This window comes from Lepisosteus platostomus, chromosome 8 (assembly GCF_059453375.1).
Source record: "Lepisosteus platostomus isolate fLepPlt1 chromosome 8, fLepPlt1.hap1, whole genome shotgun sequence".
Classification (NCBI taxonomy): Eukaryota; Metazoa; Chordata; class Actinopteri; order Semionotiformes; family Lepisosteidae; genus Lepisosteus; species Lepisosteus platostomus.
Window position 1 is genome coordinate 60,075,828 of NC_142618.1, and position 1,109,061 is coordinate 61,184,888.

The 1,109,061-nt window shown below is 41.4% G+C and overlaps 13 protein-coding genes, 5 long non-coding RNA genes and 1 other non-coding gene across 42 annotated transcripts; 8 read left to right on the forward strand and 11 right to left on the reverse strand.

The window, feature by feature from the left end:
• Positions 1 to 4,061: 4,061 nt before the first annotated feature.
• LOC148657637 (aryl hydrocarbon receptor repressor-like) lies at positions 4,062 to 95,702 on the reverse strand. Of its 2 annotated transcripts, XM_088644144.1 has the most exons (9): positions 95,462 to 95,702; positions 94,872 to 94,944; positions 90,556 to 90,737; positions 28,522 to 28,634; positions 21,719 to 21,808; positions 17,388 to 17,523; positions 16,494 to 16,627; positions 13,972 to 14,168; positions 4,062 to 8,444 (listed from the first exon to the last, which is right to left on the reverse strand). In XM_088644144.1, exons 2-9 carry the CDS (start codon positions 94,931 to 94,933, stop codon positions 7,334 to 7,336), a joined length of 2,025 nt encoding a protein of 674 aa, XP_088500270.1. In that variant the 5' UTR covers positions 94,934 to 94,944; positions 95,462 to 95,702; the 3' UTR covers positions 4,062 to 7,333. The 2 variants fall into 2 exon arrangements, with proteins under 2 accessions (XP_088500270.1, XP_088500271.1); XM_088644145.1 differs by lacking the exons at positions 90,556 to 90,737; positions 94,872 to 94,944; positions 95,462 to 95,702 and adding an exon at positions 35,149 to 35,453.
• Positions 94,050 to 106,456, forward strand: LOC148657638 (uncharacterized). Of its 3 annotated transcripts, XR_015941025.1 has the most exons (3): positions 95,809 to 96,067; positions 100,808 to 101,094; positions 103,235 to 106,456. It is a non-coding gene; the product is annotated as an uncharacterized LOC148657638 (long non-coding RNA). The 3 variants fall into 3 exon arrangements; XR_015941024.1 differs by lacking the exon at positions 95,809 to 96,067 and adding an exon at positions 94,050 to 94,199 and having other exon boundaries at positions 100,808 to 106,456; XR_015941023.1 differs by having other exon boundaries at positions 95,799 to 96,067; positions 100,808 to 106,456.
• Positions 106,457 to 110,720: 4,264 nt separating this feature from the next.
• On the reverse strand, positions 110,721 to 127,044 carry anks6 (ankyrin repeat and sterile alpha motif domain containing 6). Of its 4 annotated transcripts, none has more exons than XR_015941022.1 (17): positions 126,378 to 127,005; positions 124,250 to 124,785; positions 121,624 to 121,668; positions 120,352 to 120,556; positions 119,392 to 119,498; positions 118,372 to 118,520; positions 117,304 to 117,526; positions 116,823 to 116,872; positions 116,061 to 116,264; positions 115,262 to 115,430; positions 114,804 to 114,979; positions 114,153 to 114,339; positions 113,700 to 113,767; positions 113,109 to 113,225; positions 112,459 to 112,555; positions 111,539 to 112,022; positions 110,721 to 111,253 (listed from the first exon to the last, which is right to left on the reverse strand). XR_015941022.1 is itself a non-coding variant. In XM_088644135.1 (17 exons), exons 2-17 carry the CDS (start codon positions 126,671 to 126,673, stop codon positions 111,964 to 111,966), a joined length of 2,688 nt encoding a protein of 895 aa, XP_088500261.1. In that variant the 5' UTR covers positions 126,674 to 126,738; positions 126,822 to 127,006; the 3' UTR covers positions 110,721 to 111,963. The 4 variants fall into 4 exon arrangements, 3 of the variants coding, with proteins under 3 accessions (XP_088500261.1, XP_088500263.1, XP_088500260.1); XM_088644135.1 differs by having other exon boundaries at positions 110,721 to 112,022; positions 126,378 to 126,738; positions 126,822 to 127,006; XM_088644137.1 differs by having other exon boundaries at positions 110,721 to 112,022; positions 117,316 to 117,526; positions 126,378 to 127,044.
• Positions 127,045 to 127,309: 265 nt separating this feature from the next.
• Positions 127,310 to 145,578, reverse strand: mcm6l (MCM6 minichromosome maintenance deficient 6, like). 3 transcript variants are annotated; one of them, XM_088644138.1, is made up of 17 exons: positions 145,019 to 145,578; positions 143,247 to 143,421; positions 142,709 to 142,819; positions 141,869 to 142,118; positions 140,990 to 141,155; positions 140,014 to 140,159; positions 138,655 to 138,805; positions 136,421 to 136,562; positions 135,620 to 135,761; positions 135,398 to 135,505; positions 133,952 to 134,107; positions 132,136 to 132,264; positions 130,841 to 131,002; positions 130,416 to 130,530; positions 129,319 to 129,504; positions 128,374 to 128,513; positions 127,310 to 127,681 (listed from the first exon to the last, which is right to left on the reverse strand). In XM_088644138.1, exons 1-17 carry the CDS (start codon positions 145,236 to 145,238, stop codon positions 127,559 to 127,561), a joined length of 2,622 nt encoding a protein of 873 aa, XP_088500264.1. In that variant the 5' UTR covers positions 145,239 to 145,578; the 3' UTR covers positions 127,310 to 127,558. The 3 variants fall into 3 exon arrangements, with proteins under 3 accessions (XP_088500264.1, XP_088500266.1, XP_088500265.1); XM_088644140.1 differs by having other exon boundaries at positions 143,247 to 143,393; positions 145,019 to 145,575; XM_088644139.1 differs by lacking the exon at positions 135,398 to 135,505.
• A 62,794-nt stretch (positions 145,579 to 208,372) lies between these two features.
• LOC148657641 (receptor activity-modifying protein 3) lies at positions 208,373 to 234,022 on the reverse strand. 2 transcript variants are annotated; one of them, XM_088644159.1, is made up of 4 exons: positions 233,375 to 234,019; positions 218,761 to 218,790; positions 217,680 to 217,839; positions 208,373 to 209,728 (listed from the first exon to the last, which is right to left on the reverse strand). In XM_088644159.1, exons 1-4 carry the CDS (start codon positions 233,424 to 233,426, stop codon positions 209,473 to 209,475), a joined length of 498 nt encoding a protein of 165 aa, XP_088500285.1. In that variant the 5' UTR covers positions 233,427 to 234,019; the 3' UTR covers positions 208,373 to 209,472. The 2 variants fall into 2 exon arrangements, with proteins under 2 accessions (XP_088500285.1, XP_088500286.1); XM_088644160.1 differs by lacking the exon at positions 218,761 to 218,790 and having other exon boundaries at positions 233,375 to 234,022.
• On the forward strand, positions 218,010 to 224,680 carry LOC148657642 (uncharacterized). Its single transcript, XR_015941026.1, has 2 exons — positions 218,010 to 218,256; positions 224,259 to 224,680. It is a non-coding gene; the product is annotated as an uncharacterized LOC148657642 (long non-coding RNA).
• Positions 234,023 to 243,763: 9,741 nt separating the features above from the next.
• hus1 (HUS1 checkpoint clamp component) lies at positions 243,764 to 250,682 on the forward strand. 2 transcript variants are annotated; one of them, XM_088644162.1, is made up of 8 exons: positions 243,764 to 243,943; positions 244,504 to 244,631; positions 245,176 to 245,352; positions 246,409 to 246,516; positions 246,781 to 246,855; positions 247,765 to 247,864; positions 248,192 to 248,320; positions 250,019 to 250,682. In XM_088644162.1, the coding sequence occupies exons 1-8, from the start codon at positions 243,892 to 243,894 to the stop codon at positions 250,099 to 250,101; spliced, it is 852 nt and encodes a 283-aa protein (XP_088500288.1). In that variant the 5' UTR covers positions 243,764 to 243,891; the 3' UTR covers positions 250,102 to 250,682. The 2 variants fall into 2 exon arrangements, with proteins under 2 accessions (XP_088500288.1, XP_088500289.1); XM_088644163.1 differs by lacking the exon at positions 246,781 to 246,855.
• A 353-nt stretch (positions 250,683 to 251,035) lies between these two features.
• pkd1l1 (polycystin 1 like 1, transient receptor potential channel interacting) lies at positions 251,036 to 309,048 on the forward strand. Its single transcript, XM_088642234.1, has 59 exons — positions 251,036 to 251,312; positions 255,670 to 255,793; positions 259,388 to 259,513; positions 259,804 to 259,887; positions 260,215 to 260,396; positions 260,980 to 261,138; positions 261,348 to 261,655; positions 261,882 to 261,968; positions 262,245 to 263,430; positions 264,953 to 265,072; positions 265,516 to 265,684; positions 266,333 to 266,572; positions 267,674 to 267,806; positions 268,158 to 268,361; positions 269,188 to 269,369; positions 269,936 to 270,139; positions 270,242 to 270,595; positions 270,946 to 271,106; positions 271,908 to 272,354; positions 273,147 to 273,212; positions 273,855 to 274,016; positions 274,394 to 274,471; positions 274,677 to 274,819; positions 275,372 to 275,492; positions 276,116 to 276,239; positions 277,159 to 277,351; positions 278,672 to 278,728; positions 279,608 to 279,826; positions 282,637 to 282,861; positions 283,473 to 283,586; positions 283,697 to 283,848; positions 284,386 to 284,486; positions 284,592 to 284,787; positions 285,492 to 285,575; positions 286,040 to 286,247; positions 286,807 to 286,913; positions 287,551 to 287,767; positions 288,501 to 288,674; positions 289,618 to 289,794; positions 290,248 to 290,320; positions 290,458 to 290,561; positions 291,457 to 291,610; positions 294,532 to 294,667; positions 295,282 to 295,366; positions 295,795 to 295,983; positions 296,610 to 296,728; positions 297,615 to 297,725; positions 298,534 to 298,657; positions 299,078 to 299,161; positions 300,182 to 300,312; positions 300,601 to 300,835; positions 302,002 to 302,106; positions 302,841 to 302,981; positions 303,221 to 303,490; positions 303,916 to 304,146; positions 304,655 to 304,816; positions 305,999 to 306,196; positions 307,232 to 307,371; positions 307,916 to 309,048. Exons 1-59 carry the CDS (start codon positions 251,228 to 251,230, stop codon positions 308,385 to 308,387), a joined length of 10,737 nt encoding a protein of 3,578 aa, XP_088498360.1. The 5' UTR covers positions 251,036 to 251,227; the 3' UTR covers positions 308,388 to 309,048.
• A 1,200-nt stretch (positions 309,049 to 310,248) lies between these two features.
• On the forward strand, positions 310,249 to 317,911 carry pdia4 (protein disulfide isomerase family A, member 4). The gene is made up of 10 exons (XM_088644164.1): positions 310,249 to 310,695; positions 311,889 to 312,072; positions 312,624 to 312,829; positions 313,105 to 313,243; positions 313,575 to 313,780; positions 314,082 to 314,240; positions 314,975 to 315,126; positions 315,257 to 315,413; positions 315,581 to 315,814; positions 317,253 to 317,911. Exons 1-10 carry the CDS (start codon positions 310,614 to 310,616, stop codon positions 317,666 to 317,668), a joined length of 1,935 nt encoding a protein of 644 aa, XP_088500290.1. The 5' UTR covers positions 310,249 to 310,613; the 3' UTR covers positions 317,669 to 317,911.
• Positions 317,912 to 325,103: 7,192 nt separating this feature from the next.
• On the forward strand, positions 325,104 to 352,916 carry ezh2 (enhancer of zeste 2 polycomb repressive complex 2 subunit). Of its 4 annotated transcripts, XM_088644169.1 has the most exons (21): positions 325,105 to 325,646; positions 325,813 to 325,952; positions 335,046 to 335,169; positions 337,024 to 337,152; positions 339,637 to 339,756; positions 340,210 to 340,330; positions 340,476 to 340,679; positions 340,981 to 341,083; positions 341,506 to 341,669; positions 341,969 to 342,066; positions 343,490 to 343,733; positions 344,159 to 344,328; positions 344,584 to 344,678; positions 344,871 to 344,911; positions 345,146 to 345,271; positions 345,764 to 345,942; positions 346,686 to 346,781; positions 347,372 to 347,453; positions 347,543 to 347,623; positions 347,749 to 347,833; positions 348,555 to 352,916. In XM_088644169.1, exons 3-21 carry the CDS (start codon positions 335,053 to 335,055, stop codon positions 348,613 to 348,615), a joined length of 2,316 nt encoding a protein of 771 aa, XP_088500295.1. In that variant the 5' UTR covers positions 325,105 to 325,646; positions 325,813 to 325,952; positions 335,046 to 335,052; the 3' UTR covers positions 348,616 to 352,916. The 4 variants fall into 4 exon arrangements, with proteins under 4 accessions (XP_088500296.1, XP_088500295.1, XP_088500294.1 ...); XM_088644170.1 differs by lacking the exon at positions 325,813 to 325,952 and having other exon boundaries at positions 325,104 to 325,646; positions 337,024 to 337,125; XM_088644168.1 differs by lacking the exon at positions 325,813 to 325,952 and having other exon boundaries at positions 325,108 to 325,646.
• Positions 342,402 to 345,764, reverse strand: LOC148657647 (uncharacterized). The gene is made up of 2 exons (XR_015941028.1): positions 345,567 to 345,764; positions 342,402 to 343,805 (listed from the first exon to the last, which is right to left on the reverse strand). It is a non-coding gene; the product is annotated as an uncharacterized LOC148657647 (long non-coding RNA).
• On the reverse strand, positions 346,779 to 354,449 carry LOC148657648 (uncharacterized). The gene is made up of 3 exons (XR_015941027.1): positions 353,968 to 354,449; positions 353,623 to 353,704; positions 346,779 to 346,867 (listed from the first exon to the last, which is right to left on the reverse strand). It is a non-coding gene; the product is annotated as an uncharacterized LOC148657648 (long non-coding RNA).
• Positions 354,450 to 354,685: 236 nt separating this feature from the next.
• On the reverse strand, positions 354,686 to 354,761 carry trnal-aag (transfer RNA leucine (anticodon AAG)). Its single transcript has one exon. It is a non-coding gene; the product is annotated as a tRNA-Leu (tRNA).
• Positions 354,762 to 355,834: 1,073 nt separating this feature from the next.
• Positions 355,835 to 396,493, reverse strand: cul1b (cullin 1b). 3 transcript variants are annotated; one of them, XM_088644165.1, is made up of 22 exons: positions 396,131 to 396,493; positions 378,039 to 378,422; positions 370,945 to 371,122; positions 370,210 to 370,377; positions 369,354 to 369,404; positions 368,639 to 368,729; positions 368,124 to 368,287; positions 367,364 to 367,526; positions 366,239 to 366,369; positions 364,471 to 364,578; positions 364,247 to 364,353; positions 363,407 to 363,455; positions 362,988 to 363,119; positions 362,023 to 362,140; positions 360,911 to 360,987; positions 360,397 to 360,528; positions 359,142 to 359,234; positions 358,515 to 358,562; positions 357,840 to 357,922; positions 357,356 to 357,461; positions 357,162 to 357,275; positions 355,835 to 356,567 (listed from the first exon to the last, which is right to left on the reverse strand). In XM_088644165.1, exons 2-22 carry the CDS (start codon positions 378,176 to 378,178, stop codon positions 356,487 to 356,489), a joined length of 2,334 nt encoding a protein of 777 aa, XP_088500291.1. In that variant the 5' UTR covers positions 378,179 to 378,422; positions 396,131 to 396,493; the 3' UTR covers positions 355,835 to 356,486. The 3 variants fall into 3 exon arrangements, with proteins under 3 accessions (XP_088500291.1, XP_088500292.1, XP_088500293.1); XM_088644166.1 differs by lacking the exon at positions 396,131 to 396,493 and adding an exon at positions 386,863 to 387,035; XM_088644167.1 differs by lacking the exons at positions 370,945 to 371,122; positions 378,039 to 378,422.
• A 9,076-nt stretch (positions 396,494 to 405,569) lies between these two features.
• On the reverse strand, positions 405,570 to 869,695 carry cntnap2a (contactin associated protein 2a). Its single transcript, XM_088644173.1, has 24 exons — positions 869,188 to 869,695; positions 676,555 to 676,665; positions 664,605 to 664,798; positions 627,076 to 627,223; positions 619,982 to 620,185; positions 618,909 to 619,093; positions 613,640 to 613,783; positions 608,783 to 609,041; positions 588,691 to 588,840; positions 578,663 to 578,834; positions 568,090 to 568,196; positions 567,150 to 567,269; positions 561,572 to 561,772; positions 506,629 to 506,785; positions 501,489 to 501,616; positions 473,716 to 473,886; positions 458,738 to 458,956; positions 453,633 to 453,869; positions 448,878 to 449,102; positions 447,040 to 447,173; positions 441,660 to 441,753; positions 414,252 to 414,482; positions 412,058 to 412,132; positions 405,570 to 411,174 (listed from the first exon to the last, which is right to left on the reverse strand). Exons 1-24 carry the CDS (start codon positions 869,273 to 869,275, stop codon positions 410,975 to 410,977), a joined length of 3,954 nt encoding a protein of 1,317 aa, XP_088500299.1. The 5' UTR covers positions 869,276 to 869,695; the 3' UTR covers positions 405,570 to 410,974.
• On the forward strand, positions 440,302 to 442,457 carry LOC148657652 (uncharacterized). The gene is made up of 2 exons (XR_015941029.1): positions 440,302 to 440,431; positions 440,676 to 442,457. It is a non-coding gene; the product is annotated as an uncharacterized LOC148657652 (long non-coding RNA).
• A 105,264-nt stretch (positions 869,696 to 974,959) lies between the features above and the next one.
• tpk1 (thiamin pyrophosphokinase 1) lies at positions 974,960 to 1,092,590 on the forward strand. Of its 8 annotated transcripts, none has more exons than XM_088644181.1 (9): positions 974,960 to 975,053; positions 986,267 to 986,344; positions 1,008,717 to 1,008,791; positions 1,030,156 to 1,030,225; positions 1,049,331 to 1,049,403; positions 1,053,911 to 1,054,006; positions 1,060,915 to 1,061,061; positions 1,071,611 to 1,071,722; positions 1,091,923 to 1,092,590. In XM_088644181.1, exons 2-9 carry the CDS (start codon positions 986,302 to 986,304, stop codon positions 1,092,075 to 1,092,077), a joined length of 771 nt encoding a protein of 256 aa, XP_088500307.1. In that variant the 5' UTR covers positions 974,960 to 975,053; positions 986,267 to 986,301; the 3' UTR covers positions 1,092,078 to 1,092,590. The 8 variants fall into 8 exon arrangements, with proteins under 8 accessions (XP_088500307.1, XP_088500315.1, XP_088500313.1 ...); XM_088644190.1 differs by lacking the exon at positions 974,960 to 975,053 and adding an exon at positions 975,402 to 975,422; XM_088644183.1 differs by lacking the exon at positions 974,960 to 975,053 and adding an exon at positions 985,764 to 985,873.
• sec61g (SEC61 translocon subunit gamma) lies at positions 1,092,146 to 1,095,526 on the reverse strand. 2 transcript variants are annotated; one of them, XM_088644191.1, is made up of 4 exons: positions 1,095,367 to 1,095,526; positions 1,093,992 to 1,094,104; positions 1,092,711 to 1,092,813; positions 1,092,146 to 1,092,292 (listed from the first exon to the last, which is right to left on the reverse strand). In XM_088644191.1, exons 2-4 carry the CDS (start codon positions 1,094,083 to 1,094,085, stop codon positions 1,092,283 to 1,092,285), a joined length of 207 nt encoding a protein of 68 aa, XP_088500317.1. In that variant the 5' UTR covers positions 1,094,086 to 1,094,104; positions 1,095,367 to 1,095,526; the 3' UTR covers positions 1,092,146 to 1,092,282. The 2 variants fall into 2 exon arrangements, with proteins under 2 accessions (XP_088500317.1, XP_088500318.1); XM_088644192.1 differs by lacking the exon at positions 1,092,146 to 1,092,292 and having other exon boundaries at positions 1,092,707 to 1,092,813.
• A 661-nt stretch (positions 1,095,527 to 1,096,187) lies between these two features.
• On the reverse strand, positions 1,096,188 to 1,103,680 carry LOC148657655 (retinol dehydrogenase 12). The gene is made up of 7 exons (XM_088644177.1): positions 1,103,498 to 1,103,680; positions 1,102,606 to 1,102,721; positions 1,099,822 to 1,099,977; positions 1,099,413 to 1,099,517; positions 1,098,573 to 1,098,782; positions 1,097,397 to 1,097,589; positions 1,096,188 to 1,096,945 (listed from the first exon to the last, which is right to left on the reverse strand). The coding sequence occupies exons 1-7, from the start codon at positions 1,103,509 to 1,103,511 to the stop codon at positions 1,096,843 to 1,096,845; spliced, it is 897 nt and encodes a 298-aa protein (XP_088500303.1). The 5' UTR covers positions 1,103,512 to 1,103,680; the 3' UTR covers positions 1,096,188 to 1,096,842.
• Positions 1,103,681 to 1,109,061: the final 5,381 nt, after the last annotated feature.

Consider the following 1,109,061-nt stretch of genomic DNA (forward strand, 5'->3'; position numbering starts at 1 on the left):
TCATCTTTAGCCCGAACTAGCTGCTTCTGTTTTTTTATGAGCTTGTTCATGCTCCTACCGCCACTGAGGAATTCCTCTACCTTTTAATTTTAACATACTTTTAAAATGCAAAGGGCACTATCATTATTGCCATTATTCATGTGCACTCTTAAATGCAGTTTCATGTTTAAGTTAAAGTTCATTACTAAAATGCTTAGAAATCCAGTATACTGTTTGTCTGAGTGGGGGGGGGGGGGGCTGAGTTACTCCGTACTGGAGGAAGAAAAGGTTAACTACACCCTACAAAACACCGATACACCTGGAGAAGGTTCAATGGCTGAATCGTGGTGTTTCTTCCTTCATCATGGAGGTTTCTTGCTCTTTTGAAATCCATGGGCTGTTGTCCTTGGTGGTGTTTTCACTTGAAAGTGAGCAATGTCAGGGGTGAGGCTGGCAGGAGCTGTTTGCAGGATGTGAAATGTGGCCTTTGGCACAGCCCTTGCCCTGTACTGAGCTGTCCTGCGTTAACTCCAGCTAACTCCAGCTGTTAGTTTACCATGCAGTAATCAGCACCACTCCACCGACTGCAGCGAATCCGGGAGGTGTCTTCCGTTCGGAAAGCTTCCCAGAAGGCGACGAGAGCACAGTTTTCAATTCCCGGAGTCGTGTGAAGGGACCTGCCCATCAGAGTTCACACCACATTTGTCACAAACCAGGCGCTGTTCCTACAGATGTGGGCTTCATCTCATTTGGGTTTCATTTCCAAACGAAAAGCCTCAGCAGGAAGTGGTGAAAAGATGGGAGAGAGTCTAATGCAGGAAACTACTGTACACTCCTTAAAGAGTCTCATGAGTGTCGGCAACTGCAACATTCACCTCCTTTTTAGATAAATATTGCTCCCTAGCATTGCTTGAAACATAAACCTTCAACAAGATTGTGAACCTAATACACCTTAGGGTTCACAATCTTGTTGAAGGTTTATGGGGTTTAAAAGCTGTTACGCAGCTATTGTAGACTGTTTTATAAAATAATGTTTGCAAAATATTTACAGTAATGCAAACCCTTACACCTTAATTTTACAATGATTTACACATTATATGTATATGTTACACTGAAGATAAATATCAAACGTATAACTGTCTCTTAGAAATATTTGCATCAGGTTATGTAAATCAAAAGTAAAATATTTATATGGGTTATTCACAATATTTATAAATGACTTCACAAGAGAATTGGAGAGACAGTACAATATATCAATTGTTATTAGTCCATGATCCAGTGAGGACAATGATTAGGATTCATTATTTAATGTATTTGCTGTATTTTCCAATAAAACATGATAGTCTCTACTAAATAAAACATTCCAGGATCCAAAAGACAGTAAATCATTAAATTGTGGTACAGTGGGCTCTGAAATAAAATAGGCCATTGAAGGTATTGTCAGCTTGTCATGTATATGTTTATCTCTTTTCCTAAACCTGCCACTAATCATCTTAAAAGAGCTTATCCCAGTCACTGATCCATAGTACTGGGTACTGTTGTTTGTTTGTTTGTTTTTTTGACCTGGCATGCCAGTTGTAATCTGAGGGATTAAGTGTCATTCAACAAACCCAACTTGAACATAGAATGGCAAATGAAATTTCAAATCAGAGCCTGTCCATCTCTTCTCGTGAAGTCTGGCTAAGCATCACCAGCTTAAAAGAGAACCTGGTGTATTGTGGGTACAGTATTTTAGCTGCTGTGGCGAGGCTATCTAGAATACCCTCCAGAAACCTGAATAAATCAGGTTCACTTTTAAAAAGGTGCAGCAGGTCTGTAGCTGTTGCTTTAGAAATACAATAAATGCAAACAACTTAAATAATGTTTGTTAAAAATGATCTCTGCATAGAATATCTTCAGTGTGGAAATGTTCTGAGGCGTGAGATTCTCTGCCCTTGTCAGAGAGCTTCCTGACCATTTTAAATTATGTATTCTTTTAAGGAACTCGTGTTCAAATCCAATTACGTACAGTACAGTACCATTTGTTTCTTGGCAAGCTTCTTTTGAGAACTAAAACTGAGTGATCTGATCGAAGCGAAGTCCTAACGCGTTGAGGATCTTTAGAATCAGTCGGATTCACGTTTTCGTGCCAGACTTTGGGGTAATTCAACTTCATAATATTAAATAAAGAAGTTGCAAGCAGTCTCTCTGCGCATTTTATTCTTTGACATGTAACACATCACTCTCGGCTTGTGGCTGAAGGTATTCCAGCTGCAATCTTCCCAGACGAGGGACCGCCAGGCAGCCGGAGGGGCGAGGAGCATGTGGGATCAAAAGTAACCCCTTTTGAACGGAATGACACTTTGCCGGGGTAGGAGTAGTTTTATATGCAAACTACTGCTGTTCGCCATGCCGGAGTTTATCCTGGTCTCTGTAATGAGCAAACACGTACAGTAACTCCACCCTCCGCGCACCTTACCTCAGGATATTTACATGAGCTGGAAAGGACACCGAGTGAGAGGTACAGTACCTGGCACCAGACCCTTGCTCAATGAATGAAGAGATCTGCTTTTTAAATGGTATTTGTCACCCAAGACAAGTTAGGTGGCGTTTTCCGCTAAAACGCATTTGGTTTGTAATGACCCTATTTTAAACTGTTTCGAGCACTTGGGAATAAGAAGCATTGATTGCTGTGTGATCTTCTGGTATGCTCTCTGAACAACACGAACCAGAGCGCCGACAGTATGAACTGCCTGTAACACAACGCGGTTCCTCTTTTGTAGGTCAGTTCGTGAGAGACCCAGTGAACACCTGACGAGTCGAGAACGGTGACAGACCGAACTTATTGCACTTCTGTGTTTTGCTTATGCATTTCGGTATAGGTACGATTAAAGGGATCTTAATTACAATTATCACAGATAAAAGAAGAGAAAATGTATGTGTAAGTGTGGTTTTCCTTGGCATAAAAGACTGGAAACATTCTTTGAGGAAAAAAAAAAGGCTTTCAGTGCATTCAGAAACCGCGCAGTCATTAAATCCTGTTTTTACAGTTGTGCATTAATCACTCCAGTTTTCTTAACAATTATGTCATCAAACGCGTTCACATTCCTAGATTTATTTTAACTGGAGCCCTGAACAATTAGAATATGAGGTCTGAGCATGGCAGCATGACTGACTAGTATTCTCCGAGGGCGTTCTTGTGTTGAAGCAGATTCCTCTCCACATCGTCGTGCTTCTGCTGCCTAGTCCAGACACTCAGAACCACACGCAACATGACATCGCACACACTTCGCCGTCCGCCAGGTCTAACAAAGGGCCAAACATCATCCGCGGGCAAACGCGACACTCCCACACTCCCACGGTCTCCATCCCCACGTTCTCTGCTTCACAGAGTACCGCGATTTAGTCTCCCAGCTGTCAACCTGTGAGCCCTGAATGCCCTCCAAGCATGCAGATAATCTTCATGCAGATTTGTGAGCTACAGTCATTCTTCTTCAAGGATGCTCTTGAGTTGTAGCTGTGCCATCTAAAAACTGATTACATAGGTGGATCAGAACGACATGCAGTCTGGTGACTCTCTGCCTCCCAGTATGTGGCCTGTCCTGCGCAGTGCCAGTTACCTGTTTATTCCGCTGAAAGTTGTTGAAACAGACCATCTAAATTTTGGGGGCAGCGTCTGTCTTAGTCACTTTTAATCATGCCAGTAGAAACCAGACAGTTTTCTTTAACCAGGAGGAATCTACTCTAGATACCTCAACTACATGAATTAAAATCAAGTTCTTCAAGGAATACTAATAATAATACTGAAATGATCATCAAACCTCTCTGCCCAGTTAAAACACATACATTATGTTAATTTCATTTAAAATGTAAATAACATAACGTATGTGCCCAATGAGTTGTTGATACTGTATGCTGTACAACTTAAAACTGTTGTGTTTCCATGGTGTATCAGAAGGTGCACAAACAGAGTACAAACCTTGGGGTACAAATAGTAGTGAATATCATGAGGATCTACTGTCATTAAGTGTTTTTGGAATCACAACCTTTAAAAGTCTGTCACTTCCTCTCTGTTCGTGAGATAAGCAATACGTCAAAATGACTTTATCAGTTCTGAAAGTTTTATTGAAGTTTTGTCAAAAAAATACACACAAAATATTATTGAGAAAATGCTGCAATACATATTGTAGGTGCTGCTTTGCAGCTACAAGATTAGCTGAAGAGCTTGTTTCATTTACTAATGTATTGATCTTAAAGGGTATATTTAGGAAAAGGAAGACTAGAAATTCTGCCTTTTTGTCTTATATGAAATAGCGCAAAGCCCCCAGACAACAATTTTAAATAAACATTTCTGCTAGGTTGCTGACAATAAATACAAAACATTGGACACATTATGATATTGTACATAAAACAGAACCAAAGCAATGATTTTAAAATGCGAAACATCAAACCTGTGCATGTCAATTCGACATTATGTCTAGGTAGCAGTAAGATTCATTATCCAGTTCTTTAGTGCAAGCTCAAAAAAGAAACTGAAAGGAAGCATAACAAACAGTAGCTTTATGTGGGTATGAAATGTTCTGCCAAGGTGAATTAACCTCAATCCAAATATACACACCTGGGCAAGCATTACCATCCTTGGCAACATACACAGCTCAAAGTCTATAATTCCCCTTTGTGGAGTTATTGAAACATTAAGAATCACTGACCTAAGTGTGATCTATTAGAAAGTGTTCAACGTTTTTGAACTTCTTGGTCTTGTTGTACAGTATTGTAAAATAATTCATGGAGAACACCTAATCTCTCTTTTTTTGCAAAAGCAAGGAAATGAATGAAAAAAAAGTAATTTGTATTTTTTATACAAAATACAAAAAATATTAAAGACTGTGATCTGCACACTAACAATATTTATGGAAATATGATTTATAAACCAACCTTTTTACATCAAATTGTTTTTTAATGGGGGTATACTGTACACATTTACCCTGAACAATGTAAAACAAACAAGCATTTAACTAAAAATGCTGTTCAAATTTTAAAATCTGTCAGTTTCATGGCTTTTTGTGTGAGGATGCACATTTATTATTTAATTAAATTAAAGATCTGTGTGCTGATTGATTTATTTTTGGTCGTATCTTTCATGAGAAGAAGAGCTCATGTTTTTATGTGTAAAGCACAAAATAAAGCCATAACCATATTGTCTTATTATACACAGATTATTTGCATGATTATTCACACGACCAGTTCAGTGAGGTGTCTGGCTTACTGAAATCTTTGGAAACAGGCGCCAAACAGCCAAATTAATGTACTCTTGCTTGGGGATTCTTTTGAGTACGTTTTTGTTTGCTTAAACATAAGAAAGCTCAGAGTCAATGGAATTTTACATTTACCACATGATGATCTTAAACAAAAAAAGTAATACTTTATAATAAGGCTCCGTAATACATCCTTCATTAATCCTTTAGTAACTCTTAATAGATAATGCATACATAGGTTATTAAACGTCTATTGACTAGTTATAAATACAGTAGCTATTAACTACTGTATGCAGTTGTCATATCATATGTTCTTTGTAATATATAAATACTGTCTGTGGCTCGAAATTTCATACCAAGATGTGTCCTGAGATCACTGTAACATCTTTGATAGTAATCACTACAACCATTTCACAGGTTACAATTTTCCGCACGCTAACGTTTTCCAGGAAAATGTACAATGCATGTTGAAGCATGTTTGTAAGCTGTCTACTAACAGTAAATTCTCTACATTCACTACATTATGCATTCTCTAAATGGATTCATTAACAGATATTACTGACCCTTATTAGAAAGTATGACTCAAAAACCTTCTGGAAAGAAGAAACGGGATGACTTGTTTGGAAGTGGTCCATTTTCTGGTATAATTTTCAACATCTTATCCACATTTGCCCTTTTGAACTCGGGAAAGCCAAGACAATAGCAATATGTGGAAAGTTCCCCTCTAAACTGGCATCCTAAAGGAGTTTGTCACCTTGATAAAGTATATCAGACTATCAATCCTTTGGATATTCTTTGTGGTAGGTTTTTGCATAACATAGAAGAGTAGAGTGCAATTTTAATTATTTAGAAATAAAAAAACAACTTGACTACCGCACAACGTGAAGACATTTGGTAAAGTGTGAAGGGACACACCTACAGTATAATAACATTATTTAATCAAAATAGATCTGCCTCTGCTTTAATTTATAACTAAGGAGTCTCATTAGGAACAGAGCACCACACACATGTTGAGAAAAAAAATCCTCTGTAAAAAACATCAAAGCTATTGTTTGTTTATATTTATATTTCTGCAAAAGAGGTAACCACTGTCTGAGATATAGTAAACACTTTCTGTGCATTGTTAAATTCAAATTAATTAATTATTTAATTATTATTAATAATAAGAAGGAATATTCCTTTGACATTAGTGAAATGCCCGCATTTGTATATGGGTGATTTTATGAATAAATTCAATTTCTTACCTTGTTTATGATGAAAAGAGTATTTTTTTACTTAATTTAAGAAATATTGAGCTGCATACAGTATGTCATGACCTCATTGTTTCATAGGATTCTGATTTTATCTTCATTTTGAAAAATGTGATGAAAGTTTATAAAACAAATCAAACAAAGACTCATTTCTGAAGTTATACCATCGTGGAGAAAGTATGGAAAATGCACATTAAGAAAATTTCTAAGCATGTAAAAGAAATATAGACAAAATAATACATCAACCCTTCTGCTTTGGTTAATTCAAGAATGCAGGAAAAGTTCCACAATTAAATCACTGTTAACATAACAGTTTTTACATCAGACTGCTGTTAAATCAGCAAGCATCACTCCCAAAATTGTTTATCAAATGTTGCCAGCATTTTGTCTTCATATTAAACCATATTGTGTGCATATTACAAAAAAGTACAGCAACATGTAATTTACACATTATATATATAAATACTAATGGATGCGTTGCAGTGGAAATTGGTAAGCTTTCTGTATTTACACTGTATAAACAGAAGCAAAAATAATAGTGCTTAATATATTATTCACAAATAGTTGCAAAGCCTTTATCTGCGATGTCCTTACAGCCTAAGGCTTATGCAAGGTAAAATATGCAGCGCACATTGTAAACTATAAACACGAGCGCAAGTAAATCTAAAAATATTTGCGTCACTATTGTATGAAAAGTGCATTTAATAAAAACTACAGTTTGCATTTTGATAGCATAGTAAAAAAAAAAGAAGAGAGAACCCTCCTCTGGTGGATCTCAAATCCCCCGTTACATTAAAGTAATACTGTCCTTCGGCTCAGGCCTCGCACGCACACAGGATCACCTCCTGCACGTTCTGCTCGTCTGGCCACTTACTGCAAGTAGGCATAAGGGTTAGACTTCTGCGCTCCGGAGCTCATGACACAGTTGGGCATGATGTGCTGCTGTAAAGGATGCTGGGTCACGTCCTGGTGGCCGCCAGCCCACGGCGGAGAGTCGACTGGCTCTCTTTTGATGGAGTGGATCAGGCTGTGACCTTTGAACTCGTAGTTTACCTTGTACTCCGGCTGGACGTAGCCCTTCGGCTCCGCGGAGCTGTCCCTGTACAGGGGGCTGTCCACGCAGCTGGTGCTCTGGCCTCCACACTGCCCGTCGGGGTGAGAGAGCCTCTGTGGGCTGAACTGGGTATAGTCTTTGTTCAGGACACACTTCAGGGGCCTGCCCCCAGCGCCCATGCCCTGGTAGTGCCCATTGAATGGAGGGCTGAGGCTGGCTTTGCTCTTCTGACAGGGGGAATATTGCTCGTAATAGTCCGCCTCCGTCTTCAGCGGGAGGCCCTCCGCGTAGCCGTACCTCTTGTCCACCTGCTCCCTGCCCGTCCACGCTCTGCTCCGGGGCGCGCCGAACACGTCGCATCCGTTCTCCGAGTCCGAATCCTGCTCGATCTTAATGGCCGTCTCGGGCAGCAGCCGGGAGTCATAGCCGTCCACGCGGAGCGCGTACGGGCCCTCCGTCTTGATGCCGCCTGCGCAGTAGCCGTCCATTCCCGGGCTTTGCAGAGTGCCGTAGAGTTTTGGCAGAGGGGTGTCATTCCTGAGGTGGTGGCAGCCCGGGGGCGTTTTATAACCGCCGGGTTTTCCAAAATGGCTGGACTTTCCCAGTCTGTTCTGAAGGTGGTGGGCGTGGTGGCCGGCTCTCACTGCTCCTGCAGAGACACGTAGAGCCCATGGGTTTTCCAGACTGTGAGCTTTCTGGCCACCAATGGAGGTTTTGCAGAAATTCAGAGGCTCGTCCTGGGGATAGAATTCTTCACTTTTGCACACTTCCATCTTGTGTCTGATCCCGTCTTTGGTGACTGGCGACCAGGAGCTGTGGTGGCCAAGCTGCCCCGCTGCACTGTGGGAGCAGGTCAGCAGGAACCCCTCCACACTCTCAGTCATGGTGCCAGCACTGGGATGCTTCTTCTTGACGTCTTCCTGATCGCTGCAGAAAGAAAAGAAGCAGCAAATGTCAGCGAGAAATGAAAGCTTGCAGGTAACAGAAAGGGTGAGAACTGGAGACACAAGTCTGTGTCTGAATGCAGCTCCTATTTCTGCCTGTAGCTTCTAAGAAAACCTGAGAAAAATTAAAAAAGGATTAAAAAAAATTCTTAGCAGACTTCAGTGGCACATTAAATCAAAGCCCTTATCACCAATAATAACATCCACACTTCGTACCTGATAGTGGGATTGAAAAGGGAAAAGCCAACCATCATATGCTGCTGTTGCAAACTGAAAATGACAAGTATTAAATATTCAAATTAAGATTTAACTTAAACTTTACTTAAGAGAACTAGATTGTGTTTGACTTTCATTTTGATGCTGTATCCAAAGATTCACATTAATGGTTTGTCAATCTGTCAAAATCATTGTCTTCTGTCAAAATCAAAACAGCATAATTTTGTACAACAGACCAAAATTATTTTAAAGACAGTCTAAGGGGAAAATGGGACATGAAGTTATTAAGTATTTGCAGTGCTTGCATTACTATGTCGTAGTGATTTAAAAGAGTTTAGTCTTTATGAAAACACTTTCTGTATTCAGTTGCTTAGAAATTTCCATTTTTGTTAGATTCAACAAAAGAAGCATTGATTTTGACAATTAAAGGTTACAAAAACAAATACAATTTATACATTGGCCTCTGGATGAAAAGTTTTGAATGGATAGGACCGATGAAACAGCCATGCCAGGAAAATTCTGTACGATCCTGCTCTTTGGAAATGGAGAAGATTATATGCTATAGATGGAAAGCTGCAAGCACTGCACCAAGCAAATCTGGGACTCATTTTATGTGGAATTTAAAGTAATTTTTACTGCTGATATTTAGATTTTTAAGAAGAGTTTAAAGCCTAATTAAAAAGGTTCGTTATGTGCCTATGAGAATGTATGGTTAATGGTGTTAAATGTTAAAATTGAAAGTTAAAATTCAAAGAAGTTTCTAAGATCCTGGATCATCATCCACAAGACCACTCAATAACCTCAGCTACAGTATGTGTGTCAGGGCCCAGTTATTATATTAACCCTGCTTATAAAACTTGTAACAATCTTAATTTAAATTGCACAAAACAGATTCTGCATTTTCACCTTTTTGTAATAATTAAGAGTTGTTTACTATTACAAACTGGTCTTGATATTGTGACACTCTTTAAAGTTAAAGTTGCTACTGATATTCCTAATTTCCTAATAAAACCTAATAATTCATTTTACGACCATCACGACAAGTTATCTTCTGAAAAGAGCAAATAGGAAAACCTGAAACTAAAAGATTGCGATCAGTCATCAACAGCCATCTAATACTGACTCTCTGTGAATCGAAACAAATGCATCTGTGAGTTGTACTGAAGTTCATACCAAAACCTTTGCAAATAATGTCAGAAACAGGCAAGAGCTAAGGATGATCACAAGCCTATAAAAACACTGATCCACATACTCCTTATCAATAAATAAAAGTAGGATTTTAAAAAGGTCCTGGGAAACAACGTTTTTTTGCCAGACTGGAGTCAATTAGGGCACAAGTAGGGTGGTGTGGTGGCTCTGTGGGTAAGGATCTGCGCCTGTGGCTGGAAAGTTGCCGGTTCGTATATTGCGGCTGGCAGAGGAATTGGATCCGTTGGGCCCCTGAGCAAGGCCCTTAACCCCAGCTGCTCCAGGGGTGCTGTATAAATGGCTCTGACCCCAGGCTTCTCTCCCTGTCTGTGTGTCTCATGGAGAGCAAGCTGGGGTCTGCAAAAAGACAAATTCCTAATGCAAGAAATTGTTTATGGCCAATAAAGTGATCTTAAAAACAAAATTGCCGCTGTACGTCCGCTGTGTCATATTCCTCTCAAAAGGAAAACAAGGGAGAGAGAGAAATTTAGGGCACTGAGCAGCTCAGCAGATGAGGATGCTGGTTTTTCGTAGTCCAAACATCACGGTCCAGAGGGGCAAGCCTACTGCAGCTGGGCATTTCTGGCCCTTTCTCTCCGAAACGTGCAAAAAGAGGGGGAGACGCCAAAGCCGGAAAGCTGAGCAAACCCTGGAAACTGGAGATACAACACCGGCAGTAAAATTGAGTAAATGTGAAGGTAATCGGAGAACAATCCAAGAGACGCCCCATAAAGAAGATAAGGGAGGACTGGACACATGTGCCAAATCACAGGGAGTGCGATTCTCTTGAGAAGCACGGGAAAGCAATGGCAAGGCGTTCATTCACCTTCACAACAGCGGTTGTCTTCCGTGACGCCTCTGTGAAACCTAAATGGCTTCTCGTGCTCTGATGAATGATTTGTACAAGCGGTACAGAACGTAAAGCCTGCGGGCGATGCAAAAATTCGAAGAAATGTATATACGTTTCAGATGTTTCAGGAATAGCTAAGAAGCATAAAGACACATACTTCACGGCCTGCTGTGTGACAATGACATATTCTGGGCATCCATTCCCGCACACAAGTTGTGCATTAGCCTGCACCCGAACCCAGTGCTCCTCATGTGTAAGAACTCTGAAGACAGGAAGTCCGCTTTCTCCATTATCCACTGCAGCCACACAGGAAAAGCAAGGATTAGGGTGTGTGTGTGTGTGGTTTTGGTCGGCTTGCTTGTTGTTAACATCTTAATTCTTTAACCAGGCCTCACCACATGCAATTGTTTTAACTAAGTTTGAGTAATATACTGTAACGGACAGCAGTGTTTATTGTTTTTGTGCTCGGTTCTGTTTGCCCATGTATCAGCCTGAGGAAGCACTAACACACGTGCATGATGCACTGAAGGTTAAACAAGTGAGAAATGAATTCAGAATTCATTGCACCCACCTGTAGTTAGCAGTTTGCAAAGGAAATTGTTCCAACTGGTTTCTTGGGTTTCTCATGTCAGTCTCATGTGTTTTTTTTTCCTTTGGCCAACCATTTGTTGTGCCTCTATCTGTAACTGCCCTCATATGCTCAAAAAGCATTTGTGTTGTGTGATTCTAACTCAACAGTCCAGGCCCAGACTCACAGCGTACTCAGAAACTGCAGCGTAACCTGTCTGTGTATTAGCATACGAACGGTAGTTTATGAGATGAATTTCCACAAAACTTTGCATAAGCAGAAGAACTTACAAAACACCTACTTCTCTAAAGGATATGGTCTGAATGCCTTTCTGGGGCTTTTGTGAATTTCACAAGCACTTTCAGATACAGCGTTTCAGTGCATCTCTCCAAAAAGACTCTTGGGCACTGGGCTGAATGGGCCAGTAGCCGGTTACTCCCCCTCCCCGCCCTGTTCATGCTCTGGCTGTATACAGAGTGTCTGTGCAATAGTTATGTCATCACCTGAAACAAACAGTGCAGACAGATATAGGTTTAGAGATGTAAAACAAGCTGCAAGGGAACGATGGCGTAGTCATGACCACAGGAGATGGACTAGGGCAGTTCGAGGAAAGCAGAAGAGGCCCTTTCTGAGGCTACTGATGCTGAATTTAGAAAAAATGGACGTCATGCCACAGAGCATATGCACGGCAACTGGCTGAGCTCCTGAGACCCGGTCAGGTGTCCCATATCGAAGTAACCTGGACTTGGGGCACTACAAGTTCAGCTGGTTTATTAATTCTAGCGAAGAAGCCAGTGCAGGGACTCCTCAGCAAGGCCCAGTCTGAAGGTTCAGCCCTGCAGCTTCACCAGGGTGCTGTCCAGATGGACACTGCCTGTGGGCCACATACCACACATGTGCTGTCCCTCTCCACTGAAGCCAAGGCTTCTCTAGGATCACGTGCACAGGCTGCGGGTGATGGGTTGGTGCTCAATAAGAAGCGACGCTGTACAGTTACGAAGGACGTACTTTTGATTTCGTGCATTATGTGTCACATCGGCAAAGACGGCGTGGTTGTAAGCCGTTGTGCTCTGTGCTTCTGCTTCAGGGCTCTCGAAATAGGAATGAATAAATAAGTGATTAAATAAGTGTCCAAGTCCCAAGTGTGTTGCAAAAGTTCACAATTTGGTGCAACGTCTTGCAACATCCGCCAGCTCTCACTTCTCGCTCGGCACAGAATGAACCAGTGGCTCGCCGGCAGTCCCTGGCCTTGCTTCCTAGTCCTCCTTCGTCAACCCATTCATGCGGAACCCAAGGTTGCAAGGAATCAGGATGTCTTCAGTCATACAAACAGACACACGGTCCTGTTACCAAAACACCAGCAGGAACATCCCAGTCCAATCCTGTCTCTGCGCACTGAGCGGCTCGACAGCTGAGTGGGCACCAGATCATCGCTGTCCTTCCTGGTCGAAGGAGCTCTCTACCCTTGCCCCAAACCCCAGATGGCAAGTTGAGAATCGACGCGACACCAGTGCTATGATTTTAGTCACACGGGGCACCGGCCTGAGTGCCCGTGAAGGGCACCACTCGCTCCGCAAGCAGGGTCGCGGAAAAGCAACTGCTGCTCTGCTGAACATGACCCAGATACGTCAAGCGCCGTCTGGATAAAGTGAGACATGTGATTCACTGGGACATGAGAAAAACAGCCACGTCAACTTCAGCCCCCTTGCTCGTGCTACAGCACAAATGTGTCTATTTGATCTTATTTTTACTGTGTTCGGTATGAAAGTCCAAACACAGTAAAATAAAAAAAACCTCAAATGTCTGGTTTCACCGTGGCGGGTAGTGTACGTCCATAACCTTTGTCTTTTATGCCTCAAACTTTGACATACTGTAAAAGCTACAAGTAATACTCTTTACGATGAAGAAACAGCCAGATTCCTTTCCCTGTGAAAATGAAAGCAACACAAATTATTTTTAACAAATATATGTATTCTGCCCAGTGTTGCACCACACCAATTGAATCTGATCTGAGGGACCTGACTTGTTGGGCTGAGTAACTGAGAAAGAATGAATATTTAAAGACAGTCCATTTGTCCCAGTATACAGTATTGTATTATTAAAACTTTTATGAGGAGAATTTTAAAATATAATTATTCATATGTGCTGGGGTCCAAATGCCTGAAACTTCTTAATCACAATCCTATCTTACAATGTATGTCTGGTATGACCCAGCAATGGGACATTGTTGGGATCCTCAAATAGTTTTTTCCACTTTTAAAACAGCTTTAACTTTTATTAAGCTTAGTTTAGGTGAGAGGAAACCCAGGTTAGCGATCTTAAATTCACATCGATCAGGCTCCTTAAAAACATGATGACAACTACTCCAGGCACACCATGAGTATGAAGTGCTCTAGCAGCTCTTCCTATCTGGCAATCAAGCAGGATTGTTTCATCATCAGATGATTCTCCTCTTGAACATTATGTTCTCTCCAAAAGTTAAAAGGCTACTGTTTGTACCACAAAAGGCAAAGCGTCCAGGATGAGCCCTGCTTTTGCACAGCAGCGCATGCAGACAAATCTCATCTACTCCTTGTGATTTCGGATTTTTACGGCTTTTACTCAGCTCACGCCTCCCCGAGACCCACCGGCAGCAGTGGGGCACGCTGTCAGCCGTGCGTGCGCGGCAAACAGAGTCATTCAACTTACACCTCCAGCGGAGTGATGACTCCCGGCTTGTGCTTGTTCCTCATGATCATGCTCTTCATCTTCATCTCGGTGATGGAGGGCAGCAGCAGAGGCACGGCCACGCAGAACAGAGCGAGCTGCGGAGGCAGACTGGCGCCCGACGCCGTCTTCTTCTTCTGCCCATAAAGAAACTTCAGTCTGCCCTGGAACTGCATTGTCTGAGGACGACAGCAGAAGCAGACGGGGGGGTTTAGACAAAGCACTGCTCGGTAGGCAGATTGGTACTGTTCTCAGGAGCATTTCTCTCATTACATCCTTTGGTTATTCGATACAATTCTTTTTCCAGAACAAGTTTAGAATGAGCGTAGTACATTTGAATCCCATGTTTGTAATCACATTAAAAAAGAAAACCAAAACTTTCATGTCCTAATTTCTCAATGTAGTCCTGAGGGATTTTAATAGTAGCTTTAAACTGTGTCTAATAGATGTGCTAACATGCACCTATAAATAGTGAATTGTTTTCATTTAGTATAAATGTGACTGTTTTCATGCACACAGTGACACATGCAGAGAAGGCATGTTAAAGATCACGCAGAATACTATTGTAAAAGTTAACAAGAATCACCTTGCAAAACTGATCATACAGTATCTATTTTATTTTTCACGAACAGGCTCTTAGTACAACAACTACATAGACTTACACGGTTTTACATAGACTAGGAAAGTGTTATTTTTAATTTAGTTTTAATTATGTAACTGCTTAATTCCTTGTATAGCGCCATTAAATTAGTTATAAGCTACACTAAATATACTATAAATTGTAGTACATTTCTATCACAGGAAGTGCACTTTTATAAATCATTCATTTTAGGCTGATAATGATTTGAGTCAATAATCAATAACATAATTGATAAAACTGAAGAATCAATCACATGAGCAAAAGAGTTAAGAGCTAATAAACTGCAGTAGAGTTTTTACTTAAGTCAGAACATTTGTACATTTACAAATACCTTTATATCTTAGGTACATTATGGTCTTTATAAAAGTCAGAAATACAGAAATCTGAAATGACAAACTCATTTTAAATACTACAGGTCAGTCCTATGGGCACTATGGGTAAATGTAGCGACTACACACAAGTCCGGTCTCTCCATCTCCTGCTCCCAGCCCCACAGTTAATACTGAGTTATCCTAAATTACTCATGCTCTCCATCACCACCTTTTTTGTTCTCCATATACTCCTCAGAAACACAAATGTAATGAGTCAGAGAATTAAAAGCAAGCAGCTGTAGGAAAAACATTTTCTCACGTACTGTAGGAAGTTTTAATAAATGCAGTTTTCAATATCTTTCACTAGAGGTCATTACATGGCTTGACTGTGTATAAAAAAATATATTTTATATGTATTTTTATAATATGTCATTACTTTTGAGCAATGATATTATAGCATTTAAAATTTAAAAAAAAAAACTTGCAGTAAAGTCTAACCAAGTAGAATTTTAACCCCAACAATACAGAATACGAATTATACTTAAGAAATTTTACAGACATATAAAGAAAACCCTGGACTTCCAAGAGGTCTTTGGCTCACCCAGCTTTGACTAACCTGAGCTGTGTGCTTCCAATATTATATCCTAATCACTTCTCTTGGAGAGAAAGGGTAAAGGTGGTAACTCATTAAACATTCACAATTATTCAAGCAACAAACCAACGTGAAGTATTTTTTTAATAAAACGTACTGGGTAAAAATGACTTTTAATTAAGGGAAGAATTTCACTGATATTAACCAAACAACCCCTTTAAAATGTTTTTTTTTACATTATTCTGAACTGCAGCAGGATGCAGAATAATGTATTCAGCAGAAACTGTCATATAGAACTATTATAAAAAGACACATACTGTACATGTTCTAAGTTATGTATTATTAGGTAAAATTTTGTTTCCCGGAGACATATACTACAATTATACTTAATCCATTAAACTCTTCATATGAAGATAGTCAATTATTTTTAATTTGCTATTATTCATTTCTTAATTTGTAAAAGACAGTATTAGATATACACAAGGGGAAGGTGCACAATGTTTCAACATGGAATAAAATCCTCTTTTTTGCAGCTGCTTGTGTCTTTTGCATTTTGTGTATTTCAAAGAGGCAAAGACAGAAGATCCCTAGGGGTTAGAGTAAAATAGGGATGATCTTATTCTGTTAACTGTACTATTTAAAAAAAACAAACAATATTCACCCTGCTGCCCATATCAAGCTGCTCTCTTTACCAGTAAAAAGGACATGAGTGTGATTGCGATCTGACTGCCAGATCCAGCGTTTTTAAATAAACACTTTGTTACCCACACCTCTTTTACGCGTGTTTCACGGGAATAAAGACGGGGGCAGCCTCAGGTTATTGGAAACACGCATACAGAACGACAGCCTGCACTTTGAACTCAGGAGAGGTGCGCCCGGCCCGACCCGACCCAGTCTGACCCAGCCCGGCCCGGCCGGCGGGGGAGGCAGGGTCTGTGCCGAACCTGCCCTGTCCGCTCACCAGGAAGCCCGAGGTGCTGTCCAGCAGGCAGCGGACTCTGGAGATAAAGCACCGGTTGAGAAAGCAGGAGAACTCTGGAGGCACGCCGTCCGACTCCTGGGAGCTGAACAGGCTGCCGAACATAAACTCCTCGCCTAAAAGAAGAAGAACATCAGCTTTATTTCCAAGTTACAGCAGCGGCAGGTGGCGAAAGCAGCCTTTGGTTTTTAAAGTGAGGCCCAGCAACCCTAGTAATGTTGTGGCGATACGGGCAAAAAGTCGACGCTTAATACAGAAACGTGGCAAACATTTCTACATTCTTTGCAATGTTGTAACGTCGCCACAGTCTCAATCTAGGGGTGCTGCAGTACTGCTGAAATGTTTAATTGTCAGCCTGGGATACTGTATCTTTCTGCATAGAAACGGATTTTTAAAATAAAATCTGTCACTGTGTGTGTAATGAGCTTTCGGGCGGCATCTGTTTTCAAGAATACGCACAGCTTTAGAGCTAATATTCAATTGATAATGCTGAGGGGCACAAAGTACGCTGTAGCTAAGACAGGATCAATGGTTCTTTTTTCGCCTGTCATGACTGGTTTCTGCATATTTTCATATTTGCACTTGTAAATTTGATCTGATCATGATTCCCGTAGGATTTTTTTTTTTATTGAGTCTTTCCACTTAAAAAGATCCACACAGACGAGGCCAAATAACACCAGGCACCCTGAAACATTAGCAAAACTAGATTAAAGTGAATAAATCAGAGAGCTGCTCAGGACATCAAGTATCTTTGTCCTTCCCCCTGCAATTAAGTCTTCTTTCATCGTAGTTTGAGATCATCATTAGGAAATCCTTCTCTGGCTGTTGCCTCTGAAGTGGCCTCTCTGTTTCTGTGCCTCGTAATTATATACACACCGGTTCCCGCTGTTAACTGAGGGTCCTGCCCGGACACTTGCTGAGGGGGATTCATGGCCCAGTGGAGCTGTCGTCTGAACTCCTGTCGGTCGTCCACATGGATATAATCAAAGACATTCTGGTGCATCACATCCGTCTGGGAATGAGCCACGAGGAGAGGACAGAAGATGAGACATCGGGGCCAGAGCTCCAGTGCCCTTCATTAATAATGTCTGCTGTGTTTGCAAACAATGCGCAATGCCCATTTTAACCCCCCAGTGCACTTGAATCAATCCCCTCACTGCCAGCCATGCGGAAACGATTCGTCGGGACATTAACATCGGACTAGCAGTAGGCATTGCATTGTTTGCATTGTAAGCCCTTTCCAAATCCAATGAAAAAAGTAACTGGTCCTGTCAAAAATACTGGTTGTCATTAACTGTAAAGCATGGATGCATCTATACATATGAAGAGAGTAGACCCAAAATTGTGTAAAACACGGAAAAGCTAATAGGGTTTTAATTAACACGAGCATGTTACCAACAAAGTGCATATGATCAACGAAGACAAAAGCATTAGAACTGAAAATCGGTGTACTTTACTCGTAAAGACTTCAGTTGTATGGTTTATTTTATTTTCGAATATTTTAACTGGGTGTTGAACATGAGGTCATTTTTATGTATATCTGACACAAATAAACTAAACTCGCAACGTTACTTATTCTTCAAGTCTTTCTGACGTATAGCTACAGCGGTTCAGGAAGTTTCCCTCCTTGTTTATATACTGTAGGAGCCTTTAATGTCAGATGTTATACGGTCTATACAATTAAAAGCTCACTTTTCCTGGAAAGGAGAGAAAGGCCACTTTGGTCTGACTTGTGTCACTCGTTGCGTGACACTGAGTACCAAGGACCACGTCCGCGGTCTGATGCAAATTCCTGCAACTCATCCCGGATTCACAATTCCTCTTTCTTTCCAGCGCTAGCTTTGCTTTCTGTCATGAATGACAGATTCCTTCTGAAATATTTAACCTCCTCATAATTTCCAGATCGGAGGCACGCAAGGGTTTGAATATTTGCCTTGCAAAACAATCCTAGAACCTAAACACATGGCAGAGCCACCAATAGTTGAAACCACCCCAAACTCCCAACAGCAGGCGGATCAAGTGACTATTGTGTGAGATTCTCTTGTAAAAAAGAATAAGCAATATTTTTCCTGGCTGGAGAATCCTGTTCTTCAAAGGATAATTACAAACTAACACATCACATCAAAAGAAAGTGCTTTTTCTGCAGAATTTCTGTACTTTATTGTGGCGTGGCTCTAAAGCATCATTTTGGTCATGTGTGTCCCATTTACATATTTCATTTATTTTATTTGGGTGTCACAAATGTTTGTGAAAGTCTGTGGTTTTGTAAAACAACAGCAAAGACAGCTTCCAGATATGTTGCTGCTGTTTAATTCAATTATCAACATCTTTCAATATAAATATTCACTATATTTTCTGTAAATAAATTGAACATATTTATACATACTCTATATTTTATATATTAAGTAAATATAGAAGTAACCTGGGGTACTAACACAACCAAAAACCCAGTTTGTAGGCTGTGATCTTATTTTTTGTCAGTATACTACATATCCTTATTGGTTAATTTTTTTAACGAGCATAACATTCAAAATACAGCATTAATTGTATGTATTTACAAATTAATTAGATGTAAGCAGTCTGTCACAGGACTTAATGCAGGGATTGTTTTGCAGCACTGAAGATCTCTCAAAACCAAGAGTATGAAGAATGTGGTAGTATGAGGGTTTTTATAAATCTTTATTCATGTGCACTGAATTCTATGGAAGATTTCATAAAGACAGCCTTTAGTCTAGCACACTAAAATAGTCCAAAAAACAAACTGGAACTGCTAGATGTGATAGGATCAGAAACTAAAACAGAAAGAACACAAAATAGAAACTTAACACCAATCTCTCTTGGACATCTTACAGACTTCATACAATTTCAACATCTAGGAAGATTAGGAAGGAAAAATACACACAGCGTTTTAAAACACAGGAGGTACTGCACATAGCGATGTGGGTGACAAAAATCAGACAAAAAGGGACCTGTGTGTTTGGCAATCTCCAGTTTGTGTTTGTTGTTAATTAAACACAATAATGAAAGACTGTAATAATGTTGTATAATGAATAATCCTGGGTCTTCAAGCACATACATACGCACACATACTGTATAACAACCCTTCTGTCTCCCCAAGCAAATTGCTGACTTTCGTAAAGTATGAGAAACTGTGACCAGTGTCAATATAGGCACAAATCACCACTCCCACATGGTCAAATCACACAGAAACAGCTGCCCATGCATCCAAGTACACTGGTGATACATAAACAGTGGAAGAAATGACAAACTGAAGTAAGCTGTCTTCTAGGTATCTTGGCTCTACTGTTTGTGTGAAACACAAAAGGGCACTTTCTTCATAATGTAACGAAACAACATAAAAAAAGGCATCCAAACTACGTTCAGATGTCTTAATGTGGTTTGTGATCTGTAAAAAGCTGGTCAGTTTAGGAAACGATTTAGTTCATGAGGATGTGGGATTATCTCAGCACAAATGGACAGACACCCCAGTTAATAAAATCAATAATTAAAAGGCATACAGAAGACTTCAGTCTGCTCCATCCTTGCCACAACAATGTACACTCACTGAATGTACTGTAGCACTGTACGGAACTCATGACCTTAGAAAAACACCTCAAATCCTTAAAAACACTCCTTAAAAAGTTGACCTGCCATTTGCCTCTGTGCTCAGCAGAGTTCAGGGAGCTTTTACTGAAAACAGCATAGTCTGACAGGCAGGAAGCCATGGAGCAGGATCAGGAGCTGTGCTTTCAATTTCCAGCAGCTGCGAGGTGATCCTTCTCCACTGGAAAAGTGTTCCACTGTGTGCTGTGCAGCGTCACAGGATTACGGTAAACTTCACATCTGTCTGAGCACGTGTTCCAACACAAGATCACGCCACTCACTGGAACCTACACACAACGAAAGGACCTGGTCCACTTCGATCTCTAAAAACACAACCATTTAGAACAGTGGTTCCCAGTCCTGACCTGGAGACCAGGAACAATCTCACTTGAACTATTAAATCTCACTGCAGTCTGTTCCTGCTACAGTATATTTAAAGCTTTGTTGCTGGTAAACTGAGATTATTTTTTTCAGCTCCACCCCTCCAATCTGAAATGGTAAATTACATTAATGGTTTATTTCTCTCTACCTCTTTCAGATCCACGCTGACAATTCTACTGGAATTCTATTCCCAGAGAGGCAATCCTGTCATTTTAAATATTGTTTCTATAACATTATATGTAGTTGAAGTTAGACTACATATAGTTAGAAAGGAAATCTATAGTTCCTTGGTTTGGCTTTGACCCACTTTTTTATGGGTGGGTGCTGCATGAGCAATTTTCCAGTCAATGGATCTTGAGTGGTTGCCGTAAGAGTTTTGATAATGGCCTATGAGTAACATTTCTTCTTTCCTTCAGGAAAATACCATCAGGCCCTGGAGATTGGTTAATGTTAAGTGCTACCTGTCAGACATCAGCCTCCTCTATCCTGGTATTATTAAAAGTAGAACTTTCTTCAGAATGAGCCATGTCAGTAAATTTTCCCTTGGTGAGCTCCTGCATCTCGCAAAGGTGAAGGACTGAAAATATGAACCCATCAGCACTGCCTCTAGATGAGGACAGAAAGTGCAGAAACAGGCTCCAGCTTTCTTGGACACTGGAAACCCTTCTGTGGCAAAGGTCATGTGTACAGATCCGATTAGAATTACATCTGAACAAGATGAGCACCTGCTGGCTAGGAGCAAGCATCCACGTACACAGATTCATTACGTACAAGCAGGTTTGGCTTAGATGGGGACAAACTTGCTTGTCACATTTCTTAAGTTTCAAATCATGGTTCTGTGTGTTCTGTATAAACAAGTTTGCATTTATTAACACTAAATTGTTTCTCATCAAAGGTATTTTTTACTTAAAAAATCATTCTTGGGTTGCATCTATGCCTGTAGAATTGTGATTGATTTCCATATGAGTTTCTGTGTGATTATTATTAATTCATTTGTTGGATGCTTTCTATGCACATTAATGCAGCAGGGCATATTACCAAATCAATCTGAGTGAATTGTCTTGCTCAAGGGTACTGCACCAGTAACTCACCCAGGACTTGAACTCATAGAATTGGCATTAAACACACAGATCCTTAACGACTGCTCCACACTGGATTTTGGTTTTAAAGAGTTTCACCTTGTTGAACCTAATGCAAAAACAGAGCTCATAAAAAATACATACCTGATGGAAGCCTAAGTAGTCAACAATGGTGGATGAGGCATAAAATATCATTCCATCTGTGCTCACCACAAGGGCAAAACCACTCAAGGACTAGAAAACAGGGACAGAAAAAAAAAGATTGAGAAACACGTAGAAAACATTTTAAGTGCTAATATTCAAGAACTGCTTTTTTGTAAACATAATTGACTTGCCCTGAAAGGATGGCCTATTTTACCCTGAAAAACTTTCTATAAATGTTGGATTCAGAGACACCAGCTGCTGAGTTTTTTAACGTTTTCTCTGAATTTATTCATGGAGCTATTCATGAACACTACCTACTGTACCTAGATTTCTAAAAACACAATCAAAAGATTTTGTTGAGGATCATCCGGTAGTTTTGCAAAGCCTCGGAAGGTTTAGAGAAGGTTTTGGAAATTTCCACCGGGCTAAACACTGCAGCACAGCACACCAGACCACTTCAACACGGTTCAAGTCCGAGAGCTCTCTGGTGGTCAAAGTCATGAACCTCTGCAGCTCCAGTCTCGGCTACAGAGGACCCCACAGACGCCCCAGTTTCTCCTGTGGAGTCCGTCCGTCACCAAGACCTTCAAGACTAACAGGGTGGTTTCTGCCCCACCAGGAGGACGATGGGAGACTGGTTTCAAACGAACGTGAGAGCAGAAAAGTAGTTCCTTCAGAAACCTTTGGCTTCACCAGGATAAAATGTCTTAAATGTAAAAGAAAAGAGGGACAACATTTCAGCCGTGGAGCCTCCTTCTTCACACACCTGGAGAGGATGACACAGCCGAACCGTTATGTACTGTATATGGGATGAGCTGAAGAAAGCAGATCTCAAGCGGGCTTCTGCTGGAGAGTTGCTACATGCGCAGCAGGAATGGTGGACAGTTAACGGCGTGCCTCTTCGAGGCTACTGAGGCCAAGCAGCTCACAAACTGCTAAGTCCCAGGGAAAAATCAATGTGAACATCAGGCATTTAGAAATATATGTAACTATTTTTGACACGTGGTTCATCAAGGGTACGAATAAATCTGGAGGCTGCTGTACACAATGTTGAAAGGACTGACCTGGTTACCATATGACTCTACACCACTGCGCACACTTTTATTCAATTAAATCCGCACTCTGTCTTTGCAACGGAATTACATTTTTTGAGGTCAGGAAATGAGAGATTAAGTTTTACACACTGTAATTTATTCATTTTTCCATCGTTTGTACAGCTTCCAAGTCCTGGCGATCGCGTGACTCGCAGCGCAGCCCCTGCCAGGACCTGTCACCTTCGCTCCCAGGCGAGCCGTCCCAGGCCACGGCCGCGTCTCCTCCTCCGCCCCGACCCGGCTCTGGTCGCTGACTTCATGTTGTGGGTTTTCTGCTTTCGCAGAACTGCCACGGAGGGACGTTTCCAAGCTGTTTGTGGCTTGGGGCATGAAGTGCGTGGTCAGAGTTTCACACATCTGCCACCTCAGATGGAACAATCGGAACGTCCGCATTGTTTTTCGGGAAGCAGGAAAAACGTTTTCAATATCCCCATTTAATTTGTTGCTCTTACTGTACGCCAGGTTTATGCGAGTTAAAATAACATATGGATATATGGCGGTGTTTTTTTTTAATTAATTTATTTTAAAAAAACATTTCCAGTAAAGAAAATTGACAGACCTCTGATTTCCAGGGCATTGTAAAGTGTAACATACGGTACATAAACAACAGCATGGTTACTGCCATGCAGCCTGAGCTTGTCACAACTCGGGACCAGCAGGTGGCGATCTTCTCTTTAGGCCACAATTTCCACAACAATGTCCCAGTGATAATGATAATGTTTCTTTATTAGCCCTATACAATTTCTTGCATTAGGAATTCGTCTTTTCGCATACCCCAGCTTTTTCTCCATGGAGACACAGACACAGAGACAGGGAGAGAAGCTTGGGGTCAGAGTGCAGGGTCTGCCATTGTACGGCGCCCCTGGAGCAGTTGGGGTGAAGGGCCTTGCTCAGGGGCCCAATGGAGTAGGATTCCTCTGCCGGCCGCAGGATTTGAACCGGCAACCTTCCAGACACAGGCGCAGATCCTGAGCCACAGAGCCACCTCTCCACCCCAGAGGGGACACTGTGGTGTGGGAGGTGCCTGTTTTGTAACACGGGGGTCCAGACTACTTGGTCAGTAAAGATCCCATGGCTAAATTACAGACTGGGTTTACTCAGTCTGGCCATCCTGACGTTTCGCCTGAATTCAGCTGAAGGAGCGGATTCTTCCTCCTCCATCTGACCTGCTGCACAGGGGGGCTGCCAGTACAGAAAGTCTGCTGTGTGCGTCGCCCACGCAGATCCTGAAGCTGAGTGCAGGATGAAGTGGGTCCCCTGCTGTAAGATATACGGGAAGAGGACCTAATAAACGTCTACCTGTAGAGGAGTGACTTTTTGTATTCTGATGCACTGGCCACCCCAGCCATCATCGGAAAACTGCTTACTCCTGGTTGGGACAGCCCGGAGTCTGTCCCAACGGCACAAGGCTCAAGACAGGCCCACACGTGGATGGGATGCCAGTGCTCTGGGGTACACACACCGTCATGTCGGCTAGACAGCATGTCTTTGACACAAGAATACTGCGGCACCCGAAGACAGAAACGTGTGTGGCTCTCTTTGTTTTTTTCAGCGTGGAAATGATGCCCGCTTGCGCCTTTACAGATCACACGCCGACGCAGCTCCCTGCTCTAATCTACATTCAATCTACTGTGTGTTCCTGCCGTGGGGCTTTTTTTTTAGACATGAAAGTCAATCATCATAAAAACAATCCCTACCAAATCCCGGAGAAGATCGTTATTACGGGTTCTCCACCCCTTTAAAATGGATGCCAGCAAGCTCACGCAGACAATATCCTTTGGGCTGTGTAAGTAAAAAGGAAGCACATGACTGAGCATCATGACCACAGCCTACTTAAACAATCCATAATCTATTAGCATGTGTCGATGTCTTCTGAGCTGTCTGTGTACGTAGGGCAACACATGAAACAACCGCATGTGCAAGCAGGCGAAAGGTGCACTCTGCTCCGGGCCGCAGCTAAATCTGACAAAGAGTCTGTTTGACAGCTTTAAACTGCGTAGCCATTAAGCAGCTGGGGGCTTTGACCCACTAACTGCTCCTGCTTCCTTCCAGTGTGACAAATCAAACGGCACAGGAGTCGCATTTCAAAACTCGAAATGCTGCGTGACAAACCTTAAACGCGCTTCCGAGTTGTTCTCCTTTTACTGTATATTTCGGCAATAGACAGGATCAGAAGGATCATCTTTTTTCCCCCCCCGCTGAAAATCCACGTTACATATAACATTGTATATAGTATATAACATTGGTGTTTATACAGTAGGCATGAACATGTCAAGACATTCACTCAAAGACAAGCAGAGAGATGGTTCTGTCAATTCCACTCATATTAAGACATTTTTGCTGGTCAAGATATGGCTGTACCGTGCCGAAGAGCCCTAAGAAGGTGGAAACAACTATGTCCATGGCCTTGGATAAATATACAAAAAGCATTGTTCAAGGTCTCTGGAGAGGGCTCTGTTTAGTAACACATGGGAGCTGTTCTTATATCTGATATACTTACAGTATATCCTATAACAGGCGAGCGGAGAGCCAAGCTGTATGAGCTTTTTCACTATCATTCTATACATATTTTGAACCTCAGAACAGATACATCAGCTGTTTCCTATTATATTCAACTTCCTAACCTCATTTGAAGATAGTTCCTGATGTTTGCTGTTTTTCTTTGTAATTTTAATATGCTTTGTGGTATTCCGGTATTTTAAAGACTGCTTATGCATTTCCCTTTCAAACTAGGGTAGGTGCTATTCAGGGTTTGCTCATAAGGTCCTGTATATTTTTGCGCACAGGAGAGATTGGGGGAGGGAGCATTCCGATTTCCCTATACAGTTTTTTACAGCTTTTTTTTTTCTTGTCTTTTTCTGGGGTTGTGTAATTCCAATTTGATTACGTAATGGAAACTTGCACCTGTTAGTTACTGAATCCAAATAACATTTTCAGTTCAATTTAAATCACTATATGCCCTTGTGCCTCATATAACTAAGGCAGTGAAAGTTAAAAGAGATTTTATTTAGTACACTTCAGCTGGTGATCTTACACTTCTTATTTAATAGTGAAGCATTCTCAGGAAATTTCATATATATTGGAACACATGGGGGTGTGTTGAGTTTAAAACACCCGTTCATACAGTACATCCTGATGGTTTTCCTTGTTTCAGAACAAAACATTGTTCACAAATACATCAAAGGTATTTTTGTCAGGGTCACAGCATATTAAATAAGAACTGTTCCAAACATTTCAGTCCTCCCCCAGAATAGAGGAAAACACTCTGGCATCTCTGTGCCCCAAGAGACCCAGTTGCTATGGTTACCTCTGCACAATCGCGCAGGCCTGTATCAATCACTTACTGAGAGCAGCATTTCAAGTCACGCAATATGGGCAAAACATTTCCACAGTCAATTGGGTCTTTATTTATCTAGTGTTACACCAGTTTCAGATGCAGACTGGGTCTTTGTAGGTTCTGTTGTGTAATGGCTCTTCTAACAGCTACCTAATTTGAGTGGTATGTTAAAATAATAGATGACTTTTTCATTCACTGTTCACGGTATGTTAGTTATATTTTTAAACATTGTATTTGACATGGGCCGTGCCTACAGGCCCTGAAACATGCTGGTATGAAGCTTTCTCTTTGCTATTCTTTGACGAATAAGTCAGACGATGTTTTTTTTTTACCCAAACTATTTTATAAACAGTAAAAAAAAACAACAACAAAGAAGACGTTTACGTCTTGGCCAGGCGGATGTCAAAAGGATGTTGGCTGTAAAAAGTAAATCAAGAGACAGCTTCACTTAAAGTCGAAATGTATCAGTATAGCAAGAGCTTTGTACAAGTAGAATTTAGAAAAAAACACCTACAACAGATTTTTGTTCAAAGCATCACAGACACCATCCCGTGTAAAACATGGTTCTTTTTACACGTGGCACGTTCTTTAATTCCTACAACTGTGATCGCATATACTGTATATCCCCGTTCCCCATGAACTTCTGAACTTTTATTTTGCCTGTTGATAACTGGCCCACCCAGTTCCTACCATGTTCTCCTCAGCCAAAACACCACGGCGGCCATGACTCACAGCCGAGAGGCTGCGTGGTGGAAAACTGGCCGTAACCCAGGGTCTGCAAGTTCATCCCATCAGCTCACCGGCCCGCTGTGCCCTTCACACACGGCTTGCTCACAGGGTCCTCTAAGCAGTTGAAAAAGGCATTGTCCCACTTCCCTAGGTATCTTTGAGCAAGCCAGGGCCTGCTGGACTTTGGCATTTAGAGAGGTCACTACACTGTGGCTCAGGATCTGCGCCTGTGGCTGGAAGGTTGCCGGTTTGTATCCCGCGGCCGGCAGAGGAATCCTACTCCACTGGGCCCCTGAGCAAGGCCCTTCACCCCAACTGCTCCAGGGGCGCTGTATAAATGGCTGACCCTGCGCTCTGACCCCCAGCTTCTCTCCCTGTCTGCGTGTCTCATGGAAAGCAAGCTGGGGAATGCGCAAAGACAAATTCCTAATGCAAGAAATTGTTTATGGCCAATAAAGTGATCTGATCTTATCTTTTGTTTTCCAGTTTTTCTCGACCACTTGGGAATTCCAGCTCTCTCTGCTATGAAGTAAGTCCTTCTGTGACTTTATCCTGAGATATCCACGCTGAGATATTACCACAAAAGAATACATTGCCTCCTGCAGCTCACTGAGATGTATTCCCCTGTACGGTAAGCACACAACAACACATTCGTCACGTTGTCTGGTTTTGTGCAGTAATAGGACAAGGGGCATTCTGGAGTTAACAAGACCATTTTAAAATTATATCCAACTTGCAGGAATTAGATATTTTTCCCAGTTGTTATAAACAAAGGGATTAATCATTGCTTCGTGATGTCAAAAGTTTAAAAAGTTGCCAACAAACTCTTAAGGGGTTGAATGGGCTCATCCAGCTGTTGATTTGTCTTGTTCAATTATCAATCAATCAAGAGCCAGAGAGATTCCTTGAGTCTTGCTCACAGCATAGTCTCAGAGAAAGAGACGATCAGCGAATGAATTGTATTTTTCTTTAGATTTTACCTGCTCCGTAAAAGCTGTGGCGGCTCAAGGAGCAGCTAAGAAGACTAGCCTTTTTTTTTTCAGAAACCGCCTCCATGCAAGCAGTCAGAGTGTGACTGAAAGCGAACAAACTACGGCCTTTGGCAAAGCCAACCGGAACACGTCTGTGCAAAGGAATCAACACATCGTCAGGAGTCCGAAATACCTGGACGAGCTTGCTTTTGTTTGTTTGACGCATGCGTCTTCCACACTTCACTGTTAGAACGAAACTAACATGAAGCGATATATATATATATTTTCTATTATTTTATTTCAATATTACTGTGATGGCAAATCACACACTTTGGATGAGTCAAAGGTTAATTAATTACTCACGATCAGCCCTGTCAGATATTCCTCCAGGGCTCAGCCCACAAAGCCAGGCTCTGCCTTTGATTCTGTGGCCCGTTGTTGTACCCGTGACGCCAACATGCACCAGTCTCACACAACCCTCCATCTCCAATGCCACTTTCCAGGATTGTGTCATACGTGTGCCGCTGGCGTTACATTTTACCCACTGGGTGCCAGTGCTGTTCTCTGCTGCTTAGAAAAACTGACTTTCTTTTGCGAGATGACAAAATGACAGAAATGCACTTTGAAATTTTTAAAAAGTAAAAAAAAAAAGACCTTCTTTTCTCATCTCACCTCAAGCAATAGTTCACTCTCTGTGACACTGCTTCCCACTGGCAGGCTGTCTTTCCTGGAGTCTTGACTGGCTGCCTGGCTGATGTGCTTTCTGGATGGCTTCTCTTGAATCGCTGTAAGAAAGATGTTTTCGGTGGTGATCACACACATGCTGCATGAAAGGCTGTGTTCAGCTGCAGTATAACGCTGCAAAACAGCACAAAAATCATGGGTGATTGCTGTCATTAATCACCAACGATCTGCCTGCTGTCCGATACGTGTTGTCGTTGATACAGTGATTATTGAAAGGGACTCTCGGAATGCCATCTAACGATACAATTAGCATACTGTACCACAGGTGCTTGAATGGCTTTTATTGCTGGGAAGTGAGATTTAAAAAAAATCTTCTGTATTGACGTATTGTCAAGGTACAGTATAGTGTATCTTACGCAACTGTTGTTATGCAAAAATATGGTGGTTTTAAGTTTTTTTTAGCATGAGGAAGGCATTCTAAGAAAATCCCTTTTTGACATGCCAAATTTCCTGTGGTGTGAGACATGCACAACATCGAGGCTGACTGTGTTTCATTCTCACGACAATTTCTAAACTGCATTTAAAACCACCCTACCACAAAATGCTATTCAAAATTTATTTCTGACATCTTGTTTAGAATTTTCGCATTTCTGTACTTTTTAAAACAGTGCAATTCTTATTTAGGATCCAGTAACAACAGAATAAAAACAAGGTTTTAATTATTTAGGAAGTTATTTAAATAAAATGCAATTAAATTGTCTGGTAACCAAAATCAGTAAGTGCAAATGACTGAATGGATGCATTAAAAAGTTTAAAAGTGACTAAAATACAATAAATGCTTCTGATTTTATTATTACAGAAAGTAAAGTCTACAAATAACTTTTCAAAATAAGATACACTTAAAATATGGCATCTTAATATTGTATCATGTTTGCCTATTATTATGCATCAGAATATATTTTTCTTTTTTAAAATATTTAATGTATTGAGCGCATTGTAAAACCTTGAAGAAAAATAAAATTCGATTCTGAAATTCGATTTCAGACACTTTATGACTGGAGAAACTCAGAGTGCCCTCACCATTATAAACAATTTTTCCAATTCAGAGTATTTAACTTCTAATTGTGACCACACTCTGATTCTCATCTTTTTGTTCTTTAAAGACTTAACATCAGATCGTAATGATCAGATAAATATTTTGACAATAGCAAAGTAGAATGAATGTTTTTTTTTTGGAGTTTTCTGGATTAAATCTACACAATACGGCCAGCTGGTTGCTCTTTACTTTTTATTGGGAGTCAGAGGTGGACAGTGTTAACAGGGCATGTGAAGAATCTGATTTCCTGATTGGCACAGGCCAGTAAGTAAGTATTTTGGCAGTAATGCGATCAATTAAAGCTCCACTTCACTTCAGTCCTTTCACCCTGTAATGCCCAGCCAAAACAAAAGCTGATTCTAATGTGACATTTAGTCTCTCGATGTTATTAACGAGTAGTTTGCCATCTTTTATGTGATTGTCTTCCATTCCCAACAAGGGCTTATTAAATGTGGCAAACCCCTCGGCTGTCACTGTTAATAAAACCTCCATATGTGAGCAATATGGAAGCCTGACGGAACTAATATTCTTTTACTTTCTGAAAATCACACAAAGTAATGTGCAATTTACCTGTAAATCAGGCATTTTTGGTGACATTACAGACAACTAATACAAAACATCAAATATATACTGAATATTTTAAAGAACAGTTTAAAGAACAGTCCATCACAAGTTAAGAATATTAAATAAACCAGGTGCGGTTTCATAAATCTTCCTACAGCAAAAAGTATTTTGAAACTTTGCTGGCATTTAAATATTTACCTGGCTTAAAGAACTCAAGAACTCAGTTTTAACAATGTGTCTGTAAATGACGATGCATTATGTGACGATTGTTCTGAGACTCTTAATTTCTGTCTAACATTTGTATTTCATGATTCAGATGCATGCAATGGAAGTTTGCCGCCAGCCAACAGAGCCTACATTCAGAAACAAAAGAGTATTCTGTGAGTTTTACGGCAGTGGTGGACAAGTGCTTGTAGAGCTCAGGTGACCCTTCGGCTCCTTACAGCCACCAGCGCTTCCTGGTGCTGTTCAGGCATGAGAGGTGAACCGAGCGAGTGTTACAGACAAGGTATGGCTCCTCTGGAATTCAGAGGAGAACATCCGCAGGAATTGCAGGGTTTAAGGGAATGCCCTATCGCCTCAGGCTAAAAAAATTAATGCACAGAGAAGACTATGAGGAAACATGATACAAGTATTCAAGTATTCAAACTCCGCAAAGACACAGGGTTAGGGGACATGTTCAGAATGAACAAGTGGAAACCATGTGGAAGTGTGTTCGGGGTTGAGAACAGAGGCACTTCTTTACCCAAAGAGTGGTGGGAGTGTGGCGCAAGCTACCCAGCCTTGTTGTTGAAGCCGATACCCTGGCTTCTTTCAAGAAACAGCTGGATGACATCCTTGGTTCCTTGGATCAATAAGCTATTAAAACCAAATGAGAGGGATATGGGTAATCTTTGTAATCTTTCTTTTGTTCTTGGGTTCCAATGACCCAGCATTAATGGTATTACAGACAGCAGCAGAAATTAAACCATGTTCCCACAGCACAAAAGACAATACAATTTAACTATGATACCACTCTGTCCCTTTTTTCCTTAACAAGGAATGAGCACATGGGGTACACTTTGATTACTGCGATAATCATTTGAGCTAACAGGCTCATTTGAGAACTCTGTGTCATACTGGGCTGTGAAAGGCTGCCTTTAACCATGCAGTGACCCTCACAAACCCAATAAAAAAAACGTGTAAGCTCAAAGATATTATCCATGGAAAGAAATCTCTTTCAATTCCAGATCCAACATGGCATTTGAGAAAACCAAATATCTCCAGCTGAAACTGATTGTAATGTGCTATTTCTAAATTCTAACTTATCCCAGACTTTGTTTAACTTACTCACACACCACTTACCAATGTAAACTGGACTGACTGTATTCATCTCCACAGAACTGTTTACTTATTTTCGGCAGAAATGTTCTTCCCACCTAAGGATAGGCATTGTATAATCACCTAGTTCTTTCCTGACTGTAAAATACACCCAAGAAGATCATTCCAACCACAAATATTATTGCTTATATACTCTTCTCAATCCAGCCTCAGTTGCTCATGACTTAGTAATCACCCTTCACACCTTATGAAAACTTTGGAGAGGATATGAATTCAGCAAATACAAATAAATGGAATGAAATGGAATCATTATTTATTAAAGGTTTGCCTTAAAAGCTTAAAGTTATTTTATTCATTTTGGTCATTTGCTTTTCACAAAAAACAGAGCAGAACTCAAACATACTGTATGCACTCGGTAAAGAGTTAGGTAGCACATCTCTGCTTCATGTAGTGCAACTAAATACACAGGAGCTGAACTTTTTCAGTCTTGAACAGGCAAGAGTACAAGGAGACCCGATACCAGTGTTTAAAATCCTTAAAGGCACTGAAAAGGTCAGCTTATGAACCAGAGGACTCAAGTGAAATCTTTATGGAAGTGCATTTAAAAGTGAGGACAGGAGGTACTTCTTTGCCCAAAGGGTGCAAAGGGTGGTGGAAGTGTGGAACAAGCTACCCAGCCGTGTGGTTGAAGCCCAAACCCTGGCTTCATTCAAGACACGTCTGGAGGAGATCCTGGGATTAATTACCTACAAACTACCAATCAAGCTAGACGAGCTGATTAGCTCCTCTCGTCTGCGGCCTTTCTTCTGTTCAGTTGACTGTTTTACAAGCGCCAGTGGCAGAGCTGGAAACCTGGCTCTCTGCTTCAGACACATATTTTCATTACTATCTAGTGCACTTATCACACTGCCCAGTGTAGTTTACTCAGTCACCATGTCCACAATTGTGCAGAAAATTTACAATGCAGTTCTAGAATATATCAGTATGACTGGCTTTAGTCCCGTTAGGCTTTAAAAAAAAATAATGCTGAGGCTTGCCAAAGTCTTTTGGTATCTGTTTTATGAGATAAGTGGCTGTGGCATATTACTAAGGCGATCCAGAGAACATTCACATTGCTGCGATTGTTATACTGGGACTCACTTGGCATAGTCAGATGTTCAAAGAGAAGTCTGACAGAAAACAACTTAAACGCTCCTTTGGCTGAGATGTTCTTTGAGAAACAGGATTAGTAAAAGTAGAGCTGTCTTTCGAACTGGAGCGCTGCAAAACCTAGGGTTTTGTACTTTTTTGTTTTCTTGATTTCTTTGCATCCTGACGTGAGCCTTTTACAATGACACGTGTAACACATAACTAACTTTCAGATTCCAGAGCCAGATTTCAGACCATTCTGAGCATTTCCCTGAAATGTCAAGAAAGGTTTTCCAACACTACACATAACTGAATGAAAAACACAGTGTGGTGAATATGATCATTTCTTTTATTCAAGACTCAGATTACTCATTTAATATTTTCAAATTATCATTGGTATTTTGGCAGATACTGATTTTTTTTTTCTGTGATTATACTTTTTCTGGAGTCTGTTTAGGCAAGAGGTACATCATTGAGTCATGAGGTGTGGTCAGGCCAGCTTTCATTGTGAACTACTGCACAATCCACACTCCCAAGCCCTGCACTTATTGTGTAGTTCTTATTAGACACTCATAATGCATCACCTACGCAACATATCTCACCTGCTTCTGCTTAGAGCCTGACAAGAGGTGAGAGTGCATTTTCCCATTGAGGTTGATCTTTATTTTCAATAGCCCTGAGGTTTACTGTAGGTGTAATTAAACATTCCTATGAGATTTGAAAGTACAATTGCGCATAGAAACATTAAATTCCATCTGCTTCAGAAGTATTTATCCAGCACGGATTGAGCAACAATGGTGATTGCTTCCATGAGAGTGGAAAGTGGAGGAAGATGAAAGTAAATCAGACGAAATCCCAGTTTCCTCATTTGGCAAACAACTTCCACTTTGCGTGGGAATGAAAAGGATGATGTCCGTAAAGGGGACAGATTCTGAATGCGAACAATACGCCAAAATCTCAGTGAGATTTTGATTATACCTGGAAGGTTTTGAAAAATGGATCAACAGTACAGTACTTGTGTTCATTCATGTCCTCTTCCCTGGGACATGACACATTTTTAAACAGATTCCAGAAGCTAAAAAAAATGTGTTTTCTGCATTACCTTTACTTGGAGTTCTAAAAGACAACCCAACCATAAAAATACAGCGATGAAAGTTAGCAGAAACCTTCACAAACAGTTCCTTAAAGCCCAGGAGCAACACGTGCAGTTTCCTGCAAAAGACACTGAGCAGGAGCTGTGATGCACAGGGCATGTCCACACCCCCTTGCTCGAATAAAACTTCTATTAGTAGAGAATATTGATTCTCCAATAATTCAATCATTCGAATAATTACGCTTCGTCTTGGCACAGACAACTGAGTCTCTGAAAGAAAAGAAAAAATCTAAACTTGCACGAGTGTGATCTGTGCAGCACCTCGCACACAACAGTAGTGTGTCTTTTCTCTGCCTGCCCTCTGTGTTGCCAACACTACTGCAGTCTTCATTACAAACAAGTCAACATAACCTCAAATTACGCTCTTTTACTCTGGCGATGGAGGGTCTGCTCTGGTCTGACCAAATCAAAATGTATGGCTTTTCACTCACGTAAAGCATGAATACACAGCACGTCAGATAGTGTTATACTTCATACATCCCCGGAAGACACAGGGCATTCTAGCCCAGCTAGGAAATGAGTCATTGATGAAAGTCTTAGTGATTGGTTGAAGGTGTCTGCCAATATATTTTTTTCACATTGCCAATCTCAATACCGGGATGAACATATAACCTGATCATCCCGACATTTTGCATGCATGGCAGTAATCCATTCTTCACCACATCTGATGGAAGGTGGGTACTGTACTGTATATACTGTTGCTGCTGGCCAGGCTAGTTCAATATGGTACAAGAGATAAAAACAATCTGAAGAGCAATCTGGTTTATTTGCCGATTTCTAGATTTAAAAGTCTACCTCAATGCAAGCTCCTGGCCGAATTCAGCCTGCAGATACACATTGGGCACAAGGACTGCGCACTACAACACAGGCATGAGAGTCGGCTGAAGCACCAGGCAAAACTACTGTACACCTTCACCAACACATATTGTATAATCCCAGTTTTGAGAACGGTTTGCCCGGTAGTGTTTTCTTTTTCCGGTTTCTTATACTCAGTCTTTCAGAGCAGCGTGACAAACCCTGGTGTTAGAAAAACAGGGTCACACTCCAATGAACACCAGCACAGTCCTTACTAGTGTCACTGCACAATCCACAGGATGTCCCAGGAATCATGATAATAATGATAATAATAATAATAATAATAATAATAATAATTGCTTCCATTATATAGCGCTTTTCTGGACACTCCACTCAAAGTGCTTTACAGGTAATGGGGACTCCCCTCCACCACCACCAATGGTTGGTGGTATCAAATATTGGTAAACCAATATTTACCAAAAGACAGGAAAAAGAAACAACGCCTGCTGGTCGAGACTGCCTTGGTCTCAGTGGTCCCATTATCCACTTAGTAACTTACCTTTAAAATCACACTGAATAGTATACAGAGTCTGTTCCGTGGCAGAAGGTTACAATGAAGAAAAAACTATTTTCTACTCGAGTTCAAATTTGAGGGGCTGCCTTTAGAGCTACCAATCAAGGCGTGCTTTGCTACACACCACAAACACACTTAAGTTGCTGAAGTCCTCCTGCATCTTTTGACAGCGTTTCCCCGCGTTCCCTGCAATGTCTCAGGGAAACGCCAGCGTAAAACGCAGTTTCAGAAGCGCTCCCCGCGAGGTGAAAGGGCGGTGGCTTTCTCCGGGCTGGTTGAGAAAGGCAGGGGTGCCCATGTTTCCTGAGCCCCTCGGTCCCGGCCCGGCCGCCTTGCGTGCGCGGAGAGCGCACAGCCCCCGCTCCCGGGGAGGCGTGTGAGCGGGCGGCCGCTGGCAGCAAGCCCGTGTGCCATTAGCCTATCGCCGCACCCCCCACTGCCGCCCCGCCTCGGAGCAGCCGAGGGAGAGCGCAGGGCTGACCACCGGAGCCGCGCCGTGTCACGCAACCTACCCGTCTGTCAATCCGCGCTCTTCCCTGACAGCGCCTTGGCACACGGTCAAGCCCTTGCGTGCGAGCCGGCAAGCCGCATTAGCCCATAAAGAATTTCATAATAACAACAGCTGTTAAATATTGATGACTGCTGGCAAACCCTGAATGCTCTCCATAAAGGGTAAGCCTGCAATGTAATGGAACCTAATTCTTCATTATACGTTGTATCAAATGTCCGGAACTTTTCTTTTTTTTTTTTAGGTAATGCGGCGTGAAATCAGGCACCGACTGGCAGGTGCTGCGAAGTTTATTTAATGTTTTTTCTTGTTATGCATTTTCCTAAAAACAAACAAACAAACCAACAAAAACAAAAAAAAAAACAAAAACAGTTTTGTACTTAAATTTCGAGGCGTTTAAATTGCTGCGCTCCGTCTAGTGAGAATCACTGCTGTTTTTTTTTTCTCGGCAGTGAAACACTGGTGTGCTCGTGTGAAGTCAGGAGAGTCTGTGATACGCACAGTGAAAATTAAAAAGCCATTACTTGGGTGAGTTCTTCTCCCCATATAATCTACTGCATTGTGTCTCTGAGAGAGAAAATGAGGTTCCTCTGCATACTTGTACCAACTAAATACTGTATGTACTTTAAGACTTAAAGAAATAAAGAATATGCAAGATGTTTAGTGCTTACTAAATTACTATATAAGTCTATATTTGCATATACAAGGCGTTCCACTTCACGTAATAGACATTTTCACCGATACATAAAAGAATACCAGGCTCCTTTGTTTTAAAAATAAATAAATGACTTGGAAATTATTTTAATGCTAAAATCTCTCAAAGTATGGAAACGCTGTGACATTTGAAGGCTGGGATAAAAACAGCTTTAGGCACGAAATAAAATAAATGAGAATGCAATCAAATCCGCACAGCCCCTTGCTCTATTTGTGCTGTAGGACAGCGGACGCTCGTAAGGGTCACGCACATCGTATTAGTTCTCGCAGGAGGGAAACGGCAGACATAATCTGTCGGCAGAGATTACTGACGACTGAGTGAATTTCATGGAAAGCAGTAGCGAGCCCAGAAACGGCACTTCATACAAGGGACATGTTTCTGTGCTCCCGCGCTGAAAACAAAGGGATCATTTATAATTACAGTTACAACGCAGTTGGAAGTGATATAAAACATTCATATTTCCAACATATCAACAGTGTCTGCCTCAAAGCATCTGGATTTTAGTCCAATATAATTAATTAAAAGATAAACATTCTGTTATTTTCACGATGTTTCTCAGAATCGTTTTTAGCCCTCTAACCAAAGATCCAGTTACGTCCTGTTTCTCTTGCCTACATTCAAGTCTTAATTCAGTACATTTTACAGTCAGTTGACAATATACCCGGCTAGGCGTTGATGTTGACTGCAGGACTGCATTTTAACTGTCATTTGCCACGGTCTCAGAAGACTCAAAAATTAATTATTTAAGTCCTGCAGTTTCTAAAAATTAAAAAAAAAAATACAATCTAGGCAAAGACAAGACATGCCAGCTGTTTTTCAAGAAAAAAAAATCTGTGTTGCAGAGAATTTTTTTTTCTTTGATGTCCTGCTCTGGAAATAAAGCAGTTTTTTGTATTCGTATACTGGTATAAGAAATATTATTAAAAAAAACCCTTTGAACTGCGAGCATTTGGAAAAATAGCCAGAAGAATGTTAATATTACAGCATGATTAGAAAAAAAGTCAATAAGAAAAATATGTCCTATGTGATGTTTGATGTTTTTAAGAGAAAACAGACAGAACAAGTACAGTAACTGTTGTAATTTAACAAGTTCTCGATCTCTGCCCCTCTGATCGTCATATCATATGACATACTGTAAGATACCACAACACACAGCATACAGATAAGTATTCTTTTCTTTACTAGTTAATTAAATTAAGTTCTTCAAATAAGAAGAGATAGGCACTGAAAGAAAAGGATGTGAATCATGTTTTAGAAAAAAACCCATGAATGCCGGTCGATGTGTTCTGAACGTTGCACACCAATAAAACACCAAGTAGACAGTAGGAGAGGCAAAGAGTCCTGAAGGAAACCGAGTCATTCAGGATTTGATCCGTCAGTGGGAGGACATGGGTGGGAATTCCATTGTTTATGAAAAAAAAAATGACTCAGACTCGCTTATGTCTTCAAGGTCAGACTTTTTTTTAGAAATAAAAAAGGAACAGTTTTCCTCTGATACGTTTACCTAAATATATTGTGTTTATTTTGTGTTTGAAGTCTCTTTTTTTGCCCCGGCCAGCCACTCAGATGCAGGAGGCTGGCTCTTCCTGCTGGATTGCTATCACTCGTTCCCATGCTGTAGTTCCCCTACAGATGTGTGGCGCAGCTTAGCAGGGGAGGCTAACAGGGATCGTCCTGTAGAGCCGGTCCTGGAAGGTTTCTAGGTAGCGCATAAATTTCCCAACACTTGGGAACAGCTTGACTCTGACCAGCTGAGCTGGTGGTTTGCAAACTTCACTATTTGCCCAGTTTCTGAAAATTAAATTCTCAACACCCCACAGTGCTCAGTGACCACACTGGGCCATGCCTGGCTCAATTGAGCAGAATCACTCGCTAAATCGATCAAAACTCACAGGCCTTCCAATTCCTTACTGAGTGATAACTGGAGGGTGACCTGGAAGACCTGCTGGATTGTGACTCTGTGAGGCTAGAGCTGTCCACTGATGTGAAGCCATTGCAGACTGTTCCCAGCAAAACAAACTGACTCCCAGAATTACTGTACACTGTAATGAACATGCTTTTCACAAGTCTGTTTAGAAACTGTTGTACGCCCTGTCCAAAAGATATTGAACCTGAAAAGTTTGTGTCTCAAAACGGTACCCTGTGACGGCAGTGGAGTGAAACATGTTTATGTCCTTTCTTGTCAAACGAAAAATATATCACTAGTAAATCCCTAAATGATGGGGTCAGAAGTTTTTGTGTGTGAAAAATATTCCCAGTTGTATCTCAACTTCAGCCAAGTAGGAGAAACATTTAAATTTAGTCATCTGTTTCATGAGAAAGAGTTATGAACAAACCACTGCATTTAATTCACTGTTAGTTTACTACAGAGCGCCACTGGATGTTTTTTACACCAAGTAACATATAAATAAAAAAGATTAAACATTTTTCAAATCAACTTTAGTTATCTGAAGTTCAATTCCATATGTTGCTTTAGATGAAAGGCTCATCTTATGTCTAGAAGACATTTGAGAATCTGCTATAAGTAACAGATGCTTAAAACAAAGAACCAGCAATAATAAAGATATTTAACAGCATTTATAAGTTATGATTACAAATGTGAAAACTGACTGTTTAAAGTCCTAGAGCTCACATTAAATTTTATCTATAAACAACTTCTGGACCAAACTGAACAAAAAACGTCTATATTGAAATGTAGTGTGACTAATTCACAAAGTTCTAGCTGTAGAACAATAAAAAAGTTTTCTTTTACGTGTTTATTCTATTAAGAATATTATTATTTAATCTGTTTCAGTCACATCACAATGCCAGACACAGATAATGATTTCCAGTGTTTTTGGTTTTTGAAATGTCACTGTTAGAGCCATCCTGTTTACCTCTTGCGAAAATGCCGAAAGTTTTCCCAAGATTCTTCTTCAAAACAGTTTTTCCTCCACACATTTGGCAAATATTCCTGCATGTGACGCAGACCATTAAAGATACTTCCCTAATGTATTAATTTACCTTACACAACAGCTTTACACACAGCTTTTAGGGGAATAATTCATTATTACAGTAGGAGCACTGCACTGTCAACGGAGAGGGGGAGTGGAAGGTTTTTATAAAAGAGGGAAGATCAAACTGTACCAAATTCCCTACTACAGTAGATCTGTATACATTTGAGAGGGTCCCAGATCTTTGGTCCTGAGCTTGCTTTCCGCCTAGAGCTTGCATGTTTCCCTATGTGCACTTGTGTTTTTGTGGGGGCTTTGGTTTCCTATAGACCAAAGGCAGGCTGTCTTTGACATCTCTCAACTGACCGGGCAGAGTGTGTGTATGTCCTGTGATGAACTGGTACTGACCAGGGTGAGTGTGGTGTGTGTGTGTGTGCCCTGTGATGGACTGGTACTGTCCAGGGTGTGTACTACCTTGAGCCTTGTCTCCGTCAGGTCAGGTTTCAGCCCACCACGACCCTTAAAGGGTAAAGCAGTTATTGAACATGGAAGGATGGATACACATTTAAGAAGGTACTGTATGAATTAGAAAACACGGCATGTCTTGGACTTGGTGATGTACTACATTTTCCCACCACTCAGTCAAAAATGTCCCTCTCATATTCTGTACTGCATCTGTTTCCACTCAAGTGTCTGAATAGTCCTCTGGTGCTGCTTTAAGCAAGTCTGAATCAGTCACTTGCGCTGCATTTTTCAAAACCCTTTCAAGGAAATCAATTCTTTGATGTGCATAAACATCTGAAAGCAGAGAACCTGAAATGCTGGCACAATGAGTCAAAATCTAGATTCACAGTCATTTATAATAGGAGATAAGCAATAAACTGTATCTACTTATTTCCTTTCTCTGGTAACTAATCTTAACCTTGTCCAGTTCTCATGGAAAAATGCTAAGATGGAATTTCTGTTTGATATACTGTATGGTTCCATTGCATGATTTTACAGAAAATGTTTGCTTTTACACAGCAGTCAAGATTTAGTGATTGTATTTATTTTATTATAGCTCCATGGTAAGTTGAGCTTGATTTTGCATTGCAGACACACATTGATCCTTGAAGCTGAACCAGTTAGAGAATTAGGCTTGAAGTGGACACTGGATTGGGTTAGCAATTAGTTATAAATACACAGATTCATGAACAACAGTCTTTCCTCCTTGCCAAAGGAAAACCAGATTATTTCCCAGTTTCAGCATTCTCCTCCAATAATGGCTGGGTAGCTTGTTCCATACTCACACAATCCTTCTCAGTTTTAAATACTTTTCCAAGAAGATGCCTCTGAGGATTGTAAATTATCAGGTCTCCTCTCTTCAAGACTAAAAGTTTCTGTACTTTCAGATTTAAGCTCCCTGTTATCATAGTGTTTACCAATCATATTGCAATGTTTTTTTTTCTTATAATATAAGCATCTTCGGGAGATCTGTTGTAAAGCTGACAGATCATGAACTCTCCCTTTTCAGATCCAATTCCTTTGATCTGCCAGCAGGGCAGCTGGAAGCTAATTGCAGTATTCACTGAGGCGTCTTCTGAAAATTATGAAAAAGAAACAGGATTGTTTCTGTAAAAGTATTTGGAGATGTTTTTACTCCTCGTGGACTTTTTCTTTTACAATTTATCACAACTTTTCGGAATGTGTCGGATTGTGTCCGATGGAGTAATTACCTTTACTTCTGCTTGAGAGCTATATCCTAAGCTGCAATTTGCTGAAGATCTCGTACATAAAACGGTGGAAAAGAAATCGTCTGTCTGCAGGATCAAATGAGCAACAGTGCTTTGGATCTTGGCAGCTCAATTGTCAGTGCAGGATGTGAGCATAAATCTTTGCACATGATAATTTATGCAGATGCATTCCCAAAATTAAGTCCCAAAATTTATTTGACTGATATTTTTATACAAATTGCCTTATGGAAGTTACAATTACCCACAGTTGCTACAATGTTGTTAAATTGTTGGTTTTTAATTTGCGCCAATGGGTTTTCTGGTGCCTCCTGGGTACAGTATCCCCTGTTCCCACCTGTCATCTGAACCCACACCCCTGCCTGGGTGTCCATAGGGTGACAAAATATCCATGGGACATAATCAGTTAGATTCTGTAGGTCACAGAGAGTCTTCAGTATAACTCAATGAACAAGTGCATGTAACTCAACTCAGGACACCCCAGCCCACTTTCAGGTTTACAAACATCAGCCATGATGGTGTTCATAATGTTCTACATCTCCCTTCAGCTATGGACATTTCGAACACTCGATAAACCGACTGAGAGCCTCTGTTTCCTTTCAGAGCTACTTTGCAAGCACGCCTCTACACAGTACTCATTACACTGTACACACAGCAGTCCCTTTGTGATGACAGGAGAAAGTGGGACAAAACCTAAAAGCAATTTAGCCTTCTTGACAGAAATGATGACAATCAAGAGAGTTCACATCTGCACCTCTGGAGCGCATTGAGGCTCACTGCTGATCAGAGTAGTGCACGGCCCTTCCGAAGGGATTCCTCCAACCTTAATCTGCTGAGGTATTAAATGGGTGGCCCTTTGGTATTTTAATCCGAAAACCAGGCCTCTAATCTGTTAAAAAGATTGTAAGCCTTTACAGTCCATTTGAGACACTAATAACACACAGATGCCCAACCATGCAGTGCTAATGCCACACTGGGAAGTCACTGGTACGGTGCCCACCACACACATGGCAGCCTGTGGAGCAGACCGCTTCATCCTGGAAGAGCAAGCGCGTGGTTTGGTTCCAACGAGCAGCGTTTCTGTTTCCGTTTAATACCAGTGCTGAGACAGAGATTGAGACGTCAGCGGCATGTGACACGCATCGGACGCACCACAATTCCCTTTCGAGCTCGCCGACTGCACCGCACTCCTCCGTCTGGTGCTACCAAGAGCCTGGGTGCAGTGTGCGCGAGCGGGGAAGGGGTGTGAAGGACGAGCGTCTTGTTTCAACGTCGCTGTGGGCTGAATGAACTCATGGGGGAACCACAGTGAGGGTGTGAGATGGTAGGGTGAACCCCAGTGAGGGTGTGAGATGGTAGGGTGAACCCCAGTGAGGGTGTGAGATGGTAGGGTGAACCCCAGTGAGTGTGTAAGATGGTAGGGTGAACCCCAGTGTGTGAGATGGTAGGGTGAACCCCAGTGAGGGTGTGAGATGGTAGGGTGAACCCCAGTGTGTGAGATGGTAGGGTGAACCCCAGTGAGGGTGTGAGATGGTAGGGTGAACCCCAGTGTGTGAGATGGTAGGGTGAACCCCAGTGTGTGAGATGGTAGGGTGAACCCCAGTGAGGGTGTGAGATGGTAGGGTGAACCCCAGTGAGTGTGTAAGATGGTAGGGTGAACCCCAGTGAGGGTGTGAGATGGTAGGGTGAACCGCAGTGTGTGAGATGGTAGGGTGAACCCCAGTGAGGGTGTGAGATGGTAGGGTGAACCCCAGTGTGTGAGATGGTAGGGTGAACCCCAGTGAGGGTGTGAGATGGTAGGGCGAACCCCAGTGAGGGTGTGAGATGGTAGGGTGAACCCCAGTGAGGGTGTGAGATGGTAGGGCGAACCCCAGTGAGGGTGTGAGATGGTAGGGTGAACCCCAGTGAGGGTGTGAGATGGTAGGGTGAACCCCAGTGAGTGTGTAAGATGGTAGGGTGAACCCCAGTGAGGGTGTGAGATGGTAGGGTGAACCCCAGTGAGGGTGTGAGATGGTAGGGTGAACCCCAGTGAGGGTGTGAGATGGTAGGGTGAACCCCAGTGAGTGTGTGAGATGGTAGGGTGAACCGCAGTGTGTGAGATGGTAGGGTGAACCCCAGTGAGGGTGTGAGATGGTAGGGTGAACCCCAGTGTGTGAGATGGTAGGGTGAACCCCAGTGAGGGTGTGAGATGGTAGGGTGAACCCCAGTGTGTGAGATGGTAGGGTGAACCCCAGTGAGGGTGTGAGATGGTAGGGTGAACCCCAGTGTGTGAGATGGTAGGGTGAACCCCAGTGTGTGAGATGGTAGGGTGAACCCCAGTGAGGGTGTGAGATGGTAGGGTGAACCCCAGTGTGTGAGATGGTAGGGTGAACCCCAGTGAGGGTGTGAGATGGTAGGGTGAACCCCAGTGTGTGAGATGGTAGGGTGAACCCCAGTGAGGGTGTGAGATGGTAGGGTGAACCCCAGTGTGTGAGATGGTAGGGTGAACCCCAGTGTGTGAGATGGTAGGGTGAACCCCAGTGAGGGTGTGAGATGGTAGGGTGAACCCCAGTGTGTGAGATGGCAGGGTGAACCCCAGTGTGTGAGATGGTAGGGTGAACCCCAGTGAGGGTGTGAGATGGTAGGGTGAACCCCAGTGAGGGTGTGAGATGGTAGGGTGAACCCCAGTGTGTGAGATGGTAGGGTGAACCCCAGTGAGGGTGTGAGATGGTAGGGTGAACCCCAGTGAGTGTGTGAGATGGTAGGGTGAACCGCAGTGAGGGTGTGAGATGGTAGGGTGAACCCCAGTGAGTGTGTGAGATGGTAGGGTGAACCGCAGTGTGTGAGATGGTAGGGTGAACCCCAGTGAGGGTGTGAGATGGTAGGGTGAACCCCAGTGTGTGAGATGGTAGGGTGAACCCCAGTGAGGGTGTGAGATGGTAGGGTGAACCCCAGTGTGTGAGATGGTAGGGTGAACCCCAGTGTGTGAGATGGTAGGGTGAACCCCAGTGAGGGTGTGAGATGGTAGGGCGAACCCCAGTGAGGGTGTGAGATGGTAGGGTGAACCCCAGTGAGGGTGTGAGATGTTAGGGTGAACCCCAGTGAGTGTGTAAGATGGTAGGGTGAACCCCAGTGAGGGTGTGAGATGGTAGGGTGAACCCCAGTGTGTGAGATGGTAGGGTGAACCCCAGTGAGGGTGTGAGATGGTAGGGTGAACCCCATGGGGCAGAAAGGAGCTGAATCCAGTGAGAGAAGGAATTTCACACCTCCAGGATATTTTCCAGACCCACACCCACGCCTAAACCTCCCTGCCCCCCCGGTGCCTGAGGAGAGGCGACGAGCACAGAGGAAACGTGACCCGGTCCCGGGGGAAACACGCGGACACACCAGCAGAGCCGAGCAGGAGCTGGGCGACGCCTCCGGCTGGAAGCTGGCGTGGCGCTTGCACGAGGTCACAGGACAGGGGAGCCCGCCTGCCCCGGTCCCTCGCTGTCTCTCTGCGCAGTACAGCACTCGTCGCTGCGAGCCGAACCCAGCTGACAGCCCACAACAACCGGCCACTACGCATGCAAAAGAACGGGGCTGGTGGACTCCTCTGGCCTACTTTTACTCGGCTACCCCACTGGGCCGAAGACACTACTGTGGGTAAACAAACTTGCCGCCTGGTGAAAAGTTCAAGACCGAATCTGCGCTTAATATATTAATATACTACATATTAATTTGGCCAGCAAGAACACAGAGAACAAGAGTAGAATTCAGACAACATGGATGGTCAATTTACCCCCCAAAAAAACAAACAAGAAATCTCGTGCCCAGAATTTCCACGCTGCAGAAACATGAAAAGAAAACTTCCAGGAATCGCCCATAACCTTCTGGAAAAGAAAACCTTTCGGCATTTGTGTCAAGTAATTGAATTTAAACATTAAAATATTAAAAAACTCCCCGAACCACATCACAGCCCCTTTACAGCAGACAGCCAAATTTCCATACTGACTAATCATCTATAATGAGTTACAAAGCAAAATTAAAGCAAAACCCTGACATGAAAGATCAAGTTCGGGAAGTAGTGATTCATTGACGACATTCAGGGATACAAATATAGGTGTCACATACTGTATCTACATAGAAATCATGCTAAAATATCTTATCGTTTATCATTTATGCAACTGAAGCAGGGCGGCGCTAAAATCAGTATTGGTGAGTAACACGGTCTTTAATGGTCTTGTCGGCTTATTTGATTTCTGGGGTGGGGGTGGGGGTTGGGGAGGAAAATGCTTTCTGGTGATGGAGCGTCTTTTTCTAAGAAAGTGGGGGCTTGTGGGAAATTCCGAGGAGACAGATTCAAGCGCCCCCCCCACCCTCTCCCATTGGCATCCCCGCTGAACTGACACAAGAGTCCCATGACAGCCATCGCTGCTTGGCTGAGAACTGCTGGGATACCTTGTGCGCAACAGAGAGACGTGTTCTTACCTTATCTAAGTAAGTAAGTGAACACAAAGCAGCTCAGCCCACTGTCAGTGTTGCCAGGTTCATCCACTAGCGCCTCCATTATGTTCTTCTTTGTGGTGGCATTCCTGACACAGAACTAGTGCATTATTTACAGCTCAGGCTATTCATAGCAGCCCGCAGGACGACCGCATTGCAGGAGTGCACGAGGAAGGGAAAGGACTTCTTTCTCTCCTCATGTATTAACTGTTAACCACTTCACGACTGTCCAAATCATCCCCTTTAAAAACAATCAGCTTGAGGGCTTCTTTTTGTACCCCCAGTCCGCCTTTCTTTTCACAATCAAGTGAGGAGACGATTTAATTGGCCCAGCAGCATCTAGAAGCTGATGCTTCCTTGTAGCAGCTGTGAAAGTTAGCTTCAGCACCGGGCTATGGGGTGTGAGCTTCGGATCTCATGACCACATGGTCTGACGACAGTTCTCATGGTTGTCATGGCCTGACGACAGTTCTCACACACGTTAACAGGACAGCCATCGGGCCTTTCTGGGCAACCTGTTCCGCGGTGAAGTTGTAAAATGCTTGAAAAATGTTGTCTGTGTCTAACCTGTAATTACTTTTATTAGAAAAAAGTCACATGAACTGTAAATGATTAAATAAAATGACTTTTAAAAGCATGTTGAAGAACTGTTCTCCGGAAGGGATATATGGGACTCATTTATATAGATGAGCACTCTGTTATATAGACTGTATATACTATATAACTGTACTTGTTTAGGCAACACTAGAAATGGTGCCTTGTTTTATGTACAAATTTGTCATATTAATATCCTGGAAAAATAAGCTATGTAATGGCATTAGAGCTTTGCGATACAGTCAGAAATAATAAAGAGGCTGCAATAAGTAACACTTTAAAATTTGTCCCTAGCTACAAAAACACAGGAAGCACACACAGCTGTTGCACATCTGTACTAATCTCCTCCTAAAATAAGCAAAACCAAACTTATAGCAGAAGAACCAGATCTTAAGCCTTTGATGTTTCAAGTTCATGAATTTAGGAGAAATAATTAAAATTATTGACATACAGTATCAGGGAGTCAAAACAATTCTTAAAAAATGCTGTCTCATATGTACATTCAGAGTTGTTAAGGGCAACCTTCAAAATGTAATTTAAATGGTCTGTAAGAACTAATTATTTTCATCTTTTATTTATTTTGAATGGTGTAAAGGTTGAATATAAAATATTTCTCTGTTGAGTCTTCTCTGATGTTTCTGCAGGTGTTGTTTTATTTGAAGGTCACGACACAGGTAGATAGTGCAACAATGAAATGTGTAGTTTTGTATACAAATGTGGTAAAGCTGTCCAACAAGCAGTTGTTCATCTGTAATTCATGGGCAATATAGGAGAGATCATATGAACACCCCATGAAAACATCATGATCTGGAGTTAATTTCAAAATAAATCCAAATTTAATTAGGTTTTACTTCATATGTTATAGCATTAAAAATGGTATTATAAAGTGTGTCAGTACCTGGATGGGAGACTCCTGGGAAAAACTAAGGTTGCTGCTGGAAGATGTGTTAGCAGGGGTTGCTCACCCTGCAGTCTGTGTGGGTCCTAATGCCCCAGTGTAGTGACAGGGACACTATAATGTAATAGGCGCCGTCTTTCAGTTGAGATGTAGAACCGAGTCATCTCTGTGGTCATTAAAAATCCCAGAAATTCCTCAAAAAGAGTAGAGGTGTAACCCCAGTGTCCTGGCCAAATTTCCCATTGGCCCTTACCAATCATGGCCTCCTAATAATCCCCCTCTATGAATTGGCTACATTACTCTGCTCTCCTCCCCACTGATAGCTGATAGTTCTGGTGCACTATGGCTGCACACTGGTGGTGGTGGTGGGGAGTCTCCATTACCTCTAAAGCACTTTGAGTGGAGTGTCCAGAAAAGCGCGATATGAGTGTAAGCAATTATTATTATTGTAACGCTTACGGCCGACAGGCGCTGTGTAAGAGCCGGCGTACCAGAGCGGGTGACGTCACCGCCCTTCCCTGTGATAGCAGGACCACAGCTACTGGGCTGTGGAGAGATCTCTCTTTGGCTCACGGGGCTAGGTCGCTGCAGAGAGACGCGGAAGTCCCGGGTTCGAGCCCCGGAGGGTGCAGGGGCCGACCTAATGCGGCAAGGGTGCCCGCTTGAGCCCCGTTGCGTTACATTGGTGTCAGAAGTGGGATGGGATAGCCCTTCGCCGGGGACGGTGATTTAAGCGGGGGAGAGTGTAACGCTTACGGCCGACAGGCGCTGTGTAAGAGCCGGCGTACCAGAGCGGGTGACGTCACCGCCCTTCCCTGTGATAGCAGGACCACAGCTACTGGGCTGTGGAGAGATCTCTCTTTAGCTCACGGGGCTAGGTCGCTGCAGAGAGACGCGGAAGTCCCGGGTTCGAGCCACCTATACTTTGGGCCGACCTAATGCGGCAAGGGCGCCTGCCTGAGCCCCCGTTGCGTTACATTGGTGTCAGAAGCGGGGCGGGATAGCCCTTCGCCGGGGACGGCGATTTAAGCGGGGGAGAGTGTAACGCTTACGGCCGACAAGCAGTGTGTAAGAGCCGGCGTACCAGAGCGGGTGACGTCACCGCCCTTCCCTGTGATAGCAGGACCACAGCTACTGGGCTGTGGAGAGATCTCTCTTTGGCTCACGGGGCTAGGTCGCTGCAGAGAGACGCGGAAGTCCCGGGTTCGAGCCCCGGAGGGTGCAGGGGCCGACCAGATGCGGCAAGGGCGCCCGCTTGAGCCCCCGTTGCGTTACATTATTATAATTATAAGTCCCCTACATTACAAATGATAGTTTCCCCCTACACAGCTAAATCAGAGAAGTATAGAGACAGGTAATACAAGTACTGATAATTAGACCAAAAAACAAAGATGAAGCAGAAACACAGATAGAAATCAAAGGAAAGACTCAATCTAAAAATTAAATTAGGATAAGAAAGGTTAATAAAAAAGAAGAAAGAGAGGCACCATTGCTCTCGGTTGTGATACTTACTGATATGATATGATACATTTTTAGAGACTGAAAGACATAGTTCGTGAATGCAGGTGAGAAAGTGTTGCTAAACACATTAAAGTTCTTGATAGAACCCTTCAGCAGATGTCTAATTCTTTCGAGTTTCACAAAGTGTCTTACTTCTTTGATTCAGTGCGCTGGATATACAGTACAGTGTACAGCAATGATCAGAACATTAGCTGTTTCTTTGTAGGTGGGTTCTACAGATAATACAAAACCCAAATAGCCTTCATCGATAACCTGCTTTGTTGGAGATCCTGTCTTGGATACTATTTTTACTGTGAAGCCACATTCTCTATTCCTGACATTAACTTTCTCTCTGCTTTACAAGCACGTCTCCATTTCTATAATCCCTGGCTGCCTATCTACAGTAGCCCTTGATATGTAATGCAACCAGCTTAGATAAGGCAACCCTTCAATGAGTAGAGAATCAAAATATGCCGAGAGACAGCAGATCGATGCGCATTCTTCTCATTTCAAATGTAACAAATATAACAAAATACACACTGGAGACATACGTTTACCATGATGAGCTTTTGAAAAGAATGTAAGCGTAAGACTCAGTGTGAACAAGTATTTCTAAAGCCAAGATGACTTCCCTTTTGGAGGAGCAGCACACATCGTTGAGCTTCCCCATTCAAGGCGTGTGCATACTGCCCAGCCCTGTGCTCCCCCCCTGCAGGACTCTCTGACAGAAACAATGGACACAATGTCTAACACACAAGGGGAAGGCTGATCTAATTAGTGATGTTGTAACAAACAAATAAGTTCTGGACCCCTGAGATGAGCAGAGCAACTGAGTTTATTGCATGCGAGGAACCATATATTCGGAATTGTTCAAAGATATACTGTAGGTACAAAGCTCCAGTTTACTGTATATAGCAAACTTCACCCGTTTCTGATGCAACTTGTTACCATGGTAAAGGAGGAGGTCACCTGTGTTTGGATATTCCCAAGACCTTGAACACTTTGAATGGTGTTCTTATCCTCCCATAGTTAGGGAGTCTTTATCTCGCACTTAGAATCTCTTATAAGTTAACTCCTTTCCCTGCCGTAACTCAAATGTGAAATCAAAGCAGGGAATAAAAGTCGAGTGTGGCACAGAGGATCGTTCCACTAGTATACAAACAAACCCTTGGCCCTTGCTCGCTCAAATCCATGCGATGTTTCCTTTTGCAGTATCCTCTGTTGTTCCACCATGAATTTCTTCTTTCTGAGCGCTGCTGCTTTTGTACTATCCATTAGCAATTACAACAACCTGCTGGCGACTGCAAGGCAACCTGCCTCTTGTCGTTGTGTGCCTGTGAGTTACCCACAGTGGAAATGGAGGCCCCTGCTTCATGTGCACATAAGGTTCATCGTTGGATAACAATGAATCACCATTTGTTCTTGTGGACCTCGGTCCCGAACATGAGACACCACAGGAAATGCAGGCGTCACCAGATGTATTCATGGGACAGCTCAGCAGCTGGGTCGGGTGTCTTTGTGATTCAGGAGACACAAAGCAAGACTTGGGCTGGGCTGGTGTCACAGGGGTCATTGATTTCTGTCAGTGGACTGTGTAACTAGAAGGGTGCTGGCAGCTTGCTTACAGCTGAACCCTGTGGCTTTGTGTGTTGGAACTTGGCCCATGCAAGCAGTGTGATCTTTATGGAACATGCTGCTAAGTTTGCTTTAGAAACCCTGTTTAACAGCACAGTTGTAAAGCTCTTGATCAAACAGGCCTGCTCTTGCTGTGGATGAATTGCAGAATGGGTCATGCTTATATCCATGATCTATAACTGTTACAGTACAGTACATCCTATTTAGGGTTACATTGAGCTGAACCTGTACGATTAATGGTTCTGTAGGACTGCAACCAGAGAGAGACAGACAGACACTGGGACAATATGCAAACTCCACACAGAGGGGTCCACAATCCAACCCAGGACCAAAGAGCTGCATGGAGCAAAACAAAGCAAGTTAAAAGAAATTAATACTGGACAGTTTTAAGAGTCACTGCAGTAACTCATCGTTTAAGGGTGCCTAGTTGGTTTAAGGAGTTGTGCTTCCTAAGTGTTGACATACTCTTATTTACAGTAAATGTATATCTCCATTAAATGTGCATGTCTTCATTAATTATGTAGGTTGTTTAATGTGGCTATTCTACAAATACAGGATGAAATCACACTGATGAGAAGAGGATGCCTCTTAATTTAAGATCTCCAAATGTGAGCAAAAAAACATGTGCTAAAAATATAACTAGTAAATATTTGGTTTGCACGACCATAATTGCCTGAAATACATGGCAAACTTCAGTGCAACCGGTCCTTCGTTATTCTTCGCATTTGAGATTTGTTGTGTTTCTGTTGTAATTTGCAGGAGCTGTGCAATCGAGAAGGACAGTGAGACCACTGCAGCTGAAGAGCTGATTTTACGAATCAGCTCACTGTACACATCTGCAGTGGACTATTGTGTACATCCCTCTGTCATTCTTTTTCCTACGTTTTCCGAGCAGCAGAAGCCGAAAGAGAAGATTTATGACATGGCCACAGGAATTTCTCCATCAAATGGCTTCAGTATGTTTTCTAACTGGGGAACATTGCTGATTTCGCAAGTATTAGTAGTTTAAAAATACCCTTTCTGTCACTTTTCACATACTCACGCAAGACTTGCCTGTGGTATTCTCTGAAATTCCCCCATGTTAACTGGAACTTATTTTGTTTCTTCTCTGCTTTTGTATTATTTTGGTTTTTCGACTTTAGCTGAAATACACAGGCCAGTTCTGTCACTGCTTCTTATTTTTAAATAACCCAAGACTTCCATTCCTGAGCTGTCAGGGGTCCACTTTTAGGAGACTTCAATAACACGATAAAACTAAGTATTCTAATAAGAAGAAAAATTATGAGATGGTGGAGCAAGTATTAAAATACTAATATAACTAATTTGTAATATAAAATATTGTCTAGCTTATTTAAGTCTATACATTTAGTGAATATTGGACTAGATATAATATGATCTGCTGTAAACACTAATGGCACTATTCGAAACCCTCAACACTCTTTCATAACACAATCTACTTTTATGATATAATCATGCAGATCCAGCCATTACTAATGTACTGGAAAGAAACAAATTAAATTAATTTTAATTGCCAGGAATGACCTTGCAAGCTTCAAAGTAGAAACAGAGTTTCTACTCTGCATTTTCTTTGAAGTGCACTCCTCTCTTAAACATCACGTACTGTAGACTGTCACAGACTGCTCCACTCCACCACTCTGCTCAGACATGCTGCTCTCTGGTCATTTGAAGAGAGCTGTTCAGTTTTAAAACGCATGATGTACAGAATAGCTTGTCGTCGCTTTTCCAAAAACAGTAGCGCGTGGAGAAGAAACAGCCTACTGTACGTGACAAAGGAGATACCTGCAAACTCCACACAGGACTGTGGAGTTGAACTCAGGACCATCACAGCAGTGTCCCACCTCAAAATATTCACTTTTTTTTCCCATTGGTTACACCATATTCATTATGTTTAAATTGAAATCACATAATTATTATTGCTCGTCTTGTTCTTAACAATATGGTTATTGTATTGCATTGCTCTTTTTGAAATTCATTTAAAAAAAACAGGCATGCATTAGAATCAATTAGAATCAATTTTCTTTCTCAGCATTCACTAGAATTTAGTATTGGATTTCGGATTCAATTAGGTTTTCTGCCTGTTTTTTTTTATTCCAGTGAAGAGCTGAATTGTCAGATTTCCCTGGCTTTTTTCAGCATAGTAAAAGTCAGCTTGTGTGGTCTTTTTATTGGCAACTGCTGGATTCACTCCCATTTTACACCACTGCTTTCTGTTTTTATATTTAACACATTTACAATGTAGGGGCAGAAGACAGCTGAGTGATGAGGAGTTTGTAGCTGACATCCTACTGCAGTTCAGCTGCACTTATCCATTAGTCAAACCGAATAAGCATTACAGTTCCACACAATACCACTATGGGCTTTACATCCTGCTCAATCCAGGGGCTGAAAAACTGTGTGCCTAAAAACGTCAGTTCCCCCCAAAAACATGGTGAACATAACTGGTGTTTTGGCCAATCGTCTTGCAATGACACTGAAAAATGTAGTGATGAAAGTGACTGACTGCTTGAGTGTGTGGAGCTGAGTGCTGAGTGTATGGGAGTAATTTCACACCAGCTCAGATATATGTACGTCTATATCATGCTGAAGATCCCCAGTGAGGTCAAACCAGCTGTCTGCTCTGCTTACTTTGATTAAATATAAACAGAATTAAAAGTCTCTCTAGATGGTTCTGCTTCGTAATGCTGTGAAATATTAATAAATATACCCTCATGATGAACAGCAATGTCTGCTCTTAAAAAGCAGGATAACTATAACAGTTTCACAGACGATATATACAGTATGCATGTGCATTTTCAAGGGTGTGCTCTCCCAGGATAGAGAGTCTGAGACTTGCCCCTAGAGCCTTCACACAAGAACGGTAGTGTCTGTAGACTACAGGTCATAACCATAGCTTTACAAACACATTCCTATTTTCCTATTTTAAAAAAAAGTAATTTGTGTTACTCATGCCATGGAATGTCCTTTACAGGATCCAGTACTTCGTTTTCAATTCGAGGATAAATTCATTCTTAGAGTGGTTTGTGTCCAAAGGAAGTGTGTTACAGATTTTAGTCAGGCTACATGGAAGAAAAAATAGACTTCAGATTCATTAGGGTTCTCTGTGGCTTAAGCTAAAGTTCCATAGAAACTGATGTCTGATTTCGTTCATGTTCCTGTGTGCTCTGTGCCCGACAGCACACAAACCCATCAGCGTAACGAAGTGGCACCGTCACCCACATGCCCACACTCTCCCGCTCCAGGGCAGCTGGAGCATCGAAGCAGGTCTGTCCAGCAGGGGGTCTGCCTTCCCTGGGTTCGCGGGTGAATGGTCACAGCCAAAGCTCTACAAACTCACAGTGTTGAAGACGTATGTTGTATTATTCATGCCATGGCATTCCACACATCTCTACAATCCAGTCTGTCTGATAGTGCAGCTTTTTCTGAAGACCGGCAACACCTGACAGTTACTGATCCATAAAGCCAGGACTCTGTTTAAATGAAGAGAGTGTTGGTCTCACAAAACATGCTCAGAAATGATCCCGTTAATGACTTAATTGAACACATTCCCTGCTGGACTGACTTTAGAGATGCACTGTACAGTATGTCCTCTTTCACCCGCTGGCCAGAGCTCTCCTGCAACAGAGTGCAGTATCCTGTCCCACAGGCACATTGTGAGGTACATAGAATGGTACACAGATGGACTCTCGGTATTGCTACAGAGAAAGGGAAGATGTTTTCAGACAAACCTGTTGAAGTATCTAAAAATATTAGCTCTCTGTGCAGTGTATTTCCTGCATGACCACTCATTCGCTGTACTACTGCATCCTTCCTTGATCACTAAACATTGCAATAAAACCCACTTGAATTCTGCATTTTTCATCAAGCAATCATTTTTGACTGGGACCCACCCACTGACGGACTACAAGCAAGTTCTCGTCTTAATTGCTACTCATTATTATTTTCTGTTGTGCTGGCTGGTTAGTCAAGCTATAGTATTAGTTGGAGCCACACTATAATGCATCTTCCTATTATTAAGCAACTGAACTGAAAAAGACTGAAAAGCCTATCCAAACTGTCTAATTAAATGCTGAAAAATAAATTATCATAACGTAATATGTTTTTATTTTTTAAAAAAAACTTTCAGTTTAAGGCTTTGGAGCCATTAGCCAAATTATACAATTGCCATTTACCAAAAAAGGAAACATTTGTCTTCTGAACCTTTTTGCTAAACAATAAGAGGCCTGTTTACATTGCAGTGGTATTCTTACTAATCTGTTTAGTTTTGCCTACCACCTTACAAAAATGGTAACATGTCATTTCGATGTTTTTTTGCTGTAAAGATCAGCCAAATGAGTCCTGAGCCAAACAGTATGACTAATTTTGATAGTTACAGAGAACTGTTAAAGCTGAGGAGGCCTTGGCCTAATTTCTCAATTGCTTTTTAAATTCCCTACAGATGCTGGCACCATTACACCCAGTCATTAATGCAAGCTTGAGCCGACAACACAAGTCCTGAACAGGTGTTTGGATACTGAACAGAACAGGACATCAGGAGAACCAAAGGATATGCTCCAAGATCGCTACCCAAAAAAGCCAGAAGAAGAAACATCCAGGATGAAAGCGTTAAGAAATATGTGCATCTGGAGGGATCCAGGTGAGTGTTGATCCAATTCAATCAAAGCGTTCCCAGTCATGCTTAAGAAAACCAGGGCACTGTCTAGGTGCACACTCGCTGGCCTCTTCAAGGGAATGGTCTCTCAGCGGCAGGGGAGATTACGGGGGGCGTGAGGAACAGGAGACAGGCTCCCACCTTCCTTAGAGGCCGAGATGGGATCTCAGGATCCAACTCTATTGGAAAGTGGTGGAACAGTCTCTGACACTGTACCTTAATCACAGCCTCACCTGAGGGCAGTCCTGGGTGGGATTGGGCTGTGATCATTTATCCTATCAGTTTCCTGGGATACAGTACAAGAGCCATCCTGTTCAGCACAACACTGGGGGTGAATATTACTTTGACCACTGCATGCGAATGTACACTACAAACACAGATGTGCATATACAGTAATATACCGTACATACTGTACGTATTGTTTTGGACGACACATGACCAATGTGTTCCCTGTTCAGTGGAACAGCCTGTGGCAGTTCTCGTTTTCCGAAAGCTCTGGACGTGCTGTGAGCAACCCCACCCTTTCTTCGGGATGGATTGGGAAAGGGGGTCAGAAGTGCTTAGGCTGGCCCCTGTCCCCCCATTTGAAGACACTTGGTCAACCTTTGCTTTTGTTTCAAAGACCCTCCCACACACAAATACAGACTGTACATGGGCGCACACAGACACCCTTAAGGATTGAAATCACCCCCCACACCCCAACACACATACAGCTCTGGCGGAAGAGTCCAAAGAAGAAAATGAAACTAACCCCCCCCCCCCCCCTCCACACAGAGCTCTGTTGGAAGAGTCCAACGAACAGAACGCGGCTCCCTTCCCCCCAGCTGCACTCTGCCGAAGAGCCTCGGGCGGCTGTGAAGTGCCGGGCCCGAGAGAACGCACATGGAGCCATGCTGAGGAGACCGCCCAGAGCTCGCATCCGAAGAGCAGGCACGTACCCCTCAGGACGCCAGCAGATTCATTTGATCACAATATTTACATATCTGTGCCGCTCTAGAACGGAGGCAGATGTCAGCTGTGACACTAAAAGCCTGAGACAGTGCGTAACCACGATGCTTCAGGAGAAACCCAGTGGAAATTCAGCACAGTGCACATTACTGATATCACTGACTTATCACAGGTTGTCAAGCTGTCAAATATTTCCAACAATTAATAAAATTATTCACAATTATTATAAATGCATCATTTCAATTTTTAAGTGTAATAATAAATAATATTGCAATTATATTGCAAAATATTCATTTTAAGATACTTAATACTAAAAACAGTTGCTGTTTTAGACTTTTTTTTACATTTTTTAGTATACTTGACACTATGTGGACATACTGTAGCACATACGGTGCCGTGCAAAAGTATTCTGATCCTTCTCGTGGGGCCTCATTTTGTAAAATAAATAATCAAGTACTTTTGTGCACCTAAATTAATTTAGGGTTTTCACAGCAATCCTAAAGCACGCTGAGTAAATCCAAACTCTCACATTTTGGCCTGACATCCCACACTATGTCTCTTGTGCTCTCAGCAGCTGTGCTTGGTGAACACCAGTCTTTATCGAGCTGACTCTAATTAGAATTAATTGGCATCTAGATGTTTAAGATACCTGACACTATCTATCTAGTGCTACAAAGGCCACAGAAGCTTGAACGCTCCAGACTAAAGATATGCTCTAATTATGAAATCTAACAAATCTAATTATGTTTTCATCACTCATCTCTATTGCCTGCCACTAAATGAAGCACTAATGATACGTGAAGTCACAACTGAATTAGTATTTTTTTAACTCAGTTGATGAACCTTTTGAATTCTTTCGGAGTTTAAAATAAAATGAAAAACGAACAACTTTGGATTTCGCACAGATGAAATTTTCAGTTTAATATTTGCAATGTTTAGAAACCTCCTTTATATCAAGTCACCGCATTGCAAAGAACTTTTATTCTGTGAAAATATCTTACAGCAAGAAACTTCGTCATGATAAAAACTAATTGACAGAAACAAGAAGGTCATTTAATAAACAGCAAAAATTCAATAGACTTAATGCTAATCTATTACATGTTAATAGAGTATGCTGTACAGGCAACTCAGAAAACATGTTGGCTTCTCTGTGTTTAATAGTATATTTTTTATTCAAAACTAATTTCACAGTCTGTTGATTAAAGGGTGTTAACCATTATTCCTGTCCAAAGTTCTCTTAATCTGAAAGTGTCAATGACATAATACTGTAACTTAAACTAGCCATTTTCGTCACACAGGGAACCAATACTATAGGTGAGGTGGAAGAGAGGCCTGTATCTAAAATACAAAAATGATATGAAACCATGACTAATCTTTGACAATAATGGTGTAATTGTCTGCTAGTTGACATCTACACAGTGCGACAACATAAGCAAGTGAAATGAACACAAAAGAAACTCAGCAACTGAAAAGGACTTTCAGAGGAACTTGACTTTGAAAGCTTTTCATAAACCAAACACATTCTTCCCTGTTTCCTCCTAAAAACACACGACATTATAAAACAATTCTTTCCATGTAAATTATAAGGTAAAATAATAAATACTCGAGACAAGCACTTCAGATTATCTTTAGGGAACCAATTTTCCAGTAATCTAAAGGGTGTTCTTATGATGTCTCAAACAGAAAGTTAAGTTATCCATTTAAAAACAAAAAGCTCTGACTGTAACTAAATAGACAAAAAGGAGTTTTGCACAGCAGTTGTCAGAAAGACATCAGAACTGTCGAAAATGCAGGAGAGGTAACACTCACTCCAGCCCAAGCCCCAGATGAAGAGATTGAACAAGTCACAGATTTTGCCTGTTCTAACAGCTGTTCAGATTACAGCTGTACTGAAGTTTTGGATGTGATTATTACTTTTTTTCACAAAAGATACCAGAATTGTGTCATAAATGTTGAAGAGAAGGGAAATTCACATAGTTGTTCTATCAGGTGTTTGTTAAACCAAGATAAATCCTAATTTCTCAGAGATGCTCTCTAACTCATCTGGCACAGAAAATCAGTTCATGGAAGTGGCTTACACTTAACAACGAGCCTGACTCTCCTCGTGTGGTAGAAGCAACAATGGCATCAACATTCAGACACGATTCCACTGATTTCAATAGATTATAAGCAGCATAGATCTGAAAAACCTGTTTGTCTGTTGACAGTGGTCCACAGAAAAGAGCTGTCTTTCCCGAATGTACATAAGAGAAATGTAATGGTGAAAACCTGGATTAATCCATGGGTGGCACAGTGGCTAGCACTGCGGTTTTGCAGTGCTGAGGCCCTGGGCTCAATTCTGGACCTGAGGAGCAACAGTATCTGTTTGGAGTCTGTATGTTCTCCCTGTGTTCGTGTGGGTTTTCTTTGGGTGCTCTGGTTTCCTCCCGCGGTCCAAAAACCAGCTGGTAGGTTGGTTGGCTTACGGGATAAGTGGCCCAGGTGTGGGTGTTTGTGTCTACAGAAGGTGTCTGTGTGCCCGGCAACGGACGAGTGTCCTGACCAGGGCGTACCCTGCCTTGTGCCTGTTTCTTGATCGGATTGGCTCTGGCATCCCCCGCCACACACTGAATTACGAAAGCGGAATGGTGGATTAAAGTATCTTATTGTTAACAAACAAAAGCAATTATCATAAAAAAAACATCTTTTTGGAATTTCACATGTACGATTGGCATACAAGCATTTCTCCATGAATTGCTAATCCCATCAGACTACTGGTTAATTAACTGGTTAATGTCCCATAATTAGGAATGAGAGATGAAACGTGATTGGCAAATGTTTCAGTACAGATACTGTATGTGAAGACCAGCATAATACGAAATACGAGAATAATATGCAGTATAGTACTTAAAATGCAGTATGGATCCAGTTCTGAAATTACAAACTACGCTGTAGTATATTTATGTGGATATGTTTGTCTCTGTTAAATAAACTGTCTTTCTTTGATGTGCATTTCAGATAGATTTACTGTTTTAAGCCCATTCATTAATTGTGAATCATAGTAGCACTGGAATTCATTACACAGGCTACATCTCTGCGTTTCATTAAGATGATTGACACCACATGTGCAAGGAGGATTTCAATATTAAATCTTTAAATCAGCAAAGAGGTATTGAGCAGTTGTGAATGTTATTTCAGTGTCCTCACAGAGGCTTTAGCAATGCTCCTCAGACACTGCAGTGTCCTTTTCTCTGATACTGAACACTTTAATACAATACACAGTACAAGTTCCGCTCTGTCACAGAGTGCAGCAGGTATCAATGCTTGTCATATCCACTAGAACACGTATTTACGACAGCGCCATCTCTTCCAGGGGTAAATCCTCCTTTCTTCTTTGTGCTGACCGTGAGACCAGCACTCCCACTACCATTCCACACTTATTTGCAATAGTAATGGGTTGACCATCCTTGCAGTTTAGTAGTCAAAGAACTTCAGAGACCTAGTCTTAAGAGAGTTTTGGTGATTCAGTTCGTGAATCAATCATATACTCATTGGTGCTCTTGTGTTCGAACTGATACATTTGACTGCTGGACTATCTGGATGTAAACACTGCAGAGGTGGACACAGCTGGAGAAGTCTATTAAATTTAAAGCCAACTGTGAGCATCTTCTGCTTTGAAAGTCTTCTTTTTCGCTGGGGGGTTGTGGGGCTGAAACGCTTCAATCGTGTGGTTTTAAAAAGGATTTTGTCTTCACACAGGCGGCATGAGCAGAGAGCAGGGCTTCGCTGACAGTGAGCCAGCTCCAAAAATATGAAGTGAAACACCAAGCCCAGGAAAAAAGGCAAGACGCAAACAGGTGTAAGAAATATTCTTCTTTTCACACTCGTTAACAAGGAAAAGAAAACTGCCGAGTGGCTCAGTCACTAAAGGTGGAGTTGGAGGGTGCAGACACTGCCTCTGCTCACAGACGTCAGGTGCCAAAGGGCTCTGGCAAGAGTGTGACAGATCTCCAACAGCGGTCTGGTCACACTGTGTTAGGAACGCAGGGGGGTTACATCTCGATTAGGGTTATTTCTCAAACTGAAAGTCTGCAGCTACAGCACAAACACATTGTATTGTTCTTACTACCAGCAGCTCAAATGATGGTAAGAATTCCAACTATTTCCTTTCCAAATGAGGGGAAGGCTTTCGATGTTGCGCATTGCATGGAGCTCTCCCAGAACGCAGGGAAAAGGCAGGACAATAGGAGGCCCACTGACAGAACAGGAGCACATGGTTCGGGATACCAGGAGGAAGAGAGACACAGCAGAAACTTTGATGTACAATGTGGGAAGAGGGATATAAGTAACAGAAATATGGAAAACATCAAGTTAGTTTTCCATATTACATTTAAACTGTCATCAAGTCTAAGGGGGAACAGTCACATCAAATTTTATCTGTTGAACCAACAATCTGCATTGTTTTTTTATTATAATACTGCAGTGTTGTATGGACTGATACTATTGCAGTTTCGGAATGCAGACCAAGTCAGTAGTAGATGCAATTATACATTGGCAGTGCATTTACTCCTATTCTCCAACAACAGAAACCCACACTCTGCATAAACAGAGAAAATACAGTACATGGTAAACAGCTGCCACATGAGAAGCAGGTGGTGTGGCACCCAGCATGTGAGGTCTGAACAGTGCATGATGTGGCATTTGAGCTGTTTGCCCATAATATCTCTAGGCTGAGGCATCACTGCATGGAGCTGCCAAGCTGGGAATTGTGGGAAGGATACGGTTCGGGAGTGGAGCAGCCTCCGATTGCTATAAAGACACCAGACAGCAAAGCAGAGATGAGTGCCAGGCATGAGTAACGGGAGTCCGACACGGCCTTTCAGAGCTCCACTGCTTGGTGGCTTGTGTTGATTGCCTCTAACCTCGTTAGAATTAGTATTCTTTGCCCTTATTTCCACGTCTGTCAAAGGTTTAAAGTGGCAGAGGGTGGTGGGGAGGAGAGTCAATGCCCCTCCAGGCTGGTGCCCCTCTCGTATCTCTCCAGAAACACGTGGAAGAGAGTGACTCACGCAGGACGCGATGAATAAAACACACAAGAGAAGCAAAAGTATGAGCAGGGCTTGGCTGCCCATTTGAGGATTTGATGATTGCAAGGGAATATTTGACTGCCTTTGCTTTATGGAATTGCTCTGGCCACCAGGATTATTTCATAGTTATCACCTAATTTCAGTTAGCAGCCGTCCAAGAAAGCATTAAGGAAAAAAAACACTTTTTGGAACTACTCAGACTTATAATAAAAACTAAATTTAAGTTTGAGTGCTGTATTGCCTTTTATTTTTTTAACCTCTTTTAAGGTGTTTAAGCATAAAAAAAGGTTAGAATGTGAAAAACTCAGGCACAAATTGTGAAATTCACAAACATAGTCAAACCAAAAAAACTTCTTGGTATGACTATTTTTGGGAATTTCACAATTTGTCTCCCAGCATTTCCACCATGCTCGCAATGTTTCCAGTAAGTATTTATAGACCTAGCACATCGATAGGTATTTGAGTGACTGTATGTCTGCCTGCTGCCTAATGCATGGAGAGTTTCTAAAGAGCAGCAATATCAGTATTCTACAAGAGAACCAAAAATACAGTGTGATTTACACCCTTATCAGGAGTTATGCAATGTCAGAACACGTGGCTTCAATGCAATCAATCAATCAATCAAAGTTTATTTATCCAAGGCACAACAATACAGCATGCAGCAGTAGTTGCTGGCAATGAAATGTCTTTTCTACGAGCTCACTGGGGCAGGGGGGTAAAAGTTGAAACCTACTGTCTTATACCACTTAAACATGGAAATCACGGGTATTTCCATTTGCAGTGTTTGCGCTGTACCTGTGTCTTGGTAGAATATCATAAAACCTGAGAGGATGAAGGAAGAAATGCACAAGAATAATTTCCTAGAAGGAAAGAGGAGAACGAGAGTAGATATACTGCTGCCTGTTGTCACACTTGGGAAGAATTAGCGTGAAAATATGTGATTTCAATTAAGTGAAGGACAGCTGCCCTTTATTGCCATGTGCAGTTTTACATTAAACAAAATGTACAGACAGAAATTAGAACTGCAGCCTTTATTTACAAATAAGGCTGGAGAACTGAGGCTCCCTAACTGTGGAACTGATCAAGAGAATTGTTTTATTAGCATTCCTAAGGGAATGTTTTGAACAGAGTGATCTCTCGACTGCAGTGCTGCAGGCTTGTTTATTCTCCCGCACAGATCAGAAGAAAGAAGTCCCGTTTTCCTCCATGATTTTATAGTTCTTGTGGAGACAGATCCGAGGCACCTGAGACCCCCAACACCAAATATTTGCACCTCTCACACGAGTCGAGCTGCACATTTACTGGGCCTGGGAGATATCTGCAAGTCTTCTACGTCTTTCAGTTGGTCATAATTTAAAGGTAAAAAAAGAAAGAGGTGCTTCTCAATTGGACTTTGAAGGTGCGACTTGAACCTGAGGGTTCTTTTAAGAGGGCTGCATCAGTGTGGAACCACTCTGAGAAAGATTACAATGTGGGCGATAAGGTGTGAGAGAGGTTCACTTTGAAGCCTTATTTTACTGGATTAGCTCATTATCACTGGACACAGCCAGAGAGTACAAAAATACAAGACAACGTCAACCCCAGGGTGTACCATAGGTCTGGAAACAAACAGGAATCCAAAAACAAGGAAAGCCCAGAAAACACAGCTAGTTCTCTCAGCAGCGTATACAAAGAAGTGTTACAGTGAACACACGATGAACCCATCACTTCCAAAGCACAGAGATCACCAGAAGCTCAGAGTACGCAGCATAACAAAAGAGCACGTTCAATTTGTTACCAAGCAGCACTGATGCCTATGCTGTCTGGAACTTCATCTAACCCCCATCCTGACTTCAGTATGAAGATGGGAAGAGAGAGCTGTTCGGAGACCTAGAATCCACAGTGGTAATATTATACTGGGAGCCATTAAAAACAGAACCAATGAGTACTGGAGCCAACAGCACTTGTTAAATGCCTCTCTGTACAGTTTCCAAAGCACATGCATCTGTGGTCTCTTGTAGCTGCTGAATGAGATCAGTGAATGACTGGGATTATTGTTAGTCACGACAAACGGCACGTTTTCCAGACAAAAAAGGCACAACTCTGCAACGCACCTCACATGAATCGCTAACAAAACCAGTAACGTAATAATTGTGCAGGAATATCTGGTTTATAAGCTGAAACACAAAAAATGAAAAATGAAAAATATTTGTTCAAACATGAACATGACTGCCTTTGACCATCGCACAACAGAAATCAGAAAATGATTAAAAAAAAATTATGATAGGTCTAGACGGTGTGGGGCCATAATGAATTTTACATATCACTCAAAAACATAATTATATTTTTAATTTGTGGCTTTAAAATGGTGTAGTCAATGCTATCTGTCAATGCTTGCGTCTGACCTGTTTCTGGACTGAACGCATCTACACATCTACTGCTACATCTGTTCTCTTTCTTTTTCCTTTCCCGTCTACAACCGTTTTTTGTGCAATATATGCCAGGGACCCGTGCAATACATTTATATTTATATCTATATTTACATCTATATTTATATTCATACAGTATGTGTGATACGATTTTTCTGCGTACTGTTCTGTTCTAGTTTGTTCTTTGTGTGTCCGGACTGTGAGTAACTCCTTTAGCGCACCCCTCACTGTACTGATTGTATTGTATGTATTGTACTATTATTATTATTATTGTATCATTCGTTACACAGTGGCTGTGTTGTCTGTGTAAAGCTGTGTTGCACTGCAATTTCCCTCACGGGATCAATAAAGTATCTATCTATCTATAACAAACGAATTCCATTTTGTTGACACTTGTGCCTCAGTAAAACATAATTTTGTGCTTGTTACTAAGAATATTCACAATTCCATTGTGCATGGCTTATTTACCTTGAGACCAGTAGCATGATGTGATAGGGAGAACAGGGACCTTACACTATATATTCATATCCTAGGCACAGGATTTATGCTGAGGTTCACAAAGTATAAAATTACCTAGTAGTTTTTGATCTATCAAAATGTGGTAAAAATAAACAATTTATTGTGAGCTAACGCATGCCCTGTGAAATGCAGAATTCATGCATTTTAAATGATATTGGGTCTTGAGAAGGAATAAATCAACACACTTAGGTTATAAACATAGAAATGCAAGAATGTTTTTTGATATTGCTTCATTTATATCTGTCACTGTATTAAGAGAGAGATATCATTATAATGAGCTAAAAGAAATAGGATGTATATGTCAGAATTATTCCTTCCAGTTGAAGCATTTGAAGAATGCACTTAATTGGCTGGGAGCATGTGTATTACACAGCAACTGTGACATGAACCGTGGAGTAAAAGCACTTTGGTAGCATGAAGATGAACTGTAAATATTGACATTCGGTGGATAATGCAGCAGTAGTCTCTTGCCTGTGGGGAATTTATTCAGTCATTTGTTCTCCACTTTCTTTCTGAGCTCATACACAGAAGAAATATCTCAGTGCAGACTTAAGTGTCTGCCCTTTAACCTTAACCTAATGTGGGATATTAAAAGCTTTAGGACTTTATGGATATTGGCACCGCTTGAATGAAACACAGAGTGCATCCTAAAACACAGGATTTTTTTTTTATCAGTTCAGAGTCAGCTGCCAGAATCAATAAACGATTACAGGGGTCTTAAAGAGGTCTTAATAATGTGGTACTAGCAAATCCTCCAGGGACAATTTTACAATCTGTTAGCCTACTTTCTACAGTAATTTTCCCAATGCAAACATCATGACAGCACAACCCAAACAGTCTGTGACTCCAACAGCTTTAAAGTTAAACTAAGATCTACGGTATGGTGTCAGCTTTGCTCCTGTGAGAGAGGAGCTGTGCACAACATTGGGCGTGCGACTCAGATGACAGGAGCCGATCTCTGGTTTCATACTCAACCAGAAACCATGGGGATTCCACTGTAGAAAGATCAGATAAAATATTGTTTTTCTTTAATTCCTATTGATACTGCCGTGACACGCGATGAAGATCACCCTAAGAACGAGTCTTTTTTTCTTCTTCTTCTTTTGAAAAGCTCGCATGCCGTCCCTCTTGCTGTCCCCCGCTCAGGATGTTGTGCTTCGTCTCATGCCTGTGCGCGTAGGAAAGAGATTTCCTCTGTGGGACAGGGCAGCCCTGTGCTCCAGATCATTTCTGCAGGGCTGGTCTCCTGCGGCCGCGGGGCTCCTCTCCTCTGATCGACAGATCGTTTTCATAACCACTTTTCTGAGGTCAGAGCCGAGTCTGCTCGCAGTCACGCAACCCGCCGCCGAGTGAGGTTTACTGTGCCACTACGACACGAGAGGGCCTTAAAGGCACAGGGGAAGTTTGCACCGTAGCCCTGGTGCTCCTTAGCGCTTTCTTTCCAAATTAGCCCCCTTTCTTTTTGCCTTTTTCCTTTCCCCATAAAAGTGTAATTAACGTTCTCTCTGTAAATATAGCACAATACATATTTGTTGTAGTGACTCAGCTGAGTGGGAGAGGTTTCAGTATTCAAAGGACAGAAGCGATTTCATAGTTCATATTCTGAAATGGTTAAACGTTTAAATGCTTCGCGATGAAGGAAATAAATTAGGAAATAAATTCATACCGGCACCTTCTGGTGGATGCCTTAGAGCTCAGTGCAGCAGATACATATTGTGCTCATTTTACAAAGTACTGAGAAAGCTCTGGGAGTAACGGAAGGATAAATACCAACGTTTTTCTCCCCCATGGCATGCAGGTGCAATGAGGGCCCTGCCTCGAAAAAAACAAAGCAGAACGCAAAATTCCCCATTTTTAGTTCCTTATTTGTGCTTTGTGTTTTGCAAGAAGACCAGAACTGATGCTGAAAAAGAACATATCCCTTCATCGAGTAAGCGCTGCTGGATGCCAGTGGCAGAATGCATTGGTAAACTTTCTTTAGTTCAGTGTGCTCTATGGGCAGCACCTACAGTACAGCAGATGAGAGCTTTGTGCCTGATGTTCTTGTTATTGGAGATACAAACATGTACTGTAGCAGATGTAAGACAGGAGGCTGGAAACAAAACACTGCAATGTACTGTAAATCCAGCAGCTCCACTGAAAACAACATCAAGATACAAATCCAAGGAAGTAGAGAAGTCCACCCCTCCCTTCTTAGGGCACCCTATCATCACACCAGAGCCTGGAGGTCTGATCGCTACAGTTTTCATTTACAGGGGATCTGTTGCTAACAGAAAGATGAGCCACTGATGTTCTTTGGGTTCTGACAGACAAAAGAAAACCTGTTACCTGTGCTGGCGTCAATTAAGAGGTCTGATTTTAAGGTTTTCCTCCTAGGCTGTAAATTAAGTGGAGCCAAAGAGAGGACAGTCTACCTAAAAGCTTCTTGCATACAGTACAGTATGTCAGGTATACAGTACCTTCACATAATTTAGCCTGAGCCAGTGTAGGCCTACTGTCCTTTACTCAGAAAACAACAGAAGATAGATACTAAACACCCAGCCTGTGCAATGTAAATCTAATCAAAGATTTAGTCTAGCCTTCATTAAATTTTAACTATGATTCTTAATTCATATGTGCATGCATTTTATATCCATTCGCTGATGTCATGCCCCTGTCTGCACTTCCATATATTAAAGAACAACGACAATTTAATTTCTGAATATAAACATGTTCATAAATAATTTAAATTTAGAATGAACAGCGATCAGAATAATTCTGGAAAATAAACCTCATCACAGAGGCACTGAGGTCAAGGTGAATAGTCGCTGTGACTTTTTAACCTGTAAATCAGAAAACATCTGTTTCGCAAATGCCTTCCCACAAGTTGCTTCTTGAAAAATCAAAGGTGGAGTGCCCAGCTAAAAACAAATCACCGCTTAATGAGGACATTAAAGTGATCAAGGCAAAAAGCAGCAGTTCTGACATGAAGTCATTGCATACCGTTAGGGCTTGAATATCAACTCGCTCACCGGCACCACATAACCAACTACTGCAGGTAAACAGCAGATTTCTGCAGAATAAAAAGTGAAGCAAGGAGCGCCTCTTTGCCCAGAGGCCTGTGGGAGTATAGAAAAAGGTACCCAGCCATGTTATTGAAGCAAATAACATGACGTCTTTCACAACAAAGCTGGACGAGCTCCTCAGAGCAATGAGCTCCTACCTACCGAAAGGACCAGATGGGCCCATTGGCCTTCTCCTGTTCACAACCTTTCTTACTGCATATCCCAATGTGACTGTGCTCCCCGGCTCACTCTGTGAATGTACTGAACTAGGGAAGATCCGCCTTCGAAGACCAGACCTTTCAGTGCAGGCCAGGCTGATGTGACACAATAAGGACAGTGTGAAACATCAAGACCACGACACAGACTCTTCGGGAACTGATGCACTTTTGATGCTACAGTACTGTATGCGTTGCCCATCTCCTGCTCCACTGACCTTTATCTGTGAGCTACTGAAAAACCCACGGGAAATGTTATTTCTAAAACCCTGTAAAGAACGCTCCTCGCAGATGAAGAAAGCTCCACAGCTCAAGTGGTGTTAAGTCATACTTAATGAATCCAGTGGATCAGCTCTTAGCTTTGTCAGACCCCATTACTGGATAAGCATCAGTAATGGCAGCAGGTACTTTAAAAGCTGCTGGGGGCTGGTTGGTGGTGTTGCAGCAGCAGCCTCACGGGATCATGGGTCTCAGCTCAGATCCATGGGAATGCAGGCAGGAGGAGTGCTGCTGCAACCACATCCTTCATAAATCCTTTCCAATGCTGCTTAGGGGTCATTTGGGTCGAAGAGTGTGTCGAGTTTTTGAAAAACTTACAAGAATCCAACTGCTTATTTTCTTCATTCGGCTGTAAATTGTCGCAGATATTGGTGAAACGGTCCCTAGAAATGCATCGCGTGACTGAAGAAAGGAAGGCGATGCCAATGTATTAATACTTACTTTGTCATTTCAGTTCATTTTGTCTGACAAACACTAGACACACTGTTCACACGAAATGACTCACAAGACTGAGGCAGATTATGGTTTCCATCCAGCCATCTTCAGGAAGCAGCGTATTCCTAATATGTGTCGCAGCAACCCAGAATCTCTCCTCCTTTTACAACACAAAATCCTCATTTTTGCTAACCCCTGCCTTCAATGTGCCTAAATGATTGTTTAACACTTGCTCAGATGTGGTTTTCTGAGAGGTCCAGAAAGCTGTCAAGATTTATTTCACTGATGTAAATGAAATTCAAGCTGTTCCTCATAAATAATACAGGAGACTGACCAGCTTGGGTTAAAACAGAACTACAAAGTCTTGGAAAACGTGTGCTGTCTGTACTTGACATGTACACACAGCCCCAAAGACAGAACATCATCACCACCGCTGCTGTCACGACCTGATCTTGACAGCACGCATGGATCATTTTGCACATGAATACTCCTGAGGGACACGTTGAATGTTGTGAGCTTCGGCAGGCATCTTGGCTTTTGATATACATTACCGCCAGAGAAAACAAATGCCTATAGAGACACCCAGTTCAAGCTCAAGTCACAGAAGGAAGAACAGATTAGGAAAACAATAAACCTCAGAGGCTGTCGCTACATTATAATTACATTGTTTTAACATGACATCTGAGGATAATATTACTGATACCGTCTTCCTACAGTAGTATGCATAAGATTTTCACACAAGCCACATATAAATAAGCAGCGTGCTGTAAGTCTTGATTACACATACCATTACACAGCCATTTAATTAGGAATGGGATTAAATACATGGTGTTTTTGAAATGTGTGATTAAAGTGACAAAAGTACATATATAAATCAAGCCAGAGATTACTTTTCATATTGTATATGCAATGCTGTGTGCTCAAAGGACGGGAGATTCAATATTTAGTTTATAATTCCAATATCAAGAATTTTTTTTAATCCATCCATCCAGCTCAGCTTTCACAAACCAGATGTGAGCTGGTTCTCCTTTTGGTTTTTTTCGTTGCATCTGAACATGCAGTGATCTTTATGTTCTTTTAATGTTAAATCAATTCATTCCTGCCTGATTTAAAAAAAACACATGCTGTTGCTATAATGTGATGTCAATCTAACTGACAGATTCGGTTTAAACTAGTGTGACGTCACTCAAAGGCCTTTTCAAATATATTTTGCCTGTATATACAAAAGACGCACATTTCATTAATGAAAGCAGTTAAAAATTCGAAACCTTTCCCTTCTAGCATAAATTATGTTTGATGTCAGTTTGTTAGCAACTTAAAAATATATAATTAAATTCAAAATTCCTACTGTGCCAGAAATCATTATCCTTTTGAGAGTACTTCAGAATAAAGGCTGTTAGGTCAAGTGCACAGCTAGGTCTTAAATGTTTTTCTTTTTATGTGAACATATGTAAAAAATATTCAATGTTACAAAGAATAACCAATCATTTGTACATAACACCCAATATGAGATTACATTCTGATCTCTTTATAATAGAGACCAGAATATTTCCACTATACCCTGGTATCTTGTACACGTACAATACACACACAGTGTCCTGTTTTCATGTGGTAAAAACTAGAATGGAAAAAAGGTGCTGTGTACTTACAGGATGTGAAAAATATGTTCAATGCACACAAAGAAGAGCAGTTTCCTTGACTGCAGAGCATGGAACATAAGAGGGAGTAGATGTGTCTCGCTGAATGAATCATGAAAATTGAGCAGTTTAATGTCAGATCATCTGCTAAGTTTCACGGGCAATATAATGGCTATACTCTGTGACCTGTTTGTATTCTCATGGACATGGAAAAGGTTGGCAGGTATCTGGAAAGAGCTGCTCAGCAGTACTGCTGAACTTGATTCCCTGCCTTCCTTCGAGAAACAGCTGGAGGAGATCCTTCGATCAGTACAAGAGGCACTTCTTCACACTAATAGGTTCTGGGGGTCTGGAACAAGTTAGACATACTTCAAATAATGGCTGGACGAGTTCCTCCAAACAGGACAAGGGACATGTCTTTACCCAAAGAGTTGTGGGAGTATGGAACAAGCTACCCAGCCATGTTGTCGAAGCCAGTGCCCAGGTTTTATTTCAAGGAACATCTGGATGAGATCCTTGGATCTTTTAACTACCAGCTACCAAATCGGCAGGGTACCCTTCTTTCATTCTGATGTTCTCAAAGGACTCAAAAGAGAGAAGCAAGAAGAAGGAACCCCCTCTGAGGGGTTACTTTCCTAGGTGGGTCATCAAGGGATACTAATTCTCTGTCAGAGCGGGTGAGCTGGAGCTGCAGCCAGCACAGACATGACCATGCTGTCCTGTAAACAGACACGCAGTACAGCACGTGTACATGTCAAAGCAAAGACACAGTGGCACACAAGAGCAGATTCACGGGCGGCCAAGGCAGGGCCCTCAAGGCAGGGTGGTGAGGGGAAGGAGAAGGAGCAGGGCAACCGAACGAGAGGGCAGGGCAGTACAGAGCGAGGCAGAACTGGCTGGTCGGCTGGGACCTGTTATTCATGGCTCTGTAATGAAAGAAAGCAGTTCAGCAGGAAGGTGTGAACGGCAGGAGGAGTTCTTTTTCAAAACATTTCTCAGGAAAAAATACATTTGACAACATCTTCAAGCTTCCTTCGCAGGTGGAAGGCAGTAATTCACTTGTGAATAAACCGTATATGATATAGCGCCTTTTATCTATCCATCCACTCTACACCCTTGTGAACAGAGACGGGCAAAAACTGACAAGCTAACACTTGCTACACTACATTAGATTTCATTAATTACAGTGCAAAGGAATCAGATAAAGTCTTTCTTAGAGTGAGAAAGGCCCATTTCAAAGCCATTAGGATTGTAACATGCTGGGTTTTAAGTCAACTGCCGCAGCACTGAGTCACAGTAGCACCTGTATTTGCAAAAGATCATTCTGTAATTGTAGGAAACTGTAGGATCTAAATGCACTGCACAACTGAAATATACAGTGCCTGTCACAAGAGGCATACAATATTGTATAATGACAGCCTGTCTCAATGTTTTAATTGTTTTAAAGTACTCGTAGTCCAGGTCTAGTTTCCCAGAATAAAACATTACACATCACAAGCAGAAGGAATCTAAAACTATTTTATAGGCTTTGTTCTTAAACTTTCAAGAGGAACATTCGAGGAGAATTTATGTGTTTTTCAAAGTATTTTCCCCATCTACAATTCCCAAGAAGGGGAATTTGGGAATTCAAGTATTCTGACTCATACTCTCTTGAATTTAAATTCCCCTAGGAGAACACATCTGAATCCATATCTCTGACACTTAATTAACATATCTCTGTGCCTCGTGCCGAATTCCCGTGAAGCACTGATTTCCTGCTCTTAAAAGTATCAGACGTGTTCACCTGGTCAGGTGGGAATGGGAACCAGAGAGAGGTGTCTCCTTCGTCCCTGGACGTTCAAGAAGGTAAAAAGAGGCAGGACGGATCAGGTGAAAGGGTCCAGCGCTCTGGACAAGGGCAGGGCCTCTGTGACATGCCTGTCACTCCCTCGTCCTGCGGCCACTCTTGCTGCCCTTGTCCCAGGACTGGGTCGGTGTAGCCCCGCGCACTCGGGATCCGCTGGATCAGACAGTTCATAACTCGTCGCTTGGTCAGCCTGAGGTTTCACTGTGTTGCATCGCTAGAGAAAATTTGGTTCCACTGCAGGTGACTCAGTCCGGCCTCCAGCATCCCGAAGGCACAAAGACACCGGTCTCCTGAGAAGCAGGACCGGGTTTCTTTCTGTTTCATTTTTGGTCTTCCACACGGTTGGCATTCAACAGGTTACATCTGTTCTTCAGATGGTGCACAATCAATTCTCACTAACGAGGTGATCTACTTCTGCAATGATCAAAGTACACCTGAGTGCATCATGGGCTACCGTGAAGGACCAACAAATCAAAACAGCAGCAAAAAACATTTAGCTGCATCCAAAATCGGAATACTTTCTTTTTCTAAAGACATACTGTACATGCATGGATTGATAAATCTCAAGTTTTACTCAATATATCTTGCATAATCATTGTGCAATTCTCAAAAAGTAATAGATCATCTGGATCCGATGAGGACTGAGTTTTACTGTGTTTTGCTCCACATACAGTAAGTGACCCCTTTAATAGTGAGCAGCAAGACTGCTTTTTTTCTTGTAAGGTGTTCGGTGCACAACCAGAGGCCACTACCCTTGACATACAGTATGATTCACTGCCTGCATGAAAAACTTGCTGTGTAAAGAAAAACAGCCCATATAAACCTTCCTCATAATAAAAAGCCACTGAAATTATTATTGACAGAGGATTTTTGTTCTTCTGTTAAAAAAAAAAGAAAAAAAGGCTTTTGGAAAAAAAATATAAACTAGTGGTACATAAAACAATCATAAAAACAAGAGTTAGAAAGGCGTTGTATTTACGGTAAAATGTATGTGCGGTTTTCATCTGATATCTGAAAGTATTGCATCGAAAGATTATCATGGTTGTATCTGACAGAACACAGCTTTGTGCTAAACAGATTTCTAACATATTGGGGTCATTTTATCAGAGTTTACACAACATTGCGTGAGAACAGATTGGTATCCTGTAGATCCAATTTCCCACAAACAGAGAAACAGCAGCTTTCTGAATGTTTTCTTTGAGCAGATGATAAAGTTGCAGACAAGCTGCTTTTTTCAGTAATGTGTATGATGTGACTTCAAAAGGCACCATGACTTTGAGTTGATGTAATTACAGTCTTTTTTAGCTTTTTTGCTTACTTAAGTCAAATGCATTGATCTGCAAAGCCATTCTCTGCAATTAAAGGAATGCTATTTCTGCCCAGTTAAAAAGAAAAATTAACTTGATGCTTTTAATAAACATGATTAAGATTGAGAGGGTAGAGTGAATGTTTTATCTTAATGTTATATGCCCATCAAACTCAGAAAGCACTACACTGTTAATATTTGTTTCATGAAAGGCATTTCGGTTGCCTTTCTACCAGAATTATGATGTAACCATGAATCTTGCATACAGAGAAGAATTGCAAGATTAACACATACAGTATTTTGTCTGTGGAAGGTATTTCACCAGTTTCTAAAAGTTCGTATAACACCGTATGCGAACAACACAAACACAATCTCAAACATAATCCTACAGTACATGTTGTGAACCCCCCCCAACCAAAACAAAGCAGTTTTCCAACGTTCGCTTATTCACAGTTGTCACGATTCTTTCCAAACATGTGCACTACTTGTGGTGCCACAGAATAAGCACGTAAAAGCACGAGAAACAAGCAATTAATGTCTGAGCATAAATTATGGTCAGTGGAAACAGGAATGGGAAGCACGGATATGAATGTTCTCGGAAAAGGCGTAAGTGCATTTAAAACCTCCTCTTGCACAGCCTCCAGAAGCCAAATGCTTCGTTTTCAAACCACTTAGGCTGTACGGTTTATTCTTTGGATGCACGGTGAAAGGCCTTGCCCGATCCTGATTGGAATAATGCATATTTAAATCAGGCTATCTGATGAAAATGAGCACGTTGGCGTTACCAGGGAAAATGGAATTTCCCTGTTCCGCACGCAAGCTAGAGGGAGCTTGGCCAAAGGAGGCTTTGCAGCTGCTGAATGTCGATATAACATTCTGTCCTTTTGGAGAGCAAGTCAAATATGATACTTGAGGCAAAATAAACAGTACTCAGCAGTAAATTCTTTATTTGTGCACCGCTTACAGTCTTTCAGTGGTAAAACCTGAGGCAGACCGACGACAGCACCCTGCTCAGCAGAAATGTTACCCTCTGAGTATACTGTCTGTAAAAAAATTAATGATGCTCAGACAATCAGAATGGAAACAAACTGTCCTTTCAAAAAATCCATTCAACACAACCCCATGGAAAACAGAAACAATTCTCTAGCCTCACACTCTGAGGGAATGAAAGAAACAATCTGATTGGGAAGGGTTTTGGAGAGGAAAACTGACCATAGTTTAAGGATTACTCCCCTGACTGAAAGGCAGCCTGGGAGTTAACAGAATAAACAGTTTCTCGAACTGAAATACTTCTCCTCCTGATTCTCACTTTGATCACTCTCGGACTAAATCCATTCTTTCTAGAAGGCAGAAGTGCTCTTTGCAAGGAAGGTGGAAACCGCTTAGTGCACTAAATATAGTGATGGTTGCATCTTTTTCAGGAATTTCATCTTACTAAAAGAAATCTTGTACTGTTGCTTACGGTCCTATGACACTGTTCCCTCTTCTCAGCTCCTGGCTAAGGCTGGGACTCACCAGCCCAGGATAAACAAAACGCTAAGCTCTCTCGTGAAACAGGTCACATGCGGTACTGGCGCTTTCATTTCTTGGCTTCAATGTGTCTCAGGTTTTATGCATTCATTCATACTCATGTTATTAATTTTGTGATGATATTTTTATGTAAGTTTTTTTTCATTTTGTTGACAGAAATCATGACGTGCCCATCGTCCCTTAACATCATATTTCAGCCCCAAGTCACTCTGCGTCTGCTGCAAATAAAACTGTCAGTGTGTCGGCCACAATAAATTGCCTGTGCACGTTTCACCCTGATAGAGGCAGGAAGCGAAAATGGAATTAATTAAATGTTAAAAAATAAAAGGTCACCGGAGGAGGGGTACTTTTATGCCATGCTAACCAATCTTATTATAATGACGCATTTACAATAAAATCTAGAGTTTCATTCAGAAATAAAATTACGATAAATTGCAACTTCACACGATATTTCTTTACAGCCGTCCTTGACTGACACTTCTAAAAGTGTAGAAAGCACCAATAAAAATCTCACTGAAGTTGCCCTGTGGTGCAGCACTATCCTGCAGCGGGTACACCGAGCTAAGAAAAAAAAAAACAATCATTAGCAAGAGTAAGCGTGCCCCTTGAAGAATTTAATTATACCGGGAAATAAAACAACATTCAAACAAACAGCCTCAATTCACTAACACCACAGCACTGAAGGCTCCATAGCTAGAGTCGCTACTGCAGGTAACTGCAATGTGCTGCAATTTACTGTGTACACCTATTCAGGTCCTCATATCCAAAGTGAAAATGAAGATTGTGAACCAGACAAGGCCAGTGCTCCCCCTAGCTTCAACATCAGTGAAACCAAACTTCAGCTCACAGACCACTAATGATCTAGAATTAGCTTTCCTTCAATTGGGTTAATCGGACACATCTGGAATGGGGCTTGTAGAAAGTAAAAATTGGAACAGCGGTGCTTTGGAAGCTAAAAGGAACGTTTAACTGAAAAGACGTGTATCCAACATACCGTTTTAAGAAAAGGTATACCGTCTCAAATCTGTTACAAATAACCACTTTTGGTATTATTCTAGAAAAATCAGATCCCTGGGAAATCCAGGAAAAAGCTTGTCATTATTTTAATTTCTGTTATTTTCATACAGGGAGAATCACCGCTACTGTAAGCTGGTAACTGTATCTCTCGTCTGTCATCTGTTCGTACGGGCCTGATTCTTAACAGGGCACATACAGTACATGTTATTTCCTTCATCACAAATCCACACATTGTAAAAAAATATTCTTAACACCGTTAATTAAACACAGTAATGCTCCTTGAGGGTCATAGAAAAGATCTTGCCTTTTATTTCATGGATATGATTCTTTATTAAACAGAACAGTAACAACAACACAAAAAAAACACCATAGGCAAAAATAGCTTTTTTTTTCCCCCTTGAAATAGAAACTTGGTTTTAACCATCAACACTTCAAAGGCATTCCACAGTGTGCAGCCCAGCCGGCGGATTCTACATGATGTCATTAAAAAACCTTGTAGTCGGTCTTCAGACCTAACAGCGTTAAAGTCTCCATGGCGTTATTTACAGTAGAATACTTAAGGCGTACCTTCTTTCTTCTGTACTACAAATTGTGCCTCGGGGGTCATATGGTTTGCCAGAAAGCAGTCACGCAATGCTCCAAAAGCATAACTGGAGCATTCATTACCCATAACTGTCCTCTGCCACTTTTCTGCGAGGGCAATTACTCCCGTATGTGCTTGGATCGCTCAGCTTGCTATGATCTTCTTAACTGCCTTTTTTTTTTATTCAGACGAAATGTATTTTGTCATGTTCACTCACACAGCAATAAACCAAATCAACACAGTCAAAACAGCCGCTGTGCTCGGAGTAGGGAGCAGCTCTATGTTCCAGGAAGAGGCACCATCCCCTGTTCTCAACAGACACTGTCTTAGAGACTTTTTTTCCCTTCCTTGGCAATGCTGTTTCCTCGCCCTCAAAAACGTAAACTCTAGGACGTTTTTTTTTTCTTCCAAATATCAAGCAATAAATATGCGCTGGGGGTTTTATAAGCTCCCTTTTAAACTAGAAGCTGTTTTATTTATATTTTCCAATAATGTCAAAATGAACGCGGTAGTTAATTTTATGATTCAATTGGGCATACATGTTTATGATGCTGTTTTGACCTGACATCGTTATATTGAGATTAAGATGGGCACATCCCATGAAACCTGAGTGTGTAAAATGCAATGTTTTTTACTTTCCCCTTCACACCTAGTCGTTTTTTTTTAAGCTATCACATTTAGCACGGCGTCCTGGATGCCTGCGTATTCGAATGCGTTGTGGGATATCAGGGATTTCCACATTTAAGTCATTACAAGAACAAAATGAGGCTGGGTAGCTCTTCGCCGAGAGTCCCGCGCGGTTTCCTCCAGTGAACCGACACTGTCAACAAATGGCAACCGCGCGAGGCGCCTGGGCACTCAGAGCACGAGCTACAATTCACAATCTGGCTCATCCTATCACCTCAACGAAAACCTGATTTTAACAGATAGCTCTTTATCACAGCGAACAGGCACATAATCTAGTCTTCCCAGTGCACGCGTAAAATCCTTTTTTTTTTAATTTCCTGAAATCAATCCATGTCATTAAGAAATGTTTCCCCCTGTGTCTTCAGGTGACAGATCTCTCCAGCATAATCCTGACGGGTCTTAATGTGCATATTTTATTACGTGTTTTCAGGTGCAAACAGCAAGGTGGAAGAGAATGAAAGAGAATACAAAAACCATACATACAGTACGTGCAGTATACACACCAGTGTGCAGACTTACCAAGGACAGTAAAGGAATAAGGTTACTGAAGTATTTAGCACAATTATTGGAAAAACACATTTTGAAGGTCCTGTTTGGTAAATGCAGGTAGAAGCTCTGATACTGAACTTTTGAAATAAACCAGAAATTCTAACAATCTGAGTTATCAAGACATTTCAGTTTACTTTTATTACTGAAGACACTTTACCTACTGAGATATTACACAAAGCCACAAAGACCCTACTTTCTGAAATGAAAAAAAGAGTCGGTCTGCCAGTGGCAATCAGATTGTTAAGGATGAAATTACCAGCCGCTCATTCTCCGACATGTGGAGGGGGTTACTTGTGGTGAATTAAGTAGACACTGCAGTACTCATAAAATAACTCAAACCAAAGCATTCAAGATGGCTATAAACACATAAGGAAACAAACATCTTAAAGAAGAAAGACCTCATGCCATTTTAAGGGGAATCAAATTAAATGTCTAGGGGGCAGATCTTCATATCTGGTCTTCGTACTGAGCCTCAGAAAAGGGAAGTTTCGTTATTGCTGTTTGCGCAAGTGTTACAAAGTGACACTTCAGTATTGAGCAAGACCGCCCCGAGTACCCCTATTAGGAGTCTGAAATACATTTAGAAAATACATTTAAAAAAAGATTAGAAACAACGCACTGGCTTTGTGGCAGGGTGGAAATACCTGCGGTGTTTACTGTGCTCCAGGGAAACGCACGGCAGTGTGCCTTTCGCTAGTTTCAGACCATCTCCGTGCTCTCGGTCCAGGCGGTAGAGAAAATATGGATTCAGGCTCAGCCCTGAAGAGGCCAGCCGAATTAATTCCTGCCTCTGACACGCCGATGATGGACTGTTTATGATTAATACTGTAACGCTACGGGGGCTCAGGCGGGCGCCCTTGCCGCATCTGGTCGGCCCCTGCACCGTCCGGGGCTCGAACCCGGGACTTCCGCGTCTCTCTGCAGCGACCTAGCCCCGTGAGCCAAAGAGAGATCTCTCTACAGCCCAGTAGCTGTGGTCCTGCTATCACAGGGAAGGGCGGTGACGTCACCCGCTCTGGTACGCCGGCTCTTACACACACTGCTTGTCGGCCGTAAGCGTTACACTCTCCCCCGCTTAAATCGCCGTCCCCGGCGAAGGGCTATCCCGCCCCGCTTCTGACACCAATGTAACGCAACGGGGGCTCAGGCGGGCGCCCTTGCCGCATCTGGTCGGCCCCATCCCGACTGGAGGCTCGAACCCGGGACTTCCGCGTCTCTCTGCAGCGACCTAGCCCCGTGAGCCAAAGAGAGATCTCTCCACAGCCCAGTAGCTGTGGTCCTGCTATCACAGGGAAGGGCGGTGACGTCACCCGCTCTGGTACGCCGGCTCTTACACAGCGCCTGTCGGCCATAAGCGTTACACTCTCCCCCGCTTAAATCGCCGTCCCCGGCGAAGGGCTATCCCATCCCACTTCTGACACCAATGTAACGCAACGGGGGCTCCGGCGGGCGCCCTTGCCGCATCTGGTCGGCCCCATCCCGACTGGAGGCTCGAACCCGGGACTTCCGCGTCTCTCTGCAGCGACCTAGCCCCGTGAGCCAAAGAGAGATCTCTCCACAGCCCAGTAGCTGTGGTCCTGCTATCACAGGGAAGGGCGGTGACGTCACCCGCTCTGGTACGCCGGCTCTTACACACACTGCTTGTCGGCCGTAAGCGTTACAATACGTTTCTAACTGAATTTAAATTGAGTCAACTGGTGTATTAAGTAAAATGCAATGTAAGAGTTTAATTCCACATGAAAAGTAAAATAAGAAGGAAAAGTGTGGAATTAAAAGCCTACTGTACTTGTCCCTTTGCAGACAGCGGAAGCGGACGCAGCTCCACACTCGAACCCCTTCAGGACGGCGCCTGGCTGCCGGTGAAGGAGGAGGAGGTTTTGGATTAACAACATCGTTTATTCTTGTCCGCAACAGATGCGCTGCCGACACTGGGCTCGCTTCTCGAACTCATGGTTAATTTCCAAGTAGTTTGCACAGAAGATGTGATCTTGGCTATTTATATTTTCAGTCCACGCGTGTGGATTCCCAAACGATACAACAACTAAGCTCAGATCCGCACAGAAGCCAAGTGGAAGCCACAACCCACTGAATGTACGCGCTACGGGGCCAGTTCCGCCGGTGAGGTTAATTTTGCTCCGAGCCATCCGTTGGATGTGATGTTGTTGCACATCATTGTGTCTGTCCCACCGTCAGCTGGAACTGGATCGTCCTACTCTGGCCTTGCTGCATTGATGATGCAGATTTCACCAATGGGCTACTGGACCAACAGTAAATGAATGAAACGGGGGTAAAACATTTAACACTGTTAAACACTGTAATTAGTCAAATTAAACTAATTTAACACTGACATACAGTATGTAAAGGGCCAGTAGCTGAAAAGACATTTGTATTCATCATCAGTCACACCCTAGTCATCTATGATTTGGCATGACCTCCAATCAGCATATACCGTAGTGAAGCAATGGTACAATTTGTAATCAACACCTTGCAAATTGCATTTTAACTACTTTTATCTTGAAGGCTTGAATTTCGTATCCATTTAAAACTGAGGGAGAGCACGAGGTTTGGCATCCTACGGGACAGAGGAACGCATTTGTTTCTTATAAGCAAATCTGAGTCTTCTTCCTCTTTAAAAAATTATTATATTTAAAATTTTTAATTTGAAGCACTGTTGAAAGTTACTCCCATTCAACATTTTTATATTTAGATCCTCCTAGTGTTCAAATTTTTACTGTACAATTGGCTGGATGTGGATCTTAGCCGAAGATGTGCACATGCTTTTGGAGCACATGAGAAGTTAAAGGAGACACTTTATCAAGCAGTCCTTTGTGAACAGGACTTGCACAAAAGGAAGAAGGATCTGATAAGCAATTGCACCAGACGTGAATCATCATCATCTAGAAGAGTCAGTGGACAGTCAGGTTGTTTGCTGAGCTCTCTGAAATGCTAGACCTCTGCTACTCAGGTTCCGCAGTGTTTCATCTAAATGGCCCAGCAGCTCTCATACAGTATGTAGTCAGAAACTCTGTGAAAAGTTTAATGGAAAATTCATTTTAATCATATCTAGTTACCCCAGTTTACTATACTGGTCTTTTCTGGTACAAAGTCAAATTAAAGAAAAGTTTTTAAACTTTGCTTTCAGTATACGGTAATGATTAAAACTTACTCTGTCCACTGAGTCAAAAACATTATTAATGTCCCCTATGTATAATACAATAGCAATAAAAACAAAAATGAAAGATCACTGGGGAGAATAGTACAATATTGATAAGAGAATAAACAGATAATTTTTTTTTGGCATTATATCAAACAGTTCTAGAATCAGCGAACTGAAGTCACGCTTGACAAATTTAACAGCTTCAATCCAAGTGTGCGCAGTTATCTTTCTCCTGGAGTCAGAATACGAGGAGGTCAGTAGAATGACTCTCCTTGTATTCTGAAAGAGATTCACAAGACTTGGTGAGTTTATAAGACCAGGTTAAAATAATTTAAACCAAGTACAGAGCTGCAAGCTTTTTGCATAAATGGATAGATTATACAGAATGATTTTTGATACATTTGATCTGATAAGCAACTGCACTCAAAAAATAACTTAATACATTCTTTTTCTGCTGGTGCATCTCCCAGACTCCATATAAAGCTGTACATTTAGACCACATTTTTATCCGAGTTTAACTCTCCACATCATGTGGCCAGTGTAGATCTGTTACAGGGCAAGAGTGCATGAAGATGAAGTAACTTGACATTACTTTGCCTGCCTGAAGAAAGGATGTGAAAAGCTTCAGTATGGTCTTCCCAGGATGTGAATGATGTATCATCCTAGCAGATTGAGAATGCGACACTCATATAGGGTAATAACTGCTTTAACAACCTTGGTACAGCACGGCAAAAAATGAAGATGGACTGTAAAAAGAAATTGAAAAGTGATTCAGTTATTTGGCCATGAGCAGAATCTCAATACTATTTATATAGACTTGACTGGAATATTACTTGTTGAAAGGTTCCTCTGATATGTGTCATGCATGATTCATCTCAGCTGTGCTGATTGAGGCTTCGGCTCACATCTCGCACGGCTGACCGGGGCATCGCTGCCTTTCTCACATGCCCCTGCCGGTTATCTTCCTCCTGGAGTCACCAGCCCTCCTCCTCCTCATCTTTTCGCCATCAAGGCTAAAGGAGCGTCTGCAGGACTTAGAGCAAAATGAACCACGCCCGCCTACTCGGCCAGTGTGGTGCTGGGTGGTGTTCCCAAATCATGTCCGTCAAGTCTCTGGAACTACAAGGACAGTACTAATCCATCATCTCCCACCGAGAGTGGGATTACTGGACACCACCTGGGACACAGTTTCAAACCACCCAGTGCAACAATATGGATCTGCTTTCCCTAAAAATGAGTTAAGGCCATAGATCCAAACTAAAAGCGCTTTCAGTGGGTTTCACTCAAAATGCCTTTAGTGGCCGACAAGAAGTTGTAGTAGCACTCTTGCATTTGGAGGACTGTATTATTTAAGAACACAAAATTCACACCACCCAAGTGGCTTCAACCTCTAACCACAAACCCACTCACAGATCTCAAAACCCATATACAGCAGAAGTCTTACAGCTGACAAGGTTTCTCTGCCACACGTCAAGCCTAACCCTAGGTGTGTGAGCTTGTGGCACTTTGCCTGTGTGTCTTCAGCGCTGTTCTCGTAAGCAGTCCTTGCGTTGCTGTGTGTAGGGTGTGAGTAAATTAATCCCTGCCATTCCATTGCTCACCATAGAAAATAGTTTGAACTGCAGCAAATCCTCAAAGTAGCGATGATTTTGTGGTTCTAAATAACAATGCAGAACACAATGACTCAATGAGTTTTTATTTAAATTCTGAAAATCGACAACACTTTTTGGCTTTTATTTTTCTAACCACAGTGTTAATGATGTACCGCTGAAGAAGAGAAAACCTTTAAGGGAATACAAATGATTTTACTTAAATCTACAGAAAGCATACTTGCAACCCTTAATTCCTTGCAAAGCTGTGGCTAACACAGGGCACAAGTTTATCTGAACCAAAAACACACCAAAACGTCTTTTCTCTAGGAAACTAGACCTGCCAGTCACATAGCTCCATCCACACCTCTAATGCCTTATAAGAGCAATTTATGACTACTGCAGGACTGCAGTACCTGCACGTGGGGGAACTGAAACACACACAGTGCACAGCCACCTCTTCCCCATTGGTGGACTGGAATGGACACAACCAGCTTTGGGTGAGCACTGGGAGAAAGAGGATGACACATCCCCCTCAGCCCAGGATGGCTGATCCCCTAACACTAACCCAACCCAGTCACTTGCTGGCAGGTGCCCCCCACTGTCTGCTACTAGTAAATCTAGTTTAACACCGGGCTGAGACTCCTGGGCAGTTAAAACTATCTTTTTTAATTGTTCCAAGCCTTTCTAAAGCTCTGTTTGACACCCATGGGGATCACAACCTCACATATTTTTATTGTATTGATTTGCTTAACAGATGCCCTCATTCAGGGATAAAAAGCTTTAAAAAAACTTTTTTGTTATGGAAATGGGGGCAGGGAAGCTGGTTGAAAAGAGAATTCTCAAAGTCTTTGGTTGTCCCTCTGTGCAACTTTCCAATACAATACTGCATTATAATATAATCCATGCTATATTCTCTTTTAAAAGTGTCTGCATAGTTATTGTGCTTGTGTTAAGCAGGCTAACAACTTTCCACAAGAAGTAGTCCGATGGACTTTTTGATTCGCCAGTGGACTGCTAATGCAGCAAGCACAGTTTTCCTTAGAAGCAGCACAGTTCCAACACCTCTTGAAAACAAAAGCAGACAGTGTGGAGGAGTGTGCAGAGAAACTGTGGCCCCAGTTTGTCTTTGAAGATGTTTTTCCCCAAACATTAAAGGAAGAAGGTGCTGAAGGCTACTGCAGAACTCTGCAAGATCACCACAATTGTGCTTCTCTTTTACTCTTAACTTGTTTTAAATCGAGGGCGACGCTGTTTCGTACTGTAGGTGTCACAAACTAATTCTGGTTCAGTTATTAAGAAAAAGATGTGACTTTGGCAGGAAATGGTACTGTCAAAACATCTTTTTTTTAAATTATATCACAAACCAATCCAAATAAATTATTAGATACAAACACAGGTACTGTACCATTAGGAATCTTAGGAAATAATAACCCACAGCACTTTCTTATTTGTTTAAACTGAAATAAAGTGTCTTCTCTTTAGATAGTGGGTGTTGATTTTCCAGTTCACACCCCAAAGCAAATATTTGGAGATCTGTACTTAACTTTTAACAACAAAAAGCACCTTTGCGGCACTTTGAACCCGCCCTCTCGGTTCATTTCATTAAAACTAGGTTAAGAACCTTTTACTGGAAGCTGCTTCTGCTTCCCAAAATAATCCAACTCTACGATCTTTATCTACGCAGTTACCCACTCGGTGGAGTATGGAATTACTGCATCAATGATGTTTTTAATCAGAAGTTCCGGAGGAAAATCCGATCTCACCCACTTCCACTCTCCTACACAGAAATATCTCTCGTCCTGAGCCCCTTTCTCACACCCTCCCTCCACCCCATCTTCACCCTTAGAGTAGCTCCCTGGCTCATTCCCTGGTGATGTGAAGGGAGAGAGAGTCCAGTGGCGCTTGTCCTCACAGCCAGGCTGCCTCTTCCGCAGCCGAACAGACTTCAAGATGTCATTCTGATGAACTTCATTGGTGTGTCACACTAATGAGGCTTTGACTGAACTACAGAGCTCTGGATTTAATTTACTTGTCGCGGGTTCCTTCGGTTGAGTGTGGCGCCGACAACATGAGCTCTGGACTGGCTCGTACAGTGGATCGGCTCCTCGAGTAGTGATGTCGCATCACTGCTGATGTCGTGGATAGATGTTTCCCCTGGGGCCTCGGGACTCAACAGACCAGTTAAACATTCGAATCTCACCCCTCCTTACATGTCAGGCTCCTTCAGACATCCGCAAGTCAGTCGTAGCTTATATTTCTAAAAATGTTATTGCACCATGTTTCTGTTTATGGAAAAACTCTTCAGGTTTTCACAGGAATGGACAACTTGCTCGGATTCTCATAATGAATGGAGAATAATGGAGATCCAGGGCATAAAGAAGACACTGTGTAATATTCTGCAGTTTAGATTATAAAGAACTGAACACGATAAACATTGATGCCGCTCCTTCAGTAGCCTTCAAAAACCACCCCAGGCTCAATTCAAATAAAAAAAAAGACAAAGGCGTATGTTAATACAAGTTCCTGGTTTGTCCTGAGGTACAGCAGTTATCATTCAGCTTAAATTATCATCTCTAAAGCTATGTAGCAGAGCTGAAATCCTGTGTGAGGTTTATTTTTGTTTCCATTCTCATCAGCGCCTCTCAGCCCAAATGAAACTGACTGCATTACAAGCAGGTTGAACCTCTGTGGCACACTTTCAAAGTACTGTATATACTATCAACTTTCCTGATAAAAGCACAGAGATGTACCAGTTTTTAAACTCCAGAACTTAATGACTCATGCTTGGGAGAGATGGTGAATCCTGATAAGTGCTGCAATTGTTTTTTAAATAAAAGTTTTCTGCAAGCCTGATGTTTGACAGTCCCACTCATTTCTTTACACAGGACCAATTTTAAGGGCTGTCTTGCGCGGTGAGGACGCACGACCCGTTGCAGAGATAAAACATTTCCAGATTTTTATGTTAGTGAAAACTACCCCTGATGCATTGAATTCAAAACAGAGAGCAGATTAAAGAAGAACAATAAAAATTCACTGTACCAGTTTCCAAACATGACTTTGAAGTTATGACTGCTACTGTAACAGTCATGCTACTCATACAAGGAAGAAAGCAGATTTCTGCCAACTGAATGTAAGGAGATATCACATACCCTGCAGCCTCAAGTACTAGGAGTAGTGTGAGAAGCAATATTTGACAGATACAGTCAAAATAATTCTTTTGCAGATAACTCGAGTCATAATAATCACTAATCTTATCTGAAGCTACAGATCATCTGTTAAATGACTTAAGGAATCCAGTGGTAGCAGCGAACTATGATTTTTCACATAAAGTCCCTCTCTGCCTCCCAGCTTATCCAATTAGCCAGTTTTCTGAACTGAAGCTATCACTGAGCAAATTAAATGAGGTATTGACTGGTGTCACAGAACTAAAAGCACAACATATTTAATATAATGTATATAAGGTAAATAAATGAGCCCAAAAGATGTAGATGTTACAAATTGTGCAAAACACAATTAGACTTTAGATATTACTTCCAAATTACTTCCAGATAAAGGGCTAGTTTTGATTCAGGACAATACCTGAGAATAGCTACAGCAACTTGCTAATGTGATCACATCCTTCCAATGAAATCCAATATTGTTTTAACTACAAACGATGCATACAGTCCCATATTGTGAAATGTTAATCTTAACATGAATGGGAGTTTCCAACTAAATTATTTTATGGGAGAAAGAAGTCAAATGTCAGAAAACTTAACAAAAAATTGACCAAATAAGCCACTTTCTATGAAACATAAACTGAAAGACTCCTATTTAAAACAAGCTTGTAAAAAGAACATAAAGGTGGTATTTCACAGGCATTCCATACTATTTGAGATTGGAACTTACAGCTCTTTTATTATATCTTACTTCAGTCGAGACTTTTGATGCCCGGTTTTGTGCAATTACAGTATATTACACCTCCAAGAGGAAAGGCAATGTTTGACAACCATTTCTACTGCAACCCTCAGAAAACTCCAACGCTAACAAACTTTTACAAGCAAATGTTGAAATCATAACTGCGGGTATTATGGTATTAAAATTAATACTTTCAGTCAACAGCCATGAATAATGATACAGAATTTCTTCCGTTACTTTGAATAGCGATCAATGATCTATTGCAAACAAACTCAAAAGCAGCTAGTTTTCATTATCAGTATAAACATCATGAACAAAACAAGACTGGTCATTCATTATTGTACATTATGTGTAAAGGAGTGTAAATGCCCTGGGCTCATAAATGGGTTTAGGGGTGTTTTCGGGCAGAAGTGGTGTAGTGGTGAAGTGGAAGGGTGTGTCTAGCACATGTCGGGTCCAGAAATCTAAAATAATGTGAATTTGCAAAAGACAATACCTACCAAACATGTTTTGTCACTGCCAAGACAGTCAAGAGGAATTTGCCTTTGGCTACTTAAATTTCTTAGAAACGCAACCCAGTCAGTTTTGTCCAGGGCTCAGACCTCCGTGTCCAAAGCTTAACCCGGCTAGGAGATGGATCTCTGAGTAAATGTGTTTTTCCGAGCCCAGGGAACACACTGGTGTTTACTTGCTGTAATGTGTTTTACAGTGAGGAGAGTAGCATCAGAGAAACTGATTATTAGGATTCAGTATCAGGGATCAGCCTTCCAATCAATGTCAGCAGTGCTGTTGTTCGGTGTATACACCAGCCACAGTTCACAGAACCCGTGTTTGGTAGCAGAAGAAAACAGAAGTGAAGAGAAATTAAGCTGAAATAACAGGACTATTCTAAGCACAAAAAGAAATATTTAAAAGAGGCACAAATTAAAGAATCCAACTTGACATGCAAATAAACAAAAAAATAAACATTTGCTATAACCAAAACAGAGCCAAATATTTTTCCTGTTATTGTTCATTTCTTTAATTCTTTGTTTGCTTTCTTTAGCTTTTTAGCAATAGAAAATAAGTCTGTATCTTGATTGCAGACAGCTGTGCATAGTTACTTATTGCGTGATGACACAGGGAGATCAGATTAAATTTCTGGCATCTTTAACAGCTTTTAAAGAACATCTAAGTATAATGTCAGATGCAAATACCTTGACTGTTCCCTTGAGGTTTGGACAGAATAAAGTATTCCTCACCCTGAAACCTGATCTGCAACTCTACAGAGGCTGCTAAATACAGTTAATGCACATACTGCATCAAAATGACATACCACGTCTATCAGTTATGCTCTCTTACATACAGCACCCCAAAACTGAAAGACAGAAACTGGGTGAATTGTTCCAGACCTTTGAAAAAAGCTACAAAGTTTAAATAAAAGTCATGGGCAGGAAACACGTTTCCCAAGCTGTGAAGCACGTCTAGCCAGCCCTGTTGATGTAGGAGAACCATGAAGGGTCGCCCTTAAATCATCACTTTCTCAAGCAATTGCATTCGAGGAGCTGATCCAATAGAAAAACCTCTATTGCCTCACAGTGTTCAAGGGCCAGAATTTGCAACTCCTCATCTAAATGAAAAAAAAAAGTTATATGATCAGACTTTGTCATATTGCTGTAAACTTTACAGAGACTTTTGCTTCAGGTCTTAAGAAAGTCATGATTTCAACTGCTAGTCTTAATGACTGGTTCTGGCCACTATTGAGAAACCAAAGTAATTAATGTACTTTCAAATGAAGGCAATATGATTATCTATCTGAAGATCAAGCTATAGAAACGTATCATTAACGCCTACTGTACAGCACATGTAGAGGCAAAGCTTTGCATTTTCTCTTCTTATGATATTAACTCATGGTCTGCCAGAGAACATCCTGTATTGTGCTCTATTCTCTAAACGACATGCTGGATTATCAACTAATTCATCCTTTTTACTGTGATCAAACAAGTTACTAGCATAGTTAAGAAGAGCAATGACAGAAGAGGAAGCTATATACTGTAAATGCATAAAAATGAGCAAAGTGATATATTAATTAGGAAGCACCTGAATGACACAGTTCAGTTTTTCTATAAACATCTACCCAAGAAATTGAGACCTTTTTCTTAGATAAGTGTACTTTTAAACAGTGTTGTAAAGCACACCCCATTTCAACTATAAATCTTACATAATACTTAAGTAAAAGCATTTCATTCTTGGGGCAAAACTCAAATTTTCTAAGAAACAAACAGATTGTCAATCCATCTAGTATGCTTCTCAGAAGCCTGTGCTGTACTAGGAATCTTTTAACTGTCACCCTGGAGGAAACACCTCGGTGGATCCTGCCTGAATTTCAAGAACTACTCGAGATAAGTTATTACACAGCAAAATCTTCGGTACAGCACACGTTGTTTTATTCTTGCTGGTTCATAGTGAGAAACGTAGTCAGACCTCAAAGGAACATCCTGAATATATCAACAACAATAGCAATGGGAATGGAACATCCTGGATAAACATTGTATTTTATCCAAAGCAGGTTTCTTCTGTGCCCATTTATAAGACATTATACTGGAAGCATCTGAGCGAAGCACCTTGCTCCAGGGGTACAGTATGTGCCTCACCAGGGATTCGAACAAGTGTTAAATGAAGAAATGGCATCTTTAAGGCACTAGGGGACACCAGGCATGAAATGTAAATTCTCACTTCTGTATTTTTTTTATCCTTTATTGAGATGGGTTATTTGAGAACAATTTCCTATTGATGATGACGGCCTGGACCTGAACATCCGGTCACAAAGGGAGGCTTTTGGCACCTCCTTCAGGGGCACAACAGCAGGGTTATACCCCACACCCGTGTGCCCCAGAGCCCTCACCTGTCCTCCACGCTGCTGCCCTGGCGACCGAAGCCTGTCTGAGCTCACTGTGTAGCTGCCCCACATGGCCCAGTTACAGCAGCTGATGCTCGTCTTGGGGCAAATGAGCAGATTTACAACCTGGATTTCGGGCGGAAGGGTGCGACACATTGAGTGAAGGAGCTGTGTGCTACAGGCGGAACTGTGACCTTTAGTCATTTCCCTGGAGGTGATGGTCAGTGATTTGGGAGTGAAAACTATATTTTCACATCATCAATATCGGAGCTCCAACCTTCATCAGTGACTCTGCTACCACATAGTTTCATACAGAATTCCTTAGTCCAGTCGCTCTGTCTGCTCCTACAGTACAGTACATGCTGGTTAATGACATTCAGTCAATTGGTTAAAAACAAGCCCTGATGAAAAACAGTTTAATCAACTGGAGAAAAAAGGGGATTAGTGAGATTCTGCTTCTGCGAGATTACAGATCTAGTGTACTGTCCAAAAGTAAGGCACAAGGCTGTTATTCTGGATGTTTTCTTATGACTGACAGTCATAGCTCCACATTTAGAATGAGTAATGTTGCAAGATGTAGAACTGGTAGGTTGGGTGCAGGGGCGCTAGTGTCTGCCTTCACGGCCTCCTGGACCTTGATTAATTGATCCCTGCCCCACAGAGATTTTACTAACCTCAGAATAAGGTAGCAAAAATAAAAGCTATCAAACTGAATCTCGTGCTGTTTGAACGAATTCAATAACTACAATACATGCAGTAGGTTATAAACCCAGGTCTTCCTCGGTGCTCAGGTCCCTCAATTGGTTACCCGAGACTTGTCAAATTAGGGCTCGGAAGCTCAGGAATCTTCACCCAGAAGTCCTGGCCATATACTGTACAGGTCCAACAGGCGCCCAGCGCCATTTCCTGAACGTTCCCATTTTAACCCTAGCTCGATTTCCCCAGCAGTGTAATGCACACTTCCCAAAAGTTTGCTTTTGATATCTTTTATAACCTAATAAGTACTTGTGCTCTGTGCCACATTACAGGACTTGGTTTTCTTGCCAGTAAGGGGCACCCCATGTGCCTACCATGTGTGAGGCTTTCATCTGAGCCGCCTTGGAGATACTTGTTAACTGCTGCACCTGGTGAAATATGAATTAAGGGCTCGGGATCAGGAATTTTAAGGAGCATGCCAGGGGGAGTCAGTTCCTTTATAAAGGCAGGTCAAATGAGAACACTGGAGTCCTGATCCTTTAATAGCTGGGTCATCTGTAGGTCACCGTCCATGTGTCTTGTTGGCATTTTCCCACTCTTTGTGCCTCGGCCTGACTACAAACACCCTCAAGCAAATCAACTTGATTTCTTCAAATAATTACGAAACAAATGATCACAGGTGACTTTGGCCACACATACCTCACCTCTCCGGATTCGCACCAAGCTGGTGCCATTCATAACATCCCAAGGGCAGAAACTGTGCCATACGTTAAAGACGAGGTACCAAGCATCCTCACAAGACGCTGGCAAGAACAGAGAAAGCTTCAATGAGCCATCAATTCAGTTTCTTTCCTGATCACTTCTGCGACCTCAGAAGCACTGCTGCAACTATTTTTGAAGGACAGAATTCGAGCATTGGCACACTGCAGTCCCTGCCTTGTTTCAAGATGCTCTTTAATGACGTAATATATGTCATATTTCCACCTGCTCAACTTTTAAAGCAACCGCATCTGGGTTTAAGGAAGCCAGTAGTCTGGGCTCACGCACTTTTTGAACAAGCCACTTGCATGCACTTGTAGAAGAGACAGCATCCGGCACTATGACGCTCAGGGATTTATGGCTGAGGACAGACAAATATCCTAAGGCTGGTGGTGAATGACTTGGCCTCCCTCAAACCACTGCAGACACACGGGGCCTCTTCCGTGCTCTGGCTGCTGCTGGACAGTGGCTACACGTCTGCGACATTCACTGGGCTCTGCTCAAGAGGCCAGCCGCAGCCGTGCACTCAGAGAGCCTGGAAGTGCCGCAGTGAGCCGGGCCCTCCGTCTTCGCGCTGTGAACACTGGGCCTGCGTATCCCGATCCCGGGAGCCGCTCCCTCTGTTTGCCTTCACCGGGCGCGCACGGACGGCACACGAGCTTCCCGGAGCCATGAATTCCCCAGACCCGGGGCCCTACCTTGGAAGAAGCTCTTCACCCTGAGGTAGCTGACGCTGAGCCGCAGCACGGAGAGCTTGTCCAGCTTGGAAATGACGTCCGGGGAGAAGGGCAGGAGGCTGGCGAGCCGGTCCAGCTCCGCGTTGAGCCGATCTCTGTGCCTCTTCGAGGGGTTGGACTTCTCGCTTACGACCGCCGGCTTTCTGCCGAGAGAATCGAGAGCTCAGGGCGTTTCAGAGAACAGCCAGAGGCTTGACCGCGGGGGGGGGAAGGATGCCCTTTTTTCCTGAAGGGACTCGCCCTGCGCGCACACTGTCTGCAGGCCCTGACTCTACCTTCCCCTCAGCTCCCTTTCAGCCCCCGACGCCCCCACCGGCGGGCTTGACCTCCCCTCCCCAGACTGTCGATGAACTGGCCGGACCATAATAATAATAATAAACTTTATTGTACATAGCGCCTTTAAAGGTGGCTTCTCAAAGCGCTTCACAGAATGACAACAGCCACAACAACAATTAAACATAAACAACAAAGAATACACGAGTTAAACACGATGAGAATACGCCGAGGAGACAGTAGATGGGAGTACTAAATACCGTAGGAGCAGAGGGGTAAAGAATGGAACCAGTGAAGTAAAGGCTCTTCTAAAGAGGAAGGTTTTGAGTCTGGATTTGAAGGAGTTTAGAGAAGGTGAGTCTCTGATATCCAATAGGCTGAATTACCTCCCGCTGTGTGCTCTTGCACACTGATTTCACACACATCTCAGACTTGAAGATTTACTCTCCATCTCTAAGCCACCTGCTCGCTCCCAGGCCCAGAGTCACAGAGAGGGGAAGGCTGCAAGCAGCTAATCCTGCATGACCCCGCCGGCTCCTCGGGAGGTGGGTGGGCCCTGCAGTACCCCCCCAGAGAGCCCCCATGTGAGCCTGGGGAGAACACGCAAACACCACACAGACAGGTGCCTGAGGCGGGGCCGAACCCGAACGACTCGAACCCGAGGCCCGGGAGGCCCCAGCGCTAACGCCCTCGCCATCGCCCTGCCGATTGAAGATCCAGCAGACTGAGTTCCTTCTTGGATTTTTAAACGTTTTTTAAGATTTTTAAGATGTGCGAAGTTCATTTTTTTCCCCCATTACGATTTGTACTTCACAGCGCGCAGGGCTTAGATTGGTTTTATTAGGGCGTTTTTGCCATGTGCTAACTACTTAACTCCTAAAGGCACCATCATTACTCTTAACTACTCAATGCAAGGGGAAGCAGTGCACGCCCCTCTCCATGTGAGGTCCTTCTCCGGCACTGTGACCTTCTTCTATTTTAAACACGGCCCTGAGAAAACTGGCAAACTGGAACACCTTGCGCTTAAAAGATATTATTAACCTTTAATTGATAACAACCACACTTACTTATAATATTAATATTACTTTTCTTTTTCACATGTAATATATTCTCATTTATTTTTCTTGTATACAGTATGTATATATTCCCACTCCATACTTGTTTTCCGACTGTCACTGAAGTGTTTTTTACACAACACTATATTTAGCCATTGTACTGTATGTTCATGACAGCGTTAGATTGTTCTGCTGCCCATTATTGTGCTGCAATTATTTGCGTGGCCAAAGAGAAAAATTAATCCTAAAAAGGGGAAAGTTTATTGAAGATTTAGCTTTCATTTCCCCCCAGATGATATCCGTCCAACACTGTGGAAAGACATGAAGTCCTTCTTGGACAGCCTTGTGGTGTGGGGCAGGCGTAACAGACCACTGCCCAGAGAAACGACCGGACCCAGGCGCACCAGGACGACTAATCGCACACCGAGCCTCCCGCTCCACAGACTCCCTCCTGCCGTCTCAGGAGCGGCCCGAGGTTCTCTCCCACACAGCATGTTAGTGCATCGCTGCCTTTTACAAACAGCCAACTCCCATTCACACCTTGCCAAGTCTAGGCACAGCACACTGCCAGTGAACATAAACGTGCTCTTTACCAACGTGGATATCTACAGCTGCCGCGCAATGTGCTCATACCCTTGGTGTACTGTAACGAAAAGAAAATGAAGGTGTACATCAGGAGTGTTCAGCACTGATGAGTTACAATTGAATAAAATGAGTGAAGAAGTGTAAAATTGCATACTGAATCCAGCAACAGCGTAACAGCAAAAAACTTTCATATACTGTATTTCTAAACGCACGATGTCCACATTGCCCACGTGCTATGGCATACCTCTAAAATGTGTTGAAAGAAAGCTTCCTAAAAAAAGTTTAGGAAGGGTTCTGGAAAGTCACCTTGATTTCCACAGGGATGAAAGAGGGCTGAGAACAGACACAACGCACCCAGGACCACTTCAACACAGTTCAAGTCAGAGAGCTCTCTGGTGGTCAAAGTTATCAACCTCTGCAGCTCCAGTCTCGGCTACAGAGGACCCCACAGACGCCCGAGTTTCTCCTGTGGAGTCCGTCCGTCACCAAGACACTCAAGACTAACAGGGTGGTTTCTGCCCCACCAGGAGGACGATGGGAGACTGGTTTCAAACGAACATGCGAGCAGAAAAGTGGCTGGAGAGGCTGATGCACAGGTAGGTGCAACAATTGAGAACCGTCAAAACGCAGGTCCTACCAAAGTGCTACCTCATTCGTTTCTGTCCTGTCAGCAGAGGGGTCCCTGCTACCGTCAGACAAGCCACGGGCTAATCCAGTAAGTGTACTGAGGCTAAAAATCTGTGATTTGTGCTTTCATAGTCAAATACTAAAGATTATTAAAATATCTTTAAATTATTCATTCACTTCTAGACCTATAGCAATATATTCTACTACGCATGTACAGTATGTATTAATGACAATTATCTTATAATCCTGCGGTATGCGCTGTTTATTGTCCTGCAAGGCAAGACTATCTCAAAACTGTATAGTAAGCTCTGAATGAAGGTGCTACAGGGACGCCGGGATCGACTTTTATACTTAGCTGACCAATAATCGAAGACTATATCACAATTTACGCTGATATGATCATCTGACCTGCCAGACACGCACGAATTTCTAGAGGCGCTGAAATTGTACTGTACGGTACCAACTCACGGCCCGTTACCCAGCCTCTGCGATATAAAATGCTAACCTGTCACACGGTGGCAGTAATTGTTGACCAAGGCACACATTTTAAATCACACCACTTCGTTGAACGTGAAAACCTTACTGTAGAGGTATTGGCTGATGTCGCATAACAGGTGTCTCAAATCCAGTATCTCCACAAAACTTTCCAGGACACTTCACGATGCAGGCAGATCATGTGAGCATGTCTGAGCCTTTGCTTAGTACGACACGGATATAAAAGCAGCCCTTGGTGTGTTTGCCCCTGTTTGTATCCGTTTCTCGGTGTATTTAAATACACTGCCTGAGATTAGAAAATAATACCACTGCCACGCGAATTAAAGGGGAACTCGAACGGAAGCACACAAAAACCATGTGCATCCTCTGTCCTTATGTGTTACAGAAAAATCACTTTATATGGGGAGATCAGGCGTCCGACGCGTGCGCGTTTCGGAGGGGGGCAGTTTTCCAGGGATACAGGGATACCGAACTGGACACACTAACCGCGGACAACAGGCTGAGGATGGAATTTATATAGCGCATAATCGGATGGCAGATTATTCTTAAAAAGGGAAATATCGTATATTGGTAAGAGTTGAATATTAATGCTACCACATTAAGAAACTAATGTACATTTCTGCAGCGTGAAAATAGACTATTTTTCTGGAGCGATATTAACCTCTGTATATTCCTAATTTTCCTTCAGCTTTCACAGAGGCAGGTGCCGTGCACAAACCGCATTTGCAAGTCGACATGTTTCATGTAAAATCAATACTGTGTGTCTTGTTTCCGTCAGACTAACTAAAAAACGAACTTCCAGGATCACTGGGGCGATTCGAGCTCCGTGCGTGAAAAACGCGAATCACGGGTTGAAACTGTTAAACTCCCTTCATCACCATCTAAGACACCCAACACCTCTCCGCCGCCGGGACGAGAGCTAAGACCTCAAACACAAGAAGAAAGAAATCGTTAAACTGGATTTTTGACACATACATACACAACGACAATTAAAGTAGCATTTCATGAATAACCGTAGATCACCTTCCTAGTACTTCAGTCTATACAGTATACAGTTACAGTACTGTGTCTAATGTACACGGTATGTTAACAGCTTCGTTTACGGGGGGCATGTTTTCTGACATCTAATTAACTTCTGAGAATCTTTCTGGGTGACATAGCAGTGAGCTGATATTTGACCAGTATAATTAAACAGCGGTATTCCGCAGAAAGACCATTGACAGCATCAGCGCGTTACTTAACTGTTTCTGAACGGGCTTTCTCCTCTTCCTGCCAGCATACATGCAGTCCCCGGGTGGAATCATGACCTCGGACTCTGGAAAAGGTAACAGGTGCAGGAAAAAAACCCTTCCTTTAGAGCAGACTTAACAAAAGCACGCATCGTTTCTGTCATTGCGGGTCACTGCACGGGCAAGGAAACCGGCGTCAACTACACACGGGACAGAAAAGAAAAAGTTGTATCGCCCCCCCCAAAAAAAAACAAAATACAAATTGACCCTTGCAACATAGTGAGAACGCCTTGCTTTAAACAATAACGGGTGCATAGCAGGCCAGAGAAAGACGTTTCGCTTGTAAAAGCCTGGATGCCTGCGTGGTTCTGCCCTGTTTACACTAGCAAACCAATCGCTTCATGCTCAGGAGCGGCGCGATGGATCTCAGGCGCAAGCGAGATCATTGCGTGCTGCCGCTACCCGACCGGCTTGGAGGAGATGCATTAGACTAACTTGTCAAGCGGTTTGTCGACAAATAAAAACTTGAAAAGAGCGATGTTCGGAAACTCCGTTCTATAAAGTAAGACACACACACACAAAAAAAAACTCCGTTACACTTACCGAACCGCTTTGATAATCTATCCTGATTCCAGAACACTTTTAATAGAGTAGCATGCAATGAGTTTACTTTATTAATTTCGGATTTATGTGATGGCTTTGAAATTCCAGATCCCAAGGAAAAGGTGAAGGCAGCGGCGCGCCGAACAGATCGGTTTATCAGCCTGCCTTGCTAGACGCCGATGCGGTTGATGTTTTATACCCTATTGAGTCGGTTCACTTCCTTGTGTTTCAGGTGGCAGATTCCTCTGAATGACAAGCCGAGCTCTTCGCACGCAATTCTCTGAGCCTCACACAAACACTCAGCAACACACACACACACGCACGCAGAGCGAGGGGAGGGATCACACGCAAAGCCATCCACTACAAATCTCCGGTAGCGCATGTAGCCCTGGTCTCGCCGGCTTCAGAGAGGACACTGTGTGCTGGGAGAAGACAGGCGATTTCCAGGCTGCCTGCCGACACGGCTCTCGCCGGCGTGCGGGGAACAAATCCGATTTTTGTGGTGTTTTTTTTTTCTCTCCTGAAGCGGCATCATTAGAGAAGCATACGCGTTTGTCTTTCTCAGGCGGTGCCTTTGGAGATGTAAATATAGAAAGACGTGTCGAAGTACGCGGTTGGTTGGTTTTATTAATTTGCTGTTGGTAGATCTACGGTATGATTTGATCATCTTCACGTTTGTGTGCGCACCCTGTCGCCGAACCTGCCGGGACTGCAGTGTGGGCTTTTTTAATGTGTTTTTCGTAGACTCGGGACTCGACGGCTCGGAAAAGCGCAGATTGGGAGGACGGACGGCGAAAGCCGACTGGAGTTCAAAAAGCGGTCACGGGGCCTTCCAGCTAGTTGCCATCTCGTGTTAAAAAAATATTTTCAAAAGCAAATACGTTTGGCTTTAACGGTAATCCATGGGGGTTGTGACATTGCGTCCTGTTTGTAACCGACGTCGTGTGCGTTACCTGTCGTGGGTTTCAATCCGCGGTTTACGTATACAGCATTAGGAATGCTAATCGCCAGGTGCAGCTCGTACTGCTTATATCTTCTATATAAACGACCAAACTGGTGATAAATGATATCCGTGGACGACTCGTGTAACGTGGTGTAGTTATGCGGATGCTAGTAAACTCTACACATACTGTACTAGCGGAAAGAACTACGGGCGCGCCTGGAGAGTTTTACACAATTACAACCAATAAAGAAACAACTTAAACTTTAAGTGTATCTGTGCAGGTCCTTTTACAACATAAACATAAGTGAAACGAATGACGATTTCCCGTCTTTTGACTGCAAAACGTCTCTCCGGAATCCACCCCTCGTTATAACAAGGAGAAACGCGCTCTCAGCCTCCTGCCAAACGCTTTTCTGCCAGTGCCTGTTTTTCGCGACTTTGGTCGTCCAATCGTATAGAGAGCACGGGCTGGTTGCGATCTTTGTGTCACTCATCTGTACGATTTCTGTAAAATTTTGATAGGTTTGAGGTCAGGTGGTTGTTGAGGCCGTTGAGTCGGTTACAAAACCTGCTGCTCTTCCTGAACTAAGAAATGGATGTTCTGAACGGGAGTTTGGGGTCACAGACGCGTTCAAATGGGAACCCTTCACACACGTTATCTATTCTCGTTCACTACACTGCATTGAAGCAATGAACAAGACTTCTCCATCCTGTATTCTCTGCGCACCAGTAAAATAACACTTAGGGATTTTCTTAATCGCCTTACTCTTTTAATTTACTGTCAGGAATACACACAATTCCGACAATTCGCAGGTTTGCCTTTGGCGTGTTAATATTTGAAGTGTGTGTGTGATGCAACCACCCAGCTATTTGACAGCGGTTCAGAAAACAATTAACCTGGAACGTTTGAGCAATTAACCAGTCTCGTCTTTCAGCTGGTGTCTAATGTTGTAGCGACAGTAAAATAAGACATCCATGATAATAATATCACAGCTTCTGAATTTGGCTTTGAATTTGAAGACATGTTACGAAACTTATTTGATCTCGTCAAGCTCTCAGCCTTTTGCTGAACTAAATCCTCGCCAGACTGTACTGTTCCCAAACCATGTTTTATACCATGTGTCTATAATATACTGCACAATATTGAGCAAGTCTCAGGCAGGAGCTCAGGACAGGATTACCGCTTGTCAAGTGCACAACTACTGTAGATGGAGAGCCTAGTTACAGTACCACCCATGCCAGTGCTAATGTTAGTGATCTTTATTATAGTTTTAATACATGTATCCCTGCTTCTTGCACGCACGTGAAGTGAAACAGCGTCTGTCATTGCGGAAATCGATTAAGCGCCGATTCATACCAGTGCTTCTTTTTTTTTCAGGACACCTGGCTGGTTTAAGTCAAATTATCAATATCAAACTTTCAGCACGTTCAATAGGGCTTTGTACCGTATAATTTGTGTTATTTTGTGTCACCTTCTTCCTCCTCTAAAAACCTATTTAGGAAAAAAGTTCTGCTTCGAAAAATGAATACAGTTTCGCTCAAAAGTTCACGGGCTTCTTTTGTGAATAGAGGTTCTGCATTAACCGACTAGTTAATTACATTTTCACCCCTCTGACATCTGGCCGTGGGCAGGTGCTACTATGCTGTTGTCCTTTACCCACTGAAAAAGTATAACAGAGTATGACCGTCAGTTTCTGGTTACATACTGTATAAATACCATTAAATAAGCAAGTTCAGGTGGGGAGCTGCGTCAGCATGCGTACTCTGCAAAGGATCAAATAATAGGTTAATTCCATGCTGAAAAGAGAAGAAAACACAACGTTTCGTCTGTTGTGTCACACTTGAAGAAGGCTTCACAGCCGAAATGTTGTGTTTTCTTTCTTCTCTTTTCAGCATGGAATAAACCTATTACTTATTCCATTAAATAAGCAAGGCACATTTAACTTTGTTTATCTGATACAATGTACAATGTACTGTTTAAGAAAAAACAGATAAACCCTAAAGGTATTATCACTACTATACAATGTTTCCAAATAGTTCCACATACAGTAACTAAATATTGCCTTAATACATTTTTCACCAGTTTAAAAAACCATATACCTTTATGCACAGTAGATTTAATATATGCAGTGCTTATACTGTATTCGTTTTTCTCGCTGAACTTTGAGGATAAGACTAATGTCACTATAACAGTTACTGTGCAGATCTGCACAATTATGCAAAATACTTCATTGGATTAGCATATTACATAAACAGTAACATTTGTTCATATAGCATCAAAAAGCCTGCAGCTGTAAATTTTCTTTTAATTGAATTAGAAGCTGGAAACTGGTTTATATAGATTACAAGATTACAACTCATCTTAAGGAACCCGGAAGACTAAAAGAGAAGACATAATAAAAACCTTACACATTAGGTCCGTTTTGTGAACCATTACATTACTTTCACTCTTTTAGTCTTACATTAGAGACACAAACACACTCTGCAAACGTTTGTGACTCCAGACCACTCCCAGATGGAAATTAATATCACTAATAATGTGCGCCGCATTATCCCAACACTCCAGTCTTTCTCTCCAACAGTAGTGGTGAAACAGATTAACTCAAATTGCCCCGGTGCAGTATGTGAGGTTGTGTGATGGACTGTGAGAATTGAGATTTTGCAGGTTTAAATGTGGACCCACGTACTCCTGAAGAGTGATACACCCTGTTTCCAGTTTTGTGGTATTGTATTTTGCTGCTTTGTAATTGCAAAGATTTAAAGATGACTTCCACTTTTAACTTTTGAAAATGTTCTAGAATTAAAAATCTCTCGGAGAAAATGGATTTTTGTTTTTCAGAAAAAAAATTCACTACCCACAGTGTTTTCCAGTATATATATTTGATTTATTTTTTACTTTTTAATTTAACTTGTTGTTGTTTTTATTTTGATTGGTACCTTTCAATTAATAAGTTCTGTTGAAATTCTTTGTCAAACATACATGATTCTTTGATAAGGGTTATCTGCAGAGTGTTTAAATTTCTGTGAAAATGTCACTGGATGTAATGTGTGTGACAAGCAATTGCTCAACTTTAAGCCAAGGCTACTTCTCTTTATAATATGTGAGGTATTCATTAAAAAAAAACCCCAAGATATCTAGGAAAAAGAATGCAATGGTCACTGAAATATGAGGTGGAATTATGCAACATGCCCTGGTGATCTACCAGTTGTATAAATCAGTATTTGAAACTAAAGAGTACTGTACTGTACTGTATATACTGTAAGCTTATCACTAGGCTGCAATACCGAACAGCAGTCTGGTAATTCTGATTGGTGGGACAGATGTAATTGCTGTGGATTAAAAGAAAGGAAAATGACATATTTTATCATGAAGGCTATTAAATTAATTACATTAAATTTTAATTACAAAACCAGAAATGAATTGAATTCACAGTATCATTAATAGATTCTAGAAGACTGGAGCATTCTACAGTATATAGGTACATTTATGTATGTTAAGATAAAGAACCAGCTATTGTACAAAATCTCTTTTTCTCTAGATTTGTAACTTCAAAGCACAAGTACCATGAGTACTCGGTTTTCCTTAGAAAACAAGAACATTACCTTGTAGCTAACAGTCATCAGAACAGCGGGGATTCAGCTGTGTTTTGAAGGACATACAGCTTCTCACTTATAAATATTCTTTCTTTCCTGAAGAGAAATGTAATGGGTCATGGAATGTGTGATAGCAATTATATCAGACAGGTATCTGATTAGACTTGACACCAAGTCAATAATCGCTTCAGGTGCAAATGGAAAATGTATGTTCATTTCATAATGTGCATCTGATCTGAACCTAATTTTCTTAACCCTGGTGTAAGTGGTTCACACCCACAAAGCTACAGTTTGTGATCTTGTGAAACTGCTGTTGTTTTGCTCGAGAGCAGGCCAAACAGAATGAAAGTAGTAATGTAACAACAGCCTGAACACGTACTGATTTCCCTGCGTGTAGTGCAGAATTCCTGTGCAGTCTCCTGACCTGGAGGCTGTTTAATGTGGACTTGAAAGCGACTTCATTCTACCAGGTGTTGCTGCACAGCGACGATTTGTTAGCTCTTGTGTAGCTTTCCAGTGTTTTAAATGTTTAATTCTACCGAGAACCAGAAGTGCATTCGTCTTAATAATACATGCAGACGGCGGGCATTCCTTTGACTAGCTTTGAGTCATCTCTGTTAATTTTTTTATATTAAAAAGATATAAAGAAAAATGTTTTTTTCAATCGTGGCACCTCTTCGGATGCTTCGGATGAGATTTCACCTACTGTGGTGGCAAAACTGCGTGAATATTTATACAGGAAGTCAGACCCCTGGGAACACAAGTCCATTATTTATACTGTTACATCATAGCGGTTTATTTCTCTGCAGGCTGAAGGTGTGATAAATCTGTCATAGCTGCTGATGGCATCTTCCGGGATCTGGTGAGACTGGAGAATACCCCGCGCTTTTACATCACATGTGTCTTTTATCCGGCTCCTTTATCCGGGAGTCTGTCACGGCAGATCCCTTCTTCCCGTTTCCTTTGCAAAGGCAGCTGTGAAGCCTGAAGTCCCAGCCAGTTCACAACACGCCCGTCAGTCCGAATCACTCCTGCTCGATTTCTACCTCGCTCTGCTGGATGGGAAAGGCTTCCCATGAAAAAATGTACCCTGCAGGTAATCCGACGCATCTTTTCATATGTGAATATTTCTTTACTGAGTCTGCATTGACTTTTTACATTGCTTAAGTATAAAATATACAAAAGTCTAGATACATAAACTGCATGTTTTGTCATTAAATATTGCTTAGTCATCGCTTGCGATACAGGCTAGTTATTCTCAGCAGGTAAGAGACTGTTCTTTTTTTCTGATCACTTTTGAATTTCATACCTTGATTTCTGCTAAATTCGACCTTTAATTAATACCTACTTAATAAAGCACATGGGTGTCCTCAAAAGCCCAAGGAAAAGATTTTGATCCTCCTATACTGTAATGTATATAATCCTTACCTACATGACTGATTCCTATTCGCAATATACAGGATTTCACACTCAGCTTTAATGTTACTGGCTCCACACTGTTATTCTGTTTCATTTCTCCTGGAAATCCTCCAAAATCCTCACAATGGAATGTTGTGTGTGTGTGTCCCCTTAAATCAACAACAACGTACAACTCGCAGGAAAGGGCAAAACTTTAATGGCACAGTGACTTGATTTGGTTCTTTAAAGTACAGAAATCCAGTGCCCAAGTCATCGCCCAGACATCACGCTTTGGGGACAGAGTTCCAGTGTTTCACCTGGGGAAGAGCAAGGCTGGTCAGTGTTGCCGGGCTTCTCTCAATTAGGGTTTTGTGTCGGTCTAAATCCCATAGCATCTCTGGGAGTAGTCTCAGTGTGTCGTAGAGCAGCCCACTTTAAGATCAGCTTTGTCTTAAGCATCTTTAAGCTCTCACAGCAGTAAAAACAGCAAGTTCTTGCACGCAACTGCTAGCATATGGTCTGGCCAACTAAGCAGTTATCACGTAGCCAGTGACTAGGACTGGCAAACCGCTAATTAATTAATGAATTAATTAATTAATTAATTAATTAATTAATTAATGAATTTGTTTATTCTATGTAACTGTAAAGCGCTGTACAGCTTTTAAAAAAAATGTTTTGGATAATTTTAACACCACTGTCTTTAAAGAAGCATCCATGCTCTTCATCTCTGTATTCAATATTTTATGGCACCCATTTAAATAGTACAATCAATGAAATTTGGCTAACATGTTTTTTCATCTTAAAAGACAAATGGTAAAATACACCGGCGCTGGCTAAAACGCCACAGGAGCGCTGTTGAAATTATGTTGCCTGCTTTTGTTCAAAACAAGAAAAAGGGTGATTGAAAAAAATTCAGCCGAGAAAAACTGAATGAACATCTGAGATAAAGGAGACGACTTTAATATTTCAGGAGAACAGAATATTTGTACAAACGTGACAGCTACTGAGAGCTTTGAATTAGAATGTTACTGAGTTAATTAATAGGAATTCTCTTCTTCCTTCTGCAAACAACAAAGAAGCCCTAATGAGAGAACATCTGCAATTTAAATCATTTTGTATGTTCGTATGCGAAGAAATAATTTTTCATGACTCCCTGAGGAGCATTAATGACCTAATTTGGTCAATGCTTGTGACATGTAGGGGGAAGGGGACTACAGAGAGCTGCTGCAGAAGAACGTTACTGTTCCTGGAGGAGCTTCACTAGGAGGCAGAGCAGTCCCCACGGAGAGACGCATGCCTGTTTAATTGGAGGCCCCCGACTCGTTACTGGCTTCTAAGCTCCCTGTTGCCATTTGAAGGAATTTTAAAATCAAATCAAAAGCAAAGTGTCCCCCACTTTGACATGTGACACCTATAGCTGAAACAGTGACAAAATACCGTACCCACAAACAGGCTGTGCAATTCGATCAATTAGGGAACCACCTAAATGAATAATGAAGGTTCAGCAATAACTTTCACCAAGCATCCGTGTGGCCGTTTCCTGCCTCCTTGATTAGAAAGTCAGCTTTTTCCATCCCATCACATTCTTTTGTCTGAATTATCTGGTACTTTATCCATAAAAGGTGTGCCTTAAAAGTATGCGTGAAACTTAGAAGCTGTCTTGAAAAAGGTGACAGAAAAGATGCAAATTTCAAATAAAAATGTACTGGATTGCTACACCTTCTTATACTGTACATATGGTGTATTTCTTAGTTTAAAGTGTCCTTGTCTGTGGAAACAGGCGTCGCTTGTACTTCATAGTCTGTTTTATGAAAGCTAACCTGCTGCACTTTTTTCAGGACCACCAGTGATGTATAAACCAGAAGACACTGGGGTAAACAAAAGAGAAATCGCATTGAAGACAGTTCTCCATCTTAAATGCAGTTTCCTATTAGTTTACTCCAAACAACTGTGGGAGTCTGAAACAAACCTATGTGGTTCAAGCCGATACCCTGATTTTCTTCAGGAAAGCTGGAGGAGATCTGCAGCCCAGTTGTCGCATGTTAACCTAACAGGCTAGATGGGTGGAATGGCCTCCTCTTGTTCGGATCCTTTTCTGCGTTCTAATGTTGTGATTTGGTCTGAACAGTATATAAATGGAGGCAATAATGAGGGCTGGTCATCTGGGCTCTGTGGCAAACTGTGGTGGAAAATTCAGCTGCAGTGCTGGGCAGTGGTGCTTGTTTTTCCTTTCTCAATCTGCTGACATAACAAATCCCTGACTCCCTAGAAAGGCATAATCATCTTGACAATTACAAAGGAACGCCTACACGTCCTCAGCAGAGCAGGCCGTCCATGAGTAGCAGTGTGGATTGCATGAGAGTGGCAGGGACTGTTTGACTGGGCAGGCGGACCGCTTCCAGTATTAGAAGAACAACATTCACTGAAATGGCCCTTTTTTGGTTAGAGGCTGGTGTTTGTATTATTTTAAGAGGGAATTTAAGAGGATGATTTGGAGACAGGGAATACAAACAACACACATTTGTAAGAGACAGAATTTCTGTAAGGACACGCAAAGACGCTTGTCAAAGTGTGGGGCTCAGAGGCCAGTCTGAGTGCGTAGAAATGTCCTCTGAGCGTGCTGTGCGGACTAGAACTGTCAGGATACTGGGTATTACTGGAGAATGCTGCCAATCGATGTTTCTTTCCCCCCGGGAAGTAAAAGGGAAGAACAAAAAGGGATGTGAAAGCCCCAGTCCTAAAGCTTTATTGTCAACAACGCAATCATTCATCTCGAGAAACACAGAAGAATTTAACTGATCAGAGTATCAGCTAAATTAAGACATTTAGAGATAATTTAATCATCCCTCAAGGACCAGAGTTGTCTTAAACAAATTACGTGCCTATTTGATTGATAACTTACAAGTGCTTCCAGCCGTTAGCCGCTGGTGATTTAGAGTGACTTAGGAAACCTCATAATGACTGGCTATCTTGGTGAAACCCTGAAGCTGGGTTTCGAAAGTGAAGTCAGTCAACAATGTATCTTGATTGGTTTTCTTTTTTGTGTTTACAAATTAATATTCAGCCAGAGCCAGACAGCTACCTGAAGCCAGTCCCAGACGTTGAGAAATGGTATCCGGTCCAGTAGAGTGCTCTCGATGGCTCGCGGGGGGGTGGGGCAGGAGACCTTTAGCCCGATGTGCGCAGTGACGGACTCAGTCTGGGGAAATGTCAATGGCTGTAGCTGGCACAGGGGCCGAGGTTCAGTCTGAGTTTGTGCTGCACGTAAAAATATCCCAGTTTGATGTTCTCCATGTCAATATATCATTCGCATTTAAACCATAGATTTAACCACAGGTCCATATCAAGAATGTCATGAGCCTAGAAGAGCCTTCTTGAACACATCATCAGCTAATAAAGCAGCAATGCACCCGAAACTCCTTTCTTCACTACAGCTACAGCGCCTTGCGAAAGTATTCACTCCTTTCCAGTGATGTTCCATTTCCTTCCCAGCATACACTAGATTTTTAAAAAAAATTATTTGATCCTTTTGCTGACATTTAACTTCTTTCTCCCATGAAAGTGCTCAGAGCTTTAGCAGTCGAGTCTGGATTGAAAGCATTTGCCTTAAAATACAAGTGTCTGCGTCACCGGTCATTCAACGAGGTGGGACATCACTGGAAGGGGGGTGAATACTTTTGCAAGCTGTTGTAAATGTTTCCCCACTGTTGCCAGTCATTCAGACATCCAAACTGCCTTTAGCCTCACCCCTTCAGCCTGGAGCTTTGGAGGAATCCTGTGTCCTACATCACTCGTGATCTTGGAGCCTTCTGGACCTCTCCCATAACCAACACCAGAATGGACTTGGTTGGATACGAAGCCTAACTTCATTTCCAGAGGGATAGCGGGGACAAAGACACCAGGGTCCCCTTTCTGTTAAGTACAAGATTTGCACAAAACTTTTTTCAGATGTTTTTAATGCATTTATAACTTCAGCTATAAAAAAAATAAACGATCAGAAGTAATTAAACACATTTGTGTAGCACATGTCCACAGTAAACTAATGTACTCCAAATGTGTCTTGGCTGTCAACCTGAATAAATTTATTTAAATTATTTTATATCCAAAACGCACAATATGTTAAATGCAGTGAAGGAAACCACTTAAGCAAAGGATAATTGAGCTCTTCTGTGAAATAAAATCTGTAACAAATTTCCATTTAGACCACATACATTTGCAAAGATATGGCCAACAAACCTGGAGGTTGGGGTATTTATTTTTATATGTAACCATTTTCCTTATAAAAAGGTTTCTGGAATTTTGAGGCCACAGTCTAGGATGTTGTGTGTGTGTGTCACCTTAAATGAACAACAACTTAAAACTTGCAGGAAAGGGCAAAACTTTAATGGAACAGGGAGGGTCATGTGGAGACCTGATTCGATTATTCAAAATGCAGAATTCCACCGTACGAGTTATCTTTGTTGGACTTCTTCACAATCAGCAACAGCGGGTATAAGAGCATTCAGGCTTGAAAACGGGGGGATATTCTTCACACAGAAGTTTGTTGGGGTCTGGAACGATCTCCCTAATCATGATATTCTGATTCTGGCTCTGTGGGTTAGTTTTGGGACTCCTGGATCACTACAGAAGGAATGAACTAAACATTTTCACTAAAAGTTTGTATTATATCTTGTTAACTATGGGTATCTTTTTACTTATATTTTACTAAATCCATCCCAGGATGTCTGATCTCAAATGATAACATAGCCACATGGTGTCTTTATGCATAGCTGGCATAGTTCTCAGGGAAATGATCAGTGACCTCTCCTGGAACAAATGGTCTATTCAGCAGAAGGGGCTGCTTGTCACGCAAGCCAACAGTAAAGAAAATATATGTACTGGTCAGCTTTCTAAAATGATCATATATAGGCACAATCCAAACAGAGAGTCATGTGGGAGTGTATCTTGTATTATTTATTTCACTGTATAAAAGAGCACTGTAAGCGTTGTCTTTTAAGTCTTGTGTCCAAAAGCAAGACTTCCATATGCATATGAAATAAAGACGACTTTCAACACACAAACTCTCAGCTGATGCTCTTTGTTTGGCACGACACTATGTACTATATTACTAGGAACCAAACAAGCAAAATGAGCTGAACAGCTTCCTGTTACCTGTAAGTTCTCTTTTGTCTTAATGTTCCAGTTTAACTCTCTACCCCACAAGTTAGTGATTGATTATTTGAACAGATAGGAAGCCTGCCAGATGACTCTGAAGACCCGAGCTGTCTAGAGTAATGAAATCGCAGTTTTCTAACTCTAACTCATTGCGAAAGATCCCTGGGTGAGGTAGTGTGGTGATGTGGACCCCTGAACTTGAAAGCTCGTTCAGTCAATGCTCGAAATGAATTTCCGGGTCATTTCTGACTTTATGTCTGAAGTAACCTTTTGTCTGTTTTGCCAAAGTTAATAAACTCTTTTCTAAACTGAAGGCTGGATGGTGTAATGACTACCTCACAGAAATCACCTCTGTGACCTTGCAAGAAAAATGCATTTCTTGCAGTGATCCTTTAAATAAAGTTAAAATGCCATGATTTTTTAAATGCCGCTTTGATCAGATAATGGCTTATCTAGATAGTAGCTGTTCTTGTGCTGTAATGTGAATATCAGTCCTCTTTCCTTTTAATTTTGCATACTGTAAGTAAGCAGACCTTCTCTTTTCACAGCAACACTGACTGGACCTCAGATCAGTTCTTATAACAGTCAGAAAGTTTTTGAGGACTTCTTAAGCTTGTCCTTTGGGCGGATAAGTAATGTACCAGGTTTCAGAAAACCATGACACTTTCTGCATATTGACAAGTTACGAATGACTGTGTCTGAAGCTGTCTAATGCAGGAGATTCCAAGACACACATCAAGAGCTTGAGACGCTTATTTTATTAAATGGGAATTAGTTGGAAAAGGACCTGTTTACAAAGCCCATGATTATGTGAAGTGCCCTCCAACCACTGTGAACAGGAGCAGGGAAATTGCACTCATGCCAAGAATTCAGAGAATACTGCATTTTCCACTCACCAGAACAAAGACACGAGACAATACAGCTGTGTCTCACTAACTTGGACTTCTGAGAATAGAAATTCCGCATGCTTGTTTTCTGTGACACGCTAAAACTTTGTTTCCCTCCAAATGGTACTCTAGGACTAGCTGTCAACTCTCTGTACAAAAATAGTGCATTATCCTCAGTATTTTAAGACTTTTAAGATTTCACATGTGCTTTAAAATATTTAGTTTTCTTCACTGAGACATGACGAAACTCTCACTGGAAGATGATGCAACGTTTGAGGAATTTAGGACCCATTTCAAAATCTCCAGAGTGAGGAGGCCATGTGATAAATTGTCATTCAGCACCTGAAACAAATTTAGTGTGCCATCGCAAAAGGGGGTGTTTACCTCTACATTCAAGATATTTTAGTTTTTTATTTTTCTTTGCAGCTTTTGCTGACTAACTTTTTTTCGCTCATAAAAGTGTTCAATTTTGATATTCACATTAAAAAAAATTACAGATCATTCACAGTATAATTCAACAAAATGTGACAATTTTGGAAGGGGGGTGTGTGAATTCTTCTGCAAGACACGTACTGTCCATTTTGATGCAGACTACAGAAAATGATTACAAAAGTTTGGACTCATAGGTTATCTGTTTGGAAATATGAAACTGTTTTGTTGTTGTTCATTTTGTAGCGTGGTGATGCAGGTATGGGGTTAGTTGACACCGTCCAACAGGGCTGCTACCTCTCTGTGTAGCATCGGTTTCAGAAGGTCTGCGCTGCAGGTGGACGACTTCACAAGTGCGACAGTCTCGATCGACTGCGAGAGAGCAGAAGAGCTGGGGTGTAAGGCCTTTGGTCCTCAAACTGACTGCTTTCCCTTACGTGAAAGTACTGTTGCCTCAAACAAGCAAAAGACAGCATGTCCCGGTCTAGTTCTAGAAATGCAGGGAACCGTCAGGTTTTGCGGAGAAACTTCAGCAGGAGTTAAGCGGTGAAATGCAATGTTAAATATGACGAGTAAGAATGGCAGGAACGAATGTGTTCGATGATACGTGTTTATTTTTCTATTTTGCACGGTTTACTCTAACAGAGTCGGAGCTCTCCATATGTACAGTGTTCCAAAGGACATTTCAGTGTGTGTCTCAAACAACTAACCCACAAAATTCAGCCCAGTTGCGTTGGGGAAACCGACACACATCCGTTTGCATCATCTGTGAAATGGGTTTTAGTTCCAGAGGAACTCGAGTGGTCAGGAACAACTTTAAACCTATAGCCTTGCTTACTCATAATGGTCGGTAGGACTTGATTATGTAACCATATATATATACATATTCAGTTTATATTTGTGCTGTACAAATTTGTGGATTACCAGGAGCATTAAGAATAATATAGGAGGAACACAGATGCAAACTGGACCCAGGTTCACAAAGATCTTATCACGTATTGCAGACTTGCTGTCATAGAACAATGCGAAAAAAGACAGCTGGGTACCTGTGTCTTTCCGTGTTAGGAAGCTGGGCTGAAGCAGACGGGCTCTAGAAGTGCCCCTCAGGCAGTGGGCTTTCAGTCTGAGTTACGTTATACGAAGGACATGAGATCAATCGTCTGTCAAACGGAGTTTGCCCTTGCGCTTCAGGATTTGAGGATGTTAAAATATATTAAGGTCCACGGCTTAAAATCCTATAATATATCTTAGTGACAGATGTAAAAGTCAAATATTTTTACGTAATAACGGTACATAATTTTAATTTCCTGACTACCATTTTATTCCTCGAAACATCCCGATACAAAGCAGCGAGCCATCGACGTGCCTGCTGGTCTCTTCAGTCAGAAGAGCATCAGATCTTAACAGGTTAAAGGGCGCCCCCTAGTGGATTATCTTTATATGCTTCACAGGAAAGCGTAAAAGAAAAATCCTCGATCTCAGCGGTTGCTTTTTAAGAAACCCTTGCAAAGCAGCTTGTTGCATGTGTGCCCATGTCCTTAATTGGGGCAAGATGGTGTGGATTTCCACACGTGCTTCCGATTATCCGCCACAGGTGTAAAAAACTGAAATGTGATACATGTGCACAGGGAATACAAAGCCCCTTTGAAACGGATGGATTAAACTGACCGAACCTTTGTTCCGTCATTGAGACGAGCCAGTCCAGGATAACCCCTCGAGTGAACAGAGTACATGCCAATACCTCACTACGGACCGCGGCGGGGTTAAGGTCATCAATCTCATGGCCGCTGCTGGTTTCCCCTCGCATTTCTCGCATGACATACTGTTTTTAACTGTCTGGCTGTTCTCTTTTTTTTAACCGACTGCACCGAAACTCACCGCGGCCTCCCGTTGTCAGCGGACTGCGATGTGTAACGGACGCGGACTGTTTCTGGGGACCAAGTAAAGGTTTATTCCACACTGAGGAGCAGAAAGCTGAATCACAGCCTCTTCAGGCGAGAGGGAGAGGGGAAGGCAGCAGAGATATAAAGCTGTGAGGGAGAGGAAGGTAGCAGGGACATAAAGCTGTATTGAATATGATTTGTGTTTGCACCGCTAAAACATTCGTTTTACTTTAATTCATGAGACCCCAGGTTTGCAAACATTCATCAGTTTCAGAAGAGAGTTTCCACTTGTTCCAGGAACCACTCGTACTACACACTTGTTTCAACTCCTTCTCACTCCAGAGTGAAGCCTCCTTCAGAGGGCGTTTAATGAGTTGTAAAACCACCCCTCTAGTTTTATGGGAGACTACTAAATCCTTTATTAGAGACTACTGTTGAGGAGATCAAGTACAATAATCGAGCACGGTCAAGGAATTCTTCAATCCACAAAAAAGCTGTTTCAGGCTAAGCTTTCAGATAACTCTGCAGGTGGTAACTGCTTCTGTTCACTTCATGTGGCAGCAGAAACACTCGGGCTCAGACAGCACTCCATACAACCTGCTGGTATCCAAATACTGTACGTCTGCCTTTTCAACGGCAAGCTAACGTTTTAAGCAGAGCTCAAAACTCAAATCTCCAATTTTGTTTCTTCCCAAAAAATACAAGGACCCCTAAGAGTCCTCCTTCTGTAGGCTAACTCGCATGTAGAACTATTTGCAGTATACTGGGTATGTTCATGTATGCCTTGTCACTTGACAGAGCGCTATTTGGGCGTTTGTGACTAAATGTGCTTTCGGACAGCGCATGACTATGTTGCTCTTTCATTAAGAAGGACTAGACTTCATTTTGTCAGATGCTTTTTCTCCTCTTTCTTTTCTCATTTTTTTAAAGTTTTAGTATGTGCCTTTGTTCTGGTAAAGGTAAACCCAGAATTTACATCTCATTCTTTAATAAATGTGCAGGAATAATTTATAATGTACAGTACATTATCACAAAAGAAACACCTCTTTTCCACATCTGGTTTCTTCAAATAACAGAATACTGGAGTGTAAATGCACACATTTCCCATATGAACACGGGACACTTTCTCTACAGTCCTCAGAGTGATCCTCTCTGCTGGCAGGGCTGAGCAGGACCCATGTGGATCAGGAGACTTGTGCCAGCGGTCTGACAGACGCAGAGCTGGCACCGGGGCTGGTGAAGACATGCTGACAAAAGCACACAACCTCTGCCCCACATCTGCAACATTTCACAAACATCCTTCATCTCGTCTCCTCTTCCATTTCCCCCATTACGTAAGAACTGCTTCCCAGCAGTAGTGGGCCAAGCCAGGTCGGAAACATGTCAGAGTCTTTCCTGTGCCGCTCACCGCGATTGTTTTCAGAACCTCGATGAAGAGAGAAAACCCCATCCTGTCCTACAGCACCTTCTCCACGCTCTCCTTCCAGGGAAGTCGCACCTGGAGCTGGACACACAGAGAGTGCTGATCTTTACAAGCACGCGACTTAAAACGAGAGGCGCCACCCTCTGGACCCAGAGAGCAAGTGTCGCACTGCATTTCGCTTGCAAGAAACCATCCAGCAGCTGGGCACTGGTAACCAAGGAGGAATAAAGCCAAATGATTTCCCCAAAAAACAAAAAACAACCCTCCTCTTGGTTTTCAATTCTCGCTTTCTTACCAGAGCGCCTTATTTCCTGCCCTAAATTTGGAATTTGGACATTTTCTTTCCGTCACGTCCGTCATTCCCACCTGGCACTGCCAGCGGTTTCGGAGCCGGGGCAGCTCGGGAACGACGGGGATGAGGGCGCGGGGTCCACCGAGCCCCCCCGCCAGCTCCGGAGTCGGGGGACGCAGCCCAGAGAGCTCAGCCCTCCGGCTGCTCGGCTGCTCCCAGCCTGGGCCCTGGCGATCGCCAGCTGGGGCTGTGCTGCCGCCCGTCTCCACCTCCTGGCTCTTCCCGGTCCGGACACCGGCGCCTCGGCGACGACCGGCACACGCCTGCGGCGCGCTCTGCTTCGCGCTCCGTCTCGGGGCGGAATGGCCCCCTGCCCGAAGCCGCCAGCGCCCCCCCGCAGGCCCTGCCACGGCGGCTCCGTCCTTCAGCGTCCTGCTGCTCCGGGACAGTGGCGCGGAGGAGGGCCGGGGCGTCCCGCCAGCCCCCCCGGGCGCCGCCCTCACGGCCCCTGCCTCTTGCTGGTCGCTCGCACCTGCTGTCTCACCCACCCCGTGGGCGCTGCGGGAGAACGCGGGGAGAGGGAGCAGTGGTAAGGGTCCGAGCACCCTCCCGGCCTGGAAACGGGGCGCGGCGGGTGCTCAGTGTAGGTCACCCTGGGGTGCGGGAGGCTTAAACCGGAGGGCTTCCACAGGACTCGCACATAGGCCACTCGGAGGTCTTCTTTATTACGTCTAAACCTTAGCGGTTTCCCCAGACTGCTCACCAAACCAGCACTAACGCCGTGCGAGCCCCTTCCGTACTCCAACAGTACTGATGGACCCCATATTGAAAATGTGGAATTCTCACCCCCTGGTGATAATGAGACAATTAACGAGTTAGCCAACACCAAGTGGAACAAATGCCAAGCGATTGGGGGGCCTGTATCGGCCTCTAGTGTCAGGATGGCTGGAATTACACCCCCCCTACGGCCCCTCTCTCCAGAGCAGCTACTTACAGCGTGGATACCCAGGGGGCCGAGGGTTACTGGCACTGCTGCCAAACGACGACTGGAAGTTGTGAATCGTTTCCTGGAGGAGCTGTCGCTCCCGGCCCTGTTGAAAGAAACACTGCATCTCAGTTGCTGCGGATACGCCGGCACCTGTAACAGAAATCCGGACAGGGCCACACGGACACACAGATGAGGGGCTTTAATGTCACTTTAAACTTTGCCTAATTTTACTTGTGAAGTTCACCCCCCCCCACCCAGCTCCAGAATCCAGGCAGACACTGGGCAGAGGCCATCTCCCACGGAAGCAGGTGCGAGTGACGTGCCACCTTCAAAGCGCACGCTCTGCAAAGATTTCTTTTGCACGGATGAATTTAAAAAAAAAACGGCTTTCTTTCAGTTGAACCACTGAACTCGAGTCACTCTGTTTGTAGCTGAACCATTATTATATGGGTGAATTTCTCTCGCCATCCTTGGAGAAACGCATTACACGGACGGGTTCTGAAAATAAAAGGTACGAACCCCTTGCACAACACTCACGATGGCAGGCAGGCCTCCGTAGGCCTATCACCGCGGGGAAAGTACACGCCTCCGTCAGTCGAGGCCGGGTGGGAGACCGATTCCCAGCAGCCTATTCCGGAAGAAACAGGAGTCCGTACCTTTCCGGCGTTCAGCTCGGAAATGGCAGCCAGGATTTGCTGCCTGGGCCCATCTGTCTTAATGCCCAGCTCCTTGAGGTCTCCGTCGGTCAGGGTGAGAAAGGCTTCCATGTCCACCTGTAAGGGAGCAGAGGAAACCCCCCGTACTCAGACGACGGGTGAAAGCTTCAGAACCACTCCGGCTCTGGGAGAAAGAGAGGGTGGCAGTCGGCAGGGATGTACGCCGTTCACTACTTTATGCTTTTGTGTCTCTTGAGTCGCACACCAGAACATGCGTGTGCTTAAATTATCTGAGGACAAATCGAGCTTAAAGCAAGACTACCTTGCTTGTTGCGGCAGATTTTAGATGAGTTCACTCAAGGTCCAAAAGGCAGTAAGTTCACTGTAGGCAGGAGAAGACTCAAACAACATTCTCTAGACTATTAGCTACAGCAATCAAGGAATAAATCTGCATCGTTTGCAGGGAGAAACAAACATTATGTTATGTGAACAACACACAAAAGCAGCGGAAAATAAGTCCAAAAGGTTAAGGTAGGGCACAGATATTCTGGATGCAAAAAATGACTGACAAGCTAACTCCCTGACTCTTACCTCCTGTTCCTCAAATATGGGCTGGTACTTCTCAAGGGACAGTTTCTTCAGGATGCCAGAGAGCTCGTCTGAACAAAAGAAAGGTGTGTTCAGGATCAGCACGGCGGATTCGTCGTGTTGTTATCTGTAGGCGACCGCAGGGCCTTGACACCTCCACCATCAGCCTTACTGCTCCCGACACAGAGGCGCGTACGGCTGTGTAGTCTAACAACCGCAGGCCACACCCCAGAGGGTTTCTGGTTGTCTCTTGATATGTTTTGCTCTGGCAAAGAACCTTCAAGAGCGCGAAATTAAATCAGTTTCATTAATAAAAGAACACGCAGGACTCTGGGACAGGAAATAGTCTTGGAGCCTCCGAAACGCCACGACGCGAGGGCAGGAAATAGTCTTGGAGCCTCCGAAACGCCACGACGCGAGGGCGGCCAGCAGGCGCGCCCCGGGGGCCGGACTCACCCTCGTCCGTGACGGTGCCACTGCTGGAGCCTCCGCTGCTCTGCGAGCGCGGGTGCGAGGAGAGGGAGGAGAGGGCGTCGGCCTGCGGGCCTTTCAGCGTGGGCGAGGGCGAGGGCGTCAGCGTCGGGGAGGTGCTCTTGGAGGTGGACGAATTCCCCGACGGGGGCCTCTTCTTTGCCTCCGCTTTCTGTGACGGGGGGGGGGGGGGCAGGTCAGCGGGGAGGCATTACGTTCTGCGTCCTGCTCCGTCTCGAAACCGACGCACCGGGATCGGAAAAGGAGGGAGGCTCGCAAACAGGGGGGGCAGCGGAAAGGAAGTCAGGTTCGTTTTGTTTGAGGTTTTCAATCCTGGTGTGAGAATTTGTAAGGAAGTGTCCAAACTCCATCTTAATTTTCATGCAATCCTGCTCCTCAGCTTTACCATAATCCTTAATACGCATAAAGCTGAAAGCTTGTCCAATCCTTAGCCCTGCTCTTTCTTCCAGCCTTTATTACCCTCTGGCCATAACCACATCCTAGCCCAAAAGAATGAGAAAGCTACAAAACATTTTCTAAAGAAAAATAACACTGAGTATTTTTATCAAACGTAAACTTTGCCCTCCTCAGGCATCCCAGGGCCCGCTGAAGCGGCCAAACAGCAAGCATCCTTACCTTCTTGCCTTGAGCGCCGCTGACCACTAGACAGGAAGTGCTGTGGATGTCGGGGAGGCTGATGTCCGGCACTGCTGGGGCCTGGCTGTCCGACGGCTGGGGCTTCTGCTCCAGCAAGCCAGCAACCTTCTTCCTCTGCGCCGCGATCTGGGAGAGAACGCTGTCGGAACTGCCACCTGGGAAAGAGGGAGTCAAACGGCGCTGGAGTGCTTCTGTACTGTAGCACTCAGCAGCCCTGTTCTGCCTAGATACCCGGCTCTGCTAAAACACAGGGGCGAGTAAAATAATCATTCGATAACCGCAGGCGCCCTCGGAGCTAGCTTTTTGGGTGAGAGTAAGTCCATCTTGGGAGGCTTGAAATTAAGAAAGAGCACCCAGCAGCAGGTGCGCAGTTCACTACGCGCACAGAGGAAAACCCAACAGCAGTGACGACAAACAGAAAAAGAAAAACAACACACCTGAGCGATTGTGAGGGTCTACCCCGTGCCTGTTGGACCCCACCACCCCGCCGGCGCCCCCGGAGGAGTGGGGGGAATAGCTGAAGGAGCCCGAGTTGGAGGGGGACGTGGGGCTCTTGGTAATGCTGGGAAACTTGACGGACCGGGCGGCGACACGACTGACGGACGTCTGGAAGAGAAAACCGCAGCTTGTGAGAGGCTGCGAATCGTGTCTCTAGAGCTGGGGTAAGGCGCTAGGGAGGAAATCGGGACGATGGATGTATATTTAGCATTTGTCTATAAACCTGAGGACAAACAAAATCGATATTCGATATGCTTCACTAGTCTGGGGAGACCCCTCGACTCGTAAACGTTCTTCTCTTCCACAGACAGGCGTGGTTTGATTTGTCATGGAGTAACAGGGTTCTCCAGCACATTGTATACTGTGTGTATAAACTGGTCAGTTTCCAAGTAAATGAAAGCACAGGCTCTTTGTGTCGCATCGTTTGCTTTGAACGCTATCGAAAAACGACTCCTGCAGGTTTGCAGCACACAAAACAAGTGTGGCGTTACACTGAAGTACCAGGAATGTAACGCGCACAGCCGTCGAAGGCATCCAGGAGGGCTGTCTGAACTCCAACTCGCTTCCTGAGGTGTACAGATGAATCCCATGAGCTAACCGTGCTCGTAACAACACAGAAACAGCGACATTCCTAAACACTGGGGGAAATGCTAACCCTAGCCCTAGCCGGGGTGTCAGCCGAGCAGTTCCGCGATCTGTTCTCCGAGGCCCTCCGGAAAAGGCGTGCGCCAGACTCACGATGTCGGAGTTGCCGCTGCTGTTGAAGGAGGCCTTGGCGGGGCGCGGGGGCATGGGCTGCCGGGCCTGCTCCGCCTTGCCCTCCCGGCCGGCCCGAGAGCGGTCCGCGCTGCGCAGCTCGAAGTTCGAGGGGGGCAGGAACGGGGGGATGACGGCCTTCAGCTTGTCGCTGGGCAGGTGGGTGGAGGGGGCGCCGTTCCTCAGCTGCGGGGGACACAAACGGGGATGGGAGAAAAGATGAGACGGTGGAGCAACAACGAGCAGCGGCGTTGCTTCGACCGTCGTGGGGTGACGGAGTGCTGTCCCGCCGGTGGTGTTTTTTACCTGTTCTTCGGGGCAGAAGTGCTCAAGCAGCCGCTGACTGGAGTAGCCCAGTGCAGAGGATCTGCAATTCAATGCGCCGCTCAACTAGTTACTGGTTATAAACGGGTGGTGCAAGTAGATTTCAGAATTAGGGGTTTTGACCTGACTGAGCAGGGGCAGTTCTCTAGTTTGATTAAAGCGGCATTGCCTGAACTTGCAGGACTCACAACTGGCAAGCCACTGGAGCTCAGCTGGTGTGAACCTGGTCGCATGATCAAGGGGGGGCTACACACTGGTGGGATTCCCCATTACCTGTAATGTGCTTTGAGCAGAGTGTCCAGAAAAACGCTATATAAATGTAAGGGCTAAGTAATAATATAGTAAGGAATTATAATAATAACAACAACACAGAACAGGCTTATCGGAGGAGCAATGCCTTTTCTCAAAGTGGTGGCCTACCATGGTCGTGATCAGAGTGTCGTCTTTCTCTGTACCAGCACTGCTAAGTCCTGGAAAAAAATGAACGAGATCACACGTGAACAACTTGGAAAATTACAAAATGAACACATAAGTAACTCATGTTCAGAAGAAAAGATTTAATTCTTGGACTCTCAAATTTAATCAGTTATTTATTTCGGGTAACGAAAATGTACAGATTGCAGGTGTGAAATGTTGAAATATTAAAGATTCAGTATTTTTCCCCTCCCCAGGGAAATTCAATGTCCAAGAAGCTGTTGCTCCTTTACATAATTTTTCATTCATTTCGCCTGATTTGGAAGCAGAATAGCCTCGCTATCGCAGATTCTAGTTTATCGTTTCAGATTCGTCAAAACGCAAATGCGAATTCAGGGAAAAAACTCCAGAACGCAACGCTCCATGAATTGGAAAGGCGAGCCCTGCGGGTCTGCCCGTGGCGGAAGGAGAGAGAGCCTTCCCTCACCGCTGTCCTTGCCTTTCGCCGCCCAGGCCGTGCTCGTCTCGGGGGTCCCCGCGCCCGCGCCGCCGCTGGCCTCGCCGCTCCTGGGGCCGGCCTTCATGGTGCAGTCCAGCGCCACGTCCGCGCCGTCCGGCAGGGGGGCCAGGCGGCCCGTGGAGAAGCCGTGCCGCAGCGTGTGCGTCAGCTTCAGCTTGCGGAACCTGTTGGACATCCTGCTCCACCAGGACTGCGGGCGCGGCCCGCGGGGGGCACCAGTGAGCACCGCCGCGCGATACGGCAGCGTACCGTACCGACGGCAGAACAGTGCACCCCCCCCCCCCCCCCCCCGGGAGTTTCAGTGCGAAGCTTCGGAAATCGGGATTCTCGAAAGGGGAACTACGGTCCCCATCTCTCAGGCCGGTTACTAAAACCGAAATAAATTCACCGACGCGACAGTAAAAGTTTCGAATCGAAGCACAAAATCGTGGATTTTGTGAAAGTTTTGCAAGTCGCCCTGTCGACACAAACTCGCATCCAAGTTCCCACAAATTGCGACGTGACGCGGCCCTTCCTGCTCACTAGTCTCCATAACGACTAACGTACTGTGATGGACGAGTGAATGAGTACTGGTTGAGCGGCAGACCTTTTCGCCACAGAAATATTCCAACGTGATCTGCATGCGGAGTTAACAAGTAGTATTTTTTGGAAAACCGTCTCTGTTGGATTAAAAGAGACGTATTTACAAGACTACTTGTTTACAATGTAATAGGGCCACACACGTCACTGGAAGTCTTGTTGCCTCGTTCTGAATCGCAGAACATGGCGCTGCGCATCCCTGGAAATGTAGTCTAATTTGTGATGTAAATTGGAAGTTTTACTCGTTACTGTGTGCATTTTACTTTTATTGCGGTTTGAAATGCACTCATCAATGCTGATTCTTTCTAACCCCAAAATATGAAAACAGTGCTGCAGTTCCTCTTTAACTGGGAATAACAGGAGGAAGGATGTCCTACAAAATTTTGAAAACAGACAGCAAATTACAACGCCTTCATATTCAATACTAAACCACAAAGTTGTCTATGATTCTGGTACCTTCAAGCCCCCTTTATCATCAGGTGGGACGGGGACATTCAGGGACTGCCTGCTCTTCGAGCGCTTCAGGGTGGCTCTGTTCCTCTGTTTGTTCTTGTCTTTGTCAACCTGCATGCAAACAGAGGCCAGCAGTCGCACGAGCTCTGTGTCTGCATGAAGAAGGCAAGACAAAAGGGAAAAAAATCAGATCTCAATAAACCTTGAGAAACTGCTCTTCCGAATGTACATCAATGACCTTGACCTGGCTAAGCCAGCGTCGTGAGGTTTGCACATGTCCCAGTCTGCAGGTGTTAAAAGCAGTGGATTGTTTATGGCATTGTGGCATAAAAAGACATTGCTGCCCTAGAAGGAGTAACACCAGGTCTAAAGGGAATGTTGCACACAGACGGGTGAATGGAAATTAATTGCTTAAACAGAAAAGGTTACTGATAATACTGCAAGCATTAAAAATCCTAAAAAAGCACTGACAGAACCAGAAGGAGAACAACATTTTTACATCTTTAGTGTATTTAGGAGGAGGTGCATCAGCAGGTACACAGGGAGCTGTGAGAGTCTGCAACAAGCTGCCCAGGTGTGTGAGTGAAGACAATCACCCAGGACTCTTCAAGAAACAAGCGGATGAAATTCTCAGATGAATGTGCTACTACTGATTAAATGAGAATGACCTCCTCTCTTCTCTAACCCTTCTATGTTCCTTGAATATGGTAAAGGCTGAGGCTCAGAGTACAGGCTTGTGTTCCGAGATAGGCATAGGACTAGGGTTAGATGAAAAGCTACAGTAAGGTTAGGGTTAAAGCAAATGATATAGGAGATTTGTACGACAGCATAGCCAAGAGATAAAAGCACACCAGAAATGTCTAAGAAAAATGCATACACTTCAAATGGACTGTACAGTACTTGATAAAAACTGAAATACAGCAGATCATACAGAGGTATTTTTTAGGTGACCAAAGCTTGGTTTCGCCCGAACACTGTTCTCTGCTACAGTCCTTGCAAAATCAAGTATGTTTTACAGCTCACCTGGATCATTTAGCAGCATAACGAGATCAAAGGCTGTATATCCATTTTTGGCACGCAGATTGACATCGGCTCCTTGGTTTAACAGATACTTCACAACATCTTTATTTCTACAGGACAGAGAATTGAATATGACATTAGGGGGCACATCTGTAACTACTGAGCTGAGCTGTGAAAAAGACAGATGTTAAAGCTAACACATCCATTCAATCGGAGTTAGGATAAAATTATTGTGCTCTAGTAAGGCATTGTTTCGAATATTATGGACAATTTTGGTCACCATATTAGAGGACAGATATTGCTGTCCTGGAATCTATCCATAGAACATCAACCAGATACTTTCTGGGGCTTAATGTCCTGGACTGGCAGGCTGAAGGAACAAAACATTTTTAGTCTTAAACAGAGAAGACAACAAGTAGACCTTCACAATCCTCAAAGGCACTGACAAAGTCAGCCAATGTTTTTTTTTCTAATAAATATTGAGATCAATTAACTATCAATCACTAAAAGGGCTAGAAGAGGCTAGAATGGCCTCTTTTTTGTAGCCTTTCTAAAACCTGGCAATAAAACCGTACTGGCAAAATCTTTATAAATCTGTTTAGGATGATTAATACTCATGGATGCACCGAAGCGGGATCACTGCGTTATAACTGGTGAAGACGCATTTCACTGCCGAATTCTACTGCTACAAACTTTCAGATTTCAGTCTTGTCTCCCTTTCTGTCTTTTGCTCGTTCGGTTGGTATTTTTCTGTCCGTTAGTCACAGGAGTTGCCTTCTTCTTCCCCTCAAATAAAGGAGTATTCTTCCTCCAGGAGCACTGGGCTCTGCTTGCTGTGGACTGTTGTGTAGCTCTACTCTACACCAGCTTGCTCTGAGGCAAACGCCTTTGAGAATCTGCTTTGCCACATGGACAAACTACACACTGCTGCCGACAGCTGCAGGCAGCAGGACCGGACGTTACCCGTGGTAAGTAGCCTGCATCAGGGCGGTCCACCCATGGACGCTGTCCTGCTTGTCGATGCCGGCGCTCCTCTCCACGAGCAGCTGGACCACGTCCAGCTGTCCGCTGACCGCGGCGATCATCAGGGCCGAGGCGCCGTCCGCGTTGGACATGTGCACCTGACTGGGGTCTTCGTCCAGGATCTCCCTCACCAGCTGGGGATTTCCTGGGAGACAGGCATGCGACAGAGGGGCGTGAGCCACGCACACGCGCACGAGGGCCAGGCGACGTCAGCCCAGGGAGCCCGCTGAGCACACAGACCTACAGCACACAGAGACGCCTACAGCACACAGGTCCAGCGGAAGGCCGGGAACACCGACCCCTTGCACAGATCCGAGCTCCTTCACGGCGTGGATACGACTTCAGCGCTGATTTAGACTACCTCGGATTACGTGCAACAGGACCGGGTTGTTATTATTAATTACGAGTTATTAATTATTCCCACGGCTATTAACCTGCTTCATCTGGATGGCCGATTGTTCTATTTCACTTTATTTATCTTTTGCAGTGTGCGTGTATCTTATGTATCTCACTCGCACAGTGACAACCCATCTTGTTCTTCTAAATTGTGGAGATTACTTAAAGCTGCCAATTTGTTTGTCCTAATCTAACACATGTTTCTCATTTGTTGATGGGTTCATGTCACGTTAAATGTATTATGCATGGTGTTACGCCTTGTACCTGCCTGCAAAGCAAACTTCCCCCAGTAGGGTAATAAAGCTTTTCCTAAGGCGACCGCAGTATAAACCAATGCTGGATGCAGTGATGAAGAGACAGTTCTGCATCTCACAGATACTGTGAGAGTCATATGCTACTGTCTTATTCCACTGTACTGTACCACTGGCAAAACAAGTCACACACAGGTGGTGACTGGTCATGATCCAGAGACGTACTCAAGACTAACAATCATTATTACAATGAAGTTGGCCAATGAAAGGAAACACGAAGTTGCTGCCTCGATTAAAAAAACACAGGGGCCACAGCTTTATTTCAGCTCCATAGAAAGGACGCCACATGATTTCTGATGAATTTCATAACTTGTTATACTCACTGATAAACTATCTGTTTATCTTTAATTCAAATGCAATAAATGCTGCTCTTGAGCATGACTTAAAAGACTGATAAAACTCATGGGATATTTATGATGCTTCTTTGATTTTTATAAACCTTTTACCATGTTTGGCAAAGCATAAACTAGTCAAACCTGCACACATCTGGTTTAGGGGGCCTTACCTAACTTCAGTGCACTGAAGACATCCGGTCTTCTCTTCTCATCATCTGAAAACGATAAAAAGATGTTTCATTTGTCATCCGTCTTCTTAATTGCACAAAAATGGTATAAAAGGTGAAAAACAGAAATTTCCAATAACTTTCATTCACAGCTTCATATTAAGTAGAGCTTTCAAAAATGCACCAAAAATCCTTCTGCCTGTATAGAGCACAAGGATGTGTCCGAACAGAAGCCAGATGTAAATGGCTGTGGCACGAGTTTATAATAATAATAATAATAATAATGATAATAATAATAATAATAATTGCTAACACTTCTATAGCACTTTTCTGGACACTCCACTCAAAGCGCTTTACAGGTAATGGGGATCCCCTCCACCACCACCAGTGTGCAGCCCCACCTGGATGATGCGACGGCAGCCATAGTGAGCCAGAACGCTCCCCACACACCAGCTCTCAGTGGGGAGGAGAGCAGAGTAATGAAGCCAATTCATAGAGGGGGATTATTAGGAGGCCATGATTGGTAAGGGGCAATGGGAAATTTCTTTTCAAGAAATGCCCTGGGATTTTTAATTACGAGTCACGACCTCGGTTTTACGTCTCATCCGAAGGATGGCAACTATTTACAGAATAGTGTCCCCATCACTATACTGGGGCATTAGGACCCACACACACCTCAAGGTGAGCGTCCCCTGCTGGCCCCACTAACTCCTCTTCCAGCAGCAACCTTAGTTTTTTCCCAGGAGGTCTCCCATCCAGGTACTGGCCAGGCTCACACCTGCTTAGCTTCAGTGGGCTGCCAGCTGTGAGTTGCAGAGTGATATGGCTGCCGGCAAAATGTAGAGATCCAATGTATTTTCTGAGAATACTTCTTCTATACAATACGCCCTCTTTATTGTGAAAAAATAATTGAAGTCGCAGCATCATTTGCGACTGCCTACGTTTTCAACTGTACTGTCTGCCGAGCAGAAGGGCGAGGTAATTGAAAACAGGCTTTGATCAAGCTGTGTAACCTCTGGGTCTTTCAGCTGTAAGGCAGGAATACTAAATCACAGATCTGATTCCCGTTATCAAAGGCCCAGAGGTGTCATCTGGCAAACAGCACATACTGTAAATCAGCCGAAGGGGGCAGGAGGAGACGGGAGACAATGCAAACTCACACCCACTCTGAAATGACATGGCAAAACCAAACATTTTTAACAGGTGTTCTTTTGTCTAGGAAGCTGTAGAAGTCGTCCTGTGGGAATCCTCGTAGATTTTCACTTCGGTATCAACTTTTTTTTGTCCTATGTATTGGTAGGAAATTATGCCAGAAAACAAAAAGCAATTAATTCCTGAAAGTGCTTAAATTAATTGCCCAGCCGGGCACAAATCAAATTAATTAAAATCTCACATTAGATGCAATTCCTTAAGAAACGTAAAAACTACTATCTCCTTTGTGACAAAATCACAGAAGATCAGTGCTTCTTTCTTCCCCCCCCCAAAAAAAAAACAAAGTGAAAAAAATAGTCCAGCCTTGTAGAGGAGAAAGCCAGATCCCGGCTCCGCAACAAGACGCCTATATTTTTCTCTTCTTCTGTAAGTGAAGCTTGGCTTTAACGAGCCCAGACACAACATTCAAGTGTAACCTTCGTCAGCTGCGTCGTTTCCAATTAAAACGTTTTAATTCTCCGCTTTCGTCGAGTGCCACCCTCTAGTGAGGCCACGCCGACGACAGATGCTGGAGAACGTCTGGTATAAACCTCCGACACACGTTTATTCCAGGGAAGAACATACTAAACCGGACACATTCTGGGGCGCGAGGGAACGCCCTACGCCGACTGGCTGGAGGAACCGACACAAGTGGGTCAAATTCAACCCGGCGGCGGATTTCTTCCGAGAGAACAGCGCAAAGCGAACCGGCGCCCGCAAGCGGAAAGGAATTTAAAGCACAGAACCTCTTTACCCAGAGGGTGGTGGGGGTGGGGAACACAGCTACCCAGCCGTGTGGTAGTAGCCGACACCTAGGCCCGTTCCGGGAGACGGCTGGGTCGGATCCAATCGGCAATAACTTACCAAACAGGCCAGGCGGGTCAAATACCCCCCTGGATCCAGCCTCTCAGACACTGCCAGCAGCCATATCACCCTGCAGCTCACCACTGGCAGCCCCCTGAGGCCCAGCAGGGGTGAGCCTGGTCAGTACCTGGATGGAGACCTCCTGGGAAAAACTGAGGCTGCTGCTGGTGTTAGTGGGGCCAGCAGGGGGCGCTCACCCTGCGGTCTGTGTGGGTCCAAATGCCCCAGTATAGTGACAGGGAAACTAGACTGTAAACAGGCGCCGTCCTTCGGATGAGCCGTAAAACTGAGGTCCTGACTCTCTGTGGTCATTAAAAATCCCGGGGTGTTTCTCAAAAACAGGAGGGGTGTTACCCCGGCATCCTGGCCAAGTTTCCCCCTGGCCTTTACCAATCATGGCCTCCTCATAACCCCCCATCTCATCCAGGTGGGGCTGCACACTGGAGCTGGTGGAGGGGATCCCCATGACCTGTAAAGCGCTCTGAGTGGAGTGTCCAGAAAAGCCCTGTATGTGACATGAAGTGTGAGGAATTATTATTATTCCTAGACCAAGGGCAAACAGGAGAAACGCTACCTGGCTGGGGCCGCACGGTGGTGATGGCGTCCAGGTAGCACTGCAGGCCCTTCTGCTTGAGCTGCAGCGCCAGCTCGAAGGCCGTCCTGGCCAGCGCGTTGACGTGGTCGGGGTCCGCGCCGCGCTCCACCAGCTGCCGGGCCACGCCCACCTTGCCGCTCAGCACCGCCGCCATCAGGGGGCGCCAGCCCGTGGCCCGGAGGCCCAGGTTGGCGTCCGCGCCCCAGTCCAGCAGCAGCTTCACCACGGCTTCGTGGCCGTGCTGGGCCGCCGCCGTGAGCGGGGTGATGGCCGGCGGCTCGCCCGCCCCGCCCCCGCCGTTGCCGTTGCTGTTGTTGTTGTTGTTGCCGTTCGCCCCGGGCACCTCCAGGGGGTCGTAGTCGTCCACGAAGGCGCCGCCCTCCACCAGGAGCCCCACCACGCTGGCGTGCCCACCCCTCGCGGCCATCGTCAGCACGCTGGCCCCCATCCTGTTCCTGCCGTTGATCTCCGCTCCGTTTTCCAGCAGGATGTGGGCGACGCTCAGGTGCCCAAACCTACGGGAATTAACAGCGAGGGGAAAATGTATTTTATTTCCCGGCCGTGCAAGTTTTTTTTTTCTTCTGTTTGCTTACCAATGCTAAGTGTGATGTCCCACAGGCAGAATGATCAGGCTACCTGCTGGAAACGCGCATCGCAGTTATGCATTGTTGCCAATTCAAACTTTTTTTTTCTTCGCGAAGAAATTGCTTAAAATGTCAGCTTTCTCTAGGAATTCGGTTAATGGAGTCTTCCCGGCTCGCCCGGCTTTTCCAAGCTCGGAAATACTGCTCTCTCCGTCTCTACTGCCGAACCCTCTTTGTTGAATGAAGGAATGAAAATGAAATCACGGGAAGGCATACAGGGAACGCGCACTTTAACAAAAAAACGTATCTAACCTATTTGTACAAAACTACGCTGGTAAACTGAACTTTTATCCTGAAGTTCTCAATCTTCGCTTAAGAACCATTTCGGCCGTTTACAGGAACAGCACATAGTTGTCGCGAAAATCAAATCCAGTCTTCCGTGTTTCACCTGAATTCACCTGCAGAAGGCTCCACGGCCGAAACGTTGCGTTTTCGTCTCTTTTCAGCATGGAATTAACTTACTTGTTCCTTACAGCCTTCGCATGCCGACGCAGCTACCCACCTGAACTACAACCTGTACGGTATTCCAGTGAGATATCCAAAACCCTTTCTACTGCATATATATTTCTAGATGTACACCCTTTTAAAGCAAAAAACATGACTTTTATAAAATCCAAAACACTTTATCTTCTACTGCTAGGTCTAAAACGGATATGAAGAAACACTTGGGTGACAGCTTAGAAACCCTGACTTTAATAGGAGGGACGAAAGGCGAGCACACTTTGCATTCGGATAAAGGATAAATATCGCGGTTCACTTTGCATTTTTTCCACCCAGCCGATTTAAGATCCGTGTATCTGTGCTGTGCACAAGAAGCGACCTCAGCGGTACTGTCCATCTCTCAGAAGATGCCACCGCACCGGCGGCAGGCGCTCTGAAACGTTACCTGACGGGCTTGACACCCAGCGCACACAGAGTAGCCGACGCGCAGCGGTTACAATGACTCGTACTGCACCGAAACGGCACAAGGCAAAGCTAATTGAAGCCGCCCCTGTCAGCACTTGCACCACCTTGAATCGATGAAACCCGAGCTCTAACTTTACATTATAGCGTACCTGCCTCTTTGGGGGCTAAAACAGACCGTCGAGACCAACACCCCCCCCGAGTTCCGAGTCATTCCTTGTGCTCAGTCTCATGCGAAACCAGCTTCTACTTCAACAACCTCTCGGAGACCGTCAAATCCTTTTTTTTTAAGTACGAAGTCACCCCCATTAAAAAAAGTAAAGTTTTCTGGCTTGGTGAACTAACGGTGCTCTCTCTTGCGGGCACGTTTTAAATGGAGAACGAATTAAACTGTTGGGGGGGGGGGGGGGATGCCTAAATTATTTGTTTGGATGCATAACTCAAGTCTGCAGTACAGGAATCTCTTCCAGACACCCTCGGATGCCCAGCCAGTCTTTCCCCCGCCCCTCAGCGCAGCAGAAAGCAACGAGCGCGTTGGATACAGAGGGAGCGCACCACACCTCGCAGCCTGCATCAGCGGAGTCCAGCCGTAGTGGTTCCGGCTGTCCACCGAGGCCCCCTTCCGCAGCAAGAACCGGACCAGGTGCTCGTGTCCGCTGGCGGCGGCGAACTGGAGCGCCGTGTTGCCCTGCTCGTCCGCGCAGTCCACGGGGACGAGCGCCAGCTCCCCCGGGGCGGTGTCCGCGCCGCCCTCCGAGCCCGCCCCGGGCTCCAGGACGCGCCGGGCGCTCCCGTAGTCGCCCTCATCGCAGGCGCGGAACAGCAGCTGCGAGTTGGCCGAGACCCCGTAGCTCATCCTCGGACGCCGAGAAGCCCAGGAAGAAAGCCCCTGCGGTTTCCGAAGCCCGGCGCTGGCCCTCGCTGGGAAGACATTGCCCTTTTAATGTCGCCGCATGCTTAGTGCTGACAGCACCAGGAGAGGAGAGGACGCGATGCACACTGACCGTGACGCCCGGCGTTTAAGAAGTAGCCATCGGGCTGTTAGTTTACTCTCGTAAAAGTTACTTGGGAGCCGGCCGGGTTCTCAAGTCCTGACCATCAGATTTCTGGAAGCAGTGCGGGGCAGCGCATGCGCTTCCCCAGCGACGCAATCAGTCCATTTTTTTGGCCACCTCCCCTCTACCGTAAAATCCCCTAACAACGCGTAGGATTCAGTGTGGGGTGTCTATACTGCCCACCCCCTCAGCTCCGGGATAACTTTACTGGAAACAGAAGCTGGATACACACAGTTAATCGTCACTGCGGGGGGCTACTTACTTGGGGGGGAATTGGAACTGGAAAGCAGTAACAGCGCACTACTGCACCGAATGTTTCCGAGGAAAAAAAAATTAAAGGCGTTCCTTACGATCATTCGCCTTGTGAAAACGCGCTACTTACAGCTTACAATCCCGCTCCACTGCCTAAACGAAACGATAAAATTCCAACCCATAAAAATAGGAAAATAGATGATTTATTTTTTTTTGATACACAGCAAAATTCACATTACCTTCCAGTAGTACAAACGGTTAGTGATGTACAAAAAAAAAAACACCCCAGAACTCGTCGCCCTCCCTTCCAACTTATTTGAACTCTTACAACACATGCAACTACACCGGCAGTGACGCTACACTAGTGTCTGTCCCCACGTACAAGGCGCTGGAGCTACCCTGCTAATGAGCCTGCGAGGTCCCTCAGGGAGATCTCAGTCCTCTATCACATAGTTGGGGTTCACCACCAGGAAGGGATCCTCTTCTGCTCTGGGATCTTCTCCCTGTGCTCCAGCTCTCTTCAGCCCGGTCTGCGTCAGCTCTATTATAATGTGGTCCTGCAAGGGGACAGAGACTCCGGTGTCGGACTGGGACTGGACCGAAGGGTCCATGCCAAAGTAAAGGTGGCACAGCGGAGCAGCGGACAGCATCGCCGCCCCGCGGCTCGGGGGCCCTGGGCTCAGTTCTAGACCTGGGGTGCGGTCTGTGTGGAGTTTGCACGTTCCCCCCGTGTTCACCTGGGCTTCCTCCCTCCGTCCAAAGACAAGCCGATAGGTTAACGTCTGGGAAAACTGCTCCTGGTGTGAGTGTGTGTCTGTGTGTGCCGTGCAATGGACTGGCATCCCTTCCAGCGTGTGCCCTGCCTTGTGCCCACTGCTTGCTGGGATAGGCTCACTGAATTGTACGGACAGATTCCACAGAGTACTTTTCTCCCAACACACCTGTGCCCAGCAAAGCACTGACACAGCAAGACAGGACAAAGGTTCCTCAAGCAGCTGCTGCATGAGTGACACCAGTGGATCTGCCGAGAGGAGAAATTCTGCAAGGAAATGCGGAGAGCGGTGCACATCATTTGATTGAATTCCATCATTTTTGTGATCCGTCTCAGTTTTCCAGGGAGTGGTGTGTTCCAGTGGGCGTGTTTAACAAAGTCAAAAGTGCTCTGAATCCTATGCTACAGAACGGGTGGTTTTGTTTAGCATAATGAAAGGGTTCTGAGTGTTGGCAAACACAAAGGAAGATAACTTACGTAATGGATCAATCGATGAAGAACTTTTTCCAACAAATTTTTCTTGGCAATCAGTTCGGACTCTGACTCAATCTCGCTCTCCATTTCTTTCAGGTACCAATTGATCAGCTCGCTCTTCCTCAGTGAAGATTCTTCATCCACTGCAAAGGGTAGGCACAGTACGCGTTTCATTATTCTGCTCAAGGGACATGACAAATGAGATGAACAGTTTTTAGATCAGGGGAGTTTCCCAGGGGTGCGCCCCTCAGACTGACAAACCCGACGTTCAGGGGTTATTACAGAAACTGTTCTGTTGCATCAGGTCCCAGCCTGCTGTCCTGACGGGCTGTACAAACACCGCATTCCCAGCACTGCAGAGAACTGGGACCACTAGGACGTGCAGTCCTGGTCCTGGAGGACCGGTATGTCGGTGGGCCCCCCCCCACCTCCACTCAGCTCTTAATGAGTTAAACCAGCTGGTCCCTGGCTTAAACTTCTCCCAGCTCTTCAGCTGCTGTTGTTCTAGAGACCTGGAGATACCTGCAGACATACCGTCCCTCCAGGACCTGCGCTAGACACTCCTGCGCTACATTATGAACAATCTACAGCTGGCAGAAATCTAGTCACTACGACACCAGACGCATACTGGAATGAGCCTGAACACCCCCCCCCCCCCCCCACACACACACACACACACACACACACACACACACACACACACACACACACACACACACACACACACACACCCGAGCGCCACCTAAGGCTTGAGGTCGCAGTGACAGAAGTGCCATGTATCTTCATTCTCCTCAGACACCTGAGGACACTGAGGCAGCAGGTGGAATGAAAACCCCTTCATGGTGAGATAAGAGCCAGCAGACTCTGTGTTCACCAGGCGCAGACCTGGGGAGCCAGGACTAAACAAACCGGACACTTAGACTTAAATGCTGCTGTGCGGGTACTCACTTTCCTCCATTTTCTGCATGTGCAGAACAAGCAGGTTGGAAGTCTTCTTGTATTCAGCGAACGGCATCCTGAAGGCGGCCCCGGGCGCGCCGGGCTTCTCGGCCCTGTCCGGCTGCTGGTCCGAGTCCGTGGCTCCCGCCCTGCCCCTGACCGGCCCGCCCTGTGCAGCCGCCGCCTCGGCCTCCTCTGGGCACCGTCACACAGAGGGGCAGAGAAGGAGAGGTGCATCTCCACGCGGAACAGGCGGACCACTGCTGGACAGCAGATGGGGCTCTTCCCTCCGAATGAAAACATCCCCATCCTCACTACAGGGACTGGGGGAACGCTGCAACTTGGGAGGAAACGCCACCCTCCAAAAACGAGGAAGTTAAACCGAGGTTCTCACTGCTCCAGGACACAGCGGGCGAGAGCAGAGGAGCCAAGCCTGGTGCCCTCCAGTGCAGCGTTTCCTCACTCCCCTCCCAGCAGAGTGGTCCAGACTCTCTCATCCCTCTGCTTCTACTGGAAGCACTTTGGGATCCCAAATTGCCATAAAATCATGGATTCAATGCATTTGTATGATAAAATAAAATACGACTATGAAATCAAGAATGATTATTCATATGCAAGCAGATGGGAGAGGGGGCTCACACTCTTCTTCTGCCATTTTGATTTTGATTTTAATTTCAGCCATTCAGCTCTGCTATTTCTTTTTAGATGGACTTTTATTTAGGTTGTTGTCCTTGTATAGTGTTAACGGGGAATGCCACCTCCCACAAGAGATTTGTTCCACTATTGCCTCAAGATCACCTTTCATGTCAAGTCATCAGCGACTCAATGAGAAATGGGCGCATCAACATTAATTTCATGCACGTATGCGATATAAAAGCAGAATGATATCAGCCATGACCATCGAAATGCTCTGAGAACCACCCAGTTATTCTTCTAATCATCATATCTCTTCCCCCCCCCCCTCCATCATGTAATTTCCTTCTCACCTTTTCTCTCAGAAACCAAAGTAAGGAAATTAAAATGACAGTATCTCAATCAAGCTGCAAACAGCTTTGAATAATATCTTCCCTCTGTAACACTTACGATGACGAGAAAAAGCATTTTACCAGTTATATCCTCTGTGTCGTCGGATCCTGCATCAAAATTTATGTCAGGAGAGTCGACACGGATAACGGACTTGTTCAACAGGCGGAAGGCTTCTTTTACATGCTTGGGTTGCACCTTTAAAAAAAAAAAAAGAATTTAAGTCTGCAAACAACAGTAATCAGGCCTGCGGCACCAGGATCTTATTAGGGATCTCATTCAGCCAGGGTATTGGCTTCAGCTACATGGCTGGGCAGCTTGTTTCACCCTCCCGCCATCGTTTGTGTAAGGAAGTCCCTCCTGTTGCATCTCTGTGCAGCTTGTTGAACAATGTAGGTAACTTGCCGTGACCTCATCACCATGGCCATGCCCCCCCCCCCCCATCATCACTACAGACCACGCCCCCTCACCTCTTCGCTGCAGGACATGCGGGCCACGCCCCCCTCACCTCTTCGCTGCAGGACATGCGGGCCATGGCTTCCGACAGGCGGATCATGCTCTCCAGCTGCCGGACCGTGATGCGCCAGGCCGACTTTGTCGCGCCGCCGCCGTCCCTCTGCCGCAGCCGCTTGTACTGCTCCACCACGAACTCCTCCGCGTCCTTGGTCAGCTGGGCAAGGGGGGCAGAGAGGGGATAGATGCCGGTGACCAACGATGCAGCACCGCAGAAACCCAGTATCGCTCGACTGGAGCGGGAAACACGGTGGCTGTGGGCTCACAGCTGCTCGGAAACCTTCGCTTGACCCCTCGGGGCCTCTGCCTTGAGCCCTCGTCACCGACCACACCGAGAGGCTTGTGTTCCTGTGCGAACTGTAAATGTCGATGACGATGAGGGTAGCCTTCAGCGGCTGAAACACGGAAATCCTTCCTCACCAGGAAGCATGGTTTTCACTGCATATTTAAACGTCTACAATAATATCACTGCCTCTACCCACATGATCTATAAACCCACGTGATGGGTCTGTACACCACGGGCAAGCTGCAGTTAGGTACTTTACGAATCATCTGGACAAAGATGGCGGTGTTCATTCATCCCTACTAGCCGACTGGTGACCAAAAAGCAAAAGAAGCAAGTTTTTGTCACCTTTTAACGACAGATGAGATGACGCTGTGCAACTTTTGACAGGTATCCCAGTTTAGAGTTAAAACATGCAAATTGAAACATCTGAACGCTGTGACTGATACCCGTTTGCCTTTGAAAGCAATCTTATTTATCTGCACACCTTTGAGAACAGTGTTTATGTACGTACCTGCTGAATTAAAAATCTCCCATAAGAAAGGAGATCTTTAGAAGAATTCACTAAGTCTATGTTCTCTCCTTTCTATACATTGTCCTCTTAACACTAAACGTAGCTGTAAAAAGTTTTTTAGTACAATGTTTCCCCACCAACCAAGAAAAATGCATTTTCTTAGTAGTGATGCATAATTCAGATTCCCAAGACCCCAAGTCCAGCCTCAGTCATTTAAATATTTATGCAAATAGAAGCAAAATGTGTATTCTTTCATAAATCAATTGGCAAACCAAAAAGGCTAGCTAGCTACTGTAGCTACTAACAGACAACCTGGAAGATCACTGGCAGCTAAGCATCAAGATCGTGATTCCTGTCTGAGGGGACTGCAGTTTCTGGTTATGACAAACAGAGGGCAACAGAGCACTAACAAAAGGCAGCTCTTCTTTCAGCATGTTTCAGGATGAAACTAGGAGGCTGATGAGACTGTGCACTGAGCACAAATCATGCTTACTTTCGGTTGAAACTGGCGAGAAAAAATAATATATCTCTGCACGTCTTCAGTGGAATACACTCGCTCCACCGACTCCATGTTTCTCGAATGAAGGTCCACAATCCTTCTAGCGATGGCGTAATCTGTAACCTGAAAGACCAAAACATCTGTAACAGAAGCACCCTCTACACAGCATGAAGTTTCTCCTTGGACCATTTCTTTTGGTGTGCTTCTTTTAGGTATTTTGGCTTTAAGGATAAGATTCAATGCTCCCAGCTACATGAAGCCCCTACACCAGCCCCAGAAACGCCACACAGAAGGACTCCGTCCCAGGTTCAGCTCTGGTGACCCGGACCCCACAGGCTGGTGGGAGCACATTGCACAGGGCCAGTCAGAGTCACGAGAGTCTCTGGAGCCCACTGGGCTCCTGCCTGCTGTAATTTAACAGAAAAGGCAGCTTTAGATTTGCTCAAGGCATCTACATTCAGCTGAAAAATGAATTCGGAAGGGATTCCAACAGGACAAAAAAAACAAAACAAAAAAAAACCAAGGAAAGCAACAGCCAGAGTCTGTCAATCAGACTACTGCTGCAGTAGGAAATGCAAATTTAGATTTCAATTAAGATATCCTTCATGTGTTCCTGCTTTCAAACCGACAATCTGTTTCTTCCTGGATGTCTCTTTGGTCAATTTTATCCAATTAAAATTTTACATTGAATAGTTATAAATTTTAAAATGGCTTTTCGGTGCAGCGATGACTGGTACGAACGAAACTGTAAAATTTCTTCAACATCTCTACTCATGAATTATGCGAGGGGCCACTGAGATGTTTAAATTTTGAAAAAACGATTCAGAACGAGAAAGATGAGATGAATTTCAATGATCCAACACGCAGATTGTTTTTGTTTTTCTGCATTTGACATGTTCTTCTTGCATTCCATCTTAATGAAACAGCAAACTACAGCAGCTGATAATATTTACATCACAATCCACGTATTCCGAGAACATAATTCCAATAATCAAAACAGTTGGATTGCAAATACGACCCATTTCCCCTTCACACCAATAACTAAGCAGAGTTGTATTAAAGAGCAATCGATAAGCACCGAGAATAACACATGCATTTCCTATTAAAATGGATGTGCTTTCTGGAAGTCAAAGTTTGCGACGTCAGCTCAATTTGCTAAAAAAGGACAATTGTGTTTATGGGCCAAGCTCGAAATGAGGGCTACATTCTGGCTTGGTGTACCATGTTCAAGTCACGTCCAGGAAAAAAGGACAAAATGATCACTTAATGATGCAAAGTTCTAAATACTGTCAGAAATGTGTTTGCTGAATGGGAAGGGGATGGCTGATACAGATGGAGGCTGTAAGCAGTGAATTTGTTAAATGTATATATACACAGTATAATACACTTTTGTGCTTTTACTTATACCAGTTAATGTATATTGCACCTGTGTCAGCCATTAGTTCTACTGTTAACATATAAAAACAATGAAAACCCAGTATAAGCAGTATAAGGTCAATTCAGTTAAATTTTGTGGTGTTTTCCCTTATAAACAGAACAATATGCTGCCGTTACACCCTTCACAATTTTTTTTAAACCTTTTGGCACACATGTTTACAGTATAAATGTCAAAATGTTTGAATTAATAAATTGAAACAATAATGACCAATATAAACTCTGTTGCTCATCAGCCCTTAACAGGTCAATGAACGCAGAACAGTCACCATTTTTCAAAATCTCCATATAAAGACTGTAATGGTCATTTATACAGCTAATAGGTCAGACCACACAGTGGCTGTCGCGATTTCAAACTCAGAATCGTTCTTCTTACCTCATTGCACTCATCTACTAAAATAAAGAAGAGATCAAATCTCGACATGATGGGAGCAGTCATATTGACATTCTGCTTCAAGGACTTGGATCGGTTGTATCTCCCATCAATTGGATTCGCAGCCGCCAGAATGGAGGTACGGGCGTTGAGCGTGGCCTAGATTGCAAACAGATGAGAAATCAGCATCGATTTATCTTCGACAGCCCAAGACCGACCATTCAGCACTTAGAGGCTCTTGTTCGGAGGAAGAAACCGGATACCTGCCAGGCATTCGATCCTGGAACTACAAGATCAGCGAGCCGAAGGGAAACATGACAAAGGTAAATTTCTGACAGCTTTTGAGTTGAGGGTGATCAAGGTACATTAGAAAACCAAAAGGACTGTGAAACCAGATCCAACTATTTCGTTTGCACCTGGGACACAACAGATCCTTGACCCAGTTCAGTACAGCTTTGTTGACCTCTGTGGATTAAAAAGTTATTAATCCCTTATCCTTTCATTCTGAAAGGATTATATTTGAAAAAAAGACGGGTATTAAAAGATACCCTTTTTAATGTTTTGGTGTGTAAGCAGACTTCATACATAGTACTTTTTTTTGTACACCTTGTATATGTTGGTTCCATTAATAGTTTTAAATGCTATCTTTTTACTCTGGCCACAAGACTACCTCTTAATTCACAAGGTGCATTTTTGTCTTAAACCAATAAACTGCTAAAAGGGTAAAAGCACCTGAATGCAGTACATTAAAAATCTATTTTTATATTTACATTTTTTTATTTTACAAAGCAGTACATGCACACCTTGCATCTGCAGCTTGTTGTTTGTAAAATAAAACAGATGCTTAGATCAGAAACTCAGCCTAGTAAATGGGGCAGTGTTTCAAGGCAACTTTGCCAAAAATCATTCCATACCCAAGCAATTTAACTTCATCAGGGTTTGGCTCAAAGCAAAAGCCCCTGATCTGAAGGAGGGTCAGACAGGCCCCTCTGACTCATCTACCCATCACTCCTTTCTCCTTGTGACACTCGATAAGCTGCACAGCAGCGCCCGGCTGTGCGTCTCTCCGACTGCTACTGCAGTCCTGCAGGCGCCCAGAGAGCTGCAGGCCCTTGCAGACCAGTGCTGCCTGACCCTGCTGTGGGCCCCGGGGAATCCTGGTCACACCAGGCTCAAACCCGCAACATCCTGCCCGTACGGCTCAGCCTACCACCGCGAGAATTTCAGACTGAGGGAGAAAAAAACAATATTGGGGGTTGCGAGAGGTAAAGGGTCCTAGTCTGAGCTTTTGACACAAGTGACAAGAATATAGTCCATAGTCTTTAAAAAAACAACAACAACAACAACTTGTTGTGTGTTGGGCAGGAGTGTCGCCCAGCGCTAATGGCGTTATGTCACCCGGCACGCGGTGTCGCCGGTAACGGCACGAAGCCCCCGGTTGGGAACTACCTTGACTCCAGCCTTGGTGATGGAGATGGTTTGCTGCTCCATGGCCTCGTGGATGGCCACCTGATCCTTGAGGTCCATTTTGTCAAACTCATCGATGCAGCAGACGCCCTAGTTAGAAAACCAGCACCGGGGGGGGGGAGGGGGGGTCAGCCCTCGCACGAATGTCAACTCCGGTTTCGACAGGGGAGCATGGGGGCGGGGCGGGGCGGGGGGGGTACCCACGTTGTCGGCCAGCATGAGCGCCCCAGCCTCGATGACGAACTCGTGCGACTCCTCGTCCTTGACCACGGCGGCCGTCAGCCCCGCGGCGCTGCTGGCCTTGCCGCTGGTGTAGACCGCGCGTGGGGAGAAGTCCTCCACGTGCCTGGAGCAAACCACAGCACAGTTAACACACACGCCGAGATAGTGAATTACAGTCATGTAGACCTGCTCCAATCCGGCCAGCGATAAACAACCCCTAATCGTTCTGGAGGAATAAAGAGAATCTCTCTGGGCCCATGCCAGAGAAATACGATACTAGCACACAACCCTCACAGTCACACGAGGAGAAACAGCGTAGCCCTTTCTCTAACCATTAAGATTTCGAAATGTTTAGAGGGACCGGCATTCCAAATTGGGTGAAATCGCAGCTGTTAATGATGAAATGTCCGCCGTCTGGCAGCGCATCGTTTTCAACTCCCTTGAGAAAAACCTCATTTTGGAGCACGCTGCTGCTATCAAACTGTTACAGACCAAAAAAAATGTAAACCAGGGATACAACGCTGAATTTGGAATATTCCCGTGTTTTTTTTCCCCCACCTCCCCTTTCCAACATTATTTAGCAAAATGACGACAAGACAGATACGGACTGTCCATTCTCATTATAACTATTGGTTTTTTACGGACGCCATCGTGCCGTAGTCGACGTTCTGGAGATTCCTCACTGAATAAGAAAACGGACCCGATTCCCACCGGAGGATGGCGGCTCTCTCGCGGATTCACGTGGCTAGGGGCGGGAGCCGCGAACCTGCTGCACCGACTCACTTGAGGAACTGGCTCTTGGAAGTGCTGGGGTCCCCCACGATGCACACGTTGATGTCGCCCCGCAGGGAGGTGCCCTCCATGGTCGTCTTGGCGACGCCCCCGAACAGCATGAGCAGGATGCCCCTCTTTATCTCATCATTTCCTGAAGAGCAGACACGCGGCGCTCTTTAAACGATCGCCCCTCGAATTCTCAAAACCGCAGCGACGGAGGCGGCTTAGCTCGCCTCGCTGCAAGACCAGCACTCCACAGCCGGCGTGGCGCGCCACTGGAACGAGGAATGGCGACGCCCAGGCCGAACACACTGCTGGACACTACAGGCAAACCTTCAAACGAAACTTACCCTTTGAAGTCTTCAGTCTGGGCATTCAGGTTTTCAATAACACTTTACGCTTAATGAAACGTGCATGCATCGTTTTGTAATTCTCAAAGGGAATGAAGACCGTTGCAAGGCTGTTGACTGTGGCAGTGATAGAATTTGAATTATTACTTTTATAACGAAAGTGAATCTCACTGGGCCCATGGCAAAGAAACATGCTGTGTCACAGCTTACAACTCATACACCCAGACAAGGAAAAGCAATGTAACACTTCTATGTAATTATTAAGATTTCAACATGTTTAAAAGACCATCACAATTAAATGACATCCTAAATGTAAATGTCTGACTTTACAGGAGAAGAAAGCAACAGTACCCTTTGTTTCAGACCTTCTGTGAAGTTAGGAAACACTCACACTGCATCAGAAAACACGGGAGTTCATTCTTTGCCTCATGATCACTATGGACTACAGCGGAGCTGGGGGATATTCTTTAATTACATTCAATGTACAACTTAAATGATTAACACAATTGCCTGGCTTTATGATAATTTACTTCGGCTTGTAACTTCTAAATGCAAATAACAGACCAGACATCAATCATGTATTGCAGAAACTGAGCAGATTGATTTGGCTGCCTAGCGAACCTATGCAAATTAAAAACAATCCCATTTTGCAATTAAAAAAGATAGTTTGCATGAAAGACTTCATTTCGTATTGGAAACAGATACTGTACATTTTTAATTACCCATGAAGAAAGTCTGAGACCCCGGAGTATAATAAGTTAGTATTGTATTAATACTATACTTGTTAGACAACGCATATTTAGCATATCATTTAAGCTAAATAGTAGCATACCAAAAAATTACAAAAAGGGCATTTACAATTTATTTTCTGCACCTTTTCCTTTTAACCATTGTCTTTTTTCTGAATGTAAAGAGTTGTGGAAACATCACTGGGGTCGTTATAATTTTAAGAAGAACTTATGGACTAATTAAAACGTTAGAAAACATCAGATGAACAAAATAAAATGCAAACCAACTTTCCAAATATATCAGCATCCATTTGAAAGCTCAATGCAATACAGCAGGGATCTCAACATTTAAAATCACTTATCCATGAGCAGTCAAACAAGTGGTGAGTCCAATCAAGTAATTTAATGAAAGACTGAAATGAATTAGAATACCCTTCAGTCCTCCAAGACTGAGTGTTCCCTTACTAGCCTAATTATTGAAAGATTATGAGCACTGGACAACAGGCGATTTGGGGAGACTTGTAAGAGTAACTGCATTTCAGGGCTCCAGACCTCTCTGCACTATAAGATGTCTTTAACAATAAATGGCCTTCAAGAATGTCAAGGCTAAGAGTTTTACTACTGTATTTCCTTCATGTGACGATTTTCCAGGACAGCACCGCTTTTTCTTTTAATAAATTATAAGAATGTCTTACTTATACAGCGCTTTTCTAGATACATCACTCAAAGCACTTTCCAGGTCATGGGGATCCCCTCCACCAGCACCAGTGTGCAGCCCCACCTGGATGATGCGCCAGTACACTCCCCACACACCAGCTCTCAGTGGGGAGATGAGCAAAGTGATGAAGCCGGTTCATAGATGGGAATTATTAGGAGGCCATGATTGGTAAGGGACAATGGGAAATTTGGCCAGGACACCGGGGTAACACCCCTACTCTTTTCGAGAAACACCCTGGGATTTTTAATGACCAAAGAGTCAGGGCCTCGGTTTTACATCTCATCTGAAGGACGGCGTCTTTTTACAGTCTAGTGTCCCCGTCACTATACTGGGCACTAAAACCCACTCAGACTGCAGGGTGAGCGCCCCCTACTGGCCCCCCTACTATTTATTTTAGAATGAGTATTGTACCCTCCTTTACAGGCCGTCAGGAAGTGCATATCTTACCATGAATGGTGGGGAACATGCTGGTACACAGGTTGTGGTAGAGGTTCTTGTCCTGACTCATCTCGAACACTTTCTCCCACTCTTGCAGAGTCATCTGATTCTTAATGCTTTCAGCTGTTTGATCTTCCTGACGAAGTTCCTTCCCGCCAAACTTAAACCCAAGAGCAAGCGGACACCGAGTGAGAATAAAAACGAAAACTCATTCCACATAAATCAAAAATGACATGCTTAAAAATAAGTACCACAACAAACCATTATCAACCTTCCAACCCTCACTGCCGCCAAATGACTGCTGGGACTCAGAGTGTCCGTCTGTCCACTATCAGTACGTCACTGACCCAGGACTCCGGAGCCTGTCCGGCGGGAACCACATCCCAGCCTCTCTCCCTGGATGGGATTCCGGTGCAACTCCAGAATTAAGCCAGATCCACTGTGTGTCTGTGAGGTGGGAGGGAACCAGTCTACCCCACTATAAACCACACGCACGTGGGGGAGGGCATGCAAACTCCACACGGACAGGTGCCCGAGGCGGGACCTGAACCCGGGACCCCGTGCGCGAGCCTTGGCACTGACCGCAGCGCCACCGCACCTGACCAGCTGCCCCAGGGCCCCAGAATCTGTGAGGCAGCAACGCTAAGCACTGCACCACCCAGAAACCTTCATCCAGCGTTACTTAACACCATGATTTTCAGAACGGCTATCGTCGGGGGGTCAGGAGCCAGGCAGACAGCAGCAGCACCTGGAGAAACACAGAGTCCGCGACCTACAGAACCAGATGCTATGACCCGAGTCACGCTAAATTTTCACGCCCTGCCATGATAATTGGCAAAGAAGAATAAACCGACGATAAGCGTTCTGAAAAACACACGGTGTTAAGTAACGCTGGATGAAGGTTTTTGTGTGGAGCAGTGCTCAGCGTTGCTGCCTCACAGCTCTGGAGGCCCGTGTTCAATTCCTGGGGTAGGGTACTATCAGTATGGAGTTCGTACAGCATGTTCTTCCTGTGTTCACATGGGTCACCTCCGACGATCCCAAAACATCCCGGTAGGTAAATTGGCTTGTGGGAAAATTGGCCTGGTGTGTCCGTGTCCGTGTCCGTGTCCGTGTCCGTGTCCGTGTCCGTGTCCGTGTCCGTGTCCGTGTCCGTGTCCGTGTCCGTGTCCGTGTCCGTGTCCGTGTCCGTGTCCGTGTCCGTGTCCGTGTCCGTGTCCGTGTCCGTGTCCGTGTCCGTGTCCGCTCCGAGATGGACTGGCGTCCCATCCAGGGTGTATCCCGCCTTGCCAGGACAGGCTCCGGCTCCTGTCACCCTTGTTCTGGACAAAGCAGTTTGGAAATGAAGGGATGGGACAGGCATCTTACCCGGGGGTTAGTGGGCGCCACATGACAGGCCAGGAAAGCCAGCCTGTAGGATAAGTCTCTCACTCCCAGGGCTTTCAGGCCCTGGATACCATCAGCCTGCAACCCCTCCGGCCCAGTAACTTTACTGCTGGTCTCAGCCCGAATACCTGCACAGTGAGGTACAGTTGTACGCAGAAGTTTGGGCATCCCTGCTCAGACTGCACATTTCACTGAATCTCTAAGTGAAAAGAGGTTTAACAACCTCTGCAGGGTACAAACCTAAGCATGGCATGTTTCTGCACATTTTAATGCACAATTACTAATTAGCTGAATTTAATAGCTTGAAAAAAATAAAACTGTGAATGTGTACATGCAAAAGTTTGGGCACCTCGTCAGTCAGTACTTATTAACACCTACTATACCTACTGGTGGCACCGTGGCTAAGGATCTGCACCTGTGGCTGGAAGGTTACCGGTTCATATCCCGCGGCTGGCAGAGGAATCCTACTCCGTTGGGCCCCTGAACAAGGCCCTTAACCCCAACTGCTCCAGGGGCGCCGTATAAATGGCTGACCCTGCGCTCTGACCCCAAGCTTCTCTGTCCCTGTCTGTGTGCCTGTGTGTCTCATGGAGAGCGAGTTGGTGTATGCTAAAAGACAAATTCCTAATTGCAAGAATTCCAAGAAATTGTATATGACCAATAAAGTGATCTTATCTTATCTCTCTCTCTATTGATAGGTCACAGCTTCCAAACATTTCCTGTAGCCAGCTTAGAGTCTTTCTATTCTTGCTTTAGGATTCTTCCCCTTGCGGAGAAATAAATTAGGCAATAGTAATAGCGAAGGCCATTCGAAAATCTTAAACATGGCGCAATCTGGAAGGAACGCAGGGTGAAAAGATACATCACGGAAAGGCTCCCTCTGGACGGCACAGCTTTTCCCGGCTGGGAACACCCAACCACCTCCGGAGCCGCGTGGGGCGCAGCGGCGTGATCTCGCCTGAGACGGAGAGCGCGGACACGTCCGGGACGACGATGAGCGTGCCGGTGAAGTCGCAGCGGTCCCCGGCCTGCGCGGTCTCCACGGCCTCGGCCCTCAGGATCACCTCCACGCTGCGCGGGATGGCGCCCCGGGGCAGCTCCGCCTGGGTCTCCTGTATACGCACCTGCGGGGAGACACAAGCGCCCCAGACCGGCATCACCCAGCGACTCTGAACTCTTCACGCGGCATTTTCTCCCTCCTCCTCCTCCCGGCGCAGTGGCAGTGTCGCCGGCAGCTTCCTTAATAGCGCCGTTAATTACAGACCCAATCCCACCGCAGGAGGCAGAACTGGCTTTAACATACTCGTCTCCTGTTCACTGCTCCCCGGGGATACATTCCTACACTTCAAATCAATGCTTACAGAACTTCTCACGAATTTTACTGCAGCTTTCACACATTCTAGTATTGGGAAAACGAATACACAACACAGCAGCTACCCCTCAGTACGCCTGCTGTTCCGCTCATCGACGCAATTTCAGTTATCGGCCGAGCACACTTTTTGCTTCTCGGCTGTAGAGACGAAAGGACTTGCATGTAACGTCGGAGAGCAGAAGGTGATCCTTAAGAAGAGGCGCCTGAGAATCGCCAGATAAAATAAAGTTAGTCTCTCTTGGCATTCTCCCCTAGCTATCCCCCAAAAAAGACCAGGCACACAAAGTGATCATTCACAGGTCTGAGATCCCGTCCTCTATAATGCATGCACTTCGACAGCATCTACGTGGCCGTGAATGCTCCTGGCACAGTGAAGGACACATCTGGGTAAGGAGACTCTACTGGACGATCCTTGGAAGTGGCACAGCGGATACGCGGGGTCCTCGGCCCAGGCGAGCCGCCTACCTTCTGGAAATCCACGAAGCGCGACTTGTTGGTGTCCAGCAGGAAGCGGCGGCGGTTGGCGCAGACCGGGTTCTTGCAGACGGTGGGCTGCGTGTACTTGAACTGCTGCTCCACGTCCCTGATGACGGACTGGCAGTCCAGGCACAGGAAGGTCCCGCTCACCAGCTCCGGGTGGACCGGGTGGGTCCGCACCACCTGGCCGCCGATGCGCAGCAGGGTGCCTATCCTGGCAGCGGACAGCTCGCGGATCCTGGCGGGAGCCGAGCAGACGGCAACAGCTCAGGGAGGAGCACAGAGCCTGCGACCCGCCGGGAACCCGTTCTCCCTAACCTACACCCCAGATCTCACCACACTTTCATGCGCTGTCATAATAACTGGCAAATAAGGCTAATCAGGGCAATCAAAATTTGCATAGCCTAGTTTCAAAGTGCATTAAATATTTGTGATCTAACTGGAGCTAAGGCTCTAATTATTATTGTTACAGGACACTAGAGAGAACGATGATCTGTAACAATTTAGGGACAAAGATAATACTCCCCCCCGCCCCCTCCAGTAAATACCTAGTTGCTGAAATTGTACACATCATAAAAGTCCCGTAAAAAGCAAAACAATCAGCTGTGAAAGACTCGAAGAGCAAACCACTGATCGAAGCCGCTAACTCGTCTGAGGAGGGGGTTTCCCGTTCCGTCTTCCGCCGCGCCCTGGGAGCGCCGCCGCGATTCGGCACTGAAAACCCTCTCCTCTCCGAGAGCGGCCTCCGCAGCCCCCGGCGGACCGATGTCGAGAAGCACAGCGGCTGGACCGAGAACATTAAAGAAACGGGACTCGCAGATCCTTTACTTCTGCCTGGCAGGGAATTCGGAGAAGGCCACGTAGAATTCCTTGGACGGCGGGATATTGCCCCGTTCCCGGGCGAAGTGGCGGACTGCTCTACAGAGGTACGGGTAGACCCTGAAGTGGGGAGGAAAAAAAAAAACCCATCGGATTGACACGATGCTTACGAAGACCAATCTCGAAGTTTTTGCGGTCGAATTCGCCGCAGATCGAATTCCGTGGGTCACTACGGTGAACTCGTTGACTTCGGCAGGGAATGGGGGGCTCGGATGTATTTGGCCGGGATCCTTATCGATTTAAGACTCTAGTGACGACCAGGACGGGGCTGGAAGTAACCTCCTATCGCCACCTACCGGAATTTGTAAACCGGGGCGCGGAACGGAGGAGCGGCGTGTCCATTCGCTCTTTCGATAAGGGGCTCGACTCGCGGGTCAGCGGAGCGATACCTGCCTGATCCGGCACCACCGCGCTCTGCCAGCCACGCCACCGTTAAGACTTTCATCTGGGCCGAGCCGGAGGAAGAAGGCGTGTCGGCGGACCCTACCGGTAGAAGTCCTCCTGGACGGCCGTGGACAGGGGCTGGTTAAAACGCTCGATGTTGCCGAAGCTCACGGTCAGCGTGTTGCGCTCCGGGCGGACGAGCTCCTCGGCGTCATGGAGGTACATGGCCTCCCCACTCGGGCTCTGGAACCTGCGGCCGCCAGAAGAAGGGACCAGATCTGAGAACGGGGGGGGGGGGGGGGGAATAATTTTCTAATAAAGCGGGAAATGTTCTCCTTTATTTTTTTGAAATAATCTAACTAATCTAACATGTCAAGCAAATTTTCTTTTCCCGTCAAGACGAATGAAAAAAAATGGAGCTATAACGGCGAGTCAACCGGTTTACTTCTGTATTGATGAGCACCGTTGACTGTGGATGATGATCACAATGACTGGCGCTTATTCGGGTGCCCTAGTTCCTATGCCGTTTACACAAGGAGGCGCTGATGAAGTAGTGTTGTGAGCTGTGGCTGTTGCAGGATGTGTGGCGTGGCTTGTTATCGACCCCGTGCGTGGCGTGCTTTGTCTGGACTAAGTACTGTACTATGATGACAGTACGCGTGTTTTAACCAATGTTTCCTATTCTCATCATACTGGTGTATGCTGAACTACATTTGACTTTGCCGCCTACATTGTAGTGACGATTAGGTAACCATCACCTGTAGAGTCACGCGCCTCTAAGTGGCGTTCGAACCCGCCCCCGGTTAAAACCGAACGCCCACCCGCTCGACTTGTTCTGGTGCAGAGGGAACCAAGCTGCCCTCCTTCAAAGTTTCCGAGCCAGCGCATCCTGGTTCCTTTCAAGGAGAGGCTGGACGAGTGACCTGGGTCCCTTAACCACAAGCCACCAAACAAAAGCTGTAGCTGTGATGAGAGGCCAGCTTTCTCTGCAATCTTCCTTAAGGTCTCGCGTTGTTAATTCGGAGAGCATCCTGACAGCAGAGGTCGAGCACAATGAAAGCTCAGCTGTAAATGGTGTACTGTGGATAGAGGTCCGGCCAAGGTTAAAGCTCATTGCATTTCACAGAATCACCAGGTTTGAGAGTTTGTTGATAGTTTATATGCTATTTATCACATTGTGGCAGGATTTCATTTCGTTACAATTTACTAGTGTTTTGAGGAAATGCGTGCCTGGTTCTTTTTGCGTCAATTCTCATGAGGCCAGGCACCGACACTTACTGTACATGGGACTTCACCTTTGACCTCTTCATTACCCGCCTGTCCCACGGTAACCTTACACTACGAACATAACACCGGTGGCTAGCTGACACTTTTAATAGTGCTACCAGTGATTATGATAAATAAAGGAAGACAGTTCGTCCTTAATTTACGAACGCAGACCGTCTTCTCGAGCAATGGAAACCGATTTGAAAATTATGTGCAATTTGTTATTTCACTTTTGAGTCATTTTCTTATAATCCTTCTCTTATACATTAAAGTTAACAAGCGCAAGGTATTTTAGAGAAGATAAACAGAAATATGATAAAGACTCAACAGTTTAAACATTACAGCAGTGAAAAATATGCGTGCACTCAAAAGTTCTCGAGAGCAAAAGTACTCAGTTTCCAATACTCTTTGCAGAGGCCAAAAAGAAACAGATACCGTATCTTAAATTAAAATGTCAAATGCAATCCCGTTAGTTCATACAACAGTTAATACATGAGATGACATTTTAACATAAAACTGTCAAGTTTAACTTTTTTGGTTCGGAAAACAGCCGCACGGTATTGTGGTACTTTTAGTAGCGGCGTTGGAAAAACCAGCACGCCTACTTACTCTTCCAAGAACTCGAGAAAAAGCTTCTGACACTTTTCGGAAAGGTCGTCCTTAATTTGCACCCCCGAGGCTGTATTTTCGACCAGGGCCTCCATGGCAGAAGTTGAAATCGCTGTAACGGACGGCCGGCGTCGAGGTTCGCTCTGCTAGACCCTTCTACCTCCCAGGAGCGAGCAGGTGACGTCCGGTCCTCACAGGTGAGCCCTGACGCAAACCGCATCGCCGCTCCCAAGACCGTAATATAGGTGCGTTAATTAGCCATGTGCGCGGAGAGGTTAACGCGCTCCAGCGCATGATGTTGCTCCTAAAGTCGAATTCACTGCCATCTCGGTTGAACAGTAAGGTACTTCAGTAAAGGATAATTCACTTGAGCGGGTTAATAACAAGGCTCTGCGGTATAATATAACGAAAATATCAGTTGTGTAACTAAGTAAAGTGTCGTTCTTGTAATCTTCGTATACCCGATGAGATTTTAATCTTGGTTTTTGCCATTTTTTGCCTTCCTTTCTCCCTGTACGGACCTGTGCGTCGGCACTTAAGGGCGCAGTCGTGGTAATGTGTGTTATTGACTAATAGGACCTACAGTGAGCAATTTTTGTTCTGCAAAAAGAAGTACCTCGATCCCCTAGAAACCAGGAAGGCAACAGCGCGAAACAAATCGGTCTCGAGTTCTGCAGGTTTTTACTCCACTCTAACCCTCCATGGTTTTATTTAAATTACATTGTTTCGCTAAGGGCCTCTTTGAATGTCTTGGTAATTATGATAGGAGCAACCTTCGAGATGTACAAACCGCAAAGCTGTCATTAAGAAATATGACCAAGCTTTGCACGGTGTCAAGAAACACAGAATATTTATTGTGTCTGAAGGAAAACATATACAGTATTATGTTTTATGTTTTGTACATATACAGTACAGTCTTATGTTCTCTTGTAATGTCACCTAGCAATATTTTCATTTGGTTCAGTTGTTCATTTGTTACCTACTGTATGTGACAACGTTTTTACCACATCAGTGGGAACAAGAACAGTATTTATTAAGAGCTTGTCTCTTTTCTTTTAACACATTTTGTGTTATCTTGATTTAAAAAAAGGTTAGGATTGAAGGCAGCATTAAAAAATGTCAGACACCTACAGTGTATTCCTGGCAATGAAGTGTGTGTGAAGTATTCCAGTGAAGTATTCTTACCTTATTGTGAAATAAAGTGTTGGGTCAGTAGTAAGATCTTTAAAACTTTTGCAGTCTGATGTTTTGACAATAAGTTTTATAATGCACATAATGTTTCCACACAAAAATAATTACTGTAGATTGCAAATGTTATCTTTTCACATGCTTAACTTGGAATACAGCCATTGCTAACAAGAAAGAGATCACTTTAACTTTACTGCTAATTTACACAGTCAGTTTTCTTTTCAAAAACTGAAGAGAGAAACCTAACATTTATTTTTTTTTTAAATGCAGACTTTAAATTACCATACCTCACTAATAGTGCCATATGCCTGTATGCCTGTATGAGACAGAAAACCTCAGTTTTACTTTTCATATTTATAGCCAGATATAGCAAAACTATAATAATAATAGCCCCAGCCTTTTCTTATAGTGCTTATAAATGTAAAATCTTTTAAGCTACAAAATAAAGTCTAAACAAAAGAAATGTTTATTAAGATCTGTGGCTCATTTAAATGAGACTAAAGTAGTAAGAAAGCCAATAGTGACAGTTTTAGTGCAAATGGCTGTTATTATTGTATTAATCTGTGACAGCTGCTCGTGGTTTCTCCTTTAACTAGAAATTAGCCCCTCCTAGCACCTAGAGAGAGATTCTGGTGTTAGTTTGACTAAAAATGCATTTGATCAAATTATACTGCAGCTCCACTGGCTGAAATATAAAATACACAATAGACATATTTATGCCCCTGCCTCTACAAATGATGTGATAAATGAAAATGCTTTTATCTGTCTAATCCTCCATTTCTCTATTTTTCATTTTTGAAATGAAACCCCAAATTAAATGTCTAAATTTAGGTATGCTATGCAAGAAAAAGAATCCTTTTTACTCTTGGTGACTTGGTCTGGTCATACATTCTCCCAGAGTTTCACACAGTTGTGTCCTGGGGGTCATGTTCCAGTGCTTATTCTGACCATCCCACTGGGCTGACCAGAACCAGGACAGACCCTTGTGGATGCCCGGTACACTTCCTCCTGGACAGAGGTCTTCACAAGCCACAGGTCATGAAGAGTCATGCATTCAGGGAGCTGTGGAGCAGAGGCCTGCATGCGGGAGGGAGATCTCTGTGTTTGGGCACAAACCTATAAGACTCAGGGCTCCGCCAAGAGTTTCTTGGCTCCTGGCTTTCCTAAGAAAGATAAATGTTTTGGCATGAGCTGAGACTGTGAAACAGCTCCCAATGCAGGAACACAGCCCTTAACCATGACTGCTGAAGCTTCAGGAATAATTACTTCTGACAAACTGAAGTTAGGATTACAGTGCCTGACAAATCTCTGCAGCAAAGCAGCTGACAAGAGGCAATTACCTGAAAGACAATTTTGATTCTGTTTACAATTAGTTCTTTAAAATGAGACCAGGAGACACATGGTAAATCTTCAGCTTTCATATGGAATGCATTAAACAGATGTTTCAGGCACCCCTATAATGCCCCAGGAATGTCTCAAGTTTGTGTTTATTTTACTGCTAAATTCTAAATAAATGTTCAATTGATTCAACACTCATTCAGGTGCAACTCACTGCTGTCAGTCAGCTTCCTTCTCCAAGAAGTTTATCGGGGTGTTTTCACATCTTTCCACCTGGCGTGAACTGAAAAGTCCGTATTTGACAATTGGCTTTTACTCCTGTTTTTTTCCATGTGTTAACAATTTAAAGTGTATTACGTTCTTGTCTACAGTTAAATGAAAGCAGGAATAATGAAACCGGAATAAAGAACTAAATTGGTGTACAGATCCAAGCAGGATTAAGGAGGATTAAATACATGTGCTGACTGGGCATTCAATTATTTGTGTTAAAACCAATACATCCATAAATTAAAAATATAAATTAAAGCAAAATACAATATACTATGCATGTATTGTGATCAAACATTTGTGATAATGTTGCTTACTCCATTAGTCAAGATGAATGTGACATGTTTCTCATAGAGATCATTCAGGTTAGAAAAGTTATATTTTACTGCTCCTTAAAAATGTTTAAGCCCTGGTTCAAGGACTTTTCACCAAGGGTTCTTGAGATTTCAAACCTTTGTGCACGAAAATGTCGTGTTGTCCGTCAGATAATCCCAGAATAAATTAATTAGCTAATTTCACTGACAAAGCTAACAAATTGCAGGACTGAAAACAAAAATAAAATGATCTGGAATTGCTTTGCAGAAAGAGCTGTGGACCTTGGCAAAAGCATAAGACTTCACCTAGTCTGAGCAGCTCAAGGTCAAAGCTGAAAGTATTCAAAAACATCAGGAGAGTGACTTCAAAACTCGCTCTGATCCCTCGTGTTCATTGCAGAAGTTTAGTTTTACAATGCAGATCGGGCAGCGTGTTGGTTACAGCAGTGTTTCTTTCCTTGTTCGCCTACAACATACTGCAATGTGGAATAATTCCCCCTTTTAGATTATTTTGTTTTGTTTTATTAACAAATTTATGTAGTCAAGTTTGATGAATAAGCAACTTCTCCGGGGGAGAGAGTGCTTACAGTGCAGAAGAATGACACACATTATTGAACAAATGCAGCCGTGGATGGTGAGAGGTGTTTGTGTGTCGAGAGAGAGTTTCTGAATACAGATGAACTGTGTTGAAGACAGGGGTTTGTGTCCAGTAGCAAATCCCCAGATTAGTTTTGAAATCCACACACATGACAGCTAGAGAACGGAGGAGACCATTGAGAACGTCCAGTGTCTGGGCATGCAACATACTTTACCAAAGACTTTGACTGCTTAGAGTGCTTTGCTAATAGTCCACATTGACAGCTCCAGGTGATCTTCTCTAGATAAGTTGAAGGTGGTATCCACATCCAATTCCCTTGCTCTGGCAGAGTACAATGAGCACCTGATTAACATACGTCTACACAGTGTGGGCAGCGCTGTGCAAATGTGTTCAACTCCTCCCAGTGATGTTACCTTATGTGCCGTAAATAATGTACCGTATACACATTTTTTGAAGAGAGCGTTTTTTCATCAGATATCGCATTTGAAAGTGGAAGAAGTTAAAAACTCAAAACGGCAGAACCTGTAAAAAAAAAAAACCAACCCGAAGCTGAATTAATAACAAGTGTGCAAGGCACGGTATTTAACCCCGGGTTTGCTCATTAAATAATTCATGCTGGAATGAAAGAGGAGGCAGCCGTGCTGCGGAAATACCCAGTCGTTTGCTGAGTAATTCCTGTCAGGGAGCCGGGCTGTTTGATCAAGGTGTCCCCCCACTTCACATCCATCCATTCCCAAATATACACAGTGGAAACTGCTCATGGTGGAGTATGTAACGGTCCAGCAGTTTCACACCTGCTCCACAGCCCAGACAGGTGGCTTGTGTTATTGAGACTACTTATGCACTGGTGCTCACTCCGTCAGAGCACTGCAGTTCCTCCCTCTGCCAAAACCGAATCTTCCCGCATGTGCGTCTCCAGGCAAGCACAGTAAGTGAGTGAAACGGTCGCGAAGATACGGGAAGTCGAATCTTTGCAACGACTGCATCTTGCACCAGCGAGCTTCAGAGCCTCAGCTCCTGAGTCACGGCACCGGCCACTCTGCCATCGATCACATCAGTGCGAGGCTGTGCCAGTTTTAAACACTTGTCTGAATTCTCTGCTTTCCAGTGTGTTTTCAGGGCACATTTCTCAGATTTTTGCAACAGTGCAACACATTTCCTTTGCTTTCTTTCCACGCCCAGATCAAGCCTTGGTCAGTTTTCAAAAGAGCAGGTTTCTGTTAAGCGAATCAGTCCATCCCATCAGCATGCCATCGCTTCCTGGCTGCAGACCTAAGCTTTTAATATCAAGATTTTTTTACCTAAATTGGGTCCTGGCATCACTTTAGTTTTTTTTAAATTACATTTTATTCTTTGTCGTTCATTTTTCACTCTCAGCATCCATCTTGGTATCATTTCAGTCTGCAGTGGGGAAGTGGTGACCGGCTGGCGGGAGGGTTAACATCAGGTCGCGACTGCAGGAGCGAAGCGTCGTGTGTCTGATGGCGCTGCACGCTCTTCTTTAAAGAATCGGAGGCCGATGCTTCGGCCGCAGGCCATGCAGTGTGTGTGCTGCTGCTCATTGCTCTAAACGAACTCGAGCGCTGCTTTACCTTCGGGAAATACAGTTAAAGGGTTTGTGCAACAAGAGCTCCGTGCGGCAAAGGAAACAACACATCCATTCTTAAGCGTTTAGCACGTGTGCAATCTGAGTACACTGTTACGCTTTAAAGATAAAATCAGCGTAATCTCTACAAACCCCCCCTCCCCCCCCAAAACATCTGTCTGTCAACAGCACAATTGTGCTTCACCTGAAAGATGTGTGTAAGGAGATATGCATTATTTAGGAAAGGAGAGCCTCCAAGGTGAACAATAGCAGCCTTTGAGAAAGGAACCCAAACACAGTCAAACAAATCCGCCTTCTGGGAATACGGATTGATCTCTTCTTCCCTGAAACTGCAGCAGATTGTTCTTTCCAATAATGTATTGTATTTTTCTTCTGCAAGTTATTTTTATGTACTGTAGCAATTTCCCCAGCAGCCTTGAGGGAAAAAAAGCTGCTTATTCATGTACAGCACATTCCAACGTCTGCAAATGCCTAAACTGAAACATCTCTTGGTCCACCTGCTGTCTACTTACTGTCCTCTCCTCCCTGTGTAATAAGCTCTGCGTAAAGAACGATTGTATCAGAGACTAGCCCAGTCAAGCAGAAAGTGACAAAAACTTGATTAAACCACATGTGGTGTGTTAATACAGTAGCTCTTCGGAAGCATCGTGTTCAGTCATGGACTCTGCAGACATTATACTATACATACAGTACATTGCAGTTACATCGCTAAGACATTCAGCCTTGATCTCACAAAATCTATCAGGAAAAGCAATCAGGGATCCATACAGTAGGTCCCTACTAGAAAAACTTTAAAATACTTCAAGTAGGTCGCTGCGTCAGCATGCGTAGTCTGCTCTTGGTACTTATACAGCAGAGCCAGCGGAGTCATGCTGGGGTTGTGAGTTCGAGCCTCACCTGGAGCAACGTTGTCTATGACTTTCAAATACTGTAGAAGTGCTGCTGGGAGATTGGATGGTCACCACTGGAACTTCACCTGTTCTGGCCAGGACTCTGTCTGCTCTGTGGGCCATGAACTGGCAGTGACGTTTGCCAGTTCATAACGGATAGTGAGAGAGAGTGACTAACCTGGCTTCTGTCAAGATCGGGTCCTTTGCACTTGAAAGAGTAGTTACAAATGAGAGGAGGCCCACTTGGCAGCTCGAGGTTTAATGATCAGAGGAGCTCCTCCAGCCTTTTTCTTGAACGAAATCTTGCCTGGGCAGGCTGTTGTCCACTCCCACCCCTCTTTCTGCAATCTGCATGTTTACAATACATATATCAGAGCAAAGTTCCTAAAAAACGCCACCTTCTTCTTCTTTGTAATTTCGACAACACTAATGGTGCCGTCCCAGATAACACATCCCTTATTGATAAGGGATAAGATCTCTCTATTGGCCATATACAGTTTCTTGCATTAGGAATTTGTCTTTACGCAGACCCCAGCTTGCTCTCCATAAGACACACAGGCAGGGAGAGAAGCTGGGGGTCAGAGCGCAGGGTCAGCCATTTATACGGTGCCCCTGGAGCAGCTGGGGTTAAGGGCCTTGCTCAGGGGCCCAACGGAGTAGGATTCCTCTGCCGGCCACGGGATAAAAACCGGCAACCTTCCAGCCACAGGCGCAGATCCTGAGCCACAGAGCCACTGCTTGGCTTACCATTGTGTACGTTTTAGTCCCAACCATAAGAAACAAGGATCTATCATTCTACAACCTGTTTGAAGAAGCATAAGATTTAAAATATATATATTTATGAATAACAAGCTTGTAGATGGAGAAGGGGTAGCAGGAAATATTATGGAAACTAGGCATCTCTTTGAAAAGCAATGGAGAAATGACATAATTACAGCAGAAGTAAATGCTGGTTTGCTGCTATTTTTAGTCATTTTTTGCATGGCTGCTGCCCCTTGAGATGAGCTTCCATCCCTTAGAGTTCAGTCCATGTGTTTGTTTAAAGGTGGGTTTTCAAACCCGGGATTAAGTGACAATGTTTAAATCTGAAATTAACATATTATCAGAGGACAAATTCATGTTAATCTTAACTCAAAGTAAAACATCCCTTTGTTTTAACTGTGGATTAATCAGGAATTCTTGGAGACTTAATAGTTTGTAAAACAGTAAAAGTATTCGAATTACTTATACAGTACATTGGTGTTCTTTACAGTCTTTGTAGCTTTCATTATAATTTCAAAATGGGGGAGGATTTCAAAGATATGTATTGGAATAACATTTTTTTAGATTGATGAGACTGTCATATATTTCCTATCTCTGGTATGATGGATTTGTTACTATGTAAATACAAAGGTTGCTTTATACTCCTGTATATGAAATAGAATGAATGCACTCACAGAGATGTGTGCAGAATCCAATCTTGAGCACATTTCAGAATTGCTTTCCCTTAGGCTCCCAATACATCATTTCAACTTTATTTTTTAAGTTCTAGTACTTTAATATTTCTCTTTATAAATTCACTGACTATTCTCGATAAAAAACATATTGTACTGTATATGGATAAGGAGAGACTACATATTGTTTTATTACTGAAAATCTGAGTTATCAATTTAATAATTATTGAATAATTATCATTAGGAATTATGTTTTAATGCTGAATCTGAAGTGTAATTATTAATAGTATTGTTTTTGTGTGTTATTTTTAATGGAATGATATCACACAAAAATATTCCTTTTTAATAGTGTGCTACATCTTTCAGGTGTATTTATTCTGCTTCCACCTATATTTCTAAAGAATATTGTCTTGTGAACCAACTTTTTCGTTCTGTTAAGAGCAGAAAGTGTGTTCAGAAAATTCAGGAACTGCCCGGGGCACAGTCAAGAGACATGCTGTCCAGGTTAATTGGCATCACTAAATTGCTCCCATATGGAATCTGTGTATGTCCTCCGATGAGCCGGTGCCCTGCTGTGCCATCCGGCTCACTGAGGTTTTCTCGGGATAAAATGGTCACTGAAAATGGATGGGTCAAGTAATTCACACCGAGACAGAATATCTCACAGGAAACACGCTGCTGGAACGACAATACATTTAGAAATGAAACAGCAAATTGCAAAGCGTACTGTATTAACCCCCATTAAAAACCTCATTTGTTGAGAGGCACTAAGCTGATTAAACGTCCTCATTCATTACGAGCTGTACATTTAAAAATCTAAAAATCCCGTTAAGTTTTTTAAAATTCATTTACTGGAAGCTAACCTTGTTTTTATTTCGATTTGCAGCAGCTGAGAATCCCCCAGATCAGTTGAACAGGGGGTCGGAGGTTTTCCCCTGCCTCTGCCCTGTTCTCCTGTCTGCGTCTTCTCATTCACTAGCCCATAATTACTCTGCGTTCAGAGAGCTATCCGGCAGTGTGCTGCAGAAACTCGCCAAACCCACTGTTCTCAGACATTCTCCCACTTTCCCCTTTTTCAAAGGTTGTAAATTCAGGTTGGCGTTTCGTCATTTACATCCAGTGTACTTCAGACGAGAGCTGCTGGCTAAACAGTTGCAATAAATAAAGATCTGGGGCCTTGTATGACCCTTCCCCAAGCCTTCCTGCAAGTCATAAAACATTCTTCATACCTCTTGCCCTAGGGTTAGGGTGGTGATTCAGAATAGGGGTTTTGTTACTAACACCCAATTAATCTACTGCAGAGGTTCTCACTCTGAAACTATTACTTTATAGATATATTTCATGTTAAAGTGTTGTTGTTTTTTTTATAAATCCCTGTTTTGACCTCTGAACTGTTTTTTAAATGATATGATACAGGAGACTTCAGAGAAGCACAAACAGGATTGAAGCTCAACCTAATACACAGCGGTGCAGATGACGTAGGAGGGAAGACATCTTCAGTCTGAACTGTTTCCTTTGAAATCCAGGAATAGCATCCCTGTTGCAGAACAGTAAATCCTGCAGGCTTTCATTCTCAGCCTCCTCCCCATCAGCACGGAACATCCATCCGTAAAGTGCCCTGCAGTTTGACTACCCAGGAAACCTTCTACGATTTGCTACACACCACCTCGGCACTTTTTAAACATTGCACTCCCACCCTGGAGAACGGTGTACAGAAACTGATGGTCTGTTGGGAGCGTTTTGGAGCCTCCTGACTACTGAAATGCAAGCGTTTTGAAAAAAACAAAGAAACAACAGCGTTTTTAATTTTTAAAAACAATGCGTAAAGAAATCAATGTTCTGTAAGTCACCTACACAAATACTATTTTTGGGTCAGTGCAGTGGGCTGTGCTGTACAGTAGATAAAAGACTGTTGGTTTTATTGCTAAAATGTACGAATTTAGAAAATACAGTTGCACACAAAGTATTTATTTCTCAGATATTATAGAAATCTATATCAATATATCTAAATGACTATCTACAAATGTATCTTCTCGGTTATATATACTGTATACAGCATAGCTTATCTATACATTTCCCTTGTTTCTTGGCTACTTTTAACAGTTTTAACTCCCTGTATTGCTAATATTTCTGTCTGTGACAGCTTTTAATTTTGAGCTGAACATTTGAGGGAATTTCTGCTTCCATTGGGCTCAATGAACACCACACAGCAACAGCAGCTATCAGCATCGGGGTTACAGTATTTTTGAAAAATGAGTGATAGAAAGCAACTGGCCATCAAGCTGGTTACATGACCAAACAACAGAGCCCAGAAGAGACGATACAGAAAGTGAAGAGGCACAGACTTGGGAGAAAATGGCACCCCTCTGTTTAAGATCTAAACCACGTTAGAAACTTGAAGCAGTCTGGTCCTCCTGGAGCAGGCGGAGCTCATGAGCAAGGAGATGAGCAAAACAACAAAGTCAAAGAGATCTCTCTGTCATCATGGTCGAAGGCAGTGATCCTTAGCCCTGTTCTTAAAGAACGGCCATGTGAAAAGTTGTTTTTTACGAATTTGTTTAAAATTTTGTTCAGTGGATGATGTCAACGTACAAAGTTCTTTGTTAAATTTTACAGAAGTATCAACACTTACTTTAAAAACATACACTGCAGACATGCCATACCTTCTCTCAGCTTTGGCTTCTTGTGCTGTACTCTGTTACACTACTCCAAAATACTTGGAGTGGTGGCTGTAGCTTTTGTATCAATATGCTTTGAATGTGAAATTATTATGATAAAGTTTATCTCCAATCAAGGCTTTGCAACAGACAAGCAACCAATAACTTCAGCGTAATGAAAATTCAATCCAACAAAATGTATAGTGCAAATCTGAAGATCCGCTGGTTTAAGCAGAGCCCTTTATCAGGATTTCCCATGTTTACCTTAGAGTAACATTTCCTTTCCAGCTAGTTTGGAAATAAAATCTTAAAAAACATTAAAAACCTGCCAAGTTCTAGCTTTAATTCTTGAGAAGATGACGCATTGAGACTTTTCAAAAATAATTTATAAAGATTAATAAAATACTTTTACAGATTTGTCAGCTTATGAATTTCTTAGCACCAATTTTATGGAAAGAGTTACCTCTCTGCTTGTGTAGAGTGCCAAGTTAAACAAAACGCTTATTTTTTTTCTTCAGCTAATCTCTAAACACAATCGACTACTCTGTTGAGCTAAATTGTTCTTTGAATTCGTGCCAGTGACGTTTGCCAGTGTGAGGCTATTGCTTTATGGGAACATGCTCGTTCCTCGAATTGGTTAGAATGGGAAAATATTAATAGAAATACTGGGAAAATAGACATCTAAACACTGGCCAGAATCAAGAGAGTTGCAGGACAAGAATCCTGCCCACAGACTGTTTAATTTGTAAATTACCTTGAATATCATGTACTGTATATGTGGATATACACGCGTTGGATATCAGGATATAACAGTTAAAACAAAGAGTATTGTACACAACATACAGTACTAAAATAAAACAGCTTAAATAACAAACAAATCTTAAGCAATACAGGATGGGGGTGAATGCTTTGAAACATCAGGCTAACTTTCTTTAGTCTCATGTCTCTGCTCATTCTTTAGGAAACCACCTTTAGTCCCATGCTTTCAGAGGAAGGCCTGGATCCTCCTCTTCAGCAGTCCAGCCTGCAGTTCAGGGGCAGAGGCTGTCCTGATTCCAGGGGGAGCTGCCTTCCAAAGGGGTTCCCCCCCCCCCCCGAATTTAAGACTGTCCGGGGTGCCAAGTGCTATAAAATCACAAGGAATTATTACCATGTAATAATGTTACTGTATGTGTGCTCTGCTAAAAGAATTTTATTCCGCTGGCATTATTTTGTTCAAGGTAATGTAGAACACATCCTAGTGTCACAATATGGAAAGAAACTTCGACACAACGTATCCAGCTTTCTCAACCGTAAATGGTTAAGTTTCAAAGGATGAAGTGACAGGTTTACATGTATCTAAATGATTAGCAGTTCCTGAGGAAACTTCCACTGATGGCAAAGTTCCTCCAGAACAGGGAAACAACGCTGTTAAACCTGTCTTCCAGTCACAAGCCTGGCAGCACTCGGACACGGGCTGGAAAGTTTGAGTTAGACTCTCTGCACCATTTGTCTGTTGTTTTAACTCCCGGTGTTGTGCATGATGCCGGAGAAGCACGTCTGCTCAGGGTCATGGTCACGTTTTAATCTTCATCTTTTTTCCGAGCTGGAATTTGGAAAGGAAGTGTGGAGTCGCTCCATTTTCTCTGGAGGAATAAAATTTAAAAGTGTTCATCTTGCACATACATAATCATTGGTATAATAATATTAAGTCAACCCAAGGATAGTAGTACAGTATCGCCAATGTATTTTCATACAGCAATAAAATATTGCCTTATAAATTTTAGACATATGCTGCTAATATCTTAGATTTTCTTTTGTTAATTTAATGATGCTGAATCTGCTGAGCTATAATTACAAGACTGGCTTCCTTAAGATAACCACATGCTTTTAACTGTATGCATTATGTCCTCTCTGAAGTGTAAATTTATTCTGGAAATGCATGTGTATTAATCTGCCATCTTCATTTTAGGAAAGATCCTATCGTGACTATCACTCAAACTGCTAGGGAGCAAATTATTCTCAAAGATTTGTTTTTCAATACCATTTACATGGTGTAAATAAGGGGACAAATAAAAAGATTATCACATACTGCTGTTGTCTGTTTTCTGAGAGGAAGATAATTCTGTCTATTTACTGTAAAAGATTACATGCTGGTTGCTGTTTGCTCAGCTGACACACAGACTTTCCTTCACTGATGATATTACTTATTGGTTGTGTGAAGGAGAATATTTCAGCCTCACACTTCTCAGTCCAGGGGCCAGATGTGACTTGGGGATGCCTGGATTGTTTGAAGATATAATGTGTGAACCAGTAAAATACAGTATCACCCTACAACACCTGAAATGTAAATCCTGAAAAATGATGTTAGAATTTACACAGGTACACATTATTTGTGAGGTACTGTACTTATTGTTTTATTTTCCCCATGGCATATGGGTCCTTCTGTATATTCTGAAATGCAGTATCCTATGAATGAGTTCAGCACAGTGGTTTCTAAGAGTGACTGTTTCTGGCATTGGACAGGAAAAAAGATCACGACAGAAAGAAACCATGAAAGTCTGTCTCTAATTTAGGAGACCATAAAAACTGAAACCGTTTAAAAGACAGTCGCACAAGGTGGTGTGGCTCTGTGCTGCTTCGATTATCCCAACAACCCCTAGTGCTCTGGAGTGTTTTTACTGCAAAATAGATTGTTTACAAATAAGTCTGAAATATTGTTAAGGCTTTAGAAAGAGTTATTGTATGCAGCAAGGAGATATTTTTAACAGGCATGCTGATGAAATGGAAGTGCTGGCCAGTGACGGGTTTAGACAGACATGTTTTTTATAGGAACAGCTGCTGAGGAAGAGGAAGCACCTGATCGCTCGGCAGCCTGCTTCTCACTTCTAGCTCTCTGCTTCCTTGTGCTGCGCGCTGCGGCTCTTGTTTATGAAAAATTCTGATTTTGAGGAAAGGAAAGGTTATGATAATAAATCATACAGTTTGGACACAGCCAGTTCTACTTCGGGGCTCCAGTTGTCAAGACCAAATGTAAAAACAAAAATGGGCATAACTTCATTTTTTTCCAACATTTAAGATCAGCGTATTTAAAAAGTCAGCTCTCCCCGTCCCGTGTGAGAATAGGTCCCACTCAAGAAATCACCGAAGCTGGAAAATGAATTCTGGGGGAATTCTGTTCCGAAGAGATTCTTGCTCCTGTAGTGTTTTCACCCACGCTGATTTGCAGGCTGCTGAGAGATGAGATGCATTTTTAAACAGCTACGAACCTCAAGGTAAAAGTCTGATTGAAAACGGGAAATTATCCCAGCGAAGTCGTCCTGATTAGAGCTCCTTGAGGCTGGTTAATGAAGGGCCCAAGATCACCTGTAAAGGGACACAGTATCATGAGTGAGTTATGTTCAGCCATACAATACTGTGGCTAGTTTGTGATTTTTAAGGGATTTTTACATTTTAGGTCTTCATACTAATATATCAGAGAGAACTGAGAAGAAGCATAGTTGTGTTAACATACTGTACATGAACTGATCTTTACCGGACTGAGAATGTATAGTGGTATACACGTATGGTGCTGTGGGCCTGTGACCTGAGACTGTAAAACTACATTCCTTTTTTTAAAGACCACTGAATTTAGTACATTTCTGGGCTGGTCAAGACATGAATCAGTTAGTCGATCCTAAAGATTGCGTTTGCTGTGGTGTTTTGCTGTTCATTAAGAATAGTATCGATATTTCCTCCTGTGGGACCTGTGGTGGCTACAGTTTATACTCTCACCAACACTGTAAGAAAACACAGCACTCTTCCTGTGTGCAGGAGAAAGGATGAAAGAGCACTTTCTGCTCTGTGCACTGTAAGCACACTTGCACACTTACAGTATCTCACCCATCCCCACATCACATTAGAATTAGGAAAGAGGGAGAGGTGAGGCCTTTATTCTCCTACCAGATGCACAGAAATCGTCACCAACAAATTTCATTTTAAACAGGACTATTAATCAATGGGCAACACGTTGCAAAGTTTTCCGTACAAAAGGGTGGGCAAGCATGATTTGCTTAATCTTGTCCAGCACATTTAGCACTCTTGCCTTTGCTGCTCTCCCTAATTGATGGAGAAAAAAACATGAATGCTGTTGGGTTCTGTCACCAGCGTAATCCTTCTCCGTGTTCATTGTGAAGCACCGCGCCAAAATCACAGCCTACTGCAGGAAGTGTTCTCGCGTGGCTCAACCATGATTCGAACTCCTCTGACCGACCTTCATAATTTATGGGTTATCTGTCTAAAGGTCTCAGCCTTTGGCCATGAAAGAGAAAAAAATGCTTTTAGGTAAAAGCAGCCTCTGTTGCTGCAGCTTTGTGTGACTTTCCCTCATGTCATCTTTGTGTTTTGTTTACCCATTTACCATTTGTGTTGCTGTAATAGAGTCATTAGTGGGTCCTGTGTAGGACCTTGGAAGAGTATAACAAAAATACCTATTTGCTGACAAAGCTTGGTTTGTTGCAGATTTACTATTAAATCACATGCTCTCCTGTGGCAGTACAGCTTTTGGGTTCTTCCAGCTTGTTACAGGCAGGTCCCTGTCAGGAAGTGCTCTTTGTACTCCAATACGTGCTCTGACCACTTCATTGTGATCTGTTGTTCAATAACTGCATGTTGCACTTTGGTCTGGTTCCTCACAGGATCGTAGGGAACAATTGCTGGATTTCACTAAGAATTAAACTACTCTGAGCATTAATTAGCTATGGTCACAGTGCTAGAAGAGCAAAAGGCACCAGTGTCAATATAGTCTGCTCTTCTCTTTCACCGCTGTGAGGTAAGTATCATCAATGCCCTGAAATCATCCCCTTCCTAGGCTACGCTAGAATGACGCCTTTAAGATTTAACCTGGCCTTGAGGACCATGAAGAATAAAATGATTTAGTCAAATATATTCAGAGCTGCATACATTAAAAATTAACCAGTGCATCTGGGTTCAGTCCTGTGTCAGTTGTCACAATAGATAGGCGGGCACTGACTGTTCAGCTCAGAGCTCTCCAGGGTCTTGGGTCCGAGATCCAGGCCTCAGTAAACCCTGTCCTCCCCAGCTGTAGCTCAGAGCACATTTCCATAGCAGCTCAACGTCAGGCAATGGATCTAGCCCCTGAGGAGAGCCTCCACACTGTCCTGTCTCTGTCCAGTTGTGCATGCTGTCGCTGGGCTCTTAAATGTGTTGTTGAACTCTGCCAAGCTGTTTTCAATTATTTTCATTCCTCCAGAGACTAACCCCAACTAAACCTTTTGGGCAAAAAGCAAGCTACACAATGGCAAAGCATTAACGCAGCCAGTCTGTCACATCTGGACTGTCATCTAACCTTGGGCAAGTGACTGTGAGAATGGCCTTTGCTAAAACAGTCCGCTTCTAGTCTAATAATAGAACAGGACTTGTTCCCTGTGTGCAATCTGTCTACATAAATAGAATCAGCACTTGTGTCTGTGAGCGGAAGTGAAACCTATCTTTCATTTAACTCAGCATAGTGACTAAATCTAGAACAGATGACTGATAAGATGACTGTTCTGTATAGTATCATAAACAGACTGTCTATTTTTGTAATGCTCAATTGACTGTGAAGTAATGACCTACTGTTCAGTGTAGTTGTAGGCAGCAAAGTTTTAAGTGTCGAAGTACTGAAGTACTAAACGTGTGAAACTTTTGCAGTCAGAGAATATAAGCTATGATAAGAGATGTGAGGAAATTCACATATTTTCTTAGATTTTGTGACTTGGGGAATGATATCCCTGTCCAGGAAAAGAAATACTGATGTAAGGATCATGGCTGAAAATGTTAATTTTCAGTTTGGTGTTAATTTTTTCCCCCACTAAAAAAAACAATCAACCACTTTAGTTTTTGTGAACTAAACACATACTCTTTGGTCCATTGGCTTTAGTTAATACTTGAGATTTTTCTTTTAGAAGTGTTTCTATTTACAGTTACAAGTTTGTGCTGAGTCAGCACCCCTGCCTGACAAATCACAGCTTTGAGTTGGGGATGCATTTCTCTCTCCTCGGTTCTTGATTTTAAAGACATGCCCAACGTAACACCTGACACAAAACGCCATGTGTATGTGTGCAAACATCCGCTTTTCACCCTATTATTCTCGTAGGCCTGAGATTGTTTACACTTCTGGCAGGAAATGTCCAATGTTTAAATGACAGAATAGCAATGTGTTGAGCCGGTCTGAGGAAATTTGTCTTTTTAATTCTGTTCATTTCAGGTTTTTAATAGTGTAATAGTATATGTGTATACTGTATATGAAATAATATCTCAGAGGAGCTGCCAAAGACAGGAAAGTTGAGTTAACTGGGGCTGTTCAGGTTAATTATGCATGCTGCTCTGTATTTCTGTATTTTAGTGCATGAAAACAAACTAGACTTAACAAAACAGCTTTTGTATGATACATACCTTCTTTATAAAATGCCACTTATACATGGTTTTTTATATATATATACAAAAGCTATGTGAAACTGGATTTCAGTATTTTATCATTCAAGATGAAAAAAAAAATGAATGCAATATTTCATATTTATATTTTATTTATGGTGTGGCACTGAGGCACGTTGCCAGGGTACGAGCACTGAGCTATCTCGAGCTGTCTTGAGCATTGTGCGTTACTTTTCAGCAACAGACCTTGTCTGACAGCACATGAAGGCTTTTCTATTTTAAAAGGAACACAGCAATGGAGCTTGCAATTCGACAGTCCAAGTGCCCAAACCCACTTCTCCCAATCACCTCCCACCTCTGGCTGAACACCAGCTCCGTGCGGCTGGGTACTGGCTGAGGAGTGTTGAGGGAGTCTTTAGACCGGTCGACCTCCCCCAGCTGCAAACTGTATTCAACTGAGAGATCGGAAATCTCGATTTCAACATCCACCTCACGTCAGTGAATCTCGCCCTGGGTGTATCAGATACCATTCCAATAATCTTAATCATGAAAACAATGTAGAAACTTCCCCGCTTTCATTATCTTTGATGGATCACACTCACGCAAGAAGAAAAAACGTCTGTTAATACTATTGTTAACACTGCCCTTAGAAACGTTCATGGCATTCTTTCAGAAATATTCCCTGTGGCTCAGCGTATGACCGTTAAAATCACTGAGAAATTACACGGCTTTCACAGAATGTGGAGCCAAATAAAATGCTTCCTATGTTTGTTTGTGGCTTGAAAAAAAGTTAAAATATGAAAGTCCTATTTCCCTTGCGACATTTAAAAACATATATATATTATTAAAAGTGTCATCCAGTGCAGCTGTTTAGCTTATGTGCTGTATTGGGAGCTGGGTTGTTGGACAGCTGAACAGTGACCTGAATAAGACAATTAAATTAGCAGCCTTGTTGGCAGAAACAGCCCATTTCTCAAGGCAGGGATCCCATATGTTCATTATTTTTCTCATAATCTATGTGCTTCTGGAAGTATTATAAAAGATCCTCATTGTGATGTACACAAATTACCATGATATTGTCGATGTATTTTTTAATGTTTTTAACAATACATATTTGAATATTTTTCGTGATAGTCTTGGAATGCATTTCCGTTTATATAAATATTTCTTAATTGGTTAGAAAAAAACGACGACGAATTTGTGGCTTGTGGCAAAAAATTAAATTATTCAGAATTAACTACTGTGAATTGCTGTGATAAAGAAACTCGCTTATTCCTGGCTTCACTGTATGTATGTTTTGAAGTAAATGTTTGTTGTTTTTAAGCCTTTGGACATTAACTGGATGTTGCTCAAGAAGCCTTTGATGCGTCTTTACTGTTAACCAGTATAACAACATTATGAGCTGTAGCAGAAAAGGACACTTGTTCGTTCTAAATAATGATAAACTTTAATCTCACTTTTACATATCAATTAGGAAAATAGTTTTAAATACTTTCAGTATGCAAGATCTTTTTTTGGAATGCATTTATTAATTTAAGTTATTAATATATTTTCCCCTTTTCACTTTTTGAAGACACGCCAATTTCCTGCATAAATCTTTTTGCACACTGTATTCATCAAAAGGAATTTAGAACAAGATTAAAATCAAGTGCCATTTTATTTCCAAAACCCTCCCTCCATGGTCCAGCCTCAGATTTTCCCAAACTCCCCTGGGGGCTGAGGTGAGGGGGTGAGGAATGGTCAGTCTTTTTCTGATTAACTACCACAAACGATGTGGGTGGCTTCTTTAACAATAAACACTTGCAGGAGGATTGTGCACAAATATGACAATACTCTAGTAAGGCCTTATTCAGAATATTGTGAGCAAATATACTCCCTGCATTACAGAAAAAGTTATTGCTGCCCTGAAGTCAACCCACAAAACATCAACCAGATACTGGGCTTTAAAGAATGTCCCACACCAACAGGCTAAAGGGACTAAATGTATTTTGTCCTGATCAGTGACCTGATCCAAGAGACCTCAAAGGCATTAACCAAAGTCAACGCATCTCCAACTTCAACCAAATCTGACATTGTTATTAAGGCACCTATTGTGTTTGAACAGTAATCAGACCACAGTAAGTGGTCTAACCAAGTTAGTAAACACTTCGCAAAAGAGACTGAGAATGCCTGACGTGAGAGATCATTCAATATGTCCATTCACACTGCCGTAAAATACAAAACTCACCTTGATCTGATTTGCTGTGGTGAGAAACTGGTTATCTTTACCAGACACATATGGATTTGACTAGAAGGGAGGTGCAATACTTGAATTTGACCCAGAACTTTAGAGTGAAGATAAACTGGCAGCATCCTTTGCTTTGTGCTCCAGAATGGCAGAGCCCCATGGTGCATGACACAGGATATTCAGTGCTGTCAAGTATGCAGAGCCTGGAATACGTTCCACAGTCAGGAACGCTGTGAATCATGAGGTGCCACTGCTTTTTCAGCAAGCTCTCTGGAACACTGTAGCTTTAGGTGCCAAGTTTCAGAATGCTTCTATTTCAGGGCAGTTGGTCCTCAATGCCAAACAGAAAGGAAGCACCTTACTAAGTGACTTTAATCAACACTTGGCTTGTCAGTCTGCTCAGACTGAAGGTGACTGTAGGATGGAATGCATCGTAACCTTGTCCTGAGGTTTGATACAGTCACACACATGTCAAAAGCTGGGCCAAGTGAAAGTGGAGAGTGTGTGACCCACCCTGTCACTTCTGGTGATTTGGAACCCATGTCTTTGGAGAGAAATGAACAAATACAGGAAATCCTCAAATTCCTATACCACAACAGGGAGAAAAATGTCGTCCCCGAACAAATGAACAGAAAAGGTTACTTCTTCATTATCCATATCAACTTTGACGGCCAAGAGGATATTTGCATTCCCAGAGAACAGTTAATAAACCAATATTATCTACTGCGTCCATGATGAATTAACCAGCCAATGTAACACTTTTCATTTAAACAAGCTGATATTCACTCTGCAGTTCATGAGGAGAGCGAGTTCTCTGCACAGTTAAAATAGAACAGACACAAAAATGAATACTCAATGATTTAAAATACTCAACATTTTAAATGCTGTCTGGTGTTGTTGTTTTTTTTAAAAAAAACCTTCTTGTGGGCTACGAAGTGGCTGAACCAGTAACGTTTCTCCCTCAGAGTTCTGGTCGAGCCCCACAGTACGGGCGTGATGGGTTTGAGTCCAGGCTGTGTCATCACCCATCTGTGAGCAGTTTCCCCCCGTGATCGCGAGGAATTGGCAGCCAATGGGCTCAGGTCAGCCAAGGTACCTGTGAACCCACACATCTGTCAGCGAGAGTCGTGCCTCCTCTGGGTGATACTGTACCTGCAGCTGGCTGAGTGGACAAGAGGACAGCTGTGCCAGGCAGGCTTCACGGGAAACCGTGTGTGAAGACCAGATCTTCCTGACCGTGGTGGTCGAGCTGAGTGAGCTAAAAAAACTGAGAATCAATTTATTGATATTGAGCTGTGATTACGGCATTAACAAAAAAGGCTTCTATGTAATCAAGCACTAAAAAAAATCAAAGAAAATGGTATTGCTGAGGCTTCTAACTGATGCAAACGGTTACATCTTTGAAATGGAATTGTACTGTAGTGACATTGAGATTGAGACAGAAAGCTGCAAAAAAATGAAATGCTGTTTGTCTTTCCTTTAAACTTTTTGTAAACATATTAATCCTGCATTGAGTAACATTTGATTTCCTGCAAAAAAATTTCATCTGCACCGTGTAATTAACATGCTCTACCCTCTTCTCCCTTTGGTGAAAGGGTTTTCTTCGACATTTATTTCCAGTGCGTTACACATGAAGCATACTTAATTCAGTAGGACGTGTAAAGTACATTTCTACTGTACATTTCCATTTCTCATTGAACAGCCTGTTTGTTCAGCAGATCACGGAAGCTGCTACTGTATGGTTTGTTCCTGTGCACATAAAGAATGTCAGGCGACCATTTCAAACCCCAGAAGAAACTATTATTCTGAATGATGATGCTGTAAAACACTAAGATGTCAACAGAGACAGTTTGTCAAAGTGCAGAACAGTATCGACTACAGAAAGTCTATCATAGTGTTTCCCCTTCACCCCCCCGGGTACTGTTGTACTTTACAATACTCTACATGAGTGATGCCCATCACTTTCACTAGCTATAAACATACATCTCGAAGAAACAATAAACCGCTCACTGAGGCAACAAACAGGGTAAAGCTCTTTAATCGCAAATTACGATGTTTTTACTGCAGTGTTTCAGAACAGGGGTACTGCACCATAAATCATCCTGTCTTAGATCAAGAACAACACAAAAACACTTGAAACGATTACGGGGGCAAGTCACTGTGTTTGATGAGCTAGGCTCTTGAAATGCTTCTCGGGACATTTGTATTGTTTTGGAAAACAAAAGCTTCGCGGGTTTTAATGCACTCAGCAAATTTCTCCCTGCTGAATAACGCTTTCTTCGGGGGGGTTTTGGCAGATTTCTCGGTGCTACCTGTCAGCAGGTCCTCTCTGAGCTGGGTGAGCCTCCAGACTTCTTAACAGTAGTCACCGGGAGCCAAGTCTGAACAGAGCGCAGCTTCCAGTCACATTCATGACTGCTTGAGTACCGATGTGACGTTGCGTTCTCTCTTCCTGTAGTCAGTGAGCTGTCGTGACTTTTACAGCTGAAAGGTGAATGAGAACCCCCTGGATGGCTGGACGTCTAGGGCTAGCACACACCTTCACAAAAACTATACAACTCAACATCACAACATGCATAATCCTGTGCATGCAAAGGAACAGCTAATAGGTTTATTCCATGCTCAAAAAGAAGAAAGAAAACACAACATTTCGGCCGTGGAGCCTTCACACCTAAAGAAACTTTGTGTTTTCTTTCTTCTTTTTTTCAGCATGGAATAAACCTATTACTTGTTCCTTTGCAGCCTACGCATGCTGACGCAGCTCCCCACCTGAACTAATCCTGTGCATTGCAGGTGCACAATTATCTGTAATCTGTGTAGTGTCTCATAATTTTACTTTCAAGCCAAAAGCTAAGAGCAGAACTCCAGGTGGAGAGAAGTCAGGTAAAAATGCTGGAGCACTATTTAACACCATTAAGGACTTGAGAGCTGACAAGATGCAGCCTAGCAACAGCAGTCCTGTAAGGTTTTGGTCTGCTGTATGTTTTTTATGCCTGTTGGTTTATCGAGTTGTGTAATTTTTATGAAAGACCTTTAACTGTGCTTATGAGCTTCATTCAAGTACTGCAGGGTCTCTGCTTTTTTAAAAATAAAAATGTAATTATAAAAATATACTTTAGTTGAATTCTCAATTGAAAATAATACCCATCATACATTGCAAAAATGTAATAGCCCAAAAATGGTTAGTAGAGAAAAAAAACACCTGCTTCAGTTTTTCAAAATCTGTAGGCTGCATACAGTATCTAAAGAATATATTTCAACCTACTGTTTTGCAATACTGATGTTAAATTAAAATTGGCTTTGCTCCCGGGCAGTCTCTCCTTTTCTGATATAGCATCTCTCTTAAGTGATAGAAAGCTTTCTTGCCTGCCGGATGTTTTCAATAGCTTTTTACTGAGCCAGGACCTTGAAAAGTCAATCAATATAAAAATAAAAAAACGAGCCACAGCACATGCATTTAGCAGCTGTGTTTCTGTGACGCATATTTCCGTGTTACTCTGAATCTTCATAGCGCTCAAGGTGTTTCAGTTATGATAATGTGAAGCAAGGGATGTCTGGTCATATTTGGTCAGGAAATTGAGTGGATCTGGATTCCTGGAACTTGGAAAAAATAAATCCAGAAGCTCCTAGTGAAACAGTAGTTGTATCCTTACAGTTAACTTACGCTTCGGTAAGATCAAACATTAATTTAAGCAAAACAATTATAAAAAAGGCACAAACTATCACAATGCGTAGTTTAGGACCCTGTGCAGACGGTATAGTCAGGAAGTGACTGGAAAAAACAGGGGGCAGGTGCATGAAATCGACTAAAATAGGAAAGGGCCGGCGCTCCCTTAAGAGCAGGGATTCCGATCGTGACACAAGCAGGCCAGACTGTTCATCATTCTCACCTTTTTCCACCATTAAACACAAACACGCATACAATGTGTAATTAAATTAATTAATTACAATCATTAGTAGATCTGTGAAAATACAAAAATTACAAGCTAGAGAGGATTATTATTATTGTGTGGATTTAAATTTCAATGAGTGGCAGATAAAGCACTAACAAAAACACTTTATGTCAGCAGAACAAAAGACCCTAGTAAACAGTAAAAGAGGGATCTGCGATATGAAAGCAGCATTATGTGTCCATTCAACATGACTAGCTCAATTTCATGGTTGAGTAACTTTGCAGCATACAGTACATACTGAATCACCTCATTAGTGAGCCAGCAGTGAAGATATGTCCTCTTGAGTGATGGATCAAAGTTATGAATCGGCCAGCTTGAGTGCAGTGAGTGTGGAGCAGACATGTGGAACTGTACACTAAAAGACGACAATTGGGGATACAGATTGGACCCCATGAGACGGTCTGGGCAGGAGGGTCAAACTGCTACAGAATCCCAATTTTTGATCATGTCCTGGGACCTTCACTTGCTGCACTGGTGTTAGGCTCATCCTGCCGTGACCACCTTCCAGCAGGACAGCACATGTCCTCATGCGCCTGGTGTGGCCCAGGGTGCTCTTTCGTGTGAGATGAACATGTGGCGATTGTGCAGAAGATACCCTACTCACCAGACCTGAGCCCCGTTCAATATCTGTGGGAGGAGCTGGGATGATGAGGTTCATTCAGGGCTCAGAGACCAGACAACAGGGACAAGCTTGTCCAGGCCCTAAGAGAGAATTGAATCCCACAAGATGGCATCTGCACCCGAGTGCAAAGCACGAGTCAAAGATGTACTGTACCACTACTGTTGTTTCCAGCACTAGACCGTGACTTTCACAGCTGAGCCCCTATTGATAAGGTGTAAATCCGTGAGTATGTGAACTTTCCTTCCTCCACACAAATGGCTTTTTGCTGTGACCCTTGGAGTCCTAGCACTGCGTTTGGCATCCCTGTGTGTTTTCCCTCTCCTGAGCCCCTGTTGATGAGGTGTCAATCAGCAGAATGAATTGACCTGTGTTATAGCTGTTTGATAAAATGCCTATACACCTGTCACAAAAAGATTGTCGTATTCCTGATAATAACAAGTAATGAATCTGTTGCGTTTAACAAGCGATGTTTTCTTGCGTGCTTGGTGTATTACAGTTTGCCTCGTAAGTGCTAGCAAGTGGAAAGTATGTAATGAGGACAGTGAGTGCAGTAGCTCACCACGCAGTGGAAGATGACTGTGTAGGACCAGATGGTCGGCCTGGGGAAGGGACATCAGGGTGGACGTGCTTGGGCAGAATGATTGTGGAGCAGGAAGCAGGAGGCAGGAGCAGGCTGGAAGTGGTCTACGGAGCCCATGTCTGCTGCTTGCAAGATTAAAGCAGCCGCATAGAAGTCTGACTTTTCACAATTACAACTTCCAGAGGTTTCAGAAAAAAAAAGTAAGAAAGGTTTGTACCCGGTCATTTTATCTTGGTAAATAAGCAGAGTGAAGTCCATACTCATTTAGAACAATAAGCAAAGCCTGAGTAGGATCATTAGACACCCTGGGGAATGTACTGTAGATATGGCCAGGAATCTGTGCATCATATTTAGACAAGCATTAGAGAAAACAGCCCTTAAGAACATTTTGAGCTGTGTTTGACTTGGCCTGAACCTTGTGCAGTCAGACCGACCTATATTTTGTTTGTTCAGTTTAACTGTACTGAAGGGAGACAGATACTTCTGGAATAAGAAGATGTCAGTCTGGCATAATTTAAATTCCCATAGAATAATAGCATGTCTTTCTAAAAAAAACTTTTAGCTCTCTCCAGTGACAGTGAGGGGAAATCTTAAATAACAGTTAATCCTGCAAGTAATCCTCATTAAAAAAAATTTAAAAAGATGGGCAGAGGAAAATGTACTTTTTTAATAGTATTATTAAATCCTTTAAAAACAATAACAACAGAAACACAGGCAGAACTCAGTGCTGAAGACCTGCGCGCTTCCTCTCTATCACACGTTCTGGGCCATGGCCTTGACTTGAAGGAACTACGGTGATATCCTACTTTGCTGTTTTGTGCATTTAATCAAAATAAAATTGGTTTAGAGTGCAATGCTCCCCAAAGCCTACCTTCCTAGTTTCCTGTTTGGTTGAGCCTCCATGAATAATGATAGCAATATAAAATGGGTCAAATGTGATAAAAGAAACCGGCAGGATGGGTCCACAGCCTCTTCAGATTTAAGCTGAAGGTAGAGAGTGGGAATCTGATCTGCGTTCTCGCGTCCCAGGGCAGAAGTGTTTAGAGCACTGTCAGCCAAGTGACTGATGAGCCAATATAACGAGTTTTCCTCAGCTGTAAAGGAATTTCTTCGCTCTCCTTTTCCTTATGGCAAAAAAAAACAACCCCGCAAGCCCAGCTGTGCAATTTGACCATAAAGGCCTCAGCATCTGGCTGCATCCTGAACTGTGCTCTCTGCGTCTGAGAGCTCTTTGCGTCTGGCTGCAGCAAGACGATGACGTTCCCTCAGAGCCCTACGTGTGGCGCTGGGAGTTGTGCTGTAAAGATATATGCTGTGAAGATGGCTGCCTCGCTAAAAGAGTGCACTGTTATTTCATCATCACCATTCATCATCCGTCATCTTCCTCATCATTTTTCTGATAACATCGTCATGGCGATAAGAGGCTGAGCAGAGCAGACCGGACTTCCTCTTCCCCAGCAACAGTGTCCGGCTCCTCCTGGGGGAATCCAGGAGCTCCCAGGCCAGCAGGAGCGTCCCGTACAGGTCCAGAGTGTATCTGTTATGGGTTCGGTAATAGGGACCGAACCAGTGAGTGAACCCACTTGCAGGAACAAACCCAATTCGTAATCCGAAAGCAAACCGTAGTCGTAGGAACGAGCCGAGAGTCCAGGGGAAGCAGGATATCCGAAAGGGAACGAGTACCGAAGCCGAAGCGTGATCCGAAGTCGTAGTCCGTAGAGCAATCCGAGAATCCAGAGGTAGCCAGTGATCCAAAATAGAGAGAAAGTACCAATCCAAGCCGAGATCCGAAAAGCCGAAGTCAAAAGGGAAAAACCGCAAACCGAAATCCAAGACAAACACAGAGTAGATGAAGCGCAACCAGGAAGCTCGAAAGGGAAAACCAATACTGAGCAACGAGGTAGGGAAGGACAGGTGTTTAAGTAGGATGAGACGGGGGTGTGGTGGTGAATGGGAAATCTGATAGGTGAACTGATGGATAGGGGCTACACCTACTTCTGCCTCCTCCGTTGCCGAGAGGCAGGGATCGTAACAGTATCCTCATCTGCCCCAGGCCACCTCAAGTGGCTCCTCTAGATCTGGAGGAGCACCGACTCTGAAAGCAGGGCTCGTCCACTGGAATCAGCAGTTCCGCAGGGTGCTCCTTCCACCTGTCAGCAGCACACCCAGTCGAGGTCAGTGTCTCCCTGCTCTTGGTGAGAACAACCTGGGCAATATCCCGCATTCCCCTCCTGAGTCGTCGGATGGTTCTGCCAGAACATCTTTGAGGCCACCTGACACCAGTCATTCCGCGATGTTCATAACATAACGTCATACCACCACCTCAAGGGCAACGAGGGAATCTGGGACTGGCACAGGACGAGTATGCGGGACCCCTGAGAGAGAGCAGCTGCTGTGTCTCAATGGCTAAGTAATGTCCCATGTGTCTTGAAGCCAGATCCCCTTGAAGGCACAGTCCCTGAGGCCCCGGCCACGCAGACAGATGGGTGCGCTTTCCTGTCAGTGAGCTCCGAACACAGACTGAGCATCAGCCACCCACTGCCAACGATATTGCATTTCCATTTGAAAAATATTAAGCTTGATGCAGATTTTTTTGTCACTCAGTATTAATGACAACACATGACGACACGATAATGGCAGTTCGGTTATAAACACTGAAATGTGAGGGGATCATTATTAAAGAATAATACTCATGGATGCCAAAACAGAGACCAGTTACCCTAGCTAGGAGGCTGATTTTCTCATTACAGTTTTCATGGCGTGTAGAGTTTTAAGAGGTTTGAGTTTGGTTTATACATGTTATTTTTTAAATATAACTTGCTGCTTTAGTCTCTGTCCTGTCCTTATTTTTTCTTCTCCACCTCCCCTAATTTCCTCTTAATGTGTTTGCTAAGAAATTTAAAGTGACTTTGGTCTCTAATGCAACTACTTACAAAGACAGTTTTAATCTATACATAATTTGCATGAGTATTACAGATGCATTTCAATGGGAATTTTCTGTCTCAACATAACACATTTTCTAAGTTATTTAGAAAACTTCATTAAACGTTTTTGAAACATTTTTAAACCTGCATGTCTTCATATTCCCTGCTCATCAGAAGTTGTTGGAAATCCAACTAATTTGTGTGCTGGGACTACATTGTAGAACCAATATACTGTTCACAATGAGAATTATGGGTAATATGATTGGGTGTCGTGTGATCAATCAAAAGAAAATGTATTGCCTGACTTAATATTACCATTTTCATCACTGTACTAGTAACTCTATTATGAGAGGGAATATGAGGCAAACTAGTAACTGAATCCCAGAAAAGATTTCAATTTAAATGTCTTTAAAATGCTTCAAGTCTGCTGGTGTTTGCATTCCTAAAATTTGGGCTGGTTTGAAGTCAGGGTGAAATAATTTAAAAAAAAATATCTGTGGAAGTTCCACAGTGCAATTCTAGCAAGACACAATGAAATAGTATCGAGTGAAGAACGGATGAGATGAAAACTTAATTGTAATTCAAAGGACTCACGCATTTTTGAGAAATCAGACGGCCAGATTTGGAAATCGGATTCAGAGAACTCTTGCACGGCTGGAAAAGTGTCTAAACAATGTCCTGGAGTTATTAAGTGCCATCACAATAATGTCAATGTTGTTTTGGAGCTAAAATCAGATTAGAGGCTGTTCTTGATGGATGAGTTCCCCATGCTTCTGCTCATGATCTTCCTAGTGATGCTCACAGCGTGTGATTTAATATGCATGTTTCCTCTAAAAACAGCACAATAGCCAAATTTTCCCCTCCACACAGAGAGCCTGACCAAGATGCCTTGAGCTCTTCCCATAACAATGAAGGTCCACTTGCAGAAACACCACAGAGGATGTTCATTGATGTTCTAAAATTAGCCTTTTCCCCCGAGTAGCTCGCGGGAGACATTGGAATCTCTCACCCTTTTGGAAATCGCAGGAAACATGCAAAATTAAACCCACTGCTCCCACAGTATGTGTCTTCATAAAGCCTCAGGGTGGTCGTCATATTAATTTTATATACTGTAATTTTTTTATTTTGCTAGAGACATTGTATTTGTGTGTATTTAGTTCACTTTAATATACAATTCTGGTTCAGGAATGTATCCAACGGCCTGTTCTTTTGAAGTCAAATAGACTGTTAGAAATTCATTAGTAATGTTAAGAGAAAACAGCTTTGCATATAACCTTCCATAATTTCCATTTTTACAGAACAACAAAAGCAGATGTTCAAACACAGTGCTATTAGTTTTGTGTAAAAATAAAACAACATCAATTTAAAGCCACTCAATGTACAATTAAAACCTATTTGTTTTTTCAGTTAATTTATACAGGTATACTGTATATATATTTTGTTTTGGATTTGAAAATAACATATTTGTACATTAAGTACAAATATAAGTAAATTCATCTCTTTTTTGGAGGCCAGACTTTGCAAACCCAAAGTGGTATTTAGCCATGAAACTGGGGTTAGCCACTGAAACTGAAATATTGTTTTTTACTTGGCTAACCAAATATAATCATGGAAATGTTATATAAAGGCAGCAACCTACTACAGAAACACTGTGACAGTGCAAATTTGTAGGCTCCAGGGAATATTGTCAAAACATTCTTTACATTGCTTTCCCAGCCAAAACATGATGTTGGCACCATTGTGCAGCATCACTAACTTCACTAACTTGTCAGCTTGGGAATTCATAACTCTCTGACATCTACAAAATGTGTATAGAAGATTTCTATTAGAACAATAACAATGGCTCACATTTGAACAGCAATTTTCGTCTCAATGGATCTAGAAGAAGAGGAAGGGACGTACTTCGTCCACCACCGGGGTGACACAGCAGATCGGGGGAGAAGGGAGAAATTGTTTCCCTCATTAAAGCAAGCAGGGCCATTAGGAAGGGTGTGGCGTTAAAGCTCAAAGTGGAATTTAGCCTGGACAGTGTCATAGGAACTTTAACGACCGAGCAGCAAGGCCCTCAGTTCAGAGGACGGGAGAGGAGAATTTCTTCAAAATTATATTTTCTTGTGTGCTGGGTGCACTATTTTGTATTGGCTGTGGTCTTCCTGTTGAGGGGGAGTGTGTACGTCTGCCGAAGTACGTGTAGGCAGCCCAGCCATCTGCCCGAGTCCACAGACCACAAATCCGCAGCAGAGATCGCAGCCACAGCCGAGTGGAAACCAGATGGCTGGAACTTTGCCGTCTGACATTTCACAGGAAACTCCCCTGCGAGTCCATTCCGTCATCACCTGGGGGCGACCACACTGTCTCTAAAAGAGAGACGGCAGGACCTCTTGCTCAGCACAGGATTGTTCCCTGGTGCTGGGCTCTGAGGGGACACATTCAGCTCAAGGGAAAGGAGCAGGAGATGTGTGTTTTGCACTCATGGGGCTGATTCATGGGGTTTTATTTTTAACTCACCAGGCAAGAGTTTCTCACTCCTGCTTATTTTTGTGCATTTTGTTTGGGATGAAAGGTTGTCAAATTTTAGCAAGGTGGCCAGAAAGGTTATGTCTGCAAATCTGACATAATCAATCTGCACCCTTCCCATTGCATTGTGAAAACCTTGTCTATTAATCAAACCACAACCTTCCAGCAATGTTTGGAAATGTATGACGATATTGCGTGTTAGCTGAGTAAATACAGTACCTGTATCTCTCACAGGAGATTGGGATAGGAGTCCAGAGGTGGTTAATTTTTTTTTTATTGTTTATTAATATTGGAATTAGAAAAATCCTAAATTTGATTATCTCTTGAAACTGGTTTGCGGATTGGCTAATCCTATTTTTGAGCTTTGATTGAGCTCATCTTAACTTGCACTGTAGAAGATTCTGGGCATTAAGGAAAGTAAAGTGAAGATTTTCTATTTCTGTTTCCTTTTGAAAAAGAGACCTTCCGGATGCTGAACTGTTGAGTCTTGTGTTCTTCCCTCCCAGAGCTATAAATTCTGGAAGACAGTGGATTCACATCCCTAGGGATTTATTTACTCTGCTGCCTAAGCAAGGCAAAGGTTGGATCCGAGGGGCATGTGTGCTATACTTGAGCAGAAGTGCTACCAAGCTTAAAATACCACAAAGTCATCACATTCTCCATCTGCTTTCCACTTTTAAAGAGCGTGCCCTCTTGAAACAAGCAAGTGTGTTTCTGACGTTTCCTTAGCTTTTAGTTCACAGAAAAAAAAGGGACAATAGCCTTCAACTCACATTACGTAGGTAAAGGTTACGTATCTGGTGACAGCTTAAACTACCGTAATGCTGTGTCAGGGTTTCTCATGCTGCTTGGTTATTGGGACTTTCCGAAGCCGTGCATTTGTCAAAGGAGTACTGCACCTTTCACCTTTCATACTCACTGCGGTGAGCATCACTTAATCAGGCAGGAGCAGACGATGATGCATGTGGGTTTGTCAGCGCTGCTGAACTGTAATGCTTCATAGTACTGATAACAACAATGCGAAGAACAGAGGCAAAGCACTGTTTCCAGGCACAATATGAAGAGCCAGTATGAGCAAGGATGAGACTAATAAAATGACAATGACAATAATCTTCTGATCCGTCTTTTGCACTGGATAGCAAACAATATGGACAATGCTGGAGTGAAGCAATAAAATAAAGCTGGAGTCTTGTTTTGAAGGCCCATTGCACTATAGCTAAAGGGATTTAAAATATACAATTGAGCAAAAATTCTTTCAATGGACTTGGCCCCTTACGAGTACAGTACATGTATCATACGATTGATAAAACTTTCAGTCAGTAAATTGTTATTACTAAGCCATTTTTTCTGCTTAGAGACCAATACTTGTTCAAGGGTCAGACATTGCCTGAGCTGCCTTTCTTGTGAGTGGAGAGTGCTTTTCTAGCTGTGCCCTTTTACCCTGTAAAATTGAACCACATTTTGTGAAAGATCAGATGTTTTTTGACTACACAAGTAACAGATGGCAATACACTCTTACTACTGTAAAAAATATATACTTTATATTAAAATAGAGCAGTATTAATTTAAAAACAAAATACCTCAGAAATTTCAAATGAGCATTTGGGAAATTCTCTGATTATAGATTAAATTACTGTAATTAAAAGCAGAAGCCTTCAGGTATGCAGTATTTTCACTACATTCGATCTACCATATGACTCCCAATTTTTGCTATAAATTGAAGTATAGAAAAATAGCTTCTAAAACACTGACATTTATACAAGTATACATTCTACAGGAATGTATACTCAACTAGATTTCTCTTATAATAGTAATTTACTATAGCTCGATTGAAGGTTATTCAAAAACAGGAATGAACTCCCAAGACAGCAAATAACTGTAACGAACAGTTCTTTCCGGACCCTATGCGGACGACACAGTCCGACGGAGTGGGGGAACACTGGGGAAACGTCATGCAGGAAAACGGGGCTGAAGACAGGGGGGCGTGTCCAAGGTGCGCTGGTGCACGGGGGAGGTGTGGCCGAGGCGAACAATCCAAGAGTAATCCTTAGGGAATATCCAAAAACACACGAGTAAATCCAAAACCAGGAGATCCATCAGAGGAAAGAATTAAAAACCACGAAGGCCGGGTCGGAACCGGCGGACGGGGAACAGGAACGGGAACGGAGGTTAAAACCTTAACGGGACCAGGCGCTTCCTGGTCCCGGACTCGCACGATATGGAAATCAGATGCAGAGCCCGGAAGAGCGTCAGCGCCTGGCTTATAAGGTGGGCAGGGAATAGGGCGCAGGTGCATGGAATGAAGTCTTTAGTGAAAGGGCTGGAGCACCCTTAAGGAGGGGGGACTATAGTCGTGACAATAACATTAACTTAAGGCCACACTGCAAGTGAAATTCTCCATCTACTGTAGGCAGGATAGAATTTTTTTAGCTGGCACTTTTTCAGCTAATCATTTTCCGCAATATGTGGAACTCACAGCATGAGCACAGATATGAATTGCGGTTGAGGATGTGAATTTTTATTTTAGACTACTTCAGGGGTCACTTGCAAATTGCGTGTGACTGCTTCCAAAATAAAAATCTCACTGATTGCTAGGGGAACATGGTTACTGCATGCTGCACACGAGCCCTCCTACTAAAACATGAGGGTAGATACAGTTTTAAGTACTTATTGGTGACGAAACGTAGTAAGCAACCTCTCCAACCTTTATGAAAAGATTGTCCATCATTTGTGGAGTGCTAATCATTCAGGCTAGCAGCGTTGCCTGTGTTGTGCAGCCCTCTTCGACTATCTCACACCGCTTCCTTGTTCAGACATCGGAGGTGTGGGTCTCCTGAACTCTTCTTCTTCTTCTTCCGTGTGGGATAGTGTGGGTCAGATAAGAGCCAGGAGAAGAGACCCTTTCCTGGCGGCCTGGTGCCTGACACTATGCAACACAGCCAGGCTATTGGGAGATGGCGGAGGGCGTGTGATGATGGCACCCGGGGGAGAGCCATTTCCAGCTCCTTGAACATTGTGGCCAGTGGTCTGTGACCCCCAGTCGAAAGCCCAGTCTGCACGTCCCCGTGGCAACGCGATCAGGCGGGTTGTCAATACCACCAGCCCATAATTAAGCAGCACTCACTTTGTCGTTAGAAAGCCCTCCATTCAGGAGGGTATCTCTTGCTTCTTTGCACACATTGCAGCGCTCGGGCTTAGCTGCAGCTCAGGGATGGTTTCTCCTGTGCTTGTGTGGATTTCCCAGGTGCTTGTATTCCCATTCCGGCATGACTCTCTACTCCAGCATGAGCTTCCTGACCCTGAACCCCGATTCTCCCTCTGGCTCTAGTTTTCCTTGCGTGACCTGGACTGCTGACCTCTTGCCTTCCCTTTGGATTTTCCACTTTGCACCTTTGCCTTAATCTGCGACCCCGGCACCCCCGCAAATCTGCGACCGCGGCGTGGCCACGTGGCTGCCTGAGTCTCCACCTGCCCTGCCGTCTCCTGTCGCCGCCCCTGGGCTCAGCACCACTCTTCTCATGCAGTGGGACCCTTCTTCCAACACAGGCCTCTGCCCCCTGCAGGTGTGTTCAGGGCTTCAATACAGGATGATCACAGCTTCATTGTTTGAGGTGTGGCTGAGAATACACTGCAACAGCACAAGATGTGTCAAGGGTGAAGTCACATATACTGGACAATACAGAGGAAGTTCTAGGCAATGCAGGAAAAAGGGGTGACACTAAAAACACAGCTTTCTGTTTTGGTTGAAACCCAATTTTGAAATCTTGAAATGCAGCCAGTTCTCAAGACACAGAGTCTGTTTAATCCAGGAGTGTTTTCCATCTTTGCTTGCGTAAAACAATGTATTCATTCTATTAGGAGTGAGCGTGAGCACAGTGATGCCTGCAATAGGAATCTACCACAGTTGGATACCGTATAAAATAGTAGCGCATCTCAAGAATCAGTCAGTTTGCCCAGATTGAGGATTTTGGAAAGGAGGAATAGACAGATTTCCAGGAAGGCACTGAATTCGATACGACACTGGATCTTTAAATCTTACTTACTGTAAGTGGAGGACTGTCTGTTTTGTGGGAATTCTACAGTTTAAACAGGAGTCTTCCATAAAGCAATGACCTAGATAAGAGAGAAGCAATGGGAGTCAAGGAAAAAGCAGTGTGTTTGTCAACTGTGTGAATTTAAACATGTTTGATGGATGACAGAGATCCCCTGAGGGGAAACTCATCCTGATATGTTTATGGCAGCTGTGACCCAAGATGGCTTGTTATGGGCCTAGGCTGGAATCATGTTCTTTTTCACTGAAGTCTGAGTTACCAGTGCGAATGTATTTTGTATCTTTTTAATTGTTGACCTTTTCACTGACAAGTTATTTTAAATGCATCTTTCATTCATATACTGCATCTCCAATGAACTGCATCATTGTGACTGAATTCACCAAAAAGTTGACGACACAGTTAGTTATACTGTATTGTGTTGCTGAGTCTGAAGTCCCGGTTTTGCTAAGCAGATATTGATGAGGTCAATATTAATAACAGTAATCACCATTTCCTGTCAGGCAGCTTAAAAATAAACCTCAATAAGAATTTGTTGACTTTCTCCGCTCTGATTTAATCAGTATGTTTCTAGCAAATTGACATGTGAAATTCACCATGTTAAACCGTGTTAAAAAGGATTGTTCATGTGCACAGCAAAAATAACAAAAGTATATGGAATATGGGAGGACAGAGATTTTGGAGAACAAATCAAAAGCCTAGGATTGTATTCTGTGTTGACTTTATCTGCTGAGATACACTTTTTTACTTAATATGTGAGGAAGGAACAGCTGTTTACACATGACTTCTCCTGCTTCTTAAAACACACTTCCATTCTTTGACGAACAGTAAAACCACATGCCCCAGAAGAATGCATTCTTCTTTCATACCCCCGTGGTAGTCTTTCCTTAAACAGGGAATTAACCTCTAGCACGCCTGTTTGAAACCTGTTTTCCTTTCTTTAATGTGGACACTATTCACATGGCTTCGCAAGAGCTGAGTACGTGGGAAGCAGATGGGAACGGAGACCTTTAAGGTTACCTTTCGGCAGCAGGACGCTGAATGGAGACAGGGAATGAAAGGAACTCAGGCCTTGTTTATCAGCCGCCCACACCATGTGATACTGGCGGCTCGATATTGAAAACGCTGATTCCCTCTAAACCTGACTCGAATGAGCTTAGACCTATCAATGAATACATCATTGCGATGCAGCACAGATCATGCGGGGCTGTACAGGATACTTAAGAAAGCACAAATTGATTGAGGCAGAAAATTTGCTTAAATATGGTTATATTTTAACTCATGCTCAAATGAAAAGCTCACAAACAAGAGTGATATTCTTGATGGTATCTTGATAACGATATCCTTTTAGGGTTCGGAGATTGTCATCAGGAATTTCTTAAAGGATATCATCACCTTGATTGTTTACTGGAAACACTTACAACTCTTTGTTTGAGTTAGTGTCTCTTTTTACCTCCTAATCTGCTGGCACTTATTTTCCATTTCGTGGAGGTTATTGTGTAGCTGCTTAGCCATTGAGTTTGGAGGGGTTCGCGCCTTTGTGTGTTTCCCAGAATAAAGAGATGGAGAGTATAGTGTGATACCTGGGGTGTCGTTGAGAATTGTCTGCTTTTGAGGGACAGACGTGGGAAAGTGTCTTTTCTCAACAACCAACAAATCTCAGAACTACCCATAACAGTCTTCCATATCACATCAGTTCTGTAGTGCTGCAACCCCAGAACAAAGGTCACAGCAAATGCCATGACTTTAAAAAAACAGCAATATGTGTCATGATGATGATACGCATTTCCTTCACAATATAACTCACTTATGGTGGCAAGTTTTCTGACGTCCCCATCCTCCTGTATTGATGTTGGGTTTCTGTTTCTGTTGTGTGTCCACAGCATCTTAATGTGCCAGAGCAACAGACTAAGATGTTCCAATTTGAATGTATCTGTCTGATGCCCTTGTATCCTCTTGACAATGAAATATAGACTAGCTGGGCCATATCTAAGTATCTGAAGACGAGGCATTAAAAATACATATCCAGCCAACAGGAAAGTCCTGTAAAGCCTTTTACTGTAAGGCAACATCCAAAGATTATAGTATGAGTATGAGTTTTATTTTGTTGTTGTTGCCATCAGGTGGTAGCTGATAATTAACCAGCAGCTGAGTGAATCACTTGCAGTAACCGCAGGACAGAACTGCTGGTTTATTTGGGTAGTTTTCTAAGATATTTCTCAAATCTACTTTTTCTTCCACCACTGGGGCCACATGGACAGTCTGTGGGCAGTTAAATCAAAGTAAACAAGCCAAACTCACACTGAACCGGTCTTCCTGACCTGTCCGTGGTCTTTGTCAAAGACCGCACAGAGTGCCATTCAATGCACACAATCCCTGTGTATTGTTTCCATTAATTAGAGATAATTTAGGCAAGGCCATTTAAATTCCAGGAGCTGACCGAGCTGCTTTTACAATACCCATCGTGCTGAAAGAGTGGGCGTGGGGCCCGCTGCTGACCGGGGGAACAGAGCTCCTCGTGGGAACTCTGCTTGGCTCCGTCACAACTGCTGGGAGCTCTGAAGCTGCAGTCTCCCTGGACTGAGGCCAGCGACCTCCAGCTGTATCTGTTGAGCAGTAACAGCAGGAGCACGGTGCCGCCCTTTCATTTTAAAATCAGAAGAAAAGAGCGAGTAAAAGTTCGTGCCTCTGTCCTGGTGTCTCTGAACTTAACAGAGTTGTGCTTTGTAAGAAGCTAGCATCGTAAATGAACACCACTACTCTTCTGTAGCATTAAAATATTTTAATCTCGACTCTTTTCCAGGATTTTTTTTAAAACTCCCCTTTCAGCACCCTTTCAGCAAGGTGTCTGTCAGTCAGTACAGGGTGGGGGGTAGTTAGGTCTCTGAACTTTACACTGGAAGATTGTGGGTTCAAATCCCAGGTGGAGTCCTGCTGTTGTACCCTTGAGCAATGTGTTCCTCTCAGACTGCCCTAGTAAAATACTCTGTCCAGCTGTATACATTGGTAGACAATGTATTTGGGTTAACTACATATTTCAATAAAAGTCAAAGGTTCCCAACTTGCAGTGTAAATTTAAAACAGCCACTGTAGCACTAGTTCCGTCTGACTAAACTCCTGCGCAGATTAAAACTTGAATCCACCTTCCAGTCCAAATGTAACAACCTAGTAGCTAATGGTGGGTAGAAACAAGACCTGAAAGTTACTAACTGCATCATCAGATCTTGATATCTGGAGCCCCGGGGGCGGCTCTTCGATTTATTCCACACCTCCGCAGAATGTGTTCTCCCTGCCACAACATCAAAGGCACCTCCTGCCAGAGCGCGCTGGGAGAAACTTGACAACTTCTGATAACGTCTCGTATCACGTCACTTTACAGGGCACAAATCAGCCCTTTTAGTGCAGAAGGAAAACAATATTTCACACAGAGCTCACCGCTAATAAACCAGTTCAAGTAGGGAGCTGCGTCAGCATGCGGAGGTAATGGGTTTATTTCCTGCTGAAAAGAGAAGGAAGTAAACACAACGATTCCACTTGGAGCCTTCTTCAGGCGTGGGGGCTTCAGAACCTGAAGAAGGCTCCACAGCCGAAACGTTCCTTTCTTCTCTTTTCAGCAGGAAATAAACCCATTACCTGTTCCTTTGCACTAATAAAGCAGTTAGACTGTAAATGGCAGCTACAGTATCTGACTTTGGTTAATAGCCATGCAATTAATCAGTAGTAAGGGCGACTTACATCAGATTTGATACTGCGTTAATATTATCTTCATGTATTACAGGTTACAAGGACTTTACATGTGAATTTGCAGCCCTTTTACTGAGGGGTTAATATAGTTCCAGAAATGATTGTTCAAAGTTACAAAATGCTACATTGTGCTTTTGTAGAGCAAGAAAAATATTATATAGCTTTCCCAAACAAGGGAAAATGATGTTTTGTTTCTTTTTTAATATCTATAGAACAGGTTTTAAAAAGCAGATAGTTAAGGATAATTGTTCCAATTTTTGTCTTCTTTATATTTATCGATTTTGAGGTATAAATACTTTCCATACTGTATATAATGTGGCAAATTTTATAGAATTCTAAGCAGAAGGGGTACAGAAGGGTAGTTATTATTTTAGACTCAGACTTAAATCATATTAAAGCAACCTTTTTTTTAAATTTATTTAAAATTTCAGGTGCCTGTTTAATTATTTTTAACACCCATCCTGTGCAGTATCACTTACAAATGTTTATTGAAATAAGCAAAAACATGGCGAAAAGCTTATAAACTTGAGGGAGCTTGAGTATCTACAATCTTTATTCAAGGGTTACTTATACATACAGCATGAGTGTCATGTGAAATTTTGAGCAGTGTTTATTCCCATAAAGAATGTTGTACAATAGCAGTGTCTATAAAAACATCTGTTTTCTGTGTTTGCTAGCCGCAAAGCCATGAGTCATTCAGAAATGGAAATGGAATTCAATACTTCACTTCTGAGAAACAAAAAAAAAACTATTTAAAGTCGCTATGGCTTAAACATGATAAATTGTTTCTATGTTTAGAAGAAAAAAAATGTTTTACTTACTCTTCAGGGAATTCTCAGCTGTAGTAAATTCTATTGAAAAGTGCTATTGAATTCAACAAACCACAGCAATACATTACTGGCCACCTGTTGTTTGGCAGTTCTGTGACTTTATTTGCTTGTTCATTCTGTCTGATGACAATAAGCTATCATCAGATGTATACATACTGCATAAAATATCATCTCGCAAAGACTTTCTCAGGATGCTCCCTTTGAATCTATTCAGCGTTTCAAATATTAGAAATTGTTTTTTAAAAATGTACAAATCCTTTTCCTGCAGGCTTCTGTATGGCGGAAGTGCTTTATTTGAAAGAGATGACTGTTTTGACTTGCTTCGTTTAAAACCGAGTTATGAGCCCACCTGACGGGTGTCTGGACACTGACATCTGCTTTGGAACCAGTCCTGAGAAGAGCGCCCAGATACGTTTCCAGGGTTTATGGGAATATACTGCACAGGTAGCCAAAAGGAACTGAACCTTTTTCATCTTGAACAGAGAAGACAATGAGGGGAACCGGATACAAATATTCAAAATCCTCAAAGATACAACACTGACAAAGTCGCCCTGGTGGGCTCCTTCCGAATCAACAGTGAAACACAAACAGGAGGACATGTTGAAAACTGAGAACAGCAGACTCTTCTTTACCCAGAGGATTGTGGGAGTACAGAACCAACTGCCCAGCCATGTCGTCCCAGCTGATACCTTGGTTTCCTTGAAGAAACGGCTGGATGAGATCCTCACATCACTTAGGCACTAACTACCAAGCGGGCTTGGTGTTCTCCTTAAAGGTTTTTTCCATAGTCACTGTTTAGACACTGTGTAGTAGGCGTTTGAATAACTCCTGCGTCCATACTTGATTTCACCCCTTCTGCTGCAGTGTGATGAGATACCAGAAGAATGATTATGCCTGAAGACCACTGAACAGCTAAAAAATGCTGTTTTATCCTTTTTTTGTTGTCTGCTGTTCAGAGTGGAATTCACCTCACCGTGTTGCTTCGCAGTAGGCACTGGGCAGCAGCTCCTCTGCAGAGAGATGATGAATCTGATTGCACTTTGCTTCACACCATTCCCCCATCAACACTGCGCAACAGTCCAGCTACCAGACTGTTACCAGCCAGCACGTTAGGCAATTGAATAACCTCAAGGCCCATCATAAACTGTATCTTTAGAATGCTTTATGTACTGTAATGATATCAAAATGTCTCATTTGCTGCCAAATAGTTTTGAAATTTATGCTGTGAACCAACTTATGCTGTTTTTCTTTTAACCCCTCTACAGTTCCATCACACTAAATTGCCGTTTCTTAAGAATAAGCAGCAGCAATGTCAAACAAATAGCACTTTAGGAAAAACTAACGAGATATGAAAACAAAAACAGTATTTTTTTCTACATCAAGGAAACAATTAAAGGTCTATGAGAACACATAGCATGACCTGATTATTATTTGTAATTGTTTCAAAGTTCTACTAGTTGATATAAACCAATCTTTTTAGGAAACAAGTTCTGAATCACGCTGAATTCTGCTGTGATTTTGTAATGTAATTGTGCTGTAATGTACTGGTAGTGGCTATGGGCATGTGGCGGCAATGTAAAATACTGTATGTGTGACATGAGCAATGATGTTTAAACTTGAGTTCCCAATGTAGGAACATTAGGTGTGTACCACTAAGTGTTCTTAGGATAGATGGAGAAACTGAAACCTACAGAATCTATTTCTCTCTTACAGTAGATCTGTGTAAAATAAAGGCAAGGATGTCTGCCTTGGAAGTACCACTCTAACTGAAATATAATGTGTCTCCAGCTTAACATCAGTACCTTAAACCAAGGGTGTCCAGTCCTGGTCCTGGATGAGCTGCATCTCTGCAGGTTTTCTACTGTAGGTCTTTTTGAAGTACAAGCGCCAGACGAGCTGGGATAAGATGTTGGACTGGACGTCAAGGGCTGAGCCGGAATGAAGACACACTTTTGTTCTGCAGCTCCCTTGGATCAGGAATGCAGACTCCTGACTTAAGCAAACCAAAGCTTTGTTGAACCTAATAAATCAACTGAGAACACGTTTGGATTGTAAGCCTCGCCAAATTCAAGCAAGCACCACTCCCAAATAAGTTGATTTTTCCTTTGTCTGCAGTGCATCTGGTACTGTATCGGCTTTCCTTAGCTCGCCTCAAGACACAGCTGCCCAATCCAGATGTTCCTATGATTTTGCGCGGTGTTGCTCACAGTCCAGTGTCCTCGGACATTGTGCCGTGCATCACAAAGTGTCGCGTTCGAGCTGCGTTGAACCTGGAGCATGACCCTAGAGAGATGGTTTAGAACATATTACAGATATTATACAGTCACTCCTTATATCCTGAATTACACTCTGGGATAGTTCGATCATATTTTTTTTGTTTTGCACCTGATGTCCCCTATAATCATATAATAAGTATTATAAGTATGAAATATATACTGTATAGGGCAAAGTTTCATACTAAGAGTCCATGATGCAGTACAATTTGTGTTTAATCATGGTGTTATATTGCACAACTATACAAGACTGTGTCTTCTATTCTTAATACAGACGTTAGACTTCTACTATGTGCTTACCTCCTCCAGGGACTGCCTTGTTGCTCTCTTACTTTCTGGTGTCCTCTTTAAAATAAGTGTGCTCCCTTGAAACAATTAATGCATCAAAAAAGGCTTTCAGTGTTTTTTTTAAAAAAGAAAAGCATCATGTTGCTCCATTTCTTTTCTGGCACAACAGATAAAATGAAATTTTCAGTACAGGATTATAATTACAGTTTTCCCTAGGTATTCCTTCAACAATGCCAGTTTTAATTAATCCTTTGTAACCTCAGGGTTCATATGGGACGTAGTGCTCATACAGGACTTGTGCTTAATTTCACATCATTAGGAACAAATGCCCTGAACTGTATGATCATTCCAGTTAATTAAATGCATGCTTGTGTCAAAGGCTGTCGGTAACAAGTTCACAGACTGCTAACAATATTGCTACAAAGAATTTAGGGTTTTATTACCGAGCTTCAAAGTATCTACATCTCTTGAACTTAGAAACAATAGCAGTGCAGTAGTTCACAATTAGTGATAATCCAGTACAATGCACACTTTTTAAATGTTCATCAACTAAAAGAGACAAAAACCTGTTACCTTCAATACCTTGTGTTTCTGCATGTTATTTCGTTGCAGATCTTTGGTACGTTTGAAGAGCACCAACTAAAAGAGGGCCTGACAAAAACGTCCTACTAATATTCTTAACATTCAGTGCCATTCAAGTATGTCTCTAATGGGACCCAAACATTCCTAAACTCATTAAGTTTCCCTTGTAATTTATATGAAATCTTTTCAAATTTAACTTGTGATATAGCTTCTTTAATCCATTCTTTGTACGACAGTCCTGTACTGTCCACCATTTTCGCTATATTATTTTTTTAGCAATACAGAGAGTCAAGAAAGTATTTTTATATTGAATTGCTACGTTAACCTTTGATAAATCACCAAGGAAACATGTAATAGGAGTGAGTGGAATTGAAATAGATAGATACCTGAGAGCTTTCCCCACTGTGGAGGTCCAGAATGACTGTGTGTGCTGACAATACACAACAAGTGCAATAGTGATCCTTTATGTGTGTTACATTTTGAACACATTCCTGTTTTATGCCACTTCATCGTTTTCAATTTTTCTGGGGTATAATAGAGTCTGTTTAAAATTTTGTACTGAAGCAGTTTGTTATGTATACTGTAGCTCTAAATGGATAACTAACATTGTGCCACACAGTATCCCAGTTCTATGTCCTCTGACCCTACACAGAGATCAGCTGTCCACTGAGATGCACAGCTATCAAAAGACTTATCTGACCTTTGCATGGAGAAGGTTGTAAAATGTCCAGGCCTTCACTTGTATGTTAGTCTGGGATAATTTATTGCTGTAATTATCCAGTTCTTGTTTTAGTTTCACTTCACGGAAAGTTTTAGACAGTAGACCTTTAAGTTTTGAGTGATTTATAAAGGACACGGACCTTGTGACGAGGGCCCCTGACTTGTGTGTGGAGCATCTTAATCAGCAGCACATCCTGGGAATGTTGTTGCCAGATGTTAGGGATTTTTAATTTGAGACAACCTTCTCACGAGCAACAGAATAGCCCACCTCATAACACAGCTTGAAGTGCTTTGCTTCATGACGAATGGGGCTCAGATTATTTCAAGGCCTTCGTACAGTTCAGAGCATCAGGCAGGTGATACTGGACTATAGTCTTATCTCAGTCCATTGGTACATTTCCGGGATGGTGTGGGAAGACTGGGAATGCACAGCTGAGCCGTACTCCCTTCTGTTGAAACCGCTTCATGAAAAGTGGGTCAGTCTTCCTCTGACCTGAAACATGACTACAGTTCTACATTACTTCAGTGTGGCCAGCTCTCTTTTAGCATTGTCCTGCGCCTAGATTTAGCATTTTAGACCAGGCTCCTGCATGTCTAGATAAAACATATTTATACGATGAAAAATATACAATGCTTTTTACATGTTCCCATTCTAAACGCACAGCAAAAATGCAACACTTTCATTTTCACGCACACAAAACCCAATTCCGACTCTCTAGAAAACAAGCCTACTCATTAAAATGTAAGAAAAAAACTCTTAGAGTTTCCTAGACATGACAACTGTAATCTTGCACAAAGATGGGTAGGTGTTTTAAACGGTGAATAATATCATATTCTTACTCTTGGCAATCTCAGATATCAATTGAGCTTCTTCCCTGTCTGACACTCATTTGTATGTATGAGAAGTTCATATACTGTACCATCTGTTCACTCAGAGCTGCCTCATTGTGTTCCTGTGGCTTGCAGAGGAATGCTGATTGTAAGCAATAAAGGTCTTATTTTATCTTAGGTCTCTTAGGTTGCCTGTGGACTTGAATACCATCTTCGGCTACTTTTTTCTCATGTTAAAATGGGAAGTTTCCGACTGTCTTCTTACATGCTCATTAGTTTCTCCCAAACGGCAAAGCCTTTATGGTCACGATTTAAAATATATTTGTGGTTCTATACCGGGATTTGTAGCTACAGTAAAATCTGAAATACTGAGGGCAGCACAGTGACGTGGTGCTTAGTACTGGCGCACTTTCTTGCCCAGATAGATGCAAGTGTGCAGGGGAGAGTCCCATAATGCAGTGACAGGTCCAGAGCCATCACCGTGTTTTTGATAACATTTACCCAAACCACACTGCAGAGCCTGGAATACACATTTCACTTTTCATTCTTCACAGATATTGTTCTGCTTTATTGCAGTAAAGCCCCTATTCTTCTTTGAATCTGTTTTTATTCACAGAGATTTTCGAATGTGATCGAACTTCAAACCTACGCTTTAGAAACTTAGTCATGAGTGGATTCAAAGCTAAGACTTCGGTTTCAACCACTGAGAGTAGTTGAAAACACTTCTTTTATCTGTCTCACTTTTCAACTGCATCAAGAAAAATTAAGTTACATTTTTCTGTTTTAGTTTTACTGACATTAACCAGATGTATTATGACGATTATATATCGTTACAGACATCTTTCTGTTCGTTTCTTAAAATCTGCCTGGTTTATGATGATTATTAATATTATTCATTTTTATAATCTCTGTCAATATCACAATATGTGTTAAATGCTCCATGATTTCACTTAGGATAATTAGGTTATGTAAATCTGGCCATATAAAGCAATAGCTTATGTCTGCATTTTCCTTTTTTTTTTAGATGCTGCCTATCCTTTTCTAATCGTTCTGTGTGATTCGCTGATGTTATTTGTATAACACAACTGTAACCAGAGCACTGTTAACCTGTTGCCTACAAAACGTTGCTTATGCCTAACAAGTCTTTATGACATTTTATAAAAAATAAAATGCAGACAGCTGACAGTGGCAAATTGTTCAATAAACAAACTATGCACCACTTGATAAAATAGGAGGAGCAGATCATTATAGATTGCTCAATGAACTTGAAGTATCAGACAGATGGTGAAAGTTCATCCCCAGCCGCAGGATAAGGAAGTGGCTACTAAGACACAGTCTTGCACTGCTTGTTTGTTACATGCTGTAGAGACAAACTCACCAGGAGAACCAGCAGAGATCTTGGTTTCAACGCTGAAATAAATACTCGCTGATCGCTTCTCCTCTGTAGCCAAGATTCACTTTCTTTCCCGGCCTCTGAAGAGGGTTGACCTTGCCTGTCCACTTTCATTAATATGGAAACTGAATGCGGAATAATTTACTTTGATGACTAAGGTGACTAAGGTCACTAAGGTCACTAAGGTGAATGTACTCTGATACGAGCTCAAAATGATATCAGAATAAGTATTTCTGTTTCTAAACGATGGTCTTCTGTGAAAAAATGAATTAGAGCTTTACATTTCTTTTGTTCGTCTAAAACAAATAGATCAGATCTCAGGATAGACGAAGCCATCGCTGCAGAGGGAATATCTGCACGATAACGAAACAGCCAAAGTGCATAACACAGCTTCCACTCTTTGTGCTTCACCCTGTTTGAAATTAGTGGTTTATAAGGATCTAACTATCCCCCTGAGGTCTTGACTGATGTGTTAGCCTGTGTCTTAACCAGCTAGGAGAGTTTTCTAATCCTGGCCTTGGTGGACCTTCTGGTTTTTGTTCCAGCATTGAAGCGTCCCATGACAGGATGGCTGCCCCTTTGGCATAGTGGAATTCACCGCCGTGTGGCAGAGCGCTGGTGAGGAAGGTGTCTGAAAGAGGGCAGTGCAGTGCTGTGGGGGACAAGCCTCACACATTACAGCAGTGGGGGGCCATGGCAATCAGGGGCAAAGGTTTTCGACAGGGATGTTTTAAGGATGGTGTTTGAAAGTCATTTTTGGCCCGGTCCCTCTTGTATGAAACACCATCGTGTCTGTGTGTGCACAGTATATCTATCCGTCTGGCCATGCAGGTCCGCTCTGTCAGATTAGAAACTTCTTTTTTTCTGGTCATGTGCAGGGTGTCGTACAAGATGAATATCTGATCTTTAACCTAGAAATCAAAATCTTCATTTCCTGTACAGCTGACCCAAAAATGTTGGTTAATTGAAATGTATGAAGAAAAAAATAAATATCTGATTACTTCTTAATTTAAGATGCATTATAACTTCCTGACACTTTAACATCTCGGAAGAGAAGACCAGGTCCCACGAGAACATGCTATGATTAAAACATCAGTGTTCTCCGTAAGGAAGAAACAGAGGAGTAAAGATCAGAAGTGGATATTTGTTTAATCTTCATTCGTTTCCATATTATTTTTCTGTTTTGAAAACTTTGTCATGTTTAATTACTTACTCTCCACCTTGGGAAAAAGTACACTGAATCAAATGGGAAAGGACAGTACTGCTAACTTTTTAGTCATTAACACTTTGTGACAGTATGTTTTACATGAGGCATTCTTTAACATTGTTTTGCATAATTTCTCAAAGAACCTGCAGACCATGAGCACATAGAAGGCAACAGAAGGCAGAGTTTTGTGATAAACTGGGAAATACTGTTTTTTTATTTACATATTTAAATTGTGAACATGCCCACATAACAGATTTTAAAACATTGCAGACTTTTTTTTGGGGTTCTATAATCTGCCCGGTTATGTGAATGAAATGTGGCAACACATATTGCTGTCATTGCATATTTACAGGTTCATTAAAGCACAGTTAAAAAGGAACAGCAGAATAGTAGTTTGTCCCTGTAATGTACGTCTATGCAGACTCTAAAAGCACTTCCATGCATTTTATGTGAGTGTAAAACATCAGGGATACTATGCATAAAAGTGTCAAAAAATAAGTGCATAACATCTGATCATTTAAACAGCTCTAAGTTAAATCATTCATCACCAAAGGCCTGTTATGCAGTAAATTAGTAACTGGGCTGAATGGACAGTGAATGATCAGGCCAAAACAAGCATTGTTAGGAAACCAAAGAGAGGATGTGCTGGTGAGTGAGGAAGGGAAAAGGAAAACTATCTTTTTACACCGATGCCTAAGTGTCTCTCACACTGAAGGATGATTTACAAGCAAAGTCAGCTAATTAAGTTTCCCGTGCCTCGGACACACAGTGTAGGAGGATCTGGGCTAGCACGATGGCTGGACTAATTTCCAGATGCTGGAAACCCCAGGCAATTACATATTAGTCTTGTGTTCTTTAAGATATTCTGCAAATGCCCCTATCTCATTATGAATCGGGGCCCTGATGCCTGGGAGACACAGTATAAAGAGACACATCTGTGTGAGAAGGGCGATGGCCGACGAAAATTCTAAGACAACAAACGAATAGTCACCAAGGGACTATCAGTGGAAATCCAGCTCCTCCGTCTTATCGAGGCCTGGCCTCTGCGGTGTCCTTGGGGCGCTCGCCCTATCGATGTCAGTGTCTTTGAGTCTGCTTATTACTGCACAGCTGTAGCCTTCTATCAGACTGGAAACGTTAAAGTTTTTCAAACACGCAGAGCAAGGAAATGGGTTTGCTCATCGACTGACCTTCCTCACCCCCACAGGAGAAACACTGAGTCAAGTCAAGCAGGCAGAACAGTCAGAACGGACTGCTCTCGTTTGTAACTGTTCTGAGAATCGTGCTCCCCTGTCAATCTAATGAGTACAGAGCAGTCATGTGAAGTCCTGGAACAAGGCAGCAGCTTCTTTTAAAGGGAGATCAGATTCAATATTAATTGATTTGTAATGGAGCATTTTTGTTTCTCCTGAGGTTTCTGTGACTGTAACTCCTTCATCATACTGGCATAAATGGCCACTATGCCATTGAGTTTCTGCTGTGGCGCTTTTTTAAAGCATTTAACCTGCAAATGTGAATGACAGTCTTTTAAATCTAGAAATATTGTAATATTAAATGTAAACATTTTCTTGTAATAGCACAGCTAACACAATTCCTTTAATGTACCTTCACAGGACACAAGGACCAGTAGGTTTTCTCCTACTTTTATTTACAGAATGAAAAACACCTTCACAATTCAAAGTGGTTTGTATTTATTTTCAGTGAAGCTTTCACAAAGTGACAAAGGCTCTTAAAAAGAAGAGCTGCGGCTTAGCACGGCAAAACAGAAGCAGGATACTGGTCAGAGAGTTAACCTAAACATTTTTTATCTTTTTGTATACATAGCAAATCTCAGAAGACTCCCAGCACAAACACTGGACAGGATCAGCACATCCTTCCCAGGCTTGCCGAGCTGAAACGTATGGAAGAGGCTCAGGACAGAACATGTGCAGTTTTGAAGCAGGGTGGTTAGGAAGACTTTGGTTTTCAGGCATGAGAAGGGTGTCGTGGCCGTAAACTCATCAGAGCTCCAGCAAAATGGACAGATGGTACATCAGTGGAATCTCACATCTCATCATGTAGAAACTTCATTCAAGGCTCAGGGACAAACACGAAAATAACACATCTGGAAACCTGCATTCATTTATTTGGAATGTTTATTCCATTTATTCATTATTAAACATTTATTTTTTATTTTTTTTTTATTTTAACACAGTTACAACAAGCAGCCACAACACACGCTCACATTCTCACATGCTCATGCTTGTCCAGGGAATAGGGAAGTCGGGTCAATAATTGCGTAATTAGACAAAATTCTGTTTTTAACAGTGATGGTTAAAATGTGAATAAAAGACAAATTAAACAATAAATGCATTTTTGACTCAAAAAGAAAGAGGAGTATCACTGTCTTAGCAGTCCTGAAAATGTGTATCTTCAGTAATTGTACAGGTTAGAGAAGCTGGAACGTTAATATTATAGATGTACCGCCCAGCAGATACTGCTTTCTTTACAAACATTAAAGCATGTTTCACGGACTACAGATACGTTTAGGGGTATTTAATCCCAGAAGGAAGTTAGAACTAAGTATAAAACAGACCTCTTTTTTCTCCCAATTCACATTTCGTTCTTGAAATGTTTTGTGCAGTACACTTCAGAAATCAGTACACTGTTGGCACCTTAATAGGATGTAACTTGTCAGATTAAATTCATAGGAAGTGAAAGAGTGACATTTTCATATTTTAAGAAAAGTTGGAGGTATTTTAAAATGAAAGAATAAAAGATTTGATAACATGTTTGTAAACATTTGGCATGGATGTGTTCTAGTATTAATGCTTTTATCCTAGAGAATGTGTTTCATGTGAGAAAGGCTTTTACATTGTAGAACATTAAATTCGATTTTTTGAAGGACATTATATTCTGTGCTTGTTTCTAATGTGCAATATCTTGAGATACTGAATTTAGTAATCCATTTAAAATCTGTAGATATAAAGTGCTTGTATTTTGCAACTCTTTGGAACTGTAATGCAAGGTGGCACAGAGAGCTCAGAAAATGTGTTGCTCAAGTCACAGCAAGAAAAGATCCCCTTTCCTCACTTGACAATTCAATACAGAAATTCAGACAAAATGTCCCAGAGGAACTGAGATTTGGCAGACTACATGGAACAGCTGCTGACTTTATTTTCATTAAGGTGATGAGAATGAAACCGCGTTGGTCGAAACACTATCGAAATCCTATTGCGTATGCTCTAGAATGTCTTGCCAATAGTTCAAGATACACTTTGACAGAGAAAAAACAAGTGGGTCCCGAGAAAAAGGGCAAGTGGCTCATCAAGCATCACAGCATGCTCTTAGATTTAATTTTGCATTGTTGCAGAGGCTCTTTGTGTCTTCTGTTCAGTTAGGCACACCTGACAAACGCTGCTCACTGTAGGGGTAAGTGATATAGTTACCAGGCAGTGACAACTGTGCACGCCAGTGATGTGGTGAGCTGAACCCAGAGCTGAAACAACAGAGCTGTAAGCAGATTGTACCATTATTTAACCACGCTTGCCACATAATGATTAATATCACCGTTTTTATGATTCAGAATTGGCAAGCCACTGTAATTCAATTCAAAATTGTTGATTCATCCCCAAGGGGGACAATTTAAGCATCAAGAAGTTCAACACACAACACAATCCAAATAAAACTGGTAAGAAACATTTCTCAGAAATTACAACACATTGCTAAGAAAATACTTAAAAACAGCATAACATCTATAAGATGATTAATGAAATGTACATGCATTGTAAGGACTCTGTCCTACACAACACAATATATAATAATCCATTAATTTGATATTTGAGAAAGTATTAAAATACATGTTCATTTGTAAAGGGGGCTCTATCCAGTAGAGATCATATTGCTAAAACTGTATGGACTCATTTATTTGTAGCAATATTCACTCGTGTGGCAAAACATTATCAAATATGAGAACTGTATGCAGATGCATAAATAAAGTATTACTATCAGTAAGTCATTCATACCTCTGTGCATGCTATTGAATACAGCTGAACTTGTAGAAATTGCTCATTATTTCAGTTCATGTTTCTTTTACATTTCCAGGAGATATAAAGAATGCCTTGAGGTGCAATTTGAAAATAGAATAATATAGTAAGTTATCAATTCATCCATTTTCAAACCACTTCATGCAATCCAGGATCATGTGCCCATTGCCTATCCCAGCAAGCAATGAGCACAAAGCAGGGTACACCCTGGATGCTACACCGGTAGTAATTACTGTAGTAATTTGTCCTGTTGTGAATTTGTTCAGCTTTAAGATTTTATTCATATATTCATTGATGTTAATGGTCTCACTCTTGGGCATGTGGATCCTAAACAGGAGTGTAGCTCTTCCTGGCCATTTTTTCGTCTTGAACACATCTGTAGCAGTGTTCTTCCTTTAATCCATGAACTGAGCCACTGCTGTCCCTCATTAGCAGGCTATACTTCATTAAGATGTCGACATTGTTCTACCTGTGAGCAAATCCTAAGGACACGATCCTGCATTTAGGATTTCCAGTGCATTAGCAGGGGGTTCATTTCTTGGAGATGATTACATTCTGTAAGAATTTTAGCTCAGTTTGAACTTTTTGACATATATTAGCAAATGCCACATTTCTGCAACATTTGGTAATAATGTGGCAACAGATGTTTGTGGGAAAGGTATCTTTGATTTGTAGCTGTATTGGATAAGTTCAGTAGAGAACCTCAAAATTAAACTGTTTTGAGACACAGGGCAGTCATGCTGCTGTTGCAGGTCTTTTGTTATTATTAAGTTACGATTCTCACAATCAAAGGTGTCTTTCAGTGTTAGCTTGATGGAGGAGGAATCACTTGGAACACACCATGCTGTGCAGCTGTGCTTCATTGGAGAATTTTGCAAGAGGCCACAGCCTTGTACTTGAATTGGCTATAAGCAGGATCTAATATAGGGCAGTAATAGAGGTCTGTATAATAATTAAGCTGCCGAATATGCTAGAGCAGTGAAACAGAGTAGACTGGAAGTACTGCCTGCTCGGTTACCCTGATATGGAGGCATAGAGGGTTTAAGTTACATACAGTACAGACTGTAAATAACAGTTGTTGTTACATGCATATGAGATAGCAAAGCAGCATCACAAGGTCTAGATCATTCAAAGTTTTCTTACAGCACGGTTTTGGCAGAATATGACTGCAGCTGAGATCTTCAGCATTTACTGAAAGTGATCGAGTTCTCTTCTCAGTGAGTGAACATTTCAGTCCAGTTTCAAGCTCCGCTCAATTTTAAATCACAAAGGAAATGGTACAATGGCAGCTGTTATCATTATTATTGTATATATAATAATAAAATAATAATTACAAATAATACGTTGAACATCTCTGAAATCTAAATAAAATACATTTAAATTCTAATTACAGTCCAGCAGCAGTTTTGATGTGAAAGACCTGTTATACTGCTGTTGGAGAGCCACTGTTTCCTTGGGAGGAATTGGCAGAAATATTTCTTTCTAAGAGGCAGAGACCTGCTCTTTGCAGCATCACTAATATCTCACCTGTATAGTTTTCCCCAGTCAGGCACAGTCTATAATACAGCCACAGGCCGGTTTACAGCTACAAAGTGTAACCCTGTATCATTCTTTTGCTACATGAAAGAACTGTAATGGACTGACAAATAACACTTGAATAACACTTTTTCAAAAGTGTCTTGAATAAACATGCTACTATGTATTATCTCAGACCACAATTTAACAAAATAACAAGAAGGAGAACAATGATTTGTGGTTTTTAAGACTGATATAGATTGTATTTGAGACATTGTTTCTTTTAATGTTTTTTTCTTTGATTTGAACAAAGCCATTCATTTTGTTTATTAAGTTATTTTTCTTTTTACCAGGACGATGAAAAGCCCAGTGAATCTGTGAAAACAGTGACAAACAAAAAGGAAGAGAAATGAAACAGATAATGGTATCTAACTGAAATTTAATTATCTATCTTATTAAATAGACAACATATAAGAGATTTGGCACAAGTGCATTTTGGATTATTTCATTATTATATCCTTCTTATAACATCATACAACTCTAAAGTAAGAAGGAGTTCTTCTGTTTTCTACCTCTGTTTACCCCGTTTGGATTTTCCTGTTGGCAAAAAACACAAAAATGTATATGAATATTTTATTTTTACTTCTGAAAAAAAAAACACCTTCCATTTCCATTTAACAAATGGTTGCAGAGTTATTTAAAACCCAAGGTTTGGGGCTGCTCTTCCTGTGTTTGTTTTCTGGATGTCACGAGGTCACCCTTTGCTCCCACCCACCCTCAGTTGTTGTTGGAAACTCTATAATTAGATTCTCCCTTCTGAATGTTCTTTATCTTTAAAATGCCGAAGCTTGTCCACCCTCTCACACCTCTGAGTCTGAGCTCATGTACAGAAGAGATACACAGACGATCAGTTCTCTCTGCTCCACATGAAGCTCCCAGAATATTTCACTTTACTCTTCACTGCGCTGTTTTGAAATTACACAGCTCTGTTAAGATCTGCACCTCTGGATGAAACTTGTCAAACACTGCATTTACAAACTAAGAGATGTCTGAATTACGTCAAACAAAGGAGCTTAATGGAAGATAACCAGCAGGAGGAAGCCACTGGATCCATCCTGTTTGTTCTGTTTTTGTTCCGTGGCCTATTGTTTAGGAAATGTAAATAAGCCCTTTCCTGTAATATCATATGACATCCATGATGTAATCCGATCTTTTTTCAATTTTTTGTTTCCACGCAACCATTCTTCTGTGGACAAGAGACTGGACTTTCTATTTCATTCTGAATGTGAAGTTAAAAGTACTGTAGGAGGTCTGCACCTGAGGCCGTTTCACCACGACTTGCTTGCCGATGGCTCTCAGGTGGGCTGAGAGCTCAGCAATGCTGGTACGAATACAGCTGGGCTGATTCGAGCAATCGGGGAAAACTCTTGGCTGTAGGATATCCTGTAGCTGCAATGTCTGTAACACGGACTGGGCCTGTGACCCAACGGGTTGAGTCTCTGGAGCTCCAACCATTACTCCACACACACTGCCTGCAGACCCTGAGATCAGTCCTGCTTCATGAGGTCAGGCTCGTCCTGCGTCCTGCGACATCTGAGCGATGACATGGGGAGGAGGTCCGCCCCGTTCAGGAGCAGCAGTTCAGGCATATCCTATATTAAATCAAAGCTCACCAGACTCTCTCCTCTTCAATAACGCTCTCTGTAAGGATAAGCGATGCCTGCTGGTCCCACTATTATTGACCCTGTTTCCCTTGATCTGAATCCAACAATTGTTATGATATAAGCAAGAACATTTTTGCCTTTTTTAAATTGCTTCCCCGCATTGTCTTGTTGAAGTCATCTATCAGTCAACACCTGCAAATGAGTCTTTTTCCTAGGCTGCCCTTTCTAGCTCTTTACGGGCAATCTAGGTTGTACAGTGAACACTGCATGTGATATGGTGCATTTAAATGTGTTCAACTTCACCGTTGTTTGGTCGCTGTTTGGTTCTGGCTCAAAGTGTTTCGGATCTCTGTGGCTTCTCTCTTTCCACCTTCAAGATGCATACTGTTGTAAATAAATGAGTGAAGAAGAATAAGGCATACTGTATTTAAAAACATATACGTACCTGTACACGCCACAGCTGAAAAAAGATTTAAACTTTGTAAAAAGATATTGCTCTAGATTCCAAATCAGTGAGTAAAAGAGTAAATGAATACTAAAAGTGAAATCCATGCATAGTACCCGCTCTGACCAAGCAACGGTATATCACACATTCTCGTTAGTCTTGAATTTAAATGTTAATGTCATCAATGTATCAAAGAGAAGGTGTTATGCTGATAGTCAATTGTAGATGATAGGACACAGTATTAGAATTTTATTAAAAAAAGTAATGATTGTAATTGTAAAAAGAAGTACATACTGTATATACGGTATACAGTTTGCAAGTTAGCAAAATAAAGCAAAAAAAGGAATAAGGTTTTAGTACAACGTACATAGGAGGCACAGTGGCGCAGTGGTGAGCATTGCTGCCTTGCTGCACTGGGGCCCTGGGCTCAGTCCCAGACCTGAGCTGCTGTCTGTGTGGAGTTTGCATGTTCTCCCCGTGTTTGCATGGGTTTCCTCTGGGTGCTCTGGTTTCCTCACACAGTCCAAAGACATGCTGACAGGTTAACTGGCTTCGGAGAAAACTGGATATGCTGTGAGCGTGTTAGAAGGCGCAAGTCTATGTCTGCGTGTTCCCTGTGATGGACTGATGTCCTGTCCAGGGTGCATCCCACCTAGCTCCTGTTGCTTGCTGGGATAGGCTCTTTTATTGGATAAAGAGGTTAAGAAATGGATGGATGGATGAATGGATACATAGTAAAGGACACATTGTAAGAAATTAGGCTATTTCAAAGCCTTTGAAACAAAACATATGGTTGGGCTTAAGAGGAGGAAAAATAGATTAACGAGAATAAAGGTACTAGCAACTGGAGTGTATTGAGCTGGAGTATGATACTAAAGTGTCTACCTTGCAGTCTGTGCCTGATTTTTTATTTGTCATTGATTAGGCGTACTCTATTTAAGCTGTTTCCTGAGATAAACATCAAGTCACTGTAAAGTATTATTGATTCTTGATTTTTGCCCATATAGCTTGGTACTCAGTCCCTCAGCGATCATGACTGACGCAGGCACAGCAACGTAAAGTGTCAGTCCACCCTAGAATTTGTATTAATATTTAGTCATCTGGGAAAATAAATCTTAAAGCAACGCCTCCTGTGTCACACAATTCTAGTCACTAAGAAAAGGATAAGGTGCTTCCTCTGTTTCAATTAGATATAAACTCTTCTTTTGGAATAAAAAAAACATTAGAAAATGATCATGTTATGATGACACACTGTTTATTCATCAAAAACAAAGTGAATTGTTCTTTCGCAGCAGGAACACAGTGTCTGCATTTGTTTTTTTGCTAAATTCTGGAGAGAAAACTATTTTTTACACAATGTGCAGCGAAAGTCATTGTCTGAAGACAATTCATCATAGGATTCTATTATTTTCCTGCACACAAGTGCTGCCATAGAATCCAGCTCCTGGCTGAGCACTATGAGAAATGACAAATCCCACATCACCCGAGGTGTGCGCCCCAGATCATCAGAGCTACAGACAGAGAGGCCACCACAAACGAGCTGGTCCAAGGTTGTCAAAGAACGTTTGCACAGAGCTGCTCAGGAAGAGTGACAGAAGACTTCACAGCGATCTGTCCAGAGGCTGATCAGGTCCGAGCATCAGTGCTGCCAGGATGGCAGGATTTTTGTACACTTTTGCCTGTCATGTTATCTGTTTAAGTGGATTTAACTAAATCCATTAGGCCTCAATGTTACATTTCTTTTACACATTTGTATGAATACAGCTGCATTGAAAAGGGCATGTTGATGATTTTTGTTGGGTTTCTTTTTGTAAAATCGAAGAATATGACATTTTCATGTTCATTTAATATAATTCTTTACTATAGATATTGAAATATTTTATCACACTGCAGTACCATCCCGCACCAGAAATTAGTATAAGTAACAGATTATTGTGAGTAATTCTACTTTGCAGCCATGAGCTGTATGCTTGTACTAGGGAGCACCATCTTTGAGGGAAGCTTTGGCTGATAAATATACTGTGTTATTCAAGGCTTTGCCCAACTCAAAGAACTAAAACAATTGCTTGTGTTTCCTTTATGGTGAAGGCACTCCTCAGTATGCTGCTGAACACGCCGCTGCTGTTTGTTTAACAGACAAAAAAATAAGAATGGAGGTTTGGAATGTTGTTTTGGCAGCAGCTCAATACATTCATGGGGTGGGAATTTGGTCAGCAATCTTTCATCGTGGCCCATTTTCATATTTCATTTTTTTTTCTCTCTCTTGAGTTATTCCTTTTGAGCACAATTCAATATCTCTGCAAGGTCCATTTTTGAGCTTTTGTGTAGCTTGCAAGAAGAATTAATTTAATTTCTTAAATTCTAGCCGAGATTACGGATTAATGTTCACGGCGAGCAGAACATCTTGGCAATTAAACTGTGAAGGAAGAGGTTGCAGAGTTGAGCAGATGGCAGCCAGACTTAATTTACAGAGACTACTTTGTTCATAATTTCACTCTCATTTCTCAGAGTCTTTGAATTCAGTGAAGGCTTATTATCCAGAGTTATTTCCCAGCCTGAAGCATGAAAGCTGGTGCTCAGAGACACAATAATGATTTTTAAAAGCGATCATCCAAGTCTTGAGCTGAAGCCAGAAATGACACTGATTTCCGAGTTGGAGTGTTAGACAAGTGTTAGAATGTGAATGTGATGATAAACTTGTTGCGTCCTTAAAGAAACATCATAACAAAACCCTAATCCTAATGAAGCTTGAACCCTAACCCTGATGGCAGAATTATTTGCACAAGATAATTTTTGTCTATAATACTGGCACCTCCTCGAAGATATTTTTCACCATTTTTGATACATGGAGCTCATGAAAGCTTCTGTTTCCCCTGTGCAACAGCAGCCTTTGAGTCAATCCACAACTGCTTGATGAGACTCTTGTCTGCGGAGTGCCCAGCCCTCAACTCAATCTTGTTTCACAGAACTTCTTCATCCTTCTAGAAGAGCACCTTCCTGTCAGTGAACTGGGAGTGCAAGAGTCATTTCTTCTTCCACAACATGACAGTTGCCCGTAGCCGAGGTCTAAATATTCCCTTAAATATATTGTTTCTTTCTTGTTGGAAAAAAATGAACTCACAGCAGTAAAAAAAAAAAAAAAATTTCAGGTATATCACAAAAAAGTATTTTTTATCTGAACAAAACACAAGATGCTATGCAAGGTGAAGTTTGAGTGCCACCTGCATCTTCCTATACAGTATATATCTTTTCTTCATTGTTGAGCTTTCTCCTTTGTGTACTTTCATTCTGATTTGAAGTTGTATTTCTGTACTTAATTAATGTAAAAATGAGTCGAACTCTTCTCATAGTTGTAAGAGCATTGCATGTTCAGACAAGATGGCAGGCCTGTCTGAATTACATTTCTCAGGAAGCATCCGGGGAATGAGCTGCTGCTCTCAGTCCTGACCAATTGTCTTCCAGCCTCTCGTCATGTGACTGGGAGCCACAGTTCATTCCCCCCCCCCAAAGCCTCCTGGGAAATGTAGTTCAGAATAGGCTGTCCTCATGTCCGAACCTGCACTACTTTTACAGAATTAAATGACAGGAAATAGGCTTGGAGACGTTAACATTAGTTATACAGCTCCCTTCATTAGACATTTTCCTGCAGTTAAAAAGGTGTAACTTTTCCTGCATGCTTCCTGGCTATCAGCTCAGAAGTACGTTTTCTGAAGCTACAGTATATCGAGTTGTTGTGGCATCTAGACAAAGGCATGTATCTAGTGTGGCAGGGCTCAGTGGCACTGAGCGGGTTACCTGAGTGACTTCACCTCCCTTGAAACCTTGGCAGTGTAGACGTTCTCCCTCAGCAGGAGGACTGGTCTTCTGGTGGTGTTCATCACTGTTAAGGTCAGTGTTTCTCAACCTTTTCCATCCCAGATAGCAGAACTGCAGCACGCTCAGGTGGAGCAACGCTGGCCAGGGGAGTGTGCTCTCTGAGCCCACAGGAAGCCGTGGTGGAATCAGAACTGCAGCAGAGCAGAGCTGCACCTGGCTCATGGGCAATCCAATTGTTTTGCAAAAGATTAATACCTCCCAGTACGTCTAAAAAAAGACATTAAATACCGAGGAAGTGAATATGTAATAATCCTCAGTCTTATGTCAAATACCTACAAGAAGCGATGACCTTGGTCTGCCCACTTCATGGGGTCGTGATCTTATAATTAGGCAAATGGCACCCAGCTCTGAATTTTGGATGGCCTGTTAAATCATAAATTACTACTTACAGCTATATTGTTATGTAATTCTTTGCTAGATTATGTTCCTAGAAAATGTCCAATAAACAGCATTTTTTTCGTTCTTAATCTTAATTAAATTTTAAGTAGCGTGCTTGTGTTTAAAATGTTGTATACCAGAGCTCATGAGATAAGTTTATCTTCCCTCAGAAACAACAAGCTCCAGTATATCTAGAGATCTCACAGCTGCTTCCTCTCTCATTATTGATCCAGCCACTTCTTTTCCATCAAGGTCAGACCGGTCCGTACAGCCTCATGGTTTGCAGAAACCTCACTCCTCGAGTTGGCTTTCATTTCAGCAAGCCATGTGGGTGGAACACATCTTTGTATGTCTACAGGGCAGAGCACCTGAGAAAAGCAACACACTCTCTGGCAAAGCGTTGCACTCTAGCAATTGATTGATTGATTGATTGAACAAGCTTAGAAATGTTTTGTGTGGATGCCGTGGAAGTTTCAGCTTTGTCTCGCCTGTTGTGAGGAACTTTCCACACCATGTGCTAGCGCCCCAGTACTGGCAGCTTACTGCCTTACCTGCTGTCCGAGTCCTGTAGCATGCCTTCATCTTTCCCAAGCCCCCAAACTGGTTTCACCCCATCTGGCAGCGGAATAAATCATCTAGTTTCTTTGGTATGCTCTCACACGTAGCCACAAGCTCAAGTTTGAATCACAAGAGCTGTTGGTAACGCGTGCCCAGAACTTGGTGAGGCAAACCAGTTCACCAGACTGGCTTCTGCTTTTCCATGCAAATTGACTGGAAATACACACCTGAAGGGGGTAATTGCCTTTGCGTCACTGTTTCAAAAGACTTCGAGAGCATCGGAGAGATTCTCCTAGTAGTACTTCAGGGTCATAAACAGTTTAGAAAGTTAATAAGAGCCCCCCCTTCAGGTCATGGTAAACTGATGCTCGTTACAAAATACATTTCGGTGTGATAAAGTATGCGAGCAGTCTAACTTAATCTACAGTAACTGCGTGTGTTTTAATTGTACTGCTAGCGTGGTTTTATACAGCCAGTCTGGAAACTGTTTTGCGTTCTAAGTGCAGAAAGTGATAGTCTGCTCTGAAGGCTGAACACAGGTACAGTTATGTGCGGGACGAGGCTGCTCAGTTCAGGACCACGAAAAAGTCTTTCGCCTGGGGGACCCTTCCCTTGAAAGCACTTTCTGGAGATCAGTTCAACCTCTTCAGATAACCTTGGTGCTGCCAGTGAATTTGAAGCAGGCTGGGGTGTCCCAGCCCTGGGAAGCCCTCCTTCCTCTCACTCACCGGAGGCTCTTCAGGGACGGGCAGTCAGCGGCTGTCTCGTCTAGCAGCCCGGCCGCCCCAGACAGATTATCCCATCCTAATCTCACAGGACGGCAAGGGTTCACTGCTTGTGCCCTCACCTCGCACTTCGTACTCATTCTGGCAGGACTGAATCACAGGAACATGCATCAACGTTAAACCATTCACTGACCTTCCAAAAATGTCACAAAAGGATTCCCAACATAGTTCTAATTTAATTTTCAGCATGCTTTAACTTTTTTTATCTCTGCTTTAACTGTTTAGCTTGGACCATCAGCTCAGGGAGATGGTACTGTATATGAACAGTGTGTATCCAAGTACATCTTATATTTAAGTACTTTTAATTTACCCTTTCATACTTCAATATTATCTTGTGGGAAAGTCTGTTCTCTTCCTAGTGACACGGGCTAAGAAATGTGAGACAACCATCAGCGGCAGAATGCTCATTCCATTAAATCTAGCAGACGACAGCATTTTTTTCTGAACACAATGTAGGTCAATAGGCAACGTTGTAGCTGGCTTGGCATGCCTCCAGAGCAGATGTGTGCTCTTGCTTTGTGCTGCCGGCCTTGCAGTGCTGCAGAATGAATTGGGCATAAAGACCAGAGGCCCTTTACAAAAATGCCAATATTTACTCAAGCCATCTTCTGTAACGACGAACTTCCTGAAAGGCGAACTGGGAGAAGTTTAGTCCCTGCTGGGATACTGCTCTTGTACCTTTTTGTAAGCTGCTTTACTCCGACCGCTCTGGTTAAATGCCCAGCTGCACACTTATTTATAAGTAAGCCCTCAATCTGCTGCAGTCGCAGGCTGGAACGATACAGGCTGCTTGGCATGTGATCACGCTCCACAGTTGTTTTCTGAAATGATTTTTAAAGAGTTACACACTATTCACTTGTACCTGCATGATGTTCAGGTACTTCATTCCCTTTTCCCTTGTCCAAAGCACCAAAAAAACGTTTAAACTCTCATATAAGCTCTGGTATTGTTGAATGGTCACAGTTTAGGGATCTGGCATCATGTTTGTCTATTGTAAGATGGGAAAATCATTCCTTGGGAAGTGATAGTTTCAGTTGCTCAACAAACTGCTGTAATTGGATGGTTTTTATTGCTGAGAATTGCACACTGTGAAGCAAGAGGTCATGGAAAGCAAGTCTTTAACTCTTGCTATTTCTACGCTAGTGCATTGTGAGGAAAACAAAGTTAATTGTTTGAGTTTATCCAGAAATGTCAGCAGTGCATGACGGGTCTGGATAACAGATTTCAGATTTCTATTACTGGGGATCAACCCATGTCAGAAAAAAAGGTTTCTTTCATAATATAATTATTGAATATACTGTAGGTTATCCTGTGGAAACAATCAAAACCACTAAGGAAGCTCTATGCAATTCCACAGGTTATCTGAACACAAATTGTGCCTGGGAAGACAGAAAATACTTTATATTTCTCATGACTAATGAGTTACACTTTGCTGTTCCCAACAAGGACTGTCAGTTACTATCAATGTGCATTTAATGTGCACTATGCGCATTTAATTATACTTTTATTGGGTACATTGTTTTATTATTGAAATAAAACGTGCTACTTTAACTGATAATAAAATTGAATTTAAAGGACAATCTTCGAGATTAGCGCAGATCCTTTGCCTTTAAATTCACATCGTCGGACCATGATTCATTAAGTAAACAGGAAATAAAACTTGCCAGAAGCATTTTGCATGAAAAAAAGTCCCTTTGATTTTAATTCCCTTTTGTATGTGTATATCAGGATGCACCACCCTGATGAGCCTGAGAAAACCCCAATACTTGCTTAAGGAACATATTCAGTACTGCAGACCTTAGAGGTCATTTAACGTCTGAATGTTGAAAAGTGAAACTAAAAAGTTTGATGCTGAAAGAAAACATTTTAATTTACTTTTGCCAGTAAAAAGCATACACATTGGTTAAGATTCTCAATCATTGGGTTGATATTAATCTTTGTTTTACATAACAAATATTTTTAGTAAGATTAGTAGGGGGAGGAAAAGTGAACTGAATTTTCTTCTGCACTGCCTGGCTTCAGAATCACAGGCAAACTGACAATTTGCACAGGGTATGAATTGTCTTGAAACTGTGGTCAATTCCATTGTCAATAACATAACTTGTCCACTGTGCTCTCCTGTTTGCTAGACGCCAAGGGCATTAAATCAAGCAACAATGACATAACCACACAGTTAGGTCCTGAACCGTGTTAACCAACTCCTTATTACAAGCGGCATAGCTTACTGATTCCCTTGTTACTGTACAAGCAGCAGAGCTCAGTGATCCCCAGTCCAAGGGGGAAAGAGACTTTGAACTTTTAGTCTTCTTGACCTTTGCCTGCTGCCTTGGTTTGGCTGGTGAAGTTAAACTCATCTGAAACTTCAAACAGCTCAGTGTAGCAAGGAGAGCTGTATGCCTGGCATAATAGAACAGAATGAGCAAGAGAGACTAAGCTGGAGATGGTTCAGGCTTACATCAAAAAGAAAGGGTCAGGGCTGGACACAAGAAAAACTGACCCACTGACAGGCAGCCAGGGGGACAGAAACGCACCATGAAGATCTCTTCAGAGATGACAAAATGGTATTAGTGTGTTTGAAAGAGCCAGCTGGGTGAGGATTAACAGAAGACGGAAGTTTGTGCAAGGGGATTGATAATAACTGATGCTGTTAAGATCAGCATGGACTTGCAGTTTTACTAGCTGTCAGAAAATAAAATAAGCACACACAGGGGTTCACATAACTGGTACTCAGATAGCCATCTCTGACTGCCTTTCGACATCATAATAAATCTGGCACAGTGATGGTACAATGATGATATGATTTCATGTCTCAAAAGCAACATTAAAGTACCCTTCTATTTTTTTTCAGCATGCACGTGTCTCTGTGTACCAGTTATTTGAACCCCTCAGCGTATCAGGCTGTGCACTGTGATGGCAAGCTTTTCCTAGGACTTAAGTTACCACGCATAGTGTTGATTCTTCAGTGGCTTCTCAGCAAAACAATAACTTACACCAACCATTGTGCGTGTGCAGAACGCACAGTAGAAACTCAAGGCCGTTTCCAACACAAAAGGCATACAGTACATACACTGAACCCCAGTGATCAGTGTGGACTGCCTATGTTTTCTGTTGTTCATAAAGGGGTGAAATCTCGGCACCTAAGCGGGTTCAGTTTCCCATGCAATTATCCCCGAGTAAGTTTGTTCATGTATGTCAAAGGGATACAACAAATTAATTTTGTTATGAATTCCTGAGTGAACGTTTTTATTTAAAAGAAGAACGACCAGATTGGACAGGATCCCCGCAGATGGTCATAACCGTCACAGCGCGCAGCGAGGAGCTGAGGCAAAGTAACCTTCGCGGCGCACTGGAGGAGAGGAAAAGGAGGTCAGGCCGAGGGCGCGTCTCCAGCAGCGAGGTTCTGTGGGAAGAGGGATGACCCCTGGACTTTGTGAGCGCCGATCTGAATTTAACCGTTCTGCTTCTCGCCAGGCAGGAGCAGACGCCTCCCTCTCCTGTCCTGTGGCAGGGAGGGGGCCGAACACACGTTGTTCCGGCCATTGTTGGGTTTTTGTTCGGGGGGGGGGTGGAGGAGGAGGAGGAGGAGGAGGAGAGAGCGCCGCCACTGAAAAACACATCTGTTTTTAACACCCGCAGCCCCGCAAGCCCCCCCCCCCCCAGCTCCATGTGCCATAAATTCTCGAAGACGCTCGCATCCTTTTGTCTTTCATTGCATGTCCCTTGGAGCACCAAACACACCCCTGGCGTGGGGGGGCGGGGGGGGCGGCGACGAGGCCGGCCCAGCCATAACAATGAGGAGCGGGGAAGCAAGGTGCTGTCGACGGTTCCTGTACCACTCTTGGTAAAAGCGTAGCCAGCCCATTTCCTGTAATTCTTCGCCTGCTCTGGGAAAGAGCCTTATATCCTTCCTGCCGTCCAGCTCTTTACCCGATCGGCTCCAAGAAGTCATCCTTAAGGGCACAGACGAAGACGGCGCTTTAGAAGGCGCCATTGTCTCCTGTTTGTTTCTCGACCACACTTACCATGTCAAGCCATTCCTCGGCCCCCTTCCTCGCAAGCTGACAAACTGTACCGTTCGGGACAATCGGGTACCGTGCGGAGTGTGTCCCGAAGTCGCTGCCTTCGTTCTTCTTTTTTCCAATGGAGGACCCTGGTGCAGCATTACTGTGTCCACTGGTTGGACTGGAGAGGTGACAGCTTGAGTCGCCTACCCCCGACAGGGCCGTTTCCTCTGAGCCCACGGCCTTGCAGCCCCAGCCAGTAAGCTGTAGACAGCCACTGGGCTTGAACACTTCACTCTGCCCAAACTGTGGCTTCAGCACAGCGGGAACAGCAACATCAGGTGAACCTGTTCCCGAGAGTGCTGTGCCAGGCTGCTATCTGTATTCTTTTTTTATTCATTTGACTCACAAGTAATCATTTTGTACTCAAAATGCCCCTCAGCATGGCGTGCAGTAAGGCATGGATATGAGCAGCTGTCACCACCGTGCCCTCGCTCAGGTCTCTCTGCTGGCGATTTGTATAGTATTCACACCACGAGTCAAGAGGAGCTCTGCGGTTCAGCCACTGTCGTCACACCTTACTTGTGTTGCCGGGCCTTGTGTGTCAGCGCGAATTTCTAAATCTTTGAAAGAAAGAACCAGGACATTAGATGACAGCAATAAAAATCATAGCGAATTGTGCATTCGGTTTTTCTCACTTTAATGAGGCCCTTACTCAGTGTACGGCATCAGATGTGCTAACTAAACACTCGCCTGCGAACATTTCTTTGAGAAACAATTATACAATACATATTGCGTTAGAACAGAGAGTGCTTAAGTCTGGATCTAAAAATCCAGTGGTGTTGTCTCTGATGAATAGTAAATGTTGAAGTGATTACTTCTAAGCAAATTAATTAAAACATTAAATAGTAATACAGTACAGGATTTCATCATTCTTTCTTGACAGAAATCACATACTGGTAGCATACCATACTCTTAAAAATTATCAACACTTACAAACGATTTACAGTGTCATTGTCTGCAATTTGACCCCAGAGTGATGAAACAGAAACATTACAGACAGCCTTCAGTGGAAGTCCTGCCGAGTTTTTCAGAAACGCTGAGTGTTGCTGTCGGCTATTGTTCACCGACGTTCCACTGAATCGTAAAAACAACAAGCAAGAGATTCATAATAGGAAATTCAAGCAGATCGTGTCTGCAGCTTGGCCATATCCACATGTATCGCAGTTCCCTCAGGAAGAGCAGGAACACACTGCTGTTCCACCCGCGAGGAGCTGCAGGTAGACCTTTCGGAACAAAGCTCCTCAACAAAAGCATCGTGTCCGGGGCTCCCCCTGCAGGCTCAGGGTGTCGGGATGCAGCTCGGAGGAAAGACTGCAGCTCTTAGGTAGCCCTGTCAGTCTCTGTGTTTTCTCCTGTGAAGAGTATCTCACTCCATTTAACAAAGGCTAGCCTGTACGACTTCGGCCCTGTTCCAGCTGTGCCCTGGCCCTCTCGTTGAAGACAGCCCTGGTTGTGTCGTCCCCCAATCCACTTCCATTCACCTTGGGTGAGTTACTGTCATTAACCCCCACTGAGGCGATCTAGAGGCTCTGCTTCAGGCTTCTGCTTCAGCTCCAACACATCGCGGAACACCTGGAGGGTTGTTGTCGTCCATCGTTGAGCAGCTTCTGGGCTTGAAGCTTCCGAGTTCCTGGGCCCGGAGGAGTGTGTTCCCTTGGAGACAGGGGGGGTGGGGCAGGGGGAGGGGAGGAAGGGGGGGGGGGGGGCGTGGGGTCACGACCTACACCAGGATGTCGCTGCGCTTGCTACACCAGACCACCAGGGCCACCATGGCCAGCGTGAGCATGACAGGGACAAGCACCAGGACCGTGAGCGTGGTGTCGGGGGGGTCAAGCAGCACCATGTGGTCCAGGGTGCAGTTCGAGAAGAAGTGTTTGTGGATGGTGATGATGTAGCTCTCCACCTGGGGATTCGGCCAGTAGCAGCCTATCACCTCCGCTTCTTGCTCGGTGCAGGTGGAAAACGAGTAGTACTCCCTGCAGGCGAGAGAGGAACAGCGCGTGAGCGTGGGGGCAGAGCCCTCAGAGGCCAGGACAGCTGGAGCAGACGTTTGGGAAGTGTAATTCCCCTCTCACTGGAAGGCAAGCAGTTTGAAAGCAGTTGCAACACAAACACAGGCATGAACATGCTTCCCGATAGTCTGCAGGTGCTCGATTAAAAACAGACCCCTCTGCTGGCAGTTATCATCTCTTAAAGAAATTCAGTAGCTTAAAAATGAGAAATCCATACAATGGTGTGTCTTTAAAACATTATTTTACAATGTGAGACAAGCACAAAAAAAGTAAAGGTACCAAAAAAACCTCCAATGAATAAGATATAAGAAAGTGTCTTGATAAATTAACCGACATTTCACTGGCCCGGGTATACCTGAAAGCTTAGTATTCTTGATGCAACTAAATTAGTAGCTGCATTGTGGCAAGATAAACTGATTTCTGTTTTGCCTGAAAAATGTGGTGGTAAGAATCCACATTGAGGGCTAACCATGGAGAGAAATCACTCTCTCTTAAAATAACTCTGTTCTCTGTTCCTGTAGTAATACTACTACTACTACTACTACTACTACTACTACTAATGAAGATGATTTCTTGATATGATTCCCCAATGAGGAAAAGGAACAAAATTCCATTTCAGGCATGAATACAATTTTCTGTCCACAGACATAAACATAGCAAAATCAGCATTACGTCTCATTCCGTTTTAATTTTCATCCCATCAGAATCAGATTTTAAAAAAAAAGAAGTTACAAAACCCAAGGGCAGCAAGGGTAGCACATGGTCTATGAGCCCTGGAAGCACAAGAAATTGATCTCCTCCACCCTTCAGAGAGCAGGCTGCCATCTCTGGCCTCTGTCACTGGCCTCTGCAACGTGTCCAGAAAGTTTCAATTCAATGGCTAATGGCCTGTTTATTGACAGGAGTGCAGCAGAGCATGTGGGTAGGCTGGGTTCACAAACCCTTTCATCTGGGACAGCTCTGGGCTCTTCTTTTAAACGCCACAGAAAGCAATCAAGTGAGGCTTTTAATGCTCATAGAACCCAGTAGAAGTGATCCGCTGTCTGCCTTCTAAATGTCTTCATTCGGTCCTGAAAAATATTCTTCTCAATGCGTTGTGTTGTAAGCCTAAAGTGGCCATTAGCAGGGAGAGCCAACAGGGAGACTGTGCTGTTAACCCTCGCCACGCTGCAGAACCTCATCGACTGCAATCGCCTGATTCGCTCTGCTTATCCATCATCATTAACCTCAATTGGTTAGTATAGAAAATGATGTTGGCAAATGGTCTTAATTTAATTCTCTGCTCTTAAGTAGCTCTAGCAGCTCGGCTCAATCTTGTCCAACCACTATTAGCATCATAATGATCTCAGCCCAAAATGCTCCACAGAGGGCACGGTGTAATTTGATGTTCGTGTTTCCATAAGGCCAGTACTCTAGTCTGACTTAAAGCCTGCGGTCACACACATTCAAGTGAAGTTTCATCCTGTGATTCATCATGTTTTTTTATGTGAAGGCTAAATGTTACTACATCCATGGCGTTTGCTTTGGATTTTGGGTTGAACTGTAATTTCCTTTCTGAAACTTCCCCTTTCCAAGCAGTCGGCTTGCTTGTCTGAAAGGGTGTGCACAGCTCTAGGTCTCCTGCTCGCTCTGGAACAGTGGTGTTTTGGTTGCCTGATTAATGAAAAAAGAGAGACTGAGAGTGAGAATGTGTGGAAGAACAGCGGTGCTCTTTAGCCACTGATTAAAGGTCAAAGGAAGGTTGTGCAGCTTAGCGCCTGTCTGCATGTGAGAAAATGTGAAAATCTGCATGTGTAGCTAGAGCTAGTTTTTTTCTGGGAGGGGATTCTGGTATTATAGACCCTGGCTTTTTGCACTGAAAGTCCTGGTAGAAATGGCAGACTCTGTTACTTAGAGGAAACCATTGCTGTGGCTCTTTCTACATCTTACACTAGAAGTCAGCTAAAGGAGTCTGTCTAACAGTGACCACCCCCCCCCCCCAACCCCTCCATCCCAAAACTGTCCCAACTTAAAAATAAAAAGAACTACACAAATATGCCTCAGAATAAACCGTAGCATAAGCCAAAGTGAAAATATTGATGAAGCAGAGACTGACCCAGAAGTCCCAGAATAATAAAACTAACAGAAATGATAGTAAAACAATCTGATAAAGGAAATTCAATATTTGACTTTAAAAAGCTCTTCTCCATGAATTTGAAAACCAAAGTTACAGCTTAACAGAAATAAATGTAAATTTAATAATTAATTTGAAGTCTGTGATATACTGTAAGCTTGATCCTACCCAGTAATTCTCCTTCAACACTGTTAATTTGTATTAAGTGTCAGTATGTTTAACTTTTTTTGGAACTACTCAAACATTCATTTTACTTTGGGTCTTGCAGTCATTGTTTTTTTTTAGACCCGGTTGAAAGTCAGCAAAAAAACAGTACTCTGTGAAGCGAACAAGGTTCATTTTAAATTATCTGCCGATTGAAAGAAGTCACTGTTGAGCCATAGCTGAAAATTTCAATTCATTCAAACTATAGGAGTGTTGCACAAACACATTCGGCAAGACATTTAAAAATCACCTTCTGAACAGCTGTACTTCTTGAATGTGCAGAAGTGAAGCAGAGCTACAGCTCGACAGACAAAGGGACAAATTCTCATGTTGATAGTAATATTTTTCCTAACTATTGAAGATGTCTGTACGATAGTTTGTGCAAATTCACCAACTACACAGTTTCTGCTTTTATGTGTGTCATGCCATACTTATGAGAGAATGGATCTTGTGAAGTCAACATTACTGAATTCAATAAAATGAAATGAAAGTATTGAACATTTTGCATCCGATATCTGTTGATAGCAGGACTAAGAGAACTGAGATTTGTGATGTTCATTTTTAGCTCAAGTCTGCTTTTAGAATGATCCTTCCATTAAACACTGGCATGCCAGTATCCAATTCCTTGAATTTTGTCCCACTTAGATTGCAATAGCCTTAAAAAGAAAATTGGCACTAGTTCATATGAGACAGAAGGGATCGCAGCTCATTCACTCCATTGAGGAAATCTCAGGATTCATACAGTAATTAATTCGGTCAGAATGGGTGAGTTTCCCAAAATACTAACAGAATACATCCCCCCAAAATGCGTGTAGCTTCTCATTTATCTTTGAGCTTAATGATGGTGGACGTGGTCCATATTTAATTACAAAGACAAATGTAATGTAGGAACTGACATTTAAAATAACCACACAGTTTACTGAAATCCTTTTAAGACTGGAGAACTACACATAACCCTCTGGCATATGGCAAATCACATCATCCATTTTCAAGCAAAAAGCAACAATGGATTTAATCGTCTGACATTTCACCTCAATTACTGTGCTGAAACTATTGTCCTGCCAGTCAGTGTCACTCTTCCCCCTCTCATTCAGAAAAATCGACGTTTACTAACTTTACTGGAAGCATTGTTCGTCATCCCTCTCCTTACCTATCCCACATGCTCTAGATTCTTCCCGTTTAGTCCGGACTGGATGGATGAATTTCATTCCGCCTGCTTCACTTTTGTTTTTCATTCGTCTGAGCAACAGTATGTGACCTTAAGATGGGTTTAAAGCAGGGAGGGCTCAGGAATGAGACCAGGACATCGATTTCAAACCTGGGCTTCTTTCCGAATTTAAGTCATTTTTGGTTGCCTCGTGTGTCGGGTCCGTACCACGGTGAAAATAATCAAACCTTCATTCGGGCGTCGCCTTCCACAAAGTATTGCGTAATGCAATGATTCAGGCTAATTGAAAGGTATCATATTTATACATGCCTTGGCTTTGTTTCCTGCTTCTGTACAGGAAAAACCACCCCAAACTCTGACAACATATTAAACAGCGTCCATACTCTCTCTCGCACGATACCTCTTCTTGTGTAATATTTCCTTCTGGGGCTGAAATCATGAACCATTGTTTTATCTGACCGCGACACTCTTCCTAATTGCTCCTGTACCCAGTATAATCTCGCGCACACTCCTCGGTGTGTACATTTGGTTTTCTCATCTAGGCAAAGGCTTTTGCACTGCAACTTTTCCTCCTAGATCACGGGTCTCCTAGACGGCCCCAGTTCAGCAGGGCTTGTAGATCACAATTTTATCACTGATGCTAAAACATCTGGAAGCATTTTATCACAAGAAAATAAACAGGTGAATGATCAAACTAAATAATTTTCAGATTACTCTCAAGTCCATGTAACCTTCAGCATCAAGGACCTGAGCTCTCTTAATGGCACAGATTACTGTGCAATTACTTACAGATACAGACAATTACTTTTTCCATCAGTGCAGGGGAGCTCAGTCTTTCATTTTTCCTCATTTCTCCCCTTTAAAAATAAACCACACGAATATAAAATAAAATTATTGTGTCATATGAATGTGCCCTTTTTATTTAAATTTTATTCTTATTGTAAAATAAAAAAGTAATACAACATAAAACTAAAACAGTAGTTACTTTTTAAGAGTTCATTGAAATTTAAACATCATGTTTGTTATTATTTATGTCATAAATGGGGAAACATTTCCCCAAACAATAGAATATAAATATTAAATATTTGCTCAGGATTAAATATTAATTGCCTTTTCTCTATATCTGTGGGAGCAAAATAAATCTATATTAGTATTTGCTGAATTTATATTATTTCTCTTTGGCATTTCATAACACTCAAGTGTCAAGTCACAGGAAAAAAATCATCATCTTATTTCTTTCACAAAATCAAAAACGTGTGACATTAGCAGCTTGTCTCTCACATCCTAGGACTAGTTAAATACTACAGTCGAATACTGAATCAGTAGATGCAGAAGACAAATGCAACCCATCTTTCCACAAGACCTTTGGGTAATACTGTTCAATGTATAGAAAATCAGCACAAGCTTGAGTAGGAATATTTCTATAATTTCTTTTTCAAATTCTGCGATTTAGCCGCAATAAAAGCTAGGATGTTGATGAAAATGGGTGACATTAGTAGACTGTGATGTTTGACAATGACTGCTAATGTTATATTCCCACAGTGACATTTTAATATATCAAAGGAGCTGTAACAGACTCTGTCAATAATTGCCTAGAGTATTGAATGTTCTATTAATATTTTTAATCATCTTCTTTTATTCCTCATTTATCCTCTGGTGATTTCACTCTGCTGTTTCAAAGTGAGGGCTTACAGTTTTAATCTGTCCTCCAGTCCTTTTGTTGAGAGCTCGTAGATAAGTAATGATTAGCGGCTAATGTCCCTAATTTATTATAAATGGCTGTTAATGTTGTCTCCAAGCAGTAAATTAAAAAGAGCGTAAACATGCATGATGTGACTTCGATTGAATATGACAAATATCAGACATTTAAAAAAGTTCAAGGCATTTAATCACTTGCAATAAGTTCATTCCTAGTTTAACATCAGCTATAATGTGTTGTTCTGCTCCACCAGCAGATGTGCCGAGGACTAAGCCACTTGTCAATCCCCTGCGTTGTACGGCTTTCACATTAACCCAATATTATCAATGAACTTCCTGCCCTGTAATTTATTCTCATGGTGGTTCGGTGGAAAAGCTTTTAAAGAGGGAAACGTTCACCAGTAAAAATCGAAGAGTCTCCGGGATTTGGTGGTGACTCGTGTCAGCATGCTCCTCACGTCCAAGAACAAGTACATCAGCAACAAATGACTGTACTGCTGGCAAATGATATTCTCCAGGGGCCACGGTGGGCAGCTTTTTAGTTTTGGAAGCAGGTGTCCTTATCCACTGTCAAACAAGGAAATTCCTCGCTCTCGTCAAATACTCGCTATCCAGGGAACGCCCAGTCCTGCAAAATGATGATTGGGATCTTGGCCTCTCGGGGCAGCAGAAGAGGGTTTGTCTGCTTGGTTTCACAATAGCTAAAAAGACGAACGTCAGCGCGCTGCACTGGGTGCACTTGTCTGCCCTCCGCTGGCATCCCTGTCCTGTCTTGACATCGTTTATTGGGAGCCTGTCAGAGCCAGCGCACCCTGCCTCTATCAGAGCTGGACCTAGGGACCACCACCCCTGCAAGTAGTGTTGTTGGTCTGTTCTCATTTTGTTGTGTAGAAAAATGGGAAATGAATGGAAAACTGGTTCACAAAAAAACAACATGTGACTGCATGCAGTGCAGTACTGTAGGCACAGAACTGATAGGGATGAGCCAACTACTGTATCTCACATTTTATCAAAGTAAAGGCTTGTGCATTGTTTGTTACAAGGGGGTTAAACCAGAAAGTAATGAAAAATTAGATAGGAAGTCTTATGATTTTACAGTGCAGGCTGTGCTAGTTTCAAACGAGAAACAATTTGTGGAAATAGTAGTTTGCATATAATTCAATCGCATAAATTCAGAAGTTCCTTTTCCTAATGAAAAATCTCCATGTTTTCATTTGCTTCAGGCGAGCAGCCACAGTCGACTCAGCCCACACTTTGTGTTATAATCACACTTCATACTCTCCTTTGCTCATTTGGAAACATTCTCGCATTAAATTAAATGTCATTTATCCTTGTCTGTTTCCAGATGAAGAATCAAACACACGATTTTACAGTATGATTTGTTTTTCTAATGCTCTAGGAATAGGTTATTCAAGATCATTTTCGTATTCCGGGATTTTACACACTATTTGAAATTTGTCTCGTATTAAAAGAACCATAAAACCATAAACAATAATTGAACCACATCTCCAGGTAAACCTGTATTTAATAATTGCACAGCTCAGAAGATGGAAGTTTATTCTTCCGTCAAGCTAAAGCTACATTATTTCATTATACTATACACAGGCACAATGTGTGTGTAATTTAGTTAGGGTGCCAGTGATGTGGCTGTAACATCACAGAGTTTAAAATTGCAGATAAAATACAGAACCTGTATTGCACTGCAACAGAGAATCTGAACATTTTTTTCCTTTGCAGGAACACAGAATTGTACACCTCGAATGCTTAAGTCTGTTCTGTTTTGAAGGTCTGACAGTCTGCAGGGACTGTGCTGGAAGACTCTAGGTTGGGTAACACATCACATAGACAAGTTTCTGAAACCCCTGGCTATCCTGGGCTGGTTATGAGTATAAAGGGTTCAGACTGAAGTTGTCTGTTAATTCTGTGAAGCAGTCAAACTTCTGCCAACGCACACAACACACACTCATACTCTTCAGATATTGCAGTAGGTGCCACCCACTTTTCTCCACTGATAGGTAGGGGAAGCTACTTTACTTGATGTGCAATGTCTTTCTAATGAATAGAGTGATGTGCAATGTTTTTCTTATTTGTTTTGTAATAGAATAATGTGCAATGTTTTTCTTTTCTTCTTTTTTTTTTGCATTCTATTTAAATGAACAGGAGTACATTGTGTCCATCAAAACATTCCCTCAGGGGACAATAAAAAAATCTTATATTTTCTTATTTTACTTTTATCTTGGTGTATTAATTAACTGTTTTAGACTTAAGAATGTCAGGTTTCTTTGTAACAAGGAACATTGTGTTTTTGGAGCAAATAATAATAATTTAATAGGTGGGAGAAGTATGACAACTGACGACCCACTTATTCTGCTGCAGGGCACTTGTGATTCCAACATCTGACGTGCAAGTGTTAATAATTTATAATAATATGATATGCTGGGGCATTAGGACCCACGCAGGGTGAGCGCCCCCTACTGGTCCCACTAACACCTCTTCCAGCAGCAACCTTAGTTTTTCCCAGGAGGTCTCTCCATCCAGGTACTGACCAGGCTCACACCTGCTGAGCTCCAGTGGGCTGCCAGCTGTGAGCTGCAGGGTGATACAGCTGCTGGCAATGTAGCTGCTGTTACGTTTGACTGGATTAAAGGACTTCACTTTGGTCACAACAGTGACTAAATATTAAATATGAATGCTGTATAATAATGTGTTTATAATAATAATAATATTCTTACCAGATAAAATGCGTCAAGTTACACCAGTTCTTCGGATCCACATGCATCATCTGATTCTTAAATTGCTCGCCACAGTCCTCCATCACAAGCAGCAGGGCTGTTTCGTTGCAGAGCTTTGAGTGGGGTAGCTGGGCTGTCTTCACACGTGTGTTTTCTGTTGCTGGAACACATCAAGTAAATCGCATTAATGTTGCAGATACCTAAATGTGGGCTAGAGATTCAGCTAAAAAGAAAGCAGTGACAGAGAAACACTCTCTAAGTTAATAATTCCTTAATAAGTTAATAATTCTACACAAAACGTTGCTGCATCACTCTGTTTCTTCTGCAGGGTCATGGCAATAACGTGTAACCACACTGTTTGAAACTTAAACAGTCAGAATGACAAGGAAAGACAACAAGCTAATATGCTATCTGTCATGGTGATGTTAAAATATTGCAAGCTTCAGTACAATATGGAAAAATATGCAAATACCCAGTTTTACATAGAACAGAAACAGAAATCGATGATGGATTGCTGATGGCATGCTATCGGCTCAAACGTTCCAGCTCTGGTGATGTATTGGTCTCAGAAGCAAAGGTCAGTAAATAAATTATTCTGAGAGATTCTGCTTCTCGACAGAGAGAGTCTCTTCATGGTGTTTCATCCTAGTTTTAGTTACGTTTTATCTTTCCTTTTGAGAAGAGGTCCTAGAAAACCGAGGTCACGACAGGGTAACAGATGAGTAGTTTTGAAAGCAGTGGGTTTTGTGTGGTGTGCCTTATGTTAGACACCTCGCTTGCTGAACAGCTATCCAGAGAAAGTCCAGGGAACAGGAGACGTGCCACAGAAACACTAGACTTTGAAACATTAAACTCAATATAAAATTCACTCTTTTGGATGGACTGTGGCAAACCTGGAACCTGTCCCGGGGGATGGGGGAACACCCTGGGACCCCGGACAGGTTCCAGGTTTCCGGAATCCTTACTGGGAATAAACGGCTTTCTGATCGTGGATGGGTGGGTGGGCCTTTGACCAGGTTTAGTGTCACTCCCAGGATCCTGAGAATCCTGTTGATGACACGGCACTATTGTGGATGCTTACCTGACAGCCCACTTGTCAGCAGGGTGTTCACTGAAAAATAAAAACACGCCATCAGGTTAAAGCACAATCACGGCAACAGGATGGGCAGGCAGTACTAGTGTCCTGATCGCTGCAGTCAAGGTTTCTTCCCACAGTGCTATATCATGTGTGACTCATACTGTACAAGCAGGCTGAAGAACTCCAGCATCTCATCATGCTACAGTATTTTGCAAAGAGCCTGTAGCAAGTAACATTCTGTTAAATTTAATGAATGAACTTTTATCTAGCACATGCTACAGATACACACAATTGTGCAGCACTCTCACACTGAACATGTTATATCTTTGTTTTCTGAGAAGATGGAGGAGCGACAGTCGTCCTAGAAATTTGGCCTTGTGATATCAGGGAAAACCAGTCTACTGTCGGCAAGGTTCTGTAATTACATTTAGAATGTATGTTTTTGAATATTAAAACACTTTAAACATATTAACCTGTGTCTAAAAGAGCAAAATGTCTGAAGCAGAAAAAATGCGGGCTGATGTCTGTTCAATATGCCACCGAAGAAAAAACAACTACAATGAAATGAGCACACTTTTTAAATGAGATTTTTTTTCCAAGATTAGCTTCTTTTTTCTAAGATCACCTTTATGTGTGAAAACTCAAGAAAAATAAACTATTGCTATAAAAAGCAGCCTGCGGAAAAGGATACAGATTAGCCATTAAAGTGTTTGACATGTAAATTGCCAACTAAAATTCAATTTTGAAAGACTGCAATAGACTGTGATGGGATCGTTCTTTTAAAAAATGTCTTTGAATTTCATCCACCTTCACAAAGCTGGAGTTTTATACCTAATAATTGTGTGCAATAATTTGCAGAAGTAAAAAGGTCCCTTAACATCCCCAAAAGATCTCAGTGAGTGAACTTTCTTTCTTTAAAGTTTTTTGAAGCACATCATCTCCTCTCTCTCCAGACTGGAATTAATATTAGAAACTTGTGTTTGATGGACGGTCACAAGCAGCCTAGCTTTAGGACACAGCCACACAGTGGCCTTTCCACAAACACCAAACTTACTCCCCGGCGGTAGAAGGCTTACCACACTAACCACAGATTTGATTCCCCCATGCTGCATTTTTCTCCATAAGGATCTGTCCCTCCAGATGCAAGGCGATTAGGAAGCCAGTCTTTGTCTGTGTCCTCTACAGAGTCCTTCACTATCTACACTGACCTCAGGTGAACATGTCCACCATGACACCTGACATCCCTCTCTGACACCTGATTGTTTCAACGGACAGCGGCGGGTTTCTGTCAGGCCCTCATCCCACCACATTCCCACACGGAAGCGCACCCGCGTTAATCCCAGTCCAGCCCCGCGCACTTCTGCCAAACGACACCGCTCCTGCCAATCAGCCAACCACGGCCCTCCACCAATCAGCGCTCCATGAATTCACTCCATGAATCATCAGTTCCTCCTCTCACATTACTTAAACCCTCCACTCTTTGCCCAGTATTGGTCGTTCTTAGGAGCTCCTACCTTGCCTTTGTTATCGAAACCGGCTCATCGCCCTTCCCGATTCGAAGCCTAGCCCTCACCTGCTCTGGAAGCTACCTGCTTGTCTCCTGACCACCTGAGGTACCGCACAGGGTCCGTCCTCCCGTTTGCTCAGCGGGTCATTCGTGACAGTTTCTCTACGGGAGGAAATCTTTAAATAGCCCACATTTCTACGGTGCAGTGGAGATACTATCTCTATAATACACACCTTCAAAGTCGATCAGTGATTGTAATTATATTTTATCAAATTGATTTTATCTACTATTTTAAAGAAATCTTGTCATTTCTTCCCAGTTGAAATATTTATTTTTCATTAATGATACTTCAAAAATACCAAGCGAGCATGAAAATGCTGAATACTGCAAATAAATTTGTAAAATGACAAGATGAATTAATGAGTGTAGAAAATAAGTGTGTCATTCCGTGGAGATTATTATTGAAGGTTAATATACTGCAAAAACCTTATTGTGCAACACTAAATATAGCAATTTCCTGTCACAGGACATGGCAAATTTCAAAGCTGAAACCCTTTGATTGTTCAGTGTGATAACTTCAAACAGGGCTCCTTAAAATGGGTGGGGTAGTCACCAAAATAATACTTCACCATGTGAGATCCGTGCTGTGTTTTCAGACTGTGGTAGCTGCAGTTAATCTCAAACTTACAGAAAACTTCTCAATTGCTAAAAACAGACTTTTGAAGCATTCTGAGTAATTGATGTGTCACTCTTGTGTTGGGTGAGCCACATTTCTCAGATACAGCAAATTAAAGTAAAAAAATCAATGATTTTCTGTTATGTAAATGTCTGTGTACCACACCCAACCACAGATGACTGTCATCTACTGTTCCACTAATTGAATGCCTTCCACTGCAGCCTGGTAAAGCTGTTTTCCTGGAATCTTTATTGATAATAACATGGTGAAAACACTCATTGGAAAGTCTTAAACCTGTTCAGAAAATGTAAAAAAATCTATACCCCATGAAAAGCACAAAGAAGCAGGCCATGCAGAAAACCTGGGCTCAGTTCTAGTGGCAAGAAAGGTATCATTCTACTAATGGAACATGCATCGCAGTTCTATTATCGCAGCTTTGATCAAATCTGTGGCACATTCTCCCACAGTAGATGTAGAAAGGCTGAAGAAGATGCTTTTACTTTTCCCAGGTTAAAATAGGGCAGTTTTACTCCCTTTATCCAGGGGTTCACAGCAAACAAGCCCATTGCCCTTGTCTCTGAACTGCTGACACTTAAAACCCTGCCTCCCAGGTCTCATGAAACACCCAGCCCAAACAGCCCTCGTCTTTCATTTTCCCAACAACCTAACGATCTGCTGACTCTTTCTTTATTCCCTCCTGTGTGCCTGCTGGAGAGCCCAGAGTGTCCTAGCACTAAAATAGCCTGGTAGCTGTCTTATCTGGTACAGCCTATAAGCTAACCATCACACCAATATTTAATATTTTGAACACCTTTTCAGGTCAACTATAGTCCGTTCTCTTGCTGGAGTGTAGTCAGTGAATTCTCACTCTATAACCATTGAAGTAACTCTACCGAGAAATTCAAGAATTACCATGTCCAGTCACATTCTTCTGGAATGCAGGGTCACTTACAAGTCAACCTGTATTTATTTGGTGTTGTAACAGTCACGTCAAAAGCAGCGCGCCTTTTAATTGTACAGAGCAAAAACTAAAAAGTCGATTTTGGTAACAATTTATGAATGTTCAACAAACTGACTGCTGAAAGCAAAACAAAAGGATTGATGTGGAAAAAACTCAATGTGAATGAAAAACCTTGTTTTGTTCGAAACAAAGTGAAATCAAGTTTTCTTACTTCAGATCAGAAAACAAAGAATTGCATTGAATGACTTCTTCCTTACTTTAATATGACTGAATTTATTTCGTATAGCTTTGTTGATATTATGCATAGATGAAAATGCTATTCGCCACAAATATGCTTTCAAAATTAAAATAACTGACTTTATGTTTTACCAAGAATTCACTGTCTGCTTGCAGTGTGGTTCACTGTCTCTGCATAGTCCTTTCTTCCACTTTCCATCAAATGGAATGGCATATCTCAAACTTAAATTCTTGAATCTCACTATACTCATGAAACACCTGGCCCAAGCAGTCTGAGGGGGTGTATCCTACTGGTGGTTGGGAGGGTATCAGGCTTGTAATTGTCCAGTACAATGGTTTCCCATTAGAATATGTCAATGGAAACAAAAATAGACACGGCCACTGTCTTCGTAACTCACATAAGATCTTGTGGTCCTTCAGTAAGCCTCCATGGCCTGTTAGTGAACAGCTGTGGTGAGAACTGACCAACACCCCTGTTAGATCTCCTCTGATACTTTGTTTGTGATTTTTAATTTAAAGGAGGTGACAACTAAATTGGGAATTACTATTATGTGTGCAGTTATTCTCCAGGGAGTAATACTCGCTGAGGAGTGCCACAGGGGTCATTACTAGGATCACTGTTCTTCATTTATATCGCTGATCAAGTTTCCGGATGGTAATCTGCTACTCACGTTTGCAGATAATGCCAAATTAGGATGATTGGCAAACATGAATAAAAGAAAAAGACATTCAAAAAGATATAGAAAAAAATCACAACTGAGCTAATGTCTGGCAGATGACATATAGATGAATATAGACAAGTGCAGGGTTTTGCATGCGGGCTGTAAAAACAGTCTACAAGCAAATGCAAAATGGGAAAAACTGAGCTAAAAGAGGCTGCTTATGAAGAAGACTGGGGCATTGATGTCGACACATCATTAACATTTTAAGATAAGATCACTTTATTAGCCATATACAATTTCTTGCATTAGGAATTTATCTTTTGGCGTACCCCAGCTTGCTCTATTTTCAAGGCAACGTGGGAAAGTAATTAAAAAGGCAAAGAGCAAAATGCTAGCACACAGTTAGAAACAGCTTTTTATATCAAGGGACGTAATAATAAGAAATTGTAAAAGTCTGAGAGAAGGACAAGACCCGGATTCAAATAAAACATCTCCTCTGTTTACCCTTTGTTTACCTGTTTACGATCATAGGAATATGGATCTAGCCGACCAGACATTCTCTTCAAGCCAGTGCCCTGCTTTCTGGTTACACCGTGTTGATTTGCTCAGCATTGTGACACCACAGCTATTACTGCCAGACAAGACAGGTCCGTGTGTTTCCCCGCTCCAGTTCTTCCGGGTGCTGGAATTACCCCTTTAAAATGATTTAGCAACTAGGCCTTCCTGCTGGCAGACTGATTGGCAGTGGGAACCGAATGTGGCGAGAACGTCTGGCTTTCCTGCTGCTGGCTCCGCTCTCCGGCGGGAAGAACACAAAGAGCACATGATTTTCCCATGCCGTGTGCAACGAAGACTGGACCTTCCCCAGTCCCAGACTTGACAGCTAAGGTCCGTCATTCATATTCGCAATGAAGGCAAGCGACAGAGGCCGCTTCCCAGGAGGAACTGTTCACCTTTTCGCTTTAGAAAAGGAAGAGCGAAACGAACTCCGTACGGATATCGCTGCAGCCTGCGGAAAAGTAATCTGGTTAATCGCCGGAGGAGACTAAAGCAGAAATCAATTACTTCGCTTCAGTTCTGCTTTGATTTGATTTGTTTGTTAACTTTCATCAAATGTATCTTGCAGGGTTTTTTTTTATCAGAATAATGAAGGCACAGTAGAATGGGCCGTACTCCCTGCGTGGAGAAATGCAAGGTTAAAGCTTTCCCATTGATTTCACTGCGTCCTCACAGTGGGGGTTCCCAGCTCTTTGGCAGTAGCTGAAAGACTTTTTGGCACTGGGTGTTGTCGTATATAATGAAGTACAGCTGTATATGGGTTATGTATAATCAAGCGTTCGTTGGAGCCTTCAGAACTATTTTAGTTTAAAAAGTAATTTATCATCTGCAGATTATCTTCATCTTTAAAAATAAGTGAATCTCTCTCTTTTTTTCCTTTTTTTTTTTTTACTCTCACAGGAAGCATTCGGTTTGGAACAGTTCCTCACGGAAAAGCAAGGTACAAGTTTTCTCTGAGAACATCCTATCGAAGAAAGAAACCAGACGATCAGCTCTCGGGGGCTCCCACGTGAAAGACCGATGTCTGCCTTGAAGTGCAAAACCTGTCAGTGCTGCCAAAACACAATCCCTCCACATTCACTCATCCGAAGCCGCCAGCGGGCTCCCAGCACACCCATCGTCACGGCCGCCAGGAAGGGGCAACGCTATGGGGCTGCTCTGGTGGCAAACGCCACGCGCTGCAGGTGAATCCCCCTGCAGAATCAGCAGACAGAATGGTTCTGCATGTCAAGATAAATGCTCGGCGCGCAGTCCTTCCTGTGCTCACGGCAGGCAGTGATGACACACAGTATGGGGTCAAAATGACACATTCCAAAACAAAACTAAGATTTTTAATGAAAATATGAGATGTCTCTTACAATACAAGTTTGACAGATATTACTGCTGATCAGCTAGTGCTCAAAGCCTTACGATCCTAAGCACAGTGGTACCTTTTCGGTCCTCTTTTTTTTCATGATAATGGTAATTGTTTTAAAGAAGTAAAACAGCCAACTCAGAAATTAAGCCCCAAAGATTAATATATTTCCCTTCAGAGAACAGCGAATTAATCTTTTTTCTTGAATTTCATTTTAGCATAACTTCCTGATGAACACAAATTACAACTGACCTGAGATTAAGGCATGAAGTAAAATGTTGTTGTTATTATTATGCCTTTTCACCTACATTTTCCTGCGTATCATGTGGTAATCCAATCATATCATATCTTTGCTTTTATACCTTATTTGGATGGCATTCAAATGTGTGGCTGTTGAAAATGAGACATTAAAAATTAATTTAGATGTTAAGAAAGGGTTCCCAAAAACATTTTTTTTTTTCACCAAGAATTCTGACTTTTTTTTGTTGGAATAACATGAATGTTTCCAGTTTTAAATCTGCAGGCAAACCATAATCCTGTACGTTGCTGGTAGATATCTATCCTTGTTTATCACCTCAGCTAGCAGAATTACCATAAGGAAGGAAAGCCTCTATTTCAGAGATCTAGCATTTGTAATCAAAGCACCTTGAAGGGAATTAACATCCATGGTTAACGAAGATTAAGCACAGAGATTACAGCAGGAAGAGGAGCAGAACAAAATCTTGTGCTTTTGAAGTGGTACTGGTGAAAGAGAATCACGTGCTCTGACAATGTTCCAGTGGATCACTGACAGATCTACTGTCTCCCCTTGCAGCCCTGACAGATCCAACACTCCCTTGAGCCCTTCAATGATATCACTTTGAGCTGGCATCTGACAGAGTACAAGCACACATGCAAACTACAAGCACAAAGCAAAACGAAAAGAGTATCCACACTAACACAAGACTCTGATGGAAGGCTGTCTTTTTCCACTTTAGTTTCCCATCAGCTGACAAGCATTTATAAGGTCTGACACAAAAAAAATATTTTCAAAAATTAGCAAAGATACATTTTAAGCAAGAAAAGGAATCATGTTTTTCCTGGAAGTGTTTTAAATTCCAAAGCAAAAAGCGCCTTTTGTTCCATTGCCATGAGCGACTAATGGTTTTATTTTCAATCAGGAAGATCAGTAAATCTTTTTTTTTTTTTTTTTTGGTTGTCCCGTAAAACTGAAATGTCAAATCCACTTACTGTGAAAGAGCATCAGTTAAGTAAAATAATTTTCCATCCATCCACTTTCTTACTACACACAAAGACACAGACACCAGGCCCAATCGTCCCAGAAGTCATCTAACCTATGTTTTCAGACTGTGGGATGAAACCAGAGCAGCCAGAGGAAACTCATACAAACACGAGGAGAACATAGGAACACAGATAGCACCTCAGGTCCTGAACTAAACACAGGGCCACAGTGCTGCAAGGCAGCTACACTGACCACTGTGTCACTGGGCCACCTGTAAAGTATAAGAATAAGACTATAGAGGGCAGGAATGTCGCCTAACTGTTGGGTCTCACATGTGAACAAGGAAACATCGTGTTTTTTATCTGCAAAAAAAGTCTGAAAAAGTCCTCCAAAGAAACAAAAGGGAAACTTTCAAAATACAGGATCCAGGAACTGTGAGGCATCTAAGTTAACCATGACACGGTGTATATTTGAGTCTGAAGGCTGTCATCTCTTAATTTCTAGAAGAGCAAAAATGCAAAGAAAAATCCCTTCCTCCCGTTTAGTCTACCCCTTCTAGCGTGACACTAAAGCACCTGTGTGTGTCTACTGACTGCAGTACCTGGGGGTCTCATGACACCACATCCCTCACGGCTCCCTCAGCTCCAGACTGAGCACAGCCGTGAAGAGCTCACATGGGCACCATCACAACCCGGCTGAAACACCTCCTGGGGACAGAACCACCACCTCCTACTGCACATGATCATACAGCGTCTAGTTCTTTCTAAAACTAAAACCAAGAAAAACAAAGCTTTCAAAGTAATTCATCTCAAACAGACAACACAACCCAACCAGACAAAAAAATGATGTGATCATGGTCTCACTATATTTTAAAATGTTGAGTCGTTTTTCCATGGATATGCCCTCCCAATTCAGTAGCGGTAGCAGTTGATTAATTCACCTTGATAAGCAAGACACTTCTACCGCATGGTGCGAATGAGGACTTGTTACCGGTCAGGGTTATTCCTTATCTGCACGGCTCTGTGCTCCCCAGCGTCTCCCGGGAGAGTTCGCCCAGCCTGGAGGAGCGGTGCAGCACTGTCTGTAAAGCACTGCCAGCTCACAGGGCCTCACAGGTCCCGGGGTTCAGCCTCTGACATCGAGCCCCACCGGAGCTCAGCCACCTGTGCCCTGACTCACAGAGAGCCACTGCACCGGCCCACGATCACACGGCTGACATCTGTGCGTTAGGAGCAAGTGACAGTTTATTCCGTGCTGAAAAAGAAATGAAAACAGACACAATGTTTCCGCTGTGGAGGCTTCTTCAGGTGTGCTTTAGGGCTTCGTCTGAGCTCCAGACGAGCATCTTTAACGGTGACGACTCACAGAGCCCTGGGGAGACCTGTGTGCTCGGCCAGTAGCTGTGAGCTGTATTTTGGAAACGTTCGTCCTCTGCCATTGTCCCATAACGACCGATTCGGTTCCTGAAGGCCGGGCTGGCAGAGGGCCCCCTGTCCGAGACCCCCCCGGAGGCCGGCCGAAGGAAAAGCAGGTGCAGGGAAAACGTCCCAGGCCTCACGAAGCGCCGCGCTCTGGCTGGACAAAGGCGAGCCGGGACAGGGTGTTCACGCATGCTCAGGGACCGAAAGAGACACAACGAGTCCTGGCTGATCCACGGACCATCTTCACCAGTGAGACCTGCTCTATATCCCTGGGAATGCCAGGCCAGCAAGACGTGGCCAAGAAAGGGAAAACTAGGACTCGCGAGGTTTTAAATAGCCAGGGAGCTTAATTCCCCTCAATAAAACTGAAACCTTTTAAAATGCATTGAGACACACATCAGGCTCCTCTTGATTGAAAGCAGAAGACTCCAACCATTTAAGTAAAGACAGCGATCTCCATGATCCACACTCTCTCCTCTTGGAGAGCAGTGCTTTCTGAGGATGCCTGTCTGTCCGTGTGAGGAGTCTTACTTCCTTGGCCACATTGTAAGATTCCTGCAGGGTGTCAAATCACAGCCTGCAGAAAGGATATATTCCCTGCTCAGTGTTAAAGAAAGATACAGACTTCATCACTCATTTCATTACACTACATCACTTGCTAGACTAGTGAAAGTTTCAAACAGATGTGCAGGAATAGTTAATGTCCTAATTTTAGAGGAATACAGAATTTAAATGCAGACTGGTGACAATAAGTTGCTGTTTGTGCTGACTTGGCCATCACCTGGATGTGCATGTTTAGAACAATTTACTAGGGGCGCTGAAGCACGCAGGTGAACACAAGCACAGTTGCTTCACGAAAGAAAGACATCATGAAAAGACCATTATACTGTATCTGAGCTTCACTGCCAGCCACAGAAGATGTGAAATTATTTTACACTAAGTACACTAAATAATAAGACTACCATGCAGACACAAAGAATTTCATCTCTTAATTGTTTAATTGAAACTGACTAGTCTTTGAAATATTTATATTTAACAGCACCATTAAATGTTATCTAACAAAACACTACATCACTCTGATGTGATGTCCTGGAATCCTAATCCAGACTGATCCCTGTACCCTGTTGTAGGGTCTGTGTACGACGCAATCAAATAATCAGGAATTAAATGGTTTCAAACAGACTGGCTGTCCACAAGATTTACTGCCATATACTGTAGGCACAGGAGATCTGTCACTCAGGCCGACAGCTCACATGCATGGGGTTTAATAAAACACCACAGGACCTGTCACAGGTCTATGATTAGATCATGAGTTGATTGGGTTTGAGTCAAGTGCCAATGCTAAAATGGCAGCGTTAATTCTCTTGCCAAAAACATAATTACATCTTCTTGCTAAAACGATGTATAAAAACTCTCATTCACTCATGATATCACACTCATTGTAAACACTCACTCAGGTGCTATATCTGGTTGGTTCCCATGAAAACCATTTCTGACTGTTCTGGGTAAAAACAGGTCTTGGAAAATCCTAATACTTTCACACAGGGGACAAATTGCAGCCTGTCCTTAGGGCTCTGGCCGCTCAGGGCTGTTAATCGCGTCCTTCGGCCTTTGCCTTTGGTCTACTGAAGAACCAGGACAGCAGCCTGTTGCACGAATGTGGCTGGAAGCCAAAAGAGAAGTTGGACAATTCACAGCCGTCAGAGGGAGAAAGCGACCCATGTGCGGGGCGCAGCGCCGGGGGGTGGACAGCCTGGCCGGCCACGGAGATCCACGGAGGGCTGGCGGAGAAAACCGTGAACCGACCGGACGCGCAGTCCCGCCGCGGATCTCGGAAAAGAGCAGGTCTGGCGGGATCAGGACAAGGAGGGAATATTCTCGGACTGGGAACAGGCACCGGCTTGTACAGACCACGGAATAAGCTTTGTTTTCGGACGCCCAGAACCTCTCGATCCGGCGAGCGCTACCCGAACAAGGGTGTCTGAATAACCGCGCTCCGGGGCCGTGGCGAGTGGGGGCTCACTGCCTGGGTCATCGCTCGGCAGCAGGCGACCGGGAGAGATGGCCATACCGGGTCCGGGCGGCGCCGGGCGGAGACGAGCTGCGGGGCGGGCGATTGCGATCGGTCCCCTGGCGACTGGGAGCTCTGGAGTCACAGGAAGGGCTTGCCACAAGAAATCCGCAACGGCGGCGAAACGGGGAAGCCAGGCATGGCAAGCATCCTCAATATGCATAAGAAGGGCTACAAAACGGGGGACACCCATGGGCTCGTCTTGCCCCTTTGGTAGTTAGTGGCTACTTTGTCCAAGCGTCTCTCTCAGCTGGTTCTCGAACGAAGCCAGTGGAGGTCATCACGACGGCCGGGCAGCCTCTTCCGCACTTGTGTCCTCTGACCTGTGTTTCGCTCTCTTATCTCCTTACGCATTGCGGAGATACAGAAAGTGAGCAGAACATGGGGTTGTAGTAGGAGTTGGGTCGGCAACGTTTTGGGTTTCTTGGTGTCACCTCCCGAAAGCATACGTACACTTTCACACTGATGTAGCAGGTGCCCGCTGCATTTCTAACTGTCTAGAACTAAGGAAGGGATCGCAAGTATGAGCATGATCACTATGGAGTATGAGCACGATCACAAAAGGGGACCAGGAGTATGATCTTTTTTTCTTCTTTCTGGACTGTTTGCTGAAGCCTTTTCTGCCGCTGCCTCCGACAGGAAACAACTGTTCGGATAGCCCGCGGCCTGCACAGAGCAGCAGGCCTCCTGGGCTGTCTCTGCTGAGCAAACCGCCATACGAATGAAAGGGCTTTCTCCAGCGCTGGTGCCTTCTGCCCTCTCGCTGTGACGGGAAGAAGTGGCTCTGATTTATTGTTCTCTCTCTCTCTCTCTTCGGAACCTAAGTTTGCTACTTCGAAGCCAACAGATGCAGCCCTCGCTCCCCACTCCCCGCACCCTGACCTCTCCGAGTCATTTCTCCACTGGCTTGTGTCTCAAAGAAAAACCAAGCCCCTCGGGTCCACCTGAAATACGTTTTACATGCCCTGAAAATGCAGTTGCGCTGTAAAAACTTCAGTGCTAGTACTTGCTTCATGATGACGGCATCAACAGCAGAGATTGTATTAATTTAATCTCTTCCCAACCGCTACATATCAAATATAAATCTATACATATAATTCCTATCACAAAATAGATGCAGATTCTCCTCTCTGAAGATCTGACCAAATGATCAAGACCACGTTTGTTCAGAACATATAGAAAACCACATATTACCAATTGATAAGGAGTATAATGACTAATACCTAGTAAGAACTTTAGACATCTCCATTTGTAAGCCTTAATGTTGCTCGGCAATTCAGGGCTTTCGTCTGTCACAATGATTAAGCACATAACCTTCAAAGTGTTTTAAAACAATCGAAAGGCAAATCAGACACACGAATCCTCTGTGTGGTAGCGTAGCTGCTTTGCAGTTGTTAAATGTAAGAAAGCGAATTTGATACTGCCTCAGGAGGCTAGTCAGTCAGATTAATACGGACAGTATTCAGTTTTTGTAGTTAAAAGCATTCGTAATTTTCAACCAATGTGGCATTCACTATTAAGGAGTAGTGAGGAAAAAGGTAAAACCGTGTAACAAAAAAAAAGTCATTTTTTTCCTTAGACGCAGTCATTTCCACACCGCTGCGCGTACACGCATTTACATTGTGGCCGAAAACTGGGGCGATGTTTTATTTGATCAAAGCAAAATGTTCGGAGCTGTTCCCTGTTCGTTTAAAGACGTGCTGGCGTTTGCGCACCACTTGCTTAATAGGTAATTGGAGCACATCGCGAACTTCTTCATGAGCGTCACCTTAGAGAAACTAGATCAAGCTTTATCAGGGCCGGTCCGGAATCCTAATTCATGCCCACATCAGAAGGGGAGAATCAGCACAGGGAGTTCGTGCAGAATAACAATCCCCTCGGTTTCTGAGGTCTTGCCTGCAGTTCGTTCAACAGCTTTGACTGCATATCTCACCGACCGCTTTCCAAAGCCATTCAAAAGTGTGTGAGGCGCTCAGGCTGTGTGTAAAAACGTGATATTCAGAAACACGCTCCTTAAGGACATCTCATTACCGCGAGTAAAACAGCACAGGGCAGTTCTGGAGTGCTAAAACGGAATGTGTAAGTTGTAAGCTTTTCATTTTAACTTTCCCCAAGACTTATTTATCTTATCCTGGGCTTCAATCCAGCAATACTCTTCCCCAACTTTCTGCCAAAGAGTTAAGTATGTTCCTCTGAGCCTCTGAGCATCCCCATCCCTGCCGACTGCGTGATCCCGGCACGCCAAGAGCAGTCGCCGGCCAGCAGAAGCCAAGGCAGGCTTCCTAACCGAGCGAAGGTCCTAAACTCCCGCGTATGTGTTTTTGTTCTGGGGTGACCTTGAAACCTGAACTCTGATATCGACTTTCGGTGTCTCTTCACCTGATTTCCATTTCATTTCTGTGCAATGCACAGATGTAAACCGCAGTTCCCCCAGACGGACATGCCTTCTTTTGCAGTGAGATGTAACACACAACAGCAGTTTTCCCCCCAATTCTTCAGAATCCAGCGACAACAACGTAAACACTTCATTTCAAAGCATGATACCTTTATGTTACACGGGTACCTAATGTTAAAAATGAAGTTTTTTTTTAATTCTTTGAAAGGAATGAATGTTCAATGTCCTCCTTCATTAACTACAGGGCACGGAGCGACGCACAAGTCTGATCAGGAATCTGACAACGGCTGATTTCAGACACAGAGAAATAGATACCAAGCATCGGTGACGTGTTTTAAACTTATTAAGGAATTACAGCATTGATAAATAATTAAAGTATCATTATGATATGTCGTATTTTTACAGTTTCTCGCATTCATCGTAGCGCGCAGAGCTCCAAAATGATTGATACGAGCGACTAAGTAGCCCTCGGCGCAGGAATCACGAGTGTTTTTGCGTTTAACTCGCAATCAACTGCGGGCTGGAGAGAATAAGATTAAGGTATGACAAATCTTTATACTGCAGCCCTGCTGTAAACATTTTTTCCTATGAGCTACACTAACGAAAATAAGAATACCGAGATAACCTCGACACTGGCGGCAGCCGCCTTCACACAAGCGCAGAGTAACAAAAGCCTTTAACACGGATGCGAGCTCAGCGTGTCATTCAAAAACTGAAGCAAGACTCGGTTCTGTAGCATCAACTACTGTACATGGTAAAAGTCAGGCTGTATCGATTACAATGATAACCAATTATTATACCCTTACAGAAACATTACATGTATCGTTACTATCATTTTATTTGCCTATGAGGCGTGACTGTACAAAACACAGTTACCTAATGTAAATGGTATATATCGTGCTCATGTACTCAATTAAAATGACAAGGCTAGCACAAACTGCAGATACACTCCCATTGCCGAGCTCGGCTTAATGAAATATTAACATGTATAACATCACACAGATAGTACGGGTAACAAGTAGCACTGCGAGCTGCCTGATGGTATGTATCCCATATTTACGGTCAATAAAACCGATAAGAAAGTCGCATCGCCTATCTGAAAGTTGAGAGCATCAGTTGCCGATTAATTTCATAACCCCAGTAACCAGATTCTAGAAGGAAGGGGTTCGCGATTAACGCGTGTTTAAACGTTTCGTCGTCGGACCCCGACCACATTATTTTACAGCAAATCCTATATGCTGTTACGGGGATTGCTGTATAATCTGAGCGGCAGATACAGGGTGCGCTCAAGAAAATGCCTTCTGAAGTATCGCGGCTTGTGTCGATACCGAGGTTATCCTTTCATTAACGAGAATCGTTCAGATTACTTACAGAACTAGGCGTCGTACCTTTTCACGCTCCAGTTTATTAAATACTAGACAGGTTAAGTAAATCAATCTGATGGTGAGGATTTCATCCCTCTTAGGGAGATAATGATCTTAAATGTAACTCACGCCTGTGTGTTCCTTCTGCAATGTGGTCCATGCAACAAAAAAAAAAAAGACAGTACTTACCTACAATCCCAACAATTAAAAGTTTTAACACAAAGAGAGCATTTTTATCCATTCCGATCAAAATGAGGATCCTGCTTCGAAAAGGATGTGTTCGACACAATTTCAACTTGCCAGTAAATGCCTGTAGCAAAACATAATTCACCCGAATGGTCAACGCGAGAGCACGGGAAGTTTTTCGTTTGCGTGATCGATTTCCGTCCTTATTTTTAATTCCAGATTTGTTTCGGTTTTTCCCCCCCTCCTAATTAGGGTCGCGCACAGCAGTCAGTTCCACTGAGTAGTTCAGGGTGTTGATGTGCCCATTTTGACGCTTTGGGAAGTCTCCAGCCGACACGGGGAGGTACAGTAATCCTTGAGACTGTGCAGTGAAAGCAGCGGTACCAGGGGGTTCTCCGCCGGCGTGTCTGACAGCGCTCGCCTGCCCACCTCCCGGGATGACAGCGTGAGGTCCGCACAGGCAGGTCACTGGCGCACAACAGAGAGAGGAAATCACATGGCGGCCAAAATAAACACCAGCCTTTCCTCACCAACGCGACGTCTCGCCGCTCCTGGGCTTGTGTTACGTCCCCTTCCTCTGCCCTCAGCAGAGACGAGAACTTCGTGCGGCGAGTCTCCGCCGAGTGGGAACACCCTAACTGGTGAACGAGCTGACCGCTTTGTAAACCTCGCCCGTGACGAAGTTTCGGTATCTCTGACGAGGTTTCTCTTCGTCGGACCCCTTACATGTTGAGGAGTAAACAAAACATCTGAATGAGCGACATATATATATATAAAAACAGACACATTCGACTGCACGCTTCCTTTCGATGAAGACATGTGCCCAACCGGTTTATCCTTGACCATTACCATTAATCGCTTGATGAACGAATGATATTCAGCTGCCTGGAAAAGGGCGAGGCTTGGCATTTTAGCTTGCAGTTAGAAGTTTTAAGAAAAGGATTTTTCTTTGCGTCCTGAATGCAGGATTATTTTAGGTTTTGCAGCCAGCCACGCCACCTAACAATTATAAGGGCGCTGGGACCTTTCTCCCATCTGCCATAGGTCCTTCATAACTCCTGCAACTACCAGTGGACCCACAGGCCAAACAGGTCAGCTATGCTACATGTTTATGCCTGTACAGTCTGTCAATATACCCATAACACAAACATTTCTATCAGGCCCTCCGGAGCTCAGGTGAGGCCCCCTCCTTGTTTGGGAAGAGGGGTAAAACATGTTTTAATGTAAAGACTGGCGTGATGGGAAGATTAAGGCGGGCATTGTGAAACTCCTAAAGGAGGGTAGATTCAGCACTGAAAGCCATGGACTGTAGTCGAGAGTCGCAGTATGTGGTGAAAGTTCCACATTCGACTCAAGTCGGGAAACAGAGCTGAAGGGTTGAAGTGGGGGACCAGGCACCCCCTCGTAGGGGACTGACCTACAGCTGCCCACCTGTCACACAGAAAATATGAGACCAATTATTCCCACGGTCCCGGGGCGCACACTCTCCAACCTCCATGTGTCCTGCTCTCCAGCATCTCTGTTCTCTAACACCAGCTGCCCCCTCCTGCCTCAGTAGGATACTGTCCCAGTCCCGGCCGTCCTGATCAGTGTGATCTATCATACATCCCTCCCAACACTCTGATTTTATTAACCAATAATGGCTAAGGGGATGGACGCTGGGGCCTTCAGTTTCCTCTGTTTCACCTTCTGTCTCAGAAACAGATGAAGTTTCTCTCTGCACGGGTTTACGCTGAACAAGGAAAACGGTACGCCTCAGGGCACCATCAGGTGTAACGATGAGGATTCCTTGCATTGATACAATGCATTTCATCTCAAAGGATCCCAGGGGAGATCTCGTACACATAGGAGGGGATCCGCTATATCTACCGCTGAAGTTCAGCCCCACCTGGGAGACACACAGCGGCCATTCTGCGCCAGCAGCCCCACTGGGAGACACACAGCAGTCCCACCTGGGAGACACACAGTGGCCATTCTGCACCAGCAGCCCCACTGGGAGACACACAGTGGCCATTCTGCACCAGCAGCCCCACTGGGAGACACACAGCAGCCCCACCTGGGAGACACACAGTAGCTATTCTGCACCAGCAGCCCCACTGGGAGACACACAGCGGCCATTCTGCACCAGAAACCCCACTGCACAGTGCCTCAGGTGGAGAAGTGAGATAGTACAGTACTTTACTAGTTGGATTTAGAGGAGCTTTATGGAGCTGAGACTGTATAAGACCAGAGAGGAATTTGTCTAGGACACTGGACTTAAAAACCCCAGCTCCTTTAAAAAGTGCCAAGGGATCTTTAAAGATAATCTCCTTGGGATCTTGTTTTATTTGTTTGGTTCATTTCATGTTCTGTTCATCAAACAACATTTTCATCAGTCATTTTGGAAAGAAAACTCTCATATGTGCTGAGAACCCTAAATATTTGTAAGCTAAGTTTTATAATGTAGATTTTTTTGTTGTGTCTAAGCGTTTTGCTCTGTAATACCTGTTATGTGTACTGTTTATACTAGAATGAGTAATATTTATTGTATTTTTAATACCTCTCAGAATATATATATATAATAGAGAGTTGCACCAGAAATAACTGTTTATTAGGTTTTTACATTCTCACCATATTGGAATTTAATTCATTTTTCAGCTGCTATTATTACTTTTTATTATTACCATTACTTGCTTATTTATAATTTTCTCCTCTTTACTATTAAAATAGCAAACATCAATCTAAACATCTTTTTAAGTACGACTCAGCATCTGTTGGTGAGTGGGTGTGCATATTATTACTTGTGTCTAAGGAATACTTTTGGATGAAAAAAGTGCTAGTACAGCAAATATTGCTGCAAGTGATCACATCCAGGTGCTCTTTGAAGGGTTTCCATGCCTACAGCAAGTAGATTATGCGGGAGACTATATAAAAACTATATACTGTATAATGTTGTGGGTAAAATATAAAAAACAAGACACTGAGATCATGGTGTGAGGTGAAAATGCATAATTCCCTTTATCTTTGAACAACACTTTATATATTAAAACACATTCACTTCCTTTTATTTTTCTAGATAATTTAAGTACTTTAGTTTTCACCAAAGTCACAAATTACTCAGCCTGCCCTAAGGACCAGACAGAAAAGACTATGCTGAGTGGATTTACATAATATTCTGTACAGTACATGCACACCTTCCAGATTTATTCATACCCCCGATGAAACAGGAACAAGAACATCATAAAACAGAATGCATTACAGAAAAAAATAGACGTATGTCATACTGTATCTTCATAGAGCAAAGTCATATTATTTTTTGTCCAGAAAACATGAGGGTCATATTTTTTCACACTCCCATATTTAGTCTTTTATATTTTTTGTTTGTTAGGGTTTTCTCAACATGAACTTCATCTTTTTTATGCCAAACATATCTCTGATGAGCATGTCCTAAAAGCTTGATTTTTCTTTCATCTGCCCATGATACATGGTTGCGATAGTTTTTCAGGTGCAAACTGCCTCTTTTTCTGGCTTGCCCTCAGAAAAGGATTTTTCCTTGGGACTCATTCATGAAGGCCACAGTCATACAGACAAGATCAAATTTCAGTTTTCAACACTCCTCCAATGAAACTACTGTTTATTTTTTTTATTTTCCTTTGCAAATACGTAAACGAGTTAACTCAATTTCAGCAGGCCACTATGCATATTGCCAGCACAGGGAAATAACTGCAGTCAATAACATGCTTGACTGTTTTGATTGAACTTGCAATCAGTTCCTGAGAAGTGAAAGAGCTCCCTGTTTGTCACAGAGTGATGCCTTTTCACTACATTTCATCCAAAGGGTCACATAAATGTTGATTAAGGGTGCAGCAGGTACTGTAAATTACCAAATGGCTGGATGAAAAGTGATATAGTTACATCTTAGGGGAGACAGGAAAAAACTAGACTGGAAAAACACAACTTTCTCTTCCCCTTTTGTTACATTTGTACACACACAAAACATCTCATAGAGGAATTTGTCGTGACCTTTTACAGACTTACTTTGCAAGAAAGCTGCTCAAAGGTCAGAGCAGTTCTTGTAAATGTGTGTTGGGACATTTTTATTCCTGAATTGTCGAACAACAAAGATAGCAATTTCTGGATGAAACATTTAATCTCTGGAATACTACGGAGAATGAAATAAAGAGGTCATCTCGAAGGTGTAAATCAGGTGTAAATACTGTATATATATTTTATGAGCACTGTCATTATTATACAGATATATGATTCAGTGTACAGTATTTTGTGATGATGACCAAATCTCTGAAATGTTCAGTGAACTTTATTGTAAGTAATGTGTATTCTTTTCTCGGACCATTTTAAAAGATCACACATATGATGTACTAAACACACCCAATATGATTGGGAAATAATCTGCTATTCTGAGGAGTAGACGTTTGTTTGAATCATAGGAAACAAAAATCAGAACTATAGAATCTGTGAGTCACAGTGAAAGCGGGCTACAATTAACTTGTGCTTCATGAAAAAGTTGTTCTAAACAGACACTCAATGGCCTGTGTGGCCTGATATATGAATTTAGACATTAATTAGACATTTAATGTTGGATCGTTTTATTCAATGAATGCATGAAAAAGTAAATCCTTTTGTGTGTTATTTGTTTAATTGGGTTCTCTTTGTCTATTTTTATGACTTAGGTGAAGATCTGATCACATTTTTTAAGTCACATTCATGCAGAAATTCAGAAAATTCTAAAGGCTTCACAAACTTTCTAGAACCACTGTAGTAAAAAGAGATCCCTCTGTGCACACAGACCCAGTACCTTCTAGACAGGGATTAGCCTGCTCTGGGTGATTACTTGCTGTTCCTATACTAAACTGCTGAGCTCGTCGCCTCACAACAGGCATAGGAGTGCGTCAGTGCAATGGGGGAAGAAGATGTAACCAGTCAAGCGAGAGCTGTGCAAGACGGGGACTCGTTACACCAACCTGACACACCATTCAAAACAAGGGAACAGAAAGCTGGGTGATGGAAACAGGGGATAAAACAGTGCAAAACCACCATCCGCATGCCTTCTGGAACAGCCAGTAGCAATTGAATTACAGTCTTAATGTCCACTTAATGAGCCCTTGGAATCTTTTCAGCTGAACTGTAGACAGAGACACAGCAGTGAAAAAGCCCAAATTAAGTCAGTTAATGATGTGCTCATAGCATCTGACTCGGCATCACTGAATAGTCTTCTCCTTCTCCACTTAAGTGCTGTTTTTGACAAAGTACAGCATTCTTCTGGATCACACCGAAATGTAAGTAGGAATGACTGGCTCTTCTCCTCTTTGGCTCAGATCCTACTTGGCGACCAGGAGTCAGTTATATTATTTCACACCATGGACTGGGGTTTCTCTGCTGACTACACTCAGATTTATGTGCAAACTAAATCAGATATGACCGCTGCAGTCTGCTTCACCGCCGCCTGTCCGATACTATCTGTAGACATACTTGTTAGACGCAACACAACTTTCTTGAGCTTAACAGTGACAAATCAGAAGTACTGATCATGAGAGAGATCACTTTATTGGCCATATGCAATTTCTTGCATTAGGAATTTGTCTTTTCACAGACCGCAGAGCGCAGGGTCAGCCATTTATACGGTGCCCCTGGAGCAGTTGGGGTGAAGGGCCTTGCTCAGGGACCCAACGGAGTAGGATTCCTCAGCCAGCTGTGGGATACAAACCGGCAACCTTCCAGCCACAGGCGCAGAACCTGAGCCACAGAGCCACCGCTCCGCCCCAAAAGCATCATGGGCTCCCAACTTCGGCTACACAAACGTGATGCTGGTGGTAGTGCTGATGTTAAACCCTTGACAGAATTTAAGAGCCGGTGCTATTTTTAGTGGGTATTGTCATTACACGTGCATGGCAGGAATGTCAGAAGGGTGTGTTTCTTCAGTTAAAACCCTTGCTCTGCCAACATCAAGCTGAAAAATTGATATGCACTTTTATTTAATTAAAGTTACACTGCTTTAAAACCTTTTTTTACTGAGTTGCCTACTAAAGTACTAGATGGAATCCAGAATTCTGTGGTTAAGGTGCTGACTTAAATTACTCTACTTTAGTATTTAACTCACGGCTGCTGTAAATTGCTCTGGCTTCCGATAAAATTTACAAATGGACTAATGTAATGTTTCTTTATTAGCCCTATACAATTTCTTGCATTAGGAATTTGTCTTTTCGCATACCCCAGCTTTTCTCCATGGAGACACAGACACGGAGAGAGAAGCTTGGGGTCAGAGTGCAGGGTCTGCCATTGTATGGCACCCCTGGAGCAGTTGGGGTGAAGGGCCTTACTCAGGGGCCCAACGGAGTAGGATTCCTCTGCCAGCCACGGGATTTGAACCAGCAACCTTCCAGCCTCAGGCGCAGATCCTGAGCCACAGACCCACCGCTCCGCCCCACTAGGTTCTCCTCTTACGTGTTGGACACTATAGCTAATAAAAAAGGATTTATTAAGTATAGCCCAAGGGAGGCATGGAGGTGCAGATGTCAGAGTTACTGCCTCACAGCACTGGGGCCCTGTTCTCAATCCCAGACTGGGGCTGCTGTCCGTGTGGAGTTTGTATGTTCTCCCCGTGTTTCCTCCAGTTTCCTCCCAGAGTGTGAAGACATGCTGCTTGGCTAACTGGCTTCTGGGAAACCCTGGTGTGAGTGTGTGTGTGTGTGTGTGTGTGTGTGTGTGTGTGTGTGTGTGTCTGTGTGTGTCTGCCCTTAGCTGGGCTGGAGGCCCATCCCTGGCGCACCCTGGCCTGCGCCTGTGGCTTGCTGGGATAGGCTCCTGCTCCCCCGTGACCCTGAAATGGATAGAGGAGTTAGAAAATGGGAGGAAGGAAGTACAACCGAGGTCTTAATCCGAGACCTGTTGATCTGTGCCTTCTTACTCTGCCCAAGACTGGGTTCCCACAATCGGCACCAGAGCCTTCCTGTGAGCAGCATCGTGCCTGAGGAGCTCACCGCTCATATCCTTTAGAGACTCGGCGACTGCGCACATCTTCAGAACTGTCACTTTTAAAATATACTGTCATTTAGTTTAGCGACCTGGTTTTCCAGGGTCGATGTGTTTATGCTTCTATTTCTTTTTACTCATGTGCTATTGTAAAGCACCAGAACGTCTTGTGAAGTGCTCACATATAAAACTGTATTCATTGTATTACAATACAAACACCCTTGATTTTATATAACCCCTTTCATGGTACATAGTCTCAAGACACTATAAATAAATCGATATTGCAAAAAGGCCAGTGTCCGAAGAGCACGAACAAGACAGGAGTCAACAATTGACAATTGTGGTCATTAAGAGATTTATTAGTAGTAATGTGGATTTGTAGAAGGTCAAGTAGGTAGAGGTGTCAGCTTATGGTTATATGGATTTGTATCTCTGTCCATCTAATTCATACAATAGATTCTACAAACTAAAAAACATTTAGCATGTCCCCCCCAGTGAAAGACAACTTTACTCGATGGGGATTTTTTCCTGATTGAATGTAATTGCAAAAGGAAGACTGCCATGCCATGCATACAAAAATCACAAAATATTCAGAAATCCCCAGTCTGAGTCTTCTGATCTCATTTGTATGGGTTATACACTGCCTTCATGCGCACCCCAGGAGTCTTTATTTATTACAACCACTTGAAACTCATAACAAAAGACACAGACTTGTTTATCTATGACATGATGTTAATGTTAATTGTACTTGACTTGTTCATCTAGTGGTTACATTTTTGAAGATGATACTCATGATTGTATAATCAGATTTACTTAGTTTTGACATTTATATTTTATATGCCATAAATTACAATAATAAACCATCTGCCTTTTAATCTGAAGTGTTTTTCTAGTCTAAAATGTTGTAGCTGATTTGAGCATTTAACAATTAACTATTTGTACCATCTGCAAACATAATAGAAACGTTATATACTCAGAAAATTCATCTGATCCTAATGTAGCAGAGAAAATTGGAAACTCTCCATTGAACTTATGTGTAGCCATAGTGGTTGTTAGCAGTTTAAATATTTAAAAAAATGTTACCATGAAAAATAGATAATCAACTGCAAACACTGACATCAAATATAAACGCTCCCAACTCCTCAGGAAACCTGACAACATTGACCTAAGGTTTAATAAACAGACAACAGACGTTTTGGACGTCTCTAAAAGAGAAACGTCGGAAAGGAGCAAGACGAAATGAAAGCTCTCAGACAGTTCGTCTTCCATCAGTTTCTTTAATGGGTGTGGTCACATTCATTTTCAACAAGAGCCTCGTGTGAAAGTGTGGGGAGTCACAAGGGTTTTCACAGAAAACTGGAGACTGGAGATCCTGTCCTTTGCAACTTTCAGCAGCTGGAAGCATCAGACCTCTGATATCTGAGATGGTGATATCCAGGATGTCTTTGGAATTTGTGGTCAGCGTTCTGCTCACTTGGAGAATAGAGTCCCTACAGTTCATAATAGCCACCAGATACTGTATGTACACTAAAAGAATACCAATACCTTGGACTCGGGGATATACATGGTTATCTCGTATGTGATGCCCTGTAAGATGTTTTTCAAGCTAACCTGTGCAAGTACTGTACACACAGTCTCCTATTTGGCACAGTCAGGAGTCTGTCACATCCTTTGCAGAAGCAAAGCAGCCTGCAAAAAAGCTGGCCCAGAACACTTCTTCCACTTCAATCAACACGGTTACGCCCTACTGCGTAAAAAAAAAAGTTTCTTACTTCATTGTAGCTCTGTATAAAGAGTAATGTCAGACTCAGTTACAGAAGTGGGAAACCACAATTATAATGATATTTCCTTGCATTGATATATCTCATTTCACAGCAGAGATCTCAAAGGATCCTGAAGTGGCTCTCCTACACATAGGAGGAGATTCATTACAGCCACCACTGCCTCCAGCACAGTGCACCAGTACTGGTCTACCAGCACCACTTACTGCAGCAACCTGGATTTCCCTGGACATCTCCCACCCCAAACCAGGCCTGTTGATCACAGCATCAGGTTTGTCATGACTAGCCTTGCTTAGCCTGTGAGATCGGGTGACATCAGGCTACAGGGTGGTTGGGTTGATGCAATGTACAAACTAGAGAAGGATTTTATTAGTCTGAGATTTCTAAGTGTGAAATTTCTAGGATTTCTATGCTGAGACTGCAGTCTGAAACACTCAGGAAGAAAGCGTGCGAGCCTTGAGTCTCACAAGAGAGACATGTGGCAAGAGGAGAACTGACAGCAACTGCAGAGCGAAACGAGCCGATTAAACAGTGTCTCTGAGGACCAGATCAGTCTGACAGATAACGATGTGTGACCCTGAGACCAAGCACGTGAAAAACCACAGGGTACCTCTGCCCTCAGAATAGAATAACACTTTTAACATACGATTTTACCTCGACTATCTTCATTTCAAATCTCTGTCGGTCAGTCAGCGGAACTGTAATGTCCTGAAATGTTGAATGAGCTCCCTCTTGTGGACAGATGGTCGAATCATAAAAGTTTAGTTTTATTTAGCTCAGCAGGGTAAATGTTTAATACCTCCATCTAACTGTAACGTAATGATGATGATAAATCTGTTTTTTTTATTTACGTTATTAATATAATATATTATTATTATTATTATTATTATTATTATTATTAATTGTCAAGCGCCACTGAGCACCATAATAATAATAATAATAATAATAATAATAATAATAATAATAATAATAATAATAATATCACCCTGCAACTCACAACTGGCAACCCACTGAAGCTAAGCAGGGGTGAGCCTGGTCAGTACCCTGCTGGCCCCACTAACACCTCTTCCAGCAGCAACCTTAGTTTTTCTCAGGAGGTCTCCCATCCAGGTACTGGCCAGGCTCCCACCTGCTGACCTCCAGGGAGCTGCCAGTGGTGAGTGGCAGTAATATAATAATAATTATATTATTATTATATGACTTTACCTTTGCCCACTGCCCTGTCTCTCTCACACCTGAAGAAGGCTCCACGGCCGAAACGTTGTGTTCTCTTTCTTCTTTTTTTCAGCATGGAATAAACCTATTACTTGTTCCTTTGCAGCCTACGCATGCTGACGCAGCTACCCACCTAATAATAATAATAATAATAATAATAATAATAATAATAATAATAATAATAATAAACTTTATTTTATATAGCGCCTTTAAAGGTGGCTTCTCAAAGTTGATAATTAGAGGATGATAATTAGACTTTACTCAGTATTTGTTGCGGTGGCATATTTCAAATAGATTAAAATATAAAAATATCTTTTCACAGTTTTGATCATGGATAAATATGTATTTACAAACTGGTTCTCGGATATAGTTGCGCCCGGAACTGATTTTGCCTGTTTGTCCGGCTGTGGAGCTGTTGGGATGATAATCAAGGTAGGACCAGTGGCGCCTCAGTTTGAATTGTCCTCCTATGCAGTAATTTTGTGGGAAAGAGTAGATATACGCTTGTATATATGTCTTTTGTCTGCTAACATTCTGATAAATCAGCTCTCAAACATGAAATTTCGGTCAAAAATTGTTGATGTGGTCTGTCTCCAGCATTTTACACGTGAGTACGATTGTAAATGTTAGACAGCAGTCAGCTATGTAGTTCACAAAACTATTTCTTATATACTGTACATACAGTAGGTATCTTGGTGTATATCTCTTGGTGTATATGAGTCACCCGTAGATACCTAATATTTTAGCATGTAGATTGCCGTAGATGTATTATCAGTATACATGTTATTAGCAATGGATTGTTTATCATTATTATTTCTGTTATAGAAAAAACAGCTTTTAAAACTTGCATGGTTAAATGTCCTTTGGTTGACTTATTATTGGTAGATACTAATCTACGTTATGGTTCATCTGAAATACTGCAGTTTCTTAGTAATAACCCCTTGAATAATTACCAGGGGATCGTAATTCTGAAACATTACTTTTTTATTTTTCCCCTGGACAGCAAGTACAGCTTTTACTGTGAACAATTTAATTAAACATTTTTAACAACATTCTAATGTGATGCAATATTCTAGGACAATATGTAGTAAAGAGAAACATAACTGCTCAGCTAAGTAAATATTAGTCTATTGCTGTTTGTTCAGCTTTTTTTCTCCACCGGGGTAGGTGTGGTGAGTACCATCTCGAAATTGACAAAGACCTGCACACTGCGGCTCACTACCAGCAACCTGTATTTCATACTGTGTGATAAAGTTGCCAATGGGGGAGTCAGCATGTGGTGTGAGCTGTCTCAGGTAAGCTGTCCTATGTCATCAGTTTTGTCCTCTGGGTTTTGTTTCACTGTTCCTTCTGAAGATCTTCACTGAGTTGACTTTGTCCGTGGCCTTGAGGATGTTTGAAAAATTGAACTGGGTCTTCTTTCAGGATTGTCTGTTCGAGACAAGATTCTGTTCTTTATGTCTGTCAACGAAGAACTTTCCTTTAAGTCCAGGAATGTGTCTGGGTGCTCTTTTCTGGACTGATTCATGCACAGCAACATCTTATTTTGTAATGTGTTAACCAAAACAGTAACAGTGTAAACAGTATTTCATATGAGATCTTTGTACGGCATTGTACAATTTTAACAGGTTTAATTTCTACACTTATAACTATCTATTTTACTATTCGTAATGCCTTTTTATTTCTTCCTACTATAATCTAGACACTAGAGTATGTTAACTAATATCACGGTAAAGAAAAAACGAAGTCATTTCATACACAAGTTTTTCAAGCAATGTGCTCTAGTTGATGTAGTTCTTCATTACTGAAAAATACTGATACGTTTCAATGTGTCACCAGGGCAACTTTTTCGATGAGTTTCAGCTGGAGGGTGTGTCGCCAGATGCCAACGAGATTTATCTAAAGCTTGCTCCCGAGAATCTCTCGAGGGCTCTGAAAACAGCTAATAATGCCAAATCCCTCAAGATCAAACTGACAAAAAAGCACTGTCCTTGCATCACTTTGGCAGTGGAACTGGTAAGATCCGCACATCCTCTAAATAGCCAATGGTGTTTCTTTAATTTCTCTGTTTGCAATTGATATATGTAAACGGTCATTTTTTTAAAATCCCAGATACATAGCAGCTTTGAATTGGATCTTAGGGTATCTTGTCATTGAGTGCTGATCATTAGGCCCTCTTGATGGATCAAAAGTTCTTGTCCGGCTGTTTTCTCGAAGAAGCTGGGGTATCGGCTTCAACAACATAGCTGGGCAGCTTGTTCCACAGAAGTGCCTCGGTTTTAAATGCGCTTCAATCTACTTTTTAATAGGCTCACATTTCACAGCTCTTTCCTATGATGTTTGCTGGACCGACCTTTTGTACTTTTTCTAGGATTTAGAATAATTGTATCAATACCCCTTGTAATCTTCTGTGTTCAGGATGAAAAGAGGTCTTCAAAGTAAATCGCTTCTGCGTTCCCTTACCGCACAGTCAGATGTACTTTCAGTACTTTCTGGTTTGAAGCAGAAGCACACTGTTTTTACTCCCGCACTATCAAACTGTTAAACTCCCAGCCTCTCTCACTCTCACTCTCACCTATGATCTGAACCTCACAGTGCCTTCTTCCTTTCTTTCTTTCTCACCAAAAACCCAAACACACATCGAAAATCTACCTCTACTTACATGTCAAAAGCTCACTCCCCATAATTTCTATCCCTTTATTTTATTCTGTTGATGCATATTTTTGCACATAACCTGTTACCTTTTTGTTGTTTTGCACATTGCCTGTGTTTGTTTTTTTGCACATTGCCTGTTGTTGTTTTTTTGCACATCGTCTGTTGTTGTTTTTTGCACACTGCCTGTTGTCTCTGTCTTTCTTTTGCTACACAATTGTATTGTTGTTGTTGTTGTTATTTTTCTCTTTGTACTACTTATGTCCGAGAGCTAGCTAAATAGCATTTCGTTATACCATATACCATGTATATGAGTGTAATGACAATAAACTTGAACTTGAACCGTGTTATTGAGACTTGTGATGAGATTGAAGCTAAAGACACCCGTCAGTAACCCAAAGCCTTCTTGTCCTCCAAAAGCCATCCTTAACCACCTCCAGCCGCGTCGTCACGCACGATATCCCTGTCGACGTCATCCCCAGGAAATTCTGGAACGACTTCCAGGAGCCGGCAGTGCCAGATTTTGATGTGAGTGATAAGCCTTCACTTCCTTCCAAATGCCATATTTTAATATTGAAAAATAGTTTAGGCGGTAGAAGTATATATTTTCAACAGTGGTAGATATTCCAAGGATATTGTATTTTATGTGTATGTTTTGAGAATATAGTTTATACATTCACAGACCTTATGTTGTGCATATTTTGTCTTTTTGTTTTCAATTTGTTTTCAAAATTGCTGGGATTTTGTCTCTGTCACATGGAAAGTTGTACCTGTGTGTTCTGAATTCGACAGGTTAGTATCAACCTGCCTTCACTGAAGATAATGAAGAATCTTGTAGACAGAATGAAGAATATTTCCAATTTTATTGTAAGTGACATTGGGGATCATTTCCAAAATGCTTTTTCATTGTAACATTATTCAAGGTCAAGAACATTTTTCTTGTCTAAATTAGCATTTTAATGTTAACTCATGTGAAAAGGTTTATATATATCAAATATAAAAAACATCATCATCTTCCTCATTAAAAATAGTGTTAAAAGTGTAGCTGAGATATCCTAGAGAAATATGCTAAAGGTACAGTTTGCCATTTCAGCAAACAAACTGAAATCATGTTTGTTCACTGAAATGGAAATTTAATCATGTCAGTCATCACAGAGTTTGCAATTTAAGAACGGCATACGTAAAATTAAATTCAAAGGCAAGTTCCTGAACACAGCATTCATACCAAAGTGCCCTTGTCTTCTTTATTGTAGCATCTCATTACGTTTGTATTGTTACTAAGTCGTACGGAACACTTAAATGTTAAACTTAAAATGCTGGGAAATTGTCAAAAAAGATGATTTCTTGTTATTTGATTTTATCGAGGAATTAAAAGTTCCACATCTCTAGGTCAAGTGGTGTAGAGAGAGGTAAGGAGCCGAGGCACTCAACACTGTGATTGTCAGTGGAATCGTTCCTGAGAGTGTATTCAAGGGTCACCCCACTCCCCTCATAAAGCCATGGACCCGCCTTGCGTCTAAACAAAACATCAGACAAAGTTCCTCGTTTTAAAATAGTCCCGCTTTGCTTCTGCTTGTTCTTCCAGAATGTGGATTAATGCATATTCATGCTGTAATTTAACGAGGCAAAAGCAACCTACACCACTTTTAATGGTGCCATTACTAAAACAGGAATATCAATATCGACACCATGGCGTTTTCAACACTGGGTTGGGTTCTGCCCGTGTGCGCTCTGTACCCGCTGCTGAAGCGCACAAACTGCTCCTCTCTTTCACAGGTGCTGGAAGCAAACCGGAACGGCGAGATGAATCTGAAGATCGAAACCGATCTCGTGTCCGTGGCCACACACTTCAAAAACCTTGAAAATCCTCCCTGGGGTAAAGACTTTAGTGGTGGAAATCATGAATACGGGGGGGGGGGGATTGTGTTCATATATGTTGCTGAGCAAAAAACCTGAATCAAAGGCGCTTGTTAATGTTGGATTGTATGAAGCGAACTAGTGATTTCCCACCATTCTGCCCAATGCAGTTCATTGCCATGGCAGCACTCTCGCGTCACAGCTCCGCCGGTGTTTTAATCAGCAACTGGAGCTAGCTGCTAGAAGGCAGCTTTTATTTTAGTATTCATTTTGCAATGCAACCTTGCTGGCTGAGGGTAGAGCCTTTCTGTTCTTACTCTGGCTTGTCTCTGCCTGCCTGAGCCAGACGGCGACGAATCCCAGGGCCCCAGTCAGGACCGACACCCCGAGACCATGGCAGAGGCCCGGATCGACATTAGGAAGCTTCAGCAGCTCCTCGCCGGGCAGCAGGTCAATCCTTGCAAAGCGGTGTGCAGTAAGTGTGTTTCGGCTGGCTACATGTCTGGAGTGGTATGAAAACACTCCTGGCAAGTCCAGAGTTATTTGGCTACAGGCTTGGCTCTAAACTATTTGGAAGGGAAGACAATCACCTGCACTTTCACATGTAGATAATACAACTCTTACTAAAAGGCTGGGACACAGTACGGCAGATAGCACCTATTGGGAAGGCCTGGCACTGCGTGTCATGTACTCTGCAGAGTGTGCCATCGTTGACCATGCCTAATGGTAACATTTGTGACACTGGTATGAATATACAGTGGTAAAATAAATCTAAAGTGTGCTGGGGAGTGCTAATGTTACTACATCAGCATTCTGTATCTTTCCCAGAGAACAAAGGGAAGCATGGTTTTTATGTCCTATATACTGTATATAGAAAAATACCACAGGGTTCATGATCAGCAGTTCAGTTCTCTTTCTCCAGTGTACCGTCTGGTCATTTGTATGTGAGAGAAAGTTATTGTGAAAAATAGTTTTGCACAAGCCTGCATGCCCAATGAACTGTAAATAAAGCAGTAGAGTGCCGCTGTCTTTTTCAGCCAGTAAAACTATTTGCTCACAGGTGCAAAGACAAAACTGAAGAAAACCGTTTTCCTCCAAACAATAGTGTAGTGTGTAGGTATCAAAAGCAAGATAACAGTATTTTTTTACACGGTTAGGCATTTAGATTGTTTCCTTGGCCTAAGGAGACTTGCATTGTCTTTCCGCTGGTTGCCCATGACTGCGAGTCTGTAAGTGTGTGCAGACAGGTGTTCCTTCCTGCAAAGATCAGAGCTGCCCCAGCCCTTCACACTGGAAACAAGGGCTGGTTCTCACGTCCAGCGTCGTTACCCGGAAGTGCGAAGGAGGATCAGTGGTGTGGCTGCTATCTGCATTTCACTTCCTTTCACATGGTAACCTGCTGCAGAGGCAGGTGTTAATGGTTACACTTGCATGCTATACAGTTGAGGTGAAGGCTGCATTTCTTCTTTGCCTCGGGAAAAGTAGCTGCGTTCTCAGAAATCACACATAAATAACAATTGAACTTTTAACTCCTGAAGTCGGGCAGCAAGAATGTTTGTGGAGGATGCAAGCAAAACCCTTTAAACAAATGTGTAACTGTGTAACTTGACAGGAAAGACAGTTCAGTTCAGTTTACTGTCATATGCACAAGTGCGATGAAATGCTTATTTGCATGTACTGTATGCTCCAGTACAAAGACATTAAAGGAATCGCCAAAAACATAAACGCAGATCAGCAGCAGCCACATGTTAAATAACACACAGCTTAATAAGATGTCAGACAAGCAGTGTGAGAGAAAAGGGCGAAACCAGGACGACTCGTGTCCTCAGCGATACTCCCAGCCTTCCTGAGACAGTGAGTTGTAGAAATGAAGTAAAGGTTTGAGGGCTCACACCCAGAGAAGGCTCCACAGCGGAAACTTTGCTTTTCTTTTCTTCTCTTTTCAGCATATAGTTTATTAGCAGAATAAACCTGTTGTTCCATTGCAGCCTACGCAAGCTGGCAAAGCTACCTGCTTGAGTTGCAAAAATGTCCACAGTAGAGGGGAGCTGTACTCCAATGACAGACTGGGTCGAGATGATTACCCCTGTAATGCCTTCTAGTCAGACAACGAGCTGCAGCCAAACCATTTCTACGAATAACTCACTCTGTTTTTCCCCTCCTTCTCGCTCAGATATTGTCAGCGGAAGGATTGTGCACTTCATTTTGCTTCACGAGGACGTGTCCCTGCAGTACTTTATACCAGCTGTGGCCTGAGAGGAGGCTTTCTGAGCTGGCGTGGCTCTAAGGGAGGTTTTTCTCCTCAGAACCATCTGGGTAGGTTTCAGAAGGAATAAGGGGTTTGTTTCTAAAAGACAGAGTGGAGAATCCAGCAGGCATCTCTTTCAGCATTTCACACATTGTCTGGAAACCTGGACTGTAGACTGCAATGCTTGGAAAAGTTATTAATAACATCATCAGAACAAAAAGGAAGAAGGCTTTTATTCATTATTACCTACTCCTCCAATAGCAAAATCTAGGCGCTGTATCCCTGATTTAATTCATGATCACATTCAGTTTTAATTTATCCGTCAGTCTTTAGAAATCATTGACTACGACTTGGAACAGTCAAACATATTTTGATTCTTTTTTATAATTAATACTCCTTTCACGGATAAATGCATTTGATTGCATAAACCCAATATTTATTTAAGTAACTGCAGTTAACTAAATCCACTAGATTTCTTGTGAATTATATATATCAAGGAGTGAGCAGGTTGGAACTGACTTGTTTTCTTTTTATTTCACAGTTCTCTGTACAATATTTATCTTTTGTAAATAAAAAAGATTTTACTTCAGCGTGTCTGTTTCGTTATTTTGATATGGAAATGATCTGTATGATTCAAGTGCTTTTTTGAAGTTTTTAAAACCTACACCTGTGATAACGTTAATAACGTGCAAGGTGGTTGTATGACGTTTTTGTTTCTGACCGCACTTTTATTTTTTATTAGTTACTACGTAGTATTTCTTTGCGGGGGGAAAAACCCCAGCACAACTACATTGTGTATAGTTTACCTTTTTAATTCCATCCTCAACTCGATCCCTGTGTAATGCCACATAGCGTTTCACATTTATTATCCGTGATTACAATTTGTTTCCCAAGAGAAGCCGCCCTTGTAATGTGCCAAGTACAATAAGCAAGGAAGTCACGGCACGGGGTCGTGGCGATTACGGTGCAATCATTCTTCAAGCCCTTCTCGCATAGTCCAAGACGAACACGCCTCCTCCTCCTCTCCGTGAGTCTGTCCGGCAGGTGTAGAGATATGCTCAGGTATTACAGAGCGCGACGCGCCCTCTACAAGCAGATGCGAAGTCTCGACTGAAGATTCGTGTTTGAAAAAGAATGAGGTTTGTTTTCCTGGACACAGCTCGCGTCTCTGTTTTAATTCTTCTGATACTGCAAGCTTCGCTTAACAGTGAGAGTAAAGGTGAGTACTGTACAAGTGTTTTAGCATTATGCCCATGTAATGCAACCTTGCTTTCCGGTATTTACCGTTTTAGCCAAAAGTTAGCTGTTTAATTCAACGGGAATTTAAGAATTAAAATATGGAAACCCATAATAAATTGGAGAACGTTCAAATTCTGTCTGTTTCATTTTGTGTCTTTCCAAACGCTTTTCAGGAATGTCTTCTTCCATCCTGGTGATGAAATTTAAAGGTCAGCAATGAAATTGTAATGACAGTCGTAGCGTGTGGCGAGTTATTGGTTAATTAAATGTTATGTTTTCCATTTTCTAGCGCTCATGAGTCAACTCATTCGTTTAACCGTCTAAAAAAACGACCGCATTGTGTGTATTTCATCATGAAAAACTTCTTACATCAAAATTACATTTAAATTGCAAGAAGTTTGGGATTAACTTTCTCTAGCGGTTTAGCAATCGCTAAGCAATTACATCAGCCTCAGGTTGCACATTATCAAAGCGTAGTTTTTATGACACGACGCTTAAATATTGAGATACGTGGTCATGTACGTTAATGCAGCGCAATTAAACATTTTGTTTAATTCCGAGAGCGGAAATGTAGAAAAGAATTGGTGCGCCTCTCTACAGAGACTTTACTGTTCATTCAGGAAGTAGAAATTTGTCCATTTCTGACACTAGTTCTTTTGAGTAAAGAGGTCTTCGTATCCAGTCTAACACCATTATTAACTGAGCATATGACCTCATGAAGTTTCTACTGGCCTTTGAGTGTTGTCTCAAAAGAAAACAGTTGTAAAAGGTACTTAACATTTATCAGCAAGGAGATCATGGGTTTACTGTAGCTTAGGGTCGTCTGGGAGAAAATGCCAAAGAAGAATTGTAAATCTTATCACAGTATTATGTACATTAGTCTCTATACAAGTGCTGTGCTGGCTGAGAAAGACTACCTTCAGACCAAGTACAGTATGACTGTGCTTCTGTTTGTTTTCTCAAACATTTTAACACAGGAGGCTGTCTTTCACCTGTTCTTCTCATCGGAACTTTGTACAATAAATACGAATTTCCCTTTGGCTGCCGTCTTGTAATCAATAGGCCCACATAACCATACGGCCTAAAGAGTTCTCAACAGAAAACACAGAAATAAAAATATCTATTTTCATTTCCATTACGTCATTTCAACAGAAAAGCAGCACTGAAAGCAAATAGTCTATTAGAGTGGAGGTGTAACGTTACATGATGGTCACGACAGTAAGGGGAGAGTGAATGACAGGACAAAGCTTATTATTCTGCAGACTGAGGGTATACTTCAGCAGGCAGGGCTGCCAATTAATTTCTACAGGGCTCTCAGTCATCTCCAAGAATTAGTTTTCTGCTTGGCTGACACAGATATGTTGGACTGGAGGCCTGTGTGCTGAGGGGACGGTCCAGCGAGCTGTGAGACGGCTATGTGAGCTGTGAAGTGAGGGTCTGCTTCAACTCCTCAATAAATAGAGAGACAGCGTAGGACGTCGTGCTGACTTTTCAGCGCTGGGCGAGCTGAAAACCAGATTCCCAACCTTTTTACATGCAACTGATTCTTTTTATGAGCTGATGTTAAGAGGTTAAAAGCAATTCTACATTGAAAAATGCAAAAAGGAACAATTAACCCTTAAGTATAAGAAACGTTTGGATTATTCAAGTTTAGGTTTGGTCTGTAGCCTTTAAAAGAATGCAGTTCTCACAAGCCTTTTATATTTCTGATATCCTCAGTAACCTCTCAACTTGAGGGATATACTGTTTATTCCTTAGAAAGGTTTAGCTCCATCTCACAACTGATACTGTATATCACAATCAAGCTCGCTATGACAAGGCGAAATGGAAAAGTTACATTTGGCAATTCCCTTAAAGTTTCCAGGTGCCATCTTATTAGACCAGCAGATTGGGACCAAACAACATGGCCTCCCTGAAGTCTCGCCTCAATGTAATTGGAGAAACAATATCTCACTTCTGCACCTCATCTGTGGGGCTGGACTTCACGATAAGAGAGATATCACTTTATGGGCCATATCCAATTTCTTGCATTAGGAATTTGTCATTTCGCATACCCCAACTCGCTCTCCATGAGACACACAGACAGGGAGAGAAGCTGGGGGTCAGAGCGCAGGGTCAGCAATTCATACGGCGCCCCTGGAGCAGTTGGGGTTAAGGGCCTTGCTCAGGGGCCCATCGGAGTAGGATTCCTCTGCCGGCTGCGGGACTTGAACCGGTAACCTTCCAGCCACAGGCGCATGATGAAATGGGTCTCCTCTTACATGCGATGCCCCTAATGTCGTTTGGGATATAAAGTGCTAAAAACTGTAAACCCGACAAGTTCTTTATGGGGAGAATAAGTCTAAGGCTTCAGTGCGTAGTGTTCATTAATCCTGCTTAACATTGTAAAGGGAGAGTGCCTGAGTGAAGAGAGAGTTTTGTTCTGACAGCTCTTTTTCAGGAAACTATCCTCAGTTACCATTGATTTTTGGTGACATATCAGTGATGTGCCGTGAACTTGTCAAAATGAGCTGACATACAAATAACAGCCTAAAGCGAGCAGATAAGTGGATGTGACTGTCTTTAATAATCTCGTTTCACATTGCTGAACAGAGTTCAAACCTGAGTGGAATCTGTCCTCTCTGTTCCTAAGCACAGCTGAGTCTAAACCTTCCTAAAATGGCCTAAAATGAGAAGTGGTGTTTATTTCTTTTTTCTTCCCACTCCATGAAGTTATTTGTCTTTGTATAATTCTTTGAAAATCCGTTATGGTAAGACAGTCATATCTGGATGTTGATGTCATCACTCAGGTTTAAAGGAGTGAAGGAGCTGTGAATTAAGTCATACCTCGGCAACAAAGCTGCAACTCTTGTGTGCAAAGGCCCATGAGCTATAGGATGGCAGAGGTCTGTTGGAGGCCAGGGTACTGGCTTCAACAACATGGCTGTTGCAGCTGTGTCGCTCGTTTCACACCCTGACAACGCTACAGTTTTAAAGCCCCATTTCAGATGTTCAATTCATCGGTGAAATGCAAACCAGAGCATACAAGTTGAAACTGTGTGGAAGCGTTTTTTAAAACGGAGAACAGGAGGCACTTTTTGACCCATGGGTTGTGGGTCGCTACTCAGCTGTGAGCACCCTGGGGAACTAGATGGGCCCAAGGCGCTCCTCTCCTTTGTAACTTCTCACATGTTCTCATGTTCCAAGAGCAGGTACAATCAATCAATCGATCAATCAATCAAAGTTTGTTGATCAAATCCACAGCAATACAGCATGTAGCAGTGGTTCCTGGCAATGAAATGTCTTTTCTACGCGCTCACCAAATTAGGGTTACAAAATAAGATGACATAATAATCGATAATAATGCAATAGAAATGGAATAAAATAAACTCGGACAAAACTCAATATAAATAGAGCAGCTCTGTGTCCAGGGTGTATGCGATACATTATGTCCAAGTAGTGCAGTGTGCAGAATACAATGAAAACAGTGTGTCCAGCTGAAGGAGCTGCAGGTTGGCTATTTAGCAGTCTTATTGCCTGGAGGTGGAAGCTGTTCCATAATAACAATACAATAAGCTGAGCAGCAAACAGCGTCCGCTGGAAACTGAAGTGAACTAGCAGAACCAGGTCGCAGATAGATGAAGACTGAACTTAACAAAGTAAACAAACTGGCACAAGCAAGAGTACATGCTTGGGGAGAATAACAATGAATCACTTAGCTGTGACACTGTGAAAGGGGCGCCAGTATTTTAATGAAGGACGCTCATCCCTTGCTACATGAGCACAAATTTTCTGCTCGTAGGTTAAAGCTCGTAATATCAACGTTACATTCAGTCAAAGAGAATAAAAACCCCATAACTGTAAGTGAAGATAGAGCATCAAGCTCTCAGGTGATATTGATACTGTGCATTCATGTGGTGCATAATCAAAATAAAACATTTCATAGTAGAAAACGATAACATTCGTGGATGAATAGTACTTTTTTCAAATTATGCATTCAATATCTTATTCCACACCTTAACTCATATAAGACCCTTATAACGTCTCTTAGGAAAGATCAGAGGACAACAGCCGAGAGCAGCGAAAAATAAAAATGGAAGAACAAGCTGCGTGCTTGGAAATGAACTCTTATAACAAAATTATTATATATTGTTGTCAAAACTTTGACCGAGTACTTGGAGGTAAAGTGCTAATTGTATCGGGGGATGAGTGTCTGTGTTTAGTGAGCAAACGGGGTTAGTTTTTTCCGGCTGGCAGTCTGACAAGCGGATTTCTGAACTGATCTAAGTGTCCCTGGAAGCCTCCGTCTCCTGAGGAACGACTTGGCATCGTTGTGCTCTGTGTTTTTATCCACGCAGGCCTGAGGTGGTATCTGGGCTGCTACGAAGGCAGTTCTCTTGGATTCCCTGATGGATGGCATCAGACGCTCACTGACAGAGAGCCAGACCCTGCCTTTTGCTCAAAGCTATGTTTTGACAGGGGGTAAGCGAAATCTATTGAAATGTTTCTTCTTTTGACTTAAGCAAAGACACTGATTCAGTTTTCTCCTTCTGCCTTTTTTTTTCCTTAAGACTTTTCTGTCTCTCATTTAGTAGCAGTAGTAGTAGTCATAGTAGTAGCAGCAGTGTTGTTATTTTCTTGCTGCTTCTAAGCATGGAAGGTATTCAGGAGATACAGACATCTCCCCAGTCAGCAGTGGGTCTCAGACCTTATTACAAGGCCAAGGGACTCTAGAGTCCCTTGTTCATACCTGCTGGTGGGAGCTTCTCCAGAAAACAAATAGATGATGAATACTAAAGCATGTGGAATGACTTTATAGTAGGACTTACAATGTAAAATTGCCTCTCATTGTTTCTCAATCAGAATCACTTTATTTGCGAATTAAGTTGCATGTTAAAGGAGCTTGATCTCGCATTTCGGTGCAAAAACATAGAAACAATCAATAATATGAGATTATTTTTCAGCCCTGTCATGTCAGCTACAATTCTTCAATTTTGAATACCGTCTAGATATTTAGCAAATTTAAAGATGAGTAGTTAGATATGTATTTTAGATGTCAAGGTGAAGAGACACAATTTTTAAAAGGCTATCTGAACTGGGATATTTATTTCTTGGAAGTGGCACAAACATGTAAGGAGGGACCAACAAAGAGGGTTTATAGCAAATTCAAATTCTGTAATCTAATCCCAGCTGCACATTCCAAAACAACAAAGTGCCTTTCAAGAAAAGAGCACAGCGAACTGCTCAACTCTCACCGATAGCTTGGAAAAGCTCAAGTTAGACTCAAAAACACTTTTTAATTCTGGATGTTTACAGCAAATCATTTAGTTAATCATTAGGACCAATCACAAAAACCAGAGCTGTATGAGGAAAATTGTGAAGTAATATTAAAACATCCTTACTAATGCAAATTAATATTGTTTTTTTTTGTCTGATTTTAAAGCACTTGCTGTTACTTATATCTCTTCCTTCTGGTACATGATCTCCAGTCTCCCACAGTTATAGCTCCTCCTTCTGGTACATGGTCTCCAGTCTCCACAGCCCTATGTCAGTTGCCTATATGCTGAATTTGTCCCAGGCCGCGAATACCCCTAAAGGTCAAACAGAGTCACATCATCAGAGCACAAGATCTGACTTCAGTGTGTTCTTATGACAGACTTGTAGAGACACTGCGGGCTTGTCTAGGCCACAGAGAAGGACACAGAAGGAAAAGCAGTCAGCTCCAGAAGCCAGGGCCTGAACGTGTTGAGATTCTCCTAATGAACACAGAGACGCACTGGAGGCATGGCTCTGACTGCACAAAACATTTTTACTCTCCCGGAATTGTGTCCTTAGGTCACTGGGCATTCCAAACCCTCCAGGGGCTGTTTTACACATAACACATGATCCCTTAGATATGTTTTAACTGAAAGTTTTACCCTAGTTTTACAAGATAATGACCCACCTGTTCAAGATACTCCCCAGAAGGCCAGGGGGTGACATTCTGAGACGCGGCATTTGTCCAACGTGGAGCAAACTGTTCAAAGAGGGGAGGAGTGAATCACCAGAAGCATCTGTACAGGGGTAGCAGAGAGGAAAAAAACCCCATTGATCGACAGACTGATCTTCCTCTAGCATCACACCACTGACCAAAACAAAACCTAATCACCCATTAGTTATAATCAATCAAACATGTACTATAGACGTTGTTCTAAGAAGTGCTACAAAGTCAACAATGTAAACTTTAAAGAAAGATAATAACGGGCTAATATAAGACTGTTCTCATTGTGTGATTGTCGATCTTTTACTAAGATATACTATGCTGATACATTATTTACAATATTGTATCCGATTGTATGGTGTTTTATTCACTTGGAACTCGTGTGCCCCATCTTACATTGTCTAATGCTTCTTAAAACAGACAATATCAAAATCTATTACAATAACATCAGGCGGTAGGCTAATATCAGCCCATTGTACTGTAAGTGCAGAAATGTGGTGTGATTTAAAAATTACTCAACAGAAACTTTAGAAAACAGATTCACTATAACACACCAATGTGCACCCAGCCTTATTATCTAAAACATGTTCCCATTAATTAATTTTTCATTTATTGCACTTTCATTATGGTAAGTGTGTATATTGTAATACTGTCAAGATAAAAGTAAGCACATCCCCTTGAACTAATGATGTGTTGCTTTTTATTTATTGACAATTTAATACAAATACCATAGAAACATAAATTATTAACACAGAAAACATCTCCTTCTCTGCTGTGAATGTTCAAGACATGACCCATCGCAGACAGCCTGAGCCATCTATAAGCATGGCTGATTCACTCCAATGAGCACAGGCAGGTTTCAGCAAGTCTGTGGGATGGATATTATAAACCTACCCTTTAATGTTCTGCATTACTCAAAACCATGACAAGGGAAGTCACTACATTAGTTTTCTGATGGATCTTCTTCAGATAAAGCATTTGATAACACTTTATTTTTAGGTATTTTAATTAAAACCTCCTTCACATTCTTTATGATGCCCCCAAAATGAACACGGTCATGGCTCAAATGATGTAATATTAGGTGAGACCTGATAGAAGATGCTATTAGTACTGAAACATTTTAAAGGCTATTTTATAACAGTAAAGGCCAATATGTTGTTTCCGCATTTTCTGTACAAAACATTATATGGGAAAACAACAAATTTCTATTTTAAATTATTATAAACGCACTTGAAGCAAAAATAAAAAAAATACTCACAATCAAAAACTAGCCTTATACAAACAAAAACTGAAAGTAGATTGAAAACAAATGATATACAGTACAATATGGGGCAAAGCAACAAATAAAGGCATCAGTGAAACTTGCATAATCCAATGGCTCAGGTGTGTCTCCTCGTACAATTGATCCTGAGCTCAGCTAGACACAGGTCTCATGCATTAAGGCTGTGTTCAAGAAGAGCAGCTTGGCTAGTCGGAGTCACTGCACACATCACAGAGGGGTCTGTCAGTGGACCCTGCAGAGAGCTGGTTAAGACAAGTGATGTGAGGCAGGTATATTCCTTAATCCTATGGTGGCACATAAGATAGAACTGCCCTGACATGATCATGTTGTATAAACAACAAATATATATATATAGACATATGTTATGTTATGTAAAACGTGTCTATTGTGTTGTTTTGCTCTGTGCTGCAGTTCCACATGCTTTCAGCTTCACTTCATAAACCCATTGTGATTCCCAATTTCTGTTTGCTAAAATGAGCAGTCCAATTAAAATGATACACAGCTCACGTTTTCTAGGATTTGACTGTGTGGTAAATGCAGAGAAAATAACATGGAAATATCAAGAAAAATGTGCTGAAGGCTGAGCCTTGTAGTCCTGTTTCCAATAAAATACTTTTTTTTCCGCTTGACCTTTCCAGTCTATAAAGCTTGGTCCAAACAACTGTAAACCTCCTTGTTTCTGAAAATGTCACTGTTTTGTCTTTTTTTATAGATGCCTGAGATTGGGGAATTTTTAATTAAATATTGGCTAGTACTCTGGAGTGCTCGGTGTTAAAAGTCAGTGAATAGTCACAAGCTGTGTGCGCTTTTTCAGATATCAGATGGCTGCCTTATCTGGGCAGATGTGCTCCTGCCCCCGGACTGGTGCTGCCTCTCTCGATCAGCCACTCAACAGCACAGTTCGTCTCAGTGACACCCCTGGAAATAGCACCAGGGGCTGGTGAGTGCTCTGACTTTGTGTATCTGACCAGATGCACCTGTCATAGTGATATACTGTATACCCTGTGAGTCTGCTTAGTCATTTGCTGATATCTACTTTCTGCATCTTACCACTATAGACTCGTTACAACTTGTGCTGTTCTCCAGCAGACAATGGTTAATTTAATTTAACATAGTAAATTCTTGTAAGGGGCTTTTGTGGGAGCGTTCTGTAAATTTCCGTATTATTCCTGGACGTATTTTACTGAAGCGGTGGTGTTGAAGTGATGAATTTCTCCTCTTTCCGCGCAGCTCGGCTCACTCCAGCGAATCCTGCATGAATGCCAGCCTGCCTGAGCAGGAAAACGCCCCAGCGTCTGAAACCTGTCTTGACAGGTAGTCCCTCTGTTTCTTATAAGGCTAATCAATGACTTTGTAAGAAACTCAGATTCATTCATGTGCACCCTGTTGTTTTATCGTCCCTGCCGTTTTCTACATAACAAGCGCTTTTCAGGTCTTTCGGACAAAAGTAGACGCGATTCACACCAGCACCCTGCTCGAGTCAAAGATCCCGGGTTCCTAATTCAGGATCTTTCTGAGGTCGAGCTCGCAACAGGAGCGGCTCTTCCGCATGATAAGACGCCATTGAAGATTCTGCTGCTGCTTTCTCGAACACTGAAAGCAGGCATCGCTCTGACGTTCCACAATGACCTTCACATGCAGGTGTGATGGCCGGCTGTGTCTGTCCTTTGGGACCCAGGGGAAGAGCTATGCTGTCTACAGCACCCTGGGACCGTACATCCGGAACGTCAGCCTGACGCTGGGAGGAGAGAGTGTGTGGGCAGGAAGGCCTTTCACGCTCGAGGTGTCTGGGTATCTGGCTCATTCTTGGCGACAGCCTCTAGGTGAGATCACATTTACTGCCTCTCACTCCCCTGCAGTTGTATTTCCCAGATGCCGCACATTCTTCATTAACCTTTCGCAAAGCAGTCCTGAAACTCTAAACACAAGGGGAAAGCCAAGAGGTTTTCTGTCCGTAACTGATTGCAGGGGGTTGCAGTGCATTACTGAACTATGGAGTGTTCCTCCTGTCGGATGAGGTGTGTGTAGCATACCTGACATGCTGTGACGCTCTGTAGGTGCAATTGACAGCTTCCATTAAATTCTGGAGCCACACAGGAGTACTCTAATTTTTACGTTGGTAACCCCAGCTATTGCTGTGGGAAGCAGTAATAAGATATTGAGAAGGTTTTCAAAGTAGCTGGAGCTGAGAGGAAAAAATATGAAAGCACAGCTTCTATAAAGGGCACGACCATATCTCAGATCATTTGAAAAAAGCATGGAATCAATTTCAGGTTCAATTTTGTGCAAATGCCGTCTCCCTGTTTGGTTAAACATCACAGAATAATATAATTGTTGATATCATTTGTGTTGGGTATGACGTTGGGATAGATTCGATTTAATCCTGTTCCTTTCCATGTTTTTAAGGTATCCCAGATCTGAGGCCTGACAACCTCTCTTCGGTTCAGCTTGTGATCAGATGGACTCCTTACTTTCAGAGCTCTCGGAGCGTCGCTGTGCTGGAAAATGGTTTTTTCTCCTGCTCCTCTGTCTGGACATTTCAAGAGCCTGGAATCTATAACATAAGTATGTCAATTATAAGATTCCATACTTATTATAAGACATACAGAGAGAACAACAGGCACATTTTAATTTTACAAGTTGTTTAAATTGCACATTCCAACACTGTATATAAACCAGATGAGAATCATGGTCTCTATTAATTGTCATGCTCTCAAACTCCCAAAGATAAAGGCTCATGCTCTCTCCCGTCGCTGTGTCTGTTCCACGCCCAGGTGTGACTGTCAGCAACGCAGTTTCGCAGGAGTCTGGGAATGTCTCCGTCCTCACCCTGGTCCCTGAGCCTTCTGCTCTGGAAGTGACAGTGGTGCAGAGACCTCAAGACGTCCCGTCCTGTGTCCCGTTCCCAGTGAGAGGCACCGAATTCCTGGAGAAGGTCTTCCTGGGACGCACTTCTACTTTTAAAGCCTTTGTAGCAATGGGAGAGGATTTGGAATTTTCCTGGCAGTTCAGTGATGACGACTCCACGCACCATTCAGGCAGTGATTGTGACACTCCGTCAGACTGCTTAACTAGCACTGTGGTACGTTCTCTGCGTCATGTGCAGTTTATAGTGGAAGCATCTCTGACCCGAGTTTGTTGATTTTTTTATCTCCGCATTTCACAACCTCCATATTGGACCTCCATATTACCCAGTTCGGAGGTTTAAAATCATGCGGGGCATTAAACATTCTGCGACTCATCTTCAGAGCATATCCAGTTCACCTGATGCTTGTGCACAATTACACCTGACTGATTTTTTTTTTCAGAACCATACATTTGAAAAAGAAGGGATTTACCAAATCATTGTGAATGTTTCAAATGCCTATAACTGGATCCGGAGAGTCATCAGCGTGGTAAGATTGGGCGAAAGCTTTAGCATTATTGAGCTATTTGTTCGAGATTTCTATTAGTAAGCTGAAACGGCTCTAGAGCTGTAGAAAATTCAAATCACTTTTAACATCAGTTTAGTGATACTGGAACGCTGATTTGCATGTTCAAAAAACTGCGTTTTAAAAAATAAACATTCTGCTTTTAACAACTGAATTCAGGGTGACAGGTGCCTCTTACAAGACAGCAATCCAGCTCTTCGAACGACAAACAAAGTGCTCAGCCTCTGTTTCTTCTCGTAGGCCGTTGTTCCTCAGGTCCTCTCTAACCTCACCCTGGTGTCCAGGAGCGGCTACGCGGTGGCAGCGGGTCAGGAGGTCACTCTGGAGGTGGGGCTCTTCACCACAGTCCGCCCACTCCTGCGTCTCCGTGCCAGCCTGCGGGCCGGCGTCTCCCACGCGCGCCAGCTGGGGCACAGCTCAAGGCGCCCGCCGTGGGCGGAGGCTCCCGGCTGGCCCGGCTGCCAGCTCCACGCCCAGGTCGTGCACCGGTACGGCGCAGCGGGCAGCTTCCGGGCCTCGGCGGAGGTGTCCTCCCAGGAGGCCACGGGCCGCGCCGCGTTGCCTCGGCCGGTGCAAGTCTACGAGCCCATTCAGGAGGTCCGGCCCTCCGCCCCGTGGGACACCGCCCTGCGCTCTGGGGCGAACGCGACTCTCGCCGTGGCGAGCTCTGCAGACCGGCGGGGCTCGGCCGTGCTGTGGATCGTCTCGAGGGGCAGCTCGGCCTTGCTCAGCACAACCACGCCGGACTGGTCGCTCACCCTCTGTCTTCAGGACGAAGGCCATTACCAGCTGCAGGTCGTGGCCTTCAATCCCATCAGTAACTCCTCCTTCACCACCCAGCTGCTGGTGCAGGATGCAATATCTGGGCTGTCTATTTTTTCTTCAAGCCCAAAGCACATCAGAACTGGCACCTTAGTCACCTTAAATGCAGCCGTGGTCACCGGCACAAATGTGACCTACAGCTGGAGGTTTGGTGCAAACTCAAGTCTTGTGAGTGACTCGGAGACCGCTGTGCATTTGTACAGCCAGCCGGGAGTGTACATCGTCGCCCTGAGAGCCGAGAATCAAGTGAGCTGTGCTTTTAGCAATGCCCTGGAATTCACAGTTCAAGATCCAGTCGGGGACTTTGTAGTGCATCTACCAAGGACTGTGGCCGTGAATCAGGAAGCACGGCTGTCTTTTGCCGTCCGGGGAGGGACTGACATGACCGTCACCATCCATGACAACGGGACTCTTGTGTACAACGATGACCGCTACGTGCCTGGAAATCTAGTGACCTTGAATTTCACTTTCGCTCAGCTGGGGCCTGTTGACTTGGTGCTCAGGGCCACAAACCTGGTCTCTTCAAGCAGCAGCACTGCCACGACGCTGGTGGTGAAAGAGACCCATGGGGTCAAAATAGAACTGACCCAGCGACCTGTTGTGGGTGAGTGTGGCGCTTATTGCCAAGGTTAATGGTAAGCAGGACACACTTGTATCTGTAACAACTCTATTTCTGGTACATTAGGTATTTAGTAAGCCATTGGGAGAACCATATTCTCTTAGTAAGCCCATGGCAGAGAGCCATTAGGTTAAATCATTGCAATAGACTCTCCTTTAAACATGTGTGTTTAGTATGTGAATTTACAGTATTCTGCATGATTATCAGAACTGGGATGAACTAAGCTCTTAAAGCAGATACTATGTTTGGTGAAACTGCTGATGTCATCATCATCACTGCATAGGAATGTCTGGTTTGTTTAAGAGTGAGGGCCAAGCCTGGAAGTATACGTGTCGTTAAGGTCGGGGGTTGGCATACTGGGTGTGCCACAGCAGGATCTTTCAAACTTGGCAGGCCCTGCAATGCGCGCGCACACACAGACACAGCCGTCAGGTTCAAACATCATGCCCTTTATTTATAGTGCAGGGAAAAATAAGACAAACCAAAGCACCAAGACAAGATCCCAGCTCTTGGAGCTGCTGGCTGACTTCTTCTAGTGCGTCTAGTGTCACGCTGGGCAGCTGAGCGGCTTTCTGGCTTCAAAACAGATCATTCACAAACCCCAGGCTGTGACTGTCGTTCATTCCAGAGTTTGCAAAGTGTTAAATATTTTAAACGGAAATTCACATGCAGAGGGTTATCAGAAAGGCTCCGCAAGGGATAGGTTTAGAAATATAGCCATATCTGAGGTGGTTCAGCCAATATTCTTGACAGACCAGCAGAAAAGGGATAACATGATAAAATGATCCCAATTAGATTCAAGATGATTATGTGCATTCCCTGGTCCCACACAGTCTTGATTATATTAAAAAACAGATTTCTGCTTCGCCCAACATCTTTAAATACTCACTTAGGACAAGGGATGTCATTTGAAACTGCATTATGTATAAACAGATTTCTGCAGTATATAACCAGCTTTCTATTTTGTACTGTGTATGCCTTTTATTTGACTTCACGGGGCACTAATGTGACATTCACCTGGGACGTGGGGGATCAAACATCCTATATTAATAAAGGTAATCATGTGTCTCGCGTGGGGGAAAAAACAGAACTGTCCCCCGATGTGTGTGTGTGGATGTAGGTATTATCTCATATACTGTAATTGGCACTTCGCTCAGATAGCCTGTAATTGCAATTAAAAAGGCCACTAGAGGCCACCCAAGAGTCAACCTCAGTGACTAAATGGCAAATAGATTCAAACTGGGACAGTTCTTACAAGCAGGTTGAGTTTTGTCCGGCGGGGTGGGGGGTATTAAAATCAGACACGTGTGCCATTTGTCATTGTGAATTAAGTGATTTGCGCACTTATTTGGATTTGTATATTGTTTGTGTTTGGGTCACATGAAAGGAAGTCAAAAAGGGAGAAGGAGAAGGGAACTTGGTTGTGTTGCTGTGATGACAAACACATGTTCTGAAGGTTATTGTGTGTCTAAAGTAACAGCACTGGGATCCCTGTGTTTTTGTCCAGAACCCGTTGTATCCCACCAGTTCCTGACTGCAGCGAGCTTCACTGTCACAGTGAAAGCCCACAACCATGTGGGGAGTGTGACAGCCAGCACAGGAGTCTCTGTGCTCCACAGAATGCCATGTGAGTTCTGCATCTGAATGTCCTGTTCTGAGCTCCCTTGTGTTTCTGTGTCTGGGGTGCGCACATTATAGCACACAGCTATTTCACTTCGCTTCACTGCAAAACCAAGCTTTCGATTCGGGTATTCAGTGGCCATTACAAATATTTGTTACAAACAACCAATCCATCTGCAGAAAGGATTGGTTGTTATCACCTTTGCTTCTTTCAACGGATACTTTATGACTACATTCAATAACTAAGTGTTTTAGGGATGTTTTGCCACTGCCAATCTTAGTATCATTGCTTATTAGGTATCATAAAATCTCTCCTACTTGGAGAAACAAACCGTCTCAAGTGGTTTCACCTGAAGTGGAAACAGCCTTACATCCCTCTCACTGTATCGGCTGTGTTGTTCCTGTTCGAATCTCTCTTACGATGATGTGTCCCCCTCTTTCCCACGCCAGCGGTGGAGATCCGCACGGATAAGTCAGCGTATGCCACCGACAGCGAGGTGGTCTTTGTCGCTGTGACAGAGGAGCCCGGTCCCCTGGAGTTCCTCTGGCACTTCGGAGACAAGCCCCCCGAAAGAACCGTTTCCAGGAGGATAACAAAGAGATTTCCTTCTCCCGGGCGGTAAGGCTTGAGGAGCAGGTGGAAAAGCCAGCTCTGTCGTTGTGAAGGCTGTATACGACAGCCACACAGCACAGAGAGGTCAAACACAATGAGGCTGTGGCACAAAACACCTAGAGGAGTGCTGACGCATGAAGCAGACTGTGGAAGGCCAGGTGATCTTTTCAAAAACGCTGGAGGCCTGGAGATGTACATGTTCCCCTTATAAAGTTTTTAAAAAACTGTGGAATAAACTAAATAAATGCTCCCTCATAGAAGACATAAAAATATAAAAATCAGCAAATAGGAATTTACACATCCATCGTGTTATTTATTTTACCACATGTCATTAAATATTTCAGCAATGCCTTGGTAAGTGTTTTAATGCCGTTTGTATTTTCCCGAGTCCCTGAAGAATCGGAAAACAGAAAAGCACTTGAAATACCTGTTTATTTCGTCTGCATGCTGTTGGTTGAACAACTGTAAATGTTGAATTTTCTGCAAAAGGGAATTGACGTCGAGCAATCTATTTTGTGCTTCTGTAACAAAATGCTTGATTTGCATTTTCCAGTAAGGACATTCATGTTTTACTGTGATCACTAAGGGTGTCTTGGGGGTAACGTTCGCACCCTGGGTTGTGTTAATGTACTGTGTGCATTGCTGCTTCTCTAGGTACAACGTCATTGTGGAAGCTTCCAATGAGCTCTCCTCCTTCGCCTCGGGCATCTACCCCCTGACCGTCCAGAGAGCGGTCCAGCCCAATCGCCTCTTCTCGGACGCCTCCGCGCTCCCGAGCGCAAACGTCCGCTTTGACTGCAGGATCAACGCCGGGACCAGCGTCTCGTACCGCTGGAATTTCGGAGATGGAAACCAGAGAACGGGAAGGAGCTCTGAATGCCATGTATTTAACAGGTATCGATCTTTCTCCGGCCTGTGCCCTTCGGCAGTGTCGTGGGAGAGTTCTGTCTGCGGTGTCGAGCGTGGGTGAAAATGCGCCAGTCAGGGAGCACTGGTATCTGCCACGACTCCTACAGCACATAGTACGCAAGACAAGGAAGCCACTTCCTCTATACCACATGTGACGTTTGAGCCCGTGGCCATCCTTTCTGACACTTCTAAATGAGTGAATGCTTAGAGCAGGCGGCTCTAAACCTGACCCTGAAGAGCCCCCAGTCCAGCGGGGTTTTACATTAAACCACCACATCGTAAAGATGTGCAGAAGGTGCTGGTGTTTCATTAAATGAAGCAACTCACGGGTCCTGCTGCACAAACCTCCTTAGCCTTCAAAGACATGGCTTCTCTTCAATCAGGGGTCCCCTGGAGGGCTGGCGCAAGGTTTCTGGGTCTCCTTGAAACAGCAGTACCTGCTGCTCCAGTGAAGCCACTAACAAGCTGATTCAGATCGTCACAAGCCCTGATCGTTACAAAACCCTGTAGACACACCAGCCCTCCAGGACCAGGATTGGTGATGCCTGCTTCAAACAAATAATTTACTACCAGTTTGCAAATGTTCCCAGAATTTCAAAATGAATGATTTAGGTGGCCTCTTAAACATATTGCATTGGGAATCTCCATGACCCCTGGCTCGGACACAGATGCCCTCTCCTGTGCGCTGTGCATATTCAATTCATGCTGCCCCAAGCTAGTGTCTCTGTGCTTCATTGATTTGTGGACAGTGTAGGGTAAAAGTCTGTGGCCTGCGTGACACAACGTATATCAGTCTGTTTCTGTACCAGGTTGTCTTGAAATCTTTATGAACCAGTCAAATCTGGGGTAAATCACTTCCGAGTTACTGGACTTGCCCTCCCCTGTAGAGAAAGTTAGGAGAAATCACTGAAGACCCCAGACGCTGGAGAGAATTCACTTTTGTGTAACACCGACCTTAATGAGGAAACAACAGCGTTACATGCATGGTGGAGGGCCTGCTCCCTTCCGATGAGTATCTTTTCAGCGAGTGGGCTGGCAGTTCCATTGCAAAGGGGACGCTGACAGCCTGTTTCCATCTGATTTCAGGACGGGAGAGTTCACGGTGGAAGTGACCATGTTTAACCTGGTCAGCTCAGCCTCGCTGACCAGACAGATCTTCATCGTTCCTGAGCCCTGTCAGCCTCCTCCAGTCAAAAACATGGGCCCCTTCAAAGTGAAGGTGACGTACTGTCGTATGCAGATCCTTCGGAGGAATAGATGAATATAGAATGCAGCAGAATTGTCCAGCTACCCTCCTGGTCCTTGTGCATCTCAGGGGTTGTAGCTAGGAAGCAGAGTTTAGCCGCCTGTAACAAATCCAAATGGTGATAAGTGCTTCTGATGACTGTAGATTCTAATATCGTCATGATAGCTTCAATAATAGCTGCAGTAATTACTGGTGATGATGATGACTGCCCGAGAGAGCCTGGAGCTCTGGGCTTTGAGGTTGTGTGCACAGCGGAGCGAAACGTGGCTCCCTCTGCCTTTCGTGACGCTCGCTGGAAACGCTGCCCGTCGCTCGGTTGTGCAGGTCAGCCGACACGAGGCCCTGCGCCTGGGGGTGACGTTTGAGGCCGATGTGCAGTGCGGCGAGTCTCGGGCTCTGCTCTACCAGTGGGCCGTGTACGACGCCAGCGGTGCTCCCGTGCTGCTCCCGCCGGTGGAGAGCAGTCGGCAGGTCATCAAAGTCCCGAAACATTCCCTGCACTACGGAACCTACACCGCCGTCGCCAGGGTAAGCAAAGGGACGCCACCCAGTCACGGGGCTGACAGGTCTGAGGCCGTTCGTTTTGGGGAAAAAAGAAAGACTCTGGAATTCTCGGTCATTTTCCTGACTGCTGTGTTTCTCGATCTGAACACGTTGCAGAATATCCACTGAGCTATTTCGGTCACCCCAATCTGAAATCAAAGTAATTTGATTGCATTCATCCTCCTAATCCTTCGGGGCACGTGAATCGGTTTGTATGCTAGGTGGTGTTGTATTGCGTTTTCCATTATTGTTGACTTTGAGAGGTTTCAGTTGGGCACATCTGTTTGGACTGAAGCTAACAATGAGCAGTGTTCCAACTCTCCTGCTGCAGAATTAGGTGCTTAGATCAGTTTAATTCTTGAACTGCAGAATCAATTAGAATCAAATCACACTGGCTCCTTATACTTTTAAACATGTTAAGATCTTGCATTAACTGTTTCGTGGTGATGAATTTATTTTTAATCCCATTTTTAATCACAACAATTTTTTTTTGTCCTGCAGTGAATTCCAACCCAGTAAGTCAGAAAGTGATTTCTCAGAAAGAGCTTTCAAGCTTTGTAGCCAAGAATGGTTTATAGGTTACAACACAAGCAGCTCATTTTTTTCTTATTTTCCTACTATTCCCGTGTGTTAAAATAAATTCTTCTTTTTTGTAAGAGCCTCACAATTCTGCACATAGCCTGTAGATAACAGCAACCCAAGGAGACAGCTTTGCAGCAGTATCATGTATTGCTGAGGAACATTGAATTCTTCACCTTGCTGAAGAATTAGGTGATAGAAATGACAGGTCTCTTTTCCTTCTGTGTTTCAGGTCCAGATCAAAGGCAGTGTAGTTTACAGTAACTACTCTGTGCGCATCGAGGTAGTTCCGACCCCACCCGTTAGCATCATTATCGGGGGCACCAACATCTTCATCAGCAGCAAGAACGAGTCTCTGCTAACACTGGATGGAAGGGGATCCTATGACCCCGACTACCCTCACAACCCCATGAGGTACAGCAGACGTTCGCGGATCGCAGGAATGGACTTAGTGGACAACGCGACTCGTGCTGCTTTTACTTTTAATTAATAATGGATTGGAATCACAGGGCATCTCCAGTTTATAATGTCCATGACAGCAGAGATGAATACATTTGCCAGCTGAACCTTCCTCACCCCGTCTCTTAACATGATTAATTAGAATCTCTGCTACAGTGAATACAAGCCTGCTACATTTCAGAGGGGTCTCATTAACCAGAAGGTGATTTTACGAATCAATTTTCTGCATTCTTGTACAGTAGGTGTACACTGAGCACAAATTTTAAATATGTCTAGATAACACTACCTATCAGTAAGCATCACGACCGTTTTGTTTGCGAATTTCATTAATGAAATTAATTTAAGCCTCTCCTGCAGTAGTTTTCAAGCCGAAAGTCTGAAGAGGCTAAAGCAAAAGGCAAAGGGGCGTAACTAGCTAGAAGTGACCGCTACGGGGCCGCGCGCCGCGGGTGTTTCCGCCAAGGGAACGAGCAGCGGCTGCAGCGCGGCTGAGGGTGTGACGCCCGTCCTTGACGTCGCAGGTACCGCTGGGACTGCGAGCCGGTCAGTGGAGTGAAGTCCTCGTGCTTCGACAGCCCCGTGCCTCTGTCCTCGCCGGTGGTGCGGTTTCCAGCTGCCGTTCTCAAGCGCCCGTTCGACCAGTTCAGGTTCGAGCTGAAGGCGCAGAGCGGAGATCGCTCCTCGGCCGCTGAAATGTTTGTCACGGTCAAAGAGGGTCTGTCCAGGTTAGTCCCAGCGCCAGGAGCGAGCCCGTTGACACTTTTTTTACGAAATGGATACTAGTGTCGGATTTTTACCGTTATGAAGTTTGAAGAGCCCCCTCAAAGAGCCCCCGTTGGCTGCACACACCCCTCCGGCCTCCTCCTCCTCCTCCTCCTCCTCCTCCAGCGCACCTCCTCCTTCCAGCTCTCCCCCTGTCTCTCGCTCCTCTCCTCCCTCTCGGACCTCCCCTGCGGTGTCTTCTGCTCCCACGGGTGCCTCTGTCTCCCCAAAACACCCCGCCGCACCCCTCACGGCGGACACTCCGTCCACAAGCCCGTTGTCCACTTCCGGCCCCTCCCTGACTCCAGTCACCTTCTTCCCTGCGGACCCCCTGCCCTTCCCCTTCCCTTTCCCCGAGGAGGGGGAGACCGCTCTTCGGCCGCTGAAATGTTTGTCACGGTCAAAGAGGGTCTGTCCAGGTTAGTCCCAGCGCCAGGAGCGAGCCCGTTGACACTTTTTTTACGAAATGGATACTAGTGTCGGATTTTTACCGTTGTGAAGTTTGCAGTTCTCCCTAGCCATTTTCCCAGGCTCCTGTGAATGTAAGCAGTCTTACAGGACAGTCTCTTCTCTAGAACTCGAACCCTTGCTTTATCATGATATTACATGTTCAGATTAAGAGTTAAATAAAGAAAGACTTCTGTCCTAATTTTTCTATTACTTACAGTAAGTAAGAATGTGTTGGCATTTGTACACCTTTGCAGCATCTTTTGGCAGATGTTAGAGATCTGAGCTTCTGTTGAAACGATACCCTTTACATGCTTTTCAGAAAGATAAGAGTGACTTGCCCCAAGTGCAGAGGCAGCACTGTTAATTGGAATGAGCAGTTTTCTGTTCAGGCTCTTTGTGAAAACTGTGGTGAGAGTGAAAATGTCACATTTACCTGGAATTTGTATTTGGTAAATGCATCTAGCAAGATCGTTCTTGAAGGTAAGAAAATTGGTTTACTTTAGAGTTTCTTTTCAGAGATACAGAATGGACAAAGTTGAAATGTTACCAAATGGGGGAGGGAGACACGAAAGAGAGAAAGTGTACAGATAAAGAAGAGGATGAAGTTGTTCAAGTAGGGAGGTGCGTCAGCATGTGTAGGTTGCAAAGGAACAAGTAAGGGTTTATTCCTGCTGAAAACAGGAGAAAGAAACCCACCCGAAGAAGGCTCCACAGCCAAAACGTTGTGTTTCTTTTCTTCTCTTTTCAGCATGGATTAAACCTTTACTTGTTCCTGAAAAAGGGGATTATGTTTTCAGGAAGACGGATTTAGAAATAAGGATTCAGCTCTATGAAGAAGCTTGCTAGAGCTTAAATGTTCAATAGGAAAACTAAATAAATAGATTGACCTTGTTTTTCATAATAGCCATTGATTTTTTGTAAGACTGTATATTGACTTATGTGAAGCTGCACAATAGCTTATTCCCATGGCACGAGAAAGTTTCGTTCTTGATGCATTTTTAATAACCGCTGTGTAGCACAGTACCCTGAGCAGAACAGATCTGAGGTTATCTGGGCCTCCATCCTTTTTCGTGTGTGAACTTTTCTGTAACGGATGTGCCGGGTTTAGCCTTAGACAGACGGTGAAAGAACGTGTATGTCTGTGTGAGGGGCGGGGCTTTTATTTTAGGGATCTGGAAGCAGATTCCTTCATCTTCATCCAAGGGCGGGTTCTGTTCCGAACAAGATCTAAAAATATTCTTTGAAAGTTCAGCTTGTTTTTTTTGCCATTTCCTTCCTCAGTTCCTTTCTGCAAGACTCTCGACGTCAGCGTCCCTGCAGGCTTTCTCAAAGAGCCCCCATCGGCTGCACACACCCCTCCGGCCTCCTCCTCCTCCTCCTCCTCCTCCTCCAGCGCACCTCCTCCTTCCAGCTCTCCCCCTGTCTCTCGCTCCTCTCCTCCCTCTCGGACCTCCCCTGCGGTGTCTTCTGCTCCCACGGGTGCCTCTGTCTCCCCAAAACACCCCGCCGCACCCCTCACGGCGAACACTCCGTCCACAAGCCCGTTGTCCACTTCCGGCCCCTCCCTGACTCCAGTCACCTTCTTCCCTGCGGACCCCCTGCCCTTCCCCTTCCCTTTCCCCGAGGAGGGGGAGCCCCCTGGTGGCCGACCTCGCCGCGAAAGGTCACCGGCGCCCACAGGTCCGGAGCACCGGACCAACAGCCCCACTCCCTCGGGCCCGGCTCCAGGTACCGGTAGGACCGGCCCGGAATTATCCCCGTTTTATTTGTTCGGTTTCTTTTTCAGTTTCCTGTTTGTTTTTTTTTAGGAAAAATGCGTTGACTGAGTAATTAACCACGACCCCCCGCTGAAATCCATCCCCACTCACCCCCCTCAAAAAAACCCCAAAAGCCTGATTTCTTATGAGTGAGAAGAGCCGTGTTTGTGCCCACTGAGCTGCAGAGCGCCCCCTAGCGACAGTATAGCAGGCACAGCAGCCGGAGAAAGAGCTTCAGACAAGCAGAGCTTGAACTCTACTGGAAGGCAGAACTAAATGACGCTCTGTCTCAGAAAACTCTTTGTTTCTTTTTTTTATCTTCACCCATTCCCACACACTAATTTTGTATTGAACAGATTGTGGCTACAGGAGGAAACACACGTAAAAGCTCCCTTTTCACACAGGCTGAGTCGAGAAAACGTCAGAGTTTTATTTTTTCAGATGGGTTATTTGGAGGCCACTCCCTCCCTTCAGTTGTTTCAGATTCATGCAGATATTCAGACGGTCCTTAATAATTCCCAGTAAAATTCAGATCAGTCATTCTGAGACATGCGTTTGTATTACCACGATGGGGAATATAATTATTATAATGAAATCCTGTATTGTCCATTTCGGCTCTTACACTTTTGAATTTACAATTTTTGAATGTAAATAATGGTTTTGACTGCTGATCATATCCTACCCACCTGTTTAGACCTTTAGAGAAGCAGCTAGTTTTTTTTTTTCCTCCTGTAATTGTGATATTTGTGCTATATTTTGCCAGACTATGAATTATATTACAATGAAATTGAAGAAGCAGACTCAGGAACCTATGAAGGAAGACCTATAGGTAGGACATTTTCCCGACAGGGGGGTTGTGTGCACCATTTAAAGCATATTGTTAATTAAAAATAATAACCAGCAAGATTCTAGCCCTTGAGAATATTTTTAATGAATATAGGCGAGGTGTCACTCAGCAAATTTGTAAATTCCCAGGTTACACACCTGTACACAAGTGTTCTTTATTATATTAAGCAAGTATACAAATACTTTGAACTAATGACTTATTGAATGCTGTGATTATATTTTATTTTATGTTAGTTTGTTGAACAGTGGAAGTTGTACTGTCTACAGAGCGATGCAGTCAGACTGTGTCGTGATCCCACTACACGTCCGTTGTGTGTTCAGTCAGATTCACCCCCATGTGTTTCCTTGTCTCAATGTGCAAATTCATATCCTGAGCACAATTCTAAAATATCTACACTGATGTTCCGTGGCATGATTCAGGATTTAAGACTGAGGCCTATGAAGCTGAATGTATTGCCAGTGCTTGATCATGATGTTGAAAGATCCAGATGTTTTCTGACACTGTTTTATTTTTTGAAAATGTGCCACACGAGGCACCTTGGCATGGTCCAGTTCAGATTTCTGCAGCATTTTTATTTTGCTCCCCTGTGGATATCCTCTCGGAATAATCTCCACGTTGTTCCAGGGTCTGGGATCAGCGTAGAGGAGCCCTGGGGGCCTGAGCCAGCCGAAGGAAACGACCTGGTGGCCCCCCACAGCGCCCTCGTTCAGCCCCCCGTTCAAACCCTGCTGGACCTGGACCGGCAGCTGGTGGACAGGACAGCCCTCCGGACACTCACGCTGAGTGGTGAGGACACATTCCGCACAGACAGGGCGCCCACTCTGCCAGCACGCTCCAGCAGTTTCATCCGTGTTCGAGGACAAAACTGGAACCTTGTAATCACAAAAAAATAGTTTTTATGGATTTCCTCATTTTACCAAGGTATATACTGTAACTGCGCAGGAAGAAGACGGATTGGTTTCATAGATTAAGCTTATTTCTGTTTTTTTATAGTCACTTTCACCATTTAACTGGATGATAGGGAATCTTTATCACAAGATTCTGCTGCTGTTTAAGGACTATTTTAGCATTGTGCTGTATGTGTTAAGAATACCGCCAGAACAGTACCTCTTTCAGCCTCCTCGCAAAGGTATTTTAAAGGATATCTGGTCTGTTTATTTCAGGGATTTCATCGCCTGTGATAACGTTTAAACCTTTCATGCTGAAGGCGAAGAGTCTTTACATGCTGGAGGTGACGGCGGGTAAGCCAGACGTCTTTAACCTTTTTACTGTCCAGTACTGCGGTGTTGGATTGTGTGAGCTGACTGTTCGGCTCCTTGTTCACCGGGATGCTGCTCTGAAACCGGACAGGAGTTTGGAAGTGTCCTGTTTCGTCGCCCCATGATTGTTGTGCAAGTGGGAGGAAGGAAATCTGCCGTGTTAATTAACGTGTTTGTTCTTCCACAGCTTCTAAGGAGAATTCCCTGGGTAAAACCCAGTTCTTCTTCTCCACTAATGAGGTTCCTGATGGTATGACCTGCCAGGTTCAGCCCAGTAAGGGATATGAGGTCCACACAGACTTCAGCATTTTCTGCACTTCAGGAAAAGAGGTGGGAGTCTGGGTGTGAGACAGTGCCGCTTCCTCCCTGGTGTCCATGTTCTTATCTGACTGCTGTCTCTGGTGACACTGAGGCAGTGATAGTGCCAGATTGGAAACACAGCGTTACCTCATGACTCACTTCATTTGTCTGTATTTTATAACCAAATTAGTGCACATGGATTTGGTTGTTCAGGTCAGGCTCCTGTGCTCCTCACTGACACAGACAAAACAATGACAAGGAGGATTTTGTATCATGTTGGACATGTTTTCAGTTGTTCTATTAATGATAAGAAGTGTGTGAATTACACACAAACACATCATAATCTGTCATTTGATTTCTGATGACACTACGTCCTGTTCTAGGCCTGAACAGACACACATAGTTATTGTTACCTTGTCAAATGTATTAAAGCCAAAGAGATGTTGGAGATCCTTAGATCAAACAGTTTACTTCAGTGTGTCTTTTTATCAGACAACCGGTGTGAATGTGGAGTTGTGGTCAGAGTTGTGATATGAGCGCCCCTTGTCTTCTGCTCTCTCCACGGTGTTATAAATGTTAAAGGACCTCCTATATGAGTACAGCTTCTCCACTGGCCCCTCTCCGAGGACGGTCCTTTATCGTGGATGGGACTTTCAGTATTACTTCAAGCTTCCTTCCGGAGACCCGGCTGATAACTATAAAGGTACTGAAACAAAAAAAAAACAAAAACTTCGAAAAGGCATTTTATTTCTTCTCTTCGATTCGTCAACGAAGACGTCAAAGAGAGCCGGCTCCGTCTCCGAAATGTCGCAGGTGCAAGTCTTGAAAAATTGAAAAGCAGTAAAATAAATAGGAGATTTTCTGGCAATTAAATGTCATTTGGACGGGCTTCTGAATCATAGGTTGTTTTAAGGTGTATCATTGAGCAGACATGAATCCTACAGTGAATATTAGATTTAGTGTTTACAATCTCTCAGCTTTAAAAATTGGATTAATCATGTTTTCTACTTTAAAACAATCTTCTATGGTGCACTATTTATGTGTTTCCAGAAAAGAATATATATATATAGTGTATATTGTTTTGGTTTGTTCGTAAAATAGGCTAACCTGTTTGTTAATAACAATTATGATTTGGACTGTGTCAGTGTCTGCATTGTACAGTAAATCACTGAAATATTAAATCAACACGGAGAAAGATCTGAGATTAAATAAAGTATACAGAATCAGAAATGACTTTGTTTTACAGCAGATAAATTAACAATATAGCTTTTGTTGCTCTGCTCTTTCATTGTTTAATGTTTAGAGTAACTCATATTTTTTTTTCAGTTACTATTTACACCGAAATACGCAACAGGTTTGGTTCTGCAACCAAGCTGTGCGCAGTGAATGTGACTGTCCTGCCCAGTTTCCGGAGAAACCTGTCATCCATCTACAGTCCTGACCAAGAGCTGTAAGGATTCATGTTTTTAAAGTAAATTGAATTTTTAATTAAGAAAAAGTAACCATAACAGGTTTCAGGCTCTGATAGCCTCCGGAGGGTCCAATCCAAGAATATTAAATGTGCTGCAGAGGTTGGTGGCCCACGTGTGGCACCCTGCGAAAACTGCCATTTACCAGACGACGTGTTGTTGATTCATATTGTGTATTGTGAGTGCTGAGTGGTTTCTGTCACCTCTTCGGTGGTGGAAAAGCTCTTCACCGACTTTGAGAGGAACCCATTGTGTGTCCCTCTTCTCTTAAGTTAATAACAGGCGTCAGAGTTTATGGGAGGCCTTTAAGAAAGACACAGATCTAGCCACCAATTATTTCACTACCGGACTGTGAAACTGTGTCAGCAGTTTATTTAAGAGCCTGTTGCTGTGGTGTTTGAAGCATGGACCATTTCGATTTGAATAACTTTCATTTCAAGACTGGGCTGTTCTCTGTTCGTGCACAGAGCAGCTGGGGGCGCAGAGAAAGTACTTCACCAGTTGAATTAAATTGGAAAGTTCCGGAGCTCAAACTGGAGAAGCCCAGAGTGGAATTTAATCAGGTTACGTACATTAGCCACCCCACTCTCACAAACAGAGTGCTGGCAGCTTTAATGACTAAGTCAAACAGCAGGGGCATGGACTTGAGACTTTGCATCTACTGTATGTCCCATACGTGCCCAGCAGCACCACAATAGAGGTCCTAAATACTGATCAAGCCCAACACTTCTTAACGTCTAAGATCTGACACGATCAGGCTTCAACACAGAAATGCTGCTGTCAATAGGGTCTATTAGAATGGTCATGACTTGGTCTCCGAGGTGAAAATGTATTAGAAATATTCTTTCAGGATGCATTATCATTCAGTTCTGTCGTTGCTTGATTTTTGTGGCTTTCTAGCTACGTCGATGGTTTGAGAAACCTTACAGCCCTCCTGCAAATGGGGAACATCGTTGAGACTCGAAACTATGTCGTTGTGCTGACCCGCGTCCTGAACCGGCTGAGCCCGGGCCCTGCTGCTGTGAGGGAGCTGCAGAGACAGATCAGGATGGCCTTGATCTCTGCAGTCTGCCAGCTTCCTGTGGATGACCAGGTACAGACAGGAGTGTGTTGTCCCCACAGTTCAGGCACTAAGCCTCTCTCTCTCTGCCCGACGTTTCTGGGGCCTCTGTTCAAAACCATGTGAATGTCATTAGTCCGAAGGCTGGCACAGTGGCACAGGGGTGAGCCTTGGCTGCCTTGCAGCACTGGGGCCCTGGGATCAGTGCCAGACCTGGGGTGCTGTCTGCGTGGAGCTTGTAAGCTCTTCCCTTGTTTGCATGGGTTTCCTCTGGGTGCTCTGGTTTCTTCCCACTCTCCATAAAGATACTGGTGGCCTGTGGGAAAGGTGGCCCTTCATGTCAGTGAGGACGTGTCTGTGTCCACTGTCTATGTGTGCCCTTCGATGGGCTCGATGTATACTACGGATGTACGCTGCCCCACACCCGTTGCATGCTGGGATGGGCTCCGGCTCCCCCATGACCCTGAATTGGGCGAAGTGGTTAGACAATGGATGGGCGACCGTTCTCCGATGAATCACGTGACTTTCTTCAGCCTCTGTTCCGAATCGAGGGAATTCCCGAATCTGAGGAAGACGTTGCGTCCTGTGTGCTGTGAGAGCTGGGATATCTCGCAAGATTCCCGCCGAGGACGCTTTTGAAATCCTGTGTCCGGAACTGGTGGATGGATTTGATGATTTTCCCTATTTTTGCTCAGGCTTTTTAAATCTGTTCAGTATTGAGGCGCGGGTGAAGGGAGCAGTGCTCTGTTAAAGCAGCTCCTTGATGCCAGCACGCCGCAGGGGGCTAATGGCGTTTTCAGCAAGAGTCCAAAAGAGCTCTGCAGTGAGGTGTGTCCCAGGCGGAGGGCTGCAGTGGTCTGAAACCCGTCTGAAGCTCTGGCGTTGTGCAGAGAAGTTTCATTAATCCCAAGGGGATCTCAGCATTCCTGAGATTTCCTTTTTTCAGAGAGCTGAAAACTTTCTGATCGGCTGATTAATAAGAAAGAAAGATGTGCGTTTTAGTGTAAAAAAGTATTGTGTGTATAGTACAGATAAAGCAGCGTGAGAGGGGAAAAGTGTAGGAAAATACCTCAGAATAATGGATTTTGTGTAAAGCGTCAGTTTTGCTTTTTCTTATTGTTAACAAACAGTGTTACTGATCAGATGAGTCTGCTTACCGTGTTGTCCAAGCATAAGCCATGCAGATATTATTTGAGCTGAGCTCTTTCCTCCAGAGTGAAGAGACATCATGAACGGATCAGATACGTGGGTTAAAGCCGAGCCAGATCAGCGCTCAGGTTTCTTGTCTTGCTGACCTTCACGAGAAGCAGCTTATTAGATTAGAACAGTGACTACCCTTTACTCTTTTTGCAGGAATCAATGATTGATAACCTCTCCATACTTAAAGATCTCATTCACGTTACTGACCAAGTAAGTACCTTCCCTGTCAGGGCGAAGTGCCTCTTCAGATTGTATCAGTGCTCCTCTGTTTGACATATCAGCCATAAAACCTGCTGTTGGTCTTACTGAGTGAAAAGACCTAATTTCCCATTGGCAAGTCAAATACATCCAGGTATAGACATTCAGTGCAGGAAAGAGTGTTTGGTAAAAGGTTATATTTGACTTTTTGAAAAATGTTTATTGAATGTTATTTGTTTATGCAAACATCAGCGAGCAGATTATCATTTGAAGTATTTCTATAGCCCTTGTTATGCCTGTGAAAAGCCCCCTAGTATGATGGAATGGTGGTAAAGACCGATTCGTGAGAAATTGAACCGAAGACCAAGATGGCAGGGCTCTGTACACTGTGACAGCGTCTCGCCACCTCAGTCCGTTTTCCTTCTGACACCCAGTAGGTTTGCTGGCCACATGACTTCTAAACTGATGTGAGGAGACAGACCTGCATTGCAGTAGATTATTTCGGGGCTGATTCTTGCTTTCCAAAGAGAATATGTGCGTCATTCCTGTTCAGGACTCTGCTGCATCTCTTTGTTTTCGGGGTTTTTTTCCATTGTTGCTGAGCAGAGAAACGTGACCCTGAGTGCAAACAATTACACGACTGGAGAGAAGGGACTTCCTAGCCTGTGAACTTGAGCTCAGCAGGTTTTACTGAAAACATTGACAAGCGTGAATAACAGAGTGCAAAACGCAGACATTTTTTTTTAAAAAGCAAAGGGCAAATAAAAGTTGGTTAGCGTGTTACAAATGCTCCGTGAAACATGCCTTTTGCTGTCCAGTTTCAGTGACCCAGTGAGTTTTATTCATGTGGATAGCGAAGCTCACTTGCTGTTGTCTTTATCCACATGCAAGCTCGCGCTGGACAGCGCCCGACGTGTCACCAGTCATATCCGAGCCATGGCCGCCCGGCTCCACGAGCCCGGCGCCCACACCTCCCTCTCCCTGGACGAGTGGACGGCGAACGCGCTGGTGTCTCTGCTGGCCGGGGTCCTGGAGGCGCCGCTCGACCCCGGAGAGGAAGCGGTCCGGCTGACCACGGACAGCCTCAGGACCGCCTCGGACCTGCTGCTGGTGAGGCCGCTCCTCGCTTGTCTGCCCGAGCGGGAGCTCGGCTCGGCCGGCCTCTCGACTTCAGGTTCCATGTGATAATTCATAGTAATAGTTGCTTACACTTACACGGCGCTTTTCTGGACACTCCACTCAAAGCGCTTCACAGTTAATGAGGGTCCTCCCCACCAGCACCAGTGTGCAGTGCCAGTCCTCTCCCCACACACCAGCTCTCAGTGGGGAGGAGAGCAGAGTGATGAAGCCAGTTCAGAGAAGGGGATTATTAGGAGGCCATGATTGGTAAAGACCAGGGGGGAAATTTGGCCAGGATGCCAGGGTTACACCCCTAATCTTTTTGAGAAAGACCCTGGGGTTTTTAATTACTACAGAGAGTCAGGACCTCGGTTTTACGTCTCATCCGAAGGATGGTGATGGTTAATTCGTTGGCAGGCGTATTCTGACAAATAACTAATTCCCAGGTGGAGGGCAGTGATGTGTCCCTGCCTGTTCAAGATCCAGCTTGGAAGATTTTAATTATATTGTCGGGGTCTAATTGTGTGGGATGCACTGTTTAATACTCCCCTCCATCCATTAGTTACGACCCACTGACCAGGCTGGTCAACCTTAGCTGAAGCTCTTAACATAAATGAATACTTTTTTTTCTTAGTGTTTGATCACTTTTGAAGTTGTCAGAGCCAGCAAGTTCTAAATCCTCAAGTCAGCTCAACACTAGTGTTCACAAGGCACCTTTCTAAGGTTTTCTGCTCCAGTTCACGTTTTTCTTTTAACTCCGGCTAATTTTCCAAGGCCATGTTGAAATAAACTGAATGCGTCTATGCACAGCACATATTAAAATAGAGTATCGTTTCGATATATTATGTATAAATCTATTTCTGTTTTCCCAGAACTGTTAAAGTTTGTTAAAGTTAGGTTTGCATCATTGATTTTTTAATGTTGTTTTCGGATAAAAAAAAAAACTGGCAGTCTCCCATAAACTGTAAACCATGTTGCTAAAAACAATATTGTGCTCACAGCCTCTGTTACCTTTCTCTGACATCAGTGCACAGGCACCTGGCCAAGGAGGTAATCAGAAAGGAAGACTCTGTTACAGGCTCCTGGGGAGTGAAATAAGAACACAATCTTGTTGGCAAGCAAAGTATTTTGCTGCTTTTTGCTCATTTAGCCAACTGTCTTGTTTAAACGCACCTACCCAGAAAAGGAGCTTCACCAATGCTTTGTTCTTCATGGAGCACAAATCTTTTTTTGACTGTTTATTGATGCGTTCTTGGGGTTATCTCAAGCACCTCTTCTGGGCAATTTCTGTGCAGTTAAACTATCGCCTGCCTCCTGACTGTCTGACAGCTGCTGGGATTACCGTAGAGAGAAACCAATTCCCTCTCCTTCCTTTAGTTATAGAGGCTCAGAAAACACATTCATTATTAGGAAACAACTCTGACCTGTCTTACAATCATGGCTACTCTAACCAAAGACAGGAGGCACTTCTTTATCCAAAGGGTGGTAGGAGTGTGGAACAAGCTACCCGGACGTGTTTTTGAGGCCGATACCCTGGTTTCCTTCACAACACAGCTGGGTGAGATCCCTGGGTCAATTAAATCCTTTCTTCCCAACTGGCCAGAGGGGTCAAATGGCCTCCTCTTGTGTGTAACAGTTCACATGTCGTAACACGGTGTGAAAAAGAAACGACACCCTCTTACAGTTCCAGGGTTTTACGTATTAGACAAACTGTTTCTGACCCTCACCTGGTCCTCACCACGTCCTAACAGTAGATAACTCTAACCTCGCGTGACACATAGCACACACAAATGTTACTTTGTCATTATATAGTAAACAAAATATCAGCCATTATTCAGTAGTCAGGTGTGGCTAAATAAGTGCTCGTGATTAGTTGATAGACGTCAGATGTGTCTCAATGTGTAAAATCCTAGAATAGTAAGGGGGTGTACTTTTTTTCACATCGCTGTACACTGCCTTGTTAGTTCTGGGAGTTGCTGCATTTTGCAGTGTAGAATGCAGAGGAATGAAATGGTACATTCAAAGGCATTTTAGTTCTGAAGCTGACAAAATAAATACCAGGAATGTTGCAGTCATCCCTCCGTCCGTGATCAGGGAGCTGCTTCTTCCTGGCGAGGCGGGGGGGGCAGCCTGGAGCCTGTCCTGGAAGCATAGAGTGTAGCTCGTCAGTCAACACAGCAGCATCCCGGGTCAGAATCGGACCCAGCCCAGGCCCGGGAGCTCCACTGTGTGCAGAATAGCTGCTGCCTTTTCTAAAAACTCTCTCCAAATAAAAGCGCATCTAAACTCCAGGTAACTTTCAAGATGGGATAAACCATATAAAAGTTTATTTTGAACTGTTTTCACCTTATATTGATTAAAAAATGATATAAGTATGAATAATAATAATACTCCTTTTCTGTTCACAACATACAAATGTCTTTGTCGTGTGGCGAAGTGGGTAACTGTTCTCCCTGAGCAGAATGTTTTCTTGTGGGAAATCAAGCACATACGTACGTATGCGACGGCACATTTTTTCATCGGGGTGATTGTGCAGTAGCAGCGGACAGTTGTTTACATGCTTGCACACAGAGCAACAGAGTGGATCTGCAAACAGGAACGTGCCATGATTTCACCAAACGTCCTGGTTCGGTACCTTTGCTGTTCAGTACGTTCCATTCCATTTATTATCCTCCTGAGGCCTCGAAGAACACAGAGAGAGCTGGTCCAGCTGGGGAGTGATTTCTGCGGGCGGCGGGAGCGGTCAGCGATTTGCCCTCGGCAGCTCCTCTCAAGTCGGGCCCTGTTGTCCTTTATTCCAGAGGTTCGTTCTTTCCAGCGACGCCACGGAGCACAGCGTGAGCACCCGCCTGGTGGAGGTGAAGACGCGCCGGCTGGCCCTCTCCGGGGGCACAGTCCTGGGCGCCGGCCCGGCCAGCTTCCGCCTCCCCGGCGCCCTGTCCGGGCACGGCGGCGGCCCCTGCCTGGTCGCCCAGCTGGTGCTCCTCCGGCGAGGTCTGCGTCTCTGGAGCAGGCCGCCGGCTCAGGTCAGCTCTCCGGCTGCGCAGAGTTCCATGGCCCACCGGGGCCCCCTGCTGGCCACTCCGCTGGCACAATCACAGTTCGGAAACAGAACGGAGCCGTCTGCTTTCCCTGCTTCGGAGCAGCTGCCCCGCTGATCTGTAATTAACAGCTCTGTGCTGGGGTACTAGGTCACGCAGGCGAGTTCCTGAGTTCAAACAAATGGATGGTAGAACCTGCAGATTTACTGGGAGCCTCATAGAAGATCTTTATCTTGAAAGAAAAAAACAGGCAACTCAAATAGGTTGACTCACCAGTGAAACACAAACCAGGGGTCAAAAATGGAAACTAGACCGAGGAGCACTTCTTCACACAGAGGGGTGTGGAAGTCATGAATGGACAACACACCGTAGCCTTGTTACTGAAGGCGATAACCTGACTCCTTTCAGGAGGGATCAGTGAGCTCCTAGCTACTGAACAGACAGAGGCGAAATAGCCTCTTCCACTTTCTAACCGTTCTTGTGTTCTTCTATTAGAAACGGTCTTAAACGTCTTTGTATTGCAGTCGTTTGTACAAAGGTTTTTTATGTCTGTTCCCCATGAAATCGTAGCACACAGTTTTGTCCTCTTGTTACAGATCGACGGTGATGTCGCTGACCTACGTCTGTATAACTGCACCACCAGGAAAGAGAGAAAAGTGCGCTCGCTGTCCACGCCGGTCCATATTGAATTTGAGAAGAGGAGGAATAACGTGAGTTAAAAAGTCTGAAAATCCGATCGTCGGCACTTTCAAGAGCAGGAATATTCACCACTGCATGGGAAATGAATGCACCAGGTCAATCTCTGTCCTTGTTGCGACAGGGAAGCAGCTCTCCAGAATATTCTCTGCTGCGCAGTCAGATGAACGTCCACGAGTTCAATGTGACAGCAGGACACCAGCAGGAGGCGCTGCAGATCACAGTGCAGCTCACTCGGCCTTCCAGCCCACCGTTTCCCATCATGCTTTTGTTCAGGTGCGCTAGGACGCTCCCGGGACACACCTCTGCCTCAAACCCGGGCCGGTCAGGGCAGGCTCATACTGTCTCCCAGACGGGCTCTTCTCACGCCACCTCCTGATGACGTTGTGTAGTCGTGTTGTTTTTTAGCTTGCGTGGCACGCATAGTTTGAGTACTTTTCCGCTGGCTTCACCGCTCTTCAAAATCCACGTTACTGAGCAGGTTCTAAAGTAACAGAATTCAATAAGGAAATGTCACTGTGAGAATCCAGTATACTGTACGCAGTATTAAAAATATTGCCCCTGTGTCTTTGAACACGTGTGTTTTATTGTCTTTTGATTTTTTTAATTAACATACAATTGGCAACATATTGTCCATCTAACGGGCCATACATTTTAAAAACCTGCATTGTACAGCATATTCATTTCCACATCTATCCGCTGTATAGTTTGCTTTAAAATGCGTTTGATCTCAAAGCAAAGCCTCGAGTCTGTGATGTGCTCGACTCCAGTGTGTGTGAAGTGACATTTTCTCTGTTTCTGTTTCCCATGCAGAATGTTTGAGAAACCAACTCCCAGCTCTTACAATGTGAAGAGGGTTCACAGCTGGGAGGGAAATACAGTTCACATTTTCATGCCTCCTTTGTCTGTGAAAGGTTGGTCTTTTCTTCCCTGATCTTCCTAGCTTAATGTATAAGAATGACACGGTAGCATCTAAATTCATGTCTTCTGTGCCCTGGGCTTCTTCCATTTTCTGACAGATCCTGGCAGTTACTATGTGGCTCTGCTCAACGCTGATTACAACAGGACACCCACCAACAAATACATCGCCAGTGCTGTGAGCTACACCTTGAGCATTGAGTGGACGCAGTGTCTGTACTGGGACGGCGGTAAAGACTGGAGGTCAGAGGGCTGCTCTCCCCTGCAGAGCTGGTCAGCCAGTAAAGTGAACTGCAGGTGAGGCCGTGTTGAAGCCGATATCCTGGCTGCTTTCAAGAAGCAGCTGGCTGTGATCCTCTCGTCCGTGAGCTGCTCACTACCAGATGGGCTAGCCTGGCCGTGTGGCCTGCTCTCGTTTGTAACCTTTCTTCTGGGTCTATAAAAGTTAAAGCTCACACTCTGTGTAAACAGTGAAACTCAACTTTTTTTTCTGAGTTCACATTTCTGATTTCACGGATCACCTTTTCTGTTCTGTTAACTGTTTGGATGAGCTTCTACAGTACATTCTATCTGGCCTGGTGCCTGTCCAGGTGTTAGTTTTCTGGTAAGACCTCATGCAGCTAAATAACAATAGTTACTTTTATTGAATAGTATGAGGCACTTCACTCTTTAGTACTTCAGGAAAGAAAAATAAAGCCAAATCTTTGGTTGGCTGTGTACAAATAACTATTAATCTCTAGGAAAACGGGCTAGAAAAAAATGTTTATGGCAACACAGATTACCTGTAGAGTATTTGCTTCTGGGTGCTGCATTGACACTGTGCTCTTGCTTCTTGCAGTCAGGTATGAAGGTCTTAGGTCTTGTCATGATTTATAAAAACAAAAACAAACAAGTTGCACATAAGATGAATCACCCTCTGGTACAGTAGATATTCATGAATTCTTTCTGGTAGGGTTTGTGGGGTAAAATGTAGCTGATTTAAATGCAATTCTTTATTTTAGTTGTAACCATCTGACAACGTTTACCATCGCATACCAGGAAGTCAGCAGCCATTATTACTTCACAGATGTGTCCCAGTTTGTTAGGTAAGTATGGATGGCAGATTGACTGAGTGTTGAGATAATGAACAGTTAATGAACAGTTCTCAGTATTTTTTACTGAATTCTACATACTGACGTGAATGTACCAGGGATTAATGCCATATGGCGCATATTTCACTCCAGGTTTACAACGCACTAGAGACTCCTTTGCACCACAGTACACAAGCACCTTTAACGGCATCGACAGTCTCACTGGTGATGCATACAGGGCTGTGTTCATCCAGGACAGGTTCAATTCTGCTTCTATTCTGATACTTTTGTTAAAAGAGGAGAGCAAGCACCCATGTAAAAAATAAACATCTGAAGATCCTGCTCTTTGGATCAAATAAAAACCTGTAAAACATTCGGTATATTTTTCAGCGGCGCTGTGTTCTTTTCCCTCTGTGGAAATGCAGCCAGTGTAGAAGTCAGGAGACGCTGCACATTGGAAGCCCATGTTTGTCTTGCAGCCTAGTCGATAACCTGGTTCTGTGCAGCGTGACGTTTGTCTTCCTGGGGATCTACCTTGTCCTGGCTGTTGTCTGCAAGCGAGCTGATCTGGCCAGTGAGAGGAGGAGCGGACTGGTCTTCCTGCAGGACAACAGCCCACTGGACCGGCAGTTCTACACCATCACCGTCGACACAGGCTTTAGATCCAGAGCCACAATGACCGCCAAGGTACTGTTCAACTCCTCGGAGGAAACCACGCACGGTTCAGGTGCTGATTTCTGCACCGCAATAAAGGAAGGAGGTTAACCTCGTCTCTCACTCGCTCTTCTTGAAGATGAGCAAAACTTTCCTACAAAAACATACACGTATGATGGGTCAGCAACAGTGTGTTACCTGATAAGGTGTAAACAAGGTCAGAAGGGCAAGGGCAGTTAGGTCAGCCGTGGGCAATTAATCAAGACCCTAATAGGTTGAGACCCCTGTTCGCTTTCATGTTGCTAATCACACGTAGGATACACGAGTTACACCTCCACTCGAGAGACCCCGGGGAGGCTGGGAAAGCACAAAAAACAGCAAAAAAGTTCTTGAGGTCTTAACTCCTAACTCATAAGAGGCATTGGTTCCTTCAGGGCCAGACTAGACCGCTCAGGAAATCCAGAGCCGCAGCCTTTGCTGCTAGGATGTGAACTTTCACCCGTTGTGCTCCGCGATGACGCAGGGCTGATGTCTTTCACGGGCCTGGCTTGCGATGGCGGGGGAATTGCAGTGGGCTTTGTTTCTGGGGCAGGTTCACATCGTTTTACACGGCGAGGATGGGACTTCGGAGACCAGAGAGCTGAGCTGCTCCGGCAAACTGCTCTTCGGGAGAAATTCAAGACACACCTTCATCTTGAGGTACCTCTCATCTTCCTGCGCCTCTGCTCGTCTGGTGTCAAAGTTTGTCCATTGTATCAGAAACTTTAAAGTTGACAGAGGGTTCCAGCTTTGAAGTCCTGGAGGAATGAAATGGGATTTGAGTACTCGCAAGACCACAATTTCAGAAACAAGAGGAGAGAAGCCCTTTAAGCCATTGCCCTTTAATTGATATTATCAGGACAGCTGGTTAGAACAGAAAGCCGATGTATTAACCAAGTCTTTTACCTGTCTTGGCTATAATGTTCTATGGATCTGGCAGTGACAGTGAGTAACACTCGTGTGATATATACCCCCTACATGTTACATGAGGTGTGTCCAATGGGGCGCACAGTGTCTGAAGGTTTCCTTTACAACAAGCTGCAAATGACCTAAATTGGTTCTTTATTGGCTTCATTGGACAGACTTCTCCCTGCTCTTCGAGTGCTAGAGCTTGAAAGAGGCGCAGCAGCCTTCCTGGGCCAGGATCAGGTACTGGTGGAATAAGTTTAATAGGGTGAACTAAAAGACTAACACGCCTTGAAAAGAGCACGTCAAGCCTTGGAGTACGGTGACATGAGCAGCTTTAAGAGGTGCTGTGTGGCAGAGCCGAAGGCTGAAGCTGGACTCTGTGTCTCAGCGCTCCAGACTCCCTGGGCCCCATCTGGAAAGTGCACATCTGGCACGACGGCCGCGGCCCCTCTCCCAGCTGGTTCGTCAGCCACCTGGCGGTGCGGGACGTGGCGTCCGGCACCGGCTGGCTCTTCCCCGCGGAGTGCTGGCTGGCGGCGGACGAGGGCGACGGGAAGGTGGAGCGCGAGCTGACCCCTCTGACCCAGAGCCCCGGCTTCGGGAAGGTAGGCGAGCTGCCCGCCGTGCAGACCCAGGCGCGCTCCCGCGGGACGCGGATCAGACCTTCTGGGCAGCCGGGCCCATCGTGAGGGCTTTCATTTGTTTGCTCACGTCACCCATAGAGGTTCATTTCGCAAAGTGGAGTGAAAAATTAGCTGCACAGTAAGGTGAGCCGTGCAAAACTATTTTTTGTTGGGGCTGAGAAAAAAGTAACACAAAGTAAAAGGCAAGGAAGTTCTGTCTTCACAATTTTTAGAGCGTACCTGCATGCCGAGCTTTTTCGTACAGCAGGTCAGATGTGCGCTCCGTTCCACATACTGTACCATCTGAGACCTGTGGGTCATCAAAAGACAAGCAACAGCTTCCATTCGGTCTGTTAAGGTGCATGTTGTTGCACGCAGACTTTTCAAGTTGCTTGTTTATCTGCAGACAAAGATTCCCCGATTTGAACGAAACCGTCTATCAATCTTCACGACAGGAAATCTGTACGATTGGTTAATGCAAGAAAGCCTGTTGGCAAGTGAAAGACTGACCCTCTCGTGTGCTTTTGAAAGACGATTACCTCGTCGATTCGTGGAACTTCATGAGTTTAGTCAGTACTGTGCGAATGAGCTTTCCGGTGTGACGGTCAGTCGGTTCCTGAGCCATTTTGCGGGCGGCAGCTCTGGAGGAGCTTGGGTCGCAGACGGGGGCTGGGGAAAGGTGCTGAGCTGCCTGCCTTCGCCGCTGTGCCCCCAGCTGCTGTCCGCCACGCTGACGGAGCTCCTGGAGGACTTCCACCTCTGGGCCTCGGTGTGCACGCGGCCTTCCCACAGCCCCGTCTCACACTCCCAGCGCCTCGCCCTCTGCCTGCTGCTGCTGCTGGGCTACACCGGTCTCAACGCCCTGCTGGTGCACCTCCGGGACGACCAGGTCAGCCCCCGCCGCCCCTGCCTCCGGGCGCGTCTCAGCATTGTAGTTAAGAGATATTGAAGGTAGGAAAGTCCGTTTTAAAGGCCTAGTTTCTGGAATACTGGGAACTCCTTCTGGAATACTGGGAACTCCTTCTGGAATACTGGGGACCTCCTTCTGGAATACTGCTGTCTCACCTTGGCAGTCCGAACTCCATGAAAGGAGTGCCCCTAAAACTAGTCTTAGGGAGTGAGACTGATGCATATCAAACCAGTGAGAGGACCCAGAAACGATATTGACAAACTGTAACATTGTGGAAGTCAGACGATTTTAAATGAGAGGCTGTTTCGGTGCAGTATCCCCCTGAAGACCACGGAAAAACCCTTTGCTTCGATTCAGGTTTATGGCAAATGTGGGAAATAAAATGTTAATATAATGAGCACACTGTAAAAAAGAATGCAAGATCTTAAACACTGTAAGCTTTAGTTATAAGCTAGAGGGTGACCATTTGACCATCATGCTTCACGGGCTGCTTGTGTCTTGTTAATATGAAGATCTCAACCACATTTTATTTATTTTCTTTCATTTTAAAATTTGACGTTTTTAATTGTTTCTCTGCGCTGGCAGGAAGACAGCGATGACTCAACACATCGACTGCTCTGCCCCTTTCATCAGCTGCTCCCTCTGGTGTCTCATGAGGCCATTTTTACTCCCCTGCGTGTGGTACAGTCCTCTGTACCTCTGTCTGCCTTCATTTCATTGGCCAGATGTCTGCTCAGCCTTGAGCGGGTCTTATCAGTTATCAGTTTTATTATTCATCAGGGCATTTTATTTCCTCTGTCATACCTACTGTTTACCAACCCTCCTCCTGTGGTGTCTGGTGGAACTGGTTTGTGTGCGAATTTTAAACAGTGTTTGCTTGTCTTTGTGCCTGATGGGTTTATTTGCTGGCCTGTCTTTGCAGTTCTCCGCTGCGCTGGGCCTCATTGATGTCTCCAGTGATTCCCTGGTGATGGGAGTCTGCAGCACCCTGACTGTGTTTCCACTGGTGGTCCTGGTGTCCCTGCTCTTCCGGTTCAGTGAGGCAAGTCTGGTCACAGGGACTGGCAGACAAGGCCTTTCTACAAGGAACTGTGCCACTGTGAGCTGGGAGTGATCAGTATATGTAGGTTTCCCAGCGTTTCCAAAAGGGGAAATTCTGTTTTGAAAATCCACAAGCTTCGGTGGGCTTTTCTTTTTGGGTATCCCCAGTTAGAGTTGAGGCAGATCCTGATGGACGTACTGTAACTGGGTCCCATTTTCCTTTGCTTCTGAATCCCTGAATTACCGGTCTTGCTGTTCATTTGCTGGGTCCACGTTGGGTCTGGGAGGGAATAGACTGTCCAAGATCAGAAATGCTCTCCAAACAGCACTGAGCCCATCCCTGGGTTCTGCGTTCTCCTGGGGTCAAGTGCAGTCGGGCAGGGGAGACTGGGGGTGTCCTGTTTCTTGAGGATGGTGTGAGGGATGGAGAGGAGTCTGCAGCAGAAACTGGGGTTGTCATTTGGGGTTGTGTTGCCGTTCTGTGTTGATTATTCCCTGCTTCGAATGCCAGGTGACTGCTCATAAACATACCAATACTGGAGACCACAGCGCTGGACGAGCATCAGACATCTTCTCCGTGGAAGGTACAGACTCCGGCTATCTGTCGTCACTGGGGTTTTTCTGTCAGGACTGAGTTTGTCAGTGCCTTAACAAGACTCAAAGAGAAATCCACACACAGCCCCACGGTCACCTGCTGAAACAGCCTGCATGTCCATTTCAGCTCACCTGGATGGCCTGCTGGCAGAGGACAGTCTCTTTGAGTCTTACCAATCCTGGCACAGCCTCCAGCACTGGGCTCAAGAGGTCTGGAGGAAGAAGTATGAGGTAAATAGCACACCGTATGAAGTATGAGGCAAACTCGTGGCCACAAACCTCAGATCCAGCAGTGATTTCTCCTGCACCTCAGGTAGTGACTGCATCTTACAGTTCCAGAAGACAGTATGGAGTATAAGGTAAATAACACAGTATGAAGTATGAGGCAAAAAAGCACTCAGTATGAAGTATAAGGTAAAAGTGCTTGATTCTATATTTCTGGTGTGAACCTCATAACAGGATAACATTTAATTGATATGAAGAAGCAAACTGAAACATCCAGGGATCCAGACAGACATAGAGATGGGAACCCACCAAACTTCACTCTGGTGTCATAAACATCTGTAACAATAATATTCTCAGCATCAGTCCCAGTGGTGGAAAAGTGTGCCTTAAAATAATGTTATTAATTTAGTGCTTTGTTTAACTAAAAATGAAGAATTGTATCATTTAACACTAGAAGGAGTAGAATAAGATATATGACCAGTTTCTCTACTTGAACTGAGGACGCAAAGGGAAATGAAGAATATTCTAAGGCCACAAAGCTCAGAGTTCCACTGCCCACCTATGTGGCTAATATCCATAACTATTCATTGTCATTGCACTTGACTGACACTCTCATCCAAAGCATCTTACAAAGGTTACAGTGACCTATCTGCCTGTTAGCTGTGAGCCTCATTTACCCATCTTGGCAGGCTGGAGCAGCGTGGGTAAAGCACCAGGTCAGGGGCGACAGCAGTGTTTCCCACAGCCCTGCAGTCGGAAGGGCAGAGTCCTGGCCCCTGTGCCACGCTGCACCCCTCGCTGTGGGCTGCCCTGCAACAGGGACATCACAGTGGGCCCGACGGCCCCCCAGCCCGTCCCTGCCCTGATGGTGACCCTTCCTCTGTCCTCTGTGTTTGTGCAGCGTGGCGGTCCGGACGGGCGCGCTCTCAGCGTCGTGTCCGGGGGGCAGGGGGGCCAGTGCGGCTCAGAGCGCAGCTCCAGTGGCTTCGAGGACGGCAGTCCGGCGGCCAGAACCCTCCGGTCCAGCAGCGACCTCTCCTGCACCCCCTCCTCAGGTAGTGACCTCTCCTGCACCCCCTCCTCAGGTAGCGACCTCTCCTGCACCCCCACCTCAGGTAGTGACCTCTCCTGCACCCCCACCTCAGGTAGTGACCTCTCCTGCACCCCCTCCTCAGGTAGTGACCTCTCCTGCACCCCCTCCTCAGGTAGTGACCTCTCCTGCACCCCCTCCTCAGGTAGCGACCTCTCCTGCCCCCCCTCCTCAGGTAGTGACCTCTCCTGCACCCCCTCCTCAGGTAGCGACCTCTCCTGCACCCCCTCCTCAGGTAGTGACCTCTCCTGCCCCCCCTCCTCAGGTAGCGACCTCTCCTGCACCCCCTCCTCAGGTAGCGACCTCTCCTGCACCCCCTCCTCAGGTAGGGACCTCTCCTGCACCCCCTCCTCAGGTAGTGACCTCTCCTGCACCCCCTCCTCAGGTAGCGACCTCTCCTGCACCCCCTCCTCAGGTAGAGACCTCTCCTGCACCCCCTCCTCAGGTAGCGACCTCTCCTGCACCCCCTCCTCAGGTAGCGACCTCTCCTGCACCCCCTCCTCAGGTAGAGACCTCTCCTGCACCCCCTCCTCAGGTAGTGACCTCTCCTGCACCCCCTCCTCAGGTAGGGACCTCTCCTGCCCCCCCTCCTCAGGTAGAGACCTCTCCTGCCCCCCCTCCTCAGGTAGCGACCTCTCCTGCACCCCCTCCTCAGGCAGCGACCTCTCCTGCACCCCCTCCTCAGGTAGTGACCTCTCCTGCACCCCCTCCTCAGGTAGCGACCTCTCCTGCACCCCCTCCTCAGGTAGAGACCTCTCCTGCACCCCCTCCTCAGGTAGCGACCTCTCCTGCACCCCCTCCTCAGGTAGCGACCTCTCCTGCACCCCCTCCTCAGGTAGAGACCTCTCCTGCACCCCCTCCTCAGGTAGCGACCTCTCCTGCACCCCCTCCTCAGGTAGCGACCTCTCCTGCACCCCCTCCTCAGGTAGAGACCTCTCCTGCACCCCCTCCTCAGGCAGCGACCTCTCCTGCACCCCCTCCTCAGGTAGTGACCTCTCCTGCCCCCCCTCCTCAGGTAGCGACCTCTCCTGCACCCCCTCCTCAGGTAGCGACCTCTCCTGCACCCCCTCCTCAGGTAGTGACCTCTCCTGCTCCCCCTCCTCAGGTAGCGACCTCTCCTGCCCCCCCTCCTCAGGTAGCGACCTCTCCTGCACCCCCTCCTCAGGTAGCGACCTCTCCTGCACCCCCTCCTCAGGTAGCGACCTCTCCTGCACCCCCACCTCAGGTAGTGACCTCTCCTGCCCCCCCTCCTCAGGTAGGGACCTCTCCTGCACCCCCTCCTCAGGTAGCGACCTCTCCTGCACCCCCTCCTCAGGTAGCGACCTCTCCTGCCCCCCCTCCTCAGGTAGTGACCTCTCCTGCCCCCCCTCCTCAGGTAGCGACCTCTCCTGCACCCCCACCTCAGGTAGTGACCTCTCCTGCCCCCCCTCCTCAGGTAGCGACCTCTCCTGCTCCCCCTCCTCAGGTAGGGACCTCTCCTGCCCCCCCTCCTCAGGTAGCGACCTCTCCTGCTCCCCCTCCTCAGGTAGGGACCTCTCCTGCACCCCCTCCTCAGGTAGCGACCTCTCCTGCACCCCCTCCTCAGGTAGTGACCTCTCCTGCACCCCCTCCTCAGGTAGTGACCTCTCCTGCACCCCCTCCTCAGGTAGGGACCTCTCCTGCCCCCCCTCCTCAGGTAGCGACCTCTCCTGCACCCCCTCCTCAGGTAGCGACCTCTCCTGCACCCCCACCTCAGGTAGTGACCTCTCCTGCACCCCCTCCTCAGGTAGCGACCTCTCCTGCACCCCCTCCTCAGGTAGCGACCTCTCCTGCACCCCCTCCTCAGGTAGTGACCTCTCCTGCACCCCCTCCTCAGGTAGTGACCTCTCCTGCACCCCCTCCTCAGGTAGGGACCTCTCCTGCCCCCCCTCCTCAGGTAGCGACCTCTCCTGCACCCCCTCCTCAGGTAGCGACCTCTCCTGCACCCCCACCTCAGGTAGAGACCTCTCCTGCACCCCCTCCTCAGGTAGCGACCTCTCCTGCACCCCCTCCTCAGGTAGCGACCTCTCCTGCACCCCCTCCTCAGGTAGCGACCTCTCCTGCACCCCCACCTCAGGTAGTGACCTCTCCTGCACCCCCTCCTCAGGTAGCGACCTCTCCTGCACCCCCTCCTCAGGTAGCGACCTCTCCTGCACCCCCTCCTCAGGTAGCGACCTCTCCTGCACCCCCACCTCAGGTAGTGACCTCTCCTGCACCCCCACCTCAGGTAGCGACCTCTCCTGCCCCCCCTCCTCAGGTAGTGACCTCTCCTGCACCCCCTCCTCAGGTAGTGACCTCTCCTGCCCCCCCTCCTCAGGTAGGGACCTCTCCTGCACCCCCTCCTCAGGTAGCGACCTCTCCTGCACCCCCTCCTCAGGTAGCGACCTCTCCTGCACCCCCTCCTCAGGTAGGGACCTCTCCTGCACCCCCTCCTCAGGTAGCGACCTCTCCTGCCCCCCCTCCTCAGGTAGTGACCTCTCCTGCCCCCCCTCCTCAGGTAGGGACCTCTCCTGCCCCCCCTCCTCAGGTAGTGTCCTCTCCTGCAGCTCCAGGAGGCAGCAGGAGCGCAGGAGCTGGCCAGCGGTCGCCAGTTCTTTCAGGACCGTTAACAATTGTTTTCAGCTTCACAGTGTAAGGAAGACAGACCGAGGACTGCATTTCGCTGACCCTGTTCGGCAAAATAAAGCAAGGAGTTTGGACGTGAGAGACAATGTCATCACGTAGTCCCTTCCCTCTTTACTTTGCACTCATGTACAGCTGTTTCATAAGACAGAGCCTGTGAATTTCAGGACACAAATCCGCAGCAGAAATGTCTTTTTCTGCACAGTGTTCTAATGCTCTCCTGTTGTGTGTTTCTGTTATTTCCAGAGCAAGGCTGCGCTCTTCAACAGCACACCTCTGGAGGCAGAAGAGCTCTGCCTCCCTGGTGCCGTCATGTGGCGTGGGCTCTCTGCTTGTCCCTGTCTGCCACCTGCGCCATCGTCACTGGAGTCCTGGGAATGAAGTAGGTGCCTCTTTATTCCAGGACAGTACCACATGTTCTAATTTTCAGGATCTGAGTCCAGTTCTGAGCTGCTGTAAAACTAAACTGTTTTCATCTTGCATGTCTTATCTTTGTTATTGTCATTTAATGTCCAGTTAGGTGCGTGTCTGGACAGGTTATATTGTGGCCATTAACAACAGAAAGAGAAATGTCTAAACCTGTGGTTAATATTTTAGCTTCAGACTCACACCTTATTCACTTTTTTGTCTGCAAATTCCTCAATTTCTAGCGTGATATAACCATTGTAACGGAAGAATGATCGCAGCTGTACAATGTGGCATAACTATCACAAATCTGTCCAGACAATACAGTAGGTTGTGCACTGCTTTGAGGGTAAAAGTTCAAATCTGTTTTGGCTCTTGCTCATATCATGGGTTTGCAAATCATGCCATACATCATTTTCTTGTTGCGAAGTTTCTGTTGTAGAATGTTTTTTTAATCGGAAGATGTTATGCACAGCTGGCAGAAAATTGTCCATCTGGGGAGCGAACCGCAGACACGGTTAGCCACTGGAAAACAAGGAGCATTATCTATGCTGCTTTTAACTGTGCTTCTCTTTCTTTGGCATTTGCTAGGTTTAGCAGTAGCCAGTGTCTGCTGTGGATCCACTCCGTCTTCGTCTCTTTGCTCTTCTGTGTTTCTGTACTGCAGCCCGTCGCGGTGAGTCCTGGTGAAGGATCCAGACTTCCCCCTGCTGTGCTTTGTGTTGTGTCTGAGGCATGTAGGGTCCCCTGACCCTCTGATACAGGCTCCCCCAGCTCCCGACTCCCCAGGATAACCACACTCCTTCGGGGCCGCTTGCTTTGTCAACTCCTGGGGTGCAGGGAACTGTCATTACACTCGGGCACCTCAAAGGCCTTGAGCGGGAGAGTCAGCTGGTACCCTCTGGACCAGCGCCAGATGAGCTGGCACCTTGCTGGGCTGGCCTGAACCCGGCCAAGTAGGGAGCCGGTGAAGGCCATGTTCTTACTCGTCCTGGTAGTGTCGCAACACGTAGATGGTCTCGACGTCTTTCATGCCACCTTCTCTCCAGCTGTCTGTAATAAAAATCAGGAGCGCATGAGAGTCTGTTTGTTTTTTCCTTCTAGATCTTCATCATGGCAGTGGTGGTGTCGCTGAAGAATAAAGACCGTTGCGACTTTTATAAAGGCCACGATGAGACGGGCCCTGCTCTTCAGATGGTGGAGAACTGGAGACTGAGGGGAGGCTGCGCCCCTGAGAGCCACCTGTACAGCCCATACCATCACCGGCAGCATGGGCACACTCACTTCGACAGGGTAACGCTCTCCTGCTGTGCCGCAGACCAAGCTGGGGACATAAGCAGAGAACTTGGTGCTTCAAAGTAGTGAACATGAAACTCACTGGGACAGCCAGCAGCTAGCTAAATCGAAGGTGGGGTATTGCATTGGTGGTATTGTATTGCTCTGATGGTGCAGATTCCTGTGTGGGGTCCTGGGTTGTATGAAGGCAGCTGTGAGACCTCATGCAGCTCCTCATGAAGGCTCTTCAAACCCAGCACAGCCATAGAAGTCCCCTGAGGCCAAGGGCAACCTGCACCTACCGACAGACTGATCGATTCCTTCTTTTAGGTTCTGACCAAAGCAAGCTGTCATGCCCCGAGCAAACTGCATACAGTATGTTTCAGCTCAACGTCAGTGCTTTTACTGTTGCAAAGTAATGTTTGGATGAGGTAGCTCCTCCAGGAGATGCATGAGAGCCCACAGCCATGAGAGAGCAAAGTGGTCGCCCGTTGTTTTGTTTATTAGCATGTGTGAAACTCCATAGCTCTCTGTGGGGTGTTGGAGTAAATTTGATAGTGTCCCTCTTCAGATGCCCCCCTTTAATTAACAGGAAACCCTAGATGAGCTGCAGTTTGTTGCCTGACAAGCTTCTTCACCCACAGATTGTAGCGGCTCGGCAGAGAGCCCGGTACCTGCGCCTCGTCAGACCGCCCTCCCCTGCACAGCTGAGGGAGTTGCGAGACAGGATGAAGAAGGAATCCCTGCTGCAAAATAATTTCAGGTACAGCGGGGATGTCAGTGATGTTCACTGGTAAAACGATCATACCAATTCAGGCCATTTCCAGAAGACCTCCAGCACAGTAATTCAGTTGCGCAAATTTTGGATGAAATACCACGAACGCCATGGATTTCTTTCTAAATATTTTGTGAAGTAAAGCTAAAGTACTTTTCTTACACAGCACAACCAAGAGGGTTTTGACCCAGAGCAGGTGATGTCCATCTATTCATTGACCTTCCCAGTAATGTGCTGTTTGACAGCCTGAGATTATTCCAGAGGTGCCTCAGGGCTCCATCCAGATGTCTCATGTCTTGTTTTAGACCAGGGTAGCTTGGAAGGCGTAGACATATCTCCAACTGGCCCATTTCTCCTTTGAGAATACAAATTACACTGTTTGAGAATGTTTGAGAGTAATACAGGTTTATGTAATGACTGTTCTTTCTCCTGCAGTAAAAAAGAGCTGCTTCTGCTCCGGTTCCAATGGCTAACTTGTGAATGAGATAGTTTCGTGTCTTAAAGAAAAATGAAATGACCTTATGCAGTCAGAACCCCATTTTCGAGCCATGAACCCAGGCTCATCTCCTGTGCTGCGCAGCCCAGAAAAGCATCAGGCCTTGGCTCCTGGCAGAAGGAGCAGAAGCCAAGACTCTGGTCATGAGATTGCTCTTGAGAAATCGAGGAAGGGAGACTGGCAGCACCTGACCCCTTTCTCGGTCCCAGACTTTATAACTCCCCTACTCTCCTGCCCTTCCTTAAACTCCATGGCAAACTATTTTATGAGTCACCGATCCGAGCGTACCCCCAACAGGTTTCCATCGGGAGTCACATGCTTTTGTGCCAGGAGGCCTGTTCCAGCAGCACACTAAACTGCGGTTTTCCTTCCTGACAGGGAGCTCGCCCTTTGCACGCTCATGTTACTCCTGCTTCTGTTCGTCACTTACGGGAAGTTCTCCAGCAGCCATTATCGACTGAATCATGCCGTCCGGACTGAGTTCACCCGGTGAGTGACCACACCCGTCCCCCGTGATCGGTGTTGGGCAGAACACACGGTGATTTGCAGAAGAGAGGTTCCCATTTGGCTCATGTAGTTCGCTTGCTTTTTAGTAGCTAGTTCACCTCAGGGTCTTCTACAGCCATGTCTTGAAAGACGTCAGGCATCAGCTTCAACAACATGGCTGGGAAGCCCGTTCTTTACTCCCATAGCCCTTTTGTATAAGTAAAGGCACAAGTGTTTCCTAAAAACGTAAAAACTCACATTAATGAACCAATTCAAGAACATTTATGTTAGGGATCATAAATAATACATTTTTAAAAGCAATCCAGTTTTTACCAGAGCCCTTAGATACACTATTGGAATTGTTATTCCTGCTTCAAGCATTTCTCCTGGGTGATTTAGATGAATGATACACAATTCTGCGCACTTTCATGAGAAATTTCCCCTGTCTGGGTGGTATGTCAGGAGCTCTGTGATGATTATAGTCATTTAAAAAGGTATTCACTCCCTTGTAGTGATGTCTCAGTTTGCTCAATGTGTGTCAGATCTCTAACTTGTGTGTCCGCTGAATACAATGTAGTTTTGCTGCACAGTATGTCAGCTTTCATTTCTCCTTTTTCTACTGAAATGAGATTTCAGCTGGCTTTGTGACAAAGTGTGGACTGAGAAGCTGCAAAGACCGGAGTTTGAAAATGAGATGGTTTGTGCCAAACATTTATGAAACCGAATGGCCCATACACCCACTGCTCTCTTACCGATTATACATCGGTGAGTGCAGCAGAACCTATGTACGCTCTGTTTTGTACTTTTGAAGGAGTCCAAAGCACCCATTTCTGGAGGTGAAAACACACAAGGACTGGTGGAACTGGTGTCTAACCACTTTCCTGGATGGTCTCTACTGGGATACATGGTACAACAACGCTTCAGCTAGAAACAAGGTACAACTCGTCTAAAAGATAAGCTAGTTTAAATTAAATCACAAAGCAATCGTTAAGCCGCTTAGCTTCTCTTCTGGAAATAAAATACACTGCAGGCAGGAGCAGCCCTGTAAACAGGGGTCATCTGGGGACGACAGTCCAGCAGGCTTTGTTGGTCTTGAGGATGAATTCAACCCAATGAAGCTAATGATAAATTCAGTTGGGCAAAACAAGCCCGGGCATCACTTACAGGCATTTTCTCCACCAACATGCCCACAACAGCTGGCATCCCTCTCTCGGCACAGATCCACACCAGAGTCACCAGGCGCTTGGCAAGGGAAAGAGAGCAGGCCGTTCGGAATGGGGAAGCCCTCCTGCTCCAGTAGCGAAGTCCTTTCAGTCCTCTGTAACCCTAGTGATCCCGTGCCTCTGTGTCGGCAGGCAGGTGCTGTCCGGGGAACGTGTGTCCTGATTGGAGAGCCGACTCTTAAGAAAGTAGAGGCCACCGCCGACGCCGCGTGCGAGGTGAGCACAGTGCCATCGGTTCTCACGCAGACTTTCACCTGACGCGCTTTCCAGAGCCCAGACGCTGAGGGGAGCTTTCTTTTTTTTAATCATTTGTTTTTTCATTAACGAGACGTGTTGATTTACAAGAGGTTTCCCATCTCGTGGGCTCTGTAGCTGTGACTGACGATTATAGTTTTCTGCTCCACATCTTGAAAAGAGTATTCATTCCCTTGCAGTCTAAGTTTATTGAACAGCAAATGACGTTTACACATTTTATTGTTTTTAATCAAAACCTGAATGCTCAAAATGAACACTTTTGTGGTAATGAGATAAATGTCTTTAAAAACTGCAGTTTAGAAACATCAAAGAGTAACGTGTTTCACACACGTTTGTTTTACACACCAGGGGTCTCAGTTCTGTTACACTGGTTGTTGAAGAGCAGCAGTTTGCGTGTCTTGCCACAGATTTTCTGTCAGATTCCAAGTCAGGGCTTAAGCCACTGCGGAGTGGCCTTGGTCTTGTGCTTTGGGTCATTCTCCTGCTGAATGGTAAATTTGGTATTCTCAGAATTTGTGGGTACTGTATTGTACTGAAATTAGTATGTGTTAACTGGTGAGTATTTACAGACAGGAATTTAGGAATAGGAACGTGGGATGGGCCACAGTAAGACTTGTGAAACCCAGTGCTTGATGGGATCTTTCCTGTGCGCGGGAGGCCTGTTCCTGCTGCTGTAAGGCACTCTGTGATCAAGCGGGGAGGAGGGGAGGGGTGCTCTGTGATTGACAGGTGGGGCAAAGTTTTTCATCGGTTCCTGGGTTTGACGGGTTTACATTCGACCGAAGAAGCAGTGGTGACCAAGGACACTGTGCTTTAGGAGAGATACTTTCCTTCAGAGACATCGAACGGGTCCTGCCTGACTTGGTCATCGAACGTCCCTCGGTCCTGTTCGTAAAAGAACAGATCTGTGGAAGATCTGGGCTTCCCGGCCTGGGCAGACAGGAACGAGTCGCTGACTGAGCTTCACTCCTCACCTCCCAGGCCGAAGCCCCGGGGGCAGACCGCGAGCCCGCGGGATGCCCCGGTCGGTCCGAGCGGGGCAGACACGGGCCGTGTGGCCAGATTTCCTGCTACGGTGGAAGAGGGACACGGGTCAGCCTGGGGGGAACCAGGTGAGGCGATGTTTTTGGCACCTAATCAGTGCAGTGCAGCCCAGAACGAACTGAGTGTTGAACCTTGCATTTAGTACGACGCATAACATCAGCCTCTTTACACATCGATGGCTTTGATTCATCTACTTATTGTAACAGACATGCAGATAACAACTACATGAATAGAACCTGACGTTTCGAGGATGTTGGAACCATGGAGCAGGGAAATTTGGAGCACATACACACAGACGCGTGTTTTTTTCCAGGTTTTTACACTTTTCGGCACTAAACTTGTTTTGTGTGGTTAAGGGCTGCGGCCTCGCTCAGGCTGCAGCAGCTGAGGGCCAGCGGCTGGCTGGGCAGAGACACCAGGGCCGTGCTGGCGGAGTTCACCCTCTTCAACGCGCCCGCGAACCTCTTCGCCGCCGTGTCCCTGCTGGTGGAGAAACCGCCCGCGGGGCCGCTGCTGCCCTCCGCGTCCGTCGAGTCGGTCGGCGTGTACCGGCTCAGCTCCGGCCTCGAGTACCCCGTCCTGGCGTCTGAGGTGAAGTTCCCACACCGCCGGGGGGGCGTCCGGGCCGCCACGCAGGCCGCAGGGCCCCTCGAGCTCATGAACCCCTTGCCCTCCTCCTGCTCCTCCTCCCCCCCCACACACACAGACTCCCTAATCGCCCCCCCACACACACAGACTCCCTCATCGCCCCCCCACACACACACAGACTCCCTCATCGCCCCCCTCCACACACACAAACACACAGACTTCTTAATCGACCCCCCACACACACAGACTCCCTCATCGCCCCCCCACACACACACAGACTCCCTCATCGCCCCCCCACACACACACAGACTCCCTCATCGCCCCCCCCACACACACACAGACTCCCTCATCGCCCCCACACACACACACAAACACACAGACTCCCTCATCGCCCCCACACACACACACAAACACACAGACTCCCTCATCGCCCCCACACACACACACAAACACACAGACTCCCTCATCGCCCCCCCACACACACACAGACTCCCTCATCGCCCCCCCACACACACACAGACTCCCTCATCGCCCCCCCACACACACACAGACTCCCTCATCGCCCCCCCACACACACACAGACTCCCTCATCGCCCCCCTCCACACACACAAACACACAGACTTCTTAATCGACCCCCCACACACACACACACAGACTCGCTCATCGCCCCCACACACACACACAAACACACAGACTCCCTCATCGTCCCCACACACACACACAGACTCCCTCATCGCCCCCCCCACACACACACAGACTCCCTCATCGCCCCCACACACACACACAAACACACAGACTCCCTCATCGCCCCCACACACACACACAGACTCCCTCATTGCCCCCCCCCCACACACACACACACACACACACACACACACACACACACACACACACACACACACACACACACACAGACTCGCTCACTGCTCACTTGCCCCCCCTACACGCACAGACACCATTCTAGGCTGCCCTGTATAATGGTGGTTAAAGGTGGATAATGGCTGCTAAGAAAATTATTAGTAGCATTAGAAGCAAAAATGATTAGATTTAAGTGATAAAATATTTGATTTTGCGTATTTTAATGTTCACGTGCCAGTCTTTGTTCCTTCATGTCTGTGTGACGTTCAGAGGAATTCTAATGGCTGTGCTTTGTTGTTCCGCTGGACAGATGCTCTTCCTGGTGCTCATCCTGCTCCAGATGTACTTTCAAGCCTGTGCCATAACACAGAAGGGGCTGCTGGCTTACTGGCAAGACCCCTGGAACTGGCTGCAGGCGAGTTGTAATAATAATAATAATAATAATAATGTTTAGCCCCATACAATTTCTTGCATTAGGAATTTGTCTTTTCACATACCCCAGCTTTTCTCCATGGAGACACAGACACACAGACAGGGAGAGAGAAGCTTGGGGTCAAAGCGCAGGGTCTGCCATTGTACGGCGCCCCTGGAGCAGTTAGGGTTAAGGGCCTTGCTCAGGGGCCCAACGGAGTAGGATTCCTCTGCCAGCCACAGAATTTGAACCGGCAACCTTCCAGCCACAGGCGCAGATCCTTAGCCACAGAGCCACTGCTCCGCCCATCATTTTGTTGGGTGGGAACTGTGCTCGTAGACGCCTCTAGGCCTTGGAGAAGGGGTTATCTGTACTTGTTAAGTGGCAGTGCTCTTGTTTGCATTGTGCTTCTCTTGGGCTCAAGTGCCTTGTGAAGCCACATTCAATTTGCCTCCCCTTCTGGACCTTCTCTGTTTTGTCCACGTGGGACAAAATCCTGTACGTGGAATCCTTTGGGATGCAGAGCAGTACATAAATGCAATCAATAATAAACACATCTTGGCTACTGTATGCATGTGCCGGTCTTTACACTCTCATTGGTTTGCACTTCATTTCTTGCCCGGGAAGGCCAGGTTTATTCAAGGAGCCTCAGGGTCCCTGAGCTCCTATGAAAACCATTAAGACTTTGGTTGGTATTGTTTAAAAATAAAAACCTTTTTCTCATTCTTTTTTGACAGGTCACTGCCATCCTCATCAGTCTGCTCTACTACGCCTGCTCCTTGTATAACTACATTCTGACCGTCGAGTCAATAGACCACCTTCAGAGGGAAAACTTCAAGGCTTTTGTGGATCTTAGTCTCCTTTCATCTTGGGAACAGGTTGGCAAACACACCTCTGTTCTCCGTGACTGCAGATGAACTGACTGAAGTGATTCTAAAAGATGAGTGCTGTTATGGAAGCTCTTTTATTAAAGGAAGTGAAAAATGCACCCAGTGTCCAAATTCAAAACTCCATGGATTTACATTTTCAGCTCTTCTATGGAACACTAAAAACCTTGTTTTTTTTCTTTCTTTTTTAATTTTTCAACTTATTTTTAAAAATGAGAATTGTGTGAAAACCATGTTACCAGTTAATCTTAGTCTTTCTTAGTCTCGATTGCGATTTCCTCCTCGAGAGCTTTGTTTCCTGGCTCTCGGCAGATTGCTCACTGAAACCCGGTAGAAACCACATGTGTTTGATTCTGTGTTCCCAGCTGAGGCGCGGTCTGCACGGCCTGATGGTGTCCCTCCTCCTTGTGAAAAGTGTCTTCGTGCTGCGTGTGAATAAACTGATGGCCCTGTCTGTGACAACGCTGCGCCTGTCCTTTTCTAGTCTTACAGGGCCTGTGGTAAGAACTTCGACCTCCGGAGAGAAAACACTTTTAGCTACATCGTTTTTTTTCCCCATAGTTAATAACTTCACTTTTTTTTTTCAAACTGGCAAGATCGGGTAGTAGTTGGGTCTGTTGCCTTATACTGGCCTGGTTGCGGGTTCAAATCTCAGGTGAGGCACTGCTGTGTACCCTTGAGAATGATGCCTCACTCGGATTGCTGCAGCGCCCAGCTGCATACATGTGTGTCAAATAAATTAAATAGTATTTCACTCACAATGAAACTTACAAGATCACGCATTCATTTTTCAGGTAGCTTGTGCTGTGGCCAGGCCAAAACCTCAGAAAAAAATATTCGGTTAAACTCATCCTGTAATATATTTTTTGTCATTTGAGGTGCAAATATTTCCAAAATGCAAGATTCACTATTTTCTTTGCTCCAGGTGGCAGGTGTTATAATCATAGCTGCCTATGCCTGCCTGGGAAATCTCATATTTCTGCCTACCTCGAGGACATTCAGCACTTTCACAAGGGCACTCCAGACTCTCCTCACGCACCACATGGGACAGAGACAGCTACAGACATTGTCCTCACCACAGAGTGCCAACCAGCTGTTCCTGGCTTTGTATTATGGGACGTTTTCCTTCATTATAACCACAGTCTGGACTGCAGTGGTAAGTCTGTGCTTTCTCGAGACACATTCATGAAGGGAATCTTAAACTCCATTACTTAATTGTTGTGATCATCTCTCAGCTGCAGAGATATCATTCTCACAGCCCGGTTGCAGAATTATGTCAAGTGCGTGTGTATCCATTTTAAAGGACTTTGTTCAAACAAACATTATCAAACGGGCTGGAAGAAAACCAAGGAACACTTGGACCCAGAGGAGTGGGGTTTGGAATGTAGGATTTAAGAGGCATTCAAAGATGTTGTTCAGCCGCTGCTGCGGGTGTGCTTGTGTGTACATACATGTATGTGTGCACATGTGTGCCTGCATGCATGGGTTTCTGTGTGTACTGTGTGTGCGTACATCGCGTGTGCATGCCCAGTGACAGATTGACGTCCCATCCAGGGTGTGTCCTACCTCAGGTCCCACCGTGACCCTCTCTGGATGAAGCACTTACCGAGAATGACTGGATCAGTGATTGCAACATGAATTCTCTCTCTTTTAAAAACAAACAGATCATTGGAATTCTCACGTCACTGGCGAGAGCTGCCAAGAGGTGCTCAAGGAAAAAGCCATCAGTGACCTTCTTCGAAGTGTGGGGCTTCCTTCGGGATAAAGCCCTGGAGCTCCTGGGTCGAAGGAGACCCAGATGGACAGACAGCTCCATCCAGAGACATGTGAGTAAATGCCATGCGTGCACCCCTGTGTTACATGAAGTTAGAAAGATCAATAAGTGACCACTCTGATGGAGGGGACAGGACACTTAGCTTACACAGTTCACGTGGCTAGGCCCCTGTGTGGAGCTCACTGTGACAGAGGTGGCTCTCACATGAAACACAGTCCTGTTGTGAATCAGGCCAGGCAGATGTTACTGTAGACTGAAGATCGTGCAGATGAGGACTCTTCAAGGTGGGCTGTGTTCTGTGCTTATTCACACATACTCAAAAGGAAGAAACCAGGGGACAGTAAGCTGATTCATCTAACATTGTACAGTACCTTGCGTTGTGTACTTATCCCATTATGCCACCTTTCCTTTTGTCCCAGTCACACAAAGTACTGTAACTGTTCTATAAACACATTAATGGCAGAATATACTTTACCTTTTGAGGTGAGTAGAAACTTTTTTCCATTTCCACATCGCAGTCCGGTACCATTGTGCTTACTTTCCAATATGACAAACACCAACACATTTTGAAATCAGGTGAATTCTACACATCGAGTCCATCAAGACGCTCTAGCACCCAGTGGAGCTGGGAATGGCCTCCTCTGGTCTGTACCTTTCCTGTCTGTACCAGAACTGGCTCACCAGTGAGTGCTCATCCCTAGGAGGAAAGCAGGCTTCCCCAGGTGTGGGTCTTGTTTGTATTGGTCTGAATGCTGTCAGGTCTGCATGCTTGCATTCTTGAAGGCTGTCTCGTTGAGCAACACCTGCAGCAAAACATCTACACACCCTGTGCAATATCTCTTACTCCACATCGGGCGCTTTCACAGTGACCCTCCATCCCGCCCGGCAACACAGCTCCGCGTGCTCCGTTGCCGAGGTGACCCAGCCGGGAGCTGCCCCTTGTCCCAGCTCAGCAGAACGACAGATAACTCGCAAGGGCGCTTGGTCAAAACCCCCAAGTGCAGAAGCAAGGAGATTTCATAACAGAGGGCAAGAATAACACCCCAGTGGCTTTGTTTGCACAGAAAGATTAACCTTTCGCAGTACGGCCAGATCTCAGGCTCACAGTTTACTACATCTGACTCGTTTACTGAAAAGCCCATCATGCGGCGTTTGAGGGAAGGAATTTCGGGGACAAACATCGGGGACATTTTGCTTAGCTGGAGACAGTGATGCTGTCATGTTTGATTGACAGAACTTCTACTTGGAGGAATTCGACAGCCTCATGGATGAACTTTTGTTCCGGCTCAACGCCCTGTCCGACAGTCTTCACCACACTCTGCCTGCTAAAGAGCCGGCCTGCAAGGAGGGCGAGAGCTCTGGGCTCTGTCAGTCAGACTGTGACTGCAGCCTGGACTCGGAGGTAACCTCTCCGGCTTTGAGCATGAAGCAGGTGATATATTTGCTCCTTCGTCCGTTTCCCTAAGCCTGCTATCACTTCTCCTTCCAGCTGTACTGTCATTTCAGTGGCCCTTTCTCTATTGTTATACCATTCACATTTTTTTGTTTTGTGAACAAAATTCTTTGACTTTATTGTTTACCTTCTTTTTCTAGGAGGTTGCTTTTTTTACCCATTATAATAAAAGGGAAAGATAGCAAATGCAGATTGAGGTTTGATTTGGATGACTGTCTCCAGGGACTTGTTGGTCCTTTAAAGCCCTTTAAAATGGCTCCTGCAGTACTGTAATGTGTGCCACTGCAAGCACTTGATCCACACAGCCTGCAAGAACCTCTTCTTCCAAAATTCAAACAGCCGTGTTTAATATAGAGGTTTCTTACTAAATGAGCTGTGCGCACACACACTCTACTCCAAAATTATTATTTTTTTAACAGTACTCAACATTTTTGCATGCACACGGCTAAAAGGAAGTGTTACACAAATGTGCACCTGCCTGCTATTCTGTGGAAGAGTGGGTGCTGGTGTAATTGCATTCTCTCCCACTAGAGGGCACTGGTCTCCCAGTGAGAATTACCTTAACTCTTGCACCCAAGTAGACGTTAATGAAAACAACTTCAATAGACTAATGTCTAATAAAGAGACAGTTATTTTCTTGACAGAGCGACTATTGCTTTGCTAAGGCAGGTTGAAGAGAAAGCTCTGAACATTCACACAGGGGCCTGAACTGCAGGGCCCAAGACAGGTTATTAGGCTGGTTGTTTCACTCCACCTACGCACTAACTAACGGCCCTCAGTGAAACACCGGTGTCTACAGTCCAGACCCACCACTTAAACTGCAATTTCACTGGCCAGGTATATGGACATTAAAGAAAAAAAAAGCAAATTCGTTCCAAAAATCACCCTTCTAAAATGTGGCTTTAAGGTTCCTTCATAGAGGAGGTTTCTCTCCCGTGGGGTTTGGACCACGATAAGCCTGGGCAGGCTGAGCCTACGCCTGGGGAGTAAATGCCGTTTCTTCCTGGTGTGCAGCACGCAGGTGACAGCGAGGGTCAAGCAAGGAGAAAGGGAGGGCAAACCGAAGCACTCCTGTTCCAGGACGGCCCAGAGACGTACCACGCGTCCCTGCCCCTTGAGGAAGGCACAGTGAGGAAGGAACAGAATCAGCTGAGGTAGCACTTTCCATGACTTCCACAGCAGGGAGCTTCAGTGTCCATTCAGGTTTCCTTCCAGGGAGAATAGTCCTCCAGACCGTTACAGACACGATCGAGGAGGGGGCAGCCTCAGCACGTGCAGGCACAAGGGAGCAGGTGAGGGTTTATTCCCTGCCCGAAGGTGAAGAAACAAGTGACACAAGGTTTCAGCTACGGAGCCTTCCTCACTCACGCCTGAAGAAGGCTGCACAGCTGAAACTGTGTTTTTTTTTATCTGCCTTTCAGCGAGAAATGAACCCTCACCTGCTCCTTTACAGACACTTAATGAGGAGGAGGCACAGTGTCTCGTGTCATTTGTGTGTGTCCTCTAGCGCTGGCGTGAAAGTCACCCATTTCAGGAGATTCGCACACGGAACAAGGCTCATCTGTGTAACCTGGGGCCGTGCCGTATTGGCACAGTTAGTACGGAACGGTCACCCCTGATCCTGAGCGGTGAATCTGCACCTCCTGTGCTTGTTGATTACTGAGCAGAACCTCCCGGTCTGCTTCCTGTTCTCGCCAGATCGCAGCTCGAATGGGAGCCGCTCCGGCCCCTGCGGCGGAAGGGAGAGGGGATCGCTCCGACGGGCTCCCGGGGGAATCCGGAGCAGCCCAGCTGTTCCCCAGACAGGGCGGGCCCCCCCCGCGCTGGGGTCAGAGCAGGGCCCCCCGCGGCCGACCCCGACCACTACAGCCTGGCCAGCCTCGGACACGACCTGCCCCACGTCCTGTGCGGGACCAGGTGCCCCGAGAAACGGGCGTCCCAATGCGGGGCCGGCTGTCCGGGGGTCCCCCCGACAGGCCTGCCCGCCCGGAACCGCAGGGTGCTGACGCGGTCCCGCTCCGCCGTGATCCAGACGGCCCGCCTGCCCGGACCGCGCTCCCCGCCGGGGGGCAGCGGGAAAGGGCGCCGGCTCAAAGGCAGGTCCAGAATCGCTCCCGCTTCCGGGCCGACTCCCGACCCGCGGGCCGGGCCGGCGAGACAGTGCTGGTGACCCGCTTCTGAACGCAGGCGGGCGCAGTGAAAGAAAGGGCAGGCTCACGAGTCAGAGGGCGACCAGGCCAGGTCCCAGTGGAGAGGCAGTCTGGGAGCACTGGAGCGACTAGAGGGAATGGACTGGGAATGGACAAGAACTGCGAAACAATCTGTGTGTTACAGAAATACAGAATAAAAAGGCAAGAGAATGTGTGGCTTAAATATGCTGAGTGAGTACCCCACGGCAACGTAATAAACCATAATATCTGAGTACATTCATGCTTTTACGTTAAGGAACACTAGAACAAATTTTAACTCGATGTGTCATGATGCTTTTACAAAGCATCAGCAGCCTTGTGATATTCCAGTGATTGTTGGAAATACAGTAATTCACCAAAGGTTTCAGTTTCACATCCCCTAAGCTGACTGCTACTATTGTTGATGGATTTTTAACTGCTGTGCACCTGTCCTGGAGGTACCTGTTATTGAAAACACGTGATCTGTATGTGTTCGCGTACAAGTATCAGGCTGCTCTGCCGACGTGCTGCAGGTGCTGAGGTTTATTCCACACTGAACAGTTCTGGAGTACACGATAGAAATGTCTCCTCTGCTTTCAAGATAATTGTAATAGCACCGAAAACAAACGTTTTATAACAATTAAACTATATTTTATCACAAAATTAAGAGTCGCCCATTATTTTTTATCTGAAAGTGCCCAATGGGGGCTGTAGGGACCCTCAGTCCCGGGAAAAGGCTCAAGGCCGGCCCTGCTCACCCCACTCATCAGACTGCTTGTGCCCGGACAGCACTCCGGACCAGCGGGCGATCCGCACGGATTTCACTGGCTCCCAGGGCTCTCTCTGAGCGTGCTCTAAACCAGTCTGAAAGTGGGAAGTTGTTTTCTCCCCCAGTTCCCTCCAGCTCCGCGGGGGGTTCCCCTGGGCGGGGCGTGGCGAGTTCTGGCTGCAGTCTGCCTGGCATCTCTCATCGCCGTGGCCCGGCCTGACGTGCTCGGCACACGGCCGACACGGCTGACGAGGCAGAGCGGCACCTCTCAGTCCGTTCAGACCGGTCTGACAATCTCGCACCTTCCTGTTAAGGCATTGTATTGGCAATGAAAGCTTTTGATTTGTAATGATTAATTTGTCGCGTTTATCCAACGTGACTAGCAATGAGTCTTTACAATTGTCTTTATTTTTTCGGCCCTCTGGGTTTTCTGGAGCAACCTCGGTAAAGTATCTTTTGGGGGTGCACAGCAGCAGCAGCGTCATTAACCAAGGATAGGGTGTCCTTGATTCTCTGATCCCAACTCCACGCTGCACTATTTAAAACCGTCTTCTCTTCCACATCAACGCTGCCTTTAAAACCACTTTAACAGCTGCTTGTGGCACGCCTATAAGGGATCCGTACAAAAAAAAATAAAAACAGCTCATCATTTAACTGACGCCGGGGGAAAAAAAAAAGATGAAAATGAAATCCGGTAGGGAAACGGAAAGATGAATAAACCTCTGGGTGAACAATTCCTGCTTCATGCATTGATGCAGGGGTGGGCCAAGCAGCCTTCTGCTCGTTTATTTGTGAAGCGGCCTCCTGTCGAAGTCAATACCTCACCTGGCACAAACCGCGGCTGCTCTCCTGTCCCCGCATGGGCGCAGACGCGTCAGGTGCAAGCGGACAGCTCTCCCTGTCCTGGGCGTGTCCAGGAGAACTCCCGCCCCCCCCGGTCGCTCCGCGTCCTCCCACGTGGGGAGAGGGGAGGCCGACCGGCCAATGGGGGCGCCGCGCATTGAGCGGGGGGCCAATCGCCGCCCGGAACGTGCCTGGCTCCCCGGGACCCAGTGGCAGGGCGCGATTGGTGGGGCCCCGACCCTGAAAGGCCAATGGGAGCGCGGCACCTCAGTGGATTCCAGGTCCGACGCCCTCAAGTCAAACACTGGGGCTGAGTGCGCGTCTCTCTTATTGCGGGAGGCTGGGGACAGACCCGGGCAGAGTCTGCAAGCGAGAGAGAGACAGACAGACAGACAGGCAGGCGGAGGTGGCAGCAGCGTCCAGTGCACTGCGCATTGAATACTGTGCGTTGTGCACTCACAGCAGGTACCAGGCCGGCCGACAGGGCACCCCACTAGTGCTAGCGCGGCTGTGCATCATCCCCCCCCCAGACAGTGCGGGTCGGAAGAAGGGGACCTCCATTCGAGACGCTGTAAATCACACACTCGCAAAATAAATAAAAAAAACAAAACCTGCCATGAAGGTAAAGAAGGCGTTTTTGCTTCTGGCGTTGCTGGGCTTGGCCCATCTCGCCCTGCTGGCCAGCTGCGAGGAAAGCGGTAAGTTGTACTCGTCTGCCTTTTTATTCCACTCGTTAAACGTGCATTGAATTTCAGATTTCATTTAGTTTTTCCCCCCACCGTTGTTCGTTGCTGTCGTTAGACCCGTCCCGGAATGCCAGTGGATGATTGCGCGCAGGGAATTTTCTCTTGTGACGCCTGAGTCGATTAGAAGCGAAATGACCCAGCGAGCGGTCTCCCATCGGTTATATTTTTCATCCACAACGCGTGATTTTCTTTGGGTGAGAAAGACCGGGCTTGGTAACAATTCGATGTGGATGAAAAGGCATGCAGTTCCTATAGGATTTAGAAGTGACGAACCACGTTTGTTTGTTTGTTTGTTTGTTTGTTTGTTTGTTTAATGTTTAAACGACGCGTATCTTTGAAACCCTGTTTTCTATCTTCCGGACCATTAATGATTGGTTATCAATTAAAACGTGAGCTGGCCGGCGGTGCTCACGTCTAGCGCTACCTGCAGTACCGTAGTAGCGAGGAGAGGACCGCATACAAATACGACACCGGGGCTTCTGGTGCCGAGGGCTGTGTTGAACTTGGGTTTTAATGACTTCTGTACAGTTAGTTACAGCAGCAACTATGTCGATGATGATATTGTTTCTTGAGTGTTTGTATTTCCGGCAGCTGGTATACAGTCGGTACGCCGTGTTGATTCTGTTTGTCTTGAGAGCTGTTGTCCCCTGGATGAAACAGTTTTCAGGTCCTGTGTGAGAAGGATACGCGACCTTTTTCTTAACAGTGGTTTGTAGCAGACCGTCGAGAAGATAAGACTTAGCTACAGGTGTCGCTTAGTGGTACCGCCCCCCCCCAGCAAGGTCTCTCTGTCCTCGGCTCTCTGTTGACTTTTGATCTTGCAGGTAAACGCGGAAAAGGGAAAACGTGTGTTGCCCTCGTCGGCGTTAGAATTGATTACGCGTTCTTTAAATATTCCGCCTATAGAAATTAAAAATGTTTTGTTGTGTTTTACCTTGGTGTGTGTAATGTCACACAAATGGGGATGCGATTTGTAAAAAAATAAACGCAAGATAGCGGTACCCGTGCGATGCAAAACGCAGGGTTAAATAGCTTCCCTGTGTGGACTGTGGGTCTAGAGTCTGCTTGTCCTGTGAACGGATGGAAGAGATTTTTCGGTACTCTTGCTTTCTGCCACTTTTAAGTCATACAGCACTGTTTCACAGATGATGCTGGAGACGTGAGTGAGGATGATGGCGAGGATGACGATGATGATGACGACGACGACGACGATGATGATGATGGCACCGAGGTCAAAGAAGAAAACGGCGTACTGATTCTGAAAGACTCCAATTTCGACTCCTTTATCGCGGACAAGGACACGGTGCTGGTGGAGTTCTATGCTCCCTGGTGAGTTGCCAGCTCCCTGTTATCCGTGGGCAGAGCTCGGTCGGGGAAGGGCGTCTGAAGTCCAGTCCCGGGAAAGACCACCGGAGGGTGGTCCGAGTGGCCACTTGAGTGAATTGATTGAACCAACTTCGTAAGAGACATGAAACCTGGAAGCAGAGGGGGCTTGGCTTTGAGCACCCCTGATGTTGACGGCCTCCGCATTAGAACATTAATTTGTACTTTCAGATTGAAGGAAGCTGTGACTTGTTTTTCTCCTTCCTACTTTTCCCTTCCCGGATACTGCCGGCTTGTCCCTCTAATCTTTGCGTGCCGGTCGTTTTTCCCGTGACGCGCCTGCGTTGCCCAGCCTGTTCGGGAGTGTCCCGGTCAGCTCCTGTCCCCGGCCTGTCCAGACGCGCCGCTGCAGGCGGGTGTCGAACGCTGAAACCGGCCGGTCGCGGGTCTCGTTTCTGTGTCGTGGCTGAAAGCGAAAGTAGATCAGCTGCGCTCCTCGGGTTTCCTGTAGCAGCCTGAGGTTGACTCTCCTGTGACTCCACCTCGCCGCTCTCCAGGTGCGGGCACTGCAAGCAGTTCGCTCCCGAGTACGAGAAGATCGCGGAGACTCTGAAGGAGCACGACCCCCCGATCCCAGTGGCCAAGGTGGACGCTACGGCCGAGAGTGGCCTGGGCTCCAGGTTCGAGGTCAGTGGATACCCCACCATCAAAATCCTGAAGAGGGGCCAGCCGGTGGACTATGACGGGGAGCGAACGGAGCAAGGTTAGTGCCCGAGGGAGGTGTGCCGTCTCTGCTCTGAGCTTTGGATGGGTTAGTGGGGGTGCTTTCAGATGGTGAGGTTGTAATTAGGCGTTTCACTGCTAGGAAAGCGCACAAGGCGAGTTCGAGTTCACTCCGTCGTCCGGGGCCATGCTGCGCATCTTTAAATCCCAGAAGTGGTTTTGCAGTCCGTTGTCGGATTTGCTTCTGGACAGCGAGTTGCCTTTGTTTGGCGGTCTTCCCTAAGTGCGGTGACGATCCCTGCCTCTTCCGCGCAGCTATCGTATCCCGAGTGAAGGAAGTGGCCCGGCCGGACTGGACCCCGCCCCCAGAAGCCACGCTAGTCCTGACGAAGGACAACTTTGACAACGTGGTTAACGAAGCCGACATCATTCTGGTGGAGTTCTACGCGCCCTGGTGAGTGCCCTTTATCGCCTGGTGAGGCGGTTGTGACGCCCCAAGTATTGTGCGCGGTGCCGAGAGATTCTCTCGTTATTTCCTTCATCTTAATTCTGTAAACTCATATTTTTTTTAAACTTGGCCTCCGGCACTGCCTGTACGCTCACTAACCCCGATTAGAAATCTGCAGGGGGCAGTGGGGGGGTGGCCTGCGTGCTGGGCTTTGTTTCCTGCCTTCACGGGCGAAGTCGGCGGCGCGCCTCTGTCCGCTTGTCTGTTCCGCTGCGCCGTCGTCTGGCCTCGCTCTCGCCTTGCGGTGAATCGCCCGGCTGCTCTCCCCCTCGCCCAGGTGCGGCCACTGCAAGCGCCTCGCGCCAGAGTACGAGAAGGCGGCCAAGGAGCTGAGCGCGCGGACCCCGCCCGTCCCGCTGGCCAAGGTGGACGCCACGGCGGAGGCCGAGCTGGCGACGAGGTTCGACGTCTCCGGCTACCCGACGCTCAAGATCTTCCGGAAGGGCAAGGCCTTCGAGTACAACGGGCCGCGGGAGAAGTACGGTGAGTCTGGAGCGCTCCTCTCCCGCCGGGATCGAGTACGTCTGGATGCGGCTCTGGTCTCGGGAGTATCTTCTTCAACGCTTCATCTTGAATGAATGGGATTGGCCTCTTTTTATATATATATAATATATATATTTTGTACAGCACTGCCTCCAAATTGCTCGCTGGGCTTTGTCCCGCAACAGGCCAACAGCGAGAGTCTGGGCTTCAACGTGACGCGGACGCGATTCGGAAAGCCTGCGCAGCGGTCTCCGGGCAGCCGGTGGATAATTCCAGCGCGTGTCGTCTGCTCTCTACCCAGGCATCGTCGATTATATGATCGAGCAGGCGGGGCCTCCCTCAAAGCAGGTCCAGGCGCTCAAGCAGGTCCAGGAATCCGTCAAAGACGGAGACGACGTCTTCATCATCGGAGTCTTTGCTAGCGATGAGGATGCTGCCTACGAGATTTATCAAGAAGCATGTAAGTGTAGCACTTGGACACTACACATCGGTCTTCCAGTAAATCCTGTCCATCTTTTATATATGGAACAATCCTGTTGCATTTTATAAATCGATTTAGCCTTAAGTGGTGGTGGTGGGGTCTACAAGTTTCAACATACGGCTGCTGATAGTGGAGTAACTTCAGCTTTTGAGCTGTTTTGAGGGGTGTATTTCAGTGTTGCACTGTTTAAAAGAGGTTTTATGCTCCCAGACCTGATCGCATCTTGCAGACCATCGGTGGCGCTGGATAAAGCTCTCCTGGCATGGCTATGCTCCACAAGGGCAATTATTCACACAGGCTAATGCTCCTCATGCATTGAGCATAAAGAAGAAAGGAAAAACATTCAGCCCATTTTGGCTCAGTAGCTAACTGATCCTGGGATCCCCTCAAGCCATTTCGTGAAGGCAGTCGAGGTCCTGGCTTTGAGAAGTCTGGGTAGTTTGTTTTCCCACAAACCTCTTTATTTTTCCTGTTTTTTTCATGCTTGTCATTGGGGATCTAAGCTCTCTTGTATCAGTACCTTGATCTCTAGCAGCAGTTTTTTTTTCTACTGCCGAGCAGAATTGAATGGTTTTGTTGATGAGGATTTACTCTGTTCTTGCAAGTTGAACTCGAATGAAGGTTGAAACTTCCAAGATGACTCGGGGGAATTAAGAGTTCTTGCGATCCGCACAGCAGCATGTGCAACAGCTGTTTCTCCTTGTGCCCTGTAGGCAACAACTTGAGAGACGACTACAAATTCCACCACACGTTCAGCGATGAAATCGCCAAGTTTCTCAAAGCTTCTCCTGGACAAGTGATCATGATGCAACCCGAAAAGTTCCAGTCTAAATATGAACCAAAATCCAGTACATTCCAAATCAAAGTAAGTGGCAACGTTTGACCAAGACCTGGTCATGCTTAAACTCCTGGTAATATCGCCTCCTCTTTGCGTGCTTTCTCCCCCAGCTCAGGCTTTGGTTCGAGGTCTGAAGTCTTTGTTCCCTGTGCTCTAGGATTCTACTACAGCCTCCGAGGTGAAGGACTTCTTTACCCAGCATGCCCTTCCGTTGGTTGGCCACCGGAAACAAAGCAACGACGCAAAGCGCTATACGAAACGGCCCCTGGTTGTGGTCTACTACGGCGTTGACTTCAGCTTCGACTACAGAGTCGGTGGGTTTGGTTTTCTTTAACGGGTCACGCCGGAGTGTCGGTGTGATGAGCTCACGCACGGCGGGTGTTGTTAGTTTTCCGGATTGGGCATTCGGACTTCTTCTTTTTACCCATCTCCGCCTCCCGCTCGCGGTCTGGGATATGAACCCTTCCTTCCTTCCTTCCAGCCACCCAGTTCTGGAGGAGCAAGGTGCTGGAGGTGGCGCAGGACTTCCCCGAGTACACGTTCGCCATCGCCGACGAGGAGGACTACGCCGAGGAGCTGAAGGCGCTGGGCCTGGCCGAGAGCGGCGAGGAGGTGAACGCCGGGATCCTGGGGGAGGGAGGCAAGAAGTACGCCATGGAGCCCGAGGAGTTCGACTCGGACGCACTGAGGGAGTTCGTCACGGCCTTCAAGAAAGGTGAGGCCTTCAGCCTCGTGCCTGTAGGCATGTGGCGGCCTAGGGGTTGTGGAAATGCGCTGGGCTCGGTCCGGCCGCCAGCTCGGGCGGTGGTTCTGTGGCTCGCGTGTTCGTGTCCCGCTCTCCGGCTCGGAGCTGGGGCAGGCTGAGACTCTGCACCCCGTGGTGTGTGTGTGTGGGGTTAAGTACTAGACGCTGGTGCCGGCGCAGTATTTTTTGAGGCATGGACTCGGTTTCTGTGTGATGTAATGGCACAGAGCTGTAGCGTCTAGAACTTGTTTTCTGAGGCGGGTTAGGTGGCCTTTCCTGTCGGTGGGATACACGCTGCTGGAGAGCAGGAACATTTACGTAGAGCTCTAACGTACCGAACTGAGGGAGCGCGAGTTGTTTCAGGGCGTACGTTGGGCACATGTAAGCCTGATCGCACGCCCGGCATCTGGCATACCGCAGGAAGCAAATGAACAGCTGCAAGCAGGTTTGTGATTTCGGGGGCGTGGTGCTGCCACAGCAGGTCTGAGCCACCTGGACACAGACGGTGCACGTGGCACTTCGGGTCTCGGAGGCTCTAGTCAAACAATGTGCAGAGAGGCTGGTTTTCCTGTCAACGGCACTGCAGCTGTGCAGGGGTTTCATTAGAGGTCTTGGTTTCCTGCAGTCCTGGTCTCCTTTGATGACAGGCATCCGACCGTAAGGAATCGGTCAGTGTGCTTAGTGTTGAAAAAATGTTTTAAATGACTGTGAACATCCAACGTTCTTTGCAAACAAGACGCCTATTAGATTTTTTTTCTGTTCAGTAAAGGATTTGCATTGATTATCTGTATAAATCCGCTGTGAGGACTGGGGATACAAATGCGTATGTAACTTTCATGCGCAGATGAAGTAAAAGCTGATCATATCGGTTCCACCTGGAGTAATTATACAAGTTATTGCCATCGAACAAATCGGAAGGAACCTCTGTGCCTAAAAAGGTTAAATTGATTGCAAAGGCATTTAAATAGTTTTTTTGAGAACCAAGAGATGGAGGTGTTTCCAGTGTTAGGGGGCAGTCTGATAATACAGAATTGTTTAGTTTTCCTCCCTCCTGCTCTCAAACATTAAAGCTCAGGTTACCCTTGTCTGGAGCTCCAGATGTTGGTACTGGGTCCATGTTGTTGTTGGCCTTCCTGAATCCCGGTCCTGAAGTGACCGGCGTGTCCGCTGACGTCATTCCAGCTGTGCTCTCGGGTACTTTGCCGGTCGGCCGCCTGTTCTAGAGCAGGAGCTGCACGGCGCGGAAGGGAAGAGTGGCTCCGTTTTGCTCTCTGGTGTTTGTGACCTCTTGACCCCTAAGGTAGCTTCAGTAAAAGACCGGGCATAAACGGTGTCTCGGGCCGTTTCTTTCGGGGACAAGCTTTTGGAGGAAGACCGAGACCTGAACGTTTTTCCCCTTCTCCCGCAGGCAAACTGAAGCCGATCATCAAGTCCCAGCCCGTGCCGAAGAACAACAAGGGGCCGGTGAAGACGGTGGTCGGCAAGACCTTCGAGGAGATCGTCCTGGACCCCAAGAAGGACGTCCTCATCGAGTTCTATGCCCCCTGGTGCGGCCACTGCAAGAAGCTGGAGCCCGAGTACCTGGAGCTGGGCAAGAAGTACAAGAACGAGAAGGGCCTGGTCATCGCCAAGATGGACGCCACGGCCAACGACGTGCTGCACGAGAGCTACAAAGCCGAGGGGTTCCCCACGATCTATTTCGCTCCCAGCGGCGACAAGCAGCACCCCATAAAGTTTGAGGACGGAAAGAGAGACTTGGAAGGCCTCAGCAAGTTCCTGGAGCAGCATGCCACGAAATTCTCACAGAAGAGGGATGAGCTTTAATACCTTTGAAAGCCACGGGACTTGCGAGGAGATCCAAGTATTAATGCAGTAGAAGGAGCAGCTTGGTGGGTTGAAGACTGTAAACTCTTTCCAGTGCGTGTTCATGTTTAAGAGCCGAATGTCTGTAACGGCGGTAATTAGTGTCTTCGTCAAGAGATTTCACTTTTCCAAAGTTTGCACTGTTTACCAGCTGAGTTTATTTTGTTACAAAAATCTTTTTAAATAAAAGATTGTAAAAACTGAGTTTTTTTTTTTGGTTTGGCCTGGGGTGGGAGTGGTGTAGGTCTCCAGAAAGGAAACTGATGCTTTTGACAGGTGGAGGAGAAAGTGGAGTTTCTGGATCCAGCATTGCTTTGACTAAAACTTCAGATGGCCAGAAGAAATCCAGCTGCATCTTGTTGACCAACAAGGTGTTTAGTACTTCTTGGAGGGTGCACAAAAGCTAAATTTTATTAGGATTGACAATAAGTGAATATATTGCCATATATAGTACTCATAATGTCAAACTTCCAAATGCAGTAGCAGATCCTTAATGAAATGGAAGGTAGTTGCTCACTAAGGAGATGCAGGGATTTTCCTTAGTGTATCTGGAATGGGCTTAAAACCACGTTTGTAAACCTGAGTTAGCAATAAATGATCTGTGCTTTTTAAAACGCAGGGTTATCTCATCAAAATACTTGTGTAAAAGGTCTGAATGACATATGGGGAAAAAGTTACTGTACATTGTATTTCTCTTAAACTACATCTGCTAGATGTTATCAGCTTTTTACAGATGGTGTGGGTGTCAAACTTTTTTAGATGTCATTAACGTATGGATCCACAAATTAGTGTGCTGTAGGGAGTCGGGCATTAACCTGCCGTCCTGTCGCTGTGGGCATTAAAGATCCCAGGGCATGTTTAAAAGAAAAAAAAGTCCTGGCTGAATTCCACGGTGGGCAGACAGCATCTTCTGCAATTCACTCTGAATTCAAATGGTGACGTTTCTCGTTTCTTCACCATTTCACTGCTGGAGCGGGAAAGGCTTTCGTGTTCCGCCTTGACGCCGAACAACTCGCACATCGGAGCATGTGGAGGTACGGAACGGCAACGGAAAAAAAAACTGATACGGAGTTCAAAAGGCCAGTCGAGAGCAGCAGTGGGAGTTGGAGGGAGAAAGAGCAGGGATTTCTGTAACTGACTGAAACAATCAATTGTGAATTCCCTCTGCCTTCGGACCGACCGTGGGTTAACTGGGGCACCCTTTAATATATACCTCTTATATGTAAAGCTCTCCAGGTATATGGGAGGGAAAAAAAAGCAAGTCTAAAAACACAAAATCACAAAACATAAAACTGCTTACATTATTGACTTGTATAGCTGAGCTGCTAAACTCTCAAAGTCTAAGATAGTGAAAGCTGTGAGCCGAGCTCTTTCACTTTGCTCATGCCGGGAAGTGCACGCCGGGAACGGGATATATTAACAAGCCGGAAATGAGGTGTCCAGCCGGGGGTGAGCTTTAGGAGTGCGGTGAGGACCATGTGTCCGTTTTTAGTTTTCTTTAAAAAAAATTGTGGTCAAAACCGACTCCGATGTAGTCGGAGAGATACGTGTAGCTGATTGTAAATGCCTCTAAGAGTAAACTTTTTTCCCCTTTACCAGGACTAATGTTTGTATAGCTTTGTTGCAGCAAAGTAGGTCGACTGAGAACCCCTTTTGTTTTTTTTTAAATAAGTTTTTATTTAAACACCAGAAACACAAAAAAAGGAGACAGGAAATAGACACTTCACAGCCAGAGGATTTCACAGTTGTAAAACCCAAAAATTATTCAATTTCCATTGTATGTCTTGCCTTTTGATTCTTTAAATTTCTAAAGGAATTCAACGCTTAACAGCATGGATAGAGGGAGCAGTATTAGACCATTTACATTTATGGATAAAATATTTAGCCAAAATAATTAACAGATTAACAATAAACACGTTCTTTATCCAAATCAGATCCAACAAAATATTAAATAATATCAAAATCTTTCAATTTAACATTTACCTTAAAATCTTGAACAATAACATTTTGCAGATCTACCCACAACAGTTCTGTTTATATGCAGTTAACAAATGTAGTAACAAAGATTCCGTCTCATTACTACAAAGTACACATAAGTCATCTTGTTCATGTTTAATTCTAGGAAGTACAACATGTGTTTGGCGTTTACTGGGACCGTACTTGTGAAGGATATCACGGTACCATCCTCAGAGAGACTGGATCGAGAAATGCAGTTTAAAACGAACGGGTGCGATTGTGAAATGACACGGGGGATTCTACTTTAAAACGACTGCCCAGAAAAGCATGGTATTGTCATTTGTTGACAGGAGGAGGCGGGTGGGGAAGCACTTTTTTTTTACAAAAAATTAGCAAAAGACCAGTCAAATTGCGTAGTGGGCGGGAAAGGGAAACAAACGAGGAGTTAAGTTAACTGACTGTGAGAAATATCAATTGCGATAACCCACTACAATCGGACCAGTCAATTACACCATCCGCTTGTATTCCTAAATAAACCCCAAATGCTAAGTATTCGTTCGATCTAGGGCTATACTTCAGACTGTATTAAAAACATCATGGCACTAAGAATCACTTAATTTATCCTACAGATAGATGTAGTGCTCAGTGCAAGCGAAGATAAAAATGATAGCGCTTCACACCGAAGACAAAGCTCGTTTTTTCCCCCCCCCATCCGTAAACCTTGTACTGAAGCATCACGGGATATGCAAATCGTACGCAACTGTATTACAGGCACACGCGGCCGCGCAACTAGACAACTCTAGACCAGCAGAAGAGAAGACGGACGATTATTGGGGGGAAGTCAATGACAAATTAGCCCGTCCAAATCGCATTGTGCACAGATGACCTCCCTCCTCCAGCATTTTTGCATAAAACCATTGCACTCGATAATGAACCAATCCATCAACCGGCTGCATTTTTCCAAAATGAGACAATTTATTGTGAAAATAAAAAGTAACAAATCATAATAAATAATAAAGATGTTATTAACGTTATTACTTTTGCTTTGATCTCCACACCTTTCAGTCCTACTTTTTCTGTACATATAATCGCAAAGCGAGCTGCCAGTTTTAAAGCTGCAATACCGAGACCTGACCGCTGGGGGGAGAGAACGGTTTGAAAAAAAATAATTTCAGTGCCGATGAGGACAAAATACTGTTAAAAATGAAATTAGTTTATTTTTTTTCCATGCTACTGCGTGATTTACCCCGCAACTGAAAAATCCATGCAAAACAAGGAAATACTTTTCATACTCGTTCCAGCATTTTTTTATATTACGCTCAATGCACACGTGTTAGCCATTCAGAAATGAATGCAATATTATACAGAAAGTCACGCTTTAAACGATAGCAACATGTGCTGTAAATAACGGATCACGCCAATTACATTTCTGAACATTCCTTGAAAATGGAAGACATTTTAATGAAAAGTTAAATTCGGTACCCAAAGTGAGAGAGTATGTGAACGTACCATCTTTTTATTTTGTGAACGCAATCGTTCAGCACAGCATTGCAGCCCGAGCTGCCTTTGATCAAATAAGTGCAAGACACCAATTAGCTTAAAAGCACGTGTTCTGCACAGACCTTTGCAATCGACGTAACAATTGTAATTTTTTATCCATGTATAAAGAATTTACAAATACAAGTACAACTCAAGGAGCAATTGTAATTGACCAATCAGGAGCGCGGAGAGTGACCAAGGGCAGCAGCAGCAGGTACCTGAACTGTCGTGATCACGGTATCGTTATCCTGTAACACATCTCTGGCAATTAATCGTCTTTACTGGGAGGTTATCTGTTCTGCATTAAACAAAAACAAAAAACACGATTAAACGCAACACGAGCTAAGACATCTCCACGACCGCCGCCTTCCACGCGGAGAGACTTCAAAGCGGCTCGGCGGGCGGCCCACGCGTGGCGTGGAAAAAAATCACATGTGACGCACTGCGAGGCGTTCCGGGTTCTAGCAGCGGTGAAACACGAGGAGAGAGCAGGACGCGCACACCCCGTCAATGAGGAATGAAATGCTAAGGGTCATTAATAACCCTTTTCCCTCCCTCTCCTGTACTCCCTAGGCGGTGCTCCGCAGCGTGGGTGTCTTACGACATGTAAGAGACAGAATATCAAAATAGATACAGCAATAGGCACTTCACAGCAAGAGGAATTCACGACGCTAAGAGGTGAAGCAGTTGCAAAGTCTGGGAGCAGGTCCTGAAGATGATGAGGAAGACGGCTGTGCTTTGTACAGCTCGTCCGTCTGGGAGAAGAGGCCCGTGCGGGAGAGCTTCGTGAAGTGGGAAAGCTGTCGCGCCGGGACAGTCCCACTCCCTCGCCCTCCGGCGGTCCGAGTAGTCGGTGGCGGTGGATGGCCACGACGCCTCTCTGTGCCTTGTCTTGCCCTTCGCTTTGCACAGAGCATTGCAGCAGTACAGTGTCCCATCACACTGTACTGGGGCATCAGGACCCACGCAGACCGCAGGGTGAGAGCGCCCCCTGCTGGTCCCACTCACACCTCTTCCAGCAGCAGCAGGGGGTCTCCCGTCCGGGTACCGGCCAGGCTCACACCTGCTGGGCTCCAGGAGGCTGCCAGCAGTGAGCTGTAGTTAGATAGCAGCAGAAAATTGGCTATTTCATTGTGGATGATAATTAGACTTTACTCGGTATTTGTTCCGGTGGCATATTTCAAATAGATTCAAATCTAAAAATATCTTTGCACAGTTTTGATCACGGGTAGATATTTATTTCGACTCTAGAGTAGTTCTGGGAGGGGGGGGGGGGGGGGGGATCTATCAGCTGTTCATTTCCATTTAATTTGAAGATTTTCTCTGGTTTCGAGAGGAAACCCAGTCCACCCCGAAGGGAGTTAGCGAGCTGTTCCCTCGTGCTTTTTTTTTTTTTTTTTCCTCCGTGGGTCTCCATGGGCAGACATTCCCTCTGCTGTCTCCTTCCTTGTATCTCATACGCGCACGGCTCCGCCGACCCGGCAAGTCCGGTCTGGCCGGTGTCCCCCGTCCGGCCCGCCAAGTCCCATTCAAAGGAGAAGGCGGGGGAGGGCCGACCGCCAGCCGGCCAATCACGGCGCGAGTGGCCAGCGGCCGGAGACCAATGCCAGGAGAGGGAGGGATCCGGTGAGACCCTGTCAGCCAATCGGAGAGCAGCTGAGCTCGCTTTCAGGCAGGCGTGGGAGAGGGCGACTTTGTAGCGTGTTGTCAGACAGCTCCGGCAAATCACAGGGCGCGGAGTCTTGGCGAGACTGTAGAAACAGCTACCCCCGTGTTTTGGAAAACTACCCCCCTCTCACATAGAGTAATATAACCCCTACCTTTCAATATGGCAAAAGATAATAACTGTTGTGAGCCCGGACTTGCCTTGAGAGCCACTCCATCCAAACATCGACACTTGTCGTTTTCCGATGGCAGGACAATGACATGTTTGAACCTACCATCTCTCTGTGCGCCGGTATGGATCTTAAAGTACCCTAAAACTAACTCATTAAATTAAATTAATTTAAAAAATGAAAGAAGAACACGCGATTCACAGAACATCTCTGCCCCTGCTCTGTAAAGTCACTCAGGCGGGGCTTGAAGTCTCGTAGTTGTTCAGTCTAAGTACCTCAGGTCCCTCGGCGATGAAGAGCTCTTTCTGCACATGGCGGTGTCTAACGATGGTTAAAGAACGTGACTTCGAGGAGTTCAAATCTGAAATCCGGGAATGGGAGTCAAAAATGATGAAAACAGACCTCGGTAACGTCGTGACGTAGCGAGGCAGCCTGTCGGCACAGGACAAAAAGAAGAAGATATTTGCTTTGTTTTCACTTTTAAAAAAAAGTCAAATTTAGAGGTCAAGAGCTCAGTATTGGTAGGAAAGTGGTAATTTGTTCGGATACAAACGCCTCCCACTAAGGTAGAAAAATGATTATGTGAGAACAAACCTTTAGACCACTCCAATTGAGACAGTTGCAGGACATCCACCGCTATGTGTATTTGTGCAAGCTGAGTGAATATTTATTTTCAGCAAAATAAAATTTATTTCCAAACTTATGTCGTATATCTACTTCATTTAATGTTTTTTGAGATAGAGTAGTGTTGATGACAACTGAGCTGTTTGATCTACTATTTCAAATCGTCTCTAATTCACGGGTAAAAGTCCAGAAGAGGTGTGAGTTGTCTCTACATGCTGTGCACAGGAAGGGCAGAAAGCAGTTTCTCATAATTATTGAGCCCGATCAGTTTGGATATTTGAATTATATTTAGGCTAATATTCATTAGAGCCTACTGGATGGGGTGATCCTCAGTTAACTGACCGTGAAAAGTGCGTTCAACTGTTTTTCACGAGTTTCCTTTGATTCAGGGAATTAAACTAGTGTCTTCAAGAGGGATTTTACAGCAGGTAAGATACTAATTAAAGCGAGAAAATAATGCGCCGGGGACAGAATATAAACAAAGACCTTTCATTTTGTGAAGTATAATTCCATTCTTTTTTCCCCTCAACCTACTTTAAAGTAGTCCTTTGGATATTGATTCCAGTGACAAAGGTTAATGCACAACAATCATTAGAAAACGACTATCTTCTGTCAAAACACTCTACTATTCCGGTACTATAACTGAAGGACATTTTTTTTTAAAAAAAAGGTCCGTGCTTTCCAGTGAATAAAATAAAGCGACACGTATCTATGTAAGTGACATTATAAGTTATTTCGTCAACAGGCGTCAGCACTGCATAACTACAGGGCTGAGGCGGATATAGTTATAGCTCCACAACTCAAGAGGTGTAGTCACAAAACTTTTTATTAGGAACAAGTAATAGGTTTATTCCATGCTGAAAAAAAGAAGAAAGAGAACACAACGTTTCGGCCGTGGAGCCTTCTTCAGGGTTTTTTTTTTAGTGGTTGGGGTGAAATGAGCTGTACAGGAGGTATCTGTGTGAATCCCTGGGCTTGTAATAAACTGAAGTGGACAGTCGGGGGTAGTGGATGGAGAAGTTGATGTCTAGAAACGGAAGAGCAGTGGAAGATATGTTAACCGTATATTTGAGGGACGGGTGGAAGTTGGTGAAACTTTTTATTAGCTGTGAAAGTGACTGAACTAGGAAAGAGCGAAAGAGACAAAAGCGTTTTTATATCCACCCCCATTCCTTGACACGGCTCTTCCACATCCTGGGAGACGTATATTAGACGCTGAGACGTTTCCGATTTAATAGTAAAAAATATTTTAATCTGCTCAGAGCAGAACAGCCCCCCCCCAATTGGCCATTTCTCTGCAATCCAAAGATGCACCATAAATAAACCAGCTGGAACGCGTCGCTTTGCGTATGCCACGGCGTAGAACACGAAGAGGCTGTCGATTACATTAGCATGACTGTTCGTTTTTGTTTTTTTGAGTGGAAACAAAAAATTAGGCATCGCAACCGCCGACCTTAACAGCACTCCACTGAACAAGCCCAGGAACAAAGGCAACTTCTCCACATGTCCCCGCAGGCGGGGCCCCCTGCCGCACAGCCGCCGCTGATTGGCCAGCTCCCCGGCGGCAGCGGGCCATTCGGATCCCCCGATGCTGGGGGGGCTGAGTGTCCTCCTCGCTGATTGGCGGCCGCGTTTGGCGCTCGCCGAGGCCCCGGTCTGGCGGAGCGAGGGGCGGACAGCGAGCGAGCAGAGGCGACGGGCGGTGAGCGGAGAGCTGCCGGAGCGGAAATCGCCGTGCGACGAGGGGACTCCGTGCCGAGGCGAAGGCGACCGAGTGCCGGCCGCAGCGGAGCGGCCCTGCCGAGCCAGGGAGGGGGGTGGCGCTCAGCGAGCGGGAAAGGAGGAAGGAGCCGCCGGGCCCCGGCAGCGCCTCTTTGTGTGAGCCGTTTACCCGGCGCCCCTCGGTCGGTCCCGGAGCCGCGGGAGGGTCGTCGCCTCGGTACCCCGGTGGCTGTGGACCAGGAGTCGAGTCGGCTCTTCGACAGGTGAGAGGGGTTTTTTTATGTGTGTGTGTGTGTGGGGGGGGGGGTTTGTTTCCATTTTGTCGTTTTTCCATTCACACGACTAACCCCCCCGCTCTCGCTCTCTCTCTCTCCCCCCTCCTCCTCCTCCTCTCTCTCTTTCTCCCGGCTCGGCTGGCTGGCGGAAAAGGGAGAAGAAGAAACGGCTTTCTTTTTGTTTCGGGCGGGCTGGAGTGCAGACCTGTGTGGGGGGGGTGAAGACTTTTTTTTTGTTGTTTTGTTGTTGTTGTTGTTGTTGTCGTCGAGAGAGTCCGCACGGCCGCTGTCCGGGTGAGCTTGAGCCGGCGGTACCGGGGCGGAAGTTTTGCGCCGTGCGGTTCCCTCCACCGCGCAGTGTGGGATCCGGGGGGGAGAGTCGTGCGTGGCTCCTTCGCCCGGTGTTGTCTCCCACGGGTTCCCCGGCAGGGACGGGGACGAGTGTGTGTGTGTCTGCCCCCTCTCCGGCGCCGGCGGTGTCGCCTCGGGTCCTCTCTGAGCGCCGTGCCGTGTCGGTGAAGTCCGCTGTCCCGGTATTGACCTCGGCGAGGCGGCGCGTCGTGAGAGCTCGTTGTCTCTACCTGTGTGTGGTGTCCCGGGCTGGCGAGGGCTCCGCGACAGCACGTCAGTGCACATGGGGTTTTTTTTTTAATTATTATTATTTTAATCCGATCCCCTGCTTTGTGTTGCTGTTAGATTTTGTTGGTTTTTTTTAACGGAATTGGCCCGCCGGGGGTTTTAGGAATAGGTGACTGGAGGTAGGGTTTGCACTGGACGACTTTTGCTTTGCTTTTCGATCTCCTGTGGGGCGCTGAGCGTCCCGGCGAGTTGGTTTTCGATGGCTGGCAGCGAGCAGCCCCATGTGGGGAAGCGTGCGGAGCTGTTCCGATGTTCCTCCATCAGAAGGAACTGGTCGTGACCTCGGGTCATCGGGGCGAATGTAGAAGGCTTGGCTTGAGACTACCAGGTGCTCTTTTTTTCACTCTTTCATCCTCTTCAGTTGTTTTTTTTTTTTAAGGAGAATGGTCGTCTGATAGTCTGCCTGCAGTGTAAATCTGATGTGGTGTCATTTAGGTTGTGGTTGCCTGGGTTTAAGTGTAAAAAAAAATGTGAACTGTTTTTTTAAGTTGTGAATAGATATGTTTTTAAGAATGTATCTGTAAATTCATAAACGTACCTCAGTTCAGAAATTATTCGACGGTAAGGTACTGTCTCATTGTTTCCACACACCAGCAGTACTGGATGAATTTGTACACAGAAGGTGAGCACTACGAGTGAGCGGCCAGCGTGGCTGTCTTGGTGTCAGGGGTGTCCTGGTCCTGGAGGCGTGTGCTGTCATTCAGCTCTTTAAGACCCCAGTTACCACCTGATTGGCCCAACATCCCCGCCACTCCCAGCTCTGCAGAGACCTGGAGAGTGAGACAGCGGCCCTGCCGGACCAGGAACTCATGCTCTTGTCGCCTCAGGAGGGCGAGGGGTCGCGCGGTTCAGAGCTCTGAGGCTCTGCGCGGCGCTGAAGACTGACACCTCCTTACGTGTCTTTCTTGAGCCCCGAATGGTTACCATTTGATGGGTCCCTGACTGAAATCGGCCGCACAGCCGTGCGGGACGGTCCTGGCTGTTCCCCTGGGCTTGACGGGCTCCGGGACCGCGCTGCCCGCCTCTCTGAAGGGTTCTGGTCCCGCAGCGGTGATGTGGTGCGCAGGCCTGCTGTCCCGGCTGCTTGTTGTAGGTGGGTTGGGAGGAGTCAGGGCTGGCGGGGCCTTTCTTGTTTTCTGGTCAGGTTCCAGCCAGCCACCCGTCGGGCTTGCAGCAGCGTCCCCCCTGGGGACAGGGGTCTCCCCTCCCTCTTTCTGAGAAGGAAGCGGTGCAGCCGGAGTGAGCCGAGAAGGGGAATTATGTTTGTGATCAGTCGCACCCCAGCTGTGTTCTCTGGTATGGCTCATGTTTAATGTGAAAGTGCGGTGCCTTAGTAGCCGACGATAAGGACATGCAGAAGAAATGGGGGTCGATTGAAATTGCTCGTCTTTGCACCGCATGTAGTAATTGAAATGCTTTGTCCTTAAGAATGTAAGGAGGTAATAGTACATACAGGCTGTAGCAGCAAGCAAGGTAGCTTTTTACTTGATCAGTATGACCCTGGAAAGGCACAGACTGTTCAGTTACCTGAGGCAGTAAAAGCCTGAAATGAATTTTGACAGTAAGCAGTCTTTTTTTCCCCAGCATAACAGAACATTTAGTCTCAGTGAAACGAGGTAAAAATGTGATGACTAATACCCAATGTTCCAAGAAATAGTAATTGTTTACTTTGAATTTGATTTTGTTTAAAAAAGTTCAGTTTTTCCCCATGAGACGTTCTAATGGATTTGTGAATGCCACATTCTGTTTCCTTGGATCGCGTGTAAGGTAATGGGGTTTTCATATAAACTAGCTGAAAGTGGATGCTAGTGTGGTTTCCTTCAGAAATTTGTGCCTTACTTGAATGTCAAGATGTGCGTTTTCAAAGTCCCAGTTGCTAGTTTGATTAGCCTCAAATATTTGGAGTGATTTATTTTCAAAGCGAATGAAGTCCCCACTGTTTCTCATAAGCTGCCTTGTATGTTTAATTGGGGTTGTGACTCAGACCATCTTAAATATTGTATAATTTGAGTTTCTCGGATAGGATAAATTGCCCTCGATTATTGCTGCCATTGTGTTATTTCTCCTGTGGAGGTCTGTAAAAAAGGATCAGGTCCTTCAATGGCATGCGAAGTCTGCATTTTCATAGGAAAATTTAACTTTCATTCAATGGAACGGCGTTTCATGTACCTTCCTAAATTGATTGGTTTAAAGTTATAGTCTGGTGTCAATATGCATAAATGATCAAGATCTCGTAGTATAGCTGTAGTATAGCTGTTTTTATGATCATGCCTTAAAAATATTAATACTGTAACACTGAACTTGGCACAATACAATGACTTTGGAAATCAAACTGAAAATAAGTTAAAATAGCTGAATGCCAAAAATTCATAAATGTAAATGACGTAAATGTTATTGCCAGAAATATGCATTGAAACAATTTTAAATGTTAGATTGTTTTAAATGGTAGATCGAGAAGATTCTTATTTGTAAAGGACTTTGAATGGCACTGTGATGTTCTGTACCTTCTGTGAACTGCAGAAACTGGTCATTACATGATTTGGTCGTGCGTTTCTAGTTGAATCAAATCCTTTAACTTGAAGTATCTTGTCTTTTGTTGGGTGAGAATTTGTTTTCCCACTTTTTGGAAGAACAACATTTATTTCACTCTTAAGTGAAGTCTTGATTTTTAGTATGCAGAGAATGGCACTTCTAGTTTTGAGGGCTGTATGGCCTGGTGTCGGCAGTTCTGCCTTTTGAAAACGTTTTTATTGAACGTTTTTGCCAGCAGATGTTTAATTGTGGGCCGTGGGGAGTCCAGCTGAGCAGAGACGCCCGGTTGTTGTAAAGCACCACGTGCTCAGTGTGACACGTGAGGGAACAGAAACTCAGCTGGTCTGCAGTGAAAGCAGCGATTTATCTGCTTCAACGCTTTTATGTGGGTGGGGGTCAGAACTCGCGGGGGCTTCACCAGCCTGATCGCGGACTGGGCCGAACCCGAGCTGGGTCAGCTGGAGCAGTGTGGCCGGGCCCTGGGCTTCACCCCTCTCCTCGTGGCCTCCGGGAGCTCCCCTGGGTTCTCAGACTCCTGCGCCTCATCTGTCGGTGTGAGCGCGGGTGCTTCACCCTGCACGGCAACGAAGCCGACGGGCGTGGGTGGCAGGCGAACGCGCGAGACTTGCTGCTGGCACTGTGAATGTGCCAGAAGAACAGCTCCAAGGCTCAGCACGCACCTCGGCTGTAAACCGCCAGTGTTTTATAAGGCAGAAGGACCCTGTTGGAAGTTCCCAGGACTTTCTGATTTCTCGTTCTGGTTGTCCAAATACATTTAAGGATGGTTTTTTCTTTATGTGGTTCTGTTACCACTTCAAACGCACAAGGCCAAGGCTGTCTGAATGATAGCAGACCTCTCAGACAGCAGTCTTATCTCCTCCAAGCCGGCGGTGGAGGTTTTTGTTACTGCTCCCGGTGTCTGCAGTAGCGTTTTCCCAGACTCCCGGTATCCCGATGAGCACGGCCACTGCTCTGGTGGTCTCGCAGACACGGGGGTGAGGAGGACCGCAGGACAGCGGGGCTCCTGCAGGCTGAGTGACCTGGGCACCAGTGCCTGTCCTCTCTACAATAGACATGGTCCTCTTTCAGAAGATATTAGCAGGGCATCTCCGTTTTTGCTGTGAGCAGCTGCTGTTGCGCTTCTCAGCAGATCAAAGAAACTTTGTTGTTCTGCGCCTTCCTCGCGCCTCTGTGCCTGTGCTCTGGGTGCAAAGCAAATCGCTTAGATTGTGTGCCGTTTGTACTCTTCCATCATCCTGTGAGCGAGTAAAGAACCTTCAGTCACCTCTGTGTTAGAGCAGCCCCCTCAAACAGACTGTCCTTTTCCTCCCACGCCTTTTTCGTAAGGCGGGCTGATTGGAGGTTAGGTATAAAGGTGTTTGGAGTCATCGGACTTGGAACTGGTCACGTGGAATACAAGGAGAGATGCTATGAGGTAAGGGGAGTTCTTGGAGCAGGGCGGGCGCGTGCAGCCTGGGAAGGGATCGCTGGCGGCTGGTGTCGTTATTTCTTCCAGGATGGCTGTGCAGCTAGGGAGGGGGTGTGTTCCAGACGGGGGTGCTGGCAAGCTCTTGTGGCTGTGACATGACTGTTCTGTTGGGTTCCTTAGCATGTGTACCAAGCAGATAAGTCTTTTCAGGAATGCCGAATATAAGCAAACCAGTGCAGAGTGCAGCAGAGGAAGAGGGGTCAGTACCCTTTTCTCTCCCAGCCTTCAGAAACTTCATCTCAAAACACGTGACTTTCATCACCTGCAATAGTTGCATTCAGTTAAATTTCGGGCGAGTGGGTGACAAAGGATTGAATTGAATTGATGCCAACGGTTCCAGAATTAACTTTCGACTTAAAAGGTGAAGTCTACATTGTTCTGTGTAACCATAGTCTTACTATCATGATAGAAGCAAGACCGCAATCTTCAGCTCTGTGTAAGGCAGAAGATGACGAAGCTGACAGCGGATTTGATCAGTTCTTTTTTGAAGTTTTAGTTTCTAGGATTTTACTCTCTGATTTATATGTGCGATCTTTGGGCCAAGTATAGTGCTTGAAGCTTTTAATAAACTAGATAAAGCAGTCACACACCTGTGTAAACCTCAGGGGGTGTTTGGGAAATTGCTGATCACTTCAGCCTTGGGGTGGCAGGTCCTCTGTAACTATTCGCGTTATTGAAATGTCAGTATCATTACTTTCAGCATTATTGTGAGGAAATGCATGAACTGTCAGTTGAAATGGGAAGAAATTGACTATTCATCCTTCCTGTTAAACAATCCATACATTTTTGATAAGCTTTGGGAACTTGTTGTTTTTGGCGTCCCGTTATTTCCCCACATGTTGTTTGACTGCTTTTTTCCACCCCAAGTTGTCGGTTGGTTTGTTTCATGAGACCTTCCCTGGAAGAGCCATCTTAAAACACAAAAGATCTGCCTTGGTGTAGTGACAGGGTTCTGATTTTCTTGTTTTACTTCATTTAGTATTTAGCTCTGCTGACACTCTTCTCCAGGGTGACTTACATCTGCATCCATTCCTACAGCTGAGCATTGCACAGGAGACGTCCGAGGACAGGCCTGTGTTAAGGGTCCCCCTGCGGTGCCCTGACTGGGATTTTAATCCACAGTCTTCCCTTTCTGGGTCCAGAGCCTCAACCACCCCTCCTCCCCGCTGCTTTTAATAACACAGTCTTTATCAGCTGCCTATGTATGTGTTCAGCAGAAAGTCACACGTTTTTCTGCTCCAGTTCACTACATAGTTTAAGTATAACCCCCTCCCCCCCCCCCAAAAAAAATAGCTGGAACTAGTTTGTTTTGGACTGAAAGTTCCTGGTGAAGAAACAGCAAAGGCTGGGTGCTGAGTCTTGTTCTGTGGTTAACGGCTGTCAGGCTGAAAAGAAATCTGATTTCCTGTTACTGCTCTTATTCCTGTGAGCCTAGGTGGTGCCATATGTAACATGTTCTCAGAACGCCGGGACCAGAGCTATTGAGTGACCTTCATATGCTAGAGCTTTGACTAGAGATTAAACCGCAGGGTATCCTTTAATGTATCGACTGAGAGCTTAGTTTTCTACTCCCCGAGATGAGATCTGCATCTCCATTTTTTTGTTGAAAGTATCTTATTACAGTGTAATGGCAGGTGTATTACAGCTTAAGGGGGAGGGTGATTAAGAAGTCAATATACTGATCGTTTTATCTTTGCATTGGGGTTTTTTTTATGTGACAGTAAATGCTAATGGAGCCCTGTTTTCTGTGCACAGCTGCACGTGGGGAAAGAGTGGTTTTCCAAAGCCCAGTTGTACTTGCAAGCAATGATTCAGAAAGACACAGGAGCTGCTGTGTCTGTCGCTCCTTCGCAGTCTGACAGCACGATCTGCCTGCCTGAAACCTCGTGCTCATCCCAATACTCTGGCCTGTCTGAAGTTTGCGGCACCCATCCGCAAGAAGCCCAAGAACAGATTTTGTAGCTTTTTAAAAGACTAGGCTTTGCAAAGAAACGGTCTGCCTCAGGTCTGCTTTTCATTTTTACATTTGACCTTGACATTTTAGGAACGCTCTTGTGTGTCAGCAGTTCCTCTTCACCATGTTAAGTTTAGAAAGCAGAGACAAAACCGTATTTTGCTGCCAACCTTGGATTTCGTTATACTTGAAAAAATCTGATTAATTCTGGCTTTGACAGCTGAGTAGGTTTTACATATTTTTCATTGAATTTTTTTTTCTCGGTTTGTACTCGTTTGTATAAGTCTGGTGGGGGGGAATTACTTCCCTAAAGTTCTCTTGCGTCCGTGTCACGTAGTTTAAGCACATCAGACGAGAAGTGAGCACAGTGTTCACAACATTCAGACACCGAAAGGAGGGAAGGGGGATCTGGAACCTGTGATCATACCAAGGTCTGTGAGGCACGCTGGGTGATAGAAGAGCTCACTGTTGAAGACCCATTGCCCTGTGGTCAGAGGCGTGTTCAAGCGAGACGTGCGTCTGCCTGATCAGGAGGGTTTAGTGTAGAGCAGGTGCCGGATCACGTTTCAGGCTGGAAGCGGGGTCGCCGCCCTTCCGCGGGATTACTTTGTTTTTCTTCTGGATCTCGGGCGGATCTGGCCTGCGGTGGCCCCCGCCAGAGGAGGGGGGGGGCGCTCTTCTCCGTGAGAGGTGCGCCGTGGCGGGTCTGCGAGACCCCCCTCAGCTCCGGCAGCAGCGCTGGGGGCTCTCGCCGGCGCCAAGCTTCCGGGGGTCCGCCCTCCCGAGACGCTGCAGCCCGAAGTGCGCCCCCTACTGGGGGGAACCTTGGCCGAGGCCAGGAAGTCACACAACCCAGCCCTGCAGTAGGAAGCGAGCCTCTGTTTGTCCGCGTGTTTGTTGTGCGATGCAGGTTGCTGGTTTGGCCTGTAGGAGAAAAGACCGTGTGAGGTGAAAAGCTTGGGAACACCCGGGGGGAAAAAAACAATGACTATTTGTAAAAGTTTTCTGTTGCTGTTCGGTTCCTTCCTTGTGGATTTTATAGAAAGTTCTCATGCTTGTGCACTTTTCGCTCCCTGTTACAAATTATAGTTTTTTTCCTAAGACGGCAGAAGCTCTGGGGTTGTGTGTTTTCTTTCTTGCTGTTTGTTGCTCTTCTCAGCTGATGACTTCTCTTTTGTGCCAACAGAAATATCTTTGCATTTCAAAACTGCTGCTGGCTGAAGCTGATATGTTTTGCTTCTGAGACTGGTGCTGGTGAGCAGTGAAATAACTGTTAAAAGATATTGCTCTGAGAGAGACCAGATACAGTTACCATAATTTTCTAAAAGTTTTAATTTTGCCGCATTTTTGTGTCAGCTGGATTTGGTCGTCTTTTTTTGGTAAAGCAGATTTTTTTAAAAAAACAACAAAATCCATATATATATGTTACTTGTACGTCCGCTTCCTTGAGAGAATTTAGAGAAATTAATGACTTGTAAAGTTAATCTTTCCTAGAAAAAATGTAACCTGAATCTCCAGGTGTAGATCTATGTATTTTATTAGTCAAGGAGTTGTTGATTTTGAATGTTCCCTGTAACGGAAAACCATGTTTAAAGACGTGATGTCATCTGAAGCCGAGTAGGACTCACCGTGGGTTACGGTTACCAGTACAGAAACTTGAATGATGATGATTCAGTGTAGGAGAACTATGAGCTGTTGTAGTTCACAAAGAGCGGAGCAGGATCTGCAGAACATGATTCATGGTGAAATGTAGGAGTTGTGAGCCTGTTTCTAAAGGTGGTGTGAGTGTGTGGTCATACTGGTTTCAGTTCAGCCCACAGTGCCTCCCGGGAGATTAGTTTGCCGTGGCTGCGCAGGTGCCAGAGTGGGCACAGCTCGCTGTCAGGCTTCCCTCCTCGGCCTGGGGGCGGAACGGCGCCTTCTGATCTGACTTCTCGGGTGGCTGTGAGTGTCCCACACCTGCCCTCTTCGGGGACTGGCGAGATCTTGAGCCAGACCCCGAAGTGTTTGGAGTGGGCTAGTTAAAAGTTAAAAGTGGAGGTATTGTGGAGTTGAATACAAAGGAGATTGTGGCAGCGATTGCCACGGTTAGACAATGTGTAAGCGCCCCGCAAAGGTATTCAAACTGTTGACGTTTTTGTGGTGTTGCTTTAAAGCGTGCAGTCATGACACTTTGATGTGATAATAGATGTAGTTAGTAAATACACGTATACCCACAGCCTGTTCCATGTTTACAAAAGACAAAAAGGGAAATGGATTTAGTATGTTTCCACCAAATATTAATATTACAAATTTTGTAATGTCACAAAATGGGTCTTAATACACTTGAGATTCACCACATTCAGTGGTGATGAAATGTTTTAAATTCCAAACCTTTGTTTTCCGTCCTTGGGTGTGCGAGATCTTCGGTGTGTGGTCTTGTTAACGTGTGAAATGCCGTGTTCGGCGTCTTGGCGTCTTATTTTCTGTCCTCGTGAGCAAGGAAAGCTGTTTGCCTGTGCTTGCTTGCTTTCCCCGGGCTGGTTCATTTTCTCTTTCGAGCGTTTTTATTTTCTTGCTGATGCTAAAGGCAGGGGTGTCCGTTGAGTTAACCCACCGGCCGTCATACCTAGGACATGTACAACCTGGGTCCCCTTTTTTTCTCCTTGCGTGCGGCTTCTTGGCTCGTTAACAAGTGGCCGCAGCGGGTGGTGGGCTGTGCCTTGCTCCCGCGCTCCTGGGGCCGCTGGGCTGCAGCCTGACCCCCGGCTCCTGCTCTGTGCCTCGGCTGCAGGGTAACCATGGGCTTTCCGGGAAGGAAGTCGGAGAAGGGGCCCGTGTGCTGGAGGAGGAGGGTGAAATCCGAGTACATGCGGCTCAGGCAGCTGAAGAGGTTCAGGAGAGCCGACGAGGTCAAGGTAAGGGTCTTCATTCCTGCAGCTCTTCAACGGTTTAGCCACTAGCCTGTCTCAAGGGTCACGGCGCATGCATGTTCCATAGTGCATCCACATATAGCGACGCTGCATGAGAAGAAGAGGAAATAATGTTCTCTGCACAGATTTCCCCATCACAGGTCACTTTGATAACTGTAATACAGTAAAGCCCTCAGAAATGTATTTCTTTGTATTGTGTGCGCATCATGAACTGCGGTGGGTTTTAAACGGTCCTTGCCTGCCCCCTGAGTGTTCCAAGTGTCGACTGTTGGTGGCATATCAAGGTGTATTTAAAAAAACACAGCAGATGTGTTCACTTCTAGCCTTGCTTAAGACATTTCAGTGCTGCAAATACAAAAAAAAAGACCCTAATGTTCTTAGAGCTTGAATTAAAACCGTTGCATAACATTTTGGAAGATCTGAATCTTTTTTCTTCTTCTTTTTAATCCTTTTTCGAAGGGTTACTACACGAACCTGACTTGGCAGACACCATGGTGTATTAATGCAGTACAACAAAGGGTTGTCCATTTTCTCTACTAAATTCATTTTACTTTTGGGTAAACCAGCAAATGTGTCCTTTTGTGTACTGGTCCAAGTGAAGAGTATAAAAACTTCCCGTAAAATTAAAAGACAAGCAAAGTATAGGTTAGGTTTTTGAAATGGTTGAGCTTTATATAGCTACAAGTACCAAGCAGCTCAGCACTGTGTGCACTTAGTGGTGCTGAAGATCTTTTTCCAGGTGTGTGATAAAAATATGCCCAGTGCTTTATAGAAGTTGGCAATTTACTTTACTTGCCCTAGACAAACCCAGGAAGCTTCCTTTTAGTATACTCTGAACACTTTTTTTTGTCAGTTACCTCACTTCATTATCTGCAGTGTGACTAGAAATACATCAAGAAAGTATTGGAATTAATTTAGATACCAAATATTGAGACCTTGCAACAGTTAATGTAATTTCTTTCTGTTGTTTTAAACAATGCAAATCACAACTTCAATATTCTAAAGTTTGCATTTGAAAGATGTTCTTTTTGATGATAGTAGCTTTGTGTTGCATAATTGACATTTAAGATATCTAACTTTTCAAAGTGGTGCCACCTATTTACTCCTGAGATTAAATGTGCCATTACTGCACTAAACTGTAAGATATGCATTTGCAAGAAAACTCTTCCTATGACGTTTACACATATGTAAAATAAATGGTATAACTGAGCAGTTCCTATCCAAAGAAAACACCTCTCTGGCTTCCAGGTCAGCAGTTGTCTGTCACTAGCACAGATTGAGAATAAAACTCAAACTCCTCTGTATGAGTATCGTTGCTACTTACAGGTGGTTTCCTTGTGTTTAGTGTTTGAAGCCCATGAGGTTCAGGGTCAATGCTGTAGTTTTTCAGAAGGTCATACCTGCTGCGGTATGATGTATGCCCTCCCTAATCAATGGCCTGGTGGTTGCTGTGAGCATCATTCATAAACTTATTCTTAATCATTTGTCAGCAGAGAACTCCAGAGCCTGGGGTGTATCCAATTATCTGCTAATTTTCTCTATATTCCAGAATAGTGTTTGATCTTTTACTGTGCGGGCAGAAGCAGACACTGTGCGTTTTCTTCCGCATCAGTCTCATTCCCTTTTTTTGTTATAACCTGTCTGCTCCTCCTGTTTTGGAAGGTGGCTGAAGAATTTCTTGGCTTCCCCATCTGTCGTTCATAACGTGCCTGCGGTGTTAGTCCTTTTCATTTATTTTTTTTCCCCATCGAGACCAAACAGCTGAACACGTTTTCCTCCGGGAGTCGCAGTGCTGGTTGAATGGTGTGTGAATACACCTCTCTTCCCCCCTCTCTCCAGAGTATGTTTAACTCCAATCGGCAGAAGATCCTGGAGCGGACCGATATCCTGAACCAGGAGTGGAAACTGCGCCGGATACAGCCCGTGCACATCATGACATCTGTAAGCTCCTTACGTGGGACCAGAGAGGTCAGCACTCAATAGTTTACAATCTTGGTTCTGCAGTTGAAAAGCACCACAGACTGCAACGGCTGCAAATGGCATCCACTTCTTTTCTTGAAAAGAAGAGTGCCTCTCATAACCTAAGAGCACGCCGTAGGTCAGATGCGGCCACACCGCAAAACACTGGTGTTATTCAAGGCTTGCTTCTGAAGGTACTCCTAAAGGCAGTTAAATCAAGGCTTAACTTTTTGCGTATTATTTCAGAGTGTGGAGTGTTTTTTCAAGTATCCCGTGTTTTTCAAAACCCGGAAGCGACGGATTAAGAGTCAAGTTTGGAAAATCTAGTTCCAATCTGTCATCAACATTGCATTGTTTTTTTTTTCACTTAGCAAAAATTGCATAAATCACATCAAGGAAAAAAATGTTCCCTGTACAAAAGTATGAGTATGATACAGTGATGACAGAGGCGTGGATGTGGCGTGCTCCTCGACCTGGGCTAATTGTGCATCTCTGTGAGCCCACTCCTTGCTGGTTCATGCACTGCAATGCCTTAGTCATAGTGCAGCTGGCATGACACAGCAAAGAGAGGCTCTCTCTAAGGTGCATCATTCAGTAAACAATGTAGTCTGAGACAGCATGTACTGCAAATGTTCCACAAAAACATTTTTACTGAATCATACAGCAGAATTTGGGAGAAAGCAGGTTTCGGTTGGCCTCATGCTGGGGATGTGAATCACAGAATTACACAGCATTCTATATTTGTAGTAGCAAAGGTGGTTGAGGCGTCCCGGGTGGCCTGATCATGATGTCAGATAATTACATGCTTAGTTATAAAATCTAGTATCCAGTTTCATCTGTGCCATCACATCTGATGGTTTCGCAGCACAGTACTATTTGGTAATTATGGTGTAATGCAAAATCTGCATACAGGTTATAAGGACTTCGTTTTTCAATACTTTTTATACTTGTTTTCAAATCCGATTATTCTGTATTTACTCTGATTTTACCTAGATTTTTGACTCGGCAACCTTTCAAGAACAGTTTTAGATGCTGCAAGGGGCATATAAACCTTGTCAGTTATGGAAATTAAAATCAGTGCCTCAATTTATTTCCAGAAAGCTGGTTTTTACATTGAAACTACTGCAGCATTGGTGCCTCAGTCTTTCAGGTAGACAGTGTACATAGGGTGACAGGGTCATAGGGTCTTACTTCCACTTTCTGCATGAAAGCTGGGGTTTATGAACAAGGTGCACACAAGAAGGTCATGATGCTGTCTCAGAATAACTTGGAATGCAGTGTCACCTAGTAATTGCTAAAAAGTTGCAGTTTTTAGTGATTTGAGACTTATTAAATGACATAAAATAGTTGCAATATTCAATGCACAGAAGGATGGTGAAGCTAGTCATAGTTTTCCCCCTTCAGTGTTACCCAGTGTTGAGTCTCTCCTGGCTTTTTGAGCAGGTATTGTACCACCCACTCAATCCGGAAAAAACGTAAAATCCTCAGTTTTCGAAAAAGCATAAAGGTCGGCTGTAGTACTGACCTGTAACTCAGACTTCACCAAGCATTAAATCTTGGGGGGAAGAAAAATCTGAGAAACAGAAGAATTTGACCGTCTTACCCTCCTTTTTTGGACTGATGCAAACAATTATTTGACGTTAAACAAATTGGCATTCGTACTATAAACCGACGAAACTTTTCCTAGCCTGCTCGGGTCACTGGGTCACTCTCCGAGCAGAAACGATGGCTTCTGTGAAGACTGCTCCTATCGTGCTGCGAACCTCATTGCTGCACTAGTGCTTGCAGGCCTGTTTGCAGCTGCAGTCAAAGATTCCTTTGATGTCCTCGGCTGTGCAGTGTCCTGCAGCTGCCGTGAAACAGTGTGCTCTGAAAGCACGGAGAGCGGCGCTCGGGTTAATTCACGGCGTATCTTTCCAGCTGCCGGCTGGCACGAGTGCTTCGTGCTTGTTAAGCCTTGAAAAGAACCTTGAAGATGGGTGACGGATAGCCACGACGTCACAGACAAAATGGAACACGAAGGGAGTCATTACATTTGTCTGTGACTGTCTGTGGAATCAAAAAGCTAAATAAACTGTACATCTGCATCTCTGTGAGGCAGCTGGGTTCAGAACTCGAAGTTCTGGCTTTCCCCTCTTCTATCTCATGGGAACTTGTCGTCTGTGAGCTGCAAACACTTTCAGCTTGGTACTACCCACTGCGCTAAGAGGGGAAGAATTTGGCCACAGAGCCTTTACCGCGTGTGTGCCCTTGTATCTTTCACTGGGCTCAGATTTGTGTGAAACTACTGTTTGCTTGGCTTTGTTGATGCTTGTGTGCTGTGATGGGAAATCCGAATGTTCATCCCATTGGTGTTCATCATGAACAGAGTATCAATTCCAATTGCTTTTTCAATTTTCTTTTAACTTTCCAGGCCAAGTCGCCACAGTAGCGGTGATTGTAGCCCACCAGGCAAGATAATGGCTTGCAATAATGGTGATATTTTCCCTGCAGTGCACTGTGGACAGTGGATTCTCCGAGTTCCCCAAGCAAGTCATTCCCTTGAAGACACTAAACGCAGTTGCCTCTGTGCCCGTGATGTACTCATGGTCTCCTCTTCAACAAAATTTCATGGTAAAGTAGTGACTTTTGTTTTGGCCTGTCAATAGGGTACTAAGACTTTTATGGGGTTTGGGATTAATGTTAAGAAGTGCACGGAAATGAGATGGCTTGCGGAGCGGAGCATGTCAAAATGGGGATGTGTTTAAAAGATCACGTCTTCATAAAGGCTAGTTACAACTTGTAATATCTTATTGCTAAAACGCTCTTCTGACTTAAAGGCCACGCAGCACGTTGTATAATCGGTAGGGAAACAGATGCCTCGTGAGAATGATTTTGTTTCGTATAGTTAAGAAAAGAATGGGGTCAGAGCACAGTTTTTTGGGGGAAAGGGTGTGAATTTCTCCACTCTTTCAGCCTTTGCAGTTTTCTTTTTTGGCAGGGCAGATAGAGTAGTGGTACAGACATGAGTACTTCTCATTACTGCGGCTTTGAGAAATTGCTTTATTTCGGCTGTTTCGGCTGTAGGTGGAGGATGAGACTGTTTTGCACAATATCCCGTACATGGGTGATGAAATTCTGGATCAGGACGGCACCTTCATCGAGGAGCTCATTAAAAACTACGATGGCAAAGTGCATGGAGATCGAGGTGAGGGTGACCGAGAGGCGCTTGGGAGGTCTCGGCGTGCGCAGAGCCCCGTCCGATCGCGCTGAAGGTTGAGATGAAAGCTCGAAGTCTTTTTAAATCTGTCGTGAAGAATCGCGTTTCCTTTTTTTTTTTGTTTGTAACTCAGTTTTTGAATATGTTTTTGAATACCATGAAGAATGTGGCTTCATCAATGATGAGATCTTTGTGGAGCTTGTGAACGCTCTCAATCAGTACAGCGACAATGACGAGGAAGAGGAGGAGGAGGAGGAGGAGGATGAGGAGCAGCTGGAGAAAGTGGATCTGTGTGATGGGAACGACCCCAGAAAGGAGCAGACTCTGAGCACCGAAGGTAGAGCATGACTCTTACTGTCAGTCGTACAGGAGTCCGGATGACGTGCGCTTAATTACCACAGTCAGCTGAACCTGAACTCTTACAGTTTGACTTAACCGGTTGAACACATCCCTGCAGAGATCTTCTAAATAAAGAGCTCAAATCTTTGAAACGTCTGAACTAAAACCCTGTTTTGAAGTGAACGTCTTCCCAATTTTTTGAATGTCTAAATTTGAACGTTGGGGTTTTGGATTGGATTATAATGCTCAAGCGGGTCTCTGACGTCTTTTCACCACCGGGTTGCCATTTTTATTTTCAGGCAAAGAGCGGGACTTTTCTAAAAGGTTTCCCTCTGACAAGATATTCGAAGCCATTTCGTCCATGTTCCCAGACAAAGGCTCCCCGGAGGAGCTGAAAGAAAAGTAAGTCTTTCTGCCGACTTCCTGTCCGTGACTGGTGCTTGCACACTGCTCGTATTTCATTTTATCACCGTTTGCTGTCGCACTTTGTGGTTATGCCAGTTCATCGCGGACAGTACGCGGCTGATCGTCTGTGATGTGCTGTTGCTGATGCACATGACAATCCAGAACCACGCGCGGTGTGTGGGGCTGTGCTCTCACATGTCAGCGTAGTGTGTATGGTGGTTCATTTTTGAGTCTCTGCAGTCTGGGCAGCATCCCTTCCTCCCCCACCACCACCACCACCACCTTCCCTCACACCCACTGTGAGCTTTGTGCTTCACATAAGAGAAAAGGTCAGGAGGGATCTTGTGTGTCATGCAGAAGGGTGGAGCGACGTTCCTGCGCGATCTCACTCAGCCCGCGCACCCGCCTGTGTCTCTCAGGTACAAGGAGCTGACAGAGCAGCAGCTCCCCGGCGCCCTCCCCCCAGAGTGCACTCCCAACATCGACGGGCCGAACGCCAAGTCCGTCCAGCGGGAGCAGAGCCTGCACTCCTTCCACACGCTCTTCTGCAGGCGCTGCTTCAAGTACGACTGCTTCCTCCACCGTGAGTATCCCCGCGGCCTGTCCCCGGGGGGGGTGCTCATCCCGCCCCAGGAGGACGGGAGCCCTGGGGGACTATCGGGGAAAATAATTGCAGGCTCTCCGGGAGGCTGGCGGGAGGCCTCTGCAGAACGTTAACGTCCGAATTGAAAAGGGCAACTATGATTGCTTCCTTGCACGGCTATTCGAGTTTGCTTCGTTTTTGGTTTTAAAGATCCCCGCGAGCCTTAGAACTGCTAGGAGTACGAGCTGAAGACGTAAAGCCGGCTGACGCCAGTATTTTGTCTTGCCCTTTCTTTCCAGCTTTCCACGCAACTCCAAACACGTACAAACGCAAGAACATGGAGAACCTGGTTGACAGCAAACCCTGTGGCCCGGACTGCTACATGTATTTGGTGCAGGCAAGTTGTTTTCAAAATCCCACTCTGCACACAGTTGGCACCCCATGAAAGTGAGTCATTGCCCATGGTATAGTCCAGCCCCAGCTCCCAGAGGTTTGTCTTATATCTGAATAATGATGATAATTCATATTATGTGTTATAAAATGAACCCTTGGTTTGCTTTGAGTTCCACGTTTTGCAATAAGATAGCAAGGCGTACATTAAAAGCAGCATGTTGTGCACAAAGTTACATTTCCACTGGGAGGCAAAACCTTCATTCTGAATTAGCCCTGGAACTTGGCAAGGGAATTTTCCTTAAAGAACGAGACAACATGAGATAGGACCTAGCACAACTATTTAATCACAGTCCTCTACACCCTTTTATTTTCGGCCACAGAGCCTCAGTTAAAACGAGCCGTCGACTGCAGAGCGAATCAGGGTCCCAGTCATCAGTGACCGCAGAAGTTGCTTGAAAGTGTCCGATGAGCTTGAAGGGCAGGTGTGGCAGAGGGGAGAGTTTGAATTTGGATGAGCTCCAGACTCGGTCTGCACGCCCGCTTTACTTCCTCACGAGACTCTATGTGCTGTGAAGGAGCTGCTGCTTCTGGCAAATGGCGGGGTCATAAAGTGGGAGGTGTGTGGTTAGGGAGTGGTGACTGTCCTGTCCCTGAGCAATTCTCGTGTGTCTGGAGCTGGTGGGGTCAGGGTTAGGCATTGCGAACTGCGAGGTGCGTGATTAGGGAACAGTGACTGTCCTGTCCCTGAGCAGTTCTCGTGTGTCTGGAGCTGGTGGGGTCAGGGTTAGGCATTGCGAACTGCGAGGTGTGTGATTAGGGAACAGTGACTGTCCTGTCCCTGACGGTTCTCGTGTGTCTGGAGCTGGTGGGGTCAGGGTTAGGCATTGCGAACTGCGAGGTGCGTGATTAGGGAACAGTGACTGTCCTGTCCCTGAGCAGTTCTCGTGTGTCTGGAGCTGGTGGGGTCAGGGTTAGGCATTGCGAACTGCGAGGTGCGTGATTAGGGAACAGTGACTGTCCTGTCCCTGAGCAGTTCTCGTGTGTCTGGAGCTGGTGGGGTCAGGGTTAGGCATTGCGAACTGCGAGGTGTGTGATTAGGGAACAGTGACTGTCCTGTCCCTGACGGTTCTCGTGTGTCTGGAGCTGGTGGGGTCAGGGTTCGGCATTGCGAACTGCGAGGTGTGTGATTAGGGAACAGTGACTGTTCTGTCCCTGAGCAGTTCTTGTGTGTCTGGAGCTGGTGGGGTCAGGGTTAGGCATTGCGAACTGCGAGGTGTGTGATTAGGGAACAGTGACTGTCCTGTCCCTGAGCAGTTCTCGTGTGTCTGGAGCTGGTGGGGTCAGGGTTAGGCATTGCGAACTGCGAGGTGTGTGATTAGGGAACAGTGGCTGTCCTGTCCCTGACGGTTCTCGTGTGTCTGGAGCAGGACGGTATGCTGAGGGAGTACCCAGCTGGCCTGGCTGGGGAGAGGGCCAAGACCCCTTCGAAGCGCAGCACGGGCCGCCGCCGGGGCAGGCTCCCGAACAGCAACAGCCGGCCAAGCACCCCCACTGTCAACATGTCGGAAACCAAGGACACGGACAGCGACCGGGAGGCCAGCGGCGACCCCGGGGGTGACGCCAACGACAAGGACGACGACGACAAGAAGGAGGAGACCACCAGCTCCTCAGGTGCTGCGTCTTCGCCGCCGTCAGCTGGGGCACCTGCTGGAACTGCCTGTTTATAATTTCTCTCCCGGGACGCTAAGTGGGCATATATAAAAAAAAAAGATTAAAGCAAACCAAAGTCACCTTTCATCAACACTCTTTGATCAGATTGACTTCTCTTCAGAAGCGCTGGGGAGATTAACTTGCCTGTTTGAAACAAGGAGAATATGTAGGCTAGTTGGTGCATACCTCCATAAATCGGTTTAGCCATCTATACACCTCTATTTGATTGACTTTTTTTATTTCACAGTCGACTCAGTCTAAGAGAAGCATGGCTTTTAGTAATTAAGCCTTTTTGGGGGCGGAGTTATTCACCTCTTTGTGTCACTGGGCAGGAGGGCCTTGTACCACTGCTAACATCAGGCGTCTTTGCGTGTTTCTCTGGACAGAAGCCAACTCTCGCTGCCAGACCCCGGTGAAGCTAAAGCTGAGTTCTGAGCCCCCCGAGAATGTGGACTGGAGTGGCGCTGAGGCCTCCCTGTTCCGAGTGCTCATCGGCACCTACTACGACAACTTCTGTGCAATAGCCAGGCTGATTGGCACAAAGACCTGCAGACAGGTGAGACTCTCTCTCTCTGCCCTCGGGGAGGACGTCAGGGCCACCAAGATCACGTACATTTCTGAAGGCTGAAGCCACATTCGGTTCATTTTAAGTATAACTCATTAGAAATTTCTAACCAGGCTGTTTGACATAAACCAGTTTCGGAATAAATTGGTCACAACACCTCGCCTCACTTGTTTGAGATGTGTTTTAGTACGCACGAGATTCTTTGTGGCCTCACATCCGTTGACCTTGGTTTTCTTGTTTGCTTAGGTTTATGAGTTTAGGGTAAAAGAATCCAGTATTATTGCACGCGCTCCTGCAGAAGATGTAGATACTCCCCCAAGAAAGAAGAAGAGGAAGCACCGGTAGGAGATGCTCTTGTATTTTTGAGCGTTGCAATGTATAAAAGTCTCTACAGGTTTGCCCTGTAGCCTTGTGACACACACTTGGCTAACACCTGTCTTCTGTAACATGATCAAAATGTAACGTCTAGTTAGTGTCGTGTAAAATAGCATGCATCAGGTACCTAATTTTGTTTCTTTTGGTTATTGTTTTAGGTTGTGGGCTACGCATTGTAGAAAAATACAACTGAAAAAAGGTTTGTGGGTTTTATTAGAGAATCCAGCTGTATAATATGGATAAGTTCCCTTAGCCTTTCCTAAAGCAGAATTTCCTAAACCATTTTTATCAAGTTCTGATCATGCTCTTAACATAAAAAAAACGCTGAACCTTGCTTTACATTTTTACTTATAAAAAGAAAAAGGTCTGTGTGTTGTATAGAATTTCTTCAGATTCTCCAATCTGTGAACTCTTGAATGTTGAATGCTTCCAGATGGCTCCTCGAACCACGTGTATAACTACCAGCCCTGCGATCACCCCCGCCAGCCCTGCGACAGCTCCTGTCCTTGTGTCATTGCTCAAAACTTCTGCGAGAAGTTCTGCCAGTGCAGCTCCGAATGTGAGTGCAGCCAAGAGTGTCGGATTCGCTTCACACCCGCATCCCGTGCCTGCGTTCGGCTGCCCTCGGACACGGCTGGTCTCTGTAAAAGCGCGTGCCCTTCTCTGTGTTCGCCATGCGGTACGAGATCTCCCGTGTGTCGCGTCGGCCGTGAGAGAAGGGCTGCGCACAGACGCGATGTATGTGCGGGAGGAAAAGACCCTCCCGGGCGTTACGCTGTTGTGTTTTACACACGGTGTGCGCAGCATGCAGACGGGCCAGATGGCCTTGGCGCTTGGTGGTGCGAGGTGCTGACCTTATGTATGGGTGTCCAGTCCTTCCCTCCGGCGCCCCCGTTGTGTAGGCTCCGGCACCGAGGGTGCGAGACCCGGGTGTCCCGGCGCGGCTTGATGCCGCTGCCCCTCTGCTGAGCGGAGCGGCGCAGCTCGGAGGCCGCCGTGGCCCGGCCGACCGCTCCGCTGTGGGTCTGAGACCGCCCTGCTCTCCCCGCAGGCCAGAACCGCTTCCCCGGCTGCCGCTGCAAGGCCCAGTGCAACACCAAGCAGTGCCCCTGCTACCTGGCGGTGCGCGAGTGCGACCCCGACCTGTGTCTCACCTGCGGGGCGGCGGAGCACTGGGACAGCAAGAACGTCTCCTGCAAGAACTGCAGCATCCAGAGGGGCGCCAAGAAGGTGGGTGTGGTCTGCGGGGGTCTCCTCCGGGCGTGCGCTCCCGGGGGCTAGCGGCTGGGGTGTAGCAGATGGTATTGACTTACCACGCCATCTGGCCCAATTGTTATGCTTTGGTCCCCTTTTCGAAATTGTCATTCCGTTTTCCAAGGTTAAACGGCGTGAACAGATATTTTCCGGGCGGAAAGGGGGAGGAAAAGGTCGCCACACCCGAAGAAGGCCCACAGCCGAGACATTCTCTTTTCTCTCCCTTTCCGTGTGGAGTGAATCTTGACCTGTTCCTTTGCAGCCTATGCTAGCTCCAACTCAAACTTTATAAACAGATATATTTGATTTAGTCATTTAAGGGGTCTGTCAGAGGTTTTTGTTGTAGAAGCTCCCCAGTTATTTCTGGAGCACATTCCAAAGATAGCAGGGAGCTTACAGCTTCTCAAGTTCTGGAGAAATGAAAGCCTTGAAGAATGGGGGTACTTGTCATGTATATGAACAGAGATTTAGTTAATCTAGAATTTTTTTCAGGATTTTAAGAATAAGTTTGCGTCTTCTCAGTTTCCCTTAAGAGGCTTTGCCTGACTATTCCATGTTCAATGAAGTAGGGACTCTTAAATGTAGTGCTTTGTTGTGCAGGAACATATTCTTTAGGTTCTGTGGTACCTGCTGTATTGTAAATCCAACTTGCAGAGGAAGTATCTGCGTCCTGTCTTGGTGGGGGAAGAGTCACGCTGGTCTCATCTCTCTCGCTTCAGCACTTGCTGCTGGCTCCCTCTGACGTGGCCGGGTGGGGCATTTTCATCAAGGAGCCGGTGCAGAAGAACGAGTTCATCTCCGAGTACTGCGGAGAGGTCAGTGTCATCTTCAGCGGCTGGTTCTCTTGCTGTGTTTTGTGCACACTGACATGTGGTCCTGATTTTGCAGACTCAATATCTGCCTAAAAGATACGGAAACATTTCAGTAAATGCACCGTTGTTTGTACTCAAACCTTTTCTTAATGTTATACAGAACTTTTGCACCATGAAGTTAACCTATGAATAAAAAGACACTAATTATTCAACATAGACTGGAACACATTCCAGCGTTCTGCAATGATCACACTTCCCACTGGGAGAATGTCTCTGTATTTAACTTACCAGTGTGTGTTATCAGTTTAATTACTTTAGAAATAGTTCACTTCATTGGGAAAAAGAAAACATGTTTTATGTTAAAGATGTAGGATTAAAAAAAATCAGATTACTGGTGACAATATATGACATAGTAGAGTATATTCTTGCTATAGGAGCTGTATAAAGATTTCCCACTGTGTCTGTTGAACCTAAAGCCCCAAAAGGGACTGAACAAAACCCTTTAGCCGTACTGTATGTATATATATATACAGCAATAGTGTATTTGTAGGTGAATATTTTACAGGTGCTCTTTTTTAACTTTTGAATTGCAGATCATTTCCCAGGATGAAGCGGACCGTCGCGGGAAGGTGTACGATAAGTACATGTGCAGCTTCTTATTCAACTTGAACAACGGTAGGTGGTCGTCCCACCAGATGATTGTCTTCTTCCAACGGGTATGTCTCTCCTCACGAGTGTCAGCTGAGACTCCTTTTTTCCCCCAGACTTTGTTGTGGATGCGACGCGCAAGGGCAACAAGATTAGATTCGCCAACCACTCTGTTAACCCAAACTGCTATGCAAAAGGTAAAAGGTGTTTTTTTTTTCCTTTGTACTGTGGAATAAATAAGAACGTACCTGCTTTGAGGTGATGAGAGGGCGGTAGACTAGTGACAAAGTGTGGTGACTTCAGATTTCTCCCTCTGATGCAGTAATGATGGTGAATGGAGATCACAGAATAGGTATATTCGCAAAGAGAGCCATACAGACGGGTGAAGAACTTTTCTTTGACTACAGGTAAGGCACGATCTGCAAGTGCTAATTCATTTGTGGGGCTAAACGTCCTTTCTTATGCGATCACTAGCCACTGGAACTACAGAAGGTGTTTAAATGTACTCATACATCATTGTAATTTTGAAAGAGGAGTAAAATATTTCCTCGTGTTTGCTGCCCTGAGTACACAGTCTAATAAGAGGTGGGAAGCTGTGTCAGCATGCGTAGGCTGCAAAGGAACAAGTAAAGGTTTATTTCATGCTGAAAAGAGAAGAAAAGCACTATAACGACAACATCTGTAAAGGATGTGCTCACACCCAACGAAGGCTCCACAGATGAAACGTTTTCATTTCTTCTCTCTTCAGCACGGAATAAACCTCTACTTGTTCCTAATAAAATACAGCAATATATTATTACCTGTTACGCTTTGGACAGTGTTACTCTAGTATAATTTTAATATTTAAAAATATATTGGCCAAAGCTGCAGCATAACAGTATTTTGGGGTTGGAGTACTGCTCACAGTGTTCAGTTCATCAAAACCCAGCATTTTATGTTGCAATAAAACTGTAGGGCCTCTGTACGCCTCTGAAGAACTACTTCTGCAGTGTCAGACACCGTGGTTTCTTAAAGCGACGCATCTAGGCTTCAACTCTTGAATCCATTTCCAAACCTGGATACTAGCAAAATCCTGCTTTTATACAACACCCTTTTCCTTACGTTGGCTTTTTTCCCCCCTGTTTTCAGGTACAGCCAAGCAGACGCTCTCAAGTATGTGGGTATTGAAAGAGAAATGGAGATTCCATGAACCCATCTACCTCCTCCTCAGCCAATGCCTTACCTTTTTCAGGAATTTTTAGTACACAGTACATTTTAAAGGATGTTTGATACACACGGAGCTTGTAGGGTTATATGAATACTGGTTCTGATAGTAATTTATAAATTTTCAGAATTATTTTTTTTAGGACCTCCCCTCCTTAAACAACTGCAAGTTTTTTCTTCTTCTTCCAGTCAAAGGGTCTTTTTTTGGGGGGGGTTGTCGCATCAGTCTAGAAATGTGGCACCATTTTTAACAAAAAAATACTTGAACCTTCATTCCAGTGTTTACAGCCATCTGCAGGAACACACTGCAAGTCAGACCCTGGTCTGCGTCAGGCCAGTAATGCTACTTTGTGCGAGTTTCTTTTTTTTTTTTTTGTCTTGGCTCTCAAATGTTGATCCTGCCATTTCCTGCACCAATAAAGGAGGAGAAAGGCACTTTTGTGGCGGTTCGAGTAAGTACCCTGTTTACACTGACCCCGTGGTTAGGTCGGCTCTCGGTGGGCTCGTGACCGCGCGGGTCCGGCTCTGATCCGCCCTGCAGCCTCGCCCGGGCCCTGCCCAGTGCGCCGCCCGTCTCGGCGAGGCCGCAGGGCACCGCCGGCGGTCACATGGCCCTCCGCCAGAAAGATCTGTCTGTCGCGGTCCTTACAGTGGCATTGTGTGCCTTTCCTTTCAAGCTGTGTGGTTTACTTTTGAACTACAAGGCAAAATTTTAAACAGATGGGTCACTCCAGTGCCAGAGGACCTAGTAATGACTTAATTGGACTAATAGTTTAGTAATATAATTGGTCTGCTTGTTTGGTATTTACTTAATTGGATTACTTATGTGGATACGAAGTCGAATCTCCTGTGCTTTTTAGTCATAATCCATAATTGGGAAAAATTGCTGCAAGGCCTCCATCCTTGAATGTTGGAGTTGTCCCTGGTTTAAACTCTTATTTAACTTAAATTCCCACATAGCCTGCAGAACTCGTGCTAGTCTGTGGTCGACAATGGAATTTACTATACAAAAAAATGAGCCAAACATGGAGGTCCTTTAATAATAAGTCTCCAAAACAGTCATGAGAGGAGTTTTGTATGCCGTTGAGAAAAACGTTTAGTATGGATTTTTTTTTAAGTGGGATCCTGCTTGTTAATTCCAGTTTTGCTTTTTAATGACTTACCTTTTCTAATATTTAGAACTAAGTGTTTGATTTCCAGAAATTTAAGATGAGTAATAGATCAATGCAGCTGTTTAGCCGCTCCATCTCCTTTGCAATAACAAGCCCCCAGCAGAAAACGTTCTTTCTGTGGAAAAAATGTGGATCGACTAAAACCGCAACAGTCCAATCGAGCTGCCGTTTATACAAGACAGAGAGCAGGGATAGTAAACTTTGACAGCTCTTATCCGTGTTTTCTTCTGGAGGCACGCCATGTGACCCGATGACTAAGCACTTCGGTGGAAATAGAAACTTGTAAATCATGTTCTTGTGCGTTTGCGAGGGTGTAATGGGAGGGGGCGGTGCAATGGAACTGGGAGTTTTTTGTTTTCCCCCCATAACCATTGAAAAGCGGAAATGAGGGGTGTCCAGTTGCCGAAGGTACCGCGCGAGGGACAAACGGAAGTAGGTTGTGCTGGGACAAGCTTTGTAATGATTTCTTAAGAATGATAAGATGCAGAGCAAGAGGGCAAGGTTTTGGCTCGCGAACCGTTCCCTTTTGCCAAGCTAAAAGATCCTAAATCAGAACAGCGACAAATGATAATTACTTTGCATAAGCTTTAGGTCATTAAGGAGGGGTTAAGCCCTACTGTAGAACAGACAAGTAGCTAAAAGATAGCTAGAGGCAATATGCAGACCACACTATTTAAAAAGAACTGATGACTCAAAGGAGTTTGAGAACTGTATATAAATAGTTATGCTCTAAATTAAGACTTGCGACTGGACTTGTCCAGCATTAAAAATAAACAGTGGGAGGAAAAAAGCCCACCTTTTCGGTTGTAGTTATTTTTCCATACGAGTTCTTCACATGAGCTGGGACCATGTGTGCGATGTTTTTGCTCAATAAAAAGTAAATGGATATTTCTAGTTAGTGCTTGTTTGCTTTTTAAGGGATTTACAACTCCTAGCTTTTTAATAGTTGAGGTGAATCCCATGGTCAGACTTTCAGACATGTTTTTACTGGGTTCATGCATGAGGGTCCTCAGTAGAAACAGGACATAAGTATGAGTTTTTTTCACCTAACAATGGTCAGGCGCAGCTCGTCAGTGTAAATGGGGTACTAGACTGATGAAATTGAAAAGATGTGAAAAGGACAGCTGGTACTGGAGCTGCAGGGTTCTGTTTTCAAAGGAGAAAACGACATGCATTTGAAAACCATCGCAGACCAGCCATTTGAATGCACAGGGGTTTGTCAGTGAGGAGAGTTCATGGCGGCGATGAAGAATGCCACTGAAAAGACTATGAATGAATCTCTGAAGTGCTGCTCATGTTCCGCTGTCACTCTGCACAGGACTTTGTTGAGAAGAATAAGTTTGAGCAGAAGTAATTTTCATGAATGAACTGTGTACAATTGAACCGTTTTGCGTCAGTCATGGTGAACAACTCCCATTGGGCCTGGCTCTCTGCGTTTTTTCATTACAGCTCAGCTCCTTCGGGTGTGGCCCGGATGAATTAATGGGCTTAATTGGAGCCCTTTGGGTGTTGCTGGCTTAAAGAAACCCCGAGACATGTTAAATGGCCCAGTGGCTTTTCCTAAGAGCAGGTCTCCTGGGATTCAGACTCCTTTGCCCAAGGTCAGTTCTCCCTCCTTCCCCTGCTCTGCTGCGTGTGGGGGCTGCAGGGTCGAGGTGGGGGAAGGACATGCCATCCTGTCTGAAGCTCTGGGTGCCTTCAGGATGGGCGCAGGTCGTTGTCGGAAAGCCACGCGGGTCTGTCCAAGCAGAGCAGCTGTGAATGCGTGCCCAGCCATGGTCTGTGGGCTCAATACCACGCTTTCTGGATCAGACGTGGTGTGTGAAGTCGCCCCCAAAGCAGGGCTGAAACTGATCACGGGCTGTAGCAAGTAGGGTTCCGGCAGGGATAAGATGAGATCCGAATTTCCGAAGTTTACAGCCGAGAGAAGGCCATTAAGCCTATCAAGCTCATTTGGGAGTTTATAGCTAATTGATCTAAGTATCTGTCTCTGGTTTCTTTCATGAAACAGCTGGATATTGGCTTCAACGACATGGCTGGGTAGCCTGCTCTAGAATCTCGTAACCCACAAAGTAGTCTGACTTTGTTTTAAATCTGAACTTTGCGGTCTTTGAGAATAAGCCTGCTTGCTCTGTGGAGCAGGAGTCCCCATTCCTGGTTCCAGACAGCCTGGAGTCGCTGGGGGTTTCTAGGTCCTGCTGAAGCTGCAGCACCTGAGAAGCTGGGACGTGCTGCATTGATCTCATTAAGCCAGTAATGAACTGAGCTGGAACAGAAATGCGTGGAGGACCTGGACTGAACATCTGTCCAACGTCGGAGAAGGAGGAAGATCACCGCGCCAAGAGGGTTATCAGGGCACTGTCGGGAATGTCAGCGTATTGCGGCGGGTTTTGAAGTGGCGTTGGCTTTCTCTGCCGTTTGAACGGTATGGGGGTCCAGCTACAGCTTCTCCAGCTCAAAATAAGTCTTGGGGAGGAGTGGAGAAGAGCTGAGCGGACTGCTAAGAACAGTGTGGCTTCAGCAGTGATGTGCAGACTCTGTTATCTGGAAAAATATTGAGGTTTGTACCTCTTGTCTATATTGGAGATGTGCTGCCCAGGCAAGGCCACAACGAACCGGACAGAGGCACTTCTCTATTTGTTAACGAACATGAGAAACCTGTGTCATGGGGGGGGCTTGTAATGTCTGGGTTACGTGCAAATGTCTTGAAGGTTTTCAATCTGTTTGCATTTCAAGTTCTGAGCCTGAAGTTATTTTATTTAAATGCCTTTGATTTTCCTGTGAGAGTCTAACTCGAGTTAGTCTTGATATTAGAGAATTTTCCTATATTCACATATTCCTGTGAAGATCCCCGATTCCCTCCGCCCCCGGAAATATAACATTTCTAACTTATTCCTGTTTCAATGCAAGATAGTCAGTCTCCCTTTATTTCCGCCAATGTCGTGTCATTTTAAATCTAAGCAGTTTGTTCTCCTCAGGATTTTCATTGAAGATTCCTTTGTAACCATTCCACCACTGATACTGGTGATGCCTCTAAATACAAGGTGCTGGATTTTCAGTGTTTACAGGTGTAGTGTTGCTTAAATAAATTGAATTTTGACAAACATCTAAAAAACATTCAGTCTACATTTCATGCGGTTTGGGGCGGGCTTTTGTGTTCAGTGTGCTGCAGGATGTCGTAGAAAGGCATCTCTCTCAGCCAGAGGTCTTGCCATTCATTCACACGAATTGGGCAGTAATTGGTTCAATTAATATAACTCAAGTGGACCTGGAACCAAGACCTTGTAATTCTTGTTCAGACCACCTCTTGGTCCGATAACCACTGCAGTAGGTATCGATGCACTACAGCCGGCTTGTTAAGCTATTCAGTTCAGAGTCCTTGCAGATTCTTCTGCAGCCCAAAGAAGATGGGTACTGAGCTAAAGGTCATGTTTATGGAACGCAATTCCTGATTTCTGGTGAGTAATTCCCGTTTGTGTTTGCGTTCGAGTCAACATCTCGGTGTGCTTCTGGATCTGTACCGCTGTGACAGCTTGAAAGTGAAGTGAAAGCTGAAATAGCTCTTAGTTGGCATGAAAGCTGCAGAAGTATCCCAGCTTTGAAAGTTATGCCCACGGGGTTTCTTTCCGAGAAAGGTCACGGAGTGGGCTTTTTACTTTGGTGCTGGGAGATAGCAGGGAGGATCCATGAGCTGCTGTGAGACTGCAACAGCTCCGACCCCAGCAGAACGCCACGAAGTAGTGCTGCTGGTTGAATTGGGCTACGTGATGAGCTGTAGGCGGTTTCGGTGAGGCGGGTTAAAGGAAAAGCCAGAGTCGTACCTTTGCCCCTGCAGTTCACCGGTACAAGAGTGCAAACCCAGCTCGGTCAGAATGGCAATGACCCGCTTGCTGGCACAGGTGACTTCAGTGAGCCATGGCGGAAAGGGAAACGCCATTTATGAAAGGAACAGAGCAGGGAAGAGGCGAGTTAGTGAAGAAGCGTTGAATAAGGCTGGTCTTAAAGTTCACGATTGGTGAACCACAGTAGTGGCACCAAAGTCTCATTTAAGAGTAATTTTTCAGTGCTGACTGCAGTCCTTCAGTTCATTCAGAGACCTTCCCTCAGCAGCAGTTGAAGGGATTACTGTGAAGTTGCACAGTGGGGTGAGGATACGGTGAACTGACCTTAGTCAGCACTTCGCACATTCAGTTTGCCATAATCAGCCGCTTTTTCCTCATGGACTTCCCAGGCTGTTCTGCTTCACTGAGCTCATCCGCTAAACCGGACAGTGTGCTGTGATTGTTTCAGCCTCAAGGATAGGCATGTCCTGTTCCAACAGCAGAAGGACTTCTTGAAATATATTTTTTAAAAAAAAACTCCTGCAAGGACATGGAAATGGATTTGTACAGAAATTCTGAACATTTCAATTTCATTTAAAACAAAAATATTTTTTGTTAACATCAAGAACCTTCCAGATTCAATTGTATGATAAATGTTAAAAAAATACATTTTAGTAGGTGGTGACTCATAAATGCATAACACATTTAAAATAGTGAGTCTAGGACGTACTGTGGAGACCTACTCTTTTCCTCTTGCACGGGAGTCGTGCTGAATGGCTCAGTCGTGGCTCGGCGGGGACTGCTGTTGCCTTGTTCCGTCGGCAGGGGGGACCTACACAGACCACAGGGTGAGCGCCCCCTGCTGGCCCCACTAACACCTCTTCCAGCAGCAACCTTAGTTTTTCCCAGGAGTCTCCCATCCAGGTACTGGCCAGGCTCACACCTGCTGAGCTTCAGTGGGCTGCCAGCTGTGAATTGCAGTGATATGGCTGCTGGCTAAAAAAGCAGTTCCCTCCTTTTCGTTTGAAGTCAGCTGAAAGGGGGGGGTCTCGCCAGAAGCACCTGACAGCAGTGGGATTCGAACCCACGAAAAGACTGGAGCCTTAATCCAGCGCCTAAGACCGCTCGGCCACACTACCTGCTCTGCCCATTAAGCTTAAGCTAATATACCACACAGCAGGGTCAAATTAGCCACATTCACGTTTCATCAAGTCCACCCCTGTACCGTCTTGCCCTCTACTACAGCTTGTATCATCTACGGTTGAAGGTTCTCCTCTCCTTTGCATGATAACGTACTTGTGCACGAGCTCGACGTTAATTAAAATAACAACATGGAGCAACTAAAACAGTCATCTTACAAACTTGAAGCAACCAGCTGACCGGCGCTCCCACCCCAGAGCCATGTAACCGGGCGGAACAGCCCGTGCGGGTCAGCGGGCACTCGGGCAGGCGGCAGGGAAGCGATCCGCTTCACGACCCCGCTCCGCTGTGCACCTACTGCGAAGAGAGGCTCTCGACCAACCTCGGCTGTTTCCTCCCTTCCGCTCTTCCACCTGAAGCCCTCGTCCTCCAGACACGGCCGAGAGCAAGCGAAGGGCAAAGCCGTCAAGGACGAGACTCCACGTGATATTATTTCTACTGCAATAATGCGAAACGAGGCTTATACTTTTAAGTGCTTTTGCACTTGCATACAGAATTAAATAAGAAGTTATGCTGTTTAAATAATTACATTACCGATACATGTTAATACAGTATACTGAGCATTTAAGGAAAAAGTCACATTCACTTAATAGGCACAAATACTTTACTAATTAGGTGTCATTTTGTTTTTCATGACTGACCCTATATTCTAGCGATTTTGAATGCTGCTTGAGAACTAGATTTCCTCATGAAGAAGTTGTGCTGTGATTGAACCTGCTGAACAGCCTGTTGCAAATCAATGGACAAAAAACCCAGAGAGGCCGCCCTGCTGATCAAGGGAACGCCCTCTGGCCGCTGGGCACAGTCACCTCACCGCCAGGCTGCTCTCAGTCAGTTTCTCCATCTGGGAAGAGGTCCCAGCTCCACAGCTCGTCTCTGGAAAGACCCAGGCCAAGACCCCCCCGGGGTACCTCTGACAATTACTGCTCCCTTACGGTGTTCAATGACTGATTCCCATCCCCTTTAAAGAACAGCCCACCAGCCATCCACAAGAATGGAGATGAAAACAACCTTACAGAAACTTTTAATTTTTATTTTTCACACAATTAAAAAATGAACGCCACTATACAAATGGTTTTCTTGTAGCAGGTAACAATGCAGATCACACAGGTCTAAGGGCCCATTCCCACACTCTAGTATGCTCTCTGAAAGTGCTGCCAAAATTGCATTCATAAATTACTTTTATTTTTAAATGTATTTAACTTAAATTGCAACCGCCACTAAAAGCAGCAGTCATTTTTTCTTTTTCATAGCGGTTTAATTTCATGTTTTAGTTTTTGCTTATATGCAGATAGGCAGTAGCATGCAACCCCTGACGCAGGTGGTTTTTGGATCCGGTCTGTAATGTCGAGTTCGCTAGGTAAGAGTAGAGGTCTGTGTCCATATTTACACATTAAAATGCAGAGATCGATCCTGAGCAGTTCGGGTGTGAATTTCGGACACTGGCTGGCAGCTTTCCCCAGTCTCGGAGTTTAAAGGGAGATCCGGCTCGGTGGCCCCAGCGAGCTGCAAACGGAGATTCAGACTGCGTTCTCTTCCGTTCTTTCCCGCTCTGTGCTCACATTCCTAAACGCTGGCCGAATGTCAAAAGGAATGAAGTTTATTACTCAGACACTTCGAAAAAAAAAAAAGAAAAAATTAAAACAGGGAGAAAAAAAAAACATTTAAGCCAAGTAGCTGTAGGTATCCTTTTCTCCATCGACGCGTTCTAAATATTCCTTTTCTATCAGTATGTCGATGCATTTCTGGGGGCGAAAAAAAAAACAGAAAAGTGGAAATGAGCAAAAAAAATAAAGGCAGGAGAGAGCAACAGTTTAAAGACTCACTCCACAAGGACGTTAATAATAGATAACGCCACAACTCTAACCTGCCCTCCTACCCAGCCTGCCCGTGTTCATTCTCAGCACGGACTCCAACAGCAAGCACTGAAGCAGCCCCAGGGAAAATCATATTCTACTGCAGATCTAATCATGTCTAAATACGGAATATCTGCTACACAGACTCAAAATTGTGTTGCACATTTCACACCTTGGGGAGGAAAAAAAAAGTCAAACCAATGCACGGTTCAGTCTGAAAAAAAAAACAAGCTATTACAACCTTCTATAAAGTAACAAGTAATAGGTTTATACCATGCTGAAAAGGGAAGAAAGGAAACAACGTTTCGGCCGTGGAGCCATTTCCGGGTGTAAGTGCAGCCTACACATGCTGACACAGCTACCCACTTGAACTTCTATAAAGTACATTTTTACATCAGCTCAGGTGTCTGCTGTACTCTGCTGCATCCGAAACGAAATGAAGGCCAACCCTTTATAAACGTCACTGACCGATCGCTCACTCACCTTGATTACGGGCACCCGGGGTTTAAACCTAGAGGACAGCTGGTTTAGTACCTCTGCAAGCAGCTGCTGGTGTTTTAAAACTTTCCTCATCTTCATGATTCTTACGATGGCAGCCTGCAGACGGAAAAGCTCATCGTTAAGCGTTCGGTCCAAGTGGCATCGCCCCTGCACGGCCGGCGGCCGGGGACGCCTACCTGGATCAGCAGCTTCCTGTCCTCCTCGATGTTTTTGTGAGTGGTCTCCTGCTCCTGCTTCTGCTCCGTCTTCATTGGCACATTGATGTTGACTCGCAACTTCTTACTGCAGAGATCACACAGCGCCCATCAACACCGCGCCCTCCGAATCTCAGCAGGGACACACAGGCACCAAGCAAGTCCCCCAACCCCATGTCTCAGCAGCGATGTGCTTTCCAGTGTCACACAAAGGTCACATTTTATTCTCCACTCCTTTTCACTTTTTTTTCATTAATAAACATTCATCTTTGATCATTCTCAATTAAGTCTTTGTTGACACTGATGTATTGTGCACCATCGGTATAAACAGTACTGTCAAAAGTAAACCAGCAAAACGTTTATTCGCTATGGATCCACTAGATTCATGTATTCTTAATGACTTCAGAACCTCCACCGCTCCGTCTTTAATTTTTCACTATGTACCTTAACACCACTAGTTACTTACTTTTTGTATCCGAGAAAAAGTTTTATTAAAGTATCAGGCTTGAACTCAACTTCGTCAACATTTGCGTTTTCGTCTTCCAAGACCTACAAAACAAGAATCCAGCATCTTAGGATCAGGGGGGTCAAGAGAACAAGAACTCCTACACCACTTCTCAAAGCGAGGCCACATTCTGAACCGCAGGTGGTCACGAATTCACACGACTTGCACATACAATAGAACAAGGATATAGATGATTTTGTAGCAGGTTTACTGAAACAGAAACTACAGGAATTCATTATGCTTGCTGACCAAGTCAACATTCAAAATTCTATTTCTTTATTTTTTGAAAAACATACGGATTAACAGTGTTAAGCTTGGTTTGATGCTCTGGATCTGACTTGGAATTGGTTAGTACAGAAATCGGCAAATTTGAGTGTTACCCAAGTCAGCAGGTTGTTGTGATGATTGAACTAGTCCTTGAGAAGATGAAATTTTATGTTAATGTACAAAACTGCACCTAATTCTGAAAACACATGAACTGAACTCTTAATTAAAACACCAAGAAGGCACGTAGTGGACACAGTTAAGAACTGTCCAAGTTATTTATACTTCGGTAGAAACCTTTTTAATGGCTTCTAATACTGGTCAAAAAAGCAGTCCTTAAAAAAAAACAAAAAAATAAATAAAACAACTTACCAGTAATTTGGATTTTAATAGGATCTGTAATACCTGCACCAATACATCCTGGAATAAAAATGAAAAATCTTTTAAAAAGTGACATTCACAGTCATGTGCATTAGTCCCTGTTGTACAAATTGTGGCAAACTATTATGTCCCTTTCAGAGATCCTGTTTCTCAAAACAGCTCAAGCCGAAGTGCAGTATGTTCCCTGTGCCCATGCTATTAAAAGCCCATACTGGTCAACATGGATTAACATGAACACCGGATAATCAAGTAACTTACATGTAGACGATTACCACAGCATATCCAACCTTGATTAGAGTGTGCAGAAGTTATGTCAGATTTCGAAATGTTTACTCATTTAATATTACACATTCAATTTTTATAGAACATATTACCTTTAGTACACTTCTGGGAAGAGAAACTAAACAAAAACTCGAAAGAGGGAATATTGTGAATCATGAAGCAAATACAAGTTATAGTCAGCTGGACCTTGTATTGACATGGACAAAGAGGGCTTGGAAAATCCAAGAATTTCCAGTATCGCGTTGCAAACCGCATGTTAACTTAGCAAAACCTCCATAAAAAACACAACTGAAGAGCTCCCTCCAGCGTCCGCGACCAGGACCTGCGGGCACCTACTGTCTTAATCTGCGTGCTGTCCGTCAGCTGCTGCACGGTGTAGATGTCTTCCGTGTTGTACTGCAGGAGGATCGCCATCTGGAACGTGGACGCCTGCAGCGGGCGGGAGGGAGATCAGCATCACCCCTTGGGGCAAAACGAAACCAAGGCGCCAAACATCTCTGTGCTCATCGCGGCATCACGACGCAACGCGTGGCGCGGCTTTGCACACTGCTGCGGAGCTCTCCGGGGCTGAAAGTCCCGAGCGTTCACAGAGGGCTGGGACCGCGGAATTATTTTTTGTACCACCCCGGAGGTAGCGAAGAATTAAGTGTTACCCCTCATTTGTCTTCAGCTGCGCAGCTTTGTGAGCTCTTTCTAGGACAAACACAACCCAACAACTTATAAACCCAGAGTGCACACTGAGTGCTCTTCTCTCAACAGAAATCCTACTCTTGCTGAACACGGACACGAAAAATCAAAAAAATGTTTTATACACACAGTGGCTCCTTTCATACAGACGCTCAACATAAACACGCAGATCAACATGCTCAGGGAGACTGGTCTATGGTCTTCAGCACCAGTTGGAATGAATCCACGGCAGGTGATCCGCACAGCTCAGTGGATGTGAAGCTGTCTGGAACACCTGTTTCCCACTGCTGCTGCCTGCCGATCGCTTTTCCCAGCCAAACTGGAAACCACCTGCCACTACTGTAAGCAGCATTTGTAACTGCACGCTAGAAACAATGCTTCATTTAATAAAATGACTTGCAGTGAACCTAAGTCATCTAGAACAGATATTGCTATCTGCACAGTCAGATATCCACGTCTTCACCACAGGATAACTCTTCTAAACTGAAGCAGGCATTGCAGTATCACCCTGCTGACAAAAATATATATATTCTGAACAAAATCTGGACATCAATTCTTCCATACTATTGCTAATCCTGGCGATGGAGAGCCCCAAATCCAGCAAGTCTTTCAGTTAACCCTAAGTGCCTTTCTACTGGGAACTGATTTAGGATTTTGTAAATATCTGTAGATCAGATTTTCTGACCTGTGTTTTATGTATTTGCAGAAATTAAAAAATGATTGTAAAAACAGTCATCTTCTTTTGGTATAGACAAGGGAAGGGGAGTCGTTAAACAGGATTAGTCACTGATGAACACAAAAACAACAGTGCCCAGGGCAGACACTGCCGACGGGCTCAAGAACAAGAAGCAGAGAGGAGAGGAGTCCAGGCAGAGCTGTGACAGAGAGCCCAGAGGAAACTCACCTGCAGGGTGTACCTGTTCTTAAAGCAGTTGGTGACCAGCTCTCCTTTCGATAACTGGTAGAGCCAGGTCAGCTTGCGCCCACTGTGTCTGCTGGCATAAAAGGCTGTGAATCTTTGGTAACTCCTTTCCAGCTGTGAAGAGGGACAATAAAGGCAGGTTTAGAGAGGGAGAGAGAAAACGGAAACATCTGGCACATTAGTTCCTTTTTTCCCAGTAAACATCAGAATAACGTGCATGATGCATGCCTGTGTGGCATCTTCCATTCTTTGCCATTTGCTGTGGTTCTCCATAAAAGAACTGCGTACACAGTCTCAGGCCACTGATGTCAGCCTTGCCTAGCGAATATAACCCCTGTTCCACCCCAGTGCTGCTGCGTGTTCCCAATGACTTCACAAGTCTTCATGAAAGACCAGGGCCTCCACCTCACAGTGGCCAGGGCGGAGAACCAACCAAGGCAGACAGGGATGGGCGGACGAGGAGGAGCTGGGAAGAGTGTGCATCGGGACAGATTACCTCAGACGGCAAAGCAAACGTGCAGGACTGCTGGAATGGCCAGGAGCCCGAGCTGAGAACCTGTATGCTGAAATCCACTGGAAGACAGAGAGACAGAAAAGCCCAAGTTAAATATGAGCAACACTAGAGCAGGGCCACTGTACCCCAGGAGGGAGCGGGCCCACTGTACCCCATGAGGGAGCGGGGCCCCTGCACCCCAGGAGGGAGCGGGCCCACTGTACCCCAGGAGTGCAGTGCAGGCGACAAAGGGCAGGAAAACACCAGCTTTCAGGTTCTCTCTCAGAGCTACAGTATCGTAAACAAGACTTTGACACTTTAATATAGTACTTACTTACTAGCTAATACATGAGCAACCTACTGTTTCTTTAAATAAAGTAGCCTGATGGAATTGTTTAAAATGAGTAAGGACAGTTTCCAAAATTGTCATTCATTCGGTAAGGAAACTGATACTTTCAGTTATGTAAAGAGTTTTGTATGTTTGTGGATTGCCAAGAGACATGTTTCTGTTTATCTGTAACATAGGAAAGCAATGATCCACTTAGTAATTGTACTAAATAATTAATTGTTTAAATAATCACACACCCTGATTTTTAGTTTGTTGAAAATTCCTAAAATGGTGACAATGTTTAATGAGAGTACTTTGAGAATATCAGAGCTTTTAGTTTTTGGATAACAGTAAGATTAATATCTCAATTATAATAAAATCTAAATATTCTGCTTTTAGATGTTCCCATTACAACATCTAGAGCATATAATGTTTTTTTAGTCACTGTCAAAGCTTATCCAGTCTCTGCACTGCTACTGTCAAATAAAACTGCTCTTACACTATTTCTAGAAGCCAGCTAAAGGAGCAAAAGCTAACGGCAACCATAGAGCTGCAATCCAAATTATTTCAAAAATAACCACATCAGTATTGCTGCAATGTTGCCGAAGTGTATTATCTCTGCAATGTGGTGCAAAAGAAGAGAAACTGGAACTGAAGTTCTTCTGTATCTGTGACTGATATCACACCCTTAATGTAACCCTCCCTGGTGTTTTTCTTTCAGGGTGTCAGGAAGGGCAATACAGTGCCATCAGAGCTGCTTAGCTTTGTCTTTCAGCGAGACACTCACAGTCCAGGGGCTCAGAGTTGGACAGGTGCTTTTTAAACTGCTCGTTCAAGTCTTTGCTGACGCCGATGTCCTGGAACATGCGCTGCAGTTTGGAGGTGTACTCGAAGCCACATGCTTGCTGAAAGGAGAAGAGCACACTGTCCACGTCAGGGCCTCACCAACACTGCTGGCAGGGCAGCAGCAGCACCAACACAAAATACACCCCATGGGCTCTCAGGATCAATATGGATTTAGTGTTTGGAAAGAGCAGCCAAACAAAAACACCACTGCAATGGGCCCTTGAAGGAGCTGAAACAAGTTTAAAAGATATCATTGGAACTCGTTCATACAAACTTCATTTGTAAGATAAAACTTGTCCCATTTCTACTATTGCCTTTCCCCTGCTGAACCCCCAAAATCACATAAGAACCTACTAACAACAAAGATTAAGACATCATAATGTGACACTGCAAGCCTTCGGTGTCGTTAATAGAAAAGAAGCCCATAATTATTAAAATAAGATCCAAGCATAATCAATGACTTCCACTAATATCTACAAAGTGGATTCTGATTCCAAATACTTCAGGGATGTTTTTTTATAGTCAAACATCTCCAAAAATACTGCCCAGCATTCAAGGTGCAGTATGTTTAAAAAGTTGAATAACCCAAGAACCTAACACTTATTACTAACATGTTTGGTACAATGTTTTAATTAAAACTGGCAAACAGCATCTTTTGCTGAGCATAGTCAAACAAGAATGAACTGCAAGCTATCACAAGGGACAGTCTTGACAATCATTCTTTACCCACGGGTCTATAAACCAGGTGGCAATTGTCAGAAAGTCAGAAAGCATAAGATGTTCACCAATAAGACATCTGCTGTGTGCTTGTATTCTAATAAAAAAAAAACAATCATCTGAGACAGCCAAGTCTGAACAGCTCAAAAACATTCAACCGGTGCAGACAACGCGTAAACTCGGTCAAACCTTTAGCTTGGAGATCATGCTGGCCTCTGCATCATCACTGGCACTGTTCTGATGCACCAATCTCTTTGCTAGCATTTTGGCATAAAATTTTTGAAACACATCTTTGTCTTCAATGTATTTAAAGACCACCATCTGCAAAAGGGAGGAAGGAAGACAAGGAAGAAGTTCAGAGCCACAGAAAGCGCAATATAATAACAGGTTTGCAGGACACTGGAAGTAAATTTAAGTGTGGCTATCTTTAAGAAACTTCAAATGTTTAAATGTCACTCTGGAAAATACTCTAACCCTACAGCAACGTAAATCATACACCATTTCTTAATGTCAGGATTTGTGGGGAATGGTCAGATTTCTTATTCATGTCCGCAACAACAAAAACATGCAAAATCAGGAAGCAGCCGTGAAGATTTCACAAAACCTACCACTTGGTTTAAGGTGTCCTCCAACTCTGCCTCTTCAGGGTTTTTAGAGCTAAAAGAAAAACACTCAAATTACAAACGAGTTCGAGTCGAGCAGAAGACCTCTCCGAGTCACGTTTCGATGTTTCTGCCGACGCGTAGGAGAGCTATGAGGGGGTCTTGCTCATTTAGAGCCGACGCACCCACCCAATCCTGAAGCACACCACACCTTGTGCACCGCGCACTCGTGTGCTTCGGAAAGGCAAGCGCACAAAAAAACCTCACAAAGACTTAAAATGCTACCAGCTACACTGCTTTGAAAACTTCCTTTGAAGAGGAGTCAATCTACACATGAAACCCCTGCAGGGAACGAGCCTACAGCGCAGGCAGGCAGTGCTGCTTACAGTCTGAGCGTGTTGTAAACAATCAGGAAAGGAAACAGTCTGACCACTGGTGATAACCAGGGTTGGGGGGAAACTCGAAAATGAATACAAAATTGAGGCTTTTCGGTATTCTTTTTTTAGTTTTTATAACACACCCGTATAACACCTGTTAGCCCAGGTGTTCCCAACAACAAGGAATGATCAGACTCGCGCTGCAGCACGGCTCTCAAAATCAATCTCCCCGCTGTCCAATCGTTCCGCTCTCTCTTCCTGGTTTGGGTCGCAACTTTTGCCTCTCGTTTTAAATCGGAACGAGTCGACTCGCGTTTCTGCACACGTTTTCCGGCCGACCCGTCTTCTTCGGCGAACGGAACGCGCCGCAATCTTCCGCCCAGCAAACATCGGCGGCGGTTTGGGAACTGGCTGTGCCGCCTGCGGGAGCTACAGAGACACGGGGCACAGCCGGGACAGAGGGGCGCACCTTTTCTTCAGCAGGGAGTCACAGTACCGCGCCAGCAGCTCTGGGGACTTGCTCGAAGACTGGGCCATCTTGGTCACGGCATTGTTATTAATAAACCGACCGCAGGCCTGCAGGGGGAGACGGAAAGGTCCATTACGGGGAAAAACAAAACGGCGCATACAAGATCTGGAAAGAGCCCGAGTCTTAGAGGAAAACGCAGTAACATGAGGCATTTAGTAACATACCTTGTCTAATGCAGCCACAAAGCCGGCATCATTGTTGAACGCTGACATTACTAGTGCATTGTACTTCTTGTGAACGTCCAAAATAGTCTGTACATACATCTTGGGATCCTGCAGGTATTGAAAATGCACACGATGGTTAGTCCCAGTCAGCTCAATAACACACCTGCACAGGATGGCCACCACAGACAGTGAGCTAACCGTTAACAACACATAATAACGGTTACCTTTCCGGAATGACAGACTTTGTTAATGAACCAACACTGCAGGAATCATCACACCCATCTGAACAGTGTCCAGTGCCCGAGTGCTGGAAGTCTTAGTTAGGGGGGTGAAACCACCACTGACCTCCGAGTGGCTCACAATGTTAAACTCCACCCCACTGGAGTGAACTCTAAAGAGCACACACCGAGAAACGTCTGCACAATGAAGTGAGTGACGCACAGATCCAAAAGTTTAAAAGCGCAAATCAATGCGATTCTCCAAAAACAATGGAAGACAATTCGGAAAGTTCAGGGCTATTTGCCGGATTCATGTCCGGTAAAAAACACAGGGAGTGACAGTCCAAAGGCACTTTCACAGGGTGATGAAGAAAACAGTCATGCCTTTAACAGGGGTCAATCAACAGAGTGCAGTTTAACACAGGACAGGGACAGATAAGTAAGGAATGGACAGTGTGGAGACAGGCTGTGTGGGTTATGCTATGTAAAACAAGCAGGACATTTTACAAACGTCCTGGTCAGTTATGCAAAATGTCTTTGAGGATTTATAAGCATGCTTTCCTAGCACATTAGGAACAGCACTCGGGCATTTTTAAATCAAGTTGTATGCTAAAGAGTACTTCTTTTTAAACAGAAAGTGAAAGGATATTTGGCACCTATTTCTGCGACAGATCAGCAGGAATCCCTCACATGTACTCTCTGATGTATCTTTTGCAGTACAACCACACATGTGCTCTCTCTTGCTCCAAGATGTATTTGAGGAACAAAATCCCATTTCAAATGCACTCCCTAAACCTGAAATTTCCAACAATGGAGAAATATGTACTATACTGGCTCCATCATGAATTTTAAAAATAACACAAAACACGAATAACTGTTAAGTTACTTAGGTCTAACATTAATAAACAAAAATAACATTGCTACATTTTGCATTGGACAGAGGAAAAGAAACGACCAATATCTCTGAAGCTCTGGATAAGTGACAATTAATGAAACAAACTTGACTAAAGCTTTGTTTCAGAGGAATCGTGTTGCTGGGCAACAATCCTGGATACTGGTAGCAAATTCTTCTACTGTAATCGTGTCAGAATTCAAGCAGCCCAGGTGGGGCAGAACTCAAGCAGTGCCAGAGGCCAGGCGGGGCAGAATTCAAGCAGTGGCAGGGGCCAGGTTTGACAGCCAAAGCAGACTCGGAGGGCCCCCAGCATCTTCTAAGACCCTGAAACACAACTGCCCTGGCTTGTCTCCTTACTGAACGCGATGGGTGAGCAATGTCCCATCTGTCTTAGCCCTATGCAAACTACAACAGAAGGCCGAGGTCACCTGTACCAAGAGGCGCCAACCTGTTGCCAACCAGCCTCCAGAGTTGAATCCACCACACAACGGCCTCACAAAAACCACAAGGAAAAACACCCACATGGCAACAAAATCTCCCGGAACCCGCCCACCCATCAACACCTCCAGCCTTCCACTCCTCTCCCCGGAAACGAGCAGGTCCTGCAGAAAAGCCAGCTCCCTCCCCGGACCGCTACTCTGACTGCAGTACTTACATTGAGGGCGGCTTCTCCACACTTCTCAATGGCAGCGAGTCCCTGGTTGTGTATGTGCGTCTCCAGCAGCTTCTTTAACTCCCCCAGACCGTCCAGGATTCTGGAGACCAGATTGTACATCCGGCCCAAATCTGAGGAGCGAGCAAGCAGCAACACTGAGACTGCTGCTCCGGATATTCACGGATTTCCTGATTAATTTAACCAGAGCAAACTCCCCTGTAACTGAAGGCACTTGTGTTTTATCAATTCAATGAGTATTAAATAAAAATAAAAACAATAACAATAAAAACAATAACATGGCAATAAGCCATCTGTTAATATGAGATAGAAGATAAAAAAGTAGAAAAAAGGTGCAAAACAAAATACTGAGGTTACTGTTACTAATTAGCCTGGGATGAAGAATTACATTTCCAGCTGTTTTACACAGCAAGACCTTTTACCAAATCAATCCGATTAAAGTTGCAATGCTGCACCTAAAACGTTAAGTCAATGACACTGTTACGTTAACTGTTGCGTCTTAGTTCATTGCTGCTTTTTGTCTACTGTCTCTGTGTGCTGAGAAAAAAAGAAAAAATTAAAAGTAAAACCAAATCCAACTTCTTGAGGAGATGGACACTGACAGTTACTACCATTTCAAATGACATAAACCCCCTCAGTCAGTGCTGCATCATCACCAATAGGGCTACACTGGTTTTCATTGCGGTCATCTGAGATTTATGAACTCCGCTACACCAGCGTGTGAGTAACAAAACCACAAAGAACCTCTTTTTTAGCCAAACCACAGGTTTAAGGGCTTATGTGTGATGCTAGGTCAATCATCCTCAGCTAAGATGGATTATAGATCAAAGCAGATATCTGTCGAGTCCTACAGGCAACTTTTTGACCTTGATATTCAGCGCCACACTGCATTCAGTAAACCCGGCCTCTTACATATGCATCTTCCCTAAATATGTTCCTCTTCAGAAAATGGAATGACAAAGTGCTGATTTCCATGGCCAGGCGTAGAAGGCCTGAACAACCTGACCCCCCCCCTCGCCCCCAAACGAGCCATTAAGGTCGGAGGGAGAAGAGAGAGACGGGGGCCAAGGCCGTGCAATGGGGGTGAAGAGTCTGTCTCCAGCCCACCTTCGTTCTTGTCGGCGTCCAGCAGGTTCTGGAACTCGGTGTGGAAGATCTCCAGGTGCTTCTCGATGAGGACCTGCTCACACTTGCGCGCCAGCTCGTCCTGCGTGCTCTCGTGCAGGTAGACCTGCACTCGCCTCTGCTCCTCCAGCAAGCGGGCCTCGGCCTGCGGGGGGACAAGCACGGAGGACACTCGAGGGGCTCCAGCAGGGTCACGGACGACAGGGGGCCGGCCCGCTGGCAGCTAGTAGCCGTTTCTTGAAAGAAACCGGGCTATCGTCTTTAACCCCCATGGCTCGTTCCGTATCCCCGCGAGCCCCGCAGACGCGGCGTGCTCTCCTCCGCAGGCAAATGTGTGGGGAGACAGCTCCACGGAAAGGGGCTGAACGCCAACAGCTCAAGCTGCCTTTATCCCTAAAATCCGAGTCTCGCCAACAGACAACTGAGCTTGCAAATGGAGTGGGGGGCAACATCTGCTCTTAAATTATACTTGCTTCACTTATTTTCCCCGCAATGTGGGGAGAAACTTGCCATTCCATACATTTACAGAGCTAAAGATATGAAAGGTGCTTTTACTAGCATCAGGAGTGCAGAAAAGGAAATTAGGAAAAGCCTTAAACATTCATTTCTTAAAAATATTTTTATACAGAAGGAGTGACTGGTAATTTCAGAATTGGTTGTATTTTTATGCTGATGTGCCTGTTCAGAGAAGAGCAGCCTTGTTCCCAGTCACGTGTCCACACATTCTGATTCAAGGGCTCACCTTTTTCATGTACTCCGTAACAGGATTTTGTTGCAAGAACTCTGTGCTTTCCCTGGTATAAAACCGCTCGGTATCTGCTAGGAACTGAGTCTCAAAGTATTCTTTGTACACAGATAATGTAGGTCCCTTTGCAAAGGCATCATCTTCATTCAACCCAAGTTCAACTGTAAGGGAAGACAAAAACATCAGCAGGACTTTGGAAAAGCCAGATACCAGCATCGCTTATGCAAAATAAAATTCAAAAAATAAAAGCCTGGCTCAATCAGCGCTCAGCTCACAAAGCTTTGATGGAAGGTATTGTGATGCACCTGTATCAGACTTTCTCAATATTTGCTGCTAGATAAATGTTGGCAATGAGGGTGAGGAATTATCTCCAAGGCAGCTGGGATTTTGTCAGCATCAAACGCAATGGACGCAGTCTCCGGAAATAAAGGAGCAGAGTGATCTTAGTTTCTTGCCTTTCCAGACTCGAACATCATACAAAAAACAAAAACAAAATGCACTAGAACATTTACCATAGGACTGGACTACTCCACTGATCAGCCTTGTGTTGATGGTCTCCCCATTCCTTTCCTTTTCAATCAGCTTCAATACTGCATTCGTCACCTGCAGAAGAAAACAGGTTGGGCAGCACGTGCATGAGTCATCTCAAGGAGCAGACCTCAACAGGCTGTGCATGCAGCACATTGCGTTTGTCAGAATTTCAATGCATAATTGTACAATAAGTAGATACACCTAATGAAAGAATTTAAAAAGAGCTTCAAAATTAAATATAATGGGAAAGCACTGCAATGAATATGAAGTGATTTGCCTGTGCAAATGTGATTAAAATCGGTATTTTTCCAATATTACAACAACAATCAGCCTCCATGGGCCCAAACATCAGCTGCTCAGTTTATAACAAGATACCCCACTGTACCTCAACTGTTCAATTTCGCCCATTTCAAAAACCGGAATTCCCAAGAGGATTCAGCTTCCTAATTTTATTTTTCCAAGACACGACTGCATCAAAAACCAAATGTTTATGATCTTCATGCATGGCGCTTGAAGCATGTAGAGGCACAACAGATCATGCCTTTGTCCAGCAGAAGCTGAAAGACGTCATGGACTGATTCATTCTTTAATAAAACTTTACTCACTTGGTCTGCTGCATCTAGTCAGTGTTACACCAAAAGCTTTACCACTGGTTAAGACAAAGGTGAGGAAAATCCTCAAAACAAGCGGACTTACTTGTTTATTTAAAGGTCTAAATAAGCATTCTCTCCATGTCACCAAGGCGAGCTGGAAAAGAAAAACAGCTTATTCTGCTTCTGTGCAAGTGTGGCTTGGATACAGGAAAAGAACTGTGGAAGCAAACCGACTGTGCAATTCAACTACCCACCCCTTTCAGACAGTTTAACAATAATCTTCCACAGCCCTTTCCTAGTCCAAGTCATTTCATTTTCACTTACAATAAAAATGCCGTTTTATGCTAAGGGCTTCAATGAATCAAGTGGAATGTTACTTGAGGAATTTAAAAAAAAAACAGGACTAGATTGTAATTAAATGTATTTCACAATAAAACTCTTGTCGCACATCCATTAAGAAGGAGCATGCAGAAGTCAGGGTTCTCTGATGCCCCCATGCATAAGGAAAAATAAGAAGCCTAATCCCTCATTTTTCAACATCACCGATTTATACAGGATAGGCCAAAAGTCTAGCAGGTGCTTTCTTTTTATTCCCTCACCGAGATTCCCTAAACGCTGTCTTTTTACCTGACCTGGAGACCTCACTAAGGTATGTGGGCACAAATCGTTTACCACTACATTTCCCTACCCATCTATCCCAGCAGCGAAGCCTGGAGTGTGGAAGGAGATAAAACAGGTTTGACGGAGCAAAAGAGTTCGAACGATTATCGTTTTTTTCCTATTGGAGATGAAACCGTACACGACCTCAAGACCAGTGCGTGAAATTCAGTAGCAGGTTATGTTGCAACAACAACAATAACAAAATCCTCCTGATAACAGGGCGGCCCCACTGACGGCCTCCGAGCAGCGGCGGGAGCCGGACCCCCGGGGCCGCGTGGGGGAAACGAGCAGATCCTCACCGAGTAGATTTCGTAGATTCCCTTGCGTCCCTCGTCACATTCGCGGCGGACCCAGTGTCGGTTGAGGTAGGCGCAGATACCGTTCAATACTTTGCTGGAGAACCTGTAGTCCTCCCACTGCTGCGTGTAGAACTTGAGAACGCTCTCGTCCATCAGGTCTTCCCCGTCCTGGGGCAGGGAGACAAGGCACGGCAAGTTCAGAGTCAGGAGCGGCCTGCAACAGGCTCGCCTGTGCCAACGCTGCACTGCAGAAAGCCAAGGAGGAACAGGAACGAAGCGCAGCGCCATCGCTGCGTACCTGCTCTCACCACTCAAGCTCTCCTGCACACAGCTGAAGACATTTCACTCAGTCCCCATCTCTTCCTGGGGCTAGAAACAAATACTGCACTTAGCTGGAATATAAAATCTTTACGAACAAAAAAAAAAAACAGAAGAAAATGAGAGTTTCCTGTGAGGCTGCTGAGCAAAGTGAGAGCACCATTACTGGGAGGCCACAGCAGTGACTCAGACCTCGGAAAACCAAAGATGACTTCTACCAGAACGCACCAGAATGAAAGGAAAGAGCCAAGGTGATTACAGCTTCAGCTCTCCTTCTAGCCCCAGTTTCATTTTATTCCGTTTCCACCTTCAAATGTTCTCTTCCCACGGCAGATAAACACACCCCGAGGAACAGGTCAGCTCGCTGCGCTGGAGAGGTAAGACAGACGGGCAGCGAGGTGGACCTGGAGCAGATACCTTGAGCAGGTTTGTCAGGTAGTTCTTCAGGAATTCCTTCAGTCTCTTGTAGAGCTCCAGTCCCACAAACTGAGCCCCTCCGGGGGTCTGTGCCTTCTTGGAAGGCCGGGAAGGGGGAACCCCAGCACCTCTGGCCTGGTTTGACTGATGCACACTGGTACAGTAGTTGTAGACATGTCTGAAGGGCACGTTAAGGCATGAACATGTGCTCACGATGCAGCGCTATATGTAACACACACAAGGACCTGGACGTCAAAGCACACTGTGCAATGACATTCGGTCAACAGAAGGACATTGTCTTAAAGGGGAACTGCAACCTTTTTAATATTTCCAAAGCCTTTCTTCTCTTTTCATCAGGGAATAAACCCTTACTTGTTCCTTTGCAGCCTACGCACGCTGACGCAGCTCCCTACTTGAACGAAGTTATTACAAAACAACTATGGCTGCACTACAGGTGTGTGCCTGCTGTCAGTCTGTGACTGTGTTCAGCCAACACAATGATCCACGCCTGAAACTCCACAGCAACGCTGCGAGCAGCCGATCCGGTCTCTGACACGCGACACTGCGGTTCCTCATTCCTTCAGCACCCGTTTCACACTGCAGAAGGTCTCCCACCTTTCAGCTCAGCGAAGGTTAAGATGAGACAAAAGCAGACACACAGGAATGCTGCGATTTGACATGGACATGATTTTGTGCTACATTTTTACTTCCGTGCTGATAAGGAGTTTTGCGCTGTAGACTATAGCCCTTAAAAAAAGATCTCTTGTCCAGTCAGTAAAAAAACAACATTCGATTTTTCTTACATTAACAAGAAGATAAAAGTGAGCCAGTAACTGCCTGCTTCTAAATGTTAATTTTAGTAACCTTTTAAGCACTTCCCTTGCTGAGAAATTACAAAAGCAGTACACCTACCCTTATTTAAAAAAAAAAACGATTTCAGACTTGAACAAAACAAGGGAAACCCCAACACACAAGCTGAAAAGAAGAAAGCCATGTTACAAAAACAGGATGGACGGCTCAAATAAAACAACCTGTGAAGTAATTCCTATGAATTTTATACGGGTTAACTTTCACCTCAGGCTGAGCAGAATTCTACTCATAATGCAGGCTCCTGGTGGCAACACTTAAAAACAGCTGGACAGTGGCTCTTTCAGAAGCACGCACAAGCACTCAAGCTTCCTTTTAACAAGGAAACATTTTCTGTTGTCGTGCTGCTAGATGCAGCCGGTCTGACACCTGACACCCGAGTCGCTCTGAAGGTGTGTGTGTGTTTCTTTGCTTCTATTCAGAACAACCATTTCCCACAAAGCTAAGAAAACAGGAGAAAGTAGAAAATTTGGGAACGTCAAGCATTTTTTAAAAGGCAAAACCTGTCCTTATCAGCTCTGTAACTTTGAAAGTTTCAAGCTTGCCTGTATTGTCAGTCTGCCTTTCCCATCCTTAAAAAAAAAAAGTGTCAGTGATACATCGTCAAAGAAGTGTGAACTGAAACGCCGCGTTTGCATTCGAGGGAGAGCAAGATCGCAAGAGCTCGGCACGAGATGCGCGAGCAGGCATGCAGACCCCCCAGCTCCTGCCGGGAACGCCAAGCGAGGACCAGAGCCGTAGGCAGCGCTGACGAGAGCCAGCAGAGAGCGGACACGAACGGACGAAGGCCTGAGTCATGAAGTCGTGAAGTCATGAAGAAAGGTGCTGTTCTCAAAGGAGAGAGGGAGAAGAAAACGTCCACAGGGACCGAAGCCCCGAGTCACTGAGGGCAGGGGGCGAGGCAAGCCCTTTTAGGGTTCTGGAAGAGAAGAAAATCCAGACTCGAGGCAGACTTCTCAACCGCTTCCCTGCCTGCTGTGAGCCTGGGGACAACATTTCCGACAACAGCAACCGAAGGCCAAAGCTGGCCTTCTAGGCAAATGTCTGCTGCATTCAAGTTTGTGCTTTCCTTTTTAATGTACGTCATTACACACATACACCGTATGTTCAGGACACACGATCTTCAACGGCATAGTCATTTTGTAGATTTCTAATTAACTCAATTAGCAAAACTCTTATGCTTCTTGAGACTATTTTATTATATATATATATCTTTCAAAAGAAAACAAACTGCCTCCAAATGCTGACTCTCCTACACATCCCCACACTACAGATCTCACTTCTGCCTAGTCTGGGGACCAAGTGTAGAACCTGCAGCCTAAAACACCCCTCAGCGTTGAGGACCTTGACATGAGAGCTGTGCTACTTCTTACACAGCCTTTAGATAAGGTTTACACCACCTTGTGATGCCGGTAGTTAAGCTAAATAACCATTTTATTATGTCTGCATAACCATTTGTGCTTCCACAAAGGCGAATGTCCTTTTTTAACACTTAGAAATCCACACTAAAGGCAGAGCACACAGCACTTCAGCTCACACCGCCGAAACGTTGTGCTTTCTTTCTTCTCTTTTCAGCATGGAATAAACCTATTACTTGTTCCTTTGGAGCACACAGTCTAAGTCTGGTCTTAGCTTTTTTTATTGAACTACTGTCTAGATGCTTCAACTTTACCTGTAATAAACACCTTTCTGATGACAGATCAATTTGGAAGAGCTAAACTTACTTTTCAATGGGGCAACACATTGGTATAATTTAGAATGCAATATCAAATTATGTTAAAGCAACAAATCACCACAAAATCAGAAGCAAATGAATGTTTTTTCCCCACTGTTGTATTTGACAGGGATAATCTTAGTATTGTATAAGTTCAGACATTACCGTTTTACTACTCAAGACCCCAGTCCATGACTGGAACAGTTGCAAATACGACCCAATCATGTTCAGCATTTCCTGCAGACAATAATAGGGGCTCTGATTTAAAAATACATGCATGATTACTAGCCAGTGCCAAGTCACTGACATCCACCTGCTACCCCCCCAGACACAACTGTTCTCTGCCCTGCTACCCCCCCAGACACCACACAGCTGTTCTCTGCCCCAGGTGATTCACCTGGCACCCAGACCGTTTGGTAGTGAAGCAGGAACACAGCAATGGGCCTACTCAGGAAGAGTTAGCAAGCACATGAGCGTATGACACATTGGCCAGGGGCGACTGCGACATGAAGAACAGAGATGAACAGCGAGCAGGGCAGAGTCTATGATCCAGGCACTGAGCAGTGAAAGCTGCTGACTGAATGCCTCACTGGGGACAGCAGACTGATTCCCGGGAGCAGATCTGCAAGACAAAGTGCTGTTCAGGTTCCTGTGTCCTTCATGGATCCCCGTTCATCGGTGAAAAGATTATTTGCGTTGATTGCACATTGTATTTATAGTTCCAAAGCACGTGTGCTTTGTCATTGTGCAAAATGCAGATGTTAGTCTCTTTCAATCTGCACCGTGCTTGATGTACCAAATTCTGTCCAAATTCTGAGTGCATAGGAAATGTGTACAGGTGAGTGTTTCAATTTAACTCTCTGAATCCCCAATATAGTTCTGGGAATCACAATTTCTTGCTATGGTACCACTGATGAATATAAACAGTACCATTAAAAAGTTTTGTATATTTACCAGTTCAACATTTTTTTAGATGCAATAGGTGTATGAAGTAGAACAAAATGTACGTGGAACAAGCAAACCCCTAGTTTACTTAGCAAAATTAAGGGGTAATTAGAATAAGGCGATTAATCAATCAGGTAAAAGGACTCCGTTTGGGCAGCAAAGTTCTAATAGTCAGAAACATTGTGAGTTAGGCCTTCAGCACACAGGTAAACGGATATCTCTTGATGATTTCAGAGCACCTCAGAATGTGGTTAATGCTCAACAGTATGAAGAGGATTACAACACCATTTCTGAAAATGTGGGGCTCCATCCAGCCACTGTCTTGACAGTCTAAAAACTTCAGCGTCTCTACTCCAGACGGATCGTCCTGCTAAGATCTCCACAAGAGCAAAGTGAAAAATCATTCCGGAAAACCACAGAGTAACATCTAAGGATTAGGACCTGATGGGTCTCACTGCAGCTAACGTCTGGCCTGTGTTCATGCCTCAACCATCAGGAAAAGACAGAATACGAATGATCTTCACTCAAGAATAGACACTACTCTCTAAAAAGAACACTGCCACATGTCTCGGGTTCACCAAAGAGCTTCTGGACGATCCACAAGACTACTGGAAGAACACTCTCTAGATTGATGATTTGCCACCAGTTACTGAACCCAAGCACTCACATGCTTTTTCATTGGAGGAAATTTACCGTTGGATCATTCTATTAATTAAAATGATCTAGATATATCTTATGTTTGTATTATATGTTTAATCAGAATACTGTCATCTTCTAATAAGACTCTTCTGAAGATTAAGTTTTGGATCCACTTAGGAGAACAGACATTTTTCTCAGCAGTGTGCATGGTATCACAAATAGCTCTGAAGGCAGCCAGACTCCACCTGCTTGTTGTTTTCATCCTGCTGAGCCTGTAACAGCCCTGCACTACTAGGCAAGCTCTAACGATCCTAAACCGTTTTTGCAAAAGGTTCAACACCAAAACGAGATGCACCCCGCGCGCAAACAAGACTTTGCCCACCACCGTCATCGGCCTACCACGACCAGAACTTTCCAGGGGTGTCCTCCCTCACACACTCCTGCAGCAATTCAGAGAACAACCTGGCAGCTGACCGTGTCTAGTGCACTGCACCATGCGTAGCTCATGGCTTTAGTATAGCAGGCAGGGTGATTTCATTTATTTCCAGGTCTCGGGCTGGGAAGCAGAACAGTGCAGCTTTTTCTTGGGAGCTGCAGGTATCCCAGTGCTCAGCACCTGCAGGGGGACCTACTGTCCTGCACATCACCAGTGGCCACGATCCTATGTGTAAAGTTAATCAGTCCGGTCGGGACTTTCTTCCTCTCGATTCTTTGCCGATATTCAGAGAGGGGATGGCGATTCCTGATCGGGTGCGATTTTGTTTCCCCACTGTTTTACTCGGCACATTATTTGGTACGTCGTGGATATGCGTTCGCCCGCCATTAAACCGGACTTCTAAATCCCATTGTTATGCAATCCTCACACAGAGCCAATCTCCCCTATCACAACTCTTGCAATTTGTGTTTTTGCAAAGTCACTCCCACAGACGAAGGATTCTGCCCGAATAGCACAGTACAACGGCTTAACACCGAAAATTCAATAAGTCAACTAGATGCAAAGGCAGATGAGGTTTCTAAACGGTAAGTTAGAAACTTCTCGTACCTAAAAGTATGCTGCAGTGCTTGGCCATGAGCCCTTTTTGTTCAGGTCAGTAAGATGAGCAGCAGTACAGACCCAGAAAGCTGACCGCGAGACTGTTGCACGCCTCGTATACAAGTCTATGTAGCGCCTAACAAAATTCAGGCATCTAAAAATCCATGTGCTTACTTCACCCCTAACATCTGTCTGCCAGTCTCATGCTCATGGCAAATCCATAAAGCAACAGACCGGGAACAGAAAGCAGGACGACAGCGAAGCTCTCTTTCGCTCAGCAGGTTCTTCCAATCCTCCCAGCACGGGCTGCAAGGAATTTCACTTTCCCGTATAGCCACTGGAAAGGGAAACCCTGCAGCGTGCTGCTGCTCCGGTCGTGAACTCACCATCCCGACCTCGACACACTGCGGAAGCAGGTGCAGCACAACAGCGTTGTGAACTGCAAGTTACGACATACGGTAGCAATCACGAAGAGGCACAAAAAACCTACAAAATTCACTCAATGAGGAAGCTGAGATTTGCACAAATACAGCACCAACAGCACAGGCTCACTCTGTTACGAGAGAATGACTTTCGGGTATTCAGTATCAGATGTGGCGGCGAGATGTGCTGACATCAGCAGCAGTCATGCTTCATTTTGCACTATATTGCATGATTCTCAGGTCCGTTTTTCACCTCATCTGCTGTGCAGAGAGGCTGCTGGTGCTGAATACCTGTCACTTGTCACCCAGGTGAGTACCATACTTCAGCCCTGAATGAAGTAGGTCCCCTCCTAGAAATTGCATTACATACATGCAATTCAATTTATCCAAAAATACCTTGTATCCAAAACGGACCCAGCATCTTTAAGGATTTCTAAACTGACACTCAGCATCTTTGCTTCTTTTAACCCAGACAAACAGCTTAATGCTTAAAGCTTTTACAAAACGTTTAAGCTTTTATGATGATAGATTTTGTTTGGAGGGTTGCACTGCAAGTTTGTGTCCGTGGTTAATGCTATAATTTGCTTGACAGTTCAAAAACACAGTGTGAAAAATTCTGAGAAGTCACAAGGAAAACGTACAATATACTTAATTATACCACCTTACTAAGAAGTCAGTTTAAAGACCAATGACTTTTACAGCCTGGCAGTGCAAATTTACTTTCTTAAAATCAAAGATTCACCACGTGAAGTTAAAAAAACTAGATAATCATCACAAACACCACAAACACACAATTAGCTACTGTATATATTCCAAACACAATGAATACTTCTTATATGCCTTCCCAGTATATTATGTGATCTTTGCTTATGCTACAAAGAAACATCTTGTGTGGCTGTGGCTTGTTTCCCAACATCTCCCAGTTGTATGACAACACTTTCCTAAAGCAGACATAACGGAGAGAAAAAGAACTGAAACATTATCATCTTAACCAGTTTGCAGAAGAGGGTGGAAAAAAAATCTCAGAGCAGTTCCTTTACCTGAACTCAGTGGGACATGGGTGGGTTTGGACAACTCTCTGCACATCACACACCTCATCACCTAACACCTGACCAAGGTATATCCGCCTCTGCACCCAGCAGATACACTCGAAAAGGGAGAGAGGCGTCCTAGCCTCTGTACTCTCCCCCATCACCGGTCGCGGACAGGCTATTTTTTAATGAATCTTACTTGAGTAGTCCAAAATCGATCTCATCGGGGGGGGAAAAAAAATACGCAAGAAAGCTTAAAGAACTTAATTTTTCCACTCCTAGAAAAAGGAAGCCGGGACCTCAAGAGAGTGATCCGTATCCAATCTGCAGATCCAATTCTAACCCAACTCCAGTGACCCACAGCTCTTCCTCCAGACTCCCCTGCTGTGCAGTGATCCTCATAGCCAGGGCTCTGCACAGCCCCCCAGCACAGGGTAGGATACGTGTAGAGTTCCATGTATCGAGACTTGGCCATGCTCTGTCTGGTATAGACCTGCTGTATTCCCGCTCGAAGATCATCCCAGATCTGGTCCAGCCCAATCTGTTTCAGCCCATGCGGGTTCTGACTTCTGTTCGACGACATCGTCTGTCCCTTCCCGTCGTTTTTTTTCTTTCTTTGCGACCGGTTTTAAATATTCCTTCCTTTTAAACGAGACAATTAAAAGCTACTCCCCCATGAGGTGCAGCGCTGAAGAAACAACCACGTCAACCCCCCCCCCAAAAAAAAAGTATTTAAAAAAATCCCGTCCTTTTCCTCCAAAACACGTGTGGCGGCTCCAGCAGTTGCCCCGCGAAACAAGTGTTAAGAGCCCACGTCACCAGAGGACCTGCAAGAAACAAGAGGAAAACAAAAACACAAATTATACTTCGGACTCTGCTAGCTTTCCGTGCTGTTCTGCTCCTTGATGATGTGCTAAAATAGGTTTATTCCATGCTGAAAAAAAGAAGAAAGAAAACAATGTTTCGGCCGTGGAGCCTTCTTCAGGTGTGAGGGTGTGTGCTCACACCTGAAGAAGGCTCCACGGCCGAAACGTTGTGTTCTCTTTCTTCTTTTTTTCAGCATGGAATAAACCTATTACTTGTTCCTTTGCAGCCTACGCATGCTGACGCAGCTCCCCACCTGATGTGCTAAAATGCTTAGTGTCCTTAAGTTAAAGCACTGCTGTCAGTAAAGCACTTCTCCACTTCTTTACAGCACTAAATATAAATCAAGGGACATTGCGTTAAAACTGTACTGTACACTGGTAAGGCCTCATGTAGCATACTGTGGACAACTGTGGCCACCACGTTAGGGGGAAAAAAATGCCTCTGCTCTGGAATCAGTCCAGGAGAAGAGTTCCAGGGTTTAAGGTGTAGGTACGACCTTGTAGGTGGAAGGAACGGAACCTTTTTATTCTTCAAGACTAGGCTGGAAGAAGAGTATGTGGGGACCCGATACGGGAATTCAAAACTCAAAACCTCAAAGTTCAATTAACTGTGAACATTTAAAACTGTGAACAGGAGGCGCTTCTTGACACAAGTGGTAGTGGGGACAGGGAAACGATCCTAACTACCCAACAGGCGAGAGGGGCCCGATGGCCTCGTGTGCGTCTATTCCTATGGTGTGTGAAAACAGCAATGAGACAGAAGTCGATGCTCCTTAAACAACTTTGCCACGCAGTAAAGGCAGAAGGCTGCCAACATCACCAAGCAGTGTCTAAAACACTTCACATGGCAGTTGCACTACAAAAACGCTCAAACTACTTAATAGTGTTATTTAGCTGAAACCCTAAGAACCTTCGGCAGAAGTGTCTGTCTGTGAATCCTTACAGAAAATATTTCAACAAAACCACAGTGGATTTTATACAGTTCTCGAACGGTCACTCGCTGATAATTTTTTGTTTTATCTTAAGTTGTCAATGATAAAAAAAAATTAACTGTTTTTCATCAACTGCTTGGCGATTTTTACTTTACAGTTCAATGCAGTAAGACAGTGACAACAACATCGACATTTTAAACAAGAAAAATAAACGTAGGTGGACACACTGGCGAAAATTAACATTGTGATGTTAAGAAAAAAAGATGCAGAGAAACAGGGACTTAGATGTGACAAAATGACAGGAGTTCAGATCAAGGAAAATGCTCAAATTGAAACAGCTCATTTTCAACACACTAAGCACTGGTTAAAAAACATGAAACAGGGTGTTAAATTCAGGATTTTCACAACACAAACAGGTAAAACTAAATTCTACCTGTTTGGTTATACAAATACGACACACCTGTTCCCACTGAACTTGATTAAGATAAAAGAAACAATTCTGTTTAACAGCTTTAATTTTAAAATGTAATAAAATGAAAATTGCGGCATAAAACATTTTTGTGTTTTTAATTTTAACAGTATTCCACAAGATATGGCTTTTAATTTTTTTGTAGAAGATGAAAACACTTCGAACCCAATGTCTTGTCTTAAACTACGCTGTCGTCTGTCTATTTAAATTACAAGGACTCTTATTTTAAGAATCAAAGGTAAATAAAGATCTTGGGAATGCAAGATGTCATTTCCCATTCTCACAAGAAGATTTTATCATGATCTAATGTATCTTACTGACAGAGCCTGTCTGTGCTCTTCTGTATCAGACAAAAGTAATCTATTTTCTCATGATCAAAACTACTGAGAGGCTCTGTCGACAACATGTATCAGCAGTGACTTTTCTCACCAGGGTCTGTGAGAAGTCTGTGCTTGATTTCCTCCTGCAAACTGAAGAGGAAAATAGGAAATATGTGTGAAATAATAATGATTAAAAAACAAAACAGTAGAAACAAACAACCTCAATCCTATGAAGAGTTGGACCTGCCTTTCTCTGCACTTTTTTTTTTAAACGTTAAGGCATTAACACGTGTACTTACATAGATGAAAAGTGTAAGTGATGTGTGTATGAGATCTCTGAATACTACTGAAAAAAAATTTACACAACTGGAAAAACGGCTACAAATGAGAAAATACGATGCCAAAAATTAAGATAACAGTAACATGGATCTTAGAACTACTTGGCAACTTTGCTAACATACAGTACAACTTAAATGGTGAAATTATACCATCGACTAAATAACTTTAAATCCAGCAGCTCAGGCAACAGATCCATTATCAGATACAGAACCACCAAATCACATTTAAGAAACCCTTCAACAGTAACCTAGAGATAAAAAAAATCAATGCACAGATCTGACCACTGAGGGCGATTAAACACAATGTACCGACAGTACTTCAGGTAGCCTCCTGCTGTTTTCCTACACCGAATACCAGAGAACCAGAAATAGTGTGCAGGTGTAACTGTAATATTTGATCTGGGGAAATCTGAAACTTGCACATCAAGTGTGATTACAGCTGGAATTTTACTGAAGTATCCAGAAACGATACTTCTCATCTATCAACCAGCCACTAAAAGTCTATTTGCAACAAGTGTGTTTGCAGTTAACATATATCAGGTGTGATGCCTGGCTTGTATACTGCATTCGTGTTGGTGGTGCTATTGCGCACGATGCCCATTCAAACTGGTAAAAAGAAAACCCAGCAAAAGTGCTCGTTTAACTTCAGCTTTTTAAATTCTGTACTGATGGTGCTATTGAATGATTTGCCCGAACAGAACATAGGTTATAAGACTTAAAAGTGAATTGCTAAATTTTCCATCACTAACGTCTGCACTTCAGCTAATGAAAAAGTATATAGTTTCATCTAAGGAGAAAATTAACGAAAAGTACAAAACTACAGGGACGACAGGAATAATTCATGGGCGGCTGAGTCTTTAATGTCTGAGGATCTTTAACATTTAATTCAACATGAATCTGCCCACTCCTGACTTTTAAAAGCTGGAGGAAGCTAATCTCAGACTTTTTAAAATTTAAGCTAGTATGTTTTTTTGCACAGTCATCAAATGATGTCGTGCGTGTGGGGCCCATGAAAGAAAATTGACTTGCAAGTGTGCAGAAAGACTTACACTGACCTCTGGAGGGAGACAGGAACGTCCGATGCTGCCGAATTATGCAAGACAATTAATTTAACTATTGATAAGCAGCCATTCACCATTCTCCAGAGACACGGGTATCCAAAGTTAGCTCATCACGCTCCTTGAAGCAAACATTGCATGTGGACTAGAACTGATCACCACAGTGCAAAATATTTTGTATTTTCCAGCATTACGGAGAATATTCAGATCCACTGCAAGTTTCAACTAGAAACAGCACAGCTGCGTACTGGGCTAAATACCACCACTGGGATATTAACCCGGCGTGTGCAAAGATAGATGTGGATCACTTTCCTCATCTGACTGCAGAAAGCTGATATCAAATGAGCAGAAAACAACGATGGGATACTTCCCACTCTGTTGACACTCAAAACTGAGCCGCAGGGCAGTTCTTCGTCCAGTCATGGAATTCTAAACAAAGCCTTCACACAACATCGGAATGACTCGTTCGGCGCGTTCCTGTACAGCGACACTCTGCAACCTCTTCTCCCGTGACTGGAAGACGGGCATATCAAGTTCCTCTCAATCTCAGGGCTGTCAGATTCGCCCCTGCCGGGTGACTAAGCAGTCGGCGGAAGGGAGGACTGATCCTGAATGGTCCCATTGTGACAGGCTGCGGTTCAGCCGCGCTCAGTGCCATGTCTGTGCCGGGGACTGAGGATCTCGCCCAGATCGGCAGGAAGTGGCGCAGACCGGGTTTTCCTCCGACTAAGAACGAGAGCCTGCCTTGCCGCACGCCTCCCATTTTTCCTCACGTGGGCAAAAAAAAAAGTACTTAACAGCGCCTTCGAAAGAGAAACAGTTTGTTACTGTGCAACGGTACCCTGGCAGCGTCAGCAACACTGAAGTCCAGAACGGTGGAGTGCCAGATGAGAATCGCAGCTGGAGGACAGAGCAGCTGGGACAGAAGGCAACAAAGCAACAAACAGCAAAGGGGCTACAGACACTGAAGCACCTGCACTCCTTTAACAAACATTAGGCAATTCCCCTATACTACAAGATCAGAATAATACAGGTGTTGCAGACATAAAGCAACTCAAGTACCTGGGAGTAATGAAGATTGCTGAAGTGAGATATATGCCTGCAAATTAACTTTGATGAAGAACAAAGTGAATCAAGTCCCACTCACCCTTACTACAAGTGGAAACATGTAACATGTGGGGGATGATTTCCACACACGTCAGCCCACATTTATTTTATGGCAACAACAGAATCACAACACATTCTTCCATTTAGAATTTAAATAAAAACAGGCCTGTTGTTTTCCAAAATGTATAATTATATTCTGCACACGCACTCCGAATACTCTCTGCAGTGGCATTACATCTAAAGCAGCCAAACGCATCTTTAGGCCACAGTGCACAGAAGCAGTAAGGATCATCCACTATGTGTCGAGCGCAAATTATTCAAGCAAACAATGCACAGTTTCCAATATTTACCATTTCTTGCAGTAAGCACAAATAGAGATTTCCTTCTATGGCCCTAGGACTTGAACAAAGCATAAAAGACCTTGCGGCGCGCAGGTGTACCCTGCAAGGCTTGGCATGCATGGCTTTCAGAAACAAACACAACACGTGATTAATGACCACACAGTCCCCACGCTGTCGGAATGAGGGTCTGAGCAAGCGCTCGGACCGCCCTGCTCGGCTCCCGGGCAAGAACGGGCTGTGAAGCCGTGTCCTACCGAGTGCCACGGTTAGCTCAACGCGCGCCGTGACCCTGGCCAACAGCTGGAGCCGTCCTCTTGTGAGCCAGCTGGGAGAGGTGGCAGAGCGTCCACCAAGTGGGCTTCTGCACTCACAAACAAAAACCTATGAACAACGTTTCCCTCTCAAGCTGCTCTGGAACTGTTTATGAACCCACATAAAAACAGTTAGAGGCATTAAAAATGCAACAAATGCTATTGGTTCCAATTAGAACTTGACGCGGCTTTAACTGCGATCTCCTGGAGGCAGCCTGAACAAGTTCAGGGTTAGAAAAGACTTTTAGCCATGCTGCCATCAAACTGTATAAAAATGTATAAAAAGCCAACTAGATGGGAGAAATACATGTATATTTTATCAAATTTTCATGTACAAAAGGCAGCTTGGAGAATAGGCTTTTAGGCACAATTCCAGCCTTACCAGATCTTGTGAAAATCTAAGAGGCTGTAGTGAAAGATGGAACCATTTAAACTCGGATTTTAACCAACAAGAACGATAACCAACAACAAATCTTATCAGGGTTGCGATGCAACATTAAATCTTTATGGCATGAGATTTAACAGACTGGATAAAACTGTAAAGTTCTCCTCTAAGCACTGTAGAAAATGCTGGTGCAATCAATACATGGACGACCACTCTGTTGGTGTAAATGTAGTCTTCCCTTGCTGTCTACTCAATCCTGAGTTCTGAGCTTCAGTCTTCAGCAAGGCTTGTTCCTAAAGGAGCAGGTGAGCCACGGGTCAGCAAAATCTTTAATCTCATAAAAAGACTTTTCAGCGGAGGCTCCGGCACGCTGGCAGAAGCACTCTTGCCACTGGGTCAGCAATATATACCAAGAGCTGGCTCCAGGCCACGCTGACACAGACCAGAGATCCGTGGAGACTGTCTGCCTGGGAGCTCTGCAATCCTGTGATCTCGAGCTCAGGAAACCGATTTTTAAATCCCTCGCTGCAAGGAAGGAGACAGAACCCTGTCCTTATTCAGGTCAATAGTCCGCCCCCGCCAAGATAATCCCATTCCCTCCAATCCCAGGAAACACTGGCCTGGTATCCCAAACTCCATAATGCAACGTCCAGATATATACAAATGAGAGAAAAAAGTTTAAGACAACAAATCTGTGTACTATAAGTGCAAATCTTTATGAACCCTTTCTGTATTAAGCATTTCCACCTGTTTTGACTAAGCACTATCCAAATCCAAACCCTTTGCTCACAATCACACCACCTTGTATGAACAAACTTCCAGCAGGTAAGAAAAAAGGCAAAATGTGAACTAGAACAGTACTGACAAAATAATGAATAGGCTTATTCCATGCTGAAAAGAGAAGAAAGAAAACGACGTTTCGGCTGTGAAAGCAAGACCTCACACCCGAAGAAGGCTCCACAGCCGAAACGTTGTGTTTTCTCTCTTCTCTTTTCAATTCAGCAGCCCATTTTAAAATGTAGACCGATTCCTAGGCACCTGTTGCCTGGAAATGACATGACTGCTGCTAATTAGGTAACAATAAATAGGCATTGTATTTCCTCCCTGCTATCGCTCACTTCTCTTCTGCTCACCACAACCCGGTGCTATACGAATCTATGCTAATCCTGGATTACCAGACAATTACCCCAGTTAAGACCAAAAACAGGAAACAGTCTCAGGAGTTAAATAATTGGTTAATTTGGCAGACTCTGACAGACACCAGTCCCAGACGTGCTTACCTCAACTAACATTAGCTAAACGCCGGATTAGTGATAATGAGGGTGTGTGAAACCACTGGTACAGCGGGTTAGTGAGCACGCCAAGTGCGTTACAAAACGTGCCGACTCAACACTCAGTGGTGGTCACCTGGGAACCGAAACGCATAGCGACCATACCAGAACACCCAAAAAACACCGGAAAAGGTTAACTGCTCGTTCACCTCAGGAGCACTCTGGCTTAATCATTAACTTCTTTCATGAGAACCGATACATTTCATGCTTTCCTGCTTTTTGTTTTCAACCTATTTCAGTATGGCTTGACTGTTCTTTGGAACACAAACTGCTGAATGGCCTTAATCCTCATTAATTTGGAATATTTCAGGCAGACTCCATTATCAAGCACACCGTCATCCGAAAACCAAGAGAAAGGGGCTTTCGCAGCATAGTCAAGACTACAGTCACATCGGTGATAGTGGGCACTGCCATGATCAAAAACTTTAGTCAACTATAAAAACACTTTCACTGTAACACTTGAAGACAATTGTTTCTGAAAGAAACTGTATAGATTGTAAAAAAGTTTTTTTCCCCCGTTTAAAAACCAGTTAAACTACTGCCAGTCGGAACCAAGACTACAGGAAAATTTCAGTACAAAAAAAACACTATCCCATGCCATCACAAAACACTGGGTATTAGTGGAAAATGTTTACAGGCTTTGGAATTCTCCCAAAACTATGGAATGTCCACATTTTCCTCCAGCACAAAACTCCCATTTAAGCATGTTCTTGTGAAATAACTTCCTGGGATGGCTTAATATGAGGGAAAATGCATTTCCATCTATGATAAAAGTGAAGGGTCGGGTGTCTTACAAAGTTTGGAAATGCTCCAAATTAAATCAAAGGTTTAATTGAATTGCAAGGAAACCTTTAAAATGAATAAAACGATTTAATCCTCTTTTTATAGACTAAGCATCTTGTCTTTTCGGTCAGAAAGAAATTTAATTTACCGCTTCAAGAGCCCCCACACACACACTTGGGAGTCTACATCAAATCGCTCGCGTTCCGCAAAAGAGCACAGAAGCAAATGAGAGAAATGGGAAGCAGAAATTCCTCAAACCCTCAGTCCACTCACACACACACTGGTACAGCACTTAAAAGCTTAAAAGGTTTCAGAACCACGGCAGGAAACCAAATCTCACTTAAAATGAGAACTAAAAACTCACAACCAGGCTAATGCAGTCTCTTAAAACAAACAAAGCTGTTTCTTTTGATGGTTATGACATAAAGCGACTGTTTTCCAGCACCTTTTCTGAAGGACAGGATAGTGCTTAGTAAGGACCCACTCCACCCATGAACAGTACAACCACAGCCAACCACACTACGATCTGACTACATGAGGTGCCCACCCACTGTGACTTAAGCTCACGATTCTTACGTTATGTCAGACAAAAGCAGGAGTTGTAAAGGTGCTGTTCCAGGAAAGCTTCTCCCCCTTAATGGGGAATTAAATTGCCCGAAGTGATGTAAACCAGAGGTGTAAACCAGTTCCGCAGAGGTGAAGAGGCACCGACTGCCTCGCCTGCTCGCTCAGCCAGGTGTGCTGGCTGAGGGCCGAGCGCGACCAGCCCTGGCCTCCCTCGGCCACGCCCCTGCGCGCTCTCTGACAGATGACGGCGCAGCACTGAGCACCTCTCCTCCGCCTGCGCTCGTCTCTGTCGCAGAGCCGGCAGCGCCTCAGGACGCCCACCAGAAACACGAGGAGGCTCGGCCCGGGCTGCCGAGGCAGGTAATTCGCCAGAGAACGCGCGTCAGAGGAAACGGCTTCTAAGAACTTTGCCTGCGGCTCAGCGAGCCAGTTTTTTACAAAAAGAAAACGAGCACATACCTCACCCTCCAAGAGGAATGCTGCCATCCAATTTTCAATCTTCAGAAACAGAAACTTGCTAACAATTTGTCTATAAATCCCTCTGCTGGCAGTGTGTTGCCAATCGGAGCCAGCGTTTCTTCCGCTACGTAAACACAGCTTTGCTGGTACTGGAAACAGACCTCTTGGTAAACAAGCTCCTCTGGACATTTTGATGTCCCAGCCGCTCCTGCGCAGCAGAATGTCTTTCCCAGGCTTGCGACACACGGAGCTCATGTGAGAACGCCAGCGTCCAGGAATAAACCCGCGCCCGTCCGATCTTGGGGGGCTGTAATTTGATTTCGCCCAGGGATGCGAAACATTTCATCAGGGTCAGCTGCAAGCAGGGCCCGGGGACGAGGGCAGCATCGCCGCTGGCACGGCGACGCTGAGGACAGCACGCGCTCAGGAAGATTAAGGACTGGCCTGAACATCAATACACCCCCCCGCGGGCCATTTCAAAGCGTCTCTTCCGGTTTAGTAAAGCTTTGGAAGAGCCTCACGACACAAGGCAGTGAAAGACTGGTCATTCTAACCCGTCCTCAACCAGTAAACCTCCCATAAATGTATTATCCCCATCGCTACACTGTATAACAACGAGAGCAGAGCAGGTCTGTACAGGCCTCGGGAACGGACAGGTCACGTAAACCACTCCTACCCCTTTTCTGTACATAAGGGGAATACGCACTCGCTCTTCAAATCGCAAACGGGTCGTGTTCCAGAATACTTGAACACACCAAGAGAACCCAACTCGCAGAGCAAAAGTCAGGTGTCGATGCGACCAGTACCGGGCTGCCACCCAGTGACCCCGGGCCAGCAGGGGGCGAGCCTCACCATGCGACTTTCTTCTGTCTTATGGGAACCAGTTGGTACCTTGATCCTTCGTACCTTGAGCACAGACTGCGACAGTTCTTGGTGAAAACCGCTATCGGTTCTCTCGCAGCCCACGCCACAAGCTTTCGCTCCTGAGCTTTGCTTCTCTGCAGATGAAAACGCTCCCGCAAAAGTTTCTCACAGCAGCAAACAAACCTGCGCAGGGGGCACAAGGCGTCGGCGTGAAGACGGGACAAGGCAGAGCTGTCAACCCTACATATACAAATACCGCTTCTTGCTCGATTTGGCAGCTTGTGTTAACATGTCAATTGCATGCAAGTTACTTTCATCCATTTACTTCCGTCCACGAGACAGAATACGTATCAGTTCTCTACACTGCAGTGCATACCGACAGGCAGATTTTTTAAACTGGGCCTTGAAATCCTTTCAGTGCCATACGTGCTTACTTCAAGGCCCTCCAGGGGAATGCAGCTTGATCGCACAAAGGGGAAAAACTGCTGCAAATGACACTGTTTGATATATGCGGCCTGAAAGGTATGAACCCCTTCTAGGAAGTGGAAAAGGGCAGAATCATTCCATCACATTAAGTAAATTCATCCCACTTCAGAAACCACTAATTACTTTAAAAACGGGGCAACCTGATGCAATATGCGATTGCTGAAAACAATGTACACTATTGTCAAGATCAACAAACTACAACTAGAATTGAAAAGGAGGAGGAGCTTACAAAATCTGATTAGTCTGGCTCATCAGAAGCTGCTCCCAAACTGGAAAATGACTTGTCACTAACTCACTAACTCCCCCACTCCGGGCCCTGCACCGGGGCGCCCCCACGCTCCCTCTAGGGTCCTAAATATTTTGTTTATATCTAAATATCCAGAGCTCTTGCTTGCTTGGATTCTCCCTTTAAGTCAAAGGACCAATACCACCACCAACAACACGGCAACACACGAGCCTGGAAAGACTCTGAAAAACGTTGATATAAAATTTGAAATAATTTTCAACCATTTCATTACTTGTCAGAGAGTCTATGATTTATCCTGGTTGCAGTCGTACAGCTGGTGCTCATGACTCAAAGTCTTTACTGCAGCAGAGAAGACAAGAAGGTGACTTGACATTTTCAAGCATATGATTCCTCTACCTTAATAAGACTTGCCCACTATTACTTGGAGGCAGAAAGACAAAACCAAGTCAGTTGTTTTCACACCCAGTGAACTCGTTTTGAGAGTGCAAAGTGCAGACAAAAGCTTAAAACACATTAAAGAGGGAAACAAGACGTTTTTATCACCTATGAAGGTTATACAAACCTCAGGCCTGTGGTTCTGAATTAATAATAATGTCTTGTTTATATGGTGCATTTCACCCCCCATATCTTTGCATGAAGAATGGGACTTCTTTCATCCATCACTGAAGCACAGCACCTATGCACTACAACAGGAAGGAATGTGAGAAATGACTTTTCCAAGAGAACGGTGGAGAACTGTATAGTGCCAGAGTGGAATCCATGCAGGACAATGGGATTAAAAACCCTAACGTTTAAGAAAGGTGCCAGGGGGTCTTCAATGTACAAGCCACCAGGATCTCGGTCAAATGTTTCAGCAGAAGGACTGCAGCTCCTGCAGCACTGCTCACCAGCCGGGAGAGGCTGGTCCAGAGGGAAGAGCACCCCCAACTGGTCCACCAGCAGCAGCCTGATCTTCCAGGGAGGTCTCCCGTCCCGGGATCACGGAGGCAGCGATACCGACGTGAGCTTCTGTCCCGCGCTCACAGGGCGACGGGCCATCACCGCAAATGAATGATTTCGATTTTTTTTTAAATCAACACCCCCTTAACAGCATTCAGAGTTTCTCTGGAACGCTTGAAGGATATCTACAACAACAATACATGTTACAAGCTCTGCAGAGCTATAAGCTTAGAAACTTTATATATATACACGTGCTCTGAAACATGACATTGTAAATTAGCTTTATAGCCTTGCCTATAATCTTTTTAGCCAGCTGACTCTGATAAATACACGGCAGTGTGCGTTTAATGCACTTCTGATCTACTACTTCAGCCTTAAATAGAGAAGTCTCACCTGGGGGAAACTAGTAGGTTTTTCTCCGATTGTTTTCTTCTGCTTTGCACATATTCGCAGTTAATAGGCAAGACAACAATGTATAATACACAAGCTAGCTCAATCATTGACAAGATAAGAAACAAAGCAGACTACTGGATAAATCAATTAATCAGGATCCCAGAAAATTAAAACCCTCAGCACTTGTGCAAAATGAAATATTTGACGTTAGTTCTTCAAATAGAGATAATTCGGTCTGTTTTTGGTAAACTAAAACTGGTTTTGAAAAGCAAGTTGAGTATAGACAACAATCATGTGTAACCGATAGTGCTATTCGTAAAGCCAGAGTAAAGACTAGTAAAATCTTCAGATATGCAGTGTCTAAGTGCTTCCTTCAATTATTTAACTACCATAATTCCTCAGTTTTTGACTTTTTCCCATTTCAAATTTAAAATAAGCTTTTGTATCCTGCGATACTTCTGATGGGACATACTGTATGTCTCTCATGAAGCCAATCTTAAAGTATCCTAATCAAAGTGAAACAACGTTTGAGGATTCTTCCATATGAAACACTAAAGACACATTGCTATTACACTTTTTTTTACACAAACCTTTCATTTCAAAATTCAGCACGGACATACCAGACTTTAATGTTTTGCAAAACCCTTTATCTTTAACCTCAGATTTTATCATAACATATTGCCTGAAGAAAGCTACATACGCATCACATCATCAAGATCTTAAGGAGCTTCATTACAAAGCTCAGAATGATCTCAAAGAAGTACAACCACCCTCTGGGTTCACTCTTAACACGATTACACTGTTTGGACAGGAAGACTGGGAAAATCGTTTTTTTCATGCGTTTACTTCACCCTTTTAATGAATGTATGAGAGAGCTAAGACAGGACAAGGCATGCAGCCCTACTCTCACTTTCATGACTCAAGATTAGATGAGACAGAGGAGGTCTCTGCTGTACAGCAATAATAACAAGGTCTCCTCTTCCACAAGTGAGTCTTTCTGGCCGACAAAAGAATCCTCAAGGATGGATGTGCGGTCTTGAGATTTCTCTCTGCGTCAGGGGCTATGGGCATGATGTCTTGCTGAAGGCCTCTAGGACAACACTGCAGGAAAGTTATTAAGTCTCGCCACATGCCTTCACAGTACCACGTTCACATATTCACAACACACACCCACCCGGTAATGTGGATTGACTGATGCACCGGGTTTCCAGAAAAATGGACGTTACACAGAAGACTGTCAGCAAATTTTGGAAAAAAAAACAGCAAAACAAGTGTTGAAACCCTAGTCTACTTTACCTGCTATGCTCAATATATGGGACGCATCACTTTCACAGTAAGATGACTTTCAATTATTCCAAGTGGCAAAAGTTACTCCCCCCAAATATATATATATATGGCACACACATACAGAGCAGAACTCTAAATGCATTCCATTTGCATCAAAACAACAGCTAAACACCGACACAATCTCTGCGAAATTCCTCCTATGCACGCTGACATGTTTTCACAGAGTGATCTGCTGAGCAGAAGAGATGCGCATCCTGCACGACCCCATGGTCTTGGGGAAGACTGGCCACGAAGCACGGGGACAGGACGCCAGCTGGGCGAGCACATGAGCTGTCCTGGCGCGAGGAAGAATGGCAGGCTCGCACCTCGCCTGGCCAAAACACAGAGCAACACAGACGTGGCCACTTCCTCCTGGGCTCACCTGCCACCCGCACAAGAAGTGGTTTGCAAACATGGTCATTAAGCCGCCTTTAACTCGGATCCTGCACAGAGACATAACGCCATAAATACAGCACGTGGAAGGATGACACGACTGAAAGGTTAAATACTTCGTTTCTTAAAGTGCGCTGCAGCCTTCCTCCCAAAAAAACACAAAAATAAAGTCTGCTCATCTCTAAAAGACTTCTTTATACACGTACAAGCTAACATAATACATGGATAGAAGACTTAAGGCAAAGTTGCATTACCTGTCTTAACAGTGAAACTAACATTTCTTAAATCCTCCATATTTTTTTCGCTCCTCAGGATAATTACCACCCTCACTTCCCCTCCATCTATTTTTAAGTTCCACATAACCCTCACCTGGATGGGTGCTTTTAAAGCATTTTTAATCATTCAATAGCTCTCGGGGTAAAAATAGGTCACTGCAGGTGTTTGCTGGGCTGTGCACTGCTTTTGTGTTCGCCGTTCGAGAAGCGCTAGGGAGAGGACTCTCACCACGGGGCTGGTAAAGACCAGGTGTGCTCACATGGCTGTCAGGACTAAGGCAACAGCATCACCATTTGCCCCTCAGCACAAGGCAGTGCTGTTTTAAAAATCAATCTTCTCGAGCTTACAGCGAGGAGCCAGACCCCGGCCAGCCCTCCGCACGGCGCCTCGGCCCTGCTGACGGGGCGAGAGGGGCAGGCTGCCTGCCTTCCTCTCTCCCCTCTTCAAAGCAAGGGTGTGCAGCAGAGAGCCAAGCTGATCAGCAACGGGCCCTTCAAAACTACAATATTTCCGACTCGCATCTGTAAAATCACTCACAGAAACTGGAAACCCAGGATCAGCTGCTTGAGGTAGTATCTGTAATAGAAGAGCTGATAGGTGGCGCAGTGGTTAGCCCTGCTGCCTCACAGAGCTGGGCCCTGGGCTCAGTGCCGAGCCTGTGGTGCTGCCTGTGTGGAGTCTGTATGTTCTCCCTGCGTCGCGAGTGTGTGTCCAGATTGTATCCTCCCACTGCTCGCCGGGATGGGCTCCGGCTCCCCCGCAACCCTTACCAGGAGGAAGGGATGAGAAAATGGATGGCTGGATAAAGTGCTTATATTGGGAGGAGTCAGTTCAGTTCGACAAGTTGAGCATGCCACCCCTGGCAGAGAAACACACACCACGCTGGCTTGTGAGGGGTTACAGAACAATACTTTTCACGCAGACAACACTCCTGTGCACCTCAGCACTTTCCACGTTGTCAAGGTCTCTCTATTGTGCCGAAAGCCTCTGTTTAAAGTGGTGTCTATTAACAGACCACAACTAAAAAGTTCCCTTCTTTCCCAAGGATACAGTGTCATGTAATGACAATTACAGGGCTGTTTTGTCTCATACTTACTAGCTAAACAAGCTTGCTAAATCATAACCTTTTGGGAACAGTTCTGGAGTGTTTAATTAGGTAGTCTATTACTTCTTAGTCAGTGTAACATCAGCACTGTGAAATGAATGTCCTGGTTCACCTGTTACTGTTGCAACAGTTTTTGGTAGAACTGAAATCAATATCTAAGCCCACTGCCAAGCTACGTACGAAATCTGTGATCTGCAGAAAAGTTCATATGCTGGAAAGACTGCTTATTTGACACCCAGGTTTTCTAGCAGAATATGTGCTGCAAACTTTTAAACAAAGTTTAAGTGAAATAGCAAAGCTTGAAATGAAATCTGCACTTCTCAATAAACCTTGGGAAGGATTCTTTCATGTCAGCTTCTCACATTAGAGAGTGACTAGTTGCTTGCTCCCATGCATTAAAAAAAAAAACTGTGAACAAGAAACACTAAAATATGACAGAGATCAATGGACAAAAATGATTATGAAGCGATGCAGAATATAATCCACAGTGGAAAGGCACCGAACAGCCCAGAAGTGCTGAAACAGTCAAGACCGAATTGCATCACTGGACACAGTTTAAAACTGTCAGAGGTCCTTAAAGAGTTGAAGGATAAAACATTTATAAGGGATGTGGCACAAAGGTTTAGGTGGTGTCAACAGTTTCACTATTTTACCAGGTATACACAGGTAAAATATACAAATGTAGCTAAAGATTCAAAAACAAATCGCTGACCACACCTGTGGTTAAGTATTAAAATTAGGCTCACCGCCCAGTCAAATTACTTTTTACCTGAATAAGAATTAAATAAGGTAAGATAAATATAATTTCCGTGAAACTTTCAATTCCATAAGAGACATTACTTTGCAGTCTGGGTTTATCGAAGCAGACTCCTATCCAAGTTTTTTTTATATTGCATCGACAGTACAAAAACCTTAAAAATGATCGAAACACCAAAGAAATCAAATCTCCAGTACCACAACCATTTCGATTTATGATTTTCCCTACTAACTGATTAAGGACTTGTTGCCAGTCTTTGCCCTGTAGGTGTTTCACTATTGGCTGCATGGTTAGCACTTGCAGACTATAACAGCACAGCAAATCTAAGGCAATGCAATCCAATCAATAGAAAGATCTATGTGAATAAAGTAAGACAATGATTAAAATAGGACATAAATATAAATGGGTCATATTCACTGTCCCATATTATACTTTGGAAATATATTCAACATATAGAAAAGTGACAAACAGACCCATTCACACCAGAAGGAAACACCAGTACAGCACAACTGTCCTCATCACAGAAAAACCCCTCTAGTGAACCTGCACAACGTAGAATCAATAATGTGTATTCCAGCACTCATTGCCACATGACACCACAAGATGCCTAGTTCTGTGATCATAACCTGGCTTTCTGAGATTTGCGACTGGGAGCTTCACAAGCAGCATTAAACAAATATACCCGAATTCAACAGACAATCCTAGTCAGGACAACTGCCACTAGAACTGCTGTCAGCTGGGAAGAAAGGCCACCTGCAGTCTGCAAACTTCATGTCCTTGTGGAAAAACTCCAGCACTATCTTTTGGGTGTCCACAGCTATGGTGAGACAAAATCAGGCAATTATTTTAATCCAAGCACCAACAGACACAAACAACATGCCCGAGCACTTACATTAAGTTAAAGAGTGGAATGTGTACTAGAGTTCGATAAGTTCTTTCCCTGAAATTCAGTGCAGGAAGTTGCTATTTCTCTGTTAATATCTGGAATTCAAATAAAAAAAAAGAGATTGATACAATGTTCCTTTTCTTCACGGGCAGTGAAACACCCCTAGGAGTCAATTAGACAGAATTCCAGTTCTTACAGTGTTGGAAAACGTCATTAAAATTGAGCGCCATAAATTAAAAGCATTATAAACTCCAGGCTCGGTTCACCACAATCTTCTGCATGCCTCGCTTTCTCCTCTTTTGCACTCATGTCAGGCCTGTGTTGAAAACCACTGTCGTCCCACTTCCAAAAGAAACACATGCATTTAAAAACTAGCTGAGCACTGCAGATACACCGTCTCAATGCGGGACCTACATACAATCTACACATCACGACACAAAACCATCACGAGTTCGGGAACAATGGAGGCTCACCACCAACGTAGCTCATTTTCAGACGTAACGAACCTAAAAAGAAAACAGTGTTTCCACGCCATCCGCAAGCCAAGGACGCGTTTGGTCACAGGGAAGAAAACTCCACACACACACACACATAAAAAAACAAAACAAAAAAAAACCAGCAGCCCGCACTTCAGCGCCGTAACCAAAATAAACCTGCGCCACACTGCTCGCAGGCAGCGGAAGACGAACCGGATCCAAAGTCGCCCTCAGCGGCTGAATTGCACAAAACCAGCATGATCGGACAGGAGACACTCAACGTCGCCTCCAACACTCCCCCCCCATACCTCAAAAATAATACTAATACCGACAATAACACACAGCAGTTGCCAGTCGTTCAGAAGACCCGCCGTCTCGGGGGGGTAGTAACTCCATGTCTTCAGCCTGTGACCGATCACCGGGGCTGCTGCCGTTTCCGCGGGTCCCGCCGGCTCGTCCCGACTGCGAGCCGGATTCATCTCATGTCCAGCTCATGCTCACGGACGGTGGGGTGGTGGAGGGAGGTTGACTTCCAAAGGCAGCGGCCGGTCTGCCACAAAGCCAGCCTGCGGAGCCAGGAAGCCTCCTCCTCTCTCTCTCTCTCTCTGCGCGAAACGGGAAGCGTGTTTTCTCGGCGGCAGAGAGGCCTGCCTTGCGCGCTTCGCGTCTCCAGCGGGGGAGAGCGGGCCGAGAGGCGGAATCGCTCGATCACGCAGGGGGCACTTGTGCTGGTGCTTGTGCCGACACGAACCCTCTTCTCTCCTCTTTCTTTTTTTTTTTGGGGGGGGAGCGCCTGCTATTTCAAAAGCAGAGGATCCACTACCGAACGCACAGATCTTTGAACTCTAGTGGCTGATGGGGAGAAAAAAAAAGAGAGATCTACAGGAATACACGCGTAGCTGAACAAAACGACTAACAGCAGCGTTGGTCGCGCAGACTCTTACCGATGTTGTAATCGAGGCCTGTGAGGTCCCGTTACGAAGGAGCCTGTATACAATTTCTATAGATCCGAACATGGCCTCCTCCTCCTGTACTCAGTGAGTCAGGATTATTCACAAAACATTTCGCACTCGGGAGCAGGGAAAGTGGAAACGGGGTGGTGGGGGGAAACCAATCTTACCATCGCCCGACCGCCGCCTGCCCTTCACTCCGAATCATGGAAATGCGCTCCGGACGGGGATCTTTCTCTGTTTTCGCCACTCGTTTCTTGACAGGATTGGGATTCCGTTTCCTCCAAAGCTCTCTACCCCCTCCCTCTCTTTCTCTCTCTCTCTCTCTTTCTGTCCCTTAGCTGCGTTGCTCTGAGCGGCGGATCTGATCCGCCGCTTCTGCTGCGGTGGAGGAAAAAAAAAAATAATGACGTCGCCAGGAGGTGTTCGGCGAAACACGTCCCCCGGTGCAACCGCGAACCCCAAGACAGAGAGTTCCGAGTACAGCAGCGCACCCGGGTGTAAGGTTTTCCCTGTGTGCGTCTGTGTCTTTTGTTGTTGGATTTTTATTGGGTTATGATGCAAAAATCCCCACCACCGCCTATATTTTGCACGGTAACGGGACGGTGTCACGGTGCAACGTTTTTACACCGCGGTTTTGTGACGCAAGTGCAAGCTGACGAATCGTGATCTCCACGGCAGCCCCGAGGAAGCTGCCAAGCCGGCGCCGGCCGCCGCCACAGACGAGAAATGTTCCCAGCTAAACCCCGGAGTCTCATCTGACTGAATCCTTGATGTGGAAAAAGTTGGATTCGTGCCGAATGGCGCTGCATTCGTCTTGCTAGTCTGCATAGCAACACGCTACCCACTCTTCTTGCTCTCAGCTCGCCTGAATACAAAAATAGACCGCGACTCCCAGCACTCAAGTGGCGATATTCTTCGTTGTCTTTGCGGAATATGGAAGGAGGAAGGAGGAATGAATAATGCATTCCCTGTGCCATTTCTGCCTTGATGTAACGTGTGAATCACGGAATCTCACGATTCAGATGCAAGGGGCCATTCAAATACCAGATAATAATAATACTAAGTTTTGGGTGATTGTGCACCGGTTGTAAAATAAACATCATGCAATCCATAGCCTCACAGGTACGTGGGGCCGGTGTATACAGAGAGAACAGACTGAAAACAGCCCCTGTCCTTGAGAAACTCAAACACTTACATCGCCTCTCGATACATTTACCATTTTCACCCCCAAAATGGGTTTATTCACCCTTAGAAAGGAAAACGATTTAAGTAACGGAGTAGGCACACCCGCGAGTTTTCATCTGCTACTGAAAAGGAGACCAGTTGTCATTTGAAGTCGTACTTTTCCACAGCCACAGTCTGCAGAGCACGTTCAGGAGGTTTTGTATTGAATCTTAGCGTTGTAAGCATCACTAATATTTGAGAAGAATCCCGAACAATAACAATGTATCAGATCTCCTGCATAACCAGAGGTATCGAATGTGTTTTCCCTGCTTCCCTGACTTGCTCAATGTCTTGGCTTCCCCTATCAGTGAGTACTGCTCAGCTGAAGCACAGTCACAGAACTGTATTTAGCAGCGGTCATCAATATTGACTACCCGCCCGTTAAATCAGTTAATTCCCTGAATAAGAACTCATGTTAATGGGAATGTTTGTTGTTGCTCACAGGGATGAACCAGCGTGTGATTGTCTTTGAGAAGATATCATCAATAGTTTCATGACTAGGACGTGATTTACATGATGACGGCCGTTGTTTCAGATTCATTGGCTGTTTACAAAAGAACTTAGTGAAACACACCTTTTCATTGAAGCCAGTATGGCTTCACTTTTCTTAAAGCTCTACAACTGGGCAGGGTACGGAGCTCATATTACAAATCTATCAATGTTATATAAAACACATAGTTTCCATGAAGACTGCACAAATAAAAAAACAAACAGAAAATACCGTTAATATAACATTTACAGTATTTGCTATAATGTAGCTAGATGTCTGTTACATAATTGCAAAAAAAAAGCAAATATGTGATTAAAATCTGTTTACATTAATTAATGTTCATCTGCTAATGACATCCCCACCCTACATTTTACCATGCTAATGATATTAGATCATTAACAAGATATTCTTTTGGGTCCCTATTGATACCTTTATTGTCAGTGTTACTAAAAAATATAATAAACAGTATTATTGATATCAGTTATTATTGGTATCAAGATCCTGTTACTCACATCTTACGAGTGTGGACGCGAAGTGTTTGTGTGAGCTGTTTATGTTTCCTATAATCATTGTACCTAGTGTGGATAGTGGATAGTGTAATTAATAATAAATGTAATAAAAATACCATGTAATAATTTTGCATTACTGCTGTAAATATCTTTATTCATTCAGAATCAACAGAAGACAACAAAACCCACATATCTTCCAAATTAGATCATCTTAAATGTCTCCATTCATTTTCTATCCAGTTCAGGGTCACAGAGGAGCCAGAGCTCTTTCCAGCAATCAACAGGCACAAGGCAGGGTCCGCCCTGGCTCATCACAGGCAGACACACACACTCACACCACGACCAGTTTCCCAGAGCCAATTAGCCCAACAGCATGTCTTTGGACTGTGGGACATAACCAGAGCACCTGGACGCAACCCTCACAAACACAGGAAGAACTTACAAACTCCACACAGACAGCACCCTGAGTCTGGAATCAAACCCAGGGCCCCAGCACTGCATGGCAGCAACATTGACCACTGGGCCACACTGTATTACAACACACGACAATTAACGGCGGGGCGGCAGCTCTGCGGCCAAGGATCTGGAAGGTTGCCAGTTCAAATCCTGTGGCTGGGAGAGGAATCCTCCTCCTTTGGGCCCCTGAGCAAGGCCCTTCACCCCAACTGCTCCAGGAGCGCTGTATAAATGGCTGACCCTGCGCTCTGACCCCCAACTTCTCTCCCTGTCTGTGTGTCTCATGGAGAGCAAGCTGGGGTCTGCGAAAAGACGAATTCCTAATGCAAGAAATTGTATATGGCCAATAAGATGATCTCTAATTCATACAGAAAAGTCTGTTGATGTCAACCAAATGTTTTTAATTAATTACTTGTATGTCTGTCTAGTCAGACTTTTCAACTCACCAATAAACTTTCATAACAGGTCTTAGTTAAGATTTGTGAATAGAATTAAAAAAAAAACATGTGAATACAAATAAAGCAATTAGTAAATGCAATTATAATCCCAGAATGTGATGGCTGATTTCCGTAAGGGAGAGTCTCAGTCTTCCACGCAGAAGAAACCTGCCACCAGGTTCGGCTAGTTTGCAACGTGCAGCTGATGAGTGTGGAAAGGTTTGGCTTTGCTTCCGATCGTCAGGATCTCTCTGCATTTCAGCTGAGTTGATGTGCATTCAGCTGCTGGCAGACAACAAATATACATGGGCTGTTGCTTGAGTGGCACTTCAATTTCCTTGGCTCAGTCGCTATCATTACAAAGTGCTGTTTTCTCCCTTCTGCCTCCTAAACATGGATGAGAAGAACGATCTATTCGATCCACATTTTGAGTTTAGATCAAATTATGTCTCTGCAAATGTTTGGCCTTCACAATGCAGGCATAATTGCTTCCATTGCTGGACAAATGGTTTTAGAAACTGGATAAAATGTCTTGCCAATGAGCTCAAGCACATGCAAGCAGGAATCAAACGGTTTCAAATTAGTCTGTGCAGGCGCACAGGTATTATTCTTACACCGAATAATACCTGTTCAACATCTAAACACGCTGGAGTGTGTGTGTGGAGTGTGTGGGAGGGGTTGGATCCTAAGAATAGTGAACGATGAGCGATGAGTCCAGTAGTGATGTGGATTCCAGACTCCCATGACTGGAGCTCTGCCGTGCCGTGTGGTGATCCTGCTGCTGGCCAGCCAGTGTATGTCGGCTAGAACTATTGAATATATAATCGAGGTAGAAAAGAGATGAAATATAATGTTACTTAAAAATAACAGACATCACTCCCTGGAGCTGGGAAATGTTCGCAGTTGTACATGTCCTGTAATGTTTTTTTTATGGATGAGACACTATTGGATACTTTTTTTTTTCCTTCAGGATGTCATTTGGGAAACTCCACCAGCACCACTGGTCTGCTGGTCTGGTCCACCAACACTACTCGCAACAGCAACTTGGTTTTCCTTAGTGGTCTCCCGTCCCAGCACTGCCCAAACACACCCTTGTTCAGCTTTCACAATCATACCGGACTGAGTCAGCTTTTTAAAAACCTCTTCTCTACCTTTCACCAGATGTGGAAATTCATTACTATCTGCTGAAACATCTGGAACCTGGGCTGCATATACAGTAATTAGGACTAACAAGTGCCGTGTTCCTTTCCAAAAATATCCCTGATCTGCAGTGATATAAAAGTCATTCTCACCCAAATAACATGTTCAGTTTGGGCACCACTTTAAGTCTGAGCACAAAGGTCACCTCTAATTATGCTGCATCAGTTATAGCTCTGACGAGGGGGGTTGTAATTTTGAGGGCTCAACATGTCTGTAGATTTTTTGAGCCAAGATTATATCTCAGCATCACACTATAGACCCATTCTCTAGTAGTGCCCACCTTGTGTACTCCTTCGTGCTTCGGTGCTGTTGTACTATAGAGCACATTATTCTTTCAGGCCCTTGTCATCGTGCTAGAAATTTAAGACCGACCTTTTCACTGATACAGTAGCTCCACAAACAAAATCCTTCACAGGATTAGGATCTGGATTTTTTTCCATCACACTACAAGCAACACAGTGCTGACGCTAAAAGGAAGGTCGGTGTTAGTCCTTTTAATTACTTGTATTTCCACACGTTTTTATTAATATTATCAAGCAGCTTAAAGTGTATTTTCTGTGTCCACAACACGGCCATAAGCTCATTTTGTAAATCTAGAATGAGCTTTACAGTTTTGACTATTTTTAAAACTGCTTTTTCCGTTTTTATTATCTCCTTAATCAGGCATCTGGACATGAAAATGCAGTATATCAACCTTAATACAAGGTCTTAATACTTACAGAGCAGCAATTTATTTGTTTAAACATGAATTTTAATTGCTATATTTTCAGTGGTATCAGGTCATGGTGTAATAAAGTAATTATTTACGAAATCATGCGTCCGTTTAAAAACAAAGAAGGGGAAGGTTTCAGACTGAAGCGTATTGTCTCCACCTGGTGGTCTAAAACTTAATTTACTGTGAAGTTTAATTTATGTTAAAATTAAGTTTTAACTTTGCTTGATCGATCTTGAGATCACAGGAATGTGTTGATTTGTGCACTGATATTTAACAAAAGCCTCAGTTAAATCATCTGTTTTCCACATTCACGATTTTATTTTCAAAACAATGGACTAGATACACATGCCTCTTGTCTGTGAGCGCACCCCCAAAGAAGGCCATAATCACAGTTAACTGTTTTAAACCCCTGGGCACCGGCCGTCCTCCGGGGTATATCTGAACACCCTGACTCGCACGATCTGGACGCGTGTCACACACTCTACTCCAAAGAGGCTGGCCTCTTCGAGAGCCTCAGGGAATGACGTCACTCTAACACCGCCCTTTTACACCTTGAAGCCCCGTTCGCAAGCAGACAAAAGGCAACAAACAACAAAAACAGACATCACTTCTGAGGAAAAACGGATATATGCTAGAATTCAAGTGCTTCCTCCCGATAAAATAGTGTCAAAAGCATTTATAACCCTAGGGTGAGGTAGTATTAAGAACATGAATTTTGGCACAACGTATGTTATGGGTGGCATTTCACGCACGCTCGCCGTGGAGTTTGTAATCCTCCCGGTCACACAGATATTCTGAAATATGTCCTTATCCAGAGTTTCCGTTCTATCCTTTTTTATTTTATCCATGCCGACTAGTCTCGGACGACGTAGCTGGCAAGTGGCCACGGTGCGAGGAGTTTGGCAAGCGCAGCGTCGACCACATGATCAATATAATTGTCAGTAATTGTCTGTGGTGCCCCAATTGCTCGGTTATGAGATCTCCACGGTCTTGCCCCAACACAGTAAAGGTCACAAGCATTTTACACTGGTGCTAGCCTCTGACCGTGGAGCAGGACGTGCGATTGGCGCCGAACTAATGAACCATGTCAATGCCGATCGCGGATCTGCATTTTTTAACAAGTTATTTTATTATTTTGTGGAGCTGGTTAAAGAAACAACTCCATAATCAAAAGCCATTTATCTTTCCTTAAAATCCTATCACCGGCACGACGGACGAATTATTCTGGAGCCCGGTGGTCGATGACCTCAATTTCTGCGCACAATTCCTCTGGATCTGCATGCTGCGCAAACTTTGCCACAAGGTGGCTTTGCGCGCTAAGTTATGACCGAAGGAATCACTTCAGCGGCTCACCAGCGGTGTCTGCTGTGTTACAACAGCGACCCACCCTCGATGAGAAATGGCAACAACCTTGAATGGCTACTGCAGTTTCCAATTCAGATAAATGTAGTTCTGCACTCCCCCTGGACCCTGTATGTTACACATACCACTGTCATTGGACACCAGATGTAGCTCGGTGTACATTAATGTATTTTGGTTGTGTGTTCTTTTATAAATTAAAATGTTGCAACACACGAAACAGATGATAAAATTAATGATTGAGGTGATACGCCTCACTTAGCTCGTTAGCGATTTGTCTTATTGCTCAGTTAACCCTGTTTTTCAAAATTACACAAGCAGACGTCTAATATGAGAAGCATACCCCACGGCAGGTTTTTATATCTACTGTATATAAACATTGGCCACTCTGGATACCCTTTCACAAAGCTATATTACTGAATTTCTTTTAGAATAAAAAGAAAAATGAAGTTTGAAGGTTGCAGCAAAGCCGCATTAAAATACTAAATATTCTTAGTCAAACCAGTAGCATTTCCGAATTTCTAGCGCTCTTTGGCATTTATACCGCGCATTTCCAGATCCTAAATCTACCGTTACAAATTTATTGACCTGTAATAATTTTTAAAAATGTTTTTCCCTTCACATCTCCAATGATGCCTAGCTTATTCCCAGAGGGATTCCTCTAGGCATGAAGGGTATCCTGCATACATTTTCTGCTCGGAAGAGTAAATGTTTCAAAGAATTCTTTAAGCACACAAATAAAAATCGTATTGTCAAGACGTTACAGTAATCAGACACATGCCGCTGTATTCTCCACGTTTTAAAGACTCTTGACAACTGCAAGTCTGTTTTGGTAACAGTTTTGCTCAGGGACAAGTTGAATGACACAAGGAGGGAATAAACTGCAAACGTGATTGCAAAGGTCTGTCCAAAAAAATACGATGATGTGACAAGACACGGAACTACAGCCACAACGAAGGGCAAACAAGACAAAATTTAATTCAACAACTTCTTAAGACGTCGACAATCTCCAAACTGGGATGTTTGCCCTGTCCTGCAATGAGGAATCCAGCAAGCACGTTACACGTTTCTTCCACATTTCCAGCCGAGCAGAATAAAGCCAGAGAGCAAATGTCTTCTTCCATCACACGTGGCCACCGAACACACTAGACTCTAGACTAGGCTGAAGAAATGTAATATCATTATCAATAGAGTAAAATATCTTGTATCAGCACTTTGACATTTTCTTCAAGTCCTGTGTCCTGGGTATTGAACAGTAAGTATCTGAAAAAGCAGACTCAGCCCCTGCTGATAGACCCAGAGGAATTTTATTATGAGATGAGTATCTGGAGTATTTTGAGGACACGGATGAAACTGCTAATTAAAAAAGTGCTTAACCTGTGTCAGTTTCTTCTTCACGGAGGGGTTTTAAATGCAACATAAGTGTAGAGGAATTTCTCCGACATCTACGTATTTATGTGATTGTCATAATTAGTTTTTGATAAATTATGAGCAGTGCAAAGATTTAAGTTAACTGTATTAAATAAATGTGTCGCTGTATTATTTCATTAGCCCAATTAGCTATCCGGCAAACAAAAGGACGTTTGTCGTTAGCACACTTACAGCTCCACACACTATGCTTATCACAAATATTAAGTCAAATCATCCAATCATTATGAGTTACAGACTAAGATTTAACCTTTTCATCCAGAGTGGGGTGCAAATAACCGCCTCTGAATGTCATTGGAGCCTTCATCATTCATGAAATGATCTCAGACATTTCGAAATGTGTTTGGTTTCGGCAGCAGATAAGATAAGGTCACTTTATTATCCATATACAATTTCTTGCATTAGGAATTTGTCTTTTCGCAGACTCCAGCTTGCTCTCCGTGAGACACACAGGCAGGGAGAGAAGCTGGGGGTCAGAGCGCAGGGTCAGCCATTTATACAGCGCTCCTGGTTCGCAGTTGGGGAGAAAGTCAATACCTCAACTCCTGCCAAACACCTGTCCACGAGTGTATCAGTGCGGGGCTTTCCTTCCCAGCAGTCCTTGCTGAAGCCTCCCAGCATCCCTTTGGCTCATTTTGTGTCTGTGTGGGGGCTCTGATGTCCTCCTGTCCTGGAGCTGTTTTGGCATCTCCATTTCTCTTGCCTAGCGCTGCTTATGTTTTCTGCGCCGACTAACCTGGCCCTGAATTCGGCTGCTGACGCCGCGGTTCCTCGTCTCTCCCAGGGGGGCGGGTGGGCTGCTCTCCAGGGGTGAAGCGCTTAGGGATCCTGTCGCATGGCACACACCGGATCAACACCACCAACCCACAACCTCCCCGCCGTGATCAAATAAGCCGTCTCTTTAAAGGTGCCAGAGCGGGACTGCAGGAAGACTACTGACCCGGAGAGACGGGCGCATTCTGATCATTTGGCTTTCGTGGTCTGTAAATATTCACAGCCTCTGTTCTCTCTCCCTCGCCTTTTCTGTGTCCACCTACTCGTTTGCAGGCTGCCTGTCCTGCTGGCTGTTGTGCCCTCCTCCCCCCAATTCTCCGGCTACCGCTCAGCCCCAATTCCCAGAGCAGGGCAGGCACCAGCCAGCCTGCCAGCTAGCGTGCTCAAGATAGGGGGAGGAGGCTGATAATCGACCCCCAGAGGCCCACCTGCACAGCAAGTCAAGAGCACCCCACTGACACAATCTCATCCGCCCTTCGCACTGCACATCTAGACGCATGTATTCGGATGTTGCATTTTATAAATATATATAGATTAGTGACAGGGGTTATCTTGCATCTCTTTCTAGGTTTATACCAAAGAGCGGCACGGGCGCAGTGGATCATGGGCATGAATATTAATTAGCCTGTCGTCCAATCACAACGAGACCATTCACTCTCCATTCACTGCTCTTGTTCTATTTGTGCTTGAAGCTCCGTCTCCTGCAGCATTCTGATTGAACGGAGAAGCGATTAATATTCATACCCATGATGCTCTTAACTCCCGCCTTCTTCTTAAATGGTGTTTGTTTTATTATAAATACAGTAAGTGCCACATATAAATTTACGCAATAAGAGGGATGTTTTTTAATTTGATTGTAATAAAAGGAATCAACGTCAGCTTTTCTGCCTTTTGGCTAAAACTGAGACTTTATTTTATGCCAATAATTCAGCATTTTCTATGCATGTTATACAAAGTTAATAATAAAAAGCGGTAATATTGTTTAATGCAACAGACAACACAGGTCACAATTAATTTATGGCAAGGCTCTTTTAATGTTGTTACTTTATACCAAACCACATTACATACTCCAAATAAGGCCTGACAGATTATGTAAGCACTTTAAATAAATAAAAAAAAAATACAAACTCCACTCATCTCTTAAAGAGACGACAACTCTCTTGGATGGATTTGGGTTTCAACAATAATGATCTTCACTTCTGTCTTCTGACGATTAAAATATTTCTGGCCACTAACACCAGCTCTGCCCTTTTTTCCCCTAAAATGTATTTCCTTTTTCATCTCTTCTAAATCTTAGGAAGAGTCTCGTTACCCAGATATGTTTTTTTAATAAATATAAATAAACTGCTCGTGATTTGCTTGCAATCGATTTGTCTGTCATCACTGCTTAGAAGTGGAACCATTCAAATATAATAAAATGATTTATTTAGTTTATTCAGTAGCACTTTTTTAAAAAAGGGTTTAATTCTGCCTTGTCTCCATTATTGGAAAGTTAAAAAATATCTCCTACAGAGTATATATGTGACCTTCACTAGAGTCTACAATACAGTATGTACAGAATTCCACATAGTGGTCATGCTGCCATTAAAACTGGATGGAGAGCATGGATACACAAGCAACAAACCACAGTCCTCTTGTCTTAAAATCGTTCAGATAAACCTGTAGTTATGATGATCAGGCTTAGTGATGAACTATCGCCCTGCCCAACAGAAAACGTTAACAGACTTTGCTTTGTCTGGCTTAACTGTATTCAAGTAATATAAAGAAAAGGTTTTTAAGGATAAACTATGATGGCTGAAAGTTTTACATACATAATAGTTATACTTTGTGATATATATTTTTTTATTTTTCTGGATAGAACCACTTAAACTTCAGATAGCTTGGGTTTTGTTTTTTAATTTCTGCCCAATGGAGAAATGAGAATTAAAAAACTATGTGGAGAATCATTCCTTCAGATGGATTTTGAAGAGGGAACACCATGCCTCTTTGTTCTGCCTAATTCAGCAAGTCCTTATTATCCTAATCAAGACAGTGGCACGCAGTGAAACTTCATTTTTCCAAAGCCAAAACAACACACGCCCTCTTGGCTCAGATAACGTGTTTTGCAAGCCCACAATAGCCAAATGACATTGGCTTAACAAATTAAAAATGATGACCTAAAATCCGCAATTTTATATTTTTCTACCCCGGCTGCCAGCGACTTTAAACGTGAGACTGTACAAATCTCGGATTAATCCCACAGGGCAAATTCTTATGCCTTTATACTCGCCCCCTTCCAAAAACAGCTTTAGCCCAGGATGCATGATACTCAGATGGGGCTATAATTATTTACAAAATTTCTCTGTAGAAAATATATATACACACTGTGAAATCAAACACAGATTTGTCTTAAATAACCACTGTACAAATCCAGCTGTGCTGTACTGATTGTGTCCTTACAGTATGTGTGATTTTAGATAATTAGGGGAAAAAAAACAATGAAAACAATTATCCCAGGTCTGACTAGTGACAGAATTTCAATTAACCTGTGCAATACTCTTCCTACAGTTTTCATATGAAAACTCATTAACTATTGCACACCTGCAGACTTGTGTTAGATTGTAGGCCAGTATGAACAACTAGCTGAATATATAAAACTGCAAGACTGACTCTCAGGTATATATACTGTAACGCATACGGCCGACAGGCACTGTGTAAGAGCCGGCTCACCAGAGCGGTGACATCACCGCCCTTCCCTGTGATAGCAGGACCACAGCCACCGGGCTGGGGAGAGATCTCTTTAGCTCACCAGGCTGGGTCCCTGTTGAGTGACGCCGGAGGCCTGGGTTCATGCCCCTGATGGTGCAGGGCCGACCTGTGTAGGCAGCAGGCGAGGGCGCCCACCTGAACCCTGTTGCGTTACAATATTTTCAGATCAACTAATAACACAAGCCCTAATATTAAAAAACAATACTTTGTATTTTGTGAAAAACATAAATAAAGCAGCACATAAAAATATATCAATGCACAACTGTTAGTTCTTTAGTTGCTCTTTTTTGTGGCTTGTTGCTATTTCTGGAGACAAACCCAAGATTGATACCTCCAATAGATCTGTTAAAAACAACAGATCCAAATTAAAATAAGTGGGAAACTATAATGACATCATTCTTATACAGACCTCAAGTGCCCTGGCTGATGGAACATCTGTCTTGGACGTGAAAGACAAGGGATTTAGTTATATGTCTGACTAACAGAATTAAAGAATTTAGGCTTCTTAAGAAATAATTTTGGTATGTGTTAAAATGCATTGTCATATAATTTCCTGCCAGTACTTGTGAAAGGACAAACGTCTTCCCTAGGAATTGGAAGTAAATCTGCATTAAAAAAAAAGTAATGGTAATGACGGCACAGATTTGAGCTTTAAAATCGATGTTTCAAAATGAAGAGAGAAAATTTGAGATCAAAATAAAAAATTGCATTTTGGGGTCATGCTGCTCCTTTTTTCCACCTCTGTGTAAACTAGCAAGGAAACACTGATACGTTATAATTAGCATGTATTCTGGCAGGGATAAATGTATCAGGAAATTGACACTGTGTGACTAATGCCGTCTGCAGCCCAAGCAGATAATCTGTCTGCTCGGTGCAGGAGTGACGTGTCCAGAGTTTTTAAGTGACCTTGAAATCAGACTTGCTGCTCATCACAGAGGTGTCTAGACCTCTCATTCTTAACTGAGCTAAAGTGTCAAGAACCAGGGCACTTCAGTCCATTATCTGCTCTGTGTGGGTCACTGCTGGAGGTCCAACATTGATCCGGTTGTGTGATGAGTTTGTCATAAATGCACATTAAAAACTCAACCAAGAGTTCCACCAAGCAGAGAAAGCCCCTGTCTTGTTGTAGGCAATCCATTTTCAGGACTTTCACCTTTCTGTTTCATCCATATTTTTGCTTCACTGGAATTACTTCAGTCAGCAGCAGGTCCAGAACCCCAATATCAATACAAACAATCCAAGGAACAACTACAGGAAAGATCTGAAAATTAAACAAAGAGCACAGCATTTTCAGTAGCACTCTCAGCAGGACATTAAAAGGAGAACCCAAATGCAGTTACTGTGAATGTGTTTTTTAGCATATAACAGAAACATATTACGGAAGAAAAAGCCTTTTAAAAATTCCAACACCACTTATAGTTATCAATAACAAGTACTGTATGCATTCGCAGGGTGGGCAGATGAGAAAAAAATATTTTCCTCTTAAAATAAATGAACTCTGGGTTTTCCTGTTAGAGCCTACAGGCTGCTGTGAAGGGGCTACAGTCCCTTTCTTTCTCCAACAAGATGAATAATCTTGTTTCCACAATACACTCATCTTTTGTGCACAAACACTCCGCCTTGTTGTGGAATCATTGCTTCCCTGTTGATTCCTACTGTGGGCTTGGCTGAAAGAGGGCTTCGGCTACAGTAGGCGCCAGTGCTGTCCGTAGTTACGTTCTTGGTCTGAATTTTGCCATGGAGACACATGAGGCACGTGACAATGGAGACACGTATGGCCTGCTCACAGGACGGAAACAGAAATTGTTCTGGTGAAGCACAAGCTAGGAGATTGTTGCACTCCTGGTGGTCAGCTGGTATATCCAAGATCCACCTGATGTAGGATTACAAACAAAAACCAATCTGTTGTCGTTATACTACAGGCATCAGAGGGAAACTGGCCCTGACGCAAACCAGGAGTTTGTTGTCACTGGTAATGCCAGCAGTTCAGAACCCACAGTGTTTCCTTATTCCCCTCTACTCTCCACCTGCAGTTTCCCTTGGGTGGAAAGCTAGGATCGTGATCATACACACAAGCACAGTCTGCAGCACGGATGGGCGAGCTATTGGAAACTGGGGGAAAATAGAGGCATATGCATTTGAGGGCATGGAGAACAAGTGTTTTATTTTTTACAATGTCAAATTTAAAACGGAAGCTAAGAGTTACATGTAACTCGGCATTTAATCAACCAGACATGTGCGGAGTGCCTGTTTGCACTGAAAGCCAAGCTGTCGCAGTCGGGATTCAGTGCAGGTGATTATCAGACTAAAAAAAACATCAAAATGTTCTTATCAACCTATCAAGAAAGAGCCACCCCTGAATAAAACTTAAAATAAAGCCAAGGAAGCCGGTAACTTGACAGCAGACTGCAATTGAAGCAGTACGGGTCGAAAGGAATATTTTTTTTAGAATCAAATAAGATTGTTAAAAAAAGATAAAAGGTTCAACATTGAATTTCTTTCACTAAATGGTTATTATAATTAGGCAAGGATAGAAGAGTAATGGACTGTAGTGGCTTGTGAGCACTAGTAGATCTTCATATTGCATTTGTTTGCATGCAATTTGTAAAATAAAAGTACACGTATTTCTTGATTCCAAGGTGTCCTTCTAACGGAATTATTCTGAGGTCTTCTTAGACCCTCATATCTGTACAGTGAGAAGTCACACAAAATGAAAGGCTGGGAGGCACCTTGGAATGAGCCAAGTTCTCGCAACAATACTTCCTCTGTAGACGTGTACGGTGCAGGACAACGTTTCATGGAGAATTCACTCTGCGGTTTACAGACTCCCCCCCTCTGCCCAGATTCTCATGTGGAAGAATAACCGGCCGTAAAATTCTTCGAATTGCGCCGAGATAGAGAGCGAGAGAAAACAAACACCAAAAGCTGCGCTTACTGCTCTTCTGCGCCTTTCAGAGCCCAACAGTAATGATTCCACAAGAGAGGGTACAAAAAAATTTGAGTTTTTGGCCGCTGAAAATACAGAATCGTATGGAGTCCAAAAGAAAGAAACGGTGCATTGAACGCTTTCAAATTTCTGTAGCATGCCAGTGACCTTCTCTCAGTCATGACTGCAACACCCTATAAAATACAATCTAAATGTCATTTTTTGTAAAGTAAATCTCTATTTTATACATGTATTATGTTTTAAATAAAAATATTTACACAGGGCATTTGGCATACATTGTTTTTTTAAACACTTTTCTCTTGAATGTACGGAATACTAAGTTTGGAAGCTTAAGGACGAAATTTGCTTAAGTGCTGGCAGTCCATAAAGATGCAAAAATCGGTTTGTCTTTCCCTTTAGAAAAAGGTGACCAATTGAGGAATTGGCTGACGACTCTGTTTCACTGTTGGTTCAATTCCTTTCTCAGCTTGAAAAAAAAAAAAAACACGTCCAGAATGGTAAGCCTCCAGATTTTCAGTGCTTAAATATTCAAAGGACTCCTCAAACTCCCAAACACAACGTAAATACGGTAAGAGACAAGCCAGTCACAATGCGCAGTTCGTCTTCAGTCGCCGACGGTTGCTCTTTCTCCTTCCCGATCTTCCCCAACTGGCCCTGGCAGCGCTGTGATAGACCCTCCCACCCCACCCACCCCTCCCACCCACACCGCCCTGCTGCTGTCCCGCTAGATGAACCACTCTTTCTTGCTCTCATCGATGGTCTCGGTGAAGTTGGGGTCGTGGCCGATGATGGCAGCGTCGGCGTTGTCAGCGGACTCGGCGCCCTTGGCCTCGTTGGTGTGGTAGGTGCCCTTGTGGCGGAACATGTAGCGGATCAGGAACACCAGCGTGCACAGGATGGTGAAGATGACCACCGCGATGACCCCTGCGGGGGACAGCAAGACTGGCTTTGAGGAACGGCGGCGCCCCGCGCCCCGACCGCGGCGCTCACCGCCCCAGCCGCGGGGAAGGAACCGCGCTCTCAGCCGGCCGCCGTGGCGACTGCAGCGTCTGTGTACGCGGAGCCGCGGCCTTCCCCCAGTGCACTCTGGGATCGAGGCAGCTGGGCAGTCCTGCAACCTCTGTGAGAGCAAACCGTGGGCGAGCTTCTGGTGCTTTCGATTTCACTGCAGTTATATTCTCCATCATCAGTATCACGTCAGCTGACGTTTAATGATAACATCTAGTATATAATGCTGCTATAATGTCAAATCACATTCACTTTGGGGGTAGATTAAGCTAGAGTAGTATCCATTTTCGTTAGGATGCAAATTGTGTGTCTGTTTGGCGTGTTTAAGGCGTTTCAAATGTGTTTTGGGATTATCTGAGCAGAATTAAGAATTCTGTTTTCTGTTTTTTAGGCCTATATGAAATAAGACTCTGGAACACACTGTTTGTAAACAGCGGACTTTAGCGTAACCTTTGTGAAACAGTTATATAGAGTTGCAATTATTATTAATGGATATCTGTTTGTCCTGTCTGTTAAGGTTGAGCCTGGTTTATAACTCTCTCACCAGAGCTTATCCACAGAATAAAAAGTACTCACGTGCCTCACATTTTATATAACACCCAGGTTACTGCTAGTTTGTAACAATATGATATGTAATATTAAAACATACAATAGATACTCTAGAAATGTAACTTATTTTTGTCACAAGCCTGTGACAGACTGACTCTATACATTTTTTTGAGCTGCAGGTACAAATACAGCAGCAGAGCTATGTAACGATTCCTCTCCAACGCTTTGTCCAGATTGCTAGACAACATACCTCCAATGATGGCAGAGTTTCTGTTGACTCCATCTGGTATCACCCTTTCTTCATTAAAAGGAAAATCGGCGCTGGCTGCAAGATTAAAAGAATGTTATGGCTGAGTCTGCAGAGGGAAGAGAGCACAGGCTATGAACAAGAAGAGGTGTAACTAACTCGATTGACCACAGTTGTAATTTTTCTCAATGGATTTGTGTTGTTACCAGGTTTCCAAGCCGACATCACTGATGATGCTACCGAACGAATACACTGGAGTTCTTCTTAATCAGAGCTCTAGGAGAACTAGATGGGGAAGCTTGAACCCCGATGAGAAAGTGTAATACTGAAAGACAGAGTCTGGGCTGAAGGAGGTGGACACAGATGCACACGAGCGGCAGGAACAGGGAGTCACGGTGCCCAGGAAGAAACCCAAAAGCCCTCCCTTGGCAATAGACCCGTCTCAGACAGAAAAACAAAGTGAACGGCGAAGTAGAGGAGGGGGAAATGAGCAGCACGAGCTGACAGCACGGCTTCCGAGCGCCTGGCAGATGTCTGGAGTGGGAGTGGAAGAAGTGACCTGGGTAAGAGTAATTCTCTGGGCGACTCGCACGGCCCTGCCGACACGCTCTTCCCCGAAGGCAAGTCGTGCGTTTTCTCTACAGCACCTTCATTGACTTTTTTTTTAAAAAAAGAAAGCTTAGATTTCAGCATGCTAGCTCCCCCTATTTAATTTGAAATCGGACACTTACGGTCTGTCTATTGCAGCTTTAATCAATACTGTACGTTTACACATGGGGTGACGTCTGCGCTCTTTCATCTCGCTGGTGTCTGGTGTTCATAGGAGTGTGAGAGGCTGGACACAGACTAAACTTATCCAGTTTCCAAGATGCCATCAGTCAAGTCATGGGCTGATGTTCAGTGACTCTACAGTCCACTGTTTCAGGGCGACTGTGGTTCATGTTTGGAATTCTGTTCCTCGCAGGGTGTGTCAATATGTTAAACCACCTTGATTTTAAAAAAGTGCCACTTTAGAGGCTTGATGAAGCTTTTTCTGTAAGAACTGAAAGTCTCTCTGGCATTGAAATCAATCCGCAGCCGCAGTGTCAGTCATTCCGCAGACTGACAAGACACCTCCTGGCTAAGCCCTCAGTGCACAATCGATACCTTGAAGTGCACGCTGTCAGAGAAATACTCAAGATGATCAATCATCTCCTTCACCTGAGCTTTAATAGCTATCACCCCCTGGGAACAACACTAATCAATTTTCACGTTTACTGGAGTCTCTGTTCTCTCAGAGCAGTCGTGTTTTTACTATGTAACATGCCCATTAAAAATGAAGAGGACATATTTCTTTATTGCATTTGCTCGGAAAACTAGTGAACGAAAAAAAAACCTGGCCTGGATCAGACCATTAGCAAATAAAGTTTTCCATGACTGCTTTATGGGACACTCCTGCAATGACCTCTTCAGGACCGCTTCAGCCAGGTCTTTATTTCATGGAAGTGCTGGGGCAAGACAGGTGTTGAAGAAAATACCGCAACATGTGTGTTTGAACTACTGGAGTCGTATAGAATCATGTGCAGGCAGCTAGATATTCATGTACTGGAGTCACAGACCAGTATCCCCCTTTGCTTTCTCATAACCACTTCTGTTCTGTCACCAAACACACGCAGTGGACCTTATGACAGCACATAATGCTAATACTAATACTAATACTAATACTAATACTAATTTGTCTTCTTATAGAGGGGAAGAGAACTCTCAGCTCTCAGGACACAGGAAAAGGGAAAACTGCCATTTAATTTACACCCACCCGCTAAGCCTCACTTAGAGTGATTACTGCCCAGGGACACTGCCTCCAAACCTGAAAGTTTTACAAGAGGCAGTGTTTCACACTGGAAAAGTGTTGGAAAATTTCAATTTTCTCAAGTTCCTGGTTGGAATTTTATGCTGCTTGGATCCAAGGGGTCCCTCGCAACTGCTTGGCAGTGCGTCTCCTTCGGGTGAGAGTACTGGAACTGGCTTTTCCTGCGCAGTTTATGTAAAATGCCCTGAGAGTGCTCTGTTTTGAAAAGTGTTACGAAAGAATAAAGCTGACTGATTGATCGGTTGATTGGTGGATTGATTGATTGTTGATCGACTGACTGACTGGAGCAGCGAGAGCGATGAGGCCATGTGGGAGCCCCCGTCAGGGAGAGCGACCGCGGCGTCTTACCCGAGTCCAGGTGCCAGGGGTCGGTGGCGGCAGACATTGGAGGGATGGTGAGAGGGGAGGCCCCACAGTTGGACTCCACCAGCTTTCCTTGAACCGACACCGGCAGGCTGCCGCGGGACCTCAGCGCAGCTTTGAGGGGAGCGACGCGGTTGAACTGCACCCGGGACAGGCAGCCCACAAACCCCGGAGTGTTGTACTTCTCAATCAGGACCGGGTCGATCTGGCCCGTCTCTGAAAGCCCAAAGCAAAGGTGGGTAGAATCAGTACACTGGTCTCCCACTGTGAATACCGAATCAGTACTGGTGTGAATACAGAATCAGTACTCGTGACACTGGTCTCCCGCTGTGAATACAGAATCAGTACCGGTAATACTGGTCTCCCGCTGTGAATACAGAATCAGTACTGGTGACACTGGTCTCCCGCTGTGAATACAGAATCAGTACCAGTAATACTGGTCTCCCGCTGTGAATACAGAATCAGTACTGGTGACACTGGTCTCCCGCTGGGAATACAGAATCAGTACTGGTAATACTGGTCTCCCCCTGTGAATACAGAATTAGTACTGGTGACACTGGTCTCCCGCTGTGAATACAGAATCAGTACTGGTGACACTGGTCTCCCGCTGTGAATACAGAATCAGTACTGGTAATACTGGTCTCCCGCTGTGAATACAGAATCAGTACTGGTGACACTTGTCTCCCGCTGTGAATACAGAATCAGTACTGGTGACACTGGTCTCCCGCTGTGAATACAGAATCAGTACTGGTAATACTGGTCTCCCCCTGTGAATACAGAATTAGTACTGGTGACACTGGTCTCCCACTGTGAATACAGAATCAGTACTGGTGACACTGGTCTCCCGCTGTGAATACAGGACCAGTACTGGTCCCACCTGGGTGACACACTACTGCTTCACTGCACCAGTTTAATTAGGAGAAAACGTTGGGGATGCCAGACTGAGCAAGCCAGGGTTAACACCACTTCCTACAAACAGCAGTCGGGATCTTGCTTCGGTGTTTCTGAAGAAGCTTGCCTCCTAGACAGCATCCTGGGGGACCTGTCTGAAGCTTCTAGTCTATAAGGAAGATCGCCCCCTACAGGTCCACTGACTGCACTGATAGCAGCCACCTGTTATGCCTTGGCTATCTCTTATCCCAGTGCTGACCTGACTCAGCCTTGCTTAGCTTCTGAGATCTGACCAGCTCAGGCCACAAGGTGGCATCTAAGTGAAAGAAGTAGGGAGTAATTCAGGTGTGAGGAAGGCTCTGCTGCCGAAATGTTTTCTACCTGCTTCCTTCCAACCTGGAATTATCCACTACCTATTCTTTTGCAGCCTGTGGGTTGTCAAAGCTCCATGCCCCAGTGTAAAGACAATATGAAATATGCCGTAGATATTCATAGAGCATATAATGTATAATTCGTTTAAATAAAGGGGTATGAAGGGAAAGTGATATTGGCACCTGCACACAGCGTGGAACATCAAATTTGCATGGAAGGTTTATTCTGCATTTTCCAGCACTCAGCAATTAGAGATTATTACCATGGACCTTATTTTATCAGTGCTTTTCAATGCACCTTCACGCTGCAGTTGTATAAGCAGACTCCCTACATGAAAATATCGGAAGTATTTATTCTACTGACAAGCAGAGAATTGGGGTGGAGTTGTAATGCGTTTCCCAAGGGCTTTGTGATTCATGCACAGAACAGCCTGTTCATAGGCTTCGGACACATGGAAGCTTTGGTTTTTAATCTGGCCCTTCCTTCATGTCTGGAGAGGGGCACTTTACAGTTTACACTTCACTTTTAAGTCCACACTCTGTGGAGCAAAACCCCAAAACGTGCAGCTGTCACAGACTAAACACACTAAATCCTGGAGGGGCCTGATGTCTCCTAGATTCTGTTCCACTCACAACCTCACTTACATAATTGGTCTAATTAGTTAATTAGCTGAATAACTGAATAATTGTAACACTTCTGGCCAGGCTCCACGGCAATTGATGACACTCAAGGCTTCATACTGTAAGTGTGCTTCCTGTGCTACTGCTGCAGGCTACAATCAATCACTTCAGAAGGAAGGTAAGGGGTTATTTCGGCAAGAAAACATGCTGTTAAATATTGATCATATTATATTATGATCAATATGCAGTAATAATGACTGAGTGCCTCACGGGACAGCAAATACCAGTGCAGACTAGGATGGGTTTTTCTGTTTTCTTTTTTTCTTTCTGTTTTAGTGCGTAGTGGGTCCAAAAGGAATTGAAGTACGAACCCTCACTGGTGTCTCTTTGTATTCCTTATTCTAGGAGATAAGAGGGGTGTCCTGAGAATATAGACGAAACAGAAGAGATAAGAAATGTGTTCAGGACGCATCTCATATTAACCATTTACAAAATTCAGTGGAGGACTCTGAATGAGGTGTCGTAGATTATAACTTGAGTGTCGTCCCTAAAAGGCACAGCTGAAAATGCAAAGATAACGCAAGCCAGCAGTTTCAGATGGATCTGCAGCTCCCAGTTAAAAATGATCCCCTCACTTCTTCCACGACGTGCAATGAAATAATCAGTTTTTCTCTGCCAAAAACCCACAAGCCCAACACAATCAAATTCCTCCTTAGTCAGCTTTGGGCACCTGGAAGTGATGGAATACACACAGCAGCAGCTTTTTAAAAAATAATCACATCTGACATGTAGCAGCAGAGGAAGCTGAGACTGGGCTTCAAATTAAAATCCATCCGAAACCCTAGGAAACGTCTGTTCAAGCCAGGAGCAATCTCTGTCCTTGGTCTTGGCATCGATAGCTGTTTTTGTTTCAGCCGCCAGATTTTAAGCCTTTTATATCTTTTCAGTGTCAAAGAGCTAAGCCATTACTGTGCCCTGAAGTCACACTGAGATGCGCATCTGAGCCTCCTGTTACTGCTGGATCCGATCAAATTCATCCGAAAGATAGTGGCTTCTAATTGTAAGCATGAAAACACCAAATAAAATGTAAGAATGCAAGGATCAAGGTGACTCTGGTATCATTCAAACAAAGAGGCTGGAAGGTGAAAAATGGAAAAAAACTCACCACACAAGACATCATACCCCTTTCATATCCTCACACAGGCTGTTTTCTGAGAGATCAGTGACGTATTATCGTCTTCATCTTAAGCAGCCAAGCATGCAACATCTTAAGCCCTCATCTGAAGCCAGCGCCTTTGATCTGATGGAAAGGTTACTCCAGGAGGAATCTGATCTTCCAGCATGTTTGGTTGTTTCAGCAGAATGCTACCAGCTTTGCAGAGACAACGTCTGACTAGTGCTCAGATTTCTAAGTTGCGATCCATAAACTGGAGAATATTCCTCCAAAACTAATAAACCAGACTAACAAGGGGTGTAACAATTACAGAACACAACACAGGCAACAACCTAAATTTAAGCAGCTTTTTTTACGTCTAGTTTTTTCCCATGGGAACATGTTGCAGAAAGACTTCTAAAACCTCCTCTGATAGCAGCTTTTGCAGAGCTATTCATCAGAAGATAAGTCTCACTGTTTCTTCTGAAAATGATTAAATTGAGTTTTTTCACCCTAGGCAGTTATACAGTAGCTATTTCAGCTGTGGCTCAAGACAAAGTGCACCTAGGAAGGTGATTTATTTCTTCTTCTTCTTCAGCAGGTACAGAATGATGAGCTCACTGGGTCTGCGTCCTATCTCACTCCGGTCTGAGCAACAGCAGGAATACAACCCTCATCTGCAGTTTTTAACAACGGAAACTGTTGTCATATCCACCGATATGAGAGGGTTTATTAACCATTACAGTCGGCTTAAAATTAAAAAGAGCCCTTGATAATGTTTTGAGTCATATTATAACCCGAAAGTAATTTATACGTGAGAAGAGTTTCTGTGTTGGATCTTTGTGCCTGACATACTGTGCTGTTGGATGTGAAGTCTTTCAGAAGAGAAATTAAAACCAAGACTGTGACTACTTGGTCATTAAAGAACACATGGCACTGTCCATTAGACTGGGGGTGTTGACCCCAATGTCCTGACTAAATTCCACTCTGAGCCTCCACAATCCGGCCTACCTAAAGTTCCCCTTTTAATTCTATTGCTGACCTGGTTACCTGTCCACCTGTTCTGCTGTGAAGAATGGCTGCCCCATATACCCCAGCGGAATAAAATGGGACTACTTCTAAAAGTAAATCACTTTTTAAAAGCAAAGAACTAAAGAGCAAAGAATTGTTACCTAAAATCCTATTTAAATCATCCTGGTAATGCTCTGAATTGTTAAAAATAAGGTTTCTGCTTGGCATGGGAGGGATAAAAAATATTTTAAAAAATTGTATCCCACAACTAAACACATTATTAAATTCTTCTTTCGATGTTTGAGATATGATTGCCCAATGGCGGATTTTACAAAGCCATTTAGCATAATGTATGTTGTCAGTTTTGCATGAAGGTACACTGATACAGTAAACTATAAACTATACAGTTCGCAATACCGTTGGTAAACCAGTTGGAAGATGCTGAACATTCATTCATTCAGGTTTATTGCACCCGTGGAATAAATCGCTACCTTGTTTCTCAATTAAAATTGAAACTGCTAGAGGATATGTCATCTGCATAAGAATGCAGGTCCAAAATTTTGAAATACATTCTGAAATAGGATTTTAATTTTTAAGACTAAATCCAAAGTTCATATGAAATGAGATGTTCATTACTGGTTTGTACTTCAGGATCTTCAGGATGGGACTGACTGAAACCCAGAAAACTGTGTTTCAAGGATGGGATGGAGAAAGGGTGCTGTTTTGCCTCCGGTCAGTGCAGTAAGGAATATAAATTGCTTCAGGACGTCCTAAATGCTAAAATATCCCCTTAGAAACTGAAGTCAGCTGCCGCAGAGTCACACACATTTCTACTCAGCAAGATTTTTGCACACAGAATAAGGTTAAGGCATTACTTCATACTCATACTATTAAACCTCAAAGCAAAACAATCACTTGAAGACGAAGATGAGTTCTGAAGGTCTAACCTGCTGCAAGCACATTGGTCACCATCATGAAACCAGATTGCTTGTGTTTCGGGGGGGAGGGGGGGTTCCTAACCCCCACGGACACAAGGGGCAAATCTCCTACAACACGGAAGTCCGGAATCTCAATAACGCAGAGACGACGGCCTTATAGAAAGCTGCTCTTTCCCCTCCGCCGGGCTGGATGGGAATATTGGACAGCATTCCCGTAGGTTTCGGGGGCTGCTGCCACAAGAAGGATGGCGAACAAAAGATATTTCATCCCAGCAATTCCCAAGACGGCGTCTTTCTTCTCAAGTTGAAACGGCGGCTCGTGAAATGCAGTCGCCGTCCCCTCACCTCTCCCCTTCCTCCGTGCTGTCTGTTATCCACAGGTTCCACATTATTTCTCCTGAATAATTGACCACCTCTATGGTAAGCAATGGCCCCCCAGTCAAACAGATCACTGGAGATGACATGGAGGTGAGGGGTGGTGTGTGTGTGTGTGTGTGTGTGTGTGTGTGTGTGTGTGCGTGTGCGTGGAGGGCAGGCAAAGGGAAGCAAAATGAGAGATCAAAGGTGTTCCCATGGAAACTAATAGGAGCTTGTTGTGGATGGCAACAAAACCCTAACAGTCCCTTCTGAAGCAATTTAATACCAATAACAAGAACCGGCACACTTGTGAGTTGCAGCTTCACAAGCCCACATACCGACCACAACCACTGTATTTAATTTCCCCTGCCGGCTATTTTCATAATTACGGGAATGTTGCCTTTTCTCTCCCCGATTTTGCTGTATTTCTCCACAGTGTGGAGAGGGTGGGGGGGGGGAGGGGAAGGGGCTGATCTTTTGATATCACAGCGCGATGCTCCGAAATGTTAATGAATCTCTCCACAGGATAATGAAGAACAGGCAACGTGCTGCGACAAAAGGCGATCAAGAAATCCCCACTGAAATTCACACACACAGCCTTCCCCTGCACATCCAAAACCTCCGCAGTCTTTTTCATCCGCAGGCTCACTGCACCTCACAATTAGTTCTGTCGGAGAGGCAGCGCTTTTCTCCACAAGAAACCCAGGCTACCTGTCCTTGTGGTGCCCTCTCACTGCAGTCCTGCCACTTTCAAGAGATCAAAGCAACACAGAGCAACCTGGGCAGGATTCAGGGGGGGGGAAGATACATAAAGCTTTCCAACAGAAAAACTAGACAATATAAAGACAGCTCCTCAGCCTACAAAAACCTAACCTACAACAGCACTCAAAATGAAACGGTGGACAGCAAAGATGCACTTGGCTGCTTAAAAAGCCCTGCATTGTGTACTGTAGCTGCTAACCAGCATTTTCATCTGCACAGCGGATTCCAAAGAAAGGCAAAACACCTCACGCAAAACATACCAAAAAATAAATGCAACAGCCTCTGACCCCCTGCATCCCCACATCTGCAACAGCCACACTGTCACATCCTGGTGTCCATACGGGCTAACGGCCAAGCAGAGGGAGCGTTACCTGTCTGTGCTGTGCAGGGCAGGAGGCAGGGATAGGGCTTCCCCCCACAGAACACCTGCTGTCGTCCCCCTTCACTCCAGCGCACTGCTGCCTGTTGTATATCTTCCTTTGCAGGAGCCCCCTCTGCTGAGCAGCACACAGATCCCAGACTCCTCCTGCAGCGTCTGCCTGCACACTCAGAATGCTGCTCGTGTGCTCCAGCCTGATTAACAGGAATCCAGAGGAAATCCTGGAGCCAGGATACGGATTAGGAGTCTCAGTGACTTCATCCTATAGAGTTGATGATCCCGGGGATCAGGGCTGTAATTCCCGTGTGGAGAGCCAGGCTTAAGAGCGTTACAGGGACGGGAGGAAAATACGTTTTAATCCCTGCGTGGCGAGACAGGGAGAGCATTCAGTGATGGCTTGTGTTGCAAACCAGGAGAAGGTAATTACACCGATGCTAAATGAACGGCATGAGCGTGTGATTGGAAGAGCCTGAATATACGCTAAATCTAATCAGCTAAAAAAATAATAAAATTTGAGATTGCTGTCACTGAGGTTCTGTCATCTAGTGACAGCATTATGAAAAGTCTAGCACAAGTTGTGCACCAGAATTTCAGGTTAAAACAATTCTTTTTCATTTCACAATGTACCATTTAAAGGCCCGGAAACCTTTTGAACTAGTACAGTATATTCAAAAAAATAAATAGACGCATTATTATAATGATTATTAACAATAGTCATTCTCATTTTTGTCAAATTGTTTGAACAATGGTATAAAGATATTCATAAAGCATAAAGCAGAATGAGTTTTTTACCAAACACTTCATTATGTCCTTATCCAAAAAGAAATCAAAAAGCAAAAGTACTTTTGCTCCTGTGACCTCTGAGACATCGACTGCTCTGACAAGTGCAGACAGTTTGGTGAAGCGATGTCACCAGAATGTCTTGAATTTAAATTGTCTTTGGGCTTAAACATGATGAATACCCCCATTATGAGTTTCCCCTGACATCATTCATAATGAGTCCATTAACAGGTTAAATTCTACACAAATCTGGGAATATACATATCTGACTTGGAACAATCTGAGAGGCTGGGAAGCAGAGAGCTGGGCTGCTAACGCTTTGACGGACCCCTGGGCCATACTGCTCCTCAAGGGACTAGCTTCTGCGCTCTCTCAGCTCCCCCCGAGCCAGCAGGGGCAGGGCAGCACTGACGTGGTCTGAGCCGGCACCCCCCGGGCAAGCACAGCCCACGTTTTCAGGGATCAAGACCGGGACCACAGCCAATATCCAGAGGGCAGAAAAAGACGAGTGTGTGGGTGTTAGCACCGCTGAGAACAGCGGCTACCATCGGCAAAGCGGAACTGAGAGAGAGAGCCTGGCAGCGTCCTCTTCGAGCAGGAACCAGGGAAGAGCGGCACAGCCGTATGTTTCTGTCAAGGCCTCCACAGAACAATGCCCTGTTGTTTTCTCTTCGGACACATTTTTCCAAGCAGCTCCCGAGAAACGCAGGTATGCGGACATTCTGCCGGAGGACAGTTAAAACGGCCGAAGCTCCAGCGCTTGTCAGCCTCCCGGAAGAGTCCCGCATCCTGAGGAGTCTGTCCCGAGAGCCAGGGGGATGGGGAGGCTAAAATGCAGCCAGCTCAGGGGGAAAACGATTTTACTGTTTTGACCACTAACGCATTCTGTCCTCCAATATATCTTGAATTGTGTCTAGTAATTTCACCTGCTTCCCACATGAAAAAAAAAATCTCATCACAAATACCGCCAAGCACAAACTATGCCCTGCGTGATGTCTTGTTAACATCCAAAAATAACTGTTACAGAGGACCGGCGTGTTTTTCATGCCGATCCAGCCCTTAATGAGCAAACTGGACCAGTTTAAACACCTTCTCCCAGCTCTTCAGGTGCTGCTGCTGGTGCTTTAAAGAGCACCTGAAAGCCTGCAGATGCACACTGAGCCTCCAGGCCAGGACCGGACACCCCTGCTCTCGAACAGCAGACACTGGCCCTTTCTGCTTCTGTTTATCAGCAGCAGCAGCACAGCACACCTCTGGGAAAGAGGACCAGCTCCAGGCCCACTGATCCAGCCCTGGTTTTCTCCCCAGCCCCCTCCAGCGGCAGCTGCACACGGAGAGAGTACTGATGAATGGGACAGCACTTCAGGTGCAAGTTTGAGAGGAAAACGGGGCCCTGATATTCATGAAACCGGGCAGGCGATAAACACAGCAGCATTCGCTTCCTTTCTCCAAGTATCCAGGTACAGTGAGAGAGCGTGTCGAAACATTCTCAGCCTCGGCCGACACTATTACGAGTTCATGCACAATTTGACATTAAAAACATGATTTTTTAATCCAATTTAAGTCACATACTTTCACATACATAATGCAGACCTGTGCAGCTAGTATAAGTGAAAAGGTCTTTATATACAATTAATAGTTACAATAAGTATGTTAATGAGCATCAACAGATTACTCAGAGCTTCCACTAGTGTTTTCTACTATTATAACAACTTTGGCTATTCTTACTATTATTTTATACAATTTAACCTTGATGAGGAGAAACAAGTCTTGTCATTTAGCATTCTTCCATTCACATTGCCCAGACGTCACATCTACCTCACGATATACTACACACGATGAGCCAAAATGAAGTGTTGTAGTTCAACACATTCCTCAGTCAAATCTTATTTTGACGCGTTGTAAAGTGTTCCTTGTCATCAGCCTCATCTGCTCCTCCCTAAACATCTTTAATCCTTAAAGCCTCCTTTACACACTACAAAATGCAGGTCAGGATTATCTGCTGTTCTAAAACACAATAGAACTAAAGGTTCAGTGGAAGATCACTATGAGATTGTTTTCCTGCACAAAACAGGAAACACTGAGTGAAAAGAGTAATGATATCTAAAACGTTTGCAAAGTGATGTACATGTGCCAATGTTTGGCTTCAGAAGGAATGCCAAAATTCTCATATGGATTGCGTGTTGCTTTTGGAATTGAGTACATGATCAGGTCCACATCTTTGCATCTACTGAGGTCAAGTCTTCCACAGTCCTAATTGACTTAAAGCACAGGAGCTTGTCCCAGTTTCTGGAGTGGTAAGTGGACTGAGCACAGAACTACAATACCTTTGTGAAGCTGACACAGGTTAAGTCAGTATATAGATGACAGCAGCCATTTAGACAGTACCTGGATTGATCAGAGAAATCAGGGTAGACTTTTTGCTTTACACTAACATCAGCAGTGTTGCCTGAATCTTCAACCTTGTTGTGATCTAACCACAACCACTCTGTTCCATGTGCCTTCACTGTTACAAAGCCCTGGGTCCAGAGTTCAGGCTTTCCCTTTAAGTCCTTACGTTTACTGACCTTTATTTAACTTGATTATAATTTGCAATGAGCATCTGAATTTGCATTTTGTGCGTTGATCCTGTTCCTCTGGAGTTTGTCTGGGTGTTCCAGTTTCCTCCGGGAGACAGGCTGGCTGATTTCATTGGCTGAGTCTCTAAATGATGTTAGTGTGTGCCCTGTGGTAGACAGGGTGTGATCTGGCCTTGCACCCCAGACGGCACACACAGGCTTTTTGGGCTCTGTCCCTTCTCAGGAGTAAACTAGCTAACTGATGACGGGTGGATGGCCAACTGCGAATGCCTTGATAAATCCTTTTTCATCTAAAACATAAAAATCATTACTGTCTTCTGCGGCAGTCAGAATATTTATTGGGCACTAAAGGCTCTGCAGTCTGGGATGATTGCATTGCAGATGATGGTTCTACCGTGAAGGTGAAAGGGCACATAATGAATCAAGCACAACTGCTACTTAACAAACAGGCAGCAAAATGGGATTTGCATTACACCAACTCCATTAGCACAGCAATTATTTGACACGCCCCGTTTCATGAGACGAATGCAGAAGGAAGGCGCGATATGAGCAAGTGACCGGGATAGGAGTGTTTTAGCCACCTGTAGCTCTGTGATGCAGTGACAGCCTTCCAGACTGGCCAGCAGACACAGGAGGAGGGAAGTCTTTCACCAGAGCAATTACTGAAGTTGCTCAACACCCCTAACCAAGGAAGTGGTGAAGGAGGGTGAGACTTGGGTCAAGGTTTTTTGCAAAGTATTCTAGGATCCTGAGCCTATTAAGACACGAAAGGCTCTGTCTGTCTGTAGGTCTGAGCAACTGCTAACTAAGGATTAGATCTAGTTCTAGTGACCAGATAAAACAACTGATCACATCTACAGACCGTCGCGGTTCCTCGCGGGCTCCTGCCCTCCGCCGCTCCACCCCGCCCGTTTCGTCCCGCAACACCTGGGGCGCGAACCGGGGTCTCCGGCGTAACACAACAGCAGGGAGACCTCCCTCAGCCCAGGCAGCTCAGGTCCCTGCTAGGCGCAGGGAGGGCGCTGACAGCACCGTGTCCGAACTAGCTCCGCCACACAAAGCATTGTGCAGGCGCCATGAAAGTGCTTAGAAATGATAACTAGTGCTCTGTTCTGGAATGTAAAAAGAAACACAGAAACTAATTAAGGAGAAAATCGCAACCTCTGGAAATATAAACGTCGATCCCACATGAGATGAGCTTAACTAAAGTAAAAATAGCATCGAATGATTCTTAGCAGCAAGCTGCATACAGTATAAGGTTTTGGTTCTTCTCTGAAAATAAATAGGTTGCTATTTTAATCTTAAATCATTGAACAACATGCACTGACTGCAGAGTCTTTTAAAGACTAAAATGCTCTGAAGTGTGACGAACCATCATCTGAAATCCCAAACAAGTCGTATTATTAATAAGGAATAAACAAAAAGATCAATGTGTCTAAATATAGAACTTGGTACATAAAGTTAATCTTGTCATTCATCAATCTCTTCTTCGAGGTGGATTTTTCTGGGTTTGTCAGGTCAACATGTATCACGCTCAGTAAGAAACTGCAATTTCCCTCATGGGATCAATAAAGTATCTATCTATCTAATGATATAATTGGATAAGGCACTTCTTATTGCACAAGAAACTTTCTGTGAATGAGGCCCCATAGCTTTCACTATAAATGGCAGGTTGGTTCATATTGTGATGGGAGAGGGCAAGGGGACAGGCAGTTGTGTCTGAACCAGACCCTGATGCTCGTAGGAGCTGCTGCTGCTTCTCTCTTCAGGAAAAGCCCCTGTCAGACATCAGAGACCGGGGGTATAAATGGAGAGCACACTACCCTGGATGGGGGCTCTGATTCTTGAAGGCGTACTAGGTTGGTGTTTGTATTGTTGGTGCCCTTTATTTCAGTAAAATAAAAGCTGCACAGATAATAAAAATGCTTGCACTCATACAGAGCTTTTCTGGACAGGACACTCTGCTTAAAGTGCTGCACAGGTAATGGGGATCCCCTCCACCAGCACCTGTGTGCAGCCCCACCTGGATGATGCGCCAGTAGGGGCAGAATTTGGCCAGGACTCTGTGCAGCAGGCAGGTAAAAGGCAATCACTGGATATGAAAACATCGGTCTGAATTGACACAGCAGTTTTACCTGCATCTTGTAGGCCCTCATAAAATCTCCAAAGGGAATCGGCATTATAGAAGTGCCCAGTCATACTCCTGTGCCTCAACAGTGAGCGAATATACTGTATACTCATTTGCAGCTTTTGACATACCTATCCAATTTCCCACTGCAGATCCAGGCTTAACCAGGTCTGGAAGTGATAGATAACCACAGACCTGCGATACTGCATTTTACAACACGCACTGAGGTGGAAGCCCAATGTGAACTGGCAAGAATGAAAACATACAGTAACCAGTTACGATGTGTCACAAATATAAAACATTTAAAGCAATGCATTACTAAAAACATCCTGTCAAACGTCTGTAGATGTAAGAAACAAAAGCGCCAACCATTCCCTACTGTTTGCTTGTATTGGGGAGCGCCTGGGGATTAAAGATTGATTTAATCTGTGATGCTGTTTTATGATTACAGGCTTTAACACGGTGGATGCAATTCGTCACAGCAGTCCCAGATCCCCCTGCAAATTTTCAGTGCTGCTGTTCGTATCTTTATTTTCCTGTCTGCGCCAGTAACAGCTCCAAAAATCACATAAAGGGCGTCCTATATACACTGTAGTGCAGAGAAGGAAAGAAACTCCCCAGTTTGCTTGATGAGCTCTCCTCAGCTGCAGCCTTGAAGCACCTCTCTTCCTGATGTGCACCAGGAGGAGGGTGTAATCACATCACCTTTTCACACAATATCGCCTTTTCTTTCCGTTCTCCTCAGCTGACAACAGTTTCAGTGTTTTTTTTTGGTGTGCTATATATATAATTGCAATCACGATGGAGGTCTGTGCCCGGCTGGGCTTCAAGGTCTGAAAGCCAGGAATCCATCCCCTACAGACTTGTAGTTTTAGAGGTGCCCCTTCCTGAATGTCACTTTGCGAAATCAGATGAATCCTGTACACAAACACATGGGGTCACCCCGCCTACATGGGGCTGCGGACCTGCTGGGAAGCGAGAGCCCGAGCTGAAGTTATACGCTCAGCAGACACTGAGAGAAACGTTGCTGCTTAACTAGGTGGTACCTCAGCCGTGCGGAGCTGTGGAACACATTTCCACAGTTCTGTAGAGAACATATTTCTTTTGACATATTTCCCCTGTGCTGAAAAAACCCCACTGGCTACCAGGGCCTAACAGGACAGACTTTAAAATTCTCTTGCTGACCTACAAGGAGTTGAATGGTCTGTCTCCTGCGTAGCTTCAAGGGTTACAATCCCCACACGTCCCAGTTCACTCACTTCACTCGGCTAGCTCGAGGCTCCTCAACATTCCCGTTCCAAGGACATCAGGGGACGGATCCTGTCCTGCGGTAGTCCCCCCCTCTCTGTGAAATGCACTTCCTGGTTATATGAAGCATGCGACTACTGTTGATGTTTTTAAATCTCACCTGAAAACTCAACACATTTTTAATAGCCTTTAATTCTTAAGCTATTTCTTTGAATTTACATCTGGGTTTATTGTATATCCTGTGTTCTGTTCTATTCTGTTTTTTTCCGTACAGTTTGTGCCTTTATAAGGCTCTGTATTGAAGAGAATGACCGTATATACTGTAAGAATAAAAAACGGACTGATTGAAGTGCTTGGCAGTGGCCCGGCTGTAGAGTGACGAGCCTAGCTGAGTGAAATGGTGGCCTAATCTGGTGACTGTTGCTTCAGGCCAGAGAGCGCTGTGGTCAGGGCATTGAATCTGATCGCCTCGAGAGAGTCCACACCCTGCCCTGCTTGGTTCCGTCTCTGGGGCCTCACTGTGGCCCAATCCAGTCTTTCAGCCATTCCCACTGAAATCCCACCACGGTTATAGGCTATAACCTCGGTGTGATTGATGTTATAACCACGTCACCCATGATGAAAGGTGTGCAAGGGATGCGTGGTGGAATCAATTGAACTGATTTGACATACTACTTCAGCAAAGCTCAGTGGAGACTGTATTACTTTTCTGAGAACTGAGAAAATCTCTCTTTCCAGAGCAGTTATGACTGACAGAACAGGTATCCCCGCCCCTTATGTGCTGTTACATCCTGATTGGCTGCAGTGTGCCAGTGGGTGGGGAAACAAAACCACTACAGAGCATGATGGGATAGACTGCCTTGCTCCACTCTGGTCAGTGTGAACAGGCAAACTGAAATACTCTTGGAGAGACTTTCTTTTTTTTTCATTTTCCCCTTCGCCTACAACATGCCATGATTGTGTAGTTCTACTTAATGCCAAATTCTAAATTGCACAAATTCTAAAACACAAAAATGCCATGTTCTATCTTCTCTGGATCAAATCCTTTCCTTACGTTAACAAAAAGAAAAAAAATTTAGGGCTCTTCTAAAACTCTCTTTTGTGTGTCTTGAATAATGCCAGCAGTGAAATTTATAAGTTTATACGTTTACACTTTGTTCTGTATAAATGAAATCTACAGTATACACGACAAACACAGTACCTTCAGAGGGAAATTTAACAGAAGGCTTTTAATCAACCTAAATTGTTCAAATCAAAGACAACACATTAAATGTTCATTTGTCAAACTAGTGTGGTACGGTTTTACGATATTCCGGGTTTCAGTCCCAAAATGCATTGCGGTGTGAGTGCTTTCTCCATGCCTTTCTGAAGGCGGGGCATCAGGTAGGCTGATTCTGACGTTATTCTCTGTTCAACCTTCACCCGAAAGCGAGAGAGGGTTAGCTCTTCCAAAGACAGCACCTGACACCCGGCTCAGAAAAAAGAAAGAGACACCATGAAGCAGAGGACCTCTGGACAGGCTGCCGGTCAGAATAAGGGGGCGAAACAGCAGCCGACTGAAAATAAATCTCACTGAGGAGGTGTTAGAATTCCTTATAAACCTCAAAAACATGCTGAACAGCGCTCAGAGGATTATTAGAGTGGAGCTGCACCTAATAATGACTGGCTCAGGACCACAGAGCTTCCAGCAGGGAAACAGAACAGCAGCCTTGGGACTCAGAACTGCAGCTCTATTTAATCACCAGGCAACACTGTTTCTCTAGTACCACAACTCACACATGCTAACCAACGGCAGGTGGGATGGACTCTATGACACCGGCAATGGTATCGGTTCTTATTTTGACTGCGTCTCGTCTTCTGCAGCACCAGTCCGACTCAGCAAAGACTTAGCCTACCCTGCAAACACTTCTTCAAGCTCTTTCGCAGAGCGAGTGAAAGGAGGACTCCAAAGCCTCCAGCAGTAGCTAACAGAGAAACAAAAAACACAGAAACAGAGCAGGGAAAAATAAAGCCAACTTTGGAAGTTAACAGTAATAATCAGCCATACCAGCCTTCTGAATGGAGTGATAGAATAAATGTTAAGATGTGCTACTGTACTTTTTCATCCAGGAGCTAATCTGGCTTTTTTTCCCTGGTGAAATGTTAATAAGGCCTGTTCAGATGGAGCTGAGGTTAGGTCACTGGCCTCAGAACTGGAGGGTTTGAGTGGCTCTGTAATAATATTACAGAGAGTCTTCCTTTTTGTACTGCTTGTTCTGTCTGTTGTTTGTAACACAGTATTCAATATCTTACTACAGGCACAATAACCTGAGGGACTGAACCTCACTTATGCACAGGGCCCACAGCAATGAAGCACACACTGTACGGTTTGAGATTATATTCATATTAAAGTAGATCTATTCCGTGCTCAAAATAAGAAGCCATAATGTTCTCGAAACTCTCCTTTTCACTTGGCAGGATGGAATTAACCTCTGCTCGTTCCTGTGCAGCTCCCTGGTCTGAGCTAAGCAGGTGATGGCTACTTATGTGGCTCTGTAAGTGTGCACTGTATCTGCACTGCTGCCCCGTGTTGCCAGACTGCAGACGGAGCCCCTGTGTCCAGTCAAACGAGTACATTAACATTCAGGACTGTCTAGGAGCAAAGTAAGGATGAGGAAAAAAAAACAGTAATGGCTGTAAAAATGTCATCCAAGTTCAATCGACATGGGAGTCGTCTGTTGGTTTACTCTGTTCATACATGTAAATCACCTGCAGCCACAGGCTTTGAACACCAGCATTACAGACCAAGACCTTAAAAGTCTTCCCTGCATAGAATCTAATTAATGCAGCTTCAGCGCTGCTTAAAGTATCACTTCATTAGCAAGCCCAGCCTGGTGCGGGTGTGCGTTTCATCGACCCCTCTTCTGTGAGCAGCTCTGTCTGCTGCATGATATCTGCTGAGACAAGGAATTACAGAGTTCAGGATGGACGTTAGTAATACAATACCACACTAATCCTTTTAATGAGCCTCAAGTGATTAGGCCTGAACTGGGATATCAGGGCTTAGGGGCATCGCAGTAAGCAGAATGAATTAACCCTCAAACCCTGTGTTTCAGTCTGAGCGGTCCAGTCCTCTTCAGGGGGCCAAGAAGAACTGGCTCTTGGCACTCCTGCCATTAACACCCCAGGCTACCTGCTTTTAAAATCCGACATAAAAAGTAAAGTCTCCGAATTTGTGTAGAGGCGGAGAGCACACAGTTAGAAACAAGAAGATACCATTTGGGCCATCTGACAAGTTTGGAAGTTGCTTATTGATCGAAGGATTATCCTGCCATTTCTTGAATGAAGCCAACATATTGACTGCCACCACATGGCTGGGCAGCTTGTTCCAGACTCCCACAGCCTAGAGAGGAGTAGGCTGAAGTATGTAAGAAGAAGGCGAAGAAGCAGGTGAAGAACCTTAAGAATTAGGTAAAGAAGTGTCACTCGCACGTAGTGACTTCTCTCCTCTGGTTTGTGTTTCACTGTTCACTTTGAAGAAACCAACTGGGTGGGCTGAATACCTGTATCAGGTCCCCTCGTAGCCCAGAGGAACGACAGTTCCTCTGAATTAATGCTTTTTGGAAAATGGAAATTTGAGTGAAATGACAGGATATCACTTTTAATTCCTTGTGTTACTTTAAAGCAATCCATGTGCTTTGACAGTAAAAGTCAGCTCTAGTTTCTAAGGCGATTGTTTTCTTTGTTGTACAGGCAGGCTGTCAGAGTGCTGTAGAATATTAAATTGTTCACAGATTGAATCATAAGAATCTGAGGACTATTTCTAGCTAGACTGAGGCCAGCGATGTGAGAAGGACGTCCCTTATGAATTAAAAAATACCACATTCTGAGTACTCTTTTTAGGAAGAAAGTCTTGTTGCTGTTTAGACAACTAAATCTGAGGAACTGTGATAAAAATAGAGTTTTAGTATGTCAGGGATAGAAGGAGATCTGTTTAATCCCATGTAGTCTCAGATACAGTACCATCATCTCATATTGATACTCATACTGATAACCAGCTACTCCACACAGCTGCTTGTCCATTGCTCTCTTAACTAGCCTTTGCCACCATCTTCTCTTACCACTGACCAGCTAATCCACACAGCCTCCTTGTCCACAGATTCCTTAACTCTCCTCAACTACTGTCATGTCACACTGCTAACTACCTAATCTGTGCAGCCTAGTTGTCCACAGTTTCCCTTAATGTGTTGAGCCACCATCATCACATACCACTGACCATATAATCCATACAGCCACACACACCTTTTGGTGTATCAGAAGCTGCTGTACGATTAAATATCTGCATCTGCCACAGCACTTAGATATGGGGTCCCCCAAGACATTTCAGGCTCACCCAGAGGGCTTGACCACTAGTGCCACTCATTGACTTTCCTGTAGCAAAGACCCTACCATGTTCGCTCCTGAAGGTGTCTGTTAGGGAAGAAGTCAAAGCAGTGAGGATCTCTATCTTCAAGCCAACAGTCCCTCATTTCTGTTCCGATCATGATACAATGACCTCTCTACAGACAACTGTACTTATTCATATTTACAGGGCCTGCCAAAGCAATAACAAATAGTAGAATATGTCAAACAATAACATTATTATTAATTAGATTAATGAATGATTATTAATAATACTCAATGCCCTCACCTTGCCTTGTGCTCCCCTCCCCTACGGATTGCTTACCTGTTCTCAGCCTGCTCTCTCTTCTGTGTGCCACTCTCCAACTCTTCCTCTCCTCACTCTGCTCGTGCTCGCTCCCTCTCTCCTGCCTCACAGCTGAAACAAATGTCCTTTATTCTTTCTTTCCTGCTCTGGCCCAATTACAAAGCTGCTGAATAACAGGCTGTAAGTCTGGCTGTGAAAAAGTCAGAGCCAACAACAGATTTTGTGCCACTTAAAAATGTCTTTGAGGGAGATGACGCACCCTATTACAGAGAGCATGAGGTTCAGCCCCTATGGACATAATTACACAAGCAATATTTGATGACTTTGCATTTCAGAAAGCTAAGCAGAGGGTTTTGACACTGCATACCAATGGTGTCTCTTCTTTGAAGAGTTATTTCTCTTTCTCCATTGAGACAAGACAGGGCGAATGACTTCTTGATCCTAAAGGGAACCTGTAACCTCTCTTTCATGATGGCTTCCTGCCAAAAGCTAATGAGAAAAGGGTTTTCTTTACCAGATCAGTCATTTAAACCCAAATGGTTCCCACTCAGCCCCCAGAATTGTATTTTACTTTATGAAATACAACTACGAGCCTATAGCTGAAAGTTGAAAAGTAGCAACATATTCTAAATGCGATCATTATTCGAAGAACATATGACAATGCTTCCTCGAAAAGAGCAATTTGCCCTTTCTGCTCTGGCTTGGAGACTAAGACGTAGCCAGTCGTGGGAAGAGGAAAATCTGGGACAATTCTTGCTGTCTGGGATTAAGCAGACTGCAGCACAGGGACTGTCCGCTTGTCCTGGCCAGTTGCCAGCGACTGCCCCCTGGTCTCTGTTCTCTGCAGAGAGGGGACGGGCACAAGCATTGCTGTGAGGCCACTAGAGCCACACAACCACCTCCGCTAAGACACGCCGCTCTAGATGGGACTGGCCCGAATGAAGGCAGGGGTGGGGAAGCTTTTTAGGTCTGCGGGTCACAACATGATCTAAGAAAGAAGAGAATTGAATGGGCCAGCATACTTTGTTTCGAGAGTATTTGAGCCTCAGATCTTATTTATGATTAAAATCAATGTTAAACTTGAACCTTACAGTGCACATTATATACATTTGAGCACCACAACCAGTACTACACATAAAGAGGTCTGTGACCCTGTCCTTCCTTAGCTCGAAGGAAAGAAAATATTCTAGAAACAACACATGTCTGTAGCTCTATTTCAGGCAAGCAGTTTGCACAGGCTTGGGATAGCCAGCACTCTTGACGCTGCCTGCAAATCGTCTTCACACCACTTTCGATGTAGTGATGCCTTGCACGTTTCAGCAGAAAAGCTGCTGAACACAGACTCTCAGGTCTGTGTTCTCAAACGCACGGCGATTTCCAAAGGTAATTACCGAATGGAGAAGAGAATGCAGCACCTTTTTTTTTTTTGCTCCCGTGCTCCACAGCTCAGTGTCTCCTGATCCTGGTTTTAAATGCACTTCCAGGCAGCTGCCACTTCCACCAGTGCCTTCTGGTCCAGGTTTCATGATTCGTGAGACAGCGCAGGTGACTGGGGGGCTCTGGAACGAGCTAGCCAGCCATGTTGCTGAAGCCGATAACCAGCTTTCTTTGAAGAACCGGCTGGATGAGACCCTCTGATCAGGGCAGGAGGCACGCGGAAGGAGCCCCATCTGACCAACCTTTAACGTCTTGGGCAGGCGAGAAGAACACGTAAGAGCCCGGAGAAAACCCAGACAAACACAGGCACGCGCCAGCTCTACACACACAGGCACCGGAGGTTCAAATTCATTCGAACCAGACTTGGCTGTTTTGTATTTTATGTTGTCATGCTTTTGTGATAATTCTAGCACTCCTCATCTGAGATACAGCCTGGTCCCCTTTTAGTTCAATATTTAAATACATCCATAAAAGCTCCCTTTAAAGGAAATCATATTGGTTCAAATGACTGTGACACCTCTTTGTTGCTTTCACAGTCTGCCAATCACTGTCAGTCATTAAAACTAAGAGCTTACCTCTATTTCACTTGGTTTTAATCCAAGATCAAAAACTATATTGATTCACTAAATTTATTCCATATGCTGTAGGAGAAAAACACATCATTGTAGTCTTTACATACTCTATGCTACAACATTAATTAAAAAAAAAGAAATCAAATGCTCACATTTCCTGAATAGTTATCTAATTTGCAAACCTTCATTTTTCTTGGCTGTACCACCATTTGCTATAGGTGTAAAACTTGTCAATTGCTCAGATGCGCTGAACAGTTAAAAATTACGTTAAAATAAAGAAACAAACACAAACCCCGCAGATTAAAACGGTCAGTATTTTGAATGCCGCAAAAACAATCACTGGAAGTGTGCAATCGCTATTAACCTTTATTTCTTACAATGTAAAATCAATTCTATAATTGACTGATCAATGCAGAAATGGCTTTCGACTGTTCCCATTAACTCTGCGTGCCACAGACAAACCGCTTCTAATTTACGTCTGTAGTGAGTACAAGCAAGTAAAAATACATAAGTAGTATTTTTAATTTTCGAGATGTACCATTCTTACCAATACCTACATCCATTGTTGTCCTTCTGAGTGCTGCTTTGCCAGTTAGCCTTCTAGGAGATGAAAGAAGTTACCATAACAAGTCTTCCATGTCATCATCCCAGACCACGAAATCATGACACGAGCAATTTATTAACAAATTAATTAATAGGACTGTTCGCCAATTACTGACAACTCACACCAATTACTGAATTACTGACTGAAACTGACTTTCCTTTCTTTTATTATGGATGTCCCAGTAAAACTGACAACACGCACCTGTTTTATTCATGGGAACGACTGCATACAGCATAAATCTTTCACAAGGTACAGCGAGTTTCTCCTGGGGCCGCGACTGTGGTAGAGAATTATGAAAGGGCACTAAAAAGGAAAGACCTGCTGAGCGATGCTGTTTCGAACGGTCTTTTAAGGCTAGAGCATTCTGGGATTGCCTTGGTCTTTGAGGCGTGAAGACATCCTCATGCCTACAGCGTGAGGTGCCAGTCGACAACAGCGGTGTCAAAAGTGATGCATTGGACATGTATGTGCGTGCATGGATACTAATATGTATTAAGAAGTAAGTATGAATATGTATCTCCTAGACTGTATATTTTTAGTTATAACAAAACCAAACTTCAATGCGGATTGAAACACATTTTCTGCCAAAATGCACAGTTTTTTGTGAAGACAGATAACAAAACCATAATCTAGTACAGGAGTCTCAACCCAAATCATGGGGTCCCCAGTGCAGTTAGTCTTATATTGTACGTCACCTTCCTGTCATGATCACGGACACTTAGTAATTTGTTGTTTTCAGGAAACTGTTGTCCTTGAAGACTGAAGTTCCATTAAGAATCTGGGAAAATCACCATGGGCTCTTTCTAAACTATTCTATTTAATGATGCGATGAGTTCTCTTTGTAGTTGAATGTTTTAAAACTCATCATTGATTTTAGGAAAAATGTAGCCTGTAGCCCCTCTTCACCCCACTGCGATTAATGGTCAGGCTGTGAATGATTACAAGCATTTGGGATTGGCCGTGGATACAAATTTAAGATGAGACAAGTGTTGTGATACCCTTAATAAAACAAGCCAATAGAGAATTTTTCTAAGTAAGTTTGGATACTTTAAGGTGGGTAGGCTAGTTTAAGCCTTTCCTTTATATCTTTTACTGAATGTGCCATAATGTACTGTTTTACCCATTTGGTTTGGTAACATCAGCACTGCAGATGGCAACAGGCTGGGGAAAACAGTCGACACAAGTAGCAGAACTATTGGGGTGCACCAGAGTGCCCCACATTCCCTCTACAGAGGGCTGTAAAGAAGGCTGAGGGCATCGTGGAGTGTATGACATTCCCCCTCCACTGTGAATTTACACAACTCCCTTCCATGAGACACCTCTTTGTCCCCAGGCGTAAATGAAATAGACTTAGGAAATCATCTATTCCCTCTGCAATTTACCTCTTTAATAGTGTCAAATAATTATTTTATTTGCTAGACTGGGAGACCACTGCTCCAGTGTGTGTGTGTGCAGGTTTTAGAGCAGGGTTGTGCACTTTTCATCCCAGAGAACCCATTTAAATAAACAATGAGCAATCAAGCAGGTAATTAACCAATTCAGAGAACTTTCAGAACAAAACATGTTAATAGCCGACATCCCTCAACGACCAGAGTTACACTCTTAATCATCCATCCATTTCCTAACTGCTTCTTGTAATTCGGGGTCGTGGGGGAGCTGGAGCCTATCTCAGCAATCCAGTCCAACGCAGGGCAGGGACATTTTGCCCAGGAGCCAGTTAACCTGCCGGTATGTTTTTTGCCACCTGAACACAGGGAGAACATAGAAACTCCACACACACAGATCCCCAGGTCTGGAATTGAAACCAGGGCCCCAGCTCTGCAAGGCAGCACTGCTGACCACTGTGCCACTGTACAGCCCACGTGACTCTCTTCCTTGGTCAATCATTTTCAATTATTAGAAATTTATGTAGGTAAAACTTGCTCAATTGGGTCAGGTTTTGAGGGCCAAGTGTGGATGCCCCAGTCTCAGTGTATGAATACAATTTTGCATGAGGGCATATTTAAAGAAACTACCAGTTAATTTATACCTTCCCCCAGTTTGGAATTCTAAATTGTCAGTCAGCTCAGCCCCTCAGACCAACAAACAGTGAGCCCTCTGTACACATTCCCAGCAAACTCACACTCGTTAGAGCCGCCCGATAGATTTCAAGCTTCCCATCCGACAGCGCCCGCACAAGATTGAGCACCGATCGATGTCCAGACTCCAGCTGTCGCATTCCTGAATGGATTTCTATTAGCGCAAGACAGTATCCAGTATACTTGCTGACTCCACTGAAACAGCACTTGGCAGACCTGCGGTGATCGACCGACAGGAAACGGGGGCACGACAGCTGTCTCGCTTGTTAGGAGGCACATGGTTTTGCCATCACCCTGAGAGCTCAAAGTGTGCCAGTGCACAGGGCAGTGATTAAATCCCCCCCAACCCGGGTAAGAAGCCTGGAGAGCCTCTAGACTCATGTGTTTAGACAACACCTGCGCTCTCTCGCTTTGTCGTGATCGCACACGTCTGATGCTGCCCTCTGCTCCTTGGCACTTCTTCTCCACTCTAATCAATGACTCCTCACCTACACTTTGTTCCTCGCACGACGGACATTGTTTTCACGCTGCCCTGCACTTCTGACACGAAAAACATGAACGTCTGCTTGCTTGTCCAGGCCTTTCTTCTGTGCTCAGGCCTTGGGTTTAAAAACACCTCCGTGTTTTTCTATTTACATCCATGTTTATCCATCTATTTTTCTGTTTATATCTACTTCACATTTACTTACAGCTCTTAAAAAGCTGACAGAGATTTTCTATTCCGTATGAAACCTAAGTAAGTCAAAACTGTACGCAGATGTGGTCGCTCTGAAATATAACCAACTGGACTTGTAAGATGAGGTAAAACACTCATTGTAGGCATATCTGATACGGACTTCATCGCATTGTGGGAGTGCCAAATATAGTGACACCCCACTATAGTGGCCTGTGTCATACAGATGCACTCCCCTTATGGGCGTGTCTGAATCAGTGACACTCCCATTGTGGGTGTGTCAGATACAGAAGCACTCCCCCTATGGGCGTGTCTGAATCAGTGACACTCCCATTGTGGGTGTGTGCGATACAGAAGCACTCCCCCTATGGGCGTGTCCGAATCAGTGACACTCCCATTGTGGGTGTGTCTGATACAGAAGCACCCCCCCCCCCTTATGGGCGTGTCTGAATCAGTGACACTCCCATTGTAAGTGTGTCTGACACAGTAGCACCCCTCCCCTTATGGGCGTGTCTGAATCGGTGACACTCCCATTGTAAGTGTGTCTGACACAGTAGCACCCCCCCTTATGGGCGTGTCTGAATCAATGACACTCCCATTGTGGGTGTGTCTGATACAGAAGCACCCCCCTTATGAGCGTGTCTGAAAGTGACACTCCTATTGTAAGCACGTCTGATACAGAAGCACTCCCATTGTGGGCGTGTGTGATAAAGTCATTCCCACATGTGCTTCTCCATCATCTATGATCACCTATTAAAAGCAGTTCAGTTAGAAATAAGACAGCATATTCTTAATCAGCAAATTGAGGAGAGATTGAATAAAGTTGTTTGTAGAACTTGGATGGAAATAATGCACTTAAAATAGGGAAATACATTAAACCAAGGGAGGAAAAAAAAGTGGAAGTCAGCAAGCAGATCACTTATAGGCACCACTAAGTACTGGTGGCACAATACAGGACTGGAACTGAGAACCAGTCTTCCAGAAGCAGGATTGAGAACCACTGACACTGCGAATTAAAGCAGAAACTCCAACAAAGCACACGAGTCCGGGCTTTCAGAGGACATGGGGCAGGCAAAGAAGGGGAGCTGTGTTTTCTTGAGCCTGGCTGCTGCTGCTGAAGACACAGGCCTCCTGGTGCCCTTCAGATACCATTGACTAGTGGTGCGCCTCTCCTCTCCTCCACTGGCAGGCTGGACCGTCCCCATGGGAACGGAGCACCGATCGATGCGGCCAGCCAGGGATGTAAGAAGCTTCTCATTGCAGGAGCTGTGCTGGACGTGCACATCACCGTGATCTCATCCTCCCCACCGACCGGGTGCCGGCTCTCGTGCTGCCACACAAAGTTACACTTCCTTTTTGAGCTTTTAAATGTCAGAATTTCACACAGGCTGACGTTTTGCTCCTCAACCCCCTCACGCCAGTACCCAGCCCAACTCTGTCTGTTAAAGCTGTTTAACATTATGCTCCTAAATTTGGCTGCTCTGTGTCTTTAAGCTGTTTTGCCCATTGCTGGACAAATGCTTTTCTTTTTAACAACTGTAAGAAAGCAGAGTCTGATAACAGCCCCGGATCCACTGCACTTATGGAGTAATCCAATATTCTGAGGAATATGAGGTAATGCAGAGAGTTCAGCTCCTGGCCATTTAACATAAGACAGACCTGCGATGAACGATAATCAGGATTGGAGCAGTATGGAAAATGTACGGTTGTTTTTTTGTCAAAATAACGGATTGTTTTGTTGTTAATAACACATTTTCCAAAAGGAAGCCTCCATTTGCTGAAATAATCTGCGATTTGAATAAAATGCACAAGAAAACAAAGGTCAGGATCGATATTGCTTCTTTAAGAATATCATTCAACTGCAGTTCATACGAATGTTTTTAATCACCTCGAAACAAAATGCTATTTCCACCATAATGCGGAACGAGACCTGTGCTGTAATTCTAGTTACACAATGAGTAAAAAGGTGATAACGTTTGTATTGTACGTTGGATGATCCGTATATTAAACTCCAACGAAACACATGTATATTAAAGAATAACCGAATTTCCCCCATTTTAAGATACATTTAGGAAAATTTTCACATAACACATTTAAGATATTATTAAACGCATTACCGATATTAAACACGAGCATTAAAGCATAATTTCGATTTACCTTCTCAACCGCGTTTCACCACTATGTCCCTCTGCTGCCCTCTGCTGTTCATGATATCCTATTACACAACCTCTTAGTATTACAGTCTTTAAAGAAAAGTATATACTGTAGATAAAACCTACAAATGTTGTGGCTGACACACTGCATCGGGCCCTCTGAAGGTATATGGTTTTCCGTTTCACACATAAGTGCTGAGCATGCACCAAGCTCTCCAAAACAAGACCGCACCCTAAAGCGTACGACAGATTGATGCGTATCATAAAGGTTCGTGGGGGGAAAAAACAACTCCTCTAATCTTCACGAAAAGGAACCACAGACGACACCAGACTGTTAAATGAAGCTCCAAGCCTGCAGGACAGAGATTGTTTGCACTGGTGACTGCCTGTGTGAGACGGACGGTCTATCGCCAAGTGGGAAGACTATAATAGGGTGCAAGACCTCAGAAGTGCTCTGTGCGTCTGAATCCCTCTCCCACAGTTAACCTGGAGCCTCTGCGGTAATCGGCGCTTCTCTGAAGGCGCCCTGTGATCGCCGGGGGGGTGTCGCTTCCCAGTGCTTGAGTCATCATTGCCACCATACCTCTACCGCAACAGGTAACTTCCGGTGTGTGAGAACCTCAGGGATCAATGTCCTGCACCAAGGCGCACTGAGCTTGCTTAAAATCTGTTCTCCATCGATCACGGCACGGAGCTGATGCTCAAATTCCGTCTTGCTATTAACTTACCGGAAGCTTTTTAAGGTAATTTTTATACAGTAGCAGTTCACTTACCGGTATTATCCCGGTAATCATATTCTTAATGTTATCGTTGTATGGAGGCCAAGGAAGATGATCTGACCTTGCCTCAACAAGAGGTCGGAGTTTATAGATTTCCCCTCACTGCACTGCCCGCTGTAAACCAAAACCCCCCTTTTTTTTTACGCAAATCTATTTTGCGAAAAGCAAACTGCCGGGTTTATTTTTAATGTATTCATGTGTTTTACAGGACCTCCAGACGCTTCTCAATTTGAATCAAGACACCGCGATCGAAAGGAAAGGGACTGAAAATTCAAGAAGAGCCGCTAAAGTAATAGAACGACGATGGGAATCCAGCGGATGGGGGGGCATGTGGACTGCCCTCACCACAGAACGGCCATCGGTGAGCGTGGGGGCTTCAGAGAGGGCACCTCTTTCATGATGTCTGCTGTCTGTGTCGTGTGTCTGCAGCTGCTGCACCACTCGCTTTCAGGAGAAAACTGGACTGTGGCACATGCAGCACAAAACCAATAAATGCGAGATGAAGTCTGGAAACGCTTACGGTAAACCTGAGCTACTAAGCAAATGTAGCAAGCCTTGCCTGACGCAGTGATTCAGAGGGGGCACCGAGGTGTCCTTTCAGCGCCAAAGTCTGGCAGGTCCTGCCAGGTCTCCGCTGCAAACTGAAATGATCAGGTGGCTGACTGGACGAAGACAAGATCACTGGTCAGAGTGGAGAAGAAGGAAGCAGCAAGGTCAGAGGACGTACAGAGCAGGTACACAGGGCACAGAACAGCGAGTGGGCCAGAACAGCGAAGGGTTTCACCTGGGGTATAGGCTGAAGGAAGATGAGTGGACAGAAACTCGCCAAAACACTAGGCGGTACCCCTAAGAGTGGGTCACCCCAGCTTCAGCCACTCCCACAGCAGCTGTTTCACAGGGGACATACTGGCCCCCTCAGTCAACAGCCTTCATAACTGTCCTCCTGCTGGTATTTCATATCGCAGCACAGTGATTGCTTAGTCGTTTCCTTTTCCCATAAAACATTTGTGTGAACAGTCTTTTGCGAGGGACAACAAAACAACAGCCAAGCAAACCCGCCCTTCTTAGAAATACTGTAGGTTATTCATAGTTTGTTAAGGGCCTCGTGAAGTGCCCTGACAAGAGGAAAATAAGAAACAAGGGGAAAAAAAAAAACCAGAGACACATTTTAAAACAGGCTGGACGGACTTACCGAACACTTTGCCCAGGAACAGTGTCTTGATTAGGTTGAAGTGGACGTCGGAGACCTCAGGCAGAGTGTAGCTCACTGGAGGGTAGTGATCCAGCTGTGAAAGAGACAAGATGCTCATTTCCCAGTGCCCACTCCAGCCCCGGCGCCCAGCCAGCTTCAGAGCGGCGTCCTCCTCTGCCCCCGCAGGCCACGAGTCGGGGAAGCGTGCTAGCTCCTCCGTACGTGACGCTCTACACGCCGGACATGTAAAGGAAGAGCACAGAGCCCGCGGTCACTGGGGACTTAGTCGTTGAAAGGGAGCAGAGAAGAGAAAAACCTTTCAGCCCGAAGGCCAGCGGAACAGTCTGCCCAACTGGAAAGCAGACTCGGTGTGTGACGGTCAAGGCAGCTGTGCTGACAGACAGCACTGGTATATATTGCTTACAGGAGTCCGCACTTTATTGAGAGAATCACAGGTGGATTAAATCACACTCTCTCCATTTTTATGATTAATTCCCGGGATCTCACAAACAAAGAGGCAAAAAAGGCATGTTTCCACCTTAGGGTCTCCCTGTGGAGAACCGATAAACAATTTAACATTTTACTGACATGCTGTGTACGGTTAAGAGAACAAAAGGTCAATGGTTCTTGACTGGCCTGCAGAATACTGTAAATGAGCAGGCGTTCATCAGAGCTTTGTCTCCCCCTGGTGGTAAGATTGTAGTTTTCTTTCCAGAGCAGAATCCTACCTGTATTTACAAACATACATATTGAATAAAAGTGGTTTCCAGCTGTAGTCCTTGAGGACAGCTGTCTCTAGATCAGCTGGAGTTTTAATTATAGGCCAGTTTCTATAAACGTTCTAGCTATGACATAGTCTTGATTTCTGTTGTTAAATACTGAATGGGATTTGTAATGGGTACTAACCCAATGGGTACAACATTTCAGAGATTCAGAAACGTCCTCGTTTAGGTGTGATGCCTGAAAGGTAACCAATCGGACCTCTGCAGAAGGACTTTGTGGGAGTGTGTTACATTCTCATTCCCACCTGTGTTTGTTCATAAATTGACAGTCTATTAAGATTTCAGGTGGGTAGCTGCGTCAGCATGCGTAGGCTTCAAAGGAACAAGTAATAGGTTTATTCCATGCTGAAAAAAAGAAGAAAGAGAACACAACGTTTCGGCCGTGGAGCCATCTTCAGGTGTCAATTTATCTATTATCTATCTATCTACAATCTATTAAGATTGTCAGAAATAAGGCAAGCAAGTTGAGGAGAGTCTGCCTCCAGCTCTGGAAACGAATGTTGTTGGAAAAAAAACTAAAATAACTAAAAGTTGAAACAAGCCGGCATGTTACTGGGATACTGTGGGGTCGGTGTGTGGGTGTTTGAGCTGAGCTGGAGAGAAGAGCCTCAGACACGGTGACCGACCAGAACCAGCAATTGAGGTTTGCTGCGTACTGGGCTAGTCCTGGACCTCCTGCCTTCTAACAGCCCCAGTAAAGTTTAATCTCCTGATCCTGGATTTATAAACCAGATATTCAGTCAACAACACAAACCATACAAGACCCACCTCATGCCAGATTCCCAGACAGTGTATTTACTGCTTTAGGACATCATGATATGATTTAGGGGTATCACTGCGGCGCAGTGGTAGGGACCTGGGTTGAATTCCAGACCTGGGGTGCTGTCTGTGTGGAGTTGACATGTTCTCCTTGTGTTCCTGTGCCTTTCCTCCTCTCTGTCTCTGGAAAAGTGAGGAGTAGCATCCTGGATCCCTATTCTGAAGTGGGTAGTCGTACAAACACCTTTTCCTTTTGAGAAATTGTTTTGTATTTGAAGATAATTTTCCAGATCTCATTGAGAGCGCATTTGCATTTGATAAAATATGTGTACACTTAACAATGTTTTATAAAGGTATAAAAAAAAATGCGTGTACTGTTTCATCTGAGGTGTTAGCTGTTGAAGTGCGTCAAATTGATTGATGTGATGCTTTCTCCCAGAGTTCCCAAAGCCTTTTCATTTGCTAAAATGACTGACAGCCTCCTCCCTTTTATGACAGTAATTTGATCTTACTCAAATTTTATGGTTCTGTCTCTCAGGAACTTCGCCTTGTGCTCACTCCTGTTAATGAAAAGAAGGGAAATAATGCTGCACAATTAAATAGCTTCCGAAACATTTACCTTTATCTTAGAAAACAAATTGCATATGTTTAGAGAGGCAGGATGCCCCTATCAATTCCCCATCCCTTCAAACTGCTCTTCCCATTCAATCTCCTTTATATTTGATTTCATTCTCTGGAAGGGCACTTTATCACCATTCCAAAGAGTCTCGCTGTGAGGGAGGTTTCCTTCTGGACATGACCTTGAAAAGACCTATCTCACATCTACATCACGCAAAGAACTAATTGGCAAAGGAACAGCTATAAGCAAAATTAATTGAACATTTTTGTTCTAAAAGGCTGATGGAGTGGAATGTCAGTGCTTCAAGCACAGTGCTCTAATATTCATTTGATGTCCAGGCGAGGTGAGAACAAATTTAGAGTAAAGGAGCATCGATGAGACTGCTGGGAAAGGTCTGAGAATCTTGTTCACCAGGGGAACTGCATTTTGGGGAAAACATAATACGCACTAGGCACTATAACAGTTCTTCAATACGAATTAATGGAAAGAAAATAACAGTGAACAGAAGAGGCTGTCCATTCAACAAGACTTAAGAAAATATGAAAATAGATTTAATTTTCCTGACTGCTACTGGGCCTCATCACATCTCCCCATGCTTGTCATCTTTGCTTTAGCAAATAAATCAATTAAAAAAGGAGAAGTCTACAATAAAATCCCAGTTTATTTGCTGTTTGTAGGCGTGTTTGGACAACATCAGTGACTGTGAGAGACTGGGTGTTGGAGGCCGTATAGTGGCTGTGTCACAGATGGATATTTGGTTGGGTTAAAGATAAAAAAAAATATATGATGTCCTGCAAACTGACACTCAACTTATTTTTAACTATCTAGCACCTTTGCACATGCAACCCATGGGCACTGTCACAGCTACAACTACCATTCAGAGCTGGCGTTTTCCCAAGTAGGTTACTATTTATCTTAATGTTCAATCCTCTGAGATGGACCTATCGATTGTGTTTGACTGTTTGGAGATCACTGGTCTAAAATGAAGTTCGCGGTGCCCCCTCTCAGTCCAAGCACTTCTCTTCCAGATGAAAAAAAATCAGTTTATTATCAAGGGTACAACCAAGCTATAATCTTATTGTATACAACCAGTGGTGCCTTTTACTTTTTAAATTGATCCTTTTTCTGTTTGTTCTGTTTCAGAGCAGTATATCAAGGCACTGAAGCATGCATGGTGCTATAATACCATGAGTAAAAACTAGATATAACGTATAAGAAATCCTACTAACATTTCAAGGTTACAGAATAAGTGTTTTACAGGCAGTAAAAGGCACGCTGAAAACATCTCCTTATACTATAGTGCAAAACAGGGGAACACACTATGATGGACCAATTGTAGTGAATCCATTGTCAGCTCATTATATCAGTAATCTCTGTATGCTGGACTGCACACTGATCCATGTTGTGGACTGGATCATGGAAAACCAACCTTGGAATTTACAACCTCTGCACTACTCTGATAGAGGGTTAACATCCTGACATTTTGGTGACATTGATGAAGTTAAGAAGTATGCTCTGCAGGTACTGTTCCTGCAAATTTCGCTGGGCTTTAGATCATGATTTCACACAGTGTTCAGTTAAAAGAATGAAACTGATTTCCCGAAGAGGGACGCCCAGCTGCTATTCAGAAGTGAATTCTAAAGAACACATTAATTTTATATGTTTAATAACTTATAGTAGGCTTTCATCTTTGATCAAGGGACATGTTCAGAAAGGACACATAGCAGGCATTACAATTGTAAGGGCACTGATTTTGATTTCCTGATAGACAAATAAACAAAGAAAGAAACAGCACTAATTTTTTCATTATCATCATCATTGCTTCCTATTATTTTAAACAATCATGTTTTAAAATAATGGCATTTATACATGTACAGCTTAAAGTTTAGGAACAAAATCTTAGTCACAAAGTTCTCTACTTGACATACTAACACAAACTGAATTCCCAGACTGAATCCAAACTCTCTTCCCTTGCTAGACCTGAAAGATCGCAGGTCTGCGTCTTAAACAGTTGTGTGCCGGTATCCTGGGGAGTGGAGTTGGCCCTGTGTCTCAATTTTCTGGCTGAAAAGCCAGTTTTACAGAGCTAAAAATGGATCCTTTTAACGAATGGACCACACTGGGGATGGGAACGGAGGAGAAAACGCAGCACCAGGAGCTCAGAGAGTTGATTGAGGAGAGAAGAGCCCACTGCTTCTTATCTGAGAGCTGAGAGCTGAGAGCTGAGGCAGAAGCAGGCTGGCCTCACACACCAGGGCTTGTTCAGGGCGATGGGGCTACACCGGGGAGGGGATTCGGACAGACAGGGGCTCTTTCCCGATGACAGAGCCCTGCCACCCCCCAGGATGACCCTTTTTGTGCTTCTTTCTTTGTGTTCATCTAAACTGGTAAGACGGGGAGCAGCAGCCTACGGGTCGACCGGGGAAACAGACAGCCTTTCGCGTCTATCCGCAGCCCTCTTCCTACTCCCTTCCAAACCCCTCCTGCCTACTTCCATCAGAGATCGCAGAGCTCAGTGTGACGCTGTAGTTGGGGGAGTTCACACCTGACGAAGAGGGAGTCACTGCAGATGTTGTGATTTTTAGATGGCATTTTCTACTGCCATTTTTAGAAGGCCAGCGAATGCTGTCTTCTATTTTGATTCATTACACAAGCCTGTTTATTTAGACCTTATACGTAAAGGCTCAAGAGTTCCAGGATCTTGCAGATCCAACTCTCCAACAGCCTTATTCTTATACTAAGACAACATTACTTGGCAGATGAACGGCTCATCCTCCACTTACCAGCTTGTTCACTGCTAGGGGACTTTCAATAAGGCAGACAGGTTTTTGGTCAGTTTTCCTAAATACCACATGTCCTAAAAAATATGACTTTCTGCCGTTTAGAGATCACAGTACCCTAATAAGGGTTTTCACCAGTGTCTGCACAGCATATTGGACATCCAAGAGAGCTGAATATTCCTGTTTTCGTGGCTGTATTATGACCATCAATATTTAAAAGGCTGTACCCTGGAAAAAGAAGCAACCCAATAACATCTGGATCTTTCTGCATCCCAGCGAGTTGAATACTCCTTGCCCGGTCCTAAAAGAACACAAATAATTCCGCATCTCATTTTATTGCGGCTTTCATCTCGGAGGCTTTGTTCCAGGCCTTCAGAGCCTTCTGGTGCTCATTATGCCTGCCAGTGTCAGCCCCTGTGCTGGCCGCCCGTGAGGTTTACCTGCAGCTGTATGGTTCTCTCCTCCCGCGAGATGTTCACGCTGTGGGGCTGTCCGTTGGCCATGTTTCTGTGGTCCACATCAATCTTGAAAGGCTCCCTCAAGCCGCCCAGGTTGTAGCGGATCTGCAGAGTTCCTGCCAAGAAGATCAAGTCTGGTCTTAACGACCTCTCCAAGGAGTCCAAATTACCTGAGCTTGACACTTCAACCGGCTCATGTATCGAAATGTAAGCGGTGATTTTATCATGACAGGTTGTGGGGAAACTAAGGCTCTTCAACATGAGAGTCAGACCCATGTTGTACTCTACGCTGTGCAAAATGGGATTAAATTAACGGCTGCTAAGTACGGGGATCTTCAAAACAGTGGTGATAGGAGAGTTCTGAGCTAAATGATTTGAAAAACTCATCGTCCTGAAGATGTTTTTCTTTAAAAGTAAGTTAAACTTTGCAGATGTGTGATAAGTGAGGCATAACAGTCTTTCCCCTATTGTCTCCTGCGCTGCTTTGAAGAGAGACAATTATTCACCTCATGACATTAAGAGGTTTATTCCTGTTGGTATACCTAGGCTATCCCAAAGGCAAATGCAAGTGATAAATATTAATACTTATATGATAAATATTTATAAAGCAACTTTAATAAGGTAATAATATTCTATAAACCGAGCGCAGCTCCTTTGAAGAACATCTAAACTATGGATGTTAAGAATGTTTTGACATAAACATTTTCTTTTTAACATCAATGCAGTATATATTTCACATGCATTTTTACAGAAACATTGGCTCATTAAACATTGTTATATTTTCTAGTAAAGCAATTTCTGCAGCATTTTCTTAAGACTGCTGTCGACTCCTAATGCTTAACATCATTATGGAAATATTGGTGGTGCAATTGATTTAAATGAAACTCCTTAATCAAATCATATCAAACGCAGCAAAAGCATGTTGATAGCACATTTCTACAATTTACCATTAATTCAGAAGTTTATAGTATTTCAAATATACAGCTGAGTAGAAGCAAACATGTTCAAGTCATCAAAGTATCACTGTTTACTCTGGAATCACCTTCAGCTATTTCGGCTCCTGTCGGCTGCTCTTTTACAATTCTGTTTGCCACATGTATGGTTAATGTTGCTGTACAGATTGCATGTTACTGTGATTGTGTTCTGCTTGGCTTTTCATTTAAGTTTGTATTGACTTTTTAATATTATATGTAGTGTTGTACATCTGCTCCATCAGTGTTCCCTTGCTGTACCACAAAGCAAATTCCACTAGTACCTGGATGGGAGACCTCCTGGGAAAAACTGAGGCTGCTGCTGGAAGAGATGTTAGTGGGGCCAGCAGGGGGCGCTCACCCTGCGGTCTGTGTGGGTCCTAATGCCCCAGCATAGTGACGGGGACACTATACTGTAAAACAGGCGCCGTCTTTTGGATGAGACGTAAAACCCGAGGTCCTGACTCTCTGTGGGCATCCCAGGACGTTTCTCGAAAAGAGTCGGGGTGTTACCTGGCCAAATTTCCCATTGGCCCTCACCAATCATGCCCTCCTAATAATCCCCATCTCTGAACTGGCTTCATCACTCTGCTCTCCTCCCCACTGATAGCTGATGTGTTTGGAGCGTTCTGGCGCACTATGGCTGTCATCGCATCATCCAGGTGGGGCTGCACACTGGTGGTGCTGGAGGAGAGTCCCCATTACCTGTAAAGCGCTTTTAAGTGTAGTGTCCAGAAAAGCACTATATAAGTGAAAGCAATTGTTATAAATTATCCTTCTGTTCTTTTAGGATACTAATGTGGGCTCCCGGTTTTCAGACGCGAATCAGAGCTCGGCGCTCCGACTTGCCATTGTGGCGCAGCACGACGGCCATGTAGTCCTGGGTCTTGGAGCTGATGTACACGAGAATGCAGGGGGTGTTGGTGGTGCTGAAGCTGAGAGCCAGGTCCTCTCTGGTGAGGTTGAGCTCGGTGGGCATGCTCTGGGGGGCGGCCTTGCCGTCCTGGCCCGCCGCAGCGTCCCTCTGGAAGCTGTACTTCACCAGCGTTCCGGCCTCGAAGAAGCCGCCCACGTCTGACAGGGGGAAAGAAAGAACAGGTTTATCTGAGTTGGCTTCTACTGCGGATAAAATTAATTCAGGACCCATTCCTTGCCGACACCCCAGGCAGAGGCAAACATCAGCCTCGGATTCTTGAATTGATCACTGGAGAGAAAACCCAGGGGTGCAATCGAAGAGAGGCTTTTTTTTTCCATTGGATCTGCGAGCATGGGAATTAAAACAAAATGCAGAACTTGTGCACGCTCTAGAGAGCAAACCGTCATCTCATTATCTACTGTTTTGAATAAGCAAACAAACCAAGGCTAATTAAAGCAAAAATTGGTTGAACACTCCTCCACATGAATGTCTAGTGTTACCAATTTACACCTTACTGGCTGATAATAGTGAATAGACTCTGACCCCTGGGTTTCCATGCGGGCACACCCGTAAGGCATAATCTCATTGCTACAGACCAGTACAGCTACTGGTGGTTGCAGAAAGCTGGGTCAAATGGCAATAAAAATAATTAACATAAGTCCTCCCAAACAATTGATTTGCAGTCAGAAACTTATGTGACACTTGGGTGGAGAATGAGCACTGCAGAGTGCATGCGAGACAGAAACAAAAGTTCTCAAAAAGAGCTAATTAAATACCAGGATACAAGTATCAGGATCACGAGAAGCCACTAGGAAAGTGGAATAAACCTCTGAGTTGGAAATCATCAAGCTCTTCTCAGTGAGCTTTCAGAACAAGAATGCAGAAGAATGCTCAAATATGGCTTTCTGGAGTAGGAGTAAGAGAAAATCACTGCAGATAATCGAAACAGGTGAAAGATATTTACTGCCGTTGTGCAGACCGTCACATGTCATCATGTCTGGAGCAGTGCAGCGTTTGGATGGATTGTCTCCAGTAGCCGAGCATGGCTGGTACAGAGCAGAGGAGAGGCTGAGGATAGAAGGACATGCCCACACAGGCAGGGGATAGGGAGGACCTCAGATCAAGAGCCGCAGATGGTGTTAGTCATCTTTGAAAGCTGCATTGAGTTACAGCTCCTTCTGGGAAGAAGCTGATCGTATTTCAAGGAAATAATCATGAGTATAATCCTGAATACAAAATAAGATAATTATTAATCAACCAACACTGCTTAATCGATTTATTGATTAATGAATTTACACTGATGGTGCAACTTACAGCCTACTCTCAACTTCCCATATCACCGTATTACATTAGTATATCATTATCTCAAAAGCACATTTTCCCCAGACTTCTGATACGGCTTTTCCTGTATCCTTTGGTGACTTACCACACTGTTCTTGCTGACATACACTCTTAGTTCTAACACAAATACCTCTAACGAGGAGACCAGCAGCCTAAACCCCAGCTGGGCCAACCATGCACTGGCTAATGTGATGTCTGGGCCTTGCACATGTGTTTTATTTGTGCCACCTGATGCTGGCGAATTGCGTCTCAAACTATGCAGCTCTAAGACTCTGCAAGCTGATTCAAAATGCATAAAGGTGGCCTTGATCGATGCAACTGAAAGATCATATTGCAATGCAATAAAAAAACTTCAGATGGGAAATATTAAACAAAAACTTAACAGTGTCTTTTCTTCTACTTAGCCATGACACCACTCAATTTCTTATTCAGTGCTCTTAAGGCAGGTCAAAAAGCTGATCTGCTACAATGCGTTTGAAATTACAGCCGAACATTCACTCAAATCAAATTAGTTAGCATTGGGTGAGCAGTAGAGGTAATTATGGAGAATATGCTAATTCTGTTGCAGTGTTTTTCTTAACTGACATTAAAAATGTAATATGCATGAGAAAACAGACCACGGATATGTCTTACCTCTGTATCTCTTGTATTCTTTTTATACTTGCAATGAGTTTAGTTCCAGAAAACAGAAATCAAAAGTCTCTGAGGGAAAACCAGCACCGCAAAATCAGTGCATCCCATGCGCATGGTTACATGTTAAAGTTGTGTTTTTAACTCATCAGCATGAAAATTACCCTATCATTGCATTCTTCTCTCAACAGGGATAATAAAGATCTCACTGGGTCTTTTGAGACCACATCGCCATCTAATTAAGCAGGCAAACAGAAATTCGCAACTTCAGCTGTGTGTGTAATTAAGCTCAGATGCCACAGACTCAATGGAATGGAGAAGCATTTACTGTGATCATCGTAAAATGTGGCGGCTGTGGTGTATTGCAGGCTGCAAGCACTCCTCTCCGGCATGTGAAGGAGATACTCGAAAGCAGGTGTGAAAATTGTGTATGCAGAATGTGGTGGAGAAGTGAGAGCCAAGGAAGAATCACATAGCTTTTTACACACAAAACCATTCATGGCTAGTATGCATATATTTATTCATGTGTATGTACATGTATACGCGGTATTTAACTACTGAAGAGTACACACACTGAACACCTGGCGCTTGTTTCAGGGTTTTGTGCAAACACTCTGAGGTACTGTAGCTTCTTTTTGGTCATTCTATTAAATATTCATAGTGAAGCTACTCCGAGGGTCCTTACTGACAACTTGTATCAAAAGGTAGGTAAGTGTGGGGCTCTAATTAGGGGTTACAGATCTTTCTGTTTCCTGGAGACAGACTTATTCTGTCCGAACCAGGTTCACGTTTTGCCAAAATACATTGAGTGGTCACACGTGAACTGAGCTGTGACAAGCTTATAGAGTCAGACACTTCAATGAAAAGTGTAAATAACTTTAAATAAGTGTAAATAGCATAGGGTAATGAACAAAGACCTGTCTTTAGGATACCTTAAAAAGGTTAAAAAGTTAAAGAGGGTTTCTGCTTCCCTGAGATTGTAATCCAGGGCAAGAAAGATGGCTAATTCACAAACAGCCACAAGGAAGCAGGAGACGAATCCACACCCTTAGTATAAATAGCACTCGTTGGCAATTTCCCGGGAAAAATAATCCGCTCCATTTCTCAAAAACTAACGACCAAACAAAGACAAAAAGGCAACAGGACGTCTCTCAGAAGCCGTGCTCCTCTGATCCAAACACAGAAGACCATCAGAATGCATGTCAGCTCCACGCCGGCCAGCCTTCCAAAACTCCTCAATGGGCTCCTGCCTTCATCTTTCCGGTCATGTCGAAAGTATCAGTTTTGCTCGAGCTGTGAACAGTGCTTAACCTCCAGTGCTCGCCTGACAGAAATGACAAACATCTTGGAGGGGAGCGCGTCAAGATTGGAGAGAGCGATAGCTGCGAGAGACATGATGCTTGCGCTGCTATCACAGCCTCATTACCATGCACTGAGTCTCCATCACCGCCGCAGAAGCACTGCCCCACTTTATCACGAACCTGCTCGGGGCTGTTTGCAGCTGCCAATTCAGGGAGAAGGTGCACACAATTAAAAAACAATGTGCCCAGTGCTCCTAAGTGCTCGAACAATTTATTATTTAGCAACTACTTCTTTCCAAACTGTGGAATGCAATTACTTTAACCTGCAGGCAAAAAAGAAGGAAAATAAATTATTGACTGAACTGCCCCAGAATCGATGTGTAAAATATGTAAAAAATGTTAATCAGCGCCAACGTGGGATGTTCTGCATTTCTCAAACATGTACACAAACCATACACTGCAGCGGCAGGCAGGTAACAAAAGCTGCTCTCTCTCTGGGGATTGAGAGGAGTGTGTGTAGCTCCACCTGGGGCTGGGAGTACTTGATCTCAGTCTCAGACATGAGCAAGAAGAACTTGAGAGGCCCTTTGATGTTGGCAAAGCCATCACCATATTCAAATGGAGGAAAACCACTCATGATCTACACATGTCATTGTCACCCATCATTCTCCTGCACATACTGCACACATCACCTCAGGCTTGCTGTGGCAGAAAACATGAAAAGAGCCAACAACACGTGGAGGAATGCCACAGCTGATTGCCTGTCGACCTGCAGAGCTCTCACTCTCTTGTTTTGTCGGGACAGAACAGAAGACAAGGTTTTGAGCTGAGAGACAAAGCCCAGTCTGAGTACTATAGTATCGTCAGGAATCACAGGGGAACTCTGGAATCAGAAGAGGATTGTTTCTCACTAGTCAAACAATCAAATGAGCAGTGTTATCACTGAAGACTTTGTCTTGAAACAAGAGCAAGCTGCGTCTTGAAGCGTACAAGAAAAAGGCTAAAAGGGTAGTTTGTTTAACTGGGAATGAGTAAATAAAGCCTCATTTTATTCCCATGTCCCTTGGCACATCTCTCCTCATTTTCAGATCTGCACCTAGAGTGCTTTGAGCTGCTGACCTTGACTAAGAGCCAACTTAGAAATCTATTTATTTTATAAAAAAGAAAATAAAATATTTATTTTTTATTTTCTAAAGAAGGACACGTTGTCCTTCTTTAACGTGTGCTGTAACGCGAATTAACAGCAAACAGAAAGAAACAAAGAGGGCTAGTTTTGCAGAGAACAAAGGACTAGTGAACGTTTTACAAAACACATGGCCTTATGCCACGCAACTGCTGTTGCCCTTTTTTAACTCTGCTCCCAATACGACGCGGCCTCAGCCGAGGACAGCTCGTTTCCACAAGCTGCGGACTTACCTTTGGTGCAGAAGGGTCCGTCATGCGCTGTCGAGGAGCAGTCACAGGAGTAGCCGTTGTATTTCTCCACACACTTCCCTCCGTTCCGACAGTACATCCCGTAGCTGGTGCAGTGTCCCGAGCAGCCAGGCTTGACGCCTGGGGTGACCTTCGCCCTTTCCTCCAGGTCAAGGGTCACGCCATTCATTTTCAAAGAACGGATACATCCCAGGAAACCCTTCTGTCCTCCTGCGGCACCTGTACCAGAAAGCAAGGGAGCCGAAGCCTTGAGGCTTTTGACAACAAAAACAGCATGAAATTCTGAAATTCCAGTGAGTGCATCTTCTAAAAATACATCAGACTGAGCATTGAGTTATTTTGATTATGTTTCTCAACCTTAAAATGCAGAACACATCCAAATACTTTAACTTGTCAGTCTGAAAAATAGGTCTAATTATACTATACAGGTGATAATGAAGAACATCCTCGAAGTCTGGATTTAATTTTTTTTTTTTAAAGTTCGATACAGGAGCCCCTCTGGGATTTTTATAGAAGTGCTCCTTTTCGCTTTTAAGGTTCGCATTTCGAGCACTGTTTTTCGTTTTTGAAGTTTAAATAACACACAGAGAAACCCTGACTGACTTCCCACAGAAATTATCCTACATGGAATCTCTTCCTTGTGTTTTGCATATGGTAAAAAAACCAATGAACATTGACCCCAAGTTTCCAAAATGCAATTGTCTGGGCTCCGTCAGACTACATTGAGTACATAACTGACTGCAGGCTGCCTGAGCTTGTGATCAGGCTCTGAAACTCCCCTTTGTAACAACATTCTCAGTACAGGGATCTGGGCCTCTGCTTCACCTTGAAATCGAGCATCCCACATCGTGGATAAAGCACAAAACAAGGTGCAGAGAGCAGATAACAACAAAGGAAGAACAGCAAGTACAGCTGTCAAAGAATTCAAAACAAGCACATTTTCTGTTTTTTGAACGTGACTGGATTTTAGCCTTGCATTGCAGCAATTTGTTTGACCTGCATGCAAACTGGTTTCTATAAGAAAACAAAACATGTTCTCTAAGAGTCGCTCATTCTGGCTTGACATCCTGCAAGAAGGATCGTGTTTTGCTGGGCATGCATTAAATTGTATCTGATGTAAATCTTCTATTTGCATGAAAACAACCTACCCAAATATGGAGTAAAATAACCATAAGCAAAAATTAGCTGGGTTTATAGCTCAAAAAATTACTTGCTATTTCACTCACTAGTTGAGCACACTTGGATTCATTAAAACATGATAATCATTGAACAACTGATAACTGACAAATACAACTGCAGATTTCTTGCCTTTGAGGATTAAGAAAAAATTAGACATGTGGCCTGCTTCAGTCTTATCAATTATCTCCTGCAGCCTTGACACATGAATTCTAATTTTGAATTAGAGAAAACATTAGGTTATTCCTGTAACCCAGGTTGCTGAAAGAGAAGAGAGGCCATGAATATTACCGCTCTCTGTCCCCAGGGCAGAGATCTCTGCACTTCTGCCATCGCCAGTAATAGGCCCAACATGACCATGGTAACCTGTCGCCCTTCCCTCTCTCAAAGGGATATCACACTGGCGTGAGTCCTGCACATCCACTTTCATTGAAGAAACCAGCGTAGGGCGGCCAATCAGACCATGGGACTTGGTTACCACAGAAATAACCTCCTATTCAGTTCATGTCAAAGAGCAGCCGCCACCCAATGGGACAATGTTTTGAATATAAGGCATCATGTCTCGAACCTGACTGGAAAAGTTGGCATAAGTGCCGCCAGACACTGTTTCTAAACCTCAAAGAGAGAGACAGTGCCTGAGACATGGACACACCCATAGACTAATAATGCCTCTAGCATTCAATCACATCCCCAAATCCAACAGGACAGACAGAGACATTATGTGGGCAGTGTGTCATCCAGCACTGTAGGGCCCTATCAGTGGGTCAGTATGGGTCGGTATGGAGTCCAGCCTTCACAACCACCCGAGGCCGGCTCAGGACACAACGTGTTCAGGTGCTGATCATCACCCGAGAGGAATGGAGGAACATGGAAAATCTTCAGCTCCAAGTCCTGCTTCAACGTCAGTCAACACAAGACTGCAACACCTGCAGTATTCAAACTGCACTGAAGCCTTCAGGGTATCAAAAACTGGGACCCAGTGTGATGCTCTACGCCAATGGAAATCCCTTCATTTTTACCAAATTTCAAATTACCTTATATATATACATTCATTAATAGGAATACATGCTAGTAAGGGGTTTCTGTACTTTCCCAACATTCAGTCCATTAATAGATAGCTATCTTTCAGATCATTTAAATATTCATGGACCTGTATGGCGCACTGCGACTGCTTTTAATGAATTCGAAGAATAAGACATTTCTAAGTGTTATCAAAGGCTGTCATTGCTTCCATTAAGAAACATTCCAATCATGTCATTTTAAACACAAAAAATGGAATGCACTTTGCAATTACCATGACCCACTGTGTGTCAGTCAATGGCATTGCTCAGGATAGAAGGAAAATGCACAGGAAATAATCAAGACAGACGTTCTTATAGCACCGCTAGCTGGAGTTTGTTCAGAACTTAGTTTGTTCAGGATTTACTGGTCACAACACTTGTTCAGACACCCAAAAGGACTGGAGAGACTGCTATTGCCGAGATCCTCTTGCCAAGCTCCAAGAAGGTCGGCAATGATATTCCACTCACACGACCATGACTGGAATTACTCCTGATGCAGGGAGGAGGGGACGCACAGGACACACTGTATGTGTGATGCAGAAAAGGTACCTACTAGCCTGACAGGACCATGGAGTCCGTTTCCCTGTGTGGCAGCCCGGTTACAACAGACGTTAACGGAACAAAAGGAGAAGAAAATGAGAAATCATGAAAACAGAAAAGAAAAACAAGTTGAGCGAAGTAATAATTCAAAGAATGTTTTTCAAGGACTCAATGGAATATATATATAAATGATTAAAGACAGACACACAGCAAAATTATGGTAAATGACACATTCAAGTCACCAATTTTGATATAAACCAAGAAAATAATTAAAAATCACGTGCCATGATTTACCGCCAGAGACAAACCTTTTAAATAAATTGACATTTCCAACTTAACGTTGCCTTTTCGGCTTTGAGCAGAAAGCATTTGTGAAAAAACAAAGTAAACCTAGGTAGGAAGAATTGCTCAGGAAATCTGAGCAGACGGTGCACACAGAGAGTGAAGCAGTGGGTATTGTCATTGAAGTACGGTATAGAATGTGTATGCAGCTAAAACATTCACTTAGGAATACTAGTACACAGGTAGTTAGATTGAAGTGGTACGTCTTGTGTTCGGTATAATCATTTCTTAAGGGTTTCAAAAGACAGAAGATGTTTTTCTCTTGCTGTAAAAGCTTTCTGGTCAAAACACCAAGAAGCCCAGCTCGACCTTGTTAGCTCTCATCACAGTATTCTGCCCGCTGCATCACACAGCTCTAGTGGTGAGCTGTAATGGCTGTCTAGCCACGACTTGTGCTTCATCAGGCACCTCCTCTGTGCTCTGTGAGAACCCTGCTGCCACGGATAGCAGGTGTGTGCACTGACACTCGAACCCCAGCTCCTCTGAGCTCGCCGACTCCAGCTTCGCTTGAGAAACCTCCCACATCCTGGCTTGCCCTGCTCGCTGCTCGCTGCTCGCTGCTGTGGGTCGTTCTTCTCATTAATTAATTGTAACCCCTGACACGCGAAGGGGAAGGTCTATATTAATTATGACTCCGGACAGAGCTTACTTCCCTTTCACGTGTTGAGAAATGGTCAATAGACAGCTAATGCTATTTGCAAGTATTTTTCTTTACAACCGATATTATTATAATTAAAAATAAAATCTTACGAAAGAAACAAGGTCAGCCTGAACATTACCGAAGAGGTTCTACTGCTTCTGTCTGTGGGCTGAGATGCCTGCATCAATAAATATACTGTATTCACTCAGTGGTGTGCACGCCTATGCAAGACAATGAAAGACACCTCATTGCTGGTATATACAGTAATATGTATTTTTCCACTTTGGTAACTGTTTTATACACAAACAGTGAAACAACTGTCTTTTGAATTGGTTTGGTGTTGGTTTTCTATATGGGAAATGACCAATTTGCAGGAGGTGATTTTGGTAGCTAGTGTAAAGGACAGAGATCTGGGGTTTTTAACTCTGTGTATACATCTGGACACAAGAACACACTAGATGTGAATTATATTTTGAAGACCGTGCAAAGAAGAAGAGGAAGTACGATGGAGGACGATCTCGTCTCAAAGCAGCTCGTAATGACTCGTCCGCATGGCGAGACATAAACCCGGGGAGATGTGAAACGGTGCTTCTAGCCCAGTCTGGCTTCTTCCCAACCACATCCGATACAACTTGAAGTCAAATACAAAATGTAAAGATGGGGCTTAAATTAAGTCCTTTCTGCTTGAAGATTAGACTTCTAAGCAAAAGGAGTTTATGGCAGGAAAGGGAGAACTGATAAGGATTCCAGATGCGAGCTAGGAAACTCGCTGGGGACTTAATCCTTGACCATTTGGCCAAAAAGCTGTAAACTGGCCAAGCACGTGACCTCCCCCCTTTACCATAATAATGAGTGACGTCAGAAGCAGTAGGAAAACCCTATATAAACTGGAAGTTTGTACCAGCACTTTGAACAATACTTCGGTTTTGTTGTTTCTTGCGGGAAACAAGACTTCGGCTTTATTGTTCCTTGCATGCAATTAACTCATCTGTTTTACTTCTTCTCGGGATCCAGAACCTTACTCTTTCTGTTACAACAAACCGAAGCACCTCGCAAGACACCCTGCTACTTCATTACAGTAAACGTGTCTTTCTTCATCGCCGAGGGTCCGCCCTTCATTGAATTCTTTTACATGGGACCAACCACCCCCCCCCCTCCCTCGCATAGCGAAGAGCTAATGCTCACAGATTTATCAGAAAATTGAAAAAACAAGCAGCCCCCAGCGCTGTGTGACAGTGTGGCCGCCACATGGGACAGCTTCCCTAGGAGCGCAGTGGCGCAGACGTCTCCGCGGCGTCCAGCGGGAGCGAGGGCTGAGACGTGCGTACCGACGTAAAGCTGGCTGTACAGCTCCAGCCTGGTGTGTCCCTGCGGCGGTGCCTGGCGGACCTCCTTGTACAGCTGGTCCAGCTGCAGGACGGCCTGCTTGACGTTGCGCTCGGCGCTGACCCGGTGCCACTGGTCATCGTTGAGCGGCGTGGGCGACCTGACCGTGAGCCCCACTGGCCCGTTCCCCACGTCAAAGGAGAAAGACACCACCGTGGGGGCTGGAGGGGAAAAAAACAGGGAGGGGCGGGGAAGAGGCAAACTCAGACTTGATTTGACAACAACAACAACAACAACGGCGTTTTATGTAAAGCGCAGTCGTGCTCTCTGAATTAAGAAGACACTTTATACTAAAATATCCACCCGTTGAAGTAGCAATTTCAGCAGAAATGTCTGTGTGTGTTTGAAATTGAACCTGAAAGTTGTTTTCAATTAACGCGTCAATTAATAGTGAGACGGGAGAAGAGAGGTCATTTGAATAATTGTGTTTGTCCCTCTGCACGTTAAAGATTTCAGTTTTGAATGATAAAATGTGTGAGGTCTGGAGAAACATGACCCACATGAAGTTGGACACACGGAAAAGGAAAAGGACTTCCTCGTTTTTCTGGTACTTGTCTTTCAACACTTAGCATTCATGAGCAGGGTGTCATTCAAGTTTGGTTTCTGAATTGCTTCCATTAGGAATATTATCTCCCCCAAAATAATCATTCACCATGATAATGCAAAACAGACATTTAATTAAATATGTTTGACTCAGACATGTCGGAATGGCATGAATTAAAACTGAAAGGGTGATTTGAATTCTGTGCCTCCCAGTGTCTCTTTTAATTTCGGTCATGATCACAGAGGGAGAGGAAGTCAGGGCACACTGCACAAATAACAGTCATTCAATGTATTTATTAACATATCCAGCCCTGTGATCTGGGTCTGAAAGATACGTTTGGATAGCAACTTAGTAATTAATACAGTACACGATTTATCATGAAGTAAAAGGGGCAATAAAATATACATCACCACAACATAATCCATGCCATTGTGACTTCCATGTGCTCTAGCGTTCATTAAAAATGTGGGAAGCAGTGACTATTTTCTTATACTGTACTGGCCCAAAGTGGAACTGGCCTTCTGAGAGCCCCTGTTTTTTACCGTATTCGGGAGAGAAAGAGGCACGTGAACACACCTCTCTGACACGCCCACCATCATCATGTGCCACTTGACATGCTGTGAGCTCCTTGGAGCCTGACAGGAGAGGCAATGATGATTGGAGGAGCCTTTCTGACATCATCATCACATTTAATCAGGCAAGGTTACAACATAGGAAAAGCCAGGTTTATACTGTAGACATCCATGGTAGAATTACTATTATAATTATATTATATTGTAACGCCCTCGCCCGGTGGTGAGGAGGAAGCGCACCTCGGCGCTCATAGTACCGCGGAGCAGGCTGGGAGTTATAGCCGAGGAGAGTCTGAGGGTCAGCACGATGACCAGCAGCTGACCCTGCATATGTAAATGGTGTCATAGCCGTTTTAGTGTCCGGTGTAGCCATATAAGTGTTCAATCGGTCTCCTCATGTGGTATATATCCTGTGTTTGGTTTTTGTGTTGTTGGTCAGAAGAATAAAAGCGGTCGCTTGGTTCACTTATCACGTCTCCACTAGTCCTTTGTCCTGAAAGAACCGGTATACGCTACAATATATTGATTTATGACATGTAAAACTTCACTAGTCCGAGTGAGTGCAGAATACGCTGGGAGGCATTAAAAATGCAACAGGTGGAATCAACAATGGATCCAATAGCATTTGCTACATGTATGATGCCTCTCACGACATACATATGAAGATCTTAGACCGTTCTCTACATGTCCAAGCAATTTGTGACGAGGCAAAAGTTGGGTACGTAGCCAGTTCACAAAATTCCCTGAATCCTGCTGTGATTCTAAATTATTTATACTATAAGTTGCTGTGCTCTATCACTTTCAAGAACCAATACTCCCAGTATCACATTAATAGATAAAGTTTTTCAATTCGATATGTCTAAGTGTAAAACTGGTGGAAATATTTCAGATACTCTGTAGCTGTTACAAAATATATTACCTTATTTTAATTAGCATCCTTGAGGAACACAAGCTATATTGTTAAAATAATATGTTATTATTTCTAATCTAGTATCTAATGTTGCTATTCCAATTAACTAACACTGTCAATATACCCCTGTTATCTGAACTACGGTAAGCACATTATGTCCTCCCCTGTGTTTATTTCTAGTTAATTCTACAAATCACGATACAGAACTATCGATTTAATTTGTGGTATTGAACAGAGCAGTCCAGTTATACCTAACACTTGTAAATCATTTGTAAAACTACCTGGATTATCTGCTCTGCAAATATTGTAATTATGTATATAAACAGCTACAGTAAAGGAGTACAGGTGATTGCAGATTTTTAAGTGAACCTATCTGTAAGCATACTCATCCCCACCTTGAATGCCTATACCAGCCTGATTTCATAAATATTCAGTGGCTAAGTCCAATCATATTGAGTTCACTTATCATAGATTTCCATCCGAGATGGACTGGGATGGAAAACCCCATTCAACCCCGAACAGAAGAAATGACAAACATTCTCTGTATTCCTATCACGTAATCGTTCTGGAGGGGTGTGACGTACAGTACTGCAATTGACCTGCGATGATCAAGCATTTCTTCTCTGTGCAGCTTGTTCTGCAGCAACAACGTACTTATAGCCTTAAAAACTAAAGTTTGAAGCAGTATTGAGCCGTGCTGATGAACAAATTGCGTTTGAACGTTTCCTGCTATTAAAGCTGTAACTGCTGTATCATTGTACTTACTACAGTACTGTTACTGTTTAACCCCACTCCTCCTCAAAGATTAGCTGCTGTCAGTTCACAGGTACAGATTCAACAGCCTTGTTATACGAGACGGCTCTACAGTAAGTGACCTTTCCACATGTTAATAATAAGGGTTATGTAACATAATTATACATATGTTACATGGACTTCAGTGCAGTACAGTATTTCAAAAAGGTCAGAATCGATCTTACGGTGAAGACTCATTTAGGTGAATTATCCCACTCCGCGCTACTCCAGTCTCACCTTAAAACATTGAAAATTGAAGCTTTTTCCCCTGCATTGTACAGAGGGACAAAGTGATGTAATCTTCCTATTCTCAGGAAAAGGTCTGATTTCTAAGCAGCCCAAGCTCCATTGTATTCCAGTCTTTCCAGATGTTGCACTCTCCCAGTGGGATCGTGGAAACAAGAATTCATGTATCCATTCTCTTCCTAAACAATCTTTAAGTAAATGCGCATCCTATCACGGATACTTCTCTCATCCACTGAGTATTTCAGCTGTGGGACCAGGCCGACTCCAGACCATAAATCAGTTCTTCTATGTACATGTCAGCGCAGCTTTGTTGTTTGTGTCTGCTGGTGCAATTGAAAAATATTGAATACTGCAGAACGATGCTGCTTGAATGCCTTGCAGAAGGTGATAGTGGGTGGAAAAAGAGTCTATGATTTCATCTCAAAATGCACGAGCAGGTGACCCCATCCAGTCCCCAGGTGTAGGGGGATCTGGGTGTAATGGCCAATGGCCTGTCACAGAACTCCGTGACAGAACAGCGAAGTCTTAGGAGTGAAGGAGTTTTTATGGATTTATTTGTGCTATCATTGCCTAGCATTATCAAAGCGGCTTTGTGAAGCATTTATATTAATCTCACAAGCATTAACCAATACAGAGGGGAGATGTATCATCGTGTTGTTTTTTAACCCTAAACAGAGCCCCACACAAACTGTAATTTACAAAATTCAATTCTGAAAGCATTACAATGACCAAAATTGTTTCTTAAATCGGCCAGATGCTTCTCTTCTGCTCTTTGTATTAAACGCATTAAATGTACAGAAAAGCTAAAGGACATTTAGATTGCTGTGTCTTGGTACCGCCATCATGCTGTCTCAGAAACTGGGCCCGGGTTGACTTTTTTTTTACGCTCGATGTGTTTAATCAGATGACTGGCACCACAGAAAGCCGCATCCTCAGTGCCTGGCGGCTGAATGCTTTGAAACACACACACAAAAAAACAATGTCAAGGAGTTAATATGCAGGCAGAAGAGACTCATGAAAAGTGACTCATTGAAAAATAACATCTTGTCAAAGGCGCGTCCTGCTGGGCGAAAACAAGAATTTCCCAAGGCTGTGTTTACCCTCCTCTTCAGACAAGCACCCCAGAGGTTCTGCAACACAACGTGGAAACCTGTTAAGGCAGGGCTCTGAATCCGTTCTGCATTCTGTACGAGGCCCCTGCTTTTTCATTTATCCAGCTGTCAGTCACAATTCCTCCTGATGCTGGCGTGCCACCGGTGTGCAGACACCTAAAGCTGCCTGATGTGAACCGATGACAAGCAACACCCTGAAATTCCAGCACAATGCCATTAAGGTACTGCACCTCCCTTCCACATCACAGACGCTGTGCTGTAGCTGAAGGTCAGGGCCAGGTAGGGATAGCGCTCACTTTTCTTGTTTATGAAACTACACGGAGGAGGGAAGCGGCAACATCATCCTGCCAATCACCGAGCCTCCTGCTCGGAGCAGATGTGAAAGCAGAGGGGAGCTGTGGTGCAGCTTTCATTTACAGTCTCCTGCCACTTCGTCGACCATTAGCCCCACCGATAACAGACATTCTCCTGGTTCTTACTGCCAGGAAATAAACACTGGAGAGGTCCTGAGAGGGAAAGGCAGTTCCCAATATACAATTGGAAAATAACATCTTGTTATTGTCGATGGAAAATCCAAAAACATAGGCCAACCAAATGCATGGATTAAGGCAAGATAAACTGAATCAACTACATGGAAAACTGTGCTTTTGCAACTTTTTAGTTTTTAAATTGATAAAGGTTGCGTCATTGTGCTTTTGAGGCTTCTTCAGGTGAAATAATCTCAGAAAAATAAACTTGATCAACATTTTTACAAGTACACATGATTAAAAATGGGGTTTTTGTGATTCAAAAGAATCACAGAGGCGGTAAATGTTTTATAAGATGGAGACAGATCGAATGGACATAAAGACCTTGACAAAATCAAACCATCACAGAGAGATAGCCAGACATTATTTACTCTTATCTGGTGGTAACGTGAGCGCTTTGAGAGAAAATGAAGGAACACCAAAATATGTTGAAATAAAAAAAAAAAATTGTGAAATATTCAGATGACATAGGGTAGCTCAAGAGATGTTTTACAGGCTTTGTCACTGACAAATATAAGTTGAATGGTCTGATGGTCGGACAACAGTCCCTGTGATGGAGAATCACACATGAAGCTTCACAGCTCTGCATGTGAGCAGAGAAAGGACACGTAGATAAAGGCGCATTTATCCTGCAAAGTGAAGGAAGCGCATCCCTTCAATCGACACACTGATCTGATCCTCCTACGCTTGTTTTTCAGTTCCTATGGGATTGCACAGGGGTGCAATAAGAATGCACTTTTACACTGTCGGTAAAGTAGCAGTTTCATTGCCATATTTCTACTAACAAACACTGAATCAACGGCTTGATGGATCACAGAGAAAAATGAGAAACGCTGCATAATGTGGAGGAGCCAGTATCACAGCAGCCAAATGTGCACCTGTGTTTGTTCTCGAAGAGAGCACTGAGGAATACATCTGTCTCATAGCTACATGTAGTCATGTTAATGTCAACGTCAACATCTGCTCGGCGGTGTTTTCAGCCTTGGCCAGGAAGGAAGTGAGCTCTCTCAGAAGAAGCCTCCGTCTATGTAATCTGCACCTCCTCAAACTCGGACATCTGTCTACCATCCGCACCATCAAGGCCCACACCTTCTCTGGGCACTGCTCTTCTAGAAAGGCAACAGCAGAACGTGCGTTTCAGCAGGAGTCCAGGCAATCCTGTAGCCTGTAGTGCAGTGCCCAGCCCAGAAGGCACCGGACAAAATTGGCTGATGTGTAGGAAGGCAACAGCCACCACTGGACTCTTCCCCGTCTCTTCTTGATCATTTCTGAACTCAGACTGGACTCCTACAGTATGTGTCATCTGTCCACAGCCTGGAGGTGGTGGAACTTGGATCCAATCTTTCAACTGTGGGACCTGTTGAGACCCTGCAGGAAGTGAATCACTCCGGAGTGTTCAGGTAAGAACTGACTAGTGCAGGAGAACTGTAGAAAAGGAAGTTATGTCTTGTCCTTGCCTTTGCTCGTAACAGCATAGCATCATCTGTTACATTCGCCCCTTGCTTAAAAAAATAAAACAGACTAACAGGCATTAAATAAGCCAAAAAATAACAAAAGAAAATTAACCAAATCTGCAGACATAGAGGACGGAGGTGCCTGGCACTGAGGATGTTTTAGTAGAATTTGACAACTAAAAGCTTTCTGGGATCTGTGATAAAACACAGCTGTTTCCAGTCCAGTGTAAAAACTCTAATCATGTCTGAACCCAGTTCAGTCCTGCTGAAGTCCCTATTGAAATCACTAAAGATTAATTTACGGAAATACCCTGTTCAGTCTCACAGAAGCCATAAGGTGAACATGCAGTTAAAGAATACAGAACTGGTAAAAACCACACAGCAATCAGCTCTGGTCCAGTTCTCCAGAGAACCGGATCTCGTATAAATCATTCATCCCTGACAGCCTTTCCACACCACTAAATAAAACACATCTTCAGTCAGATCATAAACAATTGTTTGCAGGGCAGCTGGGAATAGCATCAGTTATGCTAAATGTGGGAACAATAGCCTTCCATAAATCAGAGCATGATTACATTAGAGATCAGTTATTCATAAAAAAGCGAGAGATGGGAAATTGTACAGGGTATTTGTTTTTCTGCATCATAAAACAAAGAGATGAATTAGCTGCAGGTTCCCTTTTTGTACTCATAAGAGAGCAAAGCACACAGCATTTGTCTCCCTAAGCATAGCAGTAGCACTGAGTATGGAGAGCATTACAAAAACAAATCAAGCGACCGTGAAGTCTGATATTTAAATTAGTTTTATCTTTTTTTTTCCAAATATATATATTATCTTGATTGATGAAATAAAAGGCAAGGAGATGAGAGGAATACACTTAAAATAATAATTTCTCTGATGCTTTTCTCACCACTCCACGGGTTTTGTAATGTAATCCAATGAAAGGGGAGACATCCACAGGAGTGATCTCTAGTGCAGATGGTGTAAACAAATCCTGACTGTCTGCTTAACTTTAACCGTGCGTGGTGATTACTCCTATCCACACAGCAGGGGGATGAAGCACGTGTAAGCCTGTGCTGTAGTTTGTGTTAAACATCTTCATAAGCAATGTGTTATCTCAGATCCTCTGGTAAGGAACAGTGTAGTGGGTGGCTGTTCCTGCAGTCCTGCAGAAGTTTGTCCGTGGCACGATTTAGGAAAAGCTGTAGTCTGCCTTCTTTGATTCTCTTGTTTTAGACGATAAGGAATGCTAAAAAGGAGAGAATAGGCAAATGCAGAAGGAGCTTACTTATTAATTAACCATTCTGGCCACACCACCACCTGAAGCTAATCTGCCAGGCGGACAGGGAAGGAGGCAGCGAGACTGATAAACACAGGAGCAATGCACAGCCCTCCAGGCCCTGCTCCTGAAACGTTTCGCAGGTAAGCCTGGGCAGGTCTGATGTGCAGTCATGGTTCATCCTGCACACTGCCTTATAGAAACTCCCGCTGCTGTATCATTAAAACCTCACTACGATCTCACACAGCGAAAGACACACAACAGAAACCTTCTCTTTCAAGGTCTGTAATCCCCATTAATTAACATCCCGCTCTGCGCATTTTGTCTGTGGTTTGACCTCTGACCTCAGTTCACATCGGGGGCAACGGAACATCAGGGGGCATAAGAAAGGCGGAACAACCTTGGCTTCACATGATGTTTTCCAAGAGATGTCACTGGCACGAGCCAGTGGCATATCTGCACGTTGTTCAAGGCTGTGTATCGAAATGTGGACAGAAAGCACAAAGGAAAGCAGTAGGAGCGAACGAACAAGTAAACTATGATGTAGGTAACAGTATTTTCAGTGTTATTTTCTGAGAGGTCTTGCAACTCTGGCATGCTGGGTACCTTGTCTGTGCACATCCCCGCTGGCTCGCCATGATCTGTGTGGTCAGAGGTCATAAAATGGCACAAAGAGGCAAGGAAAATAATAGGGAGATAATAAAGTTTTGGACCTAAAACTATTTTTTTACCCTGTCTGGAAACGTGCACCAAAATGTTTGCAACAGTAGCTCAGGTTCTTGCACATTAAAAAAGGCAAATCAAAGTTCTTCACAAAGGAATCACAACAAACACAAGCAGCCTGTTCCGCCCACACATTCTGTTAAAACAAAATAAGCTTCAGCAGAAGGTCATTCAGCTTCATTCTGCTTGCAAAGACAAATTCTGCTTTGCAATGAGCAAAAACAACAAAACTAAGATTTAACTTTTTCCTTGTCTCTTCCCAGATTTTATAGGAGGGCTGAGGGCTGCTCAAGGAAATAAATTTTTGTGAGAAAAAACTAAATGAATGTTTTAGTCCCTTTAATGTGGATGGTCATATTATGGTTCCCAGTAATCACAGAAAAAATTACTTTTGCCATCGGGTATTGCTTTTAGGAAAATGTGTGTGCTTGTTACTTATGACCTGTGACCTGTGACCTGCAACCTTTCCTTGATACACCCATGTATTTTCCTCCCAGAGGTGTCCTGTATTCATTTGTCTAATGAAACTCATGTTCACTTGAAAACAAAGAGATGGAAATCTTTTGATTTCTCTTACGACCTGTGCCCTGTTCATTATTGTAGCACAAGCTGTCAACCAAGAGGACTGGTGCTCAATCCAAGCGCGGGCTGAGCTCAATGGTCCAGACACGGTCATTTCACCAGCTGACCGTGACCAGAATGTCCCACTCTGCAGTGCACAACTGACATGAGGGTGGGGTCAGTCGGCCAGTATCCTCTCAGCCCTTGACTTTTAAACACCTCCTGCGACTTCCTGAGCTCCTGAGGTTGCAGGGGTGCTGGTGATGGAGGCGAACCCCCCTGCCAGGAGCCATGGAGCCTGAGGTGTGTCCGAAGATGAACGTCCCTGATCGGAAGAATCCCTCTTTCTCCATGTGCAAGTACAGGCGAGAAAACGGAAAACAAGCAAGTGGCGCTTCCGAATCAGGTGGGTCTAGAACTAAAAATCTAAAAAGAACGATAAAGTAAAGGGTGAAAAATATTCCAGTCCCCTTCTGTTATTTTTTCCACTTATTGCACTTGGGGTGTTATATAACCACGGTCTTTTGTCTCATTTCCACTGCTTGCCAGACAGTGTGTTCCCTGCCTGCAGGACAAAGCTGCCTGCGGAGGCTGGCCTTGATCTTTGCCTGTTACCCCAGAGCGGATCATACTGTATGAAAAAATGCATCTGAGATTGTCGAGTCCACAGAGTGAGAGGCACCGTTGTGTCCCTGAATGAACTAGGCACTAACCTAAAGACAAACAGCTCCTTGTTTGTTCTGGTTTCTGAGCCAGGATATGTCAAAGACTGGGCACTCTGGCTGGAAGAGACTTCTGCAACTTCTGCAGGTTCTGTAGGCTGCATGTGGGTGATTTCACTTTACTCTAAGGCCATGTGGCTGTAGACTAGCTAGGGCTACAGATGCTTTGATGCATAAGTCTAGTTCAAACAGAAATGCATTTAAAAGGGATGATGAACCCAGAAGTACAGTGCTTGCATTTGACGGTAAGCAGGCCTACAAACATGAGAAATGGAATAATCTACAGAACGGCTTTAGTAAATGTGCCTGCTGAACAATTAAACGATCCGCCTTGGACACTTGTCGCCAATAATTGCCGTTTGAGCCGAGTACTTCCAAATATTTGAGTGAAAGTTTGAAGCCGCAAGAGCAATCGCTTGGGGAGGCTGTAACAGTGGGGAGTTCCAGGATCTTACGTGTTACGGTGCGACCGACACTCCTTTTCGGAGTTTTCAATAAGGGCGCTTTCTGTGCGCGTGTGAATACTCTCAGTGAAGTCTTGGTTGCTTTTGCCCTTTGCAGATAACTCAGGTAAGAACAGCTGCTCCCAGGAAAGCAGATCAACTTCTAACCCAGGTGGAAGGGTGCATCTTGTGGATCTGAAAGCTCCCAATGGGAATATCACTGCTGCAGGATGACTGTGCCTGCTAGTTGTTTGTGTTGTTCCAAATCTGAAGACTGCGATGTTCCTCTTTCGGGTGAATTCTTCTTAAAGAGCGAGTGTATTTTATTGGATACTGGCTGTGCTAACAGAGGCTCACTCTGTCCTTTAAGGAATACTTCAACTAGTATGGGAAATGAGTGGGACTGTCTGGAAGACGTCCTCTTCTCATAGAGAAAAATTATGAAGCTCTAGAAAAACAAGTAATAGAAATAGAAATGAAAGCATAAAAAATGCCATTATTGATTACATTTACAATTACACCTTTTATGTTAACAAAAAAACCTTCAGAAAATTATAATTTTTAAAGCCTGTATAATATGAATACAAATATATACTGTAATATTTTACTTGGCTGAAAGTTAGATCAGGTTTCGAAGCATGCTCTGTGAGACACTCTGGAGTCGGTGAATAGCAGCTGAATTCGACAGCTTATACACAATCAGGTAACACAATACACAGGAAATTTCAATAATCAAATGCAAAGGTTTTTTGACAAGTAGAACACACTGCTCTACTCTACTGAACAGAGGTTCCTCAACTGTGCAGTATGACCAAGAAAGAAAGCCACTAAAGTGTACATGGCCGGAACTAACAGGAAAGAATATCGGGAGGAATGTGAATGAAAAAATACCTTTTCAGTAGCTTTGATTAAAATTTCAAATTAAATTACAAATTGTGCTTCATTTAAAAAGCACAGCCCAACAAGTGTCAGGATGGGACACCAGTCCTAATTAAGCTTTGATTATGAATCAAAGTGATTACAAGTCAAGAAATTTAATGAGCACTCTGCAACCCATCCATAAGAGTAGTGTTTAAAACATGAGAAGACAAGAGGCATAGGTGCTGAATAAATAATTTCTTTTTCAAAATTAAAAGCACACTAATGCCTCAGACGTTAGTATAAATATTAAACAATACCTTGATGTTATAACTTAAAATAAAATATTACTTCTTTGAAGAGAGCAGGAAAAGACCCACTGTTTCATTTCTGAAAAGCTAACCATCAACCACAGACCGTTCAGAGTCAGAACGATAAAAGGTTTTGTCTAGACTAGGTCACTCTCGAAGTAGCCAGACCATCTGAAATCTGAATTTGGTCAATGCACTAACGCTTTAATGCCAAAAGAGGGCGCCAATGTAACTCGAGCAGAACTTCTTCAATGTGAACAACTTGTTTTTTGAAAATAGTCAAGAGGCCAATATGGAGAGAAGAGAGAAGAGCTTTCTAAAAGGCCAGGTTTTCACACTGAACAGGATATGTTACAATTAACTCATATCAATAAAAGTGAAATCAAAACCGAGTACTTAAGTCTCGAATGTGACTTTATAAATAAAGGTTATTTATTATGTTATAACAAAGTTATACTGAAGAATATCATTTAGATCCATATGGAAAGATAGAAGGTTCAGTCCAGGCTCCTCATCCAGGAGTAATGAGTCTATGACAATCACAAATGTTAACTTGCGAATTTAAGTGATATTTAAGTGAGTGACCGACATGTTCCTGGCTAGGCTAATATAATATAATATAATAATAGCCAATCATTTGCAGGGCAGCTGGGAATAGCATCAGTTATGCTAAATGTGAGAACAATAGCCTTCAAATGTGGTAGCAATTAAATATAATATAATAGTATGGCACAATAATAAGACTATAATTCATCCCCTGATACTCATTTTGAACTTAAAACTTAAAAACGAAATGAAAGGCAGCTAAACAGATGAACACATTTTCCCTGTTTCCTTGGCACAGTGAGAGGGCGGCACACACTTCAGACAAGAATCCCATCATGTATGAGCCATTCTCACTGCAAACTAACAGAGACAAAGCAGTTTAAGGAGATGATACTGGTTTCTACGCAACGTAAGACCCTCGTTAACTCAGTCGGCTCTCCTAAACTGAAAGACAGTAAATCCAGAGGTACAAATTCTGCCTAGATGGTACTTAAATGGAAATAAATATTTCCTCTGATATAAAAAACACAGCCTTTCCAACCCCGGATTTACGTCTGGTCTCTGCTGCGATGAGGGATACCTGTTATGCTCACGTCTACAGAGAGCTGGCCAGACGTGTTTGGTTACTTTTGAAAATAAACATTTTGAATGTTAATAAACATAAACATCTTTTAATAATGTGAAAAGATAAAATGTGAACTTTCCACGCGACCAATTTCTTATTTAATTGGTGTAGCAAAATCGTACTTTTAATTTCAATTTTAGTGAAATTTTAGTGGGAACAAAAACCCTAAAGATACTGTGCAACAGTGCAAAACAAGCTCTGACCCTCATGTTCTAATGACCATTAGCTTCAAGTCATTCCGATGATCACAAACTCATCTTCCCTTTGCCTTTTTACTCCAGGATCTGAAACCGCCTTCATTCTCTGGGGTGCTAAATCATTAAAACATGTGAGCAGCAGGCGCTACATTTAGGCGTTGATGAAAAGTTAATAACACAGATAATTCAAGCTGAAGTACTTCCTTTTGTTAACTTCGGCTGCAAATTAACAATCACTCCCTTAAAGGACGACATTTCACTTCTTTCACTAATTAACCCGTTCAATGAATTACATTTATTAGATTTACTAACTCCCTTTTTTGAACTTAGTGCTTTTCATTGGGTTTTCTGGATCTTGGCTAAGGTGGGTGTGTACAGTACATTGAGGGTCAATCGCAGTGTGGTCTGGTGGTGTTTACCAAGCATCTTCCTCTTTGCAGTCATCCACAATCATGGAGAACTGTGGTAATATCAAGAGGTATTGCAGTTTCAGGAGGCCATTTCATGGTTTTGACCGCATTAGGGTATGTGTCACAGTAACAAGAATATTGTGGAAAAAATAAATATTATAACCTTTCCTGAAATTGCTGAAAGCTGAACCAGAGAATCTTGAAGAGAGATAACTCAAGTGGGCTCAGATTGGGAGTGACAACTCCATAAATACGGCTTTCAACTTTATTTTTTAATCGTATAGATACATTTTAGCCAAGGGGCATTCATACTTTCATTAATGATTTCTAAATGCATTTCAAACTGCCTCTGTGAAAGTGTATCAACAGCTGGCCTTAATCTAAGAAACTCACTGATAAATACTGTATATGAATTTTCCTTCCCATGCACCGTATGGACAGTGTTTTCTAGCACAGAATGTTTATAAATAAAGAAGGATTCATTGTTCCACTGCATTCTGTTATTTTATTGCAAAAAGTCCTGTTACTGAACTAAAACTATACCTACAGAATTTCAGTCCAAGAACTGTGTATTATGTGTGCAAGATAAAGTAACAGATATTTTTGCAAAATGACTTTCTAGTACTACTAATGATACCTCACTGATGAATAACCTCACATCTGCATTTACACCTATGCAGTTATGACCTTAGGGATGCAGAAGACAGTCCTTGACTCACATCTGCCCTGCAACACAATCAATATTTATATGCAGAATACGTGGCAAATTTCATTTCTCATTTTAGCGCCTCTGTGCCTGCATCTTCTGATTGATAGCTTCCTGTCAACGACTTCTAAAAAAATACTAACCACGCTAGCTTTTTCTTCTCTGTCTTGCTTGCTGTCTCCCCTTCCCGCTCACTCTCCCAAAAATAAGTGTAATTTTTTTTCTGAGCCGCGGCGGCTGACCAGTAGGGTGTAAAAATAATTAGGTTTCTTTGGATTTGGAGACGTATGTAAAAACCCATGGACATGGCTACTCTCAATCTCTGACAAGGCTTCCCTGCGATGCCGACAGGGGAGAGGGCTCAGGGGAACCGCATGACAAATGGAACAGCTAGGCCTCTTGTGCCTCCACACTTTCTCTCTGGCGCCTCTGCCTCTCTTTGGGGCCAAACAAGGCCTCAATAACCCCTTGATTAGTGAGGGCGGCCTTTCAGATCGAGGCCTTGGGAGAGGGAGCGGGCTGGACAGGGAGGGAAGACCCGCCGTGTCAGTGCCACTCACACCTTTCACTGTCAGGGAGGGCTTAGCTTTAGATGGTGTGGCGAAATAATTAATCTAGAGCTAAGAGTCCAGGGTACAGCTGATGTTCTGCTTGGCTGGGGAGAAGCACGTCTTGTGCTGACCTGAGGTGAAATAACTTGGTTCTCTTGCTGTGCTACTGAAGACATCAATGACACAGAAGCCCTGAAGAGAAACAGAGCTGATTAACACTATCCACCTTTGACCTTGACAGGTGGACTTCTAAACCATCAGCATTTGCCTGTTTTATTGCTTCAATCAAGGCAGTATGAATTTTGCCCGTTGCTCACACTATTCTTTGTTTAAAAAATAATGACGGAAATTTATGCTAAACAATTTAAGTTGTTTCGATTAAACCAAATGGTCACTTTCGAGCAATGAAAATAAAATAAAACAGGAACAGCTGTAAAAATGTAAAGTATTGATTAGTTAATAAAATGTAAAGCACTGTTCTCTCAAAGATGTCCTCACGCTCATCGTTAATGAAAGGTTAAATCAAAGATTTAACCAAATTGATTTTCTTTTGTTCTTTTATTCCAAAATGAATCTGATGTTTCTATTTACTGTGTTTCGATTTGAAGAAGAAAGCAACCAATGAGAGAGATCACTGTCTGGAACTGCAATCAGGCCTTTGAAAGGCCAAATTTACTTACATGAACAGAGCAGGCTAATGAAAAGGCATTGCCGACGCGGCCATGTAAATCACATGGTGCACTTTCTCAGGAAATAAATTCAGCGCTAAACCCCCTGAAGCTCTCAGGCAGGAACCTAGCAGGACGTTTCACATCCAGCAGGGCGACTTACATTTCAATTCCAGGCGAATGAAATCGGTGTTGCCGAGGTTTTCCAGGAAGACGCCGTAAGGAGCTGAGGTCTTGAAATAGAAGGAGATGTCAGCGCTGGTCTCCCCTTGAAAGGTGGAGAAGTGGAGGTACGAAGATGGTGTGTTGAAAGACGCTGCATTCCAGTAGTTACCTGATTCCAACAGAAAAAGGAAGAATTTATTTGTTGATTCAATTAAATGTATTGACTGCACGTCTGGATCTTTACGTAAACATCCAGTAATATCAGGAGATTTGTAAGGGGCAAATCTCTGCATTTTGCTGTAATGTTTTATCATGGTATTAAAATGTGAAATACTGTATGACATCAATGTGTTTTGGGATTCTGTATAATGTAAAATAATTAACGATACATACATTCAAGAGAGGATGAGCACACATTTATCCACAAAAAGCTAAAAATAACACATAAGGTATAATTGTGTTTCTTGAACTCCAATTTTCCAGTGACTGAAGTTTAGATTACATAACTGTCAACCCACCTGCAAATCATACGTTCCAAGCACGTTTCATGATAGTGGTTTTTGTCTGTCAGACATGTCTTATAGATACTGTACATACCATTGACTGCTAGGCTTGGATTTGGAGACTGCTATGAGGGTTAAAGCTTTGACTGAATTCAGTTCTTGTAAACTTGCAGTATAAAAATCGTGACTGGCATAAAAAGAAATGTATCTGTTCCACGTTCACGTACCGAGTTTCTACAATTCCTGAGAAAAAGGGGAAAACTATTGAGATATTTTGCATATTCTATAAATCGTCATTAAAAAGGTTCTTCAGTCCAAGAATTATGTGTTTAAAGATTTCCTTAAAGGGCTAATCTTAAAGAAAAACACACACCGTTATGTTATACAGTATATGACTTTGCTTTCCTGGAAACTGACCCAGAATGACATACATTGATAGTGAGTTCTCTTAGATGATGTACTGTAACTTTGAACTGTAACAGCCATATGCATCTACATCCACTACATGTAGGAGAGTATTAATCTTATGGACTATAAAACTACACTGGTAATGCACAAAACATCTTCAGATAAAAATAGCATTCTAACAGCATTCAAAATAACCTGTGCACCTAGTATTGCATTTGCCTTTCAAACACTTTTTTAATGAACGTTAATTCCGAATAGACAAACAGTCAAAAACATCTAAGTGTTCATGATCAGAAAGATGCTTTTTCTTGCTCAGGGTTGTAGCAACCCAGAGAAGAAGGAGAAGCACAGCCCACAAGGAGTGACGGGCAATCCTGGGAAAACTTCTCTTCATTCTGAAGGTCAGCATGGATTCAGAGCTCTTACTATAAACAGCATAAGTTGCAAGAGAGGGATTATTACTACTGCAAATACATGCCCATTTCAGAAGTATTAAAGGTCTTTTCTTTTACCTCATAGTGACTGCTTTTACTCTTAACTCCCCACAAAGTTATTTTCTCTGTGGAAAGTGAGCAGGCAACATTAATATGTGCTAGTAAAATGTTCTGTGAAGTATGGAACAGCTTTGCTTGGCACCATACTGCGGTATTATTGTTTTATGGGAATGAGTGACAGAGACAATTTGCAGAGGATTATGCGGATGAAGGGGATAGAGCTTGAATTTAGAAACTGCAAAGAGCTTCCAGAAAGAAATTTGCAAAAGAGCTACCAAGGGCAGACTGGCTGCTGTCCCCTAGACTGGGCAACTGTTTTGTTTCTACCATTGACTGCTTTTTATGTACCTGTATCTGTTGTTTCCCTCAGCCCTCAGTCTTAGTCTTACACTTGGTCTGTACCTGCCTCAGAAACTCACGGTTGTCAAAACCGGATAGACCCGAACACACACAAAAAGAGCAAAAAAGAGAACAAAAAAAGGAAAAAAGGAGGAAAAAAGGTGAGAATGTTTTTCAGTGCATCACACTCTAGGGATACAAGCGAGAATATCACAGACAATTCTCACCTATATCTTCTGACAATGTAATTCTGAGCTCCATAGTAAGGAACTAAACATCATCCAGGAACCCTCCAAGGAAGCAGCGGCTTATCTCTGAAAAGCAGGAACCGCTGCAGAGTAATTATTTCCCCTTTCATGGGGGTAGGATTGTTTTCAGAGAACAATAACACAGCAAAGTATTTTCACCCATTCTATCTCGACAGGAAATGGCTTATTTGTATTTTTCTGAAAAAAAAAATTCTTCTGGACAGATTTCTCAGTAGAGCTACAGAGCTTTTTTTTTTTTTTTTTTTAAATAAAGGAGGCTCACATTACAGGCATCCAACAGGCCAGCCCTCGTGATTTTTCAAAACCAGTACAAGAATGTCTTGAAGCGGCAGAGCTTTAGAGAGTGGGCTTGTGGAATGAGACAGTTGAATAAAAGGATGAGTGTCTAATAAAGTGAAGGGTTCACTGTATTCAGCAAGCACGGCAGTGGAGTAGGTCTGTGGCTAGAGCTCGCTACGAGAAGGTTGTGGTTTACTTCCTGCAGCTGTTGTATCCCTGAGCGAAGCGCTTCCCTCTGAAGCCCTGCTGTGCATATGGGCACAAACGTAAATATCTTTGGATAAAAGCATCAACCATGTAAATTAATAATATAACAATATAAGCATTGCGCCTGAGGGAGATTAATCAAGAGAGAAATGTCACACTCACAATTACCTCAAACCAGCAGGGGCTTTTAAGACGGAGGAGCAGAATGAAACTAGATGGTCAGGGAAATGCCCTAGATTTCCCACACAAGTAGGTCTCGAAGTCTGGGTTCAGAATTTCAGTCTTTATCCTAGCTTGGCTGAGAAATAATATCTCTATCTTTATACCTCAAAAACATGGCAGGCTATTCGAGCATGAAATTGTACACAAAAATGGGACTTTCCTGCTTTAAGTGAGGTCCTTCTGACAACCGTTAATGTCCTTCAGAGCTTTTCTGTAAAGAAAGAGTGGTTCTGATACAGAATCCCTGAGCATTTTTTAGAATGTTTCTCCTCAACCCAGACACACAAAACAGCTGCACCAAAGAATCATCTTCAAAGAGAAATAACATACTGACATTTACAATGGAATTAGCAAGCTTAAACTTTCTGTCTTTCTTTCTGTCATTTGTCTTTTATTGATATAGATAAGAGACAAGCTCATGATGGCGTTTTGGGCCTCCTGAAAGGCTTCATTATAAATTATTAGCGTAATGGATCCTGTGGAATAGGTATAAGAGTAATTTCTCTCTGCTGTAAAGATATGTTTTTGCAAGTTATTAAAGAGAGAACAATCACAGTAAAGGTACAATTTATGCTGGTTAATAGGCTGTAAGATTATGTTTTTCACTTTATAAGAGTTGATGTCAAAATAACGTTGCACATTTCTCAATTGTCATGTGCATGTAACTACACAATTAGCAGTTTATTAGTATTTGAAATGAAATTATTTACATGCTAATTGAAATCATTATGTTATCATGACTAATGATGGCTTTCATGAAACACTTGAAGCAGGAGAGCCGGAGGGGATGCAGGGATGGGACAGAGCTTGTCGATTTCCCTATGCAGTGTTGTTCTGAGGTGGAAGGACGAGTTTAAATAACGCGCAGTGGATCAGCTGATCTTTGCTGAAAGATAGGCCATATGGTGTGGTTGTTTTAAGGCAGTGACTGCCCTTTCCAAGCCCTAACAAATACAGTAGAGCTCTGGTGCTGAGTAGGATTCTGGAATTCTTCACAGTTTTAACTAGAGTATATTTTATATGTGTCTTTTTTTAATAAAATGTGCTTCACAGGATACAAGAGCAATACCTGGAGAGCTGAGACGGCCAGTGTGGTCTTGTTTCTGTCTATTTCTGAGTTTTTAGTGACTGGGTGAGAGATCAGTCCAATCCCTGCAGTACAGAAGAGCTCTCTGGGCTCAGGAGCGAGGCACAGCAGATCAGACTGACTAGGAACAGTATTTTCCTTCTGTTAATAGGGGATCAAACTTGCAAGTGTCAAAATATGACACTGGTTGAAACTGACCTAATTTAAAAATACAACAACAACAAAAATAGTAGCATAACCAAGAGAAATTTATTAGATGATGTGCGCCTGAATAACATCATCAGAAAACCTTTCTTATTTTCCAGACTCGGCAATTTTAGACAGAACGTGAAAAGCAGTTTTGCATTTCACATGGAAGGAGCTCAACCAGTTTAGGCAGCTCAGAGGCTGAATGAGATTTGTGGAAAAATTATGACATTAAATAATTGTGATAAAATATAGATGAAATGTAAGAGAACATGAGACATCTGCCGTTTTAAAATTATAAATGGTGTTTTTTTCCAAACGACATTTTAATGAAAGCCCTATATAAATGTAATCAGTAAGGCGTTCAATCTGACACATTGAATTTGTTATTCTCTTTACAGTTCTCTCACATATTCTGTTCCATTAAGGTTTGAGTTGCACCAGTACACTTTGTTACAGGGTAAGAAACCGCGGGAAACAGACTTTTACTGAATACATCATATAAGAAGATGACTAAAACTACAGTAGACATTTACAACTGCTTATGAAGATTATTAATGATATGCAGAGAAAAAATGACTGCTTGGGTATTGTATTTATCATTTGATATTCAGTTGGAAAAATTATTATTAGAGCTACCTGTAAATATTTAATGGTTTATCCAAAATATGAATACAATTATTAACATCATTATTTATAATTATAAAGCTGTCATTTGTAATAAATAATAATAAAAAAAAATTCTGGTGCCATACCCCTTGAGCAAGGTACTTCACTCAGATCGGTCCAGTGAAATGCCCTATCTCAACTGTGTGTTTGAAATTGTTCTCATTTGAGAGATATATATTACAGACACATTAATATTAAGTTTCCATAGCTTACTCAGCATTAAGCTATAACTTTGTTAAGGTCAGAGCTACAATCTTTTATATGGATTCTTAACTTCTTTCTTCACTGATGAACAAAAAATGAACCGTTTCACAATTGTGTGTTATCGCAAAAAAATAATTACAGAGCTTAAACGGACTTTGGCAGTGATAGAATCTACAAGAGCTTAATTAAACTTTGTCCAGAGACTGGGTTCCGATAATTGGCTCGGCCAGTAAGTGCTTTGTTCGGAGCGCAGGCTGTAAAGTGTACCTTCTGAATACAGGGAACAATTTCTTTCCCTGCTTGGCACTTAACAGATTGACTAAAATGATTGGAGGCAGTTGGTACTAACGCATTATAAAGCTTGTGCTATATTTCTATCAAAGGTTCAAAGTTCATCAAAGCTGAGCTGAAGCACTGCTTATCCTTCATACGTTCCAACCTGTGACACAGCAATACTGTAGAAAGGACCTTGTATCAATAATTGCCCATCCTGCTGCCCTCAAGGCTGAACTGAACATTAATTGATGCTGTTTCCAGAATTTATGGTGCACATTAAATTTGCTTTCCCTCCTCTTAAGCTCCAGGTCAAGATCTTCTCTTTTCAGTTTGGATTTAAGGGGCTCTTACGGAGATTTCCTGGTTTTAACAGGGACCACTTTGTCTAACACGCCTGACATAATGCAATCACATGTATCTGCTACTTCGCTGATTTACTGGAAAGTCGGTTCAAGATGTTCATCTTCACACACGAGGTAGGGCTGGGGGATTTATGACACTGTTTTCAGATTCCACCTACCGGTGCAGGCAGACTCCTTCCGAGACAAAAAGAGGAGCAACCACATAACGGACACGTGCATAATGCCATAAAAACAAAGGCTCGACTAAACCAAGCCGCAGCTGCCAACAAATCAGAGGCTAAAAAAGGGCAGTTTGCCTCCCCACAGACACAGGCCCGAGCCTCGGTTGCTCCACCTGCTGGCTGTGACGCGGTAGGAAATTGAATGTCTTCATGGCTCTTAGTGGAAGAGCCCCCCGACCTGTCGTGTCGTGTATTGACAGCAGCGAGGGGTGACCCTCCTGTGTCCCGCCAGGGGTGTCGGAGCTCACAGAGTGCCCACGGTCCGAAAAACCCTGGCAGTGCGTCAGAGGTGCGGGCAGCAGGGCCTCATTCTCCCTGTGCAGTACTGGAGGCTCGAACCCGTCTCAGCCGGAGGAGGGTATGTAGCAGAGCCTCAGAAGGTAGCCAGATGATTAGGAGATAAGGCGATGCTTTAACGTTCACAAAGTTCCTAAAAAGAATTAAAAAAAACGCCTTGGATTGGCTTCAAATCACTGGTTTGACTGGATCATTCTGCTACGCACTTCGGGTGCATGTTTCTGCTACTTGCGTGAAACATCCTGCGGTTGTCAGGAGTTGTGAATGTCCTGTACCACTGCACGTGTTTGCCCAGTCTGCCCAAGTTTTTTTTTTAATTTCCTTTCCTACTGCTTTGCTGTGCTTGCAGATTCTGTTTTTTATACATCATCTACAAACTTGACTACAGTAATGTAACTAATGACACAAGAATCTAGATAACTGACATTAATTAGGTGATCAGTGGTCCTCATACAAATCCTTAAGTTAGTACACTAATTACACCATTCCAGTTCGATCATTCAGCTTCAGACTTGTATTCTGTATTCCCTCTTTCCTATTCATTTTCTAGTTCTAAATACGAATGTGTGCTGTGCTGTACCATGAGAGCCCTTCGGTCTTCAATTTAAGAATCCTGTTTAGGGAACTCTATCAAATTTCTTTTAATATACCATATTATAGTTTCATATGCATTACTGCTGTTACTTTATCAAAGAATAACCAGTTAAGCAAGACTTGTCTTGTTTATGGGCACACTGACCATTCCAAAGAGTCCTATTCCCTTACTTATGATCCTATAGGTTTATTCTGATTATCATAACCTTACATACAATAGAAGTAAAACTTATTTGTTTACTATTATTTGGTTCAGTTTCGTCACCTTCTTGAGGATGGGCACAACATTATTCACTTTCTAATCAAAGGGTGTTGTCCTTGTCCTCGGTGCAAAAAAACAATTTGCAGATTGAAAAATAAGAAGACATGGACTCCCATCTTAAATGCAGCAAGTTTCATACAGGTTAAAAGATTTTAAAAGATACCTGTCAACCTAAACTCCATTTGAAGGGAGGAGATATTTGGAAATCCCACTCAGTTTGGGTTGTCACATCTCCTGTTTTTACTTACTTTACTTTTGTAGCTTAGTCTTACCGGGTAAGTCAACTGAGGACAAATTCTCATTTTCAATGACAACTTAGAGACCCATTTACATGGCCGGGAAATTACTGGAGCAGTCTGAACCAAGTGCCACTCTCAAGGGTATTACAACACAGTTAAACAAGAGATTTACCCAGACGGTGCAGTTTTTGACCCACTCGCTTAAGGAAAACGTCTCTTGGACTTGGAAATGGTGTAGGACAGATGAAATACAGTGGGAATGTCAGAGTGTGCAGAGAGAGCCCCAAGGAGATGCAAAATAATCCCAACCCTTTTGACAGTTTTTTTTATAATCCACTTTGGTAGGCAAATCCTTGTAGCTCTGTGTGTTCGACTGCCTTGTTTTTGTGAATTAAGGCTACATTAGCTTTCATTCAAGCATATTATTCCCAAGTCAAGGGAAAAGGCTATAAAAACTGCTACACATTCTTAAAAGGAAATCTTTGTCTTTGCTCAATTGTAGCAAGAACATTTTTGTTAAAGAAATTTTATTTTTGGCCAAAACACTTGTCTATGGAATAAAAATTCATAGATCTTGTATTTTTCTTATATACTTTAGTACCAAAGCCAGCAGCCATATCACCCTGCAGCTCTCAACCGGCAGCCCACTGAAGCCCAGCGGCATTGAGCCTGGTCAATACCTGGATGGGAGACCTCCTGGGAAGCTATGGTTGCTGCTGGAAGTGGTGTTAATGGGACCAGCGGGGGGTGTCCACCCTGCGGTCTGTGTGGGTCCTAATTATCTGGTATAGTGGCGGGGACACTATACTGTAGTGGGCGCCACTTTTCAGATGAGATGTTAAACCGAGGTCCTGACTCTCAGTGGTCATTAAAGATCTCTGGGCATTTCTTGATAAGAGTAGGGAGTTACCCCGGTGTACCAGCCCAATTCCCCCCCGTGGCCTCCAAATTGTCCCCATGTATGACTGGCTTGCACTCGCCCTGTGATGTACCCTGCCTTGCCCTCGTTGCTTGCGGGTAGGCTCCGGCTTCCCGCAACACCGTACGGTATAATGCGGTTTGGCAAATGACATAACATGACTTTAGTACCAGTTTATCAGATTGGTGTGCTACGCCAACTTCTGCCTGGTAAAATGTCCACTTCACAGGGATAGCTACAGTGTTCCCACCTGGGATTGAACCCACATCCTTTGGTACTGGAGCCCAGAAGAAAGGTCTACCTCTTTATTTTCCACTGGACTCCTCCTCATCCTGTACTTCCTGTCTCTCTTTTGTCCTCAAAACTCTCCTGTCTCTTTATCTTTACATATAAGCTTCAGCTGGCCTGTTTGGAAGTAGCCAGCACATGAGGCAATAACTATTCTCTCTCCTTAGCTAACAATGTCATAATATCCCCTACTTTGTACTTTTACTACCAGACTGAATAATGTGAACCACAACTTTCAGAGCATTAGTCCAAATATTTATCTTTTTATTGTCAACAAGCCTACAGTGCATTAGACTAATGACCTAATTGGTGAATTAATGATCATACTGTATGCAGATGGTAAAATATTAATCCAAAACCTAGCAGAGAAACCCCTTTCAAGAGTCGTAACAATATGAAAACATTATATATACTCTTCATATTCAAAAGAAATAACTGAATGAGGTTCTTCTTTCAGAATGTTATGTAAATATTTTTTCCTAAGTCAACTCCTTAGGATCTCCTAAATATTTTGTCTTCAAGTATTTGGTTTAAACCATCAGATAGAGATGGAATGAAGTGAGCACAATTCAGCTGGTTGTACCTGGAGCAAATCTGAGCCTTGACATAGCTGCACAATTAAAATCAAATTAAAATGTCAAACGAACTGAACACGCCTCTCTGGTTTGATGGGAGACGGCACTTCCAATGGGGAAAATTGAGATTTTAGGTTGCAAGACATTAAGCTCAGGTATACAAAAAAAATTTGAGCAACTGGCCAGCCTGAGCATCACGTCACAGGAAGCTCAGAGATCATTATAATCAAATAAAATAAATAGTAAAGATGATTTTTTTTCATTATCCACGCATGTCGTGCCCCGTAATGATGGTGAGATTGCCAGGGTCATGGCAGGTAGCGCTGCTGCCTCAGAGCTCCAAGGTGCTTTGGGCGCCTGTCTGTGCTCACCCTATGCTAGCCTGGGCTTTCTCCCGACACCCCGGTTTCCTCACAGCTCCCACACGTGTGCAGGTGAAGTCTGATTGGCAGCAGTAAGCTGTATCTTTTTGCATGGCGAGAGGGGATGCTGTCAGCGTTACCCGTCGTGGTGATTTGAAGAAAAGCACGACTGGACTAACGGCCTCTTCTTGTTCGCACACCTGTTCTCATGTTCCTGTCTCCTCTGTCCCCTGTGTCCTGAGCCAAAACGAAAGTGCAAATGCACTGCGGAAATAAAGACGCAATTCCCACCTTTGCAAAGTGTTGGAGAAGAATTGGAATCTGGTGCTTGGCATGTAGACCCTGTACTTACAGTATGTCAAACAAGATACAGTACATTTTTATATACGTGTTATACAGTGTTTCATTAACAACTTGTTATATAGCATTGATGCAAAACAGTTTGATAGATACTGGTGCAAGTACCCCTGTTCCTCCCTCTCGACAAATAAAAGAGTTTCCTCTTTTTTGAACGTTGAAATATGGGTAACACTTCAGAACACAGACAGCATGCAAGATGAGACAACAGAATCAAAAGATCAATAGCATTTCTGCCACATCAGGTGGACCTATTGAATTTCTTTCCTTTGCTCTCTTGTGACATCACTGTGAGAACAGTGGATTTTTTTCTCATGTTAACTATCTGTACTTGAGTACTCTCTGACTAAGTGACTGCTTTTGGGAACTAATTTGCACAGACTGTATTTTCAAACCATTTCGTACACTAAGGCACTTGAAGTCAGTTTCTAGTGTTAACATAAGCTCCTTTGTTCTAGTGATTGTCTTCCAAATCTTAGTATGGAGATTGCGCATGTAGGCACACCTACTGTATAACAGTTTTTTGTGAAATATGCAGAGTTCATTTTCCCCCAAATTTGTTTATTCCCTGTGTTTATACGGATGTGGGTATTAATTTATGGCAACAGGAATCATGAGATTTTGAGCACGAGATGCAATATTTATAAGAAATTATCTTGGAGCCGAGGTGCAGAAGAAAAAGGATATTGCATCCTCCCACCAGCCTCACTGTGAGTGCAAGAGCCTCCGGAGCCTGACTGACGCCGAACAAAGAAAAGTGTTAGAAAACACTGTAATGAAAAGAATGTGAATCTGATAATGATCCAGGATCTTCCTTCCCCAGAGTTATTAAGGGACTGCAATTCAGAAACCGAAATGAAACAAACACTCATTACTGCATAGTGTTCTCTTCTACCTCTGACTTCAAACTAATGTTTCATTAATGAAGTGATCCCCTCAATTCACCTTTCATTGTTACTGCTTCCGTAGTTTGAATCTATCTGGGCAAGGGCTGCCAAGCTTTCCATGAGAGCTGATGAGAGGGCAGCTACTGTATCGCTGGGCAGTCTGGAGGAATCAAACTCGCTCTGAGGAGAGAGTCACACCACCTAACTGTGCAGTTTAAAGGTTAAACCCACTTCACATTAAAATACATCAGCTCAGAGCACAATCCTTCGTGATTGGCTACAGTCTTACCGGACCTGCTTGTCAAAGCAATGTGTCAGATGTCTGCGTACGGTCTCCATTACTCCTGGGCAGATTGTGAAAATAATTATGTTCTTTCATTTTTGCCAAACACATGTGACATTACATTTTCAATTCTGAATATCCCCCATACTCCCACAGCCCTCTCAGTCAGAAGTGCCTCCTTACAGAGCACTTCCACTTAGTTTCCTTCCTTTCACCTGTCCATGTGAGTGGGTCCTACTCAGAGTTCTTTGTAAGGTAGAGATACCAAGTACTTGCAGTGCCTGGCCAGCAGGGGGCGTCAATCACACAGAGCTCCAGAGCTCCTCAATGGTGCTATTCTTCAACCATTCCAGCAGTTGTAGCAGCCTTTATCACATCCATTTTCTGACAAAGTATCTACGTGAAGTATAATCATGAGTTAAAGGCCAACGTCAGAACTAACATAGAAGAAGTTCTATTCATTATTCAGCCTAAAAAGACTAAAATGACCAAACATTATTATTATTATTATTATTATTATTATTATTATTATTATAATTACTATTATTATTGTCTGCTCTGTGGAGGTGTTCTAGGCAGATTTCTCTTTCCATTATCATTATTGTATTGAGCCAAAAATACCAAATGACATTCTGGGATAAATAAAGTTGCATGCTGAGATATGCACTTCTGTGTGGAAATGTTCCTTTATTCATGAAGAAGCCACGCAATTAGACAAGCAAGACTGTGTGGCATTATTCAAGAGGCTGTGAGATGCTCCTGGCAAATAAGCATTCGTCAGCATTTTTCAGAACTCATTTACAGGTTTCTCTGATTGCACAGATCAAACAACTCAGCACCTGCGTCTGACAAACAGACCAGCACTATGACTGTTCAAAATCAGTCATCTTGGTTCGCTGGAATCCGGACTCCCCTGACATTTTGCTGTGCAAATGAGTTAGACATTTCAGCATTATTTTTATGAAACAAAATAAATCAGACAACTTCTAAGAGTACATAGAAAACTGATTCTACCCTCCCAGAGGATGGTTTTTAAGACCTAACCTGTAAAATGTTCTACGAGTCACACAACGCACGATATAAGTTATTTTTATTGATCTTTCACCTGCAATGATACAGTATGAACAACATGTACAACAGTGCTAAGAGGAGACCTATCTGTGGTGTCTTTTTCCCTTTCATGACCATGTGGAATTGTTTCCATTAGCACCGATAATAATAATAATAATAATAATAATAATAATAATAATAAAAATAATAATAATAATGTTAAATAAAAAAGTTTTGTGCACTGCAGTAAAACTAATTAGAAAACGTAAGACATAAATGACTGCATCTTTTTGCTGTTTTTGGTGATTGTGAATGTAACCATCTTCTAACAACCTATCATCTAACAACAGCAGGTCCACTGGGCCTTGTTCAAATTAATTTAATTACAGGAGAAACAAGGATACACAATACTACACAGACAGTAACAATGCACTTTCACTCAATTCCTTTGGTGGAAAAAATAGAAAACCTAAGAATCAAAAGCTGCAAAAATTAAAACAGATACAAAAAGTATAAAAGTGTGTAATAGTCAAACTATGTACTGTATATCCACAATATACTGCACAAGATATACAGTCATAGAAAACTAGAAGCCCTAAAATGCAGTTTGACAATCAATCATTCTTAAAAATAATCTGTATCATATAAGATTTGTCTAAATTAAAGAAAATTGTAGTGAAAATGTAGTAAAAATGAGCATTTATAAAGAAATGCCACAAAGATTACTTTGATAGTAGCTAGAAATAAAATAAAAAACTAGCTACATTATCATGTTAACTGTGCTGATAGACTCAAACATGAGACGAGGTATTGTGTGGCAAACGCAAATGAGCAATACTTTGATTTCTTTTACAAGAAAACTGCAAGACATTTAATTCGCACTGCAGTACAAAGCTACAAAGTATTTAAAAAATCAATTTAAATGTAAGTAATTAGTATTGCTTATACTGTACAGTATTTTTTCACTATACACATGACAAAATAATTATTTTAGACATACAGTATACACAGTATGAAGTATCTTCACAGAACTGTGGCTGTAGCCTCCTGATCTTTTTTTAGTGGCTGTTTGATAGTTAACACTAAATAACACACCAGTGCTGGAAGAGAGATTTTTTGGGATGGTGGAGGGTACATTTTTATATTTAAAATTTAGAACCACCAAAAAATACATACATACTGTACAGTATATATTTTGAGATTTCCTGGTTTCCCTATCTGGAGTGAGATATATTTTACAGTGAGTCATAGGAGTATTTGAAAACTTACTATTATGTTAACAATGTGTACTGTACCATGGTACCGGATAGTAGTTCTGTGGGTCATGATTTATTTAGAACTATACTGGAAGCACAGTAAACTACTAAACTACTGGCTTCATTACTCTGCTCTCCTCCCCACTGAGAGCTGGTGTGTGGTGAGCATTCTGGCGCACTATGGCTGCCGTCGCATCATCCAGGTGGGGCTGCACACTGGTGGTGGAGGGGATCCCCATTACCTGTAAAGCACTTTGAGTGGTGTGTCCAGAAAAGCGCTGTTTACAGTAAGTGTAAGCAATTATTATTATTAAATATTGGACAGAAAACTTCTGCTACAAGCTTTTTGCGTACAGTACTAAACAGTGTTTTTGCTAAGTACTTCTCCTGTACAAATGGTGTACTAAGTAACTTACTTGACTGAGTGACCCATTTACACAGCTGGGTATTTTACTGGAGCAATTCCAAGGAAGTACATGGCTCAGGGGTGCAGCAGCAGTGGCACAGCTGGGACTTGAACCCACAACCTTCCGCAGCCCTGTCTTGGACCCTGAGCACTGCTCCACACAGCAGCTTCTGCACCGGAGTTTTTCCATCGCTATCGAATTGAGCAGCTGCATCGCAGGCACCTCTGGCACCTCGAGCCATCTGACACAGCTGAGCCAGAACCCTCAAATTGTTGAAAGAGTGCTATAAAACACTGACAAGTCACTTGAAGAATTATTAAAACACATTTATTTCCTGACATCCCGCAGCCCATTTTTCACGCTCAAGCGTCTGTTCTGGGAATTCAGCACTCTTTAGGATTCTGTCAAATCGAGCCCTGTTTTGTTGCGCTGGTTGTTAAAAATGATAAAGAAAGTGACTGCAGGGCTAAGAATGTTCCTCACTGCCATCGGGCGTTATCATCATAACGCTCACAGGCCTCGATTAACCTGCCGCCTCCACGAGAGGCTTGTACTCAGACTTCATCAGTGGGTTTTTATCGACAGCGCTGACAGAGAACACCTCGGTCCCAGAGGACAGCCCATCCCTCACCGCCTGCACTGATAGGCCTGGCCTTGGTGGAGAAAAGGATGACACGCTGTTCAAGGCAGTGCTTGACGAATGCTCGAAAACTAATGCCCAGATCTCTCTAGAAAACACAGAGAAGACGGCTGTTTAAAAGGTTCTTGTGATATCATGGTGCACTCTTAATGCCTATTATTCCATGGGACAGAACTGACTCTTCTGCATTGAATAAAGGTGGCAGCACCTCAGTGGCTCATGATGGTTGTTTGGCTTCAGGAAAGTTTATGGAGCTTAAACAAACTAAAATAACAGCTAGCACAGACTGATTATCTTTTAAATATCCTCTTTAAATAATCCCTACTGTTGTGTTTTCACTCATGATAGTGATATCCTAACGCAGAGAGTAGATTGGCTAACATTTAGCCACTGGAAACTGCCCATCTTTTTCACAGACCCAGTCATGTACTGTAGAAACTGTTCGGTACGCAACGATTATGTTGTCTCCTCCTCTAAGTGCTAAATTAGTTCAGACGAACGGGAATGTAGTGCACGTTAGGAGCTTGCCCTCTGCAATGTCCTCCACTGGTCTCCACAATCTCCCATGAGTCATGTGTGATCCAAAAAGTCCACATTTGGGCACACACAGGTGCCCCTCGTCCACAATGAACTTTGAAAGGCCCGCTCCAGGAGAGGAGGTTCTGTTGAGCAACCGGCCACACAGCAGAGCTTCATCCGTGTGTTGGAGGAAAGAAACCCAAAGACTTAGGATTTTCCAAGACTCCAAATCTTGGCAGCGGTCGAGGAGGAAGTGTGGATATGGGGAGAAAATCAAGGGACGCAGCTCTGACCCTTTTTATCTGCAAACGTACAGACAGGGGGTGTTCTATCACCCCTGATGAGCCATAAAAAAGTGAGGTTGGTGCTTGGTCTGGGGGCAACGGAGCAGATGCCCCGAAAAGGAGCGAGTGGTCAGCAGGAACTCCTGCTAGCAAAACGGTGGGTCCAATGCTCATGCCACCAGGGGGGGCCTTCCTTTTGTCGGACTGAGCAGAGCCCCTAAACCTCACAGTCCAGGTCAGGGCTGACCTGCTGCCCTGCTGTCCTAAAGTCCCACAAAGAAGAGGCATCTGTTCACATCAAAATAACAAATGGGGCACTTTATCAGCACTCTGGGTACAATAAATATCCACAAGACGCTTCCTGATTTTCTCTTCATGCCTGTTTTTTATTTTTGAGGACAGGGGAGGTTTTCTCCATTTCAGTGAAGCCCATTCTGTTCGATAAGAATGCGGGCTATTTGTCAGTTCACAATATTGCAGTGAACCTACCTGGCTGTCTGTGTTTAAAGAGCAAGGCACAAGCCCTGTGACATTTTAAAGCACATTTTATTTCTCTATTAGCCTTTGTTTTGCTGTGGTATTTAGAAAAATAGAGATTTTTGCGGTGTCATCTACTGTGTTAAAATCCTCCCTCCTTTTTGGTTCCTTAATTCTGAGCCCTCTAGCTTTCCCGTCACCTTTACAGAAGACCCTGGCGATTATGAGGAGTGAAATGAAAGAAGCCGGCGAAATGAAATTTAATTATAACAACTGTCACGATCGTAATCCTTCCTCTTAAGGGCGCTCCAGCTCTTTCACATTTTTTTAATTATGTGCACTTACTCCCAATCCTGCCCCTCCGTATTTAATCCGGGTGCTCTCGCCACTCTGGGCTCTGCATTGGAAGACGGACGCCCGGAGGCCCGCCTACCACCAAGTCGCCCGACTTGAGGGCACAGGCCTCCTATCGGCGTCCTGACCCAGCTGAGTCCGGGGCTCGGAGCTCCTGGCCTCGTCATCCCTATTTTTATTCCCTCTCCCTGTACCGGATCCCATTCCGGTTTTTAACTGTGTCTTGTTTTGTCTTGGATGGATCACCCGGTACTGGACCTTCGTAGTTCACCCTGGATTTCCCTTCGGACCCCCCTGGGCTTGTTCGCCCTGGCCACGCCCCCCCGAGCACCAGCCCCCCTGATCGTCAACCTGCCCAGTTCCTCGTCGTCTCCTCCCCTGTCTGTTCCACTCCCTTCCGGATTCTGCCGTCTGCACAGGGTCCCGATCAACGCTTCGTTACAACAACAGTTACACATAGATAAGAAAAGCTCTTCAAGAGGGGCACAGCGACAATTAACAAAAAAAATCCTGCCTGTTTCCTCATAAGCCTTAAGGTCTCGTGTAACTATTAAAATATTTTTTTAAAAAAACAGCTCGCACCAAATAGTTCTAAAAGAATGACTTGAACAACGACTTTTCTTGGAGACCTTACCAAAGCATTGCCTGTGCATTATGGGAGCACTGCAGCTGCCCTCGATAGGAACAAATTAAGGCTATGTACTGTACTGTAGGTGATAGTCCTTTTACATATTTCTTAAAGATGTAATATCGGTCCAAATGTGACCATGCTTTTAAAAATGTCTTACAAGGTTATATACAGTATAGTATGAAAGAACAAAAGAGACATTAGCAATGATGTTTAAGGTGGTACTTATAAAAAAAGTTAAAATTGTTAGCAGAAGGCTAAAGTAGAGGTGTGCAGGGACATATTAAATAAACACAGGATTAAAAATACAATATTTTATTTTTTCTGTGTCAATCAGCCAAGCTGTGACTCTTATCTGTGAGGGGAAGGTGTGAGTCTGGAAAAAGGCACCCAGCCAGCAGGATGAAGGCAATGCCCTGGCCACTTTCCAGAAACAGCTGGGTGAGCTCCTCAGCTCAATCTGCTGCCAGCAACCAGATGAGTTAGAAAGGCCAAACAGCCTCCTCTCATTTGTAACCTTTATGTGTTGTTATGATGAAGAACTCTAGACTTCTTTTAGTTTTCCTGGGGGAAGGATTCTTTTTTTTTTGCTAAGGGCCACATTTGCTCCATTTTGTCATCCACAGTGAAGCTTTAAAACGCGTTCCTTGTCTGTCAACGAGTCTCCGAGGGAAAGGTACGGAGATATAGGAATGGGATGGGGCCGTGGTGCTGCTGTGTGAACAGCTGTCTCCCGTTTTACCAGGCAACAGTCTTTAATTTACATGATAAATCAACAAGCCCTGGAGATGAAACCTTTGGTTACTGTGCAATCTGAGGAGGTCTGACACAGAAAATGAGGGAGAAAGAGACTTTGGTTTTGTATTAGTCACCCTATATTACATTCTCATTTCAGCCTGGCTTGAATTCACACCGTCTCAGATAAGCTTAGAATATCTCTTGCACTGAGAATTAAGTGGTCTTTTCATTTTTTACTGCTTTCAACGAAAAGAGACATCTAACGAGACACGATTAAAACCTGTCTGTAACTGTGAAGACCTTAGAGACCTATAGAAACTCTGCTGAATAAAAGCAAATAATTAGACACAATGCACCAAGGACTTCCTGTCAGACTGAAGCTTATGTAAGAAAAGTAAAACTTTTTAAGCACGGGTGCCATGAAAGCAAAAGAAAAAAAAAAGAAGTGTTGGAAATGACATATTTGTGGATTTATCTACAGTACACATTTGTGGCATTTATGTGCATTATATATACACCCCCGGTATATACTGAACACTTACATGGAAATGGTCTTACATCCAAAAAGAGAGCGGTTAAGTTTTTCATAAGCCCACTGTAATATTCCTGCAGAACTCCTGTAATAAATCAACAATACTGGCCTTCGAGTCCCTCCCAGGGTTGAAAGCCCAGACACAGACCAGTGCTTTATTGAGCAATAGATACACGCAGGCACCAGTGCCCAGGACTACCAGCATGGCCACCCGAACAAACTGGCCCCACGGCAACAACACAGCCAGACACACTCTTGTTCCAGCTCATACAGCTGTGTGAGGCCCCTCACAGTCAGACCATGACTGCCCCGTATGCCTGAAAGAGGCACACACTGAGAAGGGATACCTCACACACAGCAAGACAGGCTAGGACAAGCAGTCCTTTGAAACCAGTCTGTTTAGATACCTGCAGGACCTTGACAGGTATCTCTGGGCACTGTCCTGGCAGCCAAACAACCCACGTGGTCACAAAGGCTCAGGCTGCAGCTACAGCCAGCCAGCCAGGAGGAGGCACAGGGTGTGGCTTTGGAAACACAGTGTAACAACATGGGAAGCACAGCGTTGAGGCTGTTACTTCAGCTGCCACCCAGCTCTTGGTCCTTGGCTCCTTACAGACTCGGGTGCCGTCCGCATGGAGCCTCACTGAGCCCTTTTGGTGCCATAGGTAGTAATTAGTTGATTCAAGGACCTCTTTTTAGTTGATTCAAGGCCTTTTTTTTTTACAAAGAAACCAGGGTGTCGGCTTCAGAAACACAGCTGGTCAGCTTGGATGCCCTCCTTGTGGCCAAAACAGATTTACTCAGGTGCTGTAGATTCCTCCCACTGCCCACAGACATGCCGGTGAGGCCAAAGACGGTCAAGGGTGGCCACGGGCAGTCAAGGGTGGCCAAGGGTGGTCCCTGAACTGTGTGCCTTACACCTGCCTTACAAATAAACTGGGGTTGGTAGGAACTGCAAGGTGAGCGTTTCGGATAAATATGGATCTCAAAATCTCTAAATCATCTAATTACAGGACTGAAAATAGTAAAACCCAAGTAACCATCTGGATTTTAATCAGGGATGTTAATTCCATTCAAAATGCCAATACCAAGCCCAAATTCCCCTACTAATTATTATTTTCAAAATTATCATCATGTTTTTGCCTTAAAAAAACATTTTGTAAATATTATGTTCTTATGCTGGCTCAAATTATTTTTTCATGTCTTGAGAAATCAGGGCTTTAGGAGGATTAAACTAATACTCAGACATGAATTTAAAATGAAAGTCTGGAACAAAGGGTAGAGATGCAATCAGTGATTATTAAACATCATGACTTTACCATACTTTTACTATTTTATTCTATTCTATTACAGGTTCTACATTTTTGAAGAATAAAAAAATAAATATATTTTTCTGACCATTAAGATTTCACAAATGATTTCAAAGTGGTGTCTTATCTCGACTTCCTTTATCACAGAAGCGAAGGTTCGAGGTGAATAATCCAGTGATTTCTGAAGCATTCTGGGTTTCTCACTGAAGCACAAGAGGATCGTCACAGACTCGCACAGGCATCACCTGAGAGTTCAGAAACGTCCTTTTCCGAGATTAAGACTGACATGTTTTGATCACGAAGGACGCTGGCGTCGGTCAAGCATAATCGGTGCCTAAGGAGCTAAAATAATTAAACACCTCCCTTTCAAGCCTGAATCTGCGCTTTCTGTTGCTTCGAAAATAAGCATCAGCAAATGTATTTAGCAAATATTAATCTGTACATTGTGTTATTGTGTTCAGGAAGGAATTCCCCCTTTAAAGCACTGGCTGAACATCTCTTCTTGTAATTGTAATTAGTAATTGTAATATCTGTTCCAATAGAATACTATAGAAAGGCCCAAGTAGCAGTATTTATTAAATTATATACAGTAAAGCACCTATTCAGTTAGGTGAGAGTCTTGGAGTAATTAGCTACCAACAGCTAGATGGGCTGAATGGCTCATTAATTATTAATTCTATCAATGATATGAATGAGCCTTGTATTTGAAAGTCTACAGAAGATTGATCAGTGAGTAATCAATATTTGGACAGCTTCAGAAAGACTCCAGTCAACACTTTATGTAATGCTGTATGTACAACTTGCATTGGGTTAAGCACACAGCTATTCATTAACTAAAAAAAAAAGGGCAGAGCAGTGGCTCTGAGGCTAAGGATCTGCGCCTGTGACTGGAAGGTTGCCGGTTCAAATCCTGCGGCTGGCAGAGGAATCCTACTCTGTTGGGCCCCTGAGCAAGGCCCTTAACCCCAGCTGCTCCAGGGGCGCAGTACAATGGCTGACTCTGCGCTCTGACCCCCAGCTTCTCTCCCTGTCTGTGTGTCTGTGTCTCCATGGAGAAACGCTGGGGTATGCGAAAAGATGAATTCCTAATGCAAGAAATTGTATAAAGAAATGTTTCTAATAAAGAAACATTATTATCATTATTAGAATTATAGTGATTGAGGTCAGTGATGAACACCATCTTTTTAAACCACAGATACACAGACGTTTAATGCGCACATTTTGTGGAGAGATTTTGCATTGTTTTCCAAAAGTCTGGTGTAGTTTCTAGTTGGATCTGATACACAACAATGATGCAAAGGATTTTAAAAATTGCACCCCTCATATGAAACAATTAAATTAATTTGCAAAAAATAAGCTTGTTGAAAACTGAAAGACATGGTTTAAAACAGATTAAAACCAAAGTGTCTGGAGAGCTTCTGCTAAGAAGAAACTTGGCACAGCTGTATACTATGTGGAAGTGCACGTGTATACAATGCACACAATGTTATGAGCAGTTGACAAAAACTTTGTTTTAATATGTTTCCCAATATGTCAAACAAAAGTTATAAATATAATCTTTCAGTGCAATGAGAATTCTAACCTTTTATTTTAGAAATTAATAATGTCACGTACTGATTTTATACAGTGGCAAACTGAGATTGACAAAGCAATCTTGCATCCTGTTGCCTTTTCTATGACATCCCATCAAAGCACTGTCAGCTCCAGAATGACCCCAACGCCCCGAACACTTCATTAAGAATATGATGTATAACACCTAAAAGATTCATGCTACAAGGTCAAACCAAGACAAATGACTTCTTTGATGATAAACACGCTATACTTCACTAGATCACAGGCAATAAAACAACTCCAGCTACATCCATTTCTGGGTCTGAAGCAGTCAGGGACCTATGGTGATGGCAGAACCTTTATTTCACTGTTCAGTGATTTCCTAACTGTGTGCCTGTGTGCATGTTTGTTTCTACATCCATCAAAAGCAACGATGGATATTTTTTTCTATGCTGAAAAGATCTGGTCTGTGTGTTTCTGTAATGTTATTTGACCATTTGTAAACATGACAAGCTCTTATAATTTTAATAATAATTGCTTACACTTATATAGCACTTTTGTGGACACTCTACTTAAAAGCGCTCTACTCCCCTCCACCCCCACCAATGTGCAGCCCCACCTGGATGATGCGACGGCAGCCATAGTGTGCCAGAACACTCCCCACACACCAGCTATGGGGGAGGAGAACAGTGTGATGAAGCCAATTCAGAGATGGGGATTATTAGGAGGCCATGACTGGTAAGGGGCAATGGGAAATTTGGCCAGGGTTACAGCCCTACTCTTTTTGAGAAACGCCCTGGGATTTTTAATGACCACAGAGAGTCAGGACCTCAGTTTTACGTCTCATCCGAAGGACAGCACCTTTTTACAGTATAGTGTCCCCATCACTATTCTGGGGCACTGGGACCCACACAGACCGGGGAGTGAGTGCCCCGTACTGGCCCTAACACCTCTTCCAGCAGCAACCTTAGCTTTCCCAGGAGGTCTCCCATCCAGGTACCAACCAGCTCACACCTGCTGAGCTTCAGTGGGCTGCCACCTGTGAGATGCAGGGTGATATGGCTGCTGGCTAACCCTAACCCTAAACCTAACTCTCATGTCAGACACCTCTACTTTAGTGATCAATACCTGTTGTGTCCACAATTAGCTCCAACACAGTCATGCAGCGATTGACAGGGATGGTACACAGGGATCGTTCCCTGTTCAAAACGTAAAACAACTCTTCAATATGCAAGTGTTGAGATGCGTCTCTTCGTGTCCCTTCCCACACAGTAGGCGACTGATTGAGTTAAAATACTGTCAGAGCCAGAGCCACTGAATGTACTGTAAATGATCCCAGATTTATGTAAAAAGTCCTGAGTGATTCCTGGGATTGTGGAACAAGCTGCCCTGTTCCTTGCACAGAAAGTGTTTCCGGGGATTAATCGGGACTTTAATCCTGATGGAAAAGGTGTAGCTGGTCCTTCAAAAGGAGCAATAGACATTTTTTGTGCTGTTTGAGCTGTTGCAAACCCAGCAAATGAGCTTGAGAACCAAATGCCTGGGCAACTTTGAAGTTAGATGGAAAATAAGTACAACGTGTGAAGATGGGTTGTGATGAGGTGTTGGAAGATGATGATTAAAGTGACTTAAAGATGCTGAATGACAAACTCTGTTTCTTATAAGCCAAACTTATCTTTTATGAATTCATAATATACAGGTATGTATAAAGAGCAGTCAGTGTTATTATAACAGCACAAAACAGTGGAGGCTTTGCAAAAATATTTTAAATCCAAACATCCATATTCAGTACTGTATTGTAACTCCTTCCTGTGTCTAGTAACGCAACTGTAAAGTTTTCTGTGGTTTTGAGCTAGAAAACAATTTCCTAATTTAATTTTATTTAAAAATTCCTAGAATATTGATCAAGGCGTAAAGATAGAACACGATAAATCATGAAATATTGAATTATTAAAATTTAAAGCTTATTCATCAAATTAGGACATGTGACAGCCCAGAGATGTTCTACGTTTTCTTAGCTTAGCTCCTGGGACTTTATTAAAACATGATGGTCGAAGCGGGTTATGTACAGTATCCGAGATATCCACTGTAGCACTGGAATACATACTGTATAAAATGGAAAGTACTGGCAAAACTAAAATATTCTACAACACTACTAAATAGCCAAATGTGGATACCAATGAAATAACAGATGTCCATAAGATATAATGTTATTAATTTCTCACAGAAGCTTCTAATTGTATTCAGCAGATATGAAAACCATAAATCACTTCTGCAAACCAATATATGCAATGAAATGTTAATAAATCTTCATGGAAAATGTGTCGTGCGTTTTACATTCCAACAAATGGTTACCACACCCCTGGCTTCTCCCCTCATTTACTGTTTCTTAATCGTGCATGGCAGCAAAATTGACTCCTCGCACAAAGCACAGGATTATCTGTCTCTAATCATTTAGAGAACAAATGTATTAAAATGTTTGCACTGAAACCTTACATCCCCCTGAAAAGCAGTACTTTCAAAACCATGTACTAAGTAATTTAAAACGAGGGAAAAATTAAGTTTATGAGCGTGATTATCTTTGAGAAAAGTAAGGAAATGTGTGAAATGGACTTTCTGGATGAACATTTTGGAGCCTTATGCTAAACCTTTTACAAATTAATATCTTTCATATTTTACTGAATTTTATTTGCCCTAATATGTGTTCCCAAATTGTAAAAATCATGAAAATACTTTTTTTTTCCCTTGTACTACACTATAAGTAACATGCATGTTTTTTGGTAATGTTTCAACTGAAGTAGTGCTTCTCTCACGGGGAAGAGTTTTTAAAATGTAATTATATTGCACTTTTATGAAATTTCAACCACCAGTAAATACAAAAAAATCAGCTGCTTTGTAGCTGTCTCACTGAGTATTATTACTCCCTTCATCACCACAGGACTCAAGTGCAAATTGTACAGAAGTAAAACCAAGAACAGGTGGGATTTCACTATGCAAAAGGATGTGGGAGGGAGTGCTGGACAAGCTGCAAAGCCATGCTGTTGAACCTGGTATCCTGGTTTCGTTTCAAAACATCTGGATGAGATACTTGGATCAAGCAGCTACTAACTACTGTCACAGATGTCGGAAGGGCATGACGTGGAATGGCCAGGAGGGCAAAAAAGACCCTATGCGTAGCGGCACAAGGGGAAACATGGGGGTTAGCCCAGGCTCAGGGGGTTTGGGACTGTTAAAGGGAATTTTCTAGTTTTCCCATTAACATATCACTTGATGGCATTATGAGCTTTACAGTTCCTTTCCAAAAGCTCAATCCAAGTCAGGGGCTCACAACTGGAATCCAACAGGCTTTCTACATCTCTATGAGCTGTTAAAATCAGTTATCCACATGCGAGAGGAGTTAAACTGATCCAATTAAGGCTCAATAGGATCAATTTATTCCTTCTCCACAGCCTTAAACTGTTTAGGATTAAAAGAGGTCTAGTAAACCTGCTGCATTTGGGATTTACTAACGTAAGTCATGAACCTGTAAGCATTGCTTTGAGTAGTTCAAGTTACAATGGGCTTTACGGAAAGTCAGCTGAGAACTCTGCCTTTCAGCTGCTCCTTGAGCATTTTATTCCTTTCTGTCTTTCTTATTCATTATAACATGCCGATACAAAATCTCAAATTTGACACAGGCAGTGAATGTGCAGGTTCTCCAGTGCTGCCATGACAGCCCAGTTATTTTTCGCTGGTGTGCTGCCATTTGGCACTTTTCACTTTTCCATTTTCACTTATGCATCACAATTCATGTCGTGTTCCTTTTTGAAACCTGTTCTGCAAATGAAAGAAAATTGTAGAATGTAGTTTTCTGAGAGGGAAACGTATCTCAGCAAGCAACGGGTGCAAAGCAGGGTACACCCTGGACAGGACGCCAGTCCATTGCAGGGCAGATACACACACTCACCCTGGATAGGACGCCAGTCCATCACAGGGCAGATACACACACTCACCCTGGACAGGACGGCAGTCCATCACAGGGCACACACAGACACAGACACGCCCACACTCACACCAGGAGCAACTTTCCCAGAAACCAATTAATCTAGCCGTTTGACTTGATTGTGGGAGGAGACCAGAGCACTCAGAGGATACCCACATTAACTCAGGGAGAATGTAAAAACTAGATATGCCCCCAGAAGCTGAACCCAGGGCAACAGCACTGTGAGGCAGCAATGCTAACCTCTGCCTCACTGTGCTATGCACAACTAATTCTGTGCAGCAGAATCTGACATTTTGGCTGCAGCAGCTGGACAGAAGTTCTAGATCACACCTGGCAAAGCCAAACAAGCAGGGACAGGCGAAAGTGGCCAACAGGGGCCACAGAGCCAAGCTGCTCCATTGACAGAGCAGCCTCTGTTCTGTTTCGTGGCTTCACCTTCATCTCCATCACCGTCTATCAAATCTCAGACACCGCAAACAAGAAAGCAAAAAGAAACCCGTTTGTAATGGTAATGAAAATAAAAGAAAAATGGAATTTGATCTGACACACGGGTCAGCTCAGGTCGAGAACGTTTCCATGATGTGGCCCTTATTTTCTCAGAGCGAGAAATTACGTGACATAGAGAATGTGCAGAGAAATCGCCAGCAGAAATGTATCAGTAATGGCCCAGACGTTTTTTCTGCAACTGCAGAAGCCCACGAAACAGCAATAATCCTCCTGGAATAGTTTTTGGTGCATCGGCATGTACTGTATGTACTTCAATATGAAATCAGCTGCAGTCACAGTACATCTTGTTATCTTACAAAGTCAATTTAATTTATGCCTGTGGTGCATGAGAGAGCTGGCACTCAGAAATACATTATTGTTCTTGTTTGACACAAAACATCATTCATCAATTAATTTGTTTTTTTTATTTTTTTGTAAGAATAACAGCACACTTATACTATAGAAAAGGGTTTCCAAAAAATTGTGATCACAATTCGATGTACGCTGAATTTACACTATTGGTTAAATAATTATTTTGTTGTTTTGGTGGGAATATTTTCTTTTTCATGGTGGCTTTGTCACATTTTATTCCAAAAACATTCCCTCCATTTTGCACTTGCTACAGGTTGCAGGATTCTTAGATTTTATTTTCATCGTGTACGCGACGAATCTATTGCACTCACTGACAATCCAACTTACTGTATCTATTTTGTATTTATTTTTTACTACGAGGATAATGTAAGGCTTATGACTTGTTTTCTTTTCTTATGCATGCATGCATACTTTTTATTTGCTAATGGAGATTCATGATGTGTTACATGTTTTGTGTTATGTCTTTTTATCTGCATGCAAATGAAACTTCCTTCAGGGGACAATAAAGGTAAAAAAGTAAGTGAGGAAGGTTTCTGATGCTGGAGTGTGTAGTTGGGGTTAAAATGCATTTGGGAATAAAATTTGCATTTTTGCACTTAAGCAGACTCATTGTGAAACGTGAAAGTGTCGAAGCACCTGTGAAAAACTGTAAAAGACAGCTGTGTCCATGGGCCTTTTTTAACGCGCATTCACTCTACAGTATGTAAGCGTAGAGTTTCTCTAAACAACTGTTTTAATGAGATGGGTTTCCCAATGCATCCTAACCTGCTATAGAACAACAGAAACACTCAACTGTTGCTCAAAGCAAACAAGGAGTCTACAGAAGCTAATCAGACCAACCCTTCTGAAAATAAACTAAAGGTCTCTACAGCAATTAACCAAAAGGTTATGCATGGGTTATTTTCATTAGGAGAAGCAAACGATTCATGTGAGTTCCTCCCTAATTCATCTGTACTGGCCAGTCCAACAAAGGCACAGTGTCTGCAGCAGCAAAGCAGATTCCTTTGCTTTGAGAACAAAAAGCAGGCGCAAAGCAACAGAATCAATCTGCAAAAATGGGCTTGTCTACAGGTGATAGCAATCTGATGGAACTGATCATGGTAAAACATATATATGGTGATTAATGAGAATAAAGAGGTGTGAAAATGCATGTCTATGTAAAATATAGTGTAATATTTCTCTGCATCTTGGCATACTTAAAAAAATGTTTAATTTTTTATCCTCTTATTTATTTAGCTGGATTTACAAAGATCAGGTGCCAATACTGATAACACAGTGTCTAAGACTAGGGCAGTCAACAGATCTCAGCATGCTTCACACAGTTCACATTTTATAACTGTCCTCTAAATGAATAAAACACACCAAGAAAGTGAGCGTAGGACTCACCTTAGTACATATTTGCTATCTTTATACGTAAGTACCAGAGAAAAGTTAATTAAAAAGCAACTGCATGTAAAGTGATTTTTTTATTGTCCGTACTTTATGTTACTGATTTTTTCATTATTTTTTAAACGTACTGTATCATCTTGAGCATACATTGTCTCCATAATTTCCTACTAAACCTTCCCATGACACAAAAGCAAACTTTATCACCCTCTGTTGTACAATTCAATCTGTCTTTACAATTATACACTCATTTAATATTTAAAAACAATAAAATGCTTCCTTTACCAGTCCAGGACTGAAGAATTTCTCAAAATATTTTGCATTTTGAGTTTTTATTCACTAATTAAATCAGTGCTAAATAACATACACACACATACAGTACTATAAATGATGTATTTTATGTCTGTGTTATCCCACATACGTATTTCATTACATTTGAATAAGCCTAATGTCAGGAACCGAGAGGTTGAACAGGGCGATCCTACACTATGTGTTGCCGTGAACCCTGCCGAATGCAGAGTAGCACTGGGACTATATCCGAGACATGTAATCCAGAGGCTAGGTCGGCAGGAGATGTAGGAATGAGTCTGGTTACCCGAGAAAGACAATCCAAAAATTGCATCTGAAAGGCGAGGTCGAAAAGGGAGGGGTTTAGATCAGGAACCGGGAAATCAGTCGAGAAGGTCAGGACACGCACTACAGAAACTCTGCGGGAGGCTTTCCCAATAGTGAGTGCGGGCTGGTGAGTGAGAGAGGTTCAAATACTGAAGGGAGAGAGAGGCGAGGAGGAAATCGGTCCAGGAGTGAGAATCTGTGCAAACCTGGCGCCCGTGAGAACGTGGTGGCTTCAGGGGGCATGAAGGCGAGAAACGGGGCGTTTGGGAATGCCACGGCGTTTGTGAGGAGGAGCGTGAGACGGGACACCTGATGTCCCAAAGTGACAACACAGAAGCCTCTCTCTCTCCCAGACCCGTGGGACTTGGCTGAAGAGCCAGGATAACTGCACTTACGGTCTCCTTGACAGCGCAGTGGTCCAACAGTCAGCTTGGCCTCGGAGCCTGGTCTGTTTGTATCGCCAACTACCAGCTGGCTGACGGGCAGGTGGTCCTTGTACACCAAGAGACCAGCGTCCTCCCTCCTGCAGAAAGGTGAGACATCGGCTTAGCAAACAAACCAGCTTAACCAGCTTCCGTCAAAAGAAACACCCTGAGTTAAAAAAATGCAAGAGAGGGCAGAAATAAAAGAGACCTCTTTGCGACAAAAAAAAAAAATAATATGTTTCTACTGGTGTTGGGGACATGTTAAAACAACAGAAATAAAAAAAAAATGTTCAAAAGTGGTGTTGAGACTTGTCAGGATGGATTCTCTCCAGGCAGGGTAAGAAGATAACAATAAGGGAAAAAATGGAAGCCAGAACTATAATACAGGATATTAATGCGGACAGTGTGTACAGTATGTTGAGAAATGAAAGACTTGAACTTGCAGGAAATCCGAGTTTTTCTTCACTAAAGCACAAGAACAATCATGCTACAGAAATTCCATTTGCAATTAAAGGTGCTCCTAGCATTTGCTCCAGCACAGTGAAGTGGAAATTTGGGTTCTGTGCTTGATTCCTAAGCGGGGAGACTTTCTATGGTGCAACCATGTGCTCTGAATGTTAGCAGGAGAAATGGTGCTTTCTGTTGGTCTACGTTAATGGTCTTGAATCTAATACTATCTAATATCTAATATATTACTAACTTAATATTATCCTTTAAAACTTTTGAAGTCAACAGGTGGTTACTTAAAATGTGAAGAAAACTTTATTTAACATGATTGTAAGAGCATTTTGTTTTCAGTATATAATTAAAAACTCAGGCTGTGTTATCTTTTTAAGCATCATGATTTAAAACAAAACTCTTGGTTTTCCTTTATAAAAATCTGTTGTTAAAAGTGTGACATTCAGCCTGTAATCTGTCTGAAATTTATCTGTCAGTTCTGCTTTTCGTGGAACAAAGGTGATACCCCACCACTGTAATTCACTTTCACACAATTCGCCACGCTCTGGGGAGTGAAAAAGAAAACAATCTCCATCCCTTTTCTGATCTGTCTGTTCTTTTTTTCAAATTGTCCGTTTTTAATGGAGCCCTGTTTTTGTTGCCTGCATTCACTCTCAACCGAGATGTTTCACATGAGATTACAGATTGACTGACTGGTTGCACACACTCAGAACCAACACGATCGTGACCGTAGGGGAGAGAGAACAACACTCACTGGGGGCTTTAACGGGGATGATACAAGCGGGGAGTTTTACTGAGGAGCGAAGATACATCACATTATTTTGACTGCATTTACATTCAGCAGTTCTCTTAAAAAATATAATGTGGTTTACAGCAAGTTCCCCGCTGGTATTTTCAAACCAGGGAAATGTGGAGAAATCACAAAGGACAAACTAAAACAATCCCTCCTATTTAGGCAAAGGCTTTAATTGCTGCCCAAGGTGGTCCTTGGCGGTATTAACTCTGGGGGGTGAATACTTACACATTCAATTCCTTTTTTTCATATTTCCTTTTTTTTATTTTTACTTCATTTAGTAAAATGTCTGGATTTGTTTTTTACTTGGACATTATAGAGTACTTTGTGTTGATGAGTGGCAAAAAGCCTCAGTTAAATACATCATGGTTCCATGCTGTAACACATTAAAATGTGAAGAAGTCCAAGGGGGGTGTAGACTGTATAATCCCCGAAAGTGACGTCTGCAGGACCAGAAACAACCAGGCTCTGCCATAAAATGGCGCAGCAGTGTGGGAGCTGGCCGAGCTGCGGTGAACGCAGTTAAACGTCGCTGTCCAGTTTGAGGGAGAGGAGGCACACTAGGATGGAGGCTAGCAAAAACCCAGAAAAAAAAACCAGAAAGAGAAAATACACCTCTTTGCACAGCAGCGTCCAGGCTGGGCTGTCCCTATCTAGTGGGGTCCGGCCCGGGGGAAAGATGAGAACCGCATGGGACAGCGGTACCCAGCCTGGACCGGCACTGTCTGACGGGCCCCAGTCTGGACGAAAAGGAGCACCAGGCCAAAAACAAAAGAGAACACAACCTGCTCCAGTGAATCCTCAAGCAAGAAGGCTCTCCCCTTGCGGGGGTGGGGGGTGGGGGGGGTGGTTCACAGCGGGACAGGAGAAGAGAGAAAGAAAAAGAAGCAAGAAGGCTCTCCCCTTGCGGGGGTGGGGGGGGTGGTTCACAGCGGGACAGGAGAAGAGAGAAAGAAAAAGAAGCAAGAAGGCTCTCCCCTTGCGGGGGTGGGGGGGGTGGTTCACAGCGGGACAGGAGAAGAGAGAAAGAAAAAGAAGCAAGAAGGCTCTCCCCTTGCGGGGGTGGGGGGGGTGGTTCACAGCGGGACAGGAGAAGAGAGAAAGAAAAAGAAGCAAGAAGGCTCTCCCCTTGCGGGGGGGGTTGCTTGTTGCCGGGACAGCTGTGGTTGCTAAGGTAATGTCGCCCTTAATCCGGGGCTCTGCCTCCACACTGAACACGCCCCTGCGCTGTGCCCCAATGGAGAGATGGGTAAAGACACAGGTATTGGACAGCAGGTGTACAATAAGCCAAGCAAGTAATAACCTTTATTTAAAAAAGAGGCTTTCTCTCATTTCGGTGCCATGTCCCAAGCTATAGCATAATATTCTCACAATCATAGAATCACACTAACATTTAAGTATTAAAAAATTCTGAAGAACAATTTCATATGATGACTAAGAGCTAAACAGAAAACAACAGTCACACACCATTAACGCTGAAGGGCAAGCATATGGGGAAAGTTTCAATTTTTATCAAAATAAGTTATTACACATATCTCAGTGTACTGTGTGCCTTCTCTCTCCCTGTATTGGAAAATTTGTGCCACTCTTGACATGCAATTATTCTTTTGAATTATTTTAACAAGAATCTCTTCGTGTTGATAAAATCAGTAGAGCTTCTGAGGATTGTGCGCTTTAGTTGCTCAAATTTGCTGAGATTCAACAACTCAGAAAGTCACATTGTCCCCCTTCTATTTGTGCTTACCAATCACAAAGATGATTAAATTGCCCCAAACAGAATAACGCTATCTCTGCGTTTATTACACCCTGGCCCTGCAGTCATCGCCAGGAGGTCTTCCTCTTGTGTGGCTCTTCAAATTAGTTCACCTCGTTTTTGGCACAATTTCTGAGCTACTGTACTTCTCCAGACGTTTCCACGTTGTAGGGCAAAACACGCGCCCGGATCTACTTCGGAGGAATGGCGCCTCCATCAAAAAGGATCACAAATGACTTTTTTTCCTGTATCCTCCAAAGATGTATATGGCCAACACAGTTTTCTCTGACATGGCAGCGATATTTGAGTGTCCGCTCCTGCGTTGTTCAGCCCTGGTCCCGGAGAGCCGGGCTGTCTGCGGGTCTTCATCCCGACTCAGCACTTCGCGGGCAAGCCCAGCTGGTCACTGGCTTCGCCGAGGGCTCGGCTCTTCAGCTCTGCAGGCGCTGCTGCCGACCCCCCCGGACCAGGACGGGACACCCCTGTAGGACACACCTGAGCAGCTGGAACGCGATAAGGATGCAGCGACTGCAGCGGACGGGCCCACGGGTTATCACAGCGGGCATGGCATCGGCCGCTCTCACCCCGACAGGATTCCCTCACAGTCTCAGAGAATCGCTGGGGCCGAACCCCACCGCGTTTCCTCTGTGCCAAAAAGGCGAGCCGTCCCACTGTAGAAGTTTCTTAGGTTTTCTAGGGAATCATTCAGAGCCTTCCTTTTGATTATAGAAGGAAGATCTTGCGCACTTACTTGAGCATGCCAGAGACAGTCTGTTTAAAGTCATGTACAACTGATTATTCTCTTAATTATGTCCAAAGCATTCCTTTATTAATACTGGCTTTTCACTGCATTTGAAGATAATGTTCTGATAATGAAAAATAAATATCCAATATTTGTCTTTGATATGGTCTTTCCTTATGTGATTTATTATATATAAGGTTCATTGATGGGAATTACACTTCACCTTTAACCACATGTGCTTTAGCATTGCCATTCGATTTAAACTTCCGTTTTAAAATGTGTTAAATTTTGCATGGCCTTAGTCATCATGTCACCCATCTCACAGCAAAACCAGGTGAATTTAACAGGGGGTCTGCATATCCTTGTTGTTATATTTCTTTTCCAAAATAGAAATAGACAAAGCGTAAGCTCCAAGGATCGCAGCATTTGACTATTTGTGACCCGCACAGATAATGAACCAAAGGTCAAATAAATCAAAGGCGTTTATGAGTCCCACTGCCAAACTCTTCTATTCTCCACAGACTAATTTGTATTCGTATGTATTGTAACAGCTGGTTAAAATGCAGAACTCTTAAGTACACGCCACACAATCCTCACAAGGATTAATTTATCTCTTCACTGAGCAGTGTTGTTTTTGCCAATTCAAAATAAAAACATGGTCACAGACACAATTTCCACGGAGGCTCATTATTGGCAGTGGAGCTTCCATTGAAGAATGGTATTCTCCAAAGACACCCCTCTTATTCCAGCATCTACAGGAAGAAGCAGTGTCAAAGAGAAGACACGGTCTAGCTGTACTCGACAGAGGACCTTGACAGCTCTCAACTGGCCACCATCCATACCGTCCTTCTAAGCCAAGACGTTATTTCGTGTCTTAAATCTAAACGAAATAACATTTGAGAAAACTCTGCTCGTTGGCATACCTGTCAAAGAATGCTACCTTCTGCCGACCACTGTCCTCTGCATAATTCCCAGCAGAGTGTGTCAGAACTGTGCTTGGAATAATTTAATCCAGTGAGCACGGCAAATCAGATTAAAAACTTGTCTGCTGCACCTGATCACACAAATGGTTCCCCAACTCCCCAGTGGTTCTGGAGCCTCACGCACCTGCTGGTCCTTGTTCTGCTGGAGCACCCTAATGAAACCGCCGAGTGCCTAATAGACTTCAGTAAAAGTAGGTGCAAACAGAGAAAAATTAAACTAAAGCAAAAAGGTTCCAATCCAGCAACCTGCCCGTTGAAAACGCAGGATCCGATTAAGTAAAGGAATGGCGATGAAAGCCAGCAGCTGCCAGGGTCCCCAGGAGAGGGATTGGGATCGGGAGGGATCCCTTGAAACTGGAAGCCAGGCGCCATGAACTCACCACTGCTTCTGGTCGGCGTCACAGTTGCAGTAGTACTTGGGGTCGGTGCAGTTCCGCTCAATCCCACAGGCACACTTCTGGATGCCGGGGCTGGAGCCACCCCAGTAGAAATGCTTCTCGTTGGACTTGCCAACCCACCAAGTGTAAGGGGCCCCGTCTAGAACCAAAACGAAAAGAAAAAAAAAAACATTAAGCATGTTTGCGCGACTACGGACGTTTTCATGGCACCATCCAAGCCCGGCGGGGGCCGGAGTACAGGCAAGCTTGAGTAATCACCTGGGGGCTGGAGAGGCACACGTGGGAAATCACCTGTTGGACGGATTTGCTCGCAGATTACACGGCTGGGTAACCAATTTAATTCGAACTCGGCATCTGGAAATCTTGGTCTTTTAAACAACGCCCTGCTGTAACTGGCCCCCAGAGCCAATTTCCCGCCTGGAATGTTCTCCCCTTAAACGTTTTGTTACATCTCTGCAGCAGAACATAGCAGAAGCCCGGTTCAGGTCTTAAATTGAAGCGAACCCCCTTGGAATTAAGTGTAAACAATCAAATTTTTTTATCTCTTAACGTGTCCACCCAGCAGACAAAAATATACAGAAGAAAAAACAAACCAAACAGCAGGCAAACTTTTCCCCCGTCTTTAAAGATAATTTTTTATCAAAAGTTGTGGGCCTCCTTCCAAATAGCTGAAATTGCTTGTAGGCCTTGCCCTCGGTGTCTGCTAGCTAGAAGACTGGACCTGGAGTGAAATTTCATGCATCCCCCCAAAATTTATAAATTTTTCGAGGCGGTCATTTTCAAAATTCAGTTGCAATAGCCCCAGACAAGGTAAAAACCTGGGATATATACTGTTTTTTGCTTTTGCGGTCGTGTTTTGCTGGGTTATTGATTATTGGCGTGCTTTGGACGTTTTTCTGAAATACGTCATCGGATGAAAAGTGTTCTTGCGATCGATGGCCTCGTTGCTCTTCGGTTCTGAAAACGGTTTTGTGAAGCTCCGGTTGTCTATTTACGATTGATATGAGGTTTTCTGTGAAGATTTGGGTGTTTTGTTGGTGAAATACTATGAAACGTGTTATTTGTCTTAAGTAAATCTGGACTTGGTGCTCAAGCGCTCGGTCCCTCGGGCGGTTTCGGGGGACAGAGGAATTGGCTACGTCCTGCAGAGTGGAAAAAGCATTTGCACACAAGTACTGTTTGTGAAGGGAGTTTCGCTCATTACAACAAGTAAAAGCAAGTAAAAACAGTCAGTTTCCTTCCTAAAGTACTGGAAACAAAGGGGAAAAGACAACAACAAGTAAATGAAAGTGAATACGCAGTACTTGAATTTATGAGCTGGAGTCTAAAACGTTTTTCGATTTGTTTTTGTTTGGAGAGTAATTTTCTGGTTCCCCTAAAAAAAAAAAAATATAAAAAAAATCCAGTTCCATGAACACTGAGGGTTGATTGGTCTTTGGATAGTATCAATTGTCTGATCGAGTGGTAACCCTGCACAGGGATTTTCATAAACGAAATGTCAGGCAGTAACTGCCATTATCAAGGCAAGGAGACGTATTCTGTTTGTATTGTGTAGGAGGTTGTGGATTAACCATCAGTGTAGCTGCAATAAAGGACTATTCAGTAATACTGATGCCAGTGTGCAGCACTTGTTAAAAAGAAGTTAGCATATTTCTTTCACGAGTCTCCACAGTGTATGACTTGCTAACACAGGGCAAGGCTGAGGTCGCAGATTTTTAATAAGTTGTATAATATTGCTTCTCCTACCTTGATACCAGCACAATACAGTATATTACATCCAAGCTTGCTGTATGAAGAACTATTCATCAGTTTAGCATATTGAGCAGAAGGTCACCAGAGAGCATAGTTAAAATAATACTCCTTCCCTTTCAAATGAAATTTAAATTCTTCACACTCAACAATCTGCTTTAGAATAATTTTTAGCATATCCATATTTTGTGTTCTGCGATAAAATGTAACACACAAAAAGTGTTAAAATATACTGTATATTGAATTTTGCAAAAAAAATAGTTGTTGTCCCATCATTTCATCAGATAACTTTTATTATGTAAGTATTATTTTATAATGTTCACCTTTAGAATGTGATTTCCATATTAACTTCTCCAAGAAAAATAGCTGCAAAAAACTGGAAAGACTCCTAGGACCTCCTGAGTAGCTTATCTAATACAAACCTCCATGTGTGAGAATTGGCAAGCCTTGTATCTTTGATGCTATTAGGCTGTTTCCACTGCTAGCCTGAACTAGTGTGTAGCAGAAGCAGAGCTGACGGTGAGATCTTAGAGTGATGGGACAGTGAGTGCCGAAACTGGCAGGGACTGCGAAGTATACATTAAGTCCCTCGTCTGCCTCCCGTCATTTACAACACAAAACATTGATTGGGACAGTCCAATTAAAAGGAGGCCACAGCAGCAAGACTGCTAAATGCAGCAGAAAGGCTTGCGTTTTCAATCTGTTTGTTTGTTCTCCAGTTGGAGAGGAAGCTGATCTGTTCCTTCTTCTCAAACACACGGGACAGGTTTCATAACCCACAAGTAACTGTGGGGGACAAATATTTTTAATAAGATTGCACAGGAGGTTGTTATGATTCAAACTGCAGAGTAACGTCGAGAGTCTGACAATAAAAAAGGAACAACATATACAGAATACAAAAGACAGTCTACTCTGGGTATTTCCAGAAGACCTGGAAATAAAATTTATACTAATTACATCCTAAAGAAAGACCAGCCAAGAGCAAAAGTTTGCTTGACTCAGTGTTATAAACTATGTAAATCCTTGATGGTTAACGACTCTCCTGAAGCAGATTTCCCACACTGCTTGGTTTACTAGACCATACAACTGAGCAGATGTGTGCTCCCGGTGTTATTATAAATATGCATTGAAGCTGCATCACCAGCTGCCTTGTAGCAGCACAGAAACTGATACTTGAATATTTGAATCAGTAAAATGAAAGATCAGGTCACACATCGAGTGCAAATTAATCTTTAGGAAGATGACCTACAGGTATTATTACAAAGACCTATTTTAGTGTAAATTAAATTTTAATTTCTACATTCCACTCTGACATAGAAATATATCTTTCTGTATATTTATTTGAAAGAAATATATAGAAATGAATATATATATAGAAATGACAATATTTGGTCCATTTTCACGTGTGCAGGACAGATAAATACACTGTTTCTCTGAGCTTCAGTGACCAGTGACGTCACCAAGCCAGTTCGGTTGCCTACACTGCTCTTCCTGGCCAGAAACTGAAGGCACAGGGAACTGATGAAACACAGGTGGAGGGCCTAGTATAACAAAAAGAAAATGCTACAATAAACATGACGGCAGATGGTTCTTTTCCTAGGAAGAGCCTTTCAGGAGAGGAAGCTGAGCTCCCACCACAGGCGTTTGTTAATGAGCTCCTGTCAACCTGACATGGAGCTGTTGTCCAAGCGCTAAGCACAGCAGCGCTGAGCACAAGATCTACACCTCTGTCGAGGGGGACGCATCATTGGGCCCGAACGTAGTTTCTGTTGCACGTTTTGCTTGTGTGCACATTTTTTAATTGTTTCTGCAAATATTTGTGATGATACACCCAGGGGTTGGTGTACCGCAGCGGCAATCGTGTAGTAGGTGGTGTCTAGGTAAACAGACACTTGAAGGCAGACCACTGGTAAGGTCTGAAACCAGAACGAGAAAGAACAGCACAAACCTCTTTGAGCTTCAGACTAGACTTCTGTTCCTTCACTGAACAACACCAGGCAGCTGAGCTGCTTACTGGCTTTACAATCGAAGTCTCGTCGCGACTCTTCTCAAAGCCAGGGTTCTCTGCGAGGCTCCCAGAGGCTCTCCTCCCACTGTTGTGATGCAGTATAGTGGACCTGCCCTGTCCTGGTCCCCAGACAGCAGAACAACGTTCTCTTTCTTCGCTTGCTCCCTTCTTGGAAGTTTTAGCTGCCTGGCTCCTAAGCTGTCACCCGACCAATTATCTTCGCCCAGCTGGGTGAAGGGTGACGTAACACAACCACCCCCCACCCCCCCAGCATTCCCGGAAAAGTAGATCAGAAACGATCTCGTCGGAATTTGTCGTTTCCTAACACATAGCACTGAGGCAAGTCATGATCTTGCAAATCATATTGAGATTAATTTTGACTTGAAAAAACTTTTTGTTTCATTGTGGTTGAGATTCCGCTGCGAAATCCAGAAAGTTCAGTGTTTAATTCAAATCCTGAAAAAAGAACCTTAAATCACCTTACTGTGGACTTTCGCTTGTTAACCTGAAGCACCAAAATCTTCAGATTTAAAAGTGAAGTTTACCAAAGCATACTTACAGTATAATTTTGATATTTTATAAAATAATAATATATTCGTAGACTTGTATATACAAATCAGTCCCCTAAAATTTATTTTTGAGATATTTTGTATTTATTTCATTAGAGGAAGAAAATGAATTTATCACAAATTAAGAGTCAAACCTATCCTGCAGAGAGATCTGAGTTTCTTTCTAATTATTGTGCATGTGTGGCAACACAGAATTTGTCTAGTGTAACTATTAGCGAGACAAATATTTCTGCTCTTTACAGAAACTTGATCATGAAGGCCCAAAACTCATTTCCATGGTATAAAGTTATTTTTCTTTCAAACCAATAATACCTTTTCTTGCACAGATTTCATCCCTCTGTGATTGTAAAGGACAGATTTTCAATCTTTATTAAACAACCCCAGCTTACAGCTGCCTTAGATTTCCCCAACCATAAGACAAGCGCACAACCAAAAGCTGTGCCTCTGCTTTTATATATAGAATTAGAATGCAGGAAAGAAAGGGCTGCTGTCATGCGTAAATGGTATTGCTTTGCCTTCTTGCAGAGGGCCTGACTGACAGCTTCATTTCCCTGTCGGAGAGATCGCATTTCTTCCTCTCAGCTTGAACGCTGGGTCTCGAGGACTATTACACCGCTGTCAGCAGTCATATTCGCACGCACAGCAGCAGAAATCCCTGTTCGTTTCTTGGCTCACAGTTTGTTGGAGGCTCTGCTGGGATAAACTCCAACCAGACCCTCCACATGTGAGCAAGTGAGGTAACTCCACAGAAAAACATCGCACAGACCAGGTGGAATGTAGGAAGGGCTGCTCCTTTAGTGAATTCTATATAATTGGAGCCATGATATTAAACTTCTCACAATTACTGAAGCTTTTAAATATCTGTGAGCCAGAAGGTAAAGATGATTGCGCCTTGTATTTGCACTGGTGCTAATCCAGGTATCGCCTGTTACGGCTCTCAAGGGCTGCACCTGTGGAGAATGGCCAGGTTGGCCCGGTTCTGAGACTTAATATACTCTCTTTCCTCGGGTCCTAAGATATGGATGATCTGAGGCAGGGGCGTACAAGTCTCGTCCAAGAGGGACACAGTCTCTGCTGGTTTTTACTTCAAGATCTTAGCTGCTTAACTTGATCTGATCATTCAATTAATCGGACCAGTTTGAAACCCTTCCCCAATTCTTCAGGAACTAGACACCCTCTCGGGCCATTGGGGAACATAGTTCCCATTGCACTGCATCACATTAATAGAGTGCACTGGTAAGTGCCACAATGGGTGTAGTCCTCATGCTGTGTGTGGATGAACTTTAATTAAATTGTTCTAATTGATGCCAATTAGCAATAGGACAGCAGATTCCTATGCCTTCAGCCAGAGGTTCCCAGTCCTGGTGCTGCAGCCTGATATAGCTGCAGGCTTTTGTTTCAGCTCTCCGGTAGACAATTGGACCCTTAACTGACTTAATAATGGGATTCATTTTCTGTTGCTCACACTTGAGTAAAAGTGACATAAAAGAAAGGGAAATAAACCATTTTCTAAAATTGCTAAAATTGGATCATGGAAAACAACCTGAACCTTACTTTCACTCTCCAGGACTTTTTCTCAAAACAGCTCTCCGTTACAAAACTGAACCCTTAATTGACTTCACTAATAGGACCATCTTTTTTTTACCTATTGCATTTCATGAGTAAAATGAAATTCCAAACTTATGAGGAGAGAATAAAAAACATGCAAGTATTCTGGTCAAGCAACATGGTAGTTTCAATTAAGGTTGCAATTTGGTAATTAATACTTTATTATTAATTAATAATGATATATCAATATTATATTATAACAAACCCAGTTAAGCTGCACAAGCAGTCAAAGCAGATGATATGTTGTCTCCCAGGACCAGAACAGGGCACCCCTGCCTTAAATGATCACCTTGTTTACATACTGTAGCATGTTTCTCAAGTACAGTACCAAGGTTAGTTTGACCTACACTGAAAGATGTTGCTGTGCCTTCTAACATAGAAATGTCATTGTTTTAATCTATTTTAAATAGACTTTTGTTAAACATATAGTTTAACTCTTTTAAAAAAAATCTAAAATGATAACTTATTTTAAGGTTCAGGAAAATGCTCCCAAGAAATTTTAAAATAAAATTCTGTTCAAAACATTTATTTTCTGTAATAATGCCCTACTCTTCGTGTACACCTCACATAAGAACCTCTCCAGGCTCTCCTGATTGCCTATCGCAAATATCAAGAAGAACATATCGAAATGCAGAAACACAATTCTTGACCTTTACTTGGAAACATTATTCTTATGAGAAAACAGAGAAATTTCAAATAAAAATGTAAACTAAGCATAAAGCTACCTAGAGAGAAACAAGGAAGGCAGTTTAACACGGTTCAACACTCCTTTAAAAAAGCCCATTCCTGGAAAAGTTCTTGCTAAAATACAAAGAATAAGCTTTGTAGCATAGAAATCTAGCTAGCTATGTCTTTATTGATTTAACTAATTATATAATGCAGCTGAGTTTGACTGTGCTTAATCCCAATTGAGAAAACATACTTTCACTGTAGCCCACTACTACTGTTCCATTGTTACTTCTATTTTCTCTGAAGACTCTAAGTAAAAAGCACATATCAGATCCTCCTCAATAAAACTGAAGAGCAATCGGCCCTTTTTTCAAAAGAATAAAACGTCTAAAACAAGGAGGCCTGCAGCACTATGAGTTGTCCATTGCTCCATCCCATGCAGAAGATCAAATGTCTGTAAGCACAAGGAGTAACAGCAGTTCCCAGGGAAAGTCCATGAAAACATGGGGAGCCCATACAAAACCCAGGAAGACAGACACCAGGAGTCAGGACTAAATCCAAACCCTGGACTTGTGAAGCCACAGTCCTGGCCAAAATGCCACCATCTCAAAAATCACGTGAAGACTTGAGAGCACGAGATGTGAAAATCACTGAAAAAACAGAAGATGTTAAAAAAGTAACTGTACAGAATGTAGCAGAACACTGAATGACTCTTTTACAGTTCACCCAGTTCGCAGCTGCAGGAAAATAACAAAACACACAGTTAGCAAAACGATTTAGAAACCTTAGCTTAAATGATGAGACTATTAAATTCATGGTTAATGATAAACATATGGGTGATTTAGGGAGGTTATTGGTAATTGCTAATTTATGCATCCGCCAGATTCTGCTGAGTCAACACCCAGGGCGAAAAGACTTGGCCTTAAGCAGAATGCCGGGGCTTAATTTTGACTCGGGCAGTGGAGTAGATTACAAGCACCACCACTGTTGGATTTTTAGAGGAGGAGAGAGGGCAACTTCCATTACTCCTCCATTACTATTGCACCCTAAATACAGTGTGTGCTCTGTTGCTTACTGAACTATTTCTGATACCCGAGCTCATGCACAACAGCAATGGAAGACAAGAAGACAACATGATGCACACTATGAGTAACAGCCCTACAAGGTTATAAGGACAGCGTATAATTCATTGAATTTGAAAATAGAAGGCAGATACTGTAGGCTGTGGATTAAATAATATAACCTTTATTATTTTACTTCATCCTGTATTTCAGTGCATTTTATTAGAAACTGGATTTTACATACAGTACAAAAACATGTTGGTTGGGCAGACCTGCTCAGTCTTGCATGAGCTCACGCAAAGTGACACGGTTGTATTCTGTAGGCATAAGACTAATACAGTTCTAATATTTAAGGTTATACAAATGTGAAGAAACTGACATTATTTCATGCAGGGTTTATATAAAAAATGCAAAACAAAAATGAAATCCAGACCTTCATTCAATGCTGTTGGATTGGTGATTGCTCAAATATGGGCTGTGAGTTTGCAAAGCCTAGAATTGTTTTGATTCCCCTCCAATGTCAGATATAAGTAAAAGGAAGCGAGAAAAAAATAAAAGAAATTAGGTGCCAAACGATACATAGTTTATTGAAAGAATTAATCCAGTACTTTATTGCTACTCTTCATGGACACTACTAGAATGATCAACAAGGCCTCAGTAGTAAAACAAGTGGATCTCTGACACTGGTGAGATCATGGTCAGCCCCCGTACCACCCAGATGCATTTCAATATCTTCAGGGCTTTCTAATGAAACCCCTGTTGCCACTGCTAAATATTTAAAGTTTGCATAACCGTAGGGTTTTCAACACAGTGCATCTACTCATCTCAAACCACCGCAATGCCACACACTTTCCAAACAAATGAAACCCAAAAAACTGCTGCATGGCTTCCAGCCAAAGAAAGCAATCCCTTGAACCTTATTACAACCAAAGAACTAAAAACCACACTGCATGTACGTCCTGTGGGTGCACTCCAGTAATTAAGCTGCTGCTGACTAGTCATTTCTGAGGAGGGCCTAATTATATCAAGATACAGTTTACAAACATGTTTGTCTTTTTAACAGAATAACGCAGATATACAGTATATTGTCACATATATAATTGCAAATACATACACTGTATTACTCTTACACTGGATACACTGTAAGAGCAATTCATCGCAATTCTAAAGATGTTATTTTCTCCAGTCGCTGTTCTAAGCGGGTATAAATAGCTTTCAACTGGAAATCCGCGTTCTGCATTAGCAATTCACACCACTATGCCCGGAAAACAATCCTCTTCCTTTTTATTTTCAAGTTTTTAACATTTGGAAATGGCAGGGCTCTGAAGGTGGCACAACTGGTGTGAAGAATCATAAACATGAATCAACTTGAAGTGCTTCCCTCTGAAGTGGGGCTTGGACACAAATGAGATCATTGATCAGTTCTTTGCTGTCAGCAGAACTTTCAGTATTCATCACCAAGTTTTCACACTCGCAGGACTACTGCTTTAAACCCTGCATGGTAGGCTTTTTTTGAAGACTTTAGAAAATAACCACACTGAAGGCATTAAAGAATGGCATAGAGAAATGGGGCTCCTTCAAGTAAAATTAAAATAATAAAGAAACTACTGTTATTCTTAAGATTTTTAGATTTTGTCAGTTTTTGGATTACTGTAAGCAGCATTCCTTATTGAATTCTAACCTGTAAGAAGTGGAAGAAGAAACATAATGGAAAGGTGTCCAATTAATAATGTAAGACTGTATCTGTCTCCTTTGAAATTGCCTTTACTTGGGTCACGTGAGACTGTACCTGGGTCAGGCTAGGTCAGTTAAGCACTTTCACATTCCAGTTTGAGCAAGCTGGCAGGACCCAGGGCTTTAGAAAGTATACTGTATAATGAATAGACGTAGGAATGTGCAAGAAACACTGGTTCATCCATTCACTCATTGTCAGTAACCTTTATCCTTGAGCTGAGAACTACCCCAGCAGGCCCAAGGTCTAAGGTGGGACTAGTCCCTGGATGGGAAACCAGTCCGATGCAGGGGTGACCAGCAGGGATGTCTTTTGTAGAAGAGGAGAGTTCGTGAGATTAGTTGTACACGAATGGCTAAAATTGCATCTGCTTGATTGTCCATATGGCTCTTGATTGTTATAATGTAAAACGCTCAATCACCATACCAATAAACCTGTACAGTTAAATGAAGAAAAGAAAATTAAAGAAAGTTTTGTTCTGAAGGCGTGTACTCCTTCTGTGCTGAGAAGTATAAGGGGTTTGATGATTAGGGAGCTGAGTCCTTAGATCATCTGTGATTACAGATTTAAAAAAAAATGAAAATCCAAATGTTTTGCTTCCTTAGTGTGTTTTAAGTATGTCTACAGACAGTTAAACATAACCTGTCTATATACTGTTACCACAGTGTGAATGGAACGGTCAGTTCTATCCTGGGACATTTACCTGGAAGACCTAATCTACTATAACTCGTTTATTCTTCCTGTATCAGCAGCAACTACCCATAAACAGTATCTTTCAGCATGATTTTCTTCACAGAGGTCTGCATGTGAAATTCTCGCCTTTGCTGAATGGGTGTCGGTTTTTACAAAAGGCATTTAGTGCATACTTTCAGTATACGTCTTTCTCCTCCCCTACAACGCGCTTTCTCTGCACAGCATAAAGATTTGGGGTTAATGAAAACTGTTTAGAAAAGGGAATTAAGATTAATTTAGCAATCATAATTAACTCCTACTGAATGAACAGCGTAAATTATCACTTAGTTGGGGTTTAAGTTGCATCCATTTTTCACTTTATTTATAATGACAAAGGCATCACTGCTGCCCTGTCTTTCCTTATAATGAAGTGCATAAAAATAATAATTATGCACTGTTTTATTCAGGGTTATTTCAAACACTTCCTGAGCAGTGGAGTGATTATACAGCGTTGATATCAATCAGGAAACTATCAGGCACCAAGGCAGATGTGCTACAAAGGTCTGAGGCTGCCTAGTTTAAATTTCATTCATTTTTCAAAATAATACCAGAGACATTCATTTGCTAAATATGGTGATAAAACAGAACTTACATTGCTGTAGATAATTAAGGAGTGCAGTGCAGTTAACTGAAGGTAAACACATTAGAGAGTATGACTCTGAGGTGAAGGTGACTGAGCAGAGAGACTTCTAATGAGAGACACTGCAGTATCTGTGTCATCAAGTAGTTTTGACTTTAAACCTTTACTACAGTAAATGCGAGCGTTAAAATAAACTCCACCAGATGATCCCTATCTTACCACGGTAGGTCAAGATTTAAATGTTAGTCAAGTGAATGATGACAAATTAGACAATACAAATACAGTATTAAATATTAAGTATGAAATAAGAATAATGAGAAAACAAAAAAAATATTTCGTTTATCTTTACCTATATTATTCACAGCATTTCACTCCATTCCAAACAGGCTTGACTTGCCTTTTGTACAGTGAACACATTTTCTTTTCTGAAGTCGTCTTGCCACATCTTACAGAGAACAATATGGAAAAAGAGAATAGCTCAGTCTCCCTTTTATCCCCTTGAACACGTTTACTGCAGGCAGGGCCCTCTACACAGTCACCTCTATAATCTCTTATTGTTTAATTGCTAACACATATTCAAGTCAGGGGCAAACCAAACGAAAAGAATTAGTTGTGAAAACTCACCAGCCTTGACAGATTCATTCAGTGACTGACTCTTTTTTTAATATGTTCTAGTTTTTTAGAGTCCATATACAATAGTCATGGCCTGTTGCAATAATGGTTCTTGAATATTGACAAAGACGCTTGTTAAAGGTGTTTTAAGCAACAAGTAAGCTGGTATTTTAAACAGACCTGGGGCATGAAGGTTTTCTCAGATCTGAGGTTTTCTCAGATTTTAAATTCAAGTCAATTAAATGAACTTCATTTAACAATTTAATTTAAGCATTCATGCAGTCGTTCAACATCTAAAAGAACATAAAGTCAACTCAGAGGACATAAAAACCAAGCAAATATTTTGCAGAAGGGCAGCACCATTTGTTTAGAGTTGGTTGTGATATTGAAAAAAACTACTCTACATCTTCTGCAACAAAATGTGCTAATTTAATGACTATTCTTTACATCTCGGAGGTTAAAAGAAAAAATAACGCAAGTTATCTACATATATGAAAGAATGCCATTCAGCCTATTTCCCTTTTTTAGTGGGAAGAAAGGGATTTCTGTTTTTTTTTGGGAATAAATTGGAATTACATAGAATTATAACGGAATTCCCTGTGTCAGGAACTGCGGAACAATGTGTGAAAAGATGGTTTAACACTCTGAAGCATGCTTTGGTCTTTCGTAAGGTAATGGCACTCTTCCCATTAAAGGACTCCTTGCAAGTATTTAAATACAAAAAAGGTAAGAGTCAGGGACAGTAAAACAAACAACAACAACATGACAAACCCTGTACCAGGAAAGCGAGATTTCAAATTACTCTTAAAAACATACATTTGAAGAATAAAAATGCATGTTATTAAATAAAAGCTGCCAGCTGAGGAGTGAACTCGATCTTTTTAAGTTTTGCTACATGCATAAGAATTTTAGCTTTATGTTTTATTAAAGTATATTCTTCAAAGTGCTTTTCTCACAAAGCCTTCTGCAACTTTGATGGTAAATGTGTATTCTGAAACAAGAATCAATCTCCTTTAGAAGGAAACATACGACTCACTCTGCTAACACACAGCAATATGGAGTTTCATTACAACTTCCAAGATAATGTTTGTATTGTGCTGAGACCAGAACACCAAAATGATTTATTTCCATTAAACATTACAAGTTGTTTATATTGAAGGCATTAAAGGAACACTTTCTGTAAAAAGTAAACTATTCTCTAAATTAAAACATATTTTCAGTGTCCTGCATCCTTGCCACCATTAAGTAATGCAAAAGGGGAAAAGGCCATGTTTTTCTTGCCATCTCATAAGTAAAATCATGAGATTGAAAGGCCAACTGCACAGTAATTCTCTTGATTTAAAGATCAGATTACTGTAACACTGTGGAAGAACACAACACTCTTGCACACACATTGTCTACAGCAGGAAATGAACAGTCCTTTATCCTCTAAACAAGCAGCTTTATTGTCTGGACTTGCTTTCTTGGTATTTATGATGATACTACTAGGTTAAGATGGAGAAGTTGTAATTTTAACTGATACTGTGTCCAGTGCAAATCAATGTGTATTTCTCTCTCGCTTTTTGAAGGTCCCATACTGAAATGCTGACAAATTCTATGTGAAAACGCTATAGGAAATTCATTCTGTGGAAATAGCATATCATGCTATGGAAAACACACAAGAACCCTACTTTGTTCTGAAACAAGATTTATCAAAATGACTTTCCATCCAATGAAACCTTGGAACCAAGAAAAATAAAGCTAAGTTAAAATGAGGCTGACATACAGTAAGCTACTTCTCTACTCCATAACAGAGCTAAACTTTGATGAAGAACATAGAAAATAGACATGAGGCTCATTAAAACTAACACAACTAACAAAAATGAAACAAAGCAATGCACCAGAAAATTAAAACACTCAGAATTTTCAGCGTGCCAGTAACGCAAGAACCATTGCTCATGAGCAGAAGCCATTTGAAAAGCGCATCTAAATTTGAGGACACGAGTCAGTTCTTTCCAAAGGGTTATAGGAGAATGAACAACCAAACCATGTTTTTGAAGCCGTCTGGCATTTCAAGAAATGGCCGGATGAGATCCATGGTTCAATTAACTATCAGACAGGACAGAGGGGCTAAATAGCCTTATCTCGGTTGTAACCTTTATTATGTTCAAATATCCATTAAAGTGACCCTGCCAGATCCCTTAAAATCTTTACAATATGTTTGCAGGCATTCACTTGCCATGCACCACAGTTTTTATGTGTAATGTGAGGTGTTAGTGTCTTGCCTGGATCAGACTGTTTCCTGTATCTAAACCTGAACCCCAGCAGCCGGGCTAAGCCGGGCAACCCCAAGCACAATCACAGAGCGGTGCACTTCGGGGCAAAAGCTTCCCGAGTTACAAATGCATTCACCGAGAAAATACAACCATGGCTGCTTCAAGCTCCATCAATAATTTACTGTGTTTATATCATCCTATCAAGACAAACCTGACCTCCAGGCACAGAGTTTCCCGCTGAGAAAATAGGGTGCGTTTATGCTGCTGTTCAATTCTAATCATTAGCAAGCTCAGCTGAGAGAGGCAACAGCGGTCTGGAGGCACCGCTGTCTGCTGCCTGTATCCTGAAATGGGATGTTGAAGATGACAGTTATAGAAAAGCAAAAAAAAACGAGGCAGGCAATTTACTACGTTGAGAAAAAAAGAGAGTTCCTTTGAAGGGCATAGTGATTGACAGCATTCTTCTTCATAACACTTCATTATCAGCAAGTAGTAACAACAGAACTCAAATTAGTTTTCAAGAGTATGAGGGGGTCTTCTACAAACAGAAAGTAATTTTGCTTAGACGTGCCATGGAAAGTCAAGCTAATGAGTGCAGTGCTTTCTTTGTATTTGACCATAGTGATTCAGAGAAGACATTCAGATTTCAGATTTAATTTTAAAACTATCTCTGCCGTGTGCCATCCTGTGGGATGAAAAGAACTATATGATATGATAATTATTAAACATAAAATATTCTAATTGAAAGCTGTGATGCACAAGGAAAACGGGCAGTTCGGCATCCCAAAAATAAGGAACGCGTTTCAGAAACCATTTCGCTGATAATGAACATTTTTACATTATTTAAAAACATCATACTGCACACAGAAATCCCCGAAGACCAAATCAAATCGCACCCGAGAGAGGGGTTCCTAGAGTCCCAGCCCTGGGCATCAAGGGCGATGACCGGAGTTTTGTTTTTAAGAGCAGCGGGCTTTGTATGTACTGTAGAAATGCAAGGGAAAAAAAGTCTCCCTGAAGGTTTATCTTTCATAGGAATGTTATTTGAATGGGTCTGAATATTGCCTGGGGGCAGGTTACAGTGTCAACAAAAAAAGCTTCCAAACTGACAGAATATTAGAATGTTAGGGCAGACCGAGGGCTGGATTATTCCCACCCGCGGGGCTCCAGGAGGTTTCTGGGTGAGGGAGCTGAAAGAAAGAGGGACAGACCCGCTCCGGAGTTATGAGCCCTTCTCCTTTCTCTCCGGAGCACGAACAGGCTGCGAGAGGATTCGATACCACGGAAGAGGGGGCTCTGGAGGCGGAGTTCTCCGGGAACAACCTAATTAACCACCAAGTCGACAAGAAGCAGAAAGGCTGATGTCTGCCGTGTCTTCTGACACTCTGTTGAACCAGATGCAAGATTTCACAGTTCTCCCAGCCTTTGTCATATGACAAGATAACATCACCAGTTCCCTGAGATACTTTTAAAAGCAGTGCTTAAAGAGATCAGCCAAACTGTGGACAAAAGATTGGTCCCAGTTAACGCTTGGCACTGCCTTTTACATGCTTAAGAAAACACCTAGTTCTTTACATCTTGTATCCCTATTGACCACACCCCACACTGTTTAATTTTATTTCAAGAGCTGATATTGAATTCCCAACACCCAAGGGAAACGTATATCCTGGAGAACAGCATGGAAAATAAAACCAGGATAAAAAGCAGGTACGATTCTGATTAATATACAGAATTATGTTTAAATAATATTAATACAGGATGTTCAAGTGCTACAGATACCACTGAAGCGCAGCCCCCACCTGAGTGATGTGTGGTGTCCCCACGGCACAGCAGAACAGGTGAAGACGTTAGAAATTAGTTCACCTACTTGAATAAAGATGGAACTTCGGTGTGCATAGATTTAGCCAGGGTTGGGAAATTCTGATATAGCGGAAAGACTGCTGCCTACTGGTCACCCAACAGACACGGCAGCCTTGTCAGTGCTGACCAGGCCCATCCTTGCTTAGCTTCTGAGAGCAGTAATGCTGTTGTCAGCACTGTTGGCTTTAAATCGTCAGGCCTTGATTTCAGATTTAAAGGGGAACTGCAGCGCTATTTTCATATTTGGGGGTTAGAAAGAATCAGCATTGATCAGTGCATTTCAAACCACAATAAAAGTAAAATGTACACATTAACTTGTGGAACCTCAACTTCACAAAACAAAATAGATCAAATTTCCAGGTATGTGCAGCACCATTTTCTGAGATTTAGAATGAAGCAGCAAAACTTCAAATACCACTTGGTAATTCGTGCATGCAGATCATGTTGGAACATTTCTGCACTGCAATGTCTGCAGCACAGCCTGTATTTATATGCTTGTACTGTACATCCCATTACATTATTCATTGCAGAGACTAGTGAGCAGGAAGAGCTGCATCATGTTGCAACTTGTGGGTACTCGAATGTGAATTTGCGTCAGCATGGTGATTTACAGTGCTTTCACAAAGTTCACAATTTTGTCCTTAATTCAAAATGTATTTTATTCTATAACATCAATGAATTTGTCACCGAAATTTAATTACCGTTCTAAGAAATTGGGAGTTCCCCATCACATGTCACGCTTCATGCTTAAATGGCAATAATAATAATTAATAATATCTTATCTATATTCAAAATACTTTTAGTGATTCTGATCTGATTCTGAAATGTGAAAAATCACATTTTAAAAAAACTGAAACATTGTTACTCAAAAAACATTGTTTTATTGTTCAAACCAATCATTTGGAATAACATCCTATTATGTAGTTCTTTAAAAAGAACAATTAAATAACCTTGTATTAAATATTGAATCCAACTGTTATAGGAAAATAAATGATTTATGTTTAATTTGGAATTGTGAGATATATGAATATTAATGAGCCCAGACCATTTCACAACTAAATAAAGCAGAAAAATCTAGAGAGACCTCTTGCTCTGCTATGCATATACTTAGTCAAAGTAAGTAAGCAAAACAATCCGGGCTAATTAATATTCATATATCCCCACAAGTCATTACAAAGTCTGTTCTTAAAAACACTGTATCAGTAAATGATGTTTCTTATTAGATAATCGTTTCTCCATCTCTGGATTGATAAAACAGAGTTCTTGCTTTGTCAGACCTTTGTTTCATGACTTCATTTGAAGCTGGTTATTATATCTTTTAAAACTGTTTTGTTTGATGGCAGACAAACGGGCCCTGACTTCAGAATGTGAATGGTATGACGTCCAGCATCACTATACGGTATGTTCAACCCTATACATGTATATATATATACCCTGTATGTTCGACCCTATGTATACTTTATATACCCTGTATGTTAGAATAATAACGGTAGTGATATAAATGTGTGATTGCATTTCCATTGAAGGCTTATTTATTCCATCTTATTTTTTGTGGGATGGAATATACAACTGCAATTTAAGTTAATTTAAGTTAACGTTTTAATAATGGGTGTTGAGTGTGTGCATTGAGTCCTCTATCGTATCATAGGCTAATGCAGACAGCACTGGATTTGGCAAAGAGGACATCTGCAAGCTAATAACATCAGCGATATGTATGTGACTGCAGCTCATTATTATTGAATTTCCTTCTTTGTCATGTCACTTTGCCAGTTCTAAGTCGGAGCTCTGCTGTCCTTCAGGCTCTTTACTCATTGCTCTAATTGGATCTTCGGATACTTACTAATGATCATCCTGAGAGTGCTTCTTCTGACTTCTAATTCAGACAGCAGGCCTGTTTTAGACAGCACATTATATAAATTAGAATCAAACAGCACTCATTTTAGTTTTGACTCATGAACCCTAAATTCAATTAGGTTGGTGTTTAGCCTTCGTTAAAGGCTGCTTGTAAACCTCTTACAGCCACTATTTTCATCTCTTCTACTGCTAATAAGCAGAGTCAGACAGCACCCTACAAATTGATGCACACAATTGGTTTCTCGGCAGGTTTACGCACCTGGATGGAGGTATTCTGTGGTTCGTGCCATTTGTCTTTAGACTGAATTCCTGGCCAAACTGGCAAGACAGAGCTCCAGTGGGAGGCTCACTCTACAAAATGGAAAAGTTTCATTTGGGAACCATGTGTCACAGTGGAAGGGTGGGAGAAGAGAAAGAGATTCTGGGACTGGAAATTTCTTGTGGAGCTGAAGTCCCAAACACAGCCCTCAGAACCTTTCTTCAAGACTATCCAATTAGCTCAGCCTTCTTGTCTGCAGTTCTCTTAAGCATCTGGATCTACCAGCCATGGCAGGTGATTGTCAATGCGAGAGAAACCACTGCAGCACCTACGGACTCTTATCCAGCAGCACACTTGTACAGCAAATGAACCTGCTGGCCATTCCAAAATCACCCAAAAGGAATCATTATGGAAAGTGCGCTGCAGATTTCGTTGGAAAAACAGGAAGACGTCTGGCCCACTGATTCTGGGAAGACATCAGAGTAGCAGGCATTAAAGATCTCTCTAAACTCATACAGTACACTGGTATTCCTAAACTAGACAGACAACAGAAGCCAGGTTATCCACAAATGTGGTTCCCAAGTTAACCCAGCACTCAGTGGTGGACTGATCCCTTTCTAATCTTGGTGGGGATTTACAGATAGTGGGCTTGGAACTGGTCGCCCAGATTTCCGTATCTTCAGCTCCTGAGGGGCGGGAGGGCAGGAGCGGACTTGGCAGGAGTGGACTGACCCACATGAGACGGTGGATGTGTGGCTGTGTTCTTCGCCATGCTTGACTGATCGGCCAATCATCCTCTCCCAGGGCTCACTTCCAGCCATAGAACCAGCTGCTTGTGCAGCAGACAAGTGACGAAAAGGGTAAGCAATATAAAGAGAGAGATCTGGCTGAGCCCAGAGGCCATAAGGACACTGTGGTGAAGAGTTCTACTTTGTGTTCTCTTTTTGGAGCTTCCCCTCAGTTTTTTGTGTCATTAACGTTTTACAAATAAATACCTTTATTTTTTAATCTGAATATGGACCCTGTTTGCTACCATCTGGGTCATCTGCTGTCACAGGCCCACTTGGTAGGGAAGTGCTTGGAACTTGAGCTGAAAGAACTATTGTGCTTGTTTCTAGAATTTCCTGAAATAAAGTGAAAAACAGAGAGATGCCGAAACTGTAAGGAATAAGGTATCTGTGATTTATTCTTCTTGCTCAACTGCTGAGTACATTGTACAGACAGGAGTACCTTACAGTGATCTCTAAAAATCTCTAGGCAATGCATCTCAAAATGCCTAGAGGGAATTATGGAATTATTGAATTTGACAGTTTTAAAAATGTGCAAAAACAATGGCAACATTACATTTCAGGGTGATTTTTAAGTCATATAATGATTATCGCATTCAGTTTTATATTTGTGAAGCTAAGAGGTAATTTTTTAAAAGGTGTGTCGTGAAAAATAAAAGCTGAGTAGGAATTCTCTTGTGACTGCATACACATCTTGCAATAAAACACAAAGCCAGCAAGTTAAGAAGTTAATTGAATTTCACCTCTTGTGCTTCACTGTGCAGTGCGGAATTTTGCTATTTTAAGTATAGAGGAGATCATATTAAGAACCCTATTTTCAAAATCCTGTGATTAGGGATAATACCATGTAACTGTTAGTGTCGACAAATGCTCTTTCAAATCGTAATCGAGTTATTTTATAACAGGCGTCTTTTCTGTGTGCCCCTGTATTTTCTTTATTATACATGAGAGATGGTATCACTTGAAAAGTAGTATTTCATTTGGCAGAGAAATGAAACATTTATCTAATGTACTTTTGCTACTGCAGTACATGTCTCATTTGGAAACCGCCTCGGTGGTTATCAAGTCGATGCGTTGGCTATTTTGTCTTGATATCTGGAGTTTTTAACCTGAAAAATGGACAGTCGTGATATTGAAATTCACCCACTTTGAAACATTCTGCTCCTGCTCAGCCTGGGAAACTCAACAGTGGAACAGCTACCCAAAAGGTAATGTCATTTAAAAAAAAATCTTCCTTGGCTCTGTAACACAGCAAACTTTGTAACAGACATGTTCATAATCATCACTTTCTGTGTTCCTGCTCAGAAAAGCATTGGAAGGCTAGACACTGTTCCTTTATATACAGGCTCCCTAGAAGAAGCAAAGGAGGCAACCTCACACACACAGCACCCCAATAAAATCCTTACAGGAGGAGCCAATTATGAGATGCCAGTAATTAGTGACATGCATTTCTGCTAATGTTTCCAAATGAAAACCACTGCGCAGCATAAAAAAGAATCTGAGATTCCCTGTGAACGATGTAATGTTAGACGGAAATGCTCTACTAAGTAAATGAACTGTGAATCATGATAATTAGTAGCTCCACAGTTCGGTGTGATAAGTGGAAAGAAACAATTTAACAGTCTTCAAAACTTGATTGAGAGAGAAAAAGTTTTCTGCACAAATAAAGACATGTGAAGCATTAGCGGGTGCATCTGTAATCCGACAGACTGGAGAAAAGAGGGGGTTAAATGGGTTTCTGAGGAAACTGGGGTGTCCTTTATCAACTTCATATAAACTGATAGTCTAAAAGATAGTAAATGGCTCTTGGCAGACGAGGTATTATGACATCCCCAAACCCCATTTCTTTCACACAAGCTCCACCGAGATCCCAAACTGCATTAAAAAACAGATGGTTAATTATTAAAACGAGCTGTCTGCAGTTAATGGAGGACATTAATTTGGCTTTTCCCTCCTCAACCTACTTTTCCTATCCACTAAATGGTGCTATTTTTTAATTCCCCATTAGATGCAACGCAGTAAAGAAGAAAGATAGGAAACGAGCCGAGGACAATTCACAACTTTGTGCATAAGACCTCTAGCCCAAAAGCAACGTGCATGACCAAAAAAGTCCAGATGCACATCATAGATGAAAAATCACTAATAATGAAAACGCTCATATTCTGTATGTGCCTGTGTCGTAAATCCCAGAACTACCATCCAGGTACATCTACCAGCGAGGTAGTGGCTGGCTGAATGGTTGTTTTCTATAGCTCATGGATGATATAAATAACAAAAAGTTAAAAAAAACAAAAATGTGTCCCATATTGATCTCCAACACAAATCCTACCCACATCCACTTGGAATTCTTTCTTTCTGCCTGAAAAATAGCCATATAACAGGTTTTTGTTTATCCACCCGATTACTTATTTAGAATTTCCATCCAGAGTTGGTTACAAGTTTCTCTGACTCTGCTGCTGTAGGTGAAGTTTCCTCCTTTAATTATTCATGAGTGTTCGCCGTGTTTGCATTTGTCAGTCAGGCAACCCCTCATTTAGTAGTTAAAATTGGATAGTTCTGAGAAAGTGAAAGCCAACAACAAAAAAAAGCTGATGTCAATCACTCCAACCACAAATGACAGAGAAATATATTTTCCATGGAATAGAATGGATATTCTAGTAATGAATGAATTTAAAAAAAGACTTAGTCAATTGAAAAAGGTCCATTCGAATTAATACCACCTTTCCAAGTTCCTGTTTACAGTCACTCTATTTTTGCATCAGACAGTGATATACAATATATAGATTAGGAATAAATATTGCATATCAGAAACATAAACTTTTTTCCTCCCAGAATTATAGTGTTTATTTCACACAGGAGAATGTGGAGCTGCATCGGTCCTTCATGATTCAGCAAGCAATCATACTGAATAAAAAATCTCATTGCTTAAACCTGCTTTGAAAAATGCAGCACAGTATGAGACATAATTTATGATTTGTTGCTCCAACAGTTTTAATTCTTATTCACCAAGACCTGCGTTTGCCCATAAAATCTGAGTCATCTAAACGTATTTAACAAAGGCAATACGTATTGAGGTGATGGCAAGGTGAAACTCCATTCTCCCAGGTGCTATTGGATGCCCGGACTGGGAGACCATGGCTCCACAAATGGATAAACACTATTTGAAGTCCTGATTTTAATATGAGTGAAATTACTTTGTTTCTTAATACTGCAATGACCCACTCCCACCCCCAAAATAGATGTTCCTCTGCCCTTCCCCCTTTCCCCTCTGGCTCCCTTTTCCGAAGGCAACAGAACTTGGGCAGAATGCCCTTTCTTCCCTGACTCGGTCATGTCCGTTCTTCTCCTTATCTTGATGCTCTGAGTTGTAGTACGTGTGAGTGGGATGTAGTTGGGTAGAGCTGGGAGCACTGACGAAAGAAAGTTCAGTGTGATATGTGTGCAACATTTAAGGGCAAGTAAATTATTCTTGTACCTTATTTTAAAATGTGGTGCTGGCCTTGTTACAGACACCCCTGTCATTTCAGTAGAATGACTCTCTCCCCGGCTCTGTTGAGAACCAATATTTTTGTCGGAAAATAAAGTGTTTTAGAGGATGAGGTCACTCCTAAATGTATTCATTTTTCCTGATAATGAGGCTGTATCTCATAAATTATATGTTTCTTCAAACTCTTGTGATTATCTCCTTTGGGAGTACGTCTTTCTGTTTTGCTTTTTATTATGTTAAATAGAATCTCTCCAAGTGGCTGTGAAGGTTATGTGTTAAGTGTTTCAGCAACACATTTGCCACAGTGGCACCAGCTAATTGGTATTGTCGGTGACCTGGTTTACTTAGAAGGCAATCTCCTAGTTGTTTTATCCTTTGAGAATAAAAAAACAGGTCTTCCAAAGAAAAGGTAGGCTAGGCATAGCTCCATCTCTAAGCTTCTTTTTTCCTGGTGTTTAGTGTAGAAATGAAGAAACAAGACCCACAAAGACTTCTGGAACCTGAAGGTGGTGGTGATGGAGTTCATAGTTCTGTAAAAGTGCCTTTTCAGGATGAGCTTCAGCACTTACCAAACTAGATTAGACAGATGCAGTTTCTTAAAGACAGGCAGAAGAGCGCTGTTTTCCATGAAGCATTCATGTGAGCAAATTAAGATAAGAAAGAAACATTTTTTTATAAATTGCACTTCTACTGTGTGAAGGCTGTGCTTCATCGGTATCTCTTCCTGTTTGTTCCTGAATGTACTCCTTCTATTTGAAAGATGTCTTAAAGACTCCCATGAAGTTATTCTTTCTGTGAGCCACGATCTTCACAGCTTGCCTTGTACATGTAACTTTACAGCCTCATAATACAACACAAATCAAAATCCATTTGATCAGAATACGGGATGCCATGCTTTCAGATGAGGCTGCAAGAAGTAATTTATTTGACCCCTGGAGAACAGCAGAGCTGCAGCAGAATAATTTCCCAGAAGGTGTGCACCGTTTGCGTATTTTACCCCATCTGCCATCTTAGACAAGGCAAAATAACATTGTAGCCCCACGTTTTATTTAATAACAGTATTAATAATAATATTATTTTGTTTAAGATAATAGTATGATCACTTTTCTCTTGAGAATTAGTTTTTAAGTAACTTTTTTTCTAGGCCATGAAAAAAGGATGGATTGTATTAATTTACACATAAGCAGAGAATCTGATCACTCCAGTTCCATTGAAATAATCCAGAAAACTAAAAACCATGGTCATTAAGAAACTGCAGATATGGCATGCCCATGTGACCTGCCTAGAGTGCAACCCAACAATATAGTTTCTAACCACGTTGTGAAGACCTAACAGTTGAACATTAACAGCTCAATTCTGTTTAGTACCAACTATTAGATCGGCTACATTTCTTAATTCAATGACAGTGAATTGTGCTGGGAGGAGTTCCAGCCATTTATATTTAGAGACCAGATATATGTTACGGTGGGAACACAGGAGTATAAAGGTTTTAACCAACAGGATGTTTGTAAGCCTATCCTGCTCCTAAGGTAGTTTAGAGGCTAGGTGACTCGGACGTTCTTAAGAAGAGTTTGGCCCTAAACCACTTGGCAAGAAATACTGCTCAAGAAGCACTCTTTGCACATAGAAGAAAACTCTGGTATAACTACACAGAAAAATGGTGTTTTATTTGCAAAGTATCCACCGGATCTATGATTATGACCAAGTCCTTCCTCCCATTCTCGGTGTTTCTGTGTTTGCCACTCCCTGTTTTTGTTTCTACTGCAAATAAAACTAGTTTGCTAACTGTGCCAGATTTGAAAAGGTGGACTTACATCCGGGAAAGCAATGAGCCTGAAATGGATCCCTGCAGCACACCACTGCAGGCATCTTCCCTATCACAGACTGTGCCCCTTACGAGGGTGTGCTGTTTCCTGTTTGTTAATCCTTTCTCCATCCATGTGCAGACATTACTTTGGATTTCTATTGCTATTTGAGAATTAACTTTTTTCAGCTGTGCCTGCAACATGGTATACAGGTAAACACTTTATCTGCCTCTGAATCTTAGGCTCCTTAATGCATTTATCTGTCCATTCATTCATCCCATTGACATTGTTTACAGATCTGGACTTAATTGTTTTAGGGGCGAATTAGTTCTGAGCCTTTAATGTCATTCCTTCCTCCAGAGTCCACATATTCCTATTTCACTACTTGTAAACACTCATAATCTCTTCATTATAAATCTTAATTTTAGAAACCTGGGGTTAAGAGATTTAAGTATATATATAAAATCGACCAAATTATGGTCACATTTTTTCTAGTGGTTTTATCAAGTCTATTTCCAGGGTAGTACATGTTATACAACAATTATGTTAAATTATTTAATTAAATTAATTCATCAAAAAAAAGTTATATTCATCTCATCTAAAAAGCAAAGAAAGTTGCATGTCCATTAGTGATGGAATACACGTGGCAATCTAATTATGAAGAAAATTACAAAGAGGAAGAGTAATATTTTGCTGAATATAAAAACCTATTAACCTCCGGGTTAATACGTGTAAGTCCTGCATTCCGAAGAAGAAAAACAGCTTCATAATCTTTCATTAGGTGACACACAGTTTTAAATAACATTATAATGAGAAGAAAAAAATAACACTTCATGCTTTTCCCAGTGATCCAAGTATTGCTTTTAAAGGTCCAAGCCTCCCAAATAAATGAATTACACGCTTGTGATACCATGTGACAAGCATCACCTTCTTTTTGACACCCAAAAGGTCAGGATTCAGTTACCTCTTTAATGAATCTCTACTGACAAACCATTTAATGCACTGTCTTTAAACCTAATGAGTCAGCTAATAGCTAGGAAACTTAATACCAAGGTCACGACTGAAAAAGGTAAAGCAGTAGAGCACATATATAAAGATATACAAGGAATCACAGTATCAGAGCACTGCAAGCAAACTATTATTTGTAAGGTTTTCTGGAAAGTAAAAAATAAAATGAGGTACACTGAAGTAGTACCTGACTTCCTCTCTGTCAGCCTGATTTTGGATAAACAATTTTCACAGTCTGTCGTGTCTTCACGTGATGTCACAGTTCAGCCGAGATCTTATACCAACTCTATTTCATAGTCTTGCCTGTATCTTTCTGTCATTAATTCATGGGTATTTGTTTCCTACTGTTCCAGGTTCACAATTGCCTGCATATACTGTACTTTCACAGTGCAGGATTGTGCACATTTTTCTTAACACTAAATAAAACTATGAAGAGGTGTAGCTCCAGTCTGGTTTGTGCTGAGAGATAATGTCACTATCACTATTCAAGTATGGGTGTCCATCACCCTGCAGTGAATTTACAACATATCAGACTCCACTCTGAGCATTATTACGGGATGAATTTCTAAGCGAGACTTAAATGAACCTAACTGTGGTCCTATGAATAATGACCCTCATTATTGTTTGTGGGGGGGAACTCCCAGTTCTGAAAATGCATTAGTTTTTAGACATCCCAGCCCCTGTAGCTCCTCAGTCTTGGCTATGCCAAAACTACCCTATACTAAATGTGTTACTCCCAATTATCTGGGATGCTATTGTCATCTTCTATTGGGGGGAAAAAAAGAGCTTGTGTTGGTTTATGTTTAGAGAAATTGTTGCACAGCTATGGGTGCCCACCAGAAGACTTCACCTCTCACCACACTCCACGTTGCGTAGAGCTACAGGAAGAAGGAAGACCAGGGAGCTGGCCAGAGAGTGACTCTTACCAGTCAGAGAAATGAAAAGAGACTGGCAGGCTAGCTGTGACACGAACAGTGAATTGTGTTTTGATGGCTTCATCCAGGAAACTCATAACAAGCTCTTCCATTGCTTCTATAGCGCTGCTGTCACAGCAAGGACTAGGAAGACTTATGATCACTTTGTGCCGTTTAAGGGGAAAATAGGCAATTGTGTACTACCTGTTGATTGAAATACACAGTTCTCTAAGCAACACATAACCCCCCTTGCTTTGATTATAATCCTCACATTTTCATTTCAGGCAATGTTTCGGATAGTCACGCCTACTTTAATAAATGGGATAATTTTAAAAATCATTTGGTCTAAGGAGCTATCGCGCTGAAGGCTTGTGAAATGAAAATGCAGAAGACGTTAAGCTCTCACAAAGCCCTGTTAGTCTCCAGGAAGAGCAGCAGTCTCCAACTCTGTCATTCTATTCAACTGAAATGTAAAGCAGCTCTAGATCAAAACTGACAATCTTCCCTGTTTGAGGCAAAGAGGAGCTTTTTCTTCTGAACTTTTATGCTTAGAGGAATATACTGTGTATGAAGCAAAAGCCCTGGGAACTAGTTACCTTTACTGGTCTTCATAACAAATTATGAGATCTGTAAATTCTAAAAACAGAACTAAAAAGAATAGAATTAGCCTTTTACATTAAGGTTTGCACCAATAATCGCTGTTAGATTTTTTTGGGTAACATTTCATATGATGTACCTGTTAAACATGAGATGACAAATGTGTTCTCGTTTTTATTGGCAAGCTGTATTGTAGCGACTATTATGACTTCTTACAGAAAGATGACGGATATTGTATAATCAAACTTGGGGGCAGATGTGAGGTTATTCTGTCATAAAGGAAAGATTTTCAGTCATACTTATTTTCTGCAAGATAATATTTTGTCTTATGTATCGCCAGTGATTCCCGTTTGTATCTTATCATATCCTTTTATTATCAAGATACTATCTTGTTTAAGGGAGCTTGTCGTCACCACGATTTATAAGGCCATGCAGACTCACGACTTATCTTGCCTGAAAAATATTTTCTTTTCCACTTTCTGAATATTCTGTCTCGGTAACATTATTATTCAAACCACCGCATCAAGCAATAAATTACTTTTTTAAAGCTGAACAGCAGTTGTGACAAATTCCATCCAATGTTTTCGAGCAGGGTTCGCTTGAATGCCGCTGTAACCCGCTGCATAAATCACAGAAAGCTAACCCTTAAAAAAAGTACTTTTCGTGGTTATGGGGGTCTTGGCTAATCAAGTAACAACGTTCTGCAAATTCACACTGACGCAAGCGGGGGGGGGAAACAAAGATTATTGCATGAGCATTTCTGCATAAATGAGATTGCCTCTCTTTTTTTTTCCCACGATTCTACAGGAAGTAAAAAAAAAAAGTTTCCCCAAGTACATGCTTGTCACTTGAAACAAGGTCAGCGGGGCTAAAGAGATGAATAAGCCCTGCAGTTTTTCTTCTTTCATACTGTATTCCTCTAAACTAAAGCTATATCGTTTTATTTATTTTTTTTAATGCACTTGGAATTACGTGAGTGTGGCAGCCGTGCTTTCTGTCCAAGCCTGGCCTTTATTATACCCGAGGCCTCGTGGTTTCTGAAAGAGCCGTCTCTCTGAAAGCGGCTCGCGCGGCTCGCTCATTCCCCACGCTTGTTTACCTGCGCGCGACGGAGCCGCGGGGTCAGGGCTCCTCGCGTGAGACGGGAAGGGGGAGGTTGCTCCGGCCTCATTCGGAGCTGTTTAAGCTTCTGTTTCGGGCAGCAGTGCGGCGCGTCGCCCCCCTTTCTAATCTACTAGCCTTCTCCAACAGGCGTCGAGCTGGCTCGTTTTGTCAAACACAACGCAGGCGGCGGGCTCCATTTCTATCGCGGCGCGACAGGGACGGGCCCTTCCGCGCTGGTGACTCGTAGGAAAATCAGCAACAGGAACAAAATCGTTTAAGCTAATGCAAAACACAAAATAATACTCCACGTGCCAGACAGACGTGCTCATGTATACTGCATGTATCTAAAATATTTTTTATTTATTTTACTGCATGTAAAATATGCACGCCTTCAGATACAGTCTGATCCTGTCATAGCATTCGCTTAATATTACATTTTAATGTTCTTACTTATTAAAGGGCAACTACCATAGTTCCTAAAAATATGATCTCCTGCATCCTCACATGCTGTTAGGTGTAATTATATTGTCATTTTCTTTAATTAACTACATTGTACTGAACTGACAGAAAGCATGTTATAATCTTACAGCATACATCAATAATATAATTATATTACTTTACAGAAGCCTTTGAAAATTGATTACTTCGAGCCTTCGCATTCCAAGTATTTGCACTGAGAATTGGTTATTGGTTATTATACAGAGGGAACAGATAAGGGCTGAATACTCAAACTGAGGTTCTGTAATGGGTGGTTAAGTGATGGACTCTCGGTTAACCGATGTGTATCAGATCTGGCTGATGGCATGTCAGCACTGAGAGCCCATGGTAGCCGCTCGCTGGCGAGTGACTGCATGTGGCTGCCTGCGCCACACTCGTGCGTCGTCCATTGCTGGTATGAAGAGAGGAATGGGAGTCGGCGGTGATGATAAAATCATCAGTTTCATCACACCATGTAAACGGGGACAACAAAGAAAGGCTGATGAGGAAACCCCCTTTTCCATCCTGTCCCCGTTCTAAAATACTTTGGAACAAGGTCTGGATTTGCAAATACTTAAAACCACATGCCAAATGCTACACATGCCACATGAAATAACTTAATAAACAGATGCATGGTTAGTGTTTTTGAATGGAGACTGGATGGTTAATAAAAATCTTTAAAATCGGGCATTGATTAAAATTCAACATACTGAAAGCAGTGGGAAAAAGTGTTTGGCCTCGCTCTGTGATTAACCAATCCAGAAGCAACATTTATTTTACATTGACAACACCATTGTGGTATTGTGTTGCTTTTCACTTTATATTCAATATAAATCATGTTTTTTTTTTTAAAAGTAAATCATTACTATTCTCTGTAGTGTCTTCATTCCTTTTTTACTTTTTTAAATAAAAATCTCACCTATCTAACTTGCATTCTGCAAGCACTGTGAATCGAAGAGTGACACTGGAATGAGTGGAAGAAATTAGGTGAAATAGAGCGAAATAAAATAATGGAACAATATGAACAATATGAAAAGTAACAACTAACATGGATACAAAATATAAATAAACATGGTATGACAGAAAATAAAGTTAGGAATGGTAATGTAGAAAAGATAAGTTTGCTTACTTTCTGCACAGAAATTGACTATTTGCAACAAGGAGTAAAATACATCTTTCATTATTCTGGACTTCTCACTAAATAACCTAGGCTGTGTATGATTTGTTTCGATTGTGTTTTATTTCATATTCTGTATGCTTGAGAGCCACAGCTAAAATACCCATAAAAGTTGTCTCATTGTAAAAAGTATCAGAGGCGCTTCCAAATGTTTTCATGCTCTTGGTAAAGTATCAGTACTATCACAGTATCAGTACGATCACACTCGGCTAATGAGTGATTAGGAGATTTTCTTGGGTTTTGATAACTTCAGGAAGGTGCTTCCTGAAGATGTTTAGTCTGGACTGTTCTCATTCTGGAAATTCCATTTGCTGAGCTTCTTGATGCGAGGGATTTTAGATGTTGGCTAAAATATCCTCCTGAACATGGGGATCTGTCCATCCCTTTAGCTCTGTCAAGGACACCGGGACCAGAGGATGCAAAACAGCCCCAAAGCAGGGGCTTTGAGTCTGATTGTTGTAGAACTGTGATGCAGACAGCAGATGTATGAGGTTGGTGTCAAATGGAACGCGTGCAGAAGCTGCATCGTGATGAAGCCAGAGCTTCTTGAAGATTCCCATGAATGCAACACATCACCAACATGTTTTGGTAAACATTTTGGTAAACCCTTTGGTTACACTAAATATGTTTTAGATCCATCACTGAAGTTATCCTCTAAGTATAAAAGTTAATGTGAAATGAACAGCTTGCGCATATCAGTGTATTTAAAGCAATGTATTCCTCTAGCATTTATTTGGAGGATCCATCCCAGTCAATACAGGATCTTAACGAGGGTTTTGTGCCTCTGAAATGGCAAAACATTCCCATTACAGCTTTGCATTTGCAGCTGACCTAAAATTGAACTTGATGCGCAAATGGAAAATGTATTCTGCTGAGGCAATAGAAAAATGACTTTAAAGAATGCTACTATATACAAGAATGATAAATGCAAATTCAATTTTTAAAACATTTTAACAACTATTCATTCAGTGCGCCAAGAATCAATTTTATTGTCACTTAAGATGCACTCATATTGCAAAGAGAACAATCGTGCTCACTAACAGCAAACATTATGCAGATGACGAAGTAATTAGTGTGATAAGAAATGGTAACAGTTTACTTCTCCCTCATTGCTTCTCTGCTGCTATGTAATTTTGGTCACCTTTGGCTCACATTAGCAAAAAATAAAACTAAAAACGAGCCTTCCATTGTGTTAGGAGACCATTTTACAAACTGACATTATCTCAGAAGAATCTCAGAGATTTCCCAAAAAAAACTCCACAAATTACACGGTATCATCTGTGTTTTTTTCCTCCTCACAAAAAAAACTAGAACAAAATAAGCAAAACTTTCAGGGCAAAATCTTAACCCACTAACACCATAAGGGTTAAGAGGTTGACTGTGATTTCCTGAGAAAGGTACAACCACAACAGTGTGCAAGGACCTTATTAGCAGGCTAAAGCTCTTAACGCTACCCAGAGAAACCGTTATGAGAAAGGTTTCAAGGCATCTTTCCATCTCTTGTCATCATCTCGTCGTTGATATGAATGGGCATGTTGTAAAGAACTATGTGCCGGTCGCTTTTCTTTAGAAGAATCGGGGACGAGAGACGACGGGCAAGAGGGTTCAGAGCCCCACCTGGCACACTCCGGCAGGCCTCAGCCCTGACACCACCGGGCCTGTATAGAGATGTGGCTCTTCACCGCTTCCCGCCCCTCCTCTCTCTCTTGCGGCTGTGAGGCGCGAATCTCGAGAGCCCTGGGCCGGACCTGCCACCCCCCTCTCCTTCCCGCCACTGACCTGTGTCGGGCTCTCTGATGCTTTCTTACACCGCCGTTAATAGAGAAAATTTATCAGCTGGTTACTGAGGCTGAAGAGAGCCTCTGATGTTTGCCAAAGTCAGGAGATTGATGCGGTATTTGTTTTTGTTCATTTATTTATATACCGTATACATAAATGTATTTTCACACCACTGTCCTAACTGCTTGAGAGCACTTCTGAGACTACATCTCAGGGCCCTGTTCACCTTGAAATGACAGCTTGGTGCCAAAGTCACCTCATCCTCAATGCATAGATGACAGAGGCTGAGAGGGGAAAGAGGTGTCGACTAGCATTCTCAGGGTAAGGGAAGGGAACGAGTTCACAAGGCTCTATTGGAAACATCCATCTTTACCAGATGGTCTCATCTCTCCAGCTGTTTTCCTCCTGGACGAGTTTAATGACTTGTTTTACACATTACAACACTGAAGTGCTAATTTGGAATAAGAAGCCCAAATGTAACAAGAGCAAGCCAGAAAGCTAATGCACAAGAAAAAAGCAAACTGAAACTGTAACAGATGTATTTGAATTTGATTTTACATATAAAAAGATAATCAAATAACAGAGAAAAGTTCCATAAAAGTTAAAATACAAGAAAAAATATTCTGTGGCTGGCGGGGACTGAATAGGATCACGATTATAAAATCTAGCTTTCTAGCAGATTGATGACTGTTAGCACCTGAACTACAGAACAGAAACATGGCAACAAGAAACGAAAACATGGCAACAAGACGCTTGGATACAAGCAAAGACAAGGACCTCTGTAGGAAGTGTACAAAGATGGACCTGGGCACCATTGGCAATTGGTAATGTATATACTCATAGACGAAGCATAAGGGAGGCCTGGACAAATTGTAAAGAGTCATTTTAAGGGTGTAGTACAAAAAAATTAATCCCTTCTGTCTCGGTGCATCAATCTTAGAAGATTCTTGGCAAAACTGTGATGCATGCCAGCAGACTGATGAAACAGGCTTTTCTCTCCTGCATGAACCCTACAGAGATACAGGGAAATGCAAAGCACTGAGAACTGAGAAACCTGTGTTTGGTTTAGCAGCGGTAATAAGCTCCATATCCCAATCTGGATACTGATTTTTGTGCCTCTGTTGTTTTCGCACGTTGCCAGTTCCTGGCGCAGGTAACGCACAGTAGCAGATGGACCTGCACCTTTGCCGATCGCAGTAGTGGCTGACCAGAGACAGGCCCGTACACCACTGACATCAAAAGGCTCCATTGACTCGCAGTGGCAGATGGAAAGAAGACATGAGTCACTACTGGCACAAAGCTGAGGTTATTACAAGAAAATGAAATGGAGAACGTGAGGCCTGGGCTATATTTACACAGCGATGGGAGACGGATCCCCAGTCAATTGAGCTGAGCAGTGAGCCAGATCACTTAGCACAGCCACTTGCATGCTGCCTGCTTGGGAGATGAAGCACACGCATATGGTCAAAGTGGTCTTAATGTGCTGTTCCTGGTGCGCTCACCTCTGAAGTGCTGTCAAACCTGCATGACTCAAGTCCAGCAATTTGCATCAGGCTTATTTCTATATAAAATCATTTCAGGCCCGTGCTACCATTATTATTTACATATTGTTACTATTGCAAAACAGAAAAGTATGAACAGCAATTGATGCACACAGACTGTAGGCACTTCTCTCCCCAGTAACCAAAAGCTGATTTAACTGTCTGGGAGGAATTGCATTGCATTTGGATGCAGCTGGTTATTGTCTGATAATGACTCTGCATAGCTGTGTTAGTCACATGTACAGTAGCTCACTTGCATTATTGCGTCATAGAAAAACAGATTTCTCTGAATTTAAAAGAATTTCCTGTCTTAATATTTTACTTTATTTGAGGTTTTCTGTAAAGTTTACAGTGACATTCTGAATACTTGTTTCTCGGGTGCCACAGCATTTTTCAACGCATGTCCCAAATCAAAGTAAATATGTGAGGGGAAAACTAAACACAAAAAAACTAAGAGGAAACCATGTGTTCCATCTTCATTTGGAAGCTTAGTAGCTAAATAAATCTAAAATTTCATTCATTTATTTCAAGCCATTCCTTTGAAGAGCTCAGAGTCTGGACCTCAGCCACCTGGCTGGTTAGCCAATTTGTGTCTGAAAAAACAAACAATGCACAGGCTGAAACACCTTTAAATAATTTTAATTACTTTATGTCCCAGTGTTACTGTGTATTTGCACAAGGCTCTCTTGAATACATTTTAATCAATTTTTTAATGAGTAAGTACCATTAATCTAAGTCAATATGCCAATTACAGCCTTCAAGAGGTATTCAAAGGGTATTTATAAAGGAATTACTGTATATATGAATTGATCTTTTGAAATCACCGGTTGTCCCCACCTATCAACCCCAAATCCCCACAGTCCCATCTTCATTTTTCACTGCAGGCACAACACATCATTCTGACAATCTCTTGCCTTGCTTTCTTTTTCTAGGCTATTTCCTATTGGCGCAAAAAATATTTTCGCAAAGCGCTTTGGGATTCCTGTAGGAATTGTAGTTCCAGTTAAAAAATTATTTACATTTTAGAAGACAATATATTTTCCTTTCAAAGAGTGCTATTTGTGAATACCCTTCAGGGGGGCTTTAGCATAAAAGAGCGATTTGTACCCTAATTTTATCAGGACTGAGCCTTATTTCGAGCTGACCCGGTCTTGCTGGCTCATCCAACCAAATGGGCTGTTGTGTCTGAGCTGGTACCAAATGGGACTTCTTACATGTTTTTATTGCTATGAGCAAGTTAGTGGCTTTTTAAGGAGTGAACATTCAAGTGTACATGAACTGATAATGCACGAGGACATAGATATTATGCACATTGTTGAGATGCTGATATATTTATAAACTTTATTGTGTATCCTCAATTATTTTGCTGGCATTATTGACAGAGTTATTTAAATATGAAGTTCTCTTTTCTAGAGGTCATTAGAAGCATCACTCTGCTGTCTGTAATAAGAAGAAGGGACAGAACCCACCAACCAAAGAAAGAAAGAAAAGGAAATAAATCACTCAGTTGTCCAGTATTAATACAGAGAAAATTATTTTTTCCAAGCCTACAACTGCCTGGCGCTGGAGGGCATTATAAAACAAAACAGAAACAATAAACCTGTACTTAAAGATGATTAAAAAAAGGCAGTGAAAAAATAAAGTGCATCGGGTTTGAAACTGAGGTTTGCCCATTTTGAAAGTATAAACTTCCTCAGTGATAGAATTCCATGTCTGGCTTTTCACACCATGTGCCATTTCTTACCAGCTGCTGATGTGTGTTCATCACTTTGGCAGAAGGTACACACTGTTATATTTAGTAGCCCTAAGGAAATGTTTTCGTCAGCAGAGTCTTCATTGATCATGTTGATCCATCATCTTTACACTGCCTGAGACTTGCTATCAAGGTAGCCATCAACCCTTCTGAGTTCTTATTGCACGACTGGAATTATCTGTGATTAATCTGTGGCCCCGCAGTTTTCCTGGTCTAAGACGACACAGAGGCTCGGGAGAATCTACAACAGGTTACCCAGCTTCCTTCTGGAAAGGGGAGGATGAGATCCTCACATTAATCACCTACAAAAAAACAAATAACCTAGAATGGCTCAATGACCTCCTGTCATTTATGTGTAAAAATGTCTTTTACTGCACGTGCGGATTTCTCATGCCTTGAGGTGATATGCCACTATTTAAAATAAAAGGTTTTATCATGTCTGAATATATGCTCTTTACACACATTTTAAACTGTTAGATTTCACAGACTGTGCCTATTAACACATAGCATCTCTGTGTTTCATTAGGCTATTTCATTCTCACTCTGCTCTTTATAATAGCTGGCACTGATGATGGTTTCTGGGGTTGCCGTGCACTTATGAAGGTATTAAAGTAATGGGACATGTTTATGTGCAGTATTGGAAGAACAATGATAGCCAACAAGGACTCACAGAAACACGGAAATCATCCCTTTCTCAGCAGCTAGTGGATTGAATTTCTCTATGGTGAGACATTAAAGGGTTTTTCATACTCTCAATATGAATGTGAAGATTATACATTTTCAACAGGTCCTGGAAGGCACTGTCTTTTAATGAATAACCAATGCATTTGTTTTCCAAAATTAAAAAAAAGGGTGTTAGTCCCGTTTATGAGTAGAAGAATCTTATAATCAATTCTGAATTTTCCCATAAGCCAGTACAGTGGGTTACCAGTATAGCTGTTATGGATAGGAATAAGCTTTCTGAGCAAGCTGGTGCCAACGGTTTAGAATCCAAAGCACAGGAAAACAAGGCATTACATTCACCTAATTAAGAGGCAATGCAAGCTTACCGAACCAATGTAAATGTTTGTGCTCTACAAATATTACTCAAGTACAAAGTTATGTCTTAAAATAGAGCTTTTGTTGTATGCAGCTTGGAGGACATTACAAAAAAGTCACCACCAGAGGGGATTCCCCTACCGTACAGTAGGATTTAGTGGACCTACATGTCAAACCATGTGCTCATAAAAAATGGACTTCGCTCAGGCACCTAAAAAGCACAGAAGCGGACATCTCCAGTTGAAGGGAATAATTGGGTGTTACAGAAAGCAATAAAAAACAGCTACTGTAACTGATAATAATGGAAATGGAAGCAAAGTGGGCAATGATCAAGGAATCACCTCTCATCAACTCATTAGAGAAAAAAAAGGTTGCTGTGGAGGCACTAAATACTTTCCCAAGTCAGTCTGGGGGGAAAAGAAAACAGGCTCGGAACAGCAGTATCCAGTCTGGACCCTGCTAGATAGGGAAAGTCCAGACTGGATAACGCTGTCCCAAGCGGTCTTTCTTTTCCCTCAGACTGGACCCTGTTAAATAGAAAAGGAGTGAGGCCAAAACATTAGAAAACTCAACCTCTCCTGGCGAGTCCTCGCTGCAGGACAGGAGAAAAGAAAAAGAAAAGAAAATGAAGCAAAAACATGGCCTTAATGCTCTCTCCACAATCCCCCTGCGAGACGGTCCCTGGAAGGTCCTCCCCTTGCGGGGGTCTGCTCATCCCTCCGGGGAGCAGCCCAGTGTGTCTTCAAGGGCCCCACTGCTGCTTCGTAATCAGCCAGGGCAGCTGTGGTTGCTAAGGAAATGCGCCACCCTAAGTCCATGCCCCCGTGTTATTCCACACAATGAATGATAGTCGGGTAACATGTTACTAGAGAATGAGGGAAACGTGAATAAGATGTACAGTTGTTTAACTATTCAATTTATAATTCAGAATACTTTATTCATCCCCAGGGGAGAAATGTAAGAGTCAATTAATGTTTCAATAAAACTGAGGACACTGGACTGTAACATAATAAAATATCTGGACATTTGCTATGATGCCCTTTGCTATTTTCTTTCTCAACTCTCAACTTCCTTGCTGTTTTTGATTTAGAATAAAACTTGTTTGGAAAAAAAAAACAGATCCAACTTCAGCCCTTTGTACTAAACTCAGTGAAGATGTGAAGCAAAGCTCGTGAAGTACAGTATGGCATTTCTAATGTCAGACGGAGCAGTCCATCCCCTGAGTCTGCTGTCTCACAGATTTCAAGCACTGGCGGTTTTTGAAGAGATTCTGGGCATACCTGACTTCTTCTGGTTTCAATCAACATTCTTTGAAACAGAAAATAATACAAAGTGCTTCTTCTGCCTATCTCTACATTGTACATGCACGAGATAGAAATAATCAGCTTCAGGTCAATCAAACTGCAAAAACATTACAATTAAACAAACGTGTTGACATTTGCCTACTGTACATTTCTGCACTATTTCTAGTACATTTAAAGGTGCAGAGGAGAGAGGGTGAGCAATTGTTGTTCCAATTTTAAAGGGAAAGGGATTCTGAACACGATATCATAAAACATCAAACATTCTGAACAAGGGAAAGCAGTTGTTAGGGTTAGAGTGGTCTATGTTTTTGAACCTCAATTTTTAATAATTAAGAAATACACGAATGTCCATAGCAGGGAGAGGACACATTCTGAGACTTCTGTGCTTGTTAAAGAACCAGAAACAACTCTGTCTCTCCTACAGTATACATAAAAAAAAACTGTGCAAACAAATTCTAGATAAAAATATAGCAACAATAAAAGCAATTGTATATTGCTGCTCTTGAACACATTTCCCTGCAGCGAGGGAAGACAAGGGCTAGTCTCTGGTAGTGTGGAAAAGCAGCGTCTGGCAAGGGCCATCATTGCCTTGTGCTTCATGAACTTCTTGAACATTTCCTAGCCGTTACAAACCGAGCTTCAGAACGTGGCGTGATGGTGCAGGGTGTGAATACGGATTGGGACACGGAGTTCCCTGTGTTCACATGCGACACAGTGCTCGTCAGCTCCTTCAATGCCGCTTCAAACAGCCCAACAATTACTAAAGGTAATTGTTTACCACTAAAGCACTACACGCGTAAGGGGTTATTATTACTAACAGAAAGCCACTTATTCCTGGAGGAGGCACAGGGCCCGAGGAGGGCCTGCAGCCAGTCCGTCACAGGGCACTCACACTCAGGCACAGAGAGACCGGCATCTCTGGGAGGCGGGAGTGAAAGAGAACACCGTGCTGCAGATCCGCACCTGCGGCACTGGATGCAACTGCCTCGACTACCTATCTATAAAAGGGCTGGTGGCTGTAGCAGGTGAGCATACGGCACCAAGGCACAGAGGTGAGGCGAGCTGATCCACAGACGAGAGCTCCACATGAAAAGGACAGAAAAGGAAAAATAACCGGCACCTCCAGTTTCTTTTGAAGTTAATTGTAATGCAAATGATGGATTTTACTTCATAATGTAAAAGCTGTTAATTGATGGATCCATCTGCTTGTTTGGTGTACATGTGATACATCCAGGGCATGCAGGAGCTCCTGAAATAGCTGTCATATTCAGAGCCCCGAACGCTGTAATATGACAAAAATCAATCTATGCTGCCCTTTCGTCAATGTGGCACATTAGAAAAAGCTGGTAAATGCTCACCAATTCAGATATTTTTTTAAAGCAATGTTTACCGTTACTAAACTGCTTTATTTTAGTTGATGCTGTAGTGTTTCGAGACCAACTTTGAAGGAAGGAAAGTTCTACAATAAACTCCTGCTACTTCCCCTTGGAAGAAGCAAAATCTGTACTGTGGTGTCAGTTGCTTTTTTTACTGCTTTCCAACAGTTCCAGTGAAATGCAATTCCGGTAAAGTGCAATATTATATTAACGTGATACTTCACAGAATGGACCTTTGACTTACTGTATGTATAAATATTAACAGATGTACAATTATCTTTAGACAATAAACAGCTGCATATAAAAACTGAACCAATATGACACACAATAAGACTGTTCACTTTCAAAACCACGTTCTAAATCATTGAAAATTGGTAAACTGCTCATTCTGAAAGTGCTATCCAGTGAAATAGACGTATTTCCTTATTAACAGTCTTACAGCACATGCCTATCTCAATGATCCTACTGAGTGGGCTAAAGTTGTGATCAGCCTCCTTGCAAATGTCTTTCTGAGCCTTCTGTCTGTTTTCCGTCACCTCTGCTCTCCTCTAACTTGACCCATGGAATATAGGCCATTTTTCAGTCGTAAAAACCCAACACCAGACAGCAAAAGAGTGAAAGACAACTTCTACTTTTAGTCTCCAGGAAAAGAGGAGCCACAGAGTGGGGATCACCGTGTGCTGTCGACACTCAGCACTCAGCAACGTGCTGTAATGTGTTGCAGATTATCAGTTAATAGAAAAAAAAACTGCTGCAAAAGACTCTTGATGCCTCCTCCAGGCCTCAGGCTGTACAGGGACACACAGTCCCTGCACACACAGGCGCACAGCTGAGTCACGGTGGCTTTTCATTACATTTCATTGCTTTTCCACAGTCCCAGTTAACCCGCGGTTATTGGCTTTTGTATCGCCAAGTGTTCCACTCATTTGCTGCAGTGTTCTGAAAGTGAAAACCTTCCGGATGATATCCAGCCTGTTACAAAATATGGGTCCGGGGCTCTGGCCTGGGGTGCATCCACACACAGCACAAACCCGAGAACCGTCTGCCCTCCGCATTGCAGGAAAGGGATGGGCGCTCTTCTGAATGCCACTTCATTTTCTTAAAAAAATCTCATCTCGTCAGACAGGCATCCTGTTAGGCCCAGCACTTTGCAGCCTGATGTGCAAATTAAGTGTGTTTTTGAAGAAATCCTTGGGTTTTGTTTTGATGTACTGTACATTTAATTATCACATCCTAAATTAAGTTTCATCACAAAGACTCAACAGACCTATTGTACATAGCTCTGCACGCACATTATTAGTACGATCATCGTTATTGCTATAGAGATAAAATGTGATATGACATCTCACAGTTGTGATTTTCTGCATACCATATGTTTGCATGTAGTATCAGAGATCATATTCCACTCTTGGCTACCTGTTGCAGGTAGATTAAGGCAGTGCTATAAATCTACTGTAAAAGTCTTGCATTTTAGCTGTAACTTTATTGCAGCTCCATAATTGATTTTATTCTTTCTTAGTCTAGCTAATTGTTGTGTTAACATTAAGTACTGCATAGGTCATATGCATTGATATGATATTCATTAAACTCCTGGTAAAACTCCTAGTTCCCAGTTTCATAGTCCTCAATAACATTATCCACCATTTATTAAATGTCAGAACATGCACGGTTCAGCACATTATTTTCATATCTCTAAATATTCCAACTACCCTTCCCTGCATGTTTTAAGATTAACACATGAATTATTTTTCTTCCACAAGATACATCTGCAGTCCTGTCAACTAAATTCAAATGAGATCAAACTACTTTCAGTGAAACCCAGAATTAAAAATTAAGTCTTAGTTCTGACATGTTTTTCCTACATATGTACAGTAGTTTGTTACATTTTGAGAGCATAACATTTATTTTCTCAAGTCACCTTCTGTATGCTATCCTTTCAAAAAGTCAAACTGCACAATAATGTACTTAGCGGAAGAAGAATGATCTTCTCCTACTACTCTGCTTTGTACACTAAAGATTTCAGTTTGTTGCCATTAGCCTTGTGCTTAAACATGCCTAGAAAATTAAAACAACATGAAGCAAAAAAGATGCATTTGAAAGGGAAGCTTTCACAACGCTGCATGCTTGCACACAGCAAGATGTTTTATGTAGTATGCTCTATAATTCACCACTAATGCTATTTTTTAAAGGTTGTTACTCCACTTTAAAAATTAAACAACTGAAGCACTGTATGTATTGCATCATATAATCAGTTTTCAAAATCATTCCTAACACTGGAAAAGTCCAATTTTGTGGCTGGTTACTAAAATATCTGAGATTAAACCAGAGCGCACTGGCATCTGTCGCGGTCAGCTGAAAAAACAAATGGAACGGTCCAGGCGGGGAAAACAAATGCCAAGCCCGCTTGCCTGCTCTTTCCACAGCCCACACGCGCTGTAATTGGGTTTCTTGTTCACGCTGGGACGCGGGAGTGGCGGGCCAGTGATAACGTCGGTGACCGTGCATATTAGGAAACGGCTTGTGCTGGCCTACAGCATGTGGGCCGCGTGAGTGCTCGGCGTGCCGCTGGCCCAGTGCAATTATCTCCAGCATCTTCTGTCAGGGGGGCTTGGTTCACGTTCACACCCCTTCCCACTGACCGTCCCGTCCAGCCTGCGCCGAGAGAACAAGGCCACACACGGCCCCTCACCCCCGCACAACCCACATGGGCTCGGGAACTTCTGATGCCACATACGGGGGCAGGTTCTTCAGCAGCTGATGGGGGAGAGGGAGACTTTATGGCGATATTAAAGGAAAGACTGTATTCAAATCATCCCAGTGTTTTTTTTATTTGCGGAGAAGGTGTTAGGAAGCATACGCAGAGGAGGCACATGTGGTGGTGCAAGCATGGGGAAGGAATACAGAAACCAGGTCACCTGAGGGCCCTTGCCTGCACCCTGCAAATGATAAGCTACAGCATGATTCATTTCCAGGCTTTCAGCTGGAAGACAGGATTAGAGAGGCGCCCATTTTTCAAGCGTCTTGTCATGTCATTTTTTTCCCCCTGTTCCTGGAGGGCGGTCTGTACGTTTATGAATTACCCAGCCAGCAGAATGTGTATCCTTGTCAGGTTCAGGCTCAGTGAAATATTTTCTACACCCAGATTTTTGTCGCAAGGCTAATTTCCTTTCATTTAGGATCGTATGACTGGCTGCGTTGTCCTCTGCAATTTTAATAACTCCAGAAGACTGTATAGGATTCGAGACATGACACTATAAAATGCACAACATTATTGAACGTAATGATGCATTTACATATGGAAAATCTAAATAAATTGTGGCATATAAATAATTTGAGCACAGAGCTTCAGGTATGACATATTACCTTGTCATTAACTCTGAGCATAAAAGACAATCTCTCATAGCTCCTTGCAATATGAAAATGCTTCTTATCATTTCATTAAGTTTGTTAAATATTTTTCTAATCATTTTATGATCCAACATAATTTTAAAAAAGATTAATCCAAAAAACCTGCTTATTGCAAACTGACACTGGAGCACTGAAGTCTGCTTTTATGTCTGTGAGTTTGGAGTTTGTCTGTCATCTGTCTCAGAGAATCACAACATTTTGTCAAAAGCTGAGGAGAGCAGTTTCTTACATCTTTCCCTGACCCATTTTTTCAGAAGTGAACGAATACGGCACTTAAATCATTCTATTACAACATGTTACAAAGTAGCTTGTGGATAGATTTACCCCTTTAATACACAGGATTAAGAATCCTCAGATGGTTACTTTGACTTGAGTATGGTATCTGTTGTTTGGTTTTACTCAAGTAGAGATCTGAAATTGCTAAATATTTTGCGAGTCATATTATGAGTTACCTGTCAAATGAATACATACAAACTACCTGGTGAAACATTTAATGTTGGTTCTCATACACAGATATCCATACTTACATAATGGGAGAAAGTTAATTTCCAAGTAAGTCTTTCCTATTTCTCTGAGTCCTTATCAGCCCAACACTGTTAGAATGTGAACAAACACTCTGAAGGCTACAATCCTTCATTCTTTCATTTCCAGTAGTGCTGTTTTTTTTCCACTGGTGTTTGGGTAACATCATCTTTTATGCATAAGGCCCTTTGTATTTTGAAGCGAAGATGGACTCAGTCTGAAAAACTAGCACTTTGAGCACATTTTTCAAACTTTTGTAAATTTTCAGTTAGATGAAAGCCTTAAAAAATACAAATGCAAAATAGTCAGTTTAGTAGTCTCTTCAAAAAACATCCTTTATATTGTGCACTGGGAATAATCCTTTAAAGTCTCCCACTGCAGATTAATATTACTCTGAGGCATTTGGGATAATTTTAACAATTAATTTGCACGCAAAATTTACAGACAGAACCTACTTTTTAGAATATGAGCTCCTGGAAGGTTTAGACAGCAATGTTGTCCCTTGAAACCCAATGTAAATTCATTCCTATTCAGAAAATCTTTCCAAAAATAGCACACATGTATATGCTACATACTGCAACTGTATATACAGTAAGTAATTGCAACACTGTACTTTAGCTTGAGTGTTGCATGCAAATCCTTCAAATTGATTACGTAAATAAAGTTTGAAATGTTCGGCACGGGGGATATCTATTGGCTTATAGCAGCAGCACCTGAAGAGCTGGGAGAGGCTGTTACATCTGTCTAACCCAAGGCGGTTCAGCTCACTAGGAACAGAGACCTGGTCTTTATCTTCTATCTCAATCACATACAGTAAATATGTCTCCCTTTTCCATACTAAAAACCCCCAGGCACACCGATCCTCAAGGACCAAGATGGGACACCCCTGTGAAAGGGAGGGAGTTTCAGAAGGGCGTGGAAAAGGGAGAGAAGGAATGGGTGATGGAAATGATGCCCGTTATATGAGCGGTGCTTTGCTGTGACCATGCAAAGGACCTAGAACAAGCTGCAGCTGTACAGCCACGACCATGGACAGCAGCATGCCTCTGCAGCACCGGACTCATTCAGTATGTTTGCAGAGGGAGGCTTTATCAAGCGCAGCTGTATGGAGAGTCAGTCAAAGGAATGCCCAAAAAATGAAAACAGTGTTTACAATGCATATCAATAAGGAATATCAGGAGTGAATAGAGAAACTGTTGACATTTATTTAAAATGGGATTTCTGCACTGTAGAACGCTGCTACAGATTTAGTTAACATTTCGGAAAGGTTATCTCTAAAAAATATCTTCATAATTTGAAATCCAGTGTTTGTGGGGTGTCTTAGAAATACTAAGAGAGTTACAGCAACAGGGAAAATAATTTCTGTGGACTCCAAGGCTATTGAGTTTTCAAAGTCACTGTCTTTTTAAAAAGTAATTGACTTTCATATAGGGCGAGTTGTAAAAACTGCATTTGCCAGCCAATGTGATTGAAAACACAATATTTTGAATGAGGGAAAAACCGTGTGTGATTTTAAACATTAAAAAGTCAGGAGATGCAAGTAATTCCATTTGGGAACAACTCTGTGACACACAGATTAAATTGAATATTTAGCTTACATTACAAAAATTCAATACTGTACTTTTGTATCGCATTTGTATATCAATGATGATAAAATTGCTTTTGTGCTCAGGGTAATTGTAAATCTAAGAAAAGTATCAGTAAATATACACTTTTAAACTACACAGGAAATTTGTTTTTAATATACTGCAAAGTAAAAAAAAGACATTTCCATTTTAATAAAACTAATAAAGCTCTAACACAGAACTATAAATACAATATGGTTATATGGCAAATATAATTTCCAGTAATAAAACGACGGTTGAAATTACAGTGTAACACCATATAATGAAATAAAGCACAATCCATACAACAAAAACAGAACAAGGATCATTCACACTTTCATTAATCTTCTGGTGGCTGACTTCTCCTACGTCAGCTGTAAGGATGCTCTATATTTGTGGATACACAGAATCTAACGTCTTCTTGTATCATCTGAGTAATTCTAGATTACACTGCAATCTCTGATTGCTGACTGACACTGTGGATTGCCTGTACAGATGCTGCAATGGCCACCCATTACTTTCATTACAAATGAACCTGAAGTCACAGTCATAGTTCAATTGGGGTTCTGGGGCTTGTTACAGCTTTCTAGCTACTTACAGTACCAGCTGAAAGAGCCAGTCTTTTGAGATCCTGATTTTTGAACAATAAAATAGTCACTCAATGGCACAAACAAGGTCCTTTTAACCTGCATGCCATTCAATTAAAGAGTTTATAGCCTCATATGATTTAATCAGGAAAGTTTCAAGATGGCGCTGCTCCACGGCAACATCTAGCGTGTAGCTCTCGTGTTTATGTTGTTTATTTTCATGTTATGTCTCAATTTTGTGTAAAGATGCGACTATCATTTATGACCCACAAACAGTCTTGGACCTAAAATTAAAGCTTGTTGTTACTGAAATGGGGCTCTAAATATACAGTAGGGATCAGTTTCCTGCATATCAATTGAGTTCCAATCCACTGGACAAAATACAAATGCATTTTGGATACAGACTGAGGATGTTGAGTCCCTGTCATTAAGTACTGTATGACATAAATACATACTTTTATACACAAAATAAATGGGATGGTGAATGTTTTCTCACTAAAATGGTGTTTCAGCCACAGATACTGTATGCAGTGTTACTTTGTGTGAAAAGTGTTAGAACTGTCTCTGCACAGAATGTGGTCTATGACAAACTACCAACATATTTGTTTCTTGTGAAATGATTTATGAGTATCAAAGACCATTTTAATGAATTAATTTTGGAGGCATAATAAATATCTATTTTAAATACATCTAATAATATCATCTCCGTGGTAGAACAAGAACATTATTTTAGCTGTACAAGAATTAACATGAAAGAAACAAGAGGAATGAAGAATGGCAACTTCAAATTAAACACCATATTGCATCCATATGGCTTCATTGTTAAGGATGATGATTTCCTCTGCTTTTTTTCCCAGAATTCTTCTGAATGCATTAATCAATGCTGTCTTGATTTATCTGCTCCTGTTTTTATCCACCCCTTTCAGAGATACGTAATGTGCATCTTTAAGAAGAGAATGAAACAGCAGAAAACTTAGTTCCTCAACAGTAACCCTAGTACTGCACTGTCTACTAGTTACTACTGTACATGCGATACAGATTTGACTCTAACCTGCTTTGCTGAGAGAACGACGGCCTAGCCATAAAGATACTGCAAACCTGTCAAACTCTTCCAAACCTGATGGGATAAGACATTAGAAACCCCCCCACAGACACACGAGATGGAATGAGCCGTCAGAACCCCCCCCCAAACTGTAATGAACCAGATTAGAAAAGTTTGAGTTCTTTGAGAAACTATCAAATAGATGTTAAAACAAATATATTGAGTTTGTTAAAGATGATCACATGTTAAAGGTGGGTCATAAATATTCTCTCTAGGTTTCAAGCAGGCTAAAACTTTTGGCTAATGGTAACTAGAGAAATCCAGTTTTCGGAGTAGCTGTGCTGTACATATAATTTTTTAAATAAAATTATTGAAGAGAAACGTTTTGCTAAAAACAACATTGTTTAATTTTCACTCCACAACTGAGAAACAAAGATCATATCAACTGATTGCTCTGTTATTAAAGCAGAAGAAAAACAGACTTCATCATGTCTATGAAAATCTTCACCAAAAGTCTTCCAGCATGATTATATTATGAATGTAATCACAGTTTATGTTTTTTTATAGCTCATTGGTCTCCATATGGACAACATAATACTGGGAAAACCCACAAGGGTACTAAAAACTCTCAGAAAAAAAACAACTTGTCAATTCCAAAGGTTTTCCCTTGCTGTGCTGTGTATACAGTATATATTTACAGTATATGCACTGTACTGTATACAGAATATTGATATATGTACTGTATGTATACAATATCTTGGACGGCTTGATTAACTGTTCCACTGTTTTATTAATAGCGAGAGAGGATGTTAGTCACGTGTGATATAATTGTTTTCGCAGAGATAATGAAGTAAAAGCTTTATTTTATGAAAGCAATCTGAAGAGCGTGAAGGGAGAACAGAAAGAGGAACACGCTTGATAAATAGACTCGCGGCGTTCGTGGAATCAGATAAACGCATCGCATTGCTGCCGCCGAATGAAGGGTTTAATCAAAGCTGATTGCACGCCGCCTTACATGCACGGCGGTGCGGCTGCCCCGACCTCGCGCTGTTACGGCCCTAAATCCCGAGCCTCGAACCGCCCCCCCCGCTGGCTCCGGCAGTCATTATCCACCCCGGCCTCGCCCCGCTCCCGCTGACCCCCATTAGCCCCCGCTCCATAACAGGAGGCGAGCATTACCTGCCGCCCTTCCTTCGACGGCTCGCAGCCTCTGCTCAGAGCGCCTCAGCTGCTGCAGCTCTTGCGATGTTCCGGGGGCGGGGTTGGTGCATTTAAATCATTGCACGCACAGGTAAACGGGTTTCTCTTCTCCTCAAAGGTGAGAGGAGGGAAGGGGGGTGTTTTGATTCTGGCCATAGACTCTAACTCCACAACAGCCGGTTCCGAGAGGCAGAATAATGATCTTGTTTTATAAAACTGAAAGATTTTACCTGCCGTGCAGTGGAATCCAGTTAAAGGCCTCCTAATTCCAATATCCCCTGCACTTGTTTTTGCTTTGCTGCAGATCCTTTTTTTTCATTCCCCATGAATGACAAGGACAGAATGAGTTTTAACAATGCTTGCTGTAGTTTTCCAGTAGCAGAGCTCACTGTGCACAAGCGACTACTGCTGGCTTGGTACCTCAGGCCTGCAGAATGACTGTGTATCACTGTGCCAGTACTGTCCAATTCAATGTGCTTGTTAAGTACGGTAAAAGTGTGCCAATCACGATTGTACTTGGCCATGACACAAAGGAGTGTAAAATGTACCAAACTAAATGAATGCGTCAATTTATTCACGAAACCAGTAAGAAAACCTGAGAGTTTTGAGCATAGGTAGAAAAAGAAAGAAGCAGACCTGGTCTTTGTCTTCTATCTAAATCATATACAGTAAATATTTCTCCCTTTTCCACTATGATGAACCTAAATTATCAAGGCAACAATGGGAAGAAACAAGCACACTTGTTTGCAGTGGATTACAATGCCATTCATTGAAGTTATTCAATTCCACTGCCTCCATTCTAGTGCAATTTCTGTAAAAACTCAATTTGAGCAATTCATTATGATCAACGTGATTACTACTCGATAGATTAAAAGCAGATTTTACAGCTATTTTAAAGGTCTGACCATTCTTGTAGTCTGTACATTCACACATGCAGTTGTTGTAGAAACATCCTAGTAATCTATTCTGAACATAAGAGCTGTTTCAAAGTAATATTGTTAAAAAATCTAATTTCTGCATACTCTTCTTACACTGGTTTTCCACTACAGGTAGATAACTGGGCTTCTTGTTCGTACTAAATGGTGCCTGTGTAAAACATGTCCAATATGTACTTGTACACCAGTTGAATAAATAGCCTGACAGATCCTGTGCTGTTTGCACCTCGGTTTTATTTGTTCATTGTGTTTTGAGTCTATTATCTATAGCCTCATGGATTTCCACTTTATCATTACTTTCATAGTGACTCTAATATACATCTGTAAATGAGGTGAATAGGTGCTGAATTTTGATTACAAGTTAGTTGTATGCTTTTAAAGACATTGGCACTGGCACTGCTGGGTTGAAATAATGTTGTTTGATAATATATTTAAGAGAATCCATTGGGTTTTACTTTAGCAAATTGCAGAGAAAAAGGTTCTAGGAAAATGCACTGCGTTCATAAAGCAGCCACATGTTATATTTCGAGCTACAGCTGATAAGGAAACCTCGGATACAGATACGTTCCTGCTGGATAATAAATGCTGGCTTGAACAGAAGCCAGAAGACATGGAAGTCCTTGAGAACCAGCTCTTGTGGCACATTCCTACCTGCATTCCTGCTGCTGCCCGCTACAGTGGAAAGATACCCCCTTTTCACCAGTCGATACCCAAAAGAGCAGTCACCCAGGGGTTATGAACAAAATATTTCTCCCCTTCCCACAAAAAGGAAAAGAGAACATCTTCTTTTCCCCTTTCCCCCATTCATGCTGATATGTGTTTCCATTTTTTTTACCATATATTTGGTCTTTTAGTTTGACATTCAATTTAGACAACAACTCTCAGCATTACTGAAACCTTCTCTCTCTGATAACCGTGTGAATCTCACTTTTCTGTTAATCTTCTCAGATTAATATTGCAATTGCTCCTTTGAAAACCATGTACAAATATTCAACCATTCTTTGTTTTTTTTCTGTTTTTTTTTTCTTTAAAGCCCACTACTTGTTCAATTCCCCTCTAACTTCAGACATGTACAGTACGTGAGAACCAAAAAAAAACCCTCAAACTCGGGCAACATGATAAGAGCTCATTACTATTCATACCCATAAATCACTGGGACAATCTGATAACATGTAGTGGGCAAGTGCCAATACAGGAAATGATGAAACTCTGAGCCACTCCACTCATAACCAGTTTATTATCGCTGTCTCACTTTATTTGCAGCCAGTATACTGTGTCTATCTGTAAAGACAAGAATTTCCTTTCCTCAGATTCTGTTTCTGTTTCAATCATTCAAACCAAGAGCTTTTGTTCAACGACTGGATTTTATGCTTTAAAACACTGTGATACATTTCTACACCTGTGTGCGTACACAATCAACACCAGAATATGCCTTTCCCGACTCTCGCTGATTTAAAAAGAAAAGACAGAACAACAACAACAACAGCATTTCAAATCTGCATTGTGGAACAACTCGCCTTTTCCTTTCATGGGACCGTGGCAGTCTTTGACTATGTGTAGCAGCTAGCGATGGTGTAGGAGGTACAGACCATTCCTCAAAGTTGGGCATTTAAGTGCACTCAGGCCTTCATGGCAAAATAGTCGTGCATACTGTTAGTGTAGCCAGTCAGTATCCTAAAGAAACACGAGAGAAATAAAAGCCACATGAAAATAAAAAAATAATCCTCATTGCTACATGAAGAATGATGCTTGAAAAATGCCTTTTAGAACTTCTCTAGGATTTTTTTCCAGCGAATTACAACAGCTTTGAAAATTACAGGATGTTGCTGGCACAACCTCTTAATATGAAAGAGTGTGTCTCTCCAATGAGCAGTACCACTTTACTCGAATCCTGCTCCTGTGATTGATTTGTAGCCTGAAGGAAAGAGTGCTCTAACAAGAAAGCACCACATGTGACTTAAATGCGAGCTGCACTAACTTTATATGCTAAGGATTTGACAAGATTCACCCCAGCTCCGCTTCTGATTCTCTGAAATCACATGGGACATGAATAATTAGTGTTATAGCTGGACACGGTATGAATGATTTATTTTATGATTTCTTTCATGACTCCGAATGTTCAATCATTTCATTTGTAGTCCAAGCATGTTCATTGATCTAGTTGAACTCTGTAAATGGAAAAAGTTAAAATAAAACCTAAAAAATATTCAGCATGCATGAGGTTTTTTCTCGATTAAAAAAATGTTTTTAAGTATTTTAAGAGGTGTCCTGTTTACATAAACATGTACTCCAGATGTAAGTGAAGTAACAGTAAAGAAATTTTTCACTTCTTTCAAGATCAGATGTAATAGGCCCTGAAGTTCATCTGTGAACATATAGTCTGAAATTGAAGGTAGTTCATTAACTCAACTTTTATCCTAATGTAAAACGAATGTACTCTATTTGATTTTTAAAATCATATTTTATTAATAAATTAAAAGTAAAGAGAATTACCAGTAGCCCGAAAAGTTCCGGGAAGATCTATTTATTAACATAAGCTAGCATATTATATTACAACCAGTGTTCTTTTGTGTTTTATAAATCTGAAGATAAGGGTACTGTTATTAATCTTGTAACATTGAGCATTTCTGTCTATGGACATTGCTGTAATAATGTAATTAAATTCTTTCTCCCATTTCTTTTTACTCAGGCTTCGGGGAAACCCATGACTTCGAACAACGTGAGTGTATGAAACCCAGACTATAAAATAGCTCTCACAATGAGAGCCACAACAGACTTCCCACAGCTCTTGTGTTTGACATTGTTTAACATTAGTTTAATGTCACCAAAGCAGTCATTATTTGAACTGTTAGTGTATCAGAAGTGTTCCACTGCTCAGGGTGTATTTTAATGACTCAGCACCTGCAGGACCTCGTGGTGAGCCCCGACTGTGCGGCTACATCAGAGCGAGGACATCTTTGCATTTAAACAATACACAGTACCGCATGTGCCACCTGCAGCAGCCTGGCCGTACCACCTGAAGATGAACAGTATCTGCATTAGCAGTCTCCAGTCTGCTGGTATTATACAGTATAAACCCCCTCCAAGTAATCTCATCATTAGCCCTTCCGGTTTGGTGAAGGAATTACCCCTATCTGCCGTACAATCGCTTCGAGTGATATCCTTCAGGCTCGTACCCTGGCTTCTTCCAAGACAGGTTTGAAGAGATTTTGGGATCAGTGAACTTCCAGGAGCTCAGTGAGCGAGATGGCCCACATGGCCTCTTCTTAGGTTCTTGTAATCACACAATGGGGCCCTTTTTTGTTTGCTCATTCAGCCTTTCCGCTGGAACCGCTCAGCAAAGACAGATTTCTAAAACTAAAACCAGCCGCTTTTAAGTTTCGTTCTAGGATTTTTCATCCGATGAGTGAAAATCTTTAACCTGTTCCTGAAGAAAATGTTGGGAGGTAGCGACGTTGTTGAAGGAAACACCCTGTCTCCTTACAAAAAAAACAACTTCATGAGATCCAACAATTCCAGAAATTGTAGTAGCTACTAACGACCACATGGTACAGAAGGTTGCCTCCTCACATTTAAACCCTTTCTTAGGGTCTTATGTGGAGTTTGAACAGGACTTGCACAGACCAACAAAAGCCACCTTACTGCACAAAACAGTCAACAGAAAATCACTGACAGAAAAGCATACAAAAAACACAAACGGGAGCTCACACATTAACAAAAAAAAAGAGGTGGAGGGATTAGGAAATGAAGGCTCCTTACTGAAATCAAAGTAGACAGGTTGTTCATCTTTCTTTCTGTTAAAACACCAGTCCACTTATGCAAGAAATGAACTGTCATGAGTTAAATACCCCCATCATTAGCAAGCACTAAGTAATAATTTTCAAATAATATAAATCATTCAAGTAGCGTGGGTTTATTAGCATGTATAGTACCACATCCTCTCTGCAGTACTTTGAAATCTATTTTCTAAAGAACTGCAATTAAATTGTTGAGTTAAATTACCTCATACAATACAGGAATTGTTGCTGCAACTTGGTGGTTTCAGACTGGTTGTGTATTAAATATCTAATGCCAAAAACTGTTCATTGTTCTACAGTATTTTATATATTGTGATGTCAATAAATCCTATTTTTTTCTGACATTAATGAAGTTACAAGTATTTCATCATCGATATACAATGGATTTCTTGGAGCAGTCATTGCAAAGATATAATATCATGTTTTTGTGAGACAATTTCAACAGTTTCATTCCAGCTCTAGTTTCACGTTGAGTGGGACTGAAAAAGATCTGACTAAGAAACCAAAACATCAACTAGAAAATGACAAAAAAAACAAACAAAACAAAGGACAGACACTCAGCTCCCTCAAAACCTCCAAAGACACTACATGGGTACTCTCCTAATTTTCCAACTATAACATAGTTTTTGATTTATCACAGCAGTTTGAATATTCTCAAAAGACGGTGGTGAGGCAGTGAGCGCTGTCACCCCCAAACTCTTGGGTCCCAAGGTCTGCTCTGGGGGTGAGCTCCTTTAGTATTTACTTTGCTTGTCTCCTCTCATGTGTTTGGCTGGGTTTTCTCTAAGAGCTCGGGCTCCTTCACACCTCCAAAGACATGCCGGCTCAGTTCACATACCGTACATGTGTTCTACACTTTCCCCTCTTCCATTACCCTGGATCCTGTCTGGTGTTTCCAGGATAAGATAAAGTTTGTCACATTCCTCACTGGCACTAGAACTGTTCTGACAACAGACAGATGCAGAATTCTTTCACTACTGTAGGTATCGGACATCTTAAATAGGTAAACCGTTCAAATTTTCATACCCTTTTGGAAATGTACAAAAGGCTTGAGCTGACTGTGCTAGGACACATTAATGGGCTTCCAGATTGCACTAATGAAGTTCCCCTGCACTTTTTATGAGTTATGAATAATTACTGCTCTGCTGAGGAAGTCAATAAGAAAGCAATGTTGAAAACATTAGCTGAGCAAGTCAGAGCAGATAAATCCCATTATTACTCATCGTGCTAATAGCTTTGTCAATAGGGAAGTTTAAATGATTAAAAACTGTAATTTCAGTGACAAATGAATGTCCTCCAGCAAAGGATATGTGGATTACAAAAGTTGTGCTTAAGTGAAATAAACAAATAAACATTAGAACGAGCACCCTTTGAGGATAGGAGATGAGTGCGGAGTATATGGGTATGAATATTAATCGTTTCTTGGTCCAATCACAACCTTGCTGGTGGCATTGTGATTGTCCGCGTCAAAGAAACAAATTAAAATACAAATGTCATATCTAGTTTTCTAGTTTTTATAGGACCTCTCCTAAAAAGGAGCCTCACCTTAGCCTCTTGTTTTTAAAACATTATAATTTGGATGTTTTTGAGTCATCACGGCAGTTTGATCCCATGTTCTTTTTCTACTTGAGATGGCACAAAGAGAGAGGACACTAGTATTTCCTAATAATCTGTATCAGAATGATGTTGCATAAAGTTCTGTGTATCATATTCCAGGTAGTCTTAGCTTTCACTAAAAGCAGGAAATACAAAAGCAGTACAAATACACTGCAATGATGACAGATGCTCCAGGGACAGTGGAATGGTACTGTATGTCCCACTCCTCTCCTATAAAACACCCATGTTTCCCTCAAGAAACAACAGGAGGAGATCCTCAGATCAAACTACGAAACGGCCCTGAGTGGCCGAACAGCTCCGCTCACCTGTAAATTGCCTTCTGGGCATTCTTTAAAAAAAAGTATAAGGATTCCATTTTGACCCCTAAAAATCTTTGGCTTTTTAAAATTGTTGCAATAATATCCATCCTTGTAATAAAGAAACACTGCTGAAATCACGGTGCTGTTGCAACCCCAATGCCGTGTGAAAGGATCACACAACACCGTTTCTTCGCATCTCCTAATTAAAAAGGAAATGAAGTGCACAAAGGGATAAAATTGTATTTTATTGTTTTATAAAATTGCCTTTTCATGATATCATTTTTTCAAATGGGTTAGTGTTGTGCTGATAAGCTTTTTCTTTAGTAACATGGAATCATAAGATTGTCAACAACCCTAAGAACAAACAAAGCATTAAAAATCAAATTTCACATAAAAATACCAGCATCAGTTGCCGAGCTGTATCTGCAGAAAGTCCTTGTCAGCTCTCACGTCGTTAATGATGTCTTCCATCATTTTCACCTGACTTCTCTGTACCTGGAGCTCTGCTTTTAGCGTTCAGCTGAAACAATGACTCTTTGTGAAACCATTACAAATAAATGGCCTGCAATGTCATTTTTACAAGTGGCTGTAAAGGATTATGCATACTGTTATGTATTGTTTATGGAGCAGTTAGGATGGTGTGTTTTAGTCTTATTCAAATGAAGCATTACAAGATATCCCCCCCCCCCAAAAAAAAACTAAAACACATTTCAAACACTACTGTGACTCACTGAAACCGTTAGGAAAAGCAAGATGAGGATACAGGACACACAGCTTTTCTCATTTCCCTTTTGTACCAACCTTTTGTTACCCTGGAAAATGTGCAAAAGTCAACAGAAATCAAATCAGATTTCTGTCCGATTCTGATTTTTTTCTTTTTTTAGAATTTTATCAGTTTTAGCGTATGCACAGGTCAAAGAAGATAGATTTCATCTGCTCCTGAACCACATTTCCTATGAGGACAGTACACCTGTGCTCACCCAGGTATCCTCTGGCAATTTGCAAGTCAAATTTTCTCTCTCACAACATGAGTATTTACCATACTTTTTAATACTCATTATTAAGTGTTAATCAAATTAAATGTTCAGTCTCAATCTCTGATTCATTTATTATTAATTTGCAAAGACTAAGGAATGTAAGTCAATCTTAAAATCTTTCAGCAAAGGTTTTAGTAATAAAGAGAAAAGCAAAGGAAGGGCAACTTTCCTCCATTCTAAATTTGAATCAAAAGCAAACAAAGGCAATTTTAAAATGTTAGGAAGTTTGCACAGTGGCACTAATTGATTTGTGTTCTGCTCTCTTGAAGTAACAAGCTCTTAGAAGAAAAAAAAACAGCAGATAAGAAACTAGACCAATCCCAGAGCTGATAGGAAGGCTGAGCGTGAACCGACTATGAAAAGAGCACAAAGACAAGGAGACAAGAGTCCCAAAGAAGGAATTTTGAATTCTGAAAAGGTAGATAAATTAAATCCTAAACTGCTAGTTCATACCAAGAGAATGGACTAGGCCAGCACATGCTTGAAGCGATGTGAGGCAGAGAACTAGGGGTTGGAGTTAATGTATATGCCATTAAAGTAAAAAAGAAAACGATTCCATTTATAATATATACTGAGTGGCATGAAAAACACAACAAACAAGTACTGGAATGAATAGCCTTCATTGCTTGTATGCTGTTTGTGTTTAAAGCATCTCAATACTTATTGCATACAGTATATACTGTATATATATATATGTAGACACAATAATTGAATCCTTCAAGAACTGATGCAATATATACATTGAGCAATCAGATCTATATACGTCAGATCGGACAACATAGTAACCTGTGACATTAGACCAACAGTAGGCTCACTGTCCAAGAACTCACATTGTCTTAAGAATGCCGCCAGAGCCCATGAGTGGCCGTGTATAATCACGGCACTCCATAGCAATCTACAACAGATATTTATGTCCATTTTGTATTGTGTGAGAATGACACCAATTTAGTCGCTGATTCAGGCAAGAACATTCTGCAGTACAGATCTTTAACTGCCAATTACAATGTCACTGATTCCTACCACATGTTCTTCTCCAGTATACGGGCTTGGATAAATGGACTACCGCGTGCCTACAGAAATCACAACGCTGAGGAGTAGTAGATATTCAGAACAGGGCGCGGCGGGGCAGTGGCGATCCTGTGGGGATCTGTGCAGGACAGGACACGGCCCAGGGGTCTTACCGGGGGTCTTGAGCAGCCGGGACATGCGGCAGGAGTAGGACACCTGCTGCTCGCAGTGCTCGGCGCTGCCGGTGACGGCCGAGATCTGCTCCATGGCGGCGCTGTAGTTGAGCTGCAGGACTCTCCTCCTGTCCTGGCTGGAGCCGCTGACGGGGGTCTGGGGCTGCAGGTCGTGGCTCACCGTGGTCCACACCTTGTCCTCTGGGGAGAAACATGCACACATGCGCAGGGTTGGCAGGGCACATACTGTACAGTCCCATCATACTTCAGGCAAATAATAACAATAAGCTGTATTTTACATATATATATGTATACACAATACATATAAAGGTGGCTTCTCAGAGCGCTTTACAGAATTAAAAACAACAACAAAAAATACACAATATATACACAATGAGAGGAGACAGAAGATGGGGGCATGGTAGGAGCAAAGTTAAGTAGAGGCTCTTCTAAGGAAGAATGTTTTGAGTCTGGATTTGAGGAGTTTAGAGAAGGTGACTCTCTGATATCCTTGGGGAGAGAGTTCCAGAGGTTTTGGGCATCACAGGAGAAGGCCCTGTCACCCATAGAGTGTAGACGGGCTTGGGGGACAGACAGGAGACCAGAATTAGAAGAGCAAAGGTTTTGAATTGGGGAGTATGGCGATGGTAGATCAAAAGGGTACTGAGGTGCCAAGCCATGCAGAGCCTTATAGGTGAGCAGGAGGATTTTGAAGTTGACTTGAAACCTGACAGGAAGCCAGTGTAAGGACTCAAGGACAGGAGTAATGTGATCTCTTACACTAGACCTGGTCAGGATTCCGGCTAATTCTTTTCTGACTGGGGCTCACTTGTGCAGAGAACAGTGGAGAATGTCTTTTTTTGTCCTTTTTAGATATGCTGGCAATTGTTTTTGGAAAGGGATAAAAACAAGTGTTGATTTGTAGGTCACCTACAAGTGATGGGGATATCTGTATCTTCCAGCACTGGGTTTAGGGGATAAAATCACATTCTTACACTCCTACAAAGCAAAATGGACTACAGATACATAAACCCACCTTAGCTGTGCTACTGCAATGCATTTTAGTCTTCAGCTTATCTACTGTAAAGTGTCTTATTAAATGAGTCATTTCTTTATATAATAAATTTTAGCTCTTGTGCATGTATCAGAATTATGCAAATTATTCCTGAGCCACTATTATGATGTTTCATTGGGAATTTCTGAGAATTTTTCCCCCTAGGAAACTATGACATCGTTTCACATGGTAAAATTTCTCATTCTTTTCATGGTTTTTCTTCACAAGTTCACTAATTAAAACTTGATGACCTTTAAAATGGTACTTCTCAAGGCTTTAATGCCTATTACTCAGGACTGTCTCAGTTTACAATAGCCTGCAGTTGGAGTATTCCTCCAAAGAGGACAAAACTAAACTGGTGCTTCTATCTGCATGGCAATTTATTTTTAATGATGCTTTTGCATGAGACTTCTCTGTTTTTATCTGCTTTACAGCTTTGAGCTCCTTGTCCAAGTTGTCATTTTAAATGGGAATCTGTTCTCAACTGAATAAATGGGGTAGAGACTAGACTGAGCTATTGATTGAGATGTCATTGTGGAGTACTGAATTTCTATTTACAGACCCATTCTTTTCTCTGTCACAGAAGAATAAAACAAAGTCTGTTATCAAATGTTTCTAAAACAGGGCCCATTCATAAAACACTCAGCTAAGGAAACTGATTTTTTTCAGAGAGCTGAGACCACCATCTAATAAGCCATAAATCTGAGAACACAAGTTTCTCCAATTAGCAGAATGCAGGTTTGATCGAGCTATTATCCTTTCTGAAACAACCCCTCACAGGCTGTGTCAAGTCAGAAAAGGGCACCAGGAAAACCGTAACAAGGAGGGCTCATAGCAGCACATCCACAGAAACAGAAACACAGACACGCTGTCTTTGTTAGCCTGGGGAAAGGGCAGTCTGACCTTGTGTATCTAATCCCTGGAATGGCAAAGAATTTCCTTGTTTAAAACAGTAGGAAGTCAAACAGCACAGAACCATGAGCCCCACAGGAGAAAAGCTGAGTAGCAAAGGTTACTAAAATAGAATTTATCCTAAGAGACCTTGTTTTAAGTAGTCTTAAGTAGGGCAGCAATCATTTTAAGATCTGCTTTTATATCACTCAGGTGCTAAATCACTTTGTTTTGTTGGAGTGACCAGATGTCTAAGCCTCTTGTGTTGAAAACTTTATAACACATCCAAAGGTCTTCTTTGCAACTTCCTCCTTAAAAATGTTATTGTTTTCTTAAGTGGCTCCTTCTTCATAGTGTGAAATGTGAAAGCTAGCATTTGCTTATATACAGTACTGTACAAAAGAATAAACCTGATATTCTCCTTTTCAAGCCAAAATGATTTTCTAATGTTTATCATGAACACCAGTGCAGCCTTATCACAACCTATTTATATTGTCTAGACATCCTCCTAAAATTATTTTCAGAAAATAAAGCGAATTTGGCTTTTAGACCAAAATAAATTGAAAATTATCCTGTTGATTTTCTATTGTGGATGAGAATATTTGAAATGACATTCTACAACATCTAAGATAATGAAGAGCTTAAACACCATTACCAGCAATAAACTATTCCAAAACAACATTTTCTTTTGGCAAAATGACTAATTCATTATCTGTCCCTTCCATTATGTCAGAGATTTCTTTTAAAACCTGAAGCAAATTACTGTTTTGTTAATGCCTAACAGAGCAATTTTCTGTAAAGCTCACTTGTAATACTGGAGTTGAGAGCAAGCGACTCTGTAGTGGGGATACAATATAAAAACAAGAAGATTCTGAAATTAAATTACTTATCTAGACGATAATACCGATATGCAGCATGGCATGATACAAAACATCTGCAGCTTGAAACAAAATTAAATTCTGGAATTGCTAAATTCTCTAAGAAATGTTAAAATTCTTCTCGAATCACTGGAATGAGCTGAGGATAATTTGCTGTACGTGCTACTCACCCTGTCTGATGGAAATCGAAAATTAGCCTGATACTCAGCATATGATGTCAGTCTTTGGGCTGTGGAAGCCTTTTAAGTATATGATTTGCATTCCTGCGCACTGTTCAAATTCCAGGGACTGATTAACCATGCCTTCGCATATGGTTTAACACGGCAAATAGTTCACTTAATACATTAAATTTATCTAAATTGGATGCAGTACCTAATTTACCTCACCCCTAATCCAAAATGAACAGAGGTGTACATTTTTCTAGCTACTTAAGTTGCTCATCGAGTAAGACTTTAATATGAGAGAGCACCATTCGAGTGGGCTAGTGTTGTTTCTGTCGGGCACTAACGCACGATGTACTGTAAGACAGCAACAACAACAGGAAACTGTGCTTGATATTTTTTTTGCCAGGGCTGTGGCTGTGAATTTGGAAACGGGCGTGGCGCCGTGTGGCGGCGGGTCGGAGTGCCGAGTGGACAGCGAACCACGGCCAAGCAGGCGTGCTGACTGCCTGAGATGCACCCCTTCCCCTCCTCTGGCAACACCCGCCTCTTCATAACTTCCACTCCCCGATCGCCTCCTGCATGACCGATCACTGGAGAGCTAAGTGCTGTCTGAGTACTGTAGAGCATGTGCCCTGTCAGCTGAATCATCCTGCCGGCCCCCAAACTGGGCGATACCAGTCTTCCCATCATTACCATTATTATTAGACTCCCCCCCCCCCCGAAGCCACCACAGGTGCACTGCACGTTCGCCTGGGATAGGACTTGTCTACTGTACATCCGAAGCATGGCTGCTTTGCTACTGTTTAGAATGCTACTACCCTGCGTGTTTCATACAGAAATGTTGCAAAAACAGGTCTCAACTCAGATACCGTAGGTTCTCCTTTATTCACAAAGATAACTGCATGGACTCTCATAAACCTGATTTTGCTTCCCTTTTCTGATATCATGGGTTCCCTACTTTGAGAGTTTTAATACAATACACTTTTTTAACTCAAACGTAACACCAAGTTACTTTATGTGCCAGGATGTTTTTAATTGATATTATCACAATGTGACCCATAGATAATAAACTGTTACACAGACAATCGTGTAAGAAAGAGCAGGATTCTTTGTGTTTTTCATCTGGCGTCACTGGCTGGAGGCTCATGTCCCTGCACTGCTTGGAAAGAATGTGCTCCTCCGACCCACCCAACAGGCAGAGCCATTCACAGCTTGACCGGACGCAGGCTCGCCAGCGCCTCGCTGCAGAGCGAGCAGTGACCGCAGGAGCACGGGTGTCGGGGTGTCAGAAGTCAGTGCTGAGTCGAGAGAGCGCTGGGCAGCTGTTTTCCCAGCTGTGCACATTCTCTTGGGGAATCCTGCTCCTGTTTGACCAGGGACATCAGCCAGGGTCCAGCTGGTGATGTCCGAGCCATAGAACATGCTGCCCTTTCTGTGTTGATGCCTGCCTCTCCTCGCCAACAAAACAGGCGATCGCAGAGATCACTTGTCCTCTGGGCCTGACAGCCCGAAAGCTGAGCATTAAATCAAACAGACGTAACCAGGAGGAATGTATCCACCCCTGCATCCTTCCATTTTCTAATCGCTTCAACCGGTTCAGAGTCATGAGGGAGCCCGGAGCTTATCCCAGCAAGTAACGGGCGCAAGGTTGGATACATCCTGGACGGGACACCAGTCCACTGCAGGAGTCACACAGCGCAAGTCATTTGTAGCGACTACAGCAAAAATGTGAGTTACAGATCTTCTAGTATCTTAAATTCTCCTCAGAACACATAACTCTTCATTTCTGTGTGGAAAGGGAAAGACTGGAACAGCAGACTGAGGCGTCCAATTGTGCTGTAATGGTTGGGTATAATGGAGGCCATGCTTTGAAAAAACCCAGCTTTTACAGCTATAGGCAAGAGAGCATGTTTTAAAAACCAAATTAGCTTTTTGTGGTCTACCATCTGTCCAACTCTAGGAGGGACACTAATGATGCAAATATTGAACTTTGTCATTTGGTGTTCTTTCTGTCTTGCTTTGCTGGTGCATGCGTGTATCATGCTTTATGGTCTGGCAGCGGATGTGCAATTCAATCCCAGGCTCCGGGAGATCTGCTGGAGCTTCCAGCCAGACTGAGACGCTCATTTATGGACGTCTGCTTCCTCCAAATTTTAACGGGACCAATGAATTTGCTGGATGTTTAAAGTAACACTGTGCTTCGTAGTGTACATTTCAGTAGGAGAAATATTTTGACTATCGCTTCAAAAAAGTCTGTACAGCAGAAAATAAGGCAGAGTAAAGAGAATTAGATTCTCTGCTAGAGGTGTTTTTTCTACTTCTGTCAAAAGACACATTTTCTTTAGATTTTTGTTCCTGTCCCCCCAGCTGTCACAGGACTCACAGGAAATGCTTCTTTTGTGAGAAAGTTCATATTGCCCAGGAGCTCAGCAACTACTGTAGTTCTGTGTTTGAGGGCTCTGAAAAGCATTACATACACATATTCAACGTAGTGTTTGTCAGGATGTGAGATGGTTGAGGCGGATCTCACCCTGACATGCCACAGCCTCTGATGACAGAACAAGTGTTATTTTCAGAGGCCCATCTCTTACCTGTCATGTTACAGTACACCTTAAAAGGCCCAAGCGGTCCACTCCCATCTGGGTCGATCCAGTACGAATCTGAAGTCTTACCGAGGTGCTTGTAGGCTTCGCAGGACTGTTCATAGATGGCTAGAGAAACAGTACAAGGAGGCCGTTAGGAGCCACGTTTGTTCCATAACTGAAATGTCTGAACAGTGTCCTTCTCGGCACTTTCACTGTGAATCAGAATTATTATTTTTTTCTGTTTAATAAAAGTTTCAATGTATACTGCCAGTTTCCTCAATTTTACAGCGTTGATTTCTGCATGGCCTGCCAGGAAGCTAAAGATACAACAGACGACATTGCATCTCTGCTTGTGCTTTGCTAATGCCTGCTGCTGTGATTTGTTTCTATGCTGTGTGAGTGCCCATATGCTGTGAGGACAGCAAGGAAAATCAGGCCACACATGCTCAAGGCTTTTAGACACAAGTGGGCTGTGAATTCTGCTATGAAGGCAACCACAGGATGAAAGACAAGGTGATCAGTAAGGTATTATGCTGTACATGATGTACTGACAATAATTTGAACAATCTTTTATATAGGTGCTCTTCAAGTCATTTGAGGGCTCTCTTTTTGTTTTTTTTTATGAAACAATTGGTTCTTAGAATTTTTCACAGAAATTATTTTCAGTTCTACATTTTTACCAGCTTTGGATGATTTTTAACTCCTTCAAAATTCTCACGTCTCAACCATTAACAGGTAACATTCTTGTGAGTGCCAACCGTTAGCAGACCATGGCAAATGACAAATTAACAAAGATAAATGAGAGAAGTAAAACATCTATCTTTTCCTATCAGATCAGAACACTTATCCGATCAGAACTACCACAGTTAATCTTCCTTAACTATGGGCCACAGTGGCAGAGAGGATAGTTGTAGGATAGCCGTCATTGTGAAGGAGGTATCCTTACAGGTGTGGCAGGTAGCTCCAGTGTATCCAGTTCCATCGCAGCTACACCTGAAGCTGTCCCATGTCTGTGAACACCTGCCTCCATGTTCACAGTGATTGGGCATGCACCTGTGCAGACAGAAAGAGAGGCTGAAAAGCACCATCTGAGCACACACACTTTCCACAGTTGACTCCAGAGGGCGCTCTGTTCTGTGACTTTATCTGAAAGGAAAGTCAGGCTTCCTCTCAAAACCAACCAACGGCCTATTCGTTTAGACACGATAATATTTGAAGTCTATGTGAGCTTCTGTATCATCATGTAGGAAAGTAAAATAAAATGATGTTTTGGCTGTGGAGCTTTCTTTGGGAGTGTGAGCCAAAGTTAATTTTGCTTTTCAGCGTGTAATTAACTTGTTGCTTTGCAGCTCACACACCGGCTAATTTACTTTAATGATTTAGAGATATCCCCAAATATGATTTCTTGAAAAGCAGTTTTCTGAGTGATAATTCGGCTTGCCATAATTTATGAGCATCTCCTATTTAGAAAACTGTATGCAAATGCCCTGCACCAGACTCCTAAATCAAGATTTAATTATGCCTGTGACCACCCTGAACATATCCACTGACTTGTATTCACATAACTGATCAATTCACACCCTGGGCTGGGAAGCCATAGTCCAGACAAACGGTTTCACACTGCAGTAATGGCTTTGATCTCTAATGGTGAGAGACTTTGATCCACCCAGCACCCGAACCCGAATCAGTTTGCCCATTCTCAGAAAGCTGTTTGTCCTGGTGAAGGGCTATTCTGAAAGCACAGCGAGCAAATCGGCTCTGCACACAGGTGGGACACCAGTTCACAAAGGGGTCGCAGAGCGGGGGACAATTTGGAACAGCCAATGAGAGCTGATCTGCACACGCTTGGGAGTGGGAGGAAACCAGCTCACCTGGCAAAACCAGAACAGGCACGCTCAGATGTCATGAGGTTGTGCCAGGACCCAGGAGTAGAAGAAATAGTCAACATGCCAATGTGCTTCCGGGGTCAAATTCAGCTTCTTTTTCTACTGCATCACCTCATAAATAAAGTACTCACACGTTCTATTGGGAAATGACTGTTATAGTGCTTGGACCATTTTAGAAGTGTTGATAAAAGCAATATTCTTTTTTTCACAACTATGTGCTTGTGCACTGTGCCATTTCATTAAGAAGCTCACTGAGTATTTTGTATTCCAAGAAGAGAATGATCTCAGCAACGCTGAACTGTGTTTTTAAATTGCAATTATCTTGATATAAGATTAGTAAAGCCCATTTTTACAGGAAATTAAGATGTGTGCATGTGTGCATTTTGCACAAAACTCGGTAAGCAATGAACCTTGAGGGGGGTTGAATTAGAAATGTATTTCTGGCCTTGATGTCAGAAAAGAAGGAAACTGATTGGAGCTTCAAATATCAATATCCTTGCTTTTTTTCTTGGCTGTAATTGTATGATTCTGCCTTTGAGTCCATTGTAATTAGTTTTTTGTGTGTTCAATAAAAAAATGTGTTTGCTATTCTAACTCAGTCCACAGCACTTCAAACATTGCTGGAGTCTTGCCTTCCTCCACCTTACAAACGCTGACATGAAGACTGGACACACTTTCAATGCACACTCACATAGCCCAATTTATGCTCAGGCAGGTCTCTCAATAGTGCATTCTTACAATTTCCACTTCAGAAAAATAGCTGGAAACTGTTTTATTCACAAAACTTACAAGAAGGTATTGTTTCAAAACAATACCTTCATAAATTAAATGTGATGAAAGAAAGAAGGACTAATTAATCTTGTTTTATATGAGGTAAACTAATTAGTTTTTCTGACTGTATGCATATGACTTTTTTTCACCATATTCTTTCTTAGTGCTGTGTTCTACATACATCTTAAGGAAAACATAAAAAAAACTGTAGAAATAAAAAAATAGAAATTAAAAATCACAGTACTGGCACTGTACATGTCATATACTGAAGGGCACTGAAAATACTATTGATCTCAGGTGTGGCTCACGTGAATCTATTAACAAATATCCAGATATTTTACTATGTTTAATGTGTGGATTTGGATACACTGTTGTTGTTGGTAATGATTGTGATTATGTATTTGGTGTGAAATGACATATTTCATAGGCTTCTGACCTGTTGCTTAAAGAGGTTTAAAAATGTGGAAAAACAGTCTTTGGAAATACAATCATTGATTGCCACTATGGTACTATAGAAATGAACAGAAAACTTAGATGTTTATATCAATGATTGTTGAGTCTATTTTATATAACCATTATTATCACAGTTGAACTGTGTATCAGACATTGGTTGTTAGAGTTTTTGTTAACCTGAAAAAGAGGATATTATTATTATTGTACTTTAAAAATAAAAAATAAAGAAAGCAATAATGTCATCCAGATTTGCTGTTCCAGTGTTACATTTTCTATATTTCTAAATAATGATAATGGGATTGTGACCTTCAATGCATTCCATATTTTTTTATTGCACAACATTAAGGGAGGTAAATATTTTGTCTCGACTGTACAGTACATGTACCTGGGTATATACTGTAGAAATCCTTCGTACAGAGCACTAGTCAACACTTATGAATGAAAGGTATTGCCATGCATCTCTGAAATGATAATTTTATTACTAATAACAAAAACGTTTCCTTAGCATTTTGTGAAAAGGGAATCTTTGTGGTTGTAATATACAATCTTAAGCAAACATGCTGAAAAATTTATGACTGTGCTTGTACAAGCTTTTATGGGCCATTCCTTGTAAAATGTGAGGTGAATGGCACTTGTTTATGACAAAGGTGGTATATTCATTAAATTACTCAGCCATTTAATTTCTTTTCACTCAGCAATAAATACAAAAATATTGTGTGGGAATTGAAACACAGTTCATTGAGCATTCAAGAACCAGATATGCTGCAGCTTTCTTTTAATAAGGAAGGGAATATTGGAAGACCAAGACTCCTTGAAGAAAGGTGTTTGTATTGTTTGGCAAAGACCTGTGCAAGATTGTGTGCCACTTCATTAAGGAATGAATATTAACTATTCCATCTTTCGTCTCCCCAAAGTATTAACTCTAGGAAGAAAGCTCACTTTAAACAACTTTAAAGCGCCGCAGGTGTACATGAACAATATTAATCACAAAATCCAATTACGGTGCTATTAATTAGAAATTTCACCTTATATCCATTGAGTAGTTATTTCTTAAGCCAAAGCGTCACTCCAACAAGATTCAGGCTCATACAGCAGGTTTAAATGTCTAATCAAGTTGTTTATTTAAGTCAAGAAGATTCATTTATGGAGGTAATCAATGCCTCATACTGGATGTCAGTCCGTTAGCTTTTAGAGGACACGGCAGAAAGCATCATTTATTTAATTCTGCACCTCTTGCCCGTTTTGAAGTGCTATCCGTTACTCACCCAGATATGATCAGTACAACCCTCTTTCTAGACCTGCAGGGACTCGGGTACAATACGTGCAAAATATACTTTTAAACATGTGCGGCCAAGTCCGCTTGCCACTTGGTCAGTGAGCTCACCTCCAGTCCACAGCACAGTTAGCGCCAACTTCTCTCTCACCGATACCCAGTCTGGGCTGCTGCCTGCAGGCCAGAGGGGCAGTTGATTCCAAGCCCACTGAAGAAGCTATCACTGACTCAACGTCAGCACTCAACCAGCAGAGAGACTCATGACTCTTGGGAAACGCCAGTCATAGTCAGACAGTGACAGACTGCAGACTGGACTTGAAATGGAGATCACTGAACAACAGGACATTCTACCTTGTAATGGACAAGTAGTACAGTACAGTGCTTGTTTTATAATGAAGCTGTTCATTAATTAATTTCCAAAATCAAAATAAATAAAAATCAAAATAAACCGATTTACAGCCTGGTACCCTTGGCTTCTAGGCTAAGTGGTTTTCTGATAATCAATGAAAAGATGGATATACACGGAAGAGCAACAGTTTATTAGTATTATTAGTTTATTAGAGGTTTGTCGGCTAAATGTTTTGGCAAACGTAACAATAAAGCATGCTTTCTTGAAACTGCAACAAAGTAATCAAATTATTAATAAAAAACGGTTAAATGGCTTTTAAAAAAATTGTTTCACAGCTGTGAAAAAAATGGATTTAACTGGATTTAAAAGGGGAGTGGCGCTAACTTGCATGTGCAATACTTGATTAAACGATGAAAAAAAATATGTTGTTTACGATGCTGCACGTTTATGAGGGTGTAACTGTGCTAACATCCTGTACAAATGCTGAGAGGGTAAGGTTTTTCTGAATGAACTCCAAAAACAAAGATCCGCATGGGAACACAGACCCCTCTGCTGAGGATCCTACAAAAATTAAGCCATGCACTTCATTTGAAACTCTTTGTAATTAGAAAGACAGTAACATTTCAGAGAAAATTCATAATAATTATGAGAAAGTTCGATAAACCAGTCACAGGAATTGTAAATCTTCTCTCATTGAATGCTGCAACGAAATCTAGAAGAATCTCAGAAGTTTTATTCATCCGAAGCAAAATGACGTTTTTCACAGATTAAAAGACAGCTAGAACTGGCTCCCAGTAATTGGCATCACAGATGCAAAGGAACATCCTGTGATCTTCTTCCTAAGTTTTTGTCATGCTCAATTACACACACACTTAGGGATGAAAATGACATGTGTGGTGTACCAGATTATTACAAATGCAATAATACTGTGTGTATTCTTGGTGGGATATCAAAGGATCTTATTGATCATGGCTGGAAAACACTATGGCCTTGTTTTCTTGTACAGCCAAGAACCTCAGGTGCAACTGATACATTTTGAACAGGTGGTGGACACATGTAATTCATTTCTGTAGTGTGATTCTGTGGATTGAGAAATGCAAAGTTTCGTGCATTTGAGAAGCATAACTAAACAATAAATGCTATTTTTAAAAACCAATCTATTTGTCTACTGTCAACCCCCGCATACCCTATGTGAAGCACAGAGGATAAGCAAAGGGCCATTAACAATAAGGAAAACAGTTACGGAACAAATGTTGAGTGAATTTCAAATTAATCACCAAGCCTCCTACACTTGCAAACATTTGATGTTTTGAGAACACCGTCTTTGTTTTTTTTTTCAAATAAGCTCTGTTGTTTTTTGAAAAATCACAAATATCAGAGCAGCGTGTCAGATCTAACAGTTATGAATACATTATCTCAGCTGTACCAAAGCCAAGGCTTGGAGTGGAACAGCAACCTTTCCTTTATCAGCTTTATGCTACTGCCACATCCAAAGAAACACTGATTGTTAAACTAGTTTGGGTGCAAAAAGATAAAGTTCTCTTAATTATAAGGGTTTTACTAATCTATTATTTTTATTAATTACACAAAATCTGAAAATATTACCAGGGCAGAACATAAATTGCATTAAGTCAAGATGTTAATCAAATGATTGAAACTACTGAAACTGTTAATATTAAGATTAGGTTTACAAATGAAACTGTTAACCTACCAAGTGTCTCTCTCTTCTTTCATGGAACGAGTCAAAGTCTCATTAATGCTGTAGGTTTAAAACAATCAATGACCCATTCTTCACTTTAATTGAGAAACATGATCATGTCCAGAGACTTAAATTAAGGCTGAGGGATAAAGCATTAAATCCAAAACTAAAGGACACTTCTCATTTTCATGTACAATATTGAATATGCAGTGCCTCAGCCCACTTCAGAGAGCTACCTGTCTCTCTACCGTTTTCAAAATCATTAATGCAAATGCAGTGAAAATACTGCACAACATAAAAATTAATGCGTGATCCTCTTAGTGCAAGCAATTGTGTAGCACTAGAGATAACGGCATGATAATCCCAGCAGAATACAGTGTTTCAGTGGTGACAGGAGGGTTTCATTTAACATTTTAGCTTCTTTCCTTTCTTTGTCAAGAAGGGTGTCTTGTCTAGCACATTGACTTCCATCCATCCACGTGATATCATGAAGCTGCTAGTCTTGGGGAGGGCCAGGACAGAAGGCGTGTCTGAGAGCACAGGGCTGCTCCGCGCTTGGATGACACCAGGAAAGAGCAGTATGGGTTTGGAGGCGGCTCTGCCCCAGGTGACTGTGGGGTGGGAGGCACCATTGAGCCTCCACACAGACCCTGAGGCCAGAAACCTTTCCATGTGGATGGAAGGTAGAGCTCAGGGTTTTTCTTATTCTAAACAGGTTTGAATTCTGGCATGGGGACGCTTGTGATTGAAGGCAAAGACCCTTACATCCAGCCCTGTCTGCTGTGCCTGTTTCTGTGTTGAGCTGAGCCTGCCTAATAGAAACTGACAGTTTTATAATACAGCTATTATGGACAATAACAAAGTGATGATGTTAGTTTAAAATGCTCACAACAGATTAGACTTCCAGAGGTGACGGGGACTGCATAGAGTTTGACATGTCCTGGGAGATGAGCACATAGCACAGAAATCCACTCCCTTCACACATCACAGCTACTGACACTTTGCCCAGCCATTTAAATTGAGTATTGATTTGAATGGGCACTAATACAGAGGCTGATAAACACAGACTTTTTTTTTATTTTGATGTGGTCGGCAACATTTAGAAACACAGACGCTGACTTCATAAAAATACTTTTGCTTCATGCCCTTGTGTCGGGATGAAGTGCTACCAATTTCTTTTTCATCCGGCCTCCAATGGGGACTTACCTCATTTGTCTGGCTCAAGAGAAGTCAAGAAAACACAGCACATGGAAAAGAGAATTCTTCACCTACATCAACAGTAAAATGCCTGGAATGCCACAAGGCAACAGCTTTTGAAACCTGACGCCTTTTTCAAAATCAAACAGCAGATTAAAAAACAATTCTGCCAGAGCAGATTGATAAATATTCTGATAGTAACACAAGCAATAAATCCTTCACTGCTATAAAATAGTGCAGCTCCTTTGATTAGGAGTGGCAGTGCAGTGAGATCTATAATAGCATAATTAAGTTATGCAGACCCCCCCCCCCCGAAGACACCTGAAGAAGGCTCCACAGCCGAAACGTTGTGTTCTCTTTCTTCTTTTTTTCAGCATGGAATAAACCTATTACTTGTTCCTTTGCAGCCTACGCATGCTGACGCAACTACCCACCTGAATAATTAAGTTATGATTGCAATAGCAGTTAGACAGCAACTACTGTTTGAATGTGTTGGAATGTGGGTTATGGTACAGGGACAGTGTCCTTCCATGATGGCAAAGAGACTTCTGTGATCCCTATAAAATATAACTGAACTTCAAATCTATAGGGCCAGACAAGAACTGACACCCTTCTTAAATTAAGAAATAGTGCGTAGCTATAATTAAGATCGTCTGTGGAAAAGAGACCAATCTGGAGGAAATAAGGGATGCATAAGATCCTGAAGTTATTTTACTTTTAAAAGAATGCTTTCCTGAATGACACACACATTTGTAGATAAAAGAACTAGTGCTCTCAATCACCTCCAGCTCGTGCTGAAGGGGAAACGCGAATCGGAACGCATTCCGGAATCGGAATCTTCAGTCTGGCAACAGGCTCCAGGAAGACTGAAGTTTGGAAATGATGTGTTCGAGCTTTGGTGACACTCCTACAGTATATGTACAAAGGGCTGTGTACATGGGCTGGCATTCTCTCTAGCACACACAGCATCTGTAGCGTATATCATCACTGGCGTTTTCTCACCTCCAGTGTGCCTGCTAGACCTATACTGCAGTTTAAACGACAACACATAATACACTGGTGGGAAACGAATATCCACGCTTCATTACATCTGAGCTCATATCATCCCAAAAAATACTCATTTAAACTTCATAGGCTTTGCCTGCCAAAACTATTACTTTCCGTCCCAGGTTGATATAGACATTTTAAACCTCAGTCAGGCTTCACTGTACAAGACTAGTTTGGGCACAGATTTGATTTTTTTTTTTACGCTATGCTGCGTATCTTTAACATCATTAGGCACAGAAGGCTGGATTTTCTCAACACCTGCTCAGATACAGGCTGTGAGCAAATCAAGGTCAAAGTAACCAAGTTCTCCATCATTAGTACAAAAATGCTGTCTAATTACTGAACAGCAGCTATGGATCTGCTACACCACTGGCACAATGAGATACAGTTGGATAAACATTATTAAACTATCATTGTAAACAGTGAAAGAGCTTTCCAATTCCACTCTTAAAGCATGTATATTGATGCCAACCAAAAGCTATGGGTCTACACAATAAAAACCTGTTTGTGTGTCTAATTTTCTTTAATCTCTCAGTGATGGCAGTCTTGACACATCTGAATCTTCACATCCATGCGGCTGTTCATCTTTAGGGTTTCTCAGTGTTTATTTTTAATGATCCCGATTCCCTGGCCTTTATGTGAAATATTATTAACAGGTCTTACTGTAGGTTCACTGTAATGAACTATCTCCAGAGAGCGCATCGCCCTTCTGTGAAAATGCTACATTGATTGAAGGGCTAGAGCAGGTCTTCTCACTACCTCCCAGCGGTGCCCTTGTGACCTTGTTTGGGCCAGGATCTTAATAATTTAATTGCAAGCCTCCTTGTCAATTAAATAATTAAGTGGGTTATTGCAGCAGAGGCTTCCAATTGAATAGAGATAAAGGTCAGATCACAGCTCTTGATTATCCACAGAGGAAAAAATTTCAGCTAATTTTTTTTAAAAAGCATTTTTTTTTTCTTTTAGCGAGGTAAAAGGGTGGAAACCACCGCATCACTGATTGGGGTTACAGTGTTCTGCCTGGCTTCTGCAAACAGTTTAATCCTGAAATTGTGTTGCTTAGGATGAGCATGTGCTAATTAATGCAGAACAAAAAAGTGATTAAAGTACATCACAGATAATCTAATATTTTCAATAGCAAGTAAGTCTATTTATATCAATATAAAATATGTATCTATAAAACCACATTAATAAACATTCTAAAAGATTATAATATTTAATGGCAATTCTAATATTTTGAAATAAAATATGTATATATTGAATATCTGTTGTGCATGGTTATATAATACAACCCGAAATATTCATATAGTTTACACCAAAACTATTAGAAATATTTCTAAAATAAAAATATTACCCTTTAGAATTAGCTACAGAAAAGAATAGGAAAGACCGTTCACACTTCTCACGCTCACGCTTCATTAAGCGCAATAAACCATCTGATTATTTCTTATTAATAGTTAACTAAAGATGCAGAAGGCCTGGTTTCTCTCCATTTATTCGCCGTCAAATAATTCCGCGTTGCCGGCAGGAAGCAAGCACACCGTAAGGAGCAAATAAAATTAGCGACTGTAATAAAACTGTTCCCAGGAGAGCGCAGCGCCAATTCCCAATGCAACAATTCGATTTAAATGGCTGTGAAAACTACAGAAAAAAACTGATTAAAAAACAACTGAAACAGAAATTGGGTTACTTTAAAAATCTGATTAGGAACAATTAATAAATAACCTCGTGGGGGCTCTGTATCGAACCTATCTTGGGAATGCAGATGTTTTCTCTGGAGCTAAGGAGGATTTAACCCCTGTTATGGGACTACTGTCCGTTTGTATTTCCTTTGTAAGTTCTAACAAATTCAGATGCATGTTTCCGAGAACATTATTTGTACTGTTCTTAATGGGGGCATGTTGCATTCAGGAAACTGATCGAGTTTCTTGGCTTCCTCTTTCTGGGCCCGGCTGGGGCGGCTGGACCCCTGCTGTTTGATCCCAGGAAGACTTGACAGACTATCAAACTGTCGATTACACACCCGGCAGGGGAAGGTGTCACATGTTTTGGGAAGTCTTCACGGGTCTCGATAGACGCGGTGAAATGTTTATTGATTTGGTAGAGTTTCAATTAGAATTTTGTGAAGAAATACGACTCCCGCAGCCTCTCTGCTAGCAGTATACACTATGTTCCGTTTTTTATATCTGCTTGAAGTTTTTTTTTATTTTAAACTTTAACCTAATGTCAGAGTTTGTAAAATGCCGTTCTTTTTCCTGGTGATTTTTGTGTTGGTCGCCCCACAAGCACTACCTTACAACCCAAGCACTCGTTTGCAAGTTACCTTAGGGAAAATTAAATTAAATGCCTCATCCAGGTTGGGGGTGCACACTGGTGGAGGTGGAGGAGAGACACCATTTCCATGTAAAGCGCTTTTAGTGGAGTGTCCAGAAAAGCGCTATATAAGTGTAGGGAAGAATTATTATTATTATTATTATTATTATTATTATTATTATTATTAATAATAATAATGATAATAATAATAATAAATAATAATAATAAATTTGTGTATCACAAAAGAAAAAAAACCCAGCACAAATGATGTTACCCAGATTTCTTGAGATTAAACGCACAAACTTTTTTTTTTTTAATCCACACAGGAAGAAGCAAAAACGCCGACACCCGCACGCAGAAGCCTGCCCGTACCGTCAGCGCAGCATCCCCAGCAGGAATCAAACATCCCGAAGCAGGTTTGCGCGGCGCAGTTCGGAGAGGGGGGTGCGCGCCGCGGCTCGGAACAGCGGGTCCCCGGGGGCTGTGGGCTGTGCGCAAGCCGCAGGGTGCCGGCGGGGCCGGTCGCCTTACCGGTCTATGATGGCGCACATGTCGATGCTGACGTTCTCGAAGCTGCCCAGCCTGCCCTGCTCCACGGCGTGCAGGTCGGCTAGCTGGTCGTCCACGTGGATCAGCTGCATGCACCCCTGGAAAGTGCGCTGGGACGGCAGGGCCCTGTTGCTCCGCGCCCGGTGGTAGTAGCCTGCAGGAGGAAGGACAGTTGTGGGGTGTTTAGGGACCGCTTCTCCGCGGACAGGAGGAGTCTGCAATTCTCCCCTTGGCTTCTTACCATACTGCAGGTCAGTGTTTGTGTGTGTGTGTTTTGTTTTTCCAACATCCGTCATCTCTTACTGACCGACTTTCTATTTTCCATGTAAGGATTTTGGGGTAAAGATCAGATTTGTAAAGATTACGCTTCTGTACCGATTCCTTGACTTCGTTTCTTCATATGAGCATTCAGTTTCATCTTCAGAAATTGTAAAGGGTTAATAAAGTGATGTTATTTCAATAACCCAGTTAAGTATAATAAAATGTAAAAAAAAAAATAGCTGGGAACAATAAGCTTTTCTATGGCAAACTGCAAAAACATTCCAGAAGGACATAGAGTTTATTCTACAAATACAAAGAGTCATTTTAATATACCACAAAGTCTTATTTCTGAGTCAAGGTTGGAGTAGACTTCTAAGTATAAACAAACGGAATAAAGAAAACTATGGGAAAAAATTATCTCTGCTCAACACTGAAGCTCCTTTGAAGTGTTTTTCCTTCATACACAGACCTAACTAACGCCAGTGTGCATCACATTCTGAAAAGTTTCCTGTTCTGCTTGAAAGCACAATAGTTCATCCACAGTATCTTTAAACAACACAGCTTGCTTTCAGACTCACAGCTGAATCTTTGCACAGAGCTGATAGCTTCCTTGAGCACCAGGCACCCCCAGTGAACCCTCTTCTGCTGACCATTTCAATTTAAACACAGAGCCAGGCGTGAACCCTTTAAAACTCAGCATTGCTAAACCACAAGACATAAAACTTCCTCGCAGCTTCCGAGACCTGCTGTTTGTTCTAAAATCAATCTGGTGGACGTGAGGGAAAGGTTCCTCAAGATGTAATGACATCTGTCTGCTCCACCTGCTCCAGTCCCTGTCCATCTTTCCTCCGCTAGGCAGCACGCTTCAGCCAGCAACAGCTCAGGGTCCTGTTCGACACCGAGAGAACCATTTCCCCTTAGATGGAAACCCATCTGTTTAGGACCACAAAGAAGCACTCTCAAATCCTCCTGGGAGTCACGTATTGTGAGATGGAGACCTGATACAAGTATTTAATATTCAGAAAGACAGTGCCAGTCGCCCCAGGATATTTCTCCAGAGCGAGGAGTCAAAAACTAACCCAAGTGGAAGTGCTTTTAAAACCGGCAACAGGGTGCTCCTCTCGATGCACAGGACTGTGGGTACTGTACACATGAGCTTGCGTGCACTTGCTGAATGCGCGTGGGTTCCGATGACAGGCGTGCGCATACATGTACTGTACGAAATGCTCAGCCTTGATAGCGTGACTGGTCACTGAAGTTATAAGCGTTGTTTCTTGATGACACAAGTGATCATGCCTCTTTTTCCTAAGAAGGTCGGCATTCCCACGTTTCATCACAAAAGAAGGTAAAACACATTTCGTACGTTTACCACCCTTCTTATAGAGAAAAGAAAAAAGTCTTCCTGTTTTTCTGGGTGGTTCCATCCTATTCACACTCACAACAGACAAGCAATTTATTCATGCTTGTTAAAAGTGCTGTTACTTATATAAGACCCAATTTGCTAAAATGCACATATAGAGGTTTTCAGAGCTTTACTGTAACTGGTTTAGTGCATTTGGAAGTTGCAGACATTAACATCCTATGAACATATGTATGACAGAGTGAACCGTCTTTCCAAGTGCTCCTACCTGTTATTTAGGATATTTTATTCATCGTATAATGTAAAACCTGTAAGGTCTGACCTGATTTCCCATGAAAGACCCACAGTATGAAGCAACTGCAGTGCACCTTCTGCAGGTGTGGAAATAAGGCCGGTTTTGTCAAACATCTTTGTTTTAAATGATAATGACTTTCCTTACCCATGCCAGTGAACACCTGTGTGACAGTACGATGAAAACCATCACTTAGTAACTCCTCTAAAAAGAGACCTGGTCCAACGACCCACTCCTGGATTGTCAATAACCTGTTGCATGCATATGGCTCAGAAGAGCTTGGTGAATTTCTCCCTAAATCTGGTAATACTTCTCTATCACAGTGCATTCAGGAGTGCAGACTGTCTCGCAATCATATAATTAAAAAAATAGTAGTTCAATAATTTAAATTGTATTTGAAGCATTCCATTTTGCTGTGCATCCTTGCATTCTATTATTTGATTAAAGCTAACCTTTCCAACTCTTCTTGACCACTCTTTTGTGTTACCCTGTCCTGTGTTTCTCTGCTTTTCTGGAATTCCCGTTTTCTGAAAACATTCCTCCCAACGACGGCGGAACTGTTCTCCACTAACTGGACAGTTGAGATAAGAGATGGTCCCTGTTGACACTATGGAAAAGTCGGAAGAGCCAGGTGTAAAATCCAGATCGGAGACCTGTCCCTGCTGGATATGGATTTTCCGCATCTCTTTTTTTCCACAGTGTGGTTGAAATGGGTGATAGCACAAACAGCTGGAAAGGTAGGCTTGACAGAGACAGCTTTCACTTTGAAACGGGCCCCCCAGAGTCTCAGCTATCGTGAGCATTCTGATTCAGGCATCTGTAGCAAGTGTTATTAACAAACTGTATATGTTTCACTCATTATGCTATTAAATGCAGCGGAACACTATTTGAATGTCAATTTAAAGTGCTGTCTGTTTCTGTTTTCCCTGTTTCCCTTTATCCTTCTGCCTCCCCCAACCTCAATTAAAAACATCTTTAACTCAACTTTGCCTAGTCTTACATATGAGATTAAATTATGTATTTACTCACACAAACACTTTCGATGTGTCAGGCAAGTTGTACAGCAGATACCACTGTTCTAGTCATAATGCTACCATCTGAATCACCATGTGTACGGTGTTTACAGTCTTCTGTAATTGAGCCCTAAACTGCAGTGTAGCCCAGTCACAGAACACTGTTGGCTGAATTAAATATTTAGAATAAAAATTCTATTATTTAGAACAAAATTATTTGGTCCATCGCTGCATTATGGCATTAGGATACTGACTCCCAGTTTTTGATGCCGATACTCAAGTGTTTAATGTGTCCGAGACACATTTTCTGCATTGGCACAAAAACATCTGCGGTAAAAAATGCAAATACTTTTAGCGTAAGAACCTTTGATTTAGTCTAGGCTAGCCTTTGCCTAGTAAACAAATGCCCTATTTGTTTGCCTTTGTTGTTTCTTGCATAAAGTGTGCTAGATGCTAATGACGACTGAAACACTTCTGTGGTTAAATACAGTTTTGCAGCCCATTTTCTCAGTACAAAGGAGTTACATTCGGTATTCCAAGGCTGTTCCCCCACACAAAGCCTAAACAAACACTTCAATTCTTCTTCATCTGCTGATACTTGACCCTGCACGACTGGGGTATGAAGATAAAACGCATATCACTCACACTGACATGCCTGACCTCAATTCTGGAAGAAAATGCCAAGATTCATAAAAAACATCTCTGCACAGAGCAAAAGTGACTTCTCTTTTAATGAGGCACAGGATGAACTTGGCATACACCAGTACTCTACACAGCACCTTATCTTCCCAAAACATGTGCTTCTGGCCATTATGACTTAGCATAATGGAACTACTAATAAAAATCCGCCAACCTGCTTAATATTTTATTCCTTGGAAATCACAATACGACACACAATAGTTTGCTTGCTTTCACTTACTCAGGCATAAATAAGTGTGCTGGCATTGCTTTTTCTCCACGAACAGGTTAAAAACTCTAAAGAGCTATTGACTGAATTTGAGGGCAAATTACCTGATCTTTCTAAAATATTACTGTTCATGTACTGTAACAAGAACTTCTCATTACAAACCAGAGACGGGCATTTGGCCCAGTTAGCTTCAGTTGCGAGTGGCTAATTAAAGCGAAGATCTCATCCACCCTTTTCCTGAAAGAAGCCAGGATGTCACCTTTAACAAGATGGCTGTTTGCCTGTTCCATATTCCCACAGAACATGTGTGGAACTGTTATGTCTTTTCAATTTTGAATGCACTTCCTTGAAGCTTCCAGTTTTACTCCTCTGGTTCATTTTTCATAGTTGATTCAGAAGAAGTCCATTGTATTGACTTTCTTAACTTGACTAAGAAAACTTGGGATACTAAAATCAGGTCCCCCTAAAGAGATTCAATTCAATTTTTCAACCCTGTCTGCCCAGGACTTTGGCTTAAGCCTAAGAGTGTCTCTTCTCTGGATTAAGTCTGAAGTAGCAATATATTTTTTATAATATTGTGACCCAAATTGTGCACAATGATCCTTCTTGCAATGAACAGTTGACACTTCCTAGTGCATTGTACAATGTCAAAAACATACAGTAGTATCCAATGATTTAAATCAACTCTTTTTACTCTATCTACTACTGTTCTATTTGCATTTTTATTTTTCTACATTATCTAGAAGATATAAATGATATGTCAACTTAAACACCCATATCTTCTTTAGAATTAGACCATTAAATCTCTGGATTTTCCACCTTATATTTACAGTTTGTTTTGAGATCTTTTGAGATATCAGAAGCAAAGAAAGGTTGTGCGTCACCGGTACTGGGATAAGAAAACCAGGTTGTTACTAGTGGCGTTAGTAGTACAGCAAGTGATACTCTTCACCCTGCACAAGAATGCCCAAATCTATGGCCCAGAATGGCACTCTTCGTGAAAGGAGCAGTATTCACTTTGGTATACTGGCTAAATTCTGCCCTGGGCTTTTACCTGCAGCTTCTTAAATTTCTCCATTAATTCGATTGGTGAACAAGTTCTCACTTCCACCACCTGATCTGCTGTGTGGTGGTGTGTCAAAATAAATTCTGTAAAGGGTAAAATGGCCTAGTCTCTTAATAAAGTCACTTGGTGAGACTGATAGTTGTTTAAAATACTACAGCAATAATATTTTTTTTTTCCCTGGGGCAACGTATGTGACATTCTTTAAGCTTACCATGTATGGTTTCCGTACATGTTAGAAATTCTGGGCCCTCAGGGCAATTCTCTAAGAATATGTGTTCCATTTAATGAATTCTGACTGCAGTACTATTGCAAAGTGTCGTAGTACAGCTTCAAGCCATAAAACCAGTCACCATGGCAGATGATCATGTCATGATTCATGCAGCTAATAGGACACAATACAGAGATTTTGGAAGATTGAGTCTTGAGGTCACTGTCCTTTCCACACACGAAAAAAAGAAGATTTATCAGCAGAACATAGAATCCCTTGATGTTTTTGCCTCCTACAACAATGTATTTGTGATGATGTTGCTACAGTGTGTTAGATCCGTATTTTTCCAGATATAATTGGAAAGACCATTTTAAAATTAAATAACCACATTAGACCTGATTAGCATGCTTCTTTATTATCTGAAACACTCCCAATGTGCAAAGAAAACATTTTCTCTGGACAGCCTGTGGTTTGTTCTGAAGTTCGGATTTCAGCTGGGAGTTTCAGCAGGACCCTAAAGATCAGAATGTTTCAAGTACTGTACTTAATTTACAAATGGGCACTCTGTGGGAAGATTTCCCCATCCACAGAATTTAATGAGCAATTCTCCTCTCTGATTGCATTTGCACCAGCGTTTTAATTAAAACCACACATTTACATCATTGCTTATTACTAAACAACACTGTCGATTCTACTTGGTTTATGAGTAAACATTGCTTCTCTTCCATTAAACACTTCTTTTACCAAACATGTATCAAACATGGATTCCCAAGAAAGAAGCACTCTGAACCTTTCAATCATATATTCCATGTGTGACAGCTATGCAAGGTCTGATCTAGAATTCATATGATTTGCTCAAGGAAAAGATAGAAAGATATCACTGTCATAGAAATGGCTATATTGTTTCAAAACATTGTAAGGATGTGATATCAGACTATAATACAATGAGCATCTTATTTAGAAAACTTTCATATTAAATATTAGTGTAACATACTCATGTTGAGCAGAATTCAGAAATGATTCTGGGAGAATGTAATTTTAATTTCATCAAATATCATCGTATATTAGATTGAATAAATGTGGGAGTAGTAGTTAATATTGTAACATGCCACTATGTTCTCTACAGTACAGAGTATTCTTTTTGATCTACTAATATAACTATTCTGGGATATCGGTTGCTCTTTGTTGCTTCTGTGTTCATAAAATATACAGATATTCTTATTAACACTTTATGCTCTTTGAATTTTAAAGGCAATTTCAAGACCAGATCTATTTGCCCTCTCCCATGTGTATCCCTTTGAGCATTCATATACTGTATGTAACAAATTCTTACCCAACTCAGGTAAATCAGGTAAAAGTGATTAGGAAATCAGGAGAAGAGCTCCCCTAAAATGAGCTGTGCTCCTCATGGAACCTTTCTGAGCCAATACAGACACAATCATAGTTTTATAATGACACTTCCAATCAATCAATCAATCAATCAATCAATCAATCAATAGATGACAGGGGAAGAGGATAAAGCTTTTTTATATCTCATTTGTATGCCTGTCATCTGTAAAAGTGTTGTCAGGCTGCAAAAAGCCAAATACCATGAAACAGTATATTTTTTCATTCAGTTCTTTAGAAGATGAGTGGGCCAGCAAAGCTATCAGCGGCCTGTCCCTCAGCATTAACTGGCAGTTGAGTTGATAGTGCCAAGCAATGTAGACTATAGGAAGACAGATTGGATTGCTTTTTTTCCACATAGGTCCTGTGCTGCCCATTTCCACTGGAACAATCTGTCTTTTTTAAATTGACTGGTATTGGGCTCAGGAATGGACTGGATAGAATCAGGATGACAATTTGACTAAACCTGTCTTCTCCTTTTTGGATGGTTACTCCTTTCTCTTTTGCATTCTTTCGCTTTCCTTTGCCAGTTCTTAGAAAGTCCTCTAGTGTACAAATCCATGAATGTCCTAAAACTTCAGAGGAGCGTCAATTAACAAACCAAATCTAGTAACAACCAGTTAGAAGTACATGGTGTCTGAAACAGATTCATTCTACTGAACCATGCAAATAAAATATTTTTTAAGTATCTTAAATCAGCCTATTTAACTACATATTCCCACTCAAATATTCAAATATTCTATTGATAAACTGGTCTGAAACAAAGAATAAGAACCTTGCTGTCCTCACACAGAGATGTTATATCGCCAACTCAGCTGTTCACACTGCTCAATACTACCCTTGCAGGAGGTTCCCACAATGATCAAACCCCTGAATCCATCATGGCATATACAGTACCACTGTGTTCGGTGAAATCACAATCATCAAGTCAACCCGAAATTGCCTGCTGAATGCTGGTTGAATAAAGTAGGAAGCTGGTGCTTAGTTTGGTAAAGGGTTTGGAATATCGAAGCATTTCATATATAAACACATCCCAGGAAACACAATATGAGCAAGATTTGTTTTCTGAGAGCATTAGCCAAACAAGTGCAATAGTAGATGACAATGCTGCAGAAAATTTAACACAATATCATACAATTTAAACAACCAGTTAATTAGTTCCAAGAAATGGAAAACCCATTCTAATGTCTTGTAACTCTATAGAGGTTAATTGAATGAAATTAATTGTTAATATGTTCAATTAGCAATATTAGTGTGCTGACCCTTCCAGTTTTCTGACATGATCTGAAAATGATTATCCCTAGCGTTTATTCAAGAAGCTCTGAGACTATCAATGGCTTAGAAACCAGTAAAGGACGATTCGCTAATTGGCTCCTGCTTGCTTGAACATTTCTTTACTTTTTAAGGCAGTTATTTTGGTCATTAATGATACAGCCTCAGGCTTCTCAGAGGCTGCCATTACAGACAGGATTACATAATGCTCAGCATTTCATTACATCTTGATAAACATTTCAGTAAAGACATTATGACCCTTTTTATTAAAAAAAAACGATGGACAGATGAACTTACCAACCAAGAAGGGTTTTGGGTTGGTACTTACTTCAGGTTGGTGGGTACGTGTTTAAGCCGTTTTTCAACAACAGAGATAAAATCAGAATGTTGCCGATTTAGGAACGGGGCCAATATCCTCAAAGGTAAAAACCTCGATTAAAAGTCCAGATGCGTATTCGGAGGATCTAATGTTCTATCTGTCAGATAATGTTAGTTTAGGAAAAACAAACCCCCTGCCTCATGTTCACTGGAGATATCAAAGAACTAGAAACTAGACCCAGTTTCTTAAATTCATGTAAACACCAAAATAGCTCTGTCCATTCTTAATAATCAAAGCTGTTAATGAAAAAATGGGTCTATGTTTCAATGCTGGGTGGTTCTTTGATATCTCCAGTGATTTCAACAAATTAACCTCTGTGAAAATGTGTCTTTGCTTCTCCATCCATTTTCTAACTGCTTTATCCAATTCAGGGTAGCAGGGGGACCAGAACGTATACTAGCAAGCAACAGGCACAAGGCAGGATACATCCTGGACAGGACACCAGTCCATCACAGGCCACACACACACACACTCACCCTGGACAGGACGCCAGTCCATCATAGGCCACACACAGACACACACACTCACCCTGGACAGGATGCCAGTCCATCATAGGCCACACACAGACACACATACACACTCACCCTAGACAGGACGCCAGTCCATCACAGGGCACACACACACACACTCACCCTGGACAGGACGCCAGTCCATCATAGGCCACACACAGACACACACACTCACCCTGGACAGGACGCCAGTCCATCACAGGGCACACACACACACACACTCACCCTGGACAGGACGCCAGTCCATCATAGGCCACACACAGACACACACACTCACCCTGGACAGGACGCCAGTCCATCACAGGCCACACACAGACACACACACAAAGGCAAGACATGGACAGTCTCTCACCGGGGCCAATTTTCCCAGGAGCCCATTAACCTGCCAGTACGTGTCTGGACTGTGGGAGTAAACCAGAGCACCCAGAGGAAACCCACGTGAACACAAGGGGAACCTACAAGCCCCAGTAGCGGCCCCTGTCCAGCATTGAGCCCAGGGCCCCAGAGCTGAAAGGTGGCAATGCTAACAGCTGCGCCACCATGCTGCCTAAATGTATACTTTAATTAAAGCTAATCTTCACTTTCTACTCTACTATTTTGTATGCACTTTTTATTGCTGAATTTAATTTTCCTGATTTGTGTATCTTATGTGCGTTCTGACAGGGTGATCAATTCTTACTTATTTTTTTAATTAAAAAAACACGAGTGTCCATTTCAATGGCTGCCTTTCTGCTAAGAAATAATATAGTACATTTTCAATAAATATGTTGCTTTTCTCTGTCTAAATGTCTTAATGGCTGAATTCCTGCTATGGGGGGGAATTGGGTAAGTCATTTGCTAAAGTAGGGCACGTGCTGTACACACAGATCGATTGCAACCTGTTATATAGAAGTAAATGGCATCTGCTACTGAAGGTGATGCAATAATAAAATCTGGTTGTGCTTGTAAATTATTCCCTTCAATATTGTTTTTCAGAGTGGCGTATAATTGTCAGAAGGAAGCTACAAAAATACCCATTGCCTGTAAATGCTAAAACTTTTCAGTCTCATACATTTTTAAATATACAGCTTCAAGATCTGCATTAGGCCCCTTTTATTCTTGTCAGTGCGCAGTTTTACTTAAGCTTAGTCCCTCTCGCCATTTAGAGATTAATGCCTGCACTTTAATGGCCTCTGCGATTTCTCCTACCTGGACACGCAGGGGTGCTGTCGGGACAGGAGCCTTCGTCCTCAGAGAGAGTATTTGATAAAAATCAGGAAAAATTAAAACATTGCCTAGTTTAAATGCTGCCGGGAGTCTGTACTGCGAGAAAAAAAAATCCAAGATAAGCCAGAAGAAAAGGAAAAAAGAAATATACCTCCAAAGTAGTATTTGTCTCCCGTCTTGATCTGGACTGGAGTGTTTGTCCTCACGGCTGAGGCCTCGTCTCTGTCGATGGTCAGCATGACAAAGTTCTCTTTAGCCAGGAAACGTACATCGTGCCACTGGCCGTCATTGAGCCCCGACCCTGGAATGACAAAATACAAGCAATGCAGATGTTATATGACGGATGCACGTTATATGAGGCTTTCCTGCCTTCCTCACATTTCGGACACTTTTCCCACCCCAGCACTTTCCCACACGGTTTCGCAGTTGTACTCTAATTTGCTTTTGCTTTCATTTACTGAACTACACTGATGGATATCCATGTACATGATTTTTAACATGAAAATAAAAGTTATTGAGTTCAAATACAGCGCCTTTCAGTGTCGTCCTGGTTGCCTGCTTGCCTGCACATGAGCTGCTTGATTCTGGAACAGATTTTAATGTACTGTAAAGGCTAATTCCGAATGTAAAACACTATACTGCTATTGTAACTTCAGCGCAGATTTTCTTGCTGCAGTACCTTACGACACATTAAATTTGCATTAGCACAGCATCTACCAGAAGACTAATTGAATTTAGAACCAAACAGTTGCATGAGCCTCATCCTAGAAAATTACCCTGTCTGTAAAATAAACATTTAATTTCATGTTAATAACCTCAAGCCTGTGTGAATATTTTTATATTTCCCCTGTAATGCAACAAACCGGCAAATATCTTAATTCTGATTTATTTCCATATTAGCAGACAAACGTTCTATTGCTCATTTATTTGCAATCAAATCTGTGTTTGCAAAAAGGGTAAAATTGGATTATTGCTCAGTCTGAACAGACAAGGCTGCAAACAAACATGAAACAAGAAAGCTCTCCCGATAGTGAGCCCAGGGTATGTGATGGGTGAAACTCTGATACGCCAGACTTCATCAAAATCAAGTGGAGGTTATTTTGCCGGAGTATTTTCTGTTTAATAATGTTCACTTGTTGATTATCAGTTAGGTTCACAACAAACTAGTGGCAGTTCCTCTAAGCCAACTACACACCATGTGCTGTTTAATTAGTTTGTGACCTGATTAATTTTAATTTCGACGTAATCAACTTTTTTTGTTAAAAAAACAAGTGAAAGACGGTTCTGTGCCTGTTAAGAGTTCAATTTGGACTCCTGCAAATTAAGGAAAGAGGTGGGGCCTGGTATGTCAATAAGTCGCATATAGAGTCCACCCGCCACATGGTGGCGCAGGGGTTAGCGTTGCTGCCTGGCCGTACTGGGGCCCTGAGTTTCAAGCTCTGGGGTGCTATCTGTGTGCAGTTTGTATGTTTTCCCTGTGTTGGCTTGGGTTTCCTCCAGGTGCTCCGGCTTCAAACCCACGGTCCGCAGACATACCGGTACAGTAATAGGCTTCTTGGAAGAATGGCTGTGGTGTGTGTGTGTGTTCGTGTTTGTCGGGGGGTGCTGTGTGGTAGCCTGACCTTCGTCCCAGGGTTGGTACTGCCTTGCTCCCCATTGCTTGTCAGGATAGGCTTCAGCCCCGTGTTACTCAGAACCGGATAAGGTGGTTAGCAAACTGGCTGCCCACTGGCACTGGTGAGAGGGGTTGATGAACTGTGTTTTCCTGGGTTCTGCACTTGCATCCTTCACTGTGCACATCCCAGGAACAACGGCAAAAGGGAAGTCGGTCTTGTGAGTCATTTATTTTACTTTGCATTTGTGCCCTCTTTTAGGTGGAATTCTCCTAGAGTCTTCGAATGCAATAATGTGATTCACGTTGTTTTTGTGACCCTAAGCAATTTGCTGTACTTGGAGCTTTAGGTTAACCGTTGTGCAATTACTTTTGATTTGACAACAAAAACCAATAAATCACAGAAACATATTATATTTATTCAGAAACCTCCGTAAAAGGATAACAGCAATCTGCACGTAATAAATAGAGTGCAGCCTTCTTACAGAAATAAATTATTTTACACCATTAATCATACAAGAGATGTTAAAACGTTGCCTAATTTGTGGTCCCTGCAGACCAGTTTCCACTATCAGTCACAGACCACAAATCTTTAAACAATTGCTCACTTTCTAGATAAAGTACATCCTAGAGAACCACACCAGCAGGCAATAACATGGTGATCATAACCACTGTCATCATGGAAAATTAATTTACAATACAACCTTCATCAAGCTCCGTCCTAATAAGAAGAAATGTCTGAGAATCTCATGCTTCAGATCAACCAGCACACGCTAACTCTAAAATTACCACGGACCTCTTCTTTAAGTGTCTCTTTCCAAAAATAACTTTTTAAGAATGTAAATGGTAGGAAAATACTCTTTAAATTTGTACCTTCAGTTTCTAATCAATATTTTAATTAAGATTTTTAATTGAGAGAACTGTTGGGTATACAGTATGGAGTTTCTGGTTTAGAGTATCTTCACTCATGGTTGCATGGTTGAATATAGTGGTGCTTTGCAAAAGCATGAACATGAGGTAAGCCAATAACACTTTGCATTGTCTGAAATAAAACCAGATGGGCCTCACGAACTTGCCTTTCAGTGGACAAGCTGATTCTGTAACTGGCTAATCCTGGATAAACAGTATGTATCAGAAATACATGCTTTATTAATGGATTCACAGTGGGCTATGTGCTTATTGAAGCCACAGTTTCTTGGACTGATGTAAGATGTGACATAGAACAGGTAAACAGCGCTTGAGCACTGAAGTGGTATCAACGGCCTTTTAAATACCTTCAGTTATGCCTGTGCCTAAAAAAAATAAACATGGCTGTGGAAAACCAAACAATTTTAGTCCTGTATCCACTATAACTTGCCTTTTCTTGAGAAAATTTTAGAATTTTAGAATAATACAATTTAAAAATCACCCCATTGCATATAACCTTCTTGATCCCTTTCAGTCTGGTTTCAGACAACTACACAGAACAGAAACTGTCCTTGTTAAAGTTACTGATGATCTTTGTATGGCAGCTGATTCTGGTTCTCTATCTGTCCTAATTCTCTTAGATCTAAGAGCTGCTTTTGACACTGTTAATCATGACATTTTACTCTCACATCTTGAGACTGTGAATTGGGAAGACTAGAAAGCTGGTGTTTGGAGACATCACACTTAAATGGATCAGCTCTTATCTCACTCAGAGCTGCTACTTTATCTGTCTTCGGAGTTTCAGTTCTCAAGTTCTGTTTGTTAAGTTTGGTGTTCCTCAGGGCCCCCTGCAACTCAGCATCTACATGATCCCACTTGGTCAGCTATTAAGATAACATGGTCTGAATTAACTTTTCAAAGCTGATTATACTCAACTCTATGTCCTTTCTATACCTGACACTGATATAGCTGTCTCTGCAGTCTCATTTTGTTTTCAATATACATTTTAAAATACATTGTTATATACAGTATCTGTATTTATTGAGATACTGATGTCACTGCAATTAAAGGTCTTCATGTTATTTTCCATGGGTAGTATATAAAATGTGTGAGAGACATTGTTGTGGGGCGGGCGTATATTTATTCTCTCTGGAGAAAAAAATATGTCACAGAACATTTATTATTCTGCTGATATTCAAAAGTTACAACTTAAAATCTATGAAGAAAACTGGTCTGTCTTGATTTACAACATTATATAATAAATAATAACTAATTAAAAGATAAATGCTTCCATATTTCATAATAGGTAAAGCAAAACTTAACCCCAAGCACATGTTAGACAAACACTTGATCCACCCGCCCACACGAGTCTGCGGAATTGGTTCTCACACTCAATCCTTCTCATTTAATAGCCTTTTTTATCAGCAGGTTAGTGGAGTCGCCATGGGCACCAGGATGGGACATAGCTATGCCAATATTTTTGTCGGCTGGGTAGAAGAATGTTTCTTTGCTTCCTATACTGGCTTTGTCCCTGACCTCTACAAGCGATACATCGATGACTGCGTTGGTGCTGCTACATGCTCTCATGACCAGCTAAAGCACTTCCTGCATCAATTCACTAACTCTCACTCATCCCTCAAATATACAGTTAACATATCTTCCGCCTCTCCTCCATTTCTAGACATATATTTATCTATTAGTTCAGGTGGGTAGCTGCGTCAGCATGCGTAGGCTGCAAAGGAACAAGTAATAGGTTTATTCCATGCTGAAAAAAAGAAGAGAGAAAAAACACAACGTTTCGGCCATGGAGCCTTCTTCAGGTGTGAGAGAGACAAGGCAGTAGGCAAAGGTAATGTAGTGGGAGAACAAAGGCTGGGAGGGAGGAGGGGTTAGAGGCGGGAGCAGGGGACAGAAAGAGAGGCCAATCAAGAGGTGTGAAGTCAGGATAGGTGTAGAAAGGTGTGAAATGAAACTTCCAATGAATGGAGAAAATTTAGTAGAATTGTAGTCTGTCGTTAAGAGAAGGGGGAAGAAGTGATCCTAGCTGCAGGATAATGGATGGTTTATCTATTAACCATCCTTGACTCTCTATCTCGGTCTATTACAAACCCACAGATTCACACAGCTATCTCCTGTACAGCTCTTTTCACCCCTACTCACACCAAAAACTCTCTCCCTCTTTCACATTCCTCAGGCTACGTCAGCTCTGCAGTGACGACATTGATTTCTAGAACCAAGCATGCAAAAAGCACTCCTTTTTCATCAACAGAGGATACCCCACCCAGGTTATCAATTGGGCCCTTGCCTGAGCCAAAAACACCCCTCGGACCATCAATTTGATCAGGAACTCCGGTCTCACAACTGCATTCACTTGGTGCTTTCCTACCACCCTAACACACTTTCTATCCCCAGGACCATCATTAACAACTACTCCATTTTACAGGACGATCCCTCCATCAGTACCTTTTATTCCGACAGCCCAATCATCTCTTATCACTGACCACCCAATCTACATAAACATCTTGTTCACAGCTCCCTCGACTAGACTCGGCAATCATCCCCACCAGGCACCTTCCCCTGCAACAGAGCTCACTGCATCACCTGCAAATACATATCTAACAACACGCTCATTCAGGGCCCCTCAGGTCAATTCCGGGTCACCCAAACAACATCCTGTTCCTCCAGCAACCTCATTTACTGTATCTCTTGCAGGGAATGCCCAGCTATCTATGTTGGGGAAACCGGAAGGAGACTAGGAGACCGCTTCAGAGAACTTGTTAGGGCTGTGAAGATGAAAGATTTCTCCAAGACCACAGTTTTTCTTTTCACCCCAGACGGCCATGACCACACTGATTTCTCTGTCTCCGTTCTCAAAGAAGGGTTTCTCAACTCTCATAGCAGAAAGACAACAGAAACTAAACTCATCCTGAAACTAGGTTCACATCAACCCCCTTCTCTCAATGACAGACTTATTTTCATGTAATCTTCTCTATTCTCATGCAGGCTTTGACTTTACACCCTTCTCCACCTCTCTCCACTTTGCACTACCTGAGTGGCCTCTCCCCTCTCCCTCCTCCTCAACTTTTTCATCTTTTGTTCTCCTGTGTTATTTAATTTTTGCCTCTACCCTCTCTTTCTCACAATTGAAGAAGGCTCCACAGCCGAAACATCGTGTTTCCTTTCTTTCCTTTTCAGCATGGAATAAATCTGTTACCTGTTCCTTCAAACCAAAACTCATTAAAGGATGCAAATGATTTTAAAATCTGTTAAGAGTACATACAGCACATACTCTGTTGGAGTGCCTAAGTGTCAAATATATCATGCATGATCCAAAATGTGTCTGTACATTTACCATTTTATCAAACAGTGTATTAGTATAGATTCAAATGTTGCAATGATTTGCCGGTGTGTAATATAACATTTTACTTCCCTACTATGATACCCAGAATGCTATTGGGCGAAGTCACCTGACCAGTTGGGAATAAATGATTGGTCAGGTGACAATTAAAAAAAAACAGGAAGCTGAGGCTTAAATGAGGTTTCACATCTGTTGTCTGGTGAATGTTCTCTCAGAAAGAGACTGACCTTTCAAGTCAAATTGCATCACACACCTACATTTGTATGCAAAAGCCATTTCTTCCATTTCTGACAGCGCTATAGTTGCGCTACAAACCTGTCTGAATTAACACATTATCCGGAAATGATGTTGACTGTGATGAAGGACAAGAGGCAAGTTCACCAGTTATAGTGCCTCTTGTGAGATTAGATAAATTCTTTCCCATACCACAGTGAAAAACCAGCCTGGTTTGTTGCTACTTTATAGTCTTCAGGAAAAGTTCACTCTAATGAAATATCTAGTTCTGCAATATTTTAATATTTGGAGAAGGGACATATAATGCACATTTTATTTACCCCAGACTATATTTGTATAAATAATGTTAAGAATATATGCCTAATGCCTGTTTGTTTAAATAGCTTCAAACATTTTAGTAATTCCTAGCAGTAAAGGGCAGACCAATATATAACAAGAGTACAGAATAAAGAGTAATGGTTAAAAAGAGCAAAAAGTCAGAGAGGAAAAAGAGCTTCACTGCTCAGGACTTTTTTCATTACACATTTTAATGGAACTGTAATAGAAATACTTTACCGCAGATTCGTTTAATGAGCTATCAGCAGTGATTCAAACACTGTCTAGACCTTCAGAATAAAGTGCAAAATTGTTTGTCAGTGTCTTGCTGTTCCCTAAGATATAATTATTGTATAAAAGTGTTGAGATGCTCCTGGGGGCATCTTTTCATCAAACAGTCTCCATCCTTGCTTGTGGCCTGTTCCTGCTATCAAATCCAGCCTTGCTCAAAGACAGACCGTTGGTGTGCTGCTTCTCCAAACCGCGGGTAATTACAGCGACATGATTCTAAAGGGCACGGCATCCTGACACATTCTCCGCAAAGCTAAATGATAAGTTTCTTACCATCGAAAAACACCGGAGCTGTAGAATTAAAAATGGCTAAAATCTCAGTGAACGTAATATCAGGCTTAAAATTCCAGATATAGATTATCTAGAATATCAGGCCTAACTTTTGCAAAAAAAAAAAATGTATCTACCTGTTAAAAGAAATGAAATGATTTGAAAGAAAATTACTTCCTTAAACTACAAAATCCAGTTTTATAGAAGTTATTTGGTATAGTTAATTGTAGGTACAGTTGGAAAACTATAGGATTACCAAACATTAAAGAAACAACAAATGACATTGAAAAAGACTTAGACAATATTCAAGACTGGGAACATACATGACACTTTTTAATTTACACAAGTGCAGGGTTTTTAATGCAAATAGCAAGAACAAACCTACATATACTGTACAGTACATAATTCTATACATAATACCAAAGAAACTACTTAAATTTTCAGTGAAGAAAGAATCAATGCTTCCCTTTCAGTGAGTACACAATTAACACAATTAACACTAATTTCAGTAGGGCAGAATGGGTAACTGCGAGATTTAATATACTGTTTTACAGCCAATTTCAAATTCGATAAGTGCTGCGTAATGTTTGATGTCATAAATAAAAAAGGACTGGGATCTCAACCCCTAGTGAAATTTCAGAATAAAAACTTTTCAACAGATGCTGAAGAATAAATTTCTTTATACTATTTTCCTATACTGTATGAATTCATACAGTACAATAATAGTTCCTTACTCTTTTACAGCTCTTTTATGGTCAATCCACTCAAAGTGCTTTAAACTATTGGGGATCCCCTCCACCACCACCAGTGTGCAGCCCCACCGGGATGATGCTCCAGTCCGCTCCCCACACAGCAGCTCTTAGTGAGGAGGAGAGCAGTGATGAAGCCAGTTCAGAGATGGGGATCATTAGGAGGCCATGACTGGTAAAGGCCTGGGGGAAATTTGGCCAGGATGCCGTGGTAACACCCCTACACTAAAATGTAAATTTAAATTCAAGTATCAGTACAAATTTTGTGAATTAATGCTACATTTGACTACTTAAAAATATTGTTTTGGGACCTTAATTCAAATTGAAATAATAACATGTATAAAGAAATATCAACATTAGGAAAAGACAATGAGCTAAAAACCAGAAATGGAATCAATACTGATATTAGCTTCCTTGTATTAATAAAAACCCTACCCTGGGTGACATTAAAAGGACACAGAGTGATTGTGCTGTTGCACCCCAGAGCAAGCGACTTCACCCCAGAAGTGATCATGACGGGGGCCTGAGGATGAAACAACGATTACAAAAACATCAGGAGTTCCTGAGAGATAAAAGTATACAGTTCATTTTACAAGTGACCCCGGCAGCACTCCAGTATAAGAAATTGACTTTTTGACTGGGTGTTTTTTTGTAAGTGCCCAGAAGCAATTTATTAGCTTGTAAGCTCAGATTCTTGAGTTTGTCACCCAGTCATGCCCTTTATATGAGTTAATATCCTGCAGAGGGTAAAAAAAAACCTGTCATTCTCAAAGTGTTTCCAAAAATGAAAAACTACTACTGCAGATGTACACTGGTCTTGTTTTAGAGTACCTGGGCTGCTGTTCTAAAGGTGAATGGAGGCTTAGATGGGTATTACCCTGGTTCACAGACATGCGGATTCTAGTCTTAGAGCAATTTATAAAAGCACCTTTGATGTTTTTCTGTGTCATTTTCAGGGCAGCCACACATCTGAATTAAGCAGTATGTTGCGGCCTGAAATGTTCCCCCAATTCCCAGTTGCTCCCTCCGCCCCTTGCAAAACGCCCAATACAAAAGTGTTGCTGAAAGTTACTGTCATGTAAGCTGTAAAAAGAGCTGTCATGTGCACAATGCCCATTTGGGGAGAAATCAGGAAGTCCAGAGAAGAGCAACAATTTGCATTCAGGGACTTAAAGGACTGTCCCACACTGACAGGCTGAAGGAAGTGAACCTTTTTAGTCTCGAACAAAGAAGCCGTCGGGATCTGCACAAGTATCCAAAATCCTCGAAGAGATAGACAAAGTCAACCCAGTGGACGTTTTCAGAATGAGAGTGAAACACCAACCATCAGTGGAAACTGTGGGGGCAGTTCTCACAGCTGGATGAGATGTTGGCATCTGTTAGCTAGCAACAACTGAGCGGGCCAGATGGGCCAAAAGGCTCCTCTCGCCTGTCACTGCTCTTTTGTTCAGCTTGGATTCCAGCTTGCTCTTCCATCAATGGCAGTGTGGCTTAATCAGAAGAAGCCCTCGATGGAAATAAGCACCTGAGGCTGCAAACTCTTACTGTTGGTATGCTCTGTTGCTTTTAAACATGCTACCAACTGATCACATTATAAGAATGGAGCAAAATGTGTAAAGTGAATGATACAGAATCAAGGGAAAGAGCCGTAACAAATATGGTGTCTACAGCAGTTAAATTGGTGAAAAATGAAAAAGCCTTGCAATGCAGTTTTATGCATTAATACCAAACTTAAATTTGAGAAGATAATGTCAACTGAAAAAATACACAACAGATCACAGAGACGGCAAATTTCAAATTTTCTGATTCAATAATATAACAAAATAGTCTAAAATAAAAGCTATCTGACCCATGCATCCATACCAATCTAAAAGATTTGACACATCATATTTTACGGAATTTCACGCACAGGTTTTTCAGAGGCAATTTACTTTCTCACTTAAAAATTGTGTTTCTTTGACAAGCTTCTGTTGGAAGACAAACCTGCAATGTAGCAAACAGATTGAACATGGTGGAAACACACTGTGAAATGAAAGGCACAAGATTTTTAGATGGGGGCTTGCAAAGCCAATTTCTTAGTTTTTCTTTACTGGAGAATATACTTCAGAGGTTGGAGGATGCAATTTATCCAGTAACACACTCTTATACTTAAAATAATGAAAACAGCTGCAAAGAGGTTTTGTGAATTATAGATCATCATTGTGTCAAACTGTATGTCACAATACATTTGCAACACCACAGGATTAATCCTGATGTGAGCAGGCAGACCACGATTCATAACTCCCTGGGTCAAGTTTTCTCAGTAAAATGCTGAGTGGATAATACACCACTTGCCTGAATATGGTCTCCTTCCTCGTTGTTACAAAGGTTTGGATTTCTTTAATTTTACTGCTGTTGTCTTGTAGTCTTGTAACCTCTTCCTAAACCCCTGCTCAATCCAACAAATGAACAAATAACAGCAAAACTGGCTAACCCTGAAATCTGGTTTTATTCCTGTAGGATTATTACTGTTTTAAAACCTGCTTTAAAACAACTTGGCCTTGATTTTGACGTACTTAAAAAGTGCCCTGTTTCCAAACCTTCCTCACTGAAATTCTAAAACAGGCAGGGTCAACCTTTTTTGAATCTTGTTTTGCATCTTCACATTTTCAGTTAGGGTTAAAACAAATTCAGCACTGAAGTAGCCAATAGTCAGTCAGGAGATCCTGTGGCTTATTGTTGTATTTGTGTGTGAGCAAATAAGAACAAAAACTGGTTCCCTGTATATATACAGTAGGTATTGTACAGTATTGGTTAAAAAAAGAGCATAAGCCTAGAACTAGACTAAAGATTTTTTCAAGGCAGGTAGAGCTCTTTTAAATCCAATGAATGAAAACTGGAATTCTGAGTTAGGAATACCTATAGGATGAACTGCATTTTTTCAGCTCACATGTCTGATTAATCCCTGTTTCCAATGACACCTATCAAAAAGCAAAACTTTTCATTTCACATTTCATTGTAAGCAACCTACACACCATCTTTTACTGTTTCAGTATCATAAACTGGCTGTTGGGTCTTCTTCAGAGTGCCTATTGATATTAAATTGGAGAATATGCTGTCCTCTCTGATAACTGATACTCTGATAACACCAACACGCCACATTTTACCACAACCTCCTTTAAGTTCTTTGTTTTGTAAGGCGAGTATAATACGACGGACGATTCTGAAGTAAGAAGAAACGAATTATGCCATTTCCCGATCTAGGGCTACAAATCAAAGTACCAAAAGAAAAAAAGGCTGATAGGATTGGATATTTTAAATGTCTTTGGCCTTTATTGCCTTATAATTAATAGAAATCTGCTAATAAAACTCTCAAGCTGCAAAGGTTCCAATTTATGCTCCCTTCTTAAATTATGTGGTGAAGCACTTTCTCTCCTTCCTCTCCTCCTGGTCTGCTGGTCCAGGAAGACAGAATGTGTCAAAGTGAGAGCTGATCTGCAATGGGAAAGTGGGTCTGTTCCTGTATGTGAAGCGATCTGGGATTCTTTGGGAATGCTAGGGATTATTGTCTTTGCTTTTTGTAACAGACCATGGCCGGGATCAAACTTTCCCACCCACCGATTACAAACCCAGTACCTAACTGCAGGCTTGCTGTTCTTGGCCAAAGCTGCTTACCTTCCTCATATGGAAACTTAGATGCTGGCTCTCGGCTGGCTTCTATGAAACACTGTTTTGCTATTTGCAGTCAGGGGGTGAAATATCATTTTTAATTAACCCAGAAATACGGTCCATGACAAAACACTGCCAAAACCGATAAAATATTTTCACCGAACACAATATTTTGCAGCAAAGGAAATTTCGAAGAGGGGAGAAAGGAATTATAAATACTAATTAACATCGCCCTGATATGAGCTGTGTGACACTGACACTCCCAAGACATAGTATCAGTGCTCAGCAAGGCTAGAACTGCACCACTGAACTATACCTCCCAAACTGGGTAAGTACAGTGTCATAACTTACAGTGAATTTATAAGTATCAGTGCTACTTACAGTACTTGCAGTACTGTAGCACTACATTGGGACTAAGGACTATTTATACTGCTCAGATATCAATTCCTTTGAAACTGAATTATTGGAAATTAAAACCTGTTATTGTTGCACTAAAAGGCTGCAGTTAACACCTGTGATGCCAAATTTCTTTTTTTAGACCAAAATAATGTACAGGTACAGTAACTGTATACAGTAATTGTCGACGTGCTTAAGTATTTGCAGCTTAAATCTATGAGTTTGGCATCATACAGTATCTGCAATATATATATATAACTTGCTAGGATGTAATATCACTCAGTACACTTATAAAATGTCGAAAAAGTCAGGGACACAGGACAATATTTATGATTGCAACAGTAAACAGTCTATGCAGTAGGATGGCACAATGACTTAAAATTTTTTGCACTGCTGCCTCACAGCTTGATTCCGGGCAGGAGCGCATTCTCTGTGGAGTTTACAGGTTCTCCCTGTGTGTTAGGGTAATTTATTTCTCTAAATTGTCTTTGTGCATGTTGCGTGTGCCCTGTGACAGAGTGGCACCCTGCTGTCCCTGTGCTTCTGAGATTGATGCAATAATTTCCAATATTTGTTCTTCCAACAGAAGAACAAAGAGTCAAGTCAAGAAGTGCCTGGAGTCATCAGAGAATCTGAACCACACCCCGGCTGTCAAGAACAGGATGTGACTCCCAACTTCAAAAGGCGCAAGTCAAATCACTAGCAATCAGAAAGAGTTCGGCTTTGTCACACAACAGGAGTTATGATGGAAAGTAAGCACTGACACCCGAAAGCCTGTTTACTTGATTGTAATGTGCTCCATAAGGAAATTTGATATTATGTGCTACAGTATGAGAAACGTTCCAAGTCATTACTCCAGTAAAGCACTCTGCGATCGTATATTCTGAAAGCTCTTTAATAACACCAGCAGCAAAGCTTCCTGTGGTAAAAACCTCCTTTTCTGATTACAGCCATAGAATTTCTTTTTTTTTTGGCTAGACGGAGGGAAAAAATCACTTAGCACGTTTTTGTTTATCTTCAGTGATTTAATCCACATTGTACATTTTTAAATCCACAAACAAAAGTATTTAACCTCCAACAAGGGAAAAGGGAACAATGTAATAAGTCCAAATTACATTCTTTAAGTAAAAGAAACAACAATTTAACAACAGGCATCTATTAAGAGATCAGAAAATTAACCTTCAATGTCTAGCCTTTCACTCTTATTTCTATTAAGTCAAAACAAACAACTGTTTTGACTTAAAAGAAATAAGCTGTTTCAACCTTTGAGCCTCATCGGTGTGGTATAGCTGTATCATATCCAGTGAAACCAGCTTAATATGATTAAGAGTGATCGGACACTGCTATGAAAAATATCTTATAGGACACAGGAGACTGAAACAAAAAGAAATAACATTAAGATAAATATGTACAGTAGATAATATCCACCCTTCTGTTCTCAGGCCTCTTCATAACGGCCCAAATGCTGATGTGATCCATTGCAAACTGGAGTTTAACTATTGTTTCTCTCCTTACTCCAGGGTCAAAGGCAGTCCTCCTGGCTGCATTCTCCCAGCATTACATTAATTATTTCAGTCATCAAGGCAAGCCGCTCATTAACAATGCAAACCTGCAGATCAGCCTGAAAAATCAGGGCTTCAAATCTTCAAATCTATCGTACAGATTTCGTACGTGTCAAAGAGAGATTAATAGTTAATAAACTGTCCTTGTAATTCAAGTCCAGCTGATTGTCTGTAGCGTAGGGAATCTGCTCTTTAGCAATAAAACAGTATGTGCTTGAGGTGAGATACAGATCATGATTAATAGAAAGATACCAGTCCATAACTATAGAAACTAATTAACCCCCTATCAGGAGTTATAGATTGCACATTCTGTTCCAATGAGTGGGATGCTGAGTAATTTCCAGGTCCTATTGTTGCTTGCTTCTTGTACATTTCTAGCACTTGTACTTTGTGTGGATGAAAAGATGCTGTAAGTCTACTTAAGCTTAAGGAATGCAGAACTGGATACATTAATGTTTAAAAGAAGCACATGCACTCTGCTTGTTATACAGGCATTAAGAAATTCTTATAGTATGACAGAGTTTTCTCAACGCGTTAGGAATGCTACTTGCTTGTTGCAGAACATTAAAATGACGAAAAATAGCTCACAGGCATGCAGAGAAGAGGTTATTTTTCCATGATTACAGTTCGTCTTTATTGTCTCAGTTATATTGCAAGTAAATTGCCTTTTGTATCAGTTGTAAAGCAGCATAGATTACCCTATGTAGGACCAAAGCACATAACCAACTAGATTTCATAGGAGCTTGGGGGCTCCATAAACATCAGAGAAAAACATCCATTATGCATTCTGGACCAACATGTTGGTAGAGCTTTGCAACATTAAAGAGGTTGTGCAGGGAATTAAGTCCTCACCTAAATAGAATAATTTCACACTGCAGGGAGGCCTACTGCTTTTAGACCCAAGAACAGACTCTGGCAGTGCGCGTACAAGTCAGTCGCTATGTATTGTACAGTATCTGCAATGAAGCTGTGTGTTGAGTGTGTCATTCAGAGCCTGCATTGCACTCAGCACTTTTCTACAGCATTATTAAATTTATTTTGTGCTGTCAATTTAGAAATCACAGTACAGTATACATCAATATTAATGGCAAGCAACTGCAGCCCCTAAGAAGGTGCTGTTCTGGCTACATAAAAGCACATTCAAATGAAGCATTACCCAATATCCTAATCAGACTGGAACACTCTATTCAGCTCAGTAACACGGTCCTGAAGAAGATGAAAACAATGAGATACAATCACAGGCTAAAGGAAATAAACCACTTAACAGCAATGGCTTGTGGTTTGCTTGACTAAAGTATTGAAAACACTGAATGAGCAAAGTAAACTCATACATCCAATCTGCAACTCTGTTACTCTGCAAATCTAACACATGAAAATCTCAAGAGATGCATCCATTCATAAATATACAGTATAAATAAGGATTTGCACAGTTAACCTTGTGATCAATTTCAGATTCTACACTCAAGGAATAAATATAATAAAGTTCTGGAAAAAAGCATGAAATAAGTTTTATAGACAAAGATTAAAAACAACTAAAAAGCTCTAGCAACAAATACATGTTAAGAGGGTATTATGTTCAAGTATTCAGAATCCTGCAACAAATCTACAAAGTCACAAAAAAATGTCTTAAAGTTAAACATCAGAAATAGAGGACATTCATGAAACCTGAATTCAAGAACTGAAATGTAGGAAATGCATCTTCCACTTCACTGTGTATTGGAAACTGAATCAACTTACACTAAGTGCATCAGGAAGCAACTTGGCCAGTTTCTCTCATCAATAATTTACTAGTAGCCAATTAAACAGGATGTGTCATATTATTAAACTTTTGTATATTAATCAATAACACTTAGTGATAGGTCTACAATTAGCAATCATTCTAACACTTAATGATAATTCTCCTGTTAACAAATCACTGTAGCCCTTAGCAATAGTTCTTGATCCCCGTAGCTCTTAAAGGTCTCCATATAATCTCACTAGCACTTTGTGAAGATTTTCCACTTAACACTCTTAGTCATAATACTTTGTATGCCATTTACTAACACTTTGTATTAGTTCTTTATTTAATGTCTTCAGCACTTAGTGATAGTTCTTCACTTAATCCTTGTAGTCTTTAGTGGTAGTGGTTCTTTACTTAAACACTTAGTGATAATTCTCCATTTAACATGGTTATCAGTTAACTCTAACTGATAACCCCTCACTTAATAATCACTTGGTCACAGGTCCCCACCTAATAATCACTGATACATTTAGTGACAGGTCCCCACTTAATAGTCACATAACAGTGATGATTCTCCCCTTAATTGCTGCAGCAGTCGGTGGGGTTTCTATTTTATGTTGAATGCTGTACGGCTTGTTGTTTCACCACCAGATATCTGGCTGCAAGGATGGACTGGATGACCCTGAGTCTCCAACAGTTCTGTAGGGAAGATAAGGGCAACTGGAGGGGGGGCTGTTGGTGTCCCCGTTGCCCTCAGGGGCTCCCCCTTCAGACAGGTAAAACAGTAGGCAGAGAAGCATTAAATCTCTTTATTTAGACCCCCAAAATGTCCAACCTTAATTTCTGGGTGTGTTTGGTCTCCGTCCTGGTGGAAATAGTTAAGAGCATCAAAGTTGGTTCTCTGCACCGACCGGTGTGCTTGGGTTTTTAAAATTAGCCTCACACAACAACATGGCACAGCATGGAGGAGCTCAGCATGACACAAGCAAGTTGACTAATCCTGACCACCAAGGAGGAAAAGGATTTCCACAGAGTCAGCAAGAAGAAACTTTTTTTTTCCAGTATTAGCTCGTTTTATCGAACAGTCTGTATTTAATAGTGTGTTTAAGCCTGGGAGTGATCTCTGTATTTTGCATTATAGAGCCTGGATTAGGCCACGGTTCTGAAGGGAAAGAGCTATTGATGTTAATCAACCCAAGAACAAAAACTGTTGTTGTCAGCAATACGAGCAAGGCCTTTTATTGTGGTGGGAAAGATGGGGGCACACGTTGTTAGGAACAGAAGCTTTTGTGTTTTCATCTTTTACTCCCCTAAAAAACGGAGCCTGGGCACATACAAAACCGCCCTTGTTTTATCGACTGAAACAGGCTGGACATCCTTTAATAGAAAGCACCCAAACAATTTATTGCTACTGCTTTTATGGGGAATGTTGTGTAATAACATCAGTGTGTTTGAGACTTATTATCCAAAAGGTTCTTGAGAGCGGCAAAGAAAACAATACCATCAGACACGAACTTTCCAGCAGCATCATGATGTCTGGAACAACAAATGATAAGTGTTGAACTTGGGGCTAAAGAGTCTACGTTTTTAAAAGATGCTTACGAAAATGTCTTTTCAACAGCAAAGCCCATCTCCTTAGTTACCTAGGCTTTGAAACATAAAAAAAATAAATAGCTCAATAAAATACAATGGAAACTGAACAACTGTGGTTAAGGCACTGATAGAAATGGCTTGAGAGAACGATAGGCACTGAGAACTCCAAATCACACACCAGGAAAATAAAAATCAAATAGAGAAGGGAAAATCTGAACTAATATCAACAATGTCACAAAACACTCATTGAATTTTGCACAGGAAAGATACAAGGGCACAAATCTAACGTATTGTGAGTCAACAAACACGACATTTAAGCGAAATTGAAAGCCTCAGGGTGAAAAAAGATATGAAGGACAGCAACGCCACATCAGGGGTGAGATGCAGAAGTATATTTTTTAAATGGATTAGTTAAACTAGCAAATGTAGCAAAGTATTAATTAGCCATGAATGAAAAAAAGCAGGAATCGTAAGCACAATTACAGGTGTGTCGTGCGCTGAGAGGCCTGTTTGGACCCGAGAGCCATGGAGCTGGCGAAAGTGGTCCTGTCTTTGGAGGCTTTGTCATAAGACACCTGTGAGGTACAGTAACAGCCAACCTAGAATCCTGTCCACTTCCGCACGCGTGTAATTACTCCTCCTGTCCTGCGGGTGTCACTGTCGCCCTCTCAGCCTCTCACCTCTCTTCTACGTATTCCACGTACTGTATGTGCAGAGCCCAAAGACACAAAATACCAGTCAGATAAGTCCATCAGGGAAAGTTTAACTGGACAGTATCTAAAACTGGACAGCATCAGTATTAACTGGACGGTATCTGAAAATGCATGGATTTAATTTCATATGACGACCTTATTTCGTACCTGCAAAACTCATTCACGCTCTTGCACTGGAGAGAAAGTACTAGGCGACCTACTGTATCGACGCTGCTGGGAGACATGAGGGCACATCGTGAAATAAACACAACGGAATAATGTCAACTGAAAAGAATACGAACATCTTAAAAGCTACTGTTGGAAATACAATTTAACGGCCTGAAAAGCTAGCAGGATTTTTATTTTTCATCTCTCATACCTGGTCTACAGTGCATAGTAAAATGTAGTTTATGACCACAAGCTCTGGCTACCAGCCCTACCCTAATGGAGAGCTGTGGTAATGAGGAATATTTTAAGTCAGCCGCTATATTTATGTCTGCACGAGAAGAACTCCTTTCCATTTGCTATATCATTGTCTGTGCTCTTGATATATGGTGCGTAGTTTTTTTTATTTCTTCTGATTTTGGCAGTATTTAAATTGCACCAATAAAAAAACCCACACAGGAAGGGCATGGTGTGATCCATGATAAATGGCTGTGATCCCTCCTACTAAAAAGTGCCATTTTAATTTTATGATTTTGTTTGCACAGTTTAACAGGTTTTATACCCCATCACAGATTACCTGCACCTTCCAATTAAACCTAAAAAAATGACAGAGGCAAAATAATAAACATGTCTGTGGCCTGGATACAACGGAAACATTTACTTTACAGGTAACCAGGCAGATGCACGGTACCCACTTTCAGATGTTATACTGTAGCATTATTAGAGTTCTGCCATGGACAATGCTGTACATACAGTAGCTCTACTCAGTTACAGATAGTTGAAAACATTTCATGGTTTAATATATTAAGTGGGTATAATTTACTGTGATATGTTAGAAATAGGAGAGCCATACAAGGCGTGTAAAACGTCTGTTTCATTACGGTATTCGTCATTCATCTTAAGCCGTTTTAAAAAACTGTCACCTGGAATTTAAAATCTTTTATTTTCTAATTATGGTCAAGTCACATCCCAAACTTAATGATCAAATACAGAATAAATGACTACCATAATTTTCCTTGCTGTTACAATAATTTCTACTGAGGGGTGTAATAAAATAAATTATGGAAACTGTGGTAGATCATTTCTTCATATTCCTTTGCTTTGTAGTTTTTTTTCTATGCTCTGAACGACAAGGAACAACCACAATAAATACATTTACATGGGATTAATCTTTTGAGCCTGAGCGTTTATTTTAAATCTGATTATACCGAGAATTAAAATGCTGAGTTTCCATTAACATTTATTCCCCAGCACACCTGTTTCATTAAAACGGAGCAAGTGTTCTGTAGCTCAACATGTTTTAACAATTAAGATATTAAATATAACGCCTTTCATTCCCAATCACCCCAAAGTTCTTCACATGCAGGAAAGGGACCCAACTGTATCCACAGTGTAACAGCTCCCACTAGCCTCACTACAACAGGAGACCTGCTTCTCAACCCGCAATTTCCAGAGAGCTTTAATCTCTCTTTGCTTTTACTAACGATTGACCGCAGCTCCCTGTATTGAATCGACTCTTAAACAGGTCTGATAAGATGTCTTTGGAGGTCATTACAGCATTTAATGAGTTTAATGAAAGTAATGAAACATGAGCTTGTACTGCCCATTAGCTGTGTTTCTCATTATTAAGTGATGCAATTTTTTAATATATATGTTTAGACTTCTTTAATCATTTTTCAGGTGCTGGAGGCTTGGTACTCATTATCTGAATTCAATGGATGCTTGCCTGCTGCAAGCCTGGGTGACGTACAGTATTGGCCATCATTGAGTATGTGAGCAAAGTGTTTCTTCTGACCCCTTCAGCTGATCAGTCTGTCAGCCACCACCGACAGACATGGGAGGGAATTGAGCTGGAGAGGTCTGGTCTCCTTGGTGAACATAACACAATGTCAAAGGGCACTACATCAGGCATCCTCATGTTTAGCAAATTATCTAAGGTATTGGGTTGATTTCTTTTTTTCAAAATCATCACTATTTAAATTAGGGGAAAATGATGGGCTTTAATAAACATGAACCCTGAGTTACTGTATAATCCACACGTGAAGTGTCCTCTGTGTAGAACCAAGATAGCTTGATAATTGAATCTGCACCTATACGTGATGAGTTTCTTTTGCTGCACTGTCACAACATTTGCAGAAACTTATACAGTAGATGGTAATTGAGGGAGGAAAATGTATTATGTGTATTAACATTTGCTGTCAACAGGTCTGATCAACAAGGAACCTTCAGTGCAAGTCACAGCCTAGCAAATTCTTCAATATTGACAAAAGCCTGAAAACCACTATAAACAGGTCCATGCAAAAGTGCTTAAGAACCATTTCAGAACAGCAGCATGAACACAGAATAACACTATCGCAAGTGAACTCAGTTCCTGTACCGCTGACTGTGCAGCATTGAAAAGGACAATTGAAAAAAAAAAGTCAAAGGAACAGTAGTTAAAACGGGGAAACATGAACTACATATTTTGGCACTTAGTGTGTCACAAAATCACAGAGGTGGTGAACCGATTCTGAAACCAAAACGTTTTTTGCCCCCTCCGAAGACTTGCGTCTCTCTGCTGTGACAGAGATGTTTCCCCGATTTCAACACCTTCCGCGGACGGTGTCAGAAAAGCCCCGCCCCGTTGCTTGACCCTGCGGTCTGTGGCGGCGATTCCCTTGAGCCCCCCCCAACCCCAGCCCCCCAGCCGCTGCTCTGAGACACGGCTGGCCGCCACGCCGCTCCCCGCCTACCTGAGGCGATCTCGATGGGCGAGCTCTTCATCTGCGTGCTGTTGACGTGCAGGGCGACCTTGCCGTCGCTGAGGCACGCCTCCGCCATCCCGTCCTCCACCGGCATGTAGAGCAGCAGCCCGCTGGGGTTCCACGTGCGGAACTGGAAGCTGACGGACAGGACGTCCCGCCCGGCTCGGCCCGGGAGCTGCAGGTAGCTGGTGGCGTTGAAGAACACGGGAACGGTGTGGGACTCCACGCAGGAGAAATTCAGCTTCCCCTGCGCCCAAGACAAGAAATGACGGCGCTCAAGCACTTCCAAGGGTGAAGCTTTGAGGATGTTTTTTTTTTTTCCTGAGAAATCCAACATTTGGAAGACACAGACCGTAGATATACCACTACTAAAGATTGCAACCACAGCAGGTTTGAATCACAGCGTGCAGGGACTCTCCTGTTACTTTTTCTGCTTTCTAGGGGGATGGAGGGTTGTCTTATCAGCTGTGGGTTTTACATCGTCCTGGCAACTTCAAGGTTTCCATTACAGCCTCAATTTCAATTCTCGAGAGCAGAGGGACCCCTGCAGCCTTTTCACATTCTGGATAAGTGAAGGCATTCTTCATACAGTATGTTATTTTTTCATTGAAGCTTAGAAACTGGGCTAAATCAGCACCTACTGTACATGTACTATCATCACGATCTGTGCCTGTCCTCCGATATCTGAAAACAGACAGGACTGGCAAATGACAAGTGCACAAAAACGGACTGAACTGTTTAATCAGCACCATGGTGTCAGTGCTCCAAGAGTGAGAACCTCAGTCACTGCAGGAAAACCAAAAAGCTTCAGGTCATATTAGGACACACATCTCCTCACTTTCTCAAGCTGGACGTAGCTTAATGGTTGCCAAGATAATTAGTTCAGGGTTTGTTTTCACAGAAGGAACTAGGGAAAATTGGAATATTCGATTATGTGTTTTCTGGGAAGGAGGTTGCAATGCTACTGACTGAGGAGATAATTACTTAAAACTCAGGAACAGCTGCCAGGGATTTTACTGATTAATCAGCCCACAGTGGGAAGACAAAGAAATTGCTTTGCCTGGGAAGAGAGGAAAGAAATTGTTCTCACATATTCATATTTGCAGGTTAACATTCCTCTTTCTAATGAACTACAAAACTGTTCTGAATTTAAACAGTAGTTTTCAACTGGGAGCACAAATGGATTAAACTGACAGATAATGTGCAAGACAATCTGTACATACAAGACACAAAAGTTCCCCTCAGTCAATCATCTCCTACTGAACACAGCAAAAAAAAAATATATATATTTTATTTTACAGCTGGAATGAAATGATTTTTGGGGTCACTATTCAAGCAATTAGATAGATAGATGTTACTTTATTAATCCCGTAGGGAAATTGAATTAACAGCAATGCTCTAAATATGGGAAACCTCAACACAACACTATCCCCCTCGCTAAAGCTAAATTACTCGTTCTCAGAAAGGAACACTACAGGTCCTGCAGCTGATCTCCACATCACTGAAAATAGGTGAGGTAACTTCGACAATGTGAGTGCAGCCATCTAAAAAAATTAAAAGTTACAGCTTTCTGACAGCGTACTGAGATTATGTTCAGCACTGAAGACCAGGAATAGGGGTAGTTTTTGTGCATAAAGTTTCAAATGAAATGCCAGCAAAACATTATGGTTTTAAAAGGATAAATATATTTCTCTATGAATAAAAAAAAAATGAATTCTTCTCCAAGTTGGATTCCTGGCATATAGCCCATTTTCCCCTGTATTATGGCCACCAGTGTTTGTGGCTGTAGAACATATACAGTACAGATACAGTGTGGTGTTTTTTTTCATTTGTTCATACAGTCACATAGCTTTTTTCTTAGTCTGGACAACCCAAAGTCAAAGGCCCTAATCTCTGTATAAGATCTGTGAAGCAGAACACCAGGTTTACCAAGTTTAAGAAAGACTGTGATCAAAGTATTTTACAGGCACAGGATCGGCACTAAAAACATGCTGACTTTTTAAGCCACAGATGGGATAAACTATAAGTAATGTAGAATTACACTGCAGTAGATTATACATTAGGAGGGTAACCTCTTGATAGGATACAGTTTTGAAACAGTCCTAAACTATCAATTTAAGAACATAACATGCCGGATCATGGGTTTTAAGATCCTTTTAAATCACTTGAAATAACTAGCAGCTTAAATGGCTAAATTGTATATTGTATTTGAATACCTTCTAAGGATATATGTGTTCTACAGTATGTGCCAGAGCTATTTTTTAATTCTAATTTCAATGCTCAAGAAAGGTTAGAATAAGCATTAGAATCTGAAACCAATTACAGAATGTCCCCTAGAAGAAAACAAAAATTGGTTTTATATTTCTGTCGCTTCTCAGCAGTTCTTATAAAAACTGCTTTCCTTGAGAGAAATCTTCCCTGTGTGATTGACTGAATTGAGTAATAACTCACATTTGCCTACACAGCAGATGCATCACATTGCCAGAGAAAGAGACTCCATTTGTTTGCCTCTGGTACTGAGCCAGCCTACTGCTTTGTCAAAGTTAACAGCCTGAGAAGATTCTGGCAGCACCATTTGTGTTTTTATAAACACAAAACTGATATTTGTTAAACGTTCAGCAGTCTTGCAATTGTATTATGGGCATACATGTTACCCAAATAAGAAGCCAACTTTCTTTTCTATATACAGGAAAGTCTTAGTCATTGTTTCCAAAAAGCAACAAGTTTATTCTAATTCAAATGTTAGATTCACCACTTCCTACTAGTATTCTGAATTAAATACTTTAATATCAAATTGACTGTAGCAGATCCAGGCACTGTTCCGTGGCACAGCTCACTCTCCTTTAGTTTTCGCTGACAATGTTGTCCTGAAACAGTGACAGGGAACGCTACAGGAGCGATGGATTTTAGAAAGGAAACTTGGCCTTTGCAGATGACATCACTCGACTCATGATAGTGATGCAATTCCCTGCAGTGTCTAAATACATGGCTTCCTTTTTTAAATCCCTTGACTCCACCTTCCTCTTCCTCCACTATATTGGCCCCTGGCTCCCTTTGTGTGAGACGCCTGACTATCTCATCCTCACGGCCAGGCTGTTAGCCCTCAGTCAGACACTTTCACACCAAAGTAGGCTGTAGGCACTTGCACAGCCACATGAATGAATCCCATTGCGAGTTGTAGTCAGGCTCTCCTAAAAAGATGTCTTACCAAACTTGGAACGACAGAATCGCCGTCTCTTCCAGATCAAACTGTGGAGACAGTAAAACTAGCCCTTGGCTATTTAAAAAAAAACAGGAAAACAACCTGATAAGCTCCCCTACCTGACACAGAGACATACTGACATATGGAAAAAAAATTAATTAGGATTTCTAATTAAAACATGAATTAATTAAAAGGGAAGAATAGCATGAATAGCCTTTGGTGTAAAACAGTGAGGGGGGGAGAAAAAATGCCAAAGGCACAAGCATGCAGAAGAAGCTGCATATCAGCCTAGGAAAGATAAAGAGGCAGCTCACTACATCTGGTCCTGTGGGAGGACTGAGTGTTAAAAGGGCAAATATTTGATAAGAGGGTGTACCCAGAGGACTCTGCACATAGTCGAGTGATTATAATTCACATTAGTGGACAAAAGGGATAGATTCCTTTTGTTAATACTGGGAAGGCATGGACTAGGGACTATGAACAATAAAAAGAAAATCAATTTTTATAGCCTAATCAATACTGTCATGTTTGTGGTATTAATTACTTATCCTTTACCAAGGCTGAAAGTCCTTCTTTATTGAGAGTGACGTGCACCTACAGACCTAAGCCACAAGTTTTTACAAGATGTGGCTCGATAATATTCACTCAGATATTCTACAATAACAAAAAACTCCTTCCTGTTTAACTTTCTGTACTGCTTTTCATATTGAACAATTGTTCTGGAAAAGACAGAATGAGAAAGTTTAGAAAATCATTTTTTTTAAGTACAGTACACAGACATGATAAAAAGATATCTAACAAGGACCACCATTTATGGTTATGATGTTGCTTTTTCAAGATCAAGCAGTTATTACAAATTACGGGAATTTGAATATTAATTATCTCAGGCCATTTCATACTTCGAGGATGCAGGAATGCATAACCAGATTTTCAGTTCCATTTTTGTGCATTTTTGTGTTTTGTCCTTGATAGAGCTCATTAGTGTGACATAGCTAATGTTAGTGAAAGGTGTTCTTTGTAAGACACAAACACTGACTAGTGAAACAGGTATGAATTACTGATATTACTCTTAGGTCGAAAGCCATACATAAACCAAAGAAATGCTAATTATATATTATATACAACACAAAAAATGGTTTAAGAGACAAATAGATTGTTTAAAAGGAAGAAAATTAAGATACAGGTCATAATAATTCCACTTAAGTGCACGCAGTTCTGTCTGACAAATTAGTACCATCGCGCTACAGCCATTATTTAAAATATGGTTTCACCATAAACACTTTGTAGACATGCTGGAAAAAAATCTCCTCCTTCAAAGCAAACTGCTCCAGAGGCACGCATTTCAGTCTTAATGGAGACTTCCGATTCTCAAATTGTTTGATTTACCTGCATCGTCAAATCGTAGGTCCCAGCCATGCTACAATAAACATGCAAGATTTATATTCAGCCACAGGCAGCGTTAAGATTGCAAGTAACCAAGTAATCTATTTTACAGCCCAAAACACAATTGAGCTCTGTGAAGGGGACAGTTCTGAAAAAATGAGACTAAAAATACAGTCTTAAGGCTGCGAGTCCCCATTGACATTAGCTAACATGCTATTACCATGCTGTAGGTTATTAAGTAAAGATTGGGGAGCCCTTACCACATTGGAAGTGTCTAGCTTCTTTCTCCTGGCAAGGTCAGTGATATTATTCCCATTGTAGTTGATGCTCTCCATGCAGCCTTTGAAATTCTTTCTGTTGCTGGACGTGGGTTTCCCAGAAAACGGCATTCCCCCAAAGCTGAGCTGTATGAAAGAAAGAAAATAATGACAACTGTACCGTTGCCCATTTTAAGCTTAAGATTTGTTTAAATGCCTTTTGCTGAAATGAATGAATCCCCAACCTGCTTTTGGGGATTCAAGGGACATGAACAGAAAAATATTACAATGTTCAATACTAGACAGTGCACTAGACTTTATTACAGAAAATACTATAATCCACTTTCCAAAGCAGCCTTCTTAAACTGCTGTCTATCTAGCTCCTAAATAGCACTGTGACACAATTTATAAAACAAACACTTTTTTTCATCACACTCATCTGAGTATCTAATTATCACCCAGTGTGTCTATTTACAGTAACAGAGTCCTTCAATAACCTCTAGTGGCCGGTTGGCTGACAAAACACTCCTCATCCACGGTGCGACAGGGAGCGCTACAGGAGGTCATTCTTGCCGTCTGCCATAAGACTGTACAACGCATCCACCTTGCGTCTTGGCAGAGGCAACAGCGACAGTGACCTGTTTCTGGACTGAACACATCTACACATCTACTGCTACATCTGTTCTCTTTCTTTTTCTTTTTCTTTTTCCCGTTTACAACCACTTTTGTGCAATATATGCCAGGGACCTGTGCAATACATTTATATTTATATTTATATCTATGGTTACATCTATATTTATATTCATACGTGTGATACGATTTTCTGTGTACTGTTCTGTTCTAGTTTCCTCTTGTGTGTCCGGACTGTGAGTAACTCTTGTATTGTATTGTATGTATTGTACTATTAGTATATAATTCGTTACACTGTGGCTGTGTTGTGTGTGTTAAGCTGCTGTTGCACTGCAATTTCCCTCACGGGATCAATAAAGTATCTATCTATCTATCTATCTCAAAGACCTGCCACACCACACCTTTGTTTTACATATGGGGTGTTAGTGGTATATCTGCAGCTTTCCAGCAGGAGAAAGTTTACTAGCAGACATACGGGATTTTTATGTACAGGGTAACACAAATGATTGTCAACGACTTGCATTGAGCATTTTCAGAGCTCACTTGATTGAGCTTAGTGTGCAGCTTATGCAGTTATACACTCTTCAGCCAGGTGATCAGATGAGATTACTTTTTTCTGTTTATTCTGAGATCGATTTAAGACGTGAAAACAGGACCAACTGCTTAGTTGCATCTTTGCTACAGTACTGTATGCCATGCTCTTTGAAAGCTGAAAGAAATTCAAATCCTAGGACAGTGGTTAACAGTCATTTCAGTTGATTTTAATTACTTAACTGAACCGTCATCTGAACTAACAAGTTGCTGACTTGCAATTTTTGCAAGTTTTCCTTTTCTACTCAACAGTTTGGAATATTCCGTTAATGTTAATTATGAAACACAGTGATTAGAATGCAGGCCCCTCTACATTATGTTCAAGAGCTGGAAATTATCAAATAGTTTAAAGTAATCCTATTATTAGATCAATTAAAGGTTCGATTGCATAACAGATGTTGGATGGAACCAAAACCAGCAGGTATGTGGGCCTCCAAGATCAAGATTTGGAACCCCTGTCTTAGGACACCTACAGGTTGGCTCCAGTAGCATCCATGGTGTAAGATGTCTCAGTGCACATGTGGCACTGGGCACTTTTCAAACAGGGAACTGGGACCACGCATAACTTGTCATAAAGTGGACAATCAAGCATTACAACAGCAGCCCAGAAGCATTGGAAGGATATCTGTGAAATCACTTCCAAACAGTTCAACAAGTCACAGAAAAAATCCCTGGACATTTTAGGATTAGTGTCCATGGTATTTGAAGGCAATGGGGAACAAGGAATCCATACACATTGATCTGTGGAAAGGCCATGTGTTGCCCATCCACATGTCCATAGACGTTGGGCTCAATATGCCAATGTGCTTTTCTCTCATGAATCAAGATTTAAAAACCACTGTCTGTCTCCGGAAGATCTGCTGTTTTCTTTAGGGACAATGTAGCAATTAACACAGAAATCATATTGAACAATTCAACCAGTACATCAGTAAATCAATCAGTGACTTGCTAAACCGTACATCCACCCATTTTCTAACTGCTTTATCCAACACAAGGTCATGGGGAGCCGAAGCCTATCCCAGCACACTATGGGCGCAAGGTGGGGCACATGCTGGACAGGGCGCCAGTCCATTGCAGTGCGCACGCACAGCTTTGGATTGTGGGAGGAAACCAGAGCACCTGGAGGAAACCCACACCAACACGGGGAGAACATACAAACTTCACACAGACTGTGCCGCAGGATCTGGACTGAACCCAGGGCTCCGGTGCTGTGAGGCAGCAGTTTTAATCACGGTGCCACTATGCCACTTGGTTTTACTGTGCAACATAAATAAGATCCATTGCATATGAAATAATGTAATTGAAACTACTGAAAGAGAAGAAAACATAACCTAGTGGATAAGGACATTCCATATTGAGGTGTAGATGGAGTTCCCTGTTATGCTGAAAAACAGATTTAGAAGATAGTGTAGAGTTATACCACACATTTCAGTTCTGCTACACACAAATAAATAAACTCAAGTCTTCCCATAATACCAAGTATTATCTATTCTCTGCAAGATGACATTTAGACTACAAATAAGTACTATGAAGGCTGAAATAAATACTAGTAATCATTTTAAGTGACTACAGTATATTTATTTTGTGTTTTGCCTGTAGGGTCTACAATACTGTACGCTCATCCTGAGCGCCAAAATATACACAGTGCTAAGAAAAATAGGCTAATAAGCTTTTGTTTGATAAGAAATTAATGAAAATTTTGCTCTCATCTAAATGGCCCAAGGAGTATTTTCCATCCCTACCTACTGTATGATTCCCTTTTTGTATTTGCATGTACAGTATGCTTGCATCTTGGGTTATTTAATTAAACATCTTTCCTATACTTTATGGAGTAAAGTTCTGATCAGCCTTTACATGCAAACGTCTTGCCTGTAGTTTAAGTTTGCACCATTTTTCTTATTCTGAGCTGTTCTGTGCATGTGAGCTTGCTGCACATTGATCCATTTATTCTGCAAGGACATTTGCTCAGGAATATAAAGAAAGACTGTGACTATGGGCCTCCCTCTGTATAAATCCTTAACAGAGCTCTACACTTTGGAATTACTTCTTTGTTAAACACTTATAAATCAGTGCATGATGACAGGATTTGGACAAAAAGCATTCATAATCCATAAGTCTTTGCCACAGCGCTAATCAAAGAACAATTCTGCAGTCAATAAAGACTGCTGCATCAGGATTGTCTGAATTATATATAAGAAGCTCTATGCTAATACAGCAGTTTGCTGCATGTCCAATATCCACACTCAGTTTAACAGTTTGCATTATCGTGAGGTTTGGAATTTTAAATAGATTCGCTTTGAGGTGAACTAATTTGAGTTAAGATTCCTCAGACCATTTCAGCCAAATTAGGTAGCAATGCATGCCGAATACATGAATTCTTCAGGCGTTTGCATTTAAAATGCATGGGAACCCCCTCAGAACCAAAGGCAATCGCTACATTCTTTATGCATTTGTTTTTTAGTAACTTTTTTTTTAGTAACTTAATTTCTGAATTATATAAGAGAAAATGCAGATTTTGCTTTACTAGATGGACAGGACTCTAAATTATGTGTAAACTCAATGCATGTACAGTATATACTGTAGGATATTTTCCACTGTACAGCCACTACTAATTATACTTTTTAAGAAATGAATTTCTGTATTTGTTTTTTTAGATTCTCGATGTATAAACACATGGCTGTCCTGGTAGCTGTCTCAGCTTATCATTGTAAAGAACATGGGAGATGGCACACCGCTGCCACAAGGGGGTGTGTCAGTCCCTGCTAGCTGAGGGATTAGTCTGTGGGATCTCGATACCCTCCCTACAAGACAGGAAAATTGCCCAACATTAAGGACAAATATTAATAGAGTACTGAAAAAGCTTCACATGCTTAAACTGAAATTCATGTGCTCAGATGATTTGGAGTTATTTCGTCATCAGCTTATCCTATTTTGTAGTAGCCAACGTGTCTTGTTATACAGTACGTTGGATATACAGTAAGTCATTTTCTGTGGAGGAACAATAAAAACCCACCTGCCAGTTATCTGAATTAATCCCTTTATCATTTGCTGAGGGTTGATTTTCGGGCCTAATCTCCTAGTTCTTGGGAAGTAGGCAGTATTAAATAAAGAGCAATTTGGATAGCGTAGTCTGCCAGTAACTGGTTTTGAGACACATAACCAAAAGTCTCCATAGACCATTAAAACATGGACATAGAAAACGCCAAAAGAAATTGTTCTGCATTTTTCTCCTTTTATTTTCTACAAGATGTTACAGATTACGTTACTTTGCATAAGGATGATCTAAAATGAACAAATAACAGCCAGTTAAAAAAAGCAGCACTGCCATGCTTAGAATGCTATTTGGGGAATTTTGCTGACAAGTCCAAAATGATAGCTTTAGCAAAATCTTAGTACACACCTTTATCGGTGAAAAATAAAAACAGACATTTAAAATACGTGGGGGAGCAAATCTGTAGCCTTGAGGAGCCTGATGTGGGGAGAACAGGCTCTACCCACAGACCAGGACACATGTCCATGAATGGATGAAAAAGAATAATTTAACATTACTATCCCACATAGTGCCAGCGGGTGTATCAAGTCATAATTAGTCTGAGTGTACAAGAAACTTGGCCTTTGTCCCTGTAAAGAATTTAGCCGATAATAACATCAATTACTAAAGAGTTACATGCCTTGTAGAAAAGCTAACCTTTGCCCAACATTAAGCAAAGATAACAGAAAATTATTTTGGGGTCTGTTGGAAAATAAATGATTATAGAGATTGTGGTGTGTAGTTCCCATATTTTACTACATCTTTTTGCACTTTAAATTGATTTCACTGCGATTAAAAACTCTTGGAAAGCAACGCGCTGTACTGTACTCCTTTTGAAAGGGACACGTGTGTCATGTAAACGTTACATGATTCATGAAACACAGTGGGTTTAAATGATATTGGTAAAGAAATACACCAAACCAACAACCTAGCAATGTTGCCTATTTCTGCATTGATAGCTATTATTAATTTGGTTTTAAAACGATGGGGATTATGCCTAATGTTTGCTTTTACTCTCACCTCATAGTCTAAGTCAAGGTGGTCAAATTCTCCGTTGGTGCGGAAGTGCTGGGCATGTCTGTCCAGCGTGAGGTTGATGCTGCGCCCGTATCTCTCGATGACCACAGAATGCCAGTGATGATCGTCCAGGAGGCTGCCACTTGTCACCAACGTGTGGCCAAAAATAGAGCCATACTGATTGCTACCTACAGCAGGAGGGAGGCGAGAAATTCAGATTCACAAGGTTGCAAAGCTTTTCACGACCCAGATAATCTGCTGCTTTCAGAACTCCTTGGTCTCTTCATTTAAAGGGCTCTTTGGAAGCTTTTAGCTCTTCCCAATTCACATTCCTCGACGAGCTGGATTCATAATATAACACGGTAGTCACATTTTTACAAGATTTGCGCTCCCCGCCAGTTCTTGTTTTTATTGTGTACCCATCCCGTCTGGACTCACAAAGTGTGAGAGAGGACAGTACGTCACAGCAGGCCTGGTGAGCCACGGGGGTCTGCTCGGCTGAGAACTGAGAGAATCCGACTCATGCTAACCCCAACCCCAGGGGCCTTGGGGCACCTCCATTCGCCTGGACCGGTATTCCCGGACCCAGACTTGAACTACTGACGCCTGGACTATAGAGCTTGCTTGTTTGTGTCACTCGGGATCCCCAAGGGAAAGATTTAATGGATCACCAAGTGCACTATTTACACCCCTGTAGTGCGGCAGGCATTGAGAATCATCATGCAGCAAGCGTTAGCGTTGATGAAAAGAATAATTGGAGAATATTTTTGATGTACAGCATGTGTTGAGTCGCAAACCTTAGAAATCTGTAAATTATGCTAAATGGTACCGAATACCAAGAAATGCACATTCACTAAAAAGTCATCAGAATTATCCAAGTGACAGAATAGATCGTTTTCGACAGTGTAGAAAACAACTGAGCTTTTTGGCATTACACTGCAAAAGGAATCCAAATCACAGGTAAAGTTGTGCTGCTGCTTACCTCAGAACTTTAATTTCAGTTGTGCATCTTATCTTTGATTGGTAAGTTAATGGAGACTTAAATAAAGATTGAGTACTTAAAAGAAAAAAACTACCTAGATTTAACGAGAGCACCAGCTTCGCTTTCTGGAGCTCCAGGGTAATGTAGTCGCCCTGCTGTCCCTCTCCGTGGAAGATTACCCCTTCGCTCTCCGAGGTCTTAAACTTCAGGGCAATAACGTCCTTCAGGGTTTTCATCTTCTTATTTCTGAACCGGTACGAGATCACCCCCTGGCCATCGAAGTTAATAACATCAGCCCCTAGAAAGGAGAGACCGATAAGAATTCAGCGTCATGCCCCGTTTTGGATAAATGATGGGCTGAATGTCTGCTCACTGGATTGCTCTTTATAACGGGTCGCATTCAGAGATAAATTCCATCTGGAGTCTACTGATAAACCACAGCATGGGGCTGGGAAATAAAAGCCCAGCTCTGCTAGCAGACAAAGCCTTCTCGGTAACTGTACGGTGTCATGTGAATTTCGAACCCAGACAGTATACTAAGTGATGCAAACTGATGTATTGAAATGGAAATGCATTTAAGTATGTTCCTCTCCCGAACAGACATGAACATTTCCTGTCAACAAGACATGAATTTAAGTGTTCAGGGATTCGATGTACACTCTGTTTCCTGGACATGCTGTAGGACACTTTATGATCTATCCTGACCAAGCTCAATCACAATCACAATCACAACGTTGTGAAAGAGATGACGTCTTACTTTGGAGGAATAATATCATAGTGGCACATTTATTACTAAGACATGCTGACAGGCTCATATACTCTGGTGTGGTTCAAAGTGACATGTTTTTCTCCTTTTAAAAAGCAATTGATTTCTGTTGATCCATTCTTAATTAAAATGTAAATGATCATGTTAATTTCTCTGTAGGGTAAATTATGGCTCGCTCTATAGTCACAGCCAGTGAAATTAGCTGCCAGATTTGGACATATCTATTCATTGTAAAACATAAATGCACCTGCTGTCAGTGGCACCATATGGAATACAAACCTTCAGTCTACTGAAGGCTCTGGTAAGAGTGTTTCTTGCACAGTTCACTGGAACAAGTCAGATACTGAAAGAATTCTATTTTTTCTTATACACATTTTCGTAATGTCGTTTTGTACGTAAAAAGCAAAAACAAACAGGACAGTTTTACAAGAAAATGAAGTGGTACAAATCAACACTGTGATTCTTTTCTTTCCAAAGCACAACATTTCACTAATAGCTTGCATACAGAACCTGCTCTTCTATTGGTTTGTGCAATATGACTAAAAAGTACCAAACCTCTCGCCTTTATTAATGGATTCATCAATTAGAAATTTATTGATCAAATTCATCTGATTTTTTCTGGCATGAAAATAGAATCACTTTAAAGCTGGCACCTAATTCATATGTCTCTTTTAATGCACTTTACAGTGCTAATGCAATGCTAATTACATGCTGAAATTTAGCTTGTAAGAGTGGTTTAAAATAGAAGGCGTATCATTTTGATATAGTGCTTGGTGGGAACATTTGCTTTTAATAAAAATGTCACTGCTCGATGTGCAAGACTAGTGTGGGCATTGGCAGAAAGATACAGTATGTCATAAGCACATGAGAGAGGGATGTCACCTACCCAAGGTTTAAAGGATTCTCTGAAACTTTGTCACTTTTTATTCAATCTTCTGGAGGTACATACTGTACATGCTGAGGAAGACTTGTGACCTTTGACCAATTTACTGCTGTAGCTGGACCATCTCAGGGCCCTGCACTGAATGTAAAGATACAACCCACCTCCTCTGTCCTCCACTCCTGTGCCCTGCTGAGAAATGATTGCTACTGGTTTTGTAATGTGTGAAAGTATGTTCTGTCTGAAGCACAAGGAGCAAATTACTCTGTTTCATCCCCTGTGGCACTGGCCTTCACAATTACAGAGGATGGCTTATCCATTTATCTTCATTAACAAGATCAGGGGACAAACTACACTCTCATTAGTAGCTTGAACTCTGTCATTGACCCGCAAGTGACCTTACTATTGTTATTATTGCTTTTCCTTTCAGCATTAGCAAATCCTTTTAGTGACAAGTTTAAGGAAAGGAAGAAGAGATTTTTATAGTGGATTGTGAAAAAAAATATATACTAGGTGCCAAAGAGTATACATGAATTGCCCAAGGTTTAATCTCCTCACTGCTGGTGTCCATCCTTATCATTGTCAATAATCAGCAGTGTTTGATTGGTGCAGTCTGGGGGCATCTGGCAGTGCTGCCTGGATGATGAGGAGATAGGCACTGACAGGAAAGTGAGTTAGCACTAAACAACTGGGGGTAGTTTAGAAGGAAGATATGAATGACAATGCTCCTCTGATTCTATCACAGCTTACCTATACCTGTCACAAATGTCTTACATCATGAAAAACAGGTTCACTTTCCCATTTTAAACCTTATATTACAAACCTTTACAGAGCTACAAAAGTAGATCATCTAAAGAGCCGTGTCTCTTGTGGACAGCTGTCTATTTTACCCCCAAGCACAGTAAAAAGGTTAAAAGCTTTGCATTTTGACTATTTTTTTTTACAGACGCCATTTTTGAAACACATTAAAATTAATGTTAACCAACCAACCGATAATAACACAGAATAGTGCGGGTAACATTCAGAACATTTCAACATGTAGTAAAGTGCAGTAACATGCTGCAGAACATTTTTCAAATTAAAATAGCATTTCTGTGTTTCATTTAATTTGTGATGTTTAATGTAACACTAAATATCAAATGATAAAACTGTAAATTTTGCATTGTTTAAATAAATGCACACCAAACACAATTCACAGACATTACACTCCTCCAAGCTTTAATAAGTTTTTCAGTAGGCTTTTTTCTGAAGGAGTGAAACAGGGAGCTGTGTCAACATGGAAGCTGTAAAGGAAAATGTAGAGGTTAATTCCAAGCTGCAAAGTAAATATAAAAGACATAATTTTTCAGCCTTCTTCATTGTTGTGACACACACCTCCACAGCCAAATCACTGTGCTTTTTATTTTTTTCAGCATGGAATTAACCTCTACTTGTTCTGAGACATGCAATCATTTGTTTTAAGCTGACGACTCTTAACAAAATCAATTTGATTGAGCTTTTCTGATTATTATGCTGAATCTGTTAGGAGTTTAATCCATCGGTTGTGAGTAAGTATTTATAGCTACGCATATTATTTCTGTTCCGCACGGCCGCATTTAAAACATGATAAAAAAATGCGACAGAAGCAGAATTAGTTTTCTTATTCCTTTATTTCTCCCGGTAAGGCAATTGAGAGCAAATTATCATTCGCAATGATGACTGGAGCTCCTTTTCTACAGCAGGGCTTTAACTGGAGCGGTGTGAGTGAAGCATGTCAATTAAGTATACAACAGCAACGTCACAGGTGGGATTTGCACCCATGACCCTGTAGTCCAGAATCCTAAACTCTAAGCAGTATTTCACACTGCTGTCTAATTAAAGTGAAGAAGGCTATGATATTGCAAGGGATTAATTATAGAATTACATTTGCCCTGCAGAGCTATAGGTGGACCATTCAATTAATTAACTATATGATAGAATAGCTGCACTGCTTTGTTAATTATTTTGTGAACCTGTGCATGGAGATTATTCTGTTTTTAAGTAGTGAATGCTCCTTCTGAGAAATGATAATTGTCAATGTTTTCCTGACCTTGGCTTTCCCAATTTACTACCTGAACATGACAGAATTCCTCCTTGGTTTTTCTAATAGCCCTATTTCTTTAAAATATCTTCCAAGAAAAAGACAAAAAAAAAATACTGCTGAAACAAACCAGAGAAAACAGATGTCACTCTGTATGCAAATGTGTTTGTAATAATTAACTATCAGTATGGTGCTTTATGGAAAACAGTTTCATTATTTTATTTCTTTATTGGATTAATCCATTCAAACCAGCCTTGTTTTCAGTTTTAGAAATGTGACGAAAGCAAAATAGATTTTTTTACATTGGGAATTAACTATTTACAGTAACATACAGTACTAAGTTAAACTTGTTCAGTAATGATAACACTAAAACAACAGACTACATGGGCCATCTCCTGAAAGATTGTAATGCAATATTGACAGGTGTCTGAAACCTCTCCTGTCATAAATGCTGTATACTGTAGGTAAGAAGAATGGAAGCACACAAGCTAAGACCTTCACCTTCATGGTATCTGCCTCTCTGTTTTTATTCTGTATTGACTTGGTTAGCACTGTGTTCAGGCCATTAAGTCTGCTTAAAGCAGTGCTGACACACAGGAGAGTTGGTATGTCTGCAGGTTTTCTAGGTCTCTTCAAAGCACCAGGACCGCAGAGCTGGGAGAATGTTTCACACTGGTCCCATATTGACCTGATATGGAAAAAAACATGCAGACGCCCCCCCCCACCACCACCACCCCAGGCTTGGGACACTCCTGGTGTAAAGTGTGATCACAGTCAAATGCCACTGCTCACACTGGGTGAACCGGTACAGCGTGTTTCAGCCTTTCACTTCATTGAGTATCACTGCATTCCTGCTGTGTGCAGAGATGTACTATTAGTTTAATCGGTGGAAATGAAATGCAGGCCATTTAAAAAACAAGATAGGTTTAAATGAATTAAAATGGCTTTCTGTAAGAGTATACTGTAATGGGTGATTTTGCAATACAAAGATCATATATACTGTAACACCTCTGTAAGATAATATTATTAGAATTAATGGTAGTTTTAAGTATACAGTTTGAGTCAGACAATCCATACCACAAAATTCATGTGTAGTCTTTATTTTTACACAGTGTTTGAAAATTACATATATATTCTCTCTAAGCAGAATCATAGCCTCCTTGTGAAGTTTAAGAAGGAAAAGTCATTAATCCGATTGTGGGCAACATTTCTAGCAGAGCTGGCAAAATGCTACAATTTGTCAACACGTGTCTCTGTGAAACCAGCTCTGCTGAAAACACAGAGCCAAGAAACCTTCGGCATGATTGAAGACAATGCAAAAAGGTGAAAAACAGAATCTGATGGCATCAGTTTATTTAAAAAAAAAAGATAAATCTGAAACAAATATCTGCTTTCCTTTGGAGACATTGATCCAAGACAACTTATAATTGCAATTTAAATTACATACACTCTTACTCTGAGCTTTTCATTCCCCATGTGAAATCTATTTTCTCCTGTTGGAATGGTTTTCTTACTGTTTTGCATCTTCATACAGTCTGAGCTCAAGCCTTCCTTAAATAGAAAACTAATCCTGCCATATAGAAGCTATTATAATAAACAAGTGGCTAGTCTTAAAAGGGTTGCCTGCTCTCCACATTAAAATGGCGTTATTGTTTCATTTATTCTGTCTACATAATAATCAGTAGCACTCTGCCCTCTCACAGCATTTGTGCATAACAGGCCCTTACTGGAATTGAAAAGATTAACTTTCCTTAATGTAAGTCACTCTAGGGAGCACAAGTGTTTTGAATAAAATTTTCAAATATGAAATTGCACAAAGTGCCTCTCATGCACAAGGTATGCGTATAATCTCCATTTCCTTTAAAATGTTTCTTTGTGGTACAGGAGTTATTTTAAAGAGTGGTTCGGCATTGCAACACCGTTACTTCGCACTTTTTGTACTTTAAAACACTGAAAGAGTATTTTCACAAGGATGTGTTGATTTCAATCTTTCTGCTGCTCCAACAATGTGTTGTCGCAGGATACTTATTGAACTAAGCATCTGAATCTATTTTCCAAAGTGCTGGGAAATGTTATTATCCACAAGTCTGCTTCCTGTCACATTTAGGCTTGTCCAATCTAATGAACACCAGTAAAAACAAGAGATGTTGTTTAGATTGAGTTGCCATTGGCAAAATATTAACTGCAGTTAAAGAAGATCCATATTAAAAATGGCAGTAAAGGCCATAGCCCATGTCAGTCTCGACCACATGTTTAAGCCTGTATCTATACTTTTCTTAGATACAAAGACATGCTATATTTATATTGTACTGTATATGCTACAATTATTAAGTTTATATCATTTCACTTTCAAGAGGGTGATCCAGGATCAATCTGTGTCAACTCAATTAACATCTCTGCTTGCATCTAATGAGCTCTTTGAACCTATTCAGTCGGGAGTTTAGAAAGAGTATTACTGATACAGCACTTGTTAATGATTTGCAGACGGCCTCTGATTCTGGCTCACTTAATATTCTTCTCATTTCGATACTGTCTTGTCATGTTTTGATCATGAGATTGTGCTGGATCACATGGGAAATCTTCCAGGAATGACTGGCATTTCCCTTTGTTCATTTGGCCCTTGTGTAGCTTCCAGGACCAAATCATACACCTTGGCTGCTTTGAATTGCATGTTTCTGCACTTACTCAGGGTGTTCCACAGGGTTCTGTGCTAAGTCCTTGTCTGTTTAGCATTACCTAATGTATATTCCTCTTGATTAGATTATTCACCATCATGGATGCTCAGATTTTCTTGTAGAACAAATCAGATACTACTGCTGCAGTTTCTGCACGGTACAGATGTCTATCTGATACTAAGTTGCATATGCAACAGAATCTTCTTGAGTTAAACTGTGATGTAAATGATATTGTGCTCATAGACTCCCAATGTCAACTCTTTGCAAAGATGTGGACTTCAGTGACGTGGCTGATAGTGCTGAAATTAGACCAGTCATCAAAGTTAAGATCTGGGTGTTACTTTTGACCCGGATGAGTTATTTGAAGGTTGCAGGATAGCAACATCATATGAGTGTTTTTCGTACACATTCTGTAACTGCTCATTATAGGTCTGCCTGTCTGGAGCTGGAATATTGGTACCTTACTCTTTTTTAAACTATTGTAATAGATTACCTGCGGGGGTATCTAAGTACAGTATGTCCAGAATTCTTAGCTCATCTGGTAACTCAAGCATTAAAAGATTAAAAGAGTATTAATGCACTAAAATGCATCACTCTTTGTATACATTACTTTAAAGAGCAAATTCTACATTCTACGAGAATGCTACTGGGAAAATTAAATACCTACAGGTACTGTACTGTATGTATGCATTTAAATGGCAAAATAAAACCCATCTGTTAAAAAAATGGCTAATGCACTCTCTGCATGGGAATGACAATTTCGTACAAGGTGCAGTTGCAGAAAAACGTTCTGTGGCGGGAGACTCACAGTAAGGACAGCCGTAGATCTCAAACCGGAGCCCGATGCGTCCTTCTCCATTCCAGTCCAGGGGGATAATCCGCAGGTAGCGAGCCACGACGGCCTGCTGGAAATCGTGCCGGACTACGCTCTCAGTGTTTGTGTTGCCTACAAACGCCTGAAGGAGATCAAAGAGAGAAACGCAGGTTAGACGGCCAGTGTCAGCAGGGTCTCTGACTCCGTGCTTGGCCCCCACACACAGATTCCATTACACTCCTCGGCCATATTTCCTAATCGATTATTTATTGCTTTATTTATTCCTGTCGTTGTCGATCTGCTTAGAAGATGCCCTCGTCCAGGGCAACTTACAGAATAAATGATGCTAAAATAAATGATGAAGGTATGGTGTGGAAGATACAGTAAATGACGAGAGCGAGGCAGGTACATGTCAGACGCGCAGGGCCTGAGCAGACCGGAGTGAAAACGTCTATGGAGTGGTAACATGTCAGCAAGGAGTCACCAACCGTTCTCCCGTCTGATTATAAGGTATGTATTTAGATATGAGTGTGCGCTTGTGTCTATTGGAGCTGGAATTTCTGCCATGGACTTCTTTAATTTTACCATAAGGAATGACGAACAGTTGAGAACATACAGTATACAGTAGAGCCAATGGTGTTTTGGGCATGTGATAATGCAAAATAAAATAAACCCATGATAAAGCTGATTAAAAGAGAGAAAAGATAGCTAGAAAAGAACTGGAAGACAAACTGTGTTACATGCAAGTGTTAAACCAAAACAGTATTATATTTTCACTACAGCTACAAATCATTTTCTACTAAATAATAAGAATAAAACTGTGCAGTTCTGAAAGAATACAGTATTTCCAAGTACTTCCTTCTTTACTGACTTTTAAAAAGTGACCGCAGACTTATATCATGAACAAACATTAATTGTCTTGATTTTTTTATTAATTTCTTAAATGGTAATGGTACGATAAAGCAGTGTAACAGTTACATTTTGTTCTGAAAAAAAATTGAGTTCTAAACATAATTGAGAGTCTAAAGCATCAGACACAGAGGTGACTTCTGAAGAGATTACTGAAAGAAAAATAACTCATTTGGAGTACAAAGCAGACTGCCACAGTTCAATCACAGCTGTGTCAATCTTTCATATGAAGAACACTTAGCTCTATCAAGGATCCCAGGTGGACATATTTCCTCCCTGCTCTGTCAGGAGGTCAAAGATTAAGGGACATGAGAGGAACAAAGACCATTGATGTACAGCTGGCACATCTGCCCGGGGGTGGGTCGGTCGTGTCCCAGGAAACAGGCCCCCCAGGAATCTTTAATGTCATGGTGAGATGGAACTGGAACTACTGTCTCTCCCAATTCGGTGGAGGCAGCTTCAGTCCCGGGACAGAGTGTGTGATAAGCACTCACACACTCTGCAGCTGAAATCGTGTGCTGCGATGGGATGGCAGCTCAGAAAGCATCTGTGCAGTGTAATACTGTACATACAGTGCAAAGTTGCTGGAAGAAAGGTGTTGCTGTGTTGCTCTTAGATGACTGTTGAAATGAACTGTCTGATATAGTACATTAGCTATAGCACATGCTGTGTTTTTGAGACAGTATGTTACTGTATATCCATACAGTTTCCTTCATGAAATCCTCAAACCATTTAGTCAGCTAGCAACCAAATGATCTATTTGGGCCAAAAGGCTCCACAGCTGAAACATTGTGTTTTTCTTCTCTTTTCAGCAGGGAATAAACCTTTGTTACTTTGCAGCCTACGCATGCTGATGGAGCTCCCTATGAACTAAAAATCTCAAAGTATCCAGGCGAACATGGAGTACTATGGTCACCCATAAAATGTATATATTTTTTTGATGCAGCTTATTACTTAATCATCGTCTCTTCTTCTGTGTCACACTGTCACTATACTAATACATCTCAAATGCTCAGTTCCCATGGTTTTCTTCTACAAAATATTTTGCAGCTGGTAAAGATGCTGAATATCTTCATGAAGAACAGAACTTCCATGTTCATTTAATCTAGTCATTAATTAGCATGGGGCACATACAGTACATAACACGATCGAAATGTACAAACTTGTAAATAAATAAAAGGGGCAACTCCATTCATTATACATTCTTACTTAAATATAAAAAAATGTAAATCTGAATTATAATTTATATATTATATATTTATATATTATACATTATTTTGTAAGTATACTTTAACTTCTCTATTATACTAGGTTGACTTCTGCATCATATCGGATCATATTAAAAATGTAGCAGGCAGTAGCAGTATTTTAACAACCTTCATAAAAATTGATTGGGTACTATTGAAGTTCCATGTGTTTGCGAAGAATTCTCTGTCAGATAACGTATTACTTATTTTCTGTCATTTTACTTATTACTAATTGGGCTAACTTTAAGAAATATTCTGGGAGAGGTTGACATATCTGTCATTTAAATAATAAGTGCTCCACTTCCCACAAACATTTGTGTGTTTTTAAATGAAGAAACATGGAACAACTAGCCCATCACGAATATAGTCTTGAACAGACTGCAACTCCAAACAATCTGCAATGTCTTCTAATTACATAAAACCTGACAAAACAAATCAAAGACTTATTTAAATTGGTTGGATTTTTGGTACAGTGTTTTGTAGGATTTTTCACAGATAAAAATCTGAATTGTTGCTCCTATAGTTAATATCATATGGATCTCATTTGAAGTATTTGTTCATCGTTATGTTAAAAAGTTAGTATTGCATCATGCGATAATCATTTTAATAGAATTTGTTGCTATTTTTAAAAAATATGCACGTTTTTTTCTGGTTGAATCACAATATAAGTGAAGCTCATCCTGTACATTTCTCATGAAAATTATGTACGCCCTACAAGATGAAAAGTTGTTTTATTTTGCTTGCCCAAAAACTACAGTTCATGCTGGGTTCTGTTCGAGTGAGCGGGAGTATTGGGCTGTGCAGAGGAACCCATATCTGTAATGACTCAAGTCAAGACTTTTCAGTGGTCAGCAAGTATGCAATTAGTTGGTCATATCTGGAGCTGCCCTGAGAGCCGAGCTTTGTAATAAAGGACCTTCACAATTTACAGGACAAAGGCCAAGCTTAGGTTACAGGTTTCTTTCATTAACAGTGGACACCACCTCCAGGAAGGACACCAACTTTTACCATTGGATTTTCACCGGATTGCTGCAATAAACAATGATGATCCAACAAAGCTGAAAAACCCAGGCAAAATGGATTTTAGTTTTGTAAAGCTTAAAAATAAGCAATTCTTTTTGATGTGACTCAGAAGATTGTATTTCTTAAATAATCCTAGAACTCTGAACAAGATTTAATATATAGATTAAAGCTTTTAATATTCTATACTATTGATGTAGTATCGATACTGTTTGATTCAGCTGAATTGTCATCTCCTCCAATCCATGTTTATTCCTTTCTTTCTATTTTCAGATCCTATTGGGTGGCAGGCTACCACCTTGCATGGGGGGTTATTCTCTTTTTGTTCACATGGTATAATAAGGATTTCATTGACTGCTTTATTGATTGTTACAGTATATTATACTTAGTATTATATACTGTGGAGCAGGAAATATAATTCAAATAAATGTGATACAATTGAAGTCGAGCTATAGTTTTATGCAAAAAAAGCTTATTATATTTATTAACTACTAAAAGTATATGACCTTCACAAAAAATCTCTCTGGGCAGGTTGTAAAAATAAATAAAATGCAAAATGACTTACTGATAAATAAATGGGTTCAGTTAAATTTACCTCTTTTCCCCAGACAATTTTATTGTGTGTTTTAGATATGCATGTACTATCAAAATACATCTTAGAAAAACAAGGATAATGGTTTATTTTTTATTTCTGTTTTATTAGCTCTTTTACAACATAAAAAATCGTATTTTGTAGTAAATAATCTTAAGCATACTCATTGTCCTTTTATTTGTACTACTACAACACAACAAGAAACTGTGTGCCAGCCGCTTACATCTAAGTTCAAGCAAAAAATACAAGCCAACGTGTAATATTCTGTGTTTACTAAACACTATGAGCTCCAGCTTGTTACAAAAACAAAAGCTATACAAACATCAATGACAAATTAATTCTAATTGATTCAAGTGCTTTTGGAGAGCACTGGCCCCTAGCATCGTCAGTGGAAAAACAGGTCAGGATTTGTCCCCTGAGATATTCATTAAATGTTTTGCCTTGCTTCTACTCTAACCTTGATCCTGCTTCTTTCGAGCTAGAGGACTGTTAACCATGGAGGGCATTATGCAAGCCATGACACTGAAGCCAAACGAGTCTATTGCTCAAAAATGTTTTTTACTGCCTTGTTTGTTTTTGTTTGTTGTGAACACCTCAGCAGTCAGGTGATAAACACTTTAGTCTGTCCGTTTGCCTGCCTTTTTCGGCAGCGAAGGCGATGTGCCCGCCCTGTCAATGGTTTGCCTGGGAGCCTACTAAATCCTGCTTACTATCAATTCACAGCTCCTTACAGTCCATTGAATAAAAGATTGATAGAACCTTTTGGGGTTACATCTTCTGAAGAAGTAAACTGAATCTCTGATCAGTAATACTGACAACATATATACAGTACGTGTTTTCGACTCGTATATACAGTATGTTGTCATATATACATCGGGCACTGCCTCCTGGGAAATCCACAGTCAGAGACGGTCAATATTCTCACCCAGGCTCCTCACTTCCTCCCTGACCACTGACCACAGGACACAGCCTGCGCTCCCAGTAACAGCTTTCTGCTGGCTGATTCTCCTGGAAGACCCAGCTCTGACAAAATATTGCCCAACTTCAGCTGACAGAAACCCCCCCAGAAATGGGAATTGTCAGAATTACTTCCCATGTACAGGAGGTGAGCCCACTATTAAATCAGCTCCAGGTTCAACGTGTAATTTCATAACAGAAAGACAACAGATCCTGCTAGCATGGAGCCCATGATCCACCTACACTAGGTTTAATAATAATAATAATAATAATAATAATAATAATAATAATAATAATAATAATAATAAACTTTATTTTATATAGCGCCTTTAAAGGTGGCTTCTCAAAGCGCTTTACAGGATGACAATAACAATAAATAAGAAGACTACAACAATAAATAAGAAAATTTCACAAGACAGGACACAATTATAATTACAACAATACAACAATAACAATAGAGGAGACCGTGGAAGATGGTATTAAGAAGAGCAGAGGGGTGAAGAATGGAACCAGTTAAGTAAAGGCTTTTCTGAAAAGGAGGGTTTTGAGTCTGGATTTGAAGGAGTTTAGAGAAGGTGACTCTCTAATATCCTTGGGCAAGGAGTTCCAGAGCTTGGGGGCATAGCAGGAGAAGGCCCTGTCGCCCATACAATGTAGACGGGCTTGGGGGACAGTAAGGAGGGCAGAATTTGAAGAGCGGAGGTTGCGAGGTGGGGAGTAGGGCGATAAAAGTTCAGACAGGTATTGAGGTGCCAAGCCATGTAAAGCCTTGTAGGTGAGCATGAGGATTTTAAAGTCTACGCGGAATTTGACCGGAAGCCAGTGCAAGGACTCCAGGATAGGAGTAATGTGAACACTTGCGCTAGATCTGGTCAGGATTCTGGCTGCTGAATTTTGGACATACTGCAGCTTGTTCAGAGTATATTTAGATACCCCAGGGAGCAGAGCATTGCAGTAGTCAATTCGAGAGAATACAAATATGTTGATCAGCTTTTCAGCCACAGTTAATGATAGCATAGGGCGTAGTCTTGCGATATTTCTAAGGTGAAAAAAAGATGTTTTGACAGTATGCTGTACATGTGGGTCGAATGTTAAGCCAGAATCGAATATAACCCCAAGGTTTTTCAATTTTGATTGGAGCTCAAGTACAGAGCCATCTACAGACAGGGTTACAGGACTGGCTTTACGAAGTTGATGGGGGGTACCAATAAGCATGACTTCAGTCTTGTCACAGTTAAGATGAAGGAAGATGTTTTAAACTGTAGAAATAATTATATAAAATGATCATTAACTGTGGCTGAAAAGCTGATCAACAGTTTATTTCATTTTATATAATTATTTCTACAGTTTAAAACATCTTGAAAATACAATCGATTTAGGGTGAGAAGCAGACGCACCTAAATTCACCCTCAACCTAAATTTGTTTTTCTGTTTTTTTTTTACAAATTTAGTGCATTTTGAAAATTAAGATAAATGTACTGTAAGGAAAACATCAAATGCCTAGACAGCTTGGATGCTCCTTAAGTTCACGTCAAGGCAGAATGTTAAATACAGTAGCTTTTTTCTTCTAATCAAATACAGTTTAATGTTAAACCAGGATCCTGATTGTGTTTATTCAACCGTTACCTAACACCCTGGATCTCTGGCACATGCTCATATTATCAGGAAAGCTATAAGAGAAATTAATTTCTGAACTTTCTTACAGTTGAGACTTCAAGGGCTTACACAGCAGAAAACAGCTGACCTATGTGGTGTTGGTGTCAGGGGGAGATTATAGGAATATTGAGCATCTCTTTAGAAGATTTTCCTAAATCATTCTGATAAGACACTGTAGTTTGCAAATTGTAATTTCACAGGATCTTAAATCTGTGGTAGTCAACATGTTTTAACCAACATTAAATGTATCTATAAGACCTTTAGCAAACTACAGATCTAACTGTAAATCTAACATAATCTTGTTTCACTAAGAATGAAAAATGCCCCTAAAGACAGTTGTTCATGAAACTATATTGTTTATTAGAGGGTAGATGTCATGTCTGTGTAAATTAATACTGTGACTTCGTCGGACTTTTCTCTGTACAACATGAATGATTTGAGTCTCTGAACAACTTTCAATATGTAAGCCTAAAGGCGTGTAGTTATTTGTGAATTACTGTACGCATCCTCATCCCCCTTTGAGCACAGCAATAAATATCTGATTGCAATAAATTTGCTATGACACAGTATTTATCTGGTAACAGTATTTAACAGCAACAAAGTAAATGTTCAGGGATAGCAATCTCTGGGCAGACATTACTGGACCATTACTTCCCTGAGAGCATCTGGCACCTTTTCCGTTTCTCGTTCCATTGGAGCCGGCATTGGTAGCTAAATTGCAGACAGCTTCCATCACTTAAAGCTTGCGGCACCTCCTTCACTATTTGTAAGGATGGCAGCCTCATACATAACTCAGTGTATTCCCTGCAGAAAACTGCCATTTCAACCTGACATTATGACATGTCTAAAACTACAATCCTCCAGATAGGAGACCTGGCCTTATCTAAAGCTACAAAGCACTTAAGAACAGGAATAAACATCCCGGAAACTCGTTAACATATGTATATGAAGATGCTGAGCAAGTTTTGTGCTCAGAGCAGGCTGATTAAACAGCATCTTGCAAGGAAGTGCAGGATCTTCGTGCTCATTTCTAAATATGTCCCTTTGAATCATGGACCTCTGAAGATAATTTGACTTACTAACAGTCAAACCTGAGGAACCACAACCATTTGGTAAATGGAGAAAAATAAGTATAAAGTAGGTGAGTCACTGACAAAGACATCCGTTGCCTACAGTATATTTGTTGTAGACATTTACTTTTAGTGACATTAGAAATTATCTTTACTTTATTTTCAGCCCATATTGACAGCCAGTGTGTTTTAAAACATGACATGTTGAGTACTGAAGGTCGGAGCTTTCAGGATAGCCCACGTCTGTCACAATGCACTTTTCCAGCCGTGGAAAATGACGCAGTTTGCTCTTGGCATCAGACCTTGAAGTCCATTAGACCACTGTTTTATACAAGTTTGTTTTCAATATGCACTGAGGTACAGTACCTATTGAAAGAGATGAGTTTGTGGGTAATTGACCAGAGATGCTTCTTGTACTGTATGTCCATGACCTTTAATGCTCATCTGGGTTTTATTTTTCGTGGGGTACAGAGATATCAGTGACACCAGTAACTAGAATAAGCTGCTAGTTTTGGCAAACAATTTTCACATCAAAACAGGTGCTTTTGTGTAGAATATCCACAGAAAGGAAAAGGTATGGATCCATTACTTAACTCTTTGTGGAGTCACTTCTGATTACTGATAGTCATGGGATTTAGGGTGTACAAAATGTCTTTTGCAAAATGGGCATACATAGTCTTTTAAAATGATCTGCTCGATGCTGCCAACTGTTACTCAATGGCATTCTAATGCTCCTAAACTTCAGAACACCTCAAGGACAACGCAGTTCCTCTGTAATTCTCTTCACCCTCTCATACACATGCTAGGATAGCTGCTCATCCTTAGATCCATGTTTCAGTCTTTTGTGAACATTTGGTTATTTTGTGAGGAACTATGTTTTCTCTTTTCAAACATATCCATGCACAACCCCATTTGAAGTGTGAAGCCAAAGCCTTCTTATGAGTGAGACAAAATATTCAACTACATTAATCATTATCTGCTGACAACTAACTGGCTGGGTAGTATTTTATGTCTGAATATGCCTTTATCAAGTAGCAATAATAACATTTAATTCATGTATTTTTCTAAATTGCAGACTTAGGTTAAACTTGAACATTTTATTTGAATTAAATGACACAATTAAAAGGCCACCAGTGTTATACAAATATATTTAACAGTGTATAAAGTGTATTATTTTATGCAAAATGTACATAGTTCCTTTATTCCATTCTGAATGCAGCAGCAAAGTAAGACTTTTCAACAGGATTTAAAACAGCTGGAAACCAACTGGTAGCAGTCTTCTTACACTCAAATATATGAATAATAATCAAGGTGGAGCGCATTTAAAAAGATTTGATAAATTCTACTGAGACAGTGAAGCCCACAGTTCAGTTTCAATTTACCCATTCAACAAACTATCAGTGCTAAATACAATGAATATCTCAGCAGGTATGCAAGCCTGGATAGAGAAAATAAAAAAATCTCATTCTTGCCTTTGTTTTTTTTATATATTAACAGTAGCTTCTGTTCTTTCACAACAATGAAGAGAATACCATACAAACAACCTCCTTGGATACAATTCATTGAATATCTTCTATTCAAATGTTCTAGACAGAGCTGCATAAGGTCTCAAGTATTGTTCTCTGTCTGTTATTTTATATGCACTGAGTGACAATTGCAACAGAACTGAAACACTATCCACAACCATCTTCAACGCTGTTGAACTAAATTATCATCACTAATTTATTGGCACATTCATTAGTTCAGAATTTTACTGTCAGAAATGTTAGTGCTAATCATTTGACATTAGTCTGCACTTTGTGATGCTAAATCCATTGGAACGTAGTTTAAAAAAGAGTGCTTCATACAGTGTTTAATTCAAAATTGTACCTTTTGTTGGAAAATCTGAAATTAAACAGTAATGTTTAAGAGAAGCATCATCCGGTCTGGGCCATCTGAGTCCAAAAGGTGCTATAATACATCCCTTTCCCCCTTATCAACATTATATTGATGAGATCATGTTATGTGGTGGCTTTAAGCACCTCTACACTCCTCTGACCACTCCTGGACCACTGCATGGGTTCAACAGTGAAATAGCACTGATCCAGACAAACTGGTTGCATGTTTTCCCCACCAGTACTCTCAGGGCAGCTGTGAGCCAGGGACTGTCTCTGAAAGGGCTTGCTTGTGAAAAGCATGCATGAGAACACAGGCACAGTTACAAATGAGAGGAGGTCATTCAGTCCAGCTAACCTGTTCTGCAATTAATAGATAATTGATCCAAAATTTCTTGAAAGAAACCAGGTTACTTGCCATCAACAAATGACTGGATAGCTTGTTCCAAACTCTCAGTGATGTTCATTCTAGTGAGATGGTATCAGATTCTGAACAGTATTGACTACTGTATGTAAAGATGCATGCAATGAAGAGTTCACGGACAATGATAAAATGTAATTTATTTTGTGCAACAATAGTACTGTAACACAGCATGAACCTCTAAAAGTATAAAAGTACTATAACAAAATTGTGTCTTCTAAGGTGACCATCCATGAGACCCATTTAATAAACAATAATCAATAATCAATCAAAACTATTTATTTACAGGACACAGCAACACGCTATATGAGCAACAGCTGAAGTCATGCTGAACACTGCTGTTGGTTTGGAACACTTGAATGTAAAAGGTACCACAATGGCATCGGCAGACTTTGTCTTCTCAAATAAATAGCCAAACAAAAAAATGTCACCTACAGTTAATCAAGTGTCCTTGATTAAAGGACACTTTAATCAAGTAAAATCAAATCAAATCATTGAATCAAATAAAAAGTTTTAAGGATACATTCCCAGGGCTCCACGGAATTCACTGGAGAATGTAAGACACATTCTGTACTGTAGCTTGGACTTCATACAGTGATGGGATCTTTAAGGTGGTGCTGTCGGAGAAAGTGGAACATTTGAATGGCACAGTCTTGCATCACAGATCCTGCAGTCTGTCATCTTGAGCCAGGAGCTTCTTTGAAAAACCCCAGGGGAACTTTTCAGAGTTCACTTTATACAGACACCAGGGGTTCACATAGGGGCTAATATACTTCTCACTCTATAATTTACTGCTGTTTCATAAAAAAAGATAAAAATTACCTGTTTGTTTGATTGCTCTGTGATTTACAAAGCTACAAGGCACCAGTTTGAAGAATAACTTCGAAATATGTCTTTCAGCTACAGGAAGGTATTTGGTGAAGCAATAATATCATAAAACACCATGAGGCCCTAACAGAACATGCTGCAAAGGTACTATAACAAAATTGTGTGTATTTCTTAGGTGACAAAACAAAAATCAATCAAAACTATTTATTTTGTATATTTTCTTAAGTACAGTCTAGCGGTACAGTTCTGTATACAGTATGTTCAAGTAGGTACTGTAGCTCCATCAGCATACTGTACGTAGGCTGCAAATGAACAAGCAAAGGTTTATTCCATATAAAATGCAAAGTTTTGCAAAATGTGCAAAGTGGGACACCTGAAGAAGGCTCCACAGCTGAAATGTTGTGTTTCTTTTCTTATCTTTTCATCATGGAATAAATGGAAAAAGCCTTTACTTATTCCTTTGCAGTTCTGTATAAACTGTACTATAGTGATGGCTATGGTACAATAAGTGAAGGAACATGACAGAACTTTTCATTTATTTGGATATCTTTCATAGTGTAAAAAGATGAGTTATTTAAAGAAAATATGACTTGAACCTGAATTATCTAAACACATTACAACTATTTAGTTTTCTGCTTTGGCATGTACTGTAGATTCTCAATTAGTGAAAAATGTCTTCAGGCTGTACAAGTGAATACCGAACAGCTCAAATTACCCGTCTTAGGAGTCAGTTAGAGATAAACTGGAAACCCTTATACTTACAGTAGCTAAAATATAACAACTTGTGTTGGGGTTAATAAAAATAACTTGTTTCCTTATATAGGACCTTAATTAAAGATGTGTGATAATAAATTACATAAATTGATTTTGCTCTAAATGAAGCCATGTCATAAGCCTCCGAAATGATGTCATAAAAAACTACGATAAGTATGATATTGTATAGCACTGTGTAAATGTACACTGCTGTACAAGAGTCTCAGAAATTCTGCCCAATTCTTCCTTTCTTCTAAATATTTTTCTTTGTTATGTGTAAAGATGATTACTGTATGTTGTGGCTTGGGTTCAGTCATTGTGTCTTAAGCTACAGGTTCACCCTGAAAGATCTGTGTGTTGTAGTACAAAATGTTGCCTTTTAGTTCTCTGGATGTGTAGAGAGGAACAATGAGGAAAACATCACTACTACAACACTGCACCTGGGCTGCTCGTGCACAGTGCTCTGCAAAGGTTTTCAGCCCCTGTCCCATTTTTATTGAATGACAAATGTTGTACATTTTTGAGTTTCTGTTTTTTTCTTTGCACTTTTCAATGACATTTAACTTATTCACCTTCCCTTAAAAGTATTCAGTTTGGGCATTTACAATTTTACTACAATATCCACTTTAAAAACGTGAATCCATGATTTGTAATTCAACATTCATTTGTCATTGGAAAGGTGTGAATACTTTCTGCAAGGGCACTTTATAGTTTACGCAGAGTAGCTACGATCATGTTTTTGAAGATTGTGATCATTGTCGAGACTATCAGATGGCAAGGTTTGTTTCCTCTCACCAAAATGAATCTGTTTTAAAAACATTTAAAGTAATTTACTTATTTAGTAAAATAAGTGAAAACATTGATAAACTATTGATGCTCGTCAAATATGTTGTGTCTACGATGTCTTAAGACTTTTGCCAGCATTTTAAATACCTGGCACACAAGAGTGAATTATACATATAATGAAAAAAAATGTTATTTTTTTACTCTGCATTTGTAGAAATTTTAGTATTTTTTATTTACAGAGAGCAAAAGACATTACAACTCATGATTCATTAATTCTTGCTAACGTGGAGGTGACAGATGTGTTTCTTTTGGATGATGCAGTGATTGCTTTATAGCTTTGCTTAATACTATTAGCCTCAGTAAGGAATAGTACAATCAAGGCTTAATTGTTTGCAGCAATATGACTGAGCATGTATTTAAAATGTGTTTTTTAAATATCTGGATGGCATTTATGAGAGATTGCACTATACCATGAGGATGTTCAGCAATATACTGTATTTGTACCATGCTGTGATTTCCATAGCATCACTGCAGGTCATAATCCTATTGTCGAATCTTTGGAGGACAGATCGCTCGACACACAGGTTTTGCTGAAACCCCAGCATGTTTCTCTATGTGCAGATAGCTTTTACGATATTGATTAAAATCTTGCCATCCCAGCAACTTGTTTTTGCTTTAGAAGCTATAGCCATATCAATATTTTCTTGACATCCCTTATGATTTTCATAATTCAGTTCCACAATTCAGTACAGCTACATATTCACTTCTGTATGCTTTCAATATGTGGACAGTAGCACAGAGACAGCTGTATGGCAAATGTCACATACAGTACATGTGTATGAAATACCCAAGCTGTATATTTACTGCTGCTGTGAGTCAGGTATGCAGTGTGTATTGTGTATGTATACACAGTACAAATTAGACCTTAAATTCAAATTCTGAATTTGTATAAAATTTATGTAAAAGCATTAATTACTGTAGTTGCATATCCATTTCGTAAATGGAAATGGTACAGAAAAAACTAATTACGCTTGCGTAATTAATCTGGGAAATGTACACATTGTTTCTTGTGTAAATGAGAACAGCAGTCAACACCGAATTTTCAAGCCACAGAATGAAGCCTTTAGTAAAGCACTGTCCTTGTGTAATATAAGATTTATTCCAAATAAGTGATGGTCCTTCAGAAAGTACACTTTTTATATTAATGCAAACAAATTAATTCACTTCAAATTGTGCCTGGCAGATTGGCTGTCTTCCCTGGATGACAAATGCTGGTGTAATCATTTTAATTATTGGCCAGTGATTCTGCATTTAAAATCATATTGTTTAGACAGAGTTTAGACGACCACATTCCACACAAATGTGGGTCAGGAGACCATTACCAACCTTAAAAGGATAGAAATGTTTATGGGAATAAATGAATGGTTCAGTCCATCTCCTAGAAGTCTTGAAGTGTTCAAGGTCTGAGAGAGAAAGTAAAGGATTGGAATCACTGAGCAGATCAATCGCATATTTTCTGCAGACAGACAGAATCATGTTTCAGACGTCTTAAGCTATTAAGGTCATCCAAGACAAGAACGCTCATGTCAGCTTCTAATACAGACCAATGAACATAAACAGGGGGAAAGGGACATCTGCGATAAGCCAATGAACCATAACAGTATGAGCTGTGTTCTGCCAATGCAGTCACTAAAACATTCATACAGGCTCACACTTGAGAACTACTGTGAGTCTCCTTCACTCAATCAAAACATACAATGAATAATCTTGATCAATCTCAAAAGAATCCCAAAAGTAATTTCAGCTGTGATCTCCAAGAATGTACAGTAGAAAAGATTACATTTAGCCCATTGAGCTAGTTTAGCCACTAGTTTGTAACTGACCAGTTTCAGACTCTCACCCAGCTTCTGAGTATCTAAAAAAAGCCAGTGTTTGAGCTTCAGCTACAGGGAGTGATAGCTTGTTCTAGACTCCCACATGCGTTGTGGAAAAATGTGCCTTCTCTTCTCAGTTTGAAATGAACTTCCCTCCATGGTCACATCTGCCTTCTGGTTTGCATTTTCACTCTTCATTCTAAAGAGGCTCACTGGTTTGACTCTGTCAAACATCCTATAGAACATTTAGTGCTAAACCATGTATTGTAATTTACAAACTCTTTTAAATATTTTATTTTTTTACTGTCACTTCCAGGATCTACACAGCGGGGGATTCAAATAATTCTTTATTGTATGTTATGTTATAAACAAATAATTGTTTGGATAAATCACTGCAAACGTCCATCTATTCACTATGTACAGAAAATAAATCTATGCAATAGTTTTCCATACTATTAATTGAGTTCAACACAGGGAAAGAAATATATATGCGTGTCACTAATAATGGCTTACCTATGCAATTTACACTGTCCTACTCAAATAATATTCAGTGTGGAACCATTCAGGAATGTGAAGAGTTGCACTTTGAAGACTCTAAACCTTACATTATCTTAGGTTCTGGTGCAATATTTCAAACTGTACAACAGGACAGACTGCAGGGTGGCGAACTACAGCGGCTTCAGAACAGATATATACTGTACTGTTTATACACAGTACCCAGAAGGCCGACGTGACAGTGCCATCAGCCTTGAATAATCATGCAGAGGCAAAGTAGGCGTGTTCTTCCAATGCTGGTCATTCACATATTATCACCACAATACAGCATATATATGTAGAGAGAGAACATATACCGTACCATAGAAATGAGAATCGTGGTGAACCTACTGTAGGTGAAGTGTGCACAAGCAAGTTCATGCACTTATCTGCGAGTGCAAATGGGAGAGAGTTCTAACAGTGAGCACACGAGTGCCATTTTCCTATAATGAAGTGGCACTTGAAGAATAAAAATGACCTTACAGAGGTGTATAATTAAAGCATTAAAGCTGACTGGTACGTTAAAGTGCTGACTGATGCAGGCTGGCAGTCTTGTCTGGGGGTGGATGGAAGACACAATACTGACAAAGGCTCTCCCTGGGTGAAGGGTTAGAATAATCAAGATGTCACCCTGGTGAGTGGGTGTCCAATACATTCAGGGCTAAATCTTTCAAGGCAATCAGACTCATTGTATGAAAAGAGAATCTATCTAGCTGACGAGAAGTTACTGTAGGTTCACTTTCAAAAGTTGGTATAAAAATGCATGGCTTTAATTAACAAAGTGACTGGATGATTCATGTACAAAGAACATAAAAATGCCTGCAAGAGCACATTAAGGAATAATACATTCATCTAATCTGTTTTACCATGTACTGCATAAAAAGGCTCTATTTCTGAATGGAAACAATCTGAGAAAATTAGACACTGGAGAATTATGTCCCCTTACGTATTTATTTCTATTCTGTTTATCAATTCAGTCTCTACCAAAACAATCAACAACTTAAAAAACAATTCAAAACCTACAATCATTCACATCACATTGCCACAAAAATGAAAAGTTGAATGAAGGGAAAGTGAGGTACAACAAACAATTGCTTGGCTGTTCAATCTCTAACGTATAAAAGGCGATTTTATTTAGTATACTGCAAGGTGATCGACTGATTTAGTCCTTCAGCAAGTTTGTAGCTGCCAGTTTCACTGATGATTTAAAATGCCTTCTGTTCTTTCTCTCATTTCAGCTGATTGACACCAGCCTCATTTCTCAACAAGATTGGTCTAACAGAGCTGTAGAGCTGTTTATCCAAGCAAGACAATTTTTTAAGCAAATTGTGTATTGTGCCGTAAAAAAACACATACTGATTAAAGAGCAGAAAAAGGCATGTCAGCTAATATAATTCATCTTGCACAGTTAACACAATGAGATAGAGAAAACTAGGGAGATATACATGTACAGTATACAGTACAATGCATCTACTTGAGCTTTGAACTGCTGTAATATCACAAAGACAGTATTAATAAACGCTTTTCATACATGTTTTCCTTGGTTTCTCACAATGATGTTTGTCTTTGAATAAAAATCTATTTAAATAACAACTGTTTTTGTTGCATGACATGCATGATAATATGACAACAGTTTTAATTTACCAACCGATGACATTTGTCACAAAGCCTGGCTGCTATGATTTCTCTTCCAGCTCTTTAAAGTTGACTTCTGAGAGATCCCTTTATTCCAGTGCCAGGGAAGTTAAACAATTCATCAGACCAAAAAAAAAAAAATATGGCTGCTGAAACACAAACTAAAATCATTCCAGAATTCAAATCACATATATTATATCTTGCAGGCACTATTTTCTCCAAATTTGTCCTCATTCTACACTGCACGTGAGCATACAGTACTTCATCGCCCATTGCGACAAATCATTATTGTGCAGTACATACTGTACAGCATGTTTTCAAGAGGTTGCTTTTAAAGTTGCATTATAAACCAAGCATTTAAAAAATAATTATTCAGGCATATATGTATTTAAGAGGATAAAGTCTACAGATTTTGTATTTTTGTCAATCATGAATGAGTGACCATTCATGATTGACACCGATTCATTTTAAAGCCTGACTCACATAAGAATGAAAGCACCTAATTAGTGAGAACGTGGATTGGGCACACACGATGAAGTGATTTAGCCTCTGAAATGCCCAAATTGGTGAAAATAAAATTAAAAAAAAAAACTAAAAAGACCCATATGCCCAGCTGATCAAGAGCACAACGTTTTTGTGCCTCCGCTGTGCCGGAGGCCGGACGCAGTCACCTCAGGAGGACTGGCAGCAGCGGAGCCAGGGGCTCTTCAATGCTGAATCGAGTGCCGAGCCTCACCGGTGAGCATCAGTGAGCGTGACGATGATGTAAGAGCAGCAGGCTGTGTGCAACAGACCAGTCGATGGGGAGGTCCACATGTGATGGTCTGGGCAGGCGTGTCCTAGTCTTTACAGAGGGCCATGTGTCTTGGTAGATGGCTGCCGCACGGCAAGGCGCCACATCGACCAAGTCCAGAACTCCACCCTCTGCCGTGCTGTCGCAACGGGGCGAGACAGCACATCGCTTCATGCCACTGTGGGAACAGCGCCGCTCTTGGGAGATGAGAATGTGACAGTTTTGTCTCGAATGCCTTACTCACCGAACCTGAGCCCCAGCGCACGTTTGTCCTGCAAACAGCCTGCTTGTCTGAGAGGAACGGGGCAGCAGAACCTCACGAGACAGCATGAGTCCCAGGTGTACACTCCCAGCCCCTGACTTTCACAGTCACTCCCTGATCATTGTAACTTAACAATGGCGTGTCTGTTTAAAAAAATGCTTGTCTTCCCGTAACATCTGAGTCACTTTACTTAAGAATAACAGAATTTGTTGAAGTAATAAGTGGTAAGTTTCTCTTGATTCTGAGTATACCGAATAACATGTGAGAAGAGGTCACTGATTGGGTGACTTCAAAGGTTTAGTTACCTTTATGTGTGGTCATTCTCTGGGTTCCTGTATCTGTTCAGGGAGCTATAGTTAGGGTCATAGGTCATAACCCCAAGGTTACAGAGTCAAATCCCAGGTAGGGCACTGCTATTATAACCCTTGACCAAAATACTTAATTCAAAACACTCTAGCAAGTTCCCTCTTGAGTAAATGGGTTGCCAGGTTTTCAGGGTGTAATGAGATTCTGTTCTGAATTTATTTATCTGGGGAAATGCAGGATTATTACTTTGCTGTAACTGTGTACACATAAAGTCTATCGGATCTAGATGATAGCAATATTTTGTTTTATTCCAAAAGTAATTTGGAATAAGAAATACTGTAGGTTACATAATATGTACTTTAAAACTGAATAATAAAATTGAATTTAATGTCTCAATCGATCAATTTAGGCCAGTTTATTACTATTATTACTAAATTATTACATTATAACTAAAGCAGATGTCTAAGGATTTGTCAGAAGAAGAATATCAAATTCAGCATAACAGAAACACATGTAAAGAAAACTATGCCTTGTCCTAGATCCTAGATTTTCAGCAGAACTTGGGAGTGTTCTCTTAAGTGATAATTTTCCACGCTCTGTCAAATCATCCTGGAAATCCTTGCCTGTTACTCCAGGGGTTTTACTGATCTGTCAACCAATTTGTCTGCTTGATTTTAGATATACAGTGTGTATAGATGTTTTTGACTCGGTATTCCCTCTTGGGTACCGACCTGGTTGCATAAATTCTCCATCTCAATTACAGCCCTTGTTCTGGATAAAATATACTATTTCTCCATCTTGCCTTTTCCGTATGGGACACTTCGGAATGAATGGCTTTGGGAGTTGTCTAACGGATTTCATAATTGCACATTGTGAAAGTATTTGATTTTCTCTCTCTGTACACAGTATATACTGAATAACCATGATGCTTTTAATTCAGTATACTCAGAGTGACTACCCCAGAGTTCATCTCAAAAGCAAAGGGTGATAACAGGACTTCACCCTGAACAAGACGCAGGATGCACATACGGACCAGTTTAGAGGCTATTTGCTGGATTCTCCAATGATTTTTTTGCAAAAGCTATGCAATTTAACCTCATTTAAGGACACGATTCTGACCTTTAACGCATTGCACCGCCTTTCCAACTTTCCGTTTTTCTAAATTCAGCATGGAAAATGTAGCTCTGCATAAAAGTTTCAGCGCTCTGACTCATAGGGCTACCTTTATTCTTTTTTAAATGAAGAAAAAACATACACAATAGTTGTTTAGCCTCAGAATCTGCCCCTGAGACTTTAACAATTAAACATTTAACTATTAAAAAATGTATTAACGTTACTGGTATAACATCCCATTGAATAAGCCATTTTTAAAAAAAAAATAGTGTAACCTATTACAACCTATCACCTATTAAAAAAATGTATGTCACTACCTTGGGCATGTGAATACTCTTCCCGCCTGTTCAAGATCGCTCATTTGCAAAACAAGTCAAGATTGCACAAACATTTTTTAAATGACTGTACTTATTACTGATTCCTGAAATATGCTCCCTGGAATTATCCCCCGCCTTTTGCTTTGCTTCCGATAAGAAAGATGGAACTGTAGTGTTTTACTGTATTACCAGGACTTCAGTGCCTTACTGCGCTGCATTCATTAACTTTGTGCTGTCTATGTTTTCAAGCTGAATACATTCCTGCGTGGGCTTGAACATTAACTACACAAAACTGCAATGCTTTATTTTATCATTCAGAAACGCAGGTAGTATTTTTTATTTTTTGCACAAGATGGTAATCACTACTCTTGATTTTATTTGGGCTTCACTGCATAATTCAGCACTTCGTGGCCATACCTTTTTTTTTCCCACTTCTGAAGCGTAAAAACGTAACACATCATAAATAAAGATGACAACGCGCAGCCAGTTTAATGTTTTTATCATTCCATGGGCAAAATGTGTTTTCTGGGGGGTTATTTATACACACCACCACTACACTAAGGCAGCATCTTGCTTTGATTTCACGCGTACACAATTTCATTCACAGTATTATTGTTTCCACATGGCTTTGTTGTTGCAATTTGTTTGTTAATGCTTCAGTTATACACTGGTTTGCTACTGAATCCATTTTAAACTTTCTGTGTGTGCCTCCACCCAGTATCGGTTAGTGTGCAGACTGCATACGCTCAGCAGTGAGACATGAAACAGGTGGTGCCAATGGAAACTACAGTACATGGCAGTGTGGGTGAAACTGAGAGCAGGAGGCACTTCACTCAAAGGGCTGTGGGTGTCTGCAACAAGCTGCTTGGCCAGTGTTGTTGAAGACAAGACCCTGGCTTCTTACAAGGAATGAGTGAATTAGGTCTTTAATTCAATTACTGTAGCTGCAGCTAAATGGGACAAATGGCTTCTTCTTCTTTGTAACTCTTGTTATACTCTTATAGAGTTTTCACCAATACTGTAGGTACCATACTGTACGTAGACGGCATTCTCCTTGCTGTATTAAAACCACAAATGTCCAAGCTTGCCCAGCGTAGTTTTCTCTCCAGCTTCTGTCACGTTTTCATGCAGAAGATGATTTCCATGTAGTTTCGCGAAGATTTTTTCAGATACGCAAGACTGATTTAAGGTTACACCTCCTGTCTTTGAAAGGCATCATTTACAGTATGCCGGGCCAATTTAAACAGAAAACAAATTCTACCATATGGAACCAGGGTTTTTTGAAGATTTTGTAAATTCATTATTCATATGGGTCCTGTTTTTATTGTTTATTTTGTGTGAAATAGCTAGAAGCTATCTGCTTTGCCCCTTTCTTCATTCCTGCCTGCCAGCATATTCCCAGAGTGCTGGCTCTACAAGCCTACAGTAATTGCCCGAACTTAATTTATTAATCATTTCATTCAGGTGTTAAAAATATCAGTAACATGCATCATACTTGGAATCCATGGGGTATTTATCAGACGGAAACATGTTTTTAAAACAAGAATACTGATCTCTATCTGCTCGCTTCAACCCTCCCCCCTGCCAGGCACCAAATCTTTCTGAAAGGAAGTGAGAACAGCCTCCCTGGCATTCTGCTCACGGCAGTGAGTGGTCACTGGTCACCAGTCCTGCGCTGTCAGCGGCTGAGGATTGCTCCCATGCTCCAGCAAAGTTTAACTCAACATGTAGACACAGTCATGCGTCTTGCAATACAGCAGATGCTCTCCAGCATATGCTGCAAGATCATACAGTGCTACACTGAGAAATTTATTACCCACGCTAACCAGCAGGGGTGAAGATCGGAATTTCTGGAAAGATTCAATGCGAGGATAAGCATAATTGTTATTTTTAATATAATTCCTTACTTTTATATTGTAAACAAATTCCCATTTACCATTCCCATTTACTACACATGGCTTTTAGAATTAAACACATTTTATGTGCCCATTTCCACAGCATTCTGAATTCTATACAGATTTAAATACAGTTATGCATGATTTAAATTACAAATGCGTATACCATGTGTGGCGGAGCTAGTTCGGACACGGTGACGTCTTCGCCCTCCCTGCGCCTAGCAGGGACCTGAGCTGCCTGGGCTGAGGGAGGTCTCCCTGCTGTTGCGTTACGCCGGAGACCCCGGTTCGCGCCCCAGGTGTTGCGGGACGAAACGGGCGGGGTGGAGCGGCGGAGGGCAGGAGCCCGCGAGGAACCGCGATGGGCACACACGTTCCGTGGCAATTTGAACACCTTGTCTAAGTGTATAAGAGAACCAGCCCCAGCCAAAGCCCTTACCACCACACCATGCACCTGTATCTTTGACCTTTTACTGCTCTGCAGTGCTGAAAAGATGCATGCCTACATCCTGTGCAGAAGAAAATACTTGCTCAAGGCTTTTACACCATTGGAAACACGACAGCTGATACAAAACACAATCTAAACCTGAGCCAGTGGTTGTGTGGACAAACGTATAGTATATTATGATAAAACATAAACCTAAATATCTATCAAATTCACTGCAGCTGACAGATGTGGAGTGTTTTAAGAATAATAAATGTATGAACTTCACCTTCAGTACTTGTAATAATATTAAATTGCAAGGCTCTGGGCAAATCACAATTGCGATGCATGGTATTAGCCAACTCTGAGAACACCCGAAAATACATTCACATTAAAAAATGATGAAATCACTAACCTTACATATAAAGGCAAAGCATCATAAAATGCTGATTTTTAATGTGATCTTTTCAGCAGGGCTAAACTGTCTGTATGATGAGTAAAGTAAGTTAGTAAGTTAAATAAGTACTGTATGTTAAGTAAGGTAAGTTAAACATTTAAAGTAAGGAAATTAAGTAATCAAGTAACCAAGTTACTAAGTAACTAAGATAAGTATCTAACCTAACCTGTCTTTATACAGCTTATTTTGCTTTTATCAGCAGTAATATCTAAGGGAAAATTCAATTTGCTTGAATACACACTTATTAATCTGTGTATCTGTATGTGTAAAACTTAGACATACCATAAAGTAAAAAGAGGTCAGCTGAGAGATGACCAGCACAAGCACAATATGAAAATGTCACGACTATAGTCCCCCTCTCCTTAAGGGTGCTCCAGCCCTTTCACTAAAGACTTCATTCTCTGCACCTGTTTCCCATTCCCTGCCCACCTTAAAAGCCAGGCGCTGACGCTCTTCCGGGCTCTACATCTGATTTCCATATCGTGCGAGTCCGGGACCTGGAAGCGACTGGTCGCGTTAAGGTTTTAACCTCTGTTCCCGTTCCCGTTCCCGTTCCCGTTCCCCGTCCGCCGGTTCCGACCCGGCCTTCGTGGTTTTTAATTCTTTCCTCTGATGGATCTCCTGGTTTTGGACTTTCTCGTGTGTTTTTGGATACTCTATGGATTACTCTCGGATTGTTCGCCTCGGCCACACCTCCCCCGTGCACCAGCGCACCTTGGACACGCCCCCCTGTCTTCAGCCCCGTATTCCTGCATGACGTTTCCCTAGTGTTTCCCCACTCCGTCGGACTGTGTCGTCCGCATAGGGTCCGGAAAGAACTGTTCGTTACAGAAAATTCACCATCATACCAACAAAAACAGGATCAGGATGCAGGATTTGTACGGATCAGTTTTGCTATTTTGAGTCAGTCTTTTACGGAGCACTATCTGGTGAGGTGTCTAGAAAGAGCCCCTGTTACATACAGTATGCTTTTCAGTGACAACATTTTAACAAGATTTAATTTCTGTCTCCTGTATCTGTGATGTGCCAGTACTTACATTATCGGTCAGTGATTTGTTACATTATTATACAAAACATGTTATAACATGATAAGCCAAAAATTCTTAAATTAAAGGACTAAAATTTATCTTACATTATCAACTGAGTTCTTACATTATTAGTGATTATTAATGACTGTAAGATTATGCAGCTTTATTACATTACAAAGGGATTACTACATTAATAGTCTTTACAAGTGCTTTCTCTCACAGTAATTACTAGATATGGGACTCCAGGAGTTTTAATTACATGTTTTATAAAAATCAGCTCAAGAGCAAAACATTATTTGACTTATTCCTCATATATGACTATGGATTTTTACCTTCTGGTTCACATAGTATATCACATTTGTGGTTTATCATTTCCACAAAAACTGAGGTTTTTAAACAGTTAATAAATTAATATTAAAGAAAACCTTTTTTATACATATTTAAGAATAAGTGCATCAATAAGAATGAAATGCAATTATGCATAACGTATGAAGTCAAATTTATTTCTACAATTCTCTTTTATAATGTTAGCTGACTACTCTTATTTCAGCAAATCCTTCCGTGGATTTTAATTCTGCTTGAACCTGTTTTTAATTATTCAAAAGCCAAGGCACATCACAGTATTGTGTTCATTGAACACTGTTTTCATGTCTTCTATAGCCGTCTTTGTACACTTAAAAAATAAGGAGAATGCGCATTTTTAGTCCATTGAAACAACACATTTCCTGCTGTGACATAGAGTTTATGTCCATGAGTCGATGGAAACGTTATTGGCAAGGTTACTTTTGCCTGGAATACTCTTTGTACTTTGTAGTTCACTGCCCTGATGCAAAACCCTGTGCATGTGTTAAAGTACCCTTTACTACTGACACTATTATGGGATTTCTGCATTCTTATATAGTTGATTTCCTCACTAGTTACAGTCCTCACTTAGGTTGAGCTGGAAGACAGCAATTCCCCAAGTGCCAGGACACAGTTGTTACAGCAACTCCAGTTAGGGGCGGAATCAACTGGCGAGGAGCTTACTTGGCTTTCATTGAAACAGCGGCTCTGAACCCTGCCTCTCCTGAAAGGAGCTACAGAGCCAGCAGAGCATCTAAAGATGAGTGAGTCTGACAGATGGGTTCTGTCAGAGAAGCGTGTCCGCCAAACCCCATTCTCTCCACGTGGGCACAGGGGTGGCCATTCCAAACTGGGCGAGCATAAAATTTTGTAAAAAAATCCATTGGCAATTTAGATGTTTCTTTTCTTTGAGAAAACGGAGATAAAACACGACCGTTGTAGCGGTGTTCAGTAATGCGTGTGACAAACGGACGTATGTGGTGTTCTCCACCCCCGTTTATGATAAAAATAACTAAAGGTGAACGACGACCATCAGATATTGATTGTAAGAACTGATTGATACATTTTAATAAAATGTTTGGCAGTCCCTGCTGGTAATCTATGTTCCACCAACCACAATGTTCCCACTGCCAAATTCAGCAGTTGGAACGCTTTCAAAATGAAATGCCTCAACAGCTCTCCATACAAATCACTGTGAATCCACTGAATTTTAAAACACTGATGGGACTGATAAACTCCTATTCCAGATCTGCTGGTCATGTTAAACAACCTCCTGTGAGGTTTTGTACGAGCACCTTGACTGATGTGTCATTTCTCCTCATTTTCCTTGCTGACCTCTGCTCTGAGCTCTCTCCAGATAACCTCAGCTTGTTTTTCTCTTTACAACCTTCATATCTCTCTCTCTCCATTGAGCCACCTTGTGACTACTCAACCACGTGAGCCAATTTTCTCCTGAGCTATAGAAATCTCTGAAGATGCTGACTGGGTCCAGGCTCATGCGACGTTGTATGGTATCATTCTGAGTCAATCTGGACTGTGTCCACCTAGCACAAGTAGTCATCTTCCTGACTGTAACATTATATGATGAAAGAAGCCATCTCTGAAATTTTTCTCTTTTTTTTGCTGAGTAGAATTTCTAATTCCCTGGTTTTATCTTGATCATCGTGCTGCACAGTAGAACTTAATTGAGAATTATATTATCTGCATATCATGCTCATCGCCATTATGCATGAAAGGGTGTTAGCTAAAATTAAGTGTTCTTAACAAAAAATAATAATAAATGCTAACAAAAAACATAATAAGGTAAATTATTTTATTTCGATAGTGACATGCTTTAATTTATTTTTTTTATTTCCCGAACGTCACAAACTTTTCATTTCATTCACTCAAAAAAAATAAGCCGTTTTTCTTTTACTAGAAATAGATGTAATTGTCCTCTCCCATTAAACATACAGTTGTTAATTCCTTAGTGCTGGACATAATTTTCACTTTATCTACAAAGCTCAGGCAGCTGTCAGAAATAAAGCTAAATTTGATGTCTCCTTTTTTATGTGAGGAACGTATCACTAGAGGATAGCAAAACACTGCTGTTAAGTTGGAGCATAACATTAATGAAAGGCATAAAACTGTCTGAAAAATCAGTGGATATGCAGGAAATACAAGTAAAATATTCCAATGTGAACCTGCTTCTCATTGAAAGCTTTGTTCCCTACTTGCTACAGACTTCGTTGCCATAGAAACGGCATCCTCTCTTTAATATAACTAGCCTAAAGAAGTGACACCTGAGTGGTTATCCAGAAAAACATTAGTTTTTAATATCGCTCAATATCACACTGCTGAAGAACAACGTTTTTTTATTTGATTTCTTAATGCTTTTATCCAAGCTTATACCTAACTTTCAACAATTCGTTTAATTGGCAGCACTGAGCTACTCTGACACTTTAGACCAACTAAGATTAACAAAACAGTGGAAGAGAGACTGTCAAGTCCTTTAACATGAATAATGTCTTATTAGTCAAAAGTAGCAAATAATATCCCAGCAAGTAATATAAAATTTCATAGGAGCATCATGTATCTGCAGAATAATAGCCGGTTAATGCATCCACTGGCCAACATAAAGAAATGTCCTGAAATGTGCCATACATTTGTCAACACCCTTGCAAAATTAATAACAGAAGAGCTTCATCCTTTCTCACTGGGTTTTGCCCTGAGTGCTCAACAGGCACCCTAAAGCATAATAGACTGTCTATAACGTTATAGAGTATGAAAAGAAAACTGTAAGAAATTCTTTCAAAATCTTTTGATACTGCAGATTACACTTTTATCTCTAACAGATTAAAACAAACAACAGATGGACATTAGATTGCAGTAATAAAGGGTTAAATGTTTATGTTACCGAGAGAAAACAGTCTTGCTAGTCAAAATAATACTTACAGGTGACACAAACACAGGAGTGGTGACAAACTCTGTGGAAGTGGCCGAAGAAATACCAAGACTGATCCAGTATGAGAGACCAGGCAGGTAGGTGGCGAATTCCATTCAATGTGGAAAAGGGCAAAGCAATACAGGCAGGTAGTAAAAATGTCTCCTGTAAATATTCTATGAGAGAGATTGAACAGGAAGAAATCCCATGAAAGGGATTTTCTACATTTATATTGCTTCATTATTGTCATCTTCTAGACAATGTGGATTTTAAAAAGCCAACAAAAATCTAGGCTATACTGTATAATGAACAGTGAAGAATCAAACTCAAAGCAAGTCATGTTAAGGATGTACTATACTGTATGCTGCAGTCGAAGAAGAACATGAAAGCTCTACTGGACGGCTGTTTTGAACTGGGAACAGGAAGCTCTATTTTGCTCAGTGGGGGGTTGGTGTCTGGACCGAGGTGTCAGGCCTCCCCTCCCAGGACCTTTATTCTGGCACATTTTAACACCCTCCCATCTGAATTCTGAGTACTTTGTTTCAATTGGAGTTCTCCAGGCAAAATATTCCAATGTAGAAATAATGAATACATAATAACAAAACAATAATTTATGTTTGCTTACAGGAAACTCTTATGATATATTCCATATGACCTTACCCTTGAGTTCTCCTTTTGGAGTAAATTGGAAGACATGGGAAATTATATTATTAAATTAAAACTCATAAAACCCAGTTTAGCATGTTGACGTCTTGATCAAATGATGACTGTCCACAGGGATGCAGTGTACCTGTGTCCTTCAGTACCCTTATGAAATGCTGACTATCAAGAGAACCTCATGTCTTGAGGACCTCAGTCCTCATGTCTATTTCTTCTTAAATGGCAAGTGTCTCATTGTTTCCCCTTGAACGTACTGCAACTTTCTGAATCCTCAAAGCCACCAAATCAAGCCACCAGGTTTGCCAATTTCATAAAACATTGTCAGTGTGTATAAAATATTTTGTTCCATAGTCTCTTTAGCACTGGTGATATAGTGGAAACTGTGATGGCACAATAAAATCAGAATAAATTGCATTAACACCATGAGTGCAGTGGAAAGCAATACAAGATTTATCAGGGGAAAATATACAGTATACTGTAAGTAGTCTTGAGTAATAAGTAAATCATAAATAATCATAGGTAATAAGAAATGGGAAACTGTGATGCACTCTAGAAGTAATTAGCTGGTCCATGGTGATACAGACACATGCACAATCACCATTTATTACAGCCCCTGCCATGAAGAAAAACTGCAGTCCCTCAAGCAACAAAAAGATTTACACAGCTGCTTTGCAATATTTTATTGGACTGAAACATTTTGCCTATTCTTTATAATGGAATTCTGTTGTTTTGTTTTAACTTGAGAGGATATTTAGAAATGGGAACTGAAATTTTCTTCTTCCTCATGTTTTGGACTATGATTTGCTTGGGCAAATCTTTGAGGTGACTATAATTGTAATGATGGCTAACATGCCACTAGAGGTCGCACAAACCCTCTATCTTTCATAAATAGACACATTGGGTGACTATTAGTTATGAGTTAGATTATTGGTGGTGATGGATTCTACATTAGTAGATTTTTTAGACGTATTAAGGTCTTTCATGGGAGTTGGGTAATTGAAAGGTACCTTGGGCTACCTCGAAGTGTCTGTTGTAATAGACCTGTGTGATCCCTAAAATAATAAAATAAATCATCTTGCACTGTCTAGTGATGTCACTGTAAATATTCATGTGGTTAGATTCCTGCAGTCACCTTAGATACAAAATGACATGTTGTTTCGAGAAGTTTTCATTATTTGTAACTTTGTGACATAAGAAAAGTTCATCATAAAAACAAAATGTTCTGAATTCAGTATTCTATTTTTCTTTGATGCTTTGTACCTGGGTAATCAGGTCCAGGTTTTTCCACAGTTACATTTCTGGGTGCCTTAACTTCTCAAAATAACTAATGCTCTAGTCACAAGTGTATACAATAAAAGCTTGTGCAGCCTACTGTTCACATACTGTATGAAAAGTTCATAAAGTGAGATTAGAACCACAAAATATCACAAGAGGTTTGTTTACTAAATCAGATACTTAATGATTGATTTTAAAGTTTATTTTTATATCATGTTCTTGCAAAGAGAATAACTAATGCCGAACTGCCCTCTTCTCTTGATAAATGGTCTTCTACTTTCTTAAGTAAAATATTCTCTTAGGAAATACATTCTGCACAGAGAAAAACTAAATTCAAGCTCATTTTAAATGCAGTTGCAGTTGAGCATCGAGGCAGAGAGCCGTTTTCACAAATGCATTTAGATTTGGTTCCCCTAGAGAACTTTATTCATCTGAGCCCTGTCTGGAACACAAGGATTTTGGGACATAGTTTTGCCAAGTAACTAAGAAAGGTAATAGTTCTGAGCTGTCAAGAGAGGTTGGCCAGCACAGATATAAAAACAATGAAAAGCATGCACTTTTAGAAAAATAAGTTAAGAATAAATTTAAAATTCTCATTTTATTCAATATAAAGGTAAGTTTTCAACCGCTCCTTGAGCCCTAGTATGCTTTCACTTTGCATCTGCTTTACATTAACATTTACAAAAATGTTAAGTGAAAATAATTCTACTGTATATGGTTGGATAGCAAAACAAACAACATCAGTGTTTCCTCCACAAGTAAACACCAAGAAGGGCAAACTGCATGTTAATCAAAGATAATCAACAGATTCAAGCTTCTTTTGATTCAGATTTTGTTTTCTTTAGAAGAATAAAGAATGCTGTTAATTGTTACACAGACAAAATGAACAAACTGGAGTATCCTATTTAAGGGACAAACTAGTCATACTTTAGGTTTTTATTTAAAAGTCTAAATATCATTCCAAAGTACACTTACTGCATGATATAAAGGCATCTGTCATGTTTTATTCAATCACACCAACAGTACCTTGAAATCATAGGGAAAGGTTCACAATGCAGAATAAATGTGATTGTTGATTTTAATAATAATAATAATTATAATAATTGCTTACAATTATATAGCGCTTTTCTGGACACTCCACTCAAAGCGCTTTACAGGTAATGGGGATCCCCTCCACCACCACCAGTGTGCAGCCCCACCTGGATGATGTGACAGCAGCCATAGTGCACCAGAACACTCACCACACACCAGCTATCAGTGGGGAGGAGAGCAGAGTAATGAAGCCAATTCATAGATGGATTTTGAGTGTATAATACCACTCAAGATGGAAGTCGAGCACATAGCCACACCAGAACTGCATTTCAGTGGTCTTCCCATGTTGACAATATCTATTCCCACAGTCACTATGAAAACCTCTCTATTTTACATTGCAGCCAGAATCCGCTGTATCAATGGCATCTTGTGCTCCATGATCCCTGTCACTAATCTCAGGTGTCCTCCCAATCAGGCAGCCTTGGCTGCAATAAATACCTCTTCATCTGCAATTTCCTGCAATTTACGTCAGGAAATTCAAAGTGTCCCATGAAAGGAACTGGGAAATATTGTATTGCATTGACATTTGTATTGATCTATGCTATATCAACACTCACTGTACAGTAAATAGTTAATGAGGTATTGCTCACCATGCTGTGTGCTGCTGCTTTAGGATTTTCCAGAATAACGGTATATGACTGGAGGCCAAAGGAAGGAAGTGTGTCAGACTTTAAAAGCATGAATTAATGATTGGATATAAAGCATTCGGATTCTTTATGCATATTTTGGCAAGAAAGCAAGAGAGCTATTTCTACATTATAACAATAGCACTGCACCTTTTTGTTTTTTGATGAACTGAAAAAGTGCTTTCATTTGATTTAAGGTCAATGGTGAGTTCTGGGGCTCACTTGGTGTCTTACAATCAAATGGAGCTGAGCTGCAATTCAGGTCAAGCTGCGGCTTTGTGTGCTCCTCCACGCTAGCTGCGATCACACTACCGGTTCCTTTGAAGAGTGCAATCCCTTCGCTCTTAAATGGGCATGACTGAACAAAACTTGATGCTCATACAGTAGGGTGGTAACATTTAACTGTAAGCATAGTGGTTAATGCAAATTGCATTAACTGATTTATAATGGTACATTTCATCTGTTCTGTCATTGATTAGAGAACAATGCACATGACCACTTCATCATGGTCTGTTGCTGGCCCTAGTGGAGCCAAAAGGCACAGTTTACACAATATCCAGTCATCTGCTGAGCCAGATTGAGCATAGTACTGCGTATATTTCCATGCTGCAAAGCACAGAGAAAGAAGAAAATGATAGGTTTCAGCCGTGCAGATACCTTCAAGCATTTACTGGGTAGTGGCTGCTAATGTGTTGTATTGTTTTGCTGTCATGGGAAAAAGTAAGCCATCTTTTCCGATTATGATTATCATGTTGTACTGTACATCATCCATTGTAGGAACATCTAACACTATAAAGTTGTGTTAATGTGCTAATATCCAGCACATGTACTATACTTGTGTACTGTATTCAGACATATGACAGTTATGCATAAATGTTATGAAATTTACACTAAAATAATTTACCATTATAAATATAACATGATCCAATAAGAATCCCACATTTAAAACAGTACCTAGCATTTAATACAGTTGACTTGCTGCATGTATTGTAAACTGAAATAGATTTTAAATTCTTTCCCAGTCAGCTGCTATGAATAAATGCCACATAAATTGCATAGCTTTACAGAAACTGTAGGCACTAAAACTGCAAATTACATTCCCAGCACATGCTATTTTACATTTCTGAGGATTAATTTCCCATGCAAGTGGAACTATATGAGATTACTAGCATCAATAATGTACCCAAGTCTGCAAAACCTGCCAAAACAAAATGCATGTAGTTTTGACGCTTTTATAAAATAACTTCTCCCTTAATCACACACTGGGAAGATCTTAGAATGCAATATTTAAGAGGTCATGGAAGCTTGGCTGGAGAAGCATTTGAAGATAAGGTATTTACAGATGAAACTGATCCATGTTATCAGTCAACATTATTTCCCCTGCATTAAAAACCCCAGATGCTAATCAGTGGAGATATGTTTTTGCAGAATCTAAAAGTCATCCAGGAATCTGCCACACATGTATTCATCATACAGATAAAAATGAAACCTGACCCCAGGAATATGCTTAATTCTACAATATTTAAACAGAAATTTTCTCTTGACTGTTCATGGGAATATGTTTGCATCAATACCTATTGCACTGCATTGTGTTATTTACATTTTATCATTACATATCGTGACTTAAGGTAGTACTTTTCAACCATTTCAGCAGTGCCAATCAGACTAAGGTTTATGTTCTAAATAAAAAACCCCAACAATTTCCCAGTTTTTAGATGTATTTATATATCTTCATAATGGTACTGCGGACTGGAACTGGAAACTGCAAACTGGTCAAAGTTAAAACATAAATGTGAGAACAGGTGGCAATTCTTTACAAAAAAGTTTTGGCTCAATTAGCTACCAGCAGAAACGTGAGTGAGATGGTCCCCTCTTGTCTGTGACCGCTCCTGCGGTATGTTCCTGGGTTCTTATGACACGGAGGCACTGCCAGCCCGGCAGGTGTGGCTAATTCCATGGCAGAGAAACTCAAACTTGCAGCTCCTGAGGTCAGCTCTATTTCAGAGGTGTGCGGTAACCAGCCCCTTAATGAATTCATTCAGAATGAGCGGGGTCCATCAATCGCAATTATATCGATATCCATCCAAGAGCTGGTTGCACTACAGTGGGATGGAGTGGAGAGGCTGAAGGCTGAGAAGCTCTGCTGTGCACTCAGGAGCTCAAGTACTAAGGCACATAAAAGCAAATGAAAGGCTTTTCTTAATAGAACATGCATTCGTGCTTGTTCCTCCTTTTCACCTCTAGATGATGAAAGGGAAATTTCTGATGGATTCCTGATGCTACTTCAGTCCTGTAATAACTGCTGCTCTCAGGTCTTCAACAGCCCTTGGGACAGCAGGGTGGAGCAGTGTTTGAGGTGCTGGACTCAGAACTGGAAAGCTGTGGCGTCAGGTCCCAGGTGAGACACTGCTGTCATACCATTAAGCGCAGCTCTTCACCTGTATAAATTGTTCCAATTTAAGTCATTTGAAAAAAAAAAGGACATTTCTTCGTCCTGGACCACAACTGAGAACTACTGATTTAATATACTATTTTAAGTTTCTTACATGTACAGTACATGTGTGTTTATATTCTTAAAAGGATTTAAAAATTGCAGTTTTCAAAAATATTTTTTTTTCAGTTCTTCTTCAGACAGCCTGTTTACTTTGGCATCCTTTGTCTTCCATAACATATACACATTTTACTGCATGATCTTTCATTCTAGGCTCCAAGATTTGATTGCTTTATCTGTCTGTATTCACCACTCAGGGGACTGAATGAAAGGCTTGCAGCTCTAAATGTGCAGCACAACAATAATAAAAAAACAAGCAGGCAAAAACAACACGAGCAAACACAATGGCAGGGATAGGTTTTTGATATGAATTACTTTACAGAGGATTGTATGCTTTTCTAGTTGGGTTAGGAAGATGCTGAGGTGGAAAAGTATTACATTACCTATACAGAAAGTGTGATACTGCTTGTGAATGATATGTGCATGGCGATGAAGTGCTGTAGGGGTGTCTCCTGTCTCCCTTCCCATCCGGAGACTGGTTGCTAGTTTGAAGCAAGAGCATTGCTAGGCAGGGAGGAAATGTCCAGCTGATTTAGATGTCCTGAACAGAGCTGCAGAGCTGTGTACACAGTTGTACACACTGACTCACAATGGGCTGATGTCCAGGACACTGACTCTGAGACCTTCTTGTGCATGATCTCCAGCTGACAAATTCCTCTTTCCTTCCTGACATTTTCTGATCCAGACGTAGCTTTCCCTTCATCTCCACCTCCTTACTCTTCTTTCTTTATTTCCACAACCAGAAAACAGGATTGAGGTATAAATAACAGGCAAGGAAAGGAGACCAGGAGGATGGAGGACATACCATCAGGACTTGCTCTTCCTGGCTTTAAATACCAATAGCTAATGCTCACATATTTCAGTCATCCTACATCAGACTATCCAGTTTAAAAGTGTGTTGAGTGTATACAGTGTGAAGTGTGAAGTGTGTTGAGTGTTTGCCGTTAATGTACTTATCCACATGGATACTAAAAGGAAACTACTGTAACTAGCTACGATATGACCCAGTGGGATTCCTCATTTGTTCTAATAATAATAACAATAATAATAATAATAATAATAATAATAATAATAATAATAATAATAATTATTATTATTATTATTATTATTATTATTATTATTGCTTACACTTATATAGTGCTTTTCTGGAGATTCCACTCAAAGTGCTTTACAGGTAATGGGGATCCCCTCCACCACCACCAGTGTGCAGCCCCACCTGGATGATGCGACGGCAGCCATAGTGTTATACAAGAAATCAGGCTCAATCTAGCACCACGTTGGCTAATCTATTCAAGTCAAAGCATCTTGCTCTGGGTATGTTGCTTAGTTCACAATAGAGTGTGTTGGAGGATAGGTGCCTGATTGATTGATCCTTTGAGCAGAAACGTCATGCGCTAGCCTGCAGTGGATGTTGCTAGTTAGCAGTATCACCTGCACATTTTGGAAACTGACTGAACTGACTGCAGACCTGAAAGAAAATATGTCTCCTTGTTGAAATTCATCAGCATTCTGGTGGACTTATGACATTGATGGGAAACTGGTTTCTAAAAGAAAAACCTATTGAAGTCAAACTACGAATCTTTCCTGCAGTTTCACAAATCTGTGGATGACAACACAATCCATAAAGGTTTCCGCAAAGGAGAACCTCAGCTGGCATCCTTTTTCTTGATATGATTTGGAGCAAAAACCCTTGAAGTGCAAACCTGATGCATGGATTTGCAAGAAGTTCAAACCTAACAGCTCCTTGACATCTAATCTGACTGAGGAAGACTCGCTCAGCTTTCTCTGCCAGAGCTCTGGTTCTGTGTCAAGAATAAATAGCCTTCACTCCCCACACCTTGCAAAGTCATATTAAGAGCAAGCGTTTGTACAAAGCCGAGTTCATTGCTCTGCTGTGTATCATGTCACTTTACCGAGCCAGCCTGGATGCAGCATAACAGAATTTATATGAAATTTCAGCCACAAGCTACAGGGATGTTGTAAATCCATGTGTTGCATTATATATGTGGGTACAAGTATTAATGTAATTAAAGCTGTTTCCAGTGCACATTTCTGCTGTACTCTTATGATCTACAAATAACATATTATAAATATTCCAAAAAATATAATATTTACAATTTCTCATTTGAGCATCTCCCGATAGACATAAAACATTCAATTTTGCATTTATTTTATTAACATTACAAACAATTTTTACTCAAAAGCTTTACAATTCATGTTTTGAATATGCTGGCTGCTCCCTTCCAGTTACCATCTTATTTTTGGGCATGTATTTCTGTTGTTTTGGTTGCTAAGCCATTTTGGTTGCTATGTTATTTTGGCTGCTGTGTGAACTCATGCGAATTTTTTAAGACTAAAAATTCAAGGTTGTTTAGGAAACTGGGCAGAAAATGGGCTAGGGTCAAAGGTATAGTTAGGGTAAGGGTTAAAATCAAATTTAAGGCTATGGATACGGTTACTATTAATGTCAGAATAAGGCTCTGAAGTAGCAGGACCAGTAGAGGTGCTTGATCAGAGTAAAACACTAATATCCAGATGAGCACTGGTTCAGCTGCTGGTTATTTCATTTGCCACCTGCCTCCATGAGACCCTGAGCTTCAGTGCTCACAAAGCAAGGACTTCAGATTTATAGGCAATTTATAGATAAGAGAAAATTAAAGATAAGGCCTTATTAAAGTTCTGATTAATGCTAGGGGTTGGGATTAGAAGTACTGTAGACTGGGATTAAGGTTAACAAAAGTGTTAGAATTAGTGGTTACATTAGGGAGAGTATAAACAGTGAGGCGAGATAAGGTTTATGGCTGGTGTTAAGATGAGGATCAACGTTTTTGTCATGGGTAGGGTAAAGATCTGAGCAGGGCAAGAGTTAAGGCGGGCACAAAGATTCAGATCTGGGTTAGGGCTAATGTCAGATTCAAGGTCAGAGCTGGTGTTAAGGCTGGAGTCACTTTCAAACTGTGACGAGGATTAGGATAAATGTGTAGGGTGGATCTGAAGACAGCGATGGTTAAAGTGAAATAAAAATGGAGGCCTGTCTCAGCCCCAGAAATTTCCAGTGCCATACCTAATAATTTATTCATGTATATTTCAAAAGGTGCAAGGGCAGCAAACGTTGTCTTGTTGTTCCACTGTGCAGCCAGAGTAGCAAACAGGCGAAGGCTGCTTGTCTTAACTATCTGTGTCTTCCAGAGAAGAGCATGGCAGTCTGTAAACAATCTCGACCCTTTATGAGATCATACAGCAATTTGCACTCTCTGATGCCTGTGCGTTTTTATAACCTCTGACAATTCATTTCACTCTGCATGCTCCCCTAACAGAAATCCTGTTGTTTGATTTATAGATTTATGATTGGGAGGTTCCAAAGCTGAATTAGGTTTTTTCTTCAGAGGTTTAAAGCCATCAGTTTTCATTTGCTTGATGCACTCACTATCTCTACAGAGCTTCCTCAGAGAGCAAGCAGGGTATCCTGGTTGGGTTTCATCAGAGTGGATTCATTTGGCTCATTTAAATGAAGCCCCAGAGAAACCACAGCTCTCTTGTAGGCAACTGCAGGTTAACAGAGAGATAAAAACAATTGGTCCCTTGTAAAGCACACCAATACAAAGTGATATCTTAGTGCTGTGTTAACCATTTCACATGATCTCACAGTTATTTTGCATCTGTGTTAACCTTTTACTTTGTTAATGGTTTTAACTGTTTATTTTTTGTGAACTAAAAATAAAACATGTGCGTGGTGTGTTCACATTATGGGAGGTGTTTACAGTAGTGTTTGTAGGGTGGTTTGCAAACTGATGGAACACAAACTTCTTTTACTGCTTTGTTACAGATTAAGGTAAAGAAAGTTACAGGATTCTTGCCTTTTTACAAGTAATAGTGATAAATTCTTCAGTCTCTCAGTAGCTCACATTACTAAGCTCAGTTGTCTTGTGCTGCTGTGTGCACAAGAAGACATGTTTGTGGGAGATAGCTGGCTTATGTTCCAGGAACACACACTTGCAGATATTGGCTTTAGCATGAGTGAGGAAATCAGTGTGGTTTGACTAGTCATGTGGATCCTTTTGAAGAGAAGCCACAGATCGTAGTCAAAGTCTGTCTTTCTTAGGTTAAATAGCTTAGCCTCCTCCACTGACAACATTAGCATGATGCAAAGAGAAGCTGGTCAAATCAATAAGACTGGAAGATTCCTGCAGATCTTTAGTTCTTCTTGGAGTGAGATCACTGTGCTGAGGCTGAATAACAGCAATTAACACTACTAATAACAACCACCAATCCAATGATTTATCAATATAACAGAAAAGTTTATCCTTAAATAATGTAAAACAGCACTTTGCATTCAACTTCATGAAAACTGTTTTTATCAGGGTTTCAAGCACCAGATCTTAACAGAAAATAACAAAACCTTATCCAGCTGTGCATAACTTTCTCTATTAAAGCAGTATAGATCATAGACAATAATGCAAAAACATTTCAATAGTTTTCTTATTCGTGTTGCAAAAAACACAAAGGCAGGCAGTGAGAATTGGATTTACTGTAATGAATATACTTTACTGAATAAGGTTTAGTTGGAATTTGACACCTGCTTCCTTCTTTTGAATTGGTTTGGACTGCTGGTGGGTAGATGTTAAACACCAGAGCTTGTTCAAGTTTCACAGTGTCAGGCTGCCAGGAAGAGAGGATCATGCACTCTGCAAATGCAGCGTTGTGCACAGTTTCAAGGGACTGAAAGATAAGATGAAGGTGTGAAATTTCTCTGCATCTCCTGAGCTTTGTTTCCCACAGACCAGTTTTCTGTATATGAGAGAAAAAGTAATTGAGAGGATTCCCTGGTGTTTTTCAACAACGAAAATACCTAGAGAGAAGAAGGTGACAAAAGGACACAAAAGGTGCTCAAATTAAATTTTTCATGTCCTTAAAAGGAAAGATGAAATTGGGGTGCCTTGCTCTTTTCCACACGTTAATGTCTTGTGCAGCTTGCTGAAATCTTATTTCTTCCAGTAGCGTGCTTTTAAATTATATACAGACATTCTGTTATAATAGACATGTTATTTAGAACGTATACCACACAGTATGTGTTATGTGTGTAGCCCTGCTCTGCTCACAGGTCGCTCACAGGCTCAGAGTGGACACAGCACTGCACCCTAGACAGTGGCAAACTCCTCTAGTCTATAGCCCAGGTTTTTTGCTGCAACGGACTTCGACCCCATCTTTTGAGAAGTTGCCATCACATCTATAGCATGCCCACTGTGCTGAGCGTTGTCACAGTACATGTACTGTATATAATGACATAGTCCACATGCACTTACCCAGATATTTCCATCCTGGTGGTACGGCTTCCAGTTTGTTCCCGTGTCGCTGTATAGCAGCCGGTATCGGGTCACCCAATCAGAGCTGCTGTATCTTCCCTGCGTTGCTACGGCTGTCACTTGCTTCCGGATCCCCAGGTCCACCTGAAGCCACTGGTAATGGTCACTGTCCAGTGGTGACCAGCCTCCTGAACCTGAAAAAAACAGTCATGTATCACATTTACTTTTCAGGAAGCAAATACAGATTTAATTTAATTTCAAATTGCCAGGTTTTGCATACTGTATATATATATTTTAAATTTAAATATAAAGCCAACCCAATCTGGAATCGCCAATGGTGGTTTTAAGTCTGGGCTCATGGCCATAACTCCTTTAAACAAACACCTGGGGACCCATGACCAATGACCTCCTCCCTTTTCCCCATTGAGTCATCCATCACTTGACACATGGCAACAAGCTCTACTAGGACTTATAGGACTTATGACCTCAGATCTCAACCTGACCAACTTTCACCCCCTCCAGGTTAGGATTTTCAGACAGAAATATGGTGTTGCTGTCAGGCATGGTTGATTCATGTTGTTGCTGCTTCACTACAAAGGTGTACGAAAGTACTCCCCACAAGCATTTCAGCCCTTCTAGTTTCTTAGTTGTTAGTTTCTTAGCTTGCGTTTGTCATTATGTTTATAAAGAGGTACTGTACATACTGTACAGTTTCATAAAAAACTACACAAATAGGACAATTTTCTATTATAGATAAAAACCTTAACTGGAAAGGCAATTACTTTATAAAAGTAATAACATGCCTTCCACTCAATTTATCACCATTCATTTAATGCTTTATAAAATGGATTTTCTTCTACAACAATGACAGTACAGTATGTCTAGTTTAAATATAATGTTAATCCGACAAACCGCTAGAAAGTTAATCCAATGACTCAAAATTGCTTTTATTCTTTATGAATCTCTTTCAGATGTCCTGAAATATCATGCCAGCAGGAAATGTTCCCTGTACAAAGACCCCATGATGCACTACTGTATGTCATTTATTATCAGAAATCCCTGTGGGGGTGCAGGAATATACACTGGATGGGAGGTTATTGCATTGCTGGGTGGGCACACACACACAGGGATGATTTAGAAATACCAATTAGACCAATTACCAATCTTTGGAAATGGTAGAAAGCACAGGCAGCCCACAAACTCCACACAGAAGTCTCCCCAATCGAGTATTGAACACAGGTCTCTGAAGAGCTCTCAGGCAGAAAAGCTAACCAGTGCATCGCCTGGAAGACCACCTACTTAAATTAAAGAAGAGGGAACTTTCTTGGATATTTATCTAATTGTTTTGTGGCAAAATGAGATGGCACAAACACACTGCCTCTGTAAAACTCCCTGTGCATTGCTTAGCAGGCATTAGAGAGAAGACCTTATAACAGACTTGAGTAGATGTTGACTAATGAATTGTTTTCAGTATTGCTATTTTGCATGATGAAGGGACTAAAAAAAGCCACGTGGGATATTCAGCTGGCTCTTTCCCATTACCCAAGACAGAAAAGTAAGTGATACTGAGTGATTAGGAACTGCATTGCCACCAGAACAATCCAATATCTAATCCCATTACATGGCCATTAATCGCAACTATAGTCCAACTAGATAAACACAGAATATCATTGAAAAATCAATGCTTTTAAATCTGAGCTTAAAAAGAGCTCAAGGTATGTAACAGCATCTGGACGAGGAGCTGTGCATGTGTTGGACTGTGAGCGCTGATAACACTGAAGAGGAAAAGATAAAAAATGTGTTAAAGTGAACTGCTGCCGCCTGCTAAACCCACAGGGACACTGGAAACTTCGCAGCATTAGGGCAGAATGAGAAGGACAACAGATTGGGGCAGCCAGTGAGGACGGCAAAATTAAACATGTGCGGTGAGGAGCCTGGAGACTTCCAGTGCAACCTGCCATCCAGGCAGATGTTTGCTGGAGATAAGCAGAACAGAGGAAGGTCAAGGAAAGGATAAAGTAAATCAGCTTGCTTGCTGAGCCGGGGTGAGGCACTAAAGAGAACAGGGCTTGGTAAGTACCGTGTTTACCCGGTTCAGGACAAAAGACCTTAACAGCAGCAGACCATTTCTCTATCACTGCCTGTTCTATCACACCTCGATCTCTAATGAAGTAATGTGACAGATAATGTCTAATGACATAATGTGGTTTCAAAACAACTTCAATAATATGTAATAACATGAAACTCACTTGCCCCAACATGACAAAATGCCACCAAATACATCTTGATCCTGAATTGATTGGACTCCTTTTCTCTTCATATTGATCGCAGAAAGCACAAGACCCTGTTGATTGAAGGAATTTCATCCTCTGGTAGAGGGTAGTACTCTATCTGTGCTACAGATTTTAGGATCCTTGTCAATTGAACAGGAGGTTCTTTTACACAAAGGAATGTGGGAGTCTGGAAAAAGCTAATCAGCTACATACGTTAAAGCCAGGGTCCAAGGATCAATAAGCTACTAGCAACAACAGTCTCTCGATTGTTAAAAAAAGTGTAAAACACAAAATGCAGACAGCGCATCAAGACAATATACAAACAAACAGTAGACAATGTACAAGTAAACAAGTAAACAGTTTGAATGTAAACAAAGCAGACATGTAGACAATGACTGCAGATGTGCAATAAATAAAATTACAATGAGGTACTGTAAATGTGTGGGTGTGGTCCGAGGGGCATGGCTAAATGTGTTCACCAATCACACTGCTTGTGGGTAGAAGCTATTGAGGAATCTGGTGTTAAGTGTCCGGATGCTTTTGTATCTCTTTCCTGAGGGCAGTGGGGTGAAGAGCTCATGCCCGGGGTGGTGACTGCCCCCTGTGATGGCCAGAATTCTATCACGGCAGCGGTCCTCATAGAGCTGTTTAATCCCGGCGAGACAACAGCCGATGATCTTTTGGGCCACATTCACCATTCTCTGCAGTGTCTTTCTCACTCGAGAAGAGGCATTGCTGTACCACACAGTGATCCCATTGGTGAGGACGCGCTCGATGGTGCAGGGGGTGTACAGTATGGTGTGGTTTGATGTCCTGAAGAAATACATAGCAACTATACATCAGATGACCTTTGTAAATATACAGTAGATTCAGAAGCCAGCTCCCACCTCCCATGACCTTCATTTCAATCTTTTCTTTTATTTACCACCTTCTCTAAAGCCCATCTTGGCTTGCCTCTGAAGCTGAACATGAAGACAGTTACTACTTAAAAGGTAAGTATATCTGTAAGATTTTTTTTTTTAAATCAATCAGAGTGGCTGTCCTTGGTCATGTAATTCATATGCAGCATCCATGATCAGTGCACAGATTATTAATATGTGCTTTTAGAAGTCAAATGCAATGAATGAAATTCATTTTAGTTTTTGACTCTTCGTCCAATGTTTTTTAACAGATCTCTTTTGGGCTTAGTAACATTCAGCTTGCAAACAATATTTCTCCCTTTTGAGGTCTGGGAATCAAAGAGATTTGAATAAAATACTGAATGTTAGACTGTAAACGTTTAGGAACAAGCTGCATGTTGGGATTTGTCACGGTGGGTTGTTACAGAAGGTTTCACATTATTCTGTGAGGATCCTGGAGATCCTAGTATACCATTTTATGCAAGAGTTCTGCTACTGAGCTTCCCAGGCAATAGGTTTTACTTACAATAACAGAAAACATGACAGGATGCTTCATTTCCAAGTTTCGAAGCAATGCCTTTGCCCTTGCATTTAATGATAATTTTGTGAGAAAGAGACAAAACATATTCCCTTAATAGTAGTTCACAAAAGATATCTTTCAGCAGACAGAGGTTTCAAAGTTAAAAGCGAACCCCCCAAATAAAAAAGCTAAATTCTCTGCTGACAGGTTTGGCAGCTTCCTATGCGAAATATGGTTTCTTATGTCACTTTGCACCATGTCCTAGGAATTAAGTGATTGTACCTTTCTTTTTTCATTTGTAACCTTTACAATGTATCCTGCAAACTGTGGAGCAGACTGATTAGGATTGAAACTCAAATCTCAATCAGACCTAATGCCAGGAAAAGACATGACATGTAACTTCCTAACGGCTCACGTATTTTACATGGCTTAAGTAGATCATCCTGTATACTCCAGCATGCAAGAGGCACCAGTCTGCACCACAGCCTCCAGCACCTGCAAAATCAACTTCGCCTTTCGGTTTTGCAAATGGGCAAAACACACACACTCACTGGGGGAGTCTCCATCAATTCAGAACCTTAGAGCAGAATGAATACTGGAAAAAAAGACAGCAACGAATAATGGACTCCAGGGCTCATTTTCCTACATGCTGATTATTCATATTCAAGGCCGGTGCATGCCTGGATTTCAAAGTTTAAATGGTTACGGAAGAAAACTCATCTTCCAAGCTGCCTGCATTTCTTCTGCTATAGCCAGCTTCAATCCCCTCAATTGGTTTTCACCCCTCGCTCCCATTAGCTTCCCACTGACTTTCCATCTCTTTCTGCTCCCAGCGGGTGCCTTCCAGCTGTGGAGGACAAACAGGGTTCTGCTCAAATGGGATTTGACCTTTCCTTCTTCCAGAGCGCCGCAGCTGCCCTCTATCTCACCAAATAAGCGTCACTGAGATCTTTCTTCCTTTCTTAATGTGGATTTATTACGAAGAAGAGAGTCCATGAAATAGTTTTGAGTTCAAGAATATATTACTATCTAACTTGAAAAAAAAAACATATTTCACTCCGAGGATCTGCAAAAGGATGATTATGCATAGCCGAAATTTGAAAGTGTCCGTAGGTAGCTGGCATATTGGCTTCGTAAAGGCAACACACAATACTAAAACAACAGTCATAACCCTTAATTATTATTGCTTCACAAGGCATTACAAATTCATAAGATCTGAAAATATTTATTAAAGCACTTTCTACTGGGGTCATTAAGGGCAAGTTTCTTCAGATTTAACCTTATAATACATATGCTTTGTGCCAACATGGGTGCTAACTTTGTATGTTCTCAACGTTAATAAAATTTCAGCCAAAGCAACACATGTGCAGCACAAAAAACAAATCCCACATCAATACAAATCTGCTGTCTCTTTAATTTAACTTTTAATTTCATTATCTTACAATAAAATACATATACGGATTAAATATTTTATATTTGAAAAACAGAAAACAAAGGGAATATGATTAGTTTCTAAAAATGAGGATGTTGAAAATGTTACCTTTCAGAAATGCTTAAACAACTCAGCCTGTCGACTCAGGTCATTTCACTCAAAGTGTAATTTCAAAGAGAAGGTGATGCATGACTTCTGCTGCTATAATTTCCTTTGATTTCAGTACCCACTGAAAACACGTTTGTACACACCAGACACTTCTCTGATCACAACCCTTGCTTTCTCTAGGGACGACGATCAAAGTTCCTGTTTCAAAGTAATGCAATACGTACCCAAAACAGCAGAAGCTAAATTGTAACTGTCACACGTACTGCAAAAAGAAGTGATTTCTTACACAGGCAGCACTGGGCTAATGAACTGCCATGTTTTTTAAACAGGAAAGGGGAATTTATTGATGGATACATTCTGTGCAAAAGTCCTAGACATCTTACACACAAACAGTAGCTACAGCTTATGTACTGTATTGTAATAATAATAATAATAATAATAATAATAATTGCTTACACTTACAGTATATAGCGCTTTTCTGGACACTCCACTCAAAGCGCTTTACAGGTAATGGGGACTCCCCTCCACCAACACCAATGTGCAGCATCCTCCAGAACGCTCACCACACACCAGCTCTCAGTGGGGAGGAGAGCAGAGTAATGAAGCCAATTCATAGAGGGGGATTATTAGGAGGCCATGATTGGTAAGGGCCAATGGGAAATTTGGGCAGGACACCAGGGTTACACCCCTACTTTTTTAATGACCACAGACAGCCAGGACCTCGGTTTTACGTCTCATCCAAACAACAGCGCCTGTTTACAGTATAGTGTCCCCGTCACTATACTGGGGCATTAGGACCCACATGGACTGCAGGGTGAGCACCCCCTGCTGGCCCCACTAACACCCCTTCCAGCAGCAACCTTAGTTTTTCCCAGGAGGTCTCCCATCCAGGTACTGACCAACTCACACCTGCTTAGCTTCACTGGTTGCCAGTTGTGAGTTAAAGGGTGATATGGCTGCTGGCCATAATGAATACATTATGAGCATTTCATACTGTTATAAGAACACCGACTGTTCTTAATCGAGCTTAGTTTGGGAAAGTCGAAGCCAAGCTCATCATCTGCAATTCATAACGATCGTGACACAAAACGGTCAAAATCTATCCGTGCATAAGCAATAGAACTTATAAGCATGTGGCAACTATTAACACAAACACACCACCCTAATTCTTCGTAGAGTTTTGCACTTCAAGTGGTCTGGTTGTTTGGGTCCTCCAGGATTCTTGAACTCTTACACGTTGTTCACTTCTAGTCAGCCCTGGTTCAACCTTGTTCAACCAGCCACGCACTTCACCCCCATCGAACCTGGCAAGCAAACTGCCCATAAAGCCCACCTATCCAGCACCTCTGCCACCCCTCAGTATAGCCTAAACTGGATTTTCCCAAGCATCCTTAGCTCACAGTGTCCCACAGGCCTGTAAAACACTCCGATCCAATAACAATGAACGCTCCCCTCCGGAGCTCTCAGCCTCTGTCTTTACGGGCTGCATCCTAGCCGCAGACTGAACAACCTTTGCTGTTTAAAAGCTTCTTAATTAACCCAGAGGAGTGGTTATCTCCATGCAGAGACTATCCTGACAGCTATATTCCCTCACGTGGAGTTTCACTCCCTCCGAGGGCTAATTATTCCATCCGTACAGCCTTGCCTCATTCCGCAGCTTCTCCCAATTAACAGGTAGCCATCGTGGCACTGGGCTGAAGGTCTGAGCAAAGATGAAGATCTTCTCACACAGCCACTTATCAACACGACGTATCTTGTTGATGAAATGCATCAACACCAACTCATTTTCCATAGAAAACTCACAATTTACTTACCAACTGTCAAATAGATTTGCTGCCACAAAAGCAAGAGTACACAGACCCTCACTGCACTCCCGAAATGTACTGATTTCTCAGAGGGAAACAAAAATCAGTTTTTCATACTTTGGAGTGTTAGTCTTTTTTGCCATGCACCTGCCCAAACTGGAATCATCAACTGTTTTAAACTCAGATCACGGCTGAGACATGGTCCTCCAATGACTATTTGTCATTGATCTTCAGACACCCTGCAGGCTCCATTCTGCCTTACAGGAGAGTCAGCACCAGCCAGATTAACTCTAGCTTTCTCACTGACATCACTGCCAGCTTGCAGAAACCTGACAAGACACAGGAGTCGTAGTTTCTAAAAAAGGAAAGGAAGACTTCGCAGGCAAAAGTCCACCACATGTGGTAATACAATGCAAAGCCAACTGCACAGTGGCACTTGGGAAATAAGATCCCAAACTTGACATGACCCAGGCTTGAACCTGGCTGCAAGATAAGGCTCAACTTATGCACTGAGTGCATGCCTTTCCTGGATGATTCACTTGTGAGCTTGTCATACTCAGTGTTTTTAAGAAACCTTTAAAGCCAGTGTATGTTTTTCTCAGAACTAACAGTACGCCTTAACATCCCTCTAATACATTTTGCGAAAGCAGAAAAGTGATCAATCTGAAATATGACTTCCAAAACAATAAGACATCTTCTAATCTTTTTCTGGTTATCACGGGCTTTTGTCATGCCAAGATCAGAGCAAGCAATAATAATGGCTCTGAAAGTCTGTGAATCAGCCGACACTAAGATTATCCACTTCAGGTCTAGCATTGAGGAGAATGGGTGTTATCTGAGTTAAACAGAATCAAATGATAGGAAAATGGTTTATCACTGAGGGGTTGATGATATGTAATCAAGCTCTGGGTTAGAAGAGTGATCCAAAATTTGCAAGACAGCAAACAAGACTTCTGTAACTATTGTAACTAAAATATTATGTCACGTTTGCAAGAGGATAAAAATGCATTTAAAAGCATAAATAGGAAAGTGCAAAGTGAGACAATTATCTAAACCAAGAAGAAAATGATACTAAGGTATACAGCAATATGCAAACAAGAAATATATAACAAACATAAAAATCTACAATTTGACTTAAAACTATTTTGTATATTACCCTCAATACTTGATATATCTTCTCAGAGCATCAAATAATCCCCTTTTGAAATGCACAGATAATATTGATCCATATATATGCAATTACTTTTACTTCACATTCAGCACAATAGGTTCTGACAGCCTACAGAATACACATCCCATGATGCTCCAAGCAGTTTGACATCTTTTCAAACGTTTCGAGATACTCAAGAACATCCATTTCTTGAAAAGTATTATGTTTCTTGTATGAAACAATCATATAAAAAAAGCCTTCCCTAGATAATAATTGATACAATTGTCAATCAAATTCCTAGGTCTTTTTTCCCAGCAGAAGCGCTTGTCCTTTATCGACAATACTCAGTTCACACACAACCAAAAAAATGAAAGGAACAAATATGGCAGAAAACTATTCAATTCCCTTACTGAAAAGAATGGGGTAAACAAACAGTAGGATCTCTTATGAGTTCCTTAATTGAACATGTTTAAAGTGTCTGAGTTGTCACAATTTATCTACAAAATCTACAGCAGCCATTAGTACTTATGGATTTCGAAAAAATTACATTTTATTAGGTAATTAAATTCAGCTTTGCACTGAATAAAAATCCAACTTTTCATTTTGGATACAACCCTGACACATTTTAAGCCCTTGTTTTATCCTACAAATAATGAAACTGGAAAGTCACATTGACATCACCTTAGACACCACTGCTCTTGGAATAGTAGTGTGTTTTGGTCACTGACGCTCCTGCCAGATGACCCTGTGCATGCTGGGATGTTATTTGTTTGAACATAGCGTGCCTCATTTACTCATTTGTTTCCATTTTATGTCCACTATGTACTGTATATCTTAATCAGGGGATTGTGTTTAGATTATGGACAGCAACCATATCACCCTGCAACTCACAACTGGCAGCCCACAGAGTGTTTCTCAGCAGGTGTGAGCCTGGATGGGAGACCTCCTGGGAAAATCTAAGGTTGCTGCTGGAAGAGGTAATAGAGGGGGTCTCAGTAAGGGTCGCTCACCCTGCAATCTAAATGGGTCCTAATGCCCCAGTATAGTGATGGGGACACTGTACTATAAAAAGGCATCGTCCTTCGGATTAGAAATGACCACTCTCTGAGGTCATTAAAAATCCCAGAGTGTTTCTTGAAAAGTGTTGCGAAGTTACCCTGATGTCCTGCCCAAAATTTCCCATTGGCCTTTATCAAGCATGGCATCCTAATAACCCCCATCTCTGAACTGGCTTCATCACTGTGCTCTCCTCCCCACTGATAGCTGGTGTGTGGGGAGCGTTCTGGCGCACTATGGCTGCCGTCTCATCATCCAGGTGGGGCTGCACACTGGTGCTGGTGGAGGGAATCCCCATTACCTGTAAAGTGCTTTGAGTGGAGTGTACAGAAAAGCACTGTATACAGTAATTATTATTAACAAACCATCTCCAAACCTGATCGTATGGGTACAGCTACCATATTATCTTCTATATAAGGGTCCTGTGCAGCTGTGGTTGACTATATCCATAGTTTTAGATATCGCCCCTTTGTTTCCTACTCAACAAGGCTTACCTTGAGGGAAATTCATTACTGATATGAAATGCAGAAACATTTTTGGAAGACGAGTTGAAACAGTCTGTGAAGGCATGTGGAAGAGTCCCGTGGAGTTACTGATAGGCAATCCTTAGTTTTACTTTGGCTTGAACCATCTTGATTAGTGTGGTGACAATCTGACCAATATATGTGAGAATAGAATGGCAGCCTAGAGGGAGACAAGCCAGCAATGTTTCCTAATTTTTCAGATAGTGTACGATACCGAAGAAAAACATCAGGTTTGCCAGAGAGCAACTAGATGATTCACAGGACTACAAGAAAGAATGTTCTGTGGATGGATAAGTGAAAAGTATAACTTGTGGTATCAATGGGAGATAATTTGTGTGGTAAAAATCTAACTCTTCCTTGCAACAGAAGAACCTCATGCTTGATTGTACAGTAGGAACATCATGGCTTGGGACTATGTTGCTGACAGTTTACCTCATTAAAGGTAAACATTAATTTAGAAGTGTGTTAGCAAATTCTGAATGAGACTGTCATCTGAAGCTGATCCAAAAATGGGTCATACAGCAAAATGATGATCCTAAACATACAAGCAGATACTGTATACAACAGAATGGCAGATATACAACTTTAATATTCACATTTGCCTCTTGTTATTAATATACAGGAGTTTATTTTTGCAATGTTATAGAACATTCAACATTCACTATACATCTTCATAAAATAACAAGCACTATAATTAGCACTGATACCAAGTTTTTGAAGAACGCTTTTAAGACAATTGAGAATCAGAATATCAGTTAAATAACATGGGAACAATATCTTTAATCATCTGAAGAGTAAAGAGAAGCTGCTGATAACAGGGTCTTCTGGATTTATGTATTCATGCCCCTGGTTTGTTTCTCTTCAGATAGTTTTCTTTACAAAAATCCTCTTGAGGAATGGACACTTTAATCCCATTAATCTTGCGGTTGCCAGATGCATTCCCTGGGTGTTCAAGTCCGAGTTTAGGAAAATCAGAGTTTCAGTGTAGAGTCAAGGGTCCATATCGAACTAGCTACGAGGCCCTAAAACACTGAATGAAGTGCAGTTGAAGGTCACTTTTCCAAACCACAAGTCAAAGTTCAGCCTTTCACCTGAGAGAGAGAGTCTTTTATATCCCTTAGGGGCAATTTGTTTTTTGTCTCTGTAACTCAGAGACCTGCTTTTCCAATGAGAATTATGGTGTGAAGGAAACGTAGACTGAGCAGATATGACAACACATAGCCTATAGCATTCTTTGCTCACTAGCAGACCAAACAACTATACCAGCATGGACTCAGCTGTAAATGACAACTCCACTTTTATTTTGATGGGGTATCATCACATCTACTGTAAATCCTCACAGTACTAAGATCATATTAGGTGTCTTCTTGAATTGACTAGCAGTTGAATAGCTATGTAAATAAAATACAGACAATATACTGTACGGTAGTATTAAAAGTGTGGTGAAAGCATTACTTTGTGTGGTGCTGGTCCTTGTTGAAAATCCTTATCCCATCCAGTAGTGGACCAATATGCCAGGAATGGTTCAAAATATGATGAAGTAATCTCTGAATCTACAGTAATTTACTTGAAATATTTAAACTTTTCTTTATCCATTCACCGATTTATCACAGTAAAGTGTGCTTATGAGAATCTAATGGACAAGATGTCAGAAAAAAACTAACTGAAATGTCAATCCAAATGATCTTGCATTTATAACAATTTCTTTTCTGTTACTTTAAACCTGGGATTTTCTTTTCAAAGTGAATATCACATTGATTGATTTATGCTAACATGTATGGAAATTAGCAAAAGAAAAGCCCCCATTCTACTGACATGATGGCCTTTAAGTGCGATGCAACCTCTAACATGCTGATGAATTGAGCTACACATGAAGGTGCTCAATGTATCATGGGTGAATACCCGTGAAATTGAAGTTTATGACATGCTCAAACAGAAAAAAAAATACAAAAAAGTACAAAACCTGGACGTTTACTGACCTTCCGTAATTACAATAAATGCAATAAAATGGCTGTTTCCTCCCCTGATCTCAAGCTAGTCACCTGGCTTTCTGGAGCGAGCGACGGCCATAAAGCACAGCAGGGCGCAAGGAGGTATCGGAGAAGCAGGGCTGCAGCTGGTTAGGAGAGGGAAGTACAGCAGCTGCCTATAGCAGGAGCCTGGGGAGGCATGGCTCCACTTACCTCCTCGCTTGTTGAGTTTGGCGTATCCTGGAGCATAGCTGCTGGAAAACATGGAGGAGCTGGTGAAGGAGCTGTGCTGGAGAGGTGCTGCCATCGGCTCGTCACACTTTTCTGGGAGAGACAAAAAAAAACAAAAAAACAGAATAAAGTGAAATTTAGGCCATGCGAGGTCTCAGAACAGGCACCATGAACACACGGTGCCGTGAACAATGACACTGTGCTTTGAACGCAGATTGGGTTCTGGTGAGGTCTGAACCAACGCAGCACAGTGCAGGGGAATTCTGGGAACTCTGTACTTGACGCAGGCCACCACTCCATCTGCAGGCGTGAGACAAGCCTTTCCTTGGCCAGCTCACTCTGAGTGCAGACGAGCTTGCCCACACCCGGCTGACTGAGGTCGAACAAATTCAAGCTCACGCCAGAGAATTTTAGAGATAAAGGCAGAGCAGTGAATCAGAGAAGGATCACACTCAAGCCAAAAGGAAATTAAATATCTCATTTATTTCGACAACTTTGCTGGCATCCTGCCCTCCAGACGGATGCAAAAAATATTTTGCCACTGGCAGAAAACACCTTTACAGTAGTTAATCAGTTATCAGTAAATTATTGTGAGCACTGGCTGGGATTTCAATCCACAATATTCAGCACCATAGAGTTTAGCAACTTTTTGTCACACAGATGTGTGTCTCTCAGGGCATACCACACCACACACAAGCATGTTTAAATCACCTCGACAACATGTTCATTTTGAATATTTTCAACACCTGGCACGTTGGCGAGAATATTCTGAAGCCTGGACAGTGCTTCATCTCTCTCCTCTGTCTCCTTTCAGTCCAGTGCTGGAGCTGTGAAGTCCGTAGGTGTTTAAAATTTAAATTAGGCATGGGCAGAAAAAAAGCTGGTTTCTGCTTGGCTCAGATAAATGTGGACCAGGGGAAAAATAATCTAATTTATGTGTTATACACCCCATTATAATAAATTTTGTATTCCAATAATGGCAGCATGAGTACCAGGCATATAATACACCTGAACATCTTAGTGCTATTGCCAGGAAATGAATGCCTTTGGCACCATGAAGATAGTGATGCACTGCAATGCTTTGCAGACGATTGTGGCTAGAAGCTCAATTAACTAACTGAAACATTAACGTCAGCAGACTTTAGAAAGATGGAGCTCTTTTTAAATGAATGGTTCCTGGGGTTATTACTGTGGCACAGCTATTGTTTCACCAGCACTCACTCTCATCGAAAGCCAGTTTCTCCTGCAGCATTTTTAAACTGCCTTTTAAAGCACCGAACACGGCTGCATCATTCTGTGGTTTCAATTACCTGTGGCACATAAACACAAACATGTTTGTAAGGGTAACAGACTTTGCAAAATGATCACTCAATTGTTTATCGGTGAAGGTGCTGAAAATATTTCATGGTCAGACTTCTATTGCTGCCAAAAACTGCAGAAGGTAGTGACATAGATTAATGGGTGATTTTCCACAGATTACAATGAACTTTAATCTTCTTCCTGTTACTGCAGTCATCAGCTCACCATGAGGCATCTTCCGTATTGTAATTATAACCGGTTTATCATTATTTATTAAAACTGAAAGTTCTATATTTCTTTGAAAGATAAGTGACTTATAAATCCCAAAGTTATTGATGTCTTTTCTAATCCCTCTTGAACTAAAAAAGATGTTTGTACCGTGTGTTTAGGCTGTGCTTTACAAGTAAAGTACTTCACAGGGCTCTGCTTTGATTTCACATTTAAGCTATAAAAACATGCTTTGAAATATTTGTGATTCAATTAAAGCATCTGTGATCCAATTAGAGCAATTAGTCAGCAGATAGGAAAACGGGTTTGACAGACTTGTTAGAAGACATTGGATTTGACCCCAAGGAAAACTGAGGGTTTCTTTCATCTTCCTCAGGACCTCACAGATTGATGTCAGGTGTTCCCAGTCTGCAGTCTGCAGTCTGAAAAGTGGTCTTTCACTCATTTCAAGGCCTGCTGTCCAGTGAACTCACACTGGGCAGGTGCTGTATCATTCCGGCGGTAGTGCAGTTATCATACACTGTAGCAAAGTGGGGTTCCAGTGTAACCAAGACGACTCTGTCATTTTGTCACAGTATCTAGTGTCTTTGATGGTTTACTTAGTTGTTGCCCATACTCCGCCAGTGAAGCCCACATACCAACCCCCCTGTTCTCTCGTCTGTGGCATTACTGCCTGCTGGTGCTTCCACTGGCCTGACCTTGTTCAGCCAGCGTGCGAATGTGTGCTTATCATGTGGCTAGGAAAACCTATTAGAATCTCTGCTGTTGTTCAATTTACTGTGTCTCTTACATGCGCTGATCTGCAGACATACAACACATGCAGTACTGTACATGAACATTTAAGCGTTCAATGTGAAAACCCTTGTTATTAAGAGGCTGAGATAATGAGGTTCATTTCCTAAATCTTTTGTCACCTGTGGGGTAAAGTTCCAATTTGTCTTCAATCACATGCGCAGTGAAATTGAAGTGCTAATCTTAGACCCAGGAGGATTTCTGCTCACAGCATAATTCAGTTACATTTTGCCTAATTTGACATTTATGTATGTACGTGGGAGAAATGGGAAATGGGACCTTTTTTTAGGATTAAACACTTCTTAGGGAGCTATGACAATAAGCTGCAACTGTTGGTATTGAATTCAACTTAAAAAAACAACCTCAATTAATGCAAACCAAACAGCTAAGATAAAGCATCCTGTCACATTGTCATTGATGCCAAGCACTTTGTACTGTAGGCAGTATATAATATATTTGTAAGACGCAAAGCCTTTTTAGGAGATTCTGGCTTTAATGGGTAACAAATAGCCCAATGTATTACGTTTAGTTAAGCAACAATAAAAAGCAGAGAATAAAGGAGTTGTAGACATATAAATTAAGTCAAAGAGCTATAGACTGTCAAAGAAAACATGTTCTAAAATATAAATGGACAAAAGAGTGCAATGTGTCACATTTGATTATATCAATATAAGATGCAACAATAAAAGCATTGTTTACTTTAATGAGTAATTATTTGTTTCTAAAAAGAATATAAAAAAGTGAGTTTAAATATCCTATTTTCATATTTTGTGGGCAGTGATAGAATTTAAAAAAGTAAAATGTAAAATAAAATATAGATGTAAAATAATTTTAACATACTGTATGCCACACACGGTGAGAAAATGCTCTTATGGGGATAAGCCTACACATAAATGAGTTAAATGGCCGCTTTTGAAGTATTTTGCAATAGCTTAAGTACAGTATGTGTGGGCGCACAAAGCCTTCTTATTTTCAATTAAAAGGTAAGGAGTTTATTTACATACTGTATAAGAAGCTTTTTTACATATAAGCCCTGCAGCTCCATCACTTCTTAAGACAGTCATTCTTCATGACATTTTGCAAGGTACTCTTTTCTTTGCCTAGTATGAACTGAAAGATGGTAGAAATAAAATTCTGTACATAAAATGACCTGTAAAATAAGTTCCACTTTAACGCTAAATCACAAAAAACAATTCCTGATTTTTAAGAGTGGTGTGAGTTTGAATGTACAGGATGTACTGTAGCGCTGGGCAGAAGCACAAAGGATGAAGGGTTTTCATGCACATACAGTACTGTGCATACAAACTCTTACAAAGACAAGTTACTGACAACAACTAGCCTGCCGTGCAAATGAGGAGTGCAATTGTTTATAATGGATAATATTCTCATCTTCACATCACTTATTGTTGTTATCGTGTTTTCATTTATTTATTTTTCTTATTTTCCATATACTTTGTGTATAGTACAGTAGCCGTAGAGATTGTTCTATATAATTGAGATGGAGGCATCTTCATACAGTACTGTATACACAATATATGAAAGCATTTTTCAGCACTTTCTTTATTAAATATGTGTGTTCCTTAATAATGGTTTTGCATGGATGCAGTTGTCCTTTTACAGAATTACACAAAATGTTGATCAATAAGAAATTATGCCATTGTGAAAGGATCTTGTATGACTTTAAGTCACTTATTCATGCAGTGATTGGACACATTTCTCACTGCTGACATACAGTATGGACATTTTACTGGCATCTTGAAAACTTTCTATTCTTCACAGAATGGTACAATACATTCTCTCAGTGTGAAGTCTGGAATCCATCCCCAGAAAACCTTTAATTATATTTGACAAGGATATCCTCAGACCAATTAGCTAATAGCAACCAAACACTACAAATGAGAATTTCTTCTCAGTTGACTTACCTGATACAATAAAGGAATAACAAGCTACACAGGGTGAATTGGCTTATTTGTAGTGTTTCTTACACTATTGTACAAAAGTCTTAGTCAACTTAAACACATTTAGGACCTACTGTATATTGTATGTACCTGTATGTTTCGAGCACCAGCAATTTACTGAAAGCCTCCTTTTCTTAGTATCGTAATAAATTTGACTTTTATTAATACATCTTAGTTTGGATGAGAAGAAATCAAGCTGGTCATCACAATTCTCTGACACTGATCAGAATCTTCAAAGTTTTGATCGCAACTCAAATTCAACTATACTGTACATTAGCAGCCAAAATGAAGTATTGTAGTAGCTCATCCATCACATTCGCCAGTTGGGTCTATTTGACTCAGTAAGATGTTCCTCATCATTAGCATCATTTGTTTCTCTCCACAGCTCTACAAAGTCGAAAGGTTAATTTTAAAATGGTACAGCTAGAATTTCTATTGAAGATCAACAGAGGATTGTATTTCTGCATAAAGAAGGAGAGTCAACAGATGGCGAAAAAAAAACAAACTTGTAACCATGCAAAGAAAGTAACTGAAGCAGATTTACACTAGGAAGCCAACATAAGAGATGAGGACTTGCAGCTTTTGTTCAGAAAAAGAGTCAATCAGAAATGCTCAGCGCAGGCATTAAAGTAGCACACCATGTGTTACACAGAGTGGAGAATGGTGTTACACCCATATGGAACACTTGTTTCGCTTTCCAGCTCCCAGTGGAAACAGGGCATGATCTTTGGAAACCAGTCAAGAAGTCAGGAATTACAGTACACATACAGTAAGAGCAGTTACAAACGAGAAGAAACCATTCTGCCCATTCAGCCTGTTTGGTAGCACAGTAAGTAGATAAGTGATTCAAGGTTCTCCTCCAGTTGTTTCTTGAAAGCAACAACCATATTGGATTGAATCGCATGGCCGTGTAGCTTGTTCCGCACTCCCTGCAACCCATTGAGGAAAGAAGGGTCTTGTAACTGGAGGGCTGGGAGTTACAATCCCAGATGGGACGCTGCTGCTGTACCCCTCAGCAAGGTGCTGCTGCAGTAACATGCCCGGCTGTGTAAAAGGGTACAAATGCAAGTCACTCTGGGTAAAATAGTCAGCTACAGTAAAGCAGGGCTCCTTTTTCTTACCAATAGCACTAGATTTCATGTTTTAACCTGGAGTGCGTCAGTGCATTTGGCCGGGGGAGTGAAGTGTTGAAACGGATCCTAATTTAAGTGTGATTACCATATCCCTAGGATAAACTCGCCCCCTAGCCTGCTCAGCAAAGGACTATACTCTACTCTCTTATTCAGTGACACAGTCATACTCTACAACACAGATCAGTGATTCTGCCTCAGGCTGTTCTTTAACATCGCTCAGCTTCCTAGAGTTATGGAAAACACTGAATGATCTACTTTTTATAATGATTATTAGAGATGTGAAGAGTAGAGGGAATTCTTCTGCCCCTGTGATACAAAAACATTTTAAATGAAAACGTCTTGTGATTTGTATCAAGCACTTACGGTGCAACATCTTTGATTTGGGAGATTAAAATCTTAAAAGCACAAGCAAAAACACAGTGGGATAGTTTTTAAGTATCTCTGCTAAGGTAAACACAAATCAAAGCTGAAATGAAAGGGCTCGATTTGGCACGTTTCCATTACAGTTATTCCCTAGCCTCTCAGCATTCTTGGTAAGGCTTCTGTACAACACAGACACACAATACCACACACACACATCTGTGAGGGAGGAATACTTGAATAATAAACACATTGCAACACAGAATGCAATTCAAGCAGTCAAAAAATAAAAATAACAGTTCTGACGTGTGTGTGACACATTGACATTACAGCACTAAGCGTGTGGTATCACAGCTGACAACTGTGTGGTTTGATCCTTGTCACTTACTTCAACAGTTTGTCATTGCATCTCTGATTGAATGAATAATGTGTTGCCAGACAGATTATTCAATGCTGGAAAGATGTTTAGTATTTTGAGTGAACTTTATCCTTGACTGTTTTCCAAATCAATTTACATATCTATCACAAATAGGAAAAAAAAAACAGCTCTTGAATGGTTTAGTGGGAAGGAGCTGACAAATGTTCATTTTTGAGATGTTAATTGCAATATGTGATTAATTTAACTATTTGTAAATTTCTCAATTTCTAACTGAAACAGTATTTTCTTGCTTATACTTTATATACCTTTTGGTATGTCCTCTAGATTCATGTTTGAGACAGCACATGTGATTTAGTGTATCTCACAGTGCCATGAACATTTTTCACAAGCCGATACTTCTTACCTACGTATGGTTGTTCACCATTCAATTTTCAGTCAGTGTTGCATCATTGTAATGACAACGCAACTACAATTCAGCGAAACAGGGCTCCTGTGTAAATCAGAATGATTGCTTGACCACTGTTTGTTTTGATGATAATATGCATCCTTTGCCACGATGTTATCCTGTGCAAAAGCTGTTTGGCCAATGATCTCCACACCTGGTAGGTATAGTGTGAGTGACAAAATTAACATCAAGTCCTGTATGTCAAAATGGGCAGCACTATCAAGATCAAGATGGCTGTCGACTGACTGTCATTTTGTTCTCAAACTTCAAACTACTACTGCTTTGAGAACTACTACAGTAACTGACTTCTTCACACTGAAGCTTCAGATTGGCTCCCCACCTACTGCACCAATACTTCACAACATGGAAATGTGCTCCACACCCTTAACTGCTCTCTTTTCAGAAAGGATTTTGTCAACGAACTCCTGGATTGTCAATCTCATTCTAGTTAGCACTTAGCTGAGCATGTTCTGTACGTGTACTTTACCTGGCCTTCGGAGTCCTTTTGCAATCCGAGTCTCCAGATGTAATATCTAGTACATGCTTGAGCTGTTAGTGTGTTTGGGATGGCTCTCAGATCCGATTTATATCTCACACATGTGATTTTTTTTCCAATAAACCATTTAAATTCTAGTAAGAAAAGGATTGCCGTGTCTGAGATCACTGACTTTTACTTGAAACTCGACATTTCGGGAATTAGAAACAGCACATGCTCCCGATGCCTACAGTTATCATGCTCTGTTGTCTGAGTGAACGGGCAACTGTTTCCAAGACCGTGCTACAGTACAGTTTGTCTGTTGACTGTATCCTCTGTATCCTATCCAAATGACTGTCTTCATTTGCGTGTGTAACGTGATCCTATTTTGCTGTGGCTAGGGATGACCAGTTGTAGTGTATTGCATGAAACCATGTTTGTTCTGTTCTGCATGTCCCATAGCTTTGCTTCCCCACAGATGTCTTGGACTGTGCACGTGCTGCGAGGAGCATATGAGGACAGGTGAGAAGCACGTTCTCTTTCTACCAACGGCTGCTAAGTTGACAGATGATGAACCCCTTACTCTCAGCTTTGCATGAGACCCAGTCGCCAGTCCTTTATTGATGGTATCTCACTAGAGCCCTTCCAGGCATTTCCCAATATCATAATGAATGATTCAGTGCTTCTTCAACAGTCAGCATTTTGAGCTTGCTGCTTTCTAATGTTCAAGTTCAATTACTTGCCTCTTTGGCAGAAACTGCCTCTTGAAAAACAGTTCTATAAGCAATTCATTGTTTTTATATCCTTCTCTCTTATGGCAAATGATCCCAAGGAACAAGAGCCCTGCTCCACATTTAAGGCAAGAAAACCTTATATATTCAGTAATTCAGAAGATATTGTACACTTTCCTTTGTATTGAAGTCATTTTCCCCATTGAATTTAATAATACAGTAAATATATGAAAACCATAATAATAATTTCACCCCTTGAGGCATTAGGTATTCTATAATATCAACATAACAGTTTCCTTACTTTACTCTTTTCCTTCAATTGTGTCCCTCCTCAGTGTATTGCATTTTCTCATAAATGGAATATCAATGCATTTAAAGTGTGTGTGGGGATCCTTACTGCACATTCATCTGCAGAAAAATGTTCAAATGCAGTTTGTTCCAAAAAACCTTCAAAAAAGGATAAAATGAAATAAGGTTATAGGGTTTTCTTCTTAAACACTATTTCTCCGTGAGTCAATGTGCAGAAATTTACTAATAAGAAACATGGCTTTGAATACATTATTTCAGGATCTGCGGAAAACGTACAGTATCCTTTCTCTAGATTTGCTCTTTTTTAATGAATCTCTCTTGGCCCTACCCCCACCTTAAAATATGCAACCTTTAGTCTTTACAGCATATTAAATTATTCCTCTGGTGCTGTGGTTTGAGTGAATAATTTCACAAATGTATTCGGATTTGGTTTACGAATCCACAGTTTTAGGCACATTATGATTCGCCAATTTTGTTTAAGCCGGTTTAATTTTCCTTTTGTCGAGAACGAGCTGTGTGCCCATCGAGTTTCATTGCACTTGCTTGTGTGAGAGAGAAAACACTACACACACACTGTGAAGCAATAAAGAAGGGTTGGTATCAGTAATCATCATCATCACCATCACATTGCAGAAGACAAAGAGCTAACACATTTATACTATTGGTGTCATTCAACCATGATTAAACATTTCCATAAACATACATCTACAGTCCTTTGCTGTATACTAAGTACAGTATACTAAGTCCTTTAGTATACCTGAGACAGTTCAATGACACACAGGTATTTGTGTTTTGATCTCGTTGATGTTGCTTTTACTGGTAATAGCAGAAAATACAATACTAATTGAACCTGAAAAATAAATATTCTAAAGCTATGTATCCACCATATGCCCAATTAAATTCCTCATACTGTACCTCAAAAAATCCATTTAGCTTTTTTATTTTTCCATATTTTTAAAGCTCTGTCAAATAGACCAAATAGACCCTATGGCTGGTCCATCACACACGTTTGCAATATGATTATTATCCATGATTTCTTTCTTTATATTCATCTCAACTGAATTCCTCACTGTGAAATTGGTTTGGTCACCTCTCAGCTGTATTTTTATTTTTTTTTTATCCACAATTTAATTCATGGGCACAAATATTTGCCAGATCTGTGAAATATGAAGCATCCGATTTATTAATCTTCATATTTCATGACATTTCCAAAACAAGTAAAATTATTGCGAGTCAAAGAGGCACTGCATAAATCATGTAATTTTAGCTCTGTAATCTTCATTTGTGTCTGTTGGGTGTAAGGATTCCACAAACCTATTAAGAACATACTGTATTTAATCACTGGAGTTCCATAAGCATTACACTGAGTTTATTTTGTATATATTTTCATATCCCTCAAGTTCCCAGAGAATATGGGGGGGGGGAGCCTTCTCACTTGTCTTTATTTAATTGCCTCCACAGAAGGAACAATGAATCTGAATTCCCTCTACAAATTGAATTTTTTTTTCAGTATGCACAGCAAATTAAACTCTACTCCCAGGTCCCAACGTGCTAATTATCAATTCCTGCAAAAATAAAAACTAAGGCTCAGATTAGTGATATCCAAATAATTCTGTAAAAAACACCCAACAATAGCAGCATGTTATTCCTACACTTTGTCCTGCCTTCAGAGTACCATAAAAATCTTCATCTTGTTTTCCACTGGCTTGCTGCAGTCAGGGAACTTGAGAAAGGAAATGACTTTGGAATTAATACACAAGGTAGGGTAAGGGAATTTAAATACTGCTGTTTAAGACCTCTACAATAGACTGCAGGGAGTGGTATCAAATGAAATACATGATTGACCTCCTGAGAGTACAGAAATTGAGTCCAGAGAGCCAGCGTCACGTTTAGGCTGGTCTGTCAAATCCTCTGATGGCCGTCCTTAACTGCTTGCGCTTGTTGATTGAAAGTGCATGAAACAAGCTTAATCAATGTCAAGCGTATAGCCCCTGCCCTGTCTGCTCCTCTTTATACAATCAGCCACTATGCAAGATTGAATCTGTTTTTGCTTGTCCAATTCAGTAAGCCTCTGTAAAGTCAGATTTGCTGTATCCCTGAAGCATATCCTCTTGTTCTTTGCTAGGGATTTCAAGCACAGATGATGGATACACTGTAAGAGAGCCGAAAGCTTTTGAGCACCTGCTCAGACTTTTCTTTTTCTCGTGTTATCAAAACGGTTTTCCAGGGGGAAAATTATCAGGGCAACGTGTCTCTCTCAACAGCACTAGCAGGAATCATGACCTCCAAGTCAAGCCAATAGTATTGAGGAAAGTCTTATTTAGACACTCATATGAAAGCTTTATTGTCTTAAGCTACAAACAAACCTTTTTTTTTTCAAACGAATGTTTAATTTTAACGACATTGTACATAAAGCAAATAAGGAAATAAATACCAATAGCAAATTATAGAGAGTGAAGAGAAGCAAATACATGATCTTCCAAAATGAAGTATGGAACTTCTGAGTGACAGAAAAGTCAAACTTTTAACTTCATCGCCTCCTACCTCAGACTTGCTCTAAAAGGAAAAAAAAAACTATGGCATTCTTCTTTTGTATTGGAAAGACGATACAAAGTGCTCAACCTCAACTGTGGAGAACATTTCCTTGCCGAAAAGAAATACAGGTTCTGGAAACTATAAATGTAGGTCATACAGTAGTTGTGTCTGGCCTTGTCCTACTGTATACACGGCTCAAGAACTCAAAGCTTCAGTCAGACAGATTGCCCTCATTTTCCTCTCAAAGCCATAAACAATCTTGTTGCTAACATTCAAATACATAAAGGACACTATTCACTGCACGAGTGCTTGTGTCACAACAACTCATCCGAATGCGATGCATTTAATAAGCACTGTTGCTGAAGCCAGATGTAAGAACGTGTTTGTTATCTCGTACTGTATAATTATGTGTAGCAGACCTTGTTATTACAAAACATACACTTAATGATAAGGATCCTAAAAAAACCTTTTTACAAGTATGATGTTCCAGGTGACTCATGCCAACAAAAAGGGAAGCCTGGCATTTTAATTACATCTTTTTAACCTTGTCAGCTTTTAATCTACAATGCAGCCTGTACTAAGACATCTTCCTCTTTATGATTATGTGGCCTCTGTCTCACCAGATCACTGAAGGCAACTAGCATTTCATGCTAAGTGGCAGAAGCCTCAGATAATGCTCTCTACATTTGTGTCTAGGAAAAAATGATGGAAAAGTCAGTCTTTTGGAAATTGACTTGATTGTGTTTCCAGGATGTTCTGGGGTGCAGCCCCAGAACACACTGGAACACACTGGATGAATATCTTCTGAATATACTGTATGAAGAATCAATCCTGAAGAGATAGCTGTGTCAATACGTAAATTTGATGAGCCAATACACTGAACTAAGAAAAAGCCAAGTGTGGACAAAATAATATTGCAGGTGCATTTTGGCTGAAACTCCTGATTTTACCCAATGGAAAACCAAAAAACATGGCATCACAGAAAATCGATTGAGAAGTTATTCCAACTGAAACATGGTCAATATTATTGTAAGATGGTCAGCCAGCACCACTTTTTCAAGTATTGCAGCAAATAAAAATTTGCTGAAAGCTCAGAGAAAAGCAGGCACAATAAAAGGGAATTTAAAAAGTACAATATTTACTGAACACATTACACTGATTTGAAGAAGCGAACTGTTTTTGGATAGTTACATAAAATATCATTCCATATCAAAGGAGATTTGAGAATATTTTTCTGGAAGTGATACTAGTATTCTAACATTGGAAAATGATACTTGAAACAAACTTCCTATTAGGAATTTATCAAGGCAAACCTCTTTAAGCTTTCATAGTTGTTTCTTAAAGGGTAAATTCTGCATATTGCTCTCCAGGAAAGAGTCCAGAGTTGCATGGAATAATGCAAAAACCTTCAGTAAAGGGCGTAAAGCACATCCCTGCTTAGAAAACATAAAGGTTAGCCCCATTACCTGTTATTTCAAGAAACACAGCCCTTTGTTTTCCAGATAAAGGGTTTCATATCCGCTGTGCAAACTCTTTATTCAGCATGCATAAGTAAAATGGCTCTTTTGAACGATGAAAAAAAAGGAGCCCACTTTGTAAAAATGCCATAGCATGGTATACAATAATAAAAAATAATGGTAACCTTTACATGATGAATTTAGAGCCATGCTTGTGCCACTGAGCGTGTCTGGAAGAGAAGAAAGGAAAGTGAAAAGGTAACATTCCGTGGACTGGGCCCTGGAGTCCAGCCTAATTTCCCACTGTCTTGTGGAGCACTTTGCTGTTGAACAGGATTTTATCATTTAGAGCTCTGAAATGTCCAGTGAAGAGCAGGCAACGAAGAAGGTCATTGATTTTTGTTTTGGTGCACCCATTATTTAGTAGATGTACACAGTATGAAAGAGACACATAAGGAGATCATACAAACTGAAAATCAATAGATTTACAGTAATTACATTTAGCTGATAGAATTATTTATTGTCCAGCTTACAGGTACACCGAGCAATCTTTCTCACCTTCCTCAGCAGACAACACGTTTCATTTGTGAAGGACTTTGAAAAATAACGTGAAGAGTCAATATCAGAAAGCGTGCTTATCTTGCGGGCCCCTCTGTACTTGACAATGCAGATAATGCCAGCTGCCGAGAACAGCAGCTCGCCTGTGATATAAATCCAGTTTTCTATTTTATCTCGCACTCAGACACTGCTTCCCATTCCTAGCCCCAGCGCAAGCATTCCTCCACATGGTGTGAATCTGGAAGTACACAAGCCAGAAGTGCAACAGTATTCCTCTGTCGCTGCAAATAAAGCAGGATGACAACAAAACAGGGAAGTGATGGCAACGAGACCTGGGGGGACAGAATCTTTGTTTCTTCCCTGTCTTTCTTTGGTAATGATAAAATATTGTAACCCATACAGCCTCCATTGCTTGTGAGAGCTGGCTTCCCAGAGTGGTGACGTCACCGCCCTTCCCTGTGGCTAGTGTGTTGAGTGACCCTGGAGGCCCGGGTTCGAGTCCCCGATGGTGGGGGGCTGACCTGATGCGGCAGCGGCGAGGGTACCCACGTGAACCCTGGAGCGTTACAATATCATCTGATCTAAATCCATTATCCTAACGACAACCACTGCCTAATGAGCAGAAATTACCATGGCTGACTGTACTGTTGACTGATTAAAGAGAAAGGACTACACCAGGACTGGACTGCCTCTCTGAAGGCCAGGTCTCAGTGCCGCCTAGTATCCAGACAGGCAGCTGGGCCTGAGATGTGTGAGAAACGTCCCTCTGATCTGTGCCACCTCCCCGTGTCTGCAACTCGCTGCACACTGTCAGACCTAGAAAATACAAACTGCGTAATACTGGCTGTTTTTTTTACCATCATGATTTCTTTGATTGTAATTATTTCTTTTAGCTGTGGATGATAAAAAAAGGGGTTAGATATTCTCAAGAAAAAACGTGTGTTTTGTTCATTTTAAGGAATTATGACAACACTAGAACAGTTGCAATGTAGAGGAGGCCATGTGGCCCGTCTTGCTCATTCAGACGTTTAGCAGCTACAGTAAGTGGATCTTTTAGTGCATCAGCGACCTCAACTAGTGTGGGATCTATATCCCTATATAACTATAATCTGGATCACAGCTAAAGTTCAATTAGAACAACAGACAAAAATGTGTTGTATATTGACAAGCTCTCCACGGTATCTATTTGAATACTGTACATACTTTAGATTATTGTGGCTTTTATTTCGAGGATTAACTTTTTTATGGGGGACCTTAGCAAAAGTATTATGGAGATATTAATGTTGATCTGGACATCTTTAATTCCGTTAGCTCATGGTGACCTTGTTGCTTGCTCAAAGAATTCTACTGAGTTAAAAATACTGTACATTCTCTTTCTCTGTCCTTGTAGGCTGTATTTTAAATTTCAGTGTTTTGCAATTATTATTCTACGGTAGTTAAGATCTTTCATTTAAAAAACTTTATTAGTTACAGAAGAAAAGCTGGTTGGCATTTACTGGACTGGTTGAGATTTGTCCACCTTTTTATGAGCTACAGTAGTTCTACACCTGCAATTCTCCAGTCTGTAGGTTCTGCTCCCATTCTGAGTGAGAGCTACAGTATAATATCATAACTAGGGGCCTATGAATAATATTTCTCATTTACTTAATTTTGACCAGAACAATTCCATCAGGACCTGGTGATTTCTTGGGTTTTGTCATCCGAACCTCTGTCTTGGATCCCCTGAGTTAAAATTACCCATCACTAACTGAGCTGGTTCAATAATTCAGGGAATGTGAGTGACACTCTGGTAAAAAACCTGTGTGCAATATTCCAGTACTTATTAGATTTATACCATTCTGACTCCTGTAGAACCTCACTGTTATAGTAACAGTATAGTAAGATGTATAAAAAAATACAATATTAATTTAACATATTAACTGTTTATTTGGGATCTGTTTATATAATAATAATGATAGAAACTCTTTTCTTCAGAGCTTACAGTTCTTTTGCCATTGTAGTACTGAAACACGTGCTATTTATTATTTCTTGTCTCTGTTACAATATCGTTTTCTCTCTCTTGGCAATTCTAATGCCTTTTTTTCAGTTGTGCCTGCAGGTCAGTATAAACGCTACATTTAAATGTTGGATTATTTTCTGCAAATTGTTTTCTTCCAATAACCTCTGATTTTTTCCAATAAGCTCCGATTTATTACTTATCAAAGTATGGTATTGATTTTAAACATAAAGCGACAAACATTTTAACATATGTTTAATGCACTGTGTAAATGCATTACAAAATCACAAAATAAAATAGCTTAGTAGTTTGCACGTACACTATTTGTTGCTGTTGTATTTTTGCACCTGTACATCTAATCGCAATTTCATCGTACACATGTTGCAACAATTTAGTACTTCCATTTCAGTAGTCTCGCAAAACATTCCTCAGGTCTGGGTTTGTTGAATTCTAGCTATTTCTCTAGGTAATCGTATTATATATGGTTTCAGTTAAAATGAGAACGTCTGGCCATCCATGCACAACAACACCACAAGTTGTTACCCTTGATTTTAAATACCACTAAATATTGGGAATATCGATGGTTGCTTTGTTGGAAACATTCTGATCAAAGTCACAAAAATACAGTAGATTAAATCTAAAATAAACCCAGAATACTTGCAGAGTCCTGTGCATTTCTCACAGCAAGGGGATATTCACCGGTGGGCAAGAGATCGCAAACAGATGAGGGAATTTGCAATAAATTCTTAAATATCAAAGCATCAGGCAGTGATGACTCTCAATGACTCTCTCAAGTTCTATCAGGGTGTTGATTTGAGTTATGCAGGCATTTTTCCCACTGTCTCTATCAAGATCATGATGTGTAGCACCCTAGGAAATTGGCTGAGGGATTTGATGCCATTTCTGTTGAAAAGGCTTGTCTGCTTCCTGTAGATTCAGATCTGACAGCATGTGAAATGGGCAGACGATGTAAACGGCATAGTCTAACTCGAACCTTAGAGCTCGATCCACTATATATGATGAACACTATACAGTATATAGAACTATGCAAGATAAATAAGGAGATACCAATCCCTATTAACAATAGTCCTTAATTTACTCCTAAATTAGCTCATTTAATCTGTCCTCATTATGCTTGACTAGTAATGAAAAAAATGGAGATTAAAAATAAAAACCTGTAGGAAACCTGTTCACATTGTCATTGCCAAGTCCCTTTCTGTATTTTTATACAGTTATAAATATATCTTTAATTGCATTTAATTAAAGCTTAGAAAACAGCTGTGAAAAGCCCTGTCACATACTGTATGACACAGATCCTTATATACAGTACACATATGATAATCAAACATTAAAGAAATACATGGGTTTAGAGAAATTACATTAATTCATCATTTAAACTGAAAATGCTAATTATAGTACTTAGAAATGTTACAGGTTGGAAAAATATTTTAAGCTATTTATATGTTTGACAGAGATGCTACTGTAGCAATTACTTGAAAATCAATTCCCATATACAGGGGCAATACCTGTATTGTCCCACTGTATCATTTCTAGCAATATTATCACAATTTTGTACATGGAAAATTATAAGCTTTAGAATTATTATATTATATTACATTAGAATTATATCTTCTCAATAGCAATTCTAATAAAAAAAAGTATATCCTCCAGGATGTTGAAGGTCCAGCTGGGTTTTTGTCTTTTTTTACTTTCAAAGTTTCGAAATGCAAAAAATCATGTTTCAAGATAAAGAAATTGCAAGATAACAAGATGGCATTATTTGTGCATTGTGCTTTAAGAACAAAATCAGAATGCTGCCTTATGAGCTCTTATAAAGTCATGAAAAGACTCATGGTTTGGTTTGTTTTTTTAATACAGTAAGTGGCATGTTTTCTTTGCAAGATGGGACTTTCTACCTAAATACAATTACAGTATTTAAAAAAATCACTGCAACATTCATCTGCAGCAGTACACCTGCAACCAGTGGCCTTAAAGCACACACAGCATGAGGTTAAACCAATCGCAATGCAACGAGAATGACCCATTACTGATGATTTCGTCTTTCTCATAGGTTATGTGGAACATAGCGAGAATAACCGATCCATTTTCTAACTGCTTTATCCAGTACAGGGTTACTGGGAAGCCAGAGCCTATCCCAGCAAGCAACAAGGCGCAAAGCAGGGTACACCCTGGACAGACACCAGTCCATCGCAGGGCGGACGCACAGACACAGGCACACTCACACCAGGGGCAGTTTTCCCAGAAACCACTGGACCGACCGTTACGTCCAGTATGGAGTGTGGGAAGAAACCACACAAAAACAGGGAGACCCGGACAAACAGAATTAAAGCACAGTACTGATTATGAAGCTTTCATGCAACAGGTGCTCAGTGGGGTGCAACCACCTGCAGTATGCAGTTGAACAGTTTACACAAAAGAAGATACAAATTTGCCTGAATGTGTGTCTGACAAATTAATAAACACAATAGCCTTTATCTTTTACTCCCAGTCCCACCCCTTCCATGAATAATACTGGGTACAAATCTGAAGAGTGCAAGATAATGAAATTCACTGGACATACTGTATCATATCTTTAAAGCATCTCTAAAGCCGTACTAGTGAAAAATGGAGTATAACTGCAAAGGAGCCCTTACCATTAAGTCTAAAAGCTCCCCTGGAAATGTGGAAGATTCTTCAATCATTTGCTTTGCTATCTGAGTAAAACAGTGTCAGTTGCTTCAGATCTTTCGCTAACTCAATTCTCTCTATAGAAGTCTTTTAGTTCAAATTGATTTCAGTAACTTTAACAAAACTCAGCTGACAACAGCCTTACTAAACAAATCTCTTTAAGAGACAGAATTTCTGGAGGCAAACAGGCACCATCATACTGACTTTGACTTGCTGCTGTTTACAATTAATATCTTCTTATCATCTGCATGGCATTAATTAAACATACATATAAAGATGATCTTTTCTACAGCTTTGGAGAAATACTTTGAGAAAATTATGATGTTTATGATTCATGCTATTAAACTTCTCCAAATATATCTAGGCTTCAATATAAATGTGTTTCTTGCAGGTGGTTGAAAAGTATTTTACATCCTTTTTGAACCCATCTTTTCATTACTAGTTGGCATAAAGATTTAATCATGCTTTTTTAATACACAGCTAAATACCTGAAATATCTGAGACCTTGAGGATTCAAGATTAAACCCCAGTGATAAATTAACTGTGATTGTTTTAGGTCAGATATAAAAAAGGCATTCTGAAAATACATAATTGTTGAAAATAAGGATACTTATAAAGCAGGGAGTCTTACGGGGAAAACATCCCAAGATGGAAGATAAAAGGAAAATACAGATTTCAGATGTAACCATTGTTTAAGGCAGAGCAGTGTGTATCAGACTTAACAGATTACAGTAAAATGAATATGCATGTTTGTTTTTCTTCTCCTCTTCATTTTTTTTGTTAATTGTAGCTGGGCACACAATATTATAACAGACAGGCATGTTCTTTTGAGTTGCATTCCAAATAGGCAGAGGTAACACCTTCTACTGAACCTTCACCTATTGCCATAGTTATAAGAAGTAAATTAACTCTTTCACTCAGTCATTTTACAAAACAGGTAAAAATCATATTTCAGGTGCTGTTGCAAATTATACTACAGACTTTACAATACAATCTTGCTCTGTAATTGAAATCAAATTTTTCCATGTTCTTATGACATTAGCTCAAAATATTTCAACTAGATTCTATCCTTGCTGCAAAGATTATATTTTTGTGTTTCTCTTAGACAGTCATACTAAACTAAGTCCATTACATTCCTGTCTGCCTCAGATATTTTGCTTCCCTTAAAATCAATGAACTCTGGGGTTTTCAGACTAATTGGGTTTCAGATGGTGGGCAATCTGTTTGTTTTGTAATTTTAGAGACAATGCTTTGTTAGAGCTCCCATAAATAAAATGTCGCCAAAAACAAGGGTTGGTGTGGATATTTCTGTAACCCACTCCATCTCCTCATAAGCATAACAACCTTATTTGGTTCGCAGTTTTCTCTGAAACTAAGCATTTCAAAATAATTCACAATTACACTCCAGCTGAACAAACAGATGTACATGACTAATTCTCCACCACTGCTGGACACAATATTTCATCACAATGACTGTTTCCTTGCAGTATGAATACGAATAGCACCTAATTATCAAATATACTGTATGATAAAGGAATTGAAAGTGATTCTATCTCTGTAATAATGTCCACAACCAAACTCCACTTTGGTATGGGACTAAAAATCAATACCAATGTCCAAAATTTTCAGAAGTCTGTCTAAACGCCCAGTTTGGGGGTTTCAGGAGAAACTGAAATCTGAATCCATTAAGTGGAGATCTTCAGTGTTGTGCTGTGTACAATGAAACCTTCACCAATGAAAAAGCAGTGTTTCCTTCTATAGTTAATTATATTAGATGAACTGGATACAGAATAATGTTCCTTAGTGCATGTTTTACCCCTAAGTTGCTATACTGCTACAATACATACTGTAGAGTAATTAAAACTACATTTTTAAATTGTTCTATGCTTCGTCTAATAACATTTTCCTTTCACCCAATATTATTAATAATCCATAAATTATACATTTCCTTCCATGGGATTCAGTTTGCAGTACAGTATATTGCAAAGCAAGATAATGAGAAATGATTGATTGGGAACAGTAGGTCCTCGTCTGATTCAACACAAATTTAATCACCGTCCTTGCTGGATTTGCTAATTGATGGTACATTTTAGAGCCACGACTTTCTTTCCTCTCAGGCTCTGTGTTTCAGGGCAGTGCATCTTAGATAGGCCTCAGGTGGACACACTGCAGCACTCGAGGTCTGCAGTTCCATCAATCATAACTGCAGCTGCAGCCTAGCAGCTGAAGAGGCAACTGCTGGGGTCTGTGCAGTCAGACAGCTTTCCTCCAGCCTGCTCTCCAGAGGATGAGGGAAATGGCCCCTTTCTCACCAGCACTGTCTGAGAATTTTAATAAGCAGAGGTCTTGTTTAGAGAATGGCATGTCCCCTAAAACACAAGACACGGTGTAGAACAAGAGCTAAAGGGAATGCATTGTTCTCAAGGTTTCTTTATTTACCAGCAATAAACAAGTCTAGAGAAGCTAGGAAAAGGCAGCATTAGAGGGAATGTGCTGTACCTTCAGTCACAGCTACCATAACCCTTGTGCAAACCCAAACCCTTAAAAGACTGATGCACTGGAGGTGGAATAGTGACACAGATTAATGCAGCATGATTTGTGTTTAGATAGTGCCACGTTTCTGAGCAGGCAAATAAAAAACACGAATAAGGGACATGCAAGTATCACTAATTTAAGTACAGTAGGACTGGCATTTTGGCATCCAAGGAGGTGTTGAAAAGAGGTGTAAGTCCGCAATTAAAAACAGGGGTTTCAAAGCAGAGATATCTTACATGGTTTGTCAGGTCTGCTTTTGCATCAGACGAAAGCCTCCTGCTCAAGGCACTATCAGTGTTTGAGCATGCTGGAAATCCATGCAAAAAGAAGTATTGTTGCTTTTCAAACTTTTGAGTGCTTTTGCATGTGACCCACATGTTACCACTTTTCACAGTGGTCACAGGCTTGAAAGATTTTTTTTTTATAGGAATGCTCATTATTAATAATACTGTACCTGTTCGTTCCTCTAAATTCAGCTTGAGCAGGTATAACCTGGAAAGGGTTCACTGCTGTCCCAGTGATCCCACTGAATCACCATTTTAGCAGGCAATCATACATTAACTAGTTAACATTCCAATGTACTGTACAGTATCATGATTATAGGAAAACTCTGACAAATAAGTTGGCATTTGACACATTTTTTAACACAAGAAGAAAAAAGTTGCAACAGACAGAGCTACAGTACTTAGAAAATACTCAGCTCTGAAGCAAAGTTAAAATCACTATGCAAAGCGATGCTCTCATCACTGGGAGTGAGTGTTCATACAGGGTGTTAGAGCAAGTTGGGTCAGAACAAAGAAAAACAGTTACTAGAATTTAAGCTACAATTTCTAGTTACATTTAATTTATACAGGACACAGTCCTGGAAATATTTTTTTCTGCATATTTTGAAGATGAAAAGCAATATTTAAGTACAGTAAGAGGACTCCAAGGAATATGATCTTTTATTAGAACAATAGGTACAACTGTTTCCTCACAGCAGGTGCTGTGAAAACGAATGACTCTGCTTGTCATCGGGGCCTGGTGGGAGGTCCGGTCTGTGTGGCAGAAATGTAAATACTGTAGAGTGAGAGCTTCCCTAGACAAAAGGACAGACCCTCGAGCGCGGCAGAAGCAACCCAACTGCAGCCTGAAGTCCTGTCTACTTCAGTCTCAACAGTAAGAGCATTCTCAGAAATGTGTATCGATATTTTAAAATGCATTCATTTTTTTAGCTTATCTGTGTAGACCATGCCACAACTGGCAAGCACTCTATTACTCATCTATGCATCTGGTGTTTTCATTAAATTCTCAGTCTGAAATGAGAAGACAAACAAACTGTACAGTTCTATTAGTGAACAGAGAACCAGGATCAAAACTAATTTTCTTACCTAGACTTTTTCTTCGCAAGCATCTGCGTTACTAATCTCATAACTGGAAGGAGCTGTGACAGTCAAAATAAACACCAGGAAACCATAGTCATTCCATTCCACATAATTAATTATACTGCATACCATATCAATATCACATTCCTCATACATCTTCACCATGTCTTGTGTGTTTTCATGAATCAAAACTATTGGTGAGCAAATCTCTTCTTTGAAGGGTAACAGAATTCACAGAGAGCTGACTATAAGACCAAATAATAAACATGTATTTTTACACAATATCTGAAGTCATGAGCGGCATGGTGATGCAGTGATCAGCATGGCTGCCATGCAGCGCTGGAGCCCTGGGTTGAATCCCACACGTGGGGTGCAGTCTGCGTCGAGTTTGCATGTTCTCCTCATGTTCATTGTGGAGTTCCTCCAGATATACTGGAAGGTAATTTGGCTTCTGGGAGATGTGCCTCTGGTACATCTGTGTCCTGTCCTGGGTGTACTCGGCTTTATGCCCGCTGTTCCCCAAGACAGGCTCCGACTCCCTCGCCACCCTCAATTGGATGAAGTGGTTGGAATATAGATGGATAAAAATTATCAGGATTTTTTTTTTTTATTCTGACCCATGTGTTTACCAGCCCAGTGTTTTAACACACTGGTAATGTACTTTTACTTTATATCCAGAGTACAGCATAATATGTCTTATCACATGGGTGCATGGAATTATGTGCCGTATGGTATGTAGTCTTGGCCTAAACTACTAAGAAGCTGGAGAATCAATTCACATTCAGAGTACAGTGCGGAAGCAGAACAGGGAATTACAAGTCATTATTGCAAGTCTTGCTCAGAATGTCATCCACTGTATTCACTCAATGCAGCTCACATTGCTATACACCGATAAATGTCCACGCGCTGACACATCAGTCATAGCTCCAAGCTGAGGATCTCAATCTGATATTAGAACATTAAATACGTGTCTTGCTTCAAGAGCAGCGTGCTGCTGAAGGCCCATCTCTTGTCTATCTTTCACATGGCTTTAAATCACTGCAACTCTTTTTCAATCAAGTTCATCGGCTTTTTAAAGGTTAAAGTGGAGCCAGATAAGAAAAAAAAAACTGCTCCCACCAGCCTCCAGGTACCTAATTCCACTGTAAGGCAGCCCTGAAGTCACACTGTGCTGGATTAGAGTTTTCTTATCTAGCAGGTGAGTCGCTCTTTTTTTTTACTAAAGCGCTCAATCATTTAGAATAAATAGATTTATGCCAACACAGCAAAGGATAAAAGCCAGCTGAGGATTTGCTTAAGTAGATGAATATGCACATAGACCTCAACCCTGCATCTGACACCTGGCCTCTGTATTGCTTTGTGCTTATTCTGTTGAAATAGATGCATGTCTCGGAGTCATCATGAAAACCAACCTATTGTATGTGCTGTGCTGCTAAATAAATGATTTGTTGAGGCTACATGGGGTGGCGAGATGCACACTGCATGGGGTGACTCTTGTTGAATGAGGTTAATCAAACCTTTGCCCTCATGCCTGTGTGAATGTGAGAAAAGACACATGCTACACGTTGGGTCTTCGGGTGTCTTGGGAAGGCTGTACAGACTTGCTGTCCTTGTGAGCTTTGGTGCATGACCTCCATACTGAGCTGTGGATACTGTAGCTCAGCTATCCCAGGCTGAATATGTCCAGGACATGTGTCTGACATGGCAAAGAGAGCCATCTTGAAAACAAAAGCTACCGGGAAAGAATAAGCATGCAGAAGGCTAATGCCTAATGCAGGATCTTAGCAGGGGAGAAAGTTACTTTAGTGTCAGAGACCATGAGAACAGGAGAAAAAAACCCATTCTACAGAAAGCAAGAGAACACACTTGCACACCCACCGAAGGACAGTAATATATAATTAAAAAGGATTTGTTTTTAAAAAGCAGTGTCCCAAAACAAAAACATGTGTCCCCCTATTACACATACAGTACATGTTGCAGCGACTATGTAGTCTACAGTAAGTGTATTTTTTTCCATAGTCATTATCAAGGAAAATTACTTAAAGTCGAAGAGATGGAGCATATCTCTGTTTTCAAGATATTTTCTTCTGTGTGCTGCTCTTTCAAGAAATAATCTGCCAAAGGGAAATCAGCAATTCCCTGACTTCCTCATATTGGGCACTGAGAAGAGTGTGCTTTTTGAACCTTTCAAATCAAAGTTGAATCCAAAGTGTTTTAATTTTTTCTACTGAAAATTAAGAAAAGGGTTTCTTTTGAACCCTTTTTTTTAACGTTTTTTTTTAACATGTTTTTTTAAATTACAATTACAAGCAAAACAGGCATAGTGAATGGATTTCACCTGTAAATTACAAAAAAGAAATATACTGTACTGTAATAAGAATAATGAAGAAATACTGTGTGAGGTTCCTATGGGTAAATTACTCACAAATTTGACTTTAGGAGGACTATAGAGCAGTGTGTATTGTTGAACTTTTTATTGCACTATGAATCAATACACGTTAATCCATATGATGAATCAAGGGCACTCAAAAAGCTTTAGGAACACCTACTGACAGACAAAGGCTAATGTATCACCAAAACTCAGAATGGAAAAACCTTGATATGTCTAAATAATTTCTGTCTCCTTATTTTCCAATCTGTGAGGTCTAGTGCAGAAGAATAGGACAGCCAAGCAGAAATTACAGTGCTTTGCTCACAATTTATCTATATCCTAAACATAGAAAATTTGTGATCTGCAGTATTAGAACATGTCAAGTGATCTGTTGAAAATCGGTATTCAGTTCTCTGGTCCTCGAATTTTGGAGTTGTAAAACCCTGAAGCACAACAGGAAAAAGCAAAAGTTCTTAATGACATGAAAAGCTGGAAAAGTAGTCACTGAATTTTGTCTTCCTCCTTCATAGAGATACAGTAAGCTATAGCCTTGAATTAAATGTATCCTTTTAGTAGCTGTAAACCACCTTCCCTACTGTCTAACATTTACATTTTGAATCTATGCCATCATTAAGTGAGAAGCAGACACACCAAGGCTCATTATTTTACAATGGGACTTCTGGGCACTTAATGCAGAAAACAATTAAATCGCTTGAAAGAACAATTAGCCTAATTAAGGTTTTTGCCTTTAGCTAGGTGAGATAAGATGAGGAGAAGCATTTTTCAGTGAAAGATAAAACTCCCGCTAAGCTGCACATGAACATTATGTGCATACAAGCGAGTACACAATTAAAATGTTGACATAAAATACTTCAATAAACATAAGAATTTCAAGAAATACTTCATATGTTAATACCCTGTTAACATACAGTATACTTGCCATGCTGGGCTCATTGCCATATGTTGTTTTTGAAGGGCAGTTTTTAACAAATTACTGTATACTGTGTCACTGTATTTTATTAAATACCAATGTGTTTAATGCAGTAATAAAGTGCAGTTTTTGTGAGATATGTGCGTTAGATTCAGAATAGAGAGCCCCATCCTTTTTTTTTTATTATACTGTAGGTCATCAGTTTTGTACAGATTAGGAAAGCTTTGAGCTATTGAATAATTACAAAATCTGTGGATTTAAGGGAACCCTGATTCTTTAGGGATGAAAGGTGCTCAGGTATGAATCATTAATGATGTCTAAATTATTTCAGAAATCATCTGCTTAATAGATCCAATTCTTTTGAATTTGGTGATGCAGCGACGTACAGTATAGGTCACGCTGAACTCTGTGGATGTGGTGGGAGAGCCCTCCTCTAGACTTGAATTCTGCTTGAAAAGGAGCAGTCTGTTTGAGTACTAATAAGACTGTTTGGCACTAATAAGATCATTTACCAGTCAGATATAAAATCCATTCACACAAGAGTTCAGCTACAGTATGTACTATCATTGCAATATCAAACAAGCATAAATTGTTAGAATATTAAATATTTTATTAAATTATTAAAATATGTATTAAATTATTATTTTATTGAATATTAAAGCATAAATGAGACTTTGGTGACCTATTTTCTTTCTATTTTGTAATGCATTAATAATTCTACATTTTCCCCCCCAGAAAACTGAACTTTTAACTGAGACGTTTGACAGGGTATCAGCTGTCGTTTGACTGGGAGACTCGTAGCTGCTGCTAGTTACTGCCTTGACAGGCGACAGCTGTGACTCTCCCTATAGAAGCACAGGCTCTCTTCAGTAGGGTGTAGGAGCTGAGCTGGAGGATTGCCACCTCCTGTGTCAGGGCTCTGCAGGAGCACCGAGGGGAAGCACCCTAAGAACGTAGTTGAGACGCTGACGTTGGGAAAGCAGTAACACAACAAAAAGAAACAGAAGAAGATGACGGACAAGCCGCAGTAAAAAAAACAAAACAAAAAAACGTTTGCCGTCATCATTTCCCAAGCCTGTCGCGGAGACACAAGTGAGCAACCACGTCACAACCCAGTCTGTCTGCTACAGACCTCCCGATGTGGGGCGCTTTCATCTTTAAAACCAACAATCCTCTGAGGCGGGACACCCAACCAATACAATCCTGAGGTTAAGAAAGGTAACAGACAATCAGCCTTTAATCTGTTAATGTACTGTAGTTCTGGAATGACCCAGGAAAGTAACTGGTGACTTAGATTTCACATGACTGAAATCGTATCAAATTCTGCTTCATCCCACTGGCCCTCATCTCGCTCGTCTGAAGCATATTTACAGTGTGTCTGTTAAACTGATTGATGGAGCTGCAATAGCACAATCAGAGCTTTCAGTAAAATGTTATTTAAGCACAATAAAAAATAACTATTTCAAAACTAGATCAATGGATGAGTGAATTAATTTAGGAATATCGATCATTTAAATATATCAGCCCTTTTTAATGATTTCAGACCAATTCATATAAGGCAGTTTCCCCCAGTCATATGTATCTTTTATTGAAGAGGCCAATAAAACAGCTTGGACATTCTCATATTAACACCTTTTTAAAAATCACATACTGTAGTCACATAGGCTTGCAAGCCTTATTGAAAGAAATGCTAAATGATGGAAATTAATTGAGAGGCGGATAGCATTGTCTGTATCTAATAATCTGTTAATGAAAACACATTTAACTATTCGGCAAAGATTTTAAAAAGACTGCAGCAAGCATCCTGTATCCTTTTGTATCCTCCACACTCAGAAAGATTTTTGAGTCAAAATGAAAGAATCAAGAATCAAGGTTCTATACCGATGTTCTAAACAATGGGAAAACGTCGAGCTTTTATATATTGCTTAATTAGATGTTACAAAAGATTTCTGGAATAAGAATAAATAATATTTTATTGAAGACTTAAAACTGGGACAATACAGCCTATCATCTTGGACTGTTACCGAGGACTACACCAATGGGACAGTAACTGAAAGATTAAATCAAAGACCACCTTCACAAGTGGTATTCACACAACTTACTGTCTTAAAGGAAGAGCTTACCTCTTAACTCTCCTGAAGTCACAAACTCAAAACGGAACCACTGGTCTACAGGAACACTAGAATCCCAAGAGACATACAATGTGGGACAAGTTACAACTTAATTTCATTCTTCAAAAGACAGGGGTAAACTGTGTGAAACTGAATTTTACATTTAGGAGATAATAATAAACTATTAATATTAATAATACTTAATTAAAAATAATAGTTTTCCTCCAGTTGTTTCTTCTGTTCTTCTTGCACGTTGAACTTTGAAACACTGTTTCATGTTTACAACAAAAAAGTGAATGAATCTGTAAAGTCTATAACTTTTGGGAGATGATTAAATTGGCCCTTCACTCCATATCATTACAGTCAAGTAGAGCAAATCCCCAATAATATCTAACAAGTGTTTTTTTCCCTACACAGTACATCACCGAGCACAGGAGGACAGGAGGATAAGGAGGACAGGGAGGCCAAGGGGTAGGGGACCTGAAGAAGGCTTCACAGCCGAAACGTTGTGTTTTCTCTCTTCTCTTTTCAGCAGGGAATAAATCTACAGTATTACTTGTTCCTTTGCAGACCACGCATGCTGACGCAGATGCCCACCTGAACTAGAATAAAAGTGGCCTGGTTGTCATCATCCCTCCCGAACTTCAGTGAACTTCAGTGAAGAACTATCAAAATGGTCACCTGTGAAGTCTGTAGAAATAATCAGCAAATAAATCTCCAGACTGAGAGTGTTGATCCTGTTCAATTATACAAAGCAACTCTCATGTAACCATGTCAATCAGTAAGACCATGTTTTGTTTTGTTTTAGCAGAAACAGCAGGGATAAGAGGGGTATATTGAAACTATTATGAAACACTAAGATTTTCACCTACAGGTTTGATCTGTGTTTGCATTTCCAAGAGGGAACCAATATTACACACCATTCTGTCATGCAAACCACTACTGAGATATTATCTCTACTACAGCAGAGCTACTGCACAGTTTTTCTTTGCCTTACAGACTCACTGAGCAAGTTGCTTTTACACACAGAATAGAAAGCTAACACAAAACGTAAGCATAATTACAATGCTTATGTCCCTCTTCCCTTCAGGAGGATTGGTAGGTACTGTAGGTAGGTTAGGTCCCCTTTTAATGCCATAAAGGCCCATGGGGGAATGGGGGGCAAGGGCCACCATTTTTCTCAACCCTCCGACACTGGAGGTGGAGGTGATGTGGTCAGCATCACGCTCCGGCCGGCCTGTTAGCCCCAGGAGGATTGACCCCCCGTACTTATTTGGAAAGCAGGATGACTGGACCTGGGAGCTGTCTGGAAGGAATTGGAGCAAGCTGCATCGCTTGAGGAGGATAATGCAGTATATTTCAAGGGAACATGTTTGTAACAAACTGATGTACAGTATGCCTCCAAACGCCCTGATCATCGAATGATCAGGATGTATCGATTATATTGTTATTATTAATAGGATATTTTCAACCCCACGTGCTATCACCTGCATCAGTGTTCAGGCGAAACACTACGTAACTGAATCTCTTCATTCAAGTAGGCTTTTTAGTGATCCTTCGACCAGCTCTGTCTTTTCATCAGCCAGGCGAGTTAAATCCAAAGTCCTTAGCTTATGATCCCTGTACATCCGTCGGCTTGTTTCGACATGGCTAGCATTTGACTGAACTTCACGAGTGGTTTTGGGCTGGAGGTCAGGTTTTAATGTTGACATTTGAATGTTGATCCATTGTAGTAAAGATTCGATGTAAGAAAACATGAATATTTTCTGTGACTGCTAGTAAGGATCATTTCAACTACAGTATAACTTTGTTCTAGAACAAAAACAGACTTGAGATCTATTACTTTATTTTCTCACTCCTAATCTCCACAACTAAGTGTTTGAAAATTCTACAAAAATAAAAAAAAAATATATACATGGGTGGACCTACGGAGCAGCAGAAGATTCTTGTTTAAGCGCAACTTTGACCCATGTTCACTAAATGAAATCATTATAAAAGACCAGAAGCAATTAAAAATAACTCATGATATGTGAAGTGGATCTAATAAGCAGCCTTTTGATTTCAGGGAAGCCTCAGTTTGATTTATTACGCCTGCCTACATTATGAAGGATTCATTGGATGGTACATAAGACTGTACAATCCTGGCAATTAGGGGCTGGCTGGCTGTCCTAAATGTAAATTAGCAGGTTGTCATCTTTGATTAGCACAGGAGTTTCACCTGAGAATTAATTTGTATCAGATCGATGAGTTTAGCTCATTAACCTTTTCAGGACCAGAGAAAAATACTGATACTATAATCAAGATCATCTACTTTCAGATGTGTGTGTGTGAGTAACAGAGTACAAAGCCTTCCAATTATCGGTATCTTCAAAAGATCTCTTTTTTTTCCAGTTTTACATACAGAATTAAAAAAAAACTGATGTTTGTTCTCTGGATAAGTATTTTTTACAGTCCCAGGACTACAGATGAAGTCAAAATTACTCCCCTAAACCCAGCATCTGCGGTAATAATTTGGAACACATCAAAGGAAAAGTCATTAGGTATACTTTAATTGCAACAAAAACAAGATTTGATCATTTTTAAGACTTCCATCTGCTTTGATTGCTGCTAATACCCTTTGGGACTCATTTCCATGAGCCATGGTATGATAAGCTGTACAGTATTTCCAAGTCCTTTTTCTGGAATGTTACTAAATGCTGAGAGATGCATTTTTTTACTGTTTAAACTTACAAAACTTTACAGTATGAACAGGTCTCTACTAAACTGCAGGAAGGTACGTACAACTACCTTGTTTGACTGGACAGTTAGCAGAAACCCATAGGAGACCAACTACAAAGGGGATTAGTATTGATAAAATAGCACATCAGCTGGACCAAAGAGAAGGAGGTAAAAGTGCTTTGCTCTGACAATAGCATAACCTCATATTAACCACCCTGATTAACTTCTTTAGTAAGGTATTGTCCCTCTCTTCCATAGAAGGTTTTGCCAGAAGTCTTGCCTGAAGAAAAGCTAATGATTTTTTAATACACTGTAAGCTTTAAAAGCTTTTGCATCTCAATGTATTGCACAGCACCGTCCTTGCTTTGTGTTTTAAGTTGTGTCCTTGTCCCTGACTCTACCTCCTTGAGGGGAGAAATGAGGAAGTATTTTATCCTGACTGCACTGTCCTTGGTACCAACGTGGGCAGTGGAAACGTTACCATCAGGAATCGCTAGCAGAGACTGAAAAAGATTGTGCAGGTCTCCTTAGCTCCGTTAATGGAATTACACTCCATCTCAGGCTCAATCACATCAAGAAAATACTCTGTGCCACATATCATTGCAGATATGGTTTGCCAGAAACCAATTTACCCCACACAGCCCGTCTTCTGGGTCTTTTGATTAATTTGATGGAATATTCAAGAGGAATTTAAGTAACAGCGGAAGGAAACAGAGCAGAAATACATGTAAAAGTGACAGAGGAATGGAATAGAAATGGAAGTGTTGCCACCAAAATACTTTTGGGATTTAAACCCCGAAGGCTCTTGCCAGTAATTAGTAGAGCCCTCGTACAATATTAAATCAGGCTTGCACTACGAAAAAAATCTCTAGTATTTTTCCATTGATTTATAGAAACATTGTTATCCAGCAACCGAAATATGAGACAGATACAGTAGTACTTCATTAAGAGACGTACCTGTATAAAATTTCTGGTCCTCCCTCCAAAAAAACCTAGCAGTACTCTGTAGTTAAGCACTGAAATACTGTATAAGAAAGCCCTAATAAAGTAACTTGTTACTTTACAATAATTATGTTAAATGTAGTTTAAATTAATTATAGGTATCAGCTACAGTAAATTAGTATAAATGCAAAGGAATATTATGCTGATGTTTAAAAAAAGATTTAAGGGGAATGCCAAGAGACACTATGCAGTTTAATTTGTGTATTCCAGCCTCAATGGTGCAATTTACAGCATCTACAGTATACTTGATTTTAGAAAACTAATGAGGTCAGTTAGAGCTAGTGTTCACTGTTGTGTGACAGTGCCTGACAGTATTGGTGTGTTTGTGGTTACCGTCTGTAAACCTTCGAAATCAGTAATGGTTTAGGTTATCATCTACCAGGTATGCTTATTTTAGTATATCTCATACACAGACAACATAATTAATTAATTTATTAAAACTACATTAATTCTATTATTAATAACTTGTTTCTATTATTAAAGTATAAACGACTTAGATATGATTTTACAGAATGTGTTAAGATTGAGCAATTGAATGTGTCTGAGACTTTCATTTGCAGACTTTTTCCAGATTGCTGACCACTGTGTCCTGATCTTCATTGTTATTTAGATTCCTGAGAAGTTTTCTGCATTAAAATATGCAAGAATCTAGAAGACATGATCTAACCAGTAAATTCACTCAGGACATTTTAAAATGTCACAGAAATGGATTTTAGAAGTTAATAACCTCTGCTATATGACAATATATTGCCATTAAACATAGCATTAAATCATTACAATTGCATTTTTTAATTAAAATTGCTAGAGGAAATTGATTAACAAATGCATAGGACAGGGTTAGAAAATAATTCATGAAAAGGAATATGCAGAAGGTTATTGATTTTTCACTTCCATTGATTTTATAAATTCAGAATTAACCAACCAAATATTCCTCTGCATTCCACATTATTTGTCATTTTGCAGCTCAATATTCTATTAACACACTGTCATAGGGGATAATAACAGAGAGTTATATCTAAAAGACTGTCTTGTGTACATGCCTAGCCCAAAACTAAAAAGCAACTATCACCAAAATAAAACCAACAGAAAGACTTCCCATCTGTATGTACAGTATAACACAGAATTATTTAAGATGAATGTATATTTCTTCCGTTTTCCCCTGTAGAACTCTGGAAAGAGAAATTTCCATTTCACCAATATTCTTAGAGTTGGTAGTTACACTCGCTGTTGCAGTCACTATTTTGTTTGCTGCTTTTTAAAAATCTGGCTTGCAAGAAACTAAGAGCTTAGGGAGGCGGAGGAGAGCCCCTCTCGTTTAGGAGTGCTGACAAGACAACAGGCTTGTTATGGGATAAAGAGCTGGTTTGGAGTCCCCACTGGCTGGCGAGAAGGATTGGAAACTCACTCTGAGCGCTCTCCTGCTGCGAAGGCGATGGTAATGGCAATGAGCAGTCGCCCATCAATAACCTGCACACTGGTGATCCATCATGCCCCTGATTAGTATCATGTACTTTAAGCGTGTTTCCCTCTCTCCCCACCTCTCTCATTGGTTAGGGTGGACTGCCACTTCTGCTCTGCAGGGCTCGCCTGAAATTCAGCCTTACAGACCACTGCCTTACTGCCCCTGGCACGTAACAAGAGCCTTGCAAAATAAGCGTTTCTGCAAATCAAACTGCTTCTTTTCTCCCCAGTCCAGAATATTGAAAAGGTTTACAGTTTCATGAAACCACATTAGTAAAATAAAGTGAACACATCGGCTGAGCCTTGCAAATTTATCCTCTACACGCATCCCACATGATGAGTTATTTTCTAAACTACTTCAGACATCAAGAAATATAAAATAAACTGTGATAAATTGTTTGACAGAAGTTTTTGCTCTTAAGGTTTTAGGGACCACTAGGTTCTCTTCTTCCTGTTTGTGTAACGTTTCTTGGTTACATTCTTTGTTCTGTCAGATGCTAGAACTGTACATACATTTATATCAAAATTAAACTTAGTACAGTACTAAACAGACTTCAGTATGTTACAAATTCCTGTTGAAATATAAGGTAAACAGTACAGTAGTCCAGCTCCAGGTTACCTTAAGGTTACATGTACTGTATATAGAGCAACACTGGGTCAGACCAGGTTCCACACAATGAGTGATACTGTAGGTCTTCTTTTGTGCAATTCTTTACCCAAAACTAACACTCAGCACTCAACACTAAATCAACATTCTTAAAATTTGCTTAAAATGAGCTTTTCACTATCTTTATCCTGTAAGTTTTGATGTACAGTAGAACTTAGCTTTATTAGGTCAGGTGAATGACGTAGACATTTAATAATACAGTATAAAATGTTGAACTATTAGCTGTGCTTTTCATAAACAAATATCTCAAAGTGATTTACCTTAAAAACTCAAGAAAAAGACAAAATACTTAAGATTCTGAGCCTCAAAGTCTCAAAATACAGATGAATGTCTGTGCCTTACCTGATCAGAAAAACCCAGCTGAAGAGCAAGTATTGCCAGACTACTATGTCCCTAAGATTTAGTTGTCTTTTGAAAATGGACACACATGTCTTTTCTCGACATCTCTGTGTAACACCAAAGTAATTGGGGAAATAGGACTTTTGTACTATTTTCTGTTTTGGGCAGCTAGATTAGGATACATTAATTGTAACATGCAGCAATTTCTTAATAAGATGGTGCAGAATTCAAATGGCAGAGTTAATAATGATGAACTGTTTTGTTAACCCGCAAGTGTACCCATTGTATTTCGGATCAATAACATTCCAGCAGTGAGGCGTACAAGTTGGGTGAAATTGTGTTCTATGTGTTTTAGATGTTATTTTCTACCACTCTGGGTTTAGTCCTTATCACTAGAGGAGATAATATTCTTACTCGATGAAGCTTCTTTGGAAAACAATTTCTAACTCTAAAATCTCTTTATTAAAACGAAGGACCAGGATTTTTGAGTAGCTCAATTAAGTAAACTTACTGAGTCCTTCAAATACTCTTTCAGCAGTAAAGTGGCTTCAATTTAGAACCATCAGACTTTTACTGTCAAAGAAGCTCTCAATTCTTCAAAACTGAGGTCATTTTTTTTATCTAGCTCTCCATTAACCTGGACTTATATTATTTCCGGTGTGACACTGTTCTGTAATTGCAGTATCCTTGACAATTACTGCTCTTTTCCTTGTCAGCTTCCTTAAGTATTAAAAAAATATATATACTTTCCAATTTAGCATTTCTTGTGCCCACTGTATGTCAAATTCACATAACTAAAAAAAATTCAGAAATGCAGCACATCCTCACATTGCATAAGGAAAAAAGACCTGCACTACTTGTTCTTTCAAACCGTCCCAATCAAGAAAAGGATGGCGTCGTTTTTAGAAAACATCCTCTGTAGACTTAGCCCTCTGGGTTTCTCTAACAAACATGAACTCAGATACACGTACAGTACATTGGCAGGAAAGGAACACTGCCTCTTTCTGTGGAACCTGAACTCCTAAACAAGCAAGTTCCCTCAGGGGATTCCATCTCTATTGCTGCATCTCCCACAGCAATGTGGTGCTAAGTTTCAGAACAGTGCATTTAGAGGCTGCCTTCAAAGGTCGACATCAAGCTCGGATGGTTTCCCAAAGAATCAATTTTTTTTGCAACAGTACAGCTGAAAGAGAAACAAAACAAATCCCTGTAATGTAGGGAATTGTTGATGGAAATGTAACTGACCGCGCCTTCACAGAGAGGCATGTGGAAAGGTGAACCCTGTCTGAACACGAGCAATCCAGAACAAAACAACACAATTCTGGACGCACATACTGTACTGTACTGTACTGTACAGATAAACTAAATACGACACCAAAGCACAAAGAAGATTTTACGATTGATACACCATCTGTTGAGAAAATGTAGGTGCACTGCAGTAAGATCTCCATCATGAAATGCAGATCAATACGAATTCTAAAGGCGATACCTTATTAATTTTTATTAACTTTTCGTGCTTGTGTGTTGTGTGAAAATGGCAGTCCTCCAGGATTGTATGTTTGATGACAGCAGGTCTAACTGCACAAAAGCATGAACCAGATCGCTTGGAATTAGATTGAGAGGAAATTAACTTCATATCTTTTGGCGTAGAGTGTGGGTGAGCTGTTGGGATTTGTAGACATCCATGAGGCTGTTTCAATGTTTATTTAAGTATAATTTTTGTAGCACTCAATAAGCATGTTTGTGCACTACTGAAACTATGCTACAGTGCTATTTTCTCCTCAGAAAATGTACTCTACACACAGTTTAATTGTTTTCTAATTGGTTCTATTTTTTTTAAAGTGGTTCAGCTTCGCTCAGGGTAAACAGAGAGAGAATATGGTTTTTGCTTCAGTTTGTGTCTTGATACGGTATGTGGCATTGCGTGGGGGCGTGCCCAGTGTGGAGGTGGAGCCCTGGTAGAAGGGCAACGCCACGCCTTTGTAGTCCCAGCTGTTCCGGCTTCGAGATGATGAGCCTCAGCTGGGCAGGTCCTATAAAGGCACACTGGACACCCCCCTACGGGACGAACGGGGACACCCCGGAAGGGGGGGATTTACACAGAGAGTCTCGGAGGGTATTGTACCTGCGTAAGGAGTTCCTTTCCTTTTTGCCTGTCCCATCACGCACTTTCACCAGGGCAGGCACAAACACATACTTTTCTCATGCACTAAGTTCTAGTTGTGTTATTCCCTGCTAACCAGACCGGACCACGCTAATCAGGGTAAGCCCCACCCTGGAGATCACGAGGCACCAGGGTACACTTTCTTTTTGCCTCTTTGTTTATTTTTGGTCCCTGCTAACCTCACACCAGTGCCTCTGCCCCTCACCCGTGGCGTTGACTTTTACTGGTGCTTGCCACGGAGCCTCCTACTCCTCACTACCAAACGGGCTAGATGGGCTGAACGACCTCCTGGCCTCTGTGACTAATCATATTTTTCATATGGAGAACAGACTTCGTATTTTCATGTTTGTAAAGCATTCCAAACCTTAAGCTTCAGCCTCATAACTAGAAGGTCTTGGATTTAAATTCCAGGTGAGACACAGCTGTATCCATAATCCAGGAGAAAATTCTAGCTGTATTGGACGTTTGGATGAAAGTATAACTTTGGATAAAAGTGCCATCAAACGACATTAGTAAAAAAGTACTTTATTTTAATTTTTTGGGTAAACTTTTACCCGCCTTAAAAATTCAGTATGTGATACACACAGCATAGAACAGTATAACTTGGTTTAAGAAGCTCGAGGAGCTGGTTTCTGCTCTCGTTTTTATTTATAAATTACTAGATAAAATATACTAATATACATTCTATATGTATATTGTATATTTAGAAATAAGCTAAATAGTTAAAATATCCAGATAATAAGCACAGCCACAAGGGCTCTTTGTAAATCCTTAGCTGAAATGTGTAATGAAACATTACCTTTTTGGTCAATAAGGTAATTACTTTTCAAAAATGACTAATGTTTACCATAAATGATCTCAGCTCAAATCTGATTGCTATAGCCATTTGCTGTTCCATTTAATCCATTTTGTACGTACAGTTGAACAGCCTCTTCAAAACTCCACAGACCTCCTGCTTTAAATTACGTCCTGACTAGACATGACAGCAAAACACTTCGTGTTTGTACAGTGATCGGTTAGTTCTCAACATTGTCCCTAGCTTATAATATGTTCAAAAGTCTGTACAATATGCACCAAAGCTGTGACACTTTTCAATGTATTGACTGATTGTATAAATATTTATTATTTGCCCGTTACATTTATATCGTCCTACAAACCTCAAGCAAATATATGTAAATGAGTAAGTGTTTATAGAAGCAGTCTGATGTTGGGTATGATGTGTTACTTCTTCTCTGACTGTTTTGACCTCTTTTGCACACGGGCAAGCAAGATGACCTCATCAAAGCTATTTATGTTGTAATGTTTCTGACAAGTTTAAACCTGACTGCTCAACTGGAATCCATATAATGACCTTTACAGTTAGCATGGTCAGACATCACTGGCTAATTGCAGACCACTTTATTGGTGCAGTGATCTTTAAAACTCCAAGAGAGATGAGTACTAAGTACTTAGCTTCTCTCGTAATGATGGATTCCAGTAAATACCATTTACAATCTAGGAATAATAATTTGTTAGTGGCTCTAGAAGTCCTTAAATACTTAGTAAGACAATCTCTAAGTGTAATTCCTTATATTAATGATTTGGAACAGACTTTATCACAGAGGTGAAGACTTTCAGTCTCCGAATTTTCACTCCGTCTGACAAATGTGGGTCATGGTTTCAGATGCAACAGTTTAGTTTCATACATTTGTCTTTTTACCCATTTCCATTGTGTTTCATCACAAAGATATGTAATTATTCTTATCCTCATGACCTATATCCCGATAAAATATATAGATAAATTAGCATTTTAAGATGGTTTTAAAGAAGACCGGACAAAATACATTCCAATGTTTTAATGTTGACTGCGCAAAACAGAAAACATCACTGTATTTACAGAAAGTATTTTAGTACTGCAAAACAGGAGATTCTGTAAGTCTTCCATCACAAGTACTTACAACAAAAAGCCATGACCAGGAGGGTAATTTTAATAGGATCTTAATGAATAAATCATGTTAGATTATTTTCAAGCAAAGTAATTAATTGTATTGATATAAAAATCTACATACTGTATGATTATTGACTTTGTTGCTGAGCAGAAGGAGGGAGGAGTAATATATTAAGACAAATTAATGCAACTTTGATTTAATTAACATTATAATGTGATTATTTATCCAGTTTGGAGGAATTTTCGATTTGCATATGAGACCTTTTAAACAAGACTGAACAAACATCTGGCAAGTAACATTTATGTCATTTAATACACACACTATTACTTGCAGGTAACAAATCAAACCACAAATACAAAATAGGACACATTGAGGTAAAAGAAGCAGCTTCTGAAAAAGAATTGGGTAGTGTTGTCTTCTAGAAAACTGAAGAAGCAATGAAAAAGGCAAACGGAATGATAGGATACATTTATAAAAAATTCAAATTTAAATTAAGAGTGTTATGTACTAGAGGATATAGGATACGATTAATAGAGGATAGTAATGGACTACCCTCACTCAGGATATGTTATACAGTTTTCTCAATCTGCCATGAATCATATATTTCTCATCTGCAATCGGGCAAGAGAACAACAACCAGATAAATTTTGGGGCTCAAAAAATATCCTATACTGACTCGCTAAAAGATATGAACCTTTTTAGTTTAAGAAAACTAAGAGGGGACCTGAGTCAAATATTATAAATTTATTATTATATAAATCCCCGAAGGCTAACTCAACTGGCTTATTCATTATCAAGTGAGAAATAAGTAATAAAGCATACAGTATTCTCCTGAATTCACATGATGGATATAACACAACACTGGTGCTCTGGAAATAAACTGGAAGAACATGAACACAAATTGTATCTTAACATGATGTACAGTACAGCTTTCAAGAAAGGGCCAGGCACAAACGAGAGAAGGCAACCTGTCCTGGTCATTTAGTCAGTTTGGAAATCTAGCTGCTTCTTGAAGAACCCCTCAGTGTCAGTGGTTCCTGCAGACGCTGTTTTATAAGATCACTTTATTGGCTAGATTTACTTTAATTTTAATGCTTAACGTTACATTTAATGCCTTTTTTTCACAGCAAATGAAGACAGCATTTACTGACCAGAGCTTTGGACTGTTCCAGTCTGGTAATTAACCCATTAACCAATTATTAATTCCAAACAACTTAAGTGCCTCCAAACGTTAGTTTTGGCTGTTGGGTGACTTTTAGTTAGAGAAACCAGAACTATATCCAGAGGCATAGTCCAGTGAGCAATACCAGGTCCGTTAGCCGTAGGTAATCAAGCCGGGCCAAAGTACACAAACCAGAAGCGGAGGCGAGAGTCAAAACCAGTACAATCAGTATAAAGCCAAAACCGAAACCAGGAGACGTAGTCGGGGAACAAACCAGGGCCAGGAAGCCAATAACCAACTAGAAGGTCACAGCGATAGGAAGAGTAGCTCTAGCCAGGATAAACCTGTGTGTGTGAAGCAGCCTTAGAGAGGCTGAGGTTAACTGGCTAATTAGGAACCGTACTGGAATGTGAGTGGAAGGACGAGTCCTCCGGGGGGCGTGGCCTAGCAGCACCTGCGATTTCTTACTCCACATAACACTTCAGGGATTCTAAGGAACCAGCTGAGCTAAGATGTGACTAACATCGATTTTTTTCTCCGATGTTTTCAATGGTGTGAGAAGGAATGAAAGGGCTTTTGTGCATAAAGACGCAAAAATAATACATAATGCCTTGGACGGATAGTCATCAGATTGGGTCCACACTGTAGCTTTTCAGAAACCTTGAACCCGTACATGTGTCTAATAAGAAAATATAGATTTCTCTTTTTCTATTCTGCTTACATACCTTATCTGATAGATGAAATAATTTCATCAAATTAGTTTTAGAACCAGATAATGTTCCAAATAATCTCTTTAAGAAAATAATTCCAAAGACAATCATATTTCAAATTATACTTTTCATTACTTGTGCAAAATCAATACATCTCTGGTGTGAAGCAAATTGACTGATCTATTATTTCTGTATGGATCAAATATTTATCAGACTGTCTAATTCAGTGTGAAACCTTTGAAGTATCAGAGTCCTTAAGGGGGTGAGACAAAACAACTAGCTGTTCCATATCTAATTTTCCTCTTTACTTCTTACGTCTTCATTAACAGGATTATGAGAACATAGCGTTAAAGACAATCTTAAAAAATGAAGATAATAAATTATCCTTAGAAAGCGCGGTAAATAAACAATCAATGCCTCAAAACATCTCAATCCTATTATTTAGAAAACACAAACAGAACAGTACATCATGGCTTGTTCTCTCCACCCAAAAAGGACCCCCTCACAGCGCTGTCCCCCTGCCTGCCTCAGTGGTACCCCCATCCCAGTGTCCACACAAAGGACCTCTGAGCAAGATGCAGAAGCGCAGGACACCAGTCTCGGCATCAGACGTGACAATCAAGCCCCTCCAGCACCATGGGCCTGAGCTCTAGGAAGCCCCCAGCAAATCACAGAGAGGCAGGAGAAGAGGAACAGGGCCTTCGCATGAAGATCGGTGCTGGGGATTCTTGGCTCCAGGTACAGTAGCAACTGCAGTGACAGAAAAGGGTAAGTATAGGAGGGGGACCCTTTTGGCTTTTGTTCCTGTAGCTCAGTAGACTTCAGGAGCACTGGGTTCTGAGAGTGCTGACACACTCAGTCCCCTGAGGTGGTCTGATTCAGCCCTCCAGAGGAACCTGGTGTGAAATTATTCTTCTGTCACTAAGGCTTGCCAGAGGCCAACTGAAACTCTTCACTGCTGTGCCCTAGAGCAGCTGAAGAAAAGAGGAATAGATACCATTGGACATAAAAGATTCTTAGTTTTATTTATTTTTGTTAAACGGTAGCTATCTATTTGTATTCATTCAAACGACACTGCAAATACGGATCAGAAAAACTGACTTTGTCTGCCTTTCAGAACGATTCAGCTTATGGGAAAAAAAATGGAAATAAAGTCACTGATCTGAGAGGCAGATTTTTATTCACAAATCTGTCATTTTCCTGAAAAAGACATTTGACATTATTAATAATGCCGGTACTGCACTTTTTTTCCCACACCTCAGGATTCGCACATACAGTAGCTAATCGCAGACACAGTATTGAATATTTTACAATATAAATTCCTATTAGACCTCACAATCCAACAATATTTATACAACAGTCTGTTTATAAAGATACAATAAATTAAAAGGTACCAGAAAGCATCCCCACTTTGTCACATCCTGTAAATGCAGAACCCAGCCCTAGTTTGCCTCTGTGTGTTTCAGTGCACAGTGTCAGTTTAGGACAGGTGCTGCCCACTTAGAGTACAATCTGCAACAGACACTTTAGTAACCAGTACGTACTGTATGTAGAAACCTAGCATTATAATTGAATTATTCTGTTTTGATCATGAAAGTATTCTGCAGTATAATAAGTATTCCATTCTACAGTAAGTTCCCTGACTTCCTTACGTGCTTCAGCAAGTGGCACACATTTAAGCCTATGGCTTGTTGAACTCGTCACTGGTTTCTTCACAATTTTGGGCTGTGGCCTTCTAAGATAAAAGTAAACTGCAGAGGTGCAATTTTTTAAATATACCTGTACGCTTTCAAACATCGAGGATCACAAAATTAACTTAGGATTTTGAGTTTTGATGCCGAAGAATTACTCACAGTTTCAAGAGCAAATCAATGAAACTTAGTGTTAGTGTCAAATCACTTTTAGGATTAATCCTTGATAACAGACATTTGTGCAGCGTGGAAATATATCTTCAGTAGGAACAACCCACCTCCACCATGCAAAGCAGACTTGAGTTATCAAGCAAGCAATGGGAAAGTTGTCTAGGCCCAGATTTACTGTGTTTAGAAACAAGCACAGCATTTACAAAGCATGACCTGATACGTAACAGAATAAAAAAAACAACAACTTTTGTCAAATCAAACTTGATTGTTCAAAGTGTTTCTGAGCATTTCAATTTTACTTTCAACTACCAAGCGCAAAACTAAATTATAAAAGGCCTGATCTCTGAGAACGAAAAAAAATAACAGATGGTCCCAAAACATTGATATGAAACCTGTTTTCCATACAAATACTGAGCAATTAAAAATGAATTCTGTGAGAGGCTACTTGGCTGAGCATCTGTCTGGACTGGGATGTTTTATGCAGAGAGCTACTTTTTGTGATTCTACATGCTAAGACAAGAAAGGCATTTTTCACTGTGTTCAATTCAACACGCTGCAATCTTTAATGAGCAGGTGTACGACAGAGGCAGAGACCAGGATTGGGTGGGAAGTGAGTCGTTGCTCAAGGTCTTCTGTTGTCTAGTTGTGCTCTGGTGACAGGTGGCCATCTCTAGGAACTCAGAACCCAACACCATGGCTTCCATACTGTCACTGTCGGAAGGGACGAACCGCGGAGAGGCAGGAGAGCGAAAATAGAACCTATGCGTAGCGGCGAGATGGGGGTTAGCCCGGGCTCAGCTGATCAGGAAATGCCGCATAGAAACCAATGCCCTCAGGTAGCGGACGTGGGGCGACCTGGTGCTAGACGGGTTTCAGAACATCCGAACGTCAATGCTGAGCGCAGGAGAATAAGAGACCTGGAAATATATAGCCCCAGAGAGAGAGACACCGGAAGGACAGCAAAGCACAGGAAACTAGGGACAGGACAGGGTAGGAGCGCCCTCTGGCTGCAGAGGGCGTGACACATACAGCTTGAGCCAGTTTTCAAACTTTTTTTCATGTTTTAATTCATAAGGATCTGTAAGTGACACTAAGCACTGTATCATACAAGCATAAGCATATGGAAACAAAAATATCTGCACTTTAAAAGTTAAACTTCTAGATTTCTTGAACATTACATAATCCTAGCAAGAGTCAGTTAGCATTTCTATTTCTAACTCAGGGTGTGAGTACTTGTTTATGTACAGTACCGCAAAACACTTTTATAGAGTTTCAGAAGTAATTATCTAGCAAATAGCTTTTTGCATGTTATTAACCACTAGAAAGCAACATACTGAAATCCATCCATCCATTTTCTCAACCTCTTTATCCAGTACAGGGTCTTGAAGGAGCTGGGGCCAAACCCGGCAAACAATGGCCTCAAGACAGGATAAACCATGGACAGGACGCCAGTCCATCACAGGACACAGACAGACACACACACTCACCCTGGATGGGCCGCCAGTCCATCACAGGACACAGACAGACACACACACTCACCCTGGACAGGACACCAGTCCATCACAGGACACAGACAGACACACACACTCACCCTGGACGGGCCGCCAGTCCATCACAGGACACAGACAGACACACACACTCACCCTGGACAGGACACAGACGGACACACATACACACTCACCCTGGACAGGACGCCAGTCCATCACAGGACAAAGACAGACACACACATTCACCCTGGACAGGACACCAGTCCATCACAGGACACAGACAGACACACACACTCACCCTGGACAGGACACCAGTCCATCACAGGACACAGACAGACACACACACTCACCCTGGACAGGACGCCAGTCCATCACAGGACACAGACGGACACACACACTCACCCTGGACAGGATGCCAGTCCATCACAGGACACAGACGGACACACACACTCACCCTGTACAGGACGCCAGTCCATCACAGGGCACACACAGACACACACACTCACACCAGGGCCAAGATTTACAGAGGGCAATTAACCCACCAGTATGTCTTTGGACCGTGGGAGGAAACCAGAGCACCCAAAGGAAACCCATGTGAACCCAGGGAGAACATACAGTACAGAACCCCGTGCAGATGACACCCAGGTCTGGAATTGAACGCGGGGCTCCAGCACTGCGAGGGAGCAGGGCTGACCCCTGCACCACCACGCTATCCACATACTGAAGCCTGACAGATTACTGCAGTACTAGGCACATACAGTACACTTCCTAATACAAGAGCAACCCAATATCACAATAGACGATAAGGGAACAGACATGATAGTCAATCAAATTAGGGTTTGTATGATGATATACGTCTAGAGGGTGTCTGCAGTCTGGCATGATTTCATACATCTCAGACTCAAAACTATTTAAAATAATAACCCGCATTTCGTGTATTGATCTTGACAGATGCCACTTACACCACCTTGTTTTATTGTGACATTTAGCAGACATTTGCCACACAGGCCAGTATAAATCCTCAACCCAACACTTAAAGCACCAAGCGAGGAACCACATACCTCATATTTACAGTCTTGCACTTATAGCAGGTAATAAACATCCACGACAGCAGCAGCATAAAAAAGTATGTACTTATCTCCAGTTAGAATGGAGAATAATTGGATATGTTAGAAATAACATTCACCATCTGTAGTGCTATCTTTGATCACTCCACATTCTAACACTGTCATCGAATTGATGGCCCTGCCAAAGGTCTGTAATGGAGCAGCTGTGCGCTAAAATACTACACACATACATGCGCAAACTAATAAATAGATATATTACCTCTTAAAACTTGTATATGAACATTTACTGTAATATGTTGACTTGCAAATTTATAACATCACAAACTGAGTCCCTTCCATTGTAATTATCGTATTGCATTAAAATTATGCAATATTTTAGTTGTGTGGCCTTGCTGTCAGAACACAAAATTGTTGTAGTCAGTCAGTCACAATGAACAGTATGAGCTGCCATTGCAGAAAGAAGTCCATTTCTTTAACTAAAGGTCAGCAGGACTGAATAGTCCATATTATAGTCCATATTACTAAACGTATCAAATGAAAGAGTAACTGTAAATGTTACCAATTGAGAGGAGTTGTACTGAACTATCAGCGAATCTGTTTTTCTTTTTTATTTATTTCCCCCAGATCTACCCTTGTTTATGTTCTCATTCTTGCATAAATGTACTATCTGATGCTGGGAAGCATGACCAATTAAGAGAGTCAGCTTAGAAAAACACCTTCAAGAGAAAGTATGTTAAGGTGCAAATCTCCGCAAATGCACAGTTTGCCAACGGCAGCCATCAGGGGTTTCCAATAAATCTCTGAAAGAGCAAACCACAGGGATTTCTACTTGGAAATAACAGACCTTCAGTAGTATGGGAATAGAATGGCTGGGTGTGCTATTGAGCAAAAATCAAAACAAACCGGGAAAAGAATCCCTGTCAAAAACAGATTGTTCCAGCTCACAACCGCACACCTGAGTGGAGAAACGCCACACTGAAACACTGCTGGGTCTTGGTTTCTCTTAAAAAAACAAGTTCAGCAAATAACGTCTTCACACATGCTGCTGCCTGTGTCACAGACGTCAGAAAGGGCAATCTGCGGAATGGCAGGAGAGCAAAAAAGACCCTATGCGTAGCAGCAAAACGGGGGTTAGCCCGGGCTCAGGGGGTCAGAAGATGTCAGGTAGAAACCTGTGCCCTCCTCAGGAGGAGACGACCTGGTGCTAGGCTGGTCTCAAGACATTCCAACCCTCAATGCTGAGCGAGGAGGAAAGGGTGACCTGGAAATATATAGCCCAACACAAAGACTAGACACAAAGACTTTATCAAACTGTTAGATTCCCAGCCTCTCTCACTCTCTCACCTCACCTCTCACCTATGATCTGAACCTCACAGTGCCTTCTTCCTTTCTTTCTTTCTTACCAAAAACCCAAACACACGTTGAAAATCTACCTCTACCATACATGTCAAAAGCTCACTCCCCATCATTTCTATCCCTTTATTTTATTCTGTTGATGCATATTTTTGCACATAACCTGTTACCTTTTTTGTTGTTTTGCACATTGCCTGTTGTTGTTTCTTGCACACTGCCTGTTGTTTTTTTGGCACATCGTCTGTTGTTGTTTTTTGCACACTGCCTGTTGTCTCTGTCTTTCTTTTGCTACACAATTGTATTGTTGTTGTTGTTTTTTTTTCTCTTTGTACTACTTATGTCCGAGAGCTAGCTAAATAGCATTTCGTTATACCATATACCATGTATATGAGTGTAATGACAATAAACTTGAACTTGAACTTGAACTTGAAAGACACACTAGAAGGACAAGCAAAGCACAAGAAACTAGGGACAGGACAGAGTAGTAGCGCCCTCTAGCTGCAGCCTGAGGTCCTGCTGACCCCCAGGACTGTTGTCCAAAGTGAGATAGTGCCTCTCATTAACACATCATTAAAGGACACACGTTCTACATGTGACAATCGTCTTCTTTTCAATTGACCTACCAAGTACCAAGACATCAAAGAATGAGTTAACCAAAAGAGGCACGGCTTACCTAGTGGCGCATGAAGACAGATCACGTTTTCGGGAAGTTCGTCAAAATTTAATTAATAGATTACCAAAAGGAAACGGGCAAGTCAGAACAAAGAGGATTTCAAATGAAGCTAACGTGACGAAAAAAGAAAGGAGTTTGCCCACTTCCAGATTCATTTATTTGCTGAAAAGCGAGTCAATGCATATCTTTCAGCTTCTGACTCGAGGGATGCCATTGAGCAAATTGAATGACAGAGAAATCTTAATTAAGAACTCTTCATTCCGTCTCTGTTGACTCCTTTTGTGTTTACTCCAGATTCCACAATCAAGCGGAAAGAAAAAACTAAACCAAAACAGATAAAATACACTTCAGTTGCATTTTTTATAAGCTGTATGACATTGAAGAAAATTGTATTTTACAAAAACATAAATGCAGGCTTGTCTATAAGATCAAAGATGTCAAATTGCTTAACAATATTTTGTTCTTTAAGCACAAATAGGCACTGCAAAAATAGTTCTCATACGGTACTTTTCATTTCCTTTTCTGGATCATAAAATGCTAATTTTTATCACATACTGTAAGGCAGTCGCGCTTATCAACTAGCATTTTGATAGAATCATGTCATTAACTGAATAAAAAACAGCTTTGTTAATACATCAGCTGGTTTATTAGCAGAAAACAGCTAATATGTTTATACATGATCAGAAAATCCAGCAGCTAAAGGGGTTTAGATTTATACAAAGCCATTAAAATTATTTGAGGTAAAGGGCACTATAAAGATCTCTGTTTAGCTGATGTATTGATATTTCCAAGCCACAACAAGATTAATTTCTCAGCAATTATCAAAGCAGTATTTTTCATCAGTAAAAGAATCCACCCATAGCCATTAAATTTCACAGATATGTACTAGTTTACTGATGCAGAGTATGGAGAGGAAAAAAACATTAAACCGAACTCAAAATCTGTGACATAAAGAGAATAGCTAAGAAGAAGGCATTTAAAGCAATCACCATAATATTTTATTTCTTGTACAGTATTATGCTTAATGATGTATTTGGATTTAAGATACTTAATTAGGGGGAAAACACATTATACTTCACGATTTGGTAATAAATAAACTAACACAGTTGGGATACTATATATTGACAATGATGTGTAGAAAAACCAAAACTGTCAACAAAATCAATACAAGTCCTGCTGGGGTATCCTTTGAAAATGCAAAAACATATATATATATATCTCTCTCTGCCACGTACATGAAAATAAATATTATTAAACAAAAAACAGGAAAACAGTTCACAAAAAATAGATTCTATATAGACAAAACTACCCTGTACTCGTGATGATGAGGAAATATTTTCTAGAGTTTGAAAGACCACAACTTGACAACATAATGGGGTAATACAGAGAGTGATGTTGTTGAAGATTTGTCACGTAATCTGTTTCAGTTTAAAGTGGGGCTGTGCACACATGCATTAAATTGTGAAGTGTACATAAAAACGCATAGTCTGACAACTAACAAACCTATCAAAATAAGGTTTTGATACAGTAAGATTTATGCATATCGATGCTGACTCCTGAATACTACTGGATATTGTCTCAGAATCAGAAGACAGGACTGTTTGGGTCTTGTTAGGGGCCAGGTGACACCAGGCACAATTTCATTGTAAAGATAATAAAGAAACATTATTGGTCATATTATTAAATGTATACGTGTATTTCAAAGTGTAAATTCCACAACATTACCAGGCATTCAAAGTGTACAAACACTGGAATTAAGGACCTGTATTGTGCAACACACCCAGTTTGTCTTATACAGCACTGTAGTTTTTTTTTGGGGGGGGGTTTAGATTTACCATCATTTATCCAACACAGTGTTGTTGCAGCAGAGATCCAGAAGATAGTGTAATTAGTTATTCATTAATTCATTCTGGAAATAATTTTGCAAACCGTCATTTGTGCCTTAATGCCTAGAGGTAAAAACGCGCAGAGCATAAGAATGGAAGGGAAAGTCTCAGGAATAAAGGGCTCTGGGCAGGACGCCGGTTTGATGTGGACTTGGGGCCTGACACACACATCAAATATTTAAATCTGTTTTTACAACAAAAACAAATGCCATTTGATTGTTGTTTGGTTCCATAGCTCTACTGCACTGCTAATTTGCAGTTCATTAGAGATTTGCAAGTTCTATTTGTTTGCCATTGCACATCAGCAAGATTGGTGGCAAGGAGATGATGTTCATACATATTTCTGAAACTGCGTAGGCCTTGCACTGCCTACGGATTACCTGAAGAACAAAAAAGACTGGTAATGACTGCATAACATCTGTTCTGCTTTCACACAGATCCTCCACAGTTATTAGTCAAATTTGGAGCCACAGTACCGGTGTCTGGAGGTGTGCATTTCTTCACTAAAGAGCTACAGAGATTTTCACTGAGCTGCACAGACGTTTTTTCAGTGACAACAAATGGATCTGCTGCTAATACAATACTTTAGTATCAATACTGTAGATGTCAATGGCAATAAAAGCTTCAGTGTTTGAAATGTCCACCACTCAGCATTTCATGAATATACTTCTTACATTTTCAAAATCTCAAGTGATGGTTAAGGGAAGAAAAACTACTATCCTCCTAGAAGTGACCTAGAACTTTGCTTTTGACTTACCACTGTTCAAATGCACGGTAACATTCTTTTGCAGCACTGATGTACTTATTGTACTGTAAAAGAAAGGTGCAGTTTACTCAGATTGTGAGATAGTCATAACCCCAAAATCCCAAGCGCCATTCATTAAGTCTCTATTGTGAAGAACACGCAAAAAAATCTCTCATTCCAGTTTTAGAAAAGTCATTTTACTTCCGAGTGCTCCATGCCCAAAAACTCCGCAGTCGGCAGGTTCGTTAAGTGGCGGATAACTGTTTGAACTCACAAAGGACACTCAAACCCATGGCAGTGGAATGAAAATGAAGGCTTATAGAACATTCATTCACAACCCACCAGAGATCAAAGACTGTTGAGAAATTTGTCAAGTGTGGTCGATGCCTCACTAGTCCCAGGCAAAGCTTTTAGCAGGGAGCCAGGGAGTCTCGATTATTTTGACATGGAAAGTGGAGATTTCAAAGCTCATGTTCTCTCCTCCAGGAAGGGTCTGGCTCTAAAGGGATGCACTTCCTTCATGCATGAATCACAAGAGAACCAGAGCAGGACTGGTCATGTTCCAAACCCTTTACAAGTCAGATGTGCAGATAAAAGCTAATTGACTTCCGGTCATCCTCATATTCTAATGATGCTTGTGCCAAGAATTTCAAAATCAAGCTGATGCAAATTAAATACACTAGCAAATAAATGTGCCTTTGGCTGCCAAAGGCTTCCATAGCACATTAATAAAAAAACAAGCCTTACAAGGTTACACATTTTAAGAGCGCTGATAGAAGTAAGGAAATTATAGTGCCTTTTTCTCAATATCTTCGGAAACATAACCTCTTATTTGTGTAAACACATTATTCAGATGTTGCTACTGTAAGTCTTAACCATTCCATAATAATCAAATTGCATGATGTAAGTAAAATATCTGCAGAAACAGAAATGAGAAACAACTAATGGCAAAATCAGTGATGGCACCATTCTTATTTGGACAGGTTTCACAAGCTTCAGTCTTTCCTGTTTTTTTCCCCAACACGCTTCAGAAAAAGAAATTGTTGTTCACGTCTTGCCTGCCAAAGACCTGACATAAGAACATGGGCTGTTTGATCTTGGCTGCGGAGAACAGAGCAGGAACTTTTCTTTTGCCAATAGAAAAAAAATCTGCTGAACCAATCAAAGGAAGAGGAAACAGCAGCTGAAAGTCTTATTTTTGTCAGAAAAACCTTGCTCTCTAAGGAAAACTTTGTTTTTCAGATGAAAAGCTCTTGTTTTTCAATTTCTCATAGTAAGTCAGAATGCTGTCTTCTAGCGCATTGGCTTTGTTACCATCAGAGTTGGATTTATAAAATGCTAAAGAAAAGCTGATCAGAAACATACAAAATAACTGAAATGACATCTTAACAGATTCTATTGTTAACTTTTATCTTCCAGAGATTAAAAGCAATGCAACGTCTGAAAAGTATCCTGGTTCTATGAACTGCATTTTCATAGATTCATAAGCTTGAAATTAATTTTAGCTTTACTGCATGTGTAAGTTTGTCCACTCAACCAGAATAACAAACTATTCTTTAATGGTGTTTCTTTTACCTGCAAAAGAAACTGCGCTTCAATTATACAGTAAATAAAACATGAAAAGGCCATCCTTCAGACATCATGAAGTTTATTACCCAACACTATGATCAACATTAATGTTTCCCACCTAAAGCAGCAGCTTGGCCTTTGCAAACAAGTCCAAATGTTTTCTGAATGAATGTGTTCAATTTTTTAGGAAATGTACTGCCATATGTTAGGAAATGTATATCATGTACAGTATTGCACTCTATTTAGTATGTGGATTGTGGGGATAAAAGTATTAATTAAGCTCTTGCCAACAGACTTCAAATACCAGTTACCAAGGTCAGCAGTCACTGCCTTCTCATTAGCTAATTCATATTTAATTCCGTAATACTGTGCTCTCAAAGACCAGTATAACCATAAAAGGTGGTTCATGGAGTTTTACTACAAGGTACTCAAGTAAAATTAAGTCGTACACCTGTATCACCATCCCTTGTTCAAAGACACACCCTTACATTTAATACTAATGGAAGCAGGCAAATAACGGGCATTATTCATTAAAAAAAATGCTATTGCAATTAATGATATGCTCTCTTACAGATCGGAGCCTTGGCTAAAGTTATTCAGACACTGGAGTGTCATTCAAAATCCATTTTCCTCCTCCCGTCTCCTCACAGGGCGCCGCTGAGGCTCCCGCAGCTTCTAGCCGGCTGGGGCTTCTGAGCAGAACCTCGCTGGAAGACTGCAATGAGCCGAGCCGAGCCGAGCCGAGCCGGCGCACTGCTGCCGCTAAACTGAAGGGGTCAACTCCAGGGGGAGGAGTCGGCCCTGCTGTTTACTTAAAAAATTAATAAAACAAATTTACGCTGGTGACAGAGACTCCGCCGTTACCATTCAAAACACGTTCTGGTGTGATTACACGGACGCAACACGGTTTGCGCTATTATCCCCTTTTATTTGCTTTTTAGTTTGAAATAGCATTGTCGCTAAAATATGCACGAATCCCTCACTTGAACGAGGGTGGCCTTATTTGTTTTAGAACGGTTTAATGGAGCATTTACTAAATTAATCCCAAGCAGCATTAAACACTTTCTTCATCTGAACACGGAGTAATTAACATGAAGCAGCACCAGGGTAGTGGAACCGCCCTGTTTTTGCAGCAGGTGATTATGCCTCCTGTTCTGCATCCAGACGTGCAGATGCTCAGATATATCTCCCAGGCAGACAAGGAATAAAGAACTTCACTGCACTCATCTCATCCGTGGTGCTGTTTATCTCTCTATGGCCATATACTGTATGTCTGTGACTGACCCAGCCGGGAATCAGAGTGTGCACACACAAAAGGCCACAATGGCCCCAAAGTGAAAGCCACAGGCTTTAGTTTGCCACAGTTATCAGACTCAACCATTGAGTTGTCAGACTGAAAAATATATACAGTATATATATCCATAAAATGCACCCTAATCAGGAAAGACGTTTCTAACTGAGGTGCCAGGAAACCCAAGTTCCCTAAAAACACAGAAAAGCACGCTCTCTCTAACAAGGTCTCTCACTGTTCTCGGTTGCTTCTACAATAAGATTTCTTTGCTCAGCTCATTCTACAACGACTTTGTTCTTCCCCATCCGTCCATTTTCATGGGGGAGACGGGGCCTATCCTGGCCAGCAGCAAGCTCAAGGAGGGGTACCCCCTGGACGGAACGGCAGTCCATTGTGGGGCGCACACAGACACACACGCACGCACAGTTTTTCCAGAAGACAATGAGCCTACCGGTATATTTTTGGACTGTGGAAGAAAACCCGAGCACCCGGAGGTAACCCACATGAATACGGGCAGTACAAACTCCACACAGACAGCACCCCGGGTCCGGAACAGAACCCAGGGCCCTGACGCTGTGACGCAGCAGTGCTCACCCTGCGCCACCCCTTAACAAGTTCCAATACAAAACAAATTCAATACAGTTTCACAATGGACACCTATTACTGTATAGAAAGATGTAATCGTTCAAAAATGTGTGTTTCAATTTGTCACTTTCTATTTTCGGAGACAGGGACAGATGGACCAAAGCTGTCGACAGGACCTCCTTCACACTATCTAAAAAAAAAAGTATCATAAAACTATTCTACCCGATAAAACTATTGTACATAAATAATTGATTAAATTTTTTTTATCACAACACTGCAAGTGCTCTAATTAGCTCAGAAAAGGGACTAGCAGTCTTGTTTACAGTAGGGGGCAGATGGGTCAAATTTGAATCAGGCCATGTAATTTCTGCTGCATGACTTAAACCCTACAGCATACAGTATCTGCCGTGGCATCGAAGGTTTTGAAACACCTTTCTTGTCCTTTCTGTTTCTCTCAGAGGTGCACTGCGTATCCTAAGACACAATAAAACTAATTAGTACCGTGTAAAAGATCTGCCCTGTTCCAAAGTCAAATTCAAAACTCAGTTTCCTGTGTATCTTTTTAAAGTGCTGGAAATCAAGAGGCAGGCTGGTTGTTTAAAATGTACAGGCTGGCAGAAAGTTATCTTTTCCAATATTTCTTCTTCATATCTTTTTTCCCCTAGGAAAGAGTACTTGTATACTCACTAGTACACTCAATTTATTTTCCACACAGTTTGCGCTTTAGGAAAACCAGAGACCTGAAGAGGAATTACTTCCTCTTTGTTAAGATCTGTCTCAGCACAACTCAGTAATGACTGTTACTGTTTTTGCTACTGTACTTGAGGGACATTACAGTAGAGTGAGCATGTCTGAATGTCCTGACCTTACTGATGTACTATTTAGTCGAGTTGTCATAAATATTTTTAAAAATCTGTTGGATAACAAATTTGAAGAATATTATTTTGGATATGAATATGAACTCTGTTCAAGAAAAGGAACCCCTTCTATTGCACTGCCCCTTCAGGAGAAATTTTGCTCAAGACAATGAGAAGTGTATGCTTTTTCGGTGTACAGCTCTTTAGCAGTTCCTGGTTTGATCATTTTTCTACCTCAGAAGATGCCGCTAAAAAAGAAACTACACAGTTCTGGTGTCAAGATATTATTGATTAGGAGCTTTAGTCCCTGGCCCTGTTAAGGTCTCCATCCCCACTCTCGAAGATTCCTGTGGGAGATTCTTAGCACAGCAGAGCATGCACTCTGCCCCCGTTAGTGCTTCTAAGGGAAACAGATTTCACTGCAGTCATTAATTAAATCCAGCATTCGTTAGTGCACAGAGGTAACTGCTGTCATCGGCCACATACTTCCTAATGCAGGGCATTACAGGACCTTAACCTACAAAAACACACATTTAGGAAATGAGCAAAAAATTGACCCAGTTCTTGAAAATCTACTGAATCTGTTCTAATGCAATCTAATCAAAAGCCCACAGACTTAAAACATTTCACACAAACTAAAGTTAAACCCGTGCACTGTCTTCTATCTTGCTCTTTTTCCACTACCTAAAAGTAACAGCTATTAATGTGGAGACAGAAAATGAAGTGCTGCTTAACTTACTGGAATGAAGCTCTATGTTTCTGGCTTGTCTGTCACACTGTTCACTGAGGAGGTAGGCTGACCGATCAGATTGATTGACAGTTGTAAAATACCAAAAGGCACTAATGTACTGTGATTCAGTTTAGTGGTTTGTGTCATTCCAAACTGGTTGATTGTTTACTTCTTTCTCCAGTTATCTGAGTGAACATTAACAGTTTCTGTCTTCCTGTCTGCCTTTGTGATGCGACATCAGTGAATGGCTGTGCTTTCACAAAATCTTGGAGAACTACAGTGTCTGTGCGCTGGCAAGCCACATACTGTAGGTGAATCCCTGACTCTACAGTACATCACAGAAAATGTGCACACGTCTCCGGGTATATGTTCTTTGAGAGAAGTCATTATATGATCTTTAATGTGTCATTGTATTGTGTGTGTTCGCTACATTACTGGAACTAGTAAAATTGAACTCAGCAGGTTTTAGGATGAAGGACAATGACTTACTGACTATAATGTAACTTACAGTATTTTTACCCACTGGGAATGGTTTAATTTAAAATCCGAGCAGAAAAATCACAACATATCTAATAAAATGAAATTGTCCAATATTTAACTGGCATACCACAGAAGCCCATGGAATACAACTGGAGACCCTCTCTTCTCTTCCCTCAGCATCTTGTCCTCAGGGTATTTCTGATTTGCTAGTGATTGAATTCTCTCTCTTTGAAATTTTATTGAATCATATTTAATTACAATGATATCCTTTCCAATATATCCAGGCCCGAATTATTAGTTGCATGGGAAATCTCAGAATGCCAAGTTGTACCTTTATGTTTCAATATCTATATTTAATGAAAATGTGGAGCATGGGTTTATTGCCTTCAATAACACTCAATAAAATAGTGCTTATTGCTAACGAGAGATTCAAAGGTGGAAGGGTATTCACATATTTGAAAAGATCCATGAGACAGTCATTTCTATTTCAACATTTACATTTTCAAGAATTTTCTTACAATTGCTAAACTTGGTAATGGATGCCTCATCTTCTCTCACTGCCTGAATGCAAATGAAAAAGATTGCAATTAATCTATTTTCTGACAATATTAATTAGTTATTTTAATTAATCCTTACTAAAGAATATTTTATAGTGGAAACATTAAATGTGAAAGCCTCCACAGGTTCGGATCAACCAGGAAAAGGGCACCAAGTAATTTCCATGAATCAGAGGGGTTAATTTACAGTATGTTACCTGCACATTTAAAATACTTTTTTTGTCTACCTGTTGGTTTCAGAAAAAAAAATAGCTGCAGAAGAACTGCTCATGTTATTTAAATTCGCCGTATGATAATGTGCATTGGAGAGATTTCAGCTGTGTCTGTTTCATTGCTCTATTTATACCAGTTGGTGCAGAGTCTCAGCTCTCTTGCTTTCAGAGCTCAGGGTGGCATGCTCCATTGTTCTCTTGAATGGAACCCTGGGACACCCTGAGTGCCCAGCTTCACTGGCAGGATACAGTAGCTTTATTATAAAGAACAGGCGGACTGTGCCTGCAGCTGCTCCTGCCTGGCACGCTGCATGAAGTTCCAGCACAAAAAAATAGAATTGACAGATGATGATGATGATGATGGTGAGAGCAGAGGGACCCCACTCCTGGTCCAAGTGGGCTATCCTTTCTGGGGGTTTTCTACGTCTCTTTTAAGCTCCCGATTGGTCCTGTTTGGTCCAGTTAATTTAAGCCAATAATGAGCTGATTTCCAGTAGGTCATTGAGAGCTGAAATGAAAGCTTGTAGACACTAGTGTGTGGACTAGAGAGTAGATACTGTCCAGTATTTTTATTCATTCCAGTTAAAATGTATTTTAGGAACACAACATGAATGTACAGTAACTTGAGCATTCAAGAAGTAACAGGTAGCTTTCTAAGCAAAATGAAGATATTTAGCAAACAGCTGGAGGCCCAAGTATCTGTTTTTCATTCCAGCCGTGCTCATAGTGTAGTTATTTAATTAGCTGTGTAACTGCACTATTTTTAACCAGGTTTTGAGCTGTTTTACAGATAATAAGTGAAATGAATGCGTTGAGTTATCAACTGTTAAAGAGCTTAAGAATACTTATTGAATAAAGGTTGGAACAGAAACCAGAACACACCCGACTCTTCAGGTATGAAGAAGAAAGATATTTAGTAGAGTTATAAAGTAAACGACAGAGCAAATGTCTTTTCTTGCAAAAAAGGGAGAGCTTTGAAAATAAGAATAATAATAAGGTGAAGAATACAGATTTTTCCAAGCCGTCACTTTGAAGTCCCTTTCTTGCCTTATAATACTACAGTATGTCACTTCAAGAGCTGTACACTTCTGCACTACACAATCACGTCTATTGTTTCCTGATTGATTTTAAGTCATAGCAATTTCTTTCGCACTTCTCAGCGCTGACCAGGTGTGATTCACCTCACTGCCTGCGCGCCTGACGTTCCGCGGCTCTCGCACCTCACTGCTCGATCACAACAGGCCTCGGTGGGGGCTCAGCAGCAGATGGCGCAGGTACAGCTGAGCGGCAGGGCAGTAAAGGGCACGAGGCTGATGTAGTGTAACATCCATACCTTTTCCGCTGTGATAGAAAAGTGCAAGACAGAAGAAAAATACCACGCAGATCAGCCAAAGACGTCAACATTTCATGAAAACGCTCTTCTATTTTTCATTCCCGCCACCTATTAAGGTCTATAGGCACACTAGGACTTCAAAAACCCGTGACACAGCTGGATCTGCGTTGGGTGATTAAAAGAAGTTTCAGTTTGAGGTGACAAAGCTGTAGGTGCTGTGGGAGGCGGCAAAGACTCACAATCACCTGTGTGAGCCATTTGAACCTGTCAACACTCTATAGCTGAGATGTGTCTGATGGGAAAACTTCTAAAAAGAAACTGTCCTTAAACATCTGTGCGGAGCACAGCCCTGGCAACGACAAGCTTCAAGTCTTTGTCTGAAAGAAAAACATCGGCTCGAGATTTTATTGTAAACCTTTTTTTCAGGCTTTTGGGGTACCTTCCCCAAAAGCTGCGACTGACTTAATGCCGCTCAAGCAATACAGGTTTCCAGCTGAGGGGAGTGACAAAGGTACTGTAGCTGTAGCTGCAGCTGGGCCAGGGGGCCAAGGAGAAAGGGATAAAGCACAGATTATAACGTGAAATAAAAATGATCGTTCCGCACGCTGTCCACCGGAAAAAAAAATCTGCAGGGGAAATTGACGGAAGTCCATTTATTTGAAAATAACCAGTAAGCTACAATCAATAAAGAATAAAAACACAGGTAATGGAGAAGGAAAAAACCCTAGTACTCCCAGAGCATAACGGAGATGGAAAACCACTCGTATTCTCAGAAGATCCAATGTTAAGGAAAGCACACAGCCTACCCATCTCCATAACCCTAGAACAACTGCCCACTGAAGGGACTTTCACCATCTAGCCAACCACAACTTGCTTATCATTGTCCTGTCTTATCTTTTGCCACAATTAGAAGAGCCAAATACAATCATTTCCTCTGGGTTATCTGAGGAGCCAGGAAGCTTGATGCTGCTCTGTCTGCCTGAGAGCAAATGCAGTAAAAACCAATTTCTAGTTGGTCCAAATTCCCCTTCAGACTAACTTTGGGCTAAGAGAGAAAGTAAGGACTAACGTTTTTAGTGGGTTAAAGGTGGAAAGCTGAGCAAATTCTGGCACACAAAAAATGCAAATTGTATGAACACAGACAGTTTCTCAGCTTTTCATTTATTGGGAACGGCACAATGATCATGTTGTTATATACAGTAAACATGAGAAAGAAAAGCACTTTTTAATCTTTGGTTATCACCTTGTTAACTTGTATCCATGTATTATAGATGATATAATTGCATCCCCAGGGACCTTCTGTAGCCTCAGTATTTTCCACAAATTGTGGTAGTAAAATGCAGGCCAGGGAATTATTGATAATGATTTATTATTCCCTTTCAGCTCCCCTACTGTTACAGAAGGGACACCGCATAAGAGTTCTTGTAAATTGGCTATTATTGGGAACTCTGTCCTAATGCCCTCTCATGCCCAATTAACGTCATTTTTGAAACGTTCTTCTATTGTAAATCCCTACTACCACTGTGTACCACTGTGTGTCAATGGCAAAACTACTGTACAGCTTAGAAACCAGCTGCTACCCAGCCACCCTACTGTAGGAGCCTAAAGGGACATGAGCACGTAATTCCATTTGATAAGTTTAAATAAAGGATGTACTGAATGAGCTTTTCTGCAGGTCTCAAGGAGCACAGTTTCACAGCTTTGGAACTGCATCATACCTTAAGCCGAAGGGAGCAGAATACTCAAGTTGCTTATCGGCAGAAAGCGAGACTACACCAGTCTGTGTTCGTAAAGAAGCAAACTACAATCAAAAGGAAAACCAGGCTCATTCAAACAGATAAAGGCAGTCATTCACTAAGGAACATGACTTCTAAGCTACTGACAAATGGATGTACAAGAATCACCAGGCTATCGCTTATATTTTCAGATGAAATTTTCTCAAAGAAAACTTGACTCGTGGAGAATTATAATTCACAAATAATTACTTGCATTTCTACATTTCTCAAAATACTTCACAGTTAAGAGGAAACCCAGTTTGTCCACTGGTGTGAAGCCCCACTGCTTGCAGATCAGTTGTAGGAGTGAGAAATAACTGCACAAGTCACAAACTTCACAAGGGAGAATGTCAGAACGTACAAACATGGAGTGGAATTTAACCTGCACATACTGTAACAATCCTGTTGTAACAACCATGTGCCCCAAGCATGTCCAAGCATTCAGGATCTCAATTTGACATTTCATGTGAACAACGGACACTTCCTATAGCACAGTGTCCCTTGTCACTACATGGAGGAACAGAACGTAAGATTATGGGAATGTTTGAAACACGAGAAGACCATCTGGCTCAGCTGGCCTGCTTTGAAATTTGTTCTGGAAATCCTGATCCAGAGGGAAGAACACACCTGCTGGCCACCAAGACCATTTGACAGCAAGGACAAGGCTCTCCTTAAATGTCTCCCAGGCTAAACCTGCAAAGCTTCTGTGCAAAAGAGCAAAGAGTAACTAGATTCCACATAGGACAACTCTTGGAGATGACTGGAGCCAAACACAGTGGCTGAGCTGTGTGAGGTGACAGTCAATGGCAATGGTGGTCAATGGATGGATAGTATGAGCCAAACCAGTTTTCTTGCTTTGATGTTATGACAAGCAACTCTCTCCAAAGCTGGAATTTTACCCCTACATTTCACCTATACCTTTCTTCTTCAAAAAACACCATGGGGAGAAATCTACTGGCCTTCATTCAATGCCACCTTAGTACTTGTTTTAAGGGAATGGAATATCCATAATATCCAGTTTGTGTTACAGTACATCTGGTTTTTACGGACAGTTGGTCAATTCACAAGTGAAATAGAATAATTCACATTCTTCTTACATGTTCTTGAAGTAAAATAGGACACATTCAACCTGCCCTATTTTGCTAAATCTTGCACATTTGTACCTGTGTGTGAGTTTTGATAAGGACACAATCTGGAGTTATGTTGAAAAGCTGCTGACAATAATGTTAAATGTTAAAGGTAAATGAGAACACTCAGTTTTTCTATCTGTGGCTTGGGGCATATTTCGTAACAAGAACATTTTAAAATTGAAATGTGACAACCATTTTCTTTTTCATTTTTTATAGTGGTGGAATAGACAAATTGCAGTGTTTAGCTGGACAACTCAAAAATAACTACTCAAATTACACTTGTAGGCTCTTTTTTTACTTTATTATCAGACATGGACTTCTGAAGCTGTGTATAGCCAGCATCTTGCATTTGGACATTTTGCAGTACAATGATTACTTCATGCTCAAGTTACGATGATTTATTTTTAATCTGTGAGACTTTAGAAATGACAGCACCTATTTCCTTATTGGAGTAATTGTGCAGCATGAGAGTTTCACTAATAGTGTTTATTAATTTCAAGTCATAGTGTATATCATGATTTTACAGTAAGCAAAACTTTCATTTAAAAAAATAATTAAACAATTTAGTCTGCTAATGATGCAACACAATTATATAAACTATTATTGCAACTCAAAACCATTTAAATGTTCTTAAAACATTTAAAACCATGCAAGTTATTGCTATGATTTAGATTTCCAAACACAGGAATCCTATAGAAATGGTATGTATTTGTCATTCAAAAGACTTGGTAGCTAAGCAGCCATACGTGGACAATTGGGTCCTAAACCTGGGTTACTGCATCAACCAAGGTGAGAACCTGCCTTGCATATCTTACAACCCTTTCAATATTTTGTAAACTGGTGCATCGATTGAATCTCAGCATATTTCATCAACAGCCAAAGATACTTCAGATTTGCACCGGATAAACTGATGTGATACGTTTTACACCCACACAGGGTCACCAGCCACTTTACAAAATGTGACCCATAACACAAAGAACAGCTATTCCAAAACGAATTATCTGTCCAATTAGCGTCAGGTTCGGCAGGTCGGAATGCAGTGATAACATGACGCAATATGTCAGGACAGGTTTTCTGCTAAAATCAATGTAACGTAGCCTCTGGATAGCAGTTTTATTTTGTTCATTCTTGATACACCATTCATATCACTTATCCCTCGTGTTCAAAAGCTCTTTGGCCAATTAATTCCAACGTTCAGAGGTGTCATTCTAGTTTTTATACAATTAGCACATGCTTAACTGGAGTTCCTAAGAAAACCAAAATTTCATGTGAACTACACCACAGATTGAATTGAAACTTCGAACTGTTCTTAACCTGTTTGGCCATTTAAGTACAGACTTCATTGTCATCACTTTGGAAATTGCAACTACAGTATTTACAACACAGCCACTTGATAACCAAAGGTCATGTGACCATTCAAATTGCTTGTGGTCAAACATCAAACTCTTGCAAATTGACAATAATGATACTACAGAAACCAACGGAGCCAATTTGCTTTATTGCAGTATTTCATAACAGGGGATCAACTGTAAAACATAAACCTGAAAATACCAATGGATATTAAGGGGAAGTGCGTTTTAAACAGAAAGCAGGAGTCGATTCCTGAGAAAACAGCTGGATGAGATCCTCTGATAAGGAGTCTTGCTTTGAGACTGAAACAAGCCACCCAGCCTTGTCCACAAGGCTGACACCTTGACTTAAGTCTCAAGAAACAGCTGGATGGGGTCCTGGAATCAATTAGCCACTAAAAAGCAAACAAGCTAGATGCACCAAATGGCCTCTTAGTTGCAAACTTCATGCTCTTATGTGCTAATTTCCAGACAGCAGAACTTACTATACTTGCAAGCCTTCAACCAGCTCACAGTTTTCGACTTTTTGTTGTTTTCAAGTTTTGCTAAAGCTCCAGAAACCCAACAGCTGGCTTCTCCAGTGCTGTGGAAGCTGCTGACAAGAGTATTTAGAGATGTGTTGACAGGCCCTCGTTTCTCACCTTCTTCTCGTACTCTGGGAACATTTCATAGCTGAAGCGATTTTTCTCTTATTAGCTTGACAACACCATTTCTTTCAAGTTTTCCCTGCAGTTCACTCAGAGGGGAATTAATTTCTTCCTCCCAGATCACAATGCCAGCTACTGTACGTGGTCCAATTTCTGTAAGATTTAGATCACAGTTGCCACTTCATAACCAGAAGTAACAGCGTTGTTTTCAAATAAACAAACAGAAACAGAAACATAATGCACAAGAGTACTGGTATTCCTTACTCGAATACTTGCTTTCCTCATATAATGTTTTAAAACATTGTACAGTATATAGAGAAACATGAATGTTATTAATTAATAAACCATGATGAACAGGTTCATGTTGGAACACGGAAGAACCGGATATTGTGGAACTGCTCAGTTGACACCCCAGCTAGGGTTAGCATTCCCACAGGACTTGTTTTTAATGAAAATATTACATTATACAGTACCTAGGTAGTCCTTCTGAACTTATTTACTTATATATTTTACAAGACTCATGGTACAGTAAATAGTTCCATGATTTTGTAATTCCCAATAAGAACAACCTATCCAGAAATAGAAGACGAGAAGGAGAAAAAGGCAATGGAACAAACTCCAAAGGACACTTTCCCTAAAATGGCAAGATGGATGAAGAGTAAACCAATTCAGAAGTCGGTTTCATAGAAGTCAAGCCATTCAGCTGCATCTTAGTTACATGCCTGAGCAGCCAGTAAGAGAGGCCCTGAACTGTTAGTCATTTCCAATATGTACTTAGGCTGGTGCCTTCCAGTCAGTAATGTTCATATCTGAGCCACAAAGCTTACTGGCTGCTGGATTCTGTGGTGTTAAGTGTACGAGGGGAGGGCATGAGTCATCCAGACGACATCTCAGGGATTACCCCTTACAATTATACTGCTGGGCGGATGAGAATGACTGGGGCAAAGCACCTCACTCTGGGTAAAACAGCAGTGTCTGCAGCAGGGACTGAGACCAGAATCACACTGTAGCAACTACGCTAGGTTGCCCCCTCATATAAACTGTAAGGGTTTAATTTTTATCAGATGGAAATAATTGAATTTAAAACCAAACGTAGGAGGCCAATATTTATATCGTGGATGTTTTTAAAAGACTTGGCATTCATCTGTTAACCGAATTTATTTTAGAGTGTGCACACAATGTGATGTACTGTAGTAGTCCAGGCACTGGGCATGAAACTGGAGAGTCACGGGTTTAAATACAGCTTGGTACACTGTAGTTGTATGTTACAGCATGGAAGCATTCAGATTGCTTCAGTAATATACAGTACTGAGCTGCACAAATGGAGTGCACTTTGGACTGAAATATTTTCTACTCTAAATAGAACCCTCCCCCCCCCCTGAGAAACAGAGCTGTGATACAGAATGAACCTTTATGGATGAATTCTCCTAAGATCACGAGAAAAGCTCTGGGTCTCAGAGACTGTGCAGGGATGATATAAAACACCTTTCTTCACATTCAGACCTGACAGGACACCCTGAGAATTTTTAGCAGGATATTTTGCCAAGGTACATTTCTGCATTTTTAAAGCTTCAGATTGAGAAACTGTATCCTAGAAAAATACTGACCTTACCAGTCTACAGAATGTACTCCACGCCAGCCCTGCATGAGTGATACAGTAGTTTGTTGACAGAAATTAATCAATTAATCAATTGTAGAAGTTTGGTTCTGTGGACTTAAATACCAGTATTTAAAAGAAAATATAAAAGAAAATGACTGATTTGCATTCAGTTTACTGTATTTAAGCAGTCCAAAATCTTTACTGAAAGAATGAAAAACGTTCTGTATTATGATCTGCCATAAATTTCCCTTAAGTAGTCTCCTCTAGACAGCATGGCTGCTGTTATGCCATTGAAAATGAAAGAATTTATTGGTGTTATTAGAATGTGAACATAATCAAAACAGGCGAATATATATCTCTCTTCTTTACTCCTTTAACTGAAGGGCAAGAAATTGAAGAGAAAATTACCTGCAGGCCACCACAGGTTTTTTTTTATAAAGGGGTAAAGCACACTGAGAGGTTCACTGCAAGAAAATCAATCCTGCTTGGACAACATCCTGGGATTCAATGAAATAAAATATAAAATCAACGTCAGTGTTTGATTGTGTTGCATTATTAATCAGTTTCTAAGAGTTACAGAAGTGATATCAAAGCTCAGGCCTTGTCACATGTGTTTATAACACCAGGAATAAAAATCTAAAACTGAAAATTATGGGAGATGTGTTTGCACCCTCGTCCAGTTGATCTCTGCTCATTTTTTTTTCTGTCCTCTAGGGAAAGCACTTTAAATACCACAATCCCTCACTCCTGGAATGTGATGGACCATCATCCCAGAGAGAATCCTATACCACCAGAAAGCAAGCTTAAAGACTCAGGAGGCAGCTCTGCCAAACCCACATACTGTACTATAAGAGAAAAGACAGAATATTTCAATGTCAGGTTTGCTACATTAGGATACAAAAACATTTCCAAAAGTCCTTAGAAAGGACAGACTGGAAAAGCTTTTACAAGCTGTTTGGTACTATATAGCCTTACATTTTGCTTGCCTTTTTATTGCTTCTCCAGCGAAAGTCTAACACACAAGGCAGTGCGCTGCGAGCTTTTTAAAATAATATTACATTGTAAAGGAAATCACTGCAGAATGTAGTAGAGATGCATTCTTTCTCACATCAAAGTCATGATATTGTCTTTAAACATATTTGTAGAATTCCTTGTCTGGACCATGTCAAATTTATAAAAATGATCAAAATATATTCTCCCGGCAACCAACATTAAAATGGGTAACTTCTATTACAGCTTGTCTTTACTGCACCTTCAGGGACATGTACTGTATATGAACAGCAAGCCACTGTAATTCAGTGCACAAAATGACAAAAAGTTTTTTGAGTCTATTTCCCCTGAATGTCACCTTATGCATGCTTAGATACTGCAGAGGGATTAATATTTCAACACCATGAACACAAAAGTATTCTCAATGTCAATAAATCACAGTGGACAACTGCAAACATTTCTCCTTTGAACATAAATTAAAAAAAAGGTTTCCTTTTAATTAGCATTATATTTTCTTCTAGAATAGCAACCCACACCAGGACTAGTGGACAGAAAACGGGTGGATGTTCTTTGATAGATACTTCAAATACCTGATGACTTCTGTACCTTAAATCAATTCGAAAAGATTATCTGAAGGTCTTTCTTACAGTTTTCAGCATTGCCTTAAGTCCTTTCTTTCGTAACAGTATATTTTTATCATTGCTACACCACCTTTCCTGAAAGGCATTCATTCTTTCTCTAATGCAATTAGTGAAAATGCTGATCAGAACAGGCTGCTGTCAGTTCGGGTCTCTCTCACAGCGCCAGTTGGAACGAGTGGCCAGCTGCAAGGAGGACTTGTTGTTCTAACAAAGGGAAGAAGTTAGATTCGCAAGCCTCTTTGAATCATGTTCTCTCTCTGACAAGGTGACACTTCCACCAGATGATAACGGATTAAGAAAAAGCCATAGCTGGAAGGAGCCACAGAGCCAGCTGTACTACTGCAGACTAGCGTGCCGTCTGTTAATAATTACTAATTGCTGTCAAACTGATGTAAATTTAACAGGAGACTTCCAATTTACACCTGCAGATCTGTCTGGTTATCAGCTCCATGGACTCAGCACTGTGCTGCAGTTCTTCTCAGGTGAGAACTTCTCAGCAAGAGTCCAAGGGTTTAACCTTGCTGCTGAGCACAATCCAGTAGGACTGTGCAATTTCATGTTTCTTTTCTTCTCTAGAGATGCGAGAAAAGGTTTGGTTTCACTTACCAATTTTCATAATGAAATTTGCTGTAGCAGTATGTCTAATACTCCAAATATTGTAACAGACTTGGCATAAATAATTCACATAACAGAAGCCTTGATTATTATGCACCAGGCTTCTTTCTTTTCTTTCTCAGGGTTTTATCAACATTACAGTAAAAGGCAAGTGGCTTTAAACCTTGAGATGAGATAAGATGTGCTCATTGATGTTTTTTTACATAAAGCCATGTAAGAATCAAAGAACAGCAAATTGCAAAGCTGAGTTAATGCATTTTGACACTTTTCCAAAACTGTTATTTGAACATCCAGTTTTCATCGCTTTAAGGTCAGTTTTACACAGAACATAACCAGCTTTGCATAAAACCTGGCAATGCTGCCCTTACACTGTATATTAATACCACAAAAGGATTCAAGTAATTACAAACTTTTCATTACACTGGCCTTTTCTGCATTGCAATTCTCCCTCAGCTGGAGAGGGGAGCTCTTTGGTGCTCTCCATACCTGACTATCTGGTGTAAAGGAACAAGTAATAGGTTTATTCCATGCTGAAAAAAAGAAGACATGAACACAATGTTTCGGCCGTGGAGCCTTCTTCAGGTGTGAAGAAGACACCTGAAGAAGGCTCCACGGCCGAAATGTTGTGTTCTCTTTCTTCTTTTTTCAGCATGGAATAAACCTATTACTTGTTCCTTTGCAACCTACGCATGCTGACGCAGCTACCCACCTGAACTACTATCTGGTGTAATGCACTTGTAGGCATACATGAGCTAAAAGGAACTTTGCCCTCATCTGCTCTCTGCCCTGCTGAAATGATGAAACTGTCACACACAAACTTCTACATATTCCTCAGTGTTAAATATAGCTATTAGAGATCTTGACCGCTAGCTGGGTGTCTGTCTAGCATCTGAGGAACATTCAGCACATCACCTTGCTTTTCTCTCCAGTTTCCTCAGTAATGCTGAGAGATTTTGAAACCTATGGCAACACAAAGAAAAAGGGACTCCTAGACCATTCAGTGCTGAGATCACTAGGCAACTGAGAAGGTAAGACAGCACTGTGATTGTGATATTGTGCATCGCTGACCTGCACAAGGTAATCCTCACTTAACACACAATGGCAACACCGCAACTGATAAAGTGCCAAAGCACGAAATAAAAAAAGCAAATAATGAGATTAAAAGATACGCATATTGATTTAAGGACAGCTGAAAAAGGAAAAAGGTGAAGAAGCATCAGAAGTGAGACTTTGAGGCTGTCTTGAGGATTATTAAGTATGATACAGGACGAAGTCTGAAGTGAGAGGTACTGTACAGACCTGTGGACAATACTGTGAGAACAGAGCAAGCATCAGGATGGGAATCCATGTATTCTACAGTATGCGCTCTGTGCTGATCTTCTACGGAATGAAAGCTCTTTCAAGCAGTGCAAGCCTGAGAATGAAGATATTGACAGCAATTGTGGGTGGCCTCAAGTTAGGTTATTTTCTGTATTTCATTTGCAAAAGGTAGAAAGGCATAAAAACTGTTAGAGGGTGGTTTATAAAGTCACTGTTATAAATGGAATCTGCAAATGAAAGTTGCATATTTGATTGTAGTGTTAGCTGTTAAGCATGCTTAATTAGAACACTTCGCACAGAAAGAGCTTGATGTTCAGAGATTTCTGGAAATTGCAGTAGCTTTTACAGTATAACATAACAATCACATTGCAACTCCTAAACTTCTATTGTTACACACAGTACTGTACAGTATGTTCAATTAAATGTGTTATGGTCAGACAAAAGGAGCTCAATCTTAAACTGTAATACAAAAAAAAGTGTTTCATTTATGATTCAGTTTGAACATTTCTAGTTAATATGTATTTTATTCCCTAAAAGTCACGGACTCCAGCTGTGGTAATGTGTCATTCATTACTTCTGGATGGGCTTCTAGCAATCTGCTTGTGTCTTAAACAGTCATGGAAAAGAAATACATTTACATAAAGAAATTCATCTGTTAATGAAATGAGGGTATTCTTAAAAGCACTTAAAGTATGTAAACAAAATGCTAACATTTTAGTGTAAGAGTGAATACTGAAGTCCATTCAATATTGATCCCTTTATAACCTGTAACACATGAAGAGAATATTATTGTCACCAACTTGTATTTAAGTGAACCTTACTAATAATTAATTGGGTTATCATGACTATCAACTGAAGCCAGATATGAGCTATTTAGAAATATTTTTTTTGTCGCTATTTGTCTATTAATACGCAAGAACACCATTATAACAGCAGCTCTGCATCCCCTAAAATAAAGTGTCCCTGAAAATACTGCAGCTTAGACCATGAGAAATTGCTGTGACTACAGAGAATAAATGGACAAAGTCTCATGCTCAATGTTTAGTGGCAGAAACATTCACTTGCACTTTTTTTCTTTTTTATTATATAAGACACCGTAACAAACTTTAAAGAAAATCAAAGGACTGGAGAAATCAGAGAAGTAAGAAGTCAATTATTAGTGTTGTATCTAACTATCAATGTACTTCAGGGCATGATAGAAAGACCCTTTCTGGCAGTGGAAACAGACAGCACATAAAGTACACCCACACACAACCACCAGTTCCAACCACCACAGTCATCCCTTCTGAAAATGTATTCTATTAGACTTTGAATGATCTGTCAATGTGCGAAACAAGCTGGCTACTGGCCCTTTGTATTCTGTAACAACCTTGTGAGTTTTTAATTCACTCAATTCACGAGGTGCCTTTATTAATACGTGAATTTAATCAATAATACTTATTCAATACACAGCTGTTTAGTTAAAGTGCAGACTCCACGCTGTAACTAAGAGGACTATTCCACCATACAGTATTCCTTTTCACTGTGTTGTTCAAAAGTACTTTTCTTTTGGAGATAAACAACGTGCATTTAAGAAATGTGTGGTGCCTTCTTGAGATGCGTTAGTTGAGTTAGTTCCCATTCTTATTATGACATGTTTTAATGCACTGGTAGACTACTGATTGGAGATTTGCAAATGTCACTCCAATTTATATATGAGACAGAGGTAAACAGGAAAACACAGTTGCCTTACTAGAATTCTTCAAACAAGTTACAAGGACAGCTGTTGACATTGAAGCATTAATCACGATATATTCAGATTTCCAGTAAGCTTTTTATAAGGTGCCTCATGGCGTGGAATAAAGTCACAAATTAAAAGCCACAGAAATGCATGGTAATGCATGGATGTGGATTGAGAGCTGGGTAACAAATAGGAAACACTGAGCATAACCTTTCAAGATCATGTGAGCAGTGGTGTTCCACAGGGGTCTGTTTTAGGCACATTGCACTTCCTGATCTACAGTATACCAATTATTTTGATGCTGGTATAGAGTAATCAATAAATAGTTGCCACACTCTCGCCTTTTCCTCAACGTATTCACATATTCATGTCATTCATATTACAAATGAATGTCACTGCAATTCTAATACAGTACATCAATACAAATGTAATTGTAATAAGTATTATTTATATGATAATGAAGTGGAATCATTAAATGAAAACAAAGTACACTTGTGAGGCATTTTATGTATCTTCGTAAGGGAAGAGAAAGCCCTTCTCTTCATTTCTAATATCCTGAAACCTCGTGCCAACCAAGTTTTCCAAAAACAATTAGAAATATGACATGTAAAATATAGAAAGCTTGTGCTGACAGATCTTATTGTTCATCACAGTCTGACAGCAGCAATTCAGCGATGAATGGAAATGCACTTTAGGCTATTTACATTCTACAATCTAATGTCTGCATCTTGTACATGAATGTTAATAATCTTTTTGTCACAGGCTCTATTCTGATTTTGTTGCATTCAGTATGGGGTTTTGAGGAAGGACATAAAAGTCAAGTCATTAATGCCTGTAATTTCCCATAACTGTTTTTAATGTAAGCTTAGGGAGGCTGTTTTGGAAAAAAAATCATAGCTGCTTGAAGAAAGTGAAATTAAATCTGCACAAAAATAGACAAAGAAAAGAATGCAACAGTTTAAGTGCTTGTCTGTTAACTTTTAAAGATAATTTATCTACTATATAAACAAAAAAAGCTTCCAACAGGAAATTGTAAAAAGTAAACTTAACCATTTACATTTATTGTACATTTTACAACTTATGTTAGGACAGCAACATCATGCCTGCTTCCAAAGGGTTCCAGGCCTCCAGCTGCTGGCAGACTGAGTAATATCTCCAACAGGACTGACCAGCTCTGCTCCTGCAGGGCCAGTGCGCATCTCCAAGTTTTCAAGGGTTCTTTAAAGCAGCAGCATCAGCTGCAGAGGTGGGAAAGCTGTTAAACTGGACTGTTTAAGCCTGTCCTGGCTGGTTTAACTCATTGAGAGTGGAGCTTGCATGAAAACCCACAGACAGAACGCCTAGGGACAGGACAGGACTCCACCGACCCAGAAGAACTGAAGAAAAAGCCTGACTCATTTTCCACATCAGCTAAGATGTCTAATTAAAATAACGAAAAATAGAAATTAAAAATAAACATCATGAATAGGCTGCATGAATAATCTTTATTTTCTTTTTTTTAAACCCAATTACAATCCATAACTGTACCTAACAAAACCTACATCCCAGCTGGATATAAGCAGCATAGTTTAATATTGAATTTGTATTGAAACAATGACAGAGAACCATCACAACAACTCCCTAGTTTACTTCCCAATGCACAGTTACAGTAACGTCGAATAAAATCAGTTTTTAACAAAAGAAGAATCGAGTGTTGAAGTACATACAATACTTCATAAAACATTCAGTCTGCCCAACTAATCTACTGCCTTTTCACAGCTCATGTGTATTCACTAGTATCTGTGCATTTCTGAATTAGACCAAAGCAGACAAAAAAAGAGTTTTAAATGTATACCATAAGGTAAAGAAAGAGTCAGCTTCAAGACAAAAGGCAGGAAATGAATTTGAATAATCTACAGTATAACAGAAATAACTACTGACAATAAAACATAAATAAGCCATTTTATTGAAAACATAACAGATATTTGGGGTTGTAGAAGTTACTAATATCAGATCAATAACACATTTACAGGTACATCCTATAAGGCATTTCAAGCATGAAGGTACAGTAAAGGAACAAGTAAAGGGTTATTCCATGCTGAAAAGAGAAGAAAAGAATTTTCTTTGGAGCCTTCTTCAGGTGTGGCATTACCGTATATACTGTATATATTAACATTTCCAAAGATCATTCAATCTTCATCCTGTAAGAATGCTAACTTCAGTGTCACATTACAGTCAGTTTACCTGGGATTAAGAGTGGAATAGGACTAACAGGCTCTTTCCACTATTACAGGAATTGATGGTTGAAAGACCTGCTAGGAAGGTTCTTCAAAGAAACATCTTCTCACGTAGGTGTTATTATAATGCCGACCTGGGGAATGTCAGGTGTTTGTTGTTTGTTATGCTACGGAATCCCTTTAGCTCAGTTATATTCAAATATAGGTCAACTCAACATTTATTTGTAGCACAGCAAACAATTTTGTCATACAGAGCAGAAGAAAGAAAATGTAAGAAGATTAATTTTCATATGTCTGGTGTTTATGACCACAACACACAAAAAAAGGCTGGTCTGGAACTGGTTGAAAGGAGGACATGAAGATTCATTCTTGCTCTTAAAATGATACAAGGGGACTTCGCATACAGTATCATGAAAGGCATTGTGTGAAGCAAAAGCCAGGAGGCCGGTCCAGAATCAATTGCAAAACAGGAATCCAAAGACGCAAGTAGAAACTAAGAAGGTGTCCATTTAGGACTGACATCACGATGCATTTACACAAAGAGTGATAGGGGACTGGAACAAACTGCCCAGCCCCATTGTGGAAGATTATCCCTTGGGACCTTCGAGAAATGGCGTGGCGGTTGTAAAGCTAGCACCAACGAAAAAGGTCAAATTCTAGTTGCTTTCTCCTGTTCAAGCATTGAAAGACATTAAACGCGTTTTTAATGAATGGAGCATGATGTTTAACAACTAAACCCCTTTGCTGAGGCTGTACCCAAAACAGCCCACTTGTCAAGCTGATCAGCCCATTCTCTCTCAGACCCTGGCAGAAAGTCACGAACGGAGTGCTTTCCTCCTGGTTGCGTTTACAGAAATCCCGCTACTGTATGTCGTCCTCTCACATGGTTCGCACACCTTCATGTGCCTAGGAATGGAAAGGAATTGGTAGTCTGAGAAGAGGGAATAAGCCGAGGGGGGTGGGAGGGGCACAACCTTGGAAAACAGCTCTTTGGAAAAGCAGGGGAGAAAAAAAAGCTGAATGGGATTGAAAATCTTGAGCAACACAAGAAAGAAAAGAAGGTGAAAACTGAGGTGACAAAGCAGTCTGAAGTCTCATCACAGAATTATTGCAGCCAGGCTTATTTATATATATATACTGTATATTGTTCAGCATTAAAAATACATTGGCAAACCTTGCAATTACATTTCAGGAGGAACAGAGCCATTGTACTACAAAGCAGCAGGAAGTGTTGTTCCCGCAGGCTTGGAAACTATGATTCTAGCCTTGCTGATGGTAACACAAAGGAAAACTACTGTATGCTGACGAAAAGTCTTCCATTTGTATTTTACTTTTGTTAGAAATGCCAGATCATTCAAAACACAGAAAGAGCCTAATTGTTGTATTGTGTTTTCAATACATAGCATATGCAGTGTACATGCATAAAATATTACATCATTTAAAAATACATAAATGCAATCTAAATATATTATGTGTACAAAAAGGTCCCCAGGTTAAGGAACTAGGGAAAGGAGGCATGTGTTTACATAATACGGTTATATGGGTGTGGAACAAACTACCCAGCTGAGCTGTTGAAGCTGATATTCCAGCTTCTTTCAAGAAACAGCTGGATGAGATCCTTAAACTAGTGGACTACAGAAGGTGACAGGGTGAAAGGCCCCCTCTCATTCGTAACATATCCTAGGTTGTTATACATCGAAATTAAGTTGCACTTCTTGTCATTTAAGAAAAAAACAACAACAAAGTCTTTAAATGTAGGGAGGGATGCAGATTGGTTTCCTTGCTGCCTGCAAATCAAACATCAAGGGTCAGGCTGCAGCATGCGCCAGCTCTGCTTATTTAAATATTGCTTTTCTTAGCATGATCTAATTACAAGTTCAGAATTTTGTCAGTATTGACCTGCATTAAAACAATGTTAGAATTCGACAACATACTGCATTATTCTATGGCTGTAATTTCGTATTGACAGTTCCCCACAAAAAAAGCTTTGTTAGCTTGGCTTACTAAATATTGGTACCCAAAGTCTGGAACATTTACTGAAGTGCACAATTGCAATTTGTAAAGTCACTGTACCGTATCACTCTCCCTGTGTTTCTGAAGGCCCTTGGCAAAGATTACTGTAAACCCTTGTGAGATTTACAAACCATAGTCATGTGTTCTTTTCTCTGACCCTGAAACTAAAGCCACACTCAGTCACCGTCAAAGAATTAGTACTTAACAAATTTCTAAAACAAGCCTGGATTTTCACTGCACTGTCTGAGATTAAAGAAAAACTCAAGTCTTCTTAATATAAGAAAATATAATATTTTTATAGTATAGTATATGACATGAAAATGTATACCAGCCTATAAAGGACATCTTCATTTTATTTAGGAAACTTTTCTCCTTCGCACAAAATTACTTGTTTTTGACCACACTTCCCCAAAACACAAAACAAAACCCAGTGTGGAGTACTGTATGTACTGTAACTACAAGTGTGCATTTCTTTTTCAGAAAAAGAATAGTGATGCTGCATATAACTTTTGTGAAATGAAGAGGATAACATTAAAACAAACACTAGTTAAATTCATAAAAACATGCAATATTGGTAAATAGCTTTTGGTAAATCCTTTTAAGATTTCTGACATTGCAAATTGATGCAATTTGGGTCTAAAACAATTTTCTCCGATGTTAGTGGCTTTTTACATTCTTGACAAGTGTGTGCAAATGGAATTCATCCAGGATGATTACCAAGCTAATTTACATTTAAAGCACACAAGATTAACATTTACTCTTTGAAATGATACCATGAAGAAGTCTATAATTATAACAAATGTTGTATATACATCACCCCCATTCTGCCTTGAGTAAACAGGCTACAGAGCTGATAAGCTGGGTGGCTCAGTGGGCACATTTGCTGTGCTTTAAAAGTAAGAGTGAGATACAATGAATATCCCTTCATTTTGGAGAGACCAAAGTTGCAAAATGTGAGTGTTTATTTCTTTATCAAAACAAATTCCATTTTGAACTTTGAGTGAGTGACAGTGTCATTGTCTATTTGGCGATTTGGCAAAAGCCTGACTATGCAAATTCTACTGTTATGGTTATGAGATGAAATATTTTACATTTTGTTGCAACTAGTGCTTGGTTACTTTAAGGTACATGCAATGATCCAGTAAGTCATAATGTCCTTGTATTTATGGCCTTGTATATAATTTTCCAACTGGATACGCAATTAAATGGCAGATGTACAGTAGCAAACAAGTGATGAGGAAAATCTGAGATTCTTCAGGATAGTTTTCTTTTCATTTAAGAGTTATCCTACATTTTGGACCATAAAGAAAAGAGTTCTTCTGACCTACCAAACATTTCTACAATTAACTTACTGTACATCCCATTTACCTTAATAGTAAGCTACCGGAATTGAACTGAATATTATCATTACAATATTATGTTATTTCACTGACATGTAAATGGACCGTAAAATCACCTTTCCTGTAGCGATTTATTTCCTTCCACTAAGCCCAGGGCTTATATATTGTCTCTAAACAAGCACATGCATTTTTTTATTTAACTATGTTTAATTTAGAAACAAAAGTGCCAAAGTTGACTACCATTGACCTGGACTGGTGAAAAAAGAGACTAATATTCAGGAAACATTGTACTTTGAAATACCATCTTACAAAAGCCAATAAGAAGCTACTGTATCTGTTAATAAGAGTTTATCATACATTTCACAGGAGAATGAATCCAGTCAGGACCCTCGTGACCACAGAGAAAAAAGATAACCACCTGAAAATATTTTTCTTCATATTCATATGAACTACTGTATAGTTACAACTATATTTAGAAAGAGCTTTACACAATGTCTTTGAAAAGAAAGACGTTCTTGTTAATTTGATAAAAGTTTCATCTTATGTGAAAAAATCCAATATTGGGAAAAAACCTACAACTTTATGAAACAATAAAATTGCATCTACAGTATACTGTACCAAACCTATCAAAGAGAAGCACTGCATTTTCAGTATGGGGTTTAAATAAGTTTAATATATGAAGGATTGAATTCAGTCCTGAATGAAAGTGATTAAGGTGATTTTTTTAAATCATATTTTAGAAACATCAAGAGAGGTAGACATAAATCATTGCACTTGTCTTAAACGTTGCTCCTCTGAGCTCTGGCCCTATCAAGTTTCTGAGCTTGGCTGCTAAGACTGGGCACAAACACCATACAGAGAGGAGTTATAAAATGACATACAGTACAGTAAACATACCTCAGCAGGTACTGCAGTGCAAGCAGTTTACAAAACCGGGTGGTGACTGAGAGAATCAAATTCCTCTGCTTGCCCAAGGTTTATAAGACCTTAACAAGATCTGGTTGAAGCTCTGTAAACGGTCAGCAGAATCTAAACCATCTGTTTGGTTCTGGGTTACATGCATAGTGGGATGAAATCTGGATGAGTTAAAAGAGTGGAATGAATGAGTTTTTTTTTTACTTTTGTTAAACATGATCCATTAATTTTGTTGCTTAAAATGGTTATTGTGTTGTGCTTACTAACTTACTAACTGACTGTCAGAGAAGAGTAGGGATCTGTTTTAACTCTCCCTGTGGAGAGTAATGTATGTTTAAAGGTGTTTGTACTGTAAACCCCTGAACTGCACACGCAGGACACAATAAAATGAATATGAATATCAAAATGAATATCAAAATTGAATTGAAACAGTAGTTCCAAGTTTTAGTCCTCAAAAATGATTGAATGTGATCATTCTTTCATGTACTGTAACTTGTTGACATTTATTTTTATATATACAGTATATTCACACCTGAAGAAGGCTCCACGGCCGAAACGTTGTGTTTTCTTTCTTCTTTTGTTCAGCATGGGATAAACCTATTACTTGTTCCTTTGCAGCCTACGCATGGTGATGCAGCTACCCACCTGATTTATTTTTATAGTTCAGTATAAACATGTCTTTGCTATATTATTAAATTAACTTCTTTAAAACTTTTCTTAAAAAACTTGCTCTGCTGATTCTCCAAGTGGCTTTGAAAATGATGGTCAATTTCAACAATTCAACAATTGGGCTTCAGCTGCACATGTGTATTTGTTAATTAGCCCTGTTAAAGTTTATTGCATTATCACCTAGGCACTTACTGTACAAAACAACTGTGTTACTGTGTGTTACTTTACAGTTCTTGAGGAATTTGAAGACATTAATGAACTCCACGGGATGTCTCTTTTGTGCGGAGTGCATGGTTAGCTTGGTGATTATTCTGGTGTCGTTTTTGTCCCACAGCAATATTTTTGGCGTGGTGCTGTGCCCCAAACCAGAACATTTTAAAGGCAGCGGTATGAGTACTCCAAATTGGAGAAGCTAACCTAAATAATTGACCCAAACCCCACAAGGATACGAACACTACAGCACACAAGGGAAATTAAGTGCAATCGTGTTAAGGACCACTGGCCATGTGAACTGGATTCACATGGATCTTTCTTGCAGAAACTTCAGACTTCTAGCAACCTAACAAGCAAGAGAGTCTGATCAATCTCCATTCATTTGAAATTCTTATGAACTTCAGTCCTGGGTAAAGTTGGTCTCTTCCGGTATTTAAAAGTGATCTGGGATCTTCTGGGATGAAAAATACAACATACTGTATTCTGTATCAAGGTTACTTATTAAAAGTGATCTTTAAGCAAGAAAAAGAAAAGGTGGATTGGCTATATTTCAACATACAGTACAATCGTGACGTGTTTCAATATACTGTACAAACACCTCACCAGCAGTAAGTCAAGAAAGCACTAATTAAGCATGCTTGGCTCTATTAAAACACACTCAAATGTGGTGTGGTCTGTAACATTAACGTTTCCCTCTGAAGAGTGGAGTTGTATAGCTTTCAAAAATAAAACAAGGATTAGATCTCATGTGACAGACAGAAAGAGAGATAGCAGAGACAAAGAGACTAAGAGAGAAAGAGATCCATGCCATCAACTCCCTCTTGTGTTGTGTTGTTTTTTTTATTAGATGTTTTTTTTTTTCGATTGTGAAGAAATAAAACATGTTACAGGAATTCAGCATCCTAAGGGACTGCAGCATTCGGAAACATGCAAGGAATAAAAACTGCTGTCCAGCTGCGCTTGTCTGTGCATTACTCTCTGCTGTAAATCGGGATCATTTTTAAACAAACACTGATTTTACAGGGTGGCACGACAGGGCCCCCGGGCCCCATACCTGGGGAGCTCTCTCATGGGGTTTGTATGTTCTCACCATGTTCATGTGGATGCCCCTGGGTGCCCCAGTCTCCTCCCGCAGCCCAAAAGCGATACCAGTAGGTTAATTGGCTCCTGTGAAAGTTGCCCTGGTGTGTGTGCCTGTGTGTCTGCAATGCAACGGACTGGCGTCCTGTCCAGGGTGACTCCTGCTCTGCGATTGCTGTTTTCTGGGTCAGACTCCAGCTCCCTCTTGGCCCTATATCGCATAAAGTGTTTAGAAAGTGGATGGATGGGCTGATATTACATTAATACTCATATTATTACTGATATTAACAGATACTGTATACAGTACTATTAGATTGTGGCTGGCGGCCTACAGCTTTGAGGCCTCTTGCAGACTGAATCAGAGACTATGAATTTTGCAAATGCTGGACAGGACTTCATTCTACTTGCCCCTTTAGCCTTTCTTCAGGGTGCAAAATATGGGCCCTCCACATGATTTTGGTTTGCTGAACACAGCACATATTCATTGTAAAAAATTCAACTGGAAACTGGAAGTGGATCATGGATATTTACATCAAACTGCACCTTCCCATCCTGTACACCCCCTTCCTGTGGTGGAGAATAATCACATCAGCATAATAGCACCTGCTTCGATCTGCACAGAAACAACAATTCCAGCCAGTTATCAAAGACACACCTGGGCAACTGTTGCTTAATTACATGTGGAAAATAATTCTGTGTCAGCGTTTAGAGGCAATACAATACAAGAAGACAAGCACTCAAAAATCAGATTCCAAAGATGTTGAAAACTTATCTTGAAGCATACAGTATTCCTTTTGATCTAAATGCTCGTTTCAATAAATAACGTTTTTGCATATGTAAACAAATACTTTCACGTCTTTTATATTTCACTTTGTTCTGCTGTATTCTGGTACAAGGAATCTTTTTTTAAGATTCAGAAAACAAACTACAAAAGGAATAAAAATATCTGGAAAAAATCAGTGCAGCAACCTTTGAAAACAAACATCTACAACTGTAATACCTTCTAGTTTCTCTTTTGAATTTTCTTTGCAAAAATTGATTACTAATGTATTGTAATTCCATCTGTCATAGTTATTTGGAAAACATATTTGGGGTTTAATGGAAACAGAAACTTTTTATCTTTAATAGAACAATTAAAATCAATTTCAGAATAATTTCATATTTTGAACTAGTTTCAGTGTTTGTTAGCATTAATGAAAAGTATCATTTTTACACAGATGCACAGAAGTTCACAATAACTATCACAAAAGGAATCTAAATACAGTAGCTCTGGGATCAATAAGACAGCAATCTGATGAGCTCTGTTTCCACATCCAAGTAGTTTTCATTACCCACCCCAATTATAATCACTAGTGTTATTTAGTTTACACTCCATTCAAGGTGACTTGTAAAATGATTAATTTTCGACTGATCTCTTGTACTAAAGGGGTAGCGTATTGCTATACAAAGACTGCTGGTTGAAGGCAAACAGCACTGTAAGTCAATCAAAAAACATTAAAGGCAAAACAATGTTATAATAAAAGCAAACAAGCCAAAGGACTGTGGGAGTATACAGTAAATCAAGACACCCTGGTGTTCCGCTGAAAATGACACCCTGGATCCTTTCAGGAAAAAAGCTGGATGAAACCCTTGGATCAACCAGCTACTAACTACCAAGCTACCACACACAGGCGCACTGGGCCGAAATGCCTCCTCTCATTTGCACCTGTTCTTACGTTCTAACAATCCAATGTGTTGCAGAAGTTTGATCCCCCAAAACACAGATTTGGAGGGGACTTGGCTTTCTGCGCATGTTCACCTTATCCTGGGTGGTACCCATTTACTGTTGGCGATGCAGAAAAAACGGCAAGATGCAAACAATTTCTCAACTCAATGATTTGAAGAAATAATTGCCTCTCTGCAGCTAGTTGTCTTTTCTCATGGACAGGCTCCCCCTGGCTACAGTATCCATCATACTCCTAAAATCCTCATTCGTAAAGACTGAGGACAAGTGTTCCCTGTGCAGCTAGACATCTTCACCCTTCATCTTGTCACATTTTTAATTCACGCTCTGCGCTTCATCAGAATGCACTGCAATACAGTCCTCACTGTCAGATTTAGTTTGACCTTTACACAACCTGAATTTTTGATACCATCCGCATGCAACAGAGAATAAATTTATCCAGAAAAGGAAGTTTAGAAAATATATATATATGATATAAATAAAAAAAATCAGTGTGGCATTCTTTTTAAATTAATCATTACATACACAGTTTCTGCTCATATATTTCTCATCCACTCTCTTTACATATTTCTCATGAAGACCTGGTATAATATATAAGACTGAAAAAACTAGAAGCAATGCTCATATTTTTCTGTTCTATTGTACATACAGTAAAATGCAAAGTTACTTCAGAAAATTAAATTAAAAATAAAGCATCTTATTCACTGAACTCTTCCTCGCTTTTACAATGATGAATCTTTTAATCTACTACCCCCAACGTTCTCACAGCTAAATAAAATGTTTAGAATAGGCAGGAACTGTTCATGGGGCCTAGCAATGTAGGTCAGGGCTCTCTTCCATCAAATTCTGTCAAGGGCCAACAAAGCATAAGAGGCCCCTTCAGCGTGTCCCCCACAATTTATCTAATCCCTTTGGGTTTATGGCCCCTTCTGGTCCACCACACAATTTCAGGAATTACCCATTCATAGGTGTCAATGCATTGTTTTTTTTTGCATTGCATTGTTTCAATGCAAAGCATTTTAAAGGCTATAACAGAAGCCAAAGCAGGTTACACCAAGTGCAAACTGGAGCACGAGCTATGGCAAGCGCAGCACAGACAGCTGTTGTTTCAGACAGCTCACAGATTAGCCCAACTGGAGGGGACTGACTTCAGTTCATGGGTTGATACTATAGAACAAATACCCTCACCTAAAACTGTCACGTTTTCTTTCTCCTTGCTTTCAACAGTGTTTAAACTCAGGACATCAGCCAAGTTTCTGAAGAACAGCCTTCTATTCCCCATTACCTCAGAAAGACTACAAAATGCATGTCCAAACAGAATTCTAGACAGTAGGATGTGGTCAAACCCATAAAGAGCTGTGTAATTGATTTCAAAACATTAAAGTAAAATGTTTTGTTTCGTATTAATCTATGCTGACTGATGGCTGGTTCAAATTGTAGTAAAAGACCATTGGCTTAGTTCTGACATTTCCGCCCAGATCAGTCCCTGATCTCATAGCAGCTGAGACATGCTGGAGGATTTCAATCAGAAATGAGGCTGAGAGGAAGTGAAGAAAGGAGACTGAGCTTTGGGAAATTCCAGTACAGTGCATCAGGAATCTCATCTCTTCCATGAAGAAGAGTTGTTGAGTTTTTAACTAAGAGAAGTCCACTCTAGTGCTCATGTCTCTTATTTAGTTGGGAGTATTAAAGTTAATTCCTTAGCTTCAAATGAAGTACTAGACCCTGTTATTAAGCTGATGCAAAATACAATTGCTTTAAAGAGCTACATTAGTAGTGGGGCACATAATACTGTACTGTTTATACTGGACATCTGCGCCTGTGGCTGGAAGGTTGCTGGTTCAAGTCCTGCAGCTGTCAGAGGAATCCTACTCCGTTGGGCCCCTGAGCAAGGCCCTTAACCCCAGCTGCTCCAGGGGCGCTGTACAATGGCTGAACCTGTGCTCTGACCCCAGGCTTCTCTCTGCCCATCTGTGTGCCTGTGTTGGGGAGCTGGGGTATGCAGAAAGATGAATCCCTAATGCAAGAAATTGTATATGGCCGATAAAGTGATCTTATCTTATACAGTACTGTATTTTCATATTATAATACAAAACACGTTCAGTATAAAAGTGTACCACATCCACTCCCAGAATGTCCACATTTGAGGCAGTGGTCAGGTCCTCAAGGCTGCCTGCAAGTGGCTGCTAGGGAAATCCTTTTCTTGCATTGAGCTTTTGGAAAGACATGCTTCTGTAAAAGGGGTCAAATGATGGCAGCATCAAGCACAGAGCCTCAACGTTATCAAAGCCAGTGTAGTGCAGCAATCTACCGAGCACAAAATGTGACAGCCACAATCACACTTCCATATTTATGTCAGAGTTTAGTCAAGTCACTTATGCAAGTCTTGACACATGTGGTCATGTAGAGAGCTGATGTCACTCTGCCTTTATTTTCGAGGTTGACTCAAAACACAGCCCTTGTTAGCTGCAAGACTGCAAAACTGAAGCTTTTTTTTACTTGTGCGCTAAATGTTAAAGTGAACTAGTTTGCTATCAAAGGTTAGATCTTTAAAAAGATGGATCTCTTGGGTTATTCCAATAAGCAGAGTACGTACGAGAACCATTATCTTGAGTAAGTGCTGCTGAGATAATCTTCACAATGAGGACAAATTCATTATGAAGCCAAGCAATTATGTAAAACATTATAGTAAGCCACCTAAAAACACAGACTCCATTAATTTTCCCATCATATTTACTGTCATTGAGTATTGATGTCATTACATTTGTGCCGTTTGTGCAATGCCATTAGTATTAATGAGGCTGTTGTAATTACACATATCATTTTGTTGAGCAACTGAGATGTTTAGAAAAAGAATTCCCAACTGTGATCGATGGGTCTTCAGAGCCTTAAGACTTCTAAAGCGATTATGTTGTGCAATAAAGGAAAAGGCACTGTTGTGACGGAACAGAGAATGACAATTCTATCTGGTAGCACCCTACAGAGCCCGCCGGAGGAGTGCACAAATACGCTAGTGCAAGAGCTGAACGATTTCAACGTGGTCCAGGTTGAAATAAAATCACAACCCCCATCCCCTGTATCAGTCCCCATGACCAAACAACCTGATGGTTTGATCATCTTGGTTTTCAGATGGGTAAATACGAGAAACGCCTGACAGACAGAAAGCCACTTATTTTATTATCTAAGCACTGCAACCCCTGAGCATGGGATTGGCAAATAACAGGTACAGGTCAAGGTTCTGATGTGATGCGGGCCTACCATACGTTGCAGGTTCTCATTCTAACAAATCACCGCTTTGCAATGATAGCAAGAGCAATGCAGTGAAACACTGGTCGCTGGCATTGACTATTGTAAGTAAAGTACATGCAAAACAGACCTAAATGTCTCCTTAGATGGATCTGCTTTCTAACACTGTGAAGCGGTCATAGCTAATTCATATTCAAATTGCTTCCAAAACACAAGTTTGCCGTTAAGAGATTCCACATATTAATAAAAAAACAGCTGGCGGTAAAGCCTTTAGCTACAGGGCCCCTAGTTTATGGAACAGTCTGCCAGCCTACGAACTGGATGCCGAGTCAACCTCAGGATTTAAATAGACTGAAAACCTATTACTTCGCCTACTCACACCTTACATCATAGCTGGTTGCAGCTATGGCTGCTGGTGCTGCTGTACATGCCATTGTGTGTCTTAGTGCTGGCCTTCCAGGTAGATACATCTGTTCGGACCAAACTATCCTATTCTCCTCCCCAAATGTCAGGATTGTGCCCAAGCTGGGCACCATCTGAGTTGGATGCTGCATCACTGCCATGGATCCAAGATCCAAGAGAACTGCATGGAATACTTGCACACAGAAGGACATGATGGAAGACTCCACCTTTAGTACTTTTTTTAGAACTGTATAATGTTAGCATGCCCAGAGGGTATGCTGACCTTGGACACCTAGAGGTTTTATTTCTCCTTACAGAGGAGTAGGGGTGGAGCGGTGGCACTGTGGGTAAGGAGCTGTACTGTATATACTGTACATCTGCGCCTGTGGCTGGAAGGTTGCCGGTTCAAATCCTGTGGCTGGCAGAATAATCCTACTATGTTGGGCCCCTGAGCAAGGCCCTTAACCCCAACTGATCCAGGGGTAATGTATAAATGGCTGACCCTGCGCTCTGACCCCCAGCTTCTGACCTTGTCTGTGCACCTGTGTGTCTCATAGAGAGCAAGCTGGGGTCTGTGAAAAGATGAATTCCTAATGCAAGAAATTGAACATGGCTAATAAAGTGATCTGATCTTATCTTAGTTTTTGGCTCCTCTCCTCCGCTGCCGTTCTCTTTCTGTATTGTAATGTCATGTACTGTCACACAGCCTTGTTAAGTGCCTTCGGACAACCCTTTTGTGAAAGGCGCTATATAAAAATGAACTGAATTGAATTTAATTCATTTTAAATGAAAGATGAAACACGAGCGCCTGATCGATATTCCTTGGTGAACTAAAGTAAGTCATTATTGGCAGTGGAAAAGGATAACCCATTAGAATTAACAATTCATAAACAGTTAATTACAACAAGGCAATCAAGGAGAACATCATTGGAATAACAAACACCAAGCAGCTTCACATTCACCATATTGATCACGGACCAAACTCTATATTAAGACAACAATGTAACTCAAGTTTAGTAGCCATTTTAGTCAATAAATATCAGGTCTAAACTGAAGTGACCTAGTGGTAAAGACAAACTTCCAGAGCTGGTAACATACAGTAGGCTTTAGGATAATGGAAACTGTAATAGGTGCAACTGTATATATATATAATAAATGTTTTTAGCTGCTATAGTTAATGGTACACTGAGAATCCTTGTCAAAAATAATAATGCATATGCTGACATTTGACTGGATATAAAATAACACCATGTGCTATAAATTGACTGAAAACAGTTTAGGCTAGTTTCCATCTTAAAGCTGTTAAAAAATATTAACCACTACTCTTGCAGGCTTTCATAGGATTTTAGGCTAGAGAAACTCAATGGAACCTATTTATTAAATGAATCTTAGCTGTCAGTTACCAGTCAATTGATTGATAATAGCACAACCTTACAACACCATACACAACAGTTCCAGTGATCTAGTTTGGTCCAAAATGGTATTATTTCAGATTCTCTAAACATGATGAATAGATGTTCCTAGGGGCTAACTAGCTGTACATAATCTGGAATGAGTTAATTAGATTAATGACAACAATGAATATTGTTACCTCGCTTGCTTTTTAATAAGAGAATCTATATCCACAGCCAACAAAAGAAAGCTATTAGTGTAATGTGAGTAGGAGCACCAGTTTAATTAAAATTTAAAAAGAAAAATCCACAAGAAATCAGGGTTATGTAAAAGTTCACTGACATATTAACAAAATAACTTAAGGGTTGAGCCATTGCTTTTTAAAAATGTTTATCTCTACACATAAATGTTTAAAAATGTTTTCTCCCTTATTTCTTAATTCTAATGTAATGTGGGAAAATTACCATCCTTAAATGTGATATTGTGAGAGGTTGTGATATAGAAAGTGCTAAAGCACTCATACCCTTTAATTCCTTGTTACAGAACGTAATTAGTATGAAAGTGTACTGTACCAACACAGAGATTTTCACATGGGTTTACATGAGTGGAGTCACTGAGGCACACAGGGCTCTAAGAATCACAGGCTTCAAGCTGCATAAGGAAAACAAGATTGAACATTTTTATAAGGACCATACTGTATAATGTACTATACTATGTTATAATCTAAATATATTATATATTTTAATAATCAGTGTCTGGTTATCATGACTTTAGTATTTTCCGCCCCATGAGCATGGTTCTGGCAGAGCACATCTTTTCTTGCTCTTCATACAGAACACCCTAGGTGGAATCCAATGTATCTGAGATAGCCCCGCCTGCATTCTTCCCTAAAGGAGGAGCATGACTCTCAAAACGCCATCGCAGACACTGGCAGGACATTACTAGGAGGCAAACCACATCCAAAAGTAGGATTCCTGGCAGCAGATGAAGAATATGGAAGCTATCCAGTAGACCACTGGAGGAGAGGAGGGTACTATCAGTATTCATGGTGTTGGTAAGATAAATCAGCCCTTGTCGTACCACTCCCCTCCCTGTCTGCTGTTCCCAGGTGAGAGCAGATGTCCAATAAACCTCCAGAGTTATATCAGAAGTGAAAACGGCACACCTTCTGCTCTGTAAAATATTATATTGGACGGTATATGTGATCTGAAGGCTTTCATCGCTCATAAGATTTCATATCCTCAATCTGTCCACTTTTATTGGATCCTTTAGCAATTTGCTAAAGAGAAGAGAAGACAAAACTGTGCATGAGTGTTGATCACACCCAAGAGGGAGATAACTGCACATCTCTATAAGTAAAATCTCTTGATAAGACCGGTGTTGGAAAACATTAACATTCAGGACATCCATGGGGTCACCTGTCTACGAGTCATCGGACTTATTTATCATTCTGCTATGTACGTACTGTAGGTGGCAGCTTTGCTATAAGCACTTCACCCCGTATCAGCAGATCATTGTTCACATAGTCAAAAGTACATGAGAAAATGCAAAATGAAAAAAGTGGCTAAGAATTCTTAGCAATTCCAAAAAGATAAAGGAGTAAAGACGTTCAGAAAACGTGCAGCTGTTTTTAAGTCTTGACATTTTTAGAATCTAAACTTTAAAGGCCTTCTCTAAGCACTTGTCCAAAAAACTTAGAAACACTCATTTGTTCTCTGACTTTTGTACGTGTGTTTCTTTACACTCATAAATGACACAGATACTGTATGTGTCTCCGGAGTACATCAGACTCATTTTCAACACTAATAGTTTACATCTTTGACCCCCAATAAACAGCATTTTACAGAGATTGGACGCCAGAACAAAACCCTCTCTTTCAGCGATGACCGCGATGTTAATGATAATTAGACAAGAATAAATCACTCTACTGAAAGCTTCCATCATCTGTTTGTGCCATTTATGCATCATGAGTCAATAAAGTGGAACAGTAGTGCGCAACCAAGCAAGAGGAAAAACAAAGTCTTGTTACTTTCAGGCTTTCTGCTGTGCTGCTTTCCATAAACCGTCTTGCTCCTCCAGTACCATCTCTGGAGGTTACAGAAAAACATTTTCCATAGCATAAACAAGCAGCAACAGCACAACACGCTACTTTCAGAGCTTAGGCTAACAAAACACGTTGCTTTTCTTAGTTTAAATCTACATCTGGGGGGAATCATACCACATCACTGTAATTACACTGACAGACCAGAAGAGAACCCCTTTTCATGATGGATTGGGTTGGCTCAGTCTTACTAAAGAAAACAGACTTTTGATATTGCAAGGAGGAGAGTTCATGTGGGTAACTCCTCTCCTGCTCAATCTGTACTTGTACGGTGACAATGTGGATTTCAGTGCGCTCTGGAATGAAATGGCCGTCAAACTTTATTTTCTAGGAGACTGGGAGAAATTAACCACAGATGCCTTAACATCTCTTTCTTCTGATGGATTGATGGATGAATTGTACTCCCATAACTCTGACCATGAAACTGGGCAAGCACAGACCACAAAACAGCCTGCAGCCAAGAAGGGGATTGCTGGCAGAAGACAAAGACCTCTGAGGCCACTGTGAGAGATAAGAAATATCCAGGGTGCTGGCAAAAAAATAAGCCCTAGTTGCCTCCTTGTGTGCAGCAGTTCAGATGTCCTTTGACCAGTCTAGTGACAAGACCAGCATGCATTAGTAGATATACATACATACAGTACATATCACTGTGTACCAGGTGGACAGTAAAAGCATAATTTAACACTTCCTTAAAAACAAGGGATCTTCTGTGTGAATAAAATGAATGCTTTAGAAGAGATATACAGATTTACATGGAACCACAAGACTAATACACATATAGTATTTTAATACAGTAAATACAGTGTACATACAGTACCAGTTAATTTATGTGAACCATTTACTATATGCATAAGGAGGATATTATTCCATTGTTCTTATCATCAGATAATATAAATATGGGTCTGCAAAGCTGCTGAACACCTAATTTTCTAAAAGATATTCAACATTCATGGTAAATTATAATCTTTTTGAATATCATATACACACACAATACAATTGCTGACAGAAGCAATAGAAAAGGCTGCAACATCCTGACTGTACAATCACGTGCACCAACAGTGAGACTTGATACTGACAGATGTGTCTCATGAATTTCAGTGTCTTGTATGCTGATGCTCAAATATACTCATCTGTATTGGGACATAGCTTGTGCTGCATCAGCAGAGCTCAGTGAAATTGTCAGATGGTGCCAAACCAGCCTTGTGAGGTGGAGCATTCTGCCATCCACCAACTCCCAGAGCTATTGGAAAATCTTCAAACAGGTTTTTAAAGGCAGGAATGAAACATCATAGGTCAACTGAAAGAGCATATCACCATCAGCTAGAAAAATGTGGATTGCAAGCTCTTTCATGTGGTCTGTTGATTTTGGATATACTGTACTGTACAGTATGTAAGAACTCTTTAGCTTTATTTTGGAGATTATGTTCATGAATATTAATTGATCTCTTGTATCATAAACCAAGTGTGATTTGAGCTTAAGGGAGACAATCTTTCTTTTCTATGGATCTGCCTGCACCCCCTCCAACAAGACTGCTGAAAGCAGGTAGAATGAACAGAATGATTGCATGTAAAGCTACTGTTCGATTACAGTTATGTTCAAACAAATTATTACATTATAAAAGCAAATGTATCAACTTAATTGATTTTCAATGTAGCAAACTGATCAGATTTTGTAGAGGAGATTAGATTTCATAGTCTGTGTCATTTTCCTCAGCTGTGGAATGGGTAATGCCTTAGTTGTTGGCAGAGGAGTTGAGCAGCACAGAGTTGCATTTGCAAATACTACACCTGCAAAGCACGTGTTCTTAGTTCACTAAAGAAACAAACAGCACAGGATAAGTGATCCATTCTGTAATTAAGATTAACTATGCTATACTGGAGCAAGTGCATCAAAGACAAAGCAAAAACAAAAGAAACAAATCTTTAATCTGCAGTGGGTTAATAATGGTTGGAAATGATGAAATGCAGTATATTCATACACCACACAGATCCATGCTCTTGCAAACTGAATATAGACTGAGTCTTGTCACCCTTGGGATAAAACGCATCATATCACCAAGTAATTACTGCTACACCTTTGTTTCTGGCCTCATTATAACTACTACAAACTGCGGTAGACCTAGCTGAAAGAGTTTCAACCTTGGGGATGTCTGAGGCAATTCATTAGTTTTCCATCTCTGCAAAGATTTGCTTTTGAAATATTGATGTTGACTTGCAAAGTCCTCCAGGTCTGATTTAACATTTCATTTTACAACGGCAAATTCTGAAGATGGCCCGAGTCTTTCAGTCCTATGCTGCCCTGGCTTCTGATTGAAACCATGAATATCAGCCTTTTTCCTACACAGCATCTACATTATTATCTGTACATTTGGCTGTTGTACAGTACGTGCAAACATTGTTATAAACAGTAGACCGCTTACAGAAAACTTAATAATGAATAGAGGGGATAGTTTTGCTCACAATAGTATGGGGTCCAATATTGCATTTCAGCTCCTCATAGCATCATGTAACATTTAATACAAAAAACAGAAACATCAGTGCTTTAAACCAATGACGCCTGCATACAGCTAATATTCAGTGGAGGGTAGTGCTTTACTCACATAACTACATTACCTGCATCGAAGATCATGTGAACCAGTAAGGACAGCTCAACTTCCTAAATATCAAGTCAGCAAATCCCATTTGCAAGAAAGGCCACAGGGAGTCTCTACCTGCAACGCAATCCAGCCTTTAAACTGATGAAGCCTGCACATTCAAAACAGCATTAGCATTATCTTCTTATGATTACTTGATGTAATCAGGAAGCCCCACAGAGACTGCTAAATGAACAGATTTGTCAGCGAGGAAGGTACTGCAGGGAATGACTGTTATGCTCTCACTTCTAACAAATCAGTTTATACTGTACCTCATGTTTTTAAAAGGGCCTTCACCACATAAGAGAGAAATTTTCTATCTTTACAAGCTCCTAGAAGCATTGTTATGAGTGCTTTGCTTTGAGGATACAATAATAATTAGGAGCACAAGATACTAGTATCAGAAGTAATGCAAAGCAAAATGATTGAACCTGGGTTTTTTATTTTTTAGGTGGATCACCAGTATTCAAGCTTTAACTTGTGAGTGCATAAAATGTAGTTTAAAAATCATTACCCCACTGCACAAATAACAACAGTCACAGAACCCAACGGAAATGTATTGTGCAATCATTACTAGAGATACAGTATATAAAAGATCCAAATGTTGTGCTACCTGTACTGCATTCCCCTTAAAAGGTTTTCCACTTTTTTCCAGCCTCTTACTTTAATGAGTTTAGATGAAACAGACTAGGAGGGAAGCAAGTTTTGTATAAGTTGAACTGTCCCTGAACAAGTGCATGTGTTATTCCCCATTAAACAACACCTGTCTACGTGCACATGCATGAAAGATTATGGTTACAGCTTTATACTATATTACAGCTCCATGGCAGAATGTAACAATGCACCCATGCAGTAGATGCATAACAACATATACTGTACATACACACACTCATCTTAGCCATTATGTGACAGCTAAAACAAACTTTTACAGTAGTAAATGTTCTGCTACTGTACATCTAGTGTAGGGAATCTGAATTCTGCATACTTTCCAAAATGTCAAAACACAGACACGCCTTTTATTTTTATTTTTATTTTTTGCTTTTACAACCTCCACGTTTTGGAATGGGAAATTGTTCAATCAAGTGACTGCTTTGGGCCCTGGTAAAAATCAGAGGCTGGCAGCCGGCTCTTCGGAGTCAATCGCAGCTCTTCAAGCCAAGAGCTCTGCTGCACTCACAGCAGTTTTGGCGATGATCACAGGACTGTTGCTGCCTTTGCTAACAGCACTGAAGGCTCCCAGGCTGCTGGCACACCATGGGGTCTATGTTGCTTAAGAACTCAAGGTCCAATCAAGACCACCCAACACAGTGGTACTTAACCATTTCTGAGGAATGAATCTGGGAGTCCTACAAACAGCAAACTTCTACAGTAATTTACCCCCAGATTTTTGCCAGTGAATCCTGCTCTATAGGCTTAAATAAAGCCACTTTTTTGGAGCCAAGACAGGAGTCTCTCAAATGTACCTTTGAACTTTGAACACCGCTCAGCTTAGCTGACCTTTGTTTGCTCTGTGGAGTCACAACCGTAAATGTGACTCTCAAACAGTCTGGAGGACAAACCACAGCAATGCCTTCTTGCCATTAAAAAAAATCTCTAAACACGCACTGCCAGATCTGAAAGCTTGACGTAATTGGCTCCCGATGGAAATTAAAACATTTGTCTTATCACATTTTAACAGAGAGGTGCTATACACAGAACCAATTTTACTTTATTGTCAGCGATGAAGGAACTCCAGAAGTTACTTACAAGGTGACCTTTGTCACAGTGCCTTTGACATTTTAAATGCAAATGTTAAAGTTAAATGTTAAATTTTGTCTCGTCAATCAAAAGGTCCTGCTGTGCACTGAATGAAACAAGATGAAAATTGGTGAGATGTTCGTTATGTTATGATTTTGGACATTGGGGTTCACCGCCATGTTTCACCCTGATTTCCCTACCTGCAGTGCTGTTTTCCTGATGAAGCAGTCACTACACAGTAGGAGGTTCCCTTGAAACATTTCCCCTCACAACGTGTCAACATTAAAATCTACAAGCTGTGGCCTGCAATGTAAAGTTTTTACCTATATCCTTTTATATGTTAAACTGTACTTCCAAGAAGTACTAACGTCACTTTTAATTAGGCTGAAAATGCCTTAGGATGTACCATCTATCTGCAGCTAAGATCTGAGAAAGCAAGCACTTTAATTTAGAAAATATATTCTTGTTGATGATTCCGCCTGCTTTTCTCACGATGTCTGATCAGTTTGCCAAAACTTTTCAATGAATGATTTTTGTGGTTTTTATTGCCAGGAATTCCTTCTACAACATTTTAGGAGCTCACTGAGACAGATTCTACAGTTTTCAGAACAAAGGTTTTTATTATTCTTATCAATACTTAAAACGCACCTCCAAACGACATGAACAATACAGCTGTCACATATTATATATGCGCATTAGAATTCTTTTCAATGTCAAAGCTACAGCCACGACTCCTTTTTCTGTTTCCAGGTAAAAGTATGGATGTTAAAGACTTTATATATACAAATACTAATTAAAATATACAAATGCCAACCACGTACAAGTACTGAATGGGAAATAATTAAATCAGTGGGAGATAAAATCTAAGGGGTGGATTAAAATAATCCCTCTCTATATACTGTACAGTATATGTACAGAAATGATTTATAGTTTCCTCAAATATATTTGTACCCTTGATACAATGTATCTAAAGTTTAATTAGCAAGAGAAACGCTGATGCACATGAACTTTCCGTTCTTAATAATGTCGAAATGTGAAAGAATGAATGCAACCATTGCATATCAAAAGCACATGTCAAAAACAATTACATGTAGTATATATCTAAATATACTACACTGTTATCCTGTAAATGGCACGAGAAATTCTGTAAATGTAATCCTACAAGGTTTTTCCCCATCACCTGGCAGTTTCTCATTGCCTCTAGAAGTCACCTTGATTGCTACTGGGTATAAAAGGAGGCTGAACACAGAAGCAATGGAGTTGCTGAACATTTGTCATCATAAGGAAAGTCATAGCATTGTCAGAGCTTAGATAAAGGTTATTGACGTGCACGGGTCTGTTGAAGGCTGTAACGCTTCCAACACGAGATACACCTCCCAGTTTAGCCATGGTTCATCATTTAGAAGTTCAAGGCTGATGGGCTCGCTGCTTCCCCTTGCCAGGAAGAGGGATCAAAAAGATCTGAGCCAAATGCGAGTTCAGAAAAAGTCTGACAATTGCTCAAGGGCAACAATTAATCTCAACCCAGGTCTGGCATCGCCAGGTTATGACATTCCACTTTTTGGTTCAAGCCTGACGAATCTGTTGCCTGGGTTCAGTGAAGAAGCATGCGCTGATGTGCAAATGCAAAAGGCACGCGCAGGGTCCGAAAAACGATGTTCTGTGGCCAGACCAAACCAAGAGCTGGTCTTGATGGCCAGACCAAACCAGGAGCTGGGCTTGATGGCCAGCAGCAGGTTCAGCACAGAAACGGCGAAGCTCAAGTTGGGAAGGAGGTGCTCTGCTCTGTGAAGTGTGAGGGCGCTTCAGGGTGTCTTCCATTCCTTAGGTTCAAATGTCCAAGCAGGATCTGAGTAAGGGGTGGACTTCGAAGCAGAGCTGGATATATTACGGTATGTAAAATCCTGGTGTATCCAAAGTAGAGGGGCAGAATGGTGGCTCTGTGGCTGGAAGGTTGCCGGTTCAAATCCCGCTGCCAGCAGATGAATCCAACTCCGCTGAGCCCCTGAGCAAGTCCCTTAACCCCAACTGCTCCAGGGGTGCTGTACCATGACTGACCCTGCACTCTGACCCCAAGCTTCTCTCCTTGTCTGTGTCTCATGGAGAGCAGGTTGGGGGTATGTGAAAAGACAAATTCCTAATGCAAGAAATTGTATAGGGCTAATAAAGTGATCTTATCTAGAGCTGGATATATTACAGTATGTAAAATCCTGGTGCCCTTTGTCAAGGACTTGTTAGTTGAAAGGTGATCCTGAGCACACATGCATTTCTAAGACCAACTGGTGAAGGGTGAATGGAGCATGAAAGCATAACAGTCTCTTAACCTGAATCCAACAGAACACTGATTTTAGCACCTCGACATAGCAGTTCACAGGCAGAATGGGGCTAACATTGATGAGATAGGTTCTGCAGAGTCACAGGTCCCTCCTGTTAAGTGCCTCAACTTAAACAGTAAATAGGCTAATAGGAATAGGAAGCACCTTCTCAGCATTTTAAAAGCAAAAGTGTGCGTAGCAGAGGTGGTCAGAGAAAGACAGAGACTTCAGTCAACTTACAACTTGGGGCCCATATACTGCCTTGTGTGCTTGTATACAGGTTCATACGAGGTGAATTATTTAAAAGTGTCTTAGCTGGTGAAAGATTTGCACATGGATGTAAATCAGAAAAAGTATTTCAGGGTGTAATTTGGATAGAGGTTACTGACTAACTGCCCCTTACCCTGCAATCTTTGTGCCATTGCAAGTTTTAATGTGTTCAGTCATCTTGAGCCACCTGGTATAGGCTGAGGCCTGTCACGATGAGTTTCACAAAATACTGATCACTGGGGAACAAAATGAAATAAGATTGTATTGCGAAACGTGCGTAATTATTTTGCGTTCTTGTTATTGATATCGCTTAATGCTTGTAGGGATATATTTTCTTGTTGCAAGCCATCCTTTATAACCCAATCACTGCTTGTTTTCACAAGCAGTCTTTGCATCACAGTTAAAAAGATAGTATTCAACAAACTCATTTTCTGGATATTTAAAATTGTTTTTTAGATATTTAAAACTTGAAACAAAAGAATTAAAGCGTTAGATGCTACAATCGTTTTCATGCGAATCATTTTTGAAACAGCTACACACAGGAGTTTACAGTAAAAAAGCAAATGTAAATCTGTTAATTGGAAGAAAAAAGAATGAAAAAAAAAAAGGTTTGGAGGTAAGTTGTCAAGCGATTAGAATCACCTGTGCACTCTTTTCTAAATTACTGTTGAATCAAGATTAATTAATGGAGTATTGTTTTAGTAATCAAACAGCATTGACTCAAAGTACCCTTAAAGAGAGCATCAAATGTCCTTGTTTAGTCAACATTTAATTAGGCTACATTAGGAATATAAAAATACTGATATAGACTATACAGTACAGTAGCAACTGTGTGCAGTGTGTGTACATTATATACTGCACTGTAGCACATACGCACTTTATAGCTAATAGTAATGACACTTAGAAAACTGTTAAACCAACATTTCCCTTATCTCCACCTCTCTCCCCAAGATTAACTATTAAATAACATAATTAGACAAACTGTGTGTAACATGAGAGTAAAATCAGTGCCTTCTCAAGCACTTCACTACGATCATCATCATACACGGTGTGCTGTCCTTTCTACTTCTGAATGTGGAGACAGTGGAGTTTCCTTTTTTGAATAAAACAATTTTAAAACTGGGTAACTTATGGAAACCGAAAACCTTCTGAAGATTGATACTACAATGTTGGAAGTTTTAAAAAATGCAAATAAGGGTTTTGAAATTTTTTGCTTCTAAACCTCTTTTTCATCCAGATTTTCTTCAAGGCAGTTTAGGTTTTTATCATTTCTGAAAACTGTAACAAACCTCCAGCTAAGAAAGGGTTTCAGAAATCATTTTCTGTTCTGTTAAATGCTAGTGAGACAGAATCCAGCTTGGAAGGATTACCTTTTTTTTAACTTTATCCTAAAGGCAGAATACAAAACAAGGAGAACAATCATGATTATAAGCCAGTGGTGAACAACAGTAATCTAACAGTGTCTATCAAGTGTTCACAAGGACTAAATAGTGACAGTGATGTAGAACTCTTACAAGAGTCATGAAAGTTATTATGTTTTACTAAAGCCAAGGGAACATCTTTCAAAGCTTTTGTTTTTTGCATGAGTACAAAAGCTGCTCCAATTTTCCAATCCCTAGAGACCCTCTAAAATACCTTTACATTGTTTAAAAGGGGGAAAAAACTTGTATTAGTTCTTTTCCATGTTTACGTTTTCTTGTGCAAAGCTTTTTTCAGGAGGCCATGCAGCTTTAAAAGAACAAGAGTTTTAAAGCAATACTCAAAAGTTAGAATTGCTCTATAAATTACTTTCATTGCATTCCTGTTTCTTGGAAATGTCACCCAAAACTACTGCATACACATTATGTTTTATGACTACACTCACAAAGACTAATTGTCATGAACTTTTTAACCGATATATACAGAGAAATGACACAGAGTAATATAAATTTCAGTTTCCTTGCATTTCATACAACCAGAAATTAACAGCATGCACAAAAAGCAAATGTTTCCCTACTTGTAGGTCTTAAAGGAATGACAAGGCACCCATACAAAACCTACTGTAGGGGGGCAAAAACAGCTCCCTGCACTGACTGGAAGCAAATCTGCAGTAGGATCAAAAACTGAGCTACAGCTGCAGTGTTTAAAATGCATCACTGAAGAAGAAGAAAGATTCATTATGATTCAATGGTGCTGCACAGTATGGGGTATGCAGTAATGATGCATTGTAACTTGCCTTGAGAGACAGAATAAAGGAGCAGAAATATTTTATATGCATGGATAAATTATTATTAAATTAAGGGGGGGGGTCTTGGAACAGGTTACTGATATAATGACAAGAAGCAGGGTCATCAAATGCAGTTAGAATTTCACTGGTTGGCTCGTGTCTTTTGAATTAGTGTACGCAAAAATATACTGTAAACAAGTTGTTTATACTTTGCTTAATTTCTAAATCCTTCAGGGATACTACAGGCATAACAGATCAAAGTTTTCAGAAACCATCAGCTTCATGAATTTCAAGCAGTTATTCTTTGCTCTTGCTAACTTCTGCTTAATGAAGTCTTTGCTCTGACACTTGAGAAAAATAAGGCTGAACTTTTACAGCACCAAACATTTCTCATTTTCCTTAAATTCCACCCAGTCCTTGAAGTACCATTAAATATACAGTATATATCGTGCACTGCAATCTTACTTGTTCAAAAAGTTACACTGAAAAGTTGTTGCAATTTCAATTAATAAAGTTTTTTTTTGCATTTTGTTTATGTTTCATGTAGCAACCTACTACTTAATTCAGCTAAATTGCTCAGATTCTTCTAATGTGTGCAACTTTTTTATTCATTTGATCACTCATGACTGACCACGATACACTCAAGAGGCTGACTTGCATAAGCACTGAGTCACTTACACTCAGTTGGTTGGGCACAGGTATTCAGGCAATTTAAGTTGTTAATGTCACGCGTAGCGAAAATAGAGAAAAACAAAATGGAACCAACTTGTGGAAGTGAAGTTCGGAAGGGATAACAACAGACAAAGACAATATCACCCAGTTTAAATCACAATGACTACGGACTTTTCTACAGTATCTCTCGCTAACACCTCTCACCTTCTCACCTTTTATTGCATTCAATTTCCGCCTGGACAAGTGCTCCAAAACTCCTAAGAAAGAAAGCAAAAACAAGACAGAAGGAAAGAAAAACATTCTACGTCTCACATTTGCTCCACATATTCTCTGTAAGTGAAATGTTCTCCCAACGACATTTGAAGAAAACTAGATTGCAGCGCCCTCATCAGGCAGCGATGGGGGCACAGAGCAGTCAGGCAGTGGGGCTGGTGATGTCAGCCCCAGGAGAGCTTGCTGGGATCAATGGGAACCTGTCTGGGATTGTTGGGAAGTATCAGGGACAATGCTAACTCCTGAGACTCTGGGGGGAAGGACAGGGGATTGTCACTTGGTATGCGAGTGTGGCTGTCCCATGTTTCTCTATCCGGGTCTTTGACTTCAAGTTCCCAGCCCGACAAGCCGCCTTCACAAGGTGTTGTATGCAGTATTTTGTAGCTGTTTGGTGAGAGCTTTACTTTAAGGACAGCGGAGATAGGCTGTTGTACAGTATGTAATAAAAGAGCTTCCATTCCCCTTGTTCTGCGTGTTTAATGCCTGCGCTTAAACATTCTGTTTCTGATTTTGACTGTGCCCCTTACGATTGAAGGAAACAAAACAATTATAGCAACCACACAAGAACGTGGACGGAAAAGAAAAACGCCTCAAGAGGGAAAGAGGCTCAGATGTGTCCTTTTTAAAAAGTGTTCCTCTTCACTTAGGATTTTTAGATGTGGTTGAATAACTACTGCAGCACTTGAGCAAGGACCTCCAGACTCTGGTAATCAGCCTGCTGATTCATCTCCTTCTCCTCCGCATTGTTCCTGCGCCATTTCCCATAACTGTAATCCCTGACAGCAAAGATGAACCTTTGGTACCTCAAGCCCCGCATTCTTCCATTTTGGCTCCAGCTGCTCCTAATGCCATCTCCTCAGCTCCAGGTCTGTCCAGCGCCCTACTCCTAACCTTTTCCCTCTTCGGATTATACCGAGTCATCACCACTGCCTTTCTTGGGGGTTTCAGTTGGAAATAAAAGACCATTTTCACATGGCTGTTACTCACAGAAAGCTGGTTGGATGTACTGTACAATAGCTGATTCCTCCTTTACCTTGAAATGAAAAATTTTCAACAAAATCTGGATTCTCTGGACTGAGCGGTTTCTCTTCACTCATTTCAAACAGGATCAGCCTTCTTGGCAGCTCATCAAGGTATTCTTTAACACTTGAGAAAAGGTCTTCAGAAGCATACATCCCGATCAATTCTGATGTTCTGAAGCAGGGATCCCTGCAGCCTTTCATACTGCGCCTGTACATTCCTTCTGCCTCTGTTTCTGCATTGGTGGTTTCTGGGGTCCCAGGTCTCCTTCCTTGTGCTGTGGCCAGGAGGCTACCCCTTCATCAAGCAGGTTGAACCAAAAGGAATTAAACCTAAATACTCAAACATTCACAAGGCATCTGATTCTCGCGATATACAGTACAGTACCTGACTTCACTGCCATATTCCCTGTGAAGTCATGTATATCAAAAGAAGAATGCTTCAATGGGGGGCATGGGACAGAATCCCACAAGACTGCATCTGCAGCCGTGTGGAAAGCATGAGTCACCCAGCAGCCACACACTACCAGCCCATACCCTTCTGATCCGACTCCCTGCCGATCAACCCCGCCGACCAATTTTAATCAGGAAAAATATTTTTTCCGTATCAGCCTGATACTGTGTAAACAAAATGTCAGTGCATCTGGAAAGATCAACAAAATGTCAATGTGTAAAAATGTGCAAGCTCAGTATTAAGTACCCAGCAAAAGGATTTACCCAAGGAAAAGATTCCACATTTTGTTGCTTGTGATGTATGAACACACTTTCAAATCTGAGTTTATGTTCAGAGTTCGCACAATTTATTGCACACTAATAAAAGAGATAGAACAGTTCTGAGATTATGTGAACAATTTAGACATTTTAAAAATGGAGAGGATTCCTGATAGGGTATCTATAGATATGCACAGCAGTTCAGGTACATAAAACTAGTTTGAAAAGTCACAGAATTAGAGCAATTCTGTATATAATTAAAAACTATTCAAACTTAAGTCGAGGGTTAACGTGCAGAAAAAAATACTATACAGCGATGAGTATTAAATAAACGCCTACTGTTCATTTAAGGTCTTTTAATCTTCTAGAAAATACAAACATATAAAGAGACCTTATTCTAGAAGTGTGTCACTTTCATCTTAAAACTTTCTAGTGGTATAGATATGTACTTTAATTTTATGGTTCAACACCACAAAGAGACTTATGCATATTCAAAATTACAGTATCTGATGCCTATTACAGATGGAATGTAACAAGAATTTGAAATGCTATTTCCCAAATTGCCTGAAAATGTTATATTTCTAGGCATGTTCCCAAGTTAAAATCACTACATAGATATTTGCCTAGTTCTTTTGAATTCCCTCCGTTAAATCCAGGGTGCCAGTCATGTGTTGGCGGTTTCATGATGAGGAATCAGAGTTAGATGGAATCAGTCCACCTTTCACATCTCAGGTCAAATACAGTACCTCTGCAATGAGGCTTCAGTTCCCTCATACTGAGTTTCAGTTTAACTCTGTAAAATGCTCTCGTCAGTAGGAGAGACCGTTGCCCATTAAGTAAGAGCGCTTCAATAAGATGACAGGCTCAGCTGTGCTCAAAATATCCTTTCAAGTGCTTTGCTGAAACTCTTAGCCGTGATCTCCCCAACTCAATTTATAGACCTAAAAAGGGATATGGAAAGCTGCTCATATCATTATTTCATCTGCCCTTTATACATTTTAATGTCCGTTCTGTACTGTAGGAGCCATTTGAGCTTAGCGAGAGAAATGACTATCTCACAGCTGGGTTTGAGCTTGGGTGTGTGTGTACTGCCGAGACTAAAGGGATATATTGGCCCCTCAGCGGTGTAGATTGTTGAGAGAACTCCTACATACACTATCTTGAACACAAAGCTCTCTCCATTTAGGTACACTACAGCAGTGAAAACCCTTTTTGTCATATTTTCCATTATAATTACCCAGATGGCGGCATGGTGGTAAAGAGGTTATCACTGCTGGCTGCCTCCCAGCACTGGGCCCTGGGCTCAATTTCTGGGGTGCTGTTTGTGTGGAGTTTGTATGGTCTCCCATGTTCAAGTGGGTTTACTGCGGGTGCTGTGGTTTCTTGCCGCAGTCCAAAGACATACTGGTAGGTTGATTGGCTTCTAGGAGAATCGGACCTGGTGTGAGTGTGGTTGAGTCTGTGAGTGCTCTGCGATGGACTGGTGTCCCATTCCACATGTACCCTGCCCTGCGCCCGTTGCTTGCTGGGATAGACCCCAGCTCCTCCCTGACCATGAATTAGAAGATGGATGGATCACCACCCAGTTCAGAATTGTCAGCTGCTGATTTCGGGGCTCACAGCATTGACTCCTGAACTAAAGGGGGGGGGGGACCCCTGCCCCTCCCACCCAAGCATTCTTGTTTTGAAGCCCCACAGTGCTTTGCAGGAGCACAGGCAATGACAAGAGGAGCTGCGCTACTCTCATTGAAGCCTCTGCAAGCCTGACAGCCCCCAGCAAGTCCCCTGGGACGCCGCTTTGCCGGGATCTTATAAAAACCCCGGCTGATCAATCCCAACTCTACTCCTGACGCCTCCCAGCCCATCCCACGCTGCCCATGGGGATTCTAGTGACCTGACTCAGGCTCTGCCGGCTGTGTCGGAGCCAGAGGCCAACCTGGCTGAGCCACCCAGGACCCGCCATGCGAATCGGAAGTGCCAGTGAAAGAGAGAGCACATGACTGTGGTACCAACTGAGCGTGGTTTAAAAGCTAGAAAGTCAGAAAACAGAAAATCCTTTTAATTGCAATCTGCTTAAGACAGCCAGGCGCTGACTCCATTTCACATGAAGGTCCCGCAAAAAAAAGGGGGAAAGTGTGAGTATTTTTTTCTGGTGATTCAGCAATCATGTTAAAGACATTTCAAGCATCAATATCTCCCAGACATGCTGGCTAAATTAAAATGCAGAGCCGCCCCATTAAGCTTCTGTTCTAGAAGACTGTTGATATACAAGTTGTGCAGCTGGTACCTTTTGGTGTTGCATCCACTTTCACACCCACTTCTTTGGCAAGATTATGTGAAAGATCCTTGAGTAATGCTACAGTACATTGACATTTACAATATACAGTATGTACAGTATATACAGTAGTAAGATATATGCTACAAATTAATGTGGCTAATGTTTTTTATCCAAAGCATCTTACACGTGCACCCATTTATACAGCCTGGTATCGTACAAGAACAATTCAACAATGAGCCCAGAATCCCATCCACTGCACCACTCCACTAGCCACCCTCTATCACTTATCTATACCACTTTTTAACTTGGTCCTGGTCCTCACCTGGAAAAATCCAAAATACATGTACGCATTGAAAAGGAACACAGCCCTGCACAGTGAAGAAGGAGGTCAGGCCTTGATTAAAATGAAACATTCTAGTTACCTAGTTACGGTGTTCCTGTGTAATTACCACGTATAGGAAAGATGTTTAAACGTCTCGTCTCACATTAGCCGTGATTGAGCTGACTAATTTCTGTTGAGCATGTTTGCTCCAGTGCTGATCAGGCTGTCCTTTAATAGTTCAGAGAACCGCTATGAGACAGATACTTGACTCTCTCTTGATTTACTGTCTGCATTTCAAACACAAGTAAATAACAGGCTGTGACACACAAATCTTGATTGCCTTTTCAAAGGCGCTACGGGAAAAAAGGAAAAAAAAACTTAAATGTCTCTTCCTCTTTGTTCAAAATGTTGTTTTTCTAGTGAAACATTTCACACACAGAACGCAAAGAAATACATTAAAATTATACAGAGTTCGACGTGTTGTCAGATACATTTAGTGTTACACCTTGGGTTTAAATAGGGTCACACTGAATGCTGAGAGCCGAAAAACCACCTATCTTCATTGTGTGTATTTCGACCTTACTGGTGTCATGGTGGAAGATATGTGATGAGACATATTTTCCTTAATAAATATGAAATATGCTTAAACAGTTGTGGTTCTTGTAATGGGAGCTGGTCCAGGCTCCCGTGAAGGGTAGCTCAGGACCCTATGAAGACAGTATAATCCAGAAGCGAGTGGAGAAGGAGCCCAGGGGGGAAATCCGGAGCGAAGTCCAAAAGTCCAAATCCGGGTGATCCAAACGAGACAAACAAGACAAGGTTAAAAACCCAAACGGGATCAGGGACAGGGAATAAAAACAGGATGACGAGACCAGGCGTTCTTAGCCCCAGACTCAGCTGGGACAGGACGCCGATAGGAGGCCTGTGCCCTCAAGTCGGGCGACTTGGTGGTAGGCGGGCCTCCGGGCGTCCGTCTTCCAATGCAGAGCCCAGAGTGGCGAGAGCGCCCGGCTTAAATACGGAGGGGCAGGATTGGGAGTAAGTGCACGTAATTAACAAAATGTGAAAGAGCCGGAGCGCCCTTAAGAGGAGGGATTCCGATCGTGACAGTTCTACAGCATACAGCTAATGTTCATTAACTAAACCTATACTAAAACATCCATATGGTATTTTTTAAACTGAAAAAACAAAGAACTGTAGGGCAAGATAACAGCACTAATAACAACCACAAATAAAAAAGCATACCACAGTTTTCCGTTGAATATTTCACTCACACCTTGTCTTATTCCATGTCTGAGTTGCAGTATGAGATGAGAAGCCCACACTTCAGGAAAGAGAAAGGGTAAGTTCCCTACAGGAAGTATGTAACCGTTTTGCGCATTTTAAATATTAATAGTATTTAAATTAGTTGACAAGAGCTTCATTTTTATCTAAACCACCATAGTTATCAAAGTGGTCTACCTGCCACAGGTACCTGCTCTAGAATGCCAAGAGGAATCAAGCCATTATATAGCATATTCTTATATTATAATAAATATATAGTACATACAGTATATAATTAATATAATCTTCTCATATTGCAAGTCAAGTTCATTTCATAACAATTCAGAAAGTCTGAGGTCAGCGCATTCTTTAAAACCTGTTCAGAGTCATTTAAGGAATATTGATTTTTTTCTGGCTTTATTGTAATTAACCCATGAAACATCATACCCTAAGTGAGCTGAATCACTGTGAAGACTTCAGTGCCATTAGAAATACATCTGATTTTTATTGTAGCTACTCAATACACATTGCAAACAGGGCCCAAACCTTCACATTGTTATATAAGTACTGCAGTGTAAAGACTGTGTTTTCAGAGATTACACCTCAAGGCCTCCATAAACCATAATAACCATCTACAGCACCCAGTAAAAGTATTCACCCCCTTCCAATGATGTCCCACTGTGTTTTCCCAGCCGTTTTTTGAAGTGAACATTTTTAATCAAACCCCAAACTGAACTCTCGTGGGTGAAAGATGTTAATGTCAGCAAAAATGTCAACGACAAAATTAAAATATTGATTACACACACATTCTCCCCATTTCCTATGGCAAGTCTAAATTAGTCCAGGTAAACAAACTTACTTTGACAAATTACTCAAGTAGCTGAGAGGCCTCTATCTATGTACAATAGTAGTTGTTCATATGATTTCAGAATTAATTAATTTATTTCTACAAGGTCTCACAGTCAGGGAGCAAACCTCAACAGTAAAGATCAAGGTGTCATCAGGTTTTAATGAAAAATATTACTTTTGAATGAAGTATCTACATGTGAAACTCAATTACAAATAAGAAATGTAAAAAACTGGATTTTTCCTGTGCCGAATCACATGAGGTTGATTCGACTAACTTTTAGATCAAAGAAGTCCAGCAACTGCAGACAAAGACATACAGTATGTTCATACAGTATGTTCAAAAATAATGACATTACCCCATTCTGGAGTGAGGTGCACTTTTCTTCTGAAAGGGCAGAGGAGAATTGAAACTATATGATGCTTCCTGAGAGCCAAGCTAGAGGCATGTGCTCGGGACGTTCTGAACAGAACAGGACAGAGAAATGAGAGCAGTAACTGGAGGGCAAATACCTGCTGGAAGGATTTCTCTGCATTTAGTCTGCATCTTGACCTGTTGCATTTGCTCAGTGTGTGTCGTTTTCTGTGATAGCCTGACGTTAAAAGATGCCATAATACCTCATGTCTGTCGTGCATCGATACAACTATCCAGGATGAAATGGACAAGAGGGGAAAGGTCACACAGACATTACCCGCAGGCAATTCTCTGTAGTAAATAGCAGCTAGAGTTTCAACCACGCACAAGACAGCCTGTAAATCTGTTTTCTCCCCAGCTCAGCAGTTCACACTGCACTGCAAACAGTAAATTGCTTTTTAACAATGGTAAATCTCTCTGCAGGGAAAGAAAAGGAATCGTCATGCAAGTGATTAAACTTAGAAAACTGTACTTAGTCGCTCAAGCCAATCTCGTGCCTGAGGTTTTCATTTATAAAGGCATCGACTTAAAAAAATCATTAAATATAACACAGGGAAAAACTAAATGGGGATCTGTCAGAAAATCCTGCCTCAGGTTTTTGACTGCCAGTGAGGCTTTAAACAAGCTCTGAACTTCCCTCTCAATGCTATGTCTATCCACAACAGAATTTGAGATTTCTTAACTTAATAAGTAACTAAAAATATCGCCCACATGCTGAGACAAACAATTCTAAAGAATGTTTCACATAACAAAGAGTGGATGAGGTAATCCTATTTTTAAATCTTGCAGCCTTCTGTACATTCAAGTGTCAGGGATGTCACTGCTTTTGAGCTTTTCTGAAGTTCACTTCCTTCAAACACTCTGCATCCGAGTCCCAAAAGGGTGTTTGTCATTCGTGCTGTTTTCTTCTGGATAGAAAAGTCTCAGTCTCAGTGGCATATCTGAATGTTTTTAACTTTGACAGTAGTGCTAATCTAGATTCTAAATGTTGTGTAAAAATGTGCCTATGCTTGTCACTCCACGGATATAGTAGACACTGTATTATAACTGCTTTTTCAAGCCTTCGTAATATCCCTCCGAACACTGAAACAAACAGACCTTCGCTAATATCATTTGCAGAGAACCATTTGAACACTAAGATCAATCAGTATATAAGAAGGGTAGATTTATAGTCATACATTTCTGAAATCTTGCTTTATATTCATAATCATTACTGAACATGAATACTAAGCATTGTACTAAAAAGAAACATTCATTGTTCTTTGTTCTTGGTTTGTCAACAAATGAGAGGACCTAAGGGTGAAAACTATTCTTCACTCCTTTATTCTAACTAATATTCATTTATATGGCCGACAAAATGTATCCAAAGCAACTTATGTTTGCACACGTTTAATACAGCTGTGTTTTTTTCTACAGCAGCTTGGATGAAATACTCTGCTCAAGGATACAACAGCAGTTTTTTTTTAACCCGGGATTTAAACCCACAACCTTCCAGAACCCTGAACACTGTCTTAATTACTGCATCAGTCACTAACCTCTTTAGCTTTCCAAACACTGAACCATCTCATTCCAGTACCCTAGAATAGTGATTCCCAGCCCTTGCCCTGTGGGCACACTGTCACTTTGGCATTTTGCTCCAGCTGAGTTCTTAATCACAGGCTCGCTGCATTGAGTTTTCTATTTGGAGTGTATTTGTAAATTTGCTTTCAGTTCTTAAAAGGGCAAGTGGGGTTTGTAATTGGTACAGTATGAACAATGCACCATGTTCAGATGTGTTGCCCGAAATGGTATCCCATCGGACCTCCACAAAAGGAAAAAAAAACACTCATTGTGCAAGTGTCTGACCAAAAGAAACAAGCAAACAGATCGATCAGGTCATCAATTAGCAGGGGAGATAGAGAGATGTAGAGCTCTGCTGGAATGAAACCTGGCCGACACAGTGCTCTTCCATGACCAGGGCTGAGAACCACTGCCCTACGAATACCGATGAAGCTGGATCACAAAGAGCTCAGCACACACTGTGCCCTGCCTCTCCTCTGGCACGAACACTCTCTTTTAAACTCATCTCTTATTCCCAAACTACCGATCAGCAAGTTCCTTCGCTGTTTAAGTATGAGCAGATGCTATGATCATGGACAACAATTATGCATTTCAAAATAAAACCTATAAAATTTAAAGGTAAAGAAATTTGCACATTTTGACACTTTGAATTCAGCTTTTACGGCACTTAATTATGGGCAAGTGACTCATCTCCAGGCTCATTACTCTTGATCATTAAGGGAAAAAAATAATCCTGTGTGCTCTATTCTCCCCATATAGATTTTAATTTTGGAATCAATTGAGGGACGCCCTGAAGTCCTCATACGTTATAATTGGAAACTATTAAGGTCTGAGGAAGTGTACAATCTCACACAATATTAAAGCAAAAATATCTGGTGTCCTAACTCTCGTTTCACTGAAAGGAAGCAGTTGAAAATAATGCATTTTGTTAAGTCTTTTACCCGATTGTATCCTCTCACAGGCCAAATGAACTGAATCTCTTTAGTCTTGAGCGAAGAAGATAACGAAGGGTCCCGATCGAAGCATTCAACATCCTTTAAAGAGCAAACCCAACTGTACCGTACGCACGTCTTCACAGTCAGCAGCGGAACGTGAACCCGAGCACGCGAAAGAAAGTTTAAAGGAAGAACATTTAAATAAAACAGAGACCACGAGGGTGTGCTCACAAAGGGTGGTGTGTGGGTGGATGCTACAAGATGCTGCGAGCCTGATGAGAATGGGAATCATTAGTGCCCAGCGTTATAGTCACCGACAATGGTATTGATCCACACAGGCCTTGTCCCATTTACGGGCACCTCTGTGCTCTGGGAGAGAAAGACTTGCGAGTAGCGTATGCTTGAAATGAGCAAGACGTTTGTCCAAAACAAACAATAGACAAACGGGCGAAATAACAGCGGAGTACAGTTGCTGTACTGTACGTCATTGCAAGAGTACCAGAACACAAAGCACCAGAAACAGAGGCTCCAGAACTCTAGTCAGTACTCCTACACCAAATCCAAGCTGCAAAGATGCAACATTCCCAGTCCTCCGTGGAGCGTACACTGCAGACTGGAATAATGTTGCCTTCCAGGTGTGACGTAAGGGTGAAATATTTGAGATTGTAGCGGGGCTACGGTAGTTTGGACACGGTGATGTCATCGCCCCATCAGGATAGATACACGGGCTCTACACAGTCCAAATCAATTGCCCTAATCAAGAAGCATCTGTAGAGGAAACATGTTACACCGATCATGCTGTTACGCTGTGTCAGAAAAGGCCTTTCAGAAACTTTTTTAAACTCATAGGTTCAGTAGCATTTTGAGTATTACTTGTATGGAATGTATGGGTTACACCATGTATTATTGTATGTATTGTAAAACCTCAACACATGGCTCATTAGTGAAACATGAAGGATACATTTTGGTTTAAAAGTTAGAACCTATTTAGCTCTTATACAGGGGCTATCCATCATTTTGTAACTGAAAGGAATGACATATTTAATGCATGACTTAAGGGTGACTCATTTTTATTCAACTGAAGGTTTTATAATGAAAGCTCTTGAAGTACGTCACATCATACAGCAGCTCATCTGATGAACATCAATAATGTCAAAAATTAATAAATGGTTATTTTTCACATGCCACCGAACGGATATAATGGCACCCATGCTAATGTAATTATCAGTGTTAATTAACATTATACATTATACTGTACAGTATATAAAAACCCTCATTGTTAAGCCACAACAAAAGTGAATACAATGAGCCTCTGATATCATCAGGAAACTATAATGTATTAGAATTTTTTACACATAGCTCCCCTGACACAAGTGATAATTGAAAAAAAAACTATCATGTACATTAATATTCTATTAATGTACATATCTGACAAAATGGTTGGTATCACACATTTCTGAGTCAAACAAGTGTATCACAGTTAATACAGACCATTACACAGAAAGAAGACTGGAAGAATGTGTAAAGATCTGGACAGTGAGCAGCTGTGTTTTTCATGAGTAAGAAGCTGAACACACATACTGGCTGCAAGTTATTTACTTACTGGAAATTCTATTTATGGGTCCTAAAAGTTGATTAGAATTTTATCATAAAACTATTGTATTTAAAATAGATGAATGCATTTGTATATTTCAGTGTCATGTAAAAAAAAAACTGGTCAATGATCTAATGGAATATTAAACCCTATTACTTAAAAAATAACTTCGCAGTCTGAACAGAAAAACTGTGCAGAAATATTCATACTGTATGACATATCCACTCTCTGGGGTTGATCTTTGTGATTCCTCGACTTTAAAGACTAAAATCTTCTGGCAGATAAGAAACTTAAAAATATAAAACAGTTTGTAAGATTATTATTATTTTTAATGCCAAGAAAACAATTTCCCTCCAAACTCTAAAGAATTATTCACAGCGTAATTATTAATTGCTTAATCTAGCAACCTAGCAATTCTCATAAAGCATCAAATGCCAATAACTTGCCAATCAATTTAATTTAAATTCTACAGAAAAGCTAATCAAATTGAGCTCTGAATGATGTCTAGGGATAAAAAAAAACTGGCCAGGTTAAACTTTCCCAAGTGGCAATACTATTGTATTTAAAATAATTTGCACTCCGTACTGTAGGTTCACTGATAATTTTATTTTTACATTAAAACACACGTATTTATCTAGAGATAACAGTATTTTATTATTCACAGGTGCAGACTGTAGATGCAAGACTTGGAATCTGACAAATCGGTCATTTTTCATTGAGAGTATTTTTGTTCCTTGAAGAAGGCTCAATACTTGAAACATTGTGTTTCTTCTTTCAGTTTTTCAGCGTGGAATTAACCTTTAAATATTCCTTTACAGCCAAAGCACGCTGACACAGCTCCCCAGTCAAACCTCTCACATCTACACCATTCATCATAATGCTGTTAAATTATCTGATAAAGACTGTTCTGAAACAAACTCTCTTGAGCTATTGTACTTAGTACTCAATAACCACTGAAAAGAGTGCAATTGCTATTGCATTAAGCCTGTCTCATATAACAAAGAAGAATGAAAAGTTTGTGAAATACAGTACAAAACATACATTTATTACAGTACATTTATCAATGTACAGTATAAAGTAGTAGCCTTTTATCAAACTATGACAAACTAAAGCTGAACACTTAGGTTAATTCAAGTTAATAATTAGGTTCTAAATACCACAGAAAATCTTTCCCCATCCTTCCGAAATTATATTTCTCAAGAAATCAAAGTTGAATAACCATGACCGGTGACCCTTGAAACATCAAGTGCTGCCTGTTCACCTTCTGCCACGTATATATTGAAAATGACATGGTGAAATGTTTGCTATTTATTTTAAGCAAGTTCAGCTCCATGAAATAACCTTCTACCTTAGAAATCAGCTAAATACAGCACCACTCTGGTGTAAAGTCAGCTCACGAAAGGGGAGGGGAATTTGTATTATTTGCAAACCCACATGAAAGAAATTAACCTGAAAATTCACCGTATACAGTACATTTCTGAAGGAAATGGTTAAGTGACAAACTGCAAGATCCCAGTCTCGTGAAAAAAACAAAGAGAATTGGAAAAAATTGAATTTTTTAATATATAAGTACAAATGCTGATGAATTATTAAGAGACTCCTTTTGAAAGAGTAGTAAATATCTTAAGTAAGAGAAAGTATAATATAAAAAGAACAGAACAGTTATCTGGTGGATCTAAAATAATGCTTCTGAATTAGCAGTGCCAGCAGGTAATTCAGCATTATCTGGAATGTTTGGATATGTCATATTACTACAAACAAACTAAGAAAATAACAAAAGTGCTCTAAACTTACATTTTATGGAGATGATTTTCTGCTATATATATACAGTAAATCTGTATATCCAGCAGGGAAACAAATGGCTGTAAATCTGTCTTTTTGTAAAATATTGAATAATCCTATTAAACCTACTGTTTTAGGATTGGTAAAGGTTTTATCGTAATCCGATTTTTTTCCTTTTAAGCTGCTGAAAAATTCTGAATATGTCTTGAACTGTATGTAGAGGAAAGCAATAATGCTACTTGAAACCTCATTTACTCCAAAGCAATCAAAACGGTCCCTTATGCATGTTCTGTCATTTCCCCCCTTTTGTAAAAGGCCCCGGAGGTATAGTTTTTACAGTGAAATTAGATCTTATGATACTGCTGAAATGTAAATTCAGCTCAAAGCACTACATCATCTCAAAATATTAATACCAAGATGGCACTGTAATCACAGACAATGGTATGCCTTCATGATTCGACTTATTGACACCTCACAAGAGCTGTTAAACAGATCCATCATTTTGTGAGACGTGTTTGTTAAGCAGCCACTGTCTTGGTTTTTATTAACCCACACCTGTTGCTGCAAAAGCTTCTGGTGTGTTACAGAAGACTCATATTGCCACATACGTTCTGCTTTCAAAGTGTCATAGAGTTGCCCAGCCCTCAAATCCTAGTGGAAAAAAATAGATCCACCGTCAAACCCTTGAATTTAAAGTGAAAGTCCTCAGATTCATGAAAATTAGAAGGGTGTGTACAACAGAAAAAAAACAACATCCTATAATTAATGTATAGAAGCAAAACACTTTTAGACGATTCTTTGTTCTAAAACAGATGGTAGCGTACATGTCATAGTTAAAAGGCAAATGATACATTGCAAACTGTACTTATTCCAAGAATCAACTGATGTAATGCTTAGGTATAGGAAAAGCTACCACAAAGAAATCTGGAATTACAACAGAAATTAGATTGGATCTTCATTAAGATAAAACTGCATGTGAAATGTGTTGGTGAACTCAGAGGTTTGCATTTGTTTTTACTTGGTCAGTGGCACTGTTAACCAGGGGAAAGATTATTTTCTGCAGAGGTTGTGTTCTTTTTGTATCTCAGGCTATTAAACAAAGCACAGTGCAATAGGTTTCCTAGGGTTTGCGTTTCCATACAGCACAAAGATGAATGTATCTCCTGTGGGAGGGTTACATAACAGAGGATAAAACTGATTTACACTGGAGATTGTGTCTGCTGACAAAACACAGCCATAATCCCCATACAAATTGGTCCTCCTTAAGAGTAAACATACTATACCCATATCAACATCCTGCCAAGAAACAGGACTTTTCTAGAGCATTAGGAAATACACCTCTGACTACCTGTAGTGCTCATGTGTCTTCCCCTGCTCAAGCACCAGAGTTTAGACTCACAGTAGGTGACTGGAAATCTCAGATCTATCTCTGAACTATCCAGAGGAATTGTATGAATCTGTAACAGCTTCCTTCCATAAGATTGGGTTCAATTGTGTCAGAGATAAGCAGTCAAGTGAGTTTTTATTCTAAAAATGTGGAGACATGGTGTTTATAAATAAATTCCGGTTTACTTGAGTGTCTGAACCCATCAAAGTCAAAGTGTGGCACAATCTGTTAATGAGGAAACCAGTCCCAGTCCCACTGGTTTTCTCTTTAAGGAAAACAACCAACATTTGTTTTAAAAAGAACTCCATTCTAGAATGAAAAAAATGCAAATGTGTACAGTTAGATATACTGCATATACTTTCATGTCTGAAGAACAATTTACAGTACAGTATCAACAGGCCAAAAGCATCTGTATCTTGAAAAACAGCAAAGGAAATTTGCTCAGCAAGGCTCACGGAACCTATTATAATAATAATAATTTCTTACACTTATATAGCGCTTTTCTGGATACTCCACTCAAAGCGCTTTATAGGTAATGGGGATCCCCTCCACCACCACCAGTGTGCAGCCCCACCTGGATGATGCGACGGCAGCCATAGTGCGCCAGAACGCTCCCCACACACCAGCTATCAGTGGGGAGGAGAGCAGAGTGATGTAGCCAATTCATAGAGGGGGATGATTAGGAGGGCATGATTGGTAAGGGCCAATGGGAAATTTTGCCAGGACACCGGGGTTACACCCCCACTCTTTACGAGAAACACCCTGGGATTTTTAATGACCACAGAGAGTCAGGACCTCGGTTTTACATCTCATCCGAAGGACGGCACCTGTTTACAGTATAGTGTCCCCGTCACCATACTGGGGCATTAGGACCCACACAGACCGCAGGGTGAGCCCCCCCTGCTGGCCCCACTAACACCTCTTCTAACAGCAACCTTAGATTTTCCAGGAGGTCTCCCATCCAGGTACTGACCAGGCTCACACCTGCTGAGCTTCAGGGGGTTGCTAGTTGTGAGTTGCAGGGTGATATCACAATACATGCTGAACATCTTTCATAAGAGATACTATACAATATGTGGTTCTATTTTTTTATTTTCCATGATAAAAATTATAGATTTCATTAGTGTTCCCTAATTCTGGTTCAGAGTATATACTCTTATTATATTTAATAATTTTGGTTGAAACTTCAGTTCTTAAACAGAAACTAAAAGGGTCAAATTAAAGAAGGAAAACCTTGAATTTTCTGTGCATAAATAAGTCTTCTCGAATCGTTGGGGGAGGATGAAAATCATTGATCAGCACTTGGTTGGCAGTAAAGACAAGTAGTCCAGAGTTGCAGAGATACTGCAGCCCTGCCCATGAGTTTATTCAGATCGTTTCAACAAATCCCAGCTGGATAAATGGATTCCAATGTTTTATATATACTTCTGTTGTTTTGTTGTCCAATGTTTTACCTCACACCTGAAGAAGGCTCCACAGCCGAAACGTTGTGTTCTCTTTCTTCTTTTTTTTCAGCATGGAATAAACCTATTACTTGTTCCTTTCCATGATAAATATGTCAACCTAAGAAGCCTATCATTTCTTGGGTCAGTACAATTAAATTTTTTATAAAAGTATTGTACTGTATATTTCCAACCATCTGTTAGAACTTTCCCGTTTTTAGTTATTGCTGCTTCTACTACACGTACAGTATTAGTAGGTAGATGATATTCTTGTGCCACTACACCGGGTAGGTTGCGATTCTGTCTGAAACCTGCTCAGTGGTTCGGAATAAGCACACATTCTTCCCGTGTATTTAATCTCTATTCATCCCTTTATCCATCCGTTCTTATGAAGTACTGGAGCAGCTCCTGCTTAACGCTGGCTGCTGAAACATGCCTGCTGACAGCTTGTAAATGGTCTCGCTGATCTGAAAGCCATCAGGCTAGGTGACTTGTTTGCCTTTCGTGTCTTTAGTTTGTACAGAATACAAATTCTTCATATTTAAAAGTTGCCTAATCTGAGCTGGATATCTTCCAGAGAGTAAATAATGCTGTGGTACCTTCAGTAGTGAAGTCATCAGCGAAATCAATATGTAAAGTATCTGTAGTTTCTTTCTGAACACATACTGGTCCCTAGAATTCATGACACAATTAAACCTTTCTTCAGCTCTTCCCTTTTGTGGTCCATGATTTCTCACTATACGAAACAGATTTATTATTAGATATTATCAGGATTTGTATTTGGCTGATGCTTTTATCACAAGTGATCCGCCGATTTAGCTATTTCTTATTTGTTTTTATAAGTATATATAAAGCATTGGAATCCATTTATCCAGTTGGGATTTGTTTAACGATCTGAATAAACTCATGGGCAGGGCTGCAGTATCTCTGCAACTCTGGACTACTTGTCTTTACTGCCAACCAAGTGCTGATCAATGATTTTCAACCTCCCCCAATGATTCGAGAAGACTTATTTATGCACAGAAAATTCAAGGTTTTCCTTCTTTAATTTGACCCTTTTAGTTTCTGTTTAAGAACTGAAGTTTCAACCAAAATTATTAAATATAATAAGAGTATATACTCTGAACCAGAATTAGGGAACACTAATGAAATGAAAAAATGAAAACTTAATATAACAGTAAACATATAGTATAACTTTGTACTATAAACTGTAACATAATGATGTTTGACAATCAAATTAATCACAGAGGCTTTACTTTAAATTGGAAAAAACAACTCTTTGAGCTGATTTATTGATCATTTTAATTTCTTTGTATTTTTTTGCCTAAATTTAATAAACTAAATGCAACAAGCCAAAGATTATTGGAAATTGTTCTTTTATTAAAGAGCAAAACATCATCCTGTAAACTTTAAACACAGATTTTTCAGATGCGTGAATTATCAAGTGTATCTCTGGAAGTCTTTGCAGGCAATAAATCAGAACTTTTTTAGTTTTTCAAAGCAGCCCATTCAAACAAACTTGCCCAGGACATCAGTATGTTTAAATATTCGTATGTTTGCTGCTTTCTGAAGTTCCCGAATAAATGGTAATAGTCTGTATAATGTAGCTGGAGTGTTTTGGCTTTGTATGGTCAGTACTGTATATACAGTACTGTAGATGTCACCAGTATTTATTACTTAAACATAATCAGCACGATGATTTGTTGCTGCACTCATAACTTACAGGTTAGGTGGGAAGCTTAGCCTGTTTAAGGCCTTCTGAGAAGATAAAGTATCTATTAAAGATTTTGACACGGCTTAAACATTACTGTATAAATTCATTCGTGTTTTCGTGGTTGTTTATTTTAGGAGGAGATTTGTTTGGCCAACTGAAATTGGATTTAAACAATGAAGGATTGTTCATACCAGGAGCATTACACAACAGCTGCATACGCTTGGTTTGAGGGACCGCGGGGCAGTACGCGAGAGCTGTGAGAAATGGGCATGGCTTTGAACATGAAGTGTGTGTTTTTAGATCAAGTCCTTCCTAATTAAGCAATGAGGCACAAGCATGTCAGTGGAGGAAACAGTTTACACAGGACAAGTGATTAATAGGCTTTGCTTGGCATGCCTTTCTTATTTACTCCTGCGAAGTTTCAACGCACCACGTGTCCTGCCCCTTGAGCCATTTGTGCAGGAGTGCGGCAAACATGAAAAATGAATGGTGTTAACTTAATGAAAGCCATTCTTCTTATCAAAAGATCAACTTTACACAGACCTTAAAATCCTTGTAAGGCAGTTAAGTCTGCATTTGTTCAATGAAAAGGTAATAATAATAATAATAATAATAATAATTGCTTACACTTATATAGCGCTTTTTCTGGACACTCCACTCAAAGCGCTTTACAGGTAATGGGGACTCCCCTCCACCACCACCAATGTGCAGCCCCACCTGGATGATGCGACGGCAGCCATAGTGCGCCAGAACGCTCACCACACATCAGCTATCAGTGGGGAGGAGAGCAGAGTAATGAACCCAATTCACAGAGGGGGATTGTTAGGAGGCCATGATTGATAACAGCTGATGGGGAAATTTGGCCAGGATGCCGGGGTTACACCCCTACTCTTTTCGAGAAACACCCTGGGATTTTTAATGACCACAGAGAGTCAGGACCTCGGTTTTACGTCTCATCCGAAGGACGGCGCCTGTTTACAGTCTAGTGTCCCCGTCACTACACTGGGGCATTAGGACCCACATGAGCCGCAGGGTGAGCGCCCCCTGCTGGCCCCACTAACGCCTCTTCCAGCAGCAACCTTAGTTTTTCCCAGGAGGTCTCTCATCCAGGTACTGACCAGGCTCACACCTGCTTAGCTTCTGTGGGTTGCCAGTTGTGAGTTGCAGGGTGATATGGTAACAGCACATTCGATCTCAATACACTTTTACTTTTCACCCAGTGTCCGGGACTTGTTGCCAACAGTAAGTTGCCCTTTAAATGCACAGTGACTGTAAAATGTGAAGAGGAGGGCAGCACAGTACTTAGCAAAAATTAAACAATTAGTCACACATAACCTGAATGTTTTTTGTTTAATCATAATTCAGTTTTGCCAAAATGTTATTTATTTTACTTCTTCTGCAATATGAGGCATAGTGTGCTTATCTATATTTTCTCACTTTACTCTTCTATGACATTACAAAAGTATACTTTGCAATATCCTGTAGGAAGGGATCTGCGATAACAGAATAATTATTCTGATTAAGATGATCATATTCTTACAACGATTGTATTACTTTGAAACTTAGATGACAAATTCAAATAATTTTCTTTTTGGCTCAGTAGTTCAAAAGACGGGACATACTTCAGTTTTTATCATTGCTTTGGTCAGGTTAGACTCTCCTTGAACATTATTAATGATCCAGTTATCTTCTGAGATCTTGATAAATGCAGGTCTGATTTGCAAAGTCCCTGAAGGTCAATACTTTCTACGGAATTCCGCTTAGTCTATACCTGCTGTATCCTTAGAGCAGAAACTATCTCTTTAGTAACTACTGTGAGGCATCTGCTACAAATACAGTATGAGTTGTTTACAAGTAACAGTAACTAAATAAAGCTAGGCATAGTTATAATGCCTTATTTTTACTATTACATGAGAAACTCCCACATTAAAGGTAATTACTGGCCCAGATTTTACAATAGTAAACAATATATAAATCAGAAATATTTAGATCAGCTCCAGTCCTTAAGCCAAGAGAATTTATTTCTCTGCTTGTTTACAATCACACCTGTCTTTTTCATTGCACATTGCACATGACAAACTTCCAACATCACTGTGCATGTTTAAGCACTGATCTCCTGTAATGCTGTTAGGAACATTAAAAGCTCATTCTTCCCTTAGGTCTGCCAACATCACCCCCTACTGGAGCTTAAATGAAAGAAATGTACAAGCAAAAAAGCTCCTTCATGGAGCTCAAGAAAAAATTGCAATTTTTCTTGAATTATAAAGCACAGTGGCAATTTAATGCCGTGATTAAAATGATTCTATGTGGTATTATGGGTTAAGTCAAGCATTATGTACTGTAGTATTACATGTATTTACGCAGAATAGTAATATATGATTGAGAAAGACAAGTACTTGAGTTAAAATCTTTGCGTCTGAAAAGAATGAAGGAGTGTTGGCATACATTTATTTATTAATATGGGACCAAGTAAAGGTTTATTCCCTGCTGAAACGAGAAGAAAAGAAACACAACATTTTGGCTGCGGACCCTTCTTCAGGTGTCAATAACTGGAGCTATTTGTTTAAATATACAGTATAAATTAAATTAACATATATTTATTAACGAAGATAGCTCCAGTCAAAACGAAAGAAGAAAGTTCAAAGTTATTGAAGATATAAATGCAATTGGATCAATCGGCTACTAGCTTCCACATGGGCTAGATGGGCACAGCAGTCTCCTCTCATTGGTAACCATTCGTACTGTATATTCCTGCTGTGCTGAAATACTTATCTGATGTATTTGTCTCCATGGTGCACTATAAAATCTTTAGAAATTAGATCTTGCAGGAGGAGGAGACAGGAGTGTGTTCTAATTCATTCCAGGCAGATTACCCGTTATCAGCTTCAGTTCTTTTCACTTTCACTTGCTGTCATGAAAAACTGTTTTGCGCAATGAAAACGGCAACAGCAAATAGTTTTAAAAAATCTGTATCTGGCTCTATATAGGGAAAATCACATAAGACCTAAACACAAATCAATAAGATTCTCACACAGAACTCAAAGGTGCGCTGTTTAATGTTAAACACCAGCTGCAGTGCTCCCGGAGAGCCCATACCTGTAGATACACATTCGTAATCCTTCAGTATTGTGCTAATCTGTGCAGCAGTAGGGGAGAGTAATTTAATTAGTTCTTTCGTCTGCAAATGAAACAAGCTGGAAATATCTGGCACGGCTGTCTGAGAAAGCAGAGCTCGGGCTGTTTCATCTTTTACAGACACATACAGATACAGGCTGCCTTTCGCATTTCATGAAATCGCTCTCCGTGGAACCCTGATGGGTTAGATGGGAGAATACAAACAAGTGATCATCCCGAAGACTTTCAAAGGATGTGGCCCCTCTCGGGACACCGCTGCTGTCCTCCTCTCCAGTTAATGGGGAGTTTCAGCCAAGCTCTCGATATCACGCGGTGCCCCCGAGAGCTCAGGCATCTGGCAGAGCCGGCTCCTGCTCTGGGACGCAGCTGGAGTTCTTTAATCAGGTTTGTGGGTGCCACAGCTCCTTCCAGCGCTCCGACTGAGAGGTCTGCCTGGATAACACACATCTCGCGCTTCACGAATCCCCTTGCTGTACTTGGCCATGGAGCTGTTATTCCCTAGGCTCGAACAGCTCCCCCCGCAGGCCTGAGCGTTCACTGTCAGCCTTACCGAGCTTCCTGACAGGAATGTCGATTTCGGAGGGGGGATAAGAGTACCACAGTATTTCTCAGAAACCCAGTGAACCCAGTATTTGACAGTCAATGAAGGCAGGATGTGCAGATTTGGTGATAACACCGGAGTTTGCTCAATCAGCCCCCGGGGAGCAAGGAGATGGCTTTAAACTTGAAACCAGTGGGGAGGGGCTGGCTCCGACAGTACCGCCTGATTAAAGGTTTTCCCACTGTTGGCTTCTATCCGCAGATAAAAGGCCGCATGTGCTGCTCAGAAACGGAACAAAAGAGAGAGAAAGGAGGAAAGAAAAGGGAGGCCATCTCGGAAATCTCGCTTTGCTGAAATGTGCTGTGCTGCTGAATGACTTTCCCTGATAACACTCATGGTCTCCATCTCTATGCACTGCTTTAGAGCACTCTAGGGATGGAAATAAACAAGGGAACAATGTTCACAATGCTGTGTGCACAATGTAATCAGTAGTAAAATTTAACGTTTCTAATAAATACCTGAATGTAGATGTATTAAAAAAGTGAGATCCAGTAATAAAGTAGCTTAATTGCATCTATTTAATATTAACTTTAAGCCCTTATACACAAATAAGGTGATTTAAGCTGTTTAATTTCATGGCCTTTACTGCATTTTCAATACCACACATTTTAAACTGCACAACAAGTACAGTACTTTCTTCATTGCTTCAGCTCAACCTCTTGTGCTCATTGTGGCATTTCCCTAATTAAAAACCCACCTCTCCAGAACCGCTCAATTGATCACCATGGCTTGTGAGAGCGTTTTGCTCTGTTCCAACAGTTCCTGGGAGCATCCAATGCAATGTTAAATAAAATATGCAGTTAACAGTATGAAAAAATGGCTCTGCATTGTGCATATGACTAAATATGGAGAAAGAAATGCAATCATCTAGTCCTAGAGCTGACTCAGCAGAAATGTAAACACGGCTATTACTGCCACTACTGATAGCAGAAAGAAGCTGCTGCTTTTTGAAATAAGGAACAAATCCTCAACGCTAACAAAGAATTCTTTGAAGCAATGCATAATGGGTCCCTCCTTGTTACTTAACAGAACACTCCAATGGAAACAGTAGTACTGTGCATTTTCATTTTCGTCACACAACAGAATTCTTTGGCAACAGGCAATGACAACGAGCAGTACGCATTTCTGATTCATTTCTGCTAACTGGGGATGAAATTCAGACTCAATTAGACAGAGAACAACAACTACTTCCCCTTCCGGGGTTCTGCTCACTCGTGTGGCGGCCTGTCGGCTTGTGAGTGCAAATTGTTTGCTGGTTTCTCTTTTCTATCTGTATGTTCGTTGTTTTTAGTTGGTGATGTTATCGGTTGTTAAATGTTTGACATTTTCTTTCTTATTACTGGCTGCTTAAATATCTAATGAACTACTTATTATTTTATTTTGTAGTGCAGGATAGAGTGCTTACAATGCACACACACTCTGACTCTGCTACTCTCATAATCATTTATGGACCTTTTGCAGTTTTTGTTAGAAACGTTATGATACCATGTTTTTTTACCATTTTTATCTGAATTATGCTGTACATTGCACTGCTTGCTGCTTAAATTGCCCCCTTTGAGGATGAATAAAGTATTCTGAATTGAACCAAATCGACAAAATCAATATTCACTTTTAACTGAGTGGCCTCGTTAATTGTGCCCTTCCTGGTTTGCTTCCTAGTGCACAGGTCAGATGACAATTTCATTAGTACCCGAGAATGATATCAATAAGAAATGCAATTTAGCTGAACTATCTTAAGCTCTCGTGTCCTTTGTGGGACGACAATGATTTCTAGAGCTTGGCTCTTTTTCTTCTTCACAATGGGGCAGCAGAGCTGTTTCCCTGACGATGCTCACATCCCCTTTCAATACACCCTTCAGTAATTTTCCCAACATTTATTAGTATTCTCCTATATGTGAGAAAAGCAGCTTTTCCAGCCCCTGCCTGGAAGCAATCCCAGTTACTTGCAGGCTCCCAGTACACACAGCACTACAGCACAGTCACATTTACTAGAAATACCCGTCTGACAGCACAAGTTGCATACTGTAGCACACTGGTGCATGAGTCTTGTTCCCGGTTCAGAACAAAAACCACCACACAAAGATGGAGAGAATTGTAAACCATGTTCTTCCATAGTTACAGCACCACAAATTGTACCATGCGGCATTTACAGTACATACTGTAGTGCCTTTCCCCCCAAATGAGTTCTGTACCAACAATCTCAGGTAGAACTCATGTCTCTTCTCAGAGCTGGTTCCACAATCTGCTGCCTTTCCACCTGAAACTACGCCAAGCAAAATATTTTTGAAAATATTTTATCAGTACCCATATGGCCCATCTTTTTTGGCCATTCTGTTAAGAGCACAACCATTTCAAACAGTAAACAGTAAGTGTCGATCAGTGCGCCACGAAGGTAATGTTACAGCTACTGTATACTGTAGGTGTCTAGGAAGTGTCTATAAGAGACTAGATAAAGTGTGTAACACCTGGCTGTGTAAAATTTCCAGTGTCAAAGCAAAGGAGATGTTTGCTGTGCTGCAGGGGGTCCAGATTCTCTAATCAAAGCAATTGTAAAGTTTGCCTTGGTTTATCTAGTTAATTAGGTCCTGGGTAAATGATAAAGTGACAACCAACAGTCGAGAAAGACACCATTTAAGATCATATGAAGGCAGAGAAAAGAAGAAAGAAGAGATGAAAAAAGGTCAGAGCACAAGAGAGAGAGGAGACAGGAGAAGACGGAACATGAAAATTGTGCCAGGCGAGAGTTCCTTGTTCAAAATCATCCGAAAGGAACCGAATGGTGCTAAGTATTTGAACCTTGCTAAGAGAGCTTGCTTTTCTGTAGCTGTTAGGGAACTTGGATCTCCTGAGTGATGAATCCCTCAAACACTGCCTTTAATACTGCCTCTCCTGCTAGTGGGTGCATTTTAGAATAGGGAGGTAGGCTCCCATTTATTTTGTGGCATTAGGGGAAGAGAGAGATTTAATTGTAGGTTGTATTCTATTTAATTTAGAAGACTGTTTATCTCTCCTTTTGGCCTCTGTAGGCATTATGTAACTGCTGAATACTTGGTAGCAGTCTGGGGTTTTCCCTGGTGGTCAAGGCGTACTGTAGGCCTCTGAAACGCCTTGTCTGTAAACTTATAATTTACTTAAGGAAAAATGTGTTTATGTGGTTTGTATGGTCAAAGTTAATAACTATTTGTTTAACCAAGTGTGCCTGAATTTTAACTCTTCAAAAGAGATAAAACCCCAGACTGCTACCAAGTATTCAGGACTTACTGTACATAATGCCTGCAGATACAAACATTCCTTTGTTCCACTATCCATTAAAGCTGTCAATGCAAATCTCAAGGATAAACACAATTTTGACTCTTACAACCCACTTGAGTGCAATATGTTTTGTGATGTGTTATAAATGTTACATGTTGTTATGTGTTATACTGTATATGTGCAATAGTGATGCACCACGTTTTCTTACTTTTTGTCATAGAATAATGTGCAATGTTTTTCTGTTTTTTTTGTTTGCATTCTATGTAAATGAACCTGAGTGCTTGGTGTCCATAAAAAATTTCCCTCAGGGGACAATAAAATCTTATCTCATCTTATCTTCACCAAAGCTCCAGAGAATAAAGAATAAAGAATTAACATGCCTCTGATTTGACCAAAAGCTCAGATATATTCTTGTAGAAATCTGTACAAGTTGGTGGTTATGATAATTTATTTTACTTATTGACTAAGATGCTCTGTTAATTCCTATTTTTCACAATTTGTGAAACCACTTGTTTGTAACAATATGTAAAACACAAAATCTGAATTTGTCCTTATGAAAGCTGTTTGACATGGGCAATTTCATGACAAAAGTAAATTCATCTCAGGACTGAAAGTGAAAACTTTTTACATGTTGTGAGTGGTATTAAAATACACAGTCTGAAACTTGAAAAGGTATAAATATATGCAATGGCACATACAGTACCTTAACAGGAAATGTTGTTATTTAAAAGGCTGGTTTCAAAATTTACCTTTTAAAAAAGTAGTACAGTATGTGATTTACATAATAAGCTCAGGATCATAAATCTCACAAAAAACTGTTATCAAAGAAGACATTTTCTGAATGAGATGGCAATTTTAACTCTGGGTTATAAGTTAAGGTTTCCTGTAGGCAGTACTTGTTCAGATTCAAGACGATGATAAAAGGCAAAAAAATCAATTGATCTCAAACGAAAGTGCAAAAAATGTGCCCACTCTTTCTTGACTGAATCTATTTATGAAGATTTCCGAAGCTGCTGAGATTTAGGAAAAAATTCCCTTCAGCTGTAAAATGCAAAGGAAAGACTATAATTGACCAGACAGATGCTGCAAAGGTGAGTGTTAATGTCTTGTTATATTTATTCACCAGAGGAGTGGAAACTATCGATTTAACTTTGTATGGCCTGCACAGAACTTGCCAAACAGCCTGAAGTGAGAGAACTAGGGCAGGGACTGCAGACACTGCCAGCGGAGTAATATGGGAATACAACCGAATAGGGATTTTGATACATTTTCCTCAAAATGGCATTAAAATAACATTTTGGGGATATTCTCTCTCAGGAAAAAATGACAGACTAATACATTTGCATTCCCACATTCAGAATCTACTGCATCATAACCTTGCAATAATGATGGTTCATGTTTCGTTTCCATGTCTAGAGCAGTGTGTAACAGAGCGTTCTTTCAGGACCCTATGCAGACAACACGATCCGGGGGGAGTGAGGAAAACACGGGGAAAAAGGCCTGCAAGGGGCTGGAAGGAAAACAGGGGGCGTGTCCATGGTGCGCTGGTGTTCGGGGGAGGTGTGGCCGAGGCAAACAGAGGGTAGCAAAAAACGGAGAGGCATCCGGTGGAGGGTCGGGGGAATAAAAGGGGGGTCACGGGACCAGACGCTCCCTAATCCCGGACCCAGAAGGTCAGGACGCCGTGATGAAGCCTGTGCCATCCAGTCTTCCGGGCTTCCATCTTCCAAAACTGAGCCCAGATTGGCAGGAACGTCTGGCTTTTATAGGACAGGGGGCAGGAACCGGAGGCAGGTGCAGGAGATCAGTTGAAAACAAGGAAGGGCTGGAGCGTCCTTAAGAGGAGGGGTTTATGAGCGTGACACAGTGGTTCCCAGTGTTGGTCCTGGGGACCCACACACCTGTTGTTTTTTTTTTTTCCAGCCAGGGCCTCAATTACACAATCCAACCCTTCATTGGCTTAATAATAACAGAAGAGGCGAGGCAGCCAGAGCACCTGGGCCCCAGCTGTGCCCACAGGGGAGGAGACTGCCAAGGGCAAGGAGACGGGACCAGGTCTGGAACCAGAGGTGTGAACAAAGCCATGAGCCACACCGCCGTGCCTCCTTGTGAAGAAAACATAATTTCCGGAAATGATGGAAATCCCTCAGTACGTATGTTAGGCTTGGAAACTGCACTGCATTTAATTGCTTCACTTCAGTGCTGAATGGTAAGCTAAAGAAATTATATACACCATTATGATTCTTCACCTCTTAATAGTACACTTAAATGGATTAGTTCCAAAAACATTAATATCCTATTTCCAGCTATGTGCCTTTTCAACTCTAATTAAAGAGGAGATGGTGATTGTTTAAATAAGCCAAACAATTACTGCACCACTTCTGAACTTGGAATTCCATGTCTGTAAAAGTATTCAGACCCATTTGATCACATTGAACTCTTTTAATTAAGGAGAGGGTCCTTTTCATCGCCAACAGTGCAACACATTTTGTACAAAATGTACGTTCTAATATCTTTTTTCAATAAAGTGTCACAGAAATTGTAGCTTTGCTTACGCAGCTAGTCAGTTTTGAACAATACAGTACTGCTAAGCTAAATTGTTTTCACTGTGCCTTTGAAACTATGTGCTACAATGTTCAGTACCTATTTTATTTTTGTTTTCTCTCGTTGTTCAGGCTAAAAATGATTTTACTTAAAAAAGAAAATGATGCTGTTAGAAGTACATTCAATCCATATATATGTTGAGTGCATATAATGTATATGAAGTATACAGTAGGTTTGTATACAGTATAATCTTATATTTTCTGTAAGTGTAGGGTACTTTAGTATCATCACACATCTCTAAATCTCCACAGCTGAAACATGTATTTTCTTCTTTTATTTTACTTTACTTTTCAGCATGGAATTACCCTCTACTGTATGTTTACTCTTAAATTACTGTATCCATTGTTAAAATAACATAGACAAAAAACAAAGTAAACTATACCATACTGTTCCAATAAGAGTAAAATAGCTACAGTATATGCTTTATACTGTATAATGTAGTGTGCAGTATGTGTGCATTTGTGTACTACGAGACAATTTAGCTTAATTAATTGCAAACAAGCGTTACACATCTGCCTGTTAAAATACAGAAGGGAGTCACTTGTACATATTTTGTTGTGCAGCGAAACAACTTGTGGTAAAAAAAAAAATCAACGTAAAGACAATAATGTTCCTAATATGCCACAGACAGGATTCTCCTTCACTTCATTAAAAAGTAAGGCTCAGGTACACTGCTCTACCTCCTCTTCCAAATGGCAGTTGTCCACTCTTTAAGTCCGTCATCGGCCCAGCGGTTACATTCTCTACATGTATCTCTGATGCTTTGCTTGCTCAGTAGCCGAGGCAATCACCCGCTGGCTGCCGCGGAGCAGAGCCCACTGAGCCTCTGACACCACCACCGGGCGTCATTAACAATGGTCAATTTAGCACAGCAATGCCACTCTTCTTGCTTACTCACCTCCATAAAGAGAGCACCTCCGGGCTGGCGTGTCTCAGCCGCCCAGCACTGAGCAGAGACACTGCGTCTCACGACACTGCACTCTCGGGTCCTCCGACACGCCATTCTCTCGCTGCCCCGCAGCCTAAATGAGGAAAGGGACCGGCCTGCGGTGCCGTGAGCCCAGGCAGCACACAGAATCTGCCGGCCCAGCGGTGAACGTACCGTTGAGCGACTTTCTGCGAGTTTAACGATCCCCCCAGCGGAAAAAAAATGCAGACACTAGTTTCAGAGAGACCCCGTCTGGATGGCTGTAAAAACATTTTTGGGGGGGCATGTTACTCTAATCCAAGTTTCTTTGCTTTTATCAGTCAACATGTCCCAGAAAATATCAGTCAAGGGAAGCAGTCACAGCATTTTCCTGCACACTCACAGCAGCGGGTTTCTGTTTGGGTTTCTTCTTCTGAGAACATTCCAGCGAAAGAGCCTCGGGAGGTGTCAGAAAATGAAAAGACACTGGAAAAGAAATGTTGGCAGGAGGACTTGGGTGATTTCTAGCACATAATGGCTAAATGAATCGGTGCATGTGAAATGGGATGAGATTTTTGTGGCGTTTCACGAGCTGCAACATCTCTCCACGTCCCCGCTCCCCAAAGACGACTTTCTTTCGCCAACAAAAGATGCACTCCAAATAATTAAAATAAAGTGAGCTTATCTGTTTAGCAATTATTTTTTTATTGAAGGTTGTAAAACTGGATTATTATTTAAATATTTGTCAGAAAACAAAAGTGTCATTGGTACACTGTGCCGCCAGAACAACTGTTACGAGTTGCACTTAAATGATCATTTCTTCTGCTGGTTCTGTCTTTCACTCAGGCTTTAGTGACGGTAAAGTTACACTTGAAATGGATAATAATTAATTTGTTAAAACATGCATAACGATTTCTTACATTATGTGAACTATATTCAAATATTCACAAACTATATTAAATTAATTGCTTGTTAGTAATAAAACCCTGAACCTGACCACTGCCAGATCTACACACCTACAGTAGCCCTAAACCAGAGTAATTTACAGAACACACAGCCTGTTCCATCTGAAACACTTTCTTTACGTGTTAAAGGCTGGGTAACTACCCCTCTCCAAGAAAGGACCAGTACTACATACTGTATTTGCAGCCCTCTTGCAAACCCCAAGAATTTTTCTTTCATCTTTAAAGGATGTTTTCTGTGTTCTCCTGTCTTACAAACTGGATTTAAATATTAAGCATTTATACTGTACCAAAATAACTTTAAATAGAAAGGCTAACCTTTTTTGTTTTCAATTAAGCACTCGTGCTTTTACATTCTAAACTATCAAGGATATTGTGCAAGATTTCATCGATGCCGAGCCAGATGCAGAAATGCTCTATTCTTTTAACTTGAACTTAGTCTTACAATTCGTGTTCTGAGATAAAAGGCAGCACAATTTAATCCAGCATGACTCCTGATGACCTTCATTTGAATAGGGATTAGAGGCCCTGTAGTATCTATTTCACTGAAACATCAAAGAGATGCTCATTACCAGTTTAAAGGACACACTACACCCTAGTTCAAATCAGATCATATATGAATCCACAGTATGAAACATTATCATTTATTATTTAACTGAAATGATTACATTTTCTGAATTGATTGCATTCTTATGTGAATACCACAATGGATAAGATATTTTCTTTGAGTTCATTTCTATGGGTTCCTAGTACAGTATATTATAATCCACTTTATAACAACAGGTCAGAATGTAATCAGTTTTTATTTCTGTATATGCAGTATCTGTAGTTATTTTATTGACCAACTCTAAACTGGGTTTCAGCTTTGTAGGATTATAGGTTTGAAGATTTTATTAAAAAATGAGCTCTTGTGTGAGAAGACTAAATTATAGCACAATAATTCTAGATCACCTGTAATTTGTGTTGCTGAGATCAAAATGTCACAGCAGTTAAGGACCTCATTGCTTGTTTCATTCACAAAATAATATATTTTAACCATTAATTACTATAATATGAATGTAAAAAGCTACAATATTATGAGATGGATCTTTTTCTCAGCAAACCAAATAACAAGAAGTAGCACTACAACAGTTCACCATTTAGTGGTTGAGTGGATAATAAGATATCAATAGCTTTAAAAGTCATGTTTCATATCAACCAATCTACAGAGCTCAGATGTAATGGGTGAGTTTTAGATCAAAGAATAAAGGCTAGAACTAGGGTCTTAAATTCTAATTAAATGCCAGAACCCATTCTTTTTAATAGATGCTGTAGATGCTTTATTAATCCCGTGAGGGAAATTGCAGAATCTACTTAAAATCTACTATTTATTTTCTCCCACTATGAGATATATGCTTTACAGTACATTTGCATGCAGGCACATATTGTATTATTTTTTCAGTGATACTGTATTTTACTGTTCCGTTTTAAAAATAGAAACACATACTGTAGGTTGTTGTACCCAAGTACAGTAAGTGTGATCTGTGTTTTTCACCTTAAAAAGGATAAATGTTCAGATTTACAGTAGGAAAAAAGATGACTACAGAATATCTCCATAAAGTAAATAAAGGAGAGCTCTCTACAAAGGACAGTCTGTTTCTTTGCAAGATTTTGAAAAGTTTGGTTGATAGTTTATTACTGTAGTTAGTAAGAAATTAGATTATATAAATTAAGGGTCATGACCCTCAATCAGACTGAAGATTGACACATATACTGTATTGATTTAATATTGATATACCCAAAACCTCCATATGAGTGGAATGGTAGAATTTGACTTCCCCCCTTGAAAAGGAATAGATATTACTCTACTGTATGTGGCTTCAACGTGGAAACAGTTTTGATGCTTCATGCATTTTTATCTTGTTTCACTTACTGTCATAACCAGCCTTCTGAAATGACCCATTTGTTTTGGATTGTTTAATAACAATATGGTATAAATTGAAAAAGATATTGAGAAATCAAACATTCTACGTTCTTAGAAGGGCAGCCAAGCATCAAATTAAAACCACCCTTCTCCATCCCAGCTATCTGTCATAACTGGAAGGCCTTTTCAATCTGAAAATGTATTTTCAGAGAAAGCCTTGTTACTGTACCTGAAGATTATTCAAAGACTTATAATGTAATCCCATTTCTTTTACTACCATCAAGACAAAAACAACACAACCGTAAGAAGTGTTATTTACCAGTAGCAAAAATCATAGAACCATTAGTACTGGATAGAGATGTGGGCCGTCCCAACAATAAAAAAAAACAGTTTTCACTTCCAGTATGAAATACGAACAGGTATTAGGGAATAGTGAGTGCTATCACAGCTTCAAAAGACACCATCCAGCCATAAGGCAGTGGAACTGTGCCAATAGCATTTGACTGTGAATATCCATCGCAGAGCAGCAAAAAACGCATTAGTCATGAGAAGCTCCCACAGCACAATTTAAATTTAATATTTTAATCTTAATTTAATATAAAGCGACTGTAAGCATGACGTGGAAGCTGGTCTGCTACACTGACTCATTTCGATTGATCGCTTTCCTTGCTAGGAAGCCTAAATTTTTTATTTTATTTAAGAAAAAACAGCAGTTGGAATCTTGTAAATAAAGTCACCTCGAGGGTTTGCTTTGAGGTACATTTTCCTTCCCTGAAGGACGGAAAAGCACTCCTGCATTCCGATGTTTTACCGTCGTCAGGCTGTACTTCAGAAGCAGAAGTGAAACTGTTAAATGACCATAGTACTTTCAGGAGTAAGTTGCTGAGGTATTATTAGAGACCGAGCAATAGTATAAACCTGAGGTTTATTCTTCTTTTTCATTCCAGCCTTCCAGTCTTTTCTGTGGGATTGTTGCATTTGAGAACGTAATACTAGAATAATCAGTTATGGCTCACTACTACACCGATGTCCTCATAAAAACAGTGGTGATGGTTATACTAAAGAACAGATATGATAATCGTAATGCTACAGTCATGAAAAATATCACTAGAATGTAAGTCATTAATTCTTTGTTTACAGTACCTGCCCAATATAATACTGTAGATTGATTTATCTTCGTTAAAAATCATATTTTATACATAAATACCAAAAATAGTATAATTTTCAGTGACAATGCAAGCCCCCATTTTAAACCTGTGGCACTCTCTGAATTTGCTGTGCCTCATCCAATCACATACTGAACACCCGTTAACAACACAAGCCTACTGTAACAAGGCATCTACTGCATGACCTGTGGTGCTCTCAGTGTCTGAATACAGAATGAGAAGAAATGAATTAATTGCCCAGATCAATTGATGCCCCCTGCTGTGCTGAGTCTGCAGCGCATCCGCTTCTTCTCCAGGAGAGAGCCGCGGGGATGTTGTGAGAGAATGTGAGCAGCTGACTGGTTAAACAGGCAATAGGTTTCACTCCACCGCTTCCAGAGCCCACACCTTGTGTCTTAACCTCCGACTCCTAATGCGAAAGGCAGCAAGGTCAGGCACAGCCACTGCAAACTTGCTTGACCGCTGCAGACTTGACTTGCTTGAAACTCGATGTTCTTTTTCTAACACAAGCTTCTTCTCTCCCCGGCGGGTCAACACGCACAGAAGAACAGAAGAAACATCACAAACGATAGTAGATCCATCTAGCCAATTTGTAGTAGTTAATTGACCCTGGAAGAAGGGTATTACAGTAGCTTCAACACCATGGCTGAACACCTTCCACAACCTTTTTGGCACAGAAGTGCCATGCACTTGTTTTTGTACAAAAAATCTCGTGTGCCCTCAGTTTTTTGCAGCACACAAAAACAAGATGATTAAGGAGATCTGGTTAGGGTTAGGGGTCCAAATGTTAAAACGCATAGTGAAAAGGTGTATGAAGAGGAATTTTTCCCCTATGAGAACAATGCAAACATGGAGGTTCAGGACCGTAAGAACATAATCTTTGCCCATGTGGTTTAGAGCGGAAGACTCCCACAAGAATTAATGGAAAATAGTTGGATTAGGGACCATAAATTAGACAGTGTGTTTCACTTGTAGGTACAAAATATAGTACTGAGGGTCCTGTTATAAGTCCAGGTTATGTTCCCCAATAACACAACATGTATTAAAAGGTAGTAAAATGACTCAAATTGAAAATTAATAACCATAAGGAATAACGTGACTATCTTAAGATGCATTATAGTGTATCCACGGGTATATGGTATATTAAATGTATCTATAAGCCCTAAAAACAATAAAAAACAACAAATTCGAGACAGGTAGAGTCAACCTTAGCAATTGCGTTCTACAGGTCTAAAAGAAGTCTACATGTCTACAAGATGAAGAATTTTTTGTGTTATATTTTGCTTTTCACTGTACTTTTTAATTTCAAACAAAATAATTCACAAACCACCTACGTTTCTGTCTTTTAGCGCCTTGATGAGTGCTTTGATGAATGACACAAGTACAGGGAATTTTTTGTGTTGAGTTCCTCGATACGACGTAAGTGTGAGACCTTTACTTATTCCTTTGCAAGTGTGATATGACACAGTGTAGAGGGCCGATTTATAACAAGGGCCATCTGAGATAGATATTGTAGATACGTGAACATAATTTTTAAGATTTAAACATAATTATTTTTAAAATAGCATGTGTCTATGTGTATTAATACACAAGACACAATAATATGTGTCTCTTCATTTGTTGTGATTAAGCCAGAAACAACATACTGTACAGTAAATGCAAGATGTAGAAATAATCACTGGATTGCAAGGTTTAGACCTGAACATACAGTATCTCTAAAACTTGGTGCTGTAGGAGAAGTGATCAGTCTTTGAGATGTCATAGGCTCGGTAGCTCCTCTTTTCGGACTGTGTTGACTCCTTGAAATGTCACTAAGCTAATTACTCTTGCAGTGCAGCTGCGTATTTAGGTACTCAGCGCATTTTTTTATAATCCTGTCTCGCGTGAGTGCACGCTGGTGTGAGTTTTACAGGCCACAATCCTGTTTGGCCTTCCGATGTGCAATGGCGGACAAAGTTCTTAAAGTTCTTTTTATCCGGAATCAACAGCTGTCTCGGCCGATCCACGCACCCTCAATGGAAGAATGAGGAAGTACTGAGCAGACGGGCTCTTCCAATATGCAACTCCCCACCCTCCACCGAGCCAGTCTCGGCTGCCGCTGCAGGCTCAGTGCCTCTGGAGGAGACACATGGCATGAGTCTGTAAGTGGTTGGGGGGCTGCAAGAGTTACTACTCCACCCTTGGCTTAGCCGTGAGGGCCTCTACCAGTTAGGCCATTCTGAGGCCACCTTATGGACACTTTAGTATATTATTTTTCAGACTCACAATTCCTCTACTGTGATACTTTTGTCCATTCTTGATATAGTTCCTATTCGTGATACTGGTGTTTTATAGCTTTAAACTATCATTGCGAGTGCTCACTGGGGTGATGAGCAGTAAGGTTAGATTCCTCCTGTCCTGACTGCTAACTGCACCTTGACAGTACATTAACACCAGAAAATAAGTGTTTGGTGAATCCATGCATGCTTCTGTTCACTGCTCAGCTAGGCTTTAAAATCCCACAGCTTTCTGTACTTCTCCACAGTCTTCTGGCTGTATCTGAGAAGGTTACATCATCACAAATTTTGGGTAAGAAGCTGACTTTTCTCCTTTGACACTGCAGTTTTTAAAACTTTTCCAAGGTAGCTTTTCACAGTATAGAGAAGTGAGCTGAGAGGTGCTCGCTGTGTTGTCTGTGGATATTATGTGGAAGTATACAGTATACACATGTTTTATGCAATTTTCTGAGGAAGAGCTTTGACCTTTGACTACATCCACTGGTGACCTCTATGTTCAGGAAGCTACATGCTAACATTTTGAGAGCAGGTTCTGTAGTTGTAGGTCATCTCTTGCTAATCTAATTCTGCTTGTTTCTCAAAACCTGATCCTGCTCAATTGTTACATGTTTTTGCTACCTTCATATAACTTCTGCCTACCTGGTGCAACTTTATTGCTTCACTCCCAGATTTGTTTTACTTCATTTAGTCTGTGCTGATTACAGCAATTAGCTAGTTGGTGACAGGTGCATCTCGATAATGAAACGTATGGCTATTGTTCCAATTAATATAATAATTAATTAGATAATTACTTGTTCAGATCATAACTATACAGTATACCTGAAATATAAATTGCTTAAAGGGCATACCATGTAATTTTGTGAACACCTTTACCATGTTTTGCAGTTACTGTAATGTACTGCGGTTTTGTATTTGTACTGTATTTATCATAAAATGCATACAGTTAAAATATATATACATATATCATAAAAAACAATATAATATAGTTCCAGAAAGACCAATTTTCATAAACAGTAATATTGTTTACTGTAGCCTTAGGTGACAAAATATTTTATTTGTGTTAATACAAGGCTGACATACTCAAAATCTGTTGAATGTAGAGACATTAATTGAAATAAAACATGTAATATGGAAGAGAGCCAATGTACGAGTTTCTCATCAATTTAAACTGAAAAAAAAGCTTTGCAGCTGTTTCACAAATTGTAAATCAAAAAGGAAATCAGTGCATTCAATCTAGAAAATGTGTGCTTTGTTTAGTATACAAGAATACTTTTTTATTTTCAATTTATTTCCCACACAGACTATAGTGCTCTCTCAGCAATACAACTTACCTTCCACACAGTAATTTTTCTTGACTGGATATGATAGGAAGATGTTAACTCTCTAGTGAAGGAGTAATAGCTGATTCATAATAGCTATTACTTTTCACCCATGGTCTGTTGTGGACCTACTGTAAGACACTATACAGAACATTTATTAAGGTCCTCAATCACATGCTAAATTTTCTTCATTTTGTTTTTGGCTTTTGAAAGTGCACATAAGCTAGCTTAATGATATGTTCCAAAAACTGAAAGACACTACAGTAATATTAAAAAATATTAAACTTATAAACTGATTAATGTTAATGAACTCAGATTCAAGCATTTGCCCAAAATCAGATTCTTGCCTCTTCCATATTAATGACTTTAAATTTCCTATTAAACTTTTGCTCAAGCAAATAAAAATAGAAATAGAGAAAAAACATATGAGAACTTTAAAGTGCTTAACGTAGTCACATTCCCTGTCCAGACATTACTGCAAAAATGAGCATTTACTGTTCAAAACTGAGATGAAAAAGAGTTTCATGACTGTGTGAGGTCTGTGTGGAAACACCAGGCTAGAAACAGCAGTGACCAGGACAGACTGCATTTAGAATTCCTCTTGCAAAGCCCTTCCTAGTGTAGTAAAACAATTTTCTATGGAAACAAGGACACCTAACAATCCATTGTAGGCATTTAACTTACTTGAGGAAAAAAAACTGATGAGACACTGAAACAGAGTCTTAGTTTCAGGTGAAATTAATTTCACAAGTAAACTTTACTTTGTGCGGGTGGGTGGCATTCATGGGAAAACTGGGAGACTTTGGGAACTTGCTCGTGCTCAGCAGATCAATGGACAACTATCACATGGTACAAATCAAATGAAAAGGAATATTCTTGTGTATCACTGCACCACTGCCATTTACTTAACAAGATTGGGATGTTTGTGGTTTTACTCTAGACCACCATAACATAAACTTAGACTAACCTAATCGCTAATGTCTATATCATTCTGCCTGTTTTAAATATGATAATTAAATTATGTTAATAACATAAATCAGTCGCTGTAGTCACGTGCAGAAAGTATGTCTATAGATACACTGACACATAGAGATACTGATCGTGAAGTGCATAACAAGCACCTGCTATCATTTAATTAAAAATCTACTGCAATCATCAAGGTGACTAAATGTGTTGATCACTATTGGGTGTGGTCAGAGATTTATCAGTTGTGAAACAATGACTCATTTCTGATTTATTAGAGTCTAGCCTGGTAAAATGAAACTCATTTCCCTCTGGCAACAGATATAAATTTCGATCAGATACAAAACAAAGCATGATTTGTTTAATTTAACTTTAGTCTGGGGATTTATAGTTCCAAGACTGGAAATTTTTATTAAAGACATAAAACATCACTGTTCTCACATTCAGAAATAATTATCTTACTATTATACTGTATGCAGCACACGTGTGAGCAGTTCTATGAGGGGCATTTAATTGGGAAACAGTAATGAATCACAAGTTACGTTTCCAAGAGATTGCTTTCTTATGCACATAATTCATAGATCACTGAAACTGATTGCTTTTTTAAACGATCCACACATACTGTATGTATTGTTAATTTTTTAAATTAAAGTCAAGAAGAACACATGGTCAGTGTGGCATGTGAAGGTTAGCTCCAGGAAGTCCACTAGGGGGCGCCCTGTGGTGTCTGCCGGCGGTGTCACATGCTTCTGATGGATTCAGGAGAACTTGCCCTCCTGCATCATGTCAGGAGTACAGAACCTGTAGGGAATGCTGTGGTGCAGAGAGGGTCACACTTCCAAGACGTTTAACATCACACACATCTGTTGGACACAACTTGTCTACATGTACTCTTCCTTGCACATCCTTTGGGAAACAGTAACTGGAGTGAGTGAAGCCGTTCAGAATGAAAAACACCAAAACCCAACGACAACACTGGAAACAGAGCAATGTGAAAGAAGTACAGTGTAGAAGTGTAGAAGTATCTACATGGTAGATAGGAGCAAGTACTTACAGTAGTTTGAGCTCTATAAAAAAAAATCCAGAATAAGTCAACCATTTTGAGCACTACTGAGAGATAAAAGCAAGAAACTGCTCATCAACCCTTGAGGTTTGGGAGAGTGCACTAAGCGTTTGGGTGGACATACTGTAAATGCCTTGAAACTCAATTACCTGACCCTTGCCAGCTGTCCTTTGACAGCAAATCAGCCTGAACATCACTTACAGTAACTAGTCAGAGTTTTGCACTTTAAGACTGTGTTTCACTGTAAACTATCCCTGATAATTTGTCACTTAGTCTTCGCATCGATGAACAATTCAGGAATTTTAAGTGCTACAGTATGGAAGTATCTTTTCCATACGCATCTTTCCAGGAAGCAACCTATACTGTATATCAATTTTTCATCTCGGAACGTTTGCTCTGAAATGGACTATTCAACCACACTACAATAACCAAGTCAGCTTTCTAGTAGACTGATCCTCCTGTTATTTTCTCTGTAATAGGAGTTATTCTAAAAGTTATTTTTTATTGGCAAAAATATTGTTTACAAACAGGCAGAGGTACAAGCCAATGCTAAGAATTGATCTCGTCTCCACACAAATTAACTGAATAAGTGGAATCCATACTTTGTTTTCATTTTTTGTGCACACACTCTGCTGCATCTACAACATACTCTATATCTGTACATCTGCAGTATACTGTATAACAGTCCATTACTTAATTAACACATAGTCGTGCATAACAGAACACATACCGTATAATTCCTCTCCCATCTTCAAATACAGTTTTATTAAAGCACACTGCCAGGTACTGATCGATAATCTGAGTTCTTAGTAAATAAAAAGGTGAGAGTTTGACATTGTGCGGTGTAAAAGGGAAAATAAAAAAGAAAAGTTTATGTTCTTTCCTTTTGTTTTTACAGAAAGGGAATCAATAGCACTCCCTTTTGCCAAGATTGTGGACCAGCCATTTCCAGCAGAACCTGCTGCCTCAAGATGTAAAAATATTAATTTATTCTCCAGAAAAATACATGTAGAAATTTGATTAAACAATCTATAACTGGTTGAAAGTACAAAAGCTAAGCAGAATACTCCAGTGCAGAGAGCTCACGGGCCTTGAAGGAAATAAATGAATGGAAAAAACAGTCAAACATTTGTGAATGCACCATATGTTCTTTTAAATCCAGTGGGAAAAGAACTGAACTCTTTAAAGATTTAATCGTGTTTTTCTTTCAATAAATAGCAGGTATCAACAAGGCATTAGTGTTGATTTGTAAGCCCCTGCAGTCGCCTTGTTGGTGTATTTCAGAGGTCATACCTTACTGATTAGGGATAAAATAACCTTCGTCTTCACAATAATCCTCACCACCAGGATGAGAAGAGCTGTAGCTCTACTGCCTGAGAAAAAGAAACACCTAATAATGTAAAACCGAGCTCTCCTTGAAATTATCAGCACATGAATAGAAATTTCTATCTTGTTTACTTTGGAAGACCCAAAGCTGAGAAAGAGGAGATAAAAACTCAAATTGGTTTACTACATTATTACTAAGTAAATGTGAAAATACCAAAAATATGTTTTTCTGTAAATTATGAACTATTAAAATATATTTGCTTACACAAAGTTTCTCAGAATACTTTTTGTATTTTTTAGAGATTTAGACTTGATTATTTTATACAGTAGGTATCTGAAGCCCTGTCTAAAAACCAAAGGGAAACAGTTTACAAATGCAATGATGGGATGTGTGGAAATTCAATTTAAAATTAGAGAATGGCAAAAGCTGACAATCCTGAAGCTAGAAGATGCTTGTGGAGGTATTTGATTTAATTTAAAAACTGCTTGGCACCAGGACTCCGGGCTCCAGGACTGTTGATACAGCCAGAGATTATGACCCCATTTGCAGGCAACCTGCCAGCCTTCCTTTGGCTAAAGTACAGTATATTGAATCCCAGTTCCTCTCTATTCTTGTAGCAGTGTCTTCATCTTGTCCTCCCACAGCATTACTGTAAGGAAGTTAATCACTCCACAACAGATACAGTACATGCTTCCATGAAACTTAAACTCCCAGGCAAAGTGTTTATTAAATTTGGAATGCTCAAAAACAGCTCTATTCACAAATATTCATATGATTGTACAGTATAGTGCAGTTTTTTTTGGACATTATTGGGCATAATTTATTATTTTAGCTATTCGTTGCTATTTGTCCTGTGCGATGCAGATATTTGAGAAAAAAATATTTTCAGGCTCTGTGGTAGCCTCAAGTGGAAAGTTCTTCTTCTGTGGACACAGTGCAAATTGATTTTGTTAATGTTCTGAGCACAATGTGATCAAATTCACCCCATAGTCGGCTAATAAAAGGCATTAGGCTCTAAAATGTGCTCTCGTAGTGATATAACCTGAAAATCGTCATGATTGTTTAAAAACTCTCAGACATTTGGAAATAACTGCATTCATTAGGGGCAATATTACAGCTTTTATTATCAAAATAAAAAAGAATGTGAGAATTGCAGAATGGAACCATGATGGTACTACAGATGGAACTAGGAAGACCAGTAAGGAGATTAAACTCTCTGCAGCAGAAAACCCCAGCCTGTGACCTTTCAGATCCAGGGCCAGGTTTCAACCACAGCAATCAGAAGACCCCTCTGTGTGCAGTCCTGAAGTCGCAGACCACTGAAAATAAAAGCCTTGCTAACAGAAAGTATTCATTCATGTACTGGATACAATTATGTCCATTTCAGTCTGGGTACAGGAAATTAACATTTTTGGGGGAAAAAATCAAGTTCTTAAATGGTATGACACAAACATTAGTTCTACTGTATATGCCTATGTCTAAATACATTATTGTGCACTTCATTGATATTTTGTATGAATAAGAAATATGAGCTCATTTTTTTTCCTCTCTACAACAAAGGTATAAAGTATGTATATAGTATAAAAAATATAGATGCTTACATATATTAAATATTAAATTAACTATATTAAAAATATAGATAAATATATATAAAAAAATCATTTTCTACATAATGCATGCCTAGTGAACACAACACTAGAAAATAATGTTTTAATTAATAAATACTTATAAAATACAGACCTTAATAATTAAAAATACAAATTCCACCACTAAAGAAATGTACTGTATACAGTATACATACAATGCCATGAAAAAGCATTCACTCCCTTCCAACAATGTCCAATTATGTTTAATATCAAATGCTGGATACACATTTTTTAAAGTTCATATTTCAATCAAAATGTGAATGATCAAACTGAATACTTTGCATGGGGGAATGAAGTTAAATGTGCAGGGATAACAAATGCCACAGAACCGTTCTGTACAGTTTTTTGTAGGTACTGTACTTTTATTTCTTGGGCATCTATCCGGAGAACACAGCAGATGCTGTGTGGAGTATTTACTCTTTCCTTCCATATAATCATTTCAGGGGTGTTTGATTAGCCAGTCAAATTTACAGGTAGGCCAAGAACACAAAAGAACACATCATTTTAAACACTGAATGTAAAATGGAAGACATAGTATAGAGTAGGAATATTTTAAACACCAACTCGAATTATATATTCTGATGTCCAGTTATCTGGGAATATCTCAGTCAGCTCAATAAGAACTTGTCAGTGCCAGAGTCAAACAACAGGTGCTCTGCCTGCTCTGTCTTAACAGAAAGGAACGATGTCTAACTGGAATCTACAAATGTCAGCAAAGACTGCAAAGAAAAAAATGAAAATGTGGTTGTATTGGTTGGGAGCCAATTACAACTCCTGGTATGAGATCCTCTTGAAAGGAACAATTAATTCGAACATGTGCCTGGGGGAAATGGAGCTCCCAGTCAAAACCCACACAAACACAGGGAGACCCTGCAAACTCCACACTGACAGGCACCCCCCCTCCTCAAAATCCTAGAGCTGTGAGATCTGGGTGAGGGGTCCTTGGTGAGGTTAGCACATGGTGATGGAGGTCATGATCTTGGTGAGGTCATGTTGAGGTCCAACTTGGATAATCCTCTCCGGCATACAGCTCCTACTGTAGCAACAGCTGACCCGTGCAGGTCCTGTACACATTGTGCACTGGCCACGTCTTGGTCTGGTCAGGTTTCAGACACAGGCTTTGGCGTCTGTTCTGTATGCTTGGCAAACACATTGTCTCAGCAAAGAGAAGTATGACTTCGCTCTCTCCTGCTACTCTGAAAAGCCATGTTCTCTGCCAGTTAGTCCATTGTCATTATCCTCCGTATGAATATACTCCAGGATACCTATCTTTATTCCCCTAGCTCAAGGAACACTCACTTTTTACACAGTGATGACATTTTCAAGGGTTTCTGTCTGAGAAAGTGCCAATTATCATAGTCTGTGACACACAGGAGACAACTCACCCATCATTGTGTTTGACTAACCATCTATAACTTGGGCTTATTTGCCATAGCCCATTTGTTTATGTATCTGTTCGATCATTACAGTACACTTTGCCTCAGGCAATGATGTCATTAGACAAAATAAAGCTGACCTTAAAGCTGCTCACGAGGGGAGTGGGAGACTCTTCCTGTTGTTAGGCTTTCTAGCAGACATGCCTCAAGTGCACAGGTTTTGGTCATGTGATTTCATGTAGATATGACAATGAAACCTGCTTTTTCACACAAGCTAAAGTACTGACAGTCTGTTAATACCTGTCTGTTTGAGCATGGAAAGTGCAAATCATCTATCGATTCTATAGTACCTATTGAGGTCACACACCAAAAACTCACTTTCACAAAGAACGAGCATGACATGATGCTTGGTCACACAGAACTTAAAACCATCAAAGACTTTTTCCTCTATGAAAATAAAGCACTTCAGATGCATAACTGTTATAGTAATTCCTGGAAACGGTTAAACGTTTCAGACTGGTTGTGATGCTGTCTGCCAGAGACTATGAAATGAGCACTGAATGTGGTCTCATTTTGGATGCACTTTGAAGAAAAGCAATTTTCCTTTATTTTGGGAAGTTATTTTTGTAAATTCCCTCATTGGTAAAAAAAAAACAATAAGCAGTCATACAAAGCTTGCAATCCTTCTTAAATGAACTCCTCCTTTCTGCGACCTCAAAAAGCTTTTCCAATTAGCTTTTTTCTCCTTGGTGGTTACTGTAACCTAATGAGACTTGTAGGCCTATATGCTTCTGCATACCGGAATTAACTGGTAGACACAATACCTGCCCCTTGTGTTACAACAGCCAAAAAGATAAAAGCAACATTTTGCAAATTTATAATGGGTATGACTATTAATTAGCTCCAGTGGAAACACTGCAGGAGCTGTCTTCCAATTTTTTATCTTGCATTTGTACACTAGCATGGAAGGGTGTTTCTTTCAAAATACATATGTACATTTTGTGTCACAGGTCAAAGCTAGCTGTGTCATGCTGAAAAGCCATATAAAGAGCAAAACAACTATACAGTACTTCATGTAAATAGGCAGGACATACGACTACTGTAACAAAAGACAATTTCAAAGAAATCTAAGGAATAAACTATACGCTGTTTACAGTATTTCTGAGGCTACTCGCATTACCTTATATTAATTTGGATTAAAATATAAAATCACCAAGTTAAGGACCTCATAAAGTGAAGATAAATATTTTTAAATACTTGATTCTGCATATTCATTAACTATGTTTGAAGAATCACCAAATTTAAATTTTGAGCTAAGAGATTTATCAAATTTTGCCAAATTTCGTACACCAGTTCTGTGCAGATCTTTCCTACAGTATATCACACCACGGTGTTGTTTTAGATAAAAGGCTGTACATGTTTTACTGACTGTAAGTAACACCCATGCTTTTAGATAATTTGCACTCACCCATTTCATGGACCAGATCAAACTGCTTGTGCTTAACCTGACCTCCAAAGCAGCAATTGATTGGGCTAGGCTGCAGACAAAGTCATGAGGAGAGAGAAGGTGAGGAATGTGTGTCCCGTTTCTGCGCTTTAAAAACAGTAAAACAATTGAATCTGAACCTGCAGTTTCTTTTTAAAGACATGCTTATAGTAGAAGTTATTTTTTTTCTCGTTCCAGTTTGATGCTAGGGTTTTTCCGTGCACACTAGAGAATGTTTCATTTTTCCGTTGTTGAGAAAAGTTAACATTTAGATGTTACTGAATGTTTTTAATTACTTTAATTAATGTTTGTGTGCTGTGCTCTGCTTTTATGAACTGTGAATTTATCTGCCAGCTGTTACGCATGTCAGAGTAAAAATACGTTTTAACTTAACCATTAACTTAATCAACATCCTACACTTATTGTCAGCTATCCCAGGGGCCCAGCAGAGACCGAGAAGCAATGTGTTACGTCACCTGCGTCTCGCCCCAGAAGGTCTAATCGCCTTCAATCACGCACCTCGCATTCTCATGCAGTCTCCAATTAATCAATCAAACACACCCACGTTCACTCCCTTACTTAAGCCTACTTCGCCTACGAGTCCTTGCTCAATGTTGTGTTTTTTCTGTCTGAGAGACTATGTCTCCTCGGTCCTGTGCACTCCCTTTGATCCCCGGCCTCGGCCTCCGAATCCTCTAAGACTAAGACTAAGACTAAGACTAAGACTAAGACTAAGACTAAGACTAAGACTAAGACTAAGACTAAGACTAAGACTCCCGGTTACTGATTTGGTACATTTGTGATACTCCCGGTTCGGACTCCTGCTTCTCCTACGACCATGTCTCTCTCCACCCCTTCGGCGCTACTGTTTGGTACTCTTCGTCTGCTCGGTTTCTGACCACGGCTCGGCTAAACATTTACGTCTCTGGACAATATTTAATATTTTGCTTGAATGATCATTTATGACATAATGTGATAAAAGTTCTATGCATTGGCAAAATAAAGAAAAATATCCAGTAAATCCTTCAATTTGCAAATGATGATACTTGTTTTGCAAACAAGTTATTAACAAATAACTCTGCATTGATATGGCATTTGCATTTTGTTTAAAAATGTTATTAGTCAGTTAGCATGAGGTTATCAATGTTGTACAGCATGTTGCTTTCCTAGCATATTATGGGTTATAAATGTATTAATGGGATGTTTTAAGATGCCTGCATTGGGACAGGAACTGAGCATATCTCTTGGGAATGCTACACAAAATGTCTTTGATTTCTAGCTTGTCTATGTCTGGCCATTTGATCAGGCCAAGCTCCTAGAGAACAGAAGTATTGCATGGCAAATGCCATAAATTTGAAGTTACTATTTATGATCATATACTGTATGGGTAGTGAGAATAATTTAAGGGGGAGAAGATGGCAGATAACAGTACTTTATGATGTACAAAAATGCATTGATTCCAAAGAAGACAATCTTGCCTTTTAATGTTTTTTATAAGTTTCTATTTGGTAAAATATGTAGAAATGGCAGAGGCTGTGTGAAAAATGATTTTGAATGTTAAGCATGTGTGACAGTTAATTCTACTGCACAGTATCTTCTGAGCACAACTATTTAATCAGAGGTCCTCCTGCGCTAGTATGAATGGCTCTGGTAACATTTATTCTTCTCTGGTTTCAACACAATAGATTTTTTTTCCTCCTGTGGCGTATATGTGGTTGGTATTGAATCAGGTATTAGAGAATTTATGAAGATCAGAGTATACCTTCCTGTGTTACTTAATCTCTGTACAACAGCAAGTCACTGGACATAATGAATGAAGTTAAGTCTTGATAATCCCTTCTATGGGCGAGCTGCAGTGTATATTGTATATTTTAAAGATGGCCATAAAACAATAGATGGGAGCACCAGTACTGAAATGTCTAACATAGATCAGTAATTGTTTGCCTGTAGAACTGCAGACTGAATCATTGCACGAGTCCTGTATAGAAAAACAGGAACTCGTGTCTTAGACTTTTTTTAAACCTTTCACCATAGGGAACTTTGAAGCTGGTTCTTATTAATAATGGCTTATGTTAATGACTAAAGCTCAATGAGCTGATTTAAAATAATTAAACGTGATTTTCAGACCATCAGAGAACAAGTGCAGGAACTAAGGTAATAGGAAATGGTTTATTAAACAACATTTAAGAGCAAGCCACATTACCTAGGCTAATAAATTGAATAAATCGCTTTTTGCCTCTGACTATATAGGAATGTTAGACGCATCTTTTATCTAGAACAAGCTCGGGCTTGGTTGATGCACTGTTCACTAGGTGAACACAGAGACTTAGATAAAGCATTAGTTATCATTCTGGATTTCCCACTTTGAAGAGCATTTGGAACACTAGAAAGTTACTTTTAAAATGCCATTGTAAAGTTTTAAGGAGGAAAAATAACATATTAAATGTTTCCTGACAGAAATTACAAAAATATCCATCAGTTGGATTTGTAGTGCAGGTGCAGCTGGTTGGTGTCTAGGCCATGTCGTTAGGTCACTGTATCTGGGCCCCTCAGGTGCTGGGCCAGAAGCAGCTGAGAGTAATCAGGGTGGTGTCTTGGTTAGTTTTGGGCCCGGTGGGGATCCAGAGCAGTATCAAAGCTGGAGCTTATGGACCTGCCAGTGAAGATGCCACCACTGCTCCAGAATGACATGAACGAGCTGTGACAGAGGTGCAGCTAAGAGGAAAGTATGACCATTGAAGGACAGCTGAGTGTTTGTGCTTCTGTACTGGGGGGTGGTCAAAAAGCTAATTGTCGGTTCCTGCAGAGCAGCAGATGGTGAGAATGATTTGCCATGCATGAATAAGAACATAAGAATGGTTACAAACAGCAGAAGGCCATTCAACCCATCTATCCCATTTGGTAGTTAGACATTAACTGATCCAAAGATCTCATCCAGCTGTTTCTTGAAAGTAACAGTGGTATCGGCTTCAATACGCTGGCTGCAGACAACTATCCTGATTGCCATTATAAATCTGTTTCAACTGTGAAGAACGCAGATGTTATCTTCGTCTCGCATATCATGGTTGCGTGTGGATTGCGCTGGGTAGTTTGTTGGAGCCCCGCATGCCAAAAACTACATCAAAGTGCTCTGTGGTGGGATCTCTTAGTTTTATCTGGAACTGCGGATCCCTCGCTGCAGCAGGGGGGGAACGAGCACATGTGCGTGCCCTGCTCCTTCTCCATGTTGAGACGTGTCAGGACGTGCGTGGCTGGGCTCAGTGGGAGCTCCTCGCAGGAGACACCTTTCAGGGGCGGACTACCTGGACTGGCTCAGCCCAGCTGTTGTCCACTACCGCTTGGGAAGTCCTGGACAGAGTTGGCCGAGTTGGCCGAAGTCACATCCCCAGTACAGGCTGGTGCTGCATGGGATGTGGCATCGCACCACCGTGCTGGACTGGTGCTGCGACTGGTCAGGTCAGTCAGAAGCCCGAACCTGGAACTTTACATGGGGAGCTTTTGTTTTGGAGTCAGAAGCCCAAATTGTGTTTACATTTGCCATCTAAAATGTAACTCATCTTCTGAAATCTCTCACTTAAAAACAAGAACATCATCCATCCGTTTCCTAATCGCTTCTTCCGATGCAGGGTCATGGGGGGAACAGGAGCCTTTCCCAGCAAGCAAGGGCCACAAGACAGGAATATCGCATTGCCATTAAATTAAATGTGGAAAAGAACAGATTTTTTTAGGCTAACCTTCATTTGCGCCCTTGCTAAGGAATCACACTCCAGCTACCTGATGTGGTAGCTTCTTAGTCACTGGAGCACCCAGAGAAAGCCCATGCTGCCACAGGAAGAACATGCCACCCAGCAGGTGTCCCAGGTCAGAATCAGTCCCAGAACCCAAGAGCTGTGCTCCAGCAGCACTAGCTAGCACAACACCCAGGAATCACTGCTTACTGTACATCTCTAAGAAACAAAAACTCAACACAAATGTCACACACAGAATGTGGAATCATTTGTCAGCCAAGGAACACTGTCCATTTTTTTAGAGGAAACATTCAATTACTGATTTTCTCCCTGCAAGCAGTCCACTAGAAAAAAAATAAGGGATATATTCAAAGCAAATCACCGCTGAGGCGCTCAAACTGGGGAAAGGATTAAATGAGTGGGCTGCCAGCTCCTCTGTATTTGAAATCTATACAATAGCCTATACTGCTGCCAGCCCCACTACTGAAGTCCAGATAGGGAAGGAGGCAGATTATAACAGCACAGTGCAGGTGCAGAAGAACACGGATTCCAAACCTGCAGTATTGTTGGATGGTACACTCAGTTTCTATCCTAATTGATGAATGAGATCCCTTGATAAAGAGGGCCAGCATATTAATACACTTGTGGGTGAAGTATCTGCTTCTTCACTTCGAGCTTTTCATCTGGCAAAGTTTCCTTGCAGAGATAAGACATCTTAGGATAACAAATGAATGCTAATGTTCCCCAACTTCTTTGATACATTAGACCATTTAACTATGACTGCATGTGTCTTAGAATATAAACTTCAAAAGAGCTGTGCTTCTCAGCCCCATAGAACAAGCACCCAAGCGCTCACATTATAGCATCATTATTTAAAAGAACACATGAACCTCATCTTCTACACTAAACTGTATTAGTATGGCATCACTATCGCATTGCTTTTTATCACCTTAAAGTAAAATTCCATTTCCTCTTTGCTGACATGAAAAGCAGAACTATAATAACTCACTTTTTATTGAACAGACTCCAAAGATTACAACAACACTTGTAGGAGAATGGAATGCAGTCAATTTCCAGCAAAAGAACAATTAGAGAGAAAAAAATTGGTTGAGGAACGTTTCACAAGAAAATGTGATATCACTGTCCAGCAGGACCGACTGACATGCTTGGTCAAAACTCAAGAGGCTGCTGTGTTGTATATTTTCCAAAGGAAAAATACACAAGACATAATTACAGTAGATACACAAGTTTAACTGGACAATGGAAAAAAAAGTCCCCAAATTCCTTTTTTATTGTTTTTATCCAAATTTCCTATATATTTTGTTGTATGCCAAAATTAATAAAACGATCAATTCCTTAAATTATGTATCACTTTTTAAAATATGCATCTCTGTGCAAAGAACATTGCTTTAGAAAAAAACACTCAGAACTACAATAAAAGGATGTTACCTTAATGTAATTGTATTCCCCTTTTTAAGTTTCTGGAGCACTGCAGCTGTTTTTAAGTTTCTGGAGCACTGCAGAGAATTTTTATTAGCAATTGGCAGTGCTGAACAATATTATTTTGTGAATGACAAATTTCTGATATCTAGATGTTGTTCACTTCAGCCATTTTAAATATACAGTAGATTAGAATTATGAATTGAAATTTGAATGTCAAATTTCTAGATAATAAGTTCAACTTGGTATTGTGTTTCATTAAAACAAGATAGCCTTCCCACATGTGATGGAATTGTAACATGAACACAAAAGGAAAGAAAAGACAGCCTAAGGAAGCACTGCTATATTGACACAGCCAAGCTAAATCCATGCCAGCACTAAACCCCATCCTGATTCTCTTCTCTTTTACCAAATCCTTTTCATCTCATCTGCAAGGGTTTTATTAGAAACCAAATCGAAGACACAAGCGGATTTGAGATCAGAGGAGAGCACTGCAGTCTCTGACTACAGTTATAAGTAATGATCCTTCAACAAACACCTACACTGACTTCTGGGATACACTATATATTAACAAGAGCTTTGGCTGAATAACCTGATTGTAACTTTGAGCTGACAACAACTTTCATATATCAAGCAAACCACATAAATAGAATATTAAAAAATTGTATCAGAAATTACAAGTGCCAATTTTTTGAGACTCATCTCACAGCTACAACTTCTGTGCTGCACAGTGAGAATTAGGATTTACAGACATACTTCTCTGACACACCCGCCTGTCAGAGTCAGAACAAGAAGATATCATTCTTCTTTTGGTTCATGGGAAGCTGTAGGAGTGGTGTATCTACCCCTAAGCCACTACAAGTGTCTGTCAAGTCATGGGAGTCAATGTTTCACTGAGTAATAGCTAGTCTCCCCTAGTGACTCTCTGTATCCCAGTTGTGCTAGTGACAACACAGAGACTGAAGCCAGTGATCCCTGGGTAATAGGACTTACCTTGCACAAAGAGAGTCCCTCGGGAACTCTAAAAATAGCATATTACTAAACCCATAAGTAACAGCTTGTAGGTCAACTTCTAAGATGCATTTCTGAAGTAGTGCGGTGTATTGTAACTCTAAATTAAATATTTAGAAATACTTATAATTTTTTGTTGCCGTCAATGTACACTAACCTTGGCACAGCTTAATTCCTCTCAAGACTGTAGCTAAGATGGTACTCTCTGATAAGCAGCATATCCCAAGTCTCTAACTCATAAATTGAGTGTAGGTTTGACATCTATTTGCCTCGTTGTCTGCAGCTTGGTGGGTGGGCACTGGTCTCGAGGGAGACCCTAACTGAAGATCATTGGTCAATAGTTTAGAATGCAAAGGAACAGGTTACAGGTTTATTCCATGCTGAAAAGAAAAGAAAGGAAACACTTATTAACAGGGGAAATGTGTGTTTCCTTTCTTTTCTTTTCAGCATGGAATAAAGCTGTTACCTGTTCCTTTGCAGCCTATGCTGACGCAGCTCCCTACTTGAATAATTTAGAATGGCTAATAATGAGGAACCTGCTAGGTGGGGAAGGACAATACACACGAGGATGTCACAACCAAACACAAGCACGATTACTGGACTTGTCCCTCACAACAGTGGAACTTGCTCTCTGTCAGGTCTTGAAGCCTGTCAACCACATCAATGAAACAAACTTAAGTTTGTTAAAAAAAACACAGGGCTAAGAAAGGGCTTCTGTACATCAAAATACTGAATTCTGCTCCATACCACGACAAGAAATATTTGTCAACGAGCTCTCCCATTGTAGTTTCCACAAAATTAGTGAAGCTGGAATTTTGTCAACACACCTGAATATTGATGTATATCCACTCTAGCACCTACAAGCAAGATGAGCAAGGCAAATGGATTCATGATTATTTTTATTCTTGTATTGGTTTGTTTTGCATGTTTTGTTGTTGCACAAATAACATTGTGTATTGTACACTTTAAATTCCTATATATGTTACTATTCCTTTTTCTATTTCTTTTCAGTTTCTAGCAGTCATAAAAGCGTGCTCACAGTTGACTTCTCCTGTTTCTCATTGTTCCAGGCAATTGAAATCATCACATCACTATACTTTTAAGACCAATCTTAGTCTGCAACAATATGAAGACTAATTATAGTTTTATACCAAAGTTCATAAACCTACAGAGCAAAGTAAAATGTTTGAAAACAATACAGAGAGAAACTCCATTATGATATATTATATTAGAAAATACAGTGACGGCTTTCACTCCCTGACACACATCTTCCCCAGTTATGCCGCCTTCCAGGCCAAAAGAAGACACAGTGGGATGCCATTCCTCATACTGTACAAGACAACAGGCAGTGTTTCACCGGTGTCTGTAGCTACATTTGTGAAGAGCAGATGCAAAGCTAAAACTAACCCAGAGAGCAGTTATTCATGAGCAATCCTGTACTCTGCTGCAAACCCCCCATTCAGCATTTGTTGCATCTGAACTTCTGACCTGTAGTGTTGAGGTGACCTTGCTGGTGACAGTGTGCAGTGCAGTTGCTGTATCAATTCCCCTTTGTGATTTAGAAAGACGAGTTCTGCTTCTCCATTTTCCCATTCCAAGTGCCAAATTGCCAAACTTATACATTCAGAATGAGGCATCTTTCTACGTTCAGGAGCACATCATAAATTTTTCATGGGCAGATGGTTCATAAAGTTATACAGAATCAGTGTAAATTCTGCCTCCTGCCTACACACCAAGCCTGGGCCAATATAGTCTCCTAGGAAAATCAGAATAATGGTAAAAGTTAATGTAGGCACCCCTACCTCTACAAAAAAGGGTAATGTTAGACCAATAGTATTGTGCCTCAGGACTGAGAAATATGCTACCTCTTTTAATAATTCCTGATGTTCCCCTTCCCCTGTTAACTATAAGCATGGTGCTAAGTTGAAGTATGAAACACATACTGTACAGTAGACAAGGAAAATATGTGACAGATTGCTTTAATCTTTTTTTCTTAATTAAGAAAGATTACATCTGAATTTCCTTAACTAAATGAATTACAAGGATGTTAAGTGCTCAAATTGACTGAAGTACACATTTCATGAGGTCCTTTGTTTCTTAAAAGGATTCATTAAGCAAATTTGAATACTACAATTGCCTTGAGAAAGGAAACCTTCAAACTCTAAAACACATCCGTAAATGATAAACAAATAATCATTTTAGTGAATGCACTGTAAATAAAAAAATGCCTTTATATGCTTGAAATACATTTTAGCTATTTTTGCAGGGACGAACACTGAAACAGATCTCATTCTCTTCCTGAAGTATCTCAAAATATCAGCATGTACTGTTTAAGTACTGATCTTTTTACCAGTAAGAATTTCAGAAAATCAGGGGACTTTTCTGTAGGGCAAATTGCTTTGTGAAGCCAAAGGAAGCTGATATGAAAACAATATATTGTAATGAATACACCCCTGCGCATAACAGGGATGTTGGCCGCCTGGGCTGAGGAAGGTCTTCTTTAGCTCAGCCGGCAAGACCCCTGTTGAGCAACACCGGAGACCCGGGTTTGAGCCCAGGTGGTGGAGGGATGAACTGGGGCGGGAGTGGTGCGGGCACAAGCCCTAGAACCCGAGTCTGTTACAGTATACACAGCCATGAATCTGAAAATAAATGTAACTGTCTGACGCATTTACCTTACTAGCAAGCTTCCTTTCTATCCTTAAAATAAGGAATGTTTTCAAATAAATCAGATGTACTGCCTAGCTATTCATCAGAAAGGCCATACTTACCTTTTTTTACAAAAAAGCGTGCAGCGTTTGTATTTATACAGTAAATGTAAACTTCCATCCAGTCCTCTGCATAATAATCACAGCTTTTCAGAATACCCTAGCCTCACAGGCAGAGCTGCCGATATATTGGTATGAAATCATTCTGAAAGCGGCTACTGTCTTGAACCATGGGTTAGGGGGTTGAGATTAGATGTTTAAATATGAACTACTGTATGAGAAAATGGATTTGGTATTTGGGTCTGGGATGAACAATGAACCTGAATAAAATCCTGTTTGAGCTGCAAAAATAACTAAAGCATGTCACATCCTGACAACACTAAGTAAGAATCTCGTATGGTCACTTTAGTTAAGAGAGTATCAGAAATTAATAATTTTGCATTGGGAAAAACAAGTGATTGAACCAAACAGAATTTGCGATTTTATTAAACCTCCATTTTTTCTGATAACCTTAACTGAATCCAATGCATTAAGAATGTGACAGGCATGACAAATAATGGCCATCAACTTATAATTATATATATTTATTTGGCAAACACTTTATCCAAACCAACTGATATTTCCATTGATTCAGCTCGGAATTTTACTGGAACAAATCGAGTGAATTCACTTGCCCAAGGGTATGACAGCAGCGTCTCACCTGGGTTTTGAATCCACAACCCACTCATTTTGAGTCCAGAACCCTAGTCACTGCTCACCTTTTGAAAATGAGTTGAAAATGGGAAAATGTGTTGTCATTTTCAAATATGTATGTCATACAGTATATGTGACATAAATGACACCTGTTCAGGAGCCTGGAAAAGTATTACATGGGAAAGAAAGAAAAGAGAGCCATAAAAAATTGGGAAAAACACAATAAAAAATACATTAATCAGATACCTAGTAGTGTCAATGTCTCTGGACGATGGTAACAGAATACTTTTTTAAATGAATATTAGAAAAAAAGCAGTTGTAGTCATACCATCCATGCACTGTATAGATAAACATCAGCAACGAAATGGCATTAAAACAACTGTAAATTATAAATAAATGATGTGCAAAGTGCAATATGAAAAGGACTACTGAATCTCTCCTATAAATGAATCTCTATAAATATATCTCTCTTACTCTCTTAGAAATGCTAGTGTTTAAGCCTCAGTGCCAACATACTGTAAATCACATACAAAATAAAGACTATTCTTCATATTACACAATACCCATATTTACAATAATTTAACATGATAAGCACAGATTATAATTATTACAGAAATTAGTCAATTTTGTTCAATCTCATCAAGTAGTGGGTTATCATCTACACAATATTTCATTTCGAAATCAGATCTTATTTTCTCAGGTAGCAACCTCTTACATCCTGTGTCTCACAGCAGATGAAAGCATTTGGGTCTGATGACATTCAGAAGCACAATGACTATTGCACTTTAGGCTCTCTTTCATCTTGGGGCTGAACCAGATTGAACTAATCTGGGTGATCCTGTGTGAACAGCCTTGTTCCCCATGTGTGTGTACAATAAGGCAGGGATAAACTCCACTCCTGAAGGGTCAAAGTCACTCAGGTACAGTACAAGTACTTTTCAAAGCACGACTTTTTCTAGCATGATGTAAAAACATGTACTGTAGATCACCTTCTGGTCACACTGAATACTTGAGTTAATTTATTTCAGAGGTGGAATTTAAACCAGAAAGCTCCCAGACCATCGAGGGCTGATGGTGCTGAGCTATTGTTTAGGCAGCATCTGTCATGGGAGCCGGTCCAGGCTCCCGTGAAGCGCGGTTTAGGACCCTATGCAGACGGTATAATCCGAAAGTAAGTGGAGATGCACAACAGGGAGAAGACAACGAGGATCAGGAGGGGTTGGCAGACAGGGGGGCGTGACGATGGTGATCTGGTGCTCGGGGGGCGTAGCCAGGGCAAAGGAGTCCAAAAGGTCCAGGGGGGAAATCTGGGGCGAAGTCCAAAGTCCAAAACCGGGTGATCCATCCCAGACAAGACAAGACATGGTTAAAAACTGGAACAGGGACAGGGAATAAAAACAGGTTAACGAGGCCAGGCGCGCCGAGCCCCGGACTCAGCAGGTCAGGACGCCGTGATGAATAGCGAGAGTGCTGGGCTTAAATAAGGAGGGGGCAGAACCGGGGGCAGGTGCATATAATTAGATAAAATATGAAAGAGCTGGAGCGCCCTTAAGAGGAGGGATTACGACCGTGACAGGATCACAACAGAATGGGTCCCTGGCTAACAGACACAATCCAAAACACAAACTCTAAAGTTTAACTGTGTGCTTTATTTACAAGCGCGGGTTACATCATCACCATCAAAAACCAATCCTTGATGTGCTCCTGGCTGACAGGGCAACTAGCTGCTTAACAGTTACATCATAAAACAAAGCTTTTCAAGTCACACGGACTCCCGGAAGTCAAGCGCTTCCAGTTTCCCCGTTGTTCTTGAGTTCCAGGACCTTGGTCAGTCCTGTCTGAACTGTCACACAAAGCATCGACCTTCCGATGTCTCATACAGAGTTTCTCTCACTCACTAGGCTGCCTGGACGTATTGACTCAGGAAACCTGAGCTTCCTACTTTTTAAATGCCCACCATCCCAAAACTGTTCGTCGGTCTGGCCAGGTGGTCGAGGGCCGCAGCAACTCATTCCCCAAAGGCTTCTGGCAGCCATATTGTGTGGACTGCCGGCACCCTCGCAGGAATCACTTCACTTCTTGTAAAAAAAAACTACGAAAAGCACATACGATTATGTTTCAGGATCACCATCACTATTGTATCTTCTGAGTTGTTTTTAGTTACTATTTAAACAGACAGCCAAAGAATTGCAGTATTTTTCTCACATTGCTGTCCATAATGATGAAGAAACAAAAAGATAAACAAGACAATAAAAAGTAAAACAAACAAACAAACAAAGAAACAAAGAAACAAACAAACAAACAAGAACATACTGCATAGGATAACCCATAAGACAATCAGACACAGGTCTGTAAAAATGTGAGTGCTAAGTTTGGATTTGAAGAGGGTCAAAGAATTTATCTCTAGAGGAGTCAGATGAAGGGCATTCCATAACATTGGAACAGCGACAAAAAGTTCAATTTCCTCACATGACAAATGACATAACAGATGGCATACTGTAAAAACACCGAAATTTATCCTGGGTACAGTGAGCTAAGGACTTCAATGGAACAGAGCCTCCGGGAAGGATTGTAAACAGGTACTGTAAGAGTTCAGAGATATATGGTGGAGCCAAATTATCTAAAGCCGGAAAAGTCAGTAACAAGGTTTTACACTGATACAGTATGTATATGTGACTTTTTAGTCAACCAATGAAGAGATTTAAGTAGGATATAATATGCTGCCAGGTGTGAGTTAGAAGTTCAACTTCAGAATTGTGGACATACTGCAACTTACAGAGAAGAGTGTTGAAGAGCCCATAGAGTAGAGAGCTGCGTAAACCAAGCCTTGACGTTACTGTATAAATGCATGAATCAAGTATTCAGCATCGGACATTGATAGAAGTTGCAGGATGTGGGCGATATTTCTGAGGTGAAAAAAGAGAGGGTAACGTGTGACTCCCAGACTGACACTTGAATGGGGAAGCCATCCATTATTACTGTGAAGTTCTCCAGCTTTTCCATCTGACATTTGCTGCCCAAATGTCTGTTTTGTCTCTATGTAGCTTCAAGGAATTTGACGTCAACCAGAGCTTCATGTCACACAGACAAGAGATAAATGAAAGGTGGGAGATCAGAGAAGGAAGAGGTCTTTGGTAATGACTATATGTAACTGAAATATATACTGAATGCAATAAATTACAGCACTTGCCCCAAGGCAGTTAAGAAAAAAATGTCTTGAAAAAGTAAAAATTTTGACTGCTATTGATTCTCCTTTTCCGTTGAGTCAACACAAGAAATTTCCGTTTGTAAATTTGTCACGGTTGCTTCGGGCTTTTAGCTATTGGAGAGAGAGACTCTCTCCCCACTTAAGACGTACTCTTCAACAACTCTGTCTCCAGAGAGTCCTTAAGCAGCTAATGGACAGGGCCACTGTAACACCCTGCTGCTTATTCAGCTCTTTTCTCCTCCTCACAAAGTGCTCCATCCCAACATCCGCAAGGACCAGAGACAGGAGAGTCATCCCTTTCCAGATCATGTTTGGGGCTACTGTGAATATGAAGGAGGTAAGGAACAAAAACAAAAGGTCTTTTCTTGTCAAAAAGAAGAAGGAAAACAGTGAAATCAAAATTTCCCCCTCAGGTTTGAATGACTGTGCTGTGAAAATATTCCTCCTTCTGTTAAATCTGTTCACGTTCTCCTCAGTGCTTTAAAAAGGATCTGGAAATGCTTGATGACTATGTTTTTAGTCAGAACTAAACAGGATTAGTAGAGTAAGAAGAGTAGTGTCATATTAATACCAACTGCAGAAAAGGCACAGCAAAAGTGTGAAAACTGGCAAATAAATCCAATTGCCGTCTTCTTGCTTTGCTATGTATTACAGTGATAACAGATTTCATATTAAAGGGTTTTTACTCTAACACCACAAGAATAGGACTAGTAAACAATTCATGCTTTTGACACAGCAAAAAGTATTTTTTCTTTAAATGAGTAATTTGGAATTCCACTTATTATTCCTCTTATTCCTCTTCAGTAATTGGAAACACCACGTCTTTGAGACTTGGCATCTTTGGCTAGTAAGTGATCCCGCTGCATACTTGCAAGTGGTCCAAACATTGTAGGATTCAATGGCTGACTTGTGTCTGTCCTGCCTATGAGGTGCTGTGCCAACTGAACCCCCCAGCTTGGGAAATTCTGGTCACAGTTAGTTAATGACATTCAAGTAGTAATCTGTGGCCTTCTAATGGAAGCACGAATGGAACCGATACTCTGATGCTATACAGCGTTTAGACGTAAAAATACATACTGTACAGCACCAGCGTACTGTACTGTATATAGCACCAGTGCATGTTTTTGTGCAGGTGAAAGATGATGAAAGATGATAGATGAATGAAAAATGTCCATTTATTAGTTCTAAATGAGCTGCGTACAAACCCACATGCTGTCCTGGTCAGTGACTGGTGAACTGACTTTCACCTGTAACGTAATTCTCCAACTTCGAAGATTCGACTCACAGTTGTTATTCACTTCTCTAACAAGAAAATGAATTTGCCCTTTCTTGTTCCTTACCCATATAAATTGATATAATTAATATTTGTAATTAGAATTAAATGAACAAATTGAAAAATAGCCTTACTGAGTGTTCTACAGAGCGCGCTTGAGAAGTACAGTGTGTATTTTAGAGCGCAGTAATGCTTTCCAACCTGCATGACACGGAGCTGCCAGCTAGGAATCTGGGAATCTGCCTCTTCCCATCCCGAACAAGACTCGTGCGAACAGCTGTTCCTGAGTGGATACAGTGAATGCTTTGGGGTCTTTATTTTCCGTTTAAAAGTTTTTTTTAACTGAGAAAAGGCACAGAATATGAACCCCGTTTTGTGTGTCGGGCCCCACCGCACGAACCGTGAGCTACAACAGAGACTTCAGCCCCCTCCCGAAATCTAGACTAGTGTATCTAGTGTAAAACTCCGCCTCGGCAGAGGATACGACCTTCTGTTGAGGCGGAATTATCGGCTGTCTCGGGAGTGGCGCTGCCGGCTCAGAGCCCACGAGCGACCGGGCTGGAAACCCAGCAGGGACAGAGACAGCTGGTCTCATCACACCTGCATTAGTCTCAATGATCACAACGCATGCAACATTCTCTGAGGGATGAGATGTCAAGCCAGTTGCTAGATTTTTCCAGTGACAGACACGCCCGCCTCTCACACAACATGCAACAAAGAACGCCGTTCCACAAGTGGAAACAGTTCTGATTTGTATGTTCTCAGTCTTGATAGTGAGGAGACGATACTGAGCCAAAGATACAGATCCATCTTGGTCTTCGTTACCAGGCAGTAAAGTTGTGAACTTCAAACAGTAGCCTATATTTTCCAAAAAGCATTTTATAAACTACAAAAAATAAAAAAATGAAAACTAAAAACAAGATAGGGCATTTCTTGAGCTTTTAGCCTAAAACGTCTCTGAGTAGAGTTATAATCCTAATTTCTGGTGGTTCCACTCCAAGTCTTTCATGGTCCAGGCTATCACAGCTCAGTGGGGGTTTTCTGAAATGGTCTATAACATTTGTTCATCTTACTGTAATGAGATGGAGCAGGGAATCGTCTAAATGACTCTCAAGGGTGAGAGTTTCCAAATTTAACAGATAGCACAAGAAAGAAAAAAAATAAACGTGAATAAAGAAGGTGCAATTGCATTACTGCAACATCATGATACAGATTTAAAATTGAAAAAAATGTAAAAAACAAAATGAGAGTCATCTGGCTCTGGAGAACACCAGTCTTCTACAGCTGCAGTTTTCAGCCCTGGTCCTGAGGGACAACTGTGTCTGCTGGTTTTCATTCCAACTGGGCCTTTAATCACCAGTGCTAATTGATGCGTGTAATTGATCTGCTTGCTTATTTAGACTTTTTTCTGCATTTGGGCATTGGGTTCAAAAATGTCCAAGCTGAAGTACATTAAATCTAACAATCTTAGCTTAACTTTTTTAGCCATCCCTCCTTAACTTGCTGATTAAGAATTTGCTCCCTTATTTTGGACTCAAAAGACAATTGATTTAGAACAGACAGACACAGATGGACAGGTAAGACTGACAATAAAACAAAAACTCCCACAATGAGAGCTGCTTTTTGTCTTTTCCTTCTGCTTAATTTCCATTGGTTCCATTTCAGCTGACAGACCTAAATGAGGTCATTTCCAAACCTCAAGAATTGGATGACACCAATTACAAACCCCACACAACATTTTATCAGCTGAAAGAATTTCAGAAACAGAAGACACAGCGTGCCTCCAGGGCCAGAGCTGAGAACCACTGCTCTAAGGACCTAACTTCCTCAGAGATTTACCGTACGATGTCACATGTTTCACATCAATCAAGTCAGGTCCTAGAAATAACTACCCTGATTATTCAGTATATCACGAAGGCTACAGAGACAGTAGACTTGACCACTGGGTATTTTGACTCCAGTAGCTGTTTGTCAGCAGATGATAAATGAGGAGTGATGAGGTACAATACCTGGAACAAAGCAAGCTTGCTGCAACACAGAGATGTGAGGCGAATGAAGAAGGCAGGACACTGCAGGTAATGGGAGCCTGGTGCACACGGAACAGTTCGATGAAATGAACAGATGGAGAAAATACATTATGAGGCAGGCACCAACAACTTGGACTGCATATTAGCAGCTTGTGCCTGACAGATTCGTGAGATAATAGCTTTTCAGATGCTGCTGTAGCAGAGGAACACACAGCGAATTAATCAAGAGAGGTAGAAACATCAGATAAAACTTAAGTTAGCCAAAAACAGAACTATTATTGCATAGGAAGTACACTATGTCTCTAGTTTATTATATAGTTTTTAAAAAATACTGTTCAGTATTTAAAAAAGTAATATTCAGGCCAAACAGGCAAGCCTCACAGATTTATGCCCCTCGCCCACCTCACTCCAAGTGAAGAGCTGTAAGGACTTTAATGGAGGGTCAGAGAGAAGAAAACTCCAGTAAGGAAAGTGTAATATCTCTTATATCTATAAAGTAGGAATGTGTGCAAATGGTAAAATGTGTGGACTGGTCTGTCTCCTGAATGTCCACTCTCTTAAACTCAGTTTATTGCTCATTTGTCAATGCTACCTCCTGCCACACAGCCAGTCAAAATCATGGGTCTTGGTGAAGTCCTGCTAATTATTTTAAGAGCCACTGGTGCATATCAAAAAGTAATAGCCGCAATGTTTCAAGTCAAAGGTTTTACAGACATTTCATCTTAATTTCACTAAAATATCACTCTTTGAAATGGAAACTTCTCTCAGTCAGAAGGCTGATGACCGCTTTAACTGCTAATTGCAATTGTACAATGTTCTTTCTTCTTTTAAATGGTCTCCTTGCCCTTCTTTTCTCATTCGATTCTTTGCTTTATAAAGCTCATGTTATTTCTGACAGATGTATAGCTGTGATGACTGATTTCTATGCAGCATGTCAGCAGGCCATTATCTTGGAAAACTATGCTATATTGAGTGATTTCTAATACAATAATTGTGTGTCTTTTTAGGTACTGAAGGTAATTTAGCTTTTTGCTTTGGTTTATTAGCTCTTTATTTCTACAGTTCTCTGGAGTAAGACTGAGTTGCAGGTTTAACTTTACCTGGCTGTAGGACCAAGGGAATCAAATCATTTGTGGGTTTCACTGTTCCAATGTATGCTAACCCATGGCAAATATCCTCCAAGTGGCAAATTAATGTTCTGGATTTTGCACAAGTCACTGCAAAGACACGTCACCACCCCACTGTCTGGGAAGTCAGGGATTCAATAGAAAAGGAATGGCCATGCAAGAGTAATCTCTCCTGCATGCTGATGACTCTGTCACCTCCAGGGCTGACACCAGGCTCTTTGCAGGCTGCTTACCCTCATCATTAAGATCTGTTTGCAATTATAGAGTCTTTACTGCCTTAACCAACTCTCCGTCACTTTCCATTAGACACCCAACAGCCCTGCTTGTTCATTTTGTTTATGTAGTTCACCAGCAACTCCTGGACGCTTTTAAACCAAAATAATAAAACCCAGTGAGGCATCTTAACTCTCTTCCTCAATATCAAAGTCTGTTTAACTAGAACAAAAATATAATATCAAAACATGGCATTGCTGGATTTGTATTGGTATTTTCCAAATGTATATCGTACTGTATGTGCTGTACTGCATATACTGTACATGAACACTTGATAAAACCAATGATGCTCTCATTTAAAAAAAAAATCCCCAACAGCAACAGAGATGTGAAAGTTTCATTGAAAATGAGATAATTACCCAATTTAAACAATGAGTACACATAATTAAAAACTTCAGCTGAAGCATATAGTATTCTTCAAAGAAACAATGTGTATTTGTTTGGATTCAAATCAGAGTACAGGCATTATATGGCTCTAGAGTAAAAAAAGACAAAAGCTTGCTCTCATCCCTTTCCAAATTAGGCTTTCTGACATACTATTAATTCTAAATATACGGTCCTATAAAACTCATCAGAAACTCATTTTGTATCTTGTTTGTTTTTCCCTCCAGTAGTTTCATTTAATCTCTTTCACTTTAAACTCCCTCCAATTCATGAACAACTATCTTTTTTCTGCTTGTCGCACCTGTCAGATTTCTATTATTTTTTTCAGAATTCCTGTGGCTTGCAATTCTTTTTTTAGATTTGGTTTTTGTGCTGAGTGAAGGTGCTGAGGTGAATCAGTGACCCGGAAATATATAGCCCCAGAGAGAGAGACACCGGAAGGACAGCAAAGCACAGGAAACTAGGGACAGGACAGGGTAGGAGTGCCCTCTGGCTGCAGAGGGTGTGACAGTACCTCCCCCTTCATAGGCGGCTCCTGACGCCCATACAAATAAGTGAGCTGCACAGCACTGGGGGGAGAAAAAAACTAATTTAACTGAAAGGAAACCTCTGGGAGTCCACGGTTGAGAGCTGCCCCCTCCTCCAGGGTATAAACCTTTATTGGGTAGAGGAAGGGGGGTCAGGTAGAGCTCTGGAGACTTAAAACAAAAAAAAGACAAGTACACAAGCACAAGTAACAAACCACAACAAAGATAAACCCGGGAGACCAGGGTAACAGACCACAATAAACAGATACGACCCAAAAGTTCCAAGACACACGGGACAGGGGGACCAGAGAGAAGGGGAAACCAGGAAATGAAAAATCAAAACACCAAGCAAAAAACAAAACAAAAAAACAAAACCAGGAGAAAATACCGCAGACTGGGCAAAAGGCACACTCACATTCTATCACTGATATCGGGGCGGACAACCCGAGTAAAGCCAGGCCGCAGCCCATTCACAGGCATGGATGTCAGGAAGATGATATCCAGCAATTAGAATGGGAGAGGAAAAAGGCTCACCACCCTATCGCTGATATCGGAGTGGACAACCCAAGGAAAGCCAGGCACAAAGCCCGCTCACAGGCACGGTTGACCGGAGTTATATCCAGCGATGAGGACAGGAGGGCCAGCTCAACATTCAATCACGGATGCCGGAATGACAACCCGAAAAAAGCCAGGCCGCAGCCCGCTCATAGGCACAGGGGTCGGAAAAAGCATCCCGTGATTAGAATAGGAGAGCTGAGAGAAAAAAAAGCCCAGAGAAAAAAAACTGCGGAAAAACAAAAGCGCCGCTCGCGGGGTCAGTAGGAGGCTCAGCATTCTGTCACGGATGTCGGAAGGGACGAACCGTGGAGAGGCAGGAGATTGGAAAAAGACCCATATGTGTAGCGGCGGATTGGGGGATTAGCCCGGGCTCAGCTGTTCAGGAGTCGTATAGAAACCAAAGTCCTCAGGCAGCGGACGTGGGGCGACCTGGTACTAGGCGGGTCTCAGGACACCCGAACGTCAATGCTGAGCACAGGAGAATCAGAGACCCGGAAATATATAGCCCCAGAGAGAGAGACACCGGAAGGACAGGAAAACAAAGGAAACTAGGGAAAGGACAGAGTAGGAGCGCTTCCTGACTGCAGAGGGTGTGACAGGTAGTCAGTAGTTATTAAACCCAAGATTTCATCAAGCTGTTTCTTGAAGGATATCAGTGTGTCAGATTCAACAACATGCCTGGGTAGCTTGTGCTTTCCTCTAACAGAGGACTGTGGAACAGAAGAAGCTGGGGTGGAGTGCCAGGATGCTCAGACTCTTTGAGACACTTTCAACAGCCAAGCCAGAAGCTTGAAAGCAGAGTGAGAAGCTGGCTTCAGTCCTGCAGCACCCGAACAGCTCGAAGAGATGAGGATAGAGGGTACATGATAGAAAGCCAGCTCAATCAGTTACGGTCTCCGCCATTTCTGAAGAGACAGGAGTCCTAAGAAGTAAGGCAGGAGAAGCTCCTGTCAGACCTCATGACAGAGGAGGGTCCAGAGTAGATTGGAGAGGAACCAGACATTCGTGGCCTCAAGCTGAGAAAGATGTCCTTGGTCAGAGCAGAGCTGACAAAGGTCCACACGACTGTGAAATAAGAAGAGCAGAGGCTGCCTGACCAGCCCCTGACTGTAAAGGATGACTGTTGCTGCAGCCTCCTGAGTGCCCAGTAGCACATGTGCCACCATAGAGGAGTCCCTGCTGCATCAGAAGGGAGGACATATTCCAAGAGCTGGACATACTCTGGATGCAGTTTGACATGTTAATTTTCCACCTTTTCTTTTTAGACTAAAATTACTGCTTTAAACTTTGCATCTGGACACCAAAAACATCACTGGCCAGACACACCCAGGAAAGAAAATGAGACAGGGGACAATAAAACTGTACATGAAACAAAAATGAACACGTTCTCATCTTAAAAGATTGAGAGAAAAATTTAATTAGAGGTTATAACAGCACGTCAATGCAAATGTCAAGTGCACAAGATTTATGTTAAGCCTTGGAGATACAATCAAGAATGTTTTAAATTCCTGAATGCAGCCCATTTCAGGCTACCTAGCTATAGGGCCTGTCAATGCCTTTACATTGAGATTGAACATTTCACACTAAGCTATTTTTAATATCAACCATCAGTCACCAGTCTGCTTTAACACAGTATATTTTTGTGGTCTTAACAAATCTGCATTTATCAGCAATGCAATTCCATTTTAATTCTTTTTTTTTCACACTATAGGCATTTCCTATTAAATGCGAGCATAAAATGAAAGGGCATGCCCAACAATAAAATGGACAGCGTAGAAAAAAAATTCTGCTGTAAAGACTGCTAGATCAATCACAGAGGAGACTCAGCATTTTCTTTTCAAAATTGAACAGAATTTTGAGCTTGCATGGAACAATCCCACCACTGCAGCATTCTAGGAGATCTCTACTGAATTTTAACTGAATGAGCTTCAAGGTCATCTTGGTAAATTTATTAATTTGTCACCATGAGCAGTATTCCCACTTTAGGATAAACTGCAAGGTGCCCATGAAGGCCTTTGACCACTCACGGGCATCTAGTTAGAAACTGAGCAATATAAAAGGGAGAAAATGAAAGAGCCTTAGTGCCAGCACTGGAGACAGTCTGAGTCAATAAAAGCCCAAAGTTTTGCGTTCAGCTTCCACTGTTAATTCTCATCCACGGCACCAAATCAATTAACAATTTAGAGAACAGACACACTTGTGACATGTCCCGGTGTCTGGTGTTTGTCTCTTGTGGTTTCATTGACTAAAGCATCGACCATTAACCCAGTATTCTTTTTAAGAGTCAGCGTCCTGTTGGAAGAAGAACCCAAACAAGCTGACACAAGACGTTGGAAACAGGCGCTGCACTTGTGCAGAGGGCAGTGTACTGTACCACCACACACAGAAACACAGGTGTTTGCAGGAATAAAGAGCATGTTCAGTCAGTAGAAAAACTGATCATGTCCCACCAGAGAATACTGTATATGCATAACATAACATCACTTTATTAGCCCTATACAATTTCTTGCATTAGGAATTCATCTTTTCACATACCCCAGCTTGCTCTCCATGAGACACAGACACAGGGAGAGAAGCTTGGGGTCAGAGTGCAGGGTCAGCCATTGTACAGCAGCCCTGGAGCAGTTGGGGTTAAGGGCCTTGGTCAGGGGCCCAACGGAGTAGGATTCCTCTGCCAGCTGCAGGATTTGAACCAGCAACCTTCCAGCCACAGCCACAGAGCCATCCCCCCGCCCGTATGCAGATGCAGGTCAAATGAGAAATCAATAACAATACCATTGCAGGTTATCTATGAAGTCATCGTGCTTTCCTCCCCTGCATGTATAGACTAACCCCATGATTTAACATTTTCAGAGACACGTGTCTTCCACCTGAGTGTAATTTAGTTATCTCTTAAAAAAGTCCATTGAAATTTCTTTAAGAAGTTTAATTGCAAAGGTAAACAGAGTATCCAGTAAAGCAAAAAACGATATATTGTTCCTTTTGTGATTCTTAAAGGCAAAATTTGTTGATTGCAATCAGGACACAGAGCTGAAAGGAAAGCTGGTAATGGATGGATGACTGCACCCTGGTCGTGACCCATCAATTGCTCTGAAAAAGAAAAGACTGCAGTATGCGCTCCAGTCAGCTACTCTGCAGTAGGTGCTTATCTGAGTAGGAGAGCATTTTTGTGTAAAATCCATTTATCACTTTTTTGTGCAATAGAGCATTGCACTTATTTAATTGCAGCGTAGTTTGTCTTGGCGAAGACAGAGCTAGATTTAGAGTTTATGCAGCTGCTAATTTACTGACTTTAAATGCAAGCTTTTGGGGAAGATAATGAAGTGCTGCTTTCTGTTTATAAACAAGAATGGTGCATGCAATACATACTGTACTGGAGACTATGCACAGGAAAACAGAGCTTTCTTTACAAAAAAAAGTTTGCAAGCAATTTAATCATTTTAAGCGGTTCAAACATTTTTTGATCTTTAGACCAAAAAGGACCAATCTAGAAAAGACAGAGGCTGTCATATTTCAAAATCTGTGTTAACTAAAGAAAATATCTGCTCAGTCATTACTGTGCCTCTGAAATATAAGCTGAATTCAGTAGTGTAGGTACCCGAGAAACTACTTAATCAAACACAGCCTATAATAGAGTAAGACTAGATGAAGGAAGTCACATGACACCAGTTTGTTCTGGTCGGCAAGAGCATGAACATTGTTTAGTCATTTAGCATCAACAGAATAATAATGTAAATATATTTTTGGGATTTGCAGACCATTGTTACATCACAATAAAATTATACTCTGACAATAACATACAGTACACTGTGTTTGTGCACAGGGATTTTTCAGCAAATAATGCTGCATCCTTCAGAAATGAAATGCACACGACAGATGCACGATTAAAACACGGATTGATTCAGCAGTATAAAGAGATCCAAAAATCTACAAGTACAGTAATATGTTTTCAGTAAATGCAGCAGAGGATTAAGGACTAAATCTCTATGTATGTCTATGTACTCAAGAACAAGTTAAAGGTTTATTCCATGCTGAAAAGAGAAGAAAGGATACAACGTTTCAGCTGTGTAGACTTCTTCTGGTGCTACAGTACCTCCTTGAACAGTCTATGTACTCTCCTTCCTACTGTACATCTAATAACATTTTATATATGCATTTTAGTTATTAATTTTGTCTTTACTAATTTTATTTTATGTACTTATGTTAATATATTTTATTTTTAAGTGCCTTAAAACACCACGATACAAAGCAAGAATGTTTTACTCATTTGTTTTGGTTTTCAGTGATCCTGTAATACAGTGGTTTCCTTGGACACTGCTGCGCATTGTGGTTTTTGTCTACAGACAATTAATTAATCAAAGACTACTTGATTTCAATTTTCTATTTGAGGTATATATTTAAAATTGCAATTTTAATCAATTTATAATGCTGACTGTAGAAACAAGTAAACAAAAAGTTTAAGCAAGCAGGAGGATCTGTTGAAGCTATCAGCTGGCGTCAGAGACTCAGAGCTTGGCTGGAATGAAAACCAGGAGTGTTTTTACACTTGTTTTAACAATCGAGAGACTTTGTGTAAGTAAGAATTCCATTGTACCAGTACATGTACCGGTTACATATGGCAATAAAGTTCAAGCTCAAGTTCAAGGAGACGAGGGTTCTCAACTCTCTGGGTTGGTAGACTCTGTTGCACAAACTATACACTGTCCTTTCCTTCTGTGATAGCTTTAGTAAGGAAATCAGAGAGTATTCCCTCTGAAAATCATTTTGAGTAACAAACACTATGAGGTGAAACTACTACTTACATTACTCTGCAAATAATACAGGGTTTTCCAATCCTGGTCCTGGACCTCACTCACCTACTGCTTTCTGTTCCACCTGATCACTCAGTAAATACTGCCAACTTTAACTGCTTTCATTAAAACTGCTTTATTGTTTTCAGTTCCCAGACATGTACAGGTTGCCTTTTAACTCTTTTGTTTAAGAAGTAACATTGGATTCCCAACTGACTAGAAAAAAAACGTGCAAAGATTCCAAACCCAGCAGCTTCTTGATTCAGTTAAGGATTGAAGTAAATCCTTTTGGAAAGAGGTCAGCTGCACTGAAAACCTGCAGGTGTTGCGAGAGCTGCTGTAGGTGTGCCCTAAAATGCTGTTCTCATTCCAGTAGCCTGCCACTTCGGCTGCAGTGGCACAGAAAGCCTCACTGTAGAGGGGAAAAGCAGGATCTTTAGATTGAACTTTACAGGCCTCAATTCACGCCTTGCACCTGTCAGGATGCGTTCTTTCCAGACCCTATGCAGACGACATAATCCAGGGAAAGTGAGGAAACACGGGGAAAAAAGGCATGCAGGAGATGGGAATGGAAACAGGAGTGCTCGTGGTCGGGGGAGGTGTGGCCGAGGCAAACGATCCAGGGACGAGTCAACAAGGGAAATCCAAAACAGGGCAAAAGTCCAAAGCCAGGCGATCCATCCGAGACAGACGATTAAAACCAGAACCGGGTCAGGACCGGCGGGGGGGATCGGGAACAGGAACAGAAACTAAAAGCTTAACGGGACCAGGCACATCCAGGTCCCGGACTCGTCTGGTGCGGAAACCAATGCAGAGCCTGGATTAGCATCAGCATCTGGCTTTTAAGGGGGAACTGAAAAGGGGCTGGGACAGGGAGCAGGTGCAGGGGATGAATAACAAACAAGGAAGGGCTGGAGCACCCTTAAGAGGAGGGGTTTGCGATCATGACAGCACCTGGAAATCTACAGCACTTCAGTTGCAGACCCACGTCTTTAATGCAGCTGCTGCCAGTCTGAGTTGCCACCCGACTGGGTCAGGTTTCGCCAGTGTCGCAGAATTCTTGTGTGCTATGCAGCGTTCACATCACAATGTGGACCGCACCCTCTGTTCCAAGCCTGGGTTAGACGTACGCTTGTCAGGCCTATCAATGTACCATACAGTGATGCTTTAGCAGCCAGGACTGACTTCTGTTCTCCAGCACCTGTTCTTGGACCTCCGCCATGTTTTTCTAGCCAGGGACTTTACTTTGATCCTATTTATTCTGTGTGGGAAAAAAAAAACAAAAAAAAAACCCCGAAGAAGGTGCTCAACTTAGGTTAAACGTATGCACTGTGTAAATCCAAGGAAGTACCCTCGGGCAACCCCATCTTCAATTAAACAAACTGCTTGGTTTCCTGCGCTGAGGTACTGTATGTGGCTTTAAAGCACACTCAGCTGGGTTAATCTCAGGGCCACAATCCATAAGCCACGAGGTGGACAGCTCCAACTATACATGAATTTCTTCATGGGGCTTTCTGTCTTTCTTCTGAATCCATTTAAGGTTTAGCCCCCCAGTTCAGTTTTTAGTTTCTCAACAGACTGGGTGGCCAGTTTGGTCAAAGTCTTTCTCAAACATGTAATGATAGTTTGTCTCATGTTTCAGGCACTAGATGAATATGAAAAAAAATATGAAAAGATATATTTTTCTCCTGAGGATGTGACTTTTGTCTTATACCATAATGTTTAAAACAGTTTATTATTCTGCTTATTTATTTTTCTTCGGCCATTAAATTATTTTTTACTGTCTATAATCTGTAAACTGCATTGCAACACAAATGCGTCTCTTTTGTTATGATTTAAAGTCAAAGAGATGCATCCTGCAGTGAAGGCGTTTGGAGACAGCATTGTATTGCTTTGCTGTTGCTTGATGGACGTATGATTGTTTTCTTCTTACTATAAGATGGTTCAGTTTGTCTTTTAAAAGATCAAGAACAGAAAGAAAATAAATATTTCTTCCAGTAGGTTTTCTTCTCTGATCAGTCAAGACAAAAGAAAACCTTCATAGCCATAGCATAATGTGTTTCCTAAATGCTCACCATTCTCCAGCTTTCCCAGGTGGGTAGGTAATAACACTGGGCAATGAACAGATCCAGAGCTACAAGAGCACACTGTGGAAATGTGTTTTCTTTAAAAACAAATAACTACCCACTTTATGATAGTTTATAAGTGGATGAGTAAGTCATAAACATAAGTCTCAGTGCTCAAGTCATTCACAGTACTAAACACTTTCCTGTGCACTTTACAATGTCAAATACTATAATATTTTGAAACTAGTCAAGAAATTCAGACTAGTCTCTATGAATTCTTCACACCTTCAACAAGGGCCGATGATCCCTTTCTGACTTTGAAATCTTCTATATTGATTTCGCATTTATCGGTTGACATTCAGGCCAATTAATCTGGCTGCCAACAGAGGAGGGCTGCATGCGAAGCAGCATGTTGGCATGAAATCCCACCAGGATAAAAGTGAATGGAGGCATCACTTCGGGTGCCTGAGACAGTTCACTGGGTTCAATCAAGCTCTAATTGAACTCTGCTGCTGTCTTTCTGCACCAAGAGGTGTCAGAGACTGATGGTCTCTTCCTGACAATTTTCTTCAACAGCACATTTTGTAAAACTGCAAGAGGATGACTTTTCTTTCTGGGGTGCTGTTAGAAAGCTTGAAATGAGGAAGGCTCTTTGCCTGCAAAATATGAATGATTCACACAAATATGCACCGTAACATATTGTACCATGTACCAAGACTTTAAATTGGCAAAACTGTGAGCACATTTCAATATATCTCTGTCCTGCAGCAGGGATGGAATTATACTCCTTTTTATAAGGACTAAGACAAATCTGAAAGTTTTTATAAAGTGAGGCTCTGCCTGTCTAGAATCACCGTTTCCCATTTTGAAATCATGTCATTTCTTTTGTGAAATAAACATGTGCACATTCTCACATGGGATCAACATCCTCAGCATGTCAGTATAAAATACCAAACACAGAGACTCACAGTCACATGCGCTTTGTGCTGTATTGGATATCTACTTTCTATACAGTACTTCCTGCCAGGAGCACACTCATTAAGTAAGAAGGATGGATATTTTTCTACCATTTAGGTTGTAACACTTTAAAATCACACTGAAAAACACTGGCCCTTAAAAAGACTAAAAAGTATGGAAGCAGCACCCCTCTCTACTGTATGTGTCATGATATACCCATACGTAATCAGCTGACATTTTTACTCATGCTTCATCCAAATGTTGTTTGTGCCTGTTGCAGCACTTACTGTAAATGATAGATGCCACTCAGTTGTCATCTACTTGAGTAATAAGGTGATGCACATCAGTCAAATTAATAATAATTGTGTGTGAGCCCACGACCTTGAGCAAGACCCTCACTAGCAGAGCATATTTTCTACTACTTTGCAACTCTTCTGGGTACTGATCCACTCTAGTAGCATCTCACCCACTCACAGAGTATTGGATATGAATGATACCACCCTGTCCACATCATCTGATCATGTCCAAACAGAGCCGCTGGCTCTCTGCATGCGCCTATCACATGGGGAAAGGGTTAAAGGGGTAGCTCTGTTTAATGAATGCTGGTGCACTGTCTGTCTACTTGCCCTGCAGCTTTGCAGTTTGTCTCACCTTAATTAAATGTAACCTCACGAGAATACAAATGTCAGGAGGAGTTGACATAGTCAAGTAATATTGTCAGCTAATATTAACCTCACCACCAAAATGATTTCCTGGGGCCAACAAAAAAAAAACAAAACAAAACCAAGAAAAACAAACTGAAACAAAAAAGAGAATCTACTTTTTTGTAAATATTTACAGTATATATTGAGAGATTGTGGTTTTATTTTTCTCACCCTTAATAAAACCATATTTTGTGCAAATGATTTATACCACAGTGCTGTTTGACTCCCATTGAGAGAAAAGTTCACATCCTCACTGTAAGTGAAAAGCACTGCTGGCTGATTACAAGAGTCAAGTCCTTGGAGAAATAAACTGACATTTCAATGCTGAGGTACTTTCTGTGCCTGTAGAGCTGCACAAGGGTTAAGTCCTTGAAGGAGTTTCATATTTAATGAACAAAAATATTTTTATTTCTCTTATTGGGATACATACGACATAATCAGGCATTAAAATAACAAGGTTTTATACAGAAACCAATACTTGTTTGGGCATATCAGACACTACTTGATAGTGGTCCTATGCTTACCTAACATTAACACTAACTGGAATAGGATTGGTGAAAACCCTAGTGGAAAGTTTCTTAAGAATGTTTAACAGACAAATACGTACAAATATGCCCATATAAATCTATCTATACAAACTTCCTACACCCCTGAACAAACGTTTGTGCTTATGATGCTGTGCCACTCTATCCCATTTGCAGGCATTATGCATTTAAAAACCTGTCACATCTGGCCAAAAGCTTACTGTAGCTGTTAATATGTTGCCGACGTCACTAACCCATCTGCATGTAAAAAGGACTGATCATCTACAGAACAGAACAGGTTCTGTCAGACTATATACTGCAGTATGTACACAGCACAGGTACTGATGGGAACAAAGCCATTTCTCTTCTGTTTCACGTTTTGTGCAATTTTCTGAAAGGGTATTTGCAGATCTCTACACACTGTATATGAGGGATTATGTTGCAAAAAGATAAACTATACAATTTCTTTATTTCATTATTTTAATATGTTTCTATAGCAGAAGTGTTGCTTTCCCCCATTTGCAGGACTTTTGGTTTGGTACCCTGCAGAAGTATTGTCTTACAGCCACAGTGGTCGTAATATACTACATGCCTTATTATATCATAATCATTAGCAAAATGAGCACATCCTTTTTCATTTGTTTTTTAAACATTTTAAAAATCTTTTGAAGCTAAGGAACATTAATTTGAAAAACAAAATCCCTAAATCCTTACAAAATCAGAAAATCAGGTTAAGGATTACTTTAGCCCATCCTGCATGTAGAACCATATGTCCAAGTCTGTCTGCTAACCAGCCTGTATTAAAATGAAACCTACTGTCTCATATAACTTTGCTTCAAAGTTGCAAAGATTCCCCCCATTTCTTTTGAAATAAAAAAGATACTTGGAAAAACAAAGCACTAAACTAAAATCCACTATCCAAGTGTCTATGGTAATATTGCACAAAATGCAATGGAATTTACCAAGTGAATGTTACTGGCAAAAGCCTTTTTGCACAGCATGCAGGGTGGAACTGTGTTTCTTGTTTGGGGAGAGGAACAGTACCAGCAACGTGTTTATCTTAAGAAGTTCACCAGCTCTTTTTGCAAAAACAAATACCACTTCAAATCATTCCAGACACTTCCCAATCAAACAAGGCCTGTGCTGTGTTTCCTGTCACTTTTCTCCATTGGTTTGTGAACAGACTTCTACGGAGACGACAGTCAGTAATGGAAACTGCTGAGCATTTTGACAACGAAACCAATGCAAAGAGAGAGGGGGGGGGAGTCCATTCCAGTCCTAGCAGCGGTTCAGAATTAGAGGCTGTTAGGATTTCGGCAAAGCAAAGCCATAGAAAAGGGTTTATTCCAGCTAGGAGAATGATGACTGCACATCGCATACTCAAATGGTGGACAGGAGATGGATAACTGAGTCTCCACCTATATCCATCAGGCACTTTACGTAGGATGCTAGTGTACAACAGATAGTGAAAGTTAAACCCATAGGACTAATGTCATTTTAAGCTGCAACGCGCACTTTCTGCACTGTCTGACGCAGGGACATGGTTGCTTGCTGTGGTCTTCCTTGTGTGAGCACTTGGCTCACATCGAAGGCCAACAGATAAAGCTGCCTGGTGCAGAAAGGAATCACCAGCACTCGCCCTTTGTTCACTCTGGCATGAAGCGAGACGTAAACAGGACTTTAAAAGATAAGATCATCTCTGGGGAGACCTGTTCTTGTGCAGTTTGAAAAAAAGGTTAGAGGAGCTTTTTGCACAGCACACACAGAAAAAAAACTCATGTGCTCCCAAATTCAGGGTTCAGATGGAACAGCCATCCTGCCACGTTAAATTAATTTGAGTTCATTTTCTATTTCATGGGGTCATCAAGGAAGAAAGAGATCTGACAATTGTCTGTGACAAGAAATTGTATTGCATTTAAACAACGTGTCTGATGGCATTTTTATTTTTCCAAAAGAATCCAGAAACTAGATACAGTATAAGCAAAATATGCTATTACCCATTCAGCACTCGTGAAACATTACACAACACATTTCAGAACCACTCTCAGTTTTTTTACAGAGTTACTGTGCATAAAAGTGGAGCAACAGTAAGTAAGAATGTACGGAAAAAATTGCAAATAAATACAATTCTCAAGACTGCAGTACAGATGTTACTGATTGCAAAGTACCCTTTATTTAAGATGGTTCTTAAAAAAAGCTATTTCATTTCACAGTCTCAAAAAGGAGGTAAAGAGAAAAGATTAAATGACAGAAAGAAATATATAATACTTATCAGCATAATATATACTGTATGGGATCTGCTTGTGCTAGATGATTTCACCTGTGTCATCTACCAGAAAGCCTAAACCAACCAAGAGCAGCTTTGATTCAGGTAACAAGAACAATTCAAGATGTGTGATGTCATTTTTATGATACCAGTTGTGATGACAGTCATGGTGACAGTCATGACATTTATGATCAGGTGTTACAAGTAGGAGGACGTATCAGGAAATATGAACATGTAGGATGTATTACAAAAGTCTATTTTGTCTCGGATTCTGAAAGGTGGGATAAGGTACAGTAATCTTACCTGTCAGATACAATGCTGATGCAGATTTAAATCACATTCCCTGTGTAGTGTTGGAGTAAGATTTGATTGAAAAGTGCATCACAACTCCACAACTACAACTGCAAGTACAGCTCATAAGGTATTAAGATGCTGGAATATACAGTATAGAACAGATTTTGTTTGCAGTAGGTAAGAAGGCTTATTGGTCTCAAAGTTTTGTAACCTTTCTTATGTTCTAGTGTTTCCTGTGTGTAAAAGACATACATATTGATTATTTAAAGCAAAAGTCATTCATTGCTTTCTGAAAGACCTTTTTCAGAAGGTGAATTTTTCAGTATCTTTATACAGTAGTTTACTGAATTTATTTAATTTTCATATCTTTTAATTGAATGAGAAACAAAGTGTGGAGCTTGATATGGCCTCCGGAGGTCATCTGTCCATCCGCCTAGCACCAAGTCGCCCCACGTCCGCTGCCTGAGGACATAGGTTTCTATACGACTCCTGAACAGCTGAGCCCGGGCTAACCCCCATCTCGCCACTACGCATATGATTCTTTTCCTGCTCTCCTGCCTCTCCATGGTTCGTCCCTTCCGACTTCCGTGACAGTGGTGATTTCTATGCACAAAGGTGAGCTGCCTGTCACATTCTCCTGTGTGTGTGTTCAAGCTTGTGAAATGGTCTTAACCAGAACTGTGTTAAGCTGAACTTGAGTTTGAACTTGAACTTTAGTCCACATGCACCATTAAGGGTTGCTCTTAAATACAGTACATGATTGATTAAATTACACGTGACTCACCACACACGTTATGTGACAGAACAGATAAAACATGCACAATCGGGCTGGCTTACAAAGAGGAATATGTAGTCAAAAAATAATTCATTTCAATGAACTTAATATTCATAGTGAGTATTGTGAGACTTGCAGCAATCATCATTGGATTGGCATCATTCCTTAATGTGAAATCAGAGAAACATCAGAGATGGATGTATTGGGGAGTTATCCCTGTGGTTCTCTGTCAAACTTCATTATGATCATGCAGCTATTAATTCCAGTTCTATTTCAAGTTCTACCAAATATTAATACAGGAGGGGTTTGCGGTTAAATGTCAGGAAAACCTGTATTCATTTAAGTAGATTGATGAGTCATCTTGTGAATCAACAGTTCATCTCAATTATTTTTGGCTGTATTTCAACACCCCAGTAATTTAGACCACAGGTCTATATACACTTCCCTAGCCTACATAAAGCACAGAGTTTAACAGCATTCAAATGTTGCCTTTGCGCAGCTTGGTGCTGTTTGAATAGCTAGTAAGAAGAGATGGCTCTGCATTATGTATCAGAAAATAGAATACTCCTTCTACCTTTCTTCCCATATCCACTGTTCACTCCTGCAACAATCGTATGTAGAATTTCTATAACTGAATAAAAATCTAGCAGTGTACTTAGCGTGAAAGTACACAGGTCAATCTTCCACCATCTTTACATTGTTGACATTCTGTCATTATTCCTTAAGGTGCTAGATGAAAGCACACTGTGTGGATTGAAATTTCAGAACGCCTTTGATTTTGTATCTACTGATATTCACTTTGGCACAGACAAAAAGGGAACATTTACTAGCCTGGTGAGACCCGTACTTTATGTAAAAGTACTGTCAATCTGTTTTTGAATGAAGGGGTTGGAGTGGGGAGCTCCTGGTGTGTGCGCTGGCTGCAAAGGAGCAAGTAAAGGGGGATTCAACACCGAGAAGAAGAAAGAAAAGGAAAAAAAAAGTGTTTTGGCTGTGAAGTCTTCTGCGTTTTCAATTAGCACACCCCATATTGCAAGCTAGAAACCATTTGTTCCTGCTATGCTCATAAAAAGACCTACACATGAGGGTTTAAACACATTTGCAAAAGGAAAATGATATATTGGAGTTGTTGTGAGGAAGGAGGAGCAATTGCTCTTAATTGTTTGACCTTACAGAAAACATTTCATGTGAATTTAACGCATGGCGTCAGGATCTTCCTGAGCACAAACACGGTGCTACATAAAGACGTGGTGCAGCATGATCTTAAGGGTAGTGCATTCGCTCACTTTGAGCTGTGAAGCAGACCCTGGAACTAAAGAGGAGCCAGAACCTGATATTAAGCCTTTTCACATGGAGAAAGACAGAAGTCAGCATCTGCCATTAACACACATGCGCAACTACAAATTTAGCAGCATCTGTCTCTCATTTTTGGAAACATGTTTGATTTTAGAGATCATGTTCAACAAAAGACCAACAAATACCTAAGGATAAGAAAATGTTTCAAATGTAAATGTCTGAAATATAAATAGATTGTACTCCAAAAAGACAAATGTCAGAAGAACCTGTCTTACAATGCCCTATACCACCTTACAGTAAAGAACAGCAATACAGGTCCATTAAATTCCTTGAATTTAGTCACAGTAGAAAACTGTTATAGCTCTATACATCTTTGATTCATGACAGAGGTCAAAGCAACTTCCGTACTCAGCTGTTTTACAGTATGCCTGACACATCTGTGTACATATTTAAATTTGTCTATTGCAGATAAGTTAAAATTCCTCCCGTTCCACGTCAAAGATGTATAAGGCTCTTTTACTCCTACAAAGGCATAAAAAAACATAGTTTCCAGGAAAAAAAACTAATGACATCCCCCCCTATATTAAATCCAAACACGTTTGAAGGGCAATAAGAAACACAATTATACAAACTTACTTGTATACAGTACATACAGCAGGAGTCTTTGAGCACTATCATTTACCTTAAGCAACTCAGGTTTCATTTCAGCCTTTCCACACAGTTCCCTCAATTTGTTTTAAAGTGGTATCTACAGCAACTAGTTCTGCAGTAAGAACTGCCCTGACCTCACCCAAGAAGCAAACAAGACAAGGCACTTTCAAAAACACAGATTAAAAAAGCCATCTGGGAAGAGCATCTTTGTTCTGGTTGGGTGGTTGAAGACCAACTTTCAGAGCACTTGGGCAACTTAGGCATAACAAATCGTTTACTTAGAGTTAGAAGACAAACTGAATCATAGGCTAACTCGTTTGTACAGCAGTACTTACAGTGCGCTAGTTTAGCTGATGGTGAAAAGATCTGAAATGTGTAATTGGAATACAATGCAGACACTTTGGTACGGTATCTGTATACAGTATGGAGTACTGGGGCATATCTAGACTCCATAAAGTGAACAGCTGTGGTGCTGGCACAGGGCAGAAAAAAACTAAAGCTATAAATAGCCTCTATATTTACCTTTTGACAACAGCACTAGATATCATGTGAGCTATCGCCTGTCAGGGTTTTTACTTCTGCTACAGGTTTACATTGACCGAGTACTTTGGAGGAACTGACAGACTGGCAGCTTGTAACGAAATCTATTAATGATGGTAGAAAAATGTATGTAACAACAGAGTGCATTGGCAGACAGCAATATTTTATCTCATATATTAATATTTTTAAAAGCGATTTTTCTGAGCAGATCTTTCCTAAGACACTTGGAAGGGTAGGAAATACAGTAAGAGAAGAATATTTGGCCCACCCAGCTCCTGTGGTACTGTAGTCACATGTACAGTAGCTGCTAATTGATCTCCACCAGCTGCTTCTTGGAAGAAGCCAGAGTGCTGACTTTGATGTCATGGCACGGTAGCTTATATAGACAAATATTAAACCTATAACTGGTTAGCACTTAAAAGTGAATGAAGTTAAAAGAGCAAGATGAAATATACTTCAGTAGGAATACCTTACACTAGGAAAAAATGTCAGGCTTTATTATTTATAAAGGAGTTTTTAGACCATTGATAAATACACCATGTGTTTTATTGTTGTTAAAAAAAAGTTAGATCAGCAGTATGAAATACCAAATAATACTGTATGTGCTTTCAGCTTAAAAGTAACTAATACAAAACTATATGATTCCTTGACACTAAACATTGATTACTGTAAAGCTGCTTCATTTAATACAGATTTCATGTAAAGGCATTTGAAAATGCTCTTGGCTAATGTGTCTAAAATAACTGAACACATTTGCTGCTGAAGTTGTGATTATGGTAAATGGTTACATTATTACGTGTTAACAGAACAAGCTCACTTTCCTTTTCAAACTGACAATAGCATCTGCTGTTTGCCAATGAACAATATCAGCGGATAGATGTTCTTTCAAAACATGATACCCAGGGGACACTGGTTACATAGAAACCACGCAAACTGCTCTCAGTGAGATCAATAACCTATAATGGATTTGTAATAATTTATTACCTAGACTCATTGTGAGTCTTTGCAATCAATAATAGATTTTTGTATTATTTGGTCTGCCTTCTCTTCACCTATTGAGAAAGCTGAGAAATGGAAAAGAGGAATTTTAACTAAAATAAAACAAAGTTTAAGAATCTTGGCAGACGCAAAGCTTGATAATGTTGAAATTGCCAAGATGGCACATCAGTAATACTGGAACATGAGCTTCACGAAGAACAAGATGGAAAAATAGTAATAAAGCTTTATTTTATAAAGTACTATTTTTCATTAACATATCCTGAAAAGGTGTACATATAGCATAGGCTAAATGTTACATTGGTAAAACCATCTGCTATATATTGAAACAAAACCCTGACTGTAAATATGAAAATTATAAAAGGTCAGAACAGTGTAAAACTGTTTTAATGGGTCTGACTCAATACCCAGTCAAGAGAATCTTAAATCTAGCAAAAAATAAATGCTTTTTTTTATGTTGAGAACAGTCAAATAGTAGAATAAAATGTATGTATAGTATGCTTATTTATGACATGATGGCATCCGTTCCTACTACTTAATGTATTGTGAAAGACAGAGATCATAGAGACAATTTCAATGCCTGCTTCTTATCATAATGTGCTTGAGAGACACACAAATACCAATCTGCAGATGTGTCCGTGTGTTTTAGCTACACATTTACACAATGAGAAGATGGATCAGGTAAGTACAGTAAATAGAGGAAGTTGATTTGAGAATTTCCTCATTCACCTGCCAATTTCTTACTGGACTTTCCCCACATTTTGCATCCTTTCATCCAATCACATACTGTATAACCTAAAGCTGAACCTAAATATTCATTCCTTGCTGCTGACATTAATGTTGATGAATAGTACCTTCAGGTCATGCAAATATAATTAAGAATATTGCTCTTAAGACATAAACTAGATTGAAATGACATAACTGAAAACCTCATTTAAGTACCTGACTTTATTATTTTTTTACTTCCAATAAATGTTCATTAGACTAAAACCCCTGATTTTCAAGAACTTGAGTTTAATAAAGTTTTAAGCATCTACAGGGAGTGTTATTAATAAAATTAGATCAGAAACCCTAGCCACCCCCCCTGCTGCACAACAGTACCTACCCAAATCTTATTATGCCTTACCCAAAAATAGGAGCCAGTAATCAGACTTCCAAGCAGGGAAACCTTCAGTGATTTGTAGGCTTAAAGCCCGCAATGAATGTATTCCTTTTCCCCCTAATATTCAGACATTGCCTAGTCAAAGACCATAATATTATTACCATATAATAATAACAATAACAACAACAACAATAATTTATGTAACTTATAATAATAATAATAATAATAATAATAATAATTGCTTACACTTATATAGCGCTTTTCTGGACACTCCACTCAAAGCGCTTTACAGGTAATGGGGACTCCCCTCCTCCACCAATGTGCACCAGTAATAACTATTATTAGCTAAGCAATATCCTCATTTCTAATATTTGAATCTGGCAGGTGAGTATAGTTAATGTACTTAAGTTCTATCGCAGTTATACTGTACATGAGCACATTCCTGTAGTATATTTTGGTACGGGCCCTTGGCATTGAGCAGATACATAATTCTCACTTAAAATCTTACAAATCTCTTTAATTCTGAGACTGAAGCCAAGATGATCAGAATTGCAAATTAATCAGATATGAGTGATGCTAATTATGCTACCTTTCTTGCTACTAGTTTCTGCTTTACCACAAACCCACTGTCACAACAGTTACAGTTAATAATATAGTATTTCCTGACAATGAAACTTGTACGGAAGCCGTCACAAAACTGCATGGAAGACAAATGTCTGGAAACCACGTGCATTGAAGACACTTTTTTAATAGGTTTAAAAGTAATAGGTTTATACCATGCTGAAAAGAGAAGCAAGAAAACACAACGTTGCAGCCATGGAGCTTTCTTCAGGTGTGAGAAAGACAGGGCAGTAAGCAAAAGTAATGTAGCATAGGAGAACTAAAGCTGGGAGATAGGAGGAGTGGGAGATGGGAGCAGGGGACAGACAGAGTGGCCCATCAGGTGGTGTGAAGTCAGGATAGGTGAAGAGAGGTGTGAAATGAAATCTGCAATGAATAGAGGATTCAGTGAACTTGCAAAAAGTACCAAAGCAGGACATTTCACTCTGAAAAGAGAGCCCTTTGAAGTAAAAAATGTAATAAATCTGTAGGTTCCACTTTTTGGGAGTAAGGAATCTGCTTCATCATCTCGCACAAGTTTTTCTTCTGCACCTTGTTTTCAGCATGTTTGTTGATAATTTCATTGGAACTACAGTGTGTCAAGACAGGTGACAGATTTGCTGCTGTCATGAAGGACTGTTCTCTTTTGAGTGGGGGAAGGGGCAGCTGAGGTGGAGCTCACTCAGTAGGGAGGAGGTCATGGAAGAAAAGAGTATTGTATTTCCAGCAAATGTTCGTATAAGTTGTTTCCACCCAAAAAAAAAAAATGATCACAAAAAGTATTAAAATTAGCAAATAGAATTCTGTCCCATATTACTGCAGGAGCCCAGACATATTGTACAATGAGTTATCGTGTTACGTGATGCCACAAATCAAAGAGTGACACAACAGAGGTGCTTGAGAAGGGCAGAGCAGGGAAATCCAGCACAGAAAAAAGCACCCTCAGGAGGCCGACAGCAAAAGCACAACGAATATCAACAGCACAGTATCAAGAAAGAGATGCTTTTTAGAGCAACAGGTGTGTCCACAGGCTTTTGCAGTCCACTCTTCACAAACGGGGTGTGTTCAGTCCTGGGTCCCCTTTCACACACCCAGAACGTTTGCTCGTTACCACACTACAGTGTTAGCTGGGCGTGTCACATATTTCCTGCTCACATGCTGACAAAGAAGGAAGGACATTCACAACCCCCCTTCCAACAGAGTGTTCCAACAACGGTGTTGCATTGGTTTTAGATACTGTCAGATTTTAAACTGAAAACCACATAATTAGATCAGTCAGGTCAACTGCAAGAGGGAGACGATGTTTCAGCTTCTTTTAGTGTCCAATGATGTTTCAGTGCAACCAACATACAAATTATAGCCTTTGTAATCCCAAGGGAACAAAGCAAACATTAATCATTTTTCACACCGCTGTAACAAATTAGCTGATTGCAGTGTTCACATATTACTCATACAAAGGTTTTTCACCAATAAACGAAAACACGTCATTTTTTATGAAACTGGAAAGGAAGAAGCTGTGCATGAATTAATGTCATAAGCCTGGGTGTTTCAGGCTGGAATAAGTGTACTGTAGCTCGACTGCTCTTGACACGGTCTGCATCGTCCAGACCAGTGTTATTCCCTCTGACATTTTCCAACCACTTCAGCGAATCCACGGGCTCGATGGATTCATCTACAGTACTCACTTTACTACTACTTTGTGAACACTGTGATGCCACTGAAGCAATGACATTCTCCCTGTGGTGGAAGGAAGAGAAGAACTTTTTTTGTAACATTATACTGTAAATATGTTTATTTTATTAAGATTGGTTTCTAGGTATGTCAATGAAAACTGTTCACCTGCAGCAAAACAGTAAAAGAAATCCTATTAACGTCACTGATCTACAGTATACAGATAGAACATAACCATCGTGTTAAGAAGTCATCTTGGAAGTTCATAACGGATGCTTTCCTACCAAGAGAGCATTTACAGTAGGACTTTCTGTTTCTGTCCTCAAAAAGAGAAACTTTCTTCTTTGGAGTAAATAATGGAACAGCTTAAAACATGAATGTTTACTATTTAAATACAGTTATGCACCCAAAAATCAGGGCAACCCAATTTCTTTGCTGCATTTCACACTTTATGTAATATTACTTAACGATTTCGAGGAAACAATCATAAACCATTAACTCAACAGACTGAACAGCAAACTCTAACCACAAGAAAAACAAGAATATGATTGGATCTGTTTCCTTTTTTGTGTTAAGTTCTAATAAATTTAACTCAGGGTAAATTTCTTCTACATTAAATTGTACGTCTGTAATGTGTTTGCAGAGTAAAATGCATTCTGAAGGCCACCTTTTTTGGCTAAAGAATGGAAGACAAATTATTGCAATTAGCAGGGACATAACTCAAGATTATTTACACCATTGTCCTGTAGTACTGCATTCAGTTTGGTGACAGTATCGATTCTGCATTAAGGGATAAACAGTGCAGTTGTCAAGAAATTAAAAATAATACCTGTTAGTATGCATTTTCATAAATGGAAATGAAAACAATAGGAGACACTTGGTACCATTATGCCAAAATTGATAGGAAAGCAGCATCACTCAGAAGGGGCTCCCAAGACAGATTAAATGTTACATTCTACTACATTTGAGCCCATAATCCAAATTCAACATTCATTTAAATATTTTACCTCCCTCTCTCAGGACTGGGTGACAAATTGAAAAGAGCAACGTCTCCTATGATATTGGAAGGTTTTGTAGGCAGTAATTCATCTAGAAGATGTTAATGAATGCTACAAAAAGTACAGAGCCAGGGACTTAACACAGTTCAGGTTCGCTGCATTAAAAGTTTGCAGGGATCATATCCAACACAGATAATATGGTAGATTGCAACCACTCTACAAAATGTGAACTCTGCAAAAACCCTTTATTGGAAATTAAATATGCCATCGTCGCCACCATGGGGATAATTCTGATTCAATTAATCTTTTTCATAAATCCTTTCAAATTAAGTCTAGGATAGTTCACTGTAACGTTTCATCTGAGCTACCGGCAGATGTCTTTTCTTCTGTTCCCTCTTCCACAACTCCCATGAAGTCAATAGCCTGCAATGCCTGGGCAGCCCTACAGCCATGTTCCTAAAGTGGAGCAATATTGAAATAATATTGTTTTAATTGATCTATAATTTAAATTCCGATGAGCAGCGACAGAAAAGACTAATGACTAATTCACCACAAGAGAGCGAAACAAAGCACATAGAGAAGTTGTGGCAGTCTGTCTCTTTTTTTATTCTGGTTTCGTATTGTGAGCCGAGTGTTGCACCCTCCAACATGCATGTGTTACAGAAAGCACACATGGCAGACCTTACTGTGGCACTCAAACACTGGCCAGCACCTCCCAGGATGCCTGTTAAAAGCTCTGCCAGTAATTAGATCCTCATATTAGCAAGGTAAGCGGGAAGACTTCTGCCAAAAGTATTTTGTTGTGCTCACAGCTCCATGCATCACGACATACAGAGACCTCAGGTGGCTCCAGGCAGATCTCGGTAAGAGCCACTCCACTTCCCATTAAGCTTAATGTACCGCTATTATCTAAGCAGCCCATGCTATCATCAGTGCACACTACAGTAAAAGTATTGCGCTCCATCCAATATTGTCTAGAAAAAAATGGTCAAGATGCTGTTTGTTTAATGTTACCTTTCCAGCGATAGAAGAAGAAATGTTTTTTTTTATTTAGTCATTGAGTGGTTTAATAGTCAATTACTCTGTAATCCAAGAAATATTAATAAAGTCTTGAACTCTTTAAAGGGAAAGTACAGAATCATTCTTAATAGATCTAGAACTATGCAATTTGTTTTTGATTTGCATTCAATTTTCGCTGTTTTTTTCTCTCTAAATTCATCCAATCAACAACTGGTTTCATTCACTTATAGATTGCTAAAACGTATTTTAGTTATTAGTTTTATTCTAGATCATTCTCAAATTAGTAAGAAACAGTAGTCAGAATTTGTAATATAGTAAATAAAATTCCATGAAAATTAAATTATATGTATTATTCCATAAAGAATACTAGATTTTGCTACAATACTTACAATCAAAACAATGTCCTTGACATGCAATGAAATTACACTGAAGGGCAACAGATCTCTAACAGGACAAATACTTTAGACTCTGTTTGCAAGATTTATTGAACTTTTAGTAAGTGCAAGCAACATTGTGTAAAGTTCCCTTTTTCAACTCGCATGAAAGGTTTTGAGGCTGAAATTCACATACCCCATCATTTTAAATAACAGTGAGGCCCTCTCTGGGTTACGTGCAGACAAGACTTGAGCAGACAGAGAGGAAAAGCAAAAATGATTTCTCCTGTTGCGTTTCGATGCTAGTGTCTGCGTGCTTTATGGAGAGACCCTGTGCAGACGGTATAGTCCGGAAGTGACTGGAAAAGGGCTAGAGGGAAGACACGGAGATGAATGGATGGGAGGACAGACAGGGAGAGGTGCCGACGGTGTTCCGGGTGTGAGAGGGAGCGCAGGCGAGCAAGTCAAGTGGGAGTCCAAGAGGGAAAAACAGGACGCACTCCAAAGTCCAGGTAGCAGGGAGATCAATCCAAGACATAGATGGGCAAAAGGGATCCAGGAACATGGAAAATAAAACCATAACGGAGCCAGGCGCTCTGAGCCCCGGACTCAGATGGTCAGGACACCTGGGGAAAAGGTCTTGCCCTCAGGCTTCTCCTGAGCCCGGTGGATAAGCGGACCTTCAGACGTCTGTCTTCCAATACTGAGCCCAGAGCTTAGGAGGCACATAACTTACAGTATATAGTGATGGATAAAACAGGAGACAGGCGCACGTAATGATGGAACTAATAATAAAAGGTTGGAGCGCCCTCTAGAGGAGGGACGACAACCGTGACAACAACACCATGATTTTTATGGCCCACCCCAACTTCTTAATGTCGATCTACGCTAATTCCGTCCTCTGGAAACTAACGTGAGAGTGCATTTAAAACAGAGTGTGGAACAAACTATCTACTATAGTCATATTGCTGATGCCCATACCTCTCAATAAAAAGCTAGATGAAATCATCAGATCAATAAGATACTAACTACCACAAGGGCTAAGTGGGCCAAATGGCCTCCTCTCATTTCTAACCTTTCTTATGTTCAGAATTGTGAAGCATATTAGCAAATACTCCACTCATCCATTTTCTAACTGCTGCTGTGACTTCATGCAAGAAGGCAGGATTCACTTTGGACAGGATACCAGGCCATCAAAGACTAGCAAATAATACTCATAATAAATGTACTTAAGAGTAGCCTTCCAATTAAGGCTTCCAAGCGCTGTGGTACTTTTTAAATGAGGTTAAAATGTTGCTTGTTTCCACAGTATAGTGTCCATTGCCAATAAACTATAGGAAGGTTTGTAAGGTTTTAGGAAGGTTTCTCTTTGCCTAGCATGTCACACACAGTAAATACTGTAGCTTTTGCACAAACATCAGGGGCAAAATCTGTTTCTTCTATGGTTAATACAATGAGTCAGGAGTGAAAGGAGTCTCATTTCAATGTTTTCCAAATGTCATTCACTGTTACCTTGACTAATTACTTTGAAATATGATATTGTAATATAACATACCATGTGTACTATACTGTAGGAACATGTTGGTTTATAATTGATTAAAACAATTACAGAGAAGTGCTTAATTATAGTAATGTAAAATTAAAACAACCACAGTTGTAATACAGATTCAGTTGGTCTTGGCTATGCAGACTTGATTGCTAAATTAAAAAAAAACACAACTAGTTAACCTGTAATGCACAATTACAACTCATCAGCAATTACATCTAAGGGATAATTCCATAATCAACGATCTACTGCTAGCTAATTTTGAAATCTCCCCTCGTGATGAGAGGCAATTATGGGCAATTTTAAATGGATGTTTTTTTAAAGATAAAGTTTAATTTGAAAGGTAAAGCTCTCTCTTTCACAGGTCAGACAGGAAGAAATACAGGTTATAATGCACATAAACTGGAAGAAAACGTTGTATAGGATCAGATTTTAGACTATTACGTTGCCCCAACTTACCCAGGAAGACAAAGAACCCACTTGCCTCCTTCCCAGCCTATCATCTGTGAAATAATATTGCCGTTAAAACTCAAGGAAAAAAAGACAAACGTGCTTGATAGGTGTGGAAAATTCTTCAGGTACATAAAGACAACAGAATCGGTGAGATGGGAAAATACAATTAGACATAAACAGCCGAGGATGCTGAGGATGAGCGAGGTGATCTCTTCCACAGATCAATGACTGAGGAAATGGGCAGGTGGGCAACAGCTTTGAATTTTCATCTATTATTACTCTTCCTAAAACATAACTCACTCTTCAAAGCCACTGGAAGGTGTTCCTTCCTCCAAGACGGAGTTAGGAACAAAGACAACATCAACATCAGCTGTATTTCACAAAATATATAGTAAGGTAGAAGAGTACATCCCAACTAAAATAAAGAGAGAAAAACATATTGGGGCTTCACCTCAGGGGGTGTGGATCTAAAAACCATGAGGCCAAATGGGTCCCGAACAAAAGAAAAATGGCAGCACTGGGGTTGATTATTGAAATTCAAACCTCTGAAACTGCCTTTGCAGTTGTTCCCAGTTGTGAATATGAATAATCAGTTTTCCAAAGCTACGGATACATCATTTTTTTAACTTGCTCTGTGTTTAAAATTGGATTGAAGACCTGGGAGCTGTGTCTGTGTATTATCCTTTAGGTTCTTTTCTTTTTGTTTTTAAACTGAGATGCTTTGTTGCTGAATTGCTATATTGTTGTTATTTCGATACTGTGATACTTTTTGAGTCTGCAAAGTCCTTTGAGGTCCCTGGATTGAATGCACTATATAAGCTAGTTTTTATTATTTGTTGAAAATCAATACTTAAAGAGACATACTATTTGAAAAACAAAACTAGAAAAGGGCTTCCTAATTAGAGCATGTTTCAGTTCTCATTTTGAGAACTGCAAATTGATGCGGGCTTGGATAAAAAGTCCTAATTACCAAGCATGTAAGCGTGAAAGTTAACAGTTTAAATATGCAGTGTGTCTTTTCACCAGTGTAACCATGAAAGCAAGAAAACTGTTTTTTTAATGTAATACTTCTAACAACCTTAACCAGAATCCAGATAGTAATCGAGCTGAAAGACTAATTATATTGAAAACGTTCTTTCCTTTTCACCCTTGATTTTTATTGACAATTTACAATTATGATGCAAGCAAAAAAATGCTGAACAGTACCAACTGTGCCAGCTCAAATCTTTTGCTGACTGATACTAAGTCTGAAACTGGAGAGCAAAGCCTCTTGGACAGCTGCTGTGTCATCAATGAAAATGTGTGTTCTTCTTGAAAGGAAGTAAAACTCCTCCCCCTGGGAATATCACTCCCTCTCCCAATCCACTCTTTTGATCCCACAGGAAGAAGACCTTCATCTCCACGGCACAGGAGAACATTTTAAAGGTGACTATTTAAAGAAACACTGCACGTACAGTACACCTCCTCTCCATTCCTAATTAAGGGGCAGAGTGGTGGCTCTGTGGCTGGAAGGTTCAAATCCCGTGGCTGGCAGAGGAATCCTACTCCATTGGGCCCTTAACCCCAGCGGCTCCAGGGGCGCCGTATAAACGGCTGACCCTGCGCTCTGACCCCAGGCTTCTCTCCCTGTCCGTGTGTCTCATGGAGAGCAAGCTGGGGTCTGCGAAAAGACAAATTCTCAATACAAGAAATTGTACATGGCTAATAAAGTCATCTTATATCTTATCTTATAATTAAGATCTGAACCACTAAATTCTGAGCATCCCTTCAATGACAAAGAGTGGGAGAACGTATGAGGAATGAAATGTGATGGTGTTTGCAAGCATTAAGGATGCAAACAGATTTTCTTGTCCTACAGGTACTGTGACCAAAACGCAGCTCAGTGAAGGGCAGAGAGGCTGTTTTGTGAGATCCTACTATCCAGAGGACAGCTCTGCTGGATGTGTTATGTTGACTGCACTTGGAGACCTGCGCCATCCCCTTTAATAGTACAACCTCAGCAGCCTCCCAATGTTTCAACACCATGTGTATAGAGCCATTATGAACTTCTTGAATGCACTACGAAATGCCGGTAGGAGAAACTGAAATGGATGTGATGTGTATGTCAATTCCAACCACTGCCACTCCACAGCAGCATCTTGAAACAATGGTGTAGGAAGAATAAATAAAAAGGACATTTGATTTATTCAGTGACATTAAACTGAACTTTCCAGAGGTTCAAACAGATGTTGGCTTTCTAAGTGCTGATGTGTATCGACCACCTTATATCAATGATTATAGACCTTTAAACAAAACCCCCTTTACAAGTTGTCAATGGACACCACAATGGGCATTGGACACTGGAGACATGGGTATTCAAAAAGTGGACATGGGCTCTAAACATTGAAAACATGGGCATTGGACATTGAAAACATTGGCCAACTTCCTGGACTTCAACACCCAAAACCCAAAGCTAAATGCTTCAGCCTTTCCTCAGTCATAAAGCAGTAATGGGATCAATGCTCTCCTAAAAGGAAGGTGATGAGTATAAGACAATTTTGTTACTACTGGACTCAGGAAATTAAATTTAAGTACAGCACCTTGTACATGTAGCTGCTTTTGAATAAATAATCTTGGTATTAAGGATTAGGAAGCTTAAGCGTCTTATCACAATTCTTTGTTTGAATTAATCATTATTCAAGTAACTGTTTAATTGAAGGTTCCTATAATGTGTTTGCCAAGCAAATGTTGTCTTTGTATGCTTAGTGAGGCAGAACTACTTTTCCAAGCTTAGGTTTTGTAAAAAGAAAATACTGTCTCTCCGTCTACAGTATGTACTGTATACTGTAAAAGGAGCCTACATGCAGGGCATGCCACACTCACAGTGCCTGAAGCCTATTCTCTACTGTAGTATACTGTAACTATTCTAGTCAAGGATTATTAAGACGTTCATTCCAGAAATATGTTTCTCCCTGGTACAAGGAAATAAATGTTACTCAGAGATAATCTCAGGTGAATTAACGCAGCTTTCAAGATCAATCTCAGGTACAGTATATTATAGTAGAAACTAAACTACCTCATCTGATTTCAGCACATGGTTTGATATTCAATGAGACCTGTATAAACACAATATGTAAAAGATGTCTCAGGAAGTTTTTTATGTTACACTCAATACCCAAGTTTATGCAAACAAATCTTTTTAAAGAGTGACTGATGGCTCATTCTATAATTTATAGAAGAATGTAGGCATAATTCGAACCCTAACATTAACTTCTATTAAATTTGCCTTTATTATGTTTACAAAACTAATGCAACTCCTTGGCAGTTTCATATTTTAAGATACTTTTTCAATAACTACCTAGACTGCAATAAACCCCAATCTAATATTTGACAAAGGCTTGAGGCAATGCAGGAAAAAAACACACTGAACTATGTTCTAGTTACTGTATCTTCCTAACAAGTCTGTAATGTAGTTTAGGATCAGATTCTAAATGATAGGTAGGCAAACTAATAAATCTGTTTTTTTTTATCTTGCTGGTCATATTTAACACAAGATGGTAGTCTTCTGTTACAACAAAAAAAAAACATTAACACACAATCACAGGTGTTGAAAAAAACCTTTCACTGTAACATGTTTGGAATAACCTGTTTGGATTTTTCAAGCTCTGTATACTGTATACTTTATACTGTATGTATTTTTCCTATGCTGATGTCAAGTACTCTTATAAAAAGGACACCTCAGTGGAAAGCAAATGTCTGGGAAAACACTGTAGTCACTAGTTTCATATTGAAGATGCATTTTTTTAGGCACCATCTTGAAAATGACTGTGATTCCCATCTGGAGATGTCATACTTTCCCTCAGGCAGTTAATAAACAGGTTGCAGGAAAAAGGGCTGAGGGATGACTTTGATGTTGAATAAGAAAAGATGTGATAAATGAATGAAAGGTGCTGGCAATTAAAGAGAAAACAATGGAATTTTCTCTTTAGACAAGGTGCTGCTGAAGAAGAAAGTTGCCAAATCAAACTTCAATCAAGCCAAAGCGATTCAAAATGAAAGGTCCATACTTATCTCAGTTGCCTCATGTGTTTTTAAAGCACCATTACTGTTTGGACAAGGCATTTCACAGGCACACAACACCCCTTCTGACAAAAGTGGAACAGAGGATGTCTTGCATGTTGTGTGGTTCAATGAGGCAAAACATCAGCACTATGATAGGAATGTTACTGGCTAGTGGCTGCCAGTGCAGCATGAAAACAATATAACACAGTTATACAGTTGAACAGGTTACATTACAATGTTATAACATGTTATGACAAAATGTCTTATTCTTATTATTATTCTTATTCTTATTCTTATTCGCTGTTCTGTTATAACAATGTTGTGACGTTGCTGAATATAGCCTTATGTGCTGCCGTATCAGAAAATGTCGATGTCACACTACAACCCAGCCATCTGCTGCATTTTCTGGAGCTGCTGCAAAATTGCCTTGTACATCCAATGACATTTGTCATGGTCTGGGACAATGTAAACTGCCATTGCACATTTGTAGAACAAGAGAGTGAGAGTGTTTTGTGTAATATCCATGACACTGTTCCTGCAACCCTTGTCCCCATTTGCTAGCGCCTTTACCTTTCAAGTCATGCAGGTGACCCCTGAGTTTGTTTTTTTTAAACTGTACCCTGAATTGATATTGTTATTATTTTGCATTCACTAAGAATATCCGTTTCGGACTCTTGTTAATTAATTTGATTCACTAATTGAAAGGAAAATTTCAAACTACACAAAGGTTTGGGGTTTTGATCTGCTTTTCCTTGACGTTCTTATCCTATTTCACTCCAGAACTTGGCATTTTGTACTGGTTGTGTGTTTGTGTTGCTGGAAAGCTGATCCAGAGAATGACCCTGTGAATTCTGCCAGATGTGTACAAGCAGTTGCTTCATCTGAGTGTTTGCGCTATTAGAGCTCAGATACAGTATATACATGAGCTGCTGTGGTGAGAACAGGTCAGAAACGCCCTGATAAAGTGAAACATCTGCCAGACCTGACACAGCCTCCACAATGCCATGCCTCCACCGGACTCACACAGGAGCCAAACAGGGAAATGAATCCGCTTCAGCTAAGACAAATATTGCTATTACTTTCTGCCTATATATTTAATTTGTTTTTAAGCTGCTTGAAAACCCAATTTACACAGGGAGATTAAGTAAATTAATCTTTCAGCCAGTCCCCAATGAGAAGAAAAAATACAGCTACCGTGTATCACAGGGAAATGGAGTGATATGGAACAACCAAAAAGCTCATTTGTAACTGCAAATATGAATAATTGCCTTCATTTGGAAACAAATATAATGTCAAATTACATTAGTTAAATATACTCTGTATTACAAATCTATCTGTTTATAATAAACCTAAGAAATCACACCTATTCATTTTTAAATTTGCTAGGAGCCTTTATTTTTTAATCTTTTTTTCAAGCACTTTTTACTTTATATAGCGTGAAAAATCCTCTATATTGCATTTAGCTAGGGGGACCAGGTGGATAAGGGATTTTCAATTAAAGCCAGCAAAGAGTGGTGAAGTAATAGGTGAGGTGACCTGAAGAATTAAGGGAACTTCCAGAACAACTCGATTGTGACTCCCACTGCTTTTCAGGGTCACGGACCTATCAAGGGGTCATTATATCCTTCGGTAGGGTGAGCAGTTGACTTCACAGAGAACAAATAAACCATAGCCAGTCAATTCCTACATTTTCGAGAAGTAAAGAGAATTTAAGTCATACTCAAGCCTCAGGCTCCCAGAGCCAAAATTGGTCTTTTAGAAGTATTCCCAGCTCAACTGCTTTCTGGCCGCAAATATACCGCAGGTTGTTTTAAGACACATCATGGGCTTAAAATGAATTTCTGTCAGAAAAAGATGCAAAAAAAAGGAACCGTTTTAAATCTCTAAAGCAAAACAAAAACGTCTGCCTGCCTGTCAGTAAGAGAGCAACCATAACAAACATTACTCCTACTGCTGTCTTCCCAGCAGTGCCTGTGTTACAGATATTAATCCCAGGCCTTAAGGTCTCCAGGAGACCACTAGGTAATGAGATCTGCTTTGGAATTTTTAACGTGGACAAATTAAATAAAACTAACTTCAAATAAATCAGAATCAGCTAATGTAGCTGCCGGTGAGCACTTCATTGTTCACTGGTCTAGTTAGAAAACCTTGAGCAGATCAGACAAAAACAAAAAAGTCCAAACTCTGGAGTATTACATGGCATCTGCAGCAGTTTTTTTTCTGTTTGGACTGCAGACTTCATGTAATAATCTTTCTTATACTCTAAAATACTTTCCTTTTGTTTAGCAAGTGTATGTGTGAGGATCACATAGGTAATGATTAGTTTAAAAACAACTTCAGATGAATCCCACGGAAATCAAAGGCATTTTGATTTAGCCTTAGAGTAATTCTCCTGTTTCATTGTTCAATTATTCATTTTATGAAACCAATTTGCACACAATGACTTTGATTTCTGTATTGTCTCCACCAGTCTCTCTGAAGAATTTTCTGTTTAACTTTTCACAGATCAATGAGCCAAGAATTGAAAAGTTCAATTTATCTTCAAATCAGATAGTGCCACTACCTGGCTTACCACCGTCAGCAGACAATCTGCTGCACAACGTGACCCTGCAGTCCTTCTGGGTCCCCTTGGGAAGTTTCTGTTTCAGCAGCAGGAGCTTGATTTGGTTTATCTTCATCTCTTTCTCCTCTCTTTTGTAACCCTTGCTTACTATGAATAGAAGCCAGGTCTTTACCCAAAGTGTTGTAGGAGTGTGGAACAAAATGTCCAGCCATATGGTTGAAGTCAATACCTTGCTTTCTCTCAAGAAATGGCTGGATGAGACCGTGGGATTAATTAGCATCAGGGAAAGTGGACTTTGCTAGCTAATTAATCCCAAATTCTCACCCTGAAGGGAAAATGTCCACCACTAACAAAACCAAATCATCCTTGTTCTATTCCAAACCCATAACAATTAACCACATATGTTTTCAGAAATATTTGGTCCCTATGTTAAAATACCGTTACTCAGGTTAGTCTTACATTACATTTCTGAAGTAAAAAGATATCTAAACATTTTTGCTAAAAGAAGTCACCAAGCAGACAGTGACATAACAAAGCAGACCTACAGATGAATACAGCAGCTCAAGTAACACCACAATTATAGAGTCCCTTCTGTCCGTTTTCAGTAGCCACTCCCTCCAGTGCAGGACTCCAGCAAGCCACAGCCTAACCCAGCTGACTCTGCGGACACAGCGCCAGCCCATTGCAATACACACGCGGCAGACAGTTTTGGAGATACCCATTAACCTAAAAACCCTCTGCCTCCGGACTATGGGAGGAAAATGGAGCCCCAGAGACATACAGTATGGAGAAGATGCCAGCTCCTCACAGAGTGCACCAATCAGTAAGGGAATGCACAGCCAGAGCTGTGAGGCTACAGCGCTAACTGCAATGTATGCCATCCTCTCATTTACTCACAAACTGGTGAGGACATAATATCTTTAATAGACATGGAATTTAACAAGGAGCTCATGTATTGTTCAACAGATATGCAGTGCAATTGACTAGGCTCCTAAAATTAAGTCAAGGGTATAGTTGCACAGAGTCCATAAGCTAGTGTAATTGCTTAATTGTCAGAACGAAAAAAACACTTACACATGATCCACAGACACAGGTAACGATCATAGGTGTTTGCAAGTCAAATAAAGCTGGATGGAACTTCAGCACCCATAAACAATCTCATTAATACCTCCTTAATAAGTGGTATCATACTCAAGTTATAACAAATATAACTTTTATTTCCCACATGCACTTGCAAGAACCCCAGGGGAAATGTACAGTAATGCTATTAAATACAATGTAAACGAGTGTTTCTTTAAGATGAAACATTGTAACATGCCTCTAAAATGTAGAATACTATGCTGATAGAAGGGAACTGTAATGTGAATAACAACAGCAGACCCGACCAAGGCATCAGTTCGGTCTTGAGGATTTATACAGAGTAGATGAAAACTGCAATATAAGCCTTGTGCAATGTGTTGAAAATAGACAATTGGCTTTTCATTTTGGGAACCCCTTACTGTACATCATTTTTAATTGTAATATATACATATATCTAACCTATATGGTATAAAGCGATTTTGGTACATGACATGACATGACATGACATACTGTACATCTAACATGCTGAACTTATTAGGTATTTGGGTTTTTTTAAATGCCAAGCATGCACTGTGATCCAACATGTTTCCTTACAGTATATACAGTACCTGTATAATACATTTACATATTTCCATGTGGATCTTTTAGGAATCTCCACACAATCCAAAACTGCATCTGCTTAACTTTGACAACAAAAAGCCCAGAGTGAGAATACCTGAAACAATGAAAATATGCTAAAAATCTGTAGAAAACTAATTTCACCGATCTCACAAGACATGGAGGAAGAGCAAATGTGCAACTATTATGAAACAAATCTTAATCATTATTATATAAGCCTTCTTTTGAATATTTTTTTAAAAAGAGTGATATGAGTGAGAAAAGTTGGACCATATTTCATAAACATCTGCCTGCCTTTCACACGAGGAAAATCAAACTGTTGGTCTCCTAGGACTGTCAAGAACACAACAAAAAACAAGGCTTTGGAATGCAGTTGAAGATGCAAAGAACAGACACAGACAGTAATGAAATTAAAGCCCTTCTGCTGAAGGTTTAGAGTCTGGATTGGAAAGCGCTCCCTGAAAACCCTCTGAAATCCTAGGGGAAAGAATTCCAGAGCTCTGTAGCGTAGCAAGAGAAGGCAAAAGGTTCAGCCTATTTGTCTACCAACACCTCTTACAATAGAAACAGACTTGCTTCATTGCTGAGATCTGTTGAGATACATCTACAGGGTGCTGCCTCTGACAGTGCATGAGTACTAACAGTGCTGAAATGCATGTGGTGTTTTTGGACAGGTAACCAGATCCTTTGCAAATATACAGTAGGACTGGCTGTTTATCTGCTTTACAGGCTTGGGATATTATCCAAGCTGTACAATTGGACTAAAACTTCTCTTTATTATCCAAGCTGTACAATTGGACTAAAACTTCTCTTTATTATCCAAGCTGTACAATTGGACTAAAACTTCTCTTTATTATCCAAGCTATACAATTGGACTAAAACTTCTCTTTATGGGAAACAAAAGTTCTGTTAGCTCTATTCCTGGTGGGACATATTGTACTGTGGTTGTAATATGGAAGAAATACCTAGAAATCATGTTATTTCGCTCTTTGCAACAGTTTGCTATAAAGCGCTTTACCGGTCTGTACTGTACAGTATGTTATAGGAGTTCATAATATACAGGTCACAAACAGCGCACGCCAATTCAGTGAGACTTTTAAGAAAGTTTTTGAAACGTTATCGTTCTAAAGTGCACCACAGTAATTAAGGAAATAACATTTAGAAATAACTGAATATGTTTCACATCTGATGTTGTATAGTATCGGCAAATGTACAGCAACATAACTCTTTAGACGTGATTTTAGTGTGCCCCACACAGACAATGTGTGGGCTCAGTTTCACCATTATTATACTATAAGCTTCCGCGTTTCTGGGAATAACGCCAATTTCATTTATTTAAAGTTGATCATTAAACATGTGCTTCGCTAAAGATTCCTCTCTTCAAGTGTGTCTTAAAAACCTGAGCAACAAAAACCATCATTGCTTATACAATATCAGACAACACCCATCTTGCATAAATCACAACTGATGTTTTCTGCGATGAAAGCTGGAAGTTAAGCTAAATAAATGGAAACTGAACGGCCGCAGGAGGAGGGGTCCTGTCATTTATTGACGTTTCTTGTCATCAGGGAGGGATCACAATTATCGGTGCGTCCGCTCGCCACTCCATGGAAATTATTCTGAAATTCCATCTATTCGTTGTTGGTCTTCTAAAAAATACCGAGTTTTGTTTCATACTCTAGTTGCCCATTAATTTTGTAGTCTGTTAAAAAAGCGCTAAGTACCCGTGGTAATCGTGCTTTGACCATACCAGTTATCCGCCTCAATACCCAAAGATTTTGCAATTAACCTGGGAACACTCTGCAAATTCAGCATCCGCGGATCCAGCTGGACCTGCTGCAGAGCGGCAGGACGGGGCTGAGCGCAGAGACATTGTCTCCGTCCCCGCCGCAGAAAAAGAACGATTCACAAAGGGTCTTTTCCCGCGCCCTGTCGTGAAATCCGTGCTTCGTGGACGCGTTTTTTTTTTCAGAAGGCTTTTCTTTATTCCCTCTCTCTATAGACACCAGATATTCACTATCTATAATTATCTATAATTGCACCAAGTTACCAGTACAAACATCGAGATGTTCTCGGTTGCTCTGTCAAAAAAGGATTCAATGCATGTTTGTCCATTATTAATATAAATCCGTAGTCAATCAACTACCAGTGTATAGTCCTTTTTAACTGCAATGTTAACCTTGCTGTTTTCGGCACTCAGCCCGTCCGCTTTTCATAAAAGCTGATACCTTTTTTAGGCATTAGAGAGCGAAAGACTCGCATTAAAGCTTCGCTTAACAAAAAAGCAAATGTATCAACATTGCATTATCAAATTAAGTGCCATGGTTAATGCATTGTAAACTCTGCAAAGTGGTACTTTTAGAGTTCAAATTGTTCAGCAGTTATACAACGTGTCCTAGTGATCTACCAGGAGATCCTGTTAATAAAAAAATGTGTATCACACTTTGGATAAACGATTATATCCATACTGAAGCCAGGTACCAACTTCACTATACTGTATATGATAGGTGATATACAGTATATATATATACTGTAGGAAATATTTTTTTTTAAATGCGTGTCTGTCGATTATAAACGATCACTCGACTATACCACACAGTAGTTCTTGCAGTTTAAAACATCTGGAAACTGTAAAAGCCCTTGCGTGCTGTACCCGAGTCCATTCCAGTGAACATTAAAATGAATGTGATGCGATGAATTCGCACATGTATCTCATAATGTGCTGCGCTTGGACAGAAAATTATAGGACGCACAAGATAAAGCGGACGCGCTGCCTTTCTGCAACTTTTTCGCTTTCATTTGATCTCAACCTTCAGAAACCCGAAACTTCTTGGATAGAATCGCGGTTTGTAGTATACAGTATGTGTATAAGGAGAGTACTGTATAGTATTTTATCCGTGGCTATTTTTCATCGGGTTTCACAGACACAATTCCATTAAATAACATCTAAATGCCCAGACACCGAGTAGACTGCTTTGGTATACAGTACCTCCAGGTAATAAATATCACATAAATTCCAGCACGTTCAAATACACTTCCTATTCTTCAAGAAGTTAAACTGTAACTTTTTATGGGAATATTATCTTCACCTCTAGCGACCATCTGCGCCTCTCCCATTGTACGTGGAAATACAGTATACAGTAACTGCTTAAATTCCTTCTACTTCAACGCAAGAAAATGAGAAAGAAAAAACACTGAAACTCATTTTCCTTTACGGAAGCTACTTCTGCTTTAGAATGGAAATGAACAGTATACCAACACTTAAAAACCTTTCCATATTTTAATTGATTCAACGTAATTAATCGGGAAGCAGTTATTAAGCCTGTATTCAAATCCAGAGAAGACATGATCACTTTTCTATAAATACAATGTAAATAAAATCTCAGTTTAAGCCCGGCAGATAAAGTAAGCATCCCAGCACACAAATTTCACTCCATAGACAATCCCAAACAGCCTCTTGACTGGTGCATTATAAATCTCATTCCTCAAGAGGCAACACATCGCACTGTTCGGTGTAAAATACTGTGGCACATTTCGTTCTGAACTAGTAAAACTTTGCTTTTATTAGCGGCCGTAGAGGGGCTATGCCACCGCTCTTCACAAATGCTCACGGTACCCTTGGCCGGATTCAGATTTCAAGATATTAAAAGCCATTTCCAGAATCTGCTGAGCGACCTGCTGAGCTTCACATGTTCCCGGCGTGCCAGTTTTCTGCATTGCCCTGTCTCTGCAAAGGAGTGCTAAGTACTCAAGCACTGAAGCACAGTCTCCTGTGATACTTACGGGATGCCGGGAGAGCTGCATTGAAGCTGCTGATGCGGCTGAAAAAACAGAGCAATAGCGTTATCCCTGGTCCAGGAAGCTGCAGCATCTTCAGTTCTCCACTGCAGTTAAAAAACAAGCACAGGATACTGCTTTTATTCTCCTCGCCTCCTTTCCTTGCACCAACGTTTCCCCGCACACGGGCAGCCCAAGCTACAGACAGTCCCACCTCGGTCTGTTTTATTTGCGATAAATAAAGAGGACGATGCTGCCTCTGCGGTCTAACCTGTGCTTCTCACCAGCAATACACAACACTGCCGCTTCTCATTTATTAGCCCGCAGCACTCGAGCCCCCGTCGACAAATTAACGCCAGGCTGCTCAGAAGGACCCCTCCAGACTCATAGCTCCGCCGCGGATCGGGACGTCGGCGATTATCACATAATTTCGGACAGCGTTTGAAAGGCTGTCAGAGACGCGAAGGTCGCTGTCCAGGTGCTGAAGTTGCCAGCAGACGCGTCCTCTTGGTGCTCTCCCACCCCCCTCCCCCCCTTTTCCACCATTTGGTACATTCCGCCAAACACTATCCTCCGGGGACTCGAGTCGGAGAACAGAAAGCAAGGATTTCTCCCGGGTCCTAGCGAGTGGCTGGGAAGAACACGGAGGGGTGTCCCTCTCACACGTGCAGAACTAATGCCCATCGGTCTGTCACCGAGGCACCTATAATTCACGCTTTTCTGACTGCTCCGTGCACTCACGACAATGAAACTACCGAACGCAAGCCTCTTCGGTACTTACTGTGCACAGGGCCAGCCATTGGATTATAATAAGTGTTGGAATTCACCTTGAACCGCTAATTTTACCTTTTCATACAGCATTTCCGGGCGGGCCAGCTGCTTCTTTAGATACCTTTTTTGTTTGTTTGTTTGTTTGTTTGTTTGTTTGTTTGTTTGTTTAAACAAAAAGTTAAGATACCAAGCGCCAGACATTTACACGTTCTGCCTCTCTGTACTGTATATTGTGAAAGTTTTTTTTTTTTTAAGTTTGAATCCTACCAGTAACAAAACCAGCTTCAAAGCTCAGGATAGTCATACAGTACATGTGACGTACAGTAGACAACAGCGGTCAGAATGTTATTAAATAGCCATGGTCGTGCTAGTTTTACTCATACTGCAGAATGAAAATTAAAAAAAAAACACGTCTCAGTTTGCATTACAGTACCGGGCTGTGGATCCAACGGACTAATTGGCAGCTTGACCGAAACGAGAGGAGAGAGTACTCCGGTACGGAGGAGTACATACGGTATACTGTAGGTGCTGAAAACCCCGTATGAATCAGTCCACGAAAGTCCGAGGGGTCGGAGGCCAAGTTTACTCTGGCTGCTGAAAAATGACCTGTGATGCCTCCGTACACAGAAACATAACGGACCTACAGTACATTACGTTAAAAGGGCAAGTGTATCTTTAAAAGGAATGCACCTCGCCCCCGAGCTCAAACTAATCGATTTTATCAAACTGCCTAAAAAAAGAGGCGTTTGAATGCCTTAACGATTAACAGTATAACTCCTGTACAACATTTCCGGGGAATTGCTTTGTTTTGCTGCAGTGTGTTGTTCGTTACTAAAACAGCAATTATCAATAACTCCATACGCAAAATAGGGTATGGATTGCAAACGATAAGATGTGAAATAATAATTTTAAAAATCCTTACACTTACAGTATATAGCGCTTTTCTGGACAGTCCACTCAGAGCGCTGCACAGGTAATGGGGTCTCTTCTCCACCAGCACCAGTGTCCAGCCCCACCTGGATGAAAGAGAGTAAACTTAGCGACGTGAAATGGAATTATATTTATGATAAATGTGTTGTTTCTGTATGATTTTCACAAATGCTCTCAACATTTTCCATCAGAAAGCTGCTCATCGCTAGGACAGAGGCTAACAGGACAGACAGCGGTGCACAAGCGGGGCCACACGCTGGACTGGACACCAGACCACGGCACAGACCCATAGACAATTAATTAAGAGACACCGATTCATCTTGCCAGCGGGTGTTTTGAGGGCTAGAGGATAAGGACCATCCGGACCCCAACAGAACATACAGAGTTCACACAGAACCCGCTCGGGCTGGAATCGAACCCGGGATCTCGGAACCTATCGCCTGCTGCTGCCAGATTAAAACAAAGAGAGCAAAAAAAAAAAAGTTTTTTTTTCCTTTCCTTTTTTTGCGAATGATATTCTGTTAAGTTTGAAGATCGCGTTTGCCCTTTACAGTTTATGCCAGAAAGTTTTGGGGGAAAAAACAACGTTAAAATGCCATCTAACAATTCTCAATACGAAAGAGACCGTTTATTAAAAGCTCCGTCCTTCATATCTGATAACAGTATCTGAAATGTGGTGACCATAGTTTTCGTGCTGCGAGTTATTATCCAGTCCCCATGATTTTCAGACATTTACCACTGTGTGGTGCGTTTACTTCCGATTCACCGATACGCTTACTGTAAAACAGTGTTCGTGTGATGCATAAATAGTGCATATTGTATCTGTACTGTCACCCACTCCATGGCTGTGTGGAATCAAGGAAAAAAAGGAATAACAACGAGACACATCCAGTTTTTTGTAGGCATTAAAGTTCTAAATAATTTATCCTTGTAATGATACAGATGTGTTCAACATGTTTTCACGGGTCTGTATCTAGGGCGGGATTCAGAATCAATGCGGGCCGCTTGCTTTAGTAGTGCAATTTATAAAACACGGTTATTCCACCCCGGTCAGACTCATTATTAAAGAACTTTACATTTTCCACTATGTTTCGTGTTCAGTGACAGGGCTGCAATCTAAAACGTAAACGTACTTAAACGGAAAGGACATTGTAACTTAATTAAGAGGATCTCTTTGTTTAATTTAACTAAATTGTCTGCGACACAAGGAAAAATCAGTTTGATAGCTCACAAGGAAAACGAGTGGGAAATACAACCGCAGGTCTCTCACCTGCTCTGTCAGACAAGGAGAAACGTTTCAGCTGGAGACAGGGCGTCCGGTTATCGAGTAATTATCCTGCTTACAGACCAGACATTTGCAATGTGTGCTTTAAAATGTGAAGATGGTCATTAAGACAGACAGATACAATTGCAAGTCGGTATGTTTGAGAAAGATTGAAGCCTACCAATTGACACCGCAGCTTCTTTGACAGCAGGCACTAGTGGATTAGTGAAATACGACTGGAGAAAGTAAAAAAGAACTACGTGGTTAATCCGCCGTGTCCGCAGTTTTGAAAACTGTTGGAGATACAACATACTGTACCAATATATATATATACTGTATATCGGATTGTTTGCATGAAGTCTTGTTATGATGCTTAAAACATCCCTCATCTATCTGATCCAAGATACCAGAAAATAGCATGCAAATTTGTTTGCCTCTAGCTTGAGGGCAGTAAAAAGAAGCGGCCCTCCACATAGTAAATGTTAAATGTTACATTTTACTGTGGGGGGTTGTGTTGAGATCTGGTACTTTACTTTCTTAGGTAGTAACATCTTCTGACCGTGTTTGTGAGGGATTTCTCCCATCTCCAAAACACATCCAGGTCAGACGAAACTGGACACCCCCCCGGGACATGATGTTGGGACTAGAGGCCACACAGAGCAGGAGACGGAAGAAATAGATTTGTTTAGATGGTTCATATTGCACCCCCCTGCGTGCTGGGCGTTGGACCTCAAGCAGGTTTGTGGAGGCCTGTCTGAAACCTTACACCAGACATCTGTTTTTGCTGAGTCTTCCTCTTCTTTTGTTCTTTTTTTTTTTCGTTTTTCTTTCAGCATCGTCATCACTGTCCTGAAGACTCTCATTTCTTTGCCTTTGTCATGGAAGCTGAAGAGAGTTGGACGCTTCGTTGCACATCTCCCTGTGCTAATCCAGGGAGCTCCGGCTGAGAGCCTTCGGAAAATGAACGGTAAAAGAAAAAAGCCACCCATCCACTATAGTTAAGGGCTGTAGCTATGTGTCAATGTTTTAATGCTAATGTATACTATAGGTGTGGAATCAAAGCAGGTCTTTTTAATCATGATATTGTCTCTTAATTACATAGTTTATGTTATGATCAAGTGTGACTGTCCTTGTTGCACTTGTTACATGTCAAACCATATTTCTAACACGTTGGGGCACATGAGAGGTACAACAAGGTGGCTTCGGAGAAGAAAGCTTGGAATTACATAACGTTACACAGGCTCAAGGAATAATTAAAAAACATCAACCTCAATAAATATATCCCAAAAAACAAAACAGTCATAGAAGCATTTGTTAGATTTTTCTTTGCACTACAACTTAGTTAGACTTAGCGTAAAACTAATTTACAGATTTAAAGCAGTTAAGACTGTTAACACAACTGGCACTCTTCAATTCCTATCAGCCAATGATGTCTATGTACCCTATTTCCTTCAAATTGGGAAAATATTGATAGATTTCAGCAAACGTCCTCACTGCTGTCAAAACAATAATAAAGGGCATCGTTCTGCAATTTAGCAAACAAAAAAGCTGATGTAATGGTTTTTACATTGATCCTGTGGTCACGTTACCTTTCTATTTAAAAAAAAAAGGAAAATCTTTTCCAAAATGGGAATGGGGACTTTTAATACACGAAATAATGGGCTTCTGAAGTGTTTCATCACCCTAATTAACTTGAACAAGTCAAAAGAAAAGTGAGCTTCAGCAGAATAAAGTAAAAGTATCTGATACCGATCAAGCATTATCTTGGAGTTCAATTACACTTCACGCAATCGGACGAATACAAATCTTTTCATGCACCTCCAGCTGCAAGGCTGAAAGGAGTTCCCCAGTGTTGTTTAGATTAATTTATTGCTTGTGCAGTAGATTTACTCTGAAAAAAAGAAAAGCATCGTAAATCTGTAAAAACCATAATCCATATACATCAGCGAAGGAGCATGTGTTCCAGAGCTTCTTTTTCTGAAAAATGCAGTTCAATTTATTTTTTTGTAATTAAAAATCTAATTAGGCAATAAAAGCAATTAGAATTAATGTGTAGCAAGTAACCCGTATATAACATCTTCCATATTCACACATACCCTTGAGAAAATGTGACTATAAAGACTTGAATAAGCATGAAATCCAGGTGTGTTCTCAAATTTTTTCACAAAAAGTATATGAAACCAAAAACCTGCACGAACATATGAAAGGTATCAAAACAGGCTCTGATGTGACAATTTAAAACAGCATTTTCAGGGTTTTAGACATCTCCTGAGGGATATTTGACTGCTCCCCAGGCTGACACTGCCTCTGCTCTGTGCAGCTCATGTCATACATACTTTACTCTTATCTGAGATGACCCATCAGGAGCAAGGAGCTTTATTGCCTCTTAACTCTTTAGTCATTGAGCTTCATGCATACTTCTTCAGTCTGGATTTGCATGCACTCAGGGAAGTGACTCACTGATATCTAAGGGGACAGGATTCAAGAGCTCTGGGGTGCAAATCAGCAAGAATACTTTAGGTTCAGACCAGAGCCCATCCACCTGCTATCAGAAAACTACTCACTGCATTCTTGGTGACCATCATAGCAACCCAGGGCCTTGTCCCAGAAGCACAGGGCACAAGGCAGGATTGGGTATCCACCAGTCACCACACAGGGCTTGCTCATACACGCGCACGCACACGCACACGCAAACGCACAGGAAGGTGATCACAGTCTTTCACCAAGTTTCCGGCGAAAAGCCAATTGAACACAGGAAGAGCATGCAGGCTCCAGAGAGAAGGACCTGGAGTGCAGAATCAACCCCAAGAGCCGTGAGGCTGTGCTCCACACCACTGGAGTCTCAGCAGCTCATCAGAGCGGACAGCAAGCACCGAACATGCAGCACTGCACCGGGAGCAGGAGATGCACAGGACAGAGACTGCAGGTCGCTCAGACTACACCCGCTGTTGCCCAGAGGGGAACACGAGTGGGAGAGATTCTGCACGTTCCCGTCACATTCATCTCCCATCTGCCAAGGCAGGGAATGAACCTGATGTAGATTTTATGAGGGCTTTTGAAATAAAGCCTTAAGGAGATCCCCAGCAGGCCATCAGGTTAAACTGCAATATCACACAGCACATCACCGGGATCTCCATTGTTTAATGTTGCTGGGGAAACACAAGGAGTGCAAATCAATACACCTGCTTAATAGGCACAGACTACGACTAGTGGAAAATCCTTCAGGGCATAACAGCTCAGCGACATTCACTGATTAATACCGAAAGGTGAGAGGAGAATAGATGTTCATCTGTTGTCAGTCTGGATGCTGCAGGGAGACCAACGAAGTCTCCATGACAGAGAAGAAAAATGGAAAAGTTGGATTGCAAATGGAAAATATAAATATTCATCACGTACATACGGTATTGTGCTTGCTACATTCCAATGTTTAGTGCAGTAACCCAAAGTTTTACTTTTTTTGTACAATAAGACAATTACAGAAGAAGATTAAAAATGGAAGAGATTACAGGAAAAAACCTTTTGATAGTTTTGAAAAGATGTGCAAAATCAAAAGCATTTGCTCATGCCTTGGTACACTATAGTCATGGCTCGACTCCAAGAACTTTGGGCTGTAGAACTGCAGTTCACATCTCTGCTCTGTGATACCAAAAGTTGTTGTAATTACATTAAGTTGTTTAGTGTAATTCAACAGTCAACACTGCTCTTGCTTCTTCCCATTCTGAGATTGATGCTTTACTGCCTTGTTTTCACAGTGATCTGTTGACGTGGTGAAAAAGTTGTATTGTTCAAGAGATCTAAAAGACAGGTTTCAAGGGTTAAAAGATTAAATTAAGTAAAGTTTTTTTTAGTTTGTTTATGCCAACATAAAGACATACAGTAACGTCCTAGAAAATTACTTTTGCAATGCACTATATGTGTTTTCCCTGTTTTTTGTTAAAACTCCTGTTTGGATTTGAAGATAAGAAAACCTCCAAATTAGGAATTCAGGGAATACTATTTAAAGATTCACATGTCCAATGTGTAAAGTTTTAATTTCATAGGTTATAGGTTCCCTTTTATAAGGAATTTTGGAAGAAAAATACTGTACTTACTGTATACTGTGTATGTTTAATGTTCTTTAACTTTGGCTTTTTTTAAAGAAAAAAAATTCTGCCTAAAACTACTTTTTTATGAAAGAAGGTGTATGCATATCAATAATCCTACGTGCCCTTCAAAGAGCATTTTGGAAAATGTCTTGCTTGTTAAATTTTTTCTTTAAATGCGAGAGGTCCATTTCCTAACAACCTTACACAAGGTGTTGATGTCTAATTCCTTTGCAAAACAAATCATGCTCAAAGAAAGTGTCCATTATTTAAGATAAATAGTCATACAGTTTTCCATGGCTGAAGGTGCCTGCAGACAGGAATAATTTCTCCACTCATTATTCTGTTTGTACGTTAGAATCCACAAACAGCACTGGTTATTTGCACAGCAACTATCCTGATCATAGAAAATGTTTGTGCAAGCTTTTGGTTTTAAGAGCATTCAAGACACCAAATGGCAGCATGTGGACTTGGGAGAGTTATTTCAGATCTATTGTGAAGCTATATTTACATAAGAAAGGCAATGCAAATGATATTCAAATTTTATTTAAGTTCCATGGTATAAGATTACTACAATGACATATAAAGAACTGAGAACTGCTTAACAAAGAGGGGTTTCCTAAAATTCTACAATACAGGCAAAACAAAACTTAAACTGCATTAAACACAACTAGACTGAATGTTTTTATGATTAATTGAACTGCAACATGAAATGGCAAAGCAAACATTTACTACTATTCTTCAGTACCAACAAAACAATGTTTTAAGGATAACAAGACATTACATTGTATTTACATTTCATTGCGTATATGTTACTAAGTACTAATAGTTTAAAAATTACTGATGATCATGTTGTCTGTAACATGTTAGTATACTTTTCCACGCAACAATATTTTTAAAAAGATACTGCATATACCAGTCTTGAATAAATAGAAGCACAATGAAAACACAACAGTTTCAAATAAATCGTCCATTAGGTATGCTGTATACAGTACATAATGTTATTTCTATTTTTTAAGGTTTCTTGATTATCTGAGTATTATTGGTCCTGGAGGCAAGGAAATACTGCACTCTGATAATATAACTTTCTACAAATCTCCGTGCTCCATGTCTGGCATTCAGGTTGAGTTAAAATTGCTAAAATGAGTTGATTAAGAATCTGTATAAACAGCCATGCAAAAATACATGTTTTTAATTAAAATAAAGGAAAGCAAGAGATATTACCATGAACCCCATCTTCTTAACAAAGATTGATTTGAGCCATTTAAATATTCAGAGCTTAAAATTATGAAAAATTCTGGGAGACGAGACGAGTTTTTCATAGACTAGGGAACATCTGGTAGCAACAGAGAGAGAGGTGGAGTGTTTTACTCAGAATTCACTAATGAAGTCCAGTTTGTTCTTGGCAGAGTTGATGGAGGACAGCACATGTGAGGACACTATGATGTTGATATGAGCATTATGATGACTGTGAGTTGCTCAAGCCAGCCGGTAGGGCGGAAATATGGTGAAGTGGCGAAGAATTTCCCTAAACAAAAGAAGATCTTCGGTGCAGCTTGAGAGCAATTTCACAGGCCAACGAGACTTTGATGAAGTTCTTCAGCTAAAATAGCTTATGTTTCTGTAGACCTACCTGGAAATGCCAGTTGTTCCAGTAAGATAGTATAAGACCCCACGAGGTTTGGATCTCATGAAAACTTGTTTTCTCCTGCGCTGATCTGGCTGCTGCTGCACAGGAAGTGTGGCAGGACATCCCACAGCAGTCTGTCCAGAGGCTGTTCAGGTCTGTGTGTCAGCACTACCATCATTTTTAACTTTCTAATGTTTTATTTTGGTATCATGGCGTGTTTCATAATGTAAACTCAGTCCTTTGTTGATGTGTTCTGTGATTTTTGTATATTGTATATGCAAAAAGGTTCATTCTTTCTTTCTTTAGAATCAGTTAAACTTGATTTAGAGTGAAAGCTGCTCAGCTACAGTACTTAAGATGCAATTTTGGTTTCACCTGTGTTTGCAAGTTGTTCACTCCTGTCTCGGTCCTCCTAGAAAACCCATCACTGAAGAGACAGTCCCACTGTCTACAGCCTGCTGATACAGATGCTCCAATGACTGCAGTTAATTTCAAAAATCTTGCAGCCAGCAAATAATTTTATGCCTGTGCTCCAGTAAGCGATGAAATGATTGAAAAAGTACCACTTAAACTACAAGAGCCTGATTTGGCTGTGCAAAAGCCATGATTTATTCATCTCATGCAGATGGTATTGATCCTGCCCCATCTCAAATGTGAAAGTGCATGCAAATAAATCTTTCTCTGCTCTATTTAAACAGTGTCACTTATATGAGTAGTATTCGTAAAAAATGCATGGTGTGGCATTATTATTTTTTATAATTTATTACATAGTTTTTCTTTGAATTTGTATGCTGAGAAAGTAAACTTCTAGTTCAAAGTCAAAGTTCTGCTATATTTAAAAAAACATTTTCATCCAGTCGAGCATGGCAGAAACCAAAGACATATCAGCATATCATAATGTTATTTTTGAGATTCACACACTGTACAGTACACATATTGCAATCAAATACATCTTTCACATTAAAACTGGTAACAGAGTAAACATGAAAGAATGATGTTACAGATTCTGTGAATTTCATGCACACAAAACAGACATAATTCATGTCCATAAGAACATGTGGCGTACAGTAGTTGTGCATTATCTGAGAAGACACACTGAGCATCCATAAATCCATAACAGGAAAGGGCCTTGTCCCATAAATAGTGATGAATGCAATCAAGCTTCAAGGCTGCACACCATTTCAGATGTCACAGAATCAAATATCAGTGGCCTTCTGAGACATGACAATGCCAATTATAACGTCAGCGATGGGACATGTTCAGGACACCCATATGTAATAATGACAAGGCACAAGGCACAAGGATTAGGGCACAATCATCTACTGTCAGCAGCTGCAGAAACTGAAGAACCCATCCATAACTCGTCACTGACAGGCTAGGTAGACATGGATAGCAGGACTACTGTGATGTCTATGGGATCAAAGATGTGGAATTCGAAGGACTTCTTCATTAATGGAGTTTATTTAACTAAAGTTCGGGAGGGATGACAACAACCATGCTCAATCATTCCCAGCCATCAGTGATTAGCAATCACTCCCTTCGTCCTTCCTCCACCGAACACCATAAATACCATCCCACCTCCACCCCAACTTCACCTCTGCAGCTGCCCCTCGGTTACGTTGCGGGGGCGTCGGCCCTCAGCCTAGTGGGTTAAGCCAAATATTCACTCCACAAGAGTTCGTTACACTTCAATTTTGGGGCGTTGTCATTCCTCGTGAATTTGTGTGTGTAGTTCTTCTGTTGTTCATCTCATATGTCAATGTTGCACCACATTGCCATTCCATTAAGTTTCTTGTTTGGGCTCAACATCTGTGCTGAAGATGTTGTACTGTAAAGCCGAGCACAGGAGCGAAGTTTCTCCTATCAACATAACTGCTGATTGTTCACATATAAGGGAATTTCCCTTGAACTCAGGAAGATGATTGTGCTTATGTTTAACTTTCCAAAGACGTGCCAACAACCTGGAGGAAAGGGATTCTTTCACAAGTTGCGAGGATGAAAAAAAAAGAAATTTTTGAGTTTATTCAGCATGTGACCTTATCATATTATTTCAAGGGCAGGAGAAAAAATGCACAGTTGTCCAAATAACTCTCAGTATTAGGCATTTTAATAGTTTTTGATTACATTACACGCCGTAAATGTGCTTTCACTGAAAAGTTTTGTGATGGTTTTTAATGTCAAAACTGGCAGCTCGGGACAAGGGCTGTCATCACTCTTGTGAAAGGGACAAAGTGTCAGTGAGGCCAGGGTCTTCCCCTGACAATGATTAAACCATTACGAGTTTACTGCTGGAAAGTGCGTGAGGTCAGTGGATGGGTAAACAGGGGCTATTCTTGTACATCAAATTGCATAGACTTTATTGGCAGACTTATAACTAGTAATATTAACATTAGACATGTTGTTGAGAAGCAGACTCTAATTGATGCAGATCAACAAAATCCCTCATGCAATTATATGAGTCTACCAAGGAATGGCTCTCAATGTCAATACCTTCTTTACTATAATGCCATCCCACTGACAAATTGATAGCTTTTGTTGTCTGGGAAGGAATGCGCTGTACAATTAATACACTGATTTAATCAGTTTTGAGCCTTTGATTCAAAACACAGACACCTCCATTAATGATACTGTTCTTTAAACAGTTGTTCACAAACACCTGACAATTAAAATGTGAATCAATACCTGCATTCACACATCTTCGATATCACCCGCTGCATCACTTAAATATTCAGTTTTGAGAAGGTGCTCAAAGATATAATGTTATCCCTTTTCATTCTGGTTGGGATTAAATGACTGTGCCATTCCCCCTTCCCTCTGCTGGTACGGAAGTGTCATTATCTTTGTGAGTTAAGTCAGGTACACTCAGGTACAGTGATGGAGGCAGCGACACCCTGTGCACTTTCCTCACCTGCTACTGAGACAGGAAGATGGCATTCTGCTTGTGTGTCAAGTTCAATGGGAAGAAAAGGCAGTGTGCATTGAGTCTTTTCATCTCGTGACCCAGTTTTGTATTATTACCAAAAAACATTTACATTATGCAGCAAATGATAACCAAGGTTAGTGCATAAATATACAGAAGTTAAAAGTTTTATTTTTGCTGGATTTTCCCCAAGATAAGTGGTACCCTGGCTGCACGTTCCTGGTTTAAAGTTGCCCTGCTGGCCATTTCCGTAATGTTTCGCTTATCTGTTTTGTCCCATATTTTGTGTAGGCTTATCTTTACACATTTGATGATATTACTCATTTGGTTAGATGTTCTTGCAATTAAACATTTTGTTTTTTTGACCTATTGATGTGTGTGGGCTCTTCAGGAATGAGGCCAGCTGCTATCTGATGGTTTTTGGCATCGAAGTTCCACAGTAATCCTTCCTCACTCAGTGAAAATGCAGAATCAAGAACATAAATTACTGTATGTCTGTTAATTGAAGGTTGTTGTGTATTTGTTGTGTAATCTGTTTTATCCTGAGTGTCATCATTTGAGTTTGTTCATTCTTTTGCTGCATATCCTAAAGGTTAAAAGTCATAATTTGTTTGCAATGCTGGTGTCTATGGTTTTTGTAAGGGGAGAAACATTTCCTACTTACAAACGAAATCTCCAAATATTCATGTCACCAAATATTCATGTCACCAACCTCATATAGTATGTCCCTTGGAAAATGACTGTGCTACTCTGGCTTTTCTCAATTTCCAGGGTTTTTCTGCAAGACTCCATTTTGTTTTTTTTGTTTTTTCTACAGTATGTGAAAAGACAAATTCCTAATGCAAGAAATTGTGTATGGCCAATAAAGTGTCCTTTTCGGATCCTAGTGTTTTCAGGCTCTTGTCTCTTAATGCTGCCCATAGCTCTACTTGAGCAACAGAGTCAAATACCACTGCCTGAGTGATAATGTTCAGATCCTCGCTGGCCTCCTCATATACAGAAGTTATCAAGACTGCAAATGTTACAGTAAGACAGATATACCTTCAACACCTTATGGTTGACTCTGCAATAGAGGTTTTATGTTACAGTATGAAAGCTTTATTGGTGTACACATCATTTCCCTCTTGTTTTGGTCACCTAAAAATGTCTGTAGAGGTCACTCTTAGCCTCTGCATTTCAAACCGAGAACAGGAAGCAGTTCTTCACACTATGGGTTCTTGGTGCCTGAACTGTAAATCCTGAGGTGCACAAGCTCAGTGGGAGCAGGAGGGAGCGGACACACATTTTCAAGCCAACAAGCTAACAAGGAATGTTAAAAAAGTCATATAATTTCAAGTCTAACAACATGGGCCTCTCTGTTTTTTCACCGCGGTGGACTTGTCATCTACTTCCTTTCTGTCTGAAACTACACTAGCATATACTACAGAATATGTCACTGGGTTCAGCGCAGTGATCTAGTGTTCTAGCTCAGCTTAGTTCACTGCTGTCTAGGCATTAATGCTGTGTCTGCTCTGAGTTTGCAAGTGACTGTGATTGAATCCTAGCAGAAAGAAAAAACAGACCTACAAAAACAGACATGATAATCTCGTTATCTTCACAAAACAGTGACTTAAACTTTTCGGTTTCAGAAAGCAGGTGTCTAACCTGATGAAAACACTTTATTGTCCAAACTAGTTGCCTCATGTTGCATTAGCCAGATTTTCAGAGGGCACTGTACAGACTTCTTAAACATTTTTCTCATCTCTGATTGAACTGATTGACTATTTGCAATATTGGAATGCAAAATCCATCCCATATGAATCCCATTCAGTTCCTGAGCATTTCATGGCTTTGTTGTGTACCACTACCCTTCTCTTCTTTTGTTACATCTTGAGCAGAGGTAGTCACAGTACAAGTTCTCCAATCTTTAGCCTTTAGTTTCATGACAGGCATTTTCTCTGGACACTGGCAGCCTCTTTATGTAGACATATCATGCAGACAAGGAACTTATTCTCCATAATAAGTCGCGGGTGCAGTGATGGATACAATTCACTTTAATTTTGAAATGTTTACACGGCTCAGTGTTATTCTGTCTCTCACTGTTGTCTATTTTATCACTGGTGTGTGTCTAGGATGGTACAGTATTTGAAGACGTGTTGGGTGGATGCTGTCTATCATTGGCTTTGTGTTGCATATTTCTATTATACTGCTGTATACTGTATGTCTTTAAATTGTGTATGAGCTCACCAATCCAAATTCCATGCAACTAGTTGTTATAGAGTAGTTGAACTAGAATTCAAATTATTCAGTCATCCAAATGGTCAAAACCACCTGAGTTTCAAGCCTCCTTCACTTAATGAATCGACCTGCTTTCTTCCTTTCCCTCGGCCCCAGCTTTGAGCCAGAGCATCACCAGCACTCACAGCTGCATCAGCAGCACACCTGATGCCTGCTTGGGGCTTTCCCCTTTTCAACCCAGGCTCTGATTCATCAAGCCTCTTGTAAGATATTTTATAGCAGAAAAACGCTCACATTAAATTCTTCAGGATGTGAAGAGCTTCAAGTGTCCAGAGCATGGGCAGTGTAAAACAGAGGTGCTGGAGCTGACGTTTGGCAAACTCGAACACAAGTGTTTGCACAGAACTGTGTTGATGAAGACTTTATGTAGTATATCTGTTTCTTGCAGAAAACCTGGGTGAAATTCTACAATAAGAATAAGAGACACTTCTGTACATAAGGAGTCTGGAATAAGCTGCCTGGCCAAGTTGATACTGTCACGCCCTCCGCAGCCAGAGGGCGCTCCTACCCTGTCCTGTCCCTAGTTTCCTGTGCTTTGCTGTCCTTCTGGTGTCTCTCTCTCTGGGGCTATATATTTCCAGGTCTCTTATTCTCCTGCGCTCAGCATTGACGTTCGGATGTCCTGAAACCCGCCTAGCACCAGGTCGCTCCATGTCCGCTACCTGAGGGCATTGGTTTCTATACGGCATTTCCTGAACAGCTGATCCCGGGCTAACCCCCATCTCTCTGCTACGCATAGGGTCTATTTTCACTCTCCTGCCTCTCCACGGTTCTTCCCTTCCGACATCTGTGACAGATACCCTATCTTCTATTTAGAAACAACAGCATGACATCAATTTAAGACTAACTATTAGACAGACTAATGGGCTGAATGTCCTACTCGTATTTGTAACCTTTCTTATCTTATTCACTTCAGTAATGGACACAATATGCACAGTACTGTAAAATTACTATTTATTTAATAATGCATTTATTGCAGCTGTCACAAAAATGACAGTTACTGTATGTTTCCTCATCTGCCTGAACATTAGATTGCATCTATTGATAAGTTGTATCGAAGCTATTTATTTCATTGTTTGAAAAGGTCTGCTCTTTTTTGCAGCCAAAATTATTGGCTTCAATCCTGCTTCATAGATGTTTGTGGAAGACTTTGTTTCTAAAGGGTTTAGAAAGACAGGGTTTAATGGCTTTATTACGCAGATCTGTGAACCCAAACAAAATCATCAGAAGAAAACTAATTGAAAGGTGAATCATTCTGGAAGGGTGTTTAATTATATACCAGTTTCAAAATACATCTGTGTTAATCAATGCATCCAATTAAGCAAAGAAAATTGCATATCATAAAAGGAATTGCTTATCTGAAGAATTAAAAGGATAAAACAATCTAAAAACATGAAGCCACAACAAGAAAAAAAACCCAGATCAGTTTAGTATCCATCATGCTCCTTACAATGGGCATATACTGTACCTTAACACATTTTTAATAATTGTCAAAATTCAGAATCATATACAGTATATTCTTTTGAGGAGATTGTTATGAAAATCTGTAATTTCTGTGTAGATGGGGGATTTGAGCTGGAGATAAAACTCCTTTGCAAATTGAGCTGCCTTTTTCTGGAGGTTTGATGCAGTGAAAGTATTCTACATGTTGCAGTATATCAGCTACTTCACAGGCATTTCCTTTACAGTATCTGCTGTAAGATCCTCAACTAATGTGGCGTTCCTGTCCGTGGCTATAAGCAGTGGGTAAATGGGGAAACTAATACCAGTCACTCCTACACTGATGTACAAAAGTTTAAGACCCTTGCAGCCATTTTGTTTTAAAACAGGAGTTAATCCTCATAGATTTTTGTTTTGTAGGATAAAGTTAGTTTGCATTATAGATGTGTAGAGGGGAACAAATGATGTTAATGACAAGGAACACCTGACAGCGAGTCAATTAGATTTGATTGATATGTGATGGAATAGCTACTTGTGCTCTTCACATCGGCCACTTGTGTAAAGTTTGCCTCAGATTGCAATTGATTTTTTCAAAGTGGATTAAAGATTGCTAAGTGACAAGCTCGGTTTCTGCGCTTTTCTATTAACTACAATCAAAGTTGTTATAAAAGTAACAAATACTAATGGGGGGCTTTAAGTAAATTACATGGATATGATGTAACTCTGGCTGTGTATTTTGCACAGCATATATTTACAGTTATATTTCTTGAATAGACTTAATTTTCAATGCTTTGTCAAGTAGATGCATAGCTCCTGATGTTCAGGAATTCACTCATTCATGAGACTTGACTGGCTCCTCTGTGACTTTCCATACTGATCTGATTTACAGACAGCCTACAGTCTCTAGGTTATGCGTCTCAAAATGGACAAAACACATATGCAATTCTTGTAGATTTTTTCTCATCTACAAAACAAATTGCCCATCTTATTCAGAAGTGTCTTTATAAATGGCAGGAGGGCTAATGGACCTTTCCCTCTGTAAACCATCTTTGATTTTTTTTCTTTTTCTTAGTAACCTGAATTGTAATGCATTCTGTCATATTTAAAAGTAAATATAGATTTTGAGCAGGGGATGGAGAAGGGTTTTGGGAGACAGCACATTGAGAAATGCTGGCACCACTGATGGTATTGTTAATTTAGTCGTGATACTCAAAGCAAAATCATTCCATTCTGGGCATCTAAGCTCTTGGTTAGGCATTCCCATGAAGAACTGAGACTCAGAGTTTCGAACAGAATATAATTCCCTGTCAAGAGCACCCTTGTCAGACTCGCCCAAAAGCATGGCCTTGCCACTTCAACAGCTGAGTGGTTCCGTGCCAGGCACATGGCTATGTTATGTCTGCTGGAGTGTTTAGACTGGACTCACAACTCCTGGGAGACTCTGTGAGGGCAGATTAAAGGCAGACTGAGCAGGGACAGTAACAGGATTACAATTTTCACTGGTGCTACAACCACCATCTTACGGTAAAATGCAAAGGGGTCACAGAATGACAAGCCAAATGCCAAAACCACCAGATAAACTAAGGAAAGTTGTATATTGGCTGTCTCCAAAGAGTTTTGGAATTGTTGAAAATAGATGTGATGAAGTGCATGTGTAATCCTTAATTTCTGTAAGTTTTTTAAAAAATATGTTATTATATAATATTTATATAATTAAATTCACAGTCTAATTTTATTCATTTATAAAAATGCTTTTAGAGGTATAGGTATTTAAGATTCCTGTTCCTAATTTTCTCACAGTTACTTGTGCAATGCTTAAATTGAATTGAAAAGTAAGATTTCAAAAGCCAAAGAATCATTCTTATATCTTATAAGTAAGGTTCTGTACATTTTTAAATCTTTTTTTTTACGTGAAGAATTAAGTCATGTTGCAGCATTTTTGTATAAACCGATATGGTAATGAATTTTGCTTGATATATGTTGGAGAAAGAGTACATTGATGGAGCAATTAATCAGGTAATGACTATGTGGATGTTCAATTATAATCTCTATGGCTGATTAATCTTAGCAGTGAGAATTCTTGCTAGCCTGGGCTTGATCTACTTGCGTGAGTGATGCAAGAAGAAATGTGAGGCTAGGTACAGTATCTTGAAGAAACTAAGATGGTGGTAGAACATACAATTTTTTGCACTGACATGTTCTAAAGGCATACTGTTCTTCAGTTTTCCTTTTCTACTTGAAACCTTAAAATGGAGGTTGCTGCGTAGGCATAAATGTTCAAGTTTAAGAAGCCAGCTAATCTAAATGCAATCTTCTTGACTCATCCATTTAAAGTAGTCACACCACCCTCATATCTAAGTATCTTTGTACTGAAATTAAGCATAATAATCTCTAATTTTTAATTCAGAACTCTGAATCTTGGTGCAGATTTTTTTTGAATATTTTCTCCAACAGGAAGATAAGTGATAGATTGGACAATCATACAGTCAGCTTCAACTGTATTTCAGCCTCATTTCAGACAAATGACAAGAAGCACTTGTCAATATTGAATATACAGTACAGTATAGATGTTCCTTTGATACTTTAAAACATTTTAAATTGCATTAGCAGTACAGTATATGATAACCCACCTGGCCTTGCCTTAGGAGATTTTTTTTCTCTTTATTCTTACACTTAAATAATTTATTCCCAGGCCAAACAAATTATGAAAGGAAACACAATGAAAGCTAATTAGATTTCCTCAGAATGATTTACAGTATCTGCGATCACGAAGGGACACTCTGATAGCTTTTGCACTGTGGAAAGCCCCCTGTGTGGTGCTCATATTCTGTTTTCCCTTTGTGTTGCTCAGGTCCTCTGACTGTTCAGAACGTTAACCCATTCGGGAAGGGAAATCTATAGGTGCAGCAACTGGAAATACAAAAGTGCTGGAGGATGTCACATCCTGAAGCGCTGGGAACAATCAGAGAAAAGCTGCTGCTGTGGATTTCTCTGCCAGTCATTTGCCACCATTCAAGTACCCTGGTTTTCTCTTGCTTCTCATTAATGGAGAGAACTTTTTAAAAGACCTCCGCAAAGTAAATGCAATAAGTGTGCGGCAAAGGCTTTCATTCTGTGTTAGCCTCATTACATTTCATTATTCACTGCCCCAAGAGCTACTGCAGAGGTTAGACAGATTCTGTATTTCCTTGAGCTCACATCCACGCAGTAAAGAAAGTACTTTCATCACTTTGTCCTCCCTCAGACATGGAGGACTGAGTTGAGAAACTAGATGTCAGCAGTAGTTTTTAGTTTGAGGAGTAAATAAGGACCTCAGACAACAGAGACCTATCCTTCTTTACATGACAAGTTTGAACATCTTTTATAAATGCACATGCTCACTCATACACACTACATTTCCAGTGCCTTTTGACTGTGTTCTTTAGAATAGAGTTTTACACCTGTTTTAGGTCAGTGAATGTCCTTTCCAACTAATTTCAGCGCATTCAAAGAGGGTTTTCTGGTGTTGTCACTAATTTGTTTCCTTGGTGCTGCAATCAATCCTACAATCGTGAACTGTGAGTTCAGAAGCAGAAACATTTTTATTATTCTTTTTTTACTTTTTGGGTTAGTTCTTGTTCTTTTTAGAATACTTACTCAGAACTTGAAAAGATATTTTAATCACAGAACCCATGCACAAGTCCATCACTCCATTGCTAACAGTGCACAGAAAACACGATTTCTGCAATAAAACCCAATTCATACTAACCTGAATAGATTAAATGTTTATGACTTTTTACTGTAATAATTACTACAGTATATATATTTTAGATTATATTCATCATGGCTCTGCGCTTTACTTGGAAACAACACTGAAAACAGTTGAAAATATGCATGCTGTACAGTACTATATATGGTGTGTTGCTGCAGACTACAGCAGTAAGACTGTGTGTGTGAACCCAACGACAGTTTACAATGGAAGACCCTGACACTCTTAAGGATTGCCAGAGAGTGGACAGAAAAGCGTCATGAAGTCACGGAGATGTCGTATCTGCCCAGGAAAGTCGGAATGAGGCAAGTTCAGTCTGTCACGATTATAGTCCCCCCTCCTTAAGGGTGCTCCAGCCCTTTCACTTTAGACTTTATTCTGTGCACCTGACCCCTTTTCCCAGCCCACCTTAAAAGCCAGGCGCTGACGCTCATCCGGGCTCTGCATCTGGTTTCCGCGCCGTGCGAGTCCAGGACCTGGAAGCGCCTGGTCCCGTTAAGGTTTTAATCTCTGTTCCCGTTCCCTGTCCGCCGGTTCCGACCCGGTTCGTGTTTTTAATTCCTTGTTTGGATGGATCACCTGGCTATGGACTTATTCTTGTGTATTTGGATTCCCTAAATGGATTACTTTTGGATTGTTTGCCTCAGCCACACCTCCCCCGTGCACCAGCGCACCTTGGACACGCCCCCCTGTCTTCAGCCCCGTATTCCTGCATGACGTTTCCCCAGTGTTTCCCACTTCTTCGGATTGTGTCGTCCGCATAGGGTCTGGAAAGAACTGTTCGTTACACAGTCCTGCTCTGTGATCCTTGTAAACATTCACTGCATGTTGTCGAATCACTGTAACGGCCAAGGGCCGTTCATCATGAAGGAGGAACCCAGCTGCTCAACAGCTACCATGAAACATCTGCTTCTTCCCCAGCACGTCTAGTGTCAATCCTCAGTGAGGTAAACAACACATCTGTCTGATCCAGACTCAAAGGGCTGTCGTACATCTCCCGAGTAAAACCAGCAGTCCTTCCACCCATTTTCTAACTGCTCTATCCAATCCAAGGTCGTGGGGGAACTGGAGCCTATTCCAGCAAGCAACAGACAAGAGGCCGGCTAAACCCTGAATGGGACACCAGTTCATCGCACAGCATGCACAGCGATCACATATAAGACAAAGCTACAGTAATTATGAAAAACTATTTCTTGCCTAACTGAAGCTCATCAGCACAGTATTGCCAAGCCTCAGATTATCTCTTTTTGTCATTTTGTCCTTCAGTTCAAGTGGCAACAGTAGTCTAACAAACCTTCGTAAGGGATTATGAATGCGGAGTGTCATTGGATTTATTATGCGAATTCAAATTTCTTTTACATTGATTAAAAAAAACATAATTGGCTTTACGTTATCCAATAACAGCTAAATAATTTAATATGGGCTCATGCTGAATCAGTTTTTACACAAGCTGCTGTAATAAAAAGTTAAATCGACTATCTTAATTGAACAAACAAAACTCAGTGAGAGGAAAAATAAACATTCAATTGATTCCGCAAGTCTGAAAACTAATTTTGATCTGCTTTCTTGGAATTGAGCTACACACTAACAAGGCACTTGAGCATGTAATTGACAAGTCTGATTCGAGTGGAGTCGAGCAACAGGTGTCAAGAGATAGTGAGGAAGATGCAAGTATAAGGAAGGGAGCTGAGAATAAGAAGGGAAACGGAAGGAGGAAGATTAAAAATCAGGAATATCCAATGAGGAATATCATGGGCAGGAACGGCGCTTTGGTAAGAGAAACAACTCAGCCATTAAAAAAAAGAACACAACTCATGATTTTATGATCACCCCAGGAATCGGAAAGAGAGAACAGCGCCCCCGGCTTCAAAACAGTGTCTTTTGTACTAGGGTATAAACAGAAGCACAAAAGTGGGAGACCTGGGAAAGGTGTTTCAAGAGACGGAAAATGAGGCATCGGTTTATATTGGAAAAGGACATGGAAGAAAAAAACAGCGTTGTCTTTGTCATGCATTCCTTTTGCATGTCAGAGAGAAAACAGAATATTAATGCACATTAGACAAGAAATATTCTTTCTGGTCAGGGAGCCCCTTTAAACCCCTTTTAATGCCTCTCAACAAGGTTCATCGAATTTAAACTCAAAATCATGTCTTAATCCACGAATGTGACATACTGTAAAGTGCTGTTTAAATTAGAAGTGCTTTTACAAGAATAAGTGCACACTGACAGATGTGTCACAAGGGATGTGACAGCAGTTCCACTGTCAGAGAGTGTGGTTTTTAAAACTTTAAGATACCGTATGGGATGAAAACCTTTCCATACTTAGAGCCACTGAAGATGAACATGTCTGAGATGAAAAGGGGGTTAGCATTTGATTGAGATTAACTTGCAAAGAAGGTCAACAGAACAGTGATATAGTTTGGGAATGTGGCATTATCTTTTAAGACCTATACTGCTGACCCTCAGGTTTTTTCAGCTACTCAAAATTCACTTATACATTTTAGCTGTAAAATCATCAGGATAATCACTTCTGTTATTTCATTCAAAAGTATGTTACAACCTCAGTTGTTTCCCTTGCGATGGATTCCCAAAACTATTTGACTATTCTGTATCCTTCACAGCTTCATGATCACATGTAGTATATCTACTGTTGTTTTGTCTGTGCTGTGATGCTTTACATGGCTTGTTGTCAGCAGGCCAAGCAGGATTTGTGTCTGAAGATTTTATAATACACTGTACAGTACGTAATGTAAGTGCCAATACATGAACATCATTTTCACTGCTTCAAGTATCACAGTCTGTACCTCACTCAGATTTTATAATGAGAATGTGCTGATAGCACCATCACCATATAGCACAAATATTAACTTCAACATCTATGACTTTGAGAGAATTTAGTTTATACATGACTGCTGTTTTATTAGAATTGGCAATTTTAACAGTAACATAATATTTGCCCTAAGACATTGCCAATTGGGAGGCTCTTATGGGTGCCAAAAATGATATCTGCGATTTTTTTTGTAATAACATAGCTCAAAGTGGTCTCTCTCAAGGCTCAGAGGAGTTTTTATTTATATTTATTCACTGTATATGTATTTATCAAGGCTTAAGATACAAATCAGATAAAAAAAATATATATAAAAAAACATTTGTTCTGAAGCTTCAATCCCACTGAGTCTTGCAAATATTTCATTATGTTAGCTTGAGCACAGTACTTGTAATGTATAGAAATCAAGGCACTCTTTCAGGACATTCAGTACTTAAACTGAAGGCCAGGCTCTATTCCTGAGGCTATAACTATGTCAGTACAGCTGTACTTTACTGAGACGGCACTACTGAGTGCCAGCCTGTGCTTTGTGTGTGCAGTTGAGGTGGCGGTTTTTCCAAAAAAATGGAATGGCTACACCAAGATTCACTCTGAATCGATTATTCCCGAACTGCGGTACAGGAGGTACAGCCACACCCAAGTGTGTCCAGGAGCGTCCCACTAGAATGTGCTCTGTAGATCATGATCTTTGAAGAGATTTTTCACACCATTCATTAAACCCAAAAACGTATTCAAAACTTTAAATTAAAACCGGCACATCCAGACATTACGAGTTTCCAAAGTTGTCTTTCATTATTGTTATGCAATAAAAAAGTAAATTAATTTCTTTGAAGTTCAAACTGACATTCTCTGTGAAAATAGCGCTCTCTGGAATTGTAATATCTAGAGAACTGAATTTCTCATCACTTAAAAAATATGGTGCAGATTGCTGTCAATATTTAATTTGTTTTCAACAATGACTATGATGCCAAGCTGAATAACTTATCTGAGCACAGAAACATGCATCAAATGCATTTATCCTCAGTGACATTCTTCACTGAAATAGTAAATAGGTTATGATGTTTGTTTTCATGTAAGAGAAGGCTTTTCCCTGGTCTGTTGTATTGCCTACCAAGAGACCATGCCTTTCAAAGGAAACGTCAGGGATTTCATTATTTATTAATTTATTTTTTATTACACTGAACTATCTGCAGAGGTGCTTCAGATATTGATCTGCTGTTTCATATTCATTTTCATATTCGTCAGACATGAAGTGCCTTGCAAAAGTATATTGCAAAGTCATTGACAATTTGGAGTAGAAATTAATGCAATTTATAACAGACGTTTGGGAGGAAGGTCATATCCAGTATGCCTGTTTGCATCCAGAACTACCCTTCTCCAGGGTATCTCCAGTTTTTTTTGCAGCCCCCAACTCCATATCTACACCCTTGCAGCTGATCCATGGCTTATTCCTCACAATAGTGAGGCAGCTTATCCTCTAGAACAGGCCGCCATTCCCTCATGCCAAACCCACACAACACATTTTGTCACTCATTGCATTCCTTAGGATTGAACCAAACTTTTCTCACGGTGTGTACTGTACAGTATATACTATACACTGCAACACAATCTACTCCTCACATTCAAAGCAAAAAAAAAAAGCATCAATAAAGAAAATCTAATTAAAACGAAAACATTTAAAGGAAAGAAATATATTTTTAATCTGAAAGAAAAGTTGTGTATATATCAGTAGTTGAAACCCTTTTGCTGTGATTTCTTTGCTGCCTCCTCTCCTTCTGGGGTCTCAGAAGCCAGTTCTATCCCAGGTTCCGGTCAGAGGGCTGGGATGAGCGCTTTGCCACGTCAGCCTCCCTTACTGGTTTCCAGGGGTGCAGACAGCCAGCACCTCCTGGAGCGCTGCACAACACTTGCTTTCAACGTCTTGCTCTTTCCCTTCTCATTACCACTGGCCAGAAATAAAATTTAAGACTAGATCAAGCAAAAACCAGCTCTTGTAAATAGTTATTTTTCCATCATAAATCTACTTTAGGCAAATTTTCAATGAGCAGAAAAATGCTATTAATATGGTAATTAAATGATCGTGTATTTCAGGCCAATGTAGAGTTACTGTAGGTTTACAAGAACCATGAAATCTTTTCTGCAGATATACTTGTACTTCCACTTCAAATGACAAATTTAAGAGAGTTTACCCAGTAAAACAGGTTTTCTTACAACTTTTTATCTCACTCAATTTGGGGATAATTTCACTAATCGGTTCATTATGCAAACAGATCAGCCAAAAGCCTCCCAAAAAACAGATGAAAGTAGGAGCAAATTGTTACACTCATAAAGTCTGACCCAAAATGCAGAGCTGAGCTCAAAAATGGTATGAATAATAAGTGAATGTTAACCCTAAGCCTAGCTGGGGTTTCAACTGAGCACATCCGCAGTCTATATCTGAAGCCCTCCAATCACCGGATTTTGACATGATCCCCAAACCAAAAAGTACAGTATGAGCGGGAAAAAATAAAGACCACTGATCAAAGCCCATGCAAGGGAATGAGAGTCAATAACGCGTGTTTACAACTTTAGAACAAGTTAAGAGAGCTAACCCCTTATGGAATCTATTTAGTGTGGGAATGCTAATTTCTCACAGTATGAAATGAACAATAAGTCTAAAAGAATCAAAACCACCAAAAATCTCTTTGATAATACATTTTCTTTTGAGAAATTTTAAATCGGCTAAAAAATTCTGTATAAATGCTATTGAAAAGAGTCTGCATTTCAGGCCAGTGTAGGGTTTGTGTTACAATAACCCTGATATGTTGACTCCAGTTATACATCTGCTTGCACGGTAAATGAGAAAATTAAAAGATTTTACCCAGTAGAACAGTTTTCCTTACAACTTTTTGTCTCACTTAAATTTAGGATAAATTACTGAACGGTGCAATATACAATTTAAGCAACCAAAAGTATCAGATAAAAGTTGAAGATAGGAGCAAATTCTCACCAAATGAGCATTTCCGCTTTCTATATCTGAACTTCTCTGGGAATGCTAATCCTAACCCTGGCTGGGGTTCCAACAGAAGCAATTCTGCAATCTGTCTCTGAAGACCTCCAGTCATCAGAAAATAGTCTTCAAACCACAAAATATGAGTCTTAAACATTAATCCATTCTAAAAAGCTCCTGGAAATGTATCTTTTTCAGTAATAAACTTTATGAAAATGGACAGGAAGATAGTTAAGCGAAGTAACTGTAATGCCAATTCTTGCATGATGAGGAGTTTTCATACTTTGATACAGAGACACTTTGGCTTCATTGAGATCAGCAAATGCCTGCAAGCAAAGACACGTTTAGTAATTTTGTCTTTACTCCAGATCATCTCAGATGCCTTTGTTTTATTTTTTATTTTATAAAAGCATCGTAACTACATACACAAAGTTAAACACTTGAAAAATCTACTGAGAAAATGAAAAGGGCAGCATCTCATGATATAAATCTTCTCAAATTGCATTGTCAACAGCTATTTGTCAAGCCTAGTCTTCCTGAAGATTTACGGAAGAAGCTCACTTCTGAGTAATTCAACCACTGTCTAACAAACAACCTAACAAATAAATAAATAAGCTACATTTGTACTGCGACAACAAAATTGCTTGCAGTCAAGACAGAAAACACAGTATAATGAGCTGATACATGTCTTCTGGAAATGTTTGTTTTGATTTGACTACATTAATTTGAAACGTGTCTTGTACACCACAAGGTTTTGTACAAGTTAACACTCTTTTCAACACTTTCATTCACAGTGGTTTTCAGGATAAAAAGATGTGGATAAGGTGTCACAATATTCATCTATCCATCCATTATCCACTTTTCCCCAGTTAGAGCTATGGCAACATAGAGCCAGTCCTGGAATCACAAAGCACAAGGCAGGGCTAAACCTGTCCATCGCGTTGTGCAGACACAGATACCAGCACAATTTAGAGATACAAAATAATTCATTAAATTGATTGATTTTACTTAATCCAGCTAGCACACCTTTGAATGATGGGAGGAAACCAGAGTGTGCAGAAAAGAGACAGAAAAAGCACACTCCACACAAACAGTGCAGAATTGTGCAGAATTGAACCCGTGGCTGAAACCAAGCCACCACGCTGTTGTAGCATGACTCAATAACCTTTTTTAATCAGATCTAATTATCATAGAGTCTAATGATCCTAATGATTGTTTGAACAGATTTTCACTATGGCCATTTTAAGAAAAGCTTTCAAGACATATTTCTGTTTAAACAGAGGTAGAAAACAATTTGACTCAATTTGACTAAAACAGAGAATCTGAAAAAATGAAGGAGAGGTGTCATCTTTCTCGGGTAGATTATTTTTAACAATTTCTAGTGAGGAAATGGTTTTGTGAATTCTGACGCAAAATATATTGATAATAAACTTAAAGATCATCATCCTCACAGAGATCAATACAATGAAATTTACACAAGTATATCTTTTTAACACCACCCCCTATTAAACCAATCCTTAAGGAACCATTCGCAGATGCAGTTTGTTTTATTTTGTTTGAAAACTTAATCAAAACTCAAATTCAGTGCCTTCTTGTTTGAGAGATACCACAATCTACTTAACCGTATAACTATTCGTATTGTAAAGCACTGTTGACTGAAAGCACACATTCAGGGTGCAGTTAACTACAATAAATCAGTAAAAAAAAAACATGATGATGATAAAACTAAGCTTTGGCACTATGTCGTGCCAGCCGGTCCTCTCCAAAGGAAAAGGTGACTGTGATTTCAAAATGAGATTTATGGTCCTCATATTCTGTTTTTCAGTCTACCAGAATGAAAAAAAAAACTGTTGTGTTGGCTAAAATTACTCCAGACTAAGCAGAACCGCCCTGGTGTTAGCACTTAGAAAAGGATTTGTCAGATCAGAGGAGTTTCATCTTCTTTCTCTGTGCTGCCAGCGCTGTAATATCTGGTTTATTGACCAACACGTTCAATAGGCCTCAGATTGGAGAAAAATTGCACTCTGCATCAGGCAGGTTGCTGTTTGCGAAATCCATTTTAAGACGGATAAAAAACAACTGCTGGATGGAGCTGATGTTCTAGAGCTAATGTAACATTGTATTCCCCCCTGCCCCCTTTTTTAAAAGATCTCTTGCAGACATTATTGACAAACACAGTTACTCCTGAAGACGAAATGCAGCACCAATGCAAAGGTGAACAGCTGTGAGCACAGGACTGGAGAACGATCTCCCAGCGAGGATGGGGGTCTCTGCAGGGGCAGGAGGCTCTACGTCTAAAGAAGAGGGTCCCGATCAGAATTAAGGGCAGGAAACAAATGCTACTGCATACATGTGCGACCATGATGTACTGTAACTGGAATCACAGAGACATGGAAGACCTGCTTCCTCCAGCTCTTGTTAACAATTTCAACTAAAAGGGAAACTTAGAACTAGACTGGCCTTCTGGAATGCATAAATTCGGCCTACCTACTTTTTTTTTTCCTCCTTTGTTGCATGGGTAAAGTAATTCCTCGCTCCTACACCTGAGGTCACTGTTGCGGAATGACATCCCGCAGTCCGGCACAGCGCTTCCAGTGGCGGGCTGTTGTGGGGCCCAACCTATACATCAAACACTTTGGGATCCTTTGGAATAAACAGCACTGTTCAAATGCAAGGAGTTATTGCAATTATTTCAGGCGAATATTCTGATACTCAGTTTCAATTCAGCATCTACAGGGTGCCCATCAAAAATCCTGCACACGGGGCTGATAATAAGAATTCATGAGAGATACATATTATGTGTTTTAGAAACCAATCTCTTTATATTACCAGCAGTACAGCATGAAAATATGTGCAAACGTCAGCAAATAACTGTTTGTAAGGTGAGAAACTAATGCTTATAGCTCTGGATTATTACTCTCAGGTTATTATTCTCATACATTTCAATGTATTTTTTTCTACTTTGCTGGAAAGTAATTATATGGGAAGCCAGTCTATGACCTCTTCATTTTTTAATTAAAATCCATGTGTGCTGCCATTTTATCTACACTTTTGCACTAATTAACAGTGCTGCAAATTCACAGACTGACAGCAGAACATATGAAAATGATTTAGATCCGCATGTTCGATGCCTGGTGGCCTGAGTACATTTCCTGCAATAAATTCCCAATCTGCAACTGATCTGTAGTGTCGGTAAACTAGTTCAATAAAGAAGAGGTAAATAAAAAGTTAAAACCTACTACATCTGAAATGTACACCAATATTTCTCAGATATACAGTATATACTTTTTGGTTCAAATATCACACATTAAAAAAAAAGTAAAAGTATAGTCCATCCCAGAGCCACAGAGCTCATCCGGGTTTCTGTATTGTGACTCAGTCCTAGACAGGTCCCCAGTCCATCACAGAGATCGGTGCTGGTTCCCACTTACACAGCAGGGGGGACTGGAGCAACTGGGGTACAGTAACTCACCCAGGGCACAACATCATGCCTGCAGCAGAAAGACCAACTGAGTCCAACTGCTAACCCCCTACACATAATTACAGTATTGTGATACAACTACAGTACTGAAGTTTACTTAGAGTAAAAACCACATTGGATATGTATTAAGATAATCATCCATTCAGCTGTTTTTAGAATAAACCAAAGGTCAGAAATCAAGTTTTGTTTTTATTCCTGCCCTTACAAAAAAAGATGAACTAACCCATCTGTACAGAGCAAACCAAGTACAAATTCTCCTGGGTGCCACATTGGGGGAAAAAAAGCTCACATTTTAGGAGCATCTGCCTGGCTGTAATTTTGGGTCACCTGTATTTTGGTGCTCTGCATTTAAATGTCACAGGCAACCATGTCCCTGAGGATGCAGAACAAAGAAACGCACATTTGTCTTGATTGCCTGGTAATACAAAACAACTTCTAACAAATTTATAATCCTACAGGTGCATTTTGTTTTCCCATTGGAGATAAGTAATATAGTTCAGCAAATGTGTTTTCTAACATGAAATACAAAAATACAAATCATTCATGTATTTTTTTGGAATGGGTCTTCTCACTAGATGTATATGGCAAGATGATTGCCTTATCTACATTTTTTGTCACTGTTTGGCTAGGCATGATTGTCCTGCATTAATGCATATTTTGAAAATGATATTTTCTCTTGACGAGTAACAATAGCATACACGCCACCACTTCTAAAATTAAAGTGATACTTTAACTTCATTGGCCTTTGTCTTGCAAATGCAGGTGATGTCCTTTTGTGTGTTAAGACATAGCTTAAGCACTTTTCAGGGAGGTTTCTACTGTCTACCAATTTAGAGGAGAAACAGTAAGAAAAAGCTTTAATTTCAGTTTCATTTGTAGCAGAAAAATACAGTGCTCAACTTCACTTCTTCTGCCTCTTTTATTTTCACCCACAAGGAAGCTTTCAATGTGGTACAGTACTCTGACTTTCTCATATTCTGAATTGGACACACACTTACATTCCCCTTGTAATTAAATTTACATCACTTTCATTTACTGACACATTTATCTAAAGTGACTTACATTTGCACCCATTTATAAAGCTGGGTATTCCACTGCTGCAGTTTGGGTGAAGTACTTTGCCCAGGGGTGGAACAACAATGGCTTTCTTGGGATTTAAACCCACTACCAGTGGCCATCCAGTGGTAGTTTAGTCCTCCAACTAAACGACCTGCTTTTAGCGTCTCTGACTCTACATAGCTCCTCACTCCAGAACCCCTGGAAATGTCCTCTCTGAAGACTGTACCATCGACTTGGACATCCAGCACTGCCTAAGACAGGCTTCAACAGCTTTTGGACAGCTGAGAAAAAAGGAGATTCAGTAACAGTGATCTATATATAAATGCTACATGCATATTCTGCCTGGTCCCAGCGAAACCTGACTTGTTCTCAGCTCAGTGCTTGGAATCTGGATCGGTGTTTTGAGGATTCTTTTGTAGGTAGGATGTGACAGCGCTGATCTCCAACAAGCACTGTCATTTCCTCAACCAGGGAAGTTAAAGCCGAAGTATTATAATATCCCTTTATATTCATCTGCTCATTTCATCATTATTAGAATCTGACTCAACAACTGAAATGCTGTTCTTGAACTGAACTCTTTGCGATGGGTGTCCAGATGTGCTATTACAATGAAGAACCTTTCAGACTCCAACAAAAATATGTGGCTTCTCATAACCAGCCTGCTGTTTCATCCTCCTATGCTCCCACATTGTTCCCTCTGCATTTCCCATCACTGAAATCCATGACATCAAAGACTGGACTCTAGCTAGGATGCAAAGGAGTCCCTACGGCCCTGGAATTCCCTTCAAAAGTGAATGCATGGAATTGTATCTTTCTCTTTCTTCCACTCAGAGGTCCATAAGAAGCAAGCTGTCACCCATCTTACTTCCACCTCCCACGTTGGCATAACCCAGCACACAGCTGGACACCTGTTATCAGAAGGACCCCTGAATTGCCCCTGCTGCCACCCCCAGAATGTGCCATTCTACTGTTTCTCCATTTCTGTTACTCTTCTTTTGTTCTTACTGCTATACTGTACTGTGTGTCTACTATGCCTGTTCCTTCTTGTTTTCCTCCTGTTCATTACAGTCAACTCTGCTTTCTCCTGCTGTATATTCGGCTTCTATCCCCGGCATTCCAACATGGTCCAGTCACAATGTTTTTGGTGCCTCTGGCGCCAGTTTCCTCTCAACACAGCCCAACATCTTTGGTGCCCTTGACTCTGGTTCCTCCCTCGCGGGCCCTGCTACTATCTCCTTGGCTTTGCTTCTGTCCAGCTCCAGCTCAGTCAGCAGGCGTCCTACAGCTTTTAACATCTGCTTTGCTTTTCTAATGCTGTGTCCGACTTTTCTTCTGTCTCTATCCCTGATTCTTTTGGGGTACCTTCAAACCCTGTTTCTCCCTCTCCACCCCCTTCTTCTGATGCAACCTCCTCTGTCGTAACTCTGCTGTAACGAACAATTCTTTCCGGACCCTATGCGGACGACACAATCCGACGGAGTGGGGAAACACTAGGGAAACGTCATGCAGGAATACGGGGCTGAAGACAGGGGGGCGTGTCCAAGGTGCGCTGGTGCACGGGGGAGGCGTAGCCGAGGCGAACAATCCGAGAGTAATCCTTAGGGAAAATCCAAAACGCAAGTCCAAAACCAGGAGATCCATCAGAGAAAGGAATTAAAAACCACGAAGGCCGGGTCGGAACCGGCGGACGGGGAACAGGAACGGGAACCGAGGTTAAAACCTTAACGGGACCAGGCGCTTCCTGGTCCCGGACTCGCACGATATGGAAATCAGAGCAGAGCCCGGATGAGCGTCAGCGCCTGGCTTTTAAGGTGGGCTGGGAATAGGGAGCAGGTGCATAGAATACAGTCTTGAGTGAAAGGGCTGGAGCACCCTTAAGGAGGGGGGACTAATATCATGACATCTGCCCAATGTCTTATTTATAGCTGAGTTAGATGGCGTCCTACCTACCCCAAAACGTTTTGTTTTTCTTCATTGTCAATTCACCTCCCTGTTCTTTGTTCCTTGTCTTTATTAATGTTTAATATTAAAAATTGGTTTGGAGTGACACAATGCATTGACATGGACTTTACTTTTAACCAATTACTTAAAATACTTCAAATTAAGTATTTAATTACTTAAAAATGATTTTTTAATTTGAAGAAAATGTAATTAAATTAATATAATTAAAAGAAATACATTTAAATTACTTGAAATAAAGTCAACATTTACCCCTAAAGGATTAATAAGTATGATTCAAAACCACCTTTTTTGGCTGCTTGTGTACAGGGCATCTGGTGCTTTGAGCACTTAAAAGCTATTAAAAGTTATTAATTGGGGAGAAAGGCAGGCATGGAGTTGTTTAGAGCCAGTCTGGACATAAGGGTGGAGGACAGGAGCAAGGCCCATGAGCTTCTATGTCATGACGTTGGTCTAGTGGGCATATAAGGAATGGCTCATTAAAGAGCTAAGAGGGCTGTCAGAATGATTAAGCAGAGAGTTCTGGGCAATGGACTGAGAAAAAATGAATAGAACTGAGTGCCTAAGGTTAAACAGTTGGGTCACTGTTGCTGGTAGAAGGAAGCCAATGGGTTCAGTGTTATCTCTGTGTTGTGTCAAAGATGTACTGTACAGTACTGTACTGTAGCTGCACATTCTTCCCCACATCTTGTCCACTGGCCCCCCGCAGTGCAGTGCGAGATAGACTCCAGAAGTGCTAGCTGTGTGGTTTGTCCGACTCCTCGACAGCTGTTAGCAGTCTGAAATATTTTGTCTGATGATCTACAGTACATCACATCTCTCCATAAAAATGCCTTGGCTGGTGAACAAGAAAATATGGCCAAGATTCAGAAATGCTTCAGATTAAATTGAGTGATAGCTCTATTAATTAAAATAATCAAAAGCAACTTCCTATGGAAATATACTGTACATACTGTATGTATAAATTAAACATATGCTTCATTTTAATGCAATTATTGTGATCTCATTCTTAATGTAAGCTTTTATGTTGTGACTGAGTCATATGCAGTACAATGTACTTAATTTTCTTTTATTCAGAAATCCTAACATTTGTAGTCAGAAATGTTTCAGAAGAACTTGTTTCATTGGCCAACTATGCAATGAAAAAAAAATCTACATGGTTAATGATTGTTAGAGATCCTAAGCAAGTCAGCTCTAGATTTATAAATACATAAACAAAACCAAAATAAATCTTTACCCTGCTCCTTTTAAATATTTATAGTTGGAAAACTTCTGAACCCACATTCGTTATATTCAACTTAGTGTTAAACTACTCTGCCGCTACACGTTGCTAAGAAATATTTCCTTGTCAGCTAACCCAAATTAGAACCTTAAAGATTCTCCAATATATACAGTAAATAATTATACAGGTTTGTTAAACAGCTCACACAACACAATTAAATACAATCAAATCTTCCTAATGATCTAATTGATCACTACTTTGTAAGGTGATCCTCATCTTTAACATCAGTTGCTCCTTTATAACATCAAAATAAAAATCAATCAGGAATAAATAAATTAAAGCAACATTAATAGTAAAAGTCAGAGAACTGTGACTCTGCATGAAGAAGGAAAACAGAAGACTAATGCAGAATGTCTAAGACTTAGTGTAAATGCATCTATTGAGCGGAAGCTTTAAAAAAAATTTACATTAAAAGGTTAAATTGTCCAGATTTTTTAAATGATGGTTTGAGGAACTGAAGGCAGAAGAGTACTGTTTTCCTTTTGTGACTTAGAAACATTACTCTACATAGAGGAAGGAAGTTCCAAACTGAGTGACTCAAAACCGCCGGTAGGGTTTTGAAGAAAAACAATTCTGTTCTAAAATTCTCAAAGGATGAATGACAAAAAAAAAGAATTTTAACTGACATATGGTATTAAATATAAAGCAGATTATAACAGAGCTGTTGCAGCATCGTGTATTTAGCACCATTTGTCATGAAAAAAGAAAAAAAACATTTTTGAAAGACCTACAGGTGAGAAACCAGATGAAAGTACATAATGACTATGGGAAACAAACATCTAAAGAGCACTTAGCTGGAATCAATGTCCTCAAATGTTTTATTAGGCAAACTTATTTCAGAGAAAATCCACAAGAGCTAACCCATTAAGAGCCTGCAGGAAGGTAGAATCAGCATGTTCTTTAAGGCACATACTGTATTTGCATATGCAATGACTAAACGCAATGTGAGTCTGCACGTATGGCATAATGAACTGAGCATTGAAAACCTGAGCTAGCTTGTATTTATGACTGAAGTTAATAGTGCACTTCTGCATATCACTACAAGGAGAACATTACGCTGACAGCAATAGGAATACAGAACGTCTTTCCTATAAAGGATTTTTCAGTCAGATAAAATACATATTGACTCATAAATCATGATAAAAATCTAAAAAATGAGTAGAACATCTTCCATAACACTGAAGTACTAAAACTAGAGAAAAAGTGAAGCGGCGTTTTCCAGAAACGCAACTAAAGTTAATCATTGTGACTACTGACATGAAAACCTTTTCAAACTGAGGAGCACCAATGAGATCTTAAACAAATTTAGCTACAGTATGTGAATCTAACATTTCTTCCAGTTGTTACTTGAAGGAGACTTGTTGAGGGGAGCCTGGACATCTACAAATATTTGAAGAATATTTTGAAATCTCAGTCCTAAATTAATTCCAGGACTCCAAAGCAGTCCACTAGGTTGACCCTATCTATACATTAATATGTTCCACACTTATATAAAAGATCTCTGTAATCACCTTCGAGACTGAAGAGATTTTTCTCCTTTAACTTGTGAACATGGATTATATCCCCCAAAACCAGAAATAAAGATGTTGCTCTTTTAAGAGAACACACACAAAAACCATTTACAATGTCCTATTTTGTATTACACTCACCAAAAAATGACAGTATCCTAAATGAGGTCTTACTAACCTGTTATAAGGCTTGTGACATTCTTCGAATTGAATTGTACTGGTTTTGCTACATATTCAAGTACTTACTTTTGCATAGCTTTTCTGCTGTCTTGATAAGGACATACTGTAAAGCACTAAACAAACATCCACATCTAAAATAATCTACATAAATATGTATCACTTTCTGCAGCTCAGAACAATCCTAGTGAAAGTTATACTATATGTTCCTACTGTACTTCTAAGTTAGTGTCTTTGCAACATGAAATGCAATTTACTGCTGTTTCTGTTTTCCCCACTATGCCCATGTGTGTACAATTTTCAATGTAACTATATGTAATATTTATTACCTTCTAACTAATCCGTGCAGACATGGCTTAATCTAAACAAATGGAGTAAATGAGTTAGAGTAATAGGCCTCCAATGGCCACCTGCAGTGTATTTGCTCAAACATATTGTAGGTTGTGCCTCTTAAGGTAAAGCACTGTTTACTATTTAAGAACATGACATTGGATTCTGTCAGATCTTCATTTCAGGATGAACTTTCCATAACGCACCTTGCCGCCTTCAATTGTATCATGTCATGTGACTTAGATGTACCATCTGTTGCTCGATCACAAATTCTAGTATATTAGTTAAAATAGTTTACCTCTTATTCTACAGTATGTAAGAAGTATTTTGTAATATGCTTCTAGTTTGGCTCCACCATTTTCATAACTGTATCAGTAACAGGAAGTCTGCCTGAATGGTCTTTAGTTTCCCTTTTCATGCACTGACATGGCATTTGAAGTTTCTCCAAGGTGTGGGTGCAGGTCTTTTCACTATTGAAAGTTGGGATATCGTAGGGGGAGTTTTATGATTTTTTCAGGAATAACTGGGAGTCCATGGTTACCTGTTGACTTATACTGTACATGTCACGGGAGCTGGATCGGTCTCCCGTGGAGGGTGATGTTTTAGACCCTGTGCGAGGCGGCAATTCTGGAAAAAGGACCGTTGACATGGTTCAGAAAAGACACAGTGCAGGCGGGAAGTTCACGCAGACATGCGGGGAAAATCCGTAGGCAAACGTATGTAAGGAAATTCAAGGGGAAGTCAGGAAGCAGTCCGTAATTCCATTGCCGGGAGATCCATCAGGAGACGCAGACGAACAGGAACACAGACGAGACGGGAATCCAGGAACGATGGGGCTCTCTTGCAAGCTATAGGGCGACCTGGTACTGGGCGGGCCATCGAGCTACCGTCAACCAGGAAGGGGTAAATTTAAATAGGAAAACTAAAACAAGGCACACCAGGACATAATGCAGGTAATAATTAAAAGGAATAACAAGAGGAGGTTGGAGCGCCACCTAGGGGAGAGGATGGTGACTGTAACTGTGTTTAAAGTCAATCAAGCGTCCGTGTTAAAGTTTATTCCATAACAAGGGGCATGTTAAAACATGTGAGATATATATATATATTTTATTTTAATCCATTCTAGCTTCTGTAGAACCTCACTGTCAGTTATACTTAGATGTAACATGAGTTTATTGATGTCTTTTATGGTAAAAACAATTATGGTGTGAATTATTCATTTATCACATTTACCGTTTCTTTTTTGTCTTCTATTATTAATCCTTTATTATGTCATAAACTATTTATTTCACCTTTTGTGGTTCTTTTCCTGCAGAATAACTGAAAACGTTGTTTGCCATTACTCTTCTACTGTATGTGTTAATCTTGGGAACCATTTATACAGTCTAAAATGCTCTCTTCCTTCCAAGCTATTTTATTCATTTTTCCGTTGGACCATTTAGGTCATGTTTTCCTAGACCTGGGCTTATTTCTCTTAGGGATAAATTTATTTTAAGCTTTCAACAAAATGTTTTTAAGTACAAACATCCGTCTATTGACTCTTTCCATCTGTTCCCAGTTCACTGCTTGTAAGATCTACCACATACCTTTACAGACTGCCTACCTTTAAAAAAAAATCTAAACCCCTGTTTTATATTTAACCTTTAGAGACTTGAAGTAGACATCAAAAGAGGTTTCCTCATATCTATTCCCTTAATTGGTAATAGGTGGATTCTGCACATTGGTGGTGGTGGAGGGGAGTCACCATTACCTGTAAGGTGCTTTGAGTGGAGTGTCTAGAAAAGTGCTATATAAGTGTAAGTAATTATTATTATTATTATTATTATTATTATTATTATTATTATTATTATTATTATTATTATTAATTGTCCCCTAACAGTTTTAAAAGGCTAGGTCAAGCAATTCATGTCCCCTTCTAGGTGCCTTTACATCCTGGATAAGAAGCAGTCATTAACCATTTCAGCCATACGAGTTTTAGCTTCAATTCAGTTCAGTTCCCTGTCATATGCACAAGTGCAATGGAATGCTTATTTGCATGTATGCCCCAGTACAAATGCATCAAAGGAATCACCAAATATATAAACACATAACAGCAGAAGCAACAACAACAAGTTAAATAACATATAACTTAAAACAAACTTCAGTGTCAGACAGTGGTAGGGGTAGAGTTCAGTAATCCGACAGTTTGTGGGAAGAAACTGTCTCTGAATCTGGAGGTTTGTGCCTTTATGCACCTAAAACGCTTACCAGGAAAAGGGGGAGAAAAGTGAGAAACCAGGAGGACTGGTCTTGTGACTGGAGACTCCGTTTCCAGATTACCTGGCAGTCGTGAGGCACATGTACACATGTACACATACAGTTACACACACACCCAAACATTTCAGTATCTAAACACAGGCGATAACTCTGGTTTACAATGTTAACAACCTAGTCTGGTATTCCGCGGATAGCTTTGCTTGCTCTGTGGGTGCACACACAGAGTAAAGTAAGGTTGTTCCCGCATTATCAAAATTAAACATGAACTCAAATCAAACACCCGTTTTCCTTTGTTTTAGAAGTGAAATGAACCAAATTGGTGATCAACTCAACTTGTTTCAGATAAATAAGTTGTTTGGATTACTCACCAGCAAAATGGTTTCTCCCACAACCTGTAGGACCCAAACTTTGGCATGGCAACAGGGGCTGGTTTAGTAGTGCCTGTTTCAGGATTGTGCAGGTGTGGATTGATTTGTAAGAAGATACCATTAGGGGGTAGTATTTTCTTAAACAATATTTATGTACATAAAAGGAGTATGATATTTTATTTTTGGTAATAATATGTTCATTGTTCAGTTGTGTACTTAATGAAGAAATGTGTATATCAGAATTCTGATTATTATTTTGTAAAATTATTTTTGCTTTATAGTGGAATATTCTAGGGGGAGGAATTTAACCTAGAAAAGGAGCTCTTCAAGATAGGAGGGGGAGATAGGAGAAGGTTGGTTGTGGGGTAGAATAGGAGCTGCCTATAACAATCTTTTTTTTTTTTTTACAGCAATTAATGTATGATAGCTTTGGGTTGTTGTTTTTTTCCTGGTTAGTTTGTGTTTTTCACTTTGTTTTTTTTGGGTGTGGACTTTGGGAACACAGTTCCCCTTAATAAACGCCATTGCACGTCTTTGCAATTGTGGCTGTGCCATCGTTATTGTTACATTCTATCTACGTCTCTAAACTCTTCAAGGAGGAGACATGACAGGTGCCCTTAGCGATACTTCCAGCCTTCCTGAGACAGCATCTCATCACTGCTTAGGCAATATCCCAGTCTGTGCGTGGCAATTTGAGGTTTCCCAGTGACATCATGCCCACCTTGCTACATCCCTTCAGGAAGAGCTCATTACACTATGAGCCACAGGTGTCTGTGTCTGCATCGAGACCCCTGTCTCCAGAAGTGGTCTATAGCATGAGCCTGCTCAACATCTTAGAATTTATATTTTCCACTTCAACTCATATATAGTAGTTTCTAAAGTTTCTGTACCTCCCTAGTTTCTGATTTCTAGCTTGCAGGTCTTTTGATGTATCGTCCCTCCCCACCACATCTTCCACTCCGCCTGTCTTTCTGAGAAATGTGTACCCATTAGTTTTAAATTTGTCCCCGTCATCTACCCCTGGCCATGCCTCAACGATTCTTCTGATGTCAAAGGTCCCCGTTAATGCCTCAGGTATGTTCTTTGTTTTATTCCTCATGCTTCTAGTATTGAAGTATAAATGTTTTTATAAATAGATGGGTTGTTTTAGGTTTGTTCTTAGTGTTGCCCTGGGCATTTCTGATCCCAGCAGGACTGCTCTGTAGTGAACTTTCATCCCACCTGTTCTCATCCAATAACCCCCCCTAGCAAGTCCTGACATTCTCCTCATATTATGATGCATATCTGGTGTATGTGGAAATTATAGTGTATATTCTTTTCCGCTCAGCTCTAACACTCACTCACTAATCTGTACACTTTCCTATTCTATTTTCCTGACAAGATAATTCTGAAATGTCAGTGGCATTAAGGTCTGGGCACTGGTGAGACTATCCTGCACATCTGTATGAAAAGTTGTTAGCCCTTGCTCCTCATATCAGTTATTCATGTTTAGAATCATCCACTTACCAGGAAACAAAGTCTTCACCCAGATGTGCAACAACGACACAGTTGCTGTACATGCCAAAAAAATAGGTCTCCTGTGACATTTTTGGAGAACACGGGCAAACACCTACAGTATCTAATCAATAATTTTTAACTGACTGACACTTTTATCCAAAGTGCCATTCGTTCCCAATCATTTAGACAACTAGATATTTGTCCACAATCTTCTAGGGATGAGTCCAGAGCACTGACAGCTGCTTCCAGTCTAGTGAAAGGTTGGTTGATTTCTTTCTTCTTCTGTTTCTGGATTCCTATATGATTTCTGTATTTCCATGTGATTGTTATCATGACATGATAGTTACAACCACAGGGGCCTTTACAGTATCATACATATTTCAGCTAAAAATGAGCATAAATATATGCAGGGAATGCTTAACGTATGTTTAAAGTTTTAAGTTTTAAAATCTTTTCGTTCAGAGACAAATAAGACAACAACAGCTGAGAGAATGAAAGAAAGCTATTTATTTTAATCATTAGAATTGTTAATAAAAGAAGTATTAGTAATAATATAATTTACTTTTAAACGGGGTGATAATCATAATTAATACGTTCCCAGAGGCATATTGTTTTATTTTGACCACAGATGTTACTTGTGTACCTGCTGGCTTCAGGCCTGGCGAGACACTCACATGATTAATTAGTGAGAGCTGAAATATCCACATCTAATTTATTCTTCTTTGAGATTAGAAACGATACAGCTTTAACTGTTGTTTATTTTTTTCTGCTTATAAAACAGTGAAAAATAGTAAGTCATAGAAAATCATCACTTTGCATGAGCTAAACCACCAGGCAAAGACAAGTGACATATTGAGTCAAATAAACCTCTGCGATATTCCTGGAAGGCTATCATTCATTCGCATTGAGCAGTCTAAACTACAGTGTCTGATTCAAAGAATAATAATAATTTTATATAGTACCATAAAATCATTTAGAATGATTACAAAATTAATGTTAAATAAACAAAGTGATTGATTTCTCTTCCTTCAGATTTTTTCATGATTTATTTACCTCACCTAAAGTAGAACATACTGTCATATACAGGTAAGTGCACTGTATATACAGTTCATATGTGATTTAGAGCAAACAATAGTCATAATCGTTACATTGTATAGAGGTGATTAATGATCATATGTTGCAGAAGAAGAAGAGTAATGGCCCAGTGATGTGAGCTCATTTTTAAGAGGTCTGTTCGCTTTACTGTAAGCTGACTTTGGAAAACAGAACAAGCAGAACAGTACCCAGAGTTTCTATTAAATGGTCAGTAAACTGCATCCTTCCACCAGCTGACAGGGATCATTCAATCAGAGTGCCCTTGCAACACTGCTGCCTTCCTTTTCCTCCAGTGAAACCCCAGATCCTGTCACAGAACGTGATTATCAGAAGACATATACAGTAACATAAACTGAGCGCAATTTGCAAATGTACCCGAGACTGACAACTGCTAATTAACCATTGTTAACCAGAGGAGCCTGTGCTGGTAGGCGATCATGGAAAGGAGGGAGAAGAAGTTTTGTGTTCTTTAGCCTATTTCACTCATCTCCTTGATCTTTAAGACGGGGTGTAAAACACTGCAAACATGTGGATTTAATTCAAGATGGTCTACCAATAATGTTCTCCACTGCCATCTGAATTCAAGTTACTAAAACTCAACTGGCAAATGGAATGTAACAATCAAGTTAATATTTTTGACCAGATAGACTGATCTGAGGCACCCCAAATGAAGTCCCTAAACCAAATGCAACCTCTCAGTCCTGAATCACCTAGAGATTTATTTTCTGCCTCTGGGAGTTTTCATTTCTCTCTCCTTCATTCCCTGTGGTCTGTACTACCTGCCCATAAAACATCTGTGGTATGAAGAGCTCGGTGGCAATTTGTTGAGAAGGGCTTTATAATAAAATAAAGTCTAATTGATTGAAATGCAACACAGTTTTCCCAGATCATCTTCTGTTGAGCCAAAACACACACCTGTTGAATGTGTAAAGTTCAGTTTTTATCTCGGGTACGTGCAGGCATTGACATTTGACATTGTCATCTAGAACTGAATTTTATGATCAGTTTATGCGTAGCACTGGGATTTCATTATTCAGCTCTACTGCCTAATCGCAATTTGACATAAAGGAACAGGCAGAGATTTTAATTATAATGCAATAGTTTTTCCAATTCTCTTTTTTTGTAGAGTTGTCTTATGAAGCAAATTATTTTCCAAAGTCTCAAAAGAAAATGAGGCAATACAAGAAGAAAAAGAGTTACTGTTCTCTCAAGGACAATTATAACATTCTCCTGGTGAATTTATTGGTCAGTCTGTTTGTGCCAAGGGTCAACATTTACTAGAGATGAGGCATTTAAAGAGATATTATCAACCAAATACACTTCTAACTTCCTTTGTTAAACCCAGAATAATTTGGGTAGATATATTGTTAAGCTTAATTAAGTTAAGATTGATTTTGTCCATTCTCCTTACTCAGCATATCAGTGTTTGGAAAGAGAAATCTTACTTCTGTCGGAGTTAGAAAAAGAATCAGAAAATGTTAATTTGACAAAATCCAATGGCCTTCAACATTTTCTCCAGGAGATTTTATTGGACCATGCCTTAAATATATCTCAGATGCAGTTGTTATGACCACAGGTATACTGTAGTTCATCCAGTCTTTCTGTAACAGGTCTCATAGTAGCATAAAAAGTACTGTATAGTGCCCAGGCCAGTGACATCACCTCCAGTATGCTTCAGAATTTATTTGGAATTACAGAGATGAGCCAGGATAGATACTCAAAAGAAAATCTCCCCATCTGTGACAACAGGCCTGCCCTGGGCAGGCATAGTGACCTCTGCAACTGACTGACTCGTCTTTATTGGTGATGCAACTAATGACAGAAGCAGCAGAATGAATTCTGAAGTCGACAAAGAACATTTTCTCTGATAATGTAGAAGAAAAGGCTTCCATTCTCGTTGGGCTGCAGTTCCCTGTGCACTGTGGCAATAGTGTAATGAAGGTTTGAAAAAGAAGGCAAACCTTTAACCACACTTCATTACGTATAAATGCAAGTGTCCTTATCCTTACCTTTTCTCATCCTAAATTAGACATTTCTTGCTGGTGTGTTTATTGAAAATGTGTAAAATGGAGAGGCTCCTCCACAAAAGTAATTTGCAGAACTGCCACCCATATTAAACATGCAGAAAAAAGTTTAAAACAAATTGTTATCAAAGCTTTGTGATAAACTGTTTTATGCTTTGAAATGAAGAACAAAGCTGGCTTATGTTACAATGCACTTATTGCATTGCCTTGAAAATATCTGTATTAACTTACACCACAGAATAATAGAAATATGAATACTTACAGTACTGAACTAATGACAATAATCATTGATCGTACTTACAGTATTTAGGCAATTTTAGGGTTTAATGACAAATGAAGATTAAACAAGGATGTCTGATTAAAGTTTAGAAATATACAGGTTTATCTCTAGCACAGAGTAGCTATCAGTCTGGAATTTAAACACAGACCTAAGCAGAAGCTTAACAAATTACTCAATAAAAACTAATGTTTTGGAAAATACCCCAGAAAACAAAGAAGTACAAAAGGTAGTTCTCTCACTGGTGGATTACTGAAACAATCAGAGAACTGAAAGGCACCCATCAAACAATTGCAAAGAATAGACAAGGCTGCCAAGAAAAGATTTAAATTAGTCCCAGAAGTGCATTTTACACAAACATTAAACAAAGAAGCCAAACAGAAAAACATCAAAAATAATCTCCCACACATTGAGCTTCTTCCCAGCAGCACATTTCAGAAGCAGTCCAGACAATTTCCTCTGCAGAGATGAGACAAAATGTCAATACCGGTGCCAACAATTAATGCTGACAATCCCGAAACTCGCAGCAACAATGAGCTGAAGGTCAGGATGCATCATGAGGACAGCCTCCTAAGGAACGATGATTTTCTGCTTCTCCACTTCCCTACACGAGTTCCTGGTGAAGACACAAGTTCACTGTGATTGGAACAAAACTTCCTGAAAGGAGACAAATTAGAACACAAACACTTTGCTTCAAAATCACACTGGGAAGGTGACATCAGGCAACTTTGAAAAGAAATCCAAGACCCAGATATGAAAAATGGAGCAATAGTCAAAAAACAATTTACAAAACGCAGCTAAAATACCCAGAGAGATAATGTCTGAAGGCACTGGCATGTCATGAAGCCAGCAGATGAGGTTAAAAATGTAGACAGAGTAGCACGTTTGAGGTTAAAAAAGAGTAATGAAATACTGTGTAACACAGTATAACATTACACTCAACCTTAAATTTCTTACTTTATTTTCTTTATAGAAAAATCCTAATCTGAATAGGGACTTTCTTCTAAAATCACTTAATGGTGATAATGTTTTTTATAAAGTAATGTCTACACATCCCTCATCACGAAGGAGCATATTATTTCTCAAGCAGAGCTTAAAGGACATGAAACATACTGTATGCAATGCAGTCTCCAACAGCAATGAATGTCTTTCTTTTTTTCCAATTTCATCTCAGTGTGCTTCATGAACCATTGAAAACCTTAGCTTAACTTCTTTAAATTGCAGGCAGTATGATTGGACAGAAATGTACCATTAAATGTACTATTAAATTTCTTGCAGCTGTAAAGCAGAAGAGTAGCATTGTTGGATTGATTTTTCTATGGTCTGGCTGACAGCACTTCTAGAGTAATACTGAAACTGGACAAGCAAGCGGCGTGAGACTGAATGAGCTGCTAGCTAGTTAAATTCTCATCTCTGGTTCAGTTTAGCAGTTTATTTCTTTTATCATTTGGCGATAAGAGCTTTGTGCAGACTTTTGAAAAACGGAGACCTGGGATTAAAATTCCTCCATGTTGACAATGTAAGTCCTGACATACAGTAGCAATGCCAAGATCAGTACTGTAGATTCTACACTCGGACAGCAATGTACAGTATACAGCAACCTCCCGCGCAACAGACAGGTGTGAAATGAAACTAACAGAGTTATAATATTGTGTTCTCTTTTCTTATTTGCGCTTCTTTTCACCAGAAGGTAGGAAAAGGTGTTTATCTTGAACCTCCTAAAAGTTCAATTATTTGTATATTTAATATTTAATAATCCTAGTAGTCTAACAGTTCAGCATTTGATTAAATACATATATAGTATATGCAATATAAATCTATTTTTGCTTAATAATACAGTTTATTTTTGGACTCATCACATTCTACATTTCAGGAAAGTTAACTGTGACTCTCAAGTAATTTGTAACTGTAATGCTTCTTAAAAGTAAATTTCTCCAACAATGAAAAACACAGGAGAATATGTTAGCTTGATTATACCTTACATCAAAGATGGAAACTCTGTGACATTGTTTTGCTGACATCATATCTGACATCTGAGTCTGTTAACTAAATACATAAGAAGAAAATATAATATTAAAACTGTCTGTTTATCTTGAAATATATGAAAGTGTTGAAATTATATATTTTTTACTACACTTCAGGAGTGCAATTGACACTGTTAACCTACCTGTACCACTCCAATGTGAATTAATAAAGAAGTATCTCTATAATATCTGAAAACAATCTGACTGCTGCTAATTAAAATGAAATTAGGCACTGACAATCGGTGTCTGCCAGGTTAATGACAGTCTGTTGACACTCCATTTATACAGTATATTACAGAGGTTATAAAGAATATATTAATGGAATCCTAAAGGTATTACTTTATTTAATTATTTCTACCACCCTGTCTGCAATGACTATAGTACCTTTATTTGTAGACATGAATTGTGAAGTTAGTGCATCATACTGTACCTTACAGAATATTCACAAATTGTACTGTTCCAAATGCATTGCATGTAAACAGTTCTGGAATGATTTCTGCTCTAGATTATCGAGAAATAAGCTCCTGCAACTGATTTCTTTTTGTTTTAATGATGCTCCCTCTTTTATTTTAACACTCTTATTCCTCTCCTTACATACAGTGTAAGAAGGGCTGCCACCCACCTTAAAATTATATCTTGAACTGGAATTTCCCTTCCTTATTAAGATTTGAAATACATTCTTAAATACCCTTTTACCATACAAAAACATTGCAATTCATACAATTTAGTTTCTGATTTATAAAAAAGGCCATTCAGCTGTCCAGTGCTGTGACTGTTTATAACAGTGCATCTACCTGTAGCTCTTTACAGATCGGGACAGTGTTGTCTTCTGATTTTTTATTGAAAGTGACAAGGTCTTCTAAAAGGCTGTAGGATTTGAAAGTCTGCCTCTGCACAAGGACACAACAGGAAAAATTAGTGTGTTACTTAATTTGCAAATACGATGTTAGAAAACAGCTTTTACAGCAGAGATGCCGTATTGGGGAGAAACCCTTGTAACAATTACCAAGGACTACAGGGCTTTACAAAGGCCTGCGCAGATCTGAAATGGGGAACTTTCCTTAGAATTACAAAAAATCATTAAAAATTGTCACTGCAATAATGTCACTATTAATTGAGTATGATATAAGCTGCATTTGTCAGAGTACAAGGCCACTTTCTGATTTATGGGCAAGCGCATCTCATTTAATTTACCTCACGAACCTCTTGAAGTGAGTAGCTAAGTTATTTGATAGATTTTCAAGATCGATAAAGCTTGGAAAATCTTTTATTGAAATGCGTTAGATTCTTCTGAATGCCAGCAAGAGCACCGGCAATCAATAGTCTTGTATGGGTAAGGGTTCAGACTTTTATTAGCCTAACACTTCAGAAAAACCCTAGAGGTTCAAAAGAGTAAAGATGCAACCATATGTCCTACAGGTACTTATTTCCCTTAGTGCTCCTAAAACTAACATTTAATAAAATTGATTTTTCATAAATAACAATGAGAAAGATAATATAGTATGTTACAAAGACACACTTTTGCATGTCAAACCAGCATAATAAAACTGTTATTTGCACTGTTTTAAGATTGCATATAGCTATTCACTATTAGAGAAGAAAAGTAAGACGCAGTCAATAATTGAGCGCAGCTTGTTGATTAAGACCTTAAAGGAGATGTACAGCAGAGATATTAATGAGATATTCACTTCACAAGTTAAATTACTCACAAGATTTTTTAAACATTTTAATAGTCTATAATATTCCCAGGACGAAGCATTTACACATGCTGTAGCCGTGCAAGAAGGAAATTTCTTGAAGAAACTTGAAGAAGTCAAGGGAGCACAGCAAGGCACCCAAACTCTAATACAGGCTGGACTAGGTATCCAACACAGAGCCTAACCCTAATCCAAATACTAATTCTAAGACTAATTTTAGCCCTAACCCTAGCCCTAGTCCTAGTCCTAGTCCTAGCCCTAGCAGTATTGAATTAGAGATACTGCAGAATTATAAACCTGCCCTTGAGGAGTCTTCTCAGTTGGTGGTACAACAATTAGCAGCTGGACTCAATGGAAAAGATGAAAACACTGCAGGAAACAGTGCCACAGTAGCAACAGTGTTGTATTTTACCTATGTTTGCACTCTACACCCTAACTGTTTTAGCAGCCCTTTAACATTTTAACCGCTATACTGCACTATATAGGTCAAAACTATATAATCAAAATGCAGGTGTGAATGCAGTCACAGACAATATTATCTGGGGAGTTAAAAAATTGAACAAAAATGTAAAGAAAGTGATGTCTATCAATTACATTCTGCTGCCAAAAGATGATTCAACTTGATAAAATGATAAAATATCAAAATATTACTTATGTATTAAAATTTGAAACTGATTCCCGGTATCCTTCCAGAGATATTTTTGTCCATTTTTCCACATACACACAGCTTCAAGTTCAACAATCAACTTTGGTTTCCTCTTTGCAACAAGGATGCTTCAAATCAATCCACAGCATCTCAATGTAATTCAAGTCTGCAGTCTGATTTTGCCTTTCCATAACTCTTATCTTCCTTTCTTCCTTGCACAGAAATATATATTTTTTTACATTGGAGAATTTTTAGAAGCTGTATCCCTGAGGAATACTAGCTTTTGCCCATTCAAGTTTATGAGCACTTGTTAGTATTGAAGAGCGTAAAAGTTCCTGATCTCACTGATCATTCTATAGCACAAAGACTGCCCAATGCCTGAGGAGGAAAAACAAGTCTATATACAGTACAGTAGTCAAACAAGGGAAAACAAGAGCATCCTTCCAGAAATTGTTGGCATCCTGTCTGTTTTCCCTGATATTCTACTGGATACTGGTGGGTGCAGGCTTTCATCTGAGGGCACAGAGCTGAGTGACAGCCACATTCTCATTTGGACATAGTCGATTCTGGAAGTATTGTAACTACTACAACAGCATCAATGTGATTAGTGTTTAGCAATGTTTTAAAGTGCGTAAAAGCTTGATTATCTGAAGCAGAGTGGCAGTTGCTTTTGATAATATAAAAATACTGTTGTTTCTACCCAGAGAGCTCTATCACCGCAGAGTGATAACCTGTGTACACCTGGTAGATATTAAGAGAAATTCTCTATTATTAAAAACAAAGCCCGATGCAATAAAAGTGTCAAAATGGTCAAGGTAATGGAAAGCAGGTGAAACACGAGGTGAAAGTTAGTTCTACTTACATTCTACACTATGAGACCTTTGACCTTTGTTTTTCCTTGGAGAAAATATTTGGTCAAGTCAAAAGCACAACTAGCTACATAACATACGCCATCTTATTTGATCTGAAATTGAAGTAAAGGCGAAGAAAAAAAAACCTGAATGTTCTTTCTTCACATCCTCTGCAGGTGACAAAGGGATTTCTCCTGAGTTCATATTGCATGTGTTCATGTCAAGGATATGATCCGCGGCACACGCAACAGTATGAATAAAGGGCACATAAACACAGCACAGCATTAATAAAAGTGTATTCAAGTGCTGCATTTGTTTTTTTGCCAAGTGAGTGGTGAAAAGACTGAACCTGCTAAAGATACTGTATCTCTAAATCTTTTTAAGATATCTCCACCTGATTTAAAGATGCCTCTAAAAGGAATTCAGGTACTGTAATTACTTTAATTGATTAAAGACATCTCTAAATAAAGAAACAGTATCTTCAAAATAAAGCTTGCCATACTTCCTGGGTATACATTCTTTACTCAGCTGCTTTTTTCTGGGGGGGTGTATTGCTTAGTAGAGAGCTGTTATAAAAACAAAAAAGTATCACTACCACAGCTGGGGAAATGTGCTAAGCCCATTTGTAAATTGCAGATCCGTTTTTGCTATTTCAGTGACTTCCACAGGTATCTTAAGTGTCTGTAAAACAAAAGGCCAATTAACTGAGAGATGAAAATAACACACAAGTGCAGCATATAGATTAGATTTTCTTTCCTCTTTAACATGGAAAAACTCTTACACAGGTCGGTTTAATTTACAAATTCATAAGGGTAAATTGTCATCCTTGTGGAGCTGCATCACAATTTCTCAACTAAATTGAGTTTTTTGGAGTCTGTGATGTCATGTGTGCATGTGAAACCACGACTTGTGCGGAAGAGAGGTTTGATTTTTTTCTATTTAGAATTTTTTTTTGTTTTTGTATTTTAATGAAACTTCTTAATGGAAGTTAGGGCAGAATAATTACGGACAAGCCGATCTCATCCAGCTGTTGTAAATCATAATCATTACCAACTTTCTCTGTATCTACAGTATATAAAAAGCTTGCACACACTTCTTCTCACATTATTTATGCATTTATCCTGCATCCACCCCATCTCCACCTGTGCAGCTGCCCCTTGGTCACTCCTTTCTCTGAATGGGGTCCCTGCCTGCTCGTCCCGCGGCCAGGAGACTACCTCTTAACCAAGCGGGTTAAGACAAAACTTATTATCCGAAGTAAAGTTACTGTATATTATTTTCATTTTACACATCATGTATCTACTGTATACGAAATCACTGTTGCTCAACTGCTTAGGTGTACGACATGGCATTCGTCACGCAACCAGACTTTCTGGAAAAAGAAGACAGAATTTTGGTTCAGCTGTGATAAGCAAAGCACCTTTAATTTATTAATGTTTATTTTATGGTTCAATATTTCTCTTGAACTCATCCTAAAATATTTTAAGAACACACACGTACAGTACCATGTACAGGCAAGTGTTTAAATGCAAACCAACAACATCATGTGTTAAGCGTTTAATGCCTCTGAGTATTTACCTACCTACAGTACCTGCGCAGGTACACAGCTGCTGCCTGTCTTGTCAGGAAAGTCATGGCAAGCCTCCCTGATGTCTGGGCCTGAGGCCTCCCTCATTGAATGCCCTGATTCGGCATACCTAAGGGATGGCTCTTCTTATATTACCAAGAAAATAATTTGCAGAGCAAATCTGCTAACTTGAAACAGGGTCTTTTTGGACACACAATCCCACTTTTTGAAGTGTGCTTCTGAGTTTCCCCAAGTTAAACACTGCAACCAAAAACCCTATGGTGTTCTGACAAGGGGGTGATCTTCAACTGAGCATTAGAGGGGCCAGCCATGACGCATGTCAAATTACCAGCGTGGTACACTAGATAAAAATGCTGCCTCATGCCTATGCGTTGCGATTGCTGCTGTTTTAATATTTCTTTGACTTCACATTTTCTTTCTTTGTGCTGATGATGCGTTTTTCTTCTCTCACGTGCAATGAAATGAGATGTTGCCTGTGGTGCTTTGGCCCAGTTTCATGGCTGCCTTGCCCTTGAGTGTCTGGCAAGAGGCTCCTGTATCCCAGTAAACCTGTGATCCTGAGAGAATTCGGTTTATAAAAGATGACTCCAGCCTCTGTATTTTAAAGCTTGCAGTGTTGCCCATCATCTTCTTGTCTCCTGCTGCCCAAAGCTCATAAATCACCCAACACATACATATTCGGAAATATATAGAAATATAAAATTGCTCTACTATTAGAACTAATATTCCTACAGCAAGGAAAGGATTAACATTGATGAACCTTGTCATAGATTTTGAAGAAAAAAGAGAACATCTTTGGAAAATTATATAAATGTTTTAGAAATATTTTAAATAAACTACAGGGTCAGTAATTTAATTTCTAAAAAACACATGCCGATTCTTGGAGGAAGCTAAATAGGGTGTGTAAATTGTTAGTAGTCTCACAAAATCACCAAAAGAGAATGGCTTATATCATGAAACCATTATTTTTTTAGTTTTTGTTTGTATTGAAGATCAAGGGCTGAAATACCTTCTTTGTATTTTTGTCACTCATCATACAGTAGGTCATGTGCAACTTCACAATCTATCCACAGTACTCTGGATTATTATAACTTATCAGAGATGTAATGCACTGCTGTATCTCCATGTATCCATTTATGATGCATAGGAAAACATCTTTGCTTCAAGAGATAGGTCAAGGGCAAATCAAAAGACGAGACAGGAAGCAGTATGGGTCCACAATGACTGCGCTCTATAATAGACATGTCACTTGTCCATTAAAATGAATGGCGCTAATGTCCCAAACCTTTAATAGGGAAGCTTTCATCAGAGGACATGAAGTTCAGTGTCAAATAATAAATAAGTAAGCAATATTTATCTGGCAAGAGTCAGCTGCTTTATAAACTCACAGAGCATGTACTGTAAGTGTTTGCTCATGCTGTACTTGAAAAATATGTTTGTATTTTGTCGTCTGCTTTTATAAAAAAAACTCTTCAGACTGTAAATTTCTCGAATGTCTCGTTTGATTGAACCCTTTTAACAGCTCAGATATAAATAATATTAAATGAAAAAGAAAAGCAAAAAAACCTCTTGTAAAGTAGTGCTTAGAAATCAGCTTGGACCTTTTTTACTTCTGTTACAGGATTGCCAAAATTACGATTTATGCCTATTATTAATAATAATTCCTTACACTTATATAGTGCTTTTCTGGACTTTCCATTTAAAGTGCTTTATAGGTAATGGGGACCCTCCACCAGTGTGCAGCCCCACCTGGATGATGTGACAGCAGCCATAGTGCGCCAGAACGCTCACCACACATCAGCTATCAGTGGGAGGAGAGCAGAGAGATGTAGCCAATTCATAGAGGGGATTATTAGGAGGCCATGATTAGTAAAGACCAATGGGAAATTTGGCCAGGATGCCAAGATAACACCCCTACTCTTTTTGAGAAACACCCTGAGATTTTTAATGACCACAGAGAGTCAGGACCTCGGTTTTACGTTTTATGTTTTAAAAAGGCACCTTTTTACAATATAGTGTCCCCTGTCACTATACTGGGGCATTAGGACCCACACAGACAACCCCCTACTGGCCCATTTAATGGCTCTTCCAGCAGCAACCTTGGTTTTTCCCAGGAGGTCTCCCATCCAGGTGATGACCAGGCTCACATCTGCTGGGCTTCAATGAGTTGCAGGGTGATCTGGCTGCTGGCCATATTAACAATTAACTACAATATCTGTAGCTACTGCATGATACCACACAGTGAGAATGATCAGCTTTGCTCTTTGGACTGACATTTTAAATCCAGCCCTTCTTATAAAATACTGTATTTCAACACAGGCCATAAAATCCATCTCACTAACCACACCCTCATTTGCTTTCAACTATTTATTGTTCAGTCTTTCATTATTCATTCCACATTTCACTTCCAAAAAGCTTGTTTAAACAGGCCATCCTTGTTTTCTTTATTTCAGAACACCAGTGACATTGTACTGAACAGTGCTCTCACTTCTGCTTCTCAAGATTCAGCACAAAACTGCTTCTAGCCTTCAGCAAATTGCCTGTTACAGTATATTCTAGGATCTCAGGTGTCCCAAAAAAACCTTTGAGTTCAAACTTACTTTGAAACTTTCTACGTGGTTGTATTTCCAATGCAATGATGGAATATTATTTATCATATGAGTAGCTTTGACCTGTGTTTGAGCAAGTCCTCCCTTATCAAAAAGAAATTGACCCAGAATGTTAAAGCCAAGGCAGGACTGCACCTTGTTGGTTTTTTAGACTATTATTATTTTTTAGAGACACAAATTAACAAATTAAGTGTAGTTAAGACCCTATGCGGGGTGGCTAAGCTGGGAAAGAACCAGAAATGGACTTCAGGGAAGACAAATGAGGTTTATTAGTGCTTACTGTGAAAACAGAGAAAACAGGGAAGTCAGGGTAGGTATCCAAAAGCAACCAAATCCATGCGGGTCTAAAGAGAATCAGGATGGGTGTTTCATCCTTTCTGGGTGTTTCATCAGCCTAAACCTTATGGCTACTGTGTGCTTAATGAGTTAATTCAAATATTAATTGCACTTTCAAACTGTAGACATTTTGTTATTCCATCACGGTGATTTGAATTTGCCCAAACTACTGAACTGTAGTTTTAAGACAACAGTTCAGAAAGAGATCAAATTGTAATCTTGCACTAATACTCTCCTATGCATAAATATCTCACCTGCTAAGACCCCTTTGAGATAAACTTTTCTCGTACCCCTCCCTCCTCCTCACCTTCGTTCCTTGCAAGTGAGGGGGCACATTGTTAGCCTTGACCTCGTGACCAGAGCTGTCATTTCCTAAATCAAGCAAGCTAACACCAAACATTAAAATATTAAGTACTGTACACTGTCCCAAGATCAAGCTTGCATCATCTCATCACATTAATTAAAATTAAAACAAATTAATAAGATTAATAAATTAAATTAATAAGAAACAGATTCTTACTGAACCTCCCAGGTGGAATGAAAAGATGCAGTTAAATTGTACTGCTGTTCACGTGCGAAAGTAGTTTTTCAATTACCTTTTCAGATTGTATTTTCTCTTTTAGAAGCGATGACAGTATGGTTATAACATATTTTTTATAACAGTGTTAATTTATTTCAACAATGAAAAGTATTTCTCTTATCCCTTAATGTATATATTGAGACATAATTAAAGATAAAATAAGCAATATATTCAATAATAATTGTAGAAATTCCACTTTGGTTAATATAATTTATATGTACAGCTCTGCTACTTAGAGGTACATTTTAAAATGAAAATGTAGAAATGTACCAGTTTAGAAAGTTCACATAATGTAGTCATACATTCAAAGTATCGAATCTTGAGTGTATGAGAAGTTTTAATTCTGTTTTTGGAGCTTGGAGGAATTCCAGGCCAGGCAAAGTAAATGGCTTTTTATTATTAAAAAAAAAGGATCATCGCGAGCAGTGAAGTGGTTTAAAGCTTAGGGCAGTGATATTATAGATCTGTCACTTTAAAGATGTGTTATATTTATTACTGTATAATTGTGGGATAATAGAAGAAGAAATGACTTCTTTTTACTTATTTTTCTTTCAGCTCTCTGAACATATGTAAACATATGTAAACAGTGATAACAATAAAAAGTGTCCATCCGTGACATCCACACCTGCAAAGTTCAAAGTTAATTTACCATTAATGATTCTACACTGTGCTCACAGTCCAGGGAATCCCAGGAAGAAATAACCTGTGTATTTAACCTGTGTGTGACCTTAACTACTCTAGCTGTCCACACGAGAATGATTTATCTGTTCAGAAGTGGGCCAAGGGTAATGCTGACAACTGGGAGAACAAAACATGCTCTCCTGCGGGCCAGAGAACATTTGAGGTGGGGACAGAGAGTGGGAGAGTGTTTTAGTCACCAATGAAAGCAGTTTTTCCATGGACAATCCAGAGGCAGAACATCAGCAGAGAAGGTGTGGGTGTAGTACTGGCTGGTGCATTGATCAAGCCAACTGATTAATCTCCTCTTAAAACAGGATCATCCTGGGTATAGACTGCAGTGCTAGGAGTAGAAGTAATGTACATGTCCTCAGCATGGACAAAGTTGTGGTAAATGCCGAGGCTGATTCTGTGGCTTGGCTTTGCTCCTGACCTGAACCCAACAGAACATCTGCGAGGCCTGTTTTCTATCTGTAAGCCTGGCACGGTGCCCAGAAGGAGACAACAGTGGCTGGCCCACCTTCACCGGTTGGGTGTAGCTCCACAGGAAGAGAGGCAGCACATCTCACAGCATTCTGTCCAGAGGCAGATTAAGTCTCACCTCACAGGATTATATGGATACTCATGGAGGTCACATATAATATTACAGTAACTTGTTCTGTACTGAAAAATTACCATGATTCCTTGATCTGCATTTTTATTCACATTTTGTTTGAGTTTTTTTTTTTTGCATTTTTGTTGTATCAGTATTTTGTAGCTGAAGATTAAGATCCTGGTCTCTAGAGTGCTGGACTCCCTGCAAGATCCAGTTTTTGGATTTGTCCTTCACCCAAAATGTGTAACTGTTAAAACATTTTCATATACATGCTATGGCAGTAACACAGGATTTATGTTCCCAGTATATCCAGTTGATATTACAAATGCCTCCCTTGTTTTGAATAGTGAAGAGGGACGTTCAAAGTTGCCAGTATTAAGCTCCCATTAAAACATAATAAATCAAATCAAAATGCTGAAAATGGAACTCTTGGGTAAAGGTAAAGGTAATTATCTCTCTTCAACTTAACATAATTCTCTACTAACATCTTGCTTACGAAAGAAGCTAGTGCCATTTAACATAGGTTATCCCATAACATATGTTGACTGAAAGAAAGTAACTTGCATTTGAATTCAAGAACACAAGAGTGTTTACAAACAACAGGGACCATTTTCTCCTTCTATTCTGCTTTATTGCTACTAATTTTAAATTTTAAATATTTTATAATCATTCAACTTTCTTTTCTCAGGTGCAATTTTCTTTTAGTAATCTCTTAAAATCCCATGGGGTTTAATTTAATCCTAATCATCGTCTCACACTTATAATTTCATTCTATTTTTAATATAAAGGTGTGCATGAGGTGGAAGCTGTAAATTCAAAAATGTTTAATCTTTATCCAGTACTTTTCAGGTTAAAACTTACCCCTGTGCTTAATAAGAATAAAACATGAGAACAATAATGTAACACATTAAAATCATAATAAACCAGATAAAAATATATAAAAGCTAAAACCAATAGTCTGAAAACCATATTTAATAAAAAAACAGATGTGGCAGCAAAATCCATGATATAAATGCTCCTTCTACACTAAATTGGAGGTTTAAAATCCTTTCAAGTCTTCTCAACAAGATCACATGAGCGATGGTGTCAGAAGCAATAAGAACTGATAAGACAAGGACAGAGACAAAACCAGGATCAGCATTCATCAATATACAGTATTATTGACTCCCCTGACAAGAGCTGTTTCTGTGCCTTGAAACAGATCTGAAACTGGACTGAATAGGTTCATAGAGGTTGTTAGCCGATAAATGACTTCTTACCTGATATTAAACAGCGCACTTTAGGACCAATTAAAAACAGGCCTGTAAATACAGGGCAGTCTAAGAAACAAGTAAAGTGTTTTTATGATTTGGTGAGTAGTGGGAACGATGTTTAAATGCTGTAGGTAAAGCTCCAGAATGAAGATGCTCATTAACAACGTGAGTTACATCAACACTCACAGATGCATGAAGTACAGGAGCAGGAATGTGGTCCAAAAAAACAGGTTGTACAAGTTGTTTTTGAGATATTTCTGTATATCCAGTCTGAAGAAAGCTCAGTGAACTCTGTGGACCTCTGTGAGATTCACTGCATAGAACCTTTCATGCAGCCATCAGAGACATTTTCAATTTTGTGTGATGAACAAAAAGTCCATTATGTTTCTCTGAATATCACATTCGTGCGATTCTATATTACCAGCAGGATTCAGTAGGAATTGGATGGTGCAGAAGAGGAAACTGGGAGTCCTTCTGCTTTCTTCTATGTTTTTCAATATAAAAATATCTTTATGGTCTGACAGATGTATAGCACAAAAGATGTGCAGTAGAACCACACTGTATCTGTCCTTTCTCTACTACAGATCATACTGAATGAAAACCATGGAGACTTACAGGAGAACGAGATTTCCCTTCATTTTACTGGGAATGAGTAAGGATGTTAGATTGAATTATAAGCATCACTTATTCGATTGAAAATAGTTATTTTAAAAAAAAATCAGTATCAGTTTTTATGCATGTGGGTGGTTTTTGCCAAAATATTAGGGTAGAGAATGCATGGTAATTTGAAATGTATTTGGAAAAACAAATCTTTTCACTTTTTTATAAACCGAGATGAAATGGCTGGAGCCCAGAATAAATCTTACTGGAAAAACAAAATGCCTAGCATTAAGCCTTTAGCTATACAAAAGAATAAAAACAAAATAAAAAATGTACCTCATCAACAATAGAAGTATGGCTTAAGATCCAGAATACTCAGAATACTTACAAACAAAAAAAATATTTCAATTTACTAATTGCTGTTTGACATAGTCCTGATTTTATGATTAAAAAAATATATATGTATTTCCCAATTCTGGAATTCATAGAACATCATACAGCTTGGTCACCTTTTTCACAACAATCAGCTTATTTTGTTTGCAAAATTAACTCAGTTGTATTCCCTTCCCCCAAAACAATTATATCAATATAAGCAGATATGTCACATCATTAAAGCAAAAATTACTTTTTCTTCAGTATTACCTCATTGTTCAAAGTTGACTGATATATTTCTTAATTTGTCAAGAAATGGGCATGTCCAAACTATACTGATAGAAAAAAGAAATGCAACATTTTCTGGAATGAGAATCCTATAGTTATGGCTTATGTACTTTCACAAAACATTGTCAATTTGTTTTAAGCCCTCTGACCAGCAATACAGCTTGTGCAGTGAGGCATTGAACTTGCCACTCACACGGAAGCTCGTTAGGTGTACTTTTACCCAACGAGGTCCAGGTGGAGCAATGCCTGATCAGGTCACCTTTAAAAAGGCCTGAATTCAAAGCTTAGGTCACTGCAAGAAAAAGGCCACACTTAATCAGTTTTTGTGCATTCCATAGTGCCTCGAATGTCACCAGAAGCAAGTAAGAGGGCCATTGGCATGCTGCAGGCTGGCATGTCATGTGCCAGCATTGCCAGACACTGGAGTAATCCACTCCACTGTGTCCCGACTGCAGAGAAGGTTTCAGCAGACCAGTAGGACAGTTGACCATCCAAGATCTGGTCGCCCTCGAGTGACCACACCAGAGCAGGACCGACACACCAGACTGGTCCATCTGAGAGATCATTTTTAGATCTGCCACCTTTACTGCTGCTGAAACTGCAGGCAGACACAATGCCCACATCAGTAACAGGACAGTGAGGCTCCATGCTGCTGGCCTTAGAGCAAGGCGACCTGTCAGGGGCCCTCTGCTCACACTTCCTAGACGTCACCTCGACTGGCTTGGGCCAGACAGAAGCTGCGTTGGACTCGTCAGCAGTGGCATCAGGTCCTCTTCATGGATGAGTCACTCCACGCAGACAGGAGGGCTAGAGTGTGGAGGAGGAGGTGTTGCGTTTCTTTTTTCTATCAGTCTATATAGAATCTTTGCTGCATTAGACACTGCAATACGCCTACCTTGTGGAACATGTGCTGCCCATTGCTCCTTTGACACTTCCTTAGAAATCTGAACTTCAGTTTGTTTTAACACATTTAAATGCTCAAATAACTCCGAAATTCAAGTTATTCTATAAAAAAGTTTTACACCATATACATTTCATTCAAAGGAAGGTTTTCCTCACGGGTCTTGTCGGCACTGAAATATGTCAGCACTGTGGTGAATTAGTACCTGACAATCACCCACATGCTTTCTGGAAATGCAATCCTGGTCTCAAATTGCATACATCATGTTCAGCATCCGTGCCGTTCTGCTTGACCCTGTGTTATACCTTATGGAAGACCTTAAGCTCAAAGAATCTACATGCACATCCAGATTTTTACTCCTGTTATGTAACGGAGGTGAAAAGGTTATATTATTCAACTGGAAGGATAAAAGAGATTTCCTTTTCACAACGGACATCAAGAATGTTTGACTTGAGAATCTATGATATGTATAAAGGATCAAATGTCTGTGCACTTCAGGATATTTAGTAGCTGTTCACTAATTATTTTAATTGGATGGGGTATACAGTATGCCTGACAGTTTGTTACTGTGATGTCTTTTATTTTTTATTCACAACCCCAGGTAGATGTCTCCACCATTCTTTTTTATTCTATTTTCCTTCCTTTGCTATTATTTGCCTTTGTCTCATTGTAAACCTTATCTATTCTTATTACAGCTTCTTCTGCTGTCTTTGCACAGAATGTTTTGTAAGTATTTTGTTTACTTAATGTCCTTTGTGTACTTTTAATGTATGTTTTATTTATTAAAGAAAAAATAAAAAATATATTTGAAATCATTTTTAAGGGAAGTATTCGGACGGAACCAGCTCCCCCACAACCCTACTGTATTTTGGATAAAGTGGCAAGAAAATATGTTACATGGATGGACTGAAGTATCTTGAGACATCTTCAACCTCCACTTCACAGAATATTTGGTCTTTCCAAGTAGGCATTCAAATACTGAAATAGACAAAATTGTTTTGGGGCTGTTTATTTGAAAATGGTCAAATACACAGAAAATTGAATTTTAAAATACATATAGTTAAATACCCATGTATTTCACCCATGCCTATTGTGTAGACCTACTAGTTTTGCTAAGCAGCTTTCACCGAAGTAAGCAATAGAACTTTTGAATATTCAATACAGAGATTTCAATAAAATCAAACTTATCTGATAATAATCAGCAGGTCAGCCCAGTGCTATTTTTTCACCACAGGCTGAGAAGTGAAAATGCATGAGATGTGAGACCTGCAGAAAGGTTATCACATCCATAAAACACTCCCTGCAGTTCTAGAAATCTCCTGTCGGGCCACTTTCTCACAGATACCCCGTGAAAGGAGTCAAATGTTTTGTTTATCACTATCAATTTCTACTGAGCAATGAGACCTATAATGGTAATAAATAAACCACCTCTTTGTACAATCCTGGGAAAGGATACCTTTGTGTGACCCCACAGATGTTCATGTACTTGTATACAATTTGAAGATAATTACAAAGCTTTATTTTTTCTCAAGTCAATATCTATTCTGTTTTGTTACTTTTAAAAATAACGTTTGTTCCTGTTTGCAGTTGATTTCCATACTATCACAACAATTCTCATGAGCAATTATTTTTTGAAAGTCCATAGTATATCCATGGATTTTAAATATTATTTTTCAACATGCTCTGTACAGTATGTATTTTGTATCACATATTTCTCCCTTTCATAATTCAGAATTGGACTTCTCTCACGTTGGCGCAGGAACTGTGAAAGAAGTAGTGAAGGGTAATTAGCACCCCTGCCTGATTACAGAAAAATACAATTAAAACTGTAATTTTACCTTTTTATTTTATCTGGGATCAGATTTCCTTCAATAAACATTTGCTTTAGATGAAACCCAGTTCTGACAACTCATCAGATATGAAACATGTTCAGGTCTGTGCAATTGTTACTGTCAGTGTTCCTGGAGTTTCCTGGCTTGCAAGCAGGAGGGCTGGAAAGACATTGCTAAGAGCAGGAGGGTGACCCTGATGTGTTTGAGGCTTGATTTCTCCTTCCTGGTACAGTGAACCGTACTGCTTGTATGTCACCACTAATGCTCCTCTTCACAGCAGTGTGCTACCATTTGCGTTTACCACTTAACTTCAAACCATGTGTTGATAGTCATATTGCAAAGTAATATTCCATATCTAATATTTTAGTTAGATTTTCCTATTTGAACACAGGTACCTTGAGAGTGGTATTCCCTGTTAAGTGCACTAATTGATTCATTTCTTTCTGTACCTGTTCAGATACACATTATTATCATTTGAATATTAATTAATTTTGTCCAAACATTTATCTGATTTTATGAGGAAGAGATCTCTGAAGATTTCCCTTTCTCGTTAAGGGCTATACTTTTCTGATGATGATTTGCATATTTTTATTAAAGATTAATGGCTATCTAAGAAGTAATAGTCAAGAGCCTGACTATTGTAATTAAAAAAGGTCAGTCTTTTGAAATGGCCCTTCAGTCTCTTGGTAAAATAAAATTAAGTCAACTGATGATTTTCCACAGCTGTCTGTCATATAAAAAATTCTCATTTACTCTTTCCAAATTTAATCTAGCCCACATGAGCAATTATTCACAATTTTCAAATGAACTTAGGCATTTTTTATTTTTCTAATCTTTTTTAAATTCATCATTCCTCCTGTACAAAGTCAAAAAAGCAGTGGTCATTTTGTTTACCTTACAGTACATGTTGCTTAGACAAAGTAGTCTTTAAAAAATAAAGCACCATATAAAAAACATAGTTAAGTGCCTGTCACCCTCACAAAATTAAGTTTTGAAATTTCTTGTAAACCATGATGCATTTACAACCCTATGGTCTGGGCCATTCCTTAGTTCTGCCTAAGATATATATGGTATATGCAAATATATAGTGTTTTAATGCAAAGGAACAAGTTATAGGTTTATTCCATGCCGAAAAAAAGAAGAAAGAGAACACAACGTTTCGGCCGTGGAGCCTTCTTCAGGTGACACCTGAAGAAGGCTCCACGGCCGAAACGTTGTGTTCTCTTTCTTCTTTTTTCTGGCATGGAATAAACCTATAACTTGTTCCTTTGCAGCCTACGCATGCTGATGCAGCTACCCACCTGAACTATAGTGTTTTAATGCCCACTGGAAAAGGACTGTCATTAAGTCCAAATTAGGCTTGGCTTGGATCAAGCAATATTACTGTTTATCAGAGAAAGATAGCTTAACAGGCAGAAGACAAAGACTGAAATAAGGTCAATTATTAAGATTAGTGCTGTGTTGTTGAATGGATCACATCTAGTACTCATTTTAACATTCAATTCTTCAAACACGTTTATAAATATGTTGTGGTGAAGGTGAAGAAGACACAGCATCCATGGTGATTCTGCAAGAGACGACCATATGGTTTATTAGTGTTTCTGTCATACAAAAGTTCCACCTTCAACAACAGTTTCGGACAGTTATTTCTTGTACATCGTGAACTGACTCGTGTTTTTCAGCAATACGATCAATGATTTGGAAATTTTCCTAGAATGTGTTAGAATGATGTGAAGACACAAGTGAAAAGGAAATAAGTACAGAATCTATTTTTTTCTTCCCCTTCCATGTGGCAAACCTTAACAGGTATGACAAATGAGTTCATTCTCACAAGATAGTGGAACTTCCTATCCACAGAAATGAATAAATCTGGAAAAACTGACAGAATTCATTTTTTTAAAAGACAGAAAATATTCAAATGTAATATCATATTGTTGCATAAAAACAGATGTCATTCTCAACACGTTGTCATTCTTTTCTTGCTAGTGTTTAACACCAGTGTGCAACTTTTACCCTTTACAACTGTAATATTTCTTTTTTAAATTAAAACCCATGAGAAAAGTGTTTTCTTTGAAAGTTATTTTCTGAATATTCTTTTTTATTTTGCTTAATCGCATGATTCAAGAGCTTAATTCTAGACTTCCTGGTGTTCTGCAGCAGGTTTCTGTTTGAAAAATGTCAGTATTGTAATTCTTCTTAATAGAATTAGCAGTAACAACAGTAATAGGTCAGCCACTGTACTGAGCATGGTGAGAAATATTATCTGAAAAGCTGAAAGGAAGCATATTCTGTGTTATCTACACCTTAAAACTGAATTTTCAATGTCTTCTCTATGGACCATAATTTGTACTATTTTCTAATCACTTTAAAACATTATCAGAAAACTGCAAGTTTTTCCAATAAACTGTGATATACAAAAGGTATCATCATTTACACAAAGGGGCACAATGATTAGCCTCTTCAGTCTTGTGACAATATTGCAATGGCGCAACAAAGTACTGTATGAACTTAGTTTAAGACTGATTCATAAAACGTTTGTGAAGAAAGTGGAATACTGTGATGTATTTTTTTTTTCAATTTACCAGTCACATACAATATGAATAATATATTTATATTCCTAAATTAATACTGTTTAGGACATTCAGAGATGTGATCCTGTTCTTTTATGCTCATCTTACCAAAATTTCCCTTTAGTTGTAAAATTCCATATTAATATTCCATTTTAAGCGGATTTAAACATCCACAGTCGAGAGATTAAATGAAACAGTCATTTCACTAACATCTAATGCACCACAAGAGCCACCTATCGGTCATCTTTGAACAGTGAATCACATGCCACGGTAAAGTGCAGTCCCTGTAATGCATTCCAGGGGTTTAATGCGCATTCTGAATGGCTACATATTGTATATTCTGTATATTCTTTCTCTAAACCATACGTCTCTTCCAGAACTTTCATTTTTATCCACTTTATCCAATGCGGTGTCAAGGGGCAGCAGGAACTTATCCTGGAAAGTAATGGATGGAAGGCAGGGTACACCCTGGACAGGACGCCAGTCCAGCACAGGGCAGACACACACGCTCACCCTGGACAGGACGCCAGTCCAGCACAGGGCAGACACACACACTCACCCTGGACAGGACGCCAGTCCAGCACAGGGCAGACACACACGCTCACCCTGGACAGGACGCCAGTCCATCACAGGGCAGACACACACGCTCACCCTGGACAGGACGCCAGTCCATCACAGGGCAGACACACACGCTCACCCTGGACAGGACGCCAGTCCATCACAGGGCAGACACACACACTCACCCTGGACAGGACGCCAGTCCATCACAGGGCAGACACACACACTCACCCTGGACAGGACGCCAGTCCATCACAGGGCAGACACACACGCTCACCCTGGACAGCACGCCAGTCCATCACAGGGCAGACACACACGCTCACCCTGGACAGCACGCCAGTCCATCACAGGGCAGACACACACACTCACCCTGGACAGGACGCCAGTCCAGCACAGGGCAGACACACACACTCACCCTGGACAGGACGCCAGTCCAGCACAGGGCAGACACACACACTCACCCTGGACAGGACGCCAGTCCATCACAGGGCAGACACACACACTCACCCTGGACAGGACGCCAGTCCATCACAGGGCAGACACACACACTCACCCTGGACAGGACGCCAGTCCAGCACAGGGCAGACACACACACTCACCCTGGACAGGACGCCAGTCCAGCACAGGGCAGACACACACACTCACCCTGGACAGGACGCCAGTCCATCATAGGCCACACACACACGCTCACCCTGGACAGGACGCCAGTCCATCACAGGGCAGATACACACGCTCACCCTGGACAGGACGCCAGTCCATCACAGGACAGATACACACGCTCACCCTGGACAGGACGCCAGTCCATCACAGGGCAGATACACACACTCACCCTGGACAGGACGCCAGTCCATCACAGGGCACACACACACACTCACCCTGGACAGGACGCCAGTCCAGCACAGGGCAGACACACACACTCACCCTGGACAGGACGCCAGTCCATCACAGGGCAGACACTCACACTCACCCTGGACAGGACGCCAGTCCATCACAGGGCAGACACTCACGCTCACCCTGGACAGGACGCCAGTCCAGCACAGGCCACACACAAACACACACACTCACCCTGGACAGGACGCCAGTCCATCACAGGGCAGACACACACGCTCACCCTGGACAGGACGCCAGTCCATCATAGGCCACACACACACGCTCACCCTGGACAGGACGCCAGTCCATCACAGGGCACACACACACACTCACCCTGGACAGGACGCCAGTCCAGCACAGGGCAGACACACACGCTCACCCTGGACAGGACGCCAGTCCATCACAGGGCAGACACACACGCTCACCCTGGACAGGACGCCAGTCCAGCACAGGCCACACACAAACACACACACTCACCCTGGACAGGACGCCAGTCCATCACAGGGCAGACACACACGCTCACCCTGGACAGGACGCCAGTCCAGCACAGGGCAGACACACACGCTCACCCTGGACAGGACGCCAGTCCATCACAGGGCAGACACACACACTCACCCTGGACAGGACGCCAGTCCAGCACAGGGCAGACACACACACTCACCCTGGACAGGACGCCAGTCCATCACAGGGCAGATACACACACTCACCCTGGACAGGACGCCAGTCCATCACAGGGCAGACACACACACTCACCCTGGACAGGACGCCAGTCCATCACAGGGCAGACACACACACTCACCCTGGACAGGACGCCAGTCCATCACAGGGCAGACACACACGCTCACCCTGGACAGGACGCCAGTCCATCACAGGGCACACACACACACACACACACACACACACACACACACACACACACACACACACACACACACACACACACACACACACCAGGGCCAATTTTCCCCCAAACCAATAAACCTACCAATATGTTTTTGGATTGTTGTGGGAAACCCACGTGAACAAGGAAAGACGTCGTGCAGATAGTACATCAGGTCAGGAGGTTTCTGCCAGGGATATTAAAAGAAGCAAATTCATATTCATAGATTCATATTTTATTGTGGATCTCTTATTGCACATTGGTGTTCTTTGATATAAAAGTTCTGCTCTTTTCATTCATTGTTTTTCCTTCTTCATGCAAAGCCACAATTCTGTTGAGACCTTCTGGTGGTTTTGGTCCTGATTGTACTCTTTCTTTTAATGTGGATACTGTATACACATTTTTGACTCGAACACTAACCTTGTACTGTATGTATAAAATAAAAAAAGAGATACAGGGAATAAAAAGAGCTTTTGATGATGCTGCATCCCATTTTTTGAATGCTGTTATATAAATCTATTGACTTATATAACATTTTTTTAACATTCACGATACATGCATGCAAAATGCAATACAATAAAGCAATTAAATTGTGTCTTTAAGTGACTCTTGTAATTGCAGTCTCAAGAGGGCAATTTAAAGAAGTCAAGGCTATTTCATTCACAGTTATCCTACTTTTCGTTGAAGTACTGCTGGGAGAATAGAAAAAAAAACATTAGGACAAACATCCATAACGTAGTTTATGAATTCACCTCAAACTGGGTAGCCAGTGTGATTCTAATTCTATTGATTCTTACATCCCCAATACACTTAGTAATGCTAGTATATGTACATCTCAACAAAGTGGAATTTTGCTTTCTTACCGATCTATATATACAGTATGTATATCTCTTGCCTTTTGGACTTCTCTTTGTACGTTTCTCTCATGTGCAAAATTTTGCAGCACTGTACATGAATCCGAATTTACCGTGGCTTAAAATGAGGACAGTAAAATTATTCTTTTTTTCAAACTGGAAAGATAATAGGAATAATGCTTCCTCACATAACTCGAACCAGTAGAAAGGGATTTCGAGAAGGATTGGTAATACCTCCAGCTACCTCATCTACTGTACACCCTTGCAGCAGCTCCCTGGCTCATTCTGCATGAAAGTGAGAGGGGGTTCGTCAGTCTCTTCCTTAGACTCTGACTGCTGTTCTCTCAGCTAGGAGAGTTTGCAACCTCTAATCGCCTTTCATTCAGACAACCGGACTGCTGAATCATCTTTTGAATAGAGTACTGAAGGCTGATGCTGTCACTAAATGGAGTGTACAGTATGTGAGATGTTTGTGAGGAAGTTTAGATCCAAATCCGGCCTACTTCCACAATCCTATGTATCCCACTAACCTTGTGGTCTTCTCTTTGCACGTTTGTCTCACACGTTGGCCCCCCCACCACATCTTCACCCCTGCTACAGCTCCCTGGCTCATTCCTCAGGGAAGTATGTCTGGGGAGTCCAGTCAGCCTCATCCTTGCAGTTCTCTCAGCTGGGTGAATGTATTATAATTAATCTATAATACATTCATCCCTCTATCACATTCATAAGGATTATTATACCTACATATAGATGATTATGAAAACCTTCCCATTGGAAGTTTCTGAAATTCAGCTTTCATAGTCTATGGGAAGGGCATACTATAATAGTATTTATTCAACATAGGCAATATTTTAATAATAGAATGAGAATGGATTATTATCTCTTAGAAATCTACAACATTTGTTGAAGTCATCAGAATTTAACTTAAGCAAAAGTACCCAATTCTAGTTTTGAGGAAATGCAGGTATTAAACACAAGATTTAACCCGTCCATTTTTGTTTTATGTTTCTTTCTACACATGTATACTATACTTTAGATGTTCTTTTTAGGTATGACTTTATTTTTTACAAAGTCTTGTGAAATATTTTCTGAGAAAAGTCTCATGGATACTGGTGTCTGATTCAGGAAAGACAATAAAACCAAATAAAAAATAAAGATGTACATTGGGCCACTTACTCAAAACAGTATATTTAAATTAGTTCAGCAAATTCCCAAACAGAATTCATTTGAGTGAATCACCACTCTTATGTTACTCTGCCAATACTAGATCAAGAGCCAGTGGTGAAATTGTGACTTGAATTCCACATTAAGATAGGAAACCAACCCTCCTCAAAATCTCTTTCTACTGGTTTGATCTGTGTGAGGAAACATTATTCCTATTATCTTTTCCAGTTTGAAAAAAATATTTTAGTGTCCTCATTTTAAGCCATGGTATATTCAGATTCATGTAGCATTGCTGTACCTTCCTCTAATCTCTGATTCTATAATTAAGAAACATAAGATTTGTTTTGCGGTTAATGGATAATACTTTCAAGGGATATATGTGGCAACAGATTCATCTAGACTACTTTTTCATTGTTTCATATTTGGTCTTTACATGTATATATAGTTTTTTAATGTAGGTCATTATCGGGGGAAAAGGAATGTGGTCCGTGTGCAGAGGTTTAACTATGTAAATGTAACTGTCAAGAAAATGAGGCTTTCAGAAATTAATAAGAGTAGTTAGGAAATTGAAAAACATTGAGAATGCATAGCCTGATTCCATTTTTTAATTATCTCAATATTTAGCAGAGCCCTGAAAGAGAACACAATCTTCACAAGAGCGAGTTACTCCAGGTCTAGACTTACTCAGCAGGGAGTTAAGGCACATGAATACCTTTCAAGCAGAAAGTGAGAAACACAAGGGTTGCCTTTACACCATCAACAGAACAAAAATACTTTAACCATTACAAACTCACGATTGTTTTATTTTTTGGAGAGGAAGTGTAAAGAGTGACACATCATTAAAGGACCGACACATTTATTTTCAGAGAAAAAGAATGAAGGCTCTCTCAGGAACCCAGATGTTTTTTTCCACCTCACTCTGCCTATGAACTTGTGAGCTATAAATTATTGAAACATTGTGTTTCAGAGGATGAATGGGAGAGGTGAGGCATTAGTATTTTTGCCCTACTTTCCCTCAAGCTTGTTAAAAACAATTGTCTGGCCAATTTGTCACACTGGTCACAACGTCTCCTCCAGCACCACCTGACAAGTAATAGAAGGAAGCTAATTGAAGATGAATGTCCGAAAAAAAAATAACCTGCCCAGGCCTAACAATTCATACATTTAACAAATGATAAACAGAGAAAAGTAGAATCACAATGTTGTGCAAAAGTGCAAAAGACAAATTGATCTGCTTTGAAATATACACCAAACTCTTTTCTTTAAAGACTCATAAGGTTTTCTTCAGAGCTCGAGCCGTCACTCCCTTGTTTTCAGGTCTGCCGGGGCTGTAAATTAATATGAATGACCTTTTCCAAAAAAATCTAAGTCCCTTCTGTACAGGAATGTAATTACAGTGGACAACGAAAGGAAAATAATGTACCACCGTGTACGTGGCATGTCGTGTGTTTGTTTTTCTGCCATCAATGTTATATTTTGTAGGGATGCACAAAGTCACAGCACAGTTCAGTGCAGTTTTAACATATATTTATTGGCGGATGGCCATCCGGAGAGCACAGAAGACACAGTCTACTCATTTCTACCATATAACACATTACAAAGGCCTTTTATAATCCAGGCACAGCCCCGATTAATGTCTTGTGTTACTACAAATGTTGTGTTTGGGACAAGGACACAACATCTATTCAAACGCAGAATATAAAAAAGCAGACATGGTATAGGTATATTTTTAAACATCAACACAGAATGCATGTTCCAACATCCAGCTCTCTGGGAATGTCACACACTCTTTAAGTCAGCTGAGTAAGAACGTGTTGCTTCCAGAGTTGAACAGTAATGCTGCCTGCTTTGTCTGCCTACTTTCATAACGTAAAGGAATTACTACGTCTCATGCAAGTGAAGTCTTTACTTTGTCCAAGTTAAACTTACAGCATCAATTGTCTTCCTCAATTAAAAAAAAAGTGGAGGCGGTCACCCAGATTTTAGATTCTACATTTCTAAATAAATACCACAGGATTAGACCTGATATTAGCAGGGACAACCGTCATACAGATACACTGTACAAGTTAAACTGTCAATGTGTATGTAATTCTTCTTGTTAGGTGCCATGCTCTTAGCAGACAGAGCTTTTTTATGTATAGGAATCAATTCAATATGATTAACATAACCCACCAGTACTTTCAGTTTGAAAACATTATATGAATGTAATTTTGCAAACAGTTTGGGATGAAGGGTCATTTAATTTAAGGACATATGTTCAGTTTCTCTGTAAATGATGAAAGAGGCATGACCTTCACAAGACTTCTCCACTGGATCAGAATAGCTGATCTCTCCCTCTCTCTCTTAAAATCAAGAGAATTTTTTCTTTTGCTAAACAGAAGGAAGCCTCAGGCAAAGAAAACCTGCAGGAGTCATTCTGGCAGAGAGATTTGTGCAGGTGTGTTTTTGATTTGTTTTAACCACTTTATCAAAAACACAGCTGAATTGAAAAATCAATCTAAAGGGGACATTTGGTGGTATAAATTGGTGTTCTCGAGAGGTGGAAGTCTGGCTGGAGTCTCCAAGCCCGGTCCCAGAGAGCACCATTCCAGTAAGTCTTCACGATCTAGATTTCCCAAGGCCTGAGATGGCCTGGGTGAGACACTGCTGTTGTACCTTCAGCAAGATACTGCATTCTGATCACTCTGTGTCATCACCCTGCTGTATTCATGGCCTCCCGGCACTTCATTCTGAATGAGACCATGTTCTCAAGAGACTTAAGAGACTTATCTGGTAAATAAATAATTAAAAACATAAAAGGGATTGATCATCTAAGCAATTAGTGTACTCAGTTAAGGGTACACTGGGGTCCTAAGGAGATAGATTTGTATTACAGATTATTTCTAAATGATTTAATGCAAGTTTTTACAGTTGATCCCAATTAAATGTTTCCTAGGATTTAGAAGCTGATAACTTAATGGTTACCTATAAAACCTGAAGGATTTAGTCTTTACAGGAAGAGTGTTGCTGCTTGATCTATAGGTTCAAATGAAATAATTAATTTTAAAAATATTAGTTGTCAAACGTCATTAATGTTATACAACAAATACATACATGATTTCTTGGGTACTATCATCAGATTAGGTGATCCCAAAGCCAACAGGTAGTGTTAGCTGAAAAACAGAAAAACATGATAAAGACATTATTGCATAAATAAGCAATCACAGAATTCCCACTCCTGTCAGAATAAGAACTGTTTCCAGTCCAACTAGTGCTGCAGCCCGATGTGTGATCTGTGATCTCCTGCCTGAGGAAAAGAGTAAGCCCCTCAAACAACAGTAATACAGATGACAGAGAGCAGAGACATCAGAGATGTGAAACATGTCGGTGCCTTCATGATGCATTCCTCTTAAGCAGTTGTTACAACTGTTTAAATTGCAACAAAATATAGGTACAGCTCTGTTTATTACAAGCACATCAAAATTAGGGTTTGATAACATTCAAGTTGAGAATTTGCTTCTAACAGAAAATACAATATATAGCAGTATAGTAGTTATAGCATCAAAATCAGCCTATTGGTGCGTGTCTGTTCATATGGCATTCAGATCTCCAAACTAACAAGGAATGGGTTCAGGGACAGGGTGTTTTAAGCACAAGGAGATTCAATATGAATCATGTAATGTCCATTGCAGGATCCATACATACACTGGGCAAATTATATCTACAGTATGTCATGTTGATAAGTCTTAATACCAGCAAACAGTTTCCGTGGCACCTACTGTATCTGTGACCTCATACACACAAAGCAGAATTGCTTCTTTAGGCGGCCTTCCAGCATTATTTATGTATAATGAACAAGGTGTACAACTAATGCATCCAATGTTAATATATCTCTTCACCTTTAATATTTGCCATTTTATTTTATTTTTTTCCCTATTTCAAATACATTAAATAAAATGTTACAAAAGGAGAATTCTCCCTTTCCATTTAGTGCAAAAGCAATTTGGTGACCCACCTTCATTTTGCAAAAATAGCATACTGAATTAAGAGAGCTTCTGATTAATCACGCTGATTGCACTTCGGAGAACTGCCTGAAACAGCTCTACCAGCAGACAGAAATATTTTTAAAAATATGAAGCCATTACAGAGCAAAATCAGAAAGTGAAAAAAGCCCATTCTCCCACAATAGATACAACCAAGGGACATGAAAGACAAATGTGAAGACTGAAAACTGAGTGTGCTTCATGTTCAGTGAAATGTTTGTTTTTCTTCTTTTTTCCATTAATTAATTTCTCATTTAATTAATTTTAATTAATTTCTCAGTGAAATCTATCGTTGGCAACTAGTCAATCCTAGTCCAGGCTTTTACATGATAAAATCCTATCTAATAATGTTGTGATTTTTTTTTTGTTCTATTACAAGATGCAGATATCTTGTCATTTCAAACTGTCTTCTGTGTTTTCTGAATTTCACTTTTGTATCTACTGTATGTGCCCTTAAGGAACAATCGCTCTTTCTTGTAAATTACTGAGGTGGTGAGTTAAAATTTTAACAATTTCAATTAGATTTCTAATGCAGTTCAATGCAATTTGATCTAGCCCCTATATTTTCGAAGATATTATTTCTTTCATGTTAAGCAAGTGATGAATTAATTAATAATTGTTTCTAGACTGGAAGCGTGCTAATGAGCAAAATGTGTAATGTAATAATTAGGATTGTGGGATCAAGGAAAGATCTGATAATGCTGGAGACCATTTTCATTCTTCTCATGTATTGAGGGCAAAATCAACTTAAAACTTATTTTCAAAATAACATGGATTAGAACAACATGTGTGTTGTACTCACATGGTTACACACTTTGTACAAGGGATAAATGTAGATGATTTTCAGCCCTGTTTGTGCTCTCTGTGCCTTCCTCCTCGCCACCTTTATTGCTAATCCTTGTTTCTCAGCCATCGCCTCATGGTTGTACTACGATTTTCTCAACGTGGACCTCTGTTCTTCCTCTTTTGTTGGCCTCCATTTCTCTTCCTCTTGACTCCGGCCCCTCCCCAATGATGTCATCCTCCCAGACTGCTTGTTCCTTCTCCTCTCCTGTCGCTCAGTCTTGACAGGGACTCCACAGAGCTGGAATCAGTTACCAATGGAGCTCCTCTAAAGAACCTATAGAACCAGTCACTTCCTCTGCTGAAATGATCTGACTGTGCAATGAACACCATTATTTTTAATCAAAGTCAAATGAATTTATGGTTAGTGTTTAGCACCGGTGCGTCTCAGCGCTGGGGACCGTGGTTCTGTTCCTGGGGTTCTGGCTGATATCTTTGTATGTTCTTCCTGTGCTCACGTGGGTTTCATCCAGGTGCTCCGGTTTCCACCCACAGTCCAAATGCATGCTGGTAGGTTAACTGGCTTCTGGGAAAAGTGGCCCAGGTGTGAGTGTGTGCATCTCTGTGTCTGTGTGTGCCCTGCGGTGGACTGGCGTCCTGTCCAGGGAGTATCAGGGTCCGGCTCCCCCACCACAACCTGCTGGATAAATCGGTTAAAAAAAGAATGGATGGATGTTTCGAAAATAGATGGATGGATAATATTAATAAGTTCATAATTTTAAGAGTTCTTGATGGAGAATTACATCAAAATGTATGGAACTGGTTTGTGAACAGCAAAAACTGAAAAGAAAAGCATTAAATGTCAAGAAAGCTGTTGGCAATATCATCCTCATACAGCTATTACGTACAATACATTCAATACATAGAATATATAATTGATACTGTACATGAATGGATGTAACATCAGGGTTATTATCTGAGATTATTTTACTAGCCTATCCCTAATTATAAAGCCTAGACTGCTCCAGGACCTAATCCCTAATGTGTCCTGTGTCCACTCTTATCCATAGCTCTGCAGGAATGGAGTGATCTAAACCTTGAAATCAGAACTGATCAGATTGTTAGAGACAGCACTTGCGATCTCTCTCACACTGCCATGACCCTTTATCCACCAGCCCGTGCTGCCCTGCTCAGGGGCGTTTCTTGTTTACTGTGACCGTTAACTCCTCCTTATGTTGTTCACCAATTGATTGCACTGGACATTGGTTTCACTCTGCCCTGCTCAGGCCCTGACATGTGTCTTGTGTTTTCTCCTTTTGTGTTTTTAATATTATCTGTTTTAAAATATTATATATTATATTTATAAGAATAATAATTGCTTACACTTAGGTGCAGCATCCATAACCACCTATAATAGTATATAATACTAAGTATATAATATGGATGGCATATTATATACTTTTAAGTCACCCTGGATAAAGGTATCTGCTAAGGCATCTGCCAGATACATAATAATAAGAAAAAAATAACTCTACTTATTATAATAACTGCTTAAAATGAAAAGAAATATGTTAATGTACAGAATATGCTGCACTGACATCAGTCTTATTATATTTTAGCATTTTTATCTTGGTAATGTTGATTGAGGTAACTCTTTTTATAATGAAGAAACTCATTATGGAAACAGTACACAATGAGCTGCCTTCGAAAACATATAATCAGCAAAAGTCTGTCTAAATTGCAACCTTTCTAGTGTTTTCCTAGTGCGTGCTCCCATAATTCTTTTTGCTTGAAGTCCGATAACGTGACTGTAACACTCTAAATACATTTCAAGGATTAAGAGCCAAGAATACTAATATTTTTCCATTTATTTCCACAGATTAACCCCCATAATCTTCCTTCCAGAGTAACTACAAAACCATTATGCCGCAGATTATTGGCATGCCAGTCAAATCCTGGAGATTTACTGAGTGATAAAAGTCTTTGACAAGGAAATTGATATTGAAAGAATAAAAACTACTTATATTTGCATTTAAAGGAAACACTTTGACCTGAAAGAATAAATGTCATTAAATAAGGCATTGCTTATGAATAGCGCCATTTTTTCATCTAAAGGACATCTTTAAGAAAAAATGGTGATGCTGATGGACAACACAAACACAAGATAAAAACAGTTCACGCAGATGTGACCCATACTAGAGCAGGATGGATATCCAAGCCAATGTATAATAAGTGCTGTGAGTGTGGGTAAAACTGTTTAGTAATTTTGGATGTTTGGTATCATATGAAAGAAAACATGAAAATGACTGACTGGTCAGTTAAAAAACATTGCAGTCATGAGATTATTTATGTACAGTAAATTAAAAATGAAAACAGTTCTGGGGGGGGTAAACTAGAAATAATTTGTTACCATTTAATATTGCCTAGCCAGTGTTTTGTCTATAGCTTCCCTGAGAGGGTGCAGACACTGAACCATATATCTGTTGTTTAGTTTTCCAAGAAGTCTGCTTCGAAGGCTTTTTGAAAGAGAGAAATTGTTATGATTGTTCATCCAAATAGCAAACAGAAATAGGCTCCATCCTGAGTACCAAATCCCACAGCCATTAGGCTGCAGTTTCTGAGTTGTTTGAAGATCATACTGCACGAACGTTACAGTGATTTCATTCAGTAATTTTAACCTCACTTCAACCACAGTGAACCCCAAAAATTCCCATGTTCATACCTGTAACTGTAAATTGCATTAAGCACCCATCCTGGGAGCAAAGAGCAAAGGTTTCCGCTTTCCAGGGGTAAATTGTTCCCTTAATGCAGTACATTACCTGAAGCAGGTTTCCATGTGACAGCTCTCTTCTCTAGATATTTTCCAATTTACCTTGCACAGGTCCATTCTGTTCTGAAGGTTTCATCTTCTCTGTTTCCCTGCTTGAACAAAAAGTTAAATTTGTTCAGTACTCTAAGAAAACTGCTTTAGTTCTAATGGTTATGGAAGAGATAAACACCTGGAGGTTTGTTGTAATTAATTTATCTGTTTGTTACGATACATGAACACATTAATGTACTGCTCACTGATTGCTCCTTGCTGGGAGCTCTCTGTGAAGAACTACAACTCTGGTTCGGGGGTGTTTTTCTTACAGCGACTTTTTAGTGTGTTCCTTTCCTTGACATTAAAAATCACTCCAGTGCCCCCAGCAAACCAAGCGAGTCTGCGCTGGACCAGTCGCAGCAGACTGGGAGGAGAAAACTGGGGACCCTAACATTGCCTTCCAGTGGGGGGTTGCATTACTGCAGTCAGGCTGCCAGCGATTAGAAAGGGAAGAGATGGGGTTGGCAGACATGCTGCAGGAGTGCAGCGGGGGCTCCGCATGAGGCTCCTGCACACCTGTTGCCATTTGCTGGCAAGCAGGAACGGTTCAGCCAGTGATAGCAAAAAAGGGGGAGGCCATTTGATCCATCTGGCTGCCAGTAGCTAAATGACATGGCAGTCTCACCCTGCTGTTTCTTGAAAGTTGTTTGCGTATCTAACACAGGTCGGGTGAGATTGCTCCGCACTCCCACAAGCCATAACACACAACCCTGGACCCCCAGGTTAAAAGTCTAATATGCCAGTGAGTGAGTTAGCCAGGTTCATTTCGTTCTCTTAAAAGCTTTATAACGCTGTTATTGAATTATGTTAAAGCCGTTTCAGTGGTCAAGAGGACGCTAATCCATACTGATGCACATTATATGGTAATAAACTGTAGGTAGCAGTTGTTTATGGTTTTTTTTACTTAAAGTCGTTGAAGAAGAATTAGGAGTTTATTTAGCCAGTTTTGTTTTCTAGTGTTGTGAATTCATGGATATTTCATATTCAGATACTGTATATGCAATATTTGGAGATGTAAATATTATCAACCCCTGTCTTATCTAGTTCACTAGAGCTAGTTCACCTCAAAACTTCAGTCAACTTCAAATTACTTCAAAACGTATAGATTATTAAACAGTATTTCTCAATTTAAATGAATAAGCAAAAGGAAGGGAGCCAATACTTTGGTGCGAAGCAATTTTCCAGGTCAATATACAGCACAGAAAGAAAATTATTCACATATATTTTTAGAATTTTTAGAAGCCATCCAAACAGCATGCAGATTTTCCCCAGTACCTGTTCCTGACTTTCAGATGTATAACGATTTCGACGTATCTGTGTAAATGCTTTTACTGCTTTCAGATAATTACTCCCTGTTATTGCAGCTCTGAATCCCTCTTGGCATTCAGTAAAGAACTACCCAGAACAGAAGTTAATAATGAGCTATGGCAGCCAAGGGGCATGTAAAGTGCAATATTTAGATGGGGTGATCAGTGAAGATTATAAAAAGCTGATGGGTTATTGTTGTTTTCCTGTATTTCAGAAGATTTGATCAGGCCAGTACAATAAATCTAAGAGCACCAAGCATCATGAATAATAATAAAGCTTGCATTTTTTCAGCTAGACTGAGATCTTGAGAGGAAGCACACCTAATGAAGATGAATGCTCTAGGGTTCCCATTTATACACATTAATGCCTTGCGTGCAGTGCACTGGCCTTGGACTAAGACAATTCTTTAATAAGCCAAGTGTAGCTTTGAAAAGGAGGAAAGAGAGTTTGTTTTGCAAGAATGTCTTTGTGGCACCAAAAGATGAGATGAATCGGGGTCACAGGTTCTGATTTTAGCACTCTGCAGTAAGCAAGGGCACGTGGTTTATCTGGTGAAAAATAAGGCAAACCATCTCGTACTGTCACGCATTGCCCGGGACCAGAATGCTGTGTTCAGTTTGGTGTCCTTTCTTTAACAACTCTAAGATCTTAGCTTCATGTTCTCTCAGATACCATTAAAGCACTTTTGTTTCTTTATTGTAAATGTTTCTGGGGTTTTCACAGGTGCAGAGTTATTGTCGCTTTACAGCTCGTACTCCAATGGCCAGATGTACAGTATTATGTCACAGGCTTTATTCTCTGCATACGACTTGTGTTCTATGCACGACTACTCTCACACACCATGCAACAAATAAAACAGTATATCTAATTTCACCAGCATGGATCTCTCTTGAAAAACCCTTCTTGTGCTTGACTTGAGCACCTGATGTTCCAGCTGATGGCCTTGAAAAGATATGGGTTGCTTGCTTGTACTGAGGAGTTCCTGAAGAATTTGCGTTGCTTGATATGATCTTATTGTTTTCTCAACAACCTCCTACAGTGTCCCATTTGCCTTTGTCACTTTATTTTAGAACACCATGATGAAGTCCTCATTTGATGGTAGACATAACACCTGAGGAAAAGGAGGGTTGCTTCTAGAGAAAGACTAGGTGCTGATACATACAGACCTTGTTTTATATCACCTAAAATCAGCATTTCAAAGACAGGTACAGCTAACCACACAGAAAAAAAGACGAACTTCACTAAAAGCTTGCTTCTGTTGCACAGAGAGTAAAGCCTTTGGCTGATGTTTTAGGGGCTTCAACAGCTCCTCCCTGCAAGCATTGATTATTTTAAATACAAAATTCTGGAAAGAAAGTAAAGAAATAATGGAGTAATCAGAGATGAAGAAAAGAAAAAGACAGATATTTGAAATCGCAATCTCAAGCCAATGTTTGAGCAAAGCCATGAATATCAGGCTTGATTGAATAATTGTATCTGAGACAAATTTGCCACCAGTGTTAGCAGTGGCATTTGATGGCTTTAAATATGAAGAAAAAGCCTGGTGGACATTTGTACCATTAGTGTAGCACTAATTTGCTTCCCCTGAGGGTTCTCCACACCAGCAGTTTTGAACGTTTGTTTTTCATAATCAGTGGGGAGGAGGACAGGACTGGGGGGTTTTTGAACCCCTGGGGTGGGGGGGGTCAGCAGTTGTTATTTTTGTGTTTGGAAAAGTAAAAAATGTATTCACAAAAACAACTACGTCAAATTAACTGTAGAATATTAATGGTCTTTCATAATCTTATGTGTAATCCAATTAAATATTTTTTTAACTTCACTTTAGTGGATTTAATGTTCCTGTTAGCAACCAAAATATTCTTTCTAGGCGAACATGGTAAATAACAACAACAGATGATTATAAAACAGTAATATAAAAAACGGTATAGGAAAAGTCAACAGCTATACTATCTATAACCTTTAAACAAACAGAACACAACAACAGTTAACTACCCTTTCAAAATTGCTGCAGTATATGTTGTGTGTTTCATGCTGTGCGAGGTATAGATTGACATTTACATTGAGCCTTATTTCAGGAAGCAAGGGCCTCTTTAGCAAGCGGCTGTTTCTGTTAGGAATCAGACTTTTAGAACATCTATTGTTTGAGAAGCCTTTCAAGATCACAAACACAGCTTACAATGCAGCTGGCTTTAGCTCAATGCCTCTGATATTTGGATACTGTATACTAAATTATTTTGAAACTGATTGGGTAAGGTTCACTTGTGTTTTACATTTTTGTTTTGACATGACATTTAATTTATTTCAAACATTAAAGATTTCGTGTCAGATTTCAAGTCTTGATCGAGAAAGCTTTATTATTCAACAAAATGGGACAGCTTTGAATACTTTTACAAGGCACAGTAATTCAATTTTAAGTGAGAATTTTTCATAAACTGAGAAATACACACACGACTCATTCTATTTTGCAGGATGAAGTCTTACAATCCACCTCCTCTCTGTTTTGTAAGGCAAGATAGGTAAGTAGACCCCCTTCCCCTCCTTTCTTTCTCATAAGATTTGGGCTAAGAAGTTAACTTTCTGAAATCTTATAACATCTTCCAAACATAGTCCTCAAGTAAAACATGTCTTTTCTGATTTGCTGCCACAAAACTCTCAATTACAAAGGATAATTGGTCCCTTAATTGAACTGCTTTCCTAATTCCTAATGCATTCTGTACTTATTACTTAGTTTCATAACTAACTTGCTGTAGGTGTTTTGTTGCCAAGAGATTTAGCATCCAGAATGTGAATTAGCTGCACCTCAGCTTGAAATGCATTGCTCCACGGTACCAGGAGGACACCTGACTTCTCATGTGAAGGATGTGGGCTGGAGGTCCTGCTGATGTGATCTTGAGTGAGGCACTTTCCACTGATCACTCCAGTCCTCCCAGCTGTGCAACAGGTTATCAACCTTTCTCCAGGGAGGAGCTGTGTGCTCTTGATCTGGCACACCTAGTGGGATAGGCTGTGCTCTGAGGGGTATGCAAGCTTGAGAATGAACCTACAGCTATCTAAGCAAAAACTTTCTTCCATTTCTGTCCTGGAATTTTTCAAACACCCCTCTGCTTCTTAACATCACATTTATAGCAAAAGGCAAATATCAGTTTCAGTACAATATAATCTTAACACATAAAATTACCTATATTTTGGTTCTAAGACTATTATTGTAAGCAGCAGGGAGCAAAGTAATGGTGGGTGTTGCTGGACACCTTTAGTGGTATTTTAATCAGAAATACAGAAATTTAGTCACACCCTTTCTCTACAGGAAAATATCTCACCTCTATTCCCAATATGTGCATTCTTTCCCACACTCCTCCTCCCCATCTTCACTCTCACGGCAGCTCCCTGGCTCATTCCCTCTTAAAGAGAATGTGTGTGGGGGGGGCTGTCAGCCTCATCCTCATGGTCAGGCAGCTAATCCGTCAGCCAGTCCTACCTCGGCAGCTGATCAACATTTTCTTACGCCACTTAATTAAGAAACTGTCACTAACAGAAGCATACATCTGAACCAACTCTAGAGACATTCTAGAGAAAACTGCAGCTTGTCATACAATTGTTTGAATCGCTGCTTTCACCTGGTACCCTCAAGTTCCTCCAGTCTCTGTTTCTGCATGCATTGGTGGTTTTGGGGTTCATCTGTTTCTGTTGGAAACCACCCCAGCAGCCCTTTGGCTCATTCGTTGGGTTGTGTCAACCCAATTGTCATCCCTCCTCTTAAGGGCGCTCCGACCCTGTCGTAATTTAGTTGATTATGTGCACCTGCCCTCTGTTGGTCTCTCATTATTTATCCTGTTCCGGATCCCGTTCCAGATTTTTAACCTTGTCTGTCTCGGATGGATCACCCGGTTCCTGGATTTTGGACTGCATCCCTGATTTCCCGTTTTGGACTTCCCTGGACTTGTTTGCTTTCACCACGCCCCACGAGCACCGGATCACCACCCCCTGTCTGTCAACATGTCCTAATCCTGCCGTATCTTCCCCTGATGTCCTTTTCCACTTACTTCCGGATTATACCGTCTTCAAAGGGTCCTGAACTACGTTACAGGTTGTTCTGACTGACTGCCTCATCTTTGCATCTTTCCTTCATGTCCTTACTTTTTAACTTTTCATTTCATTATTAAGAGTAACCATAGGTCCGTCCGAGCTCTAGGTGTTCCTCTGTTTATTTTTCTAGAGAGTTTGTCAAGCGGGGTCACTGATGTTATATCTGTACCCCTCCCTGGAAATGGATGATTATATTATCCATTATATTGGACATGTATAGATTATATTTGACATTTCTGATCATGCTGCCCTTGATGACAGTCGCAGTTACAAGGTACAGTCGACAGATTATAAATGCATCCTTTTGGGGCTACAATGACAAACATGGTTATTTTACCCCCTTATTAATTTTGTGTGCGATTCAGTGCATTGTTCCTTCAGGAACTCCAGTGTTTTAAATTGCCGCTGTATTTTCAGTACTTATTAAAGCAGATGCTGCTGAAAAAAAATTCCTGTGCTGACATTTAGATAAGATGTGTGCCTATACAGTACTGGAATTGTTCGTAAAACAAATCTAAAAACAACACAGCTTTATTTTATTATCTTTAGAAAATATGTAAATCTATGACTGAATAAACATTGCACTTAATTTTAACAATACATCTTTTGGTACAAAAAACTAGACTGATAATTTTGAGAAGAGCCACAACGAAAATTAAAAACTGTGTGGTGGCAATGAGCAAGTATAACAAAGGGGATGAGTTTAAAGTAGAGATAGAATAAAGCAACAATCAACATTTCCACTCATTCTAAATCGAGCTTGGCTAACCTGGAGAAATGGTGTCTTATAAGATATGCATATCATTACTGTTTATAAGGCAAGGACAGATTTAACTTTTGGTAGCAAAATTAGCATTGTTCTGCAATTCTATTGGAAAAAAAACGTCATCATACTGTAGTATAAAGATTATATTTTCTCAGCTTGATGCTGAGCAAAGATTAACATATCAGGCAAAGGTAATGTGCCTTAGGTACAAAGCAGTATGATCGGTGCAATCTTGCACAGTATTCATATTCATTATAACAGCTATGGCACAAAAAAACATTAATAATTCTTAGTATGTGCCCCCAGGGGACCTGGATATAAAAGTTTAGAATTCTTTGTAAAGCAAATTAGCTTAGTAAAATGCTAACAGTTGTTCTTTTTGCCCTCTTATACAAATAAAAAGAAATCCCCCAAAGCTGTCAACGTAACCAAAAAAAAGTGTGTAGCTGTTCAGGAAAGGAAATACATTCAGACAGACCAGGACCAAGATGCAAATCCTTGGTGGGCAGTATCTGTCCTCTGGCTGCTGCCTGACAGCTGCGGCTTTTTGCACTGGAGTCACAGTGTTAGAGGATGTCAGCATGTTGACATCAGTGCTTATACAGTATTCCAGAACATGAGAAGGGGAGGATGTACTGTATTTCTTTTTGCTTAGAGTGGACACTTCCGAATGTTGTTGAGAGCTTCTTGTTCCGGAGAAACTGAAAATATGGAAAAATCATTCTAAAATTTAACTTTAGCACAGAAATAATTGAAATTTAGTTTCACAACTGCACTATTCTGTACTGAAATTCTATTGGCAAGAGTCAGAAAGGCAAGTGTTAACACAACCGATTGTCTGACAGCAAAAAGCCGTGATCATTTTTTGATGGCAAAGCAGCAGTGTGGTGACAAATCAGAACACATTTTTAAAAATGATATTTTATAATATAATATGTAAAATATCTGTGAACATAAAAATATAACCTTGTGAGAGTTAAGTAAGGGCTACCAACTGGGAAAAATAATACTTAAAAATTATTATGGGCAATATACTGTAGGTTGTTGTAAATATGTACACTAGACCAGTTAAAATGCCAGCACTGAAAAACTTAAGTATGAAGAAGAAAAGTAAAACCTGTTGCTGTCGTGTTTCGCCAGATGGAAAGGTAGCACTGTCACAGGTAACTTGTTAAGCTTCCATAAGGCAGTTCTTATAACAATAATGAATAAGACATTGACAGGGTGAAGAGAGACATTACAGCAGGCCACAAAGAGGCAACATTTTAAAGAGGTTTTTTAAAAGAATCATATAAGGGTAGGAATGCAATTAAGTGCTGGATTCTAGGTCACATCACTAGAGAGTCTGAGGCAAGGATGACAAATATAATTCCAAAGAATCGTGTACTTAATTAAAAGAAAAAAAAATACCAAGAGTACCTGATAAAGAAAATAGCAGTCTAACTACACACGGTGATGTAAGTGTATCTAAATACAAAGAGAGTCTGTCAGTGGAAATACTGTACATTTGATGTCAGCTTAATTAAAATATCAGTTTTACAGTGCATGCTTGGCAAATTAATTAGTGTTTGACTTACACAAATCCATCAGTTTGAGAGAGATGAATGATAAGGGTAGATCCAAAAAGTGCACATACAAATTGTTGTGACATTATTATTACTGAAGTAGAAAACATACTTAAAGTATGATCACAAAGTGGTGCTGGAGGGTACTGTAAATTAAAAAGACTTTACAGAAATCACCAGGCATATTCATTGTTTAATTGTGCTTAAATACAATCTATAATAATTAGTGTCATTTGATTATAAATTTACTCATGCATTGGATTGTCAGAGTAAAACTAGGCAGACTTCCATTAATTAACTGATTATCATCACTATGATGGGGTTTATAATTAACATGGAGTTTTGTACTGAATGTCATGTGCACTGAACAGGAATTGAACAGTTTTTGATTTAATGATGCCTAACGTTTGAAGTGATGATTGTTTGTCACAAAATTAATTTAATCTATGCCCCTGACAATGCATTATTGGTATTTACATATTTTTAAAACAGTAGTGTGCAAATGTTCTTGCATAGGACTTCAGAACAAACTGCAACAACGTGGCATCAAAATGAAAACAAAAATCGCCTCTCAACTCATGAACCACTAACGAACTCTGCAAATCATCTCACGCTACTTCTACTTTTCAAATTGATACTGTAAATCCATTTTGAAGAAATGCAAGGAACTTTAATTAAAAGAAACAGAAATGTGATTTCTCTCTTCACTGTCGCTCATGGAGACAAGCTGGAGATGAATCTCTCTGCAGTACAGACCGGCCAGACTGCCCTGCCGTTCCACCCCTGGACTGCACTCTCAGCTGATTTCCGAAATTCTTTAAATCTCAGACACACTCAGGCCAATGGCCTCTAGCATTTAAAAATAGTCCTCTAGAGGTTATTTTTCACAACAGTCTCATTTTATTTTCATTTTTAAAAATTTAATGCTTTTTTTGGGGGCCAGTGGGGAAATTTGGCCAGAATGCTGGGGTAAGCCCCCTACTCTTTTCGAGAAACGCCCTGGGATTTTTAATGACCACAGAGAGTCAGGACCTCGATTTTACTTCTCATCTGAAAGACGGCGCCTGTTTACAGTACAGTGTCCCCGTCACTATACTGGGGCATTAGGACCCACGTGGAGTGCAGGGTGAGCGCCCCCTGCTGGCCCCACTAACACCTCTTCCAGCAGCAACCTTAGTTTTTCCCAGGAGGTCTCCCATCCAGGTACTGACTGGGTTGCTTAGCTTCAGTGGGTTGCCAGTTGTGAATTGCAGAGTGATATGGCTGCTGGCTATAAAATAAAAATCAACTTTGTTATCTGCACTTGTTTTTCATTACTTTTTTTTGCATTTCACATTTCTTTTCTATGTCTTATTGGTTATCATTGCTTTACACGATCAGCTGCCACTCATAAGACTTAAATCTACTGTATAACTTAAATAAGGGCAATGGAAACTAACTTCAAGATGTGGTTTAGTGTGTGATGTTTTTTGTAAAAAAAGATGCATAGTTACTGTAACTAACAATGAACATCCAGCAAAAATCTAGCCTTTAATTTGCCCACTGGTACTTTCTGTTACTTTCTGTTAGGTATCTGGTTATTCTGGAGTCTGAAAGCTAGCCTATGTAATGGAACCTTGTTAGCAGACAAGCTTGTGAGCTGGTTAGTCTTTCAGGACGTTTAGGTTGTGATCCCAATACTTTCCAGCTGAATACTTGTGTAACTCTTAGCTGTCCATTAAATTAATTGTCATATTTTGCTTTTCCTCCAAACTCGTGGATAGACTACTGTCTTTGTTCTGACTGTTCTCCCCTTTCCCAGCTGTACAATCGCACGTGTGAGCTCAGTTAAACTCTGACAACCTCTAATCCATCCCCAGAGAAAATTAATTGTGCTCCTTGCGTGCTCTGTCTTGAGATTAAGATCATTTTCATTTACAGTCTTGATAACAATTACTGTCTGGAAAAAACAAAATTGAGATTAATTTGTACCCATGCCGGATAAAAAATTCGAATATTGGGAAGCACCAAACGAATTAATCAATTTTCAGTAATAAAACAGTTTTCCGCTGCTTGAAATTTGCTTTTACAAATTCCTTCCTGAGGGATCTGTTTTTTTATTTTTATTTTCATACCTACAAAGATGAGTAGTTATAGTCAAGAAAGAAACGTTATTGTTTGGATTACAAAATGTCCTAAAATTATGTAGCTGTTATTTAACTGATTTACTCTATAAATATTTGTAATAAAAGGTGATTGAGCAGTAATTGATCTGTCTGATGATCATATACTGTGTATCTTGAATACGATGGGACACTTGGCAAGTGCGTTCCAATCCAAGAGCCTGATGACATCACAATCGCTGGCGTTCCTTTTAGCTCTCCTCTCTTAGCTATCTTCGTTCTCAGAAGAAGTAGGAAATCGAGAAGTGGACTCTGTGGTTGTAAGTGCTCTGCAGTTCATATAGGAGTCACTGCTTATACAGTATATAGACTGAGGTCCACTGGAAACTCCTGGTCCCAGACAGCCAATGACAAAAGGCCCAACCCTGTATGGGTGCTGACAAGTTTTTCAGAAGGCAAAGATCCGGTTTATTCAAGGCTTTTGAAAGATTTTTTTTTTTTTATAATCACAGACAATTTACACAAAACAACCAAAGTTGTAATATAATTCTGTCACAAGACTTAATAAGAGAGTTTTGGGAAAGCCAGAGACAAGCAAAATTTCAATTCCAGTAACTAAGAGGAAACACCTCAAAAATGCATCCCCTCATTTAAGATAGCGCTACTAGACTGGCCTCTCTGTTTGTAATGTTATAGAATGAGTATTATTCACTGCCTCTGCTCTCATTCAGGTAAGAGCATATATTACACTAACCTCATGACAATCAGCTTAAAATCATTAGACCACAATGTTGCTTTTCTTTTCTGCATCAGTGCCTTTTACTTAAAATGATCAATTTAATTCTTAAACTACTTTATTGCCACCATTATTATGGTATTCTTTAAAAATACTCTTCTGCACAATTACATTTTAAATGTTAGTGATAACTACTTTAAAATAATCTTATGATTATGTGTTTCAATTCAAGAAACATTATTAGGATCTAAAGTTTCTTTTTTACTGATAGAAATTAATAAGCTTTTCAATTCATGATTTAACATTAAATGTCAGAAATGTTGTAATCAAGTATCAAGCTTCCTTTTATCAAGATGGGAGAATTAAAATTTTAAATTCCATTCCATGATTGTGAAGAAAAAGATTAATTATTGTCCATTATTTTACAATAATTGCACCTATTTTGAAGTTAAACTTTAAGCTTTTAAATTATTAAAATTTTATAATCAGCAACAAAGGCGCTTAGGAAATTTAAAGAATCATGACTGAACATCCCAGATTATGATAATAAATGAATGACTAATTAAACTAACAAAGAAACTCAACTTGCTGTGTGTTGGCAGCGATTGGCAAGGCGAGAGTTACTCAGAATAACTGCAGGCTTTGACAGCCACAATACAGGGCAAAAGTGGTTGGTCCATATGCTTGTATATTTATTACATAATAGTGAAAGTCTTATTAAAAGATTGCCATAACCTGATTAAATGTACTGTGTAACACAAAGACTAAATATCTATTTGAATTATTTAAACAAAATAATCCAACAGTAAATAACCTCTTGTGAATAAGCATGTGGACCCTTAGATTCAATATCTGGTGGCACCTCCTTGAGCAGCAACTAGACATTTTATAATAATAATAATAATAATTGCTTACACTTATATAGCGCTTTTTCTGGACACTCCACTCAAAGCGCTTTACAGGTAATGGGGACTCCCCTCCACCACCACCAATGTGCAGCATCCACCTGGATGATGCGACGGCAGCCATAGTGCGCCAGAACGCTCACCACACATCAGCTATCAGTGGGGAGGAGAGCAGAGTAATGTAGCCAATTCATAGAGGGGGATTATTAGGAGGCCATGATTAGTAAGGGCCAATTGGAAATTTGGCCAGGACACCGGGGTACACCCCTACTCTTTTCGAGAAGAGCCCTGGGATTTTTAATGACCACAGAGAGTCAGGACCTCAGTTTTACGTCTCATCCGAAGGACGGCACCTGTTTACAGTATAGTGTCCCCATCACTATACTGGGGCATTAGGACCCACATGGACCACAGGGTGAGCGCCCCCTGCTGGCCCCACTAACACCTCTTCCAGCAGCAACCTTAGTTTTTCCCAGGAGGTCTCCCATCCAGGTACTGACCAGGCTCACACCTGCTTAGCTTCAGTGGGTTGCCAGTTGTGAGTTGCAGGGTGATATGGCTGCTGGCTAAGTTTTTTCTAAGTGTTTTTCAGTCTCTCACATCATTCTTTTTTCACATTCTTCCTAACAGAGCTACTTCTAGTCAGGAACATTTGAGGGTTTTCTTGCATGAACAGTTTGCATCAGGTCCCGACATGCACATTTCAATGCAGTTTAACCCCAGCGTTTAACTAGGCCAATCCAAACTGCGAAATTACGTCAGCCACTGTTGTAGATTCCATTGAATGTTTAAGATCATTGTCTTGTTGCATGTGTCACGCCCTCTGCAGCCAGAGGGTGCTCCTTCTCTGTCCTGTCCCTAGTTTCCGGTCTGTTGTCCTTCCTGTCCCTCTCTTTCCCTTGGGCTATATATTTCCGGGTCTTGCACTCTGTCCTGGCTCAGCATTGACGTTCGGATGTCCTGAGACCCGCCTAGCACCAGGGCGCCCCACGTCCGCTCCCTGAGGGCATAGGTTTCTATACGGCATTCCTGAACTCTTTGCACTAATGAGCCCGGGCCTTTTTCCCGTCTCGCCGCTACGCATATGGGTCTTTTTCCGCTCTCCTGCTCCCCACGGTTAGTCCCTTTGGACGTCCGTGACAGCATGACTCCCAAAGCAACCATTATACTCCCACCACCGTGCCCAGTGGTCAGGAGAGGTTCTTCTGTTGGAAGACAGTGTTTGGTTTTTGCCACACAAAACGTCTCTCCATTTAGAGAAACCATAGTCTTCTCGTAGCCTTGTAGATTGCTCATATTATCTTTCGAGAATTTGAGGAGGGCATCAATGTTCTTTTTTAGAGAGCAGTGGTTTCCTCCTGCTTATCATCCCTTTAAAAACTTTCCTGTTCAGTCTTTTCCTGTTGGCTGAGGGTTGAGCAGTGATATTAGCCACAGCGGGAGAGGCCTGCAGATCCTAAGAAGATGGGGTTCTTTGTGACTTTTTAGACAATTGGGGATAATTGGCTAGACGACCTATCCTGGGTAGTCACCATGCTCTATTTTCCAATAGTAGACTGATGACTATTGGATGGATGTAGTCACAAATGTTGAGAAAGGTTGTAAACAAGTGAAGGCTATTTGGTCCACTTATCCCAGTTGGAAGTTAGTGGTTAATTTAATGGTTTTTTTTAAATAATGGTTTTGTAACCCTTTTGGAGACTGATAAGTATCAATTACTCTTTTTCTGGGGTGCTCTGGAAACTCTGCTAATGACATGACATGTTTCTACTAGCTTGTACTGAAGACTGAACTCTCAAAGTTTCTTGCAATTACAGTACATAGGACATGGCTGCTCAAGCTCAGTTCTTGTTCATTTGTTACCCAATTATTTCACCACCCTGATTCTAATTACCCACTTAGTTATGGTGAGTAATCAAGGGGTTTCGATATTTTTTTCACATACTGTACACTTATCATTTAACCTTTACTTTTTTACTTCATACACCCCTGTGTCTCAAAAAAACATTGAATTGGTAAACATAACCCGTCTGGTTATTAAAGAAAAGACTGGTTTCAATTTAACAAGGGCATCTTGGTAAGAAATTGTAATTATTCTTATTTCCACTAAAGATTTGAAACTGCATGTGGAATATGCAAAGCAGCATATTATTGAGGTGTAAGATGATCAAGACAGGACAATAAAATAACTAACTCAGCTGCTGACGCAGCTACCCACCTGAAGTAACTCAAGATCTGATGTTTTCCTAAAGCAGTGTATCAAATGGTCTACATGAGAATCTTAGTGGTCCACATCTTTTATAGTGTCAATGACGGCAAAGCGTCTGTGCTGCAGACACATCAGAGTGTTCTGTAAGCCACTGCAATTATTCTGTAGGATCTTGGTCCTGATCCACCAGCTTAGTAGCAGCTTAGCTTGTTTGAACGTCCTGTCACTGGCATTGGGATGTCGGAGAAGTGCATAAATGTTGAGCCTGGGACATCTGAGAAGGCTTGCAAAGCCTGTTGGGGCATTCCTGGCTGAAGCTGGTCTACACTTTGCAAGTGCAAGTCAAAGAATTTGTGACATTCCATGCTTAAAATCCAGCCTTTGGCACCAGATTCCAGATTTTGAAAATGTTTTTGCAGTAAATCCAATATGTGAATCACAAATTAACCGTATACTGTGAATATACATCTGCCATTTTGGAGAGTTTTGTTTTGGGGGCAGCCTAATATGAAATATTTAATTCAAAACATTGTTCCATACATAATATTATATATACAGTATTTATTAAAGGCTAACAATTGCTACTTTCTGTTTGAGCAGACTGGTTGTTAAAGTGATTGCTTGAAGTGCGTGCAGGCATAATTAATAATTCTGACTTGATTCTTACTTGATTCTTTGATTTTACTACTTAAGGCTTTCATTTGCAGTCCAGAGGGAACAGGACTGATTTCATTAGGAGACCCCACAGACTTTATGTTACGGTCCTTGTAACTGGTTGGAACTCAGTTCATGATAATTTCATATATTTTCAGTTCTTGATCAGCATAACTATTATTGTTTATTGGCGTTAATTGCGGAGGGGATCTCATTGTGTTTTCTACAGTGTGGAAGAGAGGTCAGGGGCTGTACTGTATCCTTGTACGTGGAAGGGTGTGAGTTCAGCTCCAGGATGGAGAACTGCTCAAGGAAGGTACTGCCCTCAGATTCCAGTAACAGACCCAGCTGTACAAAAAGGCAATATACTTTAATGAAAAGATTTCACCATATGTATTACTAGCATGTTTACATAAATATGAAATGATTATCCTTAATCTATAAACAGAGCACGGGTGTCCATGGTAATTAAGGAATTTACTGCACAGGTAGGTTTAGATAGACGGGCTGGGTACTGATGACCATTACCCTACAGTATGTACTGTAACAACATGTCAGCTTCCTGAAGGTTCTGCATGACAGCGAGCAACAGGATGATATTATAGGACAAGCCACCTTCACTGAAAGATATTTTTAAATATTTGAAGATATTTGGTGTTTTTGAAAAAATGTGCCTTCTGTCTGCAAACTTGCAACAAGCCCAGTCTTGGTCAGGAAGGCCCACACCCCTGCTGGTGTTCCTTCCAGTCAAGCGTTTGTGAGCCATTTCAATAAAAGTTGCAGGGTGAGCTGGAGAACAGAGTGGAATAAAAAATGACCGAAACATTTTAACTTTAACATATGAAAAACAATCCTCGGTAGCATACGTACAGTTACATACTGTAGGTAACAACTTGTTTGCTTGTTTCATGCAAAATTGAACGTCAGAAAAACCAAATGCAGGGATACGTACTGTACCTGAAGATAAAGACGAAGGGAGAAAACACAGGGCTGGAAGAAGGCAGCTGAGGAATGAAAACTTGGATTTGTGTATTTCAGCTTTTATAGAGACTCCTGAGAATTTAAGTGAGACCTGGGAATTCGACAGCCACAGTTTTTAGAAGAAGTACCGTAAGAAAATCATGGTTGTATTGCAGTAAATATTATGGAATATCGCAAAATAATTTGACTTTACCATGGTACAGTTACGTTTGAAAAGGTAACTTTCCAGAAACAGCTGGATGAGGTCTGCTACCCACCACCTCCTCTTGTTTTGAATCGTTCTGTTTGTACCTGGCGTCTGTATGTTGTGTTGTCTGTGTGTGGGCCCTGTGATGGACCCATCTGACACTCTGCTGGAATAGGATTCAAGTAGCCACAGAACTCACCAGGAATAGAAGAACAAAGGGAACAAAGGTGACGCCCCATCAGTCCCGCTGATCATGACAGTGCTCATCTCCAGTGGCTGGGAATGGACATGCAGCGCCTTCCTTGGGTGTTAATTCAGCAGTACACTTTTCTTCTGTGTTGCACTCCAGCATGTGCTGTCACTGTCCATTGTCCGTGAAACAGGTCCCTGAATAGGCCAGCTTCTTTCACAGACACCCTGGATTTACCTTTCAACATCGCTGGTGTTAAAAATACAAGAAGAATGCCTTGTGAGAACTCGCTTGCACAACCTTCCTGACAAGCGCCTGTCAGATAAAATTCAACATTCCAGTTGCTGCATTCATTTAAACATTTAGCAGATTTCAATCTGCTTCGTGTTTTAGAATTGTGTTACCCATAAAGATAGAAGTATTAAATTGTTTTGCATTGAAATGTATTTTTTAAATTGCATTTTCTCCGTTTATTTTTGTGAGTTGTTGGTTGCATTTATTAGAGGGCTTGTCCACTATATTTCACATGCTACTGTAGCTTGGATTGGAGATTAATACCAGTTATGACAAGAGGCAGAGAAAGACAAGGCTGCTGCTTTACAGTAGCTTCAGTGAATTAAGCTACCTTTGTTTTCTTAAAGCTGATTTTGTATAAATTGCTGCTGAGATCCCACTAGATAACTTTTTGTTGTATAATGATTATTCGACGCATTTATAAGACACAGGTAAGCAATTAAAATTGATGCAGGGATGTATTTCCTTTTGTTCATCTGATCTAATTAGGCTTTTTAGGTACGCATAAATGTACTGATATATTCTTTCCAGTTGTACAGTATGTTGCCTACAGCATCAGGGACTCTCCACAATTATTCCAACAGTCAAATAATCAGTTTCACTAATTGCACTTAATTGTACTGAATCAAAAGCTGATTATAACTCTTAGAAGTGTTTTTATGTCTCTGTGTGAATGTGCAGGTATGGAAGAGAGATGACCGAGATAAACAAATACGCATAAGCATTTTCAAACAAATCATTATCAGACTGACAACCTTTGTGCATATTTAAATGAGTTAAAATATTAAAAATCTACTGACCACATACTGTATAAAAAAATACCTTTTAAACTTGATAGTACTTGTTCTTATTGCAAATCAAATAATTTTGAATGATTTGTACAGGCATAAAAGACTTTCTTCCTGGCATCATTTGTGCCACATCTGTGAATGTGAAAAACACTTGCCTGCATATTGTAAATCTGCAATACCTTCATCGTCCAGATAAGCAGGGAGAGACACGTTTGAATCCAAGCCCTCTTTGTATGTTAGGATGCTTTTCAAAAGATTCTTATTAGTGCTCTTGAATGCAAATTAATTCCCTTTGAAGGCAAATCAATTAATAACATATTATTATTGCAAATGGAAGATACTGAGGATAATTATTTTATTGTAACTTTCAAATGAAACATTTTTCTATTAAATGGGATTTATTTTCTTCACAATATAACTTAAAAGGCTGAGAAAGAAAATGCTCATTTAACACAAGTATCATGCACTCTATACATTAATAATTTACGATTATGGCTAATGTGCTTTATCTATACAATTGTTACCTTCATGTTGCTAATCAGTGACTAATCAGAGACCAAAGGGACTGTGAACCCACAGTGTTATCAGTCTTATCTGTGAATTAACTACATTTTCTAAATTCCTATTTAATACCCCCATCCTTGGTACTTACTGGGTACTTTAAAAAAAATGCAGTTTCAGCAAGGAAAGGAAAATGTGAAAGAAAGGACTGTCTCGTCAGCTAGCCTTACTCAGACTGTCTAGTGACCCAACATTGTTCTGCATAATGAAAAAAATCCTCTTTTAAAAAATATGGCTTAATGCATTATGCATACATGAATTTCTGGACTATCTCTCTAACTCTTTCTCTCCCCCCCTACCTTTTCAATGAGATGCTGAAAAGCCCATAAAACTAAGGACATAATAGCAGATTCCTCATTTTCAAGGTAAGTATGGCAGCAAACCTCAGAATCCTGTCAGCCTGAACAAGTAAGTGACACTACACCATAAAATGCTCATTTGACTTCATGATTGCATGAATGCTTTGCAAATGTTCTGCAAAGCATTTTAAAAACTTTTTGTAGGAATTAAACGTTAAATCTCTGAGCCTTCAGTTTCATCACTGCACTTCCTGTTATAAAAAGAACTGCCAGGTATTTAAGTCAAAATGCTATGAAGAAATAAGTTAATTCCACACTGTAAAGTATAAAGTGGAAAAACGTACCATTTTGGTTGTGGAGCTCCTTCAAGTGAAGAGCTAAACTGTCCTCAGGCCTGAAGAGGATACACAGCCAGAACATGGTTTTCTTCTTTCTGCGAGTCAGAGTGGAATTTAAGGGGAAATGCTCTTTTAATAAGAGGAATGCAGTTATTTACTTCTTTTAGAGTAACAGCATTTTCCCCAAAATGTGAGTACTGGATATTCTTTCCTCTTGCAGCAAGACTACAGATCTTCAGTGGCCCAGTGTCAGAGTTTGCAATTATTGTGAGATGTCATTCTGTGCTACGAAAAGGTCCCACTGATACGTACATTACCAAGTACACTGAAAGATCAGCAATGACCTAGAAATCTTGACCTTGAGTCATCAGTAGAAAGCACATTAGCTCATTGGACTGGGTTCCAGAACATGTTCTGGTGAGCTTGCAGCAGCCGAGGGTATGCCTGGAGAGAAAGACGTGGTAGATAATAATAATAATAATAATTGCTTACACTTATATAGCGCTTTTCTGGACACTCCACTCAAAGCGCTTTACAGGTAATGGGGACTCCACTCCACCACCACCAATGTGCAGCATCCACCTGGATGATGCGACGGCAGCCATAGTGCGCCAGAACGCTCACCACACATCAGCTATCAGTGGGGAGGAGAGCAGAGTAATGTAGCCAATTCATAGAGGGGGATTATTAGGAGGCCATGATTAGTAAGGGCCAATTGGAAATTTGGCCAGGACACCGGGGTTACACCCCTACTCTTTTCGAGAAGCGCCCTGGGATTTTTAATGACCACAGAGAGTCAGGACCTCGGTTTTACGTCTCATCCGAAGGACGGCGCCTGTTTACAGTATAGTGTCCCCGTCACTATACTGGGGCATTAGGACCCACATGGACCGCAGGGTGAGCGCCCCCCCGCTGGCCCCACTAACACCTCTTCCAGCAGCAACCTTAGTTTTTCCCAGGAGGTCTCCCATCCAGGTACTGACCAGGCTCACACCTGCTTAGCTTCAGTGGGTTGCCAGTTGTGAGTTGCAGGGTGATATGGCTGCTTAAGATGCTTAGATGAACATGTCAGTACGTATGGATTCCTCTTTCACGTGGACACCTCAGTACTGCCTGGCACTAACCCTGCCACATCCAAAGAGAGGCTTCATGGCTCCCTTCTGAGCTCTTTCTGGAGGCGAGTGTGATGGGACGAGAGGATCTTGGCCAGGTAACGGATAACATTCAAACTGACATCCTGTTTGCCAGTTGCCAAATGGGTGGGATTTTAAAGCTGCTTTGCATAAAGGAATTATGTCAGCTTTTGCCAAATGTACAGTACCTTTCTGATATCAAGTAGAGGTTAAAATGAACTCTCCCTGAAGTACTTCCTCAAGATGATGAGGACTTCGAGCAGGAACCCCAGCACTGTTCCCTTCTGGTTTCATCACAGCTCATGGACTGAACACACCTGCTGTAGAAAATGACTTCATACAGGGGCTCTGTATGAGATGATCGCTTTCAGCCTATAAAAATTCTAATGAGAATGCCTGGACATGAATGAGAATGCTATCAACACAGTATTAGAAGCTGTTACTGGAAAACTAAAACATCTGTATTACATATACCTTCACTTTTAATGGAGGGCATCGTTGCTGCAGTCAGTATAGATGACCATATTTTACTGAGGCTGAATGAAATAGAAGAATACCCAGTAGAACTATACTTTTAAATTTCCTAATCATTGCATTAGGAAATATTATTTCATATGATAATGTCACTTTTTATTATTTTTAACATTTGATGTTGCTGTATTGAAATTCCCTGTAAGCATTCAGAAATGTATTTTTTTTTTCTTAAAATACACATTCCTGTATTTTTCTAATCTTGTCAATCAACAGTTTTTCCTTCTTTATGCTGGGTTACATTTCTTTGGTGAATCCTATACTGGAGCTTTTACCAGCTTTTTTTAATATATCGTAAAAGTTAATAGTTAAAAAAGTACCATCTTATCTTTGACATTGAGAGTTATTTGTGCTACAGTAAATACAATGGATTAGCTACAGTATTGTATTACTGCTCTACACACAGTATTGGCTGCTTATAGATAGATAGATAATACTTTATTAATCCCGTAGGGAAATTGATGAATATGTATAATTTACTTTAAGTTATGATCATGTTTTTGAAAATTTTCATCAATGTGAATTTAACATGGCTGAAATGAAAGGCTTAGTTTCTTCTCACCCAAACTAAGCGATATAAAGAAAACATAACATTGTAAGAAAAGTACAAAACTTTAGCAATAACTTTGAGAACTGCTGATTCTCAGAACTTATTCTAACTCCTGATTGTCTCAAAGTGTTTTGTTCAGCAGTGTGTAGTTTTGAAACGTACAACTTTTGACATAGTAATTCATTTTGCACAATTCAACATGTGCAGAAAACAGTATGTTTGAGATTTTTATGTTAAAAAGGGAGAATAGAGCAAAGAAGGCCCCAACTACATATCTACAGTGCTGGAAGCATATTGTTTCATTTCTTCTGACTTCATTTATAAGAAAACTCTAAGCTTTTCCTTCCCCCTCCCACTTAATTGAAATTTAATAAAATGTCACTTCATTTTTCAGTTCTTCGTGTCTTTCATATGTATTTAAATCCACCGCCCAGTACCACTAAGCTATAATGCACAAACAAATCCAGGAGCAGTCAAGTAAGAACACAAATCTCAATTTTTACTGTGGCACTTTATTTTTAAATTAAAGGGCTGAGAGAGCTGACAAAGAAGCAAATAATTTGACAAAGTTATCTTCACAGAGCTGTTTGAATTCGGCTCTTTTATCTTCCCCAATGCAAATGAATTGTGATTACCTTGTTGGCCTTGCATAACTTTCACTCCAGGGTCTACTTCAAGGGTTCTCGAGTTGTTCTGTAAATTCGTCTTTGTAGTGTCTTTGAATATTAACATCTATATTTAAAGCACTCGTTCTTGTTGTATAACACAAATTAACATATTGATACACAGAGTTAGTTCTGCCATTCGTAATAACTCATTATACATTTTCAGATAATTACATCATTGAGAGAGGAAATCGTGTCTCAATTATTGGAGTACGTACAGCAGAAGTAGATCATAGCAGATATATTTCTGTAAAACAAAATATTTTTGTCTTCAGCGCACTTTATTATTTATAATAAATATCATTTATTTCACATATATATAAAAAAAACCTTATTTAACTGATCCATTAGTTATAATTATTCATACAACATTTGTATTCTCTCATCTTACTCCTCTACGTATTTAAAATATTTTCATTTTTTTGCACGAGCCCTTTGAAGGTCTTGTTTTTAGGCAGAAAAGAGCTCTGCGCCGGGCTAGTTACAGCACCTGTTCATTCACCCCTCTTTCACCAGGAGCTCGTGGGCTTACAACACTCTGTCACTGTAGGTACCAGCTGGCATCGGGACTTCAGAAGCTGGACTGCTGGCTTTCAGGAAGGTGCCTTGGGCTCCTTAAAATAAAACAAAATGGAACATTTTCTGCTCAAGGTTTTCAATTGCTAAGGCTTTTCTTCAGCTCGTTGCACTGAAAAAAAAACCCCGAATACATAGTGGACAGTGAAAAAGCCCTAGTCAGTGTTCAGGAGGTAAGGAGGCACAAGGTTGGACTGGTGTGCCCACCCAATTATGATGAGCCAGCTGTGTCTGCACCTCCCAGGCACACAGGCAGACGGGAGAGAGCTCGCCCTTCAGGACCCTCGGTGACGGTAAGGATACTGCCGCAGTACTGTTTGAGAAATCCCAAACACAGTGACACTCCACCCTCCACTGGTGACACAGGTTTTCTTTTCAACAAAATGTCCTCCGAAATGGTGGTCAATTGATCAGTTTGTTTAACAAGCTTTGTACTGCCCAGGAGGTGCAAAAGAGTGGGTCTCAATTAAAATGAGTTTGTTCAAAAATGGGAGTAAAACCTAAATAAGGCACATGAGTTTATAAAAAAAAGAAAATTAAAATAAGTAATGGACCACTACATCCAGTACACTACAGGCATGATGACTTGTGAGGTTTTTGTGGCTAAGAAAACGAATGTCTTCATAGACCAGTTGTATACTCCTAAAAACAAATGACATCAAGACATGAGAAGCTGAATGGTTATTTTTACTAAATTTTAAAACTGTTAAGAGCTGTCACATCAAATTTTGTAAAGTTTTGTGTCCTATTTATCCTATTCTGTCCACCAATATGCCATCACCTGTCACGATTATAGTCCCCCCTCCTTAAGGGTGCTCCAGCCCTTCACTCAAGACTTTATTCTGTGCACCTGTTTCCCATTCCCAGCCCACCTTAAAAGCCAGGCGCTGACGCTCATCCGGGCTCTGCATCTGATTTCCATATCGTGCGAGTCCGGGACCTGGAAGCGCCTGGTCCCGTTAAGGTTTTAATCTCTGTTCCCGTTCCTGTTCCCTCTCCGCCGGTTCCGACCCGGCCTTCGTGTTTTTAATTCCTTCTTCTGATGGATCTCCTGGTTTTGGACTTACCCTTGCGTTTTGGATATTCCCTAAGGACTACTCTCTCGGATTGTTCGCCTCGGCCACACCTCCCCCGTGCACCAGCGCACCTTGGACACGCCCCCTTGTCTTCAGCCCCGTTTTCCTGCATGACGTTTCCCCAGTGTTTCCCCACTCCGTCGGACTGTGTCGTCCGCATAGGGTACGGAAAGAACTGTTCGTTACATCACCCAGGGCTTCCACAAGCATGTTTTATCTTTAAGTGGATGGCTAACTACAACTTTTTGTATTAAACGATTGCTATCATTTATTTGGTGATATAATCCATTCGTCTAAGACATTCCTTAAACATATTTTAATATCTTTGAAAGTTCACCTTTGCAATACAAAAAACGATCTGCAAGGTACTGTATTTTGTTTATCATCATTTTCTAGCACAGTATACTGTGAAGGTTACTGTATTAAACTAAATATCATTAAAGAACCTTTTCCAAAATCACAGATGCGCTCAGATATTTACAGCTGCATCTCTTTCCTTATCGGCACCAGTAAATGCAACATACTGTATTGCAACATGCACATCCAAAAGCAAGGCCATATCTGTAGTTAGCTTGGCGTGACAGTTTTAACAAAGGGTTGAGTGGGTTTCTAAAGATAACATGAAAAAAACAAAATGACAAGGCAATAACAAAAGCTTCGCTTAACCTACGTGAATCGGGGATAAATAGCATTCTGCAGAAAACTCAACGTAGAGAAAGTGGAATATGATTAGAGCACTACTTTCAGATGGACAGATGAACAGCTGTGAACATGAATTATAGGTTATGAGTAGCCTAACATAGAAGATCTGTTACAGATAGTAATTTATGAAGTTTGCTCTTTCCAGTTTAACAACTAAGCAGGAGCCTGAAATATTACAGTACTATACAGTACTGTATGTTATACAGTATACAGCTATAGCACATACTGTAACACAAGCTTACGTCTTAATGCCTAGAGCAACTGCTACTGCTGTTCTCTTCTAGTTTGCCAATCTGCATTTTAACAGTTTTGTTACTGGGGCACAATGTGTGTACAGTATTTAAACCCAAACAGCTTTGTGGAACATATGATTCTACCTACAGTCTAGAGCCAAATGATCTTACAGTCTAGGATTCCTATGTTGTTTAAACAACTTTGTCTATACTGTTACAACTATTGAAGTGGCTGTTTAGGTATCTCAGTACCTACAGTAGAGACAATAGACAACACCTGTCCTGTGTCAACATTTGCAATTCTTGGGAGCTTCAAAGCAAGAAGGAGGAACTGAGGTGTTTACTGAAGTGTAGGTTAGTCTGAGACACATTGATCAAAGAAAGTGGATGGTCTACCTTAATTAAGGTCTTGATAAATCATTGAGAGTCATTAACAGCCCAGGAACTGGGGATAAAAGATCAGGTACACAGAAAACAAGAGGACATAACAGGAGAGAGGACAGACCAAAAGACACAAGGAGAGAGAAGAGGAGAACTGTGCCAGGTGAGAAGTCCTTGTTTGGACTTAAAACCAGATTCTAGTTAAGTATGAAACCTTGTTAAGAGAGTTTGCAAGTCTGTTGTTTTAGGAAACCCTGGTTTCCTTCATAAAAAAGCACTAGGTTAAAAATGATCTCTTCTGGTTAGTGAATCCATTTTAAGAATAGGGAGATAGGTTTCCCATTCACTTTGTAACATCCAGACATACAGGGAGAGAGATTTAACTCTAGGTTGTGTCCTGTTTAGTTTAGAAGGCAAGTTTATCTCACCTATTGGCCTGTGTGGCCATTATATAGGATTTTGAATACTTGGTAGCAGTTTGGGGTTATTCTGTGTGTAAATAGGGTAATTTGTATGTTTTCTGTGTTGTGTTGTGTTGTGTTGTGTTGTGTTGTTTATTTTGTGTTATTATCATTATTAATAAAGACTTTATCCCAGTTTCCTTGATTTATAATTCTTCTTGTCAAAGCTGTACTTGGGTACCTCTAATTATACCAACCATTCGTGTATATTCTTGGCAAAATCTTTACAATTTAAGGGTTGTGATTATTTATTTTGCTAATTGATTATCCCACTCGGCCTGTTTTTTGCAGTTCTCTATTTTTGTAACCCCTAATTGCACCAGTGCTCTTGAACAGAGCTTGCTTTGTTTTGATGAAGAGCAGATCTGTAATGAGAACAGCTATGTAATAAGCGCTGCTCTGAAGATGATGATCTGTCTGGAGATTTACCTGATATCTCTCATTCTTATTACTTCACCCTGTTAGGCATGAAATCAAATTCACTTCTGTAATTTTGTTCTTTGGCCATAATTGAATAGAAAAAATGCCGCAAATTGCTAAAATGTTCGGTAAAGGATTTGTATTCTCCACTACAATGAAAAGAAAAAGATATTTTGCTGATTCTCCCATGAACAGTATAACCCAATTAACATCCCACCTTCCATGCTTTTTTCTAAAAAAATAAGACATTCATACTCTTTTACTCCAGTTTCACTGAAAGATTAGGTTTGAAATAAGTTATGAGGGTGAAGTAAAGTAATCTTAGAGTTGTGAAAGATTTCACAAGTGAAAAGGTAAGGAAAACTAACGAGGAACTCAATGACTTTAGTTACAAGGTTTTCTGAAAGATTACAAGGTTTTCTGAATTCTAAACGTCATAAATTCACAGTACCTGATGCGTGTTCTGTATACTGTATTTCTCTCACAACAACTCCTGGAATAATTTGAGGACTTACAGTAAATACTGTTACGTAACACTCATGATTTTCAACCTCTTTGTATACATTTTTAGAATTTTAAAATATTTTTTCCTTAAAATCAAATGGATAAAGGTGTTAAAGTTGATCAAGTTTAATTTGACATTAAAATGTTCTTCTTCTTTGTAAAAATAATGTACAGAGACCAGTAAATCTTTACTTACAGTGGTGAGAAAAATATTGCGAACTGTATTCCTGCAGCAATTGTTCCCAAACTGTTGTCTGATCTGTCATAGTAATAGATAAAACACAATTTGATTAAACAAATAACATGCAAACAATTGTACTTTTTCATGTCTACTGTATACTGAACAAATTGTTTAAACATTCACTGTCTGCTTGAAAAAGTATGTGAACCTCTAGTATAATGACCTCAGTTGAAAGGGGCAGGAATTCCAATCAATGGGATGACATTCAGGTGTGAGCTTAAGGTTTTTTTTTCTATGAAAAACCCCACAAAAGTTGGGTATGAACAGAGTCTGCTCAAGATCACACTATGGGAGAAATGGATGCAGGGGTGCCTATGATTCCAAAGGGTTCACGAACTTTTTCTGATGATTGTAAAACACGTTTATTTGTGCAGAATTAATTTTATATACCGTGATACATTTAATACAAAGTTAATTTTGTAATGCCGCATCGCTTTTGCTGCCATTAAGTATTGTCAACAACAATCACAAAGGATCCCAAATCACTTTAAAATACACTCTTCGTCCGCCACTAAAGTGCAGCTCCTGTCAGGGTAACACAGCAGCTCTGCACCACCAGGGAAAGGAGTGAGACACCTCTGCACCACTTGAATGGAGGGTGAACTGTACGGTGGCCTGACTGTGGAAGTGCCGAGCCGAGTTTAGCCATGGCACTGGAGTCGGGATCCTCGTATCTATGAACAGTGCCCTGGGGCCTTTCAAGACCAGGTAGTCTGTTTCATCTCATCCGGGGTCATCGCCTCCTACGGCACAAACAGGGCAGGAGCAAAGCTGAAAGGCCGAGGTCGTCAATGTGTACTGTATTGTTTGGAGCGAAAGAAAAAACCCAAAGACATAACTTTCTACTTAACCAGTTGTTCTGACACATTCTCCTCAATCACAGAGGACAGCTTAGCCGTTCGAAAGTTGCAGTGGAGTACAGTATGCAATGATGCCACCTACAGAATAGAAAAGACTGCAGCTGAGCCGCATTTTTTTCTTGCAAAACGCTAAATATTGGTTTAACTTCATGCTCGCTCGATGCTTTCAAATTTAAAGTGCTTTGACAGGAGTCCTGTATTGGTGGTTTGAAGGTAATATGCAATTTTATTTTGTTAAACCAAATTATGATTTGATCGCACTTTTTATTTAAATCTTCTTGTGCTCTTTAACTATACTTTTTATAGTACAGTTATTTTCTATATTTTATTAATTAAAATGCAGTAACTTTGGCAGACTGACACTAAGGGAAGCACAGTGGCGCGGTGGTGAGCTGTACTGACTTACAGGGGCCCTGGGTTCAATTCCGGACTTGGGGTGCTGGGGTCTGTGATGGATTTGTACGTTCTCCCTGTGTTTGTGTTTGTGTTTGCATGGGTTTTCTCTGGGTGCTCAGGTTTCCTCCCACAGTCCACAGACATACTGGTGGGTTAATTGGATTCTGGGAAAATTGGCCCTGAGTGAGTGTGTGTGTTTGTGTCTGTGTGCCCTGCGATGCTCTGGCATCCTGTCCAGGGTGCAATCTGCCTTGCTTGCTGGGACAGGTTCTGGCTCCTGTCGTGGAATCTTCCCAGTTGCTTGCAGGGACAGGCTCCATCTCCCTGTGACCTTGGATTGGATTAAGCGTTTAGGAAGTGGATGGAAAATAGTGGGACTGATACTATTATATGTGAAGGTTGAGGGAATAACACTTGCAAAATGTGTCTGGGAGGTACTGTAAAAGGCAAGGCAGCCCAGACTTTATTAAACAGAAATGCTGCTCTTCTGCCACCACTGCACAGCATGTGAAAGCTTTCTATGTCTCAGCAGGAGTGTCGTGGCACTTGATCAGACAGTCTCACAGCAGCCTTTTACTCAGTTTGAATCCTAATTGGCTGAGAATGGCAGTCTTGCCATGAAACACTCACAGCCTGTTCCGGCTCCCAAAACATGTCCCTTCACCTACTGTATCGTGCAAAGCTGAACACACCGATCACAGCCCCCCTCAATCAAACTCATCAGGCCAGCACATGTGTCATTAAACACATGCACTCCCTTCCATTACATTTTCAAGCACCTGCTACCCAACCAAGTGAGAAAGTTTCTGTCATGTTTCTGGGAGTGCTATTACAACTCCACTCATTTCCAGCGGAATTTCTTTTTGAACTCATGCTGTTAAAAATAACAGTTGAAACGAAAGTACATACGGTAGTTTAGCTCTGTAGCCCACTCACTCACTATATTGTGGCTGGGAACTGGGAGACACAGCAGGCCAGCAGGATAAGTGTGACAAAGTCTGTAACTCCATCCTGTCTTCTGAGACCCGGTGGCAACAAACAAATTCCATCTCCTGTTCCAGCATTCTTCTTAACACATTAGTTTCATATGTTCTGATTTTACTCAAGTAGTGACAAAGGTTTAAGGCTGTAAGTCCAGCAATAGATCTGGGGTGAGGAAAATGCTGAACTGAGGACAAGCATGGAACGAGCTGCCCAGTCGTGTTGTTGAAACCCACACCCTGGCTTCTCTCCTGAAACAGCTGGATGAGTTCCTGGGATCCACCAGCTACCAGCCGAACTGGGTGGGCCGTATGGCGTCCTCTTCATTTCTTATCCTTCTCATGGTGTGATGGGAGCCTTATGAAATGTTGTTTTCTCTCACATGCACAGCCGATGGGAAAATGAAGTACTTCATCATAAGTAAGAAATAGAAAAAGAGTTACCTTGACCTCCTGTTTGCATTTAGAACTTAACATCAGTAGTTGCATTGAAAGTAAAATAGCTGGATTGCCTTTTTTATCATTAAGCCTGAGAATTAATCCAAGCTTCTTTGTTATTGCGTGGGTGGTGTATTCTGCTCTTAATAGTTCATTCCAGCTGTGTAGGCAGTTTAATGATTAAACTTTGATTTCACAGAATTTGCTTACTGGTGGCAATGTATTGTGGAATTATGTTGTAGATCTTTTTGTGTTTGCCTAAGTAATGAAATCAGTGAACATTTCACTGGATTCATAGTTATTAACATTTAATAATCAACATTTATTTCTGCATTTATTTAAAATGTAGAGTTTTAACTAGGAAGTTTGCATTTTACATGTAGTTGTATTAGCAACAGACTTTTAGAGCTTCAAAATGAAGGAATTTCAGTGGGTTTACCATTTGATTTTACAGTTATTCGGATAATCAGCTACATGCTACTCAAAGAAAACTGTCCAAGAAGTGAATCACATTTTATATTTGTAGTTGTTTGTTTCTTGTTCTAAATTAATAGTATGTTTAGTACTGTATATTGAATTCAGAATTCAAAAGTACAGTATCAAGGAGGTAAACGTTTCAGTCATTGTTTTCCAAACTTTATTTTTCTTCATTGTGTGCCATGTTGTTGGCATGTCAGATCCTACACTGCAAGGGGAACATTTTCTAATATCTCCCTTAAGCAGTTAATTCATTCTTTGAACCCTGTAAAATAAGTTCGGTTTTATATATTGGTTCTATTTATATATATTTTATAGTCATTAAAACACAAATATAAATCCTGTTTCTTACTCTCATCTGTTAAATTAATTACAAGAGTAATGTGAAACATGAGTGACCAAACCAATATTTAAAATCCCTACAAATTATTATACACATTTTGACTGTGAACCATATAAAAAAGCATACTCTTAACTTTGATGAAAACCTTAGATTATTATCACTAGAGAGTTTTCTACATTAGTCTCTTTCACTAATCTTTACCAACTTTAATCTGTTTAAAGTAAAGAAGTTTATGCATTGATATCTTATTTGTCATACTTACACTTGTTTGTGTAAGTTTTTTTATCATTTTTATCCCCAAAAAATGGGAAAGAAAGACAGTGGATTCTAATACCGCGTGACTCATTCAAAAGCATTAAAACCAATTATCTTCCCAGGACATGTTCCTGTTTGTGAAGAAATAATGCAAAAGGAAAAGCTGGTTTTGCTCCTTGTAATGAATCTGATCCTGGAAGACGTTGACCAAACACATGCCCTCAGCCTCTAAGCAATTATTTTTATCAGCAACACAATGTGGAGGGTAATTTGGCAATGAAATGTCTAGGACGAGATAAACTGTTGCTTTCTTCAGCCAATGAACTGCTTGTTTAGCCACAGCTGGGTTTCGCTGAATTCACCATGGGAGTAAATACATTGGTTACTCCCTGTAATAAATTGGGTATCTGCTTTTTTCTGACAGCTCAAAACTAACTGTGATGATCATTTATATTTGTTTGTTCGTACAATTCTTATAGAATCAGCAGAGCTGTAACATCCTCTGGCCTAAGGCCTCAGTGCTTTAAGCAAATGCCAACTCAAACAGTCAATCATCGACTCTGCAGGGCCCCCTGTCTACATTAGGCTCAGACTGAGCATCAGCCTTTCCCTTGTTCATTTTCGCTCAAACTTTGCTCAGGGTGGATCAGTGGAACCTTTATACCGGCCCTGTTTCAAGGTTTTTCTTTGTATTCTCTGCGTTTTGCAACAGCTTGTGAGCTTCCCTTGTATTTTAAACTAAAGGGCCTGTTCCCTAAAGGGGCTTGTATTGTGCTTTAATTTTTTTTCTCAATAACAGAACTGATCAATCTTAAAATCTCAGATGCTTATGGGTGTCACATTGATTACCCTTTGTGAGTTAAAGGGGGCTGAATACTGAAACAAAACTGGCTGTGGCATTTTATCATGAGGAAAACCAAAACCCCCAAGATCTAAGCTAAGTTATTATCAACCTCAACAGATCACACCCCAGAGCAACAGCTGGAAATCAAAGAAAAGCTCTGGAATCACCAGGATGTAATATCTTTAAGACTCCCATTCAGAGCTGACCTCATGGGTCTGGTGTCTGCTGAAGAGCTCCACATCAACATATGAGGAAAGGACAAAAATGGTCCTGATAGCAACTTCCAATTAGAATGGGACCACGTGGTTGGATGACACACAGAGCATTAGAACGTTTGCTAATGAACTGAGATCATTGGACCCATCTGCCTTGTCGGGTAGTCAGGACCTGAGTGATCCCGGGATCTCATCTAGTCGTGTCTTGAAACAAGCCAGTGTACCGGCTTCAACTCCACAGGTGGGCAGCTTCTTCCACATTCTCAGAACTCTTTGGGCAAGGAGCTACAGTACCTACTGTTCTCAGTTTTAAGTGCATTTCCATGTCGTTAACACTTGGGTCCTCCTTGGTTCATGTTTCACTGTTTATTCGGAGGAAACTGGCTGGGTTGACTTTGTCACTGGGTTGAGTGGACAAAGCTGGAGCCCTTGGAGACAAGCCGTGGATGAGCAGTTCTTTCGCGTGTGCAGGTATAAACACCTGGAGGCTGCATTTCCACGGAATGTCATTCCTTCTGTGCCAGTCGGAAGAAAAGGAAAAAATGGATTCCATAGTCTACCACAATATTGTTTCTAAAGCTCAGGCTTGGCTGCAAATGATGTTATAAAAGGGATAACGAGTCCAAGCCTGCATCGAGCTCAGTGACCCCGTGGTTGAGCCGGCATGGAAATCAGTGATTTCGCTTGTAGCTGACTACTCCAGTGTCACATTAATCACTTAATGGTGAAGCACGGGCATAGAAACATCTGATTCTGGGAAGAGAAAAAAAAACGTTTTAATAATTAGGGATCAAGCGTCTAAAACGTTGAATGAATACACTGCTGGTATCTCTTTGTGAAGAACGTTTGTATTTTTACATTAAATGCCCCCCTCCCCCGAGTTAACAAGCAACCAGTTGATGTTTAATTCCTGTAACTCAGCATCGTGTGCAAATCATCCCATTTTACAAGCTTAAAGTTCAAGAATTAATTCTCTGATCGTTCTTAACTGGTTCAATTGTGTCTCTCCTTCAATTAAAGCGCGAAGAAAGATGAAATGCGTTTCTTTTTTGTTTAATTAAAGTGTATCCCCTGACTGTTCGTTGTTAATCCAGGTCGTGCAGACTTGAAATCTCCCTCGCCTCTGTTTGCTGTTTACTGACCAGACCATTTGAGCACATCTTCCTTATCAGTCCTGCTCAGGCTGTCCTCATTTAACACGCGAGTTAGCAGGCTTTCCGTGGGCTGGAATCAGTGTCTTGTCCTGCCAATATTTAACCTCAGTGTCCCCTATCAAATTATAATTTCCCCTTGCTTGCCCGTCACTGCATGAGAGCACACACGCATATTGTATCGTATACAGTGTGTGTGTGTGTGGTGATGAGCCTTGAGCTTCAGAAAACGTTTTTGTTCAACTTGCATATACCTTCCGTATATGGGCCTCGGTATATAGAATATATCACCACGGTCATGCTTTAAAAATAACGAGAAGTTCTTCCACAGATCATAACGAATTGTCGGCTGTTAGTGTTAAAGTGCCGCTGGAGGCGTTAAGGCACGTTTTCGGACGCCACGTGTCTAACATGCAGAGCAGGAAAATGGTAAAATGAAACTCCAGTTTCCATTCTGTAAGTGTAACTGTTACTTCCCAACGTGTTCATGAATACCTGTACCATGCCACTGCTTAGACTTTGGAAAAACAGGATAAACCATTAAACTGCAGAACAAAGGTTCCGAGATTTTACACATTCAACACTGTCTACTCGCTTCTGGGCTCTGAAATCCCTGTTCTCCAACGCCGCGATAACCTGTAGCTTGATAGGAGCCACAGTCCCGTCCTTTGAAAAGTGATGCCCGGTCATGAGGCGAACGGCCTGCAGAGGGCGCAGTGCGCGAATCTCGCTGTGAGACGAGAGGGGGGGCCCTCTTGCCCGGCTGGCTTGGCGCTCGTTGGGTGAGCGCGGCGCCCCCCCCCCCCCCACACCAGGAAGCGGCTGAGCATTGGCTGTGAGCAGAGCGGAGCCGAGCCGGGCGTGGGGTACGAGTCACGTTTTGTGTTTGTGTAACGCTACGAATCGGATAATTAAAACATTGATTGTTTAAAGCGGCTTTTGGGTTTCATTGTGGCAATGCATGCTTAAAAAGTGTCTGAAAAAAAGGAGCATAGTCAGGGTTAAAACGCGTAGCACATGCTATTTGCTTAGATCAGACAGCTTTTTTTTTTAATGAGCAGGTGCGCTCTAGATTTTTTTTTGTTTTGTTTTATAGGCTGTGAATGATGAAGTAGCTAGAGGTATGCTTTAATCGTTTCCGTAGATTGCGGTTTTGGTCTTTTTCCTCCTGTATTTCGCCTTTAGCCCTTTGAATTTCCTGTTCGATGACTTCGCTCCATCGTCGTTGCGTTATGGTCAGCAGTTTGCAAAATGCAGTTTTTTAACCTGTCTTATTCGATCTCCGTCCGTTTTGAGATGTCAGATCTGATGCAGATTAGGTAGATAGCGTATAAACCCGACTGCAGGGTCGTGTTCGCCGGCATTTAATCGCGGGGTTGAACGTTTGTGAAATGTTAAACATGTTACAAAAACGTCACAGGTGTTTTTTTAATTTTCTTTTGTTACAGAAAAAACATTAAGTCGTGTTTCTCGGGAATGGGGATCCACGTGTTGTATGTAAAATCTCAAATTAAAACGCGGTGAATGTCGGGAGCGAGACAGTGTCACCCTCGCCTTCTTGCGGCACAGAAGGTTCAGAGAGATCTGGAGGCAGGGATGCCCATTATAATGGTGCCATAATATCAAGGCTACATCAGCAGTGTCCCCACAGAGGCTTAGAACCCGAAGCCGTCCAGTTCTGAGCTAGGAGCCTTGACCCCTCTTCCAGACTGTGGCCGGGAGTTTCTCCTCTTACCAGTTGTTTTAAGTGCGACACAGATCAAGTGCCAGTCCCAGTCCCAGTCCCTGGAACGCCTGGTGTCTTCAGGGTTTTGTTCCACCTGAGCTTTTAGTTACCGTGTTGGTTCAATTATTGCTCCTTATTTTAAATGCATAATTGTGATGCTTCCACCCAGGCCATGAGGAGTCTTATTTAATGTACAGAGAGAGAAAGTGAGTGTTTCTGTGGAACTACCTGTAAAGGACCTTGTGAAATAACCCATATCTAATATGTAAGCTTGAGGAAACAGGCTGTTGAATTGGCTGCTCAGGTTGATATACAACACCCTTGCCCTTCCAAGAATTGAGCAAAAAGTTCTCCGGGCATTTGACAATGGCCGATAAAGCATTTGAGGTGCAATTTTGAAAAATGTTTTTTGCCTTAGAACTAATAATATATAACATAATACGGTTTAGTTAACATTTAAAAAATGTACCAAATAACTGTTCATGTTTGCTGTGTAGATAGGACAGAAATCCTTCAATTTGTATGAAGTATGTGACTTAGAAATAATAATAATAAGGGAGAATGTAAAGTCAAAACTTGTTCAGTTTCATACGTGGAACTGGAAACTCCAGTCTTGAGAGAAGTGCAGTAATCAAACGGAACATTTGTTTAAAATAGTTCTGTGTTAACCCAACAAAGCAAAAAGAGGGAAGGGGGGAATTCTGCTTGTCTGTGGTGTGGGCCGGCAGCCAACCCAGCCTCATTTGTGCTGATTAGTAAACCCTGGAACTTCATTCTAAACGACCAATTAACAGTTTCCTCATTAGGGGATCCGAGCGCATGACAAAAGCCAAAGCAATCACCGCGCAGTGTTCCTCACGGAGAGCTGGAGAACCTCCTGAATAGGCACGTTAATTGGGAGCCAGCCTTGCTGTGTGCTGTGGAGAACTTGACATCAACAGCAGGGTATCTTTTGTTGGGAACATTTTCTGTCCTGGCGACATCTTTAGAGGATGATGCGTTTCTGTACAGTTATTACAGAATCTAGCTAAAACAGGCATCGGCCCCAGCTTGAGACTGGCGGTTTCTGTCTGCTGAAGCCCTGGCTCAGCTGTGGCCAATCTCGGCCCTGTGAAGCTATAATCTGGCACGTTTTATAGGTTATAGGGGTAAGATTATTTTTTCCCCACCACATCATTTGCTCAGTTATATAGTTTAGAGATTATTGGAGATGAAAATCCTGAAGCTCATAGGTTCCCTATGTTTATAGCTCATGGGTTCCCTATGTTGGTTTTTCTAGATTTAGTTGGATCAGTTAATTGGGTAAATTGATTAAAACAATCACGTGCTTTTGGTCTTTACAAATTGCTTTCATAAGGGGTTACCTGTAGGACCTGCTAGATTGTCTGTGTAGGACCATATCACACCATCTATTTTATGTTACATTTTTCACATAGATTTATATATTGTCTACAAGAAACCGTGTTGTACAGGAAAAGCAATAGTTAACCAAGTCAGGGCTGGCATTTTGTTTTCGTTATTGTGATTCTGACGGTTTTTGCCATTTGACATTACTATGATTAAACCTGCCGGTGCTTTATCTTTGTTAACTTGTGCTTTGTGACATCAATGTCTGTACTACTTAACAGCTGAACACTAGCAAACCTGAAGTGACTTTCATAGGAACCATCTCAAGGTGGTGTATGTAAAAACCGGCGAGCAGCAAACGTGTAAGAGAAACAAATGAAATGAAGATTTTAATAAAAGCCAGAAAACAGGATGTGTGGTGAGATTTAATATTTTGGATAATGAAAACATTTAAATAAGCATTTTGAAGTGAACTCTTTAGATAAAAAATTCTTTACCCTGGTTAATTAGTATTCTCCTTGTTTGGTGAACAGCAAAAGTCCAAAGGTTAGAAGTGAGTAGCCTAAGTGCTCCACTTGTGCTTTTGATAATTCTGCAGTCCATCAGCTGTGTGGTCAGGGAATGCATCCAAGTGACCTTCAGTGCAGGGACACCAGGGGAGGGGATAACAGCTGTCAGTGTAGACTTCTGTTTCTCTGCAAGACGCTTGCCTTTAAGGTCAGCTGTGCCTTCGTGGCTGACGTGCAATCAGTTAGTAATGATCTTACTAGCTGAAAACGAAGAGGTTTTTTAGTCTTGACAATCACGAGTGTTATTTTAGCTGACAAACTGCGGCAGTCAAAACTCCTGGTTTTCTTTCTTGTCCCTGCAGCATAGTGCACTTTTAAATCTGAGAGTCCTGTTATGACTAGTTTGTAACATTTTACAGGAAAGTACAGAAAGCTCACACTGGGAGAGCAGCCAATGAGCTATGATGTGGCAGTTTTATTGGAGTGGTTTTGTGTCACTCGTGCTGAATGAAAGGCAGAGAAAACTTGTGAATTCAAGTGTATATATTACCAGATATCAGATTAGCTTCTGCTTCATCAGGATAAAAGTTTTCATCCTCTTCAAAGACATGTTGACAGGTTTCTTAACACTAAAATATAAGTTCGCAGCTTCCGCACCTGTGATAATATTATGCCAGCAGATTTCAAAACAGCACAGCTCAGAGTCTAGCTTTGTTTCTTGCAATGAATAATTGTTCAGTCCTAATTTTCAAGCTTATCATACAAATTGTTGCTGCACTACTGACAATAACAAAAAGAAGAGGAGAACTCAGAATGAATTAAGATACACTTTTATTAGATTCATGAAGTTACAGTACTTTGAAGAAGTTCCAAATGAATGCATTTCTTTAATCACTGCTCTATTCTATCTAAAAAATCCTTGGTTTATTCTTAGACCCTTGATCCTCCTCCTTCCCTTTAAAATGATTGTGCCTTCCTCCCAAAGTTGTACTTAATCAGTATCCTCATCTTACTGACATTCTGAAGCATGAAATAACTAAAAAAATAACAACGCTGAGCCAGGATCACAGAGGAAGGTATGATCAAAATGCCTTTGCAGTCCAAAGTCTGCTAATTTGTGCTTTGTGCCTTTTATGCTACAGAAGGAATTGTTTCCAATTCTAAAAAAGCAATATGGAAACAACCACAAAATCTGAATACAAAAATAAATGTTTCAGAACTTTTGGAATTGCGTTGTTGAATTCTTTGTGATTTTGAACACACATCAGTCTGCTTTTATGCAAATATAAAATACTGAAACTTTTTGTCCTTTTAAGAACTAATTTTGAAGGAGACCATCAGTGAATATTCATGCTAATGTGATGCCTAAATGATATGACCTCTAAATTTGTTTTGTAAATAAACATGACCAAAGCAAACACAATTTATACCGAGCAATCCTAGATGCCTCACTGCTGTTGAATGTTTAACAGATAATGCTTCAGCTATTGGAGACTGAGCAATGACTTCCCTGCTCTGCTGGAAGGCACATACCAACCTATTGTACAGTCTATAGGGTGCTGCATGGTACTTTGCTTTGGAGTGGCAAAGTAAAAGTAGCTGAGACACTTTCTCTTGTTTTAATCTCAGTAAGCAAACAATTTCCTTGGTGGAAAACTAGAGCAAGCAGTGTATTCAGTGAGAGGTCATTAGGCAGAGGACAGGTCTTGCTTATTTAATTAATTGCTTTTAATTGCAAAAGGGCTTTAGCTTCTTGAGAAGTAAACAGGAGAGAGTGGGAGCAGCTCCCTGCTCTGGCTGTGGGTGTATTCAGCGGGCAGGATCGCACTCTGACCCACACTGTGGAGCTCTGGGAGGAGGGGCCAGCACACTGGCTGGCAGGCTGACCTCTGTTCCTGGCAGGGCTAAGAAGTGGAAACTTGCTGTTAATGCTGCATTGACTCCGGTCCCCAGCATGATCAGTCAGGCAGCAGCGCTTTCTTCTCGATCCCCACTGTGCCAGCAGCCAAAAACGTGCTCTCCCATCCCTCTCGGCTGAACGGTATCCAGTGGCTGACACAGCTGAGCTGTCTTGTTATAAAGTGTTCGGGGTCACAGATCTTTGTTTTTTTGTGTTTTGCATGGGTACCCTGTACAGCAAAGCAGAGATTTTTTTTTTAAATGATCTCTTAAGAATTCAGCTTCAGGACATTATGAGAAGCAGTTCTCGGGAGTGCAGTTTTATGCCCATTTTACATAACATTTTTTTTCCAATTCAAATAAGGGTAATAAAATAACAGTCTCCTCAAGTTATTGTGGGTCTGTAGCCCTTCACCAGTATTCTCTAACCCCAGTTCAGTAGTGTCTTAGTCATGAATTATAGATAACCAGCCTTGGAACAATTAAATTGGCATCAATCAAACTACTTTTGTTAATTAATCAGCACCTTCCATCTCTTTCCAGTGTTTAGGAACAGCTGATTTTGGGGCTCCTATAAGATTAGTGAGTTTGGGCTGCCAAGGAACAGTGTAAGAGACCCTATAATATTGAATGAGCTTAATTATTTTGCTTAATGAATCCTATGCTACACTATCAGACTTCGTATGCCTTACGAGCATGTGTCTCGAATGTTTGAGCCATTAAGGAGTGCCAGCTTCCAGGTGCATGAACAGTGCTGGCTTTTATTTTTGAAATCATAAAGCCGGGCAAATTGTTTATCTTCCTGGTAGTTTTCCTGGTAATAAAGTTACTTTTGTAGCGAAAACTTGGTACACATTTTACCAATTATAGTCTAGAAACCTTTTATGAGAGAGTATCTACTGTATAATTGCAAGCACTACTGTATGTGGCAAAACTAGAATGGGATCCTGCATAGCCTCAGCTGAAACCTTTATTTTCAGATGTGTGCTAGAAATGTATAGCATGATGGAAGAATATGCAGAATGAAATCACCAGAGCAAGGTTTTGATATTTATTTTTAGTCACAGCAGGTCTACTCCTCGTTTGATAAACTGATTTAATTTCCCAGACCAGTGATTTAAAAAAAATACACAGGAATTGCCAATTATATCATAGCTGTAGAAATGCAGAGGAATTTATACCATATTTGCATTTATAGGAACATTTAACAAAAAACATATCAGTAAAGTAAAACATTTGAAGTGTGTTATCAATATCAGACATCTTTTCTCCTTTCATATAGTATGGAAAAAACTCAGCTGTTATAATCCACCTGGATTATCCACTCATTATCTTAGTTGCCTAAAAAGATAACTTTAAATCTGGCAGCAGATATACTGAAGTACACTGGTGGACACTTGAGCATGTCATCATTGTCACATACCTGGTAGCACAGAGATCATCTCATCTGCTCTTCGTCAGGGGAGGTGTAAAGACAGAGTTGTGCATCCTGATTTAAGAAAAAAAAAACAGGTTCTAACATCTAGCCACATTTTTGGAGTGTCTTCTCTCAAAGAGAAAACTGTAGCACAAGGTGTGACATATCAACGTTGAGCTCTGTGGAATGGAGAAGACTCGGATTTGCCGCCACTCCAGAAGTGACCTTGAAGGTGATCTTTACACTGCTGCTTTCCCATCCAGATGAGCCCTTCAGCTTTTTCAAGCCCTTAACTAAGTGCTGATACCCCTCAGTAGGAGGCGCCTACCTACACTGTGGGTTTGTGGGTGACCCGGAATTGCTGTACCTCCTAAGCGCTGAAGTTAGCAGTTAATCACTGAGAACCTCATGACTCTTGGGAGCAAAAGTGTCTGCTGATGGACAATAAGCCAGGATTTCCCTGCCTGACATCAAGACGTTGCTCCGACGACTGTGCACTGCAGATCCCAAATGCAGCCTTTCCTGCTCTCTCCAGAGACGATGTTAGAGTTCCGCTTACACCTGGACCAGTTTACTGGGGGCCCCTGTGCATGGGGACCTCGACGACAGAAACAAGCTGAGGTCTCTGAGCAAACTTCAAGAAAAAAAAGTTTGAATTCACAGGCCTTAACCTGGTAATATTTAAAAAGAGTGCGTCCCGCCAAACATTGATTTTCATCTTGTGCAATGGCTTAAGATTATACTGCTTTGAGAGGGAGGCATCAGTAAGTAATGAGGTTATTATTAAAAAAACACACAAAACAACAGAAACAAAAAAAGCCCACTCACTTTTCTATCGATCAGTAGCACATTTTCCTTCTGTAACCCAGACTTTATTTTCTATCGCACTCCATTCCCTCAGCACCTATTCAGTTTTGCTGGATGGGCCTGCTCATCCGTGACCCAGTCTACAAATTGGACTTTCTCTTCAATTCTTTTTTAGTTCAGTTCCATTCACCTGAAATTACTCTCTGTGGGACTGTATTTAACATAAAACAAAATTAAGAAAGCTACGTTTATTTGCAAAATGGACATTTTACAGAATCATAAAAATGTTGATTTTTTTTGATGCTACAATATATTGATAAGCATGAGATAAATTAGATTTCCTTGTCTGGCTTGCTAAGCCTCAAATGATTTTCAATCTTTAGTGAATTCCTGATAATCAGAATATGTGGGACAGTTTTAACTCTAACTTCACAAATACTGAAAGTCGTTATATGTGGGATGTTTTAGATAGCTTCCACAAAGCTGAGATGTATATATACAGTATATGCTAGCTTTTAGTAATGATAAATGTAGGGAGTGAATGTTGTAAATGTTCTTTTGATAAAATACATTAGTGCAATTCAACAGAGCCTTAAAATATTAAAAATAGTGACAATATACCCATGTTGCTTAAGAGCTGTTGACTTAAGCATCACAAGAACTTCATTCCTCACAAAAACGTTCATGTGTCCTTTATGTTATTAATCAGTGACTTATTGTTTCACAGCCTCTGGGGACCAGGTTTTCTGATGAGGTACACTGTCATACTGCGCCATTAATGTACAGTAACAGGTGATTGTGCTAATATATGCCTCGCTTACACTGTGGAAAGCCGGGTCCAGCTGAACTAAAAGAATGTCGATTCTAAAGACAGTAGAAAGTGCTGCCGCTTCAGAACTTTTTGTGTCATGTTTCAGTGATGGGTAGCTTTTCAGTAAAAGCCGGTTCTGGTTTGCCGGCAGGAGCGCTGTCCCACACGTCCTGACCACGGGACACCGGCACAGCCCTTCTGCTTCACTCCTGTCCAGAGCTGGACGCGCCGTCGCCCAAAGGCGGATCGGATCGGATCGGTCCCGAGACCGGCTCAGCAGCAGCCCAGGAGGGAGTCTCATTTCATACTTCTAAGCCTCAGACTGTCTCCCTTCATAAAGCCAAAAAGAGATGCAAGTAAAAACTTGATACATACTGTACTGTAGTTGAGAAGAATCGAGACGTGCTTTTCTTCCTGGTCTGCCGACCCTTGATCTTGTGTTTTTCTTGTTAGATTTTTTTGTAATTTCATAGCGCACTCTTTGGCTGCTTATTATGTATTTTTTCAGCACCTCTGCTGAAAGTCTTAGTTGCCATGACTACCCCATGTGTGTTTATTACAAATAACCCCAGTAAAGGCCTTGTAAAACACAGTCCTGGGAAGTGTATTTAAAAGCACAAAGTACGGGCTTCGGTATTTTTTCCATTGAAAGAAGAAAAACAACAGGTTTCGTTTGTGCCTGTGTATTTATCCTAAATTTCACATGTTCAGCGCACTTTAGCACATTGCTCCCCAGCAGAGGTCAGTGAGGGGGATCAGGGAGAGGTGATTGCCCTCTCATCTCAGTGTCTACTCTCACTCCTTTTCATTGCATGAGCCCCTGTTTGAAGAAATTCGTCTTTACAGTACGTTTCCCCCTGGGCACCAGCTCGGTAGGAGATGAGGGTGGCTGGCACACAGAGGCAGTCACAGCCTTGGTACTTGAGGTCAGGCCTGCAGGTTTCCAGGCTCTCAGAGTCACCAGCAGCTTCTATCCTGTGCACATGAAGGGTTCAATTAATCTGAATTAGTATGCCTTGCCTGTCCCATGTTTAACCCTTTCCACGGGTCTACAGCTGCTAATCTAAAGAAAACCTAATCGATCCCTTATGCACCACAGTAGGAGGTGCTTGTGCTAACCATTTGGACAGCAAAGGCTAATTAAAAGACTCTTCAGCGAGATTCACAGGGGCTAGGGTCTGCTTGCTTCTTTTTTGTGCTTCTCTAGATCTCTTCAGTATGCTTTTGAACTGTTTTCAATTACATCTGCTCTGAGCTTATCCTACACTTAAAGCTTATCTTGTCTTTGAGCTTATCTTACACTTTATCCTAAACTTTAAGTGTAATAAATTCTAAACTAAATACATATTCATCACAGTGGAGAAAGTACACATACTGTACTTGCATCACACAATACCACGGATAAAAATTAGTTCTTACTACATGTTAAAAACCTTAGATTCAATAGGAATCAAAAGCAGAGCAAGAGATATTGCAGAATTAGTAGTAGTTAACTGATTAGGTCTAAATTTAAAAAAATGACTTAATGATTTGAAGAAAGATTTTCACATTTCACAAAAATGTAGTTAAAAGCGCACACATCACAACTCATTTGGAATGTTATGCAATACATGTACATATGTCTGATATAAAGTAAGTAATAAATTAATCTGTATGGTTTTATCCATGTAGTTAATTAAAATTGTTGTGGTAAACTGCTGTCATTTGCAGTTTATAACGTGTATTTTAGAGGCACCAGATTAAGTGTATTTGTTTCATGTTGGCTCAAGCAGTGGGAGCCTTAAGAATATTTAAATGTAGCTCATTTTCTTCCATCAAATGTCTGTATAGCCCTCAAATCATCTGCTATCACAAGTCCCAGGCAAATTGAAAGTCATCTTGACTGATGTGCTGAATACTGTCTCTATTCATTTTAATATTACAGATTGAAGTACTTGCATGGCAGCACAAGAAAACGGTTCCAGTCCACTGTCCTGCATGTCAGAATTGCAGAGTTTTTAAATATGCAGTTTTTGAGTTTGTCTAGAAAAGCGCTGACTCTGGGTGGAGCAGATGCACAAGGGGCCTCATCAATTTTTCAAAGCTGGCTTCACCCCTGCACGCAGTTTCTTCAACACTTCATAACGCTTTTTATGAAAAGCGTATTCCTTTTTTCATAAACTCTTAGTAAATAAGAGAAAGTGGGATAGCATTTGAAAACTCATTAAAGTTACATAATCTGTGTACCATTCATGCAAGAATGTACTTAAGGGGGAAAAAGAACCTTTTAAGAACTGAAGCTGATATCAAAAGGTGTCTGCAAACAATCCACTGAACTACCTACCTAGATAATGTACTTTCTAATTAAACATTGGAACTTGTAAATGAATAAAAATTAAAAATGTATCTCATGTGCTGCAGACTGAAATAGGAGTAAGCTTTAATTTTATGTTTTAAAATTAATATCGAACCTGTAATGTACATTATACTATATTCCGCTCAAATAATAATACGAAGAAAAATAATGAGAGAAATGCAGGAATCAAGGTTACAGTCTGGGTTTAAGTGGACAATATCTGCAGCCGCTGCTCTGCTAGGAGCAGATGATGTTTATTGTGGTGATTTCTGGAATCGGTTGTTTTTGTCTTTAGGCAGAGTAGCCTTCAGTTCAAAAACGTACAGCCCCTTCTAATGTGGCCTCATCAGATATCACAATCTGTACTGGGATGGGAAACCGCTAAAGTAAACCAAGGTGATGGACCAGTAGGAGGCGCTCTGTCCTCTGGATGTCAATCTCCACAGCAAAGCCCCAGTATGGAGACTGTTCATAAGTACAAGAACAAAGAGAGGGGTTCCAAAAACGCATATTATACCAATTCTGTGGAACAACAAAGAACAGAAGGATAATGAAGTATATCATTAAATTAGCAGAACTGTGAGTTTTGTACCTTCTCGTTTTACCAGATTTTATAAATAACTCATCAAAGACAGCCATCAGTAGCCAATCTACTTTCTTATCAGGTCTTTTGTATGAACTGGCAAAGTCGGTGAGTCACATTAATAAGTGAGAGACGTGCTTTTGGATTAAGAAGTCAGTGCGCCTGTGATGTGTGCTCACTTGGCTTCTCTGGGATTAATGTTGCTTTCAACATAGTAGGTGGAGGAAGCCTGAGTGGGAAACTACTCACCAGGTACTGAGTGAGTGCAGTGTGTACCATGAGGGGAAGGTGGTAGGACTGTTTCTTCTGGGGCTGAGCGACAGTGCGCCACAATTTGTGCAGGAGAGAGCTTGTTGACGCAGAGGAGAAAGAAGTCTGAAAGTATGCTTTACTAGACACAGTTTACAGTGAAATATCACATAGTCCAGCTGGGGTTTTTAAAGGTCTTTTTGCCTCTATTTTTATATTTTCCATTGTTGGACTATATTACCAGTGCCCGCTTACATCTATTTTACTGGAAACCCGAGGTTTGACAAGTCCAGCAATTTCAGTTTGTGGTTCCTAGAGAGAGTTCTGATGAATTGCTGTGTTGTAATAAAATTAAACCTGTGCTTAATGCAAATGGTTTTCTTGTTTTCATTTTAGCTGTGGTCTTTTGGGCAAAAAGCATCCTGACTGTCATGGCTGAGGTATTTACACCTCTGGACTGCTTGCTCCCTTCAGGTATTGTGGATAATTCGTGCTTCCTTCTCCTCTTCCCCATGTTTAGTTTAAGATGGTAGTTGTACATTAACAGAAATATTTACAATCTGTTGTTGAAGAGGTTTTCTCAGTAGTGCCACAGATAAGTTCACAATGACCCACACTGAACTCTTGATCACATTCCAGAGACAGCAGGCTTGGCTGGGGCATTCTGGGCACTCCTGCTGTACCACCTGCAGTGTCCCTCATGTGGGATTTGAACTCTCAGCCTCCCTGTGAGGGGGCCAGGGCTCTAACAGCTGCTCCACTGCTGCTATCACTGACACGTAAACAGAGTTTGTTTGTGAATATAATAGCAAAATGTTTTAAAAATTGTTAAATTCACTACTGCATGAAGTCTTTCCTGTTCAAGCAAAGACAATTTAAAACACCCCACACTCTACTGGTCTGCTTCAGAATTGTCTTTTGCCATTTCTATTTGAAACGTGATTATATACATTTTAAGCCCTGTTTTTTATCATGTTTGACATTTAAGGGTCTTTTTCAAACACAGTTAGTTATATGAATTTAGATTCAAAAGTTCCTACTTACTGTATTGTCTTTGCACACAGCTGATGCCAGCAGTTGAATGAAATAAAAAAAAATAATTGCATTTGCCACTGAGAAAGGCTGAAATATGAAGTTCTGACGTAAGTAGTGTAGAATAGCTGGATTTCTTTAAGTTAAACACAGCGTGGGAGAAAACAGTAATTAAAATGAAAGCTTTCCACAGAGTAACTTAGCATCCTACATGGCTGTGTGCCAGGATAACTAGTGTGCGAATCCCCGATGCACCATACATTAATAATTACAACTAATTTAGAAATATGTTTCTGCATATTTAGTTTTATAAAGTACTGCATGCCTTTGTCTGATATATTCTGGGTTCCCAACCTATCTGCAGCTATAAAGGGTGTGGGTTAAGAAAATGACACAAGGGTTAAGTCCTGCTCTGTGTGGAGTACAGTATGTCTTCCTTCCTGTAGCGGAAAACACAGTGTGCTGTTGCATGCTGATAGTCAGAAGAACGTCCAGCAGGATCCTGTTACAAGTGCTGTAGGCAGATTGTAATGTAACAGATTGATCGAGCCACCTGGAAACACCAGGAGTGTGGTCAATCGATAGTACGGCACATGAAGAAGCACCATTCTGTTTACAGAGCTGTTTTGTTACTGTAGCTTCGGGACTTCTGACACTTTAGCTTTTGGAATCAGAGTGGTTTAGTCAAGTAGTCTGGGTATGAATTGCATGTTATACAATATATTTCAATATAATATAAATATGTATAATATACATATAAATACAATATAGACATAAATTGTTAAGGTGTGACATGCATTGTTCATTTTGGTTTGAGGTAGAGGTAGTGAAACAAGTGCATTGCTAGAGCTTTTTTTTATGCAGGGAATTTACTTTTATCCCCTGAACTAATCAGTCATCCCATAGAGACTCACGCACACGTGCCTAAGGGGACAGTTACATCAGGAGTGTGTTTTTATGCTCTTCTTACATTGCTCAATGGAATTAGATGCGTGCAGAAGCATTAGTAGAGCTCATAACCGCGGTTTCAGAGCAGAGCCTCAGCATGGTCGTAGGCAGTTTGAAAGGTCCATGATGCAGGCTCTTGCAGGAGACCCAGATTTCCCAATCCAAGGCAGACCCCTCTACACTTACATCTGGCTCCCATTGAAGTACTGCGGTGAGGAAGCACCATCAGTGGCAAAGAGCAGAGATACTGAGCGATCTGGCTCAGTAACAAGCAGTAAGTGAACGCAGGCAATTGGTGAACTAGTTTAGCACCTGTTAGGAAGAAAATATTTGCTAACTAATGCAGAGTTCTTGCAAAATGAATTTAAAAAGTATCGAAAAGTCAGGGATCTTTTTTTACACATGTAATTTCCATGGTTACATGAAAGACTGACGTATACTCTTCTGAGTTCATAATTAATGTATCTGTAGAAACCGTCTGAATGTGCTCCTCACAGGTGGACAGTCAAAAGCTTGTAGCTTCAGTACTGAAGTTCTGTCTTGTTGACCCAAATATCTGTATTCATGTCTACAGAAAGATACTGTTAGTTATACTGTACATATATAGTATCATCGAATAACAAAAAAACAAAAGTTTCACAAAAGCTGCTTTTCAGACCATAATTAATTAATAAATCCTTGATGGTATATTACCAAATGTTCTCAAGGCAACCAGAGATGTCATCTAAGACATCATATAGTAGTATGACAAGTGTAGTACCCATGGACTGGAGAGTTCTTAACAAAGAAGACTATAACAGATATGATACCCCTACTGTATTTAAAATCCTCTTTCATTTAAAAGGCACTGACAAAGTCAGCCCAGCAGACTAGAATATACAGTGAATTGTAAACAACAGAAAACAAGTGAAAACTATGTAGAATAAATATAGAAGTGCATTAAAAACCAAAAACACGAGGCACTTCTTTTCCACAGGTTTGTGTGAGGGTGGAACAAGCAGCCCAGTCATGTTTTTGGAGCCAATACTCTGGCTTTATTCAAGAAATCTTTGGAGCAATTAACTGATATCTGACAAACGTGATCTTATTTGTTACTCTTCCTTTGTATTTATTTACTAAAGCCAATAACCAAATCACATATGGTCCTGCCAGAAAATGGCGTTTTAGGACTAGAGATACTCTCCTTTGATAATGCTAAATAAGCTGGATTCTACTGAGAGGCACTAAGAATAATTCCACAAATCTCTGATGGTATGCGCATAAACGTGCATAGCTAACTCACACATAGCTAACTCATCCACAGAAGGTGTTGATAGTGGCCCCTTCAAAACACTGAACCAAACTAATAAAGCAAAGGCAAAACCTTTGTTAACAGATTTGTCTGAAAAAAACAAACACCCGTTTCAAAAGAGCATTACATCCTGACATTGCTTAGACTTGACCTGCTGTGGCACTCTGAAGGACAGCAGCTCATTCCTGTACTGTATTGAGAGTTTCATAAGCAGAAAACTAAATTTGCTCTGTGACCACGTAATGGCGAAAGGCACTGAGCCTCATATTGGATTTTTAGCATCTATAAGAAGAGTATTGCATGATAGTTTCAAAGGGGTTTATCACAGAAGTAAAAATAGATAAACAATTGTGGAGGAATTCAATTAATAGTTATGGTCACACGCTTTTTTAATAAACTTTTTTAATTTGAATAAACTGCTTTAACTAGCTGTAAGACAAACATTTCTTTGTGCAACAGGCCGGCCTGGCTGAGGATGAATTGTTGATGGCGTGTGGGGCGGATTTGCCAGTAAAGGTTTTCTCCTTCGTTTGGCAGTGTTCAGTGTAAGGAAATGCAGCATCCGTGTGATGGGAAGTGAATAGAAACGCTTTCACATTGTTCGGCAAGCGCTGTTGACATCAGTGGGCTGAACTGCAGGAGGATTTATTGCTTTGGTCCTTTTCTCATTCGGGCATGAAGAGCAAGCTAAGCAGCGTCAGTCTGAAGGGCCAGAGACAGCTCTTTAACTTGTCTCCTAACTTCCCCGCTTTCTGCGTGCAGCCGTTTGCTAATGCCGTGTCCTTGTCCTGGGAAGGAGCCGGTGCTCCTGTCCCCCAGGGAGCGCCCTCCCTCTGAGCCTCATTCATGAAATATGCAGCCAGGCCACATGTGCGGGTTCGAAGGGAAAGGTGACTGTAGGTATTTTAAAGCAATAGAAATCAATCAGTGCATGTGTTTATTCCACAGCTGTTTTGTCGTGCCGTGAACATTAATCCACATAGCTTTTAGCTTTATTGAGATCATTCCCTGAAACCTCAAAAGCATCCAGCACTTGGAAAATATCTTTAAAAATATGATGAAAGCTAATTTTGTTGCTTTTGGCTGAGAGGCAACGGTACAAGCATCAATATAATCATTAATATAATGATCAAATTTTAAATGAAATTCCTCATTGATCCAGTAATGAGCACTATTCACTATAGTAATACATTTAAAAATGTATACATAATACACCTAAAAATGTGTGGAAAGAGACACAAGCACGAATGTTGTTGGGTGCTCTGTGGGTCTATGTCTGCTGAGACCCTTTCAATCAGCCTGAAAGTGTATAACTCATACTGTACTGCAGCAGTTTAGGAACTGGGTTTACAGTACATTGCCTGTCTTTCATGTAAATAAAATGATAATTTAAAAAAAATTAAAAGACTTTGCACTGCTCGGCAAAGAAATCATCATTAACAAATTGCATATTGCGTTTGTGAAAAACAATCTCTCGATGGAAAAGTTGTAGGCAGATGGATAAATGGACAGATAATCGAAAGAACTTACTGACATACTGTGCTTCAGAGGTGATCACTGAAAGACACAGAGCTTGTTTCAGTTTTAGAAATTATTCTTTAGCAAGGAGAAAGTAGCAGAAACATTCTTGACAAAAGCGCATGGCTTTGATAAATGAATGTACGTTTACACCAAGCATCCATGTGTGACCTGTGTATTTTTCTAAACTGCCTGGCATGTGTGTGCAGATTTTCTGTTATGTGTGTCAGCCTGTTTTAGCCATGAGTGACAGCATGAGCAGGGAGATACTGAAGTTCGCAATGTGCTCTTTTCTCTTTCAATTCTTTGAGACACGGATGCGAAACAGTTTTTCTGACATGTGACAAGAATCCTGACACCTGTTGGTTAAAGTACTGTACATATTGCAGTTTCTGCAAACAGTATACGTACTCAGCATGCTCTGCAAAGTTGAGGTTGAACCGTGTAGGGTACACCGTACAGGTGACTGGGTAGCGTGTCCCAGACTCCCAGAACCCTTTGCATAAAGAAGTGCCTTTCTGTTGTCGGTTATAAATGCACATCCATGTAGCTTCCAGTTCTGTCTTCTGTGTTGTGTTTCTTTGTCGATGCTGTATTATTCCCCTGGCTTGACTTTGAGGATTTTGAATACTTGTGAGAGGTCCCCTTGTAGTCTTCCTTCTTCAATGACTACTGTATCCATAGTTATGATATTATAAGTTTTCCGAAACACAGAAGCTAAACTGCATTTTGAAGGTGTTTACTTCCAGTCAGGCAGTAATCCATAGACTCCCCAGATCAGGCCCTGCCTGGGCTGCTTCTCTCAGCACCTGTGAACAGCAGATCAAGGAAGGTGATGTTAAGTAAGAAATGAGAGCTGAAATGCAAATAAAGACTAAAACGGGTTTGGATGTTGATGCTGATTAAGTTTTTTTTATTCTATTTTGTTGGCTGGGTGCAAGATAGTAAAGTTAGCACAGGTGAAGCATTGATTTTGATCAGTCTCTGAGCCATCTGTCTTTTTTATTCTGGAGATTGACGGACGGCCTATTACAGTGGTGACCGCTGTGGGTGACCAGGTTCAAGTGGACTGAGGCTGCACTGGTAGGAGAGTGTGGGCTGGTGATCAGGGCTCTGGACGTCTGACTGAAGGGTCGAGGGGTCAAACCCCAGGTCCTGCTGTATCCCTGAGCAAAGCTGTGCACCCGTTTGTTCCAGCAAACCCAGCTGTGTAAATTGGTACCAAAAATCGATCATTGTAAGTGGCTTTGGAAACAAAAAAAAACTGCCAAATGAATTATAACAGAACAAAATCATTTTCAGTATGTTCTCTATCTGTCCTCCAAATTGCATTAAAAGTCTGCTAATTCCACTGCAGATTCCCAGCGTGAAAAGATTACCCAGACCCCGCGTGATCTGAAGGACACACGCTAGTGAGGTGGCAAATCAGGTTGAATGTCAAGTGAAAATTCCCCTATTTCATTATTAAAGAAGGAAAAAAATGGCTGTCAGTTTTAAAGTCATAACAACATAAAAAGTTCCAGCTCGCATTTGATTAAAAAAAAAGCCTGCAGCTGTTGAGGCTGATGTCGCAGATGATCTTGAGTAATGTCAAGGTAAGGTTGTATCCAGCTGTGTTAAAGAGCAAAAGATAGGGACATAAATTTCAGGGCCATATGTTCAAACGTATTTCATGGGCAAGATAAATCAGTAGAATACTAAGCAGACTTTGCAGTCTTCAATAGGTTATTTTATTACATTGCAGGATTTTGTCTCAATTTGATCAAAGTTCTTTTATTGAATTAGTTTTTCATAGCGTTGCTGAACAAAAGTAATGATCAATGCAGCAGCCTGTTGAATTTTAATACGTTATGACTATTTTTGTCTCAAAAATAGTTCCTTCAACATCCATGCAGGGTAGTTTTTGTAGCTTTTTTTTTTTAAGTTTGCCTGTTTAGAGACACATACTTGACAAGAAGCAAGGAGATGAAAATGGAAATACAATGTATATGCACTGTATATAACAAATACAAACAGGACATCCTTGGAATTTTACCTTGGAATGTTTCTTAACAGCATGAACACACTGAGGCACACAGCTTAGGAACACACAGTATATTGGGTTCAAAGGCAAGAACATTAAGGAAGAAGTCAGATAAATTAACACTGTAAGTTGTTACAGTGCATACAGTGTAGCATGGTTGCAAAACCAAGTACCCCTTCTTCATCTCAGATAAGTAAAAACAACATTAATAAAATCATCTAGTTACTGAATAGCTTGCTTAGTCATTTGTCTGTATACTGTACCTTTGGCCCCTGTGGAAAATTGTAGTGAATAAGTTATACTCTCATGTACTATGACTTCATCCAGTTACAGCAAAGTTTTTTGCTAGTTTGAAAGTTTACAACTATTTAAATGAGTGTCCTGCTTAATGCGCTTTGAACATGTCTCGTGTCTGAAAGCGCAAAAGGTCCCCAGGCGCCCCTCCTGACTTCCTGTTGTACACGCCTCTCGCTGTGCAGAGGGGCAGTGTGGGTAGCAGTCACACATGAACACACCTGTTTCCCTCAGCTTTGTGAGGTTTTAGTTCTCAGTACAGCTGGAGAGACGTTTTTTCCTTCTCAATTACACTTTAAAATGCAGAAAAGAAGAATAGCTTATCCTTAAGTAGGGTTATGTGTTTGTTGTATTTACTGAATTTATTTTGGAGGCTAGCCTTGAAACCTTTAGTCTTAAGTTAGCTATGTAACTGTAGATCAATAATAGTTTCTGTTGAATGGTGGCAGATCGATTTATTTTTCTGTCATTGCCTTTTCTGTGCTTTGAGCCAGAATGCTTAGTATGCCTTTTTAATAGACATCACAGTAATACCTTTGTTAGTGAAATAGTATCACACAGTTTTCTGTGCTGTGTCTTGCACATGCAGTTTTTAATTCACTTCCGAATTGATCAAATTAATTGCAAAGGCATTGGAAAACAACTTTGCAGCCAACTGGAATGCATTTCCTGGTCAGTGTGTGTCTTTTAGTTGGTTCGTGTTTATCCGGTATTTCATGTAATCCTTAAAACAGATGATCTCGGGTGAGTTGACATTGTAAGCATCCATTTTAGAACAAGCGTTTCCCTCCAGAGTAAAATAAACATGTCGAGGTCATGCAATGAGCTGTTAATCTAGCAATTGACAGTTATTATTGCTGCTGTTAGTGAGGGTGTTGATATCACTTTTATTATGATTAATAATAATATGCCCAGGTGCTAATTAGTTTTATAATTAATTGCTTTTAACCAGTGCTTTTGATCCCAAAGGATCCTAAAGCACTTCACACATAGGATGGGACCCACTTCATTCCACACTGACGTGCAGCCTCACCTGAGTGACAGTGATGTATTTCTTCCTAAGCTGAATTAAAGGGGAACGTTAGCCAGGTCAAGTTACGCAGCTCCAGGATGGAATTTAGTCGGGGCCTGGGTTTGACATTCTTGCTCTTACGATCAGTGCTGTGGGTTCTTTAATAACCGTGTGGTCAAGACCTTGTTCGACGTCCCGCCCGAAGCAGAGCACCTCCTCAAGCACAGCACCCCTGGTGGCCGTACCGGGGCATTCCTTTGTCAATTCTGATCCAGAGCAAAGAGCGCCACCTCCTGGGCCACACACATCCCTGCCCTTCGGAGCCTCTTTGACAGAGGAAAGAGGTTAAATCGACCTCGCTTTATTGACTGTTCAATGGAAAAGGCAGGAGAGAAAGCAACACAAAAGAAATAATACTAAGAAACAGTGACAACACCAAACTGGATAATGCACGTCTCAAAGATGAAAGAAGGGCACTTGTTTTTTAGAAATACATTTGCACACATGCTTGGTTGTACATCTCCCTCTACATCGCTGTAGGTTTTACTTATCCCGCCCCTTGCAGTGAATGCAGACTTGGGAAAGACAGAGAACTTACAGTGAAGGTCCCTGGAGTCGTGCTTGAATGGCGATGTTGAATAAGAGCCAACAGGTTGGGCACTTGGATGCTCCAGACATGCTTTACACAGCGAGAGGGAAGGAAATAACTGACTCTCAGTGGTGCCGTTGGTCACTTCAAGCTGCTGATTCTTTAACCACTCATCCATTTTCAGATCAGTTTCTCCAATACGGGGTTGCAGGTGAGTCGGAGCCTATCCCAGCAAGCAACAGGTGCAAGCTGGAACACACCCTGCATGGGAGACCAGTCCACCTCAGGGTGCACTCAGACACACACACACACACACACACACACACACACACACACACACACACACACACTTGCACCAGGGCCAGTTTTCCCAAAAGCCGATTATCCTGCCAGTATGTCTTTGGACTGAGGGAGGAAACTTCATTATCAGATGAAACCCATGCAGACACGCGGAGAACAGATAGACTCCACGTAGAGCGACTCCAGGAATTTAACCCAGGGCCCCTGAACTCCATCAGAGCAATGCTAAGCAGGTTTTTTTAATATTAATTTTTTGTTTCTGAACGAAAAGCAGCCTAATTTATACCTAGTGAAGATTGTTACCACTCTTCTGATTTTTATTTCTGACTTCCTAGTTTAAAATAGTCTTGGACAGTTAATATATTTTACAGAGGCACCTTTCACGATACATTATCATCTCAAGGCACTGGATGTTGCAAACAAAATGCATGGTTATCACCTTCATAGTCGCATTTGTAGTGGTCACAGATCATTAACTCCTTTAATTTGTTGGTGCGGATGCTGTTTCTGTCTTTGCTGACTGTGCATGTTTACGGTTTTTTTTTTTTCACTTCCACACTTCCAATGTGGACTGTCCCTTGTAAATGTGTGAGAAATCTAGGTTATAGGTATCTCATGAGATTTAGTGGGATTCAGTAGGAGTGAGGTATGAGAACAGAAGAACAGCTACAGACTAGAGTAGGAAACTCTGTGTCTTTGGCAGTTAGTACTGAAGGTACTGTAATTGATCCCAGGATCTTGTTCAGCCATTTCTTGGAGGAACCAAGGAATCTCGGAGATCCCCCGCCCAGTGCCCCGCATGCTGAAAGCAGGCCCTCCGCTTTTGTGTCCTGTTATCTGACTGACTAACCTATGTCGCACCACAGCCTGGTGAACCAGGAGAGCCCCCTGGAGCAGAAATACAGAATCCACCTTTTACACGTGGAGAGCACAGGATGCTTTCATAAAACTGTGCATGGCAGAGCAGTTTAATGTGACCTGCCTATACACTGCAAAAGGGGAGAAACATTTCCCCTTGGACAGCGAGAGGGGGCGCCAAACAGCTTCACAGTTGAGTGACTTGTCCTTCCATGCATGGTCGCGTTAATGTTTACTGTCATATGTTGTGTATTGTCACTGACTATACCACATGATACACATGTGTGTCTGTATCAGATTTCATTCATCCAACCCAGCATTGACTGTGTAGCTCTTTGAACAGCCCAGGGGACTTTATAGACACCCTGTGCACTGATGGCCACTTGGATCACCTTGCTCTGGCCTGCTGTTCCCTCCTCTCTGAAGATGTATGTCAGACCTGCAGCTGAACGGAAGAGGGGACATCAAGAGTGACAGGCCTGCAGTTTTCAGAAAAGAAGAGCCATCCGTCATGGAATGTGATTGCTCCTGCAGGGTCATGTTGTGGAGAAGCAATTGAGTGTTATGTCTTTTTTTCAAGTGCACACTTCATTTTTCCAACTAAAGGATAACGATGTTTAAGCTCTAAAACGGATTGCATGAGCTCTCACGATCCCCTGCTGTATTTGTCACCTGGAATTATATTGGCGAAAAACAATAATACTGGCCAGCTACTGCTGGAGACGGCATTCTTCATCTGAGCACATTGAGACAGCCGGTGAAGGTTTATGGCGTGGGCACCCTGCTTTATGTGTGTAATGTGCCAGTGTGCATGAAGGCATGTCTTTTGTTTTTAGATTTAACTCATTCAAGGTGTAGTTGTTTCTTGTTATTTTGCTTCGAGTTGCAAAATCTAAAGCATCGGTTATTAGCGCAGTGATATTTTTTTTTCTGAGACGTACTGTCAAGACTGTGTCTCTCAGGGAATCCCTATGGGGCCAGTTACATGCTGCTAAAGAAGGCTGTGCAAGAGTGGCTGTTCCCTGGCTTTTCTGCGGGAATTGTTTACAGCAGCTGACGAGAGCTATATGGTTAAATACATCACTGATAGGAAACAGATGGAAACAAGGTTGTTTGTCGTGGTGGTGTCTTTGCACTTGTGTTGGAAGTTGAGAGAACAAGATTTTTTTGTTTCATCCCACATAATTGCCTTCTTAGAAAAGCACTGCCTGTTATTCAAGTCCTGCCTTTTCTGAAGACAGTGAAACCAGCTTGACTGCTGAGGGAGGTACCATTGCCAAAGAAAGGCTCTTGCTGCTCATCCTTCTGAGCCAGTTCTGCAGGAGCTGTTTGGCATTCTTCAAGCATCCAACAGTAAACGAAAACCTCAGCATCTTAAAAAAAAATTAACTGTATGAATATTTTATGCCCTTGTATACTGGATAGGGACAGCAGGCCGAAGGTCATTTTTTTCTTTGCTTTTTTGTTTTCTTTTTTATTCTGATCCTTAGAATGTGATAAAAAAGAAAATCTGGCTTAACTGACTGAGTGAAGGAAGTCAGAGGGCGGGGGGTTGGTGTTCTGTGGGGGGGAAGGTGAAGCAGCTGTTGGAAAGGGTTCTTATTCATGATTATCCTCCTTCAGCGGCTCGCGTGTGGGGCAAGAGCTGCGCAGGGGGTGAGCTTTGTCCCCCCATGATGCTCTCTTAGGATGAGAGCTGGCCCAGAGCTCCGGATAATCAAAACCGGCTGTCAGCTCACTGCTCCGGTGACTTGAAAGACAGCTCGGTGACATGGAACAGGCCCTGCTGGTTTGAAATCACTACTCTCTCTTTCTGAGGAGCGATGTACAGCCCAAGGTAGTCTAGCCCCTGTCCCAGAGGGCCAGTGTGTCAGCAGGTTTTTTTGAAACAGCTGGGAGAGGTGACAAATTGATAAATTGGTCGGGTTAGGCCGATAGCAGTGACTTGCTGTAACTCGTTATTATTATTTTTTTTCATTTGTTCATATTTGAAAAGTGTACAAGGCAGGACAATGCAGCAGCAGAAAGCGAGAGACCTTTTTAGATGAGCCAATTCTGGGGAATAAAGAGGTGATGGCACGTTTGCCTGTTACCTTTATACCTGGGATACACACTGTAGTTAGCTGCTTGGCTTGATGTTGATTTGTGATCAGCTGCACTGAGTGCTCATACTGTTTCACTGTTTAACTGCTTCCCAAAGTAAAAATCTTGAAACCTGTGGGACAAGGATTGCTCGCATCAGGAAGACTTCAGTCCTTGAGAGCTGTTCAGCGTCTCTCTGAGACTGAATTTGCTGTGTTGATCTAATTCTTCCAGTGAGACACCAGATCAGCTGTTCATTTAGGTCTTAATCAGCGTCTGGTTGAAGAGTAGCTCTGGACTCTGGAACTTCAGAAGCGGTCGAGCCCCCCCCTTGTGCACAAGCTCTGCTGCTGAACAGCGGGGAAAAGGGAGCACTGGCTTCTATCTCTGCAGTGCCCACATGTGCAAGGTACTAACACACCACCAGCACCGTGTCTCCATGGATTTCCTCTTCCAGATGTTCTGGAGTCACAGCTGTTCAAACCTGTGAATGATAAGCAATACCCTCAGGATCCTGTGGAACAGGCAATAGAATTATTTGGGAGTACAGAGAGCACTGTTCACAGTATGTGTTAGCTGGGGATATTGTGCTGAAAATGACTAATAAATCTATTTAAAAAATTGAAGGGAAAACATCCCCTTGATTAGCTGTTTTTCCTGTTGAGATCATGGCGAAATGGTTTTGACAAAATAAAGTTGTTGAAGTGCCATTAGCGATGGCTGTTTTGCAACAGCACACGTCAATATGTGACCTATGTGGCTGCCCTTGATTAAATCAAATCAGGCTTAAGCACACCAGACGTAGATAGGCTGCTGCCCAAAGCATTTGAAGGAACACTGTTTGCAAAATGTTGTTCACGTACAGTACGTACAGTACCTCTTCAGCAGTCATACAGTATATTTAAAAAGTTTCTTGAACCCGTATATACCAGTGTGAAACAGACAACAACCCCGGGGAATGAGTGTGCTCTAGGGGTCTGTGCTGCTCCCCTGATGTGTACTCCAGTCCAAAACCCAGATTCAATTAGACTCTGAACCCAGTGCAATCCCAATGATAATCTCTTTTCGGTGTCATTATACCATACGCACTGTTAATCTAATCCTCCCACTTTTCAGTTGTGTCTTTACTGTCCATTATTATTCAGACCCCTTTAGTCCTTTGGACCCTTCATCCACACAAAATCACCTCAGTTGTCCTTTAGTTTAATATTTCCTGTATGCATTTCTAACTACCTTCTGAAAACCTTGATTCATATAAAATTCAAATGAATGTATTTTTTTTTCCATGAAGACCCCCTTTGTGTACTTGTCATCACTGTTAGAAAATTATAGTAATTCCAAAGGCATTAGAATAATTCAAGGTCTTTATTCGGACCCACACTCAAATTATATATTTAATTTATTTGTTAGCCTACAGAAAGGCACATTGTCTGAATTATATATTTCTACAGCACATATAGAAGCATGCACATGCATACAAATATACATTCATATGCACATACTGGTGGTTAAAATTATAGGTTAACCGAGATTAACGGCTTAAATGCAAAATACATCAAAAAGACGGGAAGGTTCTCCATCGATTTGAATTTTATAACAAAATTAAAATTTGAGGCTAGAAAGCAAATGTAACAAAGAATTGCTTTTTTTTGTTGTTGTTTTTCTGCAAACATTTCCAATGAAAACATCCTTTTATTATAATCTGGGCATTCTGTCCCTCAGCTTGGATGCTGGTACTGTCTGCCTCCCTGTTGAGTTATCAGGCCTGTACAGACACTGGTTGTTCCATCCCTCAGGTTGAGTAGGGTATTGCCTACCATTCTCAGCACAGCCCTGATGGTTTCCTAGAGAATTAAGTACAGTACAATGGTTTTCCTTTCCTTTGTCACACCTGTGGGCCCATAGGTTGACCTACTGTATGGCACAAATACTTGTTCTTATCTTTTTTGGCATTATTTCCAAGTCCAAACCTTTTTGTGTTTAAGAGTTCAGTGACTTTTTTTTTCATGTAGCAGTCGCTGTTCTGTGAAAGTATTTGTGTGATAGGCATCAATTGCCTGTCATTCGGGACCCTCAACATACAGTACAGCCGCAGTACGCCTTTTGGGATATTTGGGGATGACTGAGTTGCAGCGCTGATACTTATAGACTTCTATGGTTTTATCTGTGGTTTCTTTCCAGATGTGTAAGTGGCTTTGTCTGTCTTTTTATTTATTTTGCTTTTCAGAGAGCTTTTCACAAAGCATTCTCTTTGATTGACAGCCATTTTTTATTTATTTAACTATTTTGTGTCTTATCTTGCCTGTTCAGTCACTTGGGGATTTACTGTAGAGAATTATTAATGAGAGTATTCACTGCTTTGCCCTTTTGAGAACACGTTGCAGGCTCTTGCCAGAGTGCTCTGTTCTTTATTTACTGTGCTGTGGATTGATTTTTGTCCGTGTAGCTTTAACCACAGGTGTATTGAGAAGTCCATTTTTAATGTTTCTTCAAACATTGATGCCCCTACTGTTGTTGCTGAAATTTTGACATTCCTTCTTTCTTGCTTAAATACATTAATTTCCATGGAAACACTTTTGGTCATTCTGTAGAGACAACTTAGAGATCCAGTACTCTTCAGAGAACAATTATCTGAATAACTGATCTTACAAAGCGTACATACAGATCTATGTTTACAGCTGTAGTGAGTCATTAACCTTTGCACCGCCTGTGGTATAAGTGTTCAATTCTTATTAGATGTACATGTTTTATTTCTTCGGTAGTTCAAATCAGGCTTACGAGAAATATCTGTTTCAGAGTAAGGATGTAATCTTTTGCAGTGACTTTAGGTTCTTTGACGAAGCTGTCTACAGCACCAAACATGAAAGTTAAAGCAAATTCATATCCTACATCAATTTGTACAAATGATAGAGTATAGGCTTTTCTTCCATCAACAAGGTTTTAAGACGTTGTTCATGTTTATTTAGATTGTGTGGGATGCAGCATGCATTTCAGAAAAAAGATGCATATTTTATTTCAAGTCCTTTTTTACTCCTCAGACTTGACGTTTACAGAAAAACTGCCAGTTTTAACAAACTGTCAGAAACAAAATGAAATGTAGTGTTATACAGTATATTAGAACATGCTATTGTGTGTGTAGTTTTTGTGTTATTGATAATTATGTGATACTTTTATCCAAAGTAATTTGCAGATGCGAGGTGCTTAATTATGCATTAACAATCACTGATGCAGAGTCTGACAACAGGATTTTGATTTTACATTTCATCTGGCACACAGTTGCACAAGGAGGTTACATAATGGCAGAAAGAATCACATAGTTAGCCATTGACAAACTGGCCTTTACACCATAACTATTGAACCACCTAAATCTACTTTGAACAAACTGCATTATGTCCAAAATTCAGCAGCAAGAATCCTGACCAGGTCTAGTGCAAGTGATTACTCCTATCCTGGAGTCCTTGCACTGGCTTCCTGTCAAATTCCATGTTGACTTTAAAATCCTCATGCTCACCTATAAGGCTCTGCATGGCTTGGTACCTCAGTACCTGTCTGAACTATTATCGCCCTACTCCCTACCTCGCAACCTTCGCTCTTCAAATTCTGGTCTCCTTACTGTCCCCCAAGCCTGTCTACATTGTATGGGTGACAGGGCCTTCTCCTGTTATGCCCCGAAGCTCTGGAACTCTCTGCTCAAGGATATCAGAGAGTCACCTTCTCTAAACTCATTAAAATCCAGACTCAAAACCTTCTTCTTTAGAAAAGCCTTTACTTAACTGTTCCATTCTTCACCCCTCTGCTTTTCTTAGTACCACCATCCCCAGTCTCCTCTATATATTGTAATTGTTTTATCTTATGTATTCTTTTTATTTATTGTTGTTGACATTCTGTAAAGCGCTTTGAGAAGCCACCTTTAAAGGTGCTATATACAATACAATTTATTATTATTATTATTATTATTATTATTATTATTATTATTATTATTATTATTAAACTGTTCTTTCCCATCTTCACAAATTTTATTGAATCACGAACAGGTCATATGAGATGTTCCTTAACTGAAGGTGCATCTTTGTCAATAATAAAACTAAATGAGCTCACTCACTTGAATGTTGTTGTTTTTTTCTTTATTTCGCCACTAATTTAACCATTTGAAGTCAACTCTGTACAGATTCTCATTTGCAATGTGTAAACGGAGCAGCTGTATCTGTCGTGTCAATATGGGGTTCAAGCCACCAGAGGGCAGTGTATGGACATCCCGGAGAGAGTTACATTTGCATGACGTTTATAGAGGAGTCAAGCTGATTGTGATCTGATTCCTCTATTAAAAAACGTTCCACAGTCAAGAAGGGTTGTCCATTCTGGCTTTGGGAAAGACCAGTAAATGCTGGCGGGGAGTCAACATTGAGGTCTAAAGGCTGGTCTCACATTGAGACGATGAAAAAGAGCAAAATGACTGCTGCAATGTCAGGAGTACCGGTCCTGCTTGGCAGAGGGGGTCGGTCAGTAAGTCAGGTCAAGGGGAAAGGGAAAGGTTACAGTCCAGACAAGAGAAGGGAGGGTTGTTAATATCAGAGTTGGTCCGGCCTCGGCCCCAGTTCTGCTCTGCCCCCTATTAGAAAGGGGGTTTATGTGTGTGGGTCATCTAACGCAGTGCTTCTGATTAAGGGGGTACATGGTGCAAGTGACAGTCTGGACAGTGCCTTGCTCAAGGGCAGAACAGCCACATCCTAGCTGGGATTGGACCCACAATCACTCTGGAGATGAGAGCCCTAACCTTTACCCCACACTTCCGCCCCGTGCTCTGCGGTTGTTCTTCTCCCTCCCCTGTTCGGGTATTGGGGTAGATCACATAACAGGGCGTCTGACGTCTTACACAAAGGGTGGTGACAAAGTATTCAGCTCTCTGTTCTGTAGCATGAGAAATCTGTGTGGAGCCTAGCTCTGACACATTTTGAATTGTTTTCCCCTTGGTTTCGCATTTGCGATCTTTTTGAGATCCCTGTACTTGGTATCCATTTCTCTGAAGTCTGGTCGTTCCGTAGAGATTTCCAGTTTTGACATGTACTGGTGTTTCCCTTAGGCTCGGTAGATTAAGTTTTGGCCCCGTAATTATGCACTTCATTGCAGCTTAGTGTCTTGTGGAGAGATTATCCCAGAAACCATGACATTCACACATCCCTGTTTTCTAAAGCCTCTTACAGATAGTTTCTCTTTCGCTTTTCTACTTTTGACAAATAAAGGGATTCTTATTCTTGTAGATATTTATAATGGGGATGGTTGTCGCTCATTCCAATGAATGACAGTGTCAGTACAATCTGCCTGGCGTTTTTAACTGCAATGACACTGTACTGGGGCATTCAAACTATAAAGGCAGCAAATGAGAACTTGTGGTGGATACAGGAGAGACATTGCGTGGGAACAGTAGGTTTTTGGAGAATATAAAATATCAGAGAAGAAAGGTCTAGTGCCAGATAAGAACAATGACATCCTGATTATACCCAGTGTGATGAAGCCGATACCCTGGCTCCCTTCAGAAATGGCTGCATAAATTCCAGATCAATGAACTACTGATTACCAAACAGGCTGGACGTGCTGAATGGCTCCTCTCATTTCCTACTCTCAACTCTAATATGTTCTGATGCTTCTTTTCCTGGTTTTGTTTCACATTGCTGTTATTCTTTGCTATTGCACTTCTCATTGCCTTGATAACCTTTTGTGAATGAGGCTTGTTTCGAGAGGTCAGTTTTTGTGAGCAGTAACTGGAGATATTCTGATCCATATCGGGTGCATTGGTGAGGGCTGTAGGAATTACACGGAAGCCTACATTTTTGTGTTTTCCTGTGCCATTGTGCTTGAGTGTGTTTTGACATTCTAGATGGTTGACAATTTGTTGGAAGAAGTGCCTTCAAGCTACCATGAAACTGAGATTTGACTTTCAAGCCTGACTTGATTAAAGCGAATTTGTCATTCAGTGCAAGCAATGCAGGCCAGAGCCGATTGGACACCTGAGACAGGACTCCCTCATTTAAGCAGTGCTACTTGAATTGTGCAATTCATTGATGTGGTCTCTAAATATGCTGGTTAGGTGACATTATTTAAAAGAGAAGATTGTTTCTTTTCACTTGCAAAGTAAGTACTGTACAGTTTATTTAACTGACAGGTAGTAATCGCACACCTGACAGGAAGTAATTGCTCACAGAAAAAATGTTGAATTTACAAGGCAATTAAAAAAGATAAAGATTTTATCTGAACACATAAAGGACCTTTTAAATTGTTTTTAGTCAACATTTTTAGTAAATTACAGAACAAACTATTTATTGTCAAATGTAATTGAACTTTGTTCATTTGCAGTTATATGGCTGTTCTGCTGTATACAGTATGTACGATAGACGGATTTATATTGTACATGACAGTCTGGGAGTCATGTGCATGCCTTTTGGTTTTTGGAATTCAGAAGTCAAAACAGGGCCATCCTCCATTCTTCTTAACCACAGTTACAATTAGGATGCCCGGGTGTACATTGAGTGTTAATTACCATGCAGGACTGTACTGTAGGTACACCTTTTATAGATCTCGATTGCCAAGAGGACTCCTGCATGACTCACCAAAGATCATTTAAAAAAGCTGTGTGAAAAACCTGAGCGGTGTGCGTGCTTGTTAGATGAACAGTTTTGTTACCTCTGTGTTATATAAAAGAGAAGTTACTTTCTCCCACAGTTGTCATTTATTTCCTGCTGGGAAGATATTACCATACTAACAGTCACAGATCTGTAGGACGGTTTTGTAAATTAGCAGACCTGTTTACTGGCAAAGAAAATCTAGTAACCCTGGTCGCTGAGTTTATGTGACGATGCCATTGTTAGCTAATTTGATTCCCAGGAATCTGACAACAGGAAGAATCAGATTGCTTGGTGTACGTGGCATTACTCCACTCTAATCACTCAGGAGCTCCACAGGATTTCACATACCAAGCAAAGAGACTTATCGTAGAAAATAAGTCCTGGTTTTACCCAACTTCCAGGTTTAATCATAACCGTTTTTGCATTTTTAGAAGGTAAAATGACCTACTATTTTTAAAAAATGGTCAGCCACATTGAGTGATAAAAGCTATGAGGCTAGTGCTGGTATACAGTAGGTTGGAATAGCTGGGAACTGGTCACAGATTAGTCAGGCTAAATATATGTTTCAGATGACAATTGAATTCCTTAGGGGAAGAATTGGCCTTCATATGTCCTCGTATGTCCTCCAAAACACTGACAGGGTCAACCCAGTGGGGGTCTTAAGAAAGAACCTGAACCAGAGAATGCAAGTGGATGTGCATTTATACCAATAAGAGGAGGCACTTCTTTGCTCAGAGTAGTGGGGTGTGGAACAAGCTGCTGGGGCATGGTGTTGAAGCCAGTGCCCTAGCTTATCATTAACTACTCTCTACCAAATGGTCTGCAATGGGCCAAATGTCATTTCCTCTCATTTGTAACCTTTCCTTTGCTCTTGGGTACAGTCATTTCAACACAAAGGTTTTTGTCTTCAGCATCACAATATATTAAAAGCATAAATACTATATAATCAACCATATACTTCTTTGGCAGCAACAAAAATATGGGTTTTACCTTTTTATGCTACTTATAAAAAATACTCAAAATTAAATATCAAAAAGTTGATGTGTCAAAATAAATTTCAAACTACCAAATACGTGTTTTTCAAAAAAATGCTAATTTAACTCGCTGCTATGTGGTGAGCTTTTTAAAATTAACTCCTGTGAGAAAAGACACAGCAAAAAAGGCACAGCAGTCCTGTCACTCAATTATAATTTAATTAATGATAGTATGCTTTGAACAATTCGTCAAGTTGCATCTTCTCAATATCTCAAATGACAGCTTATTAAGATGATATGTGGACAACACATTAATTATTAGTTCTTCCTCTGCTGTGTTTAAAGTTGTCTTGTCAGTGTCTGCTCTTAATGTTGGCAAATGTCTAAGAATGTAAAAATTACAGTCCTTGATTGTTACATTCTAATTAACCAGCTTGCAGGAGAGACGTTTACACCTCCAGGACTCAAATAACCAATGTGCATTTAAAAGAAAAGAAAAAGTGCAAAACCCCGGATCTTGGCACAGTATCCAAAAGACTGCCTTAAATTTAGGTGACTGGAAGCCAGGAATGAAATTCGTGTTAAGCATGTCTTTGCATCTGTGTACACCATAAACAATTAGAATGAGAGCCGTTGAGGTGTACCGGGAGTTACATGAATTATTTACATCAGAATTTACAGCCACATGAAGGGAACTATGTAACTGTGTGCCTCTCTCTCTGAACATACTGTACAGTTAGACAGGGTTATTTGCTGCTTTTCATCAGCAATAAATTAATTCTCTATGAGGTGCAGTACTGACTCTATCCACCACCCCGAGAAATATTCCAGGACCCGACCACAAGATCCAAGCCAGAGCGCGCGTGCTTGCTCTCTGCCGAGCAAGTGCAGGGGCCGGTCAACTCCGCTGCACAGTCACCGGTGCCCTTGACACGAAACACTGGCACGAGGGCAGGCGCATCAGGGACGAGGAGCTCAGCAGGTTAACCAAGGCGGAGTTAAGGATCTTCTGAGGACCAGATAGGATGAGGAACACAGTGCCTAGACCACAGGCTGCACACCCTGGTCCTTGTTGCAGCACAGGAGCGCTGGCAAGGATCCTCAGCCTAACAAAGGTGTCGGGTGCCAGGTGTCTCTCTGCCCCAGTGAGCAGAAGCCATGAGTCCTGATGCGCCTGGGCTGGCTGTGAAACAGAGCGGCCACAGCAACTGCAAGATGAGCCACAAGAGTTTCCTCACCTGCCGCGGCCGTCGTGATAAATCTAAGCCACTGAAGTGTTCATTTCATTTCCAAACTTTCATCAAACAGAGAGTTACTTAATGAATCTCAGCGGCAGAAAACATAAAACAATTTGCTCGGGAATCCATTAGCAGTGATAAATATTTACCGGCTATTACCTGGCATGCCTCACAGGACGCATGCTTGTGGCAGTTTGACTAAGTGGAGTAATGTACCTCTGTATCCACACAAGGTATGGGAGTGTGAAATCTGTACTGTCGTTTTCAGTAAGTCACGGAAGCTAGTGGAGTACAAACAACATTATACTCAGTCACTGCAGCTATTAGAGGAAAAAACAATAACATGGCCCATCAATACAAGAGTTTGTGTACGGAGCTGCTTTCAGATGATCATAAGTTGCATTCAGCACCTTTCGGGCCACTTGATTCACACAGGCCTTTGTGGTAAGCAGAAGGTGCTCTGTGACGAGGACCAGCAAGAATGGACACGTCTTCATTACTCCTGAAATAATGGATTGTTAAAAATATAAGAACATGAGGAAGTTTACAAGCAAGAAGAGTCCATCTGGCCATTGCCTGATGGGTACTCAATAGTGATGAGCTTCAGCCACATGACTGCGTAGCTTGTTTCAGACTCCTGCAACCCTTTGGGTAAATGAGTGTTTGTTTTTTAAAGAAATGCTGCAATGTACAGGATACAGAAACAAGCAAAATCAAACAGGAAGTGTTAATGTTAAGGTGCTCTTTACAGTGTAATATTTTTGAACTACAGGTGTCTGTGCTCACTATCGCGATCTGCGCTTCATGCACTTTATCGAAATCAGCATAACTGAGCAAATTTTGCTGTCCAAATCTGCTCTTTCTGGCAGCCCTTCCATAGAAGCAAAAAGTAATAAAATAAGAAGCATGCTTTTGCTTATGCTTTTCAGGAAGCTCAGTGCAGACAAGACGGATCATTTAGACGAAGCCCTCGTAATGACAATAACAGCTGATAAAGCTGGAGCATGAACTCACTGCCCAGCCCTGCGCGTTCCCAGGATCCCAGTGCAGGGCTGATTTCGCTCAATATCTGTAAACATAAGTAATGGCTTTGCTTTGGCATAGGCTTCCCCTTTGATTTATTTTTGGGAGGAATGCTGATCAAATGTAATATTTAATAGCTTGTAACAGCATGGGTCCTGGGACTGTGGGAGTGAGTGTGAATAATCGTGCTCCTCTGTGCTGCTCTGCAGTAGCAGTCGAGTCTAAGGTTCTGCCACTCCTGATGCACTGTATGCTCCTGTCAAGACTGTGCCGTGCCCATTTTGATTGACAGCCACTCTAACAGTGTTCAAAGGAATCTGTCAAGAATTGACCAAGATGACAGTTTTTTATTTTCTGGAGAGGAGAGATTACATCGGACACTGGTGTTGGCTGAATTTACTGTAGTCTCTTTGACATGAACCAAAATGGGTGTGAGGCCAGAGACCCAGGGGTGTCAGAGAATGTGCCCTCCCCCCCCTGGTCGGAAGTCTGAAAACAGTTCCTGAGTCCTGAATGTGGTGTGTGTTGCTGTTATGTTGCCTTTCTTTTCTACAGATCTAAAGTGGCATGCAAAGTACTGAGTAAACTCAGTCTTAGTTGATCAGCGACTTGTTCTTTACAGTTCATATATGTGATCAAACTCTTTACTGTGTGGAATACTGACTTTTCAGATAAAAGTAAAGCAGGTAACAGCTGTGAAATGTATTACATTTCCTTTCATGTGGTCCATGCAGTTGAGATCCAACCTTACTTTGTTCTATATTAATTGTCATCTTGGTTGAGAAGATCATGAAATTGTTTTGCAGTGCACTGCCTTTGCTGTTTTAATTAATGCCCTCCTTGCAGTAATAGCTGCAAAGTATAACTTGAGAGAAAAAAGGGTTGTCGCAAACAGAAGCTGGATAACAAACAGAAGAATACAGATGTTTTTTAATCTATTTTAAAACAATTTTGCAAGGGAAAAGAGAAACAACTGACAAGACAACGAAAACGATTGCCTATGTTTTCAAAATCACGACAAAAGCAAATGTCTTTTTCTCGCAGGAACACAGAAGTTCTGTTTGCTGATCCTTAATCAACCTCTGGATGAAGACTACTTTCATCAGCTCTGGCCGAAAGGTATTGATTTTGTGATAAATATGAAGGATAGGCCTTTGGCGTTTTCTTGTTAACAATCACTGCTGTTGGAAACTTGTGGTGGATAAATGGGGCCAGACAGCAGGAGTCCATATTACTCAAGAGAGGTCAAAAGTTCTTAATCGTCGGCTTAGAAGTACATAACTCACAGTAAGAGGTCCCGGGCCATGAACTCTGGAATGCTACCCATCACGTTAAAATCCTTCAGGACAGAAATTCCTCAGTGTGGGCTCAGAGGTTAAATAGGTGTGGATGGTTTACAGGGGCCACCAGTGGTTAACACTGCTCCCTCACACCTCTTGGGTCCTGGGTTCGATTCTGAATGGGGGCTCCTGTGTGCCATGCACAGGCCTGGCATCCCAACCAAGGTGTAATTCTTGCATGCGGTATTCCGAGGACAGGTTCCCCGATGCCACTCAGATCAGATCAGGAATAAGTGGCTTTGTACTGCCAGATGGGTTTTTTACCAGCATTGCTCAAGCCTGTTTTACCAATGCCTCTGTAAATAGTGTTACAGGAGACAGGTCTTTTCCAGTATTCGTTTTTGTTTGATTTGCATTTGGAGGTGCTCAATTAGCCGTAATTTGGTTCATCTGTTTCCATGAGACTTTGTAATAAGTCCGTCACGAATGTTTCGGAGTTTAAGAAATGTCACAGATGAGCTGCTTGACCTGTATCCCTGTGTATCTGCCTTATGTTTTTCCTGGGATTCTCCACCCCCCCACCCCTTCCATTCTAGTTTGAATGATTCTGGATTTCTGAGGTGATCCTGAAGTGTATCAACAGAGACACTTCTCTTTCAGATGTAACCCGTCTCATCTGCGCAGTCTGTCACGATTATAGTCCCCCCTCCTTAAGGGTGCTCCAGCCCTTTCACGTGAGACTTTATTCTGTGCACCTGTTTCCTATTCCCAGCCCACCTTAAAAGCCAGGCGCTGACGCTCATCCTGGCTCTGCATCTGGTTTCCGCACCGTGCGAGTCCGGGACCTGGAAGCGCCTGGTCCCGTTAAGGTTTTAATCTCTGTTCCCGTTCCCTGTCCGCCGGTCCCGACCCGGTTCATGGTTTTAATTCCTTGTTTGGATGGATCACCTGGCTATGGACTTATTCTTGTGTTTTTGGATTCCCTCTATGGATTACTTTTGGATTGTTTGCCTCGGCCACACCTTCCCCGTGCACCAGCGCACTTTGGACACGCCCCCCTGTTTTCAGCCCCGTATTCCCGCATGACCTTTTCCTAGTGTTTCCCACTTCTTCGGATTGTGTCGTCCGCATAGGGTCCGGAAAGAACTGTTCGTTACACAGACATGTGCTGTTGTAGTGTTTCCAGTGCCCAGACTGATGTTTTCTTCTGTGCACCACCTGCACAGGAAGAGGTCCTAGAGCTCACTCACACGGGGTATCTGACTGAGTACTTGCAGCAGCGAGGGAGTTAAGACTTACGGATGCCTTAATTACCAGGACCTCAGTGACGGATCTGGAGAGTCTGTCAGGTTTTGATCAGGATTATCATCGGTTTTGAGACTCCGTTCTAATGAGGTGATTATTGCACCAGTTTATATCCTGGTGAGGGGCTGTCACCTCTGCATCGTGATAATGTGGAAGAACTGGGAAGGAATGACATGGTATTTAACTGAGCGTGGGTGTTTAAGGTTATTGCCGGTGATCCATGTTAAGACAAGAATTACAAGCAGGGGTTCAAAGTCTTATTCTACCGAGAGCAGCATTTTTACTTCTGCTCCCTCGTTTTCAAACAAGTCATGCTGCATTTTTAGCTAGGCTTGATGATGTCCTTGATTTTTGTTACATTAGCGTGATATTGACGTGCCCCTGCAGTAAGTATCAAGGGCAGAATCTTTAGGAAGAGTGTCTTATCAGAAGTGACTGTCTGTTAATAAGAAGAGCAACAAACCCAGATTGGTTCATCTGAAAATATTGTCCTTCAGGTGAAACAGAGGAGGAGGAGATGACAGTATTACCAGAACCAATCAGAGGCAAGAATCATCCCACATGCCTCAGCAAAACCTGTCTAATTATTGGCAGTGGGGTTATACGATTTACAAAAGTCATTTTACTAATATATTTGGAGAGGCTTGCCTCCAGATAACCCTTGTAAATCTGAAGGGCACATTAAGAACTTACGATACAAATACAACATATAAGTTATTTTTTGGGTCAGTACATTTTGTTTGCTGCTGTGCTTATTATGAATTTGTAGTATTGAAATTGTAAATGAGTTGTAGTATTTCAGTGAGTCATTTAGGTCAAAGAAATAATAAGTTTTACTAGTGCATATATCAGAATTTTGTGAATAGGTGAACACAGGTGAAAGTCACTATAAAACTGAACAGTACCGACACAAAAGAAAATAGCTCCTTGTAATGCTAAACTTGCATTTCTTATGCACTATTATGCAATAACATAAAGACTCCACATCGATTTTAAAAACATGGCACTTTAAAAGTGTGAAAACATTACACAGTATATAAGCCTTTTATGTCATCCAAGTAACTGTTGAGTGGTCCTGTTAAATACTAGCCTCCTAAATTTGATTTCAGTTTCTGATTATTCAGAAAAAGATTTATTTTAATAATAATAATAACATCACTTTATTAACCCTGTACAATTTCTTGCATTAGGAATTATCTTTTTTCACATACCCCAGCTTGCTCTCCATGAGACACAGACACACAGACAGGGAGAGAGCCTGGGGTCAGAGCGCAGGGTCAGCCATTGTACGGCGCCCCTGGAGCAGTTGGTGTTAAGGGCCTTGCTCAGGAGCCCAACAGAGTAGGATTCCTCTGCCGGCTACAGGATTTGAATCGGCAGCCTTCCAGCCACAGGCGCAGATCCTTAGCCACAGAGCCACCGCTCCGCCCCAATGTGTTTTAATGTGGAATCACAGTTTGTTTTAATAACGAGTTGCTTCATTGGAATCTTTACATTTTTGCTACTCAAAATTTTGGAAATTTATATCATTTATGAAATACAACAGCTGGAATGCAACCTCCAACATGTTTAATTTTGTTATTTCAATTAATTTAGTCATTTCGGGTTCAGTGGGGGTACGTGAGAGCTCAGCTGGACCAGGATTGGGAACCCCTGTACTAGGTCACTCTCTCTAGCAGTGCATGCCCAATTGAACTCCGCTCGTTGCTCCTCAATATTGGTTAGTGATGCAATCCAACCAGGGGAATCAGGAAATTTAATTACAATGTAATCCTAACCTCCTCTCTTCAATACATCATCCACACAAAAGGCTATAAGCTAAACTCGTATCTTTATAAAACTTGTGCTGGAACACGAGGAAGATTTTATTATTCAGGCGGTGAGCCTCTGTTTTCACCAGTTTATAAGAAACTGCTACATTTTTTCAAAGTGGATTGAGAAAACTGGAGACTGCCAAAAAGGTAGGGTTCCAAGTCATATTTGGAAATCCATATGGTAGTCCTGGAATGATTCATTTCAACCTCATCCCTTTCCTCAAATAAGCTAAGATCTGGCACCCTGTTGCCGACTCCAGCAGAGAGATATGCTACCGAGGTCTATTAAAAATGGATCAAAGCGACATCTTTTTTGAAACTTTTGACATTAGACAGGATCTTTGCCAAGTTACGATTTTTGTCAAGGTGAACCTTGATAAAAGTATGAAGAAAAATAGGACCATGAGCTAGAATATTACAAAAATATTAACATTTTGGGAACATTTATCTGTGTTACCACACTTGAGCAATTGATTCATAACTACTTTAGGTCCCATTTGTGATAGCTGTAATTTAAATCGAATGTTCATTACATGTAAAGAAAATATTTACAAATAATAATGTAGCACAGTCTTGGTTGTATAGGATAAACTGCAGGAAAGCAATGAACAGGACTACACTTTTGTCCTAAAATTAATAAGCAATTACCTGTATATGTTTCATATGTTTTCTCATTCAGTGTAACTTTGTAAATGAATCTCATTGCCACTCATCTTTGCTGTGGTAAAATATAAACTGTTCCTGACCCATGCAGGGTGTTACAGCTACAAATTATGCAGCAAAGTAGTACAGATTGTGCTTAATATATTAGTAAATAATTGCACTGCATTTACCAGTTACTTGTTTACTGTGGTTTTCTCAGCATGGAATGTGATGTCAATAATCATAGTAGTATAATACCATGTATTAAACTCATGATTTTATTCTCCCTGGTGTCTGGAAGCCTGATTTTGACTACAGCACTCATATCTCATTAGTTACCTGTGATGCTCTTTGGTGTGCTGTGGAATGAAAGGTATAATAACAATGGCCTGTAACATTCAACTTTGATTTCCTTGCAATTGTTTTCACATCTGATGTCGTTAGTGATACTGGAGGGTAGTATTCCTTTAGAATGGCAGTTTTACATGTAGATTATATTTTCCTTTCTCAGCTGTTTGTAGTTTGTAGTCATCATGTTTAAACTGTCTGTTGAGTCTACTGTACATAGAAAAGTTGTTTTTTTTCATTTTTGCTTTTTTTGCTCAATCCAACAGCCATGTTCCCCTTGTCTTCATCACTGGGCCCTGGAGTGCCAGTGTCATACTTTCATACTGCATCATCTAAATTGTACTCTTCATAATAAGTAGAAATCATTTTATTTCCTGAGCTGCCTAGGCCATGGCCACTCTTCCAGATGATTTAAGCATTCCCCCTTGGACTGTGGTGCTCGTATAGCACCTGTAGGAAAAACACAGAACCGTCATTACAGGGATGATGAACTTTACATCTTGCACTTTGGCTAGTCTCACCCCTTTAAATTTACTGACCAGTCTCTCCCTGTTTTAATTTACAGCTGCTACTGCGTTTCCTTTCCTTTCGCTGCCAGCTTTCATCAGAATTGTAGGTGTGAGGTCTAGCTCATCAGTAGCTACCAGTCATAAAACATGCAGCTTGGACAGCAAAATTCTCCACACAAGAGGAGCGCCAGACATTGAGTCTTACAAACTGTAGATTTATAACGTTATCAGCTCTTAGATGTTCACACAGTAGAAAGGCCCTGCCCTAAGTGATTTATATCTGAGTGGTTTGTTTTTTTTCCCCTTCTGTAATGCTCTACTGTATATCAATTATTAGTCATTCCGTAATGTTTCTAGCTTCAGTCTGTGCTGTAATAACAGGCAGATTCAGGAGTGAAAATCTGAACATAGGATGTATGTATTTCGTAACTTACAGAAGCTCATCATATCTCATATCTTGAACTGTGGACCAATTCCTAATAAATGGCCTGATAAATTTATAACATTCCACTCTTTTCCTGCAGAACAAAGAATATTGACCTTCTATCCCCAAACCTAACCAAAAGCTGTACAACTACAAATGCAGATGATAATATTTTAGCTTTGCACTGCATCCCACCTGCATGAAAACTGTTGGTGGTATCAGGACTTGATTGGTGAACACGCAGTTTTGTAGATGAGTACTGTTTCAGTCCTTATAATGATTGACTATAACTAATCAAATTCTTTAAAATGATAGTGAATGTATTTCTTCAGGTTTGCTTGTCTGCTGGGCTTTTGTTTTTTCATTCACTGTGTGTGGTGTGTTTGAAGACACCCATATTTTAAGATATCACCTCTTTCTTCATTAGCAAATCTCCACTGTTAGCGTCAAACAAAGTTTTGCTAATTATTGTCAGATAAACAAGGAAATTCACACAGTAAAAGCCATTGTATGCAGCTAATGGAATATAGACTGTTGGTTAATTAAACCTGACACAGGTTTAATTAACCAACAGAATTAAACCTGAAGTAACATGTTGATCAGCTGATGTCTGGGTTCGAAGGCGTACCACTTAGGCTTGTGCAACATCAATAAAAAGACCTGCTGCTGCAGCTTTGAGATGCTGTAGGAATTGTAAAAGCACTGGCCTAAAGAAAATGTGCAGAGCCTCATGGCATAAAACAACAAGCTCAGACATCTGTCAGAGTACCAGAGCAGCACATTCTCTGAAGACCTGCGGGGCTCTGGTAAGGTCTCATTTTCAGCTAAGACATCTGAGCTAGTTTTTTTTACGCCATCTCAAGGCTGCAACAGCAAATCTTTTTTATTATCACCATTTGATGTTGCACAAGCCTAAGAGGAACACCTTTGAACCCTAACAACAGCTGATCAACATGTTACTTCATGTTACGTCACATTGCACCCTCAGCCCCTCCTCCAAGTCCGCACGCAGCGTCAGTGTGGACTTCAAGTGCACAAGGATTCGAGGGACGTGATCATAGACAGGGAAGGGACACCTCACGTGACGTCACACGGCTCGGGGTCAGAATGCTGTCTGCTGTTGATGTTTCTTTTCCAGTGGCTAAGTGCATGATGGCAGATCATTTTTAAAAAAAGAATTATTCATTCTCCGCTTGCAGTTTGATGACATTGAATTTCGTCTCAGCTGTCCCTGCACACAAGTAGTGACACATCGTGTTCATTCGTGTTGAGCGGGCTCAACTCACAACAGGGGAAGTAAACAACGGAAAGCTTGGCAATACCACTCTGTTTGTTAAGAAGCTTTGTGCTACTTAATGCTTTTCATGTCGTCTGTCCCAGTACAAAAAAGAAAGTACGAGGAACATAACACGTTCGTTTATGTTCATTTAAAGACAACTAAATAAGGTAAACTTGGCATTAGCTCAAAGCTTTGTACTATTACCTTGTACAAAATACACCGGAGCTAAACAAATATTCCTCAGTAGAAATGAGGTGAGAAAATAAAAGCTTTATGTCATGCAGAATACATACAGTGTGAATCTAAAGAGGCCTAATGAGATTTTGTTTTTATGAATTTTAAAAATTGTCAAAAAGGTCAGTTGTTAATGTTCTATTCTGCATAGCAACCGTTTTGATGGGTTAGAAAGTGAAGCGTCACCATTCCGCAGGGAACTGGGGGTGCCACCCTTCAACTCCGAGCAGATTATTAATCTCAGATGCCAAAAGTTAATTTACCTTCATCAACTCATAGTTTTTTCAGCCTTTTGCTGAGATTCTGTCTTTTTCTTTTTCTTTAGCCAAGGGAAAGATAGCAGACAAGGCAGCACTATGCAGATGAGTTTACTTAAACCCTAGAGATTAATTTAGCTGATCCAGCAGGTTTGTATAAACTTCTAGCAAAGTAATTACAAGCTCATAACAAAATGAGAGAAGAAAAGGCATTTGCCTATATAAAAGGGTAACTGGGAAAAGAAAACGCTGTGCAGACATCTGTAGATGAATTTATAAAATTGGATTTCTCATCACAATAACAGAATTGTAGCAGAAGGAGTATCTTATGGTATTTCATTATTTTGAACAATGAGAAAATTGAGAAAATAATATTTTAGCGTGCTCGTTTTTGGATGTTAACATTGGCATGTAATCTGTCAGAACACAATTTGTGGGATGCTTGTATGTATTACAAAGATATTGGGTAGGATTTGTAAAAACGTTACTATTCTGTGGAACTAATGCATGCTTCTCATTTATGAGAAACCTCACAAAAACATTGGGATATGAAGTTAATATTCAAAGAACCAAAAAATGTAAATCTTTTACCTTTATTTTATAATATTAGGAGTTTGCATTGCCTGTTTCAGAAATTAAGATGAACTCGGCATAGTTTTATGAGCATGTTTTCAAATTCTATCTACTCACAAAGGAGCTTTCTGATAATTTGTTTCAATGTGGTATGTTAGAAGTTTTGTGTTATATTCCAGTTTTTTCTGTGTTTAAAAATTAATTTCAGTTAATATTTTGCTTTTTGGAGATTCTGTTGTGGTTTTGTTGTTTTATTTTTTTTTCTATAATTTTTGGGACTTGCTTTCCTTTTTTCACGTAGTTACATGAAAAGGTATTGAACACATTGTATTACATATTAGGTAATTTCAGTTTATTGTTCTTGAACCTAACAGCAACGGGCTTAGATATAATTCCTGGAAGGCCTAGTGGTTATTTTTTTGTTCCAACCTGAGTAGCCAATTAAACCATTAACTTAATTATGTTTTTAGTTCTGTACATATGTGGGATTTTTCTTTTTTTTTACAGCTGATTACTCAAATCTTGCGCTTCGTTAAAGTTACCAGTTACCAGTTACAAAACTCAAAAATCGGGTTAAAAGTCTTATAGTTAATTAGCTAATTAGTCCAATTATTTTATGTAACCCAGAGCCTATGCAGAACACACCCCAGAGCTCACTGGAGCCTGGATCAACTGAACTCGTGCATCACCGCTCAGTGACCCTGCAGCTTCCCCAGGTTGTGTTACGTCATTTCAGTTTCTTGTTCTTGAGTGAACTACCAGCCAGCGTGCTTGTTCTGGAGTGTACTGCCAGTCAGCGTGCTTGTTCTGGAGTGTACTGCCAGTCAGCGTGCTTGTTCTGGAGTGTACTGCCAGCCAGCGTGCTTGTTCTGGAGTGTACTGCCAGTCATCGTGCTTGTTCTGGAGTGTACTGCCAGTCAGCGTGCTTGTTCTGGAGTGTACTACCAGCCAGCGTGCTTGTTCTGGAGTGTACTGCCAGTCAGCGTGCTTGTTCTGGAGTGTACTGCCAGTCAGCGTGCTTGTTCTGGAGTGTACTACCAGCCAGCGTGCTTGTTCTGGAGTGTACTGCCAGCCAGCGTGCTTGTTCTGGAGTGTACTGCCAGCCAGCGTGCTTGTTCTGGAGTGTACTGCCAAACCAGGTGCTGCCAGTGACACTGTTTTTTTTTATGCAATCTAAATTTTTTTGGAGCGTGCTGTTATTGTAACAGCATTGTAAATCCATACTGTACCCAAACATGAAGAAGGCAAGGAGAAAAACAAAGACGGTAAATGGCCCAATATTCAATAACTTCATGTTCAGAAAATGTTCCCCATAATCATGCATGGAAGTGCTGAAAGCATTTGAAGCTGAGCCATTTCTGTTTTTTAAGAGCTCCAGGCCCTTGTTTAAAGACCAGTGCCAAGAGTTTCAGTGTTTTGTGATTGTTCCCATTACTTTGAATAAATTAGCATGAATTAAGCCAAAGCCTAGCACGAGTAAAGCCTGCAGCAGATGAAATAATTTTACATATTTCAAATAAAGTTTTGGATTTTTTTTATTGTACGGTATATAATTGATTATATTATCAAATATTTTACCTCTAAATGCAGTACTAATGCATAATTAAAATGTAACAGGTTTTACATCAGTTGGTCATGGGGCACAGACATAATATTATTTCCGTTTTCAGCACTGAGAACTGGGTTGAAATTGTTTGAGTGGTATTGATCCTTGCGATAACAAAATATTGACCGTAAGTTGTGTGATTTCTTAAAAAAAACATCAGAGGTACAGTGTCTTGTATTTGAGTTGATTTAAAAAATTTAAATTGTGTTGATTAGGAATGTGTATAACTAGCCGTTTTTAAAAAGGCATGGTTAATTCAAGAACAGTATAAGACATAACCATGCCCTGCTGGAGTTGTTTGCTGTCAAAATTATTGAAATCCGTGTTTCTGCGAGAGATATTTCCAGAAGAATATGATGTTCTGCTTCAACAATAATCAATAGTTGAGAGAAAACAAAAAACCCGCTCACTGTGGTCAGTGCAACATTCTAGACACTTAGGACCATCGATTAGATCCTGCTGCAGGCAGGTGGAATGTACGTGGAAGTGCATCTAACCAAAAATGGGGACACGTATTTACCCAAAGGGTTGTGGGATTAAGGCACAAGCTGGAAGGTCCCGCCTCATTCGTAACTGTTCTTAGTTGTTTTGAGATTGCAGTGACCAGAGCCTGAGAAATTCAGATGAAATAAACCTTGCACAAGTAGAATGGCTGTTGTCCACCATTAACATGAAAATGACCTGAAGGGTCAGAGGTCATTCAAGATTAACATGGCAACAGTTAAAATATCTCTGAGGTGGCTGCGCAGGCGGTGTTGCAGTGATTGATGCCCTTGACAAACCTGACAGAAGACAATGTGTGTACAGATGTCGGGGTGAGCATTACTGTGCTTGTCCATGCCAACAAATGGCGCAGTGGGCATAGGATGAAGCTGAATGGAATCTCCTTAAACTGAAAAACACCTTTGGTACAGATTGAGTGCAAACGTACAGATCAGCAATATAAGGACCAATGAAGTCTTTGTATTCCTGCAACTAAACCTGTAATGGCCATAAAGTGTCAAGCAAGATAGTAGTTAACCAAATAGTACTATGAATACAGCAGTACAACTTATTAAAATAATTAGTACAACAGAACATCTGCAGGACCAGCTTGCCAATGCTATCAGCAGGAGACAGCCGTGACTGGTTGACCATTAACAACTTGTTGCTGTTGCACAGGAAGAGTGGAGGAACATCCCACAGCAGTCTGTCCAAAGGCAGATAAGGTCTGAGCATCAATACTTCCCCTTTTGTGTTGATGATCAGGGAAGTCTGACTTTGTAATGTTTTCATTCTGACATTGTGTCACATTTCACAGTTTCAGTGATGCTTTAATACTTTTGTCCAGGTTTTCTGGGAATTAGCTTGATGTCTGTGTTCCAAATTTATTAACAAATCTGTTAGGTGTAAACTGGCAATTTACTTCAATTTTTGAGCATACGTATGCACAGAACTACATTGAGTTCTTAGGAGCATTTCTCTAAGAAAAGATGATAATCCACTTAAGTTTTTAAATTCTGAATTTACAGAATATCTAAAAGGGTTTTTAATGAGATTATTAAAAAATCTAACAAAACACTTTGTTATTAATGTTTTGAAAAACTAAGTTAATGATTTGGAAGAAACAATGTAATAGGAAATTTATTTTGTATTACAAAAAGAACTTAATTAACTTTTTGCAAATGGAAATATGTAGAAGTGATTTATTTAATAAAATCTTTCTCATCCCTTTTGCAAAATACAGAATACATCCATGTAGTTCTACACATCAATATTGAAATAACACTCACTCAGCACTAAACCTTTTCAATTGATTTCAAGGAAATGTTTCAAATGACTGCAGTTCCAGACCTGTGAACTGCAGGACAATATCAAATTCAGCGACACCTCATTAGGTAGTGGTAAAATTTATTGTTGGACCTAAGGGCCTTTAAAAATGTAAACTCATGTATCCTTCATCAACATCTCTATAGTTTGGTTAAAGTCAGGATCAAACTTTTAGAAATTTGTAACAGTCTGTGTGTTTTCTGCTATGCTTTAATTATGTACAGGAAATAATATTCCTAATGTTAATGAGATCCCTTTTCACCTTGGGTTTAGATATCTATTTTAAAACTGCAAGTGTGAATTCTTAATTAGCAAGACATAAACTGTAAGAAAAAAAAACCTACTGCTATAGGACAACACATTCTTGTTTAAGTCTGATTTTAAAAGTGTATGCTGTCTCAGCCATTTCCGAACAAATTGAGACAGTAGTTATTAATATGCATATATGTATGATAATTTATTCCTCTAAGCTTTCTGAAAATATACTTTGTAGTTTTTGAGTCATGGAAAAATGTTGTAATGTTTTGTGTTTGTGCATATACATAAAATTGACAGCATTTGGCAAAATGCCACATTTTGCTGACAATTGTTACTCCGGGATCACTAGTGTCAAATCATGTCTATTTCTAATTGAACTTTCATACAATTGTATTGGATGTTGGCCTTTCAAAATCAGTTGCTCCCAAAAAATGAGCACCCTTTCTTAGAGGGTTGAACGCATATGCATAACCACATCCACACATAAACATTGTCATTCACTCATGCATTAGATACTTACCTTAGAAAGAGAAGTTCAATGATCTGTTGTCACTGAAGGGAAAAGATTCCGCCAACAGCAGATCAGGGTAATGATCACCAGCAAGATTTTCTTCCTGTGTCTTAAGTGCTAGTATTTTAGAACACAATGCATCTTGCACAAAGACTTTCAAAACAGTGTTGGAAATTGAACAGTGAGCACATTAGTCCAGCTAAGCCATCCCTTTTTTAGCATACATAAGAAGAAGGTCAATCAAACCACCTTTCAGCATCTCAGCAGAGAACATCAAGACAACAATGCACCCTCACAATAGATCGCTTAAAATGTAATATATATACAGTATTCAGTAGCTATGCATACTTTTGTCCATGTGTGGGCCAAACAAGTCAAACTTACCTCACCTGGGGATTTTATTTATGAAAAGAGGAAGAAGGTTTATTGTATGTGGGAAATTCTGGATTGTTTGAAAAGACAAATAAGATGTCAAACAGGATTTTCAGCAAACATCTCCATCAGCACTTTACTGTAAATTAATTCTCTTTTTTGCAGTGAAATGCTGTATCGTTTGTATTTTTCCCCTGAATTTCTGAAATAAAAAGTCATGCCATCTATGTAACAACATGTTTCCACCTTTGATATCTTTTTGGTCCTCTGGTTCTTTAACTCTTATTTGAGGCGAATTCTTTTTCATGTGTTTTAATGTCATTTATCGAACTTCTAGGTTTTAATTAGGTTTAATTTCTAGATTTTTAGGGGGTGTAGATGGACATTTACTTAATTTGGCTGGTGGCTGTTCGAGGGGCTCAACTGAGTGGTTGACCATTACGTGTTGTCCTCTCATGACTACGCAACTATACCTGCCTATAAAAACCAGAGGAATTGCATGGAACATGGATCAGCTTATAACTAAGGCATATGAAAAAGCGCTCCTGAAAATGGTCATCCTCTGCAGCGTGTTATATTTAAGAAAGGTCTTTTTCTTCTAACCATAAAGTTTCACTTTGACCTGAGATGTGACTCCCACAAGTGCCCATTGGGGCAACCCTATCACAGACAGAAATAAGCTTTAGACTACGCTAAGGAAGAAAAGGAAATTCTTGACATTGGCCTACTATAAATCTTTAGTGTACCTTTTCCTCCAATGACAATCCAAAATTGTTATTGTGTGTTTTACATCATTTATAAAATGGTATGATTATTGATTTATGCTTCCAAGATAAAAAATTCAAAGGCAGATATTGTTCATGGGCAATCAAAACCCCAAAAGACCATATGTTCCTCTCATCTGAGTACTTAAAATTAGACTCTCAAAGTCAATGGGGGCAAGAAAGTGCTGTAATTGAAAGAGATGGAAATCCATATTTTGCTCTGTGCAGGAAGAAGAGAATTCTGGGGTATAAACCATATCTTATTGTTACCCCACTAGAGACTTTGACCAGATGTAACATCTGCTGCCTTTTGGTTAACAAAACAAATAATTCAGTGATCGTTCAGTGGAGAAACTGTCACTAACCATTTATTTTGTGCAATGCACTCTCTGCTCCAAGATTACCCTGAAAAAGAAAGAAATCAAATCCTTCCACCTCTCAAAGAATTAGAGCTGAACCCTGTCACTGTCAACAGCAAAAATGAGGACCTGTCACAAAAGGCTGACAGAAATCTTCAGAAAGAAGTGAGGGACTCTTCAGCTGTTAGAGTTACAGTGCAAGAGACATTGTGCCTGTACATCTGTGACTGGTGCAGCAAGTGTCACACAGTTGGGAGGAACACAGAGTTCTGACATTTCTGAAAGACCTCTTGAAGGATTTGGAGAATTATCAGCTCAGCTTGGATGAACTTTCAGTGTGCACTCCTGGTGGCGTTGCTTTTCATGACTGGACATCAGTAATACTTTGTTGGTCTTTTGAGGGGACTTTCTCTCACTCTGTCATGTACTGTATCAGCAGTGTATCTTCTTAAAGATGGAAATCTCTGACACTTTGATAAGTTGGCAGGGAATGATGTTCACATGGGGCCGAGTGCATCAGCTTTTACCCACTGGTGTCACTAGTGGCATTTATGTGCTCCACTCAAAAAAAAAAGGCTACAGTAAAATCTTTTATTTCAGAGATGTCAGGTGGGAGAATCAAAGGTGCTGCTTTGTAGCAATTTGTTGAAATGCTGCAGCCGATTTCTGGGTTTCTGAAAGAGAAACAGGAGAACGGCCTGCTGGAAAACTTGGAAATGAAATCGGTGTTGCAGGTTTTCCGTCGCAGCAATTGAATGAACTGAATCTGAACCTACAGTCAAAGAACCTCAATATTGTTGGGAGGTGGAAGGATTTATTGTGATGCTGGTTGGAGCTTTTCTGCTGGCATTTTATTGCTGCCTTCACTCTCCCGCAGTTTCTGCTCAGGAAAGTGATTTCACTGGGATTTTTGTGAATGACCTCTGTGTGCATGGGGTTACGATTATGATTTAGATCCTTATGATTTAGAAATAGACACATGTGGCCCGATTCACCATCTCTGAAAATATGAAAGCGGGTTATTCTGAAAGATCCATTAAAACGTGGTCACTCAAAAACGAAATTATGAATTAAGAACTGTTGTGGTTTTGTTGCATCACTTTTCAGAGGCAACTTACAGTTGGTCAAATATGCTGAAGCAAACTCATCAGAATCAGGGAAGGATATATTTTCACCCTGATTATCCTATTAAGTGCACAGACTCAGCGACAGTTTGTCATCAATTTTTGTGTCAGGTCACTGGTCAGCTTTTGCACTTTGAATTTGTAAGGAACCTTATTGTTAAAAAATATAGATGCTCAGTTAACACCTTACAGTTACAGTTTGCAAGTCATTTGAGCCTTGCTTCTATCATTCATTAATTTCTGAAAGAAACCATTAGATTGCCCATTACTTTCAATATAACCTTTCCTTCTGTTTTTAGATGCGTTTTCTGGTATCAGTATGTGCAGTTGTATTTACAGGCTGTATGGAATTTCACTGGGATGAATCTTCAGGCTTCAATTCCATCCTGTAGTGATGTTAACTGGAGTGACACTCTTCAATTCTTCAATACTCCCAGAGTAGCACTGGTGTCCAAGATAGGAGAAATTGCCATTGGGAATGTTGTTTGGGGAAAAAAGGCCAGTTGCAAAAATGAACCCATTCCAATGGTTGATCTTGAATAAATGATGACCCAGATCCTGTTGAGCTCATTTGTTTTAGGAACAGAAAGGAGCAAAGTTTTTTCATTAAGATTTGTGGGAATCTGCTATTGAATGACAAGGCCAGTGAAGAGTTCTGTAAAATCATCTTATCTCTTTTACTGCATTGATTGTTTTTTTCACCATGCGGCTTACAAAATATTGTGTTAAATGTTCCTGTGGAATTATTAATTGGACTGTTTATCCCATCACCCCTCTTGTACCAAGACTCTGTAGGCAATGCTCATTCTTTATTCCACAAACATTGAGAGTAAAAAGACATGGAAGCATGATAGGTGTGAACATTGTCAGTAGCGTTTAGTTTATTGAAAATGTTTTTTTTTAAAGCGTGACTAAAAAATAAATAAAAGGTAAAGAAAAGGGTGCATGTACCACAGCACACTCAATCAGACCAAGGTGAAATTCTACTCATGCATTTCATGTGTATTCTGATACCACAACATGAAGTAAGCATGGAGTAATTTGTCTAGTGTGCCAGAGCTCTGCAGTATACATGTAAACCTCCATTTCTTATTTTTCTTAACTGTCCTACTCATTTCTCTTAGTTGTCTATATCAAGGTTGAGGATTGGCTGTTCATTTTTAATTTCTTTTTTTTTTTCACCAATAATGACAGCATTTTGTAAGCGATGTGTTAAGTACAGGAAAAGCTCATGGATATGACGTTCATATGTTGCCATAATGTGTACTACACCTTAGCACTAAGGATTCTGGGAAACCCTCAAGGAAGTAACAGTGGCTCTTGATCCGCAGAAACTGCATCTTCATCAGTGTAAAACTTCTGTTCTCTCAGCTGTTCCTGACATATGAAAGACACAAAGAAATCTGATGGAATCAGAATGAAATGTGGTGTCCTGTCAGGCCCATACGAGAGAAACGGCTGAGATCCTCAGTTATTCCAGTGCTCATTCTCCACCTGGGTAGTGTAAGCCACACTGCTGTCTTAGAGTCGGACAGCTTGAGCGTGCTGTGAATTTACTTTAGTCATACCTAATAATACAGATGGGAACAAACACAGCCTCTCTGTCAGCTCTGACATTTATTCAACACCTCTCGTGTAAATAAATAATGATTATGAAAGCATTTATTCACATATATATTCCCTAAATGAAAGTGCATTGGTATTCGGAAGACAATCATTCATGTTTGTGGAATTAATCATTTTGCAAAACAGCATATTGGGAATGGGAAAATAATTATGATCATGAACAATTTAATTATTGACTTTTAGTAAACCAGATTTTAGTAAAAAGATCTTGCTCTTCTCATGTTTAAACAGGGACTGTACCATTGTGTTGTTCAATCAACAGCATTAAGTACAATTCAGTTGACCAACAAACTGGTAGGGAATCATTAAATTGTTTACTTTGCCACAGTTTCATGAATATATGTCGTATTACAGCTGATGTGATTGACTCTACTGTATGAGGTAAATTATGTTGCTTTTTTTGTTTATTGTGGACTTGTTAAAATCTGCAGTCAGCTTTGTTCAGCCATCAGAGTTTCGGCATTGTGATTGTCATTAACCAATACATATTCAAACTATTTTAGTTTCAGGATCAGGCAAGAATCATCCATTTCAATTTCTTTGTTTATCGGTTTTAAAATAATTATATGTCTGCATGTAAAATTAAGCTTTGCTTATTTTTATAAATATTGAATCAAACCAGTGCTTTGGAAAATAATTAAACTACATTTTCCTCCTTTCTGAGTTTGTCTTTGCTCAACATGAATGATATAGTTGGCCACCCTATTTGATAGTGGCATCAAAATCTGGTGTCAATAGGATTCATGATATGGAGCCAACATGCTGGTCCTTAAACCAAGATCTGAATCGACGTTTGTTGCCATTCTGCAGTGAAATTGTCTGTTCACAAACATAGCTGAAGTCAAACAAAATGAGAATTTTGTGGGCCTCCTTGTACAGCAGTTTATTTTGGAACTTCAGTGATTGAAACACAACAGAAAAAAATCACAGATCTTTTCCTTACAGCAGGAATTGCGCTTCGAAATCAATGACGTGCAGTTGTAATTGCTGGGGCTCTTTCTCATGGTTTAGGGTATGACGTCAGCTGTGTCTTTTCTGTGTCTTCTGAGTCAGGGCTCATTTTCTGCTTCTTGGCCATCAACAAGACGACCTGCATGCAACCTTGTCATTCTTGACAAGTCCTGTCCTTCTCCTATCATGCTCAAGTATCAGAGTGATAGAAAATGAGCCTTATTCTTCATTTGGCTTGTAAACAAGACAACCTGGCTTTGAGTATTAACACTTCAATGCAGTTTGTGTACAGACAAACGCCTTTCCTTGCACCTGCTCATTTGACACATTTAACTGTAGGTCTACGGCACCTAAAGTGGGGACTCCTGCCGAGTATGAACCTCTTGATCTGGCAGAAATCATTGTGCTTCCTCTGCATCTCAAGAAAATGCACATTTCCTGTCTCGGCACCTTCAAGCGCTACAACACCTTTCCTAAACTGGAGCTAGTGGGTGTTTGTAATAATAAATTAAGTCCTGGTGTTCGGTTTCAGTGTCTTTAAAAAGGGAAATGAACCAGCCCTGATTGAGACCCCTTTGTCTTAGTTGGTTCAGTATTTTCATTACCAGAGAGGCACCTGCGCATGGAAAATAATGTCTTTTTGATTGAAGGCTTCTTTCTGTCTGTAAGAAAGACATTCTTTTTAAAAGTCCTGTGTTTCATTCCTTAGTCAAAACCTTGCAATCTGGGGTCACATTTGCTAGTTTACCTCAAGCGAAGCTTTAGACGGTCAAGGCATCCAGAAACCCTTGTATACAAATCAGGCACCTTTGTTGTGTCTTTCATTCTTCCCTTTTCTAACAAAATCCTCTGCAGTTTCAGATTTGTCATTAATCTCTCTCCCGAAACTCAGGAGCTGTGCTGTGACCTTGATGTTAGTCATCTCTTCGAGAGCCGATGAAAACATAAAGTGCCGCATTCTCTTGTACAGCTTTGTTCCACATCTTCATGAAACACTTGTCTATGGTAAATAAATATTTTTCTTGGTGACGAGATAAAGTTCTCAGTTTTCCTCACGGTTCCTCAGCTCCAGACTAGCGCCATCCAGAGGCTCAACACCACCTCGCCCCCACACAATGAGTGTATCAAATTCTGCTTGCCCTGCCCCGGGTTCCAGATCCTCTCACACAGACACGGGGAAACACAGGCCCTGCAGAGCAGGACAGCATTAATCCCAAAACCGCATCGTCGATTGCCTGTCCTAATCTAAGGCAGCCAAGATCCTGGGGCTCAGAATTCCCAAAACAACATTAGCAGTTTCCTTTCCTTGCCACTGTGGCTCATTCCATGACCACGCCAGCGTAGCAAAGGTGGACGCAGCTATTAACGAGCTGTTTGAAAGTTCTCTTTTCTCTACATTGTCAACACTGACAACGTGACAAGCATGACGGAGAACGAGAAAGTGGAAACTTCGGTGTAGGGACGTTTCGATTTTGGCCTTTGCAGTCCTCACTGGGCGTGGACCCCCAGCTCTGAGATTAGAGAAAGAAGCCTGCCCCTGCTAACCGAGCTGAGGCAATGGCACAGAGCTTTCTGCTTTGAATACCATAAACATCTCAAGAAAACGGGATGCACTGCTGCTACTGGGACAGCTCTTGTTTAAGCCTGTGTACTGCTCTCCAAACGAGCCAATGTGCATTGGGGTTTTTGGAATGCAGTTTAAATTTAAAATTTTAAATTGAGTTAAAATTTTATTTACAAAACTGATATGAAACATATAAACTATATTGCTATACAAAAGACCACTGCAATGCTGAAGATTTTTTTTCTTTCAATGCTTCTTTTTCTGTGCAAGTAAATTAACCAATTTGCTTCTGAGTTCCTGTGGAGCCAAAGCAAATAGTGCCAAAAAACCTTCTTGGTATCATATTAATATTATTTTGTAGATCAGCCAAATCAGTTTCAGACATCACGTGATGAACTATAGTAGAGTTATTGACTAAGAAAAGATCCAGAACCTTTTGAAAATACCACAATCTGTATAATAGTTTTCACTGAAGGGGAAATGTGGTGTGAATACAGATCACAGTACGAAAGTATTATTCCACTGTATTAAAATTGCATGCTCCCTAATGCCACTATCAAAGTCAAATATCAATCACCTTAGCACAGCCTTCAGACCCCCAAAAAATGCATCACTAGCAAGAAGGGGAGGGAGAAAGAGGCAGCAGGGTGGCAGGTCTGCCAGGACTCAGTCCTAGGTGGGGCCCTGCCGGTGGACCCTTGATCAAGCCATTTGAGTCAGAGTGATCCAGGAAAATACCCACCTTCTGACCCTAGTCAGAACAGTGAAATATCAACAGCTGATAACACATTAAATACCGAGAACAGGAGACAGCCCTCAAACCCAGGGGGTTGTGGGAGGGTGAAACAAGCCACCCACGAGTGCTGCCGAAGCTGAAAGCCTGGCTTCTTTTCAGAAATGGCTGGGCGAGACCTGGGGATCAGCTACTTTCCCAACGGGATAGATGAGGCAGGTGGCCTCCTCTCATTTGTAAACGTCCTTGTGTCGAAAACGTGAGATTTATTGACGTGTTCTGACACTTCAAGCCCGTTGCATCTTCTGTGGGCACACTTAAACACCCATGTAGAAGCACTTAGGGCCAGGAGCAGCAGCAGTCTCGTGAATCAGCAGGTTTTAATATTCCACATTCATAAATTTCACATTGCATCCCACCTTCTGTGTTTAATAGTACATTTTAAATGCTGTGTAGCTACATGGGCTTGCTTGTTTTGGAACTGTCGTATTTTTATTAAATTATCATATCTATCATATTTGTATGTGTTCGTTTTATATTTTAGCAGGTTTTTCTGGTCTCCTGTGAATGTAGAGATGCTGAAATTGCATTTCTAAAAATGCATAAAGAACCCTGTCTTCCATTCTCACTCCGCCCATTCAAGAGGTTTCTAATACTAGACCCCCTGCTGTCCAGTCTTCTATATGTTCTGCACAGAGATGGACAGAGCAATTTTCCTGGGAGCGCTCTTCCCAGTGTGAGATCCAGCTGTAGGGTGCTTATTAATATATATTGAAAGAAATACAGGAAGGTCTTTCTGCTTGTTGCAGGCCCTGCAAAGCATGTAGGAGAAAATCATTGACTCTGCCTTCAATACCAATTAAGCCTGCAGAGCGTATCAATAAGATATAATGGTTTGAGGAAGACTGACCTTATGTTCAAATTATTAAGAGGACTGTTTCCACACCGTTAAGGATAGAATGAATCAAGACAGTTTTCTCTGCTTTGACATTATTATTAGATACAAAAAGAGCTCAAGGCAAAGGTTGCTCCCGCTTTGAAAACTCAGTTATGACCACATGTCTTTCTTCTCAAATATGTATCTCAAATTTAGCTGCTGTATTTGTGTGCACGTTTAACAGACGAGCATACCAAATCTTCTTTTAACTCCACAAAACACTGACGCTGTGAGATGCTACATAAAATATGAATAACCTCTTAGGTGCTCTTCTGGAGTGAAATATTTATTAAAATTCAGCCAGAGCATTACTAAGAAGGAAATAATCATCTTAAGCCTTATATGAGCATGTATATAAAAAAATGTATAAAACCTTTAAATGTTCACAAAATTGGGGGATTGATCCTCATTAACAGCCCAGCCATTTAAACGAGTTGGACTTCCTGTTTTAATAAATGCCTGGGCTTGCTATCATTAAGCTTCCATAAGAAAAGTGAATTTGTCATATGGGAAATTTATAGTTCTTCATGTTCTCCTAGCAACGAGTGCCTAGATTTGCCTACAGTGCCAAGCCAATGTGTTCACCCCCTTCTATTGATGTCCCGTTCTGTTGAGTTACAAAGGGTGTATGTTCATCTTTTTCAAAGTGAATATTTGGGATCAAAACTTCAAAATGGTAGATATGTATCCAAAATGACTAGAAGCTGTAATTGCTGCCAAAGTACTGAGGGGGTGAATACCTTTTCGGTTCTTTGTTTTTCTTAATGGTTTTTGCTGACATTACCTTCTTTCACCCATAAAAGTGTTCGGTTTGAGCATTCAGGGTTTGATTAAAATATTCCCCTAAAATGAAAGATGTGTATATATCACCATTAATTGAACACAACGGGATGTCTTTGGAAGGAGTGGATATGCTCCCAAGGCACTGCATATAATACTACAGTGTAAAGAAATTCTTTTAATTCTTGAACACAAAATTCGTAATATTGTATCACCTGTGGTTTGCAGGCAGGCCAGTTGTCTTCATGTGACGTCTTTTCATTTGTGAAACTCATTCCAGCATTCTAACGCTTACAAGTGGGAAATTTAGAGATTTGAGAGGGTGTTTGTGTTCATGTTTTTTTGTATAAGCAATGAATCCTTTTTATTACTGCCTCTAAAAGCCTGACTATGAAACTATCCCTCATGTTTTTGTCTGTTTCAGCAACACTCAAGGCATGTGCTGATGGAGGAGCAAATCATCTCTACGACCTCACAGCTGGGGACCGGGAAAGGTAGAGTCCTGGTTTTTCCTTCTGGTTTTTGTTGGCTATTTTGAATGTCAGTAACTTGTGCTCTATGCAGCCTGCAGAGAAGGATATTATACTGTCAAGGTCTTCATGTCGCTGTGACTCTAAGTGCATCGCTGAGTTTGAGGTGTCTTGCTGGGGACAAGAGGGCAGAATATTTCTGCAGCTCTGACTCTCTGTCTTATTTGACTTCAAACTAAACAGCGTGACTAGAGAATACACATATGGAATCAGAACTTTTGATCATTTCGATCATGACTATTTTATTTAAGATTCATGTTAAAGGTAACAGCTGTTTTTTGTTATTAAGCAGTATAAACCCTACGCAAAACCGATAGGTAGAGACACTGAGCGGATGTCAAAGTCATGGTTTCTGCCTGCACTCTGCTAGGTTTTGTCCCATTCAGGCTTGGTGTCCATTTCAGTGGAGTGTCTCTTTTTGAAGAAATGGCCAAGGGGCAAAAAGTCTCAAGATGAAAAATAATCTTTGCTCTGCCTTCCAAGGTTAGACAACAGTTAATATTGAGGAGCAAAATAGCAGAGATGACAGGAACGGAGCAGGTTACAGCAGACTGTTTCCAGTCTAGGATCACAGGTTAATGACAGCGTTTGGGTAAGACAGTCTGGGAACAAACTTAAGCTCACTGCTGTCCACAGTACCACTTCACTTCACACCATCAAAATAATGTTCCAGAGCCGTTGGAGTGTAAAACAACTATAATTCCCAATTAACTTAGCTCATTTCATCACCTCAGTCACGTAAAAATAATATATGTATCTCCACGAAAAAGCTGTGAGCACATAGCGAATACAGTATAACTGAGTTCAATGTACTTGTTCATTAATGTACCGTTATTTTTTCACACCTCTATAAGGCTTTGTTTTAATCAGTTTTAATAATCAGCATTATCATTCACAATCTGCATAACATGCTCATTTGTTTAGTTAATAAACTAGAACTGGAAAAGAGATCAAGAAGAAAGATTGAGAGGTAATGCTGAAGAGTCAGACTTCACAGGGGACAGAAGACTGTATGGATGCTAAGATAAAAAAACGATGTTTTCATTTTTTAGTTGAATGTACGTAATGACATCTCTCATCTGGTGGATTTGTGTAGATTAAGTCAAATTGTGCCTAGCAGTTTGTCCTTGTTTGTCTTTGTTTAATTTTCTCTGCCGTTAACATTTCTTGAATTGCTCCTGTAGGGGCTGTCATGCAGCATACAAGTTTCAGTCTAGTTAAACTCTGGCCTTATGCAGGCCTCTCAAACCCACCCAGAGAGCCCTGACCAGCAGGTGTTGTAGGACACCCTTGAGTCACCAGTTTCTAAGAGCCCTGAGATGGACTAGCACCACGCCCTGAGTGTACCCTGCCTCACACTCATTGCTTGCTGGATTAGACTCCAGCTCCCCCCTGCAACCCTGTGCTAGATAAAAGGATTAGGAAATAGATGGATGGATAAGAACATAGGAAAAGTTCTAAACGAGAGGAGGCCATTAGGCTCAACTGGACCGTTTGCTAATTAGGGGTTAATTATCCCAGGATCTCATCCAGCTGTTTCTTGAAACAAACCAGGATATCGTCTTCATCAGCATGGCTTTTAAAAGCAGTTCCACTAAACAATTTCATTGTGAAAATTTAGGCTGGCGATATGTTAAAGTAAGAAATACCAGGGTCAATGAAGAAGTGAGGTGAATGTATGAATTACTCAAAAACTACACCACTAGGCGGGAATCTATTTATTTTTTCAAATCGTTCCCTTTCACATCCTGACATCTCCTTCACTGCTTCTCAAGAGTAGCGTTGCTCTCAGAGCTAAATAGTGTTTGATGGTCACTGAGCCCATCCTGCGATCTCCTCTGGGCTCCCCCGTCATCGGCTCACACGTTCTGACCTCGGAGAGATTCGAATCTTGAAAGTGCAAGGCCTCTGAGGAGGTTAAGTCACAAATTCACTTCAGTTACTGACGTGCAGAGCTGTGGCTATGATTTGAGTCCTTCCACTAAGGTAAACATATTGTGGGATGACATACTGTATCTGACCTATACAGTAGGTGCTGTGAGAGTTGTATATCACATTCCTCCAGTAGTGTCTATGTAAATAGAGACATACAGATGTCTACAAATCCTACTGAACAAAAATAGCTCAGAACAGTCCTATATGGTAGAGATAATTTAGCAGAATATAATAGAATTAAAAAAAACATTCATAGTTTAGAAACTGAACTATCAGTGTTGCCTATAATTTAATTACCAAAATAAAACTGCTTATGAGTATGAGTTAAAAATACAAAATTCCTTTAGAAATATTTGCATTTGAATACAATCAAACATATCAAGTTGAATATATTGATATTTATTAGTTTTACTGACGTTTGAGCTTTGGCATGCTGTGCTTTTACAGTGCTGCAATGTAAAAAATATGGCCTTCATCCTTGGAAAAGTTCAGGTCTTCTAATGGAATGGGTTGTATCTTTTCTATGTCATTGCTGCTGACTGCTAACGCAACCAACCATCTTGTGAATAACCAGCATGGTCTAATCAAAGCCTTTGTTGTGGCATTTTTCAAAATCAGATCAATTACTGCTTGCTGGTCCAGGAGCACAGAATACAATAGCCTTTTTGTTTAATGGTATTTATTATAATTGACCCTATATATTCTCAACAATAATTTATAATGTTCCCAAGAAATGACATTCATTAACATATCTGAAATTTGATTTTAATATTTTAGTGATTGCAGTTCTAACAGTATGCTTCTCAAGGTACCATGAATTACTGTAATCAACACAGCAGAAACTGGTTTACCCTCATTATGTATCACCCTTAAAATTAGGGCTGTTAATTGAAAGCCTCAGCTGCAATTTGCCCATTGTGGCACCAATATTTGTTAATATTCAGAAACATATCAGATAAATTCAGAATGGAAGAGGAGGTGTTTATCTCATTCCCAGATGATCTGTTTATTTCATTACTGGCCACATAAACTTTTAGTAGAAAAGTATTGGATACTTTTTGAGGTTTTGGGCCAAGTTCATTGGCCTGAAAATAAGATGAGTCAGATGTGTCCCAGAAGACATGTTTTTTGAAAGCTTGATGCCGCACTCTAGTTGAAAGCTGGAAACTAAAGAGTTCACACAGTATCACCCAGCACAACTAACAGCACATGCAACTGTCAGTGACTTAATGCAGCCTGGGATGATACTCTTTTAGCAACATAAGAACAGTTACAGACAAGAAGAGGCCACTGGGATCTTCTGACCCGTTTGGTATTTACTAGTTAATTGATCTGTGGATCTCATCCAGTTGTTTCTTTAAGGAAACCAGGGTCATGGCTTCAACAACATGGCTGGGCAGCTCGTCCAAACCCCCACCACCTTTTGTGTACAGAATTGCCTCCTGTTCTTAGTTTTAAATTTGACCTCTGCATTGTATTCCAGTGCTGATTCAGAAGAAATCTGGGTTAACGTTGTCAATGTTTCAGAGAAAGTCTGAATCAGGTCCCTTCATAGTCTTTCTTCTCTGTTCAAGACTAAAATGATTAAAGTAAACATACTTGTTTTTCTTACTTCAAACAAATAAAATGAATATGTGCATACTGCAAATACAATAATGTATAACAGTTTCCCATGCATGTCAAATATTAATATTTCTGTTCATTTTCATATTTTATTTATGGGCGTATTTACTTTATGCATTCACATATCACCTTAAAACTCAAGTATTTTTCACAGCTGTGCTCTAGAGTTTGTAGATCTTTAAACCTCCTCAGCCAGTCCCCAATTTTCACTTCCTTTTACATTCAACAGCGCAAAATGAATTTTAATTTTCTTAATTTTGTACTGAAAACAATCAATACTCTGGAGCTGTTTCAGTTTTTGACAAAAGGCTTCGACATACCAGTGAAATGTTTTGTTTTTATTCTGTTCCTAGTTTTTAGCGACTTGAACGAGATGGTATTGCCAGGGATTTGGTTTTCGTTTTAATTAGGAGGTGAGAACTGATGTTCCGTCCCAGAGCTAATTGTGTGGAGACAGTGTTGTTTGTTTGCTTTTGAGTCCCCACAACTCTGCGTTTGGGAGATTACAGCCAAGACCCGCACAGCACCACAGGATAATACCAACAGCATTTGATTCCTTTCCAGCAGCGCAGATGTAATTAGGCCTTAAAAAAAAGTAGTAATAATACAAAATATTGAAACCAATCTCAAAACGATGGAAACCCTCATGGAAAAGAAACAGTTGCCTCTAACTTCCAAAAACAAGGCTGCTCAGTTACGATTCCCACACATTTTATTTCCCTCTTTGATTACAGTAATGTGTGATTAGTGACCTTTGGGATGTGTTTAGTTTTTTTCAAGACTATTCTCCCTTGTTTGTCAAAGCCCGCAGTGTGCCACCAGAGTCCTGCCCGAATTACAGGAATCATCCCATGTGGGGAGCTGATTACCATATTCTTTGTGTGTTCCATGTTTTTAATGATGCTTTCTTTCATGCTAATAACATTTCAACCTTTCTTTAGTGGGCAGCCATGCGTAACAGTGGAATCCTCTGCCTGGGAGTACCTTCGCTTTATTAAATCTAGGATTAGAAAGTCCTGGACGACTCGCTCCCTCCCTTCCCTTCATCCTTAGGTATGAGACTAGCGAGATCTAAGGTCAGAAACTGTCTGAAAGGTTAATTAACTGTGAATGAAAAGTGGTTGGTTGTAATTAAATAGTAATGCATTAGACACTGTGAAATATGACTGAATAATGCATTTCTAGCACGCAGGGCCTGGAATCCTAATCCAAATTTATTATTTTATTACATATTCTATTATGAACTTCCCCCTGGGCATGAGTGTAATTTTTACACCTCACCTTGGCTGTGACAGTCAGAATGATGTGGACTGGTCAGTGGTTTGGAGATGGAAGAAAGATGCAGGATGGGGGAAAAAGGGGCACCTACAGACCGCAGCGACAGACGTGGAAATTTTCCCAGTGCCTGGGTGTTTGCTGACAGGCAGGAAACTTTAAGAATGTGGGAGCTGGAGCACTTCATTAAGCTCTTCCTCAACTTAATAAAATGAAACCTTGACATAACAGTGATTGACGGTATCGTCTGTGTATGTAGTCGGGATCACTGCAGTCTTCCTGGGTGCTGCGCTAGACTCTTTCGCAAAGTTCTGTTTTCAGCCGTCCTCATCCATCTTCCTTCTGGACACGTAGTGATTGTCTATTCCCACCTTACAGGAGATCCATTATTTCAGTGCTCCAACAGTGGCTCATTCTTCTGTGTCTATTGGCATCTTGGTCTCTTCACTCTCACAGTGGAGTCTCATACTGTACTTACACGTAAGTGTGTGCTTTAACCTTTCCGTTTAAGCGTCACTCCCTTTTTAAGGCCTAGAGCTAATTAAGTTGAGACATGGGATGTCAATACATACTGTATGTGTCTGACTATATACAGTATACATAGGAAGACATAATTGTTGAGGCTCAGTGCTAAATGAAATTAAATTGAAAAGCGTGACTGTATTGTCTTCCTCGGTAGTCTGATAAACAAACAGCCGGCACATTTATCAGTGTAAGTGAGTCTGTCCATATTGGACTCTTCAGTGCAGTGTAACGGTCCTGTTATTTTCTCCTGAGCTCCAACTGGCAGCTCCAAGCGTTGCTGAGGATGAAGGTACCCAGAAGACTGTAATGGGGCAAGAGTATAAAATGCTTTGCTGATTTGTGAAAGCACACACAGGAAACTCTCCCAACAATCCTAGCTCTGCCATGGCCTAAGGAGACATGACTGTGCTGACAGGAGCCCTGGTGAACCAGTGTGAATTCTCCTTGACTGATCGCTGTGAACACACTGCAGAAAACCCGTCCTGGGACCCCACTATTACAATAAACATGCAGGTCCATGAGTAGGAGCAGCTCACCCTGTTCAGGCAGAGAGCAAGTGTACCCTGCTGAGGGCGAAAATGAAAATGAACTTCACTTGGCTTATCGGTCAACTTTACCTGCATGATGCTTAGATCTTGAATTAGTAAAAAATATATATTCTTACACAGGCAGATGTTTGATTAAATACCCACTGAGATGCAATTCATAAATACAAGGAAGAAAGAACAATATTTTTCTGGTCGAAATTGGAGGTCTCGGATTTGCAGGCAATCTCATCCAAAAAGTCAGAACATCCTCACAGATAATAGGACACTACAAAAGCCGCAGGCAATCCTAATAGGATTATACTTCCTCTAGGGAAAACTGAATGCAAACGTCTGCACTCCCAAGCACAAATTGATCCTTCTTGGTTCGGCTTTAGAAGAGGACTGTTTGAAATACTGAAATGGTGTGCAAAGTTATTGTTGTTGCTATTATTGTTGTTGTGGCTGTTGTTAATATTGCTGTTGTTGTTGATCATGTTGTTGTTGCTGCTGTGGCTGTTGTAGTTTTAGTTGTTGGTGCTGCTGTTGTTGGTGCTGTGGCTGTTGTAGTTTTTGTTGTTGTTGCTGCTGCTGTTGTTAATATTGCTGTTTTTGTTGATCATGTTGTTGTTGTTGCTGCTGCTGTTGTTAATATTGCTGTTTTTGTTGATCATGTTGTTGTTGTTGCTGTGGCTGTGGTAGTTTTTGTTGTTGCTGCTGCTGTTGTTGTTGCTGAGGCTGTTGTAGTTTTAGTTGTTGGTGCTGCTGTTGTTGTTGCTGAGGCTGTTGTAGTTTTAGTTGTTGGTGCTGCTACTGTTGTTGTAGTTGCTGTGGCTGTTGTTGTTGCAGTTGTTGCTGTTTCGGGGCAGGTTTACGCTCTGGTCAGGTTGGAATTGGTCTTGTCACTGTATTTTCAGGAGTGATTTCATTGCTGCTGAAGCCTGCAGAGACTGGGGAGCTGGCTTCGTTTCTGCACAAAGTGCAGCTGGAGTCTGCAGGTCTGCAGTGAATCGACCCCCAGAGCAGGAGATTAATGTGGTTTGTGCCCATTTTATCTCTGCATCTTCTTGTCCTATTTAGATTATCCCTGCCGGGTTTTGTGTGAACAGTTGTGCAAGATCGAATGCCTGTGGGCTTGAGCTCTTTGCAACTACCCCAGCCAGGGGGAGAAAAGAATACATTAGAAAAGGAGAAGTGAATAGAGGAGGCATTAGTGGAATCGGGTTGCATGCAGATATCAGGAAAAAGTGAGAAAGGTTCGTGATCTCCTTTACAAAAATAGCAGAAAGTATCGCGAAAGTATTCACCATTGTCATTAGCAAGCTGAGATCGGGAGTCCTGCAGGAGGGGCACACAGTCGGTTAAGCAGCATTTGGTTGGCAAAGGATTTAAGTCAGCAAGGATATCCGTGGTGCACTCTACGACATTATCATTATTCATACCTTTTATTTTAAAAAATGCAGTGTTCACAATGCGGTTCGGACGAACTAATATGTAATTCTAATATAAAAAGTGATATGCAGTATGTATTTATTAGCCTGTGACATAAATCTGTGTCTGTGCCTCAGATCTGAACAAGTGCAACATCAAATAAAACTCAGTCTCTTATCTCAGCTGTGGGTCTCTGTCTTGGAACAGTCAGTCAAACAGGTGCTGTTTGAAGTTGCTTCAAATTAAACCATGAAACAACGCTTTTTGAAACAATTTTACCAGCTCCTGTATTAATTCTACAGGATGCTCTGTGGCGTGGCCATGTTTTGTTGGCACTTGGTCTGTAGGGAGTTTTATCACTGAGTTATTGGTTGACAGATCAAATATAAAATAGCTGTTCATTTAGTTTTCTATCAAGATGGTTTCATTTTACAAGGCAAGAATGTAAGTCATCACATGCTAATTTACAGTTACAGTACCTGATTGCAAGGGATTGGAAACCCTGATCCCCTATGTCCAACATAAATATCTGAGTCCCACAACTGCATTTCTGTATCCCCGGTATTACTATAGTTATAGAACCATCTTGAAAATGGATGTGCATGTTCTGCATTACTTGTGTTACATAATTTTCTGTAACTGAACATACTGTATGAAAATCCTTACAGTACGTAAAAGGCACATTTTCTTAATAGCAGTATAATAAGGAATTAAAAAAGGTATTATACATAATAAAATATTAATAAACAGGAATAAATACAGTATTAAGAAAACTGTTTTTGTTTAAAAGGCCAATTTAATCTGTTCAGTAAAAAAATGTTCTTTACACTTCATAGAACTGTTTAGCAATAACTTAACCTACTTAGTGAAATCAGTATATCATTTAAGACCTGTCAGATTTACGGGCACTAAAGTCCTTTTCATTAAATATTTAATACCATTTAGTAAACAAGTGTTTATTTCTTTTTACTTGTTTCGTTGCTCATGAGGGATTGCCTCAAATCCGTACAACATCTGAAATGTCAATCTAATAAAACAAATAAGCCGTCCTCCTGTAAATCTGAAAGTGATTAACAAAGGGGCCGCAGACGTTTACAGAATAGCGAATCAATTACAGCAGAGCTTTACAGAAAGAGGAGGCTGTGAATTTGGAGCTCCTTGAAACACAGTGTATAATGGGGCTGTCACTGGGTAAGATCCACAATGAGTAATGCATTAATATAAACATGCTGTGAAAGGTATATGCACAAAGAATTCTAAAACACTACATTAAAACAGGCCCTTATGTCTGTGAATTCTAAAGTGCCCGTTCCCTGACTTTCACTGTCTCTCACTGACCATCTCCTGACCCTCTCTGGCTCTCGTTTTCCATCCCTTCGATGGACAGACATTTCATACAGGGTGTGGTCCCACCTTCCACTCTGTTTTGGCCAGATTCAGTTCACTGCACCCCTCTAAAGGATAAAGCAGTGCCTGAAGAAGGGTGGATGAATCTTTTAGTTCTGAATCAAAGGTGTGTGCAAAAGGCTTTCTGGGCTGCTCACTAACTCGGCCATTTCAACAGAGAGCTTCATCAGACCATTAAGCTCACAGAATTAAAGCCCCGATTACACATTTTTAAATCGGCTCATGCTTCGATGCACTCGAAAGTGCGATACGGAGGTATTTGAGAGACATTTCTGACTCCTTTCTTGAAGGAAGCAGTGATGCTGACGATGCCTCAGAAGTCTGTTGAAGGCTTGTGAAAAATCCTTCTGCAGCAACTGCATGACAACATGCTTTAGCTGAAAACTTCCTTGTGCAGTCAAGGGGAAATCTGAACTCAACCTTTTATAAATTTATACTCTAATTCCAGCTCACCTCCCGGTGTGCGCGTGTACACAAGCAAGTGTGACTCGGGAGATCAAGACCCTTACTTGATGAAAGAGCAGCTGCAGCGTTTGCTGTATAATTAGAGATTAAAATGAGCACTTAAATTTTTAATAAATTATTAACATAGCAAAGATTTTGCATTAAAATAGACCTGTGGATGATAACAGTTTTGTATTCAAATAATTGGGAAGAGTAAAGTTCAGGAAAGGCTAAACAAGGATGGGAATTGATTTGAGCTGGAAGCTGTTTGTCAGACAGTCTGCTTGGTAGATTGATGAAAGAGAATCAGGGCAGGAAAAATCATTAACAGCTTCAACATCTTACTAAGATATTATTAATTATCATCATCATCCTTTTGCATTTATATAGAACTTTTTATCCACGAAGGATCCCAAAGCACTTAACAAGGCATGCATTAATGCGCTTTCAGCTCAATAAAAAAGTAAACTAACCTAAGAGCAGCACTGTGACTCAGTGGTCATTGTTCTGAACTTGTAAAAGAAGGGCTGTGGGCTCAGGTCCCAGGTTGGATTCTGTTGTACACTTGAGCAAGGAAATTCATCCAAACTGCAACTGGAAAATACTCAAATGCCCTGCTCTATAAGTGAGTGTAAATGGAACTTGTTTTGGATTAAATCATAGGCAAAATAAATAAAAATGCTTCCTGATTAAACCATAGGAGGACATTTTAGAAATTTTAAATTGTAGGTACTGAAATTAAGCCACTGCAACAGGATTTGCATCTTTACAGATTTTTTAAAAATCGTTCTTGCAATTACCTGACGCAAGCTGTTCAGTTGAGCACACCTTCTTTATTTTGGTTTGACAATGCATTAAGATTAATTTTGCCAGTTAATATAATTTCAGTTACATCTGTAAATTGTGAATCTCAGTGCAAGCAAATCAGACTGGTGTCAGCATCTCACTTAATGATTAGATTTAGGCTACAGAAGCTGTCATAGTGTTTTGACTTGTGTGTGTTCCTTGGTGATGTCAGAGGTGACCAGAGTGTTAAGGGGTCATGTTTACTGTGACCTAATATGACTTAATAGTGTTAAGATGAGATTTGAGAACATGTAGAGATGCATTTTGACTTATTCACTGTAAAATGAAGATGCAGATAGAACTTAGGTTGTATTTAAGATTTGGAGTATGCTAGAGTTAGGCTTAGATTGTCCCATTTCTTAATGCAAGAAAATCCTAAAAGGCATCCTATTGCTTACTGGAGATATTAATTTTCCTGAAACAGGTCATTCTAGACCTGATAGTGAGGTTGAACAGGGGACCAAGCATAAGAAAAAATAATTTTAACAGAACACAGATTATAATATTATTGCATGTTATGTTTTTCTTGTATCAAAATAATGATGAATAGTAAATCTCAGAAAACCGTTGAATTGTGCATGTACAAGAAAATAGTATGTTTGTACTCCAATGTGTGACTTGTAGCTAAATGTTGTTATTAACACAAAAGCAAAGGATTTAATGATGGTCTTATTCACTGGTAACATCAAGTGATTTAAAGAATTCTGTGTGTAAGCAGGAAAATGTGCTCAATTTAGGAGTGTAGAAATCCAGGAAAGGGAATGCTGTAATAATAAAATAAAAAAAAGGTTTGTGTGGATGTTGTACAGTAAATAATAATCTGAAACCTAAAATAACTTTATTTTACTATATATAGCACCTTTGGAAGCCAGGATTATTGTTAGTATAATGCAAATATTATTCAATTCAATATTATTCTATGTTCTATAGTATTTTCTTTCACCATGGACCCACGGACTGGCTGAATGAGATTGTTGGATCTGTAGCTGCATACTAACAACCACATGGATGGGAGGTGCTGAATGGCTCCTCTCGTTTCTCACCTTTCTTATTCTCTTAGGTGCTTGAGTGAGTAACACCCATTGTTTTCAACAGCTGCAGAATTACAAGGCACAGCTTTCACCTTCCCTCTATAAGGGTGATGCTGCTGCAGCAGAACATTTCATCTGCTTGTTGTTCTGCCTTTCCTGTGTCTGGCTTGACAAAATCTGACGATAAGACCTGGCTGAAAATAGGTTTTGAGCGATGGGTTGAAGAGGTTTTAACAAAGTCTGGGCTAAATGTGTGTTTATTTGACATTTATGTATCCATCCATTACTGTATACCTGTGTTAAGACCTTAAGAGGTTTTATAGAAACGAAATGGTTCAAGGAAAATGTTGTTTCATTTCTCTTGATGTGGTTCCCTGCAATCTAACAACATAAATGTGGAAACGAATAAGGAAAATTAAAATTAAAAGAATTACCCATTAAAGCGCAGTTCGCTTCACAAGCATTGCAAAGGACTTTATTTATTGTCAGTGTAAAACACTATCACGTACCGGTCATCGAGATTTTTTACACTGGAGACCAGGCGTCTACCTTCTCTAGACTGAAACTGCGGAGAACTTCAGTAGTTTGGCTCAGTTCTTTGCAGAGGTCCCCCGCCGTTAATGTCTGTTTAATGCACATGACTTACACAGCACAATGGATGCGAACTATTTGGATAACTCCACTGTTGTTTGCTATCCCACAATCCCTGCATTACCAGAGAGACACACAGACCCAGGGCAGATTCGAGGAGCCTGCTGCCAGTTTGGCATGAAATGTTCACCATGAAATGCCACTTGAAGCCAGAAATCACTTCTTGCAAATTGTTTTTAACTGCGTATCAAAATTATTTTGTGTGCAAGGTATTAGACAGATTGTATTATTTCAAACAAGGACTCCCCACAGCTCCTACCACAGCTCTGGAATTTAATTTGCCTGTCTGTAACAACTGCGCTCACAGTTTAATTTCAAATTTCCTTCACACATGTTATCTCTTGTAGATATATCACAGATTCAGATGGATGTCAGGATCTGTCTGAACCCTTAAATATAGATTCTGTGTATTTGCCATTTCCCTGTATTTGTAAATATTTTTTTTTTGGAAAGGGGTGTTCACTGTGTGAGATATCTCTGAGATCCTGCCAATACAGGATGAGCACTTTAGAACCTAATGAGTAAATTCTGGCAACCCTCTCTTGGCAAGTGAGACTTGATACAGTATGTTTTTTTCCTTATTAAGAAGTATTTTTTTCTCTCTAAAAGTTAACAGCTTTAGCGTTATCCTTGTCAGACAGAACATTTTGGGGTTTGAATTCTTATTTACATTCTTTAGGTATAATTGTTGTAAAATTAAACTTATCATTGTAGGTAATGATAGGCGCGGAAAATGAGTATTGTGTTAACAGCTTCCCTTTTATTTGTCTAGATTAAGTGTAGATGATGACTGGCTTAATGAAGAGGTGTGTAGCTGAACCCAAAGAGCGTGTATTATCTCATCGCCTGCTGTGAATCTTTTGAGTTTTGAGATGCAAATTCACAGAAAACCAAAGAACTAGTGATTTTATTTTTTCCCAATATTTTAAACTATGCAAATGACATTAGAGGATCAAGTTTTAAATTGTTGGAATTCAAAAAAGGAAAATAAAACTCGTAAAATGTTTTTTCTGAAAGTTAAGATAATGTGTAGTAGATTGTATAAATTTTATGTACCTATTCCATGAACCTAGTTTACTTTCCCTTAGGTTTGCCACTGTTCCCCACCACTTCACTGCCCTGGACTTTGCTAAAGCAGAGATTGACTATGGAAACTGTTCAAGGCCATGTTAACAATACCCTTTCATGCATTTGTTATGGCCCACTGTGATGATGTCTCAGTGTAGCAAAACAAACAGAAAGTGTAAGAAATCCATAGTGAAAATCTTGCCTGCAGTGGTAGCAAAGTGGAATATCATGTGCACATGCTATAAAGGTTAGTGTGTAAAAGGGCACAACAGATTAATATTTGTATTCACTTTGTGATGAATACATGTATCCCTGTACCTTTCAGATGTGGAAGCACTTGAGCATCTTGTGTGAGTTTGATGTTAGTGTACTCACAGTTTTAGTGATTAATACAGGTGTTGCACGATCCCGTTTCATTCTGAGAGTCTTTTCTGAAGGGGCTCTCTGCTGGAACTGCACATGTGCGTGGGGGGGTGGGAGAAGAGGCCAGAATTGGCTTCATTACTCTCCTCTCCTCCCCACTGAGAGCTGGTGTGTAGTGAGCGTTCTGGCGCACTATGGCTGCCGTCGCATCATCCAGGTGGGGCTGCACACTGGTGGTGCTGGAGGGGAGTCCCCATTACCTGTAAAGCGTTTTGAGTGGAGTGTCCAGAAAAGCTCTATATAAGTGTAAGCAATTATTAATTATTATTATTAAAAGAGTGCTGTCCTGTGGCAGGGAAGGAGAGAATAAATCTAATCTTCTCCGACATTTTGAGGTTTGAAGGTCAAAACATTAAGTGTTTCCTGTGGAAAAGCTCCACATTTTCTGGACACGTGTGAAAGGAGCATGAGAGCAGGAACTGGACCCTTGGCATCGTTAACTGGTGTTCCAGCTTCCAGCTTCTCCCTTTCAATTGGATGCTGCTGGGGAAAAAAGTGCATTTCCTTAAGAAGAAGAACGAATGTGCTTGGAAACATGCAGACAAAAAAGATTCCGACCCTCATCTAGTTCAAGTTGTAATAACATTTAAAGGCACCTGAAAAGTAGACAAATGAAGCCAAGTTTCCAACAGAATACCAAAAATATTCTTTGCACTATTTCTTCGAAACATTTTTTTTTTAAATGACACCCAGTCACGCCTTGAGCTCTGAGATTTAACTTCCCTGCCTTTGACAACAGCACTCACAATTTAAATGTGCTTGTGCACTTTATAAATGTTATCTAGAAAGATGCAAAGATGCAAATGGATGTCAGTCTGCATATGCAAGAAACAATGACAAAGAAGAAAACTACATTGTAATGTAAAATAAGAATGTTGTAAAGAAAACTCAAAAACAAATCTAGTTCATTGCTTATGTTTGATAAGCTAATTATTAATTTATAGGATAAGTTGAAAAGTCATATCCTGAATATGAAGCCCCCCCCCTTGTACTTCAGACATACTTACAGTACATGTGTATGAATGTCATCTCAAGTTATTTAAAGACCGTCCGCGTGTTCATTTCATTCCAGCACATTTCTATTTGTTCATTTCTTCAAATTAACTGAGTGGCAGCTTATTTGTTCTAGCTTCTTTACGTCTGACTCCAGAGCAGCTGAAGATGGGTTTGCAAGAAAAGGGAGTTGTTTCTTCATGTGCATTACATAGCTCTGTTGGTTCTAGTGGAATTAGTTCGCTCAGAATCAACAGGCCCATTGTTTCCATTGTGAGGAACACCAATGCTCACTGGTCCTGCAAGATGTGCTTCTGGGTGCTTTTTTTATTTATTCTTTGCACTATGAATGGAGAATGGAAACAGCACAGCTGAAATATCAAATCGAGATCAGGCACTTTTAAGTCACATAAGAGCTGTTGTGCAGTGCGTGGTAAGCTCAGAATCCTACTACAAATACTGCCTTACCCAGCCTGAACAGTGCTCTGCCCAATCAGCACTGCCTCAGGCAGCTCCTAGCCTGATCCTGTAATCTACCAGCGTGGAGATTAATCCTGCGCTCTTGGTGGTGGATTTGACCAAACAATTGGCTCAAAATAGGACTGACTGCTGTGCTTGAGTTTAGAAAAGGCAGTTCCTGTTTAACTAACTTGTTGGACTGCTTAGGTCAAGCAACAGCAGTGATGGATGCAAGCAGATCTTGTGATGTAGTGGACTGAGATTTCCTAAAGGCACTGGATAAAGTTCCTGACAAGATGCTGGACCGTAAGAATGGCTACAAATGAGCTGCGGCCATTTAGTCAGTTTTGAGGTTGAGAGGTATAGGAATCAAAGGCTGTGAATGTAAATGGATCGAGAAATGTGAAAAGCGCTGATTGCATGCAGCAGTGATAAGGGGAGAAACCTTTAATTTGAGGCAATTTAATTCTGTTCTAACTTTCTTGCTATTCCAAAGGGAAAACTTGTATTATGGCAAAGTCCAACGCACACAACAATGCAACATCATAACCGTCACCAACGGGAAGGTCAGGACAAACAATTTTCCATTTCAAGAACATCTCCTGTAAAAACTATAATAAAAGATATAACTAATATACATGATTCAAAAGTGTAATTGCCCAGAGGAAGACACAATTTCTTGGAAATTTAGTCTTATACCTTGGTGCACAGAGGCATCACTCAGATATCTTTGCAACTGGAAACTATAAGAAAGTGTATTTACAGCAGAGGACATGAAGCACCTTTGTCACAAGGGGTGTCTGGTGTCGGGAACAGGCTGCCAAACTACGCTTTTGAAGTAAGTTCCCTCAGAACCTTGAAGAAACAGCTACAGTAGGTGAAACCTTCGGTCTATAACTTCACAGTAACGTCAGTCAACTGGCCTATTCTCATTTCTTTTCCTCTTATATTGTTATGTTCTTAGAGGTCTAGGATGTCAATTTTAAATGAAGCCTATAAGGATGAATGAATTGCAGAACTGTATTATATTATATGATACTGGGTATTGCCTCCAGCCACTTGACAATAACAAATATGCACAGATGGTATTAGGTGATGTTGGAAAATTGCTTCACCCATATTGAGATAAAAAATTACAATGTCAATAGTAATCAGCTTGATGTCTCAGTGTTGCTGCTTCTCTGTAAAGTCATGTTTTACCTCTGCATGGATGAGTACCCAGTGATTCTACGAACTGCATTGCGCTGTCTCTCACCAGTGCAGAAACATACACAAGGTTATAAGAGAAGTCAGGGATGAGAGTAGGTCATCTGGGTCTGTCTTGCTCATTTGGACCTGTTTCTTGAAGGAAACCAGGGAGCGTACCTCGATAAGATGGCTGAGCAGCCTGTTGCAGACTCCAGCAAGCCTTTGTGTAAGGAATCCCTTACTCTCCTAACACCTAAATGCACACCTTTTCATGGGTCCCCTGCGGGGGTGCTTGATCTTTAATAACTGTAAGTTCAGAGAACAGTGGCTGTACATGAAGATTAATGATCTATAAGACTTGCGCATAAGGAGTATGGTTCATTGAGCTAGCGCTCTGACTTTCTGTCAGTATTGTGCTGTGAATCATAAACATATCAGTGAAATGAATATAATTATAAGTGAAATGAGAGTCTAAGGGGAAATTTTATTATGATGTCTGTGTGCTTCAAAATATACTTTAATACTTTAGCCCTGCAGAAAGGATGGAGAAATATTTTACTGTTGCTCTTGACACTGTTACAATAGGATAAGCTTTTAATGCAACTCTTGACTTTATCTCATACATTTAAAATAACCTCAGACATGAAAACGTGTTTTTTTTCTGTTGTAAAAAAGCAGACGTCCAAGACCTTTGTCTACAAAATAAAAATGAGCTCACAATAAAATCTGTGAAAAGGAATTACAAAACCTGCATTTCAGACTTCTGGTAATGAAAAGTGCTGTTTTTATTTTTATTTTTGCAATGTGAGAGAAAAGATTGACCATAAAGCATAACAAAGGAAGCCTGTCAGGGTGTGTGCATCTCGCTTTGTTTTGACCTCCTGAAATGACTTCAATTTTTTATTTTAATTGGGAAGGCGAATGCCTAAACTGTGGTTGTTTGTTAGGAGTACAGAGCCTCCACATTTATATTAATTTTAAGTGACACTTTAATTTAAATGTGAAATTGCACGTTTTGCCTTCAATTTGTGTTATTGCCAATGGAGAGGAAAGTGCACTGCTTACGAAATGTCAAGAGGAAAGGTCTCATTCAGTATCCATTTAATGTCGCAGCTGACCTGTTGTCTCTGAAGGTTATTTATGTCCTCCTGTTTACCAGTGATTCATTTGGGGAGGATAACATGCCGAGAGAAAATTGAAGCTTTTAAAATCCATTAGTTTTTCAAAATGAGTCTTTAACTATTGATCTTCTGGAATGTTTTTTTCAGTGCAACATAATGAATTGATGAAAATATGACATGTTAACACAGTTTAATGTCTCAACTTCACAGAAGAATTCAGAAACAGTTGTTTTAATATTGTTTCCAAAGCTTACCTTTGAAGAGGGTTTTCTGGCTTGCTCTACGATCCTAGCTCCCTGTCTCAAGCATGTTAAGGACCATGAGTACATTTTTCTTCCATTAATGTTTCTTCATTAAAAACAATTAATGTTCTTGCAGTCTATGTCAGCATGCATAGGCTGCAAAGGAACAAGAAAGGATTTTTTCCATGCTGAAAAGAGAGGAAAGGAAACACATCTTTTCGGCTGTGGAGCCTTCCTCTAGTGTCACACAATGTAATAGTTTGGTTCTGCTTTAATTCCTGTTATTCTAGTTACGGGTTAGTACAAATAAAGTCCCCTTCCTTTAAGCATTATAGTTCATTCTACATTTCTAATATTTCCGTAGTGTTCAATTAAACTTGCTGTAAAAAGGTGAGCCTTACATGACTGAGTACAGCCCAAGCATTTCCACATGACGGCAGTACTTGCTCATCATGAAGGGGCAGTATATTCATTGCAGTGAGAAGCTACCAGTTCTGTTATGCTTGAGTTGAACATATCCTAGAACCTAAAGAACCTTGGATCCTAAAACACCACAAGGTGCACTTATCTGAACAGATACTGCAACATTTTTGTTAGGTACATAATATTGGTGGAATGTGAGCTACCCTAGGGATAGGGATTAAGACCATCATGTTTCATTGGCATTCATATAAATCTTTAAAAGACGTTAATTTTACTAAGAGTCAGTCTGTCGTTATTTATTGCAAACATATTGTGTTTTTATGAAATGTGCATTCACTCCAGGTACACAAAAGAGTGGAAATGTTTATTTACTTCTTAAGCTTTAATTGTCCAATTTCTACATTGAGTATGCAAGTGCATTTTCGCATTAAAGACTAAACATGTACATAAGATTTTAACACAATTCATGTAAATCACATGAGCCATAAAAATATAAATATCAATTAATATATTTGATCACAGTGCTTCATTTGTTACCCATTTTAGTCTGATTATATGATTGATCTTTTCAGACTTTGAAACAATATGCTGAGATTGAATTTCAGGGACAATTCAATGTATGCCTCTAATCCCTGCTTAAATATAATGCACTTTAAAAAGTATGTAGATAAATTGATAGGTAAATAGAATTTTATGCTGAGATCACCTTAGACACCGTTGCTTATGGAACAGTAGCAAATCAAGCCATCTTCATCACTTCATTACCTTCCAAACCACACCCCAACAATTACCAAACACACCCCAGCCCATTTGAAAGTCTCCTCTGGCAACCATGCTAATCAATAGTTATAGGCAACCAGGCCCATCCAGCATCTTTTTACATGACCCTTATGCATGAGCCATGCTGGTGTGGAAGACCTTGCTTTCAAAGGGACTTTGTGTCCTTCATTTACCCAAGTGTTTCCAATTTTGTATCCACTACCTACACTGTGATCACTCCTGGCACAAGAGGATTTTGATGAGAGATGTTGGCAGTGCATCGCCTGCACAAATGTATTAATGTTCCGCTCAATTTATTCGGATTTTTTTCCCCTTATTATGCTGTATTATGGTGTACAATTTCCTAGTGATCTCATAAATCTAACCAACTATGTGTAGTGTCTGCACATGGACTGTAGATGACACCATCATGTTAATATCGCCACATTTCTCAAAGCCTCGTGTGTTGAAAGTCCTCTTTTTAGGATTAAGTAAAACAGAAATGCCATACACTTCACTTTGTCTTCTGTCAGACCATTGCTTTCCTGCTTCTACCATGTAGATGGGGGAGATTACTGCACCCCAATGGCTCTTGTAAAGAAGGCCTCTGTGAATCGACTGAGCCTGTACAAGACATTTTAAAAAAGCTTTCACCCCTGGAGATCATTTTGTTTACTTTTCCTTTTTTTTTCCACTCCCAGGTTTCTTCCGGACTACATCAGTGGGGACTTTGATTCCATTAAACCAGAAGTCAAGGAATTTTACAAGGAGAAGGTATTCAAACAAAATTGAATAAAAAGAAATTGCTTATTTAAGTCGGCAAGAAACGGTAATGTGTGTTAGACTCACTCTGTGTATTTATCCCCTGCTGATTTCAAATAGTTTAGGGCTAATAGTGATAAATACAGTAAATGGCATGAATATATTAAATGTTTACAGCAATTTATTGTGCTGTTTTTTGCAGACAGGACTCACACACAAAAAAAGCGGAGAAATGCGGCCGGTTTTGTCTAGTTTGGGCAATGTGAAAAGTTAAGCGCAGTTGCATTCTGGGCCTTTTTTATTTTTCTTTTATGCCTACATGATCAGCATCGACTATAAAGACACTGAGTTTGTTGACAAGACAAAAACAAGGCTGTCACCAAGGAAGCTGCTGGGGGAAAGTCAAGCAGGTCTAGACGAGATATCGAAGTGGGGAAATTAAGTTAAAATAATACAAAATTACAAAAGCATAGCGGGCTGGGAAGAACGTTATAGAAGACGGATTGTGATGAAAAATGTGTGGCACAGTTTACATGCTGTAGTTCTCTTATTGCTGTCAGGATCTCAGAGTTTTCTAAGACTGCAGTGCTCAGGTTATGGCAAAGTTTGCTTTGACCTTGAATCGAGATCAAAGCCGAGCTCCAGGTAGAGAGAAGTCAGGTGAAAATGATGGAAGACATCATTAAGGACTTTAGAAGTGGTGAGGATTTTCTGCAGTTGCAGTTCAGTAACAGTGGTCCTGGTGCTATATGTTTTTTTTTTTTGTATGTCCTTATATCTTGCTGTGTTGTATTTATGAAGTTATGGTAGTGAGTTTTTTTTTGCCTCATGAAGTGAAGCGTTGCCAGTATATGTCATTATGTCTCACAAGCTTTTCCTTGTGGTGACACAGTAATGGACAGTGACTGGTTTAATGTGACATAAGAACATAAGGTTACAAATGAGAGGAGGCCATTCAGCCTGTCTGGTCCTTTCAGTAGTTAATTGATCCAGGGATCCAATGTTGCCATATGAATACCAAAGGGACGACCCTCTTATTTTATTAATCGTCCGTGATCTTTCCCATGAAACTAGTTGTAAGGTTTAGTCATGACAGAACAAAGAGAGTGTCTGGAACAAAGTGCCCAGCCATGGCCCTGACACAGAATTTCCTCCTAGCAGAGGCTGGAAGAGCAGATCAGTATAACCAACTTACCTGTAACACGCACGATGGGTCAAATAGCCTCAACCTGTCTGTGACTTTCTTGTGATCTTAACCCGTGCCTATACAGTACAAGGGTGGTAGTCGGGAGCAAAGTTAAATAATATGAAACTAATTAGTGAGTCAAGAGATATTTGTGAAGATTGACCAGTTCCCCATAATAACCCACAGATATCCGATATGCTGATTATATCTTCATCATAGCAGAACATAGAAGCATTTACTTGGGTTTTCTCCCTTAAAGCCAGGTATAGATATCATTAAGTGTTCATGAATTCAGAGGCACGGACGTATTTCAGTCATTACTTGGAAATAACTTGTTTCTTTTTTATACTTTAATATAATAGTGCAATTAATTAGCAGTGAACAACACACAGGTCCCGGCGAAAGCAATTTTTAAGAAAAGTAATTGTTTTTATCCGTAAAGTGCAAACGTTTGTGAAAAAGCAAATGAACTTTCTCTCTTTTGGCGTAGTGTCAGATTTGGGGGGGGGCATTTTGTTGCAAATTGAGTGGCGCTGTGGCTGTCCCCCGAGGAAGGGCTGTCGCTCGGTGAAAAGATTTGCATTCGTTAGGAGCCTACAAAGAGCAACTCAAGTGAGGGGCCCGAAGCCCCGGTGGCTCGGATGAACATGTTGTGTCTCTGGCGTGTAGGATGATGAGCGAAAATGAAGGGAAAGAAAACATCGGGAAAAGATTCATAATCAACAGAAAGTCATTGAGAAGCTCTCTCTGGACTTCCTGACATGTGGCAGAAAGTGGGATAAATCTGGGCTTTTTTCTATTTGGGGAAACTGTAAACTGTGAATTTCGAATTCTGTATATCAGATATGATATATTTCAGATTTACATGTGTGGCAGTCGGTATTTTTTCTGCCATTCTCCCTATTACTGTGAATTGAGAGGTGTCTGTGTGGGCAAGTAGAACATGTCCAATAATATGTTGCAGATTACTTGCTTAATTGAAAGGCACTTAGCGCGATGTGGAGAACAGAGGGTAATGTAAAAAGAGAAGTGTGTAATTATAGACAGCTTGAAAAATATACCTGGGTGCATGTATCATTTTAACTAAAAATTCGAATTCTTGTCTTTTTACTTCATTTTAAAAATGACTTAGCGCAGTGCCCCCCCCACATACACTTACTGTTAATTGAAATCATGTTCATTTACATAAAGTTAAGTTCAAAGTTGCAAAGTTAAACCCTTGCTTGACTCAACAACAGGATACAATAGAATTATAATGATAGAATTATAATGAAGCTCAAATCTCCAGTTTCTGGAAAAGCACCAATCCAGAGACTTGTTAGCTGAATGAAGTAAGATTTAGTAAGTAATTGAGTTTTTCGACTAGCTTGTTTGAAAAACCGGCTCTGAATGGGTCCCAAAGATTAGGGTTGGGAACCTTTAAATTAATCTATGGGAGGTTTACAACTGTGGAGGTGAAGAAAGCAGCTAAACGTCCATTAATGCACTGCAATTTCATATGTAAACTAACCACTTAGCCTGCAGGTAACTCCGTTTCTTCATGTCTCTGTGCAGTGATGGATTACAAGTGTGCATGTATACCACAGATGTGGACAAAAGCTTGTAGATTTTACTGCGGATTCAGGATGCAACATGCTGTAAGGCTGTTGTGCATCTGTATAATGCCTTACAGCTCCAGTCGTGCACAAAATTTGCAGGAAAGTCATTATCCTCCCTTTTCTCTGCCCCCCTGTTGAAATACAGCGGTGCACATCTCTTCCACTTCTCTTCACTGGCAAGATAGCTACATTATTGTTTATTTGTTTGGCTGACATACAGGAGAGGCAGTTTTTTGTACAGACCGTTTTCTGTGCCCACTGATACAGCTGGGTTTGCTGGAGCATTCAGAGTAAAGTGCCCTGCTCCCTGGTTTTGTTGTGCCAAAAGCAGTGTCCCTCATCTGGGACATGAAACCACAGCCTTCCCATCGTAAGTCTAGAGTGTTGTACAGGACACATGTATCTACATGTGTAAAGATATGTGTGGCAGCAGTGTAATGTGCAGGCACATCACTATCTTAACTCATTCTCTCTTAATTTGTTCAGTTGGTTGGTTATCCAGATGAGACAAACTTCTTGATTTTGATTCAGTATTTGTATTTATATATAGATACATAGGGTATTAGAGTTTCAAATTCAGAGGGACCACAATTTTGAAGCTATCAGTTGCCTTTCAGCCATACAGCAGACAAATTTGTTTCTCAAAATTAGACTTGAGTGAGATCTGAGAACTGTAGATCGTGCCTTCTCAGAATTAGACCTGAGTAACTGATGTGGAAGGCAGGCAGGGTGTCCTTGGGCTTCTGTCTTTGACTGTCTACAAGAGGATTAAGACAGAAGAAACTTTCATTCATGTCATTCTCATTCAGCAACATTTAAATAAATTTCAAGCACGAACAGTTCGCAATCCAAACTTTTTTAAATGCAATTTACAATGGAAAGAAGATGTCTTTCTGAATATATTTGCATAGTTTAAGTTTTACTTGCAGAATCTACATTTCTGAAATCTGTAATCTTAAACAGTAATTATAATTTGTCATAAAGTATCCCAGATTTGCTCAAAATTTGCATATTTAGAGAATACATTCAGGGAATCGTTTTATAAATCATGAGGAAAATCCAGGCAGTTAATTAAAAGAAATATGTATTTTATAAGCCCTAAAGAAAATAATCACTATGGAACAAATTTGTTACCTTTAGTAATATCATTTATTTCTACCTCCATAGTTCTCTTTTTTGTTTGTCTGTCTGAAGTTCAGTTTATCAGATTTTATACATTTGTTATGCCAGGCATTAAACAAATGCAGTTAGCATGAGAGAGAAATTGAACTTTTTATCTAAAAAATAAAAAAGAAAGAAATTGAACTTATCACATTTTTCACTGGGGAGAAAGGAGAAGTGTCTGTTTTCTTGTTTGGTATTACAGAGTACAACAGATATCAGTTGGGTTTTAAATTACTGTAAATGCTTAGTTTGCAATGTCCCAATATAATTGACTAGAATCTGGATATATTTCCATTTATTTCACAGAGAAGAACAGAAAATCCAGGTTTGATTTTGTCCTCTTTTATATGTAATTAAAACAAAGAATGTTCACTTCTGTGTGTATTTAAAAGTTGACAAGTTTGATGCTTTCTCATGAAAATTGGGTATGATTTTAAGCGATGTAAGAAATCATGCCAGGAATATTGTTTTAACCAGGATGATTGGAGTTCTGGAAAATGTAATTTTATATTTTGATGTTTTTTCAATCTTACTAATGCCTCTTTTTTATCAATGGTGTTTGTTTCTTTAGAAATGCAAGATCATAGAAACTGAAGATCAAGACCTAACAGATTTTACTAAATGCCTGCACATCATGGTGGAAGAAATAAAGAACAAGCGTTTACAGGTACATTTCCTCAGTCCATCCCCCTGGTCTCTGACTTCCTTCTCAATCTGCCGTTCATTGTTCTAAAGAGATTATTTTATAAATATACTGATCTATTTTATAAATGTAACACCATAGTTTTCCTACTGCACCCAAACTACATTCCGGGAAGATTTCAATCAACTTGCCACTTTCTGCAAGGGAACAAAAATGATTCCATAACTTCTGGAGAATGCAAGTCATTTCCAATTTTACTAGCGCACACTTCAAAACTGTTGCCTTTCTCACACTACGGTTGGCTTCCCTGACTTGCCTTCAGTACAGTGACAGCTGGTCTGACAGCCTATTGACAATCAAGCAGAAGCTGAAAGTTGCAGAGTTTGTTTCGGGGGGGGAGGGGGTGGAGTTTACATCTCCAGTCTGCTTTAAAGAAGTGCAGAGGCATTTGAACTGAGAGGATGCAGTGATTCCGACAAGATGGACAAAATACGACAAAAAAACAAATAAAGAATACAAAGGAAAAATATAATCTTCCAGCAAGCCAGTCACTATATACTCCTATTAAGCATTTGATGTATTCAAACCAAATTGTGAGCTCTAAAAGCTATTGTGCTGGTGTTTATATGATGTTGTAATGGCTAACACAAACTGATAGGATGAATGTAAGAGGGTACACATTATTCCAGCGGGGATGTCACAAGAGGATTGGCACTACCTGTGCATACAGTATCACAAATGAGAATGAGAAGTTGGATACGAGGGATCCTACAGTATGTTTTGGCGTTCAAATGGAAGGGCTTAGCAATAGGTGCCGGCTTAGAATGCTTATCTCAGATTGGAGGTTTCATTGCATAAAACAAACAGGAATGTGCGTAGCAAGGAACAGTTCGCCCTGTTTTCTTTCTTCAGACGACCGAGGCAGACAAAGTGGATAAAGGCGAGTGAAAGCTTGAGCTACATTGGTAACAGCATGCTGTCCTTTGAGGGAGACGGAATACGTCTTGCTTGAAGTTCATGTTCTTGGACAGGCTATGAAGGAATGAGACTCTGATAGAAATAGGCTGGGGGCATAGGGAAAAGGGAATGGCGACTACATACATTATTTTCAAAAGTTTTCATAAGGAAGACACACATACTGTAGCATTTCGTGACTGAAAGAAGGAAAAGTGCTGTGTGCTGAAGAATCTAAAGAAGTGCTACAGGACTAGGCCCGGTGTTTCTTTATCCAGTTGTACTCAAGTAAATAATGATTTTCATGGACCATACCTAAGGTCTTCAGACAGGCCCTGAAGACAGGAGCTGAACTTACTGACGGCAAAGTTTCAAATGTGACATCATTCCACAATGCCGAACAAGACCAAAGCCACATGATTCCAGACACGTCTTATCACCTAGTACTTTTACACCTACAGTATTATCTATGTGTAGGCTTGAAACAACAAATAATACTCACCATTCAAAGCTCATTTTAATTGCTATTTGCTTTCCTGGTCTGGTTGGGGAACCTGTATGAATCACACGGTGCCTTGAATCGTTACAGTAGTTATGTCACAGCTGGCGAGGTGTGTCTTTTCAACTTTTAGAAAAGGGGGAGGCTATCCAAAACACACATTTTAAAAATATATTTATTTCAGTCTATTGCATCACAGCTGTGATATTCTGAAGGTGAAGAAGACGTTTTTGAAACTGCTAAGCGTTTACAATTTGAATAATCCAGTTAAAATAAGCCCATTTACAGATTTGTGGATTAAATGCGCCAGTGTTGTGTGAGAGTATTTTGTGCACAATACAAAAGATGTCTGGCAGCATTACAATATATAGATATCTAGCAATACGAAGGACAGAAATATGGGTATCTGGCCAGATGAGGGGAAGGAAAGAAGTTAAAATTCATAATGGGAGAGCAATATTTACATTTTATTTAACATAGATTGAACCGTGCAATATCTCTGCAGCAGCGCAAATGCTTTGTAGGAGTCAGCTTGACTTGATAGTGAATGAGTTGTCATGGTAGCGCCGTGCAATGGAAACGCAAGAATTGTGAATGGTGGCATGTTGACTGGAACCCATTGTACTGCCTGACAGAGCCGGCCACTCTGGGGCCCTGACCTGCCCCTGGTGCAGAGCTTTCATGTTCAGGTGAAGAAGTGCTTCCAGGGGTTTTGCAGTGGATCCAGCAAGCCAACAGGGCAGCACGCAAGTGGAGCACAGAAAGAAAACATTCTGAAAGATGAAAAGGGTATTGGCAAAATCTGAGTTCAAATGTTATTTTAGTGCTTTGTTGTTTTGTTTTGTTTTTTCGGTATTTGCAGAAAAGATGATCGTGGAACAAAGAAACTTAAGATGTCAGGGCCCAGTCTCTTAACAATTTCCTGCCGCCGACCGCAGTGCTGGGTTTTTAGTAGCTCGAATCCCCTCTTGTTCTAGTGCGAAGTCATAAGGGTCAGTAAATAGATTGTATCTGCTCAGTAGCTCAATAACTGGGTAGTGCTTAAAAAATAATCTGTTTCTCTGTTTAGAAGTCCTTTCTCTGTTGCTTGCCTTCAGAATGCCTCAAAACAGTGCTCTGTAACATAGGAATGGAGACATTTATCTCTTAATATGTTATCTTACATCTTAATACAGTGTGTTCGGCTGATCCTTAGCTTTTTAGTTTCATTCACGCAAAAGCGTTGAGTCGACCTGGAATTACACGCTCTCTACTACAATTAGTTTTATTATAACTCATCGGCATTTAATCACAAACAAGCCTTCATCAGTACATACACATCTGGGTTAATGAAATAGATTTCAGTTGCACCCTTAAAACCTGTTTGTTTAAACACGCGTAAGTCAGTATACTGTATACCTGTATAGACCAATTCAGTGAGCTTCAGGAATTATGAAAATATTCTAAAATATAGTTATGTTTATATAAAAGATATAAATGGTATTTTTAAATGGTATTTTTAATAATGGTCTTTATTTTAAAACGCAATAGAAAAAACCTCATGAGCTTGTATTTATAGAATAGGTTTGATTTCAGTAACATTCTACTATTGCGAAGGCGATCAACATTGTTGGCACCAATTTAGCTCCTCACCACACGAGAGGAGGTTTGCTAGAAGTTATGAACAGAAATGGAGTCCGTGCCAGAGAGGCTTGGATACATTTACTTAAAGGTCATACCAGTTCAGTGTGCCCATCTACTGTCTCCTCTGCGTGTTCTCATTGTGTTTATCTTGTGTAATTTTTTATTGTTTATTTTAAATTGTTGTTGTTGTCATTCTGTAAAGCGCTATGAGAAGCCTTTAAAGGTGCTATATAAAATAAAGTATTTTATATTATTATTATTATTATTATTATTATTATTATTATTATTATTATTATTATTATTATTATTATCAGGTCTCACCCTCTTCAGGATTTACCTTTCCCTGTTGTCTAGATCCTCTTTCGGTGCCTGAAGAGGATAGTTGTGCTTCTCATTCGCAAAACAAAAAGTAACTCGAAAGTTGACTGGATTATGAAAATTAAATCTTTGATTCAATAAGGCGTACTTCAGAACATGCCACTTGAGCAATGTGGGTGATGGACAGAGGACTGTAAGTTGTTCATTTAACTGTGACACAGCCATAAATTCTGAATAAATCATATGATTAAGCTTGACACTGGGCTGCTTTAGTGTGGTGGTTGAGTTCTGACAGAACAAAATTGCATTTTATGTCACTGAAAGCCTGTTGTGTGATGTTAGTGTGATCCTCGTTTATTTCTATTAAGAACCCCTAATGGCACTAAAAGCCTCCTCAGTTCTGTCTCATTAGGAGGTCCTAGACAAATATACATTTTAATTGTACCTTAGAACACTCATTTTGCTTTGCTTCCACCTGTTTCATCATTACGTGCATGAAATTATGGTGCGAGCAATTTATGTGTCAACTTTCTGTTTTCTGAAACTCTAAAGAAGTATCATTTATCACCCTGAGACTATGAGCCCTGATGGTGAGATTGCCAAAAAGATCCTTCGTTTTGTGAGGTGGTTTGCATGAGATTTGCATGAGAATTACAGTGCTCGTCTAGGTATCACGCAGCAGGTTACAGGGGGACTCAAAGGGGGAATGAAAGAGTAAATTAAACCTGATTGTAAAGATTTTGCCAAACTGCCATTTTCAGCTCTATGCACTTTGTGTTAAAGCTGTGACCCTCCACTGAGAGATGACGAGGGGTGTTCTGTTTGGGATTTTACACAACAAAGAAGTCAAGATGAGACACATTGCGCTCAAAGCTGTGTAACCGATATCCCATTAGAAAAGCACTCCATTTGGGATGAGCAATTTTCAGACATTCATTTTGTCTTTTATACCAATATACAGTCCCATACAGCGTTTGCTAATGTCCTTGCAAAAAAAAAGGTCTCTGTTGCTGAATCGATTAATGTTATTCAGTTGGATGAGCTTGTTCTGAATTTGAACCTTTGGCGGTGAGGAACTCCACATTAGACACACATTAATATGGCCACACACAAGATGCCTTCATTATAATACCAGTAATCTGGGGAATTGAAATGAGGAAAAGGTATTATTTTTTGCTGTTACCCTGGAGTCATCATCATGGACACTGCTGGCAGTTACTGTCTTATCAGATTACATCTTTCTTGCTTCAGCTACTGACTTTAACTCAAGATCCTCGGCTTATGTTGACCATCCTCGTTTTCTGAGGTCTTACTCCCCGGATCTTTCTCAGGTAGCTCACCCCCCCCACCCACCATTAGGAACTGGTTTCCAGCCTCCATGTGATTTGTGGCACATCCATTGTGTTGCAGATCTTCCATCATGTTGCAGATCCATCGTGTTGCAGATCTTCCATCATGTTGCAGATCTTCCATCATGTTGCAGATCCATCGTGTTATAGATCTTCCATCATGTTGCAGATCCATCATGTTGCAGATCTTCCATCATGTTGCAGATCCATCATGTTGCAGATCTTCCATCATGTTGCAGATCCATCGTGTTCAGATCTTCCATCATGTTGCAGATCCATCGTGTTGCAGATCCATCTTGTTGCCAGTACTTACGCCAGTCACACTTTGCAACTGTTTCATCATCGTGTGGTCTGCTTTCCTTTGCCTGTCTTTCATTCGATGTTCCCCAGCACAGGTGAAAGTCTCGCTCCTCCTGGCTCGCCGCCATCATTTCAGTTCTGCTGCCTGGTTCACAACCGGGCTGAAAGTCGTCGACTTCACTCTCCAGCTTCAGCGGGTCGCTGTTGCTTTCGGCTCGCGAACTCCCGTCATCGGCTCACTGTTCGGATTGCTCGGCTTCTCCGAGGCACATTTCCTCCCTCGCCTCGATCCTTATGTGCCGCCGTCTCGTTCCCACTTTCATCTTGAGCCATTCAGACACCTTCATGGCACTTCGCTGCTTGTGTCGGTCTCGTCCTCTTCTCCTCGATCCCACAGCCTGTATGTACACTGGCGTGTTAATTTTCGTGTACCACGTTAAATATCATTCACACGGTTCCTGTTTATGGTAGAGTTTCTTTTATTTAAGATGGTGTATATTTTAGCATATATTGCATGTATATATTTGCATACATAATATTCAAAAACTGTTAGTCTTGTAGGTTTTGTATATAGAAGCTTCCTCTTCCTTCCCACCCCCACCCCCTGCCAGAGCACTGCTCTTTCTATGAAATGTTATTATGACTCTGGGATCAGTTTAATAACCTGCATTAGATGAAGCGTGTCAGTGTTCAGCACCATGTTAATCACTGACAGCTAAAGGTCCACAACTGATTTTAGCCCTGCAATCACAATACAGAAAGAAACACAGAAAAACATTTGGCACCTATTTGATCCGTGTCCGACTAGCTCCACTCTCTCCCGTTATGAATAATACCTCTGCTCTGCGGCTGATGTACGTGCGCTGAAAATGCTAACAGGCCTGTTTTAATAATATTTTAATTGAGTCATTATCTACAGCTAATTATAACCTTTTTCAGGTTATTGAGTTGTAATAGCTCACATCTTGGTGTCTTCTTCCTGGAGTTGTGTTAACTAGTTGGAGAACAACACACGTTGAAGAATTCAGAATGTGCCTTAAACACGTCACAGGCAGGCATACCAGGAAGCAAAAGAGCAGTGCCACTACAACGAAAAAGAAAGCGAGAAGACATTACCGCTCCTGTCACTTTTTTCCTACCCGTTAAACCAAGTAGCTCAATTGAGAATAAATTCTCTTTTACGACGATGATGTGCAGACTCATTCATATAGTGGGAGCTTTTGGGGTGCAGTAGTGTGATTGAGGTCACGGCGCCAGAGGTCTGCTAGAGATCTGAACCCAGGGCCTCCAGATAACCAGACTACACTGCTAATCGCCAAATTACAGACGGTCCGTTTCCTGCAAATTAAAAAAAAACCTGTCGATATTAAGGGTGTAGACGTTGTATTATTCTTCAAAAAGGTTTGCTTGTGGAGTTAGAGCAGTAAGAGTATCTAGCTGACCTTTGCTGTTTTTTTGTGTTTTGTTTATATTGGATGCATTGAATATATCTGTTGTATTTTAACTTCTTGTCTTTTTGACAGCCATTTATCAAGAAAGACTGAGTAGCCCCAAGAAAGGGCAGTGTAACAATTAAAGCAGGAAAAAATGGGTTTTCACAGAGAATACAGAAAGGAACAGAAAAACCCTGTACCCTTACCCTTACCCATACCCTTTTCATAGAGGGGTATGTTGTCTAACATTTAACCCTTGATCCTACTGTATCTGGGTATCTCTTTGAAAAAACAAATCACAGAAACTTGCCAGTAAAGATAAGAGACGTTTGCCAGAATAAAGCAAGATTGCACTAGTTGGTTTTAATCAATAACCTGCAGTTTTACTCCAATATTGTACCGGAAAGCCTTGGAGGACCAATTGTGTGTCTCATCACTGTTCTCGTGCCTCTGCAGCTGGACGCCATAGTGACCCTGGGAGGGCTGGCTGGCCGCTTCGATCAGACGATGGCTACAGTGGAGAGTCTCTTCCACGCCCTGAACATGACAGACCTGCCTGTCCTAGTCATCCAAGGCACTTCCCTGGCCTGCCTGCTCAGACCGGTAAGGGCCTGCGCTCCCCTCTGCACGTTGGAGAGGAGGCAGCCGCCTTCCCGGGTCTAATTCATACAGCCTACGTTTCCGCACCGAGGGCTGTGAGAGAGCTGGGCTTGCCAGCATGGGAGAGGGAAACTGAGGACTGTGGAGGGACCAACACTGCCGAATCACCACGGTCACTCCAGCTGATCTCCCTTCGGCCCACAGCTGCTGCGCAGCTTCCTCTTGCGTTTAAACAGTGGGAGTAAAAAGAGTTTCTGACTCATTGAATCTATCCCGTAAATAACCAGGAGAATTTACTTCAAGGTTTTTTTTGTATTATTATTTAAGAAAATAGCCAGGAGAATGTAATGCAAAACAGCACACTTTTGGCTGAAATTTCTGTTTTGCGGAAGAAAATTGAGAAATAAAAAATAGGCTTCTGTTTCCAAAGCAGTGGCAAAGTATGTTTAGGAGTGTCTATATTTAAACAAAAAAGGTTACTGCTAACAAACTAGCAAAAAAAACAGAAAAATAACATTAATAACATTTTTGATGGGATTTTTGTTCTAACAAAGGTAGTTATGGGTAATTATTTTAGTCACTGGAACTTTGTTTTTTTACTTTGTTATATTGTAGGATATGTAGTTTTGTCCCCTTGTCGTCTTCTGCAGAAGTTCCTTTTTCATACAATTAAGATCTAACATCTCATGTTAAAAAACAAATGTTAAAACTATTTGAAAAGCATGTATCATCTCAAACAACTTGAAGAGCTTTACATACAGTAAAGCTACATTTATGAATGCAGAAAACAAGTGCCTAGATTATCTATTACACTCTAGAAAATGTAATGATTCATAATTATAAAATATTATACATTATATATCAAACATAATATAATGAATTAATGATGGGATTAAAAATAAGATTTTGAATAAAGCATACTGAAGTTTAATTACACAATCGTAGAACATAGTATTTTATAATTGAAATAGAACAATCAGTAATTCAAAATAACTTGCCTTTGTTGTGCAATAAACTCATACTAGAGAGCTACGTCTTTTCAAGTGAAAGCAGGCAAAGACCTCAGGCATCAGAGCAGAATGCAGTTTCCTCTTTCCTTTCAAGGTACCAGCTGTAAGCATGGCAAGACTTGGAATTTCATGTCCCAGTGAAATACATCAGTCAGAAAAGCATCAGTCAGAAAAGAAATGGTCTAATTTTAGCAATATCTCTAAGATGCTAAAAATACAGTTTAGTATTGTTTTTTTTATTACCTGACTCAGAATGCAGACAAGAATCAAATAAAGCACTCTAATTTTTCAATTCAGATTTTACATTAGTTGACAGGTTCTCAAGTCTTTTTGTGACAACTCTAGCTGTTGCTGCGAGAACAACAACAAAACTTTCTTCTTGCATGACATGAGTTGCATTGATTGAAACAGCAGCAAAGTCACTATGTTTCACAGAGCTATACAGTTGTATGCTATCCGCATAGCCCTGCTGGTCACACCATGTTTATCAATGATATCTCACCTAAAGGTACTGTTGTATGTTGATGTGTATGTTGTATATGTAGAAAATTGATAAATGGACCATAAATGGAGCCATGAGGGACACCACAAGTATATTTTATTCATCCCTATACACACGCCCTCACTGGCACAAATTACTGTCTGTACACAGGCCCATACATGTTGTTCGATCTGCTCAAATGGAATGACCTGCACTGTGAAATATTACACATACTGTAAATCTAAGAGAAATGGTACAGATGCAACGCATGAATCTGCACTTAATTGAAGTAAAATCTATGTTTGCTGCTCAGCAGACTCTGTGCTATGATTGGAATGGATCCTGATTTAAACTTTTCCAAGATATTATTACTATTGAGCAATCTCCTGATTTTATTAGGCACTACTTTTTTGTTGACTCTAGCTATAAAACAGCTTTAGATGTTAGATTTTTTGAGACAGTACTTAACAAGGCGAGCTTTACAGGCAAACAGAAACGCCCCCATAGAGAAAGTACTATTATAGCAAGAATATAATTCCACAAGTAACTGAAGGCCTGCTTTAACAACTTAGGTGGTGTTACAATCACATAACAATTAGAGGATCTCATCCTCATTATAGTCATATACACGTCTTGTGTATTAAACAAAAAAAATCAAACTCAGATTCAATCTGTCTGCCCAAGACAGTCAAATGACTGTTCTGTTAGTAGATAAAGCTTCAGTCTTAACAGAAGATAAAGACTGTGTTGTATTGATTGCCAAAACAAATCACCCCAAAGTTATTCCTGTCAACTTTTTTTGCAAGACATACATCCTGTAAAGTTGAATTATACTTGCATAGACTCCAAACGTCACAGTCAATACGCATACAGTGCAAATCAGAATGTATTTGAGAGAAAGAGTCTTAACCAGGACCTCCGTTTCAAGAGTGATTATGAAGAGCAGTTGTAGTATTTTTTTCAACTAAATCATCAGTAGATAAAACATGTGAGATAGAAGTGAGTGGTGAATGGGTTACTAATTCAGTGCACAGTGTTGCAATTGAAGATTTGATTACTTGACCTTTAAGGATATGTGCCATGATCTTACTGGGTGAGGGTCAAGTCATCTGAAAATACTGAAATGATCCGAAACAGTTCTGTCTTGAAAGGATTAAATACGAATGTCTACGCCTTGGAAAATCATTAAATCTAAGGTGTAACCTTAATTATACGTAAGATGCTTTAATTTAAACAAATGAAGAGTACAAAAGTCTCAAGAAATCCAGAAAAGTTATGTCAGTTTCACTATCCATATGTTGATAAATTTCTTAAGAAAGCATATTAAGATCATGGGGAAAATGTTGGACTAGGTTTGCATGGCTGATAGTTGCAGAAAGTGCAGGCTGTGGACCATTAAGTATTAAATTAAGTATTAAGTATTAATTTAAGCATTTAAATTAAGAGACCTCATCTGTTCTATATTGTAAACTCTTGTAGCCTAAATGGAAAATGGTAGCAAGCGCACCTCCTCATCTCACTGAATGGGGTAACTGGAAAAATATAGAAGGAGAGAGGAAATGTATTAATCAGAAAGAGATTACCATTCACATCAAGACGCATTTCAGCTCGGAAGAAACTGGGGTCACAATAATCTCTAATCATTCAGTTCTAATCGTTACATACCCGTGATCTCTAAATCATTAAGTAAAGAAGTGCTGTCTTATAAAGACCGAACAAGGCCAGACGATTATTGAGATTCGCCTCAAGATGTTTATTAGCATCCAGGGGGGCAGCTTCTGGATTGGGAAATCCCAGGAAGGCTCAGCAGGGCGTGCTGTGAATGACACAATGAAGAGCAAAGCCCCACACTCCCAGGAAGGGAAGGCACAACATTTGTGCAAACAAGCATCGGAGGCCGGAATGCAACCCAAGAGTTGCGCGGCAGCCATGCTAGAAACCTTCTGACACTTGTTGGGGGTGTCGCAGGGAGATGCTTTGTTGCAAACTCCATACAGGATTGGAGATACAGTCCCACCCTGCCATACGGGCCATCTCTGGGATATTGCTGACCCACAGACATTATCTCAAGCAATTGACTGTGTAGCTCTTCTGGAGCTGCTGTTCGCCTTACAGAGGCTCCCTCACCAGTTTCTCTTCTGCCCGCCTGTTCTGTTTGGAGTGGCAGTCTGATCTCGGAAGTGCCTGGGTGGTATGATACAGTTTCCGCTTCTTAATGATCTACTGCGCTTTGCTCAGAGAGTCTCAGTTTTCAGATTTTAATAGACCTCTCCTGATCTCCGCCTTTCTGTAACTTTATCCTTGACTTGTTCTGAAAGCTCCTTACTATTCATGGTTGAATCTGTGTGCTTGAACTTCACCACCTGACTGAAGGACTTTACCGAGGCAGGAGTATTCTGAAATTATGATAACCACTATTGTTGCACACAGACAGAGGGCACTCAACTAATTGTGAGGCTCATTAAGATAATTTTATGCACCTAAATTAATTTAGGTTTGCCATGGCAAAGGGTTTGAATAATGATGTGATCGTGACTTTTCCACTGTTCTTTCCTATTACATATCAATTCTTTTTTTTTGTTTGTTGTTTGCTTTGAATGTGTGCAGTATGCTGTCTACATTATGTAACTATTTTTAATTGCTACTTCAAAGTGTTATGACTGCAAGCTTTAAAGCAACAAAATATGAAAAGGGTGCCAGGCTCTGAATACTTTTTTACAAGGAATTGTCTGTGTGCTGTAAATGTCTTATATAATGTATGTATAACATGAGCAGCATATATGCTTCTTAGCACAGTTATATATAAAATGCTGGACACTATACTGTATATAATGTCAATTGGCAGTACGTTTTTCAACTACTGTAGGAGAGCAGGAGGTTACTGTAGTTCACCTCCCAAATATAAATGCAGCAACTCTATGGATATATTTCTGAGTTTTTCCAGCAGCTGTAAAATGTAATAATTTTAAGACTACATTATAGAAGAGCACAGCTGTTGTATATTAAAGGTCATTTTCAGCACAAGATGTTCAATTATATATTTTATTTATAAAAATATCAGAAGTATTAACCAATGCTTAACACACACACAAAAGTTAAGTAAGCAGTTCATTTTTAATGGATTGTTTTTACATTCATGCGTTAAGTGAAAGTGGTTTGCAGTTATTGGTGACTGTCAGGCCTAAAATTAATGAAGAAGCTCAGTTTTCACAGATGGAAAAATAATGAACACTAACTGGGAATTTTAAAGCTCACATTTTGTTTTACTCTGCAGTTTTTATACTGTATAAGATAAAATCACTATATTGGCCATATCAACTTCTTGTATTGGGAATTTGTCTTTTCGCATACCCCAACTCGCTCTCCATGAGACACACAGACAGGGAGAGAAGCTGGGGGTCAGAGCGCAGGGTCAGCCATTTATACGGCGCCCCTGGAGCAGCTGGGGTGAAGGGCCTTGCTGAGGGGCCCAGGGAATACGAACTGGCAGCCTTCCAGATACAGGCGCAGGTCCTTAGCCACAGAGCCACCACACGCCTTACTTTGAAAGTATTTTAAAAATTCTGCCATGTAAATCCAGCAAAAACAAATGACATTAAAATGCAGAAACATTTTTTAACATTCTTTATAAATACAGTTTTAGATAATTAAGTACATAATTAGAGAGAAAAATGCTATTTTAGGAAGAGTCCTCACAAACGTCCTCAAAGTCTGTACATTCACTACAAAGTACTGCTAAATCTGAGACGTTCGACAAGTTATAGAATTTTAAATTTTTTAACCATAAAATAATCTGCAGACTGATACTAGAAAACATGGTTTAGTTCTCTTTTCCTGAAAGATAACATCCACTTCTAAAATGCAAATGCAATAGAAAAAATAAACAAATACATACGTAAATAATCTGGGATTATTCAAGATAATTCATTTTGCGTGACAGGTGACATGATATATACAAAACAATCTCTTGATGGAATCTGTGTGGCAGAGAAAGCAGGAAAGGTGTTAAAATAAATAATGACAGCATCAAAAAAAAATTAATTGTCACATGAGGTTAGTTTTATCCTCTGAGGATATAATGAGGACTAAGTGAAGGTCAGATATGTCTAGATTTTTAAACCAGAAAGTCTTAAGTGGGTGTGCTTACTGTTTCTAAACACTGTATACCATCTTCTCTGGAAATAAATTAGATTTTCATTTTAAATGGAGATACAGGGGAAAATAGGGAATGCATCCTAAACACAGCATTCCCAGCTGATGACACGACTCAGAGGTAGAACAGACAAATACTGTACATTAATGCAGGTATGTGAAAAAAAACACAATCTCTCAAGGATCAGCAAAGGTAGAAAGGACCTGTACAATAATGCCCTTCCTACTGGATTAATCGGTAAAACCTATTCAGCAATGTACGAGCATGACGTACGGGCTTTGGGCAGCTGTCTTACCACCTTGAAGCCTGATCTAACCAAGACCTCCGAAAATGAGCAAATACCTCCCTACGGACGCACCCCGATTTCCTTAAAGAGCCGTGCCCATCCTGGGAGAACAGGAGGCATCACCCAGTGTTATCTGGATTCCTAACTGCACTTACAGTACTTCATCCCCTGTCCCTCATGGCACCAGGACAGCAACCCCCTGCTGTTCACTCTTATACGTTGTCACTCACATCACACTGACCAATAATTTCCCTTTCTGATGCTTCAATTTCTATCGTTTGGTGGTGCAATCTGAAAATCTGAAATCCTTTGAGGTCAGTGTCCTGTTGTTCTTTTTTTTTGCTTTGCAAAGTCACATCTAACAGATAAACAGATGGCAATGATATATTGCAGTCCCCCACTAAGAAAAAAAAGTTTCCGCTAGCAAAAAAATATATATTTCAAAGTTTTTGAAGAAAAACCTTCCCTTAAAAGCTTTCTAATAGAAATGCTCTGTCCCCCTGAGCTCTGCCCTAATTTGCAGTTTCCTAGAAACCATATTTGCATTGCAGTGTACAGAAATAGTTTAGCAAGATTGTTTAATATTCACAACATCTTTAGTAATTAAGGTGCGTGGGAGAGGGATGGAAATGTATTGGGTGTTTTTCTCTATGTTTTTCTATTCTTTTAAAGCCATTTTGTTTGACTGCTGAGAAGAGAATGGGAGATTTGCATCAGGAGTGCTGTTTTTAAAATGAAGTGTGCAGTTTGAAGACTAAAAACATGTTTCTATTGCACTAGATACAGGATAGGTGTAAAATCTTAGAGTAACTAGAGAGAAAACAGCCAAAATAAACCATTACCTGGTTAATTAAAGCTGTTTAACTTCCAGCTCTTTTGTTATTTTAAGAGCTAGATGCGTACAATCATTTTTAATTGAAAATTATTTTTTTTAATAACGTGTTTTCTCCAAATCACTGAAGAAGACCAGATGTTTGCCTAATGTAGTTACAGAATGTTATTAAGCTAGGGAAGCAAAGGATATATTACTTTACCCATGCTTACCATACCAATGTTAGAAATAAAAGTCCCTTTTTCAGGGAAAAAATGTCTTCCTCGCTTATTTAAGCCCTGTTGAAATATTACAATGTAACAAGGTTAATATGAACATCTTTTTTTCTCAAAGAGGAAGGAAACCCATGACTCTGAAATGTTTGTTTATAGCCAGAATGCCACATAAAGCCACTGGCATTTAGATCTGGCACTGCCAAAAGGCCATTAAGCATTCCTAAAAATCCCCAATGGATCACAATGTTCATCCCATTTCACTAAACTCGGGCACTGTTTTTGTATCTAATTCCCATTTTGGCAAACATTTCTGTTTGCTTTCATTTGTAGAACATTGTTAGGGTATTAAATAGAGAACAGTACTTGTTGATGAGCTGGAATGAATTGTTTTAATTTCAACATATGCATTAAAAATGGTTCTCTTGGGATCTTGCTTATTTGAAAACCCAGCAGGGACTCAGACATGTTGGGTTACGTTCCAGGGCATTTTCACTCTGAGGAACTAAAGGACTGCTATTTCCTATTTACTTCATTTGATATTAGCTCTTGTATGTAAACAATTTATTTTAAAGGGCCAAACTGAGCTGTATCTCTAGAGACTTAAGAGTTCTGCACCACTAACAAGTACATGCGCAATGATATTTTTCTACATTTAGTTTTTAATTTTCCCCTTTGCCTGTTGCTTAATGTGGTTCAGGCATATACCTTCACACAGAACAGGAAATAAAACATGAAGGTTTTATTTGAACAAAACAGAGAGCGCCGCCCCCCCTTTAAATGCAGAGATACAACAGAAATACAAAATGAGAACGTGTTCAGCTGCAACGAAGAAATGAAAAATGGCGAGAGACTTGCGACAGATGCTTTAGGACTAGACTAAATTAGTATGATAATTTAGTCCCACTACAATGAGGCAAGAACTATCAGATAGTCCCTCACGTCTGTATTGAAAGCTTCAGCTACTGGCTGCTGCCCCTCAACACTCCTGATACCGGGTTCTAAATTTAATCAGCAGATGCTTCATACAAGAGGTGGCCACTTCTGGTCCAGGAGGCTGGCATTTCCTGCAGGTATTCTAGGTCTCTTTAAAGCTCCCCCTGAAGAGCTGGGAAGAAACGCCACCTTGTTCCAGTTAAGCCAATAACGGGCTGATGCTGCTCAGTTAGAACTGGGCTGGATCATAACCCAGCCAACACGCCGCTCCTCCTGTCCTGAATTACACACCCCTGCTTCAGACTAAACAGTCTGAAACAGTAGAAGAAATTTTTGATTCGTGTTTTGAAATAAAACGTTACTAACACCAGTAGCAAACACTGATTTTTATTCTCGATATTTAGACCACGTAGCAGATATTTGAGTTGTACCAAGGTATTGAACAGGTGTGTTTGAACAGGATCTCATAATTTTATCCCGTATAAAAGATCGTTTTTTTTATCATGAAGAGGCCGGAATCTTTACACTCCTGTCTCGTCACCAGAGATCTGTTCTTCACATAAGAACAGAAAAACATAATTGTTGTCCTTTGTTTGGATTATCTATTGGAGAATAGTTTTTAATTAATTTCGCATTCTTCCATGCTTATATGTGAAAAGGGAGGCACAGGCTGGGTAAAGGGAGATGCCACTATGTGTGTGTATTTTTTTAGTTTTTCTTATGGGGAAGGGTATTCAGATATGCCAGCTGACATCGCAAAACACACACAGTTTGAACTTTTCGGTGTGTTGTGGTCTTAACATATTGTCTTGGCTGTATAATCTACAATATTTTTAGAGCAGAGGTATGGTGGTGGAATGTGGCTCATACTTTGCTGGACCTTCTCATATCCATTGCCTTGGTCTTTAAGCTCACCTTGAACAAGAGGTTAAACGTTCCCATCAGGATCAGTAATAAACTGTTCAACTTTGTCATCTTTAGTAGTACTACTCACATTAGTTTCTTCAGTTTCTCTTTTGTAGATTGCTAATTTTACACTTGAGAGCCTTGAGCTTCTCACACATTTTTGTCAAATAATGTGTTTATTGAGTAGCTGGAAAATAAATGTCAGTAACAGCCCTGGGGGAAACTGGTGATAATTGTCTAAGAAAGTGATAATGGATCAGCACATGAACTGTACAAAGATTCTCAACAGCCTTGAATTCATTCGGATCCTTGTCATCAATACAAAAGCCCACTGTGGTTGCATCAGTGTTAAAAAAGCTGAAATACCTGATTTTCAGAAGAAGATACAGAATGCAAAAAAATTAAATGAGCCAACCCTGAATCTTTTATTACTTATTTCTTCTAACTGTAAAATATGTATTCGGTACAGTACACACCTGGAGTATCATCAATGTATTCTTCTGATGCTGCAGACCATGAGGTTTTCCAATTGTTTTTTATGTGAAAGATTTCAGCAATGTACCCCTCTTCAATTTAGTCTCAATACAGAAGTTTTTCTTTTTTCAGTTTTTGTTTTCAGTTACTAAGAGACATTGTGGAAGTGATAAAATTGGCATTCAATATTGGATATGGCAAACAAAAGAATTAAAAAATAAATTAGTCCTTTTAATTAAGATTGAGGCATTTAAAATGGATTTGGATTCAAAATTAGATCTATGCTGGATTACGTTGTCATACTGTGTGTGTGTGTGTGTGTTTTCATCAATTTGACTTCCAACACCCCCTTAAAACGCTTTTAAAAATGTATTTTTTTTTTCAGTAGATTTGTGATGTTTTTAGTGTTCATAACAAGTGCACAGATGTGACATTAATTTATTGAAAAACTAATTACTTAGTTACATTCCTGGTGCACTTCTCATCCCAAAGGTCTTGATTAAGTATGGAAAATGTATTGTCACAGATGTATTCTTTGAATCGATTAATAAGCTTCAATCTTCATAGCACCTTTTATCACTCCTGTGCCGTCCAAAGTTAAACAAAGTGAAACAGCCACTGGGGGGAGTACACTGTCAGCAGCCTGTGCTGGCACTTTGTTCAGACCTGAAACTCTGCAGAGGAAGGGAGAGCTGATATACCACATCGACCGATTTCATCACAGCGTGCGAGGGAGAGGCTGGGATACAGACAAGCCAGGTTTTATTTATAGACAGAAGTTTCAAAAAAATCTAATTAACATTTTTTACCTTTGATGTTTAATACATATTGTAGACACAATGCCCTTAAGAATTTTGATACGGTAACTACAGCCAGTCACTTTTTGTCTTGCACGCGGTGATCTTTTGATCTGCAGATCTCGAACAATGACACTTGTGCTGTGAGGCCCCTGCGTAATGATAGCAATCACCAGCACCATTGGCAATCAGCAGTTCGTCTCTTTTTTATTAAAAAAATGCAGGCCATTGATTGAGAAGATGATAATTCATCCAAACCTTGCTGTTTATCGATTGGGCCTCCTGTTCTTTAAAGCAAAGCCAGAAGACCACAGCTCTCAGATCACAGATTGAGTTGAAGCTGTATCAACATTGTGCACAGGGACTGGTAGGGGTTGGTGGAAAGCTCTTTTTCTGGGTTTGACAGCATTATCACACAGAAGCTTCTCTGGGGGCGGGCTAGTAACGCCTGTGCTTGCCTTGCAGGGCAAGAAGCACATTCTGAACGTGAACACAGGGCTGGAAGGAGACTGGTGCAGCCTGGTGCCTGTGGGGGGCCCATGCATGACTGTGACTACGGGCCTGAAGTGGAACCTCAGTAAGTCAGACTCCCTTGTCTCTCTCGGCAACAATTACTTTCCTACCTGAGGCGTGACGCTTTGTTTCTTTCAATCCCAGGCCGATTTTGTTTCTGACCTAGATAAGTCACGGTGAAATATGCCTTATTTACAGGGGCCTCCTGCTGCTAAACACTAGGAATGCAATACTTTTTATCCTCTACGTGGCTCTGTGAAATGTGTTTAGGGCTTGTCCGCTGTATCCTGCCACTTGGAGTGAATTTTTCCTTTTCTCTTTCTGAACCCCTGAACAAGATGGATGGGAGACAGATTCTGTCCGTGCCCGTGGGTTTCTGAAACCTTCACTCGTGAAAAAATACCATATCTGGATGTGCTCCTTGTGTCAAAAATGTAGTCACCACATTTGCAGAAATCATGGCAGTGAAAGGGCGTCCCCTAGCGCAGAGTCTCGAGCGAAGCAGGTGTCCAAGGCCTGAGCACAATACCTTAAATGAAAAAGAAACACAGCGACATTTTTCAGCTTTGGTGGCCTTCGTGACCTGGGCAGGACATGGTGAAAATAAAGAAAACGAGTCACCACAGGCACAGACAGGAAGAAGCTCACTCTCTGGCCGTCAGTGAGATGAAAAGGCTTGTGGGATGGCGTGCTGATGAGTGACGTTGACAGTTTTGTGCAGGGATGTCACCTTCTGGTGTGAGGGGAGCTGCCTTCAGCTGCGCTGTGACGTCCCACACTGCGCACAGTGCTCAGCAAGGTTCAGGTGACTCATGACTTCATGATGGTGACACAACAGGGCATCTGTTTGCCTTACAGAGGTGGAGGTGGAGATAGCAATTATACTGTTGGGTATCCAATAAGCTTCTGTAAACCAGGCTGATGCTTTAGTCCTACTGCCCTGGCAGGCCTTCCAAATGCACCATTTGGTTTACACGGATGCAACTAGAAATCTTGGTCTTCCTTATGTCTTTCAGTACGTCTAAGCCATCCTATTTTTGAGCTGTAACTTAGTGTGAGGGAGCTTTGGTGGTTTCTGTTGTAACAGAATTGAACTGTGTGATTCCAGATCATTATGAATTTAGTTTACTGCAGCGCGGTGTGATGGGAACAGCACTGTACTTTTCCAATTGATCTCATAAACAGTTTTTTTCCCAGAATACGGGTGCAATTAAAAGCATTTAACATGTGTGTGCTCAGTAAAATAGTTATATGTCAGCATTTCCAAAATGAGTCCTTAAGCATTTTCATCCTTTTGAAGTATTTAGGCTACCGTCATATTCATGGCGCAGGCTTTACATGTTCAGAGTTGACATGTTCAGCTTTCGGAGGTGTTAGAAAGAGCAGAAATGTTCAAGAAGCGGTTTTCTTTCATCCTATTACATGTTCTGTCACAAAGAATAATGTCCTTCCACCTCTGAAAGGCATTGCAGAAGTAAGGATTCATTGAAAACCGCATGAATGTAGACTATTCTAGGAGCTGCCCCAGATTCCTGGTCTTTTCTTAAATCCTGTGAATCTCTGAAAGGAACTTTGTTGTTGACAGACAGTCTTCTCCAACAATCGTGTTTTTTTTTTCTTAATTGTGCTTTTTAACCTACAGGAGGGTGTGTGGTGCCCTCGTGCTCTTAGCTGTAGTGGCCGAGTATCCCTCATTCATCCTGGCAGATTCTCAAGCTCTAGAGAGCCACCACCGGTCTGACCATCGGTCTGTAAAGAGCTCTTGGGTTCCTTTCTAGCGCTTATAGAAAGGCAAATGAATTAATCAATCCACTTGCGCTGTACATTTCTTTTTATATCACAAAAAATATTCCATATACTGATTTGTATTCAGAGGGTCACATTTTTCATTAGTTTCTCATTTTCTCATTGATACTACTGTACATTCAAACTGTAGAATTTCCCATCTGCCTAATATAGTTTGGACCTGGTTGCTTTTTTGCCTTTTTTAAATATCTAGAAAAGGTTTGTTCCCTTTCCTTTTCTGAAAAGGTGGTTATAGGTTCTGTGCATCTTTCTCCAGATTCCATTGCAACCTGATGTGCTTTGGCCCCCTTACAATTATTCAATGTGACCTTCTGAATAAAATGTCATTTTCAATTCAAAACGTACAATGTCACAAGAGATTTGTTTAAGACCTGTGCACAATAAGTAGGATTATGTAATACTCCTCTGTTTCCTACAGTAGAAAGATTGAGCCCTACCCACTGTGGCCTGTACTGCCAATTAAATCCTCACAGCTTGTGGGTTCAGTGTGGTAAGGAAAGCATTATTCACATGGCAAGCGAAGCGCAAAGTGAGGTTTTGTAGGATCAAAACTGACACTGTGTGTTCTTTTTTCTCTGTCTGTCTTCCTTGACAAATCCTGTTAAATGTAAAGTTGTTTTAAGAGGGATGGGTGGTCAACTTTTTAAGAGCAACAGTGTTGAAAAGAAATCAGGTCACATTTCTTTCATCACTTCATTGCTAATGTTCCAGCCAATACAATAGACAAGTAATGCTCCCACACTAAGAAAGCGTAACAAGCCTCTAGATGTGCCCATCTTAATTAGCATCAGTACTGTAAGCAACATTACAGTTGTCTGGCCTTTCACGTCTCACCTGACAATCAAGGATAGTGAAGTCTTTTGGCCAGATTTTGCAAGATGGTTTTTGTTAAACAATATTCAGTACTTTCTTCTCACAAATGACACTATTTGTGAGAAGTCAAAGGCCAGAAACATGTAACGGTACTGAATGGTCTAGCCTCCATTAAGAAGAACCCACACACCCATCATCACTGTATTTTCAGAATCTGGATGTTCCTCTTTAGTGTGCATTAATTCAGGCTCTCCTCTTTTCCATAACACAGCTCTAGATGAACTGCATTAATGCTACATGGCTTCACATGAATTGCTGATTACTCAGAAGTGTCCGAGTGAGTTTGAGAGTGCAGTGTTACGTGCAAAGTTGCGAAACTGAGAAAAAGTCTGAAATTGCAACACTAAAAAAGACATGTTTTAATCAATGTAAATAATGTTAATCCTTGATTTAGGATACAAGCAGTTTATGTTTCAGTCTTTGTTAATAAAAGACATTAATTTGCTTTGCAAAGCACAGGCATGTACGGTACATAAGAAGAGTTTTATACTCATATCATACATAATCATAGAGTGTTTATTAAATTCAGAAATGGTTAAATTCCATGTGCATTCTATGGCACCTCTTGTCTAAATGGGTTGAAATTATTTCCACAGGTATAACTTTATATATATATGTGTGTGATGTATCTGTTTACAAATTAAAATATATCAATATTAACTATTGACAATTCTCCCACAAAGATGTAACTTCAGGAACTTCATAAAGATAGACAGTGACAATATTGCACTTTTTGATGTTCCAGATCCTGTCAAATCATCCTGTAGGATTTCTGTGTAGTTTTTCAGCTTCTAGTGATACTCATGAGCATGAGTGGGATCATGTTTGCACTTACAGAAATTGAATTGTATTTACAGGAAGAAAAAATGTCCCTTCTGTAACATCTTCTTTCTATAATTTTAGAACTTCAGTTTTGGGCTGCGTGGGGTATTCTTTAGTCAAGCCTACTGTGAAAATGATTATGTCCTTCAGAGAAGAGTCCTGATTTTTAAATGGTGTTGTGTCTAGCTAACACTGTGCTCTACAACTCAGGAAAGCCAGACGATTGTCAGATGTTTTTTAATCACTGTAGAGATGCCTGCTATATGCATTGAACTTCCCGTTAATTCACTTTCCCTTGTTTGGAAGGAGTACCAGCAGTAGAAGATCATTGTCACAGCAATCAGGTCTTTCAAAGGGATTGTGTAATGTACGGATTTTTAAGAATTCCCATGTTATTAGCTTAACTAATGTTGTATTTCAATTTTCCATCACATAATCTTCTTTTACTAATTTCATGTTTTCAAAGGAAAAACTTCAGCTCCTGATCTGGTGTAACTGGAAACTGCACATCTTTATGAAGCCCAGGGGCCACTGATCAAAAAAACTGCCATATACCTTAAGCAAATGATATGAGGCAGTGGAGTTTAGCCTATTCTTTCAACCTGAATCACACAAACTAAAGCTGTCAAAGCTGACCTGTCTTCTCTGAAGAAACTGCTTAATGAGACCCTCAGATAAGTTATTTCATTAAAATCGTCTCATTAAAATTGCAGCAGCTCTCCTCTTTAACAGTGCTGTTTAGTTTCCTCAAATTCTTACTAATACGTTATCAGAGTACCCACACATGTCCAACACTTCTGACCACTCTTCGTTCTCTGAAAGTAGCTTGTGTGCAGATTGTGACCTGCATGTTTTATCAGCGCTGCAGATCCGTAGCTTGGAGAAATGTTAGCACACCATTGTCATCAAATTCTTAAACTATAAGAGATATTCAGACTCACGAAAAGTATCAAAGAAGCTATATAAGGAAATCAACAAGCAATATAATATATTAAAAAAGGCACATTACAGATTTTTTTCCTGTTTTCACAGAATGAAATGTTTGCTCTTGTGGTTTAGAAAGGGATTTGCTTATTCAAGTATAAAATCAGACACAGTGTTGATAAGGCCTGAATTGGACTTTCTGTTTAAGTTACCTATGTTACAGCTAAAGGAAAGCAGACAGACATAAATTTATAACTTATCATCTGCATACTTTATTATTTGCTGACATTGTGTGAGTGAAGGTGAGAGGTCACGATCTGCTGGATTTTGTTATTGTTTTGGAGTAAGTGAAAGGACATCTGTTTCAAGCTCCCATCAGAGCAATGAGGATCTTCTTCCTTTCCCCTCAATGTCAAGTTCTTATTTTCAAACTTTGTCCCTACTTTTTTATTAATTTTTTTATGAATTGATTCTCAGGGTAATTGTACAGTAGATAGGTTTGTAAACGCCTTTGCTTCAGTCTGTTTTTGAACTTGGAACCTCTCAGGAAACAGGTGTAGAAGCCCACAAATTACAACTTGCAAGCCCAGTACTTACATGAAGTGAGTGCGAACCGTAAAGCAGACTTGCTTACTTAATTTCTTGTGCTGGAGAAAATCCCTTTGATAAAATATGAACTCTGCTGCATGAAAATACCTTTTTTGGTTTTGAATGTTTATTTCTAGTTTTACGTAAGTAAAGGTCTATTCCTTTTTGTATCGCTCATACCGTTTCATAATCAACCTAACCATGCAAATTGGGTGCAGTGCTGACTTACTGATGGAAGCAGTGCTTACAGGTGCATTTTTTTTCAGAGCAAGGAAAGGAATGATACAAATGAGAAATTATAGAATTAATGCTTCTTGTAATGCAAATTAAAATTGTCTTGAAGCTTTAGGAATTAACTGTCTATAAACCATGGAAAATATGCATTATATGTTGTAATGCGAATAGAGTGTAGTTCATAATATTTCTGTGTGTACCCCAAAACTCCACTAAAAGCAGAAGTGAGGCATTTAACTGAGTAGCTTCAACTGTGACCTAAAAGTCTGTCCATTCTATTTATCTGACGTCAAGCATTAAGGTTTGAAAATGGCTACAGTATATAACTGTAGCAGACTGGTATAAGAATAGGCTGCAGTTACAGTCAATCTGTCTCTAGAGGCCACTAAAAGGCCTCTTATTTTTGTTAAATAGCCACACTGGGTGTCAAATATTTAATTATTAGATCATTAGGGATAGTGTATGGACAGAAATGCACATTCTCACATGGGTTTGATTAGTGGTTAGTCAGGTATTAAAAAGACATGCAGAGACTTGAGTGAGTTTTTGTTCTTTAACATTTTTCAGTGATCGCACTGGCTGTGCAGTGAAACAAAGCTATAATTTTCTATCTTTCATATAGACACGTACAGACTGTGAACACTATATCTTGTTCAGTGCTGTGCTTCTGAAGTCCTCCCATCAAGCTGTCTTGGTCTTGCTTAAATCAAAAGTTCATAGCGAAATTCTGATTCTGATACTTACATTTCATTGTTTGAATGGCATGCTTGAGATTTGCAGTTGACAGGTGTTTTGAGTGTTTTGAGGTTTTTATTTAATAGATGCCTTTATCTAGAAGGGTGGTGGCTTTCAGTGTCACTAGTTTTGCCTGCAGGCCATTTCTTTCATTTTTCATTCAGGCTTAATTTGTTTTCATTGTGGTGCATTTTAACAACACATCAAAATCCACTTGATAAGAGTGAAGCTGAGAACAAACTGTTGGGTTTGTGATCTTGCCGTTGATTGTCAGCAGAAATCTGTGGAAATGCCTAGCAAGAGTGTTTTCTGTGCAATATTCCCTGTTTTCGGATAGCTTATACTTGGGTATTTTCTAAGTAGAGCTGTAAATAAGCCCAAATATACAGCACACAAATTACCGTTCGTGGGGGCAGCAGTTTTGAATTGTTTTCATTTTCATCTTTTGTTTTATTAGACAGTGAAAAGAAATGTGCTGCACTCCTCTTGGCTACAGAAACCAATAAAATATTTAATGCTTTGAAATGTTGAAAGGAAAATAAAAAACCAAGCTCAATCTCGAGAAATAAACACTGGCAAAAGTGATGATAAGGCACTCCAGAAAAAAAAATTGTAGTCCTTATTAAAAGGTCATACCTAAGTTTATGGAAATATTTTAATAATAGAGAGGATATTCAGAGCTAAGTTGTACTTAGAATTTGGTTTGACAAACTTTTTATCACACCTAGGTAATGGAGATTAAAAACTGGGAAACAAATAGTGTTTATATAATTGCATGCTGACAGTGAAACAACAAAGTTATTGACTAATTCATTGTTATTTAATGATTATTGTTTTCCAAGTGCACATTGTTGTTGCACACTTGCCTGGGACTAATATCCTTGGTGCTACAGAGCCCCCACAAACAGCCCAAGAAACCCCTGGAAAAGCTCATCTAGCTTGTGATCATCTGTCCTCATTCCTCATTCATCATCCGTTTTGCAGTCACAGGTTAAAATGCTCATATACTTTGTTGTGCTTAATTTACACTTCAATACTGTCATTGTCTGCAATAATTCACATTTTCTGTTACTTTGCACGGGTTGGGGGTCTTGCCAAGAGAAATCCTTTAAAAGTGGACCCCTCAGCTGGATAACTCAGCTCGAAATCCTAGGTTTTTATTACTTGAGATCCCACTTTAAGCAGCGTTGTAGGGAATATCCCATTCTCATGTCCTAATTGATCTCTTTTCAGATTTTAATTTTTCTAATGCTAAAACATAAAAGTCAGTAAACATCAAGTCTGTTTTTTTTTCTTCTCTATCTCCAAGTGCAGAAACATGCATTTGCATCAGTTATTGTTGTGCTCATCTTAATAGCCCTGCTGTGTACCTTGACTGTGGACATAATTAAGCTTGTGTATTGTTCAGAGGCTACCCAACACAGCTATAAAATGTAATTTGTAGGCAAAATTAAGGGCAAAAAATGCTTGTGGCTTTGATAATCCCATTACAATAATCTTTTTACCGATTCTAGCTGTAAAAACATCTTGTTGACCTTAAAAGTCTAATTACTGCACTGAAAAAAAAACATTTCTAATACAGTACCTGCATGTTCCTATATTCTGCATCTCATTCTTAATTCATTATTCTGGGGTGCATTTTTGAATGATTTATTAATATGCAATCCATCGGTCTCACACATTACAGTCAAGTAATCATGCTGCAGAGACGCTCCAATAACACTGCCAATGTACCACTTGCACAGACTCTGTCAGCGAACGGCATTGCCGGAGTTCCTTCACTAGTACTTACCTGGAAACTGAGCACACACAAGTGTTGAGCTGCTCAAGGCTGACACATTCAGAAAACTTGAGACCTCTGCACTGTTTCGCCTCGGTTGAACCCACATCGAAACTCACTTGTGAATGATTACACTTAAATTTTTCATAGTGGTAGCAAAGAAACCTTTTAGGCCATTACAGTATTGTTTATTATTTAGTTCCAAGGCCTCGCCATTCACCTCAAAATGGTGAATCATTTTGCAACGAGCTAGATGCTTGCTACCATCTAACTGAGAAATGCTGTGTCTACCTCCTTTTTGCATTCTGTTCTTCTTGAGCCAGAGATGCTATTTAAACAAGATTGCATTTTGGATTCCCAAGTAATTTTTTCTCTATTATAGCCAGCTATAAAGGCCTGAAGAAAGAAGGAAGGAAAATGTGTTTAATTTAAAAGCAGTTGGCAACATTTAAAATGAGGATTGCATTTCTTCTGAATGAATAAAATATCTGTAAGCAAGTGCAAGAAGTTGAAAAACAGAATCTTTTGAGAATTTAAATAATGATCCTCTCTTAGTAACCTACCATCACTAAGCTTTTTACATCACCGAGATTTACGTGTGTTTCTTTAAACATACTCTCTATATTATAACCATATCTTACAAGGAACACCTTTCATGTTAATGGTGTGTGTTAAGAGCATGCAGTCACTATGCAGTCACTATGCATTATGGGAACAAATATTAATTAGCTCTGGCCATTTCACAGTGCTGATAAGTTCGGTGCCAACAGCCGAGACTGCAGTTCCACCCTTTGTGTGTGTAAAATCAAAGTGTGCAGCCAGGCAGCTGTTATTGTTTACATTTTCCTTTAACACATATTCTGCCAGATGTGTTTTAATCTCTTCTTGTATTTTACATTTGGGCAATTAGTTCAGAATAGCGAATCCTGCTTTAGTCTCTTGACTAGAATATTAAACAGATATGAGTGGAAAAGAAAATAGGGGTAATGTGAATTTTATTTAAAAGATAATAGTTTTCCCAAACAATGCTGGTAAGGTTTCTTGACTTTTGATGTATTATAGCAGAAATCAACACCGATCAACCTTTAAACAAGCAAATACCATAATCTGCCCTTTCTGATTCTGTGAGTTAAAGGAAGTGGCCTGCATGTCCAAGGCTTAGACACAAATACAAGGTCCTGTTGAGATGATACAGGCAGTTTATCCACGGCTTTAAAAAAGCAGCCACAACAGGTTAGTAACAAGAGAGGTGGCTTGAATAACTTGTCATTGAGCACCATCTAAGTGTATGCTAAATGCATTGCATCCAAGTCGGCAGCTACAAATCTACAGCAGGAAAGGGCAGGAAAACAGGATGACTTTAATTTTGATTCCATCTGACAGCAAGTTCTCCAGAACATAACTGTAATATACGATACGAAGAAGAAATGTAACATTACCTACAGTCATCTCTATCAATGTAGAGGAACAAATCCCCAAAATAAACACCCTTTATAAAGAGTTTTAGATACGGTGTATAATCTTGTATCCCCTTTGGCTGTAAGAAGAAATAGTCTTTGTGTTTTGGGCGGCTCACAGGGCGCTCTTGTTTTCCCCCACTTTCTACAAACCGGTCTGTGGGGCTCCTCTGAATGCCCCTGGGTGCCAGTCAGAGTTCCCCTGCAGTGGAAGGCGCTTGGCATGGTATCCCAGTCCCTCCTTGTGCCCTGTGAGCCAGGTGAGACTCAGGCCACTTCCAGTACGGACAAGTGAGAGGTGGAGGTGACAAAGAAAACAGAACAAGACACTTTTAAAAAGCACGATGTACATTTCAATGTAAGGTATGCATTGTGTTGAAATTGACATCCAGAGCAGACATATTTGGTACAGGATAGCAACAAAATGAACGTGTTTTTATAAAACGAGGACACCAGAGCAAATGGCAGACATTCGGGAGCAATTATTAAAAATAAACTGTGAAACAACAGCTAAAACAAGCCATCTTGTGAAGATAACGCCAGAGTATGACACAAGTGGTTTTATTAAAGAAGCACTGCAGGATGTTTGTGTGAAGATCCCTGGAAGATGAATGGTTTTTGTAATGGAGATTGTGGAATCAATATTAATTTTATCTAAATAATACAAAGCTGAGCCTAGCTTTTTTTTACCAGATAAACCCCTTGTCAGAACAGCAGAAAGCCACAATCTTTCAAAGCATAATTCTTTATAACACAAGAAAGGGCAAATGATCATTTTAATCATCGCCTTATGGTGTCACAAAATTTGTACCACCCTCGCAAACATGATTTAAGACTTATAATACAGTTTTCAAGATTATATGGAATCATTTGGTACAAAGTCTACAGGGAAAGCAAAATTTAAATGCCGCTGTTTCACATATATTGGTATTCTGTTTCTCTTTCATGTTGATTTTGAGATGGTTTAATGAGAATCAAACAAAGGAATCAAGCTGGAAAAAGCTTTCCTGCCGTCAATGAAAGAAAGTGCTGTGGAGCATCCGACTCAGTTAAAATCAGTCCTTATGGGTGAGTTTCTTCATCCTGACATGAATCCAGAGGGTTAGATCACCAGTGAAGTAATAAATCCTGCTGTTAAATTTATTTGTACTATATTATAACCATTGTTGTTTCATGGCAAGTCTACATTTTGCATCTCTTAAATTAACGTTACATCCATATGCAACTGCATCCTAACAGAATGTGAAAGGCAGCGTCTATTTGTGTTTAGAAATTAATTGATGATAAGATTTATGTGATGACAGTATAAATTATAGCAACACTAAAAACATATTTTGGTTCCTCCGCATTTGTGTCACAGGAAACAGATTATGTGGATCTAAACTTGAAAGAAGGAGGCAGGTAAAGTTAAATGCATATAAATAACCAGTCCACACGTTCACTTATTGATAGCAGTCTCAATTAATATGCAATTACATCTTCATTTCAGTTCATTTATGCCACAGAAAATACATATTTCTATTTTTTTATTAATAATGCTGATAAACTTAACTTAAAAAATATATAATGTGATATATAAGAAAATAATATTATCGCATCACTAATTCAATGCAGTCCAATTATTCAATTATAACATACTATCTTGTTCTGGAACAATAAAGAACCTATCCTGGCGAATTCTCTAACCAGTGTCTTCTCTACTAGCATGAGATCTGCGGTGATTCAGTCGAGAAATAATAACATCCCAGCACCAGAAACTGACAGAATGTCCACAGCCCTAGCAGCCTTCTCTGCCAGACAACGCAGACGTGTGTCCTGCAAAGCTTCACCCTCACTGTATTGTTCCCAGACATGTTGATATCGAACTAGCTGAGAGTGAGAAGGCTGTCGCAAACTGTGTACAACAGGGTCCTGTCTGAGGGAGACTTCGGGAGACGGAGCACCAAGAAAATAGATCTCCTTGTGTCGGTGGAAGTCATAGCCAGTTCTTTTTAATGAAGAGCGGAAAGACCCCTCACGGCACGCGCCTTCAATGGAGGGGGGCTGCAACGAGGGAGTGGGGAAGAAGATCAACATGCTAGTCCTTATGGTCATCGAGCCAACATACCTTCTGTCCAGCACGGGCAACCGTTTCAACAGCCATCTTAGAAGGAGGGAATTAAAAAGCAGGGCAAGCTACAGTAGATTAGCTCCTGTAAAATAGTTGTTGATGACAGCCTGAATCACAGCCCCTGGGCAGTGTGTTTTATTTGCAAAATAAATCAATGTACTGTATTTATAAACAGTATGTATACACTATAAAAATGCAACACGTATTTTCAGCTCTTAGAGTTAATTATGCAGTGCTAACCTATTGCCCCTCTCAAGTGCGGTATAATGAGGATGAGCTGTGCACACAAGAGGTGCGAGAGCTCATGTCCTGCTTTTCACACTCCTCGTTACCACCACCCCCCACCACCCCAGTGTGAAATGGCAAGATGCGCGACAGCACATGCACGGAGGAAAAAAATGTGTGCAGTGTTTGTATGCAGCCAAGACACACAGGCTCGGCGAGCGTTAAGCAAACAGCGCTGCTGCTGTGGCTCAGGGAAGAACAGAGGGAAAGCACTGGAAGAAAATGCCACAGGCTGGAATATCGCAAGATGGTACTACGTCATTCAGTGCCCACCTGTTCACAGTTGCCAGGCTCCACAAACTGAGGAGAAGCAGCTGTGGTCTATCCCAACCTAATTAACCACACGTCATGACCCAGTGACGGCACTGTCAGGTTTGGGGGGCTTGCCCAGAGGATAGCTCTTGCACACCAACAGCTATGGCTGCAAACATCCGTGTTTCCTGGAAGAACCATAAACCAGAATGACTGCTAGTATCTTATTCGAGTACAACGGTAAATATCCCTCGGCACCATCTACTGACTCAGACTCAGAACTGTTGGTGTCTGGTTCAGTGGTAGCTCTGCAGTGGTAACATGAACCGGCATTATCGGGCTGAGCCTGTATCCCAGCAGTAAAAACAGTGTTTTGCTTTGATCAGTCCTGGTTCCGCATCTGATGGCAATATCACAGTACATGCATACAGGAAAATGGCTTCTTGACCTTTATGATAAACCTGTGGCCAAGCATAATGTTGACTGCAGTACTGAAAGTTTTGAGACCTCATGCCCCGCTTTTGTAACAGCAAATGCAGTGCATTCGGGGCGGTGTGGTGGCTCTGTGGCTCAGGATCTGCACCTGTGGCTGGAAGGTTACCGATTCATATTGTGCAGCCGGCAGAGGAATCCTACTCCGTTGGGCCCCTGAGCAAGGCCCTTCACCCCAGCTGCTCCAGGGGTGCCGTACAATGGCTGTCCCTGCGCTCTGACCCCAAGCTTCTCTCCTTGTCTGTGTGTCTCATGGAGAGCAAGTTGGGGTTAACAAAAAAGACAAATCCCCAATACAAGAAAGTGTATATGGGAAATAAAGTGATCTTATCTTATTCTTTTAGCTGTGAACTCAGTAATGGATGAAATCAGGTCAGGTAAAAAAATATTGAGTGAGAAGAGTGGCAAAAGGCCAAATGCCTAAGATGTTTGCACACCAGCAAATATTATTTTCTTAATATCATTTTATTACAGCTATGTCAACAGTCGTTACTGAGAGAGAGTTAGTGTTCTAATAGTAATAGTCACTGAATTTCACAAAACTCATAGGTGCTTTATCTGCTTCTGAACTGCCAAAAGAATTGCTCTGCAGACGTTTCCCAGAAGGATCCTATTATCGATCACAGCTGACATACACAGTCTAGAAGAAACCCACACAACAAATACATTTGATTTTGATCTGAGCATCATTCCATTTCAATATATACATAAGACGTTCTAGAAATGAAAAAAAAATAATTTCATATTGAAACCATGAAATGAATATCAAAGTTGTGGGTCATTCACGGGTTCAGTTCAAATGAGAATTTTGAGGAGCAGTTCTTAAGCATCATCTCAAATATCTGGTAAACATTTTATGGATCCTGAGAGAGCATAAAAAAATGCTCTGATATTTACCTGAGTGGATCTGTTGTGTCTTCACAGGAAAAGACCAATTCAAACTGAGGTGGAGAGAGACTAGTTTAAATATTCTATGTAGCAAGCTTAGCGGTATTTAAAACCCTGTCAGAGTGCTCTGTAAATTCTGGATAAATCTATTATTATGGCTTTTTGTGTAACCATTAGCTGTGAATATTTTGTGTCATTTGTTTTCATCTCTCCCTCATCTTTTTTTAAACACTTCCATGAGCTCAGGTATTGCAGTTCCAGCAGTTTAAGAGAAGCCTGCATGTGTTTGTTCTTCTGTTACCCGCAAACTGGGACAGGGCTGGTAGCAGCACTAATGTGCAGGTCGCTGGTGGCAGAAGGAACGTTTAATTGATTAAACAAGTTGTTTGCTCCAGGGAGGCATGGGCATATGATTCAGGCTGAAGAAGCTTTTCTCTGGCCACTGGAACATCATGTAAAATGAAAATGGAGGCACATGTCTGTGTGACCTTGTGAAACGACACTGAGTTGAGATTCCCAATCCTCCATCCAATAGCTGTCCTATTCCAGATCAATCAGATTTTCAGTTCGTCATCTGATACATGGAAAACAATTATAAACAGTCTCACACAAATTCTCCCTGCACTGTCTGTAGTATCTGCCACTACTAGCCTCAGTTTGTCATTTGTGTCACCTGACTCCGTGAGTCTGTCACACCTGACACAGCCAACAGCAGCCTTGTTATATTTCGCTGTTACACTGATACAGAGTGCTGTCGCAAGACTGGTAATAGGCTCGTTTGTTAATTAAAACATCCCTTTTCCGGGTGCACGTTAGCTCCTGAAGAATGATACTAATTCAACACCGATTTTGTTTTACATTTCCATTGGTGCCTCTGAATATTCAGGAAGGATTTTCTTCTCACCGGATTTACAACACTTGTCCTGGTTTGTTTTTTTTGTCAGTAATGTAAACTCAGATGCATTATAATAAGATCTGCATTAATTTTGATTCATATTCCTGCTTCTGCTGGGGCTCCAGGAAATGCTTTGCACTGTTCGATAAATCTGAAAATGATCAAGTTAGAGCATTGACTCTAAACCCCTGGCACCCTGTATAGTGTACGTCCAGACCCATGGGAGACAAGCCATCTGTTCTGTAAATATTGAATACTCTAGTTAATAGCACCTGAGCTGGAAATGCAATTAGACCACACAGACATTATCAATAAGAGAAAAGCTCTTACTTCCCTGGCTCTTGGTGTGTCAGGATCAATCTGCATCAACAATCCACTACTTCCATTTTTTTTCTTAAAGTTGCGTGTCTGAGGCTTGCCGACTCTAAGCAGGCCGATTTTTCCTGCAGCAGAGAAGGGGGTGCTTTCTGCCAAATTTACTAAAAAGATCAAATATTTCTAAAAAGATTTCTGAAGAAAACCTTCAAGTCAATAAGCAGACAAAAAAATCCATAAGAGCAAAACAGGGTTTCCTGAATCCTAGTTCTTTTGGACTGGTTGTTTTCTGCTTCGTTTGCAGCGGACATGTTAGCGATGCCTTCTATTCCCAGTTAGGGCCTGGGCTCCCTGGGGCTGTTCAATAGCTCCTCCTGCTCCAGCTGCACGTACAGTACAGTATCTCGGTGTGCAAAGAGCTGTGTGGCCCAGACTAACCAGTGGGACTCCAGTGTTCTGCTGGACAGACTCAGTAAGCCCCCATCACTCACGAGGTGGCATTAGGAATATGTTGTTGATGAGCGGACTAACATTTTGACTTGAACTACAGGCGAAGATTTTTTTGGGGTGACCAATGAAAGGCCCCACATTCCCTTGATCATTCCTATCAGCTAAGAGAGCACAATTAACTGGGACTTCACTTTAAAAAAAAAACTCTTGCCTTTCTTAACAGGCACAAAAGTTAATCTCGTAATTTTTACCCCTATAAAGATGGACAGTGACCTTCCGTTTGTCAGAAAACTCAATAATGATATTTTGTGAAAAATATAAAAGTGTTAGCAAAGCGTAAAATATATTACTTTTATTTAGTTTGGTGAAAATGACATCATGAACTGTGGCTCATAATTAATGCTGACAGTCCCATGCAGCAGGAGAGGGAACTGCAGTGTCTGTTGCATGCATGCACTCGTTCGGGCGGTTCTCAGTTTCTTCTGCCTGGCGCGGGGCCTGTGACTTTCCTGCCGTCTCTCAGACAGTGAACCAGCACCTGCTATTGACCTTCAGTGTGAGGCGCACTGTCTGTGTGAACAATGGGGCTCCACTTCGACAGTAATCATTATGACAAAGGAAAACAACATCTACGGGATGTTATGGCGCAGGGAGGGGTTTAGTTCTGAAATCCAGCTTTCTGCATCAGAACATGAACTGACGAGAAATAAGGGCAGCCAGACCCGAAGGCAGATCTGGAGCTGTGGAGCTCAGAGCTGCCCTTTCCAGCTTTCCCAGCGGGGTGATGCCTGTACAGAATATGTGTGATGTGTGAGAGTTAAGGCCTTCGCTGTTCGATGATGGAAGAGTGAGACTGGGCAGCTGACTCAGTGTGGCCCACTGGCGCAGGCAGCAGTTTGGCAAAAGAACATCACAAATTAATCAGGCCTGGGAGTCGACACTAAAAAGCCATAAGGAGGAAAAATTAGCCCTTTGGAAATTAAGGGTAATAGGACTTTAACCAGACAAATTAGATTTTTTGTTACATGAAGAAATGGGGCTAGGTTCCTTACTCTGCAGTTTAAACTGATAAATGCGATGAAAAGCTCCGTCTGCTCCTGTGTATGATTTAGTGTCGCTCGATAAATGAGCTGTCTTTCGCAGTGTCTGTCATGAGAAGAGGGAAAAAATGTTTCCTGCGCAGCCCTTAATGATGGAGCTTTTCGAAACCACCTTACTCATAAGTGACAACTAGCTCATCTCAACTAATCAGTAAATTCGATTCATGTCCATCCAGCTGGCCCTGTATGTCAGCCTTTATAGTATGTCAGGCTGTCTGATCCTCCTGTCTCTCTCAGGCAGTGAAATGGCTGAAGCCACTGGTCACATGAGAGACAGATAAAAGAGTACAGTATACAACAGTCTGCATACTTTACACCTCAAATAAAGTGTTACTAGTAGTGCAATATCAGGAAAGCAGTATTACTCTCTATTCTCCAGCAGTAGCCTGGTTTGCCTTAGAGGTCTCCCATCCCAGGACTGGCCAGGCTCAGCCTTGCTGAACTTCTGAGACCCAGTGACATGGGGGTTCAAGGCAGACTTTTATAGTAACAGTTTGGACAACACAGGGGGTCTTTAAGTTCAGTGTTGAAAGCAGCTTAGTTACCAGTCAGCAACTGTGGGAAAAGGAGAAGGCAATATCTTACAGTTATCTCGCAATCGTACAGGCTGGATATTTCCTGGCTGAGCAAAACCCTGCCGCTGTGAACTGCCACTGCCTAGTTGATACCTACCTGACTTTTCCTATGAAGTGAAAGAAAGAAAAAAAAAGCCCTCTTCTGCACCTGCACTGCTCCCGTGCCTTGAGTCCTGCCCTCAGTGCTACGGAGCCAGCAGGAGCCATGCTATACGGCACACTGTGCTGCAGAGGGAGGCTGTGGCTCTGGTCACTTATCCAGTGTAGAGGGATGTCATCAGCTTCAAGGGTTGGCCTTCCCCTGTTCAATACAGTTTACACAGCTGTCCTCTCCTTATTCGCCTGCTGTCCCAACACTTCTGGTATCAGACATACATACTCCTCCACCACTTCACAATGAAGTTTACAAAGGAAGAAACTTCGCTGGTCACGTTCTTCATCTGAGGAAGCAATTTCCCTTCAGTTCATTTCAAGGCTTCAAGAGTGATAGCTAACAACTAAAGTATCGGACACATTAGAGAAAATATGAGTTTTGTTTCTTTCTGGGGATCTAATATAAAAATACAGCAGAAGGCTCCTGCACAGAAGTAATGTTTCTGAGACAGATTCTTTTGCAGCAGCTGGTCTTGCTGAAGTCAGTTCAGCACTCTGATGGCTCTGGGTTGTCTGTAGTATCTGCTGTATTAAAAGCTGAAGGTGACTGTCCCGCTGCTGCGGATGACCAGAACACACGGACACTTCCTGTGTACTTTCACTCAGATGCAGCCTCCATCACAGGTCTGATATTCAGGACAAAAAAAGTTCTGATTGTTCCAGCAAGGACCTTGTTCTCCTCTAGTTCCTGCAATTATTAACCTTTTGACTTCTAGATGTGTGTTGAATGAGTTCAGCAGCTCAGTGGATCACTAAGAATTAATGAACATCTCAAAATGGTCCAAGTCTTTTATGGTTGTTTATTTAAGATAACTGATGTTATGCCCACCTATTGAAACATTTATTTTTGCGACATCCCTAAAAGGTCATCCTCCATCCTGAAACTGCATTGAGAGGCTCGTTGTATCTGCCTGTGCCCATTTTCAAAAGAAACTGTCCACTATATAACAGAACAGACACACAAACTCGGCCAACCAAGCACAGGAGGAAGCACGCAGGTTGTTTCCCAAGGCCCATTATATCATTTTAGAGTGTTAAGTACTAACCTCTTTTTTTAAATGAATAGAAAAAGAAATTAGCCTTTTCAGATGCTTTCCTCTGCTTGAATGTGCCTTTTACTTTCAAATTGCTGATAAAAGGGACTGAAAGGATAGCAAATAGTTTTAATTGACTGTGATGAGGCACATGCATAGAAAAAAGACGAGCTCAATACAAAACCTAAATATATTGTACAGGTGGTGACCCTGCGAGTTACAAAACTACGTCAAGTAAAAAAACTAGCCTTCCTAAAAGAAATTTTGCCAAGGACTTTTAATGAGAAACTTTTAACAATAAGGATCCTTTTATATTGTAGCAATGTATGACTTCAGGCTGCGCAGTGCCAATAGGGAGATCAGTAGTGTTCAAGGTGTGACACACAGGCCTTAAAGTTTAATTATTTATTTTGTCCTGTACCAGCAGCATAAAGTAAATTATTGTCAGATATTAAGAAAATCTGTATGAACAATAAGATAGAAAAAGACAATGAGAGACAGACCTGAAAACAACAGACCTCAACCAAAAGAGATGTAAAATCAAGATATGAGAAATCAACACATCCACACAAAGGCTTAAAAGACTGCTAGCCAACCTGCAGCTCCTTCAGCAAATCACCTGTAATGGCTACATGGACACAGTTTTCACTGTATTCTGCATACTGCACTACTTGGACATAATGTATTGCATTCACCCTGGACACACAACTGCTCAATTTATATTGAGTTTTCTCTGAGTTCATTTTACTCCATTTCTATTGCACTATTATTATGATGTAACCTTATTTTGTAATTTTAATCCCCCCCGCAGTGAGCTCGTAGAAAAGACATTTAATTGCCTACAAATACTGCTGCACGTTGTACTGTTGTGCATTTGATTGAATCCTAAAGAATCGTTTTTACAAACATCTCTGGGAATAAACTATACATTTATTGTCCACTAGAGGGCAGACCACTGATACTTTTTAGCTTACAAAAAGATTTTGGCCCTTTATGCGAAATAAGACCTATTGGGACAAACCCAGTGAAACAGTTCAGTGCCGTTTATTCACACCACATTTTGTGGATTGTTACGTTTATCATATAATTACACCTAGTATTTGTGTATATCGGGGTTTTGCTTATCTTCTATAAATAACCAAAAGAAGTTAAACAACTCAGCAGGTGATAAAATGCAGCGCTCACATTAAGCTATTTGTCCTGATTGAAGGGAAGATGGCAGGAGCGATTGCATATTCAAAATCATAGTAAACTGCTGTTCTACAAAAAAAAAAATCTACAAAAATGGAAAAAAAGGAACAGCTGTGCACAAGCTTTGGTTGTTGAATAGCAGTCTTCTGGAAGGATTTGCTGGGCTCTGTGGATTTCTGCTACATTGTCAAGCGGAACGGCACATTGCACCAGTCTGCTGCTGCAAAGAGAGAACACTGGGGCCAAACTTCCCTCTGGCACAAGGGTTAACGTGCTTGGTGTCTTTCGAATGTCCTGTCATGTGGAGGACGAGGAGCTTGGCTGGACACTGTTTATTCCTTTAGTGTTACGAAAACTGTACCACGGTACCAACAAGAATAAACAGAGCCATAGCTGGGAGACGCCTGCTCATTGAATTCTGTGTTCAATGGTAGGTTTCTGAGCCTGAAAGAGCTGGCCACCTGTAGGTGGTTTAGTCCTTTCGCTGATTTGTGAGGCGTGTAACATGCTACACTGTCATCGTCCTTTTGGCTGTACTGTATATGTACAGGATTACAAAACCTCTCTATATACTCCAAAAGGCCTTTCAAGTATATTCCTTCCTTTGCTGAACTGAAAACTGATCCAAGCAGAAACAGACCTTTCAGAAATAGCACTGCTATTGCTCTATAACAATTCCTGATGAGATTTAAAGTGGACCGACAAGGGCACTCCTTTTATTCTTTAGAGGTGGTTCTCAGTTGATCTCTTGATTCTGTCAGACTGATCTATTATCACATCTCCGATGCTTGGCAGGGCCCTATTATTACGGCTCTTAGGATGTCGGATGGGGAGATGGTAAAGAATTCCGACCATAAACTAATTTATGGTGATGCAGTTGTATGGGGCGCAGTTGAACCTGTACATTACAGACACTTATTAGTGCAATGCAGTGTCATACGGACACCACTAATTGGGCACCTAAGAGTTCTCTGAACAGAAATAAGAGCATAATATGCATGCTGAGGGAAGGAGGCTTGGAGCCCTTTGCAAAGTTTCTTCACACCTTACCTACAGCTAAAAACTACTTGATTTACAAACGGGCTGCCACTTGTGAGGGGAACAGAAGATTTTCTTCACATGGCCTTGAACTGAGAAGTGGCGATGGCAATAAAATATCTGCAACATATCCAAGTGCAGGTTATCTACTCTTAAGGAGTTGACTTAAAATACTAAAAATGACTTGTTGAATCTTAGTTTCCAAAGAAGAGTCAGCAATTTGATTCAATTAATGTCAAGTCTAACGGGCTTCCTTCTCCATTTCAGACAATCAGCTACTTCAATTTGGAAAACTAGTCAGCACCTCCAACACCTATGAGTCACATCATCCCCAAGAGACAAGGCAGCCTGTGACAGTGAGGACAGACCAGCCCCTGCTCTGGAGTATGGGCATCTGCAGGAAACAGAAGACATGGCCCTAGATGTGACCACATCCTGTGCCTTCTATAATCTTCTCATACAGGGCCCCGAAGGAATGCAAAGCCACAAGTTTGGGTTTTCATTTATTAACACAGCCAAATACAAATATACAGTGAATGTAAAAGTGACGCACCACACCGCCCCACCACCCCCCACTGAAGGTCTTCAATCCTCTGTCCCCTGCCAGCCAGTCATCAGATCAAAGACTCAACCACCACTGTAAGAGAAATAGGAGGTTCTCAAATCAAAACGTCCAACTTAAAAGGCATGAAAAGCTGGTAATGATTTAGGATCAGCAATGTACTTTTCTTTAGACCAGAGCTCTCCAGTACTGATCTGGTGTCTGTAGGTTTCCAATCCAGCTCCAACTTTAACTTAAATCAGTCCAATATCTGCTTAACTAAACCACTTCAAGTTCCTTTGTCCAGATACTGTCAATGAGGAAATTCTATTCATCATCACGTTTTACCACACATATACCTCAATTTTTAACAATAAAAAAAATGACAAAGCTCTGTGGTTGTTTTTATACTCATTTCTGATCAAATAATCATTTAGAAAATGTTTCCTAGGTTACCTGACGAGTGTATAAGTAAATCACAACACCCAGCCCAGACGGGGAAGCAAACACTTACACAATGATGTTGTTGATGGGGATGTGGATCAGTTTAACAAAGAAGCCAATGAACCCCATGATCGCAAAACCAATCGCCGTTGCCATGGCAATCTTCTGGAACTCTGAAAACAGGGAAGGCGCATTAACGATGGGGGGAAAAAACGTACTTCAACAACATGAAGATACTGATTATCAGTTTAATCAGAACTGCCAATTTTACTACACGTCAAAAACTACTATTAACCTAACTCCAACCTTCTGGTATGCAAGGGCTCAGCTCTTAAGACTACAGAGGTTGATTCAAAGGTTAAAAGCAGATTTCCTTATTGCTGGGAGTCAAGTTCTACAGAACAAGACGACAAGCTGCCAGGCATCCTGAAGATGCTCCATCAGTAAATATGACGTGTTATATACAGGTGAGAATGTGAAGTGGTAGGATAAAGCCAACGCAGACCACAAATGAAAAAAGACTCATGTGGCTTTGCTGAAGTCAACAATGAGACAGGACAAGAAAGTATAAAAGTTTGAGGGCTTCAGGAAAATCTGCCAAACCTTTATCAGGGGAAAATCTAGTGATCATTGAGCCAATGTGATCCAACTCAATGAAATGGGCTACTAACTCCCCTTCTGTAACCTACATTTACTTAGAAGTCTAAAAAAATGTGTGTTCTAAGCCTGTTTTTCAAGCTTCACTGTTGAACATTACTTTCAAATTAATAAAAATGAACCAAGTGTCTTTTAGTATCCCAATTTACAGTACATAAGGAGCCTGATCTCCTTTCTGAAATTCAAATGTGCGGTCTACATTTCATTCAATGTTATCATGAGAAAAGTATCTGTTTCTTACAGCCTTGGAAAACATTCAGATGTCTGCAGGATAGAGCAGGACAAAAAGAGAATAATATATTATTTTATATAGGGCCCTTACACTCAGAGATAAAAAAAACTTGAAGAGGTAAAGTTAGCACAATTATAAAGGAGGGTTTCAAATGCAGAAGATGATATAAGGGGCAGACACAGATCTGCTTAAATAAAGCCTTAAATAATGCTGAAGCAGAGAACATCTGCAAACGTCTCGTCACTTCAAAGCAAGCTCTGAAAACAGCAATGCTCCCAGATAGAAGACTCTGACCGAATCCACACTGCAAGCCTCACGGGAGCATTGGCTGTATCCAGGCAGCACCAATAGCTAGAAGAGCACACGGGTAATGTGTTACTGAAACTCAGGGCATCTGCCTCCACATTCCATCAGCCTGGCGGGGAGTCTGCGTTTCTGCTGCCTGGAGAGTGAAGGTCTTACCTTTCCTGTCTGGTTTGGTGCATCTCTTCACCAGTCGGATCGAGTCCTTCACAAACTGGCGGCTGGGCTCCACAAACTGCATCACCTGATCCATGGCGGCTGATCTTAATGGGCTGGATAACACAAAGAGCACCAAATTCAGACGCGCAGGAGGAGCGGGAGTTCAGGCGAACCGCCTGAAGGAATTTTCTCCACATTAAACCCAATGGTGCAACAGATTCCTCCTAAAATGTTACCTTAACATGCAAGATCAATGTTAAGGCGTGCCCTAAAAGGACGAAAGGCTTCCGACCCAATGTGTGCTCACCAGAAGGTGACAGCGAAACATCACCCGTTTTCAATTTATTTTCCACTTCACGTTTCATCCAGCTACAAGGAAACGCGTTCAAGCCTTAAGAACAGGACGCCCTACTGAACAAGCTACACAGCCACGGAGTCGAGGCCAACACCCTGCCCTTATTCGAGAAACGGTAGGATGAGATCTTCACGCCAGTCAGCTGCAAAGATGCCACATAGGCTGCATGGGTTATATTCACAACACGGCTTCGTTATTACCATACTGGCTGAAAAAGTCACTTTTAACTTCTTTGAATCGTCCCTAACAAAATAACCCGATACACCAATAAGTAACCAAGAGAAGAAGGCCGAGGTTATCTAAATGAATAACCTATAAACCAACATAACATCATGTTGTAACCCTATCTCAGCAACTGAGGGTATTCAGTCTACTTTAGCTGCGTGGCACAAAAACACCAACATCGCCCTCGATTCAAAACAATCACGCACAAGATAACTTTTTTACATCAATTTGTGATCATCAAAACCGAATAGCATTTAATTTTTTTAAAAAAAGTAACGAGAATATAAATCACGAACATTACGAAAGAGCCGTATCATTAAACTGCGAAATACAGAGGTGCGTTTTTTTCACGTCTTCAGTACAGTAGCGTTATGATCAGAAACCAGGTCACGGGGAGAACTCTCACTTCCAGACAAACTCAGTTTTTCTTGCAAGTGAAGCAACAAGGTAACACTGTACCCGGAGCTTCGGACTGCGGGCATCAACACTGTACGAGCTGCCACGAACACACACAACATAGCCCGGGCCGAGGTCATTAATACCACTGCAACCGAATTAAACCGAGATTTAACACCAACTCGGACGCTGCTGCACTTTTACAGATGCGTATAAGTTCAGGATACCTGCGTTTTCACTCGCCAGAGGCCTCAACTGTGGTCTATTACAACGCAGCTCGATAATCACATTTTATCGGTTTCTCCTACGTATACAATCCTCAGGTTTACCTATATTTCCCACCACAACAAAGACTTTGTTTTGTGCTCCTGAACCCACCAACATCTTCACAGTTCATACCTGTGTTAACAATGAAAACCTCTCCTCCGACTTCAGATTTCTCGCTGTCTTCCTCCACAAGAAAAGCCACGTAGCTGCACGGAGCCTCTTTAACGCAGTAAAGGCTGACGTCGCTTTACGAAACCCCACAGTGCGCATGTGCGACTGGAAACCCACCCCGGAAGTACATCCCTTATTTCCGGGGTTGTCCGAGTCCCGGATGGTGGCGGAAGTGATTACGAAGTAGCATCTATTTAGTAAATAAAGGGAGTAGCGACGCTCGAAGTATTAATTCATATTAGTTTGAGAGTTGCGTTCAAACAGTTATAACAGAAGTGCATTTCGAGGTGGTATGAAGAGCATACTGTGTTTCAGAATTTAACGAAGACATCTTTCAATGTTTTTACACTTGAGCGTTTTTTAGTTGATTTTAAGTTGAAATTATGTCTGCTGTGCTTTTTCTTAATATTAATAGCTTAGTCACCTACTGCGTTTTTATATTTACAAAGTCTGTGTCAGATAAATTGAATTAAATGATGGTACACGGCAAAGGTTTTCTCGGATTTTCATTTGTTGCGATTTCTCTGGATTTTTTTCTTGTTTTCATATTATGCGATTAAACCATCGAATTCTATTGCTTTACTATACAATCTTCACGAGACTATACAAAATGACGTCATACATATAAGACTAATATTTGTATGGATATACATTTATGCAAACTAGCTAGCACTTAAAATATAAATAAAACCCAACAATTTGTCTGAACGTCAAGCCACCTTTTATATAACGAAAAGCGACTAGAAGTGACGGTCTTTGTTAGCCAAACAAAAACTCAAAAGTCCGGAAAGTAAAATACCATTTTATTTACTAAGGCAAAATCGTTTTGATCGTACCAAAATATATTCTTACAAAGGACTTCCAGAATCTTTTCCCAAAAGTTGGAATATCATGTAACTTGAACAGTAAAAAATAACCAAATTTCCGAACATTTACATTTCTGTATGAGGGCTTCTCTGGAAAACGCAGTATTTGGAAAAAAATAAACACTAAGCCACATACTCTCATACTTCCTTGTAAAACGGGGTTTCCGGTGTATACTTCATCAAAATAAAAATCCTAAACTGCAACATGGTTGTGGAAAAAAATGTTACAGTATGTTGTAATTATTTTCTTCATAAATTCTGTGAATTCCCCCACCCACCCAAATAATAAAACTCTCTTCTATATATATTGTATTTTTTGTCTAAAAAAGACTCTTTAGGATAAAGAGGCCCTAATGTTGAAAACTATTCTAGCAAACCAATATGAGCTGATATTGCATCAGGTTTTCTTTTAGTTTTCCGATGCATCGGTCATTATGGCAGACAACACTATACTCCACTGCAGTTGTTAAGCAGCCTAAAAGTGCTAATCCAGTCCTAGATCTTCCTTGTCTCCATTAACCGTAAGTGGTTACAAACTGTTTTGACCCACAGCAGTTCCAGTTCCGTATTGTCACTCCCATGATATCCCAAGCATTTGACAGCTGGAGTCCCAAAGCTTCTTGGCCATTTCGTCATCTTTAGCAGCTCTGGAGCAGGATGCTGGGGCACAGTCACTGTCGAAAAAGAAAGCAAAGAACGAGGTTCCTAAAGTATGCCTCGGCTCCGCTGGCCATACAAGCGTGTTGTTCAGGGGGCAACAGAGCACAAGACAAAGGCCTCGGAAACGAGACAGAGACGTTGTCTCCTTCAGTGGAAAGAGTTGCAAAATTAGTTGGGAAGAACGTGATTTTGTGGTGTGGTTGTTACACATTTCCTACCCCTGAAGGATGAAGCTACGAACGATACGCAGAGCAGCCTGAAAGATTTATACAAGCACACACGCAGCAGAATTGTGCAAATGGGGGAAACAGAGCTGCAGCTGTAGTGCGTACCAGTATGAATGTTCCTTTTAGAATCATTGTCCTACTTGTTCAGGCTGTCCTAGCCAAGCGGACGTGCTTCAGCACAACAGAAAACCTGACCAATTCCCAGGGGGGAAGTCATGCGACGGCCAGCAGACAGTACCTGTAGTACCCTCCACTCTCCTTCTCTAGCTCCGGCGCCACTGCGCAGTAGATGGAGGTCAGAGCTCCCTGCACGGAGGTCTTCGAGAACGGCTTGACCACCTTCATGGCCAGCTGCATGGGCCCGCCGAGGTGCCGGCCTAGCTCTGTCTGCACCACGCCCGGGTGCAGGGAGTACACCGTCACGCCGGTCCCTGCGGTGGGGGAGGGGAGCGGGGTTGAGTAAGGACAGTGATGGGCGCCTGACTGCGGGAAGTCCGCACGTCCTGGCTGTGCTTCTAATAGGGCTCTTCTTCCGCAGACGTGCGGAACAGGTCTGGTTGGCTTCTCGGCGTCAGACCCCTGGCGCCCATGAGGAAGGGAGCACTGGCAATGTGCCAGCCCGCCGCCCCTTTACCCTTTATTAAAATCAAACCAGGACGATTTATATTCACACTGAGGGATTTCCCAAGAAGTCTGTTTTTACAGTAGAGCTTGTGCTTCTAAGAAATGTATCACTTTATCGGCCATATACAATTTCTTGTATTAGGAATGTGTCTTTTCACATACTACAACCCGCTCTCCATGAGACACACGGACAGGGAGAGAAGCTGGGGGGCAGAGCGCAGGGTCAGTCATTTATACGGCGCCCCTGGAGCACTTGGGGTTAAGGGCCGTGCTCGGGGGCCCAACGGAGTAGGATTCCTCTGCAGGCCGCGGGATATGAACCGGCAACCTTCCAGCCACGGGCGCAGATCCTTAGCTACAGAGCCATCGCACCGCCCCATTTGTGGGTCTCATTCCCAATGATTAGTTGTACAATTAATCAGAAACACTTCTGGGTTACTCAGGGGCACTGCACAGTTTACTTTTAAACCGGTGTTGATCAGACAAGGTCAGGCTGATCCTGTACTAAAAGAAAAAAATGTTTCCAAGCTGCCTGTGTGGCTAAAAGAGCTGAAAGCTGAGCCTGCAGGCCAAACCCCTGCTGTGAACCTCCTGCCTTCAGTCCTGGGTCAAGCTGCACACTCAGGGGGCTTGCCAGTCAATCCCACTGCCCCCTGGCAACCTGAACTACTGCAGCATGGGAAAACTGACAGACAAGTGCTGTTAAAACCTCTAAAGGAAATATACTTCTTGACAACTCGTGTACTTGTCACGTGGACTTGTCGTCTTGCAGAAACCTGAGGGCACCTGCCTTGCAGCTTCTCCGCCAGGCGCCGCGTGAATAGGATGTTGGCCAGCTTGCTCTGGCCGTAGGCCCTCACCGAGTCGTAGCTCTTCTCGCTGTTGATGTCTTCCAGCTGGATCCTGCCCCAGCTGTGCGCCATCGAGGAGACATTAATGATGCGGGCCGGAGCCGTTCTCTTGACCAGATCGATCAGCAGGTGGGTGAGCAGAAAGTGCCCTAGCAGATTCAACAGGAGTAAAAATTAAAGGAGGTTATTCATCGGTGCGATAGATTCATCAGATGATAGCTGTTATGAGACCGAAAGCTACCAACTCTACAGCAATGTTTATTTTAGAGCCAGCCTTTGTGCTGCAGCCAGCAGCCATATCACCCTGCAACTCCCAGCTGGCAGCCCCCTGGAGCTCAGCAGGTGGGAGCCTGGTCAGTACCTGGATAGAAGACTCCTGGGAAAAACTAAGGTTGCTTTTTAAATACCTGTCTTCAGTTAATTCTTTAAATATATAATTAACATGGAAAACACTTGATGGGTTTTAAGGAATGTTATTACGACTTTGACTGATGCTTTGGTGCAAAGTGGCTTGTGTGTACACAGCTGGGGATTCTACCAGAGTAAAGTGATTGAAGTACCAGGCTTACAGGTACATGAGCCTAAAGATTAAGACATACGTTATCAAATACCCCCAAACCTCAAAGGAACCCACGCTGTTATTGAGATCAAGACCCTTAAAAACCTTTCTAATGTATATTACATTATAAATGGCTAATTCTATACAGCATGAACAATAACTTTGAGGAACTGAAGAGATTCCATATCCTTATTCTACTGTACATGTCAGGTGCTCTTACCCAAATGATTGACCCCAAACTGCATTTCAAAGCCATCAGCTGTCTTGGAGTAAGGGCACATCATGATCCCCGCGTTGTTAATAAGTATGTTGACTTGTTTCTCCTCTGAAATAAGGAAAAGCCTATTGACACACGTTGTTACTTGACACACCCATGGGAATAGACAGTTTTATTAGACTACAATATTGTCACGTGATCTTGCTTCATTGGTTGCATTTCCTGAGCACTTTGCCTTTTGTCTCAAAACCTCTAGAGCAGGAATAAGTGATTTACATTATACACAGTACATAACAGTGCCAAGGAAATTCCCTAATCTGAATCACGGAGGCTCACTGCACCAGAAATCCTGATTTCTGTGGCGTTCAGCCTAGTAAAATCATATCAATCATTTGTGCTGCGGAAGACTTACCCTTGTTAACCTGCTCAGCAAACTCTCTGATCGACTTGGTGTCGGACAGATCCAGCTTCTTCACGACGACTTCCTGGTTTCCAGAGTCCTGGATAATTTCCTTCTGTGCACCTTCGGCTTTCTCCAGGTCCCTGCAGGCCATGATGACCCTGGCCCCTGGCGAGGAGGAGGACGTGAGCGAGCGGGCGGGTGTCCGGCTGAGAGACCCGTCTCTGCAAGGACGGAGGACTAGGGGCTGCTGAGGCTCTTGATGACTAGTCGGATGGGCTAGTCTTGAGGTTAGTTAACGGAAAGGACGAACATCTCCCATAGGGTCCAAGGGCACTGCTGCGGGTTTTAAAACGCCTGAAACAGGGTTAGCCCTCCCTGAAGGCTGACCTTTACAAGGGTGAAGAATAACACTGCTCTCCCAGCTTTTAAAAGTAGGTTTGTAGGCGCATCCAGTGAGGCAAAAGCAGGTTATGGATGAAACTAGTTTAACTCAAGGTCTTTACACCAGGGTCAGCCCAGCCTCAGCTCCGGTTTCAACCATCGGCTTTATTACGGGTTACAGCAGGTACCCTGTGACGGGGACTCAGGTGCAGACAGGTAGGTCCTCCACACCTCTCTGACAGGTTACAGGGACCTGTCACACATGGCAGACCACGATACAGCCAACAGGGAAAGGAGCAACTTCAAAGACTGTGATCCAAAGGCATGTCTCAAATGACTTTGAATTTACCGTAACATTAATGTGTTTGACTCAAGACTGAAGCAGGGGTGATGGTGGTACAGAGGTTCCTAGTGGCTTCTAGTCCTGAATTGCTCACACGTGAAATGAAAAGAGCCAGTAACCCCTAGTACCCCCTTTTTATTTGTCTTTAAATCAGTAACTTTCCCATTTTCGAAACCAGGTAACGTGAACTTTCTGTATCACATGCGTTTTATTTTCTTCAGTCAGTGGACCATGTGGATCTCCAGGATGTGCCTCAGAGAACGGGATTTTGCAAGGTCATTCAGCAGTGCAAGCTGTGCACTGATTTTCACGGAGAGCCACCTGAACCCTGGACTTTGAACCGAGAAGCAGCAGTAGTACCTGCTGAGATTCCCAGAGCCAAAACTCATCAATATTTTCTGTGCACCAGACTGGGTCTGACGAGAAGCCTGCATGAAAACAGCTACAACTGAAAAACATTTTTCACTTTTTAACTGTAGAGACTCAAGGCCCTTCTTTAAAAAGATTTTTACTCATTTAAATCAGGGTGACTTGTCTGGACTATGACATACAGTGTACAGTTAAACAATCGTCTTCCTCTGTGACTGCTGAATCACAATAGGCTGGGGGGACACTATGATGGACAGTCAAGCTTCACGATTTAGCTGATGCTCAGAATTACTTTTCAGGTATTTATTTCTTTTCCACTGGAGTAAACAAAGCGGAAATAAAAGTGTATTTTTGGTGCTAGAAGGACTTATCTTTATTTACAACATAAAATCCAAGAAGCAATGGTCAACAGCACTTTTTAAAATAAAAGTGCAAACAGATATGTAGTTCTCTGTGGGGAATTGTATTACCCAGTTGTTAAAGGTCATGGATTTCTGACAAGTCGATTTTCACTCGAGTTTTCGGTTTTGATCCTGACGTCTATACCTACACTTCCTCATATTTCCACTTTCTGGAAATAGAGTTTGGCTTTGTCATTATATTTTACTTAACTGTGCGCTACTATGCAAGGGTACGGAAGCGCATTGCTGCCACCAAGGATACTTGTCTCGGAATTTTTTTTTCCGTACAAGAGTTACGCAACCCCAGTCTTATGATGATGTTATGCTTAGAAATGAAGCAATGTTTTGATTCCTCCACAGCAATATACCACACCATAAGGTTTTGAGCAATCTATGTTTTTATATTTTTGATGTATTTTTTCCAACAAAATTAAAACGAGAATGAAACGGACCCTCCTTGCTTCCCCTCTCATCCCTCCCTACTCCTAAGGCAACCCGCTAATGACAAAAAAAACACCGGAAACCTAAAAAGAAATAACGAATGAAAGTTGTTAACCACATTGAAGTCGTTTCAATGTGTTATAAAACCCTGTTGAAGGATCTAAATTTGTAATAGAAAGAAGACCAACACATGGTAATTTAGCTCTTTCACTGACCAGCAATCCTTCACCAAGCACTTTAATCTCACACTTAGAGCTGTCACTGACACATCGAGTAGATTCACAGTGGGAGGAAGCCCAGGCAGCACATTTGTTCTGTACAGATTATTGCCGGCTTCTACATACAGACAAATACAAAAAAAAACTTGTTTTCAATTGCACTGTATTCTCTAGAGCATGGCACGATTATCTTGCAGCTGTAAAATATCCAATGCTATTTTCATCTCCAGATTATTCAAAGTACCCTGAACTGTGTGTACTTTGGAAATGCACCGCTCTTCGGAGAACATGGACCTTTGTCTAAGCAATGTTACGTTTCCATCTGGATATAGGAACATCGAGATAGGTGTTCTGTGGTGTGAATGGTTGAGCTGCATTATCCAGAGGACTGGAGAACTGGAAGACACTGGCCAGTCACAGAGCTTGCTACACAGTAGATCGACAGTATAAGAGGCGTTTTTCGGGTAAAGCAGAAAAGGTAGCATTTGTGCTGTTTTCTGGTTTTCTAAGTGCACAAAGCTGGAGTCATTTCTTGAGCGGTGCCTTTCAGAGGCCCCGGCAGCAGGGGGTACAGTTCTGGGCCAGGCTGCGCTAACCCAGGGGACAAGAATCCACAGAGGAATAAAGTCAAGCATGATACCTCTCCTAGCCAGGTCCCTCGCGGTCTCCTTGCCGATTCCAGTGTTGGCCCCGGTGATGAGCACCGTCTTCCCCTCCAGCCTCACAGTGGACGACCACGGACCACAGAAGAAGTTCCTAGAAAGTGAAAGGTGTCCCTTAAACGAAAGCGGATGACGAGACGCCACGATCGATCACATTCTGAACAATCCTCGGGTGGAGAAAAAAAAAAAACGTGTGACGTCTACTACCGTGTATTGCAGGGGGTTTCAGAGCCAGAAAGCGTAACTTGTGCACAGACAATGAATGGATAAATTGGGTCATCTTAATCAATAATCGTTGCTTTTGCAAAAGGGGAGAACGGTAAATGTCATGTCAGGACAACAAACGCGACTGCAAAATACAGCTTCTAAAAATATAATACATTTTTGTAGAACACAAACCCATAAGTCAAGTCGATCCGTATTCAGTTGCTAAGGTAGAATTAAATGTCCATAACTTGTACTGGTTTAATACGATTTTCATCGTTGCCGGTTGCTCCGTGTTGCACTGGACCGCAGAACCCACCTTTTGCTTCGCGATCCTTTTTAACTGTAAACTAGAATTATTACAGTAGCATCAGATGTATCTTATGCACAAAAGCAGTATTACACATTGTCGCTCAGTTATATAAAAAGTATGTTGACCGAGCACTAACGAACGAAAACCATTTCCGGCACAACCACGCCTGGCGTCCTATTGAATTTAGTGTTTTTATTTAATTTTGCGTGGTGACTTCAGTACTTAACGAGGTCTCTTCCCCCCCAAAACCGTCACGTTTCTGAAATAGTTTCCATGGCACATCGCTGGGAATGAACAACTCAGTCCGTAACGAATAAATATTAAGCTCCCGCGCCAATAAGACACTGACTTGCCTTATTGAATGCATTGTGCATCTGAAGGGGGCCCCTGTCACCGAAGTCCCGCCGCAGGTCCAAACCCGACAGGCGTTTAAAAAACAGGAAAACCGGCAGCAACTTGTCTCTTTCCTCGAGTATTTCTTTGACACTAAATTTCCAGTCGGACCCTCCCAGCTCCCAGGAGCCGCAGTCGCCGCGAGTGACGTCGCGGCCGGCCAATGAGCTGGCGAGGCTGGGCGAGGGGGGCGGGCGGTCAGACTCCACCCCCCTCTCTTGCGAAACTCAGCGCGGGTCGCAGGTCCGAGCCGCGCGGTTAACCCTTTCACGGCCTCGCAGCTCGCCCAAGACAGAAACTCTGCAGCAGGTGGTGTTGTCCCAATGAAGCCGACAGGAAAGTGCATTCCCTATTTTATCGGAGTTGAACAGCGGAGAAGATATGTAGGCTTCCGGGTCAGAAGCTTTAAGGTATAAATCTGGAATTTATTTTTTTCAATATATATTTTTTTTAAATGTGTTTTTTTTTTCAAAGAGAATTCTCTGTATTTAACATAAATAGCCAGTTTTAAAAATAGCAATACATCAAACATTTAAAAACTCCAAGTCTCAGCTGCAGAATGTTTCGTTTTGGACCGATGCAAAATGTTGGACTTTTTTATTACTCGTGGTGAATTGAAGTCCGTCTTACATAGTTACTGAGAGATTGTTCTGTTGTTTTTTTTTCATGTCCCTTCACCTGGATTTGATCTATTTTGCTAAAGCAAGATGTGGAGCTGTATCTGTTTACATATACATGGGGCTGCGTGAGTCTTTCACATCTTGAGTGTTTTCTGGTGATCTTTAATTGGAAAATTAGCCGTTTTAAAATAAAATAATCCTGTATGGATTGTAGTACAGAAAGAAGCCAGCCATACTGATGTCAAAAGAGGAACAAATTAAATGAATGAGTCAGTTAATATCTGGTTGGTGAGTGTGAGGGATTAGCTACTACAATATTTTATATTAGCTTCTCATTCCCATTCCCCTTGACCTGACTTTTAAAACTTTCGGAGATTTTGATCACTGTGAATTAAAGATGGCTAAAATACTGTTTTTTCTTCTCACCCAAACTAAGCTGTATTAATAACAACAACTTTTAATAATTTATAGCATTAAGTTATCAAACAGTAATAGGAGAACAGACCACTGGAGGCATTGAACAAAAGCTTGTAAACAACATACAGTACACATATTGTAATTCCTGATTGTCTAAGATTTATGTACAGCATTGTACATAGCTACAACAAGGATTTATATAAGGTCTTTTCCAGCTGACATTTAGGATCTTTCAGCTATAGACAGATACTTAATCACTTCCACGTGATAGATATCTGCATTGACTAAGCAGCTTACTACACACAACACGGAGAGAGCTAAGAAATTTGCAAAGTCATTTCCTACCTATCATCAACGGACTTTGGCAATGGTGCGTCAGAACAAGTCTTTTTCTTAACTCTTTCCTTTACTGAAATGGGGTCCTGTTTTTAAGCAGACATGACCACTGGTGTCAGAGTGCTCCTCACACAATTTCCAAAACTGGATGCATTTGAATTTTATGTAACAACCTCGGCGTTTGTGATTATTTCTAATGTGCTTTATTTAAAACATTGAACCTCCTGTCAGTATGAGATTTAGACTAGTGTCATGTCTACAGTAATATATACTGTAAATTGTAGATACTGTATACAGTAGATCTGTAGCTCCAGACCCCAGTCTTGAGAACTACTGCATCTATTGGCTTCATTTGGGTTGAGATCTAAGTAAACAGGTTCTTACAAATACCTTTAACTGACCCGCTTGTTTGTCTAGACTTTTGCACTACGGGTTTTAACAGGGTTTTAACACAAAGCCAGCAGCTATATCGCCCTGCAATACACGGCTGGCAACCCACTCAGGCTCAGCAGGTGTGAGTCTCACCAGGACCTCCTCCTGGGAAAGCTGAGCTAAGGTCGCTGCTGGAAGAGGTGTTAGTGGGGCCAGACCTGCAGTCTGTGTTGGTCCTTATGCCCCAGAATAGTGATGGGGACACTGTACTGTAAAACGGCGCCATCCTTCTGGTGAGAGGTGGTGGAGGGGATCCCCATTACCTGTAAATTTGCAGCATCAAATTTGGATGCTCCACTTTGAGTTGAGCTATATAAGTGTTAGGAATTTCAAAACAGCTTCCACCAGCTTTAGCATACACACCATGAGGTAGTAACTCCTCAATTTCCTTATTTACAAACACCTCTTAATAGGTTATCAATGTCTGATAAACAGAACCACACTCCAGATGGGAGTGACAATGCACGGTGTCAACCACTCCCATAGGAAGTCTTTCCTTTCCAAAAGACATGGCCAGGTTAATTGGTGTCTCTAAACCTGGTGTGTGGACCACTAGTGGTATTTCCAGTCCACAGTGGACTGGTGACTGTCCTGCACATACAGCAGTCCTGTCTGGTGACATGTGCTTCTGGGATAAGCTCAGGGTGACTTGGGAAACAGTTGCCAGTGGTTCCTTTTCTCCACTAGATGGCCCTGAAAACAGCTTCTACTGTAGTGGCACACTGACAAGGACAAGCTGTAACATCTGCAGGGGCACAGGAGTTAAACATTGGTTACAAACTCAGCATTTAGCACTGAACACTATTATCCTGCTGTATGATAAACATTAACTAGAGTAAATACCTTTTTTCCATTATAAGAAGAAATTGCTGATTACAATAAAATATATATTCTATAAATACTTTGCATGCTGTTTCAGTAACATAACTGTAAAACTGTGATTTGGAAAACAACTATTATATTACTACTATTCTCGCAAGGAAAAATTGCACTGAAGTACTATATTTGGCCTGTCTGACTGCACAATGACAGCTCTGTAAATTGATGTAGTGTAGTTAATAGCAAAGTGTGATCTGATTTTCCTCCTTGCAGTTGTATTCATTCTGAAGAACGCAGTTGTTTTGAAAGCTGCTGATTTACAAAGGAACATGTGCACCACTCACTGCTTAGCTTCATACAAACGCCTGCCCTCTTGGCACCAACCTGCTGCATGTGCTTCAGGTGAAAGGAACCACACACTCAGAAAACTGTTAATGTGATAAATATGTTTTATCAGTATAAATTTCAGCCCTTCAGCACCTCAGTAGCACCTTTATTGAAATATTTATTCCTAGTTAAGTTATTCCTAGTTCTTATAAGTCATTATAAGAAAAACAGTAGATACCTGCAGAACGGTTTTCTCATACATTGTGAATCAGGGTAATAAACTCTAGTGTAGTGATTTGAAAGCTGCACTTTTTAAAACTTTTTAAAAATTAAACAAAATACATAGTCATATAATTTTTGTTCTGATGAACAGCAGAATTACAATTAAGATGCATCTAAAAATATTATGTTAGACCTCTTCATAACTTTGCTTTGCTAGCTTTGTGCTTTAAGATAACGTTTGAGGAATAAACTTGTATGATGCATGTCAGATTTTAGGTTTCTGTATCTATTCTCTTAATCCCTACAGTCGCTGTGCCATTTATAATGAATTTTCAAGACAGACATGTCTCCTGATTGACCGTATGTAGCAGCTGATTTCAGACATCTAGTCCAGGGTCCAAGTGTGACCGTTTTCCCTGCTGATGACCAAACCACTGATGGATGTGACCTACAAAACCCGAACTGGGAGTCCAAATGAATTACACACCAGAGCAGCAGAGAATACACAACACACAAAAGGGCTTTATTTTTGCCTAACAAGAGGTGTCTTGTTGATCGCGTTATATAATTCCAAGAGCAAACAAAAAAGCCATTTTCCACATAGAGGAGGCATTGAAGGACTTCAGTTGCAGACTGTTAATTATCTGCACTCCCCACGTCGAGAACTGCATTTTTCTCAGCTCGTCTGTCACTGCTGTCCAGGGGCTCAAGCAATACTTATTAAAAAAGGCGAACCGAGAGACACCACGTGGGATTCTTTCATCTCTTCAGTAGAAACAGAAACAGCATTGAGCAGTTATGAAATGAGTCTCTGAAGTAAAGTCATAAACTGTTAATAATGCTACATGATTGAATTATGCAAGGCCAAACATCAGGCTGGCTGATGTTCTGGCCTGGGCACATGTAGCTTGTGGTTGAGGTTCTGCCTGCTCCGTGATCCTGTGGGGGGGCTGGGTGGATGAGGGCTTTAGCTCAGTCCTGTTCAGCCTCTACAGCGGGGCCGTGGATCCGGAAAACGCCTCCATGGTTCTCGGACTGCTCGTGGCGTGTTCCGATCTGGCCACCAGGCGGCGACAACAACAAATTCCATTAGCGCTCCCCCTGCTTTCTCTTAAAAGAACCCAGGTACGTTTTCAAATACCGAGCTAACGAAGTAAACTGAAACTGGGCATTTTTAGTAAGATGCAGAAATTATTCATGCCAGCTATTGTTTTATTATAGTATGCAATGCAACCAGACATACGAGGAATTATTGAACCATAAAGACATGTTTTTAAGTTTAGTAAAAAATAACGTTTGATGTACCGAATAATCACTCTTAGACTTCGGTCTGTCCTGGTAAGTCGATTTCAGTTTTGCTTTATCCATTTACAGGATTCTTAAAATTTTAACGGTAAATGCAGAGCGAAAAATACCCGCTTGTTTGAGAATAGGAATTTAAATTCATCCGGGAGATAGCAGTGTGGCACATTGAGAGCAGGTGTGTTTACAACAGCTAAGGAATCATTTCCAACAGCTTCCCTAAATGGATATTTATTCACAGCCCCGTGTTTTCTGTTTATGTGAGCTGCACAGGTTCCCGAAGGACCCACTGACATGTCTTTTGACTTCTGTTCTTCCCTGAGAAGTCAAATACACAATTAGCCTGGTTGTTTTCTCAGCCCATAGTATTTTTATAGGCATTTTACTGATGATTACTGAAAACATTAGCTTCGTTAAAGGCACTGTTGTTTACAATTATGGCCTTAATGAAGTCATGCGACCAGCTATCTAACTAGGAGCTGAAGGAGATCAAACTCCAGGCCCTGCAGAAACAGCCTGACACCCCTGGTGTAGGTGACCAGGAACAGGATGTACTGTAGTCCTGAAGCCCCTGCTCTTGTACCCTGTGCTTGTATTGGAATTGGAATGCAGATTCCAGACAAGTGTCAGATAAAAACGTGTGCAACACTTGTTCATGTTGGTTCAGCTGCAATGAATGTGGATTTATTACAGAGCTGCAAAGTCAGCGATTTTCAAAATAGCCCACATTGGAAATAAGTTCATTATTTAAGAAATTCAAGATTGATTTTTAAAGCTAATGCTCCCTAAGAAGCAATTTAATAACAAGCACAGGTGTGACAGTTTCTCCTTCACGTGGATAGCTCTGGGCTGGAGCAGGGGGCATTCCAGGACAAATCCTTTCACACTAATCAGTGTTCACTTTTCTAAAGCAGATACAGCATCTCATAAGGCTCTTATGACAGTGACACAGCCAGCACAGAGGAGCGGTGAGGAAGAAGAAGAAATAAAATCCAGTTTTTCAAAGAGACACAATGACTCTGAGTTACCTAGACACAAATTCATTCCTA

What these genes read in the sequence shown, in the direction of transcription:
- cntnap2a (XM_088644173.1), bottom strand. Translation starts at nt 869,275, where the DNA reads ATGCTGCAGCTTCCTGGACCAGGGATAACGCTATTGCTCTGTTTTTTC. An exon ending in GCCCATCGAGATCGCCTCAG is followed by an intron (nt 588,841 to 608,782) that starts GTAGGCGGGGAG and finishes TTGTCATTCCAG; the next exon opens with GGTCGGGGCTCAATGACGGC. An exon ending in AGAGAACCATACAGCTGCAG is followed by an intron (nt 441,754 to 447,039) that starts GTAAACCTCACG and finishes TCTCTTTCACAG; the next exon opens with CTGGATCACTACCCTCCAGT.
- tpk1 (XM_088644181.1), top strand. Translation starts at nt 986,302, where the DNA reads ATGGCTGAGGTATTTACACCTCTGGACTGCTTGCTCCCTTCAG. An exon ending in AGGAATTTTACAAGGAGAAG is followed by an intron (nt 1,049,404 to 1,053,910) that starts GTATTCAAACAA and finishes TTGTTTCTTTAG; the next exon opens with AAATGCAAGATCATAGAAAC. An exon ending in GGGCCTGAAGTGGAACCTCA is followed by an intron (nt 1,071,723 to 1,091,922) that starts GTAAGTCAGACT and finishes TCTCCATTTCAG; the next exon opens with ACAATCAGCTACTTCAATTT.
- pdia4 (XM_088644164.1), top strand. Translation starts at nt 310,614, where the DNA reads ATGAAGGTAAAGAAGGCGTTTTTGCTTCTGGCGTTGCTGGGCTTGGCC. An exon ending in CGGGGAGCGAACGGAGCAAG is followed by an intron (nt 312,830 to 313,104) that starts GTTAGTGCCCGA and finishes TCTTCCGCGCAG; the next exon opens with CTATCGTATCCCGAGTGAAG. An exon ending in CGTCACGGCCTTCAAGAAAG is followed by an intron (nt 315,815 to 317,252) that starts GTGAGGCCTTCA and finishes CTTCTCCCGCAG; the next exon opens with GCAAACTGAAGCCGATCATC.
- anks6 (XM_088644135.1), bottom strand. Translation starts at nt 126,673, where the DNA reads ATGAGCTACGGGGTCTCGGCCAACTCGCAGCTGCTGTTCCGCGCCTGC. An exon ending in GGCGAAAGGCAAGGACAGCG is followed by an intron (nt 116,873 to 117,303) that starts GTGAGGGAAGGC and finishes ATTTTTTTCCAG; the next exon opens with GACTTAGCAGTGCTGGTACA. An exon ending in GCAGCGGCAACTCCGACATC is followed by an intron (nt 115,431 to 116,060) that starts GTGAGTCTGGCG and finishes TTTCTCTTCCAG; the next exon opens with ACGTCCGTCAGTCGTGTCGC.
- sec61g (XM_088644191.1), bottom strand. Translation starts at nt 1,094,085, where the DNA reads ATGGATCAGGTGATGCAGTTTGTGGAGCCCAGCCGCCAGTTTGTGAAG. An exon ending in CACCAAACCAGACAGGAAAG is followed by an intron (nt 1,092,814 to 1,093,991) that starts GTAAGACCTTCA and finishes CCCTGTTTTCAG; the next exon opens with AGTTCCAGAAGATTGCCATG.
- pkd1l1 (XM_088642234.1), top strand. Translation starts at nt 251,228, where the DNA reads ATGAGGTTTGTTTTCCTGGACACAGCTCGCGTCTCTGTTTTAATTCTT. An exon ending in TGCACCTCCGGGACGACCAG is followed by an intron (nt 288,675 to 289,617) that starts GTCAGCCCCCGC and finishes CTGTCTTTGCAG; the next exon opens with TTCTCCGCTGCGCTGGGCCT. An exon ending in CTCCTGCACCCCCTCCTCAG is followed by an intron (nt 291,611 to 294,531) that starts GTAGTGACCTCT and finishes TGTTATTTCCAG; the next exon opens with AGCAAGGCTGCGCTCTTCAA.
- hus1 (XM_088644162.1), top strand. Translation starts at nt 243,892, where the DNA reads ATGAAATTTCGGTCAAAAATTGTTGATGTGGTCTGTCTCCAGCATTTT. An exon ending in CTGTCTCCAGCATTTTACAC is followed by an intron (nt 243,944 to 244,503) that starts GTGAGTACGATT and finishes CCACCGGGGTAG; the next exon opens with GTGTGGTGAGTACCATCTCG. An exon ending in TCCTTGCAAAGCGGTGTGCA is followed by an intron (nt 248,321 to 250,018) that starts GTAAGTGTGTTT and finishes CTTCTCGCTCAG; the next exon opens with ATATTGTCAGCGGAAGGATT.
- LOC148657641 (XM_088644159.1), bottom strand. Translation starts at nt 233,426, where the DNA reads ATGGATAAAAATGCTCTCTTTGTGTTAAAACTTTTAATTGTTGGGATT. An exon ending in TTTAATTGTTGGGATTGTAG is followed by an intron (nt 218,791 to 233,374) that starts GTAAGTACTGTC and finishes TTTATTTTTCAG; the next exon opens with TGAACACCCTGCTGACAAGT. An exon ending in AACTTGACGCATTTTATCTG is followed by an intron (nt 209,729 to 217,679) that starts GTAAGAATATTA and finishes TCTCGCCTGCAG; the next exon opens with GGAGTACTACTCGTTTTCCA.
- cul1b (XM_088644165.1), bottom strand. Translation starts at nt 378,178, where the DNA reads ATGTCGTCGAACAGAAGTCAGAACCCGCATGGGCTGAAACAGATTGGG. An exon ending in GGACGCCGACAAGAACGAAG is followed by an intron (nt 366,370 to 367,363) that starts GTGGGCTGGAGA and finishes CTCGCTCCTCAG; the next exon opens with ATTTGGGCCGGATGTACAAT. An exon ending in ACAGCACGCAGATTAAGACA is followed by an intron (nt 358,563 to 359,141) that starts GTAGGTGCCCGC and finishes TTTTTATTCCAG; the next exon opens with GATGTATTGGTGCAGGTATT.
- mcm6l (XM_088644138.1), bottom strand. Translation starts at nt 145,238, where the DNA reads ATGCGGTTTGCGTCAGGGCTCACCTGTGAGGACCGGACGTCACCTGCT. An exon ending in TCACCAAGGCTGGAGTCAAG is followed by an intron (nt 134,108 to 135,397) that starts GTAGTTCCCAAC and finishes TTTGCAATCTAG; the next exon opens with GCCACGCTCAACGCCCGTAC. An exon ending in GCATGTCCTGCAGCGAAGAG is followed by an intron (nt 130,531 to 130,840) that starts GTGAGGGGGGCG and finishes TTTTTTTTAAAG; the next exon opens with GTGCAACCCAAGCATGTAAA.
- ezh2 (XM_088644169.1), top strand. Translation starts at nt 335,053, where the DNA reads ATGGGCTTTCCGGGAAGGAAGTCGGAGAAGGGGCCCGTGTGCTGGAGG. An exon ending in CTCTTCAACAAAATTTCATG is followed by an intron (nt 339,757 to 340,209) that starts GTAAAGTAGTGA and finishes TTTCGGCTGTAG; the next exon opens with GTGGAGGATGAGACTGTTTT. An exon ending in CCGGAGGAGCTGAAAGAAAA is followed by an intron (nt 341,084 to 341,505) that starts GTAAGTCTTTCT and finishes TGTGTCTCTCAG; the next exon opens with GTACAAGGAGCTGACAGAGC.
- LOC148657637 (XM_088644144.1), bottom strand. Translation starts at nt 94,933, where the DNA reads ATGATTCCACCCGGGGACTGCATGTATGCTGGCAGGAAGAGGAGAAAG. An exon ending in AGAAAGCCCGTTCAGAAACA is followed by an intron (nt 90,738 to 94,871) that starts GTTAAGTAACGC and finishes TTCTCTCGGCAG; the next exon opens with AAAGCCGGCGGTCGTAAGCG. An exon ending in GGTGAAGAGCTTCTTCCAAG is followed by an intron (nt 28,635 to 90,555) that starts GTAGGGCCCCGG and finishes TCTTTCTTACAG; the next exon opens with CGATTCAAGAGAAGCCATCC.
- LOC148657655 (XM_088644177.1), bottom strand. An exon ending in GTTTGGGGTCAATCATTTGG is followed by an intron (nt 1,098,783 to 1,099,412) that starts GTAAGAGCACCT and finishes TGAATCTGCTAG; the next exon opens with GGCACTTTCTGCTCACCCAC. An exon ending in CCTGGCGGAGAAGCTGCAAG is followed by an intron (nt 1,097,590 to 1,098,572) that starts GCAGGTGCCCTC and finishes CCCCCACCGCAG; the next exon opens with GGACCGGCGTGACGGTGTAC.